At 41.5% G+C, this 1153433-nt stretch overlaps 2 protein-coding genes and 1 pseudogene across 2 annotated transcripts; 1 reads left to right on the plus strand and 2 right to left on the minus strand.

Annotated features, from left to right (window-relative positions):
- Positions 1-4349: 4349 nt before the first annotated feature.
- On the plus strand, positions 4350-735990 carry TBC1D22A (TBC1 domain family member 22A). Its single transcript, XM_088455938.1, has 13 exons — positions 4350-4580; positions 36808-36864; positions 68732-69072; positions 88761-88904; positions 166797-166867; positions 191400-191528; positions 193372-193434; positions 218020-218134; positions 305299-305411; positions 407914-407989; positions 482362-482489; positions 585049-585144; positions 734999-735990. Exons 1-13 carry the CDS (start codon positions 4519-4521, stop codon positions 735125-735127), a joined length of 1524 nt encoding a protein of 507 aa, XP_088312064.1. The 5' UTR covers positions 4350-4518; the 3' UTR covers positions 735128-735990.
- Positions 735991-1030364: 294374 nt separating this feature from the next.
- On the minus strand, positions 1030365-1032863 carry LOC148537933 (52 kDa repressor of the inhibitor of the protein kinase-like). The gene has a single exon (XM_088459581.1). It carries the CDS (start codon positions 1032861-1032863, stop codon positions 1030365-1030367), a length of 2499 nt encoding a protein of 832 aa, XP_088315707.1.
- A 20085-nt stretch (positions 1032864-1052948) lies between these two features.
- Positions 1052949-1053067, minus strand: LOC148537934 (5S ribosomal RNA; annotated as a pseudogene).
- Positions 1053068-1153433: the final 100366 nt, after the last annotated feature.

Here is a 1153433-nt window from a genome sequence, read left to right on the forward strand (position 1 = left end):
CATGGTGCAGTGCGGACACCGCACCCACCTTCGCATCCAACCTCGTTGACAAGCATTCTACAACACCTGGGTCCCAGCCATCGAACCAGTGGACACAGTCAAGAAAAAGAGGAAGGGTACGTACCCACATCTATTCCCCGACCGCAACGTGCACCACACAAACAACCTACCGGTAGGTATACCTAAGAGCTCGAGATACTGCATCCAGTAACCACTGTGCAGTACGCCGCCGGCACAAACTTTCTACCACAGATTCATACCTGCCGAGTCACCTTACTGTCTCAGATGGCTCCTTAAGTCAGTAGACCAAAGGTCCAGCAGGGATAACGTGCTGGTCCAGAATCGCACGGCAAGGAGCCCCCTGAAAGGGTCCACCTACCTTCCCACCGGAGCTCAGCCTATCACACCTCTCCCACCATATCCCGTTCTCTCTTCTCTTCCCCCCTCCACCCCCCCCCTCCCCTGGACCTTATCAGAGCAGTATTGTGCCTCTCAATAAACGATTTGGCCCCAGCTTTTTGTTGTCTGTCATCCTTCATGTTACTAAATACCACACTATAAACCACCATCTCCCCACACAAAGACCACCCCCAACTCACCACACCCCATCACCCAGCCAACCCATCATCCACAAGAAGAGCGCACCCGACTAATAATTATAGAGAGAATTAGTTTCCTGATTATGCCACACCTTCAAGTATCACACATCAAGTATGTAGGTAGGTCAGGCAAGCATAAGCAAATTCAAATTCCGTGTCAGTACATCCACATATACTTAATTTTGCATTCTTCTCTGATCAACAGTCATTTAAACGCAGCACCATTCAACATAGCAATACATTATATAACCTGAAAGAGCAGGCATGGTTTACATAATTTCACAGGATAAACATGTAAAAACCATTCAGCTACAAGAGGGTTAACGTTTTTGCTGATATACTATAGTTTTCTCTAATCTTTAATTGTTCCATGTAACACCTTTACTAACAGAGTAAAACATGATACTCGCAATACTGTATTTGAAAGTTCAATCCTGTTTGTAGCATAGAGAAGGTTACTGCAATCCAGGGTGGTAACTAGGGTAGTGTGACCTTTGCCATGGCACAGGACACTGCAGGGCAGGGGGCACTGGGCCTGATTCAGACCCACTCGCGAGCACCGAGTGCTCGCAAGCGAGTCAATGGTGGCCCAGTGGGCATGCGCACAACGGAGTCAGCTCCACCCGGATAGCGACGGGCAAACCGTCGCTCCGGGTCTCGTACCAAAGGGGGCGTGCTGTCGATGTTGAGTGACAGCACGCCCCCTTTGGGGCCGGCCCCACTGACATCACAAGTGATGTCAGTGGGAGTGCATTCGGCTCTGTTTGAGCCGAAAGCCCTATAGGGCTTGCGGCAACGAGACCCTACCACAAGGGTCTTGTCGCAAGCCCGATGGTCGCGATGGTCTTGACCATCGCGACCATCTTCCTGGCCGCTCGCTAAAGCTGTGGGTGGTCACCCACAGCTATACGAGCGGCCAGAAGGCCACTCTAAAAATCGAGAAGGATGGCCCTGATTCAGAGTGAGCACTCTGTCAGGGCGTCCGGCTCTGAATCAGGGCCACTGTTCGGGTCTGTCAATTTTCTGTTTATTATCATTCTCACTAGTAACTTCCTCTTCTTTTATCCCCAGCATCTCCAGGCCTCCCCTATCTCTTCCCTGGCCCTTCCACATGAGGCCATGGCCTTTTTCGGGTGCGTGTCTTATGTCCCTATTTGAAAAATTGGGGGGCGGGGGTGCCAATGCTTTCTGGCACAGGGCACCAAAAAGTGTAGTTACGGCTCTGCTGCAATCATTGTCACATAAACATATTAATTAAGCATCAGTTGGATAACGTTAATCCTCTGGTCACTGCCAACAGGGCGGCTCCTGACACCTTCTGTCAGTGCGGCCACACAGGGACGCCGGGTCGGGCTGAAGAAAAACCCCGTCCTACACCCACCTGCTGCAGGTATTATTTTATGGTATGGGGGAGGACGCAGGGAAGGAGCGGGTGGAGGGAAAGCACGGGATGGCGCTGGGTGCATACCCACCTAGCGCCGGCCCTGACTGACAGCACGTTACATATATCAGGTTGCAAACAGGAATGCTATTGTACATCAATGAATATATTGTATCACTGTCAGCACATAAATTTAACAAACCACAGTGCAGCATTTAAAAGAAAATAGTCACCTATGCTCTCAAGGCATCTGATCATATATCAGCATGCCGACAGTGCCGTAACTAGGGTAGTGCGACCTGTGCCATGGCACCGCAGGGCAGGGGGCGCTGTTTGGGCCTGTCAGTTTTCCTGTTTATTATCATTCTCACTTGAAGCTTCCTCTTCTTTTATCCCCAGCATCTCCTGGCCTCCCCTATCTCTTCCCTGGCTCTTACCCATGAGGTCATGGCCCTTTTTCAGGTGCAGTATCTTATGTCCCTATTTACAAAATGGTGGGGGGGGTGATAATGCTCTCTCTGAAAAGTCTAGTTACGGCTCTGCATGCCGATATCATAGCAACAAAGTAGCGCATGCCAGCGAGTGCTCCGATGCAAGAGGGTCGAAGAGCTCTCAGTTCTTATGTTAAATAGTACCAGTGCTCGTTTAGTGGGTGTAGTATCGGAAAATGTGCATAACACCGTCTGTTGAGAGGCTTGCGGTGTCTGCAGGGCTGGTTCCCATGCCGGTGGGTCCTGGATAAGGTAACTGAAAAGACAATGGTTTCGCCTGGACGGCTTGTTCACTTCCTCACTGTATGAATCTTGTTTATTCTTACTCAAAGGGACCACCACCGACTGTAAATTGACGCAGGTTATCTGTAATGCTTGAAGTTGGTTTTCTGTAATAAATATTTCTGTACCGAATATTGACTTACCTGCATAGCCTAAGGCTCTCTATAATTAGTCCTTCTAGTGCGGATTCAATTTCTTGTTGTTTGTTCACATATGAATTACACAGTTTCTGTGTGTAGGCATGACATGGCTATATTATATCTACACTATGAAGAGAAGAGTGATTGGGCACCTTAGCGCAAGCGAAATGCATACCATTGCACACGAGTTCCAAATGCCCACTAATATGGCGGTTTCGACAGGAACACTTCGTAGGGGGCCCCATGCACTTGCATCTCTAGAGAAACTACATATGTTTTTATCAGTATGTCAATGCCACCAGTATACGTTTAAGATGCCGGCGGTCACTATGCCGACCGCCGGCATCTAGACTACAGAATCCCGGCGTGGGTTAACTAATCTACGCCGGGAGACCGGCGCCCGGTATCCTGATCGAAGGGATGCCGGGTGCCGAGCGCGGACATTCGCGGGGGGGGGGGAGGGTTAGGCACCCCCCGGGAGGTTAGGGTTAGGCACCCCCCCGGGGGACTTAGGTTTAGGCAGCAGGGAAAGGGGGGGTTAGGTTTAGGCACTTAGAGGGGGGATTACGGTTAGGCACGGGGGGGTAGGTTAGGGTTAGGCACCCTAAAGGAGGGTTAGGGGGTACAGTTATGTTAGTTCATACTTACCTTTCAGACGATCAGAATTTCCTTCCACATCAGGCTGGCGTCACTGCCCCCCCCCGCGGGGATTTCTAGTTTATACTGGGGCGAGGTCGGGAGGGTTGGTGGAATTCCCGGGAGGCTGGAAGCGGCACCCGATATTCTGTAGGCTCCCGGCCTGACTTGTCGACAGTTTGTCAAGAAGGTTGTCTGCAGTAATCAGTGACCCGTGGTGGACCTACAAGTACTGACATCAATATAATCTTGTTCATCTATTTGCTATCAGTGTCCAACCACTTTTGTGTACATAGTGTGCAGTATATCTATATTTATAATATATTTTGCCTGATGGATTTATAAATGCTACAACATATTTCATCGAACACAGCAGTAAAATTCCAAATGAGCTTTATACTAATGTTTATTATTTTAATATTTTTATATTGACAAGTTACTGTTAAAAAGGTATGGTATCGATCAATTAGTAGAAAAATAAATATACTGTATGTTTAATAGTTAAGCCAAATACGTTGTGTGTATAAGTGTAATACATATATTACATAAAAAATGCTTTACTTTGCAAAATGTCCCTAATAGGACTTAAAAAAAAAAAAAACACCTGTAGAAGGGACGTTTCCAATACGATGCAAAATAACCAACAACATGGCGACGCATGCCGTTCGAGGAGACATGTTTTAAAAGCATACATTTTACTACAACATAATATGACGTGAGACGGAGGTAGTGTAGGTTGCGATACGTCAGAATTTCAATACAGGGACCTTTAAGCGCTGGCAAAAGTTTGTTGACTTCCGCAATGCTAAGCATTGTCACTTCTGATTGGACAGCATTCATCAGTATGTCAAGCCGTCCAATGGCGGTGCTGTTTCTTGCTGGGCCAAACATGGCGGCTCCCAGTCACAGTGGATAGGATTTTCAGTAGAATAAATCAATCGGTAGCGATTCTTCCCGTAATCACGGAAATTCGGTAATGTGGATCGAGGATGTCTAGCGACACCGGCAGAAAACAGTTCTGGAAGAGGAATGTCTCTAAAGTACCGGGAAGGTGCGTAACCCATGGTGATGGCTGGGGACAGGGCAGCGCTGCCCTAGAGAGAAATGGTCAGATGTTACTATCCTCTTTACATAGTCCTTCAGTGATTAGTAATAATAAGCAGGCGTGACTGGAATGAAATCGCGGTACACCTTCAGTGGATACACAGCACTGTGATGGCTGGTGTCAGTATTATGTAACGTGTCGTTTCCTCCCCTCACTTCTTGTTACTATATACTATACGTATACTGTCCATCTCCTCGTATATCCCTAATGAATGTCAGTGCCCATTTTGGGTCTATTTATAATAAACAGGTAGTGCAAACGTGGCCCTCAAGGCTCCCCAACAGTTCAGGTTTTAAAGATATCGATGGTTGAGCACAGGTGGCTTAATTAGTACCTAAGTCAATTTGATTTAACCCCCTGTGCTCAAGCATGGATATCTCCAAAACCTGTATTGTCAGGGGAGCCTAGAGGACCGCGTTTGGGAACCTCTGAGGTAATGTATTTTTCTTCTCAGACCACATCTTGTGGTGTTAATTTTTTTTGAGACGTGTATTATATAATCTGTGTTCGTAACACAATCCAATAACAATCTCACCACTAACAGAATGTTTCAGCTTTAAATAGCTGTAGTGTAGCCTTGTGTATTTGAAAACATTTGCAAATGTTTTGGTATAACTGCCAGGTTAACTGTAAACACATTTTGCACTCATTTGTGCTGGTTTATTAAATGTTTTTTATTTACTATTTCTGTATGATTCTGTTACCCTAGTTGTGTTGTATACAGTAAGTAACGTGTTTTGTGAAATAACTATATCTAGCAAAGGAAAGCCAATTATGTAGCCCCTTAAATCTCACACATATATGCTATGTTAAATTTTCAGACCGTAAAACATCAATTACAACTACTTTGTTATCTTTTCACATTCAATATAGTTTTGACCCACATGCACCTCATTATGTGACATCACGTAGGGGGATGGCTGTGCTGAATAAAATGGCTTAATTAGAGTGAAATGTAATATGGAGGTAGTTGGAACATTAACATATAGCTGGTAACATCTGTTAAAATGCTAATAACCTAATTTGCAAGCACAGTCTCAGCCCAAACAACAAGCTCATTGGCCAGTTTGGACACAAATGTGGGTAGCCAAGTTAGAGAAGTTCCAATCATTTGAACCACATGCAATGCAACCAGATCACTTTCGTATCACATGGGCATCTGGTAGTGAGTTTAGTAGCTGACAGCAGTCCTCTCCACACCAGATTTATGGAGATACTTGCTGACAAGTCACAATATTGTTTTCATTATTATCAGCAGCATGGCTCTTGGGACAGCACACAGCATGAACATCATGAGTGATTTCTATAGCTGCATACACACACAACAATTTTGTTACCAACGATTTTCTGAACAATTTTTTGAAAGATTTTCTGTTAGATTATCTGTCAGATTATATCTGTCAGATTTTTTAAAGTGTAATAAACAGTTCTCTTTAACTACAAACTATTTTTGCATATTCTCTTAAGGAAAATCGTTGAGTTGGTCAGTCTGACTGAACTACAAACGTGAATGCGCATGAACGATAATTGTTCATCGTTTTAACTTAGAAAGTGACCGATAAATGATATCGTTAATGATAATCGTTCAAAAAATCGTTGTGTGTGTATTAGGGATGTGCTGGCTCGGATAGGTTCGAGTTTGCACGTTGAGTTCGGATTTTTCCCTCCAAAAACACGGAACTCAGAAAGAGGCTAAACGTCATCTTACATGGACGAACATCATCATTCCAACTCAACGTGCAAACTCGAACCTATCCGAGCCAGCACAAAACTCTGCACTTAGACTTGTCATTGTGAGGTCACGTGTTGCCTTATTTCTTGAGATCCTGAAGCCTCAATGGCAGTCAGCCGCACCCAGGGGGGCCGAGAGGGGGGGGAGCGGGTACACATTACCCTTGGCCTGGGCTTGCTGGAGGGGCCCAGGTCCGGCACCGCTTCGCCCCACTCTTACATCACACAACAGCCCAGCACATGCTGCTGTGTGCTGGGCTGCCCTGGAGGCTGCTAAGAAACAGGCCACAGCACTCTCCTACAGTATGCCTGTGGGGGGAACGATCAAGCTGATCGTGCCCCCCACTGGTTATGCGCCGGGCTGAGGGGGCGCACTGCTCGGAATCGGTATGAAATACCGCAGGCAGCGCCTGGCCGACAGATGAGCAGAGCCCGGCAGCGGAAGCCCAACAGCGCTGGAAATCCCGATCGTCCCTAAGGTAAGTAATAACTAACCTAACCCCCTAACCCTAAGCCTCCTTAGGGGTGCCTAACCGTAACCCTAATCCCCCCCTCCCTTCCCCACTGCCTAAACTTAAGTCCCCCGGGGGGGTGCCTAACCCCTAACCCTAAGTCCCCCCCGGGTGCCCTAAACCTAACCCTCCACCCCCCACGGCTGTCCACTCGGGCGCCCAGCATCCCTTCGATCGGGATGCTGGGCGCCGGTCTCCCGATGTCGGGGATTTGGCAGTCGGGAAGCCGGCTGCCGGTATTAAGGCAGCCGGTTTCCCGATTGTATACCCACTGGTCCTCCCACCCCCCCCACCCCCCCATGCCAGCGTGCCGCTGCAAAACTTTTTTTTATCTACGGGGCGTGGAAATGCCTCCCGCGATTAGGCCATGCCCCTTTTTTACCGGTGCCTGGTGCGGCTCTTGACGGGCCTGGCCGCACCTATATACTTACTTTTCGAATTTTGGTTGATTTAGGGAAAGCACTGCAAACTGTATTTGTGGCTGCAATTCTGAAGTGGCTGACTGTCCATGCACAGTACAGCGATTTCATGTGATAAAGGGAAGTAGTGAATGAACCATGTGTGCAAGGTAATTGCACATTTACCACAGGGGTTATAAAGGGTTTGCTTCAAGCCAGTGAGGGGCAACCTGACACAGTTCAGGGGCCACATTGGGTGGCTCTCTAGTCTTCAAAAGACTTGTACATAGGGCCGGAATAATGCTTGTGGGGGCCCCTACCAATAAAATTAAGTGATATACTGATGGTTATTAAAATTATAATGTTTAAATACTCCCCTCTCCCCACGCCCACCACCCCCACCCCCACCCCACCACTCGCTGCCTCCTGCCCGCGCTGTCCATGTCACAGCGTCAGTTGTTGCAGCTCTGACTCTGCACCCTCCCCGAGCCAGTCCCTTGCTGGCGATGTAGCAATGTCACGGCAGTGACTCCACTATTACATTTACAGATTTACACACTGCAAAATCAAGACAAAGATGAATCCTGCACCAGTATCTTTATCATAATGAATATCTTCAATGGTCCATATCTCAAAATAGCTCAGATCTGTGGTAAATATCCCTACCGTATAGTTAAATAGCTGATATGAGGTGTTACCCACTACTTGATTTTTACATACATCACAAAAACACAAAGAAAATGGTTAGTTGTTTCGAGGGTGCACTGGCGACCACAATAATATAATTTAAAAGTAATACACTTTATTGGTATGTATTAATCTTATCCATTGTGAAAAATAAAAAACAAAAAAAACGTGAATAAAGGAATGAAAAATCGTAGAGTATTAAAATATATGTTCAACAAAACAACCGTTGGTCTGTGTTGTTCCGTTTCCGTATATCACTTATCACAGCTATTTGCTTAGTGGTGTTCACACACTGTTATGTTTGTTTCATATGTTATAGCCAGAGAGTTTAATGGAATGTAATTCCCTCACACAGGGAAAGATAGGTGTTGTGTAGTCTTGGCTCTTTTTAAAGATTACCAGTCAATGCTACCAAAGATTCTCTAATCACATACAGTGCATCTGAAAAGTATTCACAGCGCTTCACTTTTTCCACATTTTGTTATGTTACAGCCTTATTCCAAAATGGAATAAATTCATTTTGTCCTCAAAATTCTACACACAATACCCCACAATGACAACCTGTAAAACATATTTTTGAGATTTTTGCAAATGTAATAAAAAAAAACAAAACTAAGAAAGCACATGTACATAAGTATTCACAGCCTTTGCCATAAAGCTCAAAATTGAGCTCAGGTGCATCCTGTTTCCACTGATCATCCTTGAGATGTTCCTACAGCTTAATTTGAGTCTACCTGTGCTGAATTCAGTTGTTTGGACATGATTTTGAAAAGCATACACCTGTCTATATAAGGTCCCACACTTGAAAGTGCATGTCAGAGCACAATCCAAGAAATTGTAGACCTCCGAGACAGGATTGTCTCGACGCACAAATCTGGGGAAGGGCACAGAAATATATCTGCTGCTTTGAAGGTCCCAATGAGCACAGTGGCCTCCATCATCTGTAAATGGAAGAAGTTCGGAGCCACAAGGACTCTTCCTAGAGTTGGCAGGCCGTCTAAACTGAGTGATCGTGGGAGAAGGGCTCTAGTCAGGGAGGTGACCAAGAACCCGATGGACACTCTGTCAGAGCTACAGCCTTCCTCTGTGCAGAGCAGAGAACCTTCCTGGAGGACAACCATCTCTGCAGCTGTCACGTCCAGGGTTTCTCGGCATAGTGGTCGACGGGTAATAGCGGTGAGGTCACTGTGGTGGGGGCGTCTGGCGCTGGTGTTTGGCGAGGGGCATTGGCTGTGCATGGTTCTGTGCGGGCATGTTGTCACTCTGGGCTGTTGAGTCCTGGTGGTGCTTCCGTTCCGCATGGGTGCCGCCATCTTGCCTCCCGCCATGTGAATCAGCCATCCAATCCTGGTGTGTCACGTGCTCTCTCTGGCCAGTCACGGTATGGCACTCGGTATTTAGGGAGGTCCAGAGCCTCTCTTCATTGCCAGTGCAACGTGTTTCTCAGCATAGCTGAGAGAGAGTTCCCTGTGCTCACCACCTGTTTTCCTGTGATACGCTACCTGCTTGTCTGCTCCAACCCCGCTGGACTACCCTGCATCCTCCAGTACCTTCCCCTTGCCTGAGTACCTGAGTCTGCTGTTCACCCTGCACCTTGCCTCCGCTGACACCCTGCTGGATAAACCTTCCTCAGCCTGCATTCTTCATTTCAGCCACCACACCTGATTTCTCCACCCTGTCATCAACTGGACATCTCCCTATTAACCAGTCACTACCTGGACTTTTCCCATTACTTCACCACCGCTCCCAAGTGCACTTAGTGCTACATCTGGACTTCAGTTTTTGTCATATTCATGTCTGTCAAACCACTCATTAAAAGTTCCACCTTTTCATTTAAACCTGCTTCAGTGTCTGCTCTTATCACCACCCCGGGCCCACAACAAAACCAGAACCTCACAGCAGCAATCCACAAATCAGGCCTGTATGGTAGAGTGGCCAGACGGAAGCCACTCCTTCGAAAAAAAGCACATGACAGCCCGCCTGGAGCTTGCCAAAATGCACCTGAAGGACTCTCAGACCATGAGAAACAAAATTCTCTGGTCTGTGGAGACAAAGATTGAACTCTTTGGCGTCAATGCCAGGCGTTATGTTTGGAGGAATCCAGGCGCCGCTCATCACCAGGCCAATACCATCCCTACAGTGAAGCATGGTGGTGGCAGCATCATGCTGTGGGATTGCTTTACAGCTGCAGGAACTGGGAGATTAGTCAGGATAGAGAGAAAGATGAATGCAGCAATGTACAGAGACATCCTGGATGAAAACCTGCTCCAGAGCGCTCTTGACATCATACTGGGGCGACTATTCATCTTTCAGCAGGACAACGACCCTAAGCACACAGCCAAGATATCAAAGGAGTGGCTTCAGGACAACTCTGTGAATGTCCTTGAGTGGCCCAGCCAGAGCCCAGACTTGAATCCGATTTGAACATCTCTGGAGAGATCTGAAAATGGCTGTGCACCAACGCTTCCCATCCAACCTGATGGAGCTTGAGAGGTGCTGCAAAGAGGAATGGGCAAAACTGCCCAAAGATAGGTGTGCCAAGCTTGTGGCATCCTATTCAAAAAGACTCTAGGCTGTAATTGCTGCCAAAAGTGCATCAACAAAGTATTGAGCAAAGGCTGTGAATACTTCAGTATGTGTGATTTCTTAGGTTTTTTTAAAATTAAATTTACAAAAAAATCTAAAAAAAACTTTTTACAGGTTGTCATTATGGGGTATTGTGTTTGAGGACAAAAATGAATTTATTCCATTTTGGAATAAGGCTGTAACATAACAAAATGTGGAAAAAGTGAAGCGCTGTGAGTACTTTCCAGATGCACTGTAATTAGTACACATTCTCAAATCATCAGTAATGGGCTAATCATTATCAGAGCCGTAACTAGACATTTTGGTGCACTGTGCGGGAAAGAGCATCAGCCCCCATGTCATATTTTAATATCACTGATATATCTCTATAGCCTCAGTTCATCCCATGTCTCTGAAGCAGTAGGGGCGTAAGTTCATCCCAGTTGGCCGGAGGCAAGATAGGCCCTCATTCAGAGCCGTTCGCTATTTGCGTTCGTTCATTCAAAAACAAGGGGTGGCTATTCAAATGATCCGTTCGCACATTGCAGTCTGTTCACACCTCTAAGTCTGAACGAGCGAGCAAAACATACGCTCGTTTATTTGTTACAAACGCCCCCTGGCCGCTCGCACTATACGTCATGTCCGCTATTTATTAGATTAATCGAGTACATCGAACAGGATATGAACTGCTCGCTATTCTTGTGGTTGGTTTTTTCAACCGCTATTTTGCGAGCAGTTCTGAGTTAAAAAAAAAACAAGTGACGTGGTCAATGACGCTGCTATATTAATTATGCACACCCATAAAACGCCCGTTTTGACCTTTAAGCACGCCTGCGTTCTGATCTCCACTCCCCGTTTTCAAGCACCTTCCCCTGTTACCACCCACATACGCCTCATTCTGTCACTCAAAATAGCAGGCACTCGCTATATTGCCTAGAAACGATTTTCGCCCGCACTGACTGGTTCGCGCATGCGTACTAAAAACCGTACGAATGCGCAGATGTGTGAACATCGCTCGGAATGAGCGTACTGCCGCTAGCGAGTGGCTCTGAATGAGGGCCATAGTTTGGTGCTTCCCCCCCCCCAAAAAAAATATAAAGGAAAAAAAACAAAACAAATATGGTGTATCCACGTAATCCTCTTCAATAGATTATGTAAGAAGAAGTGTATGATAACTTACATATCAGTTATAATTGTATATGAGCGTATGTGCCTGATTTGGTGTTACCAAGCCCTGGGGTCCTGCATACCAAGCCCGAGAGATAGTTCTCCTAACGTAAGTGCATGGGTACAAACATATATATGAAGTATTCACAATTTGTACATGTGACATCTGGCACACAGCAGGACACTGACGTGCGCTTCGCTGTGGCTTTTATAAGGTTAGCCTTGGCAGCACCGGATCAGGCACAGATGCTCATATACAGTTACGCCTGATATGTACATTTGGTTCCACAGCTCCAGGTACACTGTGTGACAATGGCCGGTGGGTCAGAGATAGACTCAGCGAGTTTCAGCCGACTCTGCAGCAGCACGTGCTGGTGAGCCGCCATTTGTTGTGATGCAGAATCAGCGGTGTCAGCAGGTGGCTCTCTGTACCAGCGGTTCCTGGGATCAGAGATCAGATAGGTTTCTCAGGTACCAACATACTGTACCATCGCTTGCTGCAGCGTAGGCTGAGGGTTATCAGACAGAAGCCATCCTATCTTCTATTGCAGGTGTTAGCAGGGCTCCCAAGACAGAGCTGATCAACGCTGCAGCAGCAGGTGCTTCACTGCAGTGGAAGATCAGTGGTCACACCCGTTTTCCCCTGGGAACTACACAACTGCTGCTGTACATGCTATAGATGGAAGACCCCCTTCAGGGCTTGGCGCCCGGAGGCAGGCGCCTCCATTGTCTCTGGGAGTTACGCCTCTGTGAAGCAGTCTCATCCCTGCTCCCCATATCCCCTATAGTCTCAGCCCTCTCCCTTGAATTTATAGTCTTACCCCCTGTCTCTCTAAAGTGTCATCTCCCTTGTGTGTCTCTATAGCAGTGATCGGGGAACGGGTAAATTACCCCAAATTTAATTCCTGGGGGTAATAGACGGACAGCCGGGCATGCATATGAATCATTCTATAATATAGAATGATTCATATGCATGCCCGGCTGTGCCGCATGGAGGCTCTAAGCCGGACGCCCGCTGAGATGTTATTACCAGCGGGTGCCCGGCACCTTCCCTGCAGCGCTGCGTTAGCTGGAGTTCTTTTCTGAACTCCAGCTTCTGGCTCTCTCTATGTGCACTATGGGAGAGACGTCAAGACGTCTCTCCCATAGTTCCGAGGAGCAGCCGGGCGGACAGGACGGCGGCGGATGCAGGAGCGGGGATTAAGGTAAGTGTTTTTTTTTTTTTTTTTTGTAAAAGCGGCACTACAGGGGAATTATATGGGGGCACTACTACAGGGGCATAACTATGGGGGCACTACTACAAGGGCATAACTATGGGCTCACTACTACAGGGGTGTTATATGGGGTCACTGTTATAGGGGCATTATATGGGGGCTCTGTTACAGGGGCATTATATGGGGGCACTACTACAGGGGCATAACTATGGGGGCACTACTATATGATTTCCTTTTTTCAAATCAAGGGGGTAATGTCGGCGTATCTAAATATATTTTGGGTTAACTGGTAAAAAAGTTCCCTGACCCCTGCTCTATAGTGTCAGCCATCCACCCTGTGTGTCTCTGTAATGTCATCTCTCCCCCTGTCTCTCTATAGTGTCAGCTGTCCATAGTCTAAGCCCCCCCGTGTGTCTCTGTACTGTCTGCTCATTCTCTGCGTCTCTCCATAACTTCATCCCTTCCCTCCCTGTGTCTCTTTCTCACTTACCTTGATCTTCTCTTTACTCCTCCTCATGGAGGCTGCAGGTTCCTCACTGCAAGTCTCTCTTCTTCAGAGCGCTAACTGTATTAGTGTTCCCTCTAGCTCCGGCGGCAGGCGGGGCGCCGGAGCTAGAGAGGGCATGCCCGTGTGCGCGCCGAAGTCGCGCGGTCATCGGAAAAGGGGGCATGTCTATAAGACGCGTCCCCTTTTCGTCAATCTTGGGGGTGTGCCCGGCACTTACGGACACGCCGGGCAGCCCCCAAGCCCTGCAGACAGGGAGAATAGATGCCGGGCGCATGCGCCCGGCGTCTATTCTCCGGCGGTGACCGGGTCACCGCATGTTTCTGCACCCGCGGGACGCTGCGTCCCGCGGGTGAGAACGGCTCCCGCAGGCTGTTAGGGCAGGGCGCTTTTTGCCCTCCTCCTGGAGGGCAGGGTGCTTTTTGCCCTCCAGAAGGAGGGCAGGGCGCAGCGCCCCGCTAAAACAGCCTAGCGGGAACGCTACTGTATGACGTCACGCGTGCAGTGTAGTGTAAAAAAAAAAACCAACAAAACGTTATTGGACCGGCCTGCTCCATGTTTACTGCAGCAGTGCAGCACAGGGGAGCCCGGCCATAATCACTGCACACACAGCTCCTGGCCTGTCATGGGAAGAGGGGATGGAGCAGCCAGAGCTGGGACGGGTTCTACCGTCCCTATTACATACTGGTCGGGAGGCGGAGCAGCCATGAGAGTGACAGGCAGGGCTGTGCAGTAAAGTAACCGGCCAGGGTGCACCGCTACTAATACATAAATTTTGGTGGGTGGCTGGTTCCGCCCTTGGGGCATGTTGCGCTCTGTGTGGTGGCACCAACCGCACCACCCTAGTTATGGCCCTGGCCATAACAGTACTGCTGTAATTCTATATATAGCCTTTCTCTGCTAACACAGTATTACCGTGTTTCCCTGATAATAAGACACTGTCTTATTTTTTTTTTTTTGGTCAAAAAAACACCATAGGGCTTATTTTCGGGGTAGGTCTTATTTTAATTAACATTGACAGCAGTGCCCCTTATGCAGGCCCCCTTGTAGAAGTGCCGCTTATGCAGGCCCCCCCCTGTAGCAGTGTCCCTTATGCAGCCTCCCTTGTACGGTAGCAGTGCCGCTTATGCAGGCCCCCCTGTAGCAGTGTCCCTTATGCAGCCTCCCTTATTGCAGTGCAAGCCCCCCTGTAATTGATCTCCCACCCACCAGTACAGTACGGTACTTACCTGACTCGCCGCCGTCCGGGATGTCCCTCTCACTTGTGCGTTGACTGGATCTAACATGATCCAGCAGGCGCGGCCACGCAGGATCCTCAGGGCGTGGGTGACGTCATGACGTGACCCGCGCACTGCATGACTGGGTTCGCTGGCCTCTGAAGCGTTCCCAACTCAAAATGGGGATTTTGTTAGGTCTTATTTTCGGGGTATGGCTTATTTTGGACCGGGTTTTAAAAGTAAGGGTAGGGATTATTTTCAGGGTAGGTCTTATTATCGGGGAAACACGGTATATTCAAACTAATAACAGTTGTACTTTGTGTCACTTTTATCTCCTGATTTGGATACATTTAATCAGTTCCCCTTTGGTAACTGCATAAATGGACACTATAGTCTTAGTGATTGTCATTTGTATAATATTCTTTATTAACCAGACTGATTTTTTACTGTGCTATTTAAAATGTATTTATGTCCTACTAATGAGGCTTCACATCATATCCCACACAGGTACAACTCTGTATGGATTAATTTTTATTTTTATAATCTATTCACATTAATCGCCAATAAGGTAAGGGCTGCTTCTGCGGTTTCAATTTGCTGCTGCTGTTCGATCCTAGCGTATTGTTGTAATCAGTGCTTATATGACAGTCTGCTCTTTCTGTGGATCCCTGGCCACTTGTGGCACTACTAATCCCCCGTAAGCCTTTTATATAACCACCAATAATATCTACTAGCGGCTTCTGCACTGCAAGCCGAGTGAGCACAGGCGGAACTTGTATGCTCCTATATTACCCTGTCCTCTGCCTAGGCTGTCAGGGCCTCCTCACCGCTTTGTTAGGTGGTGGTTAAAAAGTTACCAGGAATACAGTGTGACACATGTTTCAATCTCACAAGGCCATGACAAAGCCTGAATGGTGAAACGGCCGTAGGCTCTCTGCAGCCATTGTCTATGTTGTAAATATATTGACACACACTGTTATTGTTAATGCTGTTAAAGTGCTATGGTAAGTACATAACATGAAACATAACAAACCTAACTACAGAAAACAAAGCTGAAAAAGTAAACTTTTCAGATTTTAAGGGCATTTCAAGAATCGAATTTCCCTGGGGACGATTCAATTCAGAGCGCTGTTGATTTTGCTTGATTGAGCTTCCGGAGCTACCCAGTCCAGCGCGCTGATAGGGTGACTAAATAATTTCCTCTCGCACCCTCTTGAGGGTACGAGGAGAAATCCGACTAAAGTGCCGGCTGCGAGGCTGTTTTCTGGCTTAGTGGGGGCGCTAACAGTCTCGCGGCCGGCACTTTAGTCGAAAATGCCAGTTCTCGCGACTAAACACCCTGCTTTAGTCGCGAGAATCGGCATTCTCCAACTTAAGTGATTATAGTCGGACTAGAACTGAATAGCTCTGGGACCAAATCCCGGCGCTGGTAGTATCTGAATCAATTGAATCGCCACCCCTTGTGACCAGGAAAAAAAAAAGAGTGTAAACACTGTACTGTACCTTTTAACATTGTCATATATCCCTGCAAACAGGAAAACAAAACTGACAGTTACAACACTGGTGTGGGGGCCCCTAAAACACTGCCCCAGTCGACCTGTTATTAATCCCACCCTGCCGGGTACATTACCTTTTTTATTTTAATTAACTTAAAACAACATATTTAATCAAATAGGCACATGCCTGTAATAACGTGTCATCAGGTTTATTAAACAAGTATTACTAGAGTTACCACCACTGACTTAAATGAAGAATTAGCAGTGAAGGGGTTAAAGCTATGCTGGTGATGCAAGGAGCAGTGTTAGGAGGTTGCCATGGAGACAGTGCATGAGCCGGGAAGTTTAAATCTCAACTGTGGACAGTGACAGTTGGGATTGGAGGAAGTTGGTCAAAGGTACCAGAGAAGGAGGTGGGATCAGCACAGACAGCAGAGAGTGTGAATCTGCGTCATCTGAGGCAGGAGAGTCTCCGGGGACCTGAGATGGAGTCTGAGTCTCCCTGTGAGGTGGAGCTGCCTGTTTCCTCTCACACTGCTGTGGTGATAGGATAAGAGATGTCACAGTCCTTGCTTCCCTGGGGACTCTCCTCAGCTGTGTGCTGGGCCAGGGAAGGAGTCCTCTGCTGGGAACTATCCAAGTGCACTGAGAGGTCTGTACCCTGCTTCATTACGCCTCACCCACAGACACAGTAACTATATAGGGGAACAGAGTTGCTACAGAGATCTTACCATCAACTCTCCCTCATTCCCCCCCCCCCTCCTCCATGTCAGCCCCTGGAGGAGAGGCTAATATTAGCAGACAAACCGTGTACAAAACTGGTGACTGGGTACCACATACTAACCAAGCTTCATTATAAAGACCTATGGGTAATTGTGTGGGCTTCTAATCACACAATTACTTTTAAGTGAAAGTATATCCTCAGCAATCACGGATGGGCTGGGGCTGTAGAATCCCCGGCGTCCCTTTGTGCACGCCCCGTTTCTCTGTACGCCGGCCAAGCAGAGCACCAGGAAGCGGAGTTGCTTCCTGGTCAGGCTTTTGGGGGCACCGTCATTTGCCAGAAGTGTCAGATGGCCAGTCCGGCCCTGTCAGCAATTTGTTTACATAAACCTGGTTTTGCTTAGAGCATAAAGTGCACCAAAGATTCATTGCAAATTATAGGAGTTTACTATTGTGATTTCTGCTTAGAAGCTAATATTGTAGTGGATGAAAGGTGTAGTTCCAGGGGAAAGGGATGGGTAGGATATAGGTAAATAAATTAATTAGGTATAGTGTACAAAAGGCTGTGGCTCTAGAGAGACTCTGTTACAACTGGACTGAAAGCAGTCGTGTGTGTGTGTGTGTGTGTGATTTCAAATGTCCGGACTGACTGACTCATCACTGCTCAACTGAAACCCATGGACCTAGAAAAGTGAAAATTCGGGTGTATATGCCTTCCATGACGTAGGAGCCCACTAAGAAGGGATTTTTCGAAATATGACTCCTAAGGGGGTGAAAGAGCTAAAATGTTTCCTCCGCCTGTGCAATGTCCTGCCTGCCCTGAGCCATCGTGGCTGCAGCACAGTTCAGAATTCACACACCAACTGTCATCCCAAGTGCTGCCAAACATCACTGGCAGTTGGTGTGGCTACCCTATTTGACTAGTGAGGGAAGGGAATGTGTTACTACAGAGGGGAGAGAGGAAAATGTGTTACTACACAGGTGAGGGAGGGAAATAAGTTACTACAGGTGTGAGGGAGGGATTGTATTTGTACACAGGTAAGAGGGGAATGTCGAATTGTTACAACATGGATGAGGGAAGGAAAGTTGTTTACTACAGAGGCAAGGGAGTGGAATGTGTTCGTACACAGGTGAGGAAAGGTAATTTCTTACTATAGCAGTCATTCATTGCTATAGAGGTGAAGGATTAATGTGTTATTGGAGTGGTGAGATGGAAATGGTAAATATCTAAGGTCTACCCAGGTGTAACTGGGTACATCAGCTTGTATAAAATAAGAGATCAAAGGATCTTAAATATATTAAAGTTAATATCAGCATTAACCTTTAATATACTCTATTGATTAGATATCCATGTTCAGATGAACATATTTAGTAATTTCCCTAAATTAATAAAGCTAATCTTCCAAAAAAAAAGAAGAAAGGAGACTGAAAAAAAATAAAAAAATCTAGATATAATCATGTTGATTCAGGAAAGAAATCTACCCTGCCACCTACACATATAAACTGTGGAAGTCGAGAATGTAGCATGTTTGTGTACAACTCTGATAGTTAAAGATCCGTTCATGTGCAGATTCTGTTCTGCACATGTATATATCACTCGCTCCCACTGCCCGGCTGCCGCAGTCATTGACAGGTTGTGGTTGTTTGGGGGCGGAGCGGGGCTGGCGTCGGGCAGCGTTCCAGAAAATGGGGGCATGTTGGCCCCGCTTTTTGGACGTGCTGAAGTCAGGAGCTACATCTGTTTATGCAGCTTCAACTGTGTGAAAATACTGGCAATACTGAGTAACCTGAAGTTTTTAACCGCCGCATCTTCTACTGCAGCGCGTACAACTCTGAATCAGGCCCTCTTACTGCAAAGAGAAGTGTGTATTATGCCAGCTGACCATGAGCCCTGCTGCTTCCCTCATCTCATTCACTGCATTTGGCAACAATTGTTTTAAACATCAGAGAGTGGTGTGGGACCTAACAATTTGTTGTTTAGGGCCAACAATTGAACCTTTTATTATTGAAGTCAGGGGCATATCTATAATGTGTGCGGGGTACACGGGCCCCCGGGTCCAGGGGGGCCCACACCGCACACCCTGCACCCATAAGTAATTATACTTACCTCTCCGCCGATTCCCAAAGTGCTGCTCCGCAGCGCCGGACCGGCGCTGTAGAGCAGCAAACGCTCACTGGGAAAATGGCGGCGGCCATTTTCCCAGTGATCTGCGTATGCGCAGAAAGATGTCCCCGAGAAAGGAGTGGGCGCCATTTTTCTGGAGACCCGCACATGCGCTGTAGATTCTGGCAAGAAGCCAGAATCTACAACGCTCAGTGCTGCTGAGCCGACGACCGAGAGGAGGGAGCCCAAACGGAGGCTGCACACGAGCCCCCTCCTCTCTTACACCGCCCCTGATTCAAGTAGTTAACTTTAGGTACTGCATGTCAGGTTGCTGTAGTTGATTGCAAGGCATAGCTGATTATAATAATTTTGTGCTTTCTAGTTTAATATGATTGTATGATTTTTCCACTATAGTTGCTGCACTGGTTTCTGTAGTAGACTATTGCAAATGTTTTGGACTGTAATAGTTATGAACATAGGTGAAACTAGAGATCTGGTAATGGACGGTCCCAGTTTTAGCATATTATATTATGTTGCAGGGGGGAAGGGTGTCTGTTAGAGAAAAGGGAACTTTTGTGCATGCCTAGGGCGTGCTCCCCCAAAAGGGGTGTGGTCACTCAAATAGGGGGGCATGGTTTTAAGACACACACTCTTCCCATTCCACAGCGCTTTAGAGAGAATGTTTGGCCATTCACATCAGATCTTGCCCCAGCGGAGCTTACCATCTATATTCTATATATCTATACATGCACACATAACAGTAGGGTTAATTTTGCTGGGAGCCAGTTAACCTACCAGTATATATTTGTAATGTGGGAGAAAACCAGAGGAACCCCGTGCAAGAACAGGGAGACTATACAAACTCCACACATTTCGGGCCATAGTGGGAATCAAACCCACAACCTCAGTGCTGTGATGAAGTATGAGGGGGGGAGGGGGTTAGTGGTGAAAAACGCATGATATTGCAGAAAGTGGGAAATGGTGTAGTGGTGCACAACCTTGCATCACAAGCAAGGGAGGGGGGGTGAGTGGTGCACTGCCTACCATCACGGGGGTGAGAGAGGCACAGCCTGGCATTGCAGGGCGGGAGTGGGGCACAGCCTGCCATTGCAGAGGGTGAGGGAAGCATTGTGGTGAAACTCCTGGCCTTCCTAGGGGGGGCACAGCTGGTACAGATGTAAGTATATTATGGCAGCACATGGTATCCGTCACCTGGGTATTGGTTCCTCTCAGGCACTGTCCTCCTGCTCAGTCCCGGACTCCATGATCACATCTCAGTCGGAAGGGTCACAGCGGCCCCTGGGCTAGCTAGCTGAGGTTACTGACTGCTGCTGCTGCACAGGGTAGGTGGTCACATGTACACACAGCCCATGATGTTCCCGCCTCTGATTGGCTGTTCCGTTTCAATTCAAAGACCGGCTGGGGATAGGGTAGGCTGTATTTCCCCTTCGCGCTAGGGACCTGGAAGTGACGTGAGTGAGGGCGAAAGTGCAGTTCCTGCCCGTGACAGCCAGCTACACAAGTACTTTGTCCCCACTTACACAAGTTTGTAGTCCCCTCGCAGACTCGCTGTGCTCACCACGCTTCGGGCACTGTGGCTCGCTACGCTCGCCACATGGTTATATTCCCCCTCTATGCCCACTTGGATAGCAGGGAATGACGCTGGACACTGGCTGATGACGTCAGGGTCCTAACGGTGAAGGGGAGTTAGATATTACCCTGGGGATAGGGGGGACCGTGGACCTCGAGTCCCAGCACTGGCAGCTATCTCCCCTTTCTCACCTCAGCAGGCTGCAGCAGGTTCTCCTACTTCGGCATCGCCCAGCCCCCTGGCTTGCATTCCGCCACACTCCCCGCTCTCCTCTTCCCTGGCACTGCATTCCCGCTCTGCTGCTGCTGGCCCAGGGACAAGGGCCACACCTCGGCTGCCCGCTTGGTGGCATCCCCTGAAGAGAAGAGTGCCGCCTTGGCTTCGCTCCAGCTCAGCTGCAGGACCTCTGAGGGCTTCTTGTACCTAGGGGAATAATTGCCGGGAGGCAGAGTGGACATGGCAGCGGCTGCGGACTACTGTCTGCCACCCACGTTCTGTTCCTCCCACGGGTAACCAGCTTCCGCTTGTCAACCCCGTCCATCAGAAATAGGCGGCACTGCTGACTTCATTCAATATGGGCTAATGGGTGGTCCTGTGCACCCCTGGAGAACCCCCCAGTTTTGCCTATGGTTATGAACCAATTATGTATTTTCAGAATTTGTTGTACAGTTATTACTTGTTATTATTTAGTTTCTACCAGTTACCATGTCCAACTTTTTTCCCAAAGCTTTAAATATGTACTGTAACTAGGCGGTGTAGACCTATACATAAGGTGTATTTTTATGTTCTGACACCTATTTCATATTTCCATCATTACCTAAACTTGAAGCACAATGTAAATGACTGTACAGTTTTACTCATATATGCTGTTAGCCATTAGGTATCTTTGATAATTTTGTTAGCACAGGTGCTGCTGACTGCTTTCTGCAACAATCCTCTTACATGCTGGAACCTAGTGCAGTTATAATGATGCCCTGGATCTCAGGCTTCAAGATATCTCAGTGGTTCCCCGGTATCTGGGGAAGACAGAACCAATGGCCGTTCCAGTGAGCTGAAGGCGGCCGCTACAGGCCCTGCAAACACTATAGGATCCGATGTTAATCTACCAACACCTGGTACATGGAGGTCGCAGTGCGAGATCTGCGAGCTCCCTGGGCAGCAGCACTAAGGCAATAACGACCTTAGCAGGACTCAGCCAGGCAGCAGCCTCAAGAAGAGGACTCTGCATTATAAATGCAGCTATAATTGGCTAGCCCCTCATTTCCAACTTCTGGTGCTAGACAGTGCCTCAAGGTACCTACCACCTCTCCAGCTGTCCCGGGAGCACCAATCAGTCATTTCAAGATACGATGGTGAAACACAGCGAGCAGCCTCTAGCTCATCCTCTATCCGAAATCATCCATTGTTTCCGTATGGCAACTATGTATCAACCCTTAAACCTTCCATTACAGTCACTTTATAAAAATATGAATCCATGTTCTGAAGTATAAAAGTGGATTACTTTAATCTGGATCTGTAGTAGACTGTGTGTTCTTGGGCTTTCTGAAAATGTCCCATAGTATTCACCAAGTTATAGTCACATGTAAAACCAGAAGTTTGAATGAGCCGCTGACATGATGAAGTAGGTAACAGGTCTCTGCAGTGTTGACAGCTTTATTTACAATGCTCAATATTTATTTCATGTTATATTCAGTTTCAGCTTTCATATAGGCAAGTTTTGTGTCACTGATCACTCTAGCATTACACACAGCAATAGGGAGATGGAAAAGTAAGGGCAAAGAGAGAGAAAGATGGAAGAGAAGTCTGTTACAGGTATGCATGCACATCACTTTTTGTTTAATGCATTTTCCATGCTTGCGATTCTGCGAGTGACAGGTCTGTAACATTAGTATATTCTGAGAAAGATCTAGGCCATTGCTAGGCACAGTCTTGATGTCCTTGACACTTTTCTTTCTCCTCCGTTAGAGACTCCTCTCCCTCCCATCACTGCCCTCTACTTCTCATCTCCTCCCTCTCTGCACTGACTTTTGACTCTCTTTTTACACCAAAACTGACTTTGGGCCTGATTTAGAGATGGATGCAATGCCAATGTTTATGCAGTTGGGTGATTATTGATAAACTACACATGCTTCTCAGTTGTACTGCGCATTCGTCAAGTTTCATTACCATTCTTGCTCGCAGTAAGGATTTATTCGTAAAGTGATTGACAAGCAGGTACCGTTTGTGGGAGGCAACAGATTGTGTGGGGATGTGGCGACCCAAACTCGTGTGTCGCAACCATTTTGGGAGTATCTCAGCCTGCGACTGCGGTCCCATACGCAGTAAAAATGGCTCTGCATCTCCGTTCCCAGCAGTCATTTTGCCAACTATAGGGTTTCTCCAAAGGCCGATTTTCGGTAGATCTGTGACTACTGATGCATCTTACGTAGGGTGAAACGTCAAGTGAATGAACAATTAGGGTAATTCTCAAATTTAAGGGGATGGTGTAGGTAGAAGATACAGCCTAAAAACTATTTTAAGACCTGTGCCATCGTTATTACTATGTATACTTTTCAAATACATATTTGGTTTAAAGATTGAAGGAATAGTTAGAATTTTACAACCAAAAAAGAGAGTTGCAGAAATGACCAGTGAATGAACGCACAATGCTAGCAAGTGAACAGACAAGTCCAGTAAATGAATAATATGGCTTGCATCAATAAAACACTGTTAGTAGATCTAATCTAATCTTGTATGCACTAAAATTTAAGATTACTGGATTAAACCTGAAAATGTTCATTCACTGGCTGATCACCCTAATCACTTGGATTTGTGGCTGCTGCTTACAAAATTTGCAGTGGATTTAGCGTACATCTCTGAATCAGGCTCTTTGTCCGCTGCTACATCACCTTTTCTGATCCTGTCGTTGTCCTCCTCCTACCATGTCTCTGGACTTGAGGTCCACTCACAACTGTCCTCCTCTCATTCCTCCACATAACATAACAAAAAATTTCTTCCCTCCACTGGGCTTACCCCATTGTCTTCTCAAATTTTCTATCACCTCTGGTGCCTTCCCCTGGGCCAAACTTGTTTTCTCTTTTCTCGCTCCCTCTCGCTAACTCCATTCTGTCAATGACAGCCTTCTCTTCCTGATTTTTACTTCCCAATCCTGCTGTTGAGATTTCTCCCGTGCAGCTCACAACCGCTGGAATACATTCCCACACTCAATTTGACTTGCACCCAGCCTCCCAGTCTTTAAATGTGCCTTCAAAACTAACCTCTTCCTTGAAGCAAACCAGTCCCCACCTAAGTATCCAGAATCTGTATTCTACATCTATTTAAACTTAGCCACATTTTTTCGAAAATGTTTAAAATTCTTTAAATTAAAATCACAGCTATTTCAAATGATTATCATCTATTTTATGTTAATTCCCCTGCAGTTTGCAGTCTTTCTCTTGACCGAAAAGTGTGCCTTGAATAATACAATTCAGATCTTATATTCCACAGCATGTCGCATTTCCACACTTACTAAAATAATAACCTAAGTTGTGTGGTTGGCAGGGGGTTTTGTCATTCTTCAGTAGTCAGGTCTAACAGAATAGAATAAAAACTGTGTTGTCCTGATGGCAGTTAAAACAATTTAAATCTATATGATTGTACGTGATGTGATTGAATTGATTTGCCATCATCATAAATAGAAAAATGGTATTGTAGTATATGTAGGAAAATGGAATGTTCATACATAATGTTGTATGTGTATACTATCTAAATATTGTAATGGTTTTCTGACTATATTCATGTTGGTTTTTTTTTTGTTTTATTATAGCTGTTCATTCATGAACCATGCTTTCTCCATAACTTATATAAGCTATATTGTCACTTTTGTATTGGGTTGTCGCAAGATTGCAGGAATATTCAGATGTGTATGCAGCTTTTCGCCTTGGTTTGCCTTTACCTGGTGAACTTTGTGTCACAACTGGAGTCTTTGTTGGTGGTTGACTATGGAAAAACATAATATCAATCTCATTATAATGATACTAGGGGGGCGATTCAGGGCACACAAATTAATGGGCACCTAATGTTGCAATTTTTATTGTTTTTGGGCACCCATTAATTATCATGCTTGTCTCGCCCGTAATATGGCTAAACCCTTCTAAAGTCCTGGTTAGGGCACCCAAAACCAAGATTTATCACACATTTCTGCTTGCCACATCAGTAGGGTGTAAGCACAAATGCGGGTGCACAACAATTGAACAGAAAGCCTGATTCAGAGATGGACGCTTTTGAGGAGCAGCGCTGGCTTTGAACGCAGATGCTGTGCAAAACTATGCTAATGCCTGCAGGAGACAACTTAAGGAAAAAGGTGCCTCCTGCCGGCATCTCCAATCCAATGCCTGCGTCCAAAGATGCAGGATTGGATCAACATTACTACCATCGGACATCCACATGGCCCATTTGAGTAAACCTAAACTTACTCAGAATGGCCACCTTCTGCCCACATGCAAGGCCAGTAAATTTGCACCGGAAGATACGGACACTGGCCTTTGCAATACCAGAAAACAGGACCGGCACGCCCCCATTTTCTGGAAATTCAGGCAGCGTAACCCTCTCCCCGCCACTATTGCCTTGGAGCTGATAAGTGGAAATAGATAATCCATCTTTCTCCTTCATCCAGTAGGGAACACTGGAGGCTTCATGACAGTGGGGTATAGATGTGTGCTAACCAGGAGCAGGCACTTTAAATTTAGAAAGTGTGACTAGCTCCTTCCTCCTCTGTACCCCCCTACAAGTCAGTCTTAGTATTGTGCCCAAGGGAGCTGGTCATACTTTGGGCTTCTCCTCAGGGCATAGTTTAGTTAATTAATAAAAGAAGATGCTGCATTGAGGAATGACGGGCAGGTGGCTGCCCCTGTCTGTCTGCGACGATGGAGCTGCCAGGGGGACCTTATTGCAGCTGCTTGCGCATGGGTTCTCGGCTACATAGACCACTGTCTCTGGGGTAGTACCAGGACACGCTGCATGCGGTGCACGTCGCGGCCCCCCATTAGCCTTACCGGCAGCCTCGGCAGTTCTGATAGTATAAACCTGGCTCCCCGAATTAGCGGGGTTACCAGGCACAAACAAAGGCGTGTTTGCTAGGCAGCGGCAGTCCATGGGCGCCATATAACAATTTAAAACGGGCACCATAGCGGGGGGACGGAGACTAATGCTGAAGTCTACTCCTCGCTCTCAGCTCTCCCGGCGCTTCCACACAAGCAGCCGACAGCCTTTACAAATACTGCTGCTACTGCTGGCTGCGCTGATTGTTTCTGACGAAGCTTAGACTGAGACAGCATCCCCTAGGATTCGTGAGTGATCAGTGGGATTTAGGCTTTATAGGAGCACAGTGTAATATTACTTGCTGTCATTTATGCATAGTTCTTTTGGCACTGCTAACAGCGTTGTTTGGGTGGGTGTGGCTCTCCTCCCTCTCTGCCTTTATCCTCTATCTCTCTATATATCTCAGTCTCTACTCTGTTCACTACACTACTGTCTTGTTTGTATGTCAGTGTTGTGTACCATGGCTGGAGGGGTATCTAAAGCTTCACAAGACTTTTTCTTGCACAAAATGTGCAGAAAAATTTACACACGGAGAATCATCTAGCTCCATGTTGTGTGACAATTGTGAATCAGAGCAGCAGGCTCAAGGATCACAACAGACGCAGGAACCGCCAACTTGGGCAGTTCACTTCTGTTATGTCACACCTGTCTGCAGATAAAGAGGTTTCCAGATCTCAGAAGTCTACCCTCTCACCCCCTGAACTGACCTGGGCTCGATCCCTAGCCAAGTCGGTGCAGGGGCTCACAAAAGCTATGACCAGGTCCCGCACCCCTTCCGCTGGGACTTCACCACAGGTTCCCAAGAAGAGGCTGTTACCCTCAGTGCTACAGTCCTACAGTTGGATGACTCTGAGGATGAGGATATGCCCCCACTAGAGGAGGGCGAGTTTCTTGATTCTGGGGAGGAACAGGTCCCAGGGAATCTGGAACCTTTGTCCCAGGGGATAGAGGCATTGATTTTAGCAATCTGCCAGGTATTAAATGTGGAGGAAGCGGACCAGGGTTATTCTCAGCCATCTGTTTAGTAAAAAGCAAAGACAGAGTACTTCTTTTCTAGCATTAGAGGAGCTGGATTCTATCCTGACCACTGCTTGGAGACACCCAGATAAAAATTTCCAGGTATCCTGTTGACTTTTGTCCTCCTACCCTTTCCCTACAGAAAGCAGGAAGCTATGTGAGACTCCACCTTCGGTAGATTCCTCAGTGTCTCGTCTGTCTAAAATGATGGTTTTGCCGTTTCCTTAAGAGAACACCCTAAAGTCCATTTACACAGTAGCGGCCGTATCTCCCCTCAGCTGCTCCAGCTACTCTTAAGCCCTCATTCAGGACTGTCCTTTCGTGCCCCAGGAAGATTTAGAGGCCATTCCAGAGGAGGACATACCACTTCTCGTGGTTCCAGAGGTAGGGTTAGAGCCGCAGCAACCTATACACACCAGAACAGTAAACCCTCCACCAAACCCAGTGCATGACCGGTTTCCCTCTCACCTGGGGGACCCCAGGGTGGGAGCTCGTCTTCCAGATTTTAAGGTAGTGTGGGCAGAATCTTGTCCGGAAGCCTGGGTTCTGGACCTCATCACCCAGGAGTACAAACTCGATTTCCATATCCAACCACCTCCTCGGTTTTTCACCACAGGTTTGCCAGTTTCAAGCGACAGACGGGTCGTGATACAGGAAGCTGTAGTCAAACTTTTGAACGCTCAAGTGTTGGTACAGGTACCCACACATCAACTAAAGCAGGGGTTCTACACGAGCTTGTTCATGGTTCCGAAGCCGGACGGATCGGTCAGACCTATTGTGAACCTGAAGGATCTCAAGCCCTACCTGAGAGTATTCAGAGTCCCTTCAATATGTCATTGCGGGGCTTGAGGAAAATGAGTTCCTGGTGTCTTTGGACATAAAAGGTTCCTACCTACACATTCTCATCTGGCTGCCTCACCAGGCATTCCTACGATTTAACATTCGAGACACACATTTCAGTTCCAGGCCTTACCCTTCGGCCTATCTTCGGCTCCCAGGGTAATTGCCATGATGATGGCGCTCCTTCGGACTCAGGGAGTCGCGATTGTCCCTTACCTGGACGATCTCCTCCTGAAAGCTCCTTCCAGGAACGAATTACTACAAAACATACTGGCAACTCTCAGGCTCCTCACACGACACGGGTGGATCCTGCAGCCAACACAGAGGCTTCAATTTCTGGGGATGATTCTGGACACTGTATGTCAGAAGGTCTTCCTTCCTCAGGAAAAGGCAATTTCCATTCAGGAGATGGTGCGGCTGATCTTACAACATCGGCAAGTATCTGTGCACCTGTGCCTACGACTCCTCGGGAAGATTGTTGCGACCTTCGAGGCCATTTCATACGGCCATTTCCACTCAAGGCCTTTTCAACTGGACCTCCTCTCTCAATGGTTGAGATCCCATCTATTCCTTCACCAACGAGTGAAGCTGACCCCCAGAACTCTGGTATCTTTTCTCTAGTGGCTAAATTCATCTCACTTGTTGGAGGGCAAGAGGTTTGGAGTGTGGGATTGTATTTTCCTCACCACAGATGGGAGTCTGAGAGGGTGGGGGGCAGTGACTCTGGAGAACCACTTCAAGGGCCGCTGGACTCCACAGGAAGCGATACTGCCCATAAACATCTTAGAATTGCGGACACTGTTTTATGCTCTTTAAGTAGCGCAGGTTTCCGCACTGTCTATTTTCTTCCAGACGAAACTGGCCTTACTCCCGGATGTTCAGACTTTTTTCTGCAAGGAGTTTTCCAGTTACAACCACCCTTTGTTCCTCCCACGGCTCCGTGGGACTTGGATCTCGTTCTCTCTTTTTTGCAGTCTTCTCTGTTTGAACCGTTACAGACTGTTGAGTTTAAGTACCTCTCATGGAAGGTGATACTTCTCCTAGCCCTGGCTTCGGCCAGGCGAGTGTCGGAGTTCGAAGGCTCTCTCCTGTCGTCCTCCGTACTTGGTATTCCATGTGGATAGGGCTGAACTTTGTACGCCGATGGCATTCCTTCCTAAAGTGGTCTCTGTGTTCCACATAAACCAGCCTATTGTGGTGCCGGTTCTTCCAGAGGACTTACCAGCTTCTAGATCACTGGATGTCCCGATCTAAGGGATGCCGGGCGCCGCAAGCAGACAGCCGCGGGGGGGAGAGGGTTAGGTTTAGGGCTCCCGGGGGGGACTTAGGGTTAGGCACCCCCCCGGGAAGTTAGGGTTAGGCTATGGGGAGGTTAGGGTTAGGCACCTCCCCGGGGGACTTAGGTTTAGGCAACAGGGAAGGGGGGTTTAGGTTTAGGCACTATGGGGAGGGATTAGGGTAAGGCACTTGAGGGGGAGGTTAGGCACCCCTAAGGAAGGGTTAGGGGGGTAGGTTAGATTAGTTTGTACTTACCTGGGGACGATCGGGATTTCCAGCGCTGTCGGGCTCCCGCTGCCGGGATCTCTTCATCTGTTGGCCTGACGCTGACTGGATTCGAACTGCCGGCCGTGCGGCTGGCGGTGTTACATACCGATTTCCCTGTGCTGTTCTGCAGGGTTCTCAGCGCTCTTCCGCCCGTAATGGGAGCTCTGAGACGTCTCCACTGTCATGAAGCATCCACTGTCCCCTAGTGGATGAAGGAGAAAACAGGATTTTGGTACTTACCGATAAAACCTTTCACCGATTCCACAGCAGACACTGGATGCCTACCCTGCGCTGTTCCTTCCTGCCATGGTTGGTTGTCATTCTACGTTATGACTGATTGATTAGGTTTCTTTGTTCTACTATTTTTAAAACTTTTTATACATGTTATGTGTTGTTGGTCATTATGTGTACTTGCTTCACCTCCTCCTCTGCAGTTTGTTTTTCCAGCTCTCCTCGGACACAGTTTCCTAAGACTGGTTTGTAGGGGGGTATAGTGGGGAAGGAGCTAGTCACTCTTTCTAAATTTAAAGTGCCAGCTCCCGGTTAGCACACATCTATAACCCATTGTCATGAAGCTCCAGTGTCCCCTGTGGAATTGGAGAAAGGGACTTATTGGCAAGTGCAAAAATCCTGTTTTTAAATACTTTTGAAATCTTATATCCGTTCCCTAACTTCTGATGCTTTTTACTATATTTTATTTCCTCTGTGTTCACTTTAAATGTACTCAGATTTTTGTTTTATTTATGACGTTTGTTTGGAAATGTGCTAATCAACTGTTGAACCACACTGAAACACTTACAAATTTCCACAAGTAGATCATAGTGTATTAAGTAATCTCTGAAGATAACTTGTTGCAGCAGGTTTTAATTAGGTGTTTGTAGAGATGAGCAAATGGTTTAATATTGCTGTGTCTAGTTTTGCCAGTTTTTAATGTCAGTCAAAATGTGTCTTACTTTAACCACACCATATATCTACATGAGTTCATGATCATCCTTATATGCTATAAATTAAATGCAAGCTTAAAAAAAATGGTAATCCAAAGTATTTTGTGTCGATAAGTGTTAACAATTACAGAATAATGCTGCATACACACGGGACGATTTTCATGAACGATAACTATACCGTTGAACGGTATATCATTCATTTTTAGGCAGTGAACTATCGACCAACGATAAAGATATCTTTCATCGTCCGTGCATGCAGGCCAACTTTCACAATATCGTCAATTTTCCCTGTTCAGAGATGTGGCAGGATGACGAACTGAAAGATATCTTTGAAAGATCTTTGAACGATCTACAATATGAACGTTACCTTTGAAAGATATCTTTCAAGTCGTTGGTGGTACAGATCGTACCGTGTGTATGCACCATTAATCAATTTAGATTCCGTGATGTTAGAAATGCCAAAGGTGAAGATTATTTTTCTTTCAAATACTGCACACAACTAGTACATGGAATCTTAAAACATCTTTAATGGTACAAACCTTGCAAATATACTTTCCATGGCACTTTATTAGGTACATGTTCCTAGTTCAGGGTAGTATATGCCAAATTGTAATCATACTATTTGTGTGTTGCAGCAGAATTTGAGACTCATTAGACCTGGTAAAATTTTTCCCGGTGTGGTATAATCCTCACCCAAACCCTAACATTCCCCTTTGTGCCTAAGCCTAAACCTCCCTCCTGGTGCCCAACCCTAACCGTTGGGGTAGGTGCCTGACTTTAACTGACCCTTCTAGTCCCTAAATCTAACCCTCCGGTAAGTGCATAACACTCTCTTCTGGTACCTAACCCTAACCATCGGGGTAAGTGCCTAAACCTAACCCTAAAAAACAACAAACAAAAATGTGTTTACCATTTTTACATCGACCTTTCGTCCCTCTTGACTATTTGTACCTGTTGACGTTCTTCCATGTCGACTTTTACTGTGTCGATCTTTTGTCTCTGTCGACCTTTTGTCCCTGTTGACCTATTGCCTGTTAACATCTGGTGTTTATCTATAGTCTAGATACCCATTTTTCCAATCTTCAATTTTGGGGAGCCTGTCACTACTGTAGCTTTACTTTCCTGTTCTTAATTGACGGGAATTAAATCTGGTGTGGTCTTCTGCTGCTCTAACCCATCCACTTCAAATTTGACATGTTGTGTGCTCAGAGGTGTTTTAAAGCATGGTTATTTGAGTTTCTGCCTCCTTTCCGTCAGCTTGCATTAGCTTTGGTCCTTCTGTAGCCTCAAGACATTTTCGCCCACAGATCTTATGCTCATTGAAGATTTTTTTAGCTTTGTGCACTATTCTCTTTAAAGTCTAGAGACTGTTACACATGAAGTTCCAGGTAGTGAACAGTTTCTGAAATACCCAAACCCCATTTAGCACCAATTAGTCATTTAACAAATGACATTAACTTAACTAGGGTGAAAAAGGGAGGTAGCCTCAGGCTTTATCGCCTGAGGCTATTTAATTCGCCTCCCTTTTTAGTGGCCGTTAAAAAAGGACGTTAAGTACATTTAACGGGCGTTAACTCATAGTCTGTTATAAATTCGTCGACCTATGCATTAACTGGGTCTTTACTCCTGTTAACTGCATATTTTCTGGTCTCAGGAGACCCGAAAGGAAATCTCAGATAAGTGGAGTTAATTTAATATGGGCCAGTGATCAATTGGCACCCATTCAGTTAATGGGTTTAATTGAATTCCCTTCAAAGTCAGTTAGATTACATTTCTACCCCATTCTGGTGTTTTGGTTTGGTCAATAATTAAATTGAACCTCGAGACCATGTATGGGTGCTTTTATGCATTGAGGGCCTGATTCAGGTTTAGGAATAGAGTAAGATAAAGCAAGTAATTGTGCACCTGGACAAACAATGTTGCAATGCAAGTGGTGCAAATGCATAAACTATTTTGGCATGTGGGGTAAATACTGGCTGCTTTTGCATGTACAGGTGTAGCCAGTCTCATTTTTGCTGCGATGCGCCGGCACGTGAGCACTCACTGTGGCAAAGCGCAGCATTCGCCAGGTTGGCTTCGAGAACTCGCAGCTGGCGATTACCCCATTGAATTCTATGGTGTGCGTGTGGATACACACGCCATTGACATGGGCATGCTAGTCGCACCATCCATGCCGTGAAGCACTCGCATTGCGGGATAGATGAGCGTAGCTACATCTGTATCTCACAAATGTTGGACAGCTTTATTTTTACACTGCAATTTAGATTTCAGTTTGGACACACCCCTACCAAATCTAAATCTCTCTGCACAATTTAAATTTGCCCTACCTGCAGTGCAGCATGGTTTTACCAAGATGCACAGTTTTTGCTTTTCCACTAAAATGCTGGGTCGCACCTGGTATTATTTTCATGCACCCATCCTTGGCTCGTCCCTGCCGAGACCCCTGTCAGACAGGCGGCCCAACCCGGCACTGATGCCGGGTCGATGATGCCGTCGGCGTCACGTGATGAGATTAACTCTTCTCATGCATCGACTAGGGTTACCCGTTCACATTGCATCTCACGTGCAAAAACCCGGGTTGTTATAGCTAGTGGAAAAGGGGTAGTACTCTGTTCCCAAATCTGAATCAGGCCCTGAGTTTCTGCCACATGATTGGATAATTACTTTCATCAACAACCTGTGTACTTAATAAAGTGACAACTGAATGCATATATTAAATACTACTTCTATTTGTAGTATACAAATAGCTGTCTAGAGAATGAGCTGCTCACTACCAGTACCTCTCACTTCAATCTTAAAATCCTGAACTAGGACAGTTTCAGATCATTCTGTTTGCAGACAGCTCTGACAATCTGCCCACCTTTTAGACTACATCTTTCTGACCTGCACTAGTCCTTGTTTATTCCTTGGTGTCCTGCCTTATGCTGGGTACACACTGGCAGATATATTGGCCGATCAACTGGTCGGCCAATATATTTGGTGCCCGTCGTTCACAGACATATTGCATCCGCAGTGCTGCACAGTGGGCAGATGACAGATGATGGTTGTTCATTGTGAATGGACAACCATCATCTGCAAATACATCTGTTTAGTGTGAACCCAGCTTTACTCTCTCTGGTCACATTCCGCACTTATCCTAAGGGCCACGCCCTGCAGGGTTTCTGCAGCATACTGCATGGCAAAAACCTAACCCTGATCCTCATTTGTCTCCACACCTCTGGTATAAGTAATGTCAATTTGTGCTGGCCTAGTCAGAATCTCATCATTGCAGGTGAGATTCCTAACACCATTGCTGACAGAATTATAACTGTCGCCATAGTAGTACAATCATTTAGGACCGATGGGGGGGGGGGGGGGGGGGATTGTTGATATTCCTCTGGGGTCATTTAACTTGTCTAGAAATTAGTTTGAGCTCTTTCTCCTTTTTAAATCCCTAGTTTTATTTAATTATTCAGTTCACATAAGCAAACTAAAAGAGCTTTCTGCATTTAAATGTTCTTTTGTTGACAAGAATATATTGTTGCTTGGTCGATTTTATAAGTAGATTTATTGTGTGGGCGGAATGCAAATTGTTCGTGAGTATATGTTATGTTTATGTTTTAAATGGCTTCCGTATATAGTTCTTAACAGAGGACATGCTAATCCTTTATATAGCACTATGGATTATAAATGTGTGCTCAATTAAAGGTTTTATTTTAATTACTTTTGTTAGACTTTTTTTTGGTGTGTCGTGGAGTATTGTGATAACTTTCGGAAGGTGTTTTTTTTTTTTCAATAACTATTCCTGTATTTGAATTGTAAAGCATTTTATTTTGAAGCTCTAAAGATCTAAAACATCAGGCATGACATTGTTTGTTTACTTAAAGCTAAATTACCGCTGTGATCCATCGGGGACTGTTCAGTTAGCCCGGTATGCCAGTGTGGCACTTATCGGGGATTTTTTTTCGGGACCTGATGTGTCCCGAAAAGTGTTGTATTTTTGCCAGCACAATGACAAACAAACAGGTTTGTGAACTTATCACGAATCCTATGTGTTTTTGGGCTATTTATCCTATTTGTTTGATAGGGTACAGCTTCTCAAACACGGTCCTCAGGACCCCAAAGAGTGTATGTTTTGAAGGTCTCTTTTCATAATTACAAGTTAAATAATTATCCCAGTGCATTTACTTTGACTTATTTCACACTGTAAAAGAATTGGCATCTACCCTATTTAGAAGTTCATTCTAGAACTATGTTTAATGGGGATGCAGTCAGGAAGCCGACTGTCTAATCCCGGCAGGTTTCTAACGATAGGCGTCGAAATCCTGAAGCCTATCATTATCTCTACGCCGAGAGCCCAACGCCCAGCATGACAAACAAATGTAAGCCGGGCGCGGACAGCCGCGGGGGGGAAGAGTTAGGTTAGGGGCTCCCGGGGGGGACTTGGGGTTTGGCATCCCCCCCGGGAGGGTTAGGCCAAGGGAATGAAGGGTTAGGGTTAGGCACCCCACCGGGAGACTTAGGTTTAGGCTGCGGGGACGGGGGGGGGCACTTAGGGGGGGAGGTTAGGGTTAGGCACAACTAGGGAAGTTTCTCAAAGACAATTTGTCATTTTGTAGTATACATATTCTGAGAGTTTTTTTTTTTTTATTACTTCTGTCTCTACTGATCTGACAGGTGTTTTCCAATTCGTGCTCTACTGCTATGTAGTATTCTAAGAAAAATAAATTCATTGACTACATCTTGCTTGAGTATTGCAGACTATTTAGACTTTGCTTATGGGAAAGATTTCTGGGCTGCACAACCTGACTCTATATATTAAGGGAGGTGCTACCTGATGAGACTAATTGCAGACACAGAAACAGACAAATCTCAGGTGCACAACTCCAAATTATTAATGATATATATATAAATGCAATAAAATTTTGCAATCAATAGAGGTTTTTAGCATAATCATGGCCAAGCTTATGGGCCTACCCACCAATATCCAGGTAACTTCTTTCGGGTAGGTCCCTAACATACCAAGGTTCAAATCCAGAGCGCAGGACCCCCCAAAAAATGCCCCAGCCAAGCTGCCCCAGGGTACCAGCATAGTAAGAAAAGTGCAGTGTAAAGAGATAGTTAAGAGCAGCTACAGCTGCATATAAGGAATGAAAATAAAAAAAGGTGAAGTACATATATATTAAACACACAGTGAAGGGTTAAAATGTGTTATAATGGAAAATGTGTTATAATGCAGTGCCCTGAGACAAACCAGCCAATGCAATCCAGGGGGACCCACGCCCCAAAAATTAACCAAAATTGCACTACAGTATATAACTTTTAGGACTTACCTAGAATTGTGCCTAATACAGTGTGCATATACATTACCATACTACATGCTTTTAAACCAATAAGGTAGACTTTGCTTTCAGCTGGAGGAATCCGTTCCTGGAACACCTATGAGCAGTAAATGTTTCACGCTGTTTCAGACTTTAAGGAAAAATGGAAAAGATTTGTGATGGTTAATACCCTTTTGAGCTTTGCGCTCAGCTGTTTAGGAAAGTTACAGATGTGTCCACATGCACCTATCCTCCATGCGCTACAAGTCGCGCCACACAACGCGGGAGCTCCGTGTGACTTGGTAGCAACGAGAGTCTTTTGTTCGACTTTGTACCCTCAAATGCGTCTTATTCGCACAGCGATGTGAATAGATCGCACAAGCAGCTGCTGCTGATTACAATGATATACAGCATTCCTATGTTCTGTGTGTGTCTGCGGGTGTATCTGCAAGTTAAACACTACGTTACAGTGTTACAGCCGCTGACACTATAACGTAGAATTATACACCCGCACTTCTCACAAAACATAGACATGCTGCATATCATTTTAATCAGCAGAAGCTGCTTGTGCTAACTATTCGCACTGCTGTGTGGATAAGACGCATTTGAAGGTAAGAAGTTGCACAAAAGATGCTCGGGGCTACAGACTCACGCCACAGCATGGCGCGACTAGAAGGGCTGTTTAACGTGCAAGGAGGCTAGATGTATGGGGACACATCTGTACTCTAGTCATGTAGTTGATCTGTGTGAGGCTTGAAATTCAGCATTCCTAATTATGTAGCAGGCTTTCACTCCTAAATGCTGTTTAATTTATGTAACAACTGCTTACTCCAGGAAATGGCATCACAAAGACCTCAAATCCCTATTATTTATTTATGTTTGTATGTGTGAACACCTTTTTTTTTTTTTTTTTTTCTTCATTTCTGGTGGGGAGCATTCTTATTTTGCCACATACTGTAGATGGTATCCATATTTGAGATGGACAATTGGGAAATGCATTGACCTGGAGTTATGTCCGCTCATAGCTGTTCTGCTAGCACCACTGGTGTATGCTGTAATTACAGTGTTGCAGGAGGGGGGCAGCAGCAGAAAAGGGGGGGAAAACCAGCGCTGAAACTGGTAGTAGAAGGGTGGTTGTTGTATTATTTATATAGCACCACCATATGCAGCACAGCATGGAGAATAGTTAATTATTGACATCTGTCCCTACCGAACTGGAGCTTTCAGTGTAAATTTTCAAACACACATGCAGGCCCGGTTTTTATCAACAGCTGATTAACGTATCCATACATTTATTTGGCTGTGGATGATAACTGGATCACTGTGTGGAAACTTTTGAACTCATGCCCTATCACTGTGAGACAGTAGTGCGAAGCTCTGTGCCACCTTGCTGCCTATAAGACCTTTTTATAGGTCATTGATTATGTAGGAAGAGTGAATAACAGTTTGCAAAATTCTTTAATCTTTGAAAACTTTTTATCTTTGTGTAGTGAGTTCTGTTCTGACATTTTTATTTTTTGTTTTCTTCTGCAAATCAGTATTCAACATGTATACGGAGCACAACATCCGCCTTTTGATCCACTGCTTCATGGAACGTAAGTATTTTATTTTTGTGGTTCTTTCATCTTATTTAACATTAAAAATAGAATAAAAACACATGAATAAGCCTGTAGCCCAGGTTTAATGTTTCATGGGCAGTTGACCTGTTTGCGCTTTACTTTCTTTTATGGAAGTTCTAAAATGTGGAATTTTTAAATGCAGAATTTAGCATAAGTTGTGTTTTATCATTTGGTAACAGTCCATTATATTTGTACTTATATAATGGACCTACCTTTTCACAAGTCTATCATGTTGATCTGACATGTAATATTTACAATTTAATATATTGCCAGGATTCTACTTATTGTGCTCAGCATTACTACGATCTCCTTGAATATTATCTAAACAATACCATCCCTGTTTCAATGATCATGTTCTGGCTTTCCTATGATATTTTTTTTTCAATTCATGGCTTCTTTAATATTTCTGAGACTGGAAACTGAAATAGTGATTAGGGGCTAATGCTAGTAGCTGTGCTTTAAGTAACTTGCTAATTGTAGAGTATGACAACACTTTGTTTTATTGAAGCAAGACATAATGGTACACTTGTAATAGAAAAATCATATCATACATTGAACATGGATATATAGTCTGTAGTACAAGTAAATTATGTCATACAGAGAAAACTGAAATGTATCCTAACAAGACAAATAAGGCAACACATGTAACAAGTGGTAATTATGAAGAGCATAATAGTGTTAATAACCTGAAACACAGTGTTGGCAATAAAGTACAAAAATCTCCATACCTCACCCACTCTTCTTAATTTTCATATTCAAACAATCTGGACAATACCTTGAGTGGATACCAGAGAGAGCCAGACATATTATGAACAAACAATATAGAGAGAAATTGAACATAAGATTATCAATCCAAACTAAGGTCAAGAAAGATGATACAAAACATTACATTGAAGGAGATGCAATAACCCATATATAATATTGGAAATAAAGACAGAGAGAAAGAAAACAATATGGGAGCAGTTAAATAGAAGGTAAAGGAAACATAACAGAGTTAGAGAGTGAAAACCAAATTAAGAATACATTTACATTGAAGCTCTAAACTAAGAAAGCAGAACAAAAAAAAAAATCATTGTAGCCAACATTTACAATATTGTAGCTAGAGACAATCAAAAGGTAAGTTATCCGTGGGATGGACAACCCTAATGCTATTAAAGTATAGTAGTACTAAATAAGTAGACAATATGAGAAGTAATTGGGTTCCTGTGAGCATAAGGCAATTAAAATACCAAACATTAATTAGCCGTAAAACGTTTCATATGCCTAACATTTAAGGACTGAAAACGATTTTGAACAGTGATCTACAGGGGTGGAAGTGATAATTGACCGCAGTGGTAACGAAACAGAAGTTAACCATTATCAAAATGAGTAAACAAGGTCAAACCTACGATTGTGCTCAGAGACCAAGCTGGTATGGGAAGTCAGCGATAACACTGGAGTCTCTATGGTGGTGCGGGCCACACCGGGGGACACCATCTGAGGGGGTGACACCAAAATAGCAGAGCTGCTCTGCTATTTTGGTATCACTCTGTCGGATAGTGTCACTGAGCAGCACCACTGTAGAGAGAGGCTGGGAGCTGCCCCCAGTAGCTGCCGGAGCACTGGGTAAGCCCACTGTGTGTTGAGATAGGGGGCATAACATGCGGCCACGCCACCACATTTGGCACACATAAGAGACATGGCTTCGTGGTATGAGGCCATGCCTCCATGTGCCGCCTCACTGCCAGCTGCATCAGGTGTCATTAAGGTCAGTTATGCCGCTGAGTGAGAGAGCTAGTTTTAAAGTGAACCATGGGGAAAGTAGTGGTGTCCCAATTATCAAAAAAATTCACTGTCACAGGCCAAGGAATGTCTGCAACTCCCATGTGGCCTCAGAGGAAAAACACTATTAAATTGGGGAACTTGTCTGTCGGCTATGACATCGAGGGAATAAGATAAATCTATTCCGACACTCTGAGATAATTGTGACTCTACAAGAGAAGCCAGGGACCCTGTGAGGCTAAAGGTAGGCTGGCGTTGCTGGTCATGGAGAATATCAACCTCAGCAATCGGGGATATAGGGGTCTTGGTCACCCGAATGCAAAATTGTCGAGGAAGAGTGACCTGGAGTTCAAAATTGCCAGGCCTATTGGCAACCTTGGTAACATACTTTCCCGGAGACACTTAGGGAGAGCAGCATTTACTTTCAAATCTATATTCACCACCCACTTATCAATATGGGACAGAATGATCTGGTGATGGCTTCTGCTAGCTCAATTAGGCAAAGCGGTAACAAAAAGCATTATAAGATCTGGCTTTGTTAAACTACACATTATGCCCTGAAGACCTGGTGGAGGAGAGGATTCAGCACTACACAATAAGCTAGACACACACAAAATGTCTGCTGCTGGATAGGAGTGTGAGTTATCTATAAAATCATAAAGCACAACTTAGAAAGAACAATAAACTTACAGTATAACAACGAGAGCAGCTAGAGGAAAATTGTGACATAGAAATATAGTCATAATAACCATGAGATATCACATTTCCATGTAGTTAGGTTTATCAGTTGGTATACTTAGAACAGAATAGGTAATATTATGATCCAAGTTTTGACTTAAAGAGGGATCCCTCAATAGATGATTAGTGATCAGGAGTAAATAACAGTAAAAGACACAAATGGGGAATAAAAAGAGGAATTCAAATTGAGTAAGCGAGCAAGGGAACTGGGAAAGAAGGAGAGGGAACATTAATTTCAACGCTCGAGTGTCAAAACTTCAGAGTCAGCTTGAACCCAGTCAAGAGGAATGTAGAAGACTAATGTAGACTTATATGCAAGTCCATTTGCAGAGTGCATCTTGCAGGTGCACTCACTCTGGAACCAAGTGTATGAAACTATGACTTTCATAATCATAGCGTTTCTGGCTAAAAGCTGAGATCCGCGAAAAACGATTGCGATTTTGCACCAGTTGGAAACTTATCTCCGTATTCAACTCCACCCGCTTTTTGTGTACGCGGAAAGTCAATGCAATGTAATAGGCGAAAAAGATTTGCCTCTGAATAGCTGGAGAAAAGTGCAAATTTTTTATTTTGGGATGCAAAGCTGGGGAAACCACTCAGAACCCTTGGGACAGCCCCCCAAAGGACAACTGCGTAAAAAAATTCCAGAAAAAAACTTAACACCCCAAAAAAGTACTTTCATTTTGGGGGCGAAAAAGCACAAAGTGGGGGGACAACTTCAAAAACTAGCGAAATAAGGTTCTGGGGGTGCTCTAAGAAGGGGTCAAGTGTTTTTGGGATTGCAGGTGCTTTTATGAGGGAGGAATTTCACTTTTATTAAAACTTCACTTTACAAACATTGAAAGATGCTAGCACTTATTTTCAAGTACCCCAAATTTGCCAGGACTACTTATTTTTTCCTAAAAATAACTGCTTTATGCCAGTCTTCACCACTTGTGCAAAGATGCTAATTAGAGGCTATTGTACCTACTTAAGTACCTCCAAACAGTTTTATTAGCACTAATCGGGCACTACTACATTGATCCCCAATGTTTCTGCATCTTTTTGGGGGGGTTCAGGCTGATTTCACCGATTCTGACACCACTTTCCACCTGCTCTGACTTCGCGTGTTGCTGTTTTCACGTCTTTTGGAATTGAATACGGCGAATAGCGGGGACGCGCATGATACGTTTCCGTGGCAAAAAGATGCGATGTAGTCGAAAAGTCCAGCAGGCGGAACTTTATTGCGGGTGCTAACCTAATTGAATACCGCCCTGAGTGTGTAATGTATGCAAAGTTCAATTATAACATATGTTCAGAAATGTGGCCTATGCAGAGTTGTGCGTAGGTGTAAAAACACCTGCTTTCAGATGATCTTTACACTAAGAATATACCTGTGGCAAATGTGCACTGATAATGACGCTTATGAAACCAAAAGTATTGCTAGGGGTGGTCAGACCACAGAGATGAGTACAACTCTACATACAGGTAACTATACGCCATCGTTTCTGTGGATGAAATGTGGGAGCAGTTATGGCCAACTCTAAATCGGCCCGCTCATTTACATTGCAATCTATACATTAATTATGCTATATTGATGTGTCAATGTCTCACATTCCAATTATTTGGGAAATCTGCCAATTATTTCTGCAAGCAGCTTTTTGTTTTCAATTGTTGCAAAAAGTCAGAGGCCAAAATAGTCTGAGATTTGTAAAGTACCAAAATGTTGACAATTTAGCACTAAGATTTAAAGCATCAATTTTTACAATGCAAAACCAGGTTGGTATTTGTAATCCTTCACCACTTTGATCGACAAGTGTCACCCAATGATTATATATCAGTCAGTAGATATACTCTGAGACTCCGTTTTATATAAAGGGATAGAAATACAGTTTATTGATGCATATAAGTGATTTTAACAAAAAGAGACTTGCAGTTCAATAGAATGCTAATTAAACATGACTCAATTGAAAATTCTAAGAAATAGACAGCTTTTAAATGTGAAAGTTCTTCTCTACTGTATATCCTTTATAACTTCAATGCATCTGAGGGGAACCCTTCATCATAAATGATATCTTAGAAAATCGAGGGTCAATCGTCAACGCAGAGTACTAAGCACAGATACCTGTTGTATACCCACTGGGTACATCATTGACAATATATCGCTCGTTCTATCGACAAGCAATATATCGCAGGTGCATCAGCGGTTCTGTACACCCGATATGCCTGTGAACAATATTGTTCAGACATATCAGGTCGGCTTTGCAGCACAGTCGATGATGATATGTCTGAAAGCTATATCTGTGCATCTGACTGTGGGTACGGGCGACCCGCCGACTGTACATACGCTTGCTGCAGGGAATGCTGACCCTGACATCTCAACTGGGCTGCCAAATTTAAATGCCTGCCCAGTTGTGATGTAAATGTGTATAACTTGCCAATCGGCCGCTAGGATGGCGGATCGGTTTGTTGACCGATCAGTCATCCTAGTGTGGACCCAACATGTGTCAAATTCCACTGAACACAGGCAAAATGCCCTTCATATGCTTTCTGCTTACAAAGTTACTCCCCATGGTATCTGGTTACAAGTATGTGTACAGAGATGTGATAACTCCTACACTGGGTAGTATTCATTCTAGGGTCTTGATTGGGCAGGGCGCTGATCATGATAGAGGGCATATCTGCACTCACTTCTGTTTTGCCTGTAGGCAGTTCTTCTACTCAAGGGGCCTATCCATTACACAATTTTTTGAACGATCCAACCAAAACCAGGAGGTTTTGGTCGGATCATTCAAAAAGTCGTTTAATGGATAGGCTGCAAACGTCCTGCGCCGTGCACTCCCGCGAATGACAAAAGAAGTCTTTTGCCATTCAAACACGATGGTCAATTTCTGCATATTAGAAAAGTCGTTCAGTGGATATGCAGTGAATGGCAAACAACTTTTTTTATTTGATATTCACTCCATTCATTAAACATTTCCACTCCCTTGTCTCTTCAGCGACAATCCTTGGTCCTTGGTCTTTAAAGATATCGTTCACAAAGTCTTTCATGTTTGTCAAAGATTTTTTGCATGAAAGACTTTTTTGTTGGCAGGAAAAGTCTTTGGCCTTTCACAAAAAAAGTCTTCTAATGGTTAGGCCCCTTAAGAATTCCAGGTTTCGTTCCTTTTGTGACAATCGTGAATTTGTCAATATCTAGCTAGATAGAGTTGGACAGATATGAAGGAACCAAGCAAATGTGAGGCACCTAGGCTCCAGAATAAGACCACATTAAAGGAAAGATATACACACAGAAGCTGTCTATGGTGGGTGTCTGTCTTCAGCCATTCTGAGATCAGTAGAGAAAGTCCTCTTCAGTTTACTGAGTGACCAGTATCATAGGGGTAAATTTACTAAAGTGAGAGTTTTGATAAGTGGAGATGTTGCCCATAGCAACCAGATTCTTGCTCTTATCTTCTAGAAAGTGCTAGCTAAATGTTAAGTAGAATCTGATTGGTTGCTATGAGCAACATCTCCACTTCTTAAAACTCTCACTTTAGTTAATTACCCCTTAGAGAGGGGTTATATGCGCAGTCTTTTGGGGTCCACCACCAAGAGATAATTTTCCACAAAAGTTACTAAGAGACAGGGAAAAGTGTCTGGCTTTTGATCAGTCAGTGTCACACATGTCACCGTCTGCGTATTCTGTATGGGTTGCCGGCATTCGGGATCCAAGAGGTCAGAATCCCGACGCCGGGGTCCCGATGGGGTTAACATACCAACACTTGTTGGTCGGTACCCTAACCCTCCCTTTTTGGTACCTAAGCCCAACCTCCCCCCCTAGTGCCTAAACCTAACCTCCCTGCACCTTAAACCTAATGCTCCCCCCTTAGTGCCTAACCCTCCCCATAGTTTCTAACCCCTAACCTCTCCTAACTCCCGATACTTACCTTCGGGATGCCATCGGTTGGGATTCTGGCGCTGGTATATCTATCGTCGACACCCCGCACGCAAGGATGTAGACTACATCCCTTCTGTAGATCCTGCACAGAACCCTTGGACTGAACGGAGGTGCAGATGAAACGAGGATGCTCAATGAAAGTAACTCTTGCGCATGGGTATAACAGGAGTATAGGTACACTAGTGATGGTGTAGGAACCACAGATTTGTGATGTGCATGTATACTGAACTGGAATGAACAGACCAGGTCTATTAAGCGACCCCTCGTCTAGTGACCTGTGAAGGCCAGCAAGACCAGGGATACACTTCAGAAACAAGGGTGAACCCCAGGACTCAAAACAATATAGTACTTTCAGAGTCTTATGTAGTCAGAGTACAACTTGAGGAAGATGTAACTCCGGTACTGCTCTGATGCAAAACCTGGAACTGGATCCAGTGAGGAACTAAGAAACTGAGAGTCAGGATAAGTAGTACAGCTTACTGGACACCTCAGAGTACAGACCATATACTGCACACTGAACCCTAGCTCTGGAACTACAACCCTTCTCTGAACCAACCCAAGACAATAGGACACAGCACAGGGATATCAATACAAGGTCAGCACAATAGTATAACCCAATTACTTGGACAACCACCAAGCACAGAGTAAAACAGAATGGGTAACTTGCATGCACTGTCCCAGCGGTATGATGGAATGAAGACCCAACGGCTCTGCACTAGTAACTTGGTATGCAGCATGGAAGCTGCGGCGCTGATAGGTGACGATACACAGCGGCAGCTGTAAGGCCGTAATACTTGCTGGCTGAGTCGAAGTGGTTGGAGCCGGTCTGTATCCAGCGTGGGAGCTGCGGTGCTGACAGATAATGGAACACAGCTGCAGATGTAAAGCAGGTCTGTGTGCAGCGTGGAATCTGCGGCACTGAAAGGTAGCCGAAAAACACAGAGGCAGATGATAAATAGTGAGAATCCACAAAGTAGCAGATAGTCACAGAGAACACGATTACAGGATACATGGAGTAAAACTGGAGCCTAGAACTATCCCGGGAAGGAACACGTTGTTCAGGCAATAGGTTGCTCACAGGAACTGGTTTAAATAGGAGGCAGTGAATAGTCATTGGTCTAGCTGACCAGGTGAGCAATGGAATGTTTCTGCATAGGCCTGGACACAGCAATGAAGGAGTATCTGAGCTTGTCAGAAATGCTAAGACCCAGATTCGTGACAACACAGCAGACTCTCAGACCCTTTTACCACACCCAGCGCTGCCAGTTTATCAGCTGGCTTGTCCCTGCTGGTCAGTCTTTTGAAGCTACATGCTGCGACAAACATTGACTTTGGATGGTGGCGTTTCTCCTGAGTTTCAATGTCGGCAGCTCTGACTGCTGACTCCTGCTTCAGATTGTGCATTCAGTAGGTGCTCAGCCTGTCCTAATTACACCAGTGTTCTTATCTGCCTCATCCTGCATATTTGCTAGTAATACCTCAGCTTGCACTTTCCTGCATGTAGTCCACACCTGCACATACCTGCCAGGCTCTACCTGTACTTATTGTGTGGAGTCTTTACCAGTATATTCCTGCATGCACTATTTACCTTTGTCTGCTAAATCATTGTACAGTCCCAGTTGCAGCATGTGTATATAGCACACCATTTCCACTGCCTAGTACTTACTCTGCTTTCCTGCCTGTTCAGTATCCTGTGAGTAAAGCTTATGAGGAGAAGTATCATTTGTGCACCTAGTTTCATTCACTCCAGTTCATACCACTCTTGCTCAGTGGTCCCAGTCCTGTGCCCTTAACAAGCACTGAATCTGACAGTAAGTAACTTGGGAAGGGGCACTATTCCCTTCTAAGATTTGCGATAAAAAGGAGGCATTTTCACTTCAGTGCTCTTCCTTCTGGTCTAGCTACAGCCCTTCCTATTTTTACAAAAAACATGGCAGTACTGGCCGGACTCATTAGATCAATGGGGGTAAAGGTTGTTCCATATTTGAACAATCTTGAGTTCAAAGCCAATTCAGAACATTCCCTAAATTTAGACCTTCCGAATGCTGTGGAGGTACTAGAACCTCTCATAAGGATTCTCAACTACAGAAATCCAAGATAAATCCCCACCAGTGCATTTTACGAAGATTAGTTTCCAGTACAAAACTGGGAACAGTTTTCTGCAGAGGAACAAAATTGGAGACACTCAGGAGTCGATTCAGATCCGGACGCTAAGCTGCTCTCTCTCGCCGCTAAAAGGGGCTGGGTATGCAAATTCCGCGATCGCACTGTCTGGTGAAAGGACTCCCTCTATGTCTTTGAGAGTGAAGGCAGAGCGAACGCATGCCAGTCTAAAGACGCCCACTTTTCTTTCTTAACACATGCCATCTCCAGGAAGTATATGATTAATCATGACCATCGAGAGCCATCGGAGCTGCTCGCAGCCCTTGAGGTAGACTCTACTCCACCACAAGCACTGCAATCACTGAAGGCTGAAATACAACCAAGTGATGTGTACAATGACGCTTCTTTGCTAATTATGCACACCCATAAAACGCCATTTTGACACCGACACGCATGCGTTCGCAGCACCACTCTCCCGTTCACAAGCACCTTCCCCTGTTACCACCCACAAACGACGCTATCTGTCACTCAAAGTAGCATCCAGTCTGTGTACTACGAGCGCACGATTCCTGGACGCAGTGACTGGTTCACGCATGTGTACTTTTACGCATGCGCAAACGTGCGATAATCGCCCATAGCGTGCGGGTCTGAATCAGGCCCTCAGTGTTTTGGATGTCCTTCTATGTATGAAACTAATGAGAACATTCTATTTTTCTTCAAGGCATTTCAATATGCTGGACTACAATCTCAAATGTTTCAGCTAAACCTACTCAGGTATTTGTCTCATTCCAACTATCTGATATTCAGAAGCAGGAGACTTTTTATTCAGAATTGAACAGTGGTGACTATGAATGCCAGTCTTTAAGGATGGGTAGCAGTTACACTGAACAAATGATACTTCTCATAGGAAGGAGTCACAGCTTCCAGACAATGTCATGGAATGAAGAGCAGTTTTGATCATATTGAGGGAAGCCCAGTCAGTTATTCAGGGCAGGCCAATTAGAATTAAAATAATTAAATGTCACAGCAGTCACATATATAATTCACCAGTAAGGAACCACTGGCTATGAGGGAATCATTCCAGATTGTATCCTGGGCAGAGATTTCCATACTAGCAAAAGCTGCAGTGTTTATCCCAGGGATAGAGAATTGGGATGTGGATTATCTGAGCCATCAGTCCATTCTACCAGGTAACTTGTTCTTATGCACAGATGTATTCAGCAGCCTGGTGGCTCCGTGGGGTCAGCCGAAAGTAGATTTTATTGCTTCCTAATTCACAACAAGACTCCCAGGTTTTGCTGCAGATCTATGGAGATTTTGGCATTTCTTATAGATGCGATGGTAGTACCATGGAGTATTCAGATAGCTTACATATTCCCACCAATTGTGATGCTTCATTGAGCTCTCATTAAATTAAGTAGAGAAGTAATTCCAGCAATCATTGTAACACTGGACTGGCCAAAGAGAGTTTGGTACTCCGATGTACTAAATATGGCCGTATCATCTGGAAAAATTGCATAGTCTGGTGCGAAAAATTAGGTTTTCCTTTTTTTTGATTTGGACTTCTGTGCTCTCGTTCCCTCTGGCCGGTCTAGATAAATAAATTTGTATAGGTTTACTCAATGTACAAGTGTCGACATTTATCACTATACTTTCAGTGAGTATTGGCTCTGATTCCAGAGTTTAGGATGTTTTTATAGGGGGTTTTACATGGGATGAGTGTGGGATGCCGGCGGTCTGAATCCAGATCTGTATCCCAACCTTCTCCCTTCCCTAACCCTCTCTCCCTGGTGCCTGACCCTAACCCCCCCCTATTCGGGATTCTGACAGGTGTCTGGATTCTGGCGCCGACATTCTGACATCCGGAATCCGCGCTGTCTGCATTTTAACCACATCCCGTTTTACACATTCAACCTCCTTCCATATGTTCATCCGATAGAGCACTGGGATCTTAACCTTGTTTTATCAGTTCTTCAGTTCCCACCATTTGAACCCTTGGAAATTGCGTAGCTGAAGTTTTTGATTTGGAAGTAAGGCTTTCTTGTAGCAATTTCATCAGCTAGAAGAAATTCTGAATTGGGGGCCTTTTTTCTGCAAATCTCCATTTCTAGTGATGCACGCAGATAGGACAGTATTATGCTTGCAGCCATCTTTGCTACCAAATGTGTGATGTCTGAATTTTTCACTTTAATTAGGAAATAGTTTTTCCTTCTTTTATTAAATCTAATACTACAGATGTGTCCTTATACATCTTTGCTGCAATCACGCTAAAAATCCCCTCTCAGCGCGCCAGGTTCCATGAGACTCTGCTAGCGTAGAACGTCTTTTTTATTCCTTTTTGTTTTGCCAAAGATGCATCTAAGTGGCAGTGTGATGTGACTAGTATGTATCAGCAGACTCTGCAGATTAATTTGATATGTAACACTTCGGCTGCCGTTGGCACTGTGGAGAATGAGCCGGGGCGCCCAGCAAACGGAGCCTCCCTGTGGTGCCAGGCTGAGTTGGGCCTGGAGGTGGCGGAACTGGGTCAGTCTCCAAATAGAAGTGACGGAAGGCAGTTCCTCCCCGTTCCGGCCCAAATGTCACATATGAAATTAATCAGCACAGTCTGCTGGTGCGTCCTAGTCTCATCACATTGCGATTTAGAAACATTTTTGGCGAAAAAAGACGCCTGATGCTAGCAGAGTAGGATGGGACCTGGTGGCTAATGCCAGGCAAGTTGCGCTGCATGGCGTATTGAATGATATTATTTTGAAGGCACATAGTCTATCTAATTTTTATTTGGAAAGGGAAAAAGTGAGTGTATGAGAATTTATTAACCACATTGTTCAAAATACTTCTAACTTTAAAGCTCACATTAAAACAAATTTTTTTTAGCTATTTGTTTAGAGTCAAAATGTCACCACTGCATTTTTCTAAGACACTGGTGCAAACCGTTTCATCCCCTCTACAAGTTGTCACCTACCTTCTTGTATACTTAATGTTCCACTTACAATTTTGGAACAATCAGAACTTCTAACTGAAAATTTTTTACAATGGGGTATAGGAAAGACGACATAGACCCTCTGGAAACAAATCTTCTGAAAAAAACAAAAAAGAGACATTCAGGGGAATGCAGATCTAACAAAGGAATTCAAATGAGTTTTTCTAACACAGTAAAATAGATATAATAAAAAACAATAGACAGAAGTTCTAAGAAGACATTTTGGGTATTTTGTTACGGAACCCTATATTAGGACTAGCACTTACCAGGAAACCACAATAAGGGGTAAATTTACTAAGAATCGTATCTGATCGAGATTGCAATCGGAAATGTACTAAAGGAAAACTCGGGAGAGATTTCTCTTTTAAAACAGGAAATATTGGGTGAGAATGCAAACACTATTAAATACACCACCGACCAAACTCGCAAGTACTTTTCATTGAAAAATACAACTTGGGAATTTACCAGAAATCATGATTAGAAACACGGGTGTAATTGTAGCACTCTCGGACCTAAGTAGAAGTTTCAAATAGACTACCCCCTGAGCCGCAAGTTTGGCAGAAACATACACAGATCAGTGTAATCTGTGTATGTTTCTGCCTGTAATAAGTATGTAAATGTTTAATGTTAAAAAAAAAAAACACCAAAAAACAAGTAGGGTACCCCCCCAAAAGGCATTACCAGACCCGGGCTCCTGAGACGGTCCTGGTTCTTAAAATACGGGGGAAAAAACGGGTAGGGTTCCCCCATATTTTACGAACCAGCACTGGGCACTTTTTTTTTTCTTCTGAGTTTGACTGCAGTTAGAGTGGCGGAAATCGGGTGAGAAATCTCGATCACATACACCATCGAAAAACACGATATCAGCTAATCACATTGGTAAATTTGAGTGTTTCAACTGCCTAAAATCACCCGAGTTTAAGCAATGCAAATTGAGTTTCTAATCGGGCAATTTCGATCAGACACAATTCTTATTGGATTTACCCATAAGTCTTCCATCATGCAAACTCCCTGAAGAACATTTTAGTTAATGAGTGTCCTGTTTTTGAAAAGGACTATTGTGGTTTCAGTCATGTGTGCTAGGACAGTACAAGTCACCTTTATTGGTGTGTGGTGATGCAGGTCGGTGTAAACCATCACCATACAGCAGCTAACAGAGAGAAATAAAGCCAGCAATGTATTTTATTGAGAACAGTGCTAGTGTTTAGATTATATACATGACAAACACAATTGTGAAGGGGACTACATAAACATGTTGTACTTGTGTTATAAGAAAACATATCTGCATCTAAAATCAGCCTGATAGAAAAAACCTCCTTGAAAACTTTTTTTTTTTTTCCCATAAGAATAATAATATTTGATACTGTGCAAAGTTTTAAGCTGGGTTGACACTGAGCGATGTGTACCTACCTGTAACGGGGGCCGCTTGCGCTATCGTTCGGTTGGATGTGCAGCATGGCCGACCGGACATTGTCGCAAGCGGGAGTGTGCATATTGGCAGTATACACTGAGTGATGCAGCTGACGTACCGTTTCCATTCGGTCGGAAACGACATAGCGTGCCAACATCGTTTTCGTGTTTACCCAGCTTTAGGCAGGTGTGGAAAAAATATTGCAAAGTAAGAATGCTTTAAAAAGTGGAAGTGTCTATTTTTATCAATTAACAATTTGCAAGTGAATGAACAGAAGATAAATCAAATCTATGGGCCTGATTCAGAGCCGGTCGCTATTTGTGCTCGCTCGTCCAGAAAATAGGGGTTGGCTATTCAAATGAACCGTTTGCTGTTTGTGGTCTGTTCACGCCTCTAGGTCTGAACGAGCGAACAAAACTTGCGGTCGTTTTTTGGGAAACTACGCCCCCTGGCCGCTCGCATCCTACGTCATGTCCGCTATTTATTAGATTAATCGAGTACATCGAACAGGGTATGAACTGCTCGCTATTCTTGTGGTTGGTTTTTGCTACCACAATTTTGCGAGCAGTTCTGGCTAAAAAAAAACCCAGTGACGTGGTCAATGACGCTGCTGTTTTAAATATGCACACCCATAAAACGCCCGTTTTGACCTTTAAGCACGCCTGCGATCGGATCTCCACTCCCCGTTTTCATGCACCTTCCCCTGTTACCACCCACATACGCCTCATCCTGTCACTCAAATTAGCAGGCATTCGCTATTTTGCGAGCACATGAATTTCGGCTGCACTGACTGGTTCGCGCATGCGTATAACGATCCGTACGCATGCGCAGTTGGGCAAACATCGCTCGGAGCGAACGAGCTGCCGCTAACGAGTGGCTCTGAATCAGGCCCTATATTTGGTGGGACCACCCTTTATTTTCAAAACCACATCAATTCTTCTAGGCACACTTATACAAAGTCAGGGATTTTATAGGATTATTGTCAGGTGTATGATTAACCAATCATACCAAACAGGTGATAATGATCATCATTTTCATATGTAGGTTGAAACAGTCATTAACAGAAACAGCTGTGTGGGAGGCTTAAAACTGAGCGCAGCCAAACTCTGCTACAAAGGTTAGGTTGTGGAAGACCGTTTCATGTCACAGGTCATACACAATGGCAAGACTGAGCACCGCAACAAGACACATGGTAGTTATACTGCATCAGCAAGGTCTCTCCCAGGCAAAGATTTCAAAACAAACTGGGGTTTCAAGATGTGCTGTTAAAGTTCTTTTGATCAAGTACAAAGAAATGGGCAACATTATTGACCGTTGACGCAGTGGTTGGCCAACGAAACTTAGTGCATCAGATGAAAGATGCATCATGCTTACTTCCCTTAAATCGTAAGATGTCCAACAGGGCCATGAGCTCAGAACTTGCAGAAACCGGTGGGACCCAGGTACACCCATCTACTGTTCAGATAAGTCTGGCCAGAAGTGGTCTTCATGGAAGAATTGTGGCCAAAAAGCCATACATTTTGACCTGGGTCAAGCGACTCCACTATGCATGAAAAAATAGCAACTGGGGTGCAGAAAAATGGCAGCAGGTGCTCTAGACTGATGAGTCAAAATTTTTTAATATTTGGCTGTAATAGAAGGCAGTTTATTTGCCGAAGGGCTGGAGAGCGGTACAATAATGAGTGTCTGCAGGCAACAGTGAAGCATGGTGGAGGTTCCTTGCAAGTTTTGGCTGCATATCAGCAAATGGAGTTGTGGATTTGGTTAGGATCAATGGTGTCCTCAATGCTGAGAAATACAGGCAGGTACTTATCCATCATGCAATACCATCAGGGAGACGTCTGATTGGCTGTATGTGTGGGGTCGGTGTCCTGCTGCAGAATAAATTTGGAGCCAATGTCATTAAAAACTATCTTCAGCGTAATATAGAAAGAGTCTGGAAAGTGATGATATAGCCCCCACAGAGCCCTGATCTCAACATCATGAAGTCTGTCTGAGATTACATGAAGCGACAGAAGGATTTGAGCCCGCCTACAACCACAGAGGTTCTGTGGTTAGTTCTGCAAGATGTTTGGAACAACCTCCCTGCCAAGTTCCTTCAAAAACTGTGTGCAAGTGTACTTGGAAGAATTGATGCTGTTTTGAAGGGTGATCACACCAAATATTGATTAGATTTAGATTTCTCTTCTGTTCATTCACTTTGCATTTTGTTAATTGATAAAAATAGACTATTAACTCTTCTATTTTTGAAAGCATTTGGACTTTGCAGCATTTTTTCCACACCTACCTAAACTTTTGCACAATACTGTACTTATAATGATGCAGCAAAGATATAAAATACTTGGCATTATAGCTAATATAGGCATTATAGAAAAACAGATCTACAGCTCATATAATTAAATGTAGCGTGACAATCCAAGATTTTCATTTAGCTGCATTGGAGTCGCAGTGTTCAAATTAAAAATCCAATAGGTTTCCAGTTGCATTAGTTTTAAGTTTCTGTCACCTTTGGTAACCATAGCGGCATCTGCACATGCGCAGCATTCGTACCATCTGAGATGTACAGTATGTAAACCTAGGGTGTTTTCTCTTTTCATAGATTTCTACCTAACTTAAACTAAAGATCTGGTAGGGAATATTTTGAAGAACATAAGTTATAAGGTAGCCAAAATTGTAAAATTAAAACTAAACTCTATTTTTGTATTTGAGCAATACAAAGCTGTGGATTATTACTTTTTCAGTGCCATAGCCATGCATGACACAAAAGGTTACAGTACGTTATCCCAGCGGTGACCATGCTGATAGTCACAATACCGGCAGCGGAATCCCAATGAAGTTAGTGAGTATTCTAACCTTAACCACCCGCTAGCTGTTCCCTACTGCAGCCTAATCCTAACCTTCCTTCTAGTGCCTAACCCTAATACTCGCCATCTGGATTCTACTGCCGGTACTGTTACTGTCGGGATGGTCACCACCGGGATCCTGACTACATCCCACACAAAGCCATACTCTTTTGTCCTCAATAATACAAATCTGAAAACTATAAATATTTTTTGATGTACAGTATCTATTATTTTATAAACCTACATTGGCTTGAAACTAGTTTATTCTGAAATTGTGTTTCTATAATAGCCTGTTTAAATAAAAGGAGATCATCGCTAGAAAGAAAGGACCAACTATATGTTAACCTGTTCTTACCCTTCGTTTAAGTTCTGTAACAACATAGACAGGGGTAAAGTAGAAGTGTACTTGCTTGTCACATCTATACCAGTGGCGTCACTAAGGGGTGTGCACAGCACTGGATGTCACCCTCCGAGGGGGTGACACCAAAATACCATTCTGGTTCCAGGTCCTTGTTGACCTGGACCCAGATGCTGCACTGTGATGTTATTGGGCAGAACCCAGCTCCCTATCACTGAGGAGGAGCTGGCAGTGCGGGGATAGTCTCTGTGGGCAGCGCGGCTTCTCTGGGAGTGCTGGACACAGCCACAGACTGATAAAACCGCTGGTGTACAGCGAGGCCACAACCCTTCCATGCGAGGTAACGTGCAGGGGTGCTATTTGGAGCAGCTTGTGTCAATATTTTTACCTACATAAAAACATTGCATAGAATATATGATGTTTTAAAAGACACGCGATGACTGACATATGAGAATTGTTGTAAAACATCTTTTCAAAAACTAGGTTATTTTGCACTTTTTATGTAATTGTTTCAAATGTTATGGTGAACCCTGCATGCATGCATCCTTTTTGGGTAAGAAAATCAGTATCACCTCACTTAAGCCATACATTTGAATATTTAAATTTTGCTGCTGGCTATCCTTCCCAAAACTACCCCATCTTCTCCATCATATTCGCACTTTCCAAATACTCATTTGGTGTTGTTGCTGCTTTTTAACTATTTATTTTCTAAATTCATGACAACAATTTACTTGCTCTTAGCTTTTGTGGATCCTAATGCATTATGAAAAATGCCCAATTTCTATGTGCTTTATTCTTCTGACTTAAGAAGAACTTTGCAATTAAGCAGATTTAAAGCTGGCCACAGACATAGCGATGTGGTCACGATCCGACATTGTGCACGATTTCCCTTGAAAACTCTCCTCGGCAGCTGTGCACACGATTTGGTGTTTGCAGTGTCCAATCTTCAAACGATCTATCGTGCAGCCAGACATTTCTCCAATGAATTTCTATCCCAGATTGGCAGATCTGCCCTACAGCACGGCAGATCTGAAGATGTGATCTGCGACCAGCGGGGACGCACATCGTGATCGTGAGTGGGGACTCACGATTTTCTCACGATTTGGTCATATTTTACACGATATGTCGTTCCAATTCCAATGTGTCGGAATCGGCCAGATCGGGTAAAATATCGCTATGTGTGTGGCCAGCAATACCCATTAATGTGGTTGAAATCCAAATTATTATTATTTTATATGGCTTTTATTATCTGGGAAGGGAAATATTTGAGATGTGATGTGAATTATATTTTAAATAGCTATTAGATTTTTTTTTATGAAAGAGTTTGAAATTGTAAGAACTTGTATGCGTAAGTGATTTTTATCTCCAAGGAATTGAAAATATGCTAAAAAAACTTCCATTAAATACTGCTGAATAATAATAATCTCATGATGTATTTATTATATTTCCAGTCAGTATAATACAATATGTAATAATATATTTATAAATTGTTAAATAAATATGTTGAAATAAATATGTACACCTATTATATCACCTTGTGTATGTTGCAAGTAATTCGACTTTCATTGAAACTGACGACAAATTTAACATTTGCTTTGGTTCAATAAAAAGCTATTAGTTCAAAAAAATGTTTAAAGCTACACTAATCCTCATTTTTTTTTTTTGCACTGTTTTCCCTTTTATTTTTCCATGTATTTGCTGTCAGTGACAGCAGTCATGGATACCACTGGCCTGCCTCCAACACTCAGCAAGTCTCTGATTGTTGACCTTCCCAATTAGAGGAACTATACTCGCCAGTATAGTTTTCTTCCATTGTTGTTTAAACTCTGATGTTCAGTTTCCTCAACAGCATCACATTCATTACATTATAGTCCGTGTATTTCATTGCACTCTACGCCCTGTTCCCACAGTGCCAACACATCTGTGCCTCTCATTGCATGCTAGACACCCGGGGCGGGTGCGAGGTTTCTAGGCACCCTAGGCAAAGCTTCACCCTGCTTTCCTTAACAGCCTTTCCTCACATACACACACACACGCACACACAGTGACATTTAAACCCAGAGTTGGGTTTTCAGTCCAACTTTTGAAGAAAAGTAAAAAAAAAAATAGAAAGAGAAGCTGCATACACACACCGATCTTTTGAACGATTATCTATAACGATATTGTTCAATTGTTGTAAAAATCGTTCATTTACTGAGTTAAAACGATGAACGATTATCGTTCATGCGCGATCACATTTGTAGTTCAGTCAGACTGACCAACTGAACGATTTTCATTAAGGGAATATGAAAAAATCGTTCATTACACTTCAAAAAATCTGACAGATAATCTGACAGAAAATCGTTCAGAAAATCGTTGGTAACAAAATCGTTGTGTGTATGCAGCTAAAAGGTTTAAGCTACTGTATATGTAAATTAAAATAAAACCTTACATTATACAAATAACTTAAGCTACCCTACTACTGTTATTCCTGCATACATATATAATTTTTAAATAGATTATAATAAAGGTTTTGCAGTTTCTCTCATCAAAATCTTTTTCAGACTTTAATAATAATAATAAAGTCACTAGGACAGTTGAGCAATACTCAGTATTCGTGACAACTGTGGACTCTTGTTTGCATGCATAATACCCCAGATTCAATGAAAAGTACTAATGAAAATCATGTATATTCACCTTGACAAAGGTGCAAGTGCGCCCTCAAACATTGGTCTATTATGTGACAGTTTGAATTAAACTTCAGCAAATCTCCAAGTGCCGCCTTTTTGTTGCCAGATATATATGTGTATATATATATATATATCTATATATCTAATATGCAAAAAATGGTACAGCTAGAAATGATCAACAATCTGGTTCTCTCCTAAGAGCACCACGGCGGTGATGGTTAAAATGTACAAAGGGAAATGGCTGCAGTCAGGGAAAAAATAACATGAGGCGATAGCTCAGGTGACCAATTTTTCAATGTTTTAACAATTTTGTCAGGGTGCTCACAAAAACAAACAAGTGAAAACTTAAATACCTGAGAGCAGGACATCGCATGGCATCAGGTCCCCTTCCATATATATATACACGCACACACATCATTAATGTTAGTGTTATGCAACCTCAGTGATGCCCCCACAGGACCCTGCGCCCTAGGCAGCTGCCTAATGGTAGCGCGGTCCTCCCAACACTTCAGTATGCCTTATTGCACTCGGCGCACTGTTCAAACAGTGCCAAGACTTTTGTGTGCCTTTATTGCACGTTACATGCTGTACAAAGGGTGCCAACACATCTGTGTACAATGTTGCATGCTGCGTACTGCTCAACTAGTACCAACACCTTAGTGACCCTTATTGCATGCTACACAATGTATAAAAAGTGCCAACGCATCCGTGTACCTTGTGGCACACTACCATAATCCACATTGTGTGTACTTCATAGTTGCCTACTTTTGAAAAACACTTTCAGGAAGATTGCAGATGGGAGTAGAATGCGCTGCGAGCAGCGCGGCATGCCGTTGAGGGGGCGTGTCTAGCTCCACCTAGATGCACTACACACACACATTCACATTACTAGATGTCTGCTGTCACACTTTCCTAAGCCATCGAACACATCTCTGGTAGAACTAAACTAATTAGGAAGCAGCCAGAGAGATCCGACAGATAACACAGAGACATCTGGGGAGCTGAGCTTTCCTTCATCAGTTGCGAGTGGACTAAATCTCTCAGAATGCCTAGCCACCAGCTGGGAGTTGTAGTGTAGCAGCATATAATGATTTATGTCTTTATAAACTACAGTAATGTAACAACACATCTAACCTACAAGCAGGGACTATATCACCCTGAATATCTGGCACTGCTGTTACATGTAACAGGAAAAAAGTAAAAAATAAAATTATATATATATATATATATATATATATATATATCCCACTATGCAGTCAGCATCTGTACATGTCCTGCATAATGGGGGTAGATAATAAATCCCATGCTGGGAGTGTGGTGAGAGAGGGTTCTACCTTACAATGTGAGGAGTGGTTGGAGGTTCAGGACAGTAGTTGCTGGGAGGGCAGAGCTGCTGGCTGTGAGCAGGCTGCCTCACTTTCACTCATATATATAATTTATTATATATACAGTATATATATTGTCACATGCATTAACTGCACTCTTAACGGGCACTCACTAACAGCCATCCATGCTTAAATGGATGGCTGTCAGTGAGTGCCCTTTTGGAGTGCAGTTAATGCCTGTGACACTCAGCACCACTAGCCACTATTCACTTCCCTTTAATAATACTTCTACTTACATTGAGCAAGGCCACCGTGGGAGAAGAAAAGGCCACCGCTGCTGCTGAACTGTGTACACGTGACATGCGCCTCTGATCAGAGCTCCGCAGCACCGCTGGCCACTGCTACCTACAACCCCGCGGTGGCCGGTCATGAGGTCCTGTGCAGGGCCCGCCACTGGCATTCCAGGACACGCACATGCGCGGTCCGAAGTTTAAAAAAATTATGAAATCCGAGAGTTGATGTATACTTTGCAGGGGAGCGGGAGGCTTAATTTAAAAATTGTGAGCCTCCCGTGAGAATCGGAAGGGTAGGCAAGTATTGTACTTGCCTGTGCTTTCGGCATTTATGTCTATCATGTTAAACACCTCAGGGTTTTCCGTGGCTACCACTTCTAGGAGTATTACAGCTATACCTCTTTCAGTGTGTTTCACCGTAGAAGCAACACCCTGCATTTTCTTAATGAAAATGAATGTATTAAAGATGAATGTAATGTTTTATATAACATCTGAACATGTTGAAACAATCCTACTGTTAGAGCCCACCACTCCCTATACTGCCATTGTTTGTTTCTCTTAATGCATCACAATGCTGTCCTGTAAATGTTATTTATTTGTGATAACCCCAGAAGTACCTAATAGAATTTGCAGCATGGTATGTTATCCTTGGTGGACTGCTAACAGGTCTTGACTTTGTATAAAGTCTATAGTGTTCTGAAGTGTTATTGCTTAATAGAATACAGTGAGGCTGATTCAGCGTTGGTGCAAAGCAAAAAAGGAAAAATTTTGCACTTGGACAAAACACGTTACAGTGGAAGAGGTGCACTTTATTTTGCATGCAAGGTAAATACTAGCTGCTTTTGCATATAGGGCCTGATTCAGAGTTGTACGCCATTTGCATCGCTGCTGCAGCCCATTTTAAGGGATCTATTTACTAAGCCGTGGATGGAGATAAAATGGACGGAGGTAAAGTACCAGCCAACCAGCTCCTGTCATTTTTCAAACACAGCCTGTGACATGGCAGTTAGGAGCTGATTGGTTGGTACGTTAGCTCCTTTCACTTTATCTTCATCCAAGGCTTAGTAAATCTTTACCACCTGTAGTGCGACATGGTTTTGCCAAGGTGTAAATTTATGCCTTTTATTTATTTTTTGCTTTGCTCCCAAATTCTTCCTCATTGTATTCTGTAAAGCAATAAACCTGTGGCAACACTCATTAATACCCCTTTCAGATGTACAACCCGGGAAATTTCCTGCTCAGACTCGGGAATTTCTCCTGTGCAAACTCCCGGATATTTGGTCAAGACCCCCCTTTCACACTACAGTGTCTACCTGGGAAATTCACAGGTAGACCCCTTTCAGACAAGAGCAGGGTTTTTCTGCTTGCCTGCTTCTTCTCTGCCGTCTGCTCCTCCTAGCCTATCCCCTCTCTGGCTAATGATGATGATGATGATGTCATCATTCAGCTGCTGGAAGCTGGCCAATCATAATGCAGATTTATTCTCTCTTTTTTTTTTTTTTTTTATTATTATAATTAAAAAAAAAATGTCTTTAATTCCCTCGTGGTACAATGGGAGTGCGGGTGTCCCTCTATGGCTGGGACCAGTCGGCGGTCTCCAGGGCGGGTGTCCCCGGCGTCCGGCTGGGGTCCTGTGTCACTGACACAGCGACCCCATGTGGCAGGCGGCCCACTGTGGCAGAGACCCGCCGGCGGGTGTCCCCACCGTCCAGCTAGGGTTCTCTGTACAGAGCTGGCCGGCGCTGGGGGTGGTGAGCAGCAGCGCTGACCGTCCTATAGGACGCTCTGCACTGCCAACTCAAAGCAGCAGGCTCTGCGCTGTCAACTACATGTAAAAGCTGCTTGGTGCTGCCTGGGAGTAGTAAATTCCCGGGTAGCACCATTCAGACAGAAGCAGGGTAATTTCCCGGGACATAAGTCCCGGGAAAAACCCTGGTCGATTGAAGGTGCGGCTACCCGGGAACTTGGCTGAGGCAGGCCAAATTCCCGGGAATCTTGAGATGTCTGAAAGGGGTATAAGTAAACCTTTCACTATGCTTCAGGAAAGCGTTGATGCACATAAATCCTTTACTTTTTAGCAATGAAACTTTTTTTTAGATGCTATTATTGCGTAAATAAGATTTCCTGAAAAGTGTTAAATGCTTTTTAAAAACATATTTTCATTATTTATGGATGGAGTAAATGAAATAAAGCATGTGTCTAGTAGTTGTTAGCATCATTACCCAAAGAGTTAATTAATGCACATCAAATTCTCTCTAATAATGCATACACACGGTCAGATTTTTCTTCAGATCTGAACGATAACGATTTTAAAAATAGTTCATATCTGAAAGAAATATCTGACATGTGGGCAACAATGAACGATGCGCCTTCCCGTTTGATATCTGACATCTGATGTGTTTGCAGTCAGTTTTGGACGATTTCCATTAATTTTAATACAGTCAAATCGTTCAATCATTTGCAAATCGTTCATCTGATATATCTGACCGTGTGTATGCACCTTTAGGGGTAACTTTACTAAGATTCGAGTTTGATCGAGATTGCAATTTCGGGTGAGTTTAGGCATTTTTTTTCAACTCGCAAATTTACTAAAGATCAACTTTTCAAACTCGGGGGAGATTTCCAACCCGAATAAACTCACCATCGGCCAAACTCTGAAGTTCTTTTCATGAAAAAGATACAGATACATAAGAAACAAGATGACAATCTTGGATGTAATTGTAGGAAACTTGCAGCTAAATAGAAGTTTTAAATAGACCACCTCCTGAGCTGCGAGTTTGCCAGTAACATAAAAAGATCAGTGAGATTTGTGTGTGTTTCTGCATGGAAACCTTCTGTAAAGGGGTAATTTAAAGAAAAATTATGTAGGGCCCCCCCCCCCCAAAAAAAAAGCATAACCAGCCCGGGCGCCTTAGTCAGTCCTGGTTCCAAATACGGGGGAAAAAAGGGTTACTCTGTATTTTAGTAACCAAAGCCCTGAGTTACAATCTGTTTAGAAATTTTTTACACTACTATTACTTCCGTACCCACTGCTCCAGCGATGCGGGGAAGAGCCCCGGGCTTCAGACTAAGCCTGGGGTGCTCGGAAGAGTGGGGACCCCTCTTTTGGTGGGGTCCCAACCTTCCCTGGAAACCCCCGGCTTGGGGTGTTACTGCTTTGGCCAGGGAGACCCGGTGATAGGGTCCCCTGGCTGTGGCATTACACCCCGGTCGGATTTGAGTCTGGTGCTGGTTTGAAAAATAGGTGGATCCCTACGCAATTTACCCCCCCTATTTTTAAAACCGGCCCAGCAGCCTAGTGCTAGTTCCTAAAATACGAGGGAACCCTACATGTTTTTTACCCCATATCTTTAGGAACCAGGATTGGCTGAGCAGTCCGGGGTTGGTTATGCTTTTTGGGACCCTACATTGTCATTTTTTATTTTTTTTATTTTAATATTAACCTTTTTGTTTTTTACAGGTAAAACACACAAGCAGCCTTCACATATCTCACTGATATGTGCAGGCTGCTTGTTCGGGAGAGTTTGGCAGAGAGAAAACACTGCAATCTCGGGTGAGTAATCTCTATCTAAACTTGCTACTCGGGGGAGATATCCCGATCTGCTTCACCATCTGCCAACTCGGTCACAGCTAAATTCACTTCAACAATGAAAATCAAGTAGAAAAAAAACTCTGACTCGATTCTTAGTAAATTTACCCCTAAAAGTGAGGATAGGTTGTGTCTACATTTTTAGCCAGCATTGTTTTTCAAACACCTCAGTTACAAGCTTTTTAAATAGAGGCTATAACCAGAAAATATCTAGGTCTTGTCTGTGAACAAAAGTGTCGGACTAGCAATTACCAATAACTCTAAATAAAGCCACAGTCTCGTCAAGCTTCACTCCATCTTCTCATCTAATGAAAGCATAAGCAAGCAAATCCAAATCCATCAGTGACCATCATATGCTCACAACAGTAGATGGTTTCTCCTAACTTTCTTCAACACGCTGTAAACAGCAATTGACAAACCATTGTGCAAGGGAGCCTCCCTGCTGAGTTAGCATTGTGGTTTACAGCGGTAGAAATATTTGGAAATTTACGTTTGCTTTGAGTAAAATTTCTCATGCTGTTTTCAAAATGCTTTTAACTTGAAGCCTTTTTATCAATATTGCAGATATCTGAGATTTATTGACACTGTTGTAATTTAATATTGATAACTTGGTATGCAAAACCTAGTCCTCAATTAACACTTTAGCTAAACAGTAGATGTAAAGTACATTAATAGAATTGCAGTTTTTTTTTTAAGAATTCAATAGTCAACTATTATAGTGGATACATCAGTTGGTCTAAAAAATTTGCAAATATAAAATCAATACTTTAACATCAATGTATTCTAAAGCCACTGTATGGAAAATAAGTCAGCCAGTACAATTTGCAAAGAAGAAAATGTCTAAATGGAGAATGTATTTATTTTAGAACAGAAATTAAAATAGTGTAATAAATAAAGAAAATCTGGAAATTCTTGAACGAAAATGTAATAACTAATTCTGTTTATCTTATTGATTTAACTATTCACAATGACCATTTACCCAGAACTACAAATCGTTTTCTGCTGTGAAGGATTTGTTTGAACATACACCAACATAACATTAAAACCACCTGCCTAATATTGTGCAGGTCCCTCTTGTGTCACCAAAACAGCTCTAACCTATCGAGGCATGGACTCAACAAAACTTCTGAAGGTGTCCTGTGTTATCTGGCACCAAGCCATTAGCAACAGATCCTTTTAAGTCCTGTAAGATGAGGTGGGACCTCCATGACTTGGACCTCATTTTTCTAGCATATCCCACAGATGCTCGATCAAATTGAGATCTGGGGAATTTGGATAACAAGTCGACACCTTTTACTCTGTCAAGTTCCTCAAACCATTCCTAAACAATTTTTCGCATTGTGGCAGTGCTCATTATCCTGCTGAAAGGCCACTGTCATCAATGTTTAGGTAGGTGGTATGTGTCAAAGTAACATCCACATTTAGATCATATCAATAGGGCATATAACCCAACATGTACATGTCATTTATTCACATTTGTTTTGGTTTCATGTGCGATTTTTTTTCTTCTCTTGATTATATATAATTTTCCAAATTGAAAGTTAAGTTTAACATCTCAATAGATACTTTAATTTGGTGGATTACTGCCCCAAACAGGAGAGTACTACTTCTCTTTATCTACTTTCTGTATACTCCAATTTACTCTCATGGGAGCACCTGCGTGTATTACTCATGATATCTACAAACATGAATTTTCTATCACTGAGTCAACCCACCATTACCATCCTATTTGATTTCAGTGGAGTTTGTGTACCAGTGCTCAGGTCTTTTCCTCCTTTCCCTTCCCTTTTATATCCGGATATTCACACCAGCTAGGGACTGCACAGGCTGCAGAATATTCCATACCCTGCTGAGGCTACCACTTTTATCCCCTAAATGAACTTCGTGGCACCGGTAACTATATGTGCACACTCTGTTTATACTAAGTGACATTTTTCCAGCGACGGAGCTGAATACAGCAATCCTCCTGCTGGATTGTTTTATTCCACATACAAGTGGTTCTCTTACCTTTGAATTCATATACATAATACTATATGCAGTGTATTATTATGCATTTTTGTTTTTAATGTGTATCTTGAATGTGCATTATTCAATTTTTATCTAAAATTCACACGTTTCCTTAGCGGTATACATGCTAGATTTTTAAGGTTTCTGCGCCGATATTCCTCTTTTTACATATTAATCCATATGCAGCCACAATATTTTCTGTCCACATTATTTAGCTTCTTATACTTAATTTGCCTTCCTTCTACCCCACCATTTTATGACCATGTTAAGTTATATCCATAATGTGAACGTGTGTTTTAATGACGTCATCTTGACACGCTGTATTTCAATACTTATATTGGCAAAGATTGCATGCGGATGTATAGCGGGATGGAGAGGAGCACTGAAGAGATTGTGGGGAGAGGACCGGACGAGCACTAGTCAGAGCTGAGGCAGGGTGGAGACACTGGTTACCTGGCATATGTGGTGTCCCTTTTTCTAATCTTCACTAAAATATTATATTTAATTAAAAATAAGTTTTTTAGTTTTTTTTTAATCTGTTTTAATTGTGTTTATGTACCCAGTTTCTGTATATTGTATATCATATTGTTTTCATGTACACCACATTGCAGCCATATTAACCCATATACAGCCACATTGTCTGCTGCCTCCATTGTTTAATGATTTTCAGAGTTTGTTGAAGATAAAATCCTGGAGTTATTATATAAACCCTTATCTGAACTGACAGAACTACCTGGAGTCCCACTATCCCAGCTCTCAACTAACTTTGCCTTCTTATTGTATAATTGACAGTTTTAAACTAGAGATGTCTCCAATGTTTTGTTTTTGGCAAAATACCCTGTATTAGGTTTGGTTTTGGATTTCTTTAAGAAATTGATAAAATACAGCTAAAATCATGTAACTTGGACTTGTGTTTGTTCTTATAGTATTAACATCAACAGCATTAATTTCCAGTCATTTATGATCAATTTTGTAACCTGAAATCTCGAGGGAGGGACTTGAATGTAATCAAAAACACACACAGGTTTTTAGATTTGAGATCCAACTTGTGGAATGACCGGAGCCGGGACTCTGCGCCTGTTTAAGACCTGCTCGTGAGCGCTCGCAAGCGGGTCGATGTTGGCCCAGTGCGCATGCGCATGACGGAGCCGGCTCCGTCGTGCGCATGCGCGAGACCCGGATAGCGACGGGCAAGCCGTCGCTCCGAGTCTCGTACCAAAGGGGGCGTGCTGTCGATGTTGAGTGACAGCACGCCCCCTTTGGTGGGCGTGCCAGGGACGTGGCTGCCCAGATGGAGGCGTTCCCAAGTGATGTCAGTGGGAGTGCTTTGGGCTCTGATAGAGCTGAAAGCACTCCAGGGCTTGCGGCAACGAGACCCTACCACAAGGGTCTCATCGCAAGCCCGATGGTCGCGATGGTCTTGACCATCGCGAACATCTTCCTGGCCGTTCGCTATAGCTGTGGGTGGTCACCCACAGCTATACGAGCGGCCAGGAGGCCGCTCTAAAAATTAAGAAGGACGGCCCTGATTCAGAGCGAGCGCTCTGTCAGAGCCTGATTCAGAGCCGCTCGTAAGCGGCCGCTCGTTCGCGCCGAGCGATGTTCGCACATCTGCGCATGCGTATGGGTCATAATGCGCATGCGCCAACCAGTCATTGCGGTCGAAAATCGAGCGCTCACAAAATGCGAGTGCCTGCTAATTTGAGTGACAGGATGAGGCGTTTGTGGGTGGTCACAGGGGAAGGTGCTTGAAAACGGGGAGTGGTGATCCGAACGCAGGCGTGCCAAACGGTCAAAACGGGCGTTTTAAGGGTGTGCATAATTAACAAAGCAGCGTCATTGACCACGTCACTTGGTTGTTTCTTAGCCTGAACTGTTCGCATGATTGCGGTAGGATAAACCTACCACAATCACTGCGAGCAGTTCAGATGCCTTTCGATGTACTCGATTAATCAAATAAATAGCGGAGATGACCTAGGATGCCAGCGGCCAGGGGGCGTCTTTACAAAATAGCGAGCGCATGTTTTGTTCGCTCGCTCAGACATAGAGGCGTCAACAGACCGCAAAGAGCGAGCTCTCAATTTAAATAGCCGGCCCCTTTTTCTGAACGAGCGAGCGCAAATAGCGTCCGGCTCTGAATCAGGCCCTCTGTTCTAATCTGAGCCCAAAAAATTGATGCGAGTCGGGACTCAAAGTTTGGGTGTGTTCAGTTTTCAGCAAAACCAAACTGCTCTTCTCTGCTGTAAATGTGTAGGATTAGGATTATAGTGGGGTAGTGGAGGGTCCCTGTAGAAAAATTCTCCTGGGTTGATATCGCCTTTAATTTCCAGCTGTATCCAAGGTTTGAGAATTCTTTGCAAATGTGGTATGCAGACTGGAAATAAAATCTATTTATGTAATTACAATGTTTGTTCTCACACGATCTGTTTTCTGTACACTTTACTTAAACCATTTTTCTAAAATACCATTGATCCAGGCAATTCTCCATACATACATTTCTGCACAATTAACAGATCACCACTATTCATTGCGATGTATCCTGCAGAGCAATAAGTGCTTTCGGTATCAACGTGTGTGTACAAACCTCTTGAAGTTCAATTAACTTTAAAATTCTCTCCATGTTATTGATCAGAGGCCTGAAAAATGTAACTTTCATGAAAACTTGAATTTATAACCAGTTTTAAACATAAGTAACAATAAATGTTATTGACTAACAAAATGTTAAGCCGTGGTATGGATTCTTTGAAACGCCAAGAAATGTTGGCTAATGTGACTGAATTGGTTAAGTCTCCAGACCTTCCTTACAAAGTTGTCCAGCTAAGTGACTTATTTTTATGGTATTGATTGTTCGGTAGATTATGCAGACATGTGTGCGTCAATTTAAATGTGTTTTTCTTTCTGTTTAAAACAGTTTTTTTTTTTTCCCCTTTTTGAACTTCATTTACAAAAAAATACGACCTGACAAATTACTTTCTCTTTTTTCGTTTGTGTTATTGCTAATGATTTTCCTCTAGCCACAGTTGTTTTCATGGATTGTCAGCTTTTAGATACATATTCATGTTATTTTCTTCTCTCAAAGAGCCGTTACCATGTTTTTTTTCTAGTCACGGATGAATACATTTTAATTTTCTCATCTTTGAAAAGTGATAGCAGTTAAAAACAGCCAATCTCTCTCTATCTTTAATACCTGGCAAGTTTTGGTTCCCTGTCACCAAGACTTCTTCACTCCAGATGTCTGTGTAATGAATTTGTCCTAACTTGCAAGGGCTGGGCTTGGAGAGTTTGAGTTTTAGCTGAGGTTAATGGATTACTCCACTTAAAAATTATTTACAGTCACCACCTCCAACTAGTAGCACCATAGGGGGGATACATGTGGTTGATCAGTTCTGTGATACTCACATTAGTTATTTGAACTTCAAATCCTTTGGATTGTCAACTCAAATAAATTATTACAATGCTAACAGTTATGTACTCTGCATAACTGTGGGATCCATCCCTGGTCTGAAACCAGTGCAATTGTTGCAGATGGAACATGTTACAGTACAGATTTGTCCTCCTACACCAGTGTTGGCTAACCTTGACACTCCAGCTGTTATGGAACTACATAACCCAGCATGCACTGCTACAGTTTTGCTATTAGGGCATGCTAAAACTGGCAGGGCATGCTGGGATATATAGTTCCACAACAGCTGGAGTGTCAAGGTTAGCCAACACTGTCCTACACCTAGCTGCAATACTGCATGATGCCTGGCATGAGTGAGCCGCCAGATCCTTTGCGACTCTGCTTGTACCAGGCGTATTTTTTTTGTCCGAAAATACATCTTAGTCACATTGCGATGCAACTAAGACGCACCAGGAGACTGCACTGATCAATTTCATATGCAACACTTGTATATCTTTGTGCCATTGAGACTGTAAATGAAGCACAATAAAACTCGGCATGGAAAAAAGCCACAGGCATTGAATCGTAGCACTTCGAATACAGATTCCGAGACTCAGTAGCAAACACAGTTATAAAAGTGTTGCATATCAGATTAATCAGTGCAGTCACCGCATCTTAATCGCATCACATTGCGACTAAGAAGCATTTTTGGGCAAACAGATGCAAAGAAGATGCTTGGTGCAAGTAGATTCGCGCAGGACCTGGGGAACACGAATAGGATTATTATAAACATATGTAGTTAAGATTGGCATTGACTGGTAAGGATTTTTTATTACACAATGATTGTATTCATTTTAATTAGGCAATCCAAAATATGATTATCTTATGATTTCTGCACACACTGAATGATAAGAGGTATGGTATCTGCAGTCTAGAATTCTAAAGATTATTGGCCTTATTTCTGTTATGCATTGCTAGAATCGCATAATAACTTATGTGCGCTTTATCTTAGAAAATATTTAATGGGCATCCATTGAAAATACAAATTTCACTATTTTGTGTGGATTTGTACTTCTCTCCCATTCACCTATATCCTGTAGCATCTTAACTTTGCTACAGAGAGCCTGCCATGTCGGATAAATGTCTTGGTTCAGAAAACACATTAAAGTATATATAAACATGCATTCCTTCAGTTCAGTCTCTTATCATCAATGTGGGCATGAGACTTGATGACTGAGGAAAAAAACATTACCAACGTGCCTCCTAGAATGCATTATGCGAGCTGGCTTTTACTGCTTGCCTTGCCTCCTGTGGCCTGCCATTATATGGGAGAAAAGAGTTTATTACCTATTGGTATCTCTTAGGCCTGGGCACTACTCCATGTGCTGTTTATTGTCCTAATAATGTGGTTGATGGGAGCAGCATATGCATGAAACATGCGTCCTCATTCTGTGAGTTTGTTAGCATTTCTTTGTTTTGTTTTTTATAAATGTAAAAAAAGGCTGCTCAGCTTATATGTTAAGTTTGAACATCATGAGCCAATTTATGATCATGTTGATTTTCTAAAATAAGGCAATATTCCTTTTTTTACTACATACATATACCATTGTACTGTGGCAGATGGGATTGTTGTAAGTACATATATGCACTAATTGGTAAAATGTGAATTTTGGTTATTGATATCCTTTTACATTTTGGACCTGAAGTCTGTATTAATGACAGAATAGGTAGGTCATGCTTTTGGACCAAAACTTTGCCAACAATAGGCAATTTTATTTAGTAATCCTAACATAAGAGTTTCCTTTAATATACTTTTTTTAAATGGAAAGCTATTACAAGACAGAAATTGTATAATTTTTAAGATACATTTAGGGCTCAATACAATTAACCGTAAGGGGGCGAGTTGCCATTGCAACGGCATAGAAACTCAGCCAATGGCACTGCAATTTGCCCCCTCGCTTCCCGATCTTGCCCTGGATCGCACATTTTTGTACGCAGCCCTATGAGGCTGCGAACAACAATCTGCGAGTCCGGCGGTACAGCCACACTCACTCACATTGTGAAGGGTTTCTAATTGGGTTGAGCCATTACAGTTTAAGGCATTATCATATTTATTTTACCAAAAACTTTTATTTTTATTTGACTTAAAGTTAATATCTGCGGAATGTGTGTTTTTTTATAGTATGTTCCATAACCACTATTTACCTATATTTTAATATAATTTTTCTGATATATATGTGCATTTGTCAACTTAAATGCCCAATTCTATATCTCTAGTTATAAGACTTCTACAAGTGTTTTACCTCAACCAAATCTGAATTAACACTGTTTTTCCAGATTACAAGCAGCTTTGTTGAATTCCTTGTAATATAACCTAGTTGTGTCATGTTAAATCATTTAGTTGCAGTACGATTGCTTGTTGTACAATTTTATTTAGTATTGTTTTGTATTTCTTTTGATAGCTTAACTAAAACTGTTCAGAAGGCACCAACGACGCCTGTAAAGTTGAAAAAAGTCACTACTTTCCAAGAGTTTGAAAGCAACACAAGCGATGCCTGGGATGCTGGAGAAGATGATGATGAACTGCTGGCAATGGCAGCAGAAAACTTAAATACCAAAGTGGTGATGGAAACCGCAAACAAAGTCATTCAAAACCACACAAAGTTACAAGAACAGAACAAATTTCAAGAGACCCATCAAATGGAAGATGAAATTGTGGAGCTTGAAGAGCTGCCCTCCTATACTAACAGTGACAGCACAATTGTAAAGTCAGCCAGTGAAAGCCAGATTCCCAAGTCATACGGTACATAATTTCTTTTTATTTCCTTTTTCAGTAGTTATAATTATCATATAGCAGGAAGCAAATCTCTGGAATACCGCACAAAGATGAATTACGCATGACCAGAATATGTGATGTTTAAACATACAATTTGTAAACCAGTCTTAATGGGGTTTTTCCCACCCAGTTATGGAGTGCATACACATGAGTAAGAGCTAATCAGTGGTTTTCTCTGATGAAGACCGATCTGTTAATTCAATGATACGCAACAGTTACTGAGAGGGAGAGAAAAAGTATAAACTAGTCATCAGGGGTGTTTCTAGAGAGGAGGGGGCCCGTGTGCAGTCTCCGACAAGGGCCCCCTCCTCTCCTTCCGGTGGCCGGCAGCGCACTGAACTGTGCGCGGCCAGCGCCGGAGCTATAGACTATAGTGTATGCACAGGTCACTGGGAAATTGACCGCGGCGGCCATTTTCCCTTTACTGCGCATGCACAAACAACAGGAAAATGGCCGCTGCGGCCATTTTCCACTCGTTTTACAGTGCCGAACCCCCGCGCCAATGTGGGACTCTGGAGAGGTAAATAATATTATGGGTGCAGGGTGTGCGGTGCGGGTCCCCCCTGGTCCCAGGGGCCCGTGTTCCCCGCACACCCTGCACCCATTATAGATATGCCCCTGCTAAACATAAAACACATAGAAGCTTGCCAGACTAACCATACTAAAAGAAATTCTCTACAAGTAAAATCATTGTCTAATTAAACCTACAATAAATGTACGAAAAACATGCACAACTTCTTACTTTTTATGCAGGAACTTAAATCCTTTAATATGTTGTCTATTTGAGAAAAATCTAACTTTCTCAAATAAAAGTTTGTGAGGTATACTAAGGTGTATAAAGCTTGTGGAGGAGTACATGCACCTGAACATAATGTGGGAGGACATTTATGTATTTGGAAGAGCTTCTCTGTAATGTTTCCTTATTGATGTTATTAATAAATAGGTGAACTGATTATCTAGTAGTGTTGTCCAGTTATGAAGCTCTCTTTATTAGAACTGTTGCACATTGTTTTTCTGTATTTATTGAGTTGGCATCGGAGCTGGGTTAATATATGTCCAATACAGTATAAAACAATCAATTTCTTTTTGTACCATATTAAAACGGTGCAGCAGTGTTTGGTAAAAGTGCATTAGTGTGTTAAAACAGGCATAGAACAGTGTTCTGGCTCTATTGAGATTGCAGACCCGCTGCACCAGTAGGCATTCCCAGCCAGATTCAGAGGATACAAGGAGCCATCTTGGTTCTTGACACTTCTACAACAGTACATAGCATTAAAAGTAAACCATATGTGCTTCCTATTTATTTAAACATAAAATCTTTGGTGTTACTACTATTACTGACATCACAAGGAGTAGAGCACAGTCACAGGTATTACTAAATCCGTGCAAACTGAATCTAATTGAAAAGCCATTAGAAAAGCCTTGCTCTCCTCAAGTTAAAGAAAGAAAAAGGAAATTATTATTATTATTATTATTATTATTATTATTACTACCAGTTATTTATATAGTGCACACATATTCCGCAGCGCTTTACAGAGAATATTTGGCCACTCACATCAGTCCCTGTCCCAGTGGAGCTTACAATCTATATTCCCTATCACATGTGCACACACACACATACACACTAGGGTTAATTTTTGTTGGGAACCAATTAACCTACCAATATACTTTTGGAGTGTGGGAGGAAACCCACACAAGCACAGGGAGAATATACAAACTCCTCACAGGTAGAGCCATGGTGGGAATCGAACCCATGACCTCAGTGCTGTGAGGCAGTAATGCTAACCATTACACTGTCTATATATTTTTTTTAATTAACTGCTTGCATTTACACTCTCACATGCTAGTATTATATTTGGCGTTGCTATACTGGAGAGAGCTAGGTGATTACATTTTTAGGTAAATGAAAGTGCTTGCTCTGTGTAAAAATTTAAAAAAGAAAACAGAATCTTGAAAAAAAAACTTTTTTACAGCATTAAGTTGCTATGGCAATTTTTAGGTACTTGGAAAGCCATAATAGAAACAGCCTACATGTAGACATAACACAGTTGGGGAAATAGAAGAAAGAGTGTCTGGCCTTAAAATCCTTAAAAGTAGTTTTGTATCTTTTGAGAACACGTTAAAATTATATATCTTTGTGCTACAAGATGTACATAAAAGGAACCTCCAAATTCATCACTCTTAAGTACCAGTTTACAAGTCGGTACCTTTGCTGCAGTAGGCCACAGGGGGGGAAATCCTAGCTCATTTCCAAAGTTTGACCCATATGTACTTGTCATGCCAAGTAGTGAACAATACGTTTCAGATCTCTCCCCATATGTGTTGCCTTGTGTTACTCAGTGTCTTTCTTCCATGCTTTCTTGGATGTTCTCTCGAAACCTAAAATTGAGTTTTAAAAAGCCTGAGCTATTTCCGTTGACATCACAAATCATTCCCCTAAAGTTCTCGCCGTCTAGGTGTCATCTTTGCTTTAGAACTATCCTTTGTTACCATACAACCGTTTGTATCCAAATCTAGTTATATATGCATAACTCACAACATTTGGGAGTATAGTTTACAAATCCAAACACTTCAGATGATGGACCAAACCAGAGCTGTTTTCCACATCTGCGAAAAGGAATGATAAAGGTCTGATTCTGTTTTGAGATGGAAGTTTAACTGTTCTTTAAAAAAAACCTCCCATTTCTATAACGTTATTAAGCCAGGTTGTATTTTTTTATTCTCTTTTTGGTTATTCACTCTATGAAATAAGGAGCATTAGTAACACAAAAGCATTTTCGAATACATTTCTATTAATGGCACAACAAAAAGTGTATTTGTGGCTGGAGGCCCTGCCCTCGTGGCAAAGATTGCTGATGCTGTACTTAGCCACTGTGGGTTAGCCATTGTGTTGCGGCAATATTTTCAAATTAACTAACGACTCTAGGCTCCCAATTTCAAACAACCTACCAGTGCTAGGACCATTGTATATAGAAACAAGAAATGTAATAAACCGCCCTGTGCCTCAGTTTTAAAATGCATAAATATATCACATGTTTAAAAGTGCTTATGTTTAGCTGGTCTTAGCGGTATATGGGCAGGATTAAACCTGCTGGGTTGTGCCCTTTTACTCTAATTAGAGGTCCTGTGGGCTGTGTGTGTGTATTCTCTGAACATCATAAAATATTGTACTTCAGTGACATCTGTATGCTATGGTTGTCCCAAACACCTTAAGCAAGGGACTTGTCTTTTTAAAGTAATTGAGTAATAATCATCTTGCCTTAAGACACCTACATCTGCTTGTATGTTGTGACTACTAGAGTAGCACCAAACGGTGCTCTGTTCTCCGGCTGTTCTGGATTAAGCCCAGTGTCTCCAAGCAGAAAACATATGCTAGCTAACCAGTGCAGACTGTTCCATAGGGGCCTATTCATCATCACTTAATTTCTACAAAAGCAGGTGAAAATAAACATTTTCACCTGCAATTGTAGAAATTAAGTGTCGGCCTATTCATCAAGAAGGTAAAGCAGGAGATATCACAGATATCTCCTGCTTACCTTCCTCTTGCAGAATGGCCCGCTGTCCCCATACACTACTATGGGGGCAAAATTCTTCAAGAAATATTGTATTTTCGGAGCTGGAGTTCGGGAGCATTCGCCATCTTTAGACAGCTGATTTTTGGATAAGCTGTCTCCTTGCCGAGGCAATGATGAATTGCTGTGGCATCCGGCGAGTTACAATCTTAATTATAGGGGGTCTGTTCGGAGCCCGATAATTAACATCATGAATAGACCCCATAGTGTGAGACCAGTGGGAAGTAGCAGGCACTACCCTGGAGGTGTTGCAGCAACATGTCCACACATACCCAGAAGTAGGTGGTTACAGGTGCCGGTGGTAGGGGCCTAGTGGTGGTAGCGAGTTACCTGCCCACTACGCAGTGGGAGTAGTCAGTAACAGGCAGTTACAAACTCTGAGAGGATATGCCTAGCTGTGGTGGAGTAAGCTTACTTTGGATACCCAGGGATGAGTAACCACACACTATTCTATCAGTGTCAAAAATCAGTGATTGCCTGGTGGAGTGAGGTCATCTGGTCACCGTATTGGAAAGTTCTTCAATATAGCGTGGAGATACTTTTTAATTACATCTTGGAATTTTAATATTATCATCTGTTAGCTAAAGGGTCTATTTAGAAAATCCTGGGAAAAGTCACATCTACTTTTCTGATTGCAAAGGTGTTTTATAGGTGATAGTGCTACGCTATGAAGTTTTATTTACTTTTATTTTAACATGTATTTGATCTCTATGGAAATTTGTCTAAAATCCATAAATAATTTGCAACTCATCTTTTGGAATTGATTCCTTTTTCTACTTCAGGGTCCATAGGGTATCCACAGGATACCTTGGGGTTTACCTTGGGGTATAGGTGTGACGTCAGTCGCAGGGCACCAAAGAGTTAAGCTTTCAGCCTCCCAGGATGCACTAGGTCCCCCTCCTATACCCCGCCCCCGGGCCAAGGCACCTCAGTTTAGTTTGGTGCCCGGCCGGAGTCGGGTGCACCTGTTGGAGTGGGGGCTAGAAGAGCCCCTGAAGCTTATTCTTCATGCAGCTGTGGCTGCACAACTGGATGAACAGCATGGACAGTCAGTTCCCTACACCCCGCCGGTACCAGAACGCCGGTACTGATCCGGGGATGCTGGTGGGCGTCTGGGGTCACAGCTAGCGGTGACCCCAGATGCTTCGGACCATGGCCGGATTCAAGGGGGACAGAGGTAAGCAGCGGGGTCCCGCGGTGGGTCCCCGCTGATCACATGGTCCTAAGTCCCCAGGCAGGGGGCTCCCTGGGGACTGGCTGCAGCGTGGAGCGAGGCGACCAACCTGCGCTTCCACTACCCCCTGGGACAGCGGACCGCAGCAGAGCGGTAGCGCTGCGGCGTCCCAGGGGTTAAATGCATGCCAGGGGAGCGCGCCTTCCCTGTCTCACAGCCGGCGCCTCCCCCACTGCACACAGCCCTCTCTGTATGCTGCCGACTGGTCCTGTGGCAGCGCTCCTCCCCCAGGCCAGCCTCCTCTCTGCTCCTCGGCGGCCATCTTCTCCAGAACGCATGGTGAACGCTGCTGGAAGCGCTGGACGGAAGCATCGTGGTCTGGGTCCCCCCGCATACCTCTCCTCCGCTGTGGTCAGGTCTGTGTATGCAGCGCTGTGTCCTACCAGGCCCTGTGTCTGTGTAGTTGAGTGATCAGCGCTGTTAGTGCAGGAATTGTTATTTTTCTGCATTGTATGTGACTGTGCTAGCGCTGCTGCCTGTAATCTTTTCTTCTCTAAACTGTCAGCTTTATTACTGTCCCTGTTCTTTCTGCTAAAGCCCTTGCGGTGCGGTGCTGCAGGGTGGTCTCTCGCCTATTTAATACTTAATTGGTGAGAGAGGTCACATACGTGGTGCCATCATGTCTGAAAGTGATTTTCCCCTCCGGCTACAGTGTACCACGTGCAAAGTACCGTTAGCGGAGGGGGAGGGTAGCGCGGAGGGCCTTTGCCGGCAGTGTTTGTCCATGGCGCGGCCTATTACGGTTACAGCACCGGTACAGGAGCCGCCCTGGGCTTGTTTCGCTCAGGCGTTAACAGCTTTAGTGGGCCAGTTAGCTCCGCAGCCCGCGTTTACTCCGATGGGTTTGTCCCAGCAGTCTGTGGTGTCGTCACCCATGCAGGGGTTCCCACGACAATTGGTGGTACCCCACAGTCTCCCTATTTCCCCGCTCCCGGGTTCTCAGGAGCCAGCGTGGGTTAACTCCCTGACGAGTTCTGTACAGCACTTGTCGGATGTGTTGCAAGGGGAGTCTGTGATGCGGTCTCATAAAAGGCCGGTGGCGTCTCTGTCCGCTCCTTATGAGGATGACGAAGGGACGTCTGATGATGGGGAGATTCTAGATCCTTACGATCAGGAACCTCTCCATACTAAGGACGCTGATGCTAAGTCCAAAGTATATATTCCTGGACTTATTCGGGCGGTCCGCACAGCCTTGGTGATTGAGGACGAAGTTCCCCCAGCGGCTAAATCTAAGTATGCCTTTTTCAAAGATGTGAAGGGCGATGCCACAGTCTTTCCTCTTTCGGGTCAGTTGGTGGACCATTTAGAGGAGGCGTGGAAACAACCTGGCAAAAGATACCAGCCGCAGAGACGCCTGGCGGTGGCTTATCCGTTCGCGGATAATTATTTTGCGAAGTGGGAATCCCCTCCACAGGTGGATTCTCACGTGACCCGTCTTGTCCGTAGTGCCACATTGCCGATGCCATCCATGTCCTCCCTTAAGGATGCTACGGACCGCAAGGTAGAAATCTGCCTGAAGTCCGCTTATTCCCTTGCAGGGGGGGCAGCACGGCCGGCTATGGCCATTTGCTGGGTTGCCAGAGCGATGGAGCGCTGGGCGGATTCATTAGAGGCTTCTTTTGAATCCGACTGTCCGGCCGATCAGGCGGAGTTGATTGGCAATCTCCGTGATTCGGCCACCTACATCAACGAGGCGGCTCTAGACATTAGTACTCTGGTGTCTAGAATTTCTTCAGCAGCGGTAGCTGCTCGTCGCACCTTGTGGCTGCGATCCTGGAAGGCGGACGCAGATTCCAAGAAAGGTCTGGAAGCGTTGCCGTTTACCGGAGAAGTTCTCTTCGGTCCGGATCTGGATAAGATTGTGGCCACGCTGGCGGCAGCCAAATCTGCCTGTCTCCCGTCGGCCGCTGCTCCTTCTGGTTCGGGACCATTGTCCTTTCGGTCATCTAGGGCCCAGGGCAGGCCCAAACCACAGTCGTTTCCTCGACAGGCTGGCCCTAAGAAATCGGTCAAGCCCCGGAAGCAGGCATGGAGTACCAGACGTCCGGCCCCCAAGCCAGATGACAAGCCTGCGGCCTGACGGTCCGGGCCTCCCTTTGGGGGATCCCAGGGTGGGAGGCCGCCTGCTACAGTTCGCCCAGTGTTGGTCGACCACTACGACAGACACTTGGGTTCTGGAGGTGGTTTCCCACGGATACGCCCTCTCCTTCCGGCACAGACCCCCGGCTCGCTTCTTCACCACGGGTCTCCCATCAGACCGGAACAAGGCTACGGAGCTGCGGAAGGTATTGCACACTATGCTCCAGGCTGGAGTTATAGTGGCGGTTCCATTCTCCCAGAGGGGCCAGGGTTTCTATTCAAATCTATTTTTGGTACAGAAACCCAATGGGTCATATCGTCCGATTCTCAACCTCAAAGCACTCAACAAGTCTTTGCGGGTCCCGAAGTTTCGGATGGAGACCCTACGGTCCATCATTCTGGCGCTGGAACCTGGGGACTACTTGGTGTCATTGGACATACAGGACGCTTACCTGCATGTCCCTATTCTTTGGCGCCATCAACAGTTCCTCAGGTTTGCAATCAGCAGCGACCACTTCCAGTTTCGGGTGTTACCTTTTGGCCTGGCAACAGCACCACGTGTTTTCACCAAGGTGATGGCGGTCATGGCGGCTTCTCTGCGGCTGCAGGGAGTCCGCATGTTGCCGTATTTGGACGACCTGTTATTGGTGGCAGGATCTCCAGAGCTCCTGTTACGCCACTTGGACCTGACCATTGCACTGCTGCAACGGCACGGCTGGCTAATCAACTGGCAGAAGTCCACTCTAATCCCGTCTCGGAGGATTCTGCATCTTGGAGCCTTATTGGACTCGGGACAGCAAAGGATCTTCGTGACGGAGGACAAGATCTCTGCTTTACAGTCAAGGGTGCGCAGTTGTCTGCACAGCCGCCGGGTGTCCTTACACTCGGCGATGAGGTTACTGGGCTCCATGGTGTTGGTGTTCGACATGGTGGAATACGCCCAGTTTCACTCCAGACCTCTGCAGCACCTGATCCTGTCCAAGTGGAACGGGCTGACTCAGTCTCTGAAGTCCCAGACGATTGTGCTCACCCAGGAGGTTCGCCTGTCCCTTACGTGGTGGTTACAGACGACCCACCTCAACAAGGGACGTCCGTTCTGGGTTCCAAATTGGGTCCTGTTGACAACGGACGCCAGTCTTCGGGGCTGGGGAGCAGTTTCGGGTCCACACTTGTTCCAGGGCAGGTGGACGCCGACAGAAGCGGAGCTTCCAATAAATATCTTGGAACTCCGTGCGGTCTTCAATGCTCTCCAGCAGGCACAGCGGTTTCTCCAGGGTCGCCCGGTGCAGGTCCAGTCGGACAATGCTACCACCGTGGCCTACATAAACAGGCAAGGAGGAACTCGCAGTCGGGCGGCTCTCGTAGAGGTCTCTCGGATCCTGGTTTGGGCGGAGCGCAATCTTCCGGCCATATCAGCGGTCTTCATCCCGGGAGTGCTCAATTGGGAGGCGGACTTTCTAAGTCGCCAGGACGTTCATCCGGGGGAATGGTCCCTGCACCCGGACGTTTTTCAACTACTGGTGGACAGGTGGGGTCTTCCAGAAATCGACCTCATGGCGTCCCGGCACAACAACAAGTTGCCGGTGTACGGGTCTCGCACAAGAGACGAAGGGGCGTCTCTGGTGGATGCTCTGTCCGTCCGGTGGACGTTCCGGTTCGCATACCTGTTCCCTCCGGTCTCCCTTCTTCCACGGGTAATCCGGAAATTCAAACAGGAAGGAGGGACGCTCCTGTTGATAGCTCCCGCGTGGCCCAGACGGCACTGGTTCTCAGACCTTCAGGGTCTGTCCGTGGACATTCCTCTGCGGTTGCCGCTACGACCGGACCTTCTGTCTCAGGGTCCTTGCCTTCACCCGGACCTGACTCGGCTGTCTTTGACGGCGTGGCTGTTGAGACGGCCATGCTGAGGTCCCGGGGGTTTTCCAGCTCTGTGGTGCGTACCATGTTACGAGCTCGGAAACCGTCTTCCGCGAGGATATACCATCGCGTGTGGCATACGTTCTTCCAGTGGTGTCGACCGAGAGGTTATGCACCGCGGGAGTTTCGTCTGTCTCGGATTCTCGCCTTCCTGCAAGCGGGACTAGATCATGGGCTTCGCCTTGCTTCTTTGAAGGTACAGGTTTCGGCCCTATCTGTCTGGTTTCACCGTAGGATTGCTACAATCCCGGATGTGCGCACCTTTATGCAGGGTGTTCTCCGCATTCAGCCGCCCTTTGTTCCACCTGTGGCGCCTTGGGATTTGGCTGTGGTCCTGAGGGCTCTCCAAGGACCGCCGTTTGAACCACTGGGCTCAGTGGATCTTAAATGGCTAACAGCTAAGACTGTTTTCCTTCTGGCCATTGCTTCGGCCAGACGTGTTTCTGAGTTAGGGGCTCTTTCTTGTAGACCCCCTTTCTTGGTTTTTTATGGGAACAGGGCAGTGCTCCGCACTCGGCCCGAGTTTCTTCCCAAAGTTGTTTCCCAGTTTCATATTAACGAGGAAATAGTTGTTCCGGCCTTTAACTCACCGGGTCTTTCCGTGGGTGAGGCCTCTTTGGATGTTGTGCGGGCCTTAAGGACTTATGTTGACCGCACTTCTTCGTTTAGGAAGTCGGACGCTTTGTTTGTCCTCTTTGGCTTCCGTAAAAAGGGTTGGCCTGCTTCAAAGCAAACTTTGGCAGCCTGGATCCGTATGGCTATTTCTGAAGCTTATCTTCATGAAGGCCTACCGGTCCCTCCTTCTCTGAAGGCTCATTCCACTAGGTCTGTGGGTCCTTCGTGGGCAGCTCGACCTGGTGCCTCGGCAGTTCAGATCTGCAAGGCTGCTACGTGGTCTTCTGTCCATACCTTCGTGAGGTATTACAGGTTTGACACCTTCGCCTCTCAGGATGCTTCCTTCGGGCGGCGGATTCTCCTTTCTGCACAGGAGCGTCCCCACCCTTAAAGGATACTGCTTTGGGACATCCCCAAGGTATCCTGTGGATACCCTATGGACCCTGAAGTAGAAAATATGAGATATGGTAAGAACTTACCCTTGTTATCTCTATTTCTACGAAGTCCATAGGGTTCCACAGGACTCCCGCCCTGTCGCACCTGTGCTGCAGATGGGCTTTGCTCTGGTCACCGGTTTCCGTCTCCCTCTGGTGAGAATGTGATTCTTGTATGTGTTCAGATCTTTGTTCTCTCTCTTCCTTCTCCTCCTCCGGCCTATGGCTTGGTAACTAACTGAGGTGCCTTGGCCCGGGGGCGGGGTATAGGAGGGGGACCTAGTGCATCCTGGGAGGCTGAAAGCTTAACTCTTTGGTGCCCTGCGACTGACGTCACACCTATACCCCAAGGTAAACCCCAAGGTATCCTGTGGAACCCTATGGACTTCGTAGAAATAGAGATAACAAGGGTAAGTTCTTACCATATCTCATATTTTTTTTCTTTATCTTTGAAGTATAGTGGAATTCATTAAAGCTTTATTTTAACGGCACAAACTTGTTATTTTACCTCTCACCTTGTTACCTATTCTTATACTTCTTATTTGCTCCCAGTAGTTTCTGGCTGCGTCCAGTCTGTAATTCCTTCTCTTGTACAACAATATTTTGCCCTAGAGTTCCAACTTTCTTGCACTACCTAAAACTCATCTCTTTAGGCAAGATGATCAAAATCAGTTTCTTAAACTCCTCCTGCTCTTCTATCTGATAACCACTCCTCTACACAGTTCTTTCAAAACATACATTTATCTATACTCCAATAACCTACTGAACCTGCAGAGGTAGAATGGGGACAGGTAAATGGAGCAAGCAAACTCTGGCTCCGTGCAGTAAGAACGTAGACACTCAAATGCGGCCAGATTTACGCATATATGCCGGGCATGCCTCTTGCTGGTGCAAATATACCTGCCAGTATTAATGATTTTAGCATTGGTTGAAAGAAAGAAAACATAATAACTTTGTTTGTCATTGATGCAACCCCCTCCCCACCCAAAAAAAAAAAAAGTAGTACCAGTGCTCATCCGCACACACGCTACAATTATCGGGGCGATCCGCGGATATCGGGCGTATCGCCCCGATAATTGTAGCGTGTATGGCCAGCTTAGCACTGTGAGATAACAAACAAACAAGCACAGTTTATTACAAAGAATATCACCCACACTTACCCTCGTTCATGATGCTATAGTGTCACCAGTCCAGCCTATCACAACCTAGTGCTGATAGCCGTTTAATAGAATATCATCAAGCTGTATGCAATACATATGCATTTCTGCCTTTATGCGGATATGTACATGTCTTAAGATATGAGTGGCTCAACATATGCGCAACAAAACACTGCTTGTGCACACTTATTTTTTTTTGTTGCTTGCATACACTTGGGTGAAAAATCTCTAGCTGCTAACTGTTTTTAGCATAAATTACACCCTACTCTGTATCTGGTCCGTACTGTGAGGCCTGATTGTCACTGTTTTGTAGCCTGTGTTTGCAGTAGATTTAACCAAAAGACTGTTGTGGTTGCCATCTATTTTTTTTATTTTTTTTTTTCAGTTTTACAGCTTTTCTTTCCTGTATTTGTACATACTGAGATTTACCTTGGACAATTTTGCATATTTTTCTTAAGAGATGTCATATGTCTTATAAGGTCTTTGGGGTTTTCACACTCTTTGACTGTGTGATTTATTGTGAATGTGCAGAAATTAGCGGAGGGCAATTCTCACACGTGAATTTTCTCAGGTTGAATCATAAACATTTACAGTATATCTGCAACCTGAAGCTTTTATAGTGTGCCGTTGAAAACGTGTTTTTTCCATTAAACACCAGTTCACTCAAAGATTAACATTTAGTTTGTGGATCTGAATAGAATATTCACTACTCCATTGGAAGAGATGCATTGGTTCATGTTAGTTTCTTAACCTTATTTGAGTACTGAACCAGCTTCTTGCAATGTTTAGTCTTCGTATGTTTTATACCAAAAGTATCGATTTTTTTTTTGGTATTATACAGATGTAAACTTTAATAAACATTCATTATTTTATTTTTTTGATACAAAGGTTTAACAAATGGTGAAATAGACTTTATCCCTTGAGTAGTTTGGTCACATAAAAGTTTAACTAAAATCATTAACCATGAAGTATCGGGGAAATATATCAAATGTTTCACATTGTTCTCCTGCTTTGCTTAAATTATGTGAGTTGCTCACCAGAAGACTGACGTTCCCTGTCCTCAATGGGAACAGCCATTTGTTCAAATATATGAAGCATTTTATGGAGCTTAACGTAATTGGCTAATGCCATCTTCAGATGACGTTAGCAGTCATTTCAGCAGACACTGCACGGAGTTAGACTATGTGACTAGGCCCAACAGTATGGGCACAGCCATCTTGTCTCTGGTCATGTGATCATTCCTGCACCATCCTAGTTCATGCAATTCTCCACATGATCTCTGCACCCTATCCACTCCCATGACAGCCTATTTGAACCCTTCCAGTTCACCAGCACATTGCCAGGTCAACGAGTCATATTCCTGACTCACTGGTTACTGTGATCCTTCTGATTTAATTCCTAGGTGTCAGGTCTGCTGTTACCCTCATCTCTTCAAGATGAAATTATTCCTAGTACGTCTATGTTCCTACTTATATTTCACAGATCTGCACTGCTGTCTGCATTATAGAGTTTCAGTGAGTCTACTAATTGTGCTGTCCCCCTGAGGAGCTAGCTAATCACTCTGCTGCCAGCCTGGTTAATCCTGCTTCTAGCTCTGACCTGCTCTGCAGCACTACTGCTCCCAGCAATGCCAGTCCCAGCCTGGCTACTCCTGCTTTCAGTTCTGATCTGCTCTGCAGTACTACAGATCCCAGCAATACCAGTCCCAGCCTGGTTAAATCCTGCTTTCAGTTCTGTCCTGCTCTGCAGCCACTACTGCTCCCAGCAATAGCAGTCCCCAACCTGGTTTATCCTTTTCCAGTGTTGACTTGCTCTGCAGCATGCTGTTTCCAGCAACATCAGTTTCTGTTTGGTCTTTTCAGTCATCTGTTCTAATCTGCCCAGCAGCACTACTATACCCAGCTCCAGTATTTATACATTACTGGAGCTGGGTTTAGTAGTGCTCCAGTAATGTCCGGTCGGAGGCAGTACCGGTCCCCAGTCCGGTCGGAGGCAGTAACGGTCCCAGTCCGGTTATTCTAATTAAGGACTTCCCTATTTGCTCTACAAGTTAAAGCACCACATACAGTCATCAATCATCTTAACTCTATCAACAGTGGCCAGTGGTCACCATCCCGTTGCCCACACGAATAAAGCACCGATTCCTGACCGAGAGAAATCGATGCAGATCCTTCTCTTATGACTCTGAGCAGGGTCTCCTTCTGTCTTTCCTCCTGAGCAGGGGCCCAAGTGCCGAGTCAATTACCGCACCAACATAATATCAAGTTGAGGTGTATTTTTTCCAGATCTTGTATCACAGATTGTCCGTTAAAAGTGGTAAATTCTTATTAATATAATAATTCATTAATTCATTTATGACACATGTAAATTATTACAAAATAAAATGTTAAAGTAAGCTTATGTTAGAACTCCCCTTACATGTGCGTCCCACCCCATCATGAGGAAAGCTTTCTAAGATCAGTATATGTGTTTATGTGATATTGGAAATCAATGATGCATGCCTTGAGTGGGTGCATGCGCATATTTCTAGAGCCCAACTTAAACCTTCCGCTCTGCCAAGACAGAGAAGTGATACCTTATGTACAGCACTATCCATATTTTCCGGGATGGCCAGTTATCAGAGGAGCTGTCCTGGCAACACTTCTTTGCTAAATTCTTGAGATGCAATTTTTTTTATGCCATCACAATCTGGCAATATCAGCCAGTGAGAAATGAAAATTAATGATAATTATAAATATAGATACCTCTGTGTAATAGTAGAATCATAAAACAGATTGACATAAACAAGAACTCAATATCTGTGTTTAGCAGTAGCCCTCTTTGTCAAGACAAAGTAAACCTGTAATAGTAATCACACACATACGGGGAGATTTAACACAGCTTGGAGAAAGAGAGGTAAAGTGGAAAGAGATATAAAGTACCAACCAATCCGCTCCTGTCCTTTTTCAAACACAGTCTGTAAAATGACCGAAGCTGATTGGTTGGTACTTTACCTTTTTTTTCACTTTATCTCTCTCTCTCTCCAAGCTTTGATAAATCTCCCCCTTAGTCACAGCTGTCCTGAGTGGCTGTGCAGTAACTTGCTATTACTGTGGTTTATGGATTCTACAATAAAGTTTTTTAATAACGTATACCTAGCTATTTCACCTATGGGAAAACTATGAAAACATTTCTGTGCACCAGTGCTTAATAGCACCAGCCAATTTATTTAGAGGCGCTCTATCTATGTAGTTTTCAATGGACAATAATTGTCTTACTGAGTTATATGGCTTTTAGTGTTCCAATTACAAAAAATGCTGTGGACTCTGATGCATATTGGAATAGTTTTTATTTTAAAGAACCACTATTTTTTTGCAGTAGAATGTGGCATTTGATTAGCGTTTGTTTTATGGGCCTATCCTGCAGAATATTAGTCAACGAACAATACAAAATACTACTGACGTTCCACTTCCTTGTATTTACTACCTCATTAGGTGTTTTTGGTTTTGTTTGTCTCTGACTTGTTTTGCACTTCTTTATGTTGAAAACTAAGGGACATATTCAATTAACCACAAGGTTTTGCCCGCAAAACATTACGCGGACCTCGCAACCAATGTTGGGTTACCGCAGATATGTGCGCTCCCGATTCTTGTGGTGTTCAATTTAAAAAAATTGGTTGCAGCGTTTTTTTTTTTTTTTGCTTCCAAAATCCCACGGGATGGGAATATTTTTTTTCCCCACTTAGCCTGCAGATGGCTGCCAGGCTGTGTGCGAGCAGCGGGAGCAGAATTGGGACTAGTGTAGTGTGTGCGGGCAGCAGGAACAGCGTTAGGGGTAGTATCTGTCCTGTGCCTGGCTGGTCCATGGAAGCTGTCTGCAATGCTTGAAAAGAGACCGAGGAGGAGGACAGTGCTGCAGAAGGGGACTAATTAAGGACTAATTAAGCTAATTGGAAACTTAGTCATTCGAGGGGGATGTCCAGAGCAGGTGCAGACAATTTTTCTTAAAACATGTATTTTAGGAAAAATTGGACCTGCTCTGGAAGCACTCAAGTATTGTGCTGCTATACCATTGCGCTGTACCTGTACAAGGGAAGAGGATACTCATATATGATCCTGAAGAAGGTGTGGGACACAGAAACGTGTTGAGCTGTACACTACTTTCACCTTACCTGGGAAGCTGTTGCACCACTTGCATCCGGACCAGTTTATGGAGTTGAGTTTCCATCAATAATTCAAGCTATGCGAGGACACCTTGCTAAGGAGGTACAATTTTTCTCTGGACACTGATGTACTACTCGCATACTTGATATTAGCTGGAGATTATAAAACTCTAAAAGTGCACTACTTGCTATCACAAAATCTGTGGACAAACAGTGACTTCCTTGGACAGTAAGGATTGATTGTGTATTTTTATCCTTATATTTTTTTATCTATTAATTCCGTTGGAATTGCTGCTATATGAAAACTTGATAAATAGAGCTCTAATAATTTTATTGCAATTGGTGATCTGATTGTATGTTACTTATGTGTAATAAATAAGTCTTTATGAATATAACCAATCTGCACTTTATATTAATTACATAATTGAATATATGCATAAATGATTTGTGCAGGTGCACTTATATAATCAATCCATGAGCACTGTTTTCTCTTTGTTTACTATCTGTACAAGGGAAGAAACTTATTCAATTTAATTCAAGTTGCTACAATAGTAAAAGTGGACGGTTTGTGGATGTTGTACTCCAGTTTTCATTGTTATCTACGCTAAACATTTGCAAATTTGAGAACTTATAAAATGTCACAGTATCTCTAATATAACAAATATAAGTAGCATGAACTAACTAAATTAAAGAAATTGTGTGTTTTTTAAACTATATAAAGCAATTCTATCAAATCTATCAATCCATCCAACACAGGTCCGGGCCTCAATCAAATAAACATAAAGTGTATACATCACAAAAGGATGGCACTCCCGGTCTTGTTTGCAGCTTGTATTTCAATATAGAAATATATATATAAATGACTTAGGGCCTGATTCAGACCCACTCGCGAGCGGCTGTCCGCTCGCAAGTGGGTCGATGTTATGGACTGAGCATGCGCACGACGGAGGGAGCTCCGTCGTGCGCATGCGCCAGACGCGACGAGCGAAGGAAAGTCCTTCGCTCGTTGTGTCCGATCAAAGGGTGCGTGCTGTCAATGTTGATTGACAGCACGCCCCCTTTGGTGGGCGTGCCGGGGGCGTGCCTCCCTGACGGGGGCGTTCCCACGGGAACGCCTCCCGTCAGGAGCCGGCCCACTGACATCACTAGTGATGTCAGTGGGAGTGATTTTGGCTCTGATAGAGCCCAAATCACTCCGGAGCTTGCGGTTGAAAATCTCAACCGCAGGCTCCGGCTCGCAAATTCGATGGTCGCGATGGTCTCGACCATCGCGACCATCACAATGCACGCTCGTATAGCCTGTGGGTGGTGACCCACAGCTATACGAGCGTCCAGGATGACGCTCCATGAAAATGGAGCCCGGCCCTCATTCAGAGCGTGCGCTCTGCTCAGAGCGTACGGCTCTGAATGAGGGCCTTAGTCTGATGAGTATAAGCCAAAATGATGATGCTATGCTCTTTCTATTGACAATGTGTTGATTGTTTATAAATCCCTCCATGCCTGAACATTGTTTGGATGTGCTCTATTTTTGCACTTTCCATCCATATATAATCATGTTTGAGTATATGGTAAATAAATATATAAAATGTTTCTGTATAATTGGATGTGCTGGCTCAGTTTTTTGACTGTGTAACCTATTTAAGCGCCTTACACTCCTTGCTTTTGAATAGGTGTGTGTGCTGCTGGTCTAATGTAGAATATATATATATATATATATATATATATATATATCACATAGCAAGACACTCCTCCAAACCCATAGTATAAGGAACCCGGGTGCCCTCAGAATCCATCGTGGATAGATGCAGAAAAACACAGCGGGGCTACAACGCCCCTTTGTCATAGTGTATACCCAAAATGTTGGCTGCTATTGCTATGATTTGAATACAATCTACTCGTGTTGCAAACTTGTTTTTCTGTGTGTATGTGTGTATATATATATATACTCTCCTGGAACTTGCGGAAGACACCTTATCTTTTGGAAGAGTGGGTATTCCTCCCACACCCCACCCTCTTAGTGGACAGGAGAGGGAAACTATGCTACTCGCTTTTTTTTTGGCCTGCCCCCTGTTCGTATATTCACGATTCGTGGCATTTTTCCGCAGGGGTTGAGACCTAATGTCACGAATAGTCCAGCCTTTTCACCATCTCTGGATACCTGTATCTCCTTTCCGGGCTTCGAAAACAAATTTGAAAAATGAATTTATTATGATTTATTTATTAACAGTTATGTAGCACCAGCATATCTCAAGTATTAACGGGTTTGGTACGGGATGCCGGCGCACGGGATCCCGGCAGCCAGAATCCCGATGACTGCATTCCGACAGAGTTAGGATATGGATACCTGTCGGTCAGTATCCTAACCCTCCCCCTCTCCCTACCTCTAACCCTTCTGCATAATCCTATCACCCCCCCCCCCTAAGTGCCTAACCCTAACACTCCCCCTAACCCTAGTACTTACCATAGGGATGCCGGCTGTCGGGATTCTGGCACCGGCATTCTAAGCGACGGCATCCCGAATGCCTGGATTATGACTAAGAGGGTGCTGCTTGTAAGTTTAAAATGTATGGGGAAATAGGAATTTCATACATGAGTATATTCTTGGTGGGCTTTATGATCTAGTCACGCAGCAATGTTGGCCTGGGTTAAGTGGAATGTATGAGTGTAGAAAGAGCACATACAGTTTGTAAAGTTTTATAGATTGCGTAGAGGGGAGGTAATTAGTACACTAGCTTACAGAGGTTATGTGTGTGATTCTGGAATTCTAGATAAGCTTATGTAAGTGAATTACTTCTTCATACACTACCGTTCGAAAATTTGGGGTCACCCAGACAATTTCGTGTTTTACATGAAAACTGACTTTTATTTATCAAATGAGTTACAAAATTAATAGAACATATAGTCAAGACATTGGCAAGGTTAGAAATAATGATTTTGTATTTGAAATAATTTATCCTTCAAACTTTGCTTTCGTCAAAGAATGCTCCTTTGGCAGCAGTTACAGCATTGCAGACCTTTGGCATTCTAGCTGTTAATTTGTTGAGGTAATCTGAAGAAATGTCTCCCCACGCTTCGTGAAGCACCTCTCACAAGTTGGATAGGCTTGATGGGCACTTCTTGCATAGCATACGGTCAAGCTGCTCCCACAACAGCTCAATGGGGTTGAGATCTGGTGACTGCGCTGGACACTCCATTACAGTCAGAATACCAGCTGCCTGCTTCTTCCCTAAATAGTTCTCGCATAATTTGGAGGTGTGCTTTGGGTCATTGTCCTGTTGGAGGTGGAAATTGGCTCCAGTCAAGTGCTGTCCACAGGGTATGGCATGGCGTTGCAAAATGGATTGATAATCTCCCACTTTACCAGTACCAAAGCAGCCCCAGACCATCACATTACCTCCACCATGCTTGACAGATGGCGTCATGCACTCTTCCAGCATCTTTTCACTTGTTCTGTGTCTCACATATTTTCTTCTGTGTGATCCAAACACCTCAAACTTCGATTCGTCTGTCCATAACACTTTTTTCCAATCTTCCTCTGTCCAATGTCTGTGTTCTTTTGCCCATATTAATCTTTTCCTTTTATTGGCCTGTCTCAGATATGTCTTTATCTTTGCCACTCTGCCTAGAAGGCCAGCATCCCGGAGTCACCTCTTCACTGTAGACGTTGACACTGGCGTTTTGCAGGTACCATGTAATGAAGCTGCCAGTTGAGGACTTGAGGCGTCTATTTCTCAAACTAGAGACACTAATGTATTTGTCTTCTTGCACAGTTGTGCATCGGGGCCTCCCACTTCTCTTTCTACTCTGTTAGAGGCTGTTTGTGGTGTTCTCTGAAAGGAGTAGTATACACCATTGTAGGAAATGTTCAGTTTCTTGGCAATTTCTCACATGGAATAGCCTTCATTTCTAAGAACAAGAATAGACTGTCGAGTTTCACATGAAAGTGCTCTTTTTCTGGCCATTTGGAAAGTATAATCGAACCCACAAATGTGATTTTCCAGATACTCAACTAGCTCAAAGGAAGTCCAGTTTTATAGCTTATCTAATGAGCAAACACGTTTTCAGCTGTGCTAACATAATTGCACAAGGGTTTTCAAGGGTTTTCTAATTATCCATTAGTCTTCTAACGCGCTTAGCAAACACAATCTACCATTAGAACACTGGAGTGATGGTTGCTGGAATTGGGCCTCTATGCACCTATGTAGATATTCTTTAAAAACCAGATGTTTGCAGCTAGTATAGTCATTTACCACATTAACAATGTATAGAGTGTATTTCTGATTAATTTAATGTTATCTTCATTATAAAAAAGCAGTGCTTTTCTTTCAAAAATAAGGAAATTTCTAAGTGATCCCAAACTTTTGAACGGTAGTGTATTTTGTTAGTGTGAGTTGGTCAAAAGGATGTAATTAATTTGCAGTGCTTGCAAGATCCCAATGATAGGTAATCGATTATGTCTTGATTATCCATATTTAAATAACTTTGATTTACATACTTATCCGTTAGGTGAGAAGCATTCTCTGCAGAGACAACTTTCGGTACCACAACAGGCAGAACAGGCCCTCTTGAACACTGCTGGCTTGTCAGAAAGAGAAGCATTTCGGCTAGAAAAATTTAAACAGCTTCTTGCAGGCCCAAACACTGACCTTGGTAAGTCCCTATGTATTATTGTTAAAAGATTTGTCTTGTGTGTCACTATGGTTTATGAATAGTTACCAAAAAACAAAACAGAAGGTCTTTTCCTAAAATGCAACTAACTGTTGCACATTTTTGAGTAAACAGTAATGTATGCCTTTCAAGCCCTTCCCCCATGAAATCAGTAATAATTAAAAGAATAATGGACATGAATACATGCGCACTGTAGGTTTTGCTTTGAAAAACCCTGTCCTTTGTCATGCTCCTGGGCAGGGGCAGAGCTATGGGAGACAAAGGAGGCGCCTGCCGCCGGGCTCCAGCTCTGAAGGGGCACCTCCTCCATTGTCCACAACATATTCACCCCACTTATGGCTGTAACTATGTACCTGGAGTGTACCGTCACGGCCGCCCAATACATGGCACCCCCTCCCAGCACCTGAGAAGCCATTATACACTAGTGGAGAGCTCTGTGTCAGACCATCAGCTGCTGCCTTCGTCTATTTATAGCCTGTCTGAATGCGAATTGCTACATTACAGTGTCAGCAGCTGTGACGGGGGGGCACCAAATTATAACTTGCGTCTGGGAGGAACTTACGCCACTGCTCCTGGGCCCTGTAAAAACAAAGAAACTAAATTTTTTTGTTATAATTGTATGTTTAAATGCTTACTGGTGTTTTAAGGAAAGAGACAATATGTCAATTTGAATAAGTTACAGTATATAGGTCTCTTATTCATTTGGCACAAATGTTAATTGCATCTGTATTCCTTTTTGTGCTGCATAACAAAGTAATAAATTGTTATCATGTCTGCTTATTATGTGATTGCTATATATACAAGATGTAGCCTGTAACCTTAACATATTTGAACTACAGATATATGAGAATGATGTCATTGATAGTTTAACCACACACATCTACCTGCCTGTAAGAGTGGCATGATTCAGATGTAAGGGGGATATTCAGTTAACACCATTGGAAAACACAGGTCATCTGGCAGGCTCGAGCAAAAAAAATAGTAATCTGTTGTGTGCACAGGATACACAGTAAATAAACCTGACATAAACTAGTTATATGTGCCACAGCTTCAGGGCTAGATTAAAACTTGTGGGTGCCCCGGGGCAACTAAGTTTTTCTCCCTGCAGTACTCACCTCCCATGGCTGACTCCTCTTGAATACTTCTGGCTCTGTGATCTGCATGCACAAGTACGTACAGCGTAACGGGGCTCTTGGGAGCTGTTCTGCGCTGTATGCAGCACTGACTATGCATGCAGAACAAAGAACTGTGACAAACCCGTCTGGGAACAGAGGCCCTGATTCAGAGCCGGACGCTCTGACCAGAGCGATCGCTCTGAATCAGGGCCGTCTTAGTAAAATTTGGAGCGGCCATGCGAGCGTCCATGCGGTAGGGTCTCGCTGCCGCAAGCCCTGGAGTGATTTTGGCTCTATCAGAGCCAAAATCACTCCCACTGACATCACTAGTGATGTCAGTGGGGCCGGACCCAGACGGTAGGCGTTCCCATGGGAACGCCTCCGTCTGGCAGCCATGCCCCCGGCACGCCCACCAAAGGGGGCGTGCTGTCACTCACCATCGACAGCACACCCCCTTTGGTGCGCTGTCGCTATCCGGGTCTCGCGTAAGCGCACGACGGAGTTCCCTCCGTCATGCGCATTTGGGTACCATCGACCCGCTTGCGAGCGTCCTGCGCTCGCGAGCGGGTCTGAATGAGACCCAGATTCCGCTGGACACCTATGCTTTATAATTGCAGGGTCACAACGATCCTATGTGGGGGCCCTGGGGTGACAGCTCCTGTTGCCCCCCCCCCTTAATCTGGCCATTCACAACTACATGATCTCCAACCTCATGGATTCATTTGAAAAGATACATGTGGCTGTATAGTACCTTTCAACTTGTAATAATTAAAGTGATTATCTTAAAATAGAAAAAATAGGATTAGTTTTAGTTGCTTCAGATATTTTTTTTACTTCTGACTACATCTAATGTGTATGCCTTGTAAGAGCAGATAAATGCATCAAGCCACTAAGCATTGTTTTATTTTTTATTTTACTGGTTGAGTCTCCCATATCCAAAATGCTTGGGACCAGGGGTATTTTGGATATCGGAATATTCCGTATTTTGGAATAATTGCATATTATAATGAAATGTCTTGGAAATGGGACCCAAATATACACACAGAATGCATTTATGTGTTATATACACCTTATACACACAGCCTGCAGGTCATTTTAGACAATATTTTTTATAATTTTGTGCATCAAAAAAAGTTTGTGTACATACATGAAATTAATTTATGTTTCATATACACCTTATACACACAGCCTGAAGGTTATTTTATACAATCTTTTTAATAATTTGTGCCTTAGACAAAGTTTATGTACATTAAACCATCAAAAATCAAAGGTTTCATTATCTCAGTCATGCTGAAAATATTCCGTATTTCGGAATATTTGGATATGGGAGACTCAACCTGTACCTATAACTACAGTTATTTAAATATGATTGATCAACAAAAGATGTGTTTTACAAGTTACTTAAATATTTTATGTAACCTTTAAAAAGCAAATCTTTTTCTAACTGCATTCCCTTAACATATATGTTTCTTAAGGCTCTTGATATTAAAATTTCTTCTGATTTAAAGGAAAGGTTTTTTTCTATTATGGATACTTAGAATTAAAATATAGCACTTACAAGGGGTATAGAAAATTGGCCTATTTAAATGCACCAAGCCATCAGGAATCCTTAATATGTTGAATTGTTGCAGGAAGTCCACATTTAAATATAAAAGAATACATTGTGTTCGCTGTATTGAGAGATATGTAAAAATAATCTTTAAGTTCTACTTTTAAATTTGTCTCTAAAGAAAGCTTATACTTGTTCTTTTTTAGGTGGGGAAGGAGTTATGTATCATTGTCATGTCTGCAATTCTACCCCTGACTTCTAAACACAGTGTGAGATAGCAAAAATAGAACGACTGATTACATCCTTTATACTACAACCATAACATACATTGCATAGTACTCTGCAACTAAACATCACAAAAAAATTCATGCTGCAGAATTACTATGAAGCTATTGCATTAGCTTGGAGTGTCTTGATAAGTCTATATGCCAGGTTTTGTTGTGTGTTATTAAATGTTTAGTTCTGCTTATTTTCAGAAATTGTCAATTTTCACAGCCATCACTCAGAGGCCTGCCCTATGTAGGTTAGTGCTAGTTTTAAAGAATAATTCCACTGGCTGGAGTTTGCTATTTTTTTTTTAACATTGAAAGGCCTATGTATCAATAATCACGGCAGTGAATAAATCTTTTAGTCTTGCTGAAACACATTGTAATTGTTGCCGAATGGAGAAACTGGAGGTGGGGTAACGATCTATCTACTTTTCTGAAGGATAATATTGCTATCTAACAGGAAATTGATAAGGTCTGAAAAGATGCAACAGATTGTTGAACCACAGCTACTGAAGCTCTTACTTTGTGTTAAGCCACACATATGTAAATTAAAAAAATAGAAATTGTTGTTATGACTGATTATAAGTATATAAATATCAAGTCATATTACTGTTGGCCATTATATTTCATATTGCAATACTTTAGAACAATGCTTCTCAAATCCAGTCCTCGGAACACATAAACAGTGCATGTTTTCCACGTCTCCTCACAGAATCAGAAGTGTAATAATAAAACTAACCTGTGGATGTTTTAAAATGTGTCAGGGCAGCACAGATGGTGTAATGGTTAGCATTACTGCCTCACAGGATTGAGGTCATGGGTTCGACTCCCACCACAGTCCTAACTGTGTGGAGTTTGTATATTCTCCCTGTGCTTGCGTGGGTTTCCTCCAGGTGGTCCGATGTCCTTCCACACTCCAAAAATATACTGGTAGGTTAATTGGCTCCCAACAAAATGAACCCTAGTATGCATGTGGTAGGGAATATAGATTGTACGCTCCACTGGGGCAGGGACTGATGTGAATGGCCAAATATACTCTGTACAGCGCTGCGGAATATGTGTGCGCTATGTAAATAACTGGTAATAAATAAAAATAAATAAATAAATAAGTAATGGCTACACCTGTCCTAAGAGAAACAAAAAAATTGACTAGAAAAAAAATAACATAGCTAAATTTGCTGTAGTGGTGTGTGTGTGTGTGTGTGTATATATATATATATATATATATATATATATATATATAATATGTATAGATATAGATATATATTTATATTTCTGACTCTGTGTGTGTGAAATATCTTGGGAATGGGACACAAATCTAATTACAGAATGCATTTATGTTTCCTATACACCTTATACACACAGCCTGAAGGTTATTTTATACAATATTTTTAATAATTTGTGATTTAAACAAAGTTTGTGTACATTAAACTATCAGAAAGCAAAAGTTTCACTTTCTCAGTCATGCTAAAAATATTCCGTATTTCGGAATATTTGGATATGGGAGACTCAACCTGTGTGTGTGTGTGTGTATGTGTGTGTGTGTGTATATATATATATATATATATATATATATATATATATATATATATATATATCAGTTGGTTTTTCATGTTTTTGAGGTTTTTTTGCATTGCTATAAATATATTGTTTAATTGTCTGTAGAACGTATTACTTTACTCCTGACTTATTCTTAGACATTAGAGTGCATCACTGCTTATGTAGATAATTTAATTTTTTCTTATGCAAAGGTTATAGCACACACTTACATTTCTCTAATTGTCTTGCTCAAGTGTCTTCTGTGCACATTATATAATGATCCTAGCAACTGAAGTGCTGTCAGCCAACACATTTTCCATTTTTGGTAATGTGTCTGCAAAGTCTAATCAAGAACTTAGCCACTATTATCTAGCTTGATGTTATCCCTTTAGCTGCAAAGAAAATATAAAATTTTCAGTCTTTAAGACATAGACATATTTATCAAGCCTATTTTCATAAAATTATGCAGAAACAACAGTATCTACTTAATTGTATGCATTCCCACTGTGTACTCAAATCTCCTGCAGAAGGCTCATTAGTGCTGCAGAATGTAGTCCCTATATCAATGGGGACTACGGTCTGACCCCTATGCTAAGCTTTTTGGAGTTTGGCCCCGTTGGTTTACAACATCCTTAGCTATCCTAAACCACTTTAAGTCTATGGAGGCACTCCTGCAGCCCACACCTGCATGCGCAGTATCAGATTCCCAGGGGGACAATGATACCTCGGGAATGTAACTTGCAGGGACAGCAGTTATCGCCAGGGCCGCCGTCAGGGGGGGGACTGCTTGGCCTAAAGTCCCGGGCCTGGGCAGGAAGGGGTCCCGGAAGGCAGCGGAGTTGATAAGCGCCGGTGGTATATGGTATGACGTGCCGCAAACCAATCAGGAGCTGCAGCTGCGGCGGCCGGCTTCAAATTCAAAATACTGCTGTTACCTGGGCCCCTCTCTTTTTCCGGGAGAGTGTTAGCGGCAGCAGCATGCTTGAAGCAGAAGCCGCAGTCTAGCAACCGCCAGCCAGCTTGTAGAGGGCGGCCTGCTGGGAGGAGAACAGCCAGGGGAGAGGGAGGAACAGCGGCAGGGGAGAGAGCAGAAGTGACAGGGGTAGAATCTGTCTGCATCCGCTGCCGCGAGATGGTGATGAGCTCAGACGGACAGGAGAGGCTGCTGGGGATCCCACTTCCTATCCAGCTATTCCTGTGGTATAGACAGACCAGGTACAGAGCCTCCTGGTCTCCCACCTTCACCCTGTGTTCCCACCCTCACTCTGCTCTCCCACTCTCTCTCCCACCTTCACCCTGCTCTCCCACCCTCACCCTGCTCTCCCACCTTCACCCTGCTCTCCCACTCTCTCTCCCACCCTCACCCTGCTCTCTCACCCTGCTTTCCCACCCTCAACCTGCTCTCCCACCCTCACCCTGTTCTGCCACCCTCTCTCCCACCTTCTCTCCCGAGAGGGAATCGGGAAGCCGACTGCCTAAATACCGGAAGCCGGCTTCCCGACTGTCTTATCCCGGCAAGAGTGAAATGCCGGGCATCTAGATGTAGACGCCCGCATTTCCCCGACGCTGGGAAACCGGCGTCCGGCATCACGATCGTAGTGATGCCGGGCACCGCGAGCGGACAGCCGCGTGGGGGAGGGTTAGGTTTAGGGCTCCCGGGGGGGACTTAGGGTTAGGCACCCCCCGGGAAGGGTTAGGGTTAGGCACCCCCAGGGGGGACTTAGGGTTAGGCACCCCCCGGGGGACTTAGGTTTAGGCAGCGGGGAAGGGGGTGGTTAGGGTTAGGCACTTGGGGGGGAAGTTAGGGTTAGGCACCCCTAAGGAGGGTTAGGGTTAGGGGGTTAGGTTAGTGGATACTTGCCTATCCATGATCGGGATTTCCAGCGCTGTCGGGCTTCCGCTGCGTCGCACTCTGCTTCTGTCAGGCTGCCGCTGACAGGAATCGAACCGCGGCCGACGGTATTTCATACCAATTCCTCTCTCCCTCCCTAACCCTGCTCTCCCACCTGCTCTCTCACCCTCACCCCGCTCCCACACCCCACTCTCACATCTCACCCTGCACTTTCATCATCACTTCTACTGTATATTATAGATTGACATGTTAACACCCACCCCCACAGCCCAAACTTTCATATATTTTTTAAACTGGTACATGCACATTATCCACGGCAACACCCACCTCTGTAAAAACTGCCCCCCCCCCCCCACACACACACACACACCCACCCAAGGGGGGGGGCTGCTTATTTTGTGAGTCCTGGGCCCAACAATCTCTGATGGCAGCCCTGGTTATCGCTACATCTGTCCATGCGAGTTACAGTTAGTACTTAGCGAGGCAAAGTGAAAAAAGCACATCGTGGGAAGGACTGTTAATAATCGCAACACTGACTCGATTGTTAATACACCGGCCCCATGGATTGTATAGCATAAGTCAGAGTTATACAGGAGATATAAAAAATTCTCTTAAAAGGAGAACATTCTAATGATAATCACTACTACAGGAGGACAAAATTCATTGCTCTTCTGCGAGTTACTTTCTGTCTCAACAATTTTTTTTTAGCAATTGTTAAAAGTGGATTTAACTTTTGAATCAGTCAAACAACATTTTTAAAAAGGTCTTAAAATCTGTCTATTTGGATTAGGTGACCAATTCGGTCTGATGTATTTTTGTATTCTCAATCAGCCTCGCTAGATGTTAACACAGGCTACAGGAGATGTGATGGATGTTAGAAGTGTTTTTATCACAATGTGTGTGAAAAATAGAAAGACAGATCAGCTCAGTTTAACAAACCATTTACAACAACCAAATACACGCAGAAACTATACAACTGCTGCAGTCTGACTGCATGTCTTATCTCACTTGATAATTTTATTAGCATTTCTTATTCTTAGTGCTCTTCCACTCCCTGCCATTTTTTTTTATCTTTTACTGCATTTACGTAGCCATTCACACTCCACATATGACACTGCACTATTTTATTACCATAGCTCATTGCTATTTTTGGCCACTGTGTATTTTCTATACACACAGACTTTTCTTATTGCTAATGCAATAGCTCATCACTTGCACCTTATACCTATTGTTACTTGTGCACCCCACACCCCCTGTAACATATGCCACCAATCCTGATATCCTCACAGTCCCCACTGTACACTCACACTCCCGCCAAAAAATAAAACTTTCAACACAGTGTTACTGCGACCTGTTTAACCTCCCCATTGTAAACTGATGACCTTGCTCCTGCCAATCTGCCACAGATTGTTTTTTGATTCCAGTGGATCTTGGGGTATAGGGGATTCCCTCTTACTATCAGTAACCGCCTCTTACTGACTTCGTACACTGCGCCGTGGGCATGTAATATCGCTGCCACCACCAAACTCCTACAATCGGCGCTCCTACACCCAGGCTCCTACACTGGCACCTGGAACCACTTCTTCCAGGTTCCTATCATCTGCACCTGGAGCCACTTACTTCTGGTATGCGTGGACACGCTGCAACACTTCCTGGATAGTGACTGCTACTTTAAACTAGTCCTCACCATGGATCAGTATCTGCATTGTAGCTGACAGATAGCGTCAGCTTGGAGACACTGGGCTCAGCAGCCGGAGAAAGAAATAGCGTTTTACGCTTTTCTGGTGGTCACAGGATATAGATGCAGTCGTCTTAAAGGCAAAGATGTTTATTGCTCAATGTCTTGAAAAAGACAATTCCCCTTGCAGATGGTGCTTAGGGTAAATCAGAATCTGTATGTCAGACCGCCTGAGATAAGCCCAGTGGATGAAATACCGACGCTGGAAGACCGGCAGATGGAGATACAGACAGAGTAAGTATTAACCCTATCTCTACCCCTCTCCCCCACCTAACCCTAACCCTTCCTTAGTGGTGCCTAACTCTAACCTCCCCCCCCAGTGCCTAAGCCTAACCTCCCCCAGGGGTGCCTAAACCTAACCCCCCCCCATCCCCTCCCCGTACCCTAAATCTAACCCTCCCAGGGGGTGCCTAACCACCTCCCCCCCGGGGGTGTTTTTTCGCAACCCCCACTTCCCCTAGCCTATACCTAACCCTCCCGGGGGGTGCCTAACCCTAAGTCCCCCCGGTAATCCCTAAACCTAACCCTCCCCCCAAGCCCCCCCCCCCCCCCCTGGCAGCTAACAGGGCCCTAGCAGCTAGTGGGCCACATGCTGTTCATCATAGTTGTAGGAACTTATCTTTTTAATTTTCAATATTGTCTAGAGCAGGGCCGTAACTAGGGTGGCGCGAAATGTGCCACGGCACAGGGCAGGGGGCACTGTTCGGGCCTGTCAATTTTCGGTTTATAATCATTCTTACTTGTAGATTCCTCTACTTTTATCACAGGCATCTCCTGGCGGGATGTAGCTGGTCACAATCCCGACAACAGAATACCGGCTAGGGATGTATGACAGGTGTTGAGATACAGACGCCTATCATAATCCCGATGCCGGAATCCAGAACGACGTGTCCCGAACGAGGTTAGCTGCATATACACTATAAGTAGCACTCTTTCTATACATTTAGAAGGTGATCTACACTGTCTGCTCCAGGCTTTTGCATGGCTGTACAGCTTCCCCAGTGCTTCTCTACATCTAGAGCTGGTGACTTATACTGCATAAGTATTGTGTATCATCAATGCAGCCATTTGATTCCCATTGTATTTTGCAGTGACACCTGGATAACAGTGGTACAATGGGATCTGTACCCTTTCATCATTGTATGGGACAAATCAGATTTGTCATAGTCCCCATGAGACCACATCCCTTTTTCGTACGCGCGTCTTATATCCCTATTTGAAAAAGAGGGGAGGGGGGCTGCGCCAATGCTCTTTCTGGCACAGGGCACCTAAAATTCTAGTTATGGAGTGTCTAGACTCATGACTTGACTAGTTTAGGTTGTTTTTTTTTCCTTTTTGAATTAACATTATGCATTCATTTCTTTGTCTTGAAATTTCTTAACATTTTTTTACCCAAATGCTGGCTTTAGACTGTAAAATCGGAGGAAATGGATGAGCGGCTGAGCAATGGTTCAATATTCACAGTTCATGCAGGGATGCGGACATAATACACAGTCGGGATGCGGCACTTACAATGCTGGAGCCGTCATCCCGAAAGCAAGTACTAGGGTTATGGGGAGGGTTAGGCACTAAGGGGGGGGGGGGAGGGTTAGGTTTAGGGTGCATGAGGGGAAATTTAATTTAGGCACTGTGGCGGGGGGGGGGTTAGGTTTAGGCAGCGAGGAGGCAGGGGGAGGGTTAAGGAGACTGACTGACAAGTGCCTGTATCCTAACCCTGTCGGGATGCTGGCATCTAGATTTTGACCACCGGGATCCCGAGCACCAACATCCCATACCCAACCCTTCTTACAGTGCCTTGCAAAAGTATTCACCCCCTTGGCGTTTTTACCTTTTTTGTTACATTACAACCTGTAATTTTTTTTTATTTTTTTTTAAATCTGAATTTTATGTAATGGATCTGCACAAAATAGTCTAATTTGGTGAAGTGAAATGAGAAAATATATATAAAAAAGAATCTTTATAAATAAAATTCTGAAAATTGGCATGTGCATATGTGATCACCCCCTTTGCTATGAAGCCCCTCAGTTCTGGTGCAACCAGTTACCTTCAGAAATCACATAATTAGTGAAATGAAGTCCAGCTGTGTGAAATGTAAGTGTCACATGATCTGTCAGTATAAACACACCTTTTCTGAAAGGCCCCAGAGGCTGCAACACCACTAAGCAAGAGGCATCACACCATGAAGACCAAGGAGCTCTCCAAACAAGTCAGGGAAAAGTTGTTGAGAAGTACAATTCTGGGTTGGGTTATAAAAAAAAATATTCAAATCTTTGATGATCCCCGGAGCACCATCAAATCCATCATCATCAAATGGAAAGAACATGGTACCACAACAAACCTGCCAAGAGAGGGCCACGCCCACCAAAACTCACAGACCGGGTGGTATACAGTTGGGAAGCCGGCGGACCTAATCCCGACAGCCGGTTTCCCGACTGCTTTATCCCGGCGAGGGTTAAATGACAGACGTCTAAATGTAGACGACTGTCATTTTACCGACTCTGGGAGACCGGCGCCCGGCATCCCGATTGAAGAAGGTTAGGGTTAGGCTTGGGGAAGGGAGGGTTAGGGTTAGGCACCCCCGGGTGGGGGCTTAGGGTTAGGCACCCCCCCGGGGAACTTAGGTTTAAGTGGCGGGGAAGGGGTGTTAGGTTTAGGCACTGGGGGGGAAGGTTAGGGTTAGGCACCCCTAAGGGAGGGGATTAGGTTAGTCTATACTTACCTTAGGGACGATCGGGATTTTCACCCATGTCGAGCAGGCGCTGTCGGGATTCGAACCGCCGTACTTGCACCCGTCGGTAAATCATACCGATTCCGGCCAGGCAAGGAGGGCATTAATCAGAGAGGCAGCACAGAGACCAAAGGTAACCCTGAAGGAGCTGCAGAGTTCCACAGCAGAGACTGGTGTATCTGTGCATGTGACCATAATAAGCCGTACACTCCATAGAGCTATGCTTTATGGAAGAGTGGCCAGAAAAAAGCCATTACTTAGTATAAAAGTAAGAAGACACAATTTGAGTTTGCCAAAAGGCATGTGATCGACTCCCCAAATGTATGGAGGAAGGTGCTCTGGTCAGATGAGACAAAAAGTAACTTTTCGGTCCCCAAGGAAAACGCTATGTCTGGCGCAAACCCAACACATCCCATCACCCCAAGAACACCATCCCCACAGTGAAATGTGGTGGCAGCATCATGCTGTTGAGATGTTTTTACAGCAGCAGGGACTGGGAAACTGATTTGAGTCGAGGGAAAGATGGATGGTGCTAAATACAGGGATATTTTTGAGCAAAACCTGTTTCAGTCTGCCTGTGATTTGAGACTGGGACGGAGGTTCACCTTCCATCAGGACAATGACCTGAAGCATACTGCTAAAGCAACACTCAAGTGGTTTAAAGGGAAACATTTAAATGTGTTGGAATGGCCTAGTCAAAGCCCGGATCTCAATCCAATTGAGAATCAGTGGTCAGACTTGAAGACTGCTGTTCACAAGCGGAAACCATCCAACATGAAGGAGCTGGAGCAGTTTTGCCTTGAGGAATGGACTAAAATCCCAGGGGCAAGATGTGGCAAGCTCATAGAGCTCGTGTATCCAAAGTGACTTGCAGCTGTAATTGCCACAAAGGGTGGCTCGACAAAGTACTGACTTTAGGGGGGTTATGTTGTCCTAAATGTTGTTTGATTCACAATATAAAAAAAGCAACCTGGTGACTCCGAACTTCTTCCAATTACGGATGATAGAGGCCACAGCGCTCATTGGGACCTTCAAAGAAGTAGATATTTTTCCGTACCCTTCCCCCAGATTTGTGTCTACAGACAATTCCTTGGACTTCATGCTTGGTTTGTGCTCTGACATGTACTGTCAAGTGTGGAACCTTATATAGGCAGGTGTATGCCTTTCAAAATCATGTCCAATCAACTGAATTTACCACAGGTGGACTCCAAATAAGCTGTAGGAACATCTCAAGGATGATCAGAGGAAACTGGATGCACCTGAGCTCAATTTTGAGCTTCATGGCAAAGGTTGTGATACTTATGTACATGTAATTTCTTAGTTGTTTTTTTTTTAATTAAACTTGCGAAAATCTCAAAAAAACTTTTTACACGTTGTTATTATGGGGTATTGTGTGTAGAATTTTGAGAACAAAAATGAATTGATTCCATTTTGGAATAAGACTGTAACATAACAAAATGTGGAAAAATGTAAGCATTGTGAATACTTTCCGGATGCACTGTATGGTCTTTTGCCTCTTTTTGATATTTCCAGAATTAATTCTGTATTGCTAATCAGGCTACACAGATTAGGCAACAGAGACAGGCTTGCCGAGTATGCTGTCAGAAACCATAATTTAGCTTGTTTTGATGTACATTAAAAATGACCATACTGTTATGTAAAAAATTAGATAAATTAAGTTAAGGTAATTAATGGTTTTACTACACAAGTAGTGGCCTTTTTCCCATCTTTACTTCTACGTCTTATGTGATGTTTGGTGCCATGTTGTGAAAGTCACAAGGGAACTAACAGTTACAGTTAAATGCGCTTTGTGAAAGTATCAAATGCAGTCTGGCATATATCTTAAGACAGACAGTTTTAAAATATTAATTGCAGGGAAATGTGCTAATTGAGCTGCTTATGCTGGTACTTATGTAATGTAATAAAGCCATCTCAAATCCTTTAGACATTGTTTGTTTGATTTTTAGATTTTGGACAGGCGTGTAATAAATATTTAAAAAATATGCACATTTTTAAGTAAGAATCATTGTTATTTTTACATTTTAAATGTTGATGTATAAGCATATTTTCTGTCTCTGTTATCCAATTCAATCAGTTGGGTAGTGTTCTGTAAAATTAAATAGTTGTATTTTATTGCTACTTGTCTCTGCTTTAATGAACTATAGCTTTAGAACTGTGTAATGCAATTGGACACCGTGAACCACAGAATTGTCTATTTTTATACTGTTACTAAATGCGGTGATTTCCAGTCCTTTAGGCTATAGTGAAACAGGTTGAGGACATTAGTTAAGGTGCTTTGATAAGTTATGGCATCATTGAAGGCTTTTCAGTGATTTCCACTTGTAGCCAGCATTCAAAGAGTGACTGGTGTGATGAGTCCTAGTTTAAACAGTTTTTTGCTGAAGGGTAAAGGTGCAGTCTTGTTATGTTGTCTAACACATGATTGTGCAGTACATGGTGAAGAAACCATTCATTGCTTCAGCAGAAGTAATATGTTGAATCTTCAGTCACTTTGTGTGTGTGAATATGTATGTATATGTATGTATATATGTATGTATATATATATATATATATATATATATATATATATATTGTGACACAGTCAGATTAGGGGTTCCCTCTCCTGGGTAGAAGGACTCCTTTCTTACACACACCCACAGCAGCAGGGAAGCAGCACACCAGTCTGGATGCAAGTACAAGCTGGTCGGCGCCAGTCTTTATTGTACAATGTCAGAAACAACATAAAGAAAACATAAACATAAATCCTAGCCCTGTCGGGGCACTAACTTCACAGGTAGTTCCCTCACTACCAGAACCTGGCAGGGCCTAATGCCCTCACCAGCAACCAAGGCACAGCACAACACTTACAGTTAGGTTTTCAAGTGTCTCTGAGCAAACTCCCTGTCTGCTCTCCCAGGTGAGACAATCAGCCCTCAACACACTAGGCTTATATTGGCCACTCTCAGGTGGAAACCCTAACAAGCCTGTTACCAGGCTAAGAGAACCAAAACCTGGAGTGGCCGTGGGTGGAGCCCTCACTCTCCTCTCACCCACAACCCCCAGGTCCCAAACCGGCTTTTCAAAAAGCCGAGACTCAAGCCTGCTACACTGCAGACTTTCTCCTGGGGATTTTAAACACATAGGACAGGAATCTGGGATAAATGTCCCTGTCACAGACCACTTTACCAGTGATCCTATCACATATCCCCCCCCTTTGTTTCGACCTATGGGGCGGAACAACTGAAGCCCCCAAACAATGAACGCGTGACAACGCGTCTGCTTTAGACAACAGGCCCCCTGGCCTGTGTTCCACTGAAAATTTAAAAGTTTGTAACGCCAAGAACAATCTCGTAATTCTCGCATTACTGTCCTTATTTTCGGACATCCACTTCAAAGGGGCATGGTCAGTGATCAATTTGAACTTTCTACCAACCAAGTAGTACCTGAGAGCCTCTAACGCCCACTTTATGGCCAACGCCTCCTTCTCCACTGTGGCATCGGGTAGGCATCGAATTTTGAAACGCTGTTTAACTTTCAGAAGTAATTGCAGAAACGCACACTCCCGTCGGGCTCTGGAATCAACACAATGGGACTTGACCACTCACTATGTGATACTTCAATAACCCCCAACTCCTGCATATTTTTAATTTCTTTCGACACCGATGCTCTTGGTGCTTCTGGTAACCTATAGGGCTTTAGATTAACTTTAACCCCTGGGTCAGTGATGATGTCATGTTTAACGACCGAGGTCCTCCCAGGTACGTCAGAGAACAGCACCCTATTTTTGACCCGAAACTCCTTGACCTCTCGACCAGCCCATCGGTTTGGGGGTGATAAACCGAAGTTCTTAACTGTTCAATTTTGAACAGGCGACATAACTCTTTCATGACTTTTGACATAAACGGTGTACCCTGGTCAGTTAGTATCTCCTTGGGTATACCCAGCCTACTAAAGACATGAACTAGCTCTCTGGCAATGGTCTTGGTTGACGTATTGCGCAACGGGATCGCATAATCCATTATGACCAGAATATACTGGTGTCCCCTGGCAGACTTCATTAAGGGTCCAACCAAATCCATCGCTATTCTTTCAAACCGCACCTCTATAATAGGCAATGGAACTAGTGGACCCTTAAAATGTGGCCTGGGAGCATGATACTGACACTCAGGGCAGGATGCGCAAAAGTCAGACACCTCTTTATGAAGCCCAGGCCAGAAAAACCTCGGCATTATTCGCTCAGTGGTTTTCTCTACCCCTAGATGGCCTGCCGTTATATGACCATGGGCCAGATCCAACACTGTTCTTCTGTAGGCTTTGGGAACTATTAGTTGTTCCACAATATCTTCCCCCTTCTTAGTCACCTGATATAACAAATCCTGACACATTGCCATGTGGGGATAGGACAAAGGACTATCAGGGTCTACGGGTTTACCATCAACTACTTTTACATTCTCCCTGGCTTTTACCAAAGTAGGGTCATTCAACTGCTCCACGGCAAAGACCTCTCTTCTGACCTCTAGATCAGGCAGACGATCACCTGGCCCAACAACACTTCCCACCTCAATGGGAGGCACATCAGTTGGCGGGCCACCGTCACGTTCCGCATTCTCTAGTTCGCCAACCATAGTAGAAAAAGGGAATAACTCTGACTCAGAAGAAACTCCCTCCTCCACTACATCGACTACCTTCTCAAGTGGATCGGGGTTGTTCACCTCTGGAACAAAACGGCTTTCCCACAACTTCCAGAAGTGAGCAAAATCTCTCCCCAATATTGCATCGTACACCAGACCATGCACCAAACCCACAGAAACTATAGCAGAGCCACATGGTGTCTCGATGTTCACCTCTGCCGTAACATAATATCGAGTATCCCCATGTATGCAGGTCACACCAACAGTTTTCCCTGTATGCCTCAAGGGGTTCACCAGCTCAGCTTTTATAAGTGTCACCAAGCTACCAGAGTCTAACAGTGCCTCTACTCGGTTGCCATCTACAGTGAGTACACACATGTGCTTATCAGTCTCAGCCTGCCGGTCAGCCGTACAGGCTGTCTGTGCAAAGAAAGACCCCCTGCGGTAGACATGAGCAGTATCACATTGCATAGGTTCAGTTGTAAGTGAACAATTAGCTGCAATATGGCCGAAGCCACCACATCGGAAACACTGAGTCATATTAATGTCTAGTCGTTTACGGGGCAAGTACCTTCCTGGCCTGGCAGGCCTGTCTCAAGGTTCTACACCCTCAGTCTTAGGTACATTCCACCGCCCAGCACCCTTCTTCCCTGGAACAGTCTTATCAGTGTCTGTGGGAGTTCGCCGGTGCGCCATCGGGGCTCGGTGGGGCATACTCATCAGCTCCTCAGCCGCCACGTACCTCTCCACCAGCTCGACCAACTGGTCTGCAGACTTAGGGTCTGCATGGCTCACCCACTTGCGCAGAGTCACAGGTAATGATCGCAGGTACCGGTCCATCACGACCCTTTCCACGATCTGTGGTCCTGTCAGCGTCTCGGGCTGTAGCCATTTTGAGGACAGATGGATGAGGTCATGCATCTGTGAACGTGGAGGCTTGTCCCTATGGAACTCCCAGCGGTGGACCCGTTGGGCACGAACAAAGGTGGTGACGCCCAAGCGAGTTAGGATCTCCTGTTTTAGTTTTTTATAGTCCTTGGCATTAGCCAAGCATAAGTCGAAATATGCTTTTTGTGGCTCCCCAGACAAAAAAAGGTGCCACCAGACTTGCCCACTGCTCCTGGGGCCAACTCTCCCTTTCGGCCGTTCTTTCAAATGCGGCGAGATAGGCCTCCACATCATCGCCCGAAGTCATCTTTTGGAGGAAGTGACTGGCTCGTACGGAGTGAGTGGTGGTGGGAGGACCAGTATTAACATCTCTGGGCCGGGCGACCAGGTGCTGTACCACCTTTCTTATGGCCTGGCTGTTTTCCGCTAAGGCCTGGCGGGTTTCCTCAATGGCGACCTGTTGCTGCCTGGCGGATTCCTGCTGAAGTTTGTTAGTCTCCTGCTGAGCCCTGGTAGCTTCCTGCTGAGCTGCTGTAGCTTGGAGCAAGGCCTTAATAATTTCCCCCATTTTGTCCTGGGGTGTAGATTGGAAGCTGAACATTGCCTCTCTGAGCATTGGCTGATGCCTCCTCTATGGGACTCCAAGGACACAGTGTTATTTCCACACTCACAAATTGGGTGTCTGTCCCTTTAATTTTTAAATGGAAAGTTTTCCTCTTGCTGCAAGTTCAGTGTGTGTGGGTGCCCGCATTCTCCACCATATTGTGACAGTCAGATTAGGGGTTCCCTCTCCTGGGTAGGAGGACTCCTTTCTTACACACACCCACAGCAGCAGGGAAGCAGCACACCAGTCTGGATGCAAGTACAAGCTGGTCGGCGCCAGTCTTTATTGTACAATGTCAGAAATAACATAAAGAAAACATAAACATAAATCCTAGCCCTGTCGGGGCACTAACTTCACAGGTAGTTCCCTCACTACCAGAACCTGGCAGGGCCTAATGCCCTCACCAGCAACCAAGGCACAGCACAACACTTACAGTTAGGTTTTCAAGTGTCTCTGAGCAAACTCCCTGTCTGCTCTCCCAGGTGAGACAATCAGCCCTCAACACACTAGGCTTATATTGGCCACTCTCAGGTGGAAACCCTAACAAGCCTGTTACCAGGCTAAGAGAACCAAAACCTGGAGTGGCCGTGGGTGGAGCCCTCCCTCTCCTCTCACCCACAACCCCCAGGTCCCAAACCGGCTTTTCAAAAAGCCGAGACTCAAGCCTGCTACACTGCAGACTTTCTCCTGGGGATTTTAAACACATAGGACAGGAATCTGGGATAAATGTCCCTGTCACAGACCACTTTACCAGTGATCCTATCACAATATATATATATATATATATATATATATTGTGTGTGTGTGCATGTATTTATAATATATATTACAGACACATGTAAACACACATCCCTGCTATCTCTTAGGTAATAAATATAACTTGAAAAGGTGCTTTAAAAACGCTAGACCTCCCCTGACAAGGAATCGATATGAAATCCCACCGTCCCTCTGGCCGGCAGTTCCAATCCCGAGCGCGGCAGGCCGACAGAAGCAGAGATCCCGGCAGCGGAAGCCCGACAACGCTGGAAATCCCGGTCGTCCGCAGGTAAGTAAATACTAACCTAACCCTAACCCCCCCTTCTTCGCTGCCTAACCCTAAGTCCCCCGGGGGGGTGCCTAACCCTCCCTCCACCTAGCCTAACCCTAACCCTCCCGGGGAGGTGACTACCCCTAAGTCCCCCCGGGTGCCCTAAACCTATCACTCCCCCCCCCCCCCCCCCCCCCCTGCGGCTGTCGATCCGGATGCTGGGCGCCTGTCTCCCGGCGTCGGGAAAATGACAGGCGTCTAGATATAGACGCCTGTCATTTAACCCTCGTCGGGATAAAGCAGTCGGGAAGCCGGCTGTCAGGATTAAGACAGACGGTTTCCCGATTGCATCCCAGTGACCCCCTTCCCCATTGGTTCTTGGCCATATCACCTCTCGGTATGTGTCTAACATTTCTGAAGTGTTAGACAACCCCAACAAAAGATAACCTTTTGAATTGCAGCTTGGGAGTTTCAAAGTTGGAGTATGAATTTCTAGTGAAGGAAGTCCGCACTGGAGCAATATTTCCTCCAGTATCACTCGGGGAGCACTTTTGCTGGTAGTGGGCCAATTATAATTAACTAGCAGTTATAAATAGGTCTGATTGTAACAATCGGGAGTACTTTAAAGTGACATTTTATCTTTTTCTGATGTGCATTTCTTATAGGGCTCACTTCCCGAGAGACTGTAATACAAAGCTTCTATTCAAATGCATTTCCAAAAGCAAAAGGAAAGTCTGCAGCTATGTATGAACATGGTGTAAAATTGGCACATGTACTTACAACAGTTATGTGCCTTGCATGTTTTCTGGTTTGCCAGTAACCCCAATTTTATATATATATTTTTTTACCTTTATTACTTTCTTACATACTCCATTGCTGTCAGTTAATATTTTATTGTAATTATTTATTCTGCATTGTAACTCCCTTTCATACACTTGACACATTTTCTTTGACTTCTCTTGCTTTAGGCTTTACTTTTCACAAATGGGTAAAATGCAATTTTATTAAGCAGATTGCACAATAGAAACAGTATCTTGCATGTGTGTATCTTCACTGAATGTGATACTTACCCAGATGAGGGGGTTGCAAGGGTAGAAACAGAGAGGGACAACAACTCAGACACGTTAAACAATTGATCAAATACTTTAAATGACAATGAGCAGTCATTATGTAATTCCTACTTTAATGTGACCCATTACATAAAGTGTTCACTCACCACTATTACAACACAAGCTTGATCTGTTTGTATTTAACGAGTAGACCTCATAGGAGAAGTCAGCGACAACAACAAAATACAAATAGAATTGATGAATACAAACTTACATTCCACTATCCTTTCTGGTGCAAATCATACTGCTATCAAACAGAAGTGATAGATACAAACTTGCATTTCCCTATCTTTTATGATGCAAATCATACTGCTGTACAAATGCATCTTTTCAACAATATTTAGGATGCCAAAAAGTCAGTAACAAACAAATTGCTATATGCACCACATATTAATGTATAATTTGCCTAGCCTATATATTTTCCAGTAGTCTGAAGGAAAATAACCACTGCATATTTTTATAAATATGAGAAATTTATGTTAAATCTTAACTGTAACCTTTTTAAGGGCTGTATATACAGATATTTCATAGTTTGAAAAGAACAATAAGTGACATTTTGATGCAACGGTGTGTTCACACAGCTACTGCTGTCAGAAGTAACACAATATTGTATACAGATACAAACTGTGTGTAACTGTCCACCACATGTACAGTAGATATATGTGCACAGGTCAATAGGTTTGTTCGAAGGATACTTTTAGGGCACATTTAACATTTTTAACTCCGTTTTGGGCCTGACACTTCTTCATTGTACAAGTGCAAAAATGTGGAAAACTTATCGTGGCCATTAGTATTTGCAATGTTCAACATCCTACACTAGTGGAATTAAATTCTGGACACTTTTAGGAAATATTGAAAATTTAGCTTTAGTCATTATTTTTACATTACAATCACTTATAATGTATAATCCAATTGAAGTATATGTGAGTATAATCATTACTATTTATTTTTAAGTTGTCATTTGGTTTTACTGAATTTTTCACTGGAAATTTGACACAGTTTTACAGGTATGCTTTTATTATGGAAAAAAAATATGCAATTTCAGCAATACACAAAATTAATATTTCATTGGATATCCTCTGTTTTTAAGTACAGCTTTGATCAGTCGAGGCATCGAGTGAACCAGACGTCCCAGATCTTCAGATGAAATCATGTGGTACCAGGCCTGGATTATGGCTTTGATCAGCTCTCTCTTGTTACTTGGATATTTTTGTGATATCATAACTCTAAGCCTTGACCAAAAGATTTTCTATTGGATTTAAATTGACTATTTCCTGGCCAAGGCAAGACAGTGATTTGGTGATCTCCGAACCACTTCATGGAACTGTTGGCGGTGTGGCATGGTGCTCCAACCTGCTGAAAGATACACTTTCGTGGGTTAACTTCGAACAAATCCTCGATTGTGAACAACAGTTTCGCCTCTACTACTGCTTCTTGCTACTTTTTGGCATTGATATTGCCATCAAAGACAGCCAAACGTCCTACACAATGGCTGGCCATGCTGCCCCACACCATCACACTCACTCGGTGCTTCATAGTTGCCGTAGTGCACTCGGGTATCTTCTCCAGGTCGACGCCAAACAAATTTCACTCCATCACTCCCGAAGATGCTGATTTTGGTCTTGTCGCTCCAAATAATCTTGGCCCAGTCTTCTTCTGTCCAATCATTGTGTGCCAGAGCCCAATCTATATGTTTCTGGTTTAGATACAGCGTTTTTTTCGGGGTCCTAGCTCGCAAACCATTGTCACAAAGTTTTTTTCGTATGGTTCGGTCACTAACTTGGACACCAGATGTTTTCATTAAGTTGTTGATGGCTTTTGCAGACCTTTGACAGCCCTGCAGGGCAAGGCGACAGATTCTGCGCTCATCTTGTTTTGTAAGTGTGGGCTTTCTCCCAGTTCTTGCAGCCGATTTCGTCGATCCACTGCTCGCAACCCTTATGCAGAGTTTCCTTACACCTGACTTCGTTGCCTCACCGCCCAACCTCTTTGCAATTTCTTCGAAGGTATACTCTTCCTCGCGAAGCGTCATGACTTTTGCCTCTCTTCCCAGGCGACCAGAGAAAAGAAGGATAGGTTAATGGCTCCCAGGGGAGGATATAGGGTTAGGCACCCCCCAGGAGTGTTAGGGTCAGGCTAGGGGAAGGGGGGTTAGGCACCCCCCGGGAGGGTTAGGTTTAGGCTGCGGGAATGTGGGGTTAGGTTTAGGCACTTACGGGGGGGTTTAGGGTTAGGAGCAAGGGGGGGTTAGGGTTAGGCACCCCTAAGGGAGGGTTGGGAGGGGGGATAGGGTTAGTGTTACTTAACCTTAATCCCCTGTTGGGATCTTCACTGCTGCCGGTCTTCTGATGTCGGGATTTGTATTTCATACCGATCCCGGCTATTACATTCAGAATGTTGACATATTTGGTTAAAATGTGAACATGTCCATAACAACAAACTGTTGACATTATGCATGTCTACATTATAAACATATGAGAGTTAGGGTATATAGTACTGTCGACATTCACACTGTTGATAGAGATTTTTAGCTACAAGTTTCCTTAAAAAACCTATAGCTTGTATAAAAGGTATGTATTACATTTTCTCTGACATTTTCTTACACATAAAGTATTATCTACGGCAGCAATAAACATGTTTTTTTTTTTTTTTTAATGTGTAATCTCCACAGTAGTAGAAGCTCTTGAATTTTTAATGGACTTTAATTAATGCTGATGGTGTTTTGTACTACTCTATCATGGGGTATACTCATCTGTGTACTAGCTTTATGTATCTTGTCCATTACTTAACATTTACTATTATATTCAAACAAGGCACTAGCTGCATAAAATACACTAAACACATAGTGATGATGCGGTGCTGAAGCCTTAATTACAATTGCACTAATAAATATTCACCTTTATGCAGAGTTGTGTCCATCTATACAACTGCACCTCTCCTGTTTATACGCTATACAGGTAGTCTTTACCGGTAATTCTCATCACACCAACTGATAGACTCTGATCTAATTCTTACTGGTTGACAATGAGTGTTAAAACTCGCTGCGTATGGTAAATGGTGCTCCAGCCAATCAGATCCCGACTGTCATTTTTCAAACAGATGATAGTTAGGAGCTGATTGGCTGGAGCACCATTATCATACGCAACAAGTTTGATCACTCGTTCTGAATTCTAAAACTTGTTGATAAATGAGGTCCAAAATAAGCTGCCAGCTATCTTCAATACCTTTTGCAAGCAAAACTACCTATATTCTTGTTACAGGTCCTTATAAACTTTATTTGCACTTACTACCCACTATAACCAGCTATTGTTTGTTGGCTCTATATTTGTTTATTGAAGCAACGAATATCCTAGCATATTGATGAATTAGGAATTAAAATATATGTTCTGCAAACATGTATGGGCTGTCCCAACACACACATACAACTTTATTATTGCACAGAGCAAATACACAGAATGCAACAGGGGTAGTGCTGCAACCAATGCTTTGTGCAGTAATCTTTGTGACATCATATGGAAGTTATCAGTCTGTATGAGGCTGTAGGGTAACCAGATGGAAGTTTGACTGTAAATAGATAGACAGTCAATAGATAAACACCAGAAGGTAGGCGTAGGTAGACAGGGTTAAAAGGTTGACGTGGTCAAAAGATCCACATGCAAATGGTCGACGCATGTTTTTCGTGATTTTTTGGTTTAGGGTTAGGCTGAGGTTAGAGTTAAAAAAAAAAGTCTACCTTTTTTTTTGTGTCAACCATTTCCATGTAGACCTTTTAACCCTAGTTATGGCCCTGCATTCACCTGTCAACCTTTTTAATGTCTATCTTCTGGTGTTTATCTATTGACTGTTTCAATCCACATTTGGATGTAAAAACTCACTCTTCAAGATGATTTACAGATAGTATCCACAGTTTTTGAAAACTTCTGTTATAATTGTGAAAGTCACAGAAGTTTTGGCAAAATTATTTGCAGTGTCTTTAGTACTGAGAGACCTTTGTTTTACTGGTATAATTTCCAGATACTGTGTATTATTCAGCAAAAAGCTATTCTTTGTTATCAGACAGTAGGGATCCAATCATCTTAGGTAATTTGTTGCAATGCTGCTGCTGTTGTATAGTCTATAGTCAAAATATGAAGTGTTAGCATATGCTTGCAATATGTAAAAATAATGCTGACACATTTCTTTTTCTCAATCCGACAATATAATCCGAGGAAACAGTTACATATTTTTTCATTGATGAAGTTGTTGGCTTGTCAATAAATCGCGTAGGTATTGTTGCATATTGCGCTTCAGGTCCTGTGTGTCCAAAGACATGGAGCAAGTTTATATACATGTGTAAATAATATGAGGTTTAACACAACAATAATGTCCTAGTTGCAATGAGCCATGCAATGTGTGTTCTATTCAGGGGCCCTCTGTCACCTTCCAACTCACCCAATGTTGGTGAAAGATTTAAGGAAATGTCATAAACAGAAGACCACATGTAATAGTCCTGCTGTTTAAAGAACTGCACTAGTCACTGTGATAAGCATATGAAACAGCAGTCAAAGGAAGCACTATGATAAGCAGACTCCTCGATAGGTGATACTTAAATGCCATAAACTCTAAATAGGAAGGCCAGAAATCCTCATCAGGGGTGATGAAGTCAAAAGATGAAGCACATAGGGTTGCCACCCATAACACATTCTTATAACAACTCTATCATGGTTGTGGGTGGATGTGAATTGTTTAATCTCCTGTGACATCACATTTCAAACTCGTATATTACTTAATATAGTTGTGTAAAAATACTACATTATTGGTTTACTCTTCTTGGGATTTCTAACATATGGGTCATCTCATGTCAAGTGAACAATTTCAGAAGATTGTCCCCCGCTGCTGATTGTGTACTGCGGAAACTGTGACCTCACCCACTTTGAGGGCCATAGCTTTGCTACTATATTGTATAGTGTGAACTAAAATTTTCCCAAAGTTAGTTTGACATATATGCCAAACTTAATGTCCAATTTTATCAAAATTGCGTATGGTCAGATGGGGATCCCTGGTCCACTAATCATGGAATGATCTGTTTTGTTGTACAAAAAGTTATACAAGTAGATTCATTAAGATTGTTATACTATAAAAATCATAAATGTACAGCATTGCATTAAAATTTCCATTTGGTATTTCACATAATACATTGTATCACTTTTATTTTTAATGATCATTACTTAGCTCTAAAACATGCATGCTTTGGTATGCAATGGGGGGAAACAATTGGGTTGTGGTTTCATGTGTTTGTGTGAATATGACAAAAATGGCAGTATAAGAATAATGGATATGGCACAGCGTTGAATGTACACCTGTTGGTGGAGTGTATCATGTTTTCTCAATGAACTGAACGCTTGCAAGTTTTGGCGATGCGTAGTCATTTGCATTTTTATTACAACTACATTTCCATCTGAAAAGCATAACTGGACTATAATTAGGTATTCTCACATACAGTATGTGAAGGACTTGTCGATACTACTGCAGGCTATTTAGACCTGGACATAATGTAAGTACAGCTGTTTCCAGTTTATCTTTTACACCTGGTATAGGGTATGTGTAAGTGTGCACTAACGATCACACATCGCATTCACATATGGGATGGGCACATTGTAAGATGCATGCAACTCTGCACATTTGTTTTCCATGTACACAGTTTGGTAGCTGCTTAAGCCCAATTTCCGTTCAAGTCAGATTAGGCCCATTGTGGTTAAGTCCTTTGTAAAGTTAATAGCATGGGAATGTGAACAAACCGCAATGAAGGTAGGTTATACAAGACTAAAGCGTACTTGCTAACTCTCCCTGATTGTCAGGGAGACTCCCTGAAATAGTAGCAATCTAACTTACTCTCTGAAGGGGATAGGTGTGTAATGCCGGCTGTCAGGATGCCTCCTGTCACAATACCGACATCGGCATCCCGATGGTTGGTATCCCGACAGGGGTCGGGTAAGTATACCTACCCTCCCTTCTTGTAGCCCAAGCCTGACCCTCCCCACCACGCGCCCTAACCCTACCCCTTAGTGCCTAAATCTAAGTTTCCCTCCTTCGTGCCTAAACCTAACCCTCCCCCCTTAGTGCCTAACCATAACCCCCCCCCCCCCCCCGTGGTGCCTAACCCTAACCCTTCCCCTAGGGGTGTCTAACCATAACCTCCCCCCCGCACCGAATAAAAAAATTTAACGCTAACCCCACTAACTTACCTAAACCTATAACCCCCCTCCCCATGGCTAACACTGAGGGTGCCTGGCTTACCTTCATTCAGACACGCGTCCTCCTGGGTTCCAGCATCTGGATTAAGACAGGCGTCGGTATTTAGACACCTATCTTAACTTCCTTGTCGGGATTCCAGCGTCGGCTTTGAGACCGGCGGCTGTAATTACATCCCCCCTGAAGAGTCTAGCAATATCCCTGATTGCACCTTACCTCCATTATGAAGCTATTGCACCTTACCCCCATTATGAAGCTGTTACATGTATAAAAATAGAGATATATACATTCAAATAAGATCATTAGTATACTTTCCCTGCATTGGTTATAAGGCACAATGATCCTTATGGCTACATGCATTTTCTGAAAAGTATCAGTGTGTTTTCATCAACAAATAGCTCCTGCTAACTGGTTTGGGGCTCATTTTAGTTGATGTAAGTTAATTTTTATGACACACCTCTCAGATGTAGCAGTACACATCCACTTTACCGGTCGCTCATAGGTGGTTTTTTCACGATCTCCCTGCAATGCTTTTTCAAAAGTAGGCAAGTGTGGACTAAAGTGCATTATAAAACTTGCTATGTACAGTAAAAGGAGAGTCAGTATATTTCAGCCAACATGGAACAATGATATCCTTGGAAGTGTTTAGCAATGTTGGCTCTAATCTATATGTGCAAATGCCAACTCTTTTTGTAATGCAGTGATTGTCCATCTGGCGACTCTCCAAGACATTTCTGTCACCAACCAACACTACCAGCATTCAGTAGCTATTATTGTACATCATCCTTCCTTTAGTAGGGTCCAGTCTGCTCCCATGTAAGTATTCTATGTATGCAGCCTACCACTAAACATTAATTTACCAACTGTGCTCTAAAAATCTAAAATATTCTTAAGTTATTTTTATTACATATCCATATTGTTACTTTACTTCAATATATTTGTATGTCACAATTGAGAGGCAAACCTACTGCAAATAATGTATAACACTGCATGGTACCCATGGTTTTGTAGTCAGGAAGCCGGTGGTCGAAATGCCGGCTTCCCAACTGTCAAATCCCGGCAAGGGACTAATGATAGGCATCGAAATCCCGACGCCTATCATCCCTACGTCGGCATACCGAACGTAGGTAAGTCGGGCGCTGGGAGTGGTCAGCTGCGGGGAGGAGGGTTAGGTTAGGGGCTCCCGGGGGGACTTAGGGTTACACACGCCCCTGGGAGGTTTAAGGTTAGGCTAGGGGAAGGGAGGGTTAGGGTTATGTACCCCTGGGGGGAGGTTTGGGGTAGGCGCCGTGAGCCGACAGCTCCGGGGAGGAGGGTTAGGGGCTCCCGGGTGTGGGGGACTTTGGGTCAGGCACCCCCCCGGGAGGGATAGGTTTAGGGAGCGTGAAGGGGGGGTTAGGTTTAGGCACTTGCAGGGGTAGGCACTAGGGGGGGGGTTAGGTTTAGGCACTTACAGGGGTAGGCACTAGGGGGGGGTTAGGGTTAGGCACCCCTAAGGGAGAGTTAAGGGGGGGGAGGTTAGAAATTGTTTAATTACTTACCCCGTCGGGATGTTCTCTGGCCGGTCTTCCGGCGTTGGGATTTGAACACATACTGATTCCTGTACCCATAATGATGATATTTATTTTTATGTAGATTCTACATATAGAAAAAACACATTTCTTGTGCAGAATCAAAGTACATTTCACTGGTGATTCAGGTATTAAATGTGTTATACCTGTATAGTGTGCAATACTACAGGTATATGTTCAGTCCTCATCAGCAGAGTTAAACACATGTCCATCATCAGGCACTAATGTTAATAATGCTAACCACAAAATAATAATCATAGACAATATATTATTATTTCAGCTTTCCAATGATGGTATCTTTTTGTATTACTTATGTTAAATATGCTTCAGGCCACTACTTACCAAAGGAATCATTAATGTATGTCTTAAAAAAATATATTAATTAGCATGCTGTATTTACCAAGGTCACTCAAAAACTTTCCCAGCCTTCTATAGCTATTTCCATTCTCATCTGATGGGGGAGCTGCTGTTCTATTTAGATTTAATTTAAAAGGAATTATTTTAAACCCTGTACTGCTAAATTGCTCAAGAAATTTGCTATAAGAACATAAAGCTAAATCTAGTTTATCGTTTCCATCGTTTAATTGTTCATGCAAGCCATCTCCTCATGTAGCGATTTACAGTAATCTTACTGAAATAACAATTTTGTGCCAAAGAATGAATAATGAATGTGATGAAAGTGTTGAGCTCCTTAAAATTTCTTTGCTATAAATGTTTTTGTACTTCTCCCAGAACACTTGTGTTTGGGTAAGTCTGTGTGCACAGCATCAGTGAGCATTAAATAGTTACCAGTGCTTGGTGTTTATGTTCTTGTTTATCCATTAATCCTACAGCAATCTATTTCTTCCTGTTGGAACATCTTCCCATACCAATGATAAACCATAATAAGTGACCATGTTTACAAGTGTTAATTGCACAGAAAAGATGCACAAGGCTGCTGCTTGGCTATTTTTGCCCTTCAATTGAATTCTATAAAGGTGACTTGAAGTGTAAAGCTTATACTATACTCCTATCATGTGTTTTGTTTGGATCAACGCATATATAATGTGTGTGTGTGTGTGTGCATATATATATATAATATAGTGTGTGTGAGAGATTTATATATCTCTATGGATTATTTGGATGTTCTCATCTGTTCAAAACCTAGCTTCAAGATGTCTTTATATTTTACATAATTAAGCTCTGTTCCAAGATGGACTTTTTCTTACCCTAACAGGGCTAACATTGAAAATATATTCCACAAAATGATAGGTAATAGTGTATATTGTTTTATGCCATGAATGGGATGTAGTCAGCATCCCGACTGTCAGAATACTGACAGATTGCTGTCACCCTGGCAGCCCCCCCCATGCGGGCCGGATAAGCAGGGGGCGTGGTGCGGTAGAGGGGGGGCGTGGCTGGGGATACTACTACCTGGTAGTGGGGGCGTGGATACGGAATCATGTAATTTTGGCCCCACCCCGCTATATACTGCCGAGAATTTTGGCATTGTAAAGCAGGGGGCGGGGCCACGATGACGCGAATCGAGTCACTGGACAGGAGTCTTGCCTGCCTTTGCAGGGGGCCGGGAGTGGCACCCGATTTTTGGGAGGCTCCAGGCCGAATCAGGAGGTTAGGAAAATATGGGTAAGTATTAGGGTCAGGGGGAGACTAAGGGTTAGGAGAAGGTTAGGGTTAGGCTGCAGTACGGGCGGGTTAGAGTTAGGCTGCGGGAGGGGTGGGTTAGGGGCAGGGTAAGGTTATAATACAGAAATGTGTCGTTATTCTGACTGTCAGGATCCCGTACTCAACCCGTTTGAATGGTTTTTTAGGGAGGTGAAGACTGCTCTTGGCCACACTTAATACATGAATATTGGTTCACAATAGTGGGAGCTGACGCTGGAAAAAACCATTGCCACTATTTTGCAGTAAAATTTTCTGAACTCCTGGGCTTTTAATCCTTTGTTTTTAATGTGGGCAGTAGAACATACAGGCATATAAACACAATATGGATGTAGTATTTCAAATTTAGACATTGTATTTCAGAAGTCTTTATCGGTTTTAAAACAAAACAGAACTTTTTTCAAATTAATATGCTTTTATATTTTTGTTATCTGAAAAAACAAACAAACATTCCAATGAATCAGCTACATCCTTTAAGAATAAGAATGCCCTTGGCTCTTGGTTTTGTGGGTTCACCACACAGTGACATTTATAGTGCAGTGAAAATGCATGTTACGTTTAATTACATTTAACAATCTCGCTTAAAAAACACACACATACAATAAAAAAAGAGTAGTTGCACAGGGATACTTTAAGTTGATCAGACAATTTTCTTTGCTGGTTCTGTACTACAGAGCCATGGGAAAAACGCCTGCATCTACAAGTTCCCAAGGCCCGGTTAAGAGAACGGGCATCTTTGGTAATATCTTTCACTAGGCTTTAAATGGTTTCTTTATGTCTCTACCCAGCCCTTAGTCTCCTAGTAGCTGGATTTTTTTTTTTGCTTTTACTGCATTTTAACATTGATATTTTTTTTTATTTATGCATTTTTTCCTCCAGGCCTTTCAGGATTTGTTTAAACAAAAGTTAAAGTAATCTCTCTATTCCTGTATGGCTAATACTTTCATTGCACTTGAAAACGAAACATCTTTAGTATTTTAGCTATTTCAGTTTTTCTTTGAAACAATGGGTAGGTTTTTAACACAAAAGAAAGCTTTCCTTAATTAAATCCCACGCAGTATTGGCTGCTTAATCAATTGTATTGAAGAAAACAGAGTGTGTAATTAGACCTTCTGAAGTGTTTTAAGAAAATTGACAGGGGCTCTTGTCTAGTTTTTGTAGGTGGTAGAGATGGGAAAGAAGATTGTACTTTGATCAGGTGGTTAATTTTACATCAAGGCTGCTTATGCCATCACCACAGTCTCCTAATAACATTTATGCATATTTAGGGGCACATTGACCAAAGTAAATTTGCAGGCTGTCCTCCAAAACACCAGTTTTCATAGGATATTTGGAAATATACAGTATCCTCTGGATGTATATATGGGGGGTGGACAGGGGACTGCAACAGATATCAGATATCCTCTGTTTTTAATTGCAGTAAAACCCCCCATAGGTTTCTAGAGGGGCTGCTATTTCTTAAATTTACCAAGCTCCGGAATGCAAAGCCCCGGAATCTTTAGATGGTGTAAGCCAATATAGCATTGGCATATCTATAGTGGGTGCAGGGAGTGTGTCCCACACCACACATCCTGCACCCATATTTAATACTTACGCATGCGCAGTAGAGAAGTCTCCGGAGTGTACAACATGTTACCGGAGTCCTGCTCATATCTGGTAGGCTCTGGCATAATGCCAGAATCTACTGCACCTGAGAGAGGAGGGTACCCACACAGAGTCAGCACACAGTCCCCCTACTCTCTTAAACCGCCCCTGCATTGTAGCCTATGGACTACTCCCACGAAAACCTATTTACACCTAAACTTCAGCTAATTATCGTTTTTACCAGAAAACTATTTTGTCGCTTGGAACGATAATCTGGTAATGTTTGGAAGGAAACCGTAATATTTAGATTGCTGCCAAACTCTGAAAACATGTTTCATTTAGCCAACTGAACTGAGCGATAATCATTTAGTGTAGGGGGAAACTTTCCCCTCAAATGATATATATAAACAAAAGTAGTCGCACACTGTCTATCTACTTATGCTCCCATTAGAGCAGGGGTGGGGAACCTTTTTTTCTGCAAAGGGCCATTTTGATTTTTAGAAAATCATTCAGGGCCATACAAAATTATTAACTTAAAATTTGCCTCCTATATTTGGTTAAAAACGATATAAACTCAACCTTAATGCGATGACTGTAAGTAACAGCTGCTCTTTGGTATGTTGCCAGGCAGAGTCTGGAGGGGCAGTCCCTATGGATATGTGTTGAAGGCAGATTGATAAGGCAGCCCTGGGGTCCTCTCAGTCCTAACCAGCCTGATGACAGCACTGACTGTACACACCCCCTGCTGTGCCACCACTGCCTGCTTGCCCGCACTGTTAGGGTGAGACCCTGCACGTCCCTGCACTAACCAGCTCAATGGCAGCCAGATGACAGCCCTGATTCCCCCCTCCCTCCCCGTGCGCTGCCTGCCTGTCACCGCTGATGGGGAGAGAGCCCTGCATGCCACTCAATGACAGCTCTGACACCCTGATCCCGCCCCCCCCCTGTGCTACCTGCCGCCGCTGATAGGGAGAGAGCCCCTGCACTAATCCGCCCGTTGATGACAGCCATGGCACCCTCCACCGCTGCGCTACCTCCCGCCTCTGATAGCCTTTGACAGCCCTGACACACACACCCTCCCCCCTGCAGGTAGCTCTGCTACCTGCCACCGCTGATAGCACAGCGGGGGAAGGGGTGTGTCAGGGCTGTCATTGGCTACCAGTCGCCGATGACAATCCTGACATCCCCTCTCCCCAGCTGCGCTATCTGCCGCTGATGACAATCCTGACATCCCCTCTCCCCAGCTGCGCTACCTGCCGCTGATGACAATCCTGACATCCCCGCTCTCCCGATGTGCTACCTGTCGCCGCTGACAGCCGCTACAGTATGCTGATACTGCTGTTGCCGCTGACAGCTGGCCGGGCCGGATGATTTCACCTTGCGGGCTGTATACGGCCCCCGGGCCGGAGGTTCCCCACCCCTGCAGTAGAGGGTGAGCGAGGAGCTAGTACAGGTACCCTGGAGGGTGGACAAGGTGCTGATAAGACAGTGGAATTCATATCTTGCATACTGACTTTATTTGTTAAGCATGGAAATATTTACTCAAGTAGAAGGATTCATCTTTGATCTTGGATGTAAACAAGAATGTCACGCTGTTAAAACATATTTGTATGAACAATTTGAATGGGCAGTATCTTTTGGGGAACATGAGTTAATCGGGCAGCACAGATGGCATAGTGGTAGGCATTCCTGCCTCTCAGCACTGTGGTCTTGAGTTTGATTCCCACCAATGCTCTATGTGTGTGGAGTTGGAATGTTCACTATGTGTTTGTGTGGATTTCCTCCTGGTGCTCCGGTTTCCTCCCACAATCCAAAAACATACTTGCACTGTGAAGCGCCGTCCAATGAGTTCTGAAGCATTTGACTGAATATGAGCATATAATATTGCCCGAAACACTTCAGAATTCATTCTGCTGCTTTTGTCAGCAGTCACATCATCAATAAATACAAGGGAACCAGTTCCATTGGTAGCCATACATGCCCACGCCATGACACTATCACCACCATGCTTCACTGATGAGGTGGTATGTTTTGGATCATGAGCAGTTCCTTTTCTTCTCCATACTCTTCTCTTCCCATCACTCCGGTACAAGTTGATCTTTGTCTCATCTGTCCATAGGATGATGTTCCAGAACTGTAATGGCTTTTTTAGATGTTGTTTGGCAAACTCTAATCTGGTCTTCCTGTTTTTGAGGCTCACCAATGGTTTACATCATGCGGTGAACCCTCTATATTCACTCTTGTGAAGTCTTCTCTTGATTGTTGACTTTGACACATATACACCTACCTCCTGGAGAGTGTTCTTGATTTGGCCAACTGTTGTGAAGGGGTTTTTCTTCACCAGGGAAATAATTCTTCTGTCATCCACCACAGTTGTTTTCCGTGGTCTTCCGGGTCTTTTGGTGTTGCTGAGCTCTCCGGTGCGTTCTTTCTTTTTAAGAATGTTCCAAACAGTTGATTTGGCCACACCTAATGTTTTTGCTATCTATCTGATGGGTTTGTTTTGATTTTTCAGCCTAATGATGGCTTGCTTCACTGATAGTGACAGCTCTTTGGATCTCATATTGAGAGTCGACAGCAACTGATTCCAAATGCAAATGTCACACCTAGAATCAACTCCAGACCTTTTACCTGCTTAATTGATAATGAAATAATGAGGGAATAGCCCACACCTGTCCATGAAATAGCTTTTGAGTTGATAGTCCCATTACTTTTGGCCCCTTAGAAAGTGGGAGGCACATATAGAAACCATTGTAATTCCTACACCGTTCACCTGATTTGGATGTAATTACCCTCAAATTAAATCTGAAAGTCTGCAGTTAAAGCACATCTAGTTTGTTTCATTTCAAAGCCATTGTGATGGTGAATAGAGGCCAAAATATGAAAATTCTGTCAATGTCCCAATATTTATGCACCTGACTGTAGATAGCACAGGTAGCTTCTGCTGATTAAAATGATATGCAGCATGTCTATGTACTGTGAGCGAGTGCGGGTGTATCTGCATGCGAAACGCTACGTTACAGTGTCAGCGTCTGTAACACTGTAACATAGTGTTTAGCATGCAGATACACCTGCAGTTGCACACAGAACATAGGCATGCTGTATATCATTTTAATCAGCATAAGTTGCTTGTGCTATCTATTCGCATACTGTAGCTGTGTGAATAAGACACATTTGAAGGTAACATGTCACACAAAAAGACGCTTTGCGCTATCAAGTCACACAGAGCTCCTGCGTTGTGTGGCCTGACTTGTAGCGCACGGAGGATAGATGTATGTGGACACATCTGTAGTCTGGGGTATAGAGGGGTTCAGTAATGTAGTGTAATGTATAGAAGGGTTAGTGATGTAGTGTGGGATATAGAGGAGTCAGTAATGTAGTGTGGGGTATAGAATGGTCAGTGATGTAGTGTAAGGTATAGAGGGGTCATTGATGTAGTGTATGGTATAGAGTGGTCAGTTGTGTAGGGTATAGATGAGTCACTGATGTAGTGTGGGATATATAGCGGTCCGTGATGTGTGAGGTAGAGAGGGGTCCGTGATGTAGTGTGTGGTATAGATGGGTCAGTGATGTAGTGTAGGGTGCAGAAGGGACAGTAGTGTATAGAGGGGTCAGTGATGTACTGGCAGGTATAGAGGGGTCAGTGATGTAGTGTAGGGTGCTGAGGGGTCAGTAGTGTAGGGTACAGAAGGGACAGTAGTGTATAGCGGGGTCAGTGATGTAGACAGAATGTCCAAATATTATTTGTAAAGTGCTGTGGAATGTGTGTGCTATATATATGAGAAGGGATGGGTACTGGATGCCGGTGTTCGGGATCCCGGCGGTCAGAATCCCGACAGGGTTAGAATACCGACACTTTGTTGGTCGGTATCCTAACCCTCCCCTCTCCTTACCCTAACCCTTCCTTCCCGGTGCCTGACCCTTACCTCCCCCCTAGTGCCTAAACCTAACCTCCCCTTCCATGCACTTTAAACCTCCCTCCTTAGTACCTAACCCTAACCCTCCTCCGAGTGCCTAACCCCCCAACCCTAACCTCGCTACTTACCTTTGGGATTCTGGAGGTTGGGATGCCGGTGTCGGGATTCTGTCCGCCGGAATCCCTCGCAGTCGGTATATTAACTGGATCCCATATGAGAACGCCCCAACTGAAAATAAACTATATACACGTAGTGAATGGCATTATTATGTTCAGCTACATTTATGTTGAACTAGTTGTGGAGTTGAGATAACCTGGCCACTGTCTGTGAGAGGTGGAGCAATAGAAGAGTACTTGCGAAAAGTTTACTCTTTTTTTATATATATTTCACTGTGAATATGTACAGATCTTTTTTTGGTTTGTAGTATGGAATAGTTTAGGTGGGAAAATAAATCAATGTTTTGTGTATCTTTCCTCTGTTTAGTGTAAAATGTCAGCAAACATGCCATCAAGATTCCTGTATTCTCTCCCTCTCTGTGAGCACATGCTTCAGACATGACAGAGAGAGAAGAGAGGCTTCTTGTATATGAAAGCTCCCTGGGGCTGAGCTATTGACACTCTGATATGCCTGGAAAACAAGACAAGTTCCTAGAACAAGCCGGTTAGAACAACAAATAGATACCGGCAAATGACAAAATGGATGAAATTCCCTAAGGTTCATCTAGATGGCACACATTGACAGGGAGTGAGGAGACCTTGGTCACACATAAACCAATTTATCATGCAGTTAAACTTTCAATTTTATAAATACTTTACACATTTCTAGTGCTTCCATGGCTATGACATTACGGTGATGAAAATACTCTGATGGGTAGCATACTCCCATGCTCGCAATACATGCATACCTTAGACCAGTGGTTCCCAGTCTGGGTTCCGCAGGGCACTTACTGGGGTGTCATGAGCTGATGGTCCTTGAGCAAATCATATTTTTTATGGTCAATGTAATAGGCAAATTCTATGCTGTTGGCTGCCAATCATAAAATAAGTGGATAAACAGAAGGACTACCCTAGACAATGAGAAGTATGCAGTTTTCACTAGTACCATTCTCAAGCCTGTATCATAAGCCTCCTCCATCTGAATAGTGGGGCTGATTCAGAGATGGACAGATTTGCAAAGCCTCATCCAATTGGCTGTGCAAATATGTCCATCTCAGATGCAAATGCAGAAGGAGATGTCAGACACCACCTTGCTGCATTTGCAATCCCAGCAGTGTGACCGACGTTGCAGGCTGGGATCACCATTGTGACCAATGTTAGTGATGGTTGCTCCTTTGGTCAGGCTGCAGGAGCTGAAGCTTCCCGCAGCCTGACCCGGTGCTGGTCACTTAAGAGGCCAGGAATCTGCGTCCGCCGATGCAGACCCTGGCCTCGCCCCTGGAAACATCAGAGATGTATGTTCATCGTTGGATGAAAGTATGTATCTGAATCGGCCTAGTATCTGCTATCCCTCATCCCAGCCACTCATTTAATGTCTTATTATTGAATATTATGATAGTCCTCTGATGGGTATGCAGTCAGGAAACTGGCTGCCTTAATACCGACAGCCGGCTTCTCGGCTGCTTTATCCCGGCGCCTGTCATTTGCCCGACGCCGAGAGACCGGCGCCCGGCATCCCGATCGAAGGGATGCCAGGCGCCGCGATTGGACAGCCACGGGTGGGGGGGGGGAGGGTTAGGTTTAGGGTTAGGCACCCTCCCGGGGGACTTAGGTTTAGGCAGCGGGGAAGGTGGGGATTAGGGTTAGGGACTTGGGGGGGGGGGGGGTAGGGTTAGGCACCCCTAAGGAGGGTTAGGGGGTTAGTTTATACTTACCTTAGGGACAATCGGGATTTCCAGCGCTGTCAGGCTTCCGCTGCCGGGCTCTGCTGCTCCGTCGGCCTGCCGATGCCGGGAATCGAACTGCCGGCCATGCGGCAGCCGGGATTCCATACTGATTCCCTCTGGTGTTCTGACTTTTGAAATCTTAATAGTTACTGCACCTTACTGCTGGTAGTATGTAATTTGATTATCTTTACTGTCGTTTAATAAAACTTGATGTCACAACACTTGTTAAGGTCCTGTATGTGAACCCACTTCTCTGTTTATAGCACAGTTACCTATAAAAATGCAACACAATTATACTAATACGGGGCCCTATATCTCTGAACCTATGCACACAATGCCTAAAAAAGAAAACTTTATAAACTTAAACAATGCTGTGCAGTGGTGCATGTGTGAGAAGCTGGTGGAAATGCGGATATGTGGAACAAAAGCTGCAAAGACTGAGGGGTCTAGTTACTAAGCAGTGTTAGGAGACAGAGTGAAAAGTGATAAGAAAGTGATAAGGTGCCAGCCAATCAGCTCCTGTCATTTTTCAAACACAGCCTGTGAGATGACAGTTGGGAGCTGATTGGCTTGCACCTTATCATTTTCTTAACACTTTTCACTCCTAACACTGATTAGTAAATAGACCCCTTAGTCTGATGGCACATGTAAAAGACTTCTTTTTTTAATACTTTTTTCTCATTTAGAGGATAATGTCCGCTCGCTTCTGTGAAGTCTGAATTGTTCAGTTGGAGAGATGTTGGTTTGATTAAATAGTTGGATGGTTTGCTGGTCTGATAAAAAAAAGTTGGTTAGGTGTAATTAGGACATTAGTTGGCCAAACAATTTTAGATAGTTGGTCAGTCGGATGAAAAGTTGGTTAGATGTGTGGTCTCCTATTCCCTGCCATTGGTTATAATAATAATAATTTTATTTATATAGCGCTTTTCTCCCATAGGACTCAGTCGCTATACAGACAACAGAAAACATGGTACATTGTACAAGAATTTGGTGTTGCAAAAGAATAGAAAACCACACCGAGATAATTAAAATCAACCGAAACCTAGAGAGCACAATAAGCATATTGCGGAGTTGGTGCAGACATTTTGGAAAATAACTCCATGGGTTATATATTCCACTCACAAAGGTGCCAGATGTGGCAGCCGTCTTGGGCGCACTATGTAGGATTACCCTGGGTGGAATAGGTTACGCCTAGAAGAGATGACACAAAATAGGTGGTTGCAGCATCCTGATGCTAGGAGTAGGGTCCCAACATAATAGTCAGGTCCATGTATTTTCATCCCATCCACGAGTGTACCAGGTGAGGCAGCCATGGTGGGCGCACTACGTAGGTTGCACTGTGGGTGATAAACCATACAAGGTGATATGTTTTGGTTCCTAATACTACATTTTACAGGGGCAAATTCACTTTTTGAAGTTTATAGTTTGTGGAACTCCTGCAGGCTGATTATTCTCTTGCCACAAGTAGAGAGAGCTGTGAGATTCCAGTATTCCCTTTCTGTTACCAGTATCTGTGAAGAACTAAACAGAAACTGTTACCTGAAACCTTTTTTCTTTTTTTGTAAGTGTATTTGAATAATCTTTGAGACTTTGTTACAGTAAAACATGCTGTGATGCTCATCTACTCTTCCTGGTAAGGAAAACAGAGGTGAAATATATTGCATACTTTATATTCCTGTGCAAAGCTCAATGATCTGTAAACATATAAACATTTCTAGCATATACTGTGCGACACATTGTGAAAAAATGCATGCTATTATTTACCACTAGTTTGATCTCTTGTTTTCTAGCGGAATATGTCTATATGTAATTTAATGGGTTATTGTATCCCCAGTGTTTACCAGTTACATTCATTGCACATATAATGCACAAGGGTCCTTCAGTGTATTCAGACCCTTTTGATGCATAATAAAAAGCTACTGAATATACAATGTCTAATGCTTTCTTTGCATTTGTTTAATGTCCTGTGATGGATAATAATAATGTGCTGTAACCTCAGCACATGTCTTTGAATAAAATACACATGTACAGTAATAGTAAGAATAATCATTATAAATCCATCCAGTTTATATTTCCCTCACCAGCTGCACTTGGCATTTGTTTTTTTGTTCATATGCTACTGTAAAATATTTCTTTTGAAACTGTACTGTTAATCTTTGCACTGGATTGTAACCTTATTTTGTTCCTGTTGAGCAAGTTGTTGATGATGCATGTGCTCCAGATAGTGTAATCCATTTCTGCAGATGTTCTAGTTGAACTGAAAGCAGCTGTGACATGCTAGGAATAAAATCACTGCATAGTGCTGTACTTCATGCCTTCAATGCAAACAAGTTATTCATTCTGTTATACTGTACAGATCTTCATTTGAGACAAATATTTGCTAACATTTGCATTTTAGTATACATGTAGTTATTTAAAGAAAAGTAATGACTTCTATCAAATGATGTGGCTCTGAGAGCAACAGCACCCATGGCCTACCTAGTAGTGCAGAGGGGATGCAGTCAGGAAGCCGACGGTCGAGTAATCTGTTGGGAATACATGATATTGGAGTATAACTACTGTTCTATCATATGAAAACAATAGTTTCTAACTTTCAATAAAATTAAATGAGTGTTTGTTTTTTAAGCTAGGTACACACTTGCACAATCATACTTTTGATGTGATTTTACTTTCGATGATCCTTTCGCTCGGAAGTACTGTTTAAAGTACTGGATAATGCATACACACTTTTACAATCTAACTTGCAATCCAGAAGACTCCTCTGTATAAAAAATCTTCTGAAAAGTCACAAAGGCAGCGCTGCTGCTGGAGGGGTAAGGGCAGAAGCATCAGACGGAACGATCGGAAATGCGCACACGCTTCACTTTTTGTCCGATATTGTACCATCAAATCAAATGAAAATTGAACTACGCATAAAACCTAATATGTGGTGTGTACCCAGCTTAATCAAATGTCTCCTTTTAAGTGCCTGTGATTTCATTGTACACGGTTGTGCTGATGAAGATTGCAGGCACGCTTGAAATTCAACGATGCACAAAAACTGTGAGTCCAGATGCTAATTAATAATCAGTGTCGGATATATATTATTGAGATGATAATAAAATATATAAATAAAGCTGCAGCACCCTAATAATGAGGATATGGAAACTCCCTAATATACTTTTCTACCATAGATGTGAAAGGAAATCAATAAAAACCTTAGAAAATATTTTAGATTATTTTTAGTGCACATTGTGTTGGTCATTTAAATGTGCTGTTAAAAATGTGTTAACCGTGTGTTGACTCTTACATTCTGCCATTCCAATACTATACTTTTTTTTTTATAATTAGCGCAGCAACCATCCCACCTTTAGTGTTTAATTGCATTTGAAATTCATCAGAACATTTAACTGTTGGTGGCAGTTTGTATATGTTCACTACTAAGTGCATTTCCCGCATCTAACGTAGTTCAGAAGCAAAAAATAGAAGTTTGCAAACCATACATTTAAATGAACAAGACAGGGCAGATTTGGAGATGTGTGGGCACAAGAAAAATAAATAAATCATCCACCACAATAAACACACATGAGTATTCAATAACTATTTGCTGGAGACCCAACTGTGCTCAAGACATTGGACCCAGAGCATGTCCATACTTTTCAGTTATTTGCACATTGCTTTCCAGCGGTTGGAAACTTAATTGTTGCATTTGTGATCCCTCATTTCCTGCAGCAGTGTGCACTGCCTCCACCTACAAACCACCAGGCACAAGAGTTTGCTGCTTACATTTTAGTGCCTGGACTTTGTATGATTGCGACTACAGGACCGCTTCTCTTTGGAGGACATTATTCCTATATTACCCCTACTTGTTGATTTGACTGAAAGCTGAATATAATTTTCACTTATCATTAGACAGTGCGTTAGTATTTATTTATCTGCCACTTCCTCCCTGGGGCTCCTGATTTGCCGGCATTAGAGAAGGGGGCAGAGGGTACAGACAGGAGGCAGGGAGACTGAAGTCTTCTCCTCTCAGAATGCTCATTACAGCATCATTGGATGGAGCAAACATTTTTAGAAGTAAAACGGAAAGCTGAGCTTTCCATGCTTCTATGAATTGCTATCCCCATACTACAGTATGAGGAAGCGATTAGTAAACTAATCAGGGGTGCTGCTGGGGAAATCTGAGATTTCTCCACTGTGACCCCTTCTATGATAGTAAAAAGCCCTGTTATCACTGATAAAGGGCTGTTCACTGCAACATGAATAGACCCATTAATACTGATCATTTGCCAGATTTAAAAAAGAAAAATTATGGGTGTCAGGCTGCCTTGGCAAACCCGTACCTGTGGCTGCTGTATGAACTCCCTAGTACTGGGCGTAAATGTCGGGGACAGGGACACCATCAGGGGAATACAAGAAGTACAACTGTAAAGGGGCTGGAGCGTCCAGGGGGCCTGTGTTTTGTGACCCTTTTTTAATTTGTAAATATTTGTGAACTCTGAATGGCCCACCACTGCAGATTTTAAGGGGGGGGATTGTGGCCAGCTATGCATAAGATCAGGTAGCTGCCTGTATATAATATAACATCATGTCCACTGCTCACGGCCTTCTTCAGTGATGTAGTACAGTTCAATAGGCTGAGCCAGGAAACATAATCAGAAATGGATGGTCCTGTTCACACGTTTTTGTTTTTTTTAAATTCAGGTACAGAGCATGAAATGACAGGGTTGGTGAGGTAAATGTAGCGATCTCTCTGAGACACTAGTTTATAAATGTATTAGTTTTGGGAACACATTTTTGGGGGAATAACAGCTTACAGGTTTATTGTTCATTATTTAGGAGATAACAGATTTATTATTATAATGAGACAGTATAAAAGAGGGTGTCTGGAAAGGGAGGGGAAATAAGGTGGGGAAAAAAGGGAGTTGCCGTGGTGTATGGTGCACAACCTTCTCTTTCTCACTGCTCAGACTGGATGTGTGTGTGGCATAGGTACCAGTGGGCCCCCCAGATGTCTAACAGAGGATGTTGTGTGGTTAAATGGGTTCTAATGCAGTGCATACAGATAAATTGGGCAACATGTTACCTTTATTAAAATTGAAGCAAGGTATAAAATTATAAAAAAAACTGATCTCCTGTACAATAAGGATTATTCTTAAGCTGGCCATACATCAGAATGACAATGTTCCAACAAGCCACCTAGTCTTGCAATGTATCTTACAACTAGTTGGCTGTTTGGAATGATAGTCGGGTAGTGTGTGGAAGCAAACGAAAATCATTTGTTTGCTCCCACGTAATGAATAACACTGTACAACAAATTAATACTTTTCATTTGTTGCCTCTCTAAAAATAGTCATACATTACTAATTTGAGGTCAAGAAAAACTAAAATGATTTCAGAATGTTCTTACTAGCTCTATTTTTTGAGCTACACTACTTGCACTATACTGTATGTACATAGTAATATAGTCATAGTGAAAAGATATTTTAAAATAATCTGATATTTTCTTGATTGAATTAAAACAACTGTTATTTTCTATCAATCATAAATAAGAACACAAATCGAAACAAACATACAGCATACGAAAGTACTATCTAATATAGTAGCCTATTCATAGGGGTGCTTTCTCTTTGCTTGTCGCTTGTACTCCTCTTCTGGGGCATCTCTTGTCACTGTCCAGCAGTAGTGATTCACCTACCCTGATATCTTTGTTCCATTGCTGAAATGTCTTGGTGGAGTAGCTCACTATGCTTGTCACTCAGTGCACCACAGTTATCTTGTGTGGGTAATCCAGTGAAACGCATATATTTGAATAGGGGAGGGGACAAATAACTGATTCATTTAATTGGGTCATTAGGCCCCGCCCCCTCTGCGCGGAACACAGATTGCTGGTAAGATTCTCTTCATTCTGCCCACTTCACTAGGAATACCCCTACATCGTCATAAATGGGCTATATCTCGGAACTCAGAGCTAACTGAGAGTTTTGAATGTCATATTCATTCTTTGCATGCTGAAATCAATTAGAAGTAACTATTTTCACATCGGAAACATTTTCATTGTTGTGCAGTGCAATGGGCAAAAACGGTTGATCCAAGTTGTTGGGAAAATCAAGCATGTTTGACTTGCCTGCTAATTGTTCTAGTGTAGGGGGAAAGTTTCCAACTTTCCTCCCAACTGAGCGTTAAGTAAGTGGACACTGGCCAGCAATGTATGCCTGTGTTTTCACCACCCTCATGGCCATCACTGCCGGAGCTGTCCCTGTCAGCCCGGGATACCTGTCAGCTTTGGCGGCGTAGCCTTAGGAAGGTCAGGAGGAGGAGGATTGGTGGTGCTGGATCAGCCCTGCTGCTGCATGAGTGTAAGTGAGAGAGGCTCACTCACTTGGTCTGCATTTTTGTGTCACCACTACCTAATGCACAAAGAGGGTCAATCAGAAGTATGAGGGTTAATGCTATCTTGAGGAAAAGAAAAAAAAATATATATATATGTAATGTGTGTGTGTATGTATGTGTACATGTATGATTGGAAATAACATTTAAGAGAACAAAACTGGGTAGTTACAGGCATACATAAAGGTAAGAGGTACATAAAGGTGTGTGTATGTGTAAAAATTTTTTTTTATATATAATGTGTATATGATATGTGCCCCTCTGCTGGATCGGCACACCCTTTCCCCGCAACACATCCTGTCCTGTGACATACTGCAAGTACTCAGCACTGAGGGTACCTGCTCCATGCTTGGTATATTTCCTGTATATGGTACCCTGTATAGTGTCAATGTGTGTATATAGAACCTCTACATAGACATGCACCACCAGAAACAGCACCTTCAGTGACACCTGCCTGCTCCAAGTTCACCCCCCCCCCGCACAATCACCACCCACAGCTGCACCATGAGTCTCTCCTGACCGCATTCCCCCTCGCGATCACCCCGCCCACCCACAAACCTTTCCCCGCAATCACCCCCCACCCCCGCAATCACCTGCAATTACCCCCTTGTACATGAATTAATACTTTCACTTGATTTTACCATTATGCTGTTGCTGGGAGATGCGGTCTGTCACCCTGCTTCCTGGTTTGGGTCGTTGGTCCACACTACTTATGTGTTACTTTAGTCCTTAATTTATTTCATACTTACCTGGTCTTGCTGTCCAGAAGTAATCCAAAGGATACATTTTAACACTTTAAAATAATAGACATGCAAAAGTGTTTCTTTAAAAATAAATAAATAAATAAGCAAATCCTGTAGAAGTAGGCAGAACCTGCCCGCCTACTTCTGTGACATCAAGTTGGAGAGAAGCTAGCTGGTGTGTGGGGCACTGTTTTAGTTGGACGGGTGGAGGAAAGTTCGTCCAATGTATGGCCAGCATTAAATTGTGTTGTTTCACGATTCGCCAACTGCTCCTGCACAATAATCGTAACGGTTACAGAAAGCTTCCAGCAGGTCACTCCAACTTAATCCAGCACAGTACTTAATTACTGTGGGCATGATATTGTAACTATAAGCAGCGGAGCATACCAGTACATTCTGGGTCCAGTAGTGCCACAGCATCACAGGATGCAGTCTTTCACACAAGTATAAAACAGACTGTCACACGAGGTTTTATGCACAACGTCCCATCCAGCAGGTACTCTCTAGGTGCACAATCCATTCTTGAGGGGGAGCCTCATAGCCTCCACACTGTTACTCTTAATACAGCCACACTGCCAATGCCTCACTATGGGGGCAAATCTCAGGGGGATTCTACCAATACAAGGACTCCATTTGAATGGGGTGGCTCCTGATTATGCCATGTGGTCTGTAGCCACTATTCACCTTTCCCATCCTCTTTAACATGCTATACACCTGGATCTTTTTTTTTTTTTTGGGGGGGGATATCCCTGGTGGTAGGGATCCCCCAATAGACGGACTCGAATACTGCCAAGGCCTCCCATTCTTATTTTCCTTTATTTACTAGCCCTTCTTCTGTGGTCAGCAACACTTCCCATCATGTTTTTGCAGGGGCACTCCCTCAAGCTGCAGGTATTGCGGTTGCTCCCCCTCCATGCACCCAAGCTGCAGATTGTTACTCTCTTGTCTTTAGTAGATAAGGATTCTTGCAGAGTGCCCTGTAAATGGTGGCTTCTTGCAGGGAACCTTTATAAGTAGGGTCTTCCCCTTTTGTAATATGGTGATTGTCAGGGACTCTTATCTTACTGGGGTACTCCCCTCTTAAATATGTTGAAGTGACTTCCCCACTCCCCGAGTTCTGCAAGAGCTCTCTCCTCCTGTCCCATCTTCCTAGTACAATGGCCAACTCCTCAGATGCGGAAATCAGAGGGCCCCAACATCATGGCTTCAGGCTGGACGCTATTCTACAGCACCTGCTGTGTGGCCACAACCTCTTGCATGGACATGGCTAATCCACATTTCCGCTCTAGCTCTTCAGCGTGATCTTTTCCGGCCCTCTTGGCAACCGACAGCTGATGTCAGCGGAGAGACTGGTCTTAAGACCGGGAGTGCCAGGAAGCTAGGCTTAAACTCGGCTATATATATATATATATATATATATATATATATATATATATATATATATATATATATATTAGTAACACTGTAGTTCTATAGCTATAATCTAATACTGAGATAATAGGGATGGGATCCGTGATGTTATTTTACTTTCCACTGTTTGTCATTTTTTTTATTTAGTTTCTTCAAATATAATAAAATATAAGTTTGATATTAACCAATTAACTTGTTAATGTAAAAAAAAAACCGCCCAGATATTGTCTCTTAAAAAAATAAATAAAAAAAAATAGGTTTTGATCTTATTTTTAAAAGATATTTAAATATTACCTCTACCCCACCATGACCATAGGCCCCCATTGTAAAATTACCACCTGCCCCCCAATGTCAATACATTCCCCAGCAGCAACAGATCCCTAGTAGCACAACCCCCACCCCCCTAGTGGTGATTGGTCACCAGTGGCACAAACCGTTCTAGGGTAAATAAAACTTTTTGGGGCATCACCCCTCTCCCACCCCAAGTGCCAAAAGAACACCCTCTGTTAATCTGCTCCCCCCCCACCCCTCCTGACAAAGCCTGTGATTGGTTGCTATGAGCAACATCTCTTCTAAAACTCACTTCTAAAAACTCTCACTTTAGTAAATTTACCCCCAAGTGTTAGTTTTCTATATTATCCTTCTAATACATAATTGAGTGCAAGGACTGATCAAGGGCCTCATAGGCCTAAGGCTGAACATGGCACAAACCATTCCAGGGTAAATGCTACATGAGGCATGGTTCTATCACATTTGTACGAGATTAAGTTATTAGGTCTAAATTCATATAGTTGACATTACAATGCCAACTGTTACAATGTGGACATTGTTCAAATGCCAGTAGGCAACATGTCAACATTAGGATTATGCTGTAGGGGGAAGAGGGGGTTAGTGTTAGGAGCTAGAGGGAGGTATAGAGGGACTGTACTTACTGAAGCGCTGGCGCATCAGATGTTACCACCGGGACCCGAAGCCACCTCTGGACTGGTAGATGCCGCCAGTACCAGGGAGACAATATACAGTATCTATTATGTTGACTTTCCATGAGTGTCTTCATGATTAATGTCGACATTATTAATATCAACATATCATAACTAACCTCATTGGGAGAGTATCATGCATTTTGGATGTATTGGGCTGCCAACAGTCTCTAATACATCACTTTTATGTTGCGTGAACTTGCCACTAGTACATACTACACTTGAGGGCATCAAATCAATAGCCCTTTTAAACTGGATGTCAGGCTGTCTGTGCTGTTCTCTACTTGTTTTTCCTTATTTGACAATCAATTGATGTTTCAGTCTGTTGCTGCTTAGCCATATGCCTGAATATTGGAAGCTTAATTGAAAGCGTTATAGGTAGTATTCACATTATTACCCTCAACATTACTACAGTAGCACCCATATTTAATAAATAGACGTTCTTTCCCCAAATTAATCCAGCTATTACAGTATTAGCACTTATATTTATTACAGTAGAGTAACAATATATTACTAGCCAAAACCCCAAATTACATTAATTGCTCCAGGTGTAACAAAAGAGAGACCATGTTAACCATCCCCATTAAGTCCGTAGCACCTATGTTCAATACTTTCACCTAAATACCTGTAACCAGCCCTGACATCACAGTAGTAGTACAGGTTGAGTCTCCCATATCCAAAATGCTTGGGACCCAAGGGTATTTTGGATATCAGAATATTCCGTATTTTGGAATATTTGTGTACCATATTGGGAATAGGGCCCAAATCTAAACACAGAATGCATTTATGATTCATATACACCTTATACACACAGCCTGAAGGTAATTTTATACAATATTTTCAATAATTTTGTGGCTCAAACAAAGCTTGTGTACATACATGAAATTAATTTGTTTCTTGTACACCATTTACACACAGCCTACAGGTCATTTTATACTTTATTTTTAATAATTTTGTACCTTAAACAAAGTTTGTGTACATTGAACCATCAAAAAGCAGAGGTTTCACTATCTCAGTCATGATAAAAATATTCCGTATTTTGGAATATTTTGATATGGGAGACTCAACCTGTATTGATATGTAATAAATAGACCCATGTCTTCTCAACCAGCCCTGATATTAAATTAATTGCATGTATATTTATTATATTATATTTATTAATGATACATACTTCCCCACCAAAATGCTCAGACTAAATAGATCTACCCCCACCCACATATTGCCATGGCATTAAATAAATTGAAATCCCATTTATTAAATAGATGGCTCCCGAGGCAGAGCTGTTAACCACTTTCCCTTTATAAGGGCCAACCCCCTCCCATATGCCCCCGATCTGTGTATCCTGCTTTTTGCCCCCTCATCTGTATGTCCAATATTGTTACCCCCCAATTTGTATTGTGGTCCTCCCCATCTATATATCCTGCATTGTGCTCCTTCCTCACCTGTTTAATTTATATTATGTACTTTAAGCCCCACCTTCCAAAAAAAAAATATTGTATGTCCTGTACTGTGTCCATTCCCTCCCCCTATCTGTATGTCCTGTAGTGTATGAACCCCCCCATCCTCCCAGTCCTACCACTCCATTTCCTTTTTTCTATTGTGTCTATACACCCCATCTGTATGTTCTCTACTGTGCTGCCTCCCCCAGCTGCAATCTCCCACAACCTCTAAGTTTTGCACTTTGCTCTCAACACCAAACCCCTCCCCACACACACGTTAACTTGCCTCATGCATACCATCCACTAGTGTTGGGATGCCGGCACTCAGAATGCTGGCATCAGATTCCCGACACCGGCATCCCGGTGGTAAGTAGTGGGGTTAGGCACTAGGGGAGGGTTAGGCTACGAAGGGGGGGGATGGAGGAGAGGTTAGGCTGCAGGGAGGGGGTTAGGTTTAGGCTACCGGCGGGGATGGTTAGGACACTTTCCGACTGGTGTTGGTGTCCTAACCATGTCGGGATGCCTGTGTCGGAATTCTGAGCACCGGGATCCCGAGCACCGGCATCCCATACCCAACCCTTCCTGCAGCCCTCTCTGCTTCTGCTCTATGCAATGCAGCACTGATGCTCTTCCATCCTCTGACCCACAGCATCATAACGTCCATAACATAATAATAATAATAATTTTATTTATATAGAGATTTTCTCCCGCAGGACTCAGTCCCTCTACAGACGTTAGAAAACATGGTACACTGTTCAAGGATTTGGTATTGCGGAAAATAGAAAACCACATGGAGATAATTAAAAACAGCCAAAACCTAGTAAGCAGTGTTAGTGAAATGGGATAAGGTGCCAGCCAATCAGCTGCTAACTGCCATGTCACAGGCTGTGTTTGAAAAATGACAGTTGGGAGCTGATTGGCTGGTACCTTATCACCTTTCACTTTATCTCCTAACACTGCTTAGTAAATAGACTCCCTAGAGAGCACAATAAGCATATTGCAGGGTTGGTGCAGACATTTCGGGAGATAACTTCCACGGTTTATATATTCCACCAACAAAAGGTACCAGATGAGGCAGCTGTCTTGGGCGCACTACATAGGATTACCCTGGGTGGAATAAGTTATGCCTAGAAGAGGTGCATGTATTTTTCATCCCATCCTCGAGTGTACGAGGCAGCCATGATGGGTACACTACTAAGGTTAGACTGTGAGAGTTAAGCCATACAATGACACAAGGCATATATGGGAAATCTGATGTGTGTGGCAGTATGATATACCCAGTATAATAGATCCATGTGAAGTACTTCCTGCCCATGGAGGATACACTTCTTTGGAGATATAGCATACAGGCATATCCTAACAGTGGGGTGGAAGTACATGGTACAAAACAGGGAATACCAAACACAGCAAACAGTGCTGCAGTTCGGGCATGATGTATAGGGGTGACTGAAACATTTGTAATATAATACACACTCGATGAATAGCTCCACGTGTTTGTTCATCCTGCCCAAGAAATAACCATCCGAGCCAGCCATCTGGGGCGCACTGTGTAGGTTATATCTGGCAGGGTGTGCAAGTAGCAGAAGTATAACATCCAGGTGGAGAAAAAATAAAAATAATGAAGAGAAGCTGAATACAATGGTAATAAAAGGCCATATAAAAAAATTAGTGACCGCATTATAAAGTAAAAACCATATTAAAGATAAACAGAAATTAAAAATAGTGATCTAAACTGCAACAGGTAACATGACTGCACCTGGCGTTTCCCTCGTTCTATATGACGTGCGCCACGCTGCAAAGAACAATGCGCCAGCAATTGGTACTGCACCAACAAAATCAGAGGCTGGCATATGCGCAGACTTTTAGTTGGGGGAGCTCCCCCTGCACACTCTGGCTACTCCACGGAGTGAGAGAATGGAGCCGTGGTATGCCTCTGTGGCAGCGTGCATTAAGGCTTCTACCGGAGCTTCCCAGGCTGTAGAAAGTGTTTTCATAGGTGCAGGGTGGACCTTTGCACTGCACCTCTTGCACCCATTAGCCGAGACGGGCCTGAGTGAAGGGGGCGTGGCCTAACGTGGGAGGCGTGGTCACACTCCCTTAGGGGAAAACACTATTTTTGCAGGAGGGGATTGCTGCGTGCCCCTAAGCCCGGCGCATAGTCAGTGGGGGCGCCTCAGTGTGATCTCTCTCCCCACAGGCATAGGAGACTGCTGCAGCGCTGCTTAACAGCTGCAAGCAGTCTCCCAGTGCATCCCAGCACAAAGCAGTGTGTGCTGGGCTGTTGTAATGTAAGAGGGAGGGGGCGGCTCCGTACCCCGTCGGGCCCCTCCAGCAAGCCTGGCCCCGGGTAATTAATACCCACTCCCCCCCTCTGTGCCCTTGGAGATACATTACTGCTGTCTGGATATTGTAAAACATTTGTGAGGGCAGATGCGGTAAAATGAATTGCCTTTCCACTTCATTACAGAGTAGAGGTGAAATTACATGCTAACATTGAATAAAGCCATTTACCTTAATGGTTCCTTCATCTCTTAAAGTTTCAATGTGGTCTTTAAGTGCATGCTGTTTTCTGTCTTCAGTCTTTCGGGAGCAACAATGGGTGATTGATCAGAATTGGGGACTGATGGGTATATTTACTAAAGTGAGAGTTTTTAGAAATGAAGATGTTGCCCATAGCAACCAATCAGATTCTGCTTAACATTTAACTAGCATCTTCTAGAAAACAATAGCTAGAATGTGATTGGTTGCTATGGGCAACATCTCCACTCTCACTTTAGTAAATATACCCCTAAAAGTGCAGAGACTGTATGTCAACCCGAAATGGAATGCGAACACTAGCTAGACCTGAGATCTAAAGGATGTATGGCTAAGTAATAATTTTAATAAGTAACACTGCATATTAATTGAAAATGAAATTTAAATCTGCAAAAAAAAATAGTACACTTTCACAAAGTGCTCAAGTGTATTTGACAAATCAAATAAGAATGATGAAAAGCGGTGTCTTCTTCCAGAGATGTTTGTTAGCACAGTTTGGGAAAGTCAAAGACACTTCCATCATCTGTTTGCTTCCACTGAAATCAATAAACTACATTAGAACCAAGGGAACAAAACAAGTAGGTTTCATAGTCATTTTTGATGTGTACAAGCTTCGAAACAAATTACACAAGCTGTAGCATGAGGTTTTTTACAAAGAAATTATGTTAACCCATTCATAGCAAGCAAAACACTTTCTGGAACTGCGCAACAATCCATTAGTGATCTTTCTGTCCTCAAAGAGTAAAGCCCCAAATATTTACTGGAAGACATACCTGACCTGAAATTGTGTGATAAGTTAATAGGTGTTGGATATCTGTCTGTGAGTATTACAAGATATCTTATTTGGAATGGCTTGAGTGCTAGGAATGTTAAAGCAACTTGCACCTGAATTGTACAAGGTGACATCTCTTATAATAGTGAGAGAGAGTTTTTCCTCTAGTTATTAACTTATTACAAATAACCGAGGCAGCTTCCTTTTTCTGCAAGGAGTTATGACAGAGACTAGAGCTGTGCAGAGGCATATTTGGAAAAGGCAGCAGTTTAGAATGTTTTTATGTACTTTATTTTGATGTTTGACATGAATCATTTAACCTTTTATATGCTTAATAAATTACTTGGAAATTGAATACCGAACATTTGTAATATTTTAATTAATAAAGTGGCGTTTAATTTAAGTAATAGTTCACTGTCTATACACAAAGGGAAATGTGACTGTCATATGATAAGGCCCACATACACTGTGCGATTCAAAGTTGGTAAGATGAGTTGTACGATTGCCCTTGAAATTGCTCATAAGATGTGGTCAAATGGTGTACGATTGATCGTTACGATCATAGGATAAGATGCATAGAAGTGTATCACATTGTACTCAAAAGATCGTTGATCTCTCTGCAAAACCATCTGATCTGCGATCCAACTAGACGATGGCGGGGACGCGCATCGGGGTCGCACAACACACAAAATACACCTTTTTTCACACGATTGGTCTGTCCAACTTGTCGTAACTGGCCATATCGTGTAAAAAATCGTCCGGTGTATGGGCACCTTTAGTGTACTATAATCTGAAAACTACCGAATTATACAGGCAGGAGACGAAATCAGTGCATGGAATCTGCAATTATTTGTTTTGTGTGTGTTTACTGCTGTCTACTCTCTACTGGCAAAATGCTTTTAGCTCCCCCCCCCCTCCCCCCTTCATATTTCTGAGTTATGCTTATTATGGGACTATAGTTACATTCTTTTAAGATGTTAATAATTATGTAAGGCACACTCTGCAATCATGCAGTTATTATTTTTCAATCTATACAATAATCCCTTAATCTCTACCTAGAACCTTCCTGTCTATATTCAATGAGTGTTATTCATTCCATGCTATAATAGTTTGAGGGTGTGGCATAGTAACAAGGGGATGTGTATAATCTCATTTAAGGTGTGTTATGATGAAATAGGCAAATGACCAGCATCTGGAGGTTTATGAGCATGCAAAAAAAAAGGTTGCTGACAGATAACTCATTTTCTTATAGGCTGACTGGAAGGATTACAATACTAATCAGGCAATATGTACAAACAAAATTATTTTCCCTAGGCCTAAGGCGCCTCATGATATTTGGTACAATAATGACTAGGCTCAACACTTTAAGTAGGAGGAAATTCAATAGTTGTTTGTGTGCACCTTATGTAATGGGAACCCAACAGAGCTATTCAATTGATCAGGTGGGAGTGACTTGGATGCCAACATTTCTATATGCACCATCTAGAGGTGGCGAGCAGAAATCGATGAAAAGTCAGCCGTTTGGGTGCGCTGTACCACTTTACGCAGCCAAACCCGGTGCAATTGGGCATGACAAGCGTGACAACCACAGCACTTGTGCCCGATTGAAACAACAATTGGATAGCTTTGTTGGGCAACAATGACTAATGGTTGTATAAACAACAATTGAATTCCACTGTTAGAACTTTAGATAAACTGACAATCATATGTTTAATGTGCAAGATCCATGACTCTGTTCTAATGTATTTGCTAATTGCATTTAATAAACTAAAGCTCGGTAGGCACTGACAGGTATATTGGCCGATCAATTGATCGGCCAATATATCTGCTGCCCGTCGGCAAGTGTGTACACACGCTATGTCTGTGAACTGCATCGTTCAGACATATCACATTGGCTGTGCTGCATGGCTGATGGACAGATATGTCTGCAGACCTTCCATACACACACAGCGGTAGCTGCGGGAAAAGGGGTGGGACACGCCCCCAACTCGGCCGCCGGGACCCGGGGGCACAAGCAGATGATGGCCGTTCATTGTGTATGAACGACCATCATCTGCTGATATATCTGCCAGGTGTGTACCCACCATAAGAGACATTCTAGTTGGCACAGATAAGTGCCCCAATAAAGCTGTTGTGCTTTGGTAGCAAAGTAAACTTTAGTGATTCTAAATTTGAAACCATGCCTGTTATCAGCAAATACTTCTTCTTTTTTTTCATTTAACTGGTATATCTGTCTATAGATAATTTTTATGAGTGAGGCTATTTGTGTATTAACTTGTTTGGCAGTACAGGTTGAGTCTCCCATATCCAAATATTCTGAAATATGGAATATTCCGAAATACGGAATAATTTTGGCATGACTGAGATAATGAAACCTTTTATTTTTGATGGTTCAATGTACACAAACTTTGTCTAAGGCACAAATTATTGAAAATTACCTTCAGGCTGTGTGTATAAGGTGTGTATATAACACATGCATTCTGTGTGTATATTGGGGTCCCATTCCCAAGATATTTCATTATTATATGCAAATATTTCAAAATACGGAATATTCCATTATCCAAGATACCCCTGGTCCCAAGCATTTTGGATATGGGGACTCAACCTGTATAACCTTTTTAAGGGTAAATATATATTAAAAATGTGTAACCAGAGGTAGATTTATACACTGTGTTGAACATACTGTATGCCATAGGCCCACAGCCCACATGCAAATCTCGACTACATGTCAGTTATACATAATTGAGCATGCTACTCACCTTTCTACCAGTGTCCCTGTGCTGCTGGATAGTGATATGTGGGAACACAAGGCGAACAAGCCAAAACATTTTGCTTTAACTGTTTAAAACAAACCTAAAACATTTTATTTTAAAGGAATTGTTATTACTAGTGATACGCCCACAATTGTGCAACACACTCTCACACACTTTTTATTTTTACAACATTTATTTTTTGTTATGAAAGAAGTTTCATTTTAGTCGCATAATTTATTTTTATGATGTAAGACCCATTACTTGGTGTCTTTTGTATTTTTAATCATCATTTTGAAAGCTTCTACACTCCATTTGGATGTATGTGCCAATTGCAATAGATTCCGGTTCACATGTGTAGTCTGCATTTTGCGCATATGCAATCTGCTTTTGCGCATATGCAATCTGCTTTCAAATGAGAAGTGAAGTGATTAGCGATCACTTCACTTCTAACACATCGTAGGCATGGGCTTTTTTCTGTCCCTGTGTGTGTGTGGTTTTTCTTTGTTATACATTCGGGCGATCTTTCACTTTTTATTGCTTCAATAAACAATTATAATTATCTGGTCTTGGGGCGAGGAGAGGAGGCTCACGACATCCTGAAGCATGGAAAGTGATGCAAGCATATTTTAGCACTTTTGTAATTGACTTTGCCAACAGTAGAAGTTATCTCATCCATTATGAGTGGTTTTCTTTGGAATCCAATTTGCATGGGTTTGAAACTCAGCATAGCCCTCTCTTTTTGAAATCCTTCTGTTTATTTCAGTCAGGTTCTGGTTTTATTGGTTAATGTAAGCTGTAGATAAAGTAGTCATAAACAAAACTTCCAAAAGAATAATTCTGTGTTCATTGTATTTAAGGTTAGTTTATTCTCTCACAGATGCATTCAACTGATCAAAATTAGTAATTTCCTGCAAGCTATTTGTAATTTTTAGCGTTTTCCTCTGAGAGACAACATTTTTTTTTAACTTGCTGTGTTTGTGCCAATCAACAGAGAAACAGAGCAACTTTGCATCTGTGCAAGAAATCATTCCCAAACGGCTTATAATGAAAACTTCACCAAATGGCAGAACAGTTCAAGATAGAATACAGAGAAGAAGTTGTGCCAACTGCTAAACGTCTGTGCCAATGAAGTCTTATTAGGCGAAATAGTTTTAAGATCATGGTCACAAAGGGAAATACAGCTCATGTTTGTTGTAAGATAGCAGGCAATGAGAATTGCACAGCTACTTCACTTTTACATGCTTTAAAGGATGTAATACCCTCTTTTAATGCATCCTGCTTAATGGAGCTATGCTATTGAAAAGCAATCTTATCCATTGTAGGGGTCATTGAAAGTTCATCCCAGCATCAAAATTGCTACGGTGTTGTCTGTTATAATTGTACATGTATTGGATACTGACTTGCTATTGGTTGCTGTCAGGAAAATAAATGTAGATAACCATACAGTGAAATAAAACTATAAGGTTTTTTTTGCTTCGTTTTCGGTTCAACCTTTTTGTAATTTTTAGGTTTGTCGCATTTCAGCATCTGTGATTTAGAACCTCACCCTCTCCCATCTTTGGATTCCCATCGTTCAAACATGCCAGGTTGACGGAGGATGGCCACTTCAATGCTCTACTCCCATATACCGATTGCACTGCAGGTTGTTATTGTCTGGTGATCACTGGACAGTACTTACTAAGGGGCCTCATCATTTTAAAGAGGGGATTTCACTTTTTCAAATAAAGTTGCCCCTGAGCAGGGGTGTGCAAGCTGTGCTGCCGCACAGGACCCTTTGGGTGGTCCCATTGCTGCCGGCACCCTGCAGCTACTAGCACTCATTAGGATACTCTGGGCAGTGCTTTGTTTACCTGAGCTGGCAGCCCCACCACCTGGGCGTGACATCACAATGTAACCGATTTAGTGGATGGGGGGTGGGCACAGGGTGGCATAGAGCTCTGTTATGGCACTACCCCATAGTATATTAAAGCTGCAATTGGGGAGCTATTCCCTCATTTCTGTACTTCATAATATCATTTTAGGAGCAGAGATGTTCTCTGGTGATAGATCACACATTTATACTCTTTCCCCATTTTCTACCCTGTGAAAGAGTCTGCAGTGTTGATGGGACCTGACTTAAAAAAGTAATTGCACCTGATTCTAGGCAACATCAACAATTAAGGGGTGACATTTTGGTATGTCCCACCCCCCTTTTGTTCTCCAGTGCTTAGGATTCCTCTGAGTACCTTTATGTCCTTAGCAGTGAAGAGGTTACTAATGTAGAAATGTTACAATCTATTTTCTTTTATACCTATTCTGACCAGATCACCTTATTCTTTACTGATCAAGAGCAAATAAAACACGCAAATTAAATGAGAGAAAAAAAATGCAATGTCACTGCAGTATAAATGGATAATTTGAAGCCTAAAAAAGTGGCAGAATTTAGACTCATGGAATTGGCTAATAATAAAAAATAAAAAAGCTGTTATTTTAAGACCTGATCAAATGCACACATCATAAATGTAAAGTTAAATATTCTAGTTAAACCTGAGAATCTATAAATACAGAGTTGGCAGATTTAGCACAGAGACAGGTCTCCCATAAGGCACATGCAATTACTCCAGACCAGGCTCCCGCACCTCAAATCACCAAAAGAAATGTGTAGTAATTCGGATATTAAATCCCAGGATAAAACCAAGCTATAATAAATCAATTCAGTAGTGACAATGATACTATGTTGCGGTCCCCTGCGAATCCAGTGTCCTGTTGAATAGCATGTAAATATGGTAGTGTTAGGAGTATCACACTAAGCAGTCATTTGCCACTATCTCACTCTGTATCTCACATCCAGGTCATGCAGAGAGTAGTAGTTACATTGGCATGAATTTATGTCACAACTGAGAAAATAAGTTTCTAAATGTACATAGACAGCTTACATCTCTCAGTGGAAAACCAATCACATACCTGTTAGCATCCAATCTTAGTCTTGAAATTAGGGTCATGTAATTGACAGGCAATCATTCCTATGCTTGCACACAGTAATAAAATAAATATAATGATAGGCACCTGCAAGGTTTGTTATGTACAATTTACCTTTCCTTTGGGCTACTGAGGCTTGTGGCAGACACTTTGTGCGCTATTAATGCACTCTTCAGCCACTAACGAATGTATGTAAAATACATACAAAATTGGAAACATTGGATTCCCCCCCCCCCCCCCCACCAATGGGTTCTAAAGTTTGCCTCATTGAAAATTTTCGATTTCAATTTTTCATGCTTTAACATGTGCACTATGTAACACTTGAAAAATGTGTGAAATATCATAATTAAAGCTATAGTGCACATGTGAACAAGTTCTTGGAATTAGCATTGTATTAGTTCTGAGTGACTGTACAGTAGCTAATTTATGGTATTGGACATCGGTTACTGTATTTTTTGTTCATAAACATTTTCCTTGATATTAACTTTTTGTTCAGGAACATTCTAACCTAATAACTAATGACAATTGAGTTTGATTTTTCCAACCGTGTGATTAATATAGCATTAGAGGTTATCATGGATAGTTTAATTATACGAGAAGAACAAGATTCATTGTCTCATTTTTGTAGCTGACAGCACAGGGGAGGGATCAGAAGTGTGAGCTGAACAGATATGGCCAGTAAGAAAAGAATTAGAAAGTGCTGTAGTTTCTGAACATCAATAATATCATGTTGATACTTTTTAAACTTGCATGTTTAGAAATTTTTGCTTTTCAAAAGACAGGTAATCACTTTAAAATGGTGATTGCTTGTATGCTGCCATGTTAAACTGCTAAACATTTTCATTTGCATTTCAGAAATTGTTTATATTGGAATCAGCAAAGTTCCAATAGCTGTCAGTGTAACTACTGTATAGATCTTTAAAAAAATGGTAATTTGTTTTTAATTTTTTTTTGTGTAATTACTTTTTTTTATCTGGAAACATATCTGAAGTCTTATGTTACTGCACAGCAAGTAAACTGAGGCTAGGTATGCACTAGACAATGTGCAAACGACGCAATAGTTGCTATGATATCCCCAGAACAAATGATATTATATAGTGACAAAATCTCAGTAGGTGGTGACAATGAGCCATGTATTCTGTGTAGGGCTAGAGGGATCCGCACACGGAATCAGCATGATTTCCAGGCGGCCGCGGAAGCCCAGCAGTGAAGATCTTGACAGGTGAGTATTTTTTCTGTTTACTAACCTAACCTCCCCCCCTAACCCCTAGCCCTCCCCTAGGAGTGCCTAAACCTAACCCCCTCTTCCCCTAGCCTAACCCTAACCTCCCAGGGGGGTGCCTAACCCTAACTCAACCCTGGGAGCCCCTAACCTAATCCCCCCCCTGTGCGGCTGCACGGCGCCCGGCTTACCTTCGAACGGTAAGCCAGGTGTCGGCCTCCCGGCGTAGGTCTAATGACAGCCGTCAGGATTTCGACGCCGGTCATTAGACACTTGCCGGGATTAGACAGTCGGCATCCCGACTGACGGCATTTAGACCGCTGGCATCCCGACTGCATCCCCCACACACACAGGGTAAAAAAATCAAGTGTAATTAAACCTATGGGCTACCTTGTGGACAGGGCTCAGGTGATGGCTAACTGGGCAGTCCAGTCAGGCTGCTGGAGGAGTCAGTCCAAGTGGGACTGTGGCAGCTATAGAGGCCAGGAGGCCAGTGTCCAGACCTGCAATGCGCAGGGAGGACCACAAGAGAGACTTTGAGTGAAGGCCAGGAGGCTGTGTCTATACAGGAGACAGGATTGAGACTTTTGAGAGATTGTTTTATGTTTGCATACTAGCTGACCATTATAGTCAGGGTTCAAAAAGTGAGATAGTGCCCTCAATGTGTGGCTAGGCAGGGCTGGCGCTACCGTTAGGCAGCTGCCTAGAGCATCGGCCCATAGAGGGCACCGCAGAGTCCTGCTGTCCAGGCTACGCTAAGCCTACTGCTAGTGCATGCCCAGGGCCGCATCTGAGGGAGACAAGTGAGGGAACGCAGCTCCGAACTTTACTGAGAGATGGAGCCTTGCGTCAGCACATCCCCTGCATCCCCACTGACAGGCTCAGAGCCCGATCCTCAGCCTCCTCTCTAGCTCATGCAGTACCTAGAAACCCACCCCCATTGACATCGGCAGAAGGGGGCATAGCCTATAAGACAAGCCCCGCGCCCATATCACCAGTGAATCGAGGCATTACATCTTAAGGGGGCCTAATGATGAAGGTGCTCCCATTAGCAACCTGCAGCAGCTGCTGCATCAATTGCATCAATAGTGTAAGTATGTTTGTGTACTGTGTAAATATGTGCAAGTGTGTGGTATGTATGTGGTAGTGTGTGTATACAGTGTATGTGTTAGTGTACTATGGGCGTGATTCAGAGCCACTTGCAAGCGACTCGATGGTCCCCCACTGCGCACGCATCGCATCCGGCGTGCGCGAGCCCTGTCCAGCCACTGCAGCTCAGTCGCTATGGGGCTCGCTGCAAGAAGGGGTGGCTGTCGATGGTGAGTGACCGCTCACCCTGTTTTGTAGGCGGGGAGGGGGGATGGCAACACGGGAGGCCCTACTGACATCATTATGACATCTCTATTAGAGCAGGAAGTCCACTCGGCCTTGCGGTAGCCGAGACCCTACCACAGGGTTTCGTTGCAAGGCCGATGGTCGCGATAAATACGATGGCCTCCTGGCCGCTCGCACAAGCTGTGGAAGGTTTCCCATAGCTTAGCGAGCGGCCAGAGGGGAAAAAAAAAACACGCCCATCAGACCTAAAGGCCTGTATTTATGATGTGTATATATTAGGGATGTGCAGGCTCGGTTCTACTCGGTTCCGTTCGGTTCTTTTTACCGAATCTTATTGGCTATCCAAAACTCGTGACAGCTGAAACCCAATAAGATCCGGTAAAAAGAACCGAACGGAACCGAGTAGAACCGAGCCTGCACATCCCTAGTATATATGTGTAAGTGTGTGGCAACACACTCTGGTCCTCATTCAGAGGCGGTCGCTAGAAGCGATCGCTCTCTCTGAATGAGGGCAGCCGCTTCTTTTTTTTAGTGTGGCCTCCTGGTCGCTAGCTAAGCTGTGGGTTACCACCCACAGCTTAGCGACCGACCAGGGTGATAGTCGCGATGGTCAAGACCATCGCGATCATCAGGGCTTGCAACGAGACTCTAAGGTTGGATCTCGGCAACCGCAAGCCCCAGGGAGCTTCCTGCTCTGATCGAGCATGGAAGACCTTGGACATCCCCACCTCAACGTAAGATTAATTATGGACGAGGTGTACTAAAGGTGAAAATGCGGTAAAACCCCCGAAAATGCAATGTTCTGGGGTTTAACTGCATTCCCCAAATGTACTAAACATCGGAATGCAATGCATTCAGGTGCTTAATCCCAATGGATAACGCTTATGGGCTTTTTTAATGGGATCCCTCCAGTCATGACCTGAGGGACTTCTGGATGTTAAATCCGAAAGTCCCTCTGTCTGGAGTCATCGCAAAGGACAAAGCTGTCTTTTGCGATATTCTTGGTACATACTACGGTAATGAACTGCAGTACAGTATGTACTGAAGACAGCCGAGATGTACCGCATCGCTAATGCGATGCTTAGTACATCCCGTACTGTGTCTATGTCCCTCTTTCACAAGTGCCATATGCACGGGACACGCATAACCCGCTTATGTGTTTAACCTCTTTTGGGGGGGAACAGGGGCGGTAGGGTGAAGTTTTGCCTAGGGAACCTAGAAACCTTGCACCGGCCCTGGGGCTAAATTATCTGTTATTTTTGTGCACCTAGGCACTGCACCACTGATCACCTACCAAGCTAATTTACCCCAAGGTATCAGTATATATGTGTGTGTGTGTGTGTGTGTGTGTGTGTGTGTGTGTGTATGCATATATATATATATATATATATATTTAGCAGTTTTTTCCCAGATAAATGGTAAAAAAAATGGAGGGCACTCGCCAGATTATCACATTATTTAATCTTTCAGCATCATGATAAAGCCAGGTAATAAATTGTCAACGTTTCAGTCCCGAAGGACAGTTCACAAGACTCCAACATCACGGCAAAGCTACTAATACGGCAATATACATAGGTGCAGAATCAAACCCTCATTTATACCACCTTTATCTTAAAAGTGCGCCAAACCTTAAAGTTAGGGGAGATGAATGTTACGGCTGGGGGTACCCAGTCAAGTGTGTCTTTTGGGTGTAGCATTACCTCCCTTGCTAGTGGAGCCCGGTGCTGGTTCTGAAAATACAGGGGATCCCTACTAATTTTGTTCACCATATTTTTGATAACCAGGACCGGTCCAAGGGCCGGTGGTGGTTCATCAAATACAGGGGAAGCCTACACATTTTTGCCCCCTTTTTTTTTTTTTTATTGGGCCGGCTGAAAGAGCCTGGGAATGGTTATGCTTTTGGGGTGGGACCCCACGCCATTTTTTGTTTTTCGATTTTTAACTTTTTTTTTTTTTACTTTTACACACAGAAGCATGCAGTGTTCTGCCTGATCTGTGCATGCTTCTGTCAAACTCTCCTATCAGAAACTAGTCTTCAAGTTTAATATGACAACTATTTACATTGGGCGAGTTGTATGTTTTCCATGGGAAAATATCTGGATGCAAGTTTCATCATTGTGCATTGTGGAAAGAAGTTTGCATGTTCACGCAGCCTATTACATGTGCAAATTGTAAAAAAGTGCATGTTTTTTTTTAATCTAAACTCACACTTTTTTACATCTTGTACTCTATTACATTTAGCATGCTATTTGGACCTTTTTTTGTTTCTACGGTATTATTAACTTCAAAAACATTAATTTCCAGTCATTTGCAGTCAATTTTGACCACCTCACAGCTCACAAAATTGTTTTCACCAATATTGGCCAAAGGGTGCAGCGAGCTGGCTGGCTAAACTAAGCAACAGCAACACATGGCAGTTTAAATGAATAGATTACATCTATGAAACATAGTCAGACAGTATGGCAGTTTATTAAATTATACAAACCTATAAAATGTTTTCATTAATCAATAACTAAGAGCCTAATAGTAAAAGCCTAGTAGAAAATATATATTATCAATACACTTCTCCAAACAGCAAATCACAGGCCCGAGGCCCTTACAGGTGATTGAAGGTGGAGTATTTAGTGGAAGTCCAAACATTTTCTATAAAGAAAAGTACAGATGATCCCTCATACACTTTTGCTGCAATCGCACCAATCAACCCTACTTGGCATGCCAGGTCTCGTGCGACTCAGATTGCAAAAAACATTTTTTTTTATCAAATGTGCATCAAAGTCTCAATGCGGTGCAACAAAACCCCTTCATGAGACTGCACTGATGAATTGTATATGCAACACTTCTATATCTTTCTGCAAATTACTCTCAATCTGTACACAAAGTGCTGAGGTCTCAACTTTTATGCACGCCAAGTTCCATTGTACAGATTCAGACTGTCACACACAGAAATAGTGTTGCATATCAAATTAATCAGTGCAATCTCATGAAGCGGTTTAGTCATGTTGTGAGCACATTTAAGTGAAAAAGAAGCTACACTGCTTGGTGCAGCTTAATCACGCCAAGTGTCTTGCGCTGCATGGTGTATTGAAGCTAGGTGCATGAGGGCATGTCTGTAAATGTGAACTATGGAACAAATTATTAAAAAACCAAGCTTCCAAATGTGAGTTTTCAAATGCAAACTGAATCCATACAGCAAATTGCAGGCCTCAAGAAAAACACAGGCTATTCAAGCCAGAGTGACAGAAGATAATAACAAACTTTTACAAATAGAAAATCACTGGCCTCAGGTCAGTACAGTTAAATAGAGATGGAGTAACAGGCTAGTAGTCCTTGCACCGATATACCAAGGTGGACAAAGCCCATTATGAAAGTGGTGCACAAGAAAATTGTCTTTGGGACCTCCCACCCATATGTTGTATATTAAAAAGGACAGGAAGTAAGAGGTAGTACTCAGGTAGCAACGAAACAAGCACTTCAGCAACAGAGACTGCTACTTTTGTGGCTGAAGTGCCTAGTTTGTTTGCACTCCTACAAAACTAATCATTTTGGTGGCTTGGTTAAGCCAAGTCACAAATGGGTTTAAGGCTAACAGTGTTAATCATCCTCAAAGTTCAAGATTTCATTATCTTCATCAACATCATCACTGTTGTTAGTATCATCACACAATATTAGCTCATCCACACTGTAATCCACCAATACAGTTTGTTAGTAATTGGTAGTAAGAGTTTTCCTCATAGACTTTTTAGTTAATTTTAATGAACATCAATTATTCTACATTTTTTAGAAGCCTTTTATGTTAAGTGTTAAACTCCAAATACACACTTGAGGGTGGGCAACTGAAGTACACCATAGCTAGTTTGAATAAGGGGCTCCAAATTGCCTTAAAGTATTTTAAGGGATGTGTGAGCTGCTAATTTGAACATTAGTATCTTACACATTGACCCTCCACTATTCTATTGATGCTTACTGTATCTTATTGAGTCACTGTAGAAGTATCAATTTATGTGAGCATTTCTTTTAAGCCTGACCAGGTGTAATAATGTTTCACTCTGGTGCGTTGAGGTGACTCATCATCAGTAGGTCTCTTGGAAAATGTCATTTTTTTTCTTGCCCGTTGAATTTGCAGGAGAATCTGAAGCAAGAGACGTGTCATCAGCTGATTCTGCTGTCAACTTGCACACAAGGAACTCTTTGCTACTCTTAAGATATGTGTCAGTTGGAAAGCAATACATTACAACCACTTCAACATAAGATCAAGCTTGGGTGCCAAAATGTAGCGATTCAATTGCAAAATGTTGCAAACACAACATACTTATTGGAATTGTGTAGTTTAATCTACTCCTTCAGATTCTCTAACTGCTTTGCAGTAGTTTCATTAAGTGTTTGCCTGTCTCAGGCTTGCCGTGTCTGAACTCACTTCATAAGTATTCTCCAATGTGTTAAAGTAAGCTGATAACTTTACCCTTCTCTCTATCTCATGGCTTGATGTGTATGCCTTGATGGCTTGTTGCTTTTCCTAAAGTTGCCACCTCTTGCTTCAGTTGGTGGCATGGCAAATTGAACGGTTCTTGTGGTTGCTGAATGCTGAAAATGTCCTGCTGAAAATGTCCAGAATTTTTGCGAGCGTCAACCAGCATCTCCTGCATGGACCTGTCATTTACTAATTAATTCTTAACCACCAAGTTTATTGTGTGTGCAAAATATGGTTCATGTTGGAATTTACCCAGTTGTAATGCTCGTATGTTAGTTCCATTTCAGAAAATACATATCTTGAGTAGAGTCTTAGCAGGTTAAATCATTTTGCTATCACTTTGTTTTCCCAACAGATTGACACCGGTATGCTTCTTAGTGAAGCCAGTGATACAGAGAGCTGGCTTTGTGTGTTCGATACTGCTGTTGAAGGCGATACACCCACCCAGTGGGCTGTCAGTCATGTAATTTTCACTTTGACCAGTGTTGATAGTACACATATCTGTAGTTAAGGGGATAGATGGTACAATGGCATTTTCTACTCCAAGAATAACTTTTTGTTTAACGTCCCGATATAGGTGAGGAAATGCTGTTCTGGAAAAATAGAAAAAAGTTGGAATTTGATAGCTTGGACACAATACCTCAAATAATCAGGGTATGGCTTCAGTAACCCACTATGCTACAGGCTGGCGGCTGTCATACTTTGTTCCTCTTGCAAATTATTGCTTCACAGACTGTTAGTCTTCTTCATCGCCTTCTGTGATGAAGATTCAATCGCAGCAGCAGCCCTTCTTGAGAATCATGGATTGCATTAGGGTAGGCAGTTTGCCTTTGCAAATTGGGTGCTGAAGGACTACCACTGATTGCTATTATGGAGGTCGATGATGAAGGTGTTGGTAGTAGAGATTACATATGCTGGTTATCCATGTTGCTGGTAGCTGATACTGGACTGCTTGTTATTTAGGATTTTCCAGATTGTGATAGACAACTTGAATGAACTCGTTGCAAATGACATAAAAACGAAGAGCTACCTAGGTGGTTAACGTCACTGCCTTTACTCTGGCACTGCAAAAGCTACAGATACTGTGCAAATGTGCTCTTTCCAAGGCATGGCATTGCACTTCTAATCACTGGCATGAAGTGCTGCCACTTGTGGCTGACTTACTTCGACACAAACATCATCATCCTGAACATTCACAAATGTGTTTGTCCAATACATTCATTATCCTCCTCATTAGTGTCCGATACACAGTGATCCCCCTCATCCTGTTGCACATTTACAACTTCCAAAGAAGCCTCATCAATTTCTATTATCATCATAACTTTTACTACTACTTATCCTCAGATTTGCAGAGGGTTCATAAATGGTGGAAGTAGGCTTCTCTAGGATTACATTGTAATATTCAGAAATCTCAGACTCACACATGGCACTCACGGACACCCTTAGCCTCCCTTTAGGAATCTGTGAAGTTTGTGAATACACAATTTGTAATTCATCCTTAGGGGAATATTTATCGCAATCCACATCTCAGATGCAGATGGTATGTGATAATATCGCCCAAATTTCCATTATGATAGCAAATATTGCATGCTAGAAAGCTCTGTCCCTGCAAATTTACCACCTGCACTTGTGCCGCCGGCTACCACTACAAAACCCACCTCCCTACCCCTCTGCTTACCCCTACCCCTCCGCTTGCACATACCTCGGTGATCTGGTATGCTCCTCTGTGACTCCGGTCAGCTGATCGCTGTGCTCCTACTTTATGACCCTGGTCATCTCACATGTGCTGTAAACAAAGATGCATGTATACAGCACACATCAGATGCCCGGGTCACAGAGCAGGAGCCCAGTGATCAGCTGACCGGAGTCACAGAGGAGCTCACTAATCGCTGATCATCGGTCCTTGGGTGCAGGTAAGTGTGTTGGTTTTATTCTCTTCCTTTTAAATATATATATATATTTTTTTACTGTGATTAGCTTGTGGTCTGTTCAGAGACACAAGGCTGATCACTGGCGCTGACTCTCTGCTCTGCTTGTCAAAGCAGTGCAAGAGTTGGTGAAACCGGGGAATGCCCGAGTAACGCAATCTCCAGCGGACATTATTATCACAAGGCCCCGTTATTTTTTTACAAATCAAGTTTTGTAAATCTGAGCATATTTAGTAAGCAGATCACATTTCCCATAATTGTAATGGGAAATTCCATCTGCTTACTAAAAAAAATATGATAATTGGCTTGGAGGAAAATTTTGTGAATTCTCCTACAATTGCCCTTTAATACATTTACGTGAGACTTAAATAATGTGAAAGGGTGTGAAACACCAGTTTTTACAATATTTTTGTAAAAATAATATTGGTAAATATGCACATTCATGTTCTTTTTGTGCACTCAATGGCCTGTTTTAGAGGTGACATGAGAAGAGAAGGTTGCGAATGCGAGGATTATAGAAGATGCTGGACTGTTTTTGGCCCTGACCTTTACAATAGGCATTCTAATTCGTGAAAGAAGTAGCAGGACCACAGCTCGCAAATAAAGGCCATGGTCTGAAGCTTTCCTTTGCCACTATGTGTGGTGTATGGCATGTTTGACAAGTTTGTTTTTCTAAAGTTACTCTTCCCTTCATAGTAAGAGGTGATGTTTTTTTAAAGACTGTCATTCATTGTTTAGATTTGGAGTGCCCTTTCTTATACCTTTTTCTTACCCCTTGACCTTTTTTGAAATTAGATGTTGAAGAAGTACTATGACTGTCAGCTCTAGTACTGGGATGCTCCTGTTCTTCTATAGACTGATTCATGATTCATTTATACCAGGACAGGAGTAAAGCTATTGTACTTGAACTTGTAACTACCCCCAAGTGAATGTACAGTGAAGCAGGGAAATGAGGGACTGTTACCTATACCATGCAGTTTTATTAAAAGATGTGAGTTTTTTTTTTTTTTTAACTAGAAAAATATACTTCTTTCAGTTTTTATAATATTGTGGTATAGCAGACGGAGCCACAACACCCAGTAAGTACAGGATTTGACTGCTTGCTGGCAGAAATCCACTGCTTCTCAAACAGACACAATCTTCCCTGTAAATATATATTATAAAGTTTATTTAGGAGACTTCAATACTTTTAAGCACATTATTTTGAGGTGCATCTGATGGTGCCAAATACCCAGTAAGGACAGTAATATACACTGCCCTTCAAACTTGGACAATCTTCTCTTAAAATATATGACTTGAATTAAAAGACTTAAGATCGATTTTAAAACAGAAACCGAAACAGATGACTTATTTACACTCTTATCATTTTGGGGTGTGTATAACAGTGCCACAATACCCAGTACAGTACAGTATTTGGATCTTTCTTGGCATATTTACACTGCCTCTCAAACACCCACAATCTTTCCTTGAATTATTTAAATTGAATTAAAAGACCAAAGTTTTTTTATACCAGAAAAAGATGTTGTCTTTGGGGTGCAGATCACTCAGACACAGCACAGTATTTCTTGGTCAGCTAAGACTGCAATCACAGTACTGTTTCTGCCCCTAGTGCACAAGATATATACCCTTCAAATGTATACATAGAACGTGCAGCTAAGTCTCAAACACAAGCAGGAGGAGCCTGTGCAGATTGATAGCTATAGTGTTTGTCCCCTTATTTCCCCTTGACATGTACAGTTTAAAAGACTGTACTTTTTTGTCCACCAAGACACAACACTGAGCAAACCAGATCTTTGGTCAGCTACTGTGTCTGCCCTCATACACAATACATATATACTGTAGATATATACCCTTGTGAAAACAATTGTAAGTACAGCTCAGTTTCAAACATAAACAGAAGGAGCCTTTATTGCAGAATGCTTGCTATAGTGTCTGACCCACACAGATTAGAGTCCTTCTTTTTTTTTTTTTTTTTTCTACCTTATCCAACCAAATACAACGCTCTCCAGTGGCCACTATTGCAGCACGGCTACTGCCATTTCCAGAAACTGACACCTGAAATCACAAGGTTGGGACTTATATGCAATCCAAACGCACAAGATCTGACATTTCCGGGAAAATTACATATGGTCTTGTTATGAGAACCAAATTTGGCAGGAGGAGCCAAGCCATGCCTTGGTCCAACACGGTACCCCAAATATCTGTTCTTCAGATTTCTTCAAATCTGAACCGCTCATCTCTATAAATAACATAAATGGTGAGTGATGTTCTAAGTGTCATTAGGAGCTATGAGGTGAATATACATTTGCTGTAGTGTGTTAATAAATCATTTATGAAGACAACTGCAACATTAGAATGGATAACAATGGGTGTAGTAATGAATACAATAATTTATGGAATTATAGAAAGGCCTCATAGAGCCCTGAAGAGCACAGGTCATCAAGGACTATGGCTAGGAAGAGGTGAGATGGCATATAATATAAATTGTTGAAATATGTACATCCAAGTCTGGACATCACTGGCGATAAACTAGTGTGGAACCTGAACATAAATATTGATAAGTATGGGATTTATTATTTAGAGTATTTGGATTTTCTGAAGTAGTTCCCTCATTTTGAAATGCCAACCAAAACATTCTAAAGTGTAAGAAGAGACATGTAGTATTTTCATTACATTTAATCTTCAGAACAACACTAGTTTGTTTATTTTTTTCTTTCTGAGTACTAAGTTTATTTAGAAAGGGCACATAACTGTATATTTTGGTAGAAACGTGAAGCCTTCTATCTGATGAACATATGCGTATTTTCACCACAAGTAAATGCTGTACTACTATATGTGACTTATGTGTGGCTTTTCTGTTTTGTTGATTATTTAGACCTCATGATTCTGGAAAAGGTTGTGTTATTTATTTTTTCAAGTACAAATTATGCAACAGTCATTTTTGAAATATTGTGCAAGACCTGAAGTGAAGTGTTGTATACCATGAACCCTCAAAAGTCTGAATTCTAAAAACTTAGTATCAAATAATGGACCTAAATTGATTTGCAGTGTTTCCGTAATAGAGATCTGGCAAATTACTTTTATGCACCAAGTTCTATCGATCGTAGTTTGTCCTCTTGCTTACCTCACCTACACCTGTTTTTTGGCTGGGGCATTTAAATGAATGGAGGAGCTGTGTAAAACATGGCTGCATGGAGAAATCATTAGCTGTTCTGGCTAGAGAGAGGTGTGCCATAATAACATTTTTACCATGTGTTAGTACAGCTTTACGGCCACCTAATAGTATCTAAATGACTGTTTTTTTTTGGAATCAGCTGATTATGCAACATTGTTTAATTGGTGGCTTTATCAGGTTATTACACAGTTTGTAAAGCTGGCCACACACATAGCGATCTGCACACGATCAGCCGATGTGTACGATTTCCCTTGAAACTCTCCCCGGCAGCTCAGCACACGATCTCCACAGATCCAATCTTCATACGATCTCTCCTGCATCCAGACTTTCACAGTGCATCGCCTCCTAGATTGTCAGATCTGCCCTACAGCACGGCAGATCTGACTATGCGATGTGCGACCAGCAGGGACGCGTATCGCATCGTGATCGTGAGTGGGGACTCGCGATTTACTCAGGATTTGGCCATATTTTACACGATTTGTCGTTCCAATGTGTCGGAAACGGCCAGATCGGGTAAAATATCGCTATGTGTGTGGCCAGCATCAGACAGAAAAACATTAGAACATATGTTAACACGATCCTTATCCTTTTGATAAAGTTTTTTATTTATTTCTATCTTACTACTTTCCCTCACTAACCTTGTCTTTCTCATATAACATCTTGTAATCCATTATCATATTTTTGAGATCTATTTTTAGTAAGGGAAGTGTGCTGCAAAAATACTGAGCTTTTTTCTGGTTGTGTCGGAGAAGGAAAGCAATTGTAAGTCTTGAAAAGGGGCATCAGTGATTTATCTTCATAAAGCCTGCTCAACATATTCAGCAACTTAACATTACATATACACAGCGGTTTGCTTCAAATTCATTCAGTGATTGATTTAGAAGGTATGTCCTTGATGTAGCTGAAGTTATAATTTTATTTTGACCTTGCTTTGAAATTATAGAAAACTATAAGGTTATATAAAATGCCCTTCTCATTTTTATAGCTGTGCCATTTAGGATATAAAATAATATGTTTATAAACCTAGAAATCTATTCAGAAGCTGTGCATATTTTAGACTGTGTAGACAAACCTTTGGTATTAAAAAGGATTACAATGTAGTGGAACAGGGTAAAATTTTTTATATAGAGATAAATGGTGTTTAGCCTTTTTCACGGTCTATTACACACCTTTCTTTGTTTAATGTAGTGTGTCGAAAGCCATGAATATTAATGTGAATATAGTTTTGCAAAATGATAATCAGATGGGCTGTCCATCCACAAATGCTGACATATTTAAAACCTAATGTGTTTCAACTCTGTGAATGCATCTTGATTGGTCTAGAACAGTGTTACAAGACTTATGTTGAGCTATATCTCTGCAGTCCTTGTCAGTTGTTTCCAGAGAAGGTTTGGGAGCAGCAATCACACAAGTGATTAGTATTAGATAACTGAAAAAAATCTTCAAATAATTTTTCCAATATATAAGGCACTAAGTTAGGAATCATTTCAATTATAGCCCATACTTTGGGCCAGAGGAGACTTGTTTATATTGCATATTATGTGTAGCATCTGCTCTGTTTGGTTTTCTGCTTAAACACTGCAGCAGATATTAACAGAGAATACCCACACACGCTCAGTGTACAGTTCAATAGTACAACTTTGGGTATGCTTTATTAAATAATTAGAACAGTCTGCTGCTCACAGTACATCCAGAACTTTTGCACTAAGGGGCATATTTATCTATTATCGAGTTTTGGACCCAATAGTTGTAATTTCTTATCACCACAATTTGTGGCAATAATAATTTACCTCCAAAATGAATTAATATACAATTGCAAGGCATAATTGCCAACTCTCCCACAATTCTGGGAGGCTCCAGAATATCGGTGGCATTCCCGGCATCATGCAGAAGACTGCAAATCTCCCGGTTTGGCCACCAGTCCCTCTTCCTCCTTGCAACCCCCTGCAGTTAACTGTCTAAAGTGGGTGGTCCGGAGTGGTATAATTACTTCATTCATGCTGAATTGCATCTTCGTAACCCCACCCACACGATGACGCAATCACACCTTGCCACGGCCCTGCATTGCATACCATTACCACCGCCACGCCCCCCCACAGCACCAACCTTGCTGCCCCCTCCACAAGGAGCCTTTCTGTCCCTGTGTAATTTGATAGGAATGAAGTGATCTTATCAGCGCGGTGAACGCAAATACTCGCTATAGCACGTATTTTATTCTAAATTGAGGACTGGGGACTCCCTTTTAGAAAGTGGGTGGGTCGCCCCTGATGATGTGCTCTGCTGCAGCCAATCCCGTGGCTTCTGTATCTATGCCGAGACTTGCGGACAATCCTGGGGCACCTTTAAAGTATCCCTGGTTTTGCTAAGATGACTATAAGAATTTGGGGAGGAGCCAGCCACCCATCGGTGCCTTCACTTCTTCTGGAAGCAGAGGCTGCGGTACCCAGTAGAGTGAAGAAGAAGCGGCTCCAGCGGCTTGGAGAGAGTGGCGTATACAGCTACGAGGAGCTGAGTAATTTGTGTTGCTGAGCTGGCGGAGTATTCGTTATGTGGGGCTGGCGTCCGCTAACGGGGGAAATAACTGCTGCTAACAATCATCATGCAAACGGGGGAAACTGTTCAAAGGAGAAAATGTGTGGTGTGAGCTAGCAGTGCTGCAAAACAGGCCAACGGAGGTGGAGGAAGCTGCTAAATAAGAAATTTGCTAATCTCCCTTTCCCCTCCTTATCTCCAGTACTGCCTGCCCCTACCCCCCCTCTTTCCCCCAGTACTGTCCCAAATGCTATCTACCCCCTCCCTGTCCCAACTGCTGCCTGCCCTTATCCATTTCTACAGCTAGTACTGTCCCATAGTAAAGCCTGCCCTTACCCCCCTCTACCCCACCTGCTCCCTGCCTCAACCCCAAACTGCTGCCTGCCCAAAGCATTGTCCAAACTGCTGAAAAGTCAAATTCACATGGAGAAGTCCACTTTTACTTACTCCAAGTTTGATGAATTTATCTGCAGTGACCACACCTCTTGTTTTTCATACATGATCCAACAAATGAATCTCCACAAGAGTTTTACCCAAAAGAGAAGAATAAATATATATATTGCAGAACCTTATAAACATGCAAGAAGTATTTATTTATAAAAAAAATCTCATATGTAAAAATAATGACATACATAAAAATAATGCAGTAACAGTTGTAGCATTTAGTGTACAGATATTTGTGCAGAACCGTGCTGTGATAGCTTCTGTAAAAGGAGTGAAGAAGTGCAATATAATGTGGTGGGGAAGGAGATTCCAGTATTCCCACATTTGAGCGCACTTCTTTGCTCCTTTTACAGAAGCTGTCACAATTATCTGTACTCTGGATACTACAAGTGTTACTGCATTATTTGTTTTATGTATGTCATCACTTTTACATATATGAGATTTTTTTTATGAATAAATACCTTTTACGTGTTTGGAACGCTCTGCAGCATATCTATTTTTTCTTTTGGGTAAAAATCTTGCGGGCGATTCATTTGTTGGATTATAGTAAAAAAAAAAAGAGAACACTGGTGTGGTCACTACAGATAATATAACAAACTAAGTAAGAAAAAGTGGATTTATTTTTTATATTCTGTGTGGGACTACCAGAAGGGCCAAAGAACGTTTTCTCCCTTTTATTTTTATCATTGTGTATTTCTGGTGGCAGGGAACCAACGTGCAAATGTATAGGCCGTATAGCTGGGGGCGCCAGCACAAATTCCACTCAGTTATACTATATATGTTTTGCCAAACTGCTAGCTGCCTTTACCCTCCCCCTCCCTACTGCCAGCACAGTAATGCCTACCCTTACCCCCTCCCTAGCACTGCCTGCACCCTCCTTTACCCCAACTGATACCTGCCTCAGCCGCCAGCACTACCCCAACCGCTGCCTGCCTCAAGCTGTTTTTATAAGCAGTGTATGTGCAAGCAGTGTGTAGTGGTCTGATGTGATGTGGGGAAGCATATGGGTGCTAAAAAGCATAAATTGTGATGGGACCCAGAAATGGTGAAGTAGGACCCCATTTTTTTTTTAGTGAGGGGTTCCTGGGACCCACATTTTTTTTTTGCTCAGTGCGATCACTCCACTCCTCTTTTGGGACTTCTGCACATGTGCGGTCTACTGACCACACGTGCAGTGGCCAGACAGAGGAGACTGTATTGTAGAGACAGAAGGGGTATGCTGGGGAATAACTTTGTATGGATGAAATTTATACAACGTATCTTAGCAGGAATTTACCATAGATAATTCAAAGCAACAATTATTAACCATTGCCCTAAAATTCCAGAGTAACATAAAAACAGTAAATTGTTCCGATACATTCATCCCTGAAGAATCAAACATTTTCATGCGTAAGGTACGGTAAGTAAAAAAAAAAGGAGGAGGATTATCTCCTCTTACGAGTAACTGCTTGTTCAGGTCAGGAGAAGGTAAATATTGGGAGTGGATAGCTATAATCTCCTCTGAAATATGCATTTATGCATTTGAAGTATGTGCTGGTCAACTTTATGAAGCTTTAATTATTCAAGGCTCAATTTCAATACTATTGGGAAACATAAGCTTTCAGGTGCGGCTAGCCTTCCTAATTTATCATATGGCAGAGGTTCCCATACCTGGTCCTTAAGGCACCCGAACGATTCAGGTTGTAAGGCTATCCATGGTTGAGCACAGATTGTTAAATCAAAAGACTGGTTACCTGTGCCCAAGCATGGTTATTCTTAATACCTGGACCATTAGTGTGCCTTGAGGACTGTGTTTGGGAACATCTGTCATAAGGCAACAGTCTTGGTTGCTCTGAATATTTTGTTCTCTTAGGCTAAATCATATACTTTTAAATTATTATCTGCTTATCAGCGCCTTAATTTTGGGAAGGTAACCATATGCTTTGGTACCCCCTGTATTCATTACTTTCCATCTTTTTTAAAATGCGATTTCTATGGTTTTAGACCTAGTGCAGAGACATTGCTGGTCTTAGTGTAACAATTATTTCTGTTCTAGGATTGACCAATTCACTTAACAAAAGTTGCATTTGTACACGGGTCTATTCACTGCCAGAGTTTGGACAAGTGTTAGGACTCACAAATGTCTAAATTGGTCTTCCTTCACACATATTCTGCTTAGATCTTTAGTCTCCTTTGTGACGCCTCTCCCTGTGGTAGAGATTGGATGGAATAAAACCTATTTATAGGCTTTTACAGCGCATTGCTATAAAGATATGCAATCTACATTCACATGTGACAGACATATTATAAATCTGCGGGACCTACAAATAATATTTATATGCTCTATAATGTCTTGTTAGAAGAAATATACAATTGTATGCCATCATAAACGGTCAAATGGAATGAGCTTTATGTTGACAACTGTTTGGGCAGTAAACTGAGCATGTGACATATGGTACTATTGGGTGACCTTTAAACTTCTGAATATCTTATTTGGTAGGCTTTATGGTCACCATACCCATCCCATTTTCCATGGGAATTGCTGACCAGTGCTAGATTAACTGTACTGTACATGGTGCTGTCATTAGTGAGTGGTATATATTTACATGCTTTTAAAGCCAAATAACACATATTATTTATTATACATACATAAAGAATAGTATTATTATATATTATTATGTATTTGGAAAAAAAGAGCATGTTAGTAGGCTGTTATTTATTGAATATGATTTTTTGGAGGTTGAATGTTATTTATATGCAGCACTTTCAGTGTGGTTAATGCTGTATGAACAGCTCTGGCACAATTTATACTTGAGCTAGAGAAATTGTCATTTAGTATCTGCAGCCTGGGAACAGGGCCTGACTGACTTGTTTATTGTAACATTAGTGATCTTGAACCTGTGTTCTTTGGTTCAAAGCCCTTGAGGCAGTGATCAGGATTGAGCTTTCTTTATGGCACTCTAAAGGTGCATACCCACTAGCAAATAGTGGAAGGACCGTACGATTACAACATTGTAATTGTACAGTCGTTCCTCTTCCCGTGCAGTCCCTACACTGAACGATATGTCGTTCAGTGTAGGCACCCTCCCTCATCCCTGAACATGGTCAATATGTTGTTAACGGCAGATTGACCAGCATGTTCAGATGATGATAGATGTCAAAAACGACCAGCGGGAGCGCGCATCGCTGGTCGGTTTTGATATTTTAATGCCCGATTTTTGAACGGTTAATGAAAGATAACTGTATCGTTATCGATCAATCGCTCATTTTAAACGGCTAGCATATACCCGCCTTTAGGATGGGCATTATTGAACCAATGTAATATTTGACACAACACAAAATGACTATGTACTGTAATTGCTAATTTTACAGGATAATGTTCATTTTTGTTAAGGACTTTAAGTTCTGTTTTTAGTTGATGACCAATGACTATGGCACACAATGTAAGAAATTTCAAATGAAAAAGTTTATTTATACAAGCATGTAGGTAAAGAAAATAAGTGTTGTTGCTAGTAAACAAGCATAGAACCATAATCATAAATAAGAGTAATTCATACAATGCACTGTAAAATATGTTGCCATATAGCAGCTGTGAAAAAAAAAAAATATTGCCTGTAATGCCATTTAGTATATAACAGGCAATATGATAGTTTTTTCCTTTTTAGTATAAACAGCACTTCTGCCATATTGAGCTCAGTCGTTTCACGTCTTAATCCATCTTACAGAACTTTCATGATATTTAATGCGTTTAGAAACTCTCACAGATAAGATTGGAAATATTCTCTTCTTGTAATTGAAGCAATTTTATGTATCTTTCGGCCGATGTATTAGAATCTTTGTAGTGTCTAAATATGTTGCTGGAAATGAAAAGCAGTTATAGAAGCAAAATAAGCAGTGCTTTGTCATAAACACTTTAGAATATTGACTTAAACAGCAGGCAAAGTAGTGATTTAAGGGGAAACATACTTCTTGCCAAAAACTTCATGAATTATGTATGGTTAATGTTATTATGTCCTTGCACCTCTGCCAGTAGATAATGCAGTGACCTTTCTGGTCATTATTTAGATGAACTTGGGGATCTGCTTTGAATATTGTATCTTAATTTTTGGTGTTATTGAAACCATATTAAAGTAACATGTATCCGTACTATAAACTTTTTTGAGGCAATATTATGTATTGCCAATTCAGGTATAATGACCATAGTTATCAACATAATTAATCAGTGGGGTTTAATATTCTTATTTCTAATTTACAAATACAAGAGAGCAGCTGAAAAATGAAGTAACAGTAACACCGCCAAACTTCAAGGAAACAAAAGTGTGAGAGGGACCCTTAGAAGGAGGAATGACTAGGGATGATCTTACTTGATTAAGTAGATACTACTGTACATGTTATCAATTTTGGCCGAGTGTACTTTAATAGAATTAAAATGTAGCTTAAAGTTTTTCATTGTGTTTTGCCAGTCTGTTCATAACACAAAGACTAGAATAGGTTGCACTAATAGTTGGAAATGTGAAATAAGTAGAAATTTTGGGATAAACTGTATAATTTACCAGTATTTTAATATTGGACTTAAAAAGTTGGCAGCACAATTTATGATGCTTGGTAAATTTGTTTAGTGTCATAGTTTGTTTTTCATCTATGAATTTTCAGGATCAGCCACTAGTGGTGTGAAACAGGGAATCTGTATGTAATGCCGGCTGTTGGGATGCTTCCTGTTGTCAAAATACCGTCAGCGGCATTCCGATGGTTGGTATCCCGATGGGTCGGGTAAGTATACTTACCCTCCCCCCTTCTTCCCCTAACCCTTGTTGTAGCCTAACACTAACCCTCCCCAGCTTGAACCCTAACCTCCCCATTCATGCCTAAACCTAAGTCTCCACTCTTTGTGCCTAAACCTAATCCTTCCCCTTAGTGCCTAACCCTAACCACCCCCAGTGGTGCCTAACCCTCACCTCCCCCCAAAACCAAATGCTAACACGCTATGCTACCTAAACCTAACCCTCTTCCCACCCACCCCCCTCGGCTAAGAGCTGAGGGTGCCCCAGACTTACCTCGTTCAAGGTGGCATCCTCCTAGATTCCAGCGTCAGGACTAAGATAGGCGTCGGTATTTAAACGCCTATCTTACGTCCCTTGTCGGGCTTCCCCTGTCAGTTTCGAAGTCGCCGGTCTCATAATTACAGATATGCATGGTTGGGGTTTAGTATGTTTTGACGACAGCTAGAATGTGGATGTGGTCATAACACATTCTTGTTTCCTGGGATATTTGAATTTGGCCATCAAGAGACACTCTAGTCCTATAAGGAATTTAAGGATGCTGTGTTACTGGAGTGCAGACTTGCATCATCCTGGGGATAAATTATATCCAGTTAAGCTGTTTTCGTGTACTTAGTTTATAATGTATAAATTAATATTAAATTGTGGAAATGGAATACATTATGAAGATGTGTGTATACGTGATGGCAACTAAATGGGCTACTAAAGATTGACTGCAATTACCAACAGATGAGCATTTTATTTACACCCTCCAATCAGTTTGACAGTTTCCATGATCGTTTTGTGGAGAAGACGCGAACACAGAAAAAATGTCTGTATTCACCTGTTTGCAGAGTTGAACGCGTCTCTAGATGTGACTAATTTGCTACTAGTCATCGCCAATCGTTAGTACTTGCACCTTCACTATACTAGGTTTCAAAGATACCCTTACAAAAAAGTCATTTTTTTGTTGCGGTCCAGCTCTGCATAACCCTCATTGAACCTATATGAGAACTTTTGCAGTCCAGCTCCACCTCTTTGGTTGCAAGGTTAGAATCAAATGAAATTACTGTAGAACTTGCTCGTACTTACATGTGCACTTTGCTGGAGCATGCACAGTACAAATTCACGCAAATAACTCTGCGAAAAGGTGTATGTTTAATTTTGTATCATCCCCAGTATACACATACCAGATCTGGCTACAACAGTGCACCAAGCCATGGCTAAATTTGGGTACACCCGGTCAGCTGCCTGTGAGCTGCATACACACTGTGCAGACATAGCACAGTGTGTACAGGCTTCTACGGGGTTGGGCAGTCGGCCCGATAAATATTAAATAGCACCTGAAATTCGACCAACCAATACTGGCCTTTGCAGGAGCGTTATGCGCTGTTTATCAGCTAATGCTCCTGCATCGGGACAGCGTAAACACCTATACAATCCAAAGGCCATTCTCTCGATATCGAAAGAACGGCCCAACGATTGTATAGGTGTGTCCCTAGCTTAACACATTTCATCACTATTACTTTGTCAGAGGGGTTAACCCCTCTGACCAAGTCATGGTGCTAAAAGGCATTTGGGAGTACTGTAGCTTGTCATATTGCCAGTCCCAGGGGAGACAAAGAGACAACATCTTAGGTAAAATGTATTGTATTGCATAAATAGATGCTTCTTGGGTTTATTGCAAAGGATTGTAAGTTTCTATTGTAAATATTATTTTTTTTTACCTGCTCAACCTGTGTTGTCTTAACACACTTATACACACTTGCCGATGATTGGAGCGACAGCAGGGGGTAGCGTGATTCATGCTGCATTCGAGAGGAAGGCATCGCTAGCTATATCCTCAGATCTTTCTGCATGTACAAAAGATCTGAGAATGCGACGGACAACCCGCTGGATCGCCCGTCGGAATCTGCCAAATCGCTCAAGATATCGTCTAGTGTGTAGGGGCCTTATGATATTTTTGTTACAATTTTCTCTTGGTGATTTAATTTAGACAATTGTGTAAGGCATACAAAAATGTTTGTGTTTGAATAATTTACAAAATATATATTGTAAACCCAATGCTTTTTGAAATGAAGATCATGTATCTTTATGTTTTATTTGAACAGAGATCTAAGATTGTTGCATTTGATTTGGAAACACCTTTAGTTACAACTGTATACTTTTTTTCTTCCAGATGAGTTGAGAAAGTTGAGTTGGTCGGGCATTCCCAAACCTGTCAGATCTATAACATGGAAACTACTTTCGGTAAGTCAATCCTAATTTACGATCACTATATTTTGTGTATCAGAGTGAGACCAAAGATGTACAAAATTATGCTTTTCATGATTTTGTATTCCCAGGGTGGATTTAAAATTGTTTTAAGATGAGTTATTTTATTAAAAGATATGCAAGAGGAAGTGTCAGAATTGTTTAGAAAAATGTATTCATTGTCAGTTTTGATTTTTTTTATTATCAATGTTTTTAACTAGTGTCTTTTTATCTGCCAGTTTTAAACAGCTGTACAATTTTTGATTGATTCACTTAGACCGTTCACTCTGGAGAATGTTTGAAACTTATCACTGGATCTCCATGCATTTAACCTCTGTTTAACATTCTTAGCTGTGCATATGAGTGGTTAGTGCTGCTATTTTTTCCTCTTTGCCAGAGAAAAATGCTTTAGACAGCTTTCTTTTTTTGGCATAAAATCAAGTGCAAAACAAAGTGTTGACATCAGATTGAGACTAATTTCCAATGTGAAAACACTTTTTACCCATGCTAATGAATAGAAACCTAATTTTTAAAACCTAGCGTAAACATCTTGTTCCATAATTATTGTTCCCATTTGTTTATTTGTCAATTTCTTGTGCATCAAGTTAAGGTCAATGTATTATTTTTAGCACTATTAATATGTGAAACATATGTAGTATTATAGTAAGTAATGGACAACACAGATGGTGTAATGGTTATCATTACTGCCTCACAGAACTGAGGTTGTGGGTTTGATTCCCACTACGGCCCTAACTGTGTTGAGTTTGTATGTTCTCCCTGTGCTTGCAGGGGTTTCCTCCAGGTACTCCGGTTTCCTCCCACACTTCAAAAATATACCGGAAGGTTCATTGCCTCCCAGCAAAATTAACCCTAGTGTGTGTGTGTGAGCATGTGGTAGGGAATATAGATTGTAAGCTCCACTGGGGCAGGGACTGATGTGAATGACCAAATATACTCTGTACAGCGCTGCGGAATATGTGTGCGCTATATAAATAACTGGTAATAATAATAATATATGGGCTGTCAATAATAAGTTTTTTTTAGTGTCTAATGTGTCCTTTCTTTCATGCAGTCACACGTTTTAAAAACTATACACTGGCTTAAACCATAAGCAGTGGACATAGACTAGCTATTGCAACATATTGTTCTGTCAGACATTTTGTGTAGTATTACGACTATTATTTGGTGGTTTTATTACTCTATTGTTTTCTTTTTCTGTATTTTGCTCTTAAACAAGACGAGGAAGATTAGCTACACAATTTAATGTGTACTTGATATTCCAAAGTTTTATTATACTAACTTTATCAGGGGCCCCTTCTCCAGGGGTATTTTAATGCCCAAAGGGGCCCATATGCAGTGGGCCCCCTTCTCTGAGCAGCGCCATCACCCACTCCCACCCCTCAGCCGCACATCTTATTTTGTGCTCTGGAACTCTGGTCCCTCCTCCGCTGGAAGGCAAGTATAACCTGAGTGCAGAGTGTGCAGGTCAGCCCCCCTGGACCCAGGGGCAGTGTTCGCAAATACATGCTACAGCGCGTATTTTACCCAGTGTCGGGCACTGGGGACTCACTTTTAGAAAGTTCCCGGGTCCCCGGAGGTGCGCTGTGCTGTGGCCAATCCCTGACAGCTGGCTGCAGCACAGTGTGTCCCCCTGAGAAGGACACAACGCTGTCTGTTAGAGCAGCCAATAAGAGTCAGATAGACTCTCATTGGCTGCTGCTGTGGAAAGCCGTGCTGGGATCAAGTGTCTGATCCCAGCATCGGCACAGCATCTGTGCCTGGCGCTGGGACAGTGTGTTTGTTCGCAGCGCCGGGTAAGCCACTGTGGCGGGTACCTGGCGAAGGGACCGCCTGGTCCTTTCCACCAGTGTCGGCGGTAAAGTGGCGGCAGGCGACGCTTGGCTTCGGGCACAAGCTGAGCGGAGCTCGCTGCCCGGAAGCCAAGTAGCGGCGGCGATTGTTTGGCAGCGGCTCGCGGTCCAGCAGCCAATATGAGGTAGACGCGATGAGCCAATCGCGGCTCACCATGTCATAGCCCCGCCCACTCGCGACGTCTTAAATAGACGCCGCTGAGCAGGAACGTTCAGTCTGGCGGTGGAGGGGAGGAGTGAAGACCTCCCGAAGACAAGTGATGAGAAGAGCAACGCGGCAACAGTTCCAGCGAAGAAGGAAGAGGCGGCGCCGCTGGCTAGGACGGGCCTGCGGCAGAAGAATGAAGCTGGGGACCGAAGAGAACTGCGGGGGTGGAAAGGAAAAGAGCTATCGAAGCTCCCCCCGCACCCGCTTCTACCGTACGGGTCGGCGGCCTTGGGCCACCATTATTTACCCCTCCCTAGACCACCAGGGTTGTCGGGCACTAGACCCGTGGGATAAATGCAGGCAATAGGCCTGTGGGTGTATAGGTGGGCAAAAGGCCTGGGCTACTTAGGGGGTAAGGCCCAATTGAAGGTGTGAGTGACCTGGGCATTAGGCCCAGGTCACTAATAGGTGGGCCAATACTGGGGGCAATGCATAGGGGGTAAACTACGGGGGGCAATGCATAGGGGGTAATCTACTTGGGGCAATGCATAGGGGGGATTACTACTGGGAGCAATGCATAGGGGGATTACTACTGGGGGCAATGCATAGGGGGACTACTAGGGGTAATATAGGGAGGATTACTACTGGGGGCAATGCATAGGGGGACTAATAGGGGTAATGCGTAGGGGGATTACTACTAGGGGTATTGCATAGGGGGATTACTACTGGGGGCAATGCATAGAGCATTAATGTGCAGTATAATTTGTAAAGGCCGGGCATGGCTGTGTGGCATCATTTGTAAGGGCTATTACTGCATGGCATAATGTGTAAAGACTAGGCATTAATGTGCGGCATAATGTTTAAAAACCGGGCAAGGCTGTGGCAAAATGTGTAAAGACAGGGCACTGCTGTGTGGCATAATGTGTAAAGGGCATTAATGTGTGGCATAATGTGTAAAGGCCGGGCTTGGCTGTGTGGCATAATTTGTAAGGGGTTAGGGGAGGTCTGAGAGGCATATGGGGAGCTCTAAAGCATACATTATGATGGGACCCAGAAATGGTCAGGTAGGACCCCATTTTTTTTCTTTTAAAGTGGAGGGTCCCTGGGACCCACATATTTTGTCACTCACCGCGATCACTGCAGGGGCCTGTGTGTACTAATACCATTATAAATATGCCAATGCACAATAAAGGTGCTTAACAGATAGTATTAACATAATGCCAGTGGCGGATCTAGACTTTACTTTTAGGGGGAGCAGTTTAAGAATTAATACTGACTTCTCCCCTCTCTATTCATTACTCCTCCCACTTACAGATCTGCCCATCCCATTTTCAACAAATTCTGAAAAAAATAAAACCGAATATTCGTTAACAAGAAAAATATTATTTTTAATAATATTATGCACCAGATACAGCCTCCAGTAATAACATACTCCAGCCCCCCCAATAATATGCTCCACACCCCCTCCCCATAATATAATATGCTCCAGACCCCCATTGTAATATACTCCACACACTCCAGCCCCCCTGCCCAGCCCCCACAGTAATAATATGCTCCAGCCCTCCCAATAATATGCTCCAGACCCCCTCCCCACAAAACTATATATTAAAATGCCCCAGACCCCATTCATCCTCACATGACATAATAATATGCTCAACCAGACCCCCTTGTAATAATATGCTCCACACACCAATGACCAGTTGTTGTTGTCTCTCACCCACATTTGCACTGCACCAGACCAACCCCTCCATAATAATATGTTTCACTCACACAGTCAGTGACACTCTACAAAAAAGGAACAGGATCCACGTGCTCTAGTCTGCATTCGGCCAGCAACCACCGCACCCCAGCATACTACGTTGTTGAAGATATTGCCAGTAGACTGACCCTTCAGCATCCTCAGAGTCCTACTGCGCATGTCTGAAATCTCTGACCTTGCGAATAGCAGGCAAAGGAGGGGGGGCTACGGAGACAACCGGCAACTCAATGAGGTAAGTTTGGGGAGGAGACAGGGGAGGGCGCAGGACACTAAGCTGTGCCGGCAGCCCAGCAGCAGCTTCGCAGGCAGTAGCGATGTGTGAGTAATTCGCTAGCGCTGCACGCCTGTGTGGCTGCATTGTCAGACACTGACATTGTCAATAAGTCGACGGGGCTTCGGGCTTTGTGTACAGGGGGCGAACGCCCTTATCACCCCCCCTTCCCCCCCCTGGATCTGCCACTGCATAATGCAGATGTTTATATTTAAAAAAAAATACAGAAACCATGGACATACTGTAATTCAGAGGTTTAGATGCATGGCATACAAAAAGCATGAAGATAATACAAAGATGCTGCAGCCTTTTGGATCATAAATTGTAAGGATTACTCATCCTACAGTACCCACAAATATTGAGGTGAGGCAGCCATTTTAGGCTTTAGGATTACACTGGGCTGAATAGACAACACATGGAATTGACACATAATGGAGGAGATAAAAATACTAGGCAAGATCCTTGCAAAATCATGAGAACCATACATTGTTTATTCTACAAAATAGAGTAGCACATGAGGCAGACATGTTGGGTGCTCTACATTGGTTACAACCTGTGATAAGCAATACATGGATATAAAACAAGCAAAGATAAAATGGTCAGTGACTAACAAGCAGAGCTGTAACTACAGTTTTTGGTGTCCTGGGCCACAAAGAGCATTGGTGCATCCCCCCCCCCTCTCCAATTTTTAAAATAGGGACCTAAGATGCATGGCCTCATGGGGAAGAGGCATGACAAATCTGATTCGTCCCATACGATGATGACTGGGTACCACTGTAATCCCTTTGTACCACTATTATCCAGGTGTCACTGCTAGATACAGTGTGAATAAAATGGGTGCAGTGCTTATACTATCCAGTATAACTCACCAGCTCTAGATGTAGGAGAGCGCTGGTGAAGCTGCACTTGCAGCAGGATTTGTCCATCAGAACTGTCATGCACAAGCCTGGAGCCGGCAGTGTAGATCACCAACTGAAGGTATAGAAAAAGTGCTACTTGGAGTGTACATGCCGCCAATATTAGTGGTTGGGAGGTCAGTGTATGTACCGAGCGCAGGCAGCTGAACTCACTGGCAAACGTACTCGAGTCGTGCTGGCAGCACCTGGTTCGGAAACCAGTGGCTGTGCTCAGGGCTGCCAATGCTAATTGTGGGACCCAGTATACATATAAAGGCAAGGCACTCTTTTTATTTATTTTTTATACATATTTATTCATTCTCTCTCTCTCTCTCTCTCTCTCTCTCTCTCTCTCATATTTCACATTCATGCACTTAACTTGAGAGCTCCTTGACATTCAGCTACTTCATCCTTTATTTTAAATCACACATTTCTTAGCAGTCATACCCACGTCTTGGAGATACCTGCGCACTGAGAGTGGGTTGGGTTATTGCGAGCTGCGGTATAGAGAATAACAGCTGACTCTATTATAGCACGGATAAATAAAATTCAATTCTATACTGCGCTCAGCTCTGTTTGTTCTAATAGTAAGATCTATTCCAAACTTAAACGTTCTAGTTGGTGTATAATATTGTGGGGAGATGTTCAGTATATGACAACTTGATGCTATAATACGATATTGTTGTAATAGGATGTGTAATATGCTATCCCTGGTGGATCATGGTGAGGTAGTGGGAAAAGAAATTAGGTGGAAATTGTGGTAATATTTAAGATAATATTAATAACACAGGTACTAATCTAACTGATATCAATAATCGATAAATAAACTGTAGTAGTGGATAAAAAGAAAAACTATTTACTGGTACACAAATAAATGGCAAAGTAGCAAAAAATGAATGCTCAAAAATATGTAATTCAAGCGTTCTCTGAAAACTCACCTCTTCAAACAAACTTATCAGATTCCAGGACCGCCCACCTAACCTTTTATAGCTCCCTATCTAACTCTCTTCTTATAGTAAACACCTATCACGTCTTCTCTTTCTTCAATTTAACATCCTCCTAACCCTAGGCCAACTTTCCAGTGTGATTGGATTATACAGCCCACCAAGAACATCTGCAATCGGGCTGGACATTTTGCAATATGTACAGTAGCACCTCTCCTTGTGTATCAACACCTATTTCCCTATAGATTGTAAGCTTGCGAGCAGGGCCCTCTTACCCTTATGAATGTATGTATGTACAGTCAGGTCCATAAATATTGGGACATTGACAGAATTTTCATATTTTGGCCTCTATTCACCACCATAATGGTTTTGAAAGGAAACAAAGAATATGTGCTTTAACTGCAGACTTTCAGATTTAATTTGAGGGTAATTACATCCAAATCAGGTGAACGGTGTATGAATTACAATGGTTTCTATATGTGCCTCCCACTTTTTAAGGGGCCAAAAGTAATGGGACTATCAACTCAAAAGCTATTTCATGGACAGGTGTGGGTTATTCCCTCATTATTTCATTATCAATTAAGCAGGTAAAAGGTCTGGAGTTGATTCTAGGTGTGACATTTGCATTTAGAATCAGTTGCTGTCGACTCTCAATATGAGATCCAAAGAGCTGTCACTATCAGTGAAGCAAGCCATCATTAGGCTGAAAAATTAAAACAAACCCATTAGAGAGATAGCAGAAACATTAGGTGTGGCCAAATCAACTGTTTGGAACATTCTTAAAAAGAAAAAACACACCGGAGAGCTCAGCAACACCAAAAGACCCAGAAGACCACGGAAAACAACTGTGGTGGATGACAAAAGAATTATTTCCCTGGTGAAGAAAAACCCGTTCACAACAGTTGGCCAAATCAAGAACACTCTCCAGGAGGTAGGTGTATATGTGTCAAAGTCAACAATCAAGAGAAGACTTCACAAGAGTGAATATAGAGGGTTCACCACAAGATGTAAACCATAGGTGAGCCACAAAACCAGGAAGACCAGATTAGAGTTTGCCAAACAACATCTAAAAAAGCCATTACAGTTCTAGAACATCATCCTATGGACAGATGAGACAAAGATCAACTTGTACCAGAGTGATGGGAAGAGAAGAGTATGGAGAAGAAAAGGAACTGCTCATGATCCAAAACATACCACCTCATCAGCGAAGCATGGTGGTGGTAGTGTCATGGCGTGGGCATGTATGGCTGCCAATGGAACTGGTTCCCTTGTATTTATTGATGATGTGACTACTGACAAAAGCAGCAGAATGAATTCTGAAGTGTTTCCGGCAATATTATATGCTCATATTCAGTCAAATGCTTCAGAACTTATTGGACGGTGCTTCACAGTGCAGATGGACAATGACCCGAAGCATACTGCAAAAGCAACCAAAGAGTTTTTTAAAGCTAAAAAGTGGAATGTTATGCAATGGCCAAGTCAATCCCCTGACCTGAATCTGTTTGAGCATGCATCTCACTTGATGAAGACAAAACTGAAGGGAAAATGCCCCAAGAACAAGCTGGAACTGAAGACATTTGCAGTAGAGGCCTGGCAGAGCATCAGCAGGGATGAAACCCAGCATCTGGTGATGTCTATGCTTTCCAGACTTCAGGCTGTAATTGCCTTGCAACAAAGTATTAAAAAGTGAAAGCTAGATTTAGGATTGTTTAGTTTGTCCCATTACTTTTAGCCCCTTAAAAAGTGGTAGGCACATATAGAAACTGTTGTAATTCCTACACCGTTCACCTGATTTGGATGTAATTACCCTCAAATTAAATCTGAAAGTCTGCAGTTAAAGCACATCTTGTTTGTTTCATTTCAAAGCCATTGTGGTGGTGAATAGAGGCCAAAATATGAAAATTCCCAATATTTATGGACCTGACTGTATGTATGTCTTTTACAACCCAGTATAATGTTAATGTTGATTCAAATTGTAAAGCGCAATGGAATTTGCTGCGCTATATAAGAAACTGTTAATAAATAAATATACTGAACATCTCCCCACATTATTATACACCTACTAGAACGTTTAAGTTTGGAATAGATCTTAATACTAGAACAAATAGAACTGAGCGCAGTATATAATTTCATTTTATATACCCACGACTTGAACCACATGAGAATATGTGCACCTTCACAGTTACAAACTCCTTTATTTAACCCAGACATTTCTCAAAACTGTCATACCCTGGACTCAAACCCAACACATTTTAATTGTTGTCAGAATTCACAGGAGTTCCATGTGTAAGGTCTCTAACATTCCGAACATTACTAATAATTGTGTATATAAAATTAATTGAGTGCCATCTGCCGACCCCTCCCCCAGCCTCTTTCTCCTCCCTTTCAGTCCCCAGCAAATGGAAGCACTGACTGGCATTGCACATCATATGTGTCACACGTTCATATTAACTCTAGTGGATAACTTGTTCTTGCATTACACTGGCAGTGTGAATGCTGCATTTTAAGAATGTCAATCCAAGGATATATCTATCGATTTATCGATATAGAAAGATAGATAGATATAGAGAGAGAGAGGTAAGGTGAATATGGTTTTACCATTTGTTCTATTTGCTTCATCATGTGTTTGATAGTTGTGTTGTAAGGATTGTAGTAGTGATCCGTGATGTTTGTATCACTCTTTTTACCTCAGTTCAATAAGGTCAACACAGTGCAGGTTGACCATCACTGTATGTCCTGTTATATGCATCTTCAAGGACCACAACTTTTTTGTTACCCCAGATTTACAAAAATTTTAAAGAGTTTATAAGCTTAGAATTTTGCTAAATGTCAGAGAGTGAGACAAATTAAATTTTCTGGGTTTATTAATGCGCAACTTTAACACCTGTTGAAAATAAAAGTTTGTGAGACTACAGAGTTTCTGCAATAACTGAGTCAGTGTACAAGTTTTATCTAACCAAATTATAGATTGCCGAATTAGCACATTTCAAAAGTGAGAGAAGTTTCCAATACTTAAGTTTCAGGGGCCTATGTATCAAAGCTGGGGGGGGGGAGAGAAAATTGTAACAAATTTCCAACCAATCAGCTCTTAGCTATCATTTTTCAAACCTGCAAAATGTAAATTGTAAGCTGATTGGTTAGTACTTTTATCTCTCACAATTTTAGCTCTCTCCCAGCTTTGATACATAGGCCCCCAACTCTTTCACATAAGGTGTAATTTAAAGTTTAAAGTGAAACTTTGCAAACAATAGGATATATACTTTTTGTTAAGGTTCAGTAAGAGTGAAGGAATGCTTTTATAGTGAATATAATCAAAGTAATGGGTTACTGATCATTATTAAATGAAGTCATGTGTCAATGCAGAGATATTTAAAATTTTATGATGAAATGCTTATGCAGGTTTTAGTCTGTCCTTAAGTTTATGAGCTACAAGGTTTTCCTACACTTACAGTGATCTTTGCTTGTCCAGAAAGCATGAAAGGAGTTGTAATTTAAATGATAGCACATATAAAATGACAAGCACTTATTTAAATTAAATGAGGAGCTAGCTAAGGTTTAGTAAGGTATCATTATAGGGTAAGTCATGGATCAATAAATATAACATTTTTGATCTTTTAAAATGTTGCAAAATGTCAATAGAAAGACAATTTTAGCAGAACAAAAAAACGTTTTATTACTTTTTTAAACAACTTCTTTTTCAGAAACCTAAAGTTTCATCTACTTGCAGCTATTTCTTTTTTATTTTTTTAGGAGCATTGACTTAAAAAGTAAATGCAATTATTATATTAATGTAGAATTTAGTTTTAGTGCAAGTTGTAGCTGGTAGCACTGTACAGTTTTCATAATAATTAATAATAAGACAAATTAAACCAGCATTGTTGTGGACAATGGTTTACTGTGCTAATTTACCTTTCTCTGAATGGCAGAACAGCTCTGATTAGTAACAATTGGATGATAAAACTGTATACAACGTTGCTCTCTTCAAACAATAGGTATAATTCTCTCTTGACAGCAATGTACTTTACAGCAGAGTTTTTTTTCTCATCCTTCAAATATTTACATGCAACTTTTTCCCTCAACTAGTACAGGATACCAAGCAACCCACCACTGTGTGAAAGGAAAAAAAAAAAGTTAATACTGAATGAAACAAAACTAGTAATCTGGGGGTACCATGGAGTCACCAGTCTACCAGAAAGTTTCTGTATATAAATATGAGATTGTAAATTGTTTTAATATTTGGATGATAAAATGCATCAGCAGTAGCAAAACATTTCCTTTATACATTGTGTGGCACACACACCTTCAATATGACACACTTATGATTTATGGGTTAACTGTGTGTTTTATGTGTCAAGATGGCAGACCATTTTCATGCAAATAAGTTAACGTCTACTTGAGGATTCCTTAAGGTGGGCATACACGCTACAATTATTGGGGCGACCCGCCCGATAGCCGCTGTTTGTCCCAACTATTGTAGCGTGTGTGCGGGCGACCAAGGGGTAAATATTGCTCGGTCGGGCATGCCGGATCGACCAACAGGCCCGTCAAGTGCGATATTTGTGAGTTAAAATGTCGGCCGCATCACGTAGTGTGTGCCCAGCCACGGCCGACAGACAGACATTTCCTGTGTTCCTTCCTATGGAAAGAACAGGGAAATGCCTTCTTCCCCGGGGGCGGAGCGCAGATATCTCAGTGTATGCCGCCGACATCTGCGGGCTGACGGGCATTTTATCTGGCCGTATATGCCCAGCATAACACTGATCTCAAAACTTCCAGCACTCTATCAGATTTGCCATCTGATCTAGCATCAATCGTCCCCCCCATAGGAAATACAAACCTTTCAAATTACTGCCACAGCTCTAGCCTGATTGATAGGTGTTAATCCCATGTTTTTGTTTTCTTCCTGAGCTTCTACCTTCTTTATATAAAGTGGATTAGCCCAGGTGCTATTTTGGACTTGCAATTCCAGCTTGCACTTTGGTAACAATGAGGAAATGTAAAACTTCTAAAGCAGTGATTTTCAACCTTTTTCAACTCGAGGCACACTACGCAAGATTTTAAAATTGCAAAGGCACAGCAGCTGACGATGCACCGTGCGCGACCTATGCAAAAACATACAAATTGGCTCTCACATAAAAAAACACACCCATTGACCTCCACAGGAATAAAACACATACAATGGCCCCAAAGAAATAACACACACATACATTGGCCCCCACATAAAAAACATAACATTGGCACCCACAGAATAAAAATAACATAGACCCCCACAGAAACAAACAAAAAAAACAAAACACATTGCTTCCCACAAAATCAAATCATACTGGCTACCACATGAAAAATGAACTTACATTTTTCTAGACTTACCTGTCTGTTATCGGCTGCAGGTTCTCACGGTGCAGAGCTGCCAGCAGTGGCTGACTGGTCGCGGCGGCTAGGAGGAAAGGGCTGGCTGTGGCCGCAGGAGGGAGAGATGCACTGGCTGGCCACAGGTGGGTGGGAGAGAATGGCTGGCTGGGTAGCTGGCCGCAGGCGGGAGGGAGGGTAGTACTGGATGGCCACAGGCGTGAGGGAGAGATTGGCTGGCTGGGTTGGCTGACCGCGGGCGGGAGGTTAGTACTCACTGGCTGCAGGCGGGAGGAAGAGAGGGGCTGGCTGGGTGGCTGGCCGTGGGCAAAGGTGGTAGTACTGGCTGGCCGCAGGCGGAAGGGAGAGAAGGGCTGCCTGGGTGGCTGCGGGTGGGTGGGAGGGTAGTACTGGCTGGCCGTGAGTGGAAGGAAAGGGCTGGCTGAGACTCTGTTGGGGCGGGCAGGCAGCCCAGGCAGGCAACGTGGCGTGCGTGACCTGTGATGTCACTCTGCCGCGTTTAGGCAGGTCACAGCCCAAGCGTGCCTGAGCCTCACAGAGGAGCTCAGCGGCAGCGCTGCCTGGTCCGCAGTTCTTTAATGTGACCGGCGGCTCTAGCGCGACGCCACACTTCACAACCGCCCATGACACACTACTGTGCCACGGCACAGCGGTTGAAAACCTCTGTTCTAAAGCATGTAGTAGGTCTCAACCTATATATACTTACCAATCAGCGACGGCAGTCAATTAAAAAAAACTAACAAAATCACTTGAGTGGTCCTGTGAGTTTTGTTTAATCAAGTGCCGCCACCGATTGGTATATGAATAAATGGAGGGCACAAATTGTATAGATTTTATGTTCCTAGAGTACTAGAATCAAATGCTAATTTAGACTAAATGCATGTACAGTCCTGATGAAAAGGCTGTGTAAGGCTTTGAAACGTTGACTTATCTGTACTGATGTTTTAATACAGTTGAACCTTTTTTCACCATACCTATTGGGAGTGCCGTCTCTTTTCGCCTCATATATACGTGGTGTAGCCATACATCACCAAAGGGGATTTTTTGTTCAGACTGCAGAACTTTTTTTGTGTGTGTGTATGTATGTATATATATATGTATATATGTATATATATATATATATATATATATATATATATATATATATATATATATATAAAATCTCCATATAAAGCCCACACTCACAGCAGCATGCCCAGCAGACTGGGGTGGACCACAAATTGAGGATCACAAATACAAAAATTACAGGTTGGAGGGCACTCACCATTGCAGCTATACAAAAATCATTTACTTGTTACATACCACCAGTGTTCTAACACATGTGCCAACGTTTCTGTTATCCTTAGTCAAGGTAGATAAATGTTGCAAGAAGCCACAGCCATCAGAAAGTCAAATGCACACCAAACACTTAAATACAACATGTCCACTCCATGAGGCATGCTGGAACACACGCCAGTGAAGCCACGCCCACTTTTGGAGTGACAATCCAAGCCTCAATCTGAATTGGTAAATAAGGTACAATCCTACCAAGTCACCTGACATCCATCATAGATGGGACATAACAGCTAGTATCAGCCTGAAAGTTAATAACCACTCCCCACAGCACATCATACTGCAGTCACATGACCGGCTCCACAGAGCAGAGAATGCCCAGTCAGAATCAGTGAGTTATCACCCGGTCACGTGGTGTGTAAGCGACTAATTGTGGATTATGAACAGCAGTTGAGTCCATTTTCTTTAGAAGAACCTCTGCTCCCCTTCTCTTCACACAGTTCCTGGAATCTCACGGGACAAGCAAAATCTGTCAAACAAAGATAAGGAGGGGGCGCTCCATAGTGCATAAATTTATTTTTCCATATGGATCCACAGGGATTCCATGGGGATATTATGGTTGCAGAGATCCAGACACCAAACAGTAAAAGCTTAAGCTCCCCTTGTTTGTCCTATTTTAAAGCTACCAGGGCTCAAGTTTTGGGGTAGCATCGACACCCCAGCTGTTACTCTGTTACCTGCCTCTGCAGCAACTAATTTTGGGCCCCTCTAACTCCTACCTGGCCATGTCTTGGAATTGGGCCTTCCACGCTAGTGGAATCAGCCCACCAGGTGCGGCACTTGTGTGGAGCTTGGCACGACATCTGCCGGTAAGTGAAGTACCTCCTCTCATTTGTGACTGATCCCCGGGCATCTCCTCTGCACCGCCCGCTCACCCTGATCGCTTCTTGATCAGGTGTGCTACTACCTCTCCGGGCGGCAGCGTGCACGCTGTCACACGCGGCTTCAGCGGTGCTCTGTTCCGGAACCTGGAGGTTGCGCCCTCTATCCCTCCAAGTTTCTGGTGCATGCTGTAACCAACGGGGACCGTGCTCTGGACACCGAGCAAGAGATCACAGATCTCCCCCGATCGTGATCCTGTGGAGGCTGTGCAGACTCCAGCCCTGAGGGAGCTGCGCTACTGTTGCTGGTCCTCCCCCTGCTACACTCCTCTGGGACAGGCTACAAGTTCCCTGTGGTGCTTCTCCCCGACCCCTTACAGTACAGAGTCCCCTATGTTGCAGGCATTACTCACTCTTATACTGTTTGAGGAGCCCTCTGCCCTGGAGAAGGTCTTTTCCCTGTAATATCAATCATTCTCCAGGTCCTGGTTAAAATTTGGAATACATATCTATTCGACTATAGCGCCCCCCTGTGGCTATAATATACACATTACAGGCTCTATATTTATTCTAGTTTCTGTTATATCTATTGCCTACTGATGCAGTAATGTCCTGAGCAGCCGGACATTCCCTTTAAACTATACCAAGATGGGGTCAGCCTCTGGGCTCCACCGTTGTTAAGACCTATGGCTGCCTAGCCACCTTTTCTGAGGAATGTGTCTTGTGACAGTGTGAATATCCTTATTTACCCAAACAGTCTACGTTTCAATCCGATCACTTATAAAAAATTTCTTGAATGTGGACATGCCAATGCCTCTAAGCTCTAGAGGCAAGAATAAGAAGGGATCCTCCAAGTGCACACTCCCAAACCTTCGGGTTTCTTTCTCCTCCTGATCTATGCTGGTGCCTGCAAACGTCAGGCTCGTCTTCTGGGGTTATGGATGCAACACCCCAACCTCTGTTACCGGGCTCGCCATCATCATTGGACTTGTCACGGGCAGATGATTCTGCAGGCACAGGCCCTCCGGAGCCCTCTGATCTTTCTACCATTATGCAGCTCCTTAAGTCTTTACCAACTAAGCAGGAGCTATTACCTAAAAGAGACTTTGAGCTACTCGAAGTTAGACTCCAAGAGACAGTTCATAATTAAGTGGCGGTTCTTCAGGCAGATCTCTCCCAGCTGACGACCAGAATGCTATCCCTAGAGCAGGCTTATTAGTCTATGACCAAGGATATACAAAGCCTACGTGATACTGTCCATGCCCATGCTAAGGGTTTGCTCCTTTTTCAACAAAAGATGGATGACTTGGGTAACAGGGGCCGCCGCAACAACCTACGGGTTCGAGGTATTCCTGAAGATGTGCCCACACAAGGACTGATAGATGTGCTGACCAAGGTTTTTAACGAAAGTTTGGGTAATGATTCCAGTGCACTTATCACTTTTGATAGGGCGCATAGAGCCATGAAGCCTTGAGAAGTTTCTTCTGATAAACCAAGGGATGTCATCTGCAGATTGCATTATTACAACCAAAAGGAAGAAATCCTGCAGATATTGTGCAATGTGGAGGGAACAGGACTTTAATGACAATAGTATCCAGGTTTTTCAAGACCTCTCATGGCACACACTCCAACAGCGCCGTTTACTACGGCCCCTTACTGAAGTCCTATGTTCTAATGATCGGAAATATAAGTGGCTTTTTCCTTTTGGTCTCCATTAGACACATAATGGCAGGTCTGCTGTGTTTCAGGATATACCTGACCTTGATTCTTTTTGCTCTATCCTGGACTTGTCTACGCCTGTTTTACCAGATTGGAAGGATTCCTACATAGTTTTCCAGTTCCAGGAGATCGCTTCCCAGGATGAGGCCTTCCAACCAGTGAGGAACGCCAGTCGGCCCCTAGGCGGAGACAGCCTGTAGCCTTGTTCGAAGGGACATGATTGGGTGTTAGTGGTTTTCTATTTCTCATTTCACACCTCAGTGGTGTTGAGTGAAGGTCTACCCAGTCTTTCAGCTGTTCTTTGAATGGACACTTTCAGTAAGGTATTGGTACTAAGGTGCATTTTTTTTTTGGGGGGGGAAATTTATTTTTATTGTATGTTTATATGTGTGTGGGTTCATATACATATCCATACATATATTATGTTACTGAATACCTATAAGCTGCTTATAGATTTAGATGCTAATTGTGACCTTTTCTCCTTTCATATTTGTTGTCGACTATAAGTCCGTCTGTTTGTGTTTATTGTATTTTTAGATGCAATATGTCTTATATTTAATGTTACTTACTTTGAATTGATAAGATATATATACGATTTGTTATTTAGTGCTGTCTCTGGCACTGCCCCCCCAGTGCCCCTATACCGCTGTCGTCTTTCCTGCTCATGGAGAGGGTGCTTTTTTCTCTGTCCATGATTGTCAGGAGCGGTATTCTTTTTGTTGTTTGTAATTTGTATGATGTTTCTCTAGAATGTTTACTGTTTTTCGTTTTCTCTTTTCTTTCTACTTTTTCCCCTTTTTCTTCTCCTCTGGGTGCTAGGTTTGAGAGGTGAACATTCCACTAACATATATTTCATATTCCTTTTCATTGTTATGGGTTACATAGTAAGTTTATCTCTCTGCCTGCTCCCATGACCTTAAGTCTTAAGATACTTTCAATAAACTCCAATGGTTTAAATATCCCAGAAAAATGATCTCGCCTTCTTCGGGAACTCCAAGCAGACAGAGCAGATGTGGCCTTTATCCAGGAGACTAATTTTCAGGAGGGCAGAGCTCCCCCTCTCCGTAATCGTGACTACCCTCTGACATTTTTTTGTAATAATTCTTTGGGCAAGACTTTAGGAGTAGCGATTCTTTTCAATTGTCACCTTCCCTTATCTAATGTTGAAACTCATGTTCTTACAGGGTAGAGGGTTGATGATTAAGTGCATCATCCACAGTCAGGTGTTCACTTTTGTCAACATTTATGCCCCGATCTTAAATCAACCTATGTTCTTAGAGTGTATATTTGAACAAATGTATGCTTTAAAATCAGGTATGTTAATTGTGGAAGGTGATATCAACTGGGTTCTGCATCCTTTCCTAGACTCGTCCTCTGCATCCTCAAGTCGCCCTGACAGATGGCATCGTAGAGTTTGTCGCTTGCTCCATGAGCATCAATTAGTCGATACTTGGAGACTCGGATCTAGATTACACCTTTTTTTCTCACCCCCACCCCTCACCCCACAATACCTATTTCAGGATTGGTTATTTATTTATAGAACATAGACATCTTCATATGATTGAGGATGCAGAGATCGGGAATCTCACGTGGTCAGATCATGCGCCCCTATCTCTTACAGTTAGGATATCTCACCCCCCACCTGTTTTACGTTCGTGAGCTTCTCCTTCAGGACTCGTATTGTAGAGACCAACTGAAGCAATGTATTGTTGAGTATGTCTCTTTGAATGAAAACCCAGATATATCTGATATTATGCTGTGGGAGGCACATAAATGTGTCCTGAGAGATAAGCTGATTCAGTTGGGCTCTTATATGAAAAAACAAAAGGAAGGACAAAAACTGTTGCTGTTACAGGAGATTCAAAAACTTGAATTACTTCATAAGTCTTCATTGTCTGGAGATGCTCTTGCCGAGCTCACTCAAGCTAGGTGATCTTTGAATAAGCTCATGTTGGATAAAATTAAATTAGAGTATTGTAAATGTAGGAGACTTTTTTTTCATTGGGGCAACACGCCCAGTAAGATGTTGGCACGGGCACTGCGCGCACAATAAGCCTCCATGCATATTCGGACCATAGTGGACGATTCTGAACAACTTTGTAATTTGACTTCTGAGATTGCGAAAGGTTTCCACTCCTATTATTCTAGGCTTTATAATTTGGTAGAAAACTCCTTAAACCCTGTTTATAGGACAGGAGCAACAGCAATTGCAGAGTATCTCAAGTATATTGACTTCCCTAGGATAAGTGAAGCAGAAGCACTTGATCTAGACAGGCCTTTTACACAGGAGGTGTTGGGTGAGGCAATCAGGACTTCTCCATCTGGAAAGAGTCCTGGACCGGATGGCTTACCTATCTCTTATTATAAAACTTTTAATTATGTCCTGATGCCCATGATTCTCCAAGCTTTCAATGCAGTTAATGATAGGGAATACTTCTCTGTTCAGTCCTTGGAAGCTCATATCACTTTTATACTTAATAAGGGGAAAGATCCATCCCACTGTCCTAGCTATAGGCCCATATCCCTTTTAAATGTGGATTTAAAACTATATGCAAAACTTATTGCAAATTGGCTTAAGCTTATCTTACCTGCCTTAATTCATACTGACAAAGTGGGTTTTGTTATGGGTTGAGAGGCCTGGGATAACACCACCAAACTGCTTAATGGGATTCATACAGTGTCTCAGTCCTACTGTGCCTACTATGCTTTTGTCAACTGATGCTGAAAAGGTTTTTGACCATGTCAACTGGGGATTTATGCAAGGCTTGTTGTAACACATGGGTTTGAAACCCACCTCTTTACACAGGATACTGGTGTTATATAAGAATCCTTCTGCCAGGGTTAAAGTCAATGGAGATTTCTCAAATCTTGTTCAAATATCTAATGGCACGCGCCAGGGTTGTCCTCTGTCTCCACTGGTATTCATATAATGCATGGAGGCTCTAGCAAGAGCCAAACAGGCTAACCTCAATATTACCGTTTTGCGGGTTGTTAATTCAGAATACAAACTCTCTTCGCAGATGACCTTTTGGCGATTATTACCAACCCTACGGTTTCCCTCCCTAACCTGATGCAGGATATTTTGAATCTTTGGTGATTTCTCTTTCTTTAAAATTAATTATTCAAAATCAGTGGATTATTAAATCCGTAATAATCTTCCTTCTGCAGTGCCCCCAGTAGTAATCCCCCCTCTGCAGTGCCCCCAGTAGTAATCCCCCCTCTGCAGTGCCCCCAGTAATAATCCCCCCTCTGCAGTGCCCCCAGTAGTAATCCCCCCTCTGCAGTGCCCCCAGTAGTGGTTCCCTTATGTAGTGCCCCTTTAATCAGTACCCCCAGAAGTGGCCCCCCCCCCTATGCATTGCCCTAGTAGTAGTCCCCCCTATGCAGTGACCGCAGTAGTAGACCCCACAATGCAGTGACCCCAGAAGTAGACCCCACTATGAATTTCCACTAGTAGTGGCCCCCCATAGTTTCCCCAGTAGCGGCCACCCCCACCTATGCAGTGCCCCCCACAGTAGCGACCACCCCCACCTATGCAGTGCCCCCCACAGTAGCGGCCGCCCCCACCTATGCAGTGTCCCTACAGTAGCGGCCACCCCCACCTATGCAGTGTCCCTACAGTAGCGGCCATCCCCCCTATGCAGTGCCCCTTAAAAAAAACGCAACTTACCTGATCCCAGCTCCTGCCAACGTCCGCCACGGTCTGCCCCTCCTGGCTGCTTTGTACTACACTCTGTCATGACATCTCTCACAACCTGCTGCGGGGTGAGCCGGAATGTGGAGCTCATGAGTGAGCTCTAGCTGGCTCACTCCGTGAACGATGCAGCAGCCAATGAGAGTCTGACAGACTCTCATCGGCTGCTATAACAAACATACAGCCGCCGCTGACGGCTGTATGTTTGTTACTCTGTAGTGTGGACCGCGCTCGCGGTCTGCACTACAGGGCCCGGGGGTTGCTGAAAACCTGGTCGCCAGGCAGCCAAATCTGGTCACCATGACGACCTGGCCCCCGGGTTTTGTTAAGCCCTGCGGTAGGGGCATCTCATGGATCAGAAAGGTGAATGTTATCAAGATGCTAGTAACCTCAAGTATATAACATAACCTATTTAGCTCTCCGGCTGTGCTAGTGCTGCAGACATCTCCTGCAGTGATGACGTCATTAGTACTTGAGGCAGCAGAGAGGAGGTGATGGACACAGGGTGTTGGTTGCAGGTATATACTGTATGACATGTTTTTAATATTGTATTTGTCTTGATAAATGCGCTCCCACGCTGAAACGTTGACCTACTTTACCAGCTGAGTCTGTGTTTTTTTTTCCACGTACAAGAGTTTGGGAGTGCCATTCAAATTTGGCTTCCGTATTGTATCCCAGAGTAGGAGCACCTTGGCAAGCTGTGGCTGTTGTGAGTGAGTGCCGGACCACGTGAGAAATAAATAAATAAATAAATATATATATAACACCCTGTCACTAAGCAAGCTGATCGCCTGCAGAGTAAACAAAAGACCCGCACTCACGTTTAGATGAATCCACATCGTGAGTGCTGCTTTTTTGTTTACTCTGCAGACGATCAGCTTGCTTAGTGACAGGCAGTTTATTTCTACATCTTGTTTTGGACCTAGCACCCTCCTGCCAAATAGTGTTTTTTGAGTGCCATCTCTCATGATATATATATATATATATATATATATATATGTTGGGTTCACTTCATTTTATATAGCAGCATCTGTGGTCTCAATACTAATTACTTGCCCTTATTGACCACTTACAATGAGACCCTTACAGTTGTATCAGTTTCTGTCAGGACGGTTCATACTGAGCAAATTGCCAGTAGTAATCTACTATGTATGGACATAGAGGTCCAGTGACTCGTGGCCATTACTATTATTCACAGGAATCATCCTATGACAGAGGATGGTTGGACGAGCCTCTTCCTGTGTTTGGCTTCCAGGGTGGAGTGCACACAGTAAATAGTATGCTGTGTACTTCCGTTCACGGACATGTATCCCCGATGGCGATCCGCTGGGTGACCGGTAGCGTGTAGCTAACTGCTACTTGAACTTTACTAGCATGGAGGTGCATATACCCTCAGTAAGGATCATCATATTGGTAGCGAAGGTATGAGTATTGGTATCCAGTGATGACTTAGTTTATAGGAGGGTGGGGTGTTATGTCACCATGATGTAATTTATGGTAGGGTCCTCGTGGTTTACACCCAGGTAAGTGGCAGGGGTATATAGTTCTAGGCACAGTTGTGATTATGCACAGTTTCATTTGACCTATCTTGAAAAAGGTCTCAGAGTGGCCTGAAACATCAATCCGACATATGAATTCGACATGATCTTTGAATAAATCTTCATCTTCTTTTAAACAGCCCTGTTGAGTGCACGGCATTTACACTTGTATTTTATTTATGTGCCCCCATCATAAGCAAGGAAATGGCAGTGAGGATTATGCACCCCAGCAGTTGTCGATCTTTATAAGTGATAGCACTGGCCCTATGATTGAATACACACACACACGTGTGTGTATGTATGTATATGTATGTATGTATGGTTTTTCTCTCTCTCTCCCTGTACAGTTATTTACATAAGTCTCAGTGTATTTTGTTCTTAAGAAAAATGACGGCTAACTGTAATATTTCTGTCAATAATAAAGACACTGTGAAATGGTACTTAATTTACTGTACATGTAACTAATCTTCTGGCATAACTTTAATCTTCTCAGTAGAATGAAGAAACCTTCTTAGGAGCTCACATAATGTGGGCTACGTTCTAACCTTTCACTCTACCTCCCCCCTCTCCCCCTACATGTCCGTATTCTCCAAGGGTCTGCCGCGATTATTATGTATCCATATCGCCAGGAATATCTTAATTTTTAATGAAAATATCACTGCTATGTACCAAGGGGAACTTGCAGGGGTAGCGGTTGTGGTAACCACTGTCCCTGCCAATTATATCCCCGGCAAATTGTAGAAGTCTTTCACAGAAGTGAAAGATTTCTCTTGGGGAAGCTGACTCTGCGCAATGCATACAATTTTGTAGAAACTGCAGTTTCTGCATCATTTTATGTCAAAATCAGCTTGATACATATGCCCCTTTGTCTTTAAAAATATTTTTGGAAAATCTAAACTTATATTGATGATTCCAAAACAGGCCACTGTAGTTGGCACTGTGTCTGGATGTAGTGGAAGAAATACTTATTATGCAATTGTCTACAAGAATGTAAGTATCTTGTCCCAATATAAACAGGTGTGAATTAAGTTATAACTTTATTGCAATGGTTACAATAAATATAAAAGTCTATGCGCTGTTCTGTTGACAGCTCAAACAAGCTTTAATTGGTCTCTAGGGATGGCAAAGCAGAAAACATGATATAAATAAGATGGGAAAATTTGGCGACTGTAATAAAAAGGCACACCTGGTGACACCACATGATATTTGTTTGGTGGAGCATCAATATTAAAACATAATAAATAAGACCGATTTATGAATAAAAATTGATAGCTAAAGTGTATTAGTGCTAATTTAAAAATATATATATTATTAATACATTATACACATGTAATTCCGATTGCATATTGGTACATATTTTTTATGTTTTCCCCAGTCACTCAGAAATTCTTGTGACCCATCCAACTTAATAATGTCACACACAAGTGTGTCACACTGGCTGGTAATCATTAGCATTGCTCATCTTTAGTTTCCAACATAAAATGTAATACTGTATTGGAGTTTTCAAGTTTAATAATAGAATTAAGATGACTGCGTAGAATGGCGCAAATTGTATAGCAGTTCCTAATTCTAACCAAGATAACAAAAGAAGCAACAATAACTGATGTGTTTTGATTTGGTATACAGAACGTATAAAGGTCTCATTTTATATTCATGCACTTTACATTATTAACCATTTAAAAATATAAAATTTAGAGGTGCTCAGCATGTTTTATTACAATAACTGCAAATGTATTTCTGTTTCAGTGAGCAAAAGCACTTTGTAGGCAATACACAGTTGCAGATCTTGTACTTTATGGAACATGTTAAAATCTTTGGCTTGAAAATGAAAGCAGTAGGCTAAATGCCTTAACCACTCAAGCTTTGTATCTCTTCATAATTGATTGTCTAAAAGGTTTAAAAGTTAGATAGGAGGAAATGTTTGCTCAAATAGCATGCTGATACGACTTCTGCAGCTAGAATGATGGATTTTCTGATCACATATATTTATAAGACAATATTTTCTTAGGAGAATAATTGTTCTGCAATAGCAACACTGCAGAGAGTACATATCAACACATTCCTATCTAGGCATTAAGGAGCATTCATTTATTATGAGTTTGCCTCGTTTAAAATGAACATTTTCCACGGCTCATATACAGAGCACCAGAGCTCCAACAAGAGACGTTGTTTTAGCAAAAAGTGGATGCATCAACTTCAAAAATGCATTTTTAGGTTTACTGTAACTGAGCATATTTAAGGCATATTGTTTTTATGTTCAGCCTAATTAGATTGTTGAACAGATGTTGGCTGTATAAAAACAGTTCTATAATAAATAACACAAGACAGAAAGAAACACTTAATACTTGAGTGCATTCATTATGTTCTCTCTTGACCTTTACACATTTCTCATTGTGATTTTTTTTCAATAAACGAGCACATGACAGACCTTATGTTGTAAGTTTCTTGTATAGTTCAATGAAAAAAAGATCTGCAGTAGCCTACAGAATAGTGACAAGCACATGAAGTTTAAATTGTTGAAGTTTTAAAGTGTACGTCATGAAGTATTAAATATTCTAACATTAACAGTGAAAAGTTAGACTAAAAACATAATTGCAATTAAATTAGTGGTGATTTGCTATCTCAGGGCCTAATTCAGAGGTGCGCGCTATTTCAGTACTGCGTCCTTATGCTAATGCTGCGGCCGATGGCCACTTCTTACACTATTAAGATGCACCTTCAGTCGCACATTGGTCACGCCATCGGATATTGCACCAGTCCTATGGAGGCGCAGAATTTGGTCATTTGTGTCAGTGCAGCTAAGTCCTAAGACTCAGTCACTGACCATGACACACCCACGTCTGGCTAGACAATCCCCCTGTTACCACCCATAAAACGTACACTTCAGTTGCCTCTGATTTTAAATTAATTCTGCAGCTCCTAGCGGTTACCATTGAGACGCATGCGCAATGCGACTCGGATGCATGCGCAGACTGAAAACATTGGCTCCTTGCGTTTGGTGTCGACACTGCAATCACCTCTGAGTCAGGCCCTCATTGTGCAGCTGCACACATCACTGCTAATTATGGTAAACCAACATTGCCAATTTACCTGCGCTCCTTTGTATGCTGCTACCAAGAAGCTGCAATATTGGTGATCGTACCACGGACACCTCACAGCCATCACCACTAATTAAATACCCCCTAAAATGGGGCACTTCATTATTTATTTTACCTTTTTGCTATAATTTCTTGAACAGTATAAACTATCTGTTTGTTGTAGGTGTAATTTGATCTGATCATACTGAGCCAGCTTGGTAAAAAAATTGCAACTTTCTACAAGTTCTAAACCTTTTTTTGTGTAGTTGTAGGTTAGCGAAAGTCCATTTTTGAAGTAATGTGAAAGGATATAATCTTTGCATAATTTCTAAAAAAAAAACAAAAACAAAGCATAGATATACAAAGTAAAGTTGATTACAATTGCCACACAAACCCATATCGTGGTCTATAAACATAAGGATTTGTATAATTCACAATGCATTAAACAGGGAAATGGCTAGGAATGTAGACCAGAAATTTTGGAAGCATGATATAATTCCAAAGTTTTGCTTTTAAAATGATTGCCGCTTTAAAAATACGGGAAGACTTGCAGGATTTCCCGCACCGGCTGCAAGTTGCAAACTATTACATAAGACCCCAAGTATAATGGTAGTCTAGCATTTCCAATGCCACCAGTGTGCTCCTTGTGAAACCCTGATGAAAGCTTTGTGAATAAAACTGAAATGTTGGAACATCTAAGTTTTATGAAATTTACTGCATGAGCCGCTAGTCCCAGAGTACCTCCTGCTATGGGTACAGATTGAATAAATTGTTTTGCTAATGCACCAGTGAAAGTATCATGTGACTGTGTTAGAGGTGCCATACCATTGCTTATATTACTTTGATTCTTCAAATGTATCCATTGTTAGTTATTTTTTAAGCTGGGTACACACTTGTCGATATATTGTTAATTAGGACGACGAACAATATGTCACTTGGTCATCGGTGAGTGTGTACATCCGATATGTGTCGCTCAAGTGTGTAACCAGCATTAGATTAATACAATTGTCATTAATATTTAAGCTTTTGCTTGCATAAATATTTACACAGCAATATTTACTAATGAGTTGTGCTTTCTTATTATATGTTTAGGGTTATCTTCCGGCAAATGTAGAAAGAAGAGATGGGACTCTGGAGAGGAAGCAAAAGGAGTATTTTGCTTTTATAGAACAATATTACAACTCTAGAAATGATGAAGCAAATCAAAGCACATACAGACAGGTACATATGTTTATTGTTCATTATTTGTCTTTCTATACAGACATATATAAAATTATGTATCTGGATATACAGTCAGGTGCATAAATATTGGGATATTGACAGAATTTTCATATTTTGGCCTCTATTCACCACCACAATGGCTTTGAAATGAAACAAATCAGGTGAACGGTGTAGGAATTACAACGGTTTCTATATGTGCCTACCACTTTTTAAGGGGCCAAAAGTAATGGGACAAACTAAACAATCCTTAATCTAACGTTCACTTTTTAATACTTTGTTGCAAATCCTTTGCAGGCAATTACAGCCTGAAGTCTGGAACGTATAGACATCACCAGATGCTGGGTTTAATCCATGGTGATGCTCTGCCAGGCCTCTGCTGCAAAAGTCTTCAGTCCCTGCTTGTTCTTGGGGCATTTTCCCTTCAGTTTTGTCTTCATTAAGTGAAATGCATGCTCTTTCGGATTCAGGTCAGGGGATTGACTTGGCCATTGCATAACATTCCACTTTTTGGCCTTAAAAAACTCTTTGGTTGCTTTTGCAGTATGCTTCTGGTCATTGTCCATCTGCACTGTGAAGCGCTGTCCAATGAGTTCTGAAGCATTTGACTGAATATGAGCATATAATATTGCCCGAAACACTTCAGAATTAATTCTGCTGCTTTTGTCAGCAGTCACATCATCAATAAATACAAGGGAACCAGTTCCATTGGCAGCCATACATGCCCACGCCATGACACTACCACCACCATGCTTAACTGATGAGGTGGTATGTTTTGGATCATGAGAAGTTCCTTTCCTTCTCCATATTCTTCTCTTCCCGTCACTCTGGTACAAGTTGTTCTTTGTCTCATCTGTCCATAGGATGTTGTTCCTGAACTGTAATGGCTTTTTTAGATGTTGTTTGGCAAACTCTAATCTGGTCTTCCTATTTTTGTGGCTCACCAATGGTTTACAACTTGTGGTGAACCCTCTATATTCACTCTTGTGAAGTCTTCTCTTGATTGTTGACTTTGACACATATACACCTACATCCTGTAGAGTGTTCTTGATCTGGCCAACTGTTGTGAAGGGGTTTTTCTTCACCAAGGAAATAATTCTTCTATTATCCACCACAGTTGTTTTCCGTGGTCTTCCGGGTCTTTTGGTGTTGCTGAGCTCTCCGGTGCGTTCTTTCTTTTTAAGAATGTTCCAAACAGTTGATTTGGCCACACCTAATGTTTTTGCTATCTCTCTGATGGGTTTGTTTGGATTTTTCAACCTAATGATGGATTTCTTCACTGATAGTGACAGCTCTTTGGATCTCCTATTGAGAGTTGACAGCAACTGATTCCAAATGCAAATGTCACACCTAGAATCAACTCCAGACCTTTTACCTGCTTAATTGATAATGAAATAATGAGGGAATAGCCCACACCTGTCCATGAAATAGCTTTTGAGTTGATAGTCCCATTACTTTTGGCCCCTTAAAAAGTGGGAGGCACATATAGAAACCATTGTAATTCCTACACCGTTCAACTGATTTGGATGTAATTACCCTCAAATTAAATCTGAAAGTCTGCAGTTAAAGCACATCTTGTTTGGTTTATTTCAAAGCCATTGTGGTGGTGAATAGAGGCCAAAATATGAAAATTCTGTCTATGTCCCAATATTTATGCACCTCACTGTATATTAGTGATATTAAGAGAAACATGGGTGTTTCTTACTGTCTAAATTAACTAGTAATATAATATGCATTAAAGGACAAAGAATAAAAAAAGCTAAAGATTAGGAAAGAAAGGTATAAAAGTCGAAAATTGTGTATTTCAATATGGAAAGTCTCTTACAAGTTATTTTGTATTTTCCAGATTCAGATTGATATTCCTAGAATGAGTCCAGAGACATTAATTCTTCAACCAGTAGTTACAGAGGTAAGTGACTGTATGAAAACATTACATGACTTAAAGTTTTCTTCTGTTGTGCGGTCTTGTGATGATGCAAGAGAAGTAAGAATTGTATTACAGTTAGAATCTCATGAAAATGTGTATTTTTTTCTGTTTATAAAATACCACTCTGGTCACACAAACTTCATTCCACTTTCATGGCATTCACATAACATAATGTAGTGAGCATAGAGACTTTGGAAAAGCCTCTCTTTTCAGCATGCACATTTACTATATAGCATAATCCACTACCACCATATGACCAATGTGGAGCACTGTAACTGACTTACTTAGATGGAGATCAGGTTACACCGTCCTCCTGACCATGTAAAAAAAAAAAAATACTTTGAGATATTTATTTGCAATGGTAGTCGTAGCAATAAAAATCTGCGTGGTTGCAGCGTTAAAAGCTAAAATATTTGTTTGGATTTGCGGCTGTTGCATGTCGGCCTTTTGTTCTCAGGACTCTGTTGGTTCTGTATTGACAGAACAGACCCCTTTCCTACTCCATTTTTGTCCACGGTTATAAAAGTTGTGGAAGACTCCAGGGAAAATTGTTGGAGCCAGTTAAGATCTGGCTTGGCGGATGGTCACCTTAGTGAAATCTTTTACTGCAAGCAACAGAAGATACAGAATTAAGCTTAATGAAAAAAGTTTTTATAGAATTTTTTTTTGAGGTTGAAATACATTAAATAAACATAATATTTTGGAAAGACTGTAAATGATTACTGATTTTAGGTGCCCATACCATGCATGTATTTTTTTGTCGTCATACAGTGAAGCTATTTATATTTTACTAGCGACTCGCCCCGGCTTCGCACAGCAGCAATTTTTGATTTACGGATTTTTTTATAAGATTGCCTTGTAGATGACATAAGTAATTTTTCCTACTGGCATCAACACAAAAAGATTTGGTTTTGATATGACACGCAAAAGTGCCACGCAAAGTTGTCCATGAGAAAATCAGTCTCCACTTAGGTCAGCTCCAGCCTTGTTAAGTGTCTGTCCGTGTGCTTTATTTATTGGCATGCCAAAGCAGGCTCTTACCGGGAATTGGACTAGTTTGAAATTAAAGAATCAATTTTCACATAAATGAAATAGGACCGGTAAAAAAAAGTAAAAACTGAAATTTTGTATCGGTAAGCAGAGCTTACATCAATTTTTCTGGGGAAATCTGATATGTATCATGTACATGGTATCAAATAAAGTCCATCATTGTGATATATCCTTAACAGTTTAGGCAGTGTAAGCCAAGAAGGCGCTCGGATGTCCAATTTTGTCATTGTCTTGCTTCACTAAAAGTTTCACTGCTCGGCTCTTTTGTCATGCATTAATGCGTCATACACCTAAACCATCCTCGACAAATGCTCTGTAGAATAGTGAACATCAAAATCCTCCTAGTGGTTCTCGAGATTAGCCATAACAAACAGACAGACGCCTACCAGGGACTTTATTTTACACTGTTTCATAGATTGACCACAAATGAGTATATAGACTCCCCCCCCCACCCCACCCCCCCAAAAAAACAAAAACAGAACTATACAAAATAGAACAGCTGTTTCTCAATTTGTCTAATTGGGGTCTATCAATTCGGACAAATGGTGAATGCAATTCTTTCTTATTAAATGTATAGGATGAGTTCAGATCTCAGTCAGCTCAGCCATAGTTGGGGCAGAATTCAAAATTTTCCTCTGAGGCTCAATGGCTGTGCAAGGAAAGCATCATAAAATGATAAAATGTGCCCTAACTAGCCTTTTATTTCCTTGCTGCACACTTGACACCTAATTCTGGTGATAAGATTTGCACAATTACCCTGTCAATTACATATTCCGCACATCAGTTTTGAGAATTTTGTTAATCTGTAAACAAGTCTAACAGTGATCCAGGTGCTCAGTGTTGGGGCCAAGAGGCCAGATTGAACAGTGCATGGGTACTCTAAGGAGGATCGCTTTATAAAAAAAAAAAAAAAGTGTTCAAGCTGTTGTAGAGCTTTATATAAGCCAAACATTTCAACTAATATTCAGGAAGACAACCTATTTCAATCATTACTTTTACAGTTAACAATTTTTTTTATTGTGTTGCAGCTGAAATTGGCCAATGATATTTAATATTTTATGGCCCTGGGTTGTCTAGTTTGATTGACCCGAAATTTCACAAAAAATGAAATATTTTAGTCATTCTAAAATGTTAATAGACGCACGAAGCAAGTAATTATCAGCAGTTGCACTTCACACAAGAAAGCACTTATTCAAAATATTTATCATTGCAAAGGAATATCAATATTATCTTTTTGGCTCATGATTGACGGATACATCAGCTTTTGTCATGGTTGATCAAAATCCTAAGCAATCTCTCTATTGAAATGTGCATGTATTTTATTATCCAGTGATTCTTGTGGTGCACACACATTGGTCTTCTCTCTTAACTAATAGTGTGGGGACTACACATGAACTTTTTATAAGTTTTTTTTTAATGTTTTTAATTTATCTTTGTGGTTTATGACTGCAAAGATAAAATTAAGACATTCAATTCTTCACGTTTCCACAGTTAATTGTAACATAAGCGTTCTAACTTTGTGAGTTTATTTTCAATGTCATTAAAACCCCTTCCAGACATACACCAAAAACCCAGGTTTTTGCCCTTCAACGTGAATCAACCTGGGTTTTTGCTGTGTGTGAACAGAAACATCCTTGGTCGAAGTCCTGGTTTCATGACCCTGCTCTGTACCAGGCTTTTCCCCGGGTGCAACCCGGGTAGGCTCTAGTGTGAATGCATCCGTAACCCAGGTTTTTAGACCCGGGTTTAAAGAAAACTTTCTCATTGGCTCTTCTGTGCACCTGCTGATGATATCAACTGCAGTCACCCGGACCACATGACTGGGGAGCAAACAAATTTAAGTGTGTATTACTTTGGTAACTTTTTTTATGTGAAAATTTTGTCTTTGTATAGACCCAGGTTCAGTGTGAACATATCCAACCCTGGAATTTCCTGGGTTTTTGGTGTAGTGTGAATGGGGGTCTCAGATTGAGATCTGGGAATTTCCCGGGTTCATAGACCCGGGAAGTACCTGTGTATTTCTCGGGTCTTAAGTCTGAAAGGGGTATAAGAGGTACAGTATAGAGTTCTTCATAGGTTATCTATTGACTTTGCTGTGACTAATATCTGTCCCAGAATCTGCCATTTCCTCTGAACTTGCAACTGGTCCTGACACCATGTGAATGTTTTGGTTATTCCTAACCATAAGGGCATTTCTCTAACCACTCTGGATATGGGAGAGGTGTTGCACACTGCCACTACCAATGAGCGGTTCAAAGAAAATGATGGGGACCCAGTGCTTATAGTCACACACAGATGGCATGCAATCTGGAAGCCGGCTGACGTAAGCCCGACAGCCGGCTTCCCGACTGCTTTATCCCGGCGAGGGTTAAATGACAGGCGTCTAAATCTAGACGCCTGTCATTTTTCCAATGCCGGGTGCCGCGAGTGGACAGCCGCGGGGGGGGGGGAGGGTTAGGTTTAGGGCTCCCAGCGGGACTTAGGGTTAGGCAGCCCCCCGGGAGGGATAGGGTTAGGCTAGGGGGAGGGTGGGTTAGGGTTAGGCACCCCCGGGGGGGAGGTTAGGGTTAGGCACTTAGAGGGGGTTTTAGGGTTAGGCACAGGGGGGGAGGTTAGGGTTAGGCACTTAGAGGGGGTTTTAGGGTTAGGCACAGGGGGGGAGGTTAGGGTTAGGCACTTAGAGGGGGTTTTAGGGTTAGGCACAGGGGGGGAGGTTAGGGTTTGGCACCCCTAAGGAGGGTTAGGGGGTTTAGGTTAGTAAGTACTTACCTAGGGACGATTGGGATTTTCAGCGCTATCGGGCTGCCGCTGCCGGGATCTCTCCAGCTGTCTACCTCACACTGCCGGGATTCGAACTCACGGCCATGAGGCCGGCGGTATTTCATACCGCTTCCCACACAGATATATAGTTGTTGCATATGAAAGCAATCAATAGTCTGTTGGTGCGTCCTAGTCACATCACATTGCGACTTAAGGAGCGTACACACTAGACGATATGCTCCCTGAGCGATATCGTCTAGTGTGTCCCCGGCAGGCTGTGCTCAATGTTGTTCATGACATTGAGCACACCCGCTGAACTATATCATTAACGATATCGTTCAGCACTGGGCTCTCTCCCCCATTCCATAACATGCAGCAACCTGACGACATCGTCAGGTTGGCCTGCATGTTAACCCGATGAACGATAATGACGAACGACCCGTGTGAACGAGCGTTATCGTTCATAGTTTTTGTGTTAAAAATGGACAATAAAGTGGACGACTGAACGATAACGATATAATATATATATATATATATCCAGACGAGGGTGGCACTCCAGGACTTGTACATAAACAGTGAAACCCCGCGTAAGCGGGGCTCACGCTGCCGGGCAATGCTTCACTGTTGGATCATGCTGGCTGCTTTCAGCTGACCAGGTCTCCATGGGCATCATTGGTGTGCGCCGCCGCACGTTTGACGTCACCATGAGCCGCGCCAGCAGCGTGCAGCCAGGGGATGCCGTTGTTAGTCTAATGGTGGGTGTTAGTTAAGGTAAGATTGTTGTCATGTTCTGTTATGCCTGATGGCTTTTTGACAATAAATTGAAACGTTGCAGCAGCATCTGTTTGATTTCTGTTGTACAAGTCCTGGAGTGCCACCCTTGTCTGGATATATGTACATTTTCACTCTGGCTGCGCACATGGGCCCGTTGTCTTGCTGGTATGGTGAGTTCCGGACCTGTGTGTGTATGTTTGTATATATGCTTTCCATTACTGGTCGAATAGCCGACGGAGTCCCCGGAGACGTTCGGGTGATATTCAGGCTTCTTCATTTTTATTACTTGCGATGGTATCTGACCGCTGATTGTGGTACGCATATTCATTGAACGAGTTTTATGTCCGCTGTCTGCAATAAAATCTGTTTTATAGTTTCATGCACTATGTGGCGCCCCTTCTTTCTTGCTCTCAATTCTAGATAAACCAATACCCGCTTGGATCCGGGTTTTAACGTGGGGAAGACGCCGGCCTGTGTGGTACCTGTGGCCTGTGCTATATCTGGCGTCTGTGACACAGATTTACTTTGTTCCAAAAATCCATCTATTTATTGGATTCTAAAAAACTTTTCACAGTATTATATGTGTTTATGCATTGATTGATTGATTGATTTGCGCACTGAATTTACTGTATTTATATATATATATATATATATATATATATATATACAGTCAGGTCCATAAATATTGGGACATTGACAGAATTTTCAGATTTTTGCCTCTATTCACCACCACAATGGTTTTGAAATGAAACAAACAAGATGTGCTTTAACTGCAGACTTTCAGATTTAATTTGAGGTTAATTACATCCAAATCGGGTGAACGGTGTAGGAATTACAACAGTTTCAATATGTGCCTCCCACTTTTTAAGGGGCCAAAAGTAATGAGACTATCAACTCAAAAGCTATTTCATGGACAGGTGTGGGCTATTCCCTCATTATTTCATTATCAATTAAGCAGGTAAAAGGTCTGGAGTTGATTCTAGGTGTGACATTTGCATTTGGAATCAGTTGCTGTCAACTCTCTATATGAGATCCAAAGAACTGTCACTATCAGTGAAGCAAGCCATCATTAGGCTGAAAAATCAAAACAAACCCATCAGAGAGATAGCAAAAACATTAGGTGTGGCCAAATCAACTGTTTGGAACATTCTTAAAAAGAAAGAACGCACCGGAGAGCTCAGCAACACCAAAAGACCCGGAAGACCACGGAAAACAACTGTGGTGGATGACAAAAGAATTATTTCCCTGGTGAAGAAAAACCCCTTCACAACAGTTGGCCAAATCAAGAACACTCTACAGGAGGTGGATGTATATGTGTCAAAGTCAACAATCAAGAGAAGACTTCACAAGAGTGAATATAGAGGGTTCACCACAAGATGCAAACCATTGGTGAGCCACAAAAACAGGAAGACCAGATTAGAGTTTGCCAAACAATATCTAAAAAAGCCATGACAGTTCTGGAACAACATCCTATTGACAGATGAGACGCAGATCAACTTGTACCAGAGTGATGGGAAGAGAAGGAAAGGAACTGCTCATGATCCAAAATATACCACCTCATCAGTGAAGCATGGTGGTGGTAGTGTCATGGCATGGGCATGTATGGCTGCCAATGGAACTGGTTCCCTTGTATTTATTGATGATGTGACTGCTGACAAAAGCAGCAGAATGAATTCTGAAGTGTTTCGGGCAATATTATATGCTCATATTCAGTCAAATGCTTCAGAACTCATTGGACAGCGCTTCACAGTGCAGATGGACTATGACCCGAAGCATACTACAAAATCAACCAAAGACTTTTTTAAGGCTAAAAAGTGGAATGTTATGCAATGGCCAAGTCAATCCCCTGACCTGAATCCGAAAGAGCATGCATTTCACTTGATGAAGACAAAACTGAAGGGAAAATGCCCCAAGAACAAGCAGGAACTGAAGACATTTGCAGTAGAGGCCTGGCAGAGCATCACCAGGGATGAAACCCAGCGTCTGGTGATGTCTATGCGTTCCAGACTTCAGGCTGTAATTGCCTGCAAAGGATTTGCAACAAAGTATTAAAAAGTGAAAGTTAGATTTAGGATTGTTTAGTTTGTCCCATTACTTTTGGCCCCTTAAAAAGTGGGAGGCACATATAGAAACCGTTGTAATTCCTACACCGTTCACCTGATTTGGATGTAATTGCCCTCAAATTAAATCTGAAAGTCTGCAGTTAAATCACATCTTGTTTGTTTCATTTCAAAGCCATTGTGGTGGTGAATAGAGGCCAAAATCTGAAAATTCTGTCAATGTCCCAATATTTATGGACCTGACTGTATGTATGTATATATATATATTCATTCAATGCATGTAGAGGGGCACTCGCAATGCAACATCATATGCCGGGGTGTCATCCATCTGTAGTAAATATACTCAAGGAGACCCCTGTACCCCAGGGATCAGGTGGCACTCAGCGGGCTTCCAAATAGAGTTTATTCCATAAATCGACATTTCAAGACCTACATGGTCTTTTCATCAGGATATACATTAAACAGATAAAGCGAAAATGAGCTTACATATATACCCATGTGTATCAAAGAAACATCTATCACCAACTGCTTTCCATGACCAGCGTTGTCTCGTGGAGCACTGGGCCCTTGACCTCATCACTCCACACACACACACACACACACACACACACACACACACAGACACACACACACACACACACACACACACACACACACACACACACACACACACACACACACACTTTTTTTTATTTATTATATTATAATCAATCAGATTGTAGCTTTTATCTTTTAGAAGGTGCTTGTTAAATGTTTAGTATTTGATTGGTTGCTGTGGGCAACATCTCCATTTCTAAAAAATTTCACTTTAGTAAATTTACCCCTATGCATTTAATGCAGCCAATACAATTTGCAGCTCCCGAAGGGGAAGATGTTTAAAACCTTTGAGAGAGATAATTAGAGAAGTTGTCCATGGCTCCTAACTGTCATTTTATAGACTGTGTTGGATTGTTGGATTTATTATGGGTAGAAGCTGATTGGTTGCTATGAACAACAAATATATCTTTTATATTGGCAATTTTTGGTTTGTGAATAGGCTGTTGTAGACTGCAGTGATGAGATTGTAAGAGCAATAGAAATGGTGATTATTGTTTGTAGTTCTATATGGATCATTATTTACATGAGTGCTATAGGCTGCAGTACTTGATGTCTCTGTTTAACATTGATTGGTACATGTCAGGATCTATAAAAATGCACATTTTCACCCTGGAATTCTACTGTAATTTTGGTGTGGACTTTCTTTTAATGCAGTTTGTTGCTGTTATAATGCTAGTTTTGCAGAACTAATTGTTAGATTTTATTCAATGAAAAATATGCTGTTTTCTGACTAAATGTTTATATTTTTGCTGGGCTACAAAATCTTTTATACAATTAAGCCCCTTAAATATCTTTTTTGTCTACCCATGGGTATAAGGAGACACTTTAGCCTGGCCCACAAGGATACACTATTCAGCTGCCATGTACGTTACCATATCTTTCATTCACAAGAGAGACAGAAGGATTTAATTAGTTTACTGTGGACTGGAGATTAATTTAATTATATGCAAAACCTAAGCATAGGGAATATGAGCTTGTATTGGACCAAACATATTTGTTTAATACTGTTAAATCCTGATTTGAGAAAGGTGGTCCTTTTTCATCAACTTGACAATAAACACAGATATCCATTAACTAAGTATGAGAGATTTTGATGGACATTTAAGTCAATTAGAAAAGGAACATTGATCCTACCACTAAAAGTTTTCAGATAAATGTATCCTGCTCTGACATCCACAACTTGTCTAACAAGTGAATTCATTTTTCTGCTGTCATTGACAATATTCTCTGATCTTTTTTAACAATTTTACCAATTATATCTTTTAGAATGCAGTTAATATGCTGTTTTTAGGGATCAACCCAATATTTTGCAGAGTGACTGATGTGTTCTATTCACCCTTCTATAAGTGGAAACCTTGTGACCATACAACTGTAATTACCTCTGCGTTGTCTCATGTTCTGTAAATCCTGCTGAATTCATGTACCACAGACTGACTTAATGGGATATCACATTCTTATTAAATTTACCTAACCTTTTCCTAGACATGCCAATTTGTCTTTGCCTCCATCTATCCATTTTCTTTTTTTCATCTGTTAGTAGTGCGGTACTTTTTATGTAACACAAGCTTTCGAAATGAAATGATTTTTTCCCTCTGTTCTTTGTTCCACTTCCCTGCTTTGTCCAACTCAGCAGAGCTGGCTGACTATTGAGATGACCTTTTAGTTGCCCTGAGTGGAAAAGAGATATTTTATGTTAAAGCTCCTTTGTTACATGGTATCTGTATCTTTTTATGTCAAACACATGAGTAATGAATACATTTGAAACATTACATTTCTCTTATGTTTGCTGTCCTCTGAACTCCAAACTTGTTCCTCCTCTCTCTAGTTCCACTTTCCCATCCTGCAGTCTGCCTTTCTCTTCTGCTCTGTTTTCATTATCTGTTCAGGACTATGAAACACATACGAAATGGACAGTGTTGCAGATAAAACAACTCTAATTTGTAAAACAACATCAATATTTGTAGATTTATTGGAGACAATAATCACTTTCGAGGTCAACATCTGCATCTATTTTTTAACTATTTCTGGTAACACTAATGTGCATCTATCCTTTTTTCACACATGGCGCAAATGCCTGGCACAACTTAGATTCTATGCCACAGGTTGTGATTCCCATGATTGTGTACTTTTTCTTAATGTTTAGGCCTTGGTTCACTAATAGTGCACTTAGGGCCTGATTCAGACCCACTCGCGAGCGGCTGTCCGCTCGCAAGTGGGTCGATGTTATGCACTGAGCATGCGCACGACGGAGGGAGCTCCGTCGTGCGCATGCGCCAGACGCGACGAGCGAAGGAAAGTCCTTCGCTCGTTGTGTCCGATCAAAGGGGGCGTGCTGTCAATGTTGATTGACAGCACGCCCCCTTTGGTGGGCGTGCCTCCCTGACGGGGGCGTTCCCACGGGAACGCCTCCCGTCAGAAGCTGGCCCACTGACATCACTAGTGATGTCAGTGGGAGTGATTTTGGCTCTGATAGAGCCAAAATCACTCCGGAGCTTGCGGTTGAAAACCTCAACCGCAGGCTCCGGCTCACAATTTCGATGGTCGCGATGGTCTCGACCATCGCGGCCATCACAAAGCACGCTCGTATAGCCTGTGGGTGGTGACCCACAGCTATACGAGCGTCCAGGAGGACGCTCCATGAAAATGGAGCCCGGCCCTCATTCAGAGCGTGCGCTCTGCTCAGAGCGTACGGCTCTGAATGAGGGCCTTAGTTGCTAATAGTTTTTAGTAAATAATTAGAATTTAGTAATTTTTTTTTTGCTGCATAGGAATTAGTAAATGTACAGTAGCACTTAAAGGTGCATAAGAAAGAGTTGCATGGCGTGGCTTAGTCACAAAGCCTGTGGTGCACTAAAGGCTAATTGCTACAATTTGCAGATAGGTGTATGCAGGCACAATAGGTATTCATGGCCTGACTCTATGTCGGACGCAATGATTTCGCGGCTGTCATATCCAGATTTGTCACCATGTTCTAATGCGATTATCCATATGGTTTCAGGAGTAGTGTCGCAATCAGGGTAGACAGTATCAGAAATATGGCAGAAAAGTGATGGGCATTCCTGGGTGGTGACTAGTAGTACATGCAAAAATGGTCCGTTCAGTGGACGTATTATGGTAGTGTCGACAGTGCCAGATTAAGGTCCACATGGGCCTCGAGCTGAAATTGATAAAGGGCCTATTGTCTATAGCCGCAGCGCTAACTAACTCTAAACATTACATCCCCGTATTATATCACTTAACTATCTCCCCACACTACATCCCTGCACTACATCTCCACACTTTATCACTGTACTACCTCTCCACACTACATCTCTGCACTACCTTTCATATACTACATTACTACACTACCTCCCCAAACTATATCACTGATCTACATCCCTGCGCTATATCACTGCGCAACCTCCCCACACTACATTCCCTCATCACTGTTCTACATCTCCACACTATATCACTGCACTACCTTCCATATACTACATCATTACACAACCTCCCCACATTATATCACTGCACTACATCCCAGCGCTATATCACTACACAACCTCCCCACATTATATCACTGCACTACATCCCCGCGCTATATCACTACGCAACCTCCCCACACTACATTCTCTCATCACTGTACTACATCTCCACACTATATCACTGCACTACCTTCCATATACTACATCATTACACAACCTCCCCACATTATATCACTGCACTACATCCCCGCGCTATATCACTACGCAACCTCCCCACATTATATCACTGCACTACATCCCAGCGCTATATCACTACGCAACCTCCCCAAATTATATCACTGCACTACATCCCAGCGCTATATCACTATGCAACCTTCCCACACTACACTTCCGCAAACTACTTTCCAACACTACATCATTATGCTACCTACCCACACTACATCTCCGCACTATATCACTGAAAAACACCTCGCCACACTAGATCACTAAGCTGTCCACACTACATCCCTACATTAAATCACTCAACTATGTCACTATGCTATCGCCCTACACTACTGTATATCACTATGCTACTTCCCCACACTACATACCCACAATATATCACTGCACTACCTCCCCACACTACATCACGATACTACTTACAACACTACATGCCCACATTAGATCTACTGTACCTCCCACACTACCACTATGCTACTTAGCCACACTACACCCTGCACTATATCACTGAACTACATCACTACGCTACCTCCCTACACTACAATCCTGCATTATATCACTGCACTACATCACTACACTAGCACACTATGGGCCTGATTCAGACCCACTCGCGAGCGGCTGTCCGCTCGCAAGTGGGTCGATTTTATGCACTGAGCATGCGCACGACGGAGGGAGCTCCGTCGTGCGCATGCGTCAGACGCGACGAGCGAAGGAAAGTCCTTCGCTCGTTGTGTCCGATCAAAGGGGGCGTGCTGTCAATGTTGATTGACAGCACGCCCCCTTTGGTGGGCGTGACGGGGGCGTGCCTCCCTGACGGGGGCGTTCCCACGGGAACGCCTCCCGTCAGAAGCCGGCCCACTGACATCACTAGTGATGTCAGTGGGAGTGATTTTGGCTCTGATAGAGCCAAAATCACTCCGGAGCTTGCGGTTGAAAACCTCAACCGCAGGCTCCGGCTCGCAATTTCGATGGTCGCGATGGTCTCGACCATCGCGGCCATCACAAAGCACGCTCGTATAGCCTGTGGGTGGTGACCCACAGCTATACGAGCGTTCAGGAGGACGCTCCATGAAAATGGAGACCGGCCCTCATTCAGAGCGTGCGCTCTGCTCAGAGCGTACGGCTCTGAATGAGGGCCTATATCACTGTATTACATTGCCATACTATAATATAACTACAATGCCTTCACACAGAACATCACTGAACTACCTATCCACTACATCACTGCACTCCCTTTCCACACTACCTCTCCACGCTACATTACTGCACTACCTCCCCACACTGTAGGGCATATTTATTAACGATTGTGATTTTATTGTGGTCTTGAAGTGAAAATTCCACTACAATTTGCAATGTGATGTACTGAAAAACCATGGCTATGCATTATTGTGTCAGTGGTGGCACAGTGGCTGTCCTTGTGAACTTGTACCTGTGCTGTGAACTGCTTTTCAGCTTGTCTGGGGAAAATGCAAAAGTCTTCCCCCTTGTTCTTCTCACACTGCACATGCTCTCATGAAGTAACAGGCAATCTTGAGCTTCTTGACCAGTTCTCTGGATGTTGGTGATCCTCTGTAAAAGGTAAGTATTTATTGTTTTCATTTAATGTTTTAGTTATTGATTTTTTAATTTAATGAATTCTACACGCCGTGCGAGCTACCCCAAAATTAGAGGCCGGCAATCCTGTCTCCTCTGCAAGGGAGGCAGGTGGGGCTGTATAGAAAAAGGGGAGGAATCTGAAACCTCTGTAAGCCTAACCGCTTATACAGATGGCATTCACTATGGTAGTGATCTGTCTGTCACCGACCATCTATCCCCACGCCATGGGGAATTGCACATGCTGTAACAACAAAGTGTCCCCAGATATTATTACAGAATATATAGTAATGCTCTGTGTGTAGCAGCTGCACCAGGTTATATGCCAGGGGTTTTTACCTCCACACATTACATCACTACACTACAAACTGCTCTACCTCTGCATTTCACTACTATCACAGGACTACAGGACTACACTACCTCCCCATGCTACATAACTGCACTACCACTCCCTTACACTACACCACTACACTACACCACTACACTACATCACTGTACTACAGGACTACACTCCCTCCCCATGCTACATAACTGCACCAGCACTCCCTTACACTACACCACTACACTACATCACTGTACTACAGGACTACACTACCTCCCCATGCTACATAACTGCACTACCACTCCCTTACACTACACCGCTACACTACATCACTGTACTACAGGACTACACTACCTCCCCATGCTACATAACTGCACCAGCACTCCCTTACACTACACCACTACACTACATCACTGTACTACAGGACTACACTACCTCCCCATGCTACATAACTGCACTACCACTCCCTTACACTACACCGCTACACTACATCATTGTACTACAGGACTTCACTACCTCCCCATGCTACATAACTGCACCACCACTCCCTTACACTACACTACATCGCTGTACTACAGGACTACACTACCTCCCCATGCTACATAACTGCACTACCACTCCCTTACACTACACCACTACACTACATCACTGTACTACAGGACTTCTCTACCTCCCCATGCTACACAACTGCACTACAACTCCCTTACACTACACCGCTACACTACATCACTGTACTACAGGCCTTCACTACCTCCCCATGCTACATAACTGCACTACCACTCCCTTACACTACACCGCTACACTACATCACTGTACTACAGGACTACACCACCTCCCCATGGTACATAACTGCACCACCACTCCCTTACACTACACCACTACCACTCCCTTACACTACACTACATCACTGTACTACAGGACTACACTACCTCCCCATGCTACATAACTGCACCAGCACTCCCCTACACTACACCACTACACTACATCACTGTTCTACAGAACTACACTACCTCCCCATGCTACATAACTGCACTACCCCTCCCTTACACTACACTACACCGCTACACTACATCACTGTACTACAGGACTACACTACCTCCCCATGTTACATAACTGCACTACCACTACACTACATCGCTGTACTGCAGGACTACACTACCTTCCCATGCTACATAACTGCACTACCACTCCCTTACACTACACCGCTACACTACATCATTGTACTACAGGACTTCACTACCTCCCCATGCTACATAACTGCACCACCACTCCCTTACACTACACCACTACACTACATCGCTGTACTACAGGACTACACTACCTCCTCATGCTACATAACTAAACTACCACTCCCTTACACTACACAACTACACTACCTCTCCATGGTACATAACTACACGTCCACTTACTTACACTACACCACTGTACTATATCACTACACCATATCACTTAATAATTTACCTTCCCACACTACATCAATACAATGCCTCCCACCACATCATCACAATACATAACTGCATTACTGCTCCCCATACTACATCACTATACTACCTCCCCACAATGCATCACATTACATCATACACTTACTACCTCCCCACACTACATCACTATACTATCTCCCCACACTACATCCTACACTTACTACCTCCCCACACTTACTACCTTCCACACTACATTACTAGACACTACAATACTACTGCCTCCCCACACTACATCCTCACACTACCACTCCCCATACAACATCACTATACTACTTCCCTACACTCACTATCTCCCCACACAGCAATACTACACTGCCTTTCACACTACATAACTTTATTACTACACTAACTCTCCTCCATTACAACATAGTGACATACAATCCACAGGCACTGACCTTTATCTGTCTCTTCGCTCTGGTGACGACTCAAGCAGCTGCAGAGGTGGGACAGGGAGAGGAGAAGTAGAGGGGCAGTCTCAGGAGGGAGGCAGCAGAGTATAGGAGCAGTAAGGGGGCTGCCTAGTCCTGAGGTTGAGAGGGACCACGATGTGGACATAAGCCTACCTACTCACTACAGTACTGCTGAGCACTGGGAGCATAGGAGGCTGGTCCTGGAGGAGGGACGATCCACAGCACGTCAGACTCTGTACACTGGCGGAGGCGTGCAGCAGGGTGGACGGGAGGCGGGTTCGCTGCCTGATAGGTAGTGTCTATACTGTCAGTGCCACCCCCTCGGTGAGATGATCCTTGATTCTAGTCCTGCTGCGCTGTATGACTGGTGAACTGCAGAGGACCTTGTGGTCCTGGAGCTGCTGCTCCATCCGCCCCATCGTTAATCCGGCCCTGAGTGTCGGGGGCATGTCAGTGAAAGTGGCTGCATTCACAGACACCTGGTGCAAGATTTTATGGTGCGACCGATGGTGGCAGCATGCATGAATGCTAAAAGTGGACATCTCATCTGGCTATCGTGCCCTGAGACATCGTAATTGTCCCAGAGAATTCAGTAAAAGTCAGTGTGACTACACAGAGCATAGTATTAGAACACTGCATACCCCTTAATTGTCCCGACTTTGGTGTGACAGACCTGCTTTTTAGGCACTATTCTACAACAGGCCACAGTGTTTGACTTTTTTAAGACACGCTACCAAAGCATTATACACCAGGAGACATGGCCTAGTGGACAGAAGGCCATGCCCCTTTTTACCATATATATATATATACAAAATGCATTTAAAAATTTCAAGAAAAGGGTATTTCTACACTTTATACCAATTACAATTGTAAAAAATCACTCAAAATGAGATGCCTATAAATGCAGGATAGTTGTCGTTAGGTCTCGGATGAATATCTGTACCTTTGTGACACATTGACAAATTAGTATAAGTAGACAAACCGTGTGCATATACATATAAGTTTGTGTAATTTGCATGGCAAATTTTATAAACCTATTACTTCGTATGTATAATCACAAAAATTTGTACAAATGACGGTAACTAAAGCCTTGGTTTCTTTATCATTATATCCAAAGCATCATACATATCACAAGAGAAAAGTGCAGTCAGAAACATGTTTATAATAAGGTTATATTCACAAAAGTTATTATTTTTATGTAATAGAAAGGTGTCAGAAAACACAGTGCATCACAGCTTGCTGCGTAGCCACAGACCGGTCAGTGTATCCATGCTGAGCTTTGTCCCCTGCCAAAAGTGACTACAATGGGCACATGAGCATCAGAACTGGACCATGGAGCAGTGGAAGATGGTGGCCTTGTCTGATGAAGCATGTTTTCTTTTACATCATGTGGACGGCTGGGTGCGCACGTGCTGGTTACCTGGGGGAGGACACGGTACCAGGATGCACTATGGGAAGAAGGCAAGCCGGCGAAGGTAGTGTGCTGCTTTTGGCAATGTTCTGCAGGGAAACCATAGTATCTGGCATTCATGTGGATGTTACTTTTGACACATACAATCTACCTAAACATTGTGCAAGAACAAGTACACCCCTCCATGGCATTCCGATCAAGCATCTGTGAGATATGCTGGAAAAACAAGTCCGAGCCATGGAGGACCCACTTCACAACTTACAGAACTTAAAAGATCTGCTGCTAATGTCCTGGTGCCAGATACCACAGGAGACCTTCTTCGGTCTTGTGGAGTCCTTGTCTTGATGGGGAAGAGCTGTTTTGGTGGCATGAGGGGTATCTACACAATATTAGGCAGGTGGTTTGGGATTAAGCGGTTGCACTTCTCATGCATCAGCCAAGTAGTAGTACACCAGTCCAGGGCCTTGGTACAAGTTACCTCAACTAGTTTTATTAGTAGCATAAGAGTAAACTAAACATGTAACACTTATATTACAATGTAATTCAAGAAGTATAGAGTTCTTCATAGGCTATCTATTGCCTTTGCTGTGACTAATCTCTGTCAGTGTGTGAACCCAGAATCTGCCATTTCCTCAGAACTTTCAACTGTTCATGACACCATGTGGGTGTTTCGGTCACTCCTAACCATCAGGACATTTCTCTAACCACTCTTGATATGGGAGATGTGTTGCACACTACCACTACCAATGAGCAGTTCAAAGAAAATGATGGGGACCTAGTGCACCCAGGTGTGTGTATGTACTGTATGCAAATGTATCCTCATACATCTTTGCTGCAGTCACGCTAAAAAGCCTCTCTCGGCGAACCAGGTCCTGTGAGACTCTGCTAGCTCTGGATGTCTTTTTTGCCAAAAATGTGTCTAAGTAGGATGCACTAGCAGACTGTGCTGATAAATTTGATATGTATATCTGACAGTTGTATATATGTGTGACTGAGTCTCTGAATCTATACGAAGTGCTACAATGGTTGCGTCCACACCTTTTTTTATACCAAGTTCCATCATGGTTCATATACAGACGCAGGTCCTAGTCGCATTACATTTTTGCAAAAAAAAGACGACCAGCGCTAACAAAGTATCATGGGACCTGGCGGGTCACTCACCCAGGCCATGCAAGTCGCGCTACGTGGTGTATTGAGGCTAGATGTGTGAGGACCAGTGGCGTAACTAAGGTATTTGGACCCCAGGGTGAGTTGAAAAACGAAGCACTCCCCAAGTTGGTGCACGCATCTGGAAAAGTGGGCATGGTCACATGTCACAAGGGGCGTGTTAACATGACACACCACTGTTTCTCGTCACTATGGGAAAATTCCTTTCCATTCCATGTGCACACTAATGCCCCAAGTAGTAGTGCCGCTTTTGCAATGCCCACTGTAGTAGTTCCCCTTATGCAATGACCCCAGTAGCAGTGCACCCATATACAGTGCCCCCAGTAATGCACCCTTATGCAGTGCCCCTAATACATGGCCTAAGTAGTACCACTTATACACCCTTTATACACTGCCCCCAGTAGTTGTCCCCCTATGCAGTGCCCATTATATAGTACCCCCAGTAGTAGTCCCCCCTATGCAGTGCCCCCAGTAGTGGTCCCCCCTATGCAGTGCCCAATATATAGTGCCCCCAGTAGTAGTCCCCCCTATGCAGTGCCCCCAGTACTGGTCCCCACTATGCAGTGCTCCTTATACAGTGCCCCAAATAGTGGCCCCCCCTATGCAGTGCCCCCAGTAGTGGTCTCCCTTATGTAGTGCTCTAAGCAGTGCCTTTTATACAATGCCGCAGTAGTAGTCCTCCCTATGCAGTGCCCTTATATAGTGTCCCAGTAGTAGTCCCCCTCCTCCTATGAAGTGCCCCTTATATAGTGCTCCCATTAGTAGTCCCCCCTATACAGTGGCCCCCTAAGTAGTGCCCCTTACATAGTGCCCCCAGTAGTAATCCCCCCTATGCAGTGCCCCAAGTAGTGGTCCCCTCTATGCAGTGCCCCATATACAGTGCCCCCAGTAGTAGTCCCCCATATGCAGTGCCCCCAGTAATGGTCCCCCCTATGCAGTGGCCCTTCCATAGCGCCCCCAGCAGTAGTGCCCTTTATATAGTGTCCCCAGTAGTGCCCCCCCTATGCACTGCCATATATATATATATATATATATATGACAAAGGCACACGCACAAAAAAAACCCCAACACTTACCTGAATCCCCGCTCCTGCACCCGCCACCGTCTTCTCCTCTGTCTTCCCGGGCTGGCCCTCTCTGCACTATGGGAGAGACATCATGATGTCTCTCCCTTCACCCACTGCAGGAGGGGGAAGTTGGAGCTCATGAGTGAGCTCCAGCCCGGCATCGGCAGTGGGCACCGCAGTCAATAACAATCTGTCTTACTCTCATAGGCTGTCAAAACAAACACATTGCCGCCGGGTAGTACGAGTGTACTAGCCGGCGGCGGTGTTTGTTACCAGTCTCTTGGACTGCCCATGGCACGAGCCCTGCTCGACTCCCCCCCCCCCCCCCCCCCCCCCCAAGTTACGCCACTGATGAGGACACATCTGTAAACTAAATGCTGGCCTATCCATTTCTATCTAAACAAAATGATTCCGTCTGTGAGTGGAGGGACCTGACGTTCCTCTCACAAAACAGAAGTCTTTAGGCAATAAGAGACTGACTACAGAGACTGATATACCCTTCATCAGCCTCTCACAGGTGGTCTGGCAATCAAGGGCGCTAATCTGCCTCTGACTACTCTACGGAAAGTAAAAACCTGGGCCATATATATCTCTCCTTCACAACTGTTCCGTTTGTGTACGTGTGTGTGTATATGTATATACATACGGTATATACGAGGGCTGATTGAAAAGTAATGATAATTAATGTGTTTTTCTGTTCCATAGGTAGAAGTAGCAACGCTTTGCTGGTTATTGCGAAGCTCTTACATCGATGTGACTGAACCTGCGGTTAGACTGCCGTAGTCGTCTTTGGTCACAGCGTGTGGAAGATCTCTGTACGTTTCGTCATGGCAGATGAGGAAGATGTGTCTGTGAGGTTACGTCAGAGATGTGTGATTGAATTTGTGTTTAACTTGGAAAAAGTGGAATTGAAACTCATGTAATATTAAATATGGAGGAGAACCAATTAGCAATGCTGCAGTAATTCGCTGGTGGAAGCACTTCAAAGAGGGTAATACGCGAGTGACTGACGAAGCGTGTTCTGTGAGACCATCCACCGCGGTTACAGATGTCAACATTGCCAAAGCTGCGGAGATGTTGAAAAATGACAGAAGATTAACTTTACGCTAACTTTCGACTACACTTGGCATCTCATTCGAACGGGTTCAGCATATTGTGACAAAGGAACTGAAAATGCATCGCGTGTGTGCAAGGTGGGTACCCAGAAGTCTCACAGAAGAGCAGATGAGACGACTAGTTGAATCGTGCAAGAACATCGTTTGAATGTGGGATAAGATACCCGATTTCCTGACATCGATTGTGACGTGTGAGGAATCGTGGATTCGTTATTATGATCCGGACTCCAAAGAGTCCAGTGTATGTAAATATGCAAGTTCGCCGTCTCCCCCCCAAAAAATCTGTGTTTGTTCCTTCGGTGTGTAAAGTCATGCTTCTGCTGTTCTTTGATGTACATGGTATGAACCTACAGCACTGGGTTCCCCATGGACAGACAATGGTGACTACTATATAAAGATCCTGAAAACCAATTTGCGTGGAGCCATGAGGAAGAAAAGACCACATTTGCTGAAGAAACAGTGATTTTTGCTCCAAGATAATGCCCAACTACTTGCTGTTGTTGCATTGGCAGCACTGACTGAAATTAATAGTACAGCTCTGGAACACCCTCCATATAGCCCAGACTTAGCGCCCTGTGATTTCTGGGCATTCCCAACCCTGAAAAAACAACTGTGTGGAAAGTTACAGATGATGAAGTGAAAAATGCCACAGCTGCAACACTAAAAGTGATGTCACAAAACATCCTACTACACGTCTTTGAATCGTTGTTGAAACGCTGCGAACAATGAAATGAATGTGAATGACGATACTTTAAAAAAGAAAAATGTTCAGATCCTGTGAACTCATCTGGTACTGAATAAAAAAAAAAAATCAGTCTCCATTACTTTCCAATCAGCCCTCGTCTGTGTGTGTGTGTGTATATATATGTATGTATGTATGTATATATATATATATATATATATATATATATATATATATATATATGTATGTATGTATATATATATATATATATATATATGTATGTATATATATGTATGTATTTAGTTTCATAATTTCATTCTGCAATATGTAGTCTGATAGATCTCAAATTGTATTATCCTTTTTGTGTTTTTACATGGGCATTACATCTTTGCATAATAAAATATATACTGTATATTTCAAATAATTGACTGACTTTAAGCCTTCCTCTACTGCAAAAAACAAACAAACAAACAAAAAACTTTAAAAGTTAACTGAATGATATTGCAGTGTGTGTAGCTAGTCATTTGCTGTTCACATTTTAGTGGATCAGTGTCGGACTGACCTGACATTTCAAACATAAAGCCAATGCAAATCAGACTGAGTGGTTCATTACAGTATCTTTCAAATATGAAATACCCCAGCAAGTCAAGGGACACTTTCAGAAATGTAATACAGAATGAAAGTGTTATCTCCATTTTACACACCATGGAAAACTAGACCTAAAAACATAAATATACTTTTATGAATAATGCATAAGAATATGCAGTTTATTTTGAAATCATTGTGACTTAGCATATTTAGCTCAATATAGCATTTGAAGGTGAGAAATCATTTCAGATGCCTATTCTAACTCTTCAAGTGTAATAAAATAAGTTAAAAGATAAAGCTTCAGTGTTATGTAAGCTGTGGCTGAACTGCAGTGTCAGTTAATGTAGAACATAGTCAGTGTCTGCACTGTTGTCTAAAATATTCGTTCAGCTATTTCACTTTTTCCAGTATTCATTTTAGCTTACTTAGTATGCTAATCGATCCATATTAATATGATGTTTACATATAATGCTAGTTTCTCCCCAATAGCCCATAGTACTTATACATTTTGTAATTTTTTTTTTATATGATACTAAAATATAATCAAATGATTGTCACCAGTTATTTAATTTGTCAAAGATTTACAGATGTGTCCAGATACATTTGTGTTACACCTAATGAATGAGCGCCATGTGACTTGTTAGTGCCAAGTGTTTTTTGGTGCGATTTATTTTATTTTTTTACCTTCCAATGAGTCTTATTCGCACAGTGATGCGAATAAAATGCGCCTGCAGCTTCTGCTGATTAAAATTATATGCCTATGTACTGTGTGCGACTGCAAGGCTATCTGCATGCGAATTGCTACGTCACAGTGTCAGCGGCTGTAGCACTATAACGTAGCGTTTCTTATGCAAATACGCCTGCACTCTTGTTTATAAAATTATATATGACATACTTTAAAACATAACTTTTATTATTAATCCACTAGCTGGGATACCAGGCATTACCCAGGTTGAAGACTGGACCCTGAAGTACACGTGCAGCCCTTATTTGTTTACATTGTCCTCCCCTATCACCCCAATCCATTGATCCTGAAAAGGACCCCACTGTTTGCTAAGATGCAGTAGCTACCGTCCGTGGGTGCAAGTGGTGATGCTGCTATGGTGCCCGAGCTGCCTCTGTGGTCCAGTACGCGAGCTCCGATTGGCTCGCCAGATTCAAATTGTGCTGGCACTGTTTGTCCACAGCTGCCGGTTCGCCAGCTGTAATTAACTGGTGGCCCGGCACCAAATTCAAACCTGCTGATGGCACACTGGGCTAGGCGAGAGGCTGCTGGAGGGACACAAGGAGGTGAGTTGCTGGAGGGAGCATAATGACTGTGTGGCATAATGTTATAAGTGGCATAATGTGTAAGGGGCACTACTATTGTGTGAAATAATGTGTTCTATGGGGCACTACTACTGTGTGGCATCTGTTAAGGTTATTACTATGTGATATGTGTACGGGGTATTACTGTGTGGCATAATATTTAAGGGGCACTACTACTGCATTGCAACATGTGTATAAGGGGTACTACTGTGTGGCGTAACCTGAATGGGCTCTGTATGGCATAACATGAATTAGCTCTGTGTGGGAGCAGATGTATGTGTATTTTTACCTCTGAGGGCCCCTTTTAAGATCTTGCTATGTGGCCCACAAAGTTCTAGTAACACTTGCATGCAAACACAGAGGGCTGACTAATATGTGTGGTCACTTTAAAAAGGACTAACTGGATTTAATATGAACGTGCATGAGTCATAACGTTTGCTCAGTCTGTGATGTTAAAATAACTTTTGTAGCTGTCACACAGGTTTTGTCAGATTGCCAATTTCCACTGGAGCCAGCCCCAGAACCTGTGCAGTTTAAGTGTCCCCATTTTTAAAGTTTGTGTGACAGTGTGTGGCCCTGACTAAGTTCAAACCTAGGCAAAAACCTAATCCTGGTAAAACTACACCACTATGACCAATTTGGTTGGAGCTAGGTCCAAAACTCTGTGTATAAAAGACAGACAGAGAAACAGACCAGCTTTCTCGCTTATTATAGATATATAAAATGTTTTACTCATGTCATGTTCCATAGATGAGGGATATTGATATATATTAACCCTCTGTTATATGTGTATTAAAAAAAGGCGATCAATTTGACTTCTAGAAAAAAGGCCAAATCTAATTTAGTTTGCTAAATATATGTATAAAAAGTGGCAAAATATATTTTGATATGTAAGTGATACTATATAATCTCTTTTGGACCTAAATGCTCAGGGAATTGATTACATACTGTACTTGTATTACAATTCTGTATTATAATTCTTGTGTTAAATATATGATGAATCCTCATTACATCTAATACTAATGAGTGGCTGACGTTCCTAATTATATCCTCGGGGAATATCCTGTGTGGAATCCACTGTTCTTTTCTTTATAATCAGACAATACCCACTAAGTGGCCACACAATTTCAAAGAGTGTAATCCCCTCTTTTAAACAAGTGTACCCAAGAGTTATTTATGCTAGGGTAGGGAGTTTGGGCATTTAGCACCTCTCTCCATTTCCCGGATCTACTGATCTACTATTGTTTCTGTAGTAGAGTGTGATGTTGTGTGGTGATCACATTATCACCACTAAAGGGACTCATCATTTCAAAGGGGTGGAATCTCTTCTTTCATTGAGGAAACTCCTGAGTCGTTTAAGCCAGGATGGGGTACACAGTCACCCATCATTAGACTTGAAATGATTTTTTTTAGTGTAGAGGTTATTTCTAGAAATTACTGAATCGCCAGAAAATATCTTTTTAAAGGACACTTCATTTGAAAGAGGTGACTGTCCTATTTCAGTCGAGAGGTATTCCTTAATCTGCTAGAGTCAGTATTGGGGAGGTAATCTGTTCCCTGGAGCTTTACATTTGATTTCAGTGTATTGGCTGTAAGGCGACATGCTTAATTACATCATCCCTCTATGTGATGAATGATGCCTCACCCCCTTCCTGGTTCCAGCAACAAAAAGAAGCAATGGAGGCATTGCTAGTCACTTTTTTTTCCCCTGCATTTGAACTCCTGCATTGCCTAGAGCAAGTTGAGATTCATCTTTAGCAGTTTTAATAAACAGGGTAGTCCATAAGTCTTCATACATAGGGATAATTCCATACATAGGGGGAATTAACACATTTTAACAAAATGTAACTCTGTTCAGACAACACAAATTCCATTTAAGAATTATTTGTCAATAGAATAAGGTATACAATTTTATTTTGCCCATTTCAGAATTGCTAGGTTACAGTGGACATCAATAGGAAACATGGCAGGAACATCACACACAACACTGTTGCCAAACTTGTTCAGAATGTCAAAAAGACTGGAAGTGTTATATCCCATCTGAAAAATGGTCATCTACTTACATCATATGTTGAATGTTAAAATTTGATCATTTTTTTTTTTTATGTATGGAGACTTTAGGACCACCCTGTATATATGGAGAGCAGTCCTTAGCAGTAAAAGAGGTTAATATCTATGTCTGTCTTTTATTTTTTCTTCTCAAACTTTAATTTTGTACCAAGCAAAAATTAATTATGCTATGTGAAATGTTTATGTCCTTAAGAAAAGCTGATACCTTCTACTTCTCTAATACAGACTTTCCTCCCTTATACGATGTAGATGGGATGGATGGTGCACTCATGACTTAAAGTGACTGTTCATATGGAGCAGAATAATTGTGCAACAATTATAGCACATTGTCGATTTTGAATGTAATATCCAGTGAGATGCTTGCATATTGTTTTGACTACTAAATCTGTACAGTATTTAATACCTTTTTTTATCCATTTGTTTAAACTTTCAGATATTTGAAAGAATTTTGTTTATATGGGCTATTCGACATCCGGCCAGTGGATATGTTCAAGGCATAAATGACCTCGTTACACCTTTCTTTGTTGTATTTATTGGTGACTGTGTGGGTAAGTTTCATAGAGAGAGCAATTATATTTTTATATTTTCAAGTAATAGTTTCAAGCAAAAGAGTTTTAAATACATTTCTCAGTTTGAAGTTATTTTTACAATCACTTTAATACCAGACATGCCCAGATTTATTGTGTTGTCACAAATGTCATATTATTATTGTCAAATATTGTAATAACATCTGAATCATTAGTTAACCGAAGTGAATTACAGCTATATTATTTAAAATAAAAATGTAAATCCTATAACTAAACTTTGTGCTGTTTTCCATGTTACCTGTAAATACTACTACTACTAATGATAATGTATCTGCATGTTATTAAGGTTGTGTGCGCAGATTGTTGACACACAGGGGCATAGTTTTAATGGGCGCAGGGCGTGCGGCGCACATGGGCCCCTGGGTCCTGGGGGCCCACACCGCACACCCTGCACCCATATTTGTTTATACTTTCCTTTCTGCCATCTTCAGACCGGAACTGCAGAGCAGCAAAAATCACAGTGAAAATGGCGGCGGTGGCCATTTTCCATGTGACTCGCACATGTACTGAAAAGAGGTCTCCAGGAATAAGGCGCAGGCGCCATTTTCCCAGAGATCCACACATGTGCAATAGATTCTGGCATTAAACCAGAATCTACTGCACTCTGTGTGCTGTCAGAGGGGAGGGGGCCCAAACGGAGGCTGCACATGGGCCCCATTTTCTCTTAAAATGCCCCTGTTGACACGCGACACAAAACACTGTATTATACTTTCTGAATATACTTTTTCAATATATATTTTATGATGAAGATTTCAAAGCAGTGGTTAGTGCATTTCTCATGTTTTTTCTTTCTCCTGATATAAGAATAAATTTCTAGCAATGGTAAAATATCCAAATTTTAAATAATACACTTTGTCAGTGCTTATCTCTCCTCCTATTGGGTTATTTGGTCTTATTTTAGCAGTTCTTGGTCATACATTTGTTTTGGACTTGTTTACTTGACCTCCATTTCTCACAGCTTATTATTACTTGTTATACACCCTGAAAATTCAAGCGTTTACTATGATTATTTGTCCCTTCGATCAGTGGTGTCACTATTGTTGGTGTCACCTAGTGAGGACTTAGTGAAGATTTATCTTGCGTGCGCCAGGGGTAATGGCCTCATGTCTGAGATGCCACGCCCCTGGTTATGACATTTTGGAGGCATTTTTTTCTGCCCTTCGGCTAGTTTGGCTGGACTGAAAATGCAGCATTTATGCAGGTATACATGGGAACAAGACCTTTTAACTAAGTAATTTTGTGATGGGTGGAGTCACACTAACCTTTGTGTATTATCTGTGAACATGGTTTCATATAGAGGAGGGTTCGATATCACAATATTCTCTGGAGCCTGAAATTGCAATTATGTGCTGCTGGGCACATTGCACTTTCCATTATTCCATTATCCTTATTCCTTTATTCTTCTCATGACACTGGCTCATGGCTGCACGAGTCACTGCCTCTCACAGTATTGGCACATGTGTCTTCTGATATCCTTTGAGCATCCTCATGATATATTTGGCTACATTTTGTTATGTTCTGCCTATTTCACTACACTGCAGGAGGCTACCATTTTTATAAAAAAAATGCTGCAGGTCTATTTAAATGCACCCTAACAATTGTAACTTGATAGAATTGCAGCAGCTTCATGTTTGTATGGACTATTTAAGCCGCAGCAGTTGCTTTTAGCAAAAAGTTTACGATGCATCGTCATACATGTTATTTCTCAAGGGCAAAATGCTCCAAAATGTATGTAGTGAGATGTTACTTGTCTTTATAGAAATGCCTTTCCTGTTTGTTTTCAGTGTTCAGCTTTCTTTGGCTTATGATGATTACACTTTGTGTCGGAATGTCACATTTTGTGTTAATGTAAAAGGGCACGCTGCCCTTGAGTTTGGATTTGCATGGAAACACCTTTTTTTCTTTGTTTTCAATTCTTGTTTCATTGGCGGTCTATTCATTGCCTAGCAACTAATGAGAACTACTGCTGCTTACTCCCTAATCATCTCTTAAGTAGGGTAGAGGCCTACTCCTGAGAGTGCTTGCCGTTTTTGCCTTTTACTCCCTCATTTGACAGATAATGAAAATGTTCTTAATGATCCTAGAGCAGTTGGATCTCTGTTGGAAGACTTTAGAGTTGTTAATTGAAATAAGAAGTTCAGCTGAGATGTGATTAGAGAATTGATATTCCATGTTAAATAGACCATTTAATTAATGTGGTAAATAAGTTTGTCTTAACTACTTTGCCAGCAACTTGCATTGTAGGACCCAAGTGACTGTTAATGCAGTAGCATCTGTGTCAAGATCATAGGTGAACACAAATACGTATTTATCTTCTCAACAAATACAAGAGGGGTTTACACTTAAATATTTCTCAGTGAGTTCTTCTTTTCCCACTTACTCCTATCATACTTGTTTATACAGTATGTGCATTTTCCATATTTGAAATTTAACTTTTTGTATCAATTTATGCATGGAAGTAAACTATATTATGCTTTTATGCCTTAACTAGCTATTTTTTTTATTTATTTTTCCTTTTCTTTCAGTTGGTAATAATTTTTATATTGGTGTTATTTAATAAATGCAATGAAAACTTTTTAGGTCATGGAATATTTTATTTGTTTCCCATCTTTGTGTAAAAAGAAATACATGATTTGGCAATGGGATGTTAAAACAAACCCAAAAAGATATTTTAAAATCTTAAACGGTTCTGTTTTTATCTCATGCACAAAATTGATACATTTGTTATGTTCACTGTCTTTCTTATCTTTACTAGATTCCCTTAGTACATTAATTGATAGATATTTCCAGTTTTATTTATTACATTCCAACACTGAGTTTTTTTTTACCATTATTGTTTGAGTTTATCCACTTACTACACCATTTATTTTCTCTTATTTTGTAATCCTTTTTTCTATTTTTAAAACCTGTTTTCTTTTGTTTTCATTCTAGCACATTTTCACTAACTACTTAAAAAAATCTGTATAGATTTATTTTATTTTTGTAGTCAGCATTTTTATTTTTTTGTTTGTCCGTCATTTCCCCCCAATTTCCCATAAATATATTTTATTACAACTTTTAGGCTTTATACACATGTCCAAAAACAATGCATTTTAAAAGTAAAGCCTTTGCCCATGCTTTTAATACAGCAAATAGAGTTCTCAAAGTCTGTCTCCAGTATAGTGCATTAAGTATCTGTATTTAATATAGTACTTGTAAACACAGTAACATTGCATTTAGTTAGAAACAAGCCAACACTTATCAGCAAGTGTGTACATTCAATTCCATTAGCAGCTATACATTTTTTAACTGTCATCATTAAAGGTTATTTAGCAGTCTTTGAGAGTTCTCGTGGAACACCTGACTTCAACACTAACATTGATTTGAGCACTTAGATCTCAATATACTCTGAATATTTTCTGTGTTTAATAACATTATGTTCTCAAACTCAACCGGGTGTTAAGTAATGAGCTCCACAAACCTGATAAAGCACATTTCATTTGTGTAAGTAGAATTAACACTCATTAAGCAAACAATAGTTAATGGCACCTTCCAGGGCTGGAAAGATCAGAGGTTAGATAACTAAATGAGTGCTCTATACCACACATATGATGTTAATTTGTAATTATTTGTAATGTTAATTTGTTACTTATTTGCCAACTACTGTAGCAGTGGGTGGATTCCAGTGTTAGTATCCGCTGTTTCCTTACAGTTTCCACGACTACACCCTTCAATAGCTTGTTAGGTGAATTTTTCTGAGCATGTCCTTACAAAAAGGCACATGGGCATCACAGTAGCTGACCAAAGTTATATGAATTGATTGCCTTCACGAGTGTGGTACGCAGATCTGTTGGACCTCCATAGACGCACCACTGTGTCTCCCTCTGCGACCAGATCTTCTGTCACAGGGTCCTTGCTTCCATCCGGATCTGGCCCGTCTCACTTTGACAGGGTTGCACCTGAGACATCTGTCTTGAGAGTGAAGGGCTTCTCCAGATGGGTCATTTGGACCATGCTAAATGCTAGAAAGCCTTATTCAGCAAGAATCTATCACAGGGTTTGGTGCACTTATTTTTCTTTGTGTGCGACCAGGCATTTTAACCCCAGGTCCTTTCACCTTACCCATGTCCTTTCCTCCCTTCAGACAAATCTGTGCTTGGGCCTCAGGATGAGTTCCTTGAAGGTCCAGGTTTCTGCTTTGTCCGTCCTCTTCCAAAGACAGATAGCTCTGTTACCGAATGTGCAGACCTTCTTCCAGCAAGTTCTTCATGTTCAACCACCGTTTGTGTCACCTGTGGCTCCCCGGAACCTGTCCTTGGTTCTCCGGGCTCTCCAGTCTGCTATCTTTGAACCGTTAAGTACGGTTGAATTGCGCTGGGTTACGCGGAAAACAGTTTTTTTTTCTAGCCATTGCGTCAGCCCAGAGGGTGTCGAATTTGAGCGCCCTCTCCTTTTGCTCCCCTTTCCTGATTTTCCATTCCGATAGGGCTGTGGTTCGGACTTACCTGGGTTATCTTCCAAAGGTGGTGTCAAATTATTCAAGAGATTGTGGTACCTGCTTTTCAGGTTTTCAATTCAAAGCCTCCTTAGATGTCGTGAGGACCTTCTTACTTTATGTGAAATGGACCAGGGATATTTGCAAGTCTGACTCTCTGTTCGTCCTATATGAGGGGCTGGCCGGCTACTAAACAAACCTTGGCTTGCTGGCTCCATTTCACCATTCGCCAGCCTTACACCTTGGTGAACCTTCCTGCCCTGCCGTGCTGATGGCCTTTTCCACCCTGTTAGTGGGGACCTCTTGGGTAGTGCTTTGTGAGGCCTCTGCAGAACAGCTCTGTAAGGCTTACTTGTGGTCATCTGCTCATACCTTAATTCGGTTTTATGCATTTGACACTTTTTCATCTTCGAACGCCACTTTTGGGCATTCTGTGCTTACTGCAGCTCAACAGCGTCCCCTCACATAAAGGGGACAGCTTTGGGATGTCCCAGTATTGTCCCTGTGCCCCCAACTAGATGAAGAAGAAAAGGAGACGACTTCAGTTGCTTATCTAAAAGAAATCACACAATTTGTGATACACTACAATACCTGGAGCTGTTGTGTTATGTGTTATATATATATATATATATATATATATATATATAATATTTATGGAATGGTGATCACCTGGGGAGCGGCAAACTCCAATTCTGCAGGTTCAAATTTTCCCTTGATATTTTCTGTTTTAATGTCTTTTAAAGGGATGAAGATGGGATCCCCTTTCAGTTTCTACAATGATACCCTCAACCAGAGTACACCCAATGACAATCGATCAGTTTCTGTCTGTTTTGTTAACATTTGGTTTTATTTAAAACAAATAAATGTAAAAATGAATAAAAACCTTACATCACACATATATCATGGCCATAGTGGGTTAGATGTTGTCACTAACTCGCTGTCACCCCTTAATGGGGCAAGCTCATTGACAGCTCTTTGAGCCCACTTTTTGGTCACAGAAACAAGTCATCCAACATGTTTCATCAACAATGACTTCTCTCTCTCTCTCTCTCTCTCTCTCTCTCTCTCTCTCTCTATATATATATATATATATATATACATATATATATATATATATATATATATATATATATATATATAGTCAGCAAATAATGGCGGCACTCCACGACTGATTTTCAAACAGGGAGACAAGCTTTAATACATCAATCCAACGTTTCGGGCGTCAGCCCTTCGTCTGGTATTCACACATATAATAATACAGTACATATAAATAGACAAACATTTAAAAATTACCTAATTCAGGTGAGCCGGAACCTCAGCGTCCACCTCTGTCAGCCCCGACCAACACGCGCCCGGAGAGCAGAGTCGCGGTCAGCGTGACGTCATCAGGAAGTGTCCGCGACGTAACCGGATCACCTGCGCTACCCATGTAGGCATGGCAACCAACCTGTTGCCAGAAGTATAACAACATTACCAAGGGATCGTCAAATAACATTGTAGGAATATTAGATCAACCAGCAATCAAAGGTCATCCAATTAATATTCATTAAACACACTGTACTGGCTTCATGATCACGAAATTTCAATCACATCATATGCACATAGGTACATCGACCTACAATAAATGTACCAGCAATATATAAAACACAATATTACGAAATATATATATCAGAAATATCCTCATAAATAGTCTGAATGACAAAATCATAAAAAAATGATATCAAAAGTATAATATCAAAAGCAGGCAAAAGAGAAATCTAAACCATGTACAAAGCACAGGCAAACATACCTACAAGAAACATTGCAAGCCAAGGGTTTCATTAAGCCCCCTGGGTGCCATGGTATCAAGTTTAAAAATCCATCGACACTCTGCTTGCAATAATTTCTGAGATCTGTTACCACCCCTAATATTGAATGGGATATGCTCAATGATTTTAAACCTTAAATCGGCCACTCCATGTTTCAAAGCTATCCAGTGTCTAGCGACTGGCTAGATCCTGCGTTAATCCCTTTACGGATAGCCGACCGCATGTAATGCCATGCGCTCTTTAATTTGGCATTTTGTTTTGCCCACGTAGTTGAGTCCACATGGGCAAAACAGCATATATACCACAAATGTAGTGCTACACGTCACCGGGGACCTAATAAATAATCTCTTACCCGTATGCGGATGATTAAAAGTATCTCCCAAAATTACAGCCCTACAGGTAATGCATCCCAGACAACGGTGATAACCATTTTTTAAAGATGAAAAATGCTGGGGTTTTTTCTTTATTTTGACCTCAAAAAGTTTCACCAAACGATCTTTGAGGTTCCTAGCTCTAGTGTAGCATGGCATTACTCTGGAATCTTTCAGGGTAGGTAAGTCACTATCGGTATTAACCAAAGGTCAAAGGTTTTTTACAATCCTGGCTGTATCTGTGCTTCTGGTATTAAACCGATTTACCCAGGGCATGACCTGAACAGATGTGTTGTTCACTTAATTAGAACTAAAGGTCATTTCTCTGGGTAAATCTAACACTCTCTGCTTAATCTTATACAATTCATTTAACTTATAACCACGAGCTACAAATTTATTAACCATCAAATTCAGTTGATATTCTAATTGGGCAGGGTCACTGGTGATACGCCTAACTCTCAACATTTGAGAGTAGGGTAAACCCCGGCGCAAAGATAGTGTATGAAAACTATCGTGTCTTAAGATGGTATTTCTATCTGTATCTTTAATGTACAAGTCAGTATTAAGCACCCCCTCACTCAATGAAATACTAACATCCAGAAAATGTATACTCGCACTGTCAATGATAAAGGTCAATTGCACCTCATGGCCCGAACGATTAGTTTTCATCCACTATCTTTGCGCCGGGGTTTACCCTACTCTCAAATGTTGAGGGTTAGGCGTATCACCAGTGATCCGGCCCAATTAGAATATCAACTGAATTTGATGGTTAATAAATTTGTAGCTCGTGGTTATAAGTTAAATGAATTGTATAAGATTAAGCAGAGAGTGTTAGATTTACCCAGAGAAATGACCTTTAGTTCTAATCAAGTGAACAACACATGTGTTCAGGTCATGCCCTTGGTAAATCGGTTTAATACCAGAAGCACAGATACAGCCAGGATTGTAAAAAACCTTTGGCCTTTGGTTAATACCGATAGTGACTTACCTACCCTGAAAGATTCCAGAGTAATGCCATGCTACACTAGAGCTAGGAACCTCAAAGATCGTTTGGTGAAGCTTGATGTGGCCAAAATAAAGAAAAAACCCCAGCATTTTTCATCTTTAAAAAACGGTTATCACCGTTGTCTGGGATGCATTACCTGTAGGGCGGTAATTTTGGGAGTTACTTTTAATCATCTGAATGCACTACATTTGTGGTATATATGCTGTTTTGCCCATGTGGACTCAACTACGTGGGCAAAACAGGACGCCAAATTAAAGAGCGTATGGTGTTACACCGGTCGGCTATCCGTATAGGGATTAACGCAGGATCTAGCGAACAGCCGGTCGCTAGACATTGGATAGCTTTGAAATATGGAGTGGCCGATTTAAGGTTTAAAATCATTGAGCATATCCCATTCAATATTAGGGGTGGTAACAGATCTCAGAAATTATTGCAAGCAGAGTGTCGATGGATTTTTAAACTTGATACCATGGCACCCTGGGGGCTTAATGAAACCCTTGGCTTGCAATGTTTCTTGTAGGTATGTTTGCCTGTGCTTTGTACATGGTTTAGATTTCTCTTCTGCCTGCTTTTGATATTATACTTTTGATATAATTTTTTTATGATTCTGTCATTCAGACTATTTATGAGGATATTTCTGATATATATATTTCGTAATATTGTGTTTTATATATTGCTGGTACATTTATTGTAGGTCGATGTACCTATGTGCATATGATGTGATTGAAATTTCGTGATCATGAAGCCAGTACAGTGTGTTTAATGAATATTAATTGGATGACCTTTGATTGCTGGTTGATCTAATATTCCTACAATGTTATTTGACCATCCCTTGGTAATGTTTTTATACTTCCGGCAACAGGTTGGTTGCCATGCCTACATGGGTGGCGCAGGTGATCCGGTTACGTCGCGCTGACCGCGACTCTGCTCTCCGGGTGCGTGTTGGTCGGGGCTGATGGAGGTGGACGCTGAGGTTCCGGCTCACCTGAATGAGGTAATTTTTACGTTGTTTGTCTATTTATATGTACTGTATTATTATATGTGTGTATCCCAGACGAAGGGCTGACGCCCGAAACGTTGGATTGATGTATTAAAGCTTGTGTTCCTGTTTGAAAATCAGTCGTGGAGTGCCGCCATTATTTGCTGGATGGCACCCACGCCCTTCACAAAGTTCACAAAGTTTTTTGCAATGAGTGCCGGAATCTGCTTGATGTATGTATGTATGTATGTATGTATGTATATGTGTGTATGTGTATATATATATATATATATATATATATATATAAAACTTAGTACCTGCTGCAAGTAATTACTTTGGTCTAGTTAGGACCCATGTAATACGGAAATCTTCAAGAGCAATAAGAAAAACAATGATCATTGCGCTGGTATTAAAATGTTATTATTGTCTAATAAACATTTATAATTTGATGGAAGATTTGCTCTATATTATATAAACAGGAGGCTCATTTAAGTATACCCAACATAGATTTTTTAAAGAACAAAATGATATATCTTAAGAAAGAGAACATTTATACATATAAGAATATTGTCACAGGCCGCCTGAGAGACCCCAGAACCAGACCCTGCCACTTACCTTTATGGGCGCTGTCTCGCTGCACTCTCTGGCTCCCATGCTGTGCTGCGGCGGTTCTCTCCTCTCCGGCGGGTCCCGCTGGTCTCTCCTCTCCATGCTGGTGCCTGCAGTCTCTCAGCTGTAGCAGGGCCAGCATTCCACAGGATTAGGCTGCCGCTCTCTGGTTCATGGGTGCAGCCATGTTGGACTTGACCACGTGACTCCGCCTCCACCTGTGGAATAGCTCTTTTGCAGTTCTCCACCAATTAGCTTCCTGCAGCCCCTATAAAGGGATACCTGCTACAGTAACAAGTTGCCAGTGCAACTGGACTCATAGCTTGTCAGTGAGCTTCTTTACTGTACTCTCAAGTGTGTATTTTCTACTCGTCTGTAGCTGTACCTATTTGAACTAGCCGTCCTCCAATTATCTGGAGTCCAGTCACCTCCCGGTCCAAACCGGTGAACCGGACGTCCTCCAATTATCTGGAGTCCAGTCACCACCTCGTAATATCAATTCCTATTAATCTTTATACCCTAATGTCATTATTTAGCGTTGCATACGCACAAGAAATAATTGCTTTCCAGATTTTGATTGTGGTTCCAAAGTACAAAAAGATGATATTCACATAAAAGCATATAGTTACATGCCTTGATTTATAACACAATTAGCGCAAAGGTTATACAAAATACGAGGTACAGTCGATACATACACATGCGCTATGAATCCAGATTTCCCGGCATCAACTATGAAACCTCCACCAACAGAAAGAAAGATGACTAACCACCAGATCTAGAGTGCTTGCATATGTACCCTTGCAGAAATAGGCAATACAATAGAACAAGTTGGCATAATCCCATTGGTTCTTCCTCCCGGTTCTTCTGTTACGATACAGTTCATAGGTCAGTTTGTATTGTAATAGTTCAGCCCTCCAACAGCTCTTTGTGTGCGTTTTCCCGCCGAAAAACTTGCTAATAACCATTACATTACAGAGTACATTTCAATGCCTATCTCTCTATGATCCATAACTTGCAAACTCATGTTGCGATTTCCTTGCCGATTGAACCGGAAGTCTGCAATTAAACAGAGGTTTAGAATGGCACTAAACATGGTCTGCTTATCATGTACTAAACCTTAGATACTAAATATATGTATTTCACTATAGACTTGATAACGTATAAAACCTCTAATATTAACCTTAATGCTTAGGGAATCTTTCTATAAGTATGCAATGTGTCAGTGTGGGGATATTGCGTATTGTCGCTAATATGTGTGGTGTGTTCTATGTGTGGAGTGCTTTGATAAACAGCGCAATTGTGCACTGTGCGTCTTGTATATTATATGTAGAAAATAATGTGCATATGGGGTATGGTAGGACTTTTAACAATATGCGGTAGCAATGCAGTCGCACGATGCTAATAATAGCATATTAGCATCGCACACAATGATTTCATGCTGACGATGCAAGATGGCGTCGCCAGGGGCAGCATAAAATGGCGGCGCCCGATATTAACTTGAGATCTGGTCTCAGCCAATCATCCGGCTTCGACAGTCCTAACCGGTGAACCAGCCGTCCTCCAGTCATCTGGAGTCCAGTCACCTCCCGGTCCTAATCGGTTAACCGCCCGTCCTCCATTCACCTGGAGTACAGTTACCTTCCGGTCCTACTGGTAATCCGCTGAGCCTCAGCAACCACTCCTATGCTCCTTCTGCCAATAAATCCTACATGCGCAGGAACTTCATTAAACCTAGTCTCCTCCAGAGAGCATCCGAGTGTAACAAGACAGGTCCAAGACGCAGCCTGGGAACACAGCCTCAAATCCCTTTGACTGTGACAGTTTGTGGCCTGATGGACTCGGCAAGTGGTCAGGGATCTGGTGTAGATTCCTCTCAGGATGTTCTGTCTAGTCTGGAAAGTCAAGAAGCTTTCCAAATGCAACTTTTCCAGATTATTCAGGATATGTTGTCTCATTTGGACAGCATTCAGACTCTTTTGTCAAACCCTGCTCCAGTTTACGCTCAAGCTGCAATTCCCTCCTCTGAGTCTGCTCCATCATCTCCACCTTCTGCTCGACTTCAACGCTCTCCTCCAAGCAATTACGATGGCAATCCCAAGCTATGCAGGGGTTTTTTAAACCAGTGCTTGATCCACTTTGAGCTGCAGCCGGCCAACTTCCCGACAGAACCCGAGTTGCCTACATAATCTCTCTGCTCTCTGGGCAAGCACTTGATTGGGCCTTGCCTCTCTGGGAAAAGTCAGATCCGCTACTTTCCAATTACCCCAAATTCGTCTCCATGTTTTGAAGGATCTTCGATTAACCTGGAAGAACCAACTCTGCCTCGACAGATATTCTACGTCTCCAGCAAGGCAGCAAAACTGTCGGACAGTATGTCGTTCAACTCTGTACCTTGGCTTCAGAACTCAACTGGTATGAGGACGCCCTCGTTGCTGCCTTCTGGAGCAGGCTTTCTGAGAGACTCAAAGACTATTTGGCTTCCCGTGACCTTCCACCAAAATTGGATGTCTTGATTTCTCTCTGCAATAAGGTGGATCTATGACATAGAGAGTGTGTCCTGGAAAAGGGCAGATTCGACCATGGAAGACCCCATCCAGTTCCTCGTTTATATTCTGTTCCCGTGAGTGAAGAGCCCATGCAGGTCAATCGTTTTCATTTGTCGGCCGAAGAGCGGCAAAAAATACAGAAAGAGAATCTTTGCATGTACTGTGGTTTAGCCCGACATCTAGTCAAATCCTGTCCCATCGGGAAACGACTCCTCCTAACTTACGACAGAGAGGTTAAGTTAGGAGTTGCAATCGACTCACTCAGGAAGTCTGATTCAACCATCCAAGCCCAGTTGGCATTCTCCAAGGAATCCAAAGCCGTACTAGCCTTATTGGATTCTGGAGCTCCAGGGAATTTTGTGACTTCAGACTTTGTTCTTGAACATCAAATTCCCATCGAAATATTTTCTCGAGTTATCATGTTAACTGCCATTGATGGTAGTCGAATTACAAGTGGTACCATCATTTATCGTACCATGCCACTTAAACTCACCATTGGGGTGCTCCATTATGAAAAATGTCAATCCTAGTGACTCCCAAAGCCTTTCATTCCTTAGTTCTCGGCCTACCCTGGCTACAAGAACATTCGCCACAAATCGATTGGTCTTCTATGCAGATAACCTCCCAGTGTGCTGCTTGTTTCAAGAACTGCCTTCAACGGGTAATATATTCTCGATCCTCTACCCTACAGGGTCTTGTGGGCCTGCCCAAGTCCAACTTGGATTTCCAGAATGTCTTCAGTAAACAGAACGCAGATTTACTATCTCCCCATCTCGACCGGGATTGTCCTATAGACCTGGTCTCTGGGAAGAATCCTCCCAGTGGACGAACATCTTCTCTATCTCTTCCTGAAACTCAAGCCATGACAGAGTATATCCAGGAAAACTTAAGTAAAAGGCTTCATTCGACCTTCCACGTTTCCAGCTGGGGCTGGATTTTTCTTCATAAAAAGAAAAAAAAGATGGTGGCTTATGCCCATGTATTGACTACCGAGGCTTTAACGATATAACTATCAAGAATCACTATCCTCTTCCCCTCATCACCGAATTGTTTGACAGGGTCAAAGGAGCCACAGTTTAATCCGCATACGCCCTGGAGACGAATGGAAAACAGCCTTCAACACCAGAGATGGCCATTACAAGTATCTCTTTATGCCCTTCGGACTCTGCAATGCCCCAGCTGTTTTCCAATTCTTTGTCAACTGAATTTTCCAAGATCTTCCTATACAAGTATGTGGTCGTCTACTTGGACGACATCCTCATTTTTTCGCTGGCTCTAAAGAGTTATCGGAATCAAGTGAAAGAGGTTCTTTTGAGATTACGCTTCAACCAACTCTTCTGCAAACTGGAGAAATGCCTATTTGAAGTATTCTGTGTACCTTTTCTGGGGTACATCATCTCAGGAACAGGTCTTCAAATGGATCCCTCAAAACTGCAAGCCATTCTTGTTTGGTCTCTTCCGACGTCTCTGAAAGCCATACAGCGGTTCTTAGGCTTCACTAACTATTACTGCAAGTTCGTGAGGGGTTTTTCAATGCTGGTGGCACCTATCACAGCCCTCACCTGCAAAAGTGTAGATCCAGCCAAATGGTCTGTCGAAGGTACTTCTGCATTTCAGATACTCAAACAAGCATTCATTAAAACAACCGGATTTAACTTGACCATTCATCCTGGAGGTGGATGCATCCTCTGAAGGTGTTGGAGCAGTCCTCTCCCAACGATTTGAAGATGAAAAACTTCATCCATGCGGTTACTTCTCCCGAAAATTCTTGCCAGCAGAGAGAAACTATTCGATCGGAGACCAAGAGCTGCTTGTTATAAAATTGGCACTCGAAGAATGACATTACCTTTTAGAGGGGGCTCAATAACCTATCACCGTTTATACCAACCACAAGAACCTGCTATTTCTTAAATCTGCAAATTGCTTAAATCCTCGACAAGCCAGATGGGCAATGTACTTTTCTAGATTCATTTTTAAACTGTCCTATCACCCTGGGTCTCAGAATTGCAAAGCTGACGCACTCTCTCTCAGTCCATGGAGAGTGGTACCGAGTAACCCACGGAGCAGTGTCATCCGATCTTGGACCCAGCTACTTTTGCTTATACCAATGTGTCCCCGATTCCTCCCACTGGGAAAACGTTTGTTGCCCCTGAACTTCGCAAGAGGTTACTACAGTGGGCACATGCTTCTCTTTTCTCTGGTCACTTGGAATGGACAAAACTCTTTGTCACGAGCCTGTCTAGTTTTCACCTTTTTGCCTGTAGACTTACCCCAGCCAACTGTCTCATGGATCTGTGTGTGTAATCTACCTGGGAAATCTGCTCTGATTATGCTGGCTGGAGCACATCTCTGTGTGCATTCCTTTCCACACTGATTATTAACCTGGACCCTCCTCTGTCTGTGAACACTGCTAGCCTTGATTGAAATCACAGGTGTAGTTCTGACTCTTAGTATTGCAGAAATGATTGCTCCCTCTGCATGTTGTGCCTCCACCACTCAGAGTGCTACTACCAGACCACCTGTCTATATCCACCAATTCCTGCGAGACCCAGGGTATAAACACCCTCCCCTGATAGCACTCAGTGCCTGAACAGCTTTGCTGTTGCATGACTTATGGTCCTGAGTTCCCTGTGTGTTACCAGTGCTTCCCAGCACAGTGAACGCTACTCCAGTGCAGAGTCAGTTCCAAGTTACAAGGTCATTCGCTCTACTCCAGTCCGGAGTCAGATCCAAGTTACCCATTCCACGCTACTCCAGTCCGGAGTCAGTTCCAAATTACGAGTCATTCCACGCTACTCCAGTCCGGAGTCAGTTCCAAGTTACAAGTCATTCCACGCTACTCCAGTCAGGAGTCAGATCCAAGTTACCCATTCCATTCTACTCCAGTCCAGAGTCAAAGCCCAAGTTCTTCAGTTCAATCCATGATATTCCAGTCCAGAGTCAAGTTCCAAGTTCACCAGTTCAACTCAGCAAGTCTTCCTGCCGGTCCCAGTCCGGTTCCTCCAAGTTTTCTACTGGTTCCAAGTTCCTGTCATTTATCATCAAAGGCAGTTCTCACTGTCACATAAGTCTTTGCAATAGAGCTGTTTACGTCATCTGTGGTTCCAGTCATGCCGGTCTCCATTTAATCCAGCTCATCACCTGAGACCGGTAACTCACAGACACCAGCCGTGACACTCTTGAGTTCATCCGACGATTCTACTGGTGGCCTTTAGTGAAAGTGGATGTAAAATCCTATGTCTCGTTATGTGTCAAGTGTGCCCCGACGGGCACCACCCAGGCAACTCCAACCAATAGGGATTCCATTGCATCCATGGACACACTTGTCAATGGACCATCTCTGATCTCCCTCCATCTCGGGGCCATAATACAATTTGGGTTGTCATGGACAGATTCTCTAAAATGGCCCATTTTGTAACCCTCACTGGGTTGTGGTCAGCATCATTACTTTCTCAAATATTAATAAAGGAAATCTTCAGATTACATGGTCTACCTCAAGAAATTATTTCTGATAGAGTAGTGCAGTTCCTGGCAAAATTTTGGAGCTCGCTCTGCTCAGCCCTGCAGGTGAAGCTAAAGTACTCCACCGCATACCATTCTCATACCAATGGGCAAACTGAAAGGGTCAACCAGGACCTGGAGCAGTTCCTTCGCACCTTAATTTCTTCCTCTCAGGATGACTGGATTGAGCTTCTCCCATGGGCTGAATTCGCTCATAACAATCACTACCATACCTCTACTGAGTCAACTCCTTTTCTCACAGTGTTTGGTCATCATCCCCGAGTACCAGAGTTCCCTCTACTCCCAGTCTTGGATGTGCCCGCTGCCAAGATATCTCTCCGACTTTTCTCTGACATTTGGAAAAAGGTTCACTTCGCTATGTCCAAAGTCTCGGTCCGATACAAGAAATTCGCTGATCGCAAAAGATGAGCTGTTCCAAGTTTTCATTCTGGAGATATGGTCTGGCTCTCCACTCGTAATCTCAGACTTTGAGTTCCATCAATGAAGCTGGCTCCACTTTACATTGGTCTGTTTCCGATCATCAGAGTGATCATCTAAATCCAGTTGCCTACAAGTTGAATTTGCCACTGGTTCTTCATATCCCTAATTCCTTTCATATTTCTCTTCTGAAACCACTGATCCTAAACAGATTCCAGCAGGTTTTTCCCAGAGCTTCTAGTGTACAAGCCCAGCGAGGAGAAGAATTCAAAGTTGAAAGAATACTAGACTCCCGTTGTCGTTATAATCGTCTTCAATACCTCATAGATTGGAAAGGATATGGCCCGGAGGAAAGAATTTGGATAAACTCTTCCGAGGTTCATGCTCCTCGCCTAGTCAAGGCATTTAACATGAAGTTTCCTCAAAAACCAAGGAAGTGTCCAGTGGCCACTCATGGAAAAGGGGGTACTGTCACAGGCCGCCTGAGAGACCTCAGAACCAGACCCTGCCACTTACTTTTATGGGTGCTGTCTCCCATGCTGTGCTACGGTTGTTCTCTCCTCTCCGGCTCACCTCTCCACGCTGGTGCCTGCAGTCTCTCAGCTATAGCAGGGCCAGCATTCCACAGGATTAGGCTGCCGCTCTCTGGTTCATGGGCGCAGCCATGTTGGACTTGACCACGTGACTCCGCCTCCACCTATGGAATAGCTCTTTTGCAGTTCTACACCAATTAGCTTCCTGCAGCCCCTATAAAGGGATACCTGCTACAGTAACAAGTTGCCAGTGCAACTGGACTCATAGCTTGTCAGTGAGCTTCCTTACTGTACTCTCAAGTGTGTATTTTCTACTCGTCTGTAGCTGTTCCTATTTGAACCAGCCGTCCTCCAATTATCTGGAGTCCAGTCACCTCCCAGTCCTACCGGTAATCTGCTGAGCCTCAGTAGCCACTCCTAGGCTCCTTCTGCCAATAAATCCTACATGCGCAGGAACTTCATTAAACTTAGTCTCCTCCAGAAAGCATCCGAGTCTAACTAGACAGGTCCAAGACCCAGCCCGGGAACACAGCCTCAAATCCCTTCAACTGTGACAAATATACATAGAATATAAAAGATTAAAACACTTAAAGCTATCCAGAATGCATAAAGTCACTGTTATTAACAAATCTGCAACATAGTTGTTAAATTGTCTTGTTAGAGTACATGTAGCAGATATGTTGCTTTTTTTGGAGAAGGATTTCATCAAGCAAGTCAGGCAAAAAACGGTGAATAGTAAATAGCTGTTAGATGCAGAGTCTATTAATTACTGGCGTCCCAGTACATATAATATAATCTTAATTGTCCAGTAGATCTCTTTGCACACAGTTAATTACCACTCTTTTGTAAGCCAAATGCACTCATGTGCCCTATATGATATTAAGTCCGCAGTAGTTGCGTGGCTACTTTATGCCAAATATTCCTGTTGCCGCAGGAAGGGATGACTGGGGGCAATAACCAGGCTGATGGTGAATTTACGGCCATAGCCGCACGCCGGTCCTTTGTGCCTTTACACTGGGCACTAGGGCGTGATGTCACCATGGTAAGTATTACAGCAAGTAACCGAAGCCGATGTGTAGCTGGATAAATTTGAAGTCAACGCTTTTTGTCCCGTTGAATACTGGAATTTTCTCAAGACTGGAGATAAGAGCATCTGGTATCTCCATTTATTCCCCCAGAGTCCAATTGTTTAATTAGGAGCATCTGGATTGTGCTATGTTACATCATTTAGTTTCTATATATATAATCTAAAACAATTTGTAACAATGATAGTAACATTATCCTCTTCAAAGATCATTCTTCTCTCCATATACATATATGCTCTTAAAAATCAGACCCAATACGTTAAAACCATTTTCAACAATTTTTTTCACCCAAAATTTGCACGTGCGTTTTTTTGCCAATGTGCGCAATTTAAGATACATTTTGGGGGTAATTTATCATTAGGGGGGAGTGTCCAAAGGGTTCTGAAAGAAATCCCCACATTTTTATCCAAAAATAGGGGATTTTGCTTTTTTTTTTCTCTTGGTGTTGGATGGAAAAAACTATTCTCCAGTTTTTTTTTCTCCATTTTCGCCTGTTTGCCGTTTCCGCGGCCAATGGCGGAAAAAAATTCCAATTTCACCGCTATTAGAATACGGCCCCAAACACTAAAAATAATAAAAACTTAATAATGAAAATAAACATAATAATAATGTTTCAAAAAACATAAAAAAACAATATATATATATATATATATATATATATATACACACAGTGTGTGTGTGTATGTATATATATATATATATATATATATATATAATCATCATCATAATATTATGATGATAAATCATCTCATTCATAAGGTACAGTATATATTCTAGAATTGGATAATTATGTAGTTTTAATTATATTTCAAGCCTCCAGTTTAGGTTATAATAATTTATATTTGTTAATATTGTCATTTATTTTATTTTTTTATGGTCAAAAAGCTTCTACAATGGTAATAGGATTAAACGTAAACCCTCCTTCTATATGTCGTTCAAAACCAAAATTAAAGGGAGTGTATATGGCCTAGTTCAATCAGAATACAATGGTGAGAGTTACATACAGTCAAGGTACACTCATCTAGACCACATAAAATTCTATTCCACATAAGATATAAATTACAATCCATTCATATATAGTATACCTTCTATTTATTTAAACTATTGGTATTACAGACCCATAAACACTATTACCCGTTCATAAGCTACCTCTTCATGTACATCCTATGGCCAGGTTTGCATAAAAATTGAATTTTTTCTAAAAATAAAAAAAATCGGATTTATTTGATTTAAATCAGATTTTTTTGGATTTAAATATGATTTTTTATTTGTTTTTCTTTTTTTTAAGTAAACTGTTTCATTTTAGATGTTTAAACCTTGTTTTAGTAATTAATGAACAATTGATGATGATGACTGGCATAATTTGATGATTATTGGCCTGAGCAAACTCTATAGCAGTCTCAATTTCAGCAGGACTAAAGATTTTTTTCCCCTGTACCTAGGATCAAGTAGATTAGCCAGCAAGTGGGCATCTGTGAGTGCAATTTTAGCTATTGCCTTTGCCATCTTTACTACATTGCTGAGGTGTCCAATCTCTTCAAGATCATCTAACAGCTTCTTCCACACTTGTACGAAATCACTGATTGTGCAGTTGCGTCTTTGTGCACAATCCAGAGCTATAGCTACATCATTTGATTTAAATCGTGCAACCCTGATGGTTTAAATCATGATTTAATCATTTGATTTAAATCGTGCAACCCTGCCTATGACCATTCCAATTGATGAATATGTAGTTGATATCTTTATTTTACATATAGATTGTTATATTACGTTGACCACGATTAGCACATTTGGCCCATATATGGATGTGGCAACAAATGTCCCTCGTATTCCTCCAGGCAATTTGTACCATAGGGATAATAATAGACACAGGGTTTACGCCACTAACTTATCTAACACATCTATAACAATTTATAACCTCACATTTTTCCTACAACCATGTATATAACCTATGATACTATCCAATATAAGTCAGGATCTTCGATCTTCACTCAATTACTATCTAGATTGACCCTTACTGCACAGTTACCCCACTAGGAGACACGGCGATAGACGTCCATCGTGTCACTCCAGGTGCAGCTGTGCTAAGGGGATTCCATACACCAAGGATATAATTGTCCCCCAAGGAATGTAATACAACCTAATCTTTTAAAAAGACATCTATGCACGATCTATAGGTTACCAACAAAATACTCCTCCAGTGTTACATAATCCAGCACTTCATTCAACCCTTTCGGAGTATCCAATTTGAAGATCTACGCATTTCCCCCAAACATAATTGGCAAAATCTTTTTCCTACTCTTTTTGTACTTAATATCTGTTCCACCTTCACAATGGATAGACCCTTGGGGTCACCTCCGTGGTGATGGAAAAAATGCTGTGACACACTATGCGTAAGCACTTTATTGATAATGTTACGTCTGTGTTCTCTGAAATTACATTTAACCAATCTCGTTGTCCTCCCTACATATTGTAGGGAGCACGGACGTTGTAAAACATAAATGCAATACGTAGATTCACAGTATCTAAATTGTCTAATCCGAAAGGATTCCCCATTACAGAGGAGGTAACATTACGAGCTTTATTCTTAATTTGTTTTTTTTTTTTTTTTCTGATAAGCTTGATGAAATTCTTTTCCAAAAAAGCTAAATATCTGCTACATGTTCTCTAACCAGACAAATGAACAACTATGTTGCAGATTTGTTAATAATAAAGCTGCATACACACACAACGATTTTTTTAACTATTATCGTTAAACAATATTGTTTATCGATAATCGTTTGAAAAAATCGTTCACTTTCTGAGTCAAACGATGAACGATTATCGTTCATGCGCGTTTACGTTTGTAGTTCAGTCAGACTTGTCAACTGAACAATTTTCATTAAGGGAATATGCAAAAATAGTTTGTAGTTCAAAAAAATCGTTCATTACACTTTAAAAAATCTGACAGAAAATCGTTCATAAAATCGTTTGCAACAAAATCCTTGGGTGTGTATGCAGCTTTACAGTGTCTTGATGCATTCTGGATAGTTTAAGAAGTCATTTTTAACAGTGTTTTAAGCTTCTATATTCTATATATATTCTTTTATGTAATTAGACATTATTGCTGCTATTTGTATAAATGTTCTCTTTATTGACATATATTTTGTTCTTTAATAAATCTATGGTGGATATACTTAAATGAGCCTCCTGTTTATATAATAAAGAGCAAAACTTGCATCAGACAAATAATAAATGTTTGCTAGACAATAATAAAATATTTTAATACCAGTGCAGTGATCATTGTTATGTTGCTTACCTGTTAAGTCTCTTTCTTTGACTCCATAGGGGGCACAGGGCACCCACCCTGACTCACCTGACTGCCGGGTGTGTTTCCTGGGTAACCTTCCCGGCAGTTCCCTTACCTGTATGTATGGTTCTGTGTATGTGCCTGACCTTTTTCTTCTCCTCTGCTTCATTTTGCCATGGGCTCCTGCTGGTGGCTGGGGGTGGGGTATAGAGGAGAGGAGCCTAGGCTTGTGGGTATTTTCAATTAACTATTTGGTGCTCAGACTCTCCTCTCCAGGCTATACCCCAGCGTTCTCCTTGTGCTCCCTGTGCAGTTGAAGAAAGAGACTTAACAGGTAAGCAACATAAGTCTCCTTTTTTCACCTAGGGTATTTTCCATTATTGATCGGTACTTTAAACAGTACACACATTCCTCTGTCTGTCTCACCTCTCCAAATTTTGATTGTGATAGTGAAGTTTATGGATTGCTTGTGTCAAATTTATAATGTGGTTTTAGACAAGTCAATTTTGAGTTGCCCTTAATCGTCTGTGTAGTAAAACATTAAGTAGTAGGCAGGTGTGGCCATATAAAATTCTTTATGCTCAGTATAATGTTAATATTTAAAACCAGAAGAATTAATAAATTGTGCAAGCTGAATTGGGTAGCCATAATATATGCATGTGCCAAGCACATACATATACTGTATACTCGCAGCGAATAGACAGGTCAGAAAGTGTATAGTTGGTGTTTGGTGTTGACAACTTTCATGTGATAACTGCATATAGATTGTTTGACTGGATATACATTATATCTGTACTGGCGTCTAATAGATTTTGTTTTTGGATTTATCTTTTTTTGGCCCATACAAGCTCTGACATATGGCTAGTTTTCTCTAAAATGGTGTAATCGGCATCACAATTGTAGCATGAAATGAAAACTTAGATTGCAAATTCACTTTCACTTCTAATGATCGCAGCAATTAAAGCAGAACACAGTGTTGCAAAGGACGTTAGCAGAGTATGGATGTCTTGTATGTACAAACCACTAATTTCACCCCTTTTGAGTTTACAGCATATGAACTGCTATTAACTGAACATTAACCCCATGAATAGTGAACTTTACTAGGAGTATACACTGCAAAACTTCATTAACCTAGACACCATAGAGTATACAAGGGTGGTTCAAGATGGTGGGTCTGGTGGAAACATGGTCAAACATTGACGTGCGAGGTTCAGATCTCAGCGTCTAAAGGGCATATCAGCAGCTGAAATTCATCACCAAGTTGTCAATGTGTACGGTGAGAACGTCATGTCTCGGAAACAGGTTTGGGTTTGGTGCACTGATTTTGATAACGTCAGGACAGACATTTAAGATGAGCAGCTATCCGGCCGGCCAAGCACGTCCACCACAAATGACAATTTGTGCCGCATTGAAAGTCTGATTCAGGAGGACAGACACTTTCAAGTCAGTGATATTTCTGACGAACTGAACATCCATGACATGGAAACACGCATCATCCGTATAGTCAAATAAATTCAAAACAACTTCAGCAAAGAATGTCATAGTGACCATGTTTTGGGACCACAAGGGTGTGCTACTTGTTTATTTCCTCATAAAGTGAGATGCTGTGAATGCTGTCCGCTATTGTGACATACTGGACCGATTGCTGAGGGCAATTCGTCGAAAATGACCTGGGTTGCTGTGAACAGACTTCGTATTGCTGTTAGATAATGCCAGGTAACACTCAGCCAACCGCACATGTGAGTTGTTACGGCATTACCATTGGGAGGTACTGGATCATCCTTCCTACAGCCCTGACCTGGTACCAAGTGATTTCCATCTCTATGGACCATTGAAGAAGCACCTAGGTGAAAGGCGATTCGAAACCAATGGTGAAATTCAACAAGCCGTCATGTCCTATTTTCAGATGCTTGACACTGATTTCTTCTATGGCGAGATAGATGCCTTTGTGTATCGTTGGGACAAATGCTTAGATAAGTATGGGGACTTTGTGGAAATATAATCTATACCAAGGCCATAATTTTGATTATACATACAGTATATGTATGAGTTGAAAAAATTTACGCAATAAGAGGTCTTGTTAACTTAGTTATTGAACCACCCTTGTATAACACATCAAAAGGAATATAAGACATATGTGGTTTTTACAAGGGGAGTTTGAGAGGAGTGCCCCCTCTCTTTCCAGCACAGTTATGGATTAGACTGACTCGTGCCTTGTTCCCAGTGACTTCTCTACTGCACATGTAGTTACATGACCAGTCTTGATTTCAAAAACAGCCACCGTCTGTTCATGCCAGAACTTATGTGGTGGCGCACCTTCAACTGGGGTCCACTGGGCCTACTGTTGTTTGGTCTCGAGGTTGAAACTGTAGATTCAGGACTCATTGCCATTGATGATCTTCTAGACATAGTTTGAGCAAATATCACAGCACCCAGTCACCGAGCCTCCTTCTGCTCGCGAGTCAGCTGATGAGGCACCCAGTGTGCCGAAACCCTGTCCAGGCCAAGCTTTTCGTGGAGTATCAAGTGGATGGATCCCGATGAGATGCCTATCTCCATGTTTGACTGGACCACAGTCATCCTGGCATACACCTCAACTATGGCCCGTACTGCTGCAACGTTATCCTTGGTGATGGCGGACACAGGTCGTCCGCAGCACTCCTCGTCTTCCAGGGACCGTCTCGTGTTCCAAAATTCTGCAAACCACTCGAACACAGTGGTTCGGGATGGTGGTTACTCCCCACAAGCAGCTTGCAGTCGGTTAAACTCTCCTGCTGTCGCAGACCACTCTTGTAGTCGTAGGCGATCATGGCTCTCCAGTGGCCTCTGTTAAGCTACATAACGAGTTTGTGAAGGAACACATCCAGAAGCTTATTGCACACCCATCGTATAATGTATGGGTGCAGGGTGTGCAATGTGCGCTGCACACCCTGCAGCTGTTAAAGATACACACATGTATGGTTGTTCATTAGGTTAGCCACATTGTCTGTTTCCTAGATGGATTGCAGAATGACAGCTGGTCAGAATGTATTTGTATTGGAGATTGTAGAAGAGAAAGTAGTCACTTACTTAAATCACATATAAACATATAAAAGCTCAACAAAAATAATGCAAGCTAGTACAGTAAATCTATTTAACACTTGTGTATCAGGTAATGTTTCATAAACCCTTTTAGAATTCACCCTGTCAGAGGAAAACAGTAAGCTGAACATTTTCTTTATCCTTTGTTCATACAGGTATTAAATAATCTCCAGAAAATGCTTAACCATAATGTAATCAAAGAAATAAGTCCATAATGTGCAAGCACAGTCCTTACTATGGTATGTTGTCAGAAAGTCACACTTTAAAACATTGACATTCACAATATCGATAGCATTATGTCGACATGGTTAAAATGCTGACATTGTTAATGTGGATACCTGCAGAATGTCACCATAATGTTGCCATTTCCATTAGGGTTATGGATAGAGTGAAAGCACATTGTCGACATCACAACCATGTCGACATTGTGAACGATGACAATTTATACCACACCCCTCACTATATAGAACCCTCAATTGCCCTAATGGAGATCTGGAATTTTCAGATGTTTCCGCCATGTTATTTGTACATGAAGACCACAACTGTTCTTTACTTCTGGAATGATATACAATTAAAAACTAATTTGTAAGATTGATAGTTAATTTGCGTAATATTAATTACTCCAAGTGTTGAGGTATTATAATTCAACGTGTAACAGTTGTAATGTGCAAGGACAATAGCACCTAGAAACAACCTTGGCTTTAAGTGTTTACAGGCTTGCTGGATAAATGCTTCAGGCTCTCTCTCTTTCTTTACGATGTCAGATCATTTCAATTTGTGATATTGTTTGTTTAAACTCAGACATATGGTCGCCTGTCTAATATATTTGCTTTGAAGCTGGGCATGAGTTTTAGCTTATGAAATGAATAGATTTCAGCATTCACTTAATTATTGTTTCATTTTGACACATGATCTTATGAATGCTCTGAATTATAAGCAGCAAATTTACTGACTTCAGTCAGTGCATTCTCTTTTCCCATTAACTTTTAAATTAAGCTGTAAGTAACATTCTTATTTGTGGTGAAACTGGCACATTATTTCCCTTGCTTAGTCTTTCAGCATTTATAGTTGTTTAATCCATATGATTTGTTGAAAGATTGTACATGCAATGCACCATTATCTTTAACAAGTTGCTGTGTGCAGGTAAAAAGGTCTTCTAAACTTATAATAAGCTATATACGTTATAGTGTTAATGGTACACAATCCCACCGTACTGCATCATTACTACCTGGTATTCAGTATATAGCTGCTATGAATTACATTTATTAACATTTTATCCTATCATTTTTGTTTTATTGGTCAACTATCAGGGCTAGTGCAATGTTTCTGGGCACCCTAGGCAACATTTCACCCACCACCCCTGCTCTCTCCAATTCATACTATGCCCTGTACTAGTGTCCCCAATTTATAATATACCACACATCATTTTCCCAAAATCACAATATACTACACAGAAATGCCCCAACTAATATGTCACACAGTAAAGCCCCCAAATCATACTGTACCTAATAAAACTGCCCTCATAATATGCCTCACATCTTTGCCACAAATTTGTAATATGCCACACATTTGTGACCCAATACATATCCCACACAGCTGTGCACCAAATTTATTGTATACCACATAGCCATGAATTATGCCATACAATGCCCCAATACATATGCCACACATGTGCCCCAAGTTCTTTGTTACACAACTGTGCCCCCAATACATTATACCACACATCCGTGTCCTAATACATATTTGTGCCACACATCTATGCCCCAGTATATGTCAGCACCCCATAACCCCCTCATGCACACGCCCTGTCAGCACTCATTAACCCCCCCCAACACACACACACACACTAACCCTGTCACCACTCAATATAAATACCACCACCTCTTCAGAAACAATCTAAACCTGGCTGCGCTCATTAAACTACACATAAGCCCCCCACCCCCTCCACAAACAAGCACCCACCCTCTACACACACACACTCACCCACCCACCCACCAATCAATCCTTTCTCCTCACCAAAAAGTCCTTACCAGGTTCCTATCATGTTATATAAGGGGTGTTCCTTCTTATGTGAGTGACAGGCTAGCACCTGGAGGAGAGGGAAGAGGTGGTCAACACTTCTGCTGACTCTCCAGCACTAACAAGTGAAAGTGCAATGCCAGGGAGTGGGGTAATTTCTGCATAAGGATCGGTCATCAGTCGTCCTGGCCGGGACTGAAAGAGACATCATTTTTTTTTAGTGGATTAAGCGGTGCCCTCCAGTGGCCACTGGCCTTAGGTAGTTGCCTAATGGTAGCACCACCCCTGCCAACTATATATTCCACACTATGTAATGGCAAGCAAACCCTATACTGCATTCATATTCATAATTGGAAATAAGCAGCCCCAAACTGATTAGGACCCTTTTTTCCAGGCGCAAAATTACAATTTGTCTGGATGGCACACACAATTGTGGCTAATGATGTATCGGCGGGGATTCAATTAGCCATAGAACAAACAGTGGGTTAACGCTAGCTAACCTATAGATTCCACGCAAAGTGATGGAATCTGAGTTTACCCACGCGATAAATGCAGAGTCTGCAGCTCCTGATGCTGCAAACAAAAAATCCACCCTCTGGCAGGACTATCAGTTAGCTGTGGGGTAAATCCTGCAACTAATTGAATTCCTCCAAGTGTGTTTTTGTGAAAATACAATTAATAGTAAAGTTGCACTACCATCTACCAAATATATTTTTCAACCCTTTTCCTCGCCCTAGCCAGATACTATTCTTTGCAAGTCTATGTGGTACTCCTGGGGCTATTCCAGTTTTACTCCACAGCCTTTGACGATATCAGGACACTGTGGTGGGATGTGAGCAATGGTCAGATTGTGATTGGTCTGTCTTCATACCCAGCTATTAGGAGATGGATATTAAAAAGTTTCAAGTGGGTGGCAGTGCAACTTTAAGGGGTAGACACAAGTCTACACTAACTAATAAAATGAACTCTAAAAGGTTTGACTTTATCCTCAATTATAGACTATTTGTATGTACATACATATAGATGAGAAGTGAAAAAAAAACATAAGGAAATCTAAAGACAATTGAAATAAATAGGAGACCATGTTCAGGACAGGTAGGACACACCATTTGTGAAACATATGATAGCTACATGTAGAGCCATGGTATATTTAGCGACGGACCGGCAACAGAAATATTGGCGCCCGACACATTCATGTTTTAGCGGCCCCTTATCCCTTTCCAGTAGGTAAAGGCTGGTAGACCATCGCTTACCTTCACCATCTCTTTAGGTTCATCCCCAGCTGTGTCTCTTAGCTTTATTTCCCCTATGTCTCTCCAGAATCATCTCCCTGCATTTTCAGCCTCATTCTCTTATGTCTCTCCACCTCCAGCCACTGGCTCAACTCCCCTGCTGCTCTCAGCCTTATCCCCTTCAGTGTCTCTCAGCCTTATCCCCTTCCGTGTCTCTCAGCCTTATCCCCTTCCGTGTCTCTCAGCCTCACCCCCCTGCTTCTCTCTCTCTGCCTCACCCTCTTGCATTTCTTGGCCTCATCCTCTTGTGTCTCCCCAGCACCATTTCTATGTCCCCCTGTGTCTCTTCATCTCAAGTTCCTCCAACCCATGCCTTCCCCCTTACTGCTCCATTTTCAGTCCACACTTACCTCCTTCTGCTCCTCTGCCATCCAGTAGCACAATGGCATGATGCGTGTACTGCGCTGGCAAAAACAAAAAATATATATATTTATTGGATTGGCCGCCAAGTTCCCTCTTTTTGTCTGGGCAATGCTTAATTCTGCAGCGGTACACGGAAGAGGGTCAGATAAACTGGATACCCAAAATTCTTGAGGGGCTGGGTCTCTGCACATTTCTGAGCTGGGTACAAGTGTCTCCCTTTAGCCCCCTGACGCCGAGACTGGAAACAATTAAAGTGGACAGATAGACTGGCATCTCTACTAATAGACTCGGTTGTAGCAGGATATGATGATGACTCTGTGTTTTTCTTAATTGCTCTGTGTTTGTCTTATTATGCATCCAAGTTGACTGCCTCACCTCCATTGTATTATCTCCTGTTACCCACAAATGTAATTGCCTTGAGTCCTGTTGCAGAATAGTACTATATAAATAAATTTTAATATTGTTATTATTATATTGAGATTTGTAAGTTAACTCAGGGAGAAATGACTGCATGATTTTATCAGTCATGAGTGATGCTGGCTAGATTTCTATAGTAAACAGATATGTCTTCCTGCCCATTCTCAGCTGGGCATGCTACAGTACCTCACCACCAGCTGTAACCAAGCTTACACTTTGCAGCAGTCATTTTCAAATAGATATTCCGGACACACTTTGTGTCACTGCATACCAGGCTGAATGTCAAAAGAGTGTTGGTGTGAATATTGTTGTTAATTGAGAAATAATTTACTGCGGGCTAATTCATCACCCAGGGGTATCCATTTAGCCCTGAAGTCAACCTGCAGCACTGCACTCGCATATTTCTGAGCAGACCCGATAATTAGAGGTCTATGTACTAAGCAGTGATAAGAGACAGAGTGAAAAGTGATAAGTCTGTGATAAGGTGCCAGCCAGTCAGCTCCCAACTGTCATTTTTCAAACACAGCCTGTGAGATGGCAGTTGGGAATTGATTGGCTGGCACCTTATCACCTACTTATCACTTTTCACTCTGTCTCTTATCACTGCTTAGTACATAGACCCCTTAGTCTGTTATCGGATGCAAACAGTGGTCTGGGAACATTTCCCAGATTTTGTGTGTCAATGCCCGATACCAGATAATTTATCTGGCGAGAAAGAAAAATGTCTGTAATTAATTAGCCCCGGGCCGTTAAAGCCTCAGCTACCACCTTTTTTTACCCCTGATAAATTATCGTGGCTAATTGAATTATATACAGGTTGAGTCTCCCATATCCAAATATTCCGAAATACGGAATATTCCGAAATACGGAATATTTTTAGCATAACTGAGAAAGTGAAACCTTTGCTTTCTGATGGTTTAATGTACACAAACTTTGTTTAAAGCACAAATTATTAAAAATAGTGTATAAAATAATCTTCAGGCTGTGTATATAAGGTGTATATGAAACATAAATGAATTTCATGCATTTACACAAGCTTTTTTTGATGCACAAAATTATAAAAAATATAGTATAAAATGACCTTCAGGCTATGTGTATAAGATGTATATAACACATAAATGCATTCTGTGTGTATATTGGGGTCCCATTCTCAAGATATTTCATTATTTTATGCAAATATTCCCAAATACGGAATATTCCGTTATCCAAAATACCCCTGGTCCCAAGCATTTTGGATATGGGAGACTCAACCTGTATACAGTGTGTATGTATGTGCATGAAGGTGCAGCACTCCCCTCTCAATAAATCAAGCAGAGACCAAAGGATCAATAGAACGTTTCAGTACTTTTAGTACTATCTTCAACCATATACAGATACAAACAAATGGCTCACCTTAAATACACCCCTCTGCCCAATGTGCTAAACACAAGCCAGTCAGATCACATGACAAGACTGACAGCGCCTCCTGATGACGTCAGCAACTAAGCTGTCATCACTACAGGACCACATCACCATAGAAACATATAAACACAAACAGAGCCAGGACATATAATGCAATAGCACTGTGCCTGGTTGCAACCACAATTACCACAATAATGTACATGAAATGATTGTCAAACGAGCGGAATGGATATACAGCATTACAGATACCAACAATGTTACATATGTGGATATCAAAACACATTCACAATGATCACAATAATAGTCATTATATATAAAAAAGTAATTATATATAAAAATGTCTATCACATGCCCATGCTATACCCAGTTACATAATAGCCTCAATAATACACGGATATAATAAGGGAATATTACAGGCATGCAATGCTGTACAAAAAGACCTATGCATGTCAACACACATTGCAGCAATGACTAACATTCACATACATAGAGATACTGATGTTATTAAATTCCAGTAATTAGTTATTAGAAACACGATAATGTGAGAGCCTCATTTAAACCACGCGGTTCAACTACATCCAATCGATGAATCCATCTCGCCTCACACTGTAATAGCAAACGGTTTCTATCACCCCCTCTTTTTGGCTGTGGGACATGATCTATCATCCTGTAGCGGAGGCATGCCAAATTATGATTGAATGCCAGAAAATGCCGGGCCACCGGCTGATCACTAGAGCAAATGACAATGCTGTCCGAATACTTGAACGATGCATTGCCATGCGTTCTTTAAACTTACGCTGGGTTTTACCCACGTACGAAAGTCCGCATGGACAGATAATCTGGTACACAACAAATGTGCTATTGCATGTTAAATGGTGAAGAATGGAAAACTGTTTACCCGAATGCGGATGAACAAAGCTATCCCCAGGGATTAAGTATCTACATGTCACACATGAACATCTGTGACATCCGTTCTTTCTTACTGCCAAAAAATGTTTTTCAAGAGGAGTATTCATGCGATTAGAAATATCGGCCTTCATCAATATATCCCGTAAATTTCTCCCTCTGGAATAAAAAGACATAATGTCAGTATTGGCCAAACCCAAGGACTTATCATATTTTACAATGGGCCAATGCTTTTTAGATGCCCAATTAATATTAGGGGATAAGTCATTAAATTTATTAACCCACGGGAGTAGTTCTCTTCTGTCACTAGATTCAGATTTAGTTAGCAAAGTTTTTCTTTCAACCTGCATAATCCTATTCTTAGTATCAAGTAAGCATTTGATGTCATAGCCACGTGCAATGAATTTCTGTATAAGTACATCGATCTGCCGGACAGCAGTATAAGTGTCATCATTAATACGCCATACCCTTAACATCTGGGAGTACGGAAGTCCCAATTTAAGACTTCTAGGATGACAACTATTCCTATGTAGTGTTTCGATCAGTCTTTTTAATAAAGACCGAGGTGGTCAATGCTGAACCTTTTTTGGTGATAAGAACATCCAGGAAATCAATGGAGTGTTGATCCATTCTAACGGTAAATTTCACAGGGCTTGGCGAGCTATTATGAGCATCAAATAATTCTCTTAGTGCTTTATCACTGCCCTGCCAGATCATAAACACATAGTCTATGAACCTAGTATAGAACAGAATTTTACCAGCCACGATATCATCTGAAAAAAATATCTCCTGCTCGACACCAAACATATAATTGTTTGCATACGCTGGTGCCACTGCTGAGCCCATGGCACAACCCATGAGCTGCAGGTAATACCCGCCATCAAACAAAAAATAGTTTTTCGTCAGAACAAATTTCAACATGTCAACACACAAGTTGATGTAATCATGATCATACAGAGAATTATGAGACAAAGTATCCCTGAACGCCCTTAAACCATCCCCATGTGGGATAATTGTATATAAACTCATTACATCTGCACATACTAGCCACGTATCTCGTGGAATGTCTCCTAATTCAAGTAATTTATTCAAGAACGATGTTGTGTCCAACAGAAAATTTCTATGCGATTGAATTAAAGGCTGCAGGATAGAATCTAAAAAAACTGCACATGGTTGTGCTAGAGAACCCCTAGCACTGATGATGGGTCGTCCTGGAGGTGGAATAATCCCCTTATGAACCTTAGGGAGTGTATATAGTAAAGGGGTGGTGAGAAACTCCGGCAACAATGCTTCAGATAATGCCTCTTCAATGATTCCTTCTTCCAAAGCATGTTTCAGAATAGTAGATAATTCTGATTTGAAAGCCACTGTAGGGTCACCATTCAATTTGCAATAAGTGGCACTGTCATTCAACTGGCGATAAATCTCAGATCTATAGTCACAAATGTCCTGGAGCACCACTGCCCCTCCCTTGTCCGCTGGACGCATTATTAAATTAGGATTTTCTGAGAGTGACTTAATGGCCGCCCTCTCTGGTTGCGTAAGATTAGGGTGCACCACACAAGGCTGCTTAGATAACATGGACACTTCATCCTTAAGCATTCTAATATATGTTTTTATACTAGCATTAGAAGAACCCGGTTCAAAGTTACAGCGTGGTTGTAATTTGCGCAAAGCAGGTGGTAAGGTATCTTTAGTCATTTTTGTAGATTCAGGTTTATTAAAGAATTCCGTCAATTTCAGCTGGCGATTTAAACGTTGTTTTTCTATCTGCCAGGAAAAGTCATCAAAAGGTGTATTAGGCACAAATGATAGTCCTTTGGTCAATAGTAACCGCTCTGCCTTAGTTAATTCAAATGAGGAGACGTTTAATACTACTTCTTCTTCTGAATTGGTGGTCTGCCACGACTTCTGCCTTTTATTTTGTCTCCCTCTACGGGTATATCTTCTCCTTGGTCTCGGGTCTTTGAGCGTGTGATTTTACCTAAAGGGACACCCCTGCTGCTAGTCGGCTCAGAGTCACTTGCATTACTTGTGACCTCCTGTGATGATTATGTAACTGGGTATAGCATGGGCATGTGATAGACATTTTCATATATAATTACTTTTTTATATATAATGACTATTATTGTGATCATTGTGAATGTGTTTGGATATCCACATATGTAACATTGTTGGTATCTGTAATGCTGTATATCCATTCCGCTCATTTGACAATCATTTCATGTACATTATTGGGGTAATTGTGGTTGCTAGACAACCAGGCACAGTGCTATTGCATTATATGTCCTGGCTCTGTTTGTGTTTATATGTTTCTATGGTGATGTGGTCCTGTAGTGATGACAGCTTAGTTGCTGACGTCATCAGGAGACGCTGTCAGTCTTGTCATGTGATCTGACTGGCTTGTGTTTAGCACATTGGGCAGAGGGGTGTATTTAAGGTGAGCCATTTGTTTGTATCTGTATATGGTTGAAGATAGTACTAAAAGTACTGAAACGTTCTATTGATCCTTTGGTCTCTGCTTGATTTATTGAGAGGGGAGTGCTGCACCTTCATGCTTCTATTTATCCCTATGTGAGGGCAAAAAGCACCCTGCCCTCCAGGATGAGGGCAAAATGCGCCCTGCCCTAACAGCCTGCGGGAGCCGTTCTCACCCGCGGGACGCAGTGTCCCGCGGGTGGACAAACATGCGGTGATCCGTTCACCGGCCTGCATCTATTCTCCCTTTCTGCAGCGCTTGGGGGCGTGCCCGGCGCTTACGGACATGCCGGGCAGCCCCCAAGTATGACGAAAAGGGGACGCATCTTATAGACATGCCCCCTTTTCATAACCACGCCCCTTTTCGGGCGCGCACAAGATTGCCCTCTCTAGCTCCAGCGCCCTGCCTGCCACCGGAGCTAGAGGGAACACTATATATATATATATATATATATATATATATATATGTGTGCATGTGTGTGTATATATATATATATATATATATATATATATATGTGTGTATGTATGTATGTGAACTGATAATCTGCAACATAGTGTACAGGGGAGAACGAATGTATAGAGTACACCAAGAAGGGACATTCTAAAGGACTGTGACTCATTATAACATTGAACTTTGGAACTTTATTGTTACACATTTTCCTGATTGAACATCCTGCCCACATATATTGCCCACCAGTTTTCATAGACTCTCTGAAAGTTGGGCCAAACTGCACCCACCATAGCAATAGGGAATGCACTGAACGTCACGCTACATAAAAATAATTACTGTCAGACAGTTTATTAAACATTAATCACACATAGAATAGGGAATATTAGAACACACCCCTATACCGTAGAGCGCTTACTCCCCCCATTGTGTGACTTTATCCAAATGTATGTGGGAGGTTGGGACACCTCCAAGAGTTAGCAGCTAATGGTACGTAGAGTAGTTTCTCCCTGAAATATATCCCTGTGAGCTCCTACCACCTTATTCCAATATCCTAATTGAATTACCCCATTATAGGTAACATTTCTGTTGTTTTTAAATGTAGTAATTCATGTTTTTATTTAAGATTACATTTTGAATGCAATATTTTATTGTGTGTGTGTTCTGAAAACATTTATTGCATGATACATGTGACAGTAGATTAACAACTGTGGATTGGTATATATCCTAACACTAGTGTTGAAATGTTTAATATTTGAAACAGCAATGAGAGTTATGTGACTGGCTTGGGAATCAACTGTCACTCTTGTCAATATGCTTCAGCCAATGAATAAAAACACTTTCTAACTTGTGGGTGCAATCCGCTCAAAAGTTGCAGATAGTTAGAAGGATGACTGGGGAAAAGATTGACATTGATCACAGTGTTACTTATATAAGGTGTCTGTGGTGGAGGTAAACCGCTTAACACCAGTGTCTGGTCCTGGGGTCATATACATGTCTTCCCAGCAGTATTATCGGATTTAAAATTTCCTTCATAATATTTTGCGTGCTTGCTGTTCAACCTAATTAGGGGGATGTTAATGTATTAGCAAAATATTAATGGCATGGGGGAATGAAATAGCGATGAGTAATTGGAATGGTGAAGATCTTAAACAAAAACTTGCAGCAATTTTAAACAAACAAGACCCTCAGTGACTTTAAATTTGTTTTGTTTAAAAAATAAATCAGGAATAAGTAGCAGAATTTTGCATAATGTTAATGGGAATTCCATAATGTTTTAGCATGCAGTGGCGAAAGATTGAAGTGCTCCAAGAGTCATCATTAGTGTAACATTGGCAAGGGAAGCAAATGCTCAGGGTCTTTAGGGAGCTAGAGGAGCAATAATGCATACAATTTACTACAGATGAATCTCAGTGATGCAGTTCTTCTTTAACACGTTCCAATTATCAGAGTGTAAATTAAAGTTTGAATGACAGTAAATGAAAGGAAAACTATCACAGTTATCATGTTGATAAATTAGAGTTCTATAAAGCAATAGTAGTTACTTCCCTTGTTTGCATTTAATTTGAAGTTGATTGCTTTTTTGTTCCTCATTCATTTAGAATGAAATGCTATCTCAAAATGTTTTTAATATTGTGTTTTCTGTATAAAGTATAAAATAAACAGTTATTTTTTTATTTTTTTTTAATTGGGTTGTCCAGAGAATAACCGGTCATAGAAATTCAGTCCTAAATAGTATTTGCTGTACAGCTAAATGGGAAAAAAAAAAAAACTTAAAAAATTGTATTAATGTGTCTCTGTTAGCAATGAAGCATGTATTTCATTATTAAAATTCACACCAATAATTAAAATACAGACTGTCATTTTTTATTATTTGGTGTAGTACACAAACTTCAGTTTAGCTTTTAATCTGTGTATTTTTTGTATTTCAAATTATTATACCATGTTAAGTTGTAGTGTTTTAACACTAGTATTTGTTTGGCAATGTTACCTGCATATGTGTTGTAAATGTATCATTCAGCGTAGATTTCACAACACTGAATCTGTGGATTGGAATTTATTTGCATGAAACACATTGCCCAAGTAAATGCAACGAGCCCATAGGGTTTTTTTTTATTTGGGAATGGAAATGAGTATAAAATGTAATAACATCATGATTGATTTTAAAATGATGTTGTCAAATGTAAATTGTTTGACTTTAGTTAACAATGATGAATGTCATTGTTTTGCTAGATTTGTATTGATAATACACAAATAGGCACCATTACAATACCTAAAAATGAGTCTTTCCATAGTAATTGAGTTTTTTTTAAATTAGGATAACATCACCTTCCCCTCTCTCTCCCACTCCTTACATTCATTCCCCTTATAAATGTTTGTAATTTGATTATTTATTATAGTCTTTCTCACTTCAAAAATTGGTCACCTACTTGTGCCTAATAATATTTACCCATATTTTTTTGTTTTTCTTTGCTCTCTAGTCCCATTTTGGGCTGGATCACGCTGTGATATTTAACATTTGATCTATTTAACTTTTTCTGTAAGTAACATGGCACTACTGCTTATCTTTCTTTTGTGTTTTTTTGATTGACCACTCAAAATAAAGAATTATAAAAAAAATGAGGGTAACATTTAAAGTTAGGGAATTGAATAAAGCAATGTAACAATTTGTTCAATTGAATATTTTTTATATGCCTGAATATGTAGTTAGAATTTTGTACTAGTCCTAGTTTTTTTTCTATAATTTGTGGTATTTTTTATTTTATATATGGGATTTTTTTTACTTAAATTACGATTTAATGAGGTTCACACTGTTTTTTTTTTTTTTCCATTTGGCATGATACACATGCGAAGTTTAATATACTGCATGGAATGAGTCAGTCTAATTCAGTTACAAGGGGCTAATTGTGCGAAAAAAAAGTAAGTGTGCACCTTGGTAAAACCATGTTGCACTGCTGGTGGGGAAGATTTCACATGTTGCGATTTAGATTTGAGAAAGAGTTGTGTCCAAACTAAAATCTAAATTGCTGTGTAAAAATAAAGCTGTCCAGCATTTGTGGACTACACAAAAAGCAGCCAGTATTTATGCTGCATTGCTTTTTGATACCCGGATTTGGAAGTTTGGAAAGTGTTATCAGACAAACATATTTCCTTTTTTTAAATGTGCACAGTTATTTGTCACCTTATTTAAGGGTTAAGAGGCTATACATACTGCACTATGAGTGGTGTGTGTATAAAAAAAAAAAAAAAATATATATATATATATATACACACACACACACACATACAGTGCCTTGCAAAATTATTCACCCCCTTGGCTTTTTACCTTTTTTGTTACATTACAACCTGTAATTTATTTATTTTTTTTTTATCTGAATTTTCTGTGATGGATCTGCACAAAATAGTCTAATTTGGTGAAGTGAAATGAGAAAAATATATATAAAAATGAATCTTTATAAATAAAATGCTGAAAATTGGCATGTGCATATGTAATCACCCCCTTTGCTATGAAGTCTCTCAAAAGTTCTGGTGCAACCAATTACCTTCAGAAGTCAATCAATTAGTGAAATGAAGTCCACCTGTGTGAAATCTAAGTGTGACATGATCTGTCAGTATAAACACACCTTTTCTGAAAGGCCCCAGAGGCCGCAACACCACTAAGCAAGAGGCATCACACCATGAAGACCAGTGAGCTCTCCAAACAAGTCAGGGACAAAGTTATTGAGAAGTACAATTCTAGGTTGGGTTCTAAAAAAATATCCAAATCTTTGATGATCCCCCGGAGCACCATCAAATCCATTATCATCAAATGGAAAGAACATGGTACCACAACAAACCTGCCAAGAGTGGGCCGCTCACCAAAAACTCACAGACCGGGCAAGGAGGGCATTAATCAGAGAGGCAGCACAGAGACTAAAGGTTACCCTGAAGGAACTGCAAAGTTCCAGAGCAGAGACTGGTGTATCTGTGCATGTGACCACAATAAGCCATACACTCCATAGAGCTGGACTTTATGGAAGAGTGGCCAGAAAAAAGCCATTACTTAGTGATAAAAATAGGCAGACACAATTTTAGTTTGCCAAAAGGCATGTGGGCGAATCCCCAAATGTATGGAGGAAGGTGCTCTGGTCAGATGAGACTAAAATGTAACTTTTCGGCCACCAAGGAAAATGCTATGTCTGGCGCAAACCCAACACATCCCATCACCCCAAGAACACCATCCCCACAGTGAACCATGGTGGTGGCAGCATCATGCTGTGGGGATGTTTTTCAGCAGCAGGGACTGGGAAACTAATTCGAGTCGAGGGAAAGATGGATGGTGCTAAATACAGGGATATTCTTTTAGCAAAACCTGTCTCTGTCCTGCTGGAAGGTGAACCTCAGTTCCAGTCTCAAATCACAGGCAGACTATGACCCGAAGCATACTGCTAAAGCAACACTCGAGAAACATTTAAATCTGTTGGAATGGCCTAGTCAACGCCCATATCTCAATTCAATTGAGAATCTGTGGTCAGTCTTGAAGATTGCTGTTCACAAGTGGAAACCACCCAACATGAAGGATCTAGAGCAGTTTTGCCTTGAGGACTGGGCAAAAATCCCAGGGGCAAGATGTGGCAAGCTCACTTTGGAGACTTATCCAAAGCGACTTGCAGCTGTAATTGCCGCAAAAGGTGGCCCGACAAAGTACTGACTTTGGGGGGGTAAATAGTTATGCGCGCTAAAGTTTTATGTTATGTTGTCCTAAATATTGTTTGATTCACAATATAAAAAAAAACACACAACTTCACAGTTGTAGGCAAGTTCTGTGAATTACATGATGCACACCTTCAAACAATCCATTTTAATTCCAGGTTGTATATTTTTGCAAGGTACCGTGTGTGTGTGTGTGTATGTATGTATATATATATGTGTATATATATATATATATATATATATATATATATATATATATATATATATATATAGAGAGAGAGAGAGAGAGAGAGAGAATTCACAAGAGGAAAACTACACTCCAGGATCAAATTCCAAACATATATATGTATGTATGCGGGTGTGTATACGTGCGCAAGAGATACATATAGTATAATGTACAGTACTTGTACATACGGAGTTGGGCATTCACCTGTATAGCAAGTACTAAGAAAGGATGCCAGCTCATAGTCGGAACAGTGCTGCAATTGGTACACTGTGTTGGTAAGGTTATGGCAGACAAGAACTTTGTCAAATTCATTATCAACAACAATTAAATTTTCTGGTATCTTGAGGTAGTATGTAAGAAATAGTAGAAAAAATAATGACAGGTCTGGTACACTGTACACTAAGTAGATAGCATGGGTCAGTCAATAGAAAGGTCAGGTTTTGTTGCAAGTCTGGTGAACACAGTATTCAGCAGGCAAGGAAGCAGATGCAAGAGAGGTCAACAGTCACAAAGTCACTACACAGAAGATTAATACAGGTGCCTGGTGTTGTGATACAAAGCAACAAAATGCTATCTCTGACTCTGCTGTGTATTGCTAGTGGAGGTCCAAGGCTAAATGATTGTTGGCAATATGCATATGTGTAGTCTGGTTTCCACAACTCAGGATACTTGCGTCTGGTAAATCTTCCATCTTCTCAGTTTGCTAATTGGTTAACCAATCCTTCATAGCAGAATACAAGGATAAGGAAAACATGTTGGATCATTGCCAGTTGGAGCACAGATCCTGACACAAGGCATATTGGTTGTTCGTATGAATTTTAAATGCTCACCACCTGTGGTGTAACTCCTGGAGGCAATGTAAGCATTGGCCTCCAGACACCAGCTTTCCGGGGAGCACCAAGAGGGGGGAAGGAAGGAGCAGTTGCAGACCACCAAGGTGCTGCTGGGCAACAACAGAAGTAACTATAGGAAATCGCTTATGAATTGTGCATAGAGATCTCTTGGTCCCCTGGAAGGGCCGGCTGCCTGTGCATACAGAGTTCAGCTGCAGTAAAGAGTACTGGGTACCATGTACTTCGCCTCCGGTCGCCTGGTATGAACATACTCTCCTGGGTTGGACTTAAGCTGGCCACACATCTAAAGATTATCTGTCCAACCAGCCAACTAGTTGATTGGTTGGAATGAAAATATGGTAAGGTATGAAAGCAAATGACAATCAGCAATTTGCTCCCAAACGCTGGAAAATGGACAAAAACTGTTGTTTGCACAAATTGTTTAGATCAAACATTCAACAAACTTGTCTGACGTCCATTTTCATCTGTTTTCTGGCATTTAGGAGCAAATTGCTGATCGTCATTTACTCCCATACGTTACCAGATTTTCATTCCAACCAATCAACTAGTTGGCTGGTTGGTTGCAAGTTGTTCTAGTGTGTGGCCAGCTTTAGGGTGCTAGGTTGTATATTTTTTCTGTAGAATAGAATAGATTGCAAGTCAGATAGCATTGAAGGATGTATTGTCAATGGAGTATACGAATAGATGCAACTCGCAGTGTGTGTGCAAAAGATCATTTTATTCAGAATCCCAATAAGACAGCAGTAACAGCAATTTTATTAACCAGAAAACCATTTAATTTGCTTATAATAATATTATTTAGTATAACTGTTCAGTTCTGTAGATTCTGCCAAGTCCTTTGTGCTTTACTACCATCATGATGAAGTTACTAACATAAGCATTATAAATAACAACTTCCAGACTTAACAGAAATGTAAAACATCCAAACACACAAAAAAAAATAAAGCATACTTTACTACAAAACATTTATATCTATATACTAATCCTGTATGGCCTGTCCAGTCATACAGTAAACACTGTCTCCCATCCAACAACTCCCACTGACACAACAGATGCAGGGGACCTGTTTGCATCCTGGGGTGAGCAAGTGAGAGAAGGTAACCTTAAAGTTCTTGCCCAAGTATAAGTTGATGTAACAGCAGTCTGAGGGGATATGGAGTACACAAGTCCAAATTGCTGGTTTACTTCTATTTCATTATATATTTTTTGCAAGAATATTTATTTTCACTTTTAATCCTTACAACAGTGGCGTAACTATAAATTTTGCTTCCCCATGGCAAAACAGTTTCAGGCGCCCCCCCCCCCCAAAAAAAGATCAAACATACCCAAAGACTACGTTTTAGGTGTGTGGTTACATGATACAGCAACGTGCCTTACACATTATGACACACTAAGTAATGCCACTTGTAACACAGTTTGCCACACCGGAATGCCCCTTACAACACATTATGCCACACCGGAGTGCCCCTTACAACACATTATGCCACACAGCAATGCCCCTTAGACATCCCACACAATAATGCCACATATAACACATAATGACATACAGTAAAGCGCTTATAACAAATTTATGCCATGCTGTAATGCCCCTATTTCACATTATGCCACACTGTAGTGCCCCTTACACATTTTGCCACACAGTAATGCCCCTAATAGCACATTGTGCACACAGTAATGCCAAATACACATTATGCCAAACAGTAATGCCCATTACATCCCACCCTGACAGATCTACTTCACCAACCCTCCTTTCTGCTCCTGCCAGTCCGTCACCTCAGCTCAAGACAGGTTGCACAGTTTTTATGTCCGTGTAGAACCAGATTATTGGGAACATAGTTTATAACCTGTAAACTGTGTATCAAATTAGTGCCCCTTATGCAGTGCCCCTTATACAGAGCCCCCTGTAGTTGTGCCCCAAAATGCAATTCCCCCTATACTAGTGCCCCTTATGCAATGCCCCCTGTAGTAGTGCCCCTTTTGCAATGCCCCCTGTAGTAGTGCCCCTTTTGCAATGCCCCCTGTAGTAGTGCCCATTATGCAGGGCCCCCTGTAGTAGTGCCCATTATGCAGGGCCCCCTGTAGTAGTGCCCATTAAAGTAGTGCCCCTGTAGTAGTGCCCATTATGCAGGGCCCCCTGTAGTGCCCCTTCTAGTAGTTAGCCCCCTGTAGTACCACTTCTAGTAGTTAGCCCCCTGTAGGTAGCCCCCTTTAGTTGCTCCCCCCCTCCGCGCGCACACAAACAAACACACACACACAAAAGAAAAAAACACAAACACTTACCTTTATCCCCGTTCCAGTGCTGCTGCCGTCCATACCCCGGCGTCCGCTCCTCGGCACTATGGGAGTGACGTCATTTCGTCACTCCCATAGTGCTCTGCGGGACCCGGAAGACGGAGCTCACTCCTGAGCTCCGTCCCCGGCATCCACTCCTCAGCACTATGGGAGTGACGTCATTACGTCACTCCCATAGTGCCCTGCGGGACCCGGAAGACGAAGGGAGCTCTGTCCTCCGGCTGCCGCCGGGGGTTTGAATGGGAGCCTGGCACCCGCTGGTAACACACTCAGCGGGTGCCCGGCAGATGGAGGGTGCAGGGGGTGCGACCGCACCCCCTGCACCCTCCGTAGTTACTACTACTACCCCTGTCGCCCCCAAGCTACTCAGCGCCTCCAAGCCACTGCGGGGGCAGTAGTTACGCCACTGCCTTACAACATTTGTTACTTAAGTTTTTATTTCAAAAGTGTTTTACATCTCTGATTGCATACTTCTAAAGATACATTTTGAATCACAATGTTCAGCTCTTAATTAATGGGACTTTTTATTCTTGGTAGCTTTATCTCAGATTTTAAAAGTAGCTGACTTCTTTTTTTCTAAAGATCAGTACTAGATAGAGTGAAGTGGGAGTTTGTTGAGTGGAGCAGCAAGTTGGAAAAATGGTATGTCAGGGGAACACAAGGAAAATAAAATGTTGAATGACGATGGCAGGGATAAAATGGAGTTCCGTTGGAGCCAAAAGATGTCTGCAGGTGTCAAAGTTAAAGAAGTGTTAAAGTTGAAAGCTAATTGCAATTAATACAATTGTGAAAAGAGGAATGTACTCCAAGGGAACAGGATACTTTAGTTCTAGCATTTGTGCATTTTACTTCCCTGTGGTATCGACTTGGTTATTACTAATTTTTTCTATCTACTGATGTTGAACCCTGTAAAAATGTAGTTTGCTCTTTCAAGTTATTCTCAAAGATGTTCCCCTAGCAGAGGAGTTAAATTGCCTTTGGCATTTATACACCATAAAACTTCTCACTTTCAATCAAGGAAATAAGACTTTAAATTGAAAGTCATATTACTGATTTTATGTAGTAATACTCAAAATAAACTGTTTATATCTGCATTGCTAAATATGTAAATAAATCACAAGCTTATACAGAAGTCAGCTTTGCTCTGCAATACAGCATGGTTGCTACAGTGCAGAAATATGTTTTTTTAATTGACTCCAGACTGACCACAGTGGATTTACATCAGACTGTAGCATATATGTCAAAGTACATGTTATGGGCTGAATACAAAACATTTGCATTTAGCAGTAGATATGAATTGGATAACCAGTGATGTCATGATACATTTTAATTAGATGTGTGAATAACCTATGAAAGTGTAGTCTAGGTGGTAACTAGGACTCCACTGTCACCAATACTATTGGATCCAGACTAAAGTGGATTTAATGCAACATGCGTATAAGTTACTTTTAAATCATATCAAACATTCTCTAATAAAGTTTTATCCTTCCTTCACCATACTGTCTCTCAAAATTGTAAACAAAAATTAAATGAACGTTAAAAAACACTTGAAAAACAAATCAAATGTTAATGAAAATGTACCAAATGATAATATATATATATATAATATGCAGTGCATCCGGAAAGTATTTAAAGCGCTTCACTTTTTCCACATTTTGTTATGTTACAACCTTATTCCAAAATGGAATAAATTCATTTTTGTCCTCAAATTTCTACACACAATACCCCATAATGACAACGTGTAAAAAGTTTTTTTGTTGAGATTTTTGCAAATTTAATTAAAAAACAAAACACAAAAAAACAAAAAAATCACATGTACATAAGTATTCACGGCCTTTGCCATGAAGCTCAAAATTGAGTTCAGGTGCATCCTGTTTCCACTGATCATCATTGTGATGATACTACAGCGTAATAAATTCAGTTGATTGGACATGATTTTTAAAGGCATACACCTGTCTGTATAAGGTCCCACACTTGACAGTGCATGTCAGAGCACAAACCAAGAATGAAGTCCAAGGAATTGTCTGTAGACCTCCAAGACAGGATTGTCTCGAGACACAAATCTGGGGAAGGGTACAGACAAATATCTGTTGCTTTGAAGGTCCCAATGAGCACAGTTGCCTCCATCATCCATAAATGGAAGAAGTTCGGAACCACCAGGACTCTTCTTAGACTTGGCCGGCCATCTAAACTGAGCGATCAGTGGAGAAGGGCCCTAGTCAGGGAGGTGACCAAGAACCCGATGGTCACTCTGTCAGAGCTACAGCATTCCTCTGTGGAGAGAGGAGAACCTTCCAGAAGGACAACCATCTCTGCAGCAATCCACCAATCAGGCCTGTATGGTAGAGTGTCCAGACGGAAGCCACTCCTTAGGAAAAAGCACCTGGCAACCCACCTGGAGTTTGCCAAAATGAACCTGTATGACTCTCAGACCATGATAAACAAAATTCTCTGATCTGATGAGACAAAGATTGAACTCTTTGGTGTGAATGCCAGGCGTTATGTTTGGAGGAAACCAGGCTCCGCTCATCACCAAGCCAATGCCGTCCCTACAGTGAAGCATGGTGGTGGCAGGATCATGCTGTGGGGATGTTGTTCAGCAGCAGGAACTGGGAGACTAGTTAGGATAAAAGGAAAGATGAATGCAGCAATGTACAGAGACATCCTGAATGAAAACCTGCTCCTGAGCGCTCTTGACCTCAGACTGGGGCGACGGTTCATCTTTCAGCAGGACAACTACCCTAAGCACACAGCCAAGATATCAAAGGAGTGGCTTCAGGACAACTCTGTGAATGTCCTTGAGTGGCCCAGCCAGAGCCCAGACTTGAATCCGATTGAACATCTCTGGAGAGATCTGAATATGGCTGTGCACAGACACTACCCAACCTGATGGAGTTTGAGAGGGGCTGCAAAGAGGAATGGGTGAAACTGCCCAAAGATAGGTGTGCCAAGCTGGTGGCATCATATTCAAAAAGACTTGAGGCTGTAATTGCTGCCAAAGGTGTATCAACAAAGTATTGAGCAAATGCTGGGAATACTTATGTACATGTGATTTTTTAGTTCTTTTTTTTTTAAGTTGCAAAAATCTCAAACTTTTTACACGTTGTCATTATGGGGTATTGTGTGTAGAATTTTGAGGACAAAAATGTTTTTATTTCATTTTGGAATAAGGCTGTAACATAACAAATTGTGGAAAAAGTGAAGCACCGTGAATACTTTCCGGATGCACTATATATATATATAAATATATACAGTCAGGTCCATAAATATTGGGACATTGACAGAATTTTCAGATTTTGGCCTCTATTCACCATCACAATGGCTTTGAAATGAAACAAACAAGATGTGCTTTAACTGCAGACTTTCAGATTTAATTTCAGGGTAATTACATCCAAATCGGGTGAACGGTGTAGGAATTACAACAGTTTCAATATGTGCCTCCCACTTTTTAAGGGGCCAAAAGTAATGGGACTATCAACTCGAAAGCTATTTCATGGACAGGTGTGGGCTATTCCCTCATTATTTCATTATCAATTAAGCAGGTAAAAGATCTGGAGTTGATTCTAGGTGTGACATTTGCATTTGGAATCAGTTGCTGTCAACTCTCAATATGAGATCCAAAGAGCTGTCGCTATCAGTGAAGCAAGCCATCATTAGGCTGAAAAATCAAAACAAACCCATCAGAGAGATAGCAAAAACATTACGTGTGGCCAAATCAACTGTTTGGAACATTCTTAAAAAGAAAGAACGCACCGGAGAGCTCAGCAACACCAAAAGACCCGGAAGACCACGGAAAACAACTGTGGTGGATGACAAAAGAATTATTTCCCTGGTGAAGAAAAACCCCTTCACAACAGTTGGCCAAATCAAGAACACTCTCCAGGAGGTAGATGTTTATGTGTCAAAGTCAACAATCAAGAGAAGACTTCACAAGAGTGAATATAGAGGGTTCACCACAAGATGCAACCATTGGTGAGCCACAAAAACAGGAAGACCAAATTAGAGTTTGCCAAACAACATCTAAAAAAGCCATTACAGTTTTGGAACAACATCCTATTGACAGATGAGACAAAGATCTACTTGTACCAGAGTGATGGGAAGAGAAGAGAAGGAAAGGAACTGCTCATGATCCAAAACATACCACCTCATCAGTGAAGCATGGTGGTGGTAGTGTCATGGCGTGGGCATGTATGGCTGCCAATGGAACTGGTTCCCTTGTATTTATTGATGATATGACTGCTGACAAAAGCAGCAGAATGAATTCTGAAGTGTTTCGGGCAATATTATATGCTCATATTCAGTCAAATGCTTCAGAACTCATTGGACAGCGCTTCACAGTGCAGATGGACAATGACCCGAAGCATACTGCAAAAGCAACCAAAGAGTCTTTTAAGGCTAAAAAGTGGAATGTTATGCAATGGCCAAGTCAATCCCCTGACCTGAATCCGATTGAGCATGCATTTCACTTGATGAAGACAAAACTGAAGGGAAAAAGCCCCAAGAACAAGCAGGAACTGAAGACATTTGCAGTAGAGGCCTGGCAGAGCATCACCAGGAATGAAACCCAGCGTCTGGTGATGTCTATGCGTTCCAGACTTCAGGCTGTAATTGCCTGCAAAGGATTTGCAACAAAGTATTAAAATGTGAAAGTTAGATTTAGGATTGTTTAGTTTGTCCCATTACTTTTGGCCCCTTAAAAAGTGGGAGGCACATATAGAAACCATTGTAATTCCTACACCGTTCACCTGATTTGGATGTAATTACCCTCAAATTAAATCTGAAAGTCTGCAGTTAAATCACATCTTGTTTGTTTCATTTCAAAGCCATTGTGGTGGTGAATAGAGGCCAAAATATGAAAATTCTGTCAATGTCCCAATATTTATGGACCTGACTGTGTATATATATATATATATATATATATATATATATATATATATACATACACACACACTTCAATCCTATTATTTTCAAGATCACATCACACCACCTACATTGTGAGTGAATATCGCACATTTTTACCAAACAGTGTGTATGTTAATTATAAGGAAGTTTACTGTAAGGTCTCTTAATTATGCTACTCGACTATGATTCTTTCCCTATGCACCTCACTCCCAAACTGAGTAATGGAGATGATGGTTTCCCGTGATTTAGTGGCTAAAAATATGCACTTTCTTCAGCAATGATAAAGAGGCTTACCTGAGCAATGAAGCACCACCAATGCATAACTATTCAACCCCCTAAAGTCAGTACTTTGTTGAGACACTTTTGCGGCAATTACAGCTGCAAGTCGCTTTGTATAAGTCTCCAAAGTGAGCTTGCCACATCTTGCCCCTGGGATTTTTGCCCAGTCCTCAAGGCAAAACTGCTCCAGCTCCTTCATGTTGGATGATTTCTGCTTGTGAACAGCAATCTTCAAGTCTGACCACAGATTCTCAATTGGATTAAGATCTGGGCTTTGACTAGGCCATTCCAACACATTTAAATTTTTCCCCTTAAACCACTCGAGTGTTGCTTTAGCAGTATGCTTCGGGTGATTGTCCTGCTGGAAGGTGAACCTCCATCCCAGTTTCAAATCACAGGCAGACTGAAACAGGTTTTGCTCAAGAATAACCCTGTATTTAGCACCATCCATCTTTCCCTTGACTCAAATCAGTTTCCCAGTCCCTGCTGCTGAAAAACATCCCCACAGCATGATGCTGCCAGCACCATGTTTCACTGTGGGGATGGTGTTCTTGGGGTGATGGGATGTGTTGGGTTTGTGCCAGACATAGCATTTTCCTTGGTGGCCAAATAGTTAAATTTTAGCCTCATCTGACGAGCACCTTCCTCCATACATTTGGGGAGCCGCCCACATGCCTTTTGGCAAACTCAAATCATGTCTTCTTATTTTTATCACTAAGTAATGGCTCTTTTCTGGCCACTCTTCCATAAAGCCCATCTCTATGGAGACTACGGCTTATTGTGGTCACATGCACATATACACCAGTCTCTGCTGTGGAACTCTGCAGCCCCTTCAGGGTTACCTTTGTTCTCTGTGCTGCCTCTCTGATTAATGCCCTCCTTGCCCGGTCTATGAGTTTTGGTGGGCGGCCCTACCTTGGCAGGTTTGTTGTGGTTCTTTCCATGTTCTTTCCATTTGATGATGATGGATTTGATGGTGCTCGGGGGATAATCAAATATTTGGATATTTTTTTATAACCCAACCCAGAATTGTACTTCTCAACAACTTTGTCCCTGACTTGTTTGGAGAGCTCCTTGGTCTTCATGGTGCGATGCCTCTTGCTTAGTGGTGTTGCAGCCTCTGGGGCCTTTCAGAAAAGGGATGTTTATACTGACAGATCATGTCACACTTAGATTTCACACAGGTAAACTTCATTTCACTAATTATGTGAATTCTGAAGGTAACTGGTTGCACCAGAACTTTTGAGGGGCTTCATAGCAAAGGGGGTGATTACATATGTACATGCCAATTTTCTGAATTTTATTTATAAAGATTCATTTTTATATATATTTTTCTCATTTCACTTCACCAAATTAGACTATTTTGTGTAGATCCATCACATAAAATTCAGATTAAAAAATAAATAAATGACAGGTTGTAATGTAACAAAAAAGGTAAAAAGCCGATGGGGGTGAATACTTTTGCAAGACACTGTATTTGTTTCATCACACAGGTTTTTTTTTTTCTGTACAGTAGACAAAATAATGATTCCTCAGTCTTCGGGACTTATTTACTAAGCAGTGATTTCAAACTAAAAATTTAAAAGGGCAATGAATTTATAAGCAAAATACCCCATGATTTGCTATTAAAAATGTAAATTTGGACTTGATCACATGATTAGCAACTGCTTTACAAGCTGTCGCTTAGTAAATAAACTGAAGTGGCACCAGCTGTTTCACATGAAGAAGGAAGTAGGATGGTCTGGGGCTCTTATGCTGGATCCTGAATGGGCAAATTACACAGAATGACTTGCACTGTGAACCAAAAGGGCTTCTTGAACATTTGGCTGTACCATTAAAATTCTTCCTTGGTCTACAGCAAGTTTGCCAAAGGGTACATCCAGCAGCTTGATTTAGACCCAAAACATACCTCAAAGCAATGCCAGAACTACCTTCATGGAATAGAAAAAGAGTGTAGTCCTCAAATCATGGAATGACCAACACAGTCTCCATACTTAAACCCCACCAAGCTTGTTAGGGGTGAACTGGACAGAAGGATGGAAGCAAAGCAATGTAGAAGTGCAACACTGGCGGGAACTTCTGCAAAACTGTTGGGAAAAACAAAGAATTTCCTGAACAATGGGTCTGATTCAGAGGTGGAGTCTGCTGCTTTCACTGATGTCTTTTTTTGCAGAGATGCGGCAGCGATGGTATGCAAATTATTTTCAGCCTTCCCCTTGTGCAGTAGCGTGCACCTGTCTGTGCAAGCATTGATACACTCACTTTCAGCATCTCTGCATGCTGTAACACCGCTACTGATTCTTGACACACCACCATTGACACACTGTTGTGTGCAGTATTGACACTTGCACCAGCCCTTTGGCAGGTGCATTGTCTCCATATGAACATGGCCTCTGTGGAAACGATTGTGCATCTGAGAACGCAGCCACTTTCAATGACACGCCTGTGACACTCCAATAACGCCCATGGAACTTAATATTATTATTTTTTTGCATTTACTTGAGGCCACTTCCCTGACACCACCAAGGAACGCCCATCACTCTACCATCCCATTTCCATTATCGTCCCACCCTAGCACACTAAAATTGTTGTGCATACACTCTGTGTAACGCATGCACCATACTGTGGGTGTTTACAGGGCTTTTCGGGCATGCATTGTAGCAAATTGCTCAACTACGTGAACAGCATTGTGTTCAAACTGCGTGCAGCTCTGAATCAGGCCCACATTTAATTTCTTTTGGCGAAAGAATACCACAAGTGTGCTTGAGCCAATTCATTTAATTTTCTGGGAAATGTATAATGAGATAAAAAATTGAGGTTGAGTATGAAATGTCAACAGTTAGATTTTCTACATTCATTATGTCAATATAGTCATAATGTCGACATTGACCATGTCGACATTCATTATGTAGATAGTGATAAAATGTTGACATATAATTCCTTGTGGCTCAGCAGTGACTTACTTGGTCCCGGTGGCTGCAGTAGCTTTTGCGGCATTTTCCGGGTCCTGACGGTCATGTTACTATGACTTCAGAGTCAGACCTTCTATCCTGCAGCATTCAGGTGAGTATTTCTCCCCCATCCCTATAACATCTAATTATAAGGAATCTTTACTATGCAACCTTGGCGGAATCCTTACTGTGAGTGTGTTCTTATGAATCAACATTTTATTGTTTGTTTTAGGGATTACTTTTTCATGTGGCTTCTTTTAAAGGAGCAACAAAACCAATATTTGACATGTATATCTATTTTAAAGAGCTGTATATTACTAAAATCATATAAATAAAATAACTGGGGTCCTTCTACCTAACTAAATATATCCACCAGGAGTGTATTGGCCATCGGCCCATGGCACCGACTTATACATGTGTTTATTTTCCAATTTCTTTTTATTATTTTTCCTACCCCAGTTAGCTGGGGGCAGGGACTGAGCAGCCCATGCCCTATCTCCTTCTATGTAATCCTACCAGAGCAAAAGTGCTTAAATCCTGTCTTGGTGCATATGCACTTTAATTTGGTAAGTGGCACTGCAGCTTTACAGGGCATTATCTGGCTCTCTGTACTGTCTCCATTGAGACACATGACAACCTGGTAGCTACCTAGAGTTTAGCAGATCTAAATTAACCTTCTCTTTAAAGCCACAGCTGATACAACCTGACTAAGGTAAAAGCAACTCGTCATCAACTCACGGGTTCAGGGACATTATTATATCAATTAGCATATTTATAAAATAAGCATAATATTTTTTCAGAGAGGCTGTTGGTGCGCTCATCCACAACACATCATTTTACTAATTAATATTAATGTGTGGTGTAGCCTTTTTGGGATGTAAATAAAGTTGTAAGCTTTTCAGTGTGTTACAACATTACAATCTGTGTGTAGTTCATATATAAACTTTGCTAACCCTTTCAAGTTATCAGTATTTTTAAATATCCAAAAATGTAAACCTCTGAGATAAGCAACACATGGAAATTAATTTGCTGCACCCACCTTCTTGCAACTGGCAGCACCATCATTCCTGAAAAGTATTTGGTAAGATGATGTTTCCACAGCACTTAGTAAAGACTCCATCACTGTGCCAGAGTTTACTTTACTCTCTACTGTGCATGTTCCCTCTTTTTGATATACGCCGGAAAGCTGGCCTCATAGCCAGGATCAAGAATGGGATGGGGATGAGGGGGGCAGGTAGCTGGATGGACCCAACTAAGCTGTTCTCCACCAGCGCAGATTTTTGGGAGGAGTGTGCCTTGCACAGTGAGGGACTCGATTAATAAAGGGCCCCCTCATTTCCTAAAAAGCCTCCCTTACGTTTTCTTGTTAAATTGTGGTGATAACTGACTTTCTATCACCAAAATAAGAGCAATTGCAAGTCAGCCTTATTGCTGCAAGCTGCTAAATTGACCCATTAGAGGCTCTAAAGAAATACATCTTGGAGAAAATAGTAACTTACAGAAAGGAAGAAATAAAGGAGCATACACTGGAGTGGGAAGAAAAAAAAAGCTGACCAGAGAAATGCTGTTTAGTGTCATAAGTGTATTTTTAAAAATCAAGATGGCCGTGGTGGGCCTATAATTTGTGGTTTATAGCTGTTAAGACCTTCAGTTGCATAGACTGTGTGTGTATTCCAGTGAGCACACATCTGTAAATTAGTAGTTTCACCATTTTGTGAGTGACCACAATCTCACTCCATGAGAGTGCTGAATCTGCAGGTAACCACAGCGTGTGATGGCCTACCATATCCGTATTGCGCAAGGATCACGTCCATTAAGGCATATGCCTTAACGATCGGAATTTCATTGTTTTTTGCAGTTTGAGTGAAAGAGTTACAACAGGGTTCTGAAATTTCTGATCATGTGTAAGAAGCCTTAATGGGACTTGTGAACTGTACTGTTTTTTGTCTACAAGGCACCCTAATAGTCCAGGTTTAAGGATATCCATGCTTGACCACAGGTGACTTAATTAGTACCTCAGTCAATTTGATATAACCACCTGTGCTCAACCATGCATATCTGTTGAACTATGGGCGTGCCTTGAGGACATAATTTGGGAACCTGTGGTATTTGGAGCCCAGGGCAAGTAAAAAAAACGGAGGTCTGCTGCTAAAATATGCTAATGAATGCAATCGCAAAGTGGTCGCACAGCCAACATAGTGACTCCCACTACCGCTATCTCACATGCATTATACCTTTCAGTCTTGCATATACATCGGTAACATCGGCCCCTCAATCAGAATTACAGCAGGTCTGACCTTACTCAGAAATTGCTAACCTCATTGCATGCAGTGCGTTCTCAAGCTGCGTATTCAGTCGCAGTGGCTAATCTATGCACGCCCATGCAACGGACAGGCACGCCTGCGTTTCTCTGACCACGTCCCCATCACGACCCCCAATCACTGATCTCCCATCACTAACTCTGCAATGGCTTTCTGCATCCATGATCGCAGAGCGATCACAATGCTGACTCACGCACGTGCACTGAGCTGCATACACAGTACGCACCATCAACTGATCTGCGTACACTGTTGCGATCCGTGATGAATCATGTCCATAGTGCATACTGGTTTAGCAGTGCTCTAATAATGCTCTTTTAAAGCAAGGACAATTATATTTTTAAAACAATTAATGCCATAAGCTTCATCTTTTATCTACAATAAAAATCTGATAAGACTGCATGTAATATCTATTATTGTGCAACACTATACTGCATACAGTCTTGCAAGAACTTAACAGTGATATATTAAAATGGAACAGTCTGATGCAATGGAGAAATAAATAAATAATAAAGGGTATTCTCTATCCCAGGATCAGTATTTTTCAAATTCAGCGTTGAAGATTAGGGATCCTGATACAGGGCCTGAGTCAGCAAGGAACGCGCGGATGCGGACGCACGCACACGGCCACTGTGAGAATATGCTAATGAATGCATACGCACGGCAATCGCAGCAGAATAAGCAGATGCTCAGCACTACATAATACCACCCACTTCCATTTACTTGTATCCTCTATACCTGGCAAGACAGTGGTAACATCGAAAACCATCGGACCCATAAGCGTAATAGTGGTTGACCTGACCCTCCCGCAGACATAGCGAGACTTCCTGTGTGCAATTAGACCTCAGGCTGCGTCTGCCGCTGCAAGGGCTTAATTTTGCACGCCCCTGAAACACCGTCCAAACGCACAGGCACTCCTGCATTTGCCGGACCACTCCCCCGTCACCACCCACGAACGGCACTTCCTGTCAATCACTTGTCCTTGGGGCTGCAGACTCCCTGTGTATGCCACTCCATCGCACTGACCAGTTCGCGTAAAACCATCGACCAATTGCGTACATCTGCATCCGTGCGTTCCTTGTAGAATCAGGCCCACAGCACCGAAGTCTGTATGTACAGGATATGTCGGTCTCTCTATGGTCTATCCCCATCTGCACTTTATTTTCTCATATACTGTTCGTTTTGAACACCGTGATATATTTATAGGCGCTCTAAGGTTACAATGAGCACTTCCATGCTAAAATGAGTGACTAATAATGAAATAAACTTAAAATCAAAGCATCTGAATGTGTTCATTCTGTTCCTGATGGTCTTGTAAGCACTAAATTACTCTTCTCTTGGGCTTAGAGGTCTAACAAGTCACTTTTATGTATGACTTTGTGATTTATTTAACATTACATTTGCAAATGTTCACTGCTGAAGCTTGTTAAGAAGATTTCAATAGAGATGCATTATTTAGGCTAATTACCCTGTTGCAGGTCTTTACAAACTTGATTGGTCTTTGCTATAGTATAGCTGCACTAACTGCTTCTATCAACTATGCTTAATTTTACAATTGATAGTGTTTTCAAACCCAAGGATCTGTTATCCCTGCTTACAAACAGGGTTAATTTTTACTTACAAACATAAAAACATAACATTTGATGATGTATAAGAACCACATAGTCGGTTTTATTCCCTAAGACCTCAGATACTATGTAAACCTTAAGCTGTGTGCACACTTGCCTATAGCAACCAATCAGATTCTACTTAACATTTAACTTATACCTTCTAGAAGATAATAGCTAGAATCTGGTTGCTATGGGCAACATCTCTTCTAAAACTCACTTCTAAAAACTCTCACTTTAGTAAATTTACTCCTTAGGCTCAGTTGCAGACAGATATACAATTGTTGTGACAAAACTGTTTTAATATGCTTCATAACTAAGGTGCACATTTGAGTGTAAAGGACGCTATCCACAAGCCAAGTGGCACGGGACCTGTTACACCGAGAAGGACTGTTTGGCGTGACTGCGTCAATAGTGTATGGCTATACATCTCTATATGGTTTAGGGAATATTAAAAGAATGCAGTCTGTACTAATTACATGCATTTAAATGTGTTAAATAGGCATAATTAATCCTGTAATATATGCTTTTTTTTTACTAGTGATTTCTATAGGTAATTTAAGGGCCTGATTATATTTACCTTTATTTATGTCTTCTGATTGCAATTTATTTGGAAAACATGCTGCACTTGTGTCTGTTCTTATGTTGCTCACTTCAATGAACCATGCAATAATATGTATTTCAGTGCTCAATATTTGATATAAGAAGTCATGTTTCAATACAAGTCAAAACAACACAATTTCCTTCATCACTGGTTAGCTAATTATACAGTAGGTCTGATATTGCCTATTTGAAATCTCAGCCCTTCTCCATATGAGACTGGGGATCATCTGATGGATTTCTGTACTATGTGTACTTTGTGACCAAGCTTACTGACTTGTGCACAGACACTGCATTGTTCAGTAAGTGCTAGCCATTTAACTTTTAAAAACCTATTAGATTCATTTATTCAAGGAAGTTATTGGAGAGTAATAATTTGATTAACTGCCTTAAATATCTCAATAGGGACAGATTTGTGCTACTAAAGGCTTTCAAATTATCTGTGTGGACATCAGTTACATTTTCACCGGTGTCCCCTAGGACATTTAAATTCATGTTAAATTTTTTTAATCACTAATTGCTTCAGTTTCCAGCTACAATTGAGTTTTACCCATTCTTCACCTGTACAGAGTATGCAACTATTAAATGGCCCTTTTATAAAAGACATTAATGAATAGCGATTGACAGCCTTGATATTACATCTAATTATTTAGCAGAGCAGGTTGGGTTGCATGTTGACAGGACTGGCTCTTCTATTAGGCATTTTTATGCAGCTACCTAAGTGTGCCGGCCACCTTCTGAATAGGGCCTGGTAAGGCATATCTGTTATGTGTTGCGGGTGAGGGGCTTGTGTGGGTTAAATGCTGGAAATGAGTGTGGGGGTTAATTAGTACTGTTAGGGTGAGTATGTGGGGTTTGAGTATTGACGGGATGAGTTTGTGGGGGGTTAATGAGTGCTGGCAGGATGAGTGTGAGGGGTTTAATGAGTGTTGTAAATATGTGTGTGTGGGTTAGTGAGTGCTGGCAGGATGAGTGTGTGGCGGTTTAAGTGGTCCTGACTTGTATTGGGGCACAGATGTGTGGCATAAATATGTATTTTAGCACTGATGTGTGGCAAAATGTATTGGGGATACAGCTGTATGTCACAGAATTTGGGGCACGTGTTCCATATGTATTGGGGGCATTGTGTGGCATAATTATGAATTGGAGTCACAGCTATGTGGCATACAATGACACGACTGTGTGGCATATTATAGATTGAATGGCATAAATATGTCTGGTTGGATATAGTCTCCAGGCAGCCCCCGCATCCCGCCCCCTGCAGCCCATAGACACTTACCTTCTCCTGTGTCATATGGATGGTCCTCTTTGCTCTGGCAGTGGTGTGGCTTGCTTTGTCTCAAAAAACCCCAAAAGACATTATTGTACTAGGCAGCCGTCTGGTAATGGATAGGATAGATCCATCAATAACTGCTGCCTACACCAAGCACAGTGATCATCATGGCACAGGCAGCAGTTATAGATGGATTTCTATTTTGCTGCCCTGACATCCGGTTTCAATCACTACTAGCCATGTTTTAGCTCCGCCCGCTTGCAGCATTTTCAAATGCCACCGAGTGTAGCCTTCAGTACGATGGTAGTGGTTAATAGAAGAGGATGGCATTAGAAGAGCTCGGGTGGCTTCAGAAGAGGCCAGAAGATGGTGCTGCTGGCCTAAGGTAGGTAGGCAATAGCCTGAGTCCCTGGTGAGAGTGACTGGTCATTAGGCCTAGTCCACCCTGTACTAAAAGATAGGTAAGGGGAGCCCCTACTATGTGGCATAATGTGTATAAGGGGGACTACTGTGTGGCATAATGTGTATAAAGGGTTCTACTGTGTGGTATAATGTGTGTAAGGGGCAATACTGTGTGGCATAAGGTGAATAAAGGGTTCTACTGTGTGGTGTAATGTGTATAAGGGGCTATACTGTGTGGTGTAACATGAAAAAGAGACATGCCAAAAGGACATATTTGTAGGTGGGCATGAATTTATAGTTTGCAGGGGGGTGCTGAGCACCTTAGCACCATCCCTAGAGGCAGTAATGTTTTTCCTGTTGCTGCAGTGGAATGGAGTTTAGCCCCGCCCCCAGCTACACCACTAAGGCCTGCCACTTCCCTGGTTCACACAGTGGTACACTAAGCCCCACCCCTTCCTTAATTGACCTGGGTTTCCTACAGCAGGGATGTCCATTGATGGGTGCATAATTATGAATTGGAGTCATCAATGGTTCCAGGCCCATCTATTGCCATTTCTAAAGCCGGGTACACACTAGACAATGTCGGATGACCTATCGTCCACATCGGGCAGTGGTTCCCACTATGTCGCTGACCATGCATGCTTCCGCCCAGCGTCAGTGACATCTGTTGTCGGACCTGTATACAAGTCGACGGGCGATATAGTCAGTGTGGGCCATGCTGCATTCCCGCTGTTGCACCCAGCATCGGCAAATGTTTACACACTTGCCGATGCCGGGACCCGCCGCACAACACATTGGCTGGGTACACATCGTTGAGTGTGTACCCAGCATAAATCTGACATTACCAGGACCACAATCAGAGAAGGATTCATATCCAGAATTACTCAAGCCATGCCACTCAAATGTTTGTGTGTTTTAGCGAATACAGATACACAGAAACAATTAAAAAATATTTTCCAATCACAATAGTTACATTTTAAACTATTTTCCCGTGACACTTTGTTGCTGAGCAATGGGATCTAATGGAGCATACACACGGTCAGATTTGTCAGATGAACGATTGAACGATTTTACCAAAGTTTTGAACGATTGAATGATTTTTGACTGCATTAAAATGAATGGAATCGTCCAAGTCTGACTGCAAACACATCAGATGTCAGATATCGTTATCTGACAAACGGGAACGCGCATCGTTCATCGTCCATCGTCCAGGCATGTCAGATATGTCAGATTTTCCTTAAGATATGAAGGACTGAACGATTTTTAAATCGTTATCGTTCAGATCTGAAGGAAAAATCTGACCGTGTATGCATCATAACTATATTGTATATTGTACCGTGCTGTCTAAATGGATCTGTATAATGTAATTTTTTTCCGTCAATTTTAAATGATCCACTTCATTATGACATTAAAAAATTATTTACAAATGTGAAATGTGCGTATTAAATATGGCCGTGTACCTATGTAAGTAATTATTTAGTACCTCATTCATATTTGTTTGTATGTTATGCTCTAGTGAACATGGAAAACTACATAATAAAGTACTCTGTTGTCTGCTTCTGCTACAAGTTTTCATTATTCATCCAAGTTCAGTAATGGTTCAGTTATATATCTTTACATATTGTTACTAAAAAGTGCTGAATGCAGAAACCCCTTCTGTTGAGATGCAGGTTATGAATTATGTCAGCTGTTTGTTTGGTATACGTTCAGCATCCCGGCGGTCTGGATGCCGACGGAGAGGGGGGAGGGTTAATATACCGACCACCAAGTGTCGGTATGTTAACCCTGTAGGGATCCAGGCAGCGGGATTCTGACCGTCTGGATCCCGACTGTCGGTATTACATACTGATTTCTGTCTGTTCTGGCATTACTTAAATAAACTAATTCTAAACTGGAGCACACTAAATTTATAGTACAGTGATAAACATTTGCTATAAATCCATGTTACTCTATCTCTGACCTCAAAGCCCCCAAAGTCCAGGTTTTTTTTTATGTCTATGCTTGAGCACAGGCAATTTGGATAGTACCTCAGTCATTTTTATTTAAACAGCTGTGCTCAAGCATGGATGTCTTTAAATCCTGGACTGTTATGGAGCCTTGAGGACCAAGTATGGGAAACACTTATTTTATATGGAATTTTCCAGTAGCCCCTTCTCTTTTGTAGAAGGGCTTATTTGTGTATCTTTCCTGGATGAATTTGCTCTCTTGTTGAAGTTGTGATAAAACAAGATTTCAAGTCTCAGTATGGGCTTTTCTGTTTCTTTGATACATTTGATGCTAAAAGTTCCATTCTCCAGGCATTGTCAAGAGAAATGTCAGATATTTCTCCTTTAACCGTCTTCTAATTCTGCAGTGATATGTGGTATCATTCTGGATATTCATTTATGGAAATAGATTTAGCATACAAGTTTCCTGCTGGATTTGATGGCCTTTTAGGACTGCCTTTCAGCCAGGTGATTTATTTTTTAAATATTAGTGGGGTGGGCGGCTAGGATGTCGGGGTATGAGGTTGTGAGACTCACTTGTGTGACAGACAGGCAGCCAGACTTTCATTGCAGAGTGGACTGTTTTAGTCTTAACTTTGCAAGATAATGCAAGTCTTGTCTTGTGAGACAGAGCTCCTCACTCAGATGGAAGATAATTGTACAAGAGCTGAAGGAATCGGTATGGGATGCTGTCGGGATACCGGCTATCAGAATCTCGACACCGGCATCCCGACAGGGCTAGCATACCGACACTTATTGTTAGGTATGCTAACCCTCCCCCTCTCCCTACCATAGTCATTACCTCCGTCTTTGGTGCCTAGCCATAACGTCCTCCCTAGTGCCTGAACCTAATGCCCCCACTCCCGCACCCTAAACTTAACCCTCCCCCTTAGTACTTAACACTAACCCTCCCCCTAGTGTCTAACCCTCCCCCTCACCCCGCTACTTATTTTCACTATCCGGCAGTCGGGATGATGGCGCCGGGATTGTGTCACCAGTTATAGTGCCGGCATCGCTGCCGCTGGGACACTGACTGTATTCCAGAGCTGATAAGTACTTCAAATTTTGACTGGGAGCACTACAGTGTAGCATAATGTGACATATTGTAGGCACTACAATGTGGCAATTTCTGATCTATTGGGACACTACAGTATGGCATAATGTGAACTACTGGTGGCACTAAAGTGTAGCATTTTATTTTGTCAAATTTGAGTATACCGATGTGTCCACATCTATCCTCCATGTGCTAGAAGTCACATTGACCCCTCTAATGGACCTTGGTTGTGGCCCCCAAATCTTGAGGCTTGGTGCAATTTTGATCAACTCATTGTCTCTTAAGTTTAAACTAACCTTTCCATAAAAGTTATATTACTGTCACCCTTGTATCCAGGCCATCTGTGTCACTCCTGTCTGTCTGCCCCCTCCCCTTAGAATGTAAGCTCTCACGAGTAGGGCTCTCTTCCCTCATGTGCTTCTCCTTCACTTAATTATACTTTAATATACAACAGTACCTCACCCTTGGTTGCCGAAATCATGCTGCTTATCTAAGTGTTATGCAGCAATGTATTAATCACGTATCTGTCCTGCATTGTTTGTACTGTTAATAACTGCTTTCTTGTGTGCTCATTTGTTTATGTACATTGTAAGGCGCTGCAGAACCCTTGTGGTGCCAAATAAATAAAGGATAATAATAATAATTACACAGAACATGTGAGCACTGGGCGACTCAGTAGTGCTGGTCATCTTTTCTCATTAAAATAAGTCTTATTTGCAAAGTGATGCAATACATTTAGCCTCCTTGCACATTAAGCAGCCCTGTTGAATGACTTTTCATGTGACTTTTTCCCTTAAAATGTGGCTTATTCGCAAAGTAATGCAAATAGGATACACAAGCAGCTTCTGCTGATTCAAATATGTGGTATGCCTATATTCTGTGTGCAACTGCGGTTGTATCTGCATGCGAAAAGCTATGTTCCGGTGTTGCAGCCGCTGACACTGTAATGTAGCATTTTGCATGCAGATATAACTGCAGTCACACACAGAAAATAGGCATGCAGCGTGTGTGTCACGATCCGGTGCAAGAGTTCCTCTATGGAGGATGGTGAGCCGGGGGGTTTGGATGGCTAGGGAAGTGACAGTCCTAGTTTCCCCAATATAGGTCAAACCCAGGTGTTGGCGAGACCTAGCCAGAGGCGCCAGGTCTAACTCACTCGGTGGTCTTCACCAGTGACCCCTCCAATTGGGATGTGGGTTTCGCCGCCCCAAGTGAGCAGGTCGCGGCCCTCTGACTAGGTACCTGAGAGAGACGAGGAAACAAGAATGACACTGTAACTAGTACACAAGAGATTAACTACTTGAACACTGGTGATGAACGGAATACTTGAACACTGGAAATTAACTTGAGAATGTAGAGATCATAGTCGCAGACTTGCTTGAGAACACATGAAATGTACTGGGAACTGCTACAGATTCAGGAGCTGATTTGCACAGCGAGACAGAGAGAAGTGGACACAGACGTACTGGGGATTGCTATGGATCCAGCTGTGAGCTAACTAGAAATTTGCAGGAAACCTGACACCTCAGTAACACAGGGAAGCTGCAGTAGAGCTAGCAGCACACTACAAGGCACAAGAAAAATAAGATAAAATGTGACTTCTGAGAGAGAGTTAATACAGGTAACCCTAGAAAACTGTGAATAGGCTGTAGCAACACTCGGCAGGAAATAAAACAGAGCAACACTGGTGAGTCTCACAGTCACTGGAACAGCGAAGTTGAACAGCAGTTTCCTGTTCCTGGAGTCAGACTTAAATACCCCTGGGTAGCGGGTCATTGGATCAGAGGATCAGCTGAGTGACCACAGGACTACCATTGGGAGAGAATAGTCAGGTGATATGGATCACTCACCTGCACTCCCAGCAACTGAACACCTAAACCCAAAGACGCTGGCGCAGAGGTGAGTAACCACCAATCCCAGGCTGCATCCTCACAGTACCCCGCCCTTTCAGGGTGGACTCCAAACACCAAAAATGTGCACAAAAAATTTCCTTCCAGAAAAAATTCCACAAATACAAGAAAGCTTCCAAAAAACTTGAGACACTAGAAAACTTGAAAAAACTTCTTAAATCTTGATGAGTCTGTCAGATATCTTCAAAAACTGAAAACTTTGAGACACCAAAAAAAAAAATTCAACCTCGATATGTGGAACTTATAGATTTACTAAGTTTGAGTTGATATCTGGTACGAAAGGATGTTTGTTTTTTTTCTTCTCGACTGACAGATCTTGTACCGTATTGTCTTGTAAGGGGATTAAAGTGGTATATCGGAGTTTGATGTCTAAAGGTGGTGAAGTCAAACTAGATCCTTTGTAAGAAAAGGTAACCGAAGACTGACGCAAAGGAGCGAATTCCTTAACAAGAGCTCTACTGAAGGCCATCACATCTTGTTGGATTGGATCCTTGGACTCAATAAGTGGGTTAGCCCAGTCCAAAGCTCCTCCTCTGAAGTTCAGGATGAGAAACTTGACAAGTTGGTGGAAGTGATACCACAAGATGGATTTGTTCTCATTAGTGTGTCATAATAATAAAGTAATGCAGTGTATTGGGTCACTTCTCCATCAAAGACTATAGGCACCGATGCGTCAGATGAGTACTGAGTTACAGAATTTTCTTTAGAGACAATACCACTTAGAGATTCTTTAGACCAAAGATTGGGTGACTCAACTAAACTTGATTGACTCAACTCTAAAGAAGACCCAAAGTGAGATTCAGGAGAATTGGATTTGGTATTTATTAATTCAAGTAAGCAGTCTTCATCTATAATTTTAGTCCCTAAGCCTTTGCTTTCTTCCTTTTGGACTCTCTACCATCACGTCCCATGATTAGGTAATTGTATTTATTACTAATATTCTCAAAGACTTTGGCTCCATAGCCTTCTATTATTGTCTTCGCTTCATTTTTAGTTATGGACTCCAAAACTCCTATAAACATGAATGTTAAACCTTCCAAGCATTTATTTGGACCTAGGGGAATTTGCTTGGCGATGAAAGCTTTAGCAGTTGAACTAGTTTTGACTTCTGGAGAAAGATCTGTTGAAGAACATGACATTTTCTTGGTCCTTAACTTAGAACCCTTTCCTTTCTGACAAACGAAAGTGGACATACAGACTGGAAAAGACAAGTCACTTGAAACCTCCTTCTGGGGCATAACACTTGAAATCCATTCTTGGGGAATGGCACTTTGAACCCCCTCTTGGGGATGGCTCTTGAAGACTTTACCTGAAGTATAACACTAGGAACCCCCTCCTGGGGCACAAGACTAGAAACCTCATCCTGAGGTAGGAAACTCGAATCAGAGACCCCCTCCTGGGGTATGAAACTCGAAATGAAGGCCCCCTCCTGGAGCATGAAACTCAAAATGAAAACCCCCTCCTGAGGTGTGAAACTTGTAAACCCCTCCTGGGGTATGAAATTAGAAATGGAGACTCCCTCCTGGGGTACGAGACTTGAAACCACCTCTTGGGGAGAAAAAGATGAGACCTCCTCCTGGGGTATGTCACTCGAAAGCTTCGTCTGGGATGTGAGACTTGAAACTTCCATTTGGAGTATGAAACTTGAATTGTAGACCCCCCTTCTTGGGGTGTGAAACTCGAAATGAAAACTCCCTCCTGGGGTGAGAGACTTGAGACCCCATCCTGGGATGAGAAACTAGAAACCCCCTCCTGGGGTGTGAGACTTGAAACCCCCTCTTGGGGTGAGAGACTTATGACCCCATCCTGGGGTGCGAAACTAGAAACGAGATTTGCATTCCCCTGTGGACATGAGAACCATGAGACCTCCTCCTGGGGTACGAGACTAGGAACCCCTTTCTGGGGCATAAGACTTGAAACCCCCTCTTAGGGTATGAGACTTGAAACTCCCCCTTGGGGTATGAGACTTGAAACTCCCTCTTGGGGTATGAGACTTGAAACCCCCTCTTGGGGTATGAGACTTGAAACCCCCTCTTGGGGTATGAGACTTGAAACCCCCTCTTGGGGTATGAGACTTGAAACCCCCTCTTGGGGTATGAGACTTGAAACCCCCTCTTTGGACATGAAACTTGAGACCCCCTCTTGAGGTAGGAGACTAAGAACCCCCTCCTGGGGCATGAGACTTAAAATCCCCTCCTGGGGAATGGAACTTGAAACACTCTCTTGGGGTATGAGACTTGAAACCCACTCCTTGGGGTACTACACTTGAAATCCCCTCTGATGGTGAGGACACAGGAATGCTACCTGGAGTTACCTGAATGGATTTGACCACAAAAGTTGTCAGCTCACATGTTTCCTCCAAAGCCTTTAAATCAGATTATTTTCCCAACTTTGAGGAAACTGATACCTTACAGAGACTGAGAAAAGCACAATCTAGAGTTGGAACTAGAAGATGCTTTACCCGGACTGAGACCGGAACTGATTGGAGAAGAAATACCAACTTTAGGCAGTTGAAATATTCTGCCCAACTTCCCAAGACAAGAGTGGAAGCATCTTGTAACAGGACACCAATCCTAAACTTGATCCTTATCCTGTGGAGATGACATTGTCTTCTTGCCCAGAGCGGAAGATAGAGTGTTATCATAGGAAGTCTTGCCATAATTATCCTTACTGGGTTGACGCCTTACCACAATATAAACAAAGTAAAAATTCCCGGCGTTGCTGTTATGTCTCAGTAAGCTTCAGGCGTGGGAAGCTACGATGTCTTACTTTATCTCGCATGAAAGGAGGCACAGGTAGCTCAATAGAAGCATGAACCGCTATAGACATCTTGGGAAATATTTGGAAAAATTTTGGGAGAAGATCTTGACATTGCACTAGAAGCTGGTAGAAGCTAGTAAACTGCACCAGGGTACTGAAGGATTCAGAGGCCAGAGGATTACTGGAAGGTTGGGTTGTGCAATCAGAAAGGAATTCTGCAGTCGGAGTTGAAATTGCTTGGGAACTTGGCTCAGGAGGAAAGAGCCCAGAAGAATTTGCAGACAAAACTTGAACTGAGGCTGGAGATAAATTGGCAACAACGGAATGAATGAAACTCATTTGAGAACAAATTTCCTGTAACTGAAGACCCATGAGTTGCTGGGCTGTCTCTTGTGCAGTCACACGAAGGAGTAGATCTTGATATCTCGCTTCACCCTGAAACCCGGCGGCTTGCATATTTGTTGGCTGTTCAAACTGCCACGATCTGGTGCAAGAGTTCCTTTGTGGAGGACGGTGATCCCGGGGGGTTTTTAATGGCTAGGGAAGTGACAGTCCTAGTTTACCCAATAATGGTCAAACCCAGGTGTTGGCGAGAGCTAGCCAGAGGCGCGGAGTCTAACCCACTCGGTGGTCTAAACCAGTGACCCATGGATTTGGGATGTGGGTTTCGCTGCACAGAGTGAGCAGGTAGCGGCCCTTTGACTAGGTACCTGTTAGAGACGAGGAAACAAGAATGACACTGTAACTAGTACACAAGAGATGAACTGAATACTTGAACACTGGAGATTAACTAAATACTTGAACACTGGAAATGAACTAAATACTTGAAAGCTGGAAATGAACTTGAGAATGTAGAGATCCTAGTCGCAGACTTGCTTGAGAACACAGGAAATGTACTGGGAACTGCTGCAGATTCAGGTGCTGATTTGCACAGAGACACACAGAGAGAAGTGGACAGGCGGCATGTACAGGAGTCAGACTTGAATACCCCTGAGTAGCTGGTCGTTGGATCAGAGGATCAGCTGAGTGACCACAGGGCTACCATTGGGAGAGACTTGTCAGGTGATATGGACAAACATGGCTGCGCCCATGCCCGGCACCCCCCGGAAACCAGGATGCACGCTCAAAAGCCCTAGCAGACCCCGGGGAAAATACTCAGACACCATTCACCTCCACTCCCAGCAACTGAACACCTAAGCCCAGCGCGGAGGTGGGTAGCGGCCGATCCCAGGCCGCTTCCTGACATTGTGCATCATATTTACATCACTTTATGAGTAAGCCACATTTTAAGGGGAAAAGTTGCACATAAAATGGTTGTCGCTATCGAGTCACGCCATGGCATGGCATTACTAGAAAAGCCAATTTAGGCTTCTGTGATCCGATGACTGCATCCAAAGACACTGCTCCAGATCTTCTGAGTGAACATTGGACATCGATGTAATCCCCAGGTTACTCAGGATGTCTGGCACAAATCACGCTGCTGGCACCAGTGAAGCTGCATCAAATGACCCAGCTGAAGGCTTTGGCAAGCCCCTGATCAGAGCCGGCCCTAGCTAAATTTGTGCCCTAGGCAAGATTTTGGGCGGTGCCCCCCTCCCCATGGGATCATGAAAAGGGGTGTGGCCTCACGGAAGGGGTCCTCATCCAGCACAGCACCCCCCAATTTCAGCACAGCGTCAGCACCCACCCTCACCCACCACCCCTATCCCAGCAGCGCACCCCTCTCCCAGCAGTGAGCACCACAGCACCCAGCCCTCTCCTAGTTCCAAACTTGCTTTGCTTGAGCGCAGCCTGCAGAGCCGTCCGACTCAAGGTACAGCAAGTCTCGGGTTGCAGAACCGGTTTTCCTGTGTCAGGCTGGCAGGCCGCAGCTATGTGTGATGGTTGCTGGAGGCGGAGCCAAAAGCTGTGAGGTGTGACACACTACTCATGCGCAGAAGCTCATTCTGATTGTGAGACTCCCCAGAGCCAGCCCGGTGCTAACCACTAGCCGCTGTCCAGGTGCTCCATCCCCGCAAATTGCCGCTGCAGCCGGCTCACTGTTTGCTGCTGCCAGGTCTGATCGGAACTGTCAGGTGAGCTTCATTCGTGGACACTGCGCAGCGGCAGTAGCAGTTGCCAAAGTATCTGCCCAGCCGTCAGTAGGTACCCCAGCCATGCCGGAACCAATCCTCCACTGGCCCTAGGTAGGCTAGTTTGTCTATGCCTAGGGCCGGCTCTGCCCCTGATTTATGGAGTGCACCCAGTCACCAGATCAAAACACGAGTAATATGTCTTTTGGTGCACTGTGACTGATGTCACAGGACCATATCTGTACATGCACAGTGGTGCTCCTGGGTATGTGCAGATCATTAAACTACAGAAATTTGCGTACATATTGGATTTGTGTGAATCTCTGAATCAGACTCAAAGAGGGAAAGAGAGGATTGCTAGACTCTTGCTTAAAAAAACAAATTCAATGTTCCCAGAATTCTATTTCTGGAGAATTCTTTATGGCTGCATTATGGGTATAACATCCACAAGTCCCTGTTTGTATTTACATGGAGTGTTACACATTAGGCACGCCTGTAGAATAATAAATATGTGGGTTGTGGTCAGATTAAGTTTTCTCAAAAGAAACACCATTTTTTCAAAAACACATAATTTTAACATATGTTTATATTTTCCATACAAACAAAAATGTAAACCAATATCTCTGTATTAAAATTATATCACTAAATTGGAAGTGATATCTACTATAAAGAATATAACTAAACATAATTCATGTATTTAAAACAAAATCTAACAAGGTGTGTTTATACAAATTAAGAAGGTTTAAAGGGGTCTCTTATCCTGACAAAAGCAATAAACGCTAGTACCTTTTGTTACATAGGTTGTAATAATTCACCCTTTTTTCCCTTTTGTGCTGTTTGTGTATTTAGAGTACTTCTTAGTGAGTCATCATGTATTCTGTGTTCATTCAATCAAGGAGACATGTAATGTTTGTGATAGATCATGTACTGTGACAGTTTGATGTCATTTTATCAATACATTTTTTCTCTAGTCTATTATTTGTTATGAATTGTCCAGTAAAAGCAAGAATGTATGAATCCTCAAAGAACTATTAAGCAAATAGATAATATTTCCCCTATGATTTATGTATTTTATTTTTTATAGTATCTAGACCTGAAAATACACAGTGATGGCAATTAGCATGTTTGATTTTTAATAATAAAATGGTATTTTTACTTTAATGTACAGTCTGTGTGTGTGTGTGTATATACATATATATATAATCAGTTTAGGGTTTTGTTCGTTCGGGTTAATCTCTTGAACCACTGGATAGATTTTGATGGAGGCTTCACTATTCTATACAGCATTGGTCAAGGAAGGTTTAGGTATATGGACAATTCATCTGTGACAAAAGGGAGCCGAGTAGTGACAATTTTACTGAAGCAAGTCACAGAAAAAAAATATTGCACCAAGCGGCTGTATTAGAGCTGGTGAAGTTGCTCGAACTGCAAGAGAGCATCTAAAACTGAGGCTTGGAATGAAGCAAGTCACAGAAAAAACTGTTATGCTGTGTGAGCTACTTACTTCTGCCGCAGGGCCAAGGGTTGCACTCTGATTGACTCTCTGAGACAGTGGGAGCCAATCAGAGATAGCAATGTGCCCAGCCTAGAGAGGGGTGAGAGTGAGAGACTAGCGTCTAAGGCAGACAGAGAGTGAGAGACGGCTTCCAGTGAACCCAATAAGATTCCCTGATGCTGACACAGTAGCCTGGAAGGAGCCAGGGGAGGCATAGCTATTGGGAAATAAAAAACAAACAACCATCAGAACACCATTGAATGATTACCATTCTATGGTGGCAAACATTGGATCACCACCATCAAATTGTAAAAACACTACCACCGGAACAAAATCATTGATGGTTAGTAACCATTGGATTCCAATGTCCATCCCTATGCTTAACCTACAGGCGGACTCGGTCACCACTCCTCCACCGTGAAGTGCTCCCTCTCCAGCATGATCCCACTCAGCCACACACTCTTGGAGAACAGGAGGCACCTCCCATGGAAATCAGCGTTCTCAGACAGGGACACCACGTCGGGGAAGCTCAACAGAAAGCCCTGGAAATACAGGGTACATTATGCAAAAAGGATATTGCTCATCGTGATGTTCAGCAGCTTGGGAGGGGTGCACATGGATGCTGCAGAAATATGCACAGGTGTCCCAGTACCGGGGACATATGCTGATAATGCTTACGGTAGCTTCAATACAAATCTTTTATCCATGATCCTCCTGCCCTTCCCAGCACATCCCATTGACTGGGTCCCAGCCAGCTGGTGAGATACAGGGGGCAGGAGTGAGTAGCAGGAGGATGTGGTGAGATACACTGGCTTTTGGTGTGTTGCAGGGGGCTTGTGGTAAGAAGCAGGAATGAAAAGCAGGGACCTCTGGTGAAATATTGGATACTGTTGTGAAATTCAGGGGGCAGGAGTGAGTAGCAGGTGGTTGTGGTGAGATGCAGAGGCCTGTGGTGTGTTGTAGGGGGCTGTGGTAAGAAGCAGGAATGAGAAGCAGAAGCTTTTGCTGAGATGCAAAGGACTGTGGTGAAATATATAGGATGCTATGGTGAAATTTAGGGGGCAGGAGTGAGAAGCAGGGGGCTGTGGTGAAATATAGGATGCTGTGATGAAATGCAGGGGACAGTATTGAGATGCAGGGGACTGTGGTAATATAGAACATGTTTTTGAGATTCAGGAGGGATACATTAAAACAAAGAACACCATTGTTTTTCTTATGAAATTCTGCATCTGTTTGACTACCTTGCCAATTAGAAAAATAGAGTTGCATCTAAGATGACTGCCATACTGCTGACATATCCTAAAAAGTTTTTTCCCTCTCCCATATCTTATGTGTAGACACTGGAATAATTTTTCCCTACTCATTTCCTTTTTCTAAGTGTGTTTCCACACCTATGGACCACCCTGTATCTCTCTCTCTCTCTCTCTCTGCGAGAAAGTGTGTGTGTGTATATGAAAAACAATACAAAAATGCGTTATAGGATGTTACTATTTTAGCAGCCCTGTGTCTGTCTGTTTGTCCTTTATGTACGGTCAAAGTTTTGTACGTAGCGCTATCAAATTAAGCATGGTGGTGTAGCTTGACCAGGATTAGGTTTTTGTCTAGGTTTGACCTTTGTCTGTCACACAATCCCATAAAACCGAGACACTCTTAAAATTATACAGGTTCTGGTGACTGAGGGGCTGGCTTCATACACACACTGTCAGACTCTGGCAGGCTCATGGGGCTACATTCTACCTGATACATTCAGACTATGGCAGACGGCATAATCATTCTACAATTTTTGATTCGGGCAAAGGTTAGCATATGGAGATTATAAACAGCAGGGGAGATGATCGCAGCCACACAGTGCCAATTCGGACAGCCACCCTTCTGCTTGGAAAAATGACTTCAGTCCCGGCATTCCACCCCTGATGGCAGCCCTGCTAAACATGGTCTTCAATTTTAGTCTGCAGAGTGATTTCATAGGGTTATTGAGCTGCAGAAGCAGTGACAGGGATCACTCAGAGAAACCAGATTAATGGTAATCTGTGCATGCGTCTGACCCATACTGCACATGTGCAGTACCGTTCTGCGATCCTTCACGCAGTGTGGCAGCATACTATCAGTGACTGACAATCTGCTGCCATTTCTGGGTGGGAAACATGCAATGATGGCTTCAGTTTCCCAAAAAGGAGGCATGTTGCTGCCATTGGGGAGTGGAGAGTCCAGGATCTCAGTCAGCCCTTCCTGGCCTCTTTTATCATCTGCAGCAGCCGGATTGCGTGACCCCATGGTCACTCATCCGGCCAAAGGGATCGCAGCTCGGATCAGTAATGCATGCAGGATGTTTAATGCCTCCTGCTCCATTAACATATTACTGCTATCACAGCTGCTAACATCCGCACCTGAATTACCCCCTCTGTTATGCAGTGATTTCTGAGACTCAAGTGATTTTGGAAGCTATACTAATTTCTGTTCTGTAAGTCAGTCTTCTCCTGATATCTCATTTCAAATGGTATGAGAACACACCTGCCTGCACTGTCATTCACTCCTAATTTGTATAGTTATCCATGTTATTGGCGAGGACAATGTAAAAAAAAAAAATGAAGGCTGCAGGTGTGTGTGTATGTGTATACATATATATATATATATATATATATATATATATATATGTGTGTGTGTGTATATATGTGTGTGTGTATGTATATATATATATATATATATATATATATATATAATATACAATTTTCCAAAGGCCTGGCACTTTGCAGACCACCACTGCATGTGTTCCTGAGGAAGGGGGAGACCCCCAAATGTAGAATAAATAAGCCACCTGTTTGTACCTTTTTTTCAAGTCTCCGGAGTGCCGCTATTTTGCTGTATTCTATATAAATATATATATATATATATATATATATATATTTCTACAGTTCAAAAGTTTGGGGTCACTTAGAAATTTCCTTATTGTGAAAGAAAAGCACTGTTTTCCTCAATGAGGATAACATTAAATTAATCAGAAATACACTCTATACATTGTTAATATGGTAAAGGACTATACTAGCTGAAAACTTCTGGTTTTTAAAGGAATTATCTACATAGGTGTATAGAGGCCCTTTTCCAGCAACCGTCTCTCCAGTATTCTAATGGTACATTGTGTATGCTAAGTGCGTTAGTAGACTAATGGATGATTAGACAACCCTTGTGCAATTATGTTAGCACAACTGAAAACGGGTTTGCTTGTTAGAGGAGCTATAAAAGTTGCCTTCCTTTGAGCTAGTTTAGTATCTGGAGCATCACATTTGGGGGTTCGATTATACTCTCCAAATGGCCAGAAAAAGGGAACTTTCATGTGAAACTTGACAGTCTATTCTTGTTCTTAGAAATGAAGGCTGTTCCATGCGAGAAATTGCCAAGAAACTGAACATTTACTACAACGGTGTGTACTACTCCCTTCAGAGAACAGCACAAACAGGCTCTAACCAGAGTAGAAAGAGAAGTGGGAGGCCCCGGTGCACAACTGTCTAAGAAGACAAGTACATTAGAGTCTCTAGTTTGAGAAATAGATGCCTCACAAGTCCTCAACTGGCAGCTTCATTAAATGGTACCTGCAAAACGCCAGTGTCAACGTCTACAGGGAAGAGGTGACTCCAGGATGCTGGTCTTCTAGGCAGAGTGGCAAAGATAAAGACATATCTGAGACTGGACATTAAAAGGAAAATAATAATATGGGCCAAAGAACACAAACATTGGACAAAGGAAGATTGGAAAAAAGTGTTATGGACAGGCAAATCAAAGTTTGAGGTGTTTGGATCACACAGTAGAACATTTGTGAGATGCAGAACAAGTGAAAAGGTGCTGGAAGAGTGCCTGACGCCATTTGTCAAGCATGGTGTAGATAATGTGATGGTCTGGGGCTGCTTTGGTACTGGTAAAGTGGGAGATTTGTACAAGGTAAAAGGGATTTTGAATAAGGAAGGCTATCACTCCATTTTGCAACGCCATGCCATACCCTGTGGACAGCGCTTGATTGGAGCCAATTTCCTCCTCCAACAGGACAATGACCCAAAGCACACCTCCAAATTATCCAAGAACTATTTAGGGAAGAAGCAGGCAGCTGGTATTCTGTCTGTAATGGAGTGGCCAGTGCAGTCGCCAGATCTCAACCCCATTGAGCTGTTGTGGGAGCAGCTTGACCGTATGGTACGCAAGAAGTGCCCATCAAGCCAATCCAACTTGTGGGAGGTGCTTCAGGAAGCGTGGGGTGAAATGTCTTCAGATTACCTCAACAAATTAACAGCTAGAATGCCAAAGGTCTGCAATGCTGTAATTGCTGCAAAAGGAGCATTCTTTGACAAAAGCAAAGTTTGAATGTCAAAATTAGTATTTCAAATAAAAATTATTATATCTAACCTTGCCAGTGTCTTGACAATATGTTCGATTCATTTTGCAACTCATTTGATAAATAAAAGTCAGTTTTCATGTAAAACACGAAATTGTCTGGGTGACCCCAAACTTTTGAACAGGTGTGTGTGTGTATGTATGTGTATATATATATATATATATATATATATATATATATATATATATATATATATATATATATATATATATATATATATATATATATATATATAGTATATATTCCCTTGTTTAGCCTTCTGCGAATGCTTTATCAATTTTTATCAATAGAGCAGTGGTTCCCAAACTGTGTGCCGCCCGTGGCCCCCAGGGGTGCCTCGGGACACTTGCAGGGGTGCCTCAGGTTGGTAGTCCAGCACCAAATCAAATACTTTATGGTCAATGTAATGTAAATGTGTGGAGAAACAGAAGTACAAACCTGTCCACCACTATATAACCAAACCTAAGGATGACAGGTAAGCACAATTTACTTCACTGTACTACTTCACTACATTTTTTTCTGAATTTCTCAATAACAAACTTTTGGCTTAGGGGTGCCGTGAAAACAATGCTGATGCACTAGGGTGCCATGATTCAAAAAAGTTTGGGAACCACTGCAATAAAGTTTTCAGTAGAAGAATATATCTCACACCATGCTTATGGGTATATTTACAAAATTGAGCGTTTTTAGAAGTGGAGATTTTGCCCAATCAGATTCTAGCTATTGTCTTCCAGAAGGTGCTAGTTAAATGTTAAGTAGAATCTGTTTGGCTGCTGTGCGCAACATCTCCATTTCTAAACACTCTCACTGTATTAAAAATACCCCTTAATAGCCCATTTTGCTTTTTTCTTCAATGTCCTCTTTTTGTACAATAACAATCTTATAGACACTCCTCTCTTTTGATATCAAACTTCTCTAAACAATTGTTATTAGAGATGTGCACTAAACCCATACTTGCCGACTTCTGAGATTCCTTTCCCGGGGAGGAGAAGCAGGTGGGCCGGGTCCGGACGGGTCGCATCATTAAGCCCCCGCGTGTGGGAATTTGCTCGAACACCACATATTTAATTGCGGGCAGGGGCAAATTATGCGATTTTCATAGATTTGCGTCATGAGTCCCCTACGCACGGACACGCCGATCCCCGGAAATATTCTCCCCATTCTGTCCACTTCACTAGGAAGTGGGCAGAATGCGGGAGAAGTGCCTACACTTCCAGGGGTGTGTGGAGTGGTTACTCGAAAAATCGGGAGCCTCTCACAGGTTCCGGGAGGGTAGGCAAGTATAAACCCTCGTGTTTTGGTTTTGCAAAATACCTTCAAATGTTTTGGTTTTGGATCTGGGTTGGTTTTTTTTTTTTTATTGAAAAAAGTTTTTAAAAATAGCTAAAATCATGTAATTTTTGCAATCCAAATCCCGAAATTCGGATTAAAATCCAAATTCCGAACTGCAGGAAGATTTGTCCGGGTTCATGAAATTTGGGTGGATTCAGGGCCTGATTCAGACCCACTCGCGAGTGGCTGTCCGCTCGCAAGTGGGTCGATGGTCTGCACTGAGCATGCGCACGACGGAGGGAGCTCCGTCGTGCTCATGCGCCAGATGCGACGAGCGAAGGACTTTCCTTCGCTCGTTGTGTCTGATCAAAGGGGGCGTGCTGTCGATGTTGATTGACAGCACGCCCCCTTTGGTGGGCGTGCCGGGGGCGTGCCTCCCTTACGGGGGCGTTCCCAAGGGAACGCCTACCGTCAGAAGCCGGCCCACTGACATCACTAGTGATGTCAGTGGGAGTGATTTTGGCTCTGATAGAGCCAAAATCACTCCGAGCCTTGCGGTTGAAAACCTCAACCGCAGGCTCCGGCTCACAGTGGCGATGGTCGCGATGGTCAAGACCATCGCGGCCATCAAACTGCACGCTCGTATAGGCTGTGGGTGGTGACCCACAGCTATACGAGCGTCCAGGAGGACGCTCCATAATTATGGAGGGCGGCCCTCATTCAGAGCGTGCACTCTGCTCAGAGCATACGGCTCTGAATGAGGGCCTCAGATTTCTGGAGAACCGAACCACGCATCTCTAATTGTTATTGTCAGTTGTTAGTGATTACATGATGTGTTGTAAAGCCGTTTTTATTTATTTATTTTTATTATTATTATTTTACCTAGATTTTGAAACTTTTTAACTTGAATTTAGGTATTATTCATACAGAATTATAGATAACTATTTTCTCCAACAGACTTTCTCACCAGTGAGAACAGGACACTGGTACAGCCTTTAATGTGTTTAAACTTAATGTGCATCATTTGCAGTTTGGGCAGACGTATGCATATAATGAGGTTTATTAAGGCAGCTGTTCCAGGCAGCAAGATTTTAGGGAAAGAGGACAGAATGTAGAGAAATAATAAAATAAAAATATAGTGATTTTCTTGCTGCAAAGCCTAAATAGTTTTGTTTAATTTTTTCTGTTCTTTTTTTAAATAGTGTACATTTTTATTGAAATAGGAAAAAAGATAAACCATAACATAGCATAAATAATGCACATAAATATGACATATCACACAATTAAATGATTAAGAAGGTGGGAAACAAACAATTGAGATGGGAGAAATTAGCAAAGAATTCATAGATCCCCAGACAGGGACCAGGAAAAATTAAATAAGACCAGTCCATGATATCATTGTTAAGGCCATGAAATTCCAGCCACCTTGGCCTCAGCTTCACTCGGGATATTGAAAAAATACGTAGTGCCATCTGCCAGCACACGAAGACGTGAAGGGAAAAGCATGGAATACTGTAGCTGCAGGTCCACCCAGCTTGCATTTAACTAGAAGATATTTAAAATGGAGCTTTTATACTTGCACAGTGAAATCTGGATAGATCAACACAGAGTGATTGTCCAACTTGAGTGGACCATGCAGACGAACCAATCGTAGGACAGCATCACGGCTCCTATAATGAAGCATGCGGACACAAAATGTCCTTGGCAGGGCACCAGGAGGAGGGGGCCTAGCAGGAATGGGGTTGGGCTCTTTCCACAGATTATTGCAGGGAAATGTCGTCCCTGTCAAGTAGTTTCACCAGCCATTCCTCAAGAAACACTTCTGGAGTAGATCCCTCAGCCTGTTACGGAAGATACGCAAATCGCAATTTATTTCTCTGAAGGCATCCCTCCAAATCAGAATGTTTTGAAAGGCAAGCAGCCACTTTAGTGCAGAGGGCCATAATCTGCCCAGGTATAGGCCTCGTCTATCATAGTAGAAATATGTTCCACTTCCCCCACTCGCTCCTTGATTTTCTGATTATCATGACGAAGCAAGGGAATATAAATCGGCACTTCACCTATTTTATCAGTAACTCTTTTTTCCAACTCTGCGATCGCTTTCAGGATATGTGAAAGATGAGTCATTTACATGGTCAGATGAAGCAGTAGTAGGAGGAGGAGGTGGTGGATTAATAGGAGGCCCACTGGTGGAGAGGGAGTAGAGTTGCGTGGAAAGAATGGCCCCAGGCGCATGGCCGGATTTCCCCATAGTATAAGCACTCACAATAAGGCATCAGAGGACAATATATTAATACAGGCAAGAGCTTCAGGAGTTGCAGAAGGATACCCTGGAACACAGCGACAATGCAAGGAATACAGACAGTAAAGCAGGTCCTCTGGTGGGACATATGCTCCGATGACCTAGTGTCAGCCAACAGGAAACAGCTACAGAATATAATAAAGCTGCACTAGCACAATTGGCAAGCCTTCAGGGAGGCCAGGCAGCAATGAGGTGGGATAACCAGGAGGGAGGGAGATTAGAGTCTCTCACCCTTAAGTCAACAGCAGCACTTGTACAGCTGGATCCAAGATGGTTGTCAGCTGTCACCAGCAGGAACAATCTTTGGAGTCTTGTTGAGTGGAGTGCAGAGGCCAGTCCACAGCAGCAGAGTAGGAGAGAGATGTCACTTCCAGGAAGAGCCCAGCTCCAGATTGCCAAGTGCACAGCCGCCTCTGGACCCAGATGTCAGGGACCGCAGCCGCACACGTGGGGCACATCAAGTAACTCAGGAAAGGACCTTATTGCAGATGCTGGAGGGGCAGAAGACATTCACCCAGTGGGCAGGTAAGTAGGAAGCCTGGGGCATTGCTCCTTCAGGATTTAGCCAGGATAGTCAGCATGAGAGCACAGACAGTTTACCACCTATGCCATGCTGCTCCAAGCCATGCCCCCCTCCATTTGTTTTCTTTTTTACATGCTAGATAACCTAATATGAAGTTGCCTATTTATATGAGTGTATAATAATCATACACAAATGATATACCATTGAACCCACATCCACCGCTACCAGTGATGCAGGAATAGCCCTTGACTTTAAGCTCAGAGCTGGTTGTCCATTGGAAGCGAGGGCACCTTTTTTGCTAGGGTCCCAACTTTCTGAAAGATTCCAGCCCTGGACTGACCAGTGTGGGCCTGGTTGCAATTATGGCTGGGGGACCCCATGCTTTGTGTTTCCCTGCTATATTGTCAGCCACTTTCTGGTTCAGCCCAGTTATTGGGAAATATGGGGAACCCCATACTGATCTGTTCAGTGCTTTGAATCTGTGGATTCATACATCTATTTGACAATGGAGTCTATCGTAAAGGGGGCAATGCAACTGGTTTTTAGACAGAAAAAAGTATGGGTATCACTGGCACATAGCAATAGAAGTAAAATCCTATATTTTTGACAAGCAATGCGCCAGTGATGTCCAGCGGTTTGCTATTGAGGCTAAACATGTTTCTTAGTAATTTAATCCTAAGTTTCTATTTATCCTTTCAGGACCCCTGGCCTGCATTGTGGTTATTCTCCTGCTTTGTATAATAAATAATATTTATACAGTGATACCCGTGCCTTCCTTTTCTGCTATTATGTATATTTTTTCCTTTTACCGCCATAATGGACAACACCAACCATAACTCTGCGGCTACTAATTTTGACTGCTTTGTCTGGTCGACCACCTCCTTCCAGGGCCCCAGACACCCCTGATGGAGCTTTCCATTCTTCCTCTTCAAGTCCCTCTACTCCTCCTCCAGTTCCAGATGTTATATTACAAAAAACCATGGATGCAGTACCTCATCAGGTCATGGATAAAATTGGAAAGGTGCAAGCTGACCTATCTCTCCTACTACATGCCATTTATAAAATCATGGAGCATGTGGGAGAAGCTGCAGATTGCATTTCTACCCTGGAGGATATGCCGACCCCTATGAAAATTCAGCTGCTACACTTAGTGGTTCAGACGTCTGCAGTCCAACAGAAACTATCAGATCTTGAGGGACAGCTCTAAAGCAACAATATACTGATAAGGCAGAGGGCACACGTCCTGAACAATTTCTTGAGACATGGCTGTTTAGTATGGTTGAACTCATTTTCTGATAACTTCACAGTGGAAATGCCTCACCATGTTCCCAACAGGGCCTTGCCTCCTGGTTTTTCACCACATACTTTTATTGCCAAATTGATACATTGCCAAGTTAGAGATGCTATCATTCGTATGTACAAAAGGACCCCTAGGGTGTAACCATCAACATACTTTAGTGCTTCCTGATTTGTCCCAATCAAGTGATGATTCAGAAATCTCAAATTGCCATTAGCTATGTTGTTTCTTTTTACAGTAAGTTGCTGTTGATGGGGGGCTACCTGCTTTGATACTCTTGAGACAGGCATTTGCTTGGCTGGACCGCTGAGAGCTGGGCCATAAACAGATGGACTCATGACTGTGAGATTTCACTAATCATTTACTTGTGTGTTACCAGATAATTGTAATTGTTTTCTATTATGCATGCTAGCAATCTAGCATGGTTATTTATTCAGTTTTACTTCATTATTGTTCCAGCTATTGTTACCGCTCCCCCACTGTGCTTTCTAATTAGGGTGCAGCTGTGATCCATCTAGCGGACTAACCTGGTCTGTGGTCTTGGGGCTTTGAAAGGTTCCCCAGGTTGGTCTGCTATTTTTCGGTTTGGTGTGTGGGTTGGGGGCCTCTCCCTGTCCTCCCTTGGGCCTCATCACTTATTTCATGATAAGCTCCACTGGGTCTCTTGTAGCGTGGTTTAGTTCCTAATTGGTTGTGGAACTTCCTGCCCTAAGACCATATCTTTCTAGGTTATTTCAGCCTACAGGGTTTTTCTAGCTTTTTGTTTAGTAGTTTGTTAAACATTCTAGTTTAATAGTAATTTAAGTTTGCCTTCTATTGTAGATATGCCTCAATTGGGGGGTATACAGGGATGGGGTATTTATTTGGATTTTGTTTTTATTTTGCATCGTTGCGAGATTATGTTCTTTTTTTGTTATACTGCTTACAGTAGATTCCTTGAGTCATATAAGTCTGTGAAAGCACCTTCCTTTGGGTCCGTTGGTGGAATGCCTTGTTCACTTTCTATGCAATTTTATTTGCTTTTTTTTTATCGTTGTATGCATTTTATTACTTTTCATTATGTCTGCTACACTGATTAATTGTCTTAACTGGAATGTTATGGGTTTAATTGTAAAGCACTCTGTTGTGTTTAAAGAGATTAACAAACTACATACAGTATCTGATGGTATCTGTTTATTTGAGTTGCTTCTGGCAGGGGAGTAAAGTTTTATCCCTTAAAAGACCTTGGGTAGGTTGGGCTTTTCACGCGACTCATATGTCAGCCTCTCAGTGTGTCTATGTTCTTATCCGCAAGTCTGTTTTGTTTGTGAATGGGTGCACATGGAAACTCTTGGCCGTTACGTCTTTATCCAGGGTACAATTCATGCCTCTCAGATTATACTTTAGGATTTTATGTACCTCTGCCGTATAGGTAGCTGAAATGTATTGCATCATCTCGATTCCCCAGTGTTATGTATAAGGGACTTTAACAATCAGTGATAGCGCTGAATTAAAAAAAAAATTAGCTTCCAGGGACCCCTCACTTTAAAAAATTGGGGACATAGTTTCTGGGTCTTATCACAATTTATGCCTCACTGCATGTAGCATGTAAAAACACGATATAGCGCATATTTTGCACTGAGAATGACATGGGGAGAAGGGAACAGGGGTGGGAGGGGGGAGTACAAAGGAGAGCAGAAGGGGTACAGACATGGGGAGAGGGTAAGAGACGGCACAGGAGAGCGAAGGGGTACATATATGTGGAGAGGGGAACAGGGAGCACAATGGAGCTGGAGTACAGAAATGGGGAGAGGGGCACAGGGGTGGGAGAGGAGACTACACAGGAGAGCACAAGGAATATAATAGTTTGCTCCACTATTATATTATACTATTATAGGACACAAGTCAGACTCCTCATATAATCAAACAGGGCACTAAGTGGGTGCTGCAACTTTATTTCCTCCTGTGCTGTAATACATTTAAATACCATTTAGCTGCTGCCAGAAAAAGTGATACTGCCTACACAGTAGTCACATGGATGAAGGATGACATCAGGGTCCTTCTATTGAAGGGGATCTGTCCATACACCTGGGGTAAGTTAGGAGGAACCATGATGATCCAGCATTCATACATCGGGAGCAGTGCGGACGTCAGGTGGAACGCATATCCGGCAGAGATTGGATCTTGAGATGCTACCGGCGGTGAATGCTGCTGGCAGTAATTGGACAAGGAGCCACCACTGGTGATTGGCTGCTGCACCTGGTGTGTGTGTGCGCTGCAGCAGCCAGTCACCGCCGCCAGCATCCCCCCAACCAAACCCCACCGACAGTGATTTTCTGCTCTTCTTCTTTTCCTCGCTCACTTTCATTCCGAGCTGTTCTCTGTTCTACAGAGAATTGATTAGTACCTTTCTTGGGCCTTTCTGTTAACTGGAGTAAATCACATATTATACTACTTGGGGGTGGAGTATCCCCCACAACTGGAATACCTTAAGTCCAGTCTACATGTCTGACGTCGGCAGTTGCTGACTTAACTGGAAAAGTGAACCTTATTAAAATGGTTATACAACCTAAATTATTGCATGTTTCATACAACTCTTTGATTTTACGATATTCGTGTTTACATTTTATTTGCAGTCGCGTACAAATTAATACATATAAGATATGTTTACTTATATTGCTTTCTTTTAAATCCAAGCAAAATTAATAGCAAGATTTTGAAATCCATCTGCTACTTTGTGACTACTGTATGTAGATGAACATACCACCTCCCCCCCCCCCCCCCCCCTTTGGCAGATGTGCAAAACTTATACCATCCTTGCATCCCTTATTTATTTTGTTTTTGTTTTTTTATACATGTTGCCACTTAAATATATATATTTATGTATAATTATTTTTTTACAAACCCTTGTTTATTTTTGTTTTATTATTTATTTTTTTTACACACGTTTCCACTTAAATATGTGTTTGTGTGTATGTGTGTGTATATATATATATATATATATATATATATATATATATATATATATATATATAATATTATATGTATATATATATTTTTTTGCGTGTTCATATCAGAAGCATATTGGTAAACCTACTATTTGTCGCAGGAAGCAGGGAATATTTACTCATGGTTTGTATAATAGAGCCATTTACTGTAGCCCATTTTCTTTTAGCTGATTGTGCATTGCCCAGTTGCTTTGAAGGTTCTAACAGATAAAAGAAAACATAAAAGGAAAAAACACTTAAAGAAAGCATCCTGTCTTTGATGCTGACCTAGTTTGCAGTGTTTTAAAAGCATTCATCTGAAAAGAGAAATATATCTGATTCATCAGAGAGCTGCAAAATATGGAGTTGCTCTTGTCTGTAACAGATCATTTCATCCAGACATCTGACCATCAAACATTGAGAGCTCAGAAGCCCTTCTTCATTCCCCACAACAATTGTATGTCATTGTGTCAGTGGGCCCACCTACACCTACATGTAAATATAGATGGCTCTTGGATTTATTTACCTTTCTCTAAATATACAACATAGTGCACATTCACAGTGTTTTGTATTTTTGCAAATAGCACTTACATTCATGTGTGTGTAGTTGAACAAATAGCTGTATTGTTGATTCCATAAGCTCAGAAAGGCTTTTTTGAAAATATTAAAGCTAAATCATTTTATGTGACACCAGGAAACTAGATTGAAGCTGTAATATATTATTTATAAATGGATGTGTCCATTACATATTACATTTGCCTGAAATTTAGAAAATCTGCTCTCACAAATATTTTTTGAATATCACATGTCACACTGTCTTAATAATTGCATACTTATTTATGAGAAATGCAATTAAACATGGAACATATATACACCTGCGCATGACATTCTGGGATTGGTCGCGGGGGCCAGAGGGTGCACAATTTTGGCAACAACATCCCTACTGTCAGAATCCTAACAGACTGCGGATGTTCAGTGCATCCGTAAAGTATTCACAAGCATTCACTTTTTCCACATTTTGTTATGTTACAGCCTTATTCCAAAATGGAATAAATTCATTTTTATTCTTAAAATTCGACACACAATACCCCATAATGTGTAAAAAGTTATTTGAGATTTTTTCAAATGTAATAAAAAAAAAAAAAAACCCACTAAGAAATCACATGTACATAAGTATTCACGGCCTTTGCCATAAAGCTCAAAATTGAGCTCAGGTGCATCCTGTTTCCACTGATCATCCTTGAGATGTTCCTACAGTTTAATTGGAGTCCACCTGTGGTAATTTCAGTTGATTGAAAATGATTTTGAAAGGCATACACCTGTCTATATATGGTCCCACACTTGACAGTGCATGTCAGGGCACAAACCAAGCATGAAGTCCAAGGAATTGTCTGTAGACCTCCGAGACAGGATTGTCTCGAGACACAAATCTGGAGAAGGGTACAGAAAAATATCTGCTGCTTTGAAGGTCCCAATGAGCACAGTGGCCTCCATCATCCGTAAATGGAAGAAGTTCGGAACCACCAGGACTCTTCCTAGAGTTGGCCGACCATCTAAACTGAGCGATCAGGGGAGAAGGGCCCTAGTCAGGGAGGTGACCAAGAACCCGATGGTCACTATCAGAGCTAAAGCATTCCTCTGTGGAGAGAGGAGAACCTTCCAGAAGGACAGCCATCTCTGCAGCAATCCACCAATCAGACCTGTATGGTAGAGTGGCCAAATGGAAGCCACTCCTTAGTAAAAAAGCACATGGCAGCCCACCTGGAGTTTGCCAAAATGCACCTGAAGGACTATCTGGTCTGATGAGACAAAGATTGAACTCTTAGGCTTGAATGGCAGGCGTTATGTTTGGAGGAAACTAGGCACCGCTCATCACCATGCCAATACTATTCCTACAGTGAAGCATGGTGGTGGAAGCATCATGCTGTGGGGATGTTTTTCAGCGGCAGGAACTAGGAGACTAGTCAGGATAGAGGAAAAGATGAATTCCATAATGTACAGAGACATCCTGAATGAAAACCTGCTCCAGAGCGCTCTTGACTTCAGACTGGGGTGATGGTTCATCTTTCAGAAGGACAATGACCCTACGCACACAGCCAAGATATCAAAGGAGTGGCTTCAGGACAACTCTGTGAATGTCCTTGAGTGGCCCAGCCAGAGCCCAGACTTGAATCCAATTGTACATCTCTGGAGAGATCTGAAAATGGCTGTGCACCGACGCTTCCCATCCATCCTGATAGAGCTTGAGAGGTGCTGCAAAGAGGAATGGGCTAAACTGCCCAAAGATAGGTGTGCCAAGCTTGTGGCATCATATTCAAAAAGACTTGAGGCTGTAATTGCTGCCAAAGGTGCATCAACAAAGTATTGAGCAAATGCTGTGAATACTTATGTACATGTGATTTCTTAGGTTTTTTTTTTTTTAATTAAATTTGCAAAAATGGCAAAAAAAACTTTTTACACGTTGTCATTATGAGGTATTGTGTGTAGAATTTTGAGGACAAAAATTAATTTATTCCATTTTGGAATAAGGCTGTAACATAACAAAATGTGGAAAAAGTGAAGCACTGTGAATACTTTCCAGATGCACCGTAAGTATTAGGACTAGGGGGAGATTTAGGGTTAGGGTGTCACGACCCTGTCTAGTTGTCATGTTTTTGCCTTGAGACTTACCCCTGTCAGCTGTCCCATGGATCTGTGTTTGTAGTTCTCCTGGGGGATCTGCTCTGACTTCTCTATGCATTCCTGTCACAGTGATTATTGCTCCTGGCCTCTCCTCTGTCTGTGAGCACTGCTAGCCCTAATTGGAATCGCAGGTGTGGTTCTGATTCTCAGAGCTGCAGAGATGAATACTCCCTCTGTATGTTGTGCCTTCCGCCACTCAGAATGCTACTACCAGACCACCTGTCCGTATCCACCAATTGCTGCCAGACCCATGGTATATATATCCTCCCCTGATAGCATTCTGGGCCTGAACATCTCGTCTTCCCGTGGTGTATGGTTCATGCTGTTTCTGCATTCAAGTATATCCCTGAAACCTGCTACAGCAACCCCTGGTGCAATCCAGAAAACCTGTTACAGCTAAACCTGGCAATCCAGTAAATCTGCTGGCAGCAACCCCCGGTGCTTCCAGAAAACCTGCTACAGCTAAACCTGGCAATCCAGTAAATCTGCTGACAGCAACCCCTGGTGCATCCCGAAAACCTGCTACAGTAATAACTGGCATCCAGAAGTCCTGTGACAGCAATACCTGGCCTGTGCTCTGCTGCTAGTCCTACTCCTGGTTGGTCCCTGGCACTCTGTAAACCTGGCACTCTGTAAACCTGCATCGTGTCACCCTGCCTTGCTTCCTGCTGTGGATCAACTCCTGCCCCTTTTACCTACCTACTCCCTCCCTGAACCTAAAATTCCCAAACCTACCCATTCCTTCCTGAAACCTGTTATTCCCTATTATCCAATCCAGCCTGCACCCGAGTTCCAGCCTTTGTCATAGAAATTCCAGATTATTCTGTTTAGCCCTCGTCTCAGCATTACCTGACTTCCCTTCAGCCATTGTCACATTCCAGTCCAGAGTCAAGTTCCAAGCTCATCAGTTCAGTCCACGTTGCTCCAGTCCAGAGTCAAGTTCTTAGTTCATCAGTTCAATTCAACAAGTCTTCCTGCCGGTCCCAGTCCGGTTCCTCCAGTTCCTGTCATTTATCATCAAAGGCAGTTTTCACTGCTACACAAGTCTTGTAAATAGAGCTATCTACATCACCCATGGTTCCGGTCCAGCCGGCCTCCAGAGAATCCAGTTCATCACCTGAGATAGGTAACTCACAAGCACAAATCATGACATAGGGGGAGAATTAGGGTTAGGCTACAGGATGGGATGGTTAAGATTAGGCTGCAGGAGGGGAGGTTTAGGGTTAGGCTGCATGATGGGAGGTTTAGGGTTAGGCTGCAGGAGGTTTGGGTTAGGGTTAGGCTGCAGGAGGTGTGGGTTAGGGTTAGGCTGCAGGAGGTGTGGGTTAGGGTTACACTGCAGGAGGTGTGGGCTAGGGTTAGGCTGAAGGAGGTGTGGGTTAGGGTTTTAAAACTTACAGAAATGTGTCAGAATTCTGCCACTTTTTGTATGCTGACAATTGGCATCCTGACCATACCTGCTCAAATCTTTATAAGGGGCATTACTGTGGCATAATGTGTAAGGAGCATTACTGTGTGCCATAATGTTATAAGGAGCACTACCACGTGGCATACTGTGTAAGGGGCATTACTGTGTCACAAAATCACACACCCTTTTCGGTAGCGCCCACACTTTCCGTGTGTGGCTGTCTGGAATGGCATGTAAATCTTCCATGTAAACAGCTGCCTGTGAAGATTATTGGGGGCTGTACACCATCTCAGGGTGGCGTACAGTTTCTCAGTCAAGTTCCCCCCCCCCCAAAAAAAAAGCTTTTTCAGAATTTGAATTTCATAATTTCTACAGCCCCATACTAAAGTACAAGGATTGCGGAAATTGTCGAGGCACAATTGTAACCAGGAGATATCTGTGATATCTCCTGCATTACAGGAATGATGAATGTTGCTGACACTTAAATTATACAAAATAAATTAAAATGTATTTTTCACCTGCTATTGTATAAATTAAGTGATGATGAATAGACTCCACAGTGTTAATTGTTACATTATCTCCATTTTTTGACAATGTTGATTGTTATATTGTCTTTATTGACTGTTGCATTATTATAACTCTGTATTTAACTGATAGTCAAGTTACATTGGTAGATATTTGATAAGTTATGTTCAGTTAGCTATTTTGCGAAGTGTGGTGTTTAAGGATTTGTATCAATCTATTTCATATTGTGTACATATTTCATTATTAGTCTATTTTTAAATATATTGAAGACTGTTAGTGATGTTTGTGGAGGAGGGAGTATGAAGCAGGGTGAGGCTTGGAAACTACAATATGGGTACAGGGGGGAAAGGAGACTGAAATACAGTATGTGGTTTCAACACTAATATGATATGTGCAGGATACCCCAGTGGCTAAATCTAGATGTTCGTTTTAAGAATAAACCCAAGTCTAGGCCTAGGGCAGGTCTGGTCAACCTGTGGCTCTCCAGCTGTTGCAAAACTACAAGTCCCAGTATGCCCAGCTACAGTTTTGCTATCAGGGAATGCTAAAGCTGTGGCAGGGCATGCTGGGACTTGTAGTTTCACAACAGCTAGAGAGCCACAGGTTTTCCAAGCCTGGCCTAGGGGGTTACCACACATCCGTGATGGCTGGTGGTAACCCTGCATAGCACATGTCTGGGAATCTGTATATGCCCCATCAAACAGAGTGGCCGGCAGTGATGCTATGCCGACGCCAATTAATGTGGCTCCCTCAAGACCCGAGTACGGACCAATCCTGAAAGAGGTTGTCTCACTCACTGTGTTTGCCAGCGAGGATACTGGACTGATCACCACTGTGATCATGGAGGGATGCAGTTAATATCTCGACAACCGGGATGCCATCTGCCTGAACCCTGATCACAGAGAGAACACCAGTGACAGAATCCCAGCATCACTGGGATCCCGCATACGGCATACTGATCGTAAGGAGACCAGGGAAAGGTAAGTATCAGCCACAGGGGGGGGGACAGTTAGGTTTAGGCACCCCAGGGGGAGTTAGGGTTAGGCTGCGGGAGCGGGAAGGTTAAGGCTGTAGACAGGAGGGGGTGGTTAGGATCAGGCACCACCGGGGGGAGGTTAGGGTCAGGCACTAAGGGGGAGTGTTAGTTTTAGGCACTTACCGGGAGGGTTAGGGTGCGGTGTAGGGAAGGCTGGTATGAGGATGCGGGAAAGGAGGGTTAGGGCTAGGAGGTAAATTGGAACGGGGAACATTACTCACATTTCCCCTGTCAGGATTTGAACCATCGGGATGCCATTGTCAGTGCACTAACAGACTGCATCCCCTCCATTGGTATTTCATACCGATTCCAATCACTGATTCAGGACAAACTAGCAGATTGCAGAATTTCCTTACAGCTGCTGATGGTTGCAGATTTATAGCTATAGAAAATTCACAATTATGCATGGTCATTGTATTCATTTTTTAAATGATTTTATTTTCTATTTGAGACCAAAACTGGTTCCTAAAATATCTAACACTAGTAGCCAAATATGCAAGTGTGATAAGAGTTAATCTGCAATCTTAATCATAAATCACAAATAAGAAGCATATATTTACAAACTGCTTAAAACATATAGTAAAATGAACAGTAAAATATAAGCTTGTACAGCAGTGAACAAGGAAAAACGTTCCCTCTTAATGAAATGAACTGTTAGAGCTTTTGAGAGATATTTTGATATTTTAACAGTAGCTGAGTCTTGCATTAGCCACTATTTTTGGAATATATACTGTATATATATATATTTATTATTATTCCTCTGACAATCGTAGTCAGCCATTATAATCAGGTCATTAGAGGTTTAATCATGATTTTTTTTTTGCCTTGTCAAACTCACATGTCATCACTTTACTGTTTCTTAGGGATTATCACCAAAGTAACACAATGTATTTTTCCAATAAATGGTTGAATGGACATAAAAGTTTTCAATATAATATTAAGTTGCCATAGCAGTCTGAAAATAAAATAGCATTACAATATCGCCCTCTCACAAACCGTTTCAAATGTGTTAGTCATGTTATGGAACAAGGATTTGACTTAATAGCTAAGGCAGTTTTTTTTTTACCGAACTTTTAAGGGGGGATTCAATTCTCAATGATGTACAATTGTGATGTTTGTCTGCACACATCTTTTCTTATTAGAGTGGTAAAAATCTGAAGTTAAAATGTTTCTAACTCTACTGGGATTGAAGTCACATCCCTGACTACACCCTCATTTCTAGAAATCTGAAAATAAAAAGGTGGTAACGATAAACCCTAATGCTTTATAAAAAAATGCCACCCCATCAACATACTGTCATCCATTCTTTCTTACTGTCGTATTTTTGCATGTTTGTCGCACAAATAACAAGTAACAGAAATTATTATCCCATTTCCCTGTCCATCAAAACCGGACACTTTCCCCAACTTAATCCAGCTTCTATAATTTTGGTTTGTGTGGAGTTACAATACAGCCTTTAAAAAAACAACAACAATAGACTAGAAACAGTCTTCTAACATAAATGTATTCAGTTTTTCCTGTGGCTTATAGTTAAGTCACCCAACATGCACCTATTTAGTATTCCATTTGTAATGAGAAACAGTTATATTCTATCATTTAGTGTTCACTCAGAGGTATCGCTAATTATGTAGAAATAGTTTGAAGCAGAATTGTGTAGGACAAATGTGAATTTTTTTAAAAAAATATTCTGACAATTTTTCTGTATTTAAATACCTTTGCACAAAATAATCTTACAGTTTACTCCAAGTTACTTAATAAAAACCAGACTTGTCCATAATAAAACTATATGATACTTGTGTGTAACTGTTGCACCTCCAGAACCTAGAAATGAGTCTAGTCCATAAAGTAGTAAAAAACCCTGGTGATTAAGTAGTTAACGAAGTACACCTAACTTCCTTCCAGCTGAGTTGTATATTGACATTTGTGTGTGATCAGTTTGATTTGTTTCTCTTGTAAATGACTATACATAAACTTGCGTACACTCTGGTCATTCCCCTGTCTTCTCTCCACATTGCAGCTGAAGAAGAAGAAGTGGAAAATGTTGATGTTTCCAGTCTGCCCGAAGAGGTGCTCCGGAACATTGAAGCTGACAGTTACTGGTGCATGAGCAAGTTGCTTGATGGCATTCAGGTAAATTGATTCCCCCCTGTCCTCCTGCATTCTCTTCAGCTGATATATTTTATACATTTAAGCTACTGCCCTGACTCTTGAGAGGAAAACAATGCAAAGCTGAGATCTAAATGTGTGAGGGGAAAAACCTACCCACTGAGGAAATATGTCTGCATTTTATTATTACTGCTGGCTTATAAAATGACAGATGTGCTCATTTACAGTGTTGGGGCTCAGGCCCCAGAGATATTGTCTTCAGTCCCAAGATATTAGTAAAGACTGCAGTCACTTGTATCGCATCAGATTGAGTGTTTGAAGGTAATTTAAGGTTATGTTTTGGAGCTCTATCCCTTGAGACGATTCTTCTGACATTACTGGAAAGCAGTGTTCGTGGTTTGAGCACAAAGCATGATAAACGTTCCTTGCGTCTTAAAATACACATAGAGATATTTGTCTGCCGTAGATCCAAAGACTGAACTTGTAGTTTTATGTATCAAAGGTATTACATAATCAAAGTATGATAGCTATCAAATGGTTAATAACAGGCACAATTTGAACCAATGTTCATATTAGAGAAGAATTCCAATTAACAAGGGATTAATAACAAAGAATATTTCAGTATGTTGGAAATGATGATGATAATGTGTTAGATTTTCTTCAATGTCAGAGCAGCTCATTACGCAGATAGATGTTTCTGAAGCTGCTTATTGCAAGACAGCACTGAGACTGTAATAGGCAGCATTGAAGCCTCATTTGTTACTAGGGCCGCCATCAGGGAAGAACTGCCGGGACTGGAGTTCTGGGCCGGACACTTGAACTAAAAGGGGGAGCCCGCTCCTACTGCACAGTGCCCACTACTACCTCCTTGAATGAAAAGGGACAGGGGAGGTAGGCTTCTACCTGTGCTCCGCCCGCTACAAGCCCACGCAATAAAAGTGAGTGACAGGCGGACCCGCTCCTACCGCCCACCCGCCTGCATTGCCTTCTACCATCAGGGCCGACACAATCCGCTCAGCAGATTCTGCACTGCAGGGAGGCACCAGGCTGGAGGGACGCTTTCCCTGCAGCTGCTGCTGAGACAATTCTTGCTGCTGCGGGCTGCGCTGCGCCTGTCAACCTCAATCAGGCCAGTATAATGTAGCTTCAAGTGAGGGGCGCAGGAGTTGTGACTGATGGTCGGGTGACCGTACTTTTTTACTACCTGAGTCCTCTGTACAGCTGCCAGTGCCTGCTCTGTGCGGATGCCCCAGTGATCCCTCCCTTCCCTGCCTGAAACCGAGTCTCCACCCCCTCCTGTCCGCTGCCCTGTCACTATCCTGTCTCTGACTGTATTCTACTGATTTCGTGTCCTTTCACCTGGAATCTCCAACGCCTCCTATCCTCTACCCGGTCTGTCACCACTCTGACTCTATTCTATGCAATCTATTCACCTCCTGTCCCTAGCCAAGACCCCGACCTCAACCCAAGTCCCTGCCCCCTCATCTAACCTGTCAGACTATTCTAATCTACTCCCTCCTGGCTAAGATCCCGTCCATCACATGAGACCCAGCCCTCTCATACACCCTGTTTGACTTTTCTAATCTACTCCCTCCTGTCCCTTGCCAAGACCCATCCCCCTTACCCTGAGTCTCTGCCCCTTTCCTAGTCTATCCTTTCTCAGTCTGAATTATTTTCCTATACCCTGTCTGGCCTGGAGCTCCGTAGGGACCAGACACTTCCTCCTTCTGGTATGTGCTAGCAGAAGTGTGAACATGTTTAAATGTTATATAGGAGGATGGTATACTTATTCAATGGGGAGGGGTGTATTTTTGTTTTACTAGGGGGGGTTAATACTGTCTGTGCTGGGACTGGTGTATTAATGTGTGTGCGTGGCTATAATTATTGTGTTTCTGTGTGTCTGAGGGGTGTATTCATATTATCTGTTATATGTTGGTCAATGATGGTCTATGCATTATCTGTTGGTCACTGCTACGCTCTATGCATTATCTGTCGGTCACTGTTACGCTCTATGCATTATCTGTCGGTCACTGTTACGCTCTATGCATTATCTGTCGGTCACTGTTACGCTCTATGCATTATCTGTCGGTCACTGTTACGCTCTATGCATTATCTGTCGGTCACTGTTACGCTCTATGCATTATCTGGCGGTCACTGTTACGCTCTATTCATTATCTGGCGGTCACTGTTACGCTCTATTCATTATCTGTCGGTCACTGTTACGCTCTATTCATTATCTGTCGGTCACTGTTACGCTCTATGCATTATCTGTTGGTCACTGTTACGCTCTATGCATTATCTAGTGGTCACTGCTACACTGTCTACTTTATCAGGCGGTCACTGCAATATTCCCTGCATTGTATGGTGTTCACTGGGAAGTTCCCGGTATTATCTGATGGTCACTTCATCAAAAATGCTACTTTATTTGCTGCAAAATGCTAAATGGTTTCTGCCATGTTGGTAGATGGAATAATAATGCAGCTGTCATTATGTTATATTGTATGTGTTACTGATACAAATGTTCCTGGTAGTTTGTGTTACTGTGGGTAGCAGCCATCCCACCTGGCGCAGAGTATGTGGAAGTCAAGTTCTTATAGACGATCCAAAAAGAGACTATCCCCCATTACCGATTTGTAATATAATTTACTGATAAAGGAAGAAGCTTCCTAGGGGTGTAAGTGGAGGTCTATGAGTCTCAGTAAAACTCCACTAGACTGACCACCAAACACCCTGCTCCAACATTTGTGTTACCAATGTTACCTAATTGTTACCTAATTGTCCTCCTGTATTGTTTTAACACATTTATTCTACATATTATTACTTGGTAATCTAGACACGATGGGCAACAAACATGTAAATGGTAGGAAAGGCTGTGATGCAGTAGAAGAACAGGATCACATGACTGAAAACGCGTGTCACATGATTTGCTTAAGTTCTGCCCTAGTATGATGCTGTCTGGTTTCCTATCAGTACTACTGTGACATGTGTATAAGGGTCACTACTACTGTGGCATTTTGTGTATAAGGGCCACTACTGTGTAGCGTAGCGTAGATAAAGGGGCACTACTGTGTGTCATAACGTGGAAAAGGGACACTACTATGTAGTGAAATGTGAATCGGGCACTATGTGAATGTGCTACTGTGTGGCATAATTTGGATTGGGGGTCCTTATGTGTTGTCATGCCCCTTACTTGTGAGACCACACCTCTTCAGGGTGCGCTGTTCCTTTATAGAATTTGGGTGGATGTGTGGGCGGGGGCGCAAATTTATAGTATGCAGGAGGGCGCCGAACACCCTAGCATCGGCCCTGCCGACCATCCTAACGCTCTGCCTCCTTCAGTCCTCCCGCTCCACCTCCTACCACCAAGTCATTCGGTGCAATAAATGTTAATTTTTTTGTGAGCCAGCGCACGTGACATCATGATGTCACGCCGCTGAAAGGAGCCATGGCATGTGAGGACAGAGCAGTCAGGACAGAAGAAGGAGCCGGTAACAATAGGTAAGTGACCAGCTGTACATGTTAGGGCTGGAAAGTGGACACGAGGCAAAGCAGGGTTAGAGAGACCTGCAGGGCTGAAGAGATTTGACAAAAAAAATTTCTGATGGCAGCCCTGATTGTTACTATATCCCAAAGATATTGATGTATCAGCTGCATAAAAAAATAAGATGCCTATTATGCTACTTGAGGTTTTCTTATTGTTAGTTCACACTTATTCACTATTAATGCACTTTTAAACCATATGTGACTTTTGAATATATGATGCATTGTTGTATATACTGTATAATGGGAGCAATATGTGTGGTGTTCTCAGTCCAGGGGGGACTTACACCACACACCCTGCACCTATTCAACATACTTGCCTCTCCATCAGTGTGGAACATGGTGCGGGTGCTATGATTTATCTTCGGTGAAAAAGTAGTATGGTATCTTCCAAATAAAGAGCATCTTCTTCTTAAAGTTTTGTCCAATCTTAATATATAAAAACAAATGTCCTGACTCATAAACACCCAGCCCAAAGCTCTGGCCTATAAGCATGAAAATCAGGGAATGTATTCCTTCCATGATTTAGGCACCCACTAAGGGGGATATCAATTAGCGGCGAACGACAAAAAACATGGATTTTTCGCCGATTATCCCCGTTTTTTGACAATGTTTTTTTTCTCCCTATCCTATTATTTCATCCAAAATAATAGGATATTTTGGGTGAAACACATAGGATCTATTATAAGTTCATGGACCTATGGGATTTCGCCTGTGCGGCGACGAAAAAAAGGGCACTTTTCATGGATTTTTTTTTCGGGACACGTTAGGTCCCATAAAAACTCCACGATAAGTGCCGGCTGGCACTTCGGGGCTATTTGTATAGACTCCTAAGGGGCTGAAAAGGTGGAAAATGTTTCCTCTCGACTTTTTGACAAATCAACATGGCCAAAGTGCTGTAGAACTGTAAGCTCATTATCTGGGACGAGTGGCGGCTCCAGAGGTGTGAATGCAGTGCAGTCCAATATTCAAATAGGGGAGCCAAAGTATTTGGGGTGACAGTTGGTGTGGCTCCTTTATTTGAATATTGGAGTGTGTCACTGCTAAGGACTTAACACTGTAAGGACTTTAGCTCATTGTCTGGAATGAAAGTACCATGGCACCCAAGAGGAGTTTTGAGGTACTGAGTAGAACCCTCAAAAACATCAGGGGCATCTGATGGGGGGGTCACCATGCTGCTAGCTGGACACTTCCGGCAGACTCTGCCAGTAGTTCCAAGGGGAACTTGAGCTACCGAAATTAATGAAACTCTCTATGGAAGAACATGAGGGTCCACTTGAGGGGCGATGTCTCCGCTGGGCAATTCTCCGAACTCCTACTCAAAATAGGGGACGCAGAGTATCCTGAATCTGAGGGAAAGGTGACTATCCCTGCCGGCCTAAGCACAGTAGTGAAGACTCTAGCAGACTTCACAGCCAGAATATACCCGGATATTGCTGATATCCAAAAAAATGTCCATGGACTGGATAGGAGCGCGTACCATTCTGACCCCCTAGACGACATGGTTACCGTCATTAATGACAATCTACTTTAGTCATTCAAAAGGGCAGAAATGGGGTACAGGTCTGTGATTTTGGTAGTGCAAATGGATGATGTGGTTCACTACCTCATGGAGTTCCTCAAATACCCCCAACTGTCCTGTCCTCCCAGCCCCACAAGCTTCTTTTCAAAGTGTAGGTTGCAGGGATGTTGCTGTGGAACCTCAACCTGCCCAAACTCAGCAATGGCACCAGGCTGCAAGTAAAGGCCCTCCCCTGGAATATCATCAAGACTACAGTTTTCACCGGCTGTGCTTGGGGGAAGTGGGTGTTCTTATCACTCATACCACTCATACCATCAGAGTACCCCTTCGAGGCTGCAGTTTCCTCCCAAGGTTTGCTTTACAATTACCATCAACAAGTCCCAGGGGCAGTCACTGAAGGTGGCAGGGAATGACTACAGTGAGTACTGCTTCTCACAAGGGCAGTTCTATGTGGCCTGCTCCAGAGTGAGCAGCCACTTGCAACCTGGTGATCCTAGCACCTAAGGAGCGAACCACCAATATGGTTCACAAAGAATGCTTACGTAGAGAAACAAAAGTTTACATATATGTCTTATAACCCACCTTCAATTCATTCATATATATATATATATATAGATTAAAAATCAACTTAAATGGATTCTACCATGCTCCTTTACTGCAGAGGCATACAATAATCTTAAGTTATAAGTTAAAATAAAATGGGATGAAGGAAATCGAAATAGTAGTAACTAAGATCTACCTGGCTGAAATCTGGCACATCAACTAGTAAAACATCTTTGTATTATGTTGTTTTCTCATAGTATAGTGCATTATGGTAAGATGGTAATGTCCAGACAGGGCCTTGTGTTTTTTAACCATATACAATAGAAGAACTAGGTATTCTACAACTGCTAGCACGGACGTGTGCATGTAAGCAAAGTAAAATATTGTTAATGCTTTGCTTATGTGATTAGTGCTAGTTCTGGATATCAATGACGACCTAGGGACTCAAAGAGAATTTAATAAACTGTTTAATTTTATCACTTTCCAATCATGACATGCAATGCTTGAACTGAACACTGTTGCTTCTGAAGCAGGATCGAAAAGCATCTGGCCTTGACAAGGTTAATATCTTAAAAGTGTACTGTATATATTCTTTTCTGAGATTTAATGATGAATGTATACATTAGAATGTGGTTGATGATAAAACAATTGCATTTTAATTTAATTTTATATTAACCACACGTAGAAGTGTAATTTTATTTGTCTGTTCCACACATTGCCCTGAATATTATTCTGTGTTTTGCAGATAGTGCCTTAGTATTTTATATAAAAGTTTTTACAATTTTTTTTTTAAATAAATGTTGTCTTTTTCAAACTATCTGCATTCATTCTAATTGTATTTGTAAAATATGTTTCATGCATAGTAAAAAAACAAACTCAGGACAAAAAAAAAATATCCTATTTCAATGTTTTTTTCAAATCAATTTTATAAATTATAAAAAATAAAGGCAATCTACCGATGTGTCCTCACTCGTACAGTATTTGCTGCAGTCGCCCAAACTGCTCCTCTTGGTGCACCTGGTCCCGTGAGATTCTGCTAGCACCACCATCTTTTTTGCCGAAAATGCGTCTGAGTTGAAATGAGATGCGACCAGGGTGCACCAGGAGACTGTGCTGATTAATTTGATAGGCAACACTTGTATATGGGTTGGGTATGAAATGCCGATGGCTAGGAAGCTGTTTGACTAAATACTGACGCCGCAAGCCCGAACGTTAAAGGTCCCGACTGGGGCTGGTAAGTAACCTTACCCCCCCCCCCCCCATAACACTAACCCTCCCTTAGTGGTGCCTAACCCTAACCTTCCCCTGGTGGTGTCTAAATCTAACCCCCCCTCCCCGCACCCTAAACCCAACCCTCCCGGGGTGGTGCCTAACCTTATGCTCCGCCCGCACCCTAAACCTAACCCCCTCAGGGTGGTGCCTAAACCTTAATCTCCCCGGGGGTGCCTAAACTTAACCCTCCCCCCCCACACCAAAACGCTAACAGTGCCTGGCTTACCTCATTGGGGAAGCCATATGTCGATTCCAGCGTCATGATTTCGAGGCCTGTCCTTAGTTTCGCGTTGAGATCTAGTCAGATGGCTTCCCGGCTGTTGGCATTTTGACTGCAACCTTTGTATATCAGTGTACAACTGAACCTTTCAAACAGCAGCTAAAGTTCTTTTTTCCACACAAAGTTCTAATGGGATGTAGTTTTGAGACCGGCAGCTGTGATGCCGCCAGTCTCAATACCAACAGGGAATCCCAACAAGGGATTTAAGATAGGCATCGAAATATCGATGCCTATCTTAATCCCGACGCCGGAACGCCAAAGGACGCCAGCCCGAACGAGGTAAGTCTGAGGCACCCATAGCGTTAGCCACGGGAGTGGGTAAGGGTTAGGTTTAGGGAGCGTATCAGGGTTAGGGTTAGGTTTTGGTGGAAAGGTTAGGTTAAGCACCAGTGGGAGGGGTTAGGGTTAGGCACAAAGGTGGGATACTTGGGTTTAGACACTAACGGGGAGGGTTAGGGAGATGGGGAGGGTTAGGGTTAGTCTACAAAAAGGGAGGGATAGGGGGAGGGTAAGTATACTTACCCGAACCCTGTTGGGATACCAACCATCGGGATGCCGCTGTCAGTATTCTGACAGGAGGCGTCCCGACAGCTGGCATTACATACCGATTCCGTTCTGATTAGAGACTCAGTTGCACACAGATACACAAGTGTTGCATATCAAATTAATCAGCACAGTCTCCAGGTGCACGGAACACTCACGCCGGACATATCGCACTGCATGGCATATTGAAGGTACAGTAGATCAACAAGGACACGTGTTATATAGATACTGCTGTTAAACATAAATATTAGTAAGTCCTCTAGACATAGAAAGAGGCTCTACTATAAATGTTGGTGTGCAGATGTGTCCACATGCATCTTCCTTGCGCTTTACACAGCCCTTCTGGTCGTGCCATGCCGTGGTGTGACTCTGTAGCACAGAACGTCTTTCGAAGTGACTTTTTACCTTCAAATGCGTATTATACGCACAGTGAGATGAATAGAATACACAAGCAGCTTCTGTTGATTAAAATGATAAATTCTGTGTACAAATGTGGCTGTATCTGCATGCAAAATGCTACATTACATTGTCACATACGCTGACACTATAACATGGTATTTCACATGCAGATATACCTTTAGTTGCGCACAGAATATAGGCATGCCACATATCATAATCAGCACAAGCTGCTTGTGCGTCCTATTCGCCATAACATTAAAACTATCTTCCTAATATTGTGTAGGTCCCCCTCATCAACTAAAAGAGGTTGGACATGTCCAGACATGGACTCCTCAAGACCTCTGAAGGTGTCCTGTGGTATCTTCCACCGAGGCATTAGCAGCAGATCTATTAAGTCCTGTAAGTTCTAAGGTGGGTCTCCATGGCTTGGACTTGTTTTCTAGCACATCCCAGAGATGCTGGATCAGATTTAGATCTGGGGGATTTAAAGGCCAAGTCAACACCTTGAACTTTCATGTTCCGCACACCATTCCTGAATATTTTTTACAGTGTGTCAGTGCTCATTATCCTGCCGCAGGAGAACACTGCCATCTGGGAATACTGTTGCTATGAAAGTGTATACTTGATCTGCAACAATGTTTAGATAGGTGGTAGATGGCAAAGTAACATCCACTTAAATGCTAGAACCCAAGGTTTCCCAGCAGAATATTGCCCAGAGTGTCTCTGTCAGCTTGCCTTCTTCCAATAGTGCATCCTGGTGCCATATCTTCCCCAGGAAAATGGCACACACACACCTGGCTGTCCAGATGATTAAAAAGAAACATGATTCATCAGACTAGGCCACCACCTTCCATAGCTCCACGGTCTAGTTCTGATGCTCATGTGCCAATTGTAGATGCTTTCGGCTGTAGACAGGTCAGTATGGGCACTCTGACCCGTCTGTAGCTATGCAGCTCCATAAATGGCAAACTGTGATGCCCCGTGTGTCCTTATAACTTTCTATCATAGCCAACAGTAGTTTTTTCTGCAATGTGTGTTATAGTAGCTCTTCTGTGGGATCCCACAGAAGGGCTAGCTTTTGCTCTCCATGCGCATCAATGAGCGGTGGGTGCACATTACCCTGTTGTCAATTCCCCGGTTATCCTTCCTTTGACCAATTTTGGGTAGATACTAACCAGTGCATACCGGGAACAACCCACAAGACCTGACATTTCTAAGATGCTCTGACCCAGATGTCTTTCCATCACAATTGGCCCTTGTCAAAGTCGTTTAGAGCCTTATGCATGTCCATTTTTCCTGCTTCCAACACATCAACTTCAAGAATTGAGTGTTCAGTACACAGCCGGATTTCCCACTAGGCAACTTAGGTGTTCGCCCTTTTGCCCGTAGAAATCTGCGTGATCAAAGTGCTCCCAGAGGAGCACTGCATGTGTACTGCATGATGTCATGATGTCACACAGTACCGCCTCCACTCCCAGAGAGTTCCGCGCCACTGTCTGCACAGTACTCTCTCGGAGAGTGTGTGCAGTCAGTGTGAGTGCAGTGTGTGCTGAGAGGGGATAGCGGTTTGTGCTGTGAGAAGAGAGGGGTGATCAGAGGGGCAAGGGGTCTGTGCTGTGAGTAGAGGTGTGCTGTGACGGGAGAGGGGTTCATGAATTAGGAATGAAAGTATAGTGCTATGGATTGTTTGAGGGAGTGGGGCCCCAAAACCGTTATCTTGCCTAGGGCCCCATGAAGTCTAAATCCAGCTCTGGTTCAGTGTATATCCCTCCCGTGACAAGTGCCATAGTAACAAGATAATAAATGTTATATGTATGTTTCTGTATGTGTATATATACTCTGAACCCCTGGCATCACTTAGATATACATCGTTGCTGTTTTCATTATTTGTTTGTTTCTATTTGTGTTTGATATAAAACTAATTTAAATGAAAAACATTTTAAGCTTGTATTTGTATAAAGGGAAACATGGTATTCGACACATGTAAAACAGACAATGTTTTATTTTAAGCTGTTTCTATTGATATTTGTACATACAAATATATAAATTGTAATCTTATTAGGTTTATTTCTTAATATCATGTAGTTACAGAGTTTTCAGATTCCCGTATGCTATTTTATGGATTAAAAGTCTGACCATGTCTGTCCTGGCTTCTCGATGCTATTCCAATCTCCTAAACATCACACAATGATTAAACTGCAGACATCAAGATTCTGGGTGTAAAGTGTGTGCACATAAAAGTGTGCCATTGCTTTACATAGATTGCCCTAAAGCTATTGTCGGTTGCAATAAGTGGCTTCTAAAGAGCCAGTAACTCATTCTGTCTGGCTTGCAACCTGCTGCCAGCTCTAAAATATAAGAAAAGAGATATCCACTGTAATATACCATGTCACGTACTAATGGTATCTGTGATTGAATCTATCACAAACTGTAGTATAATGGTGAATACACAATGTTTTCTAATTTACTCACACTGCTTTCCTAGGACGTTACACGCTGCAATGTGCACACCTAATTGAATTCAGTACTCTGTAGCTGCATTGCACAGAGAGGAAATTCAAATACATTCCTGTGGCTGTTGTCATTCAGACATCTACAATTGCACATAATATATATTTGGTGACTGTACAAGCTTAACATGCTTGGCTGATATGGCATTTTAACATCTGTGTCTTTATAGCTATACCTTTACTTGCTTTTAAGTTGCAAAATTTGAATATCCTGCTTTAGTCTGGTAACTAACTTAAATAAGCAAGTTCTAATTGTTTATATGGTATTCACTAATTCGTTTAATATAGTATAGAAGTAATTGTTTCCCCACAATTTGCATGCTAAATTGTGTTGCGAGTGTGTTCTGTTGATCAAAATTTTGTAGCAATTCTCTCACAAGCGCAAGGAGGTATGGGGGTCATATGATCCCTCACTAGTGAAAACAATTGTTTACACGAGTGGCTTGGTAAACAATAACAGAAGGGGCAAGAAGAGTGCTAATTGTGGTGCACTTTTTGGATCATAGATGAAATTTGTACGTAGTTGCTGAAAAGTATTTTTTTAAATATCAGAAATCTTTATTTTTTATATTTATTAAAATAATGTGTCCGGAAATAAATGAAGGCAAAATATATAAAATTCACAAAGAGTAGAGTAGATACGCAAAAAAGAGAAATAAGAAAAATGTGCACTAAAAAATTCCTGTAGCCGCTGGTCTTATTTCTGTATTAAATTATATTAATGTATTGATTGTGTGCATTGTAGTTCTAACTGGTTATCAGGTATGTTTTATCACTGTAAAATTCATAACATGAGGTACCAAATATTCAGGTTATTACCTCAGTATATACCGCCTTCTGTAAATTCCTGTATTCAGTACAGTGCTCGAAGTGGGAATTTAGAGGTGGGGGTATGGCGATTGAATCCCCCCCCTTTGGGCCCCTGCTTCCATTACACCCCATTGTACGTCTCACCCCCCCCCCTTCCACACACACTACTCCATGCCTGCTCCCCTTTCTCACACCCTGTCCTTCTCACTTACTGATTACCTCTCTTTCACCCCCTACAATACTAACTGCCTGCCTCCCTCTGTCTGCCCCTCTCTCTCACCCTCCCCTCTCTCTAATTCCCTCTGACCTGCACTGCTGGAATAGAGCCACCGGGAGTCTCTGTTCCTCATGGCAGTTATCTGGCACCGATGCGTGCCAATGACAAGCTGCCATTTGGCAGCTTTTCATTGGCTGGTGGCCGCGAGCCTCGTGATTGGCTGGCGGGCGCGAGCCTCATTGGCTGGCGGCCGCGAGCCTCGTGAATGGTTGGCGGCCGCGAGCCTCCTCATTGGCTGGTGGGCCGCGAGCCTCCTCATTGGCTGGCGGCCGCGAGCCTCCTGATTTGCTGGCGGCCGCGAGCCTCCTGATTTGCTGGCGGCCGCGAGCCTCCTGATTGGCTGGCGGCCGCGAGCCTTCTGAATGGTTGGGGGCCGCGAGCCTCCTGATTGGCTGGCGGCCGCGAGCCTCCTGATTGGCTGGCGGCCGCGAGCCTCCTCATTGGCTGGCGGCCGCGAGCCTCCTCATTGGCTGGCGGCCGCGAGCCTCCTCATTGGCTGGCGGCCGCCCAGTGTGTGGTGGTTGGTGCTTCTAGTGCAGCCGGGACCCGGTAATTTGTCCCGGCTACATGCCAGCGCCTGGTACATTCTCATCTGCATTTAAAATGAAGTGGGGCCGGGAAGTGGCGGTATGTCATACCGCCGTATACCGCCCCACTTCGACCACTGATTCAGTATTTCAATAATAGCTCTTCTATTTATCTGCTTATTCAAGGCAGCCCTCAGGTGAAATGCATGTCAGTGTTTCCGATATAACCGCTGACTACTGTGCTCATCAATAACTAGCTGGGATAACTGGCGTTGCCTGGGTTGAAGACTGAACGCTGACGTACTCTTGCAGTCTTTATTTGTTTACATTGTCCTTACCTATGACCCATTTCCAGTGACCCTGAAGAGGAACCCACTGTTTGCTAACATGATTGCAAAGAGTGGTGTAACTACCAAAAAAAACCAAAAACAGAAAGACACATACCCTGCGCCCAGTCACAGTATTTCAAGATCTCCACTTTTTTAGGATCAATATACCACACATAGAGGGTGATCTATTCCAACAATATAAAATTCCCATGGGAGTGAGGAAAAAAAAGAAAAGAAGTGCATATAGTGAAGCACAATTTTTAATAATATAACAAGAGACACAACATTTAAAATAGCAGCATTCTTTAGGCAGGGTATCCAAACGGACAAAGGGTCCACATTTCATATTCAGGTTTGCATTGTAGTATCTTTATCCCTTTGAAAAGTGTGACTAGTGCAGCATAAAATATGTTTAAATATCGAGATAATAGGAAATGTATATTAGACAATATATTCAATGAGGTTAATGATCCCATTATACTTGTCGATGAAGATCTAGACAATATGATGCAAAAATTAGAAAATATTCTCCTCAAGGAGAATCGAATCTGGTGGGAGACAGTAACTCTTGAAAGGTATGTAACACACCAGATGATTCCAAAGGGGTTGGTAATACAAAAATACGCCGCCTTTACAACAGCTAGTGAGGAATTCAAATTGAAATGGGAAACCATCTTAAGAACATGCTCATTCTCATTAATGGATTTAATTATCCATGATAGACGAAAAGAACTGAGCAAATTAGAGGATGAAATCCTGTCTTATAGAGAATTATTAATACCATTTAAAGAATCACCTGAATATAAGGAGTTAGAGAAAAGAATAGAGGATAAATTAAGAAAAAATGAAAAAGTAATTGTAGACCGTAAAGTTAGAAAATACCAAATGGACAAAGGAAATCTACAAGGAGATTCCACACAAAAGGAGCAGAAAATACCCCCTCCCGCTACCAGAATAGGGGAGGGGTTTAGGGTGAATCAGTTTAAAACCAATTGGGGTGGCACATACCAACAATCTAAATATCGGAGAACTAAGAAGTACTTCCCACCAATCACACCTAATAGAAGGTATAGAGATCCCTCCCCTCATATCTGGAGGAAAGGATATCAAGATAAGATGGGAGACCAAAGCTGGAATCTGAGTTCCAACGATAATAGAGGCCAACAGGAAAAATATTCACCATGGAAAATAGTACCATATAGAAATAGGAGAGTAGAAACAGAAAGGAGAGGTGCGCCCCACATATACGAGAATTTACAAGGGGGAGGTGGAAGGGAAAGAAATCAATTCCCAACAACAAGTAATCGATATCAGCATTTTACGGAAAAACATAATCAGTCCCATTTTTTAGACACGGAAGAGGATCAATACCCGATGGGATAAGAACTAAAAGAGGGTGTAGGGGTAGGCAATTGAACAAACCAAAATGAAAAAAGAGATCTAAAAAGAGGAAAGAAACAAAAAATGGAGGATCAAAGGATGAGGAAACCACCCAAGATAACATGCCTCTAGAAACCCAAGACGGGAAAGTGAAAATTTTCAACCTAAGTACGCATATCTTAACTTAACGGTAGAGAAGAAAAATGTCTTAGAAAAGGGTCTTAAATATGCCCCCTCTATACCATTAAATAAGTTTACCACTTTTATAGACCTTAATAAATATATTAGAAAATTGTCTATAAAAAAATTATTTCTGTCCAAAGAAACTGATGTACTAGATGTACCAGAAGATAGTGAGAGGACCTCATTTAAGCCTAAATCTATTTTTTACCCGACCCATTTGAAGGGAAATTTCATAGATACTTTCTATCAATTAGTGAGTGATGATATCCAAGCTGTTAATATAAAGAAGATGAAATATAATTTGACAAACAAAGAACGAAAAGCAGTAAAAGATTTACAATCGAACCCCAACATAGTAATTAAACCTGCCGATAAGGGCGGGGGCTGGTAATTTTAAATAGAGAGATGTATGAAAAAGAGATATTGAGACAGATTGAGGATAGAAGTACTTACCACAAATTATGTACAGATCCTACTCAGGGTATATTGAACAAATTGGCAGTATTACTGGAGAAATAAAAGAGAAATAATACATTGACAGAAAAGGAAAGTCTTTTCCTATGGAATTCTGAACCGGTCATACCAGTTATATATATACTTCCCAAGATCCATAAAGACCCTTTACATCCCCCGGGACGCCCTATAGTATCGGGTATTGATTCTATAACATCTAATATGTCTCAATTTATTGACCATTTTTTGCAACCTTTGGTCTTAAAGAACCGATCCCATTTGAAGGACACAAAATATTTTTTAAATGTAATCTCTAAGATTCACTGGGAAGAAGATTATATCATGGTCACGGCGGATGTTAAATCGCTGTAGACGATTATTGACCACCAAGCAGGCGTTGAAGCTATAACAAAATGCTTTGAAGATAGTAATATAGAGATCGGTCTGCAAACATTTCTGATAGAGGGGGTCCAATTTATTTTAACTAATAATTATTTTGTTTTTAATGATGTCTTTTATCTGCAAAAGGTCGGGACTGCCATGGGCACCAAGTTTGCTCCGAGTTATGCTAATGTTTTTATGGGGCAGTGGGAGAATGATTTTATTTGGAACCACAACCCATTCGGAGCAAACTTGGTGTCCTGGTCAAGGTACATAGACGACATCTTTTTTATTTGGAAAGGGGGACAAATACGTTTAAAATAATTTTATAATTATTTAAATGATAATGTTTTAAATATTGAGTTTGTATTTGCGGAAAGCTCAAACTCAGTGAATTTTTTAGATATCACTATAGAGATTGAAAGTAATCAAATACACACCAGCAACTATTCCAAACCCACTGATTCTAATACTTATCTTAAAGCGGATAGTTGTCATCATGCAAACTGGCTACTCTCTGTCCCAGGGAGTCAGCTAAGGAGACTAAAAAGAAATTGCAGTCATCCGAACACCTATGAAACTCAATCCAAAGGAATGAAAGCCAAATTTTTAGCATCTGGCTATAATGAGGAAAGCATTGAACAAGCTAATAAAAGAGTTGAACAGATTGAGAGAGAAGATCTGTTGAAATATAATACGAACAAGAAAACTAATCCTCCTTCCTTTGAGTGGACGTTTATTACCTCGTATAGTAGTCAACATAAACTTTTAGAGAGGTCTTTGTTTAAACATTGGGAAATTTTAAAAAAGGACCCGGTAATTGGTGCAAAATTACCAAAAACACCGAAGTACATATATAGGAAAGCAACAAACCTAAGCACCAATTTAGTAAAAAGTGCATTACCAAGAAAAAATTTAGGAGGAAATAAGTCCAAAGGCTTCTTCCATTGTGGGATGCATTTAGGATGTAGAGGAATAAAAGGGGATGGGACTAGTAAAATAACTGAAGTGACTATTAATGGGAAAACTTGTACAATAAAAGACTTTATTACTTGCAACATAAAAAGTGTTATTTACACTATAGGATGTAGTTGCAACCTATTTTATATCGGGAGAACCTCAAGGCCCCTAAAAACCCCAGATTGGTGAACATCTAAGGAATATACGCAAGGGGCTGGAAACACACGCCCTGTCCAGTCATTTTAAGAAATATCATAATAGTAACCCTGCAGAGATTAGGTGTTTTATGGGACTACACCACATTGAAGGCCACTGGCGTAGAAGAGATTTGGCCAAACAATTGGCCAGGGCTGAGATGAAAACAATTGTTAATCTTAGCACCCTTGACCCAGGAGGCATTAATATAGACTTTCGTGGTGAAATGGTTCCTATGAAGATTTGCACTTTATGCGTATTTTGCACAGTGTATAGATTTACATTCACGTCGCACTTTGTATGTATATTAATATGTTGTGGTTTTTATGATTACTGATTTATATATTTGTATTTATTGAGGGCCATGCTTTGGAAACTGCTATGTACGAACTATCAACCTATAGATGCGCAAAAGTTATTGGATCAAAAGCGCAATGTCCATAAGAAAGTTTTGTTTTGTGTTTACATTACCATGACGACGTGTGTTACACCGGATGTCTGGACATAACACGTGGAAAATTATGTCATATCATTTGGGTTTGGCACCACATTACTATAGTGACAAGACTGATGCCGGAAATAACATGCCGGACTTGAAAGAGAATACCGCAGCGTGGAGATGTATATTGGCCTTGTCACCCGGAAGTGCTAGCGGACAAACCGGAAGCACCGTCCCGGCGCAGCAAAGGATCATGGACAATGTAGTTCTTTTTGTATAGAGATCAGCTGCGCTTGCGGTGCTTAGATTAGGATCTTAGGGTATTTAAGGGGTGGATGTGTGTAAGTGCAGCATACACAATCAAGACACCTTGATAAAGACCACCAGGTAGGGGTCAAAACGCGTTGGTGCTGTGAGGAGGTGATCCAGGACAGATGGAGGTACTGATACCGGAGAGCTGGGGACATGTGCATGGACCAGTGGAGTTGCCGCGACTTTCATTGATGTGATACATCTCATGCTCATTGTGGTATTTTACTCCTCCTCCATATGGGAATTACATACCTTTGTCCGTTTGGATACCCTGCCTAAAGAATGCTGCTATTTTAAATGTTGTGTCTCTTGTTATATTATTAATAATTGTGCTTCACTGTATTCACTTTTTTTCTTTTTTTCCTCACTCCCATGGGGAGTTTTATAAGGTCTCCTGTTGGAATAGATCACCCTCTATGTGTGGTATATTGATCCTAAAAAAATGGAGATCTTGAAATACTGTGACTGGGCGCAGGTTATGTGTCTTTCTGTTTTTTTCTTTCAATAATATATTTGGTGGAGGTGTAGGGGTACTCCCTCTTGAAATTCATTGACCAGCTGCTTTAAGTCCCCATTGCGCACGGGTCCACATTTCATATACAGGTTTGCATAGTGGTGTAACTACCGTTTGTGCAAGAGGTGTGGCTACTATGGTGTCCGAGCTCTTTCCCTGGACCCAGTCACACACTCAAGGTGGGCCGTTTCAGTCGGGTCTGCTGAGGGAAGTCCGGGTGGCAGCGGTTTTGATTTAGTGCCGACCCGCCAGCTTATTACAATTCGCGCATTGACATGGAGACATGGAGAGACAGTGCTGCCAGTCGTCTGGCTGCTGGTCTGCAAGCTCTGATTGCCTAACAGCAGTAGCGGCTCCTGATTGGCTGCCGGTCTGCAAGCTACGATTGGCTCGCGATTGGTGCAAGATTTAAATTGCCCCGGCTCTGTCTGTCCATGTGTTCCACTGCCTGCGGAAGTGCAAGCTGGCGGTTCAGCCCCACATTCACATTTACTGGCTACTGATGGCACACGGGGAGTTGAGAGGCTGCTGGAAGGATACGGTAGGTGAGTTGCTGGGGAAGGGGGCATGTGTAAGGGCTATTAGTATGTAGTATAATGTTATATAAGTTGCATTACTGTGTGGCATAATGTGTAAGGGGCTCTACTATTGTGTGGAATAATGTGTTATATGGGACACTACTACTATGTGGCATAATCTGTAAAGGGCATTACTGTGTGGAATAATGTGTGAGGGACATTACTGTGTGGCATGTATAAGGGGCACTACTACTGCATTCCATAATGTGTATAAGGGGTACTAACATGAATGTGCTCTGTGTGGGGCAAATGTATGTGTTTTTTTTTACCTCTGGGAGTGGCCCCCAAAGCTCTAGTTACGCCCTAGCATACAAACACAGAGGGCTGACTAATATGTGTGGTCACTTAGAAAAGGACTAACTCTGTATTTAATATGAAGTTGCATGAGTCATGAGGTGCCCATACACGGTGCGATATGCACCTTGCGTCGTGACCTGCGATCCAACATATTGGGCGGTCCCCACACACGGAGCGATCGGGTGGCCGACCGCCCGATATGCCGGGACCTTCCCCCCCACCAACATAGCTGCATGGGATCATACATCACATCCCCAGATCAAGTGATCTTGCTGTAAGATCTGGAGGTGCGATGTACGACCCCATGGGAGTGCACACTGGCCGATATAATGCCAACACATGGTATGATATAGCAGTGATATCTTACCAATCAGTTAGATTGGCTGCTATATCGCACCGTGTATGGGCACCTAAAGTTTGACACTTGCTCTGGCTGAGGTTAAAAAAGATACTTTTTTAGCTTTCACACAGGATTTTGGCAGACTGCCATTTCCATTTGAGCCAGCCCCAGAATCTGTGTAATTTAAAAGTGTCTCCATTTTTATTTATTGTGTGACAGTGTGTGTCCCTGCTGAAGTACAAACCTAGGCAAAAACCTGATCCTGGTAAAACTATACCACCATGCCAAATTTGGTGGAGCTAGGTCCAATACTCTGGCCGTTCATAAAGGTCAAACAGACATACAGTACACTCTTTGTCGCTTATTATATAGATATGATATTGAGGAATTAAGTGTTTGTTTGAAAGCAAAATACTGAAGGCAACTTATTTATTTTATTTATTTATTAACAGTTTCTTATATAGCGCAGCATATTCCGTTGTGCTATACAATTTGAAACAACATTAATAGAACAAGACTGGGTTGTAAGAGACAGACATAAAGGTAAGAGGGCCCTGCTCGCAAGCTTACAATCTATAGGGAAATAGGTGTTGATACACAAGGATAGGTGCTATTTATTGCATTTTGGTAAGCTGTATAATCCATTCACACTGGAAAGTTAAGTTAACGTGGCCCGGACTTAATGCCGACTTCACCTGTTTGGTAGGCGTTAAATTATTGTGCGCCTGCACGCTTTACCCCATATTCAATTTGAAAGTACGCGTAAATGGCACTCAGCGATACTGTAACAAGCGGAAAGTACTGTCATTTTTGGGGAAATCAGCCTGTCACCCCCCAAATTATGCTCTGACATGAGGGTTCACTATGGTACCCCCCGATTTGGCTTGCTGAAGGTATTTGGTGTTTTTAAACGGGCTCTATAGCTGCTAAATTGCGTTTTTCTATACCTGATGCAGAATACTTTTTAGGAGTATTTTTTCCTGAAAATAAGTTATCCTAGCAAATTTGGGGTACTTTAAAATGGGGGTCAGCATATTTAAAGTTGAAAATATCGTGAAAAATCCATCTGCCGCAAACACCTGCAATCAAAAAAACACTTGGGGCACACTTGGGACCCCCCAGAGTCAAGTTTGCTAGTTTTTAACTTTGTACCCCAACAATTTTTTTTCCACCCGGTTTTTCAAAGTCAATTTTTGGGGTGTCCTTAAGTTTTGTTTTTTTTTTACACAGATTACCTTCGGGGGACTGTCTGAAGGCTGCACGGGGGTTCCCGCTATGTTGCACCCCAAAACCCCAATTCTGCACTTTTTTCCGCCCGCCATTCATAGGCGATACTTTACCGTCTTTCAAATTGAATACGGAGGAAAACCAAAACAGGCGATAATTACGTCATCGGCGGTAACTTAACGCGGATCCGGACTTAACGCTTCAAATTGAATACGGGCCTATGTGTGAGGTTATGTGTAGACTGTGAGAGGTAATGTAATTAGATATGGAAGCTATGAAGGTTATGTGGGAAATTCTGGAATCTGATAAGCTTGTCTGAAGAGGTGAGTTTTCAGGGAACGCTTGAATGTTTGGAGACTAAGACATTGTGATACACTTGATACTAAATTGGCTGATCACTAGGACAGGTTCACCGGAAAGCTGAGTTCTAGCTGCACTGTAATTGTTACGCCTGAGGGTTAGGCATGGGAGACTGAAGAGGAGATTTGAGAGGCGTAAATGAATTTAGGTGGTTTGAGCCAGGACTTCCTCATGTATAGATGTGAGGAGGTAGAGATATAGCAGTGGATGATGGGCCCGAATGCGAGAACAGGAATAGAATGTCTTTGTTGAACAGGAGGTTGGAATGGGACTTGACATTAAATACTGAAGGAATGGGCAGAATCGGATTGGGACCGATGATGCTGGATTAAGAGCTGGATCGGTTTGAGACCGATGTTGATGGATTTTAATCCGATGTTGATGAATTGTCCGATGTTGATGAATTGATGAACTTGATCGGTTTGGGACCATTGAAGAACTTAATTGATATGAGTCCAATGTTAGAGGCATCACATGAGACCGATGGTTGGAGGTATCGGCTGGAAACGATGGCTGCTGTAAGAACAAGTCTCGGTGGAAAAAGCAGACTGGTGTGCATGATGGTGCCAGATTTACAGAGTACCTTGGAGCTTTGCACAGAAGTTGCAACATTGTACTGGCAACAGAGGCCAGTCAGGAAATTTAGTTTATTGGGAAGGATCCACATGGATTGGATGCTCTGATCAGCTGGTCTGGGAACAGCATTTTGAGTGGAGGAAGAGCCGTCAGGTGACAGTCCAACATGGCTGCACCCATACTGTGGTTTAGGATGGAGCTTTTGCGTGCAGCCTCAGTGCCATCATGCTGGGAAGACACGCATGCGTGAGCAAGGGGCTGCGGAGAGCCACCTCCATCCTCAGTGACAGGACACTGAGCGGACGGTGCAGGAGCAGCACAGACAGACCTCAGCACCAGCCGTGAGCTACGTGCAGCGTGAGCGGAACTCAGTGCTATCCTGGAGTGATGCACAGTCAAGCTGACCTCAACTAGCCTAGACAGACACCGGAGAGGTAAGAAAGTGTTTTTTAACGGTCGGAGCGTGACAGTATTAATATACCTGACAATGTATGTCACGAACCTCCTGCCGATCTCTGCAGATACTTCTGAGAATCGACGCCCGTGACTTATACCAGTTATCTCATCGCTTGTGGTTATTAATTCCGGTAACTGCCACCAGCAAAAGACCAATTTAACGCTAAAGCGTAAGGCAAGCTTCTGCTCTCACCTGTACACACAACTTATCAATATTTAAATATGGGTAACATGCCAAACATGGGTGTTTGGGGTCATAAAAACACAGTTCCAGAACTAGAATTAGTTTAGTTTAATTCAAGAAATATCTTCAAAGCTTATGTACAAAAATACAAAGGATATAAGGATGTTACAAAAAGTCACAAACACAGTTAATCACAATTTCCAGTAAATCAAATAAAATAATAAAATGGGAGAAGACAGACCATTGAGATCACGACGGATAGAACAATCTTTGGGATGAGGCCTTCCCCTGTGACGAAGTCAGGTGCTCTGTGTCTTGCCGACAACCTCAAGCAGAGAATCACACACTCTTACCAGTGAGCCTGTATTTTATCCATGTGTGCCCAGCTCCTTCCCCCCTCACCCCCCCTGGGGGGTGTTAACCCTTCTCAGCCCAGAGTATATTGTCCCTCTAGCTGGACTATGGGGTTTCTCTATCATTTGGGCAGGGGTTCTTAATTACCTTTCAGACCTTCCTAAAGCGTGAGAAGTGGGCTTAGATCAATAAACGTGCACACAGATTAAGTGAGTAAACATACACCTCTGTAGCCTGACTGTGAGTATAACCAACAATTCTTTGATCTCTGACCATACACAGAACACAGATCTCTTACGGACTGGCTATTAAGGATTTAACCAGCTGTCAGGTAATTTCCCTGGACATCCTTCTTATGGGCTATATACAAGTTGACATAATTATGGCTGGCAGGGAAACAATCTTCCTATAACCTCTGGTTAAACCTTTCTGTCCATCTTCATAGGTTTGTCATTTCCTTTACACAAAACAGTACATCTACATTTACAAGAGAAAGTTACGGATTCTGCTGACGCAATCATGTGCAATTATGCCCATGCGGACGCAAAATCTGCTTTTTCTCTACAATGTGAACCTGTTAAATGATACATTGAAACAAATAGTGTATCACATAGAGCAGGGGTTCTCAAACTCGGTCCTCAGGACCCCACACAGGTCATGTTTTCCAGGTCACCCAGCAGGTGCACAGGTGTATTCATTACTCAGTGACACATTTTAAAAGATCCACAGGTGGAGCTAATTTCTGTGATTGTGATTCTGTCAGGAGACCTGCAAAACATGCACCGTTTGGGGTCCTGAGGACCGAGTTTGAGAACCTGTGACATAGAGCTTGTAACTGCCCATTGTCACATAGATGATAATATTTAGCTAAGGGAAAACTTCTACAAGCACATTCAAGATATAACATCTTATTGTGCTATTTTGTAACACAAATCGTTAAAACAGGGGATAGACATCAGCATCCAGCAAGATAAAAACTGTGACACTGTTGAAAACAAAATTTCTTTGGGCTCAATAGACTGCCTTATTTTTATATATGACAGAAGGAAATATAAGAGTCATTAATATAAGGACAAAGGAAAATATGTGATGTTATTTTAAACAACTGTGTGACAGAGAAATATAAGAGCCATTAAATAAAAAGTAATTACACTAGCAGTTTAACTATTAAAATGCTAAATTTACAGAAGGAGATATATAGTTGAGATAATAACCTGAATATTTGGTACCTCATGTTGATCATTTTACAGTGATAAAACAGATACTTGATAACCAGTTTAGACTACAAAGCACAATAACAATACATTAAGATGATTTAATAGAGAAATAAGACCAGCGGCTATAAGAATGTTTTAGTGCACATTTTTTTTAAATGTATCTTTTTTGTACATCTACTTACTCTTTGTAAATATTATATATTTTGCCTTCATTTATTTCTGAACTTATTAATTTAGTAAATATAACAAATAAAAAATTCTGATATTTAAAAAAAATTATTGTCAATAACGATGTACAATTTTGATCTAAAAAGTGCACCACAATTAGCACTCTTCTTGCACCTTTGGTTATTGCTTATATGAATATATAAACAGGGTGAGTGCTTGCACCTCAGCTAATATAATTAGAAAGTTTATAAGGTTAAATAACAAACAATAATAAAACAAGTCTGAATTTAGATCAATAACATAAATTGATACTGGATTGTTAACTATACAAGTGCAGGATCATTGCGGATTATGTGAAACTAGTGGCTTGATGCCTTTAAGGCAGGGACATAATGATGGGTTCAGAGTTTGCCATGCACACTGACCTATGTGTCAAGGGGGGGCCCATGCCACTTATCTTGCATCCATACACTAATGTATATTTAGACAGTTGAGAAATATACATTTTAAGAAAAGCATTGAAATGTATACACCTCACATTTCCTTTACATGTAAAGAATATATAGTCACTGGCACAGTTTAAAAAACAACTCTTTTATACCTAAGCATCTGCCTCAGCCATACCTCCCAATATTCAGTCAATCAGATTCAGGATTAAATAATACCTCCACAAAAAAATACCTCCAGATCCCCCCACAAATGTTCGCTTAGACTGAAACTCCACTTTTAAGTGCATATTCAATTGGGCGTGAGGTATAAAAACTTTTGGCCAATTTTGGATTTCCGCGGGAATGCGTGCTTCCGATACCCTCAGTATCCAATTAAAAACAGTTGCGTGGTTTTCAGCTCTGAAAACCCTGCGCCACAAAACTTGCCCGGTGGTCTCCGTGGCTCTCAGTGGCATTCCCTCCATCTTTTCATTGGGGAGGTGGCTGCTGGGAGGCTCCAGGAGCTGCATGGAGATGCAAGGGTTGCTGGGAGATGAAGACATAACTTAGATAATAAAGTGAAGTCTATCATCTTCAAGAGAGAAAAACAATAAATATTGATCTGGCCTTTATGAACTACTAACTGCAGATAATGATCTATACACTGACACCGTTGATCTAAGGGGAATTAGACTACCTAAGGAAGACCTAGGACCTATACATCCCTACGATTGAACATATATATGATTGACAGCCCCATACACATCATTACATATGAGTTATATTGAACCTATTGTTATTTAGGAACTATAGTAAGTTATAAAATGTTATTATTACGTATTATTATTATTATTATTATTATTATTATTATTATGTATATTTCAATCTATTTTTCAACGTTTTATTTTTTAGGTTTCTGTCTTTGGTTTGCTTCTGTTTTATTTATTTAGCTATGTTTTACTTTAGTTTGTTTTATTTTGTTTTGATTACATATATATATATATATTATATATATATATATGTGTGTGTGTGCGTGTGTGTGTGTGTGTGTATATATATATATATATATATATATATATATATATATATATATATATATATAGTGGCAGTATCACCAGAGGTGGCACTGGTGAGCAGCAGATTCTGTGTGGGACAGGGGAGATCCACCCACACAGGCTAGAAAAGCGTTGTGGGAGGATGCCTAATTGCTGCCTTGTGGATAGAGCTCAGGTGTGGACTGATGTGAAGGCAGACCAGTCAGGCTGCTGTGGGAAACAGTCCATGTTGGATTCTGGCAACAGAGATCCCAGTGAAGCTGAGCGAGCCATTGGGAGGCCAGGAGGCCTGTGTCTGAACCTTGCAGGAGGCAAAGGGGGACCACAAACTCTCAGGCTGTGACAATAAAGCAGTGAAGCTGCAGGCTGAGGAAGCCAGGGCCTCTGTATACCTGGAGGATACAGGGAAGGCACAGAGACTGTGTTTGGAAAGCTGAGTAAGCTATACCAGGCCAGGAGGCCAGGTCCAGTCCTGCATGTGGCAGGAAGGACCACAATCTCAGAGACTATGTTGGCAGACTAGCTGCTCCCTTATAGAGAGGGTTGAGAAGTTAGCTAGTTCCCTTAACAAGGGCTAGGTGTGTTTGTTATTTTCTGTTTCCTGATTTCATATGCTGGAAGTAAAGCATCACCTCATTTATTTCACCTGAAAGCTGTGTGTGGACCCTCATTAAGCACCTAAAAACTGCACCCATTCACCCTCTGCCGAGCTAATTAACCCCAAGACATCACACTATATATATATATATATATATATATATATATATATATATAAAAATAAAAAACACCCAGTGCATCCGTTTACCCACAATATGTATTTCTGTTGGGGTTGCCACTATACCGTTTATGATCATTTGTTCATACTTTACCTTTACCCCCATATTCTAGTGAAGTATATTTTATACCTTTACATCATCCTCTATTGGCATTTTTATGACAATTAACACTTGGTTGCTCATCTTCTGATTCACAGCAACCTTAATCTTGGTTGTTACTGCACCAATCCATTGAGAAATCATTTATTGTGTGTATATATAATTTGTTGTGTGCTCTTACTGTCATATACTCTAAATCCTATAGTTGGATTGATTTATTTTTTTTCCATTTTGAATTTGACAAGATGTACGAGTATATATTTATGCAAATTACAATCTGTTCACACATTATTAAAGCTGAGCGCAGTATATACCTTTCTTGATTAACGTTGATAGTTAGCTATCCCATACTGCAGCTTACTGATTACACTTTTAACCATCTAGCTCTGTGCGCAGGTGCATTTGATATTACAAAGAAAAGAAATGGATATATACATCCCTACACATCATATTCTGCTCCATTGAAAGCCCTATTAAAGTATTATCATTGAAATTATAGCCACATTGGGGGTGCTGCCAAATGACAAGAATTAGTAGCAGACATATAGAAGGAGAGAAGAAAGGCTTGTCTTCTATCTGGCACACATTAATTATTATATTTAAAAAATTTTAATCTTTATTTGATATGCATTAAAATTGTTCCTACTGAAACACAGTACAGCAAAATATGAGTTAAAATAAAGTTAGAGTGATTGTGTTGTACATAACAATTTTTTATTTTATTTTCACTTTTTCATAGTTATGTACAACACATTCACTCTTTAGGTGCATACACACGTAATGATTTTTGTAACCAACGATTTTCGGTAACTATTTTCATTCAGATTTTCCCTTAAAAAAATATAACGATTTTTTGAAGTGTAATGAACGATTTTATCAACGATTTTAACAACGATGAACGGATAACTCCTTTCCTTAATGAAAATCGTCATGTAGGACAGTCCAAAGGGACGATGAATGAAAACTACCAACTACAAACAGGCGCGAATTGTTATTTTTCGTTCATCGTTATAACTCTCAAACTGGGCGATTTTTTTAACGACTTAACGATAACGACATTGTTAACGACAAATCGTTTAAAGAATCTTTACTTGTGTATGCACCTTATAACTTTATTTAAACTTATATTTGGCTGTACTGTGTTCCAGTAGGAACAATTTTAATGCATGTCAAATAAAGATTAGAATTTTTTTAAATACGAGGGTTGTTCAAAAAGTAATGCCTAAATGCTCATAACTCTGAAATATAATGTAATACTTATTTGAAACTTTGTCAGTTTATAATTTAATGTGTCTGCTAGCTATATATGTATTTTAATATGTATAATTAATGTGCGCCACATAGAAGATAAGCCTTTGTTCTCTCCTTCTATATGTCTGCATTTGATATTATTGCTGGGAGATGTAGTTCTCCCAGCTCCCGTTACGGGGGGGGGGTACACTTACGTGGGGACAGAACACACCGGGCGTCACACACACACTCCTACACACTGACATACTCACTGCTGCTGCAAAAGATCGTCGCTGGAGGGCGAAAACAGCTCTTTGGAAGGTGATTAATTAATGACTAATTAAGCTAATTGGTAACTTCCAGTTGCTTAATTAGTCCCCAGGGGGGAAGTGCCACCGGGGTCCCAGGGCAAGTCCCATTGATTTGTCCTAAAATTAACGATTTTAGGAAAATCAGACGTGCTCTTGAGGTGCTCAAAAAAAAAAACCTCCCGGCGCTCATTTATATAAAAAACCCTGCTCCTAATTGAATAGCAAAAATCCCGCACCTGCACGAAAACCATTGCAGGTGCAGAATTTTTGCTAGTCTCGTCCCCAATTGAATATGCCCCTAAATGTTCTAGTTTTGCCACTTTACAGGTCCGTTAGTCGTGACTCTAAAGTCTGTGCACTTGGATGGTATAACCTAGGCAGTACATACCATTCTGATATAAAATTGAAGGACCGTTGTCTTCCAACTTCAGTTTAAGATCGTGGTGCCCTAGATTGTGCTCTGAAGTTACTCATTTTCCAGAAAAGTACCAAACTCTCAAGTCAAAAGTGGCCATGAAGTAGACATTAAAGAGGCCATGAAGAAGTAAACATTGTGCATCACAATGTCTACTTGTCAATCAATGGACTAAGATGAATAAACTATCAGAGTTGTGTAAGCAGTAAATACACCCTGCCATATCCTACTGTCCTTCTCCTTCATCCCCGCCGGGCCCTCCAGCAAGTACCTGCTCCCCCCCCCATTTGCGCTGCTGAGCATACTGCCATGGACATTTGGAGAGACAATAAGATTCAAAGCAAATCACAAAATCACCGCCAGCCTACTTCACTCCCGAAGTGGGTGCGACCCGGGATGGTAGTCTACTACTTTGAGAGTCTCGTGGATGTTATTGGAGAGTAGTCAAGTATGGTCTGTTGTAATGGTTGGGTCTTGAATGGAAGCTAGTTATAGATGGACAGGTCCACTTGCTGACCTAGAACATTTGCAGACTATATATGTATCACATTTTGCCACTGTTGTGTTCTGCTGATTGGGGCATTCCTGGCAAGTTACCACTTAAGCCAAACTGGGCATCAAAATCCATTATTATATATTTTACATAGCTTTCATTAGAGGAGCCGAATAAATAACCAGTTCAGGGACGGTCTTTTTAGCTGTCAGTCAAGGTCCTTGTGCTAATTGATGAAAAATTGACTTTCCTCTATAGTACATATTAAAAAAAAATAAAAAATCTAAACTGCTAGAATCCTAACAATCTTATTCAATATATTATCGACAGTACATACAAAGTGAAATTATGATGACATTGAGATCTTCATTTTGCTACACTGTAAAGAAAACAACCATCCATCTTTTACACTGCTCACATTGATTGAGAGTTGTCCTGAATGACAAGGGCCCCATGCACACAAATTTATATTGTCCTTGGTGAAGTCATGTAGGCCATAAGCTCACAAAAACTTTCTTGGACTTTCAATATTGCACAATGTCTTCTTTAATTCTGTATTATGATTTCACATTGTAATTGTCTTTTTCCTTTAAAATGTGACGACATGATATATATGTTTCATTACCCTTAAGTATTTTAATGCAGTTTTTATTAAATAAAGGTCAGTGTGTAAGAAATTACCAAAAAATCATTTTTTACTAGTTAATCTTGGTTTGCTTTATGATAAGGAAAATTATCTTCAAGTTATTTTGCCAGCTTGTTTATGATTGCTCTATGCTTAGTTTATTTTAATAGCTCCAAGTATGGCTCAATAATGCTGATAATTAGAATCTTCCATCTGTGTACCTGCCATAGCTGAAACTATCATGATTTTCTCCCCTTTGATCAGGTTAAACAGGGTTCCATGCAGCATCATTACAATCTAGTATTGATTTCTCTTTAGTGCTGTGAATTAACCAAATGCACATAATTAAATGTTGTTCCATTTACTTGGCTAATGAGCTCTGGACTTAAAAGATTTTGTTTCCACTGAGGCATCAGTAAATTGGTACAAAAACATTCAGAGTAAAAAGCCTTTCTATCTGACTTGTGTAAACTATTTTTGTTCTACTAGGTAACTTGTACTTTCCACTCAAAATTTTCTATAGATGAACATGTGCTATCTTGTTAATTGGTAGCCTTTCCTGCAGTAAGAATAGAATAATGAAATGTGTTTTTTTTTTTCTTTCTGTGTGGACATTTAGAAAGGAGCAGAGCTGTAGTGATTTTAATAATTGGACAGCGCTCTCTGCAGAGCCACTCAGTATGTTTTGTTAGAGCTTATACAAAACTGTTATATTGACAATATTCTAGCTATTGAGTTGTGAGATGCAGTACTGATGCTAAATGAGAAACAGTACATAAAATAATGATAATAAAAAAGAAATGCCTGTTCATTTTTTTTTTTTGGGGGGGGGGGAGTATTGGGCACATCCAGATTGATCTAATAACCTCCAAATGACCAAATGTGAAGCTGCTATTCAACAGATATGGATTTTTTTGAAGAGTTGATCTATGCAGCGTTGTTGATCATTGACCATATTCCCAAATTCAAGTAAAATAAAATAAAACAATTTATCTTTCTGATTTTGAATGAGAAAAAAAAATATTTTTTGATCTGCAATTAGTTTTTAATAACTGCCATATTCAAGTATGGTAGGATCTAATCTGTAAACACATTATAACTATATTAATTGTCCTCTATTGCAAGGTTTATTGATCATTTATGTTATAGTCGCTTAATCTTGAGTGACAGTGCAAAACTGTGGGCCTGATTCAGAGATGGACACAGTTATTACTGCCACTGCATATTTGTACGCAGCAGCTGTGCCAAAGCATGCAAAGCTGCAGGAGGTGTCTTGAGTTGACAGCCACTGCTGTGTCCGAGGATGCAGCATCGGATCAACAGCCTAGTAACCCTCAGTTTACTCAGGATGTCCAGTTAAATCATGCAGCTGGGGTCAGTGAAGCTGCATACAAGGGTGCAGCCACTGGTTTCAGAACACCCATAAACGGGGCTGACATGTCTCATTTTCTGTAACACTTCATGTCGCCGCCCCCCAAACACCAGCAGCATGTCAGTTATTTGTATAGAAAATTATGAAGGAAAGTAGGGGCAGAAGGAGGTCTGATTTATTTAATTTGTATACAACACTCTGAATGCCCTCACTACTTTGATTCTTAGTTGCAGGACATTTATTATCGAAAAACAATGGCAACTTTTTATTATTTGATCCAACAATAACACATTTGGTTTGATCTGTATATACAGTTATATTATTATTATTATTATTATTATTATTATTATTATTATTATTATTTGAGAAACAACAGTTCCAGGCATCGATCTCAGATATGTCCATTTGGGTTACATTGTGTCAGAATAGAGTAATTGACTTTCCAACATGAGACCTGTTTTAATGCATTGTGCTACTATTACAAAACTCTTGGAAACACATGCATTTTGAAATCGGTGGTATGAAGTCTTAGGTTGGCTATCCCCAGAACTTTGGAAAATGCCAGTATTTCAAACAATGAAAACCAGCACTTGTGGTTGGGGAACACTCAATAGAGGACAGGCAGCACTCAATAGACACAAGTGGGTATGAGGGCATAGATATCCAGTAGAGAAATAGGAAAGAAAGCAATCTGTATGAAAATATAGATAAACAGTGCTAATACTCTCCTGTCAGTGAGTGATATTTATTCATATGTAGATTACAGAAATATACACTGGACATGCAAAAATATGTAAAATATATTCACAACTTTAATAGAAATGTGTTAATCTCTGTATAAAACATCCCAATTTATTACATAAAGTAACAAAATACAGTGACACCAAAAATGTAACATTCAGTATACAAATTGCTATGTAAATATATGGATTCAGTCCATTACAAACATTTCTCAGAGGAAGATCTTCAAATGGATTTAAGCATCTGTGTATATAAATAGAAAATCTGGAATAAAATGATAATTGCTTGGTTCATTCCCATATTTGTGTTTATGTATTCCAATACTTTTATGAAAAACACTAGTAAAAAGTTTTTTATTTTAATTTCCATGTGTAAGGATACTTAGGGGCCTATTCATCATCACTTAATTTTTACAAAAGCAGATAAAAATGGACATTTTCGCCTGCAATTAAGTTTTAGAGCCATTCATTGAGAAGGTAAAGCAGGAGATATCACAGATATCTCCTGCTTACCTTCCTCTAGTGTTTATGGTCTGCTGTCCCCATACACTAGAATGTCGACAGAATTCATCGAACTCCGAAAATACTATATTTTCGGAGTTTGAGTGCGGCAGCATTCGCCGATTCCTTCCCCATGGGAGGAGGTCCGGGTTGTGAAGGGGGGATCCCTTTTTTTTATCCCTCCACCCCTGTCCGGCTCCTTCCGCCGGACATCAGGGCTCTTGTGCACATGCGCGCTCCCGTCACTGCACCGAAAGTGAAGCCGCTTGTGGGGACAGCTTGTTTTGCATTAGCTGTGACGTAGCAATGAGGAATTGCTCCTGCGTCCGCGGCGAGTTAGAATGTTAATTATCGGGGTCCGTTCGGTCCCCGATAATTAACATCATGAAAAGGCCCCATAAAGTGCTAAACATAGACTTTGCGTATATAAATGTATTAGCATTTTTGGAAATGGCTGGAAAGTAGTTACATAAATAATCTGATTAACATCAACACTAGCACTTGGGTCTTGAGTTCAATTCCTGGCCAGGGCACTATATGTGGTGGATTGTGTTTGTCCTGCCTCTGTTTGTATAGATTTCTTCCCACACTTCCAAAACTAAACTGGTACATTAAGTGGATGCTGATTAAAATTGAATCTAGGATGCATTGTAGGGATTTTATACTGGAAGCTCTAATGGTATAGAATCTGATTTATATTTCATACATAACATTTGGGAGGGGAAAATCTGGAAAGGGTCATAGACGCACAATATGCGATATCTTGCAAATCTAAACCTATTTGTGTTGCCAAGTGCTTTCCGAGTTGTTGGGCATCACTTGCCTCTCTTTCTCTCTCTCTTTCCTTCTAGATGTGCAGTCACGCCGTCTATTCACCGCAGCTTTGCTGTGCAGGACACACACACACTCACACACCCTCCATGGGACACTGTGTTACGGAAAAACAGTGACCAAAACTCAGGACTATTTTGCAAAAATTTGGACTGTTTAGTAGGTTTATTCAGCACTGTGTGTAATATGCTAGTGCTATATAAATAAATAGTAATAAATGGTACCACAGTGATAAACACCAGCGGAGAAATGTAATAGCCTGTGGCTTGCAGTCATCATTGAGATTCCGGGAAGTATATCCAATTTTTTTAAAGTGGAAATCATTTAAAAGGAAAAAAACAGGTTTAACTGCATCATATTACACTGTACAACAAATAAATACTTTTAATTTGTTTCCTTTCTAGAAATAGTCATGCATTACTAATTTGAGGTTAATAAAAACTAAAATTATTTAAGAATGTTTTTACTAGCTCTATTTTTTGAGCTACACTACTTGCACTATACTGTATGTACATTAGTAATATCGTCATAGTGAAAAGCTATTTTAAAATCTGATATTTTCTTGATTGAAAATAAATAACAGTTGTTTTAATTCAATCACAAATAAGAACACAAAACAAACATACAGCATACAAAACAAACATACAGCATACGAAAGTACTATCTAATATAGTGGCCTATTCATGGGGGTGCTTTCTCTTTGCTTGTCGCTTGTACTCCTCTTCTGGGGCATGTCTTGTCACTGTCCAACAGTAGTGATTCACCTACCCTGATATCTTTGTTCCATTGCTGAAATGTCTTGGTGGAATCGCTCACTATGCTTGTCACTCAGTGCACCACAGTTATCTTGTGTGGGTAATCCCGTGAATCGCATATATTTGAATAGGGGAGGGGACAAATAACTGATTCATTTAATTGGGTCATTAGGCCCCGCCCCCTCTGCGCGGTACACATATTGCTGGTAAGATTCTCTCCATTCTGCCCACTTCACTAGGAATACCCCTACATCGTCATAAATGGGCTATATCTCGGAACTCAGAGCTAACAGAGTTTTAAATGTCATATGCATTCTTTGCATGCTGAAATAAATTAGAAGTAACTATTTTCACATTGGAAACATTTTCATTGTTGTGCAGTGTAATTAACACATTTTGCAGCCCCAAAACCTATATCTGCTGAACTGTGCTGTCTGATAACAGCAAATATAAGCAAATGTTTGCTTTATTAATTTAGCTTTTATGTTTTGGCTTTTAACCTTTTCATTGTCATGTCCCCATGATTTTAGTAATTATAGTAAAGGTAGTCCTGATAGAAAGTGAACCAGTGATGTTTAACAATAGAAATTTATTTCAAATTCTTATGGTGCGTACACACAGTACAAATTTCATGAACGATAACGATATAATTCACTTTTTCGCAGTCACCAGCCTGACAACGACCAACGATGCTCATTCCCGCATGGACGATAAAGATATCTTTCATCATCCATGCATGCAGGCCAATTTGGATGACATCATCAACTTTGCCTGTTCAGAGATGTGGCAGGATGACTTCACTGAAAGATATCTTTCAAGTCATTGGTGGTACAGATCGTGCCGTGTGTATGCACCATTAGAGTTTAGATCAGTACCCTATGGGCCCTAGACAAGATGCTGGTTTGGAAACCACTCTGATCGGTCCATGCCACTCCATTTACTTATCCTTATAGACATTTATCTCTATAGATGGGTAAATCTGACATCACACACCTGGTACACCCTAAACACTATTCATAGGTCACCCAGATATTGCACAACTGATACACAACAACTAGGTGTGCTGAGCCTGAGCCCTGGGTACCACAGTCTTTGTGCTGACCACTAGACACGTCCTCTTTATACCCATGGATACATAACAAGGACTGTGCAGCTGGTGCTGCCACCCATGGGTGCAAGGCCGAGGATGCAGCACAGCTTAATGGGAAATCGTGTCGGTACCTTCAGGAAGTGGCCAGTTTCCTGTTCTTGGCTGAAGCGTCCCCCGTGTTTAGAGCACTGTGAAGAGGAGCAGTTTGAGAAAAACAGTCTGTAAGTTCAATTTAAACTGAAGGAGGATGGTGTCTGAGCAGTTGGTATTGGTTAGAAGTGGAGTTTGGGCAGGTGTCCAAGGTCTGTCTGTCGGTATTTTGAGACTGGAACACAGGTTATGAAAATGGCCAGCCCTTCTGCCATGTAACTGCTTCTCTTGAATTTCTATGTATGGCTGGCTGGGGAGGGTAGTAGGGAAGAGGAGTATAATTGTGAATTCTTCAGGCTGAACACTTACCATAAAACTCTGCTCCAGCACAATGGCTGGTTAGAATTCTAAACTTTATTATTTTTTTTGTAGTTTTATGTAGTTCAGAATTATATGTACAGTGTACTATACATGCTGGTGTACATAAGAGTTGTGTCCCAAATTTGGGTCATATCTTGTCCAATCAGACTTTACCTCTCCACATGCCCTTTAAATGCCTCTCATACCTCCCTGCATGTGAAGGTATAGTGTTTCCACTTTTACTTTTTCCTGGTCACAGGGTAATGTTATCTGATTTAAAATACTTTTAAATTACGTAAAATTTCCTTCTCAGTTTTGTTTTCTGTACTTAATTTTGTTTTATTTCATGTTATGTACTTACCACAACATTTTAAATACAGATTTCTACAGGGAATTTGACTGAAGAAAACTAGGTAGAGACCAGAAAAATATGCAAATTTGAAAGTGGAAACACTGGGCCATGTGACCCCTACACATCTCTTTTGTGTGCCACCAGAACTCTCCACATGCCCCATATGTGCTATTAGACTCCTCGACCTGCCCCTTATATGTCCTGTGAGGAGACAAGGGAAAAGGACTTCTAGGACTTGCCTGCATGTTGAAAAGAGTTATGACCCAGTTCTGTGTTCTTAAATTGAAACCCTCAGTCTGCATGTCTCATACAGGAAGTTTGCCAGCAGCAGACAGCAAAGGTGTGTTCCTGTTACAAAACCCTCCTCCTTCCTCTCTGCAAAGACTGACACCTGAGCCCACCAATGAGGGAGAGAGAGGGAAGTAGGGTGGTGCAGCAAGAGGAATTGTGGGATAGTGTGTGTGTAGAGTGTGACTCTGAAGGTTGGGGTGTTGTCCCCTCTCAGTGTCTTAAGATATATAACAGCTCTGTGTGCCCTGTTACAGCTGGCCAGGTAGGGAAGAGATATATAGCAGCTCTGTGTTCCCTGTTACAGCTGGCCAGGTAGGGAAGAGATATACAGCAGCTGGAAAAGACTTTGCTGAATTCTGAGTGGACTGTAATGATATAACCCTGCTTACTGTTTGCTGAATTTCTGTGTCTCCATGAATAAAGTTCATCATTCCTTCATTATAACCTGCTCCACTGTGTGATCCCTGAACCCCAGGATACCCAGGACACCCGGTATCCTCACATTTGGCGGCAGCGGTGGGACGTCACACAGTTCCTGCAGTAATTCCAGGGGAGTGAGTAGAAGCCACGCTAATACCAGAGAATATCAGCATGGAGAGTCAGTCAGCAGTTGCAACCGGCGGCCAAATTGAAAACGTCATGAGAGAGCAGGAGAAGTTTTACCGGACAGCCCGGAAACCGCACCTGCAAGGATTTTGCAGGATGAAGGGAATTGCTTATAATGGGACTGACACCCGGGAGATTCTGGTACTACGGTTGTTGGAGTGGGATCGTGCACACCCAGAGGATCCCGACCACCTGAGTGATGATGAAGAAGGACCGACAGGCAGTGGAAGCACTTCCAGTCGGTTACCCGAGTCAACCACCGCTACTCCCGCCCTACTACAGAGCTGGCTGGGGGCGCTAGGTGAAAGTGCAACTACACAAGAGAGAGCTGGAGTGATCCAAGCAATATTAGGGGTACAAATCCCTACTAGCAGCGGAACTGTGCTGTCGCCCAGAGGGGCTGAACAAGAGAAGCGGCGCTTGGGATTTAAGGATGTTCCCACATTTCGAGAGAATGAAACTGACATTGACACTCACCTGCAGATCTTTGAGAATCTCATGGGAGTGCACGGGATAGAGCCAGCTGAATGGCCCAAGTACTTGGGGCCAAGTCTCACCGGTAGGGCTTTGGAAGCCTACAGGGCTCTAACTTCCCAGGAATGTGGAATCTACACCTGCATAAAGAAGGCATTGCTGGCTAAGTTTCAGATCACTGCAGAATCTTATCGTCTCAAATTCAGGACACTGAGCAAAAGTGGGACTGCTTCCTACCAAGAGTTTGCCAGTCAGCTACGGCAAGCTTGTGGAAAATGGCTCGAGGGTAGACAGGCCTCTACCGTGGAGCAGATCATCAACCTAATTGTGGCAGAACAACTAATGATTAAGATGGCACCAGAGATACGGGAGTGGGTCGCAGACCGGAAGCCCAGCACGCCTGAACAAGCTGCAGAATGGGCTGATGAATATATAGCTAACCGTCCCCAATGGAGAGTCTTCAGTGCAACAGGTGGTACAAGAACCCCACGAGCGGAGAAGCTCCCTGACAGAGAACCACGCATAAATGATAGTAGTAAAGGAGGCCCTATCAAAAACATTTCTTATCAACCACCCAGATTCAAAGTGGCTAACCCAGAACCTCGGAAGTGCTACCGCTGCAATCAACCAGGACACTTGTTGAGGGACTGTCCACGCACGCGAGGGCCATTCCCTGGGGCTAGACCGGCCCCAGTCTCTGTGGTATGTTACCCCATGGAGGATTATTGCGAGGAGGTCATCCATTCAGATGCGACCGAGATGATGGATGGGGTGTATATTGTAGACCTGGTTCTGGGGGAGGAGCAGGCAACTCCTCAGAATATGCAGGGGCACTTACAGCCTGTGTTGGTAGAGGACCAGCGGGTACAGGGCCTACGAGATTCTGGGGCCTCACTCACATTGATTGAGCCAGACCTGATTCCCACCTCCCGGGTGATTCCTGGACAGTATGTACGAATTGCCACCGCCGGGGGACAACAGACCGATATCCCCGTCGCCAAGATACATCTCGACTGGGGAGCTGATCAAGGAATCGTGGAGGTCGGAGTACTCAAGGGGCTACCAGCCAAGGTCATCCTCGGGAATGATCTGGGACAGGGACTGGTGACACGCTTCGTTCAAGTGGTGACCCGGAGCCAAACCCAAAGAGCAGTGACCCAGGTGACAGATTCAGAACAGAACCAACCTACCCCGACCACAATGGTGAGTGATTCCAGTTTCTTGTCCAGTACTTCAGAGTTAGACTTGGGGGAGGTGGACCGGAGCGAGTTTCGACAGGCCCAACGGACAGACCCTTCCCTAAGTAAATTAAGGAGCACAGCCGACCTGGGGTTGGAAACAGCTGATGGGAGCAAGATAGTTTGGGAAGAGGAATTGCTGTACCGAGTGGTCGTTCTTCAGTCTGGACAGGAAACAGTAATGCCTACTAAACAGTTGGTGGTACCTACACCGTACAGAGCACAATTACTAGCCCTTGCTCATGACATTCCAGCGGCCGGGCATTTTGGCACCCGTAAAACACTGGCACGATTGTTGCGGAATTTCTTCTGGCCACGAATCTCTAGAGACGTTAAGCAGTATCGAGACACCTGCAATACCTGCCAAAGGCTCGGGAAGCCCCAGCGAAAAGCTCCTCTGCACCCATTACCTATTATAGGGGAGCCCTTTGCCCGTGTTGCCATAGACCTAATTGGACCATTAGCTATTCCCAGTCATACGGGAAAGAAGTACATCCTAACACTGGTGGACTTTGCTACACGCTATCCTGAGGCTGTGGCCCTATCATCTATTGACACAGAACACGTTGCGCAAGCATTAACAGACATATTCAGTCGGCTTGGATACCCACAGGAAGTCATCACAGATCAAGGGCCCCAATTCCAAGGTGAACTAATGCAAACCCTGTGGGAAAAGTGGGGGGTTCGACCTCTTCGGACCACCTCTTACCATCCACAGACCAACGGACTCTGTGAACGTTTCAATGGAACGCTAAAAAGACTTCTACAAGCTTACGTGCTGTCCGAGGGGAGGGACTGGGAGAGAGCCCTTCAACAGCTTCTCTTCGCTTATCGGGAAGTCCCACAGGCGTCTACTGGATATTCCCCATTTGAACTTTTGTACGGCCGGAAAGTGCGGGGGCCTCTAGACCTGGTCAAAGAGAGCTGGGAGGGAACTTTCCAAGAACACCAGCAGCCCATTTTACAATATGTAGAGAATATGCGGAACCGCATGAGAAGATTGCTACAGTTAACCCAAGAGCATCTCAGGGAATCACAAGAGAGACAAAAGGAATGGTATGACGCCCATGCTCAAGACCGAGAGTTGCATCCAGGGCAAAAAGTAATGGTGCTTATCCCAGTGCGAAGAAACAAACTGCAGGCTATGTGGGAAGGACCGTATACCGTGGTAAGGCGCACCGGGCCGGTCAATTACGTGATTGCCCTGGATAAGGGAGGGAAGTACCTACGCACCTTCCATATAAATCGAATTAAGGCCTATCGTGATCGTCAAGTAGTAACAATGGCGGTATGTTGTCCTCCAATGGAGGCACCAGAAACTGATCCATTGCTTGACCTTTTGGGAGCTGCTAAAGAGAAGAAAGGAGTGGAATCAGTCCAGGTGGGACAACAGTTGAATGCAGCCCAGCAGCAAGAGATGTGGAGGATCTTAGAGGCTGAACAGGCCCAGTTTTCTTGTCTACCTGGTCGAACTCATCTGACCGCCCACCATGTGGACACTGGGAGTGCTAGGCCCATCCGACAAGTCGCTTACCGGATGACTCCAGGTGTTATGAGGCAGGTAAAGGCTGAGATCGAGGAGATGCTAGCTTTGGGGGTCATAGTGCCATCTAAAAGCCCATGGGCTGCTGGGGTTGTGTTGGTTCCCAAGAAAGATGGGACCACACGGTTTTGTGTGGACTATCGCAAATTGAACGAAGTCACCACCACTGATGCTTACCCTATGCCCCGTGTTGATGAGCTACTGGATCGGATTGGAGGGGCTGAGTTTGTCTCAACATTGGATTTGAGCAAAGGCTACTGGCAAATCCCACTTACCAAAGAGGCCCTGGAGCGTTCTGCCTTCATCACACCGGAAGGACTCTTTGAGTGGACTACAATGCCTTTCGGGATGAAGAACGCCCCTGCCACATTCCAGCGAATGGTTAATGACCTCTTGGAGGGGTGTCAAGACTTTTCCCAAGCCTACTTAGATGACATTGCCATCTTCAGCCATACCTGGGAGGAGCATTTAATTCAGGTGACAGAAGTGCTGAAGAGGATTAGACAGGCTGGACTCACCATACGCCCAGATAAGTGTCAAATGGGGATGGCTGAGGTTCAGTACCTAGGACATCGGGTCGGAGGAGGTGCTATCAGACCTGATCCGGCAAAGGTGGAGGCTATTTCCAATTGGCCCCAACCTGTCAACCAAAAACAAGTGCGGGCGTTCCTTGGAGTCGCTGGCTATTACAGGAAATTTATACCACATTACAGCACCGTGGCCAAGGCTCTGACAGACTTGACCAAAAAGAGATATGCTCGGAATATTGAATGGACTGTTGAATGTGAGCAAGCTTTCAACACCTTAAAAGACTTGCTGACTCGAGCCCCAGTGTTGGCTGCCCCTGACTACAACAGAAAGTTTATTGTGCAGACAGACGCATCAGGGTGTGGACTTGGGGCAGTGTTGAGTCAAGTGGGAGCAGATGGTAGGGAACATCCAATTGTGTATCTATCCCGTAAACTAGCTGACCGAGAGATAGCCTACGCCACTATTGAAAAAGAATGTCTAGCCATAGTCTGGGCCTTAAAGAAGCTACAACCATATCTTTATGGGAAAGAATTTACTGTTGTCACTGACCATAACCCGTTGTATTGGCTAAACAGAACCTCGGGGGAAAATGGGAGGTTGTTGAGGTGGAGTCTGGCGTTACAAAGTTTCAACTTTTCCATTTCTCACAAAAAGGGACGAGAACATCACAATGCTGACGGGCTATCCAGATGTGAGGAAACAAATATCAAGCTTCGCAGACCCTCGGGCCGAGTCGACAGTCAGGACTCCAACATTGGGACCATGTCTGTCTCCTCGATTTAAGAAGGGGGAGGTATGTGAGGAGACAAGGGAAAAGGACTTCTAGGACTTGCCTGCATGTTGAAAAGAGTTATGACCCAGTTCTGTGTTCTTAAATTGAAACCCTCAGTCTGCATGTCTCATACAGGAAGTTTGCCAGCAGCAGACAGCAAAGGTGTGTTCCTGTTACAAAACCCTCCTCCTTCCTCTCTGCAAAGACTGACACCTGAGCCCACCAATGAGGGAGAGAGAGGGAAGTAGGGTGGTGCAGCAAGAGGAATTGTGGGATAGTGTGTGTGTAGAGTGTGACTCTGAAGGTTGGGGTGTTGTCCCCTCTCAGTGTCTTAAGATATATAACAGCTCTGTGTGCCCTGTTACAGCTGGCCAGGTAGGGAAGAGATATATAGCAGCTCTGTGTTCCCTGTTACAGCTGGCCAGGTAGGGAAGAGATATACAGCAGCTGGAAAAGACTTTGCTGAACTCTGAGTGGACTGTAATGATATAACCCTGCTTACTGTTTGCTGAATTTCTGTGTCTCCATGAATAAAGTTCATCATTCCTTCATTATAACCTGCTCCACTGTGTGATCCCTGAACCCCAGGATACCCAGGACACCCGGTATCCTCACATGTCCCATATGTGACATCAGTCTCCTCAGGGCCAGATTAAAGGCATGGTGTCAGGGTTCAGCCTAGAATCGGCCTTTCTCACCTCCTTGCCGGCTTCCCCTGGCTTCCTTGCAGTCAGACGTCTGGTGCAGTGATGGATGTGGGGCTGAGTATTCTGCCTTAGGTGCTTTTTGCGAGCTTCCATGGTCAGCTGTGTGTGCTGGGGATCGGAGTTCCCATCATGGGCGCCGCCATGACAGTTCTTCTCATGTGACAGTACTCCTAACCTATGGTAGCATGATTTCAGTCAGCTGATGCTGTGCTCCAGTAATCTGCTACCCCTGGGTATAATACCGCCACCAGAACTCCAGGAAGACGCTGTTCAACTTCGTTATTCAAAGTGCCTGTTTTACTCCCACTGTTGCTTTGTGCTATCCTTCAGCCTGCTTACAGTTTCCCAGTTTCCTGTATTAGCTTCCATGCTAAACCTTACTCTGAGACTTTAGCTTTCTCACAGTACTTCAGTGTTTCATGTCCCTTCCCTGTGTGTCTTTGTATATGTGCTGCTATTCTATTGCAGCTTTCCTGTGGGTATTACCCTGTATCACTGAAGTGTCAGATTACCTACTGGTATTTATTAGCTCACAGCTGGACCCCCAGCACATGTCTGTGTCAATCTGCTCTGTGTCTTGTCAGTGCAAATCTGCACTTGCAGTTAGCACTCTCCCAGTGTATGCCTATCTTCTCTATTTGTCTTGTCTGTGCAATCTGCACCTGCAATTATTCCCAGTATTTTGCCTTTGCCCAGTACCAGCATTTCTAGCTCTCCCAGTATTTTGCCTTTGCCCAGTACCAGCATTTCTAGCTCTCCCAGTATATTCCTTGAGTCCACTCTACTCTTGTATGTGCAATTCCTAGTATATGTTGTGTTTTCCTGCATATTTAGTAAACTCCAGTACCTGCCTGTGTCCACATCTCCCTGAGCTGCTGAGCTAGTCAGCTCCTGGATTTCTTAGTGATTCTTAGTACATTCTCAGTAATCTCATGCAAGCCGGTGATCAGGATTTCTAATTGTGTTCCAGTGTATCTCCAGTGTTCTAGCAATAACGTAATATATTTCCGGTTTTCTGCCATTCCCTGGTACCTGTCCAGAGGGCCGCAACCTGCTCACTTGGTGCAGCGGAAAACCAAATCCCAATTGGAGGGGTCACTGGAGAAAACCACCAAGTGAGTTAGACTCCGCGCCTCTGGGCAGGTCTAGCCAAACCTGGATTCGGCCGCAAATAGGAGACCTAGCCACAGTCACTCCGATAGTCACCTGAACCCCCCGGCTCACCGTCCTCCACAGAGGATCACTTTAACCGGATTGTGACACAGGGCGACAGGGGTGGTCGTCCAGGGGCCCCCACACATAGGGGGCCCCCACACACTGTCCCCGACCCCTGGCCACATGCCTCAGGTCAGGTCCGGCTAAGGTTGGTCGCGATCTACTAGAAGCTCGCGGAGCTCCTGCATGTAGATCGTGACCAACTAACTGGGAACGCTGGCCTCTGATCACTTTAGAGGCCAGCGTTCCCAGTGATTCATTGCGCGGGTGATGTCATGACGGCACCCGCGTGATTAGAGGAGCCTGCGCGCCTTTACTGGATCTAGTTAGATCCAGCAGGCAGTGGCAGCCACGACGGCGGGACCCGGGAGCCCTGACAGGTAAGTTTTTCACAAGTGTGTGGGCGCGGAGGGGGAGTTAATACTGGGGGCACTACTTTAGGGTGCACGACTTAAGGGGGCATTGCAGGGGGCACAACTACTGGGAGCATCAGACAAGTGGCACAACTACAGGGAGCATTGAATAAGAGACACAACTATTGGGGGCATTGCAGGGGGCATTGAAGAAGAGGCACGACTACTGGGGGCATTGCAGGGGGCACAATTACTGTGGGTATCGGACAAGGGGCACAACTACAGGGTGCATTGAATAAGAGGCACAACTACTGGGGGCATTGCAGGGGGCACAACTACTGGGGGCATTAGAGAAGGGGCATAACTATTGGGGCATTGGAGAAGGGGCACAACTTCAGGGGGCATTTCAGAAGGGGTACTATATGTGTGTATATATGTATATATATATCTATATTTATATATATATATATATATATATATATATATAACCTTTATTGATAGGGGCCCCCACATGTTTGTTGCCCAGGGGTCCCCACAGAGCTTAATCTGGCCCTGAGTCTCCTCCACATGCCCTTATATTAGCAGCTTATCTTTAATGATATCTCCTGGCATGTAACATTGTTCTAGAGTGAGTGACAGCCTAAGCATTAGCACAGATAATAAGAATATGTATCCCCTATCCTGAAGTTCACCTTGAGAGAAGAAGAAATAAACACATCACCCAATCTATCTCAGCACACAATGGAACAGACCACTCATCACATAAGGTTGAAGAGGACAGATGTGTCCACATACATCTTCCTTGTGCATTATACAACCCTATTAGTCATGCCATGCCATGGTGTGACTCGGTAGCATCAAGTGTCTTTTTACCTTCACTGTGTTTTATTCACAAAGTGGTGCTAATAGGAAACTATAACCGCTTCTACCGATTAAAATTATATGTGGCATGCATATATTCTGTGCGCAACTGCGGGTGTATCTGCAGACGAATCGCTACATTGCACTTTCAGCGGCTGTGACACTGTAACTTAGCATTTCTTCTTTGGTGTCCATAGGGATCCACAGGGATAGCATGGGGATATTATGGTTGGAAGACCAGGCACCAAACAGTTAAAGCTTCTGCTCCCAGAATGCCCAAGGTCCCTCCCCATATATACCCTGCCCCTAGCCATAGGAATTCAGTTGTTCGTTGGTGCGGCAGCATCAAGACGCACGTTTGTAACAAGGAGTGGTGTAACTATAAATTTTGCTCCCCCCTGCCAATATTTTTTCTGTTGCCCCCCCCCATATAACACCCCCTCGGCATTTTGGTAAAATAATTACAGGGCCATTTATACGCAATTTGGCCCCCAGTGCAAAAGTAAAAAATTTGCTTCCACCCCCCTTAGACAGTTTACAGTATACAGTAGTGCCCTTATACAGTGCCCCCAGAAGTGGTTCCCCTATGCAGTGCCCCAGGTAGTCATCCCCCTATGCAGTGCCCCTTATATAATGCCCTCAGTAGTAGACCCCCTTAAATAGAGACCCCAGTACTAACCCCCCAGCAGTGCCCCTAGTAGTAGTAGTCCTCCCCCAGCAATGCACCCAGTAGTAGTGGTCCCACCAGTGCAGTGCCCCCATTAGTGGTCCCACCAGTGCAGTGCCCCCAGTAGTGGTCCCACCAGTACCTCCAGTAGTAGTCCCCACCAGCAATGCCCCCAGTAGTAGTCTCCCCACCAGCAATGTCCCCAGTAGTAGTCCTCCCTTCCAGCAATGCCCCCAGTAGTAGTAAACAACCCTCCCAGCAATGCCCCAGTAGTAGTCCCCCCTCCCAGCAATGCCCCTAGTAGTATTAGTAGTAGTAAACTAGTAAACCCTCCCCAGCAATGCCCCCAGTAGTAGTAGTAGTAAACAACCCCCCAGCAATGCCCCCAGTAGTAGTAGTAGTAGTAAACAACCCCCCAGCAATGCCCCCAGTAGTAGTCCTCCCACCTAGCAATGCCCCCAGTAGTAGTAGTAAACAACCCCCCCAGCAATGCCCCCAGTAGTAGTAGTAAACAACCCCCCCCCGCCAGACAGACAGACAGACACACAAAATCCACTTACCTTGATCAACGCTCCGCAATCGGCTCCTCCGTCTGGTGTCCTCCCAGGCAGGCCCGCTCTGCATGATGGGAGAGACGTCATGACATCTCTCCCATCATCACCCACTGCGGGAGCCGGAAGAGCCCGGCTCCGGCAGTGGTCGCAAGACAAGCAGCTGATGAGTCTGTCTGACTCATCGGCTGCTAAAACAAACACACAGCTGCCAGCGCCGGCGGCTGTGTGTTTGCTATACTAGTGTAGTGCGGACGGCACTTATGTGCGGTCCGCACTACCGCCCTGCCTGCATGACTAACAGATGCTAGAGGTCCTGTAGGACCTCTAGCATCTGTCTCCTCCTAGGCGGCGGCCATTTTTGGAGGGCCGTTTTCTGCAGATTCCATTCGCACGGCTAGTCCGAATGTAATCTGCGGCCACCACGCCCCACAAGCCACCGCGGGGTCTGCGGGGACTGTAGTTACGCCACTGGTAACAAGGGACTGCTCTGGCAGTCTTAATCTTTTATTTATGTTTTATTTTATTTTCTTATGTTTGAGTCAGCAGTTCTCAGCGTCTGTATTAAGACGCAGATAATGCGACTCCATCTACCTCTGCCGGACCGCAACATCCGTAATTGTGCTGGAGATTTCGGCAGGTCAGGGCTGAGCTCAGCTAGCAGCAGTGCTATGACCTGGAATGCACCGGATGTTTGGAGATGTCAGATAAGACAATTCATTGCTTATGAGGAATCGCATGCGGCAGTCCTTGCTTTTGATGCCAGAGACGCACCAGAAGCCGCTGCTGTCAGGGCTTTGGATTGTCCGCGTCCTCACTACACCAGCCGGGGCCTTATCATCTGATTCAGGCGATCAGCAGCAGACACTTCTGCTGCTAAGAGGCCAGCGTACACAGCTGGTTAGCGCAGCCTAGAGACGGTAGGCGCTCCCCCGGCAGCTCCTCCCCTGACCCAGATGCAGTCCCTACGGAGGGTTTAGAACATCTGGGTTGCTCCGCCTACCCTCCACGTGTATGAGACGCTTACTTTTCACGCTCAGTGCACCCTGTAGCTATGGTCTAAGGAGGGTCTGGGTCAGTCTCCCCTGTATACCTCTCCTTTGGTTAAGGTATATGGTGCTCTATGTCCTACCATTCCTTTGCATTGCTGTAGTTGATTTAGAGCCAGTTGTAATTACATTACATATGCATTGTATGTGACTGTTTGCTAGCTGCTGATTGACACTGTCTTTATTTCTAAAACTGTCAATTATAACTATCACTGTTTTCTCTCCATCCCTTTTGGGTGGAGGTTTCTTTCTGAGTTCTTCACATTCAAGTAAGATTATGTGATGGCTGTCACATAACATTGCAATTATTGCCTTTATTGACCATGTGAAAAGATAAAGGAAAACAGGAGGGGGAGCAGCCTGTGCTGGTTCCATGTAAGTCATGTACGGCTTATGTGTCATCTCAGGACATATAGAATGGTTTGTGTGTTGGCTGTTATAAAGAGTCACCTCACCAATCCAGTTCACCTGTCCATGGACAAGAACCATCTTTGGTTTCCTCATTGTCCCAGGTTATGATAAAGGTTGTGGATCATATGGCTGCTCCTATGATGCCTCCTTGGATGGGGTGTCCACAGTATACTATGTTTGCACCTCCTATGCATCCTTCATGGAAGGATGTTTATGGCCATTCTAGTCAGAGCATTGCATCATCTGATGTTGATAATAGACCGGTAGTACCCAAGGCGCCTAAGCACAAGTTATCTTTTTATCAGTCTGCCCAACATATGGATTCAGATACATCATCAGGGAAATCAGATGATGCACAGGGTTCATCCGTCCACAGTAGATGTTCCTACTTTGGTGAGGGCTGTTAAATCAGTCCTAGATATTCAGGATGATGAATCAACTCATAGTAAGAAGGCTCCAATGTTTAATCACCACCAGAAGGAGGTCAAAATGGAGTTCCCTGTATCTGAACAGCTTAAAGAACTTATCGAGGAGGCGCATGGGGTAACCCTGATAAATGGTTTTATGTGAATAAAAGAATAACGTCATTGTATCCATTTCCCACCTTCTGTATGTACTAAATGAGAAGTACCTCCTACTGTGGATGCTCATGTGACACATTTAATCAGCAATGCTACATTGCCTATTACATCAGTATATTTGCTGAAGAATTCCACAGATAAAAAGATTGAAGCCTGTCTTAAAGCAATATTTTCTTCATCTGGAGCTGGTTACAAGTCCAGCTATGGCTGGTGCCAAAGCTGTTGAAGACTGGATAAGGGCATTGGAGGATTCACTACAAAATGCTACCAGAGAACAGAAGAATATATATTACATATGGGATGCAGCTTCCTATCTGGGAGGGGCTGCAGTGGATGCTGAATTTTAGCTTCTAGGGCAACAGCAGCATCAATAGTGGCATGCAGGGCCCTTAGGTTAAGATTTTGGAAAGCTGGTACAGGATCAGAAAGGGTGCTGGAAATCTTATCTTTCTATGGAAAGGTACTTTTTGGAGCAGAGTTGGATAATCTTATTACTACTCTGGGGGCTTCAAAATCTGCAGGTCTGCCATCTACGTCAAAGACTAGATATAGGCACGTTTATTTTCAGTCCTTCCGTCCTCAGGGATGAGCAAAGGAACAGTCTTCCTCTAGGCCAACTAGTTTCCGCAAGTCTAAGCAACAAACTAAGAGGTCTGGCCTGGCAACAAACCCTCGGCCTGATGGAGCGGGTCTCTTCCTGGGGGATTCCAGGGTGGGAGGCCGTCTTCAGTTTGCGGATTATTGGCATCAGACAACTACAGATGCTTGGGTCCGAGAAGTGGTCTCTCGGGTATGCCCTCACTTTCAGGAGACATCCCCACCAGAAGTTTTATTGCACAAATCTTCCATCAGGTGTGGTTAAAGCCTTGGCCTTTCAGGAAGCCATTCACTCCCTGCTGCAGGCAGGGGGTAATAATCCCGGTTCCTGTTTCTCAACAGTTATTATTCCAATCTGTTCAGAAACCGAATGGGGCTTATCGCCCTATACTAAATCTAAATACCCTCAACAGGTTTATCCATGTACCCAAGTATCAGATGGAAACTCTCCGGTCAATTTTTTTGGCAGTGGAGCTGGGGGATTACATGGTATCACTGGACATTCAGGATGCATATCTGAATGTTCCTATTATACCATCCCACCAACAATTCTTACGGTTTGCTGTCCTTCAGCAACATTACTAATTTCAGGCTCTACCCTTTTGGCCTATCTACGGCTCCCCGGGTTTTTACCAAAATAATGGCAGTCATGACTGCCTATCTCAGTCATCAGGGAGTCAGAATTCTGCCATATCTGGATGACCTTCTGATATTGGCACAGACTCTGGTTATGTTACAAAACCATGTTCAAATAACCATAGCCTGCCTACAAAGGTATGGCTGGATAATCAATTGGAAGAAATTGTCACTTTCTGCAACACAGCAGATGGTACATCTGGGAATGTTTCTGAATTCTCGGGCACAAATAATGTTTCTGCCAATGGACAAGATTGCGGATCTATCAGTGTGAATACTGAAACTGCTACACAAGAGAAGGGTATCCATTATGTTAGTAATGCAGGTCCTGGGATCAATTTTATCCACCTTCAACATGGTGGGGTATGCTCACTTCCATTCCAGGCTTCTACAAAGATTGATTCTCTCTATTGGCACAAACAGCATCAACTTATAAGGTCTCATAGGAACCTTCTCTCTTCAAAGCTTTGTCACTCCCTCCTGTTGTGGCTGAAAAACGATCATCTAAACAAAGAGTGCCTGTTCTGTATTCCCAATTGGGTGCTTCTTAGCACAGATACCAGCCTTCGCAGATGGGGGGCAGTGACAGGTCATCACACCTTTCAGGGAAGATGGACAAATCAAGAAAGTCATCTGCCAATAAATATTCTGGAATTCTGAGAAGTATACAGAGCTCTTGTTATGTCACAGGACCTGCTCCAGGGCAGGCTGGTCCAGATCCAGTCTGACAATGCAACTACAGTGACCTACCTCAATCATCAGGTTGGCACAAGAAATTATGCAGCCATGAAGGAAGTGACAAAGATTCTGATTTGAGCAGAGCGTAATATTCCGGCCATCTCGGCAATATTCATGCCGGGAGTACTCAATTAAGAAGCAGGCTTCCTAAGTTGCCAGGACATACACGCCGGAGAGTGGTCTCTCAATCCAGGAGTGTTTCAGCTCCTGGTAAACAAATGGGGTCTACCGGAGAGAGATTTCATGGCGTCACACCACAAACACAAGGTTCCCAGGTACAGGTCCAGATCCTATCAGCAGCCTTTGCGGATGCACTGGCAGTAAGATGGGATTTCAAGTTGGCATATCTCTTTTCTCCGATTTCTCTACTCCCAGGAGTTATCAAAATGTAAGCAGGTAGGTGGAGCAGTAATACTGGTGACTCCGGCTTGACCCAGACGTCATTGGTTCAGCGAAATCCAGAATCTGTCCATAGACAGTCCATACCGTCTTCATCTATGGCAGGATCTGCTAACACAGGGTCCCTGCCGACATCCGGACTTACCTGTCTGGCTTTCATGGCGTGGCTCTTGAATCTTCCATCCTAAGAGCAAAAGGTTTTTCCAGTTCTGTAATTCATATTATGATTAGGGCACGAAAGCCTGCATCTGCCCGCATTTATTACAGAGTTTGGTATTATTTTGGTCAATGATGTTCCCATAGGAAGTATGATCATAACATATTCAGGATTTCATGGGTGCTGGCTTTTCTTCAGGCAGGATTAGACAAATGTCCTACGCCTGGCCACTTTTGAGAGTGCAGGTTTCTGCACGGTCAGTCTGCTTTCAGAAGAAGATTGCTTCATTACCAGATGTTAGAATTTTTTTTCCAAGAAGTTTTGTGAATTCAGCCTCCTTTTGTTCCACCGGTAGTACCTTGGGATTTGTCTTTGGCTCTTAAGGGACTACAAACTTCTCCATTTGAACCTTTGGACTCTGTGGATTTGAAGTGGTTAACAGCAAGGACACTTTTTCTTCTTGCTATTTCTTCTGCTCACAGAGTCTCTGATTTGGCAGTGCTCTCTTGTCGCTCCCCATTTTTGATTTTTCACCAGGATGAGGCTGTTCTCCGTACAAGGGAGGGTTACCTTCCTAAGTTATTGTCCCGTTTTCATGTGAATGATGTAATTGCTGTTCCAGCTTTTCAGGCTCCAGACCTTTCTGTAGGTGAAGCCTCCCTGGATGTAGTTCGTGCTCTCCGTATCTATGTGGAGCGTACAAACTCTGTTAGAAAATCGGATGCTCTTTTTGTATTATATGGTTTTCACAAACGAGGATTTTCACAACAGACTCTGGTGAGATGGCTACGCATGACTATCTCTCAGGTGTACACACAGGCTGATCTCCCTGTCCCAAGCACGGTGATAGCACATTCTACTCGGTCTGTAGGGCCATCGTGGCCATTTAGTTGTTGTGCCTCCGCTGAACAGTTGTGTAAGGCAGCCATTTGGTCTTCTGTCTACACTTTTCTTAGGTTTTATGCCTTTGATACTTTTGCCTCTAAGGATGCTTCCTTTGGATGATGAGTTCTCCTTTCTGCTCAGGAGTGTCTCCCACCCTAGAGGAACTGCTTTAGGACATCCCCATGGTATCCCTGTGGATCCCTATGGACCCCGAAGAAGAAAATTTTACTTTTCGGTGCCTTGTCTTCCAACCATAATATCCCCATGGTATCCCTGTGGACTCTATGGACCTCGAAGAAAAGGAGTTTTCTAGGTAAGGCTACCATACCATAACATGTTTGCATGCAAATACAGCCACAGTCGCACACATAATATAGATATGCCACATATCATTTTAATAGGCAGAAGCTGGTTGTATGTCCTATTTGCATCTCTTTGTGAATAAGATGCATTTGAAGGTAAAAAAATTGCACAAAAAGATGCTCTGCTCTACCGAGTTGCACTACGCTCACGTGTTATGTTTAACGCTACTTGTAGCACATGGAGGTAATACTGTATGTATGTATGTGGACACATATGTAGATTAATAATTTATTAATTTACTGTTTAAAAATTGGTAGTAAAACTATATTTTTGACCAGGCCATGATATATGGGGAATTGTGTGTGAATGGGGGATGCACTCCCAGGACAGTGTTATGTCCAGTTTTAGCTCTGTTAATACCCTTCATCCCTCCCAAAACCCAGCGCTCTAGTCAGCTGCTCTAAGCAGACTAGTGCGCTGGTAGCGTAGGAATACGTAGTACCAGACCTGACAATGATTTCAGTGTGAAATATCAGAGGTTTCACTTAATTTGGCCTCCACACCCACATGTAATGGGTTATGATTAGGTTTGTCATTATGTGTTAGTTGTATGGTGGTGGTGTGCAAAAGGGACTGTTCTGCTGATGAGGGTATACAGTAAGACTGGGCACATTCTTATGTGGCACATAAGAATGTGGTGTGGATTAAAGGTGGTTATGTTAAGCATAGGGCAATGTTCATGAAACTGTTATGTTGATTACACAGGTCTGCGATGAAAAATCTTTTTTATCAAATTTATGTGATACTTATAGATTTTTGGCTTCTGCACACGAAAATGACTCCCGATTTTTGCATATCACATCACGTTTTTCTGCAAAACGTGATTTATGAATGTCATTTTTTTTTCATATTCTTTAAAGTAATAAATGTATTCTGCCTACATTTATTATAAAACATTGGCTTAAACGAATTCAGTCGGTAGTATAGAACGTTGCAATTCAGTTCTCGTCATAAAACTTCTCCCCGGCCAGTGCCAGCTTAAGATCCACATAGTCCTGGAGCTGAAATTTACAAAAGGCCTAAACCCCATACTGTCTAACATTGCACACACACACAACAACTACAACTACAAGGTGAGTTGGGGAAGGTGGAACCAAATACAACAGATGCAACACTGTTTTGCCCTGTGCCGGCTAATTTTTACCCCTGCCTATGACCACATATACGCACATATACGCACATACACACACACACACACACACACACACACACACACACACACACACACACACACACACACACAGTACATATATATGTCAAGGATCTAAACTACAAAGAAATTCTCAGGGAAATGCTTAATAGTTACAGAAACCTTGGCTGCAATATGAGTTTAAAGGTACATTTTTTGAATTCCCATATCGAGCATTTCCTGAATACAGAGCTGGCCCTAGGCATAATAAGCAAATGCCTAGGGGCGATTGGAATGCCTAGGGGCATTCCAGGGCTCTGCCGCAGTTCCCCCCCACTGGCGCTGCATGTCCCTCCCCCCTGCCCTGCTGCTGCTGTGTGGAAAGCCGTGCTGGGACCAAGTGCAAGTGGCTGATCCCAGCATCGGCACAGCAGGAGATGTGTCCCCTGCGGGACACATCTGCGTCCGGCGCTGGGATGCTATTTCTGCTCCCAGCGCCGGGTAAGCGTAGGCGGCGGGTAGCCGGCGCTGGGACGGAGTATGTGTTCCCAGCGCCGGTCATTCGTCAAGCGCAGCTGCCAAGACTTGGCTCCGGGTGTGAGCTTACTGCAGCCAGTCACCTGGTAGCCTTGGTACAGTGTTGGCCGCGGCGGGTGTTTGGCTGTATCTGATGGACGCCGCTGAGCGGGAAAAGGCAGTACGGTGACGGAGAAGGAAGAGTGAAGACCTCCCGAAGAGAGGGTCATCGCGGCAAGAGATCCGGCGGCCACGGAAGAGGCCAGAAGATGCCGTGATCAAGAAGGAAGACAGGCTGCGCCAGCTGGAAGGAGCAAAGAAGAGGCGGCGACACTGGCCAGGATGGGCCAGCAGCTAAAGAATGCAGCTGAGGACTGGAGGGGTGGAAAGTAAAAGAGCTAACGAAGCTCCCCCCTGCAGCCTCTTCCAAAGGAGCAGGTAGGCCCTCCATGACGCCTACCATATACCCCCTTCCTGGACCACCAGGGTTATTGGGCACTAGGCCCGTGGGCATATAGGCGGGCGCAAGGCCCTGGCTACATAGGGGGCATTAGTTATTGCCCTATAAGGTGTAAGTGACCTGGGTACTAGGCCCAGGCCACTACTGAATAAAGTAGGCAGGCACTAGGCCCGTGGCCATAAGGAGGGCCACCTGTTTTGGGAAGTTGTTTGGGGGCTCCAGTAAAAATTTTGCCTAGGGCACCAAATGGGCTAGGGCCGGCTCTACCCGAATATACTCGGAGACTACAGTGAAAAATGGGGCGAACGGTTCCACCAAGAGGTTAAAGATGTAGAAATAAGATACCAGGGTCGTTGGGACGTCAGCATGATGGCTGACTACTTCTAGATGATACACTGAGACAACACAGAAAAAGCTTATAAGCGAAAAGTGACAAAATGAAGTTTGACCAGCCCTGGGCTCCTGAGCCAGTCCTGGTCCTAAAATACGGGGGACAACACGCTTAGTAGCCCCCTCCCCTGTATGTTATGAACCAGCACTGGGCTTTGCAGAGCCAGTCTTGGTTTTAAAAATAGCGGGGGTCCTGTATTTTTAAAACCAGCACTAGCCAGGGGACCCTTTCACTGGGTCACCCTGGCCAAAGCATTAATGCCCCAAGCTAGTTAGTCCAGCCTGGGGATCTTAGTGGAGGTGGGGACTCCCCAATAAAGGGATCCCCCTCTCCTGAGCACCCCAGGCTTAGGCTGAAGCCCGGGGCTCTTCCCTGCACCCCTAGCCGGTGGGTGCAAGGGTAATAGTGTGAATAAAACATGGATACTATTATTTTTACAGTGGGACTACAGGTGCCAGCGTGCCTGCCCTTTGGCACTTGGCTGTCAATCAGCGGCCTGTTACTCTAGAATGGCCTCTGATTGGCTGGTGGCCCAGCTAATGACATATCATTTACTATTCTGGCTATTCATTTTATGTTGCCAAGTCCCGGACTCTACTGGACAAGTGGACTGACCTGTGCCAGGAGATAGGTGAGTATTGGAATTTATTTTAGGGAAACCATGGGAAATAAGTGGACCGATCACCTAGGAAAAGGTAGGTATGTGTGAGTGTGTAATAAAACTTTACTTTCTATGGTGTGTGAGTACTGTTGTTATGATACTTTTTTTTTTTTTACAGTGGGGGTAACATGTGCCGGCCGCCTGCTGGCACTTGTAGTTCCACAAATGCCAAAGGACGGGCACACTGGCTCCTGTAGTCCCACTGTAAAATACAATTGTATCCATGTATTCCCTCTATTAACCCTGCACCCACCGGCCAGGGGTAGCCTAAGCCTGGGGTGTTCGTGAGTAGGAACCTCTGTATTGGGGGTCCCACTGAGATCCCTGGCTGACTAGCTTGGGGAGTTAATGCTTTTGACGGGGGGACCCGGTGAAAGGGTGTCCTGGCTGTGGCATTACACCCCGGCTAGTCTGAGTCCAGTGCTGGATCATAAATTATGGGTGATCATTACACATTCTGTCCCCTGTATTTTTGGAACCAGGACTGGCTCGGGAGCCCGGAGCTGGCTATACTATTTATTTTTATTTTTATCTTCTTCTTTTTTTTTTGGGGGGGGGGGGGGGTGTCGTTTTTATTTTCTATTTTTTTACACTTTTTTTCAATTATACACACATGCTGCCTGCACATATCTCACTGATATGTGCAGGCTGCATGTTGGGGAGTGTTTGGCTGCGGTCAGACACAGGGAACTCGCCAGAGAAAAGTCAAATTCACCATCTGAAAACTTGATTTAGTCTAAACTCGTCTTTTTAAATTTGCGTTTTTAATTTTTGTAATCTCTCGAGTTCTGGCGAAGCTCAGACAGTTTTTTTCTCGTGAAAATTCGGAACAAACTCGATTGTTAGTAATTTTACCCCTAAATATCTACCAATGCATGAGATACTATTTCTGTACATGTTTGCCATACCCTTCATGCAAGTTTTATATATTTATTTAATTTTTAGAGCATTATCCAGTCAGCAGAATGAAGTATAAATTAGTATCACAGATGATTTCTGCCATGCTTTAATTATGTCTCCATCCTGTTGTGCTTCTCATTTGCCTTATGTCTCTGTTTCCTCAATGTTTTACCATTGCATGTTATATTAGTATAAATAAGCTTCTGGCTTGTCCCACCAAGCATCTCCGGGTCAGCTTTAGAATTATACTCTTTAAGTATTAGAGTGTGTAAATAGACTGCAATAGTATTTCAAGAATTTTTCTCATGCTAAGTTAAACTGATTCAATGACATTAATATTTCAGTGAATAATCAGATGCTCTTTAAAATGAAACAGTCTTCACTTTGTTGCCTGGAATAAAAAAATAATGTGTATAGATAATAGAGCTTTGTATGTATTAACAACATGGCGCTAGTAGGTTTGGGGCACCCACTGTAAACATTGACAGATTTTGCATTTCAAGGCATGCTGAGAAATCTGGACTGAGGCACTAAGAGCTTAATGATGGGGAAAAGATTTGAGACTCTGTGGGGTTCTAAGTCTAGTATTAACTGCAATTATGTATATGGTCCCTAATGCCTACAGACAGCTGCAGGGCAGGAAATAATGTCCTGCAAGTTGTTGTGTTTTATATACAGCCATGGGGAACAGGACAAATAGAGTGAAAATCTAACAATGAGCAGTAGCAGGATAGAGAGTTAAAGTAATGATGCTGATAAGGAACATAGATTAACTGAAGAATGGTATGGGAACTATATAAAAGTAGTTAAAAATGACAAAAGTTTATCGCTTAAAACCTATGGTTGAACTATTAGTGACTAGTGTTGTTTGAAATGTCACTGTTACTCCATAATAAAAAATCACCTATTACTGGATCTTGAGGTTGAGTCTCGGCAACCGCAAGCCCCAGGGAGCTTCCTGCTCTGATCGAGCAGGAAGCTCCCCACTGACATCACTGCTGATGTCAGTGTGGCCGCCCACAAAAGGGCATGCGTTCCTTAAGGAACGCCTCAGTTTGTGAAACCACCCCCCACCACGCCTACAAAACAGGGCAAGCTGACAATCACCATCGACAGCCGCCCCTTTTGTAGTGAGCTCCAGAGCAAGATAATTTCACTCACTCCGGGGCTTGCGCACACGCAGTGCGGCCGCTGAGCGTGCGCAGGGCTTAAACATCGACCCGCTTGCGAGCGGGTCTGAATGAGGTCCTGAGTCTGGGAGAATTAGACTGTCCTTGCACCTGGTACTCTGGTAGCCTCTATAATATAATGCTCCGTCTTTTACATTTTTTTTTATTGAGTATGAATAAGGTAGCAGGGAGATGGAGGTTTTGGTGGGGAGCAGGGGAAGGGGGGGTTGTGGGGGAGGAAGGGGGGTTGAGAGGGGGGCCCTGCCTATATTGTCAGTCCCGGGCCCCACAATTTCTGATGGCAGTCTGCTTACACCTGTCAGTAGGTATCCTAACCCTCCCTCCCTTACCTAACCCTCCCTCCCGAGTGTCTGAACCTAACCTCCCCCTCCCCGTACCTCAAACCTAACCCTCCCCTTTAGTGCCTAACCCTAACACTCCCCCTACTGCCTATCCCTGACACTTCCCCTAACTCCGCTACTTACCTTCGGGTTTCCGGCGGGTGAGATGCCGGTGCCGGGATTCTGACAGGTGTCAGCATTCTAGCACCGGCATTCTGACCGCAGGAATCCTCGCGGTCGCGATATTGACTGCATCCTGTATACACATGAGGTACAGGAACAGGCAGTCCTTCTCCATGAGATACAGAGTTTAGCACTGAAGACACTTCAGGATATTTGATAATGTGCTTAGTTCTACTGGATTGCCCAGCAATTCTAGTTATACAAAAAATAACTGTCAGTACAGTGGTCCTTAGGCTCAGGTTGTGTGGGTTATGCAAGAAATATGGGGTGCCCCCATTTTATCTTTATCATCAAGAGCACAGTCAAAGTACATGTTATAAGCCGCCTTTATCAAGCCACTAATAGGTTTTCTTTGACTTTTTGTTGTGAGCTTACCGCATACATAATAAAAGTTTTAGGATGGTTTACACAGTTACAAATCTTAATGGCTGCCATTACTTTGTATGTACTTACAAACAACGCAAAAATATACTCCCGAAGTTACAAAAAAAAAATAACACAAGAACAGAATACCACTGATTTACAATGGAGAAATGAAAACAAAGGTAAAATCACCACTCGCACTGGTCACTGCCAGTGGTGAGGGCCACATATCTCCATATGGTGATCAGCAATCAGCCAGAGTGCTTGGAGACACAGATGTAGGCTCAGTCACGAAGCAGCCCACTGTAAACCCCCCACCCCCCCATTACTGATGTTCTTGGTACAGTCCGGTGAGCGTCCTGCTTACTTCCCCCTCTCCACGCCGGCTGGGAGCTGGGACAGGATTCAGCTAGCAATATGGCATCCACCTCTGAGAGGAGGGATCTGCCCCAGGACCAGCACATGGATGTAAACTTTTAGAATGTAAGCTCTTATGAGCAGGGCCCTATACCCTCTTGTGCTTCTCCCTACTTTAGTTTCATCTACTTCTTACTCACCATTAGGGCACCTAACACTTGGTTCCTTATGCTCTGTTGCTTATTTGGGTGTTATGGTCACTAATGTAGCAATGCATATTATCCTTGTCCTCGTCCTGTATTGTATTGTTCTGTAAGTCAACAATTTGTTGATGTACTTTGTAAGGTGCTGCGGAACCTTTGTGGCACCATATAAATAAATTATAATAATTAATAATAATAATGGAGGAGAATGAGTAAGATGAGGAGGGGGGATATGATGACATAGAGGATGAGGAGTCTGGGCAGGATGCATATTCCATAGTGCAGGCAGAAGGGAGTCATGCTGGGCACTTACTGTCATTTAAATACAGTAATTTAATTTTTGAATTTAAGGTTTTCAAAATATCTCAAAAAACTTAAATGATATAAAATTTCTGATGGTATAATTGGATTATACACATAAAATTACATGTGAATTGATATATATCATGTCAGATGCAAAATGATTGTTGAGTAGTGTAATATTTAATAGCCTCATCAAAATCCCGGCCATCCACTTGGACCTTTTTCAATGCAAGTAGATAAGAAGATGAAGAAACCCATGCCACCTCATATACCATCTGTCCTCTGTGAAATTGGGTACTTTACAGCGGAGCCTATACATTCGACTCTGCAGTATATAAAGCTGCTTCCACTCAGGAACACATAGTATGATAAAGGATTGAAGCAGTATAGAAGAGACGGGTCAGTATTATATATTTGAGAATAAACCAAACAAAGCCAATTTTAGAGTTTGACTTTGGACTTTCTGTTAATAACATGCTGGATAGTGTATAATATATACATTCTCATTTGGATTCCAAATGCCACTTCTTTACTTAATTGTATAGTTCTCTAATACTTTTGTCTGGAAGCAGTATTAGTGCTGTGTCTTCCTGGTTTAAAACTTTGGCTGACTTGATTCAGTCGTCTCCTTTACCACATTGGCCTCCTGGTTCCTTTCCTGTGCCTAATGACCTCTCTCTGGTATGCCTCACTGTGACCAGTTCAATAAACCATTTATCCTTTCTCTCTCTCCTGAATCCACCAGCCAGGACAGTAGGAACACAGTCAGAGGGCTACTACCTGCGTATTGGGTGCATCAAAGTCCAAAGCTCCTGCAGGGGGGGTCCTTGGTGAAGGCCACCAATACATTAGGCTCCGCACCTCTTTTATGGGTTCACATAATCTGATGTTAATTGTAACACTTTAAAAGGCCTAGTGGAAGATGAATAAAATCTTGGAGATGGAGAAAGTGGAGAGATAAAGTACCAATCAGCTTCTACTTGGCATTCTACAGTCTGTGTTGACAGGAGCTGATTGGTTGATACTTTACTTCTCTCTACTTTATCTCTCTAATCTCCCCGTTAGTTCTAAATATTATTAAATTTTTACATGAAAATAAAATCATTTATCAGGAGGCTATTTTTTTTCCTGCAGCTTTCTTTCCTGGGTTGTAGAGTCTGTTATTCCTGAAATATTTTGTGTTTAAAGATTAGATCTAGCAGAAACAAGTTTAAATTTCTGCTCAATGCTGTTCAAAACTTTTCTCCTAGATTTTTGATTTTATGTTGTTTAATGGCAACTGACCCAAGGTTGTAGTATCTTTCTTTGGATCAATATGTTAAGCTAATCAAAAATGGTTTTAATGCAAATGTTCTTGTGCTGCTAATTGTGCTCTTTTGCCTTACATTTACTTAATTATAAAGTGGGCAGAATTTACTACATTTTTATTACACATATGAATGTTCCCATTTTATATATGATTTCAGCGATGGTTTCACACAGAAAATAATATTCCTCTTTTTTTAAGGTACACATATACCTACCCATTTAATGCATATTTTATTTTCTAAAGAAATGGACACACTTACATAACATAGAACAGATATGTGGAATTAATGTGTCAGACCTTAAATGTGATTACAGAATTGTGTTTACACCTTTTGTGCATCTTGAGTGTCAGATATGCTATATAGTGCAATAGTTACCACTTATTTTACGATGCCAGAGTAGTGCTGAATTGCCACTTGGTGCCATAGTCCAATGACAAACTATTGTTATGTGGTCCAGCGTTTAAAAGGTCGAGTATCCTTTTTCTTTATTACAAACATGCACTCATAATTGCTTGCTTAATAAAGATGTCCATCAGCTGCATTTTTCATTCTTTGTAAAAGAGGTGCAGGGGGTTTGCATCCCATCTGCAAAATGACCATGCAGAAATGTGTAAGGCCATTAATATATACACTATTTTGTTATATTTATAAATATTTGTACTTTTTTTGTAAATTATTTTAGTTATAAATGAGAAGTTTTCAGTAGGCTTGTTTATAGATACAGCATGGCTTTTTCATGACAAGGATCTTAGCTTTGTTTATTGACTACACTTTGGAATGCATGCATTGTAATGAGTGAGGTCAGCTGGGGACATTGCAGACCAAGTGTCTTGTGTATCTTTAGGAGAAGTTATATACACAAACGTTGCAGGTCCCAATTACATGATGAGAATATTGCTAAATTATAATCTTTTCCTAGATTTGAACCTTTGTTGCAGAATCTAGGATGTGTTGTGCTTGACACATGTAGATCTGAATTTGTTTTATTACCTTTCCTTAACAATATATTGATAGTGTAGATACACGCACAGTTTTAGTTCATTATTTGTTTTTTTCTAAACCACATAATATTTTTTTATTTATCCACATAATAATCTCCTTCATTTAAGCATTTATAATATCTGACCACAAGCTTTAAAATCCCCTTGTTGTGCCCAGCTGCCTCAATCAGTTGTTGAATGCAAACTTCAACTTATCATCACTTTGAAAATGTTTTCCATCCAGGAACTCTTTGAGCTTAGTGAAAAGTGAAAATTACTTGGAACAAGGTTGTTGATGGAGAAATGTGATAGGCATCCCAGTCGATCTTCATCATGCACGTTTGTTTGTGTATTATTGAACATTTCACACCACTTTCTCAATCACCATATACCTGCTTTAATTAACAATAAGTTTAGGTACGTCTCAGTTTCTGTACATTCAAGAATCAAATAACACTCCACACTTCACAACTGGAGGTATTTTGTATTGTAGGGTTAGTTGGAACAACACACAAGACAAAAAAAACACAGGTTAGGGAAACCGACTGCCTATGAGTTGGGGAGAGTGAATGACTTGCGCGGCTGGAATGTGCAAACAGTCTTTACTTCTGTCAGTTCACTGGGATTTTGTAGATTCAGTCTGGGACCCTTGGGATCTCCTTTGGCCGTAAGAGAGTAGACAAATCATGAGACCTTTATTAAGGTACTTTCATGGGTACTAGTGCTATAGATTGGTGTCGGGACTGCAGAAAAGAAGCAGGCTACAGGTGAAATAGGAATGGAGTTCTTGTAGTACTTGTGACAGTCTGCAGAGGGTGTAGATACTGTTTGCTGTAGATGTTGAACCTGCATGTTATCATACACCCACTGGGATAGGTGTGACATGCAGAAACAGTAGATATATTAAATAACTGGAATGAAATCTGAATGCTTGAAGACTGGAGACTGAATCTGATACAGGATGCAGTTGACATTCCAGGTGACTGAAGACAGATGCACTTGGTAAAAACAGGTGACTGGATACTGAGTCAGATGCAGAATGCAAATGGACAGAGACTGAGGGCTTGATTCAGAAAGGAACGCAGTTGCGTGTACTCAATCGTTTGATTAATTCACACAACGTATGCATCGCAGTGCGTGTGCGCGAACTAGCAATTGCGATAGGAACTGCATCTGTAGAGTCTACGCAGACCCAGAGCAGAGTGATTGACAGGAAGTGCCGTTTGTGGGTGGTGACGGGGGGGTGGTCAGGCGAACGCAGGCTTGCCAGTGCGTTTCAAAGCCATTGGATGGGCGTGCATAAATTAGCCACTGCGATACCAGATGCCTCCTGAGGTCTCATAGCGTGCGCAGAAGTTAGCAATTCCTGAGTGAGATCTGGGTTTCCTTAACTGTGCGCATGGGTCCGATGTTACCAATTGTTTTGCTATGTTGCGCTAGTATACAGATTGGGCGTCCTTATGTCAGGCTGCATACACAATGTGAATGCACACATTTAAATAGCACTGCTGAGATTAGTAATGCAGTTGTGTGCGTATAAGCAGAATAGCGTTCCATGCTGAATCAGGCCCTGAGTCAGATGCAGACCTGGAACACACGCATGAGCAACCGAAGACACGAGCCATGATACTGATCTCTAGAACAAGTGTTGTTCTGGCAATGAGCACCAAACATGGTTTAAATAGAGTACTCCTTGCACAGATCGGCTATGCAGGTCATGTGAGAGTGACCGTGGGAATTTGATTGGTGAATGCAGTCATGTGAATGAAATCCAAGTGCCCATGCACTGCAACCGTGAGAACCACCAAAGAGACTGCCAGACGGAGATGAACTGGAAAACCATTGCTTGGACTGTGCTTTATTGGTTAATATCTTGAAATTGTTTTAGTAGTTTAAATTTAAATTTGTTTGTAAAATATATATATAAAAAAAATAGAAGAACTCTTAGTACCTTGATCTGGTCTGAATAATCAAAGCAATACAAAACAGGGCTTCCCTTAAAAAACACCAATTTATTACAACAAAATATATATCAAAATACTCCCTGACAAATTAACCAAATAAAAATATACAACACTTGATATGCTATAGCAGAAAATTTGCATTGCTAATCAATGGATACTTGTAACTTAGTGATGATGTTACCGCTGGGAATACACACCAAATATAGAAAGTGTCCACAGTCTTTTAAAAAATACTTGATAAATGTGGTATTCACTTATAACTTGTGCAGTGGTTGTATTGCACAGCCCAAAATTAAAGCGAGTTCTCTTACCTGTCGGCAGAGTATTATATCCAAATAACTGCAGATAATTAGTATCTGGTAGCTGTTACTTGCTTTAGTATATACTTCCAGAGCATCCACAGCTAGCAATTGAAGGTGGCAGTGCACTGCTGCTTGCGTTGAGTCTTAGCCAGGGAGACCAGGATGCAGATGATAAGGCGGCTGCCGCTAGCACCCGGTCAATCACAATTGCTGCTTTGTCTCCGGTCCTGATCATAGGGCTTGTTCACTTGTCTGCTGTTTGGAATGTGGTAATGGGCTGAAAGGAAATAGATTCCCAGCAACAATTAACCTTCTCGCCAATGCATTTTGCTCCTCATTGGGAGCTTTTGCCAGAAGCAGATGAGTAAATTCAATCCTCAGGAATGCCAGCCACAACCAGGGATGAACGTGAGATGAATGAAACTTCCAGACCCAATAACTTGGGCTTGGACCCTAATGTGTGACACTTTCTAGATATATATAATAGCAATGCAAAGTAAGCGGCACTCAAACCGGCAGGCAAAAAAGACAAGGACACAGCGCTCTAGTCAACGTTTCAATTCAACACAGGAGTTTTCATCAGGAATTCCTGTGGTGAATTGAAACGACTAGACCGCTGTGTCCTTGTCTCTTTTGCCTGCCGGTTCGAGTGCCACTTACTTTGCATTGCTCTATTGTTTATTTGAAGAAGGCACTGACTACATCATACCTTTGTGTTTGGACTAGTGCCGAGTATTTGGATACACACACACACACACACACACACACACACACATATATATATATATATATATATATATATATTGTGATACGACCGGGATAGGGAGTCCCTCTCCTGGGGCAGATGGACACCTCCCCACACACACAGCAGCCGGGAGACAGTACACCAGTCCGGGGTCTCTTGCAAGCTGGTCGGGACCAGTTTTTATTGTGCCAAATGGATAAACATAAACCAAAGCATAAAACCTAGCCTTTCTGGGCACTAACTAGACAGGTTGCTTTCAAATATCACAGATTCTCTGAACAAATCTCAGTTTCTGTTCTCCCCAGGGTATGTGAGACACTGAACCAAAACCTTAACACAGCTTATATGAGCCACTTCCAGGTGCAACTACTTATCAGCCTGCTCTCAGACTGAAAGGCCCAACACCTGGAATGGCCTGTGGATGGAGCCCTCCCTCTCTTCTCACATCCAAACCCCCAGGACCCATTATCCGGCTTTTACCAAAAGCAGACACTTCTGGTCTGTTTAGCATAACAGACTTTCCCTAGGTTTTTTTTAAAACACATATGATAGGAATCTGGGACACACACAAATGCCATCCCAGACTTGTCCAGTGCTTCTATCACAATATATATATATATATATATATTGTGACGCAGTCAGATTAGGAGGTCCCTCTCCTGGTTAGGGGACTCCTTCCTTACACACACACAGCAGCAGGGAAGCAGCACAACCAGTCTGGAAGCGAGTACAAGCTGGTCGGCGCCAGTCTTTATTGTGCAAAACAGAAACAACAAAAGAAACCATAAACATAAAACCTAGCCCTGGCCGGGCTCTAACTTTACAGGTGGTTCCCTCACTACCAGAACCTGGCAGGGCCTAATGACCTCACCAGCAAACAAGGCACAGCACAACACTCACAGTTAGGTTTTCCAGTGTCTCTGAGCAAACTCCCTGTCTGCTCTCCCAGGTGAGACACTCAGCCCTAAACACACTAGGCTTATATTGGCCACTCTCAGGTGGAAAACTAACAAGACTGTTACCAGGCTGCGAGAACCAAAACCTGGAGTGGCCGTGGGTGGTCCCAAACCGGCTTTTCAAAAAGCCAAAACTCAAGCCTGCTACACTGCAGACTTTCTCCTGGGGGTTTAAAACACAAAAGACAGGAATCTGGGACAAATGTACCTGCCACAGACCACTTTACCAGTGATTCACTATATATATATATATATATATATATATATATATATATATATTTTTTTTTTTTTTTTTTTTTTTTTAATAATTAAAATGCAAAGTGAATGAACAGAAGAGAAATCTAAATCAAATCAATATTTGGTGGGACCAGCCTTTGCCTTCAAAACAGCATAAATTCTCTCTAGGTGTGGTTGCACACAATTGTTTAAAGAACTCTGCAGGAAGGTTGTTGTAAACATCTTGGAGAACTTACCACAGATCTTCTGTGGATGTAGGCTTGCTGAAATCCCTCTTTCTCTTCATATAATCCCAGACAGACTCGATGATGTTGAGATCAGGGCTCTGTGGGGGCCGTATCATAACTAGCAGGATTCCTTGTTCTTTTTGACATTGGCTGTATGTTTGGGGTCATTGTTTTGCTGCAGTAGAAATTCGGAGCCAATCAGATGCCTCCCTGATGGTACTGCATAATGGATAAGTACCTGCCTGTTTTTCTCAGCATTGAGGACACCATTTACCTGGACAAAATTCCCAACTCTGCAGTGCCAGCGCCGGGCTGGCACTGCAGAGCAGCAAAAATCACAAGGAAAATGTTGGCGGCTTTTTTTTCCCAGTGACTTGTGCATGTGCAGTAGAGATGTCTCCGGGAATAAGGCACAGGTGCCATTGTCCCGGTGATCCGCACCTGCACAGTAGATTATGGAACCAAGCCACAATCTACTGTGCTGCCAGAGAGGAGGGGGCCCTCACTGAGATTGCACACAGGCCCTCTCCTTTCTCAAAATGCCCCCGCATTGCCGTGAATGGGTAGACTTTGATTTCGATAGTGCATCCTGGTGCCATCTCTTCACCAGGTAAATAACACACACACACTAAACATGATTCTTCAGACCAGGCCTCTTTCAGTGAAACATGGTCATGTACTGATTGCTCATGTGTCCATTGTTTGAGCATTTGACGGTTGACAGTGGTCTGCATGGGCACTCTGACTGGTATTTGGGTACTCAACCCCATATGCAGCAAGCTGCAAATCACTATGTGCTCTGGCAAGTTTCTTCATAGCCAGGAGTAGCTTTTCCAGTAATTTGTGCTACGATAGCTCTTCTGTGGAATAGGACCAGACGGCTAGCCTTCGCTCCCAGGGGTGCCGAGAGGGGGGAGGGGGGCGGGTACAAATTACCAGGGCCTGGGCTTCCTGAGGGGCCCGGCTGGGGCCCGGGTCCGATTCCGCCCCCCTCCTCCCTCACAGCAGCCCAGCACACAGCGTGTGCTGAGTTGTAGAGGGAGACTGGTCGTGACTGCTGAGTAGCAGCCACAGCAGTCTCCGTTGCCTGTGGGGGAGAGCGATCACACTGATCTTGCCCCCCCCTGGCTTTGCACCGGGCTGAGGGGGATCAGAGCACCCCCCTCGCCAGCACGCAGCGGCACTGAAAATATATTTTTTCGAAGGGTGTGTGACCACACATCCCGCGATTAGGCCACACCCCCTGTTACCCGTGTCCGCTGCTGCTCTTGGTGGGCCTGTTCGCTCCCCATGCACATCAATGATCCTTGAGAGCTCATTACACTGTCACCAGTTGTTCTTTTTTTGGACCACTTTTATTGGTCCAAGGAATACCTGGAACACCCTACAAAACCTGTTGTTTTAGAGATGTTCTGACCCAGGCATCTAGCCATCAGAATTTGGCCCTTATCAAAGTCACTCAGGTCCTTATGCTTGCCCACTTTTCCTGCTTCCAACACATAAACTTCTAGAGCTGACTGTTCGCTTGCTGCCTAATATATCCCTCTCCTGGACAGGTGCAATTGTAACAAGATAACTAATGTTATTCACTTCACCTTATTGAATGTAAGTTATATTGCAATCTGAAGGGCTCAAATGCCGTTCATTAGTTTGCTTTTTATAATGTTAACTCATGTGATAACCAAACTTTAATTAATGCATCCCTTTAATTAGGCCTTAAAATGAGTACCGAAACTATTAAAGCTGTCTATTAAAAACAAAAGTTTGTGCTCACCCAAATTCCAAAATAGAAGAAAAAATAGAAATGTTTGAAAAATCTGCAATATTATGAATTGAAATTTGCTGAATGTTTCTTTAACAGTATAAAGTATCAAAACCTGTTGATAACATTAAGAAAATGCATTTTATAAATAAAGAATTTTGCAACCATGAGTCCCTCTTCATTTCATTTATTACTGAGCAATATCACAGGGAGTATAGAGTTTTCACACTATATAGGAGCAGGTCGGTCTTTAACTAGATTAGCAGTTTCCCTACTCCGACATTAACAGTCCAGGTTTTAAGAATATCCATAGTTGATCCCAGATGATTACCGTATATACTCAAGTATAAGTCGACCCAAATATAAGCCGAGGTACCTAATTTTACCACAAGAAAACTGGGAAAACTTATTGACTCGAGTATAAGCCTAGGGTGGTAAATGCAGCAGCTACTGGTAGTAATCCCCCCTGGTACTGCCCCCAGTAGTAATCCCCCCTGGTACTTCCCCCAATAGTAATATCCCCCCTGGTACTTACCCCAGTAGTAATATTCCCCCTCTGGTAGTGCCCACAGTAGTAATACCCTCCCTGGTAGTGCTCCCAGTAGTAATACCCCCCCTGGTAGTGCCCTCAGTAGCAATATCCCCCCCTGGTACTGCCCCCAGTAGTAATATTCCCCCTCTGGTAGTGTCCCCAGTAGTAATACCCCCCCCGGGTAGTGCCCCCAGTAGCAATATCCCCCCTGGTAGTGCCCCCAGTAGTAATCCCCCCTGGTACTGCCCCCAGTAGTAGCCCCCCCCCAGTAGAGAGAGATGTAATAATAAAAAAAACACTTACCTGAAACCACGCTCCTGGTCCCGACGCTGCTACTGGCTCCTCCGGCCGCTTTGCATTATGGAAGAGACGTCGTCATGACGACGTCTCTCCCATTACCCACAGCGGGAGCCGGAAGATGGCTCCCGCAGTGGGAGCAGCAGCAGCCGATGAGAGTCTGACAGACTCTCATTGGCTGCTGATTACATCAAACACACAGCTGCCAGCTCCGGCGGCTGTGTGTTTGGCAATGTGTAGTGCTGACCGAACTCCATCCGGTCAGCGCTACACACGCGGTGCAGCTGTGTCACAGAAACACAGTCTGCACCGTGGCCCGCATGGTACGCTACTCAGCTGCGTACCATGCGGGCATGACTCGAGTATAAGCCGAGGGGGGCTTTTTCAGCACAAAAAAATGTGCTGAAAAACTCGGCTTATACTCGAGTATATACGGTAAATCAAATTGACTGAGGTACTAATTATTTCATCTGTGCTCAAGCATGGATATCCTTGAAACCTTGACTGTAATGGCAGGGTTTGCAAAACTCTGGATTTGATGGTGTTGTCTTTTCACTTGCTTGCCTCCGCTGACATAGGTTATAACAGTGGCTCTCACCTCCAGTCCTCTATGTAGGGATTTCATAACCTGTTACTTCTACTGACCGGAAATGTGCAACTCTTTAGTGAAGGCCTTGGAAATCCACTAATATTTATTTTAATAAGTTCCATGAAATGCCTTGAAGTCTTACCGATTGACAACATGATTCACTTTGTAATGGCAGGCAGTTGACAAATCTGTCTTCAATATAATCAGATGCAAAGTCACAGTCTCTGCAGTTTAATTTCCTGCTAGGATAAAGAGCAAACAGACATTTCTTTTGAATCAGACTTCCATGTCTTTGTCATCTTACATAATACAATGTGTTTTACTGCAAGTCTTTTACAGTATATTGCTTTTTTTCAATTAAATGTGTGTTAAAAAGTTTATTGGATGTTTTAACCTTGAAGAGTTCTTTGTATAGATTATATTTTTTACCTTAAGTTATAGAATGTTATTGTTGGGACATCTTACCAGTTGTGACTGTAACATAGTGTCTTTTTTTCCAATTCATTTTTATTGAATTTTAAAAGAAAGAAAAGAAAGGGAAGAACGAATATAGGGTGTACAAATATTTAGAACAATAGTTCTTTATCAAAATACACAGCCGAGTCATTATTACAGAATGATACAGCATAACGTGAACCTATGAAAGAATTTGAGTAAAACTAAACATCAGAGATAGGGAATTGGAGGAGACTAAGGGCCTGATTCAGAGCCGGACGCTCTGACCAGAGCGCTCGCTCTGAATCAGGGCCCTCCTACCTGAACTTAGAGCGGCCTCCTGGCCGCTCGCATAGCTGTCGGTGACCCCCCACAGCATATGCGAGCGGCAAAAAAAAATGGTCGCGATGGTCAAGACCGTCGCGACCATCAGGCTTGCGACGAGCCCCTTTGGCAGGGTCTCAGTGACCGCAAGCAATGGAGTGATTTTGGCTCTATCAGAGCCAAAATCACTCCCACTGACATCACTAGTGATGTCAGTGGGGCCGGACCCAGACGGTAGGCGTTCCCATGGGAACGCCTCCGTCTAGCAGCCACGCCCCCGACACTGCCCACCAAAGGGGGCGTGCTGTCAATCAACATCGACAGCACGCCCCCTTTGGAGCGAGACCCGGAGCGACGGCTTCCCCGTCGCTAGCCGGGTCTCGCGCATGCGCACGACGGAGCAGCCTCCGTTGTGCGCATGTGCACTAGGGCACCATCGACCCGCTTGCGAGCGCTCAGTGCTCGCGAGCGGGTCTGAATCAGGCCCTAATATCAGTAATCCTGCTCTGTGAGGAGGAACATCCCTGCTCTTCCCTATACTCATTCCACCTGAACCACTTCTTATGAGGAGACGAAGCAGAAGTGGAATATTTACATTACGCAGTCTCGAGATCACAGTGCTTTTGGACCTTGTTTTCAATAGTATTCAGACTAGGTACTTTGGTGGATCTCCAAAGTTGTGCAGTAGCAGCCTTTGTGTCAATTAGGACATGACCCATAATGTATCTATCTCCCCCCGACATAATAATGGAACAAGGCAACCAATGGGTCCATTGGGATATTCACTCCCGTTACCTGACCAATCAGGACAAAGATTTCAGACCATACTGGTTGTAAAAGGGGGCATGACCGGACTACGTGAAAAATACCTCACACATTCCTACAATTCCTCCAACAATATTTGGAGATGGAGGGCCATATACTGTGTTGTCTCTCAGGGGTGAAGTAGATTTGATGAATCAACTTAATAAAGATTATCGAAGGAGTAATGCAACGTGACATTTTAAAACACGTACAAGAAATAACTTCCCAGTCCTCCTCATCAAGTATCCTGGAAAGATCCTCCTCTCATTTCCTTTGACACACTAAAGGTCCCCATACACCTACACGATTTCGGGCCGATTGTACAATTTTCAACGATGGATCTTGTGAAAATTGTGTCTTTTTTTAGTAAGATCAGATCCGATGCGTGCTCCCGCAGCTCCTAGAATCGGATCTTATGATCAGATGTGCAGCACATATGGTCCATCTTATTGTGTGCAGATCGTGCCGTTTATTTTGTTCATGCGATCCATAATGCAGTAATTCAAGTCATTTCAGTTGCTGTTTTTTTATGAGCCTGTGAGACACAGGATCAATCTTACGATAGATCATGTGCTGAAGAAAAACAACAAACATGCTGCCGGGACTGCCAGGGAGCTCCGGGGAATCGTAGGGAAATCATATATGAATCTGACCTTATGCTGGACATCTAGGTGTATGGGCTCTATAATTTACTTGACTTGCCTTCTGTTATTTGGGACTGGTACCACCACACAATGCCCCCCTTATGGTTAGAAGACTGAAAGTGCTTTAAAACATATCGGGCAGGGACAAATGTTTTGCTGAGGAAGGGAGGAAACTTTGAATCCAGTGACGCAACTGAAAATATTTATAAAAGTCCTGCTTGGAAATATTATGCTAGCACTGAAGAACAGAGAATGGAACCACCCCGTTATGAGACATTGTATCCCCTAGGGAATTTATCCCACTCCTAACCCAATAATGTAATTGTAAATTTGCAAATAAATTGTCTATGCAAGTTAGCGATAGAGCTGGAGTTGGTAATGTTACTTCCTTACCAATTGAGACAAACTTATGCCATGCTGTAATAGTGGATTGGACTGATTTACTAATGTTGTTACCTAAAGGTTGAATAGAAACAGGAAGCCACAGTAAATCTGGAAGAGCAAAAAGTGTCACAGCATCTGTCTCACATAATTCCCATGGTTTATGTGTATCCCCCTCAAACCAATCTCTTGCTTGAATCAGTAGACAAGCATATTGATATTTCTCCAAATCAGGATAGGCTACACCGCCTTATAATTTAGGCAAGGAAAGAATAATTAACAATAACCTTATTACATTTATTGCACAAGGATTTAGGGAAGATCCTAGAAATCGTACCAAATAAATATAGAAGTTTTGGTAATAATACTATTTTAAAAGCAACTATTCTGCCCAACCAAGAGACTTCATAAGACATTTAGGCACTCATTCAGAGCCGTACGCTCTGAGCAGAGCGCACGCTCTGAATGAGGGCCGGGCTCCATGAAAATGGAGCGTCCTCCTGGACGCTCGTATAGCTGTGGGTCACCACCCACAGGCTATATGAGCGTGCATTGTGATGGCCGCGATGGTCGTGACCATCGCGACCATCGAAATTGCGAGCCGGAGCCTGCGGTTGAGGTTTTCAACCGCAAGCTCCGGAGTGATTTTGGCTCTATCAGAGCCAAAATCACTCCCACTGACATCACTAGTGATGTCAGTGGGCCGGCTTTTGACGGGAGGCGTTCCCGTGGGAACGCCCCCGTCAGGGAGGCACGCCCCCGGCACGCCCACCAAAGGGGGCGTGCTGTCAATCAACATTGACAGCACGCCCCCTTTGATCGGACACAACGAGCGAAGGACTTTCCTTCGCTCGTCGCGTCTGGCGCATGCGCACGACGGAGCTCCCTCCGTCGTGCGCATGCTCAGTCCATAACATCGACCCACTTGCGAGCGGACAGCCGCTCGCGAGTGGGTCTGAATCAGGCCCCTAGTCTTTTGTGAAAGTCTCAAATACTTTAATTAGGGGAATGTAGTTACTCTCAATAAGATCTCTATCCCTGGCCAAATGGATTCCCAAATATTTAAGTGAGCAGGATTGCCAAGCATACTTATAGGACACCTTAAGAGACTCCAATGTAATGTTAGGGATGTTTAAAGCGAGGGCTTTGGTTTTGTTTGATTTATTTTGTAGAAAGAAACCTTAGAATAGGCCTGCAAAATATAATGTAGAGCAGGTGAAGCACACAAAGCAAAATGTAATTTGCAAATAAACATATTTTATGGGTAGCATTGCCCACTTTAGGACCATGAATAGACTCCATGACCCTAATCTTCTCAGTTAGAGGCTGGACAGCCAATGCAAAAATTAAGGGGGAAAGGGGACACCCTTGTCGGGTACTGTTAGTAATATTAAAACATGGAGAAAGACATCCTTTGACAAATATTCTAGCAGACAGAGCAGATTATAAGGCTGAAATCGAATCTAAGATCCTACCACCAAACCCAAATTGCCGAAGAACAGCCTGAAGGTAGCCCCAGTGCAGCCTGTCAAAGGCCTTTTCAATGTCTAAGGAGAGTGTTAACATAGGTTCCTTGGTGCGATCACATTGTTCCATAATGTTAACAACCCGATGAGTATTATATGGTGACTGACGGCCCATAACAAACTCTACCTATTCTGAATTAATTAAAGAAGGCAACAAAGGGCCAAGCCTTAGAGCAACCAATTTGGCAAAAAGCTTGATGTCCGTAACACAGTGTCTTTAAAGTTTACTTTCTCTTTCTTACAAAAATGGAAACAAAAAAAATGTAGAGCTTCAACCTTAAATTATTTTAAGATTATCACTGTTATTTGGCCTAAATTGATGAAGCCTCATAGAAGTAACTTAAAAATAAATAATATAATATAATTTTTTTTATATAAAATTGACTAAGTGTTTGGGAGTGTGCATGTTTGTTCTATTAGGAAATGTAAAAGTAAAAAGCTGGTGTCGGTGGCTTACTCAACAGAGCCCTTATCTTCTCAGTTTATCTGTCAAAAATGGAATGGAGGTTAGATGGAAATTATTAATGTTTTTTTTTAACTGTGTTAATCATAATCGTGGTGGTCTGGCCAATAAATGTGTTCTATCTCTATGTTGGAGAATAAAGACATTTGATGGGTTACCAGAAGCTAAAAAAGCTGAAAATATTGCAGACAACAGGGAAATCAGCCATAAATGTGCTTATAACCTGTTCAGCATAAAGCAGCGGTATTCAACCTGCTAAGGAACTCCACATCCCAGCATGCCCTGCCAAAACTTTATCATGCCATAATAGCATACCAGGATAGTAAAATTGTCGCAGGGCATCCTCGGATGTGTAGTTCCTCAGCAGCTGGATGGTCACATGGTGAATACCCCCGGCATAAACCTTAGTCAATTTGCACAAGAGCTTCCTGTTCCTTGTTTCTTGATTTGTTGACCAATAAATTGTACCAGAATTTGATAAATAGGGGATGATACTGAGTGAGATCTATTTTCTTGCATGCAAATAGCAAGTATTAGCATACAGTGAATGTAAAGAAACATTTACATATTTTGTGTATGTCCCTCCAATTCGGACAGATCTTTGCTGGATCTCGCTTTGCATGGAATGGGAGTTTTGGGGTGGTAACACTGCAATTGCACGGGACTGTTCTGTCTTGGGCATATAGTTACAGTTCCCAGTTGTTCTGAGCCATGCATACACAGAAGGGGAGCCTGTTTTAGACTGATCTCTTGCACCTACTACATGGGGCTAGTGCAGGTTCAATACAAATTATGACAGAAAAACAGTGGACAGAGCGGCTCCCCTTCATTAGCCCTACAGAAACTCGCATTAGCATAAGGTAGTAAAAAAGGCTTCTGCAGCATCACATAAATCCACTTGAGGGCCTGATTCAGCAAGGACCGCAATTGCAAAGCTGCACGCAGGCGGCTTTGCAATTGCGATCCTTGCAATTGTGGTAATGCAGCAGGAGGCATCACGCCTCCAGCTGCATTACGTATCTGAGCTGTGTTGTCCAACATAGCATCGAATTCTCTGTGGACATCGGTCGGCTGCATGAGGTCCCACAGCCGGCCGCTGCAGATTAGAGAAAGAGGCCAGGAAATCTCCGTCAGCCGACGGAGATCCTGACTTCTTCCCTCCCCTGCCAACGGCGGCAACACGTTTCAGGAAACGGAGGACATTGCCGCCCCCTCCCCGCCCACAAATGCCAGCAGACTGTCAATCACTGAAAGTGTGCTGGCAGTCTCCGTGTGGCCTCGCAGACATGTTCTGCACATGCACAGAACATGTCTGGTGCCTGCGCAGATTCCCGAACAGTGCACTAGCGAGCACTGCTGAATTAGGCCTTGAGACTCAGACCCATAATTGTTAAGTAATGGCTTTCAAATTGGAATTAAAATATTGAAGACAACCCTCAGTATAAAGTCTGTATTCTGCAGAAAAAATTAATGCAAATAATTCAGAATTTGCAAATTATGAAATCAGTCACCTAATATTTACTATAGAAAATATAGAAACAGATATAGGGCCAAATGTACAGTAATAGTCTGAGTTTTGCAGGGCACTGGCAGAGTTTTGGCAAGGTAACTGGTTTTGTGATAAAACTAATTTCTCCTGTAAATCTTGCATATTTCTCACCAAAATCACACCTTTGCCTGCAGATTGCAGACTGTTAAGGGGGGTATCCACTTAGCGATTTAACCAAGAGATTGCATGATAACAACGTCGTTATCGTGCAATCTCTTGCAAATCGCGCACGCATCGGGCATGTTTTGGTCGTAAAGCGACCAGCAATGCGCGTGCCCGCTGGTCGCTTCCGACATCGCCCGTACATGCTGGTCAAGCTGACCATCTCATCAGGTTCAGCATGTGCGGGGGGATGAGGGATGTGTCTGGACTGAACGAGTGAACGTTCAGTCTAGGCCTATCACTAGATATACAAACGAGAGCACGATTGCAATGTCGTAACCTTGCTGTCGTTTGTATATCTATAAGTTTATATCCGCCTTTACATGTAGACTATTCTCTGTCAAAGCAATCCTTTTCATTGTAATGTCCCTTCAACATACTTTACCTAAAAGCCCCATTAGTTTCAGAATGTTGTAAGATTAAAAAAATAAATAAGCATAAATTTGCTATATTAATGTTCAGAACAGCTTTAAGTAATCTGTGACTCCACAGTGACATATTCCAACAAACTCTGCATTTAATTAATAAAAACAACGGTTCTAACAGAAACATATGATATGCCTTAAAAGTTAACTATATGATATATTAAAGACTAATGCACACTAGTGCTAATCTTCACTCCTGCTGTACCAACAGTATTAGTATCTAATTGTAAGCTCTGTAGACACAGTACTGGTTGTGCTAAATACACGAGGCAAACAACCAGCATTGGGCTTTTCAGAACGAGTCCTGGTTGCCAAAATCCAGGGGACAAATGACGTAGGGGTCCCCTGTGCTAAGCGCAACCAGTACTGGGCTCTGAGCCGGTCCTGGTTCTGGAAATACAGGGGGCAAATGAGTAGGGTTCCCCTCTAAGTTCCAGAACCAGCACCAAACTTTTTCTACCACACCCAGGGGACCCACTTGCCGGGTCCTCCAGCCGAAGCATCACCTCTGACCACTGGTCAGCCCAGGCCAGGGATCCCTGGGTAGTTGGGGTTATCCCCGGCACCCCTGGCCGGTGGGTGCCAGGTTGATAGTGTAGTGTGGTGTATATGAAAGTTAAAATATTGTCTTTTGCAGTATGACTACAGGTCCCAGCAAGCCTTCCCCGCATGCTGGTACTTGGAGAACCACAAGTACCAGCAAGCTGGGGGATTAAGGGCCCGCTGGTACCTATAGTACCCCTGTAATAGAAATATTTAAAAAAATATATTAAAATATATTTTAAAAATAATATTTTATTTTCCTGCATCTTCCCTTGGGGTGGCGGCAGCCTTTAAGCTCTTTGTCACGGCTGCCCCCTCCCCCAGGACTACCACAGCCTTTTAACCTGGATGGCACCGCCAATCCAGGACTTCCCCGGCGTCTTCTTACTTTGTCAGCTCTTCTCTTCTGCCTCCTACTTTAGAACGAAGAGAACATGAATCACGCATAGGAGGAGGTGAGTATGGATTTTTTTTCTTTATACAGGTACTCTATGGATTCTTCTGGAGAAGAGGACGGATGGACTACAGGGAAACGTAGGTGAGTATGTAAGATAGTGTGTGTATGCATGTGTTAATAACATATTATGGTCAACGGTGTACGTGTCCTGTCTTTGTTTGATATTTATTTAGCAGTGGAACTACAGGTACCAGCGGGCCCTTAATGCCCTGCATGATAGTACTTGTGGTTCTCCAAGTACTAGCATGCGGGGGAGGCTTGCTGTGTTCTGCAGTTCCACAGCAAAAAACAATATTTTTACTATCAACAAATGCACCACACTACACAATCAACCTGGCAACCATCGCACAGGGTGCCGGGGATAGCCATGGGCTATCTGCCTGGGGTGCCCTGGAGAGGGGGACCCCTTTATTGGGGGGTCCCCAGCTCCCCAGGGTTCCCCGGCTTGGGCTGACTAGCGGACAGGGGTGATGCTTCGGCTGGGGGACCTGGTGAAAGGGCTCCCCTGATTGTACCATTACCGCCCTCTAGAAAGGATCCAGGACCTTATTCAGAGTCGGTCGCGAGCGCCGATCGCTCGCAACCGACTCAATGTTGGTCCACAGGGCATGCGCACGACGGAGACTGCGCCCCGTGCGCATGCGCGAGCCCCCGCTAACGACGTGTCACCCGCCGTTAGCGTGCACGAAACAGACAGAGCGAGCTGTCGATGTTGATTGACAGCTCGCTCCGTTTGCTGGGGGGGTACGGGGGCGTGCCTGGCCAAACGGAGGCGTTCCTTTCGGAACGCTTGCCGTTTTGTGGGCGTCCCCACTGACATAATCATTGCTGTCAGTGGTGAGCTTCCTGCTCAAACAGAGCAGGAAGCTCCCTGGAGCTTAAGGTTGACGAGACCCTACCCTAGACCATCGTGACCATCTCCCTTAGCGGTCGTTAGAGCTGTGGGTGTTAACCCACAGCCTAACGACCGGCATGGAGACGGCCGCTCAGGATGCAAGCGGCCACCCTGTTTCTGAGCGACCGCTTGCATCCTACGACCGCCTCTGAATGAGGCCCCCAGTGCTGGTTCTGGATAATACAGGGGAACCCTACACATTTTTCACCTGTATTTCTAAGAACCAGGACCGGCTCTGAGCCCAGTGCTGATTGCACATAATACAGGGAACCCCTACGTCGGTTGTCCCCTGTATTTAGCAGAACCAGTACTGGGCCTATAAAGCCCGGGGCTGGTTGTTCGTTTTTTTTTACATAGGTTTACATTTATTTTAACACAAAAGCACAGACAGATCTCACTGATCCTGTCCCTGCTTTTGTGTTTTATTTATACACAGATGCAGGCATCACAGATTTTCCTGATCCGAGCCTGCATCTGTCTGCTGCTAATGCCCGCTACCTCCCCTGGGTCCTGCAGCCTGCACCGCTCCAGCTAACGCTCGCTACTTTCCCTGGGTCCCAGCCACAGCTAACGCCTGCTTTCTTCCGCCGTGTCCCACCGCCGCTACCACCCGCAAAGGACGGCCATCTTGGTGCACCCAAGTGAAGCCACTTTGACTACACCCCCCTGCTGGAGGCACCTACTGAGGCTGTGCAACAAGTTGAAGCTTCCTATTTGTATAATGGCGCAATTGTGAAGTAATAGTTTAAAAACTGTAACTTCTAATTTACCTGATCCCCAAAGACACCTACCCTGGAACAGTAGCTACCTAATAAAACAAACCCTTAGTCTAAATTTGCCCTGTTTTCTGACTTATGCCGTCCCAAAATCCCCCATAGAGAACAGCAGAAAAGTGGTCCTAACTGAGTGTCAGAAAAAAAACGACAGTTGGAACTTTAGATTACCCCCAAAACCTAATTTTTTTATTTTTTTGCCCTGAAATTTGGCATGCAGCATCGAGCAACTGTTCTACCCGTCCATGCCAAATTTCAGCTCGGTAACTCCAATAACTTTTGTGATGTAGCCTCTTAAACACCATGCCCCCCTCCTGACTTAAAGAGACAGGACCACACCAAGGGATATCGGTTAATTAGCACCTGGGGATAAACTGACAAAGTTTGTCTTGCATTTGAAAAGCAGGTGCCCTAGTGTCAGGGGAACAGGCACCATCTCCTGGGGTAGATGGCAGGATGCAGGAGCCGAGAGATCACACAGAAGTCCATTAATTTGGTGCAACTGGCCTCAACCAGTTTTATTGAAAAAAAAACAAAAAACATCTAAATAAATGTCTTGCCGTCTGGCACAAGAAGTTTTACCAGACACAGCTCACTGGTTTCCAAACAGCAATTTTCTCTCACAAAGACTCCATAGTCTCTCCTTTTCCCCGGGTAGTGTGAGAGAGCAATAATCAGGCTTGACAGCCTTTTAACACAAACCTACAGCTGACAGCTCTAATTAGCCTTCTGTGAGGCTAACAGCCCAAATACCCGAACTGGGCCTAAATAGACGGACCTGCCCTCTCTGTGTGTGTATGTGTGTATGTGTATATATATATATATATATATATATATATATATATATATATAGAGATAGATAGATATATATATATATATATATATATATATATATATAGATAGATAGATAGATAGATATGTGCTTGTGTGTGTGTGCACATATCATATTTTTTGACATGTGGTCTTGCCTCCACTTATTGACAGGCAGCCCTCCGGCAGAGTGGTTGTTTTAATGGTGAGGAACTGTGGTGAGACGGTTGTATCCCAGTTGCACTGCTGTAGAGATCAGCTTTCAGTGTGATTGACTGTGGCGGCGGGTGTACATGGTGACGGCTTCTGAGCTTGTGTCACCAGGAGATTTGCGCTGGTCACAGATACCCTTTTTTACTGGCTCTCTCCCAGCAGCACTGATGTGTGCATCAGTCGACAGTAATTGTAAATACTGCGGCAGGTTTGTACAGTGTATGTTGGTCCTGGCTAGCTATTAAGCTCTATCTTCACCAAGGGGTTTCTGATGCTGCTGCTTTGTGGGGGTTGGGTATGGGATGTCGGCACTCACGATCCCGGCAGTCAGAATCCTGACACCGGCATCCCGACAGGGTTAGGATGCCAACAGCTGCCACTAAGTACCCTACCTCTAAACCTAACCCTCCCTCCCCACAGCCTAACCCTTCCCCCTGCAGTTTAAATGTAATCTTCCCCCGCAGTTTAACCCTAACCCTCCTTTTGCAGTTTTACCCTAACTTTCCACCTAGTGCAGTGTTGGCTAACCTTGACACTCCAGCTGTTATGGAACTACATAACCCAGCATGCACTGCTACAGTTTTGCTATTAGGGCATGCTAAAACTGTGGCAGGGCATGCTGGTATATATAGTTCCAAAACAGCTGGAGTGTCAAGGTTAGCCAACACTGACCTAGTGCCTAACCCCAATACTTACCGTTTGGATGCCGGCGGTCAAGATGCTGGTGTCAGAATTCCAGCACCGACATTGTGAGAACTGGCTTCTCGACCGCCAGGATCTGAACTACATCCCCTTTGTGGAGTTTGCGCCTTGAAATGTAAAATGTATTATAACAACTGCATCCTGGCTGGTGATTTAATGGTAATGTGGCCTGTACACACTCACTGTGTGACCCTCTTATATACATTGTCTGTGCTCTGACACACAGGGGTAAATTTACTAAGATGGGAGTTCTATTAAGAAGTGATGTTGCCCATAACAACCAATCAGATTCCAGGTATTATCTTCTAGAAGGTGCTAGATGAATGAGAAATAGAATCTGATTGCTTGCTATGGGCAACATCACTTCTTAAATAGAACTCCCATCTTAGTAAATTTACCCCACAGACTCTGTCACTTGCAGCTGTGCAGGCTGTATTCTTGCACTCCTCAAGTCAAAGCATATCTCTCCTCCCCACTGGATGCTGTCACTTACCTCCTCCATACAGATGCTGCTGCTGCTCTCCTACTACTCTCCCCTCTTTGTGTGTTTTCATTTAATGCAAATTGATACTTGGCAAAAGCCATGATCCCCAGATGTGCCCCACTGTCTCAGCCTATGTGCCTAGATAGATAGGTAGGTAGAAAGATAAAAGTGAATAACATTGATTTTATATCTTTCAGTGGTGTCAATGGTATGTGTGAATAAAGTATGATAGCTACATATATCTCTCTCTCTCTCTCTCTCTCTCTCTCTCTCTCTCTCTCTCTCTCTCTCTCTCCCCCCCCCCCCCCCCCCCCCCTGTATGTAATCAATCTGGTCTTCCCCTTGATTTGTTATATATTGCCAGTTGTACTATTTTGATTCAGCTGACTGCATCTTTCCTTTTGTGTTTGCTCTGGAGACATGTTTCTTTTTTTTTTTATTCAGTGTTTTCCCTATTGCTATGAAAGCTATCAGAATGTGTGGATTTAATGAATAAACATGTGTATGTTGTAAAGTGCAGAATGCAAGATGTGAAGATGCTACACAGCGCTCCCCACAGAGATTTTGATTCATATTTCAGAGTGCCCTTCCCTTTAGAGAACAGAACAGTAGCTAGCAGTGAACTTAAAGGTGCTTTTCCCAAAAATCTATTTAAAAATAGACATTTATTTTGCTGACTCAATCTTTCACTGAATATACTGTTTTAATATTTAGTATGTAACAACTTTACAGGCAAAGCATGATTGTGAATGGAAAGCTTAGGTGCATTTTTACATGTATAACACATCCCATGTGTTATAATACTTAGCTTTACAATGTGACAAGAAAATATTCAGCTGTTGTCTTATATAAAAATGTATTGCATGGCTGCTGCTGATAACCCAAAAATTCTATGCTTTTCAGAGTTTATGGCTCTGTAACCACTAATTCACCTACCTTGAAAAGGAGGATAATTTGGAAGTACAGTGCTGCTAACTCTTTGTACAGTGCATCGGAAAAGTATTCACAATGCTTCACTTTTTCCACATTTTGTTTAGTTACAGCCTTATTCCAAAACTGAATAAATTAATTTGTGTCCTCAAAATTCTACACACAATACCCCATAATGACAACCTGTAAAAAGTTTTTTTTGAGATTTTTGCTAATTTAATAAAAAAAAAAAACACTAAGAAATCACATGTACATAAGTATTCACAGGATTTGCCATGAAGCTGAAAATTGAGCTCAGGTGCATCATGTTTCCACTGATCAATCCTTGAGATGTTCCTACAGCTTAATTGGAGTCCACCTGTGGTAAATTCAGTTGATTGGACATGATTTTGAAAGGCATACACCTGTCTATATAAGGTCCCACACTTGACAGTTCACGTCAGAGCACAAACCAAGGAATTGTCTGTAGACCTCCGAGACAGGATTGTCTCGAAGCACAAATCTGGAGATGGGTAAAGAAAAATATCTGCTGCTTTGAAGGTCCCAATGAGCACAGTGGCCTCTATCATCCATAAATGGCAAAAGTTCGGAACCACCAGGAGTCTTCCTAGAGTTGGCCTGCCGTCTAAACTGAGCGATGAGAGAAGGGCCCTAGTCAGGGAGGTGACCAATAACCCAATGGTCACTCTGTCAGAGCTACAGCATTCCTCTGTAGAGAGAGGAGAACCTTTCTGAAGGACAACCATCTCTGCAGCAATCCACCTAACAGGCCTGTACGGTAGAGTGGCCAGACGGAAAGCCACTCCTTAGTAAAAAGCACATGGCAGCCCGCCTGGAGTTTGCCAAAATGCACCTGAAGGACTCTCAGGCCATGAGAGACAAAGATTGAACTCTTTGGCATGAATGCCAGGCGTTATGTTTGGAGAAAACCTGGCAACGCTCACCACCAGGCCAATACCATCCCTTCAGTGAAGCATGGTGGTGACAGCATCATGCTGTGGGGATGTTTTTCAGTGGCAGGAACTGGGAGACTACTCAGGATAGAGGGAAAGATGAATGCAGCAATGTAACAACCTGGATGAAAACCTGCTCCGGAGTGCTCTTGACCTCAGACTGGGGCGAAGGTTCATCTTTCAGCAGGACAATGACCCTGAGCACACAGCCAAGATATCAAAGGAGTGGCTTCAGGACAACTTTGTGAATGTCCTTCAGTGACCCATCCAGCGCCCAGACTTGAATCCAATTGAAACATATCTGGAGAGATCTGAAAATGGCTGTGTACCGACGCTCCCATCCAACCTGATGGAGCTTGAGAGGTGCTGCAAAGAGGAATGGGCAAAACTGCCCAAAGATAGGTGTGCCAAGCTTGTGGCATCATATTCAAAAAGACTTGAGGCTGCAATTGCTGCCAAAGGTGCATCAACAAAGTATTGAGCAAATGTTGTGAATACTTATGTACATGTGATTTCTTAGTTTTTTTTTATATATAAAATTATAGTCAAAAAAGGGAGATGATAATACCCCTAATCAAAAAAGGGAGATTGATAATACCCCTAATTGCGCAAAGTTAACTGGCAGCCTCCTATAGCACTAAAAAGAAGTAACATCCAACTTCAAAATAGAAAAGAAAAAAGGTACAGCATGTTATAGGATTGGTGCTAGTTAGTGTCCTACTTCAGCTGAAATTACCCACAAATCAATGGGAATAAAATTCCGTATTTTATTACACAAAACATAAAAAACATTAAAATTGATAATATACAGACATGGGAGTGTGGTCTCCAAAGATAAAGCCTTCTCACCAAGAAATGATACTGTGGTGGGCTGGTGCTAGAAATCAGTGTGTAGTCCCAGGCTCAACAGCTCGACACCACCACAGTAAGCTTTTTGAAGTCCAAGGTGGGCTCTGGTTCCATGCACTCCCCCAGGTCTCACATGCAAATAAGTCCTGCTTTGCATTGCTGGCTGAAATAAACCAACTCACACATCAACAAGTAAGAAGTTATTAATTTAGGGGTGGTGTGGTGTGCACTGTTTATGGTTCATGTGACAGGTACGCATCGCAATGTCCACTAAAGAGGCCCTGCGAAGGTTTCAATGGGGGCTAGTATGCAGATAGATTTACCAAGTTCCTGAATGTAAAGCATTCCTCAGCTTGGTCACGGGAGCTAACGCCATCTCAAAATGGCGTTAGTCTATAGGGGAAGCAATCGGGAAGCCGACTGCCTAAATACCGACAGCCGGCATCCCGACTGTCATATTCCGGCAAGGGTGAAATGCCGGGCATCTAGATGTAGACGCCTGCATTTCTCCAGCGCCCCGGCATCCCGATCGTAGTGATGCCGGGCGCCGCGAGCGGACAGCCGCGGGGGGGAGGGTTAGGTTTAGGGCTCCCGGGGGGGACTTAGGGTTAGGCACCCCCCCGGGAGGGTTAGGGTTAGGCTAGGAGGAGGGAGGGTTAGGGTTAGGCACCCCTGGGGGGGACTTAGGTTTAGGCAGCGGGGAAGGGGCTGGTTAGGGTTAGGCACTTAGAGGGGGGATTAGGGTTAGGCACTTGGGGGGTAAGTTAGGGTTAGGCACCCCTAAGGAGGGTTAGGGGGGTTAGGTTAGTAGATACTCACCTATCCACGATCGGGATTTCCAGCACTGTCGGGCTTCCGCTGCTCGGAACTCTGCTGATGTCGGCCTGCTGCTGACGGGAATCCCATTCCGTCTATAGTAGCCTAGGGACTACTTTATTGTATGTGTTTTTAATGGCTGCCCATGTGCGGTGTGTGCCGAGGACCCAAACCTTGAAGCAGAGTTATAAGCTATCACACTCTTTCACTGTTTCCAAGCTCTTTGCCAGGACGGGCTCTGATCGGAGTCCGTCTCCCAGCAAAATTATAATGGTCATTTTGCATTGTTTTCACAATGGGAATTTACGCAATAAATGTTTATTACATTCACATTAAAAATGTGGTCTGTGATTAATATGCCCTAAAGTTTCAATTACTTCTGTTGTAATGAATTGAGATAAAGTAGAAGCTGATAATGTTGTATTTTTATTTTTTTTGTTGAATACTTAAACATAGCCATTAATATAACTGTTCATAACAGCTAGGAGTATTATATTTCCTTTATGCCCAGAAGTCAGGAAGCAAGCAAAAATACAGACACTCCACAATGAACATCTCAGTCACTGGCATTCAATGAGGCCATCAGGTTAATGTATAGTATAATAACATTTCAAGGTAGATTGTGAAAAGTTTCTGGTTTAAAATAATCATTGATTTATGAGAAATGTTTTCAACAGATACGGGGTTAAGTGCTATACAGCGACATCTTTATAATGATCTTTCATACTTTACTTTTTAAATGGAGTGCACTAGTCAATGTTTACTGCTCTGGTTGATTCTTGACCCTATAATATACCAGTCTCCTTTGTAATGGCATAATAAAGGCAGTCCAATTCATGTCTTCTTTTTTTGCGGTTTCACAGCCTTTATAATTATTAGAGCTGAACATTGATCTGTTTTTTGTTCCCTGCAGCATCCAAAGCATTGTTAAGGAGCTTGTAAATGTTCAATACGGTCTGTTCATTTGTGTGATTGTCTTTATTTGATGTAAAAATGTGAATTATTGAAACGTTAAGACAAAGATGGATACTGATGTTATGTCATACTGTTGGGGCTATTACTATATAATTTGACAAAATAATACCATTAGAAATATAAATTTGTTTTAAATAAGTTAATCTTTTACCATCCTGTACATATTGCAGTACAGGATGTACACATCCTGTACTGCAATATTGACAGGATGGTAATAGATTAACTTATTTAAATCAAATTTATATTTCTAATGGCATTATTTTGTCAAATTATGGGAAATTATATAGTAATTTTTCTTACTATTGCCCGTCTCTTCCCCTTTTATGACACAATTAATTTAAGTCTGTGAGTATGGCACAAAAGAAATATCAAAGGCACTCATATTGTCATTATTTTGGATATAAAGTCCTCTTGATCCACATGCAGTTTAGGATTTATGCGTATTGACATATTCTGCTCTGCAACATGTCTAAATGGTATGAGTAATATGTAATGTTACTTTATTACACTGTAAGTTATAACTATATGTTTATTTAAACAAAAGTCAAATAGCTCAATCTAATTGGATGCAAGTTTTGTGTCATGAAACTCACATACATTGACAAATGCAGCACCTGAGAAATGTGAGATCCAATTAGCGGTAGTCGTGGAAGAGGTTCCACAACTTTTCTACTTGTGACCTGGGAGAAGGGCATTTAAAAATGGAGAAACCCCCCTGGACCCCAAAAAAGAGGCAACTGAGATAGCAGGGCCATATAGAAGGCTGTTAGTGACCATAAGGACAGTATGGGAGGTTTTTTAAAGGTGTCAAAAGGCTGATTTTTTTTTTTTGCACTTTTTTTTTTTTGCATGGTTGAAAAATTATAGCAATCAAGTGTTTTTCAGCAAATTAAGGTCTTTACAGCATTTTGGGGAACAGAGAAATGTCTTCAGAGTAATTTTTCATTGTTTTTACACAAGTTTGTAAAAAGTTGGAATAAACACTTCTACCTCTCACAGCTGGTAGGAGGGGTGTTATAAAAGCATCTGAGATTAATTTTACACTAGCAAAATGTCTAAGGCTTATGGGAGGTCTAGAACATTTTATGAAATCCCTAATAATTATTTATTAGGCCACTGGTCGAAGTGGGAATTTTGAAGTGGGGGTATGGAAAATTTTGGATTGTACATATGTACGTGCTGAAGGTGCTTGCATGGCGGAAAAAGGGGACGTGGCCACCCAATAGGGGTGTGATCTTAAGGCACGCCTCCTCTTCATCAATGTAGTGTACCACACAGAAGTGCCCCTTATAATATATTATGTCATGCAGTAGTAGTGCCTCTTACACATCTTGCCTTGCCACAATATTATATTAGGTATAATGTATGTTAGGGCATAGGCACAGAAATGAACAAATGTGTACGTTGTTAATATATTTATTATATAATAAGGAAAGCAGTGAGCGGATGTCACAGGGTTCTACAAACATCACTGGTAAGTACTTAGATCAGAGCTTACCACAGAGCACTGATTAGCACTTACCAGTATCAGCGCAGTATCAGGCCGCATGAAGGTGCGGTCACCGGGGCACTGCTGCTTATAGATGACCGGCTCCAGAATGAGGAGAGACGTGTGCAGCACATTACTGCTGCCAAACGAGAACAAACTGGTTGCGCACAGCAGGGGCAAATGCAGGATTCTCAGGGAGGGGTTTCCATTATATAAGTCTACACGCACACATATATACAAGTAGGTGCGCATGACAGAGGCCCCCAGTAGTAGTCCTACCTATGTAGTGCCCCCAGTAGTAGTCCCCCTATGCAGTGCCCCTTATATACTGCCCCCAGTAGTAGTCCTCCCTATGTAGTGCCTCTTATATAATGCCCCTAGTAGTAGACCCTCCTATGCAGTGCCCTAAGTGGTGGTCCCCCTATGCAGTGCCCCTTATATACTGCCCCCAGTAGTAGTCCTCCCTATGTAGTGCCACTTATATAGGGCCCCCAGACGTAATCTCCCCTATGCAGTGCCCTAAGTGGTGGTCCACCCTATGCAGTGCCCCCCCAGCAGTGCCAGTGCCCCCAGTAGTAGTGCCCCATATGCAGTGCCCCCAGTGGTGCCCTTTATATAGTGTCCCTAGTAGTAGTCCTCCCCTATGCAGTGCCCCTTATATTGTGCCCCCCCAGCAGTGCCAGAGCCCCCAGTAGTGGTCCCCAATATACAGTGCCACTTATATTGTGCCCCCAGTAGTAGTCCCTGTATGCAGTGCCCCCCCGGCAGTGCCAGTGCTCCCAATATTGGCTCCCCCAGCAGTGCCAGTGCCCCCAGCAGTGCCTCCCCCCAGCAGTGACAGAGCCCCCAGTAGTGGTCCCCAATATACAGTGCCACTTATATGGTGCCCCCAGTAGTAGTCCCTGTATGCAGTGCCCCTTATTTAGTGCCCCCCCCGGCAGTGCCAGTGCCCCCAATATTGGCTCCCCCAGCAGTGCCAGTGCCCCAAGCAGTGCCTCCCCCCAGCAGTGGTCCCCCCTTGCAGTTCCCCCAATATAGTGCCCTCCAGTAGTGCCTCCCCCCAGCAGTGCCCCTTACATATACACAAACAAACAAACAAAAAAATAAAATAAAAAACACTTACCTGAATCCCCGCTCCTGTGCCCGCCGCCGTCCATGAGCCGGGAGGTGGAGCCCGGCTCCGGCAGTGCCTCCCTCTGTCTAGGGCTGTGAGCATGGCGCACTGCCCGTCCACTGCTGATTCAGCTGTCAGCGCTTCCTCGTCAGGTGGTATGAAAGCCACCTGACGCGGAAGCACTGACATCTGAATTCGCCGGGGCTGGGCAGCGCCGCGCCGCTGATCATGGATGACGCAGAGATGGAGACAAGGCTGTCTCCATCTCTGAAGAAAAAAAAAATTGGTTGGTCAGGGTGGGGGTTTTAGAAATCCCCCCCTCCATGCGCTAGTGCACAGTACAGCGCACAGCGCCGCCGTCATTTCTAATCTGGTGCTGTCTGCAAGCTAATTGGCGCTCACAGACCCGTAGCCAATCAGGAGTGGCCGCTTCTGATTGGCTGCCGGGTCCACAAGCTCCAATTAACTCGCGGACAGCCCCAGATTAGAAATGACGGCGGCAATGTGCGCTGTATTTCTATGGCAACCAGTTTGTTCTTGCAATCTATTGCAAGAACAAACATCTTCGGCGGGATGCGGGTGGCACAACAGGGATCAGTGCTCGGAGGAAGTGACGGTATATCATACCGTTGTATACCGGCACACTTCGAGCACTGTATTAGGCTGTTCTATAGTGCATACATATAGATGTGTCATCACTCGTCTTTGCTGCAGTCGCGCCAAACAGCCCCTCTAGGCGCACCTGCTCCCATGAGATTCTGCTAGGCATCTATTTTTGCCAAAAATGCATCTAAAGGCCCCCATACATCAGCAATCTGAATCCAAAGATTGGGCAATTTTGCAATTTTTCCCTCGATTGCACGATTGGCCAATCCAGCAATCTGCGCCCATACAATACAGCTATTTTCCAGTGATTTTCAGATTTTCTAGATCTTCAGATTGCATCTTAAAATCGTGGAAGTGCCCATACATCACCTAATTGTAATCTCAATTTACAATTGTCATGTCTCGAATTTACATAAAGGGCTGTCCTAAGCTCCAGCTATAAAAGGGAGTTGATGTGAAGCCTGATGTGGCAGTATTGTCTACTGTGTTGTTATGCTTGGATTGTATCTGTTAGCTGCACACTGCATTTTTCAAACATTTAACTAAATTATTTCAATCATGCATATGATTGAAGATATGCACAATGCTGCATTTGCACTTACCATGGTATCTGCAATGTGTACCATTAATCTTCGAAAGAGGAAATTACGCAAACGCTCCTGCTGGACAAAGGATTGGCTGCAGAGGAGAGAGAATCTGTCCCACATGCCATTGCTGCATGAAATAAGGGTGAATAATCCTGAGGACTACAGGAACTTCCTCAGGATGAATGATAGCACCTTTCAGGAGCTATTGCTGAAGGTCACTCCCTATATTAAAAGGCAGGACACAAAATTCCGGAGGGCCATTCCTGCTGAGCAAAGACTAGTTGCCACATTGCGTTTCCTTGCCACTGGAAGATCGTTGGAGGACCTGAAATTTTGCACTGGTATTTCTGCCCAAGCCCTTGGTCGTCTCATTCCAGAAACTTGTGATGCCATAATTGAAGTGCTTGAACGGGAGTATTTAAAGGTATGAAACTAAAACACAATTTTTTTTGGTCAAACAATGTTTTTTTATTAACATAAGGAATAATACATTATATTTCTATTAATCAACAATACTCTACATAGTATTGAAGAAGTGGAGTGATGATGGGGCCTATGTATCAAAGCTGTTAGAGTGCTAAAATTATGAAAGATAAAGTACTAACTAATCAGCTTCCAATTTTAATTTTGAACAGTGTGTTTTTAAAAAGATAGGAGCTGATTGGCTTGCACTTTATCTGGCACAATTTTATCACTCTCACAGCTTTCATACATAGGCCCCTAAACAAGGAAAATGTTTTAGCAACATAATAAAAAAACATTTGGCTCCTGAACACATGTTGTGGGTCTCAAAAATATTGTATTCAGCCAGATTAATGGGGCACAACTGTGGCCCTTGACATTAACTGTAATATAATTATGAAATGTTGTAAATTTTTCTTAACATTACACCAAAAAAAATAAATTGCCTATTTCACACATCTTTTGTGAGTGTAAAAAATCCTATTCAGTCACAATAAGGGTACAGGACTGTGGCCCCCACGTTACCGTTAATACCATAAATACTATAGAAAGGTTCATGGAAACAATGTAAAAACTCTACATAGTATTAAGTGACGGAAATGTTTTTAAACATGTCACCAAAAAACAACAATTGGCTCCTCCACACATGATGAGGGTGTCAAACATATTGTATTCAGGAAACAAAATTTAGCACAACTGTGGCCCTGGACATTTACTTTAACACCCAAAATACTATTGAAAGTCAGTTGCAAATAATGTCCATGGTCTGCACAGTATTAAATGAGGGAAATGTTTCTTAACATTACACTATAAATCCACAATTGCCTATTCCACACATGTTGTGTAAGCCTAAAAAAACAAACCCAATAATGGTGTGGGAGTTTATGGCTCTACATTTTTTTTTTCCCCCAAATTATGCCATTAAACAATTTCAACACAGTGCATAGTTTAAAATTTTGTAAATGTCAAAATGCAAACAAAGTTTGTCACAATGTGCAAAATTACATGGTTTTTGCTAATTTTACCATGGCATTCCCTAAGTAATTTTAGAACAATGTTAAAATTTAAACAAAACCATAGAAAGTAGTGGAAATAATCCTGCACCTGGGGTCCTTCAAATTTTACTTAGCCCACAAATTGACACAAGTTCAATGCATTCCTTAACAAAGTATGTTTGTTTCCTTTAGCGAGGTTAAGTTATCTGGTATTTTTTTTTTTTCATTTTGTTTCTTGTATGAGTCAAATTATAGAGTGTGTCCATGTTTTTTGTCAGCATTTTCCTTTAAAAATTATTAATAATAAACTTAATAATGCCACAGGAGTGTCAACATGTGCGTAAGGCTGCGTACACACCTATAGATATATATGTCCAATCTGTGTGGTGGAATGGAAAATTTGACACAATTTCCACTGTTTGGAAGTAAATATCTCTGGGTTATTTCTGTCATAATTTCCCATATAATCCTTAACACTAAAATAATTGGACACATATATCTATAGGTGGGTACCCAGACTAATGTCTATCATCCAAAATATTCTGTAAAAAGGGTTGTCCAAAAAATATCAACACTCTGCATATAAAGTAATGATTGCTAAATGTGAAAAACCACTGGCAACTTTTAAAGCTGCTCATGATCCAGTATTGTACTATCTCCAAAATGCATCAAACTGTGACTGCTTGATGGTTCAGGAGAGGTGGAGCGTATATGGTAATGTGGTTGAACATTACTGTTGGCTTGGATAAATGTTGGGTTTGGTGGGCGGTATGTACCTAGTTGTGGTGGCATAGGATATGTGTATCGTTGAGACTGTATAGGAGGCCTGTGGTTCAACTGTGAGCATAAAATTGTGTCTATTTCGCCCAATTGTGCCTTGTATAGAGCCTCATGAATTATTCTTTCTGTTTGTATTCTTGTGTTTAATTCTAAATTCCGTAGTTTACCTGCAATATTTATTGCTTCCCCATCCCAGGAATCCCACTTTCTCTCTAAAACACTTTTTGCACAGGCCATAACCTGCTTAGTCATGGCCTCTGCGCTGTCTCCTGCTTCTTGCATCCTTTTTTTGGCTCTTCTTTCATGAAATTGTTCCACTTGATGGGCAGATGTTCTTGATTGCGAAGGTGTGACATTTTCTCCTTGTGTCATTGTTGTATCTTGTGTTGGCCCATATTCAGGAATGGGTATGGTAGATACGTCTGGGTCTGCATCTTCAGTGCAAGGTGGTGGCTTCAAAAACACACAAGATAAAATATAATTACAAATCAATACTCCTTCGCATGTGTATGTATTATTTTGCTTTCTAAATTTCATTTTAATATTTATTCACAGCTACCAACTACAGTCGATGAATGGAAAGCTGTAGCACATGAATTTGAAGAGCGGTGGAACTTCCCAAATTGTGGAGGAGCAATAGACGGCAAACATGTGCGCATTATGCAACCTCCCAATACTGGCTCCTACTACTTTAATTATAAAGGTTTTTACAGCATCATATTAATGGCTATAGTAGATGCAAAGTACCGATTTCTATATGTGGTCATTGGCAAAAATGGAAGGGTGTCCGATGGTGGAGCTTTGGAGCAGACTGTGTTCCACAACAAGCTGAAAAATATGACCCTAAACCTGCCGAGTCCAGCAGAAAACAAAGGGGCCCTTAATTTTGCATTTGTGGCCGATGAGGCTTTTGCCCTGCATGAAAATGTCCTCAAGCCATTTCTTCAAAGAGTATTAAACACAGAGCGTAGAATATTTAATTATAGGTTATCACGGGCAAGGAGAGTTGTGGAAAATACATTTGGCATTCTGAGCAAACGCTTTCGTATTTTCCATTCTTGCATAAATTTACAGGTTTCCAAAATTGAATCTATTGCAATGGCATGCTGTGTCTTCCATAATTATTTGTATGCACAAAATTATTCTGGAAGACGAGGATCACATAATGAAATGACATACTGTGTGGATCCAGCAGAGGAAGTTTTGAGATGGACATCACTGGAAGCTCTAGCACCCAAAAAAGGCAGTGAACGAAGCAAAGTAAACCGTGATAACTATGTGAACTATTTTAATGGAGTTGGTGCTGTACAGTGGCAAAATGAAATGGTGTAAGTAATATATAGTAAAGTCTGTGAATGTAAAGTCTATGTTTGTTTGACTGCTGTCTTGAATTTTGGTTATCCCAAATAAAATTAAATTTGGTCAATGTGTTTGTCCAAAAACCGTAGTGTTGTGTTTTGAACTTACCAGCCCTGAAAAATCAACGTCTTCGGGTGTTTCCCCCTCAATGTAGGAACTCCTCGAGCTTCTTGCCGCTTTATGGTCATGGGTAAATTTAAACAAATGAAAGTTCCAGAGCTTTGGTGTGTAGATCTGGTCTGTGCCAGTGCCCGATTTTTGGGAAGCCTCAATTTTATTCAGCTCTTTTTTGTAAACTGTTCTCAAATTGCTTATCTTTTTCTGTACAAAATCAAGATCCGCCTCAGGGCAGGTTTGTTTACAGTAAACCACAAGGGACTGAAGAGCCTGTGCCCTTTTTAGCCTGTTTCTATATTCTGGTGAAGTGCACTTCCAAAGGCAGGGATGTTGTCGAAACTGTTCAATAAAATTGATGGTAAATTCTTTGTTTACATCAGTAGACATGTTGCAGCCTGTAAAGTAAATATACATGTTTTTAATTTAGCACTACCAGAGTTAAGGCTTGCGCATGGTTTAACAATCAACAATTTAGAAAAAGTTTTAAAAAACCCTTATGCACGTAATGGCATGGAAATATAATTTACTACACTGTCAAGGCTCACAACAGAGAGCAGTCCTAAACCTATTCAGGTCCCGACGGGCTAATTACCTTCCTTCGGTATGCCGGGCGTTGGTATTTCGATGCTTGGATAATGACAGGCGTCAGGATTTTAACCCCTAGGATTAGTCCCATGCCGGGATCTGATATTTGGGAAGTCGGCGGCCGCTATTTCAGCCATCATCTTCCTGACTACTCCCCGAACGAACCAAAGGCGCTGCCTGTAAGTAGACTGCCAGTGTTGGATGGGAAAGGAGTCAATACACCACTGATGCAGTCAGTTCAGTCTAACAACATTGCAGGGAGGGGCTCGTTTATAAGGCCCTGTCCGTGTGTGTGATATTACATACATGATGCTTGAAGATGTGCTGTTAGGATATCTGGAAAAACAAACCCCCCCAAATTACAAAGTGAAGACAGTTCCCAGTCACAATTATGATCTGCTTAGGAGTTTCAAATAAACCTAACCCCTTGTTCGGATCTTCTTGCTTCACACAGTTAAATTTAACCTACTGGTTGTATTTATTTAATCTGTAAAATTACATAATTCTAGCTGTTGTCAAAGCTATATGTCCCTTTAATTTTTTCTTTATTTTAATTAAATATAAAAATCAATAAAAACACTTCAGAGTGACTTTCCAAAACCACCCACAAAACCACAAGACGAAGAAGAATCCAAATCCCAAACTGAACAAAAACACTAAAAATTCATTTGTAAGATGGCCCAATAAAAATTAAAAACATAAAACAAATGTATCAAGAATGGTCAAATTGAATGGGGTTGGACAGGTTGGTGCCGTTCGTTATCCCGAGGGTTACAATACCAACGCTGCCATCCCCACATAAATTAGGATACCGATTGGACACTATCCATAGTCTCACCCAGTCCCTACCCCTTTCTCCTCACTGGATAAAAGTGCGTAATCCTCCCCCTAGTGCCTAAAGGCCCCCACACATCAGGTGTCCCATTTGGCAATTGGATTGGAAATGTCGTTGCACTGTTTCTGAATGGCAACCACCGTACATGGATGATCCACTATCCCATGCAAGATCGGTTAAATGTAATATGTTAGATTTTCCAAATGTGTATGTCACAAACATTTTTTAATCATGTTTGGTCTATCTTTGAAAACCAACATGTTGAACATTCTACATGTTGGATTTCACCAATTGTGCCATGGTGCGTTGCAGAAATGCTGCTTTCCAGATTGCATTGCCAGAAAGGTAAGTATACATGAATTGCAACTTTACGAAGATATATATTGCATCAAACTTATGCAGTATATAGTGAAAATTAACAAACCATTTTGCTTTTCCCTTTATAAATAGGCACCGAAAATAGTTTTGCAGTGCAGTCTTAATAATTACAATTATTTCAATGTCACCAAGCTGTGGGTCTCAATCAGACCCGCTAGTGAGCGCTGTATGCTCGCAAGCGGGTCGATGTTACTGAAATGCGCATGCGCACGATGGAGGCGCCTCCGTCGTGCGCATGTGTGAGACCCGAATAACGGCGGGGAAGCCGTCGTTATGGGTCTGGCACCAAAGGGGGCGTCTGGGTCCGGCCCCACTGACATCACTAGTGATGTCAGTGGGAGTGAGTGTGGCTCTGATAGAGGCAAAAGCACTCCGGCCTTGCGGCAGACGAGACCCTACCGCAAGGGTCTCGTCGCAAGGCCGATGGTCGCGATGGTCTTGACCATCGCGACCATCTTTTTGGTTGCTCGCATAAGCTGTGGATAGTCACCCACAGCTATGCGAGCGGCCAGGAGGCCGCTCCAATTTTAGGTAGGCCGGCCCTGATTCAGAGCGAGCGCTCTGGTCAGAACGTTCGGCTCGGAATCAGGCCCTTTGTGTGGTGTTGGAGTTCATAATACCATTTATTGAAATGTTATGTAGGTAGATTGAAATTCAAACAATAATAACATTTAGGGAATATTGGAAATATCAGATACTACCCATTTGTTCCACTATGAAGTGGCAGTGGCAACTACAGCTTAATAAGTGTTTAACATTAGTTGACACGTTTATTATTGATTGCATTTGCTATGCCATCTGCCCATGACATTAGCGGCCATGATCACATTGCAAAATGCAATTATATGACTGCATAGTATCACGCGGCATATGCATAGACAGGTGCTCTGAAAAGAACAAGGCCCTGCGATGTTGCCGGAGTTCAGGCGGACATGCTGCATATGCGCATTCCCGCTGACTGCACAAGCACGGCTGCCATTGGTAGGGAGGGTACTGGAGGAAACTTCTGGCAGGTAAGGATGTGCAGGGGCCGGGAGAGAGGGTGGGGTAGCAGGTACAGATTACCCGGGCTGGGGCATGACAGGTGGCCAGTGGTGGGCTGCCCACAGCACATGAGTTTTTTTTCCCAAAATTTTTTTAACGTTCATCTATTCATAAAACGGCCGCCAGTTTGCGTGTGGGGGTGAGGGGATTATCTGTCACGGTACCGTCTCTGCCAGTTTCAATTTTTGCAGGCTGCAGGCAAGCCGCTGCGGAGCAAATGCTATTGTTGAGAGAGAGCCTCGCTAGCTGATGACGTTATCATCTCGCCAGGCTCTCTATCATTAACAGGAAACAGGCACCACTTTCAGCCTCAGGCCGGGGAGTGGGAGGGATTACACAAAGGCTGTCTGGGTGCGTTGTTTGTGTCCTGTAGCAGACACTGAATGAGTTGGACTCAGAATAACAGCGTGTGAGAGCTTGGAAGTACCTGAGAGAAGAGCTGAGTTTACCAGTGACTGCTGTGAGTCGGCGAATTGGTTGTCTATGACACTGTAGTGCTTTGCTGCAACTGCTACCAGCTGCTGTAAATTGTAATCTATCAATTATATGTGATTTCTAAATATGCATCCATCACCATTAGTGTATATTTTTATATTAGGTATATCATATGTAAAAAATATAGATAGATATAGATATATATATATATATATATATATATATATATATATATATATATATATGGATGGATGAATAGATATCCGTGTGTGTATAAATCTATATATCCATGTGTGTGTGTATATAATATATATATATATATATATATATATAGAGAGAGAGAGAGCGAGAGAGATAGAGAGAGAGATATAGACACACATATATATATACAGATATATGTTGATAGTTACATATGCAAGGTCCAACACTCTGTTTATTGTGTGCTGTCTTGCTGATGTAACAGATATATGAAGTAGGATATCAGCACTCTGAAATTACATTCGTAATGCTTTTTCGGACAAAGGTCCAATAAAGCGCTGTCACTTTGAAATGTTGTAACGCTGTAATGTCTCTTTGTTTGTATTTTACAATGGTGACATCCTACTCAATTTATATATACGTTAATAGAAAATGTCAGGGTTCTGGGGGATGCGCTGACCCATGAGAACTGAGATGCACTGCAGACTATAGTATCCGACTGCCATGCACTGTGCCCAATAAAATCCTGTCATGTCTCATGCTCTGCGTATGGTTACCACAGATTCGGCTCACAGTTCAGCAACTCAAAAATATCTGCCAGAGCCCCTAACATGCTGTGGCCAAACCCCCTCCAGGGGGGAGTGCGACCTGGGAAATGGCTATACCAGGGCCCTGGATTTCTCTTGGCAGCCCTGATGATGCACAGTGTAGGCCATAGGCTTCAGCGACTAATGGCATCTTCAAATGCCATTAGCTGTGGGAGCCAATGTCCCCATTGCATTCCGGATGTTGGTACATTCAGCACCATTGCATCCCCCCTACAAACCTCCCCACATGCAGCCACATCCCCCATACAAACCTATAGGAGATGTGGCTACAGGAGCGGCTCTAGGCATGGGCAAGCCGGGCCGTCGGCCGGAGCACCACTATATCCGGCAAGCGCAAGAAACGGCCACCCTCCCTCCCGGCGCTATTCTGAATATGTAAGCTCAGGGGAGGGAGCGGAGGAGGGAAGGGGCGGCAACACAGGACGGCACTGGGCACAGCAAAGCCTACGCCGGCCCTGTATGGCCACCTGCAGAAATGTTGGACTCGCATCAGATGCCTATTGCGGTTCTTCCATGATACATTCAGGGTAAATGTTATGTTGAAGGTTAGCAACTGTAAAGGGTTGTTTTCGGACATATATCCACAAATGATAACCGTGCCTCTGAAACACACGAAAAATTACAGGACTTTGAATCCCAGTTAAATGTACTCCTCACGAATGTTAACATGGCTCCATAATGAAAAAACAATAACAGATGACTGGACAGAGGTCTATAATGGTGACTGTGGGAACAGTGGGTAGTGTTGAAAAAGTTTAATTGATTTTTAAGTGGTATATACTGTATAGAAGGTTGAACTGTTGAACACCACATCTACTGTATTTATGCAAAAAAGGCTTCCACCCCTACAGCCACATACAAGTATACACCTAACACTGCTCACAGTTATAATTGAGCTGCATGTATTGCACTTCAAAGTGTTATTGGCTCTCTGGCAGAACAGCTCTGTGCAGGGACGGTATTACCACAAGGCAACTGGGAAGGTTGTGTCTCTTCTTGTGCTGTGTGCATGCATAATAAATTCAAAAGTCTTTGACAGTGTGTGTGTCAGTAAGTTGTACCGGTGTCAATAAGGGGTGTCGGAGAGTATGTAAGTACTGTCTAATAAAAGCTGTCAGTAAGGGGATTCTTCACTATTTGGTATCTGAGGCAATAGGTGTGTTTGTCAGTAAGTGTCTTTATTAGTAAGTTATATCTGTCAGTGAGGGGTGTTGATGTCAGTAAGTAGTGTCTGTGTAGGTAAGTGTGCCTGTGCCAGTAGGTGGTGTTTGTGTCAGTAAGCTGTATTTGTGTCTGGAAGTGTCTTTGTGTCAATAAGAGGTGTTGGTATAGTTAACTTTGTATGTTACTAAGTGATGTCTGTGTTTAATAAGTGTGTGTGTTTGTGTCAGTAAGGGGTGTATGTGTCAGGAAGCAGTATCTGTGTTAGTGGACGAGATGCATCATTGGGAAAAATGCAATCTATCCCGGAAAATGTGGCCTTGTCCGCATTTCTAATATGCACTAAGCGGCAGAGTGTAATACAATTGGTTCCCTTCCTACACCCCTAGCGTCATGCACTGAACGACGCCATAGGGGCTTCTGGCTCATACACCCTGAAGACCCTCCACCACAAAGGGCCTCTCTTAGGCCGGGATGTACTAATGTTGGGGTGACCATCCCGCCAGGCACTGCAATGTTACTAATCACATATGTACTAACATATGCAATTAGTATTGCAAAAGACAGCTGTTACGATAAGAGCTGACCTTTGTAAAACACCCCATGCTGGGTGACGGGGTCTCCATAGGAACCCGCCCCCTCCGAGGCCCGGGAGCTTCCTGCTGGTCTCCTGTACAGGAAGGCCCTGGCTCCTCCTCCTCCTCCTCTCTGCACGTGGAAGAAGATTTGGAGGAGGAGGCGTACGACCCAGGATGAGGACGGCCCGGCGACCATGGAGAGCAGGTGAATGGGGGTCAGCGCGGGGTGGCAAGGCGTCGGCAAACCGTCGGGTGCTGGGTGTGGTAAGAAGGCCATAGGCTTCTATAGGGTAACCCTAGGTTTTTCTGCCGTTAGCCTCTGCACAGATAAAAGTGCAGCCGGGGCTTACTACATATGGAAATGTGGATTTTTACTACATTTCTCCATTAGTACATCCCGGCAAAACAGACAAAGCAGTTCTTGTTGGAGATCGTCATGACTGGTCAGGGTCCTGTCTGCCATCCAAATCTACACACTACCCTGTGAGTTAAGTGTGTTTGTGTCTGCAAGCTGTCTGTGTAGGTACGAGTGTCTGTTAGTAAGTGCTGTCTATGAGCCGTATTCAAGTAGAGCGGAGCCGCGTTACTTTTCCGCCTCCAATACTTTTCGCCTACATCGCGTGTTTTATAGGTGGAAAAGAATTGCGCGCATGCCCGCTTTACAGTATATTCATGAAAGTACCCGAAAAACTCAACCTGCCGAGACTTGAACAGCCGGAAAATACTGTCAGATTTGGGGAAAACAGCCTGACACCGGCCAAAAGATGCTCTGCCATGGGGGATAGCTATGGTTACCCCCCGATTTGGCTTGCTGAAGGTATTTGGTGTTTTTAAATTGAATCAGTAGCTGCTAAATAGCGTTTTTCTATACGTGATGCAGAATAGTATTCAAGAGGTTTTTTGGCATAAAATTACTTATTCCAGCAAATTTGGGGTACTTGAAAATGGGGGCCAGCATATTTAAAATTTGCAAAAGTAATGTAGAAAAAATTGTGAAAAACCCACCTTCCGCAAGCTCCTGCAATGAAAAAAACACTTGGGCCATACTTTAGGGATCCCCCCAGAGTCACGGTCATTTGTTTTTAACTTAGTCCACCCAAATTTTTTTTGGAGGCCCCCAAATTCAAAATCTTTTTTTGGGGTGTTAAGTGTTTTTGGAAAACAATTTTGACACAGTTTACCTTTGGGGGACTGGCTTAAGGCTGCACGGGGGTTATTTCAACTTTGCAGCCCAAAACCCCAATTCTGTACTTTTTCCCACCTCCTATTCATAGGCGAAACTTTTCCACCTATTACATTGCATTGACTATCCGCCTAGGCGGAAAGTCTGTCATATTGAATACGGAGTAAATTCAAAACAGACAAAACTTTCGTCATCAGTGGAACAGTATCGCGGATACAGACTTTTCATCTCAAATTGAATACGGGCTTATGTCAACAACTATGTGTGTGTGTGTCAGTCTTTGGGGTAAATTTATTATGATTCAAGATGGTCCCGCTGTTGCAAAACAATTTACCTTGCTGGAACTTCCCAAAATTGGGGTGATTTAATCCCTTTTATTTTACCAAATTTACCAACAGGCGATTTGAGGCTAAATGAGTTTGCCGATGGTGAAGCTGGAGATATCTCTCCCAATGTCCTCGTTTTGCAGGAGATTAGTCATCCAAGATTGCAGTGTTTTATCTCTGCAAATCTCTCCCCAGCTAGCAGGCTGCACATATAAGTGAGAAATGTGCTTGCTGCTTGTGTGTTAAGACTTTTAAAAAATATTTTTTTTTTCCAAAAAATTACGTGAGGTCTCCCCCCCAAAACACTAACCAGCCTCGGGCTTGCCAGACTGTCCTGGTTCTTAATTTACAGGGTAAAAAATGTGTAGGGTTCCACTGTAAATTAACAACCATCAACAGGCAGCAGAGACAGAGCTGGCTTTAAATATACGGTGAAAAAAATGTATGTCAGGTCCCCCGTATATTTAAAACCAGCCCTGGACCCTTTCTAACGGGGGACTGATGCCACAGCCAGGGGTGCCCTTTCACCGTGCCCCCCAGCCGCAGCATCAGCCCTGACCGTTAGTCAGCCAGGCCATGGATCCCTGGGTAGTTGGGGACCCCCCCAATAAAGGGGTCACCCTCTCCAGGGCACCCCTGGCCTAGGCTGATAGCCAGGGGCTATCCCCGCCAACCCTGGGTAGCGGGTTGATAGTGTAAGGTGTAGTGTAAAACTGTTAATTTTCATTATTGTCTTAACAGTGGAACTACAGGTCCCAGCAAGCCTTCCCCGCATGCTGGTACTTTGAGAGCCACAAGTACCAGCATGCGGGGCATTAAGGGCCCACTGTTACTTGCAGTTCACCTGTAAAGAAATGGTTAAAAAAAAAACACACAACACACCGTGATAATAAAGCTTTAATGCATCCATAAACACACTTACACATACTCACCTGTTTCCAGATGTTCATGTCCACTTGTAAACGTAAAGTATCCGGACTAATTACCTGTAAAAAAAAGATCAAATACTCACCTTTATGTCCCTCGATGTTCTCCTCAGAAATCCAATACCTCGCCCGGATACAGTGTAACAACATGTTTCTGCATGCTGTTACACTGCGCTAATATGAGCTTGTGGGAAAGAGTTCACTTAACTTCCGGGCCGCCGGTCAATCAGTGGTGGCTAACATTAGCCGACGCTCATTGCCTGGAACCCATTTGGGCTTAGCCAATGAGCGGCTCCTCCATGTGGGTCTCAGCCAATGAGCGGCCTCTAATGTTAGCCACCACTGATTGGCCATCAATAAATCTCTTACTCACCCGACTTTGGAATTAGTAAATTTGCATAGAGAGAAAAAAAAAAAAAATCCCCGAGATGGTCATCTCGACCTATCTCGATTGTTAGTAAATTTACCCCATTCTGTCAGTAAGTGTTTTTGTATCAGTGTCCGAAAATGGGTACGTATCAGAAAGTGATATCTGTCTGGAAGGAGTGTTCCTGTCAATAAGGCAGTATGTTTGTGCGTGCTGGTACTGTATGGGCCAGTGTGTGTGTGCGGCTATGGGGGCCGTGTGTGTGTGTGCGGCTATGGTGGACGTGTGTATGTGTCAAACCGTATGCAGTTGAGGGAGTGTGTGCTGAAACTGTAATGTTGCTTAGGGACCCATGACTTCATAAACCATCTCTGATATGTTGACTTTGACAAACTCCCTAAGGCCAAGTGAACTGTGATAAGCCTCTACAACCACCAACAGACTGTGTGTGTGTGTGTGTGTGTGTGTGTGTGTGTGTGTGTGTGTATATATATATATATATATATATATAAATAAAAAAAACAACATATATATATATATATTTATATATATATATATTTATATTTAGATGCACTCGTAGGACCGGCACTCCGCTGAACTAACTAAAGAATACTCCCGTGCCCTCAGGAATTGGATGTAGAAAGTAGCAAACACAGCGGCACTTGAAGATTTGAAGAATTATTTAATGTGTTCCTCACACATATGTAACTGACAAAGGGGCATGTGGCTCCGAAACGTCGGTTACATATGTGTGAGGAACACATTAAATAATTCTTCAAATCTTCAAGTGCCGCTGTGTTTGCTACTTTCTATATATATATTTTTATATATATATATATATATAGCAAAATAGGCGGCACTCTTGCGTCTGAAAAAAAGGACAATAGACCCCATAAAGTAATGTCAAAATTTCAGAACACTTTACTTGGGTTCTTTTGTCAGGATCAACGAAAGGACGAAAGAACCCAAGTAAAGTGTTGTGAAACATTGAGCTTACTTTATGGGGTCTATTGTACTTTTTTAAGATGCGAGAGTGCCGCCTATTTTGCTATATATATTTTGTGTTTTCCATCCCTCCATAGGGCTGGTAATTCAGGAGGGCACGTTTTCACGGAGCATGTGAGTGCCGGCTATTTCTTTTTATATATATATATATATATATATATATATATATATCTAAATAAACTTGTTAGCCCTGGATGTGACATGACTGCATTGCTTACATACATATATATATCTACATATTATACACACACACATATATATATACACATGCATATCTACATATTATACACACACACATATATATATGTGTGTGTATATATATATATATAAACATATATATATATATATATATATATATATATATATATATAAACACATATATAGATATACACATATATATATATAGATTGATAAAAATATCAATATATATATAGATATATCTGTGTTTTGCTCTTACATTACCGACTCCTTCACAGTTTGCAGGTATACGTGATGCCTCCCTCCCAGGACCCTACACCCCCAGCATCTACTCTCCCCAAGGTCTTGCACTTACTAGAAATTATGTCACAATGACAGCAGCGTCTTCTTTCTGTCTGCGCCACACACAGTCTCCCGCTCCTCACTCACTGTGCCTCTCGATCACATCGTCAGGGCACACGTGACCTGAAGGGCACAGAATGACAGCAGGGCAAGAAGGAAGAGGGGCCATTACACTGATCGGCGACTCCTCGGAACAGCAGCAAGGGGGATCAGTTGATTAAGTGCCCCCTCAAGGGACAAGGGCTGCAGCTGGCGCTGTGACTGTCTGTACATAACAGCCTGTACTAGGCTTGGTGCAGCGGGCCGCGGGTGAGTGCTGGAGAACATTACATGGGGCAATCGACATGATTACCACACACTCAGTTCCCTTCGAAGACCCCACAACATGTAACAAATAAATGTACACACACTGGGGTTTAATTTAAAAATAGAACATACGTACCTGTACCTCACTTCTCCAACGCGCAGGAGCTTCCCGGTGCTGGACAGCAGCCACTGCTCTCTCTGCTTGGAAACGCCCACAGGACTGATTGACAGCCCTAGGATAATTGTGTTATCGGCGGAACGGTCACGCAATCGCACCATCGCCACCATCCATTACAAGTCTCCAGCGCGATCCATCGCATTTATCCAACATGTTGGACAATCTGTTTTGCCGATTGCGATCACTTTTTGATCGCAATCGTCAGTCTGTGAGGCCCATACATTTGCGATGGTTTAGGACAATCATTGCAAAGTCGCAAAATTTCCCCAATCCATCGCAGATGTATGGGGGCCTTAAGTCGCAATGAGATGGGACTAGGATGCACCAGGAGACTGCACCAATTAAATTGATATGTGACACTTGTATATCTGGGTGCACCTGAGTCTGTATATGAACCACAACGGAACTTGGAATGAAAAAAGCTGCGGCCACTACACTGTAGCCCTTGTTATACAGATTCAGAGACTTAGAAGTACACAGATACACAAGTGTCACATATCAAATTAATCAACCCAGTCTGCTGGTGCATCCTCTGAAAAAAAGAGGAGTGTTTTAGCGCGACTGCAGCAAAGGTGTATAAGGACACATCTGTCAGAGCAGCTCCTTATGTATACCCCTGTATTTGTACATGAGGCAAATCATGCCTATGGCCACCTATCACAAGATACTATTTCATAAACTTGGGTTGCAATGTGCACAAGAAAAAACAAATTTGATTACCATAGGTGTTCGAGTATGATTTTGTAATCCTAAAATCTATAAATGAATATAAATGCTTACCCCTGCTGTATAAACCTATTCAGTGAAACATTTGATTAACTTATAAATTTAAATATTAATACATTTCTCCTAAATTCAATTAATTATTTGTAGGTACATTAAGTATACCTTTAAGGTTTCATGGATTGTGATAAAATCTAAGTAACACAGCTTATAGTTATTTTTTTATTTTATGTCTTTTATATTATGTATGAGCTACTAGATCCTTATTGTTAGTGTTTTTTCATAATATTTTTTTTTACATTGCAATTGATACCCAGCTGTCTTATTAACATATACCGTACTAACTTGTACTGTACTGTATTTTTATGATTCCATAGGATAACTACACCTTTGCACAACCAGGGATTCAGAAGAAGGTGAAAATGTTGGAGGAGCTGGTTAGCCGTATTGATGGTAAGCTGTTTAGAACTGCTTTGGCTGGAGTAATGTTTAGTTACAGCACTGCAAAAAGTGAGATTCAGTGCAATTATGTTGACTTACGTTTCTCATATGGGATGTCACCCTTAATCAGTGTGGGGCAGAGTGGTGCTTGAAAGATTTCTATTATGCATCATTTAAAAGAAAACTACATGAGCTTGAGCCTCTTCCATGTATTTATTTTTTATTAAGCCTACATAATAAAATTCAATGGCAATCTCCTTTCAGCACAGTAATGATCAGAAACAAAGATCTGGCATCCATTTCACCTTGAGGTCAATGATTTGAATCTCCTATTCGGCCACTTACGATATACTTCAGCACAATTTATGCAAGCACCTGAATTCATACATTTTTCCAAAGAAGTGTTAGTACACAAATGTCATGTAAGAATTCATTGTTACACTCTTTATACTTGATTTTTACTTAGACCTACTCCTTAAAAAAAATCCCCTTTTTGAAATGCTGACTGTCATCATGGCACTGCAAAATTTAATTAAAATAAATTCTACAGATAATGCTTGCCCATTCTTAACATATTCTCTTGATAGTTTGTTAAATTAATGAACAGGGCATTAACAAAGTGATGCCAAGCAGAACTAAGCTTTTTGTGACACTAACTTGTCAATGATGGAATTGAAAACAAAAATGAAAAAAAAAGAATTTTTTTTTCCACCTCTTCCTTCCAGAAATAGCTTAATAGAATCTTGTTAAAAAGATTAATTCCATCTGTTTTGTGTTCTATCTTATACATTGAATTGCACAGAAAAGCAGATACACTTGCATATTTTCAGGCTCTCCTAAATAAAATGAATCTTTGTACCAAATGTGAACAAAAGGGGAAAACATCAGAAAACAGAGTTTTCACACTTCACATACAGTAGAAATATCTTCTCTCTCATTTTTACAGTTGTAGAATAATTGTGATAAATATTAGTGATAGGAAATGATAGCAACTGCTGGCAAACAGATGAAAAGTTGAAAGTGGATTCATTTTTGCATCTTTAATAAAATACAAATAATGTTGACAACTTGTATTGAAATACATTCTGAAGTGTGTAACCCTTTTAGGAAATTTACACTCGTGGTTTTGAAAATAGCACCCCAAAACCATGGGCATTAATATGGAGTTGGTCTCTCCTTTGCTTCTATAACAGGCTCCACTGCTATTGGCTGGCCGCTCAGTACAGGGTGATTGGTGCTTTTGTCTGTCAGTCAATTACAGCCCATTTAATTGGTGTTATTATAATACATAGAGACCAACATTATTCTGAACACAGTACTTCTGTGAACAAGCCTCGGCGAAACGTCTGTCAGTCTCTGGGGATACCCTTGTGAGCACACACAACCCCAGCACCACAACCCCTTCACCTCGGGTATCTAACAGGTACCACATCTATTACTCACCTCTTTACCATTTAGTGGCACTCTCATCTGGCTGACCTAACCCACACTGCTCTGCAAAGCTTTGCATCAGGGGTATGTTGGTGTGCATAAATTCGGACAGGGAATGCCAATCTTATCTTCCTTTCACTGTGCCGTTCTTTAGGACTCTTATCCCTTGCTTCACTGCCTGGCACAGCAAGGGAAAGCAGATCTTTTAACATATAAGAGCTCAGATCTTGCAGATTCCTATCTATTGTATGATACCTTATGTGGCATCCATAAGGTATAATCTAGCACTATAATTTCTCTGTTCTTTCCCTTTGTGATCTCAGATGTCAGATTTATTGACATTATTGATCATTTTGGGTCATGGTGCTTATTTTAATTTTTGTATTTATGTTTTTTTATTTTTTTTTCACTTTATTTTTTTGCTATAGATATTTGCTTGCTTTCTTCTTTTGTTTTCTCATACTATATCCATGCTACGACATTTGCAATATTCTCACCCACAGTTTCCCATCTTACTATATTGATAATATATGTGGTTTAGTTTTGTTTTGGCTTCTTTTCTTTTCTGTTGAATTGGTTGAATTGTCCAACCACAGATTTATGTATTTTCTGATTATCAGAACATTTACATTTTACTGTGTTCACATTAGTTACACAGTGCATAAGCTTTATTTTACTCAAATCTTTTATAAAAGGTACTTTTTATGTCATAGATAATATACTGCCCTTCCTCCAAGAGTTTTCTTTACTTTTCTCCTTTGCGTCATATCAATATATGGGTTGGGTACACAATTCCGGTGCACAGAATGCCGGTGCGCGAAATCCTGGTGCCAGAATCCTGATGGCTGAAACACAGACTCCTGCAGATAAGTGATTTAACCCTTACCCTAACCCAGCTTTCCCACAGCCTAACCCAAACCCTAACCTTCCCCTCCTGCAGCCTAATCCTAACCACCCCTCGCAGTCTAACCCTAACCCTCCCCTAGTGCCTAACCTTAAACCTAACCCAAAAACTTACCTTCGGGATTGCAGCTTCCGGGATTCTGACCCCTGTCGGGAATCCAGCGCCAGCTTTCAGTGTGACAGGATGCCTACTACGTCCCCAATATAAAATTCTGGGTGCACCTATAATTCTGATTTATTTAGTGAACTGCTTTTTGCATTATTATATTATTACATGTTGTTTCTATGCACTTTATTCCTTACCCTGCAGATCCTGTGCGAGAATCACCTCCCCGTTTACTCCCCCCTTTCTTATTCTCCCCTCCCGCCTTTACTACCATCTATCTTTTTCCCCTCTCCCCCCTTTACTTCCCTTTTTCTTTCCCCCCTCCCCTTTTCCTTCTCATATAGTAAGTATATTATAAAAGTATCTGTTCACAACACAGAATCTGCCTTATTTCTGTATTAGTAGATCTGCCATGTACATCATGGATGTTAGACTTTATCTTTCCTATTGCACTTCATATACATACTCTCAGCACTATAATTTTAATTCTATAACTTATTATAACATACTGTACATATATTTTTTAGCAATGCATCCGGAGAGTACAGCGTATTGTAATGTTTGAATATCTTGCATTTACATAATCCAGAACACATCTATATTGATGCACATTTATATATTTTATTAGAACACAAACAAAAAAAAAACATTTTTATTCTTATGGACTTTTCATTATTTTTCAGAGAGAGAATTATTTAATTGACGAGAAACACTCATAAAATAAATCCTTAGATTTTAGTATGATATGTGCTACGTTTCATTCTCCTCCAATGCATTGCAGGTTAGGTTTCCTTTTAAAGGATTGTTAATCTGAAATATGACTTATTTTAAAAAAGGAATTGAGGTTTTATAACGTCTTTAGATGGGATTGGAGCTTCATTTGTGCCAGGTACACTGTGGTATATTCCATTGTAGTTCACACAAATGGTAGTACTGCGTTATCTTAAAGGTTGCTGGAAGGGTAAATCACTTTTAAAAATGTAAAATAAATGAAACTGAATAAAACATGATCTCTTTAATAGGTAAATGCTTAGGAATTACAGGTTGAGTCTCCCATATCCAAATATTCTGAAATACGGAATATTCCGAAATACGGAATATTTTTAGCATGACTGACAAAGTGAAACCTTTCCTTTTTGATTGTTCAATGTACACAAACTTTGTTTAAAACACAAATTATTAAAAATATTGTATAAAATAACATTCAGGCTGTGTGTATAAGGTGTATATGAAACATAAATGAATTTCATGTATGTACACAAACTTTTTTTGATGCACAAAATTATGAAAAATATAGTGTAAAATTACCTGCAGGCTCTGTGTATAAGGTGTATATAAAACATAAATGCATTCTGTGTTTAGATTTGGGTCCCATTCCCAAGATATTTCATTATTTTATGCAAATATTCCAAAATACCCCTGGTCCCAAGCATTTTGGATATGGGAGACTTAACCTGTAGTTGCAAGATTTAAAGAAATTTAAGCCACTTCTGTTTGCAGACAACACATGAAGTTAATGGGACATGTTACATTTTATATAAAGAGTGTATGGCACATAACATTCCAACAGACAACTACTGTGGGAGGACAGACAAATACACAGATGTGACGAGAGGAAATACTTTGATAGGGTTGCACAAATAGGAGGTGTTAGATGGTATTTTGTTACTGATTGGAGAAATTATGTTTCCTTGCTGATACATAGCACAATAAATAACCACAGGCTAGTTAGTTTATATATTTGATAATAATCCCATACCCAGATTGAGTAATGCTTGCATTGTGTTACATGTTGTCATGAGGTTAGATACCTGGACTCTTCTTTCTGTTTCAGTTGTGACATCACGTGCTTATAATTGCTATTTTTCATATCAATAAGGCTGTGGTTTGGGCTACAAAAGTGTCACCCAGTTGAGGTGTAATTGTGTGGTACACAGTGTGATGAGGCAAATTGTTACTGTTTTTGAGACTTTACCCAGTTTCAGTTATCTACAGACCTCTATTTGGGTATGTTGGGCATTTTATCAGTCCTCCTTAAAAGCCCCAGCATCATAAACCTTTTTGGATTACCTACAATGCCCAATTATCAAAGTTGTTCTGCTGTGAAAAAAGTACAGAATGTTGCAAAGCATCACATGAAGCAGAGACCCTCTGTTGTTGTTAACGTGCTTAAAAACCAGCTCTAAACTTGATTTAAAAAAAATATATTATTATTATTATTATTATGGACCTCAGTTAAGTTTCCTTTATTTATTGAGGATTAACATATTTATCACACTACTGTCCAAGAGGATCTTATGCAATATTATTATTATTATTATTATTATTATTATTATTATATATGGCCATATTAATCAAACCATTAGCCAAAGGAAAGCTGATAACTCTGAAATTTCATTTTTATCCACGGAGTACAAAGCATTCCATTATTCTTAGCTGAGCTTTACCGTAAAGTTAGATCTGTTCCATGATTTGGAAAAAGGATAAAGTGGTAATCAACTTCAAAAAAATTGTTAATGAATAGGGTATGCATCCCACGTATTGTGCAACATATAAGGAGAGCCACCATAATTCCAAAAACTGAATTGCTGAGGTTCAAACAAATGCGATACTAACCAGGCTACCATTTGTTGCCACTTACAATCTACATCTAGAAATACTGTGAAAGGTACAGTAGCAAATGAATTACAAGTCATGCTGCATAAAGACACCAGCCACTCCTGTCTGTCTTAAATGAAAACAAGGATACAGTACAGTATTACCATATTGACAAGACAGCTTGAATAGGGAAACAGGTATTTTACCATGATAATGGGGTAGTATGGTGTCAGTATTCCTTTTGGAAGCTATAGCTGTATGATTGTCACTGAAAAACAAACTGTTTGCCATACATGACACTTTCCAGCCAATTGTGACCTTTCATGATTGTATGTATAGCCATTTTGGATATCCTGCTTTGAATAGTAAATAGAGTATTGGTCAAAAGTTTTAGCATACCCCTATTTTTTTCAGTTTTTATTGAAATGTATGCAGTTTAAAATCTGTGTACTTTAAAGCATGAAATAAAAACCTAAAGATTAAAACAAAATTGTTTCACAAAATGTTATTTAAAAATTTTGATTATACTCCTGTAACTGTGAATGGGAGCAAGTGATGCGTGTGAATGAGAGACACAGATCTTGTGCAGAGCGGAAAGGTTGGGTTGGGAGATATTTTGAGATAAGCGAAGAGATATATGTTGGTGTGGTTTGGTTAATAGCCTAATGTGTAAGTGAATTATATTGAATTTGGTAAAATACAGGTAACCAGTGGAGGGACTGACAGAGCGAAGCAGCAGACAATGAATGTTTAGCAAAGAAGATCAGTCACTTTCAAAATGGATTGTAGTGGTGAGAGTCTGTTTTGGGGAAGACCAGCAAGGAGACTAATGCAATAAACAATGTGGGAGATAGTAAGTGGATTAATTAGTGTTTGCAGTCTTGCTTATTCTGGATATGTTTTTTTAGATGTAGGTAACAGGATTGAGAAATAGAGTGAAAGTGGGGAGGAAAGAACAGTTCAGTCCCAAGGATGACATCTAGGCAGCAAGCTTATGGGTTAGCCTTGATTGTCGAGTTATCAACAGTGATAGTGATATCAGGTTGGTAGTACTGTTACCTGGGGGAAATATTATTAATTCTGTTTTGGGAAGATTAAGTTTGAGGTAGCGAGATGACATCCAAGATGAAATGGCAGAAATACATTCGGTAGCTCAGACCAATGCAGATGGTGACAAATCTAGAGAGACTAGATAAATTTGAGTATCATCCGCATACAGATTATACTGAAATCCAAAAGCGCTGATAAGTTTGCCAAGAGATGTGGTATAGATTGAGAAAAACAGTTGGCCTAAGACTGAGCTTTGTGGTACTCAAACTGATTGAGGTAGTGAAGAGGAGGTGGATTCAGAGAAATGAATACTAAAAGAGTGATTAGATAAGTAGGATGAGAACCAGGATCAGTGTGTGTCTTGAAGGCCTAGGAATTGAAGTGCTTATATGAGAAGAGAGTGGTCAGTGGTGACAAATGCAGCAGAGTGAGCCAAAAGAATAAGTAGTGAGTATAGGCATTAGACATAGCAGTGATCAGATCATTCACTACCTTAGTTAGTGCTGTGTCTGTAGAGTGTTCAGAATGAAATCCTGACTGAAGTGGGTCCAATAAGTTGTGTGAGTGAAGAAAATGTGTGAGGCACATGTAGGCAAGTCTCTCAAGTAGCTTGGAGGAGCGTGGGAGCTGAGAGATGGGACAGTAATTTTAGAGAGTTAGGGTCAGAGTTATGTTTTTTGTTTTTATTTCCAGAATAGGCATAATCACTACATGCTTGAATAATCACTATATACCAGTAGAGAGAGAAAGAGAAACGATTTTAGTTAAAGTTGGAATGAGCGCAGAAGACAGCTTCACTGATTTGTGAGAGTAGATGATCAAGAGGAGAGTTAGTAGATTAGGAAGATTAAAAGAGTGTAGAAACTTAATTTTCATTTGTGGGATCAAATGAAGAAAGAATGCCAGACGGTTCAGGGAAGGAATTGATCATGTTGCTAGCAGATAAAGAGCATATTTTTCCAATATATCAATCTTGTCCTTGTAATAGGAAGCAAGATCTTGGTCACTGATATGAGCTGGTAAATTGGGTGTGGGAGGGATATGTAGTGATTTAAATATATTAAAAAGTTAAAAGGAGTTAGAAGCTTGAGCATAGATGAAAGATATGTCTGTTTGGTGTCCAGAACCTTATGATAATAGTGGTAGATAGTGTTATGTTATACAGTCACTTATAGTATGAGATTTACGCCACTGACATACTACTTTTTTTTACAGTTTTTGTAGGTGTCTTGTTACTTTAGAATACCATTGTTGACATCTGAGTCTACGTGGACTGTGATGGGTAACTAGAGCCATTTCATCGAGAGTTATTTCTAGAGTTTTGTTAAGGTTGTTGAATATCAATAGTCTTAATATTTCTGTGGGTGTGAGGAAGCTTGTTAAATTTCACAGATACTGAGCTTGAAGCAATGGAGGAGAGCATGCAGGTGATGAGGTGGTGATCCTAGAGGAAAAGACATGTTAATGAATTCAGAAATTGTGCATAGCCTGGTGAATACTAGATCGAGGCTGTGGTCATCCTGATGAGTAGATGAGTCAGTCCACTGGGAGAGGCCGAAAGAGGAGGTCAGATAAAGTAGTTTGGAGGCACAAGGAAAATATGTACTATTAATATGGATATTAAAATTACCCATGATGATGGTGGGGATGTTAGAGAATAAGAAGTGAGGAGCCTGCTGAAAAATGTTCAAGAAATTGTTGGGTGGCCCAGGTGGGCGATAGTTCACAGCAATCTGCAGACAGAATCTGTGGTAGAACTGTAAGGGGTAAATTTACTAAGAATTGAGTTTGGACGAGATTGCATTCTATGGTGTATTTATCCATACTCGAATGAGAAACCATGATTCTCTCTGCAAAACACAGGTAAATCACAAACACGCAAATACTTTCCATAGACAAGAATACAACACAGGATTTTCCCAAGAATCGTGACTGTAATCACAGGTGCAAATTAAGCAAACTCTATCCAAAATATAAGTTTTAAATAGACTACCTCCTGAGGAGTGTGTTTAGCAGAAATATAACATTGTGGTTTCCCCCCTCAAAAGCATGTGAGCCTGTCCTGTTTTAAAAAAATACAGAAGACAAAATGTGTAGGGGTCCCCACGTATTTAATGAACCAGTATTGGGCTCCATGAGCCGATCCTTGTTTTAAAAATATGGTGGAAAATGGCGTGGAGTTCCTTTAGCTGGGATGTAATGCCCCAGCCAGGGGACCCTTTCGCTGGGTCCCCCGGGCAAAGCATTAACACCCCTAATTAGTCAGCCCAAGCCTGTGATCCCAAGGGAGGTGGGGACACCCCCAATAAAGGGGTCCCTTTTCCTGAGCACCCCAGGTCTTGGCTGAAGCCTGGGGATCTTCCATGAACCCCTGGGCAGTGGATGCAGCAGTGATGGTAATAATGGTAATATTAATAGTGTACTATTGTTTTTAACAGTGGGACTACAGGTCCCAGTTATCCTGCTCTTAGTCACTTGTATTATACATCAAGAACAACTTGGATAGTTGTGTCAGTCAAATTAACTGCAAGTCTGCTGAATACCACACTTACGGTACCTCCAGACTCAGATCGGGCCTTGAGGGGGGAGAGTTGTGGTGCAGTTGCCAGTGTTACTATACCTATGCAAGGGCAACTCGCCCCTTTTGCAGTTAATTGGAATGAGCCCTTTGTTTGTATGCCTTCAGTTATTATTAACCTTTATTAAAATCCTTGCAGTGCTGCAATGCCAGTTGCACACATTTCTTTTATGTATTTCTAGTATATCCAGCACAGAAAGTTTAAGTAATGTTTTAACCTGCCTCTCTCTGTCCTCAACTCTTCCAAATATGTTACACTTTGCAAACGCTCAGTATAGTAAATTGGCTTTTGTAAAATTTGGAATAAATTGAGGTTTTGTGTATCCAAGTTCTGCAGATGTTAGACATTTGGCTATCTTCTTGTTTGGCCCCAGTTGCACATTTGTCAGCTGATTGAAGCATATCTGGTAATTATGTAGCATTCCAGCTTTATGACATAAATGTTTTGAGCCAGAAAATTATTTTTGTGGCCAAATAAATAAAATATATGTCATGTCTGTAATTCTATTCTGTTATTTGAAATGATTCCTGAAAATCTTTCCCGAGATGCTGTGCAATATGAATTTTACATAAATAAGCACGACCTGTACGAATAGTGTGATCTAGAATGATAAAGGCACGTTTCACATTTCAGTAATGTCAGTCATCTCCTACTCAGCTTTATGTACCTTGTGTATGACATCTCCAGCGGTCCCAACATAGATACTGTTAGACATCAAAAATATGTCTTCCTCTGTAGAATCTTACCATATAAACATGTAGTAAATGTAGCTTACAGACATTTATGACTAAAGGCCCCCATACACTGTGCGATATGCACCATGCAATCCGATGGCCGACATATTGGGGCGGTCCCCACACATGGAGCGATCGGTTGGCCGACCGCCCGATATGCCGGAACCCCCTCCACCACCCGAATAGCGCTGCATGGGATCGTACATTGCATCCCCAGATCAAGTGAACATGCAGTAAGATCTGGAGGTGCGACGTACGATCCCACGGGAGCATTCACTGGCCGATATCATGCCCACACACTGTACAATATAGCACCAATATTGTACCAATCCGTCGGATTGGCTGCTATATCGCACTTTGTATGGGGGGCCTTAAGAGTTTTTGCATGGTTCATTGCTTGAATACATGTTTGCTCAGTAGCCTTAATTGTGGTCTTCATGATTGAAGTTAGCTACAGCAATGATTCTTGGTAGAAGTTATCTCAAGAAATGATTCTTGGTATGTTTCTATGGAAGTTCAATACTGCTTTCATGCATACAAGTAATATGTCTTTGATCCTTACAGAAATTTAAGTTATAAGTAACAATCAGCCTGTATGAGAGAACATTGTTTCTAGAGCTTAATTATTTTTATTTTTGGGGGGAGGGGGTGGGGTGGGGTACTTAAGCATGGGGAGCCCTAAAGTGCAACATTTACCCTATAAGAGAGAACACTGGTCGTTCAGACATAGAGGCGTCAACAGATTGCAAAGAGCGAGCGCTTAATTTAAATAGCCAGCCCCTTTTTATGAACGATCGTCCGCAAATAGTGTCCGGCTCTGAATCAGGCCCACTGTTTCTAGAGCTTAATTAAGGCTTTGGGTGGCTTGAGCCACTTAAGCATGGGGAGCCCTAAAGAGGAACATTTGGAATCTGGACAGGATTTAGGTCTGTGGGGGCCCCTGGGCTACAAATATGTGGGGGCCCCTACTAAATATGGATGAAATGGTGGTATGTGCAATGGGGACTGTATCGCTCGTAAGCGGTACATTGACAAACAGCGATAAGGTAAGCTTTGTTAGGATTAGGCACCCCTGTGGGGAGGTTAGGCACCACCACGGGGAGGTTAGGGCTAGGCACCACTAAGGGAAGGTTAGGGGGAGAGCAGGGGCAAATGCAGGATTTGGAACGGGGGAATCCGTATGTATGTATAAACCGTCAACCCCCCTGCGCGAATAAACATATATATATATATATATATATATTCCAAAATAGATTGTTGTACTTGAGGGCGCTAAAATACAGTGAATTACAAATGATTTGAATTATGTGGTAAAAATGAAATAGTAAGATAAAATTTTAAAAACAGTCCGGATTTTTAAAAAGAACACTTGTACTTGTTCCAATCTGAAATGGTTCAAAGCCGTCCTGAACAGTAAGTCACTTTTTCTTCATAGGAATGAAGGAACTATTGGGAGTAGAATTGTCATCAAATAACATGGTGTCCAAATAGCCAACGTCTTAGTTAGGTAGATGGTAACCACCAACCACCCCAAAGGGTGTGAGCTCATAGGTGGAAACCTGACGTGGGACAGTAGGAATATGGCACCAAAACTCTACGTGTTTCGTCCCTTAAATGGGACTACCTCAGGGGTGTAATCCGAATATAGAATTTGCAATTTTTAGAAAAAAGCCTTTAAACTTTTTTCGCTGGATGATCCTTTTTGGACCTGTTATCATAATCAATGTATGACCAATGAGTATTGTCCCAAAAGGCTTCTCTATTATTTAACTAGAGCTAGTCCTGTTACCTTTATGAGCATTTTCAGTGTTAAATAAGGCTTTTTTTTTTTTTTTTTTTTTACTTTTCAAAGGTGATCACTGCTGATCTTGATATACATTTGTTAGTTTTTGTTTAGTTTTAACCCAGGATATTTGTACATTTTACAGATGACATATACCAAATATTCTTTTAGATGCTAAAAATATCTGTTTAGTTATTCAGTAACAATAATTATTCAATTAAAAAAAAGGGCTCATACAGGACATGTGATTTGTTTATGTGTGGGATATGTTAATATTTCAGCAGAACATACATAAAAATCTATTTGTATTGATTTTTATATTACAAAATAAAACATCACAACTTAAAACCATTTCACAGTGGAGAACATACTGATATTTTAAGACTGACAAATTATAAACAAAGTCAGCACTGAAGATACATGCCTAATGCTTGTCATTTAAACATGGTGAAAGTGACATGTCCAATATGTTATTGTGAAAACTGGAGAAACTGACAGCTGTAAAAATCACTAAAAGAGAACTACAACATGAAAGCTAACATCTGAATTGACATCTTATTTCTGAAAATAATGTTATCGGTTCTATGAAAAAGGAGATTGGGAGGTATTTAATTTCACTTTGTACTAACCAGACTATGATTGAGTATTCCATCATTAGACTTTTTCAGTGAGAGGAAATAACTTAAAATCTTAAAAATAAAGTATCACATTTTATATATAGACTCAAGCCGGTACCTATCTCAACACTAACAGCATTTTGCCAGCAGATATGGCAAATTTACTCATGGCCCAAAGATTGGATTAGATCAGTCTTTGTCCTGCTTCCAAAAAAGAGCGATGCACAGGAATGTGGCAACTATCTGACTAATGCACTCTATTGCACGCAAGCAAAATATTTCTGAAGATTATTCAAAGACGCATGGCCTACTTTGTAGAGAAGGAGCTCCCAGACACGCAGGCTGGATTTCACGGGGGTTGGGGGACCAGAGATCAAACCTGTGATATATTATGGAAAAGACACGAGAGTATCAAAAGGACATGTACATTTGCTTCATTGACTACAGCAAAGCATTCGATTGCGTTGATCGCGACAAGCAATGGAAATGTTAACGGCAGATGGGCATTCTGGAGCACCTGGAGAAACTGATGTGATCGCTCTAGAAGAGTCAAGAAGCCACACTCAGGACAGTTTTGGCAACACGGATTGGATCAAGATTGGAAAAGGCATTCGACAAGGCTGTATTCTCTCGCCAGCTTTATTCAATCTTTACGCCGAAATGATTATGAGACGATGCAGTTTGGACAAGTCTACAATTGGAGTAAAAATTGGAGGAAGGAACATCAACAATCTACGATATGCCAATGACACGACTCTGCTTGCTGAAAGTAGAAAAGACCTAGAATATTTGGTCAGAAGAGTCAAAGAAGAAAGCAAGAGCATGGGTCTGTACCTCAACATCAAGAAAACAAAGATAATGACTATGGCAAGTGACGATGCAGTCCATATTACTATCGATAATGAGGAAGTCGAATCGGTATGAGACTTCCTCTTTCTGGGTTCTAAGATTGATCTCAGTGGAGAATCATCTACTGAAATAAAGTGACGAATTGCACTTGGCCACAATGCTATGCTTGGAATGACGAAGATATGGAAGAGCAACAATATCAGCATCGCAACAGAAGCATGGTTGGTCAATGCAATTGTTTTTCCGATCTTTATGTATGTATGCATTCTAAACCTGGACACTCAAGAAGGCAGATCGCAAGAGAATCAACGCTTTTGAATTGTGGTGCTGGAGGCGAATGCTGCGCATATCATGGACAGCAATGAATACGAACAAGGCAGTCCTAGAGCAGGTCAAGCCAAAAATATCATTAGAAGGCAAGATCACCAAACAACGACTCTCGTATTTTGGACATGTCATGCGGGCTAATTCCCAAGAAACAGCGCTAATGCTTGGATTCGTCAGGATGCCAAAGAACTCGTTGGCTGGACACAATAAAGGCTGACACGAACATGCCCATAAATGATCTGAAGGAAGCGATCAGAGAAAAAGAAGCGTGGCGTTCACTGATCCATAAAGTGTCTGAAAGTCGATGTCGACTAAACGGATAATCATTATATATATTAGAGAGCGAGATAGGAATTGGTATGATATACCAAGGGATGGAATGCCGGCGACCAAAACACTGATGCTGGCACCCAGTTCATGAAGAATGCTGACAGCGGCCGGTGAGTACCCTAACCCTCCCCTCTTGCAGTAGTGCACATAGGGGGGGTTACTGAGTACCTAGAAATCCCCCCTGATGGACTCAGTTGTTTTTTTCTTTTTAGACAGAAACCGCTCTGCCTCCATCTCCAAACTCAGCAGTGGCGGGAGCAGACAGCACACATCTGCGCTCTGCTCCAGAGCATCCAGCACTTGGCTGAACTGTTATGCAGCTGAAGTGTACCAGTCAGGGGTCAGCCTCCAGGCGAAGATGTTTAAGTATGCATGTGTATATATTTGTATGTATGCATGTGTCTATACACTTGTATGCATGTATATGTACTTGTATGTGTATATATTTACATGTGTGTGTGTATATATATATGTACTTGTTTGCAAGTGCATTTGTATCTATGTGTGTGTATATATATATATAATTAATATATATATATATATATATATATATATATATACACACACACACATACAACCACAAAATACCCTTATTCCGCTCCAAGCTCAATACAAGCAGCACCTCAAAACGGGACCCCTGTCAGCGGGAACCTAGCAGATATTCCAAAATAGACTGTTGTACCTGAGGCTGATAAAATACAGTGAATTACAGATGATTTGAATAATGTGGTAAAAATAAAATGGTAAAATAAAATTTAAAAACCAGTCCGTATTTTTAAAAAGAACACTTGTTCTTGTTCCAATCTGAAATGGTTCAAAGCCGTCCTGAACAGTAAGTCATTTTTTCTTCATAGGAATGAAGGAACTATAGTGGTGAGTAGAATTGTCATCAAATAACATGGTGTAAAAATAGCCAACGTCTTAGTTAGGTAGATGTTAACCATTAACCACCCCAAAGGGTGTGAGCCCATATGCGGATACCTGACGTGGGACAGAAGGAATATGGCACCAAAACCCTACATGTTTTGTCCCTTAAATGGGACTTCCTCAGGGTGTAATCCGAATACAGAATTTGCAATTTTTAGAAAAAAGCCTTTAAACTTTTCTCCGCTTGATGATCCTTTTGGGACCTGTTATCATAGGCAATGTGTGACCAATGTGTATTGCCCCAAACGGCTTGTAAACACCTAGGAACGTGATCCACAAACAGTCATATTAGACAAAAAAGACGTCCAGCGCTAGCAGAGGCTCACTAGACCTGGTGCTCCAAGAGGGGCTTTTAGTGCGACCGCAGCAAACATGTGTAAGGACACATCTGTACTTCATGATATTCTAAATGGTCAGAACAGGCAGAAATATAATTTTGATTGGAATATGCAGGTAGGAAAATATTATAATCTTCATCCTTTATATAGTGCCATCACATTAAACCATAGGTTCCCAAACACTGTCCTAAAGACACCCCAACAGTTTAGGTTTTAGAGATATCAATGGTTGAGCACATGTGGTTAAATCAAATTGAATGACATACTAATTAAGTTACCTGGGGTCAATCATGGATATCCTTAAAACCTGGACTGTTAGGGTACCTTGATGGACCGAGTTTGGGAACCTCTGATTAAGCTATGCAGAGATTGTTTTAATCAGTGGAGCGAAGAGTGAAGAGACTAAACTGACTTTAAAATTATTTACCAATGTCTGAGGTTGCAAACATGTACTCATTTGTGTACTGAACCATATCTGTAAACTGCAGCTAAGAAATGTTATTATTTTCTTATTTCTGCTCATATTGAATATTATTTGTTGTTTCCATTGAAGTGAATAATGTAATTATTTACCACATTTGACCACACTTGATATTGTACAGTTTGTTTTCCATATCTTGTTTTTCTTGTTCATATTTACAGTGTTTCAAACTTTTCTAGTTCCTGTACAGAGAGCATTTAAATAAGTTCTATTAAAAGCAGCTGAAATCATGCAAGTATAATTAAGTATTTAAGATATACACAGTTCAATGATGCAGAGAACCAGTTTAAGATGCTGTAATCAAAAGTTAAATCCCTTCAATAGAAGTAGAAAAGCCTCTAATGCACGGATGCTTTGATTGTCATTTACTGATATAGTGATTTTCAATGAATGCTATATTCACATGGGAGTGAGAAGTTGTTAGCCTCTTTTATTTAATTTATATTTCATTTTTGTAATTAAGAAATGTTCTGTTAATTAATGAAATTATTTCCAATTTATTTGAAGTGTTATTTTAACATAAAAATCTGATGAAGAATAAAAACAATGCTTTCCCCAACCCTCCACTTACCCCTGTACTGATTAGATTTGAGAATCTGGCCACCCGGGGCTAATGTTTTTTGCTTCCTGCTTGGTCCCTGGGGATGAGTCGCTTTGCGGGTGCATTAGACCCAATATGTGTTCACTTGACCGAATTAAGCCTGATGAATAGCAGTTGATTTCTAGGTAATAGGGTCTTATCACTGCCAGTTAATTTTCCAACTATACGCATCCTTGGTGTTTAACCATTATTCCTTGTGTGCAAACTTTCTTGATCTTCGACCAGGTAAGACAGACCTGTCTCATCTGCTGTCTGATACTTGCTGTAGGGAATGGGGGATGTCTGGGTGGCACCCAGTATGATGTCCTTACTCCTGCAGCCTAAGGAGAGAAAAGGGATTCCCATCCAACCCCAGAGAATAGCAGGAAAAAAAAGGCGACAGTATAGCAATAATCTTAGTTATATAACATGATAAAACTGTGTCTGTGACACAGTATTGTGACTAGACTGATCCTTACTTTTTAAAGGAAACCTGTGTTTATAAAAGGACAACAGTGTTTTGGGATTGTCCTGATTATTGTCTCAGCTTCAACCGCTACAATGATCAACCTTTTACTCACACAGCGAGCTATATTATAAAGTAGGAATGACCAAAAGAGAGAGACTAATGCTGGGCATACACGGCCAGATAAAATGTCTGTCAGACCGACAGACATTTTATCTGGTAGCCTGCCAGCCGCAGATGTCGCCGGCATACACTGTGAGAGAAATCTCACAGTGTATCAGCCCGACATATGTGCTCCGCCCCCGGGGGAGGAGACATTTCCCTGTTCCTTCTGTAGGAAGGAAAACAGGAAATATCTGTATGTCGGCCGTGCTGGGCATACACTGCCCGAGGCGGCCGATCGTTTACTGGGTAAATATCGCAACGGACGGGCATGCTGGACAATCCAGCATGCCCGACAGGGATATACGTAACCCTCGGTCGCCCCCCCCACACGCTACAATTATCGGGGCGATCCGCCGATATCAGGCGGATCGCCCTGATAATTGTGGCGTGTATGGCCAGCATAAGTATAAATGTAAGTAAATATGTTTTAGAAACATAACAAACACAGAGAGAGCACTCGTGAAAAAATAAAAGCAACACTTTACTTATAATAATGCTTACGTACATCCAAGTTAAAATCAGCAAACTAAGCCTAGATAGGTCACACGGCTCTCAGCAACTCAGTCAGTACAGTCGCTCAGGGGTGTTATCCACGGACCAGTGCTGGCTCCAGAGATAGCGGATGATGTCACAGTGTCCACGTCATTGGCCACACCTAACACGTTTCGTCATTGAAGACTCTGTCAGGGGGTGTGTCTCATCTTTGTCGGTGGTGCTTTCTGCAGTAGCTCATTAATCAATTACATATGCATAAATAAATGTAAAACTATATTTTTCTAAAAACATACATATAAGATATCAATATGGACATAACCATGTACATAAAATATAAGTATATACATACTTTCAATAATCTGTAGTAAGATCATATTAAACATTCAGTTTTGAGACTGATCCAAATAATCATTACAACATTTCCATAGCAATCTGAAACGAGAATTCAGTTAATATTAAGCAATAGCTTTATATATAAGGGTGACAAATTATTTAGTAATGGCATAATATAATATACAACTATTGTCCTGGATTAAACAGATTACATAAAAAAAATTTCTAGTGCAGACCATAATTGATGAAAAACTTAATTATTTAAAATAAAATTTAAAACCAAATAACATTTTAAACCAAATACATTAAAAACAATAGTACATGATAAAATAGTACATTATAATTAATATACATAAAAATAAAGCATAAAATAAAAGGTAAAAAGCATGCTTAAGGTCATAAATCTCACTTCAGGTTATAACCAAAATTATTGTTATACCCTCCTCCAGATTCTCATACTTGCTGCCTGTGCTGATCTTTTTACCTATGCACTTGATATCTGCTGTCTGCACTGACCTTAACTTCATTTTCAAACCTCTGCTCCTAATGTTGGCTGATCTTACCTAGCTGGAACACATATAATACTTACACCGCTTATGCTTCAGACTTTGTCCTTGCCTCTTTCCTCCATTTGTCTGCAATCTGTTGCTAATTGGAAAACATTTAAAATTATTCTTACCAGTACAGTGTTGCCCTTCCCACAGGAGAGTATTTACGGGATATCCCCTGAAAATGGATGTTTACCCACAAATATTAATGATCCCCAGGATTTAGGAAAGAGGTACAACAGCAGCTATCTCCGATATTTGTCAGTGTGCCTCCATTTTCAATTGCAAAGCAACCCCCATAGATTTATATGGGAGCTGTTATGCTGTCAGATTTACCAAGATCTGGAATTTTAAGCTAACACTAATACTGTATTTCTAGTTCCGTATCCCTCCCCGTTTGCCTCCCCAATGATGAATGTGCAGACCAATGGCCGCGCATGTACATTAAGAGTGCCGATGCCAAATCTGGAAGCAGAGTGATAACATGAGCTATCAACTACTTAAAGCTCTTTGCTGAGACGGGCTCCTATCGAAGCCCAAGTCTTGGCAGGAGAAGAGTAATAAATCTGTGTGAATATTTTCATGGTGCAAATTTAGTTGAGATTATCATAACCACACTGCATTTAGAATGGGAGAAATGATTCATTGGCCCCTAAAAATTACAACCTGCTTCAAATCAAAATTGTTACATGAGGTTTTTTGTTTTTGCATTATCTAATGTGCATATACTGTACTTTATATTAGTTTCTTAAGAATTTAAAAAGCTATAGGACAATTTAGAGAATTATGGAAATGCAGTTAGTTAAATTGCAAATAATGGTGTTCGTTTGTTAATGTCGCATTTTCCATATTTCACTCCCAAGGGTAGATTATTAAATATCAATGTTAGAAATGATATTACAAATTTTAAACCCTGCTGTGTAGTGAGATGGTCTGTGATGAGTGTCGTTGCTAAGGACAGAACCTTAGAGTATGTCACTTCTGAACACTGAGATATCTCCCTGTGGAAATGAATGACATTTGCCAAGTAGAAGATGGGAAGCAGTGTACATCAATGCTGGGCATCATAGCTTTGAAAACTCACTCAAGTAGTAATGACAAAGCCAGCCACTGAAAATCTTGTAATTTAGATTACCTAATGCAGTGCCTCTCAAATCCACACACTAACAAACAGTACATGTTTTCCAACTTATCTCACAGTTTTGCAAGTGAAATAAGTAGAACAACCTGTAGATCTTTTAAAATGTGTCAGTAAATAATGAGAACACCTGGCCTCAACAAAAGGGAATACAGAAAACATGCACAATTAGGATGTCCCAGGACTGATTTCAAAAGCACTGACCTAATACCTGTACAGTGTTTCTCACCTCCAGTCCTCAGGGACTCTGCACTGACAGTACGTGCTCTGCAGGTCTCCTCACAGAGTATGGAAACTCATGTACTATTAAGGTTCCATGAGGATTGCAGGTGTGAAACACTGACCTGATTTAATGTAACAACACTGAAACAATATACTTTTCAACTGACCCATTACAAAAACAGGTGAGATATGAACTTTATTCACATAAGACATTAGCTTTGTGTCATTGGAGAATTGGGACTGTTAATAGGGGTTGATGTACAGGATGCCGGCAATAGGTATGCATCCACAGTTCACATGCTAAAGCACCAATGTATGAAATGTTTCTCAATACCTACTTGCTGAATTGCACAGTAATTAATGCCACAGGGCAAATAAAAAAGGCAACCCTTCAAAACTGTACTCCAAGATTCTTATATTGTTCTTCTATTAGTACTGACATAAACAAACTGGAAATACAAATTGTGAGAGTAGGGCAAAACATCAATATGTAATGAACCCCACATACACCATTGAAATTTCAAGTGAATGAATTGGGTTCATAGGAGCCACCTAGACCGTAGATGTTTTAGCAGATTTTGATAGTGTGAAATTAGTTTTAGGTTTTTGTTTACACTCCTACCACCAGTTAAGACTCAAATTTTAAGCTACTCAAAAATATCTGTCTGCATTTATTAGTTAGCCTCTTATATTTTTCTTTCCCTTATGATGCACTTGCCTGCTAACACGGATGCTACAAGATTTAATTTCTTTTAAAATGTTAGTTTCATGTTGGCAAATAGCAGAACTTTTACCTATAAACCCAATAAGCAGAAAGAAGAGTATCTTAATGTGATTTGATTGTAATGTCATTGTCACAGAAATGGTTACCAGGCACTACTGAAAAGAAAAAAAGGGATGCTCATTTTGTTCTTGTTGCTCTGTTGATTAGAATATTTGTAATACATTTAAAGTTATACAGGTTGAGTCTCCCATATCCAAAATGCTTGGGACCAGAGGTATTCTGGATATCGGAATATTCCGTATTTTGGAATAATTGCATACAATATTGAAATGTCTTAGGTATACGGCCCAAATCTAAACACAGAATGCATTTATGATTTATATCCATATTATACACACAGCCTGAAGGTAATTTTATACAATATTTTCAATAATTTTGTGGCTCAAACAAAGTTTGTGTAAATACATGAAATTCATTTATGTGTCATATACACCTTATACACACAGCCTATAGGTCATTTTATACTATTTTTAATAATTCTGTGCCTTAAACAAAGTTTGTGTGCATTGAACCATCAAAAATCAAAGTTTTCACTATCTGTCATGCAGAAAATATTCCGTATTTCGGTATATTTGGATATGGGAGACTCAACCTGTAATTGGTTAGTGAAATTACAAAATGAAACATTTAATTATTGTTAGATACTGACTACAGACTTAAAGATTATATGGAGAAAGATGTGGAGGAGAACATATCCGGGACAAAATAGGCCACTGGGGAGGGCAGTACACTTCCCACTCGGCTTTACCTCCTCTTCCTCCAGTACAGTGACAGATTACATGGAGACACCGGGGGCAAGTTCCCCGGACCCCATCACTAATTGGATTGACAGCTACTGTAGGGTTCTCTGAGCTGTTACTTCGGCCAATCACCGCTGTAGTTACAGGCAGCCACGCGGGCTGCAGGAGTAGAGGGCACAGGCATGGAGGCATGTGATAAGGAGCGGCTGCAACAATAAAGACCCGCTCTCTCCAACATTTACTGAGCCGCATCTGTAAAGTAAGGAGGGTGATGGAGGAGAGAGTGAGGGAAGGAGCAGGGTGATGGAGAGGAGGGGCCAACGTGTGAGGGAAGGAGGTGGGTGATGGAGGAGAGGAAAGGGATGGGATGTGAGGGAAGGAGCAGGGTGATGGAGGATAGGATGGGACTTAGGTGTGAGGAAACAGTTGTGTCACTGGGGTCTGTGTAACTGTGCCAACTAGAGATACAGACGCTTGTGCCTGAAAAGAGGCAAGACATCGTGGGAAGAGGGTGTGGCTTTGTAGTCCACTCCCATTTTTATCACTCAGGGGGCGTATCCTGCATTCCTAGAGATGTTGTGCTGACCCCAGAGACTTTCCCCACACTGCCGGCTCCTCCTCAGTGACCAGAAGCTAGGTAATGCACAATAAACTCAATGCAGTGCCCAGCTCCCAGTCACTAAGAAGCAGCTGGAATTTTTGTGTCACCCTCTTCAGCCCCTAGGTAAAATCAGCCACTTGTTAATAACATTTAAACAAATTGTTTTATACATGGAGTAAACATCTATTATTCAAAATCTGTTTTAAATATGCAATATACAGTACAGAGTAATGCCACCTTAACTTCATTGTGGTTATTTGCTTTGTGGACATGTTGTTTTGTCATCTTATAGTCATGTCGTCTAACATTGTGTACTATACTATATTGTTCTAGTCTACAATGGAATACTTGATAGAAAATATTGTGCTAAATTGACCTAATGGCCTGATTCTAAGGGGGGAGTAAAGCAAACAAGAGCTAGTAACACTGTGCACCTGGACAAACCATGCTGCACTGCAGTTCGGGAAGATGTAAAATGTGCAGAGACATTTAGGTTTGAGAGGGGCGTTTCCAGACTCAAATCTACTTTGCTGTGTAAGAATAAAGCTGCTCAGTATTTGTGGGTTACATGCAAAAATAGACAGAATTTACCATGCAAGCAATAAATAAATAATCAAGTAAATAAATGTATTAACACCCCTTGCAGTAAAGTCAGTCACTATTGCAAGCTATAATCTGCTATGGTGCATTGGAATTAGCACCATTAGGTGGACATTGGCTGCACCAATGTACATTAGAGCTACCCACTGATTGCTTAGAATGTTGGTGCCAGTGGAACTGTGTCTTGTGACATTGGCACGCCCCTGACATGCCCGCCGATGGATGCCACCCCCTAGTCACGTCTATCGACATTACATGCATTTCCATGCAGTTCTGATATGTGTCTGACGACACAATCATCGGGAAGCATGCTCAGTGCGTCTCGGATACATACTCAGAATTTATACATTGTGCGCTTTTGCTGCTGTTCTAAATTCGTCCACCTCTTGATCAGGCCCACAGTTACTTTCTCTTTTTTCTTTACTCCAACATCAAAATCAGGTCCAATATGGCTGCTTATCCTTAGGTCACACTAGTTCTACACTCTTCTCAGCTTAAGTTCTCTAATATTTATTTAAATACTAGATTGTAATGGCTTCTTTTTTATCAAACTTTTTCATTAAACAAAAATGAGCATTAAAACATCTAGGTAAAATAGAATGTTATGGGTCTACTTTTCTGCACTTGCTTTGTTAGTATATTTATTTATTACCAGTTATTTATATAGCGCACACATATTCTGCAGCGCTTTACAGAGAATATTTTACCATTCACATCTGTCACTGCCCAGGTGGAGCTTACAATCTATATTCCCAACCACATGCTGCCACACATACACACTAGGGGTAATTTTGTGGGGAGCTAATTAACCTACCAGTATATTTTTGGAGTGTGGGAGGAAACCGGAGTACCCGAAAGAAACCCACGCAAGCACATGGATAATATACAAACTCCAAACAGTTACGGCCGTAGTGGGAATCGAACCCATGACCTCAGTGCTGTGAGGCAGTAAGACTAACCATTACACCGTCTGTGCTGCCTCATTTTTTAGTATATCATTTTAGTATATAATTTTTAAGTGGTTTCAGGGAGAAAAGCTGTAATACAATTTTATAAGAATACAAGTTATCACTTTTATTTTACTGGTTTGACTTTTTTTTCACAGTCTTCATTGTAGCTCCTTGTACATGGTATTCTATCTTCTACCAGCTATTCCCATTGTTATTTAAATTATATTGCATATTCTGGATACAGGGAACAGATAAAAAATTATCTTGATAATTATTTGTCACATTGCACTTTTAGCCAGTTTTTAATTATGCAGCCAGTTGACATGGTGATTGGAAATAACTTGTCTCAAAATAGGCCAACATTACAGGCTGTTTCCAAGATACATAGGCACAGTTGGGATACAGATATGTCCTCATACACAATGCCAGAATATGGTAAGCGGTGCAAAATGCCATGTGGCCCAATTGAGCCAAGGTTGTGCCTTATTTGCACCTCAGATGCAGCAAAATACCACTCGATCTGTACCAGAGACGAGGGGAGGAATTAATTTTAAATATATACAAAGTCGCAGATAAAGCACAACTGAACTTGGCGTGAAGAAAAATGCAGGTGCCTCAGCATCGTGGCACTTCATATACAGGTTCTGACTCATTTCCACACAGATATACAAGTATCACATCTCATATTAATCAGTGCAGTCTCGTTAAGTGGGTTAGCCACATCTAATTGTTTAATTTGTACGACGAAGATGCACATTCAAGTTTGTCGCAAGCAGAGTCGCACAGCACCTGGTGCACCAAGTGTATGAGGATACACCTGTAGTTAGTGTGAGTACTTGTAGACAAAAGGCTAGAAGTTGAGAATGGCTACAATGAGTCTGTATCATACTAGCCCCAAATGCAGATAGCTGATTATTGTTAGGTGAGACACTGAGATATAGGGGTGTAATTTAATATAAACTGATCTTTAGTTGCTTGTCTGCTGCTCTAAATTGATAAAAACAGTGTCGCCACTGTGATAATGCCATAGAGGTCCACTTGTCTCCCTGAAATCTGACTTTTAAAGCATGATGTATAATGTCAATTTTAATCAGATAGCCAAACCTCTTCAAGATATTTGGCCTACCCACACAAATTCTCTACAGACATTCAGGAAAGTCTAATTAGCTTTTTTGTTTTATGGACTAAATCAACTTGACAAGACAGCCAAAGTCAATTTGAGGCAGATGCCTTTTAGTGGCAAGATGTTGTATTATTTTACTGGTTCATGTTAATATATTCAGAAATTAAGATCAATAAACTTCAAAAGAATATTTTGTGATCTGTATCATGTAAACTTTTTTTTGTGTTTGTATTAAGCTTCTGTTATGTGTGTTTATTTTACTTCTTGCTTTTTAAACATAATCATGTGTATGCACATAGAGCTTTAAACCAATTGTGTAGTCCCAAAGTTATGCTGACATCCCTCACTATTACTCACTGTTATCAGCAAGTCCAGCAAAGTTGTATAGAGTAGAGATGTGCGCATACCCCCATATATTGGTTTTGGTTCTAAATCATGGATGTGTTTTGATTTAGGAAAAACCACCCTCAAATGTTTTGGTTTGGGATTTGTTTACATAATATATAAACAGCTAAAGTCATGTAATTCTGATCTGTTTTGTTCCTACGGTATTACTGACATCAATAACATTCATTTCCAGTCAATGTTGATTACCTCACAGCTTACAATATTGTTTTTACCAAAAAAGGATGCAGTAAAGCTGGCTGGCTAGACTTAGGGTTAGGCACCCCCCCGGGGACTTAGGTTTAGGCAGCGGGCAAGGGGGGGGTTAGGGTTAGGCACTTGGGGGAGAGGTTAGGGTTAGGCACCCCTAAGGAGGGATAGGGTTAGGGGGTTAGGTTAGTTAGTACTTACATATCCACGATCTGGATTTCCAGCGCTGTCGGGCTTCCGCTGCTGGGAACTCTGCTGTTATCGGCCAGGCGCTGCCAGTAATCGAACCGCCTTGCGGCCGGCGGTATTTCATACCGATTCCGTTAAGCTAATCTGCTGACTTCTTCAGTTTCCATAATAGTTTACACATAGTCATAATATTGTCATCACTATTCACACTCAATGTATGGGAGCATAGTGGTGACAGTCATGTGTAGATTTTTAACCTTGTCTTCATGCTGTCACAATTGCTTTATATTAATATAATTTTGATTTGGGCCAAAACCCCCAGTAAAGTACATAAACAATATGCTCCATGTCAAAAACACAATAAAGAATGATACAGAGGATGATACTCTGTATCTGTGGAAAAGATGCCGAAAATGGGTCCTATATGCTTGTATGAGAAGCTGGTGATGAAAGGCCTTAGGTCTTACACAGTAGCGCATGCGGAGGGGGTTTCTGAGTAGCCACAATAAAGACTGGCACCGACCAGTTTGTACAAGAACCCCAGACTTGTATCCTCTTTCTACAGTTGCTGTGCGTGTAAAGACGGAGTCCATCTACCCCAGGAGAGGGACCCCTACCCTGACTGTGTCATATTATATTATATATACAGTCAGGTCCATAAATATTGGGACATTGATAGAATTTTCATATTTTGTCCTCTATTCACCACTACAATGGCTTTGAAATGAAACAAACAAGATGTGATTTAACTGCAGACTTTCAGATTTAATTTGAGGGTAATTACATCCAAATCAGGTGAACGGTGTAGGAATTACAACGGTTTCTATATGTGCCTCCCACTTTTTAAGGGGCCAAAAGTAATGGGACAAACTAAACAATCCTAAATCTAACTTTCACTTTTTAATACTTTGTTGCAAATCCTTTGCAGACAATTACAGCCTGAAGTCTGGAACGCATAGACATCACCAGACACTGGGTTTCATCCCTGGTGATGCTCTGCCAGGCCTCTACTGCAAATGTCTTCAGTTCCTGCTTGTTCTTAGGGCATTTTCCCTTCAGTTTTGTCTTCATCAAGTGAAATGCATGCTCAATCGGATTCAGGTCATGAGATTGACTTGGTCATTGCATAACATTCCACTTTTTAGCCTTACAGAACTCTGGTTGCTTTTGCAGTATGCTTCGGGTCATTGTCCATCTGCACTGTGAAGCGCCGTCCGATGAGTTCTGAAGCATTTGACTGAATATGAGCATATAATATTGCCCGAAACACTTCAGAATTCATTCTGCTTTTGTCAGCAGTCACATCATCAATAAATACAAGGGAACCAGTTCCATTGGCAGCCATACATGCCCACGCCATGACACTACCACCACCATGCTTCACTGATGAGGTGATATATTTTGGATCATGAGCAGTTCCTTTCTTTCTCTTCTCTTCCCATCACTCTGGTACAAGTTGATCTTTGTCTCATCTGTCAATAGGATGTTGTTCCAGAACTGTAATGGCTTTTTTAGATGTTGTTTGGCAAACTCTAATCTGGTCTTCCTGTTTTTGTGGCTCACCAATGGTTTGCATCTTGTGGTGAACCCTCTATATTCACTCTTGTGAAGTCTTCTCTTGATTGTTGACTTTGACACATATACATCTACCTCCTGGAGAGTGTTCTTGATTTGGCCAACTGTTGTGAAGGGGTTTTTCTTCACCAGGGAAATAATTCTTTTGTCATCCACCACAGTTGTTTTCCGTGGTCTTCCGGGTCTTTTGGTGTTGCTGAGCTCTCCGGTGCGTTCTTTCTTTTTAAGAATGTTCCAAACAGTTGATTTGGCCACACCTAATGTTTTTGCTATCTCTCTGATGGGTTTGTTTTGATTTTTCAGCCTAATGATGGCTTGCTTCACTGTTAGTGACAGCTCTTTGGATCTCATATTGAGAGTTGACAGCAACTGATTCCAAATGCAAATGTCACACCTACAATCAACTCCAGACCTTTTACCTGCTTAATTGATAATGAAATAATGAGGGAATAGCCCACACCTGTCCATGAAATAGCTTTTGAGTTGATAGTCCCATTACTTTTGGCCCCTTAAAAAGTGGGAGGCACATATTGAAATTGTTACAATTCCTACACCGTTCACCCGATTTGGATGTAATTACCCTCAAATTAAATCTGAAAGTCTGCAGTTAAAGCACATCTTTTTTGTTTCATTTCAAAACCATTGTGGTGGTGAATAGAGGCCAAAATCTGAAAATTCTGTCAATGTCCCAATATTTATGGACCTGACTATATATATATATATATATATATATATATATATAATATATTAGGGATGTGCAGGCTCTGTTCTACTCGGTTCCGTTCGTTTTTTTTTACCGAATCTTATTGGGTATCAGCTGTCACGAGTTTTGGATAGCCAATAAGATTCGGTAAAAATAACTGAACGGAACTGAGCCTGCACATCCCTAATATATATATATATATATATATATATATATATATATATATGTATATATGTATATAGAAACCCCCCCTTAAAAATCCTGTGATTGCCCCTGTTACAAGGTACAGAACAACAATGCCTGTGACAAGTGGTTGTCCAGAATGAAATGTATGACCTTTAGGAAAGAGTTGAGAAGCTGGAGCTGATACTTCAACATCTACTGAAGGAGGAAAGTTAAAATGAGCAATTTGGACAATCTGTACTAGTCTTAGTCAATTAAGGGAAATATGAAAGAGAGTCTCATTAACAGAGGGTGCCTAGTAGTATTTCTCTAACTTTGGTTTGGCTAAACTGATTAGCTGACTTATTGATTTGCTATTATAGTTTACATGTACTCATACTGTTGCCATCACTATGCTCATTCACATTGCCGGATAATAGTGATGATGATCATGTGTAGACTTGTAACCTTGTCTTCATGCAGTTAGACTTTTGCTTTCTATTAATATCATTTTGATATTAAAAAGGGCATGCACAGTTTAACAAGCCAAACACTTCAGCGACAGGTACTGCTACATTTGTGGCTGAAGTGCTTGGTTTGTTTGGGCCCCCCACAAAAGGAAAACATCTAGGTTGTTTGGTTAAACCAAGCTAACAGTGTTAATCACTCTCACATCATTGTTGTTAATAACAGCATCAGACAATATTAGCTCATCCCCACTGGAATCCACAGTTACAGTGTCTGTTTGTTGTAATTGGTGGCAAAGGTCTTCCTCATAGAATTTGTAGTTCATTTTTAGGAAGTTTTCTTTGAAGTAGCCTCCTACAGCAATTGCTCACAAGGTTTCTGGCTGTGCTGAAAACTCATTCCGAGTACACACTGGAAGGTAGGCAGATTATATAAAGCAAAGCCAGTAAAGCAAGGGGTTCCAACTTGTTTTTTTTTTCTTTCTCAGTATTCAAAGGGACTGTTTGAGATACTAATTTGTACATTATCATTAAAGTAATCCTCCACCATTCTGTTGATGCTTGCTTTATCAGATTGCATCACAGTAGGGGTGTTCTTGTTCTTGATTGATTTACACCAGGGCATAAGTAAAGCTACTGTAGATGAACTTAGCTGTCATCACACCAAGTGCATGTTAGTTGCAAGCAGATGTGATAAACTGCCTAATGAGACTGCACTGATTAATTTGATGTTCAACATTTGTATATCTGTGTGTGATGATCTAAAATAATAAAGGGGCAAGACTGAGTGCTCTAGGTCTCTGTATAGCATATTACCAGTAGGGGGTCTTACTGTATGGCATATTATCAACTGAAGGCATTAAGGTGTGGAATATTATCAGTTGGGGCATTACTGTGTGGTATATTTAGGATTGGGTACACTGCTGTGTGGCATATTATTAATCTCATTCCAGTGAGCCAAATTGAAATCTAATATGATTAAAAGTAAATTTATTTCAAGATATTTTTACTCGTTTTAGGTGGGAATTCAATTAGCCGCTGGTTTTATACCGCGACTAATTACTGTCCAAAATCCGCACGTTGCCAGGAAAGGCTATTCAATTAAATTACCTCTTTCCCACTGCAAAATATCGGCACTCACATGCGGAAACACGCTGTTTCCTCGTAAACTGCGGATTCAATAGGATTTTTTCCTTGTGTGCGTACCCGATTTGGTGTTTTTTCTGCAAACTTTACCTCGCACCTTCATGAGCTGCTACTTTTAGTCCGACTGCAGGGACTCGCGCGTGGGGTAATCCCCGCTAATTGAATAACTCCATTAGTGTTTCTTATAAAAAAGATTTACTCAGCAAATTACATGCAAGCAATTATTTTACTTTCCTATCAATATTTTTAAAGACGGTAGCTGGTTACCTAAGTTGGTTTCATAATCTGATTTGCAGATATATTGCTAAAGGAAAACCAATATCGTGTATTTTTATCAATACTTTTAGAGCATATCTGATGAGCTACTTTTGTCAAACATGCAAGCAATTATTTTTATTTTTTTACTGTGTCTCTTTACTCAGCCAGAACTTGTAAGACAGCATCTTCATCTCTAGTTAATCAGCTTTTCAGACAGGTTCTCTCTCTGATGGATGTTGGTGTGCCTATCTACTCAAAACGTCTGAGCTTCACTGAGCTTTGATTAGGGGGTCATGCCAATCACATCCTAGCAATGTCTGAGCTTTGACCTGCATTTCTCTTTATATACTATGTTTGTTTGTTTTTATTGTTGGGCTGTCTGTTTTTTTCTGTCCAATAAACCTCCCATTTTTATTTGGTCAGTTTCTTGATGATTTTTTTTTTTTTCGTTGGGAGAGGTTTTGTTTTTCTTTGTTTTATTATATATATAATATATATATTTTTTTAACACCATAAGCATATGGCTCTGGTATTATTCTATACTGCACAATACCTGAAATGACCAGAGTCTGCTTTACAGACACACTTGATTGAAATTGCATTTAAACTATGAACATTATACATTTACATGCTCCTAGAAATGTTGCCAAAAACGTTATTGGTAAATGAAGACTCAAACTGGTACTCAAAGGCTCAAATTTAAATTATAATTGTATTAACTCTGAATTATTCTAAATGTATTGCATTGCATTGTAGAGCTTTTTATGGGTTTTATACTGGAAGATATGAAAATTAAATAAATGTAAGTGAATTATATTGGTATGTCTGTCTTTATAAATCGGCTGTTACTGCATTTAAAATTTTAGCAATGTAACTCTTTTTCACCAAAAATATTGGTGTGGATTTTAAATACTTACATTAAAGCAGCATCAGGATGATGATGATTACAATTATAAGCATGGAATCCTTTCTTTGGTTTAGCCTTCAGATTGCTATTAAATCTTGTTAGTTCTTCTAACTTTTTCTACCATGGCAACAACAGTCACAAGTCAAATGATGTAGTGAGCAGCGGCTTTGGAACTCCCCTCTGAACTGTGTTTTCATTGTAAAGTTCTTCTCCACTCTGTACTGAGAGCTTGTGATCCACAACAGCCAAACTTATTTTCCGCAGAGATTCATTGAAAGTATTGATAATGATCTTTTGTAGAGACTAAAAACAATGACTTTCAAATGCTTGCTTAAATGGTACTAACCTTGTTAACTTTCCATTAAAAGAAGAAGAGAAACAATATGGGACTCCTGCTTCAATTAAATCACAATGTTCAGAAAAACTATTAGTGCATTGTCAGTTCAGTAAATACACAGATTAGTTAGAGCAGGTGAGCAAAAGACAATTACCAAATATACAGGTATAGTTCATATTTATGAAATGCTCGGCTGTATCTTGAATGCTAATACATTTGTTGATCCACTTACTAAATTACATTTTGTGAAGTTGTTTATTAATAATAACATTAACTGGATAGCCCGCTGAATGTGCTTTGTGATTGATCAAAATAGACTACTGTAGAGATGTGTTGGCACTAACCGTAAGATTAATGTGAAGCTTTCATGTGAGTTTAATTGGATACTTAATAAATGAACATCTTCATTAAAGCATACTTTGTGTGTTTCTAACCTGCCCAACCTAAAATTAGTATTGTATTTGTGGTCTCTTCTTGTTTATTTGTTGTATAGGGTAAATGGTGAAAAAGGACCGGAGCTAATGTATGTTTTTTCAATTACTTTTTTATGTATTGTTAAGCAATATTTTTTTGCTACAGTGATACTAAGAAGCCTATTTATCAAGCTGGTATTTCATAAAACTATGCTAAGACTGCAGATTCTGCATAATTTTTCGAATCACCGCTATGTAACAAGATCCTAATGCAGAAGATTTCACAGAGATCACCTGCTAAAAGCTATCACAGCATACTGTAATCCCATTTATTGTAAGTGGGGACTATAATCTGACTGCCACTGTGTACTAAACTCCGAAATACAAGTTTTTCGAAGTTTGGTCCTATTATTGCTACCATTGTCCCTGGGAGTTACATTTAGTACATAACAAGATAATCATGTAAAAATTGATTGTCCTCGCTGCAGTGTACACAGTAAAAGATTGATACTTCCACAATTTTTAATACATATGCCCCTAGGTATGCCCCAGCATCCACGTCACATTTCCAACTCTAAAGAATGTTTTTGTAGTACTCAAACAACATAACAAAGATAGCCCAAGCACTTGAAATTTGTTTCAATTTAGTCAGTGTATCAATAGTTACATTCTTTTACATTGTGCTCTTTTGTCATAATAATAATAATAATAATAATAATAATTATATACAATATACTTGTAGCCTAAAAGTTGCTTGAGATAGTATATGCTTTTATTTACAGCAAAAAAGTGCATTTATTTCATATACTAGATATAAAATGTTCTCTTTTTTATAATAATTATAGAAATATATTCCCTCTCATTTGTTTAGTCAACTCAAGCTTTTCAAGTTATATTATTTTAATTTAAGTTATTGTATGCAGCAACATTGTTAAATACAAGGATTTTATCATGTAACACATATAGCTGTTGAAGTTATTATAATTTGCCATTGGAATTAACAATGGTCTAAAGCAGTGGTTCCCAAACTTTTTTGAATCACGGCACCCTAGTGCCTCAACATTGTTTCACGGCACCCCTAAGCCAAAAGGTTGTTATTGAGAAATTCAGAAAAAAAAATGTAGAGAAGTAGTAATGTGAAGTAAATTGTGTTTACCTGTCATCCGTAGGTTCAGTTATGCGATGGTGGACAGGTTTGTGCTTCTGTCTGTCTACATATTTACATTACATTGACCATAAAGAATTTGAGTTGGTGCTGGACCACCAACCTGAGGCACCCCTGCAAGTGTCCCGAGGCACTCCAGGGTGCCACGAAGCACAGTTTGGGAACCACTGGTCTAAAGGAAAGATTGCACATTATTTCATTAAATAGCATTTTATTGTGCCCAATATTTATCTAAGGGATTTCTTAATACATTCCTATCACACAGTTGTTGTTCCTTGACTCTGCGTGCTTCACTTTTCTTTTCAACAAAGTGCAACAGTGCACTTTTACGCAGTGAGATATCCAGATATACCTGTCCCCCGAAATGTGTGTGCTCCTAGAGTAATAATCTAGATAGATTGTAGGTATGTATGTTCTATGAGAGAGCACTTGAGTGACTTTACTGTTTATACTGGAGAATTAATAAGCAAAAGGCCATTCTGCATAAACATTTCGAAATTCTACTACAGGAGTACAAAAACATTCACATATAAAAACCTAGTAGTTTTTGTGGACAAAAAGCTGTTGACACCCTTATAAAAGCATAATACACTTTATTACAATAAAAAAAAAATTATACAGTACCAATACAATTTTAGTCGGTGCCGATTAGGTTTACAGGGTTCCACATTTGAACACGGACGATTCACCCTTCGGTTTAAAGCATGTATTCATAGTGATGTAGTCACCTAATAAAGATCAAAAACAGTTATCCTACGCATTTTGTCTCCTTGGAGACTTCTTCAGAGGTTAATCTCTGTGCCTTCACATAAAGGAATATACCTATTGTAAGTTCCAAATGATCTCAAATATACTGGAACGATGGATATTCTTAGGAGACACTTGTTTCTCAGCAAAAGGTAGCAGATTTCGCACCTCCGATATTCAAAATAATAATCAAAATTCTGTATCAACTGTCACTATTAGTACTGGGTAGTTGAATCCCACCCAGGTAAGCAGAGAGGCACATTCACCTTATTTCCTTATGGATTCAAATGTTACGGCAGTCATACGGTGGAGATACAATTAGTAGTGCTGCAGTATTTAGATAGTGGAAGCACTTCAAAGAGGGTAATATGCGAGTGACTGGCGAAGCGTGTTCTGGGAGACCATCCACCGCGGTTACAGATGCCACATCCAAAGCTGCGGATATGTTGCAAAATTACAGAAGGTTAACTTTACATGAACCTTCAACCTCACTTGGCAACTCATTCGAACGGGTTCAGCATATTGTGACAAATTAACATTGCGTAGGTACCCAGAAATCTCACAGAAGAGCAGTTGTGATGACGAGTTGAATCGTTCAACACTGTTCGAATGTCGGAGAGGATACCCAATTTTCTGACATCGATTGTGACGTGTAACGAATGGTGAATTTGTAATTTTGTTCCTGGAATCCAAACAACAGTCCATTGTATGGAAGGAAACACGCCAATTTGCCTCTGCCCAAAAAACGTGGTGTGATTGCTTTGGCGAGTAAAATCATATTTCTGCTGTTCTTTGATGCACACAGTATGATCCTACAGGACTGGGTTCCCCATGGAAAGACAATTAATGGTGACTACTATGCACACATCCTGAAAACCCATTTGCGTGGAGCCATGAGAAAGAAAAGACATTTGCTGAAGAAACAGTGGTTTTTGCTCCTAGACAATGCCGTACCACATGTTGCTGCTGTTGCATTGGCAGCACTGACTGAAATTAATGGGACAGCACTGGAACACCCTCCATATAGCCTGGACTTAGTGCCCTGTGATTTCTGGGCATTCCCAACCCTGAAAAAACAACTGCACAGAAAGAAGTTATCAACAGATGATGAAGTGAAAAATGCCACAGCTGCAACACTAAACATGATGTCACAAAAACAGTCTACAGCATGTCTTTGAATTGTTGAAACGCTGCAAAGAATGTATTTCATGTGAAGGACGCTACATTGGAAAAGAAACATTTTCAGATCCTGTAGAGTCATCTGATTCTGATTACTTTTCAATCAGCCCTCGTGTGTGTGTGTGTGTGTGTGTGTGTGTGTATATATATATATATATATATATATATATATATATACACTACCGTTCAAAAGCTTGGGGTCACACATACAATTTTGTATTTTACATGAAAACTGACTTTTATTTATCAAAAGAGTTGCAAAATAAATAGAACATCTAGTCAAGACATTGGCAAGGTTAGAAATAATAATTTTTATTTGAAATAATAATTTTGGCCTTCAAACTTTGCTTTCGTCAAAGATTGCTCCTTTTGCAGCAAGTACAGCATTGCAGACCTATGACATTCTAGCTGTTAATTTGTTGAGGTGATCTGAAGAAATTTCACCCCACGCTTCCTGAAGCACCTCCCACAAGTTGGATGTCTTGATGGGCACTTCTTGCATACCATACGGTCAAGCTGCTCCCACAACAGCTCAATGGGGTTGAGATCTGGTGACTGCGCTGGCCACTCCATTACAGACAGAATACCAGCTGCCTGCTTCTTCCCTAAATATTTCTTGCATAATTTGGAGGTGTGCTTTGGGTCATTGTCCTGTTGGAGGTGTAAATTGGCTCCAATAAAGCGCTGTCCACAAGGTATGGCATGGCGTTGAAAAATGGAGTGATAGCCTTCCTTATTCAAAATTCCTTCTACCTTGTACAAATCTCCCACTTTATTAGCACCAAAGCAGCCCCCGACCATCACATTACTTTCACCATGCTTGACAGATGGCGTCAGGTACTCTTCCAGCATCTTTTCACTTGTTCTGCTTCTCACAAATGTTCTTCTGTGTGATCCAAACACCTCAAACTTCGATTCGTCTGTCCATAACATTTTTTTCCAATCCTCCTCTGTCCAATGTCTGTGTTCTTTTGCCCATATTAATCTTCTCCTTTTATTGTTCAGTCCCAGATATGGCTTTTTCTTTGCCGCATCTCGGAGTCGCCTCTTCACATGCGGCTACCATTTAATGAAGCTGCCAGTTGAGGACTTGTGAGGCATCTATTTCTCAAACTAGAGACTCTTAATGTACTTGTCTTCTTGCACAGTTGTGCACCGGGGCCTCCCACTTCTCTTTCTTCTCTGGTTAGAGCCTGTTTGTGCTGTTCTCTGAAGGGAATAGTACACACCGTTCAGTTTTTAGGCAATTTCTCGCATGGAATAGCCTTCATTTCTAAGAACAAGTATAGACTGTCGAGTTTCACGTGAAAGTTCTCTTTTTCTGGCCATTTGGAGAGTATAATCGAACCCACAATTGTGTTGCTCCATATACTCAACTAGCTCAAAGGAAGGCCAGTTTTATAGCTTCTCTAACAAGCAAACCCGTTTTCAGCTGTGCTAACATAATTGCACAAGGGTTTTCTAATCATCCATTAGTCTTCTAACATGCTTAGCAAATACAATGTACCATTAGAACACTGGAGTGATGGTTGCTGGAATTGGGCCTCTATACACCTATGTAGATATTCCTTTAAAAACAGACGTTTGCAGCTAGTATAGTCATTTACCACATTAACAATGTATAGAGTTATTAATTTAATGCTATCTTCATTGAAAACAACAGTGCTTTTCTTTCAAAAATAAGGACATTTTTATGTGACCATAAACTTTTGAACGGTAGTGTGTGTATGTATATGTGTGTGTGTGTGTATGTATATATATATATATATATATATATATATATATATTAACACATTGGTGTTAATGAACATCTGCGCCTAAGAGTTTTTGTATACTGAGTGCCGCCGTCATTGAAAAAGAAAATATATATATATAATATATATATATAAAATTTGAAGAATACAGCACTCACAACCCTTAGTATAGTCATTCAGCAGGGTGCTCCACTAGGGGGAAAGGCCAAACAGGTACTCCAATAAATATCCAAGAAGGCTAAATAAATAGCCAAATGAGGGCACTCCTTTTATCAACATGCTGGGTATCTGTCATTGCTGATGTGTCTTGATAATGACCCTTAGGGGTCAAAACGTCGACTATATTGATGGTGGAATATCATTATTTGAATAAATCCGATTGAATCATTATTCTTTAGTGCGGTGAGTGCCCTCATTTGGCTATTTATTTAGCCTTCTTGGAGATATATATATATATATATATATATATATATATAGTCGACGTTTCGGTCCTACAAACTCACTTTTCTCAAGACACAATAATCACATAACTATTAGAACTCCTACAGCAAACCTATCAATCAACAATGGGGCCCTATTAAATTTACATATAATACTAGCTATGAAGAGATTGTATATCTTGATGTAAAGATCACTATGAGTGAACGTGTTATACAGACTACGGTGTTCCAGAAAGACACGGACCGCAATGCTTTATTGCGATACTCTAGTTTTCATCCCAATGCATTTAAGTCTGGTCTCCCCTATTCAAAGATGCTACATGTCGCCAGGATCAATACCAACATATCATTACTTGAACAACAACTTGATGAAATGGTATGGATATTTATGGTACGTGGATATCCAGAAGATCTTCTCAAGCAACATAAGAATAAGGTCATTTGACTACGGAGGGATGCACTTCTCAAAGCTGGTAAACCTGTATCTAAAAATAAACATGACAGAGTGATTTGGGCAAGTAACTACACTACTAGTAACCCTATTGCGCAAAAGGCTACTAAACCTCTGTGGCCCATAGTGTCCACTGATAAGGACTTGAAATAATTTAAGAACAAAACTAGTATGGAATGTTTTCGACGTGGCAGGAACATTAGGGACCTAGTGGTTTGGACTGACATAGCTAATTTTGACATTATAGATTAAGACCTACAAAGAAACTGGGACACTACAGATGCATAAACTGTGTAACTTGCAGATACCTGGATACAGGGGGTTCCTTCCAACACCCGCACAGTGAAAAATATTTCCCTATTTGTCAAGTGGTTACTAGTACCACATGATTTGTGGTATACATCATTAGGTGTCCATGTGGGTTATATTACATCAGGAAAACTTTGAGGGCCTTCAAGGAACGGATGGTGGTCAATCAATCAACTATCAGAGAAGGTATTGCTAACCAGACCAGTGACCAATAAGTGGCGAAGCATTTTGCTCAACGCGACCACACTTTAGCTTGTCTAAAATACATGATCATTGATCATGTTTCTGAGAAATTACATGGAGGTGACAGAAAAAAAGAATGATTAAAACGCCAAAAGGTTTCTTCACCTGGATACAGTATCACTGAAAGGCCTCAGTGAGAAAATTTGCTGGATCAATTTTTTGTGATTGCATGGCTTTTTAATTTTTTTTTTTTTTTCACTTGTTCTAATGTTTGTTTTTATGTTTTTATCATCGATATTAGCTGGGGTTCCATTGAGTGGCTTTCTTTTTGTTTCCTTTTCTTTTTTAGTATTAATTATTATTTTTTTATTAATATAGTTTAATAGTGTAGGTTCATTATAGTGGGTTAGTTATGTTTATGGCTTTGGTTTCTGTTTATTTTTTGAATATTACCTTTATTATCATTATTGAGTATTTATATATATATATATATATATATATATATATAATAAACAATATATATGTATATATATATAAATACATTATTTGTGTGTATATATATATATATATATATATATATATATATATTTATTTTTTTTGTACATGTTTACAGTCTTTTATTTTTGTTTACTTTTATATATTTTCTCTTATAACATTCAGTTTGTCTGTTTATGTATCCTATCTTACTCCTCGGTGTGCTCTGCTGTGTATAGTCTGTTGTATATGTGGAGTTGGGTTATCTCTTGGTAGGATCTTTTCTTACAGTGCTGTGAAACTTTTGTATTTGTTTGCCAGCATACTTGGTCCATAGTAACCTGGCTGCTTTCTGGCATCTCGCGTTGCCTGGCAAAGGCGGGCTTGCGTCAACAGGTGGCGGTGTGACGTCACACCTCGGTGTCCCAAGGTGTGTGCTGGGTGGATGGAATGCGGACACATTTGGTATGGTCTCTGTACTTGAGGGGTAAGTTGGCTATACGTTTGCTGTAGGAAATCTTTGAGTTATGTGATTAGTGTGTCCTGAGAAAGGTGCTTTTGTAGCACCAAAACGTCAACTATGATGATGTTGACCTAAATATAATTTCTTCGGGTTTCATAAGGTCCACGGGGATACCATGGGGTATGGAGTAATCCATTGCACCAAACAGCTACAGCTTCCAAGCTCCCAGCATGCACAGGACTTCCTCCCTATATACCACTCCCCCAACAAGAGGCATTCAGTTTTTTTCGTTTGGTGCTCGGCAAGTATCCAAATGCACCTCTTATAACAGCGGGACTGCTTAAGTTTTATTTATTGTTTTTTGGGTTAAGCAGCACTAAGCCTCTGGGGGACGCTTGTACGGTGACTCCTTCTGCTGATGCTAAAATGCCAGTAACTCTATATACCCTGGGGATTTCGGCAGGTCACAGCGAAGATTAACCAGCAGTGAATCTGGTTCCCGGACTGCAATCGGATCCAAGGAGATGGCAAGGTAAGGTGATACCTCATTTTCGGGTAATTGTGTGCTGCAATCCTGGCTTCCAGTGTAGGAGACACGCTGGAGGTTGCAGCTAGTGAGGGCCCGCGAGCTGCGTCCTCACTAAGAATGCCAGGGTCTTATCGTCTGGCGCCGGGGACGAGTAGTAGACACACTTGCAGCACACTAGTAGTGTTTACTACTGTGAGGCCAGCATACCAGTGCTGTTAAGCAGCTTATGGGAGACAGGCGCTCCTCCCCCAACCCAGACGCAACTTCCTGTGTGGGTTCCTGCGTCTGGTTTGTTATTTCTGACCACCTCGTGTAGTGAGACACTCACAGTCTACCTATGGTGCTCTGCTGAAAGCGGTTGGTTGGGTCAGGTATATAGTGCTCTATATCCTACCAAGCCTTCAGGGTTTTTTCAGTTGATTCAGAGCCCATTTGTATTTGAATTTATATATGCATTGTATGTGACTTTAATGCTAGCTGCTGTATTAATTCTGCCGTTTATTTCTAAACTGTCAGATACAGTATATCTATCACTGTGTTTTTCCTCATCCCTCTGAATACAGGTGTGTGGGGTTTTTCGTTGTCTTTTCACATTTATTTGTGAAGACTGTCACGTTGCATTTATACATTATACATGTTATACATTGTTATGGTTAAAGGTAAAGGGGAGAAGGAGGTTGAGCATCTTGTGCTGGTGTCATGTAAATCTGGTTTGACAGGCCAGTCAGAGCAGGATTTTGTGCAAGATGGTTTGTGTGGTGCCTTTTTAAAATAGCCACCTCTCCGATCCAGCACACCAGCACCTGCACAAGAACCACCTTGGGTGGCCTCTTGGTATCAGGTTTTGTCACATTTAGTGGACTGTGCAGCAGCTTCACAGGCTCCAGCAATGGTACTGCCTCCCACTATGGGGTACCCACAGCATTTACATCCTTCTATGTATATGTCTCCCATGAATCCTTTTGGTTTGATGCTTATACTCACTCTAGTCACAGTATGCTGCCATCTATAGCCAGTCAGCAAGTAATGCAAGAGAATAGACCAGTTGCAGTAAAGCAAGGGCATAAAAGATTATCCCTTCAGGGGTTGCCTCAGGATCCTGAGACTGCATCATCATCACTCTCTGATACTCAGAGTTCTGGTTCTTACTCAGTTGAGGAAGACCACCTATCCTCAGTTGATGTCCCCTCTCTGGTGAGAATGGTTAGATCTGTTCTGAATATAGAGGAAGAGGAGGTACTGCCTAAGTCTAATGCTGGGCAAACACTCTACAATTATCTGTTAGATATCTGTCAAATCTGTCTGGTGGGAAGGAAAATCTGGTTCATTTTCTAGTGTTTGGAAGTTAATTTCTATTGTTACTTGCTCCCATACATTACCAGATTTTCATTCCAAGCAGCCAGATTGGACAAATATCTAAGAGATAATTGCATAGTGCATGCCCAGCATAATACTCCGGTCTTTAGGCGTCAGAAGGTGCAAAAGATTATTTCCCTCAGGCCGAACAACTGACGGATCTCGTGTCTGAAGCATGGAGTACTCCAGATAGGCGTTTCCATGCTAAGAATTTAACTTCTTGGTACCCATTTTCACCTGGTGAATGTAACAAATGGGAAGTTTATCCAACAGTAGATGCTCATGTGACAAGACTGATCAGGAGCTCTACATTACCTATTCCTTCTGCATCCTCACTCAAGGAGGATACAGATAGAAAACTATTTGAAATCTGTTTTTCATTTTCCGGAGCCATTACCAGGTGGGCTGTGGCTGTAGCCTTGGTGGCCAAGGCTATGGAAGAATGGACAACATCTATGGAAGATAGTATGTCAGATGCTAGCAGACAGCAGCTGTGTTATCTCTGCCAAATGCGAGAAGCAGCTGCGTATGTTGGAGAAGCAGTTATTGATGAAGGTATTTTGGCTTCTAGAGTGTCGGCAGCTATGGTTGCAGCTCGGAGAACCCTTTGGCTGAGAACCTGGAAGGCGGATACATGGTCCAAGAAAGCGCTTGAATCCTTGCCTTTTGTTGGGAAGGTACTGTTTGGACCGGAATTGGATAACATAGTGACTACTCTGGCAGTATCTATATCTGCTGGGTTGCCATCTGTGACTACCCCAAAGTATAGGTAGTCATCATTTCGGTCCTTTCACCCGCAAGGAAGGGGTCTTTCTCCAGACGGGATAATTGCTGCAAGAAACTGCAGACCAAGAAATCAGTCAGACATCCAGCCTCCAAGCCAGACGATAATGTCGCCTTTTAATGGGACAGGCCTCCCCCTAGAGGATCTCAGTGTAGGAGGCAAACCTGATCTTACGCCTGGCATCAGACAACTACGGATGCTTGGGTTTGAGATGTGGTCTCTCATGGATATGCCCGCACGTTCCGGAGGCATCCCCCTCAGAAGTGTTTTTGTACAACTCTTCCTTCAGACCCAGCTCAAGGCCTTGGCCTTCCAAGAGGCTATTTGTGCCCTCCTGAGGTCAGGGGTTATAACCCCCGTTCCTGTGATGCAACAAGGAAGAGGCTATTATTCAAATTTGTTTTTGATTCTTAAACCAAATAAATTCATCCATGTGCCCAAGTTCCATATGGAAACCCTACGGTCAATTATGTTGGCAATGGAGCCTGGAGATTTCATGGTTTCCCTGGACATACAGGATGCGTATTTACATGTACCTATTGCACAAACCTACCAAAGGTTTCTGAGGTTTGTTGTGGGTCAGCAACATTACCAATTTCAGGCTCTGCCCTTCAGTCTGTCTACACAGCCCCTCTGGTGTTCACCAAGATAATGGTAGTCATGGTGGTTCATCTCAGATGACAAGGAGTCAGGATACTGCCATTCTTGGATGATGTCCTGATATTGGCACAATCTCCACAGTTTTTACAACACCTTCTCCAAAATGACCATTGCCTGTCTACAAGAGCACGGTTGGATAATCAATTGCAAAAAGTCTTCTCTTTCTCCAACTCAGCAGATGGTACATTTGGGACACTGCTGGATTCCCTGGGACAAAGGATTGTTTTATCAGTGGACAAGATTGCTGCCCTACAATTACGGGTGCGCAAACTTCTCCACAATCAGAGAGTGTCAGTTCACTTAGCAATGCAGTTACTGGGGTCCATGGTATCCACCTTCAACATGGTGGCTTATGCCCATTCAAGGTCCCTGCAACAATGGATTCTGTCTTCTTGGGATGGTCAGTATCATCTGATAAAGTCTAAAACGATCCGCATCTTGCCAGAGGTTCAGCTCTCCCTCACATGGTGGCTGCAGACGACTCATTTAAACAAGGGTCACCCTTTATGGATCCCAGATTGCGTACTCTTTACCACGAATGCAAGTTTGTGAGGATGGGGCGCAGTGACAAGTCATCATACCTTTCAGGGAAGATGGACAGCTCAGGAAAGTCACCTGCCCATAAATGTTTTGGATGTTCATGCGGTGCACAGGGCGCTCATTCTAGCGCAGGACCTCCTTCATGGCAGGCCTGTCCAGATTCAGTCTGACAGTGCAACCACAGTTGCCTACATCCAACCATCAGGGAGGCACACAAAGTCAGGCAATTATGAGGGAAGTGGCGAACATTCTGGTTTGGGCAGAATGCCATCTTCCAGCTATCTCAGCAATATTCATCCCAGGAATCCTCAACTGGGAAGCGGACTTTCTAAGTCGTCAGGACATACACACTGGAGAATGGACTCTTCATCCGGATGTCTTTCAGCTCCTAGTGAACAAGTGGGGACTACTGGATGTAGACCTCATGGCATCACGTCACAACCACAAGGTCCCCAGGTATGGGTCCAGAACAAGGGACTCTTCAGCCGCCTTCGTGGATGCTCTGGCAGTGATGTGGAACTTCAGGTCGACATACCTGTTTCCTCCAGTCTCCCTCCCCCAATGGTCATCAGAAAATTCAAGCAAGAAGGTGGCAGGATGATACTAATAGGTCCGGCCTGGCCCAGGAGACATTGGTTCACAGATCTGACATGTCCATCCATAGATAGTCCACTTCCTCTATGGCCAGATTTGCTAGTGCAGGGTCCCTGCCTACATCCAGATCTACCTTGGTTGGCTTTGACAGCATGGCTCTTGAGTCTTCCGTCTTAAAGGCCAAAGGTTTTTCTTCTTCTGTGAGCCAGACAATGCTTAGGGCAAGGAAGCCTGCTTCGGCCCGCATCTATCTCAGAATTTGGCATTCATTTTTTAGTTGGTGTGCCCACAGAAAATATGACCCTAACGTTTTCAGGGTCTCCCGAGTTCTTGCTTTTCTGCATGCTGGATTAGATCTCTGTCTTTGCCTGGCTACTTTTAGAGTTCAGGTTTCTGCATTGTCAGTTTGGTACCAGCACAGAATCGCTCTCCTGCCGGATGTTAAAACTTTTTTGCGGGGTGTTCTCTACCTTCAGTCACCTTATGTCCCTCCGGTGGCACCGTGGGATTTATCTTTGGTCCTCAGGGCTCTGTAGGCTCCCCCCTTTGAACCCTTGGACACAGTGGACCTCAAATAGTTGACGGCAAAGAAACTTTTTCTACTCGCTATCTCCTCAGCTCGCAGAGTTTCTGATTTGGCAGCACTTTCATGTCGCTCTCCATTTTAGATTTTTCACCAAAATAGAGCTGTCCTCTGTACAAGGGCGGGTTACCTACCAAAAGTGGTATCCCGTTTTCATATGAATGAAGAGATTGTAGTCCCAGCCTTTTAGTCTTCTGGCCTTTCGGTAGGTGAAGCTTCACTGGATGTGGTTCGAGCTCTTCGTATATGTGGCTGGGAGCGGGGTATATAGTGAGGAGGTCCTGTGTATGCTGGGAGCTTGAAAGCTGTAGCTGTTTGGTGCAATGAATTACTCCATCTACATACTTCATGGAATCCCTGTGGACCCTATGAACCTTGAAGAAAAAGAGTTAACAAAGGTAAGTCTACCATAACTCTTATTTATTCTACTTTTGCTTAGACCCAGAGTGCAACCTTGCTTACTCCTTTTGTATGTTTGTATTCAATGTATCACCCGGGCACTTGAATTGTGTAGTTTGAGTGCCGGACATGACAATATAAATGTGTATATATATATGTATATATATATATATATATATATGTATATATATATATATATATATATATATATATTATTTACAGTGCTGAAAGTGTGCCGGTATGAAACGGTATGGTCATATCGACACTTCATTTTGGTTCCCGGCGCTGGGACTATCACTGTCCCAGCATCGGTCAACAAGCGGCTGCCTGTCTAAATTTGCCTCCGGCCGCAAGCCTGCCTGGATTGGCTTGCTATGGGCAACATCTCCACTTCTAAAACTCTCACTTTAGTAAATTTACCCCCAGGAGTGATGAAAGATTGTGATTGGGGACCATATTACATGGTGCTTAACAACCATATTGTTTTGCAAGCTTGAGAAATACTCCAATGTAATTGATCTTAGCCACAAGGGCAATCAGTCAGGGTGGACATTGTACTGTTAAAAAAATGTTTTTTGTATTAATGACTGTTTACTGTCAAAATTAGATTTATAAAAACCATCTGCATTCTAAAGAACATTGGACATTTTTTTTTTTTCGACAATACCCACTACACGTTCCAGTGGAAGCTTTATGATAACACCATTTTATAGAAAAAAAACAAAATCTTTTGCCATTTAGAATGGGTCTGCTAGACACATTTCCCAACAACCACTACTTAAAACATACATTGGCTGAGAAAGTCAATATTCAAGAACTGTAATATATTTTCTTAATACATTGCCTTTTCCTGCACTGTTTTGCTACCAGTTTTGGCCATTGTAGTTAATAGTATTTAGTAAACACACTGTTAGATCAGTGGACTTTATTAAGGTGCAATTATGTTAATACAGATGCTTCATTGTTTTAGCTTAGATGTTTCTTTTTTTTACGTGAACATTTAACCATTTAGAAATTGCAGATGGTCTAAATGTAAAGTGACTGCAGAGGTTAAAATAAGTCATGTCTCCTATTATAGGTTGAAGGTAGAAAGTATGATAAACAGTAACACAAGTAAATCCGACTCTAGCCTTCCTTGCCAGGTGCTGTCATTTGTTGTGTATTTATAAGACCGTGCTGATGGCATGCTTGGGTGCACACAAATGAACAGTACCTGCAGATGTAATTTGTATTTTGTAGAACCAGTGACAGCATGACAACTGGTGCAGATTACACTTCTAATAATATAAAATAGGTGACTAAAAGAACAGAATTTTTTGTTCCAGTTTCAAAATCCTGAAATTCAGGATTGCACATTGCTCCGTTGAGTATATTGAATTTTGTAGTGAGTGTGTGTAAGTATGTTTATGTATATGTATGTATATATATATATATATATATATATAATTTAATCTGACATAAAGTTATGAGCAAAAACAAGAAAACAGTTATGTACATGGTTTAAAAACAACGGTCTTAGCACTGAAATAAGCAGCATGGAGGCAGAAACGAACGGCTATGTGCCATTGTAGAGAGTATGGAGTAGATGATACAGATGTGCCCACATACATCTATTCTCCATATGCTACAAGTCACGCCACATATAATGTGGGAAACCAGTGTGACTCAGTAGCTCCGAGCATCTGTTTACCTTCAAATGCGTCTTATTGACACAACGATGCAAATAGATAACACAAGCAGCTTCTGCTGATTAAAATGATGTGTAGCATACCTATGTTCTCTGAGCGAGTGCGAGTTTATCTGCATACAAAATTCTACATTACAGTGTCAGCGCCTGTAACACTGTAACATAGCGTTTAGCATGCAGATACACCCGCAGAGGCACAGAGATTATAGGAATGCTGCATATCATTTTAATCAGCAGAAGCTGCTTGTGCTATCTATTCACATCGTTGTGTGAATAAGACGCATTTGAAGGTAAACAGATGCTCAGAGCTACTGAGTCACACCACTGCATTGCGCAACTAGATGGGCTGTTTAACGCGCCAGGAGGCTAGATGTATGTGGACCCATCTGTAGTATAAGTAGGGGAAGGAAAATTACATGAGGAAATAGGGCCCTGCTTGTTCTGAAGGGGAGGAGCAGACTAACAGGGGTGACACAGATGGGGTAGACATTGAGCTTGGTGTAGTGGATTAGTATGAGAGCAGGATGGCTTTGATGAAGAATTTAGGGGGTCATTCAGACCCACTCGCGAGCGGCAGTACGCTCGCAAGTGGGTCGATGTTTCCAACTGCGCATGCGCACGACGGAGGGAGCTCCGTCGTGCGCATGCGCGAGACCCGACGAGCGAAGGACTTTCCTTCGCTCGGAGTGTCTCATCAAAGGGGGCGTGCTGTCGATGGTGACTGACAGCACGCCCCCTTTGGTGGGCGTGCCGGGGGCGTGCCTGCCAGACGGAGGCGTTCCCAAGGGAACGCCTACCGTCTGAAGCCGGCCCCACTGACATCACTAGTGATGTCAGTGGGAGTGATTTTGGCTCTGATAGAGCCAAAATCACTCCTGGCCTTGCGGTTGAGAAACCCAACCGCAGGCTTTTACTCGCAGTTCCAATGGTCGCGAAGGTCAAGACCATCGCGACCATCATTTTGCACGCTCGTATATGCTGTGGGTGGTGACCCACAGCTATACGAGCGTCCAGGAGGACGCTCCATATTAATGGAGGTGGGCCCTGATTCAGAGCGAGCGCTCTGGTCAGAGCGTCCGGCTCTGAATCAGGGCCTTAGTCTGGAGAGTCCGTTTGAAGTTTTGTAGTCAGAGAGGGAGAGAATTACAGAGGTAGGGAGCAGCATGAGCAAAATCTTGGAGATAAGAGTGGGAGGAAGCAATTAGATGGCAGGAGAGACAGCATTCAATTGAGGAGTGAAGAGAGTGGGCTGGAGAGAAATTAAGTCAGAGATGTTAATGGGAAAGGATTGGGTAAGAGCTTTCTAAATGAGTGTGTGAAGCTTGAATTGGGTTCTGAAGGGGATGGGGTTCCAGTGTAGAGTGTGTTGTATATTTGGAGAGCAAGATGAGCTGGGCAGCAGCATTGAGGACAGTTTGGGGTGAAGGTAGGTAGTATTCAGAGATGCCAGATAGGAGGAGGTTACAGTAGCGCAGTATGTAGATGGCCAGTGAGTGAATGAGGGTCTTAGTGGCTTGCAGAGTGAGGGAGGGTCTGATCCTGGAAATATATTTGAGCTGGAAAAGGCAGGACTACGAGTGTACTGCCTTTTGTGTGGTTTGAAGAAGAGGGGGGAGGGGGGAGTAAAAGAACTAGAATACAGCACATTTGGCGGCTAGAAAAGATGGTTGTGTTGTCAATAGTGAAATTGTGGGAGATGAGGTTATACAGGAGGGTTAGAAAAGGATCAGTTCAGTCTTAGACCTGTTAAGTTTATGAAAGCTCTGGGCCATCCAGGAAGAGATAGCAGAGAGACAGTTGCAGATACGAGAGGGGGAGAGGTCAGGGGTGGAAAGGTAGATCTGAGTGTCATCAGCATAGAGATGATATTGGAGGTCAAAAAAGCTGGAGGATGTCAAATATATATATATAGTGCAGTGGTAGGAGGCACTCCAGGACTTGTAAATAATGTAGACATCAATATTCAGTGCTAAGCAATGTTTGAGTTTACTTCAAACCGTCATAGCCTGATGACGGTTTGAAATAAACCGAAACATTGCTTAGCATTGAGTATTGCTGTCTACCTCCTACCCCTGCGCTTTTTACATACTGTATCCTCCATTTAGGTTTGTGCACCTGGGCTATAGCCTACAGCTAAGGGTGAGTGCCAGTTTTTGTGACTGTTTTATTTATATATATATATATATATATATATATAATATTTCTTTGTTCCTGACGAAGGTTTAATTACCAAAACGTTGAAAGCAATTGGGCTGTTGTCCTCATTTCTTTGAAAAACCGTGAGTGCCGCCGTGCCATTGTTTGTGTATACCACTCTAATCCTTTTGGAGGGCACCCGGTGAGTGTATATATATATACACACACACATATATATATATATATATATATATATATATATATATATATATATGTGTGTGTATATATATATATGTATATATATATATATATATTTATAAGACACACAGGGCACTTACTAGTCTTCCATATGATCACCACTATATAACTATTGTACAGGGTGGTCTGACATGTTCTGTTTGTGTTAGTGCCATAGTCGATAATGTCACTACCTCCAAAACAAAACTCAGTTGAAACTCGAGAATGAATAAAGATATGTGAAAGAAAAGGACACCACTGTTTTTCTTTTGAAATTCAGCATCTGTTTGATATGTCATGTGCCTTACCTCCCAATTAAAAAATTAGAGTTGCATCCAAGATGACAGACTTCAAGTTGGCCGCCATACTGATGACTTACCCTAAAACGTTTCCATCACTCCCATGTCATATGTGTAGACACTGGATTAATATTTCCTTACTCGTTTTCTTTTTATAAGGGTGTTTAAACACTTATGGACCACCCTGTATATAAAACTGCTATTTGGCTACTAATTATACTGTATTAAAAGAGAAACGAAAAAATCTATTTTACAAAACTAATAATTAAATGTTATACTCTCTTATTTTCTGATGTTTTTCATCATAGATGGCTTTTAGTGTCCACGGTGTCATTTCACATCACCTATTAAACTAGTAATGGCCATGGTTCACCAAAATGTGCCATCAGTGGATTCTAGGCTAACTTTTTAACGTCATGTTATTGTTAGTGACACATACAATCCCGTTCAACTTGCATGAACATAGCCCTATAGGTATGTTAAAAGCACAAATTTAAATAAAAAAAACCCAGATTTTTGTGACACTTGAGTGTGTTCAATATTGAATAAGGTATTGTGATACAATGCACTCAAGGTTCACGTACTGTAGCAAAGTAAACCTAGGAAGAACAAATGATCTTGGCAAAGCACGATTCCTCCATAAGGTTTGTGACAAGTAAAATGCCTTAGGATGTTAGTTAGAAGAGGCTAGATAAATGATTTAGCACATGCCCTGCAAAGTTGTGATAGAGAAAACAGCCTTGCTGGAGATTCAAATGCTTAATCGTAGATTGAATCAGAATAACATCTCATTCGTATCCAACAGAAAAATAAAATCATTTCCGTTTGGTGGCTGAAGAAAAGATGAAATTGTACTTTTTATTTATGTATTCTTTATTTCACATTTTGTGTAACAACAAGAAACAAATTAAGAAAATAGGCCAAATCATTCAGTTGAAACATAGCACAGCAAGATGCATGGTAGTAAGAGAGCTAACTTTTTGTCATATAGAAGAAAGCCATGAAATAAACCTAGACTTTTGCATAAACACCATGGGATATATTTACTAAAGTGAGAGTTTTTAGAAGTGAGTTTTAGAAGTGTTGCCCATAGCAACCAATCTACCTATATCAGGGTAGGTCGGCCGGCTAGTCTGTCATGTAGGTGCGCTGGATTATGTAAATTTATGCTCAGTGATCAGACTGCATCAGCGCAGGACCGAGTGAAAGCTGCCTGTCCTGATCTCATCGTGGGAGCAGAGGCCTGCACAGCAGACAGCTTCTGCGTGGGCCTGGTGATGAGAGTTGTATAACCACATGGGAGCAGCGTCTTTATATCGGGAGTCGTATCAGAGTGGGGCGTGTCCCGTCCATACAGGAGCTGTAACTGTGATCTGTCCGCAGATGGACAGAGCAGAGGTGTATACACTGTAGGACTAATGGCCCCAGCATGTCCAGCTGGGAGCAGTCACTGTTATAGATGCACAGGGGATTTTTTTGGGAGGAAGTGGTTTGATGATGGTCGTGTTACACTATGTACAGGAGTGGGTGTTGATGGATAGCTCAGATATAGGACACACAGTACAGATGCATGGGGAACACTAGCACCAGGCTTAGCATAGACCTGTGTTATGGGAAAGCCAGCAGCAGGATGAGAGAATAGGCCTACCCATAAGGCAGGCCAATTATATAATTTGCATGACAATTTGGCACATTTCATGATGATGATCTGCCAGTGTGTACAGAGGAAAGATGGATTGGCCAATGTCTCTCACAACAGATATATCTTTAGGGGTTGGGTATGGGAGGCCGGCAGTCAGGATGCCAGCCATCAATACACCAACAGCGGCATACCAATGCTTACAATCTCGACAGGAGCTCCATAAGTAGACTAACCCTCCCCCATTCATTCCCTAACCCTTCCTTCCTGCATCCTAACCCTCACATTTGCACCCTAACCCTCCCCGTTAGTGCCTTAACCTAACCCCTTAGTGCCTAAACCTAACCCTCCCTCCTCAGTGCCTAATGGTGGTGCCTAAACTTACCGCCCCTCCCTTGCAGCCTAACCCTCCCGGTGGTGGCTAAACTTTATTATTATTATTATTATTATCGTTTATTTATATGGTGCCACAAGTGTTCTGCAGCGCCTTACAAAGTACATAAACAAATAGATTGATTTACAGTGACTTACAGTACAGTACAATACAATACAATACATTATAGGACATGGATAATATACATTGCTACATTTGTGACCATAACACCCAGATAAGCAGCAATGCAAAGCAAGCAAGTGTTAGGTGCCCTGGTAGAGAGTAAGAAGTAGAGTAAGGAGAAGCACAAGAGGGTAAACCTAACCATTCCCCCTGCGCGGCATATATCTAACCCGGCCCGCTGTACTCGCGTTTGGGATGTCGGCTATCAGGTTTTTGGCGTCTGCATTTTGGTGCTGGTGTTCTGGCAACGGGTCGAGATTCCGGCACTGGCATTATGACTGCCGGCTTCCCTCGTGGCGGCCAATTAACTACATCCCATATTTAGATGGCACTGATGATGGTTCAGTGTGTATGCACAACCACCATCTGCAGATATATCTTTCAGGTGTATACCCAGCTTAAAGGGTTTATTTGCAAAGTGTTGCATTGTAAAACCCGACACTTCTGTTTGTGTTTATGCCCAATAATTAAAAGGACAGTGGTTTTACTAGTCGTGTCTTGCTAGTAAAAGATCTGCCCTTTTAATTATAGGGTGTAAACATGAACAGAAGTGTTGGGTTTTACAACCCAACACCTTGTAAGTAAACCCCTAAGTGCATATACATATTGGCAGTAATATTCTACATTTGATGGAAAACTTGCTTTATCATGTAAATTCAATGACACTCCTGAATTTAGGGGAGTTCTCCTGGGATAATAGACATCCCTCCTGCAACCCACCTACTTCTCCAGCTAAGTGGGTGAGGTGTGTGATGGCTTTATTTACCATGATTCCTTCCATGGCCCTATTCCTGTGCTGTAACATTTCTGCTACTGTGCTAATCAATCACAACTGCACCTTTTGTGTGAAAAACATTTTTTTCATGTTCCGTATGAGTTTCTAGGGATTTTCACACACGTGCAATAGCAGAAAATTGCACAAAGGCATTGTGTACGACTCGGAATCAAGCCCATTATAGTTACAATGATGTAAATTGCAGCAACACTTCTCCATTCCTACAACCTTAAACTCCCTGGGACTCCCAGAGAGGCAAAATAGACAGCGTCAGTAAGTATGATGTGAGGTGTGTTTCTAATAAAAGCAGAGCCATAACGATGCATGTGCAACCTGTCTCTAGCTTGGGAGGTGCCCCGCTATGTGGAAAGCTACAGGAAATGTCCTTAGGACATACTTGTGCTTAGCTTTCTGCTCCCAGTGCTTTTCTGATGTCATGAGTGTAGGAGGGGATGTAGTTATGAGACCGACGGCCGCGATGCCGCCAGTCTCAATACCGACAGGGAAATCTTGACAAGGGACTTAAGATAAGCGTCGAAATACCAACGCCTAACTTAATCCTGATGCCGGAACACCAAAGGACGCCAGCCCGAATGAGGTAAGTCTGGGGCGCCTTTAGCGTTAGCTGCGTGGGGGGGAGTGTTAAGTTTAGGGAGCATAGTGGGGTTAGGTTTTGAGGGGGTGGTTAGGGTTAGGCACTAAAGGGGAGGGTTAGGGTTAGTCTACAAAAAGGGAGGGTTAGGGGGAGGGTAAGTATATTTACCCGACCCTTCTCAGGATACCAATCTTCGGGATGCCGCTGTTAGTATTCTGACAGGAGGCATCCCGGCTGCCAGCATTACATATACAATCCATGTAGGAGATGCCTTTAAAAGTACTGAATGTATGTTCATATAACTGCATGTAAAAATATGTCATTGTACCTCATGAGTATGGATATTTGTCTTTTTTGTGTGTAACTTGTGCTGCACTGCAGTGAGTTATTTTTATACATATTTTCCCATACCATTGTGCTTAGTACTCATCAAATCAGTTGAACATTGACTCCTCTTAATACTTATGCACATCAATAGCAATGTTAAGAAGCTATAACATACTGTATACCTTTGGTTTGACAAGATAATTAACTTATTTTAAATGTTTACAAAAAAAGAATCAAAATAGAACATTGTAAAGAAATATGGTTCACATTTTAACTTTGGTAAATAAATAATTGTGTGTTTGTAAATTTGCTGAGAAAGGGTATATTCATCACACCTATAAAATAAGTGTCAATTAAGTTTAGAACTCACATTGAGTCTAAATAACGGAGGGATTCATCAACCCTCCTGTACATAAGTATTACTTCCGAAAAGCTGCTTCTTTTGCGAAGTCAGCTTTTCAGAAGTTATTGACTTTTCACCTGCAGCTGTCTTCCTCCAATGTTCTTCGCAGCAGGACAAGTGCTGAGGGCATCACGTGCATGTGCTGTCTGCTGCCCGGGCACCAGAGGTCAAACTGTCAATCGCACAGGCCCCACCCTCAGATCCAGCGGTAATTACAACAGTCCGTCTGGATAATGTGGAGCCAGGTGCGAGGCCCGCTGACTGTCGGATCCGGAGGAGGCTGCACTGGGTGTCGGCACAGGGACACAGCAGCTCTGCAAGAAAAAAAGCAGTGATAGGACACAGCCTGAGGTGGGGGGTGAGGGTGAGTACAGAGCAGGGGAAGTGAGGGGGATCTTAAAAGATCCCTTCTGCTGCACAAGCTGCTGTGTAAACGGCAGCTTGTTCAGACTATAGGAGGCTGTATGCCATCCTTTTGGAACTTGATGAATTGCACAACTTCCACATCCCCATAGTAAAGTATGGGGAGTGTCTAAATTAACATGGCAGTACTGTAACCTGGAGATATCCATTATATCTCCTACGTTACAAGCTACATGAATAGGGCAAAAACTTAAAATCTAAAGCAAAAATACACAATAAGTGCAGCTTGTTGCACAAACACTTGCATAACTCCTGTGCAGTTTACACGGAAGCTACAAACAATTAAATTGACCCAAAAGTGTCATACAGTGTGACACACAATTTTATTAAGAAACACCAATATCATATGTTAAAAAAAAAAAAAATGAGCCTTCATTTATCCTTTTTTATGTATTGAATTTTCTTTTTGGCCACTTTTACGCCCTTAAATATTACACTATTAGGCACATTATTAAAATTATTATTAATATTGTTATTATTATTGTTATTATTATTATTATTATTATTATTAGGTGTGTGTCTATAATCACAGGGAGTGCAGATTATAAAAATGGGTATACCTCAACTTGAAATTGCATATTCCAGTAACACTGCAAAAGTGAACTTGTGTAGTTAATCCATAAAAAAACAAAAGAAATCAAACAACGAAAAACTGTGTATTTGAGATTTTGCAGTCAGATAGACGGGTATCTTTGATTTGGGTATCCATGCCTATATTCAGCCTCAACCTTATGACAGAAACCATCTTGCGCTTTTTGTTCTATGTGACATTGTTACTTGGCTTGTATAGGGTTTTATATAGAAATTGAGTGAATTTTCTTTGCATTTGCTTGAAGATGAAGTCAATTGTCCACCAGAGGGAAAAACAAATGCCTCTCTTTAGTTCATATTAAATAGTGAATAGAAATATGAAAAATGCTATCACTTACAGGCCTATTTATCAATTTCTTATGAGAAATAATTTATGTTGCCTTTTATCTTAATTTTAGATATACTGGCTGGCAGTGATAAAATGACTAGTGGGGGGCATCCACTACACGATTTTAGCAGGTGATTGAACTAGGGGTGAGCGGGTTCGGATTTCTGAAATCCGAACCCCCCCGAGCCCCCCCGATCCGAGGCAGATCCGAGTCAGGCTCGACTTTTCCCGCCTGACTCGGATCTGAAATTGAGGCAAAACGTCATCATCCCGCCTTCCGAGTCTCGCGGGTTTTGGATCCTATATAAGGTACCCGCGTTTGCGCCATTTTCTCACTCGGCTGTGGACAGTGAAGAGGGAGGGTGGGAGTTAGGGCTGGCTGGGCTGTGTAGTGTAGTGTAGTGTAGTGCAGAGTAGTGTTGTGCTGTGCTGCGCTGTGCTGCTGTTGTCCACTACTTCAAAGTCCATAGGGGCTGGCTGTGTTGTGCTGTGCTGCTGTTGTTAATAGGGGCTGTGTCCACTACTTCAAAGTCCATAGGGGCTGGCTGGACTGTGTTGTGCAGTCAGTTCTCCATAGGGGCTGTGTCCACTTCAAAGTCCTGTGCAGTGTCCCAGTCCTAAAGGGGTGCTGTAGTGTTGTCCAGGGGGTGCTCTGTCCATCAGGTGTGCTCCCCCCAAGTGCTAAAAAAATAATTTTTTTTCTGTGTTTGTGAATTGTGTGCGCAGTAGCCGCACGTGCATCAACAAAGTAGTGCCAAGCGTGCGCCTGTGTCATAAGTAAAGGGCCAGCTGGCTTGACCGTTAAAGGGTGCTGTAACCCCCAAAGTACACTCCAGTCCAAACAAAAAAAATATATATTTTCCGTGTTTGTGAATTGTGTGCGCAGTAGCCGCACGTGCATCAACAAAGTAGTGCCAAGCGTGCGCCTGTGTCATAAGTAAAGGGCCGGCTGGCTTGACCGTTAAAGGGTGCTGTAACCCCCAAAGTACACTCCAGTCCAAACCAAAAAAAAAATTATTTTCTGTGTTTGTGAATTGTGTGCGCAGTAGCCGCACGTGCATCAACAAAGTAGTGCCAAGCGTGCGCCTGTGTCATAAGTAAAGGTCCGGCTGGCTTGACCGTTAAAGGGTGCTGTAACCCCCAAAGTACACTCCAGTCCAAACCAAAAAAAAAAATATTTTCTGTGTTTGTGAATTGTGTGCGCAGTAGCCGCACGTGCATCAACAAAGGAGCAGCGCCAAGCGTGCGCCTGTGTCCCATAAGTAAAGAGCCGGCTGGCAGATTTCTTAAAGGCTGGTGTAACCCACAAAGTGCACTACTCTCCAGCAAAAATAGAAAAATATTTTCTGTGTTTAGCCGCACGTATATATCAAATCGATATAACATAAATGGAGGACCAAACTTTCTCCGATAAAAATAAAATAGAGAAAGATCAAGAACCACTTCCTCCTAGTGCTGAAGCTGCTGCCACTAGTCATGACATAGACGATAACATGCCATCAACGTCGTCTGCCAAGGCCGATGCCCAATGTCATAGTAGAGGGCACATACAATCCCAAATGGCAAAGTTCAGGAAAATGACCTTGAAAAAAACATTTAAATCAGCTGAAGAGAAACGTAAACTTGCCAATATGCCATTTACGACATGGAGTGGCAAGGAACGGCTAAGGTCGATCCCTAGTATGTTCATGACTAGTGGTTCAGCTTCACATGACGATGGAAGCCCTCCTCCCACTAAAAAAATCAAAAGAGTTAAGCTGGCAAAAGCACAGCGAAGAACTGTGCTTTCTAAGAAGATATCACAAATCCCCAAGGAGAGTCCAAGTGTGGTGGTGGTTGCGATGCCTGACCTTCCCAGCACTGGACGGGAAGAGGTGGCTCTTTCCACCATTTGCACGCCCCCTGCAAGTGCTGAAAGGAGCATCCACAGTCCACTTGCTGATATGCAAATTGAAGATGTCACTGTTGAAGTACAACAGGATGAGGATCCTGGTGTAGCTGGCGCTGAGGAGGAAGTTGGCGAGGAGGATTCTGATGGTGATGTGGTTTGTTTAAATCAGGCTTCGGGGGAGACAGTTGTTGTCCGTGGGATGAAAAAGCCCATCACGGTCATGCCTGGGCAGAAGACCAAACATTCCACCTCTTTGGTCTGGCAATATTTCTATCCAAATCCGGACAACAACTGTCTTGCCATATGTACCTTATGTAAAGGTGGAATAAGTAGGGGTAGGGACGTTAACCACCTAGGAACATCCTCCCTTATACGGCACCTGCAGCGCGTTCATAATAAGTTACTGTCAAGTTCAGAAACTTTGGCTAAGACCGTAAGCAGTCCAGGGACACCTAAATCCCGTTGTCCTGTTGTATCCAAGCGCCTGCAAACCACACCGTCAACTCCCTCCTCGTCAATTTCCTCCTTAGTCAGGATCGGAAGTAGTCCTGCAGGCCATGTCACTGGCATGACTGACTCTCCTATCGGGGATTCCTCCAGAGGATCCTGCATTGCTACGCCTCCTGCTGCCGCTGCTGCTGTTGCTGCTGCTGGGAGTCGTTCATCATCCCAGAGAGGAAGTAGGAACACCACTACTTTTACTAAACAATTGACCCTCCAACAGTCCTTAGCGAGGAGGATGAAGTACGACAGCAGTCATCCTGAAGCAAAACGTATAACTGAGGCCTTGACTGCTATGTTGGTGTTAGACGTGCGTCCGGTATCCGCCATTAGTGCAGTGGGATTTAGACAATTGATGGAGGTAGTGTGTCCCCAGTTCCAAATCCCGTCTAGATTCCACTTCACTAGGCAGGCGATACCGAGACTGTACAGAAACGTCAGAAAAAGTGTCCTCAGTGTCCTGAAAAATGCCGTTGTACCCAATGTCCACTTAACCACGGACACGTGGACAAGTGGAACAGGGCAGACTAAGGACTATATGACTGTGACAGCCCACTGGGTAGATGTATCACCTTACGCAGCAACAGCAGCAGCGTCACCAGTCGCAGCATCTCAGAAATGCCAGCTCGTTTCAAGGCAGGCTACGCTGTGTATCACCGGTTTCAGTAAGAGGCACACCGCCTACAACCTCTTAGAGAAACTGAGGGAAATCATCGCCCAGTGGCTTACCCCACTTAGACTCTCCTGGGGATTTGTGATATCTGACAACGCCACCAATATTGTGCGGGCATTACATCTGGGCAAATTCCAGCACGTCCCATGTTTTGCTCACACAATAAACTTGGTGGTGGAGAATTTTCTGAAAAGCGACAGGGGCGTGCAGGAGACGCTTTGGGTGGCCCAAAAAATTTCTGGCCACTTTCGCCATTCAGCGACTGCGTGCCGAAGACTGGAGCGCCAGCAAACACTCTTGAACCTACCCCGCCATCACCTGAAGCAAGAGGTTGTGACGCGGTGGAACTCAACCCTCTATATGCTTCAGAGGATGGAGGAGCAGCAAAAGGCCATTCAAGCCTATACATCCACCTATGACATAGGCAAAGGAGGGGGTATGGACCTGACTCAAGCGCAGTGGAGAATGATTTCCGTGTTGTGCAAGGTTCTCCAGCCCTTCGAACTTGCCACACGTGAAGTCAGTTCAGACACTGCCAGCTTGAGTCAGGTCATTCCCCTCATCAGGCTTTTGCAGAAGCAGCTGGAGAAAGTGAAGGAGGAGCTAAGATGGAGCGATTCCGCTCGGCTTGTGGGACTTGTGGATGAAGCCCTTCATTCGCTTTGCCAGGATTCCAGGGTGGTCAATCTGTTGAAATCAGACCACTACATTTTGGTCACCGTGCTCGATCCTAGATTTAAAGCCTAAGTGGTGTCTCTCTTTACGGCCGACACAAGCCTGCAGAGGTGCAAAGACCTGCTGGTGAACACACTGTCAGCTGAAGCGGAACGTGACACGTCAACAGCTCCTTCTTCATTTTCTCCCGCAACTGGGGCTGCCAGGAAAAAACTTAGGTATCCTAAGCAACCCGCTGGCGGTGATGCAGGGCAGGCAGGACCAAGTTTGGACATCTGGTCCGGACTGAAGGACCTGGCAACAATTTCTGACATGTTTACTGTCACTGCATATGATACTGTCACCATTGACAGAATGGTGGAGGATTACATCGGTGACAGCATCCAAGTAGGCATGTCAGACAGTCCATACCTGTACTGGCAGGAAAAAGAGGCAATTTGGAGGCCCCTGTACAAACTGGCTCTATTTTACCTGAGTTGCCCCCCCTCCAGTGTGTACTCCGAAAGAGTGTTTAGTGCAGCCGGGAACCTTGTCAGCGAAAGGCGTAGGAGGTTGCTTCCACAGAATGTGGAGAAGATGATGTTCATCAAAATGAATTATCAGCTCTTCCAGGGAGACCAGCCTCCAGAACGTACAGAGGGACCTGTGGTGGTGGATTCAAGTGGGGACGAGTTAATACTTTGTGAGGATGAGGATGTACACACTGAAGAGGGTGAGGAATCGGTGGATGAGGAGGATGAGGATGACATCTTGCCTCCGTAGAGCCAGCTTGTGCAGGGACAGATTAATTGCCAGCTTGTTTTGTGGGGGCCCAAACGAACCAATCATTTCAGCCACAGTTGTGTGGCAGACCCTGGCGCTGAAATGATTGGTTTGTTAAAGTGTGCATGTCCTGTTTATACAACATAAGGGTGGGTGGGAGGGCCCAAGGACAATTCCATCTTGCACCTCTTTTTTTTTCTTTGCATTATGTACAGTTTGGGGCCTAGTTTTTCAAACTGCCACCCTGCCTGCCACTGCAGTATCACGCCTAGATGGGTCACGTGTTTGTGCCGCCCACTCGTATCGCTTAGCATAGTCATCCAGCTACCTCGGTGCAACCTTTTGGACATAAAAACACTATTGTGAGGTGTGAGGTGTTCAGAATAGACTGGAAATGAGTGGAAATTAAGGTTATTGAGGTTAATAATAGCATAGGAGCAGAAAAACCTACAAATTCTGTGATTTTAGCTGTTTTTATGCTTTTTTTCAAAAAAATACAGATCCAAAACATAAAACCCAGAACCCAAAACACGGAAGGGTGGTTTTGGCAAAACCAGTCCAGATCCAAAACACGAAGAAAGATCCAGATCCAAAACCAAAACACAAAACACGAAAAGTGGCCGGTGCACACCCCTAGATTGAACGATAACGACGTTGTTATCGTTCAGTCGTAATCGTTTATAAATCGTGCAGTGTTTGGTCATTAACGATCAACGATGCGCTCTCCCGCTGGTCGTTTGATTGTCTTGTCAGTCAACTGAACATGCAGGTCAATTTCACTTGATCTATTAAAGATAGTTTGTGAATCGTTTGCACATTGTTTGTAAATCGTTCAGACTGAAAGATAGCATTTCAAGGGAAAAAAATCAAGGGTAAATCGTTTAGAGATTGGTCAGGGAGTAGATCGTCTAGTGGATGTGCCCCTTTACTGTTTTGTCAACAATTCCTGGTCTTCTTTGCTTTACTTGTCCACATGAGCTTTCAGTTGCAGATTCAATAAAAGAAAAACATTTCAAAACTAGATCATTTCATGACCTCCGTCTATTGCAAAGTAATAGGTGGGCAGCAGTGTTACTTGTTCCACCACTGGTTTTCACCAGAGAGCCCCCAGTGAAATAAATCTTGATTTTAATTATGGAAACAATAGGGATCTACTGTAATAATAAACATATTGTTCTTTTTTGGGGGGTTTATTTCTAAATTTTCAACACTTTCTATTTGTTCCATTTCTTGCCCTGAGGCAGCTGTACATATGTTCTAAAATGCCTCTGCATTCATAATTTGTTATTTCCAGTTGGATGCTTTGCATTAATTTTGTTTCCTGTTCATAGTTTTTTATAAAATATCTTTATAAACACCCTTTAATTAAGACCCTTTGTACACTGCACATTTAATATAAATCAATAAAGAAATAATTTTCACTAATCCCTATGTTAGCTTTTCATTTATGGAAGACTGTGCCCTCTGTAATCAAATGACTTAAGAATTAACACAAACTTATTTGAAACATAACTTTAATTTGTCTGAAATAAATTATGAAAATGGCTATCGATTTCAATAAAATTAGCATCTATAGTAGATGTGTATTTGTTCATTATGAGTGTCAGTGGTATGCTGGAGAACATTTTAAAAAAATGGTGTATAGGTAACTGCAAAACAGAGTTAATAGCAAAAAATCGGATGCCATTATTCTAGTACAGTTTGTAAAATGAAAGCTTATAGATTTGTGTTATGCAACTAAGACAATTTATTTTATTAACAGTCATTTATATAGTGCACACATATTCCGCAGCGTTTTGCAAAGAACGGTTCAGTCATTCACATCAGTCCCTGCCCTAGTGGAGCTTACAATCTATATCACCTATCACATGGGCACACTAGGATTAATTTATATGCCAGCAGCCAATTAACATATATGTATATTTTTGAGTTTGGGAATAAACAAGGGCACCCAGAGGAAACTCCATGCAGCAGACTAACCATGACCAGGAATTGATCTCATGACTCCAATGATGCGAGGCAGTAATGCTAACCATTATGCCAATTGTGCTGCTCAAATGATGAAATAAAACATTTTCCCCAATATTAAAGCTCATTCATGTATGGCTCGTGTGTTTTGGGTAAGACACCATAGACAGAACAGGCTCTGTCTGGGTCTAACACAACTATTTGGACAATCCCTTCATGTGGATCCAATTTAAAATGTCTTACTTTTTTCCCTTTCAAGCCTATGATTTATGTAATTTATTGAGATTAAAGTTACCTCACTTATGCCTCCTCCCATAATCAAGGTGTGTTAGAATATTTGACCAAATGATTAGCAGAATAAAAATCATTAAATGTATAATGTATTCTAGCCAAGTAGAAGGCTGGTGTACAAGCAATATATCCTTAATCATGCCAAAAATCATTCTCATATTTCTGTATAGAAGATGTTAAATTTAAGTTGAAACATAGATATCAAGCATCCCTATAACAAAACTCACATGTTGCAATGGGCTACATGAAAGGGTGATAGTCATCCTAAGTATTTGCCCAGTTAGTAGTATCATTTTGTTGGTCCCAGGTCTGTAGATGTGCAAGTGTGATTTTGAGATAAGTATAGGTCTGGAGAAAACTCTTCACTGTTTAAGACACCTGCAGCACTCAAATGATCTAGGGGTTACACGCTTATAACCATAAACAAACTGTGAATATAACAAGTATAAATACATTCAAATGTGCTGTGTCACTAACTACAGAGAAATAAAGGAAATATATACTCTCCTTTCAACGTCAAAATAAAATGTAAGATAATGCTCAAACTATATGTGGAGAGAATAATATGGAGAACATAGTGCAATAGGTCACACACAATTTATTGTTTTCACATATACAAAACAGTACACCCACACAAGAATGGGTACATACAGTCAGGTCCATAAATATTGAGACATTGAAAGAATTTTCAGATTTTTGCCTCTATTTACCACCACAATGGTTTTGAAATGAAATAAACAAGATGTGCTTTAACTGCAGACTTTCAGATTTAATTTGAGGGTAATTACATCCAAATCGGGTGAACGGTGTAGGAATTACAGCAGTTTCAATATGTGCCTCCCACTTTTTAAGGGACCAAAAGTAATGGGACTATCAACTCAAAAGCTATTTCATGGACAGGTGTGAGCTATTCCCTCGTTATTTCATTATCAATTAAGCAGGTAAAAGGTCTGGAGCTGATTCTAAGTGTGACATTTGCATTTGGAATCAGTTGCTATCAACTCTCAATATGAGATGCAAAGAGCTGTCACTATCAGTGAAGCAAGCCATCATTAGGCTGAAAAATCAAAACAAACCCATCAGAGAGATAGCAAAAACATTAGGTGTGGCCAAATCAACTGTTTGGAACATTCTTAAAAAGAAAGAATGCGCCGGAGAGCTCAGCAACACCAAAAGACCCAGAAGATGACGGAAAACAACTGTGGTGGATGACAAAAGAATTATTTCCCTGGTGAAGAAAAACCCCTTCACAACAGTTGGCCAAATCAAGAACACTCTCCAGAAGGTAGATGTATATGTGTCAAAGTCAACAATCAAGAGAAGACTTCACAAGAGTGACTATAGAGGGTTCACCACAAGATGCAAACCATTGGTGAGCCACAAAAACAGGAAGACCAGATTAGAGTTTGCCAAACAACATCTAAAAAAGCCATTACAGTTCTGGAACAATATCCTATGGACAGATGAGACAAAGATCAACTTGTACCAGAGTGATGGGAAGAGAAGAGAAGGAAAGGAACTGCTCATGATCCAAAACATACCACCTCATCAGTGAAGCATGGTGGTGGTAGTGTCATGGCGTGGGCATGTATGGCTGCCAATGGAACTGGTTCCCTTGTATTTATTGATGATGTGACTGCTGACAAAAGCAGCAGAATGAATTCTGAAGTGTTTCGGGCAATATTATATGCTCATATTCAGTCAAATACTTCAGAACTCATTGGACGGCGCTTCACAGTGCAGATGGACAATGTCCCGAAGCATACTGCATAAGCAACCAAAGTGGAATGTTATGCAATGGCCAAGTCAATCCCCTGACCTGAATCCAATTGAGCATGCATTTCGCTTGATGAAGACAAAACTGAAGGGAAAATGCCATAAGAATAAGCATGAAATGAAGACATTTGCAGTAGAGGCCTGGCAGAGCATCACCAGGGATGAAACCCAGCGTCTGGTGATGTCTATGCGTTTCAGACTTCAGGCTGTAATTGTCTGCAAAGGATTTGCAACAAAGTATTAAAAGTGAAAGTTAGATTTAGGATTGTGTAGTTTGTCCCATTACTTTTGGCCCCTTAAAAAGTGGGAGGCACATATAGAAACCGTTGTAATTCCTACACCGTTCACCCGATTTGGATGTAATTACCCTCAAATTAAATCTGAAAGTCTGCAGTTAAATCACATCTTGTTTGTTTCATTTCAAAGCCATTGTGGTGGTGAATAGAGGCCAAAATATGAAAATTCTGTCAATGTCCCAATATTTATGGACCTGACTGTATAAACACACAAATATAATATTTTCTCAAAGTAGATGCAAGGTGGAGATTTACCAGAGATCCATAAAAAATAGGCCTGTTGTGAGAATGCTGGAGGTTTCCAGACACCTCAGTATGGACCCAACTCCACTGGATATGCTGGATAACTGCACCAATATATATATATATGAAGGTCTCTGTCACACCAATTCGTTTCGAGACGTAGGTCTCTTCCTCAGGGCAGTGTGACAGCTACTGAGCCTGACTTCCCTTTTATCCAATAGACCTCAATTACAATCAAGTCACATGATCTGGGGGAGGAGAAAATATGCACAACCCCCAATTGATTTAAAAATCCAGGCAAAATCTCAGCTCTATTTAAAATCCAAAGGTTGGGTTCTAAAATACTTATAAGAAAGTCACCTGAAAGCTTTGACTTCCGGTATAAAAGTCCCAGGTATTTTATGGTGAATGAACACATTTAAAAAGTTCAGAAGATGCGGCTAACAGTGACGGTGGTGCCCTGCACATCATCCCAGTGCCACGGGCTGCAACACCATCAGTAATCCACCTTCACCTTGCATTTACTTTGAGAAAATATTATGCTTGTGTGTTTATGTGTACCCATTCTTGTGTGGGTGTACGGTTTGTATATGTGAAAAATATTTTTATCTCCACATATTGTTAAAGCATTATATTAAGTTTTGTTTTTGACTGAGAGAACAACATTCTGTTGTGGTCCACGTTGGAAGGCGAGTATATATTTCCTTTATTTCTCTGTAGTTCGTGACACAGTGCATTTGAGTGTATCTGTACAAGTGTGATCTGCCTTTGTGACTTGTATGTGTAGTTTAAAAGCCATGATTTGGACTGTCTGTTCCAGACATAAAATGGAAAATATCAGGGTGTTTTAATAAGTAAGGTAACAAGACCTCTCATGTGTGTAATGTTCTCCATTTATTTCACTCTAATTTCCCACCAGGCCAGAGCAGGTTGACCACTGCTTCCGCTCATGGCCATTAGACTGCACCTCATATCGGTCATACTCTCCCAACATCATTTGTAAGCTGGCAGAAACATGGTCAAACATTGGGATGCATAGTGTGATAAGATTTCTGTGTCTTAAGGTCACATCAACAGCTGAAATTCATCACCAACTTGTGGAGATGTACGGTGATAATGTTATGTCACAGAAGCAGGTTTGATTTTTGAGCACTGCCTTTTTGAGCAGGACAGATGTTCAAGATGACCAGCGATCCAGCTGGCCAAACACATCCCACAGATGACAATTAGTGCTGTGAAGGTCTGATTCAGGAGGACAGACACATTTGAGTTATTGATATTGCTGATGAACTGAACATCTTAGTAGGTACTTTGCACAACGTTGTTTATGAGCAACTTGGGTACAGGAAAAAAGTATTCACACTGGGTACCAAAGCAACTCACAGAAGTTCACAAAACCAATAGGCTGGGGTTGTCTCTCATGCCATTGACAAGGTGCCATAAGGAGGGAGTGCAGTTCCTGCAGCATATTGTTAAAGGTGATGAAATGTGAGTGCATCATGGGATACCAGAGATGAATCAAGCATCCATGACATGGAAACATGCATTGTCCACACTTTCAAAGAAATTCAAAACAACTCCATCGGCAAAGAAGGTCATGGCGACCATGTTTTGGGAACATAAGAGTGTGCTTCTTGTTAATTTCCTCACTAAGGGAGATACTGTGAATGCTTCCGCTACTGTGACACAGTGGGTCAGTTGCGGATGGCACTTAGTTGAAAACGACCTTGTGCAGTAGCACACAGGCGTCGCATTGCTGCAAAATAACACCAAGCCTCACTCAGACAGCTGCTTGTGTGAGTTGCTACAGCGATAATATTTGGAGGTACTGGACCATCCTCACTACAGCCCTTAACTGGCACCAAGTGATTTCCATCTCTTTGGACCATTGAAGAAGCACCTGGATGGAAGGCGATTCACAACCGACGGTGAAATTCAGGAAGCCACCATGTCCTGGCTTCAGGCGTTTAGCACTGATTTCTTATATACCTGGATAGATGCTTTGGTGTAGCATTAGATCAAATGCTTAGAAAAGTATAGCGTTCTGCCTTCACAGCCTGCGGGAGCCGTTCTCACCCGCGGGATGCAGTGTCCCGCGGGTGGAGAAACATGCGGTGACCCGGTCACCGCCGGAGAATAGACGCCGGGCGCATGCGCCCGGCATCTATTCTCCCTGTCTGCAGGGCTTGGGGGCTGCCCGGCGTGTCCGTAAGTGCCGGGCACGCCCCCAAGAGTGACGAAAAGGGGACGCGTCTTATAGACACGCCCCCTTTTCCGATGACCGCGCCCCCTTCTCGGACGCGCGCGGGCCTTCGGCGCGCGCGTGGGCATGCCCTCTCTAGCTCCGGCGCCCTGCCTCCCGCCGGAGCTAGAAGGAACACTAAAAGTATATGTACTATGTGGAAAAATAATCTGCACCAAGGCCATACTATTGATTATACATACGAGTTGAATAAATGTACGCAATAAGAGAGATCTTGTTACATTATTTATTGAAGCACAGATATATATATAGATAGAGAAAAAGATCCAGCACTCACATTTGAAGTAGGGGCATCTACTGCAGTGCTCTCTAAGGCCTAATTCCAAAATTGTGGAGCGCCCAAAATTACCAAATTAATTCCTATAGGAATAATGGCGCTCTCCAGACTAATTGTAAAGTATACTTTTCTAAAACATTCATTGTCCAAAAAAATCACATACCAATTACATACAGTACCAACGTTTTGGTATGTATTGTATTAACAAATGCTTTGTTTAAAAAATATGGTTTTCTTATACTGTATATAGGGTAAAGTGCAAGACACTTAGTTTTGCTGGCAATTATTTTCTCCCAATAATAATTCTGCCCTCGTATCTGGAAAACATGTGCCTTGTTAAGTAAATTAGTAAAGTAAATTAGTGGTGTGTACTCTGCAGATATTTTGAACTGTACTATGAACTTTAGTTATCTTGCTTCATGAAGGACATACTGCTGATGACAAAGCAAGAATGATTTGTCACACTCAGTGTAAGAGTGATTCAAGTACAGTACTTTGGAATACACTAACTAAGAGAGAGGTTTTGAGAAGGAGACATAATTAACATTTAAGAGTACCTAAGAGACTTCTACTTGCTTTGACACCAGTATTTATTTTACAAAGAAAGTCATATTGGAGGGTATAGCTTGCAAATAATTAAGTGCAAGTCGTAAATCAAGACAATTAATTTTTTCCCCATTGAAATGTAGGAAGATATGGAGTAGGCTGCGGAGTGCATTGAAAATGCATATCTATATGTAACTCATAAGAAACTTGCATTCCTTAAAAGATGAATAGAAGGAATTGCAATATAGTTTACCCTTCTGAAGAAACCATTTAAGTGCTTAAAAAATAAAGTTAGTATTTGCTGCTATTTGGTCAAAGTTACACTTGTATACAGTATAATGTGTAGTATTACAAAATATAATGCTTTGATAATCATTCAGTAATTTAAAATATGGAACGGTTTATTTGCATAGTAATTTTCTCCTGCACATACGTGTGCTTTGCCTACTTTTACTTATATGTGTCCTAAATAATGTGTGTGAATCTGATAAAGCCACCTACAACTGTGAACTTTTCTTTACTTTTGGAACATGTTTTCACCTCTAGAAATCTTGTGTCCTAAAATTGCATAGGGCAACAGATATGGAGGTGGAATAAAGGAAGTATATTATTGTTTTTTGCTGGTATATTCTTGAGCAGTGTTGAGCAACAAGCTGTCTGGTATTTATTTGCCCTGCTCTGACATATTTCCTTTGATTTCATATAAAGCAAAAAGTTACTGGAAGAGAGCAGTCATCTTCCGTATTATGTGACCATCCCTGGACTGCTGAGAGGGGTGTGCGGTGGTGGGGGGGCTGTGGAGGTTTAGGGGGTAGCGGGTCACTCACAACCAACTAGAGGAGAAGGGAGTGTAGTGCGTTCTTTACTACTGTATACGTTCTCCCTCTTTCTTCTGTGGTTTGTATGTTCCAGATTAAAGGTAAAGGCCCCTACACACTACACAATATATTTTATGATTTGTTTGATTCCGACACATCGGAACAACCATTCGTTAAAAATGTGTAGTGAGTATGCAGTACATTGTGTAGTGCGTGCTCCTGTGGGGTTGTCAGCCTCATCGCCTGATTTTTATACATACAGTACAGTATGTGTGGGCAGCACAGATGGTGTAGTGGTTAGCATTACTGCCTCACAGCACTGACATCATCGGTTCGATTCCCACCACGGTCCTACCTGTGCAGAGTTTGTATATTCTCCCTGTGCTTGCTTGGGTTTCCTCCAGGTACTCTGGTTTCTTCCCACACTCCAAAAATATACTGGTAGGTTAATTGGCTCCCAACACAAATGAACCCTAGTGTGTATGTATGTGTGTGTGTGTGAGCACGTGATAGGGAATATTGGCCCTCATTCAGAGCCGCTCGGTAGCGGCCATACGCTCGTTCCGAGCGATGTTCGCACATCTGCGCATGCATACGGTTTTTAGTACGCCTGCGCGAACCAGTCAGTGCGGCCGAAAATCGTTTGTACGCTATATAGCGAGTGCCTGCTCTTTTGAGTGACAGAATGAGGCGTATGTGGGTGGTAACAGGGGAAGGTGCTTGTAAACGGGGGAGTGGAATTCGAACGCAGGCGTGCTTAAAGGTCAAAACGGGCGTTTTAAGGGAGTGCATAATTAATACAGCAGCGTCATTGACCACGTCACTTGGTTTTTTTTAACTCAGAACTGCTCGCAAAATAGCAGTTGAAAAAACCAACCACAAGAATAGCGAGCAGTTCATACGTTGTACGATGTACTCGATTAATCTAATAAATAGCGGACTTGACGTATGGTGCGAGCGGCCAGGAGGCGTTTTTAACAAATAAACGAGCGTATGTTTTGCTCGCTCGTTCAGACTTAGAGGTGTGAACAGACTGCAATTTGCGAACGGATCATTTGAATAGCCACCCCTTGTTTTTGAACGAACGACCGCAAATAGCGAACGGCTCTGAATCAGGCCCTTTGTTTGTAAGCTCCACTGGGGCAGGGACTGATGCGAATGGCCAAATATTCTCTGTAAAGCACTGCGGAATATGTGTGCGCTATATAAATAACTGGTAATAATAATAATAATACAGTAAGATCAGGCGATGTGGCTGACGATCCCATGCAGCGCTATGCAGGGGGCATATCAGGTGGTCGGTAGGTCATTGGACTGCCAAGTGCGTATGGACCGCCCTATATGTTGTCCCATCGGTGCTGGGATCATGGGCAGACAGTTGTTTAGCTTGTGTACCAATCTTTTAAGTATTATCTACTAAAGGTTATTAGTTTACCTAGTGAGTATGGATATGTAGGGAGATCTTCAAGGGGGGGGGGGGGGAGTTGAGGAAATCTCCCTAGCATATGGGAAGGTATGGGTGGAATGTATGTGCCATTTGGGGTGCATACGTAGAGGTCTGATTGGGAATTTTGGAGAATGTGGAATGTGGAAAATTTTTATGTCAGATCAGTTTTAGCGTTTGTGGGGGCCTTTAGTGGTAAGTGGGGAAGCCTAGTATGTATGGGCATTTTAGAATGGGTAAATTGTTAATGCAATAGTCATTTTTGGACTGACTTTCAATTCATGAGATTAAGACTAATGTGTGAGACCCTTTTGAAGATCGGAGTGCTGCACATGTGATGTGGTACCTGCCATCAATGTTCTAGAGTAAGTTATGTTTAACTTCCAGTAAGCCTATATTCATTTCAGTTACAGTATCTTGGTATAATTTACTTTAGCACAACTAGAGTTCATCAATGTAATATATGCAAAAACAACATCCTTCCTTTGTCTTAAGTGCGTAGAACACAGGTAAGGAATCATAGTGCTAAGTTTCATATCCCAAGACAATCAAGTTTAGGATTTGCATCTGTCTGGAACTAAGTACAGATCCAAACATGGCCTTTTAGCCAGTACCCCTAACTTAGTTCCACTGCAGCCAGAGAGCCTAAGGTGGTAGAAAGAATATGCAGCACATATGTACCTTCATATGGTGTACACACAGGGGTGCTGAATTAGCCTTTATCTGAACAGGACAGGACTCCCAGACACAGCTGATAATCACATGACAAGGACACTATGGGGTAAATTTACTAAAGTGAGAGTTTTTAGAAATGGAGATGTTGCTCATAGCAACCAATCAGATTCTAGCTATTATCTTCTAGAAGGTGTTAGTTAAATGTTAAGTAGAATCTGATTGGTTGCTATGGGCAACATCTCCACTTATAAAAACTCTCACTTTAGTAAATGTACCCCTATGCCTGACATTCATATGACCAAAGCTCTCGCAACTGGGCGAAGAATCATTCATTGTTTTAAAAAGTAGTCCTGGCTCAGGAATCAGCTCTTTATCTAAGGTTTTGGAGTCCTTCCCTAAAACTAGCTACTGAATCATCGGGCAACAGTCATACAATACAATGTATTTTTTCTATTTGTTCTAAACACACTATAACTAGCAGCGCCAATTTTTTCAATAAATTTTGCATAACGGATATTTCTTTGGATCTTTGGGGAAAGATCTTTATTGAAAAGGCTGCAGCATAGTTTTGAAGCGCCCAAGACTTTCTTCCACCTTGTTGTTGTATACAATACAATGTCACTTACACACTCAGGGCTTGATTCAGCAATCCACACAGTTGTGGCAGCGTATTTTGCAGTATTCGAGGGAGGTATAATATGTAAATGCTGGTTTCAGCCTTCTCCCTGTGTACTAGTGTGTGCCGGAATTCGCAAGCCCTGAGACACCGACTTTCATTTCCTGTTCACACCGGCGGTTCTGGACAATCCACCATTTATGCACCATCATGTTCATCATCAATAATTGCACAAGGACATCTGAACATGACCTCAGTGGCTGCAGCTCTGCGTCTGAGAATGCAGCCGTCTTCACTGACACACCCATGACACTCCCTTAAAATGCCCACACAATGGATTTTTTTGTTCACTATAGGCCACCTCCCAGGAACGTCTATTGTTTTGCCTCTCGGTTTCTGATAGTTTCTCTTGCGTACGCAGCAGCTTTTTTGTGTGTATACTCAGGGTAACACATGCTCCGTAGGGGTGTTTAGAATAGTCTGCCCATGTGCAGTAGCAAATAATCGCTCAACTAAGTGAACAACAGCATTGGCAGGTGGTTTGTCTGCACCTCTGAATCATGACCTCAATGAAGAGGCAAAACATGAGTGCAGTTCACAAGGAGTAAATTTCAGTTGAAAACAGCTACTGGTGTGGAGTTTCCCTTAGTTGAGCTCTATTAAGCAGGATGCAGATAATTCAAACCTTGAGCGTCTTTAGCTGTGGTGCGAGTAGACCCCCAACTTCAGGTAAATGGAGGCACAAGGTTTTACTTTGGGAACACTCTTAACCTTTGTGTTGCTAAAATACAGACTCTATATTGTATATACAATTCTGTGATTTAAATGTTTTGCATTCATTTAGTCCCCTGGGAGGGGAGACATTTTCACTGTTACATAGCTTAGCTAAGCATCTTAGCAAATATAACACATGAACGCACAAAAACCAATAGGAGTCATGTTTATATATTTGCCCAGTTTGAAGTACAGTTGTCATTTGTTTTCTTAACAGATTTGGTAGGGATCATTTATCCCCAAGGGAGGATGATGACATGTAAGAGTGGGAAAATATGGCTGCAAATGTTAAAAGTGCTGAGAAATCTGTATAACAGTGCTTGCTTAGGCCTTGTATAGATTGATATTAGAGCTATAATTTCCTTTCATTCTTGTATAATGTTATTATCATAAACTGCTGCATAAGTATTTTATAAAAAATATGTTTTGCTTGATAGATGAACATAATTAAATTCGCCTGTTCATTCATTTTGTGCAAATGCTTATTTCTAGTGAATTGGAAATTTTAAATTTAGAATTATTGCTAACCAAATTACTTTTATCTGCAAAAGTGCATCTGCTCACAATTACTTACAAGAAGGAAGAATTATTTCGCTTAACACTTACCATTTCATTTTTGATCAGTATAACTTATTAGTAATGCTCATAGTTTAATAGACAATTATTCATAATTGTTTAAGTACTAGTGAACCTCAAACTCTTGCAGTGCTTATTGAATCTTGCAGTTGAAATAATTATGGTTAATACCAATGATCGGATTTCATCCGGGCTGCCATTAAGGCAGTATAGGAATGCACCACGTACAGATTTCATCAGGTCTGCCATGTCATAGGCCTACCCTGTCTAAAAAAATGTCTCCCCCTCTTCAATGATCTATGATAACCAGTGGCAAACGCAGGATTTCCAAAGGGGGGGTTCCAAATGCTTAATTTTAGAGCAAGTGTGGCCTGTCAATGAAGAGGGCAGAATTAGTACTTAACCAACTTTAATAAGCGTCATACAAAGTGTATTGTGTGTAATAATTCCAGCATATACAGGACCAGTGATCACAGTAAGCCATTAGATGTGGCAGTATGGCCATCCTGCCTCAGCTGAATGTATTTATTTTAGATGTGAGCACCATTCCAGACTATTGGAGCAAGTCCGGGAGCCTGGAGGAGCAGCAGAATAACCTAGCACTGCCCTGGACATATATATACATATTGGGCTCTTTAGCAGTGCATCTTTAACAGTGCATATTTTCCAGATCTTCTAGTTGGTGCACAGGTTATTTATTACTGGCTAATACATGTTAAAAGATCCACAGGTGGTGCTAATTTTTTCATTTGTGATACTGAGAAGAACATGCAGCATTAGAGACATTCTATTATATTACTATTTCTATTGTGATCATGGTGTGGGCTGGGGAGGGGGGTTTCCAGGCAGACGGAAACCCACCTCTGCGTTTGCCTATGATAATTGTTACAATATGTGGTTCCTTTCTATGTTCAGGTAGTGAGATAATAGATAAAAATGTATCTGATGGTATATAGTGCTTTCCTTCCTCTTCCCCTTTGTCTTTTTGTGTTTCTAGTAATAGATAGCAGAGGTAGTGGTTTATTGTTTCAGTAGTGCAGGTTTTACTTTGGAGATCCTGGCAACATATTGGGCTAACTACCTGGGGTACACCAGCCTGCTTCCTTCGGGAGCCGGTGTGGTTGTGTAGTAAATTCAAACTTGGCATTGTCTTTTGGACTTTGGCTTCCTGCGCATTTGTGGTAGCCGGATGAAGACCAGGCTAATTTACAGCGCTCCCAGCCTTGGAGTAACATTTTACCATAGCCACAGGTATGCAGCAACTGTTAATGTAGCCTGCGTAAAAGCCCAGACAGCTGAAAGTCACCCACATTAGTGAAGACCCTACATTATGGGGGATTGATTCTGTATACATTCGTGCTTCAGTTAGTTTACTAATGTCACTTAAGGGCTTGTTACATATGTGGAAAGGCACCAAAGTAGAACAAAGGCATGATGCGCAGTGACACCCCCAAATGTGCACAACAGACTATGTGTTATACGGCCATACTCATTTTTCAGATTTGTGCCTTTAGTGCGCACAGAAAATTCCCAACTATGTGCTCCCCAATAATGGGAGGTATGCCATAATTCCAATTAGTTTATTTTATGTCATGTTCATCAGCATATGATATACAGTCAGGTCCATAAATATTGGGACATTGACAGAATTTTCATATTTTGGCCTCTATTCACCACCACAATGGCTTTTAAATGAAACAGACAAGATGTGCTTTAACTGCAGACTTTCAGATTTAATTAGCAAAAGCAACCAAAGAGTTTTTTTAAGGCTAAAAAGTGGAATGTTATGCAATGTCTCTGCATTCCAGACTTCAGGCTGTAATTGCCTGCAAAGGATTTGCAACAAGTATTAAAAAGTGAAAGTTAGATTTAGGATTGTTTAGTTTGTCCCATTACTTTTGGCTCCTTAAAAAGTGGGAGGCACATATAGAAACCGTTGTAATTCCTACACCGTTCACCTGATTTGGATATAATTACCCTCAATTTAAATCTGAAAGTCAGCAGTTAAAGCACGTCTTGTTTGTTTCATTTCAAAGCCATTGTGGTGGTGAATAGAGGGCAAAATATGAAAATTCTGTCAATGTCCCAATATTTATGGACCTGACTGTAGCACCCAGGAAAGATGTGCATTCAATATTTGTATCATGGGGGTAAAGGCTTCAAGAAGAAGATATTTTTTATCATTATTCCTTAACAATTACCAGACCAGCAAACTGATGAAGTTACTGCTGGCTCACCTGGCATGTATTAAAGGTCTTAGGGCCTGATTCAGAGTTGCATGCAATGCCGATGTTTTCGCAAATGGAGCGATTGTTTGCCACTGCGCATGCGTCTGAGTCACACTGTGCATGCCTCATGGTACTGTAGATGTTTGGGCCCTTTTTAGAAAAGGGGTATATACTATTCATGTAGTGGAAAGTCAAGCAAATAAAAATATTCTAAGCTCTTAACCAACTGCAACATTAAATCAGAAACCATCACTTTTAAGAAATCAATAAATACCCCCCTCTGCAATCACCCACTAGATCAATACCCCCCACACTGCAACTATCAGCAATACCACTCACATAACATCAAGAAGTAAGTCGCCCCATAGTAGACATAACAGCATTCAGGAATTCTCCCTGCCCTCCATATTACAGCAATCAGCAATACATTTGACAAAGTACAGCTTTACCCCTCAGTATCTCCATAGTAACCGGCTAAAACACCACCACATTGTACAGCAATATCACTACTGTCCCCACACTACAGTATAAAAGACAATCTGAAACTACATCAATGTTAAGGGAGGTTCTACAGTGTTTCAGATAGAAAGCCATGGCACAGAACAAAATTCAGGGAAACACATACCAAAATATTGCAGTGTTTGATACTATCTATTTAGCATAATAACCATTAAACTGAATGTGAGTTTAAAACATTAATACATGTTATTCATCATAGTATAACTATAAAAGATTATATATTTATCTTATGAAATTATGTTAAAAGATATTTAACCTCCATAAGGTGTCTATAGCAACAGTAAAATGAGAGCTATTAGAACAGAAGCACATTGAAAATAAATGGTATGTGAATAAGCAACTGGGGTATGATCTACTTTAGTAACGAGGATAGAATCAAACCATCATATAACAATAAGAAATGTACTTCTTATCTCCACATAAATCTCTGTTGGGAAAATGACTTATAGATGATGGTATCGCTGTCACACTAACTATAACAACAAGAGTTGTAGGAATGCACAGCAACAATTCAGGCATTAATCAGTTGTCAGTTAAATACATTATTCCCAGGGCAGCCAGGGAGGATAATGTTCTGGCATATGATTCCCAGACTGGCCGCCCACACTGTGGAACTAGCTATGAGACTATAGTATAAGCTGCATTTATCAAGCTCCGTAATAATGAGAGGAATGAGCAGCCTGGACAAGTGGTCCATAATACTGAATATACAGTATCAGCCTTTTAGATGAACAGGACAAAATTCTCTTAGCTTAAAAAAAATAGATCAGTGGCTTGTCAAATAAAAGCAATAAATATCATGACAGTTCCGCAATAGTGCATATTTTCTAAAGTTAAATTGTTTTTGTATCTTCTCTCTGCAGTGTGGTAGCTTCCAAATTTTAAGCTCAAAAAGCTTACTGCACCCCTCCCTCTCCACCTGATACTAGTTTTTTTATTTTATTTTTATAAAGTAAATTTTTGAAAAAAAGTTACCCGGCCGACAGGTGGCCCCATCAGGCCAGTGGGCCACGGGGAAATTTCCCAGTGACCCCCTATAGCCAATCCGCCACTGTTGTAAGGTAAATATGGCTGTGGTTGACAACTGTTAAATTAAGTGTCTCCTTGGTTATATGGTGTAGAATGAATAATTTTCAGTTTAACAAACAAGCTATTTTAAAATTGAGTTACTAAAAATAGTTCTTAATAAACTTTAGATGCTTCTAGTTGTCTCTATTGTTATAGAACAATATTATCACCGCAAAACCAAATGTAGGTAATTTATTGTCTTTATTTGATTATTTTCTTAATAAGATTAATATATGTAAAGATTTGCATACATTTCAAATAAATTGCCTATTTGTTTTTGTGTTATTTTATTAGTTTATTAATGTAAAGCATCATGAGATGTAACAAATGGTTTTATTCTTGCTTTTAGAACAAGTGCACAGGCATTTACATCATTATGAGGTTGAATACCTGCAATTTGCTTTCCGTTGGATGAATAATCTATTGATGAGAGAGGTTCCCCTGCGGTGCACTATCAGGCTGTGGGATACATACCAGGTGAGTCCACACAGCAGGTTACCCTCTTGCATGTACTTTCAGGTGCATATACATCTGCTCTACAATTTCCCATAATATTGTTGCTGCACACTTGAAGTGAAGTCGGTGAAATTCATAATCCGCTCAAAGTATAATGTATATGTAAATATATCATACACAATTATACCCTATAAATGCACATCTTGAGTCACAGACATCAACTTGCTAATCATTTCTCTACAGTATCCTGTAGAAAAGAAACCTTGAAGTGAAAGGATCATATTCTGTATAAGTATGACATTGTAGTCATTTGTTCCAGATTTTTTATTAATCTCTTGCACTTTGCTGAAATTCCATCCTTTTTATTCTAATAAAAGTATATACAAGTGAGGGTTACAACAATGTTTCAGAAATCATTCTTGCAAGTGAAAGAAGAAAGATTGATTTTCCCCTTGTTGCTACAGGAAGAATATGTAAACCATGACAAACCTCTGTGTTTACTTTTTATAGTTCTTTACCCATATTAGATATATATATATATATATATATATATATATATATATATACATTTTTTTTTGTTTAATTATTACATTTGTGTAAATAATTGTCTTTTAATAGTTCTGTATATGATTCATAAACCAGTCCTACTTGGTGTGTCTTTAATTGAATTTCAGATTTTATTTCTTTTTTTTTATGTTCTGTCTGTTTGAAGCCAAGTTCATAGTGTACTCTTCATATTGCAAGAGGAAGATTGTGAGCAATTATTTTACATATTTTTCTGATGTAGGATAGAGTCACGTTAATTGACTTTAACTGCAGTGGTTATATTACTAAAAATCCCAGTAGAACATTGTTGCAGATATGTTCCCATAGACATCCACTGAATGTTGCTAGAGGATGTCACACCTGCAATTTGCATGTAGACTTTTGGTCAATCGCTGCTTATAGCTTTTTATCCAGCAGATATACTGTAATGCTATTGTAAAATGATGGAATGCACTTGACCTATACCCTGACATTTTAGGGAAATATAACATACATGACTTAGCTTTGTATTACATGTATTTCTGTTTCATTGTTGCAACCTTCCTATACATTTATGATATGTTTAAGAGCAAGTAAAGCCAGTATTTGACATTAATATTTACCGAAGGCTGTGCATTTCTGAACTTATTATACGTGTAACAATGTAGCCAAGCTATATATGTGCACTATGTACTCTCTAGTCTCTGCGGCAGGTCACCATTTTCGGGAGGTGCTTCTCTAACTAAACAGACACAGTTTGATTGACAGTTGACTGATTTACTGTGCAGACATACACTATGTTAATTTATTTATTTATACAGAGGTTCAGGTCCAGTGATGGCATAGTACCTGAAGTGCCTGTAGAATCAGATTTTTTACCTTGTTCTTATCCCATTAGAACACTGTGCTAAAGATGTATAATTAAATTCAGCTGCCTTAAATGAAGTGTGGTGCTAACACTTCATTCATGTTCAATGTTAACATCTTAATATTTTTTTTTTACTAAATGAACTCGATATAAATGAGAAATAAATATATAGCTATATTAGGTGCACAGAAACATTTGGACATTTGTGACTCTTGCAGCATTATTGTTTTATATATATATATATATATATATATAAAATTTTTTTGTTTTATTTTTTTTGTTTACATTAAGTTAATACATGTACTTAAATGTACACAGGTGAACTGCAGGTTCTTTCTTCACCTTCTGATACTACACATCTGACATCATTTGCAAATGGCCCTTGATTAAAGGCACAATCTTGCCTGGATTTGCTGCATAGCTTTAAGCCTAAACTGTCTTGATTAAGGTGTGACTGCTTTCTTTCTTTTTTATCTTCTCCCCAAAGGTTTTCCTTATGTTTTCGTAAAGCCATAATAACATTATTTTAAATTCTAATTTTCTTGAACCAGAGAAAAGCAAAACAATGGTCAATGTGTGCTGCTAGACATCCTCCTTTCTACTTCTTTCTCCTAGTATTCCAAAGTCCTTTTCTCCTTTCTCCAATTGTCTATTATTAAGGTGTATGTAGGTGCATAAACCTACATTTATTGATCTTAAGGTGCGTACAAACACAACGATGTAAGTAATGAGCCATTTTTGTTGAACGATTTTCATTCAGTTTTTTCCTTGAAAAAGTGACCGAAAATCGTTTTACAAAGTAGTTGGTTTTGCTTTACTTAATAAACGATTTTCTGTGTGTTGAAGGAAAAATGTTGCAACTCTTATTGAAAATCGTTCAGTTGGCCAGTCTAACTGAACTACAAACTACAATCGACAAACGTGAACGCGCATGAAAGATAATCGTTCATCGTTTATCATTTTACACTGAACGATTTTTTGAACGATAACGACGTCGTTATAGTTAAATCGTTCAAAAAATCGTTGTGTGTGTACGCACCTTTACATTTCATCTGCAATGCCATGGCCCAGTTTGCATTATTGTTTAAACTTTTATACATTTTGTACACTTTACTTTCCCTCCGTGTTTGTGTGGGTTTCCTCCAGGTACTCCGGTTTCCTCCCACACTCAAAACATATGCTGGTAGGTTTATTGGTTCATGACAAAAATGAACCCTAGTGTGTACGGTATGTGTTTGTACATGTGGTAGGGAATATAAATTGTAAGCTCCACTGGGGCAGAGACTGATGTGATTGGGCAATTATTCTCTATAAAGAGCTGCGTAATATGTGTGCGCTATATAATTAAATGTTAAAAATAAATAAAACCAAGTTCATAGCTATTAATAAGATCAAATAATAAAATATGACATGAGCCAATATGAAACAATAACAAATACCCTTAATATATACCTTTTAACCAGTTCTCTGCCCAGGTATGTACTACTTTCTAGAGCGAATATTATTTTTTAATATAGCAGATTGTTGTGGGGAATAGTATTAAACCTTAATTTAAAAATCCAAATTTCATTTCAATTGTTTTAACAAAATCCAGTTTGAAACTAACTTCCTCTTAAAAACATATAATATTTGTTAGACACAAATAGTCCTTCATGAAACCATACTGACAATGTTTAACAAAATTATTTTCTTCAGTATATTTCAGAAACACGTTCCTCAGATCTCTGATCATTAAACAAAACCAAAATTGCTATGGCTGCTTAGTAATACTCAGCTCTCCTAAGATACTGGCCGGCAGCAGTAAGCAGAGATTAACCGCGTCACTGGCCTGTCAGGATCCCTTCTGTGCATGCGTGACCTGGCATTACTGGGTAGCACATGCACCTGCAGTGGAAGCACTGTCTTGGACTTCGAAGTACAGTTTCCATAAAGAGATAGAGAGAGAAAAATTCATCCTTTTAAATAAGAAAAAATATTATTGTCATACTCAAACATGTTTTTATTGGTATATTCGGTTAGCATGCCGCCAGCTTTAATACCGCTGCACACAATACCGACATTGTAAACAGGACAGATGATATCCCGATCAGAATTAAATACAGACAACAACAATACCGAACGTTATGGTATCCCGACAATAACAATACAGACAAAGACCAAACACCGACAAATGAAAATACCGAAAAATTTAAAAAAATACCGATTACTGAAATACTGACACCATTTAACTGATGACTGACAATACCGACAGCAATGAATTCCCGATTAATGAAAATACCCACTAATGTAATATACCAACTGACAGTATACCGACTGATACAAATCAGCGAAAATCAAAATACCGATATGTAAAATACAGACACATCACAATCCCGACTTCTGATTCCCATATACTGAAAAATGAAATCGCGACAAAGAAAATACCGACTCAAATATATTACCGCCACATGAAAATCCCGAACACCTATACACATATACTGATGGAATGTAGTCACTATACCGCCGGATGATATACCGCCGGACATAATACTGACGGCTAAAATCCGAAAGGTGTCTAAATCCAGACGTCGAACATGTAGCATAGACCAGGGAGATCTGTGCTTCATGCATCTTTGTTATTGACACAGAGCACGGACGGGTCCGTGAGATCCGTCTGTGCTGCTGCGGTAAAAAAAAAACCCTGTTTAAAAATTTTAAAAAATTATGTGCTCCCCCCCCCTCCCAAAAGAGCAACCTGCCCCGGACTTTAGTGACCCAGTGCTGGGTGTGCTTAAATACAGGGGACAAACGACATAGGAGTCCCCCGTACTTAAGCACAACCAGCACCGGGCTAGTCAGAACCAGCCCTGGTTACCAAAATATGGGGGACAAATGATGTAGGGGTCCCCCGTATTCTGCGCTACCAGCTCTGGGAACCAATCCTGGTTCTGGAATTACCTTGAAAAAATTGCATAGGGTCTCTCTGGAATTCCCAGAACCAGCACCGGACCCTTTCTAGCTGGGGGCTGATGCCACAGCCAGGGAAGCCCTTTCACTGGGCCCCCCAGCCGCAGCATCAGCCCTGACTGCTAGTCAGCGCAGGCCAATGATCCCTGGAGAGCTGGGGACCCCCCCAATAAATGTGTCCCCCTCTCCAGGGCACTCCAGGCCCTGGGCGGTGGGTGGTAGGTCGTTTGTGTGGTGTCGTGTAAATAATAGAATGAACACCATTGTCTTTACAAGTAGAACTGCAGGTCCCAGCAAGCCTCCTCTGCATGCTGGTACTTGGCGAACCACAAGTACCAGCATGTGGGGCATTAAGGGGCCGCTGGTACATGTAGTTCACCTGTAAAGAAATGGTTAAAAATATGCAGGACACACACACCATGACAGTATAAGTTTATTAAATATACATACACACACACACACACATGTACTGTACACATACTAACCTATCCCTGTAGCTATCGGTCCACTTCTCCGGCAAAGTATCCATAGGGGTACCTGTGAAAAAAAAACATACTCACCTTCTCCTATGCTAGGTTCTATCCTCTTCGTTCCGAACAGGTTTTATTTTTTTTTTATTACCGCAGCAGCACAGATGGATCTCACTGACCCGTCCGTGCTTTGTTTCAATCACACAGATGCATGTAGCACGGATCTCCCAGGTCCGTGCTACATGTTAGGCGTCGGGATTTAGACGTCTGTATTTAGATGCCTTTCAGATTTTAGCCGTTGGTATTATGTCCGGCGGTATATCATCCGGCGGTATGGTGACTACATCCCGTAAGTATAGTGTATGATAGCAATTTCATAGTCGGGCTTCAGCTATGCAACAGAATATTCACAGCGGTATTTAGACTCTTATCGGGTTTATGCTGTTGGGATTAAGTATGTCGGTATTACATACGGCGCTATACTGACTATATTATTACACCAAATGTTTTATTGTCGGTATATTATATAGTCGGCTAATAGAACGTCTAGTTTTAAACAATAGGTATGTTAATTGTCTGTATATTGTTCTTGTCGGTATTAAACCAATTCTGGTATTATATACTTTCGTTATTTCAACAGAAACGGTATAATAATTATTTTGAGATAACAAACATTTAAGCATTTTAATTTGTCGGTATCATATATTTCGACATTTCACATTAATCGGTATTTTAAACTGTTCGGTAAATCAAATGTATATATAATATGTGATGGTATATTACACCCTTCGGTTATTTTAAATGTCGGTGTTTACAATGGATCAGTATTATGGTGACGGGCTATTAATTGCTCTTTGTCGGCAAATCATACCGAACCCGTTTTTCTTGTTTATTGCATCTAGTATAGGAGGTCAGCAGGAATTACAGCTCATGTCCCTGTCCTTACACATGCAGTAACTAACTATTCCAATGCTTTGAATAACTTCACGTTTTTTTTTTGTGAAATTGGCCACTTCATTTTTATCATATATAACTGAACCCTCTCAAGGCTTCTGTCAGTCTTCTTTATCTATGATAAACTCATAAAGCCGCAACTGGAGGAGAGCTGCCCTCTACGCTCTTATAGTCTGTGCAGAGGATTAAAATGTGAAGTATATGCTTTCCCCTGTACTAGGCAAAATTAAGCGATTGGATTTTGGAGGATACTTTGCTCTTTTAGGGTGTTAATGTTTTTATTATATATTTTTAGATTTATTTATCTGCTGATGGTGGCTGAGTGCTGGGGTATACAAACCTACAAGTGGATAACATGAAAACATTGTGCTCCATAGCAAATTATTTGGGAGAAGGCCCACCAATACGTGCTCTCCTCAGTCTCCCCTTCACATGTGAACAAAAGGCCCTTTTTTACTTTGTTTTTGTACGGAAAGTCCAAATGGGATAATAATACACACACCGCACATGCTTGGAAGAAGAGAGAGGGGGCATGTGTAGCTTTTGGACCCTCCCATTAGGCCCCTCCTCACCTCTGAAACATTTTAGTTGTTGCCCAGGGCATAACTAGACCTATGGGAGCCCAATAGCAAAATTTTCACAGGCCTCCCCAGCCATGCACTTCTCAGTGCGGGGATGGTAATCACCTGAAGAAGCCCCGTGAGTGGCTTCTCCTTTCTTAGCAGTGTGCAATCTGCTATCCCAGCCAGCTCCATCTCTCCTCTCTGGTGCTGGGAGGAGGTGTGTCTATAGTCTGGGTATGCCCCAACAAACTCAGCATGGCCATGCCTCCATCCAGCACTGAGTAGTAGTTGGTACAGTGTAACTGGGTGCAGGGTGGAGGGCCACACCCCCTGCTCCTACTATAGCTATTAGTAGTAGTAGTAATATTGTTAGTAGTATTTAATAATTACTTGTACTGTATAGAGCCAGGATATTCCATTGTGTTTTGCAATTGAGAACAAAATAGTAATAAAACAAGACTGGGTAATAACAGGCAGACAAAGATAGATGAGGGCCCTGCTCACAAACATCCAATTAAAAGCTTACGATCTTTATGGAAAATACCAATGACTGCAGCTTACCCAGTAATGGCTATAGTTCCTGTTAGCACTAAACTGCTGAGTTGGGACTCAACCATACTGCTTCGTATTTGCATAGTAAAAACATTGCAAAGGCGGAAGGGAGGAGCTTTCTCCATAGTGAAAGGGTGGGCTGACGCCATATAATGATAGCTAACAGAGATTAGCTTATTGTTACTGTAGTGCAGGGTGTGCATTCCATTTGTTATACTATATTGGATATCAGAACAGTACTATTTAGAAATTACTTTTATTTTATCAGTAGACACTGTCATATTTCTGTAGGAGTATTTTTTAAATGACTGCATTCAAATAATTGTGTACTGTTTAGTTTTTGTTTTCGCTATAGCATAACAAGGATAAATAATATTTGGTACTTAGCATATTATGTTGTGTTTTAGCTACATAGATAATTTAGGTAAGCTCATTACATTACAGTATTTGATCAACTATAACTGTGTGACAGTGCTGTATGGCGTCTCAACAGGTTAATATGAATAGCACTGCAGTTTTGTCAGCATCACCTCCTGAGAGTGGTATTAGAGATCACTCAACCAAATCTATGGCAGCTAACCCGGTCAGGCCTTTTGAGAATTGCAGTTTAAGCAGAGATGATGCATCATGTTGGAAAAAATGTTTCAAAATGTTTCTCTTTGTTACAAATAATATTGTAGTATTGGCTGACTTACATCCATGCCTCTACATAATTAAGTATTCATGGATTTCCAGCAGTTAAATGCTGGAGCTACTTCCTGAAAATGTGGCAACATTTTTTTTAATTAATTTTAGTTGATCACAGACAATTTTCATTAAATATATATACATATATATATATATATATATATATATATATATATATATATATATTTATTTATTGATTTTATGCATCTACTGTTAACTCTTGTTCTTTCATGTTTGCTGCCATGCATATCTTAGGGATATTCCCAAAACTTATCTTTTGTGAAGTGGGTGGGGCCTTGAATATGGGGTATTATCAAATTAATAAGTATAGTCTCATGTCCTAGTACCATCACATTGCGACTAAGGGGCATATTCAAATTTGTGCGAAAAGTCCATTGCCAGACTTTTCGCCACCATTGCTGGTTTCAAGGTCGAAAAAGTATTGCGCTCGTCCCCGCATATCCCCGTATTCAATTCCAAATTTGGTGAAAATGGGACTCTGTGAAAACTAAATTGGCGAAAAGTCCTGTCATTTTTGGTGAAATCAGCCTGACTCCCCCCTAAAGATACTCTGACATGGGTGTTCACTATGGGTACCCCTGAATAGCCCTGCTAAAGGTATGTGGGATCTCTAAATGGTCTCAATAGCTGCTGTTTAGCGTTTTTAAGAAAGTGGTGAAGAATAGCATTTTGGAAAAAACTTTTGGCCAAATAATTAGTTCCATTAAATTTGGGGTACATGAAAAGGGGTGCAAGCATATTTTAAAGTGGCTAATTTGAAGATTTAACGTTCGTGAAAAATACACCTGCCGCAACCACCTGCAATAACAAAAACACATGGGGCATACTTGGGGATGCCCCCATAGCCTATTTTGCTAATTTATAAGTTTGTCCCCCAACTTTAGTTTTTTTCATCCCCAAAACTAGAGTAATTTTTTTGGGGTGTCCTAAGGTACTTTTACAATTTTTTTTTACCTATTGTACAGTCTGTACAAGGTCATTAAAAAAACCTTATTAATGTCCTCCAAAATGCTGTTGTACCCATTGTCCACTTGACCACTGATATGTGGACAAGTGGGACAGGGCAAACTAAAGATTACATGACTGTGACAGCCCACTGGGTAGGTGTATTGCCTACACAGCAGCAGCATCTACTAAATGCCAGCTGATTCAGAGGCAGGCTACTCTTTGTATAACTGGTTTCACTAAGAGGCATACCGCTGAGAACCTCTTAGAAAAACTCAGAGACATCATTGCAAAATGGCTTACCCCACTTGGATTCGCCTCGGGACTTGTGATTTCTGACAATGCCAGAATATTATGAGAGCATTACATCTTGGTGTTCCAACATATCCCATGTTTTGCTCACACAATTAATTTGGTGGTGCAACATTTTTAAAAAAAATTACAGGGTGTGATGGAGATGCTCTCGGTGGCCCAGAAAATTTCGGGACATTTTAGACATTTGGCATCTGCTTGTCAAAGATTGCATGACCAGCAGATACTGTTGAATTTGCCCTGCCATCAGCTGAAGCAAGAGGTAGTAACTAGTTGGAATTCTATCCCCTATATCTGCTTCAGCAGATGGAGGAGCAACAAAAGGCCATCCATGGCTACACAACGGCCTATTACATAGGCCGTGGAGCGGGAATGCACCTTACTCAAGCACAGTGGAGAATAATTTCCGTGTTGTGCATGGTTCTCTTTGAACTTGTCACGCGTGACATTAGTTCAGACACTGCCAGCTTGAGTCAAGTCATTCCCCTCATCAGACTTTTGCAAAAACAGCTGGAGAAACTGAAGGAGGAGCTGAAATGGAGTGAGTCCGCTAATTATGTCAGACTGGTGGATCAAGCCCTTGATTCACTCCGCAAGGATCCAAGGGTCGTCAGTCTCTTGAAATCAGATCAATATATTTTGGCGACCATACTTGATCCTATGTTTAAGTCATACCTTGTGTCTTTTTTTTCCAACGGACATAAATCTGAAAAGATGCAAATAGCTGTTGGTAAAAAAAATTGTCAGCTGAAGCGGAACATGACACGGCATCATCTCCTCCTTCAGTTTCTGCATCTGCCGGGAAAAAACTAAATTTTCTCTACAGAATCCCTGCTAGTCATGCAGATCAGTCACCAAAAAATGACATCTGGTCGGGCCTGAGAGAACTTCCTACTAATAGTGACATGTCTACCATGACTGTGTCTGATACGGTCACCATTCACAGAATGGTGGATGACTATTTTGGGGATAACATCCAAATATGTTAGACAGTCCCTTTCAATACTGGCAGGAAAAAGAGGCAATTTGGAGGCCCATACACAAACTGGCTTTGCATTACTTAAGTTGCCCACCCTCCAGTGTGTACTCTGAAAGAGTTTTCAGTGCAGCTGGCAACCTTGTCAGTGATAAGGTGTAGGTAGTTACTTCCTCAAAATGTGGAAAAGATTATGCTTATTAAAATGAATTACAAATTCCACGAGGAAGACCTTTACCAACAATTACATTAAAAAAATATAGAGGCGCCTATGGTGGATCCCAGCGGGGACAAATTAATATTGTGTGAAGAAGAGGATGTACACACTGATGTGGATGATGAGGATGACAACATCTGATGTCATAATATAAAGCCAGTTTGTGTATGGAATCATTTCTATGTCCATATCACATTGGCAGCTTGTTTTATGGGGGTCCAAACAAAGCAATAATTTCAGCCACAATTGGCAGTCCCTGTCGCTGAAATGATTGATTTGTTAAACTGTGAATGTCCTGTTTCATATACAACATAAGGGTGGGTAGGAGGGCCCAAGGACTACTCCATCTTGCACCTCTTTTCTCTGTATTATGTGCTGTTTGGGGCATTGCTGCCTGACATTTTGAATTTGATTGTTTATGAGTGTCCAGAAATTGTAATTGCCACACTCAGCATTTCCTGTATGCCCCTTTCATTTTTAAAAAATGTCCACATATTAGTGCTGCCCACTGCTGTCGCTTAGTTTAGTTAGCCAGCTAGCTGGATGCAATATTTTGGCCCTAGGCCTAACCTAGATGAAAAAAATCAATATTATGAGATGTGAGGTGGTCAAAATTGACTGCAAATGACTGGGAATAAATGTTATTAAGGTTAATAATACTGTAGGAACAAAAACAGGCCCAAATTATGTGGTTTTACCTGTTTTTATAATTTTTTTAAAAAAACAAAACAAAACCAAAACACTAGAGGTGTGCGCCGACCCCCGTGTTTTGGTTTTGGATCTGGACCTCCCCTGGTTTTGGATTTTTTACCTTGGTGTTTTGTATTTAGGTTTTGGTTTTGGATTGGTATTTTTTCCACAAAATGATATAAACCTCATAATTTGGGTGTGTTTTTGTTCCTACAGTATTATTAACCTTAATAACAATCATTTTCAGGCATTTCTAGGCATTTTTAACCACCTCACAGCTCACAATATTGATTTCACTATTTTTCAGCAATACAGGCCAAAGGCTGCAGCGAGCTGGCTGGCTAAAGTAAGCAACAGAGCAGCAGCACAAACACACGGCAGTTTTAAAAAATATAGGACATCTATGAAACATTGACACACAGCAGTGGCAGACAGGTTGGCAGTTTAATAAACTATAATAATGTCAGTCGGCAATGCCCAAAATTGTGCCAAATGTAAAGGAAAGAGGTGCAAGATGGAATTGTCCCTCCCACCCACTCTTATGTGGGATATTAAAAAGGACATGCACAGTTTAACAAACCAAGCACTTTAGCCACTAGGACTGACACTTTCGTGGCTGAACTCCTTGGTTTGTTTGGACCCCCACAAAACATTTTTTGGAAGGACTACCTTCAATTATTAAGGAGGAGGTTGATGATGAGGATGTTGGTGGTGGAGATTTCATGTGCTGGTCCAAACTGCTGGTAGCTGATACTGGACTGCTTGTTATTAATTTACAAATTATAATTTTGCCTAGATGGTTAACGTCCCTTCATCTGCTAACTTTGGCTTTACAAATGGAACAGATACCTTCGCAACTGTTGTCAGAATTTAGATTAAAATAATTCCACACCCAAGACGTTGCTTTTCTGGCATTCTTTTTATCATTAGCAAGAACTGCTGCCACTGGTGGCTGATTTACGCAAACCACATCCTTATCCACATTAGCGTCAGATAGGACACAAATTCCCCCCTCATCCTCCTTTTGCACTTCCTCCACACTGTCATCCTCATTTTTTATTATTTCACCATCTTATACTAGCACAGCCTCATGGCATCAGTTGACCGCTTTGAAACTGGATGACAGCTGTTATACTTACTTCCTTTATCAAAGGACTGTTTAATAGTCAATTGTTTTTTTAAATTACTTCTGATCATGAATGAGGATGTTGATGATGATGCAAGTGTTGTTGTTGGAGTTCAAAGGCACTTGGATCCCACAGAGAGGGAGCAAGTAGGTGACACTGGACTTATGTTTTGGAACTTGGCGACATACACTTTGATATTTGATGAATGCGCTCCAAGTGACGTAACAAGGAGGAGGGTTCCTAGGTGGTTTAGGTCCCTCCCTCTACTCACTCTTGCTTTGCAATGGTCACATATGGCTTGACAATTGTTGTGGATTTTTCTGTCTTTTGCCCTGGCATGACAACAATGTGCTTTGGCTTTTTCAATCCATGTGCAACAGCTGTTGCCTTACTTACACAAAGGACATCCTCGGCATCAACATCTTCATCACCAACATCTTCATCATCAACATCCTTAGCACCTTCAGCTACCAAAATATCCTCCTCCTCCATGTGCAATTCCACAGAAGCATCCTCACTGACTATGTCTGCAAGATGTTGATTACCCTTCCCCACATTTACAGAGGGCACACAAATGTTGGAACTTGGAGGATCCTCCAGTACACTAGTATTTAGGTCTGGCTCACACATGGCAACCGCGGACACACCTGCACTCTCCTCAGGGATTTGTGATTTTGATTTATCAGGGCACACAGTTGTTTTTTCCGAAGGGCTATCGGAATCAGAACCAGCAGTCTTCATAAAGAAAGGCCAAGGCCTTATCCTTTCCTTGCCACTTTGTGTAGTGAATGGCATATTGCCAATTTTTTTTTTATCTAAAGGCAAATTTTCTTTCAATTTTTTTTCTTAACCACAGTAAAAGTAGCTTTACCATAACGATGGCATGACTTAAGCCCTGGGGCATGGGCCTTCATAGAGGACGAGGAAGTTGATGGCCTTGCACTGCTGTCGGCAGCTACAACATGTGGTTCTTGGCCTTGCTCTCCTGTCATGTGACAGCCCTCCATATTTTCTGCGGTCTTGAAGCAGTGTCACAAGCACCAATAATGTAGCCAAGGTGCGGTTACAAAATTCACACACGTGCAGTCGTGCACACACAGAAAAAACATTGACAAAAAAATACACTGTTTTTTTTTTTGCCGGTCCACAACTTGGGCCCAGAGCACAGATTGATGACGACTGTTGTCGGACAGCACTAGGTTGCGTTGCCGACTTGCTAGATCTTGTGCGGCTAAGCCTAACACGCACAGATACACAGACAATTATTTTAAAAAAAAAGACATTATGTTTTTATTTTTTTCCAGCTCCAGAACTTGGGCCCAGAGCACAGATTGATTGCGACTGGAGTTGGGCAGAACTAGGTTGCGTTGCCGACAGTCAAATAAATATTACACAAAAAAATATATATTTAAATTTTATGGGGGGGTCCAGAACTTGGGCTCAGATGGACACAGCAGACAGCACCAGCCCTGATGGATCACTAACAGCCCAGATGGACACAGCAGACAGCACAACAACACCAGCCCAGAATGATTCAGCACCAGCCCTGGACACAGCAGACAGAACAGCACATCACCTCTCCCTAGCCCTACACTACCCACAGTCCCTGTTCAGTCTCCACAGCCAGAGTGAAAAGGCACCCGCCGCATCCCTTATATATAGAGACGAAAGCTTGCGAGCTACGGGATTTCATCTCTATGGTTTTGCCTCGATTTGAGAGATCCGAGTAAGGCGGGAACATCTGAGCCGGCTTGGATCCGACTCGGATCTACAAAATTCGGGTGGGTTCGGATCTCTGAAAACCAAACCCGCTCATCTCTACAAAACACGCAAGGGTGGTTTTACAGATCCAGATCCAAAACACGAAGGAGATACAGATCCAAAACCGAAAACAAGACCAAAACACGAGGGTCGGTGCACATCCCTAGTTTGCATAAGCCAAAATGAAACTGGTCAGCTGGGTCTAGGAAGCATGACGACGCAGACCCTGGGCTTAGCATGCCTACAAAATGTGGGTGACATGCCCCTGTTTTGAACAACGGCACATGTCTTTACCCCTCAAATGCTGTAGCATGCCAATCATTCTGCAGCTAAGGGAGTACTACGAGCTATCACGCAGGCCCCTATCCGGGTTCAGGGCATGGTCAGATCCCAAAACATCGGATTTGTACGGAAACTATCGGGTTTTCATAAAAGGCCCTGTACTCTTTAATCCTGTGATTGCATTTCAGGCCAGCGAAAATAGTAATTCCCAATGGTCAACCAAACTCTAAATCAGAACCATCTTCTCTTCCCTAGGATGAGATAAGTAAATATAATACACTGGTTAACATACGTACTGCAGAGAATACTAGAAGCATTGTTTCACTGTAAAGTGAGGAAAATGGAATGTGTGCATGGAAAAAAGTAAAAAGTACTTTTTTACAATTCATATTTCCACTCTGCAACTTCCTCTATTTCCAGATTCTGTTAATCAAGGTTACCAATACTTTATATGATTAGATCAGATAGGAGGAAAATGATTGTCACGCTTTAGTAAATTCCTTTTATGCTTCTTAGTGCAGCTTATCTGATCTAATAAAGCTAAGTCCCAGGTGGCTAGAACCAAAATGCTTGTCGAGCATTTGTAAATCACATTGTAAATGTTAATCTGCATTATAGAGTTTAGTGTGGTGCTTGGCTGTATTTTATCTTAATATGTTTACATCTCTTTGCTTTAAATAGAGTTTTGTAGAAGTGTAAGTCTGTAGCGTACAGACTACTATTCCATAGAACAGACAGTTTATTTGTGTATCATATACAATACAGTACATTCATTGATTGACACCGAATGGCTTTCACTTGTAGGGGCATGACTATGAGATTCTGAACTTGTCAAAGGTTTCACGCAATACTTTTCACCTAGTTCACCTGTTTATGCAAACCACATAATTTTCTGTGTAGAAAAACAACCCACATGGCTCATGATATCACAGTGAAAAAAAGTAAGAAAAAAGATACCTGCATCATTTTGCTTATGGATATTTATAAGTACACTATATTACATTGATGTGCATGTAGACACCATATGTGGCACACATGGTGTTTATTTGTGTTCCACTTACTATTATTTCCACAGTAGTGTCAGGAAATGTTGCAGGCTACGGGGGAAGACTGCTGATTGACCAGGGGTTTTTATAATCTAATAACTATTGGCGTGGAGTATGAGTATTGCATTGCTGTCATAACCTGTGTTTGGTTCATCTTGGTAACAGGTGTCATATTTTGCATACTGTAGAATGCATTAATTGCTTGTACTTATATACACCTGGCCAGCAGCATTGTCCCCATAAACTGTATTCACAAGCTGGCAGGTGTCAAATATTTAACATGTCCCAACACTCTAACTTTAACAGTGGTAATTAACTTTGTATGTATTATAGCAAGGGGATTAAATTAATTCCTGAGCTGACTGATGTTTGAGAGTTTTGTTTCAGATATCTCGATATAAGCTTTACCGGCATTAGGTTTGGCATTGATTTTCCACAGCATTTGACTCATGTGTGATATTTTTGTTTGTTTTAAGCATATTATCATGTACGATTGCTAAGTAAGGCTCACAATGATAATCTAAAGATATTCCTTAATGCTTCAATATTGATTTTTTTTTTTTTTTGAACAGTGAAATAAGAAGAAAATAAAAATAAAAATCAAAGGCTTTACTAACAATGATATTTTACTGCTCTCAGGTACATTTGTTCATAACCTATAGCAGTGGTGGCCAACCTGTGGCTCTTCCATTGTCCTGATGCAGCTCCACTGACTGACACCGACTGCCTCCTCCGATAGGTGCGCAGCTGTTCAGGGGAGGCTCCTCCTTTGTTGCAGCAGTCTGCTCCGCTCCAGAGGCATGTATGGGTGATGTGGTGATGTCACGCTGCAAAGAGGAGGCGGAGCTCAACTTGTGACTGAACCTGCAGCCATGAGGAGGACATGGTCGCAGACGAAAGAGCATTCTTACATGACACAAACAGTCCACAACAAGAGCTGTGAGGGTTTTTTTGTTTTATTTTATTTGTGAAATGGGGGCTGGAGTGGCCTGTGGAGTGGGATGGAGTGTGGGGGAAAGTGGCTGGACTGGAGTGGCCTGGGGAGAAAGGAAGGGCTGGAGTGGCACAATAAGGGTCTGCTGTTGTGACACATTAGGGGCTGCTGAAGTGACACATGATTTGTTGCTGGAGTGACACAAGGGGGGCTACTGGAGTGACACGTGGGGGGCTGCTGAAGTGAAAAATGGGGGACTGAAGTGACACATGAGAGGCTGCTGAAGTGATACATGAGGGGGACTGGAGTGACACATGGAGGGGCTGGTGTGACATATGGAGGGGCTGGATTGTAGTATTTGAATCTGTTTTGTTTTTTCAATGTATTTCTTGTGGATGTGTGGCTTTTTCAGTGTATTTTATGTGGTTATTGCTTGTTTCGGTGTATTTTCTTTTTTTTTTTTATTGTTTTATATTGTTCTGGCTTTTTCTTTCTCTTTAATAGTTATCCTCTACGGTGATTGTGTGCATGCACTTTTACATGCTCCTACAAAAATCATACCAGGGGTATGGCCTAGCTAGCACAAGGCCACACCCCTTTTTGTATGTGCGCCTTTGGTGCGCATATGATCAGCTCTATGACATACCTACAGATATTTTTGGGCTCTTGACTCTGACTGGTTGGCCATCCTGACTTATAGGATTGCTTGTTCTTCGGCTAAACGTAAAATGTTTATTTATAGTCCAACAAATAAACATGTTTAGCTATTGCCATTAAATGTGTCATCAGTTGAATCAAGTTAGTCTAATTACATGCTGGAACATTCCTCCTGACAGATGGATGTTTACACAAGGAAACAGATTTTTGCCAACTTTTTTTTTTTTTCAGCTTTAGCATTTTAATGTGATATGTTTTGTATGATGGTTATGTCTTTAACTCGTTGGTATGGTTTTATTTTGACCTCCTGCACTACTGCTTGTGTGGTTATTAATCAGCTTATTAGATTACTAACTGTTTTGTAACTGCCAAATGATGACCTAGAGTGCTGTCCTAATTATTACAAACTGTGTATATGTGTGTATATATATATATATATATATATATATATATATATATACACACACACACACACACACAGGGGCCGGGTCCAGGTGAAGGAGGCATGGCCTAATCGCGGGAGGCGTGGTCACACCCCATTTAGCAAAATAAACAACTCTTTTGTGGCGCTGCTTGCTGGGGAAGGGGCGCTGTAAGCCCCTCAGGCCGGCGCAAAGCCAGGGGGCTTGCGATCTGTGTGATCGCTCCCCCCCACAGGCATAGGAGACTGCTGCAGCTGCTGTGTGTGTGTATATATATATATATATATATATATATATATACATATATAATATATATACATATATATATAATATATATATATATATATATATATATATATATATATATATATATATATATATATATATATGGCACTCACCAGGTAGTTGTAAAGATAAAATCACATCTTTATTAGAGATTCATTAAAATATCTCCAGAGGCAACCCCACAATTGGTTGGAGGGGCTGTGGGGTTGCCTCTGGTACATAAGATGCCTCTGGCACTGGGTGTGCAGTATGAGTGCCTTTTTTTATATAAATCTCCCTACTTAAATGATCCATCTAACTGGCTGCACACAAAGCTTGCTCCGTGTGAACCACCTAGCACCCAGGCTAGCAAATTCTTCTGCCAATAACAACTGCCTGTTGTTCCCTTAGAACTAGGATATGTTCACTGGTACTTAAACGGCCACCTGGGCTTATACTCGGTGTAGTAGTGATTCACACGAAGGAACAATGGGATTCAGTGATGAGAAAAATGACAGGAACAGAAACAATTTCAGGTAGACTTGGGATTCGATGGCACGAATAAGTGAACCAGTGGTGTGGCTTTGAAGCCAATGGTGCGGCTTGGAGCCAATAGCAGAAGAAAGTACACAATTAATGAGGCTTTGAGAGCCGATGGTGCAGCTTGGAGCTGGTGCAGAAGCTAGTAACAATCGATGCGGCTTTGAGAGCCTATGGTGTGGCTTGGAGCTGGTACAGAAGATAGTAACAGTTGATGCAGCTTTGAGAGCCGGTACACAAGTTTGAGTATTAGTTTGTGTACAAATTAGTGTACTGTGTCCATAAGAGTTGGTACACAAGTTTGAGTAATACTTTGTGTACAAATTAGTGTACTGTGGGCCTGATTCAGACCCGCTCGCGAGCGCTGAGCGCTCGCAAGCGGGTCGATGGTGCCCTAGTGCGCATGCGCACGACGGAGGGAACCTGGCTTGGGACCCCTCCTCCCCCTTACCTGTCAGCAGTCTCTGTCCCCAGCCCAACACACGCTGATGTGCAGCAGCAGCAGTCTCCTATGCCTGTGTGGGGGAAGGGGGGGAGCAATCACACTGATCACATGCGCTGCAAATACTGTTTTTCCTTTATTTTTTATACTAAGTGGGACTTGGCCACGCCCCCCAAAACTTACCGGGCCCGGACCGGCTCTCTACGCCCGACATTACCCCTGTTTTTTAAAGAGGAGGAACGGGAAAATGTCTTCTCACCAAGGGGAGGAGCACAAATAACATGGTCATACGCTGTGACATATCTCACAGGCAGCACAGACGGTGTAATGGTTAGCGTTACTGCCTCACAGCACTGAGGTCGTGGGTTTGATTCCCTCCACGGCCCTACCTGTGTGGAGTTTGTATATTCTCCCTGTGCTTGCGTGGGTTTCCTCCTGGTACTCCGGTTTCCTCCCACATTCCAAAAATATACTGGTAGGTTAATTGGCTCCAAATATAAATTAACCCTAGTGTGTATGTGTGTGAGCATATGATAGAGAATATAGATTGTAAGCTCCACTGGGGCAGGGACTAATGTGAATGGTCAATTAATCTCTGTAAAGCGCTGCAGAATATGTGTGCGCAATATAAATAAATAAATATCACCACACTATCTGCTTGGTGTCAGGCAGTCAGATAAAATGTCTGAGGAGCTGACAGTGTATGCCCAGCATAACATGGAACCTAAGCTGTGTCTTTTTATTATTATTTTTTATGTAAAGAATATTAATCTCTATTATATCAGTTGCAATTTTAGATTTATATTGTATACATGTTGCTTACACAGATACTGTGTCATTATATACAAGTTGCTTACACAGATGCTGTGTCATTATATACAAGTTGCTTACACAGATACTGTGTCACTATATACAAGTTGCTTACACAGACGCTGTGTCATTATATACAAGTTGCTTACACAGACGCTGTCATTATATACAAGTTGCTTACACAGACACTGTCATTATATACAAGTTGCTTACACAGACGCTGTGTCATTATATACAAGTTGCTTACACAGATACTGTGTCATTATATACAAGTTGCTTACACAGACACTGTGTCATTATATACAAGTTGCTTACACAGATGCTGTGTCATTATATACAGATGCACACAAAGCCAGGTTTGAAACAGTTATGTTTCAGAATTTAATTTATTTATTTAGCTTTTTTTTAGCACTCTCTAGATAAACTTACAATGCGCAGGTTCACAGTTTATAATCACACTGGGAGAGATAAAAGCTTGCCAAAAGACCTTGTGTAAATGAGTAAAGCTGGTATGTGTATTTCTTTTAGAAGTTACAAAGAAGAAAGATGAATCCAGTCTTCCCCTGATTTATGAGCCTTTTCATCACCACTGCCTCTCTGCAGAGTGACACTCGGGAGCATGGCCATACATTCACAAACATGCCATTTGGCTGGTTCTGTTGTATTCCTAAGCAAAATGTTACTGGAAGTAATACTATAGTTATTACATTATAATTAAAAATTCCATATATATATTTAAATATGATGTCCTATGGCAAGTAGGACAATATTTAATATAATTTTAGTACCCACAAAAAAAATAAAATAAAAAAAAAATAATAAAAAAATCTGCTTTATATGTATTTGCTGTGCAGCTCCACAACCCTTGAAGGATTGCTATGGGAAAGTTATATATTTAAAATTACATTACAAATTATCAATCTTTATTACAAATAATTGTCAATTTAGACAGTGGCATCACTAGGGAGATGCAGGCTGCACCGGTTGACAGCATCCGAGGGGGTGAGACCAAAATAGCAGAGCTGCTCTGCCGTTTTGGTGTCACACCCTCAGATGCTGTCACCAAGCAGAGCTGTAGAAGAGATGGATGATGCACCACACTGTGTTGGGAGAGGCTGGGGGCATACCAGCAGCTCCCAGATCGCTGGACAACACCTTGCATGATGAGGATGGGAGAGTGACACGCGGTCACGTCCCTGAAACGGCACAGATCAGGGGATGTGGCCTTGTGGACACAAGGCCACATCCCCTTTTGCACACCACGTCAAAGGAGTGCACGAGGGTTCTGGTGGTGTCACACCGGGTGTCAAAACATGTTGTGACGACTCTGTATTAGAGGTTTCAAATATAAATATTAAGATCCTTCATTATGTTTTATAATGTACCCAATTTTGCAGGTAATAAATGTCAAGACATTAGTCCTAATCAAGTCTCTTAGGGTGTGTATATCAAAGGGTGAAAAGCCTTATATCTGATTGCCTAGGACTCAACATAGATCAAATTAGCTTGTCACATGTTCCACGGTAGCAGTTCATCCAGTCCATAGGGGTTTTTTTTCCGAGGGGTAAAAGTTTACTATTGAATTAGACCAAACCTATTATTATTATTATTATTATTATTATTATTATTATTATTATTATTATTATAATATACCTCCCAACCTACACAATTTCAGCAGGACAATCCCTATTTGAGTGTTCTGTCCCACTGCCACGATCGGAAGTGCATTATCCTGATCTTCTTCTGAGTTTGGAGGGAAAACCCATTCATGCTGCTCTGCATAACAGGGCATCAGTGTTTGGGTGCCATAAGCTGGCCATACACCTGCACAACCAGCAAACGTTCCGATTCAGCATCCGAATCCGTGGCAGTCCCGGCAGCATGTTAAGTTGTTTTTCTTAGCACAGGATCTGTTGTATGATCGATCCTGTGCCTCACGTGCTCATTAGGGAAACAGTCATTAAAATGACTTGAATTGCTACACGATGGATCGCATGAACAAAATAAATGGCATGATCTGCATACGATACGATGGAACATATGGGCTGCACCAGGGCCGGACCGGGACTTAAAATAGGCCCTGGCATTTAAAGAACACACAGGCCCACACTGGCGTCAGCATCTGGCCCCAGGCGTAGACTCCTCCCTTTACTATTTCTGGCTCCTCCTACTTCTTAGTCTATACTTTTATAAATAAATATAATTAATAACATCATTAATAAGTAACAACATACAAGTATATATAATTCTCTTTGTATTAAAATACATACAACAGAGCTCATCCTGCAGGAGATTCTTACATGTGCCATAGTCAGACATTTGGTATTTGTTTGGTTCTGTTAGGTAAAGCTGGCACTTCATTGGTATAGGTCAGACACAAGGATAAGGAAAGGCATTTTCCCAATTGACCAAGCCCTAGTTTAGCAGTTGTAGAGATAATGATCACTGTAGGAATTTTGTAGGGCAGAGGAGCTGAACATGGAGGAGGACACATCTGTGCCACCAATGTAAAGCCGAAAGTACATATTTTGCTGCTCTGTGTACATAAAGAGCATTGGTGCCCACCTCCACACCTAAAGGAGGAAAAGAGCGCGCCGCAGGCGCGCTTTAAAAAAAAAAGGGTGTAGTCTCACTGGGAAAGGGCGTGATCACACGATAGCACCCCCAATTCAAAATATGCCACACAGTAATGGCCCTCAGTCACATTACACCACACAGTAGTGTCCCTTGCACATTATTATGCAACAGACCGTAATGGCCCTTACACATTATGCTATACACCATAATGGCCATTACACACATAGGGTGGTCCCAGCAGGGCTGCCAAGACACTCAGCAGGCCAAGGTATGGTGGGAGGGCATGAGTACATGGGAGATGGCATGGCAACTCCCTCTCATTTACAGCATGATTATAGTGTGAGCTGCTGTGAGGCAGAGGTGTGAGTTGTGTGTGGTTGCTGCATATCGGAGACATTTATTACACCTCTCCTGTACTCCCATGCCCCTAAAGAGACTTGGGTACTTTTACCTATCCTCCTGGGTCCCAGTTCCAACCCATCATCAGAACTTTTGTACCTTGACAGTTTGCCACCCTGTCTCATGACCATTACGTAGGTAGGACGACCGAGGGTAAAATATCGACTGGTCTGGCATGCCGGATCATCCAGCATGCCTGTCCGATATGAAATTCTGTCATTTATTTATTTATTGTATTATATCACATAGAGACTTCACATCAACATTTCATTCTGGTACGTGGATCTTTGTCAAGATAACGACATAAGTGGACCAAACTGTTTGGTCCACTTATGTGGTTATCTTGACAAAGGTCCATGTACTGGACCGAAACGTTGATGTGAAGTCTCTGTGTAATATAATAATGCAATAAATGAATAATGCATAAGTACTGGTGAGTGTACCCGGGTTATTACCTTTTTATATAGAGCCGCGGGTTCAAATCCCGACTCCGGAAGCTCGCCTATTGAAAATCCAGACGTCGACTTGTAGGTACCCTATCCCTACCCTCTCCCCCCTAACCCTCCCTTGGTGGTGTCTAACCCTAACCTCCCTGGGGGGGGGGTGCCTAACCTAAACTTCCCCCCGGTGGTGCCTAAACATAACCCACTGTCCCCGCAGCCTAACCCTAACCTTCCCCGGGGGGGGGTGCCTAACCCTTTTCCCCCCGGGGGGACCCTAAAGCTAGACCCCATCCCTGAGCAGCCGCGGATACTTACCCAGATCCTTTGTTCGGGATTTCGGAAGCCAGGATGCAGACGCCGGTATCCTGGTCCCATTGGAGATATCGTCATCGGCATTTTGCCGGGCATCGGGATTCCGGCATCTGTATGTGTGTGTGTGTATATATATATATATATATATATATTCAGTGTTCTCCCCAGGCTGTATTTTGCGGGTGCATCACCCGGCAAGAAACAGTCTACCACTCGGCACGTTGGGAGCCTTGGCATCTTTTTCATAATCAGACGACTGGGCCTCTAATAAGAAGAGGAGAATTTATATATAAAATGTTATTTCAAGTTTAAATCATTATAAGGTCATGGTTTAAAACATTTAATTATTGCGAGGGGTCCCCACCTATATATATATATTCACAATGACACTCCTGTCACCATCAGACAAGAAACTTGCTCCGATGCCCTCCTCAGGGTCTGTACCCACAACATAGAATCCAAAATCAAGAGGCGGCACTCAGAGGCTGAGAAACAGTGAACCCAAACTTGGGTGTTTAATGCGTGGACGACCACGCAGATCGTTAAAGATATCTTTCAGGTCAATCTGCAGGTACTTGCAGGTCAATCTGATGATATCTCCAGATCCTGCAAGTTCGGGGATGCAGTCGGTGATGTCACTGAACGATATCGTTCAGTGTGTATACTCAATGTCGGGAACGACATTGAGCCCGGCAGGTGAGGGGACAACAATGAACGATATCGCTCATGGAGCATATCGTTCCATGTGCCACCCGGCTTAAGTCTGTATATAAAATGCAAAAGCATCAAGCAAAGTGAATACAACTTTTATTTTTACAAGTAATGACCCGTGCTATTATTTTATTATAAACCTGTAAACATATTTATATAAACACACACATATATATATATATATACATACACACACACACACACACACACACACACACACACAAGTCAAGGCGGCACTCACAGATCACATAACAATGAATGAAGGAACAAAATCCTTTTCAAAGTTTCGGTTTACTCAACCTTTGTCTATAATGAATGACATAAGCAAACAACAAACCTTATACACCACAGTTCGCCTCGTGCATCCCCGCATCCATCCCAGCGCCGGATGATGACATCACCCGCATGCGACGTGGGCCAGAGCCGCAACCACGGCAGCCAATACACAGTCACTCCTTCCGGGCCCAACGTCTAGTGTTTCTCCGCCCATCCCCACCTGGAGGGTTAGCGCTCGATGCCATGGAAACTAACATCAATATCAATTTAGACCATAATAGAAATCTAAAAACAATCAAACTGACATAACCACCCGGATCTCTCTAGCATAGATAAACAATAATAAATAGCAAATAAGACATGAATAATCGAACAACCGATGGCTCCAGACACAAGAATTCATCCAAAAGGCCAATGTCCAATCCGGAGCATGGGGCACAATATAACAATAAGCATAATGTAAAGGCACACATCCACTAGACGACAGGCAAAAGACTGCACGATTACAACATTGTAATCGTGCAGTCGTCTCTCTGAGATGTGCCTACACTGAACGAGCAGTCGTTCAGTGTAGGCACATCAATCTGCAAACATGTTGAACCTGATGATATCGTCAGGTTGTACAACATATTTGTACGATGATAGATGTCTAAACGACCAGCAGGAGCGCGCATTGCTGGTCATATAAGCCATTTTTCTTAATGATTTTTAAACGATTTGCGAATGTTTATTGAACTATTACGTTATCGGTCAATCGCTCAATTTGATCGTCTAGTGGATGTGTGCCTTAAGAGTACTGCATAGACAGTCAGCTCCAATAGACAGTCAGCTCTAATGCTGGTTCTCTTCCCTAAGCGCAATAATATATATATATATATATATATATATATATACACACACACACACACATATATACACACACAAACACAATGTTGGTGGCACTCCAGTATAATAACAACAACACCAGGCAGGTATACTATAGATAGTATGCCTGCCTGGTGTTGTTATTAGACTGGAGTGCCACCGACATTGTGTTTATATTGGGGAAGTTGCTTACTTTCCACGGAGGGGAAAGAGGACTGCTGGATTTTTACATGGGAGTGCCATTCTGAATAACTGTACATACATATATATATATATATATATATATATATATATATATACACACCTATATAAATATATGTATATACACCTATATACATAACACACATATATATATATATAATATATATATATAAATTATCTATACACTGTATATATAGATACACCTATATAACTATATATACACAACTATATAAATACACACCTATATACATATATATATATATATAAATACATACAATCGGGTCCATAAATATTGGGGCATTGACAGAATTTTCATATTTTGGCCTCTATTCACCACCACAATGGCTTTGAAATGAAACAAACAAGATGTGCTTTAACTGCAGACTTTCAGATTTAATTTTAGGGTAATTACATCCAAATCAGGTGAACGGTGTAGGAATTACAACGGTTTCTTTATGTGCCTCCCACTTTTTAAGGGGCCAAAAATAATGGGACGATCAACTCAAAAGCTATTTTATGGACAGGTGTGGGCTATTCCCTCGTTATTTCATTATCAGTTAAGCAGGTAAAAGGTCTGGAGGTGATTCTAGGTGTGACATTTCCATTTGGAATCAGTTGCTGTCGACTCTCAATATGAGATCCAAAGAGCTGTCACTATCAGTGAAGCAAGCCATCATTAGGCTGAAAAATCAAAACAAACCCATCAGAGAGATAGCAAAAACATTAGGTGTGGCCAAATCAACTGTTTGGAACATTCTTAAAAAGAAAGAACTCAACGGAGAGCTCAGCAACACCAAAAGACCCGGAAGACCACAGAAAACAACTGTGGTGGATGACAGAAGAATTATTTCCCTTGTGAAGTAAAACCCCTTCACAACAGTTGGCCAAATCAAGAACAGTCTCCAGGAGGTAGGTGTATATGTGTCAAAGTCAACAATCAAGAGAAGACTTCACAAGAGTGAATATAGAGGGCTCACCACAAGATGTAAACCATTGGTGAGCCACAAAAACAGGAAGACCAGATTAGAGTTTGCCAAACAACATCTAAAAAAGCCATTACAGTTCTGGAACAACATCCTATGGACAGATGAGACAAAGATCAACTTGTACCAGAGTGATGGGAAGAGAAGAGTATGGAGAAGGAAAGGATCTGCTCATGATCCAAAACATACCACCTCATCAGTGAAACATGGTGGTAGTAGTGTCATGGCGTGGGCATGTATGGCTGCCAATGGAACTGGTTCCCTTGTATTTATTGATGATGTGACTGCTGACAAAAGCAGCAGAATGAATTCTGAAGTGTTTCCGGCAATATTATATGCTCATATTCAGTCAAATGCTTCAGAACTCATTTGAAGGCGCTTCACAGTGCAGATGGACAATGACCCGAAGCATACTGCAAAAGCAACTAAAGAGTTTTTTAAGGCTAAAAAGTGGAATGTTATGCAATGGCCAAGTCAATCCCCTGACCTGAATCCAATTGAGCATGCATTTCACTTGATGAAGACAAAACTGAAGGGAAAATTTCCCAAGAACAAGCAGGAACTGAAGACATTTGCAGTAGAGGCCTGGCAGAACATCACCAGGGATGAAACCCAGCGTCTGGTTATGTCTATGCGGTCCAGACTTCAGGCTGTGATTGCCTGCAAAGGTTTTGCAACAAAGTATTAAAAAGTGAAAGTTAGATTTAGGATTGTTTAGTTTGTCCCATTACTTTTGGCCCCTTAAAAAGTGGGAGGCACATATAGAAACTGTTGTAATTCCTACACCATTCACCTGATTTGGATGTAATTACCCTCATATTAAATCTGAAAGTCTGCAGTTAAAGCACATCTTGTTTGTTTAATTTGAAAGCCATTGTGGTGGTGAATAGAGGCCAAAATATGAAAATTCTGTCAATGTCCCAATATTTATGGACCTGACTGTATATATATATATATATCTATACAGACATGTAGAGGGGCACTCAGGAATCCAAAAGATTATAATAGCCGTGGTGCCTTCCTAAGATCAGTGTATCCAGCGATTGTCCATAACCAAAGGACCAGGCGGCACTCAAACGGACTTATCAAATGAATAAAAAGTGGTTTATTAAGCCGACGTTTCAAAGCCTCATGGGCTTTTTCCTCAGGGTGTAACAAAAGAAAAACAAATAGTGCTTACCTTAAGTAGTGAATACATCTATCAGTGATCCAGTCAGAGCTCGTGTCCAGCCTCCGTCCCGGCGTCGCGGCATGGATGACGTCATGCACGGCGCGTGTGTGCACACGCTTCTGTAACTAAGCAACCTCGGACGCTGTCCACATTAATCCGCAGACTATTCAAACATACCGCGGCGTCTGGGGAGAGGACAACAAGTGTGACATGCATAAATACAAAGTATCAAGTTCATGGATACGAGTGGACACTCAAAATATACAAATATTGAATAAATAAAGCTTCATATAAATAAAGCAATGGAAAATTGGGAAACTATTAATCAAGGATGTATGTTGCATATTAACCATTTCAATATTATTGGACAATATTACATATACATAATAAACAACATTATACCAATCCATTAATTACAGAAAAACTTTCCACGTGATTTTTTCATTAAGCCCCTTTGGATGTATGGTTTCCAAAAGGTGTATCCATCTGGTCTCTACCTGTAGAAGCTTTTTAGCACGATCACCTCCTCTGACTAACGGGGGTACATGGTCAATTATTTTGTATCGTAGACTAGCTAACGAATGACCAGATTGTTTAAAATGTCGGGCTACCGGTTGGTCTGACTCCTTTCCATTAAGTGCTGCTCTAATCGAAGAGCGATGCAAGGCCATACGTTCTTTGAACATTCTGGTGGTTTGCCCAACATAACTTAAACCACATGGACAAGTAATTAAATATACTACAAATCTAGATGTACAAGAGAGCACATAATTGATGTTATATATATATATATATATACTAGGGGTGTGCATCGGCCACTTTTCGTGTTTTGTGTTTTGGTTTTGGATCTGGATCTTTCTTCGTGTTTTGGATCTGGATTGGTTTTGCCAAAACCACCCTTCCGTGTTTTGGGTTCTGGGTTTTGTGTTTTGGATCTGTATTTTTTTTAAAAAAAGCATAAAAACAGCTAAAATCACAGAATTTGTAGGTTTTTCTGCTCCTATGCTATTATTAACCTCAATAACCTTAATTTCCACTCATTTCCAGTCTATTCTGAACACCTCACACCTCACAATAGTGTTTTTATGTCCAAAAGGTTGCACCGAGGTAGCTGGATGACTATGCTAAGCGACACGAGTGGGCGGCACAAACACGTGACCCATCTAGGAGTGACACTGCAGTGGCAGACAGGATGGCAGTTAGAAAAACTAGGCCCCAAACTGTACATAATGCAAAGAAAAAAAAGAAGTGCAAGATGGAATTGTCCTTGGGCCCTCCCACCCACCCTTATGTTGTATAAACAGGACATGCACACTTTAACAAATCAATCATTTCAGCGCCAGGGTCTGCCACACAACTGTGGCTGAAATGATTGGTTCGTTTGGGCCCCCACAAAACAAGCTGGCAATTAATGTGTCCCTGCACAAACTGGCTCTACGGAGGCAAGATGTCATCCTCATCCTCCTCATCCACCGATTCCTCACCCTCTTCAGTGTGTACATCCTCATCCTCACAAAGTATTAACTCGTCCCCACTTGAATCCACCACCACAGGTCCCTCTGTACCTTCTGGAGGCTGGTCTCCCTGGAAGAGCTGATAATTCATTTTGATGAACATCATCTTCTCCACATTCTGTGGAAGCAACCTCCTACGCCTTTCGCTGACAAGGTTCCCGGCTGCACTAAACACTCTTTCGGAGTACACACTGGAGGGGGAGCAACTCAGGTAAAATAGAGCCAGTTTGTACAGGGGCCTCCAAATTGCCTCTTTTTCCTGCCAGTACAGGTATGGACTGTCTGACATGCCTACTTGGATGCTGTCACCGATGTAATCCTCCACCATTCTGTCAATGGTGACAGTATCATATGCAGTGACAGTAGACATGTCAGAAATTGTTGCCAGGTCCTTCAGTCCAGACCAGATGTCCAAACTTGGTCCTGCCTGCCCTGCATCACCGCCAGCGGGTTGCTTAGGATACCTAAGTTTTTTCCTGGCAGCCCCAGTTGCGGGAGAAAATGAAGAAGGAGCCGTTGACGTGTCACGTTCCGCTTCAGCTGACAGTGTGTTCACCAGCAGGTCTTTGCACCTCTGCAGGCTTGTGTCGGCCGGAAAGAGAGACACCACATAGGCTTTAAACCTAGGATCAAGCACGGTGGCCAAAATGTAGTGGTCTGATTTCAACAGATTGACCACCCTGGAATCCTGGCAAAGCGAATGAAGGGCTTCATCCACAAGTCCCACATGCCGAGCGGAATCGCTCCGTCTTAGCTCCTCCTTCACTTTCTCCAGCTGCTTCTGCAAAAGCCTGATGAGGGGAATGACCTGACTCAAGCTGGCTGTGTCTGAACTGACTTCACGTGTGGCAAGTTCGAAGGGCTGGAGAACCTTGCACAACACGGAAATCATTCTCCACTGCGCTTGAGTCAGGTGCATACCCCCTCCTTTGCCTATGTCATAGGTGGATGTATAGGCTTGTATGGCCTTTTGCTGCTCCTCCATCCTCTGAAGCATATAGAGGGTTGAGTTCCACCGCGTCACAACCTCTTGCTTCAGGTGATGGCGGGGCAGGTTCAAGAGTGTTTGCTGGCGCTCCAGTCTTCGGCACGCAGTCGCTGAATGGCAAAAGTGGCCAGAAATTTTTCGGGCCACCCAAAGCGTCTCCTGCACGCCCCTGTCGCTTTTCAGAAAATTCTGCACCACCAAGTTTATTGTGTGAGCAAAACATGGGACGTGCTGGAATTTGCCCAGATGTAATGCCCGCACAATATTGGTGGCGTTGTCAGATATCACAAATCCCCAGGAGAGTCTAAGTGGGGTAAGCCACTGGGCGATGATTTCCCTCAGTTTCTCTAAGAGGTTGTCGGCGGTGTGCCTCTTACTGAAACCGGTGATACACAGCGTAGCCTGCCTTGTAACGAGCTGGCGTTTCTGAGATGCTGCTACTGGTGATGCTGCTGCTGTTGCTGCGTAAGGTGATACATCTACCCAGTGGGCTGTCACAGTCATATAGTCCTTAGTCTGCCCTGTTCCACTTGTCCACATGTCCGTGGTTAAGTGGACATTGTGTACAACGGCATTTTTCAGGACACTGAGGACACTTTTTCTGACGTTTCTGTACAGTCTCGGTATCGCCTGCCTAGTGAAGTGGAATCTAGACGGGATTTGGAACCGGGGACACACTACCTCCATCAATTGTCTAAATCCCACTGCACTAATGGCAGATACCGGACGCACGTCTAACACCAACATAGCAGTCAAGGCCTCAGTTATACGTTTTGCTTCAGGATGACTGCTGTCGTACTTCATCCTCCTCGCTAAGGACTGTTGGAGGGTCAATTGTTTAGTAAAAGTAGTGGTGTTCCTACTTCCTCTCTGGGATGATGAACGACTCCCAGCAGCAGCAACAGCAGCAGCAGCAGCAGTAGGCGTAGCAATGCAGGATCCTCCAGAGGAATCCCGGATAGGAGAGTCAGTCATGCCAGTGACATGGCCTGCAGGACTACTTCCGATCCTGACTAAGGAGGAAATTGACGAGGAGGGAGTTGACGGTGTGGTTTGCAGGCGCTTGGATACAACAGGACAATGGGATTTAGGTGTCCCTGGACTGCTTACGGTCTTAGCCAAAGTTTCTGAACTTGACAGTAACTTTTTATGAACGCGCTGCAGGTGCCGTATAAGGGAGGATGTTCCTAGGTGGTTGACGTCCCTACCCCTACTTATTTCACCTTTACATATGGTACATATGGCAAGACAGTTGTTGTCCGGATTTGGATAGAAATATTGCCAGACCAAAGAGGTGGAATGTTTGGTCTTCTGCCCAGGCATGACCGTGATGGGCTTTTTCATCCCACGGACAACAACTGTCTCCCCTGGAGCCTGATTTAAACAAACCACATCACCATCAGAATCCTCCTCGCCAACTTCCTCCTCAGCGCCAGCTACACCAGTATCCTCATCCTGTTGTACTTCAACAGTGACATCTTCAATTTGCATATCAGCAAGTGGACTGTGGGTGCTCCTTTCAGCACTTGCAGGGGGCGTGCAAATGGTGGAAAGAGCCACCTCTTCCCGTCCAGTGCTGGGAAGGTCAGGCATCGCAACCACCACCACACTTGGACTCTCCTTGGGGATTTGTGATATCTTCTTAGAAAGCACAGTTCTTCGCTGTGCTTTTGCCAGCTTAACTCTTTTGATTTTTTTAGTGGGAGGAGGGCTTCCATCGTCATGTGAAGCTGAACCACTAGTCATGAACATACTAGGGATCGACCTTAGCCGTTCCTTGCCACTCCGTGTCGTAAATGGCATATTGGCAAGTTTACGTTTCTCTTCAGCTGATTTAAATGTCTTTTTCAAGGTCATTTTCCTGAACTTTGCCATTTGGGATTGTATGTGCCCTCTACTATGACATTGGGCATCGGCCTTGGCAGACGACGTTGATGGCATGTTATCGTCTATGTCATGACTAGTGGCAGCAGCTTCAGCACTAGGAGGAAGTGGTTCTTGATCTTTCTCTATTTTATTTTTATCGGAGAAAGTTTGGTCCTCCATTTATGTTATATCGATTTGATATATACGTGCGGCTAAACACAGAAAATAATTTTTTTTTTGGTTTGGACTGGAGTGTACTTTGTGGGTTACAGCACCCTTTAACGGTCAAGCCAGCCGGCCCTTTACTTATGACACAGGCGCACTCTTGGCACTACTTTGTTGATGCACGTGCGGCTACTGCGCACACAATTCACAAACACAGAAAATAATTTTTTTTTGGTTTGGACTGGAGTGTACTTTCGGGGGTTACAGCACCCTTTAACGGTCAAGCCAGCCGGCCCTTTACTTATGACACGGGCGCACGCTTGGCACTACTTTGTTGATGCACGTGCGGCTACTGCGCACACAATTCACAAACACAGAAAATAATTTTTTTTTGGTTTGGACTGGAGTGTACTTTCGGGGGTTACAGCACCCTTTAACGGTCAAGCCAGCCGGCCCTTTACTTATGACACAGGCGCACGCTTGGCACTACTTTGTTGATGCACGTGCGGCTACTGCGCACACAATTCACAAACACAGAAAATAATTTTTTTTTGGTTTGGACTGGAGTGTACTTTCGGGGGTTACAGCACCCTTTAACGGTCAAGCCAGCCGGCCCTTTACTTATGACACAGGCGCACGCTTGGCACTACTTTGTTGATGCACGTGCGGCTACTGCGCACACAATTCACAAACACAGAAAATAATTTTTTTTTTGGTTTGGACTGGAGTGTACTTAGGGGGTTACAGCACCCTTTAACGGTCAAGCCAGCCGGCCCTTTACTTATGACACAGGCGCACGCTTGGCACTACTTTGTTGATGCACGTGCGGCTACTGCGCACACAATTCACAAACACAGAAAATATTTTTTTTTGGTTTGGACTGGAGTGTACTTTCGGGGGTTACAGCACCCTTTAACGGTCAAGCCAGCCGGCCCTTTACTTATGACACGGGCGCACGCTTGGCACTACTTTGTTGATGCACGTGCGGCTACTGCGCACACAATTCACAAACACAGAAAATAATTTTTTTTTGGTTTGGACTGGAGTGTACTTTCGGGGGTTACAGCACCCTTTAACGGTCAAGCCAGCCGGCCCTTTACTTATGACACAGGCGCACGCTTGGCACTACTTTGTTGATGCACGTGCGGCTACTGCGCACACAATTCACAAACACAGAAAATAATTTTTTTTTGGTTTGGACTGGAGTGTACTTTCGGGGGTTACAGCACCCTTTAACGGTCAAGCCAGCCGGCCCTTTACTTATGACACAGGCGCACGCTTGGCACTACTTTGTTGATGCACGTGCGGCTACTGCGCACACAATTCACAAACACAGAAAATAATTTTTTTTTTGGTTTGGACTGGAGTGTACTTTGGGGGTTACAGCACCCTTTAATGGTCAAGCCAGCCGGCCCTTTACTTATGACACAGGCGCACGCTTGGCACTACTTTGTTGATGCACGTGCGGCTACTGCGCACACAATTCACAAACACAGAAAATAATTTTTTTTTTGGTTTGGACTGGAGTGTACTTTCGGGGGTTACAGCACCCTTAACGGTCAAGCCAGCCGGCCCTTTACTTATGACACAGGCGCACGCTTGGCACTACTTTGTTGATGCACGTGCGGCTACTGCGCACACAATTCACAAACACAGAAAATAATTTTTTTTTTGGTTTGGACTGGAGTGTACTTTCGGGGGTTACAGCACCCTTAACGGTCAAGCCAGCCGGCCCTTTACTTATGACACAGGTGCACGCTTGGCACTACTTTGTTGATGCACGTGCGGCTACTGCGCACACAATTCACAAACACAGAAAATAATTTTTTTTTTGGTTTGGACTGGAGTGTACTTTCGGGGGTTACAGCACCCTTAACGGTCAAGCCAGCCGGCCCTTTACTTATGACACAGGCGCACGCTTGGCACTACTTTGTTGATGCACGTGCGGCTACTGCGCACACAATTCACAAACACAGAAAATAATTTTTTTTTTGGTTTGGACTGGAGTGTACTTTCGGGGGTTACAGCACCCTTAACAGTCAAGCCAGCCGGCCCTTTACTTATGACACAGGCGCACGCTTGGCACTACTTTGTTGATGCACGTGCGGCTACTGCGCACACAATTCACAAACACAGAAAATAATTTTTTTTTGGTTTGGACTGGAGTGTACTTTCGGGGGTTACAGCACCCTTTAACGGTCAAGCCAGCCGGCCCTTTACTTATGACACAGGCGCACGCTTGGCACTACTTTGTTGATGCACGTGCGGCTACTGCGCACACAATTCACAAACACAGAAAATATATTATTTTTTTAGCACTTGGGGGGAGCACCCCTGATGGACAGAGCACCCCCTGGACAACACTACAGCACTCCTTTAGGACTGGGACACTGCACAGGACTTTGGAGTGGACACAGCCCCTATGGAGAACTGACTGCACAACACAGTCCAGCCAGCCCCTATGGACTTTGAAGTAGTGGACACAGCCCCTATTAACAACAGCAGCACAACACAGCCAGCCCCTATGGACTTTGAAGTAGTGGACAACAGCAGCACTACACTACACTACACTACACAGCCCTAACTCCCACCCTCCCTCTTCACTGTCCACAGCCGAGTGAGAAAATGGCGCCGACGCGGGTACCTTATATAGGATCCAAAACCCGCGAGACTCGGAAGGCGGGATGATGACGTTTTGCCTCGATTTCAGATCCGAGTCAGGCGGGAAAAGTCGAGCCTGACTCGGATCGGACTCGGATCGGGGGGGCTCGGGGGGGTTCGGATTTCAGAAATCCGAACCCGCTCACCCCTAATATATACACAGACCTATATACATAACATATACACACTGTATATATACACATTGCGGGGAAGGAGCTGTTGTGATCGCGGGGGGTACCCGCGAGGGAGCGTAAGTGTTATCTTGGGGGGCATAACCCGCGTAGGGGGCTGTTGTGAGGAGGGGTTTGTGATTGCAGGGGGCATAAGTGTGATCGTGGGGGCGGGAGAACCCATGTAGGGGGGCTGTTGTGATCGTGGGTGGAGGGGTACCTGCGAGGGGGCGCAGTTGTGATCGTGGGGTCAACCCGCGGGTGGGACTGTTTTGATCGCGGGGGGCGCAGTTGTGATCGCGGGGGGGTTACCCGCGGGGGTGTTGGCGCTCTTGTGATTGCGAGGGGGGTGCAATGTAACATGCAGCACCCAGGGAAGCAATAGCTCTGCCTCCAGCTGAACATGTGCTGTCTAACGGGCACTAAAGCCCACCTCTCCCTCTGCCCATTACATTGCGGACATTTTGGGAGTGATTTTTGGCCTGAGATGCCCGTGATCGCCGCGGTATTCTCATTCTACCCACTTCACTAGGAAGTGGCCAGAATGCGGGAGAAATGCCTACCCTTCCGGGGGTGCGGGGGGTTACCCGAAAAATCGTGAGCCTCCCGCGAAAACCGGGAGGGTAGACGTGTATGGCCTGCTTTACATCCAGTTTTACATGTGGTTTAGCCTGAACCACATGCAGTTTATGGAGTTGCAAACTGCCAAACAGCAATGTAGTTTGAGTTTTCAGACCCCAAAGTGCAGGATATTAATTATAAACACTGTATCCTATATGTGGCCATTTGCAAATTGCATACATAATGAATTTTCACTTAAAGCTCAGATTTATAGGACATGTATTGATTATTACAGATTAGCCATACTCTGAATAATAAGTGATAAGGTGCATACACACGTATCGATTATTTTAACTGTTTGTCATTAACAACATCATTATCGTTCAATTGTTCAAAAAATCATTCAGTTTCTGAGTTATGAATGATAATCGTTCAATCGCGCTCCTGTTTGTAGTTATCGATCATCGTCTATTTCAGACTGTCCAACATAACAATTTTCATTAAGGTAAGGAACATTTTTCGTAGATCATTGTAAAAATCGTTTATTACACTTCTTCCAATCATTCACTTTTTCAAGGGAAAATCTGACAGCAAATAGTTGGTTGCAAAATCGTTACGTGTGTATGCACCTATAAGGTTTATTTTTCCATGATTTTTCTTCATATATTGGATATTGCCTGCAATGTAACTTAATATATTTTATGAACTGAAAAACACATCACTTCAGGAAAGAAACAAAATCTAACAATACAGGTTGAGTCTCCCATATCCAAAATGCTTGGGACCAGGGGTATTTTGGATAACGGAATATTCCGTATTTTGGAATATTTGCATACTGTGAAGGTCTGGTGATTTAATAAGTGATTTAGCAGACATGGGAATGGCAAAAGAAAAAGTCCAGGTTTAGCACCAAAGTGCACTTGATAACTGTGGTGAAGCAAATGGGAGAATGTCCAGATAGTGACAGGCAGGAAATGTCCAGTATTCAGGTTTGGTGAGCTGTAACGAAGTGCAGGCAGAGGTAATGAAGTCCAGCTGGGAGTTAAGCTGGCCACATACTAGACCAACTTACATCCAACCAGCCAACTAGTTGATTGGTTGGAATGAAAATCTGGTAAGGTATGAAAGCAAATGACAATGAGCAATTTGCTCCCAAACGCCGGAAAATGGACAAAAACTGTTGTTTGAACAAATTGTTTAGATCAAACATTTAATAAACTTGTCTGACGACCATTTTCATCTATTTTCTGGCATTTAGGAGCAAATTGCCGATCATCATTTACACCCATTCCTTACCAGATTTTCATTCCAACCAATCAACTAGTTAGATGGTTGGATGAAAGTTGGTCTAGTGTGAGGCAAGGTGCAGGGAAACAGCAGGTTCAGGTACTCAGGCAGGGGAAAGGTAAATGGAGGGTGCAGGGTGACTCCAGCAGGTTTGAAGCAGGCAAGGTAACAGGCTAGTAGCGCTTCCAGGCAGACAGGTAAGGCACAGGTACTCTCTCTCAGCCGCAGCTGAGAAACACATTGCACTGGCAATGAATGAAGGCTCTGGACTTTCCTAAATACCAGATGCCGCACTGTGACTGGCTGGAGAGAGCATATGACCCACCAGGATTGGACAGCTTGAATCACATGACCTGAGGCAAGATGGCGGCACCCATGCCAAACAGAACAGGAACACCACCAGGCCTCACCAGGCCTCAGTGACAATGTGCCCGCACAGAACCACGCGCAGCCAATGCCCCTCGCCAAACGCTAGCACCGCTGCCAGAGACCCCTCACCACAATTACCTCACAGGTAATACCCGGTGACCACCATGCCGAGAAACCCTGGCCGTGACACATACTATAATGAAATATCTTGGGAATGGGTCCCCAGTATACACATAGAATGCATTTATGTGTTATATATACCTTATACACACAGCCTGCAGGTAATTTTATACAATAATTTCAATAATTTTGTGGCTCAAGCAAAGTTTGTGTACAGAAATTACATTCATTTATGTTTCGTTTCATATACACCTTATACACACAGCCTGAAGGTAATTGTATACAATATTTGTAATAACTTGTGCCTTAGACAAAGTTTGTTTACATTGAACTATCAAAAATCAAAGGTTTCATTATCTCAGTCATGCCAAAATTATTCCTTATTTCGAAATATTTGGATATGGGAGACTCAACCTGTATAGTATTTATTTACAGAAACCCACACATCTATGAACAGATTCTGAATTATTAAAATAAAATTACATTTTTGATTAAATAAAAAAACAACAATGCATTATGCTAGCATATCCAAGCTCTGTTTATTAAAGGGCAAAAAGCCCTAAGTATGACAAAATCTGGGGTTTTTATAAGATTTGCCAGGTCTCACCAGCGAAAGTTTGCGAGACGACACATGCGCACTTACTCCGAGACTGGCTAGTGAGTTGAATCTTACTGCTCTTCACTTTGCTGTCTCAGCAAGATTTTATTGATAAAACATGGCAATAGGTGGTTTTCTGCAATAGCAAACCAGCTGTATTTCATGTACTCATAAATACAGTGCATCCGGAAAGTATTCACAGCGCTTTACTTTGTTTCCACATTTTGTTCTGTTACAGCCTTTTTCCAAAATGGAATACATTCATTTTTGTCCTCAAAATTCTACACACAACGGGACAGATGTATGAAGCTCTGGAAAGTGATAAAGTGGAGAGTGATAAATGACCAGCCACTCAGCTCCCAACTGTCATGTTACAGGCTGTGTTTGAAAAATGACAGTTGGGAGCTGATTGGTTGCTCATTTATCACTCTCCACTTTATCACTTCCAGAGCTTCATACATCTGCTCCAATACTCCGTAATGACAATGTGTTAAAAGTTTTTTTGTGATTTTTGCAAATGTAATTAAAAAAGTGTGTCCTGCATACCGAACATGGGCCCTCATTCAGAGCTGTACGCTCTGAGCAGAGCGCACGCTCTGAATGAGGGCCGCCCTCCTAAAAAATGGAGCGTCCTCCTGGATGCTCGTATAGCTGTGGGTCACCACCCACAGCCTATACGAGCGTGCAGTTTGATGGCCGCGATGGTCTTGACCATTGCGACCATCGAAACTGCGAGCCGGAGCCTGCGGTTGAGGTTTTCAACCGCAAGCTCCAGAGTGATTTTGGCTCTATCAGAGCCAAAATCACTCCCACTGACATCACTAGTGATGTCAGTGGGCCGGCTTCTGACGGGAGGCGTTCCCGTGGGAACGCCCCCGGCAGGGAGGCACGCCCCCGGCACGCCCACCAAAGGGGGCGTGCTGTCAATCAACATCGACAGCACGCCCCCTTTGATAAGACACAACGAGCGAAGGACTTTCCTTCGCTCGTCGCGTCTGGCGCATGCGCACGACGGAGCTCCCTCCGTTGTGCGCATGCTCAGTGCAGAACATCGACCCACTTGCGAGCGGACAGCCGCTCGCGAGTGGGTCTGAATCAGGGCCATAGTCTGGGAATAAAATAGCCTGAGTGAACCACAGTTGTATAACAATGCAAATTTCGGAAGCATTTCTTTGTCTCAAGACTATTAGTTAACAACGTAGACTGAGCAAACTAACCTAAAAAAAGGGGAAGGGAAGCCACTAACATTTTAGCAACCATCTATTAATTTTTGCATATGTCATAATTATGGTGGCATTCCGGAAACTTTTTGCTCTTGTACTGTTGAATGTCTAGCACCCAAAAAGATAAACATTGCTTCCCCCTGATAAAGCCTTTTCAATTCCATTTATAATATGGGGCATGAGATGAAATTGTATGCTAAGTTTAAAACAATCCAGTCAATACCTTATGCTTTAAATCTTTCAAGACTTTCTCCCAGAGGTCTACCAACATTTCTTTGAGTATGTTCACGGGGTATATCAACAATTCAGGCCATAGGTAAATGTAAAGTTTTCATATTCAAGCAGAGGTGGCCCTAGCCCATTTTGTGCCCTAGGCAAAATTTTTACTGGTGCCCCCTAACAACTTCCCAAAACAGGTGGCCCTCCTTATGGCCTCGGGCCTAGTGCCCACCTACTTTATTCAGTAGTGACCTGGACCTAGTACCCAGGTCACTTACACTTTATAGGGCAATAACTCCCTCTAGGGCCTAATGCCCCCTATGTAGCCCGGGCCTTCCACCCACCTATATGCCCACGGGCCTATTGCCAGACAGTGCCCCCACGGGCCTAGTGCCCAACAACCCTGGTGGTCTATGGAGGGGGGTATAAGGTAGGCCTCATGGAGAGCCTACCTGCTCCGTTTGAAGAGACTGCGGGGGGGAGCTTCGTTAGCTCTTTTACTTTCCACCCACGCAGTCCTCTCCGGTCCTCAGGCGCATTCTTCGGCCCCTGGCCCGTCCAGGCCAGTGGCGCGGCCTCTTCTTTGCTTCTTCCAGCCGGCGCCGCCTGTCTTCCTTCTTGATCACGGCGTCTTCTGGCCTCTTCTGCGGCCGCCGGAACTTTTGCCGCAACGCCGCTCTCTTCGGGAGGTCTTCACTCCTCCCTCTCTGCCACCGTACTGCCTTTTCCTGCTCAGCTGCGTCTTTCAGATGCCACGAGTGAGTGGGGCTATGACACAGCGAACCGCGATTGGCTTGTCACGTCTGCCTCCTATTGGCTGCTAGCCCGCGATCCGGGTTTGGCTCGCGGCCACAGCCAAACACCCGCCGCGGCCGACACTGTACCAAGGCTACCGGGTGACGGGCTACAGTAAGCCCACACCCGGAGCCAAGTCCTGGCCGCCACGCCCGACGTTTTGACCGGTGCTGGGAACACATACTCCGTCCCAGCACCGGCTACCCGCCACCTATGCTTCCCCGACGCGGGGAGCAGAAATAGCATCCCAGTGCCGGACGCTGATGTGTCTCGCAGGGGACACATCTCCTCCTGCTGTGCCGATGCTGGGATCAGCCACTTGCTCTTAATCCCAGCACAGCTTTCCACACAGCAGCAGCAGCAGGGCAGGGAGGAAGGGCATGCAGCACCAGTGGGGGGTGGGGACTGCGGCAGAGCCCTGGAATGCCCCTAGGCATTCCAGTCACCCCTAGGCATTTGCTTATTATGCCTATGCCTAGGGCCGGCTCTGTGTTCAAGCTTAGAATGCATACAGGAATGTCAAAATACTTTTGTTCCTATGCGTTATATTGGAATGTAGCTAAAACCTCTTTCGAACATAGCCAAAAACCCGGGAATTTGAAGAAGCAGTTGATTGGCTGCTCTGGGCTGTCTGGGGCTCTTACAGATGACCTCATCAGCAGTAGATGGTAGAGCTTTGAAATGGCGCATTGGAAAGATGAGGCGGTGTGGGAGCTATTGTCATAAATTGCTTCTTTCTTCTCCTGAAGTGCCACTGTGCAGTGTAACACAGTGTGAGCAGTTTCATCAAACTCTCAATTGCTGCGTAAAACCACAGATAAACACTGAAACAAGGAACTCCGGGCTACACATGTCTACCTGGTCGGCCATGATTACAGCAATACAGTCTTCACCCTTACCCAAGCACACAAGCTACTACACAGTTTGCCAAAAAAAGTGTCCCCTTTAATAGACTCCACACTGAATGCCAGGGAAGAAACAGCTTATGTGTGAAAGGGGTCGTCCTGGGAAATTCCTGGGTCTGCAATGTAGTGTGAAAGGGGTTCTATGAGCTGTGTCCCGAGTTACACCCCTGTTGAAAACCAGGGTCAGAGGTGTGTATTTGCTAGGATCTAAGGGGTTTTAGACATACTTGCCAACTCTCCCTGATTGTCAGGAAGACTCCCTGAATAAGTAGCAATATTCCTCAATGCACCTTACCCCCATTATGAAGCTTTTATATACAGAAAAACAGAGATATACACTACCGTTCAAAAGTTCTGGTCACCCAGACAATTTCGTGTTTTACATGAAAACTGACTTTTATTTATCAAATGAGTTGCAAAATGAATAGAACATATAGTCAAGACATTGGCAAGGTTAGAAATAATAATTTTTATTTGAAATAATCATTTTGTCCTTCAAACTTTGCTTTCGTCAAAGAATGCTCCTTTTGCAGCAATTACAGCATTGCAGACCTATGACATTCTAGCTGTTAATTTGTTGAGGTAATCTGAAGAAAATTCACCCCACGCTTCCTGGAGCACCTCCCACAAGTTGGATTGGCTTGATGGGCACTTCTTGCGTACCATACGGTCAAGCTGCTCCCACAACAGCTCAATGGGGTTGACATCTGGTGACTGCACTGGCCACTCCATTACAGACAGAACACCAGCTGCCTACTTCTTCCCTAAATAGTTCTTGGATAATTTGGAGGTGTGCTTTGGGCCATTGTCCTGTTGGAGGTGGAAATTGGCTCCAATCAAGTGCTGTCCATAGGGTATGGAATGGCGTTGCAAAATGGAGTGATAGCCTTCTTTATTCAAAATTACCTTGTACAAATCTCCCACTTTATTAGCACCAAAGCAGCCCCAGACCATCACATTACCTCCACCATGCTTGACAGATGGCATCAGGCACTTTTCCAGCATCTTTTCACTCGTTCTGCATCTCACAAATGTTCTTCTGTGTGATCCAAACACCTCAAACTTAGATTTGTCTGTCCATAACACTTTTTTCCAATCTTCCTTTGTCCAATGTTTGTGTTCTTTTGCCCATATTAATCTTTTCCTTTTATTGTCCAGTCTCAGATATGGCTTTTTCTTTGCCACTCTGCCTAGAAGGCCAGCATCCCGGTGTCGCCTCTTCACTGTAGACGTTGACACTGGCGTTTTGCGGGTACCATTTAATGAAACTGCCAATTGAGGGCTTGTGAGGCATCTATTTCTCAAACTAGAGACTCTAATGTACTTGTCTTCTTGCACAGTTGTGCATCGGGGCCTCCCACTTCTCTTTCTACTCTGGTTAGAGCCTGTTTGTGCTGTTCTCTGAAGGGAGTAGTACACACCACTGTAGGAAATGTTCAGTTTCTTGGCAATTTCTTGCATGGAATAGCCTTCATTTCTAAGAACAAGAATAGACTGTCGAGTTTCACATGAAAGTTCTCTTTCTCTGGCCATTTGGAGAGTATAATCGAACCCACAAATGTGATGCTCCAGATACTCAACTAGCTCAAAGGAAGGCCGATTTTATAGCTTCTCTAACAAGCAAACCCGTTTTCAGCTGTGCTAACATAAGTGCACAAGGGTTTTGTAAATCCATTAGTCTTCTAATGCGCTTAGAAAACACAATGTACCATTAGAACACTGGATTGATGATTGCTGAAAATGGGCCTCTATACACCTATGTAGATATTCCTTTAAAAAACAGACGTTTACAGCTAGTATAGTCATTTACCACATTAACAATGTATAGAGTGTATTTCTGATTAATTTAATGTTATCTTAATTGAAAAAACAGTGCTTTTCTTTCAAAAATAAGGAAATTTCTAAGTGACCCCAAACTTTTGAACGGTAGTGTATATACATCAAAATGGTATCACTAGTATAATTTTCCTGCATTGGTTATAAGGCACAATGCAGGCAGTTCAATTCAGCGGGAATTGAATAGCATCGGAAAGGAGCAAGAAGAAATCCTTACTCGGACTAAAGTGAGGGCCGCGAGGCTGATTTCTGGCTTAGCATGGCGCTAACAGCCCCGTGGCCTGCACTTTAGTCTGAGAATGCCGGTTCTCGTGATTAACACCCGGGTTGATTCGCGAGAACCGGCATTCTCTGACTTAACTGCTTCTTGTCAGAGTAAACATCGTAGTGAATTGAATAGCTCTGGGTATTCCCTCCCGGCGCTATTCAACTGGTGGCTTGAATCGCCCCCAAAGATTCTTATTAATAGACAAACAACAGGGTACGCTTATAAATAGATGCTGACCATAGAGGGAACCCTGCTAATTCCCTCAAAGAAAGAAAAAAGTGTATGTGACAGCAAAACTATAAATATCCCTAAAAGCTGTTCTGATATAAATACATTAATTGAAAGAGAAATCTATATAAATTACATTGACTGCAGTTTGCATAGTAAATGCTAAAGCGTGGTTCCCAACCTCTGCCATTACAGTCAACATTTTATGGATATCCATGTTTGAGCACGGTGGCATAATTATTACTTACCTCAGTCAGTTTGATTTATCCATCTGGACTTAAGCATGGATATCCTTAACCTGGATTGTAATGGTGGAGTTTAGGAACTTCTGTGCTAAAGGTTAAACTTAAACTAAATGAAAACTGTTACCTTCTCCATTAATAGCTTAATTAGCTGTATACGTACACTATTAGTAAAATTAGTATTTACAATGTATTAAAATTAATTGGAATGTTACCACTTTAAAATCAATTGTGAGATATAATCAGTTAATAAAAATCAGCCATGTTAACTGGAACATGTAGAAACTTTGAGAGCTGTAACTGGTTACAAAATGTACATAGTACCTGACATTTGAGTTACAACGAGAGTCCTGATAGAACATTAGTGACAAGGTCCCTTTGCAGTTATAGCACTATATTTCTAGATCCTCTTGATATGTCACTCAGATGAACAGGTGTTGTGATAATTATGATGTCATTGATACAGTCCCGGAGTGGGTATTCAATACCAGCAGCTGATTGCTGCAATGTCAGTGGTATCAGGACACTGCTTGATAAAGGATCTATGACTCCTGCTGGATTAACTAGTAAGGTCCCATGTTTTAGAACTCTGTGTGAGCATAAGATGTAGCAGCCCACAAACATGAAGTCCACTCAGGTGTCCATATAAAATGGGCTAAAACTCCCAATAGTAATTCGCTCCCATAGGTGAGCCTGAAAGATCCAGGTATAATTACCGGGCAGTTTCTGGAACTGTTTAATGGAGATCTAATTCCACAACCGTGAAATCCAAATATAAAAATTTAGACAGCAGACAGCTTGTTACAACCTTGACGCGTTTCTCCCCTTTACCAGGGGGTTTATCAAAGAAAAATGGTATAGCTACATACATTTTCAAATAAGGTTTCTTATGGCCACTTGTATGGAATAATTTGTAAAACACAATACATGTACAAATCCTGAAAAGTATCAGTTTGTTGTCATCAGCAAGTAGATCTTACCACTAGGAAGTGGGTTGGATGGCGGGATGTGGGAGAAGTACCTCCTCTTCCGGGGGTTGCAGGGGGGCTGCCCCGAAAAATCTGGACCTCTTGCAGGTTCCGGGAGAGTAGGGAAGTATGCTTTAAACACAATGGTCATAGGGCCTGAGTTATAGGTGGACGCAAGTCCCATTGCGACTTTGAGTCTCTACACAGTGGTTCTGCAAAAATATGTAAGTGCTGCAGCCACCAGGATTTGTGCAGAGATACCAAATGGCGGCGTCTCTCAGGGCTTGTTCTAGACATTGTGGAGCTCAGTTGCGGCCCCCCCCCAAAATAAATAAAATTCTAGATGGCGTTTTCTGGAAAGGGGGTGTGACCGATGTCCTTGTGTATCACACGGTAATGCCCAGCCCCTCTCCTCAGCAACTCACCACCTCCTAAACCCCCCCCCAGCAACTCATCCGTCCGGCTCCTGCAGTGGGTAATGGGACTGACGTCATGACGTCTGTCTCATAATGCTGAGCGCGCCAGCCCGGGAGGACTGGTGGGCGGCGGCGGCGCGGACCGGAGCAGCAGGTAAGTATGTTTTTATATATATATGTACATATATATATATTTTTTTTTAACCTATCTGCAGAACGGGGGAGGGGGATGGCTACTACTGGGAGGACCTCTACTGGGGGTGGGGGCACTATTATTGGGAGGACCTCTACTGGGGGGGGTTACAACTGGGGGCACTTAATCGGGAGGGGGAACCTCTACTGGGGACTACTACTTGGGGGGGGAACTACCACTGGGGGCACTCGGGGGACCACTACTGGGGGCAATAATAGGAAGGGCCACTACAGGGGGCACTGGATAGGAGGGATCACTACTGGGTGCCTGCATAAGGGGACCACTACTGAGAAAACTGCATGGGGGGGACTACTGCTGGGGGCACTATATAAAGGGCACTGCATAGGGGGGGGGACTACTACTGGGGGCACCATATAAAGGGCACTGCATCAGGGGATACCGCTACTGGGCACACTGCATTGTGGGGACTGCTACTGGGGGCACTGCATAAGGGGGAACACTACATTGGGCACTGCATTTGGGGGGACCACTACTGGGGATACTGTATAAGGGGCACTACTATGGGCCTGCATAAGAGGGACCACAACTCCATACTGGGGGTACTGTATAAGGGGTTCTACTGGGGTTAAGGTGCATATGGATATGAATGTTCAGTGTGAAAATAAAGGGGTGTGTCATGTTGACACGCCCCATTTTTAAGTGACCACGCCCATTTTTTTGCCGCGCGCGCACTTCAGATTGGGGGGGGGTGGGGGCTCCCTTTTCAAATTTGCCCTGAGCTCCAAATACCTTAGCTACGCCACTGGTAACAAGAGGATGTGTCTTTTCAGGGCTGCCATCAGAAATTGTGGGGCCCGGTACTGAGAAAATAGGCAGCCCCCCTGACCTTAATGGGGATACACAGTGCAGGGGACATGGGGGTCACAGGGCTAGGACGGCTGGACTGGGAGGGCATAGGGCAGGCTGGAGTGGGGGTAAAGGGCAGGGATGGCTGGACCTTAATGTGGTACAGGGAAGGTTGGCTGGACTGGGGGGGGGGCAGGGAAGGGGTAGGCTGGACTGGGGAAGGGGGTCAGGGCAGGGATGGCTGGCTGGAGTGGCTTGATGGAAGGGGAGGCAGGGAAGGCTATCTGCACTAGGGGGAGGGGCACAGAGCAGAGACTATGTACTAACCTGACTTCCTCATTTCTTCAGAAGGCCCGGAGAGAACGGGGGGTCCGGGTGGGAGCGGCGCAGATATGCATCGGCACTCAGTAATTAACAGCACCATCAGCATGTCATATATAGTGCCGGCCACAAGCCAGTAACACCTCATGGACCGGCAGCCAATAAGGAGTGGACGCTCCTGATTGGCTGCCGTTCTGCAAGCTGTGATTGGCTCGTGGTCGGTGCTATATTTGACATGCCAATGGTGCTATTTCTTACTGAGTGCCGGTGCATATTTGCACTGCTCTCACCTGGCCCCCTCACTCTCTCCGGGACTCCAGGCCCGGCAGTCCCCCCTTGATGGCAGGCCAGTGTCTGTTAGAGACAGTTTTCTTTTCTATTTTTTATAAGGGGACTCAGTGGCACCCTCCAGGGACCAACACTTCAGGTTGCGGCCCTGTAGCCCGCCCCTAGAACCGTCCCTGGCATCTCTTTTCAGCTGTTTGTGTGCAAAGGCGCGCCATCGGTCTCACCAATCCTCTGAGAAACCCTATACACAGAGCAGTGTTGTATTATGGTTGCCTCAGAAAAAGCTTGTGCAACCTGTGTGGATCCTGTGGAGCTACACGTGCCAACAGCATGCATGCATGCAGCAATGGGGTGTCTACCTGTTCAGGCAGTGGAGACCCATTGACTCACCATCTGTCCTGGGAGTGGCCCTGGGACTGTGCTGATGTCATGGCGTGCGCAGTTCAGACTTCCAGCCCTGGGATAAAACAGAGGGCCTGATTCAGACCCGCTCGCGAGCACTGAGCGCTCACAAGCGGGTCGATGTTGGCCCAGTGCGCATGCGCGAGACCCAGATAGCAATGGGCAAACCGTCGCTACAGGTCTCGTACCAAAGGGGATGTGCTGTCGATGTTGAGTAACAGCACGCCCCCTTTGGTGGGCGTGCCGGGAGTGTGGCTGCCCAGACGGAGGCATTCCCATGGGAACGCCTACCATCTGGGGCCGGCCCCACTGACATCACAAGTGATGTTAGTGGGAGTGCTTTCGGCTCTGATAGAGCCAAAAGCACTCCAGGGCTTGCGGCAACGAGCCCCTACCACAAGGGTCTCGTCGCAAGCCCGATGGTCACGATGGTCTTGACCATCGCGACCATCTTCCTGGCCGCTCGCCGTAGCTGTGGGTGGTCACCCACAGCTATACGAGCGGCCAGGAGGCCGCTATAAAAATTAAGAAGGACGGCCCTGATTCAGAGCGAGCGCTCTGTCAGAGCGTCCGGCTCTGAATCAGGGCCAGAGTGAGATGCTCTAGCTGGCAGCATAGTGAGAGGAGATGGGACTGCTGCAGACACACCAGTCTCCCTGTCACTGCGGTGGTGGCCTTGTAGTTTCTCAGATACTCATGGGTGAAATCCCGGGCTGCATCTGAGACAAAAGTTGAGACCAGCATGGCCCAGGCTAGATTTTTAGCTGGGGGCACAGAGCTGCACCCATCCAGGCTATGGCACTCTGGGTGACAGCCCTGTCAGCCAGTACCTTGAGCTGCCCCTGACATTCGGAGAGGCCAAACAGATTCTGATTGTTATAGCCACTACTTCATTACCCCTTCAATGCAGAGGGTTTTCTCACCCCTGTGCTAATGTAACTTTATTCACATTTTGAGCTTGTCACATTCCAACAACAACAATATCCATTATTTTGTGTGCTGTATCCACACAAATTACTTTTTATTTTTAAAGACTCTGGGGTAAATGTAATCAACCTGCTTTTGCCTTTTAAATGACTGCTACTGTACTTGAAAATATCGGGCAGTCTTGCATGGGACTCGCCAATACCTGCAATCTGCAGGCTATTACATAGGTATACAATCGGGAAACCGGCTGCCTTAATACAGACAGCCGGCTTCCCGACTGTCATATCCCAGCGAGGGTGAAATGCCGGACGTTTATATCTAGACGCCCGTCATTTCCCCGACGCCGGGAGACAGGCGCCCGGCATCCCGATCGAAGGGATGCCGGGCGCCGCGAGTGGACAGCCGCGGGGGGGGGAGGGTTAGGTTAGGGCACCCGGGGGAGGACTTAGGGTTAGGCACCCCCTGGGAGGGTTAGGGTTAGGCTATGGGAAGGGAGGGTTATGGTTAGGCACCCCCAGGGGGGGACTTAGGGTCAGGCCCCCCCGGGGGACTTAGGCTTAGGCAGCGGGGAAGGGGGGGTTAGGCTTAGGCACTTAGTGGGGGGAGGTTAGAGTTAGGCACCCCTAAGGAGCGTTAGGGGGTTAGGTTAGTTTATACTTACCTTAGCGACGATCAGGATTTCCAGCGTTGTCGGGCTTCCGCTGCCGGGAACTCTGCTTTTGTCAGCCAGGCGCTGCCGAGAATCGAACCACCGGCCATGCGGCCGGCGGTATTTCATACCGATTCCATTACATATACCCCTCTCTATTTCCAGAAAATACCTAGTCTTTTTACTCATTTTGACATCTCAAAACACATTTATCCCAAATGGCAGAAAAAGGGTTTTTTTTTTTATTATTATTATTAAATTTTAAAAAAGTTAATCAGATGCCAAAATAAATACTTAAGTTCTTATTTCCAAAATAGTAAAAAGCAGGATTCTTTGTTTAGATTTACACTTGAATTGAATTGAATGTTTGTTTTTTTCACTGCCTTGATTTAAATTATTGCTATGTGTATTAATAATATGGTAGCCTAACAAGGCCTACCCCTTTATAACCTAGACAGCCTACTGCATTAAATGAGGAACCATTTTTTTTTTTTACATTGACACAAGGTGATGGAGATATGGGCTTTAAATCCCCTCCTATTTGTTTCAGGCAGTATCTGGTGATCACCAGACAATAACTGCTAAGGGGGCTTATCATGTGAAAGAGGAGACTTTTCTCTTTAAGATAATAAAAATAACTACATGTATGTGTGGGCCTGTATCTAGGAGATGTTGTGCCCTTCCCTCATCTACGGAAACGTTTTTTTGTTTCCATTTTGCATTGTGCATGTAATTTTGTCTGATGATCACCAGACCATTCTGCTAAGGGTCCCACATCATTTTAAAGAAGGGGTGCCCATGCCATTACAGGGTATAATTATATGTATGCTAGAGCACATAGTGCCATCCTGTCTTTATACGGAAAATGGGTAATATTGTCTTATATAGCTACTATGGGGTCACATAATTTCAAATATGGGTGCCCTTACACCTGCAGGTATTATCATGGTGTTCCCTTCCCCACCATATACAGAAAACATATCTTTCCTGTAGTGCAGGGTAACATTATCTGGTAATCATCAGACAAGTACTAAGAGGACCACATCATTTGAAAGATTGGATGCCCCTCCTTCTAAAATAGATGCCCCTAATTTTTTGTAAGCCAGATAGGATTATATCTTCCCCCGTCTTCGCACTCCATGATTTTTCAGTAGTACAGAGGGTTTTGTCTTACACTAATCACAAGGTGGTAGTCTTTATGGGGACACATAGTGTGAAAGCGGGGACTCACCTCTTTGAAGTGATGGTCGGCCTATGTTTTAGGTAAAAGGGTTGAGAGGCTAGAGAGAATTAAAGTTCCTTTCCCCCCATATTTTTAATTCATATTGTTTTCTTTGCATAAGTGTGCATGCGCACTGACGCCACTTCTTGGTCAACATTGGTGGCTGCCCGGTGTCCCCATTAGAACCAGTGATTCAAAGGTCTCTATTAATAAATGGACCTATTACTTAAAACTATCATTTCCGCATATGTAACACGCCCATCAGTGATAATGCATACACCCGTTATAGCTTTAAAATTAAAAGTACCACTTTGCAACGGTATACTCCACATGAGATGCAATCTGTGGGTCCTACTTTTGCTTCACAATTTTGAGCTGGTATGATTGAAGTTAGTTCATTCTGTTGAGTAATGTGGATGGAGTAGTATTTGGAGTACTGTTGATCAGAGTCTTCTGGTGAAAAATTTAATCTTCTGTAGCTATATGCATATTGAGGGGAATATTGTATAGAACAGTTCTGATTATGCTCAACTCTAACATGAGGGATTTATACACATTAGCAAATAAAGCATAAAATGACAATGAGAATATTTGCATTAACATAAATGCAATATAACATTCTCAAATCTTTAAATCTTATTGAACCAAAGTATTTAGTGGTAATTGCCTTTGTTACAATAATAATTGTGGCACTCCACGTGTCTTCAAGCTCATTTCATTTTCTTAGCACTGATTGATCCCTGTTTTGTTTCTCCTTCATAGAAGTTTGTGCCAAGTAAAAATAAAGCCTGTATTCAATCATGTGAACTGTAAATACAGTTCACTAAAACATCTTCTTAAACAATGAATACAAAGCCTAATTTGCAGGTCCTGTTGCCAGGCAGTGCAGATTTACATAGTCATAAGTCAAATTACTTCTCAGCTGGTACCAGGATTTTATTTGTTGATTAGACTAAAAATGGCTTTAATAATATCCCTGTAACTACATTTCCTACTGTGTTGGGCAATTTAGTGCTTTTAATGTTACTCTCTTTTTGTTTTGAATGCCCATTAGATTTGGCAATGCTAAAATGTGTGCCAATATCCATTATCTGTAGTACATTGCTTTTTTCCATTGAAAACTTTATCTGAGCCATCAAGCTTTTTGTTTTGGAGGTTAAGTATTTTTCTATCAGTCTATGTCTCTATCCAATAATGTTGATTTTGCAGAATTGGTGCCAATAATGAACATTCTCATTCAAAGCCCAAAGAAAAGGTTTTTTTCTTTTGTTTTTTTTGATAGTGCAGGAGAACCCATGAATCATTAAATATATGCTGAGTCTTTCTTTAAATATTAGCTATAAAGCCTTGGTAAACTGAAAGGTTAGAGCTACTGCTGAGGATCCGATTATAGCATTGCTTCCCCACACCATTCTTATAGATCTGCATATTTCCCATTCCCAATATTCCTCATCTGAATCCTCTTAATTTAGAACGTAATCCAAGCCTTCTGAAGAGCTAAAGCAGGCTCACTATGCAAATCTGTAATTATAAAAATATTGGAACAAAGAGTGATGTTGTAGTTTGATCATAACTCAAGTTTTCAGACTTTCATAGTACTTTTGAGCTTGCAAGCAGTAATCTGGGTTTCACATTTAACTACATAAAGTTTTTTGTATTTTAACAAGATCCTAAATCTATTCATTTATTTGCCTTTTAACTAGCTATCTATAGTGATGAGCTAGAAGTTAACTTTGAGCTGAGTTTTGATTACAGAATACTGTATGTAGTAAATGATTATGCTGATTCAAAAGATATGCCTGTAGTATGGGTTGCCAGTCAGTAGAACAGGATATAAGGGTAGAGCACAATACGCTATTGGTTGAGACAATGGGTGCCACATTATGACCAAATATGGTACATAGGCCCAGTGATAAGTAAAATAACTAACTTCTCTAGAGATAAAGTACCATCCCTGCATTTTATTGATTAGAAGAAATCGGATGCTCCAGCAAGTATACAGAACTAAAAAGTCTACAGTAACTACTAAAAAGTCTATTTTGTTGCTTCTTGGGATTTTAATGCTCTTTTTTTGCCAGCCATTAAAGGACATAGATCTCATGTAATTTTGTAGTAAGAATACAATTCTGATGTTTATTACTGTGCGAGCACAATGGCAAGGACATGTATGAAAAATGGTACACCATCAAAAGTTCTCTAACTCTTAGCAACCAATCTGATCTCAAATTTCAGTTTTTAATCCATGCACACACAACTGCTTAAATCTTATTGGTTGCTTTTTCATGTGTACCAGTTTTCATAAATGTCTCCACGAGTATGTCGATAGAAATACATATATAAAAATACACTGTAGGACAATTAAAATTACTACTCTCATATTTAAACAAATTTTGACACATTTCTATATTTGCACAGCGGCAATGTTTACAGTTTGCGCTGTAATAAACAACTAAATGCAGGGTCGGACTTGCCCCATTGCTTCAGAGACCCACACTCTATCATAGAGGGGCAGGGACTAAATATTACCTCAGTGACATGCATTACAAGCTGTAAAAATGCTCTACAAGCCGGCACTTTGCTTGTAGAAACCCATGCTCCCTTGCAATCTGTAGGTTGACTGGGACCTCAGAGACTGCCAGTTGCCTCCTCCTGTACCTTAATGTCTATCCACTATCAACCAGAAACTAGCAGGTACTAGAAAGTTGCATATGTGATGTGACGGGGAGAAGGTTAGGCACAAGGAGGGCAGACAAGGCTTACAGCTTCCTTCCCTCTTGCTTATGCTGGTGCTGCTGCTATATTATACACGGGGACCAGTACAGAGGAGTGCTGGGAAGAACATATTTAGATTAGACAGGAGGCAGTGACAGGAGCAGCAGCTGGGAGAGAGGGTGCAGGCAGTAAGGAGAGATGCTAGGATCAATGTAACTGCTACAGTTAGATAACATTTCCTTCATCTGGACAAGGGTACCAGCCACTGGTCTCCATGGGCAATGTTGCAGTCGGGGAGCACGCTGCTGTCTCTGCTATCGTCCCACCTCAGTCTAGTTTCGTTTGTATATGGTCCGGTTGACAGAAGCTCACAAAGAAGTGCGAGGTGAGTCGGCACTGGGTGGTAGTGTCATTATAATTTGCATAAATGTGTCCAGTGAACAGTAAGAGGCCTGCTGTGTGACAAGTATGGTTATAACATTGCTAATGAATATTTTAATCTTTTTACCCAGGGGCCATGTATTGTCTTTTTGAGAGAATCACAAGTTATCTTTTCTTTTTTCTTTATTCTATAACTATTGTAAGAGCTTATTAATGAGTAAGGAGCAAATTTATTATAATTTGTAGTCTGCTCCCTATAATAATTATTCCTTATTGCCACAATTCATGGCAGTAAGGAATTCTTATTCACCAGGATGTAACATTTCTGAGTTGCGGGACAGGACTCCAACAGGAGCCCTACCTGATGCTTATTGAGAAATAATGTGATTGCAGAGGCCTCCCTTAGGGGCTTATGTAATAGGATGTGACTTGCAGCCACTGCTGGAACTCATGCAAGTCTTCCCGCATATTTAAAGTGGAAATCATTTTAAAGGCAAGACCAACTAGTGTTTTTTTCTGCCATTGATGGCAGAGCAGGAGAAACATTTCTTACCAGACCGGTGTACAGAGCTTAGCTCCACCCCCAGCACTTGCCCAGTCCCATCCTCATTCCTGATTGACATGCTGGTTTGGCATGAATACAGTGGCAGGGGCCCAAGCTTAAAGGCTGTGGCTAGTCACCAGTGGGGTAGTGGCCAGTCATCACATATGGACTTTGATGACCATTAGTCAGACTGCAAAGAACAGGGCCTCTTTCTAAAGGAGGCATTAGGGATGGGTCAGGACTGCCTGCATTGAGTGGCAGTAGGGCTAAGCTTATTGTAGTGGTTTCCATAGGAAAAAGCCATGCACCCATGCTCATTCATGGTCCTGCTTCAGAAAGTTACTGACCCTCTAGTAGAATAACAATGTATAATTTAAGGTTCAGTATGGGGGTGGTGTGATCAGGCAGAGGGATCCACTGGGGATTTTCCTTGTGTGATCCAGCCTGATGCTGAGCCAGTCCCCTTTCAGTTTAACCCCCCCCCCTTCCTTCCTGATTGGCCTGCCACTGACAGCAGGAAAGTCCAGTGATGGGTGAAAATATTGATAGTTTCCCTTTGGTGGCTTCATACCATGGATGGCACCATCAATGGTGACTCCTTTAATATCCATCCCATCTCTGAATAGCCCACAGTTTTGCTGTCACATCCCCACTAAACGTAACCTTTGTGAGAATGCCAAATCACGCAGGAGCGTCCTTTAGACAGTCCAGACAGGAGCCCAACATTTATGTGCAGCTGATCGGAGTGCCCTCAGGATGCTCCAGTCAGGGCTGCACTTACTGGTGCTGCTGGCACATTTAGGCTTTGTTACGTCTGTGATGAGAAGCAACATTTATGATCAGCCCCCTTACCACTGACTTATGAACCTCCCAAATTGGTGCAATTCTTTCTGGAGTTTAGACACTGTGGGCCAAATGTAATAGGGTGAGAAATTAGAAAATGTGCGAGTTTAGCGGTAAACGCTCTCATTGGTCAAGTTTTATCTTCAAAATGGGAAAACAGCTGGATGAGAGTTTAAATCTTCATAGTGTTTTGAGTCTAAAAGCATGTACTCGTTCATGCACAAAAAGTGAATGAGGACCCAGGAAGATCCAACTGGTGGACTTGGTCAGGATGTATGACCGCTACCCTTATCATACGGTAGTCTATTGTAATGGGTATGAATGATAGACACGAGAATATGTATACATCTATGTTGTTGTTTTTACACATTTTGTGCATCAATTACACTAAAAGTGGTGCCTAATTAGATATATCTAGCATTGGGTACACACTGAAATTCAGGTCTTCTGCTATCAGAAACAATAAAATATAATGAATCAACCTTGTCAGCAACATCACTTGTCTTGAGTTTGAGACAAATAGTATACTGATACAAGTACATATATAGGGGTAATGTAATTAGCTGTGATAAGCTGCCTTTTGGCCTAAAAACGGCTTATTGTTCGAAATTGTACTTGGGCAATCCTATTAGCCGCAGTTTTTACATCTGCGAATTCTCCATAACAAAAAGCGGCAAAAAGTTTTCACCACCTCCTGAGCAGGTGATAAGTTGTGCAAAATCCCTATTTTAAGGTAAAAATGTTGAGACTTGGTTCAGAACAACTTAATGACTAATTAGGCAAAAAAAAAAAGTTTAGTTTAATATGGCTAATAATGACATGTCGTTTTGGGTGAAAAAGTAAAAAGTGTTGGTAATAGCATTGAAAGTAGTGGGACACGTAAATGGGGGTGCTATATGAATGGGAAAGGTGTTTCTAAGATTGCAGGTGAGTGTTACAGGTGTATTTTGAAGGGTTTTATTAAGTGCCTTTAAATGACACTACTATATACTTATAGGCATTTTTATGCACCCCCAATTTAAGGAGAACATTTTATTTGCAGAAAACAACCTTGCTTTTTATCTTTTATTACTGTTTTAGAAATATGGCTATAACAGCCATTTGACACAATTTAAGAATCCTCAATTATTTTATTAGGGTCTCTAATACACTTCTATATTGTTTTCCTATCTCAGTTTGGCTTTTTTGGGGGGTATAGGCAGATTTCCTCATTTTCAGCTACACTGCTCACAGGTTACACCACAAATAGTTTTTGTGCGAATGCCGCATTGGAATTGGATTGTGCAAAAAACAGGAGTGTGCATAGGCAAAAGACGCAAAATTATTGCACAAAAAGTAGCGAACTGTGCGATAGCTTAACATACTGTACGTTAAGTTATCGCATTATCACGGCTAGTTGAATGTGTGCCAATGTGTCCAACAAAGCAGATAGCTACCCGAGTATCGGCCAGTTGGTAATTTTTATTTGTACATCACCCCCAATGTGTTTGCTTGGTATACTGTATCATTTTTATATCTTAAATGATCAGGATTAGTTTAGTCATTGCCTTATAGTGTTAAACATTCATGGTATTAGCATAGGTTTATTTAAAATGGTGCTTGAATGATATAGGAATACCTTTTTTTTTTGTCTGTTGATACTTTATGTATTTGTAGTGCTAATCATGGCACCATAATTGCTTTGCAAATACATTTGAGATGATAGGGTCCCAGCAAATTGATAGCTTTGCACTGTCTTCCAGTGAAACATCAGCTTATAAACACTTAAAAAAACACAATTGGAACCAGCTTAGAAACATTTTATTTATCAATTGTTAATAAAGATGACAAGCACCAATATGAACGCTAAGCATACCACTGGTGCCAATTTAAAACTTGATTACTCAGATTGTTGCAATTAAAATAAATTACTTATTTTACTGTATACAGGGTACTTGCTGTTGATCAATTACCAGGTTCCTACAATTACCTTTATCCAACAGCTGTAAGCATGCATGGGTTTATACAGCTGGAAGCTGTGCAGAATATGTTAGAGAATATGAATATTTTCATTTGTGAGTGCTTTGCATTACTTTGGACTGTAATAGTTTGACTTGAATCTTACATGTTAATTACCATGATCACCCAACAATAATATTGGATGAACATCTTATGTCTCTGCTTACTGGGGAGTAAATAAGTAACAGGAAATGCAAGTTGATAGTACACAATTGGGAATTGATTTTTCCTTTAATTGTTTCTTGAGTCATATAGTATATGTAGGTCATGAGACAGCTATCAGGAGGAAAGTATTTTCTGTAGGTGTGATGTATTTAATAAAGAGAGCTGATTGTGATGACAGATAAATTAGTTATTGTGATCTATGTATAGGGATGGGGGTTTTGTGTTTGTGTTTTTTTTAGTTGGTTTGCAAAGAACACTGGTAGGCACTAACTGGGCTTGGTTATTCTTTTGTTTATAACTGTACACATTATACAGTTATTCTTCCTATATGAACAATAAATTTCCCTAAAGATTGTTGAGGTGATGTTTTTATATGATTGTCAGATGATAAACACTGAATTTGTGGCATGACATTGCCTCATCAGGACTGATGAACTTTGTGCAGCACTTCCAGTATGTTGGGAGCCGATCCATCAGGTTTGTGAATGACAGTCCGCTCCGGGTGCTGTGTACACACTGGACAGTAATCGGACTGACCACCTGAGAATTGACTGATCGGCCTGGTTATTGCACAGCGTGTACCTTGCATTACAGTTTACTTCAATTCTAAATGTGTAGATGTTTTATTAGAGTAGAAGACTGTACCACTATAGTAAGAATACATTGTAAGTAAACATTTTAGTTAATAAACCTAATACTATTTATCTCACTGTTGTCTTAATTTTGTGTTTATCAACGTTTATTCCAGTGCCCTCTCATTTACCACTTTAAGTAGTCAGCAGTTTGTTCTATCATAACACAATGGGCCTAATGGAATGGCTATCTGATGAACACAGGGGTGAATTTAGAGAGGAGGGGGCCTGTGTGCAGCCTCTGTGCAGTCCACCTCCGCTCTCTGCGGTGAAGTAACGAGTAGACTCTTTGCCAAAGACTACTGTTCCTGTGTAGGTCTCCGCACCTTGTACCCGGTGACTTCTGTACTGCTCATGCGCAAAAACGGGAAAATTGCGGCTGCATAATTTCCCCAGTGATTTGTGCATCTCTGACACGGGATTTTACAGAATTAAATATACTAAATGGGTTGTAGGATGTGCGGCGTGGGCCTCCCTGAATCCAGTGTCCCACGTGCATCTTTAATAGATATGCCACTGGTTGCAAATGTCCATTCTTACTGATATATTGATAATAAAAATGTGTATACTGTATTATCTCTCTCTACATACATATATATATATATATATATATATATATATACACATAATATATATATATTTACACACAGCGTGTGAGAACTGTGTGACTTGGTAGTGCCTATAATTCCTTCATGCGACTTTTTACCTTAGAATGTGTCATATTCGCACAGAGATGTGAATAGGAAGCACCAGCTACTTCTGCTGATTAAAATGATATGTGGCATGCCTATATTCTGTGTGTGACTGTGGGTGCATTTGCATGCAGAATGCTACTTACAGTGTCAATGGCTGTGACACTGTAACATAGCGTTTCGCATGCAGATACACCCGCAGTCACACACAGAATATAGGGGATGAGTACGGGATGCCGGCATTCAAAATCCTGACGCAGGCATCCCGACACCTGTCGGTATCTTAACCATCCCCTACCCTAACCATCCCTCCCTGGTGCCTAAACCTAACCTCCCCCCTAGTGCCTAAACCTAGCCACCCTGCACGCTAAATCTAACCCTTCCCCCTTAGTGCCTAACCCCTAACCCTCCCCCCAATCCCACTACTTGCCTTCGGGATGATAACAGTCGGGATACTGGTGCCGGGAATCTGCCAGGTGTCAGGATTTTGGCCCGGTATTCTGAGCGCCGGCCGTCCCTGTGCCCCGAATGTGCCCCTGTATCACAAATATATGCCGCATATCATTTTAATCAACAGAAGCTGCTTGTGCATCGTCCTATTCGCATCCCTGTGCGAATAAGGCACATTTGGAAGTAAAAGTAGCACAAAAGTTGCTCCGTTCTTCTGAGTCACTCTCCAGCATGGCGCAACTAGAGGGGGCTGTTTAACATGCAAGGAGGCTAGATGTATGAGGACACATTTGTGTGTGTGTATATGATTATGTACTGTATATTTATATATATATATATATATATATATATATATATATATAGAGAGAGAGAGAGAGAGACTGACTGACTGACTGACGGACTGTGTGGAGTTGTTTTTAGTTTTTTGGAGAGGTAACATTAGCCTTTATAGACTACCAATTTGAAAGTCATGATCTAAACAATTTGGCTTCTAATGTAGGTTGTTTTATGCAATTGAAATGTGTGCTATTTGTATACTGCAATTTGATTTTTTAACATTTACTATTTTTTGGACCATATTCCCAAATTGTTGTCAAATTTGTGTTTTCTATCATTATTGTTGGACAATAATAAAAAAATTAAATTATCATTCAACCATGAAGTAACATGCATGCCAGCATTGCAATGTAGTGGTTTGGCCTGGAAGCACCAGATTAATGCAGTTTAGCTGTCTGTAATGTACCTATGTGTGTGGACAAACTGTTCATAAACGGATTAGCAGGCTTGCAGCTTGTGTGTATGTATCACTACAAGTGACTATTATTTTATCCTAATATATTCAGGGCTGCTACCTATTGTTTTGTCTAGCTGTGACGTATAAAATTATGGTGAGAAGCGCAAAAAAAATCTAAGAAAAACAAAAAGGAATTACTGCTAATTGTATTATACTGTAAGCACAATATTAATTATCTGATATACTGATCTATTAAATTTAGATATAATTACACAAATTTTACATTTCCGAAACATTTGAAAGCTAAACTACATTTTCCGTCTGTCGCATTGGACTATATATGACATGTATACAAATGCTGGGAGCTGTATGCACAACTCTATCCTTGAAGATTATCTGTCCTGAATTTCTGTGCAGTGTTTCATTTAGCAATTTTTTTATTTGTAAATACAGTAGATCAGAATGCCCTTGGACATTCTGTCAGTTTTTCCACTTCAGTTATTATGTATGTCCTGCACACCTATCAGTGATTTACCTTTCCTTGTTGTATTTATTTTTTGTCATGCATACATTCATCTGGAAGACGGAAAGTATGCGAGATGAGGGGAGGGGAGGCTCATTGCTATTCTAATAGTGTGACAGCACTTCCTCAGGAAGACTATTGAATCTTTGGCATTCATTCCCAATGCTGATGTGATAACAGAATAAAAGAAGCTTTGCAGCTGATTGAAGTCAAGTAGCTCACTTGAAAATCACTTCTGAATACTGTTTTTGTTGGAAGGTTGGGTCAATAATCTGTATGCACAGAAGTTCCCTTGCAGAAAGCTGGGTAGTATCAATAATATTATTTATTTTCTTACAAAGCAAAAAAAATAGCTACTTTACTAGTCTTTCCCTGGACCGTTAGGTCTGGAGACATTATTATTTATATCTGTGAAGTTGTAAATTAGAAAGTTTCTTACATTGTTTTCTGCTGTAATACTTGTCTATTAAATGCATCCACTTCTCTAATTATATCTACCATATACAAAAGACACACATCTCATCTGTCCTTCTTCGCTGTTTTTATAATCATACTTTGTCCTCCATTTTGTCCCTTGTAAGGAGGCCAATCCCGGGCCATTTTGTCTATCTCTTTTTCAATCTCAGGATTCGAGATTGAAAATAACTCAATCCTGGGATACCCGGGATTGGCCTGTTTTTTTTTTTTTTTAAATGTTCCCCGCCCAGCCCCCACAGTGATTTACCAGGCGGTGCAGGGCTTCGCAGTGTGACCTCTGTCCTCACGTCACGTTGCGAGGTGCCAAGTGCTGCCTGGCATTTAGAAGAAAAAACATTTATGGCCAATGTCGGGTTCGGGATTGGAGGCTTCCAATCCCAGGATTTAATCCAGGCCATATTTAGGCCAAAATCTCGGGATCCCGCTGCTCCCGGGACTGGCCTCCCTAGTCCCATGTGTTTTCTCATGTTGCTCCAGTCATTTTTTTATTGGTCTGCAATGCTCAAGGCCGTTTTCAAAGTCAGCAACACTTGGTTCGAGCCAGCCACCCCAGGTGTGTACACTACATTATTGGACATCTTTACCCAGTATCAACTTTATGTGCCAGTTAAGATGTCCTTAAGTAGTAGTACTATGCATACTTGTAATACTTCTCTTAACTACCATGCTGCACTCTTTAAGGCTCTATGCACTCCCATAGATCAAAGCATATGTGTGTCGGGATACCCCAAACTCATTCATACCAGCCGTACAGATGGGGAGTGAAGAAAGAAACGCAACAAAACAGCGTCTTACAATTCAATAGGGTCAATTCAGTTATACGCGATGTGAGTCATTGCGAAAACGGCCACACTTGATGGCAGCCTGAACTCGCTTAAAACTGTTCGCAGCCCCAGAGAACTGCATACAAAATTGAGCGAGTTCAGCCTGAAAGAGGGTAACGAGGGGTGCAAGATGTGGTGCCATTGTCAGCATTTGAACGCAATGACAACGGCAAAATACACCCGATTCGCACCCCTCACGGCTAATTGTATTGCCCACAATAATTTATGTTAATTTTGTATATTTATGCCTTCATGTTTATGACCTTTTCATATTGGCACTTTTTTTTTTCTTTTAATTAACTACTTGTCCTCCTTTTCACTATTTAGTATTGTTTTTGGGGCATATTACTGACCATATATCACATCTGGACCCACAAACCTGTTCAAGAACATGAGCGATCGACCACCATAGTTATTATTTCTAGTGCTTTCTTGTTCCCCTCTTCCAGCCTGATAGTTTTGTGTGATTCCCTGCCCTTGTAACAGTTTTATTTATTTATTAACAGTTACTTATATAAGGCCAGAATACAGATGTGTCCTCATACACTATTGCTGCAGTTGTGCCAAACAGCCTTTCTCTGCGCTCCTGGTCCTGTGTGACTTGCCTTGTGCCGAGCATCTTTTTCACCTGAAAATGTGTCTTCGTCGCAATCTGATGCGACAAACCACTTCACAAGACTGCACAATTAATTTGATATGTGACAATTGTATATCAATATGCAACAGAGGGCCTGATTCAGAGCTGAACGCTCTGACCAAAGCGCTCGCTCTGAATCAGGGCCCTCCTACCTTTTTTTGGAGCATTCTCATGGACGCTCGCATAGCTGTGGGTTACCACCCACAGCTATAGCGAGCATCCATGATGATGGTCGCGATGGTCTTGACCATCGCGACCATTGGGCTTGCGACGGAGACCCTGCGGTAGGGTCTCACTGCCGCAAGCCCTGGAGTGATTTTGGCTCTATCAGAGCCAAAATCACTCCCACTGACATCACTAGTGATGTCAGTGCGGCCGGATTGAGACGGTAGGCGTTCCCATGGGAACGCCTCAGTCTGGCAGGCACGCTTCCGGCACGCCCACCAAAGGGGGCGTGCTGTCAATCAACATCGACAGCACGCCCCCTTTGGTGCGAGACCCGGAGCGATGGTGAGCCCGTCGCTCGCCGGGTCTCGCGCATGCACACGACGGAGCTCACTCCGTCGTGCGCATGCGCAGTAGGGAACATCGACCCGCTTGCGAGCGTCCTGCCGCTTGCGAGCGTGTCTGAATGACCCCCAGAGTCTGAATCTGTATTTCAAGTACTACGATGCAGCGGCTGCGGCTCGTTTTGATGCCAAGTTCCGTTGTTCTATGTATACAGACTTAGACAATCACAGATATACAAGTGTGGCATATCAAATTATTAAGTGCAGTCTTGTGAAGCGCTATGTCACCTCTAATTGTGACTAAGACGAGCTGCATTGGAGCTGGGGGCTCACTTCTGCTCGGTGTCTTGCGCCACGTGGCATGTTGAGGCTACGGGTCTGAGGATAAATTTGGATTCTGTAAAAAACAAGACTGGGTAATAGCAGACATAAAAAGAGGTGAGAGGGCCCTGCTCACCAGCTTTCAATCTGTAGGGAAATAGGCATTGCTACACAAGGATAAGTGGTACTTATTGCATTGTGGTCCAGTCAGATTGCAGAGGTTCTTAGTGGGCTGTATAATCCACACACACTGCTTTTGTGCCTGTACTTGTGTTTTGTCCTTTTGATTCTCTAATACAGAGGTTCCAAAACTCCGTCATTACAGTCCACATTTTAAGGATATCCATGCTTCAGCACAGGTGACTTAATTGGTAACCTCAGTCAATTTTATATTACCATCTGGACTCAAGCATGGATATCCTTAAAACCTGCACTGCAATTGTGGATTTTGGGAACTTCTGCTCTAATATATTACTCCTGTTTTTTAAATGTATACACTGTTTATAATTCCAGTTCTGAGAAACATTCATGTCTTTAAATCTGGACAAAGAAGATACAGATAAAATGCAGATAATTAAATAAAAAGTTACTGATAAACTAATAAACAAGGGACATGCAACCGCTACTTTCAGAAAGTGAAAATTTGTTAAAAATGCTTGCAACCCTGGAATTTTAGAACGGTAAAGCTTTGCTCTTACCAGTAACTAAGTTTCACTTCTCTGTGAACAATTCCCTGTGTAAGACTAATTGGTTATAAAACAAATTTTGTAATGCATTTATACAGATTTTGAGAAGAAGGATAAATCTAAACTGCAAATATAATTTCCATCTTCTAGAAAACAAATGCCAAACAAAGAGCTATGATAAAATAGAAGTATACTCAGTACAATCTGTATTTATTATAACATTCATATAGAAAAAAATGTTTGTTTGTTCTCTTTTAAAAATGTTAATGATAGCATTATCTATTTAATTTATTTTGTATTCAAATAATTTTTGATGAATGAGTTGTTTAATTTATTTTATCTGTGTTTTTTTTTTTAGTTTTCCATAGTATGTTCCTTTATTATTATTGCATCTAATTTTGTTATGGTTTTTTTTATTATTATTATTATTCTTTGATTCATTTAAAAAAAATATCAACTGGAAACATTTTAAAAAAATTTGCAAAAATTGCTAAAAATTTGCACAAATTCACAGTATGATAATGTAACAAGTCTCTAAGCCACACTATTAGCAAGAAAGCATGACTATTTGTTTCCCATCCTTCAGGAATTTTTTGTAGTAAATAGGTGAGTGGTGACTATTTTTATAAGTGGCTATATGTTGTTTTAAAGATTGCCATGTAAAGCATCACTTATTAGATCATAGAGCTAAATTGAATGCTTTAATCACTGTAGCCACAGAAGCTGTGCTAATGCAAGATTCTTTACAGCTAACGTGATGATCTGTGCGTCTGCAAGTGTGCACCGCCTACTGATTTCACACCAATTGCTGTAACCATCATTATTAGTATTGGCTCATGCACCAGCCCCATGCAACTGCAAAAGATAACCCAGAAACAGGCTTCTCACTGCCATACACACTACTCAGAATTGCACGGAACTGAAGCTACACGCCCATTACCCTCCCAGAAGTCTGAACAGTTCCGTGTGATTGCATTATTTATTTATTTATTAACAGTTTCTTATATAGCGCAGCATATTCCGTTGCGCTTTACAATTGGAAACATTGATAGAACAAAACAGGGTAATAACAGACAGACATAGAGGTAAGAGGGCCCTGCTTGCAAGCTTACAATCTATAGGGAAACAGGCATTGATACACAAGGATAGGTGCTATATATATTGCAATTTGGTCTGGCCAGAATGCAGAGTTTCTTGGTGGGCTGCATGATCCAGTCACACAGGAATGTCGGCAAAATGTCAGGAGTATGTGAAAGAAAGACAATATGTGAGGTTATGTGTGGACTGTGAGAGGGGATGTGATAAGACATGGAAGCTATGAAGGTTATGTGGTCGGTTCTGGAATCTGATAAGCTTGTCTGAAGAGGTGAGTTTTCAGGGAACGCTTGAAGGATTGAAGAGTAGAGGTAAGTCTTATTGTGTGTGGTAAGGCATTCCATAGAGTGGGTGCAGCCCAAAGAAAGTCCTGTAACCGTAAATGGGAGCAAGTAATGCGTGGGGATGAGAGACGCAGTTCTTGTGCTGAGCGGAGAGGTCGGGTTGGGAGATATTTTGAGATGAGTGAAGAGATGTATGTTGGTGTAATTCGGTTAATGGCCTTATGTGTAAGTAATAGTATTTTGTATTGAATACGGTAGAAAACTGGCAACCAATGGAGGGACTGACAGAGCGGGGCAGCAGACGATGAACGTTTGGCAAGGAAGATAAGCCTCGCAGCTGCATTCATAATGGATTGTAATGGCGATAGCCTGTTTTTGGGAAGACCAGTAAGGAGACTATTGCAATAGTCAATGCGGGAAATAATGAGTGCATGGATTAGAGTTTTTGCAGTGTCTTGTGTGAGATATGGTCGAATTTTGTATATGTTTTTTAGATGTATGTAACATGATTTTGAGACAGATTGAATGTGGGGAACAAAGGACAATTCAGAATCAAGGATGACACCAAGGCAGCGAGCTTGTGGGGTGGGGTGGATTGTTGAGTTATCAACAGTGGTAAAGAGATCAGATTGGTAACTGTTATTGGCCGGTGGAAATATAATTAATTCTGTTTTAGAAATATTAAGTTTCAGGTAGCGAGATGACATCCAAGATGAAATGGCAGAAATACATTCAGTGACACGGACCAATACAGATGGTGATAAATCTGGAGAGGATAGGTAGATTTGAGTATCATCCGCATACAGATGGTACTGAAATCCAAAAGAGCGGATTAGTTTGCCAAGAGAGGTGGTATAGATTGAGAATAGCAAAGGACCTAAGACAGAGCCTTGCGGTACTCCAACTGATAGAGGTAGCGAAGAGGAGGCAGAATCAGAAAAACGAACAGAAAAAGAGCGATCAGATAGGTAGGAAGAGAACCAAGAAAGGGCTGTGTCCTTAAGACCTAGGGATTGTAATGTTTGTACGAGAAGAGAGTGGTCAACAGTGTCAAAAGCAGCAGAGAGATCTAGAAGAATTAGAAGTGAGTAATGGCCTTTAGCCTTGGCAGTGACCAAATCATTTACTACCTTAGTCAGTGCTGTCTCTGTGGAGTGCTGGGAACGGAAGCCAGACTGAAGTGGGTCCAATAAGTTGTGGGTGTTAAGAAAGTGTGTGAGGCGGGTGTAGACAAGTCTCTCCAGTAGCTTGGAGGGGCATGGGAGCTGGGAGATAGGACGGTAATTAGAGAGAGTGTTAGGGTCAGAATTTTGTTTTTTCAGAATGGGAGTAATCACTGCATGCTTGAACAGTGATGGAAAGATGCCAGTAGAAAGAGAGAGATTACAGATTTTAGTTAGGGTTGGGATGAGCACAGGAGACAGAGCGTTACTAATTTGTGAGGGTATAGGATCTAGAGGAGAGGTAATAGAGTAGGAGGATGAGAAGAGTGTAGATACTTCATCTTCATTTGTGGGGTCAAATGAAGAGAATGTGCCAGAGGGTTCAGGTAGGGAATTGAGTAGGTCACTAGCTGAGGAAGAGAATAACATTTCATTTCGGATATTATCAATCTTGTCCTTGAAATAGGAAGCAAGATCTTGTGCACAGATAGTAGCAGGTGGCTTGGGTGAGGGAGGGGTAAGAAGCAGTTTAAATGTATTAAAAAGTCGCTTGGGGTTAGAGGCTTGAGCAGAGATTAGAGATTGGAAATATATTTGCTTGGCAGTGTCCAGAGCAGTACGATAAGAGTTGTAGATAGACTTATATGTGAGGAAGTCACTTGGAGTGCGAGACTTTCGCCACTGACGTTCTACTTTACGTGAGAGTTTTTCTAGATGCCTTGTTAAGTTAGAATGCCACGGTTGACGTCTGAGTCTACGCGGAGTGTGATGGGTAGCTGGAGCTACTTCATCGAGGGCTTTTACTAAAATCTGGTTTAGCTGTGATGCAGCAGTCTCAGGAGAAGTGAGTGCAGAAATTGGTGAGAGTTGTTGTTGTAGAGAGGTAGATAGTTGTTGAAAGTTAATCACATTAATATTTCTGCGGGTTTTAGGAGGTTTGGTTGATTTCACTGACATTGAGGTTGATGTAATGGAGGAAAGTGTGCAGGTGATAAGATTGTGATCTGAGAGAGGGAAAGGAGCATTAGTGAAATCAGAAACTGAGCATAGTCTGGTAAATACAAGATCAAGGCAGTGGCCCTCCTTATGAGTAGAGGAGTCAGTCCATTGGGAGAGGCCAAGAGAGGAGGTTAGAGAGAATAGTTTGGTGGCATGAGGAGATTGTGGACTGTCAATGGGGATATTGAAATCACCCATAATGATGGTGGAGATGTCTGAGGATAGGAAGTGAGGGAGCCAGGCTGAAAAATGTTCCAGAAATTGGTGCGGTGGCCCAGGCGGGCGATAGATAACAGCAACTCGCAGAGAGAAAGGGGTGAAAGTCCTGATAGAATGTACTTCAAATGATGTAAATGTGAGTGAAGGTACCTGTGGGAGAACTGTGAATGTGAAAGATTGGGAGAGTAATATTCCTACCCCACCTCCTTTACAATTGCCAGGCCTGGAGGTGTGTGAGAAGTGTAGATTACCATGTGAAAGTGCAGCAGGGGAGACAGTGTCTGATTGTGTTAGCCATGTTTCTGTTATTGCCAGAAGGTTGAGGTTGGTTGAAATAAAGAGGTCATGGATGGATGTTAGTTTGTTGCAGACAGAGCGTGCATTCCATAATGCACATTTTAGTGACTTGGATGGTGAAGGGAGGCATGCAATATTTATGAGGTTAGCTGGATTTATAGTTCGTTGTGGGTGTGGCATGTGGGTTGGGCCTGGATTTGGAGATATGTCACCAGCTAATAGAAGCAACAGGAGCGAGATATAAATATATTTGTGGGATTTGACAGAATGTTTGTTATGGCGAGAGGTTGTGGATGTTATTGTCAATGTGTTTAGATAAGTTAAAAGCTCATATGTGTTTGTAAGAGAAGAGGAAAGTACTGAAGCAGCAATATGTACAAAAGGATGAGCTGCAGGGAGAGTAAAGGATGTAGTAGTCTTAGAGATGATTCCATGGAGTGAGATCATTAATAGAAGTTTTTGATACATTTTTGCAATATATTCAATAATGCACAACACACAAACTACTGGTAAGGAATGATATTGTAATTACCTTGTTGTAGATGTTGTTCATTGTTTGTTCAACTGTTTTTTTTAACTGTTATATAATTACGCTTTGTGTTATAACACACTTAGTGCTTATAATACACGGCTGCCATCGACATCCACGGCTGCCTCTATACTGATTCTAAACTTAAAGAAAGTCTGATTGAGACATGCTACAGCTGACCACAAATGCTAACTAATCAATGAAGAAATTTGGCACTGGGTTTGTGTAAACACAAGCAGTATCCTACCATAAACTAGGCATCACTGAACAACATCCCCCACCCAGGTAATACAAAATACAATCAAGTCATTACATCTAAATCTTTGCTAACAGAAATAAATTCCATTATCCAGAAATGTAAGAGCAATATGTTGCTTGCTAGATGGGAATGGGGAACATTTAAAGCATTATTGCTGCCTGTTCCCGTGCTAAACACCCATTTCATGGAAAGACAGATCCAGCCAAGTTTTTGTCCAACTCAGAGTAGGACAGATATATGCACAAATGAGTAGATTTGTATATTCACATGCTAGAATTCCCCATTTGCATCCATGCACAAAGATCTGTCCAACTCAGAATCTGCCCCTTATTTGTTAGTACTGTGTGCACTTTTCATAGACTTTCCTTATATTTGTATTCTCCCTTTTGCATTATTATTGTAAGATGCCGAATTGTAATTATCTACTTTTGACCTGTCTTTAGCCAGCACCAAGGGCACTATTTACTACAATATTGAATGCGGATTGTAGTGTGATATTACCGAGTGAATTCGCATTGCGAATTCAGGCAATATCACAGGGATTTACTATAAATCCCTTGCAGGGACAGAGCTTGCGATAAAGCTCTGTCCCTGCGGATCCCATCCGCACTCTAGTCGCGGTATTTTCTGAAAAAATACAGCGACTAAGAACCCGCGCAAGCGCCGACCCACCGTCGCTTTTACCCCCCGGCGCTAAGCCCCGCCCCCCGCGACACCCCCTCCCCCCCCGCGACCGCCCCCTCCCTTCATTACACTTACCTGCATCCTCCTGGCCTCCGGTGATCTCCGGGCTTCCCGATCAGGTGATCTCCCACACTGCACTGGGGCCCGATCACCTGATGACCTGGCAGCAGTGCACTGTGGGAGACCAGCTGACCGGAGAGGAACCATCACCGGAGGCCCGATCACCGGTCCCTGGATTCAGGTAAGTAAAAAAAAAAATGTTTCATTTTTTTTTTCTTTTTTTTACAGCAATCAGCTTGCGGTCTATTTAGACCACATAGCTGATTACTGGTACCGGCTCCCGCCTCTGCTCTCCCCGTTAGAGCAGAGTGGGAGCCCGGTAACCGGGGGAGACCCTGGATAACGCCACCTCCAGGTGGCGTTATTATCACAGGGCTTTCCCCAGTATTTTTTTACAATTTATTTTTAGTAACTATGGTCGGATCACATTTCCCATTACAATTATGGGAAATGCGATCTGCTTTACTAAAAATAAGTGATAATTAGGGGTTGGAGTAGAATTTTGCTAATTCTACTCCAAATGCCCTATAGTAACTACAGGTGATACTAAAATAATGTGAAAAGGGTGTGAAAACACCCTTTTTCACTTTATTTTAGTAAAAATAATGTTAATAAATAGAGCCCCAAATGAGATCAAACATCATTTACAAATGAAATATTTGGAAAAGTACAGTTCCACTTGGAAAACAGTAAGAACGGGATGTAGTTGACAATCATTGGGACATATCCAATTACAGGCGAAATTATAAAAAACCTTGCAGCGTTTTTTTTTTCCACAGCTGCTAGATTTTTCCTGTTCATGTTCAGTTGCCTGCGAGAAAAACAGGTGCGGTAATTTGTATAGAAATTAACCCTTTTGTGCATGAATTATGATAACTTAATGCAAATGAATTAAAAAAACGTTTTAGTTTTTAAGGCTTATAAAACACAAAAAAGTTTTATTTTAAACTGTAAAACTAAAGAAGGTATGCATGTGTCCATGTAAGTGGACAACATGCATCTGCAACATATAAAAAATTGCCTTATTATTGTAGAACAGTATTTTAACCGTGAAAATACTTTTTTTTTTCAAAAAAGTAAGGTCAAATAAACAATCAAATGTCTGGTATGGTTCCAATTTGTTCTCACCGTGTTGTTTATTTTTCTCCAGAAACAAAAAATCTTCTAATGGTACGTACACACGGTATGATATCTATGAACGATATGAACGATAACGATCTAGTTCAACGATATATCATTCATTGTGTTAATTTTATGCAGTGAACGACCAACGATGCATGCTCCCGCATGAACGATAACGATATCTTTGATCGTTCATATATGCAGGCCAACATGCACGATATTGTCAACTTTGCCTGTTCGGAGATGTGGCAGGATGACTTTACTGAAAAATATCTTTGAAAGATACCTTTGAAATATATATTTAAAGTTGTTGGGGGTACAGATAAAACTGTGTGAATGCAGCTTAAGTTGAAAACAATAAATTTTTTATGCTTATTTATGGATATATTCCTCCAGAAATAAAAATGACCTCAGTGTTTATAACTCAAATGAAAAAGGTTTACTTTTTATTATTTTTTTTACTTTATAAAATGCATTAAATATTTTTTTTTCTTTGGGACAGTAATATAATAACCATTATTACTGTTATCTAATATATATTATGAGGGCACAATCGTGTCCTTATATTAATGCTACATCTAAAAAACTGATTTCTCCATAGAGAATTCCGAAGGGGGGGGCAGGGTGTTCAAGGGCTACACCTCAAAAGCTATTAGAGGTACGGATCTAAAATTTGGCATGACCAGGTAGAACAGTCACTGGATGCTGCATGCCAAATTTCAGGGCAAAAACATAAAAAATGTGGATTTGGGAGTAATCTAAAACTCCAACTGTCACGTTTTTTTCTGACATTCTCAATTAGGACCACTTTTCTGGTGTAGTCTAGGGTTTTTTTTGGGAAGGCAAAACTCAGGGTAGGTGGCGAATTTAGACTTGGGGTTTGTTTTATTAGGTAGCTATTGTGCCAGGGTACGTGCTTTTGGGGTTCAGGTAAATTAGAAAGTTACAGTTTTTAAACTATTACCTCAAGAATGCGCCATTATAAAGATAGGTCTTTTCAACTTGTTGCGCAGCCTCAGTAGGAGCCTCCCGCAGGTGTTCTCACTGTGGCTTCACTTGGGTGCACAAAGATGGCCGTCATTTGTGGGCCATAGCGATGCTGGAAAACACCAATGGTAGCAGCGGCGGGGACATGGAGACGGCGGTGGGGACATCAGCAGTGGTGGTGGCACAGGTGTCGGCAGCGGGTCGGGGGTGTCGGCGGTGCGGGACCCAGCGGTGGCGGAGGGTCCAGCGACGGTGCGGGCGTTGGCAGATCCAGTCGCCTCAGCGCCATTTATTAAATAGGCGCCGCTGCCATACTCGGCAGAATGGCTGGCGGGGACTGGATCATCTCTGATCCAGGCCCGCCGCCGACACCTGAACAGGCGCTGGTCCCACAGCTGCCGGGTGCCGACGACGATGATGTCGCCAGCCGTGATTGGCTTGCAGTGGCCATCTTTGATTTCAAAGATGTCCATCGTGAGCCAATCACGACTCGCGACATCGTTGGTGGCGGCGGCACCTGAAGAGGATCACAGAAGCCCTATGGAGGTGGCAGCCACCCCCCAGGTGAAGATGCCAGAAGCCCTGGAGGGTGGGGTGAAGACACCGAGGCCCTGGCAGGTTGGCGCCCGTGGCAGGCGAAGACACCTGAAGCCCTAGTGGGCAGCATCCACGTAATAGAGCTAACACAGGCTGCCACTAGGCGAAGATGCCAAAGCCCTGGCGGGTTGGTGCCCACCTGGCGAAGACGCCGAAAGTCCTAGTGGGAGGCAGCCATGATAAAGAGCTGACACAGGCTGCCACCCACTAGATGAAGACCTCGAAGCCCTGGCGGGTTGGCGTCCGCCAGGCGAAGACACCAAAAGCCCTAGGGGGCGGCGGCTACATAAAAGAGCTAACAGGCTGCCATCCACTAGGCAAAGATGCCGAAGCCGTGGCGGGTTGGTGCCTGCCTGTTAAAGACACCAGAAGTCCTAGTGGGAGGTAGCCACGAAAAAGAACTGACACAGGCTGTCGCCCACTAGGCGAAGACACCGAAGCTCTGATGGGTTGGCGCCCGCCAGACGAAGACGCCAGAAGTCCTAGTGGGAGGCAGCCACAAAAAAGAGCTGACACAGGCTGCTGCCCACTAAGTAAAAACCTCGAAGCCCTGGCGGGTTGGCGCCTGCAAGGTGAAGATGCCTAAGCCCTGGGGTGGTGGCGGCCACGTAAAAGAGCTTAAAGGCCGCAGTCCCCCAGGTGAAGACCTGTAAAACAAAATATTACAATATTAAAGTGTGTTGTATTATTTTAATATTTTTTTAACAGGTGGCAGTGGGTCCTAATTCCCAGCATGCTGGTACTTGTGGTTTTCCAAGTACCAGCATGCAGGGAGGTGTGCTGGGACCTATAGTTCACCTGCAAACAAAAATATTCTTTAAAATGCTCCACATCACACAATCAACTTGGCACCCACCACCCAGGACTGCTGGGGATAGCCTCGGGCTATCATCCTAGGCCTGGGATCCCTAAGGAGCTGGGGGACCCCTTGGGGGGGTCCTCAGCTCCTCAGGGATCCCAGGCCTGCACTGACTAGCGGTCAGGGTTGATGCTGCCGCTGGGGGGCCCGTGAAAGGGCTCCCCTGGCTGTGGCATCAGCCCCCCATTAGAAATAGTCCGGTGCTGGTTCTGGAGAATACAGGGGGACCCTACTAATTTTTCCCCCTGCATCTCCAAAACCAGGACCGGATCAGAGCCCAGTGCTGGTTGCGCAACTTATGGGGTACCCCTACATCATTTGTCCCCCATATTTTGGCAACCAGGGCTGGTTCTGACTACCCCGGTGCTGGTTGTGCTTAAATACGGCGGACCCCTATGTTATTTGTCCCCTGCATTTAAGCACAACCAGGACTGGCTGCCTGTGTTTCAAAAAAAAAAAAAAAACCTGTAAAAAATTGGCATGGCCCCACCCTCCAAAAAACCAACCAGCCCCGGGCTATGGAGCCCCAATACTGCTTGTGCTAAATAAAGGGGACAAATGATGTAGGGGTCCCCCGTATTAAGCACAGCCAGCACCAGGCTTTTCAGAACCAGTCCTGGTTGCCAAAATATGAGGGACAAATTATGTAGGGGTCCCCCGTATTCAGTGCAACCAGCACTGGACTCTGAGCTGGTCCTGGTCCTGGAAATACAGGGAGGGAAAAATGCATAGGGCCCCCCCTATATTTCCCAGAACCAGCACTGGACCCTTTCTAGTGGGGGGGTGATGCCACAGCCAGGGGAGTCCTTTCACCGGGTCCCCCAGCCACAGCATCACCCCTGACTGCTCTCCAGGGCACCCCAGGCTGATAGCCCGGGGCTATTCCCAGCACCCCTGGGCGGTCAACTGAGGTCAAAGCAGAAAATAGCTGTGCAGATGGGATAAAAGTGGGATGGAGGGAGGAGACACAGCAGCGTGGATAGGTGAGACACAAAAACATGCAGAGGAGGGAAGGTTAAGCAGTACAGAGGGGGGTAGCCAAAGTGATGCAGATGGGTGGAAAACAATGGTGCGGATGGGGGGACAGCGACGTAGAAGGGAGTAGCGAGTGGCATGGACATGGGAAGATAGAGCAGTGCAGATGGGTAAAGATAGATTGGTGCGGATAAGGGAATAAAGACTAGCACAAATAGGAGAACACACAATAGTAGGGATTGGAGAATACAGATTAGTGGTGATGGGTAGCAAGACAGAGTAGTGCGGGTGGGAGGAGGAGACAGAGTTGCAAAGTTGGGGGGGACAGAGTGGTGCAGATGGAGGAAGAAAGAGTGCCACCGAGGAAAGGAAGACAGCGGCGTGGATTAGGGGCAAGGCAGCAGTGCAGAAGGAAACAGAGTGTCACGGATGCAGGGCGGTGCAGATGGAGAAAGATAGATTGGTGTGGATGAGAGAACATAGACTACCATAGTTCGGAGACCACACAGCAGTAGGGATTGGGGAAGACAGATTGGTGTGGATGGGGAGGAAAACAGAGTGGTGCGGGTGGTGGGGGGAGACAAAGTTGCACGTTTGGGGGACCAGAGTAGTGCAGATGGAGGAAGAAAGAGTGCCACAGATGAGAGAAAGACAGCAACGTGGCTGTGGAGAAGGCACGGATGCAGGGCGGTGCGGCTGGGGAAAAACATTGGTGCGGATGAGGGAACACAGACTATCACAGTTGGGAGACCACACAGCAATAGGGATATGGGAATAAGCATGGAGGCATATAGGGGAAGAAAGTGTACATGCATGGACAGAGTATGATATTTTTAAAAATAAGGGAGCTGAATGTGTATTCTAAATGAGATAAATGTATGCAGTGAGAAGGATGCTGGAAGCCAGTGAGATTGTTTTGGTGATCAAATGGGAAGATTGTGGGCACTGAGTGGGATGTGGGAGCCACATAACTGCTCAACCTCAGTTGCATAGACTGCATGTGTGTATTCCAATGAGCACACAATTCTGTGAATTAGCAGCTCCACCATTTTGTGAGTGACAGCAATCTCATTCTATGAGAGTGCTGAATCTGCAGTTAACCACAGGGTGTGATGGCATACCATATCTGTATTGTGCAAGGAACACGTCCATTAAGGCGTCAGCCTTACTGAGCGTAATTTTTTGTCTATGTAATATATATATATATATATATATATATATATATAATTGTTTAGGATAACAGGCTGTTCCCCTTTTTTTAGACCAATTTTTTTTTCTGTTGGATACCGTGGGTATCAGGGATGTGCATACTCATGAGAATAGAAAATTGGTCACAATTCCCTCATTCATTTTTGTGGAGAAAGCCTCGTGGGAACATTGGATGAGACAGTGCAGTCCGGGTGTCCTTTGAAAGTGGATGATTCACATAGTGTCAGGTATTTTTCATCCACTTTCAAGGGACACCCGGACTGCACCGCCTCATCCAATGTTCCCACTTCGCTGTACTGATACATCAGTGGGGTGAGGTACGTTGTTTGCAGATCCAGATGTTCCCTTCTCTTCTATCCTTCCATGGTGTAATGTGTGCAATGCTAGAGACACTGAGCAACTTATTACTGAGAGATCTCTCCCATTAACCTGGCGCTGGTGACTCCTGACTACCCTGCTATCACTTTCCAATTATTTGGCTACTTTCTCCTAGGCACTCCCACTCCCCTACTGTCCCACCGGTAAGCCTGTATTTACATATCAGGCTTGAGGTGGATGTACATGGGAGATTAGTGGATGCCGACAACTACACTATATCATACCCTCATGGTACATGCGGTGGGCCCGCTCATGTCCCATTCACTACAACTGTACATGGGATACAGAAGCCACCTATCCCCTTACCTATAGTGGTATCTTTAACTTTACCTAGTGACAACCTCACAATTATTCATAATACCTGATATATTATTTATATACCATATGTCTCATCCTGTCCTTGATTATATTAAAGAGCCATGTTCACACAGGCTATTGTAACATCAGTATCCTGATATATATATTTTTTTCTTCACCCGGTGCTGCCTGCACCCCCCTAATGATGCCACTGTTGAAGGGATGGTATAATGGTTACTCCTAGCCAAAACACACATCACTACTTTTACTGTTATGCCTCAGCAATTTATTAATAGTGTTTCAGTGCCTTTACCACCCCTGTAATGTTTAATGGGATTTTACAAAGTCATGCGTTTAAATTATTTTCACTTGTTTGGTAGTCGGAAAACTGATAAGGCACAAAAAAAGAATAAACTGTGGGTCTGATTCAGCTTTGGGAATAGAGTGAGAATTAACACTTTACTGTCAACCTGGACAGACCATATTGCAATGCAAGGGGTGTAAATATATCATATTTTTTGTATGTAGGGTAAATACTGGCTGCTTTTGCATGTAGCCCACAAATACTGCACAGCTTTATTATTATTCTACAATTTAGATGTCCGTTTGGACACACTCCTCCCAAATCTAAATCTCTCTGCACATTTTAAATCTGCCCCACCTGCAGCACAGCATGGTTTCACCAAGATGGTCAGTTAAGTGCTAATTCTCACTCTATTTCCAAAGCTGAATCAGTCCCTGTGTTCTTTGCTTGAAATAATTGCTGCCAAAACTTTGAATCTAATTATAAAAGTTGAAGTAAACTAAAGGTAATGCTAATTATTTTGTATCTTACAAGCCTAACAGATTTAAGACTGATAAATCTGCTCTGACATATTTAATTAGCTTCATTGAGTTGGTTAGTAGGGACACGATAACAGCAATGGTATGACTAATATCTACCAGAAGCTGCACTGATCTCATATAGCTTTGTATTTTGACAGGGATAATCAGGACGTAGAGCCTCTTTTATTGTGTTTCTAAATTAAGACAGGTAATGTTTCCATTCAAAAGACTGATGTCTTGCCTCCCTTCTATACTGCAATAATCCCATACATTAAAGTTTATTGCACGTAGTTCATACGCACACGCAAGGTGGGGGTGTTTCCGAGTACCTAGAAACCCCCCCTGGCTGCCGCTCCATCGCCACGCAGCTGAACTATATATATATATATATATATATATATATTTATTTATTTTTATATAAAGAGAAGGAGCAGCCTTGAGTTCAGGCAACTGTACCTTCTCTTACACTGGCTGGGGCTGGGCTGGCTGAATGTAGGGGGAGCTATAGCGACAGCGCGCAGCTACTCCCAGGCAGTTCCAATGTTGCATTGTGAGAGGCTGCCGCCAGGTGACTCAGACTGAATGTATTGATGATGCTCTCTCTTGGAGCTGCAAGCAGGTGAAGCTATTACATGTGGAGGTACACGGCGGGGGAGGGGGTGTTGCCTTTCATTGGTTCTGTATGTGTCACAGTACTGTGTGTTTAGAGACATATGGTTTCTTGTACAATTTGAATTTTTAAATGTCAGCATGAATTTATGTCTATCTTCTGGGCAGGTATAAATATTCATAAGTTTTCATGAGACTGTGAACAGCCCATGTACTGGCAGAATGTACACAGTGTGCTCTTGACTGTTCAAGAGAAGCTGTTGATTGCTCAAATGAGATTAGTGTCAGAGAATCACCAGCACTCAAACACTGAAACACAAGCAGTACCAAAGATCGAGGGAGGGAACAATGTTTCAGTTTATTTTAAATTAGAATACAATAGACCGTACCACAGTCCAGGTGCTTAAAACATTTTGTGCAAAGAAAATTCTGAATACATGGGCGCAGAGAGGGTGGGACCTCTATAGAGTCCTAAGAGTGAAGAGGTGGTATAACCACACACAACCGCGATCCCGCAACTATGCCCCCAACAAGTGTGAAGTACCAGGACTTGGTGTAGCTGTGCACCCACTAGTGGCTATACCCCATAAGTACATGGGCCCGCTGATATGTACTGGTGACCCTAGCTATCAGACCAGGAACTTGAAAAGGAATGTATCTGTAACAGGGAGTCATGGAAGGCATAAGACTTGTATATCTGGACAACTGGTTATTTCTCAAACTAGAGACTCTAATGTACTTTTTTTTGCACGGTTGTGCACCGGGCCTCCCACTTCTCTTTCTACTGTGGTTAGAGCCTGTTTGTGCTGATCTCTGAAGGGAGTAGTACACACCGTTGTAGGAAATGTTGAGTTTCTTGGCAACTTCTCACATGGAATAGCATTCATTTTTAAGAACAAGAATAGACTGTTGAGTTTCACATGAAAGTTCTCTTTTTCTGGCCATTTGGAGAGTGTAATCGAACCCACAAATGTGATGCTCCAGATACTGAACTAGCTCAAAGGAAGGCCAGTTTTATAGCTTCTCTAACGAGCAAACCCGTTTTCACAATGTACCATTAGAACACTGGAGAGATGGTTTCTGGAAATGGGCCTCTATACACCTATTTAGATATTCCTTTAAAAACCAGACATTTGCAGCTAGTAAAGTCATTTACCCCATTAACAGTGTATAGAGTGTATTTCTGATTAATTTAATGTTATCTTCATTGAAAAAACAGTGCTTTTCTTTCAAAAATAAGGAAATTTCTAAGTGACCCCAAACTTTTGAACTGTAGTGTGTGTGTGTGTGTGTGTGTGTGTATATATATATATATATATATATATATATACATGTGCCCAAACCCCTCTCAGAGTCGGCCGCAGCCCAGACCAACACCCCTCTCTGCCCCCAGTCAGTGCCCAGTGGTTGCCTCCAACACTGCCCCCTTCCAGCTATTACCAAATACCTCCTGGTCCGATGACTGGGAGCTGGGTGGCTAATATGGAGGCGCAACAGAGCCGTAAGTTTTCACTCACATCTCTGCTCCACAAAGGCCCATGGGAGGAGCCGCCGCGGCTGGACACACGCAGCATGCCCTCCCGCGGCCATTTTAGCTCCTCCTGTAGTGTAGCCAGAATGAGCTTCTGTCCAAAAGCTCATTCTGACCAGGCGCACGGTCACAGTCACCTGACTGGCTGACCTCTGCGCTGCCCAATCGGAGCTGAGCTCTGATTGCGGCAGTGGTGGGGAAGGGTGCAGCTAGCGGCAGAGCCCTGGAATGCCCCCTAGGCATTCCAGTCACCCTAGGCATTTGCTTGTAATACCTATGCCTAGGCTCTGGTTGCCTCAACTACCTGGGCTAGAGCCGGGTGTCTTTTTTTGCATCTAAGTCGCAATGGGATCTGACTGGGATGAACCAGCAAGACTGTGACGATTAATTTGATATGTGACACTTGTACTGTATATCTGATTGTGAATTAATCTCTGAATCTGTATGCAAAGTGCATTCTTTTTTTTTCTTTCCAAGTTCGACTCACTCAGGCAAGTCACTCTGCCTGACATATTGAGGCTAGATGTATGATATATCATCCGTTCATCTGCTAGTGTGTAGCGTGGATATGTCTGCGAACGACGTAGTTCACAGACCCATCCGATCTGTTGTGCAACACAGCAGATGAAGATATATCTTGCGGATATATTGTTTCATGTGCTGGTGTGTACGAGTGATTGACACATACTGTGCAGGAGAAATTAAATGCCTGCCCAGTTGGTAATGTCATGCCCGACACATCGGGTGGAATATTGGTAAGTGTGTACCCATCTTAAATTACTTCTGGATTACTAAAAAATCCAGATAACAGGATCTGCTGGGGGATACTTGAGGACTAGAATTGAGAACCAGTATTATATAACATAATGGAAGCTTAATGGAATTCTAATATGCATAGATTATTAAAGGAATTATATTTTAGCAGTTTATCTGGTTTGCACTATGTCAGTGAATTAGCCTTCATTTCAGTTGGTTGTAAGCAGGATTATTTATCTATACTTATAATAAAGTTGTAATGGTTGTGTCTGTGCATAGAATTTTTTTGGGAGAAATGTACTCCTTGGGATTGTGCATGAACTATGGAGATTATTTGTTGGGGGGGAATTTTTTTTAGTTTGTCTGTTCATTCCGGCATCACACAAAAACTACAGAATAAATTTGGATTGCGTGTTCAATATTGTATAGTTTAGTCACCTAGAAAGAAACTGAGGTATGTATTATCTCAATGTGACATCAGGGAGAGAAGCTGTAAAGGAAAAACCAGTCACTTGACACTCGGCTCGTGCAATGTGCAGGCTCTTCAAGCCAAAAATTACTAGATGTATATAAATATAATTTTTTAGGGACAAATCTACTTTTAGGGACTGTTTATATATAGATATATAGATGAGTATACAGTATATATCTCAAGAACTATTTCGCAGGTAAATACAACTATATATTAAGCACAAATCAGGGAGCTTATTTTGACTCATGAATTTGTAGTATACACGTCAATACAGTAGATGTTACAAACAGACAAATATTAAATATCATAAAGTCGCTGCTCATGTTGCTTGCAACCTTTCAGTGTTAAGATAGTGCACATGGACTTCTAGCGCACAGCATTGCACTGAAAGTTGGTGTTCCTATCATGCTTCTGCGGACCAAAGTTATGCAACGGAACCCAATTTAAAGTCACTTCCCTACAGAGGAATCTAATTGTGGCACATATTTTAAAGGGATCTGGTGCAGGTTAGACTGTTTATACCACGTATACCCCTTATCCCTAACAATTTTGCTTTTCAATTCAAGTGCCTGCAGTTACCTGTAAGCGTCTGCTTTACTATGATGATCAACAAGTCACAGGGACAAACGCTCAGGGCTGCAGGCATAGATCTCAGGACCAGCTGCTTCTCCCATGGGCAGCTTTACATGGCTTGCTCAAAAGTTTAGTAACCTGAAGCATCTCTTTGTGTTAATCCCTGAAGGAAAAACTGCAAATACTGTTTGCAAAGACATTTTGTGATCAATGTCTACACTATAAAATATACATCACAATATTAGATGCCAATACTGTCTTTGGAAATTTAGTTCCGCTGAGCAATAACAGACATCCATGCGAGCGAAGCTGCAGGCAAACACTAGTTTTTTCTAAATGTTTTTCTAAATAACAGCTAAAACCACTTACATATATGTATTACTTTGCAGTAAAAAACTGAATATCATATCTGAAATAGACAATGGGATATATGTAATAGGGTTTGAGGTTGACAATGTGCAAGTATAGAGCTATACTCACACATCTTTAGAACTCACCGTATGTAATAGGGTGTGAGAACATGCAAACTTGCATATTTCTCACTCCCCCAAAACTCGCAATGGCAAAACATGCATCCAGATGTTTTGCCATTGTGAAGATACAACTCAGCCAATGTTACAGAAGGCAAGTTTTTAACTCGCACAATATTACTTACCTAAAACTATCAAAAAGAGAGACCTGTTTCAGGTTAGCGTGAGTGTAGCCTGAGCAGGTGCAAGTTACACAGTCATGCACAGATCAGTGAGATCCGTGCATGCTTCTGTATTAAAAAAAAGCCATCAAAATATTAAAACTTTGTAAATGATTACTCAGCCGCAGCATTTCACATAGAAATGTGTTGGCTGAGTGCTCATTGGCTGAGAGAGGAGAGTCTCTACCTCTCTCAGCCAATGAGCGGTTTCCATTATTGACTTCAATGGTGGGAACCGCTACGTAACCTTTAGCAACCTAGCAGTTCCCACCATTGAAGTCAATGGTGGGAACTGCTCATTGGCTGAGAAAGACGGAGGTCCGGTGCTGGTTGTGGATAATACGGGGGACCCCTACTCATTTTGTCCCTCATATTTCCACTTTTTTTTTTGTTTTTTTTACACTTTTATAGGTTGTTTTATAACACAGAAGCTTGCACAGATGTCACTGATCTGTGCATGTCTCTGTGTAACTTGTACCTTGTAGTTGCATTACAAGGTGCTAGTTTACCCGCAGTTTTAATTCACATTCTAGTCAAAATGGGACCCTAAAACTCACATCCTATTACATCTGTGAGTTGCGGGACAAACTCGCACATTCTAAATGTGTGAGAATGTGCGAGTTTATTATTCTGTCCTTTATGGTAGGGAGGAGTTCTCAACTCCAATCCTCAAGTTTCACCAACAGGTCAGGATTTCTATCATCATGCACAGGTGAGTTAATCTATTTTGCAGGGTCAGTATTTATCCTACTTATATCTATTTTCACAGACAGAGATCCTCAAAACATGACCTGTTTTAGTACTTGAGGACTAGCATTGAGAACCATTGTTTTAGTAAAAGCAGCCCACAGCCTAACCCTAATGTCGACATTCTAACAATGTCCAAATTTCACCTGTTGGCAAATGGCTTGTCAACATTTTAACAATGTGGACAAAATGTCGACAACACAATGTCAACATTTATCATTGATGACCTTTTCACTACATCCCATATTAACTGCTCCTCTTTAGCACCTTGTTCTGGCGATATTAGGCAAATTACTACATTGTACAGGGGTTGGGTAAGAGATGCTGGTGCTTGGGATCCAGGCAGTCAAAATTCTGATGCTGGCATCCTGACAGGGTTAGGAGACTGACACCTGTCGGTAGGTATCCTAAACCTTCTAGTACCCCTAACCTTCCCTCCCTGTTGCCTAAACCTAACTTCCCCCCAGTACCTAAACCTAACCTCCCCTTCCCTGCACCCTAAAACTAACCCGCCCTCAACTGCCTAGCCCTAACCCCGCTACTTAAATTAGGGATGTCGACTCCAGGATTCTGGCAGGTGTCGGGATTCCGGCGCCAGTATTCTAAGTGCCGGCATCCCCATTGCCGGGATTTTGACCGTATCCCTTGGTACAGTACTTTTAAATATCAAATATTTGATTAATTGGCAATGAAATGTAGTTTCTGTCCTTATAATTATGTGGGAATTCTGTTTTTATTATGAGTGTCAGTAATTCTCAAAGCTCTAGCCTCATAAGGCATGCATTGCACAATCTTTACATTTTAGCTTTTTTACTTTTAGAGAGCTTAATTTTCAGTTAAATTCTAAATAGACTGACAGATTTGACTTACAGTTGAACTTTATTATTGAAAGAACTGAATTCCAATAGATATAGAACAAGCATTGATAGGGATTGTTTCCTCAAACAGCTACTAAAAATGGGGTGGCGGATAGTCCGTCCCTTCAACAGAGAAAGATACCTTTACTTGATAAATTTTGGTGGATAAATGTTCATAGATACAGAGTGACTAGTTAAAGTCTATATTGGCCTCAAAGAGAGATCTGCAACCCTTATACAGTGAAACGCGTCTGTGGTACCTACCTCTACTCATTGATGTGGATCGTAGAACTACTACTTGAATAGCATGAACCAGTTTCTTGATTTTTCGAAGCAAGATATTACATGTGGGGCATTCCAAAATCTGCTGTTTTGGACGTATATTTCCCTACAAGCCACAGCTGCCTAAAGGTTTCATCTTTGCATGGTACAGACTACATGCTAAAAGGACCTTCCGTCTACTGATGATCAAATGTGGTAAATATAAGTGGGACAGTCCTATTACACCTAGAAAGTGCACTTGCAGTGATGATTTATTACCATATTCTGAAAGGTTTTATAATGCCAATATAGACTTTAACAAGCTTTATTATTGACTTGTTGTACACTTTGTTATTTTGATGTTTTCCATTAAAAAATGGAAGAGTACTAATAAAGTACATATATTTAGCAATCAATCAGCTTTGTGTAATGCAGTCCAATGATGAACAAACTGATTCACTTAGGGGTCAATATAAGACGCAGCCCGTAGGTCCAAAGCAAAATTGTGCCTTGATTTGTGGTGCCTTTGGTGCCATTTTTCACGCCATTTCAATGGCAACTCGTCTCCCTCGCATCTAATTGAAATTACCACTTTAGAATTGATACAACAGTTAGTCCAGAACACCCAGTAAGCTTGAAAAAGTCCAGAGATCTGGATGAAATGTATTGCTGCTCATAAAAGAAATATTCCTGTATCTAATTTAACTGGAAGATATTCATATTATCAATCGCGGTGTGAGAGAAATGAGACCGCTACAAACGCTATGGATGCTTCCTTACCAACAGAGCCAACGGGTACCAATGTGCCTTTTAACCGCAAACGGATTAAGGACTACAGTGAGCAAAGATCTGACATCTTCCGCAGCCACTTTATCCACGGAGCTGGCAGGTCCCTGTGGGAGAAGCAAGCCGCAGAGAGACTGAGGACTAGAGCAAATTAAAATCGAACAGCCACTGCAGTGCAAATCAACAGTGAAATACTGCCCTGGTATTATAGAGCTAGAATCGGATCCTATACAATGCGGTCAATGTTAATCCGTGGCACATACTAAAGTATAGGTAAATTAATGACCTTGTGCATTGGAACTATCAATCAGTTATTATTGAACTGAAAATGTCAACTATCTTTGAGTTCCTTATGCTCCTCCTAGTTGGACACAACAACTATTTATACTTTGTAGATGAAATTTCTTCTTTAGAAATTATTTTAGCACAAGCCTATAGCCATTTGATGTATTGTTACAAATGTGTATCTTTTTATTGATTATTATGATACATGAAACTTAAATAAGAACATTAGTTATTGTATCAATTGCCTTTTATAATTGCTACCAGTATATGACATGTTATGTTATGTTTAGTTTAGTAAATAAAATACAGAAATTGTGTTATTTAGTGGCTGATTTTAATTTCAGCGCAGTTTTCATATATTTATGCAATTTTCTTGTGGGGTTAGCAATTTTTTTCCCCTTAACTGCAGCAGGTGACTATATCACAGGCGAGATTCAGGTGCTAAAGAGACTTTGTATATTAGTCCAGAACACCCCCACAGATTTGTCCATATGCCACTAAAATTTCTCACACCAAAACACTGCACTGTTTGCAGAGGAAGTCATGTGATGTTAAACTTAGCTACACCAAATGCAAAATAAAATAAATTTCAGTGATATTCTCTGCTTCATTTCCCTACACAAGTAGCCCCAGATTTTACTGAATTAAAATGTTCTGCAGGCAGAGCTGGATTAAGGCTTTGGGGATTTAAAACTGGGGGCCCCCGAAAGACCAACCTTTGGGATATGAGGATCAGGTCATAGTGCGTAAGCCTTTGGTGGGCACATGAACAAGGGGCAGTGGCCCCATTTCATTTCATGCCAATGACGTGCACATCCCTTCCCCAGCGGCTGTGCTGCTCCCAGCCTCACACACACAGCAGGTGTCCAGTAGGGAAGAAGTAAGTCCACCAAACGTCCACAAGTCTCCACAGACGTGTTTCGACCTAAGGGTTGATTTCACCTTGAAAAAGACCCTGAGGTTAAAACGCATCGGTGGAGACTTGGTGGACTTGCTCCTTTCCTATTGGACATCTATGGGACTATGATTGCATGATTTTGGTGGAATAGCTCTCTTTTGTAGTTTAGTACCACGTCACTATTTTAATTTGCCTATGGAATAAAGAACTTTTCTTATTAAAGAACACCATACTCCATACATCTTTGATCTGGATACCATCTTTGTATTTAAAGTTATATTGAGCCCTTCAAAGGGGAGTGCGGCCAAGTATACGGAGATTTTATACGCTATTACTCATTGGGTGTGCCTTTATGTTTTTAACGATTGTCTACTAATCATATATATAATCATATATTTTTTTTTCTCCCCTTTTTCTGTCCATAATTCAATTATTATGAGCGCCTTTATTGAGGACCCAAGTTGTATATTTCTATTGTGTATTGATTCAGGTGTGAGGCGATGCCTGTACTCCCTATTGAAATTGGCGGCTCCCTATTTGTACAGTAGTGTGTTTCACTTTTTTTGTTGTTTTGCTGATAGGATGCACAAGTAGCTTCTGCTGATTAAAATATATTGGCATTCCTATATTCTGTGTGCAACTGTGACTGCATGCAAATTCTTTGTTTCACTGGCTGTGACACTGTAACATAGCATTTTGCATGCATATACACACGCAGTTGTACACATGTTGCATATCATTTTAATCAGCAGAATCTGTTAGTGTGTCCTATTCACATCACTTTGCGATTAAGACGCATTGCTACCGAATGCTGAAAAATGGGCATATGACATACTTACCAACTTTCATAATCTCTTGATGCAGGTGGTATCTGATGGGGGCAGGGCTGTACTATTTGCATCATTAAGACATGCCCCCTAGTGACCAAATGCTGTTAACCACACTTCTAAGAAGAGGGACATGATTATCCATAGAATCACGTCATATTGGCCCCGCCTCCTTCCCACGGAAGCTCGATTCCCGGCATTATGCTCCCAATCCTGCCCACTACTCTAAGAAGAGGGACGGGGCCAAATGACCTGATTATCCATAGAATCACGTCATATTGGCCCCGCCTCCTTCCCACGGAAGCTCGATTCCCGGCATTATGCTCCCAATCCTGCCCACTACTCTAAGAAGAGGGACCGGGCCAAATGACCTGATTATCCATAGAGTCACGTCATATTGGCCCCGCCTCCTTCCCACTGAAGCTCGATTCCCGGCATTATGCTCCCAATCCTGCCCACTACTCTAAGAAGTGGGTAAGATGTGGGAGGACTACCCACTCTTCAGGGCTGAAAATTCAGAAGGCTCCAGAAGGTTCCTCGAGAGTAGGTAAGTATGGCATGCTGCTATTTGAGAAATCAATAGACACTAGTATTTGAGAGTTTACTTGTGAGCATGTGTGCGTATACTGTATATGTGTATGCACATATAGTAATGTTGTCCTTACAAAGAAACACTCTTGACAGCAGTTGTCCTTGTCAGATGGCTTTTACTGTTGCAAAATGTCCTATCATTACATTCACAGCCTGCATATGGCTCCCTGACACTAAGCTAACATTAGCAGCTCGCGATCACATGGCCGACTAATTCAGCATCAGGAGCCCCTTCCCTTTGAATCATAGAACCTTTATGTACACACAAATAGACCAATTAGACCTATGTAGTGCAACTGTGATTTAAAGGGATCCAGCCTCTGTGTTCCAGGGAATGAGTTCTGTTCTTTATAGCAGAACAGGGCAAATAACCACTATATATATATATATATATATATATATATATATATATATATATATATATACATATATAAGAGAGGGTTACTTAAATATTTCTCTAATAGATTATTGCTTTGTATTCATTTGGCTCACCATATATTTATTATGTAATGCACAGAAACCTCAAATTCTATTATCATGCAAAATGAGTAATATTAAATATGTGACCCCATAGCTCAACACTCAAGAGACGATAGAATAAAAAGTACTTGTTGCAGTAAAATATGGTAATAGATGAGTATCTGTGGGAATGGATATGATTGTGTTTTGTTTAATGGACTTACAATTTAATGCCGAAGTCTCAGTGGTGCTATTGTTTAATATAAAAGGTAGAAAAAACAGAGACATGCAAATGAACCGGGTTCACAGAAAGAATTGAAACAATACTGGCAGTTTCTTTATTGTATTCATTAATTAATGCCATATTACACAGCGTCTCTGGGAAACAAGTAGAAAAGTAATTAAGATGATACATGAGGTAAGTAGTTTAGACATCAAAATATAAAATATGTAATAATTATATTGTTAGATTGGGGTATAAGTTGTTTGTGATGGCAATAATTAATCTTCTCCTTTGCAGAATTGCATATTATTAAACCAGCTGAACTACCCTTTGTAGTAATTGGAGCTTAGGCACCCATTAATGTCTGTTAGCACTAGATTGGAAGAACCAGAATTCATATAAATCACCATTAACACATTGCATTTATGTAATAAAATTTGTCAGCTATGCAGATAGTACCTAAGCTATTATTATTACAGATATTTTTTTTTAGTTGAATTTTCGTTTGAGGGTCTTTTAACAGCGGTTCAAACTATCCTATGAATGCTGTAAATATTTATTGAATTCTTATACCTACTCCAGACTATTATTGGCCTTCACCAGTGTTGCGTGCTACAGTGTATGTGTTTATTTATGTACAGTAGGTATCAATTTACAACATGCATGTATGTATGTGTGTGGACAGTGAGTATGCAGTAGTGTTCACATTCTTCTTAATTCTATTTAAATATAGTAAATTTCTTGCTGTGCTGCAGTGTGAATGAGATAAATTGAGCAGTTATCTAATAGAGTAAATGTAAATTGGATACAGGGCCACCATCAGGGGGGGACTGCCAGGCCTCGAGTCCCGGGCCTGGAGAAAGCGGAAAGAGTGGGGGGCCTGGGTGCAGCAGTGCTGCACTGGCAGCCAGGTAGAATATGCAACACTGAGCCAGCCAGAGCTTGCGGAATGGTAGCAAATCAGGAGCATCCGGAGTGGCTGCTCCTGATTGGCTGCCGATCTGCAAGCTGTGATTGGCTCACGGCTGGCACCATATTTGAAATACCACCGCCTTGAGCAGCACTGCTGCCAGAGCCACCCAGGCCCTCCTCTCTCTGCTCTCTCAATATTTGAAATTTCGTCAGTGCTGATTCTAGTTGGCTGGCTACACCAGCGCAGCCAGCTGAATAAATTCTAAAACAGGTACACTACTAACTATATGATCAAGTGTTCACTCTAGCTCCGGCGGCACGCAGGGCGCCGGAGCTAGAGAGGGCACTTCTGTGCGCGCCCGAAAAGGGGGTGTGGCCATTGAAAAGGCATGTCTATAAGACGCATCCCCTTTTCGTCACTCTTGGGGGCATGCCCGGCACTTACGGACACGCCAGGCAGCCCCCAAGCGCTGCCAACAGGGAGAATAGATGCCGGGTGCATGCGCCCGGCGTCTATTCTCCGGCGGTGACCGGGTCACTGCACATTTCCACACCCGCGGGACACTGCGACCTGCGGGTGAAGACGGCACCCGCAGGCTGTGAGGGCAGGGCGCTTTTTACCCTCCTGGAGGGCAGGATGCTTGTTGCCCTCCAGATGGAGGGCAGGGCGCCGCACCCCGCTAAAACAGCCTAGCGGGAATGCTAATGATCCCTGACCTAGCCCTGTGCCCCACCACCAGTCCAGCCAGCTGTCCCTGCCCTGTCCTTCCCCCCCGTTCCAACCATACTTCCCTGCCCTGTGCTTTCACCCTTAGTCCAGCCAGCCTTCCCTGTCTCCCTCCTAGTCCTGCCAGGTTTCTCTGCTCTTCCCCCCCCCCCCAGTCCAGCCAGCCTTCTCTGCCCTGTGCTTCCCCCAACCCCCCCCAGTCCAGCCAGCCTTCTCTGCCCTGTGCTTCACCCAACCCGCCCCAGTCCAGCCAGCCTTCCCTGGCATTGTATGTGGGTCTGGCTTTTTCAATGTATTTTATGTGGATTTGGCTATTTCAATTTTATTTATTTATCTGTATCTGTTTTTTTCAGTGTATTTTATGTGGATCTGGCTTTTATTTATATAAATATGTATTCGAATTGAAGTTGCTTTACAGCCTTTTGTTTACACACAAATTGGTGTCACACCCCCTGGTGTAGCTCCACCCACCTCTGCCCCCCTCCCCTCCAACCCTGGTATGGGTCCTGCCTATTTTGTCTGTCCCGGGCCCCACAATTTCTGATGGCAACCCTGATTGGATATTGCATGTATATTTTGGGAAGACTACAGAAACATTCAATATGAGATCTCTTTTTTTTTATCATTTCAAATGTAATTAATATGTAACATTATTAACATTATTGTATAAACAGTCTGCTTTTTCATTTGTGTGTTGATCACATTATCATTTATATTGAACATCTTTGGTGATTGTTTTGGGTGAACCTTTTAAAGGTCATAATATGTAAGTAAAATATTAACAAATAAATGTATTTTGTATCTTATTGAGAAATCCTGTATGTGCACACACTCAGACTCCATTGACAGTGATAGTAAGTTGACTCAATAAAAACTTTTCATTGCTTAGAACATTGCATATGTATCTTAAATGCTTAATTCATTCACTGCTACTCTATACAGCACCACTATTACATAAAATGTGCATTATTATCTATTTTTTCCCCTTTGTTAGTAAGATGCTAGCATAACCATAAACGTCCTATTTGCTGACTGCTTCAGATATCAGTTGTATTTCTATTAAGAATAATTAATTTTTCACATGAAGCTTGAAAGTTTTTTCATTGCAACCTGATGTTTGTAACTGTAAAATATAAATGATGTTTATTGAGGGTGACAGATGGTTCAGTAAAAACACACTGCGAGTCATAAGTAATAAGTTCAGAATAAGTCTTTTACAAGGGTATACATCTGTCTAGACTTCTTGTGCAAACACACTAAAATGAAGGTCACTGTAGATTGTTTTACTAACTTTCAGCTGCAGCTAAGGTAGTGTTAACTTTTTGTACAAATGTGTCCTCATACACTATTGCCGCAGTTGCGCCAAGCAGCCCTTCTCGACACACCAGGTCCTGTACGAATCGGCCACGTGTCATTTTCGCTACAATATGTGTCTAGTCAAAAAATGATGCAACAAACCGCCTAACAAGACTCCACTGTACATCTGTGTACAAATGAGTCTGGATCTGCATACTTTCACATCAAGTGCCGTTGTCCTACATCTGCGACTTTGTACATATAAACTCATTTCTGTGCGGTTAAAGTTGCTGGCATCTCTGGTACAGATTGAGTGGTGTTTTGCTGCGTCTGTGGTGCAAATATGTTATAAATTGAAAGCTTTTCACGAACCTCTCATTTCTTGGTGTATGTGGACACAGCTGTTAAATTTTCAGTTGGAAAACAAATACCACTATTTCTTCCGTGTCACATGTGGCCAGGGGTGCCGAGAGGGGGGGTGGACTGGTACTCTTTGCCCACATGAGGAGAGAGAGGAGACTGCTGCTGCAGCAGCAACCTCTCTCCTCAGCCCAGCTGTTGTGTGCTGGGCTAGGGATAGATACTGCTGCAGCAGCACAGCAGCCAGTCCTACATCTCCCTTGATGATTTGCAAGGGGGAAGTGATTGCACTCACACACACACACACACACACACACACACACACACACACTGGATCTGCCACCAGCGCACATAGTATTTGTTTACTTTTCTGTAAGGATGGAGTCTAGCCACACCTCCCCGAGTTGGCCACCCCCACTCCTAATATTGGGGGCCAGTCTGTGGCTCAAGTACATGGCAGGTACCTATCTGATGCGTGATTTATACAGGTGGCATCTATTTTTCACATCAGCTCCTACACTTTAATGAAGGCATGCCATATTAAAGTAATGTCATATTATATAAATAGCTCACATAGGCCAATTACATTTGTAGCCCCCATCAGAGCCATAATACATTAAATACCCTAATATACCTGTATGAGCTTCAACTACATTATATTACTATACCCCATCCCACATTCCGTTAATATCACACTTACCTTCTATGCTTGTGTGCAAAGGATTCCTATCTGAGGCTGTCCTCTCTTTTTGCTGTTCATGTGGTCTTTACATGTGGGGAGGCCAAATCTGCCCCAAATATGATGATGGATGCATGGAGGAGGAGATGACCCACATTGAAGAGAGGGAGTTAGAGAAACAGGAGTGGAGTAGCTGAGGGAAAAGGGAGAATCATGAGGGGATTAGCAGGAGGTAAAGTTAGAAGGTGAACAGGAGAGGAATGGGAGAAGAGGAGTGGATCCACAATTAGGGAGAAGCAGTATTGGTGACACCTTCCCTCAGTGTCAGCCTTGTTACCCGGCACTAGACTGACAGATAGCTGGACGAGTAAAGGCAGTGTGCTGGTCGTTACTGTAAGCCTCAGGCCATTTGCGGTTTGATTCAGAGAATCACACAAGTCTGTTTTGCAGATGGTTATTGCATTTGTTTTAGCACTGCACGTGCTCCATAGCCAAGTGCATGTATCTGCTTGTGATTTGGATTTGTACACATCTCAGTTGCAACTCCATTTGCAACTGGGTTGAAATGGGGTGTTTGTACATTGGCTAAGTTGTGGGTGTAAATGTAGCTATGAAGAGTTGTTTGTACACAGAGCTGTCTGATTGCACCAGATCTATCACTGATAATGATGACAGCCACTTACACAAGGGGATGGATAGTTTTGGTGCAATCACATGGATGCATTCAACTCAACATGTGGGTGAAAATCTGCATTTAGTTTCATGCATGCTACACTACATTGGCTGACTTGAGTGCAACTCTGAATTAGCCCCTTCATGCAGTGGCTGCTCCCTGGCGAGGGCCAGCCAACAAAAAGGACACCAGTATGAATGCATTCTTCCAAAGGGTACATTAAAGAGTAATTTGGGCCCCTAATACGTGTCCCTTATTTTTTATCACTAATAGATCTAATCAAATTGGGTGTAATAATTAGTACAGCAATTACTGTTGAATAATGCCTCCTATAAATTATATATGTTTTCCATTAAGTTAACAGGACTTTTGTAACTTGGATGGGCCTTGAGATTTCACAGATAATTGCTGCTAAAACCTGTGCATACCGCTACTTTTATTATTTAGTGGTCCCTTTGAATACCATGTGGATTGATTGTTGAACCATGAATCACTGTACATGTTTCCGCGTCTCATCCCTGCCCCCATTCCCTCTCTGTTCTCATTGACAGTGGGTTTCATGGCCTCACAAGAGATTGTGACAAGGCCCAACTGCCATTTTCTGTTACTTACTAGTTATATATGACACTTAAGAATTAAGGCCCACCTTACATATATATACCATACACTATGCTGGCGTAGAGGGGGAAGGCTAACCAGAAACCTAGTAGTGACTAATTTGTAGAAGTAAAATTTACATTATAGTTTTGTAGAATAGAATTTTTTTCACTGACATTTGCTTTAATTATCAATTAAACAAATGTTTTAAATCATTTTCATGTGAAGCGTATTTTTTTAGAAAGTATTATTCAGAATAGTACTATTTTCATTTGATTTATAGCAGTAGTGACCTAACTCGCTTTCACTAAATAATGTACACTGTAAGGTAAAAAAAATGTAATTATATTTGATTGGTGAATTACTATAAGTAAAGGGTGTTTAAAAAGATAATACTAAAATATTGATTAAAATTACGTTCTCTGTGTTGAAACATGATTTTTATTTCTTTAACTTATGAGTTTTAATATGTGTATCTGTCAGAATTGTTAGAACACAGAATAGGTTTCAGTTAATTATGCTGTAAAACTATATGGCTTTATGTCATGCTCCAGTCATTACATGGCTTTTAACAACATTATATTATTTTGCCAACTCCATGTATTTCTTGTCATAGTAAGAATTAAAAATTAATTGTATATATTATGTTCAGGTTCATTTAGAAACAACTGCCTTCTCATTTCCATTATAACAATATTTATAAGTTGTTCTTTCAAAAAGAATTTGGTAGGTATACTGTATATTTATAATTATAATATATTTTTATGTACATCATAAATGTATCCCTTAATTTAACAATTTTTCTTTACACAACGTTATAAATAAGATCTGAAATTGCACACTTCAACAAAACTGTTCTAAACATTTTTTTTTATTGAAGGAGCAGCAAACTATTTTTCTTGTTCAACTTCCTTCTCCCATTTCTAATCCACCATGTTCAGGTCAAACTCATTCCAGGCTGTCAGGTCACAGATAATGTTAGGTGTACCGTCGACTTGTTATATACGTACCTTTTGGTTTCTATTAAAAAAATGTATATTATTGCCTCTACTAATCAAATTATACCCTTCTTTGTTTGCACTTAAAAATGTTTTTTTTTCTCTTGTAATACTCAGTTTGTTATTGGATTATATGAGTAAATGTCATCAAAATTAACTTTCTTCTAAGATTTCTGTGTTTTGTTAAGATGTTCTGTTCAAATCTACCCCCCCCCTCCACCCAGACTTTTGAATGTATTCAGCATATCACTTTTTTTTTTACTTTATTTGGGCCAGCAAACGCCCTACAGTCCTTTCGAAAATTTGTGATAAGACTTCCTAGTGGTGGTTGTCTTAATTTACCCAATTTAAAAAGAACATACCTGGAAATGCGGCTCACCCAGTAAAATATATCTCTAAAGTGTGGGCTTCTATTGTGGCAGATAATATCCATGTACTCAATTATTATTGCTAATATTCTTCACTTCTACTTTTGAGTCCCTTTATAAAACGCAAACTTACTCTTGTGGGCTTGTATCCATCATATTTGCTGAGCTCTCTGTCTCTGGTTTGCTGACTGCTGACCCCCATAAGACAACAAGCGAGGCTGATGTTGATCAACTATTAGCAGAGATGAATGGTTAGGGATCAGGGAGCATACATTAAGCATACATTAACATTAAAAAGAAAATGCTAATAAGCTCCTGTACCATTTGTATTGTGTTACATATACCTCGTAAAATGTTTCCTGATGCCTTAGACAGATGTTGGAGAAGATATAAGACCTCTGGCACCGTCTTACATATTTGACATTTTCTGTCCTTTTAGTGACTTTCCATAATCTCCTATGTACTAGTTGCAGCTCCAGACTCAACTAATTACCAATCCAATTTACCACATTACATTAGCCACCTCCTGTTAACTAGCAACCGACTGGAAATCTCAAAATCCTGCTTCTGTTACAACTGTTCTTTATCGACTATTGTCCTCTTAATGCATGGTATACATTACAGTGATTATTGATACCTTGTCATAGTCTTTCGTTAAGACATTGGCACAATTGGCAACTCACAACATTGCTTCCCTGAGTTTCTTCTCTTATTCCCTTAAACCCTTAACATCCAACCACCGGGTTCCCCCACATTCTTTCCTTTCTCTACCTCTATCCTTCTTCAAAACTTCTACATAGAACCTAAAATATCCCTGGTCCTGATCTCTGTATATTATTTATGCACATGTAGATTCTTTTTGTGATTTCCTCGTTATCCACATTTTGTTATTCATATCTTAATGCAAAATGTATATACATTACTGTGTATGATTGTTATAACTTGGAGAAAAAAATTATTTTGTTTAATTCACTGTATTGAAGTTAAAGGTAAAAAACTCCCACTTTTTTGAATTTTTTTTTTGTATTTGATGGAGCATAAAGAATGATGGTATTGCGTTAAAATGCAATATTTTTGGGAAAAAATGTATAATTTGTGTGGGCACTGCATAAAAACGTTTGCAATATTTATGTGGGCATTTAATGAGCTCAAACATCAAAAAAATGGGCTCAGTTTGGATAATGAACTGCATGTATTATTTTTATAATTTTTCCGCTTTAACTTTGAAGTCTCTTTATTTGTTACTTTAAAAGCATTTTTTTAAGTTGTGATTTTAAATTAATTACTGACATCCAGTATTTTCACTCCTTTAGATTATTATCTAGTGAGAGCTATGACTGCACTTTGTTAGAGTAATTAAACTGTAGTTCATCTAGGTGTTCCAATAACTATACTGTACTTCACTAATCTATGAGCTTTCCCTGTGAATAATCCAACATGCTTAATTGTGTCCTTTACAGCCAGAGGTAAAAACCATATACAGTATCACCAGGCTTTGAAAAGAATGGTTACATTTGAGTAAATTATAATATAAATATAATATAAACATAATTCAACAGGAAAAAAATCTTTACCCAGATGTGGCATTTGCTAGTTATAGGAGGTGTTGATTCCCCTTAATGGTTATCTCTCCTGCTCATTTTGCTATTGGTTGCTGGCAACAGTCACGGACAGCACCTGATCTTACCACCTTCATCTGACTGCCATGCTCTGCAGCTGCGGTAGCCGGGAAACAAATAATCTGTAAAAGGGGTAAGCGCCTCAGACATACTTTTTCATCTATATAAACTTGCATGCTCGGACAGATTATTATTTCACTCACCCCGGAGCATAGAACAATAGCTTGCCCGGTTTTACAGGGGAATAGATGCACAGTACAAATCTCACTGGTATGTTGGTCACAGACACATTGTTTATCTGGCATCACCTGTAACACACAACAAATGTCTAAATACCTACATAGAGAATGTGCTACTGTAACTATCCTACTGAACAATAATGAGTAATAATGACATCAATAATTAGCACACTAAAGCTGGCCACACATCTAAAGAATATCTGTCCAACCAGCCAACTAGTTGATTGGTTGGAATGAAAATCTGGTAAGGGATGAAAGCAAATGACAATCAGCAATTTGCTCCCAAACGCTGGAAAATGGACCAAAACTGTTGTTTGAACAAATAGTTTAGATCAAACATTTAATAAACTTGTCTGACGACCATTTTCATCTGTTTTCTGGCATTTAGGAGCAAATTGCTGATCATCATTTACTCCCATATGTTACCAGATTTTCATTCCAACCAATCAACAAGTTGGCTGGTTGGATGTAAGTTGGTCTAGTGCGTGGCCAGCTTTACAACTAGTTTTGTGTCATAACTGGATTACTTACAAGTGTGGTGCACTTTGCTAATAAATAACACGCCTACAAAAGAATATATGTGCAATATTGCAGGCACAGAACACAAATACCAACGCTACACAAACAGCCTGGTGCTAATATCAGGAATTTCAAAAATGTATCACAGTTATTTAAGCAATTATCAAATCACATCAATAGAGCAGCAAAAGAATAATGTGCTTGTGGTTGCACAAAAAACAGCTCCCTGAAGAGTCTAGTAATCTCCCTGATTGCACCTTACCCCCATGACGAAGCTGTTATGTTAAAAAAAGAGAAATATACATTCAGATTGGATCATTAGTATCATTAATATTTCCCTGCATTGGTTATAAGGCACATTGATCCCTATGTCTACATGTATTTTCTGGAAATTAACAGTGTGTTTACATCAACAAGTAGATCTTACTAACCGTTCTGGGGCTCTTTTACAGTTGGATGTAAATAATTTTATGACAGGCCTCTCAGGCGGAGTAGTACATGTCCACTTTAACGCGCACTCATAGGTGTTACTTTCACAATCTCCCTGAAATGCTTTATCAACAGTAGTCCAGTATAATCCCTGAGCTGGCACAGTGGGCAGCCTGCCAGGATCTGTATCTGTTGATCCTGTCGCTTAGTTACGCTTATGTTTTATTGTACTTTACGAAAACTGTTGGTTTGGTAGTCATTTAAGATTGTTGAGCTTAATTATATCTAGGCTGTGTATTACACTGTGTGGTGAGAGGGGTGGTCTCTCACCTGAGTGGCTCACATTCTGGTGGAATCAGCTCCCTCTAAGGGAAAAGAAAACAAAACCGGCACATTCTGCAGCTGCAGTAGAAGTTTGGAACTTTGGGTTTTCTGGGCTACACAGCTCAAAGTGGAAATATGGAATTCCAGGTTTTCCAGGTCGCCCAGAGCTAGCAGGAAATCAGCAGCAGAGGAAGAGTTTAAAACTCTCATTCACCTACTCTGCCAGGCACTGATGCTGAATAGCGTCCAGCAAATAGACCCAAGTAACTGTAGTGCCAGGGACCAAGGGCAATGCTGGTAGAGCATGGCTGATTGTGGCTGCAGGCCACTGCAGCAGATTGACGGCTAAACACGAGGAGTGCTGGGACCTTTTTATGTTCATTTACTTATTTTATGTATATACCTGTGTTTCCAGGCCTAAGTATGCTGTTCTTCAGTATCTGGTGCCAGTAAAAAGACCACTGTGTATTCACCGGAAATCTGCCTACCAAGTCCTTATTTCAATACCTGTTTTACAACTGTTTGTGTTAAACTTCACTCCCACCTGGAAACCTATTTCCCTAAGGTGACAGAGGGGCTGCTATATGCAGCAGTGTTCTAGTTATGTTATATTATATTTTTCCTGCTAGGTAATACTTTATTTATTCTGGTTATATTGTATAGTGACATATAAACCTCTCTGAAAATATTTTCTCATTTCTGTTTGTCGTTTTATCCTGGGTTTCTAATGTAACATTTGCAGATACGGTAAAAGTTCAAGTGTGCACTTTAACAAAACCAGCAGTGATCAGGCCACCAGTGCCTCACCGTGTTATAAAGTACATTTATATGCTTGATGTGTCAACAAATATTGTGTGGGTGTTCCATACTTCCCAACAATGCAGGAACACTAATTGTGACGGGAGTGGTGACAATGTAGCAGCAGTTACAAAAATACAAAGCAAACTGTTCTAACTTATTTGATGTTTTAGCTTAATCTTCTTTTGTGTTCCAAACTTTTATTTTTATTCATTGTTGCTGTGAGTATTGAAGTGACTTCCTTTTTGAAAGATTCAGATATATGTAATGTAGTTTATGACTGTCTTGTTTAAAAGAACATTTTCACATATTTGTAGGCAGTCATTTTTTCCACTTGCTGTCATGATTTGTGATACATTTCCAGCAGCATGTGTTTCTTGTAATCATAAGACATCTACTTACATTCATTAGACAAGAGAACTTGAAGCAGACTTCTAGCTTCTCAAATGCAATATTTAATTTGATATGCAGCAAGTGAGAAGGACTGTAAGATAAGTAGAAAAGCAAAGTGGAAAAATAGTATTCAGTGATCAACCAAGTACACAAACACCATCTCTGAAAATGTTTTAAACTGGCATTTACAGAAACCAGAAGAAATAAAAACCAGTGAATATTAAAAGTACTTATCTAAATATAAGTTTGCATTGTGAAAGGCAAACATTTTATTTTTTATTTCATTTTATGAGGTAAATACAACTTAATATAAGTTACTTCTCTGTAAGATAATTCAGATTTGTTTTAATGTGTTTGTCCATTTAAATGTCACCCATGATAATTTCCATGATGCTTTTCGAAGCTTGTTAAAGTTACTTTGCCCAACACAGGAGAGGTCTCTGATATAGTATATATAGTAGCTCCTGTGTTATGCTCTTCTTAAATAGGCAGATACCTTAAATCATAGTTTACGTGGGAAAATAATAAATAGGCTCCATTTTCAGTTTATAAATCAGTGGTTCCTTTAACTGGTGACAAAAATGCTGCATAGTTCAATTAAATTTCAGTTGAACTACGGTAATGTGGGGAAAATGAGTTTGGCCCACATGTGTCTCAAAAAGCTTTTGTTTTGTATCCGTACGCCTACATAGTCCCCACTGCGCATATCAATGTTTACAGTACACTTAGGGGTATAGTTACTAAACTGTAAAATGGAGATGTAATCCCTAGCAACCAATCAGATTCTACTTAACATTTATCTAACACCTTCTAGAAGATAATAGCTGGAATCTGATTGGTAGCTATGGGCAACATCTCCACTTCTAAAAACACACACTTTAGTAAATATACTCCTTAGTCTCTGCTCTCAGGAAGCATCTCCACAGACTAGAAGTGATCAGGTGTGCAAACAAAAAGAGGCACACTGTGCTAAAGCATTAATGTCCTATCCAAAGTCCAGCCTACTATCCAAACTCCATCCTCCACCACTTTAGAATTTCCTACTTTTATTTTTTTACTTGAATAGTGCTTCGATTTGACTATTTGTGTGTTTTTAAATCTATATCTTACATTTGTCTAAGTTTGTCTACAAAATTAAGTACATAAGAGTTGTCCCGTTAAAAGAATATAGTAAGGCTGGATCTCTACGAGCTCAAAAGTCCTAATTTTGAATGTTAATGTCCGTAAGACTATACATAATAGGGGCTGATTCTGAGCCTGCACGCAAACCACAATGCGGATGGATCTTATAGGTTGCAGCATACTGCACGTGTGCCAAATAAAGAGATCCACTTCTGCACATGAGGTCAGGTTTTCACTAACAGATGGAGTTCGATAATGTGTATGGATTGATCTATCTGTTGATGGACCATTGTAATGGGTGTTTCTGGGCAGGGACTAGACAGCGACCATGCAATTGCATGGATCTCTTCTGTCTTGTGGGTGTGTAAGTTAACTTCCTTGTTGAATCGTAGCGCTCAAATGGAGATGGAATTTCTGTTTCAGCTGGATCTTTTCCACCCAGCATGGTGCTGGTGTAAGTATTGATATAATGATGATGTCCACAGCTACAGACGTAAGAACAGTGGGCAGGATAGGCTTTCACAAGCAGCCACACTGATTTTTAGTATACAAAGGCAGATTCTCGCATTATCATAAACTGATAAGTAGGCTGCGCCGGCCATATGGAAAAGAGGGCGCAGGGCCCACAGTGAAGAACATCCCGAAAAATTCACCCTGTCCTAGTATTTAACATTTTAATATTCTTGCTCAACAAATTGAAATCTTGTTTTATAAAAAATTAGGCTCCCCATGTTTTGCAAAAACTATGTACCTCATACTTTGCAAGTACTGTCCTTGCTCATACCAATTTCTTCCATTGACTGGTGCATATTTTTGCTTCTCCGTACTTTGGCTAGGGACACTGGAGACACATATAACTTACAAAAAATTATTTTGTGCTACTCCAATTTTACTCCTCATGGAGGTCCATTTCTGTAATGTTGAATTTAAAGCATTCAAGATTTTATTTCTATTAACATTCCCCTCTATTGTCACCCTGAGATGGTGATATCGATAGGACCACTGCGGTGGTATTTGTTAAATAGAATTTCCTAACGTTTGCATTGTGAAACTTTTGCTGGCTAAACTCTTCTCCAGCTGGGGCTAATATTGGCAGCAGCTGTCAGTAATGAAAAATAGAAGAAATTCTTCTTTCTTTTATAAATGGGTCTCGTAACCGTCTAGAAATGAGTTATGTTTCCTTAACCACTTTGTCCCGTAGTACTAATGTAACTTAAAACCGCGACGTGTGGGCTACCAAAAAGAATAATAATTGTTCTTCCTCCCCATCTGTTTGGCGGACTGGGTTCTATTGGGAAGTGACACCTTTTTTGTAAAATAAATAAAATACTCTTTCATACTACTGTAGGTGGCCCATAAAAGGCAATATATTGTGATCATTGGGATCATCAGACATTAACCCCCTAAACTATAGAAATAACATAGAGTTCAGGAATGGGGGATGATCTCCCCTAACCTGGCTTCCAATAGTTAGGGGGCACTTACATTAGATCTCTCTTTCGAATGATTGTGCACTTTGGTACCTGTCTGGTGATCACCTGTGCCCTATAACACTCACCTGCAATCATGGGGGCACCCATATTTCATAGAGAGCAGTCGCCTCTTTAAAGTGAATCACAATATTACCCTGCGCTACAGAAAACTCACGTTTTGCACACATGGGTGGCAGGGCACTTTGTGCCCTCTAATGTCCTTAACAGTACCTATATACATTGTGGCAGGGACGTATCTATAATGGGTGCAGAGCCGTAGCTAGGGTAGTGCGGCCAATGCCATCGCATAGGGCAGGGGGCGCTGTTTGGGCCTGTCAAATTTCCGTATATTATCATTCTCACATGTAGCTTCCTCTTATTTCATCCCCAGCATCTCCTGGCCTCACCTATCTCTTCCCAGGCCCTTCCCCATTAAGCCGTGGCCCTTTTTTGGGTGCATTATGTCCTTTTGAAAAATGAGGGGGGCGCCAATGCTCTTTCTGGCACAAGGCACCAAAAAGTCTAGTTACGGCTCTGAGGGTGTGCGGTGCACCACACACCCTGCACCCATACTTTGTAATACTCACCTTTCCGAAATCCCACGTCAGGTCTCCCAGCGCTGTTAAAATGCCAGAAAATGGCCGCCGTGGCAATTTTTCCCACGTTTTGCACATGCGCTGTGAGGAAATTGCCGGGAAAATGGTGGCCACACCATTTCCCCGGTGATCTGCGCATGCGCAATAGACCCTGCGAACACTCTAATGCCCAGAGTCTATTGATTCTGTGGTGACCGCATTGTGGCACCCACCTACGAAAAGATTATATGGCCCCCTTAGCAACTATTGACTATTGATCACCAGTCAATTACTTAAACACACACAAAAATTACACCTTTCCACACATGAAGTAAAAATGGAAAGTCCAAATCTCCCACATATTGTAAAAGAAGGCCCTCTCCTTTAATGCTATTGTATTTTTAGTTTAAAAATTGGTAGGTCTTATTAAGTTGCATTATTTTTTCTTCACATGGTTTGTATATAAATTGAGATTGTGATTGATATATATATATATATATATATATATATATATATATATATAATTATTTATTTATTTTCCAAGTGCATTGTTTTGTATGAAAACCGACACGTAGAAATGTGCAAATTGATTTAATGATGAAGCAAGAGCCACATGTATTTAATAAATATAAATAAATGTTTGATTTTGGTTTACTTTCTTGAAGTTTCAATGGTAAGTTTTCTTTTTAAGCTTTTTAAGTTAAATTTTATTTGTTGTGTTTGAAAGAACAAAGATACTAATGGTATTTTTTTTTTTTTTTAAAGATTCGGTAAATTTTATGTGGATACAGCATTAAAAATACATTGATATATATGTTGGAATGTGATGAGCGCAAATATTTTAAAATAGCCTTAGCACAGGGGTGAGAAAACCGTCTGCTGCGAAAGGATTAACATAAGTCACATCCCTACCGAATATAGAAAAAGGAGTAAAACGCTGTCAGAAAAAATGGGGGTTTTATATTTCGTATTTAGATAATACCACGCAAACACATATTAATAACATTTTTGAAACCATAACAGTTAAGTTAGTCCGCTTCTAGTGATTACCGAATAATTTTCTTTGTATGATAGATGTATGCTCGACCTTATTTCTACATTACAAAATACTAGGCCTCACTACTATTTACTGTATACTAACAGAAACATCTATACATGAATGTGCTTATCCTCACCTCCCCCTCCCCTTCCTTAAGGATCTACTCTCCCTTCGACTATCCTAACCCCCCCATCTTACCCCTTTCCTTGCTTTTGTTGTTTTGAATATGCATGTATATTGGTTTTATTTTATACTAGACGAATATAGTACTGATTAGTTAGATGACAAACTTTGAGCCCCTTTTCAGTTCTGTAATAGAGCTTCAATAGTGGAATGAGTTAATCTTTGGATACATTATACTGATTATAACTCCACTAAAATACTCTCAAGATCACCTATATTGTACTTCTAAATATTTTACTGTTTTGTATAAATGATATTTAGGTTTCAATGGATTTTTATATTCTATGTGATAGTCATCAACTTGTCTCACTCATTGCTTTTTGTACTGTTACTTTGTTTTGTTTTTGTTCTGTTCTATCTGCTAAAACTTTAAATAAAGAGATATTTAAAAAAAAACTTAAGTAATGATGGTTACCTGGTACATGTGATTGTTAATTTTTCTTTTTATATTCAGATTCAATAATCTATTAGTAATTTTCAGTTTAAGTGTCATGTGACATTCGCAAACACATGACATACAGTATGATGTAATGAGCAGAGAGCCTTTAGAACGTTCATAACATAACTTTATCCTTCCTCAGCCATCAGCCTTGTGACTGACTCGCTAATTCTAAGAGATAAATTAAAACTTTCCTGGCAACAAGCAGAAACTTACTGTTTCCAAGAGAGAGACATTTTGTTGCTGTTTTAACCATGTCAGTTTTTCCCACTATTAATTTAGCAAATTACTCTCTAAGAACCTGATTCAGATCCGAACGATAAGAAGCGTTTGCTCGTAGCTGGCCGATTTTTTGCATTTTGCGCATGTGTAAGCATTGCAGTGCACGTGCGCGAACCAGTGTGAAAGATCAGTAAGCATTTGCTCGTTGCACATAGGCTGCCTAGCAGAGTGAGTGACAGGAGAAGCCGTTTGTGGGTGGTAACAGGGGCTGGCCATTAAAAACGGGGGAGTGGAGTGTGAATGCAGGCGTGTCTGAGCATCGCAACGCAGTTTCAGAGGCGTGCATAATTAGAGGCAGCGTCATAGTACACGTCACCGGGTTGTATTTCACACTGAAATTCTCGCAGTGCTTGAGGTAGGGTATAGTCAACCTAAAGCGCTGCGTTTGCTTCCGATGGTACCCGATGTACCGATGCATGCATACATTTCCTGGAGATGACGTGCGATAGTGGGTGTCTTAAGACAGGCTGGTGGGCGTCTGCATACACAAAGTGATCGCACGCCAAGACAAAGTGGGCGTGGATATGCCTTGCCGCGCGATTGCCTGCCGTGCCATCACTTAGCCGGTTTTACATACGCTGGGTGCGAAAGAACGCATCTAGCAAGCGGGCCTGAATGAGCTCCTAAGTTTTAGGAAAATTGCCTGAAGGAACGAACTTTAGATTCAGTTAAATAAATACAAAGCTTGCATTAAAAAAAAAAAGAAAGAAAAGAAAAAAATTGTCAGTACCATAGAAGCTTGAAGTGTCCATATTTTTTTCCACAGCAACGATTTAAAAATAAAAAAAAAAGTCCTCTATCCTCTAGTATCTCTAACTGGTGTCTTTATTTCTTGTATATCTCTGTTTAGTCTGAACCCGAAGGATTTTCGCACTTCCATTTATACGTCTGCGCTGCTTTTCTGGTCAGATGGAGGAAAGAGATTTTGGAAGAAAAAGATTTTCATGTAAGTGGTTTTATTTTACTTTTACTTGCTGTAGCATATGGATTCAAATGAGGCAGTTATGTGTCTATGGTGACTGTAATAAATCCATTCAACCAAGTGAGGTAAGTACAAACTGTAAAACGTTACAAATAGTCTACTTAAACAATGTCACCTTTGGCATCACAGACTTTTGTAAGTTAGGTGATTTGTAGCGAACAACAATGTTCTAAACTGCTGTTTATATTTGAGGATAATAGCTGTGTGAGATTGCTTTAGTCAGAGTTGTGTTCCATAGAAATGTTTTACATATATGTTGTAAATAAGGCAATTTAATGTAAATTCATTTATAAAGTGGCTTAGTCTACATTCTTTTGATACTGGCTTTACTGGATATTGTTTAATCTAAGAAAATCCAAGACATCTATTAGACAAACACAAAATTGCCGCTGAACAGGTACAAAATTATTTTAAAAAATAAATAAATAAAACCTCTGCAACTGATATGAGAAACTTCTAACATTTTTAGATTGAAAAGATACATAAAAAAATACTCAATAGCTTCATACAGTTAGAAATAATTCTAATATAATTCTGTTAATTCAAGCACTTATCAGTGAACTCATGATAGATTACAAATTTATTAGAATATTGCAAAGCATAAAGCAATTAGCCAGCAAAATAAATTATTGGCAGATCAGGATATGTGGAGTTAAAAGTAATTGTGTCCACCACATGCCAAACCCATCTAATTTGTGATGGTAAATAAGTGCCCCTCAAGCCAAAAAGCCAGGTTACATGGGGCATAATTAGTGCAACTGTCGACTTCACACATGGGCCACGCACAATCTTATACTTTTTTTTTTTTCATCAAACATTCAGGCATGGAGGTGATCTTGGGCACACCCATAGCGTTTTATGACCAATTTACTCTAAAGCAATCAAATTTCTTGTTTGGACATTTTCAATATTGTGTAGTATTTATTATTTATTTATTAACAGTTTCTTATATAGCACTGCGAATTCCGACGCGCTTTACAATTTGAATCAACATTAACATTATACTGGGTTGTAAAAGATATACATACAGTCAGGTGCATAAATATTGGGACATTGACAGAATTTTCATATTTTGGCCTCTATTCACCACCACAATGGCTTTGAAATGAAATAAACAAGACGTGCATTAACTGCAGACTTTCAGATTTAATTTGAGGGTTATTACATCTAAATCAGGTGAACGATGTAGGAATTACAACGGTTTCTATATGTGCCTCCCACTTTTTAAGGGGCCAAAAGTAATGGGACTATCAACTCAAAAGCTATTTCATGGACAGGTGTGGGCTATTCCCTCGTTATTTTATTATTAATTAAGCAGGTAAAAGGTCTGGAGTTGATTCTAGGTGTGACATTTGCATTTGGAATCAGTTGCTGTCGACTCTCAATATGAGATCCAAAGAGCTGTCACTATCAGTGAAGCAAGCCATCATTAGGCTGAAAAATCAAAACAAACCCATCAGAGAGATAGCAAAAACATCGATGGAAGCTGGCTGAGAAACACATGGGCACTTGGCAGCTATAACCATCTGTAAGGTAAAGTCTACATTAATCTAGCAAGTCAGTCACAGTGTAATGTCTGGTGCTGCTCTTCTTTGTGTGTTATGACCTTCCCCTGGGGCAGTCTGTCTGTCTGTCTGTCTGTCTATCTATCTCATATCTATCTCTCTAATATCTATCTATGTATGTATGTATGTATGTATCTATCTATCTATCTATCTTTCTCATATCTCTCTATCTATCTCATATCTATCTATCTATCTATCTATCTATCTATCTATCTATCTATCTATCTATCTCATATCTATCTATCTCATATCTATCTATCTATCTATCTATCTCATATCTATCTATCTTATATCTATCTTATATCTATCTCATATCTATCTATCATATATCTGTCCTACTCATATCTATCTATCCTACTCATATCTATCTATCTCATATGTATCTATCTCATATCTATCTATCTCATATCTATCTATCTATTTATCAATCTATATATGCTCATATATTATTCCTGAGTGCTGCAACTTTGATCTATGTATGGATTTATTTTGTGGGCACTGTCAGACGGTATAATTTTTTGTACGGGAGTGCCGGACCTGCTGCAGTGTGTATATATGGGATGTAATACCGGTGCCAAAATCCCGGCACCAATATCCCGACCGTCGGCATCCCAAAGGTAAGTATTGGGGTTCAGGTGGAGGGTAGCGTTAGCTAGTGGGGTTAGGCATCAGAGAGGGAGGGTTAGGATTAGGCTGCGGGGAGGGGGTGTCAGGTTTATGGGGAGGTTAGGTTAGGCACTAGGGGAGGTTAGGCACCGGGGAGGGTGGGTTAGGGTAGGGGTTAGAAAAGTACTCACCACAGCGACCTATGGGTGTCGGTATTGAGGCTGTCGGGATGCCGCTGTCGGTATTACGACCAGCGGCATCCCAACAGCTGGGATATCATACCCCACCTGTGTGTATATATACACACGCACATATATTTCATATCCACCTCTGTCCCACCCCATCTCTATTCCCACTGCCTCCTCTCCTCTTCTGCCATTCCGGCTCCAACATACAGGACTGGGGTTCTAGACCAAGCGGAGCCCAGGCCGAGATTTTTCTTTGGCGCTACCCCCTTCATACACCATCTGCCACCAAGGTCCTAAGCTAAGTACACACGAGATGATATTTTGGATGATTTGTCATTTTGGGATGAATCAGAATGACAAATTGTCCACATCATCCCGTGTGTATTCACTATTGCGTGCTCCTGCGCATCTTTTGTCGCATGTTCAGATCTGCCTGCAGTGCAGGACAATCTGGATATCTGGTGGCCGACACCATGGTTCTGGATACTGCAGGGGAACAATATACACCAGATCGTACAGTGTGTTATGAACTGCACGATTTATATCTGGCCATCGCTGAGTACACACATTGTCTAGTGTACTCCTTCTAAAATCCTGGGGATGTTTAATATTTGCAGTGGCACATTATAGGCCCTTCATAAATTTCAGCTCCAGGCCTATGTAAACCTTAATCTGGCACTGGGCGTGGGCATGTATGGCTGCCAATGGAACTGGTTCCCTTGTATTTATTGATGATGTGACTGCTGACAAAAGCAGCAGAATGAATTCTGAAGGGTTTCGGGCAATATTATATGCTCATATTCAGTCAAATGCTTCAGAACTCATTGGACGGCACTTCACAGTGCAGATGGACAATGACCCGAAGCATACTGCAAAAGCAACCAATCAGTTTTTTAAGGCTAAAAAGTGGAATGTTATGCAAAGGCCAAGTCAATCCCCTGACCTAAATCAGATTGAGCATGCATTTCACTTGATGAAGACAAAGACAAGACAAAACTGAAGGGAAAATGCCCCAAGAACAAGCAGGAACTGAAGACATTTGCAGTAGAGGCCTGGCAGAGCATCGCCAGGGATGAAACCCATCGTCTGGTGATGTCTATGCGTTCCAGACTTCAGGCTGTAATTGCCTGCAAAGGATTAAAAAGTGAAAGTTAGATTTAGGATTGTTTAGTTTGTCCCATTACTTTTGGCCCCTTAACAAGTGGGAGCACATATAGAAACTGTTGTAATTCCTATACCATTCACCTGATTTGGATGTAATTACCCTCAAATTAAATCTGAAAGTCTGCAGTCAAAGCACATCTTGTTTGTTTCATTTCAAAGCCATTGTGAAATAGAGGCCAAAATATGAAAATTCTGTCAATGTCCCAATATTTATGCACCTGACTGTACATAAAGACATACATAAGGGTAAGAGGGCTCTGCTAGCAAGCTTACAATCTATAGTGTATTCAATCACACAGATTAGTATGTGAAAATAATTAAGCTGTTTCTGAGTATCATGCAAAATGTCTGTAGTAACAGGAAGCCTGATTTAAGCTGGGTACACACTGATAGATGTATTGGCTGTTCCATATATCGGCTGATATATCTCTAGTACATCGGCACTGCAGCAGATGTCCGATATATCTGAAAGGTATATAGATCATCAGCTGGTGTGTACTGGCGATCCACTGATCACCTGTAGACATGCTGCAGGGACCCGCCGATGAGTGACACCTCAACTAGGTGGGCAAATTTAAATGTCCGCTTAGTTGTGACGTCAAACCCGGCACATCAGGCAGATGATTGGTAAGTGTATATGCACTTACCAGTCGTCAGATAGGTCGGTGGGTCTTCTGGTTTTGTACCCAGCTTTACTAACTTCTGCTAATGTGAAAATCTGTAGGGCTACTGCAAGGGTTCGTGTGTCTAAGTGGAAACATGTGTCTCCCATTGATTTTATGCCAGCTGCTACACAGTCCCTGTGTGTATGACACGGAGCTTTTGACACACAATCATTACACTCTCATGGCACCCTCATTAGTCAGGGCGGTTCCGTGCGTTCTCATTGTTGTCAGAATCTGGCCCAATATGTTTTCTTCTGTAGATTTAATAAAGATTTAGGGATATCTGAAAAGCTTTTCAAAGTAAAACATTATTAACAAATCCTGCAAAATACAACCTTGTAATTATTACTGCTACAGTAACAAAGCTATAGGTACCTCTATCTGATGTTGACAGTATGTATACATACACGTGTGTGGCCAAATCTGAACTATCCAAGCATTTGGCTTTTAAGTCACTTATGGAAAGATGAAATCATCATCCAACTGCATTCACCATCCACTCAGACAGACCTCTGAAAGCTCCCAAGCAGCTGTTGATCAGGATCACCAGTGTGTTTTTGGCCCATACATGCTGCTATATGTAGCTAATTAGACCTAAGACAGGCTAATTGTCTGAGCACATTAATTCAGCGTCAAATATTCCAGTCCAGTGAGCAAAAATATATGATCTGTTGATAATATTGTTTGTCATGCCTCTTTATATGCCAGACATAGAACCCTCAGTCATTCCTCTTTTTATGTCAGTCTCAGTGTACCCTTAGTCATACCCCGTTGGTGTGTGTCTGGGGTTAATGGCTATTCAGAAAGAAGGATTGCTTTCCCTTTAATACCCAGTCATTCAATCATTCAAATCTCCTAATATCTGCACCTGTGTAATACGGCCCTATATGTGTCTGAGACCGACAGACATTTAATCTGGCAGCCTGACACCCAGCAGATATCATGGTCATACACTGTCACAGTGTATTGGCTACAATATCTGCTTTCCTCCCCTGTGAAGGAGGGGAAATGTCCGTCAGTCGGCTGCAGCAGTGCATACAGGTATGTCCTCCTACACCTATCCTCAATAGAGCACGCAGCGCGACATGCCGGCTGTGAGTAAAACACCAGTTTCTGTGCAACTCTGCTAGTATAGGGCTTCTTTTTTTGCTGAAAATGCGTATGCAATGCTATGCAACTAGAACGCAATGCACTTGTATATCTGTGTTTGACTTTGTCTGTTAACGGAACTTGGCGTGGAAAAAAGCTGCAACCGTTGCATCGAAGCACTTTGTATACAGATTCAGAGACTAAGGTGCACACAGATATACAAGTGTTGCATATGAAATTAGTGAGCTTTGTCTCCTGGTGCTTCCTAGTAGCATCGCGTTGTGACTTAGACACAGTTTCACCAAAAAAAGATGCCTGGCACTAGCAATGTCCCATGAGGCTTGGCATGCCGAGAGGGGCTGTTTGGTGCGACTGCATCCAGGGGCGCTGAGAGGGGAGATTGGGTGCTAATTACCCAGGCCCGAGCTTGCTGGAAAGGCCCGGGTCCGCTGCTGTCCCCATCCTGCCTATCAGCTGAGCAGCAGCTCCAAAGGGAGACTGCTTGCTGCTGCAGCAGCAGTCTCCTCTGCCTGTGGGTGGTAGCGATCATCCTGATTGTGGTAATCATGTGCAACAATAGAATAAGTATAAGTAAAATAAGTGTCATACTTCAGGGTGTGTGAACTAGTGGTAACGAGACCACAGCCCCTTTCGGGTGTTTCCGACTTTAGTAACCAAGATGTTGGGCGATATGATAATTCTGAAATATGGAGAACCATTAACAAGTATTACCTGAGCTTGAAGCTGTTGGCTCTATCTGTCTATAAATCAATCAGAGAGGAACTAGAACAGCAAGCAGGAAAGCACTTTGTGGCAGTCTAATTATATAATGATTACATTGTCCAGACTAAGAGCTCCGCCACTTCTCTGCAAAGACCGAAGTTTGCCAGCTACTTTGAGTTGCATGTCACATACTTATCCCTCTTCCCCGGGGTCTGGTGCAGAAAAATATTTGAGGAACAGGAAAAAAATAAATAAATAAATCCCACCAAAGTGGGGGCGTTGTGTTGTACTCCCCACAGAGGGACGAATATAATGAGGGCACTGACCGCATGTGGTACTTGTCCGCAGGTTGTGTATGGCACGCCTGGGTTAATAGACCACAGAGACAATTAAAGATTAAATGCATATACAGTACCAACCTGGACTACCAGGGTTTCAGCGCAAAGGAAGTGCTACTTATAATTTGTCTGCTTTGCTTAGCAAAGTTATGTATATTGTCATGTTTAAGAGTAGTTAATATGTTTGGAAGGTAAGAATGATTTTTTTGTAGTTGAGAGAATTTAGAATGTTCTCTGTTTTATTTTGAAAGCTCTTGCTGTAGTTGTTGCTTACTTTGCATATGGCTCAAACAGCTTTTAAAAGTGTATACCAAATCAGTGTTTATTCCAAGCATAGTTGTGCTGTAGCGTATTGCTTAACTATAGCCTATGCAGTAACTTATTTTGTTTATAGAGCTTAGTACACCATCTCGCGTGCCTGTCAAAACAGGTTTGCAATATGTCTGAATATTTATACGGTGTTTGTACAGATTTATGTATGCAGTATTTACGAACAGTGCAGCAGCAAACTGCCATTTTAGGCTCGTCTTCTGTGTCCTTTTAATAATTATATGTTGTCTGTTTGTGGCACTGAGGCAATCATTTTATGGGCACATCTGTGTTATGTTCTTACTGTTGAGATGCAGAATGTAACTACAGTCAAATTTGTTTTTCATTACTAATTAAATCATGTTATTTCACTTTTAACTAGCAAACTCAGGGCATGATTCAGAGATGGACGCTATTGCGTCTCTACGGATATATGCAAATGTTACAGACACCTACAGTATGTTTGTATTGAGAACGGCGCATTCGCAAATCCAAGTGTCTGTGTACAAAGACTCTGCATCAGTCACAGATCCTTCAATGATCGGCCTCCTGAGTAACCCTATGGTTGCGCAGAAAGGCCGCGTGTACTGAGAAGCTGGAGCCATTTTATTGAATACAGAATGGCAAACACAGGCTGCAACACACCCCAAATACAGTTGTGACATGTCGCGTTTTGCCTTCACCCCCCGTTACCTCCTCCAATCGCTCCCTGACTGGGTAAATAGTCGCTGCAGGTGACCACAGTATTTACCTTGCACATACACAGTATGACAAATGTGGAGCTTACTGATAATCACCCAAATGTGTACATATAAGCAATTTATACATATCTGAATCAGATTTATCAAAGTTTGGAGAGAGATAAAGTGGAGAAAGATAAAGTACCAACCAATTAGCTCCTAACTATTGTTTTTGCAGGCTGTGTTTGAAAAATGACAGGAGCTGATTGGTTGGTACTTTTTCTCTCACCAAGCTATGATAAATCTCGCCTATTCATTATGATAATAATGTGCCCAGTGATAATTAAGGAATGAACTCACTGCAAGTTCAATCTAAGTATCAGAGGCATTTATCATGCATAATTATTCTTTCCGAAAAGCTGCTCTTTTTGCAGAGACAGCTTTTCGGAGATAGAGCACTTTTCTCCTGCTGCTTCAGTCTTCTTAGACTTTTTGCAGCCTGTCTTGAAGCTGCGCATGCGCAGCTTGAAGACAGGCTGTGAAGAGACTGTAAATAAAGCAGCATGAGAAAAGACAGAGGACCCCTCAGCCAACCCACCCACCGACCCGCCAACCCTTCCATCTGTCCCCCCCCTCCCAGACCTGCAACCCCACTGAGTCAGTTCCCCACTGCATCTGCTGTCTCCGGCTCACAGGAGGACTGTTCAGAGGACACAGCAGGGAGGAATCTTTTCAGCTGCTGCATCAGGTGCTGTATGCCATCTCAGGGTGGCGTATAGGATCATTGTTAAGTTCCGAAAAAATGATTTTTCCGAACTTGATGAGTTACATACTTTCCACATCCCGATACTATAGTATAGGGACTGTGGAAATTATTGGGGAACAATTGTAACCAGGAGATATCAGTGGTATCTCCTGCATTTCATGAATGATGAATAACCCTGACACTTAATTTATACAAAAATAGGTGAAAATCTTAATTTTCACGTGCTTTTGTAGAAATTAAGTGATGATGAATAGACCCCATAGTGTGATGAGTATATTTTATTTAATTACCAACCTCAATGAAAGTAATATATTACTTATAAGTATTTTGTTCATTTATTTTCTATTATAAATTGTATATAAACACATCACCTCTAATGGAACGTAGTTAATTTACCAGAGGCAGGGGGCCCGGCTGTCGGAATTACGACGTTAGAATCCCAACCCGGGACTAAAGTTAGGCGTTGTAATACCAACGCCTATCTTTCGCCCGACAACCGGCATCTCAGTAGAAGGTAAGCGGGGGTTTGTAGCTGTTAGCAGTGGGGGTGGGGGAGGGTTAGTTTTAGGTAGCCCCGGGGGGGGCTTAAGGTCAGGTACCCCCGGGAGGGTTAGGGCTAAGCACCCCGGGGTGAGGTTAGGGTTAGGCACCCACCGAGAGGGTTAGGTTTCGGGTGTGGCATGGTGGGGGTTAGGGTTGGGCACTGGGGGGGGTTAGGGTTAGGCACCCTTTTAAGGGAGGGTTAGGGTACTTACCTGCCCTGTCGGGATCCTCTCCTTTCAGGCTTCCGGAGTCGGAATATGAACCGCCGCCTATTCAGCCGCCAGGACTTCATACCCATTCCCTTCTAATTACATATACAGTATCTAATAAACATAAGTTAAAGTGTATTAATTTAAGTACAGTAAGTGATTAAAGTGGTAACCTACAAGTGCAATACTTACCATACACGTAAACTATGTGCATGCCTACAGCGAAGAAGGTTATGGTTCGTCATAGAAATATATACTATATTGTAATCAAATTTTCTTGTTTTCTTTTCTTTTAATTATTTGCTTAATTCTCCTTTTTACCAAGCACTTTATTTTCTCTGTAGGATTAAGATAAGATGAAATATTAGATGCAGCTTCATTAACATGTTTGGAGCATAATTATTAATTTCTAATTTCAGTAATATATCTGAAGATATCTTAATTCGGGACAATTACTGCTGTGTCTATAAAAATGTTAACTAAATAAACTGCACATTGTTTAATATTAACATTCCTATAAAAAAACAGATTGATATTGCAAGTGTAACTACTCATACTTTTTTTTGTTATTTTTTTTTATGTTGCGTTTAAGCATGTTCGGGTCTGTGCTAAGAAACTTGGTGCCAACAGGCTTTTACCCTCATAGTTTAAACTAGATAATATAAAATGCCTAACATAATTCATTAATTTAAAGAGTAACGGTGCATACACACACAACGATTTTTTGAACGATATCGTTTAACGATAATCGTTTGTAAAAATCGTTCACTTTCTGAGTCAAACGATGAACGATTTTCGTTCATGCGCGTTCACGTTTGTGTAGTTTGTAGTTCAGTCAGACTTGTCAACTCAACGATTTTCAGTAAGGGAATATGCAAAAATCGTTTGTAGTTCTAAAAAATCGTTCATTACATTTAAGTGAACATAGTAAATGAACAACTTTAGTAAACGATTTTAGTTCATTTTTGTCAAGGTAGAAAATCGTTTACTAAAATCGTTGTGTGTGTATGCACCTTATGTTTGGGAAAATAAAGGCATGAACAGAAATTTAAAATGAGTTGGTACAAAGACTCGTGTCATACTTGCCTTTTTGAAAAACCATTCCAGGGAGATTGTGAAAGCAACACCTATGAGCACGGGTGTAAAGTGGGTGTGTACTGCTACATCTGAGAGGTGTACCATAAAATTGACTTGGCTTTATTATAATTCAACTACACCCATGCTTGCCTACTGTTAAAAAAGCATTTCAGGGATATTGTGAAAGCAGCACCTAAGAGCTCGGCGGTAAAGTGGGTGTGTACTGCTACATCTGAGAGGTGTGCCGTAAAACTGAAACATCCAAATATAAATGAGCCCCAAAACAGTTAGTAAGGTCTACTTGTTGATGAAAACACACTGACACTTTGCAGGGCTGGCTCATGTATTGTGTTTTACAAGAGGTTCCATATAAGTGTCCAAAAGAAACCTTAATTGAAAATGCATGTAGCCTAGCCTAGCCATAGGGATCATTGTGCCTAATAACCAATGCAGGGAAATGGCACTGATTATACCATTTGATTATATATATATATATATATATATATATATATATCTCCGATTTCTTTTTTTTTCCCAAGTATATAACAGCTACATAATGGGGTAAGGTGCAATCAGGGTGATTACTAGACTCTTCAGGGAGATTGCTACTATTTCAGGAAGTCTCCCTGACAATCATGGAGGGTTGGCAATTACACTATGACTCACGTATACACAAAAACAAGACATAGGGGGTCCCTTATGGTGCTCAAATATAGAATAACTTCAGCAGCAGTATCAAAAGGCCTGCCAACACTATACACTGTAGTAAAACAAAGACTCAACCAAGAACAGTGCTTTTATTATAGTCTCTGTGGACTATGGACTTTGTTGATACGGTATCATGCTCTCACTAGAGATGCTGCTGTGGGTTTTACTTATGCCATGCCAGCTATGGAACAGTTTATCTTTTCCCTCAGCCTGCAGCAAGCTGTAACTGCATACTTCCTAACTTTTGGAATGAGCATAGAAGGACAAGGGAACATGGCTATGGGTGTGGTTGTTGCCATAACCATGATGGGAATGTTAAGCTTAAACACACTTAATTTTATTTTTTGCTAGATGCAGTGGAGGCACCTGTTGTGTAAATACTACAATATTTTTTGCAAATTAGGACAAATGTTCTGTTTATTGGATAGCAGGAAAGTCCTCTCAAATTGGGACTGTCACACTAAAATTGGGAAGGACGGGAGACATGCATTGCTTTTAAAACCCTAGCTCTCCCAGCACCCAGGGACAGATAATTTTGTCACAAATATATGTGTCACATAGTATGAGATTGGTGAAATGTAACTCTATATTGTACACTTGACTATGTTTCATGGTAAGAGTCACAGATTAGCATTGAGGCACTAGATCTTCATACAATGATGATTCCAATCGAACTCTCTCTTAGGGGCCTATTCATCAACTCTAAAAAATCGATGGCGGTAATTAGGTTTAGAACTCGCATGGAGTTCTACCTAATTACCGTAGGAATTCATCATTCCTCCTCTCCATAAGTATCTATTCCGAAAAGCTGTCTTTTTTGCGATGACAGCTTTTCAGAAAATAGATACTTTTCCCTATTTACTCTAACTTACCGCAGCTGGAATGTGTGCTACACATGCGCTGTTACATTCACAAAAGCAGCGCATGCGCAGCACTGCCTACAGCTGCGGTAATTATGTGTCAAATAAAAGGTAAGTCCCCTCCCAGAGTCAATAGGGGTCACCACCACTCCCAATGGTATTCTTCCTACTGGATATGGTTAATATATACTGTATGTTCATCATCCTCATATTGTATCAACTCTTCAATCTGTTCAATGGTACATATATTTCCAGTGCATAAAAAAGTCTAAAAATATATATTGTGAATACTGTTTGGATGAAAGCACAATATTCATTATGATAATCAATGCACTTTCAATATATAAGTATATAAAGGCATATTAAAACACATAAGCAGTTCTCCAGTGGTTACCCCTATCAGATGAGCAGTATGGAAAGGTACATGAATAGAGAGCGGCAAAGTCCCGGACACTCAAATCCTTTCCGTGGATCTTAGGACGACTACCATTGGGGGTAGTGTGACCCGTATTGACCTTGGGAGTAGACTATCTTTTTTCCCCTATTTATGTGACATGTTGTGGATATTATTGCATCATAAGTATTACACTGTATTTTATAGATTGTTTTCTGACATGTACATTGTGAGAACATACTAACTGAGTAAGTACACCACATAAGAAATATATCCAAGTATTTATAACCATGTTTTTCAGAGGAGTATGGTAAAAACTTCATATTATTTTTTTGAGGTTGCCTAATTTAGAATTTTTGTCTTATTATACACATGCAGTGGACATTTTCAAAAGATTGTATTTATGTAATCCATTCAATAATTACAGCTACACTGAAGCCATATGCTGCCACAAGATTTATTTTTTCTGGTTTCAGTATTTCTTAGTGTATGTGACTTTTTTTTTTATTCCTTGGCCAAACAAAAGTTCTGACTATGATCTGGAGCATGCCTGTGATAAAGTTCCAACTGGCATGTTGGGGAGAAGGTTCCTTCCATGGGATGCGGTCATAATACTGATCGTGGGGATTCCGGGGGTTAGAATGCTGGCGCAGGAATCCTGACACCTGTCAGAATCCTGACGCAAGCGTCACAACCGCCGGCATCCCAAAGGTAAGTAGCTGGGTTAGGGGGAGTGATAGTGTTAGGGTTAGGCACTAAGGGGGGAGGGTTAGGTTTAGGGTGCGGGAAGGGGGAAGTTAGGTTTAGGCATTAGGGGGGAGGTTAGGTTTAGGCACCAGAAAGGGAGGGTTGGAGAAAGGGAGAGGGAGAAATTTAGGTTACCTGTATCCTAACTATGTCGGGATGCCAGCGTTGGGATTCTGACTGCCGGGATCCCGAGTGCCAGCATCCTGTAGTACCCAACCCCCTTCCACATCACCTGCTGTCTGATCTTTTAAGGTTCCAGCCCAGCCGCTTTCTGCCTCTGTTTCTAATTGCAGGAGAGATGCCATCTGTTCAGATTCAATAAGACTGATTTTTCCTCCAGAGGTTTACAACTACCAGACAAGCTGTTTTATTTATTGATTTATATGCAAATATATGTAAACCCTTTTCTTTAATAAATATATATTATGATATTTACACAATATAACTATCTTAATATATTTGCAATTCACTATGGTTGCAGGGATCCATTCCTCGAAGTATTCTCTCTCTTTTGGAAGAAATCTGAGACTACTGGAACAACAGAAGTTTCCAGGATCTCTGTAGAAGCCTTTACAATATTTATCAATATTATTATCCTTTATTATATTTTAAATGGCACCACAAGGGTTCCGCAGCGACTTACAAAGTACGTAGACAATTGAGCAGCACAAGACAGTGCAGGACAAGTACTTGGTATATAAACATTGTTGAATCAGCGGCCATAATACTCAAATAAGTAGTACGGTGGCAGAAGTCAAGGGTTAGGTTTTGTAAGTAATAGTAAGGGCAAGAAAAGCACATGGGGGAAGAGGGCCCTGCTCATGAGAGCTTACATTCTCAATATATGAAGCCATACATGATGTAAGTTTGAGCAATAAACTGCTTAACTATCCGTGCACTTTTTTTTGGACTTTTTCCATTGTGTCAATACCTTACAAACAGCAGGTTTCTATTAGGAGGCAGCCACCCTGTGAAAAAGGGAATTAATCCATTTGATATGACATTACAACCAAGCACTACGCTCATGGGTGTAACTATCATAGGTGCAATCAGTGTCAGACTAGGGCATAAAGGGCCCACCGGGGGAATGCACTATTAGGAGCCAATGCTTAAGGTGTGTGGTCATCCACCACATGGGGTGAGGCCAGCCACCACAGTTGCTTGACTAGCCATTAGGCAAATATTGGTGTAGTATCTATAGAAAGAAACCAAGAACCGATATTGATCCACAAGGTAACGGACCCTCCAAGAGAATAACAGTGTACAATTCAGTGCACAGTCTGTGACATGACCCCTAGAGGTGGGGATGGGGCTCTCAGACAGTGGTGCCCACCGGGGATTTCCCCTGTACCACTGTGGGCCAGTACGGCCCTGGGTGCAATGGGAGCAGCTGCTATGGGGCCCAGAGCTGGGGGAGGGGGTATCTTCCTTGTCAAAGTTACATGTGTTATATACATTTTTCACCATTGGGTGCTACATAGGGGCCCCTACACTTATAGTGCCTGTAGGAAAGGACACCCCCTGTCTGTTACAGTAAGCAACAGTGGTTGGGGGTGCAATGCAGGTCTGACTTTGGCACTGCTTATCTTCACTACCAATAATTGGATGCTTAAAATACTAATTGTGGTGTTTAAATTAATTAGTGCTGCTCAATACTATATTGATCACATAAATGTAATATGCAACTTATTCTTAATTTTCCAAGACCAGGCCCCTTATATTGCAAGAGAGTGTCCTTAATTGCTAGAGAGTGTCTGCCCCCTCCCCTTTAGAATGTAAGCTCTCACAAGCAGGGCCCTCTTCCCTCATGTGCTTCTCCCTCACTTACTCCTACTTTAATTTACAACAGCACCTTAACCCTTGGTTGCTGAAACCATGCAGCTTATTTAAGTGTTATGCAGCAATGTATAAATCGTGTATTTGTCCTATGTTGGTTGTACTGTTAATAACTGTTTTTCTTGTGTGCTCATTTGTCTATGTACTTGTCTTTTGTGTGCGCATTTGTTTATGTACTTTGTAAGACGCTGCGGAACCCTTGTGGCGCCACATAAATAAAGGATGATGATAATAATAATAATAATAATGAAAATCATATTGCCTTTGGTTTGACAACATGAGAATATTTTTTGTTGAGCACACCCTCATTCCCATATTGGTGTAGATGGACACCTCCATTCTCAGATACTTAAACAGCACACATTATTTTAAGTGTAGAGAGACTTGCCTCTATCTATGTTTGTTTTTCAACCAACACCACTTCAAACTATACCCCTGATAGAACATTAAATAATCTACAAGATGTAAGTCCTGTGGCAAAAAGTTACCCAAGTCATCATACTTTATTCACATTATTTCTGTTGCACTGAATAAAACTGAAGTTAGCACGGAACTTTAATAGGTTCTTTTAGCACAACATGAAAATATTTACAGGCTGATGCCGAGTCACATGCACACGCATTTGTGGATGGATTTAGCTAATTTTTAGCAACTACGCATCAGAGCTGAGCATATGCAACTTTAAGCAATTACAGGTGACTAAGGGGCCTATGTATCAAGCTGTTTCTTACATTAAATTATGCAGAAACTGCAGTTTCTGCATAATTTTATTTATTGTAGTTATGTACTAAAAGCACAATGCATGAGATTTCACAGAAATCTCCGGCAAAGTGCTAATTAGCGCTGCAGATTGCAGTCCCCATTATTATCAAGGGAACCATGATCTGATCTCTATGTTCTAAACTCCAAAGAGCAAAGCATTTTGGAGTTTAGCCCCAGTAGTTTACTCCATCTTCAGATGGTGTAAACTGCTTTAAGCCTATGGAGGCTCCAGGTGCATCTCTCACCATCCCCCGGCAGGCTTCGGAAGCTGACACTGTGCACATATGCAGTGTCAGCTTCCCCCGGAGAAGCCTTTCACTTTTGTGAAAGACTTCTACAAGTTACCGGGAATATAACTCGTAGGGACACCAGTTACCACAACCGCTGTCCCTGCAAGTTCCCCTTTGTACATAGCGGGGATATTTTCATTAAAAATAAAAATATCCCGGTGATATGGCTAAAACATAATCAAGGCTGGTCTGCGATTATTCGTACATAGACCCCTTAGAGTGGTATGTATCTCAGAAGCATCTCCACTTGCAGCTTAGTGGGTGTAATGTAGAAATCCATCTGATTGATTTGATTAAGAGGAATAACTGGTGATAGTTCATGTATTATGGCCTTCATAATAAGAGCCACAAGCATTACAGGTAATTTTCACTGACTCAACCCTCTAAATTGTGGAATTGTGCAAAGAGGCATCAATCAGAAAGCATACAAAATAAGCATATTTAATATATACATTTTGTTACAGGGTGTTCTTTGAAGTTTCTCAGTTTCTTGACTGATCTGCTCTTGCTGCAAGCGCAAACCACCTCTGTCCCTTTGTTTTGCTTTCAATTGCAGGCTGATATAACTTAAACTAGGGTGTCTGTGATTCATATGCTTTTTATTTTTTACTTAAGTCTAAAGATATTTTAGGCAATCTGTCATCTTTTGTTGGATTTCTTTTCATTTTGCAGAGAACATTTTACTATATGATTGCTGCTTACATGTTGCACATTACAAACTAGGCTTAATTATACCTTTTAACTCAGCCACTGAAAATAAATCTTGAAGCATGTTATACTTGTTTGGGAGCTTATATTCATATACAGGATTTAGGACACTTATCAAAAGAAAGTTATACTGAATAAATATGGTTCTGTGATACATGCCATGTAGCAGTACAATTCACTTTATGCAATATATTGGGAAATCTTTTTATAACCACTATGAGATCTAGCCTTTTCTGTTTATTATTGGATACTTATTTTTAGTCAAAGATAGCTATTTGTCTCAGCTTCTTTAATGATGAACACTGATACACACCTTAATGTGAAATTAACTTTAAATAGATTTGACTACACATACTCAGTTGTTTAAAGAACTTCACTTGTTGCTGAGGATAATGGTTATTATCTCAGTGACTACAAGTGTAGTCTTTCAGTGATCAGCTCTGTTCTAATTGTATATTCACGGAACTGGAACAGTAATTTTATAAATTTGTTACATTTGTGTTAAATTTGCTAGGTAGTCGTCTACAAACTTTTTTGAATTACGGCGCCCTAGAGCAGCAGTTCTCAAACTGTGGGTCGTGACCCCAAAGTGGGTCGCGGAAATCTCAGCTTGAGTTCGCGACTCACATGGGGTCAGGTTGATGACTCCTCTGATATCTCAGCCAGTGATCTGCGGAGAGTGAAACCAGTTGAACTGTCTGTTATTTCAGACTCCTCGGATCACTGGCTGAGAGATCCAAGGAACCATCAGACACCCTCTGCCTCCCCATCACCCACAGCTTCTCCCTATTACCCACTGCCTCCTACGTCACCTATTGCCTCCCCGGTCACCCTCTGCCTTTCCATGCCACCCTCTGCCACCATCTTCCTCACCCCTGTCACCCTCTGTTTCTCCCTGTCACCCACAGTTTCTCCCTATTATCCACTGTCTCCTACGTCACCCTTTGCCTCACCAGTAACCCACTGTGTCCTCAGTTACTTTCTGCCTCACCTTGCAGGGACAGGGGCTTCGAAAATAGCTCGTCCCTGCAATGTGTTAAAAATGAAATGATCGCATTATCGGACACCTCACAGTTTTGTGTCTCCATAGTGTTACTGTGCATGAGCGGTCTGCTGACCACATATGTGGCAGTCATTCTGCAGTAACATGCTGGGGTCCTGTAATAATTTTATTGTTAGATGAGGTCCCAGAGCAAAAAAGTTTGAGAACCTCTGCCCTAGAGTATCAGCATTGTTTTCACGGCACCCCTAAGCCAAAAGTTTGTTATTCAGAAAAATGTAGTAAAGTGAAGTAAATTGTGCTTACCTGTCATCCTTAGGTTCAGTTATGTGGTGGTGGACAGGTTTGCGCACCTGTTTGTCCTCATATTTACCTTAGATTGACCATAAATAATTTGATTTGGTGCTGGACCACCATCCTGAGGCACCCCTGCAAGTGTCCCGAGGCACCCCAGGGAGCCACGGCCCACAGTTTGGGAACCACTGGGTTAGACTTTAGACTAAAACGTTGCATGAGTTGTGACACAAACAATGGAAGATTGTTACTCTTTGTAACAAGGATTAGCTTTATATATCTTTTGCTGAAATTCTCAAGATGTCAATAATTAGAAACAATTTAGATTCTGGATATTTTCTGGTTACATTCAGTAAGCCACAAAAAGCTGCGGTTTGGTGAAAAGTTTTCTCCGGTGCAAACTTTTCCCACAAAAATGTGTATTGTGCAATCCTATTGCCAAAGTTTTCACATGTGAGAATTCTCCATAGGCAAAAACCGGCAAATAATTTTCACCATCTCAGAGCAGGTGATAGTTGTGCAAAATCCCTTGTTTTGGTTAAAAATGTGGGGACTTGGTTCAGAAACCCTTGGACACTCCCCCCCCCCCCCCCGTTCCAATAACGACAAATTTGGCAATTGAACTTTTTAATTAGCTTAATTTGGGCAATGACGACATGTCAATTTTGGGGTGAAAAAATTAAAAGTAGTGGAAAATTTGATTAAATTAGTCGGTCAGGTATTTTGGGGGGGCTGTATGGATGGGACGTGTTTTAAACATTGTAGGTGGCTGCACCTGGTGTACTTTAGAAAAAAATTAAAAGTGCACTTTTTTGGCCGAAAAATATACTTGCACCCATTTACTCCTAGTTTAACTGGAGCATTTATTTTGAAAAAAGCTTTTTAATAATTTTTCCACACTTATGCAAATATGCATATAACAGATATTTGCACAGGAACCCCAAATACTTTTAGTAGGGCCACGAAAAAAAATGTATTACCTATGTCAGTTACCTATTTTAAGGGGTACAGACAGATTTTCACAAATTCACCAGTACTTTTTACTGGTTACTCCGTGAACAGTTTTTGCGCGAATGCGTTTTTGAATCTCTTGTAATTTGATATTGCGGAAAATGGGAGCATGTATAGCTAAGACATGAACTTATCGCACCAAAACACACGAATTGTGCGAAAACTTCGACGATGTTGAGTTTTCACTTTTTCACGTCTAACTGAATTTCCCCCCTATATATTCTAGGGGAGAATGTTTTCTGTCCAACTGAACAAGTACTGCATAAAGGAACAAATATGGAAGCGCAGGGTCAAGAGACATAAATGAAAAAATACATGAATAAATAAATTTAAAAAAATTTATAAATTCAAGAATTGATGAATGAAAAGTATAACAAACAATTATTTAATTGATACAATGAAAAAACATAAAATCAGAGATAAGAAAAATAATAAACAATCGATAAATGGTAGCAATCATATTGAATGTATAGTAAATATATAAAAAATATAAACCAATAATGGAAGTCAAATTGCCTTGCCGCCCACTTCAATAAATGTAAATATTCAAGAGATAAATGGACCTCCTAGAAACCAAGATAAACCATGTGTTTGATAGCCTGATTGAAAAGTAACATAGTTTGTAGCAAATGTAACTTGAATTGTAACAATAAAATACTGGCAAAAAAAAACTGTGATGATAGCTCTGAATTGTCTCTGAGTAGGATCCTGGTATGAAAAACCTATAGAATATTGCCAGTAATGAAATACTGGATAAACCTCAAAAGGTCCTTGTCAGTAGAAATGACCTGAGTGCCATAAATCACCGCAATAAGTCACCTGGGTATGAATCAGTCTCACAATTAACTGAGAGTTAGGAAGTCCCAAATGCGAGGTGGAATTAAATATAGGTAGTACTCACAGTCGGTGATGGTGGGACTGCTCAAAATGTTATGGGAAAGTCCCGGAGTTTAGCCGGTATGTACTCCTTGGAAAAAATGTGTAAAATCAGGTACCTGACAGCAGGCGGTATGCAGCAACCAGACCTCCGGGTTTGACGAACCTAGGTCATGGATCTCCGGTATACGTGCAGGGCCTTTAAGTATCAGCGTTAGGCAGTTATACCTAGCGGGGCGTTCTGTTGGTGAGCGGGCTGGGCGTGCTCACATTGCAGGAAGCAGCTACCACAATATGAAACCGGAGCCTGAGGTCCATGCATCCGACAGAAATCCACCAGCAGTGTATGGCACTTGGTGTAGGAATGTAGCCTTTAGAGTGGTGCGGCTGGAGTCTCTAGAATCACAGGGGGTGTGTCGCTGATGCGTTTCTCGGCAATCACCGTTTTTTTCAAAATAGTTGTAAACCTTGCTGTTATTTATTTGACAGTCAGGATAGTGAAGTTCTTGTTTGTTTTTATGAGGTTGATCTAGTGTTTGCAGATAGGTAATTGCTGGAAGTAGCTGAGGCTATTAAGGGTGTTTACGGTATGTATATCACTTAGCATAGGTTATTTGTGGAGCTTCCTTTTTAAATATTGTGGTATTATAGGCACTGAGGGCCTGATTCAGAGCCGCTCGTAAGCGTCATCGACTACGTCACTTGGTTGTTTCTTAGCCTGAACTGTTCGCATGATTGCGGTAGGAAAATCCTACCACAAGCACTGCGAGCAGTTCAGATGCCTTTTCGATGTACTCGATTAATCAAATAGATAGCGGAGATGAAGTAGGATGCGAGCGGCCAGGGGGCGTCTTTACAAAATAGCGAGCGCATATTTCGCTCGCTCGCTCAGACATAAAGGCGTCAACAGACCGCAAAGAGTGAGCGCTCAATTTAAATAGCCGGACCCTTTTTCTGAACGAGCGAGCGCAAATAGCGTCCGGCTCTGAATCAGGCCCTGAGATCTACAGGGAAGAAGAGGGCTAGTACCATTATGTGGAAATAATTGTAGAAAAGTGTTTCAGTGAATAGACTATTTCTGGTCACCATTGCATTATGAACAGGGATGGGTTTGCCAAGTTCTCTAGTGGGTTTTATTTCTTCACCAAGTTTTTGGTGAATTGCGATTGAAATCCAATTAATTTTTGCCAGCTAAAAGGCAATCTATTCTCAAAAGGATTGAGAAGTCTATGATTATTATAGCAATGAACTTATGTAGCACTCTTCTCCCATGAGATTCAAAGCACAAACTTTCAGATGTCATTGATTGGGGTAAACTGATTACGACAGTGTGGGAATAGTGTGATAAATGGTCGGAGCACCAAATATTTTTAGGATGATTCTGGGTGAGCTGTTTTTTTTGTGTCTTTTAGAAACTTATTTTCTACAAATAGACAAGTAAATTTGTAAAACAAAGTCTCCATATTATTGGCAGACAACGTATTGACTAAAGAATTAATGTTATGTGCACATACCTCATATTGCCAGTTACAGCAGTAATCTGTCCACACCATTCTGCACTTTCTGTAGACTTTCCGTCGACCTGTCTAAAATTAAATACATGCCATTTAGTCCAGCATAAATGATACTAAGAATGGTAGATCCTGGTATTGCAGATCTTAGTGCTTTTTAATGCTTTTTAAAGAAAGCATTATCATCTTACTCAGATAGCTTTGCATAACATCAGCTGTTCTCTCAGCCCACTAAGAGGATTTTCTACAGTAAAATGAATTAAAACCTGTTTTAGGAATCGCATGATAATATCATGCTGATTTCACTATGGGGACCAGATCCTACAGACTTTGATTGTGTAACATCTGCATACAACTAGGCCTCTATGAAGAAGAAAAAAGAGAATAATTTATGTACATACATATATATATATATATATATATATATATATATATACAGAACAATGATGGCGGCACTCAGGTTAAAAATCAGCACAGGAGCAGGTTAAATTACCAACGTTTCAATGCTGGATTTATTGCATTGTCATCAGGGCATATACAGACAATAAGCAAACACACGTACCTTATACCTTCACCATCCCCATGTGAGCCAGCGGCTTCCAGCGTCCGGAGTGCAGCACCCACAGATGACGTCGGCACCCTTCGTCGGTTACCGCGGCAACCAAGTATAAACTAAAAATATGACTGTTCACGCTTTACATTACTGAAATCCTAATACTTTGCAGTTAATCCTGATATCCGCTACTATAAGGAGAACTTACATAATCCCCTTAGCAATAATGTTCAGTTATACTAACAGCATAATTATACATTTTAAAGGTTCAGGGAAACTACAGACAGACGAGCCTCAAGAGCACAATATTCAAAAGAAAACGAATAAGACGCTGAGCCTAGAATAATGCATATAAAATCTCTTAAAAACAGTATCATGTCGAAGATGTAACAGATCACATCTATCATAATAAATCACTGTAAAAATTTGACTAATCTCTGGCCACTCATATCAAAAATTCATACTATCAATAATTATCAATTATCATAACCATGTGTCAATATAAGCCAAAATTGCGGAATCCTGGTATCTACATTATAAGTCACAAAAAGCAATGCAAACCCACCCCAACACATCGTGTGATGACGTCCTCATAACACTGCTGGGCATGGTGAGCGGTCCCAACCCCAAAGATGGTGTCCACGTGGTGCAGTGAACTAGTTGCTGTATTCTCTTTCATTTTTTCATTAAATGATTTTGCATTTATGACCCGAGTGCCGCACCTCTGGACTATATCTATCTATCTATCTATCTATCTATCTATCTATCTATCTATCTATCTATCTATCATATGTTATAATCTTGAGTTTAAATCAATACAAGGTCTTGTTTGAATATTTCATTATTGTGAAGGCACCCACTGGCTAATTCTTGTTGCCACCCAGCTGGCAAGATTTTCTGGGAGACACGCTGTGTTTCCATTTTTTCATGTTAGTGTTGTGTCACAGTGAGGCCCTCTGGACCTGTTTATCTTACCAAACGCCTTTAGTTTTGCTTCATGACATGTCTTTTCCAGTATGAATTCTGAATACAGTTTTCACTGATTCCAGCGCAGCATGGGCACCACCATGTTGCTTCTGGTCACATGACCATTCTGCTCCTATCCAATACTACATTAATTCCTTGTGACCACTGCCGCCTATCCGCTCCCAGGGCTGTCTATTATTTACCCTTTTCTGCCATCAGCACATTGCCAGATCAACTCGACTTTACTGGTATTTCCTGGCTCCTGTTTACAGTTTTCCGCAAATATCTCCAGTGATTACTGAGTCTCAGCGCTGCTGGGAATTCTCCTGACAGTCTGTAGCTACACCTATGCTCCTAGTCACTGCATTACTGTGAGCTTTCCTCATTACCTGCTACTGTCCCAGAGGAGATGGGTACGGGATGCCGGCACTCGGGATCCCGATGGTAAAAATCCTGACACCGGCATCCCAACAGGCTTAGGATAATGACACCCAGTGTCAGACTGAGACATGAAAGGCCTACCAGGAAAATGCAGCGGTAGGGGCCCACTGAAAGTACGGGATCATCTCTACTGTGTATAGTGTACTGGTTTCTATGTTCTCAAGACCCACTGCACCATACAATATACAAAAATAAAGATACAAATACTTCTGTTAACAAAAGGTGTTGAATACTATAGCCCCATTTAGCCTGCCACGGACTATGCATCTTAGTTGCCCAAAAAACTAATCCTAAATACCAGGTACACTATAAGCAAAGTAAGATGTAAAATTCAGGAAAAAGTAGCACAATGGAGGAAAAAGTATGCAGTTTGTGTAAAGGGGCAAAAACAGGTGTTGTACAAGTGATCTGCGCAATGCATCGTTATGCTTAATCTGTACCAATTACTTTGCTACAAAAATACTAAGTATGACACTTCTTACACAGAGACACCGTGCATCCCAACTGTCTAATCCCAGCGTCGAAATCCCGACGCCTGTCATTAGACCTACACCGGGAGCCCGACACCCAGCTTACCGATCGAAGGTGTGCCGGGTGTGGACGGGGGGGAGGGATAGGTTAGGGCCTCCCGGGGGGGGACTTAGGGTTATGCACCCCCATGGGAGGTTAGGGTGTTAGGCTAGGGGATGGGGAGGTTAGGGTTAGGCACCCCCCCCCCCCCCCCCCGGGAGGTTAGGAAATAGAAAAAATACTTAACCTGTTGGGATCTTCACTATCTTGTAGCATATGGGCTACCCTCCACTGGCAATGATGGCAGCACATGTGCAGCAATGGGACTGCACATGCGCAGTAGCTCCTGCAGTGCTCCAAGCATATTGCAGGAATGGGCTCCTTTCGTGTGCCCCTGTCCCTGTGTGTGCCGCATGATAAATTCCGGCGCTATGATCACATCTTGCAGTGCGATCATAGGCTGTAATGTCATGTCCAGATTGCATTGCAGAGTAGGGGGACAGATAATAAAAACCTACTTAAAAAAAGGGGGAGAGTTAAATGGGAAACCGTGTCAGAGGGAAAAAGAGAAACAGACAGAGGGGAAGGAGAGAGCGATGAAATAACAAGGAGAAAGAAAGAAGGAGAAAAAAGGGTGGGATGGGAGGGCTTAAAAGACAGAGGAGGAAGTAGAGAGAAAAAAACAACTTGTAGTATAATATCCAATCTACCGGGGAGAATCGCACATACAGACATAAAAAAGTTCAATGTGGGTGCACAGTGATAGCAGTTAATATACGGAGTGCCTGGAACACTAACACTCCAATATCCAGAAAACAAGCAAAAAAGTGCAGGAAGTGTGCGTGCTGATATCTTAGTGCTTCCTCCTAGCCCAGTGGAACAGTAGAGGGGGGTGACTTCCCTATTCCTTCCCCAAACTTAGCGCACACAGGTGGAGGACCAAAAACACATACCGACCTCACAGCGGGATGATGCAACTTTTCCTTTAAGAACATTTTGCGACATTGACAATGCTACAGAGAGCCAGGGTCTTCCAGGAGGAGTGAGGTGCTGCTTGCACCAACCAATGCGCATGATGGACTCGCACATACATGTCATCAGGGCACGTCCGCATGCTCAGCACACACTGGCACAGTCAAAATTGGCTGTGATCGTATATGGGTGCTTTCATTAAGTAGGAATATAGTGGCACACGAAGGCGGGTGGAAGTCCCTCTCAGCAGAATATGGGCCTGATACGTTAAGGATCGCGATTACGCACATAGGTCTGTTGCGAAAATATGGTAATGACTGCATTTGCAAAGCTATTATAGAGACATCCAAAGCCAGTATAGACATGCCATCTTCCGCTTTTGCACATCCATAATATTTTGCAATCCTGCATATACATTGGGAACATCGAGTAACATCGGCCCCTCACGCACAATTACAACAGGTCTGACCTTACTCAGAAAATGCTAACCTCATTGCACGCAGTGAGTACACAAGCTGCATATGTCATCACAGTGCTTAATTTCTGCACGCCCCTGTAACAGCGTTCAAACGAACTGGCACGCCTGCATTTTGCCGCCCCCCCCCCCCAACCATTACCACCCCCAAATGCTCACTTCCTGTCAATCACTCTGCGATCGCATTGGTGCTTTCGCACACGCGCCCTGCGATATATGCTAAGTACACAACATTACGTGCGTAATCGCAATAGCGATCCTTAATGTCCCCAGTGCCAGTGAGTGACAATAGCCCACCACTCCCTGGGCAATGTCTCTCTGCTATACTTGCCCATTCCCATCATGGCCATATGTGTGTGTTTGTGTATGTAAATGTGTGTAAATATTGCTATGAAAAACATAATCACATTATCACATCAGCTCCAACAAAGCATTACTATACCCCCAAAATAACTTCAATAGACCCCTCTGATAACAATAATATACCCCTATAGCATTAATTCACCCCCATCCCCTTTGGTATTAATACACTCCCACCCCCCCTTATAACAATACTATTAATCCTCCCCACCCTGACACTGTATTAATACACCCCACCCCTCTCCATATACGTACCTCACTGTGAAGGAGGGCTGACTGGTCCCAGCGCACTGAGGGCCTGATTCAGACCTGGTCGCGAGCGCTGAGCGCTCACCACCATGTCAATGTTTGCCCACTGGGCATGTGCACGACGGAGCCGGCTCCGTTGTGTGCATGCGCGAGACCCGGCTAGCGACGGGTGCTCCGTCGCTCCGGGTCTCGCACCAAAGGGGGCGAGCTGTCGATGGTGATTGACAGCTCGCACCGTTTGGTAGGTGTGGCTGGGGGGTGGCTTCACAAACGGACGCGTTCCCAAGCGAACGCCTGCCGTTTGTGGGCGGCCCCACTGACATCACCAGTGATGTCAGTGAGAGAGCTTCGGGCTCTATTAGAGCCAGAAGCTGTCTGGGACTTGTGGCCACGAGACCCTACCACAAGGGTCTCTTTGCAAAACCAATGGTCGCGATGGTCTTGACCATCGCGACCATCAACCTGGCCGCTCGCAATAGCGAGCTGTCAGGAGGCCGAACAAAAAAAAAAAAGCCCTGATTCAGAGTGAGCACTCATTCAGAGTGTCCGTCTCTGAATTAGACCCTGACTGCGGAGCTGAGAAAGGAGAGACTCGCAGACCCAGACAGCTGGGCCTGGGCAGACCATGGAGAGGAGAGGAAACAGGATGGAACAGGCACTAGGGGAGATGACTAGGGGAGGAGAAGTGCAGGATAGGGTACAGTGGAGAAAGAGGCGGAGTTTCTCGGATAAAAAAGGGATGGGTTATCGCTGTGAGAAAAAAAGGGACAGAGCCTTGGAGAGAGAAGCATGATGAAACATCTATATAGACAGTAAGTAGTATGGCCAGCCCTAATGATCATCACCAACAGCCACGTAACCTGCTCAGTTACAATATATGCGCTGCTTGAGATTCACTGAACTGCAAGTTCCGGCCACTTATGGAAGGGGCGGGTCTCCTGACCGCGGGGCCCAGTCCGAGCCTACCGACACCGGTCAGTAGGTATCCTAACCTTCCCCCTCTCTCTACCCTAACCCTACCTCCCCAGTGCCAAAAGCCAACCTTCCCCCGAGTGCCTAAACCTAAACTCCCCCTCCCCTCACTGTAAACCTAACCCTCCCCCCCTAGTGCCTAAACATGCCTCCCAACCTTGCCACTTACCTTCAGGATGCCAGCAGTCGCAAATCTGGTGCCGGTATTTTAAGCGCTGGCATCCCCTGTGTTCGGGATACTGAACATATCCCGTCAAGAGTACCTGTAGATCAGCACTACTGTGGGTTTTGTTCATTATCTGTTATTGTTCCTGTGTTATAGTACTACTGGGATTCAATTCTCTAAACTGCAGCTTCACCTGTGCTTCAAAGCCTCAGTGCTGCTCTGCTTCTCCTGTCATTGTGCTACTCACCTGTGGTGCATCAGGAAGTCTAAACACCAGAGTGCTCCTGCCTGCTTCTCTCAAGTTCCACTGGAATCTCCTTAATTCACTGCTAATCGGCCAGCTGCATTCATTCCCCCGGGAAAAGTACAGATGTGTCCACATACATCTAACCGCCTTCCGTGTTAAACAGCCCTTCTAGTCGTGTCATACAGTGGCGTGACTCGGTAGCGCTGTGTCTTTTCGTGTGACTTTTTACCTTCCAGTGCATCTTACTTGCGCAGTGTTGCAAATAGGATGCACAAGCCGCTTCTACTGATATGTGCATTGCCTGTGTTCTTTGTGCAACTGCAGGTGTATCTGCATGCGAATGCTACAGTACGTTACAGTGTCACAGCTGCAGACACTGTAACGTAGCATTTTGCATGCCGATACACAGGCATGTCACATATCATTTTATTCAGCAGAAGCTGCTTGTGTGTACTATTTGCACCGGTTTGCGAATAAGACGCACTGGAAGGTAAAAAGTTGCATGAAAAGACTATCAGTGCTACCGAGTCACAGGGAGCTCACGCGTTGTGTAACGCAACTTGTAGCATACGGAGGATAGATGTAGTTCTACTATTATACCTGTACTCACCAGCAGGAGTGCATGTCATAGCATGGTTTTTTTTTGTTTTTTTACAGTATTCTACCACAGTATTAAGCACCACCTATTGCTGTATTCTAGCTCAGGCAGAGTTCAGTCACAGTCAGACTGTTCATCTGTGTCCTCACGAGTACAAGACAATGCAGGACAAGGACATGGTTTATAAACATTTCTGTATAACACTGAAATAAGATGCAGGGCGTCAGCAACCGGTATACAATCGGGAAGCCGGCTGCCGGATTCCCGACTGCTTTATCCTGGCGTGGGATAAATGACCTGTGTCTATATCTAGACACCTGTCATTTCCCCGACGCCGGGAAACAGGCGCCCGGCATCCCGATTGAAGGGGGGGAGGGTTAGGTTTAGGGCACCAGGGGGGGACTTAGGGTTAGGCACCCCCCCGGGAGGGTTAGGGTTAGGCTAGGTGGAGGGAGCATTAGGGTTAGGCACCCCCGGGGGGGACTTAGGGTTAGGCAAAAGAAAAGAAACACATAGATAATTTACAACAACAGTGATTCTTCTGATTTAACAGGGTTAAAAAAATAAAGTTAGCATTAATCAGACAAATTAATGTGGTTCTCTCCAAAAAGCAGCCACATTGGCTGCAACAACTTTTTTTATGAAAAAAGTTACAAAGCAGACTCTCTCTCATAGGAGTCTATGCATCATTACACAATTATCACTCGCTGCAAGTTTAAAAAACTGTTTGGAGGCATTCATCATGCCTCATTAACAAAAGTATAACTTCCGAGAAGCTGCTCTTTTTGCGGAGTCAGCTTTTCAGAAAAGATTTTTACGCAGGGCCGGACAAGGTTTCCTGGCACCCTAGGCAAAACTTCTGCCTACTGCCCCCCCCCCTACCCCTCCCACATACATTTTAGCTCCTCAGGTAAAAGTGAAAACAATGTCCAATGGTGCAGCCGATATCCGCTCGAAAGTGCTACTTGTACGGCACCACGGTGGATTAGAGCCAAAAAAAAAGGTAGGGATCTAAGTAGGTAACCAATTGGCTGCAACAGTAGCATAAATTCTCACTACTGTATTACTGTCCACCTCCATATCAGGCCCATTGAGAGATATATAGAACACACATAAATAAATATATATACACACACACATATATTATAAACATACATATACAGGTATATACACATAAATATACTTGTGTGTATGTATATATATATATATATATATATACACATACATAAATATATATCCATATACATATTTCCCCAGCATACTTAACTCTGAATAATGTCTCCAAGGAAAAGCCTGTGTCCAATAGACTGCGTGGAGAGCCCACCATAGAAGAGAGAGGCCATCAGGCTGGAACATCTGTGTTCTTAGTGGCTCAGGGGACAGCACAGGATGGGTGGAGGGGCGCAGCCGCGCAGGTCCCAGCAGCCAGAGGGTATAGTCTCCTCTGCCTGTGGGGCCCCCCCTGGATATACCCCCAGCGCCCCCCTCCCCAGCATGCAGCACCCACAGTATTTTTTCCTTTTTTTCTTAAGGGGGCATGGCCCCGCCTCCTGCAATTAGGCCACGTCCCTTCACCCATACCCGACGCGTCTCTTGTCTTCATCCCCCTCCCCCACCACATCACAAACTTCCCCCGGCGCCGCAACAGCACAAGCTTCCCCCGAAGAGCACATGAGAGAGCCAGTGACAGCCAGAGACGCCGGAGGTATGTAAACACAGCAGGACGGATCTGGATCTCTCTGCTGCACAAGCTGCCATGTATCTGCATGCGAAATACCACGTTACAGTGTCACAGCCGCTGACACTGTAATGTAGCATTTTGCATGCAGATACACCCGCAGTCACACACAGAATATAGGAATGTCACATATCATTTTAATCAGCAGAAATTGCTTGTGCATCCTACTCGCATCGGTTTGAGAATAAGAAGCATTTGAGGGTAAAGAAAAGACACTCGCACAGTGATTACTCATTAAGTTTAACGCGACTTGTAGCTCACGGAGGTAAGATGTATCTTGACATATCTGTATAAGAAATTATGTTTGCATATAGTTTCCTAATTACTTAGTTATAGAATGTGCCTTCTTTTTTGCAGTTTCATTCGCTAAACTCTGCTAGTTCTACTCCTCTAGAATAATAAAAATGACCTTGAAAACGAAGTGTGCTGCATAAAATTTATATTTACTTCAATACCCTACAGAATGCATTTCTCATTGGATATATAGGCACCAGTGTAAACTTTTATATATGTGCTTTCAAAACAGAAAGTAAAGATATAGCATAATATATTATTTTAATATTACATATTGCATTACTTCTGAACTTTTGTATTTGTCCCTTGTTGCCTGAGTGTTTTTGTTTGCTAGAAAATTGAATACATATTCAGAAAAGTGCTAAATAATGTTATATTTGCTTATTGAACAGGCAGCTGCTTTCACAAAACACTTTATCATAGTTATTTTCTTGAAATACCTGATGTTTCAGATTCCCGTTTTCCTTGGCCTCCTTGTCTAGGCTAGGGCAAGCTTGCCACTATTAATAGTTGTTTTTGTTTGATGGGCTTGTCTGTAGAATTGTTTAGTTGACAGTGATGCATCCATGATTTGTGTCATACTATTACTACAATAGTTACAGTGCTGTCCTCGAAATCATTTCTGTTTTTAGACTGCATGTAAACCTATTACTGCTAAATTCTGTATGTATCTAAGACACTCTACCTGAGAAATTACTATTATATCAGTCATTACTTGAAAAATAAGCATTTCCTTGACTTTCTCAGTTTCATTGGAATACATGTAATGAGTTTGTAAGTGTGTTTGGCATAATTTTCTACTTTTCACAAGTGCTACAAATATTATACTTGCTCCCCAATGCCTCTTCTGCCCCCTTATATACACTGGTAGAGACAGTCATTATAGGAGAAGCAGCTTAATCTGCATATAGTTTGCATGTCCCTTCTCTGCATGGGTTTCCATGCAGAGAAGTTCCTGTTTTGTCCCCTTACCCAATACTTGTAGGTTAGTTAGAGTAGCTAAATTTACCCTATTGTATTTACAGCTGACACTGTAACGTAGCATTTCGCAGACAGATACACCCGCAGTCGCACACAGAATATAGGCATGCTGCATATCATTTTAATCAGCAGAAGCTGCTTGTGCATTCTATTTGCATGAAAAGACACTCGATGCTACTGAGCCACACAGCGCTCACGCATTGTTTAATTCGACTTGTATCACACGGAGGTAAGATGTATGAGGACACATCTGTAGGTGACAGGACTTCTCTTGCTCGATTCCTCCTGCTCCCAGCTTGTACAGTACCTTCCTAGCTTCTTTTCTGACTGCTTCTCCTGACAGGTGCTGCCCTGTGGTGTATCTCTCCTGTCTCACTCAGAGTCTCATCCCACGGCATCCGAACATAGTGTCAGGAGGAAGCCACTACCCAGTTGTGGCAGAGTTCCGGTGCTTACTAGAGGGTCTAATGCAGAGAAACAGCGTGTTACTGGCAGACTCTCACACACACACATACAGACACACTCACAGAGAAGACAGTGTCTCATATACACACAGGGTCTGTCTGACTGACACACACACACAAACACACACACACACATATATAGACACAGCTTAAACTACACAAGTGTGCCCTACCTCCCTTATACACAGACCAGTAGTTTTCTTCACTGTTAGCTGGGTAGTGTCTAGATGCCCTTCACCGAACGGACCCTGACAACATCAGTTATTATCCACGTGGACAGAACCAGAACCCAAGGGTTTTGTAATTGTATTTATATATATATATATATAAATACAATTACAAAAATAACATTTATTGACATCATCTATGCTAGAGATAAGTGTGGCACCATGAGCGCGGCCAGTAAGAGGTGAGGGCCCACATTCACTTGAATAGGTTAGGCTACATAGCGGTCTGTGCACAGGGCACACAGTGACATTGGTGTGAGTGAGGGTGCTGCTGCCTCCAGTCTGTATAGTGCTGCTGGCCACATTGGCCACTCCCACGACAGGGCCCTATGAAAGCAATACAACTAGAACACCTCAAATGAAATTAAAAACATGTTGGCAGAAGTGATTTCCGAATGGGTGAAGGCGCAGGTAACAGTTTTTATAATTACTACCCTGTATTTATATGGCACCACAAGGGGTCCGCATCATCTTACAAAGTAAAAATAGAAACAGTATGAACAAAAAAGTGATTTACAGTACAGAACATAGCAGGACATGGACATTGTTTATAAGCATTGCTGCATCAGCAGTCATAATACCCAAATGAGCAGCAGGGTACCAGAACCCAAGGGTTGGGTGCAGTTGTAGGCAGTGGGGAGCAGATGACAGTAGAAGTGAGGGATGGAAAAGCATATGAGGGATGAGGGCTATGCTCGTGAGAGCTTACCCAACTATATAATGTGGTTGTTCCATACAGTACTTGTGGAAAATGATAAAGGATCCGCCCCTTCATGTTCCCAGTATGCATATTCTGTGGCGTAAGTTCATCCCAGACGTCCGGAGGCAAGTTATAATTTATTGCGCCCCCCCTCCCCCATCACAGCTGCTGACACTGTAATGTAGCAATTCGTATGCAGACAGTCTATAGATAGAAGGGGGCAGTTGATGGTCCCACATTGAGCTCTAGTCTCCACTAGTGTATGGTGGCTTCTCAGGTCCCGGGAAGGGGTGCCATGTATTGGACGGCCGTATCGGTATACTCCAGGTATATAATCACAGCCCTAAGTGGGGTGAATATGTTGTGGGCAGTGGAGGAGGTGCCCCTTCAGAGCTGGAGCCCGACGACAAGCGCCTCCATTGTCTCCCTTAGTTCTGCCTCCTTGCATATTAGTTCTTCAGAAGAAGCCCAGAAAGAACAAACTAGGGGTTGACTGGTATGAGGTTGACCTCTGCATGGAGCTTACACAGAAATAAATGTAGACTGCAAACACTAAATGAGTCATGACAGTGGTGTAAGGGGATCTTTTGTTTTTTTCACCTGTAATGTTCTAGCTTTGTGACATGAACGCAGAACTATACTTTTTGTAAAACATTTAACTTACTTAATAAGAATCTTCATTTTATATGCACAGGATATTTAAAATCTCATTCAGTAGTCCAGACTCTTCTCTGGCTTTATTGCTTGAAGAATATTGGGAAAGGCGTGTTATAAAAACTGTCCCATAAATCCATTTCTGTAGTCTAACTATTTAAATCCTTAAGTATGTCTAGAATAATTATAATAATGAAGTTATCCTGGCAGCTACAGGTAGGTGTCAAAGCAGATAAACTTCTGTAAGTTTATGCACTAAATCATTAAGGAGATGTAATTACATGTATGGTCTTATTTAAATGACTCAGCTAAGTTCTATCCATTGCATATACTTCAATTTGGCACAGCCACTTAGAGAAGGCCCAGTACAAATGTAGTGTAAAATTAAATTATCTTTCACCCTTGAGAAAGTGGACTGTAGTCCTGTGCTAAATTCATTTGCTAGGCATTTGATCAGAAATTATATGGCAGTCCTGTAAGAGACAAATCGCATCTAAAATTCCCAGTATACATCTTTCTTGCAATCTGTAAAATATAATTAAGATAAAACATGGAGATACAGCTAATGATTGTCATTTGTGTAATTTTGCTTTTAGTGCTAATTGTAAAACAGTTCTTTACAAAGGTGTACAAAGCTAAGACAATATAGACTGTACATGTCACTTATTCAAAACAAAGTATATTTGCACATGAATAAGAGCAACCCAAGACACTTTTGTTCTGGGAGTACCCTGGGGACAACTAATGCTGTCTCTTTGTGAATACTTATTATTATTCTTTATACAAAATGACAGAATTTTCCCATTTTGCACATGATTAAAATTAATTTCTTTACATGTAAAATTTCTAGAGTGTCCTGCTATAAACCTTTGACACTAGTGTGAAATATGGTAATGCAGCTGCAGAATCGTGTAACACAACAACTACAGTATGTCTGAAGTTCTATCTTTACATCTACTTTATTCTATAAGTGCGCCTCATATTTTTATTGTTTTTCTGTCACTTAAGAAACATTCTTTACATAAATCTAATTTTATAATAGAATATAAGCTATAAGTTTGTAGGAATCCATATATTATGATCTGGTATATTTTCTGTCATCTTTGCCTTGAGTGTCAAAGTTCCTTGTTCCTCCACAGGTTTAGAGCAACTTTGAGTAAAAAGTATTAATTTATTTTTATTTTTTTTAAACGTAAGCACCATTATGTGAATAGAATGGAAAACACCTCCATCTTTGGCGGCATATATGATTAAAAATTAAATAAAAAAATGTTCCCTCTTTGCTCAAATTAGGATTTATTCATATACTGTGGCAGTGACATCAAATGGGCTTAGTGCATGACCTTACTTGACTTTAGAATGTGATATTGAAGCCATCACTCATAGCAGACATAAGTCATTTTGAGAAACAGCAATCGCGGTACCTGTCGCACATCATGTACATTATGATGTAACTATGTAAGAATATCCTTATTTTTTTTATAAACAACTTGATCAATATTTGAGTTTGCTTGATGAGATTTGTTCACCTTCAGAGAAAGACATTTTCTTTGTTATTTTTCCATAATCAATACAAAGCTTTTTTCTCCTATTAACAATTCTATTTTTCTTCCCTCTGCATACTCATTGTTAATGTCATAATTTTTGTTTTGGAGGCAGATTTCTATGCCTCACCTTGACCAGATGTGATTGAATGGATTTCATTGATTTGTTGAAAATGTTACAATTACTATTCACTTCATACATCAAGCAATTAGATAATGACTGTTATGTGCATTGGACCTTAAAGGTATAAAAATATACCACTCACTTTAGTCTTAATAACAGCAATTATGGCATCTTCAGGGTCAGGAGTTTCCTCAAGAAGAATCTTTATACTGGACCCATGAAGGTAATGAAATAGTAAACTTGTTAGCTGACGGATACAAAACTGGACTTGATAAAAAGATTACTTCAGTGTATAGTTTACAGAGGCCCATCCTGTATGATTGTTGTTTTGAAATATAGATATAGATATATATATATATATAATAAATATATTAATTGAAAAAATATACTTATACATACAAGTAATTGTCGTCACTCATGGTGTCCTCCTAGAGAAAGCAAAGCTTTTTCAAATACATAAATCCTTATAAGGAAGGCACTTAAAAGACAAATAATTACCAAAGTCTGGATCAAGTTACTTTGACAATTCAGTTATGTTTAATTACTTTCATCAGGGACAAGTGTATACGATATAATCTTACTTAACTACTGTTTGATACCCACATGCATGTCCACCGACGGCTCCTGTCTGACTTCTGCTTACATAATCAACGCTCATCACACTTTGCACGTTATCAGCGTGTGTCACGTAATGTGATGCACTATGTGATTAGATGGCCAGTTGGGTATCCAAAAAATTACACCATCACCTCTAGTGAATAAACTAGACATAATCACAAGATGATAACATAATACTTCAAGATGTGCAACAAGCAACTATGATTCATCATGAGAAATACATTGGCACTATTAAATGCTATTAATTACCATATTAAACTTACTAGAGAGTGGACAACATTCTACTGTTCCAATAGGTGCTTAGTTACTATATTAGGAATCAGACGATTAATGCCTATATTATGTGTATTATTAAGGACACTTACTTTTAACTATACCTGAACCAAGACAATACAATTTTAAACACAGTATACAAATAACTCCAAGCTAGGACGTACATATATTTTAATATATATGATAATTAAGGCAAATACAGGGAATGGAAATAATACTTAATTTAGTCTGGAGCAAACTATCACAATAATGTTGGGATAAATGACACAAACCATGACAACCATAGGTTCTCATTTAGGTCAAATGGGGCTATTGTATTGAGAAAATGTATCTATTGGGCCTCTAAATTAAGAAGCTTTCAATCTCTGGGCCTGCTTCACTATGGATCGCTATTCTGCTTATACGCACGCAATGCACTTGTCTGCATTCGCATTGCGATCGCAGCCTAACATAAGGACGCCCACTTCGCCTTACTCACATCTATATACATGGCCAACGTAGAAAAATAATCGGTAACATCGAGAACCATCGGAACCGTACACACAATAGTGGCTGACCAGACCTCACTCAGAAATTTCTAAACTTTATGAGTGTATCTAGGGCTCAAGCTGCATCTACCGTCACAGTGGCTTTATTATGCACGTCCTTGTAATGGCGTAATAATGCACTGGCACACCTGCGTTTCTCTGACCACCCCCCTGTCACACCCCCGAATGGTGTGTAATGACGCTGTGTGCTCATTGCAATCGTAAGACGTCGCAGTGAAGGGCATGTGCAGTAAGCAACAATCGTCCAATTGCGTGCGTATAAGCAACTGCGTTCCTTGCTGAATCATGCCCTCTATCTCCCCTCTGGTGTGACTTAGGTACATCATCTACTATTCTGAAGATTAAAGTGGCTAATGAGTGCCTAAATTCTTTAAAGTACAAGTCAAACTAAGGAACAACGGTGGGCAATTCTCTCTTTAAATAAGCTAGTACTTTTAGCCATATATGCAAAGTCATATGGACACCTAATCAAATAAATGACAAAATGGCTAGTACACATGAGAATATGTCTAATAGGGATCCTCTTCTCTAAATATAGGTGCACTCTATACATTTACAGCACCCAGGCACCTTACGGGGTCCATACATCAGTATTTACAAAAAAAATTTTACAGATTCTGTAGGTTTTTTTCCCCATTTTAAACATTCAACAATCCACCAATCTGCGCCCATACATTGCCAATATTTTTTTTTTGTGATTTGTTGATCATTTTCAGGAAAGACCACCGATCTGCCAATCATATATACAGTATATATTAGTGGTTTGCAAATCTGCTGATTTTTTTACCATTCACTGGCAATCTACAGCCCCAATTGGTCTGTGAGATCCAACATGTTGGACAACCTGATTAACCAATTCCAATCACTTTTTAGTCAGAATCTGTGATCTGTGAACTGCAAACATTGCAGATTTTTTTACACAATCCTATGCAATATGCAGGATTGCCCCAAATTTCTGGATAATACTTTGGACTTTGCCATCTTTAATTCATGAGGATCACTGCCCTTATTAATGAACTTCTGCAGTAAGTTATCTATATGCTCGATGGTTTCTTCCTCTCTGTTATTTTACTGAGAACTTGTGAATAGGAAAGGTCTTCCTTCATAGCCACCAGGTGATGGCTGTTGGTATGTAGATATGTATTATGGCTGGGATGTAGATACTTTACCGACGATCAGGATGTCAACGGGAGAAATCCCGGAGCTGGAATCCCGACATGCGGCCACAACACCGGCACCAGGTGACATCAGGTGAGATGCCAATGCCAGATCCCGACAGCCGGCATTCCGATTGTAAGCATGGCACCTCATGTTAGCCATGGGGGGAGGGTTTGGCAATACGGGGTGGGGGGGTTAGGCTGTGTGGGTGGAAGGTTAGGGTTAGGCACCACCAGGGGGATTAGAGTTAGGCATTAACTAGGAGGGTTAGGGTGCGGGAACAGGAGGGTTAGGGTGTGAAGGTGGGAGGGTTAGTATACTTACCTACCACCTGTCAAAATCCTTAGCATTGGGATGTTGCTGTCGGTCTTTTGACAGCTAGCATCCCGACTGCCGGTCTCCTATACACAACCCTTATGACTTGCTCTAAATATTTGTATCCAATTTGTTTCCATTTCTTCAAATCAGAACATCCAGATAATGTATAGCTTCCATACTGCAATCAAAAATAAATTGAATGATATCATCCATATGGTTTATTTCAGTCGTAACAGTAACAAATACTTCTTTAGTGCTTCCCCATATAACCGATATATCATCTATATATTGTGTGCAAAAAATAAAACGTCCAACAATGCCTTGTTCTCAAGAAGAAATTATTTTTTTTCAATGGAAATCATATATATGAGTTCCCAAAATATGGGTACTTTAAAAAAAAAAAAAATGCTACAGCATTCTACTCTTTGTTTTATACATCCACAATGCTTCAGCATTCTACTCTGTGGTTTATACATCCAGATGGCTAGCGTAAAAGGCATGATGATGTGATTTGTGTCATTGTGGCTCCACCCCCACACTATAATTCTGCAATTTGTGCCTTGAAGCAGCAGTGGGTGGGGCCACTATTATGCAATTCATTGTGAATCACGTCACCAAGCCTCTGTCCACTTCTTTGGGGTAGCAGGCAGTAGTGTAGTATACTCTAATGAGGGTGCATGAGAAATCACTGAAATTCCAGAGTCTTCCGGACATTGCTTCAAAGGCCCACTTAGATGTGGAGTTTACAGCAGATCCATCCATCCATTTTAATGCCAATTACAATACACACAATTGCAGTAAAGACTTGCATGCAATATTAAATGTAATAAACCAAAAAAAATTATAACCCTTCAAAGAGAGGAAAAAAGACAGGAGCATTATTCTTTTATTAGTGTTATTGTGATGATGGACATAATAACTGTCCTTCCAGGGCCTGCTTTCAGGGTTTGTCTGCCAAATATGAGTATGTTAAATTTGTTATAAAGAGCAATGCTGGTAGCGCTGGTAGAGTAGGATTAGCTACAGATTTAAGACAGGAGTGGTCTTGTCACACATTCGTAAGTGTTGTTTGCATTTGTTCTGTTGTGTTTAATGTTGTGATTACTTTGAAGTTTTTTTTTTGTTTTTTATTCCTTTGTCTATAAAGTCTTTTGATATTATATGAAGTTAATCCCTTTAGTTTCCACTTTCTTTGTACTGCTAAAGACATTCTGTATTCTGTAATCTGACACTGATCTAGACATTCTTTGCTCTGCAACACATTGTCTTTGACAGAGATTAATTTGATTGAACTATACAATCACTGTCTGGCATATTGTTTGTGACAAACAGTGGCTTATTTGATTATGCAGTAAACCAACTGTCTAGCCTACTAATAAGCAACAAGAAATTGTGACCTAGTTTTTATTTAGGCAAATTAGTTGAAGTACTTGTTTAGTAGTGAGAAGTTGTTGATTTGGACTATTAATAAATTGTTTTTAAAAAAAAAGTTTTTGTAGGAGACAACATGAGCCATACTTGCGTTCTAGGAGACTTCTGAATTTGAGGGATTTATTCCGGCTCCTAGGAGAGAACATATTCAGAATCTGTGAATCACATTCACATCCATAATGCCGCAAATTGATGCATTGCATTGTAGGAGCATGGCTTTTATCATGCAATTTTCTGCACCACTCCCCATTCCTCCCACCTGGTGCTCCGCTACCTTAATCTCTTGGAGACATGATACAAACAGTTAAGTATGACACAGGCCTCAATTGTTACTTTTCCGCATGAAATGTACCACGAGCGATTCAATTAATAGGCCCTTGTTAATGATTATATCTGAATATAGAGATTAAAAGGCCTATGTATCAAATAATATTTGCAGAATATCCCCCCAAAACACACTTTTTGGGGAGTGTCCACAAATATAACATATCCTGCGAATGTAACATGGAGAGACCACAGCAGATATCTCCAATATATTCCATGGTCCCTCATCGTCTGACAGCAGAAACAGTCCCTCATAGATTTTACATCACACATCACAGGGACCCTGTCCCTGGATGTGATTTTTGACACATTTGGACGGTACATAATTTCTAATTGTTGCAATTAGCGGCGATAACAAATTATAATTATCAGATCTAAAATGATTGATAAATATGCCCCTAAATAATTTTTTTAGTATATCCTAGGATGTGTTAACAAAAATTAGTGAAGTAATTCCAATTTCCAGAGCTGATAATTACTACAGGTCTTTTAATTAATGAACTCCTATTTATGCTTGCACAAATGTAATGTGCGTTGCAACGCATATCTTATTGAACTGTCCCCTTAAGCTTAATCTACGTAAATGACTTATAATATTTAAAGCTTCCCATGTTTTCAGAGCAACATCATCATTTATGACATTTTATATTTCAAAAGATCACTGAATTGCAGCAGTGCCCTAGTAAGGCAATTCAACGCTCTGTGCAAGACACTGCAAATACCCCTCCCCGTCATGCTGCACCACCCACCGTATGGCACAAAGAAAGCTATTTTGCAACAGGAAAATATCTGGAAACAGATTGAAGGAACTGTTGTTAGGCAGTATTTTACGTTACCTAATAGTAATCAGAAACAGTACCATTTTATTGCTGCTATAAAATTGCCAGTATAAGTGGTCTTGGCTGGCTTCAGATGTTCTTGTTGATTATCACCTTTATTTTCTATAAGTAATTTTGTGCCGTTTTTATGTTCTTTATTTTCTACATCAGACAAAATGTGGTCCATAAGTCATGCAGTTGTTGTCATCTGGTTTGTTTGACAACATTTGACTTATAATTATCTTAATTGGTAAGGATTCTCTCAGAACAGACAAGGCTATGGCAGCACCAATCTAGCTTAGTGCTGGACTCCATCCACTCCATCTTAGACGGCATTCAATATGTCTTAATGAGCCTTTAAGTTTACACAGCAAGACTGACATCAGAGAATTAGACAGGTTCTAGGATACAGCTGTTTACATTTTATCCCGCAAAGCACAACTCTGTTCTGGGTTTAGCCATTTCCTTAAGGCAGAAAGACAGAATTGTGAAAGCAGCGTTCACTCTCTTTAATATGTATTTTTGATTAATAAAAGTGTTTGGAGACTATATAATGATATACACAAATATACACAAAAATAAATGTTATGAACTCCTAACTGTAATCACAGGATATACAAATGCTTATGATCCCTTTTAATGTTTGAATATTATTGTCAATTTAAGAGAGGACATTTATAAAGTAATAGATTTTTCTGGACAGTTTTGCAGTCTGCAGGTTTCACGTATACCTTTTTTTGGAATGCCTTATTAACCCCTCTCTATAACCCTCCATTCTCAGTACCACTAAATATTTTAAGTAAGACTATTTGTGAAAGTAAATTAATATAATAATTTTAGAAGGCATTTTTAACCATGTTGTTATGTTATAGAAAATAAAAATGTGTATATTGCTTTTAAAGAAAGCAAATAGAGGTTTTACACCAGGGAAAATGGGTAATGGAGAGGGAAGTAATAAGCATATAAATTTGTACCTCTCTGGGGATGCTGAAAATTGAAATGCATAAACTTGTAAAATATTTTACATGCCTCTCTAAGTACTGGTTAAAGCTGGAGGCTTTTACGACAAATCAGAGCAATATCTCATTGAGTGAAGCTATGTAGCTAAAGCAGACTTTGGGTCTCGAAAATTAGAATAAAAAATCCATATACTCTCATGCATCATTTTGTGAAACTACAGGGGATGGTCACATTGTGATGAACTGTCAGGTTCCTGCAGATGGCGATCACTCTGATCTTTTCTCCATGTAGAGAGCACCACCAACCTCAATATGGGGCGATGAGGCCCAAATTCAAATGACGCTCCCAAGAAACTTTTTATGCTTTCCCACACGCTTTTTGTGCTAGACTTGTAATACAAAAACACAAAACACCAACAGTAATAACTGTATGTACAAATGTTTGTGTTTATATATAAGTAATTGAGAAGTATCTATCATAAGTAGCTTTTACACATCTCATATTTTCCTCTTGTGTTTGCCCCTGCCCTTACTGTGGTCTCTAACAGGCCGCACCACCATTCACATTAAGCCATGGTGGCCTCAGATAGTAAACAGTCAGCTCTCAACTCACAGCTTGTTAAGGGAGATTTCACTACATGCATACTTGCCTACCCTCCCGATTCGGCCGGGAGCCTTCCGAAAATCGGGTGCTGCTCCCGGTCCCCCAGAAAGGTAGGCACGCTTCGCGTCCCCCGGCGAACCTCCCCCCCGCAGTTCCAAGATAAACCCCGGCAGCAGGGGGGCCCGTGACTGCTTCACAGTGCTGTTAATCACGGCATTGTGAAAAGGGGTCGGGGCCATAATGACGCTATCGTGCGGACACGCCCTAACCCCACCCTCTTTTGCAGCGACATGCCCCCACTGTGAAAGTCTGACGGCTCCCTCCCGGAAGGAGGGAGCTAAAAGTCGGTAAGTATGACTGCATGGCAACAGCCTCTTATAACCAGGAGTGGGACCGCTCCCTTCAGTTACTACTCCTGCTTTAGGCTATAATCTCAGGGCCTGGATCAGGACTCACTGCCTGATTAGTGGGAAACTGCTGATGTAGATTCTGTCTGCAGAGGCACACCCATGAATTATATAGCAGATCTGATTCCTTAGGTTGACTAAATCCTAGTCCTGTTACTGTTGGTTGGCAAATCAATGTACCAGTATTTTTTAATTTCTTATTTATTTTTTTTATTAAATTATAACTTTGAAATTACTTTTCTTAATGTTTCTACAGTTTTTCTCATCCCTACTTTCAACCAAAATATCCCCATACCTGCAGTATTACCATTGTTTCTAATTTATGCATTGTTTACAATTATTAGCATTTATTTATATAGTGCCAGAATAGTCCGCTGCACATTACAATTGGGAACAAAACTGTAATAAAACAATACTAGGTATTAACAGACAGACATTGATTTTCTACTGTTTTAAATAACCAAAAGGTTAAATAAAATAATTATTACAGTTTTGCATATACAAATGCTTATAAAGCATGGACAACTATACATAGCTACAAACATAGCAAATCACTAAAACCCAATATTATACAAAGGTATATGCTATTATAAATGTATGAGCAAAACACACATTTTGGGGACTGAAAAGATCAGTGTACTGTATTTCTCATATTTATACATCATTCCTAAAAGGTAGATCATTTTCAAAGTAAGAGGGATGTGTAGAATTTAGTACAATGTTATGAAGCTTTGTTTTTACTTTAAACTGTATATCTGAAAGAGGTCAGAGAAAAACAATGAGATCTCGAAAAAAATATCCCATAATTCCCTGCCTGAAGCCTTTCCATTCATATCTTTCACTATGTTTTTAATATACAGTAAATGTTCCTTATTTAACATTATATCCAGGACCCCTACGATAAGCATTGCAGGAAGACGCCGGGCTGGAGAGCCGCCTTTTCTGCTCTGCTGTGCCGGCCAGCTATTCACTGTTGCTGCTCCTGTCAAACTGTATGACAAACAAGAAGCAGTGCAGACCCCCCAGGTTCCCCCTCCCCTGATCTGTGCTCCCTGGCCACAACAGTCTCCTCTGCTCTGTACCAGCCTCCTCTCCTCCTATTACTTTTTTAGTGAAGCTTAGCCTTCTTATATGCCACTTTATATCATACACAATTAGGACAAGGGAGACTACATATATACCAACCGCCGGTATGCGGGTTAGGCTGGGGATGGGGAGGTTAGGTTTAGGGACCTGCCGGGGGGGTTAGGCACTGACCGGGGAGGGTTAGGGTTAGACTGCGGGGACAGGGAGTTAGGGTTAGGCACCAACAGGGAGAGGTTAGGGTTAGGCACCATCAGGGGCGATTAGGGGGGAAGAGGGGGAGGGTTAGGTTACTTACAGTACCGGCCCATCGGGATCTTCACCATCGGGATGCCGCTGTCAGTCTTCTGACCGGTAGGCATCCTGTTTGCCGGTATATCATGTATTCCATTTTTGAGATATCACAAAGTACTAGATTTAGTTACATCATATTTTAACAAAAGATAATCAGACCATAAATACTATCAAAGTACTTAGGTGAAGAGGGGAGCTCTTAATGAGTCAGGTCACACCCCCAAACTTCACAATAATTCTGAACAATCTCATTTTATTGAGTGGAGTATTTCCAATGTTCTGTTTTATTATAGCATGCTGATTTAATTAGATAGGAGAATGGTAGGGTAGAGCTGCTCTTGTTAGAGTCACAATCCTTGCCAAAATAGTTATTCAAAAAACAAAAACAGACAAGAGCACCCTTGTTTGAAAGAGGGGTTATTTGAATACAAAGGGTACCCCTCTTTGACAAACCAGAATTTCTGCCCCTCGCTTCACTCTTTTTAACAAGAGACCATTTTTTAATATCTGTTGTTCAGTTGTGAAAACCAGAGAATCAAATGGGATGTAGTTGCCACTTCACCAATCATAATGTGTTCAATGGCAGCGGGAACACTATTAGATCATATACCACAGGCCGACATTGCAATAATGCAATGTAGAGCATTTTAACAGTGTTGGCTTTACAACTTCAAAAAAGATTGTCAAGCATTATTAGTGTGACGGTGAGTAGTGGTTGATCTAATAGTTTCCCCTTTGTCACTGTCGACATTATGATTGTCGAAATGATATACCCAACCCCAAAGAAGCACATATATATATGTCAGGAAAAGTATGGCTCCCTTAGTTGATGTGATAGGCTGTAAAGTTTCCTAAATGATATGTCGCCTTTCTCGGTGTTTGTTTATTTTTAGTGCCTCTATTACAAACAAATCATATAAAAATGGTAGAGGAGTAAGGTGTTTGCTAAGTGTACAAACTTATTAGCCTATCCTTGGTGGAGGACCTGCAGTTGTTCAGAGAAGTATTATATCGCTTGCTTATCTACCATTTACCAATTTTTGGCTTTGTTTTCTTATTCTCAGTAAACGTGTTTTCTGCTATCATGCCAATTTCCATACATTACTCGCCTTAGGTTATAAAGAAAACAATGGCATTTTTGGAAAATCCAAACTCTTCTAAAAAAAAAAAAAAAAAAGTTAATAAAAAACAAAAGCTAGATATAAGCTGTGTGGCTACTGTGCAGAAAAAAATGTTATATATATATATATAAGTTGGAATCTTGAAAAACACCAAAAATAGTGCAGAGTGGAGACATTTCTTAGTAGTGAAGTGGTTAAAAAACAGAAATGTTTGGGTCTGCTTAATATCTGGAGGTCCCTCTAACTTTTACTCCAACCCTCACGACACAAACTTGTATCGACTTGTTTTTCTATTATGCCTCAATATCCCAAACTATTCATCCATTCTCCAAACAACTGCAACATCGTACGCAAATCGGCCGATGGTGCATACCGCTCATGAATATGCTTCGCAGTGCTCGTGTGTCAGTTAGCATTGCGATTGCACTGTGATCACCTACACAGATACAGAGCCATTGCAGAGTGAGTGACGGGAGGTCAGCGTTTGGGGGTGATGACGGGGGAGTGGTCGGAGAAACGCAGGCATGCCTGTCCGGTTGAACGCCGTTACTTGGGCATGCATAAATTAGTTTTTCGACACAAACAATAAAGCCCATACTTTACTGGCGAATAGACTTCGAGCTAAGAAAGCCTCTCAGGGGTATATCTTCAATTAGAGACCACTCCAGGAATTTGGTGTATAACCCTAAGCAAATTAATTATGGTTTGGTGCCATATTACAAAGCTCTTTACAACTTGGAGGCTCTGCACGGCCCCCGATAATTAACCTAATGAATAGGCCCTTAAAAGAGACATTGTGGTTTTTGGATAGAATAAACTTCTAGAAGTTATTTTTTCTCTGTTTTGTTACTACTAGCTGTGAGTTTATGTGGATTGCTTTTCTTTCTTATAAAATTTGAATATAGAGTCATAGCTTGAGTGGGTGGCTCTTGATACTGATTATGAACATTTGTCTTAAAGGTAGACCATATTGTAATTTCACAGTTGCCTAGCGGTTTTGTTTTCAGTGAAAATGATCTTCCTGTCCGTGTGATTATAATCTGTATTGTTATGCTGTCATTTTCTAGTTTGCAAATGAGTTAGGTTAAGATAATTGCTTTCCAATCAGTGCATTTCATAGACAAAATTAGCACCTATCATACAAGAACAAACTGCAACTGGCAGTGACTGGACCGTATGGACTTGAGGATGGGAGAAATCCAACAGTGCTTCATCAATTTTTATGGGATTTGAATATATATACATATATATATAAATATTCATTATTCCTAACACCCCTGTGAGGATGATGTTGGTTGTATTTTATCTAAGCAAGTTAAATTGTTCATTCAAGGAACAATATGCAAATCTACATACTGTATCTCTCTTTCTTTCTCCATATATATATATATATATATATATATATATATATGCACAATAGGTTCGGCACTCCCCAATCCATGTACAAATATGCCTGCATGCCTTTGGAGAAATCAAATGCACAAAATCTGAATTGCCTGGAACGGCAAAACACCACACGGCACTGCAGTATGTTTAGGCAAAAGGTTTACGGGAAACCATTAGCCTAAACATACTGCAGTGCCGTGCATTTTTTTGCCGTTCCAGGCAATTCAGATTTTGTGTATATATATATATATATATATGTATATATATATATATATATATATATATATACACTGTATTTATGCGGAAATATATATTGAGGGAAAGGTTGCACAGTGAAAAAAAAATTAGAATAATGCAGGAAGGCAAGGGGAAGAAGGAGGTTGAGCCTCCTGCGCTGGTATCATGTAAATCCTGTTTGGAAGGCCTGTCATAGCAGGATTTTGTGCAAGATGGTTTGTGTGTTGCCTGTTTTAAACAGCCACCTCTCCAATCCAGTACACCAGCACCTGCACAAGAACCACCTTGGGTGGCCTCTTGGTCTCAGGTTATGTCACATTTAGTGGACCGTGAGCAGTTTTAGAGGCTCCGGCAATGGTACTGCCTCCCACTATGGGGTACCCACAGCATTGACATCCTTCTATGTATATGTCTCCCATGAATCCTTTTTGGTTTGATGCTTATGCTCACTCTAGTCAGAGTATGCTGCCGTCTATAGCCGGTCAGCAAGTAATGTAAGAGAATAGACCAGTTGCAGTAAAGCAAGGGCATAAAAGAGTATCCCTTCAGGGATTGCCTCAGGATCCTGACACTGCATCATCATTACACTCTGATACTCAGAGTTCCGGTTCTTATTCAGTTGAGGAAGACCACCAATCCTCGGTGAATGTCCCCTCTCTGGTGAGAACAGTTTGATCTGTCCTGAATATAGAGGAAGAGGAGGCACCGCCTAAGTCTAAGACTCCAGTCTTTAGGTATCAGGAGGTGGCAAAAAATTATTTCCCTCAGTCTGAACAACTAAAGAATTTCATGTCTGAAACATGGAATACTCCAGAGAGGCTTTTCCATTCTACGAAGAATTTGCCTTCTCGCTACCCATTTTCACCTGGTGAATGTAACAAATGGGAAGTTTCTCCAACAGTAGATGCTCATGTGACAAGATTGATTAGGAGCTCTACCTTATCTATTCCTCCGCATCCTCACCCAAGGATGTTACAGATAGAAAACTTGAAAACTATTTGAAATTAGTTTTTGCATTATCCGGAGCCATTACCAGTCCGGCTATGGCCGTAGCCTGGGTGGCCAAGGCTGTAGAAGAATGGATGACATCTCTGGAAGATAGTATGACAGATGCTACCAGAGAACAGCTGTCTTATCTCTGCCAAATGCGAGAAGCAGCTGCGTATGTTGGAGAAGTGGTTACTGGTGCAGGTATTTTGGCTTCTAAAGTGTCGGCAGCTTCGGTTGCTGCCGGGAGAACCCTTTGGCTGAGAACCTGGAAGGTGGCTACAGGGTCCAACAAAACTCGCATGGTGACTGCAAATAAGGGTCGCCTTTATGGATCCTAGATTGAGTACTCCTCACCACGGATGCAAGTCTGCGAGGATGGGGCGTGGTGTTCACTGTGTTCCAGCAGGGTCCCATTTGAACCCTTGGACTCAAATGGTTTGACAGCGAAGACACTTTTTCTACTCTCTATCTCCTCAGCTCGCAGAGTTTCTGATTTGGCAGCACTTTCATGTCGCTCTCCATTTTTGATTTTTCACCAAATAGAGCTGCCCTCTGTACAGGGGTGGGTTATCTTCCAAAAGTGGTATCCCGTTTTCATATGAATGAAGAAATTGTATTCCCAGCCTTTCAGTCTTCTGGCCTTTCGATAGTTGATGCTTCACTGGATGTGGTTCGAGCTCTTCATATCTACATGGATCATACCAACTCCATCAGGAAATCAGATGCATTTTTTTCGTGTTATATGGCTTTCCTAAGCGAGGCTGGCCAGCTAACACGCAGACTCTGGCTCGGTGGCTGTGTTTGACTGTTTCTCATGTATTCTCAGGCTGATCTTTCTCTCCGAACATGGTGACAGCACATTCTACTCGGTCTGTGGGACCATCGTGGGCATTTAGACATGGTGCCTCCGCAGAACAGTTGTGCAAGGCGGCGAATTGGTCTTCGGTCCACTCTTTCATCAAATTCTATGCATTTGATACTTTTGCCTCTCAGGATGCCTCCTTTGGTTGGCTGATTCTCCTCTCTGCTCAGGTGCGTCCCCACCCTTAATGGAACTGCTTTAGGACATCTCCATGGTATCCCTGTGGACCCTATGAAATTCACAGAAGAAAATAAGAGTTATGGTAGACTTACCTTTGTTAACTCTTTTTCTTCGAGGTTCATAGGGTCCACAGGGCACCCACCCTGACGCGCCTGGCCTCAGTTGGGATCTGTTCCTTTCTTTTTTTGTCACTGATTCCCTCTTTGTTTTTTGAGAATGTTTCTTATGTACATTGTACGTCCTTCTCCACTTTCTGGGCCAAATGTAATAGGGTGAGAGTTTAGAAAATGTGAGAGTTTAGCAGTAAACTCTCACATTGGACGAGTTTTATCTTCAAAATGGGAAAATATCTGAATGAGATTTTAAATCGTGAGAGTTTTTTAAGTCTGAAAAAACATGCAAGTTCACTCTCTTACTTTGTTTTTGGACTCTATTACATTGGCAAGGTTTAAAAAGTGTCAGAAACTCTCACTTTTCTAAACTGTCACCCTATTACATTTGGCCCGATGTCTCTTGCCGGTAGGCTTGTTTACAAACTGAATGCCTGTGGCTGGGGGTGGGGTATATAGGGAGGAGGTCCTGTGCATGCTGGGAGCTTGAAACCTGTAGCTGTTTGGTGCAATGGATTACTCCAACTACATGCCCCATGCCCCTGTGGACCCTATGAACCTCGAAGAAAAAGAGTTAACAAAGGTAAGTCTACCATAACTCTTATTTTTTTCCTCACAGCTCCAGAGGCTGCAGCGAAAACTCCACCCTGGGGGGGTGGCTTAGCATGCGAGTTCCCACAGTTATTTGAATCAAGCAATGCATTCACTTAGCTGCAGAATAAACCTGGCAGCTAATTGAGTTCCTCCCTTGCCTAGACTACAATTTACCTTAACCCCCTTTCCCTCACTTCTGTCTCCAGCTGCTCACTGTGATTGTCATTAAGTGACTCTCAGACACACGGCCAGATTTACTGCTAGGCAACCTAGGCGGACGCCTTGGGCCCGGGCTTCACAATAATCCGGCCATGGAGAGAACCTGCATTTTGTGCTGCTGCTGGCACCTGATGGTGAGAGGACACAGCAGCATCCAGCAGCACATCCAGAGTTGGTGAGGGGGAGGACGGGGCGAAGTTTCAGGACAGGGCCAGCTCTAGGCAGGGTATGCGGCAGGCTGAGAACACCCCCTCCCTATTCCGGAGCTCAAGGATCCATGCAGGACAGGTCTGCAGACCCGGACAGCAGGTAAGTTTGCAGGAGCTAGCGGGGAGGGGGAGAAATGTACTGTGCTATGCTGTGAGAGGTGAGGGAAGGGGAGAGGAGAGCGGTCTGAGCTGTGAGGGGGCTGTACTGAGAGGGGAGAGAGGTCAGTAATGTGAAGAAAGAAGGGGTCTGTTTTGTGATGGGTGGGAGGGGTCTTCTGAAGGGAGAGAGGTCAGTGATGTCTGGTAAGAGGGGGTCTGTACTGAGAGGGGAGAGGTCAGTGATGTGAGGAAAGAGGGGGTTTGTGCTGTGAGGAGGTGGGTCTGTGCTGAGATGGGTCAGTGATGTAGAGAAAGAGGGGGTTTGTGCTGTGAGGGGAGAGTCAGTGATGTGAAAAAAAAGGGGTATCTGTTGTGAGGGGTGGGGCTACTGTGCTGAGAAGGATCAGTGATGTGAGGAAATAGGGGGTTTGTGCTGAGATAGGAGAGGGTCAGTGATGTGAGAGGAGGGGGGGTCTGTGCTGAGAGGGGTCAGTGATGTAGGGAAAGAGTGGTTTTGTGCTGTGAGGGGAGGAGGGTTCTGTGCTGAGAGGGGTTAGGGTTAGGTTTAGGCTGCGGGGAGGGAGGGTTAAGTTTACGGGTAGGGTAGGATACTTACTGGTAGGTATCGGTATCCTAACTTTGTTGGGATGCCGGCGTCGCGTACCCAACCCATACATATATAGCCGACATTTCAAGGTCGGAGCGGACCTTTTATTCAGGGTGCTGTACGCGGGCATGAATCAGAAATTAAAATATTGTGCTATGGATTGTTTGAGGGAGGGGGGGCCTCTGACCATCAAAATGGTATTCTTTGGGCATGCATAATTAGCGTGGAAGCATCATTGTACACGTCACCTGGTTGTATTTCAGCCTGCAGTGATCGCAGTGCTTGCAGCAGGGTAGGGTCTACCTCAAGGGCTGCAAACAGCTCCGTTGGCTCTCGATGTTACTGATTAATCATACACTTACTGGAAATGACGTGTGCTTAGAATGAAAAGTGGGCGTCATTACACCGGTGTGCAATCACTCTGCCGTCGCTCTATAAGACATAGAGGGTGTCCTTAAGTCTGGCCGTGCAATCGTGGAATTTGCATATCCGCTCCCTGACGGCTGCGAGAGAGCACAGCATAGCGAACGGGTCTGAATGAGCTCCTCTATGCTAAGTACTAGGTCCAGTTTTAAACATGTTAGATCTAGTATGGACACTATTAAAATATTTCTTGCAATTAAATTCAAAAGCACATGAGAAGAAAGCAACCATTTTCAATTGAATATGTATATGGAAACGTATAGAAACCCCTAGAAGCGCACAATGGCCCTCATTCAGAGGCGGTCGCTTGGGAGCGATCGGTCGCACCCAAAGTGATCGACAATATGCAAAATGAGCACTCAATCGCAACGCACATCGTAAGTGCGGAAACACCCACAACAATGAAAGCACACCTCCTATCTCTACGGGCTAATTCAGAGTCGGTCGCAGGCGTCAACCTACGTCAGCACGATTAACACCTGTTACATTGTTAATTGCCTACAGACATCGGTTGAGGCCGAAACCATCGCCTGCACTCGCAATGCTTAAGGTAGCCCCTGGGCTACCTTTAGCACTGCGAGCAGTAGCATTGTTATTGCAACGAGATGACGTGTGTGATGAAACGCCCTTCTTAAGGTCAACCACACCTGCGTTCGCACCACCACACCCCTGTTCACAAGCACCTTCCCCTGTAACCACCCACAAACGGCACGAAATGTCAATCACAGCTACGACCTCGTAGTGACTAGCGAGCAAGAGGATTGCGGTTGGAAAGACAGGCTTTCGCACGCGCACTGCCATGTGCACGCATGCGCAGTTGAAAAAAACATTGCTCGCTACGTCCAATCGCTCCGTGCGACCACCTCTGAATGAGGTCCAATATGCCTAGAGTCTGCCTCCCAGAAGAAATAGAATAAGAAAAAAAACAATGGTGATGATTCCTTGGCGCTTAAATCACAATGTATGACAATAAAAGAATCATTCAGAGAAAAATTAATTAGATCACAAATGATGAGTATTCACATATAAAATGTATAAAATGGATCCACTTATAAAATGCTTTTTTAAAAGCATTTTATTAATCAGTTGATAAGAAGACATAAAAATAAGCAAGTTAAAAAACATTGATGAGTTGATGCGGCCTTGGAGAGACCATGGTGAAACTAGACAAGATGTCCAGAAATAGGAACCGGAAGGGCACATACGGAGACACTACAGCCGGCAAGGCTGTGAGGACGCTGCCAGGCATAAAAGAGGTGACGCACCAATCAGATCAAGGGAGAATCATCCCGTGCTCCCAGCGATGCGAGACATCATCCGGCGTGCAGATTGTCTAGCAACCAATGGAGCAGCCCTCATAATGCAGGTGGAAGTGGTAGGAACAATCACTGACGTCTTGGGAAGTGACAAACCGCGCTGGAGATTTTAACAAAATCTTACTGCAGCTGGAGAAGTGGCGCACGCAGGGGGAGTTTCTGAGTACGCAGAAACCCTCCAGGCGGACCTGATCTTTTTAAGTTTATTAATCACATTCCCGCAGCTTGCATTTGTAGCTCTGCCCCTTTGCAGCATTATACTGCGTTTCCTACTGTATGTCACAATATGGAGGCCTGTGGAGGAGGTGGTGCCAATTTGATTGCACCATTGTGTGTCTCGCTCTCTCCCCATAGATGCGTGAATCGCAGCATTGTGCTGCAGGGAAGGTGGGAAGGGGCTAATTCTGTTCTATGTAATAATATAATTATTTGCTTATATATATATATAGAGAGAGAGAGAGAGCGATACCTATACATGAATACAAGGAAACACCTCCTCCCTAAAAATTCTGCGCTTGCCCCCACGGAGGGGTGAAGAATGAGTGCTTTTATACAAAATGGTGTTTTTTTTACACACACTGAACTACTAGGTGCCAATTCGGAACCCTAAAAGACCTATAACTTTCTGTGCCGTTTGAATTGGGATAATTGTTAAACCTGTAATACATTTTTTGCATTTTTCATCTTGGAGTAGATAAATCCCATTCTTCAATACAAATGTTGTCCAGAGCTTTGAGGCTGCCTTTTTAAATTTGTGAATAAAGACCTGTCAGAAGCAATAGCAATCACTGCACCAAATACAGATTACTAGCCATGTGCAGTATAACTGTAAACTGAAGGTGCTGATATGATGATTGAAATTATAGTACACATTTTATGGTGGCTGCAGTCTTTTTGTGGCACACAGCAATATTGTATAAATATGTTTGCTTTGGTATTTGTGAACTGTGAAGATATGGTCACTGCAATATTATTTTAAATCACCGAAAAAAAACAATGTGAATGTTGCTAATAAAACTGTTTCATTATCTAGTTTTACTTTCTGTCTGCTTGACAGAAGGCAACCGTAAAGATGAAAGGAAGCCATACCGAGCTTCAGCTTTTACAACATAAAGAAAAATGGGTCGACTGTTGTGTTTAAGGCTGTGCAAAATTCAGTGTTTACATTTTATCAGCTGCTAGTTGGCTGGAATCTCTGTGTTGTACATTTTGTTTGATGTCTGCTTTAGGCGAATGTCTCTTAAAATCTGAGCTTTGGCTAACTGAGCAGTCCTAGATTGTGAGCTATTATGCCTACCTTCGTCTTCATGCATAACATGGAACTAGTACTTTTGAGCCTTCTAATTAACAAGTTTTGGAAAAATCCCTCTACAAGTGAGTGGCCAATTCTCAATATTATGGTATACATTATTCAGTCCTCGTTCTCCTCAATGTATATATGTTAACAAATGTAAGCACAATTAGCAAAGTATAGTTAATTGATATCTCATTTGGGGGCAGATGTACTAATCTCTGGAAAGTGACAAATTGGAGAGTAATAAACTACCAACCAATTCAGCTCCTAACTGTCATGTTCCAAACACAGCCTGTAACATAAAGGTGCCTATCCACCAGATGATTAAATAAGCGATAATCATTTGAAAATTGGTCTTTTAGGCATCTATCGTCGTACAAACACGTTGGTCAATGTGACGATAACGTCAGGTTCAGCGTGTTTGCAGATGATTGATTGTGCCTACACTGAACGACTGCTCATTCAGTGTAGGCACATCACAGACTGACAAACGACTGCACGATGACAATGTCGTAATCATGCAGTGTTTTGCCTGTCTTCTAGTGGATAGGCACTTTAACAGTTAGAGCTGATTGGCTGGCAGTTTATCACGCTCCAATTTATCACTTCCAGAACTTAGTACATTGAACTGAATTATATATTTGGTCTATGAAGCTGATTGAGAGAATGCCTATTTCATATGTGTTCTTTCATAGTCTTGATGTCTTCAGTATTAATCTACTATGTTGAAAATAATTTAAATAAACAAAAACCATTGAATGAGGTGTGTCCAAACTTTTGACTGGTACTATATATATATATATATATATATATATTATATATATATATATATATATATATATATCCAGTGTGTACAAGCAGTATCTTCTCGTACTGATGAAATGCCAGTATAAGTATTTTAAAATCATGCCCTTCCACATCATTGCAAGAAGAAATTGTACTTTTCTGTGACATTTTCAAATAGACCCCCAAGTATTTAATGTCTGTATATTATATTAGCATAAATTACTGTGTAATTTTCAGTTCATGGTTGCTGTATTAAAGATTTTCTCATGTTCTCCACTTGGCAGTTTTCTACATATACTGCATGCACAGAGTTTGCTAGGAACCCTAAACACTGTAGACACAGGCGAGAGATTACTGTCCTGATTATCTTAACCTATAGTAGAACCCAATGTAGATTTATGGCATATAGGACTGTGCTCTATCTCTACTGTTGCTGTAAATTTATAGTGGCTAAGTATGCTGTCCACATGTAAAGCTGGCCTGTTATTAAATGCTCTGGACTCCAGAGAGATAGCCAGGAGCTTAAAGCTGTAATTATTAATAATTCCTTGCCACATGATCGCTGCTGCGTAGATTGTAATGTATCTCTTTGCAATACTGTCTACGCAGGTTCTTATTTGCTGTAATAGGTAAATATATTTAATATCATGATCAGCTGGGTTCTCTTTCCAAAGAAATGTAAAAAATAAAAAAAGGATTACCTCTTATAAGTAAAACTGAAGCAAGAAATTATTCTTTAAAAACCCTTTCGGTACAAACTGGAGCTGATATTCTAGCTCCAGTATTGCTGAGCAGACCAACTACAATTGCACAGTACCTTCCCCTTTTTGTCTTATTTGATCTGTTGACTGATAGACTCATTTAGCAATAAATTAAAGTAAAGCAAAGTGTAAAAAAAAATCGCCATACACTAACATTTAACTTATTCTTGTTTCTGTAAACTGTAGCAAGTTATATATACGGGTTGAGTACGGGATGCCGCTGCTCGGGATGCAGTATATATGAGATACGGTCCAAATCCTGAAACAAGGGATGCCGGCGCTTAGAATACCAGCACCGGAATCCAGAAACCTGTCAAAATCTCGATGCTGGCATCCCAACATGGTTAGGATAGTGACACCTGTCGGTATGTATCCAAACCGTCTCCCGACCCCTAAACCTTCCTCCCTCCCTGGTGACTAAACCTAATCTCCCCCATAGTGCCTAAACCTAACCTCCCATCCCCTGCACCCTAAACCTTACCCTCTCCCCTTAGTGCCTAACCCCATCCCCAAGTGCCTGACCCCAAACCCTAATGCTAACCCCACCTCTTACCCTGCTACTTACCTTTGGGATGCTGTTGACGGGATTCTGACAGATGTCAGGATTTCGGCGCCGGCATCCCATGTGCCAGTATATTGACCGTATCCCTTATATACTGCATTCTGGGAGTGCCCTGGGCTCTCCTTCTGGGCAAAATGGAAACATTTTTCAACTCTAAATAACAGATGATCCAACAGAGACAAACGTCATGATGAATCCATAGTTGCCTTACCTGAGAAATCGAGGCCTGATTATTGCCTTTTGGACTCAGATTTGCCTGACACCTCCCCACAACCTATTTCCCACTCAGCCATTAAAGAAGCAATGGAGTCAATGCTACAGGCTCAGACTGCAAAATTTGCTTTTGCTGTTCAAGAATTGAATCAGCAACTGCTTCAGATCTCTAAATTGTCCACCACTGATGAACAAGGGTTGGGCAAGGGCTTTCAAGATATTAGCTCAAAAAATAAACCAGTGCCACCTATAATTGTATCAACAACTTTGGAATAAGTTGATACTTAGAAAATAGATCAAGGAAGAACAACCTATGCCTAGTGGAACAACTCAAAAGGGGTCTCAATAGTACAGTTTCTCTTCACCACATTGCCTAGACTTGTACTCGTTCCAGAGGAAGGTGGCACCTATAATCATAGAACGTGCCCATCATCAGGCCTCACCAGGGACAATTTGAGATATTGCCCTAGGGCTCTTATATTTCCCTACTTTAACCATACCCAAAAGGCTGAGCTACGGACAGCCTTTCAAAAGACAGGAATGATCTACTTGAAAGGCACTCATCTCCTCCTTTTTCAAGATTTTTCCGCAAAAGTTTCTAAAGATAGAAGGGAATTATCTCTGTGCTCTAAACTTATCAACAAATGAGCATAGGTTAGCCCTCCATTCACCTTACCCACTTATGTCTCTTTGACAGCGACCAATACAAAGACTTTCAGTTGGAGACATAGGGGTAAATTTACTAAAGTGAGAGTTTTTAGAAGTGAGTTTTAAATGTGATGTTGCCCATAGCAACCAATCCGATTCTAGCTATTATCTTCTAGAAGGTGCTAGTTAAGTGTTAAGTAGAATCTGATTGGTTGCTATGGGTAACATCACTTTTAAAACTCACTTCTAAAAACTGTCACTTTAGTAATTTTACTTCATACAATGCTTCTTAAAGGAAGAAAGAGGCCATGGGTGAACATCCTGCTTGTTTATTCTCCCTTCTACACTACAGCTTTAATGTCCAAGATTTTCTGACATACATTTCTTTTATTGATGACCTTTCTATCTCACTTTTGTTTACTGATACTTGTGTCTTATGATTACCCTTTTATTTGATGCAGTTATGTGTTATGTCTTCCGGTTCTCCTATGTTTTCATAATCTTTTCTTAGGTGGTGACACAGATGAGACACCATGGCATCCATGCCTGACCCATTCCTAGTTCTCATAATGTCTGTGTTCTCTTTTACATCTTTGACTGATACATACTCATCCAGGTGTTTTAGGTTCAGGTGATATCTCACTCATTCATTGGATTTAATGTATGCTCTTTTACATTTCTAGTTCTCAGCATATCAGTTTTTTTCTTCTTCTAGTTGACACAGTTATTAGATTAATCTGATCTGATTTATTTTTAATATTATTGAGGCCCACAGGGCTACTTGTCTATAACCACATGCTCTGCAAGTCAGGAACTGGATCCCTAAGCCTATACTTCTGTCTAGGGGCTTCTCCCCTGGTTTATACTATTGCTTACTGTTGTTTTATTTCTTTGTGTTTTCGTTCAATTTGTTGCCATTCCCCATTTACTTATCCTCCTTCCCCTTTCCACAACTCTCCTGTCTGAGGGCCTGATTCACTAAGGATCATAATATAGCTTACACATGCAGTTCAACTGCAATTGTATGCTAATCCATAGCAATCGCACTGTCATCGCACCACTACATAAGACCATCCACTTCACCTACAAACACATCAGTAATGTTTAGCAAGACTGCGAAAACATCGGTACACTGGAGTACCATCGAAGCCTCACGCACAGTTAAGGCAGGTTAGACCTTACTCAGGAATTGCTTACTTCATTGCATGCTATGAGGCTTCAGGCTGCGTATGGTATTGCAGTGGCTAATATATGAACGCCCCTGCAATGCCGTTGAAACACACTGGCACCTCTGCGTTCGACTGACCACCCCCCCATCACCACCCACAAACGGCACTTTCTGTCAATTACTCTACGATGGGTCTTCATAGCCTCTGCGATCGTAGTCCTGGTTGCAATAGCTAGTTTGCACACACACACTGCGATGCATACACATGCGCAGAATGCAACAAACGGCCCATTGCATGCGTATAAGCAACTGCGTTCCTTGCTAAATCAGGCCCTGAGACATGGGGAGTTGACTGGATGTTTGTAAAGGTATACCTACTGTAAAACAGATCCTTGAAATGAGGACTCCAGACAGACAGGTACTTGGTAAAGCAGTGGCTTTTGATAGCAGCAAACACAAAACCTTAGCATACGTGAGGTTAGACCTGGACACACACAGGCACATAACAGAAAATAAACAAACAACATAAAAGTTAATGTCTCAGCACTCCTTGTGCTAATGTCTGTGGACCCTCCAGGTCCTGGCACCCTAATGCTAACCACCACCTCCAGCCTATTGCCTGGCCAGATTGTCCAGCATCAGGAGCAAGAAGCATCAGATGTTTGGTAGATTTAAATTCACCCTGTGGTCCAGTGATTATTCCAGCTGGGTCTGTGTATATATGAAAACCTGGAATTCCACATTTCCACTGCTAATGCATAATGCACAGGCCTCCAGCCTCCCTTGGAGGGAGCTGATTCCACCAGAATGTGGGTAATTCAGGTGAGAGACAATCACTCTCATCACACTACATAGATATTTCTGGTTTTGCCTTTCTCCGTCCATCAAGGGTAAATGTAAAATCTACTTTCTCAATGTAGGGTGGTTCCACTTTCCACCTAAACATACAAAAACTCACCTCTCCCTCTCCCAACTGAACACTCCAAACTGTCTATGATGCAGCAATCATTGTTGGCCTATATCACTTCAAAATACTGGGGATTTGCCATATCGGTTAGTAAATCCATACACACACATACATTCCCAATACCTAGTCCCAGAGGTTCGCTACATGATCATAGATGCCACTTTTGACAATTTAAGACTCACACTATGTAATTTCTAAGCAACTAATGTTTATATAGACAAAACTTTTTCCTAACTCTGATAAATAAACTATATCCTTTCATGAACTCGCACCTTATATTAAGAATGGATTTCACCTTCAACCTGTGCAATACCTCTAATTTGACAGTCAGTAAAAGATGTAGGATTTTTATAAGAATATTCCCAATATGAAGAACACCTAAACACTTGCGCTCATAAGGTAACATGTATCAAACAATGAGCCATACATAAAATATAACCACACCAGTCAATGGAGACATAAAAAATAAACACATAATGCAGCTTCTTTGGAACAAAATAATTTATCCATTGCACTCGCATTTAATAAAAAACAATAAAAGCATGTAATAACACCCTTATAAGGGTCCTGGTGTGGGTCTGGTCCGCCCCTTCCGAGTCTTAGATGGTAACAATCTGCCCAAGGTCCGGATACCTGCAACTTGCCTTCTGAGGTTTGAGGTAGTCCAAAACATTTAAGCCGGGTGACCTATGACTGGTGGACCATTGGAACTGTTGATCGCTGTACCTGAGACAAGCTGCAGTTATCCGGAACCTTGGGAAAAGTCCAAATCCAGTTAAAATTTTGGTTATAACTCCATGCATCAGATGCAGACTAAGCCTGTGTGGGCAGACTTTCAAATAATGGGTCAGCTGGTACAGGGGAAGGGGGGATGGGGGGGAGTGTTTGAGTAGTTTGTTCAACAAGCTAATTGTGTGGGAAATTGCAGCCTCATATTTGCAAAACAAACTTTTACTACAGACTATTCTTCCAATCTAATGCATCAGTTACGGAAAATTTAATTAATGTAAAGAGATGACAGATGGTATTAAAATTGTACTCTGGTTCTAACTATATATATATATATATATATATATATATATATATAGTCAAATGGCTGGCACTCCACATAAATGCAAAATAAATTACTTACCTTGGTGCCTTCCTGGAAGTTCAATAGAACACCCACTTACATATGTAGAAAGGGAAAGGCGGCACTCACAGGTCTGGTGAAATGAAAGAATCAAACTTGACAACTGTGTCTGCCTTGCTCAATGTTTCAGTCTCACATGACTTTTTGTTCTTGATAAAAGTCATGTGAGACTGAAACATTGAACAAGGCAGACACAGTTGTCAAGTTTGATTCTTTCATTTCATCAGACCTGTGAGTGCCGCCTTTCCCTTTCTACATATATATATATATATATATTGATACGGTTGCTGTTTGGAATATTTTTTGAATAGTGTTATTTGCACTGTAGGGTACCCTGTATTTTTTGGTCATAAGCTGCCTATTGTGACTTTTTGTCAACTTTTATTCTGCTTTTTACTGTTGAAACCTTATTAAAAACAGATTAAGAAAGAAAAAAAAGGATGTGTATTTAAAAATTTCATCAACAAAAAGAGCATGTATGTCCTTTACAAATATAATTTTAATCTGGAAAAAGCTATGAACATATGATATAAGAAATTATGCTCTTTAGGTTTTTGGAATACTGTTTATGGCCACGCTATAACACTGAATTTACAATAAATGAGAGTTTTGTTGATAAAAAAAAAAAAGCATCACAAATTTCTAAGTGTCTACTATAACTGACAATGTATTTTGTAGCATTTTCATCCATCACTCATTTTTACAATTTGAAGGATGTGTTGGATTTAAGTAATCCTCTTTGTAAGTGGTTTTATATCAACCATACACTTTACGGATTCACAGATCTGTTTTTGATATTGATTGGCATTACTGAGCACTGCCAGAGTGTAACAAAATAAATGCATAAATAAAAACCATGAAATCTCAGGACTTGTTTTAATTTATTTGAAGCCTGTGATTATGAAGGTTGAAGGTCAGCAAGGTTAAAATGCATGACACATGAACATATTTTTTTACGGTCTTTGAATTATGTAAGTCATCTTTATTTTTTTTCCCCTCTGTGTTCTGCAAAATGTTTTGCAGTTTAACTCTTTGCATCATCAATACAATTTTTCAAAGCTATCCATTAACCTACTGTATAACACAAGCTTGCAGGCATACAATATCCTTTTGCCATTTATATGACAAACATAAAATGTTAACACTTGCCCATATCCTTAAAGGCTTAGGCCCTCATTCAGAGCCGTACGCTCTGAGCAGAGCGCACGCTCTGAATGAGGGCCGCCCTCCATGAAAATGGAGTGTCCTCCTGGACGCTCGTATAGCTGTGGGTCACCACCCACAGGCTATACGAGCGTGCAGTTTGATGGCCGCGATGGTCTTGACCATCGCGACCATCGAAACTGCGTGCCGGAGCCTGCGGTTGAGGTTTTCAACTGCAAGCTCCGGAGTGATTTTGGCTCTATCAGAGCCAAAATCACTCCCACTGACATCACTAGTGATGTCAGTGGGCCGGCTTCTGACGGGAGGCGTTCCCGTGAGAACGCCCCCTTTGATCAGACACAACGAGCGAAGGACTTTCCTTCGCTCGTCGCGTCTGGCACATGCGCACGACGGAGCTCCCTCCGTCGTGCGCATGCTCAGTGCAGAACATCGACCCACTTGCGAGCGGACAGCCACTCGCGAGTGGGTCTGAATCAGGGCCTTAGTCCATTATAGTTTATTAAGTTAGAGATAAGATGAAGGCTAATTTAAGCCAAAACTGAAAATGCATTTGTTTTGGTGGACTTTGAAAAGTAGATCCGTGCTGCTTGTTTGAAAAAAATAAGCTTCCTCACATAGAAAGAGTAGAATATCCCCAAATTGTGTCCGTATCACAGGTCCTTCTTCACCTTTTTTCACCTAGGCCATGTGTTGTTCTTTGGTAGACTACCTAAACAATAATCCCGTTGTAGTCTTTGCTTTGATAGACATATTCCCATTATTTTAAAATCTCTTGGTCATCAAAGATTCTGGTTGTTGATCGATATGGAATTAAGTAAAAAATTGGCATGCAAATTAAGTATACATGTATAAATTAATGTTCTTATAGCCCAAATGCCCATTGCCAGAAGTTAGGTGTCAAAAGATCTAATGTTACTCTGTGGAATCTATTTCAGAATTCATAGTTAGACCAGGAGATAAAATGCATTATTGAGTACAGTATGGCCTGTGTAATAAATGTTGAATTATGGAGGGTTAAGTTCACTCTTACCAATAGCCGTAACGCTGTTATGGCTTAGTCTTGATTTGAAAGATCCCAACCAATTTCTTTGAAAGCAATTCTGTGCATTTGTGTATTATTGTGTTGGATGAAGGAAGATAAAGCTTCAGGAGCCTATTTATCAAGTAATATTTGCCTGATATTCCCCAAAAACAGACTTTTGATGGAATACCTGCAAATATTAAGGAACCCCTGAATATGCTATATAGGGGCCACAACAAATCTCAAAGATATCTGCTGCAGTCCCTCCATTTCTGACAGCAACCGCAACCCTCATAAATTTCAATGGGAACTGTGAAGCTGTCAGATTTACTTCACATTCCGGAGCTTGGCCTCGATAGGATAATGCAATCTCCATATGGCGTTATCCTATAGTAGCCTATGGGCTACTATTTTGCAAAAATTGCCATGAGATGGTTCCTCTGAAACGTTCTCCAGAAATGGCCCCCACATATGCTTGTACAGTAGACTGTGCATGTGCAAGACTCCTGATAGAGGAGTGAAGAGACCACTGATTCAGTCACTTCACTCTAAGCATATTGCAGTGACTGCATCTTTTCAGAGCCCCTGCCCCTGCGAGTGAATATTGATACATTTGGGTGATAATTTTCTTGTTGGTGTGAATAGCGGCGATAAGAAATTAGTTATCTTGTATAAAACCTAATAATTGATAAATATGCCCCTTATTGAGTTCTGAGTTTGAAAATTGTAGATCTCTTGGAAAGATGTCTTCAGACAAGGATCTCCCAGTTGGGATTGGCAAAGTCAATCCATCATTTTAGTGTGCTGATCCGACAGAGTACATCTGTCGTTAACAAGTGTTTAATATCCCTTAATTCATTGGGTACCTGGATTGACAGAAACCAATAGATTTTTCTCTGCACACACCAAATGGTGGATGCCCTGCGTGTGAAGAGTTGATGAAGAGGAAGATTAAGCAATGAATGATATATAATAACCCTCTTGACAGCGAATTGAAAAATTTAGCAAAAAAAAAAAAAGTTTACAACAATGTTCATGTAAATTCTAACTGATTTATGCAGTCTAAGATTGTGTTTGCCACGGTTCTGTGCAACGCTGTGGAATATGTAGGCTATTTATAAATAAATAACAATAGCTGCATGTTATTCTAATGCTACTGTAAAATTAATATTATTTGTCCATTGCTGTGACACCATCTTACAGTCTTCCAAAATTTAAAAAAAAAAAAAAAAAACATTTTATAGATCGCATTAAAAATAAGTCAGCAAGAAGGTTGCTAAATGTTTTAAGAGGATGGTGATAAATAAATGAATTGCTGATCATATAGAAATGTGTTACTGACTGAGCTTGAACTTTCCTTGCATATTTTTGTTTTGATCCATAGTAAAGCTTCAAGAATAAAACAAGCTTAGAGCAACATAAATATAGGAGAATAACAGCATGACCTAACAGTATGAGCCTCCAACTGTATGGTTTTAATTGATGCCTTCCATTGATTTGCCCTATAGTCCTGCTGTCTCAACAAAACAAATTTTGGATAGCATAGCAGTCATATTACAAGTAGGAGCGTTAGGAATGTAATGGAAGAAACATGCCTACAATGTTGAAGGTTTTTAAGATAGATTATTACATGAGGTCACTATTATGTTTGTGAAAAGGCCACATAGGGCTGGACATAGGACAGCAGCATAGCAGGGACAGCACTCTGCACATCATTGATTTCATTTTAATTTTGCTAGCTAATAATGTCTTTAGAAACACAAATTTTTGCCTTTGAATTTTCAGTTCTAGATGGATTTATATTTTACATCTCCTTTATAAATACCACAGTACATTATAAGCATTCTATTTAAGTTTTGTGTATGTGTTATAGTGTGATGCTGTGATCAATGCCATAACAGGGCTTTATTTCGCCCTGGGCAAGCCACGCCCTGTGAAAGTCGTGGCGGTGTGGTTGCCAGCGCAGGGATTTACACCACTGCCCGGAGTTTCTTCAGGATGTTTCGGGGGAATGTGCACACTCCGCTGTGCATGTCTCGAGTGTCCAGAGGACGCTCCATAAGTCACTGCAGCAGCGATTTTGGCTGCAGGATGCCGTTCCAGAGGCAGGGGCTGTGGGGCAGCAAGAGGTGCACCCACAGGGCTCTGCACGGCAGCACCGCTCACACTCCCCTGGCTTTGATGATTCTATCATTTTGTACAGTTACGCTTCATGTATTTATTTTAAGTTACAAAGCTGCATTCTGTTCTACATACTGTTTGTCACATTTCCTACAACTGTACAGTTTTATTTACAACTGCATTAATCCAATTTCGCAATCTTTTTTACAGATAAATACAGTAGTTGCTTTCTGTGATAAAGATCCAAGTCATACTTGTCTAGTCTTCCAAAATGTCTGGGATACTCCTGAACTGTAGGCAGTCTCCCGCAGTCCCGGGAAAGTAGGCCACCTGCAACAGATCCCTCCCATTTTACTGCTGGAGAATCGTGTCATTACATCCAGAAGGAAGGTCCATATACTAGGCAATTTTGCTAAAAATTCTCTAGATTTCTGTAGTGCGTTGCTTCTTCTTTTGTGCATTTATATGTATTTTACCTGCACTCTTTATGGCACCCTGCAGCCAGAATCTATGCAGCAGTGCCGCCTGGAGCATCCTTAAGATGCTGTAGACGGTCACACCGCTACCCTTACAGCTTCCCAGGGCATTCTCAGGATGCTCCGGGCATTGCAAAGTCACTGGCATTTTGTGGCCTTGCCCCGTGTGACATCACACATAGGGGTGTGGTCTGCACCAGACCCACGAATAATGTTATATATATCAAAATGGCCATCGGCAGAAAAAAGGTTCCCAACCCCTGCTCTACAGCATGATATGCAGCAGGACATACAGTCAGGTGCGTAAATATTGGGACATTGACAGAATTTTCATATTTTGGCCTCTATTCACCACCACAATGGCTTTGAAATGAAACAAGCAAGATGTGCTTTAACTGCAGACTTTCAGATTTAATTTGAGGGTAATTACATCCAAATCAGGTGAACGGTGTAGGAATTACAACGGTTTCTATATGTGCCTCCCACTTTTTAAGGGGCCAAAAGTAATGGGACTATCAACTCAAAAGCTATTTCATGGACAGGTGTGGGCTATTCCCTCGTTATTTCATTATCAATTAAGCAGGTAAAAGGTCTGGAGTTGATTCTAGGTGTGACATTTGCATTTGGAATCAGTTGCTGTCGACTCTCAATATGAGATCCAAAGAGCTGTCACTATCAGTGAAGCAAGCCATCATTAGGCTGAAAAATCAAAACAAACCCATCAGAGAGATAGCAAAACATTAGGTGTGGCCAAATCAACTGTTTGGAACATTCTTAAAAAGAAAGAACGCACCGGAGAGCTCAGCAACACCAAAAGACCCGGAATACCACGGAAAACAACTGTGGTGGATGACAGAAGAATTATTTCCCTGGTGAAGAAAAACCCCTTCACAACAGTTGGCCAAATCAAGAACACTCTCCAGGATGTAGGTGTATATGTGTGAAAGTCAGCAATCAAGAGAAGACTTCACAAGAGTGAATATAGAGGGTTCACCACAAGATGTAAACCATTGGTGAGCCACAAAAACAGGAAGACCAGATTAGAGTTTGCCAAACAACATCTAAAAAAGCCATTACAGTTCTGGAACAAAATCCTATGGACAGATGAGACAAAGATCAACTTGTACCAGAGTGATGGGAAGAGAAGAGTATGGAGAAGGAAAGGAACTGCTCATGATCCAAAACATACCACCTCATCAGTGAAGCATGGTGGTGGTAGTGTCATGGCGTGGGCATGTATGGCTGCCAATGGAACTGGTTCCCTTGTATTTATTGATGATGTGACTGCTGACAAAAGCAGCAGAATGAATTCTGAAGTGTTTTGGGCAATATTATATGCTCATATTCAGTCAAATGCTTCAGAACTCATTGGACGGCGCTTCACAGTGCAGATGGACAATGACCCGAAGCATACTGCAAAAGCAACCAAAGAGTTTTTTAAGGCTAAAAAGTGGAATGTTATGCAATGGCCAAGTCAATCCCCTGACCTGAATCCGATTGAGCATGCATTTCACTTGATGAAGACAAAACTGAAGGGAAAATGCCCAAGAACAAGCAGGAACTGAAGACATTTGCAGTAGAGGTCTGGCAGAGCATCACCAGGGATGAAACCCAGCATCTGGTGATGTCTATGTGTTCCAGACTTCAGTCTGTAATTGCCTGCAAAGGATTTGCAACAAAGTATTAAAAAGTGAAAGTTAGATTTAGGATTGTTTAGTTTGTCCCATTACTTTTGGCCCCTTAAAAAGTGGGAGGCACATATAGAAATCGTTGTATTTCCTACACCGTTCACCTGATTTGGATGTAATTACCCTCAAATTAAATCTGAAAGTCTGCAGTTAAAGCACATCTTGTTTGTTTCATTTCAAAGCCATTGTGGTGGTGAATAGAGGCCAAAATATGAAAATTCTGTCAATGTCCCAACATTTATGCACCTGACTGTATATTTGTGGTGAACTGCGCAAAAAAACATATATTGCATGTATAAATATGTTGGATTGACACAAGACTTCCTTTATATAAAAGATTTATTAAATAAATAAATACATATATATGACACATACAATATCTAAATGGCTAATTCACCATAAATAGCATACTCCTCTGGAAAATAGAGTAAATATACAGCCAGTGTCACCTGGGGAATAAGAATGATTGCATCCACGGTAACAGAAATTATACTATTGTTCACCAGCTGATTAATTACAATTGTAAGTGAAACAATGTCACTTTATATGTCTTCCATAGGCAGCTTTAATAACTTACATTCACCGGCTTGATGTAAATAGAACACGGAGTTCCCAATAGCAATTGAGTATCTTTGTATATTCGCAACAATCAGAGTGCTAAATGTGCTGTTATGTAAGAGGCCTGCAGTACCTCTTACCTCTGTGGGTCCAAGTGGACAAATATGGGAATGTGTGGTACACTGTATAGCATAAATTGGCATCCAGCACTCACACTACGAGTGTTCCTCTCAGTACTGTCCGTCACAGAGTTGGTGTACACGCTGGATCTGCACCCACTCGTACCTCTGGTACTTGCTCGGCCGCTAGCGTGTCCCACTTATCTCCTCCCGTCAGAGTGGGGAGAGATGTACATGCTGTGGTGGCTGGTTTTACACGCGCAGCTCAAGTTGTTTAAGCTCGTATAGCCGGAAGGAGCTCCCCCGTGTGTAGTATGGGAGCTCAGGTGCTTACACACTGGAAAAGAGTCCCCGTAAATTGGGACAAAAGCAGAGTGTTGCGGAGGCAATTGGGAAGTGCCGCCTCTGTAGGTAACAGGAAGAGACAGGTAGTCCTTAATCGATGCGTTTCGCTCTCATCCAAAGGCTTTTTCAAGATAGAGGATACCCCTTCCTGATCTTCTTTTAAAGCTCAGCCATCATTGTTTAATTGATTAATTGTTTTATAAATCACAGTTGTTAACATTCATTCTAACAAAGGAAGCATTTCAAATTAACTCTACATAGCAGTATCAGACCTGAAATAAATGATTCATATAGGCTAAACGTATATGCGGAGCCTAATGAATTGCTTTATAGTCTCCAATAATTACTCAACACAAGTATATATATTTTACAAAACCACAAAATAAATTTCTATACAATATAATCACATATTAAAATAAATAAAATATATAGCACAATAAATATATAGCAAATAAATTCAAATACAAATGTGAATTGGCCTACCGGGATATTTTCTAACCAATTGGGGTGATGTCCAATGTTTATAGTGTATATAGCTATTGACATCAATGGGTTTGTTGTATGTTTTGGTGCAAATTTGATCATTTTCAACATATACAGTTATGTCCAAAAAGTTGACTTGTATTCTACTGTAGATTGTGGTGAAGATAAGGTTATTGTCGTTTTGATTAATGTATTCAAGAAATTGTAGTAGCCCCTGCCATATAAAAATGACGACGTCTATAAGGCGTCTCCAAAAGACTAGGTTTGCCCCGAACATATGCTCAGACCAGATGGTGCGCTCTTCCCACCTGCTCATAAAAAGATTAGCATAGCTCAGGGCAAAACTAGTCCCCATTGCTTTCCCTGTGTCTTGTCAGTAATAATAACCTTCGACCCAAAAGTAATTATGTTGTAAAATTAAATATATGCATTCAACTATGAAATTGGTTTGTAGGTCTGTCATGCTTTTGTCTTGTTGTAGAAAATGTTTTATTGATTCAGTTCCTTGCTGGTGATCTATGACGGTGTATAATGAAGTCACATCACCGGTACAGAGCCAGTAATCTTTGGACCAGTTTAATTTTTGCAGTGTTTGGAGAATATCAGTAGTGTCACAGATGTAAGATTTTTGAATTTGTACATATGGCTGTAGAAAAGTGTCAATGTACTGTGAAAGGTTTGAGGTGGTGGTTGTGTAATGCTCTTATGAATTTTTGGTAGATAATAAATCGCAGGAATAACTTGATGGGGATTACCAATATATTTATATTCCTTTTGCATTAAAATCCCTTTAGTTAGACCTTCGTGTATTCGTTTCCTCAAGAGGATTTGATATTGTGTAGTTCGGTCACTTGGTAGTGTTGTATATGTACTCATTTCATTCACAGTTCTGGTGTGTTCAGCTGTATAGTCCATCTTATCCAGCAGGATCACCCCACCTCCCTTGTCCGCTGGCTTTGAGTAAGTTCTTTCAAAGCTTGTTTTTCTTTTAGAGTCAAATTCATATTTTTGGGTGGTATCCTGGTTTTTATATCTTCTATATCTTCGGACACTAGTTTCTCAAAAATTTCTATTAGTGGGCCTTTCATATGTGAAGGATAAAAGGTAGAAGGTGGTGTGAGGTCTGTATATCTGTGTTGCGTGATGTTTGGCTCTGGGTTTTGGCGTACATATGGATTTTTTATTAAATAATTTGCAAGAGTAAGTTTTCTTGCAAATCGGTGGATGTCTAGATAGGTTTCAAACTTGTTAAGACTCTTTTTTTTTTTTCGGTGCAAACTTCAAACCTTTGTTGAGGAGACAAAATGTGTGCGTTGTCAAGTGGGGCTGTGCTTAGATTAAAGATCCCTGTTCCTCCAGTATTGCCAGATTGGTCAATATGTTGTGTTTTGGATGTTTTGCTTGCCCCTCCTCTACAACCTCTCCTAGTTCTTCTAATTAAAAGACATCCAAATCAATATTATATATTAGATATTGTGGACATCTGCTACTCAACACTACCTGCCCCCCACTCCTCCCCCGCCATTCCCCCTTATGCAGATTAACTAGAATATCTGCAATTAAATGCACTATATAATTTCTTCATCTCTCCATTTAGACCCGTGAGCATTGTGACTCAAATAAAGGGGTCTTTTACATTAATAAATTGTTTGGCCTCATTTTACTTGGTTAAACACTCACTTGTTCAGCACTGATAGGGAATATTTAGGCGCAGACCTTTTACATATGTTTACATGTGCCTTTTCTATAATTGGTCTGGGATGTCTAATGGAGTGGTTGGAATCCTGGTCGGACCTCACGGCGGAGTGTGCCGGGCAAAACTTTGATCCAGGAAACCTGTTCTGGGCCTTCCACTGGTTAGATTTGGACAACATCACATAATAAAACTTAATAACTTGAAGATTTAAACTCGGACAACGTTGGTTACTTGAGCCAGTATTCTATAATTGTGGAGATAATTTTAATTTGTTATCTGGTCTTTACATAAAGAACAAGCAGTATTCTGAAATTCAGAAGTCTACCATGAATACCAAGAGAGCAGATACATGTAGTAATTGGTAATTAATTTTAAATACTGCAGCATTTATTTTATGGTATAAAAGATAGATCGTAAAAATGTTGACAATGTCTAGATAGACACCTGATGTTAGACAGGCCATAAGTCGACATGGAAGAAAGTTGACAGGTACAATAAAGCTCCCATTACAGGAGCGAAACGCATTAGAGGACCTGCCAGTGTGCCGTCACCAGTGGCTGAGTAAAGCTAATTTACCCCTGAAGGAGTGCTGATCTTAGAGGAGTTGGAAATTAAGGCTGAGGAGATAACACCAATGCTAATGAGAGCCGGTGATATCGAACCCACAGCACTCGAGTTGGACAGAGATTGTTAAGACTGTCAATTGAGATAGAGTGATATTCCTCTTACAACACAGGCTGCTGTATCTACTGAGCTACACAGAGGAAGGGACATTAACATTTTTCATCCACTGTCCATTTACCTGGAGAAGGACACTACACCAGAATATACCGGTAACAATTTCTTAATATAGGTAGGGACATTATATTGCTTTAATATTCATATGTGGACTTTGTAGTCTCCAGCCACAAGTGAGACAAAACTCGATGTATAACATATTTTTTCACATGTGTAACAGTGGAGTATATGAAATGATATTTATGAATTCCACAGAAGAGCTACTGTAGCACAAAGTGCAGAAAGAGTTAATGCTGGCTATGATAGAAAGGTGTCAGAACACACAATGTATTGCAGCTTGCTGCATATGGAGCTGCAAAGCTTCAGACCGGTCAAAGTGCCCATGCTGACCGATATCCACCTCCGGAAGCACTTACAATGGCCATGTGTGTGTCTGAACTGGACCATCGAGCAATGGAAGAAGGTGGCCTGGTCTGATCACGTTTTCTTTTGCATCATTTGGATGGCTGGGAGGATGTGTATTGTTTATCTTGGGAAGAGATGGCACCAGGATACATTATGGGAAGAAGGCAATCCGGCAGCAGTAGTGTGATGCTCTGGGCAATGTTTTGCTGGGAATCTTGACTTATGGCATACATGTGGATGTTACTTTGACATGTACTACCTACCTAAGCATTGTTGCAGACCAGTACAGCCCTTCATGGCAACGGTATTCCCTGATGGCAGTGACCTCTTTCATCAGGATAATGTGCCCTGCCACCCAACAAAAATTGCTCAGGAATGGTTTAAGGAACATGACAAACCGTTCAAGGTGTTGACTTGGCATCCAAATTCCACAGATCTCAATCCAATCGAGCATATGTGGCATGTGCATGTCATACACTTCCTAGGACAAAGGACAACTGTGCTGTAAACCGGCATCTCCGTTTACAGCACAGCTGTCCAGGAGCCCCAGCGACCAGCTGACTGGAGGAGAGAGCTCACTAATCACCGAGGTAAGTGGCAACTGAGGGAGGGGGGCTATCACAGTGGGGGACATAGTGTGATGGGGGCAGTCGCTAGGGGTTAGTGCTGTTGGCGCATGCGCAAAGGCACTCTCACTGTATTTTTTGCTAAAAATTCACTGTGAATTGTGCGGTGAGAACTCGCAGGAAACCTCCGTCCCTGCTTGACAGTGTTGATACATTCTCGTGATAATTCCTAAAGGGGAAATTGTCACACTACAATCCGTATTTGAAATGTGGATTGTAGTAAATAAGGGCCAAAAGGTGCATACACACTAAACGAGTTTTTGCATAATTTGGGCGATTTTGACGCATCGTAACAACAAATCGTGCAGTCTGTACAAACAATAACAATGCAGATGCGCATTCCTGCTGGTGGTTGTTCGCATCCTCAGATCTTCCCTGCATGCAGGAAGATCTGGCAATCTCGTTAACAACCCTAGATCTATAAGGACCTATATCGTTGGTCAGATTGCACTGTGTGTATGCATGATATCGTTTGTCTTGGAGTTCTAGGGAGTTCAAAGGAAACAGTTGACTACATTGCATCGTTTTCAGGTCGTCTAGTGTGTAGGGGCCTTAAAAGCCTTTTGCAATTGTACTTCTGCACATTTGTAAATGAGCCATTGTGGTACACACAAAAATAGATACATCTGACTTTTTAAACACCTGGCTGGTATGAAAATATGACACATCAATATCTAGTTAAAATGTAAGTGACCAGCTACTGTACATAAATCTGTGTATGGGTATATGTACAATTTGTAGACTGCTGTATTTTATAAATGTATATATGCAGTGTTGGTATCAGAATGGTATATGTAATTGTCACCTAGAATTTGACACTACTAAATAGAAATTGTTTTATCTATCCACTTTGCCTTTGAAATATGGGTTATATTTATAAAGTTCTGTAAACACTTACATTTTAATGTTCTACATACATACAGTCAGGTGCATATATATTGGGACATTGACAGAATTTTCATATTTTGGCTCTATTCACCACCACAATGGCTTTGAAATTAAACAACTACAGACTTTCAGATTTAATTTGAGGGTAATTACATCCAAATCAGGTGAACGGTGTAGGAATTACAACGGTTTCTATATGTGCTTCCCACTTTTTAAGGGGCCAAAAGTAATGGGACAAACTAAACTATCCTAAATCTAACTTTCACTTTTTAATACTTTGTTGCAAATCCTTTGCAGGCAATTACAGCCTGAAGTCTGGAACGCATAGGCATCACCAGACGCTGGGTTTCATCCCTGGTGATGCTCTGCCAGGCCTCTACTGCAAATGTCTTCAGTTCCTGCTTGTTCTTGGGGCATTTTCCCTTCTGTTTTGTCTTCATCAAGTGAAATGCATGCTCAATCGGATTCAGGTCAGGGGATTGACTTGGCCATTGCATAACATTCCACTTTTTAGCCTTAAAAACTCTTTGGTTGCTTTTGCAGTATGCTTCGGGTCATTGTCCATCCAAAAGGTCAAATCAGGCCAAAAGATAAAAAAAACTACGTCAGAACACCCCAAAAAAGAAGTAATTTTTGGGGAGAAAAAGCTAAAAGTGGGGAGACAAGTATAAAAACAAGCAAAATACGGTTCTTAGGGTGCTGTAAGGAGGGGCCAAGTGTTTTTGGGATTGCAGGTGCATGTATGAGGGTGGTTTTTCACGTTTTTTAAAAGTTCTCTTTAGAGACAAAAAAATATGCTAGCACCCATTTTCAACTACCCCAAATTTGACGTGACTATTTATTTTTCCCCAAAAATACTGTTTTTTACCATTTTTTAGCCCTTATGCAAATAAGCAGATAGATAGCTTTTAACACAAATTAATTACACAAAGTACCTTTATTAGGGCTAATAGTACACATCTGTAATGATTTCCAGTGTCAGTGCATCTTAATTTGGGGTACAGACTGATTCCCCAAATCTATTCAGTACTTTCTGCCTGTTCCGCATTCGCCACTTTCTGTTTTCGCCTGTTTTGGAATTGAATTAGGTGAAAAGCAGGGACGCGCACGTAAAGTTTTCGCCTCTGAAACAGGCAAATGAGGTGGAAAGTCTGACAGAAAAGTCTGAGACTTTTCGCGGCTAATTGAATCCGGCCCTTTGCTGGGATACGGACTACAATTAGAGCCTGTCCCGACGAAGAGCTGGAAGCAAAATAATAGCTTATGCTATCACTCTACATCCTGCTTCGAGTCACCCGCATTTAGAATAGCACATACAGTAGGTTAATGCCATCTTCAGATGACGTTATCTGCCAGGGCCCAGCTCCAGAATGCTTATCACTCCGGAGTTTGGTAAATCAATGTTGATTAGCCTGAACACCCTTTGCTGCTATTTTACTAATAGTTTGTTACTTTTCCACCAATATTATGCTGTTTTTTTGGCTGTTTATGCTATTTTTTCACAAATATTTTACAAATTTTGCACTGCAGACATTGCTATTTTCTTGCATATTTCTGTAGATGAACAGGTGTGTTTTGAGAGAACTTGCACATTATGATGGCCTATATCTGATACTGTGACATGAGACAGAAGGGTCTTTTGTGCGATTTTAGCAAAGCTTAGTAAGGATGTATCATTAACTCCTTTCTAATTTTTCCTTAGACATGTGGAAACAGCCATTGCTGTTTGTTTCAAGAACATAGCTCATTTAATAAATAGACCCCTTGGTCATTTGTACTATTTTTTTATAATGAATGTTGATTTTCATTTGCATAATTCATTGTCTTAACTTGTTAATTTTGCCTTTATTAGTGGTTATCTATGGGCATATTTGTTGTTAATAGATATTGTGACTCCTTGGATTTAAATGATCATGAATTATTGCTTTCAGTGTAAACACAAGGTTTAATCCCTTTTTGCTGTGAGAAAATATTTTTTACTTGTCATTTTACTATTACTTTTGTTTTAGTTCAATGCTGATGGAATTGAAATGATGAACATGTTGTTTAATTTGATTTGATGGCTGTAGCTGAAAGTAACAATTTTTATTTTTTTATTTTAAAGCATATGGAAAACGATTATAAATTATGACCGTAGTTGTAGGCACAATTATTATGTAATTATAAGGTTAAAGTTGTTACCATTTTAAAACATTTTAAGACCAGTTTTGGGCTACAATGTATTTCAGAGTTAAAGGTCAGGGCATAATTTGTGACCATCTTTATCTCTGTTAAGGATATAGCCTCATTAATAATAAAGAGCCTGCTGAACTGAAATCTACAGAACATACTCTTAAGTGGGTGTGGTGCTACTGCTAACACCACATGTCAATCGTGATGACATTTGACATGTAGTTTTTAACTTGCTCTTGAATTTGCAGTTGGGTTGGTCCATAGAGACCATAAGCTAGTATCCATCTCACCGCTCCTGACCACAGACAGAAGTGATTAGGTGATCTTTGGAACCAATAGTTTAGTTTCTATTCCAAAATCCATTCATTAGATTTTTCAACAATAAAAGATAAAACAATGCTAATAAAGTAAAAACATGATATTTTATGTTACTTTGTGTTGGATGGACACTGGGCTACATTGTATCTGCAGATGTGGATCTGGTGCCATAGGTTTGGCTTTCAATTTTTTTCCCACTCTGTTAACTTGGCAACCTATGTCAGTCATTGGACAATATGTTACCATGTACACTGAAACTTCAGTTTGCAGAAAGCAATGTGAGTTCAGCACAACACAGTGTTAACCTTAGAGTTACATAAATCCAATCTGATGTGTGTTTCCTGGAGTATATTCTTACATTGCTCCTTTTACATCCAGGCAAAATTAGAATAGACTATTCTGTGCTTGATAAGATGTCAAGGGCATAGCACTCAACCACAGATGTCGACGCGGTTTTCAGAATGAAGGCTGTTATTCAAATGTCAGCCATAATAAATGAATTAAACTTAGATGGATCAAATGCATTGTATGAAGCACCTACAGGTGAGCGATCATAATTATGTAAGCTATTTTATTTATTGTTAATATATTGTATAAATTTGCCAGGCGCTCTAACCCCCTCAGCAAGCTGTATATGTAAGTTTAAATGAAAACACTTTTATTTTTAAATATACTCTTGCTTCCTAACCAATTTAGGTGCCCCGTTCAGCAAATGTGGCAGCAGTGTCTTCATTTACTGTGTAATTCACTACTGTCACTAGAGGCATTTCTCTCTAAAGAAACCATTTTCTTCCAGTGTTTATTTCTCTAGTAGAATATGCTGAATAACAATGTCAGTTATTGTCCTTATCAGTGTATAACCCCAGAGAGGAGGAAAATCACAGGAGCTTGCACACTTGACTACCAAATTCAATCAGAATGGTTCGTAAGGAAACAAATAGAAAGCAGAAGTGTTGGGAGTATGAGCACTATAATAGGATAGAGTGACACATGCCGCTCATTCAGGGGGTCTGATTTTGAGATGCGCTTTTCGTTGTATTTTATTTAATCCTTTTTACATCTCAGAGCCATATTCAATTTGAGCCGATCCGTGATACTTTTTCGCGGCCCGGACTTTCCGCCTACTTCGCCTGTTTTGCAGGCAGAAAAGTATCGCGCGCGTCCCCGCGTATCCCCGTATTCAATTTTAAAGTACGCGAAAACGGGACCCGGCGAAACTTGAACAGGCGGAAAGTACTGTCAGAATTGGGGAAGTCAGCCTGACACCCCCCAAAAGATGCTCTGACATGGGGGTTCACTATGGTACCCCCCGATTTGGCTTGCTGAAGGTATTTGGTGTTTTTAAACGGGCTCAATAGCTGCTAAATATCGTTTTTCTATACATGATGCAGAATAGTATTCAGGAGTATTTTTTTCAGAAAATAACTTCTCCCAGCAAATTTGGGGTACTTGAAAATGGGGGTCAGCATATTTACAAGTTCCAAAAGTGAAGTTGAAAAAATTGTGAAAAATCCACCTGCCGCAAGCACCTGCAATCAAAAAACACTTGGGGCATACTTGGCGACCCCTCCAGAGTCAAGTTCGCTAGTTTTTAACTTTGTACCCCAACTTTTTTTTTTTCAAGTAATTTTTGGGGTGTTCTTAAGTGTTTTTTTTTAAAAAATTTACACAGTTTACCTTTGGGGGACTGTCTGAAGGCTGCCCGCAACTTTGCACCCCAAAACCCCAATTCTGCACTTTTTTCCGCCTGCTATTCATAGGCGAAACTGTTTCCCTTAGTACATTGCATTGACTTTCTGCCTAGGTGGAAAGTCTTTCAAATTGAATACGGGGTAAAACCAAAACAGGCGAAACTGACGTCATCAGCGAAAAAGTATCGCGGATCCGGACTTTTCGCCTCAAATTGAATACGGGCCTTACTTTTTATCCAGTATTCAATAATTTTCGTAAGCAGATTTTCATGTAGTTTTCTGAGTACAATATTAGACATTTCTACATTGCACCGATACCTCCTATTGTATATAAAAGAAAAACATATTATAAGTAATTTCTATGCAGTGTTTATACATTTTATTTTTGAAGTACATATAATATATTTTTCCATGTAAAACGATATTATTATTATTGTCGTTTATATGGCGCCACAAGTGTTCCGTAGCACCTAGCAAAGTACATAAACAAAAAAGTGACCTACAGTAACTATAGTGAATACTATAATACTGGCCTCAAAATAAATATGATTCCTGATAATGTTTTTTCATAATAAATTGGATTGTTTTGTACAGATGTGTCCACATATATCTCACTTTAAACATAAAATGTGAGCGCAGTGCAAATCTGTAGCGCCGTGTGTCTTTTCGTGCAACTTTTTACCTTCAAATGCAGCTTATTCACAAAGCACAAACAGCTGCTGCTGATTAAAACGATATGCAGCATGCCTATATTCTGTGTGCGACGGCGGGTGTATCTGCATGCGAAATTCTATGTTGCAGTGTCAGCGACTGCCTACATTGCAGTATTTTAATAAATAACAATATGCTTTTAATATCTCTGCTTTTCTATGTTTATTTTGCGCCCATAATGGACAAGAAGCCTCTATAGAGAGAATAGACGTGTACTTATTATATACAATTAAATTGAGCATGTTCTTTGCAGGTGAAAGAAATAAACAATGTCACATACGGATTCTAATTCTATCTCACCCATATAGACATGTCCTATTGATTTGAATGGTTGCTGACTTGGATCTAGAATTATAATGGTTTCAAAAGTGTTAAGGGCTTTAGTGAAATATTCCAAACATGTTCCTTCGTGTTCATTTAAAATTACTTTTTGTCTTGTAGATATATTTCAGTCGACAGGTACATTCTAGTAAATTACTTATGTAAGTTTTAAGTATTTAGGGACCAATTGATCATTTCTCACCAGTTGTCTCTGCTAAGTATAATTTTTAGTGTAGCATTAAGGAATGATGTTGGTTAGATATGTATTCAAATTCTGCCATATGTGTACTTTGCAAAGAGTGTAAAGTAAAGATATCAGTGATGTCTACTTTGTTATCCTCTTAGTATATAGCTCCAATAATTAATGTGTCAATCTTACAAAAACATCTGTTTTCAAAGTATTGACCTTATAACTAATTTAATATATGGGCCTCTATATCTACATGTGCAGATCTTCAAGCATTGAAGTTTATACGAAAACCATCGGGTTTGTGTACACCTCTGAATCAGGCCCAATACCCCTCTTTAAGACTGAGATTCATACTGTATATATAGTTTCTCAATACCTTTTTTATATATGAATCATTACTATTATATTGTGTTCTAAAAGGGATAACATATTGGGCCTGATTCAGAGCCACTCGCGAGCGCATAGCGCTCGCAAGCAGCTCGATGTTTGTGACCTGCACGAGCCCCGGCAAGCGAATGAAGTTCAGTCACTATGGGGCTCGCTACAAGACGGGGCAGCTGTCGATGGTGAGTGAGCTCGCCCCGTTTTGTAGGCGTTTGGGGGGGGGGGGGGTGGTTGGCCAAACGCAGGCGTTCCCTTAGGAATGCCTGGCGTTTGAGGGAGGACCTACTGACATCACAACTGATGTCAGTAGTGGACTTCCTGCTCTATTAGAGCAGGAAGTCCACTTGGCCTTGCGGCAGCTGAGACCCTGTCGCAGGGTCTCGTCGCACGGCCCATGGTCGCGATTATCATGACGGGCTCCATGCCGCTCGCACAAGTGGTGGGTGGGCTCCCGCAGCTTTGCGAGTGGGAGGAGACAAAAAAATAAAATAAAATAAAAATGCCCACATTACCTGCGAGCGGCCGGCCCTTACGAGAGGGTCTGAATCAGGCCCATTGTACCATAGTGTGGTACAGAATGTCTGACACCTTTTTATGAGATTGAGAATTTATTTGTTTTCACTAGAAATTATTTATTTACCTGTATTACTGTTCAGATTGTTAAATTGAATGAATTAACTGATGAACTTAAATTAATTTATAAACTAGTTAGATGAAAATTAGTGATGTAAACACTAATTAACTGAGACATGAAGGGATAAATCCAATTAGGTCAGTTGGGTTCTGTAAGTCGTTCTCACAGCAAACTTGCACTTCGAATTAAGGGTCTGATTCAGACCCACTCGCGAGCGGCTGTCCGCTCGCAAGTGGGTCGATGTTCTGCACTGAGCATGCGCACAACGGAGGGAGCTCCGTCGTGCGCATGCGCCAGACGCGACGAGCGAAGGAAAGTCCTTCGCTCGTTGTGTCTGATCAAAGGGGGTGTGCTGTCGATGTTGATTGACAGCACGCCCCCTTTGGTAGGCGTGCCGGGGGCGTGCCTCCCTGATGGGGGCGTTCCCACGAGAACGCCTCCCGTCAGAAGCCGGCCCACTGACATCACTAGTGATGTCAGTGGGAGTGATTTTGGCTCTGATAGAGCCAAAATCACTCCGGAGCTTGCGGTTGAAAACCTCAACCGCAGGCTCCGGCTCGCAATTTCGATGGTCGCGATGGTCTCGACCATCGCGGCCATCAAAATGCACGCTCGTATAGCCTGTGGGTGGTGACCCACAGCTATACGAGCGTCCAGAAGGACGCTCCATTTTCATGGAGGCCTGCCCTCATTCAGAGCGTGCGGCTCTGAATGAGGGCCTAAATTTGCAATCCAATTCCAAACTCAAATTGCTTTTCCAGAGGAAATTCACCTTTTTTTATGTGCAGTCTCTGAGCCGGTGAAAAGGTAGGGAAAATCTGTGTTAAGGTAAAAGTATCGGAATACAGTGCAGAACCTCTGGTATATCCCTACAAATGAATAACCATGCACTTGGAGTTGGTTAAATAGCATAATTTGGCCAAAAATACATGTCAGTTTTTAGGTTAATTTATATATAAAGCTCAATAATGGGGATGTGAGGCAGGTACGTTGAGGGGTAAATGATGGGGAACAGGTATGTGGAGGTGTAAATGATGGGGGACAGGTATGTGGAGGTGTAAATGGTGAGGCCAGATATGTGGAGGTGTAAATGATGTGAGACAGATATGTGGAGGTGTAAATGATGTGAGACAGGTATGTGGAGGTGTAAATGATGTGGAGACAGGTATATGGAGGTGTAAATGATGTGAGACAGGTATGTGGAGGTGTACATGATGTGGGCAGGTATGTGGAGGTGTAAGTGATGGGGGACAGGTATGTGGAGGTGTAAATGATGTGAGACAGGTATGTGGAGGTGTACATGATGTGGGCAGGTATGTGGAGGTGTAAATGATGTGGAGACAGGTATGTGGAGGTGTAAATGATGGGGGACAGGTATGTTGAGGTGTAAATGATGTGGAGACAGGTATGTGGAGGTGTAAATGATGTGGGCAGGTATGTGGAGGTGTAAATGATGGGGGACAGGTATGTGGAGGTGTAAATGATGTGAGACAGGTATGTGGAGGTGTACATGATGTGGGAAGGTATGTGGAGGTGTAAATGATGTGGAGACAGGTATGTGAAGGTGTAAATGATGTGGGCAGGTATGTGGAGGTGTAAATGATGGGGGACAGGTATGTGGAAGTGTAAATGATGTGAGACAGGTATGTGGAGGTGTACATGATGTGGGCAGGTATGTGAAGGTGTAAATGATGTGGAGACAGGTATGTGGAGGTGTAAATGATGTGGGACAGGTATGTGGAGGTGTAAATGATGTGGGATAGGTATGTGGAGGTGTAAATGATGTGAGACAGGTATGTGGAGGTGTAAATGATGTGAGACAGGTATGTGGAGGTGTAAATGATGTGGGATATATATGTGGTGGTGTAAATGATGTGGGACAGGTATGTGGAGGTGTTACTTTGATGGGGGAGGGGTTTTTGAACTTGCAGATGAGTAGTAAAAGGGTTATTTTGACATGTATTAAAAACACTGAAAAATTACTATACAGACATTTTTCTGTATTCCAAAATGCTGGATAGACATGAATTTGCTGCTAAACACTAGCTTGCTATAATTTTTCAACCATTAATAAAAAGTGCAAAATAAATCAGCTATTTGACACCTTTTAAAAACCTCCAGTACTTTTCTTATAGCCACTAACAACCTTATACAGTATGCGGTCCTGCTATGTCAGTTGCCACTTTTTTTTTATAGTCCAGGGAGGGTTTTCATGCACTTCTCCGTTTTGTAGAAAAGTCACGCATCCCTGCCGCGACTACCACAAATTGTCATTTCTAATTTGGATCTTGCATTTCTTGGGTTTCCGCACATTTGTACGAAGTATTCGTGTTTCATGAAACAAACTGCAAACTCACTTTTAATTGGATTGAGCCCAAGGTATTTTTAAAAGACCTAGGTGTAAATTTACTAAGATGGGAGTTATATTAAGAAATGATGTTGCCCATAGCAACCAATCCGATTCCAGGTACTGTATTATCTTGTAGAACTTCTTAATAGAACTCCCATGTTAGTAAAGTTATCTCCTAGATTGCATTTTATCAACTTTTTAGAATTATCATCTATTCATTTTAAATAAAACAGAGCTGCTAAAATAGTTATTTATTTTTCTAGATAGTGACGCTCATTTTATTAGTTTAATATTTCAAATGTGTTTTACTTATATTATTTATTTCTTGATTATTGCAATAAGATTTGCAATTTAAAAAAGCAATTTATTGTGACAATTTAATGGAATAGTTTTACTACTGACTTGTCTTTATTCTGTTGAAGTGAAACTTAGATTTATTAAATTACAGAAATATAAGACATACTGTTGCATTATTGTGAAGTTGGATGTCTAAAAATTATTTAAAACTAAATGACAGCTTATCCTAACATTATCACCTAGTTATGCATTTTTTATGTTAACTCATTTTTGTACTAACTTTCAAGCCTTTACTGTTAGTTGTGGGCTTTGAAACATGACCATTAATTGTTTTGTTCATTAATATATATTATATTATGTTACTGTTGTTGTGCTTATTGTTGGTTATTCTAGAATGGTCTGGTTCAATATAAATGTTGACCACAGAAAGAGGTTCTGGGAGAAACTTGCAGTTGACAGAATCAAATAAGTCAACTGTGGTAATTAGATAGAGCTTGGTTTGATCGCTGAACAGTCCAGATTACATATGTATACATCTGTAGTAGTCAGTCAGAGATTGGGAATGTTATGTTTGTAGGTATTAATATTTTTATGTCTGGGAAACACAAGGCAGTGTATACATAGTCCATTTCTTGGATGACTCTTGCGATTTTTAACACTATGCTTATATTCCGTGACCAAGCATACACAACTATAGGCACTGACAGGTGATTCGGCGCCTTGTACAACTCATTCACATATGGAAGATCTCGCGAGAGCGCAGCACCTCGGAAGGAACGCGATGGACCGGTGAGTAGGATAACATCCAGTCTCCTCGCTCTGGCGAGTGGAGCGACCGGATCCTGAAGCGTGAGGACGAAGGACCGCGCAATCTAGCGAGAGCGCGGGACTTTGGAGGAACGCGACGGACCGGTGAGTACAACCATCCAGAGCATAGCAGACAGAGGGACGCCGGCAAGGACGCTGAGGACAGAAGACCATCCTTTCGCTTACCAGGAGGTGAGCGCTACACTGGGTAAGTTGTGCACCTGGCAGGACACGGGACGCCGCTCCACCAGACACAGCCCCCAGCAACACCATATCCCCACACTTCCTATTTGGAATATTTTTTCTTCATCCTATATCTAATTTTAAGCAGTAACAGTAGTTAACTGGACAACAGCTGACCCGTATATACTTTTACCCGGTCAGGGAATTCATAAACCTTATTAATTCACCCGGTTAGGGTACGTCTGATTTAAAGACAAAATCCCGGTCAGGGTATTTTTCAACCTTAAAGCAATCCAAGAACAATAATCTAGTAATCCATTAAAGTGCAATTAACTGTATAAGGAGCACTGTGACTCCAAAAATTAACACCATCCGTCCTATCAGTTTAATAAAGTAAATTAACACTTTGTGGGGTTTACATTTATATCCACAATCATAATCAATACACACACTGTACACACAACTAGCGCGGATCTTCTAACCTCTTTATCAATCTCCAAGAAATAGGGACAGGGTACCCTATATAGATCCAGCAGCTGAGTTAACGAAACCACAATCTAGAGAGCGCTTGCCCCTCTAATAAACACATATGGAAGATAACAGCATTTGCACGTAGGTTGAGTGAGGGTATGTCGTGGGCATGTCGGTTGTATTGTTGGTAATGCTAAGTTGTGTGTATGCAGAGATCCATCTGATTTTGGATGTATTTCTTGCACCGGATAGTCAGCTAGTGTTAGTGTGTGGTAATGATGATGACCGTTTCTTCCACATGAGGATGAATAGGGCAGTGCAGTCACATAGTTGCAGACAACTCTACATAAGGGTGAATACACGCTTTTAGTTGTGAGTGCAGTTGTGGCCAACTTGTGCGCAGCTCTGGTTCGGGCCCATTGTTTTTATACGTTTGCAATATTACTTAGAATGCACATTAATTTGAAACACATAAACATAACTGGATCCAGAAAGAAAAATATTAATGCAAATTTTATATTCCAGAATGAAAACTATGTGAAGAGCATTGTGTCAGATGTAAAATACCCTGTACAAAATAGACCTTAATCCACAATGATAGATGGGGCACTGCATTCAGTAATTCTTATTAGTTGGAGAACCAATTACAATAGCAACCAGTTATTATATTTCGGATCAAGCTGTATACAAGCTCATATTTCTGTACCACCTCTAAACAAGAGTGCACTGATCTCTTTTACTTGAGTGACAGTAGGATTGCTACAATGTAATTAGCTCCTTTAGTTTACTATACCAAAGCATTTGATAAAATTAGGCATCAAATACAGGTGATTTCCTTTTGCATTGTGTTCTTGTGAAATAGATTACATATTTCAGATGTGGTAACTATAAATTGATGGCTAGTGTAATATATGATATTTATCTATATAGTCTCCTGCCCTGGTCTAACTGATAATTCCCTTTCTCTCTGGAATGTGGAGGACAGTATTCATATGTTTGCCAAACAACTTATAAATCTGGTATGAATTACTAACCCACACCCAGATTATATCAATAAGAACAGAACTGTTATTGCAATTATTAAAATAATTATTAAAAAAAAGTTTATTTCCTTTGCATACCGCACTTGTTTATTTACGAAGCAACTCGGCAGTTTTGATCGTGTTTATGTCTGATATTTAAAAGGATAATGCTAGTCAAAAGCATGGCCCTTATAAATATCAGGCATAAACACGATCAGAAGCGCAGGGTTCTACAACCTGACACTTCATTAATAAACCCCTTAGAATCTACTACACATTTTGCAATTCAGTCTTTTCAAAAGTGGCAAGCAACTAATTGTTAGTTTTGAGTATTCCTAAGAATTCTTATTATATACGGAAAACTGTAATATGTGATTTTACTTCTATGTGCCGGATTCAATTAGCCGCGAAAAGCAGCGGTTTTGCAAAAAGTGTGAACTTTGCTCTCAAAAATGCTTATCGTGCAATCCTATTGTCAAAGTTTCTTCACGTTCGAATGTTCCATAGACAAAAACCAGCAAAAAGTTTTCACCATCTCCCTATTTTAGGCTAAAAATGTGGGTACTTGCTTCAAAACCCCTTGGACACCCCCTTAATGACTAATTAGGCAAAAAAAAAATTTAATTAGCTTAATTTGGCCAATAACGACATGTGTTTTTTGGGGGTGGAAAAGTAAAAGGTGTTGGAAAATGGGTTTAAAGTAGTGGGTCAGGTATTTTTGGGGGCTGTATGGATGGAACAGGTGCTTTAAACATTGCAGGTGGCTGCAACAGGTGTATTTTTGTCATTTTTTAAAGTTCCCTAAAATTACACTTTTACCCATTTTAATGTACCCCTCATTTAACTGCGCATATATTTTGACTCCAAAAATATATTTTTAGCATTTTTCCACTTTTATACAAATATGCATATAATAGCCATTTCACACAATTTAAGAACCCCAAATACTTTTATTAGGGCCACTAATTCACTTCTAAATTGATTTCCTTTTCCATTTAGCCTTTTTATGGGGTACAGACAGATTTCCCCAAAATGTGCTGTACTTTTCGCAGGTTACTTCATTAACAGTTTTCATGCAAATGCTTTCCTGCCCTGTTTGTAATAGTATAGTACGAAAAATGAAAGCGTGCATAGAAAAAAGATGCGAAAATATCACACCAAAACACTAGAAGTGTGCGAAAACTTCACTGACGTAAAGTTTTCGCTTTATCGCGTCTAATTGAATGCCCCCCTATTTCTGTTGATGGTTTTAACTTTTAGTTTTCTTTTTGGTCACCATGAGATATTTTGCTGTGTTGTATTTTATATATTTATTTATTTATTAACAGTTTCTTATATAGCGCAGCATATTCCGTTGCGCTTTACAATTGTAAACATTAATAGAACAAAACTGGTTAATAACAGACAGATATATAGGTAGGAAGGCCCTGCTCAGAAGCTTACAATCTATAGGGAAATAGGCATTGATACACAAGGAAAGGAGCTATATATTGCATTTGGTCCAGCCAGAATGCACAGTTTCTTGGTTGGCTGCATGATCCAGTCACACAGGAATGTCGACCAAATGTCATGAGGATGTGAGAGAAAGACAATGTGTGAGATTGTGTGTGGACTGTAAAAAGGGGATGTAATTAGATATGGAAGCTATGAAGGTTATGTGGGAGGTTCTGGAATTTGATAAGCTTGCCTGAAGAGGTGAGTTTTCAGGGATCGCTTGAAGGATTGGAGACTAGATGAAAGTCTTATTGTGCGAGGTAGTTCATTCCATAGAGTGGGTGCAGCGCGAAGAAAGTCCTGTAATCGTGAATGGGAGCAAGTAATGCATGGGGATGAGAGACGCAGATCTTGTGCTGAGCGGAGAGGTCGGGTTGGGAGATATTTTGAGATGAGTGAAGAGATGTATGTTGGTGTGGTTTGGTTAATAGCCTTATGTGTAAGTGAAAGTATTTTGTATTGAATATGGTAGAAAACCGGCAACCAATGGAGGGACTGACAGAGCGGGGCAGCAGAAGTAGAACGTTTTGCAAGGAAGATAAGCCTTGAGCTGCATTCATAATGGATTGTAATGGTGATAGCCTGTGTTTGGGAAGACCAGTAAGGAGGCTATTGCAATAGTCAATGCGGGAAATAATAAGTGCATGGATTAGAGTTTTTGCAGTGTCTTGTGTGAGATATGGTCGAATTTTGAATATGTTTTTTAAGTGTATGTAACATGATTTTGAGACAGATTGAATGTGGGGAACAAAGGACAGTTCAGAGTCAAGGATGACACCAAGGCAGCGAGCTGGTGGGGCCGGGTGGATGGTCGAGGTATCAACAGTGATAGAGAGATCAGGTTGGTAACTGTTATTGGCCGGTGGAAATATAATTAATTCTGTTTTAGAAATATTAAGTTTCAGGTGGCGAGATGACATCCAAGATGAAATGGCAGAAAGACATTCAGTTACATGGACCAATACAGATGGAGATAAATCTGGAGAGGATAGGTAGATTTGAGTATCATCCGCATACAGATGGTACTGAAATCCAAAAGAGCTGATTAGTTTGCCAAGAGAGGTGGTATAGATTGAGAATAGCAGAGGACCTAAGACAGACCCTTGCGGTACTCCAACTGATAGAGGTAGCGAAGTGGAGGCAGAATCAGAAAAATGAACAGTAAAAGAGCGATCAGATAGGTAGTAAGAAAACCAAGAAAGAGCTGTGCCCTTAAGACCTATGGATTGTAGTGTTTGTATGAGAAGAGAGTGGTCAACAGTGTCAAAAGCAGCAGAGAGATCTACAAGAATTAGGAGTGAGTAATGACCTTTAGCCTTGGCAGTGACAAGATCATTTACTACCTTAGTCAGTGCTGTCTCTGTGGAGTGTTGGGAACGAAAGCTGGATTGAAGTGGGTCCAATAAGTTGTGTGAGTTAAGAAAGTGTGTGAGGCGGGTGTAGACAAGTCTCTCAAGTAGCTTGGAGGGGCATGGGAGCTGGGAGATAGGACGGTAATTTGAGAGAGTACTAGGGTCAGAATTTTGTTTTTTCAGAATGGGAGTAATCACTGCGTGCTTGAACAGTGATGGAAAGTTGCCAGTAGAGAGAGAGATTACAGATTTTAGTTAGGGTTGGGATAAGCACAGGAGACAAAGCTTTACTGATTTGTGAGGGTATAGGATCTAGAGGAGAGGTAATAGAGTAGGAGGATGAGAACAGTGTGTCACACGCCGGCCTGGAGACCCCAGAATCAGACCCCGTCGCTTACCTGTGCGGGCGCTGACCCACGCTGTCTTCCGGCTCCCGCGCTGTACGCTCCTTCCTCTTCTCCCAAGGCAGTCTCCGCTGTTGTCCTCTGGAGGGTCCCGCTGCTGTGCTGCTCCCACGCCGGCTCCTGCTCACCGCTGGTCCCCGCTGACTACCTCCAGGAAGCGCTGTCCTCCGGTCCATGGGCGCGGCCATCTTGGATTGCCCATGTGACCCCACTACCACCAATGAGGAGCCTTCTCCTTCTCTCTCAGCCTGTCAGCTCCCAGTGTCCACTATAAAAGGATCCCCAATGCTCACACAAGTTGCCAGTGCAACTAGTTTCTTAGTTTAGCTAAGTAGCCTTCCCACTGCGCTCCAGCCGCTCCACGTAGCCGCTCAGCTACCAACGTCTACCCACGGCTATCCAGCCGCTCCACGTAGCCACTCAGCTACCAACGTCTACCCTAGGCTATCCAGCCGCTCCACGTAGCTTCCTAGCTATCTCGTTACTGCCGCATTCCTCAAACTCCTGTCAGTTCGCTGCACCCTCTCATGCGGAGAAACTTCATTAAGCCAAGCCTCCTCCAGCGAGCGTCTGCGCCAAATAATACAGATCCAAGGCCCAGTCCGGGAACACAGCTCCTAAATTCCACGTTTGTGACAACAGTGTAGATACTTCATCTTCGTTTGTGACATCAAATGAGGAGAATGTGCCAGAGGGTTCAGGTAGGGAATTGAGCAGGTCACTAGCTGAGGAAGAGCCTACTATTTCATTTCGGATCTTATCAATCTTGTCCCTAAAATAGGAAGCAAGATCTTGTGCACAGATAGTAGCAGGTGGTTTGGGTGATGGAGGGGTAAGAAGCAGTTTAAATGTATTAAAAAGTCGCTTTGGATTAGAAGCTTGAGCAGAGATTAGAGATTGGAAATATGTTTGTTTGGCAGTTTCCAGAGCAGTACGATAAGAGTTGTAGATAGTCTTATATGTGAGGAAGTCACTTGGAGTATGAGACTTTCGCCACTGACGTTCAACTTTACGCGAGAGTTTTTGTAGATGCCTTGTTAAGCTAGAATGCCACGGTTGACGTCTAACTCTATGTGGTGTGTGATGGGTAGCTGGAGCTACTTCATCGAGGGCTTTTTCTAGAATCTGGTTTAGGTGTGATGCAGCAGTCTCAGGAGAAGTGAATTTAGAAAGTGGCGAAAGTTGTTGTTTTAGAGAGGTAGATAGTTGTTGAAGGTTAATGGCATTAATATTTCTACGGGTTTTGGGTTTAGGTTTGGTTGATTTCAATGATGTTGATGTAATGGAGGAGAGTGTGCAGGTGATAAGGTTATGATCTGAGAGAGGGAAAGGAGCATTAGTGAAATCAGAAACTGAGCATAGTCTGGTGAATACAAGATCAAGACAGTGGCCCTCCTGATGAGTAGAGGAGTCAGTCCATTGGGAGAGGCCAAGAGAGGATGTTAGATGTTAAAGAGAGTAGTTTGAAGGCATGAGGCGATTGTGTACTGTCAATGGGGATATTGAAATCACCCATAATGATGGTGGATATGTCTGAGGATAGAAAGTGAGGGAGCCAGGCAGAAAAGTGTTCCAGAAATTGTTGGGGTGGCCCAGGTGGGCGGTAGATAACAGCAACTCGCAGAGAGAAAGGGGTGAAAGTCCTGATAGAATGCACTTCAAATTATGTAAATGTGAGTGAAGGTACCTGTGGGAGAACTGTGTATGTGAAAGATTGGGAGAGTAATATTCCTACCCCACCTCCTTTACAATTACCAGGCCTGGAGGTGTGTGAGAAGTGTAGGTTACCATGTGAAAGTGCAGCAGGGGAGACAGTGTCTGATTGTGTAAGCCATGTTTCTGTTATTGCCAGAAGGTTGAGGTTGGTTGAAAAAAAGAGGTCGTGGATGGATGTTAGCTTATTGCAGACAGAGCGTGCATTCCATAAGGCACATTTTAGTGACTTGGATGGTGAAGGGAGGCACGCAATGTTTATGAGGTTAGCTGGATTTATAGTTCGTTGTCGGTGTGGCTTGTGGGTTGGGCCTGGATTTGGTGATATGTCACCAGCTAATAGAAGCAGCAGGAAAGAGATATAAATATAATTGTTGGATTTGTCCGAAAGATTTTTATGGCGACAGGTTGTAAATGTTATTTTCAGTGTGTGTAGATAATTTAAAAGCTCATGTGTGTTCATAAGTGGAGAGTAGATTAAAGAGGCAGCAATATGTACAGAAGGGTGAGCTGCAGGAAGAGTAAAGGATGTAGTAGCCTTAGAGAGTATTCCATGGAGTGAGATTATAAAAAGAAGTTTTTGATATATTGTCTTTTTTTGTATTTGCAAAAAATACAATTTTCTAAGTAATGGGTTTGTAATTACCTTGTCTTCAATGTTATTCAATGTTTTTCAACTGTTATTTAACTGTTCAGAAAGCACACTTGATTTTAACCACTTAATGCATAATCACATCAAGCTGCTACCCCCAGCAAGCTGCCCTAAGACTGAATGGTAAGAAATAGTATGCCTGATTAAGACCCTAGCTTACATCTGAGCCAATTGGTCAGCTGGTTGAAATGCAGATTGATCAGTGGACATATATTGCAAAGTTTAAGTAAACAGGCAGTATGGCACTATAAACTATGCTTCAGTGATCCCCATCCAAACACAGGTCATGACTATGGCTAGCAAGTCAAAAAAGATTCACAGACATTTAAACAATACTAATTACAAACATGTACAGCATTAAACACATACTTTAAATACACAGCTAATTTTGCATTAATGCAACTATAGATTAGGAGTTGTGGTTTGCAGGATGTCAAATAATATCACATACATTGCCTAGACAGCTGATGGTGCATGGGGGTTAATGCAGACTCTGGCAGTTGTACTCAGCAAGGACAATCACATACATTGCATAGACAGCTGATGGTGCATGGGGGTTAATGCAGACTCTGGCAGTTGTACTCAGCAAGATACGTGAATAGATAAGTGTTATCTGTTTTACAGCATACCCACTGAAATTATTATTTCAAGGGAGATCCCTTACAAATTATTTTTTTTAGTTACTGAGCTATCAAAACAAATGTGAAATTTGGGTATGAATATTACAGTTCCAAGTAAACAAGTAAATATTGCACAAGTAAAAAAGCAGTCTATTGAAATATTTTATTCTTATATATCATGTGAAAAACATATGACAGTCTGTTGTCATATATTCAACAATTTATGATCCAACTAAACAAAATCAATATCTTTAAGAAGAATTCATGTTACATTATTTTTTGGTTGAAAGCACTAGATCTGCTGTCAGACTTGTTACAGATTTTTTTTTTTTACAACTTTCAGCTTAATTTGCACAAAAAAAATTGATCTGTTTCGGTCCAGATTAAAAAAATAAATAAATCACCACCAACACTTGTATAAAGACATCTAAACACAGGGTTCTAGATACTGTTGCTTTATAATAGTAACTATTGAAAAATGCCTTGTTATTCATATTGTTGCGTAAGCCAAAAATGACTTTATTTTAAGGCTTGTTTTCTACAGTCAAATGGCAAAACACCTATCCAAAATATATGCTGTCGTTTAAAATCTGTTTTTGTTCTAATGAACATTGTTTGAAAAAAAATTGGTTATGCTTCATTTTTGCTTTTGAACTTCAAAAATAGACAAAAATTCACTGCAAGATTTGCAAGTGCAATTATAGGTAATGTTATCACAGGAACTAAAGTAGTTTGGAGTCAGATATTTTAGGAGTGTGATGGTGTTTACTTGGGTAGTTAGCTACACTAAAATAATATTGTCATTTGGAGATATAAGCAGATGAACTCCAGATTAAATTTGACACAACAATTTTTTTTGCTTACTTTGGCCACGTACTGTGAAAAAGGTAAAGAGCATGTAAGTCTTAGGACTGTGATTTTTTAAATCAGCACCAAAAGTTTACAGACATGTTCACTTACTGTACACAATCTATTACTCTTAGATCCGCCACAGCAATAACCTGAACAATGCTGATTGTGCACTGTGAAGTTACACCCACCCCCACTTTAAGGGCCATAGTTTTGATACTATTGCATTTTGTGAACTAAAATTTTCCCTAAGTTAGTCAGACCTATATGCCAACCTTCATGTAAAGTTTTATCAAAATTGGTGATGGTCAGGTGGGGACGATTTTCAAAGTTGGTCCACTTCACGTGGAATGACCAAATTGAAATGCTTAACTGCAAATATAGACATGTATCATTAAGATCAGTATTTGATAATTATATCTGAATATATAGAATAGATTCTTGGTTTCATGTATTTAATTTTTGTTGTCATATATGAATTTATCAAAAGGATTATTAGGGGTACATTTCTATTTGTAAGGCATGCTGTTATGAATGTCATGATTGTATTTTAGTAATTTGCTAAACTTATAAATTGAGTTACATTAGTTATTATCCCAAACCTCTGTCTAGCTGCATTAGCTTGCACCTTGAGTTCTACCGCCATAATGTCTTGGCTGTACCTTGTTAACAATATATATTACATTAATGTGTAAATGGAAATTACAATTATTATAGTGTCAATAGCTTTTTGCCAAAATAGCCTAAAGCGATTTTCATAAACACATAAAAGTTAAATTAAAGTAGCAATTTAAAATCTATTTAGAAAAGTTGAACTGTACCTATTTTTGAATCCAGAGTTTTAACTAACTTACATATTTATTAACCTTTAGTAATATTTTTTTTGCAGAAAATAACAAATGTTCCAGCTTGTTCAGAAATCGCTTTATCATTTAAAATATCAACATCTTTCTACTTATAAAATAAATCTAGATTGCTCCTTGGTGAAAACAATAAGCTTCTTTTTATAAGCTATTTATAATATCCAAAGGTAATGAATACTCTTTGTTTGTACCATGCAATGAATAAATAATTTCCAACCATAACATAATAAATAGAATAAAATGCATGAATAACTGATTCCATAATGAAGATGAGCATTTTCAAAGAGCCTTAAAAATGAATTTACAACTGTTTTTCCTTTCTCATTTATATTTGCATAATTTTTGCTAGAATAAAATAATACCACTGTTGTGATAACATTATATTTCTTAAAATAAAATTAAAGATATATAAATTTGTAAAACTGGTGAATGTCTGTGCAGTGCACACAATTATTCTGGAACTCACTAACATCCACAGAAGATGATCCCCCTTGCCACCCCAGAATAAAATGTATAGATGAGACTGCACTCAAGATACTGTATAAACCATGCAGTGGCAAAAACATACCTTGTGCATTTTTTTTACTTGAATAAAGGTGAAGTTACAAGTTGAAACAAGAGTTATAATAGCTTCAACAGTCTGGATAGATGTGCAGATGCTTGTTTTATTCATTTTTAAAATTATTTATGATTTCACTGATTTGTTCCTGTTTATGAACTAGGCATCACATGATGTTCTTTTCAAAATTTTTAAAAAGGCCTTTTTTTAGGGAACAAGTAACGGGTAAAGGAATTATAGCTGTTTTGCAACAATGAAAAAGAGACTTGGCTGTGCCATGAAAGCACCAGTGTGGCTGGCACTCTAAACCAAATGGGCTACCATTACCTTTTGGTCTATGCCTAGTTGGTCAAGGGTTCAACCTAAAGCGAGATATTGAAACAAAAAATGCCTCCAGGCTATGTCAGAACTACCATTGGTAAGATGGCTAGCACAATCTCCAGACTTAAACCACGTCAAGTTATTTTGGAACAAACTGGACAGAAGGTTGAAAGCAAAACAATCTGTGCAACTCATTTGCTGGAACTTCTGCATCAGTGTTGAGAAGAACATTAACAATATTTGATTTCCATTGTAGAAAGGATGCCACACATGTCTTCAGCAGTATTATCTGCAAAAGATGGCTACTTTGATGAAATTTAGATTACATTTTGTTAAAATGATTCTATGATTTATTTATTTTTATCTCCAATTATTTATTCTATGCTTTAATTCATTATATTTCTATATTTTTATATTTGCATAGCAGGAAATATTTTTTTTTTACTTATTGTACACCCTTATCTTTGCTTATATGGCAATGATCCAATTAGGATCTTGAGCTTATTATTTATCTGTATCTAATTGTTTACCACTGTTTTTTTAGTTTTGTATTTTGCTTTTAGATTTGAGTGTTAGACAAGGGTGTTTTCAGAAATGAGTGATCCTGTTTGTATAATTAGTGCTTTGGGCTTCTTTCCCCCTTCCCCTGAGCTATCATTAACATTCATCCATTTTTACATGAGATCGTAAATATTTGAGATGGTAAATATAAAGACCGTTGTGCAAAGTAACTGTGATGAGACTGTTTAACCATGCATATAGTATATTACAGGGCAGGGGCGGTTTATGAGAGGAGGTGGCCCATGTGCAATTATCCAAGTGCCCCCACCTCGCACCAGTGCATGTGCAGGTTAGATTCTGGCTCTGTGCCAGAGCCTACTGATTTCTCTATTGTGCATATGCATAGCTCCAGGAAAATGGCACCTACAACATTTTCCCAGAGATTTCCTCAGCGGCAAGCACAAGACAAGTATATTTAATGGTTGTAGAGTATGCACCGTTATCAATAAACCAATGTTATACACCAATGTTACAGGTTTTATTATTAAAAGCTCTCTCATTTGCAAACATATGTGCTTTATCAGATATATCTACTTGAGTATTTTCAATAGATGTAACAGCAGCCCACTGAAGCATTCTTCAGTCTTAGGGGTCTAATTATCATTGGCATCCAGATTATCCAATGTGCTGTGAGTCGTGGCCGTGGGTACTTATTTACTGAAGCAATTCAGCATTGCTCCAGTGCAGGGACAGCTGCTCCCGGTATTAGTAACACTGGTCCCGAAGTTACAATGTTGCTTACAGTGACCTCAGGGCATTCACTGTAACTGCAGCGGAGGCGGGGGAATCTGACCTCGTTACTTACACATGCGGAAACTAGTGTTTCTGTATGTGTAAAAGTCCCATTAGTGAAGCAGTCGACCATTTCAAAAGAAAAGGAACAGCTGACATTGCATAATTTAAGGCTAGGTTCAGGTTGATTGATGCATAGTATACATACAGTATATGACTTTGTTTTGCTTGGATTGTATTTTAACTTGTACTTCAGAGCAGCTGCGGATCCTTACCTATCTGGCCGAGAGAATCTGTAATTGTGTACATACGCAGGATCGTAATCCCATGTATGCGTACAAAATTGCAAATTGGATGGCTTCTATGGTCTACATCAGCTGCAGTCCCTAGAAGATAGTAAGAGCTGCCTTAATAATAGGGGAGTGGCTTCCCATAGGAAGCACACTCTGCTATCACAGTCTGGACTGGCAGTACTGAGTAGAGCACTTCCAGTGGGAAGTTACGACTACTGCCACGCAGTTCCTACGGGGGACTGATTTTACTGCTGCTGTCTGCATTCCCTAGGGAAAATCTGCTACTGCTCCAGACTAAATACCACTCATATTGATTGCTCCATTATAACCTTAAATATTGTTATGTCTAACTTATTTATGTGAATACCACCTACTATATGTTTCCCTCTAGAGCAGAGGAGGATTAGTTTTTGACCACAACAAAATCATGGGAAGACCTACTAATCTGAATATTTATGCTATTTTCATTTCCTTTTTCAACAAAGGACACACCGCACCCACTTGACTTAGCTGATCAATCCTTGCAATATCTTGAGTGATGAATATCTTCTTTCATGTGAACTGCCAATATACTAATTATTTTGTTTTGAATTCCAGAAATTAAATATTTCACTTCCTTTCCCACTTGGAAAAGCTGTTTGGGAAAACCTCTATTATATATAGTTATATATATTTATAGATTTTAAACAAAGTTTTCCTTCTCAAATTCAAATTTTGCAGGCTGGGCATGCTTCCTTAACTCAATTTTGGCATTGGTACTTGAATTTCAGGATAGCACTGTCTGGCAGTGCTTTGGTAAGGCAATGGCACTTTCTGGCAGAGCTTAGGTCATCTGATGGCACTATCTGGCAGTGCTTAGGTCATTCAATGTCATTTTATGGCAGTGCTTACAGTAGGTCATTCAATGGCACTTTCTGGCAGTACTTAGGTCAAGCAATTGCGCTGTCAGGCAGTGCTTAGGACAGTTGAAGGCATAGTCTAGCAGTTTTTAGGTATGGCAATGCTTAGTTGGTCACTAACAGGTCAGGAGGTGACTGGTGAGACAAACACAGTTAAACCCATTCCCTTACAGCAGGAATCCACCCATGTCTTGGAACTGCTTAGTCAATGCAGCAGCCAGGAGGGAAGGAGCTTCCTCCATGGTAGCGCCTTTCCTCATGGTTCCTGGGTGAACAGATAAGTGTCATGATGGCTGAAGTAGTAACTCCATGTCATTACTGAACTGACAGAACTTTGTAACTCCATTTCATACCCCCCATTCTACATCAGTTGGCTAGGCATATTTTCTGAAAACCAATGCTTGTGGTTAGTGCAGACTTATTTGGTTGCTCCCTTCCTGGTCTGTAGGCCCACCTTTATACAGTACATCAACTGACAGGTTACACATAATAAGTACATTCATCCAACAACACTGCATTCTCTTGGCAAAAGCCGGGAGGGCATTAGTTTCATCCCTTCCTGGCTCCTCCATTGAACATTAAGTGGTACTGAAAGATATTTCTACTTTCTTGTGATGTCACCAGGTGATATATCATGTCCAACTATAAGGAAGGGAGGAAAAAGAATGACCTGAACCTGGCTGACTGGTGCAGAATAAAGTCCCTTTGACTTATGGCCCATGTGCACTGCACACTCTGCATAGAAACTATACAAATGTGCTAGGTGTTTTATTTGCAGTTATCATGAATTTATATTTGTGTGGTAATAAGTCATCATTTGTATTGGAAAAAACATCCCATTTAGGTCTGCATGCTACTATCAAGCAAGGAAGTCGGCTTACACACCCCATGACTCTCTCATTACTCTCCCATGAGCTAGAAAATTCCATGTGAACACATGGTAACCGCCCAGTTACCACCCAGAATAGCGAATTTCACAGAAAGTGTGGTCCATCATTGACCAGATCAGTCCGTATACACTAGCGGTCACCATCTGCTGCATGCACAGAGGTTAATCTCTTTCTGAAATCCATGAGGTACAGTTTGAGTCATTGCAACTTTTATATGCAACTCAAAATCAGCCCATTGGAGAATATAATTAAGTCAGCTAAAGAAGTGAAATTTATCAATTAATAACTTAGGTAATTTTGGTGGTATGTTGTATTTTAGGAACTGTGGGCCCCTGTGAAAAAAGGCTCTCAAAATGATCCAATAACTTCACAGAAGCTGCGGTGTGTTTCTTGTAGTGGCTGTTGCAGTTTTATCACATGTATTGTCTAAAGCTGGGTTCATACTTGTCCAATCTGCAGTCAATCCGACTCCCGACTGGCCAGTTGGCCCGAAATTGTACAAGTGTGTACTCTCACCTGACCAATGTTTTCAGCCAATCCAGGTCGTCTGGTTGGGTCAAATAATTTTTAGACATGCTTCAAAATATGGAGATTCAATCACCAATCAACCGATCAGTGTAGAGGTGTGTGCACTGCTGCGACCAGAGCTGGCGACTGATCTCCATAGCAGCAGCACCCGATGGCTAATTAACACCAGATCCTAGGCATGACAGTGGGCTGGGATCTGGAAGGCAATCTTGCATTATAAATTTGGTCTTTAAGACACTATGAGTGGCAATGAGAAACATAATTTTTTCATGGAGAAACTTTGTTTCCTGATAAGAAGCCCATAGACTTAGGCAACGCCATCTATAGATGGCATTGCCTTTTGGGTCCAAGCTCCAGAAAGCTTTGCTTTCCAGAGCTTAGTGCATATCAAACACCAGAAAAGCATTACATTCTGGAGCTTAGTGCATATCAAACACCTGAAAACTGAATTTTCGGAGGTTTGACTGCATTTTTAGCTTTGATGTTTCGCACCCTTTGTGATTTACCTACCTTTGAAATATACCTAGCATTTTTTGGGAGGATCTTCGGCAGTAAAAGGTTCACAGATATGCCATTCATTAATATTGTTTTGGAACAAAGCTATAATTATAACTTTACTGTACTGGAGCACACCAGACATTACAAGATATCGCACCATTGGGGAACGTATTTCTTTTTTTCTTCACAGATAATGATCAAATTTGAAAAGACTTTTATGTTTTATGATATTATAATATCTACCCTTGCTATAGCGCCTAAATCTATACATAGTATAAAATAAAGTCCCTGGTAAGGTATCTGCTTGTTCGGGCTAATCTCGAGAACCACTTGGTGGATTTTGATGCAATTTTCACTATTCTATAGAACATTTGTCGAGGAAGGTTTACGAGTATGAACAATTAATATACGACAAAAGGGAGCCAAGCAGTGGCAATTTTATTGAAGCAAGTCAATGAAAAAAACGGTCCTTGGAAGTAGTCTGTGTGTTCGGGCTAATCTTAAGAACCACTGAATGGATTTTGATGCAGTTTTCACTATTCTTTAAAACAGGTGTATGATGCATTAATTTATTACAAAAGGGAGCTGAGCAGTGATGATGTTAGTGCAGCAAGTTAATGAAAAACCGACGTCTGAGCTCTTCTTGGCTTATGCTGCCTAAATTGTCAAAGATGTATCACAATGATGGACTTTATTTTATACCATGTAGAGATTGATATATATTTTCTGGTTTCGCAAGAAAAATTTATGTAAGACCTGTTTACTGATACATTTTAGTTTTTCCTTTTTTTTACTGTTCCTATTTCATTTATGTGAAAAACAATTCTTTAATTTCAAACGAGTCCAATTCCCAGTAAGAGTCTCCTTTGGCATGACAATAAATAAAGCACACGGACAGACACTTAGGACCTCATTCAGAGGAGGTCGGAGGATGCAAGCGGTCGCTCAGAAACTGGGCGGCCGCTTGCATCCTGACCGGCCGCCTCTGTTTCGGTCATTAGGCTGTGGGTTTACACCCACAGCTCTAACGACCGCTAGGGTGATGGTCGCGATGGTCTATGACCATCGCAACCATCGGGGCTTACGACGAGACCCTAGGGTAAGGTCTCACTTGTCGTAAGCCCCGGAGAGCTTCTGGCTCTGTCAGAGCCGGAAGCTCTCCCCTGACATCACTAGTGATGTCAGTGGGGCCTCCCCCAAATGGCAGGCGTTCCCATGGGAACGCCTCCGTTTGGGCTGCCACCCCCCCGGCCCGCCTTCCAAACGGGGCGAGCTGTCAATCAACATCGACAGCTCGCCCCCTTTGGAAAGAGACCCGCTACGACCGGCACTGTCGGTCGTAGCGGGTCTCACGCATGCGCACGAAGGAGCCGGCTCCCTCGTGTGCATGCGCACTGGACAAACATCGAGGCGGCCGTTCAGTCGTAGACCGTACGGCCGCCTCTGAATGAAGCCCTTAATGTCGCTGGAGTTGACCTAAGTGAATGCTGTTTTTCTCATGGACAACTTTACGTCTCCCTTTTGCGTATCACGTCAAAACTAAATCTTTTTGTGTTACCATTAGGAGGAAAACGACTAATGTTGCCTGCAAGGCAATCTTATAAGGCCTTGGTTAAAAGAAGACTATCGCCATCATTTTTTTTTTATTTGCACTGTCTAACAGTGTGTCAGACTCCCACATAACATTCATGTAGTTATGCTGATGCCTCCTCTAATGCTTTTTGCCTCTTGTATGCAGCTGGCTCAAGGTGTTATCTGTGAGATGTGAGCAGCTTTCAAATCTCCAATACTGTACACATTTCTTCTTTTTCAAATGATCCTTTGTGTTTACTGAAATGTATTGTACACAAAAGGTAAACACATCCTGTAATATAGGACAATTGCAAGTAGATTCAATGTTCTGATTTTGTACCCATGAATTTCTATAAACTTTGTTTCCTGGAACCATTCTTAATAAACAGTTTCCATTGTTTGTTTCCTGCACTACTTTTCACTCTCTGAAAATTAGTTGATAAAAATATTTTTTTTCTTCCTAAAGAATCACTCATGAATGGTATTAGTATGTGACTAAGAAAGCATCCAATTGGAGTGAAACTCACAATGGAAGACCTTACTAGTGGACTAAGGGGCCTATTCATTAAACCTAAAAATTCTCTGGAGATAATTAGCTTTAGAACTCGCATGGAGTTCTACCTAATTATAGGTGGAATTCATCATTCCACCTCTCCATAAGTATATATTCCGAAAAGCTGTAATTTTTGTGATGACAGCTTTTCGGGAAATAGATACTTTTCCATGCCTACACTAGCTTATCGCATCTGGAAACAGTGCTGCGCATGTGCTGTTACATCTGTAAAACCAGCGCATGCGCAGCACTGCCTACAGATGCCTTAAGTTTGTGTACCCCCCCGACCCACCCCCCTCCGCTCACCCCCCCCCCCCGACTTAACTGTCTGCGCAGCAGCCTCCGGCTCTGTCCTGCTGGTCTGTCATGTGGTTTCCCAGCAGCCCACATGACAGATTAGAAAAAAAATTAAAAATAAATTTTCTTTTTCTAAACTTTCTTGTGCTCTGCTGGGGAGCACACATGTCCGACCAGCCTCCGGAGCCTGAGGATGGAGCAGAGCGCCAGAGGAACTCGTCGGGGGACCTGCACACGCGGACACAGGTAAGTTTCACCTGCTATTCGCCACCTCACAGTGGCGAATAGTAACTGCATCAAATTCCGAAAATTGATGAATACCACAATTTCCACATCCCCATACTAATGTATGGGGAGTGTGGAAATTAACGCAGGGGAACTTAGCAAGGATATATTTGTGATATCTCCTGTGCTAAGTGGCTACATGAATACCAAAATAACGTTATTTGAGGAAAATGTCCTTAAAAACGTTATTTTAGTGTTGATGAATAGGCCCCTAAAGCTGGAGTACACACGGTACTAACTGCACAACCAACGATATCGCTGAACTATTACCCTTGAACTTTTCTGTAGTGCAGAACAAACGATATTGTGTGTACACACTGAACGATATCTATGATAGATATCTTTCAGTGAAGTCATCCTGCCACATCTTTTAACATAAAAATCGTGATGAAATCGTCCAAGTTGGCCTGCATGTATGGGCGACCATAGATATTCATTTCATGCATCATTGGTCTTTCATTGGTCATTTGCTGAATAAAAATTATCAATATGAACAATTTATCATTGAACGATATCGTTATTGTTCATAAAAATTGTACCGTGTGTACGCACCTTAAGATCTATTGGGAGCATAACAGTCAAGACTTTGATTTGAAGCAGCAAATGGTATTACGTGTCCACAGTGGTGCATAGGGACAAGGGACTGGCAATGCTGCCCTTCTACTTCCACAAGGCTAACAGTCACATCCTTGAGACAGATGTTCTAAAACAATAATAAATTAAGCGGATACCTCTTCTTTGCAGTGCATGCTCCAACCATTGAAACTCAGAAGTTGTCCCTGCTCAGCTACTTTTAGAGCAGAGACAGTGGACCATGAAGAAAGAGAGACAAGGACAGTAACTAGGGGTGGGCAAGCCATATAGCACCAGCATTTGGTTTAGTGTGCCTGGAGTAGCACCCGGAAGCCTAGTGAGCTGATGCAGAGCCTCTCTGGGCTCTCAGCTTCTTCCTAGTGCTGACGGCCCTACCCCCTCATTGCGACATCTTTATGTTATACTAGCTGATGTACCCGATTTCACCTAGGCAGACCATAGATATGTAATGTTTCCATTTCCATCTCACCACTCCAGTAACACATTAATCCTTCACCTCTATAGTAATGTGTCACATTACCCTCACTCACCTCTATAGTAACACATTATCCTCACTCACCTCTGTAGTAACACATTTCTCTCCCTCACCCGTGTTGTAACACATACAACATTCCTCTCCCTTCCCTGTATATAAATACAATCACGCCCTAACACTTGTAGTATCACAATACCATCACTAACACCTGTAGTAACCTATTCCCCTCCCTCCTCTCCCCTCTGGCTTAACACATTACTCTCCCTCACGTCTGGAGTAACACATTACCCCCACTCACCACTGTAGTAACACATTCCCCTCCCTCATCTATGGAGTAACACATTACCCCCCTAACCCCTATAGTAACACATTCCCCTCCATCGCCCGAATTGTAACATATTCTCTTCCTTCACCACATAGTAACACATTTGACATTCCCCTCTCTTACCTGTGAAATAACACATTTTCCTTGCTCACTTCTGTAGTAACACATTCCCTTCCCTCACTATTCAAATAGTGGAGCCGCACCAACTGCCAGTGATGTTTGGCAGCACTTGGGATAACCGTATATGTCTGAATATGAACTGAGCTACAGCTACAATGAGACTGTCAGGCAGAAAATTGCACAGGGGGAGGAAACATTTTCGCCCCCTTAGGAGTCGAATTTTGAAAAATCCCTTATTAGTGGGTACCTACGTCATGGAAGGAATATTCCCCCCCCCCCCAATTTTCATGTTTCCAGGGGTTTGGTGCTGGGCATTGATGAGTCGGGACATTTGATTACATATATATAGATATATAGATAGATAATAATAATAATGTTATTTATTGAGCACTTTTCTCCTAAAAGGACTCAAAGAGGGGTATTCAATATGAAACATTAACTTCACTGTCGAAGTTAACGTTTCATATTGGAGTTTTTTTCTGCGTTAAGGTATGGTGCGCGCTCCCGCTTATCCCCCGTATTCAATATAAAATTAACGAAAACAGGAAACTCCGAAGTTGGATTTGCGTAAAGTTATGAATTTTTCCTTAAAATAATTGTAAGACCCCCCTAAAGTTGTAAAAACATGGGGGAACACTATGGGTACCCCCGTTTTAGCCTTTAATTGAAAGCCGGGGATTTAAACAGCCGCAGCAGGTGTTTTTTTCCCGACATTGAAGAAGTGATGCAGAAGAGCACTTAGGTTATTTTTTTAGTTTTTTTAAGTGGTCCCATCAAATTTGGGGTACATGAAAATGGGTACTAGCATATTTTTAAGTTCCTAAAGTGTTTTTAAAAATTCTGCATTTGTGCACCTGCCGCTATAATTCTATTCTAGAAAACATCTGCCGCATACTTGCAGAATAGCCCTGAACCTATTTCCCTATTGTTAAACAATTTTTTCCCATTTTTTTTTTTTTCACCCCAATTTTTTTAATTCATTTTTTGGGGTGTCCCTATTTTTTTTAAAAACTTTTTTTTGACACAGTTCTTTTTTAAATGTCATTCCCAGGGGTGCAGGCTATTTTTTTTTAAGCCTGCACCCCTAAACCACAATTCTGCCCTTTTTATCAACACCTATTCAATGGTGAAAAGTTTTTTATCAAAGACTTTTCAAAACTGCGATAAGTCTTTGAAATTGAATACGGTGTAAAACTAAAACCTGCGATAATGACGTCATACCTCCGATATTAACGCAAAAATGATGTTATCGCACCCATATTGAATACCCCTAAAAGTGCTTTACATTTGCCTTTACAGCACAAAATACAAAACATGCTCAACAATGGACATTAGTGAAATGCTTGGGTGAATAGATGAGTCTTGAGTCTATTTTGAAGGAGTCTAGAGTGGAGGCTCTCGAACTGTGCGGGGAAGTGAGTTCCATAGAGATGGAGCTACAAAGCAGAAAGCGTGACCCCCAGACGAATTTCGGGAGAGTGGGACAGCAAGGGATCAGAAGCTGCTTCAGGTACTTTGGGCCCTGGTCATGTAGATAGATAGATGTTCAGGAATGGAGCATGCACAGTGCAACCTCCCGCCCTGCTACGGTACTAAGGGCCTGATTCAGTGAGGATCGTTATTGCAATCGCAACAGCGATTACACACGCAGTCTCTATGCGAAGGTATGCTAATGATTGCAATCGCAATGACATACACAGTCTAACATAAGGATGCCCTCCTTACCTTACTCACATCCGTAATACTTAGCAAGACTGCGAAACCATCGGTAACATCGAGTACCATCGCAGCATCGCACACACTTGCACAAGGTCTGACCTTACCCAGGAATTGCTAACCTCATTGCATGCAGTGGAAGCCCAAGCTGCGTATGTTATCACAGTGGATAATTTATACACGCCCCTTCAACGGCGTTCAAACGCACTGGCACGCCTGCGTTTTGCCGATCACTCCCCCGTCACCACACCCATATGGTACTTCCTGTCAATCACTCTGCAAATAGTCTGTGTAGTCACTGCGATCGCTGTCCCGATCGCAGTGGAGTGTTCATGCTCGAGCACTGCGATGCATGCGCAGAATGCAATAATCGGCCGATTGCATGTGTAATCGCAATTGCAATCCTTGCTGAATCAGGCCCTGAGAGCGATATTGCCAGACCCCAAATTGTACTTTTATGCACAGTTCTGCTCCTGATTTCAAGAGTAAGAAGTATCCTCCTTTCACTTAACAGTTATTTGGGCAACTATCTTTACACTGTTACACAGCAAAACTTCTGGACACTATTCTTGCCAGGAATATCAATAGATCGCTCTTGTATTTACCTTGGCTCTCTCAAACAAGAGGAATTGAGAGTTTGAGTGTGTATTCCTTGATTGTTGAAGAATTTTCTAATTCAGTAATTGCATGTGACAATAGGAGCCTTTGAGTAACTGTCATCAAATCCCATGCACCATATGTTTTTCACATCATTTCATGGAACACCTTTCTTAAAGGATTGTGAATTTATCATCTGTGTACAGCTTTCCTATTTTTTGCTAAAATTATCTCCTGCTCTATAGACATGGTTCTGTGCGGAGGTATTTTGGTCATTCAGCAAACTGTAGCTTTTAGTTTAATTGACTACCTTAATCTATTCAATACCTCACTCTTACAGTATATTTTATTGATTTTTCTTTCATAAGTTGGTTTGTGTTTTCTACAGATCTTTTATTTTAATAGTATTCAGTAATAATATGTCTTCCCTGGTATCAAACACAAGAAATCATGAAACTATAATACTTAAACTAAATCTGCATATAGGATAAACTATGTATCTAGACCTCATTTGTATATTACATTTTTTTTTAAATATATAATTGGAAACAATATTTATCAGCCGTTCAACCTCTATAGACAATACTGATTATTTTAAAATACTTTAAAACATATAACATTAAAATACAATACTTTAACTTAAATAGTGTCAAAGATACAGTGCAGTGAAAAAAGTATATTGAATTGTAGAAAGCTATATATATATATATATATATATATATGTATATATATATATACATATATATATATATACCCTCAGCTACTATTATAGTTTTATAGTTGTGTCTTTGCCTCTAAAATATAAATGTGTGTATGTGTGTGTGTATATCTAGCTATCCATGTACATGCCATCATATATTGCATTATTTTTTCAATGACTTATGGGACAAGAAAACACTTAGCAAAATTATAATAAATCCGAAAGTGGATTATTAAGTATTAAAACTAGATGTACTTATCTGCTCTTTGTTAACTGTAATTTAAGATACTTAATTGTAGTACTTAACAGCCCTACCCCCTTTTGCAAAGTTATAGTGTGGAAATGCTTTTAGAGGGCTGTTTCTGAAAAAAATAGTGTTTTTTTTACTGTGTGCAGTGTAATGAGAAGAGGCACTTGGAAATTCCAAATCAAGTCTTTTATCAGGTTGTATCTTGTGTAGCAAATATGTGTACTTTGACTAACAGGTTTAGCAATGTAGTATAAATATTACAATTATAAAATTACCCTTATTTCAAGAGCAGCTTCTTAAAAAAAAAATGTAAGCTTTCACCATATAACCCCTAACATTGATCCAGGTTTATGCTGTACTCTGTGACCTTCTTTCTAAGATGATGGAAAGTAACCAGTGGCAAACACAGGATTTCTAGAGGGGGGATTCCAAATTCTTGATTTTAGAGCGAGTGTGGGCTGTCCATGAAGAGGGTATAATTAGCATTTATCCAGTTTAATATGCACCATACAAAGTATATTGTGTTGCATAATTCCAGCATATACAGGACCAGTGATCACAGTAAGCCATTAGATATGGCAGTAGCGCCATCCTGTCTGAGCAGAATGGGTTTTTTTTCAGATGTGGGCTCCATTCCAGAGTATTGGAGCAAGTCCGGGAGTCTGAGGTAGCAGCAGAAGAACATAGCATTGCCCTGGACATATATGTACATATTGGTCTCCTGGATAGTGTATGGTCTATAGCAGTGCACCCCTAACAGTGCATGTTTTCCACATCCCTAGTTGGTGCACAGGTATATTTATTACTGGCTGACACATTTTAAAAGATCCACGTATGTTGCTAATCATTTAATTTGTGATACTGAGAAGAACATGTAGCACTAGTAACATTGTATTATATTACTATTTCTATTGTGGTCATGGTGTGTGCTCGGGAGGGGGGTTTCCAGGCAGACGGAAAACCCCCCTGCGTTTGCCTTTGGTAACAGTCCTAAGTTCATGCCAGGCACCCAGAGAGCAAATAGAGAGCAGTGCCCCCCCCCTCCCCCACCAGAGGCGACGGCTAATGCATGCTCCAATGTCTGTTGCAGAAGCACAACTGAGGGGGTCAAAGGAGGAAGTAATGTGCCAATCATCCTGCCAGGTATAATAGGATAATTTCCGAACACTTCCCCCCCCTTGTGTCTCTACAGCCCCCAAGTGTATTTCCATCACCGGCCTTCCAGTGTCACACCAGCCAACGTGCTTCTGTCTCTCCAGTTCCCCAGTGTCTCTTCAGCTCCCACATCTCTTTTGGCTTTAGCCCACAGACACTTTTTGCTGTGTCTTCTGACTGCTCCACTTCACGGCGTGGCTCCTCTGCCTTGCAATGGTGTGGGCAGCACGGATGGTGTAATGGTTAGCATTCCTGCCTCACAGCACTGAGGTCATGAGTTCGATTCCCATTACGGCCCTACCTGTGTGGAGTTTGTATATTCTTCCTGTGCTTGCGTGGGTTTCCTCTGGGTCCTCCAAATTGCTCCCACAATCCAAAAATATACTGGTAGGTTAATTGGCTCCCAACAAAAATTAACCCTAGTGTGTATGTGTGTGAGCATGTGAATATGGATTGTAAGCTCTACTGGGGCAGGGACTGATGTGAATGGGCACATATTCTCTTTAAAGCGCTGCGCAATATGTGTGAGCTATATAAATAAATAAGTGGTAATAAATAAATAAATGTTATCAGAATTTTTAGGTTGGATGCAGTGTCTGTCGATGGAATTTTTGCACAGGAAATCTGTGTTTAGGAAAATAGTTTGCTCCACAATCACAACTTTGGGCTTCATTTTAAGTTGGATTAATGTTGAAGGTTCAAATTTTGCACCTGGTCAAAATCATGTTGCTTTGCGGTGGAAAGAATTGACTATATGTACTGACAGAGATAAAGTTATAAAGGGAACTCATCATAGCTGATCTTTAAATTGCGTTAATTGCCCAGTATTGTTGTGCTAAAGAAGGCAGTACCTTCTCTACATGCAACAAAAATTGAAAACTGAAATTGCATTTGTGCTCCCTGCATTGAAACATGGTTTGTACATGATTTCCACTAACTCTAAATGAGTCTCTTTATCTGTAATCAGGGCCAGATTAATAATGTTGTGGATGAAGCTACAGATCCAGGACTCCACATAAAAATAGGCATATCTTCCTTACAGTATGGTGATGACCAGCCACCTAGCTGACACAGTCATCCATAAATATTAAGTATTAATATTGTACAGGTATTTTAGTTTTCTCACAAAATTATGCAATTTTTTTTATTATGTATTTAGGGAGACAGTGGAGATGATAATGTAGTAGCATGCTTGTCGACATTCTGGCAGCCCCCTTCGGGAGTGAGCAGCCAGGTCGGTCAAGCAGGGGGTGTCATGAAGGGGATGAGGTCATGATGACATGATTCAGTATGAATTTTCGGGAGCCTCCTGGCCGAATCGGAAGAGTAGGTAAGTATGTGTAGGGTGTACATGGCTCTGGCCATACCCACACAGCACTGGTCACAGCTCTTCCCCTTATCAGTATAGACCCTTGAACATTGTCAGCCCCAGGCTCATGTGGCCTGTAATCCGGCTCTGTCTGTAATATTTTCAGTTAACTTATACATACATCTCTGTAAGTTTATCCATCCAGTAGCTCATACATTTAAGACAGTTTGTTTTCGGTTTATTAGTACAAAAATACATAACGAGTAAACATCTAAGGGCTACTGTGATGTTTACTAACCCTGTAAAGCCTGACACATCAAATAACTCACACAGTATGCCAAATTTATTCCAGGTGGCATTATAGGGTTAAATAAAATTAATTCTAATAAATCAATGATCGTGCACTTCAGAGAAGCATTATATAAAACAGCAATACATTGTTCTTCTCTACATGTGATCAATAAAAATGCAAATGGACAAAAAATGCAGTACACGAGAGCACACAAGTGCTTGCTATTTTTTTTTCTATTACTTTACGAAGAAAATTACTTGTTCCTGTTGTTTCCCCCCAACCTCATCACAACAGCTTTATATTGCATTTGTGTCATTTTTCACTGACTGTACACTGTGCACTAACTTATACTAGAGAACTATAAAGAGCTTAGTAAAGAAAAAGCTACAACACTGCAGACAGATCCCATGATCTACATAAATAAACATTTACATTAATTATAAAAATGTGATTCATAAAAATCACACATTGAACTTCATATACAGTCACAAGGGTGACAATAGCATCTCACACAAACTTCCAGTAGAGTATGTTCTTTTTAGATATGTCTATTGTCAAGAAAGTCTCCCAAGGATCCCATAGTCCCTTAGGATCCTGAATGGTCTTTCACCCCCATCTGTGATCCAACTTGTAGTCTGGTTCACATTATAATAGTTTCATGGCTTGCTATCATAGGCAGAAATAGATTTACATCTATATTGATTCTTAATTTTTATATATATATATATATATATATATATATATTTCTTTATTAACATTCAATTTCCAGTGCCAGTGTGGTGTTTTTCTATAAAGAGCTTAGTTCTGACTTTTTAGATATGTGTTTACAGTATGAATGCCAGAAACAGCAGCAAAAAGTCCCACTTTGAGAACATTTTCTAAATAGAGTCTGCAATACAGGTTAGCTGGTAAATCCAATTCATTTATGTGCTTTAGAGATTTTCTAATACTTTATTTATTAATTCCTATCATTTCTTTTTTGTTTAGATAATTTACATTTTTTTCAGTCTTTTAAAAATTAGACATTTTATAACCCACTGCAACCAATCGTATATTCCACTTGTTGAATCTACTTTAGTTCGACTGATAAAGGTTAATGTTTCATTGGTAAGTTATCACATATTTTGCTGACAGGATAAAATAAATGACCATCCCTCAAAAGCAATAGAGCAGTGTTGCGGGGTTGGCAAGTTATTTTGACAAATGGTAAGATATGCTGCTGCGACAAAACAATAACTTTTACTTTGAAGTATCTCTCAGATATGACAAAGACCTTGTTTTACTCTACAACAAAACAAAATCAGATGTTTCTTTGAATATAACCAGCCTTTTAGTTGTAAGCCCATCAGTACAGTAGACATAGATGTATTCAATGTTGCACATTTATACATGCATTGTTAGTGCTTTCTTGGAAGAAAACTTTTTTTTCTTCCCTATATCTTATGTTATTGTTTATGAGATCAATGTGAGTTAGGATTTTGCTTGGTCTCCATAAGGTAGTTATTGAGCTTGTAAAATGAGATTACGCCAATACTGTCCTTAGGATTTGTTACTGAGACAAAAAAAGTAAATTTTTTATGTAGTTTTGTAATAACATCATGTATACCGCAGTGCTAATCCCATAATTTAACGAGGAAGTAAATTATATATTATAGTCTTTTTCATGCTAGCAAAAGCAAAGCATGGGGAACACATTTTTTGTTTTCAAATTGAGCTTATGTATAAGATTTTGAAGTTTGATGCAGAGTAAACAAAAAACACAACAGACAAGACAAAAGACAAAAAATACCTAGTCACAGAATATCACAGTGCCCGAATCAGATTCAGGTCCAGCACTTGAGAATGTTGTAAGAATGCAATGGTCATCAGTGCTAATAGATCAAATCCAGTTGAAAGGGTTTTGGCCTGGCGGTAATCATAAGGAGTATAGGATGTTGAGTCACACTTATTAATTGCAAACACATATTCTCTCCATTAGCACTAGGGCACACTCAATTAGGAGAAGAGAAAAGCTGGTTTCACCCCCAGAGCCTATCAATTATTCAGCATTTTCCCTGCGCAGTAAACCATGGGGTAACACGTGGTATTTCATAGATTCTGTGTAAATTGCTGGCATATATGGGTTTCCCCATGCGTGAAACCCCAGATGCTCCATTTCACATGGATTTTTCCTTGCAGCTCCTGAGGCTGCAAGGAAAAACCAGTGTTACGCTCAGCGATGCAGGACCTAACAGGAATAGGTCTGGTTGCAATTAGCACACGACTAATTGGAGATGCCTTTTTGTGTGATCAAATTTAGATAAATTGTTCTTACTGACATATGCAGCTCTCCTGGTTCCTATTGGTACAGTAATTAGTGTAATTGAAAAGTGAAAACAAGGGCTCGAAGGTGCCATCCAGGGCCAGTTAAGTATCAATGTAATCATGGGTTACAATAAAGCCATGTGTATTTTTCTAGGATATCCTCATCTACAGTGCAGGATTAAACCCTGTGGAGGCCCTCAGGCAGTCTAAATCTTGGGTCTTCCTTTCAAATTATCTCCTAATACGTTTCTAATTTTACCAACCAACAATTTTAATAAACCGTAGGTAGGTTGCACTGAAATTTGTTTATAAACTGACAGCTGACAGAAAATGAGCTTTTAAGAGACAAACTATAATGTGAATCCAATGTCTATAGTTTATGTACTTTAAGTTGGTAATGGGTAAATTACATTATAACAGTATTTTCTCTTTAGAGTCTTTAATAAAACTTTTTCGTTTCTTTGAGTTGATTCATTTTTTCTATGTTTTGTAAACAATTTAAGAAAGCTTGATTGTAATTTTTTTTCATGGTCAAATCAATATATTTTGATCCGTTATCGAGGGCTAATAAAAGGCGTGGGGTCCATAGGCCGGTTCCTACTCTGCCAATTTGATAATCCGGCACTGCTCAGCTATCATATCAAATATACAAACCTTACAAGGCCATGAACAGGTCTTGCACAATTCCTAACAATGGTAATAATCACACCCAGATAAGTAAAAATGGGGGAAAAAACATCCAAGATAATACAAGAAAAGACAATGATCATTAAGTGGTAGAGATTGGATAGACACTGAGATTAGCAAAATACAGATGTACACTAAGAAAGAGCTTAACAAAATCTATCAATCCCTTCCCCTTATACTGCTAATGTGATCACTTAACATTCAGAGTCCCTGTCCCTGCATGTGTACAATAGTACATCCTGGTGGTATTTAATGCCTTATAGCCCACGAATAGTGGCAGTAATAAACTATAATTATCAGGTCTCTGACCCAATACTTCATAAACATGTCCCTAAATATCTTATTTCCGCTAATAGCAGCGGTAAGAAATTATTGGGTCCAGGACCCAAAGATTAGTAAGTATGCCTCTATGTCCAATATGTTCTGATTATTAGGTCCTATACTTGTAATGTGGTATGTTTATTCGTATTTGTTTATTATACTTTATTTGGCAGAATGTACTGTAATAGGGTTAAGGAGTTATTCTGGCTTGTACTTTGCACTTCCCAACGTTTAGTTTAAAATGTTTTAAAGAAAACCTAAAGCCTGTGTCAATAAAAATACTCAGTGACAGCTGAACAAGTATTTTGTACCTCTCCCCAGCCCCATATTGTATGCCTGCACCTCTGCATGGAGTAGAGAGGAGGCAGTGGCCATACTGACAAGTTACTGTAGCGGGTGTAGTAGGTATTGCCGTCGGACGCATGGCCGGCGGTTCAAATCCCGACAGCGGCAGCCCGGCAAGGGTGAAAATCCCGATCGTCCCTAAGGTAAGCACCCCTAACTTTAACCCTCCCTTAGGGGTGCCTAACCCTAACCTCCCCCCAAGTGCCTAAACCTAACCCCCACTCCCCCGCTGCCTAAATCTAAGTACCCCAGGGGGGGATGCCTAACCCTAACCTGCCCCCGGGGGTGCCTAACCCTAACCCCCCTTCCCCTAGCATACACCTAACCCTCCCGGGGGGGTGCCTAACCCTAAGTCACCACCGTGGCTTCCGGCGGCCTGCTTACCTTCGTTCGGTATGCTGGGCGTCGGTCTTCCGGCGTCTGGTTAATAACAGGCATCGAGTTTTCGACTCCTGTCATTAGTACCACGCCGGGATTAGAAAGTCTGGAAGCCGGCAGTCTGCATTTAGACCGTCGGCTTCCAAACTACATCCCACTGTAGCTGTGCTGCTTAGCATACTAGCCAGGCTTATTAGCATGCTGTTCTCTAGAATTAGAGCATGTTCCCTGCCAACAAGCAGTGAGATTTTCTTTATTTTTATACAATCTTTTTAAAGAAATTGTATTTAACTAAGGACATTCTCCTTAGCAAGTTAAATTTGCAGAACCTTAGAAGCCAAATATATTCCAGTTATGTCACTGTACATTGTTCTTTACATTTAATTCATAGAATACTCTCTTTTCTTGCTTTAACAAAATAGCTTTTGGTGAAAATAACCTAGGTAGTTATTATTATTATACATATTTTATTTATTTGATTCCTGGAATTATCATAAATTCTATTTTATTGCACAGAATAAACAATTGTAAATGCAAATGTGTATTTGACTTGTGTGAAGGCGGTCTCATAACTACATCCCATGTGAAGATGGTGTTAGTGTTCTCTTTCATGTTGATAACAGAGTCTGCGGACAAGGCAATTTCTTCCATTTAAAACCGAATACCAATTTCTCTAAACAAAGCTAGAGTGTTATATTACTAACTTTTTATTATTTTGTCTTCCTATATTTCAATTTCAAGTCTTGACTGTATTAAAAGTAACAGACTGCACATTAAAATGTAAAATGGTTTGTTTACAATTAACAGCCTGCTCTATCTATTCTGTTAATGTAATCAAACTCTAATTATATTGCCCACTAATGTTAGAATTAATATAGTTTTATGCCCTCAGCAGATCCTTGGATGACTTAAATTACTTATATGTCATACATAATGGTAAATATCTGGACAATTGGATTAGTGTTTATCATTTATATTACAAGCACAGTAACTGGGGCACACATTGAATAGACACAACATATGCATAGTTGCAAACATTTGAAAATACATTTGGTGGCTGCTTCTATTCTGGATGGATGCATCTAAGCACATCTCCTACAGTGTCTGCGGACCTTAGTGCACTACAAATCGCATTATAGTAAGATTGATTAGACTAGATACAGATGAAACAAATGTATCTGAGATCAGACTTGTTGGTTGCATAGTGTACACAGGCCTGATTTGAAGATGTACACTAATCTGATGGTTTGGGTACATCTCAGATGGTGGGAGGACTGCACATGTGCTTCACCCATTCAGCGATGTGCAGAACAGATCCTGCGAGATCGCTCGCAGCACCCTCTAATCCACAGCCTGATTGATAGCTTGCTGCCGTTTTGGAGATGGGGAGGGGACTGCGCTGGCAGCGTTCCCAAAAATAGGGGCATGTCATCCCCATTTTCTGGGAGTGCCAAGACCGATGTCTGCGACTACTGATACAGAGTTGTTGGCCTCAGCATCGCAGATGAGGCTGCCAATCTGAGTAGCATTATGCTTACTCAGATGGTCGATGCTGCAAACATTGCGACTGATGGTTGTGATGTTGATCGCAGGCATCGGATCGGAGATGCTGACTGGAAGCGTCTTTTTCCTTCAGATCCTCCTGCAGCATAAGCATATAAGCACACAGCAGCTGCATACAAAGACACAGCTGCTGTGTGTGTATAGTACATCTCTGACAGTGTCCCATATACTATTATTCTATACATGTGTGTGCATGCATGTTTCCTCTATCACTAAAGAATTTAATATTTATTCTTAACAACCTAATAATAATTTAAACCATATGCATCTTTATGATGGGTGCACACGGGCCCCTGGGTCCAGGGGGTCCACACTGCACACCCTGCACCCATAGTTAATATACTTACCTCTCCGCAGATACCGATGTGCTGCTCCGCAGCGCCAGTAATGGCGCTACAGAGAAGTAAAAACTCACAGGGAAAATGGTGGCTGTCATTTTCCCAGTGATCTGCGCATGCACAGAAAAGGTGTCTCCGGGGGCCCATACGGCAGCTGCACACGGGCCCCCTCCTCTCTTAAATCGCCCCTGTCCAAAATACTATAAAGTACTAAAGCTAGTAAGTTTTGTTACTAATACTAATCATAGGAAAAGAACCATTAAAGTGGTTTACTTGTGTACATAGAAAATCCACTAAAAATATAATTTTTGATGGTTTAGTACTATATGCCTGCACATAAAGGGGGGGCTTCAAAGGTGGACGCAAGTAAAGTTTTATCTTTGCACATGCATCCCAGTGGTTACCACTGGGGGGCATTTCTGGATAGTAACTGGGAGGAGGGGGCAGCACTCGGGGTGTGTTGGTGTCAGAGACTGTGTCTAATGATGCAGCTCCACTGACACTGGTGGCCATGGTCCAGCAACTCAATAGGAGCCCCATCAACGACAGCATTAACATAAAGAGGCAGCAGAGGCTCACCAAAAGGCACAGCCACTACTGCAAATTTGCCCACCTGATTCACCCCCAGAGTGTAGCAGCTTAGCTGGATGTGCACAAATACAACATTTTTGTCTGGAATCCAGATGTAAGAAATTTGATCTAGTACACAAATACAATACATACAAATAAATGTATTGTATTACAACTATTGTGCATTTAGGGGCTGAATCTTAGTCATAGGATCTCTGTGCATGGGCGCAAACAGCAAAAGTTTACGTATAGCGGATGTGCAGATTAAAATGTATGCATATTTGTGTATGTCCGTCCTATTCTGAGTTGGACAGAACAAGGTAACTCCCTATCTTGCGGGAGTGTCATGGACATGTATCTGAAGCTTCATGGGATTCTGAGTTGTGCATAGTGGAAAGGAAAACTATATTTGATGGATATCTTGCACTTAGTCTGGGGCTGGTCAAACAGCAGATACTAAGTTTGATGGTCACTTTCCTCTAATAACATCTCTCTCTTCCCCATTGCCTCCTCCTCTGCATTGCTCTTTTCCCCCTCTTCCTCTTCTGCCTCTCTGGTTCTTGCTTTTCTTCCCCTTTTCTATCTTTTTTTATACTTCAGTGCCACCTCCTCTGATGGCCCATCTTCAGTTCTTCTATGTGTTGTCATGCTGACCAGACACTCACTGTCTAGCACACGCTGCAGTTTCAATGCTGAACGACTAGCCAATCCTGTATTTGTTATGGGAAAATTGTAATGCAAGTGGGCTTTAATTGCTGCATTAAGTTGGTCATGTACTGTAGTGATCATAAAATATTAGCCCTAGTGCTTGATAAAGGAAATATAAACAGCAAAGGCCATCAAAGTGTCATAAGCTTTTATTTTCAGGATATAAAGGTACATTTCTCCATGGAATTTCTTCATCTCAAAAATATGAAATTAATTACACAAGCAATATACCTCCCTATGTTATCAGAAGATTAACAGAAGATTGCTCTGTCAAAGTGTCACCTTTCATTTTTCACTTTGTTGAGAGCTGTCAACCCAAGTTGTTGACCAATTTCAGAAGCTGGCAGTTGTGTCCTATAGAGCTATCAATGTCTCTCTATTTTTAGCAGTGGTTTCTTCCACAACTTGACAAGATATTCAAACTAATAACAAGCTGTCAAAGTAATAAACTTTGAAAAGCTGCATTCACTGATGCTTTGAGACCAGTACAGGGGAGATTTAGCCCAACATATATAAGATTATAATTTGTTTGGAGGTACATAGGACAGGTAAAAAAAATAAATACAAGGTACCCCACTTCAGAATATAAAATCCCCAACAATGCTACAGTAGCTTTTATGTAAATGTGCTTTAAAAAAAGGCTCTTCACAGTGTCTCTAGTATTTTCTTATTGGGTTTGATAACATGGCAGCATAGATTGACTTTTATCCTGTTTAGAATCAAAAATGACTGTCCATCGTCAGATTCTAGTCAGTGGTGAATGACCTTTTTTGCCGGTAGTGAGTTTCATCTTTTCAGGGTATCAGGTTGTGTTCTCTGTTTTTTGATCTGCTGACGAAAAGGTCATAGAGTGTTGTTAAAGGTTAAAAATAAGATAAATAAGGATGATCTTTTCATAGGCAATTTTCTTACAAGAAACTTTTAGACAATGGAACGCTTAGCTGCTATTTCAAATACACATCTTAAAGTGAAACATGAACCCAAAGGCAATGCAGTTAATGGAATTTTACCATTTGTTTTGTTTTAGCTGAATGTTTGATATGTAAAATATTAAAGCATTTAAAAACATATCTGAATAACCTGGCATTCTGTCATTAAATGTAAAAGGCACACATGTCTTCTTAATAAAGCATAAATAGCGGTACAGACAAAAGAGCATTATAAATTGTCCCTCTTCATTGTACAGATTTTGTTCTCAAATTACAATTATAAATGTAACATTTTTAATGCAGAGAACATAACGTATTGATGTGTCCTTAACTCTCTTGTGTGTTTCAAGGTAATGTAGTTTTGGAGGTTTTTTTTTTTTAAAGTGAACACTGAAGTTGTAAATCTGTAAAAATATAAACAAAATTTGAATATTTTATGTACTGCAGCTGTCATGAATAAATTAATTACATGGTTATTCATGACTCAGTAGACCTGGGTATTGAGACTTGCCGCTGGATGATTTGGGGAATAATATTTAGTTCAGGAACAAAATCCGTTAAAAATGTATTTCTTCCGTACTAGACGGTTGCTTAAGTGCTCAGTAGGGATGTGCAAACTAGATGAGTACAAATGTGCTTTGAAAATACTAAGGATGTGATTTTTCTTCCTAAGCCCCTTTGTAGCAGTGCAGATCAGATGGTCAGTATTTATCAAGATGTTTATGCTAATTAAGATAGTAGTTTTTATCCTGCATCAGTAAGTAATGAGAGGTTAATTTAAACATGTCTCTGTGAAAACACCTGTTAGAAAGAAAAACATTGACTGCAAAGAGAGAAGTTCATTGCGCTATGAAAAATATATTTACACCAGTTTTACTATACAAATTTGCAATTGGATACAGTTATCATGCCGGCGGATGGGTTGCCGGCAAATACCAATGCCGCAATCCCCACTGGGCACCACTGGGAAGGACTTCGGGTTAGGCAACCCCCGGGAAGGTTAGGTTTAGGCAACACTAAGGGTGGGTTAGGGTTTGTTGGGAGGCAGGGTAGGGTTAGATTACTTACCTAGTCGCGTTGGGATCTCCTGCTGTCGGGCTTCCGGAGATGGTATTTGAACCGGCGGCTGAAGAGCCGTCGGTATTTCAATACCATTCCATTTGCAATATTATAAGTTCTCTGCATAGTAGTTAAAAACAAAATATCTGCTAGATATATTGTCATTGTCTGTGCTGCAGGGCCAATGAGAATGTCTATGAACAACGTTGTTCACAGATATATCCGATGTACACACCCGCCGCTGGTATAATGCTGGTCCTGCAGCATCATAGCAACTAGTTACTTTAAATGACCAGGCTTTTGTTATAGAACAACTGCATCAGGGAAGGGAGGCCAGATATGTTTTCTTTTTAATATATATAGTAGATCAGTGAGTTTCAGCCTTTTTCAACTCGCGGCACACTAGTCAAGACCAAGGCACAAGGCACACCATCCGGCGATACGGCGTGTGCGACCTATGAAAAAACATACTTATTGGCTCCCACATAAAAGAACACACCCACTTACCACCACAGGAATAAAACACACTACATTGGCCTCCACAGGAACAAAGTGTACATACATTGGCCCCAGGGGTGTATCTAGGGGTCCGAACGTCCCTGGCAAAGAAAGAGACTGGCGCGCCCCCCCGCCCCCCATATTTTCAGAATAATTACACACTGTGAAAGGGTCACTGGGTGCAGCTGTACAGTCCCTGCTCTGGTTCACTTCCCTGTCTGTGTTATTCTGCTCCCCATCTGTGTTATTGCCCCCCTTCCCTTCTGTGTTATTGCCCCCCCTTCTCCCCTTCTGAGTGATTGTGCTTCCCCCTCCTCATCTGTGTTATTGTGTCCTCCCCTTCTTTTAATCTGTGTTATTGTGTGTCCCCCCATTCTTTTCCTCTGTGTTATTGTGTCCCCCCTACTTTTAATCTGTGTTATTGTGTTCCCCCCCTTCTTTTCATCTGTTATTGTGCTACCCCTTCCTCATCTGTGTTATTGTGTCCCCCCAATTCTTTTCCTCTGTGTTATCGTGTCCCCCCCTTCTTTTAATCTGTGTTATTGTGTCCCTCCATTCTTTTCATCTGTGTTATTGTGCTACCCCTTCCTCATCTGTGTTGTTGTGTCGCCCCTCCTCCCCATCTGTGTTATTGTGCTACCCCTTGCTCATCTGTGTTGTTGTGTCGCCCCTCCTCCCCATCTGTGTTGTTGTGATTCCCCCCTTCCTCCTCCTCATCTGTGTCAGTTCTGCTCCCCCCCCATCCCCATCGTTGTCTGTTATTCTGCACTCCCCCCCTCCTCCCTATCGAGCTCTCCCCCCCCCTCGTACCCATCAGTTTCCGTTATTGTGTGTCCAAGTCCCCAACCCCCTTCACTTACCTCTTCTCTGCACTTCCTTCACTGTTAGAGCAGAGAGCACCTCCGCGGGTCTTTGAAGGGCTGGGTGACTGGTGGGGTGGCCAGGCAGACAGGCAACCTGGCATGCATGACCTGTGCTGTCATGCCGCCACATCTAGGCATGGCCCGGGTGCGTCTGAGCCTCCCACACTGCTCCCACACTGCTCATTGGCAGTGCTGCCCGGTCAGTTCTGCGACCGGCGGCTCTTGCCTCTCACGCCGCGGCACACTAAACAACCGCCTGCGGCACACTAGTGTGCCACAGCACAGCGGATGAAAGCCTCTGCAGTAGATCATAGATATCCTTCACATTGGCAGGGGGCACAGATATCCATTGCCTCAAAAGTCTATGCTTAGGACAAAAGCTATTCAATTTTGCAATAAGCCCATGTAATATATTTTCTTCATGAACAGTTCATGCATCAGCTGTCACTGCACTAGTTAAAAGATAGTGTCCTTCCTTAGCAAGGCATGTTCTTCCTTCCATTAGGCTTATGACTTTAAATATTTGTCTTCAATTTGACACTGGATCGTATGTTGTTAATATCAGGAAAGAGACTAGGACCTGGAACTGTTACACCATAACCCAAATGAGCTCATCTGAAGACTAAGGAAAGGGCAGGCCACCAAGCCAGTGTGGGAACCTACATTAGGGACACCTCCCTCCACAAACGTGATGAATTGCATTGTGCTTATTCATTACCACTAACTAAGTTAACCTAGACTGAATAGCATCTGAAAAGTCAGATTTAGAGTAAATAGACACACTTTCCAAAATTTAAAACTTGTGATTTTGATTTAATTTTTTTTTTATCTTTTTGTTGTTGGGGAGTTATAGCTTGTCTTCATAGTTTCAAGAACATGTGTTGTTACCTTAAAAAAACACTGTAAATTAATTTATTTTGGTATTGCCTGGGGCTAATAAAAATTAAACCACCTACAAGGTTCAAAATACAGCAGTAATGGAAACAGGGTCTGATTCAGAGCTGCTCGCTAGATGCGATTGCTCGCTTCCAGCATATGCAAATCCAGCACACGTCCAGCAAGTCATTAGCACGCCCACTATGTCTTGGCGAGCAATCCCTTTGTGTATGCAGACACCCACCAGCCATTCATAAGACGCCCACTTGCGCACGTCATCTCCTGGAAGAGCATGAAAACATTGGTACATCGAGCACCATCAGATGTGCTCGCAGCGCTTGAGGTTGGCTATACCTGGCCGCAAGAACTGCGATTACTTCAGTGTGAAATACAACCAGATGACATGTACAATGACGCTGCCTGTTAATTATGCACACCTATAAAACGGCGTTGAAACACACAGGCATGCCTGCGTTCGTACCTCCACTCCCCCGTTTCTAGTGGCCTGCCCCTGTTACCACCCACAAGCGGCCTCTTCTGTCACTCATTCAACTGGGCTGTCTATGCTGCGCGAGTGAGCGCTTTTCGCAGTGGTTTGTGCACACGCGTTGTGATGCATACGTATGCGCAGAATGCAAATATCGGCCAGCTATGAGCGATCGCATCCTAGCGAACAGGTCTGAATCAGGTCCACAGTCTGCACAAGTACTCTGGGTAATGTTTTGATTCAGTAAGCTACTGAGGCACTGTTTTTGGGGACATGGAGGAAGCCACACCAATGAGACACAGTGCTTCAGTTTCTTCTTGTGTGCAGCTTGTGATTGTCTCTATTGCTGTTACCTTATTTTATGCAATGTTATATTACGTTTGCTGTTAAGGCATCCTTGACCTTAAAAGCTTAAGGGGTATATTTATCATTGTTCATCGATAGAACAGATTTCTCTTATTGCAGCCATAGAAAAGCTTTTATCGCAGCTCTCCAGCGACACCTCTAGGCAGTGATAAGAGACTTATTGCATTGCTGGCTAGAATGAAATGTATGTATGACCCTGCCCAACGAAACGCAGATTTTTAGCAGATTTTTACAAAGAAATGGAAATTAAAATTGGTTGAAAATAGAAGAAAAAATGTTAGTTTTAATATACTTATCAAAAGGAAAAAATGCTATATTTTAATACAAAAGCTTTTTTCTTGTGTATCACTGCGGCTGTTGCCATACAGAAAAGGTGATAGTATGAGAGTATAGTCAGTTGTAAATGTACTGCCGCTGACCTTGGTAATTATGTGTGTACTAGCTTAAACTATCACCAAAGGTAGCTGAAGATAGCCATTGGGCAACTGTGAGCCTTGTTAAATAGGGAGAAGCCCTGACTTTGGCATGGCAGCTGTTCAGGGCTCCCATTCATAATCCCTAAGGATCAGTACATTTTGCAAAAACATTAAGTTCAAATAGAAAAGTGACATTAACGTTGTAATTGAAATACTTAATTTACGATTTTTATTTACGTAGCATGGAATGTAAGGGTGCATTTATTATCACAGTTTACTTTAGAATCAGAAATATAAAGCAGTTTACTTTTATTAGTATGCAGATTATTTTTCAGGATTTACAGCAGCACATTCATTTTCATATTTTATTAAAGCAATTCTTATAATGCAAGGAAGATATAATATTGTTTCTAATCAATACCTAACCAGCATTATATGTCAGAATAGTCCCTTATGTATATAAATTTGTATTCAAAAACATAAAGAGCTCTAATGGCATAGATGAGAGTCTCATTTACTCACAATTATTCATTATCCACTCTCATAACTGCATAGAGAAGCGATAAAACAATTGCAGTTAAGTTGTGCCTGCAAACAAGGGAGATTCAGGTTAATTGGTCTAATACACTTTCCAATCACATCTGCACAAATTAGTTTGTGTCTTCACGTTTAGCAATATAATGGGTCATGATGGCAATCAAGTGAGAAGGATGTTTTAGTAATGAATAGGTTTTTTGATAGTAGGCCGTCAAAGGACAGATTTCAGAGGATTTGGACTTAAGCCCTGAGAGTCTTAGTGAATGTTTTTTTATGTAGATTTTTTTTTATGTGATTTATGTTATTGAGTTAAGACTTATATATGTTGCACAGGTTGAGATTTTCCTGTAAGGGCATAGGGTAGGGATTGCTCTGCTGACACACAGCTGCATGTTAGCAACATAAATTGAGTGTATATCAATTACTGGAAATGACGTTCTTACTGTAAATGGTAATGTCTCCAGTCTACCATTGCACTGCATGTTTGCAATACATCATTTTAAATAGGTATTATTCCAACTACAAGTTTACACAAGATTGATTAAATTTTTTATTAAGATACTGAGACTATTACTGCCCTAAAGCATCAAGAAAGTCATAAAATCATGCAAATAAGAAGGAACTTACTTTTAATTAGTTGTCTTCCATTTGACATACCCCCTGTTAAAAGTGCCTTTACCACGCATGCTGTATACTGGGCCTGATATGTTACTGATCGCAATTCTGCTTATACGCAAGCACCGCATATCAGCTGTGCTATTTAAATGTTTGCACTCACATTGCAATCACAGGCAGACATAAGGACGCCCACTTCCCCTTACTCAAATCCATATACTAGGGCAACATAGCGAAACAGTCGGTAGCATTGAGTAACATCGGACCCACATGCACACTTGCACAAACCCTGACCTTACTCAGAAATTGCTACCAGCCACGCACGCTATCAGTGCTATGGCTGCTTATGGCCACGCAGTGGATAATTTATGCACGCCCCTGCAACGGCATTGCAATGCACTGGCATGCCTGCGTTCGCCTGGCCACTCCCCTGTCACCACCCACAAACGGCACTTCCTGTCAATCACTCTGCTCTGGGTCTGCGTAGCCTCTAAATCGCAGTTCAGAACGCAATTGTTAGTTCACGCAATTTGATGCATGCGCATTACGCAACAATCTACATAACTGCGTTCCTTGCTGAATCAGGCCCACTGTTCCTAATTAACTTCATTATTTACCACCATGCTTTTTACATGTTCCCTTGTAACCCATGGCTTCTTCAATCCTTTCACCTCATAAAGGGGCTTACTGTATTCCTCATGTTCATATTCTCTTTAGAGAAAATTTAGGATTGAACTCGCTGTGATAAACTGCAAGATTTCCTTAAAATTAGGAGCAATTAATTTTTTTTTATATACCTTTGTTACTTCCAAAAAACTGCTCGATCTGCAGAGACAGCTTTTCAGAATTGTTAGACACTTCACCTCTGCACCACCATTCCACAGATTAGCACTGCCCTTCTTCGTACTGCGCATGCGCCTTTTAACATCTCGGGCATGTGTAGTGTTCCAGCACAGACAATGGCAGTGGGTGCCAGAACTTAGTGGATGAACTATATCTGTGCGGTGACCAGGACGGTTACACGGTGTGCACCAAGGTGTGTGGATGTGCGCAGTGTTAAATGTGGTTTGTGCAGGACCAGTGAAAATAGGTTTGACAAAGTCAGTTTTGTGTACATGTGTGTGGCAATTGGTTTGTGGTGTATGGGATGTAAGAAATACTTATTATGATCGGGACTCATCAGGAGAGATATATTGTTGGGTGTTGTGCTGAGTAATGAAACTATTGTGTAGAGCAGGTTATAGGTACTGCAGTAATAGTTTATTTATAGTGTAATCAGTAGTATAGTTGATGTAGATAAGTGTCTGAGATGATAAGGGTTATATGGATAACGTCATTGTGGGGGAGTGTAGTGTGTGGTGTACAGTGAGGAGTAATGATGTGTGCATGTAACTGGCATCTTATGTGTGCATCAATGGATGGTAGTAGTACCAGTCTCCTTGTAACATGTCAATAGTGGGGGGGAGGGAAAGGCGTGGAATTGAGGGATATTATAGGCTAATGTGTGGGTAACCTAATCAGTAGTGGGGGAGACCAACTTTTGATGTAGTGCTGAAATGGTTGGCGGGATAGAGCAGTCTGGGTGTTGTGGGTAATGCTGATGGTATCTGCAGATTATGACAGTGGGGTGAAGGGACAGTGCAGGAAGTTATGAAGCTGCACAGAGCTAGTTGTGAGCCAAGCTGTGCAAGCAGCTGCATGTGCTGTGGAGCCTGGAGGGGAGGATGGACAAGCCAGTTGCAGTGAGGATACAAGTGGCTTCAGGTGCATTGGAGCCTGGAGAGGAAAAGAGACAAGCCGGAAGCAGTGAGAATTTAAGCAGCCATGAGTGTCATGCAGCCTGAAAGTGAGGGGGGATGGAAGTGAACGGCAGAGCTGGAGGCAGTAAACAGCAGCTTGTGAACATTTTCGGGGCATTGTACGCCATCTCAGGATGGCGTACAGTAACACTCACAAGTTATGAATGGGTCCCTAAATAGCATTCAACTCTCATAGAACTCTATAATAGTTACTGTATCAATGTAGATTAAAACACATAATAGTTCAGATACACACAGTGGCTTGTTAAAGTATTCTACCCCCTAAAAAGTCAACAGATTTGTCTGTATTATAAATGACACTTACACAGATTGTTCCAGACATTATTTTTATTGTGAACCAATAGACTGTTGAAGTAAATTCATTATTCATCTGTACTTTAAAAAAAAAATCTCTGTTGAATTGAGATTTAGATCTTGACTTTAGGCCTGATTCAGAGCCGAACGCTCTCACCAGAGCGCTCGCTCTGAATCAGGGCCCTCCTCCATGAAAATGGAGCGGCCTCCTGGCCGCTCGCATAGCTGTGGGTGACCACCCACAGCATATGCGAGCGTCCATGATGATGGTCGTGATGGTCTTGACCATTGCGACCATCGGGCTTGCGACGGAGACCCTGCGGTAGGGTCTCGCTGCCGCAAGCCCTGGAGTGATTTTGGCTCTATCAGAGCCAAAATCACTCCCACTGACATCACTACTGATGGCAGTGGGGCCGGCTTCAGACGGTAGGCATTCCCATGGGAACGCCTCCGTCTGGCAGGCACGCCACCGGCACGCCCACCAAAGGGGGCATGCTGTCAATCAACATCGACAGCACGCCCCCTTTGGTGCGAGACCCAGAGCGATGGAGAGCCCGTTGGTCGCCGGGTCTCACGCATGCGCACGACAGAGCTCCCTCCGTCGTGCGCATGCGCAGTGGGGGAACATCGACCCGCTTGCGAGCGTCCTGCGCTCGCGAGCGGGTCTGAATGACCCCCTTTGCCCATTGTCGAACTTTCACTTTTTTATTATTGAATCATGCCAGTGTTGCTTTGACCTTGTACTTGGGATCATTGTCCTGTTGAAAGGTGAACTTTCTCTCAAGTTTTAGTTTTCTAGCGGACTGAAGTGAGTTATCGTGAAGTATCTTCCTGTGTTTTGCACAATTCTCTGGTCCTTCAATTTTAGCAGAATGTCCATTTTATCCCACAACAGAAACAAGTTTCTCTTGTCCTACTTTGGTGTGGGTTATGTCCTGAGGAAGATCAGCCTCTGACTGAAATGTTAACTATACCTTGATGTAAGCAATTAACTGTTTTTTAAAAGAATCCTGGTGAATTCTACTTCTTTTTGGATTATCAATATAACATCCTCATGAGGATCCACTGGGTTTGCACCTCAGTCATTGAGTGCCAAACTTACTTGGATTTTGTATATCGATCAGCAATAACATTACAACCACCAGCCCAATATTGTGTAGGTTCCCCTCATGCCACCATAACAGCTCTGACTCTTCAAGGCATGAACTCGACAAGACCTCTGAAGTTGTCCTGTAGTATTTGGCACCAAGACATTAGAAGCAAATAATATAAGTCCTGTAAATTGAAAGCTGGGGCCTCCATGTCTTCTTCCAGCACATCACATAGATGCTCTATTGGATTGAGATCTGAAGAATTTAGAGGCTAATTCAACACCTTGAACTATTTGTCATGTACCTCAAATAATTCCTGAACAATGTTTGCAGTGTGGCAGGGCACATTATCCTGCTGAAACAGGACACTGCCATCAGGGATTACCTTTGCCATAAAGGGATGTACTTGATCTGCAACAATGTTTAGGTAGGTAGTGTGTGTAAAAGTAACATCCACATGAATGCTAGGACCCAAGGTTTCACAGCAGAACTTTACACTGCCTCCGCCAGCTTGCCTTCTTTCCATAGTGCAGAGTTTCCTAAACTCCGCCATTACATTTCAGGTTTTAAGGATATCCATGCTAGAGTCCAGATGGTTAAATAAAATTGATTAAGGTACTAATTATGTCACCTGTGCTCCAGCATGGATCTCCTTAAAACCTGGACTGTAATGGGGTTTGGGAAACTCTGCCATAGTGCATCCTGGTGCCATCTCTTCCCCAGGTAAACAATGCACAAGCACCTGGCCATCCACATGATGTAAAAAAATGGGATTCATCAGACCAGGTCACCTTCCATTGCTCAATGGTCCTGTTCTGATACTTAATTGTCCATTGTAGATGCTTTTGGCTGTGGACAGGAGTTAAAATGGGGACTCTGACTGGTCTGTGGCCACAGCAAGCAGCAATGCATTGTGTGTCCTGACAACTTTCTATCATAGCATTAACTTTTTTAGCAGTTTGTGCTACAGTGGCTCATCTGTTGCATCAGACCAGATGGGCTAGCCATAACTCACGATGCGCATCAATGAACCTTGGGTGCCCATGACCCTTCCTTGGACCACTTTTAGTACTTAACTAAGTGCTGCATACCAGGATTAACCCACAAGACTAGCTTATGTAGATGCTCTGACCCAGTCCTCTAGCCATCACAATTTGGCCCTTGTCATAGTTGCTCAGATCCGTACGCTGGTGTGAGAGGTATAAAAGCTGGTAAGTTATCTCACTATTGTCCCCTCCATTTTCTTTATACTATATATATATATATATATATATATATATATATATATATATATTAGGGATGTGCAGGCTTCGTTTTTTTTTTTACCGAATCTTATTGGGTATCAGCTGTCAAGAGTTTTGGATAGCCAATAAGATTCGGTAAAAAAAAACCGAACGGAACCGAGTAGAACCGAGCCTGCACATCCCTAATATGTGTATATATATATATATATATATATATATATATGCATAATAAAGACCCGGCACTCCATAAGTCCCAAACTTGGTAAATGCCTTGCTCCAGGTGCCCTCAGTGAGGCGGAGATCACTCCCCTCTGTATAGTCCACAACAGGTACAGCGGCACTCAGGAGACTTCACAACCAACATGTATTTATTTCGACGTTTCGGGATACGGAGACCCCTCTGTATGTTCCTGAAGACGGGGTCTCCGTATCCCCGAAACGTCGAAATAAATACATGTTGGTTGTGAAGTCTCCTGAGTGCCGCTGTACCTGTTGTGGAATATATATATATATATATAGCGAGAGAGAGAGAATGTGTATGTGTCTCTGCTGTATATTGTGGACTAGGACACTGAGACATATCATTTGCAGATTGGAATTATCTCAATGCCATGTTTACCACTAAAGATAAGCTGTTTTTATATCAATTTACGTGTGTAATTGTCTTTGTGTGATAAAACACCTTTTTTTTTTTTTTTAAACATTATGCCATGTATTTTATCTTGTTAATATTTCCTGAACTCATGAAATACAAGGCTCTGGATATCCATTGGATATTTGATGAATGGGCATATTGTGATTTACATTTACAAGTGCTTAAAGTTGTGTCCTCATTAGTGATGTGCGCCCTGTCTTTTGGTTTTGGATTTGTATATCTCTCGTGTTTTGGATCTGGATTTGATTTTGCCAAAACCACCCTTGTGTGTTTTGGTATTGGTTTTGGTCATTATTTTTTTTTTCAAAAATGTATAAAAACTGCAAAAAAAACACATAATTTGGGCTTATTTGTTCATACAGTATTATTAAGCTCAATAACATTAATTTCCACTAGTTTCCAGTAAATTTTGACCACCACACATCTCACAATATTGTTTTAATCCGGTAGAGGCCCAAAATTTGCACCAAGTGAGCTGGCTGAATAAGCTAAGTGGCAGCAGTGGGCGGCACAAACACATGGCAGTTCAACTTCCAACATGGCACATAAGGAACGGGATCAGTATGAAATACCGCCGGACGCAAGTCTACGGCGGAAGACCGGCAGTGAAGATCCCGACAGGTAAGTATTTCAACTATTACTAATCTAACCCCCCCTAACCCTCCCTTAGGGGTGCCTAACCCTAACCCCCCCGGGGGTGCCTAACCTAACCCTCCCGTCCGTGGCTGTCTGCGCCCGGCTTACCTTCGATCAGTATGCCGGGCGTCGGGCTCCCGGTGTAGGTAAAATGACAGGCGTCGGCATTTCAACGTCTGTCATTAGACCCCTGACGGGATTAGACAGTCTTGAAGCCCGCAGTGTGCATTTTGACCGTCGGCTTCCTGACTGCATCCCAAGGAAACATATGTTTTCATTAATCAAGAGGCCTGAGGAAGATGAATGTAGTTGAAGGCAGGGACAGGAAGGGTTGATTGGTAGTAAATTTTACACCATTTACATGTCTGTTCTGCACACTCTCTACAGCCGGAGTGAAAACGGCGCCGACCACTGGGACCCAAAACCCGCGAGAATCCGACAACGGGAGAATGACATTTTGCCTAGTTTTCGGATCCGAGTCAAGTGGGAAAACCCGAGCCAGACTCTGATCCGAGCTCGAATTGCGAAGTTCGGGTGGGTCTGGTTCTTTGAGAACCGAACCCGCTCATCTGTAGTCCTCATACACTATTGCCAAAGTCACATAAACATCCCTTTGTATATCTTTGTATATATATTGTAGTGGCTGTAGTACACTAGAGGGGGAGTTATGGAAGAGGAGTACCAGTATATTCCATACAGGTGTGACTTAAGGGGTGTAAATGGCTTAGAGGTAGCTTCTGAGCACACAAGCTATCTGTATTTGCTCATCTTTTTTTACATGTAATACATTGTTAGCAAACCAGTTATCTGCATTTGCTCATCTGTTTTTACATGTAATACGTTATTCAAAAATACACAATTTCCAACTAATGCTCATAAAGCGGCCTAATTCACTTCAATTCTACCCAGGTTTTGTGGTCAGGTAATAGCAATTTTCAGTGACTATATCACAGGTCATCAATGTATTGTCTATTCTTTTATGGTCCTTCTGAAATATGTGTAATCCCCACATACTTTTGGAATAATCTCCTCCAATTAGCCCTTCCCTCTGTTGCCCTGTTATATATTTATACATTTGCAACTTAATTGTGAGGATTTTCCAGCCACATCTGTCAGTATAATGACACTGTTGTTTCTAACTATAGACTATAGTAACATGATGAGGAATACACAGTAAGGTTTTACAGAGCTTGATACAAACACATTGCTGAACAGGTCATTTTTAAATTCACCTTTAATTATGACTATTTTCAGTCTTGAGTAGTCACTAAAGCATGGCCAGAATTTACATTTAATTAGAGCTATACTGGCTTTGTCAACTACATTGATGTCACAGTACCACAGTTAATGTGATCCTGCTTTCCAACTGTCACATTGTGGGAATGACTCTGACACTTACTGTACTATAAATGTCAGACAATATACTGTACAGAAAAATAAAGCACATTGGGAACTTCAGAATGAAAGCTCTCTCATGAGCTTTATTTTTACATCTACATTTGTATGCTCCTGTTTCATGGTATGCTACTTTCTCCAATGTCCGGCGCTCTGGAAGATGTTTATTACTTTGCTTTGTTTATTGATAGCAAACCTACCAACTCCCCCCATTTTAGCAGGACAGTCCCTATCATGCTACAGTAGGTTAGACGCATTGCTCACAGACAGTAATGTAGTTTTAAGATACTGGTGACTTTGTAGATGTGATTTAGGGGCCTATTCATCATACCTAAACTTTCTCTGGAGGTAATTAGGTTTAGAACTCGCATGGAGTTCTACCTAATTACCGGAGGAATTCATCATTCCTCCTCTCCATAACTATCTATTCCGAAAAGCTGTCAGATTGTTATCGCTATCTACACTAACTTACCGCAGCTGGAATCCGTGCTGCGCATGCGCCATTACATTCATAAAATAGCGCATGCGCAGCACTACATACAGCTGCAGTAGTTTTGTGTCCCCCCCAACTCCCCCTCCCCCCTCCGCTCACCTCCCCCCTGTCCCCGCACTTACCTGCCCGCTGCAGCGCCTCCGGCTCCGATGGCTGGTCTGACACGTGTTCTCCCAGCTGACCAAAGTAGTTTAGAAAAAAAAACAGGTTTTTGTGTTTTTTTTCTAAACTTTATTGTGTTTTGCTGGGAGAACACTTGTCAGACCGGCCTCCGGAGCCAGAGGACAGACCAGAGCCCCGGAGGGAGACGCCGGGGGACCTGTCCACGCTGACACAGATAAGTGTCACCTGCTATTCACCACCTCACAGTGGCGAATAGTAACTCAATTAAATTCCAAACATACATAATTTTCGGAATTTGATCAATATAATAATTTCCATATCCGTGCTGTGGAAATTAATGCAGGGGGACTTAAGTCTCTTCATGAATACTAAAATAATGGTAATTAAGGAAAATGGCCTTAAAAACGTTATTTTAGTGTTGATGAATAGGCCCCTCAGTGTGTTAAAGAAAATGTACCTGAAGTACTTTAAATGCAGAGCGTTAAATGTTTTAGTAGCTGCAACCTTGCAAATTGTTCACTTTAGAGTAGTACCCCTTATACACATCATCTAAAAACACTTTTCATGTGATAATTTATTAATTGACATTTTATATATTTTTTCTTTGATTTGAGATTGACTGATAGAAAAGCTGTTTTGTGACACACTATTTACAGACTCTGTAATAGCGCACAGAATAAAACGTTGCTTCAGTGATGACATTTTCCCTTACACTTTTTAAGTTTACAATTGTGCAGTGAGAATGAAGTTTTATTATTTATTTTCTTTGAAAATGTCTACCAATTAATTTATACAGTTAAACCCGTGTTATGTGCATCCTAAAAGGTATTTTTACCTTTATTGTTTCCATAATTGTAGGTTAAATCTTAGGTCGATTTTAGTGGGTTTTTCTCGCACACTTTGAAGATGAGTGTCTGTACATATATTCGACTCAAAATGGATAAATAAGATTTAGATGATTTTTCTTTTTTAATGTTAATCATGATTAGACTGTTATTTTAGATTCACTGATTCTCACAAAAGTTGTTTTCATTTTGTCTGCATCCACGGGACATCTGGACATGACATGAAGAAGTGCTAAAACTTAGTCCACCTACAGACAGATATTCCATTCATTTTATAGATTATCATCTAGGGCAGAGATGTTGTTGAGAGAGTCTCAATGAAAATGTTAGAAAGCCTAAGGGGTCTGTTTATTAAACAAACAAAACTTTTTTGCTGTATTTTAGCTGGAAAAATCAATTTTCATTTCTCCCTATTTAACACATTGAAAACCGCAACCATTGATTTCTCTGCTACCGTGTTTCCCCGATAATAAGACCTACCCCGAAAATAAGCCCTACCCTTCATTTTGTAACCCGGTCCAAGTTAAGGCCTACACCGAAAATAAGACCTACCTGAATCTCATTTCGAGCTGGGAACGCTGCAGAGACCAGCGTTCCCAGTCATGCAGTGCGCGGGTGACGTCATGACGTCAACCGCGCGCTGAGGGTCCTGTGCGGCCGCGCCTGCTGGATCATGTTAGATCCAGTCAGCGCGCAAGTGAGAGCGACATCCCGGACGGCTGCGAGTCAGGTATGTGCACTGCAATAAGGGACACTGCTACAGGTGGGCCTGCAAGGCGGGGGCCTGCATAAAGGTCACTTCTACAAGGGGGCCTGCAAGGGGGTGGCCTGCATAAAGGTCACTTCTACAAGGGGGCCTGCATAAGGGGCACTTCTACAAGGTGGCCTGCATAAGGGGCACTTCTACAAGGTGGCCTGCATAAGGGGCACTTCTGCAAGGGGGTGGCCTGCATAAGGGGCACTTCTGCAAGGGGGCGGCCTGCATAAGGGGCACTTCTACAAGGGGGCCTGCATAAGGGGCACTTCTACAAGGTGGCCTGCATAAGGGGCACTTCTGCAAGGGGGCGGCCTGCATAAGGGGCACTTCTACAAGGGGGCCTGCATAAGGGGCACTGCTGTCAATGATAATTAATATAAGACCTACCCTGAAAATAAGCCCTATGGTGTTTTTTTTAACAAAAAAAAAAAATAAGACAGTGTCTTATTATCAGGGAAACACAGTATTCTGTTTCCACTCAAAAGTGTCGCCCCCCCATAGCTCTCAATGGGACTAAGCACTAAGCCAAATTGTTTAATACACTTATGTATCCTTACCAACTTGCTCATGCGCAACCCCCATAGAACACATTATTTAGTGTGCATGCACAGCCTTTCTGGCTCATGCATGCACCCTTTTCAAACCAGCCTTGAATAAGTCTTTTAAAGTTGCGAAAGACTACAACTTAGCGACAGCTGATTTCTGCAAAAGTTGTCCCGGCAAGGTAAATTAAATACTTCGCAAAACAGCACAAAATGCCAAAAACCCTATCAAAAATGTGAGAATTGCTAAATAGACCCTTAATGCCCACATTTATTGTTAAAGAGGAGGGCTCTGCCCAGCTGGCCCCAGAGCCGACGGGCACTAGGACCTGCCATGGCTCTCTCTTGAAGTCTGACCTGAGCTACTGTCCTCCATAGATGGATGTGCCCCCCAAATAAACCATGCTGTCTAAAGCCATGAGACTCCCAAACTCCACTGTTTCACCACTGTTTAGCATATTTCTGCAGCCTGTACCTACTAATTAATCCTGTGTAATATACTACCAGTTTTTAATTCATTAATAAACTGACTCCCTGGTTAAAGCAATCTGCTGTGGACTTACTTCCATATGCACACCTGCTGTGCACTTAAAGCATTCAGCACATTTGTCAAACTCTGCCAATACTTATGGTGCTTACACACAGTCAGATTTATGAACGATTGAACGAGTTTTACAACGATTTGAACAATGATGAACGATTGAATGATTTCTGAGAGTATTAAAATGAATGAAATCATCAAAATCTGTCTGCAAACACAGTCGATGTCAGAGATCGTTATCTGACATGCGGGAACGCGCATCGTTCATCGATGCATGCCCTACATGTCAAAGATTTTTACAATCGTTATCTTTCATATCTGATAAGAAATCTGACCGTGTGTATGCACCATTATGTCTACATATAATGCAGTCCTTCCACATGTTACAGTTTCACTGCTCTGCTGCTACTCCTAAGGGAAACCCAGGGAATTGTACTCCGAAACAGTATTCCAAGTAACTTTTCTTTAATATACTGTAGCTTACCCCTTAAAGATTTCTATGGAGGGGAATATGAGTAGGAGGAGCTATAAAAGGCTGCAATCTCTGTGATTGTGGCTTATTAACGCACTAAGATCCTCCTCCGAAGCTTCATACAACTTTGGAATTTCAGCAGCCTGTGAAATGACTGCACGATTATGACATTGTAATCATGCCATCATTTTACAGTCTGTGCTGTGCCTACACTGAACGTTCAGTCATTCAGTGTAGGCACATCAATTATCCCTGAACATGGGCAATCTGTCTTTATCGGTAGATTGACCAACATGTTCTGGCGATAATTGATGTCGGAAACGACCAGCGGGAGCGCGATTTGTGCCCGATTACTGAGCAATTGCACGATTACGATGTCGTTATTGTGCAATCGCTCAGTAATGTCGTGTAGTGGATACTCGGCATAAGTGCCCATGATAAGGCTTGTGAAAAATCAATGTGCCTGGTAATACAGCATTAAATAAGCCTTTTCACTGCCGTAGGTAACAATACACATTTCACTTACATGAAAATTCAAGTTTTACTAGGTAGGAATGAGCATACCGAATGACACTTACAGATTATTGTGTACAGTATATCACATCACGTGGCAGAGCACATTAAAACTCATTGTTTACTACTAGAAAATTGCTTTGCTACAATGAAGATCATAAAAGAGTTCTCAAACGTGTACTTGTGTTTTATTTTGGGAGTACTCTTGTACTCCTGTGTGTAGGCCATGCTCCCAGAACAAGTGGGCAGGGTTTTAATGACTCTTAAAAGTAGGCAATAATATGGACTGATGAATATATTCATAAAATTAAATCTTTTATTGGATGTGTTCCTGTTCATATTTTGTTACCTAACTTGTTTGTGCTAATCTTTAACTATCATTTTAAAGAAGACTGTGAAGTACATTAAAACGCGATTTTAAGATAATTTATAAAAAAAAAGTATATGTATGAAGTATTTATGCAGAATATATCATGATAAATTTAAGTTTGATATTTAATTTGTCATTGCACTTATGACTCTGCTGAAGTCAGAATGACCTATCAAGAGTAATTTACTGGTTGGACTCTATAATGTACTTGTTAGAACAGTTTTTGTTATTAATAATTAAGTGTCAGTGCTAAAATAAAGCCACTTAAATCAACAGACAGCATGTAATTATTGTGCTCTGTAAGAGAGTCTGAAACATATTTGACAAACTGGTAATGTACACATACAGACAGTACTTATCAGGATTCATAGAATGTTAAAGAAGAAATAGTTACCTTATTGTTATTGAAATTCTGTTTCATTGTTTTATTATGTGCATGTTCTTACCAGTCTTGTTATTTTAAAACCATAGATTATTTAAGTATAACATGCAATTGCCTTATAATTTATACTTTATCATATATTATATATTTTCTATATATACATAATAAACAAGAAAGTCTGTCTGTCTGTCTGCCTGTCCTTTATGCATGGCCAGAGTTTTGGACCTAGTTCCACCAAATTGGTCATGGTGGTGTAATCTGACCAGGATTAAGTTTTTGCCTAGGTTTGAACTTTGTCAGGGCCACCCACTGTCAAACAATACTCCTGGTGCATTATTCGAGCTGCGTTGTCCAATGCAGCATCGGATACTCTGCGGTAACATCGGCCGGCTAAGGTGACCCATAAGGTCAAACAAGCCGGCCGCTGCAGATGAGAGAAAGAGGCCAGGAAATCTCTGTCAGCCGATGGAGATCCTTGTCTCTTCCCTCTCCCCCAACGTCGTAACAGTACACAGCGTGCGGCCACACAGTAGTACCCCTTATACACATCATGCCACACAGTAGTAGTGCCTCTTATTCATCATGCCACACAGTAATGCTCCTTACACTACACAGTAATTATCCTTACACATTATACCACACAGTAAAGCCCTTTACAGATTATGCCACATAGTAGTAGTGCCCCATATAACACATTATTCCACACAATAGTTGTGCACCATATAACACAATATTCTACACAATAGTAGTGCCCCTTACACATTTTCCAATAAATTCTCAGTGCTAGTTTAATACCTTTTAATACCTTAGCTGATACAAAAACAATACACCTGCTGCAGAATATTAAGAGGTACTACCCACATCACACAAACACTAAAAAAATATAACCCAAATCTACGCTGGTGCATTCATGTAAATCATAAAAAAACATTTATTAAAATATACATATCCCATAAAATGATGTAAAAACCTTATGCAATAAAACAACTACTTAATACAATAACTTTAAATTATATTGAAACAATTGTATACAAATTCAGCATATACAATTGCAACATAATAACTGAAAAGAAAATGTCCGTGGTTTTGGATTCACAATGGCTAGCGTGATAGCTTAAATAATAGTAATAATAAGTCCTGTCCATCTATGTTAATCCTTATTGCATGTCAGATGATGTTTCAAATAAATTCAACTGCACTTGTTGTGCTAAGGAATATAACGACCACACTTATAGCAGCTTTGTGGCATGAGGCAGACAGTTACACATTATGTCACACAGTAATGTCCCTTACACATTATGCCCCCCACAGCAACTCATCTACCCGTGTCCCTTCAGCAGCCTCTCACCTCCCCGTGTGTGCCATCAGCAGCCAGCAGGTGTGAAGTAAGTGCCGAGCCACCAGCTAATTACAGCTGTCGCACCGGCAAGCAGCGGCAGACATGCACATACAGTGCAGTGCAATTTGAATCTGGTGCTGGTCGTGAGCCAATCTGAGCTCGCAGACTGGCAACCAATCCACCACTGCTGATTGGCTGCCAGTCTGCCAGCTCTTGATTGCCTCGCGACCGGCGGCGCTGTCTCTCCATGTCTGCCTGCTGGTGCGACTGCTGTAATCAGCTTGCGGGCCAACCCCAAAACAACACTACTGACACCCGGGCCCCCCTCATCAATCCTGACTGGACCTACCCATCTTGTGTGCATGACTGGCTGCAGGGGGAGCAGCGGGCACACAGAGGCAGCTCGAGCACCATAGCAGCCGCACCACTTGCACACACGGTAGTTACACCACTGTTTGATTGCATGTAAGCAAACACTGGGGTCCTTTCAGGATCAATGAAATTAGGTTATAGGCAAGGACAATGTAAGCATCTAAAAGCTGCAGGTGTACTTCAGGGTCCAATCTCAACCTGGGCAATGCCGGCTATCCCAGCTAGTATCAAATATAAGTTATGCCTTGATAGTGTGCTTAACACAATAATGGAACTATGGTCACTGCAGGGGTGTTGTGGAGCTGACATTGCTGATCCATCCTACCAAGACTCCCACTCTGCTCTTCTGAACATGTGCAGGAAAGCCGCAAACAGGTCATATTGCAAAAGTATCCTCAGACACCTTAAAATTCAGGAGTCTCCAGGCATTTGTTTGTCATATCCTATACAGGTTGAGTTTCCCATATCCAAAATTTTTGGGACCAGGAGTATTTTGGATAACAGAATATTCCGAATTTTGGAATATTTGCATATCATAATAAAATATCTTGGGAATGGGGTCCAAATATACACACAAAATGCATTTATGTGTTATATATACCTTATACACACAGCCTGCAGGTAATGTTATACAATATTTTCAATAGTTTTGTGGCTCAAGCAAAGTTTGTGTACAGAAATGAAATTAATTTATGTTTCATATACACCTTATACCCACAGCCTGAAGGTAATTTTATACAATATTTTTAATAATTTGTGCCTTAGACAAAGTTTGTGCACATTGAACCATCAAGAATCAAAGGTTTCATTATTTCAGCCATGCCAAAATAATTCCGTATCTCGGAATATTTGGATATGGAACGATCTGTACAGTATATTGAATTTTTTTTTTCTTATTTTATACCAAATCGTATTGATTCCAAATGCAAAGTAAATGTATGGTTAGTGTGTTAAATATTAGAAGGAATATCTGTAACCATATGAAATCGCATGGCCACAAGTCGACTTCTTTTATAGAGGGCAGGGTACGCCAAGGTGACATGTAATATACAGTACTTTTTTCAAATTTAAGTTCTGTGTTATGGGAATAAATTCAGAACCTTACTAACATCACTGCTCACCAAACATAAGCAAATATTTGATAGAATTCTTTACATACTGAATGTTTGTTACTTTTAATAAAAAATGTAAAAAAATGGGTGGAGTCACTTTACACCAAAAAATATACTTATTTACACTTTTTACCTGTGAAGTAGTCACTTTTTTGAAGGATTACAGAATAATTTTCTCACTGTTATTTCTATACAATTTTTTTCAAGACCAGAGATTTGCTGCCTCTTATTCTCTGTCAGAAACTCTATTTTCTGCAGAAACTCTTTCTTTGGGGTGACAGAGAGCCATAACTACTAATGTAGATGACAATGAAGCTTATTTCTGTTGGCAGGTTCTAGGGTAAGAATTGTCCCCGTAAATGAGACAATATGAAATCACTTGAATTATTCATTATAATTTCTACAACACTCAATTTACAATTAGGGGTACAACATGGGATGCCACTGTAACACCCCTTCACTGTGACATGCTGTGTAAGGGTATGTGGATATGGAATAAAGCAGAAAACGTCAGAGCCGTTGAGACAACCATGGGGCCCAGGCAAAGAAAGGGTCGTGGCCAAAATCGGGAGGCTTGGCCACACCTCTCCTGAAACAAAGGAACACATTATGTGCGGCACAAGGAAGTAGCTCTGCACACTGCAACCCTCTCTGTAGCTGGCCCAGGCCTTTCCAAGAAGCCCGGTCCTGGGTAATTTGTACCCCTTCTCCTCTCAGTGCACCAAGGTACTTCTCACCTCTGTAGTCTTTAATCAGTGCCTTCATCCGAATCACAGCTTGAGTCTTCTGTGGAGTGTCCCGGACAATGAACACCAGGGGAAGATTCGAGAAGCCCATCACTATTTCACTCTGAGAACAATATGTGCTGCAGAAGCCACTGTGGCACATTTAATGGGAAAATTACTAAATGCATTTTTTTTGTAGAATTATATAGACTGTAAAAATAAATAACAGGACAATTAAACAGCAGTTTAATGACACAAAATTTTGAGATGATAGACATTAGCCCCTGGGTTTGGCGTTTAGGTGTACTAACTTGTCAAAACACTTTCTGTAGAATCTGTGCATGCAAAATTAATTAAGAGCAGTATAAGAATGGAAAGGATCAATCGACGTAGCTCTAGGCAGTATAAAAGTTAAATGGTTTATCACCAGGCGATATGTCAGTTTGCATGTAACTAACAACTAAAGGTTATGTCGTACTATGGCAGTGTTTCCCAACTCCAGTCCTCGGGAACCCCTGACAGTGCATGTTGTATAGATCTTATGAATTTCACAAATGAAATAATCAGCACCAGCTGAGGATCTTTTAAGATGTGTCAGCCAGTACTGGATACACTTTGCAAGCGATATATCGGCTTGCATGTAACTAAGGGCGCACATCCACTAGGCGATATTAATGAGCGATTGAACGATAGCAGTATTGTTATCGTTCAATCGCTCATTAATCGTGCATGAATCGGGCACTAAAATGTTGGAAACGACCAGCGATGCGCACTCCCGCTGGTCCTTTCCGACATCAATCATCGCCCGAACATGCCGGTCAATCTGCTGATAATGACAGATTGGCCACGTTCAGGGATGATGGATGGTGCCTACACTGAATGACTAATCGTTTTAGTGTAGGCACTGCACGGGATGGGAAACGACGGTACGATTACAATGTTGTAATCGTACTGTCTTCCCCTGGTCACCTAGTGGATGTGCAGCTTAACACTTAAGAGACTATGGGGTCTATTCATTAAGGGAAAAATATCCCCTGTGATAATTAAGGATTTAACTTGCTGCAAGTTCAATACAAGTACTGGAAGCATTCATCATGCCTCCTATACTTAAGTATCACTTCCGAAAAGCTGCTCCTTTTATGGAGACAGTTTTTCGGAATGAGAGGACATTTCTCCTGCTTCACTGTTTCTTCGCAGCCTGTCTTGAGACAGTGAAGCCGGAGGAGTCCAGCCCCCCTCTTTGTGCTCACGTGCTCGTCTGCTAGCTCCACCCTGCTCGTCCCCGGCTGAACCCGCTGCCTGTCTCTTCAACCCCCCCCACCGCCCGCTGCTGCAGAGCTGCACCTGCTGTGGGAGTCTGAGACCCCCGCTGAGACCATGCAGCCCCACAGCACCAGTCCGCTGCTGCTGTGGCCTCTCCCTTGCTCCCGGCTCACAGGAGGAGAGCTCACAGAGCCTGGTGGGGGCTTTTTTAAGGTAAGAGGACACAGATCCCTCTGCTGCATCAAGTGCTGTAAGCCATCTCAGGATGGCATTCAGGATCACTGTCAAGTTCCGAAAAAAATGCTTTTCCGGGAACTTGATGAATGTCCTATAGTATGGAGACTGTTGAAATTATCTGGAGACAATTTTCACAATAGGTGAAAATCCTCAATTTGATGAATCTACTGCGTCACAATACTTGTATGACTAATGCAGTGAATGTCCGACAGCGTCACTATACTTGTATGAATTTTACACTGCGGTATGAATGACCGACAGCGTCACAATACTTGTATGAATATTACACTGTGGTATGAATGACCGACAGTGTCACAATACTTGTATGAATATTGCACTACAATATGAATGAACAACATCATCACTATACTTGTATGAATATTGCACTGCAATATGAATGAACGACAGCATCACTATACTTGTATGAATATTACACTGCAGTATGAATGACCGACAGCGCCACTATACTTGTTTGAATATTACACTGCGGTATGAATGACAGACAGCGTCACTATACTTGTTTGAATATTACACTGCGGTATGAATGACCGACAGCATCACAATACTTGTATGAATATTGCACTACTGTACGAATGACCAACAGCATCACTATACTTGTATGAATATTACACTGCGGTATGAATGATCGACAGCGTCACTATAATTGTTTGAATATTACACTGCGGTATTAATGACCGACAGCGTCACAATACTTGGATGAATATTACACTGCAGTATGAATGACCAACAGCGTCACTATACGTGTTTGAATATTACACTGCAGTATGAATGACCAACAGCATCACTATACGTGTTTGAATATTACACTGCAGTATGAATGACTGACAGCATCACAATACTTGTATGAATATTACACTGCAGTATGAATGACCGACAGCATCACAATACTTGTATGAATATTACATTGCAGTATGAATGACCAACAGCATCACTATACTTGTATGAATATTACACTGTGGTATGAATGATCGACAGCGTCACTATAATTGTTTGAATATTACACTGCGGTATTAATGACCGACAGCGTCACAATACTTGTATGAATATTACACTGCAGTATGAATGACCAACAGCGTCACTATACGTGTCTGAATATTACACTGCAGTATGAATGACTGACAGCATCACAATACTTGTATGAATATTACACTGCAGTATGAATGACCAACAGCATCACTATACTTGTATGAATATTACATTGCAGTATGAATGACCGACAGCGTCACTATAATTGTTTGAATATTACACTGTGGTATGAATAACCAACAGAGTCAAAATACTAGTATGAATATTACACTGCGGTATGAATTACCGACAGCGTCACAATACTTTTATGAATATTACACTGCGGAGTGAATGACCGGCAGCGTCACAATACTTTTATGAATTATACACTGCGGTATGGCCAGCAGCGTCACAGTGCTTATATATGGGATACACTTGCATCTTTGCTGCGTATGCAGCAAATTGCACCACACATGGCGCGAGGTGTGCGCCATCGAGCGAATATGCGCACTGCATTCACACACTTGAGTCTATAGGATTGTATGGTGTGATCGCAGTGCGTACCAGCACATATACTGCTGTGGGTAATCGTATGGTGCAATGTGTGCGCGTGTTTGTAGTGCAATCGGCAAACATGCAAGAGGACGCATCTGTATATGGATACACTGGGGTACAGCACAAAAAAAAAAATCTTTTAAACTTTTTTTTTTACTTTAACTTTTAGTTCCTTTTTTTTTTTTTTTTTTTTTTTTTTTTACAGCCCATGGACGGACAGCACACCCCTGAATTGGACACACAGCCCCCCCTGGGCAGAGCACAGCACACCCTGTTTTTGACAACAGCCCCCTGGATAGAGCACAGTGACAGCACACCCCTGGATTGGACATACAGCCCCCCTGTACAGAGCACAGCACACCCCTGGTTTGGACAACAGCTAGAGTACAGTGACATCACACCCCTGTATTGGACACACAGCCCCCCTTCCCCCTGGGCAGAGCACAGCACACCCCTGTTTTGGACAACAGCCCCCTGGACAGAGCACAGTGACAGCACACCCCTGGATTGGTCACAGACCCCCCTGGATACACACCCCTGTTTTGGACAACAGCCAGAGCACAGTGACAGCATACTTCTGGATTTGACAACAGCCTCTGGCCTGGACACACAGCCTCCCCCCTGGAGTGAACGTGGAGCACAGCACAACTGCACAGCCCGGGACTCAGCAAGGGAATGGCAGCGATCAATGCGTGGAGGGACTTATATACAATCCAAAACCTGCGATAATCCGACAGCGGGAGGATGACGTTTTGGATTGCGAATTAGGTGGGAAAACCTGAGCCTGACTCGGATCCTGCTCGGATCCCCTATGTTCGGGTGGCTCCGGTTCTCCGAGAACCGGACCTGCTCATCTCTACATTAAACAAAAACACATCACAAATTGTATATAACAACAACCACAAACATCAACTGCACACAAATGGACACACAGTATTGGTAATTTACATTTCAGTGGCGCTCATGTACTTTTAGGTATTGTTTTTGTACTTGCACCACTTGCATTGCAACATGGATTTGCCCAGGTGCAAAGTTACATGTTTTTTCTTGCTTTGCTCAGAATCCATCCTTTAGAATTTGCACTGCAATACTGAACAATATATCTTGGTCCTTATGGTTCTTTTAGTCTTTCAAAATTATCAGGCAACTTGGTTGAACTGCCTCTGGCACATACAACTTTCTACAGGCAATAGAGGATCAACTAACTATTCCTGCAATGTAGGGTAGTCTAATACTAGTAGCTCCACAAGTCTCTGCATTGAACAATTCTTCAAGCAGTATGAATGCAATGTGGTTTAAACAAACACTTGGCATCTTCTCTCATACCATACATTCTGTGCCTATCTCATCATCCCTTGGCCGAACACAAGACTCGTTTCAGACCTGCTCGCTAGATGCGTTCGCTAGCTAGATGCATATGCAAATTCTGCAAGGCAGGCGATCGCACGACAATGCATTAGCACGTCCACTATGTCTTGGCATCCGATCGCTCTATGTATGCAGACGCCTACCAGCCTATTTTAAGATGCCCACTTGCGCACGTCATCTCCAGGAATTGTATGCAACCATCAGTAACATCAAGTACCATCGGATGCATATACAGCACTTGTGGTTGACCATACCCTACTGCAAGTGCTTCAGTGTAAAATTCAGCCAAGTGACATGTACTATGACACTGCCTCTAAATTATGCACACCTCTGAAACAGCGTTGAGACGCTCAGGCACGCTTGTGTTCACACCTCCACTCCCTTGTTTCTAGCGGCCAGCCCGTCACCACCCACAAACGGCTTCTCCTGTCACTCATTCAGCCGGGCTGTCTATGCGCAGTGAGCAAACACTTCCCGATCGCTCTCAATGGTTGGCGTACATGCACTGCGATGTATGCGCAGATTGCAAGCATCGGCTGGCTGCGTGTGAACACTTCTTAGCGAGCGGGTCTAAATCAGGCCCACAGTCCAAACCCTGGTATAAAAAATAAATGGGAAACACAATATTGTGTAATAATGTCCCTGTATGATGTAGCCACCCGGGGATGTGAATATGGTGGTCTATGAAGATCTTCTCCCGGCTTAGTATGGTCCCAACTCCCATAAGAATCACCTAGATGTGAATGAGGATAAGTCTTGTGTGGAGTTTCTTCCATGTATGCTTACTTGTAAGTGCGATGTATGGGCACATAAAGGTATCTTTATCTTCAGAAACCTCGACCTGCGGTCCTTAACGGAATGTGGGGACTTTCAAGTCGTTATAGGACAAGGTAAAAGAAAAGACCGTCATCCAGTACCATGAAAAACAGCTATTTATTATAAATAAAAACATAAAAAATGCAGCAGTAAGCCCATACCATCAGGTGGTAATATTATGCAGATTCCTATTGCCCTTCAGAAGATGGACCTGGGTCAATAAGGACAAATCCGTAGCATATAAAATGGATAGGATACTGCCACACTGTCGCTTCACCAATTGAATTAATTAATTAACCATCTAATTATTAGAAATCTGTACTTCATATTTGTTTACCTATTATTCTCAGTAGTGCTGGTTCTATATTATATGTTTTTTTCCCCTGTATTTTGGGGCTGACTACCCCATTTACCAGCAGCTTTCGTGGTAGTGCATCTATCTTGTGTATTTATTAATTGAGATATTGCTCATTAACAAGTGGGGTTTGTAATATAAACAAAAAATGTACAAACCCTATGGTGCTGCACTCCAGTGCTGCAGATGTTAATAATAAGTCACCACCTTATATCTCATAGCAAATAACAAAGTGTTTGAGATTTCTAATTATCTGGGGGGTTTATAAAGGAGACATTTTGACCCACAGTGTACACTCCTGAGGAAGCTGAGCGGTCATTGCTCAGAGAAACGCTTTGAGACTTTATTCATTCACCATCTATTTGGATTTACCATCTGTTGGATATATTTTGGACTTCAAACTCTCCCCTTGGAATAACTTTGCAGCCTGAAAAGGATTCCTTAAGGATTGTGCTTCAGCCTACTCACTCTGTTTGCTGGATGCCAGAGGACTTCCTATTTACAAGTTACCACCTCATACACTTTGGATGATTCCTTATCAACACACTTCAGCCTTATTACTAATTGCTGGATGTCAGAGGACTTCCTGCCAGGCTTCATTAGCCCACTGGTAATGTTGTGCTGCTATCACCCATTAATTCTGGGACACTGTGGAGAGAGTCCTACTCCAACCATGACATTGGTGGATTTTTTCTTTTCTATATATTGTTTTTATTTTCTTATTTCCTATGCATATTTTATATTTTAATTATTTGTGTCTCTAATTAGAGATATCATTATTGCACAAGGGCACATGTTTTAGTCCAACAAAAATCACATGTTGATCTGATTATTATAAATCTGTCCATCATATTTGTTTACCTATTATTCTCAGTAGTGCTAGTTCTATATTAAATATCTCAATTAAGCACATCTATTTATCTGAGGAGGCACTCGTCCAGGAACCAGTTCCTAAGGTCTCCCAGCTGTCAGCTCTGCGGCCTGGTGCCCTTTGGCTTTGGGTCATCTTCCCCCGGGCCTGTTACCTCTCTCGCTCCCCACTATCCCTCTCATGATGCTGCAATACTCTATAGCTTTCCTGGGTCTGCTTGTGGGAACCCGATTTGAGGGCCCTTTTAGATCTGCACCCTTTTTGTAGGTCCAGTTTTGCCCCCTTATCCATGCATGTTCTGGGAAATGTAGTTCTCTCTTCTAGGCTGTCAAAACACACTGTCCTTCTCCTTTTTTATTGGAATTAAAGCTATTAATGCCCCTCGGTGCATAAGTTCGGTTCCAGCAATCCCAGGGGTTACACCACAAAGAAAGATCAGTCAAAGATGTTTGAAAGAAGATGTCTGTGACCTATTAATTTGATAAGAATTAGACAACTTGATGGCATTAAATATGTTAGTCTGAAAAATGTCACTCTTTAGAATGTTAGACTACAATTGCTTAATGACTGTTATCTGGGGCATAAAAGCTGTCACTCTAGACTAATGTGATTGGTTAATGTTGTTTCATACTTGAGATATCACTTATTTAACTCTTGCTTCTTCCACAGTGTGTGGCATTTTGTAACATTCATGCTAAAATATCTCTATCTCCATAACTTCCATTACTCTAAACATTGGCAATTTTTCAAAACACTCCCATCCTTATGGAGAACTGTTTCCCATGGGGCCAAAAGCTATTTAGTTTACAAGCAGTTAAATGTATAAAATCAATATCCAGGAAGAGATATTAGAAAGTAAAGTTATCTCAGTTACAGTTATAGAGGTTGTTTTAAAGACAGGTTCCTAGGTGATAAGACTACATAAGTATGTACTTCTGTAAGTCTAAAATGATAAAAGTACTGTACCTTTATCACAGTATGATATGCAGTAGCTCTGCAGTCAAGTCATCTAGTTGAATAGGATCATTTACCGGAATTACAGCTCATCTACTGTTTATAGTGTGTGAATGATCTCTTCTCAATTCCTTGTCTTTTTGTACTACAGTATTAGGAGTTCTGGGGATGACATTTTTAATCCACCTACACCTACAGTAGCCCTGTTTAGTGCACGAATAGATTATTTTTGTTGGTTAAAGGGTACCCTAACTAACAAATTACTACCCCATTAAAAGTTATGTTGGGTTATACTAACTATTACCTACTACTTCCTGGAATACTTGATACTTGAAATAGGACTTATGCATCTTTTTGATGTTTGTGTATCTGTTTGTAAGTTGAGCATGTTGTTAAATATTTTTTCCATTTTATTTTACTATGTCATGTTGTGCATGCTTTATCCCCACATATTTTTTATAATCTTTTACAGTTTTTACAATAGTGGATGAAAGCCTCCTGAGCATTAATTCCTGGCTATTATTCCATAGTCACTATTTTAAAATAATATGCATAAGTTTGCTGCAGCCCATCATCATTGCTCACAAATGTGTACTATGATCATTTTGTGGTGCCTGTAACAGCATAAATACAATAAATTGACCTTGAAATATGGTTATGATTGTGGGGAGACATTTTCTAAAAGCATTAAACATTTTCTCAGCAATTCTATGGGAAGGACACTGCAGGCAACCGTTTTAACCACAATAATAGCTGCACAGAAAATGTCATTACAGTGGTATATATAATAAATCTCCAGTTTGGTTTGCATGGTGCTGCAAAATGCTGTGGGAGCCCTCTGTGCATGTCTCCCACTTGGGATCCAACAAAATACTCCCAGGCCATCATCATGCTTCCTTGTCCATGTTTGATCGTTTGTGTCACAGGGGTTTATTTACTAAATTTCAAGCTTAAACATGCCAGAAACGTTGCCCTTTATAGGCAGAGCTGTAACTAGGGTGTGCGACCAGTGCTGTGCAGAGCTCTGGAGGTGGCACAGTCACTGCCCTATGGCCCTTGCTTCTGGCTAGCAGGGTGCTTTGAATGGCACCCTGCAACCAGTAACATACTTAGGACCAGTGCCAGATTATAGGCGGGGCGGTCGTCCAGGGTCCCTACACATTGCCCCTACCTGGCCCACTCTGCTACCTCCCTTGCTCATCCGGCATCTGCAAGCATAGCTGACTCGCACACTGCAAAGTTGGACCCTTCCCCTACTCACCTTCCTGTCCAGGATCCAGTGCAGCTTTCCCTCAGGCGGCAGAGATGTGTTCCTTGGTGCTCTGCTCGCTTGACTGGCTCCCCGCTCTACCAGCCCAGGCTGCTGCTGTTCCTCTGTGAAAGACGGGCCAGTGACAGCACCTCCGGCAGAATTAAGATGGCAGCCGATGGCGCAATGCGCACTACTCGTGGCCACCGGGGTCCTGACAGGTAATGCACCAGGTCCTGGCCCCCTCCTTGTATGTGTGTGTACATGCGTTCTGCCCTCCACTGCCCATTGCGACTGTGATGGAGGGCTCCAGCCGGCAACATTGCATTGCAAGATTGTACCTGGCTTCCCAGGGACCACCTTCCTGCTGACCTTACTGCCCCCAATGTTCCTTACAAATGCCACCTGCCATGTGTCGTACTATCATGCAGGGGCATAGGAGAGGCAACAGGCAGTTAGCGTCTATTTGATTGGTTGGGGCCCCCACAACTTAGTTGCCCTGGGGCCCCCACAAGTCTTAATCCGGCCCAGGGTAGGATGCTACAGGTGGGAACTCTGCCATGTATAAAGGTGTACAGAGCATCTTCTAGATTAAGGGTGGGCAAAAAGCGGCCCCCCAGATGTTGTAAAACTACATATCCCAGCATGCCTTGCCACAGTTTTGCCATTTGGGCATGCTAAAAATGTTGCAATGCATGCTGGGATTTGTAGTTCAACAATAGCTGGAGGGCCAGTTATTGCCCACCCCTGTTAAAAATCTAGATGTTCCGTGCACTGCTGCTCTTCCAGATGCTGGCTGGCCTGCCGACTATGTGTGATGTCATGGCGGCATGCGTAAAAGGCCAGCACAGAACAATTTTTTTATTGCTATTTAAAGTATTGTCCTTTTAAATTTTTTTTCACATTTTGATTGCTTGGTCCTTTTTCTATAGTCCACTGGTGGTGCTTTATGACCCTGACAAACCTCTTTGTTTTTTCCCATGGAAAAGTACTTTTTTTAATATAGCTTTGACATTTGCATAACTTTTCAATTTCTGTTGCCCTATACTTTTTTATGTTTCTTTTTCACTTCTAGCAGTTTACCCCTTACCTTTGTACCATTTCCAGTTGTTCACTGGACTTGAATGTGGTGCTTTAACACTTTTCATTGGTAGTGTGTGTATTTGTATGTATATATTTGTTAATGGTTTAGTGATACTTTAATAAGCTAACATTCATTAAAAGGAATTCCATATATGTGTCACTTGATAGCCTCCAAATTATCAAAAGGTTTTCAAAAGTTTATTTTATTTAATTTTTTGGCTATTTCAGATAAAAAAATATTTTAAAACGTTTTAACTTGTTTACTTGTGAGTTGTACTGTAGCTGACATAAAATGAGCTTGAAAATAAAAGTCTGAGCAGTTACATCCAACTCTCAGAAGCACTTAAAAGGAAGGCAGGCACCATTATAAGGGCCTATTCCTGCCATGGGGACAGGGCCTGCCTGTTAGAGGCAAAAATGCTCCCCAATATGGTGTGGCCAAACCCCCTTATTGGCACCATCAGCACAGTATCTGTGGATAGGACTGCAAAAATTCTAATTTGTTATGACCACACTCACCCACCTTCAGGGGCGCCGAGAGGGGGGAGAGCGGGTACAGATTACCCGGGCCCGGGATTCTGGAGGGCCCGGCTGTGGCCCGGGTCCGGCGCCGCACCCCCTCCCTTCTCTTTCTCTCAGCAGCCCAGCACACAGCATGTGCTGAGCTGCAGTGGAAGACTGCTCGTGTCTGCTGAGCAGCAGCCACAGCAGTCTCCTTTGCCTGTGGGGGGGGGAAGCGATCACACTGATCGCGCCCCCCATGGCTTTGCGCCGGGCTGAGGGGCTTACAGCGCCCCGCTTCCCTGGCGCTGCAAAACTTTTTTTTCTTTTTTTTGCTCGGCCCTGGTAATTTCAGATGGCATTAGCCATTGTAGCCTATGGAGCACTTAAAATCACTCCCCAGCAATGGGCGCTCACACAGGGCCGTAGAGAGACACGGCGGGCCCAGGTACAGGGGGGCATGGCCTAATCGTGGGAGGCTTGGCCATGCCCCCATGTACCTGGGCCCGCTGTGTCTCTCTACGGCCCTGCCCACCATGGCTATGCCCCCCCTTCTTCACACCTGGGCCTGACATTTCTAATAGTGGCAATGTCCAGCCCCTCCACTAAAATAGCAAATTGCAAGTAGTCAGGGCTACTGCTCCAGAAACACTGAGAAATTTAAATGTTTTTAACCAAAAAGAATAAAAATAATGAAATTCAAAGTTTGCAGGGGATCTTACTATTAGCAGGTAAACATTAAATAGAATAACATGGTGTATTGTTCGGTGGAGGGTTAAACTTTTGATATACTTTAGATAGCTAGTCATTTTGATACTACATATTGTGTATTGTTTGTAAGATATCGGAGATCTGTTGTGAACTAAAGAATAAAATTGTTAACAGCATCAATTGGATCATTGATCTAAGCACTTAGAAGTCTCTTTAGTGCTTCTTTTTCTGAAATCACAAATAAGCAGCGTCCAGTCTGAGCTAACATATCAATCAGATTATTGCTTTACAAAGGTTAGTAGGTCCTGCCAAAGAGATTTCTTTGTCTTTTGTCCTGTCTATAATTGAGGTGACCATAGGAGCAGACCTAAATGTAGTTAGCAGATTTTATTTTCAGGCTCCTACCTTACTATCTGCAAAGGTCAAACAAATAGAATTTTCATCTCTTTAACATTTTATAAGACAGAGGTCTGGACAGTTTCATTCACCCTTTATCTACTGAACTTAGATCTCTAAATTAGATTTTGAAATTGAGTGTGTAGCTTAGTCAGTAAGTTACCATAATGCTGGAGCATTGCATTCAACCTTAGAACTATAGAGGTCACAGTAATATAAAGTGAAATGGATGGAAAAAGAAAAAGTTATTTCTTATCTGGTTTTAGCAAAGTAAGCATAGATTTTAGAAATCATTCAATTGTAGTACTAAATTATTCTGAAAATTGAAACCATAACAGCATACAATTTCTAAATATATTAATTTTGTATGGTGTTGGAACATTATACAGTTAAATGAAAGCCAGTATTGCTTATTTCTTGTTAAATTCATATAAATGTCAACACAACCTGAATATTTAGACAAAGTTTCACTTCACTTATTTTAAATACTTTCATACTGTTAAATGTGTAATCCCTTTGCTGAGGAAGACAAGTGGGCACCTAGAGAGATGGGAGAACACATTTTTTAAAGTGGGTAGTCCACTCTTTCAACTAATTTGCTTCCATAGAGATGATTGCCTGGTGACCCCCAGGCCAAACTCCCTGCATAACAGAAAAATAATGCAGTCCAGGGATGGGACAAGGTCCATGAAATCAGGAGCACCCATTTTAGAAAGAGGGGGGGTCCCCTTTTTTTATTGTCTAGACATCACCTATGATCATGGACAATGTTACCCTGCACTATGGAATATTATCAGTATATGGGGGGAGAGCCTCTCACCCACATAATGAACCACCAGCAACTTTGTGGGCAGCCCTATTTTAGAGAGTGGAATCTGCTCTTTCATATTATGTGGTCCACTAGTTTCTATTGCCTGGTGATCACCTGTGATCAACAGGCTATATTACTGTGCACTATGGAAAAAATATATTTTCTGTATATAGGTGGTAGGGCACTACATGCCCTATCTCTCCCATAATTACACCTGTAAATGTGGTCACTTACATTTGAAAGAGGAGGAAATCCCAACTTTCAAATTATGTTGCCCCTTAGCAGCTATTGTCAGGTGAGCACATGACAACATCACCAAGCGCTATGGAAAAATTAATTTTCCATAGATGGGAGAAGGGCATATTGTGCCCTACTTTCCCCACACTGGCCTGCACATACATAGGGGCATGCTGTCTTGAAAGAGGGGAGATTTCTCCTTCAAATGAGTAGTTATTGTTTGGTGATCACCAGACATTAACTGAAACAGTAAACAAAATATAAAATTTGGTTGAAGATTACAAATACATATACACATGGGGATTTCATAGGTTAGCCACCTCTAGCTGTTAACCCTATAGTACCTGTAGGCCCTACTGATATGGCAACTACTTTTTAGTCTACTAAATATCATTAATTATGTGCCATGGCTAGATGTGGTGGGTATTATTAAACAAGGGAAGAGTAAAGAGGTGCAGTGATTATGGAGGGGTGCTGGGTGTAGTATACACACAAATCATGTCCTGAGTGTGGTAATATGAAGCAGCAATGTACTATAATACTATACTACAGTAACTTTATTATTGCTGTACATTTATTTACATCAATAGCACCATATACAGTATATATACAGGGTACAAACTACAGGCTGAATACTGTTGCCAGGGAATGTGAGGGCCACAATGCAATTTTTTAGGACTAGTTGGACAAACCTGATCTTGTATAACACACACAATGCTTTTCAATCCTGTGCAGGAGAAAAAGTATCTCTCTAGAACAAATGTAAATAATTTGTTAAGACAATGACATATCCGACCACTGTAATGGTTAAATAATTACTAGTATCTGACTAACATTATCACTGATTATGCCACATGGGATCTGACTGTCCAGCCAGAGCATATGGTAATCAATAAGATTGTTTGGTACAGTATTTGTTGGAGTTTCTTTTCATTTTACAAAAGTTCCTTTAACAATTTATACAAGATTTCCATAATTATCTGGTATATAATTGTGATTGTGCATTACTCGCTTCAGTGCTTTTCTTTGATTTAAGATATTTGTTGTGACAGATTGGCCCCCATAATTTTTAGGGGTATTTATTTCTATACTCTAATTTTTGTAGCACTGAAGTTTCAATTAATCATTTTCCATTTGCTTACAGCAGAGGTTCCCAAACGTGGTCCTCAAGGCTCCCCAACAGTTCAGGTTTTAGAGATATCCATGGTTAATCACAGGTGGTTCAATCAAATTGACTGAGGTACTAATTAAGTCACCTGTGGTCAACCATGGATATCTCTAAATTCTGAACTGTTGGGGAGCCTTGAGGGCCGTGTTTGGGAACCTCTGGCTTACACAAAATCAAAAGCAGTCATGAAATGTTCTTTACTCTGTAGCCTACCTTGGTACGCATTATATAACTCAAAGTAATTCTTATACATTAGAATAGCTGTTTTGCCCATGGTTTCTTTTTTGAAGGTTTACTTACCTTACTGTAGTGACAAGTTGGGTATGAATCTACATGTATACCAGATATGCCCATTTAAAGAGCTGGGCTTTCAGCATGTATAGATAATAAATATATCTTTCATTTATGTTTTCCAGGGCTTACTGATCCTTTTGCAGAATCTGCCAACTGTGACCTGGGGTAATGAAGATGTAAGCCTTCTTCTAGCTGAAGCCTACAGACTAGAGTTTGCTTTTGCAGATGCTCCCAATCACTACAAGAAATGACATAATTCAACACAGGCAACATTTGAAAATATCCCTCCTTGTTAGTGATTTATATGAAAATATATATATTATAAATACTTTGTCCTTTTTTATCACAGTCATACAATTTAAGTAAATCAATATTGAATCGTATCTGCTTAGTGGTCAATTCTGACATCCAACATGAACATACCATATACCAAAGAAACATATTTTAAAATGTATTTACAGGGTAGAACTAGAAGAAAATGACACAATCCTGCTTGTGATTTAGTTCATCATGGCAGGTGTGGTGAGAATTGTTTTGATAGGTATGTCAAATCTGAATTAGACTTGCAGAGTCTCAATCTTTGTATTTCTGAAAATAGCCCATTTGTAACATATGAAATGTACAGCAAACATTAAAAGTCTTCTAATATATTAACCACAACATTGCTTGGCAGTTTTTTTACCTAGTAATTTACCTTCCTACTTATGGTTATAAAACAAAGAAATTGATGGCTAATCAATTTAGCACATCACTTATGCTCATTTCCAATCAATTTAATTTATTTCTTAACATGACAATGATATCTATGACAGATATAAACAACATGATCTATTCCAGACATTCCTATAACTCTTTACTTTGCCAAACAGCAGGCTGCACCATTTACCAATTCACCTGTTTGCCTGTTATATAGTGTGGCATTCAGTGATTAAATAAATGCAAAATAAAACTAGATGTTATGATCACCTCATATTACTAACTTAATTATTTTTTTCTGAAAAGAGCTCCCTTATAAAAGTAATTAAACTCATTTAATCTTCTCATTTTGTAATATATTTAATTAAGTACTGAAAATGGTCTATCCTAACTTTTTTCCAAATGTTAACTGTATTACCACCAGGATACGTTTCAAGTTACTCAATATTACAACTTACATAACGTAGAACTTTTTTATTGATATTATGTGCTACTAAAAGAAACATATTCTTTCAAAGCTATGCTTTTAAACATAGAAAACATTTAATTTAGTTTTTTTTCTGTATTCATATTTAACGTAAGTGACATTTTGGATTAGTTTGATGTCCCAGAACAACAACATCATTTTTTTTTAATGTACATAAGTTTTATTTTTGGGACCTCTGTGCTTCAGAAAAGCAGTGTGTGTTTGCAATGGTTCTGTGTATGACAATGTGTATACTGTACTGATTCTGAGATCATTATTCCATCTACGATGGAGATATTTACTTAGAATATACTAAATAGATGCCAATGTTGTCAATATTGTGGATGGTGAAGATGAACATTATCAGAATGAAATGAAACTTTTATTTTATGCCAATAGGAATGGGCAATAAAAAATGAAATACTCGCCAGCTGAATGTTGCATAGAGTTTATTTAGGAATATTGAGCATTCTGCTTAAACCATTTCACATTAATTAGTTATTAATTAGTTATTATATTGCCCATTATAGTTAGTTTTAATTAAAAAAATGTTTTTTTTACTTGAAGATAATAAAGTGTTGACTGTGACCTTAATAATAAATATGCCTTGGTTATTTTTACTTTTTTAATTACAAATTGCAGAATGAAATTAAAAAGAACTATTTTGTTTCTTATATGGTGTTGTCTTCTAGTAATGGTAACAACATACCTTCAGAATTATGAACTTTTTTTTGTTGCTGCTCTCACCTGGGCAAAATATGGGGATGTAGTTAATAAATCTACCATCAGTATGCTGGCTACTGAAATCCCAAACCGCGGCCAGAAGACCGGTACCGGAATCCCGACATCAGTCGATTTTACGACACAGGTATCCCAACAACTGGCATCCCGATCATAAGTATAGCGGGCCAGGTTAGCTGATAGCCACGGGGGGGAAAGGTTTGGTTTAGATACCACGGGGAGGTTAGGGTTAGGCACCACTGGGGGGGAAGGGAGGGTTAGGCACCACTGGGGGGGAAGGGGGGGTTAGGCACTAAGGTGGGAGGGTTTGGTTTAGGCACCTAGCGGGGAAGGTTAGAGTTAGGATGTAGGAAAGGACAGTTAGGGGGTATAGGGGAGATTGTTAACATACATGGCTAACTGATGTCTGTCGGGATTTGGAGTATTGGGATGCCACTGATGTTTTTTGACAGCCGGCATCCCAACTGCCGGTCTCCCATACCCAACCCCAAAACATGTTCTGATATTTAAATTGAACTCTATCTGTTCCCTATAAACAGCTGGGGAGCAATTGTGTTAGATGTCCACAACTAATATGCTTCCCTCTACTGAACACATACTCCTCTTATCAAATTCACAACAGTTGTCAAAAGCAGTATTGGTGGACATATGTTATAAAACAATTTTAAAGGTAAAAACATTTTTAATTTACATTTTAGTTTGATGACGTTTGCATTGATATATATTAGTGTGTTTTTAACATACATAGAAATATTGGTGTACCTTGAAATGTACAGATACAAGCATTAATATAAATGTAAGTCATATTCAGTATGCGTGAGGAAAATGTAATAGTACTAGTAGTATGTGCATCATTCCTATGCATATGGAGCAAAAGCATCTCAAAACCAAATATGAGGCTTAAGTAAATAAACAATGCAATTTCTTCTTCCGGGTCCATAGGCATCCACAGGGATACCATGGGGATATTATGGTTGGAGAGACCAGGCACCAAACAGTTAATATATACCCCGCCCCTAGCCATAGGATTTCAGTAGTTCGTTTGGTGCGGCAGGATCAAGATGCACCTTTGTAACGGGACTGCTCAGGCAGTCCTAAGCTTTTATTGTATATTTTATTTTTATGTTTTTGGGTTGGCATTACTAAGCGTCTGAATTAAGACACATGTACTGAGACTCCATCTACCTCCGCCAGGCCGCAACATCAGTAACTGGGCTTGTGATTCGCGGCCGAGCTTTCTAGCAGCTGTGCTGTGACCCCGACTGCAACCTGACGCATAGAGATGTCAGATAAGGCGATTCCTCACGGGGAATTGCAAGCGGCAGTCCTTGTTACTGGTGTCAGAGACGCACCAGAAGCTGCTGCAGTCAGGATTGTCCACATCCTCACTACACCACGAGGCCTTATCGTCTGGTACCACGTTCTACGCTTAGTGTGCCCGGTAGCTGTTGGTCTCATGAGGGTTTGGGTCAGTCTCCCTGTATACCTCTCCCTTGGTTAAGGTATATAGTGCTCTATATCCTACAATTCCTTTGTGTTTGTGTAGTTTATCTAGAGTCGATTGTAATTATATTACATATGCATTGTATGTGACTGTTTGTTAGTTGCTGTATTGACATTGGCCCTCATTCAGAGCCGCTCGTTAGCGGCAGTACGCTCGTTCCGAGCGATGTTTGCACATCTGCGCATGCGTACGGTTTTTAGTACGCATGCGCGAACCAGTCAGTGCGGCCGAAAATCGTTTGTACGCTATATTGCGAGTGCCTGCTATTTTGAGTGACAGAATGAGGCGTATGTGGGTGGTAACAGGGGAAGGTGCTTGAAAATGGGGAGTGGAGATCCGAACGCAGGCGTGCTTAAAGGTCAAAACGGGCGTTTTATGGGTGTGTATATTTAAAACAGCAGCGTCATTGTCCACGTCACTGGGTTATTTTATAGCCAGAACTGCTCGCAAATTTGTGGTAGCAAACACCAACCACAAGAATAGCGAGCAGTTCATACGCTGGTCGATGTACTCGATTAATCTAATAAATAGCGGACATGACGTATGGTGCGAGCGGCCAGGGGGCGTTTTTAACAAATAAACGAGCGTATGTTTTGCTCGTTCGTTCAGACTTAGAGGTGTGAACAGACTGCAATGTGCGTACGGATCATTTGAATAGCCACCCCTTGTTTTTAAACGAACGACCGCAAATAGCGAACGGCTCTGAATGAGGGCCATTGTCTTTTATTTCTGTCTATCAATTATAACTATCACTGTATTTTTCTCTCCATCTTCTTGGGGTGGAGGTTTTTCTCTGAGCACTTCACATTCATTAAGATTTTGTGAAGGCTGTCACATAACATTACAATCATTGCATTTATTGAACATGTCAAAAGATAAAAGGAAACAGGAGGGGGAGTCACCTGTGCTGGGTTCATGTCAATCATGTATGGCTTATGTGTCCCCTCAGGATGTAAAGATGGTTTGTCTGTTGTCTGTTATAAAGAGCCACCTCACCAGTCTAGAAAGAGCCATCTTGGGTCTCCTCTTTGTCCCAGGTAATGAAGCAGGTTGTGGATCGTATTCCTGTGCCTACGATTTCTCCTTGGATGGGGTGTCCACAATATGCTATGTTTGCACATCCTATGCATCCTTCCTGGAAAGATGTTTATGGACATTCTAGTCAGTGTATGGCACCATCTAATGTTGATAACAGACCGGTAGTGACTAAGGCGCCTAAGGGCAAGTTATCTTTTTATCAGTCTGCCCAACATATGGATTCAGATGCATCATCAGAGGAATTAAATTATGCACAGGGTTCCTCTCCAGGGACTAGCTAAGGGAGGATGATCATCCATCCACAGTGGAAGTTCCTTCTTTTGTGAAGGTGGTTAAATCAGTCCTAGGTATTCAGAATGATGAACCAGCTCATAGTAAGCAGACGCCAATGTTTAATTACCACTGGAAGGTGGCTTAAGTGGAGTTTCCAGTATATGAACAGCTCACTGAGCTTATGGATGAGGCATGGGGTAACCCGGACAAACTATTTTATGTGAATAAAAGAATAACATTGTTGTATCCTTTTTCAGCTTCTGTATGTACTAAGAGGGAGGTACCTCCTACTGTGGATGCTCATGTAATGCATTTAATAAAAAATGCTAAATTACCTATTCCGTTGACATCCTCTCTGAAGGATTCCACAGATAGAAAAATGTAAGCATGTCTTAAGGCAATATTTTCTTCATCTGGAGCTGTTAATCGTCCAGCTACGGCTGGAGCCTGGCTAACCAAAACTGTTGAAGAATGGATGGGGCATTGGAAGATTTTCTAACAAATGCTACCAGAGAACAGATGATGTATATCTCCCACATATGGGAAGCAGCTTCCTATCTGGAAGGAGCTACAGTAAATGCTGGAATTTTAGCTCTGGTTACGATCCTGGAAACCTGATACAGGATCAAAGAGGGCGCTGGAAGTCTTACCTTTCTATGGAAAGGTACTTTTTGGAGCAGAGTTGGATAAGATAATAGCTACTCTGGCAGCTTCAAGATCAGCAGGTCTGCCATCCACAGCAATAAAATCTAAGCAGGTTTCTTTTCAGTTCTTCCATCCTCAGGGACAAGCAAGGGAACAGTCTTTCTCTAAACAACTAATTTTCACAAAACAACAAGGCGACAGACTAAGAGGTCTGGCTCGGCAAGACGTCCAGCTTCTAAACCTGACAACAAACCCTCGGCCTGATGGAGCGGGCCTCCTCCTGGGGGATCCCAGAGTGGGAAGCCGACTTCTTCAGTTTGCAGATTATTGGCATCAAACAATAACAGATGCCTGGGTCCGGGAAGTGGTCTCTCAGGGGTATGCCCTCACTTTCAGGAGGCATCCTCCCCAGAAGTTTTTTGCAGAAATCCTCCATCAGATGCCGTCAAGGCCTTGGCCCTTCAGGAAGCCATTCACTCCCTGCTGCAGACAGGGTAATAATCCCGGTTCCTGTGTCACAACAGAGAAGGGGTTATTATTCCAATCTATTTCTGGTTCTGAAACTGATTGGGGCCTATCGCCCTATACTAAATCTAAAAACCCCAACAGGTTTATCCATGTACCCAAGTTTCGTATCGAAACTCTCTGGTCAATTATTTTGGCAATGGAGCTGGGGGATTATATGATTTCTCTGGACGTTCAGGATGCATGTACCTATTATACCCTTCCATCAACAATTTTTAAGGTTTGCTGTCCTTCAGCAACATTACCAATTTCAGGCTCTACCCTTTGACATATCTACAGATCCCCGGGTATTTACCAATCAGGTGTCAGGGAGTCAGAATTCTGCCATATCTGGATGACCTTTTGATATTGGCTCAGACTCTGGTTGTTTTAAAAAACCATCTTCAACTGATCATAGCCTGCATGCAAAGACATAGCTGGATAACCAATTGGAAGAAATCATCAATTTCTCCAACACAGCAGATGGTATATCTGGGAGCATTTCTGGATTCTCTGGCAGAAACACTCTTGCAGGCCTATCATTGCAAATATGCAAGCTGCTACACAAGCAAAGAATATCCATTCTACTAGCTATGCAGGTACTGGGATCAATGGTATCCACCTCGGACATGCTGGGAGATGCTCAGTTCCATTCCAGACCTCTGCAAAAATTGATTCTCTTCAGGTGGAACGGACAGCATCATATAATAAAAAGTCCCAGAGGGTCCACCTAACTTCAAAGGTTTGTTACTCCCGCCTATTGTGGCTGAGAACGGACCATCTAAACAAAGGGTGTCTGTTCTGGATTCCAAATTGCGTCCTTCTCACCATGGACACCAGTCTTCGCGTGTGGGGGGCAGTGACAGGTCATCACACCTTTTGGGGAAGATGGACAAATCAGGAAAGTCATCTGACAATAAAAATTCTGGAACTGCAAGCAGTATGCAAAGCACTATCATTGTACAGGACCTGCTCCAGGGCAGGCCGGTCCAGATCCTGTCCGACAATGTGACTACAGTGGCCTACCTCAATCATCATGGAGGCACGAAAAGTTAGACTGCCATGGAAGAAGTGACAAAGGTTCTGGTTTGGGCCGAACGTCATCTTCATTCCATCTCGGCAATATTCATACCAGGAGTACTCAATTGGGAAGCAGACTTCCTTAATCGCCAGTACATACATGCCGGAGAGTGGTCTCTCCATCTGGGAGTGTTTCAGCTCCTGGTAAACAAATGGGGTGTACCAGAGATAGATCTCATTGCATCACACCACAACCACAAGGTCCCCAGGTACGGGTCCAGGTCCAGAAACCCATCAGCAGCCTTCGTGGACTCACTGGCAGGTAGATGGGACTTCAAGCTGGCATATTTCTTTTCTCCAAATTCTCTCCTCCCAAGAGTTCTCAAAGAACTCATGCAGGAGGGCGGAACAATAATACTGGTGGCTCCAGCTTGGGCCAGATGTCATTGGTTCACCGACATACAGACTCTGTTCTTAGTCCGTCTGTGTCCACTTCCTCTATGGCAGGATCTGCTAATGCAGGGTCCCTGCCAGTATCCGGATTTATCTCGTCTGGCTTTGACGGCGTGGCTCTTGAATCTTCCATCCTAAGAGTGAAAGGTTTTTCCAATTCTGTAATTCAAACAATGCTTAGGGTATGGGAACCTGCCACTGCCAGCATCTATTAAAGAGTTTGGCATTCTTTTGGTGAATGGTGTTCCCATAGAAAATATGATCCTAAGGTGTTCAAGATTTCCAGGGTACTGGCTTTTCTTCAGGCGGTGTTATATAGGGGTCTATGCCTGGCCACTTTGAGAGTGCAGGTTTCTGCACTGTCAGTCTGGTTCCAGAAGAATATCTTCATTACCAGATGTTAGAATTTTTTTCCAAGGAGTTTTGGGAGTTTAGCCATCTTTTTTTTCCACCGGTAGCACCATGGGATTTGTCCTGGGTTCTTAAAGGGCTACAATCTCCCCCATTTGAACCTCTAGACTCTGTAGATTTGAAGTGGTTGACAGCGAAGATTCTTTTTTCTTCTCGCTATCTGTTCTGCTCGCAGAGTCTCTGATTTGGCAGCACTATCTTGTCGTTCCCCATTTTTGATTTTCCACCAGGATAAAGCTGTTCTTCGTACAAGGGAGGGTTACCTTCCTAATGTAATGTCCCATTTTCATGTGAATGAAGAAATTGTTGTTCCAGCTTTTCAGGCTCCAGATCTTTCTGTAGGTGAAGCCTCCCTTGGTGTAGTTCATGTTCGTGGTCTCTCTGTCTATGTGTAGCATACAAACTCTGTTAGAAAATCAGATGCTCTTTCTGTATTATATGGTTTTCACAAACAAGGATGGCCAGTTAATAAGCATACTCTGGCAAGATGGCTACACATGACTATCTCTCAGGTTTACAAACAGGCTTATCTCCCTGTTCCTAGCACAATGACAGCACATTCTACTCGGTCTGTAGAGCCATCATGGGCATTTAGTCGTGGTGCCTCTGCGGATCAACTGTGCAAGGCGGCCATGTGGTATTCTGTCCACACTTTTCTATGCCTTTGATACTTTTGCCTCTTAGGATGCTTCCATTTGGATGTAGAGTCCTCCTTTCTGCTCAGTAGTGTCCCCCACCCTAGGGGAACAGCTTTAGGACATCCCCATGGTGTCCCTGTAGATCCCTATGGATCCCGTGAAAGAAAATCAGAGTTATGGTAGACTTACCTAGATAACTCCTTTTCTTCGATGTCCATAGGGTCCACAGGGCGGCCACCCTGACGCACCTGGCTGCATGGATAATTTTGTCTTTCAGTCACAGATTCCCTCAACTTGTGTACGATTGTTCTTCCTTCTCCTCTTTCTTTCTCCTGCCTTGAGGCTTGTTAACTATACTGAAGTCCTATGGCTAGGGGCAGGGTATATATGGAGGTGTACCCGAGGCATCCTGGGAGCTAAAGCTTTAACTGTTTGGTCTCTCCAACCATAATATCCCCATGGTATTCCTGTGGACCCTATTGACCTCGAAGAAAAGGAATTATCTAGGTAAGTCTACCATAACTCAGATTTTTTTTTCACTGATTAGCACAAATAAATAAAACTATACATTTTATATTTTACAGTTATTAATCTTTTAATTTTGTAATTGAACAGTTTATAGAGCACTTCAAATAAACACATTCAAAGTATGATCAAACATCCTGCACAGAGGATTCACTAAAGGCTTACTTGTGGGCCCCATAGCAAGATTTTTAATGCCCCCCTCCAACTCAGGTATCCACCAGAGTAGGTATGGCTAGTGCTGCACAAGAGGCATGGTTAATGCATTTACATGCAGTGCCAACCACGTATAGCTTTGGGCAAAAATTCAATTTGGTGCTTCTCGGGGGGAGAAGCACCGCCCCCTAGAAGCTGCCCCCCACCTTAACAAAAAAATAATACCCAAATAAGCAGCAGGGCAGCAGAACCCAAGGAAAAGGTGCCATTGTAGGCAGTGGGAAGGAGATGATGGTATAAGTGAGGAAAGGAGAAGTACATAAGAGAAGAGGACCCTGCTTCTGAGAGCTTACAATACCTATGTAGGTCAGATCAACCCTCACAAAGTACTACATACATTCAAGGCAACAATCTCTAATGTAGAAGCCAGCTTAACAAAAGTAAAAAAAATACTGTAGATTTACAAATAGATAAAATCAGGTTAGGTATAAAATAATTACTAACAAATAAGAATTGGACATCTTCCCAGACCTTTGACTGAGTGTACAGAAACAGAGAGAAATACTCACATAAACAGCCTTGCAGAGAAATCTATAATTCATTCATTTTTCTACTCATCACAGCACATGGGCATCAAGTATATGGACACAACAGGGGGTCCTTGACATCAGGAGCACTATAGGGCCTGCCAGGGGGTCCATGGTGCTGTGCTGCAGGCAGGAATGCTGTTTTTGCAATTAAATCAGATTTTCAGGGGTCCAGGGAATGGTTACAGGAGGGTCTGTGGTAATGGGGTAAAGAAGCAGCAAGAAAAGGATGGAAAGCAACAGTAACATGGGGGCAGGGGCCCATAAAGGGCAATAGAGCAGTGTGAAGGCAGCATCTAGGTTAGCAATGGAATGGGGCGAAGTGTGATAGATGGATACATGGTGCCAGGCTGGAGATACATCAGATGCCTATGTATGTACCCCCAGCTATACCCAAGAATTGCACTGATCACACATAGGCTGCCCATGTAACCCCAGCTATGCCCAAGCATGTACTGAGCACACATATTACCTGTCCGTATATATACCCCAGGCATTGAACTGAACACACACACATCCAGCCCCCAGCTATATGTGCCATAGCTATACCCAGGCAGAGGCCCTCCCCCATCCTGGAACTGCACTTCTGACCACCATCCACCCCCACTCCGCTGGCGTTTTCTAACACAGGACATTCTAGCATAAGTGTGGAGATTCTCAGGGAGAAGAGCCTCCAGCTGAAGTAGTGTCCGCACTACAATATGCACATGGAGGATGGGGTCGGATTAACTCACCTCCAAGGCAGCATACCCAGGGAGAAGTGAAATCAGAGAAGGAGCTTCCGGCGGTAGGTGGGGGGCTCCAGTCACTTGCAGGACTCTGGCAAGTTGGACAGCCGGGGCCAGCCCTCATGCATACAGCAGCCCCCAGCAGGTCAGAACTGGGGCTTCTCTAGTCCAGGATTCAGTAAACAGGCAGCGTGGACCATGCCTCTAGGCTAAGAAATGGCGCTGGCAGAGGGCCTGTTGTCCAGCCAGCTTCTAGAGGATGTCAGCTTCTCTGCAGTCTGCAGAGAATGATAGAGGAGCTGGCGTCAGCTAATCAGCGTTGTGAAGTTTGTCTCCACAGAGCTGCTATAGAGGGTAACAGTGAATGAACAGTACAGGTGCAGTGCACGGGGTTGGTTTCTGGTCCAGCGAGCCCCCAAAGCCACCGGACTTCATAGCAATTGCACCCCTTGCAGCCACGATAGTTACGCCATTGCTTACTTGTAAAACATTGTTGGCAATGGGTGACCACAATGAAAAGAAGAGAAAGCATGTAATGCTGTTATTTGTAAATTAGATATAGGATTGGGAAAAATGGGAGCAGTAGTATAACAAAGAGGTGGTGGAAGTAAGGGTATACTCTTGGACAGGGGTAAACCAACCTCAAGTAAAGCAAGTGTTGTTGAAGTATCATTAAGATAATTCAAGGAACAACAGTCTAGAAAAAAGTATTGATTTAAACAATTAACAATGAAAGATCCTAGGAATCTTTAATGACTGAGGCAAATCTAGCTGCTAGCAGACAGAGTTCAATTTCCTGACAATCTTAAAGGGTCCATTATTTCAACCCAAATGTAACACATATTACAAGTTATAAGTCCTCTGGTGCCAAGTGGACTTCAAAATACCTCTAAAGTAAGCAGAAGTTCTCTTAACCTCTTTGCTGTGCAAACACGTTGAACTTGTTCTGCAGATGTACCTTAAAACTGTAGTGGATGAGCCCCACTCATGTACCATAGTGAAGGGCTTAGTAAAAAGTTTTTCTTCAGGGCTCCACGGGGAGACAATGCGGTGTAGGTTGTACTTAGAGGACTGGACACCAACAGCAATGCTTGTTTCAATCCCAGGATGCTCCTGTCCTTCCCTCTATACCCCGCCAACAGACTGAAGGCAACTCAGTTTTGTTGGTGTCCAGCAGGAGCTGGATCACCGTTAGAACAGTGGGGCTGCTGTTAAGCAGCTTTATTTTTATAATATTATTTACATTTTTCATAATAGAGCAAGCAGCACTAGACAGTCCTCTGTATGCCTACACTGCTGCTCCATCAACCCTCCGCGGCGCTGCGACTCCAACTCTTGGCTAGGTGCTCTCGACAGCTCTGGGGGGACCTAGCTAGCAGGGCTCCTCGGACCCCAGGCTGCAACCGGGACTCAAGGGGACAGGTAAAGCAGGGACCTGTGTCTACGCGCAGTCTTACCTCTGGTCTCAGGAAACAGAACAGAGGCGCTGATGTGAATACCATTTCTTCTGAGACTCCACTAGACCACCAGGACATAACCTATACTGGCGCAGGGGACAGCTAAGGCCAGGGTTGATATCAGCATAGGAGAGAAGGCCCTCCGGATATCCTTGTCCACATCAGACATACGCAATCACGTCCTTCTGATCACCGAGGGTCCACCTCAATACGAGCCACAGCTTGACACATTTCTGCCCTGCAGAGTTACAGCATGTAGACCTCCTTCAGCAGGACACAGTACCCACAAAGCTGCACTCCAAGCCTAGGAATAAACAGACCTGGGCTACAAGATGTCCATCTCCCAAATCTGAGGACAAGCCTTCAGCCTGACGGAGCGGGCCTCTCCCTGGTGACTCCCAGGGTGGGAGGCCAACTTCTTCATTTCGCCCAGTTCTGGCATCAGACCACCTCAGACATCTGGGTAAAAGAAGTTGTCTCCCACAGATACGCCCTCTTATTCCTGTGTCCTAGAGCAACATTACCAATTTTAAGCACTGCCTTTTGGGCTTTCTAGAGCTCCTCTGGTCTTTACCAAGATCATGGCAGTTATGGCAGCCTATCTTCATTGTCAGGGGATCAGACTACTTCCATACTTGGACAATCTCTTGCTCTTAACAAGCTCCCCAGAAATTCTTCACTGCCATCTACAGGTAACTATTGCCTTTCTACAAATGCACGGTTGGCTGATAAACTAGAAAAGAAGAGGTTTCCCTGACCCCTTCTCAAAGAATGATACATCTGGACTTTCATAGAATCTTCCTGACAGCAGACAAAATCTCTGTATTACAGCACTGTGCGCAGATTACTTCACAGTCACTGAGTGTCAATTCACTCTGCAATGCAGACCTTGGGATCCATGTTGTCCCTCTTCAACATAGTGGAGTTCACTCAGTTTCAGTCCAGGCCCCCACAACTCCTGATCCTCACAAGGTGGAATGGGCTGCCCCATCTGCTCAGATCCCAGATGATGGGCCTCTCTCCGGAGGTTCGCCTTTCCCTTTCTTGGTGGCTACAGATGTCCCACCTAAACAAGAGTCGCCCCTATTGGATCCCAGACTTGGCACTCCACACCATGGATGCAGGCCTTCGTGGGTGGGGCACAGTGACCGGCCAGTACTCATTCCAAGGACACTGGACTCTGGCCGAGGTGACCTTACTAATCAACGACCTGGAACTCTGAGTCATTTACAAAGCCCTCACTCTGGCTCAGGATATTCTTAAGGGCAGGCCAGTATAAGTACAGTTTGACAATGCCATGGCAGTGGCCTACTTCAATCACCAAGGAGGCACTCGAAGTTAGTCAGCAATGGTATGATGTGTCCCGCATTCTCACATGGGCCGAACTCCAACTCCCAGCCATCTCCGCAGTGTTCATGCTGGTGATTCTCAATTGGAAGGCGGATTTCCTCAGGGGTCACGACGTGCATGCAGGAGAGTGCTCTCTCAATTCAGAAGTCTTTCAGCTCCTGGTGGACAAATGAGGTCTACTGGATGTGGACCTCATGACTCTATGACACAAGCTTCCAGTGTATGGGGCCAGGACAAGGGACCCCGATGCCAGCTTTGTGGATGCACTATCAGTGAGGTGGACCTTCCATTTGGTGTACCTCTTTCCTTCGGTCTCCCTTCTGCCTCGGGTTCTTCGGAAGTTCAAGCAAGAGGGGGGTGCGGTCCTGTTGGTATCTCCGGCTTGGCCCAGATGCCATTGGATCTTCAAAGTCTCTCCATAGATGTTCCTCTCCAACTTCCTCTATGACCAGACCTGTTGTCTCAGGGTCCCTATCTACATCCAGACCTGGTCCATCTGTCTTTAACAGCTTGACTCTTGAGACAGCCCTCCTAAGGTCTAAAGGGTTTTCTATGTCTGTGGTTCAGAGCATGTAAAACGGCCTCTGCCAAGATATAACACCGGGTGTGGCATACATATTTCTAGTGGTGTGCTACTAGAAACTATGACCCTCAGGTTTTTAGGGTTTCTAGAATCCTTGCCTTTCTACAAGCTGGATTGGATCTCAGACTCCGCCTAGGTTCTCTGAAAGTGCATGTCTCTTCTCTATTCATCTGGTTCCTGCTCAGAATTGCTCCTCTACTGGACGTTCACATCTTCCTGCAGGTGTTCTACATATACAACCTCCCTTTGTCCCTCCTGTGGCACCGTGTGATTTGTCAGTGGTTCTCCACGCACTTCAGGAACCTCCATTCCAAACCTCTGTATTCGGTAGATGTCAAATGGCTCACTGCTAAGACTCTCGACCTCATTCAGAGTCTCTCGCAAGAGGCCGCTCGCTCGCATCCCGCGTATGCAAATTTTTCAAAGTGACGCCATGGGAAGCGATCGCTCGCCAAGGCATAAGCACACCCACTTTGGCTGTGCGAGCGATCGCTCTGTGTATGCTGACACCCTTTAGCCTATGTTGAGACACCCACTTACACACGTCATCTCCAGGAAGTGTATTAAAACATTGGTACATCGAGCACCATCGGTAGTGATCGCAGCGCTTGTGGTTGCCTTACCTTGCCGCAAGCACTGCGAGGACTTCAGTGTAAAAAACAAGCATGTGACGTGTACTATGACGCTGCTTGTTAATTATGCACGCCTTAAAAATTGCATTGAAACACTCAGGCACGCCTGCGTTCTTACCTCCACTCCCCCATTTCTAGTGTCCTGCCCTTGTTACCACCCACAAACGGCCTTTCCTGTCACTCATTTCACTGGGCTGTCTTTGCTGGGCGAGCAAGCGGGCTGCGCTCACACAGAGAAGTTCGCGCACGCACAGAACGAAGCGTGTGCATGCACGTTCGCAAACCATCGGGCCGCTTGCGAGCGCACAGCGCTTGCGAGAAACTCTGAATGAGGTCCTCTGTTTCTTCTGGCTATAGCATCTGCCCGTAGGGTATTGGATTTAGGGGCACTGTCCTGTCGCTCCCCATTTCTAACCTTTCATTCGGACAGGACTGTTCTTCGAACACGCCCTGGCTTCCTTCCCAAGGTGGTCTCTCATTTCTAAATCAATGAGGAAATTGTGGTTCCGGCCTTTCAATAACCAGACATCTCGGCAGGTGAGGCCTCTTTTTATGTGGTCTATTCTCTCAAGATCTATGTGGATCGTACTAGTTCCATTAGGAAATCGGACTCCCTTTTTGTCCTTTATGGATTCCACAAGAAGGGATGGCCTGCAGACTCTGGCCAGATGGCTTTGCATGACTATCTCACAGGCATATACGCAGATTGACCTTCTTGTGCCAGCTACAGTACCTGCTCATTCTACTCGCTCTGTGGGTCCTTCGTGGGCAGCCTGCCGTGGCGCATCTGCCGAACAACTATGCAAGGCTGCCACATGGTCTTCTGTCCACACCTTTCTTGGGTTCTATGTCTTTGATACATTTGCTTCTCAGGATGCTTCCTTCAGGCGCCAGGTTCATCCTCTCAGCTCAGGAGTGTCGCCGCACTTGAACAACTGCTTTGGGACATCCCCATTGTCTTCCTGTGAAGCCCTATGGGCCCTGAAGAAGAAAAGGAGAGTTATGGTAAAACTTACCCTTTTTAACTCTTTCTTCGCAGTCCATAGGGTCCACAGGGCACCTGCCCTGACGCAACTGGCTTCTATTGGTTTCTATTCTTAGTTACTTGTTTCCTTCTCTTTGTAAAAGTGTGATTCTTCAGTGTACCAGTCTTTCTTCTCTCCTATCCTACTCCTGCCTTGGGCTTGTTAACAAAACCGAGTTGCCTTCAGGTTGTGGGGCGGGGTATAGGGGGAAGAACCGGAGTATCCTGGGATTGAAAAAAGCTTTGCTGTTCGTGTCCGGTCCTCCAAGTACCACCTACACCCCACTGTCTCCTTGTGGACCCTATGGACTTCAAAGAAAGAGAGTTAACAAGGGTAAGTTGTAACATAACTATTTTTTTTACCTTACTATCACCAGTCCTGATGATCGTGGGGACTCTGGGCACTCTTAAATGTAGATCACAAAGTGATGCCTGTGTGCCCATGTGTGCTGACCTAACTTTAAAAAATACACTTTCTAAATAATTGCGCTTTTAAAAGTTAATAGAGTGATCACCATTAATATCCCCCCTGCATTACAGAAAAATCATGGAGTCCAAGGATGGGAAAGATCTCTCCCAACCTGGCTTCCAATAATTAAGAGACACTTACATTAGATAGATCTGGTCTCTTCTCTTAAATTATGGGGTACATGTGATTCCATACAATGTTACCACATGCTACAAAAATACTTTCTGTATGTGGGAGGAAGGGCACGTCATGCACTATTATGCCCATAGTTGCACCTGCAACCACGGGACAATAACATTTGAAACAGGGCAGTATCTTCTTTCAAATAATTTGACCCCTAGTAGCTACTGTCTGGTGCTCACCTGTAATGCAGACATCATTACCCTGTGCTACAGAAAACACACATCTTTCATTTAAGGGCTGGGAGAACACTACAGTATGTATACGATCACACCCAAATTGGCATCTTTACACATGAATGAAACCACATATGAAATAGGGTAGATGACGTGACCACTTTGCAGCTATTGTATGGTGTTCATCTGTGATCACCAGATTTCTTTCACACAGTGCCAATAAAAAAATATTGTTTTCCATTCATTGGAGGGTGCTCATCATGCCCTATCTCCCTCAAAATAGCCTGTATGGTTATAAAGAGTCTCCTCTTTCAAACAATGTGCCACCTTAGTAGTTATTATCATCATCAAACAATTACTTAAACAGTACACAAAATAAATCCACACATGAGGGGGGATCTAAAGCTTAGATCTGTCCTATATTGTCGAAAATAAAATGGGGTCCCTTATTTAACAAAGAAACAGAGAATTTGACAGCAGATAAGAACCACTGGTCCCATTTAGTCTGCCCTTTTACTATTTTATACAGTAGGTTTCCTAAGGAAGGTTAGCTCTTGAATTGAGAAGGTGAAAATTTGCACAAAAAAAATTATCATATTCAATTGCAGATTTTCTTGTGTAAACTTACAAGTAAAATCTTATAGGTTGCAACTTTGGAACAGTGACATAATGCCAAAGCAAGAACCACAAAGTATTTATTTTGTAGTGTTTATAAAAAAAATCACATTTATTAAAATGTAAATTTCACTTTGGTTCTAATATAAATTTAGTTTGATGTGGCAGAATCAGCAAAAAGACCAATGTTATATTCTAAAAAATACAAAGTCTTCTGAAAAAAACAAGGTACTGTATATATGTGTGAGCATTGCATAAACAATTCAGTGATATTGATGTTTCACTGTGTTGAGCACACAGTCTGAATAATGGCCTCCGCATAGGGGTGGATAAACCTTCAGAAGCAAAGGGGTTAACTACTTTAGAGTCTATAGACAAGATAGCAGCAAATGAACAGTCTTTAGAATGTTGGCTATAAGATAGAGCTTTTATTCTAGGCATACTCTGCCTAAGGAAGTGATTCAACCCATTTGTTATGTAGACATTATACTGATGGGAATGGGACATTATAGTTATTATGGCTCCCTGGCCCTGGGCCTGCATTCAGGTTTAGCACCACTAATTGTGGCTGCAGCTCCCTACTGCTCCCTGGAAGTTGTTTCTGTTCCTGGTACTACTGCGTGTACTAGTGGATATTTCCATGTTGCTTCCTCCTGTGAACCTAATGCTACATTTTTACTGCTTCTACCTCTTGGACTCCAAACTTTACTTTTCTCCACTTTATTCTGCCACTCTAGTCTGGGCTGTTAATTCAGCGTAGTCCCTCCAGAACTCTTTCCGACTCCTGACCTGCACATCTGCCTTTCACATCAGACACTCATGACCTCTATCCCAAGGTGCATTGATCCTTGCACATTTGTCACATTCCATTATATTACTGTCTGGAATACTCTGGCCTCCACCCCAACTTCAACCATCCTCGCAACTATCTGTCGGGACCTGCATTCCCAGATGTGCTCCATACTATGCATGTACCTTGGACCATTGAAAAAAAAACCCTGCTCCAGCCTCCGGACATCTACAGCACGTGGATATTTCCTGTTTACCCCTGGACATTTTCTCCACTCACTGAGCACCAGAATGCCAGCCCAGACTCACTCCCTTCCCCTTTCTCTTTATTACTCATCTCTCTAGTCATCTGCCAGCATTGTCCTTAGATACCACAGTATCTCTCTGTCCCTTCCCTTTGTTATTATGCTTATCTGCACACCTTCTGAGTAAAATAAAAAATGTATCAACTTTTCCCTTCACTAACTTACCAATGTTAATGATTTTAATGTTTTATCATTCTGCCTCTTTTACTTGTCTTTAATTAGCTTCCATACCACACTGCTGCATTTTTGTACCTGGTGTTATTTGCTAGATGCTGCACTGTTACCTTTACCCATTTACTTTCCTCTACCATTGTACCACTCTCATAATCCCTACAGTTCGACTTTTTTTTTTTATTCCATTATCCTCCTCATTTACTTTATCATGTCCCTATCTTATACCCACATTCGTCTTCACCTTTATCACTAACCTCCCCTGACCTATTTTAATGCCTCAACATGACTCACCCCCTTCCCCACTTTGCTCTCTCTCTCCTGCTACCCTCACCCAAGCAAACGACTTTCTTTTATTACTGTCACCTCAAACTCAACTTTCACCAGTGTTCCTACATACACTGAAATCTCACCCCCCCCATATGATTTCTGGAATGACAAGAAAATCTGCAACAAACTGATCCCCTATCCATAATCTCTTCATTTCTAACTCCCTAAACCTCCTTACTATCAGTGAATCCTGGCTCTCCCTGACTAACACAACCTCTCCATCCACCTTCTCACATGGGGGCCTATCCTTCTTCCACACCTTAGATACAATGGCTTTCATGGTGGTTATGTTGGAGTCTTCAACCCCACTGTACCTTCCATTCCTCTAAATCATCTCTCCTCTTCTACTTGATGTCTACTTAATATGACTCTGTCAACTTTTCATTGTTACCATCTATTGCTCCCTGACCATGTCTCACCATGTTTTATTGCTTTATGAGTTTGGTTTAGAATAAAAATTGTTAATTTTTAGAAAGTATGTCATATTTTTTCTTTTTTCCCCTTTGGGTATTACATTATATAGAGTAATCTATGAAATTTTGTTATTCAAACATTGAAAGATAATTTTATGAAACACCTTTGAAAAAGTTCTACTAAGGATAACTGAAAATGGCCCTGGTATTCTGAACACACTATCCCTTGAGAGTGGTGGGTGAAACAAACTTTTATTTTCCTAAACAAGTGTAATTATAATGGACCAAATTACTACAATTTTTTTTTTCTATGTTTTCTGGCCCTGATTCAGAGCCAGACGCTCTGACAGAGCGCTCGCTCTGGATCAGGGCCGTCCCTGCTCCTTTTTGGAGCGGCCTCCTGGCCGCTCGCATAGCTGTGGGTGACAACCCACAGCTATAGCGAGTGGCCAGAATGATGGTCGCTCGCTATATCAGAGCCAAAAGCACTCCCACTGACGTCACTAGTGAGATCAGTGGGGCCGGCCCCAGATGGTAGGCGTTCCCATGGGAACACCTCCGTCTGGGCAGCCATGCCCAGGCACGCCCACCAAAGGGGGCGTGCTGTCAATCACCATCGACAGCACGCCCCGTTTGGTGCGAGACCCATAATGACGGCTTGGCTGTCGTTATTCAGGTCTCGCGCATGTGCACGACGGACCTGGGTCTGTCGTGCGCATGCGCACTTGGGCAACATCGACCCGCCTGCGAGCGCTCAGCGCTCGCGAGTGGGTCTGACTCAGGCCCTCTGTTTTTACATGTTATTGGAGTACTGTTTTCAATAAAGATATTGAGAAGGAAGAGCTTTAAACAGCACCATAGGTAAAACCACTTTTTTGTTATTTACGAATAGTGGCCACCATAATTTTTCACCCCCAAATATATTGGTGAGGGTACAGAGAGGGGATCTGGTTTCCCCTAGATTTTGCCTTACTGTAACTTAGTGAGTGCTATGATGATTGCCAGCAAGTCCTGGTTTCCCATGTAGCGGTTGAACTTAATGGAGATTAACTTCTTTGTAAAGAATATTCAGTTGTGAAGGATTTTCTTGTCATCAATTTGAAATACCGTATCTCAGTTGTTGCTAGATTTCCAGATGCTTCAACTTAAAGACTGGGTTATAGATACAAAAGTATGGGCACAGAGGTGATGAGTCATCATAAGGCGTCAAGATCATGCTGTCCCTGTTTTCCTTAGGAGTCCACTGTTTGGTCAAGATAGTTACAGGACTAACATCTCTTCTGAAATTCTGTAAAACATCTGTAGTAGTTGCTAAAACCTGCAAACTTGTGTATTGCCTTGATCCCTCTGCCAGGCAAATTTACCACACTAGTTTATCCATGTCATATCTATGCTTTGTGTTAAAATGATTTGATCTAGAAGCTCACTCTGGAAGAAACACTTCTACGGTTGATTATTCAGCAACATCTGCAATATCTCTCTCATGTGGCCCTGATGTTCCTCAAGCATGCTGAAGAAAATAAGTATTTCCTTCAAATAGATGGGAATTCACATGTGCTTGCAAGACAATATTTATAATCCCCATCTTTTTTATTGAATGCTATTTTATTTATCCCCATAAAACTGTTCAGAATATAGGCCCAGTGCAGGTCCCATTTGGTGAAGGCCATTGCCTTATAAATTCTTTGAAAAAAATTACAGATTAATCAGAGGGGATATAGGTTCTTCAAATTGATTTTATAGAGCCCAGTAGAGGCAGTGCACAGTCTTATGAAACTACCTTCTTCACCAAGGAAAAACCCTCCATCAGCCAAGGACCATGGTGAACCCTCATGTCATGGACCTGCGGCCCGACCCTCCAGATACGCCAATCTGATAATCGCAGCCCATTACTTTTACAGGTTACCTCAGCATGTGTGGTTAAATAAACTGGGTAACTGCCACCAGCAGAAGAAAACTGTATGCTAAAGCATAAAGTGGGCTTCTACTTCCACATGCACACACAATTATCAATACTTACAAAAATAGGTACCATGAGCTATATGCGGCCTTGGGTCATAAAAACACAGTTCCACAACTAGAATTAATGTTTTAAATCAAGAATATCTTCAAAGCTTAGTTACAAAAAGTTACAAGAATATAATAATGGTAAAAAAGAAATCACACAATTACTCGCAAGTTCAGAAATAAAATAAAATGGAATGAACAAACCACATCACTTCAGTGGTTGTGGGATGAGGCAGTCCCGATGTGGAACTCTGGATCATCTGTTCATTTCGATAGCCTCTCTCACAATGAACACTGAACTACCAGGGTGTTACATTTTTATGCCTGCTTCTAAAGGCCCCCCTCACCCCCTTCCCTGGGGTGATTTTAACCCTTGTCAACTCAAAGTGCATTGTCCATCCAGCTGGAGCTCCAGGGTTTCTCGGTCATTCAAGCAGAGGTTCATGTACTATACCTTCAGCTCTTTTGTGAAGCTTGGGTTCATAGGCTTATGTCAATAAACTTACACACTGATTAGGTGAGGGAATCCACACATCTGAAGACTGAGTGTCACTGATATAAGCAACCCTTCTTTGATCTCTGGGTCTCATTCAGACCCGCTCGTGAGCACAGGACGCTCGCAAGTGGGTCGATGGTACCCAAATGCGCATGCGCACGACGGAGGGGGCTCCGTCGTGCGCATGCGCGAGACCCGGATAGCGACAGCCAAGCTGTCACTCCAGGTCTCGCACCAAAGGGGGCGTGCTGTCGATGTTGATTGACAGCACGCCCCCTTTGGTGGACGTGTCGGGGGTGTGGCTGCGAGACAGAGGCGTTCCCATGGGAACACCTACCGTCTGGGGCCGGCCCCACTGACATCACTAGTGATGTCAGTGGGAGTGATTTTGGCTCTGATAGAGCCAAAATCACTCCAGGGCTTGCGGCAGCGAGACCCTACCGCAGGGTCTTGTCGCAAGCCCGATGGTCGCGATGGTCTTGACCATCGCGACCATCATCATGGACGCTAGCATAAGCTGTGGGTGGTAACCCACAGCTATGCGAACGTCCAAAAGGCCGCTCCAAATTTAAATAGGATGGCCCTGATTCAGAGCAAGCGCTCTGGTCAGAGCGTCCGGCTCTGAATCAGGGCCTCTGACCCTAGACAGATCACAGGGCTCTTTAAGACTGGTTATCAAGGACCTAGCCAGATGTCATGTAATTTCCCCAGACATCTTTCTTATGTGCTATATACAATTTGACATAATTATGGCTGAGGTAGGAAAGTAGAACTTCCTAAACTTCTCTTACAACCTTTCTGTACATCTTCAAAGGCTTGCCATCTTCCACACCAAAATGACGTTACATACCAAGTTAAAAGGGAAAGTTACATGTTTATACCAGTACACTATCATGTGCAGTTATACCCATGCGGACGCAAAATCTGCTTTTCTGTGACTCCTCACTCAAAGTCTCTGTATGTAAGTAGACATGGCCCTTCTTCCAGACTCAGAGAGCTGGTATTTTCTGCTTCTTGGTGGTATGGTGCCAGTCAGCTTTTTTATTGGTAGACCCTTTCTAGTATTGAGACTGCTTGTTTATTGTCAAATACCCTGCTGAAACATTGAGAATCAGGTATGCCCTTTAGGTGCGTACTAGTCTCCTCCCTTTTGGGTAGTAGTAAAAATATGTAGTGAAGTAATGAAAATATGTATTCTTAATAATGTTTCTCATGATATTGTAACTAAACATTATCAAAATTATTTATAATTTCATAGTATAACATAAATATCAGATCAAATTTGGCTTTCATCAATTTGTCCTCCTTTAGCATTTATCACTGCTTCACATAATTGGGGCATTTGAGTCACCACCTTTTCTAAAGTTTCGTAAGTTATGCCTTTCTAGGCCTCATTCGGACATGCCGATAAGTTTTTAGTATATGTTGGAGCCATTACACAAACCTTTCTGTCTAATTCATCCCAGAGTTTCTCAATGGGATTACGATCAGGTGACTGAGGAGCCCATGTCATAATTTGTAGAAATTTCTGCTTTTCTTTACTTGTCAAATAATTGATGCACAGTTTAGATGTATCTTGTTGCATGATGAACCCCTTTCCAACATTTTGAGTTCCACTTGGTACTGCGTGATGTACTATAATTCTGTGATATTGTTTCTTAACCATAGTTGATATCTGAACTAAGGGCCTGATTCAGACCTGCTCGCGAGTGCATAGCACTCGCAAGCGGTTCGATGGCCGGGCAGTGTGCACGCACGAGCCCCGGAGCGTGTGAGAACTTCACTCGCTCGGGGCTTGCAGCAAAACGGGGCGGCTGTCGATGTTGATCGACAGCTTGCCCCATTTTGTAGGTGGGTCAGGGGGGTGGCTGGCCAAACAGAGGCATTCCCGAAAGAACGCCTGCCATTTGGGGGTGGCCCTACTGACATCACACGTGATGTCAGTAGTGAACTTCCTGCTCTATTAGAGCAGGAAGTTCACTGGGGCTTGCGGTGGACGAGACCCTACCACAAGGGATATTTCTGTAAATATGGATTTATAGCAGACTAATTTACAATGCAAAAGCAAACTTGAAGATGCCTGGACAGGAGTAGCAGCTGGCCACTGAGAGGGCATAGTCGAGCGCTTTTTTGTGATTAGGCCCTGCACCCATCATGACACAGTTCTGCAAATTGCAGGTGTAAGAGGAGGGGGCTGTGCCAAAATGACACCCTCTCATATTGGCCCTGATTCCCAGTATTACTTTCCCCATCCTGCCCACTTCACTAGAAAGAAGGCAGGATGCAGGAGATCCACCTACTCTTCTGGGGGTCTTTGGGATAACCAAAAAATTAGGAGTACCTTAGCCCTTCCAGGAGAGTAGTTAAGTATGTGCATGTTTACAAGTTTACTAAAATAATATGAGAAAAGAAACAACGTTCTATAGGTTAATGTTGTGGAGGAGGTTATTGGGAGCCAGTCATGAGAGATCTAACTGAGCAGCAGTTAGAATATGGCTGCCCCCATAGCGTGTTACAAAAAGATGGCTACTGTCAACCAATCGGGAGTCAGGCCTCCTTTTCCAAGAGCCTGAGGGGCTGCAGAGTGAGAAAATGGGTGGGGCTTATTGGAGGAGGAGCTGATCAAGGAGAGTTTAGCACTTAGTAAGGAGAGAGACAGAAAGGGCAGAGGTGAGGAATGTTCCAGAGTGAAGAAGAGCTTGTGTGGCCCAACCATTGTGTTGTTGCAAAGAGAGAGTGTGTGAAAAGCCCTGTGCTGAAGGGAGAGAGAGAGTAAGAAGAGTCTGCTTGTGGGACAGCAGGTCCAAGCTAACCAGTAAACTGACACTGTATTTTGCTGATCTACTTGTGTGGAACTAAGAGTCCCAGACAGCTTGATACATACTGATTGTTCTGAGAGAAGCTTTACTCCAGGCACCAGTTTGACCAATGTGAGAGACTGATAAAAGTGCAGTTGAGTCTATTATCCTGTGATTGAGGTGCAGATCTTCAAACAAGAAGGGGACATCTGGATGCACCTGGTTGAAATCTTCAAAGCTACAGTACATGCACTGACACGATAAGTTACCTTTTGTCTGTTATACACATTATCTTGAAGACTATAAATTAATCAAAACCCTCCATAGTTTAGAAATTTTCTTGCCTTATTTTATACTTTTCACTTTAGTTCATACATTTCAGGGGCTTGGATCCTGCAGCTAGCATGTGTCACGCCTGAGAGTTGATTTGGAAAGAACAGGCATGGGAGGCTGAAGCGGAGATCGAAGATGTGAGGAGATAGTAAATTTGGCAGTGGATGATGGGCACGAAGGCGAGGACAGAAATAGAATGTTTTTATTAAACATCAGGTTGGAATGAGAACTGGAGATGAATGAATGATCAGAATCGGATTGGGACTGATGATGCTGGATTGAGAGCTGGATTGGTTTGAGACCGATGTTGATGATTTGAAGAACCCTATGGATTTGAATCCAATATTAATGAATTCATGAACTTTATTGGTTGGAACCGATGTTGTTGAATTGAGGAACTTAATTGATCAGAATCCGATGTTGGAAGCATCAGATGAGACCAATAGTTGGAGGTATCGGCAGGAACCGATGGTGTCTGTAAGAAGTCTCATTGGTAAAAACCAGACTGGTATGCAAGATGGTATAGAAGACTTGTTTACTAGATCTAGAAACTGGATATATAATGGACTGGGACCATTCAGATACAGAGTACCTGGGAGCTCAGCACTGAGCTGTAATTTCAGCAAGAAGTGATGTTGTACTGGCAACAGGAGCCAGTCAGGAAATGGAATTGATAGGGGAAAATCCCCAGGGATTGGATGCTGTGATCAGGTGGTCTGGGAGCAGCGCTCCGAATGGAAGAAGAGTGTCAGGTGACAGAGTCCAACATGACTGCACCCATACAGTGGTTTAGGAGGGAACTCTGGCATGCAGCCTGTGTGCCATCATGCTGGGAAGACACGCTTTGAGGAAGGAGCTGCGGAGAGCCATCTCCATACTCAGTAACAGGTCACTGAGAGGACAGGGCAGGAGCAGCACAGACAGGCCTCAGCACCATCCGGGAACAATGTGCTGTGTGAGCGGCCATCTGTGCTTTCCTGTGATGCACAGCACGAGCAGACCTCAGAGCTAGCCTGGACAGGCACCGAAGCTGTAATAAAGAGGTTTTAATAGTCCAGAGTGTGGCAAATACTTACTGGGGATTTCTGTTCAGTTCTCATGAAAAAAGAAAACCCTGTTAAATTGGGCTAATTGAATATCCCAAGCCGATCAATTAGCCCGTTAACTTAACAGGGCTCATGAATTCTGCCCTAAATGTCTCTAGTCAACTATTTATCAATAGAATTCCTATGTGCAAAGTAGAAAAATTATTAAAATAATTTAAATGTATGTGGGATTTTGAATACTGGGATTCAGTTATGAATTCAGGCAGAAATTCACTGTATAACAACTCACTGTAGGAACACATTTCTCTGCAATGGCAGTAATTTAACAAGCATATCCTACATTCACTCCAAAGTTTGGAATACTTACAGGATGACATTTTACTTCCACATTCTTCCCACTTTACATTTTTCTCCCACCATTGGAAAGAATACGCATTCAGACTCCTTTGTGGAGGGGCAAGATCTCTCTAATCTGTAAAATGTTGCACAAATCCTCAGTAGTTATACAAAGAAAACATGATCTGGAGTGTGAAAAGATAATGCCTCCCACTACCCAGAGAAAGACTTGGGAAGATGGAACAGCATGAGCATCCACCTCAACCTCAATTACAGAAACTGATAAGAAATGATACTACAGGTAGAATTACATGCCTGATAAACTTAGCAAAATATTTAGTACCTCTGACCCATCTTGTTAGTGGAGCTGTAGCCACAGTGAATCTCATTCCCTATACCCATATTTGTTCAGTTCGATCCACAGGTGATCTCTTATACTGTATATAGAACCCAAGTTTTAACTATCTTTCTACTACTCTGTGGAACTGGCTGCCTCACACAGTCTGAGAGGCCTCCTCAAAAATAGACTCAGGACTTTCCATTAATGCACCCCTAGTTTCATAATAAGCATTAACTCACTTGTCTGTATTCTGTTAATATTTTATATGTTTATCTTGCATAATGTGTTTTGAGTTCCAAGATACATATCCCAACCCTTTTGCAAAATAATAACCCTTACCTCTTCCTATCTTGCTGGCTAGGCTGCATCCAGAACCAGTGATGCCTGATCCGGGACCAAACACAGGATTTCTAGGGAAAAGTCTCTAAATGTTAGATTTCAGAACAAAGCAAATAAAAAATAAAACATGTCAAACGAGCAAGAGGCTCCTTTATTGTGATGATTTGTATGAGCCCTTGGCTATGAATTATGCACTTTTTTGAAGGTACCTGTACTTTGAAATGCCTGTATACCTCCAAAATACATACATTGTGTTCATTTTATTTTAATGTCTAAAATAAATGAAAGCATTAAAATCTATACCAGCTTTTTCTTCATATGCCCTTTTGCCAACCAGCTTTTAGTTCACATGCCCCCTACCCCAGGCCACCAGCTTTTCCCACTCCTCGTTCAGCCCATATCTTTTCAATAAACAAATTCATGCTTCCCACAAACTTTTCCCCCACATGCCCTGACAGTCACCAGCGCACCAGCTCTTCTCTCACATGCCACCCCCATTTACTAGCTTTTCACTCACATGCCCTTCTGCGTTTGCTTTAGATGCCACTCTGCCCACTAGCTTGATTAGTTGGAGTGCTGGACCTGAATGATTAGATAGATAGATAGATAGATAGATAGATAGATAGATAGATAGATAGCACTTTCTATATTATAGTGTTCTAAAAATATATTTTAAAATGGATCAAATTCCTTTCATAAAAACAATAGTACAGTATTTGTCATTACAGGTAAGGGGCCTATCCATTAGCAGATCATTCTCTAACGATAAAAGACAAAATATTATCCCTTGAAAATTCCTGGGACTGCGGTGACAGATATCTGTCATGTACATGACAGATTTTTGCGAATGACGAACGATATTGCATGACATCATTCAGGGAGTGGATTTTTTTTGTTTCTATGAATTTTCATTAAAAATATCGTTCGTCGTTTACCGCTTATAAACTGCCCGATATTTCTAATATCTGGCAGCGATAAGCAATAATTGACCAACATGTTGGAGAGACGAAAGATGCAATTTATTGGCCGTGGGAGTGCACATCTGTCATTGTTCAGGGCCTATCCATTAGCAGATAAATTGAACGATATATTGTTCAGTTGTACAATTTATCTGCTAATGGCGCATGACCCGTACTGTTCCTGTGTAGTAAGGGTCTGCGACTGTCAGTGATTGACAGTTTGCTGCCATTTCTAGGAGAGATGGGGGTGGTGACTGCCAGGATCTCCATTGGCTGACGGTGATTTCCTGGCTTTTTTTGTCTATCTGCATCAGTCGGCTAGAGTGACCCCATGGTCACTTAGACGGCCAAGAATCATGCAGGTGATCCATAGGCGCAGCTCGGATCAGTAATGAATGCAGGAGGAGTGATGCATTACCATATTAGTACTATGGCAGCTGCTACCATGTTAGCAGCTAATATAGCAATAGCATCTGAGCCTGAATCACCCCATTACATAGAAGTAGTTTGATTTAACTGACATTTTTGCATTCAGGTGTCTCAATTCTGTGAGGCTAAAAGTGCAATTATCACACTGAACAGTTCTGGCTTTTTTTTCATAAAAGCAATAACAAATAGCATGTATGAAAGGTTCCCTTTGAATTACTTTCTTTTTTTAAACCATAATGCTAACTTGTTTGTAACACAACTTAATGATTCATTTTATAAAGGGGAGTCCAGCTATGCTAAGGTCCTTATTATTTTTTATTTATTTTTGTTTCCTAACTAAATATACTTGAAATTACTTTGCTAAATTTGAACAATGATTTCTAAATTTAAGTTTTACTTCTTTTTCCAAGCTAGTTCTGACTGCTACTGTATACAGTGTGTACACTTATTTGTGTTTATGTTTATACAGAGAAGTCAGCATTTCTCTCTTCTTTGAATCAATAACATTTAATATGGGTTAATGCACAAGCAATTTTGTTATATTGGTTTTTGATTTGAATGATGCCTAACAGTAATTTAATCATAATCTTTAGCAATAATCTGTCTGTGGAATCTTAGAACTCTTTTTTTTTTTTGCCATCTGGATAGATTTTCTAAAGTGAACAATAACGTAACACACTTGAAAAATTCTGGCATTGGGCATGTTAATTTGGACATGTTGTACATAGGACACCCTGGGTCTGATTCAGAGATAAACGCTAACTGAACTCTATACCAATGTTTGCGTAGTTAAGCAATTATTTGCTACTGCGCATGATAAATGCAATGGTGGACTGTCTTGAACTACTGCCAGTGTTACTGTGTAAAGGAGCACCGAACTTTTGCGGCTAATGGTTTGTACATTCTGGAGCACACTAGTGCACAAGGGGAGGGCTAAAACTAGCATTTGCATATTATCACAGCCATGATTCTGGCAAAGGCTGATAAAGCAGACGCAGCAGGGTCCATCTTTTGTAATTGTGCGTGAGGCTTCAATGTTACTTCATGGTACCGATGTTTTCACAGACTTGTAAGGTATTACGGATGTGAGAAAGGGAAAGTGGGCATGTTTGCGTTGGCCTGCGACAGGATTGCGATTGCAAACATTAGCATATTTTCACAGCGGGCCTGCGTGTGTAATCACAGAAGTTTACGCAATAGTGATCCCTAGTGAATCAGGCCCATAAACCACTATTAGCTACCCAATAAGACCTATCTACTTGACAGTACATTGACAAAGTTTAATTAAAATCTATATAGAAATAGAACAGTACAACTTAATTTTCTATCTATTAACCTCTATATACTGTACCTGAAAAACCTTTTTTTTTTTTTGCTACTGAGACTCCACCCATCCCCCACACATAGAGCTTTGTATTTCCACCTTCAGTGTGAGATGTGGTGGGGGGAAATGGTAATTTGACTACTAGTCATACCGAGCTGAGAGTCAGGTACTATGTACTGAGTGGATTTAGTTATCAGACCAGCGGACGTCATGCCGCCGATCTGAATCCCGACGGGGGAAGCCCGATATGGGACTTAAGATAGGCGTCGAAATACTGACACCTATCTTAATTTTGATTGTGGAATCCAGAAGGACACCAACCCAAATGAGGTAAGTCCGAGATGCCCTTAGTGTTAGCTGCAGGGGAGGGGGTGTTAGGTTTAGGCTGCGTGTGAGGGTTAGGTTTTGGGGGCAGAGGTTATGGTTAGGCACCACTGGAGGGGTTAAGGTTAAGCACTAAGGGGGGAGGGTTAGGCTAAAAGAAGGGAGGATTAGGGGGAGAAGGGGTTAGGGTAAGTATACTTACACGACCCTTGTCAGTATACCAACCATCGGGATGCCACTGTCAGTATATTGACAGGAGGCATCCCAACAGCCGGCATTACATACTGATTCCGTACTGAGCAAGGCGGCTGTCTGGAGATTTCCTGCCAGCAGCCACTGTTGGGACACAGGGGGTCATTCAGACCCGTTCGTGAGCAAAGGACGCTCGCAAACGGGTCGATGTTCCCCCACTGCGCATGCGCACGACGGAGGGAGCTCCGTCGTGCGCATGCGCGAGACCCGGACTGCGACAGCCATGCTGTCGCTCCGGGTCTCGCACCAAAGGGGGCGTGCTGTCGATGTTGATTGACAGCACGCCCCCTTTGGTGGGCATGCCGGGGGCGTGCCTGCCAGATGGAGGCGTTCCCATGGGAACGCCTACCGTCTGGAGCCGGTCCCACTGACATCACTAGTGATGTCAGTGGGAGTAATTTTGGCTCTGATAGAGCCAAAATCACTACAGGGCTTGCGGCAGCAAGACCCTACCGCAGGGTCTCTGTCGCAAGCCCGATGGTCGAGATCATGGATGCTCGCATATGCTGTGGGTGGTCACCCACAGCTATGCGAGCGTCCAAGAGGACGCTCCATTTTCAGAGAGGAGGGCCCTGTTTCAGAGCGAGCACTCTGGTCAGAGCGTTCAGCTCTGAATCAGGCCCACAGTCACATCTGATGGCAATGTCACTACTGCATGTACTGCAAAAGCCAATATTTGTATTTTGTGTACAGTATATTCAGGCTTGGACTGGGCTGATGGGGAGTCGGGGAAATTGCTGCATGGGTGGGTGGGCCAAGCTGCTTCACTTCATTTACAACCCAGCTGGCTGGGTAACAGCTGCACTTACATTAATATAATGATGCAAGCTGCCGCTGGCCGGTGACTGAAGAGTCACTTCCACTCTGCTGTGAGGGCTGCCTCCCCACCCCCAACTTGCAACTCCACCCATTGCCTCGGGTGTGTGGTGACAAGCCCTCTGCAAGTCGAGCTCACTATTTGGACCAGAATACGCCAACGGGAGTTGAAGCCAGTAAAAGGTAAGCAAGCACTTACTGGGGGGCTGATGGTATGGCTGTTGGGACCGAGTAATTGTGGCAGCGGGGTGCCAGTGCTGTAAAACTTTTAAAAACTCTCAGGAGTCTGCCACTGCTGGGGATTGCTGATGGCTTTAGCCTTTAGCTCATCTCTGCAGTGACTCAGGTTACACTCTTCCTGTCTGAGAGAGCTCATACAGGAGCAAAGTACAGTATGCAAATACATGCCACTGTCCAAGTGTATTCAAACACTGTTAAATACACATGAATAGTGGCAAGTAGTTTGCTGGCTGCCCATTGCTCCCAGCATGGGCTCTCACAGAATACAGAGAAGCTACCCAGTAGCCAGACAGTATTATGGGTGTAATGGGCATTTGTGGATTCAGGAGGGGGGGGGCATCTGTCATTTTGTGCTTGTCTTCATTCAAGCTGTGCTAAATCCAGATTACCTCTGTGTCCCTACAACTACCCCACCTAGTTTCTTCTATGACTACCACTGTCACCCCACCACCTCACCACCTCCCCAATCTGCCATGTGTCCCTACTACTACTTTCACTCCCACTACTAGCCCTGCTGCCATGTGTCACTGCAATTATCCCCACCCAGTCCCTACTACTACTAATACCCCCACCACCTTCCCCTGTTGCCATGTGTCACTACTACTGCCCCCAACCAGTTCCTTCATTCTACCTTTACCACCATGACCAGCTGTCATGTATTTGCCTACTACTATCACCATCCCCAGCTGCCATGTATGTCCCTACTACTGTCGTCATCCCCAGCTGTCTTGTATGTCCCTACTACTGTCGCCTTCCCCAGCTGTCTTGTATGGCCCTACTACTGTCATCATCCCCAGCTGTCGTGCAAGTCCCTACTACTACTGCTATCCACAGCTGTCATGTAAGTCCCTACTACTACACTACATCAGTGTCTCTGGTACTAATACTTCCTCTAATTTCAGCATCATCGATGCCCTACTACTAATACTATCCATAAGCTGTCATCCTGTTTGTTCTTACTACTATTAACATCCAGCTGTCATGTGTGTCCCTAGTCCTACAAATGGTGGTAAGAATTAAAATATTTATTGTTTGGCTAAAGCATTTTCTATCTTTAAATATCTTTATCAAATATTTTATTTCTATCATATTTTTCTTCCAATTTTTTTTATTATGCATATATTTTATGGAGGCGCTTTTGCATTATATGCAGAGTACTCTATGGCAGTCACTGGAATGCTCAGATTTCTGTGTTGCATTCACTTGTATGCTATATGTACTCTATGGCCATTATTTGGATACTATTTTGCAGGACTGGGATTTAGTATGTGTGATATGGCGTTCACAGATGCTATCTGCTATATAGCGGTCATTGAGATGCTGTCTGCTGTATACCATTGACCATCAGTATGTCACATATGTTGGTTGTATGAGGGGTCCAGGGAGTACCATTTCTTTTGTGCCAATTTTATTTAATTATTTTGCTACACTATATTTTTATGCTAGTGAAGGCTGCCTTAGATATTTGCAGCAGGACAGCATGGTCAGGTTTTCTGTATAGGATTATCACAATGTGCACTGTGCACTGCAATGGGCCGCCAAGGACCCATACCTCTTACAGTTTTTTACCTCCGTGGTGACATAGCAGCTCCTTGTTTTTATGTTTCCACAGTGGATGCATGCCTATTTATAGCCCTCTTCACAGACATACCCACACACCCTCAGTGTCCACCAACACACCTGATTATAGTGCCCTACCTGTCATTTTTTCTGAGTCCACTGCTGATCACAGACGTCAGTTAATGAAGTTGCAACACAGTCAGAATGGAGGAGCTGAGAGGAGCCTGCTTGGTTCTCCCATAAGAGGATGGACCATCCTTCGCGGTACTTCGATGTCTTCAGTTTACTAATAAATTAGTCAGAACTGACCAGCCATAGTCAGGAAAGATATCTGAACTCAGATAGTGACACCTATTTACTGGTATCATTTCACAGCATTGCAGTGTGTTTGTAGAAAAGCTGGGACCACTTGCTTGTGTTTGACCCCCAGGCTGAAAGTTGCCATCGAACCCCTGACACTGAGGGACCTGTATAAGGACATCTATTTTAGTTCAAGGTCTCTTGTTAATCCCCAACTCATTAATGTCCTTATTCCTTCCTCCATGGGACACCAGAACCACCAAGCAGTTTATACAACAGGCACAAAAGGAAAACTAAAAGAAAGCACTTTTATTCCTAACATTTTTCCCAATCACAGGCTGTACTTCTAAAGCAGCAGCCATCCCTCAGGCTCCTGGTGGACTGGCTTGGAGCTATGAAAAAAGGGCTCCACTATAGTCTTCTTAATATAGCCTCCAAATATATGACAATATCTGAAAAACACTTAGGGCTCGATTCTGAGTCACATGCAAAAACGCATACAGCAACGTCTATTGGTGGTCGCCAGTCTGCGAGTTTATTGAAATGACACTACAAACTCCTTCCCTGGTATACATCCATGTGGCCAAATGTGCAGGAATAGAGACACCCACTTTTAGTACACTGTGATACCGATTGGTGCATTCTTATATGCTACCATCGGTCATACCATCCATACTATAATGGCTCCTATAATGGCTGGCCACTCCTTTCTGGTGGCTGGCCACACCCCTTCTGGGCCACCCTTCCGGAAACTGGCCACCCGATAGTGAGCCCCTATGACTTCATTCCCCTGATGGGCCCTTCAAGCCCCAGTCCGACACGGAGTATATTGCTTTGCAGACTTTTAATGGACCGAATTTCTAACCAACTTACTGTATAATGGATAGGTTGCACTTTATACACTATACTGGTGTGTACACAATGTAATGTCTTCTACCTCCTTACATTATCATTAGCCTCTCCTACTACTGTACTTGAAAAAAACATTTTTTGACACTGAGACTTCACCTATCCACCCACACAGATAAAACCTTGCATTTTCAGTCTGCAAGATCAACTTCAGTGTGAGATTTGGTGCGGATGATCATTTCACCCCCAGTCATATAAAGTTGAGGGGCAGGCACTTTGTGCTGAGCAAGGCAGCTGACTGGAAACTACTGTACCTTGCAGCAACCGTTGGAGGGACTTTATCGCATATGATGTCACCCCCCATTTACCTTCCCTAAACTCTGTCTACCTGTCACTCTTTGTCTGAATGAAACCCCTGTACGAGTGTAACCATAAACCAATTGCTGCCCATATGCAGTACAGCTGTTACGCATGCCCAATTACTAAAAATCACTTTATCTGTGTAAATATTGGCATTGTGTAAATCTCTACATCAGGCCCTCAGGCAGCAGCTGAATAGCCTTAGTTTCCTTTTTCTCTAGCATCAACTAAGCCTTTGTCTTGCTTGACATCACTGATCAACTGTATGAAGCTAGGTGATGCTTTCCCCACATTGTCATTCCACAGCTTCAATGCTACAGGGTCTAGGCATATAGCTCTCTGCAATAATTGCGGCATGCACAGTCATCCACCTCCTCCAGGTGTAATCCTCCTTTCCTGTAGATCAGCTTATTTAGGCGGTAGATATACCCAGCTCCTGATACTGTAAGTGCTCCTCAACTGATAGAGCAGGTCAGTTGCATCCTCTCTGGAATCATAATTTCTCCCTAGCCCCTTCCATTCCAGACAGTGGCCCACAGGTATCTCCTATGGATGGCTTGCACTATGTCTGCAGCAGGACTTCATAAACCCTCCACTAGGTTTTGCTTCTTTTAGGGGTACAGTGTAATTTTTGTAAACACTGGGATGGGGGTTCTCTCCAGTCCTCATAGGCTTATTTGCTAACAGTGCAAAAATACAAAGAGAACTGGGAGTGATAAAAGTCACTGTTAATGTATTTAATGTCTCAATTGGAAATAACTTGAAACCAGATATACATAAATGGTATAGACATATAAAGATAGAAATGGAATGCTAAATAAAACAAATTAGTGAAAAACAAAATTAGAAAGAGATATCCCAAACAAAGAAAATCAATTTAAAAAAACTGTGGCCACAGGATAGAACCAGAAAAATACTTGTTGTGCACATAAATAAAATATCTAGTTCAATATCTCAAGGAAAGCACAAATGTTTTTTATACTCTATTAAATGTATCCTTGGAATCGGTTAGAAAAAGACAACCAGGTGGTTATCCAGTTGTAAGTAAATGCATCCAATCCAAAATGAAAATAGTCTGCAGAAAATATAACATCTGGGGATATTTGTTAAAATCCACCAGTCTGTAACTTAACGTATTATGACACAGTAGTGGTACCGCAATAATGCTGGAACATCATGAATCTGGGAGAGGCCTCTCCTGAATCATCCAGTAAGGGATCCTTAATATCTGGTGTGTGCCGATGTTTGTGTGTTCACACGTGGAGTAGAAGACCACTGTATAGCATTGGAACACACTGATTGCTGCAGAACGGGATGTGCCTGATGACTGGTAAGTGATCCCGTTGTGTGATAATGATACCGGAGTCGGCAAGAAGTAATTCAGCAGCAGCTCCTCAGTTTGTCTGGGGTAGTGTGTAAATCCTCTTCAATAGATGTACATTGAAGTGATGTGCAGTTCCTTTGCTAACAGGAATGGGTTTAATGCTGGAGAAAATCTGGAGCCTCCAATAATTGCCTTCATGATGAATTTCTCCTATTTCCTCCACCAAATGTCCCATAGCTGCTAGGAACATCTCACTTTGGCTATGTATGCCAAACTTTGTGCTGGTGAAAACATTCCTCCTCTCACTTTATGCTGGTGGATACATTCCTCCTCTCATTTTGTAAAGGCAGGGCTAAAACACATGGACAACCTTCAATAGGGTAGCCTGTGGCTAGGCTGCAGTATGTGAGATGGGCTTCTTTGGCAACACTAAATCCCTCTGCTGCTAGCGGAGGTCTTTGCGCCTAAGTAGAAGGAGGGTTTTCTCTAACCCTGAGTATCCATCAACACCAAACAGATTGTGTCTTGTTCCCCTTTGGCTACGTCATGCTTAGCAATCAGCAAATTATTTGTGGAATCTCATCATTTGACACTCCATGGAATTTTCCATGGAGACCAATACAGCATGCTGAATTTATTGACCGCTGATCACATCACATAAACACATGCTCACTCAACTTCACAATGACGGCTGTCCTGGGATAAGCTCTGAGGGTACTCTTTGTGATCTCTTCAGTGCCTCCAATATAGCACTCCTTTTCCTAACTAAGGAAAGAGTGTTGCGGTTATTTACAGTGTATGTGTCCTCACTTACTTCTTTCTTCTCAGTGAAGCAGTGCCTCCATCCATGTGTTTTCTCATCATGCATGGATGTGGTTAGGGCACTCTATCACAATGGGCCAACTTGGGAGACCCCATGGATCTAAGCACATACACAACACTTTTGTAAAAGTCATCTCAGTACATTTATGGAAGGGCAGGCAAAGGTGGATGGAAAGAGGAAAGGGAACAAAAAGAATTGTGGTTACCACAAAATTACCATAAAGCAAATACTGATATAAAGAACCTTCAGAAAGGACAATAATTCCTCAGGGTACTATTGATACTACAGTATCTCTTTCTCCCATCCAGGTAATCCACACACACAGTTGTACATACAACCCTGCACTGGCTAACAACAATTTAGGTCCTAGCTAACACTGGTCCTGATTCAGATTTGTACGCTATTGCAATCTCACCAGTGTTTGAGCTTGCAATGTATTTGTGAATGTTTGTTAATGCCTGCTGACAGACTTCCCATCTGAAATAGTATGTGGTGGACTGTGCAAATGTTGCTACAACCACTTCCCCTATCTGCATTGTGTGCAGATCCTGGCAGTTGAGAACACACCACCATTGATGCAACCTCAACATCAACTTCTCGAGTAAGTACTGGTTTGATCAGATTCCAGGTCAACTATTTCTCTTAAATTGGCCTTTGAGACTGTGGTTCTGTGATTGGGAACATACCAGTTAATTGCAAAAGTATTCACCCCCCTTGGCTTTTTACCTTTTTTGTTACATTACAACCTGTAATTTTTTTTGTCTGAATTTTATGTGATGGATGTGCAAAAAAAGTCTAATTTGGTGAAGTGAAATGAGAAAAATATATATATAAAAATATTTTTTATAAATAAAATTCTGAAAATTGGCATGTGCATATGTAATTACCCCCTTTGCTATGAAGCCCCTCAAAAATTCTGGTGCAATCAATCACCTTCAGAAGTCACATAATTAGGGAAATGTAGTCCACCTGTGTGAAATCTAAGTGTCACATGATCTGTCAGTATATACACACCTTGGCTGCAGCACCACTAAGCAAGAGGCATCACACCATGAAGACCAAGTAGCTCTCCAAACAAGTCAGGGACAAAATTGTTGAGAAGTACAATTCTGGGTTGGGTTAAAAAAATAAATCCAAATCTTTGATGATCCCTCAGAGCACCATCAAATCCATCATCATCAAATGGAAAGAACATGGTACTACAACAAACCTGCCAAGAGAGGGCCGCCCACCAAAACTCACAGACCGGGCATGGAGGGCATTAATCGGAGAGGCAGCACAGAGACCAAAAGGTAACCCTGAAGGAGCTGCAGTGTTCCACAGCAGAGACTGTGTATCTGTGCATGTGACCACAATAAGCCGTACACTCCATAGAGCTGGGCTTCATGGAAGAGTGGCCAGAAAAAAAGCCATTACTTAGTGATAAAAATAAAAAGACATGATTTGAGTTTGCCAAAAGGCATGTGGGTGACTCCCCAAATGTATGGAGGAAGGTGCTCTGGTCAGATGAGACTAAAATTTTACTTTCAGCCACCAAGGAAAATGCTATGTCTGGTGCAAACCCAACACATTCCATCTCCCCAAGAAAACCATCCCCACAGTGAAACATGGTGGTGGAAGCATCATGCTGTGTGGATGTTATTCAGAAGCAGGGACTGGGAAACTGATTTGAGTCGAGGGAAAGATGGCTGGTGCTAAATACACGGATATTCTTGAGCAATACCTGGTTCAGTCTGCTTGTGATTTGAGACTGGGATGGAGGTTCACCTTCCAGCAGGACAATGACCCAAAGCATACTGCTAAAGCAACACTTGAGTGGTTTAAGGGGAAACATTTAAATGTGTTGGAATGGCCTAGTCAAAGCCCAGATCTCAATCCAATTGAGAATCTGTGATCAGACTTGAAGAATGCTGTTTACAAGCGGAACCATCCAACATGAAGGAGCTGGAGCAGTTTTGCTTTGAGGAATGGGCAAAAATACCAGGGGCAAGATGTGGCAAGCTCATAGAGTCTTATCCAAAGTGACTTGCAGCTATAATTGCTGCAAAAGGTGGCTCAACAAAGTACTGACTTTAGGGGGATGAATAGTTATGCATGCTGAAGTTTTCTGTCATGTTGTCCTAAATGTTGTTTGATTCACAATATAAAAAAAACCACAACTTCACAGTTGTAGGCATGTTCTGTAAATGAAATGATGCACACCTTCAAACAATCCATTTTAATTCCAGGTTGTGAGGCAACAAAACATGAAAAATGCAAAGGGGGTGAATACTTTTGCAAGGCACTTTAGCTGTGAGCGCAGACACACCCATGCAACTCCCATAACACACCCACAGGCTGACATCTTTTTGTAAACACTTTTGGCCACCACCCCGCCTCCACCCAGGAATGCCGTTTTATCGCAGTGGTCTGCACAGGATCTTGCAATAACAGAGACATTGCAAATGCCATCTCAAACTTTAGTTTGCATGTGCACAGTGGGACTTTTCATTTTGCGCATGAGCAATAGCATAAAATCACTCGATTATGTGAACATTGGTGTAGCATACAACTCAGGTCCAATAAGCAGTAACAATTTACACTAATTAAAAAAACTGCAGTACTGAACTTGTAGGCTACTGTTCGCATGCTGTCATGCTCTGGACTATTAAAACCACTTTCTTACCTCTCCCTTGCCTGTCAAGGATAGCACAGAAGTCTTCTAATGCTGCAAATTGCTCCCGACTGGTGCTGAGGTTTTGACTGTGCTGCACCTGCCCCATCTGCTCAATGTCCTGTTACTGAGCATGGAGATGGCTCTTTGCAGCCTCTTGCTCACAGTGTGTTTTCCCAGTATAATGGCACACATGCAGCACACCATGCTCTCAAACTGATAAAGTTCATCAATTCTTCAACATCAGATTCAAATCCATCAAGTTCTTCAAATCTACAACTTCGGTCTCAAACAGATCCAGCTCTCAATCCAACATCATCGGTCCCAATCAGATTCTACTCATTCATTCAGTATTATATATCCAATTCCATTCCAATCTGCTGTTCAATAAAGACATTCTATTCTTGTCCTCTCCTTCGGGCCCATCATTCACTGCCATATCTCTACCTCCTCGTATCATGAGGAAGTTCTGGCTCAAATCACCTAAGTTCCTTCACGCCTCTCAAATTTCCTCTTCAGCCTTCCACGCCTGTTCCAACCCAAACCAATACTCAGGCATGACAGTATGAATTTAATGAGTGAAAACACCCAATTTTCATGGATTCTACACATTAATGACCGTTATCTGCACTTAACCGGGATTTCTATCACTCATTAAAAAAGGGGCTCAGGTGAAAAAGGGAGAAAAATTGAATAACCTCAGAAGATAAAGCCCAAGGCTACCTTCCTTTTCCACCCATGCAAACTTAATGGGCTGAGTTGAATTCCCCCCTTAGTTCCGTTTGTGAGTAAGCAACATTTAGGAGATTATTTTTTTCTTCACCAATTGTTGTTCTACTTTATCTTTTAGTGTCTCTACTTTAGTCAGTTAATTTTTATTGCTCTTTATGCACTTACAAAGGTTTGGGATTAAGCTTGGTGTGTTTAGTAATCCCATCAGAGGTTTTTTCTTACATATCTTCTTATTTCCTATAAATTTAAGTTAAAATGCTTTTTTAAATATATTTCCATAAGATTTGTACATATATACTCAAACCATAGTGACGTTCTTTCATTTGGTTTCTGTGTTTCTGTTTGAGAGTACATTTTCAGTCTACAAGTTTCAATGCATCTCTAAATCGATTAAACTTTGCTCTTTTGATATCATAATTTTTTTAAATCCCTTAAATGACGTTAAAATTGTAAAACTGTGTTGTGAGCACTATCCCCTAAATACACCTTCAACCGTACATTCTAGTTGTTCTTTTCATCACTTGTAAAAGGGTCTTGTCTTTAAAAAAATAGCTACTAATACATTTTATTTGCCAGAGCCACTGGCTTCATTTTCAAAATGTTCAAGTTGTAATAATAACATATATGATCATAAATACTCTACACATCATCTTTAACTCTCCCTGCAATTCTTGTTTCTTCTTCTGAAACATGCTACAGTATACTGTATACTTACAAATCGAGTGCCCAGTTATACTTTCATCCACCCATGTCTCAGTTTTACCCATTATATCATAATTTGTCTCCATCTTCAATGATTTTAGTTCCCCTAGTTTGTTTGGAGGATTCCTACAGTAGCATTCATTATCATATGTTTGATATATTTACTGCCACTCTTAATTTATGACTGACTAAGTAGAATTATTTCAAGTCAAGATTCTTTTTCAGTAGCTTAAAAGCCATTTTATATTTGGATCTAATTGCTTGCTAATGTATGTGTGGCCTTTTTGACAATACTAAAACAAAAAAAACCTATAACTCACAAACCATAATTGGATAGAACGTTGAAACCATTTGTTAATTTCTTCTAAAACACTTCTTTAAACGTTTACATAAAATGCTTTGAAAAAGTTTTAATGAACAGAAAGTTATGCCAACCAAGAAAAAATAGCTGCACAAAGCAAAAATAAAGTAGTTTAATGAAGTTTGTCAACATGAGATTCTGTTTTGCACATCTAAACAGTAAATAAGAAGTAAAAGTATTTCTTATTTTGGTCATCAAGCTGTTTGCTAAGCCCTCCAAGTGTACACAGTTTAATTTGATATTGCTCTTGTACCTGCTGAGTGAATAAGAAGCAGTTCTTGTGAATAAGCTGATTTTACCAATTATATATGTGCATAAACAATAAGCTCTGAAGGGGATTCCATCTGTACGTTCCTGCCTCATTTGTACAGAACACAACAATCCTGACAGGAAGAAATTAAGAGACTCAAATTTTAAGAAAGTCACTTTAATATTTATGTGTGTATTTACGTCTGTGCTTGATTGTAACTTTCAAATGCATTCAGAAGGTATAAAGTGATATTTTGACACCTTCAGAATATTCATGAAACTGTATTGTGGTATTAATCTAATGTTCACTTACAGTGACTTTGGTGTATACTTATGATTTATCCATTTGTCCAATATGGCAGCATACACTTTGACTAACAAAGGAAAAAAAATCCTTATTAAAAAAAAAGTATTTGTTAGTGTATAAATTGTTAAAGCGATGCAGCAGATGTACTTTTCTGTTTGTGTACAGTATATACATTATACTGTATGTAAATAAAATCTAGCATTAGTAAAAAACCTAGTTATTGTTGTATCTGTTCTACAGTAGTTATTGCCTAGTTATTGTTGTACTGTATATGTTCTACAATATCTAATATTTTTAGTTACAGCAAAGTATAAACATTTTTAATCTACATGTGCTGTAATTTTAGTATATATAAACAAGGGGTTGTAGTCAGCATACCGGTGGTCGGAATGCCAGTGGTCAGAATCCAAGCACCAGAATCCCGACCGCTGACATCCTGATGGTAAGTATTAGGGTTAGGGTTAGGCACTAGAGGAAGGGTTAGTGTTAGGCTGTGGGAGGGGAGGGTTAGGGTTAGGCTGCCGGAAAGGTGGGTTAGGGGAAGGGGTTAGGATACTTACAAAATCATGTCAGGATTCTGACAGTCGAGATGCCATTGTCTGTAATATGATCGCCAGGATCCCATACCTAACCCATAAACAAGTGCTTAAAGAGTAAAGTTATTATGTCAACATGAGAGTGAAATTAAGACTTATTCCTCACATTTCCACTTACTAAAGAAGAATTTTTAGGATCCTGGAAAAGGAATTGCTCAGGTATGTTTTTTCTTTACCTGTCTCACTATTAACTATCCCACTGGAACATTTTAATTCCCCATTTGGAAACAGAATCACATTTTCCCACGTTACAGGTGAAAATATTTCCCATTTTGCTAAAAATGCCTTTTGTATTTGTTATTGTGATACATTGTTGCCTCTATAAAAGAAATGAAGCATAATCAGCCTTTATATGTTGCTTTAATCTATTGTATACTGTTGTGGATTTCCTCTGTCTCAATTTTTCCTTTCCTGACTGGTCCCCTTCTTTTCTATCCATCCCCTCTCCTGTCTTCTCAGATGTCCTTCTCTCCACATGGACCAGCTCTGCAGTTAGACAAAGGAGTCTGCCTCCCACAGCATTGATTCTGGGTGACCTGCGCCTGAGGTACTTGGATATTATCGAGACCAAAGATGTGCAGATCCAGATAGTGAAACTGTTAAATATCAGTACCTATGGGGTGAAGTATAGATGAGGATATATGACCAGATGCTTGGTTTCATGGTTCGTGTTTAATCTTCCTCTCAATGTGTATATATGTTAATACAAAAGGAAAAATTTTACATTTTTCATGCTAACTTGTCTATCAGCAGAATTGACAGGTTCTAACCTGTCCATTATGTTTTTACATTTGTGATGAACTGTCAGTAGCCGGAGAAAATCAGCGGCCGCTCTACAGTCATCGCGGCCGCTGATTGGCTGGCGGGACATGCAAACCCCATGCAGTCCCCTCAGCTGACATTCAGGAGGTATCAGTATGTGTGTGTAGCACTAGTAACATTCTATTATATTACTATTTCTATTGTGGCCATGGTGTGTGCTGGGGAGGGGGGTTTCCAGGCAGATGGAACCCCCCCTGCGTTTGCCTATGATACACTCCTTAATACCATGTTTACCCTACAGTGAATTACAGATTATTATATGAAAGCAAAGTTTGTTGTATGTTTTGTATCTCTTTCTGCGCTTCATTGTGTGGTTTTATAATTAAAAGAGTGATTATTTTTTAAATATGTCAAATGTACTGATTTTTTTATACTAATGTCTGTGTTCTTTACATAATAATAATAATAATAATAATAATAAAAACAAATACAATCAAATATAAAAACCATGATTTGTTATTTTTGAAGAAGCTTAGAAAAATCTATCTGTTTCTCGTGGAATTAGGCTAACAAAGGAAAGTGAAGATGCAATCCCTTGTAAAATCATTGTGTCCATAACCAATGCATTCAGCCTTGCTGCACTGTGCACTTTGTCAAAATAATATATATCTACATGCCACTTGTGTTTATGGCATGCCTCAGCTAGCAGTTCTGTATGCTTTCAAGTAAGTTTTATGATAGTAACATTGACATTAATATAGTGAGATACAAAAATAGTAAAAATGAGAGTTTAAGTTGTTGGAAATGTTTTGTGTTATTAAATAGAAATACAGATTGTTTAAAGTATATTAAAACCTATTAAAACGTACCTAGAATGTGTCAATTCTTGGTACTGCTAAATCTATATATTTAAAGCTTTCAGAAATGTGCCACATCTTTAAAAGGATGGCAGTTATTATACTTTACATGTTAGTAAAACAATTTCTGATCGTATGATATTATTTCTTTTAGTCAGCTCTGGTTATTTATTGGTGATGTTTCATTATACATTGGAATAAAGGCTGTAACTGCCAGGGCTGTGAGACATTGTGAGGGCACTTTGCTCAGGGAGGGAGTGTCATGGTCACCATCATGGTAATAACTATGATATGTGTGCCATGGATAGGCATTGTCGCAGCATTGTGGGTATACTGTATATGGTTATGTTATATTCACACTGTAACCATTATATTCTTTATACATTTATTAGCATGCATGCAGTGGTTGGTTCCTCAAACTAACTGCCCAACAAAGTTGGCTCATAACATTTTGGGACAATGACATTAATGATGTCTATAAATATATGGCTCATACAATTAAGGTAATTATAATGCTCACCAATGTTTTTACACATATGTTGCAAATATATAACTGTATATACTGTATGATAGCTCTATATAATTTTTGTGTATTTAACTGGATAGTTATATAAACCAGTTTGTCAGCAATATCTGACCAACCAAGGCTGTCTAGCCTGATTCTGGTTTCCACTTTAGCAGGGAGATCCATGGCTATGGTGCTCATGTTTAAGTGGGCTCACGGCCTTGGATGGTCACATTATAGCATTATAATGCATTGCTGACAAACTGTCAGTATCAATATTTCCATTATATATGTAAATGTGTTTCTTCAATATAAAATGCAGAGTTTATTTACTAAGTGGTGGCTTGTAAAAACTGCTGCTTCCCAGATGGTTTACACTCAAAATTTAAAAGGGTAACATTATTAACTACAATTCATGCCATTTACACAAGGTGATGTGCTTTCATAACCACTTAACTGGCATGGTTGCATGGGATGCAACTGCAACCAGCTGGACTTTCACTGATACAAGCAATTTCCATGCAGCTTTGTCACCCTCTGTGTCTCCCTTTTTTCAATGAAATCCATTCTGCACATGTGCAGAACAAATCTCTTCCCGCTGGCTGTCACCCCTGGCACTGATGATGTGGTCTGCGCAAGTGCAGAGATCAGCTGCAGCTGGGGATATTGCTAATCAGTCCACCTTGACTCATGCCTTACTGCACTTTGCATGTGGGGAGGGGCAGGGACAATGAACAGAGTGAAATGGTTAATGGGGATTGATCATCTCTTGGCACTGGGGTGAGGGTGATGCCCCACAAAAACTTTTATTGGGAGGAGGGGGATATTATGCACACATACATATAGTGACACATGGGGGAGGGATGTACAAACAGTGTGGCCTATGGGCAGAGGTGGGAGGGGAGATTGTTCCACTTGGGATTCTATTAGGGGGTGGGGCAATGCCAATGGGGATTTCTTGACACTGGAGGTTGGGAGGTAATTTTACAATGGGGGTCTATGTACACAACGGGGGTGCAAGACACTCCCACTGCATATTTTAGTTTTAAACATTTTTTTACTATATTTTTGAAAATCTGTTCTTAATGTACTTACATTTAAAAAAATAAAAATAAACATTTGTAAATGTTTTTTATTTGTTTTTAAATTAGCCAGTTGAGTGGTTAAAGAGCCACATTTCATAATATGAAAATCAACATGCAGGTGTACCTTTAACAGTTGCCACATTTGTAAAATTGACATACATACAACACTTCCTAGTCTATTATATTATTATATAATCTACATTCCTTTACATTATTAGTAGAATCCTACAATATTTGACCTAAATCTTTGACATTGCATTTCTCCAAGCCAGAAAAACACTGGGATGGAGAAGACTAGAGATCTAAATGTACACACAATCATAGGCCCATCATTATGACAGCAGGATAATGTCCAGCCAACCAGGTAGCCACATGGTTGGTCATAATCATAAGTATTAAAAGTGTATCTCTATTTTCCTCAAAAAAAAATTTCAGTATTTTTAACTTATTTATTTTAAATTTCACAAAAGTAACAATAATACAAAGAAATGTGCATAACAAAATAAGATATCAGAAATGCGCAAAGACAAAATATATGGATTTACATAGAGGCATGAAATAAGAACTACTAAATACATATCAAAATAAACTGTAAATAACAGTACAAATCATACAATCAGAGGAGATGGAAATAATAAGAACATGGAAGGAAATCAAGAAAGAGGAATAAGAAAAGGAACAGAAGGGGGTTGCGGGTGGGATTAGCAGGAAAGAGACCTATTCCTGGGCCATATTACATGTACAGGAACCTAAACTCAAAACCCCATTTTAAAAAAAAAAGAAAAGAAAAATCACCATGGTAGAATGGGAAAGTAGTTACATTAAAGTAGGAGGTCCGAAAAGCCAGAGGGCCGAGTCCCATGTGGCATGGTGCTATTATATTTTTAAAACCAGTCACACCAAAAAAAAAAAACCTAATTGGAGGTATTGTGTAGGTAAGCCGATAATTTCTCCATGGCCGCCACATGCCAAATTTTGTTTATAATTCGCTAACGAGAAGGAGGGTCAATACCCTTTGGAGTTCATGACCCAGAATGTGCGGTAATTTAACATAGAGCAAAAGGTTATAAAGAACAGATGATACTTTTCATTAGAGAAATATGGACTCACAAAGACTCATATGAGGTTGGGGATCTATCAATTACGCTAACAGATAGGGGGTAATTAAGAGTCAGACTTAAATATAAGCAATAGAGTTAATAAAAGGTTTGCCAAATTTACTCTGTAAGGAACCCAAAGGCCCTCAATGTTTGGACCATGAAGGACAAGCAAATCCGGTCAAAGGCCTACTCAGCATCTAGAAAAAGCACCAGGGCTGGGGTACGGGCAGAATTAATGGAATAGATTAAACAAATAATATGCCTGGTGTTGTCTCTTGTCTGCCTGCTCAGCATAAAGCCAACCTGATCATTATAGACCAAGCTGTGCAGTACTGAGTTCAAACAGTTGGCAAGGATCTTTGCATATATCTTGACATCAGTGTTCAGCAGCGGGATGGGTCTGTAATGGACACAGTTGGAGGGGTCTTTCCCTTCTTTGGGAATGACAGTGGTCCTAGACTCAAGGGCCTCTTTGGAAAAAAGCCACTGGACATCACTCCGCTGAACACCTCTGCAAGATAAGGGGAAAGTTTGGAATTAATGGATTTATAATAGGTAGCAGTAAAGCCATCTGGGTCAGGGGCCTTACTGGCCTTAAGGCACTTAATCAGTGCCAAGATCTCCTGTTCCTCAATTTTTACATATAATGACTCAAGGGCCGAGGAGGACAGGGAGATGGCAGCTGGTTAAAAAGGTCAGTATAGAATCAATGGCAGGGGGAGAGCTATCTGAGGATGACAAAAATGTTATACAGTTTAACATAGAATTTTCTAAACTACTCAGTGATACATGCGGGCTCCCCTGATAGATTCTCCTGAATGAGATTTGATCATCAATGTTCTTTGACAGTTTAGAATATAGGACCTCATTCAGAGCCGGTCGCACAGACCGTGCGGTCGGTCTGAATGAGGGGAGGACGTCTTGAATTTTGAAGACGTCCTCCTTTGCGGTGGTAAGGCTGTGGGTTAACACCCACAGCCTTACGACCGCCTAAGGTGATGGTCGTGATGGTCAAGACCATCGCGACCATCGGGGCTTGCGACGAGACCCTAGGGTAGGGTCTCACTTGTCGTAAGCCCCGGAGAGCTTTCGGCTCTGTCTGAGCCGGAAGCTCTCCACTGACATCACTAGTGATGAAAGTGGGGCCGCCCCCAAATGGTAGGCATTCCCATGGGAATGCCCCCATTTGGCCTGCCACCCCCCCGGCCCGCCTTCCAAACGGGGCGAGCTGTCAATCAACATCGACAACTCGCCCCCTTTGGATCGAGACCCGCTACGACCGGCGCTGTTGGTTGTAGCGGGTCTCACGCATGCGCACGATGTCGCCGCCGTGCGCATGCTCTGTGGGGGGCCATCGACCCGGTCCAAGCGCATCGGCGCTAACGACCGGGTCTGAATGACCCCCATAATCTGGATGTAAGTATTATATCAGCTTTATCCCCCTTTTCATAAAATGTTTGGTTAAGCCACGTAAATGAAATCCCAACTTTTGCTGTGAGTAGCAGGCCAAGCTCCCCTCTAGCAGCCACCAGTTTACAGCCATCATCCGCTGAACCTGAGGATTTATGGAGTCTATCTAACTGAGCATTGAGGTCCATAGGTTCAAGGAGTCTCTTATCCCTAGCCCTCCTTGTGAAGGCCACTGCCTTTATTAAAATTTTCAATGTATGGGCATCCCAGTGTAGCTGGGGTGAGACAGTAGGGCTGGAGTAAAAAGAGAAATAATCTTTGAGTTCAGAAGCCAGTTGTGACCGTAGGGCAGAATTCAGAAGGAACCTGTCATTAAGGCATCAAATATGGGAATAATTATGGGGAAAAGGCATTTCAATATCTACTGTAAATGGACAGTGATCTGACCAAGTGCTGGGGTGAATACTGACATCCATAATTAATTGTGCAGGGTCAAAAAGTGGGGACATGTCTTAAATTAGGGAAGGGAGAATAAAAATGTGACCACTATAATGTGGGTGGTATGTGGGAGACAGTATCAGTGTAAGGGAAGCAAACAGCAATAGCATTAAGGAAAGTGTGGCATATGGACATCAAAAACAATCAAGGGGGAGGGGACCAAGCTCAGGAACAATAGGGTAGTGGGAAGGCTTTCTGGCACAATGAGCTCTGTCTCACTGGTCTGCCTCAGTCCTCCCTGGACTGAATCCACTGGGCAGCAATTAGGTGAGCTAACACTTGGCTTAAGTTCCCTATGTGGGCGGATCCCTCCAGTCTGACTCAGAATCCATGGCTCTCTATTGCCATCTTTGGTGATCCTGCCACAATAATGTAAAGTCATTGTTATCTTTTCTTTCTAGGAGGCAAAAGTAGCTAGGACGTCTTGCACCACCTCTGGTGCAGGCCCCATGCTTGGGTAGAGTTGTGCTGGCAAAGGAATTTAAACTGATGCTGCTGCTACCTTGTGCCTCAGGTAAGAGACTAATGATCTGCTTCCCCAGTGAACACATGTTGTTGTTTAAGTCACAAATTATATTTGTTTTTTTTGGTACATATGTAGGAATTTTTTCAGAAAATTGATATTTGCTTTATTTTGTGTCTCTAAGACAAGGTGGAAATATCCATTTATATGTGTACTGTTTTTCAGAATGTGATTATAACTCTCAACATTTGCAGATAGCTGCATGATGGATGTATTAATCGTAGATAGGTTATTGTTCCGCCTATATGAAGTTTTGTTTAATTGGGAAAGTTGCCTCACTAGCGTGTCCATTAGGGCCATGCGTCTGTCTTGAAATGCTGTCATAGACTGGATGAAGACTGCAACTGCATCAGCTGCAGCAATGTAAGTTGGCTCTTGCAATTCTGGGGTGGGTGGTGATGGTATTTGTGGCATTTTTGGTGCTGCTGTAAATATGTTTAAAGTTATAAATTCCTCTTCTTGATCCACAGGTCCACCAACTGGCTCTAGTGCTGGATAATGTGGAGCATCACTCTGGGGATCTAAAACCGAGCATTGGGTAAGTATGTCTGAAATGAAGTAAACATTAGACACAGCATATTACATATTTTTTGGTTAAGTTAAAGATTATCAGGTATGTCCTCTCCCCCCAATAAAAAACAGCACCAAAACAAACAGCTGAGTGTTTATGGACAATATGCAGGTCTTTGTAATTGTCTAAAACAATTGTGAAATAAAAGTTTCATTTTATAAGCAAAATGCTGCAACTTCATACAATCTGTTAAAATAAAATGCATGACTCTTTTAAAAAATTGGCTTCTAAACAAATATAATTTAGCAATTTCCTCAAAATGCATCATGCTTTTTTTTTCTGGAACTATACAGATATTCACCAACTGCATGTAGACAAATACAGTCAGGTGCATAAATATTGGGACATTGACAGAATTTTCATATTTTGGCCTCTATTCACCACCACAATGGCTTTGAAATGAAACAAACAAGATGTGCTTTAACTGCAGACTTTCAGATTTAATTTGAGGGTAATTACATCCAAATCAGGTGAACGGTGTAGGAATTACAACGGTTTCTATATGTGCCTTCCACTTTTTAAGGGGCCAAAAGTAATGGGACTATCAACTCAAAAGCTATTTCATGGACAGGTGTGGGCTATTACCTCATTATTTCATTATCAATTAAGCAGGTAAAAGGTCTGGAGTTGATTCTAGGTGTGACATTTGCATTTGGAATCAGTTGCTGTCGACTCTCAATATGAGATCCAAAGAGCTGTCACTATCAGTGAAGCAAGCCATCATTAGGCTGAAAAATCATAACAAACCCATCAGAGAGATAGCAAAAACATTAGGTGTGGCCAAATCAACTGTTTGGAACATTCTTAAAAAGAAAGAACGCACCGGAGAGCTCAGCAACACCAAAAGACCCAAAAGACCCGGAAGACCACGGAAAACAACTGTGGTGGATGACAGAAGAATTATTTCCCTGGTGAAGAAAAATCCCTTCACAACAGTTGGCAAAATCAAGAACACTCTCCAGGATGTATGTGTATATGTGTCAAAGTCAACAATCAAGAGAAGACTTCACAAGAGTGAATATAGAGGGTTCACCACAAGATGTAAACCATTGGTGAACCTCAAAAATAGGAAGACCAGATTAGTTTGCCAAACAACATCTAAAAAAGCCATTACATTTCTGGAACAACATCCTATGGACATATGATACAAAGATCAACTTGTACCAGAGTGATGGGAAGAGAAGAGTATGGAAAAGGAAAGGAACTGCTCATGATCCAAAACATACCACCTCATCAGTGAAGCATGGTGGTGGTAGTGTCATGGCGTGGGCATGTATGGCTGCCAATGGAACTGTTTCTCTTGTATTTATTGATGATGTGACTGCTGACAAAAGCAGCAGAATGAATTCTGAAGTGTTTTGGGCAATATTATATGCTCATATTCAGTCAAATGCTTCAGAACTCATTGGACGGCACTTCACAGTGCAGATGGACAATGACCCGAAGCATACTGCAAAAGCAACCAAAGAGTTTTTTAAGGCTAAAAAGTGGAATGTTATGCAATGGCCAAGTCAATACCCTGACCTGAATCCGATTGAGCATGTATTTCACTTGATGAAGACAAAACTGAAGGGAAATGCCCCAAGAACTAGCAGGAACTGAAGACATTTGCAGTAGAGGCCTGGCAGAGCATCACCAGGGATGAAACCCAGCGTCTGGTGATGTCTATGCGTTCCAGACTTCAGGCTGTAATTGCCTGCAAAGGATTTGCAACAAAGTATTAAAAAGTGAAAGTTAGATTTAGGATTGTTTAGTTTGTCCCATTACTTTTGGCCCCTTAAAAAGTGGGAGGCACATATAGAAACCATTGTAATTCCTACACCGTTCACCTGATTTGGATGTAATTACCCTCAAATTAAATCTGAAAGTCTGCAGTTAAAGCACATCTTGTTTGTTTCATTTCAAAGCCATTGTGGTGGTGAATAGAGGCCAAAATATGAAAATTCTGTCAATGTCCCAATATTTATGCACCTGACTGTAGGTGTTGCTGGTTGGCTGTAGATGTCAGGTGCTAATTTAGTTGGACTTAATCCTATAGATTGTAAACTTGTGAGCAGGGCCCTCTTACCTTTATGTCTGTCTTTTACAACCCAGTCTTGTTATATTAATGTTGATTCAAATTGTAAAGCTTAAAAGAATATGCTGCACTATATAAGAAACTGTTAATAAATAAATAAGGATGCTGTGGAAGGCCGTAAGATGTCCTTGCAGATGATGGACGTTAAAGAAACCCACAAAATCAACAAAGCCAAAATGTGTATTGGGTGTGCTGTTATTTTTTTCTTGCTTTTGTCTGTGAAATGAAATGAAAATTAAATTAAAAAATACATTATTACTAAAACAATGCTTGTGTTCTTTTTTATACTCCATAATAGGCACTAAGGGTCACAACATGTGCATGGAAATGTGTAAAAAAAGGTGACAGGTATCCTAAAGGATGTAGTAATGAGACCGGCGGTCTCAAACCCGACAGCAGAATCCCAGCAAGGGATTTAACATAGGCGTCGAAATACCAATGCCTATGTTAATCCTGATGCCGGAATGATGAGGAAACCAGCCCGAATGAAGGTAAGTCTAACAGCTGCTGGGGGGGAGGGTTAGGATTAGGGAGTCTAGCGGGGTTAGGTTCAGGGGGGGAGATTAAGTGTAGGTACCCCAATGGGGGGAGGGTTAGGGTTAGACACCCCCAGGGTTAGGGTTAGGCACTCTCCCCAGGAGGGTTAGGTTTAGGGTGCAGGGAGGGAGGGTTAGGTTTAGACACCCCTGGGGGGCGAGGTTAGGGTTAGGCACCACTAAGGGAGGGTTAGGGAGGGACAGGGGATGGTTAGGGTACTTACCTTCCCCAGTTGGGATTTTAATCTGTCAGGCATTTGCTGTCAGGATTTGAACCATTGGCTAAACAGCCGCCAGTATTTCAATCTTTTCCCGAATCCTAGTAAGAGTGACCAAAAAATGTATAGATCAGATGAGCAATATAGTTAGCCATAATTTTCCTTAAATTCAGGACACATTTGCTTTACAAATGTTTTGTGGCTGATTAAAACCAGGAGAAAAAACTACTTTCATTAAGGCTGCAATAAAACCTGTGTTAATAATAGGTGTACTGAATTTATTGAATATTATGGCAAGGCTCAATATAATGGTTGTGGTCCTACATAATTTATAATTATAACATTGCTTTAAATGTATAATGAAGACTGTTAATGAAGTGCTTAGCCCAAATTGTAACATGACCTTGTCAAAAGAAAATATTTTAATAAAATAAAAGTACATGCACCACATCTGGGAGGGGCATTTTTGTCATGTACATGGATTTCCTGCACTACTTTGGGAGGTATAACACTCCGCATTGCTTCCTCATATTCCAACCACTCTATGGCCAAAGGGGAGCATCCACCAGTCTGCCTTTGCACTTTAGCTTCATTAGACATTTTCTATTTGACCATGCATTTTATATTGCTAAAACGCTTTTTGCTGGTCTTCAGATTGCGTTTAATAGTGCCCGCACAGTTGACACATTCTTCCAAATCTGTGCTTTTTTATGTCCAGACATAAGGCCAGCATATATTATTTCATAATGCTGCATGATGCCTCTGATGAAGGCCACATGTAAAACGCACACATTGCTGCCACTCTTCGCCTTAATGCGCACATTGGAGACATCATTATCATCATCATCAGTGGCATCTATAGACTCTTCCAACGGCTGCTGCACTGCCACCTCCTCCTCAAAGTCTCACTACCTCCTCAACCCTGGTCCTACCACTCTCCCACTCCATTTCAGCAAATAACACAAAACACAGAGAAAATAACATGCTAAATAAAACCTACACTACCACTAAGCACACAATCTTCCCACACACCAAAGAGACACACACATGCTGAGAAGATCAAAAGTAAAAGAACAAAAAAGTATACACATTGTGAAAAAGCACAAGACAACATATTACCTCAAGACAACTAGCAAAATGACTCACCAATCCAATTATATTCAAAAATCTCTCCCCTTCAACTCAAGTGCACACTCCTTCCAAGTAAAACTGCCATAATGCACCTGTTGAAATGGTTTGGAGGATTATTATAAGGAAGTTGTGATGACACAGTTTCATGTAATGCATTCAACCAATAGGAATCGTTGCGGAAATTATTTGAGAAAACAGTTGTATTGCATCGGATTACAATTTTCTGCTGATTTGCATAGTTTCTGATTTGTAATGAAATGGAAAAATATGAATAAAATTGTCACAAATCACACATGGCAGATGATGCAGAATAGCTTGGTTTGCAAATTTCAATCAAAATGGAACAATACGACTGAACACAATGCAAATCACACATGCCAGAAATCACTTAGTGTCACCATCAAATGAAATTTGTCAGTCGAATACTGATTAGTAATTTTGGATTTTTCATCGTAAAAAATTCTGGCAATGTCCATCGAATCAGGTTTGATGGCAAACATGATTCTTAGTAACATATCCGTAGGGATATATTCAATTGTCCGCGTAACCTTGTTAGGGGCATTTTTGTCATGTACATGGATTTCCTGCACTACTTTGCAAAAAATTACGTGGGCATCGCAACAAAATTTTAATTACCATGTGTTTGCTCTCTCCAAATACCTTTTGGTATTGACATTTTGAAAAATGGTTGTAAAGTTTTTTTCCAGTCAAAAACCAATGGAGGAAATGCAGCCGCTCACACCTGGGCACTCACCTGTGTTGCAGTTGCTCCTCTCTCTGCTGTGCCTGGCTGCTGCATGCTTCAAATGACATGGGGGTCTCACGCACAGGAGACACACATGATAGGGACTCTCACACACATAGGAAACACACAGTGACAGGGGTCACTCACTCACAGGGAGGACTCACACACTGATGGGATCACACATGCTGCTGTAGAAGATGGAGAAAGTTGACTTCTGCGTATCGGAGAAGTGGAGGAGGAGGACAGCACTGCCAGAAGGTCAGTATTATGGACTAATAAAGATAACTGGAAACTTCCATTTGCTTAATTAGTCATTTGGGGCAGGGGGAGTGTCCAAGGGATTCAGAAGCAAGTCTCAAAATGTTTTTCTTAAAATAAAGATTTTAGGAAAAATTGGACTATCTCAGAAGAGTGCCATGTGAAAAATAAAAATCACACTCCCATTTGAATACCAATAATCTTGCGCCTATGGAAAACCTCCCGCAGTCCGAGATTTTTGAAATCTTTGCCTGTAATTGAATATGAGCTTTAGGAGTACATTTACTAAGAATCATATCTGTCCGAGATTACATTTCCAGATGTGTTTTGCCTGATCTTCAAACATGGAAACTTACTAAAGTCAAACATGGGTATAAAAACATGATTCTATCTGCAAAATACGGCCCAACACACAAACATACTAGTAAATTCTCCATCGAACCAACTTACAATTACTTTCCATTGACAAGAAATAAAACATGGGGATTTATCAAGAATCGTGTCTAGAAACACGATCGTGGATGGAGCAAGCTCAGGCCAAAATAGAAGTTTAAAATCATTAGCATATCTCTGCAGTAAGACTGCGTGCATAATCGCTATTGTGATCGCAATAGCAAGCCTTACTGAATCAGACCCTGAGTTCATTGTTGAAATTGAAATATTAACTTCATATTATGCTTTTAAAAAATAAACATTGTAACATTCATTCTCAGCTTATTTATATAATGGTAGTTACATGTTAATAATGGAAACAAACTGGACGTGCATTAATTCCACTGAGCGATGTCATAGAGCCATAGAAATAAAATAAATATAATAGCTCTATGGCTGGCACCTAGAAACATGTTGTTGCTTTAGACTTAAGACTATGTTTTCTTCATGTTTTGTTCCCAATCAAAATCAGGATTGTTCTAAAATGCATAACAGCAAAATAATAATACTAATAATGATATTTTTTTGCTTTGTAGCATATCTAGCTCTCCTAAACTTTATTTTGCTGCAACTGACAATAAATTCCAAGACAGTCTATTCAGATTTTATAGCAGCTTCTTGTATCTGTCCCTCAAAATACAATGTCAGCTTGCATATTTCATGAGCTTTAGATCCAGGGCATCATAAAGATGTAGATATCCAGCTCTGGGCAATATAATATGAAGTAATGAAGCAATGAATCTTGAAGAAGCCAGAGATGAAATATATTGTAATATAAGAAACATAATGTGGTGCCTGCAATTAAAATGCTGTTCATTTTGGAGTGAAATATATGTCACCAAAACTTTCATGTAAAGACTGAATATTGGTACAGTAAGAAGGTAATTAAACAGTTGATTAAATTATAAAGATGACATAACATCAATGACAATATATCATTATCTTTAAAGGTACTGCAGTTGCAATGTTTTTTCAATATATTGACTAGTCTACAGGCTACTTTTTGTGCACAGATGAAAGACAACTGACTCCAAAGTGTGTTGACTTCTTGCTTTTACAAGGTGCAAATAATCAGAGCCACAAAGTAAAAAGATGAAAAGTTTATATAGTGCACTAGAGGAATATTAACTGAATTGTAAGTCCAATTGTTAAAAACTGTGGTAGTGTTACACCATATATTTGAATAACTTTCAAAAGAAAAATAATGAAAACATAACACTTATTAATGTCCTATAAAAAAAGGTTTAATGCAACTGTCATTAATCCGGGTGAGATCTCAGGTACAGCAACCTGGACCAGCTGATTGTGCCAGTGCATAGCTCAGTCACTTACCAATAAATCACACTGCCACAAAGATAATGGGTTCTTTGTGTTTCCTGGACAAATATTAATATTGAGAGGATAATTTGTAGTGGGCACTCAAATATAGTGCTAGAACAATTTAAATGAAATGCTGATGACTGGAATGTTCCAAGTTATTTGGGTGGTAAGTACTTAAAATCTTAGACAGCAATTGTCATAAAATACACTTATTGAAGCAACACACAAAATTACCCTAATAAAAGGGGCAATAACAAAAAATATATAAATGAACACTGTATTGTACAATTACCCTTGGAACAGAGATAAAATAAAAGACAGGTACCCGGAGGATGTGCACTGGGACCCCCTAAGTAACCATTTCCTTAGAATTCCAGATTTTCCTAAGGGGTCAAAAATACAAGGGTCCCAGTGCTTCCAGATGAAGCATCTGATCTGGTCTGAAGTTGTACACACATCTCCTGCTAGCACGTTTCGACCTCCTGATGTTCATCAGAGCATACTGGGTGTGTGTACAGAGTCTTCTTATATACCCTAAGTGAGGAATACTTCCTGTCTCCTACAGGAAGTGGGCCTTAATAGAGGTAATCACTTTAATTACCCTTAATACAGTACCTCTGTGGTTAAAAAATGGATCAGGGATTAAATAATGCATAAATGGTCTTAATTTTATAATAAATATATTGAATTAAAATATTCGGCACTGAGTTTCAGAAGTGGGCACTCATATCACTTCTGGTCCAAGCTGCATAGAAAGTCCCTTGTATATAAGTCTCATTCATTTGGTTCCTCTCTTGTGGTTCCAGGTCTTGCCAGCCAAATGGGACCATATTGCCATCCAAAGTGTGGCCAGAGATGATGGCACCAGAAGTTCGATGGAGATTCCACAACTGGAAGTGCCCGGCTCCTGGCCAGTGTAAAATCAGGGTTCCGTTCCTTCCTTTGTGACCAGGAAATGGTGGGGATTTTAAGTACTGTAGTCATGCTAGAAGTGGGAAAGACTTTTTAATTATTCTTTTATTTGGAAAAAAGGGTCCTTAATTCGTCTTTACACCTATGGGTCACATGACGCATATAATTCACATGTTCAGTAACTCCATGCCCATGAGAATGTCTATTTATTAATTCCTTGAAGATACTAATTTTCCCATAAGAAATATCAAAGAGAAAGAAATAAAGTACATTAATGTTTAATAATTTACCCATTAAATATAAATAAATAGTGATGTATTTAAGAATTGATAAAACATTTCTCCACAATAAAATACATAGAATGCAGATGGGTTATAAATATATACTACAAAAAAGTCGTAAAAACATTCAAGTTCAAAATCAACATTAAGGCCAGTGCTATTTTTCAGCAGGAACAAGCAGTTCCTGAACCTCTCATTAACTACGATGTAATGTCCTGGGCCAAAAAGTATTTTCCATAAGATAAGTTTTATTTTAAAGTTCCTTTTGAGTGCCTTTTTTTCTAATTACTAAATATATATATACAGTATATTACAATTGTTTTTCTATAGCTCCACCCCCAGTAGCTCCACCAACAGTTCCTGAACCTATTTTTCCCAAAAAATAGCCCTGCTTAAGACCAATTGATGAAAATGTCTTCAATTTATAGATTAATTTCATTTCTGTTCTTGCCAATTTGGTTGGTACATTTTTTTCTTTCCAGTTGCCTCAGACATTTTCTATTCTCAAGAAATATTTTATTCAAGTGGTAGAGCATTGGTGGATTTTTTTTAAATGGTCTGGTATACAGTATGTGATGTGGTCCCCTTTTTATATTCCTAATGTGTTCAAACATCCTAGTTTTCCTCATACACTTAAAACCACAGGTGCACTCAATAAGATAAATTACCTTTGTAGTATGACATGTAATAAACTTATTTTATTGTAAACTGGGTGTTATTGTGTTCAATTTCCAATATCTTGCTGGTGGAGCTTTTGATGATTCTGCATGTGATACAAGTGCCGCATCTATGGAATCCTTTTGGTCTCACCTGATTCTTTTCTTTAGCATCCAGGGGACTTCATACTAGGAAATTTGTCAGATTTGGTGCTCATCTATATATTATTGAAGGCACTGGAGGTAGATTTGTTTTCAATAAATGTTAAGTAGAACCTGATTGGTTGCTATGGGAAATATCTCCACCTCTAAAAACCTGCACTTTAGTAATTATACCCCTAAGCATGGCTGTGGCAGCTGAACCTACTCAGTCTAGCTCATCAAATACTTTCTTGAAGCCTACGAGAAAGACTGCTTTGTTGTGTAACAGTGAGTCATCTTTCTCCCAGAGAGGGAACGCCCAGGCCAATGCCTGTGCTGGCAGCAGAGAAATTATGTATGAAACTTTTGCCTTTTCACTTGTAAATCAAATTAAATTGAATATTGAATAAACCAGCCCTGGCAACTTTTGGGGTCCTATCAAATTTCTGAGGATTAGAGTTCTGGAGTTGAGAGGCCACTCCCACAGCAGGTGCAAACAGTGCAGACCCTGTTCTGGGCTGAGCTTGAGGGGTTTGCAAAGCATTGCACCAAAGTTGAGGACAATGCATGATTTTGGCCTGATCAATTGCTTCATTGTATACTCTATTTAGTAGATGTTCAATCAATCATTTGGGTTACTGAGCACCAGTAGGATTAATTTTAGGGCCAGAGTTTTCTGTCACAGTATCCTTTTGGGAGTAGACTAACCCTAGATAGAGATGTGGATTCTAATGTACTGGTGGCCTTTGTCAGGGACCCCAACAAGGGGATTTGGACATTGCTACTCCCAGTACACAAGTCTTGGCCCTCAATTAGGGTTCCCTGTGAGGCAAGCTGGTGTGGGAGATGCTGGTGAGAGGGCATAAACTGCAACACCTGGCAGTATCTGGAGCTGAACAAACACAAGGCAATGTCAACAGCCAGTCCATGCCATTGACAGACCCCACCACCACTGGGCACAGTAAGTAATGCTTTGGTGTCATATCTCTATCTATCTATCTATCTATCCATCTATATATATATATATATATATATATATATATATTTGTACCCATAATCCACCAAGCTTGGAATTGAAAATGCATGAAAACAATGAAATCATTAAATGTATGTATATTCAATATCAATTGTGTGCACATGCTGTTACAGGGCCTGTCTTGGATATGCACACAATACTGATGTTTATGGAGTTGAGCAATTTCTTACTGTTGTGTTGGCATAAAAATATCTAAAACCTCCTAAGGCACAAACATTACACTGAGTATTTGCATGGTATCAGATATGTCTTGGAAAAGTGCTAAGCATTTCTGGGTGGTAACTTGGAAATAGATAAACATACACATGGAAACGGTCTGTCATATGGCATGTTATTGGAGTGTCACAGGCATGTTTTTGAACTAATTTCATGCTCAGATGCACAGCTGTTCACTTTGGAGGCCATACTCAGAATGAACATCTGCACCTTGCATAGGGCTTTTGCAAGTTTTGATGGTGACCGATGGTGGCGTCTAAAGACACACAAGGCAGTATTACATCTTGTGCAGATGCTGCAAGTGGGCATCTCAGTTCTTGCACATTCATATGCACAAATGTAGACCATGGGACTTTGTAGTAACATTTGCATAAAGTTACAGATAGACAACTACCAAAAATTATGCAGTTGTGTCCACCTCTGAATCAGACCAGAAGTGTCTAAATAGTATTTTGCAGGCAAATTATCTGACTCCCAATTGGGGATGGTAGTTGAGTGGTCTGGTCAAGAGAGCCCAAGGTGGTGGTATAAATTCAAGATGTGTGCGGACCCTGTATTTTGGTATTGGTTTTTGGATGTGACATTATTTTTGTGTTTTGACTTTGTTTCCAGCGTTATTCAAAATTCCTTTTTTATGTTTTGGTATGGGATTTTAATAATGGTCAAAAACAGGTAAAACTATGTAAATTGTTTTTTTAGTTCCTATGTTGCTGTTAAAGTGCTCATTTAGTGGGATAAATGTACTAATCATCAGTTTTGGTTCTAAACCATAACTGAAGGTAACAACTTTTTATCATCCATCAGGTTTCAACTTCATTTGAAACTTGACATCAATATCAGTCAGGTTTTGCAGCTCTAAATGTCATCGGATGTGATCAAATTTCATCAGTTCAAAATTGATGCCAAATAGAGGTAAAAATAATTGTAGCAAGTCCATCCAAACATAAGCATGGCACAGATCAGAATGAGAGCAGCCTGCATTCTAAACTGAGGCTTGAATTTTTAAGTGAATTGTGAGTTGGAAACAGAAGCAGGTGAGTATTCTCTGCCTATCAATATAAGAATTGTAATTTAAGGGAGAAATCTGTGTGTGAATTTTGGTTGTGTCAGTATCTGTGTTGTGTCTTGTGTATTCTATTCTTACTAGGTGTGAAGTGAAACTAGGAGGATGGGCTGATTCTAAGGAGACGTAACACTAGGATGAGGGGCTGAATCTAATAGCAGCCACCTGAGAGGCTATATAAACAGTGTTCACACTCATTAGAACTTGCTCATTGAGAGAAGCTTGCATTCTAAAGTGAGGCTTGCATTTTTAAGTGAATTGTGAGTTGGAAACAGAAGCAGGTGAGTTAGAATACAGAAAAAGGTGAGTTATTATACACAAACAGTAACATATATTTTCAATACAACTTACATCTGACACAATGTTTGGTCTAGTGCAGTGCAGGGGATGTAATGCATTTGTTTTACAGGAAGAATGCTGGAGACTCAGCTGCTGTCCAATCTGTAAGCAATTTTTCCTGCTGCAGGAGGAGATAGCAAAACTTCATGCAGAGATATGTAGGAAGTCTGTGTCCTTGAGGCCACCACTGCCTCAGAGAGCCCCTCGAAGACATACTGCCTGGACTACTGTGGGCTCTGAAAGGCAGATATTTCCAGAGGGACACAGACACCTCCCACAAGTTGTGACACTGCAAAACTCATATGCTGCTTTTGCAGGGCTGGAAGGTACAGCTAATACAGGCAATACAGAACAGGAATATATGGGGTCTTCCACTGACTACAGAAAAAGGAATAGGAACAGGAAAATGACATCTTTGAAAATTACATCTTCAAAAAGGACTACACTTCTCTTGGGAGATTCCATTATTAGAGGAGTCCACCTGGGAAACACTGCTGCAGTAGAGAAACAAGTAAGGTGTTTACCTGGAGCCACAGATCCAAAGGATAAAGAGCGCATGCTGAGAATTGTGAAGGCAGCAATAAAATATGGAGAGGTGGATGTCATTGTCCACCTAGGAATAAATGACCTGGCCAATGCTGAAGTCATGGCAGTAAAAGATGAATTCAGGAAGTTAGGGACTGCTCTAAAGCAGGTGGCGACCACTGTAACTTTTTCACAAGTATTGCCAGTACACAGAGGGGAAGATAGAAATCATTGCATTGGAAACTTTAATGTTTGGCTACAGAAGTGGTGTTATGAGGAGGGATTTGGACTGACAGTTCATAGCCACACCATCTGGCAAGATAGAAGCTTATAGAAATATGATGGCCTGCACCTATCTTCAAAAGGAACTAGAATATTGAGTGAACAGTTTGAAAGCTTCACCAAGAACAATTTAAACTAGAAGAGGGGGACAGTGACCCCAACAATGAAAAAAGAAATCTGCTCCCCCAATAAAGAGGTATTATTTCTGCTGGCAAATGGAACAGTAAGCATATCCACAGCAACAGAAGATGACTCAGAACAAAACCAAGTCAACATAGGCAGAGAGATGAACATACCTAGGAACAGGAGAAATAAGCAAACAAATAAAAGTCTAAGAGCAATGTGCACAAATGCTAGGAGATTAGGAAATAAAATCCCTGAACTAATTGCAATCATGACAAGGGATGATCTGGATATTGTGGCTATTACAGAGTCATGGTGCATTGAAAATCATGACTGGGACATAGCTATACCAGGATATACTTTATTTAGGAAGGACATAATGGGAAGAATAGGCGGAGGAGTAGCAATGTATATCAAGGAAAGCATAAATACTACGTTAATACATAGTATTGAAGAAAAAACTGAGTCCCTTTGGGTGACTATAGAAACAGGGGAGAAAGTGATTCTTCATATTGGGGTGATCTACAGACCATCAGGTCAGGAAGAGGAACTACTGCAGGACATCACTAAAATGGCATTAAAAGGAGAGGTTATAATCATGGGAGATTTTAATCTGGGAGGTGTCTGTGGCAAGTTCTACTAGAAGTAGGGACATCCTGAATTCATTGCAGGGAGCCTTCCTTCAGCAATTGGTGAGGGAGCCCACTCGGAAAGATGCAATATTAGACTTAATACTTACAAATGGACACAAAGGGCCAAATGTAATAGGTAGTCTGTTTTGGTAAATGGCGAGTTTGGTGCTAAACTCGCAATTTTTCACAGCTCTCCAATGTAATAGGGTGTCTGTTCACTAAAACTTGAATTTTTCAGAGTTACTAAAACTCTCCATTCTCAAACTTGCATCCAGATGTTTTCACATTGCAAAACAATCAACTCGCCCAATGTAATAGAGTGCCTGTTTCAGATTCGCAAAAAAAAGATTACCAAAAGTCCCCAAATAATAGACCTGCTTCAGGCTAGCGAGTACATCCTGAGCAGGTCGGATTAACACAGAAACATGCACATATCCATGAGATATGTACATGTTTCTGTGTGTACTTATGTAAAATGTGTTTAAATAAAAAAAAAATGATGTGCACCCCCTCCCCAAAAGCATAACCAGCCCCAGGCTTTATAAAGCCTGTTCTGGTTCTAAAAATACAGGGGCCAAAATGCGTAGGGGGCCCCTGTATATTAAGAACCAGCACAGGGCTTTGTTGAACTGGTCCTGGTTCTGGAAAATCAGGGGACAAAACGAGTAGGGGTCCCCTGAAAATTCCTGAACCAGCACCGAACTCTTTCTAGCGGGGGGATAATGCCACAGCCAGGGAAAACCTTTCACCGGTTTCCCCAGCCAAAGCATTATCCCTGACCGCTAGTCAGTCCAGGCCGGGGATCCCTGAGGAGTTGGGTACCCCCCAATAAAGGGGTACCCCTCTCCAGGGCACCCCAGGCCTAGACTGATAGCCTGGGGCTATCCCCGGCACCCTAGGGCGGTGGGTGCCGGGTTGATAGTGTAAAGTGAAAGTGTAAAATTAAATTTACCATATTGTCTTTATTTGTAGAACCACAAGTACCAGCAAGCCTCCCCTGCATGCTGGTATTTGGAGAACCACAAATACCAGCATGCGGGGCATTACGGGCCCGCTGGCACTTGTAGTTCCACAACTAAAGAAATACGTAAAAAAACAAACTTACACCGTGAAAGTATAATTTTAATAAAACATACATGCACACTCACACTCACACATACTCCCCTATTATCCGAAGTAATCCATAGGGGTGTACCTGAAAAAAAAATCCATACTCACCTCTCCTATGCGTAGATCACGTCCTCTTCTCCAAGTAGGCAATCCAAGGGTTAAAATAAAAAACTGAAAAAAAAACGATCGATGCGGACTGAGCAAAGGTATGTGTGTACACATACCTTTGCTCCGCGTAAATGATCGGGGCACACGTGTGCCCCATCAGTGCAGGGGCCGCCAGCCAATCAGGGAGCATCTCCGTCGGAGCAGTTCCCTGATTAGCTGAATGCGGCCAGCCTCAGTCTCCCTTAGATGTCTATGGTGAGAAATCCCCATAGCCCATCTATGGTGAGAGCCGCTACATAGTAACCGCAAGATTAATTGATGTTAATCTTGTGGTTACATCAATGATACAATGTCGTGACATTGTATCATTGATGTAAACCACAAGATTAACATCAATTAATCTTGCGGTTACTATGTAGCGGCTCTCACCATAGACGGGCTATGGTGATTTCTCACCATAGATGGCTATGGGAGACAGAGGCTGGCCGCATTCAGCTAATCAGGGAGCTGCTCCGACGGAGATGCTCCCTGATTGGCTGGCGGCCCCTGCACTGACGGGGCACACGTGTGCCCCGGTCATTTACGCGGAGCAAAGGTATGTGTACACACATACCTTTGCTCAGTCCGCATGGATCGTTTTTTTTTTCGTTTTTTTATTTTAATCCCTGGATTGCCTACTTGGAGAAGAGGACGTGATCTACGCATAGGAGAGGTGAGTATGGATTTTTTTTTCAGGTACACCCCTATGGATTACTTCGGATAATAGGGGAGTATGTGTGAGTGTGAGTGTGCATGTATGTTTTATTAAAATTATACTTTCACGGTGTGTTTGTATTTTTTACGTATTTCTTTAGTTGTGGAACTACAAGTGCCAGCGGGCCCGTAATGCCCCACATGCTGGTATTTGTGGTTCTCCAAATACCAGCATGCAGGGGAGGCTTGCTGGTACTTGTGGTTCTACAAATAAAGACAATATGGTAAATTTAATTTTACACTTTACACTATCAACCCGGCACCCACCGCCCTAGGGTGCTGGGGATAGCCCTGAGCTATCAGTCTAGGCCTGGGGTACCCCTTTATTGGGGGGGTAAACAACTCCCCAGGGATCCCCGGCCTGGACTGACAAGCAGTCATGGATAATGCTTTGGCCGGGGAAACTGGTGAAAGGTTTTCCCTGGCTGTGGCATTATCCCCCTTCTAGAAAGAGTTCGGTGCTGGTTCAGGAATTTTCAGGGGACCCCTACTCGTTTTGTCCCCTGATTTTCCAGAACCAGGACCAGCTCAACAAAGCCCTGTGCTGGTTCTTAATATACAGGGGCCCCCTATGCATTTTGGCCCCCGTATTTTTAGAACCAGAACAGGCTTTATAAAGCCCGGGGCTGGTTAAGCTTTTGGGGGGGGTGCACATTTTTTTTTTTTAACACACACAGAAGCCATCACGGATCTCACTGGTCTGTGATGGCTTCTCTAAAACTCGCACCTTTTAATGCTACTCGCATTAAAAGGTGTCAGTTTACATAGTCCTAAACTCGCCCGCACTCACAAATGCAGTAGCCTCGAGCTGAAAAGTTTGCAGGCTATTGAATTTGCGAGTTTCAGTACAAACTCGCACTTTTTAAAAGTGCGAGAAAGTGCGAGTTTGTACTGTTACTAAAACTGACTACCTATTACCTTTGGCCCAGAATATCTGATGTAAAAGTGGGTGAAAACCTGGGATCCAGTGATCATCAAGCAGTATGGTTCAGAATAAAGACAGATACTGACTCAACCCATACAAAAACAAAGGTGTTAGATTTTAGGAAGGCTGATTTTGCAGGGATGGGAAGATATTTAAGCAAATCTTTGGCAGAGTGGAGGAACTTGAAAGGCGTGCAGGTGAGGTGGGAAAATTTAAAAAGTGCAATAGTAAAGGCAACAGACCTTAGTATCAAAAGGGTTAGGAAAACCACGAGGAAAAGGAAGCCAGTGTGGATTGGGAAAGAGGTAGCAAGTATTGTGAAAGCAAAAAAGATGGCCTTTAGGAAATACAAGGTGACACAAAATAATGAAGACAAAGAGGAGTATCTTGTAAAGCAGAAGGAGGCTAAGAAACTAATCAGATGTGCAAAGGCAAAAGCTGAGGAGAAGATGGCACAGTCAGTGCGTAAAGGGGGAAAAACTTTGTTTAAGTATATAAGCGAAAGGAGAAAAACAAAAGGTGGAACAAAAAGACTAAAGACAGAAAGAGGGAGTCTTGTTGAAGGAGACAATGTAATAGCTGATCATCTTAATAATTATTTTTGTTCAGTATTCACTAATGAGAGAGAGGGAAAGGGACCACAGTTAAGTTGCAGGTGTAATCAGAAAAATGAGGTAGGAACAAGCACATTTACAGAGGAGAAGATCCTATCAGAACTCTCAAAACTGAAAGTGGATAAATCAATGGGGCCAGATGGGATACATCCAAGAATACTAAAAGAGCTTAAAGGGGTGCTGGTAACACCATTATCAGAATTATTTAACCAGTCACTAGCTACTGGAGTAATTCCAGAGGACTGGAAAAGAGCAAATGTTGTCCCACTGCATAAAAGTGGAAGCAAGGAAGAGGCAAGCAACTACCGATCAGTGAACCTTACATCAGTAGTAGGGAAATTGATGGAAACACTCTTAAAAGAAAGAGTCATAGATAATCTCAAATCCAACAATTTGCAGTATCCCAAACAGCATGGATTTACTTGGGGGGAGATCATGTCAAACAAATCTTATTGATTTTTTTGACTGGGTGACTAAGGACATAGGTAAAGGGGGGGCCATAGATATAGCTTATCTAGACTTTAGTAAGGCTTTTGACACTGTTCCACATCGCAGACTGTTAAATAAACTGGAAAGCATGAGATTAGATACAAAAATAGTTGAATGGATAAGATCATGGCTGCAGGATAGGAAACAGGGTATTGTAGTAAATGGAGTGCAGTTTCAAGAGAGAAATGTTACCAGTGGAGTACCTCAGGGATCTGTACTTGGACCAGTGCTTTATAATATCTTTATTTGTGACATTGCAAATGGTATTGAAGGGAAACTATGCCTTTTTGCAGAAGACACAAAGGTATGGAACAGGGTAGACACACCAGGAAGGAGTAAAACAAATGATTGATGATCTAGGAAGACTAGAGGAATGGTCAAGAACGTGGCAACTACAGTTTTATGCCAAAAAATGCAAGATCATGCACTTGGGTCTCAAAAATCCAAAGGCTAAATATAGTATTAATGGCACTATACTGGAAAGTACTGAAGAGGAAAGGGATCTAGGATTCACTATTTCAGGTGACTTAAAAGGCAAGCAAACATTGTGACAAAGCAATGAGGAAGGCAAGTCAGATGCTTGGTTGCATAGGGAGAGGAATCAGTAGCAGAAAGAAAGAAGTGATAATACCACTGTATAGGTCATTGGCACGTCCTCATCTCAAATACTGTGTTCAATTCTGGAGACCATATCTCCAGAAGGATATTAATACATTAGAGACTGTACAAAGAAGGGCAACTAAAATGGTGCAAGGTCTACACCACAAAACGTACCAGGAAAGACTAAAAGATCTCAATATGTATAGTTTTGAGCAGAGAAGAGATAGGGGGGACATGATAGAAACATTCAAATATATATAGGATTTTAACAAGGTAAAGGAAGGAGACATTTTTACAAGAAAGAGAAGTATTAGAACAAGAGGACATGTTCTAAAACTGGAGGATGGTAGGTTCAGGGGAAATTTGAGGAAAAATTACTTCACAGAAAGGGTAGTGGACAAGTGGAATAGCCTCCCATCAGAGGTGGTAGAGGCTAAGACAGTTGAGCAATTTAAACATGCATGGGATAGACATAAGGATATCCGTCAGAAGAAGTAAGGATCAATAAGGGTTGATGTAATAATATGTTTAAAAATGGGCAGACTAGATGAGCCAAATGGTTCTTATCTGCCATCAAATTCTATGTTTCTATGCTTCTATGCTTTGTTAGGTTGCAAAATTAACAAAGTGTTGAAATAGAAACAAATGTGTGCCCCCCCTCAAATTAGTGACTAGCTCAGGACTTTTAAGCCTGGTCTGTTATTTGAAAATAGGGGAAAAATAAAATGGGGTCCGTCCTTCTGAAGAACTACCCTAGTGGCAGTGGGTGCAGAGCTAATACTAGTCAATAATATAGGGCCTGATTCAGACCCACTCGCGAGCGGGCGCACGTACGTTAGGCGTACGTACAAAATTATTTAAATTCAATGGCTCGCTCGTATTTTCGTTCGCATCTAAAATTCCTCCCTAAACTCAGGCGACCCCTCCTCTAACTAATGAGCGTGCGAAATAGCGAGCGTACATCACCGAAATGGCTTGAAGGGAACGCACGCACAAGTTAAACCGGAAGTGGCCTTGTCAGATGTCGATTACCTGCTCCTTTATTCTGCCTACCTCCCTCAATCGTATCATGCCAATCAATGTATCAATTAGCCTAATTGTTTTTTTTTTTCTACACAATGCAAGAAACTTTACTCTTGTCCGTGTTTGTGTTTACCCGCAGAATACGTACGGATGGAACATTCGCTTTTATTGTTCAAAAAACATGTGAACCACAATTAAACAAATGTTCTATTGCTGTGGATCCTCGCATATTTTCTGGGGTTCATTTCTTTATTTAAATTTGCAAACGCATGTCACTGCATCAAGCCTATCATAACTCTCCAGAGATTTCTGGCCCTGTTGAACACATGACTCATACACTAACCAATAAAATTGCTCCTGTTAATTTCCAAAATACATTAGCCAATCAGAAATTTTTTGCACACTTTATCAAAAATGTTTTGTATGAAAAACTCCATTGCCATCATGAGAGCCTCCGCATTCACCAGGCGCGAGCTGCTGGTGCTTACGGAGGTGATGGATTGCCGTATCACCAGCCAGCCTCCACCCATCACCAACCGGCAGAAGAGCTCCGCGTATGCGGAGGCACGGTCCCGCCTGCGGTCCTTAGGTTCACGCCGCAACATCGGGCAGCTGGAGCGCAGGTGGTCAGACCTGCAACGGCGAACGCCCCGCTTGCTGGCATGCTTTCGCATGCAGATACTGGAAAGTAAGTGTTATGTATTGTGGTTTTCATGTTTGTGTTTGTGTGTGTGCATGTTTTCCTGTCTGTCCTATTTATTATTTGTCCTCATATCTGCGTGTGCATGTTTTCCTGTCTGTCCTATTTATTATTTGTCCTCATATCTGCGTGTGCATGTTTTCCTGTCTGTCCTATTTATCATTTGTCCTCATATCTGCGTGTGCATGTTTTCCTGTCTGTCCTATTTATTATTTGTCCTCATATCTGCGTGTGCATGTTTTCCTGTCTGTCCTATTTATTATTTGTCCTCATATCTGCGTGTGCATGTTTTCCCTCTATTTCTGTTTTTTTCATTCTACTCCTATTTGCATGTTTTTTGTTGGTGTTTTTTTTTTTTTTATTTGGGCCCCGGATTTGGCCAGAAACTAACCTCATTTTGTTTGACATATTTTAGGTGGACAGCCAAGACTACGCCGTCACCGTCCGGCCAGACGGCGTTCCCGGCCACTATCCCCAACCCCCAGCCAACACTCCACCCCAAATATTTCCCCTATACCCCACTCCTCCCCAGCCATCCCAGACCCTCTCCTGGAACTGTCGGGCCTCATTCCCCTCCGTCCCACTTCCCCCTCTCCTCCACCCACCCCTCTTACAATTACCCCCTCCCCGGAGTCCGTCATTACCCCTCCCCGTTCTTTGGGGAATGAAGGCTCCTCCGAGGAAGAACATGGAGGGACTTCCGGAGCTCCCGTTTTGGCTCCCGGTATGTTTTTCTTTCGCATTTTTTTTAAGCACAAACTGTTTGTATGTAATCATGTGTCGTGCCTTTATTCGTGATTTTTGGGTTTACTTTTGGTGATTTAGCAGTTTACCTTTACCTCTTCCTGCTGGTTTCAACATACACATATCACACCTGTGGGAATTTGTACATAGGCCTGGTATTTTTGACAGCACCCCCTTTTTGTTTTGGTTTCTTTTTTTTAGGTTTAGGAGTGATTTAGTTTTGTTTTTTTTTTGTTAATGTGGCTTCCCTATTGTTTTATTAATCCACACACTTTTCTCACACACAGAGGAACAGAGGCGTCGGCAAGAGGTGGTCGAATGTGTTGGCCAGATGCGCCAACATGTCATTGGCGTTCTTGTGGGCCTTGACCGGCTGTCTGGCATCCTTCGCCAGTAGTTTTTTTTGTTTTTTTTAGTTTTCTAAATAAATTGTTGATTTCGAATATATGTTCTGGCTCATTCTTTTTTTCCAAAAAAAAACAAAAAAACCCTGACATAAGTTGACTGTTCCTGCAAGGATTTCCCTTTTTTAAAAGTTAGATTGTGTTTTGTATTTGTATGTAAATCAGCCACAAGAAACACAGAACAGTAACAATGTCATTTCCCTTTTTGGGTGTAGTGTCAATTAGATATTTCTACATTTTACAGGTTCCTAGTTGGTGTGCAAGCTGCTTAGGCCAATCTTCCAAATCCAAAGGTTTGGACAGGCTTCCTTTTGGTGTGGGTTGGGAACCTGAAAACATATTTCAGTTTACATCAACTGGTGTCAGTACTGGATTACCCCTTAGTCAAATGTAAGGTGTGTTAACCTGGTTACACTTGCTGTTAACGTCCAAAAAAAGGAAGACCATTTCACTCTCCAAACATTTATTCACAACATAAATGAGAATTCAAAGTGGTCACTCCCTCAAAAAAAAACACAGTGATAAACTCAAATACAACACATACAAATAAAATATTTAAATTAAAAAAACAATCAAGAACTGGTTGACGAAGGACCATGCCAACATGATTCCACAAACATGGCGTTGCGATATGGGTTCCAGAATATATGCCCCAAATCACCAGATCCAGGTTTGGTAAGGGTAGCAGGAAGTAGTGAGCGTTGGAGTGCCAAAGATTATGTGGACAAACAGAAGATGGTGAAAAAAATACAAATAAATTAGATGTTCGCAAACAAACACAAACACATTAGGTATAAACACTGTAGTTTTGGTCAAACTTACCTAAAAAATCTGGCCACCACATCATCGCGTATGGCCCCCCCACATACTGACCTCCGACCAAGCTCGGGGGGGCCATCCTCGGTAAGGCATCCTCTGGCTGCATTGGGACACCACTCCTTATGGCGATGTTGTGAAATATCCCACACAGGACCACAATTTTCAACACCATATCCGGCAAATACATGAGCTCACCACCAGAGTGGTGGAGGCATCTGAATCGGCCTTTTAAAAGGCCGATACAGCGCTCCACCACTTGCCTGGTGGCTGTAAGTGCGGAATTATACTCACTTTGTGGGCCTGGTGTGGGAGCCAAATAAGGAGTGAGCAGCCAGGACATGCAAGGGTATCCACTGTCTCCTGTGAAAAATAAGAGACAACATCAGGAACACTGTCTATCAAGCTTAACATTGTTATGTACTAAAGGTCTCCACTTACCCAGAAGCCACGCATCACCAGCTTGTAGGTTGGTTAATTTCTGCCATATCCCTGATTGCCGGATGACGAAGGAGTCATGTGCACTTCCTGGTAATTTAGCATTCAGGGACAGGATCTGGAGGGAGGCATCACATACCACCATTACATTCAGGGAGTGATAGTGTTTACGGTTGCGAAATATTGCCTCCAGCCGTGCTGGAGGCTGAAGTGGTATGTGAGTACCATCCACAACCCCTATGATGTGTGGGAAGCCAGCTATTTGGTAAAAATTGGCCTTGGCCACACTAAGGGCACCCATATCCAAAGGCATTTTAATAAAATGATGGAGGTGCTTGAAAAGTGCCTCCATCACTGCCCTCAGGATCCGGGAAAAGGAGGATTGGGAGATGCCCACCACTATTCCCACCGTTGTTTGAAACGATCCTGAGGCACAGAAATGTAACACCGCCATAAATTGCGTCAGTGGTGGTATTGCTGTTGGACTGTCAATTTGCCGCTCAAGATCACTTTCTATTAATGAGAGAGTGTCTATGATGATTTTGGGAGGTAGACGGTAGCGTCTTAAAACCTCATCATCGGGCATTCCAAAAAGGGTGACACGTGTTCAAAATATCTGGGGCCTTGCATGCCTACGATGCCTACGCCTGGGATGAGATTGAGGTTGGTCGGCTTCCGGGAGCATGGCCAGAACAATCCGCCCCAGATCAACCTGAAATTCAAAGATTTCAAAGTAAGGCTTTTGACCCACCCCAAAACTATATTAAAACAACTTAGGTTGATGATACCATCCATTGCTGCTTACATGCCGGGGTATTGTCATGATACGTCCAAACTGAAAATAAACACCAAAATTACTTGACACATTTCACTCTGTGCATTTTTGTTTATAAATTTTGTGCTAGACCAAAGTTAAAATATGCCAAACACCCATTTAGCAAAACCGCAAAGCGACATTTAACACAGTACATCAAAACGGGTCGAAATGTTGGCTCAAAAAGCGAAAGATAAACCACCAAAAAGTTAGCAGTTAAAATGCGCTAATTAGTTCGCTAATACAAGTCACAAGAGTAACTACTAAAAATGCGCTAATTAGTTCGCTAATACAAGTCACAAGAGTAACTACTAAAAATGCGCTAATTAGTTTGCAAATACAAGATAAAAAATGGACTTACCAAGAGCAAATATCTAAGATGCAAAATCAAAAGGTCTTTGGGGTCGAAAGTAAACAAAATCTAAAATAGAAGAAATTAGAGATCCAAAAATTACAAAATATACGAAACACAATGAAACAACAATTGAACAAAAGTTAGACTTCACAAAACTTACCAAATCAAGAAACGAGGTCCCAAAAATATAAACCAACAAAGATAACGGAAAAAAAAACGCAAATCTAACCAACAAACGAATCTCCAACCGCCAACTCCTTTCTACGCAATCAATAAACTCCAGCCAAGATAACCTCCAACAATCCAAAAACGCCACCTCGACTTGAGGCACACCAAGCCATAAATAGTGTTTCGTTTCCCGCACAAATTAAGGAGGGATCATAGGGCCGCACAATCAATGATGCGGCCGCAAAATAAGGAAGCATGTATAAATACGTCACGAAAACACATTCAAATTCTGGTGTATTTCTTGTTTGGACCTCAGACATGGCGACAGACCAGGGAAAAAATGCCCAAGAGTCAGGCGGTAAGTCTTTCATGCATTTTCTATCAACGATTAATTTGAAACATAAGATTAGGCAAGTTGTGATTTTGTGAATTCTGTAAATTTACACAAATAGGTGAGGAGGATGACATGGAAGAGGCTGCTGGGCGCAGTATTCCGGCCAAAGCGGCCAAAAAAAAAAGGCAGCCACATTTCACAAGAAAGGAGATGGAGGTTTTGATCCAGAAGTGTGTGGACATCCTGCCACAGGCAGACAGGAATATGAGTCTAAGCCAGAAGTGGAGAATGTGGGAAGAGGTAGCCGTTGCTGTCAATAGAGTGGGTGAGTATGTCCGTCTAGCCCGGGATGTCAAACGGCGGTAAGTAAACCCTTGCCCCCCCTAAAAACAAACCCCATTTTAAACCAAAGGATAATGGCTTCCATTTTTCCCCACAGATGGGGCGACTTCAAATATCGCCTAAAGCAAAAACTCGCGGACAGGGCTAGGCATGCAAGGGGGACAGGTGGGGGTCCCACCCCTGTGTCATTGGAGTTGACGGATTTAGAAGAGCTGGCACAGGGGTGTGTGCAGCCTGTGGAGGTGTTTGGCGTGTCCAACATGGATATGGACATGCCAGACTTTGCGGCTCCTCATGTTGGCCCAGGTAAGTATTGTGATGTCACCAACTCTGAAATGCTATTGTGCCAATATGTAGATTCTAATGTGACTCTTTTCTCATTTTTTCAATAGAGACACAGGCGGATGAGTCTGCTCCAGAGGGAAGCCTTGGCCGCAGAATTTCTGCTGGCTCTGCAGGGGAGGAACCAGTACATCCGGCTGAGGACCCTGCAGAAGCCAGTCCAGGGCGTGCCCCCTCGCAGGCAGTGGGCCTCCTCACAGAACTCAATTTAAAATCGGATTTCCATACGGAGATTCTGCAGAGGATGGACGCCAGTCTGATACGGGTGGCTGAGGCCCTGGAGCAAAATGCTGCGGCTAACGTGACCATTGGTCAGGCCCTGGCGGAAAATACCAGGGCCAACATCCGCATCGCCGATGCCCTGGAGCAGCTCGTTCGCCAGCACATGGTGGAGCCGACCTCCCTTCCTTCCGGAACATCAGGATCCTCCACCTCTGGCACAACATCAGCCAATCCTCCAAATGTGCCTAGCCCTGTGCCTAGTCCAGAGGCCACAACATCTGCCTCTGGACAGGCCAGCCCGATGGCATCCGGGACCCGGTCTGGCGCCCACCCTCCCCCATCCATTCCCACACTCCTTCTGTGCTTGGCTCATATTCCTTTCTGGTCAAAACTTCCCTCTCCTTTCTTGTGAAATGTTTTTAATTTATTTTTGTATGTTTATGTTAGCAGTTATTGATTATTTATTTTTGATAAAAAGTTTATTTGCCAGAAAAAAAGAAAACAAAATATTATGCCAATTGGTTTGTGTTTAAACAATAAATTTATGATAAAAATCTGACATTGTATTGTGACATTATTGTACAAATGGGTTACATTTAATCCTGGCCCTAAAGGCAAAAAAGGACACAAAAAACCATTTCATTTTTTTAAAAAAAAGGGCTCTTGAAGGAACGTTTAAAAAATCACATAACGATGCAAATTCCACATAAAAAAAAAAAAGGGGAGCTAATTAAAACATGATGACATTATTGTCACAATAGGCCATAAACAACAAATTGAGGCCAAAAAAAACCCCAAAAAATGTACGTTGATTGTGTAATCCTGACATTAGCAGGTATGATTTCCACCTGCGTACGGTTTTGTGCTATCCCAATAAACTGCTTTCCAAACACATACCAAGCCGGTTTTCAATACAACACTAATTGCTTTTGTGACCACCCGCGATTAATCGCTGCAACATCATGGAGTCCCGGGACGGAGGAGAAGGCCATCGCCAATGTGGTCGAGTAATCCAGACCCTAAACTGTGCGAGCATTTTGAAGGGAAAGAGGATGTTCCAGTGACGTATGTGACGGTCCGAACACATTTGACGTTCGCATCTGCTAATGTATGTACGCCCCAAAAATGCCTCGCCACGCCTGCGTTTTTCCATCTCCACCCCCGTCAACACCCAAAAACGCCCTGTTCTGTCAATCACATTTGACATGTCACTTCCTGTACGCTATTTTAGGAATGAGAGAAAAAAAGCTCGCAATCTGCCGTACGCACATGCGCAGTGTAACACCGACGCATGCGCGGTTAGTCAACATCGGAACGCAACGAGCGTACTGTTGGTAACGTGCGGCTCTGAATGAGGGCCATTGTTCATTGCAAACACAACATGCCTGGACATTAAGGTCCAACTGGCGTCTGAAGTCCGCCTATAAGGAAAATATTAAAATAAACACAGTACTAATACACACACCGATTGCGGTGATCCTTTAGTTTAAAAAAATAAAATAAAATAAAAAATATATATATATATTTAAAAACAATTTAAATTTTCAATTTCAAAACCTTTGGGTGGCTTCCTCTTTGGTCCATGTAGCCAAGGATTTGCTAAGTACACAATAGTTTTTTTTGTTATGTTAATTGTTTCTCCCAATAAAGGATTACCACAGTTAGCATGTGAGTACTGTTTATTTTAATATTTTCTTTGCAGGTGGACTATAGATAGCAGTGGGCTCTTAATGTCCAAGCATTCTGGCATGAGTTGTTCCACAAGTGTGGAATGTGGGTGCAGGCAGCCTGGATCTTATAGTATACCTATTACTAACAAAATTATTACCTATTATGTAACCATTAACCCCACACCCATCATCACCAGTGCTGGCAGTTCCTTGGGAGGGGGGTTCTTATATTATTTTTGGGGTCCCAACTTTTCAAGGAATTCCAACCATAGGCTGCTTAGTTTGATTCTTGTTAATGTGAAGGCAGGGGGACCCCATGTTTTTTATCCCACTGCTGTGGCATTATCCCCCTGGATCTTTCAGCCTGTTGCTGGTTATTGGAAAATTGAGGGAACCCCATTCCATTTCCTCCCTACTTTCCATTACCAGACCAGGCTGAGAAGTCAAGGACTGGTTACTGATTTGGGAGGGGGAGGCTTCACACTTTTTTAAATTTAGCACTTTGTTCATGTTTGACCCTAATGAAGCCTTCTTAGATCAAAGTGATCCATGCAGTGCTTTTCCCAAATTTGCCTGCTCCAGGCAGGTCTATTGTTTGGGCAGGATTCCTGTCATTTTGTAGTTGATTATTAGTAAATCTGTGGATCCTATTCATCTCTGTTGAAAAATTGATTGTTGGTCCAATGTTCTAAAGATGGGGTTTTAGTCATTTCATCATCAGATTTGACTTTAGTAAACATTTGGTTTACAAAATCAATGGAAATTTGTCCAAAAACACTAAACTGACCTTTATTAAATTTACCCCATAGTTATTTACAGTCAATTTTATAAATGAACTCCTCAAAATTTACAATATTTTCCTTTTTTTATCAATATTGTCCAAAGGCTGCAAAGAACTGGCTGCATAAACTTAGTGATAGAGCAGCACAAACACACAACAGTTTAATATCAGATATGACATCTATAGAATACAATTGAAATAAGCAAAAGTGAGGTCCATTTGTGCAAAACACAGAAATTAAATTGTGGCAGAATTAGAGGACAATTCCTTGTAAGAAGTAAATACTGGTGATGTTGATTTTATTGACAAATAGTAAAATATAAGAAATAAGAATAGAAATTAAATACTGTATGTAGGGAACATATATTAAATGGATATTTATAACATGGAGATGGAAGTAAAATTTTAGACCAATTTTTCAAATGTATAAGAAAAATTATTTGCTTAAAAATATTATAATTATTTAATTTTGAGGGAGACTGCAGTGCTTGCTGGCCTCTGTAGATGATGGTGGTTATGGTGAGAAAGTGATGTAACATCTGGGCAGTATTTGGAGATAGATTACTTTAAATCCTTTAAAGAACACCCAATTGCTGGTCCAGGGCAGCTGCTGCCAGCATTAGCCCTACTATTTTCTGGGGCTAGTCCTGATGAGACTAACCAAAAATTCTCTGCATAATATAAATATATTATTTAATTTTTAACTATATTAAATATATTAAAACAAATCATTATTTACAACAAGAAAGTAGATTAAATTGGTGGTCCAGACCCAAGGGCACTACAAGAAATATTAAAATGGTGGTCCAGACGCCAGGGCAAGAGCAAAAGCAGCCTTTCAAATTTTTGGGCTGCATTCCTTTCCCTTTCACCACTCTTAAGCTTTAGCTTAGCATGAATAAGGTGTCTAAAGTTAACTAGCTTGTAGGGGATGCAACTTCTACTGGTTCCAAGGCCATAAAGAAATAATGACACCACATGTTAGTATAATCACCAGTAATCAAATTAGGACACTTTACAATTACTAGTACTAATTATGCTTGCAGATGGATTGACCAGATGATCAAATTATAGTCACTATTTGTACACAGTAATGGTATATGTCTTTGTTCAGTTTGTCATACACTCATAGTCACCTTCATACCTTTTGCTTACTTTTCCATGAAAGGTACTAGATCTTCTTCATGGACATGCTTATCAGCAAAGAATAAGAATGTTTGGCTTTACTGCTGAAGTGAAAATGCTGCAGACTTGTGGAAAGATCCCCCTCACCTTGCAGTCCCACCATCACCTCTTTTCTGAAAATGAGGGCTAAATTCTGCTTGTACAATGCTCGGTAGAGCCTTGGATGGCAGCACCTGTAGATTCCACTCCCCCACTCCCTTTGGGGCCCTCATGGAGAAGGGTGGGGGTCAAGGTGTTGACAGCCATGGCTTAGGAGAACATTATATGAGCATCATGCAGCTTTCATTTTCTTTTCATTTATATTTATTAGTTTAGATTTTATTTAAAAAATCTAACCTTCATTCACAAGAAGAAGAACAGATTTATGTAACTTGCACATGATGGTAACATAAGCAACATTTTTTTGGGGGGGCATAAAAGAAATATGAAATAAGTTTAGTATGACATTTTATTTATATTGTTCTTTTTTGCATGTTGTACCAATATAAACTTAACCAACATGCTATAATATTTTTAAAATTTGAATAAAAATATTAGCAAATATTTTGTTTTGGCCTTGGGCTCAGTTATCATCTTCATTATTGTTGACATTGACAATTTCATTATCATTGTCATAGGCATCATGTCAACACTGGATTGCAGTGCTCAATGCAGCATCTCTGGACAGCCTGTGTAATAAGCAGGAGGAGAGGGAGGGGTAAATGGCACATTGATCAGTCCTCTACCTTTTGGCATCATGGAAGATAGGGAGGCAGAGTTGCTAGAGTCCCATTGCCAGTTCCTTCATGACAGACAACTTGAACAACCAGTACCTGGTCTACAAGGGTAGAGAGAGTTTTAACGTAAGTATGTGAGTGTGAGTTTCTCAAACTCTATGTGCATGTATGATTCTCTGCATGAGTGACTGAGTGAGTGAGATGCCCACATCTGCCTAGCCACTTCCCAGTTAACTTCCAGGAATGCCCACCAAAATTTCCTCTCTCTGCATACAAATTATTTCTGCATCACCCGGCAGCAGCCATCAGGATACATGCACAGACCACATGTGAATCAGGCCCACTATATTTATTTTGTGAATTATGACTTTGTTCTTAATATTAGACCATAGAAGGCCCTCTTTATTTAAGTGCCCTGGGCAACCCAATCCCTTCATTAAACTCTGCATCATCCTCCTGATTGTTGATGTCAAGGAGATCATCATATTCTTCCCACAATATTAGTTCATCCCCACTGGAATCAACATTTGCATATACATTTTTTTAAGATTATGGTGTTCCAATGATTTGTAGTTCATTTTGATGAACATTAATTTCTCTATAATATGGATAACTAGATAAAAAATGGAGGCTGAATGATCCAGAATATATTTGCAATGTAGCTTTAATATTAAATTCTAAGTTTGCAGAAATGTTTTGTTTTGATTGCCTTGTATAAATATATTTAGAAACAAACACCAGTTGCTGGTGAATCATAGGCATACAATAGTTTGTAGTTGGGAATTTTTAGAAGAAAGAGAGAAGATAGCACTTATGGAATATTTCTGATATTTTAATCATTATCATGAGATTGGGATGTTGCCATTGGGGGTGTATAATAAACTTTGATTAGCATATGTCTTAAAAATATCTGTATTAGCCTGCATATCTGATTTTGCATACTCTGGGGGCCTGATTCAGACCCGGTTGCAATGAGCATAGGCTTGCTCAATGTGTATGCAAATATTTGAAAGTGACATGGCGGGGAGTGATCACTCACCAAGGCATAAGCACACCCATCTTACCTGTATGAGCATTTGCTTTGTGTATGTAGACTCCCCTTAGTGAATGCAGAGATGCCCACTGCCCCACGTCATCTCCTGGAAGTTTGTGAAAACATTGGTACATTGACCACTATCGGATGTGAACGCAGTGCTTGTGGTAGTTTTTTTCTACCACAAGCATTGCGAGGAAAACAGAGTAAAAAAATGGCTGGTGATCTGTACTATGACGCTGCCTGTTAATTATGCACGCCTCTAAAACAGTGATTAAACACTCAGGCATACCTGTGTTCACACCTCCACTCCCCCCATTTTTACTGGACTGCCCCTGTTACCACCCACAAATGACCTCTCCTGCCACTCAGTCTGCTGGGCTGGTTTTGCTGTATGAGCAAGGGATGTGCAAATGCACTGCGTAGTTCACGCATGCGTACTGCAATGCATATGCATGTGCAGATTAGCAACCATTGGCAATAGCTAGCAAACTGCGGATAGTGTCTAGGTCTGAATGAGGCACTCTGTACGTATGTGCATAATAAAACTTGATAATAATCCATTGTGTTCTGTTACTATGTCATACCATTTTTATGAAGGTCCCTTGAGAACAACCCACCATTGATCCATGAAGACGTAAGTAGGACTTGGTTCAACTGTGGCCTTGAGGTAAGAGCTAATTTTTCTTTCACTGTTCCATGTACTGTACTCTGGGACTGATTCAGACCCACTCGCAAGCGCACAGCGCTTGCAAGCGGGTCGATGTTTGCCCCCTGTGCATGCACCGACTCTAGCGTGCGCATGCACGAGCCCCAGTGAGTGACTGAAGTTCAGTCACTCCGGGCTCACTACAAGACAGGGCGGCTTTCGATGGTGAGTGACAGCTTGCCCCATTTTGTAGATGGGGAGTGGTGGTGGTTAGGCAAATGCAGGTGTTCCCTTAGGAACACCTGCCATTTGTGGGTGGCCCTACTGACATCATCAGCGATGTCAGTTGTGGACTTCCTGCTCTATTTGAGCAGGAAGTCCACTCGGGCTTGCGGGAGCCGAGACCCTACCACAGGGTCTCGTCACAAGCTCAATGGTCACGATAATCGCAACCATCTCCAGGCCACTTGCACAAGCTGTGGATGGTCACTCACAGCTTTGTGAGCGATCTGGCAGATGGTAAAAAAAAAAATCACACCCATCAGACTGATTCAGGTCCTGTTTCTATTCATCTACATGTGTGTAATTTTTTACTTATTTTTGTTTAAGTCTACTTTAATAGTGTGAATATGGAAACAATTTACTTTAAGTGGTTAAATTTTTTTCAATTTTAAAGTTTAATTTATTGTTAATATTTTGTCAACCATATCTTGCTAAATTGAGAGTGTTAATGTGAGAATTTATGTGTATGACTAGCCAGGTCTTGATGGTGGCTGATGTCTGGACAGGAGCTAGTGTAAGGCAGAGGCTATGGTTAAACTCCCATAAACTGAATAGTGTCAGGGATACCTCCTACCGTGACTAAGGCCCTGATTCAGAGCCAGACGCTCTGACAGAGCACTCGCTCTGAATCAGGGCCAGCCTTCCTGATTTTTAGAGCAGCCTCCTGGTGACCACCCACAGCTATAGCGAGCGGCAAGGAAGATGATCGCAATGGTCAAGACCATCGCGACCATCAGGCTTGCGATGATACCCTTGTGGTAGGGTCTTGTTGCCGCAAGCCCAAGAGTGCTTTCGGCTCAAACAGAGCTGAAAGCACTCCCACTGACATCACTTGTCAGTGCAGCCAGGACCCAGATGGTAGGCATTCCCATGGGAGCACCTCTGTCTGGGCAGCCACGCCCCCGGCATGCCCACCAAATGGGGCATGCTGTCACTCAACATCGACAGCTTGCCCCCTTTGGTATGAGACCCAGAGCGACGGTTTGCCCTTTGCTACCCGGGTCTCGCGCATGTGCACAACGGAGCCGGCTCCATCCTGTGCATGCGCACTGGGCCAACATCGACCCACTTGCGAGCACATCTGAATCAGGCCCTAAGCACCTTATACTTTGTAAGGCCAAGTTTAGTAGAGCTTTTAACTGGTGTCATTGTGAAGGGCACTTTAACCAGATCAGGTTCTTTCATAGATGAAAAATCCCATCACCATTGTATTGGATACTAAGGGCTGGACTATAAAATAAAGATCAGCCTTTACAAAGGGAAAAGGAAAATTCCTAGTGGGTAAATAAACTCTCGCATTATAGATCCCACAAGGCAGCCCAGCAAGTATGATTTATCAGTAGTATGGAAGTGTGACTGTGAATATTCTAAGGAGTTGTCAATCAAAATAACCAGATATACATTAAAATAGAAGCTTTTTATATAAATAAATTGAAAATGTTGAAAGATAAATTAGGGAAAAAGCTTGAGTGCAAGGTATATACATTATGGTTAGAAGGATATAGGGTCTCATTCAGACCCGGTTGTTAGATGCAAGCAGTCACTCTGATTGAGGGCGGCTGATTGCATCTTGATGTGCGGCCTCCTGGTCGCTAGCTAAGCTGTGGGTTACCACCCACAGCTTAGCGACGAACCACGGTGATGGTCATGATGGTGAGGACCATCGTGACCATCGGGGCTTACAACAAGACCCTAAGTTTGGGTCTCTGCACTCACAAGCCCCAGGGAGCTTCCTGCTCAGATCGAGCAGGAAGCTCCCCACTAACATCATTGCTGATGTCAGTGGGGCCACCCCAAATGGCAAGTGTTCCATCAGGAACACATCCGTTTGGCCGGCCACCCCCCGGACCGCCTTCCAAATGGGGCGAGCTGTCAATCAACATCGACAGCTCGCCCCCACTGGTGCGAGACCCGGAGTGACAGAGCGGCCGTTGCTAGCCGGGTCTCGCGCATGCGCATGTCAGAGTAGGCTCCAACGTGTGCATACCCAGTGGGCAAACATCGACCCAGTTGCGAGTGCTCAGTGCTTGCGACCGGGTCTGAATGAGGCCCATAGTTATGTTACTCCTCCAGCCTATGTAGCACAGATAATGCTTGTTAAGACAATAGACCCAGAGAGTTTGGTCTCATTGGAAACTATTTTTCCAGCAAACGTGTAATTTGCTAATAAGAGTAAACCAAGTGCACCTAGGGTAGACAGAGTAGAGAGCAGAGAATTACTGTTTAATCCTAAAATGTAAATGTCTGATACTTATCAGACAGATAAAAGCATAATTTTATAATGGCATCACACATCTAATAATTCCTTGTTGTATGGAATGGAGAGAGATGATGATGAATGGACATATATTTAAAATACTCTTACCCACACTTTTGGTACAATATACTGTTTACTGATGATGATGGAAATTTAGTTCAACATTGCTTAAAGAGAAATGAGAACAATTAATTTTTACCACATCAAGAGAAGAGTAGTACTAAAATTGGTACAAATTATGCCTAGATACACAGGCAACATCATTACAGCTGGAGAGCGGTACAATACTGAATGTCTGCAGGCAACAGTGAAGCATGGTGGAGATTCCTTGAAGGTTTGGGGCTGCATTTCAGCAAATGGAGTTGGGGATTTGGTCAGGATTAATGGTGTCCTCAATGCTGAGAAATACAGGCAGGTATTTATCCATCATGCAATTCCAGCATGGAGGCATCGGATTGGCTCCAAATTTATTCTGCAGTAGGACAATGACCCCAAACATAGTCATTGTCATTATATTTGGTGTAAAGATGAAAAAGGAATCCTGGAAGAAATGATATGGCCTCCACAAAGACCTGATCTCAACATCATCAAGTCTGTCTGGGATTAAATATGAAGAGACAGAAGGATTTGGGCAAACCTACATCCACACATGATCTGTGGTTAGTTCTCCAAGATGTTTAGAACAACTTCCCTGCCGAATTCCTTCAAAAACTGTGTGCAAGTTTTTGAAGGAATTAATGCTGTTTTGAAGAATTTATACTGTTTTGAAGGCAAAGCGTGGTCACTACAAATATTGGGCCTGATTCAGACCTGGTCGCAATCGCTGAGTGCTCGCAGCCAAGTCGATGGTGGCCCAGAGCGCATGCGCATGACGGAGCCGGCTCTGTCATGCACATGTGTGAAAACCGGATAGCGACGGGCAATCTGGTCTGGGTCTTGCACCAAAGGGGGCATGCTGTTGATGTTGATGGAGGCATTCCCATGAGAACACCTACCATTTGGTGGCCGAAAGCTCCCTGGGGCTTGCGGCCATGAGACCCTGCCACAAGGATCTCATCTCAAGCCCAATGGTCACGATGTTCTTGACTATCGCGGCCATCATCCTAGCTGCTCGCATTAGCTGTGGTTGGCAACCCACAGCAATGCGAGCAGCCAGGAGGCCGCTCCATAAAAAAAAAAAGACGCCCTGATTCAGAGCGAGTGCTCTGTTAGAGCGTCCGGCTCTGAATCAGGGCCATTGTTTGGATTTAGATTTATCTTCTGTTCATCCACTTTGCATTTTGTTAATTGATAAAAAATAAACTATTAATACTTCTATTTTTGAAAGCATTCTTACTTTTCAGCATTTTTTCCACACCTATCTAAAACCATTGTACTGTATGTGGACATATCAGCAGATAACACAAAAACTTTTTTTTTAACATTTCTTTACCACCACACTTCAGCTGGACCAAAGGCACTAACAAAAGCATGCCTATTGCAAGAATGAAAAAGTGTAACTATATACAAATGTAGTAGATATGCCTTTTGTGTGGTGCATGAGTTTGGGGAATTATGTTTCCAAAGAGACTTTATGAAAGCAACAGGTAACCTAATTGGACATGTAGAAGCAAGCAGTAAAGGAGTTGCTAGAAGCTATGTAATAAGTGTCCCAGAATGCGGTCATTAAATGCCAACCATATTTGACCGGACATGATGAGATTACTAATGTAAATCATAAAGCTGATATTGCTGAGAAAGCAGCAGCACAAAGAGAAATGGTGAAAGAAAATGTTTGCATGTCTACTAATGATATATGTACAGTATGTCAAGTAAACAAACATTAATTAAAATGCAATAAGCCTGTGATTATAGGAAAGGACTAAGTGGGAAATTGCAATGTACACAAAACAAAGAAGGTTTACAGCAAAGCTTTTGGGGGCATGCCTGTTGCAAAATAATCACTCTTGCTAACATTAGCACAAAAGACCAATGGACTGACCCATGCAGGTAAAATGGCCATGATTAGTCTGATTCAGGCAAACTTGTATGCTCCTAGTTTTGCATCAGTTGCAGCCAGATACTCTGCTTGCAGAAAAATGCAGGATGTCCAGTTAAAACAATACCATCAAAGGTTAGAATACTTTAGTATATTTTGTATATGTAGACTTTATCTGTAGACTTGCTTTTGGAGTTGATCAAAGGGTATGTTGTGGCTAGTGCAACAGCATCAATTGCTGCTAAGAAACTCACACAGGAATTTGTTTGTAGGTATGGTATAAAGTATGTAATATCATCTGACCAAGGTACACATTTAACTGGACTGGTATTTAAAAAGATGTAAATTTCTCGAACAAGGGTCTGATTCACTATGGATCGCTTTTGTGATTGCAGCTGAGATTATGCACGCAGTTCTGCTGTGAGAATATACTATTGTTTGCAACTGCTCACCTGGTATAGAGACGCCCACTACCAGTTTCACACATCTATAATACCATGCAATCCTGTGTATACATCAGTAAGATTGGACACTCATTCAGAATTACAGCAGTTCTGTCCTTACTCAGAAATTGCAACTGTCATCGCATGCAGTCAGTACTCAAGCTGCAAATGCCATTGCAGTGGCTAATTTATGCATGCCCAGGAAACGGCATTCAAAAGGACAGACATGCCTGTGTTTCTCCAAACCACTCCCGGTCACCATCCCTAAATGCTGACGTCCTGTCACTCACTTTATGATGGTTTTGTAACTACATACTGTACATGATCGCAGTGTGATCACAATGCTGACCCTCACATGAACCCTGCAATACATACACATGTGCAGTATCCAACATTGGCTGATCTGCGTAAGCAGTTGCGATCTATAATGAATCAGGCCCTAAAACAATAGCTACATAAACCATATAATCCACAATTAAGTGGTAAAGTCGAATATTACAATGGGACAACTAAGGACAAACCATTTAAAATATACAGAGTAAATAGTTTGCAGTGGCCAGAAACTTTGCCATTAGAACTGCATTGTATCAGTATAGCTGCTAGAGAAGCATTAAATATTCCCCCCTATGAGATATCATTCAGAAATCTACCCAATGTGTTATTGCACCCAAATATGAACTCATTTAAATTAAACGATTAATCTGTGAATTATCTCATATCACTAAGCAACCATCTGAAGAAGATGCGTGCTGTTGTGATCGATGTACAACAGATACATGTGGAAAGTGCTTGCCATGATTTACAACCTGGTGATGAGGTGATGGTCCAAAATTTCCTGAGGGTTCTTGCTTGGTGACAGAATGGTGGGAAGAACCCTATGAAGTACAGTATTTCTGATAACTCCAACTGCTATTAAAGTAAAGATGAAGATGACATGGATTAATGCTACACATTGTAAAAAATTAAACTCTCCTAAAACAGCTTAATTGAAGGGCATTCTTTAAGATATAGCTGCTTCATTTCCCCAGTAAAAAATCAAGTGAGTGTTTCACATGGGAAGATAGTAGAGAAAACATAAATGCTATTTAATTCTAAAATGCAAATGTATGATACATATCCAACAGATGAAAATATGATTTTAAAATTACAGTACAGAGCTAATTATTTGTTGCATGGAAAGGAGAGATCTGATGATAAGGGGACATATACTTATAATACTCTGACCCACATTTATGACACAGCATATACTTATGATGATGATGGAAATTTAGTTCAACATCGCTTAAAGAAAAATTAGAAAAAGGCATTCGTACCACATAAAAAGAAAAGTAATACTAAAATGGGAATAAATTATGCACAGACAACATTACTACAACAGGTAGTACACAAAGTAGGAAAGCACAGCAAAAACATTTATACTAGTTGAGGGCAAGTTATAGTCTATCCCTGTAACTTGGACCAGACCAGAATTAACCCAGATAGGTACTGAGGGCCTGATTCTGAGATGGATGTTAATGCAATTTTCATGCAGATCGAGCGATTATTTGCCATTGCACATGATTATAAGTTGCACTGCATTTGCGCAGTGATTGCGATTGCGGATGTACATTGGATCCCATCACAAAGTGACTGATAGGTTGTCAGCATTTGGGGATGGTAATGAAGAGTGGTCAGAAAAATGCAGGTGTGCCTGTCCATTTAAATGCTATTACATGGGAATGCATAAATTTGCCACTGCTATTGCATATGCAGCTCTGCATGTCAGAAGAGCACCCAAGACTGTGGCTGGTCAGACATGCTGCAAGTTCAAGATGGCCACTGATGTAATGGCGATGTTATCAATATTTACACAGGTGTGCATCATCGCATGCAAAATGAAGGCAGCAGTGGGCATCTTTATGCTTAGGTGATCTTTGCTAACATTAGCATATTTTCATTGCTGCATTGCTTTTGTAATCACAGCTGCAATCGCATTAGTGTCCATCTCTGAATCAGGCCCTAAGTGCATAGAATATAAGATAAGGCCAGATGAAGGTAAAGCTAAACTGGGATACCTTTGTTAGACACATGTATCTACATATACTAACATGATACCATTGTTTACTGGTGGATACAGTCAATATCAACATATGGAATGTATGCACTTAGAATATCAGTGTAGGAATACCTACACCTGTCAGAATCCATGCAGCAGTATCCAGATCCACTGACAACCCGAAGGTAAGTAACAGGGTTATGGGGAAGGTTATGGTTAAGTTTATGCACTAGGGGGAGGGTAAGGGTTAGGCACTAAAGGGGGAAGGTTAGCTTTAGGCTGTGGGGAGGGGGAGTTTATTTTTTGTCACTAGGGGGAGGTTTGGTATAGGTACCTGGGAGGGAAAGAGGGATTAGGGAGAGGGTTAGGATACTAACTGACAGGTGTTGGTATCATAAACCTGCCAGGATGCTGGCATCTGGATTCTGACCACCAGGATCCTGAGCACTGGCATCCAACACTCAACCTATTTACTGGCCTTAACAATGCAGAGCTCCATAGACATTGACAGTTTTAAGCTTTGTCTTACATATAGTAGATGCTTTAAAAACTTGTGAGAAATGTAGACATGTGACTGTTGAATGCTTAACAAAATTGTAACTAGCCCTCATTATGCCTTGTAACATTACCTTGGTCAAATGTAATATTTAATTTATGAGTTTCAGAAAAAGGAATGGGGAGTGGAATATGTAATTTCTCATGATTGCTTAATGTATGTAGATGAACAAACTACTCCAATTGTTGATTTGGTAGAGGTACTACTACAATGCCTTGATTTAGTCTACTGGGAGCTGTTATAGGCAGACAGAAACTGAGATAACACAATCAGTGTTTATTATAGTAGATGACACAAAAACTTTTTTCAACCATCTTTTATCACCATACTCAGCACAGTTAGCAGAACAAAATGCACTAACAAAGCATATGTATTGGCAGAAGGAAAAAGTGTAAATATATACACAAATTGTAGATATGCTTTTGGTGGGGTGCAAATTTTGGGGCATTATGGAAACTACAAGACTTTGACAGCAACAGACAACCCAATTGCACATGCAGAAACCTTAAAGGAGTTGCTGGTATGCTCCTAGCTTTGCATCATTTGCAGCCAAATACTGTGTTTCCTGCATTATCTGCTTGCAGAAAAATGCAGGAAATCCTGTTAAAACAATACCTTCATAATTTCAACAAACTTCAGATAATTGCATAATAATACAAATTTATGTAATTCAGCTTCCAAAGGTTAGAATGCTTCAGTTTGTATTTGTATGTAAACTTGTTTTCAGGGTGGGTTGTAGGGTATGCTGTCACTAGTGGAACAACATCAATTACTGAGAGAAACTCACACAGGAATGTTTGTAGGTATAGTATACCTTATATTATGTAATATTGTCTGACAAAGGCACACTTTATTGGACTAGTTTTTAAAAAGATGTATCAACATCTTAGAATAAAACAACAGCTGCATCCACCATATCATCCACAAACTAATGAGAAAGTTGAATGTTATAATGGAACAATTAAGAACAAACAATCTAAAATAAGAAAAGAAACTAGTTTTCAATGGCCTGAAGCTTTGTCATTAGTACTGCTTTGTATCAATATAGCACCTAGAAAGGTAACACATATTTCTCCATATGAAATACCGTTTCAAAAGCTACTCAATGTTGTTATTGCACCCACATATGAACTCAGCAAGATAAATTACTTAACTGTGAGTTATCTCATCTCACTAAGCAACCAGCTGAAGAAGATGCATGCTGCTATGATTAATACACAACCAATACATGTGGAAGGTGCTTGCAATGATTTACAACCTGATGATGAGGTGATGGTCCAAAATTTTTTAAGGTCTAGCACCCTGACAGAAGGGTTGGAAAGACCCTATGAAGTATTGCTGACAACTCCAACTGCTGTTAAAGTAAAGGAGAAAATTATGTGGATTAATGTTATACATTGTAAAAAATTTAAATCTCCTAGGACAGCTTAATTAAAGGACATTCTTTAAGGTACAGCTACTTCACTTTCCTAGTAGAAGCATCAAGTGAGTGGCTCTTACAGGCACCTCCTGGGCCACTTGCCAACAAAGTGGTTGGTTGACCCAGTCATAATAAAACTGGGGCACTTGCCAGCACAATAACTCTAAAGATAAACATAACTGAAAATAGTATTGTGAAGATCATCATGAACATAAATATGTTATTGGGTACAAAGCAAGATTTGGCACTTTGTAATAGGATGGGGTTTTCAGATGATCATGGCCTTTATTCTGATTAAAAGTTTAAATATTTCAATGATTAAGGATGATGAGACCAATGATTCAAATGATAAGTATGATAAATATAATACATAGAAAATTGTTTTGCCATAAGCAAAAAGATGGGAATCACATCAGTTTTAACAAGTCACCTAAAATGCTGTGTGTAATAGATTTCTCCTATCTTAATGTATTAACAGCTTATTCATTTTATGTCAGAACCTTGCAAGTGACAGTTGCGATAGCGAGGCCTGACTTTTGCATTATTAAAGATGATTAACAATGTATAGGATATAAAATTAATTATAAGGATAAGGTATTACAGTATAAAAAAGGATATTCATATTAAGGGACAAAAATAGGTGTATACTGTTCTAATTGTATAGTTCTCTTTATGTGAGTTACTTACCACTTAAATCAGCACACAGGAAACATCCCTGTGGATCATGACATGAATATCATAGTAAGAGCAAAGTGAAAAAAGGAAATATGTATTTAAGAGGCCCAGATGGTGAGCTACTAGAGTACCTTTTCCATTATCCACTATTTTCATGGTCAAAAAGGTGATTTCAGAAATACTGGCTTTATTGAGTCAGATGGTAGAAGAGTTGTTTTTCTTTACTTATCAGACATTGGAAGAAAGTGCCCAAATTTGGAAAAAGGCTTTACAGAATAAAATGACACTGAACCAATTTTTTCCAGTTGAAGTGCATGTGCTGAAGTAGGTCACAAATGTACTGTATAGTCGTTAATAAGTCAGAAAGATTTGGACATTTGAATAAGGTTCGGGAATTACAGAAAGACTTGAGAAAAATAGGTGCTGGAGAATGGTGGGAAACTTTTGGATGATTAGAATCAAGTCTTGCTAACCTTTTTTTCTGAAATAATACAATATATAATTTTTGGCATAATTATTTTAGGCATAATATTCATGGGCTTCAATTATGGACCAATATTTTTTGTACAATGTATTAAGAGAATTGCAAGTTTAAAAGTAAAGAAAGAAATTACTATATTAATTATAGAGCATACATCGCTAGTTGCATATACCGACTTACAGACAATTGAATATCTCTTTGATGCAAGTCTATATGAGAGCCTTGAAGCAATACATGAGGGAGAAAGGAAGGAATGATGAACATGTTAGAGAATAATCAGTTAGCTGTACTGTCATCCTCTTCATCACATCAATATGAAAGTTAAGGACAACCCTATCTGAGACAGTGAGTACTTTTCTTAAGTCCCACATGCCTATACTTCCATATACTTTGTTGTATTTTATCCTAAACCACTTTAATAATTCAGATAAGAACCTTTTTATTTATGTAATAGGATGCTAATAAAAATCAGAGAGAGGAATTAAATGGAAAATTGAATACAAAATGGAAGCTAAATGATCCAGAATATATTTGCTTTGTAGTTTTAACACTGAATTTTCTGTTTGCCCCAATTTTCTGTTTTGATTGCTTTGTATAATTATATTTGGAAACTAAAACCAGCTGTAGGTGAATCATAGGCATTTTGTGGTTAGGAAACTTTTAGTAGAAATAGAGAAGTTAGCGCTTACTTTATAGAATATATTTTATTTATAATCATGAGATTGGATGATTCTAATTAGTGATGTATGCTGTATTATAAACTTTGATTAGCATATGCAGCACTAGTAGAAGCTGAAGCAGAGGATGTACCACTTGAAACTTGATCCATCATTTTTCTCACAAAGATCACTTTACAAGGCTTAAGATCTGGGTCAATTGGAAAAAGAAAGACATGACATATAATTTAAAACTGAGATTAAATAGGGTTGATAAAATGTAATCATCATTTTGCTAAATCTTGCACACCCTTCGGTTATTGCAAAGGTAATGAATACATTGATCTAATAAAATGAAAAAAGAAAATTTTGGGCTCCACTGATGGGATAAACACCATTAATACAAAATATAATTATTAAAATCACTCTCCCTTTTTCTAAACTGGTTTCTGAATTTTTCAGGGAAATCCTATCCAAGGATATGTAAAATAACAGAAAAATGGGAAAATATAGTCTTATAGTGTAGTAAGTTCAAATTCTGTTGATAATTCACAATGTAAATAGATCCAGAATTCCAATTAATACAGCAGATGCTGTGTGTGTTCTGATTCAACTGAGAGGCCATCCAGTGTGTGTCAAATAATCAGATAACTACAGTGGCAAACACAGGATTTCCAATACTTGGTTGCAAAACCAATGGCAAAAAATCAAACCACATGCAGGCAGCACTCCTCGGGTACTCAATAATCAATACTCAATACACCAAGCTTGTTAATCCATTACTGTGCAATGTTTCAGATGAATTTATTACATATTTTGTCAATGCATTGGCAAAATATATAATAATTGCATCTAAAACATTGCACAGTAATGGATTAACAAACTTGGATTATTGAGTACCTAAAGAATGCTGCCTGTATCTGATTGTATGTTCAATACTGAGTGGTCTGCTTAGTTCTTAGAATCTGCACATTATCATGTACTGTAGCACAGGGCCACTATAGCAGAAATGTCTATTTGTGGCTCATGGCTTATCACCATGTTTGCATGTATGTAACTGAGATCTCTGCACTACTATGTATGTCTCTTTTGCTGGGTCATTATAGTGGGCTGGGGGAATTTGCTTGTTTTGTGCTTTTATAGTCTAGTTTACCCCCCCTTACATGCAGCTTTTATGGATCAATAAGTTGATTAGCCTACTTCCTTTTTGTGTTTAACTATTCATTTTCAGACTCCTAGGTAAACTGTGCTATAACTTAACACACAATATAAGTACAAGATATGTTTTTAATTTTTTTTAAGTGTTGGAAATGTTAATTTTTTTGAAGATGGATAAGCTAGCTGACATATGCCAAGGTAATAGCCCAAACACTAGCAGATGCTTCAGTAAACTATATTATGACTCTGCACACAATATATGTACAAATATATATATATATATATATATATATATTTTAAAAGTGTTGGAAACATTAATATTTTTGGTGAGTTATTTAACAGTGTAGAAAAAAATTATATTTTGGGAGGGGTATAGCAATCTCAGACTCATACACAATATATATAGATATAATATATATATATAGATATATATGTAAAAGGAAAAGAATGATGATAGCGCAAACTATATTGGATTATGGAAAAAGATTAGTGGGCAGTGTATGTAGAAGATCACACTTAAATAACCTATCACTAGGCAGATGTATAAAAAGCCTATCATTTAATGGAGATAAAATAGAATCAACATGACATATTAAGAAAAATAAATAATAAATAAATAAGATGATTTTAATCATAAATAGATAAATGACTCATATAATATAAAAACATATAAAAAGATTTATATACTGATATGAATACAGACAATAAAGATTAAAAATCAACAAATCAATTATGAATCAGCAGATCGAAAATAAACTGAGTTGATAAATTCCAATTAAGGAAATGAGAAAATTCTCAAGCACCTCACTGTATGATTCCAAAGTTACCTAAACTGCAGGTTGGTGTGGTTAGTAATCCATATCTCATGCTGTGTTAGATGTACTTTAATTTCTCCCCAGGGAAATGTCAGTGGAGTGGCTGGGCAACTGGGTGCAATGTTCCAAAGGAAATATATGATCCTGTAGATGAATTTAATAGTATTCCATGTCCCACAGATATGCCGGAGTGGTATAAACAGGTGGTATCTCCCAACAATAATGGCAGCTCAGCAGCTGGGCAGCTTAGTGCATACTACAGCAGGAGATCCTATAATCCTGTTTGGAGATATAGCCAAAGTCCAGCTGGATGATCAGGAGACAGCGAGCAGGATAATGTCCAGTGTGAAAATGTGCACAATCTTGATCCAAAGTGACAAGTGTTACACAGAGGCTTAATGACTCTACCACATTTGATCTGGGTTTATATACCCTGTTTCATTAATCTATATTAGATTCTGCTGTTTAGTTTTAAGTTAATTGGTATGATCTTATTTTCTCCAAAGTAACCAAATTGCATATGTGTATACATAAAAGAATACATCTGCCCTATGCAATATTGGGGGGACAGTTGATGTAGATAAATACATAAATAAAAAGCAGAGATAAAAAGAAAAATAACTCACAGCCATCTTGATGCTGCACACCGGAGGTTGAATGCCAGCCTGGTGTGTTACTGGTTGTCTAGGTTCTGGAGTGTGTGCATATAGTGGGTGCCACCCCTACCCCCAATTAGCCTCATCCATGGGTCACTCTTTTCTGCTATCTCAATTATCTACATCAGAATTTTCCAAACGCGGTCCTCAAGGCTCCCCAACAGCTCAGCTTTTAGAGATATCCATAGTGAGGTGACTTAATTAGTACGTCAGTCAATTTGATTTCACCACCTGTGCTCAGCCATGGATATCTCTAAAACCTGAACTGTTGAGGAGCTTTGAGAACTGCTTTTGGGAGCCTGTAGATAATTGAGCTAGCAGAAAAGATTGACCCATGGATGAGGCTAATTGGGGGTAGCAGTGGCACCCACCATATGCACACTCTCTATGATAAGATCTCTACATTCTTCTGTTATACCAAGAAGGGTAGGAATAGTATTCCAAATGAAGAGTGCTAAGCCTGGACCTTTAACAGACTCTGGTAATCCCACAAGCCAGGCAGTGTTCCTCCTGATGAGCAGGGAGAGTAGCGGGCTGTGTTGCACCCCAAATCTAGGAATGGTGAGTGCTGTGGATTAGTGTTTATCATTTATTTAATTATTTTTTAAATTAATGATATTGTGATCACATGTTCCCATGCACCCCTTTTAACCTGTTTAGTTTAGCTTGTGTTAGCTGTTTTCCTAGGTGCTTTGCAACAGGTGTGCTAGGTGATTGTGTCATGTTTAAAAGCAAAGTTGCTGTGAGCTTTAAACCTTTATAGAATACCCTGAGTTTAACACTAATGTGGTAGCTATTTCTGGTTTCCAGTCTTTAGGTCTACAGTAAAAAGGTAGACACTGTTTAGTTAGACAATACAAGTTAGACAGGCAAGAGGTCAACAAGGTCTGAAGGTTGACACACTAAAGGTTGACTACTAAGAAGGTCTACTGGAACAGAAGATTGACAGGGCCATTAGGTCGACAAAAAAATAGGACAACACATGTTTTTTTTTTGCCAGGATTAGTCACCTACTGGAGGGTTAGGGTTAGGTACTTACTCTTATGCTTAGGGTTAGGCACCAGGAGGGAGGGTTAGACACTTACCTGAGAGTTAGAGTTAGGCACTAGAGGGGATGGCTAGGGTCAGGCACCTACCCCGATGGTTAGGGTTAGGCACCAGGAGGGAGATAGGGGCACCAAGGGGAGGGTTAGGGTGAAGATTAGGGCAAGAAAAAAAACATGTGTTGACCATTTCTGTTTTGATCATTTGTGTGTCATTCTAATGACCCTGTCGACTTTCTGTCCCTGTTGACCATCTTACTAGTCGACCTTTAGTGTGTTGACCTTCAGACCCTGTAAACCTATTGCCTGTCTAACTTGTATTGTCTACTTAAACAATGTCTACCTTTTTATTGTAGACCTAGTGATCCACACACCCAATTTCCATGATATTATTCTGAGCAATAGAGTAGGGACTTGCAGTAAAGTGGGGTCCCTTGACAGGGGCTGCAAGCTTAAATGCATTGATCAATTCATGAACCAAAGCCCCAAAGTTTATTATTATTGTTAGTCATTATGGTGAGTGCAGATCCCATGTGATTTATATATATATACAGTATATATATATATATATATTCTTTTGTGGATTCGGCGCCAATAACAAAAGTCAAAGCCACAGTGACAATACCAGCTTTGGTAAAAATTAGCGAGAAGCCCAACACTGATAATCCGGCGTCAGCTCTTTGTCAACAGAATGTAGTACTGGTGATATACTACAACAATTGTAAAAAAATGGAGGGTTGACTATGAGCGACAAACTCTGCTAATAAAATGTGCAAATATAAATTATGTGCCAATAGTCACATAAAGTGCTTAGAAGTGCATAAAGTGCTAAACAGTGTTATTCAAATTAAAATAACCATGCAATAAATGTCAATAAATATGATTTAAAATCATCAAAATTTAGTACCCGGTAACATTGCCTTGCAGTCCACATTCCCCTATGGGTTGTAAAGAAACTGGCTAATCCAAAGGAGAATGTGGACTGCAAGGCAATGTTACCATGTACAGGTTCAACCCCTGACCTGAAAGTGACTAGTTCCTAATGATAGAAAGGGGGTATAAATAGGTGAACAGTACACCTTAACCCCCATCCCCAGGAAGAAGTCTACTGGAACCTTATTTCTTGCCCTAAGAATTACTGAATCTTGACTCAGATAAGCTATTACCCTTTTTTAATGCCTATATATCATGCGATGATACTTACCTTCTCCTTTTAAATTTTAACTATTTTTTAATTGCTTATTGAACTCATTGTTTACCTTGCTTGTTTTAAATCTCTGCATTAAATTTTGATGATTTTAATTCATATTTGTTGACAATTATTGCACGGTTATTTTAATTTGAATAGCACTGTTTAGCACTTTATGCACTTCTAAGCACTTTATGTGACTATTTGCACATAATTTATATTTGCACATTTTATTAGCAGAGTTTGTTGCTCATAGTCAACCCTCCATTTGTTTTACATATATATATATATATATATATATATACACTGTAACATTAATGATGGAATAAAGCCTTTGAAATGTAAATCTTCCTCTAAGAGAAGCCCTGGGGAGTGTACTCCATTTTTTTGTCATATATATATATATATATAAGAATCCAAAAAAGGGAATTCACCAGCTTCACAAGAGAAGACAGGAGGTTTATTTCACTCACGCTCACAGTTCTTAAGACATGGTCGATGTTTCAATCCACAAAAATCTTAGAATCCAGCAGACTATCCACATACCTCTCACTTTATCACTCTCAGGCCCTCATTCAGCCCTCATTCAGAGGCGGTCGGAGGATGCAAGTGGTCGCTCAGAAACTGGGCGGCCGCTTGCATCCTGACCGGCCGCCTCTGTTTTGGTTATTACGCTGTGGGTTAACACCCACAGCTCTAACGACCGCTAGGGTGATGGTCACGATGGTCATTGACCATCGCGACCATCGGGGCTTACAGTGAGACCCTAGGGTAGGTTCTCACTTGTCGTAAGCCCCAGAGAGCTTCTGGCTCTGTCAGAGTGATGTCACTAGTGATGTCAGTGGGGCCTCCCCCAAATGGCAGGCATTCCCATGGGAATGTTGGGCTGCCACCCCCCTGGCCCGCCTTCCAAACGGGGCGAGCTGTCAATCAACATCAACAGCTCGCCCCCTTTGGAAAGAGACCCGCTACGACCGGCGCTGTCGGTCGAAGCGGGTCTCACGCATGCGCATGAAGGGGCCGTCTCCCTCGTGCGCATGCGCACTAGACAAACATCGAGGTGGCCGTGCGGTCGTAGACCATATGACCGCCTCTGAATAAAACCCTCAGTCTCTAGTATCAACTGAAAGTGTAACTGAGAGCAATAATTTGCATGATGCACAAGTGTCAAATGGCAGAAGAGCACCTCACTGTGCCCTCATATGTGATCAAAAAAGGCCATCATAGAGAATTATGGGAATATTACATTTATCCTGCTTCAAATTGGTATTGAGTTATGTGTTTAAAAACACATGAAATCTGAGATTTTAGGAAAAATGGTGTTTTACCTCATTGGAATGTCCGATTTTGGCACACAGATTTGAGACATGACTCGATACTACTCCGTACCCCTCAATTCAATTCCGCTGGATTTCTCTGAGTCTGAACTACTCATCTTTATTTTAACAGATTTAAGAACAGAGAATAAAATGGCTTATCAAAGCAATCACCTTCTGATCGGTTGATGTGTAGGCCATGCTGTTTCACAAAACATTTCTGAAAAATCCCACATGATGTTTTTCATGTTAATACCACCTCTGCTGATTTGTGCTAATGACTGGAGAAACCAAAAAGTTCCTTTACTAAGTAACAGCAACAGTACAGTTATTGGTTAACCTTTGATCCCTCCCACCATCAGTGATGGCATTACCTGAGACTTCTGACACCTACTGATCATATCTTAGACATGACAGACTTTCTCAATTTTATATATATAATGCTGACTGCTGGTTGAGATAGCAACTGGGCCTACATAAATAGCTCAAATAAATAGGGTTAACATGTATTGCAAGAGGTTGTGCAAACCGAATTGTTAACTTTCTTTAGAAATAATAGATAATAATTACTAAATGTTAACATTTGCACCAAGAGGAAACCCAGTTCTCAAATAAGTGAATCTACTGAAATCAGTAAACTCAATATAATGCACTTTGAGAAACTCCTTTTATATGATGGTGACATATTCCTATATTACTTAATATGTAATTTTGTGAGGGAGACTACTTTTACTTTGATGGTCATTTTCCATCGGTGCTCTATTTATATGTAGTATTCTTATATACCAGTTACTGTAGAAGTCACTTCACATAAAAAGTAGTAAGATATAAATCAAGATGTCTGTTAGCAGAAAAGAGCCAACCAGATTGAATTCATAACCTTTTACAGCCCATCTGCCATTCCATTACTCTGTGGTATGATGTGCAAACATATGCTTATAAGGTGAGATTTTCAGTTGGCTCACAATTGGGTACCTAAACTAAATGATAAACCTTTCACAGAGTCTTTGAAATCAAATGATGCTTCATATAAAAGTGTTGCATTATCATGTCAATTTTCATAGCACAATAAAACACATGGCATTCAGTTCACTTTCCATGACTTTCTTTTTATCTAATAATACAGTACAGTACAATACATGTTAGATTTAAACAGAGGATACATTTCTAATTCATTCGTCAACATACAGCATTGTACTTTTAATCTACTCTTTATTAGTTCATTTTATATACCAACTTATTACCTGAGATCTGCATTTACAGCAGTGGAGTAACTATAAATGTTGCTGCCCCCTTCTGGTGCTCCCTCCCAAAAACAAAGATCCAAAAGAAGACGATGTTCGGGGGCTGCGGAAGCTGTTGTTACGCCACAGATGTATAAATTGGGAACACATTGCTCAAGTTTTCAGAGGTGATGAATATTTTCCTGCAGTACAGTCAACCTATAATGTAAATTTATTCTTAACTTTACATCTTTCATCAAGTTTTAGCATGGTCTTTTTTACAGATATTAAGTAATGCTGTGTGAAATTATATCATAACACAAGTTACATATTTTAAAGTCCTTCATACCTTATGATCACAATTTTTTAAATAAATGTAGAGGGAATATTTTTTAATATAAAGTTTATAAACATACATATGATGGCTATACAGTATGTGGTCAGAATTGTGGATAAGTAAACTTTTTTCTAGAAGATTAGTTTCTATATTATTATTAATATAATAATTGAATAGGCTACTGTAGATCTAAAATGCATTGTATGGTTCCTACACTATACTGTAAAGTTAGCAATAAAGGGCCTGATCAAACTAGGGGGAGTTGAGCGGGGCACGGGCTCTGGGTGCCATGGCAACCCCAGCAGAGAGGGGCACTGCCAGCCAGGGCATTGTCCCCACCCCCCTGTCACCATTGTGCCCTGACAGAAGACTGTGATGTAACACTAAAGAGCAGGCATGGTGCTGGCTGGGCTGATTGTAGTGGGAGCTGCAGTGTAAGCATGCAGCCGCTCCCAGACCAGTCTTCCCATTTTTTTTGTATCCTGAGAGCTGTAGGGTGACAGAGCTCTGGAGCAGGTGTGTATTCATTTTTTTTACCGCATGAGGGGGAGGGCAGACTTCGGCGAGGAGATGACAACTTTGAAAAACAATTGATGTATTTGTCTGCCTGCATTTGTGTAAAAGAGGTGTGTGTTTGTATATGTGTCAGTCTGTGTGTATCTATGTCAGTGTGTATCTGTGTCCGTGTTTGTCTGTATGCATATCTTTGTCCATCAAATACACATGTGGAAATTTGACAAGCCCACAAAAATGTAAAAAGTCACTCAAAAAAGGGATGAGAGGTTAACAAGCTAAATTTACTAAGCACTCATACAGTCAGGTGCATAAATATTGGGACATTGACAGAATTTTCATATTTTGGCCTCTATTCACCACCATAATGGCTTTGAAATGAAACAAACAAGATGTGCTTTAACTGCAGACTTTCAGATTTAATTTGAGGGTAATTACATCCAAATCAGGTGAACGGTGTAGGAATTACAATGGTTTCTATATGTGCCTCCCACTTTTTAACGAGCCAAAAGTAATGGGACTATCAACTCAAAAGCTATTTCATGGACAGGTGTGGGCTATTCCCTCATTATTTCATTATCAATTAAGCAGGTAAAAGGACTGGAGTTGATTCTAGGTGTGACATTTGCATTTGGAATCAGTTGCTGTCGACTCTCAATATGAGATCCAAAGAGCTGTCACTATCAGTGAAGCAAGCCATCATTAGGCTTTAAAATAAATCAAAACAAACCCATCAGAGTTATAGCAAAAACATTCGGTGTGGCCAATTCAACTGTATGGAACATTCTTAAAAAGAAAGAATGCACCGGAGAGCTCAGCAACACCAAAAGACCCTGAAGACCACGGAAAACAACTGTGGTGGATGACAGAAGAATTATTTCCCTGGTGAAGAAAAACCCCTTCACAACAGTTGGCCAAATCAAGAACACTCTCCAGGATGTAGGTATATATGTGTGAAAGTCAGCAATCAAGAGAAGACTTCACAAGAGTGAATATTGAGGGTTCACCACAAGATGTAAACCATTGGTGAGCCACAAAAACAGGAAGACCAGATTAGAGTTTGCCAAACAACATCTAAAAAAGCCATTACAGTTCTAGAACATCATCCTATGGACAGATGAGACAAAGATCAACTTGTACCAGAGTGATGGGAAGAGAAGAGTATGGAGAAGGAAAGGAACTGCTCATTATCCAAAACATACCACCTCATCAGTGAAGCATGGTGGTGATAGTGTCATGGCGTGGGGATGTATGGCTGCCAATGGAATTGGTTCCCTTGTATTTATTGATGATGTGACTGCTGACAAAAGCAGAAGAATGAATTCTGAAGTGTTCGGGCAATAGTATATGCTCATATTCAGTCAAATGCTTCTGAACTCATTGGACAGCGCTTCACAGTGCAGATGGACAATGACCCGAAACATACTGCAAAAGCAACCAAAGAGTTTTTTAAGGCTAAAAAGTGGAATGCTATGCAATGGCCAAGTCAATCCGCTGACCTGAATCCAATTGAGCATGTATTTCACTTGATGAAGACAAAACTGAAGGGAAAATGCCCCAAGAACAAGCAGGAACTGAAGACATTTGCAGTAGAGGCCTGGCAGAGCATCACCAGGGATGAAACCCAGCGTCTGGTGATGTCTATGCGTTCCAGACTTCAGGCTGTAATTGCCTGCAAAGGATTTGCAACAAAGTATTAAAAAGTGAAAGTTATATTTATTATTGTTTAGTTTGTCCATTACTTTTGGCCCCTTAAAAAGTGGGAGGCACATATAGAAACCATTGTAATTCCTACACCGTTTACCTGATTTGGATGTAAATACCCTCAAATTAAATCTGAAAGTCTGCAATTAAAGCACATCTTGTTTGTTTCAGTTCAAAGCCATTGTGGTGGTGAATACAGGCCAAAATATCAAAATTCTGTCAATGTCCCAATATTTATGCACCTGACTGTATATACTTTTGTCTGTCCAGAGTGGTACCCTGTCCAGGTCAGTCCTGTCACTCCTAGCTATATATTAGGGGTGTGCACCGGCCACTTTTTGTGTTTTGGTTTTGGACCTGGATCTTTCGTCGTGTTTTGGATCTGGATTGGTTTTACCAAAACCACCCTTCCGTGTTTTGGGTTCTGGGTTTTGTGTTTTGGATCTGTATTTTTTTGAAAAAAAGCATAAAAGCAGCTAAAATCACTGAATTTGTGGGTTTTTCTGATCCTATGCTATTATTAACCTCAATAATATTACTTTCCACTCATTTCCAGTCTATTCTGAACACCTCACAATATTGTTTTTGGTCCAAAAGGTTGCACTGAGGTAGCTGGATGACTATGCTAAGTGACACGAGTGGGTGGCACAAACACGTGGCCCATCTAGTAGTGACACTGCAGTGGCAGACAGGATGTCAGTTTGAAAAATTAGGCCCCAAACAGTACATAATGCAAAGAAAAAAAAGAGGTGCAAGATGGAATTGTCCTTGGGCCCTCCCGCCCACACTTATGTTGTATAAACAGGACATGCACACTTTAACAAACCAATCATTTCACTGCCATGGTCTGCCACATGACTGTGGTTGAAATGCACAAACTGGCTCTACGGAGGCAAGATGTTGTCCTCATCCTCCTCATCCACCGATTCCTCACCCTCTTCAGTGTTGTGTACATCCTCATCCTCACAGAGTATTAATTTGTCCCCGCTGGAATCCACCACCACAGGTCCCTCTGTACGTTCTGGAGGCTGGTCTCCCTGGAAGAGTTGATAATTCATTTTGATGAACATTATCTTCTCCACATTTTGTGGAAGCAACCTCCTACGCCTTTTGCTGACAAGGATCCCAGCTACACTAAACACTCTTTCGGAGTACACACTGGAGGGGAGGCAACTCAGGTAAAATAGAGCCAGTTTGTACAGGTGCCTCCAAATTGCCTCTTTTTCCTGCCAGTACAGGTATAGACTGTCTGACATGCCTACTTGGATGCTGTCACCGATGTAATCCTCCAGCATTCTGTCAATGGTGACAGTATCATATGCAGTGACAGTAGACATGTCAGAAATTGTTGCCAGGTCCTTCAGGCCAGACCATATGTCCAAACTTGGTCCTGTCTGCCCTGCATCACTGCCAGCGGGTTGCTTAGGATACCTAAGTTGTTTCCTGGCAGCCCAAGTTGCGGGAGAAAATGAAGAAGGAGCTGTCAATGTATCACGTTCTGCTTCAGTTGACAGTGTTTTCACCAGCAGGTCTTTGAACCTCTGCAGGCTTGTGTTGGCTAGAAAGAGAGACACCACATAGGCTTTAAACCTAGGATCAAGCACGGTGGCCAAAATGTAGTGGTCTGATTTCAACAGATTGACCACCCTGGAATTCTAGCAAAGCAAATGAAGGGCTTCATCCACAAGTCCCACATGCCGAGCAGAATCGCTCCATCTTTGCTGCTCCTTCACTTTCTCCAGCTGCTTCTGCAAAAGCCTGATGAGGGGAATGACCTGACTCAAGCTGGCAGTGTCTGAACTGACTTCACGTGTGGCAAGTTCAAAGGGCTGGAGAACCTTGCACAACACGGAAATCATTCTCCACTGTGCTTGAGTCAGGTGCATACCCCCTCCTTTGCCTATGTCATAGGTGGATGTATAGGCTTGAATGACCTTTTGCTGCTCCTCCATCCTCTGAAGCATATAGAGGGTTGAGTTCCACCGCGTCACAACCTCTTGCTTCAGGTGATGGCGGGGCACATTCAAGAGTGTTTGTTGGTGCTCTAGTCTTCGGCACGCAGTCACTGAATGGTGAAAGTGGACAGAAATTTTTCAGGACACCCAAAGCGTCTCTTGCATGCCCCTGTTGTTTTTCAGAAAATTCTGCACCACCAAATTTATTGTGTGAGCAAAACATGGGACATGCTGGAATTTTCCCAGATGTAATTCCCACACAATATTGGTGGCATTGTCAGATATCACAACTCCCCAGGAGAGTCTAAGTGGGGTGAGCCACTGGGTGATGATTTCCCTCAGTTTCTCTAAGAGGTTATCGGCGGTGTACCTATTACTGAAACTGGTGATACACAGCATAGCCTGCCTTGGAATGAGCTGGCATTTCAGAGCTGCTGCTACTGGTGATGCTGCTGTTGTTGCTCCGTAAGGTGATACATCTTCCCAGTGGGCTGTCACAGACATATAGTCCTAAGTCTGCTCTGTTCCACTTGTCCACATATCCATGGTTAAGTGGACATTGGGTACAACCGCATTTTTTAGGACACTGAGGACACTTTTTTTATGTCTCTGTACAGTCTCGGTATCGCCTGCCTAGTGAAGTGGAATCTGGATGGAATTTGGTACCGGGAACACACTACCTCCATCAATTGTCTAAATCCCACTGCACTAATGGCGGATACCGGACGCACGTCTAACACAAACATAGCAGTTAAGGCCTCAGTTATCTGTTTTGCTTCAGGATGACTGCTGTCGTACTTCATCCTCCTCACTAAGGATTGTTTTAGGGTCAATTGTTTAGTAAAAGTAGTGGTGTTCCTACTTCCTCTCTGGGATGATGAACGACTCCCAGCAGCAACAGCAGCAGCAGCGGCAGCCGTAGGCATAGCAATGCAGGATCCTCCAGAGGAATCCCGGATAGGAGAGTCAGTCATGCCAGTGACATGGCCTGCGGGACTACTTCCGATCCTGACTAAGGAGGAAATTGATGAGGAGGGAGTTGACGGTGTGGTTTGCAGGCACTTGGATACAACAGGACAAAGGGATTTAGGTGTCCCTGGATTGCTTACGGTCTTAGCCAAAGTTTCTGAACTTGACAGTAACTTTTTATGAATGCGCTGCATAAGGGAGGATGTTCCTAGGTGGTTAACATTACTACCCCTACTTATTTCACCTTTACATATGGTACATATGGCAAGACAGTTGTTGTCCAGATTTGGATAGAAATATTGCCAAAGAGGTGGAATGTTTGGTCTTCTGCCCAGGCATGACCATGACGGGCTTTTTCATCCCATGGACAAAAACTGTCTCCCCCAGAGCCTGATTTAAACAAACCACATCACCATCAGAATCCTCCTCGTCAACTTCCTCCTCAGAGCCAGCTACACCAGTATCCTCATTCTGTTGTACTTCAACAGGACATCTTCAATTTGCATATCAGCAAGTGGACTGTGGGTGCTCCTTCCAGCACTTGCAGAGGGTATGCAAATGGTGGAAAGATCCACCTCTTCCCGTCCAGTGTTGGGAAGGTCAGGCATCACAACTGCCACCACACTTGGACTCTCCTTGGAGATTTGTGATATCTTCTTAGAATGCACAGTTCTTCGCTGTGCTTTTGCCAGCTTAACTCGTTTGATTTGATGTGAAGCTGGACCACTAGTCATGAACATAGGGAAAGACCTTAGCCGTTCCTTGCCACTCTATGTTTTAAATGGCATATTGGCAAGTTTACGTCTCTCCTCAGATGATTTAAATGTTTATTTTAAGGTAATTTTCCTGAACTTGGGATTTTATATGCCCTCTACTATGACCTTGGGCATTGACCATGGCAGACGATGTTGATGGCATTTTATCATCTATGTCATGACTAGAGGCAGCAGCGTCAGCACTAGGAGGAAGTGGTTCTTGATCTTTCCCTATTTTATTTTTATCGGACAAAGTTCTGTCCTCCATTTATGTTATATTGATATACACGTGCAGCTAAGGTGCACACAAACACAGAAAAGAAGAATTTTTTTTTGGAGTGCACTTTGAGGGTTACACCACCCTTTAACAGATGAGCCAGATGGCCCTTTACTTATGACACAGGTGCACGCTTGGTGCTACTTTGTTGATGCACATGCGGCCACAGTGCACACAATTCACAATTGCAGAAAAAAAGAATTGTTTATTTTTTGTGGAGCGCACTTTGGGGGCTACACCACCCTTTAACAGAAGAGCCAGCCAGCCCTTTACTTATGACACAGGTGCACGCTTGGCGCTACTTTGTTGATGCACGTGCAGCCACAGTGCACACAATTCACAAACACAGAAAAAAGAAATCCGAACCCGCTCATCCCTAATATATATATATATATATATATATATATAGGGAATATCCAATGTGGAGCTTTTCAGCCCCTCATTCACATGTCCTGATGGTGTGCTGAGAGACAATGCAGAGGGGGTGATGATGTGCTGAGAGATGATGCAGGGGGAGATTCTGTTGCTGAGAGATGCAGGGGGAAGGAAGTTACATAGGGGGCGTGAGACTGGTTGATCTGCTGTTGTATGGTGATGACCTTGTTATTATTTCTACACAAACAGGCATGACTAACGACGCCGTCTTCCCAGGGAATATACAATTATTCAGAGGTTCCACATGTTGAAAAATCACCATATACGTATGGTGCATATGGAGTGGAAAGGAATGTTCACAAAGTGACTAGAAATGGGTGGCGTGTCATGTTTACACATCCCATTTTCAGTGGCCACGCCCCTTCAGTATGTGACCACATCCATTTTTGCCACGGTTTTATTTACAGTGTTATTGACATTCATGGGGAGTGGTGGCAGAAAGCACAAACATGTTTTTTGGGGGCATGTAACATCCTGTGTTTGCATTACCCTATGCAAGAAATATGCCTCAAGCATCCCAGTTCCCATGGCTGGCTGCGAGACCATTAGATGAGTTATGCCTGCAATAATTGAAATATCTACAATTGATGCTTCTTCTTTGTACATAGATGCTTGGCTTTGAAAATGTTGCAGATTATATACTCATATGCTTGAGTGTAAGGGTCAGATTTGGGTTTTTCTGCAGATTCTCGGTAGGTTTGCAATCCACTGATCCAACAGGAATCTGCTGAAAATGTAGACTTTGAACACAACAGAACATCAGCTCAGTGTGATGTTTTGTAGCTAGAAGGATTGAAATCCAAGTATTACTATGCAGTATATTTACATTCCCCTACAAAGCTGATGGGAATGCTGATAAAATTATAGACCTGCCTCTGGCAGGTGAGTTAGTGTGAATGACTGCACAGATCACTATGATCTTTGTAGGTTTTGTTGTAAAAATCTTTAAATTAATAATTTTTTTTCAGTGACGTGGGGTCACCCCAAATCATTAACCAACCCTGGCTTCTAAGCCTAGGCAGGTTTAGAAAAATAGGGGAGGGAAGCGTGGGGTTACCTTATTTTCTAATAAACCAGTATTAGGTTGAGCCAGCCGAGGCAATGGATATGATAGCAGATTGGAGGGAGACACATAGTGTTGGATCCCCTTCCCATAACAGCAGCCAACCCTCAATTTACTTCCCAAGGGGTGGAATGCCTAGGGAAGTGGAGACCTTCCCAAAACACATGGTTCTTCTCTGTACCCCTGGGGTTTTGGGTGCGGAGGTAATAATGTTAATAAAGTTTAACTAACATTATTCTATGTAGGTGGTCAGGTCTCAGCAAGTCCGCTCAGGCATGGCGGCCTTTATATAATCCGAGTGCTACCATGCCTGAACATTAAGGGCACTCTGGCACTTGTATTCCACCTGTAAAAAATAAATTACACAAAGTACAGTACACACACACTGAATTTTGTAGCATTGTATTATATAAATACATCCAGACACAAACTCTTACCCATATAATACTCATAAAATCTTGGCCAAAAAAATAAAATGCAGTTACTGCTCTTCTAGATCCTCATCGTCAATGATAGGTAACTCGAGGACACTCTCCATAGTAATGAATGAGGATGTGCTGATTGGTCAGCGTGTGGCAGTACCCACTCTTTCCACTTTTTCACATTTGTCAACACACTCAGACTAGAGAAATAAGAAGCAAAGTAAATACATATGCTTAAAAGCTCTCTTACCTAGATATTTATGGAGTACATAATTATAGTCCTGCCCACAAATGTTTGGCATTGTATTCCACTATGGAGCTCTGACATTAATAGACCTTCACTTAAGAATAACAGCACACAACCTTGTTAGACCAGCGTGCACTGCTGATTCTGGCCTTTAGATTTGAGAGAAGAGTGTCTAAATTAAAATTTAAATTGCAATTTAAAAATAAAGCTGTCCAGCATTTATAGGCTACATGCAAACTTATAAAATATAGCAGTCATTGGTATATACAATACCCGATGGATGTAATATGTAGCAGCAGATGGATATCCTATAACACCCAATGGGTCTGCTAGTGGCTTTCATGGTGAATATCCTCTGTTGAAGGTCAGAACCCCCACAGATAGGATATTTGGAATACCCTGTTTGAGCAATGATATCCTGGCTCCAATATGCTGATATGTGAAACTAAAACTATCCTTATTAGCAACCTAACCTAAACTATCTTAATTTGCACAAGCTCTGTTCACAATTTATTAGGAACATGTACATAAACTTTGCGTCCTTCAGTATGCTGCATGCCATGTTTATTCTACTCCATAGTTTACATGGGTTGTCCTTAGTAGCTTTCAAACTGAACAGTTTTGAAGATATTGTAGAAGGCTGTTGTTACAGAACCAGGCTCTGCCGATCCACGATCTGACAAACTATAAATAATCAACAGTACAGTATATAACTTACTTTTTTTTATCATAAAATCGCTTCTGACTGGTACAGAGATGGTAGATCTACAGTGTCTAGATTAGGGGTGGGTAATAAGTGGCCCCCCACGTGTTGTAAAACTACACATCCCAGCATGCCCTGCCGCAGTTTTGCTATTTGGACATGAAAAAAATGTTGCAATGTATGCTGGAATTTGTATTTCAACAACAGCTAGAGGGCCACTAATTGCCCACACCTGGTCTAGATAGACAGTCAATAGGTCAACACCAGATAGTTGACATGCAAATAGTTCACAAATTCAAATGGTTGACAGTTAAAATGTCCACGTGGACATTGCTAGACAGGGTCAAAAGGTCAACATGATCAAAAAGCAGACACACAAATGGTCGACACAAAAAAGTCAACACATGTTTTATTATGATTTTTAGGATTAGGGTTAGGACGAGGTTTAGTGTCAAGTTTAGGGTTATGGTTGGGGTTAGGCACTTGGTGGAGAGTTAGGCTTAAGCTGCAAAAAGGGACATTTATGGTTAAGCAGTATGGGGATGGTTAGGCACAAGGGGGTGAATTAGGGTTACAATAACAAAAAAAGTGTCAATCTTTTCTGTGTCAACCATTATGACTTTTTGACCATGTCAACCATTTGACTCTGTTGACCTTAGTCCATGTCGACCATTAACAGTAGACCTTTTGACCCTGTCGACCTATTGGCTTCTCGACCATTTGGTGCCAACCTATTGACTATCTAAATACTGTAGATCTTTCAATCCACACCCCTCATGACTACCTTTAACTACCACAAACCACACTAGCCACAATCATCACTATGAAGTTAACAGTAAGAGAAGCTTCAGGATTCTAGCACTCAGTCTTGTTCTCACCTACCTAGGTTACAGATCTAACGGGACCCTTCCCGAATACAGTCCCTTACTTCCAGACTACTCAGCTGCCACTGCCAAAAGTCATGGGATTGCAATATGTAAAGGTAATGTTAGGTTGCACCACCATACTGTGATGTCTTGGAAATTCCCAACCATGCATCATTTATAATCTGACATCTCATGAGTCAGGTTGAACACCAGCAAGGCTGCTCATGACAAAGTGACATGAATTATTAGAGTTTGAATAGGGCATGATAGTGGGTGCCCAACAGATGGGACATTCCGTTTCCAAAATTGTGTGGACATTCAACAGTTCTTGATCTATGGTGTAAGGTGTATATCTGGAATACCTCATTGAAGGCATTACAACCCACTGTGGATAGCGCAATGGTGTTCAATGATTGTGACCAATGGCATCTGGCCAGAATTGTCAGTTGTACCAGACAAGCGATACTTGCTTAAATCACATCGACATTCAGGAGGTACCAGACACATATCCAGCAGGTCAGTGCAGCATTCTTTAGAGATATAGATGGTCTTTCTGAACATGTCATTGACCAGTCACCACTATGATGCATTGCTTGATGACCATTTGCAGCCCTTCATGGACTTCATGTATCCCCACAATGATGAACTATTCCAACAAGATAATACACCATGTCATCAGTCCCAAGTTGTCCAGAATTGATTCGAGGAGCATTCTGGAGTGTTCTGACAAATGGTGTGGCTACCACGTTTGCACAACATGAACCCGAACGAGCATTATGGGGCATGGTGGAGAGGTCCATTCGCACCCACGATGCTGCACCTACAAATATCAGAGAGCTGTGGGAATATATATAGGTGGCATGGGTCAACATCTCTCCAGAGGTCTTTCATCCACTTGGGGAATTAATGCCATGTCAAATTGCTGCATTTCACCGGACTAGAGGGGGTCCCACACAATACTAAGCAATTATCCCATGACTTTTGGCACTTCAGTGTATAAGGACAATAGAAAGCCTGTGAAGTACAAACTAGCACACACTCTTGGTTCTGATAGCATAAAAAAGTTAACACTTCACACACTGGTGTTTACACAGCCAAGCACTCAACCTCTTCTAAACAGACAATACATTTGTTTAGAGCAATAAGGACATCACTTATTAAATTGGAATATTATATATACAAAAAAGGTACAATGCTTACAGATTAAACTGTAAAAACAATTAGTAACAAGATGACATAACATACAGCAAAACAAATCTAAAATAAAAGGAGAAAGTATCAGACTATAAACTTACATATGCGTTGTATAGTGTAATCTGTGCCAAGGGAAATATAGTAGGCAGCTCATCAATTCAATTGATTTCCCAAAAGTCTGACAATTTGCTATCTAATACACAGAGAATTTAAACATATTCCACGTGGTGAACACTCAGAGAGCAGGGTATATGCTAATATGGGGGAATGATTTTCCCCTAGGTGTAAATTGTAGTTGGACCACAAATAATTTAAATCTTCTACTTGTTATATCTTCTCTTGGGCATTATGCAGAGACATAACAGCCACTTTAATCAATTGGGCATAAGTTCAGGCACAGTTACATATCAAATATAATATTATTGTGATATCATTAAGAACCATTAAGTAAGATATGCAATTACTGTAGGTTCCCTATGTATCAGTTATTTAAACTGTACTTAGTGCAAAGTATGCCATATGGGTCCCTGAACTTAGTTTAGTACCCAGATTTCTGAAATCATGAAATACAAGGATAATATATAACAAATATATTTCCCTGTTGCCAATATAGAAAGCCACACTACTTTCTAATGGTGGGTACACACTATACAGATATATCTGCATATCGAGTGATTTGCAAATATATCTGCAGCTGATGGTTGTTCGTACAGACTGAACAACCATCATCTGTGTCTGCCCGCAGGTCCCAGTTACCAGGGGGCATGTCGGGGGTGTGTCCTGGTGGGCATGTCCTGCCCCCTCCTTGAGGTTGCTGCTGTGTGTGTATGGGCAGTCTGCCGACCACACGTACACACCTGCCAATGGACAGATATGTCTGCACACATATCTGTCCATCGGCTGTGCAGCACAGCCAATACGATATGACAATACGACCACCGACATATCACGGGTACACACTGCCCGATGGGCAGCAGATACATTGGCCAAACAATTGATTGGCCAATGTATCTGTCAGTGTGTACCCAGCTGAAGTGCATATGTCTCTTTGTTTATGACCCCTTTCAGTTCACTCTAAGACCAGGACACAGCTTGCCAGTGAGGTCTTTGAAGCTGTTCTGTTATGGCTAAAGGTGACAATGTTAGCTCCTGGGTCTGCTAGTACCCTGAAGTGTTACAGAGTAAACACAGGCTAGTATTCCTTGCTTCCGTGCCAGATTATGAATTACATGAGCCTGGATCTGAAATTTATGATGAGTCTATTGTATGTCACTACAGGGGGTGTGACCAGTACCATGAACCACATACAAATAGAACACCATAAAAAAATAAACATAAATAACACGGTATAAACCGTGAGGAAGAGCAAGGAGCTCAAAATACATTGGACCTACTGATTGCTGCTATATTGATATACCTGGACTGTTTTGATTGATGTCAGTTAGACATGCAGAGTGGAATTGGGATCCCTCTGCTTGCACCCTATGCCATCGTGGGATACTTTATGGTAAAGAGTACCTATACATCTCCATTTGCATTATTAATTACAAGTGCCTCAATTTGTACATTTTTTACTGTGTTATTTATGTTTATTTTTTATGGTGTTCTATTTGTATGTGGTTCTTATGTAATCTTTTTTGATTTGTGTGAATTCTATTAAATTGTTATTTCTTACGGTAATACACTATGTATACCAATTTCTAATTCTTCCATATGTACTAAACAACCAGAGCCAGACCGAGTCTACCACATCAAAAGGAAAGTATATTAATTATACCTCCTGATTTATAGTTCTCTACCTCACCATTGCTGCGCGGGTAGTTGGATTTACCATTTACTTACCAGTACCATGCTACACTCTGTCCAGCCCCCGATCTGACTGTTGCTTGACCCGTACCTTCCTGCACACCCCACTTCACCCACCATCCAATAAATTCTGTCCGTGCCCCGCTCAGCCATGATACCTCCCACTCCAGTATTGTGCCTTTTGGGGTCCCAGGGTGACCCAGGTATTATATACCATAGGCTGCAGCTTGTTGCGTTGTTTTTATCACAAGTTTTATACATTAGAGTGTAGCATGGGGCAGAGCATTGGCAGACACAGGTGATCCATATATTGGGTCCTTTTACACACACACACACACACACACACACACACACACACACACACACACACACACACACACACACACACACACACACACACACAACCTGAGCTATCTAAAATCGGTTCTCCAGTCTGTATATAGTACGCCTGCAGTGGCGGTTCTAGGGGTGGGCTAACAGGGTGGTCACCCGGAGCGCCGGCCCATAGAGGACGCCACTGAATCCCAAAGAAAAAAAAAACCCAGAAGAAAAAAACAAAAACAAAACTGCGCTGGTACCCCCCGCTAGCCACAGCAGGGAGGCTCAATTTGCCGGGTGAGATTTGTTCCAAGTGGGCACCCAGCTCCCTCATTGCAGTGCCAGCCGAAAGCCAGAGCTCCCTCCTGAGCTCCGGCTTCCGGCAGATAGCATTATGGGAGGGATGTCATGACGTCTCTTCCACAGATCTGAGGAGCCGGAGCTCAGCAATGAGCTCCGGCTCCCACATAGAGCACTATGGGAGGGTCGTCATGACATCTCTCTCATAGATCCATGGAGCCGCAGTCAGACCGGACGGCAGCGGAAGCAGGAGCGGGGCTTAAGGTAAGTATTGTGTTTGTATTTTTTTTCAGAAGCACCAGTACTGGGGGCACGACTATAGGGGGAATTACTACTAGGGGGAACTACTATAGGGGGCATTACTCCTGGGGGCACTACTAATGGGGGCATATCTACAGTGGGCACTACTATAGGGGGCATTACTACTGGGGAGCATTACTAATGGGGGCATTACTACTATAGGGGGGCATTACTAATGGGGGGATTACTACTGGGGAGCATTACTACTATAGGGGGCATTACTAATGGGGGATTACTACTGGGGAGCATTACTAATGGGGGCATTACTACTGGGGGAACTACTATAGGGGGCATTACTACTGTGGGCACTACTATAGGGGGCATTACTACTGTGGGCACTACTATTGGGGGCATTACTATTGGGGGGCACTATTATTGTGGGCATTACTATGGGGGGCACTACTATAGGGGCATTACTAATGGGGGGATTACTACTGGGGAGCATTATTAATGGGGGATTACTACTGTGGGTACTACTATAGGGGTCATTAATAATGGGGGGATTACTACTATGGGTACTACTATAGGGGGCATTACCACTGGGGGCACTACTAATGGGGGGCACTGCATGGGGGGCACCACTACTCAGGCCATTGTGTAAGGGACACCACTGCTGTGGGCATTGTATAAGGGGCACTACTACTGTGGGCATTGTATTAGGGGCACTACTACTGTGGGCCTTGTGTATAAGGTACACTATTTTGGGCATTGTGTAAAAGGGGCACCACTGTGTGTCATAACATGAATAAGGGACTACTGTGTGTTGTAATTTGAATTGGGGATAATGTTTTATAAAGGTAATTACTGTGTGTGGCACAATGTGTTATACAGGTTATTCCTGCATATAGCATAATGTGTTATACAGGTCATTACTGCATGTGGCATAATGTGTTATAAAGGCCATTACTGTGTGTGGCATAATGTGTTATAAAGGCCATTACTGCGTAAGACTTACTGTGTAAGGTGCTTTACTGTGCATGGCAATTATTCACCATGAGGGGAGAGCTTGGGGGAAGCCCAGTACCTCTGTAAGTGCTGGGCACACCCCACAGTGTGATGAATTGGGGGCGTTCCGCAAGGGCACGCAGAGGAACGCCATCTAAAAAAGTTATTTTCTTTCTTTCCTTATTTTTTGGGGGGTGGGGGGATGCAACTGGGAACTCTCGCCCTGAGCTCCACAATGTCTAGATCCGGTCCTGTATGCCTGCAGTGCGATACCAGTATTATGGGTAAGTTGCCATGTATTATGGGTAACATCTGTGGTCGACATCACTTGGAGGAGATTCTGAGACCCTTGTAAAGCCCCTTGTAAAGCCTTCCCCTGTATCACCATTTGTATTTATGCCCAGGTTTCCCTGACCCCCTGCTCCTCCAGTAGACAGGCAGGAGGGTGTGTAGTGGCGACCCAGCAGGGAAATGGGCGGGGCCTCGGACAGCGATTGATAGGCTGTTTAAGGAAAAAAAAAGTTCCTGTCACCAGCGGAACCTGTGGGAGCAGCAGGCCTATTTTCATTTGGGGCCTGGAGCTGCAGCTCCACCTGCCGCGTTGTTATTCCAGATTTGCCTGGCTTCACATATTTCACACCAAATGTACAGCTAACATAACAGTTAGGTTATTAATTCTGTGAAGGATATCCTGCTTTGCAGTCATTAACATTTATACCTAGGTTACAGAATAGCACAATGTATACATGGATTAACTTGATAAACATATTTATAATACATGTGCTTACGATCCTGTATGTTTACTACAGCTGTCATAACTGCTCCTGCCCATTATTTGGTTTGTATATCTGCATCAAACAGCAGGCTTATTCCATTTTAACTAGAAGAATTAGTCTCTCTCTAGAATATGATTTAGTTGCAGGCTGTACAGTTGTCTGGAACATAATTCCATGTTTTTTTAAAAAAATACTTGTGTATGCTTTTCTTTCATCTGCACTGGCTAATTTTTCATCCTGTCCATTTTCTTGCTTACTTGGACCAAAGTTCTTCAAGTTTCCCTTATATATTATACTTTTTCTATAAGTAAGTAGAAAATGCAGTAACATGAATAAATGTGAAAAATAACCTATTCGTTTGCCAAGGATTTTCATTGGCTCATGCACATCTGTATGACTCAGGTCCAGAGACTGCTGAATGCTGCTGTAATTGGGGTTTTGAAAAATATTTCCTTGGTATTTTCCCTTTTGTGCAGCTAGCATGCTTCATGATTTGATAGCATTGGTAAATTTTAATGCCATTGGAATGCTGTTCTTGAGAGAGCTTCTTTATAGTTCCAGGATTTGATTTTGGCATCCAAGATTATGGTGCCAGGCATGAAAACAGTTCATATGCCATACCTCCTTGGCAGTGGAAGCTACTTCATTACAATTTTGCTGATACAGGACATCTGTGATATTTTCCTCTCACAATAATATATTTCTGATATGGAACAATATAACTTTAAATATCTTTTCTTTAATTATCATGTTATCATCTTCTGGCAATTGATTACCTCATGGTTTCTATGCAGATAGGTCAAAAAACAGCAAAAGCAGCATTAAATCTATATCATATTAACTCCAAAGACTGGTGTAGAAGTAAATATAGCACATGGGATACAATGACACAGTCCTTTTTCAGTTATTGATTTGTTTTAAAATTGCTTTATATTTAAAGACCAAGAAAATTTAAACTTCAATTGTCCTTATAAAAAAGTTGCTACTAATAACATTCACAAATATACTTAAAAGTTTTCATGCTTTGGACTTCAGATTTTTGGCATTAAATTATATAAATATTGTATATTTGAATCTGTTATGTAGGTTATTGCAAGCTATTGTACTCTGTTACCAGAAGGAAAGGCTTTCACCAATGTGGAATGTGCTTGATGTGCCTTTCCATAGCATCTGCTGAAAATTTATAAAAAAATCCACAGGGTTTAATATAACTGGAAAACACATTGGATTAATGATTTTATCATTAAAAGGTCATTTCGAAATGTCATATATTTTTTGGAATGTAAATGTGGATTCATTTACTGTATATAGGAAAGACTGTAAGAAATCTTAAAACAAGATTATCTGAACATACAATATTAGGAAGGGCCATTTAACACACTTAGTCTCAGAACATTTTAAAAACCACTATAATAAATTTGAATCTCACATAAACAGATTCCTGAGCATCCAAATTAAAGAAAGCTGGAAATCTAAAGGTCTAGAAAACAGGTCGGCCAAATCCAAATGAGGTGGATCCCCAAATTAAATACTCTGGCACCTAAATCGGTATGTATTACCGCTGGACCCCTGGCCGGCAGTTCAAATCCCGACAGCGGCTGGCCGACAGAGGAGGAAATCCCGATTGTCCCTAGGTAAGTATAAACTAACCTATTTTTCCTCTAAACCTCCTTTAGGGTGCCTAACCGAAATCACCCCTCTAAGTGCCTAAACCTAACCCCCCCTTCCCTGCCGCCACCCTGGGGGGTGCCTAACCCTAACCCTCCCTCCCCCCTAGCCTAACCCTAACCTCCCGAGGGTTTACCTAACCCAAAGTCCCCCCCGGGAGCCCTAAACCTAACCCTCCCCCCATGGAGCTGTCGGTAAAGTGACAGGAATCTAGATTTAGATGCCTGTCATTAATCCCTCGTCGGGATTAAATTGTCTGGAAGCCGGCGGTTGGCATTCCGTCCGCCGGCTTCCTAAACGTATACCCACCTACTGTACTGTATGGTTTAAATGTGCATTTTGAACTACTGTAAGGGGTTTTTAGATTAATCCCTTGCATTTGCTTAATTTATTCTTGTTTCCCTGTTGGTTTTTGGCATATGAATGTTTCTTAATATTTTTTATACCTCTCTTATTTTGTATGATTATTAATTATTTGTTTTATTTATATATATACTATTTGGATTCCCATATCCAACAATACAAAGACCATTTTAATTAGTATAAAAATGTATTAATTGTTGCTATTCCTGGAATACAAACAGTTAAGAAGCTATGGAATGCAAGGAAGGAAGTTCCATTCTTTCCATTGTTGGAACACACAACATCCACAGTGGAATGCATAGTGACTTCTGGCTTAAATGAAATGTCCCACAACTGAGTGTATCCATACTTGAGAAAAGGCTAAAACCTGAATGCTTCACACAGAGGTCCCCTCACCATTAAGAAAAAAGGACCCAAAGCTCCATCTGACACCCAGGCTTGAAGACACTGATGTTCCGCAGATGAATAGACATGTAATTGGGACTTGTCTCATCAAGTAATAATTACTGCACAGTGACAGCTCATATCTGATAGGAGGTTGGGGTATTCCAGAAAGGGGAGTATCTATTGTATATATGCCTTATTATTGCCTGTGAGTACAATTGTTTTTGTTTATAATAAATTCTTCATCAATGGTATCAAACGCTATGCATTCCTATTTATTTACAATACTCCACAATGTATCAACTGATCTCTGTAGAGAATTGTGTATGCAGCAATAAATACCCATATTCAAGGCAACCCCAATCATAGTCTTTTTGTAAGCATATATTTCCTATTCGGAATAGGAAAAATGTTGGTATTTTTGGAATTTCCTACTTGCTGAGATATAAAAGGAACTATTACATCACCTTTCCATCTCATTTATACTTAGGTTATTTCATCCTTAAGACTGTAAAATGCTGTTATCCTATTTTATTGTATAATCCACATATTTGTTTTTAGAATGCATCTTCTAAAGAGTTCATTGCCAGATCACCCTACAGTCCTGATCTATTGATTCCAGAAGGTGGCCTGCTACATGCAGGATATTAAGTCCTTATATAATAACTTCATCACAAATATTTTTGGTTAGGGAAAGCTTCTGAGACTTTTACATAAATATAGTGGTTGAATGTTACATATAGTTGCATATATCAGATAAATTCTCCATAATGTCCCTTGCTAATTATTGCTACAGATGCCATATATTATTCAGTAGTGTACTTTATACAAAATTACTAATATTACATGGAGTGGATTTTTCTATGTTTAATGTAATAAATTGGAATATTTAAAGCAGGTTATTTTTTGGATGAAATAGATGGAAGGAGTAACATACAAATACATATATAGATACAATATTCTTCCTGGCTATTCATTTAGACAATGAGTCAATATCATGAATTGCAATAGACTTGACTGTTTTAGCTACACTAGTTCCCCATTCAATTACTCAGTAATATATTATTCATGAAGCCATTCTTTCACCCTACTTTTATTCAGTACTGTAATGACTTTGATGACTTGAGATGGTGTTCTTATTTACAACCTTTGTCAATATGTAAAGAACTCATCACTACTATGTCCCCAGGTAACAATTTACAATCTACCTGTTTGTTTTAACTCCAACCAACTGTAACTAAGCATCTCATTTGCTTACCAAAATAACAGTTTGCTTGTGGCTTTTGTGCATATATATGTACTTTATTGAGTGAATGTGTGTGTGTGTATATATATATATATATATATATATATATATATATATATATATGTGAGTATACATCAATCAAAGTACACGTCCTTACCACATTACTCAAGGTATGCATGGGGAAATCATGGTCAGTGTTTAATAATAGAAATCTATAGGAGTTGGTAATTCAGGGGAAGTATTTATCAGTGCAAATATGTTTTTTTGTTGAAAAAAATAGTTTTTTTGTTTTGAAGATGCGCTTGTCATTGTAGAATCACCATATATATATACACCATACTTCCAAAGTGTTCTGTATTTAATGTATTATTTCAGTAAGCATAAATTTTATTTATGTGTACAGCAGTGATGTGCGGTCAGGTAAGGCAGATTTTCAGAGCCTTTCCTTTCATACTTAGATATACTCTAATTTTTTTCTTATAATTTTTATAGTCAAAACTTTGAAGAAAATATTATAAATATCTTCTTTGTATTATTCTAATAATTTTCATAGTTAAAACTTTGGAGTAGAAAGTCTATGGCAGGTGAGGCACTGCGTCCCCAATTTTTTCTGCACATCCCTGATCAAAAGTCACCAAATTTCCAGCACTATATACTGCTACACCTTTGTATAATGCTCACATGAACCCTGGATCTCATATAGGTATGTGCAAATCTGGCTTTGACACTAACCAGTGCCCCCCTAGTCATTTATGTCACCGCACATCACTGCTGTACACAGAAAGAGAAAGAATGCCTTCTAGTTTAATAAATGAGTTTTAATAAATAAGTATAAATTGCTAAATATGTGCGTACCAAAGGCATCAAAAAATTAAATCAGTCTCTATTAAAATTATAAAATTAAGTATTCTTTGGGTTATATGCACTGTTTGTTTGTATACAAGAAAGATACACATTCCTACTGTAGTTTAGTACAGTGTTTCTCAAACTCAGTTCTCAGGACCCCAAACTATTCATGTTTTCCAGATCTTTAAACATGTGAGTTAGTAATGAATACACCTGTGCACTAGCTAGAAGATCTACAATTCATAAACTGTTAGGGGTCCTGGGGACCAAGTTTGAGAAACACTTTTCTAATATATTAAAACAGTGTTTAATAATATATAAAATAAAGTATATTTAGCATACATTTAAAATATATATAAAAAGTTTATCATATGAGGACAAGATAGTCCATTAAAACCTTTATCCAAGTGATTTCAATAAGTTAGTATTCAGATATGGAAACCTTGTCTGGAGAATATAAAAATGTAGTACACCAATGTGTAAAAACATGTAAGAGGCATAAATAATAGTATTAATAAAATTTATATATAAATATATATATATATATATATATATATATATAAACTTTCCATGCAATAATAGTTCTATATTTGAAACAGAATGCCTAGGAACCCAAAGTGCTACTTGTTAGCCATATTAATATAATCTACCCCATGTTTCCTTCAGGCCACTATAGCCATCATCTTGGGATAGGTAACTGAGACACATGGGATCCTAACTTGTAGGCCAGCCAATTGTTATAATAGTCTAATTTGTTTTTTTTTCTTATTAAAAATGTATACTTCATTACTCAAAGTAAGTCAGTGAGTAGCTCAATAAAGTAACTGGCTTCGTTTTTATATGGGATGCATAATATTCTGAGAAAATTGGTTGTCCACTTCTTTCAGGCATTGATTCCAGTCCAATTTACAATTACAATTAGTGCAACTAAATTAGCATGTTTCTTTAATGTGAGTCTTCAATCAATGAGGTCATGAGCTTTACTGTAATCAAGTACCAGAGTGAGAAAAACATCTCTATTTTATTAATTATGTTAAAACATCCTGAGAACATAAAGTTAGCTACAATAGAACATGTCTCTTTTTTTAAACAGGAAAATGAAATAGAATGCAAGCCATGTGTATACAGATAAAGCAAATTGGATGTGCGCTGTTCCTTATAATATAGTATACAGTATGCCAAAGTGCAGAACTGTATCATATGAAATGTGACAAGTATTGGCTAGACTAGGAGTGAAAATCACTTCTGACTTTACAATGTGAAATCCACACCATCTGTACAACATATATTTTTATTTTCTTTAGAAGTGACATAAATAATGTAAGCTTACCACAATCAATTTTATGTAAAGAAATGAAAGGCAAATCTCCATAAAATTTGTAACACAAACTATAATAATATATTATAAAAATATATTTCTTAATTCTGGAATGTTTAATAAAATGGGCAGGTTTTTAATCTTTTACTATAACGACAAATGTCTTACATTTTAAGAACTGGATGTTTACAGTTATTTTTTCTTTGTTTATAATAAAGTCAAATGTTCTTCATTAACTGAAACAACTGTTATACCCCTTTTCCACCTAAATTCTGGGTCTGACCCGGAGTTGGAACAAAGTTCCTATCCGGATCAGACCTGGAATTTTGCCGGCGCCGACTCGGGATATTCCCGAGTCAGCGCCGCTCACACCGCAGTCGGGTCTGCATAGACCCGGCTTTTGCGGAGTGAAAGTGGTCGCTTGGAGATGATGTCATCTCCAAGCACCACTGAAGCCGGACCAATCGGCCGGCTAGCAGCGCACTCCAGGTCATCGTGACCCAGAGTGCACTGTTCTCACAGCAGGGTTTCACGGGCTACGCCCGTGTTAAACCCTGCTAGTTACCTGGGTTGGATTGCCGGGTCGCTCGACCCGGCGATCCAACTCGCTGCCCTTTAACACCAGGGAGCTGCCCGTGTTAACCCTTCAAAAACCCGGGTTTTAGCTCAGGTGTAAAAGGGGTAATACACACCTGAATGTATATAAGTTGTAGATGAGTGATCTATTCTTATAAATTGTTTTACCACAGTATTAAAATTATTTTTACTATGTATTAAATGTACTTTCATTATGTATTCAATTCAATGTGCATTCATTATGGTTGTAGTTTGCTATCACCTCAGTGCTAAATAACATTCACCAGAGTGCTAAATAACATTTGCAAGAGTGCTAATTTGCAGTACGTCTACCAGAGAGCTAAATAATATCTACCAGAGAGCTAAACAACATCTACCAGTGTGATAAATAATATCTACTAGAAAGCTAAATAACATCTACCAGAGGGCTAAATAACATTTACCAGAGTGATAACTAATATCTACCAGAAAGCTAAATAACATTTACCAGATTGCTAAATAGTATCTACCAGATTGCTAAATAACATCTACCAGAGTGCTAAAGTACATCCACCAGAGAGCTAAATAACATCTACCAGAGTGATAACTAATATCTACCAGAAAGCTAAATAACATCTACCAGATTGCTAAATAATATCTACAAAAATTGCTAAATAACATCTACCAGAGTGCTAAAGTACATCCACCAGAGAGCTAAATAACATCTACCAGTGTGATACATAATATCTACCAGAAAGCTAAATAACATCTATCAGAGAGCTAAATAACATTTACTAGAGAGCTAAATAACATCTACCAGAGAACCAAATAACATTTACTAGAGAGCTAATTAATATCTACCAGAAAGCTAAATAACATTTACCAGAAAGCTAAATAACATTTATCAGAGAGCTAAATAATATCTACCAGAGAGCTAAATAACATCTACCAGTATGATAAATAATATCTACCAGAAAGCTAAATAACATTTACCAGAGAGCTAAATAATATCTACCAGAGAGCTAAATAACATTTACCAGAGAGCTAAATAATATCTACCAGAGTGCTAAAGTACATCCACCAGAGACCTAAATAATATCTACCAGAGAGCTAAATAACATCTACCAGGTGATAAATAACATCTACCAGAGGGCATCCACCAGAGAGCTAAATAACATAAACCAGAGTTCATCCACCAGAGAGCTAAATAATATCTACCAGAGTTCATCCACCAGAGAGCTAAATAACATCAACCAGAGTTCATCCACCAGAGAGCTAAATAACATCTACCAGAGACCTAAATAATATCTACCAGAGAGCTAAATAATATCTACCAGAGTGCTATATAACATTTTTCAAGAATTTGAAATTACATTTACCAGAGTGCTAATTAACATATGAGTGCTAAATAACATCTACTGTCTGATTAATTGACTAATCATTACTCCAAAATACTCCCTATAAAACTACCCTAAAGGAGAAGGGAGGCCATGCACCTGATGAAAGTACTTTTCAGTACAGAAACATGTTGGGCTGACGTACGGAGAACTACTAATGGGAAACCATTTCTTGTAGGTTGTTTTTACTATATCCATGCTGTGGGCTCATCTTCTAACACCACTAGATAAAGGAGGCAACCTCATCGATGTAAAATCACTTCCAATACCTCATCTCCTGGTATAACACTACTGGCCAGTATTGTTTAAACCTGAGTACCCTGAACAGAAAGTGCGTGCATGCCTCCAATCCAATTCTCCAGATGGGTGATGACTGCCAGTGATTGCAGTGAACATTCCCAAATGCAGACCTAAGCTGCCGGTAACTACTACAAGCTACACACAGGATACACTCCTTATCTCTATTAGCTGCTGAGCAGCTTCAAAGCAGAGCTGTGTCTCGATCAGATGAACATAAGCCGCTGGCTGCAGTGATCGCTGCAAGCTACCTATTAGCCTGTGAGCAGCTCCAGAGCATAGCCTTGACTTGTCAGACAGGTAACGTTCACAGTAATATATATTTTTTCACTTGACTCTGGGGATGCTCAATAGAACTTATGTTAACGAGTGCATAATATTAACCAATTGATTACCAGTCTCACTGGTTGTTCCATGTATTAAGAGGATCGGATCGAGTGCATGAACAGACTGTTAATTTATAATACTGCTCTTACACCAAAGTCCCAGGTCTAAACTGGGATTTGGAACATGTTTTCAACGCATTTCAGACCTGAGACAGTCACTTATCTACTATGGAACTAACCCGGGTTATAGCCGGGTCGACACCGTTCACACTGGAGTCGGGACTCAGTGATCTGGCTCTTCCAGCATTGCAGTAGATACTTGGAGATAATGTAATCTCCAAGCACCACTGAAGCCACCCAATCGGGTAGCATGCAGCATGATCCAGGTCATCGTGACCAGGATTGCGCCGTTTACACTGCAGGGTGGCATGGGAATGACCCCTGGCCAACCCTGCAAGCTACCCAAGGTGGATCTCAGGGTCCATGGACCCAGGTGGATCCATTTACACTGACAAAAATCCTGGGTTGATGCGCATTTATGTATAAGTAACGTATAAGTAACTCCACACATCGGGAACACAGTGGTTGAGGTGGATTAATTTTACCCACAGATATTTTCCCAATTTTTTATCTATTTTTTTCAACATTTTAATAAGCTCTCTTACCTCATAATTTTATATACATTGTGATGTTTGGATTCTATTTAATTTCAATTTTATATGTTTATGTCTCCTTACTGTGTACATGAATATATTATTAAATGCTCAATTGATGGTTCTAATAAATGCATTATGATTATTTATTCCTAAAATATATATGAGGGCAGATGATAGCGCAGTCTAGGATGTTGGATTTTATATCTGCATCCCCTGATGCAGATTTCCTGGCCCAAACAGAGCAAAACCACCAACCATCCTGCATAACCTGAGGGTTACTAAAATGGGCAATGTATTTGCTGATGATCCGATGCTGCATCCTCGGATGCAGCAGTGGATCAGAAAATTTGGCACAAGAAGCCTCCTGCAGCATTACAAAATTTACACACAGCAACTGCACCTGAAGACTCAGCTGCTGTGTGTACTGCATACAACTCTAAATCAGGCCCTGTGTGCAAAAGATATCAACGCAGTGGAGCTGGTCTGCAAGGCATCTATATGCAGGATTAATAACCAGTAGGGACCCGTTGCAGCTGCCAGGTCCGATGGGAGAGTGACACTGGCACACACATATACATCGATGTCACTTTAAAATAAAGAAAAAGAAAAATGAAAGAAATTAATGAAAATGGTGGGAGGAGGAACTTATTCAAAGCCACTCGCTAGATGCGATCGCTCGCCCCCAGCGTATGCAAATTTGGCAAAGTGACGGCATGGCAGGCGCTCACTCGGAAAGGCATAAGCACGCCCACTTTGTCTGGGTGAGCAATCACTTTGTGTATGCAGACACCCATTAGTGTATGTAGAGATGCCCACTAGCGCACGTCATCTCCAGGAAGTGTATTAAAACATTAGTACATCGAGAACCATCGGAAGGGCTTGCAGCGCTTGTGGTTGACTTACCTTACTGAAAGCACTGCGAGTATTTCTGTGTAAAAAAAAAAGGCTTGTAACATGTACTATGACGCTGTCTGTTAATTATGCACACCTTAGAAACAGCATTGCAACACTCAGGCACACCTGCGTTCACTCCTCCACTCCCCCATTATTAGTGTTACCACCCACAAATGGCCTATCCTGTCACTCATTACACTTAGCTGTCATTGCTGGGCAAGCGAGCAGATTCCGATCGCTCTGAGTAGTTCGTGCACACGCAGAACGAAGCGTATGCATTCACGGTCACTTACCATCGGCCGTGAACGAGCGAGTGCTACTTGCGAGTTGCTCTGAATGAGCTCCTTAGTCTCTCTATCTCCCCACCCTCACCACCTGTTACCCAATATTCTGGAAAAGGCAACCATATTTAAGATCCCACTTTCAAATGTTGTGGCTCACTAGTAGCTATTGTCTGGTGATCGCTTGTGATCAACAGTCCATGTATTACTCTGCACTAAGGAAACCAGTAAATATGGGGTCAGCCACATATGAAAGAGGGGTGTCCCCTCTCTTAAATGTTGTGGCCTCTATTGTCTGATGATCACCTGTGATCACCAGACAAAATTGTCCATCACTACATAAAAAAATTGTTTTCCATAGATGGGGGAGGGGAAAATTGTGCCCTATTTACCCCCATACTGGTCCACACACAAATGAAGACACCCAGTCTTAAAAGAGGGGAGTCTCTTCTTTTAAAACAATGTACCCCCATAGTAGTTATGGACTGGAGATCACCAGACAATAACTGAAACAATGCACGAAAACTTACATTTTCCACAGATGGACGTGACCTAAAGCACTTATCTCCCTCACAAGAGATCACCAGACTTATTTAAAAAAACAATCCCTTATTTAATGTGGTAGGTTATCTAGTTTTGAAACATAAATCAAGACAGATTTTTTTTTGTCACTACCTACACACAGAATCCAGCTTTTTACTATTTTGGAATATTGAGTTAATGGTGAAACAAGAACCTCAAAATATTTCTTTGTGGTGTTAATAAGAGCAAAAAAAACCACATTTGCTTTGGTTCCCTTTCTTGAAATTTCAGTTAAGAAAAACATTTTTTTGGCCATTTTGGTTAAATCTTTTTTGATATAATAGAATGAGTAAAAAGACTAATGGTACGGTATTTCTGAAAATCCAAAGTCTCCTGAAAAAAACAAGATATAATTTGTATGGGTACTACATAAAAAAAAATTATTGATGTTGGAATGTGACGAGCGCAAATGTGAAAAAATTACCTTTAGCATTAGGGTGAGAAAACCTCAGCAATGAAGGGGTTAAAATTTAACATCTCATTAACACAGTCAAAATGTGAACTTCATTATTTTGCTCCAAATGTTAATGCCAGTGAATGCATCTATTAATATTGAAATTAATGCAAAATGAAGTCTTCTCAGAAAGTACAGTGGACCTCATTCAGACCCGGTCACAAGCGCTGAGCGTTTGCAACCGGGTCTATGTTTTGGTCCTGCGCACGCGTAGCAGCTGCACTGCCCGTGCGCAAGCCCCAGAGTGAGAAAGAAACTCTCCTGCTCCGGAGCTCACTACAAAAGGGCCGGCTGTCGATGTTGATCGACAGTTCGGCCCATTTTGTAGGCGGGTGGGGGGATGGCTACACAAACAGAGGCGTAACTAACGGAACACTTGCCATTTTGTGGGCAGCTGCACTGACATCAGCAGGGATGTCAGTGGGAAGATTCCTGCTCGATCAGATCAGGAAGCTCCCTGGGGCTTGCGGTTGCCGATTATTGAAGCAGATGTGCTGAATCACAATAATTGATTCACAGAATCCAATAATGGATTCTGTGAATCAATTATTGAAGCAGATGTGCTGGATAGAGACAAAATCACTCCAGGGCTTGTGGCAGCGAGACCCAACCTTAGGGTCTCGTCGCAAGCCCCGATGGTCACGATGGTCTTGACCATCGCGACCATCACCCTTGTCAGTCGCTAAGCTGTGGGTGGTAACCCACAGCATAGCTAGCGACCAGGAGGCCACACTAAAAAAGAAGTGCCCTCATTCAGAGAGAGCGATCGCTTCTAACGACCGCCTCTGAATGAGGGCCAGTATGTGTGTATAGGGCCTGATGCAGCAAGGATCACTGATGTGATCACTGCTGCAATTGCAAACGCAGGCCTGCTGCAAAAGTATGCTAATGCGTACAATTGCAAAGCACTGGCATGGGCAACATGTAGTTCAAATGACCTGGCACGCCTTTGTTTTTCCAACCACTCCCCCTTCACCACTCCCAAATGGTACTTCTTGTCAATCACTCTGAGATGGGTCTGCATACTCACTGCGATCGCAGTGAGACATTCATGCACCCGCACTGCAATGCATTCGCATGCGCAGTATGCAACAATTGGTTTTAGCATCATTTTCACAGTCTGTTGCACACTATTTCAGGCAGTGGGTCTGTTAGGAGGTATTAGAATATTTTCGCACAGAGGGCCTTATTCAGCTAAGGACGGAATTGCAAAGCTGCTCGCAAAGCAGCTTTGCAATTCCATCTGTGCAGATATGGTAATTCAGCAGGAGGCATCATGCCTCCTGCTGCATTATGTATCAGAGCTGCATTGTCCAACACAGCATCGGAAACTCTGCGGATCATCGGCCGGCTAGGGTGACCCATGTGGTCATATAGCCGGCCACCACAGATGAGAGAAAGAAGCCAGGAAATCTCCATCACCCGATGGAGATCCTGGGTTCTCCCCCCCCCCAATGGCAGTGACGCTCCTCAGTTTTGGGAAATGGAGGCCATGCCGCCCCCTCTCCGCCCACAAACAGCAGCAGACTGTCAATCACTGATAGTCGGCTGCCAGTCTATGTGCGGGATCACAGACCCATTCTGCACATGCGTGCACTGCTGAATAAGGCTCTGAAATCATTAGTGCAATTGTAGCTGCTAATGTAATAATGGGCAACTTTGATTCAGGCCCATAGTGTATTATTGAATTGCGCAACAAATTGACAATTTTTATTTTAGAAATTAATTAATTCAATATATATTTGAAACAACTGAACAAGTGGACATTTGATTTACTGTACATGTACACTGTAAATTTACTAGGAATTGTGTCTTACCCGAGTTTGCCCAAGTTTAAACATGCTCAGCATCGCAGGGACACGGGAGAGTTTTTTCAGCTGAAACACTCAAATTTACCAAGATGGTTTTCTGATGGTGTTTGTAATTGTGTTTTCTGATAGTGTTCCCTTTGTGTGACTGCATCCAAACACACCCTAACTTGCAGCCTGCACACATCAGTGAAATACATGCAGGCTGTATGTGTGTATTGTATATAAAAACGTGCTAAATATATAGAGAAAAGCATAACCAGCCTCGGGCTCTTTGAGCTGGCACTGGTTAGAAAAAACAGGAGACAAAAAATTTAGGGGTCCCCCGTATTTAATGAACCAGCACTGGGCTTGTGGATCTGGCAGTGATTTTAAAAATGTGGTGAAAAATAGCATACGGAACCAGTACTGGGCTCCACTAGCAGGGGTATGATGCCTCAGACAGGGGACATGGTTCATGGAGTCGCCAGGCCAAAGCAATCTAACCACCAACTAGTCAGCCCAGGCCGGGGATCCCAGGAGAGATGGGGACCCCCAAAAAAGGGGTCCATCCTCTCCAGAATAACCCAGGCTGGGGCTGAAGCCTGGGACTAACCGCTGCATCCCTGGCAGGTGAATGTGGGGTTGATGGGGTTAATTAATAGTGTAAATATAATATGGTCTTTTGTAGTGGAACTACAAGTACCAGCATGCGGGACATTAAGGGCCCGGTGGTACCTAGTCGTCCTGTAAATAAATATAAAAAAATTACAGGACACACACACCATAGGTTGTATTATTTTATTACACCAACTGTACACTTATTGAATTACTCACTCACCTGCACTCACACTACATTCTTACCTTATACCTTGTGTCGGTCTGTCGCCTTGGCCAGTAGAATCCACAATCATACCTGTAAATAAAAAAACATGGTTCAGCTCTTCTTCATTCCATGTAGCCATTCACAGTTTTTGTGGTCTCTGTGTTTCAATTTTTTACATATTCAGACAGTGCTGTCCTTTAAGGACAGTACTTACCGAGTGACAAGTCAGCCATGGCATTTCCCATGGAAATGCATTGGCTGAATGCTCATTTGCTGAGAGATGCGAACCCCTGCCTCTCAGCCAATGAGTGGTTCCCCCATAGACTTCAAAGGTGGGAAACATGGGGCTATTAAAGTTCATTCCCACCATTGAAGCTGCCCCATGATTCCTCGGATCTCTCAGCCAGTGATCTGAGGAGTATGAAGTAAGTTGAACTGTCTGTTACTTCAGACTCCATGGATCACTGGCTGAGAGATCTGATAAGTCATCAGGCAGGTCCACTCTTACCTCAGTGCTCAGCCTCTCTAGTCCTGCCCCGTGGCCGCTGTATCATCATTAGCAGCCTGCAGAGACACAAAGCCACCCTCAGCATAGCAGTTCCTGGCTCCTTGCAGTGTTGCTTTTCAGATTCACAGGCATTGCATTATAAGGTAAGCTATTACTGGGGGAGGGGGTCCAGCCAGTGTGGGGTTTGGATGGGAAAGGGAAGCACAATATGGGATAAGGAGGGGAAGGGGAGCACAGTGTGAAATGTGACATTGGGAAAGGGTAGCACAAAGTGGAATGTGGAAGGGGAGCACAGTGTGTGATGTGAAGGGGGAAAGGGAACACAATGTGGGATGTGGAGGAGGATGGGGAGAACAATGTGGGATGTGGAGGAGGAAGGGGAGCACAATGTGGGGTGTGGTGGAGGAAGGGGAGCACAATGTGGGGTGTGGAGGAGAAAGGACAGCATAGTGTGGGATGAGGAGTAGTAAAAGGAGCACAATGTGGGATGTGGAGGTGAAGAGCTTATGCTGGCTCCTGTGCTGTTCAGGTGAAGTTTGGGGTAAGTCAACTAGCCAGTGACATCAAACCAGTGATGAGAGGATCCGGCACTTTGCAAACTGAGAAGATGCACTTACTCCTGTTTGAAAGGGCACCACTCTGTGTCTGCCAATGTCAGCAGGGCAAGTAAGGTCCCAGTGGGACACATTTTTCTCATTGACACCCTAGACCAACAGGCTGTTGGGCGATAAGCCTGTGGCATGCAGTTGGGCAGTAGACATTGTAGGCAGGTGATAGGCCTGTTGGTCAATAGATTGGGCATATTTAGCATACCCCCAAACTATTTCATAATCCCACCCTCAGGACTCCAGAGTGATGGAAATGGGGGGGTTCCATGAGGCCACAATCCCTTGTGGGCACAAGCTAAAATCTTGCCTACGGCACCAAAGTAGTCAGGGGTGGCCCTGACCTGAGGGGGGAGAGCACTGATTTGTATGCAGGAGGTGCAGCAGAAGTTGGGGCTACTTACAGTACCTATTTGCTGTTTACTGGAACACTTTAGCATCAATACCAGCCAGCCCTGGCTGTCATAAAGGGAGTGTAGCCAGAGTGAGCACTTACTATCATAATGTCTACCCGTGACCACGAAGGCTGTAGGTGATTGTGAAGATGGGGATGCAATAATATTGGGCCTAGGAGCTGCCTGACCCCTAAATCCACCTCTGGGTTGGTGACACATGTTTACTAGTCAGGTTGTTGAAAAAATACCGAAGGATTTTTCATTTGCGCAAATGACACTAATCCACTGCTATTAGTTGTTTGCCTGTCCTGTTTTGGACCATTAAATTGTAAAAAAAAAACATTGCCAGCTGTGGTTGGTGGTGTATGTATAACCTACTATAATATACTGCGCTCTGGAGTCCTTGGTGGACTATTTTTTAATTTGTCTGCTCATACCCCATATTGCAATTTGCAGTCAGTTGATCTGCAGTTGTACACTTGTTTTGTCTTGTACATCAAATGAATGCATATATAACATGATCCTGGAGTATGTGTCACTGTTCACTGTAATGAAGATGCCTTGGTCACTAAAACTCCAGTCAAATAAAAATCAGCAATCTTTCAAAGTCACTATGGTCTACTTTTGTGGCATGCTAGCCATAATTATAGGCAACCAGGGTAGTCAAGTTATTGTATACTGTATATGTTCCTCACCATGCTGAGATGCTATTTCATTAATTAATGCATGAGGAACACCTGTGTGGTAGCCCTAGCTTTCATTATACTTGGTGTCATTTACCAGGTTTACCATTTACCAGATTTTAATTTTTGTTCCACTATCTGGGTATAATAATGGAAAAAAATATATATCTGCAATAGTATGTCACATTTAAGTTATTGTGTCTTACTACTTTAATACAGTTTTTTTTAAATAAAGAAATAAACAAAAAACAGCTAATTGTAAATCTTGTATATATGAAAAATTAAATATTCAATTGAATTACAAAAGTGGATTTACTATAACATTACCACAAGATTAAAAACTAACCATAGATTGGTCTTCTATTTGTAATGTAAAACAAACAATCCTTACTGAATGGTTAATCTGATGACACTATATATTTGTCTATTTCTTGTCATGAGTTATTCTACACTCCAACTACAGTAACTACCTGTCAATAATGATGTGTTGCAGATTAAATTTCTCTCATCTAATATTAAGATACTATATATATCAATACAACTTACAAGGATCAGCTGAGTCCCTCTTTTTAATTAACACAAAAAAATATCAGCTTTTTTAGTACTGAAACAAATCTGGACTGTCTATGTAAGAGATGTCCACTAACTAATTAGGAATGCTATATTAAGATATAATAGTAAAACAATATAATAGCTAAAACAATATGAACATATGCATTTTTAAAAAAATGCTGTCTCTTGTGATCTGTAAGTTTCATATTGATTGAACTGCAATGAGCAACATTGTGTTAAGTATTTCGATTGATCTTTTGGATATAGTTCTGAGTCTATTATTACCCCAGAGGGAAAGTTCATGTAAATGTTTAACACTGGTTATGATGGCAGCTGCCTGAGAGATAGATAGCCAATGATTTTAATCAACAAACAATCCCGGAGGCTATGATAAACTGTAGCTTTTAAATAGTTCAATTTAGGAATAAAATGGAGGAATACTTTATTCTATAGATTATTTCTGGAGCATAATATATCATGAGCAGCATAAAATAGAGCAATTGTTTTATTTAGCCAAGGTCTTGTAAATACATATTGGAATGTTAACTGGTTTAGTACTACTAGCAAGCCTTCAAAATATCAGCACCATATATCATACTATACAGTTACTGAAAACTTGTATAAATTAATTCAGGTCTGTACACTATGTTCCTCTATGAGCTACCCTTGAGTGTTGCTAGTACCATATTTTACAATTAGTGTATAATATATCATACTAGGTATAGTATGCAGTCCTAAATAGTATGCAGTCTTAAAACAATGAGATTGTTTACTAGCATTTATCAAATCTAAACCAACAATTTACCAACCAGTTGGATATTTACTTTCAGTGTCTAATGCTGGGTACACACTGGGCGATATATCGGCCATTCAACTGAACGACAAATAAATTGGTCTGTGAATTGATAGGTCTGTGAATTACATAATGTGCAGTACAACCAATGGCAGATATATGTGAACACTGTGCTGTGTATGGCGATCAGCTGACCACCCGTACACTTGCTGCACAGGCTGCTAATGACTGACATCACAACTGGGAGGGCACATGTAAATGCCCACCCAGTTGGGCACAACACATCAGGCTGACAATTGGTAAGTGTGTATGCACTTACCAATCATCAGATAGGATGGCGGTTTGTCTGGATGGCCAGTCTGTTGTTCTAATGTTTACACAGCTTTACTTGCATGAGATAGATAAAAACAGAAACAAACAAACAAAATAACAAAACAAATTGGTGATTGTTTGCTATAGTTTTATCACAAATGTACATATTGAGCAAATATGGTAAATAATAACTGTTCTATTTTATTTAAATACACATTGTAACATAAAACAAACAGGATTAATACAGTTAACAAACACATGTGCAGAAAAGGGCAGAGTGCTAATATTTAAATCCTGAAACACTGTCAGTGCTAAAAAAAAACATTTCAATGACAAATTTTAAACACCTGGTCTGTACCAGGAACACAGAGATAAGGTGCCAATTGTATGCAGCATTATATCAATCTAAGGCAGGGGTGGGGAAACTTTTTTCTGCTGAGGGCCATTTTGATATATATATATATATATATATATATATAACATTAATTGCGGGCCTGGTGCAGGCCACGCCACCTCCGTATGATGTCACATGGGGGCGAGGTCACAATCCCCGGTGATTACAGTAATGCCCGCAGCATCCTGAGGATGCTCTTGGGAGCTGTAAGGGCAGTGGTGTGACCATCTGAAGCATCCTAAGGACACTCCAGGTGGCACTGCTACATAGATTCTGGCTGCAGGGTGTCATTCTAGGCACCCTGCTAGCCAGATAAGGCTAGCAGAAAAAAGCTCAGAGGGCAAACCAAATGATTCCGCAGGCCTTATATGGCCTGAGGTTTCCCATCCCTGATCTAAGATATCCAGTTATAGTTTCTGGCACCACCTGTTTCTTCTTTCCAACTAAAATATTTATTTAAACATTTTACTTAATGCTCTTTTAGTCTATAATTTTGGTCATTGGCATAATTATTATAAACATTTGTCAAAATAAAATATGTGTTTGAGTGATTATGAGAAGTGATTAGAAACATACAATGATTGACAAGTGATTTGTTATTAATGATTAAAAAAAATAAAGTATTAACTGAGTGATGACTGGCAAGTGGGGTGAGCATGATAAATGACTCATGGGACATTGGCCCTCATTCAGAGCCGCTCGTTAGCGGCAGTACGCTCGTTCTGAGCGATGTTCGCACATCTGCGCATGCGTACGGTTTTTAGTACGCATGCGCGAACCAGTCAGTGCGGCCGAAAATCGTTTGTACGCTATATAGCGAGTGCCTGCTATTTTGAGTGACAGAATGAGGCGTATGTGGGTGGTAACAGGGGAAGGTGCTTGAAAATGGGGAGTGGAGATCCGAACGCAGGCGTGCTTAAAGGTCAAAACGGGCGTTTTATGGGTGTGCATATTTAAAACAGCAGCGTCATTGACCACGTCACTGGGTTATTTTAGAGCCAGAACTGCTCGCAAATTTGTGGTAGCAAACACCAACCACAAGAATAGCGAGCAGTTCATACGCTGGTCGATGTACTCGATTAATCTAATAAATAGCGGACATGACGTAGGATGCGAGCGGCCAGGGGGCGTTTTTAACAAATAAACGAGCGTATGTTTTGCTCGCTCGTTCAGACTTAGAGGCGTGAACAGACTGCAATGTGCGTACGGATCATTTGAATAGCCACCCCTTGTTTTTAAACGAACGACCGCAAATAGCGAACGGCTCTGAATGAGGGCCATTGTACACAAACGTTTTTGTCTAATGCACTCAGGGAGTTTTTGTCAGAAGGTCATCCTTTACTGATGGGGAAGTATGGCCTTTCTGGGTGCTCATTTCATCACATTATAGGATCTGCCTTCCTCATGATTACCAATGGATGCAGGAGTGGCTGGCACAGATAGATATTTAAATTAATGGAATTTCACTGTTTCTCTCTAATATGGTCAACTGACTTTACCCTGTTGCCAACAGCTAAAAAGTTCATAATAGTTGACAAATCACTGATTCATAAAGGAAAGATGGAATAGAAAAGGATAAATAATTTATAATTTAAACAACAAGAATCAGCAAATATTATACAAATGTGTTTTTTAACTAAATATATAACCTTAAATCAGAAAATATTTATTCTCAGTTACATATGGTAAACTTAAGAAATCTTTATCATTACAAACACAAGAAAGTGACTTAAATCTCGAGGATGGAACATGTATGGGATAAAAACAGAAATTGAAGAAAAAAGGTTAAATTTTGATAATAAAATAATGATCTACCTGTGATATTTTTACTGCAGATTTAAAGAAGATAATTGAAAGATTTGGCTTTAGCAGCATTAGGAACATTTTCAAAGGTTTAAGAAAATGTCAAACTGGCCATTAACCTTATTCACAGCTTGTCTGTTGTTCGCTATGACTTTCTTTGTATGTGATCGAAAAACTTTTTGAGAAATGTTGAAGAAATTGTTATTTGGCTGAACTTATGTGCACTAATCAGTGTATCAAACTTATGGGGTCATATTTGAAGTTAACTGTAATATATTTCAAAAGTCTTTTTTTCCACCTGTTGTGAAGTCACATAGCCCCTGATGTGCCTGCTGCCTAGGATTTTATAGAAATATTGTTGCTTTTAGGGTAGGATTTGTGGAAACATTATATAGGTTTGTGTCTAGAGTAGCCAATCAGCTGTAGTGACATGTCACTCCATGATGTCTCTGAACATTTTATGTATGTCTAATTGTTTTTTTAAAAAAGAGAAAAAAATTACATTACTGTACATTTATTAGTTTTATTTGTATGATATATGGGATGTGATAGACTGGCTATGAATGACTGTGGGAATGAAGAGTGGGGTAATTAGTTAGACAACAAATATGATTTAGAGAAGAATAATTTTTTCTGAGCCTGGTTGAACTATTTATCCAATGTTCTATCTTATCATACAGTAAATAACTCATTTTGGGGCACAATTATTAATTATCAGTGCTAGACCTGATTATTATAATTTATTATAGCCACTATTCACGGCAATAAGAAATTAATGACCACCCGAAAGGAGCCCTTCTCTGCAGTATGTAAGAAAGGAAGTGATTGCTTATGCTTGTGGAGCACATTGTAACTATCTTACAGGAGCACCTACCTATGAAAGTATTAAAATTATATACTGGCTATGTTATTAAAAAGTGACCACAATTATATTGAACGCACTATAGTCCACCCAATTCACATTATGCCACACAGTGCACCTGTTCACATTATACTATACAGTGCCTCCGTTCACATTATGCCACACTGTAGTTCCCTCAGTTTACATCATGTCACAGTGTAGTGCCCCCAGTTCCCATTATGCCACACTTCAGTGCCCTCATTTTCATTATGCCTCACAGTGTCCCAGTTCACATTATGCCACACTTGAGTGCCCTAGTTTTTATTATGCCTCTCAGTGTCCCAATTCATCTATAGATATGAAGGCAAAAATTACTGCCAAAAAAGATAAAATTGCTTATACTCGCAGTAGCTAGGATAGGCTCATAACATGGCCTTTTTTTGTGAGTTGTGGTCCCACTACTGTTCTTTCATGCACTAGACTGCCTATTGCAAAAGCCAGAGCAAACATAGGCATCGTCATTAATCACCTTCTAGCTTTGTCTACATGTGTCACCTCTAAAACAGGAAAATTTGTGCACAACCCCCTCCCACTAAGGCTGAAGAATAAACTGTGTGGTTACAAACTTTACAGATTCCTATGGAGAGTCTCAGGGTGTCCACAAGTACTATGTACGACTTTTACTTTTCTGATTCTGACACTGTAATCATAGAGAATCCTTCTATCACCATTTCTGAACCCTCTGCAAATATAAGAATGAGTAGTAGTAGAAGTAATGATGATGATGATTTAGAAATATAAATTGAGGATGCTAATTTGGAAGTTGTTACTGTGCAATAGGTTGACGGAATCATTTTATATTTAAAACTGAGGATGACGGTGATGATGAATGCTTTGGACAAGAACAAGTCAATACAAGCCAGCAGTGGCAGCACTTCATGCCAGTGATAAGACATGTATTGTCATGCCTGGACAAAAGACCAAAAAAGTCACATCTCCCTTGTGGATTTTTTTACCCAAATCCTGACAACATTTGTCAAGGCATCTGTGACATTTGTAGTGCCAAAGTTAGTAAAGATAGGGCTGTAACTATCTAGGCACCTCCTCCCTGTTAAGCCATTTGCAGTGAGTTCATTCAAGTTGTTTATTAAAATTTGAAAAATCATATAAAAGCAGTCCAGCATCAGCTACCAGCAATATGAATAGATATCAGCAAATGCAATCTCAACCTTCAAAATGTTCATCATCAACCTCCTCATTAAAAAGGTTCAATCTGATATGCCACCAACTGAACCAAGAGGTAGTAACCAGGTAGAATTTCACCCTTTATATGTTTCAGCAACTGGAGGAACAGCAAAAAGTCATCAAGATGTACACATCAAGCCATGAAATGGTGCGAGGGGGGCATGTTACCCTACTGCAGCACACTAAAGAATACTCTGTTTTATGCAAGCTACTGAAACCATATGAAATTGTAACCTACAGTATGAAGTGAGTTCACACACTGCAAGTCTGAGTCAGGTCATACAATTAATTAAACTACTGGAAAAGTAGCTAGAAAAGCTGAAGGAGGTGATGAAACTAAGCACTTCCACTAAGTATGCTGTATTAGTAGATCAAGTCCTTTATTTGCATTGATAGGACAAAAGGGTTGTTAACATTTTGCAATTAAATCAGTACATTTTGGCAACCATGCTTGATCCTAGGTTTACGGTCTATGTAATGTCTTTCTTTCCAACTGACACAAAACTTAAAACATGCAAATACTGTAGATCATTGTGAGCAAATGTTTGGCTCAAGTGGCACATGACACGACAACGTCTCCTGCTTCAGTTTCTTCTGCAAATGCTACTGCCAAAAACAACCAGACCTTTTCCAAGAGACCCTCAGATGATGACCAGTCAATCCCGTACAATAGAGTTAATTATTAGGACATCTTGTTAGGCTTAAAAGAAATGTTCACATAAATTGACACATTTACTGTGACCTAATCTAGAGTAAGCTTCAATAGTATTGTGGAGGATTAGTTAAATGATACTTTACAAATTAACATCTGACACAGTCCCTTTGAATACTGTGAGGAAACATGGCAATATGGAGCCCTTTGTACAAACTAACTTTGGTGCTTAGCACATCCAGAAATCTTGGGAGTAATCAGCATCAGAGGCTCTTCCAACAAATGATGTTCATCTAAATGAACTACAAAATCTATGAGGAAGACACTTGCTGCCAATTACAAACAGAGGGCCTGATTCTGACCCGCTCGCGAGCGCTGAGCACTCGCAAGCAGGTCGATGGTGCCCAAGTGCGCATGCGCACGACGGAGGTGGCTCCGTCGTGCGCATGCGCGATACCCAAATAATGATGGCCAAGCTGTCATTATGGGTCTCGCATCAAAGGGGGCGTGCTGTCGATGGTGATTGACAGCACACCCCCTTTGGTGGGCATGCCGGGAACGCCTACCGTCTGGAGCCGGCCCCACTTACATCACTAGTGATGTCAGTGGGAGTGCTTTTGGCTCTGATAGAGCCAAAAGCACTCCTGGGCTTGCATCAGCGAGACCCTACCACAAGGTCTCGTCGCAAGCTTGATGGTCGCGATGGTCTTGACCATCGCGACCATCATTTTGGCTGCTCTCTATAGCTGTGGGTGGTCACCCACAGCTATGCAAGTGGCCAGGAGGCCGCTCCAAACAGGAGAAGGGATGGCCCTGATTCAGAGTGAGCACTCTGTCAGAGCATCCAGCTCTGAATCAGGGCCAGAGACTGTAATGATGGATTCCAATGGGGATGAGCTAATATCGTGTGATAATATTAACAACAGTGATGAGGGTGATGAAGAGGATGATAACATCTTTAACTCTGAGGATGATTAACACTGTTAATCTTAAATCCAAAATGTTTTCTTTTGTGGGGTCCACACAAACCAAACCCTTCAACCACAAAAGTGACAGTCCCTGTCGCTGAAGTTCTTGGTTTGTTAAACTGTGCATGTCCTTTATAATACAGTATACAACATAAGAGTGTGTCAGAGGGCCTAAAGACATTTCCATCATGCACCACTTTTCACTAAAGGCTTTGCTAACCTTGTTATATTGTTGTAAAGACTACTATATTACTCCATGTACATTTATCTGTGATGGCATAAGGCCTGCAATTTACTGGTTAAAGAAGTTTGTTATTATTTTTTCTACTAGGTTGCTACTCTGGTTTGAATCGCTTGTATTGTCCTAAGCCCTGTGATTTGCTGTTTGGATTCAGTTTGCATTTGAAAACTCACATTTGGAAGCTTGTATTTAATACATTTTTCAATGTTTCAGATTTACTCTTCCTTATAGTAATAAATACTTTAGCTTCAACTAAATAGTCCACCTCCTTTCACATGTACTGGCCTTGGGCCTGTTACTTGCTGTTGGAGTAATTTTGATGGTGTTTTAGTTTTCAATTAGACTTTACTCTGGCAGCAAACACCTGTACTGGCCTTGGGCCTGTGATTTGCTGTTTGGTGTATGTTTGTTTGTGATCTAGTTTTGTACTAGATGTTACTGCTGCAGCAAACACCTGTACTGGCATGAGACCATTGATTTGCTTTTGGGAGAAGTATGTTGGGAAATATAGTTTATTTTCTACTAGGCTTTTACTTTAAGGCTATTAGTTCCTGAATACTAAGATAATATAGCTTATTAAACTGTCATACTGTCTGCCACTACTATGTCACTATGTTTCAAAGAAGTGTTATATTTATTTCAACTTCCATGTGTTTGTGCTGCTGTCACTTAATTTATCCAGCCAGCTTGCTGCAGCCTTTGGCCAATATTGGTAATAAAAATATTGTGAGCTGTGAGGTGGTCAAAATTGACTGCAAATGAATGCTACTGATGTTAATAATACTGTAGGTACAAAACAGTTCCAAATGATTTAGACCCAAAACCAAAACATGGATCTGAGCTCAGCTCTAGTTAAATTACATATTCTGAGAAGAAAACTTTTGTCTCTCTGTCCAACTCAGAATACATTAGCAGAGCATATGGCCTCTTAAAATGCTGCAAACTGGCATGTTACAAGCACTGAAAAAAGTTTTAATACTATAAAAATGCTTTGTTTGTGGCTATTTTTCTCATTTTGTAATGATTTGTAGTTTTAATAAGAAATGTTGGCATACAATACCTATTTGTTTGTGAACATTAGGCCAGTGTAATTAGTGCATCAGGCTATTAGTGGCTTGCTTTTGTTATAGAACATATACTCTGGGATCTGTAATATTTTGAATGGGATGCCTGCCTAATAATCTGCATATTTCTTCTTAATGAGCAGTGGCAGATTTATCTGGGGGATGAAAATGGTATTGTACTTTAAAAATGAGAAGCAATTTCTAGTATAATGTGTACATTATCCCCTCTTTTGTGATGAGTACAGAGAGGAGGAAACTATTTTATTTCAGTGTGGTTGGAGAGGAAGGTTGAATATAAATTCCTTTGTGTGCTCTATGGTTCTGTACAATCATGTTTAAATTTTATATATTCTTTAATTTAAGTTATCTACTTCAACTTATCTTGTTTCCAGTTTGTGGAATAAACACTAAGGTTAACATTAGAGCAGCTCAGGGAAATAGATCAGAATACTTGAATAAGTTTGAGGATAGTAAGGATATTGAATTAGAACCTCTATACACTCCTGCCTATACCTTCTAATATCCTACCTATAAACCTCTAAGGATGACGTTATTTTGCATATGCAGTCATATAGTAAATAAAGACTTCAGACCTTTTACCTGTGGTTCCAAAGCACAAAGTGATATTTCAAGTAAAAGTACAGTCAGTTACATGCTATGATCTAAGTACAATTAAGCGCAAAGAATTATACAGACCCAAGTACAGTTATACATACGCAGCGCTTCTGGGCCAGATGTAGGCATCAGCAAGAAACCCCCATCTATCAGCATTCAGCAGAAGACTCAGACACAACACACATGTTTAGACTCTCACAGAAACAGACAACACAATAGAGAGGCTTGTCGCTGATGCCATTGGTTCCCAGGAGGATGCATCTGTTGTAGAGCATTTAACAGGCTGATTCAAATAGACACAGTCCAGCCTCTAACAACTGGTTGTCTCTGGTTTCCTGTTCATGCACATCCTAACAGTTGGTCATATAATGTACATTTCGGTGCTTTAAGTCTCTGCGGTCCATAAGTTGAGAATGCATGTTGCAATCTTCACACTGACGATATCAAAATGCTGTTGAAAGAGTGCAGATCAGTATAATATCAAACATGACTTACTTATCATGTATTAAACCTTAGCTACCAAATAACCTTTATTTCTCAGCAATTATAATAAATGAACAAACTTGAATCTTATACTTTAAAGCTTATGAGACCTTTTATGTGAATATGTACCGTGTAAGTAATTGGGGTTTGATATAAAGATGCTTGTTAACTTGGGGCAGATGCGTGAGCATGAAGCTAATAAACAGCATTTTCATACAGGATCTTATGCATCACTAATATACGTCTAGTTAACAGCGCATTTTTGCGTATTAATGTGTGTATGAGAAATGGTGAAAGATGCAATTGCATGATGCTAATAGTAATATTGCCATATGTACTTAAGTGTGAGTCTACCGAAAATGGCGCTTGGGCGACCATTCGCAAAATGGCATCTTGCGATCTCATTTTCTAAAATGGCGTCTTGTGGCCAGTAACAAGATGGCGTCTTTACGATCTAGTTTTAAGCTGATCTTGTCTCAGCCAATTATCCAACTTCGACAGTCCACCCTTTGATAGCGAACAACATGCTATCACAATCTGATTTTAAAAATTAATTTAGGCTTACATTTATATATTATTTAGTGTTATTATGGGATGGCACAAGGTGGTTCTTAATCCATCAATAATGTGTCTCTGAGTGGGGACATAAAACTACTATTATACGCACACCGCGGATCTTGGAAGATCATGTGAAAGCTGTGAGGATACACCAGTCCTATAAAGGCAGTCTTGAAGGGGAATTTGAGACTTTACATTATCTGAGGTGTTTTAAAAATAACATTTCAATAATACATTCTATGCAGGTTAAATATAATACATTAAATGATGGTATTTCCTAGTTCAGGGTTGTAATGCAGTTCTATATTTATCTCGGTATTCATAATGTCATTACTGACCGCCATCATCATTTTGTTCTTTCGTTTTACTTTATTTTTACATTTTACACACTTCAACACAATAGGAACACACTGGACACATATGCCAATTATTATGATGACAATCAGTATAAGGATCAAGAATTTGCCGATGCTGGCGATTACTTCCTGGACCCATTCCCCTAGACCTGAGAACCATTTCACTGGGTTCAGCCATGAAACCCATCCTTCTAACTTCTCCCCTACTTCAGCCACTGAAGCATTATGGTTCTTACGAAACTCCCATTTTAGCTGCAGAATTTCATCCATCTTTTGGTCTATCACCTCCTTGGGGTCGCTGGTATTATTGCTGACATAGGTGTAACATTTTACTCCAAATTGGGTGGCCAAAGTTACGCAGTACCCTCCAGTAACAGCAGTTAAATAATTTAACACTAGCCTGTGTTGCACCAGTCCTTTCTTGTATGCTTGCAATTCTCTCCCTGTATACCTGAATGTGTCATCATACATCTCGGTGATATTATCTATCAATTTAGCAAGTTCCTGAATATATCTAAAATTTTATGTACCCCGAGCAATCCTGATGGGATCCAGTGTGACTAAAACTTGGAAGCCAATTGTCTCACTAATTAACTGAGTGGCTTTATGCACGTCACCAGGTATCATATTTCGTTTGTCTCTGTGTTCATATTGCATGTGAAGGTATGGTGATGGTGTGTTTTTATGGATACCAAGCATTTCAAGGGTGAAGGTCATAACTTCTGGGACTACCCTTCCCAGGTAACACAAACCTTCGGAACTCGGGGATAGCCACTTATACACCTTTCTTCCACATATAAAATACACATTATCGAGGAGAACATAAGGGATGGTATGCATCATTATCATTAAACACATTTCCCTTGCAAACAATCCTATCTCAGGCTCTTCCATTTGGTATATGCAAGTTCCAAATAACCATCTGGTACCTTACCAATAATTTCTTTGGTGGAACTCAATGTATACCAGTACCTAAAATGTTTCCCACTAGATTTAATTGAATGTAACAGATCATGATTTAGGGACTCATTATCAGCTCTCTGTGAAAAGGTCATTGTCTGATTATTCCCTGTCACTTCCCAACTCCCGGGTTTATTGGGGTTGGTTATGTTCAAACACAAAAGTGATCTATCTCCCTGAAATTGATAGAGTATAAAATGAGGTGGTTTGGATGAGAGGAATTTTCCATCCAATGTTTTCCCTTTTTGCAATTCTAAAATTTCCATGATATTCAGTGGAAATGGCACCAACCCTACATTATGCTGTCCCTGTGGCACATGTGAACACACACAGCAATCAGTTTGATTTAATATTTTGCCTACCCTGCTATGATAATCCTCTAAAGGATACCCACCCCAGTACGGGTTATATTTAGGCTGCCACCGTTGAATACAGTTCTCATCAACTAGGGACCCACAAAACTCACAAATACTGTAATCTTCAGATGATAAACTTCCACACCGTCCCCGAGTATCCGGAATAACAGCTCTCTTAACAATAACAGTACTAAGATTGGTCAGACACTCCCCTGATTGGCATAGCACTCATCCTGATTCCACTCCATCAGCACTGCCATCAGCTCCCATCTCCTCAATCGGTCCCCCATCACAGAAATCAGATATCCCAGAACCAACCAGAATGGTGAACACTCTAAAAGAGAATATGAAAATGAACACAGCAGGCCCGTCCATTGCCACAACAAGACCTTCAAATTTCTTTTAGTTCAGGTATCTCACTATGACCTTTTCAATCCTCCCAGAACAAGTTCGCGATCGACAGGTCCACGCTATCAGCCTTGTCTCCAACTTGTTTCTCCACTGGTTGATTGACCTTTTTGCAGTGAGTGGAATGGACCCAGGTATCTCTCTCAGCCACCTTCAAAGATGTAGTACTTGTCAGCAGCACCTGGTACGGACCTTCCCACCGATCAGTCAAACAACCTGAATGCAAGAAATTTCTGATCATAACATATTCTCCTGGTTCAACATCATGACAGTTAGTTTCAGGCATATCATGGGACAACAATTTCAGTTTCTGCTGTTGCTGTTTTAATTGCTTACTCATTAATATAAGATACCTTACAGTTACCTCATTGTTACCTTTCAAGTCTTCCTGTGGACTTATAATCAAATGAGGTTGTCTACTGAACAGTAGTTCAAATGGGGACAGATTTAGAGGGGGTCTAGGAGTGGTCCTTATGCTATGCAGGACCAACGGTAACGCTTCTGGCTATCCTAGTCCAGTCTCTGCCATGATTTTACTTAACTTATTTTTAATAGTCACGTTCATCCTCTCTACCTTGGCACTGGCTTGCAGTCGGTAGGGGGTGTGAAGTCGGCTATTAATACCCATCAGCTTGCACATATTTTGGAAAACATCACCTGTGAAATGAGTACCCCTGTCACTCTCGATGATTTTAGGGATACCGATTCTGCATACAAATTCCTGAACTATTTTCTTGGCAGTAAATGCAGCAGTATTAGTGGCCACTGGGTAGGCCTCAACCCAATTAGAAAATACGTCAGTGCAAGCCAATACATACTTGAGATTCCTGCAGGGTGGTAATTGGATGAAATCAATTTGTTTCCACTGGAAAGGTCCATCAGTCGGTGGAATGTGGGACGGTTCAGTAGGGATTGCTTTCCCTATCTTCTTCCTCAAGCAGGTCAGACAGGACATTGCTCTCTTTTCTGCTTGTGAAGAAAAACCTTGTGCACACCAGTATGCTCTTACCAATTTGCACATACCTTGCTTTCCCAGATGAGCCAGACCGTGTGCTGCCTCAGCCAGGCTGGGGTAATACGCCTTGGGGGCTACTGGTTTACCTTGTCCATCCCTCCAGAGCCTGGAGGACCCACATCCCTTAGACTTCCAGATGGACCTTTCCTGGATTGAACACAAATTTTGCATCTCAATTAATTTTAGCATATCAATTGTTTGGAAAGACATAATTTGTTCAGTTGGAGAAAACATTTTTAGCCCTGCTGCCCATTTTGCAGCTTCATTGGCTGTGTTGTTGCCCAGTGACACCGGATCATCCTCACATGTATGGGCTTTACACTTAATTACTGCCACCGCTTTGTGCAGTTGGATTGCTTCTAAAAGATGTTTAATGTGTCGGGAATGTGCAACTGGTGTGCCTGCTGCTGTCATAAAATTTCTCAGACGCCATAAAGCCCCGAAATCGTGCCCCACCACGAACGCATACCTCGAGTCAGTGTAAATGTTCTTGCCTACTGCCAGTACACATGCTCTAGTTAGTGCTACTAACTCTGCCACCTGGGCTGAGTGAGGAGGACCAAGAGGTTTAGCTTCTATGATGTCTGTGTCATTTACAACAGCATAACCTGTACATAATTCACCTGTGTCTGTTTGTCTATGACAACTCCTATCCATGTAAAAAGTTACATCTATATTCTCTAAAGGTGTGTCATGTATGTCAGGTCTAGCAGTAAAGGTCTGATTCAGATATTCCATACAATCGTGTGCATCATTATGTCCACTGAACTCACCTCCCACCAGCAACTCATCTCCTTCCACCCTTTGTACATCATGTTGTACATATGGTAAATACATTGCTGGGTTCAGCGTGCTGCAACATTTAACAGTGATGTTTGCAGGTGTGATTAGAGCTAGTTCCCATTTGGTAAACCTAGCTGTAGAGATGTGTCTGGTTTGAGCAGAGTTCAGCAGAGCAGATACAGCATGGGGAGTATAGACAATAATATCATGACCCAATACTACGTACTCACTTTTACTCACCAATAGAGCGGTAGCTGCTACACTTCTCAAACAGGTGGGGAGTGATCTTGCCACAGTGTCCAATTGGGCACTGTAGTATGCTATGGGCCTACTGGCATCACCATGCTTTTGTGTGAGGACACCTGCAGCACAACCATCAGCTTCCGTACAATACAAATCAAAAGGTTTTTGATAATCAGGTATTCCCAATACAGGTGCTTTTGTCAGACTATCCTTAAGATTAAGGAAAGCCTGCTCTGATTCCTCTGTGTGTATGACATGATCGGGCTTTGAGGAAGAGACTAAGGGCCTGATTCAGAGCCGGACGCTATTTGCGCTCGCTCGGTCAGAAAAAGGGGCCAGCTATTTAAATTGAGCGCTCGCTCTTTGCTGTCTGTTGACGCCTCTATGTCTGAGCAAGCGAACGAAACATGCGCTCGCTATTTTGTAAAGACGCCCCCTGGCCGCTCGCATCATACGTCATCTCCGCTATTTATTTGATTAATCGAGTACATCGAAAGGCATCTGAACTGCTCACAGTGCTTGTGGTTGGTTTATCCTACTGCAATAATGTGAACAGTTCAGGCTAAGAGACAACCAAGTGACGTGGTCGATGACGCTGCTTTGTTAATTATGCACACCCTTAAAACGCCAGGTTTGACCGTTTGGCATGCCTGCATTCGGATCTCCACTCCCCGTTTTCAAACACCTTCCCCTGTTACCACCCACAAATGCCTCATCCTCATTACAACCCATACGCATGCGCAGTTTTGCGAACATCGCTCGGAGCGAACGAGCGGCCGCTTACGAGCGGCTCTGAATCAGGCCCTAAGTCCTGCAAAGGCAAGGCCGCCAAAATAGAAAAACCTGGGATCCACATTTTACAGTATCCACACATTCCAAAGAAGGTACGAATTTGCTGTTGATTCTGCAGCAATGTCATGTTCTGTATGGCCTGGATTCTATCATTTGTGAGATGTCGTAACCCCTGGGTTAGGCAGTGTCCCAAATATTTTACTCTGGATTGGCACGGATGTAGTTTGTCCTTAGCAACCTTGTGTCCTGTATTCGAGAGATGAAGCAACAAAAGTTTAGTATCATTCAAACATGACATAAATGAATCAGAACATAGCAATAAATTGTCCACATATTGAATTAGAACAGATCCATTGGCAGGTTGAAAAGATTGTAAACAGTCGTGCAACGCCTGGGAGAAGATACTGGGGCTGTCTATGAAACCTTGGGGCAACTGTGTCCATGTATATTGTACACCTCTGTATGTAAATGTGAATAAATACTGACAGCCAGGGTGGAGAGGCACAGAGAAGAAAGCAGAACAGAGGTCAATGACAGTGAAATGGGTTGCGCTTGGAGGGATCTGCATAAGAATGACAGCTGGATTTGGCACTACGGGGAATTGGCTCTCTACTAATTTATTAACACCTCTAAGGTTTTGCACCAGCCTATAACCTCTCCCACCACTCTTCTTCACCGGGAAGATGGGACTGTTGGCTACACTAGCTGTACGAATTAAAATTCCCTGTTGTCATAACCGCTCAATTATTGGAAAAACCCCTAATTCTACCTCCTGTTTTAGTGGGTACTGGAGAATTTTTGGAGCTTGCCTACCTCCTTTTAAATTTACCATTACGGAGCTTACGTTTGCCATTAATCCAGTATCCTGTCCATCCTTTGTCCAAAGGGAATCTGGAATTTGGGACAACATTTGATCTACCTGAGATGGATTTTCATTTAAACTGGTAGAGTGATACATTATCCTTTGGGGAGTGTCTAACATATCCCGCATCTCATGCGCAACTCTTTCTGGGATATCTAGAAATACACCATCAGGGGTGCAATATATGATACATCCCATCTTACATAACAAATCTCTACCCAGAAGGTTAGTAGGAGCCGCAGCAGCCAGAAGGAAAGAATGCCTGGTATGCAATGGCCCAATAGTAACCTCTGTGGATAATGTTGCACTTTACCTGTTACACCCATTGTTGGTACTGTCTCGTTGGTCACCTGTAAATTAACGGGAGATTTTATCACTGACCTGGTCGCCCCTGTGTCTACAAGAAAAGGATATTCAGTACCAGCTACATCAACCATCATGACTGGTTCTTCCCTAGTACTTCCCATTAACCTGACTATCTGTAGACTACAGGTATGACCTGACCCCTAGCATTGGCTACCATTCTCCAATAAAGCATTAATGGCCACAATTGGAGCTGGTGCTTGCTGGATATTTGCTTGCCTCTGTGCTTATCCCTTATGGAGATATGCAGGTTTTCCCTGATTTGATGGTCCCACCCTTTTTACTCTGCAGTTTCTAATTAAATGTCCATGCTGGTTAAAATTAAAACATGTTCGTGGATCGGATGAAGACACGGGTTGTTGTGAGGTTTGAGCAGGGGGAAAAGGTGATGGATATGGGTAGGGATATGGTGGATAAGGGTATTGTTGGGGGGTAAGAAGTTAGTGAGTAGTATGGGACCTGTGGATTTGGAGGATTAGTAGAATAGAGCTGTGTTTGCTGTTGTGTGGGATTAGTGAGGGCATATAACTGTTCAGGTGTAAGTGTGTGTAGATGCAAGTGTGTCTGCTGGCTGTGATGTTACCGTCATTCCTCCAGAGCCTGGATACTGACAGCCATTAGTTTTTCACTCTGGGTCTCTCTCTTCTTTGAGATGTTCTTATCATGTTCTATGGCAGATTCTATGAGGGTTTCTATTGTGACTCCCCTCCAGCCAGGTTGTGAGGTCTGAACCCGAGTCTTTAAGTTTTCTTTAAGACCGTCCATGAGTACCATGACTATCATTCCCCTGTGGTGAGTGCTATCTTTAATATCTTCTATCCCAGTGTACTGGGTGATAGCCTGTAGAGCCCGGTCGCAATAATCTTTTGCAGATTCACTCTCCTTTTGCTTTATAGTGAAAATTTTGATCCAGTTAACTACTACTGGAAAATATATACCCAATTGAGTTACAATGCGGGAAATGTTACCTTGGTTTACTTGGTCTGTTAAGGGAATGTCACCATCCAATACACAATCCATGATAAAGTTTGTCTCGTCGGTATTGCGTGGTAGACAGACCCTTAACACCACATGCCCACCTTTACTAGTTGGCTCATGAGAACTACCCAAATTCCTCAAAAATCTTTGACATTTGGCTAGTTCCTTTTTGGGATCAGGGAAATCATTTATGATGGAGTTTAGCTCTGCTCTTGTCCAAGGACAATGCATTACCACATCCCTTGTAGGTACAACTCCGTTCGCATCCGAATTACCATTCGAAATAGTGATTGTCCGAATGGGATGAAGACCGGCCGCAGTGCTACCATTGACCTTATTACCTGGCTGGGGGTTTAATCCGTTGCTGCAACGTATAGTATTAACAACTTCCTCCATGGGCGCAGAGGAGTTTAACACTTCCCATGCTGTTACAGATGGAGATGGTGGCACCACTTGAGCTTGTCGTGGTGTCGCATCTAACATGTGCACAGCATGGGAAATGGCAGACATAACAATAGGCTCATCATCCACATCATAAACATTTTCTTTATGGTTACTTAAGAGAGGGTACAAGTTGCTTGTTACATTTTTATTAGTTTTTTCATGACTGTATCTGCACCTCCATCCACATAAGGTGGCGGTGGTGTGCGTGAACTACTGGCAATACCTTCCGCAATCCTACCTTGCCGCACATGCCTGCCATTTTGCGGCTCGCATGCATTGCAATTCAGCGCTGCGGTGTATTTGCTGGCAATGCACTCGCAACGCTAGTTTGTGTCGCTTGCACATTTTTAAGCCATGCATCCCCTTCCTGCTGCCACTATTTTAAACATTCATAATAATTAACTTTTTTCTCTCGAGAACGCATCAGACTGATGTTATCCTGGACATTATCCAATACATCTTTATCAAAACTGCCAATCCTGGGAAACGGTCTAACACTCTTCATTATTATTTTAAACCATACGTCACAATACCTTATTGCATAAGTACCGTACTTAGTATGCATAATATGACAGGCCGATCCAAACAGCGCTTCCATTAGCAGCACATTATTCTCTAACATTTCTATTGTTTGCGTGGCTCCCATCAGGGGACAACTCCTACGTTTTTCAATAAAAATTTAAACTGGTGAAAGACAATTAAGATACTTTCACTTACCTGCAGACGCCTTTGAAAAATGGTGTATCCGCAAACCCTATGGAGGACTTCTAGACGCTTCCACTCACCTACGGAAGTAAAGGCCGCTTCCGCTCAGCAATCCCTTTTTGACTACCTTTCAACTGCTAGGGGGCAGCAAGGTACCCTTTGTGTTCCAGTTGATTTCGTCCACCCTCCCACCAGCTCACAATCACAATTTAACCAAAATTATGCGGTTCAATTATAGTGTTCAAATAAGCCTAACAGATCACACACATTGATTACTGAACGCTATAATCACGCTAGGGACTGAACCCTAACAAAAAACAACAACCCATACACCTGCTTTGTGTAAAGTAAACGGTAAGCTGCTACCGAGTCACTAGGCCAACTCCTGTGCCTAGCACTTAAGGGTCCTACGATACCCTTAACATTTAGGTCCCGTGTTACACCCTAAACAAATACTCACTGAAACTCACTTTTTTTCCTGTGCAGAAAAATACATGTTAACCCAGATATTAGCAACAATTGATAATGTAAACTCAATGGCTTTGTTTAAACACGTGGCAGCACAACCGGAAAATGCGTATACGCTATTGTGCAACTAGTCGCATACATAATGATGCGACTACCACACAACTGTATTACGTACCGTTAGCTGCGTATGCAAAAGTGCATCCCTATTGCATGCAAAAATGCAACTTAGCCATGTGCGCAACACTGCGACACCCCTTTTAAATGCAAAATACTATCAACAAAGGAAAACAAACTTCTTCCTCTCTTGTCCCTGGATTCTAGTCAGCGTCTCTTGGTCACACGATAACGGGTAGCGATCTCTCAGCATCGAATGGTTGCAGGTAAACTGCTTGTGGCCACTATCCACCCTTTGCTGAGATATAGATATCTGTATATATATTGTGTGATTAGGTACGTGACTTCACTATGAGCCCCCAACTAAGGATACTGGCTATGTACCTTCCTACCTATACCTTCTAAAACCTGCCTATAACCTCTAAGATTTATGCTATTTGCGTACGCAGTCATAAAGTAAAATAAAGACCTTAGACCTTGAACATGTGTTTCCAAAGCACAAAGTATTAATCAACCAAAGTACAGATAATACACACTGTGATCTAAGTACAATTTAGCGCAAAGAAATTATACAGACCCAAGATACAGTCATACATATGCAAGTGCTCTGGGACCAGATTCTGGCATCAGCAAGAGACCTCCGTCAGTCAGCAATCAGCAGAATAGACTAGAAACCCAGGGTCAGAGCACACATATTTATACCCCCCCAGAAATAAGCTGAACAAAAGAGAGGTCTTGTTGTGATTCCATTGGCTCTCCTTCATGGTGCGTTTGTTACAAGGCACTTAACAGGTTGATTCAAATGGCCACAGTCCAGCCTCCAACAGCTGGTTGCCTTCGTTTTCCCACCTCATGCAAATCTAGACTGTTGGTTTTACAAAGTACATTTTGGTCCTTTATGGCTTTACGGTCCATAAGTTGCGAACGCATGTTCTGATCTTCACACCTATGATACCAGAAAGCTGTGGCTAAAGTGCAGATCAGTATAATACCAAACACAGTTTATTTATCATGTATTAAACCTTAGATACCAAATAGTCTTTATTTCACAGCATTTGTAATAAATGAATAAAACTTGGATCTTTTACTTTATAGCTATGGAACCTTTTGTGTAAATGTGCACTATGTAAGTATTAGGGATATGAGAAAAGACGCTAGTTAGGTTTATCTGATTTGGGGCAGATGTGCACGCATGCAGCTAATAAACAGCGTTTGCATGCAGGATATTGTGCATTCGCTACTGTGCGACATGTTAGCAGCGCAACTGTGCGTAATGTGCGGTGTTTATGCATGAGATTCTATTTATGATGGATTTAACATATATATATATATATATACATATCTCATTCCTTACTAACAGTTTCAAACTGCAATGCAAATGTGTTATGGGCAGTGAGCTTCACTTCTCAAACAAGGTGGAGACCCCCAGCTGTGAAGCTGGGGCCATTCTGTCTGGGAGTGAGACTAAAACCTGTTTAGGATTCAGACAAATTCAATTGTGTAGATCAATGTCTGGGTTATATTACAATTGCCACAACTATACTTGTCTATATACAGGGATTCCCAATTTGTATGTAAAACACTCACAGTATTCTGGTATATTGTCTATTCTATTTACTTTTCTCAGGAGGCTGTTTTTCTAGTTGTTTTGGTATTTCTCTATGCAAGGTTGTCCCCAGAATGGGCCTGTCATGGCTTCTAAAAAGATTATCAAAAACATTGCCATCTGTACTTAGCTCGTGAGTTGTAACCTAAAATGGTGCTGGTTGCAAAATGGCGTCTTGCAGATTCTTGTTTCTAAAATGGAGTCTAGCTGCCATTCGCAAGATGGCATTGCGCACACTAATTTTTTACGCTGATTCTGTCTCAGCCACTAATCCAGCTTCGACAGTTGCCTGCACTGCCACCAGCTTCGGTAAATAGAAACCTGGATACTAAGGCAGCTCTATAGTAGCACTAGTGGCTGCAGGGTGCCATTCCATGCAGCATTTCAGTGACTGACTTATCATACAGAGAACATGGCAGTGACTGACATACTGTACAGAGAACATCACAGTGACTGCCATATCATTCAGACAGCATCGCAGTGACTGACATACAGTATTATACAGAGACCATTGCAGTGACTGATATATCAAACAGAGAACATCAAAGTGATTGACATATTATAAAGGGAGCATGGCAGTGACTGACATATCATACAGAGAGCATGGCAGTAACTAACATATCATATAGAGAGCATCGCAGTGACTGCCATATCGTCCAGAGAGTATGTTATGCAGGGAGCATTACAGTGACTGCCATATTATACAGAGAGCTTTGCAGCAACTGACATATCATACAGAGAGCATCATTGACTGCCAAACTATACAGAGAGCATTGCCACGACTGACATATCGTACAGGGAGCATCACAGTGACTGACATATCGTACAGAGATCATCGCATCACAGTGAGCAACTGACATATCATACAGAGAGCATGACAGTGATTGACATCATACAGAGAGCATTACATGACCGTCATATCATACAGAGAGCATTGCAGTGATGACCATATCATACATAAAGCATGGCAGTGACTGACATATACAGGGAGCATCCCAGTGACTGACTTATCATACAGTGATCATGGCAGTAACTGATATATCATACAGTTAGCATCGCAGTGACATGTACAAAGAGCATTGCATAGCTGTAAGTGATTAATATCATACAGATAGCATTGCAGTGACTGACTTATCATAGAGGGAGCATGGCATTGACCGACATATCATAGAGGGAGCATGAGAGTGACTGTACAGTTCTGAAATATAATGGAGGACCTATAAACTGTTATATAGAGAACATGGGGTATAATGAGCGCTAAAACACCTACGCTGATTATACAGTATAAAAGACAAGGGTTGGACACAATGCTGCTCTATAGGGGTCCTTTACAGTACAAAAGGAAACAATGAGTCTCAATGTAGATGATACATGATATACTGTATGAGGATACAGTGCAGCTCTATACTATACAGTATTGTCTCTCTAACAACTCACAGTTAGAAGGTGGTTGGATGTGCTGGGGCATCATAGGACTGGAGCTTTGGTTCAACTCGTGGGACACAGCTGTGGGCAGACCAGGGGGCAGTGCTTACTGTGGCCAGAGTCAGAGCTTAGCATGGCTGGGGCAGAGCTTTGGACTGCATGGAGGCAGAGCTTTGGGTGGCCCCTGATGCAGGAAGGTTGGGGGATGATTAATGGGGCTTCAGACCTCACAAATGTTTTACTTGAGGTTAGCAAAGGACTTTCTAACATTATAAAGGGAATGGACATCATTGATAAATTCAAGACCAAATCATTGTTCATCAGAAAAATTTGGACAATCAATTGCCTTAGGAGCAAGAAAATTAGTAATGTGGTTATTGGTTTGTCCTATATTAAGAGTTGGTCTACTGACTGCCTTGAGCAAAGCAAATTTAGAAGCTGCTAGTGGCTCAATAGATGAGATGGACTTGCCTTTTTGTTCAGCCTTGTTCAGTACATATAATAATGAACCATAGGCATCTACAATTTTATGTTGGATCTTATGTATCTTCTCATTAGTGTTAGGAGTGACCTTATCTTCCAGTAATGCACACAGGAAAGGATCTATATCTGGAATGGAACAAATATAGTAGGTACTGTATATCAGATAGAGATGTGCAGTTCAGTTTTCATGGAAACCAAACACACCTGAACTTAAGGGTTCTGAGTAGAACTGAGCCCCAGCTCGGGTCTTCCAACTGAACTCAGAAACCAAAACGAGGCAAGACGTCATCATCCCGGGATCAAATCTTGCATGTTTTGGATTGTTTAAAGTCTCTTACTTGTGATCAGAAGCAATTTCACACTGGTGACCGGAGGGAGAGTGTGTAGGACTGGGCTGCAGCACTGTGAGGCACTAAAAAACACCAATTGGAGGAGTGGACTGGAGCACTGTGTTACAAATGCCTAAAGGGGCACTTTGTCATAAAAAAAGATTAGGAGCACTGTGGTAAAGGTGCACTGTATGTATTGTAGAGGCACTGAGGACTGTGGGCTGCATCACCATAAGGCACTAAAAAATACCATAAGGAGTGGACAGGAGCACTGTGTTAAACTATAGAGGGGCACTTTGTCATTTAAAAAAAAACACCATTAGGAGCACTGTATTTAACTTTATGGGTTTAGCATTCCCACTAGGCTGTTTCAGCAGGGCGCCACACCATGCCCTATTTCTGAAGGGCAGAAAGCACCCTGCTCTCCAGTGCAGTGCCCCACTGAAACAACTTGTGGGTTCTGTCCCCTCTCACAGCTCGCAGTGTCCCGCAGGTGGGGAAAATGGCTGTGCAGTGGTCATGTCTGTAAGTGCCGGAAATGCCCCTAAGAGTGACAAAAAGGGGACGCGTCATAAAAACATGCCCCCTTTTCCTTGGCCACACCCCCTTTCTGGGTTCACGCAGAAGTGCCCTTTCTCTAAGTCAGGCGCCCTGCCTTAGTGTTCACCTAGAGTGAACACTAAGGGTTACTTTGTAATAAAAGGAAAACACTATAGGAGCACTATGAGGCAGTGTGTTATAACTTCAGGCACTGTAAACTTTTGTGTTAAAAAATATAATGTCATTAGAGTGACACCATTACTTGTAGCACTTTTAGGCACTGTGTTGTGTGTTCTTGCACTGTTACATATTTTTTTTTTAATATAACTTGTGTTTTAAAACATGTAGCGTCATTAGGGAGACACCATTACTAGGAGTACTGTGAGGTACTGTGTTCTGTGTTCATTCACTATTGTAAAAAATGTAACTAAATTTGTGTGTTAAAAAATATATTGTCATTAGGGTGCTACCATTACTGGAAGGCATACACAATGGCCTTCCTTTGCAAGTGGTACTATTAATGTTTCATACACTAGAATGCCTATTGTGGAAGTTGGGGCCAAACACAGTCATGAAAATTAAATCACAACCTTGGGCGCTGCTTCACACAGCTGCAGAAATAAAATTACGTGACAATTCACCAGATTTGTCTAAAATACATGTACATGAAAAATATAATCTTACAGTTCCGCGCTTGTCTGTGTTCCAACACTGAGAAAGACTCCAAATATCCATGTATCAGTCCATACATAGGAAAATGGACAAAAATAGGAAAAAGGAACTCAATAAATGAGAAACTTAAAATGTCAAACACCCCTGGTGAGGGTTAAATCGTAGATGGTGATGAAGTCCAGTATTCAGAGAAGTTTTCACACAGTCCAAACTTCCAAAGAATAGGCACCCCCACACGTGACTTGATAATATTGATGATATGTGCTTACATGTATGCTTACTTTTAAAAAGCTTGGTAAGTTCATATAATGGTTTCTTTAGGTCCACTTTCAGCGTTTCCTCTATTGGAACCTCATGTCCAACTCAATAGGACCCCAGGTAACCAAAAAAACAATATATGGGAATCACCAAAATAGAAGATATGATACTTCTGGACTTTATTATAAAAACATGAGAAACAGACACATACCCTATTGTATGACAACATATAATGCGGCAGAAGATGGATACCGGGTATACCACCTACAGTTATATTGAATCCAAATGGGTTTGTGAAGATCTTAAATGGAGACACTACCAATGCATTTCGACGCTACTGTGGTGTCTTTTTCAAGATATGTGTCTCTGCAATCTAAATAAATGAACTTTTATTTTCTTTTTGGCTCTGCTGATATGCAGAGTCACCGGAAACGGGAAGATGCATAAATACCCGTATGGCCCCATGGGATCTGTAGTTTTCAGATCCAAAATGGAAGCCGCATAACGGAGTTCTCCGGTTGTTTGGGTAAGTTGTATCCCTTGAATGGGACAACATTTGAATATGATTTATACATATTCCTATTAGAATTTATTTGTTCATTTATTTAGATTGCAGAGACACATATCACATATATTCATCTTCTGCCGCAGTATATGTTGTCCTACAATAGGGTATGTGTCTGTATAAAAACATGAGAAACAGACACATACCCTATTGTATGACAACATATACTGCGGCAGAAGATGGATCCCGGGTATACCACCTACAGTTATATTGAATCCAAATGGGTTTGTGAAGATCTTAAATGGAGACACTACCAATGCATTTCGATGCTACTGCAGCGTCTTTTTCAAGATATATGTCTCTGCAATCTAAATAAATGAACAAATAAATTCTAATAGGAATATGTATAAATCATATTCAAACGTTGTCCCATTCAAGGGATACAACTTACCCAAACAACCGCCATTTTGGATCTGAAAACTACAGATCCCATGGGGCCATACGGGTATTTATGCATCTTCCGGTTTCCTGCGACTCTGCATATCAGCAGAGCCAAAAATAAAATAAAAGATCCATTCTATTTTTATGTGGATGGCAAAGTGACATACTTCAAAAGACACTCGCCATCAAACACAGGGATGAGTTTAAACTTAATTTCCAAACCACATGTATAATAGGTCCGGGTCACGTGACCTAACAAAATGACCTCCCCACAGCACGCACTGGAATGACATACTTCCGCAACCACCTGTCATCCAGCGCTGCTATAAATATAAACAAAGTGGTCAAATACCCATGTGCCATGGATCCATGTCATGTGACACATTTCCAGTCACATGACCCAAAGTGTATAAATATAAAATGGTAAACATGGATCCAACTTGTACAGACCCTATAAGATGGACACAATAAAAACAATAATAACCAATAAATTAACAATAAATACAATTAATACAATTACATTAAGATATTATAAAAATAAAATATAATATTATCTAAAGAAACCATTTAATTTCGAACTCACTGTTAAGCCCATATGGTTTTAAAGTACCCAATTCATAAATATGACGCATTTCAGTTTTCGCCAATCTAATATCCCTATCTTTATTGCGCCAGTTGTCCTTCACCCATGCAATTCCACAACATTGTTTCAAACCTTTTACCGAACTAGAATGTTTCTCCTTAAAGTGTGCTGAAAATGGATGTTTATCGCAACCTTTCAGTATATTACGTACATGTTCGGCCCAACGGATTTTTAACTGTCGTTTGGTTTTACCAATGTATGCGAACTCATAGGTACATATAATCACATACACAACATAATTTGTTTGACACGTGATAAAATCTCTGATTTGGAAATTTTTTCCATTAATATAGACTTCTGTTATTTTAGATTGTGAAACCTTACTTGCCTTGCACATTTTGCAGTCGCCACACCTAAAAAACCCTTTATTCCAGGGTAAGAGACGTATACCATCCATGGGTAGAGCACTGCTTACCACTTTGTCCTTAATGTTTGGGGCTATCCTATATATCATAGTCGGTTTAGAAGGTAAGATCTTCTTCAATACATCATCTTTAAGTAAGATGCCAAAATTTTTTCTGAGAATATTCTCAATAAGTTTATACTTTTTATTAAATTGTGTGCTGAATGATATTTTAAAACTATTCACACCTTTATGTTCATCTGTTTTTTTAGACTCATCCAGCAAAATATCTCTATCAATGATATCTATTTGTTCTAAATCCTTTTTTAGCTTACATGAACTATATCCTTTATTAAGAAATTTTTTAGTCATGTCTTTCGCCTGGATTTGATATGTCTTATCTTGAGAACAATTTCTTTTCAACCTTAATAATTGTACCTTAGGGACATTGTCTAACCAGAATGGAAGATGATTGCTACTTTTATCTATATATGTGTTACAGTCCGTGGGTTTCGTATAATTACTAGTTTCTATACCTCCATTCACTACTTCAACCACTAAATCCAAGAAATGTACCAATTGGTTACTCACATTGAAGGTAAGAATTATATTCCATGAATTATTATTCAGATAAGTACAGAAATCCATGAGTTCTTTTTCCTCACCACACCACACAAACAAGATGTCATCTATATATCACCACCAGTGCACCAGGTTCGCGCCCCAGTCGTGTCCAGGCCAAACATGGGACTCCTCCCACCTGGACATGAAGATATTGGCATAACTGGATGCGAACCTGGTGCCCATGGCTGTACCGATCCGTTGTTTATAAAAATCCCATCAAATTGAAAATAATTATTTTCTAATATGAACTTAATACCTTCAATTAGGAAACTATTCATAGTATCATCCATATGTTGTCTTGTTAAAGTGGTTCTGATTGCTTCAATCCCCTGAGAATGGGAAATGATGGTGTATAGAGAAGATACGTCTGCAGTAACCAAATAACAATTATCCTTCCATTCGACACATTTTCATTTGTTCAGGACATCCTTTGTATCTTTAAGGTGACTTTTCTCTTTAATCACAAAAGGTTGAAGGTGATGGTCAATTAAAGCCAAGAGATTTGCTGTGATTGAGTTGGTCCCTGCTACTCTAGGTCTACCAGGGGGATCAGTAATGCTCTTATGTATTTTGGGTAACAAGTACAATACAGGGATGGTATCATTTTCATTAATAAGATACTCCAATATTTCATTATTAATGGCACCCAACTCTTTATAATTGGTGACCATTGCTTTATAAGCCTTAAAAATATTGTTAGATGGATCACATTTTAATTTAGAATATGTGACTCCATCATGCAATTATCTGTACCCTTCCCTAATGTATGCTTCCTTGTCCATAATTACGATCCCCCCCTTGTCTGCTGGCTTAATGAGAATATTCTTATTTTCCTGTAAAGATCTAAGAGACTCTCGCTCTTTGATATTCAAATTGTTATAAAACTTATGGTTGGAACTATTATTTTTCATGATTTCAAAATCTTTAAGGACACTTTTATAGAAAGCTTCAACAAAACACCCCCGAGCATGAATGGGATTAAATGTAAACTTCTACATGTAGACTTATTATAGTTCGGATCTTCTATTTCTGAAGTTCCATCAAAAAATCTCTTTAATGAGAGCTTTCGTATAAACTTTTGAAGATCTGTATATAAGTCAAAATGATTTACATCATTGGTGGGAGAAAATTTCAGACCTTTTTCTAGTACTTTAGTTTCTATTTCATTTAACACATATGAACTAAGAATGAAAATCTTTACTCCATCATTTACTGATGGTGTATTTGATTTTGCAGACCTCAATCGATTAGGATGGGTAAAGACCTTTGTTTTCTTACCTGCCCTACACCCTCTTTTTCGTACATCCTTTTTTGGGGGGACAGGTGAATTAATTTTATTCAAGTTATTTATTAGTGATATTTCCTCGGAAAACTCCTTCTTCCTAAAAAATCCTCAGAATATGTGTACATCTCTCCCAAAATTTCATACATATTAGTACTTCTAGATGGCATAAAACTTTGTGATGAAGTCGGTATTTCATGTTCCCTTAGTAGTTTGGAACCCTGATATACATTGGATTTACCGTAATTCAGGATCTCTTTCCTTTGATGGTTTCGTGGCCACCGTTTGTATTTATTAAAATTATTTTCATATTCAGATGGCTTTTGATCTCATGATCCACTTCTGTTGTTATTCCCATAATGCATCTTTATGTTGGAATTAGTACGGAATGGGATTTGTCTGTATTTATTCTTATCACTCAAATTGCCTTTGTATGATATCTTTTGTTGTTGTTTGGACATATCTGATATAGGTGAATTCAACACAAAGACCTTATCTCTATTGAACTTCTTTTTCTTTTTTGCTATAAGGTCATTTTCATTTTTCTTTATCTTTTGTATAGTTCATAATTCTAATCTTTTATAGTCCTGCATATCTGAAAAAGGACTGATAAGAACCTTATATTGTGAAATTTGATCTTCTAATTCTGTCAAATCCTTTTTTCTTTCTTGGATTATGAGATCAATCAAGGAAAAAGAACAATTACTAATAATAAGATCCCATTTTCTCTTAAAGCTTTCAGAAATGTTATTGAAAGATGCTTTTTTATCTATTCTCAATCCCTTAGGGATAATTTGAGCAGCAATATACTGCTCTAATGTAACAATTTCCCAACAAATCTTATTCTCCTTGATGAGAGTATTTTCTAATTTATTCATCAAGTTTTCTAGTGTTTCATCTTCTATTTCAATACAGTCGTTATCCTCTGTTAAAAAAGTGTCTTTAAGTAAATTAATACGATTCACCCTATGTTGGAACATGCTGCTGCCTAGGTGGTAATATAGGTGAAGAAATAGCAATATATGAAAATTAAATCACAACCTTGGGCGCTGCTTCACACAGCTGCAGAAATAAAATTATGTGACAATTCACCAGATGTGTCTAAAATACATGTACATGAAAAATATAATCTTACAGTTCCGTGCTTGTCTGTGTTCCAACACTGAGAAAGACTCCAAATATCCACGTATCAGTCCATACATAGGAAAATGGACAAAAATATGAAAAAGGAACTCAATAAATGAGAAACTTAAAATGTCAAACACCCCTGGTGAGGGTTAAATCGTAGATAATGATGAAGTCCAGTATTCAGAGAAGTTTTCACACAGTCCAAACTTCCAAAGAATAGGCACCCCCACACGTGACTTGATAATATTGATGATATGTGCTTACATGTATGCCTACTTTTAAAAAGCTTGGTAAGTTCATAAAATGGTTTCAGTATTTCCTCTATTGGAACCTCATGTCCAAATCAATAGGACCCCAGGTAACCAAAAAAACAATATATGGGAAACACCAAAATAGAAGATATGATACTTCTGGACTTTATTATAAAAACATGAGAAACAGACACATACCCTATTGTATGACAACATATACTGTGGCAGAAGATGGATCCCGGGTATACCACCTACAGTTATATTGAATCCAAATGGGTTTGTGAAGATCTTAAATGGAGACACTACCAATGCATTTCGACACTACTGCAGTATGTTTTTCAAGATATGTGTCTCTGCAATCTAAATAAATGAACAAATAAATTCTAATAGGAATATGTATAAATCATATTCAAATGTTGTCCCATTCAAGGGATACAACTTACCCAAACAACCGGAGAACTCTGTTATGCGGCTTCCATTTTGGATCTGAAAACTACAGATCCCATGGGGCCATACGGGTATTTATGCATCTTCCCGTTTCCGGTGACTCTGCATATCAGCAGAGCCAAAAAGAAAATAAAAGTTCATTTATTTAGATTGCAGAGACACATATCTTGAAAAAGACACCGCAGTAGCGTCGAAATGCATTGGTAGTGTCTCCATTTAAGATCTTCACAAACCCATTTGGATTCAATATAACTGTAGGTGGTATACCCGGGATCCATCTTCTGCCGCAGTATATGTTGTCATACAATAGGGTATGTGTTTGTTTCTCATGTTTTTATAATAAAGTCCAGAAGTATCATATCTTCTATTTTGGTGATTCCCATATATTGTTTTTTTGGTTACCTGGGGTCCTATTGATTTGGACATGAGGTTCCAATAGAGGAAACGCTGAAAGTGGACCTAAAGAAACCATTATATGAACTTACCAAGCTTTTTAAAAGTAAGCATACATGTAAGCACATATCATCAATATTATCAAGTCACGTGTGGGGGTGCCTATTCTTTGGAAGTTTGGACTGTGTGAAAACTTCTCTGAATACTGGACTTCATCACCATCTACGATTTAACCCTCACCAGGGGTGTTTGACATTTTAAGTTTCTCATTTATTGAGTTCCTTTTTCCTATTTTTGTCCATTTTCCTATGTATGGACTGATACATGGATATTTGGAGTCTTTCTCAGTATTGGAACACAGACAAGCGCGGAACTGTAAGATTATATTTTTCATGTACATGTATTTTAGACAAATCTGGTGAATTGTCAAGTAATTTTATTTCTGCAGCTGTGTGAAGCAGCACCCAAGGTTGTGATTTAATTTTCATGACTGTGTTTGGCCCCAACTTCCACAATAGGCATTCTAGTGTATGAAACATTAATAGTACCACTTGCAAAGGAAGGCCATTGTGTATGCCTTCCAGTAATGGTAGCACCCTAATGACAATATATTTTTTAACACACAAATTTAGTTACATTTTTTACAATAGTGAATGAACACAGAACACAGTACCTCACAGTACTCCTAGTAATGGTGTCTCCCTAATGACGCTACATGTTTTAAAACAGAAGTTATATTAAAAAAAAATATGTAACAGTGCAAGAACACACAACACAGTGCCTAAAAGTGCTACAAGTAATGGTGTCACTCTAATGACATTATATTTTTTAACACAAAAGTTTACAGTGCCTGAAGTTATAACACACTGCCTCATAGTGCTCCTATAGTGTTTTCCTTTTATTACAAAGTAACCCTTAGTGTTCACTCTAGGTGAACACTAAGGCAGGGCACCTGACTTAGAGAAAGGGCACTTCTGCGTGAACCCAGAAAGGGGGTGTGGCCAAGGAAAAGGGGGCATGTTTTTATGACGCGTCCCCTTTTTGTCACTCTTAGGGGCATTTCCGGCACTTACAGACATGACCACTGCACAGCCATTTTCCCCACCTGCGGGACACTGCGAGCTGTGAGAGGGGACAGAACCCACAAGTTGTTTCAGTGGGGCACTGCACTGGAGAGCAGGGTGCTTTCTGCCCTTCAGAAATAGGGCATGGTGTGGCGCCCTGCTGAAACAGCCTAGTGGGAATGCTAAACCCATAAAGTTAAATACAGTGCTCCTAATGGTGTTTTTTTTTAAATGACAAAGTGCCCCTCTATAGTTTAACACAGTGCTCCTGTCCACTCCTTATGGTATTTTTTAGTGCCTTATGGTGATGCAGCCCACAGTCCTCAGTGCCTCTACAATACATACAGTGCACCTTTACCACAGTGCTCCTAATCTTTTTTTATGACAAAGTGCCCCTTTAGGCATTTGTAACACAGTGCTCCAGTCCACTCCTCCAATTGGTGTTTTTTAGTGCCTCACAGTGCTGCAGCCCAGTCCTACACACTCTCCCTCCGGTCTCCAGTGTGAAATTGCTTCTGATCACAAGTAAGAGACTTTAAACAATCCAAAACATGCAAGATTTGATCCCGGGATGATGACGTCTTGCCTCGTTTTGGTTTCAGAGTTCAGTTGGAAGACCCGAGCTGGGGCTCAGTTCTACTCAGAACCCTTAAGTTCAGGTGTGTTTGGTTTCCATGAAAACTGAACTGCACATCTCTATCTGATATACAGTACCTACTATATTTGTTCCATTCCAGATATAGATCCTTTCCTGTGTGCATTACTGGAAGATAAGGTCACTCCTAACACTAATGAGAAGATACATAAGATCCAACATAAAATTGTAGATGCCTATGGTTCATTATTATATGTACTGAACAAGGCTGAACAAAAAGGCAAGTCCATCTCATCTATTGAGCCACTAGCAGCTTCTAAATTTGCTTTGCTCAAGGCAGTCAGTAGACCAACTCTTAATATAGGACAAACCAATAACCACATTACTAATTTTCTTGCTCCTAAGGCAATTGATTGTCCAAATTTTTCTGATGAACAATGATTTGGTCTTGAATTTATCAATGATATCCATTCCCTTTATAATGTTAGAAAGTCCTTTGCTAACCTCAAGTAAAACATTTGTGAGGTCTGAAGCCCCATTAATCATCCCCCACCCTTCCTGTATCAGGGGCCACCCAAAGCTCTGCCTCCATGCAGTCCAAAGCTCTGCCCCAGCCACGCTAAGCTCTGACTCTGGCCACAGTAAGCACTGCCCCCTGGTCTGCCCACAGCTGTGTCCCACGTGTTGAACCAAAGCTCCAGTCATATGATGCCCCAGCACATCCAACCACCTTCTAACTGTGAGTTGTTAGAGAGACAATACTGTATAGTATAGAGCTGCACTGTATCCTCATACAGTATATCATGTATCATCTACATTGAGACTCATTGTTTCCTTTTGTACTGTAAAGGACCCCTATAGAGCAGCATTGTGTCCAACCCTTGTCTTTTATACTGTATAATCAGCATAGGTGTTTTAGCGCTCATTATACCCCATGTTCTCTATATAACAGTTTATAGGTCCTCCATTATATTTCAGAACTGTACAGTCACTCTCATGCTCCCTCTATGATATGTCGGTCAATGCCATGCTCCCTCTATGATAAGTCAGTCACTGCAATGCTATCTGTATGATATTAATCACTTACAGCGATGCAATGCTCTTTGTACATGTCACTGCAATGCTAACTGTATGATATATCAGTTACTGCCATGATCACTGTATGATAAGTCAGTCACTGGGATGCTCCCTGTATATGTCAGTCACTGCCATGCTTTATGTATGATATGGTCATCACTGCAGTGCTCTCTGTATGATATGATGGTCATGTAATGCTCTCTGTATGATGTCAATCACTGTCATGCTCTCTGTATGATATGTCAGTTGCTCACTGTGATGCGATGATCTCTGTACGATATGTCAGTCACTGTGATGCTCCCTGTACGATATGTCAGTCGTGGCAATGCTCTCTGTATAGTTTGGCAGTCAATGATGCTCTCTGTATGATATGTCAGTTGCTGCAAAGCTCTCTGTATAATATGGCAGTCACTGTAATGCTCCCTGCATAACATACTCTCTGGACGATACGAGTTCCTTTTTCCTATTTTTGTCCATTTTCCTATGTATGGACTGATACGTGGATATTTGGAGTCTTTCTCACTGTTAGAACACAGACAAGCGTGGAACTGTAAGATTATATTTTTCTTGTCCAAACACAGTCAGGCTTCTTCTGAAACCTCACATGCACCACCTTCTCACTTTAAGTCTATATGTGTCACATCTAAGACAGGAAAATCAGTTCACAAAAACAAAACTAAGGCTGAAGAACAAACTGTGTTCACAAACTTCACAAGTCCCTGAAGAGAGTCTATGTTTGTTCAGGAGTGCTATGTGTGAGTCTGGCATTTCTGACACCATACTCCTAGAGAAGCCTCCATTCACCATTTCTACACCCTCTGCAAATGTGGAGATGAGCAGTAGTAAAAGTAAAGATGGTGACTTAAATATTGAGCATGCTACCGTAGAAGTGCAACAGGATGAGCGGGATATTTGTGCATCTGAAACTAATGAGAACATTGATGAGTAGGATGTTGTTTGTGTAAAAGTAAGTCAGCACCGGTGGCAGGAGTTGTTGCCAATGATAAGAAGAAAGCCATTGTCATGCCTGGGCATAAGACCAAAATAGCTACCTCTTTTGTGTGGAATTATTTTTTCCCAAATCCTAATGATATTTGTCAAGCCATCTGTTCCATTTGTGAATTAAAAGTAAGTAGAGGTAGGGATGTTAACCATCTAGAAACCTCCTCCTGTTACTTCATTTGCAGCGAATTCATGTTATTTGGGAAAATCTCAAAAATATATACCAAGCAGTGCAGTATCAACTAACCGAAGCATGGATAGATCCCAGCACATGCAGTCTCCACCGCCAACATCATCATCAATCTCCACATTAAAGATCACAGCTAGTCCTGCTGCATCCAATTTGGAAAAGCTGTCTCCTCCCCTATCCAGGATTCCCCAGAAGAAGAACCCTTGCACACTAAGGCTGCTGCAAATGTTGCTGGGGATGAATCTTCATCCCAGATGGGGACCAAGAAGATTAGTTTCAAAAAACAATTGACTGTAAAACAATCCTTTGCAAGAGGAAGCAAATATGAAATCTGTTATCCAGTTGCACAGTGGATCACTGAAGCCATGATGGCTATGCTATCATTAGATCAACATCCATTATCTACCATCAATGCATGTGGTTTTAGACAGTTAATTGAGGTCCTGTGGCCTCGCTACCACATTTCTCACCTAAAATGGGATTTCAAAAAAATACTAGTTCTTTGCAGGGAAAATGCCATTGTACCCACTGTCTACTTAACCACAAATATGATAAACTCAGGGATGTCATAGCAAAATGGCTTACCCTGCTTGGACTCTCCTTTGATAATGCAATTAACATTGTAAGAGCTTCACTAGGTGTATTTGAATATATCCCATATTTTGCCCACACAATAAACTTGGTGTTTCAGATATTTTTTTTAAATTACATTTTTCAGTCAAGATACTGTCTCGACTGAAAAAATTCTGGACATTTTCAGCATTTGGCAACTGCATGTAGAAGATTGCAGCAGCTGCAGGAACAGTTCAATTTGCCATGCCACCAACTATAGCAAGAGGTAGTGACCAGGTGGAACGCTACCCTTTATATGCTTCAGTGAATGGAAGAATAGCAACAAGCCATCCAAACCTACACATCTAGCTACAGTGCACACAATTCACAAAGACAGAAAAAAAAGAAGAATTTTTTATTTTTTGTGGAGCGCACTTTGGGGGTTACACCACCCTTTAACAGACAGATGCACACTTGTCACTGCTACTTTGAGGATGCAGGTGCGGCTACTGCCCACACAATTCACAAAGACAGAAAAAACAGAAGAAAAATGTTTTTATTGTTTGTGGAGCACACTTTTAGGATTACACCACCCTTTAACGGACAGATGCACGCTTGTTGCTGCTGCTTTGAGGATGCAGGTGCGGCTACAGCCCACACATTTCACAAAGACAGAAAAATAAGGAGAATTTTTTATTTTTTGTGGAGCACACTTTGGGGATTACACCACCCTTTAACAGACAGATGCATGCTTGTCACTGCTGCTCTGAGGATGCAGATGGAATCTAGATGGGATTTGGAACCGGGGACACACTACCTCCATCAATTGTCTAAATTCCACTGCACTAATGGCGGATACCGGACACACGTCTAATACCAACATAGCAGTCAAGGCCTTGGTTATACGTTTTGCTTCAGGATGACTGCTGTCGTACTTCATCCTCCTCGCTAAGGACTGCTGGAGGGTCAATTGTTTAGTAAATTAGTGGTGTTCCTACTTCCTCTCTGGGATGATGAACAACTCCCAGCAGCAGCAACAGCACTAGGAGGAAATGGTTCTTGATCTTTCCCTATTTTATTTTTATCAGAGAAAGTTTGGTCCTCCATTTATGTTATATTGATATATACGTGCGGCTAAGGCGCACACAAACACAGAAAATATTTTTTTATTTTTGTTGGAGACTAGTGCACTTTGTGGGTTACACCACCCTTTAAGAAATGAGCCAGCCGGCCCTTTACTAATGGGACACAGGCGCACGCTTGGCGCTGCTCCTTTGTTGATGCACGTGCAGCCACAATGCACACAATTCACAAACACAGAAAATATTTTTTTATTTTGTTTGGAGTGTACTTTGGGGGTTACAGCACCCTTTAACAGACAAGCCAGCCGGCCCTTTACTTATGGGACACAGGCGCACGCTTGGCGCTGCTCCTTTGTTGATGCACGTGCAGCCACAGTGCACACAATTCACAAACACAGAAAATATTTTTTATTTTGTTTGGAGTGCACTTTGGGGGTTACAGCACCCTTTAACAGTCAAGCCAGCTGGCCCTTTACTTATGACACAGGCGCACGCTTGGCACTACTTTGTTGATGCACGTGCGGCTACTGTGCACACAATTCACAAACACAGAAAAAATATTTTTTTATTTTGCACTTGGGGGGAGCACCCCTGATGTACAGAGCACCCCCTGGACAACACTACAGCCCCCCTTTAGGACTGGGACACTGCACAGGACTTTGGAGTTGACACAGCCCCTATGGACAACTGACTGCACAACACAGTCCAGCCAGCCCCTATGGACTTTGGAGGAGTGGACACAGCCCCTATGGACAATGGCAGCATAGCACAACACTACACTGCACTACACTACACTACACTACACAGCCCAGCCAGCCCTAACTCCCACCCTCCCTCTTCACTGTCCACAGCCAAGTGAGAAAATGGTGCCGACACGGGTACCTTATATAGGATCCAAAACCCGCGAGACCCGGAAGGCGGGATGATGACGTTTCGCCTCAATTTCAGATCCAAGTCAGGCAGGAAAAGTCGAGCCTGACTCGGATCGGCCTCGGATCGGGGGAGGGCTCGGGGGGGTTCGGATTTCAGAAATCCAAACCCTCTCACCCCTAGTAGAAAGACTCAAAGACAATTCCATTGTGCACCACTTTTCATTAGGGGCTTTGCCAAGTTTGTGTGTGTTTGACAGGCATCATATATTTCACTACTTTACTGGGGTGTTGGTGTTCTGGAGCTTTCAAGACCTTCTCTTTTGTAGTCTCTGAATAGTTATAGTTTTTGTATAATTTTTTGTGTGTACACATTGTTTTATTGTAATAAAGCAACTTGCACACTTTAATTTTAAAACTGAGCATTTTTCCTTTCCAGAATAAAATTGGGGAAAAAAATCCTAAACACACAGGGTCTAATATTCCCCAGCTTCCACCAGTGATGGCAGCCACATACACCATACATTGGTACACTTTGTAGTTTGAGTTTAGAAGAATAATGAACTTGAATACAGAAAAAGCTTACAGATTTGAACTGTATTTTTATTCATTTCTTACCTCTCCCCCAAAAAATAACATTATAAACCATGGTTTAAAGTGGATAAAGAGGGAGGGGGAAAGGACCAAAAACAAAGGCAACCAAGCACACACACACAAAAATAAAAAATGAAAAAAGACAAACACAAACAGCATCTTTCTCCCAGGGACTAGATAAAAAATGTGAAGAGGGTGGAATCCAAAGAATGCAAACATTCCATCATCTTCCCCTATAACTATAGCTATTATAGAAATAATCTGGCACTGTCCCTTCTGCATTCAAACATGCCCTTTTCTCCCCCATTCTTAAAAATCCTACTCTTTTTCCTAACATACTCTCCAACTACTGACCCATCTCCTTCAAGCCCTACTCTGGCTCCCCTTCCCCTTCAGATGCCAATTCAAGGTTCTTACACTCACCTACAAAGCCCTCACCAAATCCTCTCCCACTTACAACTCTGACCTTATCTGATTACTTTCTCACACTCTCACCTCCAAGATTTTGCCTGTGCTGCTCCCTACCTTTGGAACTCTCTACCTCTCTCTATCAGACTCTCCACCTCTCTACAAATCTTCAAACGGGCTCTCAAGACCCACTACTTCATCAAGGCCTTCTATCTCTCTTCCTAACCCACTTCCTCCCTATCTACCCCTTCTCTGTCACACCTGTCTGTCTGCCCCTCCCCTTTAGAATGTAAGCTCTCACGAGCAGGAACCTCTTCTGTCATGTGCTTCTCCTTACACTTTCTTCTACTCCTTACTCCCCACAAGTGCACCTAACACTTGACTGCTAACTCCCTGCTGCTTATTGTGAGTGTTTTAATCACTATTGCAGCAATGCAGATAAACCATGTCCTTGTCCTACACTGTAATGTACTGTAAGTTACTCATTTCTTGTTCACTTATTAGTTTATGTACTCTGTAAGGCGATATGGAACACTTGTGGCACCATATAAATAAAGAATAATACAGGTTGAGTCTCCCATATCCAAATATTCCAAAATACGGATTTTTTTTTAGCATGACTGAGATAATGAAACCTTTGCTATTTGATTGTTAAATGTACACAATCTTTGTTTGAGGCACAAAATTATTAAAAATTTTGTGTAAAATTACCTTCAGGCTTTGTGTATAAAGTGTATATAAAACATAAATGAATTTCATGTATGTACACAAACTTTGTTTGAGCCACAAAATTATTGAAAATATTGTATAAAATTAGGCTGTGTGTATAAGGTGTAAATAAAACATAAATACATTCTATTTTTGGATTTGGGTCCCATTCCCAAAATATATCTTTATTATATGCAAATATTCCAAAATACGGAATATTCCGATATCCAAGAAACCCCTGGTCCCAAACTTTTTGGATGTGGGAGACTCAACCTGTAATAATAATAATGTAGACAATTAAAATTCCCACAATTCAACTAAGGCTTTTCACCCCTGATCAAAGAGAAATAAAAAAAAAATAGAATAGTGTATTAAACATTGACATGCTTTCCTTTTTAATGACAGTGCAAAGACTATTTGGTCTAAAAACTGATGACAGAATAAAAGTATAGCTGTCTACACTCTTCCAAAAGGTAGAGGCAAAGTGTCAAATGTGGCCAATTGTACACAACTCCCAGGGTTAGGAACAGGATGGTCTGAAGAGTATAAGATGTAATAAATAATCACAATTTGCAGGATTCATCAAAGAAAATTACATTACCTATAATTTTTAGGTCACTCACTTTAGATGGAACAATGCTAATAATAATCCTGATTTAGTATCCACAAACACTAAATATGACATGTTTGAAGTTGACTTGTCATGTGTTTGTGCCACTGCTGTTGCTTAGGTTAGTCAGCCAGCTACAGTAGCTCGGTGCAGGTAATAGTGGTGAAAACAATATTGTGAGCTTGAGGTGGTCAAACCTGACTGGAAATGACTAGAAATTAATGTTATTGAGGTTAATACTACTGTAGGAACAAAAACAGACCCAAGAAACATGCTTTTAACCATTTATCAATTTAAAAAAAAAATCCAAATCCAAAACCAAACTGCTTATAGGTGGTTTTGCCAAAACTTAAACACGATGATGAATTAGAACCGCAATCAAAACCAAAACACGAGGGTCTATGTACATCTCTAATATCAGGTAAACCTGCATGGCAGTGGAGAACCCACTTCTCTTCCTTAATTAGAGCAGAATGAAAGGCACGCTTAGTGAATTTAACACATCTGAATTTTCAGATGTGGAGTACAGCTTAGCTGGTAGTATTTTACCTGCTAGGGCTATTGTAGTCATCTGAATATTGGTCCATTTTTTCCTTTTGGAAAATAAAGTTGAATGTACTACCTCCTCAGACTTCCTGTCCACTATCTGCAAATCTGTCATATATGGGATGGACCCTGTAATACATGCTTGGAGGACCCTTTATACTGGATACAGGCCTTCAAAAAATAGCAGCTATGGACCGGAGAGTTCTGCCTGCTATGGGCAAGAGAGTGTGGTGTGCTACAGACCTTAAACAACTGCCTGCTTGGCATTTTTAATGTAACCATACTAGGTATGTTGTATATGCTGCTGACTGTTATATATGTTTGTTTTACACTTTCATAAATAAAGAGATTTAAAAAAAAAAAGTCTGCCTGCTTTGGGCATTACCAGGGAAATTTGGTGGTCTGCCCTGTGAGAGACAACATGACTGTGAAGGGATTTATTACTTTTAGATTTCATTTCAGCAGGAGAAATCCCATAACTTGACCTCCCTATCTGAACCAATGAGTCACAATTATCTGAGTCATGTTCTGCCTCATAATCTGAGGTAAAAATCTGCCTTTGAGCTGCAGAAATTCTAAAGATTTTTTCCTTTTAATAATTAATTCATCTGAGGAAGAAGAGGATTCTTCCACTGTCCTTTTTGAGGAGGCTTTTAGGGTCTAATGTCATATTAACAGGAGAGAGGTGCAGGGTGTCAGTCATAGTGAATAACAGCATCCTCCATCTCTTGCTCTGAAGAAAAATATGATTAGCAGAACAGCAGAGCATGAGTGTGCACTTGACGGCCATGCACACTCATGCACACGGATGGGCAGCTTTGCTGTCTGGTAGCCAAGGAAGTAATTTAACATTCACTTTCCCTGTGAGCAGCAGATCATCTGGAGGCTTTTCTGCAAACAGTTATAGGAGCAGAATCCTGTTAAACCGATGCAGTAAAATTGTGTTATTCATCAAACTTGTTTCAGTTGTCTTATTTTTTACGCATATTTTCATTGCCTTAGCTATACAATTATTCTGATTCCACTGCATTCATCAAGAGATCTTTCTTTCAGTCACTTTAGTTTCTCAACTCATAGACATTTTCAGAATTTTTGTCAACAGTTTTTTAACATATCTGTGAGTTTATTATTCCTATCTTTAGCAGCTAAAAAAGTAAAATATATGTAGGTTATTTTTTTTTACTTGTTTGTAATATAAAATTAATTAATATGATTTTTTAAAAATAATTTAACATTTTATTGAAATTTTTTCAGTTCATTTATAATACACATAGACAATAAATAAGAATGCAAGGGGAAAATCTGTTTTAAAAAAGTACAGTTTTAGCAATTCCTTGACTCATTACCATGGTAAAATGTTTTTACCACAAATACTATGGAGGAATAAAATGAAAAATGTACTTTACATTTTTATGTACAGGCAAGTCATCTAGGGCTAAAATTATCAAGTAGCGGTTTTGGTTTTTAAGCAGTTTTGTGGGGTTTTTTCTGTCGGTTTTGAATCCAGATTATTTACTAAGTCTAAAATTACCACAAAACCACCAAGAAGCCACACTGTAGAATAGAATTGAACATCAAAGCACCATCAATGTTTTAGAATCATGTAAATAAAATACAAACCTCTGATTTACCAAGCAGCAGGTTTTAAAATGAATGTAAATCCGCCAGCAAACTTTCCTCCAAAATGACTAGTTTCAGAGGGTTGCGGCTAAGATACACAGCTGTCAGGAATGCTGACCGTTGGAATCCCGATACTGGAAGCTCGACCAGGGACTAAAGATACAGTAGGCATCTAATTCCTGATGCCTATCTTTAGCCCCATGCTGAAATCCTGACGCCCGGCATCTCGAACGATGGTAAGCCTGGGTTTTCTAACTGTTAGCTGTGGGGGGGGAAGGGGGGTTAGGTTAAGGCACCACTGGGGGGGAATTTAGGATTAGGCACACCCCAGGAGGGTTAGGTTTAGGGTGCAGGGAGGGGATATTATGGTTAGGCACCACCCGGGGGGCAGGCTAGGGTTAGGCACCAATAAGGGGAGGTTAGTTACCACTCAGGGAGGGTTAGAGTTAGGGGGATGGAGAGGGGAAGGTTAGGGTACTGATCATCCCTAGTCAGGATATTCACTATACGGGCTTCCAGTGTCAGTATTTCATCAGCCGGGAAAAGACCGGTGGCATTTACATACCGATTTTGTTTCAGACAGAAGTATTTGCTAAAAAAACAGGTATATTAATTGATTCTGACAGGCAAGATTGGTTAACAGGAATATCACCCAATTGAACTATGAAGGGTTATTATGTCTCTCCCCAGACATGACTGGACTTGAAAGAGAAAGACACAAATAAACAAATATATAAGATGCTAAAAAAAGAAACACACAAGCACACCACTAAACGGAAAACACACCTCAAACAGACATTGTAGTTGGCAGAACTAGAAACAAGACAACTTTTAAAAAACTCACCTCAATCAACAATCACTTTATATGTTTCTCCTACTACTTTCCTACAACTTTCTCCTTTCTTGCTGACTCTGCCAAGTTCCTCTCCAGAAGTTCCCTGTTGAGGATGGGACAGTAGAGGGAGATGATGGCAGAGCAGCATGTATCACATTATTGTGGCCCTGCCTCTTTGACATTTTGAGGCAAAAATGGCTTGTGTAGCTGTGGGGACACAGGGCCTGATTCAGAGCCGGACGCTATTTGCGAACGGTCGTTCAGAAAAAGGGGCCGTCTATTTAAATTGAGCGCTCGCTCTTTGCGATCTATTGACGCCTCTATGTCTGAGCGAGCGAGCGAACGAAACATGCGCTCTCTATTTTGTAAAGTCGCCACCTGGCCGTTCGCATCATATGTCATCTCTGCTATTTATTAGATTAATCGAGTACATCGAAAGGCGTCTGAACTGCTCGCAGTGCTTGTGGTAGGTTTTACTTCCCGCAATTACTACGAGCAGTTCAGGCTAAAAGACAACCAAGTGACGTGGTCGATGATGCTGCTTTGCTAATTATGCACACCCATTAAACGCCCATTTTGACCGTTTGGCACGCCTGCGTTCGGATCTCCACTCCCCGTTTTCAAGCACCTTCCCCTGTTACCACCCACAAATGCCTCATTCTGTCACTCAAATTAGCAGGCCCTCGCTGTTTTGCGAGCGCATGATTTCCGACCACAATCACTGGTTGGCGCATGCGCATTACGACCCATACGCATGCGCAGATGTGCGAACATCGCTCGGAGCGAACGAGCGGCCGCTAACGAGCGGCTCTGAATCAGGCCCACAGTGACATGATTTATAGTGAATAATGCCCCATTGCCCTGTTGACTTTCCCCAGTAAGTGTTGGGTATATTGGCACTAGAGGTATGTTGATTCAGATCAGGGCTCCTTGGGCTAGCTGTATGTGCTGGAGTATTAATGAAACTGGATGGCCTAATAAATGTTACTCATCATGCAGGCTTCTAGGAATAGCAGAGGACTACTGCTGCAGAATGGGTATGACAAATATTGAGAACAGGTGCATGCTAGCAGGATAGCCTGTGGCTATAGCGGTTTGTAGAATATCTTGGAGAAAACTGCAAGACCCTGGAACTGTGTGCCTTGAGCACAACTGAAGCAGGCTGCAGGAAACACTGGAATTTGGGGTCTGATTCAGGTTGGATTGCAACTGTGATTATGCATGCTATCGGCTGATTATTGCGTTCTGCATATGCATCACAGTGCGAATGTGCAAACCAGCCACAGTGAATGGGACTGCAATTACAGTGACTACGCAGACATATCACAGAGTGATTGACAGGAAGTGCCATTAGGGGGAGGTGATGGGGGGTGGTTGGTGAAATGCCGGCATGCCAGGGCATTTGTACGCCATTGCAGGGGTGTGCATAAATTATCCACTGCGATGCCATACATAGCCTGAACTCTCCTTGCCACCCGGAAGGTTAGTAACTTCTGAATAAGGTTTGACCATGTGCAAGTGTATGTGAGGCTCCGATTGTACTCTATGTTACCAATGTTTTTTCAGTCTTGCAAAGTATTATGTAGTGCTGTGCCAGCATAGCGATTGCAATGGATTAGCATATCATCGCAGTCAGACTGTGTGTGTAATCATAGCCACTATCGTAGCTGTGATCCAACCTGAATCAGGCCCTGAGTCCTGAATAACTAATGAAGCAGACTGCAGTGATATGTGCTGTAAAACATACTGATTCAGGTTTACTGGATTACATTGAAGCTGAATGCTGTGAAGCAATACTGAATCAGGTGCTGGAACAGACTGAGGCATAATTCTTTTAATCAATTATTGAAGCAGATGTGCTGAATCACAATAATTGATTCACAGAATCTAATAATGGATTCTGTGAATCAATTATTGAAGCAGATGTGCTGGATAGAGACAAAATCACTCCAGGGCTTGTGGCAGCGAGACCCTACCGCAGGGTCTCGTCGCAAGCCCGATGGTCGCGATGGTCTTGACCATCGCGACCATCATCATGGACGCTCGCATAAGCTGTGGGTGGTAACCCACAGCTATGCGAGCGTCCAGGAGGACACACCAAAAAAAAACAAAAAACGCCCTGATTCAGAGCAGGCGCTTGTTCAGAGAGTCTGGCTCTGAATCAGGCCCTGATTCCCTGAGAGAGATGTTGGTCTGGTAATGTGCTTTTCAGCAGTTCCTGGTTTAAATAGGGTTTTCTTAGCACTGATAGGCTTGGTGAAACATGTGACCAGAGTTGCTGGTAGCTGCTTAGACAGAACGGATTATGTGATAGAGTCCAAGATGGTGGTGCCCGCAATGTGACAGCACCGGATCCAGTAATGGGGTCCTGGACTCCGGCTTGTGACATAGGCTGGCTGCAGGAGAATTGGCCACTTTTACAGGACTTGAGACTCTCTGCCTAATGTCACAGTCTCCTGGAGGTTATGGAATGGTCAGCAATTATGACTTATAATTCTCATAAACCCACAAAGTGAAAGAAAAAGTGTCCAACTGTCTATTTCTGAGATGTCAATTGAATGGTGATTTCAATAACAAATAGAAGAGCATCATTAAATGAGGCAGTAATTGTATAGAAACAGCTGACATTTAGAACACACCATTGTTTGTTGTCATTTGTAATCCAATAGGGATCGACAAACTATGTTTAGACATCAAAATTGCCCTTTAGTAAATGCTACACATTAGATGTAAGACTGCTGTCAAATTGTGGCAGTTTTTGGAGGTTCTAAACCACCCCAAACTCGCCACTTAGTAAATGTAGGGACTACTGTATATAACCGTAAATTGCAATATAAATCTTACAGTTAGTTTCCTGTCATTTGAAATCACACAGGTGACAAGTTAAATTATCTAATCATGTGACCAGACAATCCAGTGATCACATCAGACATATATTATTCACAATTAAATTTTACCTTAAGGTAAACATGTTGGAGAAAAGTCATGCCTCTGGCATGATTTGACAAAATATTGCTTTGATATACTTAACAAAAGCTCTTTGCCAAGTCAAATTTTCCCATATGCAATAAATTCCAGAAATATTTAATTTCCAAATCAAATTACGTACAGCATCAAGCACTGAGCCTCTGCTACCATTTAAAAAAATGACAGAGTAAAATTGGCAGAAAGACGTCATCATTTTTTACTTTACCGAAGTGAATTGGCTGCTAGAGTTCCAAGATAAATTGCAGATTTTATTTCTTAAAGTCAATCTGACACTATAGGAATAACGTGATCAAGTCAAATAAGCTTTCAATAAAATTGTCTGTTTGAAAAAATATAGCAATTTTAGCTCAGTATGTAGATTGTTTTCAGTGTCAACACAAATGCATCAGAAATAACACTGTATAATGAGCTATATAAAATAACTCTAAAACAGTTGCCAATACATCTAACAATTTACCATTTATTAGCGGAGACGTAAGGTAATGCATATGATTTTATTATGTTAGATTAGATGGTGATTTCAAGTTTTGCTGCACAGTCTAAATGCTGTGTTTTATTTGTTTCTGTTATAATTGTAAGTTACTGATTAACATGTTGAAAAAATCAAAATGGTCACTTTCATGGTATTTGGTTACAATTCTATTGTGGTCATGGTATTTGGTTACAATTCCATTATGTTGCTGTGGTAACAAGATGATTTTATTTTGTGTATTGTTCTACATAATAATGAAGTATATTTTTTTGCAATGGAAAACAACCTGTGCAACAGTATAATTATTATTGAGTCAAATATAATGTTAAGCAAATCTAAAAAATGCAATTAACATTTTACAGCTCAATTTAAATTAAAACAAAAGAATGTCCAAAACTATTACCGAGTCTACCGACTAGAGGTTATATTTACTAAAGTGCTGGTTTTTAGAAGTAGACATGTTGCCTATAGCAACCAATCAGATTCTACTTAATATTCATCTAGCACCTTCTAGAAGATAATAGCTGGAATCTGTTTGGTTGCTATGGGCAACATCTCCACTTCTAAAAACCCACACTTTAGAAAATATACCCCTAGGTAATCTGTATTCCAGAAATGAAAATGTATTGATCAAAGAAAAAGGAAAATAATTCATCTTTCTTCTATAATTTGGAACAACAGGCCTGATTCAGAGATGGATGCAATGCCAATATTTACACAGACCAAGCGATTGCTTGCTAATGCACTTGTGCGAACTCCGCACTGTGCACATGCAGCAATTGGTTTGAGACTACGTTCCTATAGAGGAACCCTTCGTGAAGTAAAGTGACAGGTAGTTAGCATTTTGGGGTAGTAATGGGGGATGGTTAGAAAAACGCAGGCGTGCCTGACCGTTTAAATGCTGTTACATGTGAGTGCATAAATTAGCCATTGCGATCTCCTGTGTAACATGAGAGCTCTCTGCATGTCAGGAGTGCTGCAGTGTTGGGCTAGTCAGACTTTCTGCATATGCAGCATGGTTGCCCGATGTTCATCAATGGTACCGATGATTACGCTGTTGTACGTCATCATACAGATATGAGTAGGCAGCAGTGGGTGTCCCTATGCTCAGCTGTGCTTTGGAAGGCATTAGCATATTTTAGCAACTGCAATCTGTGAGAGAATGTAGCTGTGACTGCATTAATGTCCATCTCTGAATCAGGCCCTAAGTTAGAATGTACCAAAAGTAGTGGAATAATTTGCTAACAAACATTTTTTAAAGAAAAAAATAAATGTATGAATCATTAAGTACTTCAAATATACTGTGCAGCTGTAGACCAAAGGGTATTGGGCAAGCACTACAATGCAGAAAAATAATATATACCGTATAAAGGAACCACAGAGCAAAGTGTCTTTAATAATATATGTCCATAATTTATTCAATATATACAGCAATATGACCTAAGATACTTTAAATAAAAGAGACACTTCTTAAAAGCAGCCTAATTGTCTAGCATCAATCAGAGTGCAGAAAAATATTATCAGCCCCTTTATATGAAACAATATTAACTGTTAAAGAGTAGCACTCACAAAGTATTCACAAAAAATAACATTAATACAAGAAAGTATCCAAAAATAGACAACTGTCTCACTCACCTACTGAGGTGACAGGAAACAGAGTTGTGTTTTACAGAGAATATTACAATTTCCAGAAAATCATCTTTCCAACATGAGATGGACATGAAAAAAGAATGATATCTCCAGCACTTGCATGGATGTATACTAGAGTGGTACAATGTAATAGAGGAAGTGTGATTAGATCGTAACTTACTCACCATAAAAGAGAGCAATGAATATAATGGATCTCTCCAGTGAGTTAAAGCAAGTATGTAACCCCGATGGTTTGTGTACAAGTACAACAGTGGCTGGACTGTGCATATGCCAGGGCCACAGTGCTGCGATGCTTCTGCAACTCCGGTCACAGTGCCCTGGACATTTGAGGACAGGGAATGGGCTGCAACAAGAAATGTTTCTCCAAAATGGCGTTGTGTCATCTCCGTTATTTGGGAGTGCTGAAGTCAGGGTCTGCATCTTCTAATGAAGATTTCCTGGCCCCAGCAGAGGAGTTCCATTGCCCATTCTGAGTAAGCTTAGAGTTAGCACAGAAAAAAAGGGATTAGCCCCCCAGCATACTGTAGCAAAATCAAAAATACTTAAATCCTACATGATAATAGAGATTCAGAGGAATAAGTTACATACATTTGCAAATATATGAATAAGCGCCAGGCCAATTGTCAAGGCTCCTCTATACTGGCGTACCTAACATTAAGGGGTTCATGTCCGAAAAGCAAGGCACCCCCAAAAATTCCAGCCATTGACCATCCCCAGGGCATCACACGAAAAGGGGAAAAAAGGTGATAGTGAAGTGTAAAGGATAGATGTGTAAGGATAAATCAATAAGTGTTAATGAAATATGAAAGAATTAAAATGACATAAATAATATACAAACAATTAGAGAAGTGATAAAAATATTCTATGTGAATTAAGTGGTGATACCGTGAGAAAGGTCCAGCCAGACCAACCCCGGGGTCCCCACTCCCAAACACTCACCCCCAAATAATTATTGCTGCATAATAGTAGCACCCACTCTGGGTCATATAATTACAAATTGGTGTACTGCATGATAACCGCACATGTATGAGCTGAGAGCTAACTTACCTTGGCACTATAAGGATCAGCACCTCCTCCTAATGCTGACTCCCTTCATGCCTCTCCAAACTGCAAACAAAAAATATGGTAGTTGCTCAAATCAGCTTAATAACATACCACAGGTGCTTGTAAAGGGCGGGGTTTACACTGAGCACAGAAAAAAGGGATTTGCCCCCCCAGCACACTGTAGCAAAATCAAAAATACTTAAATCCTACATGATAATAGAGATTCAGAGGAATTAGTTACATACATTTGCAAATATATGAATAAGCGCCAGGCCAATCGTCAAGGCTCCTCTATACTGGCATCCCTAACATTAAGGGGTTCACGTCATCAAGTGGCATCACCACTTAAATTCACATAGAATATTTTTATCACTTCTCTAATTGTTTGTATATTATTTATGTCATTTTAATTATTTCAATGTGTTAATGAAATGTGAAAGAATTAAAATGACATAAATAATATACAAACAATTAGAGAAGTGATAAAAATATTCTATGTGAATTAAGTGGTGATGCCACTTGATGACGTGAACCCCTTAATGCTAGGGATGCCAGTATAGAGGAGCCTTGACGATTGGCCTGTGGCTTATTCATATATTTGCAAATGTATAATATAATACCTCTGAATCTCTATTATCATGTAGGATTTAAGTATTTTTGATTTTGCTACAGTGTGCTGGGGGGCAAATCCCTTTTTTTCTGTGCTCAGTGTAAACCCCGCCCTTTACAAGCACCTGTGGTATGTTATTAAGCTGATTTGAGCAAGTACCATATCTTTTGTTTGCAGTTTGGAGAGGCATGAAGGGAGTCAGCATTAGGAGGAGGGGCTGATCCTTATAGTGCCATGTGGAGGTTTTATGGGGTACCTCCAAGGTAAGTTAGCTCTGAGCTCATACATGTGCTGTTATCATGCAGTACACCAATTTGTAATTATATGACCCAGAGTGGGTGCTACTATTATGTAGCAATAATTATTTTGGGGTGAGTGTTTGGGAGTGGGGCCCCCGGGTTTGGTCTGGCTGGACCTTTCTCATGGCATCACCACTTAATTCACATAGAATATTTTTATCACTTCTCTAATTGTTTGTATATTATTTATGTTATTTTAATTCTTTCACATTTCATTAACACTTAGTGAAGTGTAATGGATAGATGTGTAAGGATAAATCAATATCACCTTTTTTCCCCTTTTCATGTGATGCCCTAGGGATGGTCCATGGCTGGAATTTTTTGGGGTGCCTTGCTTCTCGGACATGAGCCCCTTAATGTTAGGGATGCCAGTATAGAGGAGCCATGATGATTGGCCTGGCGCTTATTCATATATTTGCAAATGTATGTAACTAATATCTCTGAATCTCTATTATCATGTAGGATTTAAGTATTTTTGATTTTGCTACAGTGTGCTGGGGCAAATCCCTTTTTTTCTGTGCTCAGTGTAAACCCCACCCTTTACAAGCACCTGTGGTATGTCATTAAGCTGATTTGAGCAACTACCATATTTTTTGATAAACTTAGACTTACTCTGATGGGCACTGACTGTGGACAACATGACAAATGTTCACAATGGTGATCCGATGCTGCGTGTTTGGACGCAGCACTTGGATCTGCGATTCCCACAGAAGACATCTTTTTTTCAGATGCCTCCTGCAGCTCTAGTATAGTTTGGCATTGCTGCTGTGTAAAATTCTGAATCAGACCTTTAGCTGCTTCTTCAGACTCTGAAGGGTGGGGTCCAGTGTTAAGAACACATTCTCCTTATGCTGCTTTTCTGGGTGCCCTTTGGTGCTGCCCATAGATCATATGTGACTTTAAGAGACCAGTACTATGCATATTAGATGATATGTTCCTGTGTAGTCCATATAGAAAAACAAAGACATAAAAAAAACATAGAAATTAACCCCCTTATTCATTCGCCAAGGTTAACCAATCAAAGCCAGAGAGTTACTCCCTTTCACTGTCAGCCAATCAAACGTGCTCTCCCATAGTGACTGCTAGTGATTAGATGGTGAAGATAGGGAAACCCTATTAGCAGATATGGAGGTGACAGCAGGTGTAAACTGTCACAATGAAGCAAATGTGGAATTTACTAGGAGCAGTAGTTCTTCAGACGAACTGATATATATATATATATATATATATATTATATATATATATATAAATATAATATTACTGGCCAGATATGAGTGATTGTTATTAAATGTGTGACACAGTAGTTGGTTCTGGTGGTGGTTAGACCACCCTTGGTATGCTTAACCAGTTTTTAGATTTATTATAGATCAAGTAGAACAAGAGGAAGCATGTGACAGAGAATTACACAGGTGTGACAGTGGTAGATGTAGTACACTGTTTGTGGCAGCGTGAAGCTCAGGGTATTGTAGGGTATTACAGTGTGCCAGGTGTGATCATGGTTTTGACACTGGTGGATAGTAGAACTGGTGGTGTAGTATACATATTATGGAATCACTATGATTTACCGCCGGCCACATGGCCAGCGGTTCTAATCCCGACAGCGGGCAGCCCGACAGAGGAGAAAATCCTGATCATCCTTAGGGTAAGTATAACTAATGTAATTCACCCCTTAACCATAGCCCTCCCTTAGGGGTGCCTAACCCTGACCTCCCACTCAAGTGCCTAAGCCTAACCCCCCCTTCCCCACAGCCTAACCCTAAGTCTCCCAGGGGGGTGCCTAACCCCAACCACCCCCCCGGGGTGCTTAACCCTAACCCCCTCTTCCCCTAGCCTAACTCTAACCTCCTACATAGGTGCCTAACCCTAAGTCCCTCCCGGGAGCCCCTAACCTAATCCCCCCCCCGCGGCTGTCCACTCCTGGCATCCGGCTTACCTTCAATCGGTAAGCCTGGTGTCGAGCTCACGGTGTTGGTCTAATGACAGGCGTCGAGATTTCAATGCCTGTAATTTGCACCTTGCCGGGATTAAGCAGTCAGGAAGCTGGCGGTAGGCATTACGCATGCTGTCTTCCAGATGGCTTCCCCATATTACAACTAATGTTGTATGACTAGCTCGAAATAAAATTATTTCATTAGTGTGTAATACAATGCAAAAGTCTATCTATCTATCTATCTATCTATCTATCTATCTATCTATCTATCTATCTATCTATCTATCTATCTATCTATCTATCTATCTATCTCATACCATTGACAAGTGTGTGCATATGTCTGTCTATAGATACTTTTATTGCATACTGTTGCAGCACTGAGGCACTAATAAGTATGGCACGATTACTTTCTATCTGGGCACATACTTAAAAACATAAGAAGGTAAATGAAAAGAATATTTCACAATTATTTAAAATTTCTGCTGTTTGTGACTACAATATAGAGATAAAATAAATTTAACACTATGATATATTTTGCGAAGCTGATTTTTTTTCTCTCATGCAGTATATATTAATTTTATATATGCTGGTATCACTTTAGTTTTAATGTGCCATTGTAACTATAAATCAGCTATTCAAGCTTGATGTACTTGACAATTCTGCATTAAATTATATACAGTTGTATGCCTGAGTGCTTACCAAAGTATTAGTCATATGGCAAATGAAAAAAAAGAGATATATGATTGTAATTAATGCCAATTCTTTCATTGTTATCTCAGTTTATAGATAATTTGATTTTAGGCAGCAGGCATAATTTGTTTGATAACCTTGTCAGAATACGTTTGCTAATATATCAAAAGTACCCATTTTGCTCTTTTTCTGTTGCTATGTGTACTGCCAATGACTGCCTTTCAGTGATTTTATTGCAGAATTCTCCTGTGAGATCATGTAAGCTTTACAAACCTTGGTTAAAGGGATTCCCACTGCTTGCTACTGCCCTCCTCCTTTTCCTCCCACTTCCCATCTTTTATCTTGTACTTACTGAAAAATCCAATTTTTATGCTCTCCATCAGGTGTTTTTTCTCAGCAACAGACCTCAGAGGACTGAAAAATGTATTATAAGTTGCTGTAACGAAACATCTGCAGACTATGCTGTGGCTCAACAAGTGTCCGTATTCTTCTGGAAAAAAGATGTTGAAGTACAAATATTTAACACAGCAATGTCATGTATTCTGATGTCAACTATTTTAATATTTATTTTCAATTTTTTTTTTACAAATTCACAGAATGAAAGTGTTTACTCTTTCGTGAATAGTTTTTATTTAAACTGAAGCAGAATGAGAAGCATTTGGGCCTCAGCCAAAGAAGCTGCAATTGTGTTTCTATGTGCTTAGATGCTACAGTACTTTAAGACAAACTACCAGCAAATTAGCAGAAACTTTCCATCTTGTGTACAAAAAAAATAGAAAAATTGCTACAATGCACCATCAAAAGCAGAATACATGTCTGGGCTATGAAGAAAGCACCTATCAACATCAGCAGTATACTCACAATAATCCAATCAAAACTGTTTCGCAAATGCTGACAAACATTATCATCATCCATTATTTGCACATGCCCTGACCAACCACAAAACCACAAAGTAACCACAAAATAATATGGCCTTCTTAGATGTATATGTGTCTGTGTCCTTGTTTGCATGTGTTCACAATCACCCTAATATGCTCTCACTGTTTGTAGCCTTCATTCTAACATCACATCCCTTTCCACCTTGCCACTCTTGATGCAGTTTGGCATAAATGCCAGAATCATGCAAGGTCACATATGCAGTGGCGTAACTAGGAGGGGATAGAGTGGGGCTCGTGCCCTGGGCACTGTGGCAAGCCCAACAGAGGGAGCGCTGCCAGGACATCGTACCCGCACGCTCGCCTTTCTCACCCGCCACCATTGTGTTCTGACTTTAATAACAAGCAGGCAAGTGTGCTGTGCCTGCTAGCATGGTGCTGGTTGGGCTGCCTCTAGGGGGAGCTGCAGCAGAAATGCACAGCCCCTGCCAGGCAGTCTTGTTACCAAGCTGAGAGCTCAGGGCCTGATTCAGACCCAGACACTAAGCCGCGATCGGTCGCTATGGACGATTGCCATCCATCTGTGCATGCGTATGCATCGCAGTGCACGTGCATGAACCAGTCACTGTGATCAGGAATCGTGCACTTGTAGACCAAATACTGAGCACTACTTTGAGTGACAGTGCCGTTTGTGGGTGGTAACAGTGGAAGGTGCTTGTGAATGGGGGAGTGGTGCTGCGAACGCAGGCATGTTTGGGCATCAAAAGGAGTATTATGGGTGTGCATAATTAGCATGGAAGCGGCAATATACACATCACTTGGTTGTATTTCAAACTGCAGTGATCGCAGTGCTTGTAGTGGGGTAGAGTCTACCTCAATCGCTGTTTGCAGCTCCGATGGTTCTCAATGGTTCTGATTAATCATACAGTACCTTGAGATGATGTGTGCTAAGTAAGAAAAGTGGGCGTCTTTATACCGGCGTGCCCTCACTCTGCCGTCGCTCTCTAAGGCATAGAGGGCATCCTTATACCAGACAGCGCAATCGCAGCTTAGCATCTGGGTCTGAATCGACCCCTCTATCCTGATTCCTGACCTGCCTGAGACTAGAGCTGCCATCTGACTCTGTGCCAGGTGAGGAGTGATTCTTCCTTCCCCTGTGCCCTCTGCTTCCCACAAATGGGTTGTAGTTGGGGGGGAGGAGGTTGGTGTGTGTTAATTTTTTATGTGGGGTGGGGGGTGTTGGTGTGTGTTAATTTTTCATGTGGGGGGGAGGTTAGTGTGTGTTAATTTTTCATGTGTGCGGAGGGGGCTGCTGGCTGCATTTGTGTGAAAGAGGTGTTTGTGTCTGTGTGTATATGTGTCAGTGTGTGTGTATGTGTTTATGTATCAGTGTGTATGTGTATATGTCAGTGTGTGTGTGTATGTGTCAGTGTGTGTTTGTGTATATGTCAGTGTGTGTGTGTGTATGTGTCAGTGTGTGTGTATATGTGCCAGTGTGTGTGTGTATGTGACCTACATGAATAGTGAATACCGACTGAAGATGCTGTTGTCTCAAGGAAGATACATTTATTCAGAAGTTCTGCATTTTGTGAAACCACAGCATAGGTATGGTACATATGGAATGTAAAGGAATGTTGGCATGCCCCAATTTCAATAGCCACGCCCCTTCTGGTATGTAACTATGGCAATTTTTTGGTGCACGTCTAAGGAGTGCAAAATATATTTTATTATGAAGTGGGGTGGGGTGCGCCAATCTTAAACTTGCCCTGGGCTCCGAAGACCCTATTACCCCACTGCACATATGTGTGTTTTTTGTTAATATGTAGAGCGATTTCAGGCAAGATTCTCTATGCACCTTTGGCAGAGTGGGTTTCTCCCACATTCTTAGGAAATGGTTAACCTCCTGTAGCCAGGGAGTAACTACACCCTTTCCTCAATTAAGACCAGCTGAAGTATATAAATTTGGACCGATGAGTTAGTCAGGAGGATGTGAGGGGAGTGCTTGTACCTTCGGCAGCTCTCTTTATGCTGGGCAACCTGAACCCTGACTCTGCTGTGAATACAGTACTCTGCTTGTTTGAACTGCTGTCTCATGTAAGCTGAACTGTTGTACCTGAACTGTTTGTTCTGTGTAAGAAGCCATTACACTGGTTCTGCCATTTCAGTCTGGAATAAAAGCTTACTTGTTTGCAACATCTCAGTCTCCCATTGGTCACCCAGAACTTACCCGCTGCATTGTTGTGTCAGAATTGTGATAAAGTGGGTCCAGTACCAGGGATCCTAAACAGACCACCATGGAAGCTGTTTTGCAACAGAATTAACTGCTCCAGTACTCCCCAAAATGCCAGTCTCAGATGATGTGGAGGCCTTTCTTACCACTTTTGAAAGGGTTGCTCGCTTGCAAGCAAGGCCATATAGATTACCCCTCTGTTAACAGGGGATGCAAAAATATATGACTGATTAAGGCTGCCTTAGCAAAATTCAGGTCTGTGACCTATTATCCTGATGGGTGGCCCCGTGTCCTTGCCAAGAAACAGGCCGACCTCGCAGTTAATTGGCTGCAGCTGGACCAACATAATTCTGCCCAGTTGGTAGAGTTGTTCACTCTGGAACAGTTTATTGCCCTTCTTCCTGCCAAAGTTGCTCACTGGATTCAGCTGCATCGAGTTAAGAATTTGGATTCTGCTGTCTGGCTAGTGGAAATTGCCTTGCTGGCGCGGAAGGTATGGAGAACCTTTCTTTTTTAATTGTGCTGGAGTCTCCCCATCTGTCTCCATAGCAGCCATTGTCTCAGAGTAAGGTGTCCCCACGTATAGATTCAGATAGGCACCAATACCCCTTACAGACAATGGCCCCAGGGAAATTGAAACCCACAACTCCTCCCTTCTGTTTATGAAAAGAGGGTTTTCAGCCTGAAGTCATTCAGTGGGGATGGTGATGGCCACTCATTTTCAAGAAGTTGAAGGTCCAGAGTTGATGACTTCTCCAATAACTGTAGCTCAACTGTGTTCCTCCTGTGGCCAAGGTGGGCATCAAGAATGGGCATGTCCACAGATAGATTGCTCTTTTCCATTGTCTTTACAGCTGTATAGACATAGCCTCTTCCATTTACAATACAGGTACGTGTACCTGTAATAGACAGGTTGAGGACTTGGTGGACTATGGCTCTGCTCCTATGCTGATACAAAGGGATTTCTTGTTGCTCCACAAACTAATATGCATCTGTTGTGTACATGGAGATGTTCAGGACCTTCCTATCACCATGGTCCCTTTGATTATCAGGGGAACCACTGTGTGTGTGTCCATGTTTATCGCCCCCTGTTTTAAAAGATTGTGACTAGCCTCACTTCCAAGCCTTCAGCAACCCTTGGAGATACATTTTCCTTTGTCCCTGACTTGTTTCTGTCTCAGGTAAAGGCAACTAAATCTAAGAAACAAAGGAGAAGGGATCATAGAGACTGGCTTGCTTGCAATGTTTTGCTAGGACAAAAGGTCTTTTTCCATAACACTACTGCTTGTAATGTACCTGTGTGAATGCTGATGTTCCTACTTATGTCAATGTGTCTGTTAATCCTGATGAACCTGTCATTACTAATGTCCTTGTGCATGCTGATGTCCATGGTAATGCTGAGAGGTTTAGGTACACTGATGTCTAATCCTCGCAACACTTGTACCTCAGCCTGATTTACGAAAGGTCCAACAGGAAGATCCTGCTTTAAAAAGGGCTTCTGAACAAGTTCTTTCAGTGGATGGTGTCCTGTTGTCACATATAACAGTGGTAAAATATCCACTTTTTATGTTGCTTAGAGAGGTTTAATATCATCTAGACAAGCACAAACAAACAGGGGAGGTTATACGACAGTTGGTGGTCCCGGGCCCTTTCAAAAAGCAGGTTCTGGTTTTAGCCCATGCAGTTTCTTGGGGTGGTCATTTGGGATGGGATAAGGTGGTAGAGAGAATACCCTCCCAGTTCTATTGGCCAGGTGTTTATGCTGAGGTTTCTCGGTTTTCTCCCTCTTGCTTAGAGTGTCAAAAGACAATGGTGAACCAACTGTCTCCTGTCCCGATGATCCTTCTCCCAATTGAAGGGGTCACCTTTAAAAAAATAGGGGTTGATTTAGTGGGTCTAATTGAACCACTGTCTAAAGGTTATAAATTAATTTTAGTTGTGGTTGACTATGCCACCCATTATCTGGAGGCATTTTCCTTAAAGGTCGCTACAGTCAAGTATGTAGCATTAAGTTATTGGAGCTGTTCTCCAGGGTTGGTTTACCTAAATAAATTCTTACCTACCAAGGGAAGTTAAAGTTGTTAAAAATTAAATCTGTGAGAACCTCAGTATATCATCCCCAAAGGGATGGCTTAGTCATAAATTAAACCATACACTAAAGTCTATGTTAAAGAAGTTTATAGAGACAGAAAAAAGGTGGGATGAGCGTCTACTCTATTTGTTATTTGCAATCAGGGAAGTGCCCCATGCTTCTACTGGCCTTGCCCCTTTTGAGCTTCTCTATAGGAGGAAGCCATGGGGTGTTCTTGACCTTATGCAGTAAGCATTGGAAGAACAACCAATAGAGGGTGAAAACATAATTCAATATGTGGTCCAGATGTGTAATCGCATAGATCTACTAGTTCAATTGGCCCAGGAAAATTTGGCAAATGCCCAGAAGGCTCAAATTTTTTTCTATAACCGTACTGCCCGAGCTTGAGTTTTTAACCCGGGATAAAGTCCTTTTGTTGTTGCCTACTGAGGTATGTGGTGCACAGTGGGTGTCTGAAGCCTCTTGTGAGTAAGGTACAGGCCCTAGCCAATGCTCCGGTTCTGACCCCTTAGAAAGAATTAAGGTCCTTCTCGTGTTTAGCAGGCTATTATAGGAGGTTTTTGCCTCAATTTTCTACCTTAGCGGCTCCCTTAATAGATAGTTTGAAAAAATTCTTCCCCAAGTAAACTTGAGTGGTCTAGGGACTGTCAGTCTGTGTTCACCAAAATTAAACATCTTTTGTGTAAAAGCTCAGTTTTAAAGTCCCCAGATTTTACCAATCCCAGACTATTACTTGTTTCTGCCCAGTGCATAAATTCTCTCTATTCTCAGGTGACTGAAAACTAGAGGTAACTAGAAACAAAGTGCACCTAAACATGTATTACCTTGCTAAATAAGGAAGAAGCAAGCTTGCTGGTTTTATTCAGCTCCCTTATGGGAGGCGAGGTGCAGGTTGGAGGTGCAGGTGGCACAGTTGGCACAGCAAATTGCATCATTGCAACCCCAGACTGACCACTTTGGGATCTGGGAGGCTACTCTCCTCCCCCTTTAGTTTGGAGCTTATCAGAAAATTAAGGAGTCTCCCATGCAACTACAAAATGGCAGAGGGAGTGTGCTATAGTTGTCTAATGGCAGAACTGAGATTGGCACAATTCACAATAATCAGAGTTTTTCCCCACCAATTTGAGTAGGAACAATTAGTGGAAGATTTCATATTTCCATCTGCCCCCACATGGCAAAGCCGCCTTCTCATCCAGAATCAGGATGACGGCATACCAAATGACCTTTAAACCACTCTCACACAAACCAGCTATCTTGGCACCACTTCATTGTTTGCTACTGCTTCTTTCTGGCATACTCATGGTACACACCCAACATTGTGTTTGAGGCCAAACCATCCCCAAACTACGTCAACCACTGAAGGAACACAGCATAGCAAGTTTCTCACCCTCATCTAAAATATAAACAGGAGCCAACAGTGACATCACTAATGCTTCACCCATTTTTCCTACCACTGCCCATGCAGGGCCACGATGTGTGCAATCCGATGCTTTAGATTATCTGAGGGTAACCTCTATTATTCTCTCCTTAGGAACAAATAGTGTAAATACCTGCTATGTAGGACAATTTGCATAAGAGACAGAGGCCCTCATTCAGATGCGCTCACATAATGCGAGTGGTCACTCTGAATGTGGGTGGCTGCTTGGGTTTTGAAGTGCGGCCTCCTGGTCGCTAGCTAAGCTTTGGGTTACCACTCACATCTTTAGCGACTGACCAGGTTTATGGTTGGGATGGTCAAGACCATCGCGACAATTGGGGCTTGCGACGAGACCCTAAGGTTGGGTCTCGGCAACCGCAAGCCTCCTGCTCTGATCAAGGAGGAAGCTCCACACTGACATCACTGCTGATGTCAGTGCGGCCGCCCACAAAATGGCAGGCATTCCTTAAGGAATGCCTCAGTTTGTGAAACCACCCCCCCGCCACGCCTACAAAACAGGGCAAGCTGTCGATTGACAGACAGCCACCCCTTTTGTAGTGAGCTCCAGAGCGAGATAATTTCTCTCTCGCTCCGGGGCTTGCACATGCGCAGTGCGGCTGCTGCGCATGCGCAGGGCCTAAACATTGACCCGCTTGCGAGCGGGTCTGAATGAGGTCCAGAGTGCTATGTGACCTCTTGACTGTTAGTAGATGTCATCTATGCTCAACCTTTTTAAGGATCTAGTTGGTTTCTTCAAATGACTTCTACTGTGGCATGTGCATTAACGGTCTCAGATCATTGGATGTGCCATGAGTATTTTGATGCTTCCCCAAGTGCATTGGTGACTCAAATATCTACTTATTTATACAGTAGCAATCCATATGTCTCATATAGTGCCTTATTCAGAGGTGCATGCAATAGAGAGCACAAGTTATTAGCAATTATTGGCATAGTATGTATGCACCATAAAGAGACAAGGCAAAATGCACATATTGCAAAATATCATCACTGCTCACTGGTGCTGCTCTAAATGCCCTGAGAAGCATGTACATGCATTATGAGGAGGAAAGTAAGCTTGCACTGGGCGTGTCCCTAGTGGGCAAATGATATAAGTCCAGACTTTGGGCATGTCATGGGTAGAACATGGGTGTGTACACAAAACAAAATGAAACTGCAAGTTGTCACATCCCAGCATCTGCAGTGTTTCACAGCACCTAGGTGAGGGCTGGTGCAAATCATGATATTAATGATGATGCTTTGTGCAAACATTTAATAATTGGACCTCAGCAAACTCCATCTGCATCAGGTGAGATTACTCCTAATGCTATTAGTAGCTCATTTATATGTTAGCCTGATACAGTGCATTTCGAACACACATCAAATAAATTCAGCTCATATGTAGCAGCATGTGTCATGATATACTTGTATGCTACATTTATTACTTAGTTTTCACTCTATTCCCAAGACTGTATAAGCCTCCTACTTCATGCAGCAACACCACCTCATTTGTTCAGGTGTCTGTAATTCTCCCTCAATTACTTTATACTCTGTATGACATCACTTTTACCTTTTTAGAGAAAACACTGGCAATTTGAAAAAAAAAATTTCATATATTCATATTTCATATATGTTTTGAATGTATTATATTTATTTATCTTGATCATGTACAAGTAAACTACTACAGCTTTACATTGTTTTTTTAATATTTGTTTATATCTCAAGGTGTGTAATTTTATGGCAGAATTGTAAATAAGGTATACCCCTATATGCACTATAACAAACTAATATTTGGACACACATCATAAATTAATGGAATTTTTCTTACACAAAAACATTTAGTATTTTCAAATAATACCTATTACAATGCATATACACATTTCAGTCTATGAATAAACACCAGCATCATGCTTTACCTAACTCCTGCTAAACAAGACCTATATATATATATATATATATATATATATATATATATATATAAACATACATACTGTATATATGTATATTTCTATATTTTTTACCTTAACATTATCAAAACCAACAAGCAAAGACACAGTCAACAGTTTTATATATCAAAATTATAATTTATTAACATAACAAATGTTTCAAAAAATAGGGGACACAATGCTCATCAAGCACCTACTCCAAATGCTACCAAACCAGGAACCAATGGTACAGTAAGCATAAATAAACAGGACACTCCTTCGGAATTCCTGGGCCATGTAGTGCCCAAAACAAAAAAACATTTCAGCATTGAGAAGTTCAACATACTTGTGACACTTCTACTAGAGACTACAAATAGGCAATTGTTGGCTTTAGTTACAATCCGGATTTGGGAGAAGATCACTAGTGAAGTCACTTTGCTGGGCATGCATCGCAGCAGGCTGAAGCGGATGATGTAATGACTGCCCATCTCTGGCCCCAAGAAGATCAAGGTGCACAGTCTGGCCAGGGCTGAGGGAATGCTGAACTGAGGGCTCAGTGGCATGTGTTGCCAATTGTTGCCTAGGTTCCAGCATCATTGCCACAATCTCCCTCAATCTTTGGTAGACCAGAGCAGAAGACTCACGGATGCAGGTCATCAACTCTTCTGTTGACCTGACCTGGGTCTCATTCAGGATATCCAATAACACCTATTAAGGTTCAGTGACTGTAACATGTGCAAATCAGTCAGCAGCCCACAATCTAGGATTACCTAAATTTGTGCAAAGAATAATAAGATTAGAATTATGGATTTTATAACATGTCATACTAATTATGTCATCTATGTGATTGCTTTCACGTGTGATTTGGTTTATACCTAAAATACAGGTTAAAGTCACATGGGCAGAACATGTTAGCAATATTATAAAGGGAAATGCGAATCATCCTTTTTTCTTACACTTTAAGAGAAAACATGATAATTCCATGAAGGGCTTGAAAAGTTTTAGTGGGATTTCATGGGTTAAAGAAGATAGGGATATCAGGCTAGCCAAACAAGAGATGAGATTCATCTATGATCTAAATACTTTAAAACCCATGGGCCTCAATCATGATTTTGAAATCAGGTGGTTTTTATAGATCTGTATATAGAGGTGTCTCGCATAGTGTTTTATGATTAAGTTTTATCTGTATTATCATTTGTAAAAGATGGAAACCGGGCAGATCCACCTATGTTTAAGATTAATACCTTTATTAAATGCCCACTACCATTATTACACTCACACTATTGCCTCATTGTCTTAGAGTATTAAATCTTTAATGGCATTTTTTTATTCATTTCCTTATAGCATTTTATTAATTCCCTTATGGTATTTTTTATTGGAGTCAGGATGTAGGTTATAACAGTTAAATTATATATTTAGGGAAGTGTTACCAAGGCAACCAATGCTGATCACCACATGGACGGACAGCAACATACGTCACAAGATCTCTGTTATTAGAGACAGAGAGATATTTATCTAAGTCACCATGGCTACCACAACCATGCATTGTGGGGCGGAGGGAGATCATAGGTGGGATGCATGCTATATTATTGCCCGTGTCTCCTTTTATGTATTTTCCCACTAACCACCCACGTCCGGCGGATTAAGTTCATCACATTCGTATCTATATCTCGCTCATCGCTGCCACTTACATATTTGCCAGGCAACCCTAAACTATTTAGTTGAGAAAGGGATTATAGGCAGTGACGTCTCTGTTGATTAACTTTATTGTTACCATCCAAGATGACGGTTGATGGCGCTTCTAAGTGGTGAGTGCAGAGATGTGCCTTATATATATTTTTTATGGCCACAGTGTATGTTTTAATGAAGATTGTTTAGAACTATATGGTAATATTTGGTTTCCTGGAGTGTGTTTATATGAGGATTTTGTACTAAGACTATTTAATTATAGCTGTTTATTATACAGTATTCTACACTACATATTTTTTATATATTTCAGTCTGCACTTTCTGACACTCATCTTGACAAAAAAGCAGCATAGCATTGAAACGCATTGAACTAAGTGTCATTTTATATAAGGGGGAGCAACATACCTGTACCTGTCACGATTCTGGTATTCTGTAGATCTCCCATGGTGCCCAAAGTATTAACTAAGGAGTGCAGGAAATGGGGATGCTTCAAGATACCACGACTCAAAGATAATACATGTATTGGCAGACTAGAGACACTAGGAATCATGGACCGGAGCAATGCAAGGATACTAGAATTGGAACAGGAACCCAAGCCACTGGGCAGCCTCTCACCTAATGGTCCAAGGACCAATCAGGTCAGGGAACTACTCCAGTGGCAAGAAGAAACTGAACTCACAACAGTATAGTAATGACAGTCTGGTCTTGGGAAACAAGCCAGGAATCAGAGTCTTATGTAACCAGGGAAGAACAATGATGCTATATCCCTGGTACAGCTCTGATGTAAGATCTGGACTATAATATGGAAGGGGAACTCAGGCTAGAGAGACACATCAGGCATACACAGTACATCAATGCTAAAAGACTGTGACCCTATCATGCCCTCCAGACCTGGAACCCCAACGCTGACTGTCAGCCCATGACAAGAGCACACAGTACAGGATAACCAAAATAGTCAATCTAGATTATGCAGTTACCCACTATAATCACAGTGTAGTAATACTTGCAACACAGTCCAGATGATATCCGTACAACGCCGAGTGGAATCCATGCAGGTGATACAATGTCTTACAACAGCAGATGATATGTACCTCAGGTACACTGGCAGAACTGGAGCTGGAGATGGAAGCAGTCTGTGTGCAGTGTGGGAGCCGCAGCACTGATAGATGGTACACAGCAGTAGATGGAATGTAGACAACGATTATCAGTCTGTGTGTGGCATGGAAGCCGCAGTGCTGAGAGATGATACACAGCAGTAGATGGAATGCAGAAAGCAAGAAGTCTGTGTGCGGCATGGAAGCTGCGGTGCTGAGATGGTATACAGCAGTGATGGTAAACAGTCCAGGGGGTTATCTGTATGCGGCATGGAAGCCGCATCCCTGACAGACAAACAGTGATGGTATAAGTAGGTAATGGTTGAGTTTCAGCAAGGAGAGTATCCACAGCAGAAAGCTCTGGAAACACAGGAGAACTGAGCCTGGAACTATCCTCAGGAAGAACACAGTTGTTCAGGCAGTGAGTCTTTCCTAGGCCTGGAAATATATAGGGAGTGGTAACAGGTAATTGGTCAGGCTGACCAGGTGAGCAGCCAGGTGAGCGATAATCACAGGGATAGTCTGTTGGAGATTTTAGACACTGCAATGTAAGAATGTTTATCCCTGTATGGGATTCATGACAGCACCCCCTCCCTTATGAGTGGTCACCAAACACTTAGAATGGGGCTTAACTGGATACTTTCAATTAAATTTACTGATGAGATTAGGAGCATGAATGTTTGAAGTTCTGATCCAAGATCTCTCTTCAGGACAAGAGCCCTTCCAATCCACTAGATAATACAAGTTATTTTTTCAAAATCGTGAGTCCACAATCTCTCTGACTTCATATTCCTCACCTTGTTCTATTTGAACTGCAGGAGATGTCAATTTAGAAGAGTAAAATCGATTCAGGACCAGAGGTTTAAGCAGAGAAATATGGAACAAGTTGGGTATTCTGAGGTATGAAGGCAAACAGAGTTTGCATGAGACAGGATTAATGACTTGAATGATTGAAAAAGGGCCAATAAATTGAGGTGCAAATTTCATGGAAGGTACTCTCAATTGAATGTTGCGGGTGGATAGCCAGACTCTATCTCCAATTTTCATGCTGGGAAAATTTCAGCATTTTTTGTCTGCTTGCATTTTGTACCATTTAGAGATTTGAGTAAAGCTTCTCTCATGCAAAACCAAATATCTGAGAATTATTGAATACTTTTTTCAGAAGCAGGAACTGCACTGGCAGGGAGTGGTGTGAATAATGGAACTCTGGGATGCAGACCAAAAGCTGTAAAAAATGGAGTAGAGTTACAGTAGATGATTCGTGGTAGAGAGGATTATGTGCAATTCTGCCCATGGGAGTAATTGAAGCCAGTCATCTTGTGAAGATGATATGAATATTCTCAGAAAGGTCTCCAAATCCTGGTTTATTATCTATTTTTGTTCATTGGACTGTGGGTGATAAGCAGAGGTAAAGTAAAATATTATTTGGAGAGCTTGACATAAAGACGGACAGAACTTGGCAACAAATTGCACACCTTGGTCCGACACTATGGTCCAAATGTAATAGAGTGAGAGTTTAGAAAATGTGAGAGTTTAGCAGCAAAACTCTCACACAAATACATTGATTGAGTTGTATTTGCAAAACTGGAAACATCTGGATGAGAGTTTAAATCTTGATAGTTTTTTGAGTCTGAAAAACATGCAAGTTTTTCAGACTCGAAAACTTGGCTGAGTTTAAAAATGTAAACATTGGCTGAGTTTAAAAATGTGAGAGTTTTCTCTCACATTTCCTAAACTCTCACCCTATTACATTTGGTCCTATATCTTATGGATACCCACGAAAACGGAAGATCTCTTTGAAAAACAATTGAGCTAAAACAGGAGCAGAAGGAAGACCACGGAGAGGAATAAAATGTACCATTTTAGAAAATCTGTCTACTATTACCCAAATAGTAGTGTATCCATCAGAACTGTGCAAGTCTATAACAAAATCTATAGATATATCGGTCCAAGGTCAATGAGGAATTGGTAATGGTAGTAGTTCGCATGCAGAACCCAGTCAAGAGTTTATGTTAGGAACAGATGGCACAAGTGGATCTAAATTTCTGGACATCTTGACAAAGTGAGGGCCACCAATAACTTCTTGAAATTAAGGTATAAGTTTTATGTACACATGTCCTGCAAATTTAATGCAATGAGCCTATTGAAGGAGTTTGAGTCGAAGATCTTCTGCAACAAAAGTTTTACCAAGAGGTGGAGAATCTGCTGATTTGCTGACTGTTGTGCCGAGACAATTAATGACGTGTTGTGGTTCAAGGGACATGGAAGTCTCTTCTTCCATCATAGAACGTGACAGAGTATCAGCTTTACAATTCTCGGTACCAGGCCTAAAATGACTCACATATCAAAACGTGAAAAGAATAATGCTTTGGATTAATGCATTGGGCAGTTTTCAAATACAATAAGTTATTGTGATCAGTGAGAACTGTAATAAGGTAGTGGTCACCCACAAGGAGATGTCACCATTCTTCTAAAGCAAGTGTGATAGCTAGCAACTCTTCATTGCCTATTGCATAATTCCATTCAGATGGGAGGAATTTCTGAGAAAAGAATCCACAGGGGTGCCATAGATCATCATCATACTTTTGTGACAGAACTGCTCCAACTCCGACAGAGGAGGCATCAGCTTCCAGTAGGAACGGGCTGTCAATCTTGGGTTATCTCAGAATAGGAGCTGAAATTAAAGCTTGCTTGAGTTGTTGAAAGGCTAGCTGTGCCTCTATGGACCATTTGGCTGGCTTGGCACCTTTACTGCTTAATGCCGTGATGGGTGCAACCACATTGGAATAACCTCGAATAAATTTACGGTAATAATTTGCAAATCCCAGGAGATGCTGAATGGCCCTTAAGGTGGTAGGTTGGGACCAGTTCAGAATGGCTTGCACTTTCTTTGGGTCCATGGCAAGTCAAATGCCAGATAGGATGTAGCCAAGGAAGGCAATGGATCGTTCTCCAAAGATGCATTTCTCTCTCTTGCAGTACAACTGATTTTGTCAAAACCACTTAAGAACCTCCTTCACACGGGAATGATGAGTTTGAATATCTGGAGAAAAAATTAATATATCATCTAGATACGCAAGAGTCTTGTACAAAGGGTCACAGAATATTTTATTGACATAGTTTTGAAATTCTGCAAGTGCATTACAGTACATAGTCTACATGGCATTACAAGGTACTCGTAATGACCATCCCTGGTATTAAATGCGGTCTACCACTCATCACCCTCTCTTATCTGTATCAGGTTGTATGCTCCATGAAGATCTAATTTTGTGAACACAGAGGCTCTCTTGACACAATCAAATAATTTGATGATGAGTGGCAATAGGTATTGGTTCATATATCTTATCATTTAGGCCCCAATAGTTGATACAAGGTCTTAATCTGCCATCTTTCTTTCTCACAAAAAAGAACCCTGCCCCAGCTACAGATGAGGAGGACTCAATAAAGCCACATTCCAAGTTCTCTTTTATATAATCTGCCTTGGCTTGTGTCTCAGGAACAGATAATGGATAGACCATTCCACGAGGAGGAATTTCAGCTGGGATTAGATTGATTGGACAATCCAGTGGTAAAGTCTCTGTAGCCTGTCTGCTGAACACATCCACAAAGTGTCTGTAAGGAACAGGTAATTCTGATACCATCTTTTCCTTTGTGACACAGTGAGGAACAACAGTCTGTAAACAAGTCTTGGTACACTTGGGGCCCCGGGCAAGAATATGGGGTAAAGACCAGTAGATGTGTGGATTGTGGTATTGTAACAATAAATATTGAAGAACAATTGGACTCATAGACTCTGTAATTACTAGGAAGGAAATTAGTTCAGAGTGCATTACTCCCACACCCAAGGTCACAGGTTTGGTTTGGAATGTAATACGGCCTCCAGGAATATGACTACCATCCACAGCAGTCAAAGTAATGGGAACTGCTAACTTCTGCAGAGGTAAAGAAAGTTATTGAACAAATTTGGCAGAAATAAAATTTCTTGCAGCTCCTGAATCCACCAGAGCTAAAAAGAAATGAGAACCTAATGGATGCTTGATTTGTACAGATATAGCACAGTCTTTATTTTGGGGAGCATAAAGAGACAGTCCTAGACAGACCTCCCTGAATTCAGCTAGGAGGGAGCGTTTCCCGACTTATGAGCATAAATCTGTAAAAAATGACAAAAGTTGGCACAATAGATAAATAATCTCTCTTTTAACCATTGTTCACATTCTCTGGGTGAAAGGCAGACTTTGCTAAGTTGCATAGGTTTGACAGGGAAAGACGATGGTGAGTTCTCCTGAGGAATTGACTGGAATTTGGGTTGTGCCAACTTATTCTTTTCCAACTGTCTTTCTCTGAAGCAAATTTTTCTTTGGTTACACATGGTAATTAATTAATCCAGGTTATATGGTAAATCTCTGGAGGCTAATTCATCCTTAATGCAATCAGATAGTCCTTGTCAAAAAAACTGGCATCAAAGCCTCATTGTTCAAAGAGAGTTCAGAGGCAAGTGGTGTTTTAAACTCGATGACATACTGACCCACTGTAAGAGGTCTCTGTCTCAGCCATAAGATGTCAACTGCGGCTAAATAGGATCCACCTGGCTCATCAAAGATTCTGCAGAAGAGAGACAGAAACTCTTTAATGTCTGAGAGAATGGGATCAGATTTATCCCATAAAAGGGAAGCCCAGCATAGTGCTTGTCCAGTTAGAAAAGAAATAACATAGGCAGTCTTACTACTTTCAGTAGGAAAGTTAGCAGCTTGTAACTCAAAGTGAATACAACATTGGTTCAAAAAGCCCAGACAATTCTTTGGGTTACCATCAAACTTGTCAGGGGTAGGTAACCGGAGTCTAGATTAGGAATCAGTAGTGGCAATCTCAGCCACTGGATTCTGAATTGTTTTTTTCTGGTCAGATAACTCATGGAAATATTGGCTAATCTGATGCTGCACCATAGCCTGACTGGTTACTCATTCAGCCTGTTCAGACATGATGTCTGCCCTTGGGGATTATCCCTCGGCCGGATCCATAGGGCCTGAACAAACTTTAGCAGTTCTGGTATTCTGTAGATATGGCACAGGGTATTAACTGAGGAGTGCAGGAAATGGAGAGGCTTCATGATACCACCATTCAAAGGTAATAAAGTTACTGGCAGACTAGAGACACTACAAATCACGGACCGGAGCAATGCAAGCATACTATAATAGTTATCTGTATGTGGCATGGAAGCTGCAGTGCTGAGAGGCAAACAGCGATGGTGCAAGTAGGTAATGGTGGAGTTTCAGCATGGAGAGTATCCACAAAGCTCTGGAAACACAGGAGACACTGAGCCTGGAATGATGTTCAGGAAGGAACACAGTTGTTCAGGCAACGAGTCTTTCCTAGGCCTGGAAATATATAGGGAGTGGTAACAAGTAATTAATCAGGCTGACCAGGTGAGCAGCCAGGTGAGCGGTAATCACTGGGATAGTCTGTTGGAGGTTTTAGATACAGCAATGAATGAATGTTTAACCCTGTATGGGTGGCTAAGACCACGATTCTTGACAGTACCATACTCACTGTATGTTGATGCATGGGTTCCATCTTCTCCAGTGTCTGTTTCCATCATTTATACATGGTATGATTGTACATTCCCCTATTTTTCAATAATACACATCTAGTGATATTTTTACTACATTATGGTATATAATGGACAAAAAACAGCCTAGTAAGGTGTGCAATTAAACCAACAGTGCAGCTTAATCAGTGTAAACAAGGTAAATACATACAAAAATTACCCAAAATAACACAATAAATAAGGTAATATTTACACCATTTGTATAGCGCTCACCTGGTAAATATATTTACATAGATGTGAATATTACCAAACTGTCTATTCAAACACCACTTATGTAAATCACAAGTGGTATGTGAATAGACACTTTGGTAATATTCACATATATGTAAATATATTTACCTGGAGAGCGCTACACAAATGGTGTAAATATTACCTTATACATTCTGGTATATGTTTTAATTTTATATAAAAACATAGGATGGAGAATTTTCTCCATTGGATACCATCGTCTGAAAACTGAAAAAACTTATAAAGAAACCTTTATGTGTTTACCACCATTTTTATTCAAGGAAGCATTCATGTTAGAAAAGTGACAGTGAAAGAGAATCATTACGTTTGGGGTGCATTGAATAGTATTGGTGAACCCTATCTTTGGATGGGATCTATCCACCCACCCCAGTGGCATGACTATAAATTTTGCTCCCCCCTGCCAAAAAAGTCTGCCCCCCCCCCAAAAAAAGAAGACTTATAAAGATGACATTTATTATGGTTAAGAACTAAGTACATTGAAAAACTTTGCAAGCCCCATACATTATGATGCTGCTGGTGGAAGTAGTAGTGTGGGGAAAGGGTGAGGATGAGATTAGTAGTAGTGCAGAGAAGGGGGCAGGATGGGGGTAGCAGTGGGAGGCAGGGGGCAGGATGGGAGTAGCAGTGGGAGGCAGGGGGCAGGATAGGAGTAGCAGTGGGAGGCAGGGGTCAGGATAGGAGTAGCAGTGGGAGGCAGGGGACAGAATAGGAGTAGCAGTGGAGGGCAGGAAGGATGGGAGTTCCAATGGAAGACAGGGAGCAAGATGGGAGTGTTGGTTGGAAGCAGAGGACAGCATTGGAGTGGAAGGACTTGCTGGGAAGGTCACAGTATGCTAAAGGAGAATCTATGGGGTCACCTCATCTCTACTGCTCTCAGGTTCCAGCCGCTATCTCTCCATCTATAAATAGCGCTGTCTCTCCATCCATGAACAGCACTGACTGCAGCAGTAGCCTCACACAGAACAGACAGTGTGACCAGAAAGCTGCACCTGTCATTTCCTGCTCCTCCCATCCACACCACAGCACGCTAGCTCCTACCCATCTCCTGAGTCTCCTCTCCCTCTGCTCCTTGCTTGCATGGTTCAGCTGTTCATGGTTCAACTCCAGGGAGCAGCTACAGAGTACAGCGCAACTCATTACATAGGTGGTAGGCAGGCAGTGGAGGCTGAGGGAGGGGGACACTGCTTAGGACAGCTTACGGGTTGTGTGCCACAGGCGAACGTAAATCCCCAGAGCGCACTGGCTGACATATGAATCGGCCTATCACTGTGCCATGTAGAATGTATATTGCACTGGTGTAGCAACGGGCCTTTCACCTCCCACCCTTAATCACCCCCAAGCCACTGCAGGGTCTGCGTGGGCTGTTGTTACCCCACTGACCCACCCATTCTTGAATGAGACACATGTGGAGTTCTGTTTTTTTTGATACAACAGTATTACACTATAGCATCTTCTCCTTGTGTTTATTTTTCATGAATGACATAACTGAAACTGAGAGCAAACAGTAATAACATTACAAGAATATGCTTTATGCTGTTGGGACAATATAGAGTGCAATGTGAGACGGCCTCTCTTCTGAGTTTCTGTTGCCAATTGTTGCCTAGGTTCCAGCATCCTAGCCACAATCTCCCTCAATCCTTGGTAGACCAGAGCAGAAGACTCACAAATTCAGGTCATCAACTCTGTTGACCTGACCTGCATCTCATTTAGGAGCTCCAATGACACCACTGTAAATGAGAGCTTCTGTAAGTTCCAGAGCAAATCTTATTGCATCTCATGGAGAAAAGGGTAATTGGCTCTGGTGGTGATGATTTTGATGGTGAATGAACCACCACCTCCTCTATATGATCTACAGCAGGGACAGGCTCCTTATTTAAAAATGATTAGAAAGAATACAAAACAATTGATACATTTTACATTAAAACAAAACATACCAAAAAACCTTTCATTTTAATTAACAAACACTGCATCTGTAGGTATTATGATAGACATCAGTCATATTGTCTTGTAGGTGTCTATCACGTCCTGCTCTTCCATACATCTCACTACAAGTTCTTCAAGTGGTGTATATTTCAAGGAGGGTTGGCTCTCCACTTGTCCCCTTGCTGTTGGTCCCTCATGTTCTCCTTCATCCTGCGCTTAAATTCTTGCCACCTAAAATGTAACAATATATTAAAAATGGTAGTCAAATTTGTAAGTTTTTTTGCTTTAAAATCAAACACATAGCATACCAGTTTAACTAAAAACACAGAAGTTATCCTATGAATAAACAATTAGTAAGTAATATGCTTCATAGTGGTGCAGCAATAACCTAGTGATCACCATAAACACTATGAGTAATGAAACTAGTAAAATATATGGTTTAGCGCAACCCGTGTGAGGATACATGAGACCCACTAGTTCATGGAGTCACAGGAGTACCTTAATACCACTTGGATGATCTCTCAATAAAATTCACAGAATTCCAATATTCATTCCATCCTTTGTGTGATGATAAGGTAAGATCCTTGAATCACAAAATTCAGTAAATTCTTCTTCAGATTTCCTTTAGTACATGGTCTGTTTCTGATTTTTTCTTATTTCCTTGTCACCCAAACATACACGTGAAAAGGGAAAATAAAAGATTCTCTAATAGTAAAACACCATTTTATTTTGGAAACGGCGATAAAAAAAACACATTCAAAAACCACCCAAAGGTAGGCAGCGTAACAGATTGTAAGGTGTATATAGCACACAAAATAAAGCACAATACAATGACCAGGTACCTCCAGGGAACAGAAGTCCACCATAGATGTCCATGTCTGGAATAGCTTTCCTCCTCCAATTCACCACCAATGCATTTTGGCTCTATCTAAAGAAGCCTTTTTCAAGATGCATAAAGGCTCCTTTAGAGCTCAAATGTGAAATTGTTAAGATGATAATGACTCACAGACATTTGTAAAGTACATCAATTTATAGGAATTCTTACCATTTTATCACTTCTTTAATTGTCTGAGTTTTCTTGTGCTTTGTCATTGCCTTTAGTAATGATCTTGTGATAAATTGTTTATATGTTCACATTTTTAATGCATGCTAAAAAAAGGTTTAATGCAATTAGATTTTTAGAATAATGGCATTTATGTTTGGAATATTTGTCTCAAATTCCTCACATTATAATGTAATATTTGCAAAATATCTTATATGATATCAGGACTTCCAAAGTTAACATGCTGGTTATACTGCATGCTCAGCTGTACCATATCTGCGTATAGCCATTTGAAGCTTACATAATTTTATACTTCCCTTTTGGTTGTCTGTTGAACATATCTAGATCAATGCCTACATCAAGCTTGTACTTGATCTCTACCCTTCTTTTCATCCTCAAAGACACCAGAGCATCTACTACACATGTGTTTCCCTCTTTGGAATGCCTGATGATGAGGTAATGCATAGATTTAGGCTTCCACCTGTTATCTTGGAAACTCTTCACATAGTATAGAGTGACCTTAAGTATTTAATAGACATTACTACAGCAAGACCACCACAGACACAGTTATAGTCAGTGTCAGAGCTACAGGATATTTACAAACCATTGTGACTGGGGCCGCTGGAATTTCCCAGACAGTTTTTTAGAAAGATCCTGAAGCATGTAACAATGGCCTTCCTGGTGCACCTCAGCCAGTTTGTACACATTCCTTTGATTGAGAATACCCTAGCTGTAGCAATCAGCAGTTTGGAGAGATTGCAGGCTTCCATGTTACAGGGGTTGTGGATGGCACCCATATAGCCCTAGTGCCACCTTATAATTATGGATGTGCGCCGATCCCCGTGTTTTGGTTTTGTATCTGGATCTCCCCTGGTTTTGGATATGGATTGGTTTTGCCAAAACCTCACCTCTGTGTTTTGTTTTCGGGTTTTGGTTTTGGTTTTGGATCTGGATTTTTTCTTAAAAATAAAAAAAAGCTAAAATCACATAAAAATTGGCTTTTTTGTCCCTACAGTATTAATAACCTCAATAACATTTATTTCCACTCATTTCCAATCAATTTTCACCACCTCACAGCTCACAATATTGATTTTTTCATCTAGTTAAAGTGCCAAAAGGTTGCATCCAGCTTGCAGGCTCAAAACTGATTGATATAATTATTAATAGAGTTGAGGACTGTGCAAAGATGGTTGGGATACCCTTGAGGATTGAAAAATTGATAGTTGATAGTTGGTGCAGCCCCTGGCTATAAAATTGATAATAAATTAATTAAAAAACAATTCATTGGTGCATCCCCGGGCTGAATAATGAATAATAAAAATAAATTAATTGGTGCAGTCCCTGGCTGTAAAATTGATAATAAATTAATTTAAAAAGAAATCATTGGTTCCTAAACCAACCATAACATTAATTTAAAATGTCAGGCAGCAGTGCCCCAACCAGCACATAATGGAAAGGAAAAAGGTGCAAGATGGAATAGTGCTTGGGCCCTCCCACCCACCCTTATGTTGTTTATGAAACAGGACATTCACAGTTTAACAAACAAATCATTTCAACGACAAGGACTGCCAATTTTTGTTGAAATGATTGGTTTGTTTGGACCCCCCATAAAACAAGCTGCCAATGTTCATTGGACATGGAAATGAAAATGATCCCATACACAAACTGGCTTTATATTACAAGTTGTCCTCGTCCTCATCATCCCCATCAGTGTGTACATCCTCTCCTTCACACAATATTAATTTGTCCCCGCTGGAATCCACCATAGGCACCTCTGTAATTTATTTATGTAATTGTTGGTAGTGGTCTTCCTCGTGGAATTTGTAATTAATTTTAATGAACATCATCTTTTCCACATTTTGAGGAAGTAACCTAATACGCCGATCACTGACAAGGTTGCCAGCTGCACTGAAAACTCTTTGAGTACACACTGGAGGGTGGGAAACTTAAGTCATGCAAAGCCAGTTTGTGTATGGGACTCCAAATTGCCTCTTTTTCCTGCCAGTACTGAAAGGGACATGCCTATTAGGATGTTATTCCTGAAATAGTACTCCACCAGTATGTGAATGGAGACCGTATCACACATAGTCACGGTAGAAGACATGTCACTAGCAGGCAGTTCTCTCAGGCCTGACCAGATGTAATTTTTTGATGAATGATCTGCATGACCAGCAGGCATTCTTGTAAGGAAAATTTAGTTTTTTCCTGGCAGCTGCAGAAACTGATGGAGGAGATGATGGTGATTCATGTGTGGCTGCAGCTGACAATTTTTTTACCAACAGCTCTTTACATTGACAACTCTTGGATCCTGGTGAAGGGAATCCACCAGTCCAACATACCTTGCGCAATCACTACATTTCAGTTCCTCCTTCAGTTTCTCCAGCTGTTTTTGCAAAAGTCTGAAGAGGGGAATAACCTGACTCAAGCTGGCAGTGCCTGAACTAACTTCACATGTGGCCAGTTCAAAGGGTTTGAGAACCTTGCACAACACAGAAATTATTCTCCACTGTTCTTGTGAAGGGTGCATTTCCCCTCCACATCCTATGTCATAGGCCATTGTATAGCACTGGATGGCCTTTTGCTGTTCCTCCATCTGCTGAAGCAGATAGAGGGTAGCATTCCACCGAGTTACTACCTCTTGCTTCAGCTGATGGCAGGGCAAATTTAACAAATTTAAGGTTTTTTTTAATGTCCTTGTACAGATTTGGAATTGCTTTTCAAGTGAAGTGGAATCTAGAAGGGATCTGGTAGCGAGGACACATGACCTCAATTAACTGTTGAAAACCCACTGCAGTAATGGCAGATACTGGATGCACATCTAATACCGGCATAGCTGTTATGGCGTCAGTAATCTGCTGTGCAACTGGGTGATTGCTGTCATACTTGTTTGCCCTTGCAAACAATTGTTTGACAGTTAATTGTTTTTTGGAGGATACACTACAAGTAGTCTTCCTCCTGGTCCCCTTCTGGGATGAAGATCCACTCACAGCAACAGCAGCAGCAAAAGGAGTAGTCATCAAGGATCCTTCTGAGGAATCACGGATAGGAGAGGAGTCAATCATAATTCAAATAACAACATTGGATGCAGCAGGACTACTCCCAATGACGAATGAGGATGTTGATGATGCAGGTGTTGGTGGTGGAGATCGAAGGTGCTTGGATCCCACAGAGAGGGAGCAGGTAGGTGACACTGGACTTGTTATGTTGTGAGTTTTGGAACTTGGTAACATACACTTTGATATTTGATGAATGCGCACCAAGTGACATAACAAGGAGGAGGTTCCTAGGTGGTTTAGGTCCCTCCCTCTACTCACTCTTGCTTGCCAATGGTTACATATGGCTTGGCAACTGTTGTCCAGATTGGGGTGGAAATAATTCCACACGTGAGAAGTTGATTTTTTTGCCCCAGCATGACAACAATGGGCTTTGGCTTTTTCAATCCATGGTTAACAGCTATTGCCTTACTTACACAAAGGACATCATCGGCATCAACATCCTCATCACCAACATCTTCATCATCAACATCCTCATCATCCTTAGTGCTTTCAACTACCAAAATATCCCCCTCCTCCATGTGCAATTCCACAGAAGCATCCTCACTGACTACATTTGCAAGATGTTGACTGCCCTTCCCCACATTTACAGAGGGCACACAAATGTTGGAATTTGGAGGATCCTCCTGTATACTAGCTGGCTCACACATGGCAACCACGGACACACTTGCACTCTCCACAGGGATTTGTGATTTTGATTTCTCAGGGCACACAGTTTTTTTTCCCGGAGCTGTCCTACTCTTCTTAACAACTTTAAATTTTTAATGGTACCACCACCACTACTACTACTACAAGAAGAAGGGCTATCAGAACCAGCAGTCAACATAAAGGCAGGCCAAGACCTTATCCTTTCCTTGCCACTTCATGAAGTGAATGGCATTTTGCCAATTTTTTATTTATCTAAAGAGCAACTTGCCTTTCATTTTTTTTCTTTACTACAGTAAAAGTAGTTTTACCATATTAATGGTGTGACTTAAGACCTGGGGCATGGGCCTTCATAGAGGACAAGGAAGTTGATGGACTTGCATTATCATGATGACTGCTGGTGGCAGATACAACATGTGGTTCTTGGCCTTGCTCTCCTGTCATGTGACAGCCACAACATGTGGTTCTTGGCCTTGCTCTCCTGTCATGTGACAGCCCTCCATTTTTTCTGCAGTCTTGAAGCAGTGTCAGAAGCACCAATAGTGTAGCCAAGGTGCGGTTACAAAATTCACACATGCAGTCGTGCGCACACAGAAAAAAAATATACAAAAGACACTAATTGTTTTGTTTTGGGTTTTTTTTGGGTCCTGAACTTGGGCCCAGAGCACAGATTGATACCGATTGGAGTTGGGCAGCACTAGGTTGCAACTTGCATTGTTGGCTGTATCTTGTTCTTGTGTGGCTAAGCCTAGCACGCACACACAGAAAATTTTGACAAAAAAATACACTATTTGTTTTATTTATTTTTTGGGTCCAGAACTTGGGCCCAGAGCACAGATTGATGACAACTGGAGTCGGGCAGCACTTGGTTGCATTGCTGTATCTTGTGCGGCTAACCCTAACATGCACACACAGAAAAAAATAGACAAAATACACAATTTTTTTTTTAACTTGGGCCCAGAGCAGATTCATGATGACTGGAGCTGGGCAGCACTAGGTTGCAACTTGCATTGCTGGCTGTATCTTGTTCTTGTGTGGCTAAGCCTAACACGCGCACACACTCACTGAAAAAAATTAGACAAAAAAAGACACTATTTGCTTTATTTTTTTTTGGGTCCAGAACTTGGGCCCAGAGCACAGATTGATGACAACTGGAGTCAGGCAGCACCAGGTTGCAACTTGCGTCGCTGCTGTATCTTGTGCGACTAAGCCTAACACACGCACACACAGAAAATTAATAGGCAAAAGACACTATTTTTTTTTTCAGGCAAGAACTTGGGCCCAGAGCACAGATTGATGACGACTGGAGTCAGGCAGCCGCCATCACTCCAGCTGTGGAGACTGAACAGGGAGGGTGAGTAGTGTAGGGCTGGGAGAGGTAGTACTATTTACCTGTGCTGGTGATGTACTGGTGCTGTGCTGTCTGCTGTGTCCTGAGCTGGTGCACTGCTGATCCATCTGGTGCTGTCACTGCTGTGCTGTCTGCTGTGACCTTCTGGGCTGGTGCTGTGCTGTCTGCTGATCCATCTGAGCTAGTGCTGATCCATCTGGGCTGGTGCTGAGTTGTCTGCTGCATCCATCTGGGCCCAAGTTCTGAACCTGAAAAAAAATTATATATATTGTCTTTTTATTTTTTTTTTGTGTGTGCATGTTAGGCTTAGCTGCACAAGATACAGCAACTCAACCTAGTGCTGCCCGACTCCAGTTGTCATCAATCTGTGCTCTGGGCCCAAGTTCTGGACTCGAAAAAAAAAAAGTGCCTTTTCTATGTGTGTGTGTTAGGCTTAGCCGCACAGGATACAGCAGCAATGCAAGTTTCTACCTAGTGCTTCCCGACTCCAGTCATCATCAATCTGTGCTCTGAGCCCAAGTTCTGAACCCCTCCAAAAATAAAACAAATAGTATCTTTTTTTGTCTCATTTTTTTCTGTGTGTGTGTGCGCATGTTCGGCTTAGCCGCACAAGATACAGCAACGCAACCTAGTGCTGCCCGACTCCAGTCATCATCTATTTGTGGTCAGGGCCCAAGTTCTGGACCCCAATAAAAAATAAAACAAATAGTGTCTTTTTTTTGTCCAATATATTTTCTGTGTGTGTGTTAGGCTTAGCCGCACAAGATACAGCAGCAATGCAAGTTGCAACCTAGTGCTGCCCGACTCAGCCGTCATCAGTCTGTGCTCTGGGCCCAAGTTCTGGACCCGAAAAAATATATATAAAAATAGTGTCTTTTGTCTATTTGTTTTCTGTGTGTGTGTGCATTTAAGGCTTAGCAGCACACTATTTCATTTCAAGAACACAATTTTTAAAAAAAGTCACACAGAATAAAAAGTGGTCTAATTGTCCAATGAATCAATCACAAATAACAATAAAAAATGATATGCAGAAATCCAAATGGTTTAAAAAAATGGTGGGAGAATTACCAGAAGTCTCCTTGAATAAGGCATATGTGAAACAATATGGTGGAGGTCTCAGGAAACCTCATCAACAATCCTTATCCAAGTGTATCTCCAGATATCTCCTGTCACACTCCACCAATGCATTTCGGGAGACAGCAGCTCCCTTCCTCAAGTCAGTGTGACTATGTAAAAAATGAACCCTCTTTTATACCCTTAATTGTATACACTTCCAGGTCAAAGGGTCATACAGATTAACAAGAAAAAACAACTCTTAAAAAACACTTATAAAAAGTCCATGATGCTCAAATCCATGGCATCAATCTAGCATCCACAACACAGTCCATCAGTAATAAATAATGTGGATAAAAATAGTTTATAAAAATTATCGCCGGATCGCAAGAATGTCAGAACTGCTTCCGGTATCGGCATCCTCCAGGTGTAACAGTAATAGGGTCCCCTTTCATGATCTCTATTGTAGTGGAACTCTAATGTTTCTATCTTCCACAAGGCATCATCCACTGTAAACTGCTAAATCAATGGCAACTTGCAACTTCCTGTGTACGGAGTGTACAGCTGCCCCGCAGTACTTCCGGTTTCATCTGCCATCTTGCATGTGGATATTTATCTAAGGTGGGTGGTCATATTTACTGGGGCAGGTTGTCCTATTGTCCCATCCAGATCCCCATTATCTTCTTTATACTGAATATGTGCCACATGTAATATAAAGAAAGAATGATGTATACCATTCTCAAAACGCATGCACATGTATGGATAATAAATAGGACTGACATAGGGTGGTGTATATAAAGTACCAAATGGTATAAATATATATATCTAAATACTAAAATATATTCATAAAATATATTAATATATTAAAAACATAAAATAAATTGGACGTTATGATAAATATGGAATAAGGGGAAGGGGTATAAATGGAAAGTAAATAAAACATGCCATGACTGCAAATATTAGTAAAAATAAGGGGGGGAAAATACTCTGAAGATTAAAGAATGTATTAGACTGAATGTAGAAACACAGCACCCTACAGAAACCATTTAAGCTCAAAGTCTAAATTAAGACCTCTAGGAAATAATGTATTTAGGTTAAATATCCAACTCATTTCCCTCTTAGCTATTCTTGTTTCTTCATCTCGGTTTTTCCATGTATTTCTAACATTCTCTATTGCAATAAAATTAAAAATTCCCTTAGTTGAGCAACTATGAATCTCTTTAAAATGATTAGAAACAGAATGTGTAACGTCCCCTTTTCTGATATTCCTTAAGTGCTCTCCAAGTCTTGTCTTCAAAGCTCTACTTGTTCTACCAATATATACCAGATGACAGCTGCATTCTATAAAATAAATTACATTCGCCGTATAGCATGTTATAAAAGTCAATCTTATGGGTCTGTCCATTAATAGTGAAATCGGTATATTTAGTAGATGAGCTTTTCACTTCTTTACATGCAAGACAACTTCCACACCTGAAGAATCCCTTATGTCTGATTGGATGTGTATTTTCTGTTGGAAGAGCACTCCTTGTTAATGTTTTCTTCAGATTATGGGCTTTACTATAGATAAATGTAGGAATTGTTGGAATCGTCTTCTTTAATACTGGGTCCTTTTAAAGAAGATGCCAATGTTTTTTGACAATAGATCTATTATTTTATAATGTCTAGTGAATTCTGTGATGAATGCATATTTATGAAGTTTTTTTGCACTTGATTGCTTTCTTCTTTTTGTTGGATTAAGGAAACTATATCCTTATTGAGAACTTCTTGTTTGCATTTTTCAACATTGCTTTGTTATACCCTTTTTCTTCAAGCCTTTCTTCCATAGATTCAATTTGTTCTATACAAACTTCTTGTTTACTACAATTTCATTTTAGTCTCAAGAATTGGCTCTTTGGAATGCTATTAAGCCAGTTCTTATGATGCTGACTTGTATTTGAAATTAAATTGTTTGCATCCGTAGGCTTGCTGTAACATTTGCTCTCTAATTTATTTTCCTCTACATAAATTGTGAGGTCTAAAAAATTAATTTCTGTCTGGCTAGAATGGAAGCTTAGATGTACATTGAAGTCATTGTTATTTAAATCTTCATAGAACTTATCCAGACTCTCTTTTTTGTCTTCCCATGCAAAAATCACATCATCTATATAACGGAACCAAAATTTCAGGTCTTGCTGTTGATTTCCATTCTTTTCAATATACTTCTCCTCCCAGTATGCCATAAACAAATTGGTGTAACTGGAGCAAATTTTGTACCCATCGCAGTTCCCACAACTTGTCCATAATAATCGCCATTAAACTAAAAATAATGTTTTTTTTAAATAAATTCATTGCCTTTAATGATGAAGTCTTTTGGCTTTTCATCATAATCAATCTTATCAAGGTGCCATTTGGTTGCCTCCAATCCCTTCCTATGTGGAATATTTGTAAATAATGCCGTAACATTGGCTGTACCTAAATACATGTCATTCTTCCAATCCAATTTGTTTATATTGTGGAGTGTATCTGTCATATCCTTTAAGTGGGATTTTTTCTTCAAGACTAAGGGTTGTAAATGGACATCTATAAATTCTGAAAGATTCATGGTCAGGCTTCCCACTCCTGCCACAATTGGTCTACCAGGTGGTATTGATGGATCTTTATGTACCTTGGGTAGGGCATAAATTGTGGGTATAGTTGGATCTCCTACTTTCAGAAACTTCCACTCTTCTTTTGTGATAACTCCTACTCCTAGGGATTCTTAATCTTCAGAGTGGGGTCTGTTTATAATTTGAGGTAAGTGACCCCATCATTTAGTTGCCAATATATTTCCTGTATGTAATCTTCTTTATTCATGATAGCAACCCCACCCACCTTATCATAAGGTTTAATAATGATCGTGTTATCTTTCTGCAAAGTTTTCAGGGCAATTCTTTCTTTTCTAGTTAGGTTATTATTACCTCTTTTAATTTTTTCTACTTCTCTATATCTTCTAGAACTGATTTCTTAAAACTGTTGATCAAGCTCCCTTTTATATGTATTGGATAAAATGTAAATTTCTTATTAAAGTTTCTCTGCTCATTTTCTTGTCTCATCATCATTTCCTCTTCTTTATCCCTATCTTAAAAGAATTTCTTTAGGGTTAATTTCCTTATAAATGTTTCCACATCCGCATATGTTTTGAACTGATTGATGTCATTACTGGGAGCGAATTTTAAACCTTTTAAAAGTAATTTTTCTTCATCAAGTGATAAAGGTCTTTTACTCAAGTTAAAAAAAATTCCTTAAATCTGGTTTGTTGCTTTGATCTGATTATTAGGACTATTCTCATTTTTATTCGGGTCCTCCTCTTTTTCACTATTATTTTTCTTTCTCTTTTTATGTTTTTTACCCCCTCCTTTTCCCCTTTTTCCTTTTCTTTTTGTTTCTTGTTCTGTATTTACCATCTTCTTCTGAATTTTTGACCCTGTAAAAAAAGGGTATTCTCCACTGCTTCATGAGGATATTTGTCTTCTTTATATGGCAGAGGTTTTCTCATTTGACCTGTTCTCCAATTTCCATTCCTTGTGTTTCTATAGTCATAGTTATTTCCTTTATAATCATCTCTAGTTGGCCAACTGTCATTTATACATTCCTTTTCTTCATAAATGTCTCCATTGGGGTTTTCTCCTTCTCATACTGTATATCTATTCCTATAGCCAAACTCTTCCAAAGTCTTTCTAATTTCATGGACTTCATACTTATTCTTATAATTTATCTTCCTTTTATAAGTGACCCAACTAGACTTCCTTTGTCTATATGCCCCTGTATTCCTCTTTCTTTCCATATGTGGTGAATCTGATCTTTTAACTCTTGGTCTTTCTTCATACTTATATACTATACTCTCTCTTGTTCCTTTTTGAAAACATCAGTATTTGTGCTTTTTCTGTTATAATTAGAGAGTCCTCTACTTCTATATCTGTATCCTCTATCGAATAAATTGATCCATAATTAATTGCTTCTCTAAAGAGGTCACCTTTCCCATTTTTATAAAATTCATGATTCCTTCTAAGTTTTTTTTTGTTTTTTCTTCATGATGTCTCTCGTATTTTTCACAATTTTATAGTCAATATCTTTCTCCATCTTTATAAACTCAGGGAGTTCTTGAAAAGGTTCTACCAACGTTTGGAGTATCTCTATCTCTTCTTTGATCTCCTTCAACTTTTCCCTGCGCTCTTTTAATATTAAGTCCATCAATGAGAAGGGACATGTTTCCAATGTTCTTATCTACTCATCTTTAAAATTTTCTTCTATATCTTGAAAGGATTGTAATTTTTTTCAATCTTAGGCCCTTTGGTATTATTTGATCAGAAACATATTTTTCTAAAGTGGCTACTTCCCACCACAAATGATTTTCTCTTAACAATAATTTTTCTAACCTTCTCATGGCTGTTTAAAGATTATCGTCACTAAGTCCTAAATGATCTTCACGAAAAACTTTTACTTTCTCCTCTCTAGTTTTCAAATGCTGAAACATATTGGTCCTTCTTGTTTTTCATGATATGAAACAAACCATTGATTCTAAGGAACACCATTAACACACGAAACCCAGTGCATAGAACTCTAAGGAAAGTATATTATTTCTATTTGTTATGACACTAGCACACTCAGAATCATCACCATTTCTTTAATTTCTATAAACAGTTCATGAAGGATTAATAATCGGTAGTAGCTCCCATCACAGCAAATTACTAGGAAGTCACAAAATGCCAGTGTTTGTCATCCTGAACCTGAGAACACATTTTCTTATCTAAAACATAATTTTTCTTCAGCCCTCATTCTAAGGAAACTGAATCTTGATCTGGCCTTCTTCTTCAAAGTTAGGGTTGGTGCTGTTCTCTCACAAAAAGACGTGGCAGGGAAATAGTACTCTTGTGGTTTCTTTTTCCTTAAGTTTTTGGTTCATGAAAAGAACTATGCTGTTGGGGAAAAAGAACAATTAACAATTAAACTTGCTCTACAGTAGTGGCAGCATTTATTAGAAGGAGAAAAGTTTCCTGTGACTGTTTTCACTGACAATAAAAACCTACTGTACCTTCAAGCAGTTGTTTTTATTTAGCAATTAGCTATGAGTTTGGACACTCTCCTCCCAAATCTAAATCTGCAACATGGTTTTGGCAAGGTACACAGGGCCTGATTCAGCATGGATAGCTATTCTGCTTATACATGCGTAACTGCATTGCTAATATCAGTGGTGCTATTTAAATGTGTGCATTCACACTACGTACGTAGCTTGACATAAGGATGCCTAGTTCCCCTAACTCATGTCAGTATACTAGGGTAACATAGCAAAACAATCGGTAACATCGGACCCATGCGCTCAGTTAGGGAAGCCCAGACCTCACTCAGAAATTGCTAACTTCTGCACACATTGAGACCTCAGGAGCATTAGGTATCACAGTGGCTAATTGATGCATGCCCATGTAATGGCATTGAAACTCACTGGCATGCCTGCATTCGTCCGACCACTCCTAGTCACCACCCACAAATGGCACTTCCTGTCAAACACTATGCTCTGGGTCTGTGTAGCCTCTGCAAATGCAGTTCCCATCACAATTGCTAGTTCAGGCACTCACACTGCATTGCATACACATGCACAGAATGCAACAATCTACCGATTGCGTGCGTCTTTATAACTGCTGAATCAGGCCCACAGTTACTTGCTCTGTTTTGCTTTACTCCCAACTTAGAATCTGGCCCTTAATGTTTACTTGTTTTTTTTCTCCATTAAGGGGCAGCAATGTAGAACTCAAATATGATGCCTTAACACTTACAGTACCAGAAAGTTGGGAACATTTTCAAACATTTTCTCATATGCAGCATCAGGTAATATTGCAAGATCTGATGGTTCTTGTGAGCACATTCCATTTTAGACACAAAGGGCCTGATTCAGCTAGGATCGCTAATATGATCACAATAGCGATTACGCAGGCAGTGTCATTGCGAATAGATGCTAATAATTGCAATCACAATGCCATTGCTGCCTAATATAAGGTTGCCCACTTTACATTACACACACATCTGTAATACTTAGCAAGTCTGCAAAACATTTGGGAACATCGAGTACAATTGTCTCACGCACAATTGCACAAGGTCTGACCTTACTCAGGAATTGCTAACTTCATCACACGCAGTGAAAGCCCAAGCTGCGTATGGCATTGCAGTGGCTAATTTATGCACACCCCTGTAATGACATTCAAATTCACTGGCATGCCTGTGTTTCGCCAACCACCCCCCTGTCACCACCCCCAAACTCTTACTTCCTGTCAATCACTCTGCGATGGTCTGCATAGGCACTGTGATCACAGTCCCGATCGCAGTGGAGGCTTCACGCACAGAATGCAACAATCGGCCAATTGCATGCATAATCGCAGTTGCGATCACTAATGAATCAGGCCCTAAGTTCAGTTTTTTGTTAGTATCTTGTTTGAACTGAATTTTCATATCCTGGTGCAGCTGGACTCTCTATACAGTAATACACTAGGACTGGAGGTGTAATTATGTAGAATCTGTGCTTTAACCCTTAAAAGAAACACAGATATTCCTATATTTCATCCACATTTGCTTCCTGAGTACCATCCAATGGCTTCCTCCTCTGCTGATCAGTGCCTACCAATCACACTAATGAATAGCCATTTGTGCCACCTGTATGACTTGCAGTACAAGACAAAATGAATGAACTGTCAGCACATTTTGATTCACTTGCAGTGCTGTCCCAGTGATACAGATGAGTTTATCCCCTTCCTGTGCTATTTCTTATTGAAAATCAAATTGCTTTCAGTTTTCACTTAAAACACAAACAAAAAGCAAAGGGGGAATTCACATTCAAATAAATACATAATTCAATAAAGGTACTGCTTTGCGGGCAGTATTCTAATTGAGTAGCCAGTAGATTAAATGACATCATTTATTCATTGTTCTGCAATCTAATATACCACAGAGGAAAGTTCCTTGCAAGAATAAACCATTCTGAATTCAGCATGCTTCATTTCTGTGGCTAAAAAGCGAGATTACCTCTTGGAAAATTGTTTGAATCACTTCATAAAAAGCCACTCCATAGGGAACATGCATCAAGTTTAACTGGGTATATGGGGGTGAAGAAAACTTTGGACCTGATCCTTAACAATTTCTGGTGGCTGTTGGTGCACCTGGATGTAAAGGATTTTGTGGCAGCCCAGCACAAGATCCAACATCAAGTCCCTATAGGGCCCTTGCATCCTTTACTATTATCTGATTGTTATATTTCCATGGACTTTTTTTTCAGAACTACTCTCCTGTCAAGGATTCAATACCAGCTGACAAGTGGTGGATATGATTATTAAAGCTGCCCATTTTGTATCCTAAAATGTATTGCCCTCAGCTCCAAGGTTATTCATTAAATATATATTCAGACTGCATGGATTTCCTGAAAACATCATTTTAGATCTGGGAGTACAGTTCACTTCCATGTTTTGGAGGGCTTATTGCAAGTGTTTCAAAATTAAATTAAACTTCTCATCAGCAAACTATCCTAAGAGTAATGGAAAACAGAACAAGCAAATCAAGATCTAGAGAAATTTATCAGCATATACGTCTCAGCTAATCAAGATGATTGGGTTTCACTGCTGCATTTGGCTGAATTCACCAATAATAACCTCGTCCATTAGGCTTCAGGTTTTTTTTCCCTTCTATAGAACACAGAGAGGGTAGGAAAAGATTTGTTCTCTGACTGAATATAAGTTATATTTTATTAACTAATCTTCTTTGTGCACCACACTTTAATAACAACAATAATATTAAAACCTGCTATATAAATACAGAAATAGAAAATACAGTATGTGTCTTAGATAGAAAATGTGATTCTAAAACAGCTGTGCATGGCGTGTCCACATGGTATTATCTATAATAAATGTAGTTATAGCATAGAGATGTTGGGCAAAATTTACTAAATGTCAGGTTCTAAATCCCGTCGGTTTGGCTGCAGTTTTTCTATCAGCAGATTGACTAAGGCTTCAAAACCACAGTCAAACACATTTTAGAATAGAATAGAACAGGGCTATGGCTAAAATTATTAATCAGTGGTTTTAGTGTCATTTAGGAACCTCCGTCAAACTGTCACCAAACTGCCAGGGTTTACAACCCACTGCTTAGTACATTTTGCCAGTTGTCTTGTGGTTTCTTTTTGGTGTTCATATGAATTAACATTTCATTTATTAATGCAATGTTACCTAGACTACACATATTGTAATAGTTCTTATCCACTTGCTCCTACAGCAGTATTATTATGTAATACCAGTTGATGGTCACACATACAGTGGTGTCTAGGTAACAAAATATTGCAACAGTAACCCTTTCTTCTGCTGTCTGGCAGCCACCTTAGTGGTACAGTATGCCTCCTCCCCCCACTCGCAGCTGCCAGTGCCATTCCTCTGTCTCCTCTGCATTGTAGGCAAGAGCAGCCAGCTCTCCCCACAGTTAGTGGTTGTGGTCATATGACCACTGACATCATGATGGCACCAAATTCTAAAGGCCCAGCCTATTTAAACTGCTCTGGAAGTGGGTATCACTGTCAGAGTATTAGGCTCACTCCTGCATGCCAGCATCTTGATCTGTAGTGTTTTACGAGTCTTGCCTGCTCCTTCCATGACTTCCTAATTCTGACTTTGGCTTCCTGTTTACTTGCTTGTATGTGTTCCCTGACACTGCATTGTATGTCTGGTTGTGACTGGTTTCTGACTCCCTGCCTTTGTTCTCTCCAGAGTACATCAACCCTTACATTACAAACTCAGTCAGGGGGCCATGACCTGCATACCGGATTCAGTGAAGCTCAAACTCCCTTGCTTGGGTCCCTGGAAAAGGCCACAAATACATGAGACTCTGCGCCTCTGCTCTGGGTCTATGCCAATCCTACAGGTATGGTTAACATCCATGCCATCCCTTCAAAAATTGTGACACCCACATAGTTCAAGGAATTGCCTAGGTCATCTAGCAGGTGATGATGATTGTTGAGGTTTACCATAGACATAAAGAGGACTGGCCCCACTGATTTGCAGCTTCAAAATGGTTTGAACACAAGTATGTTAATACCATAGGTGGTGGTAAAGGTAGTAATATTATTCCTGGGGGGGAGGTGTAGAAATGTTATTTTATGTGGGTGGGTTTACATATTCATATATTCATACACACAGTACATGGTATTTTTTTTTACTACTCAGAGCTCTGTTTCTCTTTTTATATATAGTGAAAGAAAGAGTTTTGAATAATAACACATACTTGTGATACACCCTTGGAACCAGAAACCAGTATTTCACTTAAAACAGAAGCTTTTCCCATAAACTTTTTATGCTTACTGGATGCTGTAAGAACTTCAGCTTGGATAGTAATGGTTTATCATAGAAAGTTATTATTGTTATGATAAACAACATACTAAACAGTTCTGCTAATTAGAGATGAGACCCACCCGAATATCACAATTCTGAATCAGTTCCAAGTCAGGCTTGGGTTTTCACACCTGACTTGAGTCTGAAAATGAGGCAAAACATCATCAATCTCATGTTGGATTCTCGCAGTTTATGGATTGTATTTAAGTCCATCGCTGCGGTGATTGGCGCCATTTACTTGCCGAGTACGTCTAGGGAGGGCTGTGCTGTCCATCCAGGGTACTGTGTTGTCCATCAAGGGCTGTGCTTTCTGTCCAGAGGGCTCTGTTGTCAATACAGGGGTGTTCTGTGCTGTCCATCTACAGGTGTGCTGTCCATCCATGGGTGTGCTGTCCATCCAATGTGCTTTCCATCCAGGGGAGTACTGTCCATATGGGGGTGTGCAGTTTATCCGGAGGTGTGCTGTCCATCCAGTGTGCTGTACATCCAGGGATGTCCTGTACTGTCCGTCCAGGGGCTGTAAAAAAAGTCAAGAAACGTTTACAAAAATTAAAAAAAAATAAGTTAAAAACTAAAAGTTGTTTTTTTTTGTGCTGAACCCCAGTGTATCCATAAAAGCACTGTAACTCTGCAGGCTGTAGCCCCCCAGTGTATCCATATAAGTACTGTAATGCTGCAGGCTGTATCCCAGTGTTTCCATATAAGCACCGTGATGCTGCAGACCGTACCCAGTTATATGCTTCCATAGCCCAGTGTGTCCATATAAACACTGTGACACTGCAGGCCGTACCCCAATGTATGCTTCTGTAACCCAGTGTATCCATATAAGCACTGTGATACTGCAGGCCATACCCCAGTTTATGCTTCCATACCCAAGTGTATCCATATAAGCACTGTGACTCTGCAGGCTGTACCTCCCACTGTATCCATATAAGCACTGTGATGTTGCAGGCCATATCCCAGTGTATGCTTCCATACCCCTGTGTATCCATACAAGCACTCTAATATATAAAGTTTAAAAATATATATTTGGTTCTATTGTTACTTGTACTGTTCTGTGTGCTGTACCACAGTGAGTTTGTTCATGTACAAAGCACTTTGAATCCCTGCAATGTGAGCTGAGCTGCGAATTGAAAAATGGATAATGACCAGTTTAAAAGAGAAGAGCAGGAGCAACAACCAAATACTTTTGATGCAGCTGCTGCCAACAGTCATGATGATACTAGTCTTTCAATGTCATCTAAAGCCTATGCCCAAGGGAGTTTAAGTCAGGGCATCTAAAATCAAAGAACCAATATTCTACAGTGCTAAATAAAAACAACATCAAAGGGAAAGTTGGCTTCAGAAAAACTTTAAATTGCCAATATGTCATTCACCTAACGAAGTGGCAAGGAAAGGCTAAGGCCTTGGCCTTTATTTTTGAGTGGTGGTTCTGCAACTGTCAGTGAGGCATATTATTCTGCCTGGTATGATGATATAAGCCCTTTTCACTCTAGAAGATGTGTCAAAAAAATGAAAACCTCTAAGGCACAGGATGTTGATGAAGATGTTGTTGATGAGGTTGTAAGTCAGCCACCAGTGGAAACAGTTGTTCCCATGATAGGAAAATGCTCAATTTCATGCCTGGGCATAAGATGAAAAAATCCACCTCTTATATGTGGAAATATTTCTACCCAAACCAGGACAACAATTGTCAAGCCATCTGTAGCATTTACAAAGCCACAGTAAGTAGAGATAGGGACCTTAACCATCTAGGAACCTCCTCACTGTTACATAATTTGCAGTGATTTCAAGGAATGTTTTGGGGAAAATGAAGAAACTAGTGCTAAAAAAATAACTACAGACAGTCCAGCATCAGTTAGCTCCCTAACCTCAGCTAGATCCCAGCACCTGCAATCTCCACCACCAACACCTTCATCATCAATATCCTCACTAATGATCAGAGGTAGTTCTGCATCCAGGATAAGGCTAGGTGACTCCTCCCTTATCCAGGATTCCTCAAAAGATCCATGAGTGCTAGGCCTGCTGCTACTGCTGGAGGTGGATCTTCATCACAGAAAGGGACTAAGAAGACCAGTAATAGTAGTAGTGTTAAAAAAATGACTGTTAAACAATCCTTTGATAGAGGAAGCAAGCATGACAGCTGTTACCCAGTTGCACAGTGGATCACTGGTGCCATGATGGCTGTGCTAGCATTAGATGGTGAAATAATAGAAATTGAGGATGATATTGTGGAGGGAGTGCAAAGGGAGGATGAGTGAGATATTTGTATCCTATCTGACACTAATGAGGATGTTGATAATGAGGAAAAAGCAAGTAAATACAAAAGGTACAAGCCGATACACACGCGTGCGCACTGGTCCCAGTATACAGTTGTCTCTCCAGAAGCCTGTGGTCATCCAAGAAGAATGGCTGTATACTATAACCAGTGAGCAGGCAATATACCTTACAGAACAAAGAAATGAGTTAACAGGTTTCCATTGGGTCTTGCTCCTGGACATTCTGGTATGATGCAGATCATTGGACAGTTCATACAGCATCACTGGGGGTATGTCACAGTTCCTCAGACGTTGCTTTGTGTGGTTTTCCCACCGAAGAACTGGTTTAAACTAATAAAATACACTACATACAAAGATGCATTCTAACCACTAATTTCCTATAATTCATATCTTGCAGACGCATGATGCGATCTCCTTGCTGATAGAACCAGAGATCTGCAAATAAACAGTGATTTAGAATGGTACCAAACATAACTTGTCTCCTAGTCTCTATACCTTAAACATCATATACTTTACATTTCACAACATAAGTATTAGGTAATAAAAGCTCTAATATTAAGCTTAATGCTTGGGAACCTTTTTATAAGTGATTGCATGTGTGAGAGTGAAAATATTATGTAAAGTCGCTAGTATGTGTTGTGCGTCTATGTGTTTAGTGCTTAACTGTGCATTGATGAACAGCGCAACTGTGCATTGTGTGTGTCTTGTATATTTATATGTATTTTTTAATGTGTGTATAGGTTATGGTAGGACTTTCAACAATATGCGGTAGCAGACGCACGCAATGGTTTCGTGCTGACGACACAAAATGGTGTCGCCAGATATCAATTTAAGATTTGGTCTCAGCCAATCATCTGGCTTCAACACTAGTGAACTAACAAAAATAAATATTAGATTTCCAAACAATCCATTAATAATCTTTTATTTACATAAGTGATCTGTGTCTTCCATAAACATGTACATAACTTGTTGTATTAATGCATTGATGCTGTTAAAAATGTTATTGATTGAAATATTAAATTCAGGAAGCTTAAAGAAAGAAAATTTAAACCAAATAACTCAATAATATATATGTTAAACCATGCCTGATAATTTAAAACAGCCTGTGAAACTTTAGTTCACTCTAATTTTAAATTATATATCACTTGAGAGCATAAACGGGGTTTATTAATGAGACTAATAGCAAATGCATTATTTATAGCGCTACAAATTGGTTTAGTTAGATTCTATACATCACAATAAAGATATTGAAATTCTTCATGTGTTGTAAAACTTTGCAATGTATGTATGAATTGCTTATAATAATAATAATGGTTTATCCTTTTGCATTTCAATTAGGTGATTTTATTGTCAGTTAAGACACATTATAATCTTGTTTTATTACATAGTTACATAATTGATAAGGTTGAAGAAAAGACACAATTCCATTAGGTTCATCATTTCATAAATTCTAGCTGTGTTGATCCTTGGGAAGACAAAGCAATATCTCCAGCAAAGCAGATGCCAGTTTAACCTCATGTAGGGGAAAACATCTTTCCTGAACCAATAATGCAATCGGATTAATTCCGGAATCAATTACCCCAGCTCTATAATTACTTTTAAGAAAGGCATCTAATCCATTTTTAAATCTACTTAGCAAATCTGCCACCATCATCTCCCTGGGTAGGGATTCAGGGAAATCCACATATTGACTACCAAAAGGCCTAATACACACTGGGTAAGAAAAAAAGGTTTTACATCCATTACATGACTCATGAATACTGTGTTTATGAGTAACATGTTTTCTGTACTCAAGGAAAGACAGGATGCAGCCACAATGGTACATACTGATTTCCAAATACGTTTTACATTTTACAGAGGACTTATTTAAAAGCAGGGATTTACATAATTAGATATATATTTTAGCTGCATCCACAGTATAATGGATAGATCTAAGGCTGGATACATATTAGACTATATATTGTACGATATGTAATTTCGAGGAAATTGGAACATCATATCTTTCACATCAGATATTTACAAAACACGCGTTTATGTGCGTCGTTCATTGCACCTTCACATCTGATATGCTGCACGTCAGATGGGAAGATGTCATAAATGATGTGGTGCACATTGCTCAGTGTGTATGACCTCAACATACTGTATATTGGTCCAATCTTTCCTCTGAAGACATCACCTGAACTATCAAATTTCTATAACTCCTCGCTAATGTTGGTTATATACAAAAAGCAGCTCCTCTTTAAAAGTACATAAATAGATATATAATAAGGGGCACTTGTAAATATGTATTAGACAAATTTGTACGCAATACGTGTAAGGGAATACAATGTTAATACAAAGCAGATGTCTATAAAGCTCTTGTTGCTGCAGAATAAAAAGTCCATACTGGGAGACCTGGGGTTCCAATAATACCATCTGTTAGCCATGCCTAGATGGTAGCAGATGAGACCTAACTAACTGGCTCTATAGCTGCCTACCTTCTCTGCCATGTTCTGCTGCTGCCGGCTGGTTCCCTCCATGTCTATGTTCATCTTCTCTCTTCACCTGACGGCGCAGTTAGGATGACGTTACTCCCATTGCTTGGGTACGGTCTGTCGCTTCCAACGTGCTTCAGGCGTCAGGATAGTGTCTGAGATCTGAGGTCTATTTTTTATTGAATCAATTAAAAAGAAAAATGGTCGGAATCTTCTCATTAAAAACGGCAATTGCCATCTGTTACATATTTACTGCGATACATTTATATTTCAAAGGTATTCCGTTTTTACATGTAAATAAATGAATAAATAGGTGTTAAATAAGTTTAAAATGTAAATGCGGTGATTATTAAGAACATATTAAAAGGTTAAAATGGAACATTATATAAAAATGTATCTATAAGAAAGCATTGAACTCTATATCTATATTAATTCCTGCAGGCTGACGTGTTTGCATAAAGTAAATCCATTTGGTCTCTTTCTACTTTAATTCCTGAGATATATCTCCTCCTCTCCAATTCTTAGATACTTTTTGTAATCCCATATATTTTAATTGAGTGGGGTCTTTCTTATGGTGGTCTTAACTGCCAGTGAACTACACGATGATTGCATGGTGTGCACAGGAGAAAAGATTATTTAGATACAATGCTCTGACGTAATATACCGTGCCATTGTTTAGAAGATTACCTATTGTGTACTCTCTATATCATTTGTTGGTTGTTCTGATGCTTTGCAGGTATTATTATTACATGATTATATTGAAAATGTTTATCCTCCAGTTGCAGTGGGTGCACCTTGTTACATACTCATGGGTATTTGTTAGGCCAATTTTTGTACTGACTTTGAATATAAATGTAGACAATAATTTGTTCACCTTTAATGTTTTGTTTTTTTGTCAATGTGTCTAGCTTTTCATCCCTCTGTTCCCTTTATTAATAAAGTAGCCCATTTGTGACCCTTCTCAAGTCCTTCATCTTTCTTCTATATAGGTTCTCAATCTGTAACCCATATTCAATATATGTTCTAACCAATCACATTTTCAATGGTAAAACTAAATATTTTATGCAATACAGAATTTAGGCCCTCATTCAGAGCCGTACGCTCTGAGCAGAGCGCATGCTCTGAATGAGGGCCGGGCTCCATTTTCATGGAGCGTCCTCCTGGACGCTCGTATAGCTGTGGGTCACCACCCACAGGCTATACGAGCGTGCTTTGTGATGGCCGCGATGGTCGAGACCATCGTGACCATCGAAATTGCGAGCCGGAGCCTGCGGTTGAGGTTTTCAACCGCAAGCTCCGGAGTGATTTTGGCTCTATCAGAGCCAAAATCACTCCCACTGACATCACTAGTGATGTCAGTGGGCCGGCTTCTGACGGGAGGCGTTCCCGTGGGAACGCCCCCGTCACGGAGGCACGCCCCCGGCACGCCTACCAAAGGGGGCGTGCTGTCAATCAACATTGACAGCACACCCCCTTTGATCGGACACAACGAGCGAAGGACTTTCCTTCGCTCGTCGCATCTGGCGCATACGCACGACGGAGCTCCCTCCGTCGTGCGCATGCTCAGTGCATAACATCGACCCACTTGCAAGCGGATAGCCGCTCGCGAGTGGGTCTGAATCAGGCCCTTAATTCGCTCTGGCAACCGTTACCTTGCTTTGAGTATTGCTGCTTACTTAACTATATTCCAATACATTTTTCCATCTTTGCTATCGAATTGAATGTATAACAACTGTTAAAATGACATGATGCATTAACTTTAATTTATGAACGATGAATGTTATTATTTATTATCAGTCTTTAAGGATTGTCCACAATACCAGTTACAGGTTGCAGTACAACATCAACACTAACAACTATACTCTATTAATATAAAAAAGGGAGGGGGACCTAGCTTTTTCCCTAATGACTATATGCAGATTTTCTATATCTTTTAATCAGATAAGCGATTTTCTCCTCATTCTTTAGTATTTTATTGTATGTGTTTTTATTGTATTTATGTAATCAGGTTTGCCCCAATGTGCATGGGGGAACCACCTGTCATGAACTCTTTGTGTTTAGAATAAATTATCCCTATTTTATGTATTGTATACAAACTCTTTATTTTCACTCATGCACTTTAGGCATTCAGTATTTTAAACTGGTGTTATTTATTTACTTTTATATGCTACTTTGTCACTAATATGCACTTTATTTAGACTATAAGTCTTGTTGTTTCCAAATATATGCTAATAGCGCCATTGTCGCCCTAAGTCAATCCCCCCTTCTTCCTATACTCTATTAATATTTACTATAATACAGTCACTTGTGAATATGAAGACTTTACATTTAATTCCTCAAGTTAATTGATGTGAAGACAATATTTATAACAACTTATTTTTCTTCTGACCTCTAGTAAATCACATACTTACATGTACATGTTTTTTATCCTTAGTCCTGCAAATTAATTTGTGACTTACAACAGTATCAATCACTTTTCAAAATAAAAAAACATAATATAGCATTCCAGTTTACAATTGACCTCCTTATATGATTAGTTTGTTGTTATTGGTGCTTTATAAAATTATTTTGACACGCTGATGCTGAGTCAGAGTTAAGGGGCCTATCCATTAGCAGATAAATTTGAATGGTGAATGATATATCGTTCAGTCATTCAATTTATCTGTCATGGATAGGCCCTGAACGATGACAGATTGTGTATTTCGTCTCTCCAACATGTTGGTCAATTATCGCTTATCACTGACAGATATTAGAAATATCTGTCAGTTTATAAGCGGTAAATGACGAACGATATTTTGAATGAAAATTAATAGAAACATAAAAAAAATCCACTCCCTGAATGATGTCATGCAACATCGTTCGGCATTTGCAAAAATCTGTCATGTACATGACAGATATCTGTCACTGCAGCCCCAGGTATTTTCAAGGGATAAATCTTTTGACTTTCATCGTAGAGAAAGATCTGCTAATGGATAGGCCTCACCTCCGTGTTTTGTTTTCATAATTTGGTTTTGGGTCTGGATTTTTTCTCAAAAAATCCAAAAAACAGCTAAAATCACATACAATTTTTTTTACCTACAGTATTAATAACCTCAATAACATTTATTTCCACTCGTCTCCAGTCAATTTTGACCAACTCACAGCTCAAAAGGGGACCGGTAAGCGTGCTTTCCAAAAATAAATAAACAGTTGACTTCAATAATGCTTTGCAAATCTTCTAAATGCATTTCCCAACCCTGTAGAGGGACATAAAAAAACATAGTTAGTTAGTGGCCTTCAAACTGCCATTGTTCCCACTGTCCACTTAACGATATGAGATATATTGTGAACAAGCGGAACAGAGCAGCAAATGCAACATTTCAGACCTAAGGTTTAAGTATGTCTACATTGTGTCTTTCTTGAGCGCCATGCCTGCTTGCTGGGAGTTGATTTTTTTCATCCCAGAAGGGGACCAGGAAGCGTGCGTTCCAAAATTAAATAAACAATTGACTTAAATAATCCTTTACAAATCTTCTGTTCTGTAATTGAATTTTCCGATCTGTACAGGGACATTAAAAAAAAACAGAGTTAGTGGCCTTCAAATTGCCATTGTTCCCACTGTCCACTTCTTCTTAGATATGTGAATGTTATGTGGAAGGCCAAAAATTGGGTGGACCACACATGGCTGATTGATCAACCATGGTGACTGAATTAGTGTCATAAGGAAGAGGAGGCTTTTAACTAGGTGTCATGTTATGATTTGGCCATATAGGGTATGTTGCTGTTAAGGGATCAGGCTGGTTACTTATCAGTGGACACATTATTTATATTATAGTTGTTGTTATTCTGGTCTGCCATCTACTGAAGGGTGTTTACCAACAGACAGAGACTACCTACCTATCAGCTCAGGCATAGACACTTCCTGAGGAATAGAGTTATTTTCTCTGGAGGGAAGCCAAATAAGTGGGAGCCCCTGTACTTCCAACATCTGAAGCTCTTATCTCTCCACATCAACTATGATAGAAGAAAAATATGTCATGAACATGATGGAGAAATCCCTTGAAGTTCATCACCTAGAGCATTTTTTTTCATGTTCTCTGAGGCCTCTCTTGATTATGAAGAAAGATTCTCCACACTGAAGTCTCACATTGTGACTTTTTAATGGTGATTTCAATGTTTTCCACTGGCTGAGATCTATCTCATCTGAGGGTTGGGTTTTCCCCATGCAAATGAAACAATTCACATCCAGAAGGTGACTCTTATGTTTAGCCGTGGTGTCAGTCTCTCTTTTGGCAGAATTAAGCTTTAGTTTTTTACAAATATAGGCTTTAGATTTTTAGATCATATAACTTTATAAGCTGTTAGGATAACATTTCTGCTATGTTTAAAATAAAAAAAAAAACGTTTTGTAGCCCAATAACTTAAAAAAGTTTTCATTGCAATATTTATGCAGCTCCTTGACAGACAGCAGCACAGCACCCCTGCACAGCTATGCTGATGACAGGTGTGGCTGACATGCACACAAAAAAAATTGTTTATTTATTATTTTGGGCAGTAGCCTTTTCACAGATAGTAGCACAGCACCCCTGCACAGCTACGCCAATGACAGTGACAGCCAGTTGTAAAATTGATAATAAATTACTTAAAAAACAATTCATTGGGTGCAGCCCCTGGCTGTTAAATTGATCAAAATTAATTTAAAAACAATTCATTGGTTGCAGCCCCTGGCTGTTAAATTGATCATAAATTAATTTAAAAACAATTAATTGGTTCCTAAACCAACCATAATATTAATTTAAAATGTCATGCAGTAATGCCCCAACCAGCACATAATGGAAAATAAAGAGGTGCAAGATGGAATAGTCCTTGGGCCCTCCCAGCCACCCCTATGTTGTATAAGAAGCAGGACAGTTTAACAAACCAATCATTTCAGTGACAAGGACTGCCAATTGTGGCTGAAATTATTGTTTTGTTTGGACCCCCTCATAAAACAAGCTGATCTCATACACAAACTGGCTTTACATTACAAGTTGTCCTTGTCCTCATCATCCCCATCAGTGTGTACATCCTCTCCTTCACACAATATTAATTAGTCCCCGCTGGAATCCACCATAGGCGCCTCTGTAATTTTTTGATGTAATTGTTGGTAGAGGTCTTCCTCATGGTATTTGTAATTCATTTTAATGAACATCATCTTTTCCACATTTTGAGGAAGTAACTGCCTACGCCGATCACTGACAAGGTTGCCAGCTGCACTGAAAACTCTTTTGGAGTACACACTGGAGGGTGGGCAACTTAAGTAATGCAAAGCCAGTTTGTGTATGGGCCTCCAAATTGCATTTTTCCTGCCAGTACTGAAAGGGACTGTCTGACATGTCTATTAGGATGTTATTTCTGAAATAGTCCTCCACCATTCTGTGAATGGAGACCGTATCACACATAGTCACGGTAGAAGACATGTCACTAGTAGGCAGTTCTCCCAGGCCCGACCAGATGTAATTTTTTGGTGACTGATCTGCATTCTGTAAGGAAAATTTATTTTTTTCCCTGGCAGCTGTTGAAACAGAAGGAGGAGATGAAGGCGTTTCACATGCGGCTGCAGCTGACAATTTTTTGACCAACAGCTCTTTGCATAGTTTTAGATTTTGGTCTGTTGGAAAAAAACTCACAAGGTAGGACTTAAACCTAGGATCCAGAATGGTGGGCAAAATATGTTTTTCAGATTTCAATAGATTGATAACTCTTGGATCCTGGTGAAGTGAATCAAGGGCTTGATCCACCAGTCCGACATACTTTGCGCAATTGCTCCATTTCAGCACCTCCTTCAGTTTCTCCAGCTGTTTTTGCAAAAGTCTGATGAGGGGAATGACCTGACTCAAGCTGGCAGTGTCTGAACTAACTTCACGTGTGGCAAGTTCAATGGGTTTGAGAACCTTGCACAACACAGAAATTATCCTCCACTGCATTTGAGTAAGGTGCATTCCCCCTCCACGGCCTATGTCATAGTCCATTGTATAGGCCTGGATGGACTTTTGCTGTTCCTCCATCTGCTGAAGCATATAGAGGGTAGAATTCCACTGAGTTACTACCTCTTGCTTCAGCTGATGGAAGGGCAAATTTAACTGTACCTGCTGGTCATGCAATCTTCAACAAATGGTCACCGAATGTCTAAAATGTCCGGGATATTTTGCGGGCCACTGAGAGCATCTCCTGCACGACGGTGTCACTTTTTAAAAAATGTTGCACCACCAAATTAATTGTGTGAGCAAAACATGGGACATGTTGGAATTTGCCCAGATGTAATGCTCTCACAATATTGGTGGCATTGTCCGAAATCACAAATCCAGAGGAGAGTCCAAGTGGGGTAAGCCATTTAGCAATTATTTCACTGAGTTTTTCTTAGAGGTTCTCAGCAGTATGCCTCTTAGTGAAACCAGTTATACAAAGAGTAGCCTGCCTCTGTATCAGCTGTATTTTGGTAGATGTTGCTGCTGCTGCTGTTGTAGGCAATACACCTACCCAGTGGGCTGTCACAGTGATGTAATCCTTAGTTTGCCCTGTCCAACTTGTCCACTTATCAGTGGTCAAGTGGACAGTGGGTACAATGGCATTTCTGTGGACATTAATAAGATTTTTTTAATGTCCTTGTACAGATTTGGAATTGCTCTTCTAGCGAAGTGGAATCTAGAAGGGATCTGGTAGCGAGGACACAGAACCTGAATTAACTGTTGAAAAGCCACCGCAGTAATGGCGGATACTGGATGCACATCTAATACCAGCATAGCTGTTATGGTGTCAGTAATCCACTGTGCAACTGTGTGATTGCTGTCATACTTGTTTGCCCTCGCAAACAATTTTTTTGACAGTTAATTGCTTTTTGGAGGATACACTACAAGTAGTCTTCCTCCTGGTCCCCTTCTGGGATGAAGATCCACTGACAGCAACAGCAGCAGCAGCAGCAACAGCAACAGGTGTAGTCATCAAGGATCCTTCTGAGGAATCACGGATAGGAGAGGAGTCAATCATGCTTTGAATACCAACATTGGATATAGCAGGACTACTTGTGATGACGAATGAGGATGTTGATGATGCAGGTGTTGGTGCTGGAGATCGAAGGTGCTTGGATCTCACAGAGAGGGAGCAGGTAGGTGACACTGGACTTGTTACATTTTGTGTTTTGGAACTTGGCAACATACACTGATATTTGATGAATGCACGTGTTAATGCACAAGTCACGTAACAAGGAGGAGGTTCCTAGGTGGTTTAGGTCCCTCCCTCCACTCACTCTTGCATGGCAATGGGCACATATGGCTTAACAACTGTTGTCCATATTGGGATGGAAATAATTCCACACTTGAGAAGTAGATTTTTTGGTCTTTTGTCCCGGCATGACAACAATGGACTTTGGCTTTTTCAATCCATGGGCAACAGCTGTTGCCTTACTTACACAAAGGACATCCTCGGCATCAACATCCTCATCACCAACATCTTCTTCATCAACATCCTCATCATCCTTAGCACCTTCATCCACCAAAATATCCTCCTCCATGTGCAATTCCACAGAAACATCCTCAATTACTACATGTGCAAGATGTTGACTGCCCTTCCCCACATTTACAGAGGGCACACAAATGTTGGAACTTGGAGGATCCTCCAGTACACTAGTATTTAGGTCAAACTCACACATGGCAACCACGGACACACTTGCACTCTCCTCGGGGATTTGCGATTTCGATTTCTCAGGGCACACAGTTGGTTTTTCCGGAGCTATCTTAACAACTTTCACATTTTTAATTGGACCACCACCAACTACTACTACAAGCAGAAAGGCTATCAGCAGTCTTCATAAAGAAAGGCCAAGGCCTTATCCTTTCCTTTCCACTTCGTGTAATGAATGGCATATTGCCAATTTATTGTTTATCTAAAGGCAAATATCCTTTAAATTTTTTCATCTTAATTTCAGTAAAACTTGCTTTTCCATATCGATGGTGTGACTTAAGCCCTGGGGCATGGGCCTTCCTAGAGGTCGAGAAAGGTGACTGCCTTGCACTGCTGGTGGCAGCTACAACGTGTGGTTCTTGGCCTTGCTCTCCTGTCATGTGACAGCCCTCCATATTTTTTCTGCAGTCTAGAAGCAGTGTCACAATCACCAATAGTGTAGCCAAGGTGTGGTTACAAAATTCAGACACGTGCAGTCATGCGCACACACAAAAATATTAGAAAAAAAGACAAATGATGACTTTTATTTTTTGTCAGCTCCAGAAGAACTTGGCCCCAGAGTTTTTTTTGGAGCACAAGGTTTCTTCCAATGGTACACCTAGGCATCTGTCCTGGCATAGAAGAAATAATTTTCAAGCGTCTAAATCCAGGACATGATGGCTTGCTGAACTTCACTGTCTGTTGCAAATTGCCTTACCCCCAGGTGCTTCTGCAATGGTCCAAAGAGATGGAAATCACTCAAGTGTGCAGTTGGCCTGGCATTATCTTGCAGCAAGACGAAACCAGATCGTTTTTGAGGAATTGCCCACAGCATCAAGGTTAATGTGTTACGATAGCAGATAGCATTCACAGTATCTCCCTTGGTGATGAAATCAGCAAGAAGCATGCCCTTGTGGTCCCAAAACATGTTTACCATGACCTTCTTTGCTTGCTTCTGCAGTATCACATGATGCACCCACATTTCATCACTTGTAACAATACACTGCAGGAACGGCACTCCCTCCTCATGGTTCCACATCAAGTGCACAGGAGACATTTCCATCCTATTGGTTTTGTGTTCTTTTGTTAGTTGCTTTAGTACCCAGTGTGAAAACTTTTTCTTGTAACCCAGTTGCTTTGAACAATGTTGTGCACAGTACCTACTGAGATGTACAGTTCATCAGCAATATCACTAAGTCAAATGCATCTTTCCTACTGAATCAGACCTTCAATGCAGCACAAATTGTCATCTGTGGAGGAGGTGCTTGGCCAGCCAGATTACTACTCATCTTGAAAGTCTGTCCTGCCATTATCAAAGGCAGTGCACCAAACCCAAACCTGTTTCTGTGACATGATGTTATCACTGTACACCTCAACAAACTGGCAATGAATTTCAGCTGCTGATGTGCCCTTTAGATGCATAAACGTGATCACACTACGCACCTCAATGTTTGACCATGTTTCCACCAGCCCCACCATCTTACAACTGATGTTGGGATAGTATGACTGATATGATTTGCAGTCTAATGGCCATGAGGGGAAGCAGTAGTCTACTTGCTCTGGCCTGGCAGGAAATTAGAATGAAGTAAAGGGCATTACTGTACACACGTGAGAGGTCTTGTTACCTTACTTATTGAACCACCCTCGTATGTCAGGTGGTGTTTGATCCTCTACCTTATTTTCATTTTTGCCACCTGCCATAAATAATCACCTGTTACAGACATACCTTGTTATAATGCTCACACACTAGTATTTTCTGTACTTGTGCCATTGTGGCCATTTGTATCCTGTCTGTTGCCTGGTTTCTGATTCCTGCCTGTGATCCCGAACTTTCCAAATTGCTGCCTGGAAAAGACCTTTGTCTGTGACCTATACTTTGCTTTTCTGCCACTTTATAACAAACTGAAAACTTGTATTATAGATTGCTGTTTCTCAGATATTTTGCCTGCAATCACTTCAAAGTTTAATCTGGACAAAAGCTATTCCTGCATCGCTGGACATTACTTACCTGCAGGTCTGCTTTCTCTACCACTTCTGGTTTGCCTACTTCTATCTTGTATCCAATATTCACAAGTAACTTCTATAGACTGTTGAATAATATCGTCGGCCAAACATAGGTACAAAAATCTGCATCTAATAGATTTGATGCATTTACACTGCGGCATCTCATATACTTTCTACTCTATACAGCCAAAATGAGTCACTGATCAGACTCAGGAACTACATCCTGTACACTGAGGTGATTCCTCTGTGCCCAGTATCAGTATATCATCAAACATTTGTGTCCTGTTGGTGCATCATCTGTCCTGTTGTCATGTAATCTTAAATTGGTAGCTGCATGTCATTCTATCATGGAAACTAGTATTCCATCCTGCCAATCATCACCTTTGGTTCTCTAGCTGCTAGAATACCACAGATGACATAAGCCTTCCCATAGGGTTAACCCCAGAGTTGGAATTCAATGCCATATGTACTGTAGGTTTCATAATTCCACACTAAAACTGGCACCTTCTGGAGAGAAGATAGAACTAACCTTCCACGCCCACGTTCTAGAGGGATGTGTAGGCACTAGACTTTAAGAAATTATTCTGCATCACCAAAACCTGACACCCATATAAGAGCAACTTCTAGATCACACTATCACCACTCCAGAGGGACAGGTAGTATTCCCAGTCAAGTAGGACTCCCAGCCAAACTCATTGTTCTGATCTGTGCCATCCAGAGATGATGGTAAGACCCTTATGAGCATAGGAAGGGGGATTTCCCAGCTCCGTACCACTCTAGATAGTGCTGTGAGGAATACTCCACAAAACATAAGGTTAAAACTGATTCCCAAACCCACAGGTTACCAGTTGAGGTTTGGAGATATCTCCAATAGCAAAAGGCAGTTTGCTTAATTTAACTCTAGCCCTACAGTGTAGAAAGTGGGATTGAAAAATTCCACCATGTTTGTGAGGAATGTTTTCCTAATCCTCATCCTTCACTGACTCTGTTTTGAAAGCCATATAAATATGCTGTCGAAAAAAACCACAGTAGGTAATCTAAGCAAAATGAACAATGAAGACCTGGGATTTGTGCCCCCATTAAACAAAATGGAATTAAAAATCTAGAGTCAATTAAACAATTGTATTACATAAGTAGAGGGGCAAATTACATGACAGTTTATCCTGCTATGTAACACTTGCTCTGCAAAGGATGACCTTGCTCTCTGAAAACTAACCAATCTCTAATTTTTTAACAATTTTTATTGCATTTTCAAACTTGCAATGAAATAAAAACATGTGAATAAGACAGAACAAAATCAGGCAATATCATGGTAGAGATTACATACAGTTAGTAAAATAAAAAACTGAGGGATTGATGTGGATGGAATTAAAAGTAAGTAAACTAAACACAACTAGAAAATGTTCAAGTGGGGGGAAGAAAAAAGGGGCTGAGGGGAAGGACTGCTCATAAGCTGAAACTGTGGGCCTGATTCAGAGCTGCTCGCTAGATGCGATCGCTCACACAATGTGTATGCAAATTGCGTAGGCAGTGCTATCGCACTGCAATGTATTAGCACCCAGTATTTCTTAGAGAGCGATCACATAGTGTATCCAGACACCCATCAGCCTGGCTTAAGATGCCCACTTGTGCACATCATGTCCAGGAAGTGTATGCAACCATCCGTACATTGGATGCTATAGCAGTGCTTGAGGTTGACCATACCATGCCGCAAGCACTGCGAGCACTTCAGTGTAAAAACAAGCCAGGTGACGTGTACTATGATGCTGTCTTTTAATTATGCACACCTCTAAAACACTGTTGAGATGCTCAGGCACGTCTGTGTTTGCACCTCCACTCCCCTGTTGTTAATGGCCAGCCTCTGTTACCACCTACAAACAGCTTCCCCTGTCACTCACTCTGCTGGGCTGTCTGTGCGCAGCGAGCAAAAGCATTGTGAACTTTTGCTATGGTATGCACATGCACATTGCGATGCATACACACTGCATACCATCGGCAGCAGCGAGAGTATGAATCTTAGTGAGCAGGTCTGAATGAGTGCCTGTGTCTCCATTCTTAGCAGTGCAAGAGCCCATGCCAGGTGATAAAAGGGAATAAGAGTAGGAGATCCAAGAACCCTCAGGGAACAGTCATTTGAGGTTTAACAATAGAGTTTTATAGATAAACCAATTCCACCAAACTTGGAGAAATTTATGGGAGCTATTATGTAGGTAGGCTGATATTTTCTCCATAGTTTCCTAATGCCAAATTGTTTCCTAATGTTGTCAAAAGAATACAATCAAGTAGCGAGTATCACTTAGTATATGTATTTATAGCTTGTCAGCATGTTTTTCTAACCCTTTAATTGGACAACCGAGGAAGAAAAAAACCAAGGGGACATGGGGATCAGCATCTTGAGTACTGCAATGAGAAGGCAAACAACTTCTTGCCAAAATGGGATGAGTTTTGGACAAGACCACCAGACATGAAGGAAGAAACTGACCTACTGTAACCACAGCCCCTCCAGCACATTCCATGGCAGTTTCATACATGTTCTTTAGTCTAGTAGGGACAAGATACCTTCTGTATTAAATCTTATAGGCATTTTCTTTCACTGATGATGTAATAGAAGCCTTTGAGACCCTCTCTCTTATTGTGGTCCAATTGTTTTCCTATGGTAGACATCCCAAATCTACATCCTATTGTCTCATACTGTAGCTTGTTTAGTGGTAAGTAAAAGGTCATGGAGAAAATAAATGACACCTCCTAAAAGGGGGCTATGAAGACATAACTTTTGGAGGGAGGACAAGGGTTCAGAGATTAGAGAAGTATGGATGAATGCAACATAATGTTGCACATGGAGGTGTGCAAAGTAACTGAATATCAAATCTATGTTGGAGGACATCCAGACAGGCACAACAGTCAGAAGCAAGCACATAATACACTACTTCAGTATTGACCTTGATCACCAATCAAAAATGGAGCAAGCAATAACATGGGGGGGAATCATATTTTTGCCATAATGGAGTAATAGGGGAGGGATAAATGGTAATCTGATAGTGGGTTTTACAATAGTACCAGAAGGAGCATGTAAATGGAATAACTAAGGGGGGTCTGGAAGGGGCAGGTATTCTGAAAATCAAGTACAAGGAGGAAACCTTGCAGGAAGAGGCCACCAGAGCAATCCATTTAGAGGCCAGTCCACTTGCTAACCCAGCTACAGTATTGCCTGACTTAAATGAGTATTAAAATAATAAAGACGGATGTTTTGAAACTCCCTTCCACCATTGGTAGTGGCATAACATAGGTGAAGGAAACTGGTGCACAGTGGTTTCAGTCCCCATATGAATTGAATGAACCCTCTATGGTTTAAGATGAATGTAGATACTAGACAATTTACAGGAATATATGAACAAATGAGGCAGAAGGTTCATAAAAAGCAACACAATCCTCCGCACCCAGGAGTTAATCAAGTTTTGTCACCTAAGAAGATCCAGCCTTATTGATTTAAGAAGGTTAAGAAAATTTGCATTATGGAGAGATTTATACTGGTTAATAATGTAGATTCCAAGTTTTTAATCTTAGACGTGCACCAAGAAAAGTTATAATTGTGTGCCCTTCTTCCTTTTCCTGTCCACAAACAGTTTGTACCTAGAAGAGGCCTTGCACAAATTCATCTTTGTATCTTTCCAAATATTGAGGAAATGGTTCACTGTACCCTGGATGACTGGAAGTGAAACCGACCAGAGAGCTGGTAACTCTGGAAACACAGGATTGCAGACTATACTGGATGAAGAAGGGAGAGTAACCCAATGCCTCAGGAAACATTATTGTGGGCAAATTCAGCCCATGGCAATGAGCATACCCAATCATTGTTATTGGCTGAGATAGACAATCAAATAAACTTCTCCAGATTCTGGTTTACTTGCTCCATCTGACCATTGCATTGAAGGTGAAAGGCTGATGAGAAACTCAAGTTGACTCCAAAGCACTTACATAGTGTCCTCCAGAATTTAGATATAAATTGTACCTAGCAGTCTGACACAATGTCCTTGGGAACCCGTGCAGCATGAAGATTTCCCTTATGAATGCTTCAGCCAGTTTTGGATCTGAGAGTCATTTTAATACAATAAAATGACCACCCTTGGAATACCTTTTCACCACCACCCAGATGGTATTGAAGCCTTGGCAGGATGGTAAATCCCTGACAAAGTCCATGGAGATATGGGACCAAGGACGATCAGGTACTGATAATGAATAAAGACAATTCGAAGGTGGGTGGGATGGGACCTTTTGTTGAGCACAGGTAGTACAGGCAGCTACAAAGTCCTTGACATCTTGACAGACAGTAGACCATTAATAATTCCTGAGGATTAACTCCAGGGTTCTCTACACTCCTGCATGACCAGCAAAGCATGACCAATGTGCCCATTTTAATAACCTTGCATGAACTTCAGGTGCTACAAACATTTTCCCTGGATACATTTTTACTCTTGTAGTTATTGCTATAAAACAAGTAGATTCCAGGATAGGTTTATCTTTCAGAACTTCATCCTTCTCGGTGGAACAGAATGCCCAGGAAGCGGCATCAGCTTAGGTGTTTTTGCTACCCAAGTGGTAGGTGATCACCAGGTTGAAGCAACCATCTTGACTGATGGTAGTTCAGGCAATGAGCTATCTCAAGGTATGTAAGGTTCTTGTGGTCGGTGTAAACCATCACAGGAAATGTTGCCCCTCCAACAGATATCGCCACTCTTGCAAGGCCAGCTTAATGGCTAACAGCTCTTTATCCCCAACAGCATATTTCTTCTCTGGGACCATGTGAAAAGAGGCCACATGAGTACCATTTTCCTTCTTCATCTTTTTGCAAGAGTACCATCCCAACTCCAACCATGGAAGCATTTACCTCCAGGAAAAAGGGTCAATCCAATTAGTTTGCCTTAGAATGGGTGCTAAGATGAGACACTGCTTTAGATGTCCATATGCTTCTTCGGCCTCAGTCGGTCACACCCTAGTATCTTGGCCCTTCTTAGTGATCATGGTGATTGGAGCTGCAATAGATGAGTAGTTTCTGATAGTAGCAGTTGCAGAAACCCAGGAAGCATTACCCAACAGGACAAGGCCAGCTGCCAATGGTGTAGAGTTTCTCTGGCTCCATCTGAAGACTAGAGCCCAAAATTATGTATCTCAGGATTGCCAGTTCCTTTTCTTTGAAGGAACATATTTCTAGCTTGCAGAAGAACTGGTTGTTCCAGCATCATGTCAACACCTCACACACATGACTCGCTACATCCTCAGAAAATATCACGATGTCATCCAAATACACTACGACATACTTATATAACAGGTCTCAGAAGATGTTATTCATGTACTTTTGGAAAACAACAGGTGCGTTGTTTAATCCAAAAGGCATGACCAGGTACTCATAGTGACAATCACAATTGTTGAAGGCCATCTTCCACTTGTCCCCAGATCAGATTTTAATCTGATTATATTCCCCACAACGATCTAACTTGGAAATAATCTTTGACCCTTTTATTCAATTGAACAGTTCTGAAATCAGAGTTAGAGGTTATCGGTCCCTGATGGTGATGGTGTTCAAACTCAGTAATAACCTTCTTCTTAATTAAGAAAAGACAAGCTTCTGTGTGTGATTTGGACTCTCTTATAAACCCATGTTCCAAGTTCTCCTTGATATATTCAGATAAAGTCTGGGTTCTGGAAGTGAGAGAGGGAAGACTCTTCCATGTGGAGGCATTTTCCCAGTTAATGGGTCTATACCACAGTCCCACTCCAGATGAGGTGGTAGTGTCTCTGAGGCTTTCTTGCTGAACACATCAAATTGATATGTAGCTTAAAGAGACTCCTCTGGAGAGATGATTGAATTCTGGATGGCACAATGTTGAGGATGGATTGTCAGCAGGCACTACTGATGGCATTGAGACCCCTGTGACAAGATTTGGGGTCCACTCCAGTCTAACATAGGAGTGTGCTTGCATAACCACAGAAGACCCAGGATGATCGAAGTCTCAGTTGATGGTAGTATATAGAAGGAAATTAATTCCCTATGGACAGCGCCAGTCTGCATGGTAAATTCTGAAGTCATGGAGTGAATGGTAGTGTTGGAAGTTTATTCCCATCCACCCCAATGATGCAAAGTAGGGTCTTAAGAGGCCAACTAGGAATTCCCAACTCCTGGACTTTCTTGGATGTGATGAAATTGCTATCGGCGCCCGAGTCTGAAAGGCCTTAAGAGTTTCAGAAGGTTTCTTTAGAAGTAGAGTCACATCGATAGTAAAGTGGGAAAAGCATTTTCTTCTGGTTTGTACTGAAATGCACCTAATCTTACCACCCCTAGATCAGTTAAGTCGTCTTATTTCCCAGGTGCTTAGAACAGCCAGTGAGAAGATGACCTGGTTCACCATAGTACAGACACAGCTTGTTCTTTAATCTCCCGTCCCTCTCTGTGGCAAGGAGACATGACTTACTGATCTGCATGGGCTCTTCAGGAGGATCAACAGGAGCTGTGAAATGAGGAGCGAGTTTGAAACTGAAGCACCATGATTGTTCCCTCTGTTATTCCCTCTCTCTATGATGAAGGTCTACCTGGATACTGTCATGACCAGGGCTGTGAGGGGTCAGGGTTGGTAGCACTTACCTGTCTGGATGCTCTGGCAGGGTCCTTCTGGAGGGGGCGCCGGCACATGGAGGTTTGCGCTGCATGCTACAGGGGTCTGAAGGCATAGTGCCCTAGCTGCTAGTGTGAGGGTAGCACACTCTGGCAGTGCTGCAGTGGACATGGGTGCCGGAAACTTGGTTGTGGTCTGGTGACTCATTTTGGCCAATCCATTCAGAGCATTCCTGGGAGCCCCTGGCAACCATTGTCACTTCCTCTGGGTACTTAAGGGCTGAACTGCAGTTCGCCAGTGCCAGTGCAATGTTATTCCCAGCCAAGCTTGGTGCTAGTTGTCTGAGCACCTTGCTATAAATTGTTCCTGCTGAGTCTCACATATATATATTGCTCCAGGTTCCAGCCTCCTAGACACTCTGTCTACCAGCAGCACTACTCCCTGCTACCACCCCCAGAGGGAGCCCTGCTTAACAATTCTGACAGTTGGTTATCCACTCTGACTACGCAGTTACCTGTTGTGTGTATCCGCAGTCTGTTCTGAGTGTATTCCTCCATCAGTATCACTTCTTCATCAGTGGGCCATCCATGAGAAACACTCCTCTCAGACCAGCATCCTTTCAATATCAGATGTTTGCCCTCATAACCTCTCCTGGATCCATTCCCACAAGTACCTGATCTTCTTGTGACAGATACATAAGGATATTAGGTCATCCAGGGATGTTGGTAGCTCTCTGGACGCAAGCACATCTTTAATTTGCTCTGAAACCCTTGCATAAAAGCAGCTACCAAGGTTTAAATATTGCACCCTAGCTCAGAGGCAAGGGTTCTGAACTGCACTGCATACTGGTTGCCTTGTCTCAATTGCAGGATACTTGTGGCAGTGGAAGACACCCGCCCAGGTCAGTCAAACACATTTGAGAAGGCTTCCAGGAAAGCTCATGCTAAGGCCTAACCAGACATCAAAGATGATGTAAGCTACCTTAGTTCTCTCAGAATAAAAAATTGCAGCCTGGACCTCAAACTGGATTGAACACTGATTCAGAAATTCCTGACAGCTCTTGGAGTCCTCGTCAAAATTTGAGGGATTTGGATACCGTATGGTTGTGGAAACTCTGGTAACTGGATCAGACACATCAGGAGATGGTGCTAACTATGTTGGAGGTGACTGATTGGTACCAATTTGCTGCATTAGTGTCTGCAGACACTGCATGAGCTGAACCTGATCACACTGTTGCTTCTCAACTCTGGCAAGGATATTTTCCAGCAAAATTCCCATGGTGAGGAATTACCAGCAGCATCCATGTTGTAAGTATTCTATCATGAAGTCTTGAAGGGATAAAGAATGCATGCCTGTACTTTGGGATTGACTAAGACCCAGTACAGAGGCATGTAGCCTAAAGTGCTGGTTGTATCCACCAGGGACCCCCGTAAGGAGGTTTGGACTTTGCTGCAACCGTAACACAGGTTGCAGTCCTCTGTTTTGGGTTCCTAGTACAGGTGCCAGTGTACTGGAGAATAGTAGGGTTCATAGCATACTCATAGTCAACAAGCCTGACCAGAACCAGATAGATGAAGTGGTACCAAGGATCAAACGGAACAGGTCACAGAGAATAGCCAAGGTCAAAATTGGAAAACCAATCGCAGTACCAGGGAGGAGATGGAATCAAGTCACAAGCAAACCATGTCAGGAACAAGATATAGGGATCACTAGAAGTAGGAATGCTGGAATATGGTTTGGGAGCTTACACTCTGGCCCAGAGACTCCCTCTTATAGGGAGAAATTCAAATGTGATATCACATTTGGCATGCCTGTCCCTTTAAATTCTCACAGGTCAGTGCACGTACCCCCATGGGAGCTGTGACTGCCTGTACACAACCTCCAGAGACCGAGGGAGAAAGCCAGAAGACACAGTGAGCACTGTGGATTTCCCACCTGCTGCTGGATGTGGTAAGTACGTGTCAGTGTTCTTTCGTGCTGCCAGCCTTCTGGCCAGAAAACCAAGGTGGTCTTTCCATTACATGTGTGTGTGCCAGTTTATACCCTCCATAGACAGAACCACACTTCTTCTTAGCCAAAAGGCTGAGAAGCTATGTATAAAAGTTAATAGTTGATATAAATATGTCCACAGATATGTGGCTTCAGTCACACCAAACAGCCCCTCTCAGCATGCCAGGTCCTGGGTAACTCAGTTGAAATAATTTTTGCCCAAAATGTGCATCTTATTCGCACAAATAAAACAACTGGAAGCAACAAAACTACTCTGCTAGATTACACTAATAAATTTAAAGTGCAACATTTATACATCTGTGTGTAAATGAGTCTGAATCTGTATACGAAGTGCTATGAGTCAGCGGTAGCTGCTTTCTCTCATGCCAAGTTCCATTGTGCTTCATCTACAACTTTGTGTTTAAAACTAATTCCTGTGCAGTTATTGACACAGCTTAGCATCTCTGGTACAATGTGAGTGGCATTTGAAGCAAAATTTGAAGAGAGAGAATGTACAATACACCTATTGCAATGGCTCAGTTACACTGGGCATCTCACGCTTTATGGCGTATAGACATAAGGGGGTAAATTTACTAAAGTGAACATTTTTAGAAATGGAGATGTTGCCCATAGCAACCAATCAAATTCTAGCTATTATCTGCTAGAAGGTGCTAGCTAAATGATAATTAGAATCTGACTGGTTGCTATGGGCAACATCTCCATTTCTAAAAACTCTCACTTTACCCCTAGGTGTATGACTACACTTCTGTATGTCATACCCATTCCATAATACAAATATGTGAAGATGATCTCTAGTAGCAGGAATCAGCATCTTAACAAAATTTTGCTTCAGGAAAGATTTCTTAAATTTGGAAACAGGAGAATTTGATAGTGTTTGAAACCAGAAGCCAGAATCAGATGACACCTCCTTTCAGCTATTTCTCTAGGAAATTTGATAATGTCCTTCCAACATGGGGTGAAATTGTTAGACTCTAGTCCACTTAGTTATCTACCTGTAGCTGGATCCCGGTCATCTAAAGATGACAGATGTAGATAAATCAGAATAGCTTGGCCAAACTAAGGTTGGCTGCATCCTACTTATCTAGACTCTATGTAGTACGGAAGGCAGCCAATATGACTTGTCACATAGTCAGAGCTGTAGTAAGTGTCCTAGAGAAATAGGACATGATGCTATATGCTATATTTTGCATTACACATGCTCTGAAATCGAGTAAGTGTGGTTTTGATTCAATCCCCACTTATGGCTGAAGTTCAGTGAAGGCGTGTTGATGCAATTGTGGGTTGTGCAGAGTTGGAGAGTAGTAAATATTCCTATTTTACAGATATATAATTTACACCATGTAAAAGTCTTTGTAAGTGTACAATAATAATTAATATGAGTATCAAACCTAGTGTACAGATGGTATGCAGTGAACATGTCAACTTTCACAATACAAACATGGAAATAATGTCGACATTGTGAATGTCAACAGGCATAATTTCAACGGTCCATATTAGTGTTAGGTTTAGGTTTTAGGTTAGGCTTAGGGTGCAGTTAGGATTAGGGCTCAAATATGCTTAAAATGCTATGTCACCATGCCGACTGTCAACTATCACATTGTTAACATTCTGGCAATGTTGACATTACCTCCATGCCGACATTCTGCATATCGATAATCTGACCATGTCAACATTCTGGTGTTGGCATTCTGAATGTCTACATTGTGAATGTTGACATTTTGTACCACGATCTCACCGTTAGAGGGTAGGTGCACAGCAATATGCATACAGCTCTGCACATGGATGAATATATGCATTTTTACTGTGTTGGAGCATATGCGCCATATTTCCATCTCCATGTCTCTAAAGTGTGTGAACATTAGAAGCACACACAAATAACAATATCAAGAAGAATGCTCCATTTCAGCAAAGCATTTTTCGCATTCACAATTGGAAACTAAAGAAACACACATTAACCATTGTGTACGGGCATACCACATATTTACTTTATCAATTATCTGAGTGTATAATAGAGTATACTGGTTGGGTACAGGATCCCGACAGTCAGGATGCTGATGGTCAGAATACTGGCAGCGGCATCCCGACAGTCAAAATCCTGACGGTTATTGGTAAGTATTTTAACACTTGCCCTAACTCATCCCCTTACTCCAACCAACACCTCCCACAGCATAACCCTAAACATCACGTCCCTCAGCCTAACCCTCCCCTCCTGCAGCCTAACCCTAAAACTAACCTTGTCGCTAATACTTATGGTTGGAATCTGTCGGAATTGTTACCATCGAATGCCGCTGTCAGTATTGTGACTGTTGGCATCCTGACCATTGGGATCCTGACTACATCCCGAGTATACAAAGAAATGTGTACCCTTTTAACAGCTCTTTCTACTTATACTCTTACACATTAAATTCCCAAAAAACAGAGATACATCAAAAAGGTTTCAGGATGTCAACCAAATAGCCCATGTAATTTATTCCGGATACTATAAAATGTTTGTACAGTACTATTTGCCTCAGTGTTGATGTAATGTTCTTCAAAAATAAAATTTTATTTTTTAACTTTAATGCTAAATTTTAATAGTGCATTTTTTTTTTCAAGAAACATCTGAAACAAGAGAAATATATTCTGCTTCATCGTACATTTAGTATATTTTGGAGAGTAATTTGAATCAGCAGACATTGACCCAGAAACACTGGATGTGTATGCATAAACTTTTTGGAGAATGTAGTTTGGTGCTTCAATATGTTGGTTATGGTCTGGTAGTAGAACTTTACATTTGACATTTATCCAGTAAATGTAGATATTTCTGCAGGCAAGACAAGCAAGGGCATTTTAAAATGTTTTGAAAAACTGTTCAGCTCAGACACTTAAATACAATTAAAAACTGATTTTTCCCACAGAGCTGTTGTTTGTGATGGTGTATAAGTCATAGCAGGCTCAGACAGGAATTAATTCAGCTAATTCTGTAATTGATGTAAAGCTGATATGTTCGTACTGCTGAGGAAGACAGCAGTTGTATGCAGAACAGCAGTCATAGCCCTGGTATCACTAATTTATGAAATTTTACTTGGCAGCTAATGTAAAACATCGTGTGGAATTCTGAAGCATTATTTTATTTAGAGGCCGGGAGGTGAAGGATAGCTAAGGCTTTGATAACATAAATGTTATCATATTCTGTTTTTGGATCAAACCCTACCTTAATGCCCAGAGCTAGCACCAAGTGGAGACCCAGAATTTTAATAAAGTGTCTTTTCATGATAAACCCATTGTTTTATTCTTCATATAATGAGGAGTACAGATGTGTACTGACTTATTAAGAGTCCATTTGCCATATGGTGTGAGATGCAGGCGTGACTAAGACTTTCTGAGAGGAGTAGAGTGCCATATCTTCCTTTAAATTTTGTGTCTTAGTTGTAACACAGGCGCAGTATCAGAGATACTCACAGTGCATCAGAGACACTAGGCTGTGTATCGGAGACACTCACAGTGTATCAGAGACACTAGGCTGTGACTTTAACCACACAGAAATGTAGGTAATGTTTTATCTTACCTACCCACACACAATGCCACTCCCATCATATCACAAATAATTTGCAGCTGGAGTACACTATTATGATATGATTCAAATCACCTGTGTGCACATATGTTTTACATGAATTTACCAGCTTTACATAGGTGACTGAAATCCTAGATTGCTTGCGAGGCCAAGAAACTGCATCCGTCCCTAACCCTGCACTGCCTCGTAAATGCCTCTGCCTGTCAATCAGGCAGAGGCATAGTTGGGGCTGCGTGCGATCATGCAGGACCTGTTCTACACATGAGCAGAATGGGTCTTGCACATGCACAGATTACCTATAATCGGAAATCTGCATTTAGCATTGCACTTACATTGCTGAATCATCCTTAGTGAGAATTTCAATGTGTATATGTTTGCCACTGTAAATAAGCATTCAGGTTTACATTAACTAATAAGACAAATTTGTTTTTAACAGCCTTGCAGGTCTACCAGAAGTGCCTACTTTATTTGCACCAGACATACAGTGGGGTGAAAAAGTTTTTACCCTCTTCCTGATTACTTCTGGAATATTTTTTTGATTGCGACATACTGTGCTGCTTTTGGGACCTTTTTGCCAAAAGGTTCTGTTGAAGTGATGTTTAGATTTAACAGTGCTGGCAGTAATCAAGCCCTAGGGGTACATTTACTAAAGTGAGAGTTTTTAAAAGTGGAGATGTTCCCCATAGCAACCTATCAGGTTCTAGCTATTATCTATTTGAAGCAGGCTTGCCTACCCTCCCGATTTGGCTGGGAGCCTCACGATTTTCGGGTGCCACTCCCGCCCCCCCGGAAAGGCAGGCAAGCCTCCTGGAAGTCTCTGACCCTCCCTACCTCCCCCTGAAACAACTAGAAACCCCCGCAGCGGGGGGGGCGGTGACGCGATAATCGCTGAATCGCGTCATCGTGGCCCCGCCCCCTGCTTCACAACACCGAAAATAACGGCATTGTGAAGAGGGGGCGGAGCCACGATGACGCAAAGGTGTGGTCCCACCCCCGGCTCCACCCCCAATGAGAAACAACCTGGCTGGCCCCGCCCCCCGCTGCTAGCCGACAATCAGCTCCCTCCCGGAAAGCTGGAGCTGATTGTCGGCAAGTATGATTTGAAGGTGCTAGTAAAATGTTAAGTAGAATCTAATTGGTTGCTATGGACAACAACTCCACTTCTAAAAACTCTGCTTTAGTAAATATACCCCCTAGCATCTATCAGGTCCTTTGTGTAACCAGAGGAGTGAGTTCAGGCACGCAATGTGTTGGAGCACTGCATAGGATTCATGCCTGAAACCTATCATTAATCAAGCCTGATTATGGAATTATGCAATTACAGTATCAATCATGGAATTCCTTTTAAATATGATATATCAAATATTCTTTAAATACTCATATCAAATATTTGTATTAGTGACATTTTTGGCATATTTAGTGATATAGTTACACATAGAATAAAACATAATGATTAATTAGCTATGTACTTGTTTATTATACATTTAGCTATTTATATCTGGTTCTGTTTTAATTGGAGTCAGAGGTCCTTGGTGTTTTTACAAATATATTGAAATTGTTATTTATTTGCAACCTGTGAGACCTTGATATAAATATTCTCTATGCTGGCTCACTAAACACGCCTTTGATAAAGTCACATGACCATTGAGATGAAACGCTTCATTTTTATTTTTTATTGATGCATGCATTACAGCAGGTTGTTGGTTTTTAACATTCATTAAATTCTAGATTTAAGCTTTCTGACTTCCATGCATGTCTATTAATTCATTAGTTTTCCTTACTAATAACACTCTTGTGGTAGCTAGCAGCTCTGTCTGCATTTTTTCTTTTTTATCAAGACTGATTGATACAAGTATAATTGTACCCAATTATCAATTCAAATTGGTTAAATGTTTGCATAAGTACAGCTACTTACACACTATACAATTATTGGGCCAGTTTGCCAATAATTAGGAAATCTGCTTAAATAATTGAATAGCGTGAATGTACGATTGTTTCAGAATTCTGCCGATAATTTGGACAAATATTGCTCACAAACACGAACGTTCAATTATCTTATCTATCAGCCACAATCTCCCAATATCGACCAGTGTGTACACATTTTCAATAATCTCACCATATGTCATACGATTTTTCGTTCAAACCTCATCCGCCTTGTGGGTGGCAACATGCTACAGTATAACTGTTTTGTAATGGCGGTTCATCTGCCACTAGTACCTTGGACAGTTCTCACATTGCCCCTGGCCTTGTATCACACACATAATCTACAGTATGTTGCATTGTTGTGCAAATACAACTGACAAAACAACACTTTTTGGTGAATGTTCAGGAGAACAGAATATGGCAAGACTTCTTTTTATGCTAAAACTGAATAGTGTAGTATGACTTCCTAATTCATGCTTTATATTCTATCTAATAAAACCTCACTTGAATTCCTTTTTGTCAGCATTTAAGCATCCTACAATCTGTATAGGAATTCACACTGACAGCATCTACATTTAATAATGTGTGCATGAGGGTATAATTTAATATTTACAACTCTGAAACCAGCAATACAGGTCAGTATCACAAGGTCAGGTAATGTTTTATCAGAATGTAGGTAATGTTTTATCTTGCCTACCCACACACAATGCCACTCCCATCATATTACAAATAATTTGCAGCTGGAGTACACTATTATGATATGATTCAAATCACCTGTGTGCACATATGTTTTACATGAATTTACCAGCTTTACACAGGTGACTGAAATCCTATCTTAATTTTGTAGGCCAGGAGCACAACATTGTAGACATTATGGGAGGCTTTAAGCTGTAGTTTGTGTTATGTCCAAGTATGTACTTATATATTCCAAAAACAAAAGAACACTAATGTAATGTCACCCAAGCTTTTTACTTTTTTTAAAGCTCACAGTTTGTCACACCAATAAAACAAAGTAACAGTAATGTACCAATATAAAATGGAAAAAAAACATTTCAATAAAACTATGTCAGTGTTTTATAAACTGGGTATTGAAGGTACCCCAACAGGCCAGGTTTTAAGGAGATCCAAGCATTAGCACCACTCTCTAAATTAGTATCTTGTATAGTTTGCTTATACAAGCAAATATATCCTTAAAACCTGGCCTGTTGTGGTGACTTAAGGACCCAGTTTGTGTAATCCTGAACTAGGCAATAAGTCAACTCCAAAAACATTAATGCGCTTGACTGTCTAAAATTCAAATGTTAATTTTGAGGAAAAATGAGCACTCAGGGTGCACCCCAAATTTAACATGCATGAACATGGTTAAGTTACTCAAATTAATTTAAAAACATCTTAATAGCACACATCACACTCTTTCTTTATTAGAAATTTGCCACTACCCTGAGATTAAAGTTAAATTTAGGATGTATGTTAATGTTGTTTCCACTTCACATGTTTGTTCTTTTATGACCCTTATTTTCGGGTTGGGTATGAAATGCCATCAGCCGGGAAGCCATCTGACAAAATCCTGATGCCGCCAACACAAACGCTGAAAATCCCGACTGGGGCTGGTAAGTACCCTAACCCTCCCTTAGTGGTGCCTAACCCTAACCTCCCCCTGGTGGTGCCTAACCCCAACCTCCCCCCTGGGGTGCCTAAACCTAACCCCTCCTCCCTGCACCCTAAACCTAACCCTCCTGGGGTGATGCTAAACCTAAGTACCCCCCTAAACCTAACCCTCCCCCCCATGGCTAAGTGCTATCACTGCCCGGCTTACCTTCATTCGGGAAGCTGTCTGTCTTGATTTCGGCATCGGGATTTAGACGGGCGTCAGGATTTCGACATTTGTCTTTAGTCCCGCATCGGTATTTAGACGCCGGGATTTAGACAGATGGCCTCCCGACCGTTGGCATTTTGACTGTATCCCTTATTTTCACCATATATTCCTTCACCTAACTTTCACTTTCTTTTTCTGTACTGTGTTTGGTTATGTTTTGTTGCCTTCTCAACCCAAAAACTTATCTTCCATTTCACATTTGTGTAGGTATGTCATCCTCTGTGCTGCCATCATAAATGACTATAGGGTATTTGAGAGAAGAGATGTGTTATTACTGCTATACATTTGTTATCAAAGAAAATTCCATACAAGCTCTACTATACCTTTTGCAGTACTGGATATCTGGTCATTGTCAAGCTGTTTGCTTCTATCAGGGAGTCTCACAATTTATTGATTTATTTTATGTGTGCCCTCTGTCACTGTGTAAAACATTGCTTATGTTAATATAAGGGTCATTACACTGTCACAAATAACATGTGTTTATTAACTCACTTAAAGGAACTCATGCATGTACTGTACCTGTACTTTCTTGTGCCTGCTCTATGCCCACACACACTTCCACAGTGGCCCGCCCATCCTGGCTTTTACTTGTTTTGACATTTTTCCTGTGTTCTCTAGTCATTTGCTGTTGTTCTACAAAAAACCATTGTACAGTACGTATAAGTTGTACATTTTAATTTCATGGTGGTGTTGTGCTATTAATCAAAGGTGTTAAATTACTTCCTTTTTATTTGTCTGTGAAGGTTAGCAAGTTTAATCTTTTCTTTTCTTTTTAGGTCCGACCATCTTTTTTGGATTTGGTCCTTTTGGCATTTGTGACCATACTTTGCTTGCAGAATATCTATCAGGCGCATCATGATTTTCTTTTTACAAAGCTTCACTCTTTTATAGTATTTCTGTGTGCAATCATAATCCCATCTATCAAAGAAATGGACCATAGTTTCCATTTCAGGCCCATTCATTGGTATGGCTCTAGTAGCAGTATTCTCTCCAAAATCTTCTTTGGAAGCTTGCCCAGACGTTTGTCTTGCCTATGCTATGATTAGAGCAGCTGTGGAGCTGTTTTGGCACCAAACTGTCATCATGGATGTGGTTAGGGCAGGTGTTGACTCATAAAACGATGACACTATTGAACGATCGTTTGGCTGTGATGGTGGCGAAATTTCATACTTTCGACTGGTCGTGTCCACAATTCTTGCGGAACTTCAAACGACTGCCTCTGAAGATTCTGTTGACTGGTCATGTCCACATTTCTTGCGAACTTCACTCAAGTTTTCAGAAGGTTCATCCAACTCATACAATAGTATTGATGTGTTTAACATATTATAGTGGGTATTTATCAAAGCTGGGAGAGAGAAAAAATTGTGAGAGATAAAGTACTAACCAATCAGCTTCTAATTTACATTTTGCCGGCTGTGTTTATAAAATTATAGTTAGGAGCTGATTGGCAATTTTTTACAATTTTACCTCCATCACAGATTTGAGTAAATACCCCCCTATGTCACTACAAATGACCTGTAGGTTTTTATGTTTCATTTACCAGAATAATGTTGTTTATATACTACTTAATTGATTTCCTTTATCTGTTTTAGTATTTGTTTGAATGTGTACACACTACGTTTTCAGGATAATATGTCCTAGTATGTATGCATTATGTGTTGCAGCATCAGCATCCAGTTATATTGTTTAACTGCACACTAAGGCATGGCTTGATTTTTATTGGACATTTGTGTGTGTATAAATGTATTGTGGCTAATGCTGGATTGTGTATTTCCACAATAGATGTAGGATACAATTTTCATATACATTTTATATAAATGTCATATTTCACAATTACCCTGCATTGTCTATAATTAATGTGGCATGTACTGTAAGTTTATAGGTTGTAGGGATGTTCTGGGCACAGGTACAGACAACGTTATGTTGTTGTCATAATATTGTAACTGGAATTAGATACGTTATCTTTAATAGTTATTTCCAAAGATAACATGCATATATTGAAAAATGTATATAGAACCAGTGGTGCTCCCCTAGAGTCTGGGATATAACAAAAAAGGAAAAAGAGAAAGAGGACTCTTTTTTCTGAGGGCACTCTAACAAGTTAAAACATAACTTTTATTGAGATCTTATGCTAGATCTGATCTAACTAACAACAATAAAGACAAACATATATCACAACATAATTAAAAAGAGATGTGTATCTCTCAATAGGATACCCCTTCCCCTTCCAAGATCTTAATGAATATTTATTAGCTTCATGGACATGAATCTCGCTGAATCTTCATTGTAATAGATAGATTTATGAAAAGCATCTGTATAACCAAATGGAGTTATAATCTGCTTTTGATCACATGTCCGTCGGCAGAGGTGGTCAATGAGAGTTACTTTCTCCAAATACAGATGGTAAATAGTTATACCTGCATCTACTGTCAGTCCCCAGAGATGGGACTGATGAGAGTACAGAGAGATCAGTTCAGAAATAGAAGTATAAGGAGGGGGGTATGTACAAAAAATTGGTGTGTATACAGACGAATATTAGTGAGCAGTGGGATTATATAAAGAAATGACAATGCAAAGATATATCTAATAATCCAATTGACCAAATAGTATAGTGACAAATGCACAGGAAATCACACAATTGGATATCTGTATCTGAAAAACACCACAACATTGCACTGGGGTGTCTCTTTTAGTCACATTAAAACATGGTATAGCCACCAATACACACAAAAACATAAAATATAAACATATTGGGAGAGCTGCATAAGTCCTCCAACTTGTAGGGTGAAATATTTGTACAAAAGTATCAACTGCTTTAGACGAACTATGAAAGTTGCATATAGGGATAATTATTGCAAAAATTCCAATTCTAAATAGCAGTTTGTCCTCTGATGTCAAAAAAATATATATCAGAGAAAGATCCTTTATAATATGTCTCCCTCACAAATCTCAATGCAAGTAAAGACTGATATTCTTGTCACATATTTCTATAGTACACTTTTAACATGAGCTATATGGCATGTTAGTAAGACATAATTAAAGAAGGTGAAAGAAGAAAGTCTCTGTTCCATACAAATCCTGCAGTGCTATTAAGGCATGTGTAAATAATCACAGTGAATGCCAGATAAAAAACTGCTGGCAGTCCTACTTAGAGACATAGGGCCTGATTCAGAACCACTCACGAGCGGCTGTCCGCTCGCAAGTGGGTCGATGTTATGCACTGAGCATGCGCACGACAGAGGGAGCTCCGTCGTGCGCATGCGCCAGACGCGACGAGCGAAGGAAAGTCCTTCGCTCGTTGTGTCCGATCAAAGGGGGCGTGCTGTCAATGTTGATTGACAGCACGCCCCCTTTGGTGGGCGTGCCGGGTGCGTGCCTCCCTGACGGGGGCGTTCCCACGGGAACGCCTCCCGTCAGAAGCCGGCCCACTGACATCACTAGTGATGTCAGTGGGAGTGATTTTGGCTCTGATAGAGCCAAAATCACTCCGGAGCTTGCGGTTGAAAACCTCAACCGCAGGCTCCGGCTCGCAATTTCGATGGTCGCGATGGTCTCGACCATCGCGGCCATCACAAAGCACGCTCGTATAGCCTGTGGGTGGTGACCCACAGCTATACGAGCGTCCAGGAGGATGCTCCATGAAAATGGAGCCCGGCCCTCATTCAGAGCATGCGCTCTGCTCAGAGCGTACGGCTCTGAATGAGGGCCATAGACTTATAATCCGTTTTAGGCAGATATGGGGGAACGATTCCCTTGGTGAGGATAATCCTCACTATCTGCACAGGATTATAATGGAAAAAATTAGAGTGTACAATACCAGTAAATGAACATGCCCATATCAGCCTTGCATGAGGGAGTTTGTTTCAGTGTAGTGAGGGTCACCGTGTGCACATTCCGGTGAAGTCCCTTCCTGTAACCTGGACAACGCGCGTTTCACCCTGCGGCTTCTTCAAAGTCTGTGTGTTACCCTCGTGGGCTGCCGGCTTTTATCCGTAAGTGAGAGCTTCAATTACTACGTGACTGCACATCACCTACCAATCAGAGCCCTTGTCACAAACGGAGACTAATACGTACACAGTCTCACAAGATTCCACGTGACAGGGGAGTAACCCCTGCTGGTCATCCAAGAGGGCTGGATTTAGCTCCGTCGCTACCTAGTTTTTAGGAATCCCCTGACTCGTCATGTCCAGGGGTGGGGTTTAATTAAGTACGAGTGTTGATGCGTATTTGTCCTCACAGAGGGCTGTTTTAGAGCTCTATCAGCATACTCTCTGGGAGTCCCCTGACTCATTATGTCAGGGGACGGAGTCTGATTATGTACAGAGCTAAAAGTGTACATTCAGAGGAAGAGTAAATAAATGACAGTAGTAAAAATAAAAGTAAAATATGAATTAGATCGAATCTATAAGAGCAAATATTCAATTATATAGTTCCATTAGGTAAATGGATATAAGGACACAAAAATAATGTTGTATTGAAAATAATGTAAAAGGATATATATAATATAATAGTAATAATAATAATCTCCTACTCCTAATTTGCTCACATTAAAACTGACACGGATTTAAACCTACAATTCTTTCTATTGCTGAACCATTAAATAAGATCAGTTCTAACTTGTACATATCTCCGCAGTTAATCACACCTGCATAGAAATAAACACTAATCTCTATATATTTGTTAATACATCATTTAAGATACCTTTGGATCAAATATTAATCAAAATGACTGATGCAACAGGGACTCATTTATTTACTTTGCAGGGGGAAGGGAAGGCCTCAATCCTCTCCAGGCCTGAGACCATTCGACAAATGCGACCCAGCTGCACCTCACACAACTATACTAATTCTGAATATCATCTTAAACATTTTTATATATTCTACATTGCAATATAGGGGAAAATAAATGAACATAAACATGCATATATTCATGAATTGCTGAAGGAATATGTACGACCACATATTCCTGCGCTCTGAGCTCCCCCCACAGGCATAGGAGACTTCTGTGGCTGCTTCTTAGCAGCTGCGGCAGTCTCCCAGTGCAGCCCTGCACACAGCAGCGTGTGCTGGGCTGCTGTGATGAAAGCAGGAGCAGTACTGGACCCGGGCCCCCGTCGGGCCCCTCCAGCAAGCCCGGGCCCGATAATTTGTACCCACCTCCCCCCCCCTCTCGGCACCCCTGACGACCAATGGTGAACTGCAAATTACTTCTTTAATGAATATTCACTGCACTCGTTAAAATTTTTCACTCCCTTGTCTCTTCCGCGAAAATCCTTGGTCTTTGGTCTATAAGGAAATTGTTCACAAAAGTCTATCATGTTTGTGAAAGACTATTTGCATGAAAACATTTTTGTTGGCAGGAAAAGTCTTTGACAAAAACAATCTTCTAATGGATAGGCCCCTTTACTGTATTTTCTTATATATTTTCACTGTACCGAAATCATTAAACCATAACTGCAGACAGAAATAACAATGTTATCAGATAATTTATTGAAACATATCAACATTTCTGGGCTGCTGCAATTGAATCCCTTATGCAGGTATGCAAGCCATATCACCCACATACCAATGCAGATTTTGTAAAGATGAAATTTGCAAACTTGCATACAGTTTATAAAAATGAACTGAACAAAGTGCAGGAGTCTAAAAAGTCCAGGGCAGGGACTCAGCAAGTTTGGTACTATGACATGCTAGCTTTTACTGCAGACCAAGAATTACCCAGCACATCAATCTCCAACCTGGATGAAATACCAAAGCTATTTGAGAGTCAACTTACAGAAAGTATAGACATATCTAGAATGGTAAGTTAATGTAAAAATAACACAACACAATCCATTTTAACATAAATATATTTTAATGAACATTATTTGTCAAAAATATGGCAGGTTACATGTGCATAACATAACAAATAGAGGGTCAACATAAGGCAAATTATAGTTAAATGTAATTTTGCCAATCAACTGCCCCCTCCCCATTGAAAAAATATTTGTTTCTGTTTAGTTTAGCCTCTTCAGAGAAATTACAACCAACACTGGCTTCAAGTTGGGTCCATCTCTGTATCTCCTCTAATATCTCCTGATTTTCCTCAAAATGAATGTCAACTAAATGTTGCCTGTTTTTCTTTCTCAAACCACATAGCAAGCTAAAACCACTTTATTGATTTTTTGCAGCGATAAATTGATGTTTGTGTGGAAAATTCAAAATGTATTACTTATAATGCCAAAGGTATTTTCTACAACACTTCTAGCTCGGGACAAACGGTAGTTGAATATGGGCCTTTCAGGGGTTAATACTGTACCTTCTGTGGGAACGGTTTCAAATATTTGGTTGTAAAGCAAAGGCCTCATATGCAACAAATACAAAATTCAACCCACACCGTGTTTCTGTTGTATTTGGGAGGCATAATGTGCCCTGTTTGAGTCGGTCATGAAATTTTGTTTGTTCTAATACACCACCATCATTGTTCTAATACACCACCATTTCTACCAATATCAACAAAAATTAACTCTCAATTTGCATTGAAAATAGCCATGAGTATATTACTGAAAAATCCTTTGTAGTTATGTATGATCCACTGTTTGCTGGCTGCATAATGTGTACATGCTTGCCATCTATGCCACCACCACAGTTAGGAAAATTCTACTTCTGGTAAAACTCAACTGCAATCTCTTGCCATTCTGCAGATGTGGATCGGAACTGTTGGAAATTAAAGCCCAATGAAAATTAGTACTGTACAATATATTAATGTATACCTTTATCTTTTTACAGCCAGCAGTTTTCAGTGAGGAGACAACAGCACCACAATCTCCAGCAAGGGAGGAAGCAACATACAAACACTCAGCATGCCAACTACACGTCAAAGCATGGCCACTAGAGCACAAAAATATGCCTGCACATCTGGGGGTAGCCATGACTCAATAACACACAGCATTCTAGAGTCATGCAAAGATTGTTTAAAAAAAACAACAGATGAATTTGATGCTTTTGAAGTCAATAAAGCTGCAAAAATTAGAAATTTAGATGTAAAATATAGTCAGGATGCAGAAAGACTGATATATGATATATTTTATAAGGCTAATAAAGGTGAGATAGATGAGACTGGTACCATAACTTCAAGTGGGCAAAACATGCAAACACACATGTACCAGCCCATGTACCAACCGCAACATACAATGAGGACATATCCACCTAACATACAGCACCCAAGGCAGACATACTATCCACCTATGGCAGGTATTACTCCTTTACCACTGGATCCTGGGGACAGTTATACTTATCAGCAATTATAGCTGCCTGTTTGATTGCATTTATGAAACATATGCACTGATAAATTAATGCAATAACTAATTGCTTTGTGTTTACTGTGATATATTGACATTAATAAAGTTTGTGTGTTTAAAATTGAAGTTACACTTATTTTGGCCATGTTTAAGGTCATTATTGCATGCATCATATGTTGCATAAAATTACCTTAAAATATTCTTCTCTCAATGCTGCAAATAGAGCATCACAGGTTTCTGAGATTATGAGGCCCAAAGATTATAGGGGATATAGCACAGGTAATTTCAAATCTTCAAAAGACCTCCCAGTCACCAAAAAACATTAATGTTGCAAGTAGTCTTTGCTCAGGAGTGATGGCTGGTTTTTGAGTGAGTATCTTGCATTTTTATGTATGGTGTGACAAGTTGCAACAACTGGACATTGTATTCATCACTTATCCTCAGGTAATTTTTAAAGTCATCAGGGTAATATTCACGAATTTGATGTAACAAAGGCATATGGGAAATGGAATCTCTATTTAACAGCTATTCCTTGGAGCAACAGCGCCTTCTCCCAAATTTTCTTCTCCACTGAATTTCATTTAAAATAGTGATAGCAGCAACCGCAAACACAGCACGCCCTTGCTTTTGGAGGTATTCCATTTTGATGGCACAAAGCAAATGAACACCGTCATGTTTGGGCTATGGAGATCCTCTACAGAGGGATAGGAAGTCGGGGTACGAGGTTGGGAAAGGAACCAGAGAAGAGGGGCTTGGATATATGCCTTCCTCATCCACAAGTACCGGATGTTGGCTAGACCTGACCAAAGTCATGGAGTCAAGCTTACTGGGAGGTGTTCACCAGTGACCCTTCCAATTTGGATTTGGGTTTAAGCTGCACCCAGTAAGCTGTTTGTTGCCCTTTGGTCAGGTATCTGGCACAAGTGGGAAATGGAAGAACACAATCGCAAGGAAAGAATAGGAGAGCGATACTGGGAGTTTGCACTTGGGTGACGTACTGAGTACATACACTTTGTATCCAGATGCAGAACTGGCACAGGAGAATGACACTTAGGAGATGGTACACGGATGATGTACTGAGTACACACACTGTGGATCCAGACACAGAACTGGCACAGGAGGATGACACTAGGAGATTGTACTCGGATGATGTACTTAGTACACACACTGTGGATCCAGATCCAGAACTGGCACAGGAGGATGACACTAGGAGATTGTACTCGGATGATGTACTGAGTACACACACTGTGGTTTCAGACACAGAACTGGCACAAGAGAATGAAACGTAGGAGATGATACTCTGATGATGTACTGAGTACACACACTGTGGATTAATACTAGGAACATATCACTAGATGAAAGGAGCTTGGAACCTGGAAAGCTGCAACAGCAAGTATTCACTGGAAGTAACAACATTGTACAGGCAACTTCCTGCTGTCCAGAGCCCAGCTAAATACCCTAAGGTAGCAGTCCATTGGAGAACACTGTCAGCTGACAGCAACCAATGCTGCCATTGAGTAAACGGCTAATCAGGTGATGTAGTCTGTCATGGCTGCATTCATGACAGCAACCACATGAACCAAATCACAGAGCAGCACATGAATGTCCTAGCAGATCCCAGGCATAATCTTCAGTGCATCACTCGCCACCGCACCTGGCGTCTGATCGCTCAAGAGGTCAGGGGAAGCTGGTGCTGAGGTGAGTAACGGCCGATCCTTGGCTGCAACCTGACAAACACATAAATAAGATAGAAATTATCATTGTTTACCAAGCATCTGACATAAAAGACCGCCCATATTTCTTAAAACCTGCCTTCTAGTCAAAAACACTCCTATGATCCATATCCAGATAAAATAATTGGGTAAAAATGATTTTTGACATCGAACGATTCCACGAGAAATCATCCGATTTTTCTGACAAATTTATAAAGTGTTTAGCACAGATAACGGGAACTTCCTGTAGCTGAACAATTGTCCAGACTGTCGATTAAAAAAATCTGACAGTTCGTCACAAGCTTCTCTAGCTTTACTAAGGGGGCAACTATTATTTCACTCAGGGCCCAGTTGGAGTTGGCTAACTTTTTTCATGCCCACATAATTCTCTCTCTCTCCCTATCAGACTCTCCACCTCTCTATTAAACTTCAAACGGGCTCTCAAAACCCATTTCTTCATAACAGCAATCCAGTTCTCATCTTAACCAACTGCTCTTTATGCCTTCCTCACTGTCTACCCCATCTGTGTCACCCCTGTCTGTCTGCCTCTTCTCTTTAGAATGTAAGCTCTTATGAGCAGGGCCCTCTTACCTCATGTGGTTCTCCTTTCCATTACCTACTGTACTATTACATACTCCCTACTATGGCACTTAACCATTGATTACTGCCTCCCTGCTAGTTATTTGAGTGTTATGATCACTGATGCAGCAATGTTTATAAACCAGTCCTTGTTCTGCATTGTTTTGTACTGTAAGTCATTGTTTTCTTGTTTTGCTCTTTTGTAAGATACTGCGGACCCCTTGTGGTGCCATGTAAATAAAGGATAATAATAATAATAATAATAATAATAATAATAATAATAATAATAATTTCCCTGTCTTTGTGGCAGTTGATTACACCAGACAGGTAATTGCTAAAAATAATTAAGTTTGACTTATATTTACTATTACTTTATTTCCCTCATCAAACAAGAGCTTCTTGCAAAGGCTGAAGTTGTCTTTTAGATAAGGTCCTGAGGGGAGATTTAATACAAGGGAAACTTGAACTAGCAGACCCAAAAATAAAGGGGTGTCACAAATTTCAGAGAGTTCTTTCAGACCAGCTCAGAATTTAAAATCTTTACAATTTTACCTAAAATCAATAAAACAAAATGGATGGCTTGCCAGATATAACTTTTGACAGTTAATAAATAGAAATAATCCACAAAAAGGCTTTCCATTCCACCTTAATACATCAGAATCACATACAGTATGGTTTTAAAGGGACTATTGACAATTATAATTTTGAAATTGTTAAAATGTCGACATAGAACATGTCAGTACATGCAGAATGTTGATAAGTTCACAATGAAATGTCGATATTCTGCATGGACCAGCAGTGAATTGTTATGGTTAGGCTGCAGGAGGGGAGGTTAGGGTTAGGCTCTAGGTAGAAGGTTAGGAATAATGGTTGGATTAGCAATATTCACTACTGAAAGTTGCACAATAGACCACCAGGGACTTTTTTTACATTCAGTGTTGACTTGATAAATGTTGACATGTCAAGCATGTCGACATGCTGCATGTTGACATTATGAGCATGAATAAAGACCAACAAAATATACCACATCCTTTTAAATGTATCACTAGAAAAAAGGCATATTCGGATAAAAAGTATTGCCCAATTTACTCAGAGTAATTGTGGAATCCTACTTTAAATCTCACTACGGCTGTTGACGCCACATTGACACATCTTGCGTGTGGCAATATGAAAATGTGTATGCATAGTGCACACAATGTGTGATGCATATGCAATACCTTCCCTTATTGTAACACCACTAGTATGCATAATAGTCGCTATCTTTATATCAAAAATACAATATGAATTACAGTGCAATATATCACTATAATAACCTATGTGAAAGCAAGTGAATACAATACACACACACACCAGTTTCTGTGGTCCAACACACAAAAGTAAATATTGTATTGAAAGTTTATATAACATTATTATTACAAGTCATACAGTGGTACAATATAGTTCAAGAAAAGAGGTCAGAGTTACAAAGCAGTATACATACATTTGCATGCGCTCCCTGGATCCAGAGTACAGTCGTCACCAGATGACTGGTAGAATACAGCTACTGCTCTCTGGATCAGGGGAACCTAATTTATACAGTTAAATTATGGGTGAGTATAATAGTAAGCTGTGTCTTCTTCCATTGGTCCAGGGGCGGGACATTTCCAGTTCACTGGGGTCATTGGTTGGTTCAAACAGTGGGCAATGCATAGGCTCAAGATTCTGTTACAGGAGTTCACCTCTGGGTTCTCACCGAAAGCTAGTTCAAATCAACCATTGTTATATGCGATATTAAACATAAATCCGGCATTGCTAATATCTGCTTGCCGCAATGTGCGACAATCTATGTGCAAACACAGGATTATTTCTAACACAATTCTGTACATTATGACCCCAAACACGATGTTAATATGTGGTTCCATCCCTGGACTATATGTATAACTGTTTATCTTCTCTTCAATATATATATATATATATATATATATATATTTTTTTTTTGTGTAAACCGTTGGTTATATGTGTGACTACTATGTGTAAGTTATTGGGTAGGAGGCAGGTTTGTATTGTGTGAGCCCTGAAAGCCGGGATATATATAATACATTGGACATTATTAATTCTCATATAAATGTCTAATTCATTATATATATATTGAAATTACAATAGAGTAAGATGAAAGCTTGGTTTGCAGAAATGCCTCAAAATGCTTTGGGAACAATTACGTTAGATTAATGTGTGGCCAATCAAATTAATCTCTCATGGCCACAAGGGGGGAACTGCCACGGCAGCTAGCTGGTAATCATTTGTAAAATTAAATATATTTTAGGAATATAAGGATGAGAGGCATTGCCAGAATTAAAACATTCATTAATTGTTATTTTAGATATACTGTATATATATATTTTCAAAGAAAGAAAGAAATTAAATAGGTTTGAACATACTGTATAAGTTAAATGTTTAGTAGCATACATGTAGATTTATTTGTTTCACAATGAGACTATGGGTCATTGTATAAGAGACAGGTTTTTTTCCTGCTTAGATCACTTAAAAATGCACACAGATAGTGGTATGCATAGGTGTATGCCTACAGTTCTTAATCAGGATCAAAGAATTGTACCTTTGGTAATTATAGACTGACATGTCTATTGTCCAGTATGGGTCAACAGAGGAGCCATGATATCAGCAGATAGGAAGTCATATATTATGGTGGATCCCAGGCATGACAAGCTTATTTACACATCAAATACAACCAAAGGAGCATTATTAATGAATAGAAATAGCTCCTTTTATGACACCCTGTCTGCTGGGGGCAACAACAAGCCTTACTGTTTATGAAACCTTGGAATTTGTTGCTTAACAACATGGTGTCAATAGAATGGAATAAGGTACCTTTGAAGAAAGTGATGTATGTGTATAGATAACCGAAATACACACAGGTTATGGCTTTTTGAAATATGTCATGAGCATATGCCAGTTAATATTAAAGAATGGGATATGAGTTTATTTAATATTTCTGACTTTGACATAATGAAGCAGTGATATCACATCGACATCAGAAATGTGTTCAATGCATTGTACATCTATTGTTGATGATATATTAATAGCACATTCTGATCTGATGAGAGGTGAGTGTTCACTATATCTTCCCCCTTCAGTGCTTCTGCTCATGGTTCTGCACAAGATCATATTAGATTGCAAGACTCAAATAATTATTGTCTATCTAGTGTGGACAACCAGAATTTGATTCCCACGGTAACTGTCAACATCCAAATGGCAACCATGTTTGCCAGTGGAGAAATGTGGTTGCAAACTTTTTAATACATTGGTCATTATATTTGTTACATTCTTCTTTACATTTCATTTCCAGTGGCATTCTCAAAAGTTATTTTATATTGTACCTGATACTCATACTCTAGTTGTTCTGATGCCTATTTAGAGTTGGATGTATTAGAACCAAAACAAAAACACAGGTGTAAATAATGCATTAATACATTTTTATGAATAGAGTTCATTCAGGTTATACTCCATATGGATATGAAACTACTTCTAAACGATACAGTGTGGCTTTCCCACACATTGACCAATCATGTGAAACCGTTGATAGACTACATAGCCTGTAATTTGCATTGTGGTTCCACGTGGAACAAGTTGTTGTAACTTATGTTTTTTTCCTCCCAAAACAGTGGTCGAAGTGAGAATTTGAAGTAGGGGTATGGAATATGTAGAAGTGGCTAGTATAAAAATGAGTGTGTATCCGGGGCGCACAAGAAAATTAGCCTAGCCAAGGAGTGCGGCCACTTGAAAAGGGTGCATTTCAGCATGACAGGTCACCCATTTCTAGTCAGTCTGGGAGCATTCCACTCTAAATACAATCCATGTATGTCATGGAATAAGGAAACTGGCTGGGAGTGCTGAGACTTGTGAATACTGCTCTGATGAAATATCACAGCTCACTGACACCTGGAGGTTACATTTACTTTGTATTCCAGGACAGATGCAGTCAAGCAGGGGATAGGTCAGGGGAGTCTCTCCTATTGGGGTAATGATCCCGATATATTAGAATCATGCACTGTCTTGCTCCGTGTCTCATCCACACACCACATGCTACCATATAACATATATATGGCACAACCAAGCTCCCACAACTGAGCTGTGCTTCACATCGGGGAAGTGCAGCCAGAGTCTAGGTACTGGGATACTGGCCATAACGTACGGCTCTGTGCTGAAGCAGCTGAACACCCAGCATATTGTTATGCCAGGTGTTCAGCAACTTCAGCACAGAGCCACACGTCACATACTCCGCCTCCTCGCTACCATCTCCCAGGCACCAGGAGCAGCATAAGCCGGGCAGGAGCATCAGGTAACACAGCTGCAGCATCGCTGTGCGCATGGTCCCTGCTCAGCCTGGCTATATTGAATCTGTTGAGCTTCCTGCAGCATGTCCAGTGGCCAATCAGCAGGCTTCCGCTGCTGGCTGCTGATTGGCCAACAGCAAGAGGCCACTGATTGGTCCCCTGACATGCCAATGCTCAAGCCACTCCTCCGCCCTGAAACTGTCAAAAAAATATTTTGTGCTTAAACAAAGTGCCAGTATGCCATACCATAGCATACTGGCACACTTCAAGCACTGTCTCTAAATGGATTAAAGATGGAAGAAAAAATATGAAACCCCTTTGGTGTAGGTGAATGGTAATTGGGTAATTGAAATAGAGGTACCAGATATGGTTCTGCAAGTGCCTCTATGGTCCTGTAGCCATAAATACAGATACACTGTGGTTTTAGTCACACCAAACAGCCCTTCTCAGTGTGCCAGATCCTGGGCTACTCACCATGCTGAACATCTTTTTTTGCTGAAAATGTGCCTCTTATTAGCATAAATAAAACTGAAATCAACAAAACTACTCTGCTAGATTACACTGATCAATTTGAAATGTGATATTTGTAGATCTGTGCGCAAATGAGTCTAAATCTGTATATGAATTTACTGTGATGCAATTGTCATGGCTTTTTCTCATGACAAGTTCCATTGTGCTTCATCTGTGACTTTGTATGTGTTGAAAACTAATTCCTGTGTGGTTAAAGTCACAGCCCAGCATCTCTAGTACACTCCAAGTGGTATTTCACTGCATCTGTGATGCGAATAAGGTGCAAAATGTAAAGAAAAAGATGGTACACTACACCTCTCAGAGCAGCAAAGTCACACTGAGAGGTTTGCGCCTTATGGTGCATAGATGCTAGGTGTTTGAGAACACATCTGTATGCTGAACTATGTATGTACTGTAGAACTAGTGGCATCATAACCCAGCAGTTTTAGTACAGGTACCCTACTCATACTATAACTGGCCAGCGGTTCAAATCCCGACAGTGACAGCCTGACAGAGGTGGAAATCCCGATCGTCCATTAAGGTAAGTATTATAACCTAATTCCCACCCCAAACCCTATCTCTCCCTTAGGGGTACCTAACCCTAACACTCCCTCAGGGGTGTATAACCCTAACCCCCCCAAGTGCCTAACCCCAATCCCCCCTTTAAGTGCCTAAATCTAACCCCCCCTTCCCCACCGCTTAAACCTAAATCCCCCAGGGGGTGCCTAACCCTAAAGCCCCCTTCCCCTAGCATAACCCTAACCTCCCGGGGGGGTGCCTAACCCTAAAGCTGCCCACACACTAGACCAACTTACATCCAACCAGCCAACTTGTTGATTGGTTGGAATGAAAATCTGGTAACGTATGGGAGTCAATGATGATCAGCAATTTGCTCCTAAATGCCAGAAAACAGATGAAAATGGTCATCAGACAAGTTTGTTAAATGTTTGATCTAAACTATTTGTTCAAACAACAGTTTTTGTCCATTTTCTGGCGTTTGGGAGCAAATTGCTGATTGTCATTTACTCCCACTCCTTACCAGATTTTCATTCCAACCAATCAACTAGTTGGCTGGTTGGACAGATAATCTGTAGATGTTTGGCCAGCTTAAGTCCCCCCCGGGAGCCCTAAACCTAACCCTCCCCCCGCAGCTGTCCGTGCCCAGCTTACCTTCGATCGGTAATCCTGGTGTCGGGCTTCCGGCATAGGTCTAATGACAGGCATCGGGATTTCGACGCCTGTCATTAGACATTTGCTGGGATTAGATGGTCGGGATTCCGTCCATTGGCTTCCCGACTGTTTCCCCTATAACTACGTGTATGCTGGTGCATAGAGCATCAGCCAATAGAGGGCGCAGCAAGAAAGCAGCCCAGCCATGCATGAAGCCTCCTGACCACAACTCAGCAAGGAAGCAGCCTGGCCACACCTCAGCCCCCTGCAAGTCCACAGCATACACCTAACAGATCGATGAAGAAGGAACCTGGAGAGGAGGTTCCCCCCAGCTCCCTCTCCACTCTGCTCCCAGGTGATCCTGGTACATATTTCAGCAACAAAGTAAGTGGGGACGATGTGCTTGTGCTGTTGCTGACTGATGGAAGTGGTGCAATAAGCTGCTGACACCAAGGAAGGAAGTGGGAGAGGTTGGGCGCAATGCACTGCTGCTGCTTAATAAATTTAATTGGGTCAGTCCAGCCCTGCCCATTAGACTACTTTCACTATATTTTTCAAGACTACTTTAATACCCAGGCTACCCCTGAGTATCTGTACTGTAAAATAATAACAACTATGATTGTTGAACTATCTCATTGTTTTATTGTCACATATAGTAGGAGCAGGAAATAATTTTTACTTGTGGTGTAAGTTTGTTATTTGTTACTTACTTTGTGTTTAGTGTATCTATTCTGCTCATAAAGTTACACTGTTGTTATTTGCTGTTTTCTAATCTGAGGGCCTGATTTAGCAAGGATCGCAGTAGCACGCAATCAGTTGATTAAATCGCATTGCATATGCATCGCAGTGTGCATTCGTGAACTATCAATTGCGATGGGAACTGCATTTGCAGAGGATATGCAGACCCAGTGCACTTGATTGACAGGAAGTGCCGTTTGTGGGTGGTGACGGGGGGGTTTTCAGGCAAACGCGGGCATGCCAGTGCGTTGCAATGGCGTTTTATCGGCATGCATAACTGCAATACCAAACGCAGCCTGAGGTCTCATAGCATGTGCTGAAGTTAGCAATTCCTGAGTGAGGTCTGACCTGCCTCAACTGTGCGTATGTGTCCGATGTAACTGATTGTGTCTCTAAATTGCCCAAGTATACGGATGTGTGTAAGGGGAAGTGGGCGTCCTTATGTTAGGCTGTGATCACAATTCGATTGCACACATTTGTATTTCACCACTGATATTAGCAACTGCGGTGCATGCGTTCTAGCAGAATAGCGATCCTTGCTGAATCAGACCCTGAGAGTGGTGTTATACCTTACTGGGGGTTTTGGGTGTGTATGTATGTTAATAGAGTTGCAGCTTAGAATGTATGGACATTGGTATTTCATTATCATTTTAAAACCATGTTTCACCTACTTAGTATGGAAGTGATTAGCTACTAGTCCTCTATTCTTTGCATATTATGTAGGCAGTGCCCCCACTGAAGACTGAGTTGAATCTACCTATAATCCACCAAAGGTTGTCTTGGGTAACCCCAGACCTAAATAATTTGGTGAATTTAGGGGCATGATTCAGCAGCAGATAGATATGCTATTGCAGCTGCTAACATGTTAGCAGCTGCGATAGCTGTAATTTAGGGGTCTACTGTATGTACTAAGCCTTGGAGAGCGATAAAGTGGATGGTGATAAAGTACCAACCAATTAAAACCTGTCAGTTTCAAACACAGCCTGTAAAGTGAAAGTTATAAGCTGATTGGTTGGTACTTTATCTCCATCCACTTTATCACTCTCCAAGGCTTAGTACATGCAGCAGTAGGCATCACACCTCCTGCATGCATTACTGATCTGAGCTGTGTCCTTGGCCACAGCATTGGATCATCTGCTTAGTAGATGCATAGTATCAGGGTTGGTTTATATATAAGCCGATGTACCAGTTTCACCTCTATAGTAATGCATCACTGCTGTAGAAAGACATCACCCCCACACCTGTGTACTAACACATTTAACTTCCCTCACATGTGATGTAACACATTTGACATTAAAAGGACAGTATAACTGTCTGAAATGCATAGGATGCAAAAATCAAACTGGGTGCACAAAACCAACCAAAAAGTTTATATGCAACCAAACAAAAAAGACGTTTGAAATTAAAGATCAAATAACCTGCAAAATTGAAGTAGTAATCTAAATTCTGGAATGCCCCTGTGGCATGCAATACATCAGCCAGACAAAGAGAAAACTTAAAAGCAAAGTAGCTGAACATATATTCAATATCAAAAGGGGTCTAAGGACCCATAGTATATCAAATCACTTTTCAGAACATCACAATAAAGACCTAAAAAGCATAAAATATTTTGGAATCCAGAAAATCTGTGAATATTGGAGAGAGGTAGACTTAGTATACACTAAGGAAAAACAAAACACGTTGGAAATACCATCAAAAAACCTTACAACCACACGGTCTTAATATAGACGTCGACATCAATGCTTTTTCATTTTTTTCCTATTTTATTAATTTTTTTGTATTTTTTATTTTGTATTTTTATTTTTTTATACTTATTTTTACATTATTTCTACTTTTATTTGTATTTATTCCTTGTTTTAAGCAAGTAGAATGAAAAACAAAAACAAATAATAAGTATTTTAATGTTTTAAATACCGCTCTTATTAAGGAAAACTTCCTGTTTTAAACATCCGTTTTTATCAACGACTAATAAAGTTTTTTAAGTATAAATAAAGATCCAGAGGCACTACTGACTATACTTGACAAAGTAACCAAGTACTATGAAACGCGTTTGAGCCCTTGTGCTGGACACTTAATGAGAGCCAGAGACACGTGGTGCGGCATCTGACGTCAGTTACAAGCCACCAAAGCATCAACAACACTGAAAGCCGGGAGCCTCCTGCCATTTATGGAGAAGATTTAGGACCTGCTCAGTCTGCCAAGGTAAGGTAGGGAAAGCACAAATTAAATGCGGCAAGTTGTGGACTTCCACACTCCAGTTACAGTATATATCGACAAAATGCTCATAGAGTCCAAGGAGGGTATAAACAGTATTTTGTGTATTTGTTGTGCTTGCAGCTATTATTATTTTTTGTCATTTGTTTTATAGCTATTTCTTTATTTACTTTTTTACCTTTTGTTGTTTTCACATTCTTTTACTTTAAGCGTTCGTTTATTTACACCATACTGTATATTATTGGATTCGATCAGCTCACATTTCTACATAGTGCAGATTGTTTATTCTCTTAAACATTTGACATTCCCCTCCCTCACTTGTGTAGAAATACAATCCCTCCCTCACACCTGTAGTAACAAATTACCCTCATTCACACCTGTAGTAACTTATTCACCTCCATCACCTCTGGAGTAACACATTCTCCACCCTCACCACTGTAGTAACACATTACCCCTGATCACCCCTGTAGTAACACATTCCTCTTCCTCACCTGTGTTTTAACACATTCCCTTCCTTCACCATGTAGTAACATATTTGACTTTACCCTCCTTCACCTGTGTTGTAACACATTTCCTTCCCTTACTATTCAAATAGGGGAGCCAAACCAATTGCCAGTGATCTTTGGCAGCACTTGGGATGACAGTTGGTGATTGAATATGAACTGTGCTACAGCCACAATGAAACAGTCAGGCAGGACATTGCACAGGGGAGGAAATATTTTAGCCCTTTTCACCCCATTAGGAGTCAACTTTAAAAAAATCCCTTCTTAGTGGGCACCTACGTTATGGGAGGAATATTCTCCCCGATTTTCATGTTTCTAGGTCCATGGGTTTGTGCTGGGCATTGATGAGTCAGTAAAGACTAATGATTTTATATATAGATCTTGTTGGTGCACATATTGTACTCGACAATGGTAATCCAGGTTTATATAAACTTTCTAGTAGACTATAGCAGGCCTGGCCAACTTGTGGCTCTCCAGCTGATGTGAAGCTGATTCGGGGGAAGCTATGCTGGGATTTGTAGTTACACAACATCTGCAGAGCCACAGGTAGGCCAGGCTTGGACTATAAAATCCATCCAGTACATATCTGTGACATCTTTTAGTTCAATTGTTGCAAGAGGTCATGTAAGCACCATTGCTTTTAAGCAGCTATTAGCAGATCTGAAAATTATCCTGTACTTTTCCTTGAAATACTTATATCTGTTTGGAAGAAATACTCTTGAGGGTTTTTTAATATATTAATATCCAGAACTTCCCTACTGTATGATTGACATCATTTTGTTATAGTAGTGTAAAAGGGTACACTGCTAGTTCCAGATCTACAGTAGACCATCCTTTAAGAGGCTTAATAAGATGTGCTGGTTTTTGATTGGATTAGGTATAATTCATACTGTAGTTGTAACACCTAAATGTGACTTCCAGGTTAATAGGCTATAAGTAGAGACTATACAGTATGTCTTAATGTTGCCACTGAGCAGAGTAGAAGCTCTAGGTAGTGTGAGCTAACTATAGTTCAAGCTCCTTTGCAGTTTTCACTAATAAACAGTAGTTATTCCTGAGCTTTGATTCCTTTATTAATGACTAAACCTGTCTAGAGTGCTCCTGCATTATGTTCATGGTTAATGAAGAGTCACAGGGCTGACATTGGTAGAGACCATATTCTCATAGTCAGCTCCCATTCAGTATTTCAGCAATGTCCTGTCTTGGACTGCAATGAAGCTTCAGTCTCCTATTCTAGAAAGGGGTACCTCAGAACCCATCCTTGTGATCCAGCCTCTGCTATAGGGGAAGAGAGGGAAGATCCCAACTGCAGGCTCCCCCTTCTAGTCCAATCCAGCCCCTTCTCTAATTACTGCCAGCTTCCCAGAGGGTATGCAACAGCAGCCATCATTCCTTGCTCCTCCAAGTCATCAACTACTGGTGTGGGAATACTATGATGCACCCTTTCAGGCAGCCAGGTACCTCATCAACTGCCTTCAATCCCAACTGTAAGTGTCCACTTTCTTCATGGCAACCTCCTAACTCTGCTCCTTGCACCGTCAGCTTAGTTTTATCCCCTTCACTGCCAATTCTTGATTTAATTAAAGCAGTGGGGTTTACATTTTCTTAACCACAATAACTATGTTACTATGTAACTTGGGCTGCTTGAGAGGGGAATTGCACAGGACACAAATCTGAAGGAGGGTGCAGGATAATTAATATTTTTGGTCAGTTTGGTCACAGTTTGGGGCTAGTGGTGTTTTCTTTGTACCCTTTACTTTTGGCTTGTAATAATTACACAAGAAGGCTCTGGACTGTTTCCACCTTGTGTCAAGCACATTAGTAGAGAATGTCATCTAGTCAAATACATGTTGAACTGCTGGTGAAATCCTTGGATTATTTTGCCAGTAAGAGCAAGGATGAACCATCAAGTGTCATTAGATGACATGCAACCTAACCAAACCAGGATTGATAGGATAAAGGCTCCATCACTAGGATATATTCTTATCTAAGCTTCCACTATGTCAATAGAGCTTTGTTAGAATCTCTAGACCCTATCAAAGGAATGTCATAATTTCTGTAGTAAATAAGGAAATGCATCACCTCATAGTTTGAAGCTTATAGTTATTAGATTTGTACCATACCTCATAATAAATAAGGGTGTTTACTAAATATGTTTTTTCTGTAATACGAGTACGATGGTGGCAAGAACAACACCAACACTTTCTGAGTTTATAAAGTTACCACATTCATATATGGTTCTAAACATAGGTGAAAAATCACTAGAACATATTTGCATGAGCTGTTAATGTAGATAAATTATATGGTTTCAAGGAAAAATAACATTGTAAAGTAAATGATTTATAATGGCAAAAATCAGGAGAAATGGGAGCCCTTAGCCTACAGCTACAGATGTGTCCTCAAACATTATCGTCCTGTCTAAGCTCAACACAGAATGTGTAAAGATAGTAATATTTATCAAGTTCATAATGAAATTAACAAGAATAATAATTACATAGTATGCATGTTACATTACTATCAAAGTAGTGCATGCTGACTGTATCATAGGAATATGAGGATACATTTTACATCCTTACATATTATTTAAAAAATGTATTATGACACTGATATACAAGACAATCACCCTAGTAAAATTTATTTAAATAGTTAATTTTTTCTCCTGAGATCCTTTTTTGCATGTAAAAAAGAAATATTATATTTAATTTATGTTAAAAGAGATTTACAACTGCACTACAATATAAATGGACAGACATTTACGCACCACAACAGCAAGGGAGAGATAGAAATGAACACAATCTATCATTACCTAGTTGTCTGAAGTAAAAATTTGTTTTCACTTAAGAGTTTAGAAAGCTTAAATAATGGGGAATATCACGGGGGACAGTCCCCTGCTGATAAGGAAATGAGTTGCCAAGATCTGACAAATTACCTTCAAACTCTGTCATTGAAGATACCTTTTTCCATGTCAAATTTTAACTTCTGTTGAATTTTTTTTCCAGTGGCTTGCTGGGATCGGTTAACTTGATTGCATGCCTGTTTTTCTGTGAATATCTTAGGTATATGTTTTTCACCATCTTGTGAACTAAAGGTGATAGATTGAATTTAAATCAGATAATAAAGTCCCTGCAATTTTCAGCAAATCGCCAGGAGGGGAATCTTTACTTATATCCCTGTGGGTTACAACCACAGCATGCTCTCACATTCTCTGCTATAATGTGGTTATCATGTTAAGATAAGCTATTGCTCTTTCTGAAATGAATCTCAATTAGATTATAAAGAAAAAGGAAAAAAAAAGATAAATGTCTATTTTTTTCATTCTACATAATTGAGATGAGAATATTGACAAGAAGCAGCATGTTTACTAAAGTTTAAGAATTTTACTGTTTAATACATTTACAGTATATAACTACAGTTACAGAATATGATCCAGTCTGCAGTTATTAAAGTACTATAAATGTGACCTAATCACTTACTCAATTATATACATGTGAAATGTGAATTATAGAAAAGTAAAACAGATTAAGTAAAAAAAAATGTTTTATGCATCAAAATATTTGAACATGGCCAACAAATTTAGTGCAACTGCGGCAAAAGATGCAGTCACTGACTGCAACACGCAGCCACTTCCCTGTTACCACCCAAATACACCCATTGAAATTGCCTCTCTCTGTGTCCACATTTCTTCTGTTCCTTTAGGCGACATGTGCACTGTGACTCGGATGCATGTGCAGACTGAAAACATTGGCCACTAGCATGCGGCATCAACATTGCATGCAACTCTGAATCAGGCCCTTTATAACTTAATTATGTAAGGGAATTGAAGACTCCCAGTAAACTCTGTCACCTCACCTAGACTGTCTATACTGTGACTGGCAGTGGCTTCCTATTGGAAACACTATCTGCCAGTCAGGTACACAACAGGCAGTCTAGGGGAGGACACACCTCCCCCTGGGACTGCCAGTCCGGGCTGCTATTAGTAGAGAGCGGCTCCAGTAGGAAGCCGCTACTCTGTCTTTCAGCCAGCCCTACCCGGTTCCTAGGGGCTGCAGACAATGCAGCCCTTTGGAAGCCAGTGATATGCGCATGCGTGGCTCCCTGCTGCTAGTGCACATGCGCTGGTCCCATCGCCTGTCAGATCAGTTTTGCAGGCACAGTGTGGGTGGGTTTTTTCTTCAATGCTCTCTTCTTCTCGGCGGTGGCAGCCCCCTCCTCTAAGAGGGTAGGAGCCACTGCTGGTTATGACCCAACAAAAAATCAGACCTAGGTAAAATAAAATGGCCATTGTGAGCACCTAACTGCTATTGTTTATTATTAAGAAGTGCAGCAGTGTAAATATAATAGTATTTTCTATATTTGTATTGCTTTGATTTGTTTTGGTAACATTTGCTACTTTTCATAAATTTAGTAGTTTAGGAAACTGATGACCCATTTGTATTTTTTTTAATAGACATTTTATAGTCAGCCAGCAAAGAGGAAACATTTATAATGGTAGAGCTCTGGAAAAGCTATCTGCCAGTCAGATGATTAGCAAAACAACAGGCATAAATGTAATAGTTTAGGAAACTGATGAAACTGATGACCCATTTGAATTATTTTATCATAGGCATTTTATAGTAGACATTTTATGGTAGAGCTCTTCACATCAGGCCTCACTTGTCTCTCAGACCTGAAGACTTTGGGCGTGATGGGATCCCCTTGCGGGGATCACTTGCGGACACTCTCTATAGGAATGAAAGGGGCACACTGATTGGTCAGAGCATGGCAGTTTACAAACCTTTACCAATTAGTGCATCTCCCATTAATTCCTAAAGAGCGTTTCTGCAAGTGATCTCTCTCCACAGCTCCCAAAGACGACAAATCTAGTTAACAATTTGCAGGGGAACCTCACACTTTTTTTTTTAAATGTTCTCATTTGTTAACTAGTTTTTTTGTAATACAAGCCGGCGCAGATCTATAGAGCTTGTAAATCCACGTGTCATAGGCATGTTATTTACGTGGGCAGGATTGCAGCAGTTTTATGGCAGTTGTGCAATAGGTTTTAAACCCGTCACTTATTAAAGCTGGAATTTCTATTCTTTTAAAAGTTGAAAAAAATTATTGTCATATGATTTTATGGTAGTGTATTTTCATGGTGGGTTTCAGGTGGGTTTTACAGTGACTTGCAGTGAGCTGCAACAGGCAAAAATCTGACCAATCCAATTTTATGTTTCAAAATAAATATGATGATTTACAAAAAAAAGAAAAAGGAAAAATTAATTATCCATTGGGGATTAGCTAAAATTAATGTTGCACAATTTTGACATGACGTCACCAGCCTCATATAAGCATGGGCTTGCAATATTACAATTTTAGTGTGATGTATTGCTTTAGATTTGTCTTTGTTCCTCTGTGTGTCTTTTATATTTGGTATACATTTTTTGTGCTGGTCTTTTGTGCATTAGTCTTTCCTGATTTATTTCTGTGTGGGTGATCTAAGCAGTAATATTTGTGCTATATTTATTTGTTCACAGTTACTTGTGTATTTGTTTAGTATGTAGAGTGGGAGGGGAGGACCTGGAGAGTTTAGTGAGGAGGAACAGCAGGTTAGGGGATCCCCAACAGCTAGCAGAGGATTGTGGACAGGGAGTAGAGGGGCCCCTTGGGGTTGATGAGGAAATCAATTGGCTTGCACCTGGGAAAACAAATTCATTGCACAATCTACATTTTTCTTACTAAGAGATGTTTGACCTTGTAAGCAGCAGTGTTCCTGTTTATGAGAGAATTGTGGGGAGCATTGCTAACAAAACTTTACTGCCCAGGATAAAAGACGCTTTAGGCATTTGTTTATAAAGCTGTGTATGCAGTAGGGCAGTGGTTCTCAAACTTGGTCCTCAGGAACCCACACAGGTCACGTTTTCCAGGTCATCCAGAAGGTGCACAGGTGTAGTCATTACTCACTGACACATTTTAAAAGAACCACAGGTGGAGCTAATTTCATTTGTGATTCTGTAAGGAGATCTGCAAAACATGCACCGTTTGGGGTCCTGAGCACCGAGTTTGAGAACCTGTGCAGTAGGGCATGTGAAAAGATCTGTATTAAGTAAGTTTGCATCATATGAGGAGGAGCTGCAGCAATTATTTCCTCTCAGACCATCTGTGGTCTACATACTCGTATTCAGGAAATCATTTTCTTTCATAACCTATGCTTTATTTTTTTTGTTTGCAATTTTCAATTTTTCAAGCATATTTTTAGAAAAAAGAAGCATAAAGTATAAATTGTGAACAACAAAAATTGATCAAACATTTGTTGTATTCACAATCAATGTACAATTTAATATTTTATTTGGCTGACACAATTTTATTAATGTGGCATGTGCAAACTGCACAATAATACATTTTATAATAATTTGATAAAGGTGCAGCTTTACAGGCCCTACAGTTGTAGGGGAAATGCATGATGTGCAAACAAACACTATTAGAACTACTGTAGAAAACATAAAATCATTTAAAAACATGATATCACATCACTTAAGGCATGTGTCAGTATAGTGCAAATTACTACTTTTTACACTTACCATTATAAATGGGAAATAGGTTTAGGACACAACCTATTGTTAACATGCAGTAACAAACTATACATTTGAGAGAAAATATACAAAAGTTATTTGAAATTTGTCTTTGAAAAGTAAATTTTTTTTTAATATAACACACCTTTGTATTCACCACAATGTCAGATGATAAAGAGACCCCAGGCTCTGCACTGTATACTACAAGAAAGGTAAGGTCAGGCCTATTTTGATGAAAAGCAAAATTTTGTAGCATAAAAAAGTGACAACAATATCTGGTGCCTTTTCAGGACCGTAGAGGAACATATCACCTAATTTGTCAAGGCACCTGAATCTGCTCTTCAAAAGCCCAAAGGTACATTCTATCATGTTCCCAATGGACATGTGCACCTCATTATATTTGTACTGAGCTGGAATCAGAGGTATCATAAGACAGGAGAGACACATATCCTATATCGCTGGAAACGAGAGACAACAAAGATATGTGCAGTCACTTACAGTATATTGCATTTACTGTAGCCTACAAGCAGTATTTTTTTACACACATACATAAGAACTATTAAACAACACATTCCTAGTAGCCAGCATTCATGCATTTCACTGAGGTCAATTTCTAAATATTATTTGTATATCTATGAGAAATATATGTGCTATATAAATAACTGTTATTAAACAAATGTATCTGCTCTCAAACTTTTCAGCAGGACTGACTGGCATACAGTAGGATAAAGGCATCATGACAAGAACCACTAAAGTCTGATACCAAACTGTACTAATAATTCTGATCTTTGCATCATAGTCTACTCAGGGGCATATTTATAATGGGTGCAGGGTGTGCAGAGCACACGGGGTCCTAGGTCCAGGGGGGGCCCACACCACACACCCTGCACCCATACTTTTTAATATTTACCTCTCTGAAGTCCCACATCGGCTGGAGCAGCGATACACAAAATACTAGAAACTGGCCTCTGCGGTCATTTTCCCAGCATTTTCTGCATGCGCAGTAGGGAAAATGCCAGGAAAATGGCTGCTGCCCTATTTTCTTGGTGACCTGCTCATGTGCAGTAGACTCCGGGCACAGACTAGTGCCCAAAATCTACTGCTGCTGTCAGTGGGCTGCTGGCTACCGGGGAGAGAGGAGAGGGCCATGGAGGGGAAAATTGCATGGGCTGCCTCCTCTCTTAATATGCCCATGAGTCTACCAGCACATTAAGGGAATGGTAAGGATATTGGTTGACATACTGTACACCTCTAGTCTCAAGTGTGATGCTCTCAGTGTAATAATGTCCTGGGAGCTATAGCTTGTAATCTTAAGTAAATCTGAGAGCTGATAGAAGACAAAACTTAGGTCCTGTCAGTCTTACTCATGAAAGGGGGTGGAGTTATGTGTGTAAAACATTTTTTAGGGCATATAACACTTTGTTTAACACCTTGAAAATGTTGCCTTTGAAATCTCTTAACTTGTGAGCTCACAGACTGAAATGAACCTGTAGACATACAGTATAAGGCACACAATAATTAATTTCACCCAGACACTGCTTAGTTATTGAGTCAGAGCAGAAATGGCTGACGCCACAGCATCTAAAGACTGAAGTCGATGAGATATATAGAAACTTCCCAAGTGGCTTCCAAAGATGGATATACAATACAAGATAATCTCCGGAAGAAGCGGTTTAGCCATGAAATATGTTGCAAGATTCCAAATAAGTGAGCCTCATTCTGTTTTTAATATTTTATGTTTTATTTTTTTATTTCAATTGGTTTGCATTTTTAAATGTTTGCATTTATTATATGACTATTTAGTGCCTGCAGCTTAGTTCAATTTATTGTATTTTGTTTTATGAAATTAGTTATTGTCTGTTATAAGAGCTTAGTTCCAAGACATATTTTTATCTTATATACTGTGTAATTTAAAATAAAAGAAATGTCCTTCACACCTAAACTATTGTAGTAGGAGAGTTCTCCTTTTCTTGTGTGCACAGCTCACATAAAGAAGGAGGTTGTTCATTGGACAGGCAACACCCTGGTCATCCAAGATATATAGTAGCTTTGGCACTAAAAAGAAAAACCTCTAATTAAATTTTTCACTTCATGCAGCTGTTTTAAGTGGTGGCAAACCAAAAATGGGAACATTTGTACTTAGAAAACAGCGTTGTGAAAATGAGAAAATGTACCCACAGTTTAATAAAAATCTATTTTAATAAAACATATATCAACACTCTAATGACGAATGTTCAATGCATAAAAGACATCACATTGAATTAGAATTATATCAATACAATACAAATATGTAGCAATAACAATATATTTAAACTGTAACAACAGTACAGTGGGTAAATTTTCTCATTTTCACAGCGATGTTTTCTAAGTACTAACATCCTGGTCATACATGACTTTATTTGTCCAAATTTAAGGTGTTGATGCAGCTACATTTATATACACTAAAACCTGCACCGGAGATTGTCTAGTATTGTATAACTATTTTGTTACTGCCTGCAAATGGCTCTAAATAATTTTCAACTGCTCATAGAGATTCATGAGGTTTATATGGTTCAGTACTACTTGCTGTACTGAGAGTCAGTCCAAGGACATTCTAGCTCGAAACATGTTTATCACATAACCTAAGTTGGTCCTGGCTCTAGTGCTGATATGGCCTCTGACTCCTATACCTCTGCTTAATGAGATGGAGAATCTCACTGAAAAATCTCTCAAAAACACTCCCAAATGCTATCATAACGAGAACCTCTGGCAATGAAAGTTGCAGTGATTTGGTTTATATTGGCTTTTAATGCATTCTAACAGGCCTAGTGTACGATTTCACCTATATTTCAGACAAGAGGCACCTCAGTACATTTTTGGTGACTTCAGAGCTTGCAGCCAATCACATCTGATTGGGACAGCAAGGTATATTTTCAAATGGCATATTACTTCCAATTTAGAGGTGACTCTCAATTTACTGTATTACACACAAATCACAAGAAATTCACTTGAATCATGTCTTTTTTAAAATAGGAGGCTATTACCTTCCTCTACTTACCTTTTCTGAGTTTTCTTGTTAAACACAGCATTTGTGCCAGAATCAATGTCTTGCACAGTGCACCAGGAATTGATTTAGAAAATACCTACTTGTCTACCTAAAGCCACCATATATGAAGACTGTTGATTATCAAGAATAGAGGGGTTAAACTGATGCTTTGCCTTCATATGTTAGGTTAGATAGTGCTGACAATGTATGTAATGCTTTAACTTAAACTACTACTGTAGGTACAGTGAGATATGATAGAGGCAAATGTGAAACAAACTATTTGAAGTAACCAGTTATTGACATTTTGTTATCATGTATAATACAAGCTAATAAAAGTGTACAAAGAAACAAAATGTTTAGAATGTAAGCTCTTATGAGCAGGGCGCTCTACCCTCTTTGCTTCTCCTTCTCTACTTTTCTCTACTTCTTACTCCCCACTAGGGCACCTAACACTTGGTTGCTTTGCTCTGTTGCTTATCTGGGTGTTATGGTTGCTAATGTAGCAATACATATTATCCATGTCCTTGTCCTGTATTGTATTGTACTGTAAGTCACTGGTCAACTTATTTGTGTTTGTACTGAGGAACACTTGTGCGCCATATAAATAAAGGATAATAATAACAAAGAAAAATTGTAATTATCCAAGTTTTCTACTCATTTGATGTCTCAATGCAGAGTCTTATTTCAATCTAGAAAGTAACACTATCATACTACAGAGGTAGGTTTGTATATGATCTGTTTTCTCAATCTCAACATTGGATAAACAAATACCATCTGGGCTGTTAATGTGAATATAATATGATTGTGACCTTGTTACAATATCTAAAATTTAGAACATTTACAGCATAACATATAAATTATGTACTTGCACTTGTCTTAAATTTATATAAAATGTTATATTCTTCTAATTAAAAATGTCAATTATTGTCTCAAATGTATATAATAAAATGTTTGAAATGCATAAATTTATATATATACGTTTTTTGGGAGTGGAAACCCTTTAACTTTATTTTATTTGAAATGAAATTGGCAAATTTTCCTGGCTATTTAAATATTCATAGAGTTTGGTTTTACAATATGTGTGTAAAATAGTAGATAGACAGTACAGTATGTAACTTTCAATTTAGATGGCAACTAAATGTAACCATCTTTATTATTGTGGCTTTAACAAATAACAACAAGATCTCATAACACAGAGTATTCACCTCTTCTTTTGTGAAACAAAAGTTTTCATACAGCCATTTTATTAATAACCTGTAATATTTGGGACCCTGAAAGCCAAATTAACACACAAAGATAAGAGAGCCATTTGAAGTTTAAACATATTTTCATCCTGTCTTAATGTTTTGAAGGAATGGTTTTGAATCAACCCCCTTTTTATTTACCTTTAGATTTAGATTTGTTTGTTTTGTCTGCTCCTATGCTACCTTTTCATATTATTTTAAAATGGGTTTAATGCAGATGGACAGGAATTTAGAAAAGGAGCATCACAGCACATCTCAAGCAATGTCTTCTGATGTGAAAGTGAATGAATGGACAGTTGAGTTGGCTGGAAGTTTAATCCTCTCATATTTTGTCAGTATTTTGTTTTATAGAGGAATACAGATAATATGGGGCATACAGCCATCTCCATATGTACTGGAGACTATATTCTCTGTAATTATCCTCTGGTAGTTTGCAAGAGCCTCCTTTACAAATGGGGACCAATAGTATTTTAGTGTTCACCTGAAGACTGAGCAGCAGAGACACAAGAAAAGTCAATGTGATAATATACACCCGAAAAGGTATTAGACTGTTATATATTGGACCCTGGAGTCCAGGTATCATTCAGTGTATCAGGGGTCAAGCATCCTAACTTTCTGGTGTAGTGCACAGACTCTGTGCTTCAAGCAGGCCTTCAGTGTTCATAGCTCTGGCCATGACTTTTTCTGGTGGGTTTGCTGGTTCCTTTCACCAAGTAAGCTTCCCTAGTGGTGACATACCAAATTACAGGTCTGTTTTAAAGCCACGGGTCAGCACTAACCACCCTATGCAATTCATCTATCCAATGGATAAGTTCCTCCCTCATTCCCCCCTGTCTTGTGCTGCTTGCAGTCAAACCTATGTAAAATCACCACCGGACCCAAACCGACTGGTGTGTAATGCCACAGCCAGCAGACCCTATTACCAAGTCTCCATGGCCAAAGCATTTACACCCCAAGCCAGTCAGCCCAAGCTGGAAATCTCAGGGAGGTGGGGACCCCCACAACAAGGGGTACCCCCTCTCCCAAAACCCAAGGCTTGGTCTGAAGCCATGGGCTCTTCCCCACACCCCTGGGCTGTGGGTATGTGGGTAATAATGTGTTAAATAGTTATAAACTATTGTATTTTGCAATGGAACTACAGGTGCCAGCATGCCTGCCCTTTTGCACTTGTGGAATTACAAGTGCACACTGTAAAATAAATAGTTAAAAAAGATAGTATACACACACCGTCTAAAGTAAAACTTTACTACACACCTCAAGTGTTCCACAAGTGCAAAAGGGCAGGTATGCTGGCTCCTGTAGTTTCACTGTAAAATATATTAGTTTATAACTATTTAACACATTATTATCCCCATACCCACAGCACAGGGGAGCGGGGAAGAGCCCCAAGCTTCAGACCAAGCCTGGGGTTTTGGGAGAGGGGGGATCCCTTCTTGTGGGGGATCCCCCCTCCCCTGAGATCCCCGGCTTGGGCTGACCAGCATGGGGTGCAAATAGTTTGGCCATGCCGACCTGGTAATAGTGTCTCCTGGCTGTGGCATTACACCCTGGCCAGTTTGGGTCTGGTGCTGGTTTTAAATATAGGGGGACCCCTACGTAATTTTTCCCCCCTATATTTAAAACCAGGACTGGCTCTGCAGCCAGGTGCTGGTTCCTAAATTACGGTGGAACCCTACTCGTTTTGTTCCCCGTAATTTTAGGAACCAGGACTGGCTGAGTAGTCTTTGACTGGTTATGCTTTTGGGGGGGTACCCTACATAATTTTTAAAAAATATTTAACCTTTCTTTAACAGGTAGACCACACAAGCGGCCTTCACATTTCTCACTGATATGTGCAGGCTGCTTCCTTGGGAGAGTTTTGCAGGGAGAAAACACTGCAATCTTGGGTGAGTAATCTCATCTAAACTTACTACTCGGGGGAGAAATCTTGATCTGCTTCACCATCGGAAAACTCACTTTCAGCTAAACTTATTTCTTAGTAAATTTGCGAGTTTAAAAATGGGAAAATCACCCGAGTTTCAGTGATGCAAAATGAGTTTTAAAAAAAAACAAACTTGATCAGACTCAAATCTTAGCAAATTTACCCCTGTGTCTCCATAGTGAGTAGTGCTTAACCAGCACTGACTGCATTGGGTTCATAACATCCCCTTGGATTCCTGACATAGATAATTTAAAGGTACTGTAACAGAATTACAGAACCAGTCTGTTGAATAGGGCAAATTGCCCATGAATAGAGTGGCCATAGTTCCAATCCCAGGAGAAACTAATGAAAAAAACATTAAGGTACAGTTGCATAAGATTCAGCATTTTGTTATGGAAAAAAAGTCAGAACAGAGGTCAGTATGTTACTACGAATAATACATAGTTTTAATAAATAACTAAGCATTGCAACATAAAACTAAGATGACTGACAGGAATATTCTCTTAATCACCTGACTTATAACAACAAACAGAGTATTGGTACTGCTCTTATCCAATAGAGGGGTCAAAGCTGTCACCCAATTTAAATTCCATATTTGAAATACTGTAGTTAGTAAAATTAATATATTAAGCCCATGTCTGCTATGTCTGATTCCTTGCTGATGTTTGTAAGTGAAATTAGACCATGTAAGATTGAACCTCAATGTGAGTGGGACCAGGATTTAACAAGAGTCATTAAGATGACACTGTATATTTCTGCCTTTTGAGACAGCCTCCCAGTGAGGAGAAACACGTTAAGGACACAGAAGGAGTTTGTTTCACCTGTACTCTTGGACTTGGGAATCAGAGTATCCCCCCATTATACTTTGGGTGCACAGCACAGAGGGTGCATACCTTTGCATCTGAGGGTGAGATTTTAGACGCTGCACTCAGGACTTTGCTGCTTCAATTACCCCTCACCTAATTAGATTCACTGCGGACACTGCTCTCAGAGGGTGCATGCCTTTGCAGCTGAAGGTGAAAACCAAGATGCTGCATTTAGGATATTGCTGCTCCTTTTACTCTTCACTGTGAATAAATTCATTGCAGACATAGCTCTCTAGACTTTGTCGTAGACATCGGTCATTTGCTGGATCACGCTGTGTCCCCTGACAGAGAGCCACACAGTGTGTATATTGTACACAGGTAATCTGGATGCTGCAGCTTATCAATTTACCCAGTGCAAACTCATGAGGAGCTGGGCTACCTATAAGTATTAACTGACCCAGGACTGTGAGTATATGGAATCCATAAAGGAGGTTTACTTTTTAATCTTGTCTACAGGTTCTCAAACTCAGTCCTCAGGATCCTAAACAGTGTTTTCCAGGTTTCAGAGAATTGCAAGTGAAATAATTAGCTCCACCTGTGACTCTTTTAAAATATGTCAGTGAGCAATGAATACAACATTGTACCTGCTTGGTGACCTGGAAAAAATGGAACTGTGTGGGGTCCTGAGGACCGAGTTTGAGAACCACTAATCTAGTCATTGGAACTTTCAATATGCAAACGGAAGTGTATCAGCTTCACTGCAACACTTACTGCTACAATTACAGCACACTGTGGCACTGTGAGTGTTAAGTTCCAATCCAATTAACTGCAGCAGGCATAAACCTGATACAATTGTTTTGATTGTTTGGAACTCTGTGGAATAATTATCTATGACATTTCCTGACCATTCTCCAGGTCCTCCATTTAGACTTTTCATTGCTTAGATGTTTAATATGTGCATGCACAATTTTTAGGATATGTATTTTATTATTGTTATATTGTGATTAAAATGGGATATTCAAGAGCCACCTTATACTATTCTTTGTGTTACTTACCAATATGATGGTTTCAGAGCAGTTGATTCGACTATCATTCATTTACCCCTTTTACACTAAAGTCCTTGATCTGACCCAGTATTTAGAACATGATTTAAAAGTGGGAAAGAACTAGGACAGACCCCCTTCAATCCGGAACTCCCCATGCTTTTAAACGGGACCCAGATTACATTTACACTGCAGGGTTACACGGGTAATTCCCATGTTCAACACTGCAAGCTACCTGGGTTGGATTGTCGGGTCACTCGACCCAAGAATCCAACCCTGGCCCCTTTTACACCAAGCAGCATTCCGGGTAACATGGCAATAACCCAGGTTTTAACTGCAGTCTAAAAAGGGTATAAATGGGGTCTGACCCATGTCTCATCTGGGACTGACCTGTTTTCAAAAACCTTGGTTTGGACACAGGATTTTGGTGTGAAAGGGGTATTAGTTGAGCCCTTTCCCACTAAACATCTAGGTAACTGGTGGTTAAAATCCATGTGCTCTATTTCCTTAAATGCAATAAAAAAGGTTATCAAGGACTGCAGTCTATCCCTTGTACAGTGTACCTTAGACTTAAGCTGCATACACACGTGAAGATTTTCTGTCCAACCATCTAAATAGTTGATTGGTTGGAATGAAAATCTGGTAACATATGGGAGTAAATGATGATGAGCAATTTGCTCCTAAATTACATAAAACAGATGAAAATGGACATTCAGACAAGTTCGTTAAATGTTTGATCTAAACAATTTGTTCAAACAACAGGTTTTCTCCATTTTCTGGCATTTGGGAGCAAATTGCTGATTGTCATTTGCTTTCATACCTTACCAGATTTTCATTCCAACCAATCAACTAGTTGGATGGTTGGACAGAAAATCTTTATGTGTACATGCAGCTTAAGGCATCATGAAATCCTAGAAGTGACAGTCTATTAACAGGCTTTGGGGCTGATAATGATTTGTGGCAAAGCAAAAAAATAAATAAGCGAGTAACTATATCTGGAACAAACCATGTTGCAATGAAAGGGGTGCAAATGCATTTATTTTTGCATGCAGGGTAAATACTGGCTATGCTGTAGCCAACAAATGCCAGACATTTCTATTTTTAGACTGGACTTCTTTATTTAAGAAATGGCAATTTAGATTTCAGTTTAGCCACGCAACTCTCAAATCTAAATTTCTCTGCACATTTAAAATTTTCTGCACCTGCAATGTGCAAAGTTAGTGGCTGTTTTTTGCAATCAGAATCAGTCCCTAAAAGCAAAATGAACTTGAGTACACAAAACCACCAAATTTGGTGCAGTGCTGAATGTGGCTGATTATATGGGGTTATAATAGAATTAGTATGGATTACTTTACTTATGGACTTTGATTGTCTTCACCCCACTATTGTAAACAGCTGGCATTGGAACAGTAGCTGTCATCAGGACCATTATCCTTCTATTTACCTATCAATACCAAGTGTTATGTTTGTACATGTTTTAATGGAACCGTGGTGAGAGAAACCAGTATGCTCTCATTAAGCTGCCGAAAAGGTGGCATTGGGGGATTTGTGGCATTTGTCTCACCGTCAGTTAATATGGATTATTGACTGTGATGACTACTGGAATAATAATATAAGATTATCATTATGTTACTGGAAATTGTGAAACTATAGTCATCTAAGGGTGTCCAACATTCTATTCCACTAAAAATTAGAGGAGGACTATGGTTTATGTCTCCCAGAAATATCATTAGAACAGGCAGCCTCTGAATATATTAATCATTGAATTGATTTATTTGCTAAATATACTACAGAGAACAATCCATTTAATTGTGAGACATTTAGTCTGATCAGTGATAGTAATCCCCCTGATCGGATATAGTGACACCCCCGTACAAAAGTACAATGTAACTTGACATTATAATCCATTATTATATTCCATATACTTATTCTGGTACTAATGAGAATATAAAAGTTTATCAAAAAAGAAGGAGTCCACTGAACATACAGCATGCTCATTTTGATTATCATTGAATTTAAGCACATTGTGACAATTATTGTGCTGCACCCTTATAACATCCAATAATTTAATTGATACATATAAAATCAATTAATAAAATGATACAAGTAACAACTATCTGTTACATACCTAGTAGTAAGCAATAATTCTGGCTCTAATACATGCAGAGTCCTCTAAATAGATACAGTATTATAAACATATTGTAACTTAATATATATTTACCACTTTTTAAGTAATATTGTATACAGGGTTGGTGTTATCCTTCTAGGCACCCTAGTCAAAACTTCTGCATGCACAAGCCCCCCGCTGTACTCATTTAGCCCGTCAGGTGAAAATGATTTTGCACAGGTGGAGTGGCAGATGAGTTTTGTGTTAAAAAAAACCATTATATATATATATGTATATATATAAAACACAAAACTTATCCACCATTCCACCTGTGCAAAGTCATTTTCACCTTCTATGTGCTCTAGATATATGGATCTAGGCAATATACCAAACACAAACTGGAGGACTATTTATCAATAAAATTGACTAGTTCTGAGAGGTGTAATAAATCCATAAATATACATATCATGAAAATACATAATAAAAATTGTTAATATAAAAAACAATAAGAAGAGAGAAAATGACAAAAAAAATTCTTAACTTAGTATAGGAGATTGGTTCTGTACTGGCAAGATCACAGTTCAAATAAATTCCTTTGCATCTGTTATCTGACTGCTTTTCCAAATGAGGTACGAGTAAGGTTAGTCCACATATATGAAGGAGATAAATATTTTGTCACCCTAGACATTTTGTTCTTGATTGGACTCTTTCAGGGGAAGTTCAGCATAAAGAGAGGGACTCCACTGTGCTTTTTTAAATACTGGTTGAATAATGTGTACATTTTGAGTGACTTCCGTTTCAGTGGTATATGTTATTCAACTGTTTAGAAACTTCTGGGTGATGCGGCAAATGTCACTTTCAGGATAGATGATTCAGAGGAAATGGCTAACTCTGGACTTCTGGCCAGACAATGTTTGCGTTCCATGTGCATTTCACTGTTGGCTGGCTTCTGACAATGTGTGATTTCACTTCTGGATTTATTAACATACAGTATATCAGAGATAGATCATGTGCATTCTAGCACCACCGGAAATTCTGAGTTTGCACTTCTAGTCCATGTGGATGCAGCCAAATATATTATCATGTAGCATAAGAATATACATAGCATTAGGACCACAACAGTATGCAATTGGGACCCAGAGTGGGAGCTATTATTATGTAACATTAGGGACACTGGTACAGAGGAGCCTTGATGCAGCCCGGCGCTTAACCATATATTTGTAAATATATGCCACAAAGACCTCTGAATTTCTATTATCATGTTTTATTCAAGCATTTCTGCTGTTTTTCTGCAGTGTGCTGGAGGGAAAATGTTTTTTTTTTCTGTAATTCAGAGTAAACCCATCCCTTTACAAGCACATGTGAAAAACTATTTAGTTGATATGTGCAACCACTATTTTGTATTGTTAGCATTGGGACCACCAAAACAGAGTTGCCTTGGTCCCTTACCATATGTTTGCAAACATATGTAAATGGATCTCTGCATTGCTATTATTGTGTAGAATGAGATTTTTTTATATCTGTACTCAGCTAGTCAAGTCTAGACTAAATCATTGGAATGGTTGCGGACTTGTTCACCTGTTATGATGATGTCAGCCTGGGCATTGGCCTGGTTGAATGTGATTGGTTTGCCAGCAGTTTTAATCAAGTACTGGCTCTTGGACCTGTGTGGGTTGTTCTGTTCTGGCTGTTTCTACCACAGGATTCCATGTCTTGCCTGGTCCCTGGTGCTAGCTGTTTGCAAGCTGCCTAGGAAGGATTGCTGGTTTCTTCATCTGGTATGTTTCCTGGATACATTCTATTACATATTATTGCTAGCAGATGTACAAGATGTATAAGATGTACAAGATGTATAAGATGGCTTATATACTACTCTGGTTGGTCCATGTGTTTTGTAATTACTCTCATGTTTATTGAATTATCATTCTGGAATTATTAATATTGCTTAAGAATGTATATATTACAAATGTAGTGAAAATATTACTGCATACCCTTTTGTTAGCTACTTAATTAATAGTAGCTAAATTGAATCCTTGTTTGTTACTAGCATGCTGTGACATTAACTGTTGGAGAGTATTCTGGTAATCACTCTTTAGGAGTACTATTTGAATTACTACATAATTTATCTATAGACAGACTTCTTCTGTCTAGTGTGAGAATTTAAGCAGTAAAGGCTTGGGTTTATTCCTGGATGGGAGACCTCCTGAGAATCTAGGTGTAGTTCCCTATATGAGTTCTTAGAGTGTCACATTCCTATGTCTATATTTTGATACCTGTGCTTCCTGCACTGTTATTACTTTAAGAGCAAAGTCCAGGCGGCAGCCGAGTACCTACGAACAAGTGTGTGTTCCAGGAAAGGGGGTTGTTATTGGTGAAGGGCACTTTGTTTAGGTTTTTACAGTGCAGGAGTTCATCAGGTAAGATGACAGAATTTAATTTGCTGGCCCATTTGCAGAATACTGGGGAATTTTGTGTTTTTTTATTGCCAATATTGCTAACTTGCAAGGAGATGTCCAAAATTAACACTCTCTTTCTATGTTTTATTTGGCACCAAATAATTGTTTTCATAGGTCTTTTCAACTTAGGTCAAATGGGGGAATTAATCTACCTAATGTGAAGATCTACAAGCAGTCAGCTGCATTAAAATAACTCAGAGACTGGTTCCACTGAAACATATTCCCACACCTCTCTGGAATTACTTTTCTAACAATTGGGTAATTTTTGGAAAAAATGGCTAAAAATTAATTTACATTCCAGTAATCAATTGAGACTTTCCCAAGTGACCCCATTTAATTAACATTCTTGCAGGCTCAATACTGGGTATAAATATCTTTAGCTATTTTAACAACATTATTCAATTTCAAGAAGTAGACACTGTACAAATTACAGATTAATAAGATGATCTATTATTGCAAGGTTTCTATAGTAACCACTGTTACTTGATATTCTTAGTTTCTCATTGATGAATGATACAAGAATTAAACTCATCATTCCTTGCTACTCATGCCAGTCATTACAAGGCTGTAATGTTTTAGTAAAGTACCCTTGGGATAAGCAGCAATATAGCATTCTAATCCATTCTTTGGTAAAATGACACCTTATTCTTTGGGAAGGTTTTAATTGGAAAAGTAGATTATTCGATGGTTAGGGGTTATTAAAAATTAATTATTACTTTAGGATGGTCTTTGCAGAGACTTCTAATTACCAACTGTACTTCTAATCCCTTGATCTAAATTTAATGATTATTATTCAAATCACTATTCATAGTTTAAAAAATGTCAGTTTCCTCAAAATGTCACAGTCTTCTCTATACAAATAGAGAATATCACATGGTCTCTTACCTGCTTTCTATTGTGCAGTCACTGAAATTCCTGTACACCTGTCTAAAATTGTAAAATTACAATGCATATTATATAGAAACAGTCTCCTGCATTTCCTAAGAATACACCATATACAGTAGGTTCATACCGATTGCAAAACTTTTAGAGGCAAATTTATTCAATATCTGCATTTATAATGCAGATTTGATAAATATTTTACACCTAAATTCGCTAAGTGAAATGTATATTTTCACACAAACTTACCAAAACGCTATTGCTGGGAGACAGCCGCCGATAATAGCCCATACTGGCAAAGAGCTGGAAGCAGCATGATAGCTGAAGTTATCACTCTGCTTCCTGGTTCTGTCAGCACAGTGGGTGTCAGTGGGAGGTGATGGAGAGAGATAATTGGTTTGTCTGTCTGTTGGTGATATCCACTATTAGTTCAGAACACCAATTATTTTTTCTGTTGTGCATGCTGGAAAATTTCTTATGCTCAATAGAGGTAGGTAATGGGTGCTTATGTATGACTGCCTTAAGTTATTTGTATCAATCAAACCCATAATGTTTTCTATTAAAAATTGCCACTGATACAAATTCATGTAGGCAGCACAGACAGTGTAATGGTTAGCATTACTGCCTCACAGCACTGAGGTCATGGGTTTGATTCCCACCATGTCCCTACCTGTGCAGAGTTTATATATTCTCCCTGTGCTTGCGTGGGTTTCCTCCGGGTACTCCGGTTTCCTCCCACACTCCAAAAATATACTGGTAGGTTAATTGGCTCCCAACACAAAGTAACCCCAGTGTGTATGTGTGTGCGCATGTGATAGGGAATATAGAGTGTAAGCTCCACTGGGGCAGGGACTGATGTGAATGGCCAAATATTCTCTGTAAAAGCGCTGCGGAATATGTGTGAGCTATATAAATAACTGGTAATAAATAATAAATAAATGTAAGAAAGGTATCCAATCCAGTGGTAAGGAGTGCTACAGCTAAGCCACCCTTACTATAATGTACTTCCTCCTACAGATAGTACTTGGTATAAAAAGATCAATGTTAAACATTTTGTGTTGACCTTAGATAGACATATTAGTTTTGTCTAAGGAACCTTTTTAATTCAAAAGTGAATAAACCTAGTTTTTCTAACCTCTTTTAATATATAACCCTTCCAAACTATTAATTTATGAGGTTGCTGGTCTCTCCAATTAACCTATGTTTTTCTTACACTGAAGACCCCAAGTTGGGCCCCATATTCGAAATGTGGCCTAATTAGTCTCTCATACAATGGTAATACTGTAATAAAGTATAACTATCTGCACTGTCCCTAGAAGATCTTTATTTATCAGCTCTCTATAAGGAATAATAAAGCATCACCACTTGAGACACTGGAATAGAGACTGAAGAGATTGTGGCAAGGGAGTGGACACTGGGGAGAGGATGCGGGGAGAGAGCAGACACTAGGCAGAAGATGCAGGGAGGGAGCGGACACTGGGAAGAGGATGTGTGGAGAGAGAAGACACTGAGTAGAGGGTGCGGGCTGGAAGAGGGCACTTGGCAGAGAATGCAGAGAGGGAGCAAGCACCTGGCAGAGGATGCAGGGAGGGATCATGGAAAGGAACATGAATAACGGGGAGAGGATGCAGAGGGGGAACTCCAGAGAAGTGGGAGAAGTAACTCACTATCTTCTGTCTCCACAGAAAGAGCAGCTTTTTGAAAATGATAATAACAGTAAATAAAGGAGACATGATGAATGCCTCAGATATTTATATTTAATTCACAGCGAGTTCAAACCATAATTATCACCACACACATTTTTATCATCATGCATAAGCCCCTTAAAGTGATATACATATGGCAAAGGATAGGACAGTGGCCAAAAGGCTGTAGGTGTGTACTTACTGTATACAGTATATTTGGTGACTATTTTTATGGGTGTAACATTTTAATATAATGCTTTATAGAATGCAAATGTGTAAATTTTTAGTATCACAGTTAAGTGTGCTTTTAAAAGTTTACATGCAATGGATGTGTGTGCTGTACTTAAACATTCAGAAAAATAGTACTATATACACTGTGATAGAAACACTGGTAAAGTGGTCAATGGCAGGTACATCTTGTCCTAGGTTTTTGGCCTATGTGTTCTCAAAACCCCCAGGAGAAGTCTGTTTTGTAAGCAGACCAGTGTATCAGCTTTTGGAAAATCCGGTTTGTATCCTGGGGTGTGGATGTGAGGAGAGGGAGGGCTCCATCCTCCAGGTTTTGGGCCTTTCAGCCTGGTAACAGGCTCATTAGGGCTTGCAGCTGGAGATGGCTAATATAAGCATGGTTTGTCTGTGGCTGAATGTCTCACACCTGGGAGAGCAGGCAGACTAGGCTGTTCAGAGACACTTGGTGATAATCCTTGTAAGTACTGTGCACGTGTTTTGTTGATGGTGAGGGCAATAGGCCCTACCATTATTATAGAGAGGGAATCTTATGTGTTGCTAGTGCCCAGCTGGGCTAGGACTTATGTTTTATTTATATTTTTATTTATTGGGCACAATAAACACTGGGCCGACCAGTTTGTACGAGAACCCCTGACTTGTATCCTGTTTCTCCGGCTGCTGTGTGTGTAAAGTGGGAGTCCATCTACCCCAGGAGAGGTACCCCTATCCCAACTGTGCTACAACACATAACTCATGCAAAAACTGTAGTAAGCTTTGAATGTTAACTTAGCATAGGTTCTTAACAAGAGTTGTATACTATGCCGATGTTTTCACAGGTGAGCGTTATCTGTGCATACATCTGAGTCTCGCTGTACATGCAGTGGCAGCATTAGTGTATAACTCTGAATTAGGCCCATAGATCATCATTGAAATACCTACACAACATACCATTGATAAGTATTACAATAAAGAGGTGGATATAGGAGTGGCTGTGTCTATTGATGGTGGTCCATCTGTGACTTTATGCAAATGCCACAACAAAGTCCTTTCCTGGTGTAGATACATGTGTCCAAATCTACAATGATTGAGATGTGCACTGTCAATATCCATAGGTGCTAAAATACTGATTTGCACATATTTAAATGCACCATCAAAACTTGCACCAGTCCTATGGAAGGTGCAGTTTCTCAGTCCATGTATAACCTCCTATGTGAACGGTTGAGCATCTGTGTATGCAACCATTTTCACTGATATGCCCATGACACTCCTATAACACACCCATAAGATGACCTTCTCCATGTGTGTGCTCGTAGTAACCGCCAAGGAACCTGCATAACTTCTCCAAGATATTTCTGATCCTTAAAAATGGACCAACAATACCATTTTATCCCGTTTCAATTTTATCATTATGAAATCACATTTTATACTGTAAAACAACTAATATTCACAAATGCTGCTTTATTTATGATCCATGGCACTTCCAATAAAGTCGCTGGTCCTTGCAGAGTGAACAGCCAAAAGAAGGGGAACTTCTCAGTGCTGATGATCTGAGGCAGGAAACTGGAAAAGGTGGGTGTGAAGGGGATGTGTGATAAAGTGTAATGTAATAAGAGGAAATGTTGAGACCTGAATAAACTGGAACTGTGTAATTTGGAATGTAGACTGGGCAAGATTTATCTAAGCTTGGAAAGAGATAAAGTTGGGAGTGATAAAGTACCAGCCAACCAGCTTATAAATGTCAGTTAGCAGATGATTGGTTGCTACTTTATCTCTCTCCAATGAATCTCTCTCCAAGCTTTGATAAATCTCCCCCATTAAATTGAAAGTATAATATGGTCTGCTTACTATATATAAATTATCTCTATAACATAAAGAAGAGTACCACATTTTTGTTACAGTTTGAAAATAATACATTTTTACAAATTGATTATTTTTAAATTACTCAATAAAGATGTTGCATTACCATACACAGTATATATTGCTATCATCTTCAGGGTTGTGTTGTTAAGCACACAGGCCCTCATTCAGAGGCAATTGCAAGAAGCGATCGCTCTCTCTGAATAAGGGCGGCTGCTTACTTTTTTTTAGTGCAGCCTCCTGGTCACTAGCTAAGCTGTGGGTTACCACCCACACCTTAGCGACCGACCAAGTTGATGGTCACGATGGTGAACACCATTGCCACCATCGGGGCTTGCGACGAGACCCTAAGGTTGAGCAGGAAGCTCCCCACTGACATCATTGATGATGTCATTGCGGCCGCCCACAAAACGGTAGGCATTCCTTAAGGAACGCCTCCATTTTTGAAACCACCCCTGGCCCGCCTACAAAACGGGGCGAGCTGTCGATCAGCATCGACAACCGCCCATTTTGTAGAGAGCTCCGGAGTGAGAGAGTTTCTCTCTCACTCCGGGGCTTGCGCATGTGCAGTGCGGCTGCTGTACATGCGCAGGGCTAACCATCGACCCGGTTGTGAGCGCATCAGTGCTTGCGACTGGGTCTGAATGACACCCACAGTTCTAAACAATATTAGTTAATTAAAAACTTTAATTTCCCATCAGGATTGCATTAAGAGAGGAGGTGACTCATTTGCAATCTCCGGGTACACCCCCTGTTGCTGGCACATGCACATAGTAGACTCTGGCACTGTCCGAGAGTCTATTGGTCATGCACTACTCTCCGTGAACATGGCATTCCAACTATATTCCCGTTGATCGCTTTACTGCGCATGTACAGATCTTTTAAAAAATTACATCCACAACATTTTCCCTGTGATTTCTGTGGTACCAATGGACAGGTAAGTATTGTCTGTGGGTTCACCCACACATTCAAGCTTGTGCTGTTAGATTAAGTGATGTGGGGGACCAAAGATCCATTTCTGTATTCAGCACTCTTAATTTCAATATTATGCACAAGCAATAAAAAGTTATACATTTTAAGCTACTTGCCCTCTTAAACATGGATGATACTCACAGTAGAGGTGATTCCATCCTGGCTGCTGGCAGGCAGACATTTCTGCAGGGCTGTGGCTGCTCATTTTAAAAAAAGGTCAGTGGGGTTTTCAGGTTTTTTTTGTATAATATACATATGAGAAAACAAATTCCTCACTATTATATTTTATATTCACCAACTTATAACAACTGTTTCTGAGTAGAAATATTTTCCAGATAATTTTCTGTAGCAAATGTGTTAATTTATTTTATAAATGATATATCAAATAAATGTAAACCAAAGATGTATAAGGGTAAACTAACAGATGTGTCTATTGCCACAGGTAGAAACCTTTAACTTTAAAGCAAGATGAAACCTGTATGTTTTGTTACTAGCTCCAATGAAGCATGCTCTCCAAAAAAAAAGCTAATTTGCAATTCTGCATTAAATAGTCTAGTTTAGAAAGAACATCAATTTACACAGTTCACAGACTTTTATGTGAAATTTATGGATTGACTGTATTTTAGTAATGGTGTCTGACATTTCAAGGGTAGCATTCTTGGTCTTATGGCACATCCATTTTTATAAAAGTAAGTAAAGTATCCATTTAGAGGAAAATAGCAGGATTTAGCATTAATCATCTTTTTATATGTAAACTGAAGAAAATATATGTTCATGACTTTCTGTAATATGCTGCAGATGTACAGTATATTATGCTGCAATACAAATGTACAGTTACTGTAGTTTAAGAACAATAATGAGGAGTGGTTATTGTATAATTTTATCCATGCTATCTAAAGTAATTATCTGTATTTTATTTATATTGTATTTTATCTATACATATGTACATTTACTGTTGTGTTTTTTGTATAAATTATGTTAACACATTGCAATACAAATGCTGTACACAATTAAAGAAAACTCTTTTTAGCATCAAGATGAGGTTATAGTAAGAAGCAGTGTTTATTATCGTTTTTTATTTCACTTTTATTTTTACTTATTATCCAAATGTAAGTTTAATAAAAATGTGGTAAATTCTATAATTTGTAAAGAAAAATCAAACCTGCATACATCTTGTCTGTTGCTGATGATTAAAGTTATTGCACATTACTATAGTGTTTCTTAAAAGAAATGTACAGCCTTACGGACTGCACTCCCATGTACATTAGATTCAAAAGAAACTGTCAGCTGGGTGATGAAACAAAGCTAATTTGATACGTATTTTGGACTTGTAGATCAAGTTCTTTATTCACTTTACTAGGAACAAAGGGTTGTCAACATCTTGAAATTGGATCACTACATGTTGGTGGCCATAATTGATCTTAGGTTTAAGTCATACAAAAGATGCAAAGAGATCCTTGTGAGCAAGTTGGCAGCTCAAGTGGCACATGACACGACAATGTCTCCTTCAATTTCTCCTGCAACTGCTGCTGTCAGGAAACTACTAAGCTTTCCCAAGAAACACACTGGTGATAAGGATGAGTTAAGTTGGCACCAGAGTGACACAACATTTTGACATCTGGTCAGGTCTAAAAGAATTCCCCCAAATTAGTGACAGCTCTACCATGACTCAATCTGATATGGTAACTATCCATAGAATGGTGGAGTATTATTTTAATGACAGTGTACACATGAGTTCGTCTGACAGTCACATTGGCTACTAAGGGAAAAAAGGCAATCTGGAGCCATGAATCAAGTCTATATGTTTTAAATTAAGCTGCCCACCCTCCAGTGTGTACACAGAAAGAGTATTTAGCACAGCAGGGAACTTTGTTAGCGGTCGGTGCAGTAGGCTACTTCCCCAAAATGTGGAAAAGATGATGTTCATGAACTACAAGTTAATTTACAAATTCATTTCCCTCTAATTATATGAATGTACAGAGACTTCTGTAATGGTGGATTTCAGGGGGGATGTGTTAATATTGTGTGATGATGAAGTTAACACTGATGAGGGTGAGGATGATAATGACATCATCTTGCCACTGTAGAGATCATGAACAACACTGTTAGCTACCTTAAGCCAATTGGTAACTTGTTTTGTGGGGGTCCTAACAGTGGCACCAAAGTGGCAGTCCTTGTCACTGAGCTGCTTGGTGTGTTAAACTGTGCATGTCCTTTTTAATATACAACATAAGCATGGGTGGGAGGGCTAAAGGAAAATTCCATCTTGCATCACATTTCTTTTGATTTTGGGCTGTGTTCCTAAATCTAGTCAACAAGTATAAAGATGTTCTGCTTATCTAATTAATCTAATTAGCGCCCAGACTGACACTTTCCTTTGGTGCCCCCTCACACATTTTCCCCATAGCTTCACACACTGACCCATAGCTTCACACATGTTGCCCCCATAGCCTCACACACACATTACCCCATAGCCTCACACACACATTGCCCCATAGCTTCATACACATGCTGCACCCATAGCCTCACACACACAACACACACACACACAAACTGGTGGAGGGGAATTAATCAGGCCACACATTTATAGATTTTTAATACATCCATATCTACGAATGCCCTTTTTCAGCAAAAGGGAGGAGTGCACCCAATCATTTTGAATTTTTTTTATGATTGAATGGTTGAATGCAGTAATGTGAAAAGATTTATCATTAAGAAAATGTGTTTATTATATATCGCAATTCCATAAGTGAAAAGGTTTTACCATGTACTGTAACTAGTAAGGAAAAAAACAAGGGAATGAAGTTGGCTGAGTTTCCATGCACACTGGGGCACTATTAGGCAGAAACTGTGTGTCTGTACAGACAGTAGCACTTATCAGACCACATGGCAGTAGTAAGTCATTGCCCAATTAAGGGTGGTGAGGTTCCCAGTACAACTAACTTGTGGAGGACTCTATCATTTAAATTTTACAAATCATACACTGCAGCAAGGTCTCCCCAATACCCCTTAAGTGTCACTGCCAGTCAGACCTTCCCATGTCATAAGAACAATTCTGAATGCCCACCAGACCCCCATTCCACCCTCCTCCACTTCACATGCCAATTTGTGGGAAGTTAACACATCATAGGACACGCTGTTGACATAGGGACCTCATCTAGAGTGTCTTACCTGCCACAGAGCATGTCCCTGGAATACTTCCACTCCTTTTGCTGTATGTGAGCCACAATTGGAACAAATGCTTGGAGACAGTGATGGATTCTGATCGGGGTAATAAGAACAATAGTCACCCCTCTCACAGTATCACCCTTCCACTACCATCCTCTAGCAGGTTGTCCCCATGTTTCAGAGATGTTCCTGTCAGCATAACTACACATGCCAGGCTGAGGTACCTTTGACCTTACTGTAATATACAGAATAAACAATTTGTGGCCACAGAGGCTCTGAGCAAATCTACTGTCAGATAATCTTCTTCACTCTACCCCATAGGGACAATGCCTGGCTGGGAGTGCCTGAACCTTGCAGCTTTGCTGAAGTGATATAATCTAAGTTATATACAGTAAACTAGACTTCCGAGCCACATGCACAAGTAGGGGCTATTCCACCAGTGGCAGATAAGCAGCCACTGATTCCCATAGTCAGCTCCAAACCTTATAAATTCTGCCACTCAGCCCCAACAGGTGCACTACTAGAGGGTACTCACTACATAACCCTTTTCCAGTCTCATCCTATCAATTACTCTGCGATGGGTCTGCGATTGCAGTCCCAATTGCATTGGCCACAGTGGCAAATGCAGGATTTTGAAAGGGGGGTTTCCAAATAATTGGTTACAGACCCAATGACAAAAACGTCTAGCCAGAACAAGCTTGCAACATACACTTTATTTTGTACTTCAAGTGTATTAATATAAATAACAATAAATAATATAAATAACAAGGCATCTGGGCATAAAGCTTGCTTATGCACAATGTGTAACAGTATGTACGAACAAAATTTAAACTACCAGTGCAATTTCAACATTTGAACTAAACGTAAAGTAATTTAACAGTACTTTAAATGTCAATATGTCCCAGTTCCATTCTACGGTTATGGAGGCCAATAAACTCTGCCAGGACATGATCTACAGCAGGAGGGGTTTTATTATGTATATGGAGCAAAGCTAAACCACTCAGACGGCTTTGTCCCATAGTGCTGCGCAGATGGGTTTTTAGAAGCTTTAGAGAACTAAAGCTGCGCTCTGCTTCACAGGTAGTGACTGGAAGTACACATAATATCTGAAGTAGGGTGTTTATATTGGGGTATGCCAGCTTACTAGCATGGCATAGAGATTCAAAAGGTGTGGAAGGGAGAATGGCTGTATCCTGAGCTTTCCAATGATTTTTCCATAGCATCAGCTCAGCATGGAATGTTCTTGGAGAAGGAAGATCATCCTCATACATATTAGTGAAATTAGCTATCATTTGGCTCTGATCTGCACTGTATGTAACAATTACAGATGGAATGATGGTCAGTGCTGTCATGGCTTTTGTCTGATGATCAGAGAAGCGAACATCAAGCTCTGTAATAAGATGGTCAAGATACGGGACAGTAATGACACGCCTGTAATAGATTTCAGGATTTTCTGCTGGCACATTGCTTCTATGGGTTTGATGACCACAGGTACGTGGGAGACTAGGTGTAACTCCTAACATTAATCCTAAATCACTGGCTTTCTTAAAGAGCATGGCATGCTCATTATCAATATCCTGTCTGATTCCTGCCATTGTAACTTTTAGAACCTCAACTGCAGAACAGGCTTTCACAATGTCATTTGCTTTAGCTTGTAGTAAGACAGTAAGTCCTTTAACAAATGACATACAGTGCTGTACTACTACTAAAGTAATGATGTGGTCAAAAGTAGTTAAAGTAAGATGCAGAGATTTGGCATCAACCACACTATCTTTGCTCCAGGATGCTGGATTTTCTGATGGTGGATTATAAATGTCCACAAAACATTTCACTATTGCAGGATACAAGTCAAGGAAGGTCTCCAGTGCATGATGCCATTCTATCCAACGGGTCCTGCACAGAGACTTCAACCTTTTTCTTGTAGCTTCTGGGCACTCACTAGAAATAGCAGCCTCAAGAGCAGTTTGGCGTTTTGGGTGAGAGTCAAAAAAAGTGTGTACTCGATCCACAGCACCAAACATATTCCTCACCATGGGAATATTAGAAGCTGCCATGATGGCTAGGTTTAAAACATGGGAGCAGCAATGAGTATAGACCACCTTTGGGTACTGACGAGATATAATTGCAGCAGCACCTTTCACCTTCCCTGCCATTGACCCTGCACCGTCATATGCCTGACCACGAAGTTTGTTCAAAGAAAGCCCGGCCATATTAATGCCTGTGACGATTTGTTGTGCAATATTTTGCCCAGTGACCCCCTCGCTGCATTCTATAAATCTTAGGAACTCCTCTCTAATTAAACCTTCTTTACTGACAAATCGAATGACAAGAGCTAGTTGTTCTTTATTGCTGATGTCAGCTGTTTCATCAGCTATGACGGTAAAGAATTCATCCACATCTGCAACTATCATCCTAGTCAGAATGTTTCCACAGATGTCTATGATTTTGTTTTGAACCCGCCAGCTAGTGTACCTTGCATTTTTGGCTGACTTACTTAGATGTTCTCTCAACTCACTGTCTCCCTCACTTCTGTAATCTAATATAGCCTTGAAGTTGCTTTTGTTAGTAGAGTCACCTGCGTCACTGTCTCTATGGCCTCTTAGAGCAATATTTTGTCGCCCACACAGAATGATGGCACTAATTATTGGTCTAAGCTTTGCTCGATTTTCTTCAAAATTCCTACCCCTTTCTGCATTTAGATAGTGGTCCACTGGCTTCTGGAGTCCCTTATAAGTGTTTTTAAACTCTGTGCCTAGTGATACAGCATTCATATGGGTTAAACTCACTTGGTGTTTATTTAATGCGCTAGCCATTTTTGTCCAGTTAGAATAATGCACAGACACAACATTTTCTGCTGCACCACTTGGCAGAGAGAAAAGAGTACAGAAAACACAAAGTCCAGCATCTAGGCATCTGGAATATGCCAGCCATTTGAATTGTGACAGATAGTCACGTTGGAACTTGCGTTGCTTTCCATACAACAGCTTCTTTGGAAATTGAAAATCTTTTGGGGGTTTATAAAAATTCTCTAGCACATTGAACTTCTCTGCATCACTGAGGGAATGAGATAGGGCAATGCTGATGTCCGGTTGAGATAGATTAAGCTGTTCCACAAGTAGAACGCTCGGTGCATTCCCTGTGTCTGCCTCATTATCTGAGCATCCTTCTGAAAGACCTGGACATTCGTCTAAGTTTATTATTGATGTGGTTATTTCAGCAGAGGATGTTCCTGCCTCACTCTCAGAGTTTCCCTCCAAAAGAACCGTGCCAGGGTGCTCGACCAAACAGCTTTCAGAAGCAGTGGAAGCCGTCACTGTAGCTTTTGAAGCTGCTTTAAAATATTTCTGGATAGCACCCTTTTGTTTACATGGCCGCTTTGACATTGTTCTTATGTCGGAAACAACTTGTGACTTTTCTATAAGATACAATTAAAGTAAAATATGTAAAAAAAAATTAAACATTATATGGTATTATCATGGATAAAAACAAAACACATCCCTACCACATACTAATGGTGCATACACACTATCAGATAAAGTGTACGATTTAAACTATAATGATCAGATCGTTATCACTCAAATAGTACACTTTAATGCCCCCTCAAACTACGCTCAATGAGCGGGCACGAATGGTCGATAACGATATCTACCATCGCCCATGCATGCAGGCCAACATGGTCGATATCGACCATGATAACCTGTTTACTATAGGGACCCACGATCAACAGTAGTGGGGGAGTTGCTGCATGTGCTGTATGCTCGATCCAGCACATGCAGAACGATCAGACAACGTTCGTCTGATCATTGTCTGAACAAGCAAAATATGTCTTCATTGCTATTCTGGGGGAATAAACAGATAACTGTACGTTTTAAGGCTCTCGTTGCTGTACTGCTATGTAATCACAGTCATAACAATCTATTGCATAACCTGAAGGTGACCAAATTGCTGTTTTATAAAATGCTGTATTAGTCCTTTTTTTTTTTTTAAAGGTCTCATTTTATCAATGTGTGTTATTAGATGCCAGTTCAGAGTGAGAAGACAAATGGATGCGCTGCCACCGTTCCCGTCTGATTGCTATGTACAGAGGGCCTGATTCAGAGCCGGACGCTATTTGCGGACGGTCGTTCTGAAAAAGGGGCCGGATATATAAATTAAGCGCTCGCTCTTTGCGGTCTGTTGACTCCTCTATGTCTGAATGAGCGAACGAAACATGCGCTCGCTATATTGAAAAAACGCCCCCTGGCTGCTCGCATCATACGTCATCTCCGCTATTTATTAGATTAATCGAGTACATCGAAAGGCGTATGAACTGCTCGCTATTCTTGTGGTAGCATTTTCCAACCGCAATCATGCGAGCAGTTCAGGCTAAAAGACAACCAAGTGACGTGGTCGATGACGCTGCTTTGTTAATTATGCACTCCCATTCAACGCCCGTTTTGACCGTTTGGCACGCCTGCGTTCAGATCTCCACTCCCCATTTTCAAGCACCTTCCCCTGTTACCACCCACAAACGCCTCACTCTGTCACTCAAATTAGCAGGCATTCGCTATTTTGCGAGCACACGATTTCCGACCGCACTGACTGGTTGGCGCATGCGCATTACGACCCATACGCATCCACAGATGTGCGAACATCGCTCGGAGCGAACGAGCGGCCGCTTACGAGCGGCTCTGAATCAGGCCCAGAGTTTACAAAAGCCTGTGCAATTTACAGGTGACAGTGTTCTGTGATGATATGCGTGCGCCCAGATCTCCCAATGTACCAGTCCCTGTTCTCCATTGTTATGCTTTATTAGACATAACTTATCCACTCATAAGGAAAGTGCTGCTGTAGTGCAGCTATAGATGGGGTTTTTTAATTTAACATTGGTATTCTCACTATATTGCCAAATTAGATTTCATAGCCTTTGTGTGTGAACCAACAGTGTCTCCCGATACATGCCAAAAAACAATTGCAACAACCAGACGTTTTAATCCATGATGTCATATATGTAAGTAACCATATGCTTTTGTGTGTTTATTGATCAGTGTCCTGGCTCCTGGCTGCTCCGCCACCCGTACCTCTCATCTCTCCCACCCCCTCCCCCCCCCCAGCAGAATAATATGGCCGCCTGGCTGCATTAAAAAAAAAAATACTGGGACTCCCAGCCCCCGTCACCCTACCTACCCTACCCCCCCCACAGCAGCAGTATAGCAGACTGGCAGTGGAATATGGCAGTGCCTACCCTACACCCCCCCAGCAATAGATGGCACCTGGCTGCAGGCACAAAAAAAAAATACTGGGACTCCCAGCCCGCCCCCCACCCCCCCACAGCAGCAGTATAGCAGACTGGCAGGGGAATATAGCAGTGCCTACCCTACACCCCCCCCCCCAGCAATAGATGGCACCTGGCTGCAGTCACAAAAAAAAATAAATACTGGGACTCCCAGCCCGCCCCCCACCCCCCCCACAGCAGCAGTATAGCAGACTGGCAGTGGAATATGGCAGTGCCGGGGGGGGGGGCGGGCGGGCGGGCGGCAGGGGCTGGGAGTCCGATATAAAAATACTCGGACTCCCAGCCCCCGCCGCCGGCCCGCCCGCAAGTTCCCCGGCGCTCCCCCGACACATACTGACAGCGTCAACAATTCGGCAGCTGGGCCACTTACATCTTACAGCCGCTGCCCGGCGCCGAACTCTACAGCTCCGGAGGCGCGGCAGTCGTCATGCGCTGAGTGATGCTCACGGTGCCTGTCTGGGAACTGGCTGGGAGGGGCTTGCGCACTGCAGCTCCCCCTACAGCCAGCCCAGGCAGTGTCACAGTCTTTCTGAAAAAAAAAAAAATGTATTAAGCAGCGCTGCTCGCCGGGTCGAACAGGGGGGGTTTCCAGGGACTCGGAAACCCCTCCTGCGTGCGCGGGTGGGCCAGTTCTCGCACACACACTGCAATGCATACGCATGTGCAATATGCAACAACCGGCTGTAGCTGTATACTCCTTGCTGTTGGCTCCTATAGCCAACCTCACTGCTTGTTTCCCTGCACAGATCATCCAGCATTGCTACACATGTACCAGCTACTGATACTGCATATCAGCAGCTTCTCTGGACATGTCAAACCCTGGTGGCTGCACTAGATCTTCCTACAATATGTTAGTAGCTTGTATCTTTTATTTTGGAGTCCCTACTGATGTGTGCGGACCCCTGTGTGATGACCCTCTGTATCCACCCTGTTGGTAATTCAGCACTGACTGCAAAGAAGCTGCTCATAGCCGAATGGAGCCAGGACCTGTCCAATAGAAGAATGTGTGGCAGGGATGGATCAAGGCATGGGCTGACAGAGGGCCTGATTCAGACCCGGATGCAAGCGGCCGTTTGCTCATACGCATTTGATTTTTGACAACCACGCATTGCGCCCGTGTATCACTGCGCATGTGCTGCCTTATCTTTGCGGTCATTTTTCTTTCGCTCATATACACAGCGAGCGGGAAGTGACCTGTGTAATTTGACTGACAGAATGGTCCGTTTATGGGTGTTGACGGGGGTGGAGATGTGATAACGTAGGCATGTCAAGGCGTATTTTGGGCGTACATTTATTTTCTGCTGCGAGCGGAAAATTTGAGCGGAAGTAGTGATACGTCACTGTGTGATCCGGTTTACATTCTGACTGCTCGTTCAGCTTGTGGTAGGGTATTGGATCTTGCAAAGACTATAGTGTCTTCGTAGCTACCTAAGCGAATCGATGTTTTTTTTTTTTTTTTCAAAGGCACAAATCCAATCACCTAATAATTGTCTCACTTGTTATAATGTTATTTGAAATGTGCCTGTTATATTTTATACCTTCCGATCACATGTTGCTTTGTTATTTGCAAATTATTTGTAATGCACAACACCACTCACCTAATAAATGTTTTTTTTAATGGTTTTTAAACACAAATCCAATCACCTACTAATTGCTTAGCTTGTGTTATTTTTAACTTACCTGTTACCTTACGGTCACATTTTTTTTTTTGGTCACCTTTGTAATGTTTTTAAGTATGTTTGATAGAGTAACTTTTACCCAGTTGTCAATGAAATTTCATACAAATTTTTTATTTTTATGTTGATTTCAATTCAAATAAAAATTCAAAACCATATTGTTTCCAGGTTTTTTTTTTTTACAAATTGCAATTTTTTTTATAAGTAAAAAAACAAATAAGAGGCTAATGCAAAAATAAATTAAATTAGAAAAACAATTCACAAGAAAGGAGATGGAGGTTTTTGGGGTGCACAAATATGGGGCAAACGCAAAGATGGATAATGGGAAATGTAGCTAGTGCTGTCAACGCCTTTTTGGGCGCTTGGCCTGGTGTTGTTGTGAGCAAGATTTTGTCCGTGTGCTTCTGCGGCTGGCCTGGCCAGAGGCAGATGTTGATTCCTCTGGTCTAGGCATAGGGCTAGGCACATTTGAAGGGATGGCTGATGTTGCACCTGAGGTGGAGGGCCCTGATGGTCCAACAGGAAGGGAGGGTGGCTCCAGCATGCGCAGGTGGATGAGCTGCACCAGGGCATATGCTATTCTCACATTGGCTGCAGCATTTTCCTCCAGGGCGTCCGCCACTCGTAGCAGATTGGCGTCCATCCTCATCAGAATCTCGGTGTTCTTCTCCGTTTTCTCATTGAGATCTGTGAGGAGGGCCACTGCCTGCAAGGGGGTATGACCTGGGCTGTCCACAACAGGGTCACCAGGTGGATATCCTGCTTCCTCCCCTACGGAGCCAGCAGATCTACTGCGGCCAAAGGTCACCTCTGGAGCAGACTCATCCTCTTCTGTGCCTGTAAGAAAAATAAAATAATTAAAATTTGTGTTTTTTTAAACTTATGTTTTAATGTATTAATTAAAAAAAAACATTTACCTGCAGCAACATGTGGAGCCGCAAAGTCGGGCATGTCTGTGTCCATGTTGGACACGCCAAACACCTCCTCTTCCTGCACACACCCCGGTGTCAGCTCCTCCAAATCGGTAAGCTCAAGTGACACAGGGGTTGGCCCACCACCTGTCCCCCCTGCATGCCTAGCCCTATCTGCAAGTTTTTGTTCAGGCGGTATTTGAAGTCGCTCCATCTGATGATTAAAAAAGGAGGAATATTGTTATTTTCTTTTTTTCAATGTAAATTTTAAATAGGTTAGTGCATTTACGTACCGCCTTTTGACCTCTTTGGTAGATCTGACAAAATCTCCCACACCATTGACAGCACTGGCTATGTCCTCTCATAGTTTCCATCTCTGTGTTGCACCCGTGGTGAATGCGCCCGATTATCAATGCACATTTGCACCAAAACCTCCATCTCCTTTCTTGTGAATTGTGGCTGCCTCTTTCTTTTTGACCTGGCCTGGGTACTTGGCCCCGCAGCCTCCTCATTGTCAGCCTCAACACCTTTCATTATAAAAATATTATATATTTAATTTTCTAAATTTATTTTTCAAACTTTGGATATAAATTTCTGTGTACTTACTTTGTGGGCCAGGATTTTGGCTTTGCTGCTCTTCCATAGTCATGTTTCCACAACAGAATTCAGCAGACCAATTTTGGACTGTCGTGACGTATTTGTAGATACGTGTGCATTATGCGGCCGCATCATGCTTTGTGCGCGGATATTGTGCGTCATTGATTTGAATTTGTTTTTGGAGTTTCTTTGTATTTTTTTGGGGGGTTAAAATTTAAAAGATTATTTTTTAATATATGTTTTAACTTTGCTTACATTTAGTGTTTGGATTTTCTTCATTTCGTTTTTTGGACCCCTTTTGTTTTTCTGGTTTCGTCTGGGTGTGGTAAGTACATGGTTAATTGTGTCAAAAAATCATCTTTCTTTTTGTACTTTATAACATATTTTGGTTACGATCAGCCTGTGCTGTTTGGTATACCTAAAAATATGTCGGATTTGCAATTACAGATTTATTTTTATTTTATTTTTTTGTCCAATTATGATTTATGTGTAATTATTTTGTGTATATTTAGCGATCTCATGTCTGTCAGTTAAGCATACTATAATGCGAAAAATAGAATTGTGGCGTATATTTAGCGATCTCATGTCTGTCAGTTAAGCATACTGTAATGCGAAAAATAGAATTGTGGCGTATATTTATCGATCTGATGTCTTTCAGTTAAGCATACTATAATGCGAAAAATAGAATTGTGACGTATATTTAGCGATCTCATGTCTGTCAGCTAAGCATACTATAATGCGAAAAATAGAATTGTGGCATATATTTAGCGAGCTCATGTCTGTCAGTTAAGCGTACATTAGAATAATTCCAAAACAAAAAAACTTAACCTCATCTGTGTAGTGCATGCAGTGATGTTCTTGTGGGCTTAGCCTGGCTTGTTAATCCCTTCCTTTATTTTTTTTTTGTAACCATAAAAAATATGTAGGTTTTCGACAAGATGTCCCTACCCAACCCTGTAAGAATCTACCTTTTTTTAAAGAAGATAAGTAAAATTTTCCATTCTCAAATATCTAATCCATTAAAAAATTGCCTACCATTTCAGATTGATATAGGTCATCTCATAGTGTCGATGGTCCCAGTTTTTTTGAATTTTTTGGGGGGGGTTAAAATTTAAAAGATTATTTTTGAATACATGTTCTAACTTTGCTTACATTTAGTGTTTGGATTTTCTTCATTTCGTTTTTTGGACCCCTTTTGTTTTTCTGGTTTCGTCTGGGTGTGGTAAGTACATGGTTAATTGTGTCAAAAAATCATCTTTCTTTGTGTACATTATAACATATTTTGGTTACAATCAGCCTGTGCTGTTTGGTATATCTAAAAATATGTCGGATTTGCAATTACAGATTTATTTTTATTTTATTTTTTTGTCCAATTATGATTTATGTGTAATTATTTTGTGTATATTTAGCGATCTCATGTCTGTCAGTTAAGCATACTATAATGCAAAAAATAGAATTGTGGCATATATTTAGCGATCTCATGTCTGTCAGTTAAGCACACTATAATGCAAAAAATAGAATTGTGGCATATATTTAGCGATCTCATGTCTGTCAGTTAAGCATACTATAATGCAAAAAATAGAATTGTGATGTATATTTAGCGATCTCATGTCTGTCAGCTAAGCATACTATAATGCAAAAAATAGAATTGTGGCGTATATTTAGCGAGCTCATGTCTGTCAGTTAAGCGTACATTAGAATAATTCCAAAACAAAAAAACTTAACCTCATCTGTGTAGTGCATGCAGAGGTGTTCTTGTGGGCTTAGCCTGGCTTGTTAATCCCTTCCTTTATTTTTTTTTTGTAGCCATAAAAAATATCTAGGTTTTCGACAAGACGTCCCTACCCAACCCTGTAAGAATATACCTTTTTTTAATGAAGATAAGTATATTTTTCCATTCTCAAATATCTAATCCATTAAAAAATTGCCTACCATTTCAGATTGATGTAGGTCATCTCATAGTGGCAATGGTCCCAGACCCCGACCAACCTGGACATCCTCCTAGGCATAGGCCTCATAGGCATGCAAGATCCCAGATATATCAAACACGTGTCACCCTTTTTGGAATGCCTGATGATGTGGTGTTAAGGCATTACTGCCTACCACCAAAAGTTATCCTAGACACTCTTTCATTAATAGAGAGTGATCTTGAGAGGCAAATTAACAATCCAACAGCAATACCACCACTAACGCAGTTGATGTCGGTGTTACATTTTTGTGCCTCAGGATCCTTCCAGACCACAGTCGAAATAGTGGCTGGAATATCACAGTCCTCCTTTTCCAGGATCCTGAGGGCCATGATGGATGCCATATTTAAGCACCTCCATCATTTTATTCATATGCCATTGGATATGGGGTCCCTTGCTGTGGTTAAGCAAATTTTTTTTGAAAATTGCTGGCTTCCCACACATCATAGGGGTGTGGATGGCACTCACATACCACTTCAGCCTCCAGCAGTGCTAGAGGCTATATTTAGGAACAGGAAACATTTTCATTCAATGAATGTAATGGTGGTATGTGATGCCTCCCTTCAGATCCTATCCTTGAATGCAAAGTTCCCTGGAAGTGCACATGATTCTTTTGTCATCCATCAATCAGGGCTTTGGCAAAAATTAAACAACCTACAAGCTGGTGATGCATGGCTTCTGGGTAAGTGGGACCCTTAATTTTTTAACGCTACAATGTTTAATTGGATTTTGTTGTGATTTTTTTTTCTTTTACGCAGGAGACAGTGGCTACCCTTGCATGCCCTGGCTGCTCACTCCTTATTTGGTACCTACACCAGGTCCACAAAGTCAATATAATTCCGCACTTACTGCCACCAGGCAGGTGGTGGAGCGCTGTATAGGCCTTTTAAAAGGCTGATTTAGATGCCTCCACATCTCTGGTGTCGACCTAATGTATTTGCTGGCTATGGTTTCCAAAATTGTGGTCCTGTGTTGGATTTTTCATAACATCGCCATAAGGAGTGGTGTCCCAATGCAGCCAGAGGATGCCTTGCCAGAGGATGGCCCCCCTAAGGTTGGTTGTAGGAGAGTGTCTGGGGGGGGGGGCATACGCGATGACATTCTTTTGTGTTATTTCAGGTAATTTTTTTAAACTTTGAATTTATAAAACATATAGAAGATGGTAATTTCACTTTCCATTGTGTTAATTTTTTTATGGTTCTTTTCTTGGTTTTTCAAAAACAAAACAACAACCTGCATACTACCTGAAAATAAACAACTATGACAATTATGAAAAAATGTGGAATTTATACCTGGACAAATGTGACTTTTGCCAGATTTGGGACAACATGTTGGCATGCTACATCTACAATCAGTTCTTGAGTTTCTATTTTTGTTTTGTGTGTATTAATCCTGTTTTTTTATTTGTGTGCATTAAAATTTTCTTTTTTAAAGCTTGTTTGGAAATTTTTTTGATTAAAAAAAAATGTCCAACAAAAATGGACACTACCTTTGACATTTGGCTCCAAGTGTAAACTGTAGAAAAGTTTGGGCCAAAAATATTTTACAAAAATATTTTCAAACATGTTTTCTACATTGTCAAAACATATTTGTATTTGGAATTTCAAATTTTCTTTATTTTATAAAAAAAACAATGCATTAACTACATAAGGGTATTATGGAGAACCAGTATGGAGGTAATGACATATACAACCATGTTTATGCACGCGCGTTAAAGCAAATTTACATTAGCAAAGTACATTATGCAATTAAGATTGGTATAGACATTAAACAATTCACATATACACTTACGCCGATGGATCCGCAGATGAAGATATTCAAGCAGGCGTGGTGACCTGCTGTGCAAATCCGACCATCTGCGCTCCAGTTGCCCGATGGTCCTGCGATAGCCCATCAATCACAGCTGCCAGCGCACCTCCACGTACGCCCGATGCATAAGGAGGTTGGTGATGGGGGGTGGCCTATCTGTTATGCGCTGGTCAATCACTTCCGTGAGGACCAGCAACTCACGCCGTGTGAATGCACTGGCTCTCATAATGGCAATGATTTTTTTCAACACAAAACAATTTTATTACAGGTACCAAAAATATCTGATTGGCTAAAGTACTTTCATAAATAACAGGAAAAATTCTATTGGTTAATGTGTGAGTCATGTAACAACCCATAAAAATATATTGGGACTTATGATTGGCTTGATGCATTTAGGTGCGTAAGCAAGGTTCAGACCAAACGAATAACCATATATTCTGTATTAAAATAATAAACAACAAAAGCATTAATACCAAAGAAACATCCTTTCGACTTAAACTAAAAAACAGGTTTGTCCTTAAAACCATACGGAATCAGCGGAACAAATGGAACACAGAACAAACAATAAAGTTTATTGACATGCAACCATCAACAAAAGACGAGTAGAGTGCTCGCTATTTCAGCCGCTCGCTAGGTAGAGGAGGGGTTGGGTGAATATAGGGTGGAGGCCTAGCTACGAGCGACCACACGTGTGAGCACTTTGTTTAACATATTTCTGTTCATACGTACTGTGGGCGAACACAGTTTTGCGTCCGGGTCTGAATCAGGCCCAGAGTCAGCGGTTGTGAGGTAGGTGAGGGACTGCACCCTTTGAGGCTATGGTGCTCCAAGCATTTTCATATTTATATTCTATGTCTATTTTTAACATATTTAGCTATTTATGTCAAAAACTGTTCCCAATGAAGCTTCTTAGGTTTTAAAAGTAAAATTTTAGCAATATTGATATATATGTAAATATAATGTGTGCAGGTGTTTATTCATATTTTTTTATGAAAATTTGCTCCAGGCAACAGCCCAGACAGACTGTGCCTTGAAGCACCCCTGTTTACATTCAAATGTAAAATAAAGGATTCTTGTAATACACATAGTATGTTCTATTCAACTGCACTACTATTCACGCTGCAGCTACTGGACAGAGAAGAGCAGCAAAGAAAGAAGAAGACGGGTGAGAAAAATTCCTCCAGTCTATACTATGATACTGTCTTACCCTTGGTTACGAGTTGCTGTCATATGGTGTGAAACATGAAGGAGGAAATTATGCAGTCGCTCCTATGTGCACAATAGAGATTTTGAGCTGTTTTGGAACTTTGTGGAAATCTACATAGTGGACTGTAATGCTGAGATATACACTATGTAGACAAAAGTGATTGGACAATGGGCCTGGTTCACAAATGAACGCAAGTTCGCTGCTGATCACAGATTCCTGATTATCAGAAATCTGTGCATGCGCAGGACCCATTCTGTGAGTATGAAGAATGGGTCCTGCATAGTTGCATGCAAATCCCTGAATGCCTCTACTTGATTGACAGGCAGAGACATTTAAGGGGCGTTGCTGGGGCGGGTTCGGCTGCTGTTCCAGGAAAAAGGGGCATGTACGGCTGCTGTTCCAGGAAAAAGGGGCATGTATGCCCTATTTTCTGGGAGTGGCTAGCCCAGGATTTTGCAAGCCGGCCAGTCTCAGTAAACTTAAACCTACTCAGCTGGCCAGAGGTTCGGTGCCCTCCACCATAGCGACCATCGACCACCAATGATTGTGATGTGATCCCAGCCTGCGACCTCCATCGCAATGCTGGGACAGCAAATACAGAAGTGGGTGTCATACACCTCCTGCTGCATTTACATTATTGCAAGGATCGCAGTTGCAAACCTGCCTGCGAGCCTACAGAAGAAGGGGACTGACCTTTGCCAAGAGGTTGGTGAGTATTTGATTTTTTTTTCACAGGTAAACCCATGGGAATTCTACTTGGAGAAAGGGGTTGTGGCAGAAGGTAAGTATGTGTGAGTGTGTTAGGTATATTATAATCTATTAAATTCTACGGTGTGTGTGTACCATCTTTTTTTTCTATTTTTTTACAGTGGGGGTATGGGTGCTAGCCACCTGCTGGCACTTGTATTTCCAAAAGTGCCAAATGGCAGGCACACTGGCGCCTGTAGTTCTACTGTAAAAAATAATAATATTAATCTATTCTTCACACTATTACCCCTGCACCCACCAGCCAAGTGTGCAGTGAAGAGCCCCGGGCTTCAGCGTAAGCCCGGGTGCTTGGAAGAAGGGGGATCCCTTTATTGACAGAGTCCCCAACTCCCCTGAGATCCCTGGCTTGGGCTGACTAGCTTGGGGTGTTAATTCTTTGGCCAGGTAGACCCGGTGAAAGTGTCCCCTGGCTATGGGATTACAATTTGGCTAGATTTGAAACCAATGCTGGTTTTAAAAATACGGGGAATCCCATGCCATTTTTTCCCCTTATTTTTAAAACCAGCACTGGCTCTGGGAGCCCAGTGTTGGTTCCTAAAATATGGGGGAACCCTACTCATTTTTTCCCTCTGTATTTTTAGAACTTTTATATTCATCTTATAATTATAAAGAATATGTATTGTGAGAGTGGAGCACTTACCATGGATGAAGTGAGTGGCAGCAGGGGAGCTGGAGCCACAATCTGGAGACTGGTAGTATGGGCAGAGTCGGATTGGCTAGACAGGTATTACTTTGTCCCCCTCCCTTCCATTGGCTTATGGCTCTGCCATTTAACGCTTAAGGCCATTCATTGTGTAGTATAATGGTAATTTAATAAATGTATTAAACACTGCTTAAATGCTCTTTACATTAGAGCTAGAATTCTTGTGAGCATATAACTGAGCCAACAATTGCCACAGATGTAACAGCAAGTCCACGGTATCCTTAACTTGCTGAAACAAAACTGTCACTGTGTATGAAAATAAAACAGTAAACTTGTTCAACTTGAAAAAAGCATGTTTGACCTTTTTGACTTTATCAGTGTTCCAGAGTGATTTCATTACATAATAATGTCAAAGTGACTCCTGTTAAATTTAAAAAAGAGGTTTTCTTCATTATATGATGAGTTGAACAACTGGAATGTAGGAAAGTAATATTGGACTGGTCTTTGTAGTCTAGAATAATGTCTGAGGTATAACAGCTGTACAAGTTAAAAATATTGTAAAATTTTGATTGTGGAAAATTAAGCGTTCCTGAAAACTAATAAGCAAATATGCAATGTTTTGTAAAGACATAAAATATAGTCGAACATAAATTACATTATCACGTATGAATCATAGTTTGAACCATTATCCCTTTGTTAGAACAACATATATCTATTTTGATCTTTTTAATCAAAATCTAAAAAAAAAGTTAAATGGGCCCACCTTCAATATATTCATTCGATTTGCCAATTTGAATAATCTGTGGAATCAGGGATTAGCAGTAGTTCTGAAACAAGGGGCAAAATGATTGCAAGTTGTGCAGTTTAAATATTATTTGTTATTATAGTAGCATGGCTTAACTAAATTTACTTGAGTAAAGCACTCCAAAGGTTCTTACTGTAATTCAAGCAAAGAATATTCTCTATAGGCCTGATAGGAAATCTATAGTTGCTGTGGTAGTGTAATATATTTGTTACCTCTGCTAAACCAGGCATGATAAAATATTTAGTATTGTATGTTTTATATATCAGTAACAAAATGGAAATAACAAGCACTACATTAATTACTCCATATATTACATTAGAAGCTATATTGGATTGATAGTAGGCAGTGTTGTCTTGTGCAGTTTCTTTTGATTTATTCTAAAATCTTCTTGTTAATTATACATGTTTATAAGGATTACATATACAAGACATAGAAAGTGTATCCCACAATCTTTTGCTGCATGTTTGGTGCTTGAACAAAGAAGTATGCTCTGCAACATTAAATACTTCAAGGGACTTTAACTCAAGCAAAAGTGTTTTTTATTGTTCTGATAGGGAATATATAATTGCTGAGGTATTGTAAAATGCTGTATGTGTTACCTCTCTGCTACACCAGTCATCATCAAATATTTAGTGTTGTATGTTATTATACATCAATCCCAAAACAGAAGTAGCAATTGCTACTTTAATTACTCCATATATTACCACAAATGACTCATGAATGATTTATCCTGGTCCATTATTCTAGAGTATCTCGCTTATTGATTTATATTTAAAAACGTTTGTTTATAATTGAATGGACATGAATGCAGCTTGAACTCTATAGACTGGCTAAAGAGAAAGCTGTGTATATTATGAATATGATGGTACTGTAGGTTATGACAAATGGTACAGTACTGGTACTGTATTTGTATTTTAATATGCACATACAAATTTAGCAACATGTAGTGTAGTGTTTGTGCATATATATAAATATATAAGGGTTGTGTATGGGATGCCGGTGCTCAGGATCCTGGCTGTCAGAATCCGAATGCCAGAATCCTGAATAGGGTTAGGATACCGACACCTGCCAGTAAGTTACCTAACCCTACCCCTACCCATAAACCTAATCCTTCCTCCCTGCAGCCTAAACCTAACCCTCACCACCTGCAGCCTAAACCTATCCTTTTCCTCCACAGCCTAACCCTAACCCTTTCTACTAGTGCCTGACTCCTAACCCTAATCCTAACCCTTCCCCTAACCCCAAAATTTACTGTTGGGATGCCAGAGGTCAGGATGCTGGTGCCGTGATTCTGACTGGTGTCTTGATTCCAGTGCCAATATCCCTACCTTAGGGATCTCGACTATATCCCATATAAAGATTGATACTGTAGATCTATATATCTATATGAGCAATAGAGCATTAAAGAAAAAGAGTGAGAGAGAGAGATGACAGGAGGGTGCCCCAACTGGTAAAATATTTGGCTGAACACCAGAAGTGTTACAGTAATGTAGTCTAAAAATAAGATTACACTCCAGTATATATAAACAATAAATTGATTATTAAGCAAAATGGTAACATTTCAGGTCACACCAGGCTCCTTCTTAAGCTAATTCTGGCTTGACTATTGACTTCTTTTTGCATGTTTGTAAATTTTAATCAGTTCTCAGTTTAGAGTAGCACAAATTTAACTTCTGCACATTATGGACCTCATCTATCATCTGACTGTCTATCAATCCATCTAATGTACAAAGGCAGGATACAGTTATCAAACACTTTGTAAATCATGAATACTTCTTACTTTGTATAATTGCTTACTAACATAAGCATGTAATTATATTACAACATTTGAAGGACTACTCATTATTACTAACTAGAATAATAATCACTTTCAGGTTTAGTTATTGTACCCTATGTATTTCAAGCTTGATGTTTCCAGAGAGAATAAAGCTATTGTATTATCAGTACCACATCACTTTAACTTTGCTAAATTAATTGTAGAAAAAGCTAAAGAATGTTAAATTATTATATTATTTTTGTAACAACTGAAACTTGTCTAAGAGGTATATCAGACGAATAATTAAAGAAACAGTTTAAATGCAGTACTTACATATAAAAAAATGTCAATTTTGATTTATGTATTAATTTACAACTCCATTTAACTGTGAACTACATTTTATAAGTTCACAATTAATTTTCATTTTAAACTTCTAACCATTCTTTTACATGACAGTTGAAAATCTCTTGAGAGATACTGTTTCTATAATAAATTTAAATATCTAAGCTGTCCTTTTAAAAGTTCATCTGTAGATAACTGCAGACAAAACTCTATACATACATTTATATTAATATGTAGTAAATTATGTTGCCAAGTTTTAAACTTAAAGTGAACATATGACTGTAAAATAAAAAAGGGCTAACAAATATTTAGTCAATGTTAAGGTCATTAGTGGTCATTTTTGAACCTGTAAATATATCCTCAATGCAAATGGCATTTTGTCACAAATATTTGTAATAAAATTTGAGTGGCTGTGGGCAAAATTATTCTTTTAATACTGGGGGGATCTTGGCGGTTCTGAATGATGGTTATACACAGGAATGTCCCTTGGATTATTCCCACATTCAAAACATTGATTTTATTTTGCGAGATGGGATACTTAAATGAGCTTCAAGGGCTGTTATTAGTTGGCATAAAATGAACATGTTTTTAGGATTTATCAGGAAATAATGGCATCTTATGGAAAATCAGAAATGTTATAATGAATTAAGGAGATGAAGCAAAATGACATTAGACAGAACTTTGAAGTGAAATTTTAAAATGTTTATAGTATGCACCATATCACCATAGTGCCATGAAAATACTTCCAAAAAGTGGAAAGTTAGTGGCTAGTAAGTATCTGGTCCACTATGAGGGTATTTTATCCAAATTATATTCACTGTGAGCCCATTTTGACATTAACTATAAACTTGTAAGTTACTATTTAAGTTACTGCATTTGTTTTTCTAAAACTCCTTTTAGATTAATCATGCAACATAAAATCTATATTTTTGCAATGCTCCTTTCAAGTAATTACAAATGTATTAAATAAGTGCATTGCACAAAGTCAGCCATCAATATTTGAAGATCACATGCTAAAATTATATTTTTAAAACACTAGATATGACAGTTTTGCAGTAGAGACAGAATGAGCTTTAAAAATGCAAAAAATTCGAAAGAATATAAAATATCTAGCTTAATGAATCGCCAAATAACAGTTGTCATATATATGATAGAATGCCAATGTGGCAAGAAATATATTGGCAAGACAAAAAGGGAACTAAAGCTGTACATTATAGAGCATACTGTATGTGAAATATTCTAAATAAAGTAAAAAATCATAGCGTCACGAGACATTTTTTAGAACGTCATAACTCAAAATTAGAAAATGTCACCTTTAAGGCTATAGAGCATGTAGTTATGGATGAAAGAAAAGGTGATATTCTAAAAAATGTGAAAAGAGAAACCTTTTGCAAACATAATCGGAACATGTTAATCCCTGTAGCCCTCAATGAATGTTGTGACATAACCCCATTTATTAATAATTAGGATAAGTGCAATATTGCAGTGGCTTGTTTATCCTTCTTTTCCTTTTCATTGTTCTAGTTGTGTGTATATTGATGATAAAGCATGTAGTATTTGGATGAATAATCTCTAAATATCATCAATTGTTTACATTAAAAATAGAAATGCATGCCTTCTGTAATTAATTCTCCCAAAAGTATCATGACTGGTGTGCATCCCTGTAGACAACCTTTGCAACACCATACATGAGCATTGTAAGGTGCATGATAAGTAACTTTACAATAGGGGCCTTATGAAAATGCAGTGGATGTGTATAGCTTGTCCCCAAAACATAATTCTGTAAAACCAGTCTGTGCCCTACATATCATCTCCTTACCTGTGTGTAATCTTTTTAGTCCACCATGCAGCCCAAATGATGTGCCACAATAATAGTTTTTATGATGTCACACTGAGTAATTGACAGCACGGGAGCACAGGGACATGATGCAATGCAGTGACTGTGTCTGAAAGAAGTGGTGGAAATTTGTTATGTTTTCCAATGTAGAATTAAAAGCAAAGTTGCTTTCCTTGCCCACAGCACTTGTCCTAAATATCACAGGGCTGTTTAAACAGTTGCCTAGCGTGATTCCCTGACACCATTGCATCTGAAGTGACCATTTCAGAGAAGCCTGCCGGCAGCTGCTAGATTGTAGCTTTATAGCAGCCATCTTACTCAGCCTCCTCATTAAGGCAGAGCTAGAGAAACTTAAAAAAAGGGTTTTTATAATATATATAATACCATGTATTAGCCGGCACTCCACATTCAAGCATCAGCAAATTACCCTGGTGCCCTCCACAAAATTCCCTAAGGAACAGCACATGCACAGTTAAGATGAATGGCAGCACTCATGGGTCTTGTACAATAAAGATCACGCTGACAACTGTGTCATTGTCAGGACTGCGACTATTTCAGTACATAAAGATAGACTACCTTTGCCAAGGTTCCATTGTGGTCAATGGAGGAGCTATCCTGCTTGCTGACATGCTTCTCATTCAGGGGATAGAGTGTTAAAGTGATCATCTGTTTCCCAGGTGTCATCAGGCTGTGGGATTCCTAGATTGCTCATTATTTCAAACCTGATTCCATTTGGGTCACATGTTCTGAAATTTCCTATGGATCACAGACCTCTAGTATAAAGCCTGTTACTAACTGTGTTTCAGTGTATGTGCAACGTTACTTTCAGGTTTTTTCTTGGACTTCTGCCAGATCCCCGCTGTGGCTATGGATTGCTGTGGACTTTGTCGTATTCCAGATGAACTTCTGATGTCAGTCACTCGCTGCACTACAGGGCCCAGCATTCCTATTGCCTAAGTATTGCTCATTGCTCCATCACTGCAGTTTCACCATTTTGCTGCACTATTTACTATGCCTGTTGTTTTTCCATTCCTGTGGATATTGAATCCATCCTTGTTACAGCTGTCAACTGCACCATTACAGTGTCATCTCTGCATCACGGGGCTCAATCCCACTCCAAACCCTAGCTACAATCTTCTCCTCACCACAGGGCCCAACCCTGCTACAATCTTCTCCACATCACGGGGCTCAACCCTGCTACAATCTTCTCCGCATCATGGGGCTCAACCCCACTACAGTCTTCTCCGCATCACCGGCTCAACCCTGCTACAATCTTCTCCACATCACGGGGCTCAACCCCGCTCTGAACCCTAGCCACACCACAGGGCCCAACCCTGCTACAATCTTCTCTGCACCACAGGGCCCAACCCTTCTACAATCTTCTCCACATCACGGGGCTCAACCCCGCTACAGTCTTCTCCGCATCACGGGCTCAACCCTGCTACAATCTTCTCTGCATCATGGGGCTCAACCCTGCTCCAAACCCTAGCAACACCACAGGGCTCAACTCTGCTATAATCTTCTCCACATCAAGTGGCTCAACCCTGCTCCATACAGGGCTCAACCCTGTTCCAGAATCTCATCGCCTCACAGGGTGTAACCTTGCTCCGTCTTCATTATACCACAAGGCTCAAGTTTGCTTCATCTCTCACTGCACTGCAGGTCTCGGCCCTGTCCCAGAACTATATTATTCTGCAGGTCTCGCTCTGCTCCGGATTTCCATTACTACAGGGTTCTACCCTGGCCAAGGTCCTCAATGCCATCCTGAGGTATTAATCTCATACTGGACTCTGGGTTCCACGTTAGTTCTTATATGTTAAAGACTGCATATATATTTTGGGATTCTCTCCTATACTTATTATTGCATATATGAATCTCTGTGCTGTTTGAGACTTTATATGAGACCTTGTTGATTATAATTCTTTTGTGAATAAATTCTATTTAACTTTTGTCCTGTACTACTGAGTTTCATGGAAAGGTCATTCCTAAGACCATCCCAGTTTATTGTGCCTAGTAGGCCTGCCTCCCTCCAGGAGTCTCAAGTGTCAGCAGCAATGACAGTTTGCACAGACCTAAAAATGAATTCGGAACTGGAACAGGCTACTGGGGTACAGGAGCTTCAAGGTTTGACTGCCCATTTGGAACTACACTCTTGTTTGACGTTTCAGTCTAGAAGACTTTTATCAAGAACACAAATGTGATAATAAGTATACATACCTATATAGCAGTATGTCTAAAGTGATAGGTGCTGCCTCCGTGTGCTGGTCGCTGGGTGCCATGAGTATGACCATCTGCGTGCATCCACAGTGTGTCACAGCTCATGCACAATGATGTCAACAACGTGACCATGTCACATGCTGAGCCGGGTGCACAGAGGCATCACTCAGGCCAGCCAGGTCTAGCACACCAGTGGCTGGGAGGTTGAATTACATGTAAGGTAAAGAAAGTAAAAGAAAAAAAATTTGCCACAGTGACTTTGTAAGACTAGGGCTCACCGTGTTAGGTGGGTAGAGTGGGCCTGATTCAGAGCCGGATGCTATTTGCGCTCACTCATTCAGAAAAAGGGGCCAGCTATTTAAATTGAGTGCTTGCTCTTTGCAGTCTGTTGACGCCTCTATGTCTGAGCGAGTGAACGAAACATGCGCTCGCTATTTTGTAAAGACGCCCCCTGGCCACTCGCATCCTACATCATCTACGCTATTTATTTGATTAATCGAGTACATCGAAAGGCGTCTGAACTGCTCGAAGTGCTTGTGGTAGGATTTTCCTACCGCAATCATGCGAACAGTTCAGGCTAAGAAACAACCAAGTGACGTGGTGGATGACGCTGCTTTGTTAGTTATGCACACCCTTAAAACGCCCGTTTTGACCATTTGGCATGCCTGCGTTCAGATCACCACTCCCCGTTTTCAAGCACCTTCCCCTGTTACCACCCACAAACGCCTCATCCTGTCACTCAAATTAGCAGGCACTCACTATTTTGCAAGCCCTCGATTTCCAACCGCAATGACTGGTTGGCGCATGCGCATTACGACCCATACGCATGCGCAGATGTGTGAACATCGCTCGAAGCGAACGAGCGGCCGCTTATGAGCGGCTCTGAATCAGGCCCTGTGTGCAAAGCACTAGGTGTTAAGGTGAATGTGAAAAGCACATGTGTGTTAGGTACCAGAGATATCCAGTGAGGGGATGTGTAACATAAGTGAACAATCAAGTGATGCACAATAAACATAAATACCCCAACCACCGCCATCTCAATGGAGAACAAATAAACTCCACACCCTAGTGTCAATAAGAGGATGAATGAAGGAAAAATGCATATATGAACAGTGTCAATACAAAATAGCCATGTAAAGGAAAAAATGAATCCAAATAAATCCTCAAATTATAAGAATGTGAAAAAATATTAGGAATAGTTGTCATGTAAAATGTATATTAAAGGAATCAATATAAAAATATATTAAAGAAAAAATATATGTGTATATACATGCATATACACACAAAAATTATGTATACACCTATATACATAATGACGAGGCTGTTGTACTCATTGTTGAAATAAACACTTGATCAAAAAATAGAAAGATATATACAAAACACTCCTATGTGATGAATCTAGTACGCACTAGAAAAAGAACTAATCTAGCAAAAATCAAAAAAAGGGAACAAAGTAAAAAAAGTTCCAAAAAAGTTAAAGGCGAAGTAAGGTCTATGCATAATCTATAGGGAAATAGCTCCATCATGGAGCAAACTAAGTAAGAAAAAATATAAAGAAAAAATGTTGAGCAAAAATATAAATATATGAACAAGGCAACCTATACATTGCGCTTCTTTTAACCCTCCAACCAGTATTTCCAAAATAGATGTATTGATCTATATTACAGAACCTGATCTTCTTAGGTGGTCTCCCCTCATAGTACTAATCAGGCCCAACACTGCTTGGCTTCCAAGATCAGCCAAGATTGGGCATAGCCAGTATGGTATGTCTGTAATTAATATAATATCTGAATGGATGCACTGGTGGGGGTGAATGTAGCCCAGCAACCTCTTGCTTGAGCTGTGTAAAAAATGCATACAGTGTCTTGTCCAATATAGAATATTGAAAGTAAAGAATAAACTGAGAAATTTGTCACAGGCTGTTCATGCAACAAAAAACAAGTGACAAGTCCAGGGTGATGCAAAAACACAATGTAATAAGTAGCACCCACTGTGAGACACACAAAAAAATGGTGTCACCATGTGGCAGCCAAAAAAATTGGAGAACATCTTCATAAATAACATGCAAAGGACAAAGTCTCATTGAGTCCAAAGGGAGTGACAGCATTCAACTTATGAATCCACTGTGTTTCCAGTTGTAGTAGACACTTCTCTCGATCTCTACCTCTCTTGGAAGTTGGTACATGGTAGATAATCTTGTATGATAAGGTAGCCAAGGAATGTTGGTTCTCTTTGAAGTGACAGGCAACATGTTGGTCTATTTCTTTACCAGATAGGGCTTGTATGATGGCTGTGTGATGGTTTGCCATCCTCTCCCTGAAGGTCAGTGTAGTTGTGCCTATGTATACTAGGCTGCAAGGGCATCTTCTCATGTAGACTACATATTTGCTGGTGCATGTGAAGATATGTTTGAAAGGAAATTGTTTTCCGGAGTGTAGATGTACAATGTACCTGTTAGGTTGCATGTAACTGCATGTAGTGCATCCAGTACATTTGTGGCAACCTAGCTTCCTGGCCCAGAAATGTGTTTCTGGATTAGAGGATGGTTGTTATATGTCATTATGCACTAACCAGTCTTTAAGGTTTTTGCCTCTTTTGTGGCACATCATGATGGTTGATTAGTGTAAAGCTTTAATACTGATATCTGTGTTGATAATCAGCCACAGTCTCTTTGTGGTTTGATTTATGAATTTGCTGGCTGTGTTATGCTTGTTTGTGAAAAGCATAGTTTTGTTCGCTCCAATTCTTTTAGTAAATAACCTCATTTGTAAATTTCTTCATATTATCAATTTCTAGCGCAGCTACTTCATCGTTTGTGGTAATTCTTCTGATGCGTAAGAACTGGGAGAAGGGAAGTCCCTTCTTAAGGGCAGTTGGGTGATGACTCCTGGCATATAAAAGGGTATTGAAACTCTGTGCCTTTCCATGCACATCTAGGTAGTGTACTGCTGGATGGTTACATTCATAGGTGAATTTAACGTACTCGTGCATCTGATTGACCACTGTCATGTTACGAATGAACTCTTCTTGTGATCCTGACCAAAGGATCAAGATATCGTAAATATATGTAGTAAAAAACAGTACATTCTGGTATTGTCAAAAAATAAGGATTTCTCCACTTCAAACATGTAAATATTTGCGAAAGATGGTGCTACATGGGAACCCATGGCACATCCCCGGAGTTGAAGAAAAAACATATTATCAAATAGGAAGTAGTTCCTAGTGAGGGTTTTTTCTAGTAAGGTCATAAAGAGGGGTATGTGAAGCCCGTATACTCTATTATTGAGCAGGAATTGATAGACACAGTCCACACCTTGCCTGTGTGGGATGCTAGTGTAAAGAGATACCACATCAATGGTACATAGTAGTAAATTAGTGGGTATATTCTGCAAACTATGCAATTTGTTGAGCAGGGTTTTAGTATCTTTAGAAAAGTGTGCTGTTTCATTATCAATGGTTGGACTAAAAAGTCCAAATATTTGGAGATGGTGCTGTACAGGGAACCCCTTGCTGAAATGATGGGCCTGACTGGTGGTGCCTCCAAAGACTTGTGTACCTTAGGGAGTGAATATATTAAGGGTACTACTAGTTTGTCAGTGACAAGGCTGATTCTGGTGGATTCCAAAATCCAATTTCTGGATAGTGCTTCTGCTAGAATGATGTCCAATTCTATTTTATATTGGGATGAAAGATCTTTTTATAGTTCCAGATATGCTGCTGTGTCTGATAATTGTCTGTACAACTCTTTTTTTAAAGTCATCTGTGTCCTGTATAACCAAAGCCCATCCTTTGTCCGTGGGGTGAATAGAGATGGCAGTGTCTTTGATTAGAGTTTTTAATGCCAGATATTCATCCTTCATTAAATTATTTTGAGCATATGTATGATGTTTCTTAGACTCCTGCATTACATGATGATCCAACAGCCTTGTGAAACTTTTGATCAAAGCATTGTACTGTGGGTGTTGGAGTAAAACTCTTTTAATTTTATGTTGCGTGTGAACTGCAAGATATCCTTCTTCCAGTCAAAACTATTGAAGGTGCAAGTTGGAACAAAACTCAGTCCCTTGTTGAGTAATATTTTTTCAGTTTCTATGATAGCTCTTTTGGACAGGTTTAATAATTAATAATAATAATAATAATAATAATTATTGTGTTCTCCACTTGTTTATCTTTTTTCCTCTCCCCCTGCTTGCTATGTCTTGTGCATTCCCTGTGTCTTTTGCTTCCCGGGTGGTAACCCCTAAAGGGCGTCTCCATATGATGGTGCTGGTAGAAGCTTCATGGTCACTTTGGGAAGAGTTGGCTCCACTCGAGAAGTCGCTTTCTAATTCTCATCTAGGAGGTCCCTGTCTGTATTTGGTAAACCTTGGTGTAGGTGTTCTGCCCGTGGCCCAGGTATAGACTCTCTGTTCCTGGTAATCCAGATATACCCTATTTAACTTCTCCTGCTTAAATTGTATTAATTCTTTTTTGTATTTTGTAACTTGTGAACTTAGCTTTTCCAGCCAATTCTGTGTGGAATCACTAGTTAGGTCTGTTATATGTGTGATCTCAAAAGTGGCAATTTTTTCACGCATACTAATTAGTTCTCTACTGGATTCCTCAGTCACTAGTAATATGAGGTCCAGAGAGCACTTTTCAGTACCACTACCCAACGTAAACGTTTAAATCCTGAAGCCCCTGGGGATTTTGCACTCCTTATGATAGTCTGTTACTGTTACCCCATAGTAATCTACTTCTTTTTTCTTAAGTTTAAGTAAAGTATTGTATAATTATTCTGTAGATTCAGATCCTGCTGTCACTAATAAGGAATCCTTAAAGTATAAATGTTCAGCTCTGAAGCTAAGAATTTTGCCTATAGAGAGATGTAAGTTCAGAAACCCACTCCCATCGGCTGGGGTACTGGTGCTAGATTTCACATTCGATGTCATGGCCTCTAGGTCCCAGACAATGGTAGATAATCTGCCAGATAGGTTGAACACTAATAGTTAAATGCCAGGTGCACAAAGTTATGAATCTGTAGGTGTAAATAGAAGGACCAGATCAAACAGAGGCCATCAGAGTAGCACAAATAAGGGAACTATCTAAGCTCTGTCAAAATTAGCAGGTCCCTACAAAGCAACAGGCACACAGAGAGATCACAAAAATAAAACAGACCTGTGAAGCCTGTCACTTAAGATGTGTACAACAATCCTCTGGTACAAATATAGGCTTCCTAATAGTTCTACATATATAAACCAGCTACACATTCTGTGATATAAGTTGATTAACATCATCATAGGGATGCCTTGCCAGCTGGAAGCAACAGTAGGAAGCTGATTCCAGAACAGTATAATACAATGTTTTAGCCAGCATGAGAAATCTGTGATCACAAAAAGGTTAATTAAAAATTAACCAATTAGCCACTTGCACCCCAGGCCTGGGAATGGTGAGTGCAGGTTTGCACCCCAAATCTGGGAGTGGTGAGTACAGTGGATTTCTAACTTTGTGTATTTGGTTAATTTTCAATTAACCTTTTTGTGATCACACCTTTCTCATGCACCTCTTTGCAAGCTCATTTATATTAACCTGTGTCAGCTGCCTTTTTGGTAGTATGATAGACTCTATGGGCCTGATTCAGAGCCGGACGCTATTTGCGCTTGCTCATTCAGAAAAAGGGGCCAGATATCTAAATAGAGCGCTCACTCTTTGCAGTCTGTTGACGCCTCTATGTCTGAGCTAGCGAACTACATATGCGCTCGCTATTTTGTAAAAACACCCCCTGGCCGTTCGCATCATACGTCATCTCCACTATTTATTAGAATAATCGAGTACATCGAAAGGTGTCTGAACTGCTCGCAGTGCTTGTGGTTGGATTTTCCTACCGCAATCATGCGAACAGTTCAGGCTAACAGGGGTATTCAATATGGGAGCGAAAACATCATTTTTGCGTTAATATTGGAGGTATGACGTCATTATCGCAGGTTTTACTTTTACACCGTGTTCAATTTCAAAGACTTATCGCAGTTTTGAAAAGTCTTTCAGGGGTATTCAATATGGGAGCGAAAACATCATTTTTGCGTTAATATCGGAAGTATGACATCATTATCGCAGGTTTTACTTCTACACCGTATTCAATTTCAAAGACTTAACGCAGTTTTGAAAAGTCTTTGATAAAAAACGTGGATAACTTTTCACCATTGAATAGGTGTCGAAAAAAAGTGCAGAATTGGGGTTTAGGGGTGCAGGCTTAAAAAAAATAGCCTGCACCCCTGGGAATGACATTTAAAAAAGAACTGTGTCAAAAAAAGTTTTAAAAAAAATAGGGACACCCCAAAAAATTTATTTAAAAATTGGGGTGAAAAAAAAAATGGGAAAAAATTGTTTAAAAATAGGGAAATAGGTTCAGGACTATTCTGCCAGTATGCGGCAGGTGTTTTGAAGAATAGAATTATAGCGGCAGGTGCACAAATGCAGAATTTTTAAAAACTTACTTTAGGGACTTAAAAATATGCTAGTACCCATTTTCATGTACCCCAAATTTGATGGGACCACTTAAAAAAACGAAAAAAATAACCTAAGTGCTCTTCTGCATCACTTCTTCAATATCGGGAAAAAAACACCTGCTGCGGCTATTTAAATCCCCGACTTTCAATTAAAGGCTAAAACGGGGGTACCCATAGTGTTCAGCCATGTTTTTAGAACTTTTGGGGGTCTTATAATTTTTTTAAGGAAAAATTCGTAACTTTACACAAATCCAATTTCAGAGTTTCCCGTTTTCGTTAATTTTATATTGAATATGGGGATAAGCGGGAGCACGCCCGATACTTTAACGCAGGTAAAAACTCCGATATGAAACATTAACTTCGACAGTGAAGTTAACGTTTCATATTGAATACCCCTCTTTGATAAAAAACGGGGATAACTTTTCACCATTGAATAGGAGGCGAAAAAAAGTGCAGAATTGGGGTTTAGGGGTGCAGGCTTAAACAAAAATAGCCTGCACCCCTGGTAATGACATTTAAAAAAGAACTGTGTCAAAAATTTTTTTTAAAAAAATAGGGACCCCCCCAAAAATTAATTTAAAAATTGGGGTAAAAAAAAAATGGGAAAAAATTGTTTAAAAATAGGGAAATAGGTTCAGGGCTATTCTGCAAGTATGCGGCAGGTGATTTGAAGAATAGAATTATAGCAGCAGGTGCACAAATGCAGAATTTTTAAAAACTTACTTTAGGGACTTAAAAATATGCTAGTACCCATTTTCATGTACCCCAAATTTGATGGGACCACTTAAAAAAACGAAAAAAATAACCTAAGTGCTCTTCTGCATCACTTCTTCAATGTCGGGAAAAAAACACCTGCTGTGGCTATTTAAATCCCCGACTTTCAATTAAAGGCTAAAACGGGGGTACCCATAGTGTTCAGCCATGTTTTTAGAACTTTAGGGGGTCTTATAATTTTTTTAAGGAAAAATTCGTAACTTTACGCAAATCCAACTTCAGAGTTTCCCATTTTTGTTAATTTTATATTGAATACGGGGATAAGCGGGAGCGCGCCCGATACTTTAACGCAGGTAAAATCTCCGATATGAAACATTAAGTTCGACAGTGAAGTTAACGTTTCATATTGAATACCCCTCTAAGAGACAACCAAGTGACGTGGTCATTGACGCTGCTTTGTTAATTATGCACATCCTTAAAACGCCCATTTTGACTGTTTGGCAAGCCTGCGTTCGGATCTCCGCTCCCCGTTTTCAAGCACCTTCCCCTATTACCACCCACAAAAGCCTCATCCTGTCACTCAAATTAGCAGGCACTCGCTATTTTGCGAACACATGATTTCCGACCACAATGACTGGTTGGCGCATGCGCATTACGACCCATACGCATGCACAGATGTGTGAACATCGCTCGAAGCAAACGAGCGGCCGCTTACGATCGGCTCTGAATCAGGCCCTATGTTTGGTGAAGGTCTTACCTTTAACAGCCATAAGTTAGTTGGCAGGTGAGCTTTAAACCAGTTAACATTTTTTCAGTTTAAACTCTCTGATAGCAGCTACCAGGTTTCCATAAGTATGACGGATATGTAACATTATACATCCTTATTATTGATCAACATTTTCTTACAGCACACCAGATATCTAGAAGAGAAACATAATCAATGTTCCCAAATAAAAAGAAATTAAAAATATATATAAAATCGTATGGAATTGAAACCGATTTCTATAAATAGAAAACATACAACATATTAGACAGAATTAAGAGGAACAAACCCAAACTATATAACATAATATTCATATGGCTTCATGAACGGATATCGCTGTGACATTGAAGATATGCACGCTTGCAGTGGTCAGCAGGCACTATAAGTATATGCCAGAAGGGAAACTAATCCAATACTCCATTATTTATGTATTATGGTGAGTGCTTTAACAATGGTGAGTGCTGAGCTTTCTGTTTTTTTTTTAATTTAGACCACAGATTCTCAAACAGTGCATGTTTTCCAGGTCTCCTCACAGAATTACAAGTGAAATAATTAGCCCCACCTGTGGTTCTTTTAAAATATGTCAGTGAGTAATGAATACACCTGTGCACCTGCTGGGTGACCTACAAAATGTGACCTGTTTGGGGTCCTGAGGACCGAGTTTGAGAACCACTGATTTAGACAATGTGGTCACAAGCCACTTGCACTCCAGGCCTGGGAATGGCGAGTGCAGGTTTGCACCCCAAATCTGGGAGTGGCGAGTGCAGTGGATTTCTGACTTTGTATATATATATATATATATATATATATATTTTTTTTTTTGTATAAAATGCTGTGGTGTATTCTAACTGCAACCAAAACCTCATCACAAAGCCACAGCTGTATCACTCCACAAGTGTAAACAATAACTTCTCTCACAGAGACACTGCTCACAGAAAAGCAACACATCACTGACAGAAATACACTTTTCTGATAGATAAATGTCAAAATTACTACAAACTGTAACTTTAAGGAACATCAGTCTTCACGAAAGAGGTCTGGTTGAATGGTGATATTTTCAAAGAACTTGAACAGGACTTAAATAAGGCAGCCACACACCTCGCACCATGAGTGACGTGATTTGCTGTGTATGCAGCAAAGATGTAGCAGAACACATCTATAGTTACATTTGGTATACTACGTGTGCCGTTGCCCTTGGTTTCTTTATATATATATACTGATGTGCCCAGCTATAATGTGGCATCACAGCGCTATCTCTCACGCCACGTATGGTGCGCCACACACCACACCATGAGTCGCGCCACAAAGAAAGTTTATTAGTGAAAAAAGTCATTACGTGTAATACAAAATTTTGCCCACCAGATGTCACTTTTCCTAAACTACATAGCGCATGCGTCAGATTTCATTAAGTGTAATACAACTTTTTGCCAACCAGGTGTCCCTTTTCCTAAACTACATAGCGCATGCGTGTGATTTCATTACGTGTAATACAACATTTTGCCCACCAGGTGTCACTTTCCAATGTACCGTACGGTATGTTCTGTATCACCGGCCGATGATTGTTTGACAGAAGCTTAGACATTAGACTTTACAAACTACAGAACTCTATTAATGGGTGAAGCATGTGGCCTAGCGGTCTAATGCCTAGTCTCATTGCTTCTCCTCTCTTCTTGTTCCGTGGGTTCGAGACCTTGAAAATACAGTATGTTTTTTTAATTTATTTTTAAAATCTTCACTTAAAATATTCAGTATTCAATACAGTACATGTGGAGCGCATGTCTGCCCAGTGCTTCGGGAGTCAAGCAGCGAAACTAGGATTTTTATTATTGTACATACAGTACTGTACCTTAGAACGCCAACTTGCGTCAATGCCGGCGCGGACATGAACGCGGACATTATAGTTATTTATTATGACCATCAAGTGGCAATGGGCCCTGTTAAAGAGACTGGTTTCTGTATATCAAACTGACTGCGCGTTTAAACCGCAAAATTGCGTCAATGTCTGCGCGTGCCCAGTGGTCAGATTTTAATCACAATGGAATGTGTGCCCCATGTCCAGTGGAGCCAAGCCATACATTAAGTAGCGCTATTTTATGGCGCATGCCCAGTTGTCTGTATTGCTAACAGTACTGTTGAATTTTCACACTAGTGCCATTCTGCACTGTCCGAGACTTACAGTACCGCACAGTATACACAATAGTAAATTCATTACTACAGTACATAAGGTGCTACAGTAGTGGACTAACAGCAGTTTGTAAGGCAGATGCAGAGCGCAAACTTGCGTCAATGAAAATGCTGTCTTAGACTTGGTAACATTAGTAATTTAATATGTTTAGTAACTGATAGTTGACTGTGTATAAGAGAGGGGTCTCTATAGTACAAACTGACTGCGCGTTTAAACCGCAAAATTGCGTCAATGTCTGCGCGTGCCCAGTGGTCGGATTTTTATTAAAAATGGAATGTGTGCCCCATGTCCAGTGGAGCCAAGCCATACATTAAGCAGTGCTATTTTATGGCGCATGCCCAGTTGTCTGTATTGCTAACAGTACTGTTGAATTTTCACACTAGTGCCATTATGCACTGTCCGAGACTTACAGTACCACACAGTATACACAATAGTAAATTCATTACTACAGTACATAAGGTGCTACAGTAGTGGACTAACAGCAGTTTGTAGGGCAGATGCAGAGCGCAAACTTGCGTCAATGAAAATGCTGTCTTAGACTTGGTAACATTAGTAATTTAATATGTTTAGTAACTGATAGTTGACTGTGTATAAGAGAAGGGTCTCTATAGTACAAACTGACTCGGTGTTTAAACCGCAAAATTGCGTCAACTGTCAGCACAGTTTGCGTTGTGGTAACTTATAGCCAGTTCTGATGGGTTACGGTACAAATAGGATCTCTGGCTTGTGCCCAGTGGCGGGGTTGCAATGCATTGCCAGTGGTGCTGCGCCATAGCCATACCCTTGTAGCGCTATGGCTATGTACTGTACGCCATGGCGTACAGTATGGAATATCATACTGTACTGTACCAGGTCATGATTCACAAACAGTGAAAGTGTGTTATTATTACACTGACTGTGTAATAATAATATTAAAAATAAAAAGTGTAACCTTGACTGTCTAATAATAATGAAAAGCTTCTTTATTAAGCTTCCTGGTTTTGAACCCGGGTTGTACAGACGTCTGCAATGTAGAAGTTCGATTTCTTACCTTTACGCTACAGACGCCTGAGTACTGTACGTCATCGTATGGTACTGTAGATGTCACATAAAGTACTGTAGAGGACTAGGAGAGACTTGTGAGCAAGGGCTTAGGTGATCCGTCTTGCTTACACTTCTCTCCTTATGTTCGAGACCTTTATAATTTAATGGATTTTTTTAATGTTCACTATAGTACTGTAGTTCAGTCTTGTTATCCAACCCTTACAAAAATCAATCTATTGTACTGTATATGTGCCCAGCTACAGTACTGTAGTTTGTTGCTCCATACGGTACGCCATACAGTATACCGCATTGTTGCGTGCTACACTGTGGCGTATTGAGTCTCATAGCACTGCGCATGCCCAGTTGTCTGTATTATACGGTACTTATAACTGTAGTTGTAAGTACAATACGGTAGACATTGTAGTGATTCCCTGACTCTAGGAACTACAGTACAGTAGATGCAGTAGTCTAGGGGGCTAATGCCTAGCCCTACTGCATCTACCATTTTCTTGTCCTGCTGGTTCGAGACCTTTAAAGTACATACAGAACTTTATACGGTAATTTTATTTTGTTTTAAATCTTCACTAATACAGTACATTATCCAGAAATTCTGGTATTTCTATGCCACAGTACTTTGACCAAAAAGTCTAACCTTGTTAATAAAAAATAAAAAGTGTAACCTTTCAAGCTTCGAACCCGCAAAAGGGTTGTACAGGCAGCGTAATGTATTGGTTTGATTATTTACCATTACACTACAGCCGCCTGCAATACCAAGTTTGCACCTGGCTTGAGTGTTTCCTACAATACTGTACGTCATCGTATCTCAGGCGCATGCCCAGATCTACTGTATACCCATTTAGCGGTTTTTTTTTTTTTTACTAAACTCAGTACATTTTATATATTAGGGGGTAAATGTACTAAGATGGTAGTGCTATTAAGTGATTTTGCCCATAGCAACCAATCTGATTCCAGGTATTACTGTACAGTATCTTCTAGAAGGTGCTACTGTATATAAATGCTAAGTACAGTAGAATCTGATTGGATGCTATGGGCAACATACAGTACAGTAACTTCTTAAATAGACCTCCCATCTTAGTAAATTTACCCCTACAAGTTTCACTTTTTCCCCCCAATTTTTTTTCTTCCACCCCCCAAAATGAAAGTGAATTTTTAGTGTGTTCTGACTTTTAAAAAAAAAAAAAACTTACGCAGTTTACAGTACCTTTAGGGGACGTTGAAGGCTTCCCGCAACATTGCACCCCAATTCACGAAATTTTTCCACCTGCTATTCATACAGTAGGCAAAACTTTTTTACATACTGTCTTACTGTACATTGCATTGACTTCCCGCCTACAGTAGGCAGAAAAGCTTTCAAATTGAATACAGCGATAATTTCACGCCTGGCAAAATGACATAATCTCCCAAACTGTTTTTAGCCAATCCCGTGTTTTTGCTCCAATGGGTGAAAAAGTGTCAACCAATGTTCTCCCAACTGTCATCTCACAGGCTGTGTGTGAGGCTCTTGGCTTGCTTTAGGGGAAGGGACCTGATGCACTGTGTATGAATCTCGGCCCACTGGCCATGCGCCAGAAATCCCATCGCAACCCTCCTACTGGACATGCGCCCACCAGAGATGGAAATGCAACAGAATACAATACTGTACCGACTGCAGTAATACAGCCAACTGCGCATGCTCAGTGATAGCATAGTGCTACATGGCGTATGGCTTGGCGCCACAGATCCCATTGTACCCCCCTCCATTTCTAATCCATCGCAGATGGCTGACAGCCACCGTAGCACCAACCGTGGAATACAGAGAGCTCTCTCACCTACAGATCCCACTACTACCGTACTTAGTGTGCAAGGTTGGAGCAGCATCACCAATGTCATCAGTTTGGGATGCAACGCTATTTTGCGCATCAAACGCACAGTCAGCTTTGAACACAGAGCGCTCTCTCACAGACGGAAAGCACTCTCAGACACAGTCCAAGGGATGTAGCCATAGTGCGCGAGGCTGAGACCGCATATGCGTTGTCACATGTTTGCATTTTGCGGTTTCTGGGCACACAGTTTGTGATGCAGAGGCCTGTCTCACATTCTAGACAGTAGTTTCACTAACAGTTCCTGCAGTTATGAAATCACTATTCTGTGGTGCTAAATTGTAGGGCACCGTCAGTTTTGAATATTCAGTACAGGCACATTCATAGCGGCACACTAGTCCTAGCAGACGGGGGATGGTGTCTTTGGCAATTGTGACAATTCAAAGCATTTTTCAGGACACTAGGGCAGAGCTGACTGCTTACAGTAAATGAATTAACAAAGCTTCCTTTATTATGGTAATGTGAGGCTCTTGGCTTGCTTTGGGGGAAGGGAACTGATGCACCATGTATGACTCTCGGCCCACTGGGCATGCGCCAGAAATCCCATCGCAACCCTCCTACTGGGCATGCGCCCACCAGAGATGGAAATGCAACAGAATACAATACTGTACCGACTGCAGTAATACAGCCAACTGCGCATGCTCAGTGATAGCATAGCGCTACATGGCGTATGGCTTGGCGCCACAGATCCCATTTTACCCCCCTCCATTTCTAATCCATCGCAGATGGCTGACAGCCACCGTAGCACCAACCATGTAATACAGAGAGCTCTCTCTCCTACAGATCCCACTACTACCGTACTTAGGCCCTCATTCAGAGCCACTTGCTAGCGGCAGTACGCTCGTTCCGAGCGATGTTCGCACATCTGCGCATGCGTACGGTTTTTAGTACGCATGCGCGAACCAGTCAGTGCGGCCGAAAATCGTTGGTACGCAATATAGCGAGGGCCTGCTATTTTGAGTGACAGAATGAGGCATATGTGGGTGGTAACAGGGGAAGGTGCTTGAAAACGGGGAGTGGAGATCCGAACGCAGGCGTGCTTAAAGGTCAAAACGGGCGTTTTAAGGGAGTGCATAATTAATACAGCAGCGTCATTGACCACGTCACTTGGTTTTTTTTAACTCAGAACTGCTCGCAAAATAGCGGTTGAAAACACCAACCACAAGAATAGCGAGCAGGTCATACGCTGTACGATGTACTCGATTAATCTAATAAATAGCAGACATGACGTATGGTGCGTGCGGCCAGGGGGCGTTTTTATCAAAAAAACGAGCGTATGTTTTGCTCGCTCGTTCAGACTTAGAGGTGTGAACAGACTGCAATTTGCGAACGGATCATTTGAATAGCCACCCCTTGTTTTTGAACGAACGACCACAAATAGCGAACGGCTCTGAATCAGGCCCTTAGTGTGCAAGGTTGGAGCAGCATCACCAATGTCATCAGTTTGGGATGCAACGCTATTTTGTGCATCAAACACACAGTCAGCTTTGAACACAGAGCGCTCTCTCACAGACGGAAAGCACTCTCAGACACAGTCCAAGGGACGTAGCCATAGTGCGCTAGGCTGAGACCGCATATGCGTTGTCGCATGTTTGTGTTTTGCGGTTTCTGGGCGCACCATAGTCACAGTATGAAATCACTATTCAGTGAAATACAGTACAGTAGAGAGCCCTCTCTGGGCACTTCAGTGTCCAGAGCAGACAGTGACAAAAAAAAATATACAGTACGGTACAGTATATTCTTTTCCAGGGATCGAACCCCGGACCATAATTCTACCAAAGTGATCACCTAACCACTAGCCCACACGACAGCTACAGTGAACCACAGAGAGTGGCCTCATCCTTGTGCACTCCTCCCGCTGCTGTTTTTTAATAAAAAATAAATAAATTGTCATACTGTAATGCATCCCATATCAGTGAAAGCTGTGCGTGCATCTAATTATTCTACAGTATCGGTTATACCCTGACAACAACTCCGGCAACTTCTCTACTATTCAGTTACTGCACCGTACCATATGTACAATACAGTATGTGCAGTGATTTGCATCCTGTTATAAGATGTTACGTACAGTACGGTACAGTACTATATACTGTATACAGTATGTACAGTATATTATGCGACATTAAAAATACAGTATGGGTTGTGCATTCATGCAAATGCTGTGAATATGATAGACATTCAGTACAGTGGAGCACTCGCCACCCAGTGGTTAAGCACTATATTACATGCAATTACAAAAGTGGAGCTCTCGCCACCCAGCGGTTAAGCACTGTATTACATGCCATAGCATATCCTTCGTTGAAGAATACCACGGTATTCCACAAGTCCATGGCGCGACTCAGAGGTCTGCATGCCACGCCACAAGTCCGTGGCGTGACTCACGCCACGCCATGAGCAACAAAATAGCTGGGCATATCTGTATACACATACTGGTTAGCACGGGGCTGGTGGCTAAATTGTGGTCCTGAAAATGAACTATGTGACTAAGAAACTAGAAAAACCATGCTAAAACACATTGGTCTTTTTCATTATCCATTGCTGTTTAGTCCAGGGTAATGAACAAGACTGGGACCCCAAGAAGTGGCAACTTTACTACCCATGTTTCTGTTGTATAAAGGACACAATTTCCTAGAATACAAGCGCCTTATATAAAACACAAAAAATAAGTAAAAACAGATAGTTTTAAAATCAACTTTAATTTGAAGACTCCAACAACCCTTTTCCAAAATTTTATAAAATGTAAAATAAACAATTTTAATTATAATCTATCATAGTACCATCCCACCCTTGCCTAAGTCTTCCCTCAAATATTTATACCTGCACACTAGGGTCCATGAGACAGATTGGGTTGGCGTTATTGGCATTCCTACTGCTCTGGATACTAGGTAGTCACTACATCTACCTTTATTAAAATATACCCATAGCTGTGTCTTGGAGTGACAGTGTGGGGTCTACTTACCTGATGGGCCCATATGCACTACACACCTACATCTATGGTAGATAAATACAACCCAGTGGCTATATAGCTTTCACTTTGCTGAGAATGCTCTATGGTTTATGACCAATTTGTAAATGTTCCCCATAAACTCAATATTACGCACAGAACTGACTTGGAAATAAACTATTTAAAATGTCAAGTGATCAAACGGAAGTTTTTTTTTCAGGAGGCCAAAGTTATGTTTAGTATGATGAAAGGACTTTCCCAGATTTTGGGCAATATTCAATTAGCTGCGATAATTTTGCTGCTATTAGCAGAATTTAGGCTCTCATTCAGACCCACTCGCGAGCGGCTGTCCACTCTCAAGTGGGTCGATGGTCTGCACTGCGCATGCACATGATGGAGGGAGCTCCATCGTGCGCATGCGCGAGACGCGATGAGTGAAGGACTTTCCTTCGCTCGTAGTGTCTCATAAAAGGGGGCGTGCTGTCGATGTTGACTGACAGCACGCCCCCTTAGGTGGGCGTGCCAGGGGCATGCCTGCCAGACGGAGGCATTCCCAAGTGAACGCCTACCATCTGAAGCCGGCCCCACTGACATCACTAGTGATGTCAGTGGGACTGATTTTGGCTCTAATAGAGCCAAAATCACTCCTGGCCTTGTGGTTGAAAAACTCAACCGCAGGCTGTTGCTCGCAGTGGCGATGGTCGCGATGGTCAAGACCATCATGACCATCATCCTGCACGCTCGTATATGCTGTGTGTGGTGACCCACAGCTATACGAGCGTCCAGGAGGACGCTCCATATTACTGGAGGTGGGCCCTGATTCAGAGCGAGCGCTCTGGTCAGAGCATCCGGCTCTGAATCAGGGCCTTAGTTTCCTCCTAAATTGTGTGTTTTGGCCACGGAAACTTATCGGGCGCAACCGCGATATTCGTCATATTCAATTCCAAAGGAGGCGAAAGTGCGTCCTGCAATACTCAAACAGGCAAAAAGTGCTGTCAGAGATGGGGAAATCAGCCTGACACCTCACAAAAGATGCACTAACATAGGGGATCAGTATAGATGTCCCCAATTAGCCCCCCTGGAGCTATTTGGGGTGGTTAGTTCTTTCAATTGCCACTATATAGCTTCTTTGCACAACTGATGATGAATAGCATTAAGCATTTTTTTTGTGAAAATAAGTAGTCCTGTCAAATTTGGGGTACTTGAAAATGGGTGCAGTCATGATTTAAAATCGCTAAAGTGAAGTTTTAAGTGTTGCCAAAAAGGTAACTTCAGCAACCACCTGCAATCAAAAAAAATCTCTCCCTACATGCAGGCCCCCCAAATGTCTATTTAGCTACTTTAAATGTGTGTACCCTCACTTTGTACTCTTTCGCCCCCATTTTCAAAGTCATTTTTTGATGCATTTATCCTTTGGGGGGCTGTCCCAAGGGTGCAGAGTGGTTTCCACTTGTGATGTCAGTAGTGGACTTCCTGCTCTATTAGAGCAGGGAGTCCACTTGGTCTTGCGAGAGCTGAGACCCTACCACAGGGTCTCCTTGCAAGCCCGATGGTTGTGATAATCGCGACCATCTCCAGCCTGCTCGCACAAGCTGTGTGTGGGCACCCACAGCTTAGCAAGCGGGCAGGAGAAAAAATAAATAAAAAATCCCTGCCCTGATTCAGAGCGAGCACTCGCAAACAGCGAGCGGCTCTGAATCAGGCCCTTAGTCCATTAGATTGCTATAGCATAAAAGGATTGGGAGTCCAACGTGTGTTTTTTAACATTGTATTTATTGATTTAAACAACATTCTTCAGTGTACAGAACAACAATATCAAATTGCATATCCAGTCCTAAGTTACTTCAGTCAATTATAAAATGCAATATTGCTTCTAGTTCTATTTGGGCAATGCAAATAATGTAAAACACATTTCTCTGCACACCGTCATTGACTGTTGCAGGATACAGTTTTAATTAATTTGACTTTTACTTTCTCATTTACAAAATTTGGCACTCTAAAGCTGAAATTAAATTTTGATGTCCATTTCTCTTTTTTTTATTGTCTTCTTTCTGAAGGAACACTTTAATTGAAAATATTATCATCTGGATAACAACTGCAAACCTGTAAAATTAATGATGCAGTTTTTATTTATTTGCACATAAGTGACAGCAGTTTAATGGAAAGCAAAATGACAGTGTTGAACAAATGAAATAGGCTCACAAAGTGTTTAGCTACAGTTACTTTGGTGTAAAACAAAGTCACCAGTAAAGTCAACATCATTTAATAAGAAGAACAAGGCAGCTGCATTCTGACTGAGCCTGGTTAAACCCTGAGGTTGAAGCAGCAGGGTACTTTTAAGAATTATGTGTTGTTGGTGTCAGGCATTTAGAGTGAGCCTATAGGGTTCTTGGGGGGCATGTCTTTGTTCTAATATTAGGGCTGGAAACAAGGAAATCAGGGCCTGATTCAGAGCGGGACGCTATTTGCGCTCGCTCGTTCAGAAAAAGGGACCGGATATTTAAATTGAGCGCTCGCTCTTTGGGGTCTGTTGACGCCTCTATGTCTGAGCGAGCGAACGAAACATGCGCTCGCTATTTTGTAAAGACGCCCCCTGGCCGCTCGCATCCTACGACATCTCCGCTATTTATTAGATTAATCGAGTACAACGAAAGGAGTCTGAACTGCTCACAGTGCTTGTGGTTGGATTTTCCTACCGCAATCATGCGAACAGTTCAGGCTAAGAAACAACCAAGTGACGTGGTCGATGACGCTGCTTTGTTAATTATGCACACACTTAAAACGCCTGTTTTGACCGTTTGGCACGCCTGTGTTCGGATCACCACTCCCCGTTTTCAAGCACCTTCCCCTGTTACCACCCACAAATGCCTCATCCTGTCACTCAAATTAGCAGGCACTCGCTGTTTTGCGAGCGCTCCATTTCCGACCGCAATGACTGGTTGGCGCATGCGCATTAAGACCCATATGCATGCGCAGTTGTGCGAACATCGCTCGGAGCGAACGAGCGGCCGCTTACGAGCGGCTCTGAATCAGGCCCTCGGTCTTTTTGATTCTGGAAATTTCCAACCCAGGAGTCAGGGAAGTGGTCTGTGTAATTTGATTGTATAATCAGTGCATAGTTCTGTCCTCTCTTGCTTCTTAATTCTCTTATTCAAACCTTGTTAATTCTTTTCTTTATCCTCTTGCCTCCTTAGTCTGAGTTTACTTAATTCTGTACTAGTTTTTTTTCTTATTTATTTGTTAAGCCTTTATTCTTTCCCTCTTTTCTTTTTCTGATTTATTCCTCCCTTTGCCCTTATCCCTTGCAATGCCCCGCCATCCCCTAGCTAAGCGGCCCTCCTGCTCAGCTTCTGTTGCCAGAGCAGGACCACTAGACAGATGCATGGCAGGCATTCATGTGGCCCGCCGCAACTGCGGGTCATGGCATGGGACACCATTAGTGACAGCAGTATCGGGGACAAAGGCTGCTTCAACAGCCCCAGCACCCGGCAGTGTACAGTAGTGTTGATGGGCTCCGTTGTACTATATACTGATCATGGTTGCAGCGGGCGCGTCTCCAGAGGCCCTTGCCAACATGGCAGCAGCGGGGTCGGTGGTACTTCCGCTTGACCCCACCATTAGTTTGGGGTCTGCTGATGGGGCCTTGGTCACTGCTGACTCCGGCCAGGGTGAGCGGCGTTCTGGGCAGGGGGCGGGGCATAAGCATATGCCATCCCAGTTCCCAGGGGCTCCAGGACAGGGAGTGGGAGTGAAGCTGCTTTACAGCATCAGTGTTGGGTCCCTCAGTGGTGGCACAGTCAATCTACCTGGACATTCAAGTAAGACGGCAGTTGGGGTGGCCATGGCAAAGTTGACTAGTTCCTCCTTTTCCACATCTTCTGACGATGATTCCTCTTCGTCTGAGGTGGCATCTATATGGACTAAGCGGGTGAGATGTAAGTCTCGGTGTAGTTCTCGCAGGTCTCATAAGTCCAGCTCCATCTCATCTAGCAAGTCAGAGGCCGATACACAGCTTTAGGGTGGCATTGTACATTGCGACACTACAGCCATATTGCAAGGCTTGCGCAGGTGTGTATGTGACAATATTACTAAAGAAAAATATGTGGATGTATTCAGGCTCACGTCCAAGTCCAAGAAGGAGTTCAGAGCCGGCAAGCAAACAGGGGGCATTGGGGAGAAAGTTTTTTGGTCTAATACTAATTGGCCGGCAGGGATGTATACATTTTTTGCTTGCTGCTTAGACACTAGTCCGGCCGAGCACCCGAACACAGATAAATATTTGCAAATGTTTCATGGGATGTCTGGCCTCAATAAGGTGTCCATGTGGCGCACTTATGATGAGGAATTCTAAAAGAACCAATCAGAATTGGTCATCATAGATTTTAGGGTTTACGGATTTTGAGGTTTGGCTGGAGGTTACTCAGCCATCTTCAGGATCCGTGTCAATGGTAGCAGCATGGAAGGTTCCAGCAAACACTCGCTTCCCAAGCAGGGGGCAGGGTCGATGTTACACCTTCAGTGGGTCTTCCTGCAGACTTGGTACGCGGTGTCGATTTCAACATGTTTGCCTCCATTGCGTGGGGGGGGCCTGTATCCAGCTAAAGATTGCAGCAGGGCTTCTGAAGCCACCCCTTCTGGCTGGCCGGCCAGCAGGTGTGGAGCTAAGTAGGGCGCCATCCCATACTCACATTGCACCTTTGTTAAAACAGCAGCGAGGCAGAATTTTTGCATTCTGGGTTTTTGAAAGGATTCCGTCTCCCTATTAAAGGCCAGGTATTGTCGGGTACCCTTCGGAATATTTGTGGTCCACCTTTCAACTTCCTCACATGGTTTGGGAGAAAGTTTTAAAGGAGGTTGAGTTAGGGAGAATGCCTGGCCCCTTTCTTTCTCCAGTACATGTAACCCTGAAGAAGGCACAGGGTAAATACCAGTTGATTCAACATCTTTCTTTTCCTTACAGCAGCTCGGTCACTGATGCTATTTTGGAGGAACTGCCTAGTGTATCAGTCTTTTGATGATGCCATTGGCCTGGTTCATGTTTTTGGTGTCATGACGTTGTTTGCAAAGATTGATGTTGAATCGGCTTTCCACCTGCTGCCCCTGCATCTAGACTCTTTCCATTTTATAGGTTTTCAGTTGCAGGGGGAGTATTTTGTAGACAAATGTTTGCCCATGGGATGCTCCATCTCCTGTTCCTTTCTTCAACATTTTAGCACATTCCTACACTGGTGTGTTTCTGCCTAAATGGGAGAAGTGGGTCTGGTTCATTACTTAGACAATTTCCTCTGTATTGGTCCAGCAGGCTCCCCCAGGTGTGCGTGTTTACTTTTTTCTGTGCAGGCTTTATTTGCGGAGCTAGTTGTTCCCATTGCTCATGACAAAACAGAGGGCCCAGTTACATGGCTTTCCTTTCTGGGTATATAAATAGATACTGCTGTGGGTTGCTGCTGGCTGCCGGATGATATAACTCATTAACAGCTATTGCATCTGGGCTGCAGGCTGGGAATGAGACGTGGCAGGTGCAGTCTCCTCCTGGTGCTATTTAACTTTACTTGTAGGGTAATTCCTATGGGTATACTTTTTTGTTGCAAATTAGAAAGGGCCACAGTGGGTTTGCATAGGCTGCATAACTTCTTGCGTCTGCCTGCTGAGATAATGCGGGATCTGCATGTTTGGTCCATCTTTCTAACTGATTTTAATGGTACCATTTGGCCACAGCCAGCGCACAATAATTGGGAGTTACAGCTTTTTACAGATGCTGCCAGGTCATCTGGTTTTGGGGCTTACCTAGTCATGGTGCGCGGCCCCATGGCCATTGCCATTGGTCCAGGAAGGTTTGACCAGATTGTTCTATTAGCTAGGGTGCTTAAGGGATGGGCAAGGGCTGGGCCAGTTCGAGAGGATCGTTGGTGTCCCATTGATATTAATTTGTTGCCACATCTATTGATGAAAGTCGAAGGTGTATGTTACTCGACATTTGAGGTTTGTTTAAATTGGCCCTTCCAATGGCTTTTCATGGTGCATTTCGCATTAGTGAGTTAGTAGCACTGGCGAGTGATGCTACATAGGCTCTTCTTCATCTGGACGTATTATGTGACGTTGGTGCTCTGTTGTGCAAAATACATCATTCCAAGACTGACCAGAATGGGAAAGGGGTTATTGGATATCTTTGAGGAAATGTCTAGCCAGCTGGATCTGCCTGCATGCATATTTGGAGTGGCATCCTGCGCAGGAGGTAGCGTGGCTTGTGCTTGCGGATGGATCCCCAGTTACTGAGTACCAATTTGGTCAGGTCTTGAAACTGTGTTTTTGCAGCTCTCGAGCTCCCTTTGCAAGAACATTTCAAAGTGGGGCTGCAACTTCTGCGGCGGCCTCTGGATTTTTCTCAATCAGAGATTCAGGTGCTGGGCTGGTGGAAACCTGGGGGCTTTTAATCGTTATGTGCGACCGTGTAAGGTGTGGTTTAGACTACTCACTTTTTAGTGGTCTGGCGGTATTTTTAATTTTTCCTATGGAGGCACCTAAATTTAATATACAAATATAGAAAAGATCCTAGTAGTTTTTTGTTTTTTTACCTCCAGTCTGGTTTTCATGCTTATGTTTGTCACTAACATTGTTATTGTTGTCTTCATGTCCGTTGTGAGTGTGGTTCCTGTCTGCGGATAGTGTGGAAGGGTGTGATGCAAGTTTCAAACAATTTTATTTGGCCTTCTTGTATTTCGGTTTGGTCTGTGATAATACCTCACCATAATTGGCATCCAGAAAACCGTGTATGGTGATGGAGGAAGCAAGACGAAAAGTGATGCTGCAGTGGCCTGGTTTTTGTTATCAGTGGGTGGCAGAGTTGTGGTCCATAGAACGATTCGGTTTAAGGACGTGCATTTGTTTAGGCCTGATGGAGTACATTTGATGGATGTTGGTCTGTTATTTGTTTGTGGAGGCTTTGTTTGAGTGCTGGTGGAGTTAGTTTAGTTTGTTTTGGTGGCGGGCAGCTGCTTTTGTTGCTTTGCTTTGGCGGAAAGAACGGTAGTGTGCTTTTTGTTATTAAGTTAGATGGCTGCGCTCTCCTTATTCAGATATAGGCCAAATTGTCTCTACAGGGAAATGACACAGCTCGTCCGGGCATGCTTTGCTGGAGAGTTGAACACCAGCGAGTGATGTGTTTGATCTGCATGTGTTTGTTGGAGTATCCATTTTTTGTTGTCTGCCACCATACTAACTTTAAGTTCATAACATTAATTTCAATTGGCAATACCTAATTCAATGATTAGTTCAATAATCAATAATTTAATAATTAATAACCTTAGGTCAAAATAAAATGTGACCTTATTTTGTGTTTATTTTAGTTAAGTTTTAGTCATGATAAGTCTTTAAGGTGCAATGCGGTTATCAACCATTAGAGAGTTTAATACAATAAACAATAAAAAAGCAAAATAAAGTAAAATACCATTCAGAAAAAACCTGACAGTTACTAAATTCATATAAATCCAGAACATTTTTTTCCTCTTCTAAATTGGAAGTTAACTTAATATTGTTTTAGCTACTTCTGGAAGCACATCTATTATCTAGCACAAACAGACAGTAACGTCTAAATGGATTATTGTAATAGTGTTTCCAAAAATCTTTGACGCAAGTCTTATAGGGGTAAAAGTATAAATATGTGCTGAACCTGCTTGGCAAATATTCACATAGCAGGCAGTCTTAGTCCTAAAAGAGTGGTTATTGATTATTTTGTCAATGATCAACATAAATAAGGTCTCAATAACTACAGTTTATCTTCACAAATTTATGACCTAATAAACAACACATTTTAATTCCATTAACCAGTTTTCTTAATGAAAAACAGTTTAGAATTCAACACTTTCCAAAGTACAAACTATATTTTATTTTATTAATTTAAAGTATGAAAACTGAATACAGCTGAATGGTGAACAAAGCCTAAAGTTTATATACTGCATAAACAATAAATAAATATGGCTATTATAAATTTTAGCATACTATGTGTTTTTGTTCTACCATTATTTAAATTTGTTAGGATGAAAAACATAAATTTAAGTTACAGATATTCATGTACAAACTTCAGAAGAATAGCCAAGCTCATTTCATAGCAGGGGACATCATTACCACTGATCATACAGATAAGTCATGTGGAATGTTTACTGAAAACTTGCATCTGGGGCCATTCTTTTCGAACAGGGCAAGACAAAGTGGCATATTATAAGGCTGCTTTACCAATTGCAAAGAAAGTCTTTGAAAAGCAGTAACAATTATCAAGTATGTAATAGCAAGACTTGGTCCATATATTTTTATAATATATACCCTATTATTGATGTACAGTCATTTTGTCCTGTGTATCTAATTCCCTAGCAAATCTTGAAAAGGCAGTGTCATTCTTTGTACCACATGTATAAATATATTGAATGTATAATAAACAATATCCAATGCTAGGCTTCAAGCTGTTTTTAAAGCAATTCTTAACAAACAACTGATTTTATATAGTACACAATTAATGCCTACTGCATCAATGCACATTAATGTTCATCATTATATACTTTTGGTAAATTGTCTTCTTTCAGGTTGATGTTTCATAAATATAAGGAATGTAGCCAAGATGTAACAGGAAAATAAATATAGAGGTTAATACTTTTATTTGATTAGCAAATTAATTTTCCTGAAGTAAAATTTTGTTCAAATCTTGCAAAATTGAATTTGCACAATAGGCCTGTTCCAGAAAAAGTTTAGTAAATAACTCCCATACCTTCCTCCTACACCACCCTGTGGACCTAGATTCAACAGATGGGCAGCATGGTGGCATAGTGTTTAGCATTACTGCCTCACAGCACTGAGGTCATGAGATAAGTTGCTGACAAAGGTCCTATCTATGTGGGGTTTATATGCTCTCAATGTGTTGTGTGAGCTTCCTCCAGGTTGTAAAAGCAACTAAATTGTCTCCAAAGCCCTATTAAAATATAATGTAGCCGATGTCACAGAAACAATAAAAAGTCGTAATTTTTCCATCAGGAAAAAACAAACAAGGACAACTAGCTCTTGTCTATACCCCCTGGGCTTTGAGTGAAGAGGTAATAGGTATGATGAATATAAAGTTCATTAATATATTTTTTACCGGTGGCCAACAGATCCCAGCATGCCTATCAACGGCATGATGGCACTTGTAAAATCACAAGTGCCAGCATGCTCGAACATTAAGACCCGCTAACAGCTGTAGTCCACCTGTAAAAAAAAGATGAAACAAAAGAAATAACAGACACCGAATGTAGAAGTTTTTTATTAAATAAACACATCAACACAGAAAACTGTGTCACCAATTCCCTACTTCCAATATTAAGGGACTGAATAGTGTGGACCCCTGATGGATCTTAAACACAACAAATACATTTGCTGAAAAGCAGTAAATTGATTTTTGTTTTTTTTACAACTTTTAAAATAAATAAAATAAACCTGCCACTTTCCCATCATCTCCTAAAGTGACACTGGTTGCAACTCTTCTCCTAGGCTGAGCTACAAGCAAACAACATATTAATGATTGCAAAACCCCAAAAATATGTGTGTGCCCACATTCATTGTCAAAACTTATCAATACACATGTACTAAGTGTTTAAACTGTTAACTAATGACGTGTACTGTATGTAACACATGTTTATAGTGGTGTACAGCTATGTCCTACTCCTCATACAACTAGCCCCAATACGCCTTGCAGTGTGACTTGCCTGGCATGAGCCGCTAGGTCCCAAGCTACTCTGCTAGCAACAGGAGTCTTTTGCATCTAAGTTGCAATGTGATGCGACTAGGACTTTGCTGATTAATTTGATATATGACACTTGTATATCTGTGTGCACCTGAGTTTGTGAATGAACCACAACATAACTTGGAATGAAAAATCAGCGGCCGCTACATTGTAGCACTTTGTATACAGATTCAGAGACTCAGTCGCACACAGATATACAAGTGTCACATATCAAATTAATCAGCACAGTCTGATGGTGCATCCTAAATACACGGCATTGCAACTTAGATGCATTTTCAGCAAGAAAAGACACCTGGTGCTAGTAGATTCTCATGGGACCTGCCATGCTGAGAGTGTTTTTTTTAGCATGACTGCAGCAAAGATGTATAAGGAAACATCTGTATGTTTAATTTTCATAAGAACACTCACCAGGCCATGTCAGATGTGGGAGGCATAACTGTCATGATCAATGATGCCAGAGACAAGCACTTTGGGAATAATTCTCCTCATGGGCTCCTCATAGTTCAGGTATTTGACCTCCATGCGGGGAGCAGCCATCTATAATTTGCTGTGCAGCCTTGCACTCCTCTGTTATCTTCACCTTCACTTTGGGCTTGATATCATATAAGCATTTGTTTCCCTGGGACCTGCTCCTCTTGAAATGCCAGACAGCATTAACTGCCTCCACTGTAGCAGTCCACAGCTGTCCACAGCTGCTTCTGCCTAGATGTAGTGCGTGAAGCCTGCCTACCAAAAAGATCCTCATAATAGAACTGTAATGCATTGACCAGGGTCACATTTTCCATGTAACAAAATTTGACATTACAGGCAGATTTTGCTTTGCCTGACTCCATCTCCTGCTATGAGTCAGACTTCTGCTCTAACTCCTGCACTGGCTCCTCAACCTCACCCTCTATCCTCCTCTTTCCTCCTCTTCCCCTCCATCTAAATGAATAACAAATAACACAAAGACAGACAAGACAAACAAACACAGAAAAATAAAACTTACACTAACATTACATATCTCACAAGCACACCACAGGCACACACAAATAAACAAAGCCAAGACAGAAAAAAGGACAGCAGACAAAAAATATTCAAACTAAACTAAGACAAGACTACACAGAAAAAGGCAAGACAACTTTCAGAAATCGCTATATCACTCATCAAACTTCACTCCCAAATCAACTATCTCCAACCACCTCACTATACCCTCAGAATGTGCTTGGGTGGTTTGGGGCATTTGTATAGGGGGTTTGTAATGTAGAAATTGCATGTGGTATGTTTTAGCTAATAGAAAAGCACTATGAAGTGTTAGTCGGTTTTCAGTTGGTTTTAATTTTTTTTGCCATCTGTTTTCATTGGAGATGTCAAAAACTAACAGACTTAAGGCCTGATTCAGGTTGGTTCACAAGGTTGCGTTTGCACCCCGCTTGCTCTGAAAATATGCTAATGAATGCAACTGCATGGCAACCACAGCTCTATACCAAGACGCTCACCACTGTATAAAGCCACCCACTTCCCATGACATGCATCCGCAAGTCAGCGAAAACATCAGTAATCGAGTAACTTCGGAACCATCTGCACAGTTGTGGTTGACCTGACCCTACCACACAAACTGCTAAACTTACTGTCGCTATATAGACTTCTGCCAGCATATGCTATCGCAGTGGCTTGATTATGCATGCCCCTGTAGTGGTATTTAAACTCCCAGGCATGCCTGCGTTTCTCTGACCACCCCCGTCACCACCCTCAAACGGTCACTTCCCGTCAATCACTGCGTGCTCACTGTGATTGCTTCCCGATCGCAGTGGCCGGTTCGCGCTGTGCACTGCATCTTATACGCATGCACAGAATGCAAACATCGGCTGGCTGCGTGCAAACGTAGCCTTGCGATCCAACCTGAATCAGGCCCTTAATTCACCAAAACTGACCAACACTGCAGTTGCTTTTCAATTGAAACTGGAAACCGATGGATAGTATATTCACATTTTTAAACACAAACATGCCATCAAGACCTGACGGTTTTGAACCCGATGCAAAACTGATAGTTAGAAAATTTACCACTCAGTATTTATTGTCCCCATTGATTCCTCTGTTCATTGGTTCATCTGATGCTTGGTCCAGCAAAGTATTTGTTGTACCATGTTATCTTCTAAATTCCTTTCAGTTGTGCATTCAACATTCTACCACAACAAGTGACTTGGCAATAAAAAGCTGCAATACATTTATGGCATTGTTAAATAACAAGAACATTCTACATTTGCCAGTTTTAAATTAAAAGGAATTAATTGATACATATATTAACAGGTGAAATACAGTAACTAGTGTTGCTTACATATCTTATTTGGGCCTAATGTAGGTTTTATAGGTGCACAAATAAAAATAATATATATATAAAAATATTTCATTTAGCTATTTTTTACTTAAAATATTATGTAGACTTACATTTTTGATGACAACACAGAGGGAATACTTTTGTCTTGAGTGCATTATCTCAATCTAGTACATTATAAATGGTTACATTATTTGTATCTTATATGGCCTCAAAGAGATGTCTAGTGTTAATGTTACATTACAATTATACCTATATTATTATTGACATGAACATTGTTTTGTTTTACTTCTTTTCTTATTATTTGGCCAAAAAGTGTCAAAACCATAAAACAATTTTTCAAATGGATGAAAACCAAATAGTCGGTAAGTGGCTAATTAGTCACTAATTAGAATCCCTTGAAAAAAATGTAGTGAAAACTTGACTGAATTAATATTTTCATCCATGACTATTTATTCAGTCATAAGAGGCTGCTTTCAAATTAGAAGCTTTCTATTCATGCTGAGTCAAAGACCTTGCCAGTGCACTCGGGTCTATTTAGGCAAAGTATGTCACTGAGCATTGCATATGCATACTAATATGCCAACAAATTATAGATGTTGGCCCATAAACATTTAGATGGTATGAGCTAAAAGATGCAAACTTAATTTACAGAAGTTACAATCATTTATTTATACACAATTATGAAAGTCACTTAAGTTTTCCAAATATTAAAATATACAGTGGCAATGTTGAGTTTTCAAATTAAGCTTGCCTGAGCAAGTCAAAGGATATTGGTGAGATACTGTACATATAATAGAAAAAACAACACCAAGTTGTACTTATTTTATCACCCAGTGGAAAAGTAGTGCACTGGTATACACAACTGCAAACAGAAGGCCTGATTCTAATGTGCACTTAATGTCGATGCTGCACACAAGTGGCCAATGTTTTCAGTCTGCACATGCGTCTAAGTCGCACTGCACATGCATCCCAATTGTTAATGCTGGGAGACGCAGAATGAATTTGGATGCAAAGAGAGGTACTTTCTGTGTAGTAACAAGGGATTGGAAAGTCAGATGGAGTTGTACTGACACAGGTGGCCATGTTCAGACAGAGATTCTGCACCTCTTAGGTGCAATCTTTGATGGTGCAACTAATGTGTGACCGATGATGCATTTTAATAAGCTCAGTGGCAGATTAGTGCCCCAGCAGGTGTGTGTCTTTGTATGAGTACCTATTGGGAAAAGCATAAATGTGCAGTCACACTGCAGCAACAGATGCCGTCATGGCTGCATTAGTGCACACCTCTGAATCAGGTCTAGAATATTCAGCTTGGAAGTTTGAATAATATATAAATTGTATTTGTGACCCACAACACCTGCAGAGGAGTTTTGGAGGCATGCTGGCACATCTTTATGTACAGTAAGGGTGTGCATACATAGGAGTGCCACATACCCTGGAAATGCAACCTACAGTATGCTTAGTAGACCACAGCCTCACGTATTCTTTTTTGATGGTATATATTTTATGTCTACTAGAGGCATGGTCTATAGATAAGTATTAATGGGGTTCAGTATATATTGACAACATTCATCATGTTGATATTCATAATGTTGACATGAGAATGTTAACATGGTCATGCAGCATGCCGACATGTTTGGAATGTAGACATTGACCATGTTTGCAATCATCATGTCTACATTGATGAAATGTCAACATGATTAGTATGTCTACAAAACATTCCTGATAGTCTAGTGCTGACTCATCTGTTTTGACATGTATAGAGGCTTCAGTGGTGTCTTCTGGGCCCAGCAGTCAGCTGACAGTGACTTCCATCTGATCCACAATTGCTTCTGGTGGTATCACTAACAGTATATCACCCCCTAGTGCCTAAACCTAACCTCCCCTCCTGCTGCCTGATACTAACCTTTCTCCTAGTGCCTAACCCTAACCTCACATAGCCTAACCCTACCCCTACGCTCCATGCAGAATCTTGAAATTTCAAATGTCAACATTGTGAACATGTCGACAGTCTGCAGTTCCATGTCGATATTTTAATATTGTCGACATCATAACTGTCAACATTGTGGTATCGACACTATGATTGTCAATATTGTAAACATCTACATAATTACTGATTTTCATGTTAATGATCATGATCACCAGCACATGTTGTTACTGATAAAAAAACAACATAAAAGTAGCTTCCTCCCAATTTCAAATCATAGATGGAGCTGAGTAACACTATGGGGGTTCAAATAGCATGGGATCCACCTGCAGAAACCAAATACCATACATATCTGTGTAATTTTGGTATGGTTACTCTGTAACAGGGAGATCCATAATAAGTCATAGTGGGAACCACACCCAGTCTCATCCGCATGGGGCAGAAAGTCTCATAAGAATTTGGTCCACAATTATCAATGTGGCCCCCTAGGGAAAATTAGCCCCAAACTAAGTAGCACTGACTATTATTAAATACTACAAAATATAAATTTACTATGTAGAACTACAAGTACCAGCAGCTCATGGCAGCCATTAAATGCTGGAGCAAGTTAGCAATTTTTTTACAAGAAGTGGCAAATGGTCCATGGCTTCTAGTGATTGGCAGGTGCTAACTTTCTAAAAGCTTTAAAGTGACATACCATCACCTACTGTATGTTTGTTAGCTTTATTGTCACTTTTTAGACTAGTGGAGTTAATGTCACTTGAATTGTGTAGTCCGGTTGCCTGGCAATGGGACGCATTTTATATATATATATATATATATATATATATATATATATAAAGAGATTCAAAGTGTAAAGTCACTATACGTGGCAGAACAAATGGCATCACTCCAGGATTTACAATATCAAAATTTATTGCAGCTTCAATGTTTCAAGGCCCTCCTGGTCCTGTCATCAGGAATACAACAGGTGTTGTATTCCTGACGACGGGGCCAGGAGGGCCTTGAAACGTTAAAACTACAATAAATTTTGATATTGGAAATCCTGGAGTGACGCCATGTGTTCTGTCACGTATAGTGACCTTACACTTTGAATCTCTAATGCTATCCTTTGTGCGAGCACCCAGATCATTGTTTGCTTTGAGAAGTATTGAGTTCCGAGCCATTTTGACTGTATATATATATATATATATATATATATACATATATATATATATATATATATATATATATATTAGGGGTGAGTGGGTTCGGATTTCTGAAATCCGAACCCCCCCAAACCCCCCCGATCTGAGGCCGATCCGAGTCAGGCTCGACTTTTCCCACCTGACTTGGATCTGAAATCGAGGCAAAACGTCATCATCCCGCCTTCCGGGTCTCACGGGTTTTGGATTCTATATAAGGTACCCGCGTCGGCGCCATTTTCTCACTCGGCTGTGGACAGTGAAGAGGGAGGGTGGGAGTTAGGGCTGGCTGGGCTGTGTAGTGTAATGTAGTTTAGTGTTGTGCTGTGCTGCTGTTGTCCATAGGGGCTGTGTCCACTCCTCCAAAGTCCATAGAGGCTGGCTGTGTTGGGCTGTGCTGCTGTTGTCCATAGGGGCTGTGTCCACTCCTCCAAAGTCCATAGGGACTGGCTGGACTGTGTTGTGCAGTCAGTTGTCCACAGGTGCTGTGTCCACTCCAAAGTCCTGTGCAGTGTCCCAGTCCTAAAGGGGTGCTGTAGTGTTGTCCAGGGGGTGCTCTGTCCATCAGGGGTGCTCCCCCCAAGTGCAAAAAAAATAAATATTTTTTCTGTGTTTGTGAATTGTGTGCGCAGTAGCCGCACGTGCATCAACAAAGTAGTGCCAAGCATGTGCCTGTGTAATAGGTAAAGGGCCGGCTGGCTTGTCTGTTAAAGGGTGCTGTAACCCCCAAAGGGCACTCCAAACAAAATTAAAAAATATATTTTTTTGTGTTTGTGAATTGTGTGCGCAGTAGCCGCACGTGCATCAACAAAGTAGTGCCAAGCGTGTGCCTGTGTCATAGGTAAAGGGCCGGCTGGCTTGACCGTTAAAGGGTGCTGTAACCCCCAAAGTGCACTCCAAACAAAATAAAAAAATATTTTCTGTGTTTGTGAATTGTGTGCACTGTGGCTGCACATGCATCAACAAAGGAGCAGCACCAAGCGTGCATCTGTCTGTTAAAGGATGGTGTAACCCCCAAAGTGCACTCCAAACAAAATAAAAAAATATTTTCTGTTTGTGAATTGTGTGCACTGTGGCTGCACGTGCATCAACAAAGGAGCAGCACCAAGCGTGCATCTGTCTGTTAAAGGGTGGTGTAACCCCCAAAGTGCACTCCAACAAAATAAAACATTTTCTTCTGTGTTTGTGAATTGTCTGCACTGTAGGTGCATCCTCAAAGCAGCAGCACCAAGCGTTCATCTGTCTGTTAAAAGGTGGTGTAACCCCCAAAGTGCTCTCCACAAAGAATAAAAAATTCTTCTTTTTTTTTCTGTCTTTGTGAATTGTGTGGGCTGTAGCTGCACGTGCATCAACAAAGGAGCAGCGCCAAGCGTGCGCCTGTGTCCCATAAGTAAAGAGCTGGCTGGCTCATTTCTTAAAGGGTGGTGTGACCCTCAAAGTGCACTAGTCTCCAAGAAAAATAAAAAATTATTTTCTGTGTTTGTGTGTGCCTTAGCCGCACATATATATCAATCTAACATAAATGGGGGACCAAACTTTCTCTGATAAAAATAAAATAGGGAAAGATCAAGAACCACTTCCTCCTAGTGCTGAAGCTCCTGCCACTAGTCATGACATAGACGATAACATGCCATCAACGTCGTCTGCCAAGGCCGATGCCCAATGTCATAGTAGAGGGCACATACAATCCCAAATGATAAAGTTCAGGAAAATGACCTTGAAAAAGACATTTAAATCAGCTGAAGAGAAACGTAAACTTGCCAATATGCCATTTACGACATGGAGTGGCAAGGAACGGCTAAGGTCGATCCCTAGTATGTTCATGACTAGTGGTTCAGCTTCACATGACGATGGAAGCCCTCCTCCCACTAAAAAAATCAAAAGAGTTAAGCTGGCAAAAGCACAGCGAAGAACTGTGCTTTCTAAGAAGATATCACAAATCCCCAAGGAGAGTCCAAGTGTGGTGGCGGTTGCAATGCCTGACCTTCCCAGCACTGGACGGGAAGAGGTGGCTCTTTCCACCATTTGCACACCCCCTGCAAGTGCTGAAAGGAGCACCCACAGTCCACTTGCTGATATGCAAATTGAAGTTGTCACTGTTGAAGTACAACAGGATGAGGATACTGGTGTAACTGGCGCTGAGGAGGAAGCTGGCGAGGAGGATTCTGATGGTGATGTGGTTTGTTTAAATCAGGCTCCGGGGGAGACAGTTGTTGTCCGTGGGATGAAAAAGCCCATCACGGTCATGCCTGGGCAGAAGACCAAACATTCCACCTCTTTGGTCTGGCAATATTTATATCCAAATCCAGACAACAACTGTCTTGCCATATGTAAAGGTGAAATAAGTAGGGGTAGGGGCGTTAACCACCTAGAAACATCCTCCCTTATACAGCACCTGCAGCGCGTTCATAAAAAGTTACTGTCGAGTTCAGAAACTTTGGCTAAGACCGTAAGTCCAGGGACACCTAAATCCTGTTGTCCTGTTGTATCCAAGCACCTGCAAACCACACCGTCAACTCCCTCCTCATCAATTTCCTTCTTAGTCAGGATCGGAAGTAGTCCTGCAGGCCATGTCACTGGCATGACTGACTCTCCTATCCAGGATTCCTCTGGAGGATCCTGCATTGCTACGCCTCCTGCTGCTGTTGCTGCTGCTGGGAGTCGTTCATCATTCCAGAGAGGAAGTAGGAACACCACTACTTTTACTAAACAATTGACCCTCCAACAGTCCTTAGCGAGGAGGATGAAGTACGACAGCAGTCATCCTGAAGCAAAACATATAACTGAGGCATTGACTGCTATGTTGGTGTTAGACGTGCATCCGGTATCTGCCATTAGTGCAGTGGGATTGAGACAATTGATGGAGGTAGTGTGTCCCCTGTTCCAAATCCCATCTAGATTCCACTTCACTAGGCAGGTGATACCGAGACTGTACAGAAACATCAGAAAAAGTGTCCTCAGTGTCCTGAAAAATGCCGTTGTACCCAATGTCCACTTAACCACGGACATGTGGACAAGTGGAACAGGGCAGACTAAGGACTATATGACTGTGACAGCCCACTGGGTAGATGTATCACCTTACGCAGCAACAACTGCAGCATCACCAGTAGCAGCATCTCAAAAACACCAGCTCGTTCCAAGGCAGGCTACGCTGTGTATCACCAGTTTCAGTAAGAGGCACACCGCCGACAACCTATTAGAGAAACTGAGGGAAATCATCGCCCTGTGGCTTACCCCACTTAGACTCTCCTGGGGATTTGTGATATCTGACTATGCCACCGATATTGTGCGGGCATTACATCTGGGCAAATTCCAGCACGTCCCATGTTTTGCTCACACAATAAACTTGGTGGTGCAGAATTTTCTGAAAAGCGACAGGGGCATGCAGGAGACGCTTTGGGTGGCCCGAAAAATTTCTGGCCACTTTCGCCATTCAGTGACTGTGTGCCGAAGACTGGAGCGCCAGCAAACACCTGCCCCACCATTACCTGAAGCAAGAGGTTGTGACACGGTGGAACTCAACCCTCTATATGCTTCAAAGGATGGAGGAGCAGCAAAAGGCCATTGAAGTCTATACATCCACCTATGAAATAGGCAAAGTAGAGGGTATGCACCTGACTCAAGCGCAGTGGAGAATGATTTCCGTGTTGTGCAAGGTTCTCCAGCCCTTCGAACTTGCTACACGTGAAGTCAGTTCAGACACTGCCAGCTTGAGTCAGGTCATTCCCCTCATCAGGCTTTTGCAGAAGCAGCTGGAGAAAGTGAAGGAGGAGCTAAGATGGAGCAATTCCGCTCGGCTTGTGGGACTTGTGGATGAAGCCCTTCATTCGCTTTGCCAGGATTCCAGGGTGGTCAATCTGTTGAAATCAGACCACTACATTTTGGCCACTGTACTCGATCCTAGGTTAAAGCCTATGTGGTGTCTCTCTTTCTGGCCGACACAAGCCTGCAGAGGTGCAAAGACCTGCTGGTGAAAACACTGTCAGCTGAAGCGGAACGTGACATGTCAACAGCTCCTTCTTCATTTTCTCCCACAACTGGGGCTGCCAGGAAAAAACTTAGGTATCCTAAGCAACCCTCTGGCGATGATGCAGGGCAGGCAGGACCAAGTTTGGACATCTGGTCCGGACTGATGGACCTGGCAACAATTTCTGACATGTCTACTGTCACTGCATATGATACTGTCACCATTAATAGAATGGTGGAGGATTACATCGGGGACAGCACCCAAGTAGGCATGTCATACAGTCCGTACCTGTACTGGCAGGAAATAGAGGCAATTTGGAGGCCCATGTACAAACTGGCTCTATTTTACCTGAGTTACCCCCCCTCCAGTGTGTACTCCGAAAGAGTATTTAGTGCAGCTGGGAACCTTGTCAGCGAAAGGCGTAGGAGGTTGCTTCCACAAAATGTGGAGAAGATGATGTTCATAAAAATGAATTACCAACTCTTCCAGGGAGACCAGCCTCCAGAACATACAGAGGGACCTGTGGTTGTGGATTCCAGCGGGGATGAGTTAATAGTCTTTGAGGATGAGGATGTACACAACACTGAAGAGGGTGAGGAATTGGGGGATGAGGAGGATGAGGACGACATCTTGCCTCCATAGAGCCAGTTTGTGCAGGGACATATTAATTGCCAGCTTGTTTTGTGGGGGCCCAAACGAACCAATCATTTCAGCCACAGTCGTGTGGCAGACCCTGGTGCTGAAATTATTGGTTTGTTAAAGTGTGCATGTCCTGTTTATACAACATAAGGGTGGGTGGGAGGGCCCAAGGACAATTCCATCTTGCACCTCTTTTTTTTTCTTTGCATTATGTACTGTTTGGGGCCTAGTTTTTCAAACTGCCATCCTGTCTGCCACTGCAGTGCCACTCCTAGATGGGCCACGTGTTTGTGCCGCCCACTCGTGTCGCTTAGGATAGCCTTTTGGACATAAAAAAACTATTGTGAGGTGTTCAGAATAGACTGGAAATGAGTGGAAATTAAGGTTATTGAGGTTAATAATAGCATAGGAGCAGAAAAACCCACAAATTCTGTGATTTTAGCTGTTTTTATTCTTTTTAAAAAAAAAATACAGATCCAAAGCACAAAACCCAGAACCCAAAACACGGAAGGGTGGTTTTGGCAAAACCAATCCAGATCCAAAACTAAAACACAAAACACAAAAAGTGGCTGGTGCACAACCCTTATATATATATATATATATATATATATACATGTACACTAGACATCCAGGAAGCAATTGGCCATTGGGGTTTTATAAGTGTAGTCTGTTTTTATTCCTTAAAAAGGAATTACATCTTAAACAATGGAACTTAAGTTCATTGAGTGCCTGTACCTTTACTTATTAACAGTCCCATAACAGCTGCTATCTTGGAGTATCTATGATACTCTATGAATAGAGGCCAAAATAAATGAAAATTCTGTCAATGTCACAATATTTATGCACCTGACTGTGTATATATATATATATATATATATATATATTTATGAAAATAAAGAGAGAAAGAAAGATACAGCAGTCAGTGTTTAGGAAATATATATATATATATATATATATATATATATACAGCAAACATTGTTTAGGAATAGTCTTGTAATGTTTACTAGTTCTATGCTAGATGCTGGTGGTGATGACAGCCCAAAAGACAAATACTGCTATAACTTTAATCTACTATTTTATTGATTGGTAACAACTAGCTCTCTACACTTGATTTATGAACACAGCGTGCAGAAGACTTAGATGGCTGCTACTAACTCACATAGCACATGGGCCATTAAACATATTGGTCCCGATTCAAAGTTGGAGCAGAGCAAAAAAGAAGTGCTTGAGGGCTGGTGCAACAAGATGCACTGATGATGATGATAATAAACAGCAGTCTGTAACCACTTCAGATTTGCTGCTAAATCATATGAAGTTGTGGCCATCTATTTATATTACTTAACTGACATTTCCAATTGCACTGCTGCTGTTTAGAAAATTCCCATTTGCTTGTATGTAATTATATTTTATATGGTAAATCCCACATTTATTAATAATAAGTTAAATTCGCTATTTTATATATATTAGACTTTATTATGTTAGTATAATGCGTATTAATAGGCTAAGGCAACTTTAAGCATTTACTGCTAACCATCTTTTTATTACTACACATGTGCACACAAATTGTGTATCCTTGTTTACACATCATGCATTTTGCTTATCCCTGATTTGAATCCACTAACACTTAAGGGTACAGTATATCTACTAATGTGTGGGTTTTTAGAAGTGGAGATGTTGCCCATAGCAACCAATCAGATTCTATTAATGATTTATATAACACCTTATAGAAGATAATAACTATATTCTGATTGGTTGCTATGGGCAACAACTCCACTTCTAAAAACCCACATATTAGTACTGCAAATATACCCCTGAGTAATTACTGTACTCTCTACTTCGAGTTGGCCATAGCCTCAGATTTGCATGCCCGAAGACATATTTATTGTTAGTACTCTACCTCCGGAGCAAAGATCTATGCTGAAGAAGATGAACTGTGGTGTGCCGTGGAAGAAACAAATATCAATGCTCATAGCCTGGGCTTGTTGCAGCAATTGTGGAGATATGTACAGTATAGTGTCTGCCTGGAAAAAACAGCACTCTGCTGTGGTATGCTGGTCACACTAACACAGAAACTGGCTACAGTGGTGCAAGTTCATCCCAGAAGTCCGGAGGCAAGTTATAATTTGGTGCCCCCCCCCACATCATAGCTGCTGACACTGTAATGTAACAATTCACATGCAGACAGACATGACGAAGACAGCAGCTGATGGTCTGACATGGAGCTCTCCACTAGTGTATGGTAGCTTCTCAGGTGCCGGGGAGGGGTGCCATGTATTGGGTGGCCATGACGGTAGACTTCCGGGTACATAGTTACAGCCTTAAGTGGGGTGAATATGTTGAGGACAATGGAGGAGGTGCCCCTTGAGTGCTGAAGCCCAGCGGCAGGCGTCTCCATTGTCTCCCATAGCTCTGCCCCTGAACTGGCGACATACTGTAATGTGACTCATCCCCAGCCTATGCACTATTTGCTGTAATTATACATTGTCTGCTAGAGATGTGTGTGTCCGGTCCTCAGAGAACCGACAACAACCGAATTAAGGGGTTCTGAGTCTAACCAAGTCCGAGTTCGGAATCACTTCGAGGTACTGAGTCAATCCAAGTCCTGGTTCTGATCTTTCTGCACTTGGGAACTCAGACTTAAAAAGTGAACTTGGGTTTTGGAATGCATGCTAACAGGTCAAAATGAAGTTATTTTAGCTGTTTTTTATTTATTTAAAAAAAAAAAAGATCCAAAACCCGTGAGGGTGGTTTTACAAAACTAAAACACGAAGATGAATGCCGATCCAAAACATGGGGGTCGGCACACATCTCTATTGTCTTCATTTATTAATAATCTATTCTCTTTTGCATATGGTACACTTTTTATTTTATTGTGCACAAATAAGGTATTGAGATTTTAGTATTTACTACTAACATTGGGCCTGATTCAGAGATGGACACAAGGGAGATTTTTACGCAGATCGAGCGATTGTTTGCCATCGCGCAAGCATATAAGTCGCACTGTGCACATGCTGTGATTGTCTTGTGATTCATTGTCATATGCTTTGGAACTATTTGCATATTTTCGCAGCTGTGTTCCATGATAAAAAGCAGCTGCGATCACATTAGTGTCAATCTCTGAATCAGGCCCATTGTCACGTCACATCCCAATACTATCTCTGCTCTTTCTCTATGATACTGTATGGAATAAGCATACACACTTGTTACCCATGAGGTAAACCTGGTATATATGCTATGGTTTTAGAACTGTATGTATCTTTAGATGTATCCATCTGAAAATACAGTATGCACTATGTATGGTGTAAAAGTGTAAATAATAATAATAATAATATCCTTTATTTCTATGTCACCACAAGTGTTCTGCAGTGCCTTACAAAGTACATAGACCTATAAGTGAACAAGAAACCAGTGACTTACAGTATAATAAAATGCTCGACAAGGACAAGGTTTATACACATTGCTGTATTAGCGATCATAACACTCAAAGAAGTAGCAGGGCATAAGCAACCAAGTGATTATATGCCTTAGTGATGAGTAGATAAAAGCATAAGTAAGGAGAGGCACAAGTGGGTAGAGGGCCCTGCTTGTGTATGCTTACATTCTAAAGGGGTAGGGCAGACAAATAGGTATGACACAGATGGGGTAGACAGTGAGGAAAGAGCATGTAACAGCGGGTTAGGATGAGAGCTGGAAGACTTTGATGATGTAGTGGGTTTTGAGAGTCTGTTTGAAGATTTCTACAGAGGTGGAGAATCTGATGAGGAGAGGGAGAGAGTTCCAGAGGTAGGGAGCAAAACGGGCAAAATATTGGATGTGGAAGTGGGAGGTAGTAATCAGTTGGCAGGAGAGGCGGCGTGCATTTTCTGAGCAAAAAGGGCAGATGGGAGTTTGAAGGGAGAAGATGTCAGATATATAAATGGGAGCATTGAATTTTACATAATACCCTAAATGTCCTGAATGTGTTTTTTAAGCAATCACTGATGTACAGTGGCTTGAAAAAGTTTTTGCCCAATTCCTGATTTCTTCTATTTTTGCACATTTGTTCAACTTAACTGTTACAGATCTTCAAACAAAATTGAATATAAGACGAAGACAACCTGAGTACACAAAAAATAAATTATAATTTCATTTATTGAAGGAAAATTTTATCTAACTGGCCCTGTGTGAAATAATTGCCCCTTTAGTTACTTATTCTACCAAGGTCTCAACAAGCAGCACAGTATGCCTAAATCAAAAGAAATTCCAGAAGAAATGAGAAATAAATGTATTGAAATACAGTACATCAGTCTGAAAAAGTTACGAAGATGTTTCTAAAGTTCTGGAACTTCAACAGACCATGGTGAGAGCTATTACACTAAATGGGAAAAACTTGGATCAGTGGTGAATCTTCCCAAAAGTGGACAACCTACGAAAATTCCTCCAAGAGCACATTGACAACTCATCCAGGAAGTAATGAAAGAACCCAGAGAAACATCTAACAAGCTGCAGGCCTTTCTTACTTCAGTTAATGTCAGTTTTCTTGATTCCACCATAAGATACTGAGCAAAATAATATCCATGGGAGTTTTACAAGGCCAACCCACTGCTAACAAATAGGAACAAAATGGCTTGTACATTTGCTTTAGGTTGATATATCTATTCATAATGTTTTGAGATTTATTGGTTCATTTTTAACTTTTCTTTAGATTGGGGGAGCAAATTGAACATGCATAGAGATTAAAATAGCTATGTTTCTATATTTCTAATTAAATATAATGGACACTGCGCTCTTACTCTATAGGAATAGACAGTGGAGTCATTATGGGAGAGCTGGGGGCGCAGGCCGCACTCGGGTGTCACCCTCAGAGTTTCAGGAACCTCCTCAGTGACAGAATCCTGGTGCTGCAGTGTGATATTCTACTGCAGGACTCAGGTCCTATCACAGAGGAGGAGCCAACAGTGCAGGCGCTAGTATCCATGGGCAGCCTAGCATCTCTGAGGATGCTGGGCACACCTACAGAGTGATGCAATCAGGATTTCCTGATAGGCTATGCCCCCTTATGTTAGACCACATCCGCTTTTTGGGTGAGGGGGGTTATGAAATGCGCACCGGGCGTGACCAGACCAAGTGACGCCTCTGGGTATAGAATTGAGTATAAGAGCTGCAAACCCAATAAGAGATCTTTCTCTCAAAAAAAAAAAAATATCTACAAAGGGTGGAAGATATGTTGCAAAAGAAGGGGTGTTATATACTGTATATATACTGTATATATAGAAAATAATGGATAATGTTAAAAGTTATGAATTTCCCTTAATTTATCTTTCTGTATAGTTATCTAGTTGTTTCCATACATTCACCTTTTATTGTTTGCTCTGCAACCTTCTATTAGGGTTATATGGCTCATATAATGTAGCATCCCGCAAGTATACTCACCTGTGTGCGAAGGGATCACTGTTGTTCTTGATGACATTTTTCCTTTCTCTCTCCTGTCTGCCTTAGGGGGAATGGTTGCCTGAGGTGATATCTTAATGGTGTGATCTTACTGTCTCAGCACTCTTGGATATATAAATGGTTCTGTACTCGCAACTCTTCAGCAGCGATTTTATGTGGAGATAATAGTCCTGTTGCAGGCTACCAGTGTGACCATAACCTTTTGATGGTTACTGATGAGTTGTACAGTGTCCTGGAGATTGTCTTTGATATAGGTGCTTCCAGGTTGATGTGTGTTGGCAGCATATCAGATGCTTTAGGTTGTATTTCTGAATTTACATTTATTTTTAAATGTATGATGGTCAAGTTACCATGTCAGTATTGGAATATTCCTTCTGCTGATGTGCAAGGTTACTTGGCCACTGGTCAGGGAGATTGGCATGTTTCAAAGATATACACAACCTAAGTCAAGAGGACATGAGAAGAGCTTCCCTTTGCACTGAATAAGCTTATAGATATTTTTTTTCTATCAACTGAAAATATCACTGTTCCCAATTCCCACATTTGAGAGCATCTTACAAGATTATACATAATATAACTTTCAAAGTCATAGTTTTACTTTTTTTTTTCACAGAAGGTTAAAATGCAGAACATGCCCCCAGGCAGATCTTTAGGACACTGTGCAATCTTTCTCTGAGCTTTGACCAGTTGGAGCTGGGTACATACAGTATAATGGTACTCTGTTCTATGAATATTAAAACTGACAAGCAGCTGAGGCAAACCAACTAAAAGAGCAAGACTTTTGAAAATAAAAATCAATATTGTTTGAATCTTAAAGATGATAGTAGACTTTTTTATGAGCCATTACATTTTACACATCTGTGCTAGCTTCTGGCTAGCTGTGTTCAATTCTCTTTCGTCAACATGTATAATTAATTTGCTGAAGGTGTTTTCACACACTCAATGCTCTATCCCAGTTTAACCACTTCGTGAAAGGTGACTAGATCACAGTTCGCTCTTTGGGCAAAAGCATAACACGCCAGTAAAAGTCTTTAGGGTAAATGTGGTAAATGTGCAGACAAGTACTGTAGAGATTGATTTTTTTATTAGTATAGGATAAGATACTGTATGTTCTGCGGATGGGGCTTTTGGTTTATAATATTTAGTTTTATCGTTTTCTTATTTATTTATATTTGTACTTTTTCTTAACATTCTCTTTATTAGAGACTTTATCTCCCCTGCCCCTCAGCCATTCAGTAATGCTAAAACACATATAACAGTTGCCAGTTTGAATGTTATCATTACTAACTCTTATCTGTTGCTGCTGGGAGGAGATCATGTCTCTTTTGCCTTAATATAGCAAGTCCTTCTTGAAGGTAGTCCAATAAATGCTTTTGAATTGTGCAACACCAGAACCCAGATGACAGAAAGTTATAAAGAAAATGATTACCAAACAGAAAGTAGATTTAAAGTGGGCATAATCCAAGTGGTTAAAAAGAGATATAGTATAAGTTTAACTAAAGATAAACAAGCAAATGTTCTGTTTCAGATTAAATTAATGCTGTTCCATTTGTCCTATATTACTTGATTCTTTTTGACATCGAATGCCATAATGGGTGCAGGCTTGCAAACACCATAGCATTTCCATGTTGTATTTTTGCAGTTCTTCAGAGTAGCACCAATACCAGTTATTGTCAGATATTCATTATTGCAATAGGTGTCATTCTCTGGTTTTTATTTCTATTCTAGGAAATATCTATGTTTTTTTACTCAATCAGTTGCTTTATATGGCATTAAAATAAATAATAAAAGAACTATACAATGAATAACTTATAATATATTTACTTTGCTGTATGTCTATATATATTCACTTTGATATATATTATAGAATATTTTTATGGAGAAAAGTAAAATAGCACATGTAAATAGCAATCCAAAAGAGAATTAAAAAAATAATGACAAACATGGATCCCAATTTAAGAGTTAAGTACTGTAAATCTAGCTCTTTTGCAGCTGTATGGTTTTTGTCAAAGTGTTCCAGTCAAAAAACAGGAGTGATATAAAAGTCGGAGGCCCAATGAAAGAGTGCAAAGTTTGGGATTGCAGCTTTTGATTGGTTTTCCACACATTCCTGCCCTACACAGCCATTCTACAGTGTAAAATTCAAACATTTTGCCATTTCTATTTTACAGAAATGGAGGAGTTCTGGGAAAGTTTACTGCATGTTAAAGCCACCAGAGTTCTAGAGATGTAAATGAGCATATTAGTAGCATTTACCTAGTAGGTTTCAAAGCAGTTTTAAGGAAAGCAGGATGTTAAAGACCAGACTAATGCAGTAAAGTAAATTTTAGGTTGACTGGTAAATGTGTTAATAGATACCAGAAGGTCCTAGAAAAGTTAATAATTTTAATTTTTTTTTAATTTAAAAATAAAACCCAACCCCTCTAAAAAACACAAAAAAAGGAACTTTTTTATAGTTTTTTTTCTAAATGTGTATGAAATCCATTCTAGAATCTTATATTTCATTAATTTGCCTATTTATCTAGACAAATGAATATCTGAAAAATGGAGAACAATTCATTTTTTAAGAAATGTACACAGGTAATTTAGATGAATAAATAAGTAATCAAACAAATAGAGGAACACTGTCAGGGTACTACCATACTGCACACATATTGAACTAATTCTAAAATACATTTTGTGTAGATTTCAATATAATTTTTTTAATAGAAGCATATACAAATGAAATGGGTGTTTTTTTTCTCTAACATTTTTCAAGAGACATGGTCATTTAAAGTGGAAAAATTAAATATCACTATGGGCTCTATTTGTTAACAATATTTTTACTAAAATAAAGCAAAACAGGTTTTCACACCTTTTTCACATTATTTTAGTTTTACCTAAATTTACTACTCCAAGCCCTTAATATCACATATTTTTAGTAAGCTAATCTTATTTCCCATAATTGTAATGGGAAATGCGATCTGCCTGAGATATACTAAAAATAAAATGTGAAAAAATACCGGGGGAAACCCTGTGATAATAGCGCCACCTGGAGATGGCGTTATCCAGGCTCTCCACTGGTTCCCTGACTCCTGCTTTGCTCTAACAGGCAGAGAAGAGCTGGGAGCCAAGCTCCAGTGATCAGCTGACCACAAGCTGATCACTGCTAAAAAAAAAAAATAGTAAAAGAAACAACTTACCTGAGTCCAAGGCTGGTGATCGGTGCTCCAGTGATCTCCTCCGGGGCTCAGGTCAGCTGGTCTCCCAGCTCATGCACTGTGACCCTGGTCAGCTGCTGCATAGAACATCTGACTGGGTCACAGTGCAGGATGAGAGACCAGCTGACTGAAACCCCAGAGGGAGGACATCACCGTAGCAGCAATGACTGGATGTAAGTGAAATTAAGGGGGGGTCACCAGGGGTGGGTTGTGAGTTGTCATGCGGGGGTTTGCGATCATGTGGGTATAGTCGTGGGTGGTCGGCACATGCGCAGCACATTGTCACTGTATTTTTTCCAAAAAATACAGTGATAAGGCTGTGGAGGGGATTCGCAGGGGCAGAGCAATGTGAATTCAGTTGGAAATATCACACTACAATGTGCATTCTAAATGCGGATTGTAGTAAATAGGGTCCTATATATGATAAAAACATTTTTGTGTTTTGGTAAATAAATTGATATTTTTAGTACAATTGTGATGCAGAATTCATTTTTAAACTTTAAATGTAATCACTGTTTGCATAATATTTTGCCTAAATAAATTTAAATATATTTTTCAGTGCTAGATGAACAGAATGGGGTTTGCAGTTAGTGAACAGAGCTTTTTTTTATGCCAAATAAGGCAACAGTTCAAATAATGTATTTCCACAGCTACTGTTATTTTCTGTGCATCATAAGGGAAATATGAGTTGTGAGGTATATAGGTCTTGTAATTTCAAAACTTCTAACCTTAATTTTACTAATGTTTCTCTACAATTTTTAAATGTTAAGTTTCACATAAGCAAAGCAAGTGATCATAAAAGAAAACATTAGAGCAATTACAGTACACAACAGGTAAATAACGGAAAAAGAAATGAAGAGATAGAAAATGAGTAGGTGAACATATTTTTATAATGATCATTGCAACAGCTTTAAATGTATTACACATTTTGGATATGTCTTAAAACTTATCTTCATATGGAGGAAACACATGCTTAAATTGTATTTGATGTAATTAAGACAGAAATAGTTGCCAGAAATATTTGAAAATATAAGTTTGATTAGCAGACATGCCCCTGAGATTCAAAGCCACCAAACAATGTTAAAATAGTGCCATATTTCATGCCAAACAGAACACATTAATCTAAATGTGGCAATGGAATTCTTATTAAATAGAAATCACAGGAAGGACTTCCAATCCCTAACAAGTCTTCACTACTTCCTAATCTAGTGGGAAATCTGTTTCAAGTTTTTCTTAATGTAAGAAAAGCAAAAATTATAATGTTTTTTAAGTAATAATTACTTTTTTGCAACTCAAATATTAATACCAAACTGTTCCTCTCTAAGCAATGCAGAGCAGTTACCTTTCTCAGGTTTCTGCTGTGTGGCCATCTGCTGGACTATAACCCTACCAAGAAGAGCATTCTGCAAACACTCATTCTAAATTTGAATGGAAACAGCTAAAATTGTGTTTCCCAACTTCAATCACATTTGTATTTCTTTATTGTTTTAAAACTATATATTTGTGGTATGAACTAATACATTTTTTACCAACACATTTGCTTCTTTTTTCCCCAAAAAATAGAATAGAATTGTTTATGTATTAGTTGTATTGTTTAAATTTATGACAGAATTATAAAGAACACTACACCCACAAAGCATATTTGTAATGATGTATATAATATTTTTTTCTTAAAATTATTTGGAAGGTTGCATGAAACAAATGTTCATGTTGGCAAGAATATGTTGGGCTATTTGTTCATGCATTAGGTTTTGTTGTAAATATGCTATGTGTGACACATAGTTAGTTGTAGAATTTGATTTCAGCCTAGAGGAAATTTTCTTCCTGGGTTGTTTCAATCTGTTATTGTAATGGACGATGTACTTCAAAATTAAAAAGTAATGGCTATTATTACATTTGTATTAACCTTTTTTTTATAGGGAATAACTTTTAAACTGCCTTTTTATTCTTTTTTATGTCTTTTTTGCTGTGTACATCATTTAAAAAAATTAATTCAGATTCAAGATATTTCTACAAAATATACATTTTACTGAGATGTTTAAGTAAGTTTCTTGTAATATTATTTATATAAAATTAGCACTGATAAGTGATACAGGAACTACTGTATTATCCCACCTATTACATATATGATTTGCTAACTATATAATTCATAAACCTCAGTTTATGTAATTTCTGTCTTAGCATACATGATCTCATGCAAGAAAAATTTGGAAAAATATCTGTCATGGATATTGTATACTTTATATTTTGCATTCAATTTTGGAGTCATGGAGGATAATGTAATTGAAGCTTCCATCTCCACTATAAATCAAGATTTTCTTAAACATACAGTAAATCACTTGCTATACCACCCAACATTTACTCTTGGAGAAATGGATGTGTGACTACATGTCATGGAGCATAGTCAAGTGCAATATGAATATGACCAGTGCTTTAGACCACCCACTACTGTTCCCTCCACAAAAGCATGCTGTATACATTATGACTGGTGCATGATACCTGTTAACTGCTGCAGAGCATTAGTGAACAGAATATGCATCTGTGAATGCTGCCTGAATCAGGACAACATCGACTTAAATGAGAGCGAGGGACAGAGCCCCAAAATGGTATAGTTGGAATCTATAATCTGCTAGTCAGGCAATGTTACAATGAATAACAACTTTAATTTTAAAATTGTACATAATTTGCTTAAAAAAATCTGTTTGCACCTTTAAAGCATTGACATATACAAGTATGGACTCTAATGTAGAAAAGGCCTGAAACTTGGTATTTTCTAATTAAGGATTTTTTTCATACTTTAAATCCCTCTCCATAATATCTATGTAAGCACATTTATATTATCTCTGTTCTATTCTTTATTGATCCATCTTTCAACTTCTTAGAAAGTTAAGTGCAGTGGTGGAGGAAAGTAGATAGCCAACCAGGCAGCATGATCGGATAAATGAGGGTAGAAGCCTACAAACCATTGTGGTCACTTTAAAATGTTGCTTATGCCCTACCTAAATTCTAGTTACATATTGGTGTGTACTGCTTGTCATCCATCATTTGTATTTTAAACATTTTCAGCAACTGAGAGCAGCATTGCCCAATGATAAATTTCTGCCTTGCTATTAAAGAGTTATGTTTTTAAAACTCATAGCCATGCAACTTGAAGCATATTATTAGACACAAGTGCCTCATAACCTCATGTTAAACTATCATGATTACATGGGGAACATGTCACTTAACTTTACAATCAAGAGCACTATTTCAGTTCTGTTAAAACCAAATGCCACAAACTTATTGCTGCAAAGGTTGACCATAACTCAAATTATACTGAATAAAAACTTGAACAGCAACTTATTGATTTCTGCTTAGTGAAAGGTCATTGCCTAATGCATTTGATATTTAACTTTGGTATTATAAATTGCATTCCTGTTTCTTAACAATTAACAATGGAGTATGTCCCGCCAAATAAAGAAAGATCTCTTTCTTTAATGTAAATGCCATTTACTCTTATACTGTGAGCTTTCCTGTCTTGTAACACAAGTACCTTCTCATGAAAATAAGGATTCAGACCAATGCTTTTCATCAGTATACATTTCAAGGATTACATATTTCGTTCTTGAGTAGGAGACTATAGATGAACTAACTACTCTTGCAAAACTTATTGATCCATTTTTTGACTTGTCAGTCATACTTTTTTCTTTTAAGAACATTTGCACAAAATAAATTGTATTGAAAATATTTGTTCATGAACTTGACAAATCAATAAGATTTAATATATCCAAATTATGTCAGTGATAAACTACCTAAAAATTACACAATTCTCCATATTTTCTTCACCCTCTTCTTTTTTAACTCCAGTCTACCAATTATAAGGCCTATCCTCTTCTCAGTCAATCTATATGATTACATTACCTGACTGTGTATTAATAGATTTTTAAAAATTCTATGCATAGCACAGCACAACACCAATACCTCCATTTTTTTGCTATGTAATTTTAACTTTTTGAATTACATTTCTCTGGCTTCACCTGTTTACTTGAAGGCCAATTTTGTCTACTTTTGGTAGTCTATAACAACTTAGCTGAGAGGAACTGAAACTCTAGTTAAGCAACATGCTTTTTTCACAGTTAATTTATTGTGTATCTGTAAAGTTTAGATCTACAGGAATATACTGTAGATTAATGTTTCTCAATCCTTGTAATGAGGTCTTGCTAATATTGAAGAATTGACACAAGATGCTTATATATTGTAATACTAATTATTTTACGTCATACCATAATGAACCTGGAAACCTGTACAGTTAGCAATACCTTATTTAATGTATTAGCCTGTTAGCAATACCTTATTTAATGTATTAGAATGTGACACACACTTTAATTAATCAAATATCCACATATTTTCTATAATGCTGTGATTGGCTTTAATATAATTCCATAATAACTAATAACAAACTAATAGCATACCAAAAACATAGATGCATTCCAGTAGATGGACATCCACACTTTGATTCAAATGTGTACTAAGCACCTCATATTTATTATATCAATTTATTATTAAGCAATGTTGCACAGTTTTTTATACATATATTCCTTATTGCATTCAGTATGTTCTTAGTGCTTAATATTTTATTCTGCACTTTGATATTTTAATATACTGTATTTGTTTTTATAGATGACAACAAATATTAGAATTTGATGATTGCTTATAAGTGGTAGCATTAGTATTATTTTAGTATTATAGTATATTTGTGACGATTTCAGTCTGCATTTTTTCCCAAACACAAAATAATTAATGTTATGTAATCTTTGAGAGAACACAGAAATATAAAAAACTAGCATGCTTCACCCTATTGAAAGCTAATTTATAAACTATTGTAGAAAGAATTGAAATACTTTATGCAATACTAGTACAAATGGAAAATAATTTGTATCTGTCACTGATTTGTAATTGCAACTCTTTGCAGAATGTATTAACTTGTACTCTTGCCAAACTGTGGCTAACTGATAGATAATGAAGAATTATTTGCAAGTTTTTACACACAGGGTTTCAGACATCATAACTATCTAAGTTAGTATAAAGTTAATAGGCCTAACATAGATGTCATTGAAGATGTAACTTTATTGTTCAATACTGTATATGCAATAAAGGACTAACAGTGCACTTTTTTATGCTAACTTTATTGACAATAACATGGACATGTGAACGCAATCCAGGAAGGTTTGGCAATATTTAAGTGTACCATTTAGGTTGTCCACTAACCTTGATAAAGATGTATTAAACATGGAAATGCATTTGGTTGAAGTGGCAGTGTGGGAACTCCATACCAGGACATATCCAGTTTTTCAGCCGATGAGTCAGAACTAAAACAAGAAAGCAAGAGTCTGTCACAATCTGCAGTAGTATGTATGTGTTGTCAGACTTGTTATATTTATACCATTTAATTAATCTTATACACATAAAGTAGACCTTTTTAAATTAACTTTCAGTTCTATGACACAGGAAAATGGTACTCCCAAACATTCCAGTTGAATGGCTTTTTTATGATTCTCTTGTACATTTATAATGTTTGGTGTGATATTACCTGTGGTGTGTGATGCACACCTGGCCTCAATTTCTCTATTAGAGGCTTCTATTTATGTTCATATATGTCTGTGCATGTCTCTACCAAATTCCTGGCTCTTAATGCTAAGCCTAACTCCCCAACTTAAAGTGTACAAAATATCTTGCTCTATTACTGATTCTGGCTGTGCTTAACAATCAGTATACTGCACTTGTATTTTAATAGGGGGAGAGGGGGAGCAGCTCATTTATGTAAAATGCATTATCAGTAAAAGAGAAATGAGTGCTTATTATTTGTGAGAAACCATAATATAGTAATGTAATAGAACAGATTGATATAAAAATAGGTAAAATATTAAAATGTCATAAAAACATTAAACAAATAAATAGACAATGATTGCAATGGTAATTTTGTTCATTATAAATTTGTTAGATAAGATTAAGGCTGCAATGGCACTCTTTGCTTAGTTATCACTGCCATTAGCATTGCTTCTTTTCTTCAACATACTTTTACTAGTGATACCATTTTCATTTAGCATGTTTTCCCTTTTTTCTTGTGCAAGGCTTATTGTTTGTAGGTAAATTGTCTTTGTCATCTTTGAGCATGGGGTCAGAGAAAACCCTTCTCCCCTGACTATGATCATCATGTTGGAGTATTATAATTAATTCATACTCCTTCTACTGATGTAAATAATCACTGGCACTATTGCATTTACAGATGTGCTGGTTTACACCAAAGATAAGACCTGATATATTGTAATACATATAAAGATAGTTCTGTATCACAATTTCATTAAGTGGATGACAGAAATCAAGAAGTTTCATTATTATCTTTACTACCAACATGGACTACAGGAAAGTTGGTTGGTTAAATTGATCATTTGGCTTATTTGATGTTTCAGAAGAATGATGTTGTAGCAGAGTTGCCAATAACAATAAATAATGTACTAGAACACATTGTTGTTGGGCAGGTTCATCAGAGCACTTCAACTGAAGTTGTTTATGTGGTCTTATTGGCCTACAATACCCATATTCAAAGTGTCTATAATGTTAAAATGTTAATATTTATTGAAGACTCAAAACTATGCTCTCGAAAAAAAGAATAACAAAAGTTTGATCCAATGTGCAAAATTTTAAATGTTGTACTGTATACTTGATTGATATTAAAAATAAGGCTATTTCCAATTAAAAAATAAATCTTTAAAATTGTTTATAGAAATTGACAGTTGCTACTTAGCCTTCTACTAGTCACATTTTAAAATGTGTATCCACACAACAGGCCTGATTCAGAGGTGCATTCTAAGTGCATGCAATGCTTACATAGTTGAGTGATTATTTGCTACTATTATTCTGAAAACCCCTATGGTGCATGTGTTACCCTGTGTGCACACATAAATGCACTGTTCCATAGGGGAACACTAGTGTCAGAGATGACAAGCTAAAATTTATTGCATGAGTGTGTTATGGGAGTGTCATAGGTGTGTCTTTGAAAGCAGCTGTGTTCTCAAACATAGAGCCCCAGCCACAGAGGCCATGCTCCGATAAAGACACTGAACCTATCATAAGGCAGATGCAAGTTTCAATGGTGCATGTGATGGTGCACCAATGGCAGAGTGTCTTGACTCCTGGCAGTGATATACCATGAGACAATGCTGAAAATGCATGTTTCAGAGCTTGCACAGGTGCACACTAGTATACAAGGGAAATACTGAAACTAGGATTTGCATGTTATCACCACCACGGCTCCACAAAAAGTCGCAGTGCTGCAGCGACTGCATGCACCTCTGAATCAGGCCCATAGCCAGGACTAAGCATTCATCAATTGACAATGATACAATGTACATTTAATCATGCAAATTTTAGAAATTGCAACATGAAATACAAAAGTGAATATACTAGTGTGATAATGCATTTTCTGTAACTGTATATATATATATATATATATATATATATATTCTGTATATATATATATACATTCTGTATATATATATATATATATGACACTAGCTGATGTACCCAGTACCTGGTTTCACCCAGGTTGAACTTAGATATTTACTGTTTCCATTTCCATCTCAGCACTCCGATAACACATTAATCGTTCACCTCTATAGTAATGCATCACTGCTGTAGTAAGACATTACCTTCCCTCACCTCTGTACTAACACATTCCACTTCCTCACCTCTATAGTAACACTTTTCCTTCCCTCGCCCATGTTGTAACACATTTGACATTCCCCTCTCTCACCTGTGTAGAAATACAATCCCTCCCTCACCCCTGTATTAACACATTACCCTCACTCTCAACTATAGTTACTTATTTCCCTCCCTCACCTCTGGAGTAACAAATTCCCCTCTCTCACCTCTATAGTAACACATTCATTACCCTCCTCCATCCTGTAGTAACAAATTCCCTTCCCTCACCTGTGTAGTAACACATTACCTCCACTTAGCCCTGTAGTAACACATTCCTCCCCCTTGCCCGTGTTTTAACACACTCCCTTCCGCCATCCCGTCTTAACACATTTGACATTCCCCTCTCTCACCTGTGTAGTAACACATTTTCCTCATTCACCTCCATAGTAACACATTTCCTTCCCTCACTATTCAAATAGGAGTGCCACAACAACTGTCAGTAATATTTGGCAGCACTTGGGATAGGGATAACAGTTGGTGTTTTAATATGAACTGTTCTACAACCATGATTAGACAGTCAGGCAGGACATTGCACAGGGGGAGGAATCATGTTAACCCTTTTCACCCCCTTAGGAGTTGAATTTCGAAAACCCATCTTAGTGGGCATTTGATTTTATATATGTATATATATATATATATATATATATAGATTTAGCATATAGAATTGAGCTCTAAGTCCTTAGGTTCTCCAACCATTCTTTACTGTGTGATTGATAGTCCCAAACTATAAAATCACTTTTTACAAGAAGCACCAGCTCCTCCCAAAGTCGATCCACAATTTCACCTGTTTAAATAAAAACTAAAAACTGCCACTTTATGTCACTCATTCATTGCTTTAGGTGACATGATATTCTGATCTTCTAAGCAATTACCTTACAGCACCTAGTGGTAGTATCAGTCCTGTACATGCTAATTAATATACTGTAGAAGCATAATGAAGTTTTCTGCTCAACAAAAAAACTGAGTGATACAATAGATTTTGGTCAATAGGATTTGTTTGAACTTAAAATAGTTACTAAAAAATATCTGTCAGAAAATATGTAATGTTGGAGTCAAGCATTTGTAAAATGCAGGTTTTTTTATTGAATGTGAAGCCATATAAGAATTAATATGGACAGTGATTTAAAAAATGCAGGTCAGAGAGTCAGAGAGGTATTGCCACAAACTGCAGCAACTTTGACACAGTTTGCTACTGTATGGTGTAAAGTATAAACAGATAAGTTATGTTCTAAGAGCCAACCTTTATAAACTTTTTGCCAGCAAGTGCTAGTTGCAAATCTCCTGATTCCTGGTTTCAGTTGCCTGTGGGGTTTGGCAGGATTGACTGATTCAAATTAAGATTGACAAATTTGAAAAAATGTGATGTATGCTCTGACAAAGGTAACTATATTCACCTGGGAGGAACATCAACACCAGCATCTTGCATACCTCATCTGCTATGTTATACCAGAAATAAAATTCTTTGTAGCAGGGCTTCTATGACTAGAACCAGGTGTTGAATTTACAGGAAACTATTTTTCCAAGACCCGGAAACTAGGTCCCATAATTTTATGTACACACTGTACATTGATGATATCTTGCTCTTTTGGACAGGGGGGATTGATAGTTTCATATTGCTAGTGGAAGATTATAAACCATTCCTCAAGCCCCATCAAATTTACATATGAATACAGTATTACAGAGGTACATTTTCTGGATGTGGTAATTTCAAACATTGAAGACAAAATATCTATTAATGTCATTCATAAGCCTACTGACAGAAATACCTTCTTAATTGGCTCGAGTCATCACCTGACATCTTTGAAGAAATGACTCCCTTTGTCACAAATGATGCAGATCGCAAGAATAACCAGTGATGTTTCCCTGATACCAGCAGAGGTAGATAAGCTTATTGAAAAGAGACTATGATAAAAGTCTACTGTTGACAAAAAAAGCAAAAGTGTTGGAAATGCCCCGAGAAACATTATTAAAACCTGTGATTAAAGCTCAAACTGCCATTATTCGGTGGTCTAGTCATTACACTGTTGGCAGCCCCATTGTCCCTAGAACCACTTGCGCCTTGACCTTGTGGTATTGTGACAATGGACAGGAAGCTGCAAGTGTTCAAATATAAATGCCCTGTAACTGCATTCAAATGGGGCAGTAACTTGCAGGATAGATTAGTGCATATCAATATTATGGGGTTCAATCTTCTAAGCTTGCCTATTGTATATAGAAAACCACCGGGCTGCTACAAATGAAGCAATTGTGTAACTTGTAGGTACATGGTGGCTTGTAAATTTTTCCAACATGCCAGGTGTGGCAGAAAATTTGACATCAGGCATGTAATTATCTGCAATACCTTGTATGTCATACATGTCATTATTTGCCCATGTGGATTGCACTCTGTAGGATAAACTATGAGGAAAAAGCTTATGGCGCTGCATCGCTTGGCTATATGCATGTCCTTAGAGGGCAAAACTATATATATATATATATATATATATATACTGTATATACACACACACATACAGGATACAGGTGGAACTCGATAGATAGCATCCTTTATTCCAATGTTTCGAGGTGCTGACCAGGTCATCAAGACAACAGTAATATTATAAACAAATCTACAAACATATATACACACATCAATAATAATCAGTACTAACCTCTGGGAGCTGCTGCCTTCTGAGGTTCAGAACCAGACACCGGGAACAAATGTCGTGATTTCCATGACATCATTAAGTGGTGCCGGTCAGCGTGTATATATATATATATATATATATATAGTACATTTAGTGCTAAGATATATTAATTTTGGATTAATAGATTATAAGGGCCAAATGTAATAGGGTTAGAGTTTAGATAATGTGAGAGCTTAGCAGTAAAACTCTCACACTACTACATTAATCGAGTTGTATATTCAAAACAGGTAACACCTGGATGAGCGTTTAAAAAAAGCGTTGGGAAAAACATGTAAGTTTGCATGTTCTGTGACTTTATTACAGTGGCTGAGTTTAAAATTTGAGAATTCTCTCTCACATTTTCTAAACTGTAACCCACTTACATTAGGCCCCACCTGTCTACTGGTAAGTGCTGTAATCATTGAGTATTTTTGTATTAATATTTGCAAGTGAAAGCAGTCTCCTTTTACACTGTAACAGTAGTTATGGTACACTTGAGTAATGTCATATTCAGTGTCAAAGTAGAGGTTCATGTTATTTTTTTGTGTAATACAAAGTCCACTGTCTGCAGAGATGAAATTCCAAATACTAATACCTCCCCAAAAAATAATTTACCCGGCATCACTGTGGTGGAAAGTTGTTGCACAGACGTTGATGTGGGTCATTATGACCTGGGTTTATTTTATGCCTGATTTTATTTTAGAAGATTAGTATATTTGCAATAATGAACTATTGAGTGAGGTACTTTGATAAAATAAAAAGTGATAGAAAAGGAACTTTTTTATTTCCATGTAGTCTTCAAAAAAATTGACAACTTCTGTGTTATTGCTAATATCTTTAAAAAAATAAACTTTTCATCTAAAATTAAACTTTTTTGTTGACTTAAGTTTGAGAACTTTGAAAACTAAAATGATACAAAAACAAAAACAATCGTTAAACACCGACATTGTGGTTGCGTCATAATAACCTTTATGGAGTTTGCGACTATCTAGGTTTCTGCAATGACACCGGCTGACTGAGTGGTAGTTGGAGATGGGTATGGAGGAGTCTTAACTCCAGCTACTGACAAGTTTGCCATTGTTGCATAACTAATTTAAAAGATAAGAGTAATTTAAAATGCCCAAGGTCATTATGACCCAAACTCAATGATGCCAGGTCAACAGTATACAATGTGAGAGAGGGTGGTTAGAAAAGTAATTTAGTTGGATAACTAGCATAATAAATAATGATTTACACCCAAGACAGTTTGATTTAGTTTTATCACCGTTAGACAATAAAAATGTATTTCTAGATTACATTTCTGTAGATTATAGCTGAACCTTGTTGGCAACACAGCTAAATATATTTTTTCAAATATACTGTATATATATATGAGAAGAAATCCCAATTGCCCATAGAGTTCTCTGTTTATTGATGCCAGTGAATCAACTTCAGACAGGTACAGCTGCATCCAGCACCACACCATGGAGCAATTAATTCTGGAAGCAAGTAATAAGAAGAGCGCACTCGTGATTAAGAAGTAATAAAATAACTTTACTGATATCTGTAAACGTACATCAAAGTTAAATGCAAGTGGTATCACCACTGATTGATTCTCCGTAACTCAGCAGTATGGTATGCCAGTCTCTGGACAGCGATCCTCTAAGCATAGAACTGTCTCTGGCACACTGGTTGACGTCACTCTGTGTCACTAGCCATGCCCTATACGTTTCATCATTATGACTTCATCAGGGGATCCCCATGGAACTATTGGTCTCAGTGCACCACACACCCTTATCGATTCCTACCTATCTATACACCTTAAAATTGTCGCTGTTTAGCAATATGAGTCGCACAAGAAATAATTGCTTTCAGACTTTGATTGTGGTTGCAAAGCACAAAAAGTTATTATTCACAACAAAAACAGATAGTTCCACGCTGTGATCTAAATACAATTAGCACAAAATAAATCATACAGTCATAAGGTACAGTTGTTACATACGCACGTGCTCTGGATCCAGATCCCAACATCAAAGATGAAACCTCCCTCAACAGCAAAGCAGGAAGACTGGCATCTAGTTTCAGAGAGCCCACATATTTACTCTATAAGAGATAGGCAATACAATAGAACAGGTTGGCAAGATTCCATTGGTTCTTCTTTCTGGTTCTTCTGTTACAGTACAGTTCATAGGTCAATTTGTATAGTCACATTCCAGCCTCCAACAGCTCTTTGTGTCCATTTTCCTGCTGCTTAGACTGGCTGCATTACAGGAAACATTTCAATCCCTAACTCTCTATGATCCATAACTTGCAGACACGTTGCAATTTCTTCCCCGATGGAACCGGAAATCTGCAAAGACACAGTGGTTTAGAATGACACCAAACACGGTCTGCTTATCATATACTAAACCTTAGATATCAAATAACATGTATTTCACAACATTAATGATACTGAATAAAACCTTAAATATTAACCTTAATGCTAGGGACCCTTTTTATGAAAGTGTGCAGTGTGTAAATATTGGGGTATTGAGAAAAGATGCTAGTTAGCATTGTGTGGCTACATGTTTTGTGGAGTACACCATGGTACATGTTTTGCAGGGTTGATCATATTATATGTTTTAGTAACTGTCTGTATTTATTTAATGGGGACTTTTAACATCTTTTGATTGCGTGGAAATCGCACGACGCTAAATAATAGCATCGCCTTATGTACTTATAATGTGTGAGATATGCTAAAATGGTGCTTGGTGGCCAGTCGCAAAATGGCGTCTTGTTGCCATTCGCAAAATGGCATCGTGCAGATTTAATTTTAAACAGATTCTGTCTCAGCCAATTATCCAGCTTCGACAGGCCACCCTTTGATAGCAAACAACATGCTATCACACTTGGATTTTACAATTAATTTAATTTAGGCTTACATTATGACATATTATTTTGTGTTATATTATGGGATGGCACAAGGTGGTTCTTAAACCATCAATAATGTGTCTCTAGGAGGGGACATAAAACTACCCTTATACGCACACCGTGGATCTTGGGAGATCAGGGGAAAGATGTGGGGATGCACCAATCCTATAAAGGAAGTCTTGAAGGGGATAGGGACTTACATTATTTAAGATGTTTTAAAATAACATTTTAATAACACATTTCATGCATGTCTAAATCTTATACATCATATGACGGTACCTTTTAGTTCAGGATTGTAATGCAGTCCTACTTTTACCTCAGTATTCATATGGTTACTACTGACCACCATCAAAATTTAATTATTTCAGTTTACCTTATCTTTACATTTTCCACATTTCAACACAGTAGGAACACACCTGACACATAAGCCAATTACTATGATGACAACCAATATGAGAATCAGGAGTTTACCTATACTAGCAACCATTTCCTGGACCCACTCTCCTAGACTTGAGAACCATTTCACTGGGTTCAGCCATGAAACCCATTCCTCTACCTTCTCATCTACTTCAGCCACTGAAGCATTATGGTTCTTCCGGAATTCCCATTACAGCTGCAGAATTTCGTCCATCTTCCAGTCTATCACCTCCTTGGGGTCATTAGTGTTATTTGTAATATATGTGCAACATTTTACACCAAATTGGGTGGCCAAAGTTATGCAATACCCTCCAGTGACAGCTGTTAAATAATTTAACACTAGTCTATGTTGCACCAGTTCTTTCTTGTAAGCTTGCAACTCCGTACCTGTATATCTAAACGTGTCATCATACATCTCGGTGATATTAGCGAGATCTTGGATATATCTAAAATTTAGTGTACCCTGAGCGATCCTGGTGGGATCCAATACAACTAAAACTTGAAAGCCAGTTGTTTCACTAATTAACTGTGTGGCTTTATGTACATCACCAGGTATCATATTTTTTTTGTCTCTATGTTCATACTGTGTGTGAAGATATGGTGTGTTTTTGTGAATACCAAGCATTTCACCATGTGTAAGAGTCATAACCTCTGGGACTACTCTTCCCAGATAACACAAACCTTCGGAACTCAGAGAGAGCCACTTATATGCTTTCCTTCCACATATAAAATATACATCACTGGGAAGAACATAGTAATAGTAAACATCATTATCATCACACACATTTCCCTCATGCATCTCCCATTTGACTCATGCAAGTTTCTGTTGTAATATCTTGGCACAATACCCTTCTGGTACCCTACCAACCATTTCTCTGGTGGAACTCAGTATATATTTATACCAGAAGTGTCTTCCACCCAACCTAATTGTGCGTAACAGTTCATAATTCATAGTCTCATGATCAGTTCTTAGTAAAAAGCTCATTGTCTGGTTATTCCCAGTCACCTCCCAACTTCCTGGTTCATTGGAGTTGGTGATGTTCAAACATAAAAGTGTTTTATCTACCTTGTACTGGTGGAGTTTAAAATGGGGTGGTTTGGTGTTAAGAAATTTTCCATTCAGTGTCTTCTCTTTTTGTAATTCTAAAATCTCAGGGACATTTAATGGACATGGCACTAATCCTACTTTATGCTGTCCTTGGGGCACGTGAGAGCACACCCAACAGTTGGTTTGGTTTAAAACTTTGCCCACCATGGGTATGATAATCCTCTAAATAATACCCACCCCAATACTGCTTATAATTAGGTTGGCACTGTTGGATGCATCTCTCATTGACTAGGGACCCACAGAACTCACACATACAATATTCTTCAGACGATAGACCTTCACACTGTCTCTGAGTATCCAGAATAGCAGATCTGTTAATTACTGTGCTGGGTTTGGTCAGATACTCCCCCGGTAGGTTTAGCACTCCTACTCCCAACTCCATTTCATTGATATCACCATCAGCTCCCCTCTCCATCCTCTGTCCTCTGTCACAGAACCAGAGATCCCGAAACAACCCAAGATAATGAGAAATCTGGGAGAAAACACAAAGATAACCACAGCAGACCAATCCATTGCTGAAAACAAGGATCTACACATTTCTTTAGCTCAGATATCTCACTGTAACCTTTAACCTTCCCTGAACAGACTCGCAATTGACAGGTCTATGTTATCTGCCTCGATTTCACCTTGTTTCTCCACTGGTTGGTTGATCTTCTTACAGTGAGTGGAATGGACCCAGGTATCTCTCTCCGCCACCTTCAATGAGGTTGTACTCGTCAGCAACACATGATATGGACCTTCCCACAGATCAGTCAAACAACCTGAATGCAAGAAATTTTTGATCATAACAAATTCTCCAGGTTCAACATCATGACAGTTTGTTTCAGGCATATCATGTGAAAACAATTTCAGTTTCTGTTGTTGCTGTTTGAACTGTTTACTCATTGTTATAACATACCTTACAGTTACCTCGTTGTTACTTTTCAAATCATCCTGCGGACTTATAATCAAATGAGGTTGTCTACCAAACAGTATTTCAAAGGGGGACAGATTGAGAGGGGGTCTAGGAGTTGTCATGATACTGTGGAGGACAAGTGGTAGTGCTTCTTGCCAGCCCAGTCCAGTTTCCACCATGACTTTACTTTATTTGTTTTTAATAGTACTGTTCATCCTCTCCACCTTGGCACTGGCTTGCGGTTGGTAGGAGGTGTGGAGTCTACTATTAATACCCATCAGCTTATACTGATGTGCCCAACTATAACGTGGCATCACAGCGCTATCTCTCATGCCACGTATGGCGCGCCACACACCACGCCATGAGTCGCGCCACAAAGAAAGTTTATTAGTGAAAAAAGTCATTACGTGTAATACAACATTTTGCCCACCAGATGTCACTTTTCCTAAACTACATAGCACATGCGTCAGATTTCATTAAGTGTAATACAACTTTTTGCCCACCAGGTGTCACTTTTCCTAAACTACATAGCGCATGCGTGTGATTTCATGATGTGTAATACAACATTTTGACCACCAGGTGTCACTTTCCAATGTACCGTACGGTATGTTCTGTATCACCGGCCGATGATTGTTTGACAGAAGCTTAGACATTAGACTTTACAAACTACAGAACTCTATTAATGGGTGAAGCGTGTGGCCTAGTGGTCTAATGCCTAGTCTCACTGCTTCTCCTCTCTTCTTGTTCCATGGGTTCGAGACCTTGAAAATACAGTATGTTTTTTTAATTTATTTTTAAAATCTTCACTTAAAATATTCAGTATTCAATACAGTACATGTGGAGCGCATGTCTGCCCAGTGCTTCGGGAGTCAAACAGCGAAACTAGGATTTTTATTATTGTACATACATACATACCTTAGAACGCAAACTTGCGTCAATGCCGGCGCTGACATGAACACGGACATTATAGTTATTTATTATGACTATCAAGTGGCAATGGGCCCTGTTAAAGAGACTGGTTTCTGTATATCAAACTGACTGCGCGTTTAAACTGCAAAATTGCGTCAATGTCTGCGCGTGCAAATTGCGTCAATGTCTGCGTGTGCCCAGTGGTTGGATTTTAATCACAATGGAATGTGTGCCCCATGTCCAGTGGAGCCAAGCCATACATTAAGTTGCACTATTTTATGGCGCATACCCAGTTGTCTGTATTGCCAACAGTACTGTTGAATTTTCACACTAGTGCCATTCTGCACTGTCCGAGACTTACAATACCGCACAGTATACAAAATAGTAAATTAATTACTACAGTACATAAGGTGCTACAGTAGTGGACTAACAGCAGTTTGTAGGGCAGATGCAGAGCGCAAACTTGCGTCAATGAAAATGCTGTCTTAGACTTGGTAACATTATTAATTTAATATGTTTAGTAACTGATAGTTGACTGTGTATAAGAGAGGGGTCTCTCTAGTACAAACTGACTCGGCATTTAAACCGCAAAATTGCGTCAACTGTCAGCACAGTTTGCGTTGTGGTAACTTATAGCCAGTTCTGATGGGTTACGGTACAAATAGGATCTCTGGCTTGTGCCCAGTGGCGGGGTTGCAATGCATTGCCAGTGGTGCTGCGCCATAGCCATACCATTGTAGCGCTATGGCTATGTACTGTACGCCATGGCGTACAGTATGGAATATCATACTGTACAGTACCAGGTCATGATTCACACACAGTGAAAGTGTGTTATTATTACACTGACTGTGTAATAATAATATTAAAAATAAAAAGTGTAACCTTGACTGTCTAATAATAATGAAAAGCTTCATTATTAAGCTTCCTGGTTTCGAACCCGGGTTGTACAGACGTCTGCAATGTAGAAGTACGATTTCTTATCTCTACGCTACAGACGCCTGAGTACTGTACGTTATCGTATGGTACTGTAGATGTCACATAAAGTACTGTAGAGGACTAGGAGAGACTTGTGAGCAAGGGCTTAGGTGATCCGTCTTGCTTACACTTCTCTCCTTATGTTCGAGACCTTTATAATTTAATGGATTTTTTTAATGTTCACTATAGTACTGTAGTTCAGTCTTGTTATCCAACCCTTACAAAAATCAATCTATTGTACTGTATATGTGCCCAGCTACAGTACTGTAGTTTGTTGCTCCATACGGTACGCCATACAGTGTACCGCATTGTTGCGCGCTACACTGTGGCGTATTGAGTCTCATAGCACTGCGCATGCCCAGTTGTCTGTATTATACGGTACTTATAACTGTAGTTGTAAGTACAATACGGTAGACATTGTAGTGATTCCCTGACTCTAGGAACTACAGTACAGTAGATGCAGTAGTCTAGGGGGCTAATGCCTAGCCCTACTGCATCTACCATTTTCTTGTACCACTGGTTCGAGACCTTTAAAGTACATACTTTATACGGTAATTTTATTTTGTTTTAAATCTTCACTAATACAGTACATTATCCAGAAATTCTGGTATTTCTATGCCACAGTACTTTGACCAAAAAGTCTAACCTTGTTAATAAAAAATAAAAAGTGTAACCTTTCAAGCTTCGAACCCGCAAAAGGGTTGTACAGGCAGCGTAATGTATTGGTTTGATTATTTACCATTACACTACAGCCGCCTGCAATACCAAGTTTGCACCTGGCTTGAGTGTTTCCTACAATACTGTACGTCATCTTATCTCAGGCGCATGCCCAGATCTACTGTATACCCATTTAGTGCTTTTTTTTTTTTTTTTACTAAACTCAGTACATTTTATATATTAGGGGGTAAATGTACTAAGATGGTAGAGCTATTAAGTGATTTTGCCCATAGCAACCAATCTGATTCCAGGTATTACTGTACAGTATCTTCTAGAAGGTGCTACTGTAGATAAATGCTAAGTACAGTAGAATCTGATTGGATGCTATGAGCAACATACAGTACAGTAACTTCTTAAATAGAACTCCCATCTTAGTAAATTTACCCCTACAAGTTTCACTTTTCCCCCCAATTTTTTTTCTTCCACCCCCCAAAATGAAAGTGAATTTTTAGTGTGTTCTGACTTTTTAAAAAAAAAAACTTACGCAGTTTACAGTACCTTTAGGGGACGTTGAAGGCTTCCCGCAACATTGCACCCCAATTCACGAAATTTTTCCACCTGCTATTCATACAGTAGGCGAAACTTTTTTACATACTGTCTTACTGTACATTGCATTGACTTCCCGCCTACAGTAGACAGAAAAGCTTTCAAATTGAATACAGCGATAATTTCACGCCTGGCAAAATGACGTAAACATACAGTACAAACACCAATTGTATAAATTAATGACAATTTTTATTTAACCTACAGTAACATGCTTTACAGAGGGGGGGGACTTCTTTAGCCCTACTGGGGGACCGAGGACTACACAAAAAGAGTTGGCTTTTAATTTAAAATCATCACTGGCACTTTTGGCCTCAGATTCAAAGTTTCACCTATACCAGGTGCAGACTCTACCATGCATCAGAGTGCACCATAATATAACATAAAAAAAAAAATACATGAAACAAATCAGTATTTGGGTGCCCCAGATGGAGGTGAACACCAGCTGTGTGAATACGATAACAGAGCACTAACATTACCAAAAATCTCACCTTATCCTGATGTCGAAGGGACCGCCGCTCTATCCATACAGTAGAAGCCTGTCTCTCAATTCACGGTGCACCCTCTACTGTATGTCTGCAACTATGGATGTGGATGTTGAAGCAGCCACTACTATTGTAGTGTATATGAACTAAAGGAACCTGAAAACTTGAAACATCTGCATTACAAATGGCAACATCAAGGAAGTTAAACCCCTCCTCCACATTACAAATTATATACAGTACAGTATAAGCTACATAGCAGTTGCTTGACCGTTTCTTTCGATGACAACTGGTAAGATTCTATGGAGATGATCAATATAATTGTTACACTGGGCACGTGTCAATACTGTTCTCCAAAACTTCATTATCCCATCCAAAAGTTCCTGTTTAGTTGTTGGTTTCACATCAGACCTGATGAACCTCTTCAACTGGGCCCAGACCATTTCAATGGGATTCATGTCCGGTGACCTACAGGTAAGTAAAAATAAAAAAAATATTCAGTCACAGTACTGTACTTTAGTATAAAGTGTACTAGAATAATTACTGCTTGGTACTGTACATACTTTTTGGTACAATAAACAGTTAATACAGTACTATAGGACAATACTCACTTTGGTGGTGTGCATTCCCAATTTATCCCTCTCTCTTCCATGAATTTTGCTGAAGCTGAATGTTTGGGATCATTATCCTGGAATAATCGATGTCCTGATGGGAAGCATTTTCTCACAAATGGCACCATACAGCAATCTACTATTTTTTCTTGGAAGAAGGTCTTATCCATGATGCCTAAAGAGATGAGAAATTGTCAGTAACAAGCATACACTGTACAGGACTGTAAATCATTTTTAAAACAAGCATTACTGTACTGCACCTTCAAAAATATAGATCACCCCAACGAGATATACCTCCCCATACATGGACTTTTAGCGGATGCTTCGGACGTGGTTTAAGTGAGAGATGTGCACGGTGTTGGAAGGACAGTCTTGAGAACCTCTCGAGAGAAACCGAAGTTTCATCTGTGAAAATGACGTCATTAAAATTCTCTCCACTCTCTATCCACCGTCGTGCTTGTTCAACTCTCTTTACTTTATTAACATCCCTTATCATGGGATTTATCCTGTGAAATAAAAACAAGTTTTAGTTTACTGTCATGTAAAATCAGTGCATTATTAATATACAGTATATATATTTTACAGTATGTACAGTACCTTGTAGGGCCAAAAGTCCATCCCAGTTCCTTACGCATCCGTTTGATGCTGGAACAGGAGATGTCCAGGTCACATTCTGCTTTTAGAATACGTTTGATCTGTAAAGCTGTACGCTCATCATCCTCACAAGTCAATTTGTGCACAATCTTTTTGACGCTCCTACGGTAGAACACATACAGAGCATATAGCAATTATTGGACAGTTAGTGTTGAAATTGGAACACAATACAGTACCAATCTAGCAACATACAGTATACTGTAATAAAAAAAGGTTTATGTAAAGTACCTACCATGTGCATTTAGAAGGAAATCTATATCTGGTCCGCGTTCTCTCAAATGCATGATAGCGCACAGTCTGTAAACTAACAAGAACACCACACTCTTTCAGCCTGGCATGGATCTGTCGTGTTGTTTTGTGTTGATTTTTCATGCTTGCAATTATCTTGCTGATGGCTTTGCTGATTTTTGCCATGTTTGACGACAAAATCTGTGTAAAGAACAAGAGAAATACGTTACAGTACTGTTGCTGAGTATACAGACTGAGTACAGTATACAGTACATACAGTAATGTAATGTTCAGTATCTTAAACACAGGGGGTTATTACATTCTTACTGTACATCAGCCATAACATGTACAGTATAACCAGCTAGTAAATTTCATTTTGCAGGCTGTGTTTAATAAATGATAGTTTTGAGCTAATTTGTGATATATATTTCCCAATTTAATCTCACATCAAGCTTTCATACAGTATGCCCTTAAATACGCAAATATGCATCTACAGTACTGTATGAAGGAGACAAACAGGACAATAAACACAGCAATATTGCAACTGAAACAATAATGGTCGCTGAGCAAAACAAAACGGTACAGTATATGCATTGAAAAGTCGCTGTGCAAATCAGCGTCTAACACAGCAAACTGCAAAATGACCGTGAACCTAGCAAGCTCCCATACTTACAGTACCAGCAGGTTGATACTGTAAGAAACAGCTGTAGAAGCTCACGGTACAGCAACAAAGGTGACTCGGAAGTCAGGCAGAGTTGCAGAGGTAGATCACGGTAATGAGCAGCAACAACAGCGACTTAGAAGTCAGGCAGCGTTGCAGGTAGTAGTACAGTATCTCAAGGGTTCGTACTGTTGATACGTGCCGATGAGACAATCCGAGCAGCAAGTCCGTACAGTTAAGTAGCAGATTCACAGTGTGGATAGCTAGTGCGGTCTGAGACGCTCTTTTATGCTACCAGATACATAAGAATTCCTTCCCGCAGAAAATCTGGCCGCTGATTGGTGTATTTGAAATATGTACTTCCTTGTGGTCCAATGGCATGGCAGAGTTTTGGCGGCAAGGTTTTCTTTGTCTCTGGTAGCATAAGAGAGCGTCTCAGACCGCACTAGCTATCCACACTGTGAATCTGCTACTTAACTGTACGGACTTGCTGCTCGGATTGTCTCATCGGCACGTATCAACAGTACGAACCCTTGAGATACTGTACTACTACCTGCAACGCTGCCTGACTTCTAAGTCGCTGTTGTTGCTGCTCATTACCGTGATCTACCTCTGCAACTCTGCCTGACTTCCGAGTCACCTTTGTTGCTGTACCATGAGCTTCTACAGCTGTTTCCTACAGTATCAACTCACTGGTACTGTAAGTACGGTAGCTTGCTATGTTTTTGCCGTTTGCTATGTTAGACACTGATTTGCGTTTCCCGTGACTGACCGGCACCATCTTGTTTTGCTCGGTGGCCATTTGTTTTTTCAGTCGCAATATTGCTGTGTTTATCGTCCCGCTGCCTCGGTATGCCCCGTCCTTCACACATCCCCGTAGAGGCTTACTTGTGAATCCAGTAACTATCACACACACATACAGATCGTTCCTAGCCTCCCGTTGCCCCTCATAGTTTCCCATGACTGACCGGCGCCATCTTGTTTTGCTCGGCGGCCATTTGTTTTTCAGTCGCAATATTGCTGTGTTTATCGTCCCGCTGCCTCGGTATGCCCCGTCCTTCACCCATCCCCATAGAGGCTTACTTGTGAATCCTGTAACTATCACACACACATACCGATCGTTCCTAGCCTCCCGTTGCCCCTCATAGTTTCCCGTGACTGACTGGCGCCATCTTGTTTTGCTCGGCGGCCATTTGTTTTTTCAGTCGCAAATATTGCTGTGTTTATCGTCCCACTGCCTCGGTATGCCCCGTCCTTCACCCATCCCCGTAGAGGCTTACTTGTGAATCCAGTAACTATCACACACACATACCGATCGTTCCTAGCCTCCCGTTGCCCCTCATAGTTTCCCGTGACTGACCGCCACCATCTTGTTTTGCTCGGTGGCCATTTGCTTTTTCAGTCGCAATATTGCTGTGTTTATCGTCCCGCTGCCTCAGTATGCCCCGTCCTTCACCCATCCCCGTAGAGGCTTACTTGTGAATCCAGTGACTCTCACACACACATACCGATCATTCCTAGCCTCCCGTTGCCCCTGATAGTTTCCCGTGACTGACCACCGCCATCTTGTTTTGCTCGGCGGCCATTTGTTTTTTCAGTCGCAATATTGCTGTGTTTATCGTCCCGCAGCCTCGGTATGCCCCGTCCTTCACCCATCCCCGTAGAGGCTTACTTGTGAATCCAGTAACTATCACACACACATACCGATCGTTCCTAGCCTCCCGTTACCCCTCATAGTTTCCCGTGACTGACCACCGCCATCTTGTTTTGCTCGGCGGCCATTTGTTTTTTCAGTCGCAATATTGCTGTGTTTAACGTGTGTTTGCATTATTGCACCAGTTTGCACATTTAACTTTGAGACTAATGGTTTTAATGGTCATGTACACACTAAGTTTTGATTTATGTAATAAAAATAGCTAATTTGGCGCTGTACTTTACCGTACAGTATATAATTAGGGAGTGTTTTTTATATACCTGTATTTATCATATTTATTATCTTGTGCCTCTATACAATCTCACAATAGTGGTTAGTGCTTTAACAGTTTTAGCGCTGTGTAATCTCCTATATTTACCTGTATATACTGTATAACACACGCACAGTCTTAGGAGACAGAAAGAGTACTGTAATTGTTTACAGTGTTGTAATGTGAAACATTTACTGTATACAGTACATGTACAGTATTTCCACTATTTTACTTAACATTGTATTTAGTGTCTTTATACTGTACTTGTGTATTTCAGAGTGCACCGAACTGTCAACATGGTGAAGAGCAAAGGTTTTTACAACGGAAACGAATTTTGCCCACTTCCACTGACCAAAAGGCTGAGTGCACTAGTCCCACAACGGTCTTCAAGCAAACCTTCCAAGAAGAAAACAGGTAAGGAAAATTTACAGGTACCTCTTCTAGTCAAGGCAAGGAAGAATGCAAAGGCGAAGAACAACACTTTGCAAGTGGACATCGGAGAAAATGGACAAGGGAATGTGGAGCAACCCATGAACGTCCCGAACCAGGAGGAAACACCAGTCATTTATGGGCCAGAAGAATTGGACACCTTTGAGCCTCTTGTTGAAGATGTATCCTGCTCACCAACTCGGCGAAAACTGTCATTCCAAGAAGATTGCATGCACATGTAGCTGTGCCAGGATGGTGAGAGACCTCGTCAGAAAAGTTGGTCAACTGGAAGCGAAAATTGACAACTTGAAAGAAGAGCTGAAGGAAGGGCTGAAGGACACCATTGCAGAAGCAATGAAAGAAGCAATCCGGCAAAGTAAAGAAGAATGGCAAGAGGCCGCTGCCCAGAGTACCAGGAAGAGACATGACCAGGCAATCCAGTATGAAATGGTCACACCGGATGAATTTGAGGAGAACGACAATGATTTCAACTAGGAGACTGACCCATCCTTCCACTTGCTACATATGGACAATACAGTGGCATCAGAGCACTTGGACATGACACCAGTGCCATCATGCAGCCTGCCTCAGTGGGAGAGTACACCAGTGGCATCACATCGCCTGCCTGAACGGTTAGTTGAAGAATCAAGGATCAACAATGCAAGCATGCCTGTACTTTCACCAGGAATGCCTGTCATGTCGAGCACGCCAGCACCACTGACTGTATTTGGAACACCCTTACCAGATATACCACTGGCTGTGATCAACGTTGAGAAGGACAATGAAATTTACAGAGCTGTGAATTGTGAGATGCATCGATATGCGCAAGCAATATTTCAGGAACACGTGCCCTACGACCTGTATTGCAATTGGACGAAGCGGGTGAACTTTGATGGAAGTCGGAAGAAAGTGCCAATCCTCAACAATTTAAGAGAAGATATCCTCTCAAGATGCCAGACAAGATTCAGGATTGGAAAAGAAGAACTTACTCGGATAAAGGACACGCTGAATGGGGTGCTGCGCATGCCAAGGAAACATGCATGGAGGACAGTCACGCATACAAGTACAGATCTGCAATCAACAAACACGACTTGAAGGGACTTGTCAGAAGACAGGAAGACCCGGCGCCGCCGCTGTCCTGGACGTGGCAGTGGCAGAAGAAAGAAGCTGAGGACAGGAGAGGACTAGAGGGGTGGAAAGCAAAAGAGCTAAAGAAGTTCCCCCCCTCAAAGCCTCTTCCACCATAACAGATAGGCCCTATGTGAGGCCAACGGAACATTAAACCAACCTACAGTAAACCAACAGGTCTGAAGAGAGGAAGACCCATGTGAAGAGAAAAGCGGAGGACAGGAGAGGACTACAGGGGTGGAAAGCGAAAGAGCTAAAGCAGTTCCCCCCCTCAAAGCCTCTTCCACCATAACAGGTACCGGTAGGCCCTCTGTGAGGCCAACTGTACTGTACATTAATTTATATTGTAGTTTGTTAGGCTGGTGAGATACAGTAGTATTAGTGTGACACTATTAGAGCAGGAAAGGGCCTTGCATGGCATATTCTCTCTCCTACAGGGACCTCTGTGTGGGATTGAGTGGGACAAAGAAGAAGAGTATCTCCGGTGAGTACTGTATGTACTGTACCATACCTTTTACTGTCTGTTTGTCTCTGCCTATCCTCCTTTCTTCAGGGCGTTCAGTGGACCTTGCACTCTGATGCAAGGTAGAGTCTGCACCTGGTATAGGTGAAACTCTGCATCTGAGGACAAAAGTGCCAGTGATGATTTTAACTTAAAAGCCAACTCTTTTTGTGTAGTCCTCGGTCCAGTAGGGCGTATCGGTCGGCATTGAGTAAGGACTGTTCTCACGTCATATCTTTCCTCCTAGGTACTGTACAGTAGTCATGTCCGTGTCCAGCTTCGAACTCCAGGACATGCCAGCGGCAGAAGAAAGAAGCGGGGTACTGTAGAGAACTATACAGGGGTGGAAAGCTAAAGAAGTCCCCCCCCCTCTGTAAAGCCTGTTACTGTAGGTTAAATAAAAATTGTCATTAATTTATACAATTGGTGTTTGTACTGTATGTAATTCAGTCTTTAAGTGCGCCTGAGACCCAACACGTGCATCTGTCATTAAAAAGGTACAAAAAGTCAATAACACACAGATGCAGGGGTGTATCATACTACTTGACAGGATTTCAATCACCAGAGGCGCGCCGGCCAATGGGGGTTGCCGTCATATACTGTACAGTATCCCTGTTGCCTTTATTAAATCACCCCTTAAGAGTGGAGTGCAATTAATAAAAGTACGGAATGGGTGACTTACTGTACTGTATTTTCTTACCTTTTAGTTGTTACACTATCAATAAATGTAAATACAGTATACTGTACTTTATCCACAGCACCAAGTAAAGACAGAAAACATTTTACCAAATAACACAAATTTTAATAAAAATCATAAATAAACAAAAATAAAGTTAACAAAAAATTATAAAAAAGATCCACTAAGTGGTGGGCCATCTGCCTGTACAGGCCTAAAAAAAAAAGAATTTGTTCTGTGGAGAGAAAAAAAAGGGTACAGTATTACAACACTAATACACAATATTGTACAATCTCGACACTAAGGTAAATACTGTACTCTACCTCGAGTCAGGCGTGGTCCCTGCCTCCCTTGGGGTCCCTGCCTCCCTGTGGGTCCATGACTGAAGACTGTATTGGAAAAAAATATATTCACATTAACAGTACTGTATTTACCTTTGTTTGATAAGGTGCTACTGTAAATGGTTTGGCTACTGTAGCTCCTAACAAAGTACTGTACAGTACATAAACAAACAGAACAATGCAATGGCTACAGTACGGTACAATGCAAGAAAAGTACAGTACTATACAGTTAAAACATTGCTACACCAAAGGTGATTATACTGACTGAAGCTGGCAGACAGAGGGATACTTTTGGTGCGGTGTAGATACAGTACAGTAACCTCCCACAATTTAATGACTATTACTGTACAGTATCTGCAAAGCATGTTTGCAAATGATTGATGACCCTGCACTGAACAACTGCTTGTTCAGAGTAGGCTCATCACTTACTGTACTGACAAACAACTGCATTATTACAATGTCCTAATCATGCAGTGGTTGTCATACCGGTAACTTTAAGTGGATGGCCACCTTTCGAGTGATGTCCTTTATAAAAAAAATGAAAACACAAAGTGTGTAAGGAAAAGAGGTTGGAGATGCATCTTTGTAGTACAGAAGAGAGAGAAAGAGACGCTGTGAAAACAAAAAAGGAGAGAGACAGTACAGAAGAAGACAATGTACAGTTGTGTAGGGTACAGTACTTACACGGCCTGTGAGCCCTGCTTGGCCCAGGTTCTGGCAACTGGTCAGTGGGGGGCTGGGTGTGCGGCAGGGGTCTTCCACATTCCCGCACTGTGGCGAAATTATTTTTTTCCTGTTACACAAGTACAGAAACAATTTGGAGTACAGGAGGAGGAGAGAGGCACTGTAAAAAGGAGAGCAAAATGTACAGTAGTGCACGGTACTAACTCAGGGCGGCAAGCCGTGTTCTAAAATTCCTAAAGGAGCCACGACTTGGTGCTGGTGGGGGTGCCACCATTGGTGGTGGTATGACTGTGGACAAAGAACAGTTTCCATCAAAACCATTTGGAAACAAATAAACTGTGTAATGGTGCATACACACTACACGATATGCTCCCTGAGTCGTCCACTTTATCGCCTAGTGTGTATGCACCATAAATCTTGAACAGAGCCTCTATAACAACAAAAAACAAACACAGACAGAGGGAGAAAAAGAGAGAGGGAGGGAGAGAGGAAGAGAGAAAGAGAGAGAGAGAGACTGACAAGGGTAAAAAAGGAGAGTGATACAGTGCTCTAGAAAACAATGTGGTGTACCTTACTTACGCGGCACGGAGATGCCAGTGGGGGGTGGTGGTGGTGCTGCTGTAGCCGCCGAAGGTGTTAGGACTGTGGACAAAGAACAGTTTCCATCAAAACCATTTTTTTAACAAATAAACTGTGTAATGGTGCATACACACTACACGATATGCTCCCTGAGTCGTCCACTTTATCGCCTAGTGTGTACACACCATAAATCTTGAACACAGCCTCTATAACAACAAAAAACAAACACAGACAGAGCGAGAAAAAGAGAGAGGGAGGGGAGGAGGAAGAGAGAAAGACAGAGAGAGAGAGACTGACAAGGGTAAAAAAGGAGAGAGATACAGTGCTGTAGAAAACAATGTGGTGTACTTTACTTATGCGGCACGGAGATGCCAGTGGGGGGTGGTGGTGGTGCTGCTGTAGCCACCAAAGGTGTTAGGACTGTGGACAAAGAACAGTTTCCATCAAAACCATTTGGAAACAAATAAACTGTGTAATGGTGCGTACACACTACACGATATGCTCCCTGAGTCGTCCACTTTATCGCCTAGTGTGTACGCACCATAAATCTTGAATACAGCCTCTATAACAACAAAAAACAAACACAGACAGAGGGAGAAAAAGAGAGAGGGAGGGGGAGAGGAAGAGAGAAAGAGAGAGAGAGACTGACAAGGGTAAAAAAGGAGAGCGATACAGTGCTGTAGAAAACAATGTGGTGTACTTTACTTACGCGGCACGGAGATGCCAGTGGGGGGTGGTGGTGGTGCTGCTGTAGCCACCGAAGGTGTTAGGACTGTGGACAAAGAACAGTTTCCATCAAAACCATTTGGAAACAAATAAACTGTGTAATGGTGCGTACACACTACACGATATGCTCCCTGAGTCGTCCACTTTATCGCCTAGGGTGTACGCACCATAAATCTTGAACACTGCCTCTATAACAACAAAAAACAAACACAGACAGAGGGAGAAAAAGAGAGAGGGAGGGGGAGAGGAAGAGAGAAAGACAGAGAGAGAGAGAGAGACTGACAAGGGTAAAAAAGGAGAGCGATACAGTGCTGTAGAAAACAATGTGGTGTACTTTACTTACGCGGCACGGAGATGCCAGTGGGGGGAGGTGGTGGTGCTGCTGTAGCCGCCGAAGGTGTTAGGACTGTGGACAAAGAACAGTTTCCATCAAAACCATTTGGAAACAAATAAACTGTGTAATGGTGCGTACACACTACATGATATGCTCCCTGAGTCGTCCACTTTATCGCCTAGTGTGTACGCACCATAAATCTTGAACACAGCCTCTCTAACAACAAAAAACAAACACAGACAGAGGGTGAAAAAGAGAGAGGGAGGGAAAGAGGAAAAGAGAAAGAGAGAGAGAGAGAGACTGACAAGGGTAAAAAAGGAGAGCGATACAGTGCTGTAGAAAACAATGTGGTGTACTTTACTTACGCGGCACGGAGATGCCAGTGGGGGGAGGTGGTGGTGCTGCTGTAGCCGCCGAAGGTGTTAGGACTGTGGACAAAGAACAGTTTCCATCAAAACCATTTGGAAACAAATAAACTGTGTAATGGTGCGTACACACTACACGATATGCTCCCTGAGTCGTCCACTTTATCGCCTAGTGTGTATGCACCATAAATCTTGAATACAGCCTCTATAACAACAAAAAACAAACACATACAGAGGGAGAAAAAGAGAGAGGGAGGGGGAGAGGAAGAGAGAAAGAGAGAGAGACTGACAAGGGTAAAAAAGGAGAGCGATACAGTGCTGTAGAAAACAATGTGGTGTACCTTACTTACGCGGCACGGAGATGCCAGTGGGGGGTGGTGGTGGTGCTGCTGTAGCCGCCGAAGGTGTTAGGACTGTGGACAAAGAACAGTTTCCATCAAAACCATTTTTTTAACAATTAAACTGTGTAATGGTGCATACACACTACACGATATGCTCCCTGAGTCGTCCACTTTATCGCCTAGTGTGTACGCACCATAAATCTTGAACACAGCCTCTATAACAACAAAAAACAAACACAGACAGAGCGAGAAAAAGAGAGAGGGAGGGGGAGAGGAAGAGAGAAAGACAGAGAGAGAGAGACTGACAAGGTTAAAAAAGGAGAGAGATACAGTGCTGTAGAAAACAATGTGGTGTACTTTACTTATGCGGCATGGAGATGCCAGTGGGGGGAGGTGGTGGTGCTGCTGTAGCCACCAAAGGTGTTAGGACTGTGGACAAAGAACAGTTTCCATCAAAACCATTTGGAAACAAATAAACTGTGTAATGGTGCGTACACACTACACGATATGCTCCCTGAGTCGTCCACTTTATCGCCTAGTGTGTACGCACCATAAATCTTGAATACAGCCTCTATAACAACAAAAAACAAACACAGACAGAGGGAGAAAAAGAGAGAGGGAGGGGGAGAGGAAGAGAGAAAGAGAGAGAGAGACTGACAAGGGTAAAAAAGGAGAGCGATACAGTGCTGTAGAAAACAATGTGGTGTACTTTACTTACGCGGCACGGAGATGCCAGTGGGGGGTGGTGGTGGTGCTGCTGTAGCCGCCGAAGGTGTTAGGACTGTGGACAAAGAACAGTTTCCATCAAAACCATTTGGAAACAAATAAACTGTGTAATGGTGCGTACACACTACACGATATGCTCCCTGAGTCGTCCACTTTATCGCCTAGTGTGTACGCACCATAAATCTTGAACACAGCCTCTATAACAACAAAAAACAAACACAGACAGAGGGAGAAAAAGAGAGAGGGAGGGGGAGAGGAAGAGAGAAAGAGAGAGAGAGACTGACAAGGGTAAAAAAGGAGAGCGATACAGTGCTGTAGAAAACAATGTGGTGTACTTTACTTACGCGGCACGGAGATGCCAGTGGGGGGTGGTGGTGGTGCTGCTGTAGCCACCGAAGGTGTTAGGACTGTGGACAAAGAACAGTTTCCATCAAAACCATTTGGAAACAAATAAACTGTGTAATGGTGCGTACACACTACACGATATGCTCCCTGAGTCGTCCACTTTATCGCCTAGGGTGTACGCACCATAAATCTTGAACACTGCCTCTATAACAACAAAAAACAAACACAGACAGAGGGAGAAAAAGAGAGAGGGAGGGGGAGAGGAAGAGAGAAAGACAGAGAGAGAGAGAGAGACTGACAAGGGTAAAAAAGGAGAGCGATACAGTGCTGTAGAAAACAATGTGGTGTACTTTACTTACGCGGCACGGAGATGCCAGTGGGGGGAGGTGGTGGTGCTGCTGTAGCCGCCGAAGGTGTTAGGACTGTGGACAAAGAACAGTTTCCATCAAAACCATTTGGAAACAAATAAACTGTGTAATGGTGCGTACACACTACATGATATGCTCCCTGAGTCGTCCACTTTATCGCCTAGTGTGTACGCACCATAAATCTTGAACACAGCCTCTCTAACAACAAAAAACAAACACAGACAGAGGGTGAAAAGGAGAGAGGGAGGGAAAGAGGAAAAGAGAAAGAGAGAGAGAGAGAGACTGACAAGGGTAAAAAAGGAGAGCGATACAGTGCTGTAGAAAACAATGTGGTGTACTTTACTTACGCGGCACGGAGATGCCAGGGGGGGGAGGTGGTGGTGCTGCTGTAGCCGCCGAAGGTGTTAGGACTGTGGACAAAGAACAGTTTCCATCAAAACCATTTGGAAACAAATAAACTGTGTAATGGTGTGTACACACTACACGATATGCTCCCTGAGTCGTCCACTTTATCGCCTAGTGTGTATGCACCATAAATCTTGAATACAGCCTCTATAACAACAAAAAACAAACACATACAGAGGGAGAAAAAGAGAGAGGGAGGGGGAGAGGAAGAGAGAAAGAGAGAGAGAGACTGACAAGGGTAAAAAAGGAGAGCAATACAGTGCTGTAGAATACAATGTGGTGTACTTTACTTATGCGGCACGGAGATGCCAGTGGGGGGTGGTGGTGGGGCTGCTGTAGCCGCTGAAGGTGTTAGGACTGTGGACATAGAACAGTTTCCATCAAAACCATTTGGAAACAAATAAACTGTGTAATGGTGCGTACACACTACACGATATGCTCCCTGAGTCGTCCATTTTATCGCCTAGTGTGTACGCACCATAAATCTTGAACACAGCCTCTATAACAACAAAAAACAAACACAGACAGAGGGAGAAAAAGAGAGAGGGAGGGGGAGAGGAAGAGAGAAAGAGAGAGAGAGAGAGACTGACAAGGGTAAAAAAGGAGAGCGATACAGTGCTGTAGAAAACAATGTGGTGTACTTTACTTACGCGGCACGGAGATGCCAGTGGGGGGTGGTGGTGGTGCTGCTGTAGCCACCGAAGGTGTTAGGACTGTGGACAAAGAACAGTTTCCATCAAAACCATTTGGAAACAAATAAACTGTGTAATGGTGCGTACACACTACACGATATGCTCCCTGAGTCGTCCACTTTATCGCCTTGGGTGTACGCACCATAAATCTTGAACACTGCCTCTATAAAAACAAAAAACAAACACAGACAGAGGGAGAAAAAGAGAGAGGGAGGGGGAGAGGAAGAGAGAAAGAGAGAGAGAGAGAGAGTGACAAGGGTAAAAAAGGAGAGCGATACAGTGCTGTAGAAAACAATGTGGTGTACTTTACTTAAGCGGCACGGAGATGCCAGTGGGGCGTGGTCGTGGTGCTGCTGTAGCCGCCGAAGGTGTTAAGACTGTGGAGAAAGAACAGTTTCCATCAAAACCATTTGGAAACAAATAAACTGTGTAATTGTGCGTACACACTACACGATATGCTCCCTGAGTCAACCACTTTATCGCCTAGTGTGTACGCACCATAAATCTTGAACACAGCCTCTATAACAACAAAAAACAAACACAGACAGAGGGAGAAAGAGAGAGAGGGAGGGGGAGAGAAAGAGAGAAAGACAGAGAGAGAGAGACTGACAAGGGTAAAAAAGGAGAGTGATACAGTGCTGTAGAAAACAATGTGGTGTACTTTACTTACGCAGCACGGAGATGCCAGTGGGGGGTGGTGGTGGTGCTGCTCTAGCCGCCGAAGGTGTTAGGACTGTGGACAAAGAACAGTTTCCATCAAAACCATTTGGAAACAAATAAACTGTGTAATGGTGCGTACACACTACACGATATGCTCCCTGAGTCGTCCACTTTATCGCCTAGTGTGTACGCACCATAAATCTTGAACACTGCCTCTATAACAACAAAAAACAAACACAGACAGAGGGAGAAAAAGAGAGAGGGAGGGGGAGAGGAAGAGAGAAAGACAGAGAGAGAGAGAGACTGACAAGGTGACACGGGTAAAAAAGGAGAGCGATACAGTGCTGTAGTAAACAATGTGGTGTACTTTACTTACGCGGCACGGAGATGCCAGTGGGGGGTGGTGGTGGTGCTGCTGTAGCCGCCGAAGGTGTTAGGACTGTGGACAAAGAACAGTTTCCATCAAAACCATTTGGAAACAAATAAATTGTGTAATGGTGCGTACACACTACACAATATCCTCCCTGAGTCGTCCACTTTATCGCCTAGTGTGTACGCACCATAAATCTTGAACACAGCCTCTATAACAACAAAAAACAAACACAGACAGAGGGAGAAAAAGAGAGAGGGTGGGGGAGAGGAAGAGAGAAAGAGAGAGAGAGAGACTGACATGGGTAAAAAAGGTGAGCGATACAGTGCTGTAGAAAACAATGTGGTGTACTTTACTTACGTGGCACGGAGATGCCAGTGGGGGGTGGTGGTGGTGCTGCTGTAGCCGCCGAAGGTGTTAGGACTGTGGACAAAGAACAGTTTCCATCAAAACCATTTGGAAACAAATAAACTGTGTAATGGTGCGTACACACTAGTCGATATGCTCCCTGAGTCGTCTACTTTATCGCCTTGTGTGTACGCACCATAAATCTTGAACACAGCCTCTATAACAACAAAAAACAAACACAGACAGAGGGAGAAAAAGAGAGAGGGAGGGGGAGAGGAAGAGAGAAAGAGAGAGAGAGACTGACAAGGGTAAAAAAGGAGAGCGATACACTGCTGTAGAAAACAATGTGGTGTACTTTACTTATGCGGCACGGAGATGCCAGAGGGGGGTGGTGGTGGTGCTGCTGTAGCCGCCAAATGTTTTAGGACTGTGGACAAAGAACAGTTTCCATCAAAACCATTTGGAAACAAATAAACTGTGTAATGGTGCGTACACACTACACGATATGCTCCCTGAGTCGTCCACTTTATCGCCTAGTGTGTACGCACCATAAATCTTGAACACTGCCTCTATAACAACAAAAAACAAACACAGACAGAGGGAGAAAAAGTGATAGGGAGGGGGAGAGGAAGAGAGATAGACAGAGAGAGAGAGACTGACAAGTGTAAAAAAGGAGAGCGATACAGTGCTGTAGAAAACAATGTGGTGTACTTAACTTACGTGGCACGGAGATGCCAGTGGGGGGTGGTGGTGGTGCTGCTGTAGCCGCCGAAGGTGTTAGGACTGTGGACAAAGAACAGTTTCCATCAAAACCATTTGGAAACAAATAAACTGTGTAATGGTGCATACACACTACACGATATGCTCCCTGAGTCGTCCACTTTATCGCCTAGTGTGTACGAACCATAAATCTTGAACACAGCCTCTATAACAACAAAAAACAAACACAGACAGAGGGAGAAAAAGAGAGAGGGAGGGGGAGAGGAAGAGAGAAAGAGAGAGAGACTGACAAGGGTAAAAAAGTAGAGCGATACAGTGCTGTAGAAAACAATGTGGTGTACTTTACTTATGCGGCACGGAGATGCCAGTGGGGGGTGGTGGTGGTGCTGCTGTAGCCGCCGAAGGTGTTAGGACTGTGGACAAAGAACAGTTTCCATCAAAACCATTTTGAAACAAATAAACTGTGTAATGGTGCATACACACTACACGATATGCTCCCTGAGTCGTCCACTTTATCGCCTAGTGTGTACGCACCATAAATCTTGAACACAGCCTCTATAACAACAAAAAACAAACACAGACAGAGGGAGAAAAAGAGAGAGTGAGGGGGAGAGGAAGAGAGAAAGACAGAGAGAGAGAGACTAACAAGGGTAGAAAAGGAGAGTGATACAGTGCTGTAGAAAACAATGTGGTGTACTTTACTTACGCGGCACGGAGATGCCAGTGGGGGGTGGTGGTGGTGCTGCTGTAGCCACCGAAGGTGTTAGGACTGTGGACAAAGAACAGTTTCCATCAAAACCATTTGGAAACAAATAAACTGTGTAATGGTGCGTACACACTACACGATATGCTCCCTGAGTCATCCACTTTATCGCCTAGGGTGTAAGCACCATAAATCTTGAACACAGCCTCTATAACAACAAAAAACAAACACAGACAGAGGGAGAAAAAGAGAGAGGTAGGGGGAGTGGAAGTGAGAAAGAGAGAGAGAGATAGAGACTGACAAGGGTAAAAAAGGAGAGCGATACAGTGCTGTAGAAAACAATGTGGTGTACTTTACTTACGCGGCACGGAGATGCCAGTGGGGGGTGGTGGTGGTGCTGCTGTAGCCGCCGAAGGTGTTAGGACTGTGGACAAAGAACAGTTTCCATCAAAACCATTTGGAAACAAATAAACTGTGTAATGGTGCGTGCACACTACACAATATGCTCCCTGAGTCGTCCACTTTATCGCCTAGTGTGTACGCACAATAAATCTTGAACACATCCTCTATAACAACAAAAAACAAACACAGACAGAGGGAGAAAAAGAGAGAGGGAGGGGGTGAGGAAGAGAGAAAGAGAGAGAGAGACTGACAAGGGTAAAAAAGGAGAGCGATACTGTGCTGTAGAAAACAATGTGGTGTACTTTACTTACGTGGCACGGAGATGCCAGAGGGGGGTGGTGGTGGTGCTGCTGTAGCCGCCGAAGGTGTTAGGACTGTGGACAAAGAACAGTTTCCATCAAAACCATTTGGAAACAAATAAACTGTGTAATGGTGCGTACACACTACACGATATGCTCCCTGAGTCGTCCACTTTATCGCCTAGTGTGTTTACGCACCATAAATCTTGAACACAGCCTCTATAACAACAAAAAACAAACACAGACAGAGGGAGAAAAAGTGATAGGGAGGGGGAGAGGAAGAGAGAAAGACAGAGAGAGAGAGAGACTGACAAGGGTCAAAAAGGAGAGCGATACAGTGCTGTAGAAAACAATGTGGTGTACTTTACTTATGCGGCATGGATATGCCAGTGGGGGGTGGTGGTGGTGCTGCTGTAGCCGCCGAAGGTGTTAGGACTGTGGACAAAGAACAGTTTCCATCAAATCCATTTGGAAACAAATAAACTGTGTAATGGTGCGTACACACTACACGATATGCTCCCTGAGTCGTCCACTTTATCGCCTAGTGTGTATGCACCATAAATCATGAACACAGCCTCTATAACAACAAAAAACAAACACAGACAGAGGGAGAAAAAGAGAGAGGGAGGGGGAGTGGAAGTGAGAAAGAGAGAGAGAGAGAGACTGACAAGGGTAAAAAAGGAGAGCGATACAGTGCTGTAGAAAACAATGTGGTGTACTTTACTTACGCGGCACTAAGATGCCAGAGGGGGGTGGTGGTGGTGCTGCTGTTGCCGCCGAAGGTGTTAGGACTGTGGACAAAGAACAGTTTCCATCAAAACCATTTGGAAACAAATAAACTGTGTAATGGTGCGTACACACTACACAATATGCTCCCTGAGTCATCCACTTTATCGCCTGGGTGTATGCACCATAAATCTTGAACACAGCCTCTATAACAACAAAAAACAAACATGGACAAAGGGAGAAAAAGAGAGAGGGAGGGGGAGAGGAAGAGAGAAAGAGAGAGAGAGACTGACAAGGGTAAAAAAGGAGAGCGATACAGTGCTGTAGAAAACAATGTGGTGTACTTTACTTACGAGGCATGGAGATGCCAGTGGGGGGTGGTGGTGGTGCTGCTGTAGCCGCCGAAGGTGTTAGGACTGTGGACAAAGAACAGTTTCCATCAAAACCATTTGGAAACAAATAAACTGTGTAATGGTGCGTACACACTACACGATATGCTCCCTGAGTCATCCACTTTATTGCCTAGTGTGTACGCACCATAAATCTTGAACACAGCCTCTATAACAACAAAAAACAAACACAGACAGAGGGAGAAAAAGAGAGAGGGAGGGGGAGAGGAAGAGAGAAAGAGAGAGAGAGAGAGAGAGAGAGAGAGAGACTGACAAGGGTAAAAAAGGAGAGCGATACAGTGCTGTAGAAAACAATGTGGTGTACTTTACGTACGCAGCACGGAGATGCCAGAGGGGGGTGGTGGTGGTGCTGCTGTAGCTGCCGAAGGTGTTAGGACTGTGGACAAAGAACAGTTTCCATCAAAACTATTTGGAAACAAATAAACTGTGTAATGGTGCGTACACACTACACGATATGCTCCCTGAGTCGTCCACTTTATCGCCTAGTGTGTACCCACCATAAATCTTGAACAGAGCCTCTATAACAACAAAAAACAAACACAGACAGAGGGAGAAAAGAGAGAGGGAGGGGGAGAGGAAGAGAGAAAGAGAGAGAGACTGACAAGGGTAAAAAAGGAGAGCAATACAGTGCTGTAGAAAACAATGTGGTGTACTTTACTTACGCGGCACGGAAATGCCAGTGGGGGGTGGTGGTGGTGCTGCTGTAGCCGCCGAAGGTGTTAGGACTGTGGACAAAGAACAGTTTCCATCAAAACCATTTGGAAACAAATAAACTGTGAAATGGTGCGTACACACTACACGATATGCTCACTGAGTCGTCCACTTTATCGCCTAGTGTGTACGCACCATAAATCTTGAACACAGCCTCTATAACAACAAAAAACAAACACAGACAGAGGGAGAAAAAGAGAGAGGGAGGGGGAGAGGAAGAGAGAAAGAGAGAGATAGAGAGACTGACAAGGGTAAAAAAGGAGAGCGATACAGTGCTGTAGAAAACAATGTGGTGTACTTTACTTACGCGGCACGGAGAAGCCAGTGGGGGGTGGTGGTGGTGCTGCTGTAGCCACCGAAGGTGTTAGGACTGTGGACAAAGAACAGTTTCCATCAAAACCATTTGGAAACAAATAAACTGTGTAATGGTGCGTACACACTACACAATATGCTCCCTGAGTCATCCACTTTATCGCCTGGGTGTATGCACCATAAATCTTGAACACAGCCTCTATAACAACAAAAAACAAACATGGACAAAGGGAGAAAAAGAGAGAGGGAGGGGGAGAGGAAGAGAGAAAGAGAGAGAGAGACTGACAAGGGTAAAAAAGGAGAGCGATACAGTGCTGTAGAAAACAATGTGGTGTACTTTACTTACGAGGCATGGAGATGCCAGTGGGGGGTGGTGGTGGTGCTGCTGTAGCCGCCAAAGGTGTTAGGACTGTGGACAAAGAACAGTTTCCATCAAAACCATTTGGAAACAAATAAACTGTGTAATGGTGCGTACACACTACACGATATGCTCCCTGAGTCATCCACTTTATTGCCTAGTGTGTACGCACCATAAATCTTGAACACAGCCTCTATAACAACAAAAAACAAACACAGACAGAGGGAGAAAAAGAGAGAGGGAGGGGGAGAGGAAGAGAGAAAGAGAGAGAGAGAGAGAGAGAGAGAGACTGACAAGGGTAAAAAAGGAGAGCGATACAGTGCTGTAGAAAACAATGTGGTGTACTTTACTTACGCAGCACGGAGATGCCAGAGGGGGGTGGTGGTGGTGCTTCTGTAGCCGCCGAAGGTGTTAGGACTGTGGACAAAGAACAGTTTCCATCAAAACTATTTGGAAACAAATAAACTGTGTAATGGTGCGTACACACTACACGATATGCTCCCTGAGTCGTCCCCTTTTTTCGCCTAGTGCATACGCACCATAAATTTTGAACACTGCCTCTATAACAACAAAAAACAAACACAGACAGAGGGAGAAAAAGAGAGAGGGAGGGGGAGAGGAAGAGAGAAAGACAGAGAGAGAGAGACTGACAAGGGTAAAAAGGAGAGCGATACAGTGCTGTAGAAAACAATGTGGTGTACTTTACTTACGCAGCACGGAGATGCCTGTGGGGGGTGGTGGTGCTGCTGCTGTAGCCGCCAAAGGTGTTAGGACTGTGGACAAAGAACAGTTTCCATCAAAACCATTTGGAAACAAATAAACTGTGTAATGGTGCGTACACACTACACGATATGCTCCCTGAGTCGTCCACTTTATCGCCTAGTGTGTACACACCATAAATCTTGAACAGAGCCTCTATAACAACAAAAAACAAACACAGACAGAGGGAGAAAAAGTGATCGGGAGGGGGAGAGGAAGAGAGAAAAACTGAGAGAGAGAGAGAGACTGACAAGGGTAAAAAAGGAGAGCGATACAGTGCTGTAGAAAACAATGTGGTGTACTTTACTTATGCAGCATGGAGATGCCAGTTGGGGGTGGTGGTGGTGCTGCTGTAGCCGCCGAAGGTGTTAGGACTGTGGACAAAGAACAGTTTCCATCAAAACTATTTGGAAACAAATAAACTGTGTAATGGTGCGTACACACTACACGATATGCTCCCTGAGTTGTCCACTTTATCGCCTAGTGTGTACACACCATAAATCTTGAACAGAGCCTCTATAACAACAAAAAACAAACACAGACAGAGGGAGAAAAAGAGAGAGGGAGGGGGAGAGGAAGAGAGAAAGAGCGAGAGAGTGAGAGACTGACAAGGGTAAAAAAGGAGAGCGATACAGTGCTGTAGAAAACAATGTGGTGTACTTTACTTACGCGGCACGGAGATGCCAGAGGGGGGTGGTGGTGGTGCTGCTGTAGCCGCCGAAGGTGTTAGGACTGTGGACAAAGAACAGTTTCCATCAAAACCATTTGGAAACAAATAAACTGTGTAATGGTGCGTACACACTACATGATATGCTCCCTGAGTCGTCCACTTTATCGCCTAGTGTGTACGCACCATAAATCTTGAACACAGCCTCTATAACAACAAAAAACAAACACAGACAGAGGGAGAAAAAGAGAGTGGGAGGGGGAGAGGAAGAGAGAAAGACAGAGAGAGAGAGACTGACAAGGGTAAAAAAGGAGAGCGATACAGTGCTGTAGAAAACAATGTGGTGTACTTTACTTACGCGGCACGGAGATGCCAGTGGGGGGTGGTGGTGGTGCTGCTGTAGCCGCCGAAGGTGTTAGGACTGTGGACAAAGAACAGTTTCCATCAAAACCATTTGGAAACAAATAAACTGTGTAATGGTGCGTACACACTACACGATATGCTCCCTGAGTCGTCCACTTTATCGCCTAGTGTGTACACACCATAAATCTTGAACACAGCCTCTATAACAACAAAAAACAAACACAGACAGAGGGAGAAAAAGAGAGAGGGAGGGAGAGAGGAAGAGAGAAAGAGAGAGAGAGAGAGACTGACAAGGGTAAAAAAGGAGAGCGATACAGTGCTACAGAAAACAATGTGGTGTACTTTACTTATGCGGCACGGAGATGCCAGAGGGGGGTGGTGGTGGTGCTGCTGTAGCTGCCGAAGGTTTTGAGGACTGTGGACAAAGAACAGTTTCCAGCAAAACCATTTGGAAACAAATAAACTGTGTAATGGTGCGTACACACTACACGATATGCTCCCTGAGTCGCCCACTTTATCGCCTAGTGTGTACGCACCATAAATCTTGAACACAGCCTCTATAACAACAAAAAACAAACACAGACAGAGGGAGAAAAAGTGATAGGGAGGGGGAGAGGAAGAGAGAAAGACTGAGAGAGAGAGAGAGACTGACAAGGGTAAAAAAGGAGAGCGATACAGTGCTGTAGAAAACAATGTGGTGTACTTTACTTATGCAGCATGGAGATGCCAGTTGGGGGTGGTGGTGGTGCTGCTGTAGCCGCCGAAGGTGTTAGGACTGTGGACAAAGAACAGTTTCCATCAAAACCATTTGGAAACAAATAAACTGTGTAATGGTGCATACACACTACACGATATGCTCCCTGAGTCGTCCACTTTATCGCCTAGTGTGTACGCACCATAAATCTTGAACACAGCCTCTATAACAACAAAAAACAAACACAGACAGAGGGAGAAAAAGAGAGAGGGAGGGGGAGAGGAAGAGAGAAAGACAGAGAGAGAGAGAGAGACTGACAAGGGTAAAAAAGGAGAGCGATACAGTGCTGTAGAAAACAATGTGGTGTACTTTACTTATGCTGCATGGAGATGCCAGTGGGGGGTGGTGGTGGTGCTGCTGTAGCCGCCGAAGGTGTTAGGACTGTGGACAAAGAACAGTTTCCATCAAAACCATTTGGAAACAATTAAACTGTGTAATGGTGCATACACACTACACGATATGCTCCCTGAGTCGTCCACTTTATCGCCTAGTGTGTACGCACCATAAATCTTGAACAGAGCCTCTATAACAACAAAAAACAAACACAGACAGAGGGAGAAAAGAGAGAGGGAGGGGGAGAGGAAGAGAGAAAGAGAGAGAGACTGACAAGGGTAAAAAAGGAGAGCAATACAGTGCTGTAGAAAACAATGTGGTGTACTTTACTTACGCGGCACGGAAATGCCAGTGGGGGGTGGTGGTGGTGCTGCTGTAGCCGCCGAAGGTGTTAGGACTGTGGACAAAGAACAGTTTCCATCAAAACCATTTGGAAACAAATAAACTGTGAAATGGTGCGTACACACTACACGATATGCTCCCTGAGTCGCCCACTTTATCGCCTAGTGTGTACGCACCATAAATCTTGAACACAGCCTCTATAACAACAAAAAACAAACACAGACAGAGGGAGAAAAAGTGATAGGGAGGGGGAGAGGAAGAGAGAAAGACTGAGAGAGAGAGAGAGACTGACAAGGGTAAAAAAGGAGAGCGATACAGTGCTGTAGAAAACAATGTGGTGTACTTTACTTATGCAGCATGGAGATGCCAGTGGGGGGTGGTGGTGGTGCTGCTGTAGCCGCCGAAGGTGTTAGGACTGTGGACAAAGAACAGTTTCCATCAAAACCATTTGGAAACAAATAAACTGTGTAATGGTGCATACACACTACACGATATGCTCCCTGAGTCGTCCACTTTATCGCCTAGTGTGTACGCACCATAAATCTTGAACAGAGCCTCTATAACAACAAAAAACAAACACAGACAGAGGGAGAAAAGAGAGAGGGAGGGGGAGAGGAAGAGAGAAAGAGAGAGAGACTGACAAGGGTAAAAAAGGAGAGCAATACAGTGCTGTAGAAAACAATGTGGTGTACTTTACTTACGCGGCACGGAAATGCCAGTGGGGGGTGGTGGTGGTGCTGCTGTAGCCGCCGAAGGTGTTAGGACTGTGGACAAAGAACAGTTTCCATCAAAACCATTTGGAAACAAATAAACTGTGAAATGGTGCGTACACACTACACGATATGCTCACTGAGTCGTCCACTTTATCGCCTAGTGTGTACGCACCATAAATCTTGAACACAGCCTCTATAACAACAAAAAACAAACACAGACAGAGGGAGAAAAAGAGAGAGGGAGGGGGAGAGGAAGAGAGAAAGAGAGAGAGAGAGAGACTGACAAGGGTAAAAAAGGAGAGCGATACAGTGCTGTAGAAAACAATGTGGTGTACTTTACTTACGCGGCACGGAGAAGCCAGTGGGGGGTGGTGGTGGTGCTGCTGTAGCCACCGAAGGTGTTAGGACTGTGGACAAAGAACAGTTTCCATCAAAACCATTTGGAAACAAATAAACTGTGTAATGGTGCGTACACACTACACAATATGCTCCCTGAGTCATCCACTTTATCGTCTGGGTATATGCACCATAAATCTTGAACACAGCCTCTATAACAACAAAAAACAAACATGGACAAAGGGAGAAAAAGAGAGAGGGAGGGGGAGAGGAAGAGAGAAAGAGAGAGAGAGACTGACAAGGGTAAAAAAGGAGAGCGATACAGTGCTGTAGAAAACAATGTGGTGTACTTTACTTACGAGGCATGGAGATGCCAGTGGGGGGTGGTGGTGGTGCTGCTGTAGCCGCCGAAGGTGTTAGGACTGTGGACAAAGAACAGTTTCCATCAAAACCATTTGGAAACAAATAAACTGTGTAATGGTGCGTACACACTACACGATATGCTCCCTGAGTCATCCACTTTATTGCCTAGTGTGTACGCACCATAAATCTTGAACACAGCCTCTATAACAACAAAAAACAAACACAGACAGAGGGAGAAAAAGAGAGAGGGAGGGGGAGAGGAAGAGAGAAAGAGAGAGAGAGAGAGAGAGACTGACAAGGGTAAAAAAGGAGAGCGATACAGTGCTGTAGAAAACAATGTGGTGTACTTTACTTACGCAGCACGGAGATGCCAGAGGGGGGTGGTGGTGGTGCTGCTGTAGCCGCCGAAGGTGTTAGGACTGTGGACAAAGAACAGTTTCCATCAAAACTATTTGGAAACAAATAAACTGTGTAATGGTGCGTACACACTACACGATATGCTCCCTGAGTCGTCCACTTTATCGCCTAGTGTGTACGCACCATAAATCTTGAACACTGCCTCTATAACAACAAAAAACAAACACAGACAGAGGGAGAAAAAGAGAGAGGGAGGGGGAGAGGAAGAGAGAAAGACAGAGAGAGAGAGACTGACAAGGGTAAAAAAGGAGAGCGATACAGTGCTGTAGAAAACAATGTGGTGTACTTTACTTACGCAGCACGGAGATGCCTGTGGGGGGTGGTGGTGGTGCTGCTGTAGCCGCCAAAGGTGTTAGGACTGTGGACAAAGAACAGTTTCCATCAAAACCATTTGGAAACAAATAAACTGTGTAATGGTGCGTACACACTACACGATATGCTCCCTGAGTCGTCCACTTTATCGCCTAGTGTGTACACACCATAAATCTTGAACAGAGCCTCTATAACAACAAAAAACAAACACAGAGGGAGAAAAAGAGAGAGGGAGGGGGAGAGGAAGAGAGAAAGAGCGAGAGAGTGAGAGACTGACAAGGGTAAAAAAGGAGAGCGATACAGTGCTGTAGAAAACAATGTGGTGTACTTTACTTACGCGGCACGGAGATGCCAGAGGGGGGTGGTGGTGGTGCTGCTGTAGCCGCCGAAGGTGTTAGGACTGTGGACAAAGAACAGTTTCCATCAAAACCATTTGGAAACAAATAAACTGTGTAATGGTGCATACACACTACACGATATGCTCCCTGAGTTGTCCACTTTATCGCCTAGTGTGTACGCACCATAAATCTTGAACAGAGCCTCTATAACAACAAAAAACAAACACAGACAGAGGGAGAAAAGAGAGAGGGAGGGGGAGAGGAAGAGAGAAAGAGAGAGAGACTGACAAGGGTAAAAAAGGAGAGCAATACAGTGCTGTAGAAAACAATGTGGTGTACTTTACTTACGCGGCACGGAAATGCCAGTGGGGGGTGGTGGTGGTGCTGCTGTAGCCGCCGAAGGTGTTAGGACTGTGGACAAAGAACAGTTTCCATCAAAACCATTTGGAAACAAATAAACTGTGAAATGGTGCGTACACACTACACGATATGCTCACTGAGTCGTCCACTTTATCGCCTAGTGTGTACGCACCATAAATCTTGAACACAGCCTCTATAACAACAAAAAACAAACACAGACAGTGGGAGAAAAAGAGAGAGGGAGGGGGAGAGGAAGAGAGAAAGAGAGAGAGAGAGACTGACAAGGGTAAAAAAGGAGAGCGATACAGTGCTGTAGAAAACAATGTGGTGTACTTTACTTACGCGGCACGGAGAAGCCAGTGGGGGGTGGTGGTGGTGCTGCTGTAGCCACCGAAGGTGTTAGGACTGTGGACAAAGAACAGTTTCCATCAAAACCATTTGGAAACAAATAAACTGTGTAATGGTGCGTACACACTACACAATATGCTCCCTGAGTCATCCACTTTATCGTCTGGGTATATGCACCATAAATCTTGAACACAGCCTCTATAACAACAAAAAACAAACATGGACAAAGGGAGAAAAAGAGAGAGGGAGGGGGAGAGGAAGAAAGAGAGAGAGAGACTGACAAGGGTAAAAAAGGAGAGCGATACAGTGCTGTAGAAAACAATGTGGTGTACTTTACTTACGAGGCATGGAGATGCCAGTGGGGGGTGGTGGTGGTGCTGCTGTAGCCGCCGAAGGTGTTAGGACTGTGGACAAAGAACAGTTTCCATCAAAACCATTTGGAAACAAATAAACTGTGTAATGGTGCGTACACACTACACGATATGCTCCCTGAGTCATCCACTTTATTGCCTAGTGTGTACGCACCATAAATCTTGAACACAGCCTCTATAACAACAAAAAACAAACACAGACAGAGGGAGAAAAAGTGATAGGGAGGGGGAGAGGAATAGAGAAAGACTGAGAGAGAGAGAGAGACTGACAAGGGTAAAAAAGGAGAGCGATACAGTGCTGTAGAAAACAATGTGGTGTACTTTACTTATGCAGCATGGAGATGCCAGTGGGGGGTGGTGGTGGTGCTGCTGTAGCCGCCGAAGGTGTTAGGACTGTGGACAAAGAACAGTTTCCATCAAAACCATTTGGAAACAAATAAACTGTGTAATGGTGCATACACACTACACGATATGCTCCCTGAGTCGTCCACTTTATCGCCTAGTGTGTACGCACCATAAATCTTGAACAGAGCCTCTATAACAACAAAAAACAAACACAGACAGAGGGAGAAAAGAGAGAGGGAGGGGGAGAGGAAGAGAGAAAGAGAGAGAGACTGACAAGGGTAAAAAAGGAGAGCGATACAGTGCTGTAGAAAACAATGTGGTGTACTTTACTTACGAGGCATGGAGATGCCAGTGGGGGGTGGTGGTGGTGCTGCTGTAGCCGCCGAAGGTGTTAGGACTGTGGACAAAGAACAGTTTCCATCAAAACCATTTGGAAACAAATAAACTGTGTAATGGTGCGTACACACTACACGATATGCTCCCTGAGTCATCCACTTTATCGCCTAGTGTGTACGCACCATAAATCTTGAACACAGCCTCTATAACAACAAAAAACAAACACAGACAGAGGGAGAAAAAGAGAGAGGGAGGGGGAGAGGAAGAGAGAAAGAGAGAGAGAGAGAGAGACTGACAAGGGTAAAAAAGGAGAGCGATACAGTGCTGTAGAAAACAATGTGGTGTACTTTACTTACGCAGCACGGAGATGCCAGAGGGGGGTGGTGGTGGTGCTGCTGTAGCCGCCGAAGGTGTTAGGACTGTGGACAAAGAACAGTTTCCATCAAAACTATTTGGAAACAAATAAACTGTGTAATGGTGCTTACACACTACACGATATGCTCCCTGAGTCGTCCACTTTATCGCCTAGTGTGTACGCACCATAAATCTTGAACACTGCCTCTATAACAACAAAAAACAAACACAGACAGAGGGAGAAAAAGAGAGAGGGAGGGGGAGAGAAAGAGAGAAAGACAGAGAGAGAGAGACTGACAAGGGTAAAAAAGGAGAGCGATACAGTGCTGTAGAAAACAATGTGGTGTACTTTACTTACGCAGCACGGAGATGCCTGTGGGGGGTGGTGGTGGTGCTGCTGTAGCCGCCAAAGGTGTTAGGACTGTGGACAAAGAACAGTTTCCATCAAAACCATTTGGAAACAAATAAACTGTGTAATGGTGCGTACACACTACACGATATGCTCCCTGAGTCGTCCACTTTATCGCCTAGTGTGTACACACCATAAATCTTGAACAGAGCCTCTATAACAACAAAAAACAAACACAGACAGAGGGAGAAAAAGAGAGAGGGAGGGGGAGAGGAAGAGAGAAAGAGCGAGAGAGTGAGAGACTGACAAGGGTAAAAAAGGAGAGCGATACAGTGCTGTAGAAAACAATGTGGTGTACTTTACTTACGCGGCACGGAGATGCCAGAGGGGGGTGGTGGTGGTGCTGCTGTAGCCGCCGAAGGTGTTAGGACTGTGGACAAAGAACAGTTTCCATCAAAACCATTTGGAAACAAATAAACTGTGTAATGGTGCATACACACTACACGATATGCTCCCTGAGTCGTCCACTTTATCGCCTAGTGTGTACGCACCATAAATCTTGAACACAGCCTCTATAACAACAAAAAACAAACACAGACAGAGGGAGAAAAAGAGAGTGGGAGGGGGAGAGGAAGAGAGAAAGACAGAGAGAGAGAGAGAGACTGACAAGGGTAAAAAAAGGAGAGCGATACAGTGCTGTAGAAAACAATGTGGTGTACTTTACTTACGCGGCACGGAGATGCCAGTGGGGGGTGGTGGTGGTGCTGCTGTAGCCGCCGAAGGTGTTAGGACTGTGGACAAAGAACAGTTTCCATCAAAACCATTTGGAAACAAATAAACTGTGTAATGGTGCGTACACACTACACGATATGCTCCCTGAGTCGTCCACTTTATCGCCTAGTGTGTACGCACCATAAATCTTGAACACAGCCTCTATAACAACAAAAAACAAACACAGACAGAGGGAGAAAAAGAGAGAGGGAGGGAGAGAGGAAGAGAGAAAGAGAGAGAGAGAGAGACTGACAAGGGTAAAAAAGGAGAGCGATACAGTGCTGCAGAAAACAATGTGGTGTACTTTACTTATGCGGCACGGAGATGGCAGAGGGGGGTGGTGGTGGTGCTGCTGTAGCTGCCGAAGGTTTTGAGGACTGTGGACAAAGAACAGTTTCCAGCAAAACCATTTGGAAACAAATAAACTGTGTAATGGTGCGTACACACTACACGATATGCTCCCTGAGTCGCCCACTTTATCGCCTAGTGTGTACGCACCATAAATCTTGAACACAGCCTCTATAACAACAAAAAACAAACACAGACAGAGGGAGAAAAAGTGATAGGGAGGGGGAGAGGAAGAGAGAAAGACTGAGAGAGAGAGAGAGACTGACAAGGGTAAAAAAGGAGAGCGATACAGTGCTGTAGAAAACAATGTGGTGTACTTTACTTATGCAGCATGGAGATGCCAGTGGGGGGTGGTGGTGGTGCTGCTGTAGCCGCCGAAGGTGTTAGGACTGTGGACAAAGAACAGTTTCCATCAAAACCATTTGGAAACAAATAAACTGTGTAATGGTGCATACACACTACACGATATGCTCCCTGAGTCGTCCACTTTATCGCCTAGTGTGTACGCACCATAAATCTTGAACAGAGCCTCTATAACAACAAAAAACAAACACAGACAGAGGGAGAAAAGAGAGAGGGAGGGGGAGAGGAAGAGAGAAAGAGAGAGAGACTGACAAGGGTAAAAAAGGAGAGCAATACAGTGCTGTAGAAAACAATGTGGTGTACTTTACTTACGCGGCACGGAAATGCCAGTGGGGGGTGTTGGTGGTGCTGCTGTAGCCGCCGAAGGTGTTAGGACTGTGGACAAAGAACAGTTTCCATCAAAACCATTTGGAAACAAATAAACTGTGTAATGGTGCGTACACACTACACGATATGCTCCCTGAGTCGTCCACTTTATCGCCTAGTGTGTACGCACCATAAATCTTGAACACAGCCTCTATAACAACAAAAAACAAACACAGACAGAGGGAGAAAAAGAGAGTGGGAGGGGGAGAGGAAGAGAGAAAGACAGAGAGAGAGAGACTGACAAGGGTAAAAAAGGAGAGCGATACAGTGCTGTAGAAAACAATGTGGTGTACTTTACTTACGCGGCACGGAGATGCCAGTGGGGGGTGGTGGTGGTGCTGCTGTAGCCGCCGAAGGTGTTAGGACTGTGGACAAAGAACAGTTTCCATCAAAACCATTTGGAAACAAATAAACTGTGTAATGGTGCGTACACACTACACGATATGCTCCCTGAGTCGTCCACTTTATCGCCTAGTGTGTACACACCATAAATCTTGAACACAGCCTCTATAACAACAAAAAACAAACACAGACAGAGGGAGAAAAAGAGAGAGGGAGGGAGAGAGGAAGAGAGAAAGAGAGAGAGAGAGAGACTGACAAGGGTAAAAAAGGAGAGCGATACAGTGCTGCAGAAAACAATGTGGTGTACTTTACTTATGCGGCACGGAGATGCCAGAGGGGGGTGGTGGTGGTGCTGCTGTAGCTGCCGAAGGTTTTGAGGACTGTGGACAAAGAACAGTTTCCAGCAAAACCATTTGGAAACAAATAAACTGTGTAATGGTGCGTACACACTACACGATATGCTCCCTGAGTCGCCCACTTTATCGCCTAGTGTGTACGCACCATAAATCTTGAACACAGCCTCTATAACAACAAAAAACAAACACAGACAGAGGGAGAAAAAGTGATAGGGAGGGGGAGAGGAAGAGAGAAAGACTGAGAGAGAGAGAGAGACTGACAAGGGTAAAAAAGGAGAGCGATACAGTGCTGTAGAAAACAATGTGGTGTACTTTACTTATGCAGCATGGAGATGCCAGTTGGGGGTGGTGGTGGTGCTGCTGTAGCCGCCGAAGGTGTTAGGACTGTGGACAAAGAACAGTTTCCATCAAAACCATTTGGAAACAAATAAACTGTGTAATGGTGCATACACACTACACGATATGCTCCCTGAGTCGTCCACTTTATCGCCTAGTGTGTACGCACCATAAATCTTGAACACAGCCTCTATAACAACAAAAAACAAACACAGACAGAGGGAGAAAAAGAGAGAGGGAGGGGGAGAGGAAGAGAGAAAGACAGAGAGAGAGAGAGAGACTGACAAGGGTAAAAAAGGAGAGCGATACAGTGCTGTAGAAAACAATGTGGTGTACTTTACTTATGCTGCATGGAGATGCCAGTGGGGGGTGGTGGTGGTGCTGCTGTAGCCGCCGAAGGTGTTAGGACTGTGGACAAAGAACAGTTTCCATCAAAACCATTTGGAAACAAATAAACTGTGTAATGGTGCATACACACTACACGATATGCTCCCTGAGTCGTCCACTTTATCGCCTAGTGTGTACGCACCATAAATCTTGAACAGAGCCTCTATAACAACAAAAAACAAACACAGACAGAGGGAGAAAAGAGAGAGGGAGGGGGAGAGGAAGAGAGAAAGAGAGAGAGACTGACAAGGGTAAAAAAGGAGAGCAATACAGTGCTGTAGAAAACAATGTGGTGTACTTTACTTACGCGGCACGGAAATGCCAGTGGGGGGTGGTGGTGGTGCTGCTGTAGCCGCCGAAGGTGTTAGGACTGTGGACAAAGAACAGTTTCCATCAAAACCATTTGGAAACAAATAAACTGTGAAATGGTGCGTACACACTACACGATATGCTCCCTGAGTCGCCCACTTTATCGCCTAGTGTGTATGCACCATAAATCTTGAACACAGCCTCTATAACAACAAAAAACAAACACAGACAGAGGGAGAAAAAGTGATAGGGAGGGGGAGAGGAAGAGAGAAAGACTGAGAGAGAGAGAGAGACTGACAAGGGTAAAAAAGGAGAGCGATACAGTGCTGTAGAAAACAATGTGGTGTACTTTACTTATGCAGCATGGAGATGCCAGTGGGGGGTGGTGGTGGTGCTGCTGTAGCCGCCGAAGGTGTTAGGACTGTGGACAAAGAACAGTTTCCATCAAAACCATTTGGAAACAAATAAACTGTGTAATGGTGCATACACACTACACGATATGCTCCCTGAGTCGTCCACTTTATCGCCTAGTGTGTACGCACCATAAATCTTGAACAGAGCCTCTATAACAACAAAAAACAAACACAGACAGAGGGAGAAAAGAGAGAGGGAGGGGGAGAGGAAGAGAGAAAGAGAGAGAGACTGACAAGGGTAAAAAAGGAGAGCAATACAGTGCTGTAGAAAACAATGTGGTGTACTTTACTTACGCGGCACGGAAATGCCAGTGGGGGGTGGTGGTGGTGCTGCTGTAGCCGCCGAAGGTGTTAGGACTGTGGACAAAGAACAGTTTCCATCAAAACCATTTGGAAACAAATAAACTGTGAAATGGTGCGTACACACTACACGATATGCTCACTGAGTCGTCCACTTTATCGCCTAGTGTGTACGCACCATAAATCTTGAACACAGCCTCTATAACAACAAAAAACAAACACAGACAGAGGGAGAAAAAGAGAGAGGGAGGGGGAGAGGAAGAGAGAAAGAGAGAGAGAGAGAGACTGACAAGGGTAAAAAAGGAGAGCGATACAGTGCTGTAGAAAACAATGTGGTGTACTTTACTTACGCGGCACGGAGAAGCCAGTGGGGGGTGGTGGTGGTGCTGCTGTAGCCACCGAAGGTGTTAGGACTGTGGACAAAGAACAGTTTCCATCAAAACCATTTGGAAACAAATAAACTGTGTAATGGTGCGTACACACTACACAATATGCTCCCTGAGTCATCCACTTTATCGTCTGGGTATATGCACCATAAATCTTGAACACAGCCTCTATAACAACAAAAAACAAACATGGACAAAGGGAGAAAAAGAGAGAGGGAGGGGGAGAGGAAGAGAGAAAGAGAGAGAGAGACTGACAAGGGTAAAAAAGGAGAGCGATACAGTGCTGTAGAAAACAATGTGGTGTACTTTACTTACGAGGCATGGAGATGCCAGTGGGGGGTGGTGGTGGTGCTGCTGTAGCCGCCGAAGGTGTTAGGACTGTGGACAAAGAACAGTTTCCATCAAAACCATTTGGAAACAAATAAACTGTGTAATGGTGCGTACACACTACACGATATGCTCCCTGAGTCATCCACTTTATTGCCTAGTGTGTACGCACCATAAATCTTGAACACAGCCTCTATAACAACAAAAAACAAACACAGACAGAGGGAGAAAAAGAGAGAGGGAGGGGGAGAGGAAGAGAGAAAGAGAGAGAGAGAGAGACTGACAAGGGTAAAAAAGGAGAGCGATACAGTGCTGTAGAAAACAATGTGGTGTACTTTACTTACGCAGCACGGAGATGCCAGAGGGGGTTGGTGGTGGTGCTGCTGTTGCCGCCGAAGGTGTTAGGACTGTGGACAAAGAACAGTTTCCATCAAAACTATTTGGAAACAAATAAACTGTGTAATGGTGCGTACACACTACACGATATGCTCCCTGAGTCGTCCACATTATCGCCTAGTGTGTACGCACCATAAATCTTGAACACTGCCTCTATAACAACAAAAAACAAACACAGACAGAGGGAGAAAAAGAGAGAGGGAGGGGGAGAGGAAGAGAGAAAGACAGAGAGAGAGAGACTGACAAGGGTAAAAAAGGAGAGCGATACAGTGCTGTAGAAAACAATGTGGTGTACTTTACTTACGCAACACGGAGATGCCTGTGGGGGGTGGTGGTGGTGCTGCTGTAGCCGCCAAAGGTGTTAGGACTGTGGACAAAGAACAGTTTCCATCAAAACCATTTGGAAACAAATAAACTGTGTAATGGTGCGTACACACTACACGATATGCTCCCTGAGTCGTCCACTTTATCGCCTAGTGTGTACACACCATAAATCTTGAACAGAGCCTCTATAACAACAAAAAACAAACACAGACAGAGGGAGAAAAAGAGAGAGGGAGGGGGAGAGGAAGAGAGAAAGACCGAGAGAGTGAGAGACTGACAAGGGTAAAAAAGGAGAGCGATACAGTGCTGTAGAAAACAATGTGGTGTACTTTACTTACGTGGCACGGAGATGCCAGAGGGGGGTGGTGGTGGTGCTGCTGTAGCCGCCGAAGGTGTTAGGACTGTGGACAAAGAACAGTTTCCATCAAAACCATTTGGAAACAAATAAACTGTGTAATGGTGCGTACACACTACACAATATGCTCCCTGAGTTGTCCACTTTATCGCCTAGTGAGTACGCACCATAAATCTTGAACAGAGCCTCTATAACAACAAAAAACAAACACAGACAGAGGGAGAAAAAGAGAGAGGGAGGGGGAGAGGAAGAGAGAAAGACAGAGAGAGAGAGAGAGACTGACAAGGGTAAAAAAGGAGAGCGATACAGTGCTGTAGAAAACAATGTGGTGTACTTTACTTATGCTGCATGGAGATGCCAGTGGGGGGTGGTGGTGGTGCTGCTGTAGCCGCCGAAGGTGTTAGGACTGTGGACAAAGAACAGTTTCCATCAAAACCATTTGGAAACAAATAAACTGTGTAATGGTGCATACACACTACACGATATGCTCCCTGAGTCGTCCACTTTATCGCCTAGTGTGTACGCACCATAAATCTTGAACAGAGCCTCTATAACAACAAAAAACAAACACAGACAGAGGGAGAAAAGAGAGAGGGAGGGGGAGAGGAAGAGAGAAAGAGAGAGAGACTGACAAGGGTAAAAAAGGAGAGCAATACAGTGCTGTAGAAAACAATGTGGTGTACTTTACTTACGCGGCACGGAAATGCCAGTGGGGGGTGGTGGTGGTGCTGCTGTAGCCGCCGAAGGTGTTAGGACTGTGGACAAAGAACAGTTTCCATCAAAACCATTTGGAAACAAATAAACTGTGAAATGGTGCATACACACTACACGATATGCTCACTGAGTCGTCCACTTTATCGCCTAGTGTGTACGCACCATAAATCTTGAACACAGCCTCTATAACAACAAAAAACAAACACAGACAGAGGGAGAAAAAGTGAGAGGGAGGGGGAGAGGAAGAGAGAAAGAGAGAGAGAGAGAGACTGACAAGGGTAAAAAAGGAGAGCGATACAGTGCTGTAGAAAACAATGTGGTGTACTTTACTTACGCGGCACGGAGAAGCCAGTGGGGGGTGGTGGTGGTGCTGCTGTAGCCACCGAAGGTGTTAGGACTGTGGACAAAGAACAGTTTCCATCAAAACCATTTGGAAACAAATAAACTGTGTAATGGTGCGTACACACTACACAATATGCTCCCTGAGTCATCCACTTTATCGTCTGGGTATATGCACCATAAATCTTGAACACAGCCTCTATAACAACAAAAAACAAACATGGACAAAGGGAGAAAAAGAGAGAGGGAGGGGGAGAGGAAGAGAGAAAGAGAGAGAGAGACTGACAAGGGTAAAAAAGGAGAGCGATACTGTGCTGTAGAAAACAATGTGGTGTACTTTACTTATGCGGCACGGAGATGCCAGTGGGGGGTGGTGGTGGTGCTGCTGTAGCCGCCGAAGGTGTTAGGTCTGTGGACAAAGAACAGTTTAAATCAAAACCATTTGGAAACAAATAAACTGTGTAATGGTGCGTACACACTACACGATATGCTCCCTGAGTCGTCCACTTTATCGCCTAGTGTGTACGCACCATAAATCTTGAACACAGCCTCTATAACAACAAAAAACAAACACAGACAGAGGGAGAAAAAGAGAGAGGGAGGGGGAGAGGAAGAGAGAAAGACAGAGAGAGAGAGAGAATGACAAGGGTAAAAAAGGAGAGCGATACAGTGCTGTAGAAATCAATGTGGTGTACTTTACTTACGCGGCACGGAGATGACTGTGGGGGGTGTTGGTGGTGCTGCTGTAGCCACCGAAGGTGTTTGGACTGTGGACAACAAACAGTTTCCATCAAAACCATTTGGAAACAAATAAACTGTGTAATGGTGCGTACACACTACACAATATGCTCCCTGAGTCGTCCACTTTATCGCCTAGTGTGTATGCACCATAAATCTTGAACAGAGCCTCTATAACAACAAAAAACAAACACAGACAGAGGGAGAAAACGAGAGAGGGAGGGGGAGAGGAAGAGAGAAAGAGAGAGAGACTGACAAGGGTAAAAAAGGAGAGCGATACTGTGCTGTAGAAAACAATGTGGTGTACTTTACTTATGCGGCACGGAGATGCCAGTGGGGGGTGGTGGTGGTGCTGCTGTAGCCGCCGAAGGTGTTAAGTCTGTGGACAAAGAACAGTTTAAATCAAAACCATTTGGAAACAAATAAACTGTGTAATGGTGCGTACACACTACACGATATGCTCCCTGAGTCGTCCACTTTATCGCCTAGTGTGTACGCACCATAAATCTTGAACACAGCCTCTATTACAACAAAAAACAAACACAGACAGAGGGAGAAAAAGAGAGAGGGAGGGGGAGAGGAAGAGAGAAAGACAGAGAGAGAGAGAGAATGACAAGGGTAAAAAAGGAGAGTGATACAGTGCTGTAGAAATCAATGTGGTGTACTTTACTTACGCGGCACGGAGATGACAGTGGGGGGTGGTGGTGGTGCTGCTCTAGCCACCGAAGGTGTTTGGACTGTGGACAACGAACAGTTTCCATCAAAACCATTTGGAAACAAATAAACTGTGTAATGGTGCGTACACACTACACAATATGCTCCCTGAGTCGTCCACTTTATTGCCTTGTGTGTATGCACCATAAATCTTGAACAGAGCCTCTATAACAACAAAAAACAAACACAGACAGAGGGAGAAAAGAGAGAGGGAGGGGGAGAGGAAGAGAGAAAGAGAGAGAGACTGACAAGGGTAAAAAAGGAGAGCAATACAGTGCTGTAGAAAACAATGTGGTGTACTTTACTTACGCGGCACGGAAATGCCAGTGGGGGGTGGTGGTGGTGCTGCTGTAGCCGCCGAAGGTGTTAGGACTGTGGACAAAGAACAGTTTCCATCAAAACCATTTGGAAACAAATAAACTGTGAAATGGTGCGTACACACTACACGATATGCTCACTGAGTCGTCCACTTTATCGCCTAGTGTGTACGCACCATAAATCTTGAACACAGCCTCTATAACAACAAAAAACAAACACAGACAGAGGGAGAAAAAGAGAGAGGGAGGGGGAGAGGAAGAGAGAAAGAGAGAGAGAGAGAGACTGACAAGGGTAAAAAAGGAGAGCGATACAGTGCTGTAGAAAACAATGTGGTGTACTTTACTTACGCGGCACGGAGAAGCCAGTGGGGGGTGGTGGTGGTGCTGCTGTAGCCACCGAAGGTGTTAGGACTGTGGACAAAGAACAGTTTCCATCAAAACCATTTGGAAACAAATAAACTGTGTAATGGTGCGTACACACTACACAATATGCTCCCTGAGTCATCCACTTTATCGTCTGGGTATATGCACCATAAATCTTGAACACAGCCTCTATAACAACAAAAAACAAACATGGACAAAGGGAGAAAAAGAGAGAGGGAGGGGGAGAGGAAGAGAGAAAGAGAGACTGACAAGGGTAAAAAAGGAGAGCGATACAGTGCTGTAGAAAACAATGTGGTGTACTTTACTTACGAGGCATGGAGATGCCAGTGGGGGGTGGTGGTGGTGCTGCTGTAGCCGCCGAAGGTGTTAGGACTGTGGACAAAGAACAGTTTCCATCAAAACCATTTGGAAACAAATAAACTGTGTAATGGTGCGTACACACTACACGATATGCTCCCTGAGTCATCCACTTTATTGCCTAGTGTGTACGCACCATAAATCTTGAACACAGCCTCTATAACAACAAAAAACAAACACAGACAGAGGGAGAAAAAGTGATAGGGAGGGGGAGAGGAAGAGAGAAAGACTGAGAGAGAGAGAGAGACTGACAAGGGTAAAAAAGGAGAGCGATACAGTGCTGTAGAAAACAATGTGGTGTACTTTACTTATGCAGCATGGAGATGCCAGTGGGGGGTGGTGGTGGTGCTGCTGTAGCCGCCGAAGGTGTTAGGACTGTGGACAAAGAACAGTTTCCATCAAAACCATTTGGAAACAAATAAACTGTGTAATGGTGCATACACACTACACGATATGCTCCCTGAGTCGTCCACTTTATCGCCTAGTGTGTACGCACCATAAATCTTGAACAGAGCCTCTATAACAACAAAAAACAAACACAGACAGAGGGAGAAAAGAGAGAGGGAGGGGGAGAGGAAGAGAGAAAGAGAGAGAGACTGACAAGGGTAAAAAAGGAGAGCAATACAGTGCTGTAGAAAACAATGTGGTGTACTTTACTTACGCGGCACGGAAATGCCAGTGGGGGGTGGTGGTGGTGCTGCTGTAGCCGCCGAAGGTGTTAGGACTGTGGACAAAGAACAGTTTCCATCAAAACCATTTGGAAACAAATAAACTGTGAAATGGTGCGTACACACTACACGATATGCTCACTGAGTCGTCCACTTTATCGTCTGGGTATATGCACCATAAATCTTGAACACAGCCTCTATAACAACAAAAAACAAACATGGACAAAGGGAGAAAAAGAGAGAGGGAGGGGGAGAGGAAGAGAGAAAGAGAGAGAGAGACTGACAAGGGTAAAAAAGGAGAGCGATACTGTGCTGTAGAAAACAATGTGGTGTACTTTACTTATGCGGCACGGAGATGCCAGTGGGGGGTGGTGGTGGTGCTGCTGTAGCCGCCGAAGGTGTTAGGTCTGTGGACAAAGAACAGTTTAAATCAAAACCATTTGGAAACAAATAAACTGTGTAATGGTGCGTACACACTACACGATATGCTCCCTGAGTCGTCCACTTTATCGCCTAGTGTGTACGCACCATAAATCTTGAACACAGCCTCTATAACAACAATAAACAAACACAGACAGAGGGAGAAAAAGAGAGAGGGAGGGGGAGAGGAAGAGAGAAAGACAGAGAGAGAGAGAGAATGACAAGGGTAAAAAAGGAGAGCGATACAGTGCTGTAGAAATCAATGTGGTGTACTTTACTTACGCGGCACGGAGATGACTGTGGGGGGTGTTGGTGGTGCTGCTGTAGCCACCGAAGGTGTTTGGACTGTGGACAACGAACAGTTTCCATCAAAACCATTTGGAAACAAATAAACTGTGTAATGGTGCGTACACACTACACAATATGCTCCCTGAGTCGTCCACTTTATCGCCTAGTGTGTATGCACCATAAATCTTGAACAGAGCCTCTATAACAACAAAAAACAAACACAGACAGAGGGAGAAAACGAGAGAGGGAGGGGGAGAGGAAGAGAGAAAGAGAGAGAGACTGACAAGGGTAAAAAAGGAGAGCGATACTGTGCTGTAGAAAACAATGTGGTGTACTTTACTTATGCGGCACGGAGATGCCAGTGGGGGGTGGTGGTGGTGCTGCTGTAGCCGCCGAAGGTGTTAAGTCTGTGGACAAAGAACAGT

This window comes from Taudactylus pleione, unplaced genomic scaffold (assembly GCF_031769625.1).
Source record: "Taudactylus pleione unplaced genomic scaffold, aTauple2 ptg000041l, whole genome shotgun sequence".
NCBI classification, from domain to species: domain Eukaryota; kingdom Metazoa; phylum Chordata; class Amphibia; order Anura; family Myobatrachidae; genus Taudactylus; species Taudactylus pleione.

Excerpts from the sequence above, each read along its gene's own strand:
- LOC148537933 (XM_088459581.1), bottom strand. The coding sequence starts at position 1,032,863 with ATGTCAAAGCGGCCATGTAAACAAAAGGGTGCTATCCAGAAATATTTT.
- TBC1D22A (XM_088455938.1), top strand. The coding sequence starts at position 4,519 with ATGTCTAGCGACACCGGCAGAAAACAGTTCTGGAAGAGGAATGTCTCT. Across the intron at positions 305,412-407,913 it reads AGTTGCTTGATGGCATTCAG|GATAACTACACCTTTGCACA; the intron begins GTAAATTGATTC and ends ATGATTCCATAG. Across the intron at positions 585,145-734,998 it reads TGGAAGAAAAAGATTTTCAT|GGCTTACTGATCCTTTTGCA; the intron begins GTAAGTGGTTTT and ends TATGTTTTCCAG.